Source organism: Leopardus geoffroyi, chromosome A1 (assembly GCF_018350155.1).
Source record: "Leopardus geoffroyi isolate Oge1 chromosome A1, O.geoffroyi_Oge1_pat1.0, whole genome shotgun sequence".
NCBI classification, from domain to species: Eukaryota; Metazoa; Chordata; class Mammalia; order Carnivora; family Felidae; genus Leopardus; species Leopardus geoffroyi.
The window spans coordinates 80,462,795-81,616,227 of record NC_059326.1 but is presented as its reverse complement, the minus strand read 5'-3'; the positions used below and the strand labels follow the sequence as shown (position 1 = coordinate 81,616,227).

Genomic DNA, 1,153,433 nt, shown 5'->3' with positions numbered 1-1,153,433 from the left:
ATTGAAATCGGTTCATCTGAGCACAGCATTGGCCTGTGACGCTGACTTTGTGACTGAGGCACCTTCCCCCATGGAGGAGGGGGGACGATCTTGGACACAGATGAAAGCGTACGACTGTATTTCCTCTCTGTTGATGACAGAGAGACAGCCCGAGGCAGCGGTCCCCCCTGCACAGGTGCCGAATCTCCCGGAGTGACAGAGCAGGCCGAGATCCGAGCGCTTTTGCCTCTGACAGGTTCCCCAGGGGTGGACACTGCTCACCCAGGAACGTCACTTTGAGGAACCGGAGTCTGAGGCACAGAGCTGGCCTCCTGGCACCTGCAAGGAAGGCAGAGTGCCCAGAGATTCTGCACCTGGGGCGGGGCGTGGATGCAGCAGAGCGGCCCAAAGGGAAATGTGCTTGCAGAGTGTCCTGGTCACCTGCAGCTACACCCCACCCCCCTTGCACAGCCGCAGGGGTCGCACCGCACGGGGCTGGACTCCATCAAGCATGAGCCAAAATAGCAAGAGCAGGGATCAGCCATATCCCGAACTGCGTGTGGTTTAGGGTCGAGTGTTAATTTGTCGCAGACAGAGGGACTGGGCACTCTCTGGGTGCTGCACCCACACAGTCGACGGTGAGGGCATCTGCTCCCAACAGCAAGTTGGGATGGAACAGCTAAAGGAGCAGGCTCAGGTTCCGGACGAGGCGGGTGTCCCCACGACCTCGGCAAGGCAGTCTCTGTAGAAAGAAACTGCTCAATACATTCGTGGTGAAGGAGTGTGTGCAAGAAAGAACTGCTGGCCGAGGGCTCGGCCAGTGAGGAGGGATTATAACTGAGCGCTAGAATCACAAATAATTGTACCTCCCCACAATCTGGAACTTCTCGTCCATGCTCACGGCTTAGGTCTCCTGTTAGTAAGCTACACGTCGTTCATTCTGTAGCTTGGGCTTCTCAATCAATTTCTTTTGGTCCTTATTTAGAATCTATTCCCACACTCTTCTGACTAGATACCCAAATAAGAGTAAAATTCCTCGATACTGCATTTTGATCAGATGTACCCGGGAAAGCACTTGTATTTGCGCCAGGAGAGAAAGAGTCCCCACCTGCTTCTTCGAGTTCCCCCATAGTTCGACGGGGATGCTGCTAGTTAACAACAAATGTCCTATGTGTCAAATTCAAATAGATTCTTGACTCTCCTCTTTGTTCCTCTATTTTCTTTAATTTTCTCCACATCTTTAGGTTGGCGCACACAGTAGCAAAGGCAGACGCATCTAACTTGGCGTCTGATACATACACAACTTGAAACCCTGGAGTCACGATGCCAAGTCGAGAGGGGGCGGTTCTTGGATGGACTGGTCTATGGGGAAGGGGGACAGTGAATGATTCAGGGGACCCCCTCCCGAACTCTGGGAAACAACTCAAAGCATTTCCTCATTACAGCCAGCGGCACTATTTTCAGGCCAGAAAGACCACAAGTTGCGAGAGAGAGAACTTCTTTGTGCTGTTTTCCTAAATATAAAAATTAACAAGTCTTATAAATCTTTACCTGTAATATTTTTTCTTTCATTTTCTATCCTCACTGCCCAGGACAGTCTCTGTTTCTCAGAGGTCCACTTCTGGAAGTGGTGGTTTGTTGGTAGTGGAGCTATTATCCCACTGGAGACACCGTTTCAAATCTGTGTACATTGGAAAGACACCAAGAACTTGGGGTCAAGACACCAGAGAGGACAATTCACTGATGTGAGCTTTGTATTCTAAACCCATCTTCCCTGTGAAGCATTTGCCAACTCTTACGTAATCATAGTTACAGAGTCTGACAAGCAGAGCAGAAATCAGGCACTAAGAGTCTCCCGGTAATCTCCCAGGGCCGGGGATAAAAAAAAATGTGAGTTCAGGGCTTCTGAAGTAGCTAGGACTGGGGTGCCAGAGAGAAGGCATGTGAAGTGTAGTGAGTCTACACATCTGATCTCTTTTTCCCTCAAAGCATTCTTTAAGTTCCCAGCCATGCATTCAGAAATGAGGTGAGCAGAAAGTCGTAGCCAAGAGGCTGAACACCCAAGGAGAGCTTTTATGCAGCCTCATAACATGAAATAAAAATAAAACTCAAGGTCCTATAAATTCTCTCAGATTTAAATCAAAACTCCTGTAGAAATGAAGAGTAAGAGAAACTGGAAATAGACCAGATATTACAAAGACTGAAACTTGGTGTTACAACAACTCAAGATGATCAGTTCTTATTCTAACTAGATGCCAGAGCTAGACGAAGGCCCTCCAGAGTCTCTGCAGTATTTCACAAATCAACGTCCAGCATTCAGTCAGTAAGCACCAGTCATATCAAGAGTCGAGGTGACAGAAATAGACTCCTGGTAATAACTTCGATAGTGGAGTTGTTGAATACAGATAAAAAATCACTATGACTAATCTAATTCAACAAAAAAGATGGCGAGCTTCACAGAGAAGTAGAATCCATAAGATAGACTCATATGGAAATTCTAGGTTTAAAAACACATTGATGGACATTTGGTACAAAGTAGATGAGTAGCCACAGCAGAGGAAAGTAAGTTATCTGGAAATAGGTCAGTAGAAAACATTTGGATAAAAGCAAAACAAAACAAAGCATGGAAAATAAAAAGAATGATAAGAAACATATGGGACATAATAAGATCTAATATGTACAACTGGAGAAGGGGGGAGAGAGAAATCATTCAGAATTGATATTTGAAGAGACAGATTAGAATTTTTCAAAACTCACAAAAGAAATGACGCCATAGACTCAAACATCACTATAAGCTGGATCCGGGCACAATAAGTGCAGTGGACAACATCCAGGCACATCGCTGTAAATCTGCCAAGATCAACAGACAAGAGAAAGTATTTAAAATGCCAGAGGAGGAAAGGAGCCTTAACCGTCAAAGGAGCAATGAGAACACAGAGGAAGACAGCAGACTTCTCAGTGGAAACTATGGAAGGCAGAAGACAATGGAGACACTGAAAGAAAATAACTTGCTAACTCAGAATTCTATGTATTTAGTAAAAATATTCCTCAAAAATGGAGATATAGATATTTTCAGACAAATACGAGCCTGATAACATACCCAGAAGAGCCACACTAAAATGCTACAAGGAATTCTTTAGTCATAGGAATGTATTGTCGGTTGGAAGCATTAAAAATGCACTACAGAATAAAGGGCAGAAGGAAGGATACATATATGGGTAAACCTAAATGAATATTAACTGTATAAAACTAACTATAATGTTCTGTGGTGTTTAGGACATTTGTAAAAAATTCATGATGAATATAATATAAAAGATGGTTGTTAATGGGGTTAAATAGCCTCCTGTCCTTGCATTTCTCAGAAAGTAGTAAAAGTGCTAATTTATTTTCAATTATAATAAGTCTAGGATGTAGGGGCACCTGGGGGGCTCAGGTGGTTGAGCGTCCGACTCTTGATTTCAGCTAAGGTCACGATCTCATGGTTCATGAGTTCGAGCCCCGAGTCGGGGTCTACATTGACAGTGTGGAGCCTGCTTGAGATCCTCTCTCTCTCTCTCTCTCTCTCTCTGCCCCTCCCCAGCTCACACAACTCTCTCACAAATGAATAAACACTAAAAAAAAGTCTAAGGTGCATATTGTAATTTCTAACAAGGCTGTTAAATATTAAAAGAATACATAATTAACAACGTAATAAAGGGGAAAATGGAACGAAAAAATACTTGAGTGACTTAAATAAGGTAATGAGGGAGAAAACATAGGCAAGGGAGACAAAAGAAAACAAATAGTAAGGCAGTAGATATAAACCCGGCTATATATATCACTAGATACATTCCATGTACGTGGATTAAGTAATTAAAAAGCAAAAAGAAGGAATTTCAAAAACTACATCCTTATATTTAGTGCCTAAAATATATACATGAAATACAATGCACAGAAAAGGTGAAGGTTGCCAGACGAAAGATGATATACCATGTGAATGTTAGCCAAAAGAAAATTAGTGTGGTTATGTCTATTAATATTAAACAGAGTAGATTTTTTTTAAGCAAGCTCCATGCACATGCATGGAGCCCAGCACGGGGCTCGAATTCACGACCCTGAGATCAAGACCTGAGCTGAGATCGAGAGTCAGACACTTAACTGAATGAGCCACCCAGGCGCCCCCAGAGTAGATTCAAGGCAAGAAGAAATACACAAAGAGAAATGTGTCACACAACTAAGGCTTCAGTCCACCAGAAAAATATAATAATTTAGTCTTTATGAACTTGATAACATAGCTTTGAAATATATAAAGAAAAACTGACAGCCCTGTAAGAGGGTGAGTCCCTCACAATCATCGTGGGGGACTCAAATGCACATCCCGTAGAAACAGACAGTTGATGAGTCTATAGGACCCTGCGCCCAGCACCTGCAGAATACCCATTCCTCCTGACTTCCAGGGGGAGCAGTCACCAGAACCGTCCATGTTTGGCCATGAAGCAGGCCTCGGTCAATTTCCAAAATGGAAATCATAGAGCAAATCAGTATTTTTAAGCTTTTTCCAACCCATAACACATCACAGGGGATCACTCTGTGCCCCAGGTGGCAGTGCCCATGCCCATGTGCTTCCTGTCTCCAGAGGTTCACGTCCACGTCTTCTCCGTGGAGCTCTCACCCAGCTCGACTCCGGACCCAGTGGGAGACTCCCTCCAGCTCAGACTTAGTGGATCACCTGATGTTTGTTAGTAATGCTAATGTTTGTGTTCTTGTCCATAAATGTAGTTCTCAGCTGCTCTTAGCAACCGTCTGTCCCCTGCAGCACGCAGGGTCTGGACACGCGGGAGCCACCACCGAGAGGAGACGTTCTGATGTGCGCAGACTATTAACTCATTAAATTTTCAGCTTTGAAAATCACCGTATTCAGGGATCCCGTGAGAGTGAGGGAGGGGGTGGGGGGACCTGGTCGATGATGTTTTTACATTTTATCTTATCGAGGTCAGTCCTGCTCTGTCAAAGCACCCCTGGGGATAAACACTGCAAGGTCCTGCTTGGGACCAAGGATGCTATCAGCATGCCTGGCAGGGAGAGCCCGCCGGGACTGGCTCCACGAGGGACCCTGTGATGGTGTGGCGATGAGAAGGCCACCTAATACCTCTGAGTGGAGACAAGTGGAGGTGACAAGACAAAAAAACTAGAACTGTATGCAAAAACAAACCCCAACCCCCTGAGATACCCATTTACTGATGGAGGGGCCAAAGTAGGAAAGGGGTGTCTGCGTCCTGCTCTGCCACCGACTCACTTGGTGATGAGGGAGTCCCGTGTCCCCTCTCTGCCTGGGGTCCTCAGCTAGGATCACAGGACGGGCTGAAAGCCTTGATCCTCTGGTCCCAATGCCCCGGGCCTCCACACTACCACCGACTTGATGACATCGGGGAAAGAGAAGAGAGGACTTTTGTTTCACTGGAGAAGTGTGGGCAGCCGGCAACCACCAATAAGAAGGGTGTGTGTTCTAGAAGAAACACCAGTCCATTGCCAACACGGCCTCAAGGCAGAAGTTCTCTCTCCAGGGCTGTTTTAGGACCTGATTCATGAATGTCCACCGACTTGCCCATTTAGAAAAAGGAGGCAGCTACACCCTGTCCCAAGTAACATTTCCCAGCCTCACCCCATGGATCAAGCAGAGGTGTAACTTGTCCATAGAGTGGGTCTGGGTAAGAAAACCTGCTCAGAGAAATGTTCTGGTCAGCCCCAAACATGCCGTAGGTGGGTCAGACACCCCCTGGAGCTCACACCGTCTGCACCACAGGGACCCAACCTGCGTGTTCTCGTGCTCGGTACACATTCCAATGCGGAGAAGTTCCGTGTGTGTTTTGTGTACACGTGTGTGCACTCTGCAGGGCGCTGCCACGGGAGGAGGGCAGCAGGTGACTCTGGTTCTTCATGGACACAACCCTCAGAAGCTAAGCGTCCTCAAGCCTTATCCTGTTAGAAAACAGGAGCCTCTCAAACCTTTCCTTTCTCAGACTCAGTAATTTCTATTAAAAAAACAAAAGGAAACCCACATACCCTCCACCTTAACATTTGAACAAATAAGCTCTACTTGGGACTCATGAATAAAACACACTTCCTCGCACAGCGTGGCTAACAGTATGTGCACACATATGCTCTTTATTCCTGAGGGTGGGGCTGTGGGGTCTCACGAAGTCTGGAGTTTCCTGCTTAGGGGGCTCCCTCGGGGCAGGTGGCCTTGATGACCGTCCTCTGCGTCTCCTCGGAGCTTCACCCTCCTCTTCCACTTACTGGGAAGAGCTCCCTGTTTGGAGAGAGAGTTTCTTGAGAAATCCTAGGCGCCCTGCTCATCCTGTGGCTCGGACCCTCCTGGGCTGTCCCACTGGTGCAGGACTACAGGCGTGAAGCCAGCCTCCAGTGTCCCCAATCTGTGGGCATCAGTCACAGGTGCTGTGGGGCTGGAAGGAACCGCAGGAAGAGAGAGTCCTGGGTGGGGGGAAACGGGCTTGCAAGGGTGCAGAGGACGACAGGGGGCAAGCCAAAGCCCCAAGAGGTCAGGGCAAACTCAGAGGCACTGTTTGCAGGAGGGAGAGGGGGAAGGTGTGGGTTTGGGTGAGGGTGGCAGTGGGCCAGGTGGGGAGAGCCCTGGCAGGATCTTGAGGAGCCCAGGCCGGGACGCAGAGAGGGGAGGAGCCACGGGGAGGTGGTCACAGAGGGAGGACCGAGTGGGGGCCAGGCTGCACCCTTTAATGCCTCACTGCCACGGCCTTCTGCCTCCAAACCAAGTGGGGTCTCCTCTGAACACTACTGGGCTGGGCTGGGGGTGCCCCCTCCCCTCGGGGGCACCCCCTGTGGACGCAGTCCTGTGATGTCAGGCTCTGGGAGGTCAAGGACCTCGGTCCCTCCCGTGTATGCACTGCTGGGCCCCCAGCCCTGGCACCAGAGGAGTGCCCGCCACCCATCCCCCGGACAGGCAGGCCCAGGGCCAACGTGCAGGACGTGCAACGTGGAAAGGTCCCGCCTCAGACACTGGAGCCATAGGGATGTTCCTGTTTTCAATGACAGAACTCTCAGGGCCCGGGGACTGGGGATTTGGCAAAGTCTCCCTGACATCTGACTAAAGCAGAGAAAGTGGCTGGATGTCAGTACCGGTCGGTAAGTTTGTGGCGGGCGGGGCACCGCTCACCCCCCTTTCAACCCCTGACTGCACTGGGCTGTCCCACTGGGGGGAGGTGCAGACCGTGGGGGGCCTGCAATTTTGGGGCCCCAGGGCTGGCTCTGGCCCCACACAGAGTGGCTCCTGGCTGCTTGGTGACCAGTCACACAATGCGAGGTCTCTAGGAGCCCCGTCTGTGGCTCCACCCTGCTGGGCATTTAAACAAAGGACAAGATAGCAGGCTGGCCGAAAGACGATGAGGGGGGGCGGGGGGGGGGGAGGCGGGGAGGTTTGAAGGAGCGGCTGACCGGAAGACGCCGGACACAGAAGTGTCCCAGCAGGCTGGTGCGGAGGGCGATCTAACCTTCCCCTGGAATGTGGGCGCCTCGAGGGCAGGGGTCCGTGTCCACGGTGCTCAGTCCCCAGAACTGGGAAGGGTGTGGGCCCATGGTAGGTGCCCAGTGAGCACTGATGGAGGCGAATGAAGGTGGCCAGGTGTGTTTGGTCCTGCACTTGGCTCTACGAGGACCCAACTAATGGGGCTGCACCGAGGCCCGTTTACAAACCCCCGGAAGTCTTTGCTAACACTAGCTTGAAAGGTGGGCGTGATGTGCCCCCAAACCCGGCAGTCTCAGGGTGAGTGGACCGGTGTGTGGTAGAAAGAACGCAGGAGGTGCTGATTCGAACCGTCTACGGGACTACAGAGTCTACCTGGGAGAGGCTGGGAGGCCAGGAGGAGGACTGGCCTGGAGAAGAGGCTCAGGAGTGTTCTGGAAAGTTCCAGGAAGAAGCATGGGGCCGGGGCAGAAGCCACCAGGGGAAATTCGTGGACCAACTTCAGCAATTAGGAAGTTGTCTGAAAGGGGAGGGGTGGGAGGAGCGGGAGGGCGGAGAGCGGGGGCGCTCAAAGGTGTGGGAGGCTTGGGGACCTTGTGGGCCTGGTCCTGTGGTATGTGGTGGTGGGCCCACAGGTCCCAGGGACAGCTGAGAAGGGAGGGGACACCCACACGTGGCCCAGGACTCGTGGAATTTGGACTCAATGGGCCAGGAGTCCCGCACTGACAACACAGGAAACCCGATCTGCCCAGGGACCCCCAGAGAGTCACCCGCCCCTCCAGAGAGCTGTCCCCTGGAGCAGACGGTTTACTTCTCTCCACGGCGGGGGTGGCATCCCAGCACAAGGACCCACTTATCTATTATTCCACTTACCTGAAGATTTTCCAATGTTTTGAAGGATTTTGTCCAGAACTGTTTTTTTATATTGATCATTTTTAAAATTCTTTCCTGTGGGGGAAAAATAAGTACAATGATCAGGATTTGGTCAAGGGTTAAGTCACGATTCCAAACACCTTTTCAGCCTCAGAACGACAGCTCTGGGGACACCAGTTCGCAGGTGAGGGCGGCCTGCCCCCGAGCCAGAGCTGCGGCCTGTGCGGCCCCGGGCGGTCATGGACACGGCCCTGCGGCTTCCTCCTCATGCTGCCGCCCCAGCCTGCGTCCTTCAGGTGATGCTCCCGGTCCCTCGGACGCGTCTTTTATGACATCTCACGCCCCATCCCGGAACCACCCTTACCCCAGAATTGCGGGACCTATCTCACCGCTGCGGAGAGGGCAGAGTGTGGGTTCATGGCGCGGGTTGGCACAGGGCCCAAGAGGCTCCCTTCCCCAGGGGTGTGGCCTTTGCCACCACCCGGGGCGCTCTCCCCCTTCTCCTTCCTGGCTGCCCGGCTCTCCAAGCATAACAAGGACACTGCCATCCTGAAGGTTTCCTGAAACTCCACTTGAGCGCAGCAGAAAGACGCAAGGAAAACGTTCAAGCCAGCACATCTGTCCACCATGCGGGTCCTGCCTGGTGGCCGGCTGCTCTGTGGGGCTTATAAAAGCGCAGCCCCTCATTCGCCTGGAGCCTCCCAGCCCGTGCTCAGCAGGTATTCACCGAGCAACAGGACGAATCTTTTGTTACAGCGAAGGCCAGCCGCGAATCACTGATTAGGGCATAAAATTATCCGTGTCCCGTGTGGCACGCAGGCTGGAGCAAAGCCCAAAGTCCAGGCACATTCCAGAGGTCAGGAGTGGTGCTTTGGGTCGTGGGGCATTTTTGGACTTTCTGGACAGCACAAGGGGGCTGGCTGTTCCAGCAACAAGAGAGAGAGGTTCTTGGCAGATCCTTCAAGGTGCTTCTGGCTTTTTTTTTTTAATGTTTATTTATTTTTGAGAGAGAGAGAGAGACAGAGTATGAGTGGGGGAGGGGCAGAGAGAGAGGGAGACACAGAATCGGAAGCAGGCTCCAGGCTCCAAGCTGTCAGCACAGAGCCCGACGCAGGGCTTGAACCCACGAACCGTGAGATCATGACCTGAGCTGAAGTCGGACGCTCAACCGACTGAGCCATGCAGGTGCCCCAGTGTTTCTGGCTTTTAAAACATTCCTCAAAGTTATTTTACGGTAACAAATTCGTATTTTTATAAGTATTATAAGCCCATGGTAGAATTTGAAAATCTGAAAAAAATAAAAAAACTGTGGAAAGTAAGGCTATTTCCAATAGTTGGTGCCTCGTTTCCAGCTTCCTCCTGGAGGCCACAATTGCCATCCGCCTCTGTGTCCTTCTGGTGACAGAGATTGTTGCCAACATCATACTCTCACTCAATATTTAAAACCACATTTATGTTTTTTAGAGGAAATTGCTTAGGAAATTTTGGTGGGTAATTCAGACTGATGAATTTTAGGGAAACACATAATTCATTAATAAGTATAAAATGTGCGTCTCAAAATGCTCATTTCTGGACTATGATCTTTAGTTAGGACTCCACGTGCCATGGCGACATTTACACAGACTGCGTAGGTGTGATTCCACCTGAAAATCAATGCACTGATGAGGCTTGTGGGAAATGTTTACTTTCCAGTTGTGGATGAGACCCCAGGGACACAAAGCATTGAGGTCACTGAAGTGGCACGTGGCCCAGCTGGGAAAGCACCCGGGAAGCAGGGCCCCTGGCTTCTGCTCCTTCTAGGCCACCTTGAAGCTTTGACCAGAGTTGAAATGCAGGGCTTTTCCTATATGTGACAGCCCACTATTTGAATTTTCACGCCTGGAAAAGATGGGAGTAACAAGGACCAGATTTATCCTCCCAATGTAATAAAAAGAAAAAACTAGAAAAATTATATGAAACAATGATTTCCCATTCATCAGACAATGGGCAACAAAGGACAGTGACCCCTGAGGAGGGACTGCCAAGGGGCTCCCATGAGCCTCTGGTTCCTGCCTGGAGTGTTTCTGGTCCTGTGTGATGAGGGAGGACGTAGGCAGAGCCCTGTGGTGTCACCAGGAGGGGACGGGGCTGGGGAGGCCAGAGCAGCAGAGGCGAGGGAACTCGGACACTGCAGAGGGTGGCCCTGTCTCCAGCTGAGTAGGGGTCAGTGAGAAGCCACAGGAAGCCTTAGCGTGGAACAAGAGCCACCCAGAAAGGTGGCAGAACAATCTCCAGAGCTCACACAGGCCAGAAAAAGTTGGCGTCTTCTCTGGTAAACGTAAAGAGCCTCATTATACACAGGCATCGGGTAGAGTGCTCTGAATTTTACTGCCTCGGTATCAGGGAATATTAGCCTTTGGGGTAAGGGCTGCTTGGTCTTAACAAAGCTTAAAAGTGAACCTCAAAGTTATTTAAGTGGGTTCAAGAGCAAGGCTTGCTAATATTTTCTAAAAATAGAATATCCAGGGGCGCCTGGGTGGCGCAGTCGGTTAAGCGTCCGACTTCAGCCGGGTCAGATCTCGCGGTCCGTGAGTTCGAGCCCCGCGTCGGGCTCTGGGCTGATGGCTCAGAACCTGGAGCCTGTTTCCGATTCTGTGTCTCCCTCTCTCTCTGCCCCTCCCCCGTTCATGCTCTGTCTCTCTCTGTCCCAAAAATAAATAAACGTTGAAAAAAAAAATTAAAAAAAAAAATAAAAATAGAATATCCAACATCCAACAAAGTGAGATTCATACTTGGCATCCAAACAAGAATGAGCAGGAATGAGAATAACCAATGAAATATGACCTATAATGACCAGAGTCAACCAATCAAAACTGGCCCAGAAATGACTCTATAGGTAGAATTAGAGGGCAAGGATATCAAAATTTATCGTAACACCTTATCGCAAATGTTCAAGAAGCACAGAGTGTCAAATTACATAAAAACACAAGACCCAGCTATGCACTGTCTACAAAATCCCACCTTAAATATGAAGCACAAGGAGGTAAAAAATAAAATAAAAAGATCAGCCATGCGAACACTGATCAAAAGAAAGCTAGAGTGGCTATTTAAATATTAGACAAAAACAGAGAATATCGCCAGGAATAAAGAGGGTCATTTCTTACTGTTAAAGCAGTAATTCATCCAGAAGATAGAACAATTCCACATTTTTATGCATACGGATGAAGTGCAATGAAAGAGCTTCGAAGGGCGTGAAATGAACGCCGGTAGAGCCGAAAGGCACGGTGAGCACATCCACAGTGATCGTCTGAGACTTAAATTCTGCTCTCTTAATAGTCGAGTAAATGGGGAGACAGGAGCTCAATAAGGGCGTAGGAGACCTGAACAAGGTAGTTCAGCTACTTGATATAATTGACATTTATAATTGTTGTGACTCCACAAATCAACAACACGTACACGTTCTTTTCAGGCACACATGGGAGTACTTGCTAAAGAACGCTGTATTCTGGGCCATATTTAAAGTTTTTAAAAATGCGTTAAAAAGATCTAAGTCATACACTGTGTGTTTCTGACCAAAACAGAAATAAATCATAAATCGGTAACATAATGGTGTTGGAAAAGTCTCCAAATATTTGAAAATGAAATGGCACATTTCTAAATGGCCCACGGGTCAAAGAACAGATTTAAAAGGTGAGTTATAAGGCATTTTGAACGGACAAAAATAAAAACACAGCATATTGAAATTTGTAGGGCGGGATTAAAGTAGAATTAAAAGGAACTAAACATTCACAACAAAAAAAGAGTTAGCCTCAAGTTTACGACCTAAGTATTCACATTAACAAGTCATTAAAAAAAGGAGAGAAAAACCTCAAAATACGCAGTGAAAAAAAAAGAAAATTAAAAGAAAAAATCACTATGATAAAAAAATAGAAAAACAACATGGAAAAATGAAACCAAAAGCCTGGTTCTCTGGACAGATTAGTAAGATTGATAAACTACTGATCAGACCACCAGGGATTTAAAAAAAGGCACAAATTACTGATATCAAGAGCGAGAGAGATGACAGCCCCATGGTTCCTGCAGACATTAAAAAGGGCGTTGAGAGACCGCTATTTAGATGAAATGGGAAAATTCCTCTAAAGACACAAACCACCAAAGCTCACCAAAGAACATACAGATACACTAAACAGCCCTTTATCTACAGAAGAAATAAAATGCGTACTTAAAAACCTTCCCACAAAGAAATTACAGGACCTAATGTCTTCGTTGGTAAATCCTATCGGACATTTTATGTAGAAGTAATATTTATTTCATACAGACAGATCTAGAAAACCGAAAGAAAGGGAGTACTTCCCAATTCATTCTGTGAGGCCATTAGTATCTTGAAACCAAAGCTAGACAAAAGTATCGAGTAGAAAAAACTATAGGCCGACATCATTCATGAACATAAATGCAAAAATTCTTAACTAAATTTTGGCAAATTGAATCCAAAGGATATAAAAAAGGAAACTGTATCACGGGTTTATCTCAGAAATACAGGCCTGGTTCAACACTCAGAAATCAAGACATGTAATTCGCCATATGAACAGAATAAAGAAAAACCAACTGATCATTTCAGTAGACGAGGGGTTGGTAAACATGGCTTACAGGCCAAGTATGGGTCAGCACCGGTTTTAGTAAATAAAGTTTTGTTGGAATATAGCCACACCTGTTCTTTTATGTGTGGTCTCTGGCTGCTTCTAGTTAAGTGGTTGCAACAGGGGCCATATTGCTCTTAGACTAAAATATTTGCTATCTGACTTTTTAGCAAAAAAGTCCTCTATGCTTGCAATTAGATACACCTAATTTATGAAAGGGCACCCGTTCTGACCACTCGTATTTAACCTCCAACACTGTACTGGAACTAGCGGGGTAAGGCAAGAAAAATGAATAAAAGGTGTATGTATTGGAAAGGAAAAAAAAATCTATTCACAGATGATATGATTCAGTAAGCAGTAAATCCTAAATAATCTACAGGAAAGCTTCTGGAACACAAGAGTGAGCTGAGCAAGGGGGAAGGTTACAGAGTCTTGTATGAAACAATCACATTTCTATACACTGGAAATGACTAACCGGGCGTTGAAATTTAAAAAACAGTATCATTTATGATCACATCAAGAATTATGAGATACTTATGCATAAATCTAATAAGACATATGCAAAGTCTTTATGCTGAACACTACAAAACTCTGGTGAGAGGAACCAAAGAGGACCTACATACACAGAGTCCTCCACAGAGGGCAAGACTGAATACAGTTAAGAAGTCGGTGCCTGATAAACTGATGTATAGACTCGTAGCAATTCCAACCAAAGTCCCAACAGAATGGTCTGCGGAAATTAACAAGCCGCTTTTAAAATGTATACGGGAAGGCAGAGAAACCAGAACAACCAAGTTGATTCTGAAAATCCGAACAAAGCGGGAGGACACTACCTGATCTCAAATCTTGGTATCAACGTACTGTAGCCAAGGCAATGTGACACCTGAAAAAGAGTAGATCTTAAGTCCGTGGAACAAAGAGGCCAGAAACAGGCTCACAAATGACTGGTTGATTGTCAACTATGTGCACAGGCAATTCAACAGAGAAAGAGGAGTTTTTGCAAAAAATGGTGTTGGCACCGGACATCAATATGCAAGAAATCAAACCAAAACAAAAGAATCCTTATCTTACACCATATACACAACTTAACTCAAAATGGATCACAGCCCTAAAGTAAAATCTACAATTTTAAAACTTCTGGAAGAGAACATGGAAAATGTTTGTGACTTTAAATGAGGCAAAGATGTCTTATTTGACACTGAAAATGAAACTTGATAAACTGGATTTGACCAATGTTAAGAACTTCTGATCTCTGAAAGACACTGGTATGCAAATGAAAAGCAAGCCACAGACTGGCAGGCAATCCTTCCGATCATACACGTGACAGAGGACTTGTATCCAGAATGTGTAAACACATCTCAAAACTCAACAGTAAGAAAACAGACTAAGGAAAATGGGCACTAGACCAAAGGAGATCTTCAGATGGCAAATAAAGACAGGAAAATACGCTCGGGATTACCAGTCACTAGGGAAGTGCAAACCCATGCCACAATGAGACTCTTGTGCGTCTGCTAGAGCGGCCCGGAGACAGAAAATCTCAGTGTTGAGGAGGACCCAGGGCCGCTCCAATTCTGCTAGCAGGGATGCAACTTCTGCTGACAGTTTCTTTCTTTCTTTCTTCTTTAAAATTTTTTAATGTTTTTACTTATATTTGAGAGAGAGAGAGAGAGAGAGAGACAGAGTGCAAGCGGGGGAGGGGCAGACAGAGAGAGAGAGACACAGAATCCGAAGCAGGCTCTAGGCTCTGAGCTGTCAGCACAGAGCCCGACACGGGGCTCGAACCCACGAACCCTGAGATCATGACCTGAGCCAAAGTCAGACGCTCAACCCACTGAGCCACACAGGCGCCCCCATTGACAGTTTCTTATACAGTAAAACATAGCTGCCATACCTTTAGCTGTTTACCTAAACTAAAGGAACATTTTTATTCACCCAAAACCTTGTATGGGAATATCTCCAGTGGCTTTATTTGTAATTCCCAAGCTCATTCAGCTCGTGAGTGAGTAAGCCAGCAGGGGCTGCAGTGAGGGGAACCGAATAATTACGGGCAAACATGCATGCGTCTCAAATGCGTTGTGCTAGTTGAGGAAGCTACACTCAAAGGTCTACATGGTCTTTGTAATGTATGACATTCCGGAAGGGGGAAAATCATAGAAACAGGACACAGGTCAGTATATTAGGGCTCCGTGGAAGGTGCGTGGAATTTTCGGGTAACGGACCTCTTCTGTATGTCATTTGTGGTGGTGGTTACATGACTCTAGAAAGGATGAATTTCCCTGTATCACACTGAATCTTACTAAAACACAGAAAGTCTAGTAATAACGCCTAACACTTCTTATGAATCAAGATCTGCCCCAAGTTCTTACCTTTTCAACCAATTTAATTGTCCCAATGACCCCACAGCTTAAGGCACTATGACTCCCAGCTTACAGATGATGAAACAGGTTCGAAGACGGCAGAGCCAGTGAGCGGTGGAGCCGGGGTCTGACAGGCTCTTCCTCTCTGCCCTGCACTCTTTCCCACGTCCCATGTCCCACAGACACTTGTCCGCTTCCAGGCCCGTTCCACCGAGAAGGATGGCAGGAAGGTTAGCTGGACCTCCACTGGCAGATGACAAACACCACGGGGTTGAGATCAAGCAGAAAATGACCCATGCCCCCAGGGGACGGTCATATCACATGACAGTCCCACCTATCGCTTAGCGGGAGAGAAGGGCTCCAGCCCAGGAAGGAGAGCCCGTCAGTTTCCAAGAGGTGCCCTGCTGTGGCGGCCAGAATTTCACATTAGAGATTCATTCCTTGGAGCCTACTTTAAACCCTCTTTGCCGTGCTGTCCCCAGGTGTGGCGTAGGAGGACGACGTTGTGGTGTCAATACTTTTTTGTCTCTGGGTCAGTCGGTGGTGGAGCTCAGCGTAGCCCTGAGCAATGAGTCCTCAACACGTGGGGTTGCTTGACCGCCCCGCTGAGAGCCCGCCCGTGTGCCCGCCGGGGGCGGGGGCTGGAGCTCCAGAAAATGCCCCGCCTGTGGCCACAGGCCCAGGATGCACACCTGCTCCCAGAGGGCCTGCGTGTTGCATGGGCTCGGAGAGAAGGGACGCCTGGGGGTGCCCAGCTACGCTGAGCCGCAGGGGCCCCAAAATGTTCCCGGGAGCGGGTATCGGACTGTCTTTGATCTGCACGGTCATTTCTAGTGGCTCAGCCTAAGACCCTGGTCCTCAGGGAGGTGTTCTAACCTACTCATTCCTTCTAATTTGGAAGCTTCCAAAACCTGCTCGCTGTTGACCAGAGACAAAGAAGACTGGTTTCTAAGGGGCCTGTTTGTCTACAAATGACATGAACTGACTTCTAACCCAGTGTAGATGAAATCACGGCACACCTGGGGGTCTAGGACGATAAATGAGCAGAAGTCCCCTTTGTCCTAAAGTCAGTGTGAAGGGAGTGTCCGCAAATCTCACTGGCCCAGAGCACTGGACTGGAGATGATATCTTGTGGCCATGAGAAAGTTCTAGATAGATGTGCCCACAAAAGCTGGGGAGGGCCCCTCCCCCGAGGCACCCCAGGGAGGCAAGAAGCGCTGGCTGCTGGCTTCTGAGATGGAAATCATTTCCTGCAGGGACACCTGAAAGGTAAAATCACCTCCATTGTTCTCCCTGGCACCGGTCCTGCACACTCACAGTGCAGGTGGGAAAGACAGGAAGGGTGGAGGCAGGGGTGCAGAGCCACGGGCAGAGCCAGAAAAACCAAGAACTGGTCACAGAGCTGGTCCTCACTGCTCCAGGCAGCCGCAGGGGAGCCCCGGCCCCGGGTTCTCCAATGCCCTTGGAAGCGGTGTGAATCTCCAGGGCTAGGTCCTCGGCTCCCCTGCCTGAGGTCCCGACACAGGACCGCCGTGAGGTCCCTCGGGGTGATTTGAACGTGACGGGGCCAGGCACACCGTGAGCGCTCCGAGGGGGAGAATGTCACTGTTGCTGCAATGGTTGTAACAGTCACAGAGGGACGATTACCTTTCATACTTATGCACCATTGATGACGACACTTGCACTATTCACCTGCTGACTCACTGATTCGGCAAATGCCAGGCAGCAGCCGCTGTGCCGGGTGCTAGGTCGGGGGCCACGTGAAGGGTGCCTCCTGGTGCCTGTCCAGGAGGGGCGCACAGGCCAGGACCCATCACAGTTAGCGGAGCTCTGGACTTCGTGTCCCCCTTCCGTGGATGCACACGGAGGAGTACTGGGAGTAAACGCAGAGGGGAGTGGATAGAAGCCTCGACTAGAAAACATTCGCAGACAACCGTGGGATCCTGTGGTTCCTCCCAAGGAAGGACAGAAGTGACGGCTTTTCAAGTCAAAAGATCATTGTAGACACTAAGCTTTCTTTCTCTCAGGTGAGGCCCTTACCTGTCCCTGTACCTGGAGCGTCCATCTGTGCGTCTCCACCAACATCGCCGTCACCCAGGTACACGCCTTGTGCTCCACACGGTGGGTTTCTTAGTCTTGTCTGCTAGCTCTGAGGACAGGACTATGCTTACGTGGCTTCTGGGAGACAGCAGACCCGGTGGATGCCGGCGTCAGCAGCGACCCTCCTGCCCACTCGCTCGGGAAGTCTCTGCCGAGGGCCTGTTGTCTGCAGCTACCCTGGGCCAGTGTGGCGCCCTCCAGAGCATGCCTGTGGGGGGCCCTGCCTGTGCTGCTCTGGGCCTCCGGGGGCCGCGGGGTTTCCGAGAAGGAGCCACGCTTGTCGCAGTCGGACCTGGAGTCATGGAGGAGGCATCCCCTGGGCGATGGCTGTTCTCTCACTGGCTGTGGCACAGCCACAAAATCTGCTTTCCTGGATCGGGGGAGGAGTGACGGTGGCTTCCTCCCCTGGTGGTCAGGGGCCGCCACCCCAGTGTGCTCCACGCACAACCCCCTGCTCCTTCGAAGCTTCAGACTATGCACGCGACAGTATCGGGCCGTCCACAGGTCACCTGTCCCCATCCTTCTCAGCACCTGCCCCACTATGTGGGAGCCACGACTTTGCAGGGCTGTGTCTCCGACCACGAGGTACTCAAGGATGGGCTGAAGAAGTATTGCTATTGTCACTGACAACCACGTGCTGGTTGAACTGCCTCAGGGTCTCTCGCCCACAGCAACGCGGCTTGGGGCAAAAATGCACGTGCAGCCCACAAATAACACCCACGGCTCTCAGTCTGCAGCACAGCAGCGGCCTGGCAACACTGAACACAGGTCCGTCCTTGCTCACGGGCCAAAGTCTGCAAAGTCACTGTCCCACCCAGACCACAGCCTCCTCATGGGAATGTGGGGGCGGGGCTCCAGGCGACCGATCACTCAGAAACAACCTCCAGGCCTCCCCACCACCACTGCCCCGCAGGACCCCCACGGTCCCCGCCCTTCCCTGGCCAGGGCCGGGGGTCAGGGGCCCCGGGTCACCGGGACCGAGAACAGCCCAGCAAACCAGACAAGACTCCTCTGAGCCTCGCACGATCTCTTAGTGAAAATAAGACGGCAGAGCATTTACTTCTTTTTTACTGCAGTCCACATCTGGCAGGACACCCCGGGCTTGTTTCCGGGCACTGGCAGAGGGTGTCCACTGCCAGGCGATGTCATGGGGCGCCCTAGAGTTCACGTGGTGGCCTTGTGGAAACGGGGCTGCGGCAACTGTGACCAGTTCAGAGCCGGGCCCACGGGTAGCAGGCGGCCCCGATCCAGCGTGACTGGCATCATAATTAGAGGAGGACATTCAGCTGCAGAGCAGTGCGTAAGGAGCAGGCATGTGGTAACAAGGCAGGGGTCGGGGAGGCTGCTGTAAGCCAGGGAACCCAGGAAGCCTGGGGAGACCCCTGAGAGCTGGGAGAGCGTGGAAGGGACTCCCTCACAGCCTGGAAGGAGCCGCCTGCCAAAGCCTTCGTCTGGGACTTCTGCTCCCAGGACAGAGCGACAAGGGGTCTCAACAGCACAGGAAGCCAGCACACAGGAGGACAGCCTCTGGAGTGGCCTGGGGGGCTGGCAGAGGGTGGGGGGCCGCCTGTGCCCATGGCCTTCACGTGCTCACAGCTCCCCGCCGGCGGGACCCGGCCCTTTGGGTCTCGGGCACAGGAGCCTCATCAGCGCCGGCCTTACAAGTGTCGTTGCCCCCGGGAAGCTGATTTCCTGGCCCACGCGTGGTGCCCCCGCAGGAGGCCGGTTCCTGGGGAAAGGTGGCTTGGGGAGCCCATGGCGCTGTCTCTCACGAGGGAGACGGTTTCTCTCCGGATGCGCTCATGTCCTCGTCCCGTCTTGCTCTGCCACGGCCTGTCTTTGTCCTTCGCTGTTCAAGAGCTTAGAGAAAAGATTTCCTTCTCCGTTTTTCTCCCGGTTCTCCAGTCGGCTCCTCCGCCATCACACGGGCCTCCCTGGGTCCCCCGACGGGTCCCAGAGCACCCGCCACGCGCAACACGCAACGATTCTATCGAATTGCCTTTCAGTGGCTTGTGAAGTTGTGAAACATTATGGAATGTTGCCTTTTTTGGGTGTTAATGGATCCATGTTTCCTCCACACACTCCCACAGTGGCATCTTGGCCAGTGTTTTGCTCAAATGAACCCCAAGATTTCAGGATCCCCTTGACAGCTGGTTCATCCAGAGCCCACGGACGCCTGCCTGGTACAAAGCGCTGGGCGACAAGGAGGACACAGCAGCCCCTTTGGGAGCACACAGGGGACTCGTGGGGCTGGTGGGGGGCGGGCAGGGAACAAAGCAGGGGCCGTGCTTCCCCAGAGACCAGTGCCCCAGCTCTACTGTGCATCGTTCCCTCAGTTTTTAGGGGCCATGTTGAAGTGGGAGTTGTCTTAACACTTCGGTTCAGCTTTTTCCAAACGCTCGGAAGTCTGGCTCAGGTTGTGGCGGGAAGAGGAAGTGACTGGGGGCATGGGGCCTCGTCACAGCCAGGCTCTGCTTCCTCGACACCTCCCCCTGGAGGGAGGCTTTGGACTTCATGAGGCGGATTCATCTTCACTGAAAGGGCTAACACAAGATCCAAGTACACATTGTGTACTTACAGCGCGACAGCTTATTTACGTAAAGATGAAAAAATGGACAAAGACACAGCAGGTAAACTGAAATAACAAGAAAGCAGGTGGCAGTGACCCTTACATCAGGGAAAGTAAAATCCAAGCCCGAAAGCATTAAACATGACAAAGAAAGGCTCTTTTTAATACCGAAAGCTAGAGTTCATAATGAAGAGATAATGCTCATGAACATCCTTGCGCCAAATGTCACAAGAATCACGCTCGTAAAGCAAAAACTACAGGAAATGCAAGGATGTGTACAGTGGGGGGATTTACACCCCATTCTAGGGAAAGATTAGGGAGAAAAGAAGAGGTGAGCAGAGAGGGGCCTAAACCACATCATCAATAAGCAGATACTACAAGTACCCTTCCCACCCTGGCAGAGTGCACACCTTCTCAGTGCTGTCACAGCATTCACAGAAATTAATGTCAGGTCACAAAGAAAATGTACATCAGCCACACAGTAGCACTACTGAAAACACTTCCCGATCATAGTTTAATCAAACTAGGAATTATTAACAGAAACAAAGAGAAAAGGCCCTACTACCTAGAAATCAGAAAACACCTCTCAGACAACTTTTGGGTAAAAAGGAACTATGCACTAAAATTTGTAGAATTTCTGGGAGATAATGACAATGAAAACATGATATATGAGAATCAATGGGACACATTGAAAGAACAGAGCACCAACCACTTATCAGTAGAATGAAGTCAGTGAGCCACTCAGCCTGAAGACTGGGAAAGGCAGCAAAGCTCACTACAAAAAAAGCATAAGGAAGGAAATAGTAATGACAAAGACACAGATAAATAGGGGTGCAGAATGGAAACTCGGTGTAGTTAGTTAATATGCCAATACCCTAGATCGTGGGAAGAAATTAATACATTAGACAAAATGCTGGTTTACCTAATAAGGAAGATAAAAAAAGAGCATGTATTTATAAAATAAGACATGACAAGGGGGAAATAGCAGTAGAAACAAATGGTATTTTTAAGATAATGTGATGAGTTGGAGACTTCCCTGCAAATACGTTTGAGAACACAGAAGAAATGGATGTTTTTCTAAAAAAAATATGCATTGCTAAAATTGACTGCATCTGATTAAGAAAGATTAAATGAATCACTTTGCCTAGAAGAAATAGAGAGTTACTGAGTAATTACTCTAGGAAAAGCACCAGAATGAGATGGTTTCACAGGGCATTTCTGACAAATCTGAAAAGACCAGATTGTTTCAATGCTCTTTAAATTTTCTAAGAGATTCAAAAAGAAAGAAAAAAAAATTTAAATCTTTGTTATGAGGCAGGTATCACACTGACATTTCAATCTGATAAAAAGTACCAAAAACCACTACAGACTAATACCACCTATGAACTGTATTTGGGTGCAAAATTACTAAATAAAACACCAGCGAGCAGGATCCAAAACAATGAACATGACCAAGTGAGATCTGTTCTGGGAATGCAAGGTTGGTTCAACACTGGAAAATCCATGCATACATCATTCACCGCATTAATAGATCTAAAGAAAAAACTTTAGCGTTGCCGAAGATAATGAAAGTGGCCGGGACAAAATATAAAAAAGTTGGTGGATACTTTTTTTTTCCACATGAAAATACATAAGTCTTTGTCTAAAAGCCAGAATCTTACTTATTGGCTAAACTTATTCTGCTAAGACTGTGAATGAGGCACTGACACCCACTAACTCTGCTACTTCCAACCACTATTCTAGAAACACGAGCTAATGCAATTAGACAAGAGAAACCAATGAGATGCATACACATTGGTAAAGAAGAAGAAAATTCTATTTGTACGTGATAATGCAGTATGTTTGGAAAACCCTAAAGCATCAATGTTAAAATGAACTGAAACAATAAAAGGATTTAAGAAGGGAGCAGAATAATACTTAGCCTTCAAAAATCAACAGCATTCAAATACACAAAGAAAACAGTTACAGCACGCAGGGCAAAGATGTCCTCATTTGTAACAGCAGCAAGGCAGACTGACTCTCCCGCCCCGTCTTCCCGGCATGCAGGCAGGGGTAGCTACTGAGTCACAGTCGCTGTCATTGGAAACTCTGTCCTTACCGCCAGAAGAGAACTGTGATTCACTGTAACCCTCAGGATTGCCGAGTTGGTAACTCTGGTCAGTAATGGGTTCTTCGATGATGCACATGGAAAAAACAGGTAGACAGTGTTTTGATTACACATTTATGAACGTTTCGGCCATGGTTTATTTTCAAACACTAAGTTGAAATGCAATATCATTTTCAAATTTTATTTAAAAATGTGTTCTGGGGGCGCTTGGGTGGTTCAGTCGGTTAAGCGTCCGACTTTGGCTCCAGTCATGATCTCACGGTTCGTAGGTTCAAGCCCGCGTTGGGCTCTGTACTGACAGTGAGGAGCCTGCTTGGGGTTCTTTCTCTCTCCCTCTCTCTCTCTCTCTCTCTGCCCCTCCATGACTTGCACCTTCTCTCTCTCTCTCAAAATAAATAAATAAGCTTTAAAAATAACGTGTTCTGGAAAGCCATGGCACAAGTATCAAGTCAGGCGTCATCTATCAAGACCTTGTATTCACTTGTTTGCTGGCCCCACCTCCCAATTAGGAGAATTTACATCTCCAACAACATGCAAACACACGCCCAGCAGGCTGTTGCCGTGGCACCCTGCAGAACTGTAGAGACAATGTCAAATGGAAACAAGTAGAAAGACGGCGGGCACGAGGCGTGGTTCACTGGCACAGGGGCGTGCCCCGCTGGAGAACCAGGCACCAGCTCCCTTAAGGGTGTGCGGTGGCTCCCAGCTTGGTGTGAGGGGACAAAGCAGAGCCTGGTGGGCGCCCTCACCTAACAAGGGAGGTGATCTGAGTATACGTGAATCTCATTTGAGCCCAAGGGAACACGGGACTCGTGGGGACGGCCCGCTAGGCATGCACGTGGTGGGCCACTAGCGGATTCCGGTACGTACCTCTGTCTATCATGATGACCTCCAAAACCATAGTAATGCCCACATATTCAAACATAAACATCTAACATCAACAGCATGAGGAATGAGCCTGACTTTACAGGAAACGAGGGGCACACAGAAAGGGCGGGAGGAAAGACGTGCCCCGGGTGACCCTGCGAACCACACGTGAGACAGAGACAAAGAACTCCTCACCGACACTGCTCTCCTGTCGGCCAATCTGATTTTCCCAAGGGGTGGGGGGAGCAATCCGAAGCCTCTAGACTAAGCAAGTGCTTCAGTTACTGTGGGAATGGGAGCCAGATTTTTAAGAAAGTTCCAAGGAGCGGGATGGAGGCCTATCAGCTGCAGGTCGTGGTTTTACGTAGAGAAAGAGGGAGACAGTTTAATATGGCTGCGTGTGCACGTGCCTCTGGATTTGTGCGTGTGCACGCCTGTGCTGCACATTTGTGTGTGCGTGACTGGTTGTGTGTGTTTGTATCTGCACACGCATGTGTGTCTGTAGGTCTGCATATGCACACACGTCTGCATGTGCCTGTGTGCACACGCATGTATGTCTGTGTGTGCATGTGCTTATCTGTGTACATGTGTCTACCTGTGTGTGCACGTCTCTGCATGTGTACTGCGTGTCTCTGTGTGCACACATCTCTGCATGTGCACAAGCGTGTATCTCTGCATGTGCACATGCGTGTCTGTGTGCGTGAGCGTGTGTCTGTGTGTGCACATCTCTGCGTGTGCACGAGTGTGTGTCTCTGCGTGTGCACGTGTCTGTGTGCATGAGCGTGTGTCTCTGCATATGCACATGCGTGTCTGTGTGCACGAGCGTGTGTCTCTGTGTGCGCACGTCTCTGCATGTGCACAAATATGTGTCTCTGTGTGTGCATGTCTCTGCGTGTGCACGAGTGTGTGTCTCTGTGTGTACGTGTCTCTGCATGTGCATGTGCATGTGTGCGTGTGTGTCTCTGTGTGTGGTCACATACTTCCCAGCCCAGCCTGCTGAAGGGGCAATGACATTCTACTCAAGTCCACCTGACACCCACTTTTTGTTTCTAAGTTCCATCCTTTGGTGAAAAAGAATCACGACTCCAGGGCTGGGGCCGGGGGGCTAGAGGCCCAGAACACCTCATGGTGCCAGAAAGTGGGGAGGTGTTCAGAAGGAGGGGGCACAGTAACAGGACCAAAGAGCCAAATGGAGGGACCCCCCAAGGCAAATCTGGGGTAAGTGAATGAATAAATAAGGGACAAGCTCTTCCTCAGGGCAAAAATCCCAATAAAGAAACACAGAAGGAGTGATGGAAGCAGAAAGCTGCCATTTCACAAGCTCTCTTCTCTAGAGCCTGCCACAACCCTTCATGGGCCAGGCGTCCCCCGAGCTACATAGGCACCTTTCTTTTGCGTCATCTTTAGGGTGAGGAAAAGATCTGTCACCCCGTGGGGGGCTAGCTCCTCAGCCTCAGAGCTTGAACACTGGAGTTCATTTCAGCAACCTTGGCCGTTGGAGGGACACTTTCCCTCACTCCGGGGGAACCTCCCTGGTGGCGGGGGCAACACTGGCTCTCCCTGCCCAACCCCTGACCCCCAGGGAGGGGCAGGTACCCAGCTGACGTGTGGGAGGGGCGGGCAGTGTGGTGGCCCTTCCTCCCGACTAGTGGCCACCTGCCTGCCGGGACCTTCCTGCCAGGCTCTGCTTCTCCAGGGTCAGGAACACGGGCAGGGGTGGTGGGCAGGTGGTTCCTCGACGGAGATGGGAAATCAGCCCCACTGGGGTGAAGCAGCCTTAAGCTCTCTCTAGCCACGCTTTCATCCTCCGTGACAGGGACGTCCCCGTGTACATCTGCCTGGCTCCTCTGTCCTCCCCACCACCTTCTCCTAAGGCAAGGGCATTACCGTGTTGCATTTACCATTATTGAAAATTTTGTCCTCACTGCCAATAGAGAATTGTGAATTTTCGGAGAGTCCATGATAATTCTGAGTGCCACCAACTTCAAAATTCTCATTCATGCTGTCATCTTTGATGAAGACCATGGAAAAAATAAGGAAACAAATTTTTGATTACACACACCCGAACATTTGGGTCCACACTGTATCTTACGGAACGCTAACAGTTGTCAAGTTCTACTGAGAACGTGCCTTGGAAAGTTGACATGTACCGGAGTCAGGCGTCATCTGACCACCTTGAACCCAGCAGTTTGGGCCCCAGCAGATGCTGGGTGGTGTTCGTCCCAGGAACCGGAATTCACATCTGGGCGCACAATTGCAAGAAAGTGCTGAACTTCCCGGCTGCTGAATGCAGTTCACGCACTGCTTGTGGATTTCTGCTCCGGGCCTCCCCTTAGCAACTGTCAGCCAAGTACTGGGTCTTGGTTCTCAGTGAGCTGTTTCACTGATCGACACGCACCCCGGACACCACGGAACCACCCTTTGGAAAAGCGCCTTCTCTCCCCACGTTCACTACTAGCGGTGTGGCCTCGGGCAGGTTCTTCAGACCTTTGTTCTGTCCCACGTGCAATGGGGTCAATGTCACTGCCCGCTCTCTCAGAACGCTTAGGTACGTGTCAGTGAGCGGGTGGTCGCAAGTCCCCATTTCCATGTGTCCCCCCCATTCCCACAGTAGCTAAGCCGCCTTTGCATCCTAAGCACAAGAGCCTGCTTGTGTGTGCACCCCAAGACCACCCCAAAATAAGAGGAACTCGTCTCCGCCAGCCTCGGCTTGGCCGCCTCAATCTCAGGAAGGTTACAGAGAAGGTTCTGGACACCTGTTTCTTGCACACCGCCATTTGCTTTTGCCCCAGAAGTAAGCTGGCCTTAAAGAATGTAAACTGGTAGGATTGTGTCTTCACAACCACAGACCTCTAGGAGTACACGCCATCACAGGTGTAAAAAATGTATACTTGCTTTTATCGTTGAACAACTTTGTTGACAATGTTGATGCTGTCATGTGCTTTCCAGCCACTGATGACTTATTTGGATTCAACATCTCTTGGACTAGAATTTCATCTTGGGAAAAGCACATAAGGACATGTCAGAACCAGCGGAGCAGGACAGGTACCCTCTTGTTCTACCTGGACCGAAGGCCGTGTGTGAAGCGGGACTAGAAACTGGAACTCAAGGGGCACCGTGGAGACGGACAGGGTTGGGGTCTCCAAAGAGCCCTGTCTGGGGTGGGAGACCACTGACCCCCTCAACAGCTCCTGAAAACCTGAGGGCGTCCAGATGCCCTGGACAATAAACTTTGTTCCCCAAAGACACGAGGCTAGAAAGCCTGGCCCAGGTGCCGTCCCACCTCTACTCTCTGCCCCTCTGTCCTTCTGTCCCCTCTGAGACTTTCCCCAAGCCGTCCCCTTGGAGACACACGGTCTTTCCCGATTTCTGCAGAATGCAGCATTGTTTTCTCTCTCCCTCTACGTCTCCCTGACAGCTCCCAGGAAGCTTCTAACGTAAGCGCACTGGGCTTTTCGTCAGACAGACGGGACCCACATCCTGGTTTCGCTCTCACTGGATCACGACCCAGGAAGCTTCTACTTGGACCCTCAGTTTTCTCCTCTGTAAAATGGGTCTGTCTTATCTCATCAGGCATGTTATGAGGGTCGCATAAAGCCGTGTATGTGGAAAGCCCTTAGCACAGTCGGGGACCGTGGTGGAGACTAATGTAATTTAAAAGACAGCAGCTGGGAGTCGCCCGACCTCTGCCGCCTACGAGGAACCCTGAGCAGTCGGTCCAGGTGCTGAGGCTGGAGCCCACCTAGCAGGCGATGACTAGTTTGACCAGACTTTCCAGGTCCACATCCTGGGAGCCCTGAGATCCTGGGCAAAGCACACGGCTGCCCACCCGGGTTCCAAGTCATGTGACTTACAGGAGTCCAGGGGAACAGACGCGAAGCGTCACTGGAAAAAAAGGTTTCACCGCCATGTGCGGGAAGACGCTCTTGCACGGTTCTGTGTGGCGTCCTCCAACCTCCCCCACAGAAACTGAACTTGGCTGGGGCCGTGGGGCAGCTGGGGGCTCGGAACATGCAAAGGTCAGCGAGCCCACTGGCTTTGACAGGAACTTTGCTTCTCCCGGTAGAGAGAAGTGGGTGGCTTCACCCCCTACACCCTTACTTCTCCCTGTCCTGGAAGTGGACACAGTTCTGGGGCTGTGGACGCCATCCATGACCACAGGCAGAAGCTCAAGGGATGGCCAGGGTGGCCTCAGGGCCATGACATGATGTCGCTGAGCTGCTGGTGACACGGGAGCACAGCCCCTTACTGCTGCCATTCTGGCCCTGCTCATGTGGCCAGTGGTTTTTGCCAACACCTGTTTCCACCTTGAGAAGATTTTGGCCACTCTTCTGGGCCAGTTATTGTGCAGAAGAGCCCATTTTAAGTCCCCGAAGATCAAGGTGTCTAGTTAGATTTTGGGTCAGACAGAAGAGCGGATATTCATGGGAATAACTTGTATTGAGCACTTACTGTGTACCAGAAACTGTCCAGGTGCCTGGGGGTCAAGGGCGGCCCAGCCCTGGTCCCTGGTCTCTGTCTGGAGCAAATACGCAGCGGTGTGCAAAGGGCAGGACTCTACATGTGTGATTGTGCACAGCACTTTACAGAGCACCCACCAGGGGCCGGGACAGGAGCCTGACTGACCAGCTCAAAGCAGTGGGAGCTCCTGGAACCAGTCTACCTCGTGAAGGAAGCCGGGTGGCCTCCTGGGGACACTAGAGACCATCAGCTGCACACATCCTGAGAGGTCCTCAAAGTGGGCGGGGACAGTCCTCAGGGCCAAGAGGAGGCCGAAGCCAGCCGACCTCACACCACCTTCAGAGGGGGGGCTGGGGGACACCTCAGAGGTGGCCAAGTTCCAACAGGCCTCCAGAGGCATTGTGCGTGTAATCGTAGCAGAAACCTTCAGGGAGTGACAGAGCATCAGGTTGCTGTACGAGTGAGACAACGCTGCCTTCAAATTGTGTCTAATTTCTTATGGGTAACTTGTTGTTTCCGATAAATGAGACACTGAATATACAAATGGACAAGCACCAGACCTACGTCAAAATAAAACCAGCCCATGGTGTTGGCTGTAGCCCAGAAGGCACTCTTGCAGCCCCACCTCCACCCCCGGGCAATCTGCCCCTGAGGGCAGGAAGGCTTCCCCAACTGTTGTCCTGCTTCCAACCTGGGACCAACCAGAGAAAGCCCCATGTGGACCCATCCCTGGACCTGCTTCTGGTTAGCTGCCCCGGTGTCCTGGCCAGTACCCACGTCTGGGCCCCCTCCCCCAAGCTGCCCTGGGCCAGCACCTCCCCCAAGACCCCCCCCCAGCTGTCCTGGGCCAGCACCTCCCCAGGCCCTCCCCCAGCCTCCCCCCCATGCTGTTCTGGGCCAGCACCTCCCCTAAGCACCCCCCAGCTGTCCTGGGCCAGCACCTCCCCCAGCCGCCCCCCCCCCAGATGTACTGGGCCAACACCTCCCCCATGGACCACCCCCAGCTGTCCTGGGCCAGCACCTCCCCCAGCCCCCCCCCCCCCCCACTGCAAGCTGTCCTGGGCCAGCACCTCCCCCAGCCCCCCCCCCCCCCCCCCACCGCAAGCTGTCCTGGGCCAGCACCTCCCCCAGCCCCTCCCAAGCTGTCCTGGGCCAGCACCTCCCCCAGGGTCCCTGCCCCCAGCCACCTCTTTTCCACCCTGAGCTCTCCCCGCCCCACCCACCTGAGTCTCTGCCACACGCACGTGGCAGTGGCCTGGCGGATGCCCTGCTACAGGGAGCTCTGAATGGGCAGCCCCTGCTGTTCTCACGCGGTGGCCTCACTTATTTCCAGAGACGCGGATGTCTTACTCCCCCGTCCCCACTCGGGAGAAGTGTGGGTGGGTGGAGTGGGAGCCTCAGCTCCCCTTCTGGGCTTAGTTGATCAGAAATCCCAGTGACTCATCCTTTCTGACTTTCTCCACAGTGGCCGGGACTTTGGGGGGGTTGGCCCACGGGATGGAGGGGTTGCTGGTGTCAGGACTATGGTCCTGCGGGGCCCGGGACAGTCAGAGCCCTCAGGAAACTTGGGAGCGTTTGTCTCCACCGCTCGCGGACCTGCTGGTGCCCCGTTCTTGCTGGAAAGTTCACCTGACGAGGCCTCGCCCTTCCAGGTCTGGCACCCTCAGACTTACCTGACCTGTGCGTAGCATTTTTAAGGGCATCTAAGTCACACCTTTAAGCTCACACCTGCGTGGGGCAGGGGCCTCCATGCACCTGAGTTCTCCCCAAGGCCTGAACCACACACAGAGCTGATGTCCTGTCGTTTTATGGCCAGGACCTGCTTCAGGGGGACTGAGGCACCTGTGGGCATCGGAACCACTGCCTCTGAGTCTGAGACGGGAAGCGCGGAGATGAGCAGACGGCGGTAGCCCCAGACCAAACTGGAACATTCATTCATTCGCTCATTCATGTAATCTGCCAATCCACCTGTCTGTCTGTCTGCCATCCCTCTGGCGGTCAGAGAGGATTTCCCAGGGCCTCTTCTGCATCAGACTTGGAAATGCAGCAAAGTCCAATGTCATGGCAGAGATGCTGCTGGAAAGAGCCCACATAACCAGACAGGCACTCCGCCGTTTGAGTTTCTAGGGCTCCTGCTCAGACCCAGGGAAGTCCGAGTCCCCAGCCGGAGCCTAGGGGGAGAGCCGTCCCAGCGGGAGGGAGACTGCCGGGAGCCCTCTCTCTGCCCAGGGGGCTTCTACAAATGTGAAGTGAGGGCTGGACCAGAACTGGGGGCCCCGTAGCTCTGGCCATGTGGGACCCACGCATGTCCGACTGACATGTCCTCTAAGCGTGAACTACACTGAACTGTGAATACTCCGTGTGACAAAAGGCTGAAAATACCTCATTAGTACTTTTATGTTGGTTACAAGTTGAAATGATAACATCAAACAAAATGTGATTAAGTTTCACCTGCTTCTTTTAAAAAAAAAAAATATGGCTACTGGATGGGGCGCCTGGGGGCTCAGTCAGTGAAGCATCTGACACTTGATTTCTGCTCAGGTCACCATCTCACGGTTTTTAAGTTCAGGGCCCGTGTCAGGATCTGTGCTGGCAGCACGGAGCCCGCTTGGGATTCTCTCTGTCCCTCTCAAAAATAAAATAAACACTTAAAAAATATATGGCTACTAGACAATTTAAAACCATATGTGTGGCCTGCGTTGTACTTCTTTTGAGCAGCCCTAAAGTCAGCGATTCCCAGGACAGCAGGGCTTCTGGGGAGGGCTGGATACTGGGCATTTCTTACGTGCTCCTGGCTGGCACGGCTTGCTGGTCTGGGGACCCGCATTCAGAAGCAATGCTCCACGGCCCTTCTTGCGTCTAATGGCCTAAAATTCTACTTCTTTCCTGAATTCTTGGGAGTTTGACTCAGGTGAAAGCACTGAAGCCGTGGCCATGGCTGTGGCCATGGCGTGTGGTTCTAACCTCAAAACAAATCACACCCTCCACCTGGGCCACCAGGTTCTCTGGGGAGCACCCATTCACAGGCACCCACCCCTCCAGATACAGGTCAAATACCGATATGAGGAGGTTCCTTACCAAATATTCCAGGTATATCCTCCTGATCTTTTGAGCTGGGTGGCATTTCAGTGGTTGGACCTAGGGGGGAAATAAATACCCTAATAGTTTAACAATTCATTGAATTTGCACTGATCTCTCTCTCTGCAGCGCCCACCAGCCCGCTGCAGGGGGGAGAGGCCTGCAAGGGGTTCCCAGGACTGGGTTCTCATCCGGAAAGTGGCGGGCAAGGTGGCCCTGTGGTAGAGGGACGTGCCCTGTGCTCTGACTCCTGCCGTGTGGGGCAGTGCTCGCTGGCACCGTCCCTCAGAAGGGAACACGCGTCCTGGCACCAGGGATGACTGCCCTTGCACGTGCTCCGCGGACAGCCAACCAAGAGGGACGTGCACGTCCTTTCTGAAGGGCTCCAGAGGCCGGTGCCTCTGGGAGCTTAGGGACGTGATTTGGGGAACGCTGGGGGTTCTCTGGTCGGGAGGGGGTCCCAGAGAGACTGGCCACCTGCTCTCTCCCCTTCAGAAGCAGAGTGATTCCAGGTGGTCTGTTTACAGGGAAGGCACGGGGTCTCAGGGGTGAGCCGGCCGGGCCAGATGGCAGACTTCCGTGGGATCCCTGGACGCCCGACCCCCAGCCTCCCCGGCCTCGCTGGGGGCCCGGCAGTGCATGGAGTGAGGGTTTCCGCACGGCGGCACCAGCCGGGGGCTCCCTACTACTCCTTTTGCTCAGAGCAGGGGTGTCCTCGTCCATTTCCTCGACTCAGGGTCAAGGTCAGCCTCCCCTCCCGCCCCCGGGGAGGGGAGAGGGCACGCCCGGGACCCGCTGGGCAGCGCCACCTTGCCCGGCTGCACAGAGCTCGCAGGCGTCTGCAGACTCTCGTTCCAACAGTAAACCAGTGACGAAGCTGATTTTCAAATGGTTTTAATGACGGACAATCTGCATACCAATGGCCTCATCTGCACGCGGGGCTTAGAACAATGCGGAAATCTCTGCAAGGAGGTCTGCACGGAGATGACAATCGCTTCCCAGTGTGCTGACCTCCCGGCAACGAGGCAAACAAAAGTACAGTTCGCCGAGGATGAGGCATTAATGAGTCATTAAGAATGGGCACAGCTGCGTCGAGCGAGCACTTTGTCAAAAATACTCTTTTCATTCTGTGTCTGTCCCGTGATTATAATGGGAGTATTGTGCCAGTCAGGCAGCAAGCGTGTGCAGAAAAATATTTATGCTCTAGAATACCCGCACGGTTTTCAAAGTGCATTGTCAACGGTGGCGGCTGTGGCGTGTTTCGCCTGTTGTCACCTCCGACTGATAGTCTCTCGGCTTCAAACCGCCGGGCGCCGGAGCTACCAGGATCCCTGACTACTCCTCCATATTTGCACAGTGTGCATCCCGGACACCGGGAAGGGCTCGCTGCTGACCTCTGCGGCTGTGCTCTGGTTAATTTGGGGAAAACAAGGCAAACCAGGCCCATGACTGCCGTTCCCGTCTCTCCTCGTGGTCAGGGCGACTCACGTTGGCCAACGGCACCAGTGCCCTCGGAGGCGGTAAGCCCCTGGGAGGGGGGGGGACTTCAACCATCCCCATTTTGACTGCAAACTTTCTAATAGATGAAGTTCTCATTTCCAGTTTCTCCCTTAACTCAAGCAAGACTCGGAAGGCAAAGCCTCCTCTGATGGGAATGGAAACTGCCTGAGCCGGCCGGAGCCCACACGTGATGGACCCCATGACAATGATGCACATGACCCTTCCTGTCCATCTGCCTGTGCCCTGGCCTCTGTCCCACATCTCTGCAGATAAACCTGGAAGGGTCTTTGCATTTGGAGACAGTCTTGGGGATGCCAGTCCGCGCTGTCTTCTGGCTGTCAGCCTCACAGAAATGAACTCCTTTCTCGTGTCACCACCAGTGTCTCCACCTTTGGATTTTGTCAGCGGCTGGAGCTGGTCTGTTTGGGACCCCCGGAGACGGGTACTCCCGCGCTCCTGCGCCCCAGCCGCAAGCCCATAAGGAAACCCACTGTTTCCTTTCAGAAAATGATTTAGAGACTGCCCTTAACTGGCCTTTCAAGCCGGGAAGACCATGACGGTCACCTAAAGGTGTCCCTGTCTGGACAGGAGACCAGGTCGGGGAGGGGCGGGCTGGTTTAGGGCTGGAGGAGTGCTCTGTCCCTGGGCGCTGGGAGCACCTCCCGAGGGCACTGGCACGTGACAGTCTGAGCAGGAAGGAGCAGCCTGGAAGGACGCGCCCTCCCATGGGGGACACACGGCCCCACCTGTTACAGCCCCGTCCGCACCACGGCATCGCAAAGGACACTGTCCTTGGGAAGCGCCTCAGAGCTCAGTTTGCTGAAGAAAAGGAAGTTGGGGATGTTCACTCCTTTCAGGACCACCTGACTTCTGGCCCGACTGCGGCCAGCTGGCCCGTCCCTCCCCCCCCGCCCCCGGACGTGTGGGCATGGCAAGGGCGGGAGGGGACACAGAGCCGGCTCGGGCAGCACCCATGGTCCTGCTTTCAGAGGAGCCCCCCCAAACCCTGTGGGTGAGGCTTCAGGGTCCACTTGGCCATCCTTGGGAGCTGGGGCTGGGGGACCATCTCGGCCCCGTTCCTTTCATCTGTGGTGACCTGTGCGGCAGGTGTAAGAGTGGCCGGGTGGCCTGAGAATAGAGCTTCCTGGCAGGAAGTCGGGTGAGGGGGTCACGGAGCACCCCCTCCCTGCCATCCTTTGCTGGGGAGTCACAGAGTCCCATCCCGTCCCGGCCGGCCTGTCCCCGCTCAGATCCTCCATGTGGAAGGGGCCAGCATGGGAGGGCGGGGGCCAGAAGCACACGCGGGGGCCGTCCTGGGTGCGATCGGCACCCTCCCTGACAAGGGCATTTGGGGACCACGGCAGATCAGGTGCAGCCGGGATGAGCTACTGTTCAGGCTTCCGTTAATTTTGTCCGGGTCTTCACGACACCGGTGTGTAAAGGAAAACCGCCTCACGTTAGCAAGAAAAGGTTTACGTGAAGCAGTAAGACCATTTGGACAGGACTACAAGGTCCCGGGGACAGCAGCAGTGTGTGTGTGCAGGAAGTGTGGGGTGGTGGACGGTGGGGGGCGGCAGGGTCTCTGTGCTGCCCCTCGACTTTCCGGAGGTTAGAAATTGTCTTTGTTTCCTTAGTTTAGGGGGAGAGGGAGAGAGAGAGAGAGCAAGCATGTGCATGAGCAGGGGAGAGAGGCAGAGAGGGGAGAGAGAGAAAACCCCCAGCAGGCTCCACACTCAGCACGGAGGCCAATGCGGGGCTGGATCCCATGACCCTGGGGTCAAGACCTGGGCCCAAATCAAGAGTCGGCCGCTCAACCGACTGAACCACCAGGCGCCCTAGAAATCATCTGTGATAAAAAGTGAAAATACATCACATACGCTCCTTCCCCATGGGGTTCTGGAGTTTGAAAAGGACTTTCAAGGTAGAAAAGTGTTCAACTCGCTTCACTCTCTCCCAGAAATGGATGGGAAACTGGGGAGGTGGGGAGGGTCCTGACTCAGCCCCAGGGAGACGTGCGTTTCCCACCCACCCAACAGCCACCCACCTGTGACTGTACCTGAAGTCGTGTTGATGGGCTGGGGCTCCGTGTGGTGCCAGCAGGACAGCAGCAGGACAAACAAGGTCACTCCTCTGTCTCCTGCCATGTTCCCTCCGGCTGAAGGAGGAAGACCATGCCCTGAAGACCTTGGTCTCCAGGATACCCTGGAATGTCCAAGGTCCTGTGACATCACAGCAGGACGTGAGCGGGGTCCCACCCTATGTTCTGGGGAGGGTAGTGTCCAGCGTCCTGTGACCTCACAGCAGGAAGTGAGTGGGGTCCTGCACCCTTGTGCTGGGAGGGCCATGTCTGGGGAGCTGTGACGTCATGGCGGGAAGGGCGCGGGGTCCTACCCCGTGTTCCGGGGAGGTTAGTGTCCAGCATCCTGTGACGTCATGGCAGGAAGTGCACAGGGTCCCGCCCCTTATGCAGGGAGCCTGGTGTCCAGGGTCCTGTGACATCATGCAGGAAGTGAGTGGCGTCCTGCCCCCTGTGCGGGGAGGGCTGTGTCGGGGCCGTGTGACTATGAAGAAGCAGGGAGGCTGACTGGGGCAGTAGGGTAACAGAGATCCCCTTAGCGTGCTCACTTCCTGTTCTGGAGCCTTCTTTTGTCCTGCAGTCCCTGAAGCCCGAGGGGTGGGATGGTAATCAAGACTCTAAGGGCACGTGGCAGAGCCAACCAAAATCAGCTTAAGTGACAAGAGGTGCCTTGGAAGGAGGATGGTGAGCCCTGGAACCAGCATTTCCAGGGGTCTGAGAAGAATAGGGCTGATGCCCCAGGTCTGCCACTCTCCCCCTTTCCCTCCTTCTCAGCAGCCCTGACTTCTCTCTGGTGGTGGACGCTCATCCCAAGACAGGAGCATGGCTACATATGTCCCACAGCTCATTGTCTCAGACATTCTAGGCTTTTCTCCATCGACATCTGTGAGAAAACCCCAAAGGAAGGACTCTGGTTGGCTCACCTGGGTCATACCCGACCAGGACCGATACCTGTCCCCAGGCTCACAGTGGGGTCTTGTGTAAACAGGTGTGGGGTCCCAGGGGAGTGCACCAGGGTAAAAGAGAGCAACCATGCCTCCTAAAACCTGGTAATGGCTCTAAAAATGGCTGGCCGGGGGGCCTGGGTGGCGCAGTCGGTTAAGCATCCGACTTCAGCCAGGTCACGATCTCGCGGTCCGTGAGTTCGAGCCCCGCGTCAGGCTCTGGGCTGATGGCTCAGAGCCTGGAGCCTGTTTCCGATTCTGTGTCTCCCTCTCTCTCTGCCCCTCCCCCATTCATGCTCTGTCTCTCTCTGTCCCAAAAATAAATAAACGTTGAAAAAAAAATTTTTAAAAATGGCTGGCCTACCAGGGGTCTCTTAGCAAAAAAAAATAATTTTCTTATTGCTGAAATGGGGAACTTTTGCAGATTTTTGCTTAGGTATTCTTCCTGGTGGATGTAGTGGAACGCTTCTACCTCCAGGAGTGATCATGAAGGACGCTGCAAATATCTGCAGTGTCCGTCAGGCATGTTAACGTGGCTTAGGTTTGCGGGTGATGTGGTGGGTTTCATGTCCCACTTGAGCTAATTAATGGACTGATGACATATAGACCAGTGGTGTGGACTTGTGCTGTTCAGGTCCTTGAGCCAGCAGCCCCAGCATGAGACAGTGGAAACAAAACACAAATGGACAGCGGCACCTCGAGTGACAGAATTGTGACCCACCGTCCAGGGCCACCGTCCGAGTGGTTAAGCAGCAATTCCTACAACAATCAGCCCCAAATGACCTGCATCTGATCAGTAATTGACAATTTTCTTAATTTTTGTCCCACTTCCTACCTATGCCACCGGGAGAAGGCAGCTCCGGGCATTTCCCTGTGAGGGGCTGGGAGCAAACCTGGGGAGAACCACTTGGGGCAGGCATGTCCTCAGCACTCAAAACAACATAAATTTAGGGGCACCTGGGTGGCTCAGTCGGTTGAGCATCCGACTTCGGTTCAGGTCACGATCTCATCGTTCGTGAGTTCGAGGCCCATGTCGGGCTCTATGCTGACGGTTCAGAGCCTGGAGCCTGTTTCAGATATGTGTCTCCCTCTCTCTCTGCCCCTCCCCTGATTGTGCTCTCTCTCTCATTCTCTCTCAAAAATAAAAACATTAAGAAAGAAACATAAATTTATCATCTTAATAGTCCCAGAGGCCAGAGTCCACACTGGGTGGATGGCAGCGATGTGTGACTTCCAAGGGCTCTCTAGACTTCCTTCCTCTGCCTCTTCCAGTGCCCAGAAAGCACTGTGTTCCTTGGCTGTGGTTGGTCTTGCCCATCTTCATCTGTCCTCTCTCTGGTTCTCCCTGTGCTGGTTATATAGACATTTGAGATTTCATGGGGCTCTCTGTGAGCATTAATTTTAGGTGCCAACCTGGCTGACCACGTGGCCTAGACATGTGGCCAAATATTCTGGATGTTTCCATGAGGGGCTTCTTGATGAGATTTACGTTCAGACTGTTGGACTTTGGGTAAAGCCGACTGTTCTCCATAATGGGGGTGAGCCTCATTCCATCAGTTGAAGGCCTGATTAGAGCAAAAACACCGATCCCTCCCACGCAGGAGGGACTTCTCCCAGCAGATGGCCTTCAGACCTGGACTGCAGTGTCGGCTCTTCCTTGGGCTCCAGCCTGCCCTTCAGTTTGAGACTCGTCGGCTTCCACAAATCACGTGAGCCAACTCCTGAAAATAAATCTTTTCTCTCTGCATCCACACCGCCTCCTGGCTCTGTTTCCCTGGAGAGTCCTCATTCGGGCCCCCATGAACAATCCAGGATCAACCCTCCCTCTAAATTCAGGTGGCTGGCAATCTGAATTCCACCTACAACCGCAGTTACCGCGACCATATTAAGTCAGAAAACTCGCAGGCTCTGGAGATTGCAGGCCTGGGTGTGCAGACACATCTCTGGCAGACCACCGTCCCACAGACAAGAATGTCTTTTGCCCACTTCTGACTTAGTGTGGAATTTTGAGAGTTCATTATATATTTATTCTTACTAAGTACGAGTACTTATTAGAGCTTCCATTTGCAAACAGTCTCTCGCGGTCAGCAGCCTACCTTTCATCTTCTTTGCTAGGTGTTCTGCGGAACAACAGTTGTTTTTGGTTTTGCTGAATCCAACGTGTAGAGGCCGCTTTCAGGCAACGAGCTTGGGCAGTGGAAGTCTGAGTCAGGGGCCTAGAGTGACCGCCAGGCCGAATGCAAGAGGCCCAGTAAGCGACCCACCCTGAAGTGCCATCGGCCCCAGCGGACCAATGGACTGCCTACAACCAGGCCCGGCTCCTAAGATTACCAAAACAGGGAAAATTCCTCCGTCCCCATGCTTCCTCACTGCATCCTGTAACCACAGCGCCTCACCACTGCCTCCTGGCGGACAGTCTCTCTGCTGTCCTGCCCCCCCCACCCCGCCCCCAATGTATTCAACAAACCTCTCTTTGTGTTCTGTCCTGGGGGGTGAGTTCTTTCACCGCCTGAGGCCCGGACCCACCCAATCAGAATGTGCCACGCAGTGTAGTCATGTTTTCCATAGTTGTCCTGTCTCTTCCCTAAGCCCTTGGTCTGGAAGATTTCTCTTATCTTCTAAAAGTTTTATACTTTATAGCTTATAAATAGATTTATGATAATATTGCCTATACTTGCAGAAAAATTTTGCTGGGATTTCAATGAGAATTTTGTTAAGCCTTTAGATCGGTTTGGAAGGAATTGTCAACAATGTTTTCCTGTGTGAATTGATACGATCATAGATTCCTTCTTCGTCTGTCCGCCAATACGGTCAGTGACAGCGGGGAGTTTCTACTGTTTTACCTTTTTCTCCTCCGCTGATCCTCTTGTGTCTTCTTCTGCTATTGAACCCATCTTGTGAGATTTTTAACTCTTCAGACATTTAGCGGCTATTTAGTTCTAAAATATCCGCTTGGTTCTTTACATTCTCTGTGTATTTGCTGAAAGCTTCTGTATCTTTGTGGAGACTTTCTATTTTTCACTTGTGCCGAGCATGTTTGTAAAGTCTCGGGGAGGCATTTGTATGATCAGTGCATTGAAATCCTCAGCAGTTACGTCGGACACCTGTCCCGTCCCGGTGCGATGAGTGGGCTTTGACTGACATCCGGCCGGTGCGTGCATCGCCGTTTAAGACTCTGGGGTTATTTAGACCTTGTTCTCCGTAGGCAGGCGTCTGACACTGCCCTGGAGCCATCGTTACTGTCGATGGGGTGGGGTCCGGCTGCCGTGCTCAGCCTGCTGCACCGGTGTCCCCAACAGTGAGTTGGGCCCTTTTAACAGCTCACTGAGGGTGCAAGGCTAGGTTCCCCACGCAACTTTGGCTGGTGGGCTGGAGACCGGGAACATTTTTTTCTGTGGTGTCTGGCTGGGGTAGAGGCGTTGTACTGTGGAAATGTCGTCTGTCTCGTGAGGCTGACCCCGCATCCCTGTCATTTGGCTGGAGGGAGCAGTCTGGGTCTGTGGGTATTTCTGTGTTGCCAGCATCTCCAGCTGGACCCCACTGGGATTCATGAGGCTATCTGAGAACCCAGGGGACCCATTGCCATGCTGTCCCTCGGGTCCTGAGGCCCCTTGTCCTCGGCCGTCTCTGCGTCTCCTGGAGAATTCTCATGTTTGTTTTACAAGTAACATCAACGGACTTCGTTGTGCTCAGTGACAAGACCAGGGGATGGGTTTTCCTGGTAGAGGTCCACGCGTGCTTTCCTAGAAATCACCAGGGGGTTCGTGTGCAGCGTGGCCAAGCTTTGAGAGGTGGTGCACACTGGGAACTAGGCTGACTCAGCTCCCAGCTCGGCCGCTTACTAGCTGGTGACCTCAGAGAAGTCACACTGAGCCTCGGCTTCCGAGCCATCCCACGAGGACAGGTGTTCCCATGGGTCATTTATTTCCCCCTCTTGCCACGTAGCCCCTACTCGCTGGGCTGTGTCGGGCCCCCGGGGTCATCTCTGCCTCACCTGGCTGTGCCCTTGCCGGTCCCTCCTTCAGTGGCTCTCCTCCTCACCGACATCTTGTCTTGGGGGCTCTGCTTGAAGGGCTTGAAGGGCTGGGGTCCGTGGGGCAGAGAGCCAAGGGGCCAGGGACAGAGCTGTGACCAGCACCGCTGTTCTGGTTTCCAGGTCCACGGAGCAAATCTCTGCTCCTGGAAAACCAGAGAGGGGAAAAATGGGATGTTTCCATTGACTGGGAGGCCCTAGGGGTAGCGGGCGCAGGTGATAGTCTGTCTGCACGTCGCCAGACGCCCCAGTTAAAGATCCTTTCGAAGATCGTTCAGAGTTGTTTTCACTTATGAAAATATCCCGTAGACCCATAATTTGGCAGTATACATATAATCAATTGTTTCAAAACCAGAAGTGATGCTGGCTATTATAATGTAAACTGTTTTCTAAATGAAGAATTACAGGAATCTAATTGGAGAAGTATACAAACAGTGGTTAATATGCTGCTTCTCGCAAAGACATATTACAACTTATAATCTTCCTTTATGGGTGTATGTTGTCAGCGCCTAATCAGGCGTGCGGGTGTATTCAGGTGTTACAACGTTCTATTAGCGGGGACGCCGCACTGTTATTTGCCGAGCTGTTTGTGTTACATTGTTGCTGGCTCTCTGAGCTCCCTTTCCCTGCTCCTCTCTCTCTGGTCTCTGCAATCTGTATAATTGTCTTCTTACTTTTGTCTTCAGAGCGCTTAAAATAGAGTCCTGGGAACAATTAACTGTGTCAGAACCACAGAATTCTGGTACCCTGCAGATGAATGGTAGGGACCTGTGCTCATGAGGTGCAGCCGTGTGGTATGCCAGTGACCCTTCCTTCCCCTGGCTGCCAACCCGCCCGAGGCCGCATCAGGGCAGGCTCAGTCCCTGGGGGCGCCCACTTGACCTCAATGGGACCCGATGACAGCTCTGTGTCCTGAGGTCCCTCTACAGGGAATCCCAAGGTGGGGGGTGCTGCAAAAGTGAAATGCCAGGGGTGACACCGCCTCTTCTGTGGGAGCAGCGGGGAAAGGTTTGCCCACGTGAGGAAGCCCCTCCCTTAATTCATTTGTTCGTTGGTTCGGCTTCCTAGTCTCCCCCCAGAGCATGTCTTCTGTCGGCCTCAAAGAGAGGCCGAGACCGGCTCCATGAGAGCAAAGACCGGCTTAGGAAACCTGAGCCGATGTGTCTGCTGAGACCAGCTTCCATGGTTTCAGTCTCTGTTGGGTTCAGTCAGTCTCCTGAATTCAGGTAAGGAACCTGATGTTGCGTTGGGGTAGAGTTTTGTCAAAATGGAATATGATAGACAAGATGCGGTATTGTGTGAGGGTAGCAGAGCTTCATAACTACAGTTGTGCTGGAAACGTCTGCCCAGACCTGTGTCCTCGTATTGCTGAGGAGGGGACCTCTGCTAGCCGAGCTTCAGTGCAGGTCTTTGGTTTATGTTCTCAAGGGCATCAGCCGGAGGGACGAACAGGGAGACAGGGCGGAGAAACGGAGAGGACGTGCCCCAGCCGCGCGCGGGGGGAGCATGGCCTTCCTCGGTCACGGCCAAGGGCGGGGGCCACCGCTGCCCCTCCCCGTGGGGCTGAGGGTGACCAGGAATTGAAACAGGAAACCCTGAATGTCTGGATTACCTGACCATCTTTAAGATTCCAGAACCATGACTTCAACTCAGACCACTCTGCCCACACCCCTGGCCCTCTCAGCCGTGAATATTTGCGCGCGTGGAAAGAATCCTGTTCTGATCTTTGATCGTTTCAGTTCCTCGTCGCCATGGCCAACAGACCCAGGTAACGGCTTCTTCCTGGCGAGCTGCTGAAACGGGGGGCGACGGAGAGAAAGCTGGGAGAACCTCACGAGGGCAGCGCTGATCGGGGCGCGCTCTGGGCAGCATACCCCCCGGGGGCCTGCCCCGTGAAAGGGGACCGAGTCGGCTCCTGACAAAGAAGAGAAAATTGGTGTTACACCCCGTAGTTAATGTGACAACATACAGCTAATGAGCACTTAATGACCCCCAGTCTGCTCATTTCTGTCACCCGTTTGAGAATGTTACTTGTTTTATACTTAGCCCTCTGCTGGAGGATTAGCTCCGCGCTCAAGTGAATTAGTCAAGGTTCTTTAAAAATCAGAACAAAAGTGCTAGCAAATGTGTACAGATATGAGGGGCCTGCCTGTGTGGATGCTTGTCTGGACAACATGTAATTAACGTAAAGAAATTTCTGGCTGACTGTGTGAACTGGCAGTGACATTTTACCCGCATTTGTTAAGAATGTCACCTTCACCTGGGATGTTATCTTTTCTCCCGAAATCCCTCCGGGGAGGACATCAGAGGCTGTGATCTCTGCACACAGACAGAAGGTCGTGTGTAGAGCAGGTCTGGGCATCTGTGGATGCACGCGGTCCCAGCACGGATTCGTTGGTTACACACACACACTCACACCCAGTTTTTCTTTCTTCCATTTGATCTGGTTCTGCTCTCTCCTCTTCTCTCGTGTTCTCTTAGGAACGTGCACCGAGAACTGCGGGCATCCAGAAAAGTGGTAGAATCTGTCAGTTTGAAAAAGTGCAAAGGTCTTTTTTTGTCGTTCTCATGCTCTACAGGTCAGATCAACTTAGCAGAAAAGCTCACTCTCACTGCTGTTACATTTTGAAAATGACTGAAAAACATTATTCTCATTTGCTGACTTTTTGTTTGATTTATTTCAAAATTTTTAATGTTCATTTATTTTTGAGAGATAGGGAGAGACATAGTGCAAGCAGGGGAGGGGCAGAGAGAGAGGGAGACGCAGAATCCAAAGCAAGCTCCAGGCTCCGAGCTGTCAGCACAGAGCCCGACGTGGGGCTCAAACCCAGGAACTGCGAGATCATGACCTGAGCCGAAGTCGGAGGCTTACCTGACTGAGCCCCCCAGGCGCCCCTCATTTGCTGACTTTTTAAAGATGACACCAGAGCCTTGAGACTGGTGCTGGGTCTGTCGGCTTTCCCACTGGAATTACATATCTCCAGCACCCACTCAGCCAAGTTTATGCTTCTTTGTAAGAACTCGTGTCTCTTTTAACAATGCAGAATAAGTAACAGCCAACGTGCTTTGGAGCTGGGAAAGCAGGTGGAGGCACAATGGTTCTCTTTTGACTTTCAAGTGTTCAGAATAGAATCCCAGTTCCGCTGCGTTGCCTGGGCTCTGGGGGACCACGGCAGAAATTCAGCCGGGAATCTGCAGTTCACAGAACCAACCATAGATGTCGACACAGTACGCGGCTCCTTAAAACCATAAAGGCACAGATTGTTTTCTTGGCTCAGGTGGCTGAATTTTTACCATTAGAGAGTTCTTCCTTTGCTTAAAATATTATGTAATTGGGGCTTACCATTTAAAAATTCAATACTTTTGGAAGGGATAACATGTTAATAATTTACCAGCTGCTGATATCCAAGAGCTAATTAGTTTAGGAAACGGCTTCACTAGCTGCAGTAAATCGTGGTAAGTGACTGCACAGGACCACAGTGGACTAGTCCCTACGGGCTGTGCTGTGCTGAGGAGGCCCCAGAGCTCTGGGAGTGGGTGTCCGGAGGGAGGAGGGGCTGGCTCCCTGAAGGTACCCTCCACTCGATTCTAAACGTGTCCGTGGGGCTTTCTTGTAGCCCCCCGTTTCGAGAAGGCAGTACCCTGAAAACCCACGTGCACGTGGAATTCTTTGGGAAGCTGAGGGGGGAAGCGAGAAGAGGCAGCAGGGCTGTTTGCAAAGACCGCTTGTCTGTCGATTTGAAATTGAACACTTAGAATTCTGAACTTTCTAATATTGTTATCTAGTAGCTCTGAGAGGTGGATGGGCCAGCCTTGTGAGTCCATTTTAATAGATCCTGTCATCAGCATCTGCTCATGAAAGTTCTTCGTTACATTAGTGTCCCTGAAACTGGAAGGAGGCTCCTTCTGCAGTCTCCAGGTGGCCCAGAGTTCAATGCAAAGTTGTTTTGCACAAAGACATCTGCAAAAATAATTGGCCTTTCTGTTTTGATTTCCTTTCTATTGATTTATGTTAGGGACATTTAATTCCAAACCTTGGAGATGGCCGACATGGTCATTCGATTGCGGCTTTGTAGTGAAGAAACCATTAAGAAAGTGGAGAGGGAGAGTCATACAATTTCCGCTGGGATGAGGGATCGGGGCTAATTTTATTCTGAGATCAAGCTCGTGCCAGCCCTGAGCGGGTCACAGGCCGACACATAGAGAGCCCCTGGTGGTGGGCCCCGCGCGGGAGGATGCCGCACGACCCAGGAAGTAGAGCTGCGCGCTGTGTGGGAGGGGGGTTTGGGCACTGTCCCGAGACGCGGTCCTTCTCTGTTGCAAGGGGACAGCTCCAAATACTTCCAGGCACACGTCTCCTCAGACTGTCGTTTGAAATAACTGAGTCCAGTTTTTCAAATGAATTTTGATCTTAAAAAAAAGATGCTGGTTCCTGAGCCCTGGCGTCCAGGTGGCCTGGCAATCGGATGACGGACGCTCTGCTTCCCACGAAGCCATTACTGTGTCATTTGGAGGAAGGACACTGATGGGAATAGGAGGCCAGGCCACTTACAAGTTCTCTCTTTGCAAACGGCCAACTGATGCGCTCAGTGGCTAGCCCCCACCACCGCCCCCCACCCCGGCAAAGGAAAGAAAAACTTGGCTGAGCATACCATGCAAATATCTACATTAATAAAAACCTAATCTTACAATTTTGCTTTGAACTTGAAGGTTTCAAATTTCATTTCATTTTGAAGGGAGTGAAGCCTCATCAGAGTTTGGTCTTGTTATGGTGTTAGATGCATTTCTCCGCCGTGCAAATTTCACGTCAGGACGCCAGGTCGAGGGTGGCAGTTGCTAAGGGGTGCGTGCCACTGGGGGACTGATGGGGCCCCCTGCTGTGGATGCCACTCCTTCTGGAGAAGCTCCAGGTCACCGTGCCAGCTTTGGGGAACGGCTCCTCATGCCCCTGGGACCTGAGGTCATCCCACCCTCAGAGAGCCTGCCCCATCCCCAGTGCTCCCCGTTTTGGGGTCCGCTCCCCTCTGGGCACATGCAAAAGACTGAGACAGGAAGAGGGGGCGGGCCGGGAGCCAGGAGGCAGAGGAGGGGGGAGGGACCAGGCCAGGAGAGATGGCCATGTGAGGTCTTAGTCACAGCAGTGGCATGGCGGGCTGGCCAAGCCCCAGTGGTAACATCGCACCCAGACTTTCCTTCCTGCCTTTTCTCCAGCTGCACCTGCACCCCACTTGCACACATCTCCCATCACGTTGACCTGTAGCACACCTAAGTACGTGCTGCCAAGTAAAACGAGTCAGCTTCTGGAATATCTCAAATGTGACCCCACAGCCCAGGCAAGGGCCTGCACCCCTGCACCCACCCTCACTTTCCTGCAGACCCTGCCCCCCTCCTCTGAACCCCATCCCCCAGCACCCTGCACCCCTGCACCTGCCCTCACCTTCCTGCAGACCCTGTCTCCCCTCTGTACCCCACCCCAGCACCCTGCACATCTGCACCTGCCCTCACCTTCCTGCAGACCCTGCTCCCTCCTCTGAACCCCAGCTCCCAGAACCCTGCACCCTTGCACCTGCCCTCACCTTCCTGCAGACCCTGCCCCCCTCTGTACCCCACCCCCAGCACCCTGCACCCCTGCACCCTGCACCCCTGCACCTGCCCTCACCTTCCTGCAGACCCTGCCCCCACTCTGTACCCCACCCCCAGCACCCTGCACCCCTGCACCTGCCCTCACCTTCCTGCAGACCCTGCCCCCCCTCCTCTGTACCCCACCCCCTAGCACCCTGCATGTCTTTTCAAATACTGGCTGTGTCTGTGGGTGTGGAAGAGGTGGGAGCACCATGTTTAGGAGCCGGACCACCGAGCTCAGGTCGTCTGTGACCTCAGGCAGGAGCTGGGAGTCCCGGTGCCTCGGTTTCCCCATCTGTACAGTGGGGCTGCTGATGCTCATACCCCCGGTGGGAATGGGGATTAAAGGAGTGATAAGTGTCCTGTGGGTGATGGTGTCTTCACGTTGGCATAGACATCTCAGCCCTGGAGAGCATTTCCGTGACTTTCTGGTATTTTCTAGCCATTCCATCCCACTCAAATCTAAGTGACAACATCTCTTCTCCTCTTCCCCAGCCACCCTATTCTTTCCCTCCTGATTTTATTCTGTCTTGCTGCCCACTGATTTGACTTCTGAAAGCGTTTTAAGATTTTGTCTTCTCTCAACAGGGTTTGGGAGCTGCCTCATTGTACCGTTAAGTTCTGATCGCCAGACAGCATCTACCGGCTCCTCGTGGGCGTCTGAGAGGAGAAGTCAGTGGAAGTTTCTGAGGTGAAGCGTCCTCAAGAAGGGAAGCTATTAAGAATTTCTGAAACAGCTTTGCTCTCCTTTGACTGAAATCAGTGCATGTTCTGAGGGTTAAGCGACAAGATTGCTGCCTCCTTTCAAAGGGCCGGGTGTCCTTACTGAGCTGTCTTCTGGCACACCTGACGGATGCAAGCCTCTGGGGTTGGGTCAGTTCTGGAGCCTCTGAGAGCTGCTCGTTCTAAAGCTGCTGCAGCTCATAGTACAAGGCAGGTTCTCGCTGTTTACTGTCTTTGTGCGGTCAGGTCGGAGTCCAAACTTTGATGGCTTTAGTAGCCAGCAGCTTTCCAGGGTGGGCATGAAGAGACTGTAGACAGCCTTCGGGCTTTATCTGAGAGCTATTTACTTACTTGTCGCAGGACACGTGTGTGTTTTCTGCGGAGAGAGCAGAGAGCTGCCTGTGTGGATGCATCATCTATCAGCCAGCAACTCGAATGTTCTACAGAGCAAGGCCCCCAGGGCTGCCGATTCCACCTCCCTGTTTCACGACAGATAGCACTAACCTCTCTTTACCTGGAACGACTAACCCACATGTGGAGAACAGTATGATGGCTGACTCAATAGAGGAAATGGAAATAGACTGTCAGAAGAGGAAACTGACGTGTTTCCAAGTGTGAATCCCTGGGCACAGGGAAGGGGACAGGCATTTGCCTCCTTGAAAGGAGTCGTTTGAGTTTAAGAGAAGGGGAGCGTGTCCGGCTGGGTGTTGTTGACATCTGATGGCTGATGTTTGAAGCGACGGCTGGTAAGTCTGTTTATACTCACGTTATATCCGTAGAGACGGGCCCCTAGGAGCACACGCTGATCCGCAGACGTGTCCTGTCTGTGCGTCGCACACATCAGCCACGGTGCTGTCAGGTGCCTGGGGCACGACCGTCCAGACTGGTGAGCAGCTCTTCACAACGATCTGGTCAAATAAATGGACAAAGCGAAGGGCCCGCCCTGCCCTGGGAGGCCTCGCACCCCCTCGCGAGAGCCCCAAGTTGTTGCTGATACGGCTGGAGCTTCCCCGACACTGCTGCACATTCCCGAGGTATTTTGCAGCGGCTGTGGGTTTTTGAGCTATTATAACTAATTTTTGAGGAATGATATGTGAGACTTGGGTAACTCAACACGTTTTCTGGATGTGAAGGGACAGGCTGAGGACACAGCAAGGCAACAAGTGCCCGGCAGTCCCACCACCCACGCTTGGGCCCAGACGAGCCACGCGGGTGCCTTCCAACACCGCCAGCATCATTTCCCAGCTGACGCCAAGTGGGGGTCCCGAGGGAGAGCCCCTAGCCAAGCCTATCAGCCCAGCACCATGGAGGTGATCGTACGCTGTTGTTCTCAGCCACGAAGTTCGGGCTTTGCTGGGCTGCACTGATGTCTGGGTGTAAGATCCATGACATAAACATTATGGTCCACGTGAGGAAGGTGGTGTTTGCAGGGTCTCATTTGCCAGAGTAGAGCTGAACCCTGCTCACACCAGAAGGGCTGCTAGAAACATTCACAACCGCATGCCAGCATTGCAGCCATACAGAACTATGCACAACCATGTGCACCCACAATCACGTGACCATCTGACCACCCACAGCCGTGCACGACCACGTACAGCCATCCAGAACCTTGCACCAGCACTGCAGCCATACACAACTGGCAGGGACTGAACACGGATCTGGATTGCACACTGTCTGGGAGCCAAGTGCAAGCATGCCATCACACGCGGAAAAGGGGAGGCAGCTGCGGACAGTGATGTCTGTAACTGTGGAAGGTGGGTGCTGGCCGGGGGGTTCTGGAGCTCCTCCTTGACGAAGGAAAACACTGAGGCTGCTTCGGCCCTCGCGGCCCATTGCCTCCTGGGCTGTTGGCAGCAGAATGGGGGCCCGGGTGTCACTCCTCCCCTGGACGGTGAGTATCACGGGCGACCAGGCTGAGCGGGCCAGTCCTGTGGGCCAGGGCCGTATGCAGAGGTGTGGGGTCCACACGTGGGGCACTGGCCATGCCAGGAGAGCAGCCCATCGCGAGAGCCTGTGCCCTGCTCTCAGGGGCTCTGGGAAGCCGGCAACACCCATTGTGCCCAAGACAAGATGGGCCCAGGTGCCCTCCGTGGCCAGTGACAGGGACTCAGGTGTGGCTCCTTGGGTCCTGCAGGGTGCGGGGCAGAGTGAGTCGGTTCAGGAGGAAGGTTGTCAGGCTCCCGAGCCCACAGGAGGGGCCTCTGGACCAAGGGAAGGCACAAAAAATCCAAACTTTCCTCCAGTTTGTCCCCATGAGGGGCCAGAGGAGAGCACTGGCCGGTGTCCCAAACGCAGTGACATTTGGAGGACAGAACCAGAAGTAGGACCCTCGTTAGAGAGAAGATACCCAAATCTGGCTTGCCTTGCAGAGGCCGCTCAGGCATGCACTGTTTTGTGAGGACTTTCTTGTTCTCTGCAGAAAGAAGTGATGACTCAATTCCTAGTTCATTCAAAACCAAGGCCAGAGGGGCGCCGGGGGGCTCAGTCCGTTAGGCCTCCGATTTCGGCCCGGGTCATGATCGAGGGGGATCGAGCCCCGCGTTGAGCTCTGTGCTGACAGCTTGGAGCCTAGAGCCTGCTAGGATTCTGTGTCTCCCTCTCTCTGCTGCTCCCCTGCTCTCTCTCTCTCTCTCTCAGATATAAATAAACACTAGAAAAAACAACCAGAGCCATGATGTGTGCATCACGGTGCACATGTCAGTGAGACAGATGCACGGGTGTGCCCCCCCGACCACCATCACAGCCCCTCCTCCCTGCCCACTTGGCGTCTGGATGGCTGTGGCCGGGGAGCCGCACCATCGGGCAGCTCTCAGGCTGGCGAGGACCTTGGCCGCCGGGCATCTCTTTGTCGTTCTCGGGCAGTGCACAGAGATGTGCAGATGCTGCTACTGGAGTCTGCTCACGAGGCGGCGCTCTGGACTCACACCCGGCACAATCGCCGGGGGCCCGGCCTCACACACCCCTGCGTTCCATCGGGCGGGAGGGGTGCTGCTCTCACGGTCCTCAGGAGCCCGTGTCCGTGGGACCCAACCCTCCAGCGTGGCGGCCATTTGAAAACCAGGATGATGGGGGCGCCTGGGTGGCGCAGTCGGTTAAGCGTCCGACTTCAGCCAGGTCACGATCTCGCGGTCCGTGAGTTCGAGCCCCGCGTCAGGCTCTGGGCTGATGGCTCAGAGCCTGGAGCCTGTTTCCGATTCTGTGTCTCCCTCTCTCTCTGCCCCTCCCCCGTTCATGCTCTGTCTCTCTCTGTCCCAAAAATAAATAAACGTTGAAAAAAAAATTTTTTTTAAAAAAAAGAAAACCAGGATGATGTGTTTGGGCCATGATTTCCTTGATCCCCTGACCGCCCCAGAATTGCTCCTGGGCGTGGCTCGCTCTCCCATCAGCCGTGTGTGGGGTTAGTGTGTTAGCTTCAAAGTCAGGCCCAGAGTTGCCAGTGCCCGCCTCCTCCCTCCCGCCGCCATCTGCGCACAGCCGAGCGTCATCAGCCCCGACCCAGCTCCCCAAGGCCCGATGGCGGTGCCTCAAACCTCTGTGTGCAGGTGGCCTGTGGATCCCAATAGATGCAGGACATGCAGGGCCCAGCAGGCGCCCGCGATGGCAGTTCTCACAAGCTCCCGGCAGAGGTGATGCCCGGGTCCCGGGCCTCACGCTGAAGAACAAGGTGCTAACAGTCGCGGTGTTCACATGAGACTCGGCAAGACGCACAAAGAGGGGAATTGCTGTCGCGGGGCTGGCATGGTGTCCCCTATGCTAGGTGTTTGGGGACAGGTCTGTGGGGACAGGGCAAGGAAGGCTGGCCAGCGAGGTGGCTGGGCCGTGGTGCCGATTCCAGACCCAGGACCCAGGGGAGGGAGCTGAGGCTGCGTCTTCTGAGAGAGGCTCCAAGGGGGGTTTCAGGTGGAATCTGTGACTTTAAGTCTTCTGCAGCCAGAGGGAATAAGCCATCAGGGCCTGCAGCCACCCCTGTGGGCTGAAAAATTCGTGAAACGCAGTGTCGACGGTGACTTTGTGCTGGCAGAGCCCGGAGTCCGCTGGAGGCCCTCACGGCCACAGGTGGTGCCAGCATGTAGAGGGCGGAAGCCCAGCAGCACCCACTTCTTTCCACCGCAAGCGCACCGTCTCGGCCACGGCCCCTTGCAGAGAGCTCGCAGGTGCGCAGAGCAGGACCCATGACCTCAGAAAACGTCTGCAAGGCTCTTCTGTCAGGAGGTTGGAATGATGCCTATTTATGGAGCTTAGACCTTTAGGGTCCAATTTAACAAAAGAAGGAATCCAGACTCCCAGAAGGAAATTTGGGATTTCAGAGTTTATTTCTTGTCTTCTGTCTTTGCAGCAAGCGACACACAGATTGTTTTCCTGGACTTCACTTTTTAGGTAAAGAATTCAGATTCTTCAGTGATCGTGTTTCAGAAGTTACTGAAACAGACAATATTCCGAAATTTTTCTTCAAGGTGCTGGAAGATCCCTAGGGCTAGGGGTGCAGTTGTAACACCCAAGACACATGGGTAATTGTCACTCATCCCTCCCACCAGCGTAAAGGCCGTGGTCCAGCTCAACACAAGCGCCCCGTGGACACTCCTGCCGGAGCCGGAGACTATATTGCACATCTACTCCTGTACAACCCGGGGGGCGCTGAGGTCTGGCTGGAGTTTTGTGCCGCATGTGTGTGTGTGTGTGTGTGTGTGTGTGTGTGTGTGTATGTGTGTGACGAGACCAGCCACCCTGTGATGCAGGACAGACCACGCTTAACACATCCAGCAAGAGATAATTGTGTTCTGTAAAGAGAAAACACACCCATAGAGGGGTCATTTATTTTAAAAATTCCTAGTTTTGTAACATTAGGAGCCGAGTGGTACCTGTTATGCAGTAATTACGTCCACTGGCGCTGTTTTGCATCCTTCCATTTGAGTAAGAGCTAAAGAATGCTTTTTACTGTGCCAACACACTCTAAATAATGGCATATTACCTTTAATTTTCCCATTTGAATTTAAAGTTTTCTTTGGATCAACACTGATTTGTCAGTTATTTCTACATGCAACTTCCACTAAAATATACAGCAGATTCTGAAACAGCTTCACATCACGACTCAGCTGTCACGGGTGTCTTGCCTCTGTCAGTGACGGCCGGAAAGTGCACAGGCTCTGCCTTGCACCTGATTCTTATTTATAAATTCCGCTTCATTATTGCAACAAGACACCGCAGGTAGTGCATTTATGTGGGATTCCTGCCCCCCTTTCGGGTTAAAGTCTCTGCGCCTTCAGCCGCAGAGCTCCTGGTACCCCCCGATGGGTTCAATAATCACCCAGAAATGCACTGCACGCTGGGGCTTATGGCTTCCATATATTTAGTGCGATCATTTTAGGGGGAAAAAAAGGACTATAATGAAGATTATGTGTGGGGGGAGAAAAAGCTCAGGAAAGAATTAACTATGAAATAATGTAATTACCCAGAGGCTCTTGGACATTTGTTTTTAATATCCAGGAAAATTTCAGAAGTTCTTACAGCCCGCTGTATATGCTCTCTCGGGAGATCTAAGCACCAACTTTGAAAATGCACTTTGGCTGGTTGCGTGGTGGAGACCTGGGGCTAATTTCTTAAAAGGGTTAAGCTGGCATGTTCCGCATTAAATTACCGCCGTCATTCAATTCATTAGAAGAGTTTATGGAGTTACAATATGTCTGTAATTTATAGCCTGCTTACTGACAAAGCTTAACACTAACATACGCCTAATTTGCCAGGGTTATCTCAAGTTCCATTCATCTCCCCCGGTGACAATGCGCATGATTCCATGCTTCACGGACAAGGTACATGCGGTTTCGTATTTAGTGCTATCAATCACAGGGGATTGCCTCTCTCTCCTGCCTCAGCGTTCAAGGTGATTTCTCTGAGGCCTCTGATGAGTGATGACAGGGTGGCCCGGCCACTGGAGGGCGGCGTCCCTCAGTGTCCCCAGAGGGACCTGGGGAGGCTGCGTGTCAGCCGGGTGACACAGTCGTGGCAAAGCCTGGATGTCCTAGCACCACCAGGTCATTTCAACCTGGTGGGGACGGCATCTCATTTACAGGCCGTCTGCACGGAAGTGGGCGGGGAACGCGTTCTCCTGGGTCAAGATTCCCAGGTTCCTGTGTGTGGGGCTTCATCCCTGCCGGCCTGCTGGGGACAGCCGACCCGAGCTCAGGGCCACAGCACCCCCTGACAACAGCGCTCTCCTGGCCACCGCCGGTTCTCGTGGAACAGTGGCCTTAGAACACGTCTTGCAAAGCTTGTGGGCTGTATGAGAGCCACATAGTGAATGAGGTTGTTTAGCTCCTGTGTGTGCGAAGAGCACAGTGTTGACACCCGGGTAGAGACGGGTCTGTGCTGTAGGGTTCAGGACGTGCTGGCACCTTCTGTGTCTCCGGACCAGTCTCGGTTATGTGCGTGCTCACGCTGAGTGCACGGCCGCGGCAACAGGATCCGGGCAGGGTGTTGGGCCTGTGACCCTGTGTTATCCAAATGGCAAATGTTTAAAATAGCACCTCAAGCCTGTAAGTGAACAGAGGTAACCCAGCACACAAAAGCAAATAGTTCTGGCAAGTTCCAGAATTACTGGTAGACGGCAACGCGACTTAATGGAAGGCTTGATTGTATGTGTATTTTCACCTTTTGTGCAGGAGACCAGCCAGAACCGTCTGAAGGATGAGCCTTCCGGAAAAGGTCTCGGGTCCAGGGAAGCAGCTCTCACTGGTGATGCACTCTGCCTGGGTCTGTGTGGGCTCACGCCCAGACCCCAGGACGGCGGGGATCTTCCCTCCTGGACAGTGCTTACCTGCTTTCTTTCCATGTTCTCTTATTAGACCCTCCTCGATAATTTCAGAAGCCGACGCCTGGCACGGCTGCCTGGGGCTGGAGGGGATAGCGGTTGTGGTTCAAGGACTGTAGGCGGGGTCTCTGTTCCCCAGGACGGAAACGTTCTGCAGATCCCACCCACGACAGCATGCCGCACGCTCAGAAGTGCCGAGATGGTGGTCTGTATGGTGCGTGGAAGGCCCTGACCCTGAGGTCTTCAACTCACACGACTGCGATCATGATGTCATCACGGTGACTCCAGAAAACCGCGGAACCCACGGGTCCCAGGGGGTGGCCACAGGAGGTTCCCAATTGAGCAGTTGTCCGCCGTGCTCCTGAGCAGCAAGTGTGGAGTTTCCGCACAGGACGGAAAAGCCCGCGTCGGGGGCCTGTTGGAAAGCATAAGTCTGGAGACGCGAGAGCTGTGCATCCTGGGCAGCAGGGCTGATTCCACACGTGTCTTTTCGTCCAGAAGTGGGAGGCATGTTAGACTTTTTCCTGTGACCACTCCTGCTGCTCAGAGCATCTGTGACGCAGGTGTGGGGGAGAGCACGGCACCCAGGTCCAGTTTGTGGGGAGAAGCTCCCAGTTATTATGTGGCTAATTAGGCAAGGCCACTGAGCTCCTGGGAGAGCTGTCATGTGAGGCGTCAGTGGTACTTGTACAGATCGGTTTATTACCTTTTGGGAGATTGTAAAGCGAGGCTGCCTCACCTGCAGCAGCTTGCAGTGGCCCGGAAGCTTCTCTTTCGGGTCACAGGGGTATCAGCGCGGTCCCATCCTTCACATTAGCTGCTCATCCCTGCAGAATTGAATTAGCATCAGAATCCCGGGCACATGCAGACGGTGTCCTCCGAGGCTTTCCTAATGTGATCCTGACAAATGGACTTTCACGTACGTGCACGCTCCTTTGCAAAGGATGACGCTCCTTTGCTGGGGACAGCAGAGGGACAGGCGTCCGGAGGAATGGTCGGGTCCTTCATGAGACCCGGTTCAGGGGTCTTGTCCCTACAGGCCAAATGAAGAGAGGGGTCTCATCCTGGCTTGCGGTTTGGAGACCCGAGGAGCTAAAAAAGAAAAGATAAAAGGAAAGGGAAGGGAAGAGAAGGGAAGGGAAAAGAGAGAGAGAAAAAAGAAAGGAATGTTTTGTGGCAGTGTCATGGCAGTAGAGGGCCTGCTCTTTCAGGAACTTAAACTAGAGAAATTTTAGTAAGATGTGTGAAATAGAAATGCACATTTAGCAAGAGAGGAAGCTATGGCATGTCATGTGGGAGAAAGGAATCTTCTAGATTTGCTTCTCTTAACCATGAGCTCAGGTGAGATGCTCTCCCAGAAGGAGGACAAGTGGACAGACAGAGATGGACAGGGAGAGCATTGTTAGGGGACCGGGCTCCTGTGGTCGTGGAGGCCCAGCCCACCACCTGCTGTCTGCAAGCTGCAGGCACAGGGCAGCCGGGGTGTGGAGGGGGCGTCCCTGTCCAGACCCGACGGCCAGAGAACTAGAGGTGCCAGGAGGACGGGTGCCCCGGCAGAGGCAGAGCGAAGATGCCCTCCCTCTGCCCGTTTGCTCTTTTCGGGTCTTCCACAGATTGGATGGGGCTGCCTGTGTGGGTGAAGGTGTGTCCACTCAGCCCAGCACTGCCGACGCTGGGCTCTTCCAGAAGCGCCCTCACAGACTCAGCAGAAATATTTTATCAGCCATCCTGGCACCTCTGAGCCCAGCCAAGTTGACACAGAAAATCAATCATCACAGGTGTAGATATTGTTACTTGTTCATTTGTATCTGCTCCCCCCCGTGTGTGTACACACAAACACGCACACACGTGCACATGCGTGCACACATACAAGCATGTGTGCATACATGAATGCACACACATGTACAGGCACACACGCACACATGCATGCACATGCACACATGCACACACATGGTTGATAACACATGCACACATGCACAAATATACACACACGCAGTGCACACAAGGGTTGGTAACACACGCACATGCATGCACACGGGTTAGTAACACACACACATGTGCACACACGGGTTGGTAACACATGGGCACACACATGCACACGTGCACACACAGGTTGGTGACACTCACACACATGTGCACACACAGGTTGGTAATGTGCACGCACACGTGCACACACAGGTTGGTGACACACGCACACACGCACACACACAGGTTGGTAACATGCACACATGCACACACAGGTTGGTAACATGCACACGCACACGTGCACACACGGGTTGGTAACACACATGCGCACACACGCACACGTGCACACACAGGTTGGTGACACGCACACACGTGCACACACACGGGTTGGTAACACGTGCATGCACACGCACACGTGCACACACGGGTTGGTAACACACACTGGCACACACACGCACACATGCACACACAGGTTGGTGACACGCACACACAGTGCACACACAGGTTGGTAACACACACATGCACATATGCACACACAGGGTGACACACACGCACACACACAGGTTGGTAACATGCACACGCACACGTGCACACGGGTTGGTAACACACGTGCGTGCACACACACGTGCACACATAGGTTGGTGACACACACGTGCACACACACGGGTTGGTAACATGCACACATGCACACACAGGTTGGTAACATGCACACACACATGTGCACACATGGGTTGGTAACACGTGTGCACACATGCACACGTGCACATACAGGTTGGTGACACGCACACACGTGCACACACATGGGTTAGTAACACGTGCACATGCACGCACACATGCACACACGGGTTGGTAGCAGCAGAGGGCTCACTGGACTGGGAGCGGTTGGGTGCACTGACATAACACAGGCTCCCACCACTCACTGATCACATTTGGAGAGCAGGGCGCGGTGTTGGTGCCCCACTTACTGTGTCCAGTTTCCACCGCAGTCCCACTGAAGGATCTCACAGGTGAAGCGACTTGCCTGAGGGTGGTGGCGCTGCTGTGGTGGAGAAGGCCCGCTGCTGGCAGGGCCGTCCTGCTGTGGGTTGCACAGCCCCGGGGCTCCTCTGGTGGCTCTGGCACGTGCAGCCGTTGTCGGCACCGCCCCACAGCTGGCCCCCTCCCTCCGGAGCTGACAGTGGCAGCGAGGGGTGGCCCTCTTCAAGGCAAGCCCATCTGAGGCTGTGGGCATCTTGGGGTGCGTGGCTGAGGACCTGGGGTCCCGCCTCTCCAGCCTCCTGGAGGGGAACCTTCAGTGACTAGAAACTGGGGTAGAGATAGTGTCACTGAGCCCGAAGGTCCCAGACCCCGAGGCACTGGGGATTTGGCTGCTTGGCAGGGGAGTCAGCGGTCAGGGAGGCCCCATCAGCCCCCCACGCCCTGCCGTGGGTGGATGGACCCTGAGTCCCGGGTGGTAGCATGGAGCATGGATGGCAGGGAGGCCGGTGGTGGAGGCCAGCCTAAATCCAGAGAGAAGCCATGGGGGAGAAGCCGTAGGATTGCTGAGAAATGGTTTAAAAAGTGGAAAAGAAATCTACCCTCAGAAACTGACTTGGTGGGAGACTGAGAGGGGGAAGGGTAGGTATGGCTCTGTGGCTTCCAGACCAGAAATCAGGCCAGAGGAGGGCAGATGTCCTCGGAGGGCGAGTGGTCTGGACACCCTGTGTAAACTGTCCTCTGGGGGAGCCATGTCCTGGGTGGGGGGGGGGGGGCTGGAAGCTTGGCTGGATATTTCTTGTCCTAGACTGCAGACCGTGTGCAGTTCAGGGAGGGGGCTCCACACAGAGTCTCGCTGGAGGTCCTGAGGACAGCCTGTGGGGCCTGAGGCAGAGCCAGGTAGGTGCAGGCAGGGCCTCTGCTGCTGGCCAGAGCAAAGTGGAGAGCCCCGCCCCCCGCCCCCTGGCTCCCAGGCCAATTTCAGGTCACGTGGGAAGCTCTTTCCACGGCCCAGTGGGGACACACACGGATGACAGCCAGCCTGCTTCCAAGGCCAGAACTGCGATGTGAGCACAGCACGGACCACGGTGTTCCACGAGTCTGATGGGGAGGGGCTTTGGGGGCGAGCTGCCCAGAGACAGGGGACTCATCGCCAGTAACACATAATGTCTCATTTGCAATTGTGTATTGGTTACATTTTGACTTGGTAACAGTTTGGATATATTGGATTAAATAACCTATTACTCTAAAAAGAAAGCACTGTGGTTCTCATAAAGAAGGAAATGCTTTTTGGTTACCCTTGTTTCCCAGGGCTCTGGGCTCGGAGCTGGGATTTCACGTCTCTGGGCCGCCCTTCTGAGAACCAGGGTGGTTTCTTCCAGGAATGACCCTCGCTCGTGTCTCAGCAAGAACTCATTATAGAGCTTCGGAATATAGTATCAAGTTCGTCAGTTCCTCTGGATCAATTAGCCAGGAGAGCACTCATTCTTTTTAAAAATAAAACATAGCGGGGCGCCTGGGTGGCGCAGTCGGTTAAGCGTCTGACTTCAGCCAGGTCACGATCTCGCGGTCCGTGAGTTTGAGCCCCGCGTCGGGCTCTGGGCTGATGGCTCAGAGCCTGGAGCCTGTTTCCGATTCTGTGTCTCCCTCTCTCTCTGCCCCTCCCCCGTTCATGCTCTGTCTCTCTCTGTCCCAAAAATAAATAAACGTTGAAAAATTTAAAAAAATAATAAAATAAATAAATAAATAAATAAAACATAGCATATTTTTCTATTGCCAAAGTAACACCGGATTTTAAAGTGATAGATATTCATTTGGGAAATGCCATTAGTGTTAAGAGAACAGAAAATAAGTTCTTGTATTTCTGTCGTCGGAGCCCAACACGGAACCCCTGGTTGGAGACAGGAAGGGCATCTCAACAGCTTTTTCAGGTGAATGTGGATATTCGTTGAGGCCGCACTAAACCGTGACGTGTGGCGGCTTCCTCCAGGGTGTTTATGCGGTGGGGTCTAAAACCCTCGCGGTGAGCTGTTCCCACGCTGTCACGTTAGAGCCCGTTGCTCTATCTTGGGCTCTGAGCACATCTTTTGCCCGTTTGGCACAAGGGTGACGTAGATTTTCCAGGTGTTGACACACATCGTCATGCGATATCAGTAGCCCCACTGACCTCGCCAGAAAAGATGAGACACCGTTAGGAGGCAAGTGTGTCAGGCTCAGGGGCACAGATCTGTTTTCTTCGGTTTTTGCTTGAAAGGCCACATGGTAACTGCCAGCTTCTCTCCTTAAAGATCCAGGCACACACTGCCCTTTTCCCGGGACAATGTCTCTGCCCGATAGCCGGGTCTGAACGTTGAGCTGCCGGTGGGTCTTTTAAGGAAGAGGGATGTTCCATGAGGGAGCGGCCAGTTCGCTTGCAGCTCAGACGGCAGCACGGTGTCCTTTTCCTCGCGGTAGTGCGGCTCTCTCGTGCCGTGTGCACACGTGTGCCTCGTGCACGGCACTGCCGATGTCCTACGAAGGGCCTTCGTGCAAAACCCGGACTCTGGACTGGGTGCAAAAGGACAGTGAGGGGCTCTTGTTTAAGGACAAATGAAGAGTTTTGAGATAGGGACTGCACAGCATCGGCCGCGCGCTGGCCCTTCTGCGCACCGAGGCCACGGGGGTGCTTGGGTGTCTCGCCTGGGAGGCCAGCCCCGCGTTCTTGTGCGTCCAGACTTCATAAAATGACTTCATCAAGCACATTGTTAAGTGCAACTGGCATTTTCTGGGCCTGCTCTGAGGGTGATGGTGGCCAGCACAGTGACGACACCAGACACTTGGGTGCCGCTGCCCTGGTTCACCCTGAGGTCCCTGAAGTTGACCCACTGTTGCTTTGGGGCGTCGGTGCAGATGTCCACACGGTGAAAAGGCCGGGAGCATCTCAGCGTTGTCGGGAAAACAACTCCGACCTTGCTGACTGACCCCCAGAAGGTGCTGGACACCCCGGGGTCCCATGGCCACACTCTGGGGAGAGCCTAGGGCAGACCCCTGGGTTCCAGGGAGAGGGAAAGACGAGCTGAGAGAGGGCTAAGTGGGGAGCCAAACACGGGAAGGCATTTCATTTTATGTTTTTTCTTTTTATCTTTTCCTTAGAAGGCATACTTTAAAATCCGTGGTACTTAATTCTACTTTATGTTTTTATAAAGGGCCAAAGGGGGTGTTGCACTGACTTTCCCGTCACCATCCTCAGCCGGCACAAAAGTCCCCCGGGAGTGTCCCCTGCTGTCTGCCGGTGGCTGAGTCCGGGTCACGTAGGGTCCCCGTGTTGTGCTGATGACCTCGTATGTCCAAGCCCGGCCATCTCCTCCTCAGACGGCCAGGGGGAAAGTGCAGGCGCGTGTGCGCCTGCAGGACGGGACACCGGATGGAGAGGCAGGGCCCTGGGAGCCCCCGCTGGGCCCCGGGGCTGTGTGAAGCCGCCTCTTGGGAGCCTGAACTAGTTGAGGGCCTCTTCCCAGCAGCCGGTCACAGCCGGTCTTGTCCAAGAACCACTTCAGCCCAGCAGTGAAAACAGACCCTCCGCCCTCTGAGATGGGGGGTGAAAGCCCCGGCTCCCTGCAAAATAAAAGACTAGGCAACATCTTTCACTTCTGCTGGAGCACGGAGAAGACTCATTAAAGAGAAGATAAAAAAAAGAAATCCCATCCAGTGCTTTTGACCAGGCGGGCCTGCAGGACAAAAGGCCTGGTCGTGCGCCGCTCCCCGAGGGCTGGGGCCGGGTCCTGGCTGAGAGGCCGGCTGCGAAGGCGCTTCATTATTGGTACATTTTCCTGCTCGGGGCTCCCGCTTTGGCAGCCTTATGCCAGCACCTGTGTGCGCAGACCTGGGCCCGGACGTCCCTGCAGATGTCACAGCTCTTTTGTGGGATCTCTTATTAGTGGCACTTAAGAGGCAGGGGCCAGGACAGCTTTGCTAAGCGTGGGATGGACACAAACATTGTTCCCGCTGTGAGCGAAGGGTCACACGGTTTCCCTCGCCTCTAAAGCCGAGCCAGATAATTGCTAGTGATTAGCAATTTTAATTACCAGGTGCGAGGTCAGGACCCCCTCCTGTAATTGGGTAGGTTGTTAGCAATCGTGTAGATGTGACCGGGGACTGTATTTTACCAATATGCTCTGGGTCTTGGAAAGTTAATTAAATTAAAGCAACTAAAAATCACCAGAGGCGGCCTGGAGTCGGATGAGCCAGACAGAAGTTTTTGGTAAAAGTCGTGCCAGGAACGGGTCTCAATGCAGCCAAGTGAGGTGCTGACTGCCCTGTGCCCGCGACACACCTGTGGCCCGAGGGGCGGCCCGGCCAGCGCCTTCCTGCGACGTCTGTCCCTAGTTTGGGGGCCGACTTTCGAAGGTCATAGGGCCACAGTGAGCAGTCCTCACGTCTCCTGGGTTCTGCCGGGGAGGGTGTGAACGTGACCTCACAGCACCCCACAGACCCCTCCCCATTCCTTCTCCTGAGCTTGTCTCTCTCACGACCAGCTTGCCCGGCTGTCTACTTGGAGTTGACAGGTGTCTCCGAGTAACAGGAGCAAGAAGAGCCTCTGGAAGTTTCCCTGGCGTCACTGTGGCCCCGGATGCCGTCCGAGGTGCACGCGTCTCTCCGGGCGACCCCAGCGTCAGCAGCAGGGCAGGACCTGTGGGCAGCAGCGTGTGCTCACGGCGGGCGCGCTGGCCGTGGGCGGCTCAGCAGAGGGCTCAGCAGCGAGAGCCTGATGGCCGAGAGTAGGGTCCCCACTAGGCTCCGAGGAAGGAGAACGGGGAGAAGATGGGCCCACCTTGGCCGTGATGGAGCACAGGCCTGCTCACCGTGGCGCCTGCTCTCTGTCCCTCTGACCGGCCTGCTCGGGGTGGGGGTGGGGGGCTGCCTGGCCCGGCTCTGCTCGCCCCGCCCCGCCCCGCCTGTGCAGCAGAGGCAGGTGCGGGGCGAGCCCCCGGCCCCAGTCCTGTTCCAGCCTCGGTTTTCTTGGCACTGTTCTTAGCAGCTTTAATTAAAAGTATTTTCCTTTCACGACACACTTATTATGCTCCTTGGCCACAATGCGGGACCCTTGCTGCAAGTGCTAACTGTGGCAATTCATTCCGGCGGCTCCCACTCCCGCAGGAGGCTTTGTGGCTTCCAGAAGGAGAGGCCAGGCGCCCGGCGTGTGTGGGAGGGGCCCCTCGGGGTGGGGCGGGCTCTTGGAAAAGCCTGAGCCTCGGGGACAATGACCCAGGGAAGCTTCTAGCTGGTTGGACGCCGCTCGGGAGTTCGCGTGAGCCGTGCAGGGCGGCTGGGCCCAGATGCCGGCGCCCACACTTGCGTGCGAGTCCAGGAAAGCGGAACCGGCCAGGTTTCCCAAATGGGACAATGTTTCCAAAGCTGATACTCAGCAAACCAACCACTTCCTCACTCACGAAGTGTGACGATGGTGTGTGCAGCCTCCTCTGAGAAAGTGGGGGGAGGTGTTAGCGCTCTGTGGGTTCACCACGCCTGCCGTGGAGACGCGCTGTCACAGGTGCCTGTCATTTTACACACATGTGTTCTAGCGTGTTGCACATTTACACTACATATGTTACAGGTGCTGTCCGCGCACGCTGCGATGTGTGTTGTGTGCGATATTACCTACATCTTTGCGTGGGCTCCTCACACGCGGGTTACGCGTACCGCACGTGTGCGTTACGTGTTGTGTCTGTGACATTGATGCGCGACGCTGCTATGCTTGCATGTTGTACTTCTTAGACGCACGACAGAACACGGGTGTGGGTTTTTTCCATGAGTGTCGTGCACACCTCACACGTACCTTCCGTGTGCTGTGTTCGTGTGCCGTTGCTCTCTGTGCCTGTCGTAGGTGAGCGTGCATGTGTTATTCACAGACACACCTGTGTGCGCGCGTGTACTTCACGTGTGTGTGTGTGAAGTTCACGCTAACACGAGGCCTAGGTGTCGGTGGTCCCGTGAGGAGGGGGCTGCTCCCTGGGGCTGAGACACAAAACGTGCATCCTCCTTGTATGTCCCTCACCCACACCTGCTCCTAGCTGTGCCGGACATTGTGCATGCTTTCGCCCCCAGGGTCACCCAGTGGTCTCACGGTGCCCCCCATGGGTGGTGCACAGACCCCACGTCCCCCCCCCACCCCACTCCAGATTGCCCCCTGGGCCCGGGCACCGTGCCAGGTCTGTGTCCACGCGGCTCCTTCGTGCCCACCCAGAGAGGAGTGCCATCCACTTCCCGGTGTTTTGGCCTGCAGGGCTGTGCTGCTCCGGAAACCACGTCACCGTGCGTCTCAGCCAAGGGAACAATGAGTGTGTCACCCTTGTTGGCGACAGCACCAGCGTCTGTAGAAAATGCCTCTCCCTTTCCTTACGCTCGACCCGGTGATCCTTAGAACCACTTTGCAGGACAATGAAAGCAAGACCTGGAAATGAGGGTGTGGAGCTCCTGTCCGGGTGCCGTAGGCAGCCAGACCCATCTACATGGAGGGGGTGTGAGAAGCCGGCCGACTCGGAGTCCTAGCCCTTATTGTCCTCCAGGAAAGTCCCTGTCTGCATGGGTGGCAGGGTCCTAGTGTTCAAAGGGGAGAGTGGGAAGCTTGGGGCGGGTCCTGGATGGCTCTTAGTGCGCAGGGTGACAGCGGAGATGAGGCCCAGTGGACACCTGCCAGCTTCCCGGTGCACAGAGGCCTGGGCCCCATGGGGACGGCCACCAGCTGAGTGGCAGGGACTTGAGTCTCCCCACCCTGGTGGGGGGGGTGTGTGGTGTGGTGTGGGCAGTGCCCGTGGTCAAAGCAGGTCCTGGGAGAAGACCGTGGGAGCACCTGTTCGCCAACAGCCTTACTTTATTCTGTAACTTTTCATTCAGAAATCACCTCAGATTTACAAAATAATTTCAAAACTAAAGCGTTCTCGCCTACCCTTCACTCAACTCCCCCAAGTGTCACTGTCTCGTAGAATCACAGCTCGATATCAACATCAGGCAGTTAACACTGGTACATTCTTGCTGGTTAATCTACGGACCCGATTCAAAGGTTGCCACCCTCCTCACAAACGTCCCTTTTCCGTCCTGAGAGCTGGCCTCGGGCCCCATGTCTGCGTGTTTCTCTCATCGGAGATCATTCCTTCGTACACGTTTGTCTTTAATGACCTTGGCGGCTTCGCAGAGGGACGGCCTGTGATTTTCCAAAACATGGCTCAGTCGGGGTTTGCCTGGGGCTTCCTCGTGAATAAGCCCGAGTTTGCGCCTTTGGCCAGAAGTCCACCCAAGTGGGGCCTGAGGGGTGCCCGGTGCCCAGGTGTCCCTCCCCCGGCGAAGGCTGCTTCCGTCAGGTACTCAGGGCCCTGCCTGCCAGTTGTCTCCACTGTGAACTTGTGCTTTTCCTCTTGGTAACCAGTAAGTATTTATGGGAAGATATTTTGGGACAAGGCAAATAGCCCGTTCCTCGTTATATTTTCACCTACCAGTTTTTGCCGGCATTGATGGCTCTGGCTTCGACAATTATCACCGTGTCGCTTGCCAAGTGTGATTTCTATTTCCATCATCGAGTCTACATTTATTAGTTAGATTCCGCGGTAAGAGCTTCCCTTTCCCCTTATGTATCAACTATTTATCTGTATCAGCCTAAGCCCTTGGGTGTTTATTATGTCCCATGGGACACAATCTGTTATTATTATGGTTGAAGTGGTCCCACATTTGGCCGTTGGACGCTCCTTCAGTCGAGAGCTCTTACTTTCTAGTCACATGTTGTGGCAATTTGCTCTGATTCCAATTTTCTGACTTCTCCACTGTGATCCGCACTGTGGGCTCCCCGTTCAGGCCCACACTCCCGCCGGAGGCGAGGCGGGCGTTGCACCCGTCAGCCCCGGCCTCTGCACCCCTGCCTGGCGCAGACTGAGCCCGGGAGCCCCCTGCCTCCCGCAGTCCAGTGCTGCCCTCAGTGTGGCCGTGTCCCCTTCCCTGTGAGGACGCCTGCAGGAAACAGCCCTGGGGAAGCTTGCACTTCAAAGTGCCATTTTCGGGGAGAAAAGCCCACAGAGCCGGAGGATGCCGTGAGGGGAGGAGGCCGGCTGGGCGGGAGGGAGCGGGATCTGAGCTGGTGTTTGGCGCCCTCACCGCGCCAGGGCCATTCGGGGCCTGCCGTGGACCGAATCCAGCCTGCGCTCACCCTGAGTCAGGATGCTGTACTGTCCAGATGAAGGATTTGGGGGAAAACAGCCCATTAAAGTAACAGAACGTCCTTTCCTGTTGTGTAAATACAGCCTGAGCCATCTGCTCTGGTGTGTGTGTGTCTTTTCACTGCTGCCAATATGGTGGAGGATGCTCTCCAAGGTTTCCATGAAAAGTAGCTTTCGTCCCATTTTTAAAAAGAGTGAAATAATCCTCCACACACCACAGGCCCAGGAGGCCGCGGGCTGGGGCCGCCCAAGAGCGCCGTCCTTGAGAAATCTGAACCGAGTTAGGGAACGACCGTGCGCCCTGTGGGGGGACTGTCACAAGCGTTCACGCTGTCTGGGGCGGGCGCCCTCTGGAAAGTGCCAGAAGAACACAGCGGGTCGAGTGCCCAGAACGCGGCTGTGCCGGGACCCGAAGCCTCACAGGCAGACGTGAGAGGAGGCGCTGGGTCTACGCGGGGTGGACGCAGGCCTGGCTTGGGGTGCTGGGCAGGGCACTGGAACAGGGCGGGGGACTCCTGGGGCCCAGGTGTGGTCCTCAGAGTGTCAACACACGTGGCCGCGTCTGGACCTCCTCTCCCGGGCCCTCTTCCAGAGGCTGAGGGACCGGCTCAGGGATGTAGGTGGGGAAGCCCGGGGAGGGGCCGGCTCTGGGCGCAGAGAACCCTGATGTGGGACTTCTGCTGGTCCTGTGGCCGCAGATCTGGAGCAGGGGATGCCGTGGGGCCGTGGCTGTGGCTTCACACAATAAGGGAACTTCGGGGCTTCAATGGGTGCCTTGATGAAGGTGAGAGGGCACTGAGGGCCGCGAGCCTCCTGAACCTGTTTGGGGCCCTGACTGCATGCGAGGCCTTGGCTGCAGTGGCTCCACATTTCCAAATGTGGCCTGGAGAGCTGCTGGTGGAGTCGCCTCGGTGGATGTTTCCAGAAGAAATGACAGACTGTCACTCGGGAGCCTGAAGTCAAGGCACTAAACTGGTACTGCCTGGGGAAGCCTGGTCTGCCCCTGCCCCATCCTCCCAGGACCCTCCACAGAAGCCCTTCTGCCTTGAGGGTCCCCAGCCTGCTTCGGGGTGACGCCCAGGCCATGTTCTCCAGGTTCTGGGCTCCCGGGACGGTGTGTGTATGAGAAAGGGATGGACTCTGTGCACCAAGCAGCTTTGAGGTCCGGCGCTGCCCCCTGGCGCATCCTGTCTGACTGGGGGTGAACAATCAGGGTGCAGGCGCTGGGAGGAGGTCATGTCTGAGGGGGACAGATACCTGGCTTGGGGCCCATGTGGGCCCAGGCCGGCGAGCCACCAAAGTCCAGCTGGGCCTCTGGGGCCTGCTAGAACCCTCTGGAACCCGTTTCCGTGCGGGTGGACCCAGGTCTGCACCCATGGCCGTCGTCGCAGGCTCTGTGGCCCATTCCAAGTGGCCTCGGAGTTCTGGGGGTAAAGGCTGACCTTGACCGTGGTGTGGGCGTGCAGGCTGAGTGGAACCACTGGGCATGGGGGATGCCCATGCGGGCTGGCCTCTCCCTGGGAGCCCAGGGAAGCAGTGGGACCTGAACTCACGTGGCTGTCACGGCCTCACTCTGTGCGGCTGAATCCAGGCCTGAGTGCCCGGAGTCACCAGCAACCAGAGACCGGTTGGGGCCGGTACGGTGGTCTGCCGGGGTATCTCGTGCCTCCCACAGGCCTGTGTGGACATGGCCCCCACGGTCAGGGTGCTGGGATGGGGGAGAGGACCTGAAAATCAGGCCACTGCATTTCATGGTTTTTGGTCACCTAAGAATGATGGAGACAGACATCCTGACCCATTTCTGGGCCTCATCCCCTGTGCACCCCCACCCTGAGGAGGAGGCGGGCCCTCGGTGGTGAGGATGGGGGGTGTTGGGAGAGTGCACAGGGCCGGTGGTCCTGGCAGCAGTGGCCTTGTTGGTGCATCAGGTGGCCTGGGATGGGCGTTCATCCTTGCCCGCCGTGGGCGCTAGGGCCGAGCAGCAAGGGAGCCACGCAGGGCTGCGGTGGCCTTTGGCACATCTGGTCTCCTGTGGGAATGCAAGCATATTCTTCCCTCTTGACGTGGGGGGACAATGCTTGGCCCTCAGAACGTCCAGCCCTCGAAGCCCCACCGCCTTGTCGCCAGGGGGAGGGGGGGCAGGGTGGTGAATGGGGGCGTGGCCCCGTCCCCGGTTGGGGGTAGATGGGTGCATGTCCTCGAAGGCTGTCTTGCTGAGTTTGGAAATACTGCCCTGTGGCTCAGGGTGACCTGGCATCTGCTGGGCTCCCAGGCCACGGCACGGGCACTGCCAGCAACCCACGTGTCCCCGGCCACGGGTGGATGGCGGTGGATTTGAGGCCCGGCCGTGGGCCTCACATGCCATTTCCTGCCCTCACATGCTGAGGTGGCTCTTTTCAGGAAATATTGTGATGACTCATAGGATTGAAAATAGTGACGTCCTACAGCAAGCCTCTGTAACCTCCTCCCGTGACAGGGACACTTATGGCCTTGTCTGTCAGTACAGTGCTGGGCCACGGGCAAGGACAGGGCATCTGTGTGTGTGTGAACACGCGTGTGGTCTTGGCTCGAGAGCCAGTCACGCACACCCAAAGCCTTGAAGTCTTGCTTGGTAGACAACCAATAAACTGTTCTGTATTTTGGGATCTGCTATTGACTCATTGTAGGAAACTCTGCGTGTCATTAAGTTCTGGGAGCCAAAATAGACATAAAATTTACATTCAGATTATATGTATCTTCAGTACATTCAGAAGTGTGCTTGAATACTATAAAGTCTCGCTTTGCTTATGTGCGATTGAAGCCTATTCTAGTTTGTTATAAAATTGTTTCTGGAGGAGAGATCGTCAGAATGCTGAGGCCATGGTGCAGAGATATGTTGGCACAAAGGAAGAGGAGGGGGAAGAAGAGAGGAGGAGGGGGAGGAGGGGGAGGGGGGAGGGAGGAGAAGGGAGGAGGAGGAGGGGAAGGGGAGGAGGCAGGAGGAGGGGAGGAAGGAGGAGGGAGGGGGAGGGGGGAGGGAGGAAGAGGGAGGAGGAGGGGAAGGAGGGGAAGGAGGACGAGGGAGGGGAGGAGAAGAGGAGGAGGAGGGAGGATGAGAAGGAGGGAGGGGGAGGAGGGAGAAGGGAGGAGGAGGGGGAGGAGGGAGGATGAGAAGAAGGGAGGGGGAGGAGAGAGGAAAGGGAGGACGAGAAGGAGGGAGGGGGAGGAGGGAGGAGGAGGGAGAGGGAGGAGGGGGAGGAGGAGGGGGAGGAGGCAGGAGGAGGGGGAAGAGGCAGGAGGAGAGGGAGGAGGAGAGAGAAGGAGAGGGAGGAAGAGGAGAGAGGAATTGGAGGAGGTGGGAGGGGGAGGAGGGAGGATAGAAAAGAGGGAGGAGGAGGAGGGAGGAGGAGGGAGGGGGGAGGGAGGAGGAGGCGGGAAGGAGGGGGAGGAGGAGGGGGAGGAGAAGGGAGGAGGGAGGAGGAGGGAAGAGGAGGAGGGGGAGGAGGAGAGGAAGAGGAGAGGAGGGGAAGGAGGAGGGAGGGGGGAGGGAGGAGGAGGGGGGAAGGAGGGGGAGGAGGAGAGGAGGAGGAAGAAGGAGGGGTCTCGAGGGTGTGAGGTGGCAGCAATGGGGCACTAATGAGAGGGTAGCAGTAGGGAGACATGGATGTCTAGGAGGTAGCCTTCCAGTGTTTTAGTGTCACTGTCAGTCCCTGTAACTTGGCCCCAGATGAACCCTGGTCTCCTGGTGGAACCACGGGCACCAGGAGGCCACGCCAGACGAGCTCCCTCCCGGCAGTTTCCCCCGCCTCCCAAAGCCAGAGATGGGTTTGGGGTGACTTTGACCTTAACTCTGCTTTTCGTCAACTTTTGTAGGTTGAAGTTCGACCCCTGTGTTGTTGGAACACAGATCTGGGCTACTTTATTGATACTAGTTACCTGCTGTGCGACTGAGCGCCTCCCGGCCTCCTTGCTGTGCTCTGAAAATGCAGGTATTGTGCGCCGGAATTATAATCTCGCTGTGATAATACGCCTGTATTGATTCAACAAAATGAGTTGTCTATTTTGTTTTCACTTCGACATCTTGAAGAAGGAAAGACTGACAATCAGAAACATAAATATTTTGGACTTCACATCTTGTGGCATGAAAATTTCTTAAAAAGTGTAATAATTGCAAAATAAAATTTTACCGGGAAATGCAATGTGTTTGAACCCGGAGGATGAACTTCTCACAAAAAGCACTTATTCCAGAGCAGTGTTAACATGTTACAATCGCTGAAGCACCTAAAAGGCAGAAAACAGACAGCATTAAAGGCACAACAATCCAAATATAAATATGGAGACACTGCAGCCCGGAGCTGTGCTTGTCTTTACGTGTTACAAGAAATAGATAAAAGGTGGTGTTTTCACACTGCTCCACTCCGGAGAGGGTCTCTGGGCTCCGAGGGGCTCCTCCGACGTGCCTGTGCTGTTCCACTCACACCCCGGGGGGCTGGGTGAGGGTCTGACCCCACAGGTTCACACCAGTTTGATGTTTCTGGCATGTTCGCGTTCAGTGGAATAGTCTGGTTTCGGTTGAATTTCAGTGCTCACTTACCTTTCCTGTATGTGATGGGATATTTTGATAAAATAACTCCATTGACCAGGTTTATTTCCTGTTCAAAGAAAATAAGTACTTTTGTAAAAAAAAAAAAAAATAGGAAGACGGTTTTCTTCAAAAAGACCATGGCTGTCTTTTCTTAACGGATCTCACCTCCTCTGGTGAATCCCATCACCGCTTGGAGATGTGTGAGAATTGCAGGTCGTGGTCAATCCCATGACTGTCTGGGTTGGGATTGTAGGGATTTTTGCTTCTGAGAATCAAGGTCTGATGGCTTCTGCTCCGACGGGCCCAGGGAAGGGACAGAAGGGCGGCCACCGGCTGGAATGTCAGGGGAAATTGTGGCCAGCATCCACACCCCTCATTTTGGCTGCAGCACCCAATCTGCGTGTGGGGAGCCACCCTTCCCCTGCCGGCTGCGTGGGTCTGCTGAGGTTGACCCCACGCCGGCTCCAGGGTGGGCGGGAGGCCGGCAGAGCTGCGCACACCTGGGTCCACTGTGGACCCAGGGGAGGCCCGGGACTCCAGACCTGCTTGTTGGGGTGGTGGGAGCCGTCAGGAGAGGGCGGCTTCAAAGCCAGAACTTCAGCCTTGCTGAAAACTTGGAAGAGAAGTACTAGTGAGTCCAGAGTCTCCGGGGTTCCCCAAACGACATCCTGCCAGATTTGCCTGACCTGTCTCCTGCCCTCTCTCTGTCCTCGTGTACATTCGCGTGCACACAGGACGTGTTTTCTGTCCAGACCATTTGAGAGTGAGAACTGATAGAGCTGGAGGGCCCCGAAGCTTGGAAACGCTGGTGACCCTGCTCGTCCTGTGTGCGGCAAGCCCAATGAGAGGGAGGCCAACACAGATGACACTGCCGGGTCCTCATTGTTTGAACGCCCTGATCCAGCCATGCCTGTTGCTGGACTTCGCAGGTACATGAGCCAGGGCATTCCACTTCTTTCTTCAGCCAGTTTGAACCGGGTTACCGTTGCTTACGTTCAAAGTCCCACAGCCCAGGAATTGAGACCTCAGGGCTATCATGGGGCAGAGTTAGGGGTGGTGTTGAATGACCACTGAGGATGAGCCATCCCTGTCACATGCTTCCCGCATCCAGCCTCGAGCAGAAAAGACGGTCAATAAACTATCGAATCAGTGTTTGTCTACCGGGCAAGCAATCGCACGCACGAGGTCCATTCCTGTTCATGTCCTGGTGTGGAAACTTCCTGTGATCAAAATTTGACCCAAACGGGATTCATTCTTGAGACAGACAGCACGCGGCTCACCTGCGCTCACGTTCCCAGCGACCCGGCTGGCTCGGCCCACACAGCCGTCACACCGGAAGACCCTCCCTTCCGCACTCTGCTCCACTCTCGTGGCCACAGCCTGGTGCCCCCTTCTCACGGCACAGACCCCACTGAGGTGTGTCAGTGGTAGCCACAAAGGCGGGGAAGTGGACTTTAGTGGCCGTGTCCTGAGAGAGGCCATGCCGTAGTGGGTGGTGAGGGTAGTTCGTCTAGTGGCAGGGAGAGCGATACCCCCTCCAGACACATCTTGCTGTGCTGTTATAGTTTGTAGATAACCGTTTTCCTTGTGCGGGGTAGCACCCCACCATTTAAGAAGGATGGCAGGGAAACGAGAAAGAAAGAATACGTTTCTGCTCCAAAATGGAAAGGACTATATTTATCTTTTAAGGAAAGTTTGAAACTGGAGATCTGTGAGCTGTGCGGGCTTTTGGGAGGGTGACTGTCCTGTCCCGCAGGGGAGGGAGGGACACAGGCAGTACTGTGAAAATGAAGAAACGCCGGAAATCGTGACAGAGAGGGGCTCCGTTGGCCCCGAATCCTTAGCTGGAGATTGATTTGGAATATTCACTGTTTCTTTTCTTGGCCCACCTCCCTGCAAGCTGAAAACCAGGCAGAAACCCTGCAGGGAATCTTACAAGATCTCTGCTGGCCATTGTTCACTCTGCGGTGGGCTGACCCGTCACCCTCCATGTCCGGTGACAGGAAGGCCATGCACCTGTCAGACACCTCGTCTCTTCTCGTCTCTTCTGTGACTGGAGCCTGTCCGCACTCTCCTGCCGGAATGGGAAAGGCTCACCATACTCATCCTTCTCAGCTCCGCCTGTGCTCCCCGCCTTTTCTTTGTAACAAAAGCCCACAACACAGTTAATTCTCAGATAATATCTAACTCAATGTTTTCAATGAATTAACATCTACGGCACAAACCAGTTTGTTTGTTTGTTTGGAGGAGGAGGGTTATCTAGGGCAAGAACACATTTGCTGGTCTAGTCAGCGGAGAGAATAAGCAATGTGAACACTTTGGCTCAGCACCATCTGTGTGTGTGTGTGTGTGTGTGTGTGTGTGTGTGTGTATGGATGTGTGAGTGTGTACAGATGTGTATATGAGTGTGAATGTGTGAGTGTGCACGTGTGAGGGTGCGTGCACACCTGAGTGTGAGTGTACAGATGTGTGAGTATAAGTGTTCACATGTGTGAGTGAGGGTGTGTGTGTGCACAGGGGGGTGTGAGTGGGTGTGTGGGAGTGTGGGTGTGCAGATGTGTGTGAGTGTGGGTATTGTGTGAATGCGCGTGCATTTGTTAATCTGAGTGTGCAGATGTGTGAGTGTGCGTGGGCGTGCACACGTGAGTGTGGGTGTGCATTGCAGATGTGGGTGCAAGAGCGTGGATGTGAGTTGTGTGCTCCGCCTGCGTGTCAGTGAGTGGGGAGCGGCGGTGAGAGGAGCAGAGGGCACAGGCGCGACCTCTCCGTCTCCAGCCGGACGCACATCTGTGAGAAGAAACATGGCGTGTGTCTCCGAAACGTATGTGTAGGAGTTTCTTGCAGCCTGGCCTGGGCTTGTTAAAGGAATAATAAAATTCCTTTAGATATTTTTGTTTCTTGAATTTTAATGAAAAGATTGATTTCTAGTCATTATTTATCTATTGTCAAATTTTAACAAACAGCTGTAGTGATAATTGCCGAATTTCCAGTCTGTGTTTAGAGAAGACTGTCAATTCACAGGCACGGGTTGGTGCTATTATCTGTGCCGAAGGCACTTTGCTGTGAATATACAGACTTAGTGCTGGTTCTCAATAAATATACAAAGATGCTAATTATCGCTACAACTATTTGTTAACACTCAAAAATACATAAAAAATAAATAAAAGAAATGTTATTTTTCCATTAGAAATTCAAAAATATTTGTCTAGAGGCTGCCTCTTCCATAATATTTGGAAATTGCACTATCATTACACTGCGTTAACTTTACCTTTTGTTTTTCAGTCCCTCGCGGCGGCTCCCCTCCCCCAGCCTTCCCTGGGGTGGGGGGGTCTGCTGCCTTCCTGTCTGCTCGCGGGGCGCCCCCCAGGCTGCCCACGCCGCGTGGTTCTTGGGGCAGGCACCGCGGGGGCTCCACACGCCACGTCCCCGGGCGGCCCCGTGCGAGGTTCGACTCCAAAGCAGGGCTGACTGGGCCGCACACCTGCCGGAGGGCCCTGGGGGACCCGATCTGGGGGATGCCCCGGCAGAGAGCCGGCAGGGATCCTGAGGTGGAGCGCAGAGGGGGGGCCGCCTGAGGGGGATCCCATCTTCTACAGGTTCAAATCTTTTCCCCCGTCTCCGCCACGTGGGCGGAGCTGACCGCCGTGGGCTGCGGGAGGCGCCGGCACTTGCGTGTTGGCTCTGTCCACCAATGGCCCATGCTTGCTTGACGCCTCGTCCCCCTGGAGATTTTCCCGGGGGTCCCTCCGGGCTGTTCCCCGGGGGGATGGTTGAGGATGTTGTCCCGAGCACGAGAAGTGAGGGAGGCTCCTGCGCTCCGTGCTCAGATTCTGGAGGGGGCTCGAGTGTGTGCTTCCTGGAGGCCCAGCCGTGGGAGATGGGGCCCGAATCTGTGTGTCACCTGGAGGCCCAGCCACAGAAGGCGGGGGCTCGAGGCAGGCAGAATGGAGGCCTGTGACCCCCCCTACCACCCCCCTCTTCTCAGGGGCCTTCCTGCTCATCAGTTGCAAGGAAGCAAGCGTCTCCCCTCCTGCACACTCTTGCTGCTCAGGGCCCTGCCACAGCTCTGGTGGCCCCAGGCTTGACTCTGGACCTCAGGGAAGGGGTGCGGGGATGAGGAAGCCAGGTGAGGCACCCCTTTGCTGAGTCAGCTGTCATGGGACATTGCCTCCAGCAGCCGCCTGTCCAGGGTGGCTTTGTGCTTTGTCCCAAACTCTACCTACAGCTACCGCGGTCCTTCTTTGCCACCTCTCCTTGGTCCCGCCCACGTTTACGGGTGTGGATTCTCTTCTCTGCACACGGGTCCTGACTAAAGCAGGCGTCAAATCCATGGAAATTTGTGTTTTCCTTCTGAATAGAAATATTTGCCCAGTTTCCCTCTACAGAAGGTGAGAGGTGGGAGAGATCATGTCGTTTGAGTGCTTTATTCTACAGACGAGGAAACCGAGACCCAGACAGTATCACGTCTCCAGGGAGAATTTTGTTTTCTTCCTTCCAGGTACCTGGGGAGATAAGCTATCCAAGGTCACCTGATTTTTTTCTGGGTGACTCAGATGACTTAAAGCCTCACTGAAGTCCCCATGAGAGCCGTTTAAATAGTCCAAAGAAGGCGTGGAAGGAGAAAGAAACAACAACAAAAATCCAGGAGGGACAGTTAGGAAACCACCAATCAAATGGTGGAGCCCAGACAGCCATGTCAACAATGACACCAGGTGTCAGCATAGCCGACACCCTGCGTGGAGACAGGAGGTTCTCAGACGGATGCGAACACGGGATCCAACGATATGCTGCTCCGGAAATCTGACCTTAAATGCAAAGCCACAGGGAGACTGGTTGGAAGTAGGCAAAACAGGGGTCAGTGTGCAGGCATGAAGCGTAAAAGCTCAAGTGGCTGCCGTGGCGTCAGAAAGACGGATTTCAAGTTAAATGGCATTACCAGAGATAAAGAAGGAAAAGTTACAATAAAAAAGGGTCACTTGAGGAGGAAGACATAACAATCGATGTGTGTCTTCTGTAATAACGAAGCTTCAAAATACATGAAAGAAAAATAGAATTAATGGGGGAAATGGGAAATCCCACGGTCATAGTTGGCGATTTAAAACCCCCGCATCAGCAATTTATGGAAGAACTGACAGAAGTCGACAACAAAAAGGTCTAAACAACACGACAACCTTCTTGAGTTTGCCGACACTTCCTGAACACCACGCCTGTCAGCGGAGGAACGCCAATTATTTTCAAGAGCTTATGCCGTATGCTGGAGCCTAAAACAAGCCTCAGCAGATTTACGATTCAAATCCTGCAGAGGTTGTATTTAATTCAAGTTCTTGTAAGTCAGATCAAATGTCTGAATGTGGCCTAAAAAAAAAATCACAATAAAATTAAGTTAGAAGTCTACCTCAGAAATATGACGAAGGTATTCCTCAAGTATTTGGAAATTACACAACACACTACTAAATAAACCATAGTTTAAAGCAAGAAGGAAATTAGGTAATATTTCTAACTGAATTGTAGTGAAAATACAACATACCAGTGTTTATGGGATGCAGCTGTAACAGGACATTGAAGGAAATTTATAACATTAAATTCATATATTAGAGAAGAATTACCTACATCCAGTGATCTGAACTAACAACTTGAGGCATTAAGTAAAAACAAACAAACAAACAAACAAACTCAACTAAAAGTGAATAGAAGGAAAATGATTTAAAAAGGAGTGGAAATCAGTGAAATGGAAAATAAACAGTAGAAAAAATTGAAGCCATAAACTAGTTCTTTGGGGAAAAAAATGAAAGTATGAGCCTGTAGTTAGGCTAGTTAGTAATAATATTTTTTAAAGTTTATTTTATTTATTTTTGAGAGAGAGAGAGAGAGTACCTGTGTGTGATCGAGAGAGGGAGGGGCAGAGAGAGGGAGGGGCAGAGAGAGGGAGGGAGGGAGAGAATCCTAAGCAGGCTCTGCGTTGTCAACATAGAGCCCAATGTGGGGCTCGAACTCACGAACCATGAGATCATGAGCCAAAATCAAGAGTTGGACACTTAGACTGAGACACCCAGGCACCCCAGTAATGATGATTTTTAAAAAAGAGAGACTCAAATTACCAATCCCAAGAACAAAAGAAAGAAATCTCTATAGATCAGCTAATGAAAAGGTAATAGATAAATATTATGAACAATTCTATGCCAAGAAGACTCGACGACTAGATGAAATGGACCATATTTTTCATGGACACAAATCACCAAAAGTGACCCAAGAAAATCAGAGTACTTAAAAATCCCCATGTCAATCAAACATTCAAACTTGTAACCAGCCATCTTGTCATGAGACCCCTTTGCTGGCCCAGACGGAGTACGCCCCTTTAATGACCTCTCCCCTGATGACAGATAGAAACTCTGGACAAAATTCTAGAAAGACAACTCTGCCGTGCCAGGGCACACCTCCTTCTTCCTTCTTCGCCATGAGGGTGTCCAAGTGTGAAACAGTGTTTGGGCGCAGCAGCAAAATCTTTGTATTTCTGGCAACACGTGTGTGAAACAGGTCCCTGCAAACTGGAGAGTGCATGGGGAACCGGCTTCTCAGGCTGAAAAAGAACTATTTCAGCCACTCTGACCAGTGTGAGGTGGTGTCTCAGTGTGGTTTTGATTTGTATTTCCTTGATGAGGAGTGATGTTGAGCATCTTTTCATGTGCCTGTTGGCCATCTGGATGTCTTCTTTGGAAAAGTGTCTATTCGTGTCTTCTGCCCATTTCTTCACTGGATTATTTGTTTTTCGGGTGTTGAGTTGGAGAAATTTAACAGAAGACCATGGGGGAAGGGAAGGAGAAAAAAATAGATACAAATAGAGAGGGAGGGAAGCAAACCATAAGACACTCTTAAATACACTCTTAAATGAACTGAGGGTTGATGAGGGGGTGGGGTGAGGGGAAAATGGGTGATGGGGAGGGAGGAGGGCATTTGTTGGGATGAGCACTGGGTGTTGTATGTAAGCAACGAATCACGAGAATCTATCCCCCAAACCAAGAGACACTGTGCACACTATATGTTAGCCAAATTGACGATAAATTATATTTAAGAAAAGAAAAAGAAAAACAGCTATTTCGATGGCACCCCAAAAAAAAAAGTGTTTAGGTATACGTACATCCAAAGAAGGTGCAGGACACGTATGTTTAAAACTACGAAATGCTAATGAATGAAATCAAAGATGACTTAATGAACAGGGAGCTATATTGTATTCCTGGATTGGATGGCTCAGTATTGTCAAAATGCCAGTTTTGCCCAAATGGAGATAGATAGATCGATAGATGATAGATCGATGGATCTATCAAATTGATAGATCGATAAATGATTAATGGATGATAGAGGACAGAGAGATAGAGAGATGGATAGATGCAAATATTGACAAACTGGTTCTAAGATTTATACAGAGAGGTAAAGGAAAGAGCAAAGCTGCAGGCTCGCACAGCCTGGTTTCGAGATTTGCTAGAAAGCCTCGGTGATGGGGACGGTGTGGTTCAGTGAAAGACTGACAGGTCAGTTAATCTACCCTGGTTTTTGACAAAGGTGCAAGGGCAGTTCAGCGGGGGAAGGATAGTCTTTTCACACAGTGGGTTCAAACAGCTAGACAAGTGTATGAAAAACAAAACCAGGGACCCATACGTTCTGTCTCGTCCAGAAATTAGTTGGAGAAGCTGGGGCAGTGGTGCTCTACTGTGCAGTTCGTGTCGTTCTATTTGTAAGTCTTGTCTTCAGATCAAGGGTAGCTGTGCTCAGGAAGTTGTACTTCAGGACTCTCCTGGGGACCAGTGGCCATGCCTGGACCTAATTTAGGTGACAGGATTCTGGACTTTATGCTGAAATTGCAAAGGGTCTTGGAAAGAGCTGGGTGTGTTTTCTGTGTGGAAGGCACGTGCGTCCAGGGACACGGGGCAGGTTGTGACGGCCACTTTCCACGGTGGCCCCAGTAATTCCGTCTCCTGGAAGCTCCATGCATTCCTCTTCAGCACAGCCAAGGGCTGGCCTGAACACTTGGGAGCAGCCAAGCTGCCCTTCGTGGGTGATGGATGATAGGCTGTGGTCCCCCTGACAATGGGGCATCATTCGGCACTAAAAACGCAGGGGCCGTCGAGCCCTGTAAAGACGCGGAGGAACCTTGAACGCATATGGCTAAGTGAGAGAGGCCAATCTGAAAAGGCCGCACCCAGTGATGCCAGCTACATGACATTCCGGAAAAGGCAAAACTGTGGAAACAATAAAAGATCAGTGGTTGCCAGGGGGTGGGGGGATGAACAGCAGAGCAGAGAGGGTTTCCAGGGCGGTGAGACCACGTGGCGGAATGCTGTCATGGGGGACACACGTCATTACACGTTTGTCCAACCCACAGAGTGCGCGACACCAGGCGTGAGCCCTGATGCACACGTTGGACTCTGGGCGATCAGTTGTGACGGATGTCCCACCCCACTGGGGATGTGGACACAGGGAGCAGGGCGGGTGGGAAATCCCTGTACCTTCCCTCCATGTTGCTGTGAACTTAAAACTGTCTAACAACGAAGTCTACTGGAAAGGGTGGGGCTGGCCTATGTAACCGGTAGGACACTGCACGAACGATGCTGTGATGTTTCTGAAGCTAGGTCACATTGTGACGTCCACCTCGTCTGGAGGCTACTCACGCTGCCCCGTGAAGCAAGGGCCACGTGCAGGGAGCAGAGGTTGCCCCCACCCTGGTCCAGCCTTCGTGTGATGCAGCCCCGGCTGGCACGCTGACTGAAATCCTCTGGAGGGATGCTGAACCGGAACTCCTGACCCTCAGAAACTATGTGACAACAACAACAACAACAACAACAACAACAACAACAAAAACCAAACATTGTTTAAGCCAGTAAGTTTGAGATAGCTTGTTTCTGACTACAGATACCACTCGAAAATCCAAATCCTTTTGCTTGACCCTTCTTTCTTTTTTTATTTTTTTAGAATTTTTTTGAACGTTTATTTATTTTTGAGACAGAGAGAGACAGAGCATGAATGGGGGAGGGGCAGAGAGAGAGGGAGACACAGAATTGGAAGCAGGCTCCAGGCTCTGAGCCATCAGCCCAGAGCCCGACGCGGGGCTCGAACTCACGGACCGCGAGATCGTGACCTGAGCTGAAGTCGGACGCTTAACCGACTGTGCCACCCAGGCGCCCTTTGACTCTTCTTTCTAAGTCAACTTTTAACTTATGTTCTGGTTATTGACACAAATGAGCTGATGTAAGGATTCCATCAGGGGGCTGGGCAGAAAAGATAAACACCGCCCCTCCCCCACTGGGTCACAAAGCAGCCTCAGTAGGTCCTGGGATGACCTCCTCCCTCTGTCTGTGCAGTGGTTGAGGCGAGCGTTGTGGCCAAGAGCGTGTCCTGTGGGCCTGTTCCAACGACCCACTTGTGTTTGTGGGTGGGTCCCAGTGCTCAGCTCACGGCAGACTCCCGGCGATCAGCGGAGGTATGGCTGGAAGGATCCAGTTCAGTCCACTCCATTTCCCTTACTAGTACATTCTTCACGGCTTGCACACAGTAGGGGCTCAGTAGATGCTCATTAAATGGATGGTTCAAGAGCCAAGAACTGCACAAGGGCACACATACAGGGGTTTTTCTGTTGTTGCTGTTTAGAAATCAAATGTGAGGAAAATTTAGAAAAACTGGCTCAAGTTTTGCCCCCACGTGAAGCGAAGCCAGAAGACGCTCCAAGTTCATGACCATACGGACAGAGGCGGTGTGCTCATTCCCTGGTCCTGGCAGGAGGGCAGGCAGGGTAAGGACGGTAGCCTCTGGCCTTCGACCCACCTTTCTGGGCATTTCAAAGGCAGGTGGATACAGACGGCTTGCCTGAGCACAACCAACCCTCTGTGCCCATGTCCTGACGGGGCCATTTCTTCCCTTCTTGGCCCTTTGATTGGGAGCCCCGGAGGGGTCCTCCTCAGTGTCCACCGTGAGCCCAGGACTTTGCCTTCTCTGTGGCCTGCCAGGTGACGTGACCATCACCTTGACACCAGCAGCAGTATGGTAGGAAGCAGGGGGCAGGCGGGCAGTCGGGCTGGTTTAGAATGGGCTCTGGAAGGAAGAAGGGGTTCCCGTTTGGGGCCATGTCTGCCTTGCCTGGAGGAAAGCCACTGTCCTGGGGAGTGGGGGAGTGGCCGTTAGATGCAGGAGGTGCGGGTGGACGTGACAGCGTGTGTGCGTTCCAGCCAGAAAAATCTCACAACTAGGAGACCTGCTAACTCTGCCTGGACCCCGCGGGCAGGCTTGCTGTGGACCGGCAGGCGCTGGCCCTGGGAGGGGCCCAGGGGAGTTGCTAGTGTAGATGGCACAGAGGACGGTCTGCCTGTCAGTCTGCACAAACCGCTCCGTGGACCCACTTGTGAGGCAAATGTTTCTTCTTTTGACTCTCGCCATCGTGAATAAAGGGTGCGTTTTCACCGCCTGCTACTAAAACTGCTCCCAAAAACATACCAAGTTCGGACCACCACAGGTACAAATCCTGGGGGCACGTGGCTCAGCATTTCCTTTCCTCCAGTCCAGCGGTGTCCACCTTCAGCCCCTGTGGCGCATGGATGGGTACCGCCTGCCCCTCCAGGCAGGTGGCTCTGGGCTGGGCCTCCTGGGGCAGCCCTGAGGTTGAAGGAAGCCGCTTCCCTGGAGACCTCTCCCGGGACACTGAGGGACCCTGGGCCCCGTCCCGCAGTTCCAGCCTTCTCCGCGGGGCCAGCCTCCGGGTCGTCCTCTGTGTCATGACGGCACCTCCCTGCGCCCCCGCCCGCGGTCCGCCCGCCTGGACTTGGCTGTCAGGAGAATGTGGGCCCCACCCCAGCAAGCTGCTCTCCAGGGCACCCAGAAGTGAACCCCCAGCGGGGTAGCGTCAGGTGCCTGCGGCCGGGTCTTGCCCTTGTCCCCATGTGACCCTCCCCGGAGACACCAGCCAGTCCTGTGGCCACGCGGTCACCCTCTGCCACTTTCAGCGGGTGTGGATCGGCACCGAGGATCATGCGAGCTGGGCGTGAGGAGCTGCGCCAGGTGCTTTGTTCAAGCGAACCGTGTCCTCGGCCAGCTCCGGGGCTTAGTGTCCTCATCTGTAAAACCAGGTCTCTGGAGGCTGTGGCAATGAGTGATTATGGATATCCGGTTCCCAGCACAGGCTCCAGCACATAATGAGATTAGATAAATGTTCACTTACGATTATGATTACTATCGTCAACACGCATCCACCTCTGACCAGGAAACAGAGAGGACCCGGGAAAGGAGGAAGCCGTGGGGCCGCCTGGTCCAGCACCAGCGGTCGTGCTCCGCGGAGCTGATGGCGGGAGAAAAGCCTCTTTAGTAATCGATAGAGATGTGCTGCCTCGTGTGCACTCGGGGTAATTGGCGAGGGAGGCCAAGTATTTTATGCAGATAGCAGCGAGGTCCCTGCCACGGGGAGGCAATGTCCCGCACAGAACAGCTTAAGACGAGATTAGCGTGGAGACGGGAGCATCGGCAGGGCCTGCACAGAGCAGATAAGGAATCTGGACCAGGCCAGAGCACCGAGGACTCCCCGGACGCCCCGCGAGAGACCCCGAGAACCTGCCGCCGTCGCAGCCTCGCGTCTGCATTTACACTTGTTGGCGCCCCGAGCCCGCGCCCACGTGACGACGGTGTGTGTCTTTCATCACACGGGTTCTTCACCGACAGCTGGAGGAATCTGAGCCTCACTTGACTTACTGCACACAAGTTCCTGGTGCCCAGGGGAGGCAGCCCAGGCACATGCGGCCGGTGTCCCTCTGAGGCATCCCGGACACACCCCCGGCCCTCCGCCTGTCCCCACGGAGGGTCGGGCCACCATCCTTCTCTTGCTCCCGTGGGCGCTCAGCGGCCGTCTCCTTCCTCCACTGGCCCCCAGTGCCGACCTCCCTCTCTTCCTTTTCACTCTCGCCCCCTGTCCCTTCTGTGAGTGAATAATGTCCACGTGTGGCCGAGAAGCGAAAGATCCAGTGGCATTTGTGTGACGAGGAAAAGGAAAACAGCAAGTTTGGGAGTGATTTGGACTTTGAAAATGTTAATAGAGTCGGCAGACACTTCGGTGCCTATGAAAACCCAGAATCCCCTGTGACTGTGAGAGCCAACTTGCACAGGTGCACCAGCACCCCAGTCCCACACCGGAGCGAGCAAAGCCAACACAGCTGACAGGAGACATCCTTGGAGAAAACATACGTGCGGTGTTCTCAAAACCCTCGGAGAAGCCCTTGACAAGACCCAATATGTATCTTCCCGAAGATGGTGTTAAAATAGGAATGGAAGACAGTGTCCTTAAGTTGATAAATCTCAGTAAAACAATAACAAAAAGAAAAAAAAAATATCCCAAGCTTTAGCACATCTCACTGTCAATAGTAAGACATTAAAACATTTTTCTTGTAGGGGCACCTGGGTGGCTCAGCCGATCAAGCATCCGACTTTGGCTCAGGTCATGATCTCTGGGTTTGTGGGTTCGAGCCCTGCATCGGCCTCTGTGCTGACAGCTCAGAGCCTGGAGCCTGCTTTGGATTCTGTGTCTCCCTCTCTCTCTGCCTCTCTCCCGCCTGCATTCTGTCTCTCTCTCTTTCTTAAAAATAAATAAACATTAAAAAATTGTCTTGTAGAATCAAGACTAAGTCTAGAATGCAGGCCATTATTATTTTTAGTCAACATTGAATCAGCATACAGGGTAAAAAAAATGTAAAAGGTATAAGTAATAAAAAGAAGAAAACCAGAACTGTCATTTCGATGACATTTTAGATATACATCACCCCCCCCACACACCAATACTCAGAACATTCTTTAGAATCCATGACATCTGTAAATATTTAGTAATATATATCAATATTAAAAACCAAATTGCATTCTGTCTACCAGTGACATTTAGAAAATTCAATTTATAAGAAGTTGTTGGATTCCACTTCTGGTCGAGATGGAAAAACAGAGGTGGGGTTTGCCCCCAGCTCCCACCGTTCAAACCCGGAGCAAATGTCCTGGGTATGCTCAGAATGTGCTTGCCCCCTGCAGAGAGCTCGGTGACCTCGTCACTGATAGTTAGACTCGACTCATGTGACACTCTTTGCCCAGTGTCACATTTCTCTAGATTTTATGTTGAGCTCTTTATTATTGTTAAAAATTTTCTAATGTTTTATTTATTTTTCAGAGTGGGGGGAGGGGCAGAGAGAGAGACACAGAATCCGAAGCAGGCTCCAGGCTCCGAGCCGTCAGCACAGAGCCCAGCGCCGGCTCGAACCCGTGAACTGTGAAATCGTGACCTGAGCCGAAGTCAGAGGCTCAACCGACTGAGCCATCCAGGCGCCCCTGGATTGGCCTCTTTGGGGGGATGTCTTCTCGGGAGAGAAGGTGTTTAACCCTGCTTAAGTTAAACAGATGTACTTCCACGTACAGGTAACCCCGCAGGTCCCTCCCAGGGCCTGCACCTTCTGTCTAGCTGACCCAGGACAGCGTTGAGAGCAAACAGTGTCCCTAGGGACCCAACTTGGCACACATGCATAATTGCCTTCAGTTTCCCACTCTCCCTCGCCACTCCGCTCTTGGGGTTCAGGTGACTCTACTTGGAGGTATTCCGGGATTCTGAAGTTGGTGAAAAGAAACTTAATTTTCAACTAAAGAAATAAGGAGATGTTCCTTTCATATTTTCCGAACCTCTCACCTGAAAGAGCCCCAAATCTTCCTCTTGAAAATCCTAGACTTCAAAAGCGATTTAAGACCTTTAATAAGTGAGCTAACTCCCTCTATCTTACTACTTCCCATCAAAATAAAACAACGTATGTAATTGGGAGATCAGGGGAGGATCAGGGAAATTATTGTGTTTGTTCCTTGGATTCTGCCAAGGGATTTTCCCACATTTACGAGAAAGAAAACGGCACTGTCTCTGGGACGGAGGTTTGAACACGTCTCTAGGAAGGTCCTAAGACACAGAGGCTCATGTACCGTCTCAGAAGACTCCAGTAAGGGCATCGCCAAGCGCTTTCTGATTTTCCGTCAGTCACAGGTGTGTGCTGGTGTGCTGGCCTGTGTGATGTCTTCAGAGAGAGTGTCTCTGCTGTGCAGACGAGCCATCACTGGACTGTTCCAAGAGCCAGCTGAGAACGAAGTGTGGACCTTGAAACAGGTGCATGCTTCCTCGTGTGTTGTTGGGCAGAAGGTCACAGGCTGGGGGAGCTGGAACCCCACTCCGGCCCAGGGGATTCGGAGATTCACAAAAACCAGAGAGTTTGCCACAGAAGTCCTGGCTTGGAAAGTTTTTGTTTCCTCTGCCCAGAACATAGAAAATAGAGCTAATTTTCCAGGTGGCCTTCCTTCCTCTTGGGCTTCGAGAGGCAGGTAGGACTGTCCCAGTGGGTGGGCAGGGACAGGTGGGTGTGAGAACTGTATGTGCCCCGGATAGCCATTTGGGATGGTCCAGCCTGCTAATCCAGAGGCCCTGGGACTTTGGCCTGCACCTTCAGACATCTGAAACTTGTAGGGCCATGAGGTCAGCCCGGGGGCAGCTTTTCCAGGGTTGGGTGACGGAGCCTCATCAGATTGCCCGTGTCGGGTCCATCCCCAGACGTGCCTTTCTGCAGCACTCACTATGCTGACCTATGAATGTAGAGAAACGTATGTGGGTCCTTCATGATCCTTGGAGCCAGGAAAAGAAAAAGCTGGGGTCCGCGTCCTGGCCAGGGTCCATGCTGTGCTGGCCAGAGGGGCCACGTCGGAATGGTGGCTCGGGCCAGTGTTAGCTCTGTTCCCTCCACAATCGTCTGCAGCGGACAGGGTTCCCGAGGCTGTGCCGTCAGCCCGGCAGCCGTCACTCCGTGGGTTTGTCGGAGCCCCGCACGCGCACCGGTCACCTTGTCTGGCTTGCAGGGAGCACTGAAGAAATCCTTAACTTCTCCAGAAGCCGGCGTCCAGCCTTTCAGCGTGTGTGCACACCCAGGGCACAAACCAGCATCTTGTACACGGGCACCTGCCCGTGATCCACACCCAGGTTGGTGTCTCTGGCCTATTTTATTGCATTTAAACATCATTTGTCATTGTTTTCAAAGTGTAATTTTTCCAAAATTCTGCCTGCGACCCACCAAATTGATTTCGGGCTGCCGGTAAAGTCAGAACAGCAATGTTCCGGGGGCTGTCCCTGGGAGGGGCGTCCAGGCCAGCCCTCGGCTTGTGTGGGCTCCACAGGAGTGGGGAGCAAAGTCAGGGCTGGGGCCCTGGGCTCCTTCCCCCCTACCCGGTCCAGCCCTTTATCCACTGGAAGGTGTCCAACGTGCGGGCTCTTCTCAGAACCGGCCAGTCCCCTGCACAGAGCAAGCAGACACGCACTCCTCCCACGGCCTGGTGAACTTCTGTTCCGACCACGTGGCACTCCCACCCCAGCCCATGGATGCGCCCGTGTTGAGACACTAAATTGCCTGTGCTCTCAGCTTTATGCGGCTTATGGATCCCGACATTAGGTTTCCCTCCTTCTTCCGATATCAGAGCAGCTCCTTGGGAGCAGGAACAAAGAATGTCACCTTTTCTGGAAATTTTCTCCGTACCTGTTAGGTATCACACAAATTGCGCTTGCCGGGATGTTGTGTGCAGAGGTATATAATTTGGGTTTATACTGTGTTTGTGCAATGTCTAGACATTAGCATGCAGAAACCTGGAGCCTGAAACCACATGTCAACGCACAGGGAAAAACGCTCTTGATTTCGAGTAGATGGTCCCCATTATGGCACAAAGTGCAGCTACTGTTAACGTTGTGAGGCTGTCAGAGGACAAACCTTTTATCACTCGCAGAGCTCGGAATCGAAGCAGGGATCCTAGACGCTGGAGAACGTAATGGAGCCTTCAAAGCCATTCTGCAGCCGCACCGACCGTGGCTGTGTGGTGCCCTTGACACGCTAAGGTTCAAGGGCTTACGTGTCCTTATGTCTCCTGGAAAAGACACATGCGACGTTACCAATTTGTCTCTAGTTCCGTTTATAAACTTTTCAAAAAAATGATTTCTTCCTGGCCTTGATACAAGGTTACCAAACACACAGAAAGGAGATGTAATTTCTCCCCAGCCGGCTGTGTCAAATGCACACGCCATTGCTTAAGCCTGGGGTCTGCAGCAGGGCCCCGGGGGCAGTGCCCAGCCGTGGTCTCAGGCCCTCAGCAGTGTTGTGGGTGGGACAGCTGGGCAGGGCCTGCGGGGACATTTGGGGGCGGGGGGGGCAGTGAGGTGAGGTTGGGAAGGGATGATAATAACAGTGACTCCATTTGTGGCTCACGACCCCTGACATTTTCTGGGCTGAGCCCTGTGCACCTCCCCTGCCCTCATACAGACGAGGGAAGTGGGGCCGGCGCCCGGGTGAGCCTGCCTGGGGGACTGCCAGGAGGCGGTGTGGCTGGGCTGTGGAAGCAGGCGAGAGACCCCACAACTCACCTTTGCCCTGGGGCTGCCACGGGGTCTCCGCGAGGCTGGGGAAAGCCCTGTGTCCCATCAGCTTCGGGCTGTGTCTATGCACGTGTGTGTATAGGCATGTGCTTACGGTGGGTGCATGTGTGTACACATGTGTGCATTTCTGTACTCTGTGTGTGCATGTCTGTGTGCATGGATGTATGTGGTGTGCACGTGTGTGTAAATCACATTGTGTGTGTGTGTGTGTGTGTGTCTGTGTGTGTGGCTTGCATAGCTGTGCACGTGTGTATGTGCAGGTGCCTGTGCACAGAGCCATTAGGCAATTCTGTGACTGTAGGGACATCATTTAAGAGTCCCCGGCTGAGTGTCTGGGAATGACACGAAGGCGAGCTGTGTCCGTGCAGCACCCCTCTCTCCTCCCCTCTGCCCTCCGCCTGTGGGTCTGGCCCCACAGGGGGCTGCCTTGGTCTCTGGCTGGACAGGCCCAGGAGCGGAGGTGGGAAAAGGGGGTGGGCCGCGTTCTGACAGCATGTCTGGCGGGCCTGTGTCTCCCTGGTGCTGCTCAGGCGGGGTCAGCTAGACCTGGTCGGGCTGCTGGCTGACCCTCACCACCCCCTCGGCCCCCGAGCCACTCTGCCGCTGAGGCAGGTCCCATTTGCACCAGAGCCCGAGCGGCACCGTCCTTCCCAGCAGAGCGTCCAGAGCAGACGGCAGAGCACGTCCACCTGAGTGCCCGTGCCTCGCGTGTGGGGACGGGGCCCGGGGAAGGCAGGCCTGCCTGACACGGGGGGCTGCGGTGCTAGCGGCCACCGTCTCCTCAGACATGTGACAGGGGCCGGGCGTCCTTCCCGTGTGCTGTGCACTTGTCACCCCAGGCAGTCTGCGGTGGCTCGTGGGGGAGGAAGCGGGCTGTCGGATGGGTGAGGAGGTGCCCAGGTCACACAGGCGGGATGCTGGTGGTGTCCCACTCTCGTCCTCAGGGGCTCGGGGGCCTGGTCTCTGCCCTCACGGTGACCTGGGGGGGGGGGGCATCGCGCGCTGTGCTCCGTGCCCACTCCCGGGCTCCTGCTGCAGCATCCCTCCAGGCCCCGCCCTCAGCCTCCTGTGTGGCATTGCTCAGGTTCCCGCGGGTCTCCTGAGCACAGGGCACAGGCCCTTTGGCTACAAGCCTCGAGGCTGCAGACGTCACAGAGGCTGCAGACGTGGGGCACGTGTGCATCTCCCACACGTGGCACTGAGCCGCCGAGTCACCAAGCGCAGACCCAACAGCCGGCATTGACCCAGAGCTGGCACCAAGTAGGTGCTCAGTGGGTGCCGGCGGGCGGGAGGGGTCAAGGGCCGTTCTGCTGATGTCCTCATCGCTCACAGGTTTGCACGTGTAGCTAATTGTTCCCTAAGCCCGTTTGTCACGTCCCGTGCACCGGCAGTGGCCCCATTTTACAGATAAAGAAGCCAACAGGGCAAAGGTGTGGTGATGCGCAGAGGCTTGCAGAGATGTCCCCTGACTGTCACGGGTCTGGCGGGCCACAGCGTGGGGCTGGCATAGAGGCCGCTAGTCCCACCGACACCCCTCCTAGCCAGCGGCCGACGTAATCAGCGTCCTCGGGCAGGGACAAAGGGCCCCGTTTCCAAGGACTGAGATTCTGGGGGCAAGGACCAAAGCAGCAAAAAGTAGTCTTTCTTAAAACGCACCCGGCTGCCCCTGCCAGCCGCCGTGCTCGGGCTGGAGGAAAGATTACAGGGTGAGGGACGGGCAGCCAATCAAGGGATGGGATTGGCCGAGCCATCCTAAATGCTTTATAATTGTGTTTCAGAGGACTGTGGTTTAACGCCAGCCAAGGTTCCCTATTTTAAACCGTGTCACACGATTTAAAAGGACCGCCTCACGTCCTCTCCAACCTTGCATTATGTAAATTGTTAAGACTGTTATCCTGGGAGTTTGCCTTAGTTTCTGGCTGTTTTAAAATTCCATTTCTAAAAAAAAAAAAAAAAAAAAAAGAACAGGAAGAAAGAAAAGAAAACCAGCCTCCTGCTCCTCCTCCTCCAGCAGATTGGCAACCTCAGCGTGGTAGGGAGACAGAACCCTGACGGAGGCACGCCGGAACATTCTGCACGGTGCGGGGGGTGGGGTGGAGCACAGACAGCCCTCCCGCAGACCATTGCTCACCTGGCTGGGAGGGCCCGCTGGCTCCTGGCTTTTTCTTTCCATCGCACTCAAAAGGGCTTCTGAGAAGTCAGTTTGTGGCTACAGCAGAGCCCGGGTGCCCATCCTGGCCTTTCTCTCTGGAGGGCAGCTTTGTAGCCAAGCAATTAAAGAACCTAGAGCATCCAACCTGCCAAGGAGGAGGGGAGAGAAAACTCCTGCTCACCCAGCACAGGTCCCTCCAGGGGCCCCTGTGCGGCTGACCTGCCCGCTGGTGGGCGACAAGCTGGCCTGGTCTGCAGGCATCCAGGCTCCCGTCCCGACTGTCCTTTGGGCCACCTCCCTCTACCCTGTTGTTGAAGTTCTCAAGAGACAGACTCATCTACAGGTAGGACAGGCACATGGCCATGGACCTTCGTCCTCTGACTGGCCACTCTGACTGGCCCGGCTTCTGTCATGTGACCCAAGGGGCCCCCTGAGGCCTGAACCTGAGGCCTGTGCAGCACCTGGGGGCCTGGCTCTTCCTGGTGGTCCTAAGCAGCCAGAGCGCAAGCCCGTACCACTGGGAAGATTTGCCAGGGAACAAGACGGAGAAAGAGAGACACAGGGGTACATACCCTGGGTCACTGGAGACCCCAGGCTCCCCAGCTGGCATCTGAGCGCGCGTCTCTCAGGTCAGAGATGGCGGGTGGCCTGCTGTCCCTGGAGGCCCAAACCGTCTTCCTCTCCGTGGCTGTCCTGTCATCTTCACTGATGGGACCCAGCCCCATGGTCACCTGTGCCCCCAACCCCGGCTTGGGTGCCTTGGAGCTTGGCTGGTGTCAAGACCTCATTTTCCTCAATATGGAGGGAAAGGAAATGCAAAAGAAAGTCCACTAACACCTGCAGAGGTGGTTCTGGGGTGTTTAAAATGTGCAGAGGACCCCGAGCCCTGCCGGCTCCCTCTGCCCCCGGGCCTGCCCCGTGGGGATCTCCACAGACTTGGAAAATTCCAGTTTCATGGCTGAATGTCAGAAGCGTTCTGGACACTGGCTTTCAGTTTGACCAAACACAGACCAGCCCTGATGGCCCCACGGTGATACAGGAGACATACGAGTAATGACCCTCATTCTACGTGAATGTAAGTCCAAACGGGGAGTAACTTTTCGCACCAAGGAGCACGAAGCTCAGGTCTGAGCATGTCTGGTGCCCGTTGGGTCGGAAGAGGTTGTCAGGTGGCGATGGGCCCTGGGCTGCACGGATGGGGTGGCCGTGGTTAATGGGGACGCTGGGCGCTGCAGGTGGGCAAAGCCTGAGCAGAGATGAGCTTGTGGCAGGTGGGATACACGGAGGAGGTGTGGCAGGTGGAAGAACAGAACCTGGGGGGAGCAGAAACGAACAGCCTGCCCCGGGAGAGCCTGGATTACCGGATTATCGCACCTCCGCACCCCTGCCCAGGCCACTCTTCTCTGCCTAGTACAGCCCGAGTGCTAACTGATAACCTTGGTTATTGGAAACAAAGAAAATACGAGTGTAGGTGGAACCAGCACGCGCTACTCACATCTGGTTCTCTAGCGGATCTAATACAAATAGGGTGCAAACTTGATTGGAGAGCTTCGCTCACTGCCTTTCCTCTTCTACTTTCTCGTTCCATGGAATTAAAGAGACAGGAGGACAAGTAAAGATGGGCCGCTCCCTCTTTCCCACAGCACGAGCACTAGCCTTCGTGTCCCTCTCCCAGGGTCTGTGCGAGGCTCGCAGGCGCCGTGGTCCTCAGAGAGCAGGAAGCACAAGCCTGCATGACACTGTGCCCCACGTGTGGATGCCAGCTAGAAGTCCCAGCAGCCCTGTCTGGTCCCCAGCGTGCGGAGACCCCAGGACCCACATCCAGGGGAGCCAGCGTGGGGTCCCCGCTGGGTGGGTAGACCGCTTGGTGGCTGTGCCCTGATCCTGAGGGTGCCCTGCACTCCATGCCTCCACACGGCCCACGACCAAGGTTCTCCACCCCTGGCTATGGTGGCTGCTGGTAGGTGACGCCTCCACCGGACCAGCCAGGGCCCCGGCAGGAGACGGAATCCACCCCGATGTTCTGGGAAGGAATGCAGTGGAAAGTCTCGTGGTGGCGGCGTGGAGAGTGAGCAGGGTCACGGGGTTTGGGTGGAGTGTCACCGGTTTCCAGCCCTGCCAGCTTCGGGTCCCAGTGCTTGCTCAGCACTGGCCGTGTTTGTATCTGCCCCACAAGTGTGTTGTCCCTGTGGGAGCAGGACCAGCTGCAGCAGGCCAGCCCTGATTTCTGGAGCTGGGGGTCACCCTGACCGAGCTGGCCCATCAGGTGGGAGGCAGTCAGGTGGCGGGTGCATTGGAGGTGAGGGATGTCTGCCGCGGCCAGCAGCCTGCCCAAAGAGGTGGCCGTGCTGGGAGGCTGGTCATGGCAGGGGTGCTGTCCTGGGCCGGAGGGAGGGCCAGGCAGGGGTGCTGTCCTGGGCCGGAGGGAGGGCCGGGCCAGGCACCGTGCACTGACTGCAGGGAAGCAGGCAGCGGACACTGCTGTAATGACAGGTTCTGAACAGGCTCCTTCCTCCCTCGAATCACCACCATGTCCCACTGGTTCTTTTTTTGTTGTTTTAAATGAGAAACAAACTTGTCTTAATTTTGCTCTGGAGTGGTCTCAGGCCAATTTCCAGGGAAGCAGTTAATAACAGTCTTTAAGGAGGAGGCGGGCGGGGATGCCTTTGGGAGCCAGGAGACAAATTAGCGTTTGGCCCCCTCTGGGTGTGTTTCCTGAGCAGAGAAGGGGGGATGCGCGTCCTGGTGGCCGGAGAGCACGCGGCAGGGTGTGGTCCCGGGGTTGGCTGTTCACCTGACCTTGGCACTTCTGTGCTCTGTGACTTTAGCCGCGAAGTGTCACTTCCTTGGGCTTCCCTGTCAACATCATCACAGGCAGGAAATTGCCTCATTATTATGCTAAACTGGCACGTTGTTTGGATGCGGGACTTGATGGAGGTGGAGAAGTGAGGTGCCCCAAAGGCTGTTATAGTCAACAGCCTACATAATTTGCACGCTTATTAGGGACAATTTGTGACTTTTTAAAAGTCGAGTGGGTCCAAATGTCAAAAGGGGGAAAATATTAGTTAAAACGTCCGGGAGTAATGAACGATTTAGAATGGGAAGAAATCCAAAGAGATTTAAATATTTCTGTTTTAATTCTCCACTCAGAAACGCACACAGTGTACATCCTGTGTTTAGGACACGTTGCTGTGTTCCTGTTGAAAATGTGAACTGTCCCATAGTGTCCTGTGGGGTCACTGTGGCGCCCTGGGTGCCCTGGCACGCACTTTCGGAACCACCACCCTAGGCAAAGCTATGCACGCAGTATGGTTTTCAGATGGTCTGATTTCCCAGATTGTGAATCCATTGTAAGTGCAGAAATTGAGGGAAGGCTTAGAACATGATGGCTCCTGTTTAGGGCTCACATTTTGTGTTTGTTTGCTTTTTATTTTCTAGCAATTTATTTTTATTTAATTTTAGAAAGTAAGGTCTTCAATGGGTTACAGCTAAAGAGAAAACTGGGACTTTCGCACAGACAGCGTGAGAGGCGCCGTCCTGGGGCATCAGGCTAACGGCAAAGCCGTGCACAAAAACAGATGCTTTCCAGAATTGGAAATGAAAGACTACATCGCACGGCTGTTAAATCACAGCTAGATGAGGCGATGGTAGATCCTTGAGAGTTCTGTGAATGAGAAACTGCTAGCTGGTTTTTCCAGGGTCCTGGAATATTTATTGAACCACAATATACCTTTGCGAGAATGTTCATAGATTTTGTGCCAAAAGATGAAGCTTCCGTTTTACTGCACAAAACACTTTCAGGTGGTGCTGGCGTGATGTCTGGTGTCTGATCTGGAGTTTCCTGCACCTTCTCCCTCCCTCATCAACGCATCCGGCCGAAGTGCTCTCTTGTCCTTGCGCACTGGGACCCTGTGACCACGTCTTAGTGCTAAAGGTTTGCTTCTTGGTCACCCTGTCCTTAACATCACTATGCTAATTATGTAATAAACCTTTTTTGTTTGGAACACGGGAATGAACTTCAAAGAGCATCGCAAAAAAGAAAAGAAAAGAAAAAGGAAGGGGCACCTGGGTGGCTCATTTGGTTAAGCGTCAGACTTTGGCTCAGGTCATGATCTCGCGGTCTGTGAGTTTGAGCCCCCGCATCGGGTTCTGTGCTGACAGCTCGGAGCCTGGATCCTGCATCGGATTCTGTCTCCCTCTCTCTCTGCCCCTCCACCACTCAGGCTCTGTCTCTCTCTCAAAAATAAATAAACATCAGAAAACATTTCAGAAAAAAAGAAAAAAGGAAAACAACACCATCCAAGGTGTGGTAGTACAATTATTTCTTCCTACATTTGCTAATTGGAACATTATAGCTGTAGAAACTGTTATAAGCGAGAAACATTTACAGAATTTACAGCCAAAAGGAATTACACAGAAGTGCAATTAATTTCTCTCCCGGGTTCCTGGGCCTCACTGCGAATCTTGTCCCGCGTTGATCGGCAGTGTGTGGCAAGGTAGCATTGGGCTGTCGAGCGGTTCTTCCAAGGTGAATGTGCCAGGATTGTTCCCAGAGCTGTTTTCTGGAAGTTAAGTGTGTTCCGAGCAGGGGGTGGGGGGAGGGCAACCAGGAGAGTGGGAGCCGGAGGCTGGGGGCGGGGGGGGGGGGGTCTCACTCTCAGAAGGGGGTGCTATTACCCCATGGCTCCTGCTGGCGGGTCTGTAGAGAAGCCGACATTTTAAGGGGAAAAAGTGTATTCTCCTGCGTGCTCTTTTCTCCCTTGACTATTCTGTCTTTTTGTTGGTTTGTGCTTTTGATGTTAAAAATAGATGGATAATATTTGTAATGCCTAAGAGCAGCCCCTGTCTTCTCTCTACAGAGTTTCTACTTTTGAATTTTAAGTCCTTTGGTTCGGAAAAGCTTTCCGAGACGCGGGAGAGCGAACAGAACTGCCACCCGAGCCGGGTGTCCATGCAGCTTGTAGGACTCGATGCAGTCTGGCCGCTTCTGAACCTTCTGGTTCCAGCCACGTCCCAGATAGTTGTTCCATTAAAAAACAGATTCCAAGTATATGTCAAATAAAATTAAATCCAGTGCTACAGTACACTGACTTCATTTAAATTCTGATTTTGTATGCTGTTTGAGATTTAGAAAGCTTTCCATCCCTGTTTTATAAACCTCTGAAGATCAGGGCACTGAATCTTGCTGTCGGTAGGAGGAATTAAGTGTGGAAGATCAAGTTCATTTCAGAACAGATTGAAACAGATTCTGAAGTTGGCACAATGAATTTGTTGCACGCTAGAGAAAGTGAACTGTTTCTTTTTCTTTTTTTTAGATTTGAGATCCTGTTCGAGTGTGTCTTTAAACTGAAAATAAAAGGTTTTCACTAGAACTGTTCATTTTTAGAATTATTTACAGAGAGGATTCAGTGTCACAGCATCCACGTTTCAGACCTAAAGTGAATATATTTTTTAAGTCAGAGGTGATTAAAAAGGCCATCATATATAATGTTTCGTATGTTAAGTAGCAGGAGAGCATTCGTTCTCTAGTCCAAAATGAAATCATTATCAGTGAAGTCCAGTAAGTTATCACTTATTTACACACCCAGAAAGAGCTTGAACAGTTAAAACAGGAAGGTATCTTGTAATCAAAAAGTAGGGGGTTCCAGGGCCTCTGGCTTTCTCACGGCAGGAGGTCTGGGTGGGCACTTTGTGCAGAGAACTCTTCGGACGCACCCATCACGTGCCAACTCTCGGCAGTCTCCAACGCCTAATGGTGCATCGGGTGCAGTGTTGAGGCACCAGAGGCCACTCGGTGGGGGGCTGTTTGCATGCAGACCTGGGAATCGGTCCTGGGGGTCCCTGAGCAGTGTATCTGTTCACTTTTGTGAGTTCTCTTGTCCAAGGGATTCATTCCTCTGTTGTATGAAGTTGGACCGTTCAGGGTTGGGCTCCAGGAAGGGTGTGGGGTAGCTCTTCCAGGAGTGGGAAGATCTTTGGGGAGGGGGTATAATCGGAGGACTTCTAGTCCAAGGGGCACCTTGGAGATTCTCTACCCCTCACTTTGCAAAGCAAGAAACTGGGACTCAGTAGACCAAAAGGTGACCCCGGCCTCCAAGCCACACTGCACCGTGCAATATGGTGTGTGTTCTGGCTCAGTGGTTAGAAGAGTTATAGGTAGAGTATATCTTACTGATCGTTATGATTATGTGATGTCACAGGGTTTCCCACAGAAAATCTGTCACTAAATTGGTGCAGAATCTTGTAATTAATGATGTCTTAGACACTATGACCACAAGTATGAGGCGCCCTTCTGTTTTATTCACCAAAGTGTTTCCAGTCTCTAGCCAATCAGCTCATGAAAAAGCATACAAACATTGGGTACAGAATATTCGCAAGTCTAATCCAGCTGCACGTGTTAAAATGATAACCGGCTTGGCCGAGTTGGGGTTAACTCAGGAATCCCAGTGTTCTATCACCCTAGGAAAAGATATGGATATAATTCATCCTATTTACAGACTAAAAGAGAATGAGCACACAATTATCACAAGAGAGCAGGAAACGTATGTGATAACCATCATCTCAGTAACACTAAACCTTTCACAAAACCAGGAAGAGAAAGTATCTTCCTCACCCCAACTCAGGGTCTGTACCAAAAGCCTCTGGTAACTATCATTCTTAACAGTAAAAAATGTGAAAGCGTTATCTTTAAAATCATTTATAAACGAGGATGCCAGCTATCAACAATTCTATGCAGTGCTGTGCCTAAAGTCCTACCCACTACAGTAGGTCAAGAAAAGAAATAAAAGATTTAGGGATTGATAAAGAAAATTATATTAAAAGACCGCTGTCAGAATTCGCAGACAATATCCACATAAAAAAAAACAAACACTAACAGAATGCAGAAATATTTATATTTCACAAGAGAGCTAAAGCAAGTTTGAATAATCAAAATCAAGATCACAATACAAAAGACAATGGCATTTTTATTCACCAGCAAACTATAGGTAGAAAATATAGTTTTCAAAAAGAGACTGATTAAATAGCAACTATAACAATAAAATAATGCACTTGTTGTAGCCATTGGTAATATTCACCATATATTTCTAATTCTTTTCCCAGGTACATAAGGTTGTCCCTAAGTTCCCACAGAATTTAGATGTGGTCACATGAGCAGAAGGGACATGTCTTAGGACCCAAGGTACAATTCTCAACCATCTGCTACGGTGTTGACAATGGTCGGTATGGCTGTTGCCCCATCCGCCTGGGTCCAGCAGGAGCAGAGTCACCAGCCAGCCTCTGTAGCCAAGTAACAAGAATGAGAAATAGACAGCTTACCTGATCGCATTTGCAAAGACCTTGTTTCCAAATAAGGTCACATTCACAAGTTCTGAGGATAAGAACTTCAACATATTTTTAGGGATACCATTCACCCCACGACAGTGGTATTGTCTGCATTTGGCAACATATTATAAGAGAGATGAGCTTGGAGATTCCTCTGTGAGCAGGAATCAAGGAGGGGATGGAAAATCTACAAATTCATTAACTTGTAGGCTGAGAGAAGATAATAGCGTCTCATCCCACACAGTAAAAAATTAACTTGGGAAGTTTTGAACCACTCATATTGTTTGGATTTCAGTCCTTCAGCCAAGATCGCACCAAAAGTATGGCCATCGTACCCATTGTTAAAGCTTCTTAATAGAAGGGAAGCTGTAAGGGAATGACAGGGGTACCTTGGTTGGTACCATCTTTAGAGTAGACGAAATGGCTCATGGGTGAGACCAGCAGAGCCCGACACACCAACAGGTAGGTTGATAGAGAAGACGTGGGGGCAAGAAAGCAGAGAGGTAGAGCAACTCTGAAAGGTAGGTCTCAGTAAGAACGGAGGTGCAGCTCTTGGCACATGCAGCCTAGTGAAATCAAGTAGATAAAAAGCTAACTGAGCTTCTGGACATTTTAGTGCCAAAGAGCTACCAGCCTGGGTTAAAAGAGGATGTGATTTTAGGGACTTAAGATAGCCTTCACGTCCCATCATCTACAAATAAGGACACTTGGAGTATATACCTCTGATGTCCATATCAAATATGGCCAAGGAGGATGACAGAAAAGGAAGAACCTTCTAGAAGGAAGGGTCAAGTGTCACAGAAATCAGTGAACCAGAAGCCACACCCAGGAGCAGAATCGTGACCTAATCAAGAGACATTATCCTCCACTCAGAGCAGAGAATTATGGCCACGTTACAGACCCGTGGCTTGCTTGTTCTGAAGGGGATGGCAGACTGTGGTTACCTCATCCTTGCTCTTCCAGTGTGGACTGAGTGTGTGAGAAGCAGATAACCGTTTTTTCAGATCACAGGTCTCTGGTCCAAGAGAGCCGATATGGGTCAGATGAAGAACCAGGGCCTCACTAGATGATCCAGATTTGAGCTCGATACAGAGGCAGAAAGCCATGGTGGAGGGGCTGTGTTCTGCATGTGGAGAGAAGAACTGTTTGGTGGCCAAAAATGTGACTCTCGGGAGTAATTAGTGCTGTCCACCAAGTATTTGCCATCTCTGCCCAAGTCAACAGAAGTAGGCTCAGCCGTACGACTGGCCGGGAGGTACGAATGGAAATGACATCTCTCTTCTCCAGAGGGAGGGGGCAGGAGCCAGCGAGAGAGTCACCACACAAAGTGGGTCTTTTCTGCCATTCTGGGTCGCAGACTGGGGAACAGAACCCGAAGTTCTACATAGTGGGCATGTAGCAAAAGTAAGAAATAAGTTTTATCGCTTCAAGTCATTGAGATCTTGGGCATGTTTGTTATGTTGTATGTTTTTATGTCTTTGGGGTAGAAAACGTTTCTTAAGCCAAACACAGGAAGTACCAGCTGTAAAAGAACAGGTTAATAAAGTCAACTCCATTTAATCTAGGAAGTTCTTTTTGGCCAAAAGTTACTGAAGGAGGACCAACGGACAAGCTAGAAGTTGGGAGAATTCTTCACAACACAAACAACAACAGATTCGTTACTAAGAAGCCTCACAAATCAGTACGAAAGATTTCAAAAGGCAATAAAATGAGCAAAAATAGAGACGGTCATTTCATAAGCAAATGTGAATGGCGTGAGGATATCCAGCAACGCTTTGCTGAGATCCATGAGAAGTGAGTTAAGGCATCAGTGAGTGTCACCATTTCCTCGAAGCTCAGGGCATCTGAGGAAGCCCGGTGTCGGTGAGGATGGGGGCGCCGTGTGGTTCCTTACACACCGTGGCCAGGGTGTGAATCGGTACAACCACACTGCACTTTGTACTGTTGGCTCTTTAGTCTGCTCTCTGTCCCTCTAAAATTAAGATGAAGACACCATCTCTCAGCCTCATCCACTCCCCTCAACGCCGATCTGTGTGTGATGCGGTTTGCGCTGTGTCTGCGTTTCTGAACACGCGAGCACCAGGACGTCCTCATCAATGCAAGGTTGTGAGGTCAAATTATTGGGAAGCACTCATTCTATTTCTATTTTCTTCTCTTGAACACTCTGTGTGTTAACACGTGCAAGGCCTCTGAGAAGCTTCACACAGACAAGGAAGGTGAGCCCCTCCCATCTGGGGACCCCATTCGCCCCATCTTAGCTGATTCCTTGTGGACACAGGAGGATTCTCCCTCCTCTGGGATGTGTCCTTCTGCAGACATGCCTGTCTCTCATGCCCTGTAATTCTACGAGGAGTGTCCCCTCCTGGCTTTTCCCTCTCTTAGACAACCAAGTCCAGATTCTGAATGTGTATGTCCTCCCCATCCAGGCTATAATGTTCCCTCATTGTATGGGAGCCAATTATCATCGTCCTGATGAACAGGCCATGTGGGGAAGTAAACGTCGTCACACCCACCAATAATTACTAATGGCCTGAGCGCACATGACAGTTGTGTCCACACAAGCATCCCCCGCACTGAACAATGCTATTCCCTGCCATCCCTCTAACAAAGTGCAAAGCTTCTGACTTAGTGTCTTCCTGCCCAGTAAGGCCCAAGCTGGGCGCCTTCCAAATCCTACTTCCTATTTGTCTTGCTTCCGGTTTCATACATTTTTTGCTTCAACAGAGGACTCAGATTCTGGTGCGGAAAGGGTGTGCAACCCCACGAGTGTAAGAGTGTCCTGGTGAGGACCGTGCCCGGGCTGTGTCCAGCTGACACAGTGCTGACATATGACCTATGGGTGTAGGCGACAGGCCCCATTGAGGCGGGTTTTGCTAAGACAGCCTACACTCTCCCACTGATCTGGAGCCCATCCTGATTGTTCCCTATGGCCACAACAGCTATTTGAGGGGAACACATCTAGAAAACTGTTGAAGTGGTCCAAGTGGTCCAAGTGCCAGACTGGCAGAGAGGATTTGGCTGATATTGGGGGAGGGGTGTGTTCAGGCCCCGAGTCTGTGGGGGAAGTGTCTGCGTAATCAGCAGAAACGTGTCATCGTGACCGTTCCTGGTGTCGCATGCCCATGCTGACAGGGATGCCTCCTCGCTGTGGTAGCACAAAATGACTTTGTTTCATGGGGACCCCCCCCCCCCAAGCTCTCTTGATGTGCTGTCATGACACAGAGTCTAGGAATGCCTCCATGGGCTTGGCTGCAAAATGGTGCTTGTAGGGGCTTCCTGCGCATCCAAAAAGGACAGAAGGAGACTAGGCCAAGGAAGGTCTTGCACACTGAGCCGACGAGGAGCAGGGCCGGGCTACAAGGGTGAATCCGCCAAAGCTGCTGACAGAGCTCTATTTCAGGGAATTATCTCAGGGGTGTAAAGGCCCTCCAAAAATGGGACCTCCCACTTGGGGTCTGATCTCATTAGCACCTGGGTGCTGCATAGGGGGAGCTGTTTCCCGGGGCTGCTTCTCTGCAGACACGCGTTGACTTTTTAAAAATGTTTTTATTGTATTTTTGAGAGAGAGAGAGAGACAGAGTGCAAGTGGGGGAAGGGCAGAGACAGAGGGAGACACAGAATCCGAAGTAGGTTCCAGGCTCTGAGCTGTCAGCACAGAGCCTGATGCGGAGCTTGAACTCACGGACGGTGAGACCACAACCTGAGCCTAAGTCGGACACCCAACCGACTGAGCCACCCAGGTGCCCTTTGATTGACTTTTTAATGTTGAAAATGTTTTCCAAAGTGAGAGATCGGTTGGAGTACTTTTTCAGATGCTCAGGTGGTCTGTAAAGAGAGGGACGTAAGCTAGTACTTTTGAGTGATTGCCACATATCAGGCACGTGCGAAGCACCTTGTACATAATATCTATTAGGTCCTCAAACAACTGGCAGGGTTGATGCCATTTTTAGCCTCGCTTTACAAAGGAAGAGTCAGGAACTCAAGTCGCATGCCCGTGTCACACGCATGCACATCAGGGTCTAGTTTCAAAGAGTGTGGTCATTCCTCTGCCACATTTATCCAAACATGGAATGCACAAACATTCAGGATCTCAAACTCGGTTACAGTAACACGATCATGGCTGTGAGCACAGCGTTCCACGAGGTTCTGATGCCTGTTCTCTCGTTCACGGATGACCGGAAATCGAGGCATGGCCACTACCTGACGGGACGTGAGGGGGTCACTCGGGGCTGCATTGGGAGGTGACTGGGATCTAGTCCTGCGTCTCAACTCCCGTGTCTCATGGAGACTCCATGTTGCGTGTCGGGATTGGAACCCACATTGCAGGCACTGAGGCCGCAGTAGGGCTGGCCCTGGGACATGCGTGCACGCGGTGGGCACAAGGCTAGCACACCCAGCAGGGTTCTGTGAAAGCGGCAGCGTGCGTGCTGATGAACGTGAGCTGCCAGCACTGGAGTGAAGTCTCTGAATTATGTGGTGAAAATGATTTGTATGAGAAAAAAGCAGAATTATATAATGCACTTAGTTTCAGAAAAATGCTTTACACAGGCAAGATTCAGTCATTGTTTTCAATGAGACACACAGAGTTTGTATTTATTTTCCTTCGTTGGCCAAAGTGTCTTCTGGTGTTGACCGCTCATGAGAGGGAGTGATTCCAAGTCAGTACGGGGAAGAGAAACATGGTCTCTATCTTCACCAACGGAGGGGTGGGGGGGGGGGGTTAGCGCCACATTTTAAGTATTTGGGCATGAAACTGGGCAGTGTTCGTGGGAGCAGATCCAGATTTGAGCACTGAAGCCTCTATGGTTAGAGGGTCCTCAAAACAGAATGCAAGGTCAGAAATACAAAATCAAGCATGAACACGAATGCTTATTTAGAATGGCGAAGGAAACCATGGCAGATTTTAATATGCTGACAAATACCTCAGATGTCATAAAATCCAGGCAAAGGTGACCGTAGACACTCCTCTGTAATGCCCATCCCCCAGCGTGAGGCAGCACACTCTGGCATCTTCCACAGAGAGAAGAGAACCGTAACTCAGTCTTTACTCTTTCAAGTCAACCCAATTTTGTTTTTAATTATTGGTCATTTAGAAAATTACAGCTGGTGTTTGATATACCATCTAAACCCTCTGGAGTTTGCCAGCATATCTGGGGGAAACCCTCTATCCAGTTTCTTTCCAGAAGCCTTAAGGTTTGGGTAATTTTAAGTTTCTTGTCCCGTGAAGAATCCTAATCATTTTCTGAGTTGATGGTTGTCCCCACCAGGCTGTCCGGGCTGTCCTGGCATTAAGGAATGAATTATGAACTCACTGAATGTCTACTAATCGGAGTGATGTGGGTCCTCAGTGCAGTCACTGCGTCCCAGCACCTGGCATGCTGGTGGTGACGTGGGGGCCAGGTGAGGATAGGCAGAATCTGACGGGTTAATGCCTTCCTTTGTAAACTGTCTGAGGCCACATGACCGTGCGAACACAGGCTCGGGACCCTCCCCAGCCTTGGTTGGGGATGAACGCAGCCACTCAGGCTTCACCGGCCTCCCGGCAAGTGGCCCCGAGCTTCCATGCAGAGATGGGGGTTCGCCTGAACGGCAGGTGCCTTGCCTGGTCCCAGCCGCACACCCGTGCGGGTCCCCACGACCTGTACAGCTCATAGCGCTGTCCATGCCTGCTCCCCACGTGGCCTGCGGTGCCGTGCGGAACGGGAAGCATGTTTTGACGTAAAACTTGATGTGCGCTGCCCTGTCTCTTGTCTGGTAGCCCCGCCAGACTCCCGCCATCCACCCATCCATCTACGGAGGGCACGGAAAATGCCTTAAGTCAGGTGCACGCTGACTCTGAAGGCAGGGCTTACCTGCTGCTCTTCTGGAGAGGACAAAGCAGTTTCTACGTCATTAACAACCAAATGGCGTGAACTCCTAACACCTTGCAGATGGAAATCGGTGGAGAAGCGACTGTCTCATCGGCACCGGAAAGCAAGGTTCACTTCAGTGGAGTTTGCCACACCCGTAACTTAGGGACACACCCACAGTTTACCCTCTGGCTCCCTGCAGATCAAGCCAGGAGCCAAGGCTGGCAGGTGCCGGGCAGTCGAGAGCAATGCCCAGAGGCGCACTCGCAGCCCACACCTCTCGCTGTGTCGCCGCGGTGCGCACCAGCTCTGCTAAGTTCTGTTCCACGCGGGCTCCGCCTGTTCCGAGAGGTCAGAGGTGGGCCCGCTGTCTGCACCCGAGGGAGTTTCTCCAATGATTTTCCCCACACCTGGGACATGACGGTGCTGCAAGCTGTCCCCAGGGTTTGGCAGAAACTGGATTTCAAAATTCACGGTTGTCTCAGTGGCGCATCAACAGGGGCCTCACAGGAAAACGACAGGGTCGCTGACCTGCAGCGATTTGGCAGGCCCAGGCCTTCGCCAGCAGCCAGGCTGGTTGCAGCGCGGAGGCGGGAGAGCCCTCGCGTCGGCCGTTTCCCCCCACCCCGGCCTCCAGCGTGGCCGCCATCAGCGGGCAGGTACAGGAGCCTTGCAGAGCCCGGCGGGCCGACACGATGGTGCCGGGAGCGGAGCAGCCACCGCAACGGGAGGGGGGGAGAAAAGGAAGGGAGAGAGAAAAGGGGGAGATGTGAAAGTAAAGGCCATTTACATTAATTTCTCTGCAGAAACAGAGGGCTTGGGGTAAGAAAAATTGCATCGGAAATTATATTTCTGGGCATGAAACAATGGTTAGGACTGCATTCGTTGGGGAAGGAGGTATACAAAAAGATCATGAACATTTCAGGGGACTATTTTCCCCTTATAAAGCTTATTCTTATAATATTACTGCATTTCAAAAAAAAATACAATTTTAGAAAAAAAAAATGAACCGTAGCTCTTTGCAGTGATAGGCGACAGGTCAGAAAAGCATTTCAGAATAATTTTACACCTTTTAACCTTAAAAAATACTTTGCTGACAATTGAGAAAGGGCTTTAAAAGAAGCCCTGATAGGCATCCTCACAGCGGGCTGCCGTGTCCCATCACCGCACGGCGCTTCTGCATAATGTACCCGCTAATAAGGAGCGCCGCACATCACCGGCAGAGGAGTGCGGCGAGACTGATCCTCGCCCAGAGCCGCTATTAGTCATGACACTGAAAGTTTGGTACGTGAAACTCTCGGGAAGACAGAGGGAAGTAAACTGTTTAAAATTTGTGATTTCAGCCAGGAGAGAACCACTTTGTCACAGGATTTCGTCTGCATTTGAATGTATCTTCGTATTCTCTGTTTTCCATCCCTGCTCGAGCTTGGACAGCCTTGTGAAATGAGAATGCTGTGGTGTGTGGTTAATGAGTGGCACCTTCCCCGGCTCTGTGGCTGGCAGTGGTAATTGTTAGCTGTTGCACCAATTATGGGTGATAATTATGAGCCCCAATATGATGGCTGATAGTCGGTGGTTCTCAGCTTAGGGGAAACTCCACAATATTTCACTGTAACAAACCCAAACCATCCATCAAGGAAAGATACACTCTTAGGTCTTTGCCGATGGCTTTCGTCACAGGGACACCCCAAGTCGGGGAGAATCCCGCCTCGGGCCGGCGCCGGGTGGAGCACGGGGGGGTTGGCATGGGTTTCTCGTGATTTTCAAAAGTCGGAGGGCTGTCCATAGAGGCTCACGCCCACCGGCGGCACCTGTTAGACATATTCTTAAGAACAAACACTTGGCTTTTCTTTGATGACGGACTTGGTGTATAAGGTCCCGTAGAGGGTGAACACAGAGGAGAGAAAGGCAGGTGGGAGGGGAGCCTTCCCGAGCTGGGATCCGGAGGCCACAGGGCCTCCCGCGTGCAGTACGGAGGGCGCCTTCTTGCCACTTCCAAGAGGAGGACATTGAGGATGGGGATCCGGGGTTTCATAAAATGATAGGAAATTGTCCTTTTTAATGTTATAACTTAATAGGTCATTTTATGTGCCATTTTGCAGCATCAGGCAGTTTTTTATTCCTGGAGTGACTCTTGCAACCCAAACAGACTACACAGGTTTGCTTGTGAAGAGTCTCTAAAGCTCAGCCAGGACGTGTTTCCATCAAGCGTGGCGACCTGTCTGCACAGGGACACCGACAACCAAGTGGCAGGCACTGGCAGCGTTAGCGTGCGTGGGCTCTGGGGGAGGGTAAGGGGGCTCCTCCCCCGGGCCCCTCCCCCCAGCCACACGGGGGCCCCACCAACCGATCCAGGGCAATGGCAGGAGGACTTGCTGGCCCAGAGCGCCACACTCACGTGCCGGCCACGCCTGTCGGCAGTGATCCCACTCCTTGGGGACAATCCATCCATATCCCCGGTTCCGTCCAGGAGCCCGGGATCCACGCATGCATGCGCTGTGCACATACACGCGTACCACGTGTGCACCATGCAAAGACTTCACACCCACGAACACATGCACACAGCACACATGCACACGCGCGTGCGCACCTTTCACACAGCTTTGCGCACACCTGCATGTGCACCACCAGCATCTGAGCACACACATGTGCACGTACGCATGCAGCACACACACCTGTGAACATGTGCCTGATAGGAAGCTGCTCCCTGGCCTGCCGGAGGCTTGAATGCTACCTCTTCCTCGTGGGTCATGCCAGGAGCCCCTCGCGGGTGCCGTCTGCTCCGCGTGGCCAAGGGTCAGCCCCCCGGGTAGCCCCCTCCTGAGACGTTTATTTTCCAAGGAAAGAAAATGATGCACTGTGCTCAGGGCCTCCTCTCCGAGGATTCCCAAACCCTGGAGATACCGACATGGGTTCAGTGTCTTGTGTCACGAATGCCACACCGTGTTATTAATGAAGAGGCTGGGGGACGATGGATGGGTTGTGGCCGTCCTTTCTAAGGCTAAGCGCTGACCGGGGAGGAAAGAGAAACCTCCAAGTTCATGAACCATGCTCTGTTGGCCGCCCCCACGCAGGGCCCTTATAAGGCTCGCGCCATCACATCTGCGCCTCCTCGTGGTGCCGGAAGAGACAGCCCGTGGCAGAACTGACTGGCATTCTTTGTGCAAAATGCAAGATTTGGGGGCACAGACCCTTTGTGGCCCAGTCTCGTTGGCTAACGGCACGTAGCATTGGGTCACACAGTGACCTGAGGTGGTGACCTGAGGCGGTGGCGTGTGGACCGAGAACAGCCACCCTAGGCTGAGCCCACGCACGTTGGATGCTGGGCAGACTGGTGGGAAGCCACTTTTCCGGTTTTAATTCTTCCTGCTCTGCCGGAAGTACACGTTCTCTCTCCTCTCCATGTTTCCCACTGGGGGTTCCCTCTTCCCTACCCGACGGACTCTGCTGGGGTCGAGTCCTGGTGAGGCCTCTCCTTGGCCTAGAGCCATTGCAGCTGCCAGGCCGAGCTCCCCGGGGCTCCGAGCGCCCTCCCTGAGTGTCCACACTGCCTTCGTTCCCATCCTGGCCTCACGCTGCCAGCAAAGCAAGGAGGCTCACCTCTGCAGAGGCTGGCATCTCCATGAGACCAGGAGGTTAACCAGAGCACAGCCCAGGGCAGGGTTTGAGCAAGTGGGAGGGACCCATGCCCGGGGTGGCGGGGGGGGGGGGGGCGGCCTTCCCAATCCTTAGTGTCCCCAGAGGGAAGGCAGCTGGGAGCACGTGAGGCTCTCAAGAGTGTGCCCCGCTTCATTCGCGGCCAGTCACAATCCAGGAGGGAAATCCCAGCCGGGACAGGGAGTAGATTTACTTTCTTGGCCTCTCTTGTGCCTGTGAGCTGGGGACGAACTATGTGTGACTGTCCTTTTATTGTAGTGAAATACAAGGAGTACGACCCCGGCTTAACCCTCGATGCACAGACAGGAAGATAAACGGGGGGGGGCAGATTTTGCCTCAAGTAGAATGCTTGCCTCACCCCTCGTCTGCCCCGGGGGCTGAGAGGAGAGCCTGGCTGAGTCCCGCTGTCCCCTAGTCCCCATGCACGCCCTCTCTAGGACCTGAGAACTGGTGTGCGGGGAGCCTGCAGGGGAGGCCAGGGCGAGAGGCAGGCAGTCCTCACTGCAGGTGCCCCAGGGCGGGACGTGGGGAGGGGAGGCCAGCGCCCTTGGGGCAGGACGCTGCCCCACCTGGTGGGAAGGGGAGACTGTTGCAGGCAAAGCACTTGGTGTCAAGGCCTGATCACATCACCCTCTTGCAGCCATGTTCCCATCAGTGCTATTTACTCACATCACTCACCCTACTGAGGAACGTGTCGGCACCTTGACACGGCACCCTGGTGGCGGCTAATTATTGGTGGGAGAATGGCACCCTTTCCAGGTGGCAGGACTGGAGAATGGCTTCCGGCCCACGGCCAAGTCGAGCGAAGGAGCACGCGCACTCCGCGGACTCACCGGCAGTTTCCAGCGGGCGCTCTGGCCACTAAACCACTTGGCTCTGGCCTGCAGTGAGCGGGGTCGGTCTGGCGCTGGGGGCGCCGGGAGGCAGGGGGACATCCCTCTGTGTCCTTCAAGATGGGTTCTGAGAAGGAGGCCACTTTCTAAGCGGGGGACCCTCGTCAGGTCAGGAGCCGGTGATTCTTCCCCGAGACCCACCTAGGTGATCTCCCCAAACCAGGGCGGGGGGACAACGCAAGGGGCAAATGCAGAATTCCTGCCTCACACCCGCCCTAGCTGGCCGCCTGGAGCCCTGATCAGCGCGGCACGAAAGCCAAGCCAGTTTCAGAGAAGGGCATACCAGTTACGTGTCTACACGTCACCGTGTTGAGCTCAGCCGGCTTCCTGCCTGCACATGGGAGGTCCTGTTCCCTTCTCCGGGATGTTAGAGTCCAAACTATCGTCATCTTCATCTATCGGATTAAAAATCCGAGCACCTAACAACGCACTCTGTAGACAACGCCTTCCGGTAAAAATGCTCTCCTACATCGCTGAAGGCAGAACGGCACGGCCCTTGTGGAGCAAATCAGGTGAAACGTAGGAAGATTACATGTCCTGTTTCTAGAAACCTCTTCCAGGGGCGCCTGGGTGGCGCAGTCGGTTAAGCGTCCGACTTCAGCCAGGTCACGATCTCGCGGTCCGTGAGTTCGAGCCCCGCGTCAGGCTCTGGGCTGATGGCTCAGAGCCTGGAGCCTGTCTCCGATTCTGTGTCTCCCTCTCTCTCTGCCCCTCCCCCGTTCATGCTCTGTCTCTCTCTGTCCCAAAAATAAATAAACGTTGAAAAAAAAATTAAAAAAAAAAAAAAAGAAACCTCTTCCAAAGACACAGTGACAAACACGCAGGATGGCATACACGGGGTTTTTCACTGTGGCCCTGCTTGTAACAGCAAACCTGAGTATGCAGCAGGAATAACCGTATTTGTTCCCACAGACGTGCAGGAGGGCCGCGCAGTGTGGGGACGGCGGCAGGTGCACAGGACCTGTGGCCATCCGTCTGAGAAACGGGGGGGATGCAGACATTTCTGTAATACACACACACGGGTGGGGATACAGTAATCTGTGTGCATTACTCATTCCATAATTGGGAGCCCACCCCTCCCTCCCCCCTGCCCTCTCCCCCACCCCTCCCCTCCCCTCCCCTCCCTTCCCTTCCCCTTCCCCGCTGGCAGCTGGCAGTTTGTCCCTGGAACTCAGAGCTCTGATTCTGCTGTTTGTCTGCTTATTTCTTCATCTGTTTTATTTTTCACATTCCACGTGAGTGAAGACATATGCTCCTATCCTTTTCTGTGACGGACCTGTTCCACTGAGCATAACCCTCTCTGTCTGCATCCCCATCTGTTGTGCAGATGGCAGGATCCCTTGCTTTTTACGGCTCAGTAATATTCCACTGTTTACACACTACAGTTCCATTATCCGCTCCTCTGTCCGCAGACCCGACGGCACCCATGTCTTGGCCGTTGTAAACGGGGCTGCGGGAAACATAAAGATGAGCTTATCTTTTCAAATTAGTGGTTTTGTTTCCTTTGGGTGAAGTCCCGGCAGTGGGATTACGGGGTCATATGGCATTTTCATTTTTCATTTTGGAGGGAATAAAAGGCACAGCACAGGGCACTTGGTCAGCGATACTGTGATGTGTATGGTGACAGATGGTAGCCACACTTGCGGTAAGCACCGGCTAACGGACAACTTGTTAATCACCGTGCTGTTTGCCAGGCACGAATGTAACACTGTGTCAACAACACCCGAATAAACAATAAAAAATTTTAAAAAATCAGTGGAAGACAAACTATCAAATACATTTTTGAATGGTCACTTATGGGGGACAGAGAGGAGGGGCTGGAACCCCCCCTGCCCTGCAAAACAGGCTGGGAAGGTGAAGTATGGAGGGGATGGTGCTCACTCACGGCCCCGCCAGGCAAGGTCGGTGGGCACAGCCGCACCCCTTAAATTCTGCGTCCTCGGAGCTGTGATGGCCAAGCCCGTCACTGGCCCCATATGTAGATTTGACTTTAAATCTAAAGTAAATATTGCCCATAATTATAAAACGATTAAATTTAAATTTAAAAATTCCTAAAAAACCAAAACTATGTGGAAGAAAGGACAGGAATGTGTGTGGAGCTGGTGGCAGGACCACGGACAGGGTCTCATCTGCATGACCTTAAAACTCAGGAACCTGTGACATCCCTGTGGGTAGGGTCTAGGGACAGAAGGAGCACAGGAAGGAATCCAGAAGGAATCCCATCATCATATTGTGGGGCCATCTGTGTGTGTGTGTGAGCCCTCCCGTAGAGACACGGACAGGACGTGTCGTGAGTGAGGGTTTCCCCCAAACCATCCAGGGAAGTAGCTGGAACCAGAGTGGTGGTAGGTGGTCGGCGGTGAGGGTGGGTCATGGGCACAGGGAGATCTACTGAACTTTTCTTTCTGCTTTTGTCCATGTCTGATTTTCTTTCTGCGATAAGAAGAATGAAGTTTGCTGAGTGACTCACTGGCCGGCCTCGTGTTGGCTGAGGAGGAAAGGCTTTCATTTTAACAATAATTCTGTTCGTAGGCACTCACACAAATGCCTCTCAGCTTGTGCCCATGCCCTCCGAGCCACCCTCAGGAATTCATCTGTGGGCTGTCATACATGGGTCCGCGGCTGGAGGAGGCAGAGACGGGCTGCTTGCTCTGGACGGCGCATTCGCTTCCCGTGGTCGCCGTGACAAAGTACCACAACCCGGGGGTCGGGGAGGGGGGCTTACCATTTATTATTTCACGGCTGTGGGGGGCTGGTTCCCCTGAGGCCGTGAGGGAGGATGTGTGCCATGCTCTCCCCCAGCTTCTGGGGGTTCTGGCGCTCCTTGGTATGCAGACATGCGGCCCGTGTCCACCTCCACCTTTGTGTGGTGCCTCCCGTGTCTCCCTGTGGCAGGGCCCTGTTGTAATAAGGACTCCGGTCACCCTGCCTGCTCCAGTGAGCCGTTGTCTTGATTTCATCCACACTGACCGTCTTTCCAGCTACGTGCAGGTTCCGAGGTCCTTTGGGGCTAGGACTTCAACAGGTGAATTTGGGGAAGACCTACAAAAACAGATTATAGGTGAAAACCCTGCCTGGCTGCGTCTGGAGGAGCCAGGGGTGGAGCTAGGCCGTGGGGTGTGCTATTTCTTCCAATGAGAGAACCCCAGGCGGGTGCTGGGGAGCCTCTCCTCCGGTTTCAGCCCCTGTGGGTGGGGGCACCACTGGGCTGTGCACCTGTGGGGAAGGACGCGCCCACTCATGGCAAAAATCCCTTCCCTGGGGCGCCTGGGTGGTGCAGTCGTTTAAGCGTCCAACTCTTGGTTTCAGTTCAGGTCATGATTCCAGGGGCACGGGATCGAGCCCTTGTGGGGCTCTGTGCTGACTGCGCAGAGCCTGCTTGGGATTCTCTGTCTCCCCCTCTCTGACCCTCCCCTGCTTTCTCTCTCTCTCTCGAAAATAAACATTAAAAAAATCCCTTCCCAAAAGCAGAGCACTTCTTCCGATGTGATCTGATAACACTTAAAAATCAATTTAACATCAGCGTTCCTGGAAGATTTCCAAGCATATTGGGCCATTGAAGACGACTCCAAACTGAAGCGAGTTTGGGCCCATCCACTCCATGCAGACGGAGCCCCAGAGGCGGAAAGAGCCGGCGCCCCAGGGCGGTGTGCAAACCCCTCAGGGCCTGCGGCCGCATCCCTCTCACACCAGAGGCAGTGGGTTTGGGCTGAGCCGCCTGGAGTTTGCATCCAGTGTCCACGTCCCGCTGGCTGTCACCTCTGCTGTCATAGCACAGCCACCTCCTTGTTCCACTTTGACTGCCTTCTGGGGAGCTGGGGGGTGAGTAAAAACTAGAGACAATTCCAACACGGAAAGGCCCTTAAAATGCCCAGTTCACTTCATTTGCGCTCAAAATATAGACAGAAACATCAGTGGCTGGTGAGCTCTGCGTCTACCTGAGTGCCAGGCCTGGGAAGGTCTGCGGGGAGGTGGCTGGGTGGCATGGGCGGTGCCTAGCCATCGGGGGGTGGTGTCTGGGTGGTGGGGGCAGTGCCTACACAGCGGGGGACGGTGTCCGGCCGGCGTGGGGCGGTGCCTGGGCGGCAGGGGCGGTGCCTAGCTGGTGGGGGGAGGTGTCTAGCTGTCAAGGGCGGTGCCTGGGCGTCGGGGGCGGTGCCTAGCCATCAGGGGCGGTGCTTGGACATTGAGGGGGCCGCGTCTGGCCGGCGGGGGGCAGTGTCTAGCCATCAGGGTCGGTGCCTGGGCAGCGGGGGCGGTGCCTAGCCGGCGGGAGGGGCGGTGTCTAGCCGGCAGGGGGCAGTGCCTGGGTGGCAGGGGTGGTGCCTCGCCATTGGGGGCGGTGCCTGGGTGGCGGGGGGCGGTGCCTGGGTGGCGGGGGCGGTGCCTAGACAGCGGGGGTGGTGTCTAGCCGGCGGGGGCGGTGCCTAGCCCTCAGGGGCGGTGCCTGGACATTGTGGGGGCAGCGTTGGGGCCGGTGCTCTGCCCAGGGCGTCGCAGAGGCTGAGGCACCGCTAGGTCAGCCAGCGAGGCTGGAACTCGGAAGCACCTCCTGATGCTCCTCCACACCCCCCACTGCCTTCAAATTCTCGCTCGAAGCCACCAGCCTAGAGGTGGCATCTTGGAGGGGCTCGTCTATGCAGACATCTGCTGTCCTGAAGAAGGCAGGCACAAGCCTGGTTGTCCATATGACCGGCCCCAAGGCTCAGCCCTGCGATTTAGCCGCGCAGGAGCCACGTGTGCCGTCCCTGCGAAAGGAGGTGTGAAGGTAGCGTCTGCAAGAATTGGTGGGCACCTGCCTTTGAAGAAGCCCCAACTTCCGGCATTGATGCCGATGCATGAGTCATGCAAGAGATACCTGGTTTTCATTGCTTACCTTTGTTTTCCTATTTTTCAGTGCATTTTACTTTACCTTTTCAATATGTTTATTTATTTGTTTTTGAGAGACAGAGGCAGAGACAGCGTGAGCAGGGGAGGGGCAGAGAGAGAGGGAGACACAGAATCCGAAGCAGGCTCCAGGCTCCCAGCTGTCGGCACAGAGCCCAACGTGGGGCTCGAACTCACGAACTGCGAGATCATGACCTGAGCGGAAGTCGGAGGCTTAACCGACTGAGCTGCTCAAGCGCCTCTTTCAGTGCATTTTAAACCTTGTTTTCCTACCCATAGATAATTGTGAAGACTGACTTTTGGATGGTTTCTGTTTAACCCATAAGAAAACCAGCAAGCAGCTTTCTGGCATCACTTACTAGGCTCGGAGGGTGAGGAATTCAGCATTTCGGGTCCTTGCCATGGTGAGCCCGGGATTCCCTCTCGCATTAGAGCTAGCATTCGTGGCCTTTGCAACCTTCCTGTGTGTGAAGAAGCCCCAACACATTCAGTGTGAATGAATACAATTCCTGACATTTTTTAAACGGAAAAACGTTACCGACGATGTGTTTGCAAAACCTTCCAAAAATGAGTTTTGTGAGACATAACATATGCTCCTGGAATTTTCTATTTCAAGTTTCATAAAACAACGCATACAATTTTAAGGATTATTTTAGAAGTTTTCTGGAGAACATGTGAGATACTTGCCTTTCTCCTATGTAAGACTCAGCTCCCCACCTGTTTGCTTTTGTGATGCCTCGTAAGTAACACAGGAAGCCCTGGGGGCTCTCAGCCCTGAAGGCCGCTGGGCGAAGAGCATAGAGCCTGGATGGGATGAGTTTAGTTTTAGAACTACTTAAAAAAGACAGTCGATTGAAAAGCCCTCTTTTTTTCCCCACATACAAAATAAAAAGTGTGCCAGAGGGAGCCTGCCAGACGCACACGCTCCTGCAGAGACATCCAGGAGAAAGCGGTTGTTTCTGGAACCCAATTTCTCTCTAAATTGTACCTGAAAGCAGACTAGCATTATGCTGTTTATTAGCAACACTAAGTGCCCTCAGCTGAAGCAGACTTGCCAGCCCTTGAAGAGCAGAGACTTTCTGGGAGGAGCATTGTGAGCTTTTAACCCTTGGCGGTAAGAAAATGCATGTGAATTCCCCCTTATCCAACACACGCGAACCAGACATGATTGTCCTGCTCGGGAAGCCTGCGCCAGACTCCCCTTATTTTCAAACGAAAGTGAATTATTGTTGATTTTTTAAAATACCTTTTGTTGGGGCACCTGGGTGACTCAGTCGCTTGGGCGTCTGACTTTGGCTCAGGTCATGATCTTGCGGTTCGTGGGTTCAAGCCCTGCATCAGACTCTGTGTTGACAGCTCGGAGCCTGGAGCTTGCTTTGGATTCTGTGTCTTCCTCTCTCTCTGCCCCTCCCCTGATCATGCTCTCTCTCTCTCTCTCTCTCAAAAATAAACATTAAAAAAATTATAAATTTAAAAATGAATAAATAAATAAACATTAAAAAAATTGTTTTAGTTAAAAAAAAAAGTCATTAATGAAATAGCCACCCAGCCTGGAAGAGGGCATCTCCCGGGGAGGGGGCTCTCTCTTGCTCTCAGGGACCAGCGGCACCCATGAGGCTGGCCCCTCGACCACCTTCTGCTTGCCTGGCCACCCAGAGCCGGGCACGCAGGCCAACCAAGCCCTGAGAAGGAAGGAACAAGCATTTCCAAAACAACCCGAGGGAAACAGTATCCGTTAACAACGACGATTTTCGGAAAACAGAAGCTGCCGTTCAGCAAACGTGTATTATGTGAAGTTTCTACTTTTTCAGAACATGAGGCAGGATTTCAGCTTCAAATAACCAGCATGTGCGTTTGTGTCCATTTAATTGGGATATTAATTTTAAACACTCTTCTCCAGGCAGGATAATACCAATGAAAACCCAACATTAATACATTAATAAGGGCTTCCGACAATTTAGTGCAGATATTTAAGATGACAAAGGCCACACTGTGTTCTGACTATGAAATGTCCTTTTGTCCTTTTCTCCTCCTGGAAACAAAAGGTATTTTTTTTTAATTTTTTAATGTTTATTTTTTAATTTTGAGAGACAGAGAGAGAGCGTGGGCAGGGGATGTACCGTGAGATCATGACCTGAGCCGAAGTCGGACGCTTAACCGACAGAGCCACCCAGGCGCCCCCTGCTTAATGACTGTTAATATTTCCTGGAGAATTTTCGTCATAAACCAAATGAGTGTGCTGAGCAGATGGACCGACCTGGCTGGGGCGCAACAGGCCTTGGAACTGCTGTGTTTGCGCAGACTCGCCTCCAGGGAAAGGCTCCTTTCCCGCCAGAGCTCCCCCCGCCCCCAGCTTCCCCTTCTCAGTGGTTCACCGCGTGGCTCCCTCCTTTCCAGACACCAGTGGAGCCCACGCACGGGACCCCAGGCCCGTGCCCTTCGACGGCTCCGGTGTGGATAGCAGCGGAGCCCGTGGTCTGGTCTGCAGAGCCCCGGGAGGCACGGACAGTGGTGGCTGCGTGCCTGGGCCCACGGAGAAGGGGTGCAGAGGGAGGACCTGGACACGGCGTCTCTCCCTCCCGGCCCCCCTGCCTGCCACATTCCTTGGGCGGTTCCCACAGGCCTTCGGGCCCAAGGAGGTCAGCTCGGCCCTGACAAAGGAGCCCCCATCGCCCGACCTTGGCTGGGCTGTCAGCCCCGCTGATTCATGACTCCACCTTTCATCTCTCTGATCCAGAAAGACCCATTTCACAGCTGACGAGATTGAAGAGGCACAGAGCTGGGAGTGCGGGCAGAGGAGCTCTCTCAAATTTGTAGTATTCAAACCACCTGCTAAAACAGACCCACACAGGTTTTCTTTTCATCCTGGGCTTCATTTCTGCCTCACAACGGGACACATATTTCAGACACAGTGTAGTACACAGTTTATGGTCCTGGGATGTTTACACTGTGGTCGGACAGAGGGGAAAATGGGAGGAGAGGGGGCTCCAGGTCTGGCGGGGGTGCGCGTGCGTCACACCCGAGCACAAGCTAATGAATTTGTGGAAACGCTAATGTTGGGATAAAATCCGCATCTGTGACATCGGAGCCGTCAGCGTGTGTGTGTGCGTGTGTGTGCAATGTTGATGGGAGGAAGAATAACATAATACGAGAGAAGCAATATACGTCTTTTTAAGAGATTCTATTTGTAACAGGGTTTTCCCCAGTGGTGCCTAATTTGTCTGCTCTGAAATCAGCAAATGAATTAATTTAACATACGTTTCAACTGATGATGGACATTATGTCTCCCCAAATAATTCAATCTAATTTTCCTTTAATCAATAGGGCCATCACCTTCTGCAAGAAGGATTTTCCAAGGATTTTTAGATGGTGTTTTAGAGGATATTGGAGGGGGCGGTTCCCAGTGAAATGACGCTGGTGAAAGGGAGGGCACCGTGTGAGGGGTAGCGGTCGTGTAACCCAGGACTGTGCACGTCCCCCTCAGGTCCCTGAGCTGAACTGGACTCAGTCTGCAGCAGGCAGCCGTGCCGGCCTCTGGCTACAGCTGCTGTCGTGAGCGTTCCTGACATCTCTGTTTCTCATCAAAGGGCTTATTGATTATTAACGCAGAATTTGGTGTCTCTTTAAATGACTAGTTTTCTAAGAGCAGGTGCACGGCCCCGCGTCCGTGCCCTGGTCGTCAAGCCTCTGCACCAGGACCAGGCTCTTCGTTTGTGCAAACCCTCGTTTTCTGCTTGCTAACCCTTCTAGTTGTGTGTATCAGTTCCACGAAGGTTACCGGGTGTGCTTTTTCTTCCTGCAGAAAAGGCGGGACAAGGAGGGCCCCTCGTTCTTCCTACGAGCATCCTGTCCTTATGCACTTTCTTTCCTGAGCTCTTGGCTGTGAATTCCTTCTCTAATTGCCGACTCTGGCTCATCCTGTATAATTTAAGTGTGCGTTGGGAGGGCTCACAGAACCAGGGGGTGGAACCGAGGGGCATCTCCATGAGCATGCACACATGTGTATGAAGGATGTGTGGTCAGAAGGGAGTCTAAGGAAAAAACAGGGAGGTTTGGGACAAAGCAGTGGGATAAATCTTGAGGGACCATCACACAGGGAGCCTCAGGCCCAGAACCGGTGACTCTAAACTAGGCAGGACGTACTCATCCGTCATCCCTTTGTCCTGAGACTCCCTCCCTCCCCCGCGGGGGGGTGTCACCTTCCCTCTGCTGCCCCCACCCCTTTGTAATCAATACAATCCTCAGCGGTTGCTTAGAGAAACATATTTTTAGGGGTGAGTGACCAGGGCTCAGATTTGGGGGCTGGGGAATGAAGATCAAAGAAGCACCCCTCCCCCAGCCACACTCCCCATGTCCAGTGAGCCCAGGCTGCATTGTGAGCACAGCCCCTCCCTCCGGGACTTCAGGAGGCCGAACTGCCCCACCAGACACACCAGACATGCTCAACGTGCCTGACACGCCATTCACTCCGGGCTGCTGACGTTCCAGCCCAGGGAAAGCCTACGGACTGGGGCCGGGTGGAGGGGCTACACGACCCTAGCGACCGGGGCCCTCACCCCAGGGCTGCATCTCTCCATCAGTAACTGTAGGTGCATGTGGAGGAGACGGCCATCACATCACATGACACTCACTGGTTCTGTGCAAAGTCACGGTCATCTAGATATTGAAGGATCACACACCCTGAATTGGTCCTCACTTCTGCCGGGGCCTGGACCCTGTGTGGACACCAGGATGGCCTGACTCACTTCTGTGGAGGCCTGGACCGTGTGCTGCCAGCTGGGCGGCTCTGCTTAGACCTCAGACACCCCCACCACAGCATCAGTGACATCGGGCAGTGTGTGTTCCCAGGAAGCACACAGTGCGGTCACCGTAACGTGAGGCAATGTTGGCCGTGCAGGCCCAGGAGCAGACGGGAAAACAGTCCTTGGCAGGAAGGAGGGAGGGAACATCAGGGCCTCGTGTGCAAGTGAACAGCTTGGTGCCCACCGGCTGGGCCACATGTGACGCGTGCAAGAGTGTGGATCATTCCAGAGGTCCTCCGTTCGGGGAGACCACCTCACTGCTCCGTGTGGGGCCGTAAATCGTCCTGCAGCCGTGGATGCGGGCAGGCCGGCCTGCTCCCCTCTGCAGCACTTGTGACAGAAGCCGGGGCCCCTCACTCCGAGGTCAAAGCACAGCGTTAGCATCCGGAGGCCTGAAGACCGGATTCAGAGTCCCTGATGTGCCTTCCTCACTGTGTGAGCTTGAACAGGCCACTGAAATTGGGGAGCCTTGGTTTTCCTATGCACACCTATCTCCATGCCGTGATCGTGGGTGAAGCCAGTCAGCTGATGGGACCCCTGGGGCAAGACGCGTGGGACAGGGTGTGGGGGTCCTCGTCTGCATTCAGTCCCCCACGGGAGCTGGTGCAGGGACATCCGGTTGGCATGAGGTGAGATGGCAAGCATCAGATTATTTCCGGACAGCCTAGGCTCTGAGGGAGGGTGAGCAAGGATACAGCACGACGGCCTCCTGGCCGGAGATGGTCTTGAGGAGAACCAGTCGCGGCACATGGTAAGCCGGCCTGGGGTTGCTGTAGTGCCCACGAAGACCCGGGACAGTGACAGGACAGTAATAGCCCTCCTGCCTGTCCGCCTCTGCTGCCCCCCTTTTTAAACATGTTACACTTTTTGAGATACAGGCACAGTAGGCAAGTATCTTTGCCCCAGTTTACAGATGGGTAAACTGAGGCTGGAGGCCCATGACTTGCCACTGGTCAGTGGCAGGATGGCTCCAGCACCACTGGCAGCTCTCCCTGCTGGTCACACTGTCAACTTTAATGTCGGAGGCTTCCATCAACCGTGGGGAAATACGTTCCCCTGAATGAAAAGTAGAACAATGTTTTTATCGCATTATGTTTAAACTGAAGTAAAGTTGAAATAACGTTGAAATAAAGTTGAGGGTGAATCAGTTCTTTTAATTGAAAGGCATTGAAAACACATTGGATTTGTAGAGTACTTTAAAAAGCACTGTGACGAATCTTCGGTAAAGTGGCAAATCTTTCTGACATGTGAATAGTCATCCTTAACGTTTCTGCTCTGAAGGTGTTTTTCTCCTTAAATATCACCTTCTCTTAAAGCAGGTCACACCTTGGTGAACGGTGTCGGAGAGAAAGGATTTGACCGTGCAGCTCTCCTTCACTTACAGGCTTTTGCAACAAGTACAAAAAAGACACGTTAAAAAAAAAAAAAAAAAAAAAAAACCAACCCAGAAAACAAAACAAAACAAAAAAGAACTCTTATAGAATTTCTCCAATTTATCTCCAGTTTCCTTTCCTGGCATTTCAATGTATTGTGGTTTGCCTCACATGAGCAGCAAAGTTGGCCAAGAGTCATGGTGGTGAAGACGCCCCCCCAGTCACATCCACCTGAGTGCCCCCTCCCCCAACACCGCCAGAACCAGGTCCTGGGTCAGCACCGTACCACTGAGGCGATGTGGGCCGTGGCTGAGAGACAGCAGGGACCATTGCCCTGGCGGTGCTGTAGACACAGGCTGTCTTGACCCTGAACTCCGCTGAGAAGTTTTTTGGGGTTCTTTTTAGTCACTTATCGCCAAAAGATGCTACAGTAGGCATGAATAATCCTGATTACAAAATATTGTCTCATGGATGCACTTATTTGGTTAATAAAAAGTTGTCTTCATGGGGCACCTGGGTGGCTCAGTCGGTTAAGCGTCTGACTTTGCCTCAGGTCATGATCTCGCGGTCCGTGAGTTCGAGCCCCGCGTTGGGCTCTGTGCTGACGGCTCAGAGCCTGGAGCCTGGTTCAGATTCTGTGTCTCCCTCTCTCTGACCCTCCCCCGTTCATGCTCTGTCTCTCTCTGTCTCAAAAATAAATAAACGTTAAAAAATAAAAAAATTTTTAAAAGTTGTCTTCATTGAAGTATAGGTGACAAATAATATATTAGTTTCAAGTGTGTAACATAGTGATTTGATCATTTGTATACCCTACGCAATGAAGTGTAGTTACCATCCACCCCCAGAGTTATTACTGACTGTACTGTCATAATGTAACAACATGACAAGTGTACTGTGTTCCCTTTTCATCTGCGTGACTTATCCCCTCCGTACCTGGAAGCCTGGACCTCCCGCTGCCCAGCTCCCACCCTCTCCCCACCGGCGACCCTCAGTTTGTTCCTATATTTATGGCTCTGATTCTGGTCTTTGTTTATGCATTTGTTTTGTTAGATTCTACTTATGAGTGAGTCATACGGTATTTGTCTTTTTCTGTCTGACCTACCTCACTCAGCATTACAGTCTCTAGGTCCACCCGTGTCACAGATGGCAAGATTTCATTCTCTGTCACAGTCGAGTAATATTCTTGTATACATACCACACCTTCTTTCTCCTTCATCCACCCACGGCCCCTCGGGCTGCTTCCATAATCTGGCTGTCGTGGGCAATGCTGCCATAAATGTAGAACTGCACGGATCTTTTCTTTCTTTCTTTTTTTTAACGTTTATTTATTTTTGAGACAGACAGAGACAGCGTATGAACGGGGGAGGGTCAGAGAGAGAGGGAGACACAGAATCTGAAGCAGGCTCCAGGCTCTGAGCCGTCAGCACAGAGCCCAACGCGGGGCTCGAACTCACGGACGGCGAGATCATGACCTGAGCCGAAGTCGGCCGCTTAACCGACCAAGCCACCCAGGCGCCCCTGCACGGATCTTTTCAAATTAGTGCTTTCATTTTCTTTGGCTAAATAACCAATAGTGAAATTACTAGATCAGATGGTGGTTCTATTTTCAATGTTTTGAGGAACCTGCACACTGCTTTCCACGGCGGCTGCACCAGTTTGCACCTCCACCAGCAGTACACGAGGGTCCCTTTTCTCCACATCCCGGCCGACACCGGTTGTTTCCTGTGTTGATGGTTTTAGCCACTCTGACAGGTGTGCGGCGGCATCTCACTGTGGCTTTGATTTGCATGTCCTGATGATGAGTGATGCTGAGCATCTTTTCATGTGTCTGTTGTCCCTCTGTAGATCTTCTGAGGACTGTTCTTTCTTAAAAAAAAAAAAAAAAACTTGGAAATTTGATTTTGTTGGTTTGATGCCTTAGTTGGAATTTTGTAGATACTTTGGTGTTAATATTAGCCAAAAACTCATTTGACAATAAAAGGAGCTTTGACAAACTGAGAGAAGAAAAGGGAAAATCACATGAAAGACTTTTCTTCTTTTTTTTATTAAAAATTTTTTTAATGTTTATTTTTTTTCGAGCAGAGGAGGGGCAGAGAGAGGGACACACAGGATCCGAAGCAGGCTCCAGCCTCTGAGCTGTCAGCACAGAGCCCGACGCGGGGCTTGAACTAACGAACCCCGAGATCACGAACCTCAGGTCATCCTGAGCTGAAGTCGGACACTTAATCGCCTGAGCCACCCAGGCGCCCCAAGACTTTTCTTCTTTTTAAGTCATGAAGTAATGTAGGGTCCCGAAGTCCTTCTTGGGTTCCAATCTGACTCCTTCCTCTGAAACAAGATCCCACCATTGTACTTTGTTTTCTCTACTTATGAGAATTATCTCCTTAGCTTGAAAGTGAGATTAATGTGGGTCTGGAATCTTAAAGGCAAAAGGGAACTTGGTTCAAATTCGTCCACTTTGCAGGTGGAGAAACCGAGGACTGGAGATCAGGGGGAGGGAGCGATGATCACCTCAATAAGAAATGGAATGACATTGGCTCTGTTGACTGCTTGTTAGAGAGGGAGATGGGCTGTGTGACACGGGGTGGATGTTATGTGACATCAGGGGCAGGGGCCGTGTGACTTGGGGGCAGGGGCCATGTGACATCAGGGGCAGGGCTGTGTCACACGGGGGCAGGGGCTGGGTGACACGGGGGCAGGGGCCATGTGACATCAGGGACAGGGCCGTGTGACACGGGGGTTGGGCTGGAGTGCAGGCTGTCTGTGTGCTCTAGATGGTGTCCTGGAGAACCACGCAGCTGAAGAGCTAAGCAGAGGAGAGCAGGTATTGTTACGAGCAGGTAATGTAGAGCTGCCCCTCCTTCTGGGGTCAGCTCCACGTGATTGAACCCAAGGCTCCATCCAGGCAGGTACATGATGTTCATCGTCGCTGTGACAGGAGAAAGGCTCCACCTGTTTTCCTCTTGCCAAAATAACAAAGGCTGTGATGAGTGTTTGCAGGAACACCCACCCCCATCCTGTGGAAGAGACGAGCGAGAAAAAAGCAGGGGGAGGGAGCACTCATCACCTCAATAGGAAATGGAAAAAGCTTGCAAATAATGGATCTGCCAGCAACATGAACTCAGGGCTCTGGGAAAGTAAGGAGGGAGGAAGGAAAGGAAAGGAAGGAAGGGGGAAGGAGGGAGGGAAAGAGGAAGGGAGGAAGAAGGGGAGGAAGGAGGGAGGAAGGATGGAGGAAGGAGGAAAGAAGGAGGAAGGAAGGAGGGAGGAAGGAAAGGAAAGGAAGGAGGGAGGAAGGAGGGAGGAGGGAGGAAGAAGGGAAAGTAAGGAGGGAGGAAGGAAGGGAGCAGGGAGGAAGGAGGGGAGGGAGGGGGGGAAGGGAGGACAGAGATTTGCAGTACACTTGTGTGCTGGGCAGGGGCCCCCTTGGGGGTGGAGGGTGGTGCCCGTGGGAAAGTAGAAAGGAAGGAGGCATCCATCACTTGGTTTGTGGGAGGGGAAGGAACAGTCTTGGAGAAGAGGGAAGATCTGGAAGAAAGGGAAGAATGTCAGAGAATCCTGCTGGAGGTGCGAGCCAGGAGCAAGCCTCCCCCCCTCCCCACCCCCCAGAGGGCCTCCCCGCGGGAACAGCCAGAAAGCAGCCTCTTCCCGGTGCCCGGAGGCCTGGAGGGGAAATCATTGTCACCGCGTCCCGCCTAATCACGGGTGCTGTGGGGGGGCCATTTCTGGAGGGCTTTTAAAAAGCATATCACACACAGTTCCACAGGAGGCTGCTCTGATTCCTCCTGATTTTTGCTCAAGTGAGAGAATGCCCACTTAGGAGGAGGTCCTGATGGAAAGCCAAGGACCCCCTGCCGGCCGCCAGGAGCCAGCGCGTGGCCTCTTCAGTGTGCACCGGCCTCCGGGCCAGAACCGGGGGCACCACAGGGACAGGGTGTCAGTCCCCATGCCGGCGGGGAGACAGGGGCCCCAGGCAAGGGGGGCATGAACTCCAGGCTTCGCTCTGTGCTCATCACGCAGCTGAGATCCGGCCACGGAAACGCAGGAAGCCGCTGGCCCGAGATGAAGCGTTGGGTGTCGGGGTGCTGGGGTGCCCGAGGTGCCGGGGTGACAAGCATTGGGGTGAGAGAGGACACCAGTCCCGGCCTCTGCCTGCACTTGCGGGCCACGCTCTGACTTCGGCCAAGAAAACACCTCCAAATCACAAAATGGGATCAATTTTGCGCTACAGCCATCTGACCTACGCCATCAGAAAGGTAGTGCGTTCTTGGGGCTTCACCAGCTTCCCGGTTTGGGGGCCACGCACAGGTGCGCAGAGGTCTGACGTCACGTGATGCGCGCACACACATGTTTCTGCCGGTGCGCCTTCCGTTTCACCTGGGAAACTTCTGGCATGCCGCCGGGCACCTGCCTCCCAGAGCCACTGGGAGAATGCATGGCCCCCAGGCACGGCCCCTTCCACCTGCCCTGCTGGGTCAAGGGGAGCTCAGCTAGCCAGACAGCCGCACAGGCGCACAGAGCCTGGGCGAGAGGCCTGCGGTAGTGGGCTGTGCCGCGCCCCACCCCTTGCCCCCCAAGCAGCTGGCTTGGTGCTTACTTGTTCTATGTCTGAATTTCTACAGAATGAGGTAGGTTATGCCAGGTCATCTGCTAGAAGTTCTTATAAAATCATGGTTATGCTTATGATTTAAATATTTATTTGCTTGGACTTTGTTTCTGGTAATACAGTAGATTAGCTTTTCAAAAAGCTAGTCCTAGTACAGCACACTTAATGTGCCAGATAAATTAGAAGAAAACAGTCTCTTTTGGTGAATGGCTGGCCATGAGGACAATGAAGGCAATTGACCGGGCAGAGACACATGGGCAAGTCAGGGAGACCCACATGCCTGGACCCTGATGTTTATCCCGAAGTATCTGCCACTCTCTGGCGGTCCTGGCCTGACTTGAATGGACCTCACGCTCAGAGGGAGACAGCCTGAGACTGAGCACAGTGGCCTGAGCCTGAAGCCAGGACCCCAGGACGATCTCCTTCTCAGTCAGTAGAAGTCCCCGCCCACAGCGGGTGACCCTAAGGATGAGTGCCGGCCCCAACCGCGGCTCTGAGGGGAGCATGAGAAGTCTTCCTGAGAGCTCCTGGCCACAAGCCTGGCTCGTGTGGCTGGAGGCCCAGCCGTTTACTAAATGTGTGATTGTTTGAAAAGCTGAAAATGTAGAGTGCTCCTGGGTTGATCATGCCTGAAAGGAAGAAAGTCAAATCCTTTCTTGAGAAACCCACTTTAGGTCAAGTACTCAGAGAATTACTAGAAATATATTCTGGATATGGAAACTATAGTAACTTAGGGTTACTCTACAGGAACTACACTTTGGGAAGAGTACAGCTCTTCCCCAGATGAAATACTTTGGTGTAAATCTCACAAAATAAGCATGGGCTCTGTATGTTGACAACTCCAAAATGCTCCTGAAAGAAATGAAAGTAGACCTAAAGAAATGGAGACGTATACCATGTTCATAAACCAGAAGACTCAATATAGTAAAGATACAAATTCTTCTGAAATTGATTTATAGATCTAATGGAATTCTGATAAAAATCCATGGCGGACTTTTCATGGATATGGAGAAGCTGACTTTAAAATTTACATGGAAAGTCAAAGAAAATGGAGGAGCCAAATCTTTTTTGAGAAAGAAGAATGAAGTCGGAGAAATACACCACTGGGCTTGAAGACTTTTCGTAAAGCTGAAGTGATCAAGGCAGCGTGGTATCGCGGAAGGGATTCAGGCCACAGAGTCCAGAGGCAGAGCCACGCGGTGCAACTATTTGGTTTTTAATGAGGCTGCAAAGCTATTTCAGTGGAGAAAAGATAGTCTTTTCAGCAAATTATGTTGGGAAAATTGGTCATCCATTTTTAAAGAAGTACCTTGACGTAACCCTCACACCTTACACCAGAATTAACTAAAATAGATCTTAGAACTAAATGTAAAGCATAAAACGTTAAAAGAAAGTTTAGGAGAAATGGTTTGTGATCTGGGAACAGGCAGAGTTGATAACTGAGGCCCAAAAGCATAATTCTTATTATGAAACATCGATAGTTGGGCTTAATCAAAAGTGAAGACTGGTTATCCGTGGGAGACACTCCTAAGCAGGTGAAAGCCAGCCGAGAGCAAAGCACGCTCACCACTCACCTCCAGCAAAGGACTGATGTCCAGAACACACAGAGAACTTTTAAAAGTCAATGGCAAGAGGGGCACCTGGGCGGCTCAGTCGGTTGAGCGTCCGACTTCAGCTCAGGTCATGATCTCACAGTTCGTGGGTCAAGCCCCTCGTCGGGCTCTGGGCTGACCGCTTGGAGCCTGGAGCCTGCTTCGGATTCTTGTCTCCCCCTCTGTCTCTCTGTCCCCCCCCAAAAAAAAATAACACAGTAAAATAGAAGTCAACAGTAAGAAACAAACAGCCCATCGTAGGAGTGGGCAACAGACATGTTGCCGAAGGGACTTATGGGAAGCCCTCGGCACACACCGTGTTCGGCACCATTTGCCACTTGAGATGCTTGTGCTCTCCAGCAAATCGCCTTTGGTGAAACGGTGACACCAGGTGCCCGTGAGCATGGCCACAACCGGACGGCGCACGTGTGGCTGGTGGCAGTGGCGAGCGGGCCACGGACCCCTCTGAGGGACTGCTGGGGGCTCCAGGGTACTGGGGCACAGGCCCTGCGGCCAGCTCGCCCCATTTGCCCACCCACCCCTGTGCACTGGGTCTCAGGCAGGACAGTTGCCCACAGGGACATTTTTCCAAGGTCTGGGGATGCTCTGTCGTCATAGCTGGGTTGGGGAGCTCCCGGCATCTGCTGCTTAGAGGCCAGGGGTGCTCCCAGCCCCCCGCCCCCTGCAGCACACAGAGTACCCCCAGACGAACTAGGTTGAAAACGCTGCCCTGCAGAAAACCTGCTCACAGAAAAGCCTATACGGAAATGTTCACAGAGACTCTAGTCGTAACTATCGTAAAAGCCACAAATAACCTAAATGTGGCTCAGCCACAGGTGAGCGGACAGAGCACGCCAGGTGCCACATGCGGCTCAGCAGGGAGCAGGAGCACAGCTGCCTATAAACCCAACGTGGTGGCCGCATCGCAAAGTCGGTCCGCCGCGTCGTGGAAGGCTACCTGCAAGGTCACATGCTGTGCGATCCCTTCCATGCTGCACTTCGGCAAGACCAAACTGGTGACAGAGAGCGGGGGAATGGTTGCCCGGGGACGGGTGTGTGGGAGGGTGTCACCGCGGACGGTAGCGGGTGAGCGTGTGGAGGGAGCTGTTTACCATCAGATTTGTGGTGGTTACGTGACTCTTACGTTACTCTTTGCAGAACTACACAAGCCAATTTTACGGTGCATTCATTTAAAAAATAATATTAAAAGGTGACCCTTGAAAATGAAAAGAGAAGCAAAACTAGGAGAAGGAATCCAGGACATGCAGGGTTATCATCCGGAATACGGAAAGAGCTCCTGTGCACCAATGGGACACACACAACCTGGAGACATGGACAAAACACACGAACCAACATCTCACAGGAGAGCTGAGCGGGAACATGAACAGCAAAACAGCAAAAGAGAGAGAATAAACAAAGTCACGCAACCTCATTAGTAACCAGAAAAACGCACGGTACAGTTAAGCGGCGGTAATGACCACGTTCCCCCGACTGGCAGAAATCAGATGGTCTGGGACCAGGCAGTGTGAGGACACAGAGCCACGGAAACCTGCAGACAGTGTCATGAGAATTAGCTGGTAAAATCTCTTTTGAAATGCGGCATTATCTACCCGGGGGGTTGAGCAGTGTCCCCCCAGAAGACGTGCCGGCGTCCTGACCCTGGAGCTGTGAACGTGACCCTATTTGCAGATGGCGTAAGTGAAGGATCCTGAGGTGCGATCACCTCGGCGTACCCGGATGGGCCCCACGTCCCATGACGGGTGTCCTTCCAAGAGGGAGAGGGAGCCAGAAGAGAGGCCACGTGAGGGCGGAGGCAGAGGCTGGAGGGGCCCGGCGAGCGTCCAGAGGCAGTGTGACCCCCACACCTCCGTCACCCACGCTGGCCTCCAGGGCCTCCAGGGCCCCCAGGCTTTAAATCTGGGGCCCCCAGCAGGAGGTCGTTCACACGGCAGCCTCAGACACGAATGCACCTACTGATGAAGCGGCGTGGGCGTTTTGACGACCCCATTATTGAACACTCAGCTAAAGCCCCTTTTTGTAAAAACTTTGCTTTTTTTTTTTTTCTCTCAATTGCATTCTACTGTAAAAGCACATTTCACACTAGAAATCGGTGCCTCAGTGTCTGTAACTGGAGCAAAAGTACCAGTGCTTATGCCAGAATACTGTTTGCTGTCTTCTGTTTGGTTCTCCTCTCTTCTCTCTTCTGTTCTGATCTGTTCTATTCTGTTCTGTTCTACTCTGTTCTATTCTATTCTATTCTACTCTGTTCTATCCCTTTTTCTTTTTAGAAGCAGTTTCTCTTCCTTTTACTTTCTTGAGAGACAGAGAGCAAGCAGGGCAGAGAGAGAGGGAGAGAGAGAATCTCAAGCAGGCTCTGCGCTGGTTGTGGGGCTTGAACTCACGAACCACGAGATCCTGACCTGAGGCGAAATCAAGAGTCAGACTCTTAACCGACCGAGCCCCCCAAGCGCTTCTTATCCCTTTTTCATTAAAAAATAAAATGAGTTGCATCTCACAAAATTAGCTTCTCACTCCACTGAGGATCAGAACTGGCCATGTGAAAACACTCCTGTAAAGAACTCTTGCTGTGTCTGCACCAGGACGTGCACATGACTCACAGATGATGACAATAAGTGGGGATGACACCATGTCCCTCGAATGGACAGCAGCCACACCCTGTATGTGGTGGGTGGGTGGGAACAGAGGGTGCAAATCAAATACATTTACTTCAATCGATGTGGATAAATCTCAAAAACATGACAGTGAGTGGAGAAAGGTAAGTTGTGGAAGGTATTCATAATGGTCTATAAAGGTCAGAAACAAGGAAGAGAAAATATTACTCAGTGACACACACGAGGAAACTATTTTAACAGGGAAGGGACCGATGAAGCTACTTCAGGGCACAAGCTGACCTTGTGTGACATGGGGGGACCCGGAAGTGCCCTCGAGGGCCACGTGCCTGACGGCAGCCCCCCCAACACAGAGGTAGGTGCATTGCACGCTACCTGCATCAGGTGAATGGGTATATTTTCATCCTTTTCGTGATGGCCACGGCTGGTTGCCTACCTGATGCACATTCTCTTCTTTCTTCCAAGGACATGAACTTTTCTTTGGGGAGCACTGTTTCCAGTTCCAAACGTCCAAATGTCCCCTCCCTACAGGAACACTGTTGGTGAAGCAAAGTCCACTTACAGAGCCCCTGAGGGCCACACTCTGCACTCCCACAGCCATCCATTCACCCAACACGTGCCCACCGCGTCCCCGGCACCGCGCTCCATGCAGGTGAGGGCAGGGGTGGGGTGGAGCGGTGAACAAAAAGACACCTCATTGCCCTCGTGACTTTACAAAGTGATGACACGGTATTTGTGTTATGTAATACTGTCCACTTGTATGTTTAATAAGATTAAAATTTGTTTTAACTGTATGGCTGTGATATAACTTCTGCATTTTCTTAAACATTGGAAAATTTGAGGGGCGCCTGGGTGGCTCAGTCGGTTAAGCATCTGACTTCGACTCAAGTCATGATCTCACAGTTCGTGGGTTCAAGGCCTGCATCAGGTCCTGTGCTAACAGCTCGGAGTCTGGAGCCTATTCGGATTCTGTGTCTCCTTCTCCCTCTGCTCTCCCTTGCTTTCTCTCTCTCAAAAATAAAAATAAACATTAAAAAAATTGGAAAATTTGAACACAAATACAAATATCTTTCAGAGTAATCGTGTCAAGGTCTCATTTTGCTATTCTGCCTTTAAAACAATTTTTTTTTTACATTTATTTATTTTTGAGAGACAGAGCACAAGTCGGCGAGGGGCAGAGAGAGAAGGAGACACAGAATCCGAAGCAGGCTCCAGGCTCCAAGCCATCAGCAAGGAGCCCGACGCGGGGCTCGAACTCACAAACCGTGAGATCATGACCTGAGCTGAAGTCGGACACTTAACCAACTGAGCCACCCAGGCGCCCCTCTGCCTTTTTTTTCCCACCCTCATTTGTCTCTGCCTCACGGGGGCTTGTTCTGAACATTGTATGTTCAACAACAACAACAACAACAACAACAACAACAGGTTGCTCCTTTTACAACTAAACAGAGGTTTTCAAGCAGGATGGAAAGGTGGCCTCTATTCTGAGACCGGTCCTCTCCGGCTCTCTCTCCACCCCAGCTAGGAGCATGGTTTTGAATAAACCTACAAACGCAAACCGCCCCCCCTGCCCCACTGGATTTCTCTATTTCAGCTCACGATTATTCTGGGTTTTCTGTGGCGTTTAAAGGTTGGGAAGGGACCTCATGCTACCCCCCAGCGCCTTTACCTTTTGAAGGAGCATAAGATCTACCCACCACAGATTTCGTTACGGCGTCTCTTCAAAGACTGCCCGTCAAAGTCGGAACAAGGTCTAACTCTTGGCAGAGCAAAGCACGCCTTTCAAGATGAACTCCTTTGCTGTGCCTCCTTTCCTGCATCCACCACTCTGGCGAGTCCCCAGCTTCCTGCGGATCAGCAACCGTCACCCAGAGGTTCCCGAATGTATGCGAAGTCAGAGAACAGGCGAGCATTTCTTAAACTGAATTCAGTTAACATTAACGGAACACTTGTTATGGGCTAAGCGTTGCGCCACACCCGCTGCTGTACAAGACAGAAACTCAGCGGCAGCCGGTTAACATTGACCGAAGGAGCTGCAGACATGGCAGCGGTGACAATGAAAGAAACACCCCGCATCCATCCAGCACTTCAGAGTACAAAGTATTTTCCAGTGAACGTTCTCTTTGGACTCTCCCTGGAAAAATGGAGCTGGTACCTGCTGTCCCATTTCACAAAAGAAGAAGTTGAAATCCGGAGACATAAAGAGATTTTCCTAAACAAATAGTTTGCAAATGTAGGAGTCCAAATACAGACACCCTGCCTCCAGGTCTCAAAAGCCCCACTTCTCCATCCTGCTAGTGAGTCACCGACCTGGTCAATGAGCCAGTGACAGATATCCGGTGAGCGCGTGTCCTGGAGAGGACACCGTTGTGAGGGCTTGGGACCCAGAAGAGAAGACACCAGGGTGTCATGGATGTAAAGTTCCACGGCCGTGGACTGAGCAAGGTTTCCCTAAGTGGCGTGCCACTTACACTGCCTGGGAGGGGTTTTCTTGGGGCAGAGACAGTGATGGGGGGTTCCGACCTGCTGTCTTTTCTGGCCGGTTGGCACTTATGTCCCGCCTGTGCGGTTCAGAGGTGTCTCTTCAGCCATTATAGAGAAAATGGCTTGTGTCTGCCCCTCACTTTCCAGCTGTCAGACCTCTCTCTCTCTCTCTCTCTCTCTCTTGTTCACAGAAAATCAGACTCGTTTGGCAGCCCTTGTCTTTATGAAGTCACGCTGGCTGCTTGGCGTCCTGATTTATTCGAGATGTGTGAACATTAACTGTGATGCGTCTCCTGTCTGGTTCACTGAGGATGCTCTCACACACAGGTGCCATCAGTCTTGGAACCCTTCACTGAGCGTGTGGTGGAGAACATTGTAGACTTCTCACACCCGCGATAAGACTTTGTTTTATTCAATACTGTGTTCTTTGAACCCAAGCAGCATGGGATTGGTCTTCCTAATTTTCACTTCCTATTAAAACCAGTGAGAATCTGGGGCGCCTGGGGGCTTGGTCAGTTAAACATCCAACTTTGGTTCAGTAATGATCTCAGGGTTCTCAAGTTCAAGCCCTGCGTTGGGCTCTCTGCTGTCAGCGTGGACCCCACTTGGGGTCCTATGTCCCTCCCCTCTCTCTGCTCCTCCCCTACTTGCACTCTCTCTCTCTTTTTCTCAAAGATACAAAAAAATAAATAAATAAACATTAAAAAATAGGGCTGCTTGGGTGGCTCAGTCAGTTAAGAAACTGACTCTTGATTTCAGTTCAGGTCATGATCTCATGATCTTGAGATCAAGCCCCACGTTGGGCTCTGCACTGAACATGGAGTCTGCTCGGGATTCTCTCTCTCTGCCCCTCCCCTTTCTGTGTGTTCTCTCGCTTTCTCTTTCAAAAAAAAAAAAAAAAAAAAACCCAGTAAGAATCTTCCTAGTACTATTGTTAGCCGTTAGAAGAATTCCATTGACTGATAGTTATAGAAAGCCCTCAAGACATAGTATTTGGTGTTTTCTATCCCTGATGCTTTAACCAAATATCATGGTTTTGAACATAAAATTCATTTTGCTCTGTCTCTCATTTCAAGTGAGTGAAAGTGTCCAAAAGGGATACTTTGCGCATCCAGGTTTAAGACATTACCAGACTACTAATATGACTGTGAACAAATTTCTGTTTAAATGGCCCATTCTGCATGGATTTATCCACCACTGACTAATGGATGTTAGTTAAATAGATCTTTGGATTTCCAATCTCTGCCTCAGACTCAGCTTCTAATCGGCTCATCTGATTTTCAAGCAAGTCAAAAGGCCCAGAGGAAAAATATGGACCTAAATGTAACACATTTCCTTTGAGTTGTCCTGATAATATTTCAAGGGTAATCACATTTGTGTGGTACATTCTATGATCGAGAAGGAATCCAGATCTCTTCAGAAATATGAAAGACATACCAGCAGGTGTTCAACTGCAAACAACAGAGGATCCAAGTGTGCTAGAAGCAGCAAGGATACTTAATTAGTTCATATAAAAAATACCTGTAGCGGGGCTGCTCAGGAGAGGCACGTGGCTCAATAGTGTTATAAAAACTCAACCTTTTCTCTATTTCCATCCTGTCACTTTCTGTTAATTGACCCTCCCCCTGCCCCCCCCCAAAAGTCTGTATTTACAATATTTGGTTCATATATTATATAAATTTATTGAAGAAAAATTAGCAAAAGAGTTACCCACATTCCCTCATCCCCAAGATGATCAGTGTTGACATACTGGTCTATAAACTTCCAATTATTTTCTTTTTTACACACACACACGTATTTACATATTCACAAAAAATTGGCTTCTACAAACTCTTTGTAACCTGCTTTTGTCCCCTCACAAAGTATCATAAACATATTTTCTTGATAATAAATATGTCTATGGTTTTATAATATTCTATTGTATGGATATATTTGTATATTTCTAATCCTTGTTTTTTAATTTTCACTTTTTCCCTAATTTTTGCTTTTATAAATAACTATGATGAATATTCCTGCAAACATATTCTTGAACGTGTCCTTTTTTCCTTACCTTTGTTGACTAATGGTCACCAGGCAGCTGCCTCAGCTCAGCGGTTGCATCTCAAGCAGGAAGGTGGGGGGTGATGGGGAAGGGGACTCTTTCCTTGTGAAGATGTATCTTCTCGTCTAGAAGAAAAATGTTTCCAGAACACCCTTCAATGGACTTTCCCTTACACCTCATGGCAAGAGCTGGGCTGCAGGTGCATCCAAGACCGTCCCTGGCAGAGTGGAATCGAAGTCCCTTAGCTGTTTCAGACCAGTCATGGCTTGTCCCCTGGGATTGGGGCAGGCACCTGCCTTCCCTGACATCACATTTGCAGTCTTACTTGAAGAAGACAGAGGGCTGTGGTGGTAGGGGAGACGGGAGGACGTGGCTTCTGGGCGGGTGTGCCGTCCGAGGCAGCTTCCTCTCCACTGAGCGGCTCTCACTCGGAAGGAAACATGAAACCAAGGTTGAATTGCATTAGAGATTTCTATCCTCACTCAGCCTCACCAGTAATGCTTGTAACCCAAACTTGGTAGGCAGCAGAGACCAGCACTGGGTCTCCAGCGCAGCACCCCTCCCTGGGGTGACCAGCCCGCTAGCTGGCGGCAGGTTGGTCGCATTAGACCACTTCCGTTGTGGAAGGGGAAGCACTTTGCTCTCACTGGAATAGACGTGTACTTTGGATGCGGATTTCTCTTGTCTGCTTGCAGTGCTTTTGCTAAAACTGCCACCTGTGGACTCACAGAGTGTCGTATCTACCACAAGTATCTGGGCACTGACACTCATCAAGAAACTCACTTCACAGCAAAAGAGGTACAGCAGTGGGCCGGCTCTCCCAGAATATTCACCGATCTCACTGTGTGCACACTGTGTTCCCTTGAAGCCTTTGATGGAGCAGTGACATGGCCTCCTAAAGACTCAGTTACAGCACCAGCTAGGTGGTGATACCTCGTGGTGCTGGGTCAAGGCTCTCCAGGAGGCTGCACGTGCTCCGAATCAGTGTCCAGTGTGTGGTTCTGTTTCTCCCACAGCCAGGATTCACAGGTCCAGGAATCAAGAGGTGGAAATGGCAGTGGCATTATTCATCATCACCCCTCATGACCCTCTAGCAAAATATTTCCCTCCTGGACAAGAACTTTACGTTTTGCTCTCATGAAAGTTTTAGTTGCACAGGGAGGAAAGCTTCCACCAGGAGACAAAACAATGATTCCATTGAGCTGGAGGTTAACACTCCCACCCGGCCACTTTGGACTCCGATGCCTCTGAATGAACAGACAAAGAAGGGGGTTATTGTGCTGGCTAGCGTGATCGCTTCTCGTTACCACGGGGACATGGACCACCATTCACAATGGAAGTAAAGGAAAGTATGTCTGGGACCCCTTAGCACGTCTCTAATATCACCGTGCCCTATGATTAAAGTCAGTGAAAAATACAACAACCCAATGCAGACAGGGCTAATAATGGCCCAGACCCTTCAGGAATAAAGATTTGCCCACCCCCCCCCCCCCCAGGTAAAGAACTACCAACAGCCAGATGCCCTCTGAAGGCAAAGAGAATACAGGTGGGTGGCGGAAGAAGGTAGTTCTAAATACCAGCTACAGCCGTGCAACCAGTTGTAGAAATGGTGACGACAATTTTTCAAGAACATTTCTCCCTTATTTAAGTACAGGATCTCAAGGAGAAGAGTGAACATCGCCTAGAGACTTTCTGTCCTCTTCCAGGAAGAGAGTTTGCACGTGTGAATGGAGCACCGCGTGGTGCCACCATGTTAGGCAGGAGCATGGCTTTGTTATTGTCCTTATGTGGAGATGCAGCCTGGCTTTAGGAGATGTGAATGGATGCTGAGTGGACAAGGGGTGGACTCTGATGGTCAGTTTTGTATGCCAACTTGGCGAGGCCATAGTACCCAGTTATTCAATTAAACACTGATCTCAGTATTGCTGTGAAGGTGTTTTGTAGATGTAATTGATACCTACAATCAGTTGCACTTAGGTAAAGGAGATTATCTTGGATAATCCGTGGGGGTGGGGAAGAGGCAGATACAATCAGTTGGAAGACTTTAAGACCAGAACCGAGGTTTCCCGGAGGGAAAAGAATTTCCCATGCACTGTCAGCTCCTGCCTGAGTACCTGATGGCCTGTCCTACAGGTCAGGATTTGAAGCCAGCCTGCCCAACTGTACACGTCAATTCCTTGCAGTAAATCTCGCTTTTTCTCCACCCCCCACCACTGATTCTATATATGGTTCTCTTTCCCTAGTGGGACCCTGAAAGAAACAGATACTAGGCTTGCAACTCACATAGTGGATTCTTTCTGCTTTCTCCAGATTTCCATCCAAGGCCAGATGTGTTCATGTCAAGCTTTTGAAATGTTTTCATGTAAAAAGAGTTCCATGTCAGAATCCATCATTTTATTTATATAAAGTAATAGAATGGAGAGAAAATGAGATTTCAGGGTCAAATATATTACCCTAAATGGTGGTATTAATTTAACCCGCACATCATGGTGTTTGTCATGCCCAAAGACCATGTATCATCTTGGGTCCCCAGTACCCATGCACGGAGTTGACCCTGTTCCTGGTTTTAAGGGGAGAAAAATTACCCCAACAACTTCTGGGGCCCCTTTCAGCCAGAGATCCCAATCCCAGGTACCTGGCCAATTTAGGAATGGTGGGAGCTACTAGTTTGCAGAAAAGGAAAGTCTTGGCACAGGCCCACAGCATTGGGTACATCTTGCTCAGTAGACAGGAGCCATTCCTAAGTTCCAGGTCTAGTGTGCCAAGGTCACAGACATTTGATAGAAAAAATAGTATTTGATAAGACCACAGACCCTGTAACTCTCCTGTTTTCGAATTTCTATGAAAAGTATCAGGGTATTTAGAAAGAAATATTACAATTTGACCTCAGGGCTCGGAAGTCCCATACCTCCCTCACAGCTGCTAATGCCATGACAATACGCCACATTTGTACAGCCTACAATGGTTTGCAGACTGCTTTCCCATAGGCTCAGTTAATCTTCGCAAATACCTACAACAACAACAAAAAAATACCTGTAATAGAAAAGTTTACTCTTATTTCACTGTGTTATATATCTGTTGATACCATTTCTGTGGGTCAGGAGTTGGGAGAGTATGGTGGGGATGGGGCCTCTGCTGGAAAACATGAGGCTTATCTGCTCTCAGGTCTGGTGGGTGATGAAGGCTGTCAGCTAAGACTAGCTGAGGTGACTGCTGGAGCATTTGTACGGGGCCTCCTTATGTGGCCTGGGCTTCCTTTCAACATGGTAGCTGGGTTCCCATGGTGAGCATTGAGAGGGGACAGGAGAGGGGCAGAGGGGGACAAGAGTGGGGCCAGCACCAGGCCAAAGAACGTACATTCTGTGACCTGGATTGGAAGCCCGTGGCACAGCACCCCACTAGTTGGGGCAGTAAGAGGCCCTGAGGAAAGGGAAGGCAGGCCCACCTCTCACTGGGGGAGGGCACAGTCACACTGGAAGAACATGTGGAATGGGCTGAAGATGTTGGCGTGGCCATTGTTGGAAAATGCAACCTGTCATGGTCACCGACAAGGAAAATTAAGCTTTCGACATTAAGTGACATGCCTAAGGCCACATAGAGATCAGGGCCAGGCCTGGATGCTCTGACCCAAGACCTTGGTTATCTGGCTATCGCATGACGGCCAGTGCTGGGAACGTCCTTCCACGACTATTTCCTCCATTTGCCCTGGAGCACGGTGGTCTTTGTCCTTTATGCTGCCATCTGTCATCATGCCACCATTGGCTATTTCTGATGTTTGGAGGAGAAGCATGTGACAGTCAGGAGTTGCAGGCAGACCAGGGTTTAAAAATTTTTTTAAGTTTACTTATTTTGCAAGAGAGAGAGCATGAGTAGGGTAGGGGCAGAGAGAGACAGAGGGGGGAGAGAGAATCCCAAGCAGGCTCCTCACTGTCAGTGCAGAGCTCAATGCAGGGGTCGAACTCACAAAACTGTGAGATCATGACCTGAGCTGAAACCAAGAGTCAGCTGCCTGACCGTCGGAGCCACCCAGGTACCCCCAGACAAGGGTTTTTAGTGTGGGGTTTTACGGCATGACTTTGGAGCTACGACACCCAGGTTCAAATCCTGGTTCTCTCACTCACCACTTGAGTTGTGCTGTCATGGCACTGGTTAATCATTGAAGATTGGAGGTGATCTCATAAGAGTATTTTGAGAAGTAACTAAGTTAACCTACATGATGTGTTTAGAACAGTGTTTTTACATGGTGAGTGGCATTGCTATTGTTACTGTCACCCATTATTGTTACCTGTTCCTTCCCAGCCACCAGCAAGCTCTGCTTCCTACTTGGTGGGCCATTCGCAACCACTGCCCACATGGGGCCCTGACAACACAAATCGACCATGTTTAATTTAACGTTTCATCTCTCTGGTGCGACCCAGGGCAAGAGCAGTGAGCCCAGTGTCATGGCACATGGGAGGGAAGAGAAGTCAACTTCTGTAACAACAAGGCTGTCACTGGGATCCTGGGACGTGGGTCACCCCCGCATCCTGAGTGCAGTCAGAGTGGCGCTGAGCTCCATTTCTGTCTGGGCTGAATCAAGTCCCAGACACAGAAGCACACGGGTCACATAAGTCTCGCTTCACCCAGTGCTACCTGTTCCATGTCAGAGATGGGATTTCTGTGACTCCGCTTCTGCTGGCTGGGCAGCCCTGCTGGTTAGGAGCCACCAGAGTGAAGAAAACAAGTGGCAAGAAAGGCCAATTCCACCAGCGAAGGGAGTGAGGGGGCATCTGACACCGACATCAACATGTCCTACGTTGTCACTTGGTGTGCTCCTCCTCTTTCTTTAGCGGCTGAGTCTTCATCCCGTCTGCGAGGACGTGTGGTCACTGCCCAGCGGGTGAACACCTGCGAACATGTGTGGTCACTGCCCAGCCGGGTGAACAGACCACCCGAGGGGGCTCATCATCCAGCCTCGAGCTTACATGGACCTGCTAGAAAGGGAGAGATCGTGTAACCAGTAACCATCTTCTAGAGGTGTCTCCAAATAGAGGAAGCCCTGATTGAACACACGGTATACACCAGGCATGGCACTGGGGTCCGTGGGGTCATGTTACAGGCTGAATTAGGTCCCTAGAATTCCTAAGTTGAAGCCCTGATCCCCAGTCCCTGCCACAGTGTAGCTGCATTGGATGTAGGGATTCACCCTCCATGTAATGGGGTGACGTGAGGTCGCCGGTGTGACCCTGATCTGACCTGACCGGTGTCCTTGCCAGAGGCCTGACGACAGACCCCAAAGGGGCCACCATGAGGGTGAAGGGTTCAAGGCAGGGTCGCACGCCCTGGAGGCTGTGGAGAGAGTGTCTCTGGAGGAGGGGGTGATCTGTGGTGACAAGCACCATACACCGAGTCATGTAACATGGTTTCATTTTATTTTGTTCATTTTAAAGTATTGTGTTTTATTTATACCGCTCCATGGCAAAGCAGCCTTGGACTTGAATGGGTTGTGAAGAGTCAACGTAAGTCAGTACTTTCCCCCGGGAATATGCACACACGCACACACACACACACACACACACACGTTCGCACGTATGCCACACTTCCTCACATAGACACGTGCACACATGTGCACGCCTCACACACACCTGTACATGTTCACACACCACACACACACACACACACGCATACATGTGTGCACACATGTATTCTCACGGGTGCACACACACACATCGCACACCCCTGTACATGTTCATATGCACATCACATACCCACATATACTTCACACACCATGCACACACACACACACACACACACACCCCTACCCTCACATCATTTCACCCATTTTCCTCCTTTCCTCCCCACCTGCTACAAGCTTCCCCCAGTCTGGTCACCTCGCGCATAGCGGCGCTCTCTCTGTAAGCGGCTTTGGAGGCACCCTCGGTTACATCGTGCAGACATGTAAGGCGTTCCCTGTGACGGGTCTCTGTGCTCATCTGTGATCCCTCCCTTCCCGTGCCTCCCACTCCCTCCCAGCAATCACAGACCTGCCTCTGACTCTGACTCTGTACAACTGGAACCACAGAGTACCTCCTCTTTTCTTTAAGGTTTTTTCAGCAGACAGAACTGCCGCTATGAGATTCTTGCACATCATCGTGTCCCTAGTTTGTTCCTTTTTGTTGCTGGAAAGTATCCATTGCACGAATATACCACGGTTTGCTTATGCGTTCACCTGTTGAGGGACATTTGGGCTGTTTTCAGGGTTTTTTTTTTAAGTTTTTATTTTTTCTTAGAGAGAGAGAGAACGAGTGGGGGGCAGAGAAAGGGAGAATTCCAAACAGGTTCCACGCTCAACATGGAGTCTGATGTGGGGCTCGATCTCACGACCCTGGGACCATGACCTGAGTCAAAATCAAGAGTCGGATGTTCAATGGACTGAGCCACCCAGCCACCCCTGGGCTGTTTTCACTTTTTGACTGTTGCAAATAGACTGTTGTGAACATTTGTGTACAAATCTTTGCATGAAGACATAAATGCTTTTATTTATCTTGGGCAATTCCCAGGAGGGTGATGGCTGGGTCATCTGTTAGGTGTATGCGTGACCTTTTAAGAAACTACCCAACTGTGTTTCCAGGGTGGTTGTACATTTTACATCCCACCAGTGGGGCCAAAAAGAGTTTCAGTTTCTCCATATCCCTTGGTATAATCCAACCCTTGGTATACCCTGGGTTTACCAAGGTGTACCTGGTATTCCATGCCAACACTTGGTATAATCAGGGGTTTTTTTAATCAAAAATTTTTAATTTTAGTCCTTCTGGTCAGTGTGTAATGTATTATGAGCTATTTTTTATTTGGACATAGCATCTTTAGGTTAACATTAAGGGGGCGTGAGCTCACGGGTCTGTGCTCCCACTGGGGACCCAGAGTCCTGTGGCCAGGGAGCAAGGGGACCCGTGTCCAGCCCACATTCCCCTGTAACCAGAACTGCCCCTTCTGTGTGCTTCAGATATTGGATTTCCTACAGCCTTTGCTCAAAGGAAGGGCTTCAAAAATGTTTGAAAGCCACTGTCCTAGACGACTTCCCAACTTCTCTCAGATGTGGTGTTGGTTGTGGTCTCCACCAAGATGGGGATACAGAATTGATGGGGGTAAGTCACTCCCACTGAGGAAGATGTGGGAAGACCTGTCCTTCCAGTGCTTCTCCGGGATTTGTCCCTTCTTGCTCTGACAGAAGTCACCAACTCATCAAGTCACCAGAGAGGGAGAAGCTGACCTTGAGGCCCTGGACTGGGTGGGGTCATGAGCCAGGCCCCTGTCATGTCCATTCCTGCTGAGCCTGGCTCTCTGGTGACCATGAGTGACTGCACGCCTGGGGTGGAGGCCTGCTCCCTTCTAAGTGATAGTGCTCCCCTTCCTCTTGACAATGCTCCCCTTCTAGGTGACATTGCTCCTTTTCTACATGACAGTGCTCTCCCTTCTACATGATGATATTTCCTTTTACGTGAGGGTGCTCTCTTTCTATGTAACAGTGGTCCCCTTCTATGTGAGTATGCTCCCCTTCTAAATGACTATGCTCCCTTTCTATGTGAGAGTGCTCTCCCTTCTATGTGACGATGTTCCTCTCTTATGTGATGATGCTTCCCTCCTACGTGAGTGTGCTCCCCTCCTACATGGCGATGCTCCCTTCTACATGAGGGTCTCCCCTCTTATGTGAGGGTGCTCCCTTCTACGTGAATGTGCTCCCCTCCTACATGAGGGTACTCCCTTCTACGTGAGGGTGCTCCCCTCTTACGTGATAGTGCTCCCCTCCTACATGGTGGTGTTTCCCTCCTTCATGGCGGTGCTCCCTTCTACATGAGGGTGCTGCCCTTCTACATGGTGCTGCTTCCCTCCTACATTGCGGTGCTCCCTTCTATGTGAGGGTGCTCCCCTCTTATGTGATGATGCTCCCCTCCCACATGGCGCTGCTCCCTTCCTACACGGCGGTGCTCTCTTCTACGTGAGGGTGCTCCCCTCTTACGTGAGCGTGCCTCCTCACAGTGAACATGCCTCATCCTCCTCCCTTGCCGCCAGAGAGGCTCCTTTGCTGTTTGTCCACCTGTCACCTCTATGGCTCCTGCCTGGTTCCCCGCCAGCTGGCGAGAACACCTGGCCCATTCAACTCCAGAGGTCAGTCCTCTCTAATCTGCCCTTGGCCTTCCTGAAGTTGATATTTTCCATTGGATTTTCCTAGAGTTGGGACCTGACAGGCAGCGTACCTCTGGTGCGCCGACCTGAGCGGGTTTGGACGCCGCCCGTGAAACGCAGAGTTCCCAGTGAGACTGGTAAACCACAGTCAGGCGCACAAAGAGTTAAGCTGTTCAGCCCTGCTCCTCTGGGGACAGTCGAACAGAAGTAGGAAAAGAGCTGAGAACCACGCCGCGGATGACGAACGGCTCTGGAATAATGCTAACATGACTGCCAGCTGTCTGTGAGAACAGGGGGGTGGCCATCGTGGGGAGTCCCCCACCCCCAGAGCCAGATCCAGGATGGGCACGGTGTACGGGGCACCAAAAGGCTGGGTCAGAGCCAGTGTGAGGGGTACAGATGCTGGCCTCGTCCATACTCAGCCGCCAACCCACCGGCCGCTTAGAAGTCAGACTTCGGGCTGAAACTGCTGTGTCTCGAGGGAGAAGCCCTTGGCCGGGCATGGTGACACGCAGGGTCGTTCACTCCCCGTGGACAAGAGTCTTGTCGGACAACGGGCTCTCCGGGCTCCTCTTCCAGTGCCGAGCGGTCCTCCCAGCTGGAGGACGTCAGCCCTGCCTTGGAAACAGTTGGACAAAGTCCTGTCAGGGTGGATCCCAGACCTACAGTGCGTGGACCCTGGAGGGAGGGACACCTGCCTGCTGGTCTGAGCTCTTCTCTCCCTGACTTTCCTCCCCTCCGTCCCCTCCATCCCCTCCTCAGCTTCGCTCTCCCTGATGCGCTTAGCATCACCTGGAAGAGACTGTAGGTGCTCTTTAAAAGTACCCTCGACACCGCAAAGGAAGAAACAGAGCAGAAAACATAATTACTGGCCACTTTGGAAAAATAAATATTTCTTTCATTCTGCTGGACAAAAGGTGGCAAGACGCAGGTGGTGAGGTGCTGGGAGGTCGTCCGCCTCCCTGTGATCGGAAGGGGAGCACAGCTCGTTTCTGCCTGAATCAGTGCTGTGGCCCCAGCTCTCCTTCATCTGTCCTATCACTTGTGGTTATTTCTGCCGGGCGAGCGTTCCATCCCACTCCAAAGAGACCATAAAGGTACAAGGCTAACCCAGCAGGAGGCAGGGGAGGCCCTGGGGAGGGCAGGAGCGGAGGGGGTCGGGGGGACCAGAGCGCACCATCCGAGAGGTCCCTGTGTCTCACTCCCCCGTCTGCTGAGGTCTTGGTTCCTTTCTGCATCGACCACACTGCTGTACCCCACCGTGCATGGAGCCACCGGGAGTCAGGGTCACGTGGCCGGCCGCCCTCAGGAGATCACTGGACCAACTGGCTCCAGAGGAGGGACTGTGAAGCAGGCAGACCAAGGTGGCGGCATCGCGAGGCTATTTAGAAACGTGGCAGAGTCTCCGAAAGGTTCTCCGAGGGGTGGGGGCCGAGGGCTACAGAAGCAGTGTGGGTCCCCCCTACTTTAAAATCATGTCCAGGGGCGCTGGGGGCGGGGGGGCTCAGTTGGCTGGGCGTCTGACTTCGGCTCAGGTCATGATCTCACCGTTCACGGGCTCGAGCCCTGTGTTGGGCTCTGTGCTGACAGCTCAGAGCCTGGAGCCTGCTTTGGATTCTGTGTCTCCCTCTCTCTGTCCCTCCCCTGCTCACACTCTGTCTCTCTTTCAAAAATGAATAAACATTAAACAAATTTAAAAAATAAAATCATGTCCATTTATAGCTTTAACACAACTGAAAAAATTTTTAAATAAGCAAACGAGCCCTCATCAACCTGCAAAAAGGCCCCGTCACTCACTCCACCCCATGAACACCCTTTGTAGCTTCTCTGCCAACAGGGATGGTCAATTTGTGCCCAAGCAATTATTCGAGGACCTGCCTTACACTAGGCATTGATTCAGGTGGGGTCGGGGTACAGTTGTGAGCAAAAGCACACCTGGAACTTGGCCACATGACGCCCACAGTCCAGTTAGGGAGATGCGTGTCCGTCCAATAGTCACATGAGTGACTATACCATTTAAAATTTCGGGGGGGGGGGTGCTTGGTGGCTCAGTCGGCTTGATCTTGGGGTTTGAAGTTTGAGCCCCACGTTGGACGTAGAGATGACTTAAAGTCTTAAAAAAATGTCAGAAGGTCTCAGCCTGAGAACTCAGACCGAGGTCTCAGACTGACAGCTTCTGGCTGTGACCAGGGTGAGGACGGTGCCACCACCCCCTGCAAGCATTGGGTACCTGGCCCTGGCCAAGCGGCTATGAGAAGAAAGTTCTAGATACCTCCAACGATCACACTCTAACCCCTTAGCCTGCAGCCTCTCCTTAGTTGGGGGCGGGGGGTAAACATCAAATCAAGAGAATAAAGTAGTATCTTCCCTCCAGGGACGATACAGTGATTGCCGCCCTATGTGGCTTCTGCCTCTCATGCTGTGTGATCTCAGGCACAGCGAAGCTGTCTTCGCTTCTCTGTGTCTCAGTTTTCTCACCTGTAAAGTGGACGTCTTAAACACGCTGCCTGGTGGGGCTGTTGAGACAAACGGCTTCACATATGTGAAGTGCTTTGAATAGCAGCACTACTCTAACACTGCCGAGATGTTGTTTTATGTTTTGCAGTGTGACCCACCACATCGCGCCAGCCGAGGACCCTGGTCGCTTGGAGCTAACCCACCCTTGAACGCGGTGGACAAGATTCCCAAGCCAACCACCTCACCATGACGCTGTTAATCTGGATATTCAGCAACTAGATCTGAACGCCGTGTTGAGAGTCGTGGCCGGCCCACCCCGGGAGACACTGAGACTGGGGACGGCCGGCACAACCTTCTGGGCCCGCGATGGGCAGGCTCACTGCCCCCGGGCCACCGTCACTTTGCCAGGCCCCTGCTCCACAATCCTGGTGTCAGCCCCGTGGGCCAACCTCCATCCGGGCAGTCATCCCGCTTCCCGCTTACTTCCGTTGTCCACCTCTCCTGCTCTCTCTGGAGTGTCCTCCCCGGCGAGGGAGGGCGGACGGAGTGCGAGTCGGTTCCAGGAAGGGCTGCGAGACAGGGAGCAGCAGTGGCTGTCATCCTGCTACGTGGACAGACACCTTCCTCGCACCATCCCCTCCCACCACCTTCCGCAGCCTCCTACGTCTGTCCCTCTCATCCTGTGGCCCGGTCTCAAATGCACCTGCAAAGTCCCTGAGGCGGGTCGTGGGGGAGACGGACGCAGCCGAAGGCCAAAGCCAGGACAAGTGCCTCACGCGGCTGCTCGCGGGGCTTTCTCTCTCGGGGCAGCTTCCCCGTGGCCTCTGGCCCAGAAGTTATTTATGACCCAATAAAAATTAAAAGGACTTATGGGAAGGATTTACTTACAGAGTGGATCGGCTCTGGCGTTCAATTCGTTGCTGGTGTTAACTCCAGCCCATTCTAAAAATTCTCAATATAGAGCCTTTCTCTCCGCAGAGGATTTAGCAAGTGAACAGCTGAAACGGACTTCTTTCTCCTCGGGTGCTGGACACCGTGGACCCAGCGTAGTGTTGGGACGCAGCGGGTCCCAGCCAGCATTTATCTAGTGGTGACACAAAAAGTGAGAGGAGAGCTGCCCAGCACGACCGTCGTGGTGCCACGTAAGGCAGGGTCGCACACGGGTGTGAACAGAATGAGCTGAGCCCAAGGGCTTCTAGGGGAGCTCAGGAGACGGCTGATACACCGCGGGGGCACCGGCTGTCCTGGACGCTGTGAGGGCGGCGTCTGTGTTAACTGTTCTGTCCTCGCTTTCCCTTTCCCTTCCTTTCGTCCATCCCCACCTCCTGGAGGCCTTGAGTCCTCATGAACAAGGCCGAGGAAGCGAACACGGTGGGGTCACGCCTGCTGACCTGTGGCTTATGGTCACACTGCTCCCGCAGCACCTGTCTTCAAGCAGCCATCTTGTCTGTGTGTCTGTCTTCCCACAGGGACACCAGTCAGACTGGATCTTCACTTGATCACACCTGCCATGACTCCATTTCCCATGAGGTCACATCCAGGGGCACCGGAAGTTAGGGCTGCAACATATCATCTGGGAGGACATAATCCAACCTGTGCCACAAGCCAATGAAAGATGCAAATTGGGAAAAAATTGGGACCTCAGCTCTGTGAAGGCACAACCTCCTATCGCCCCGTACAGTGGCCTCTAGGGTGTGACTCATTGTGACGTGTCCTCATGCACAACCGATCACCGAGGGCCGGCAGCCGAGAGCTTGAGGGTGCAGTCCCTGCGTGCTGGTATCTTACACACCCACCGAGTGCAAGGGACATCCTTTTCAGGAGATCAGACCTGGTGACAGTGTTCTGTTCTGGGTTTGCTTTAAGTCGTTGACAGATGCGCCCTTGAGCAAAACGGAAGCAGGGCCGTGCCCCGGGACTTCCCGCACCCTCCCATCAGAGCCAGACCTCCCAAATAGCGTTTAGCTTCCAGAAAAGGCAACAGTCCCCTCGTTGGGTCATGTGCCTGAGATGGTAAACTCAGCTTCTGTGCGGCCGGCCAACCTGCCTCATGTCCAAACCTGTCCCTCCCCCACGACGAGCGTGTCACTGGGTCGCCAGCGGCACGGGGCATGTCGGACAGCGCGGGGGTCCTGCTCACCCACGCTCCCCTTGGGACGGCGGCCAGAGTCTACTTCGTAGGGGCTCTGGAGCATGTGGCAGTGTGGCCAAGCGAGGGGCTTCAGCATCACCTCACGGAATGCCACACCTGAAAATCCACAGCCCAGACGTGTCGAGAATCGCATGAGCAGGGCCACCTCACCGTGTTCAGATGTCCACGTTGCAAAGAATTCCTGGAAATTTCTGTCTCCCTTCTGCCTCAGGGACCTTGTTAATATCTTTGGCCATGCTTCGCACTTCCCAAGTCACCAGTGGGTATTTGGACTGTTGGCCAATGGTCTTGTGTCCACCTTGCTGGGCCCGCAGACAGCAGAGGGGCGTCTGGCCACTGGAAGGGGGAGGACCTGTGCACCGTTTTCCCAGAGTCCTTTCCATCGGTGCTCGTCACATCTTCACCCCCAGGACTGTCACCTCCTCCTGCCTTAAGCATTTTAACGTGTTATTTGGGCACCTGTTTGCCGCTCCTACCAGCCCGCACGACCCTGGAGGGTAGGGCGAGCCGCGTATTGGCAGAACAGGTACAAAGGTACAACAGGTACAAAGGGCCAACAGACCTTTGCTCCAAGACTCGGAGGTTGTGCGCCCCTCCTCTGGACCACGTGAAGCACAGAGACCGCGGTCAAGACGCCCCTCCTCTGGTCCCAGATCTGCAGCTCTGTCTGTCTTGTCTCCAGTAAGGAAGCTCTCCACACTCTGGTAAAACCCCAACAATATTGGACACCCCTCCCCCGTCGCCCGAAGTGCATTTCCATCTTAAAGAAACATCCGATTGCCTGGATAGGAGGGTGAGATCCAGCTGGTACCTTCGCTCTCTGCCCCTCCCTTCCTCTGAGCTGCTGGATGCATTTTGTATAATTATCCTGCTTGTTTTTCTGGGTTTTAACGATCTTCCCGGTAGCTCCTTGGGTATTTTTTCTTGGTTAATTGCTTGCTTTGCATCTCACTTCACCGTGATTTCGGGGGGGGGGGGTGGGGTGGGTGGTACGCTTCCCAAAGGGCTTGCTGTAGCCACCCTCCACTTGGTGTCTGATCCTAATGTGACAGAGACACGCTGGACCCACACCACTGGCTGACTGCGAGCGGGGCCTCTTTGAGTCGAGGGCGCTGGCGTTCTTGGCAGCTGTCTTCCCCCAACAGCCACCCCAGCGGTCAGCCTCGCGCGTCCACACAAGGACACACTGTTCGCCACCATCTACTCAGGCTAAAATCCCTCCGCCACCAATGACCTTGAACGAACCCCACGGAGAGGCACCGAAAATAAAGCAAAGTGGGAAACCTTCAGGCCGCTCTGCGCATTCTTATGTAACTAAATCAGCTGTATCTGGAGCTTTTCATTAGCCCAAATTACAGACTTGCAGTGCGCTTTTGGGGCTCTGTGCCGCCTTTTGCCCGTTTCCCTCGCCCCTGGGTTGTGTTGCTGGGTGAGCGGCTTCTTTGGCAGTTGGGGTGAGGAGGCTGAGCGCGGCCTGTGTGGTCCTTCTATTGTCCATCCGTCCGGGAAGCCATCCAACCTGCAACTTTAACCCCAGATGTCCAGTAAAGTCTGAAACATTGGCCGATTCAGGCTGGCTGAGGAAATAAACATTTTTTCATTGGGCCTTTCAATGGGCCCAAACAAAAAAACTGCAGACTTGGCTTTCTCTGGTTGATATTTGGAGTACGATTGGCAAAATGTATCCACTCTGAGGTCATCGTTGAATGGAACTGAAACTGGAAACTTTGTCTTGCTTTCAAATGTATACATTTTTAGCCCCCCTAAAAAAAGTGTTCTAGTTGAGCTGTGTCCCCCCAAAAGATATGTGGAAGTGCTCACCCCAGAACCTCAGATGTGACCTTATTTGGAAATGAGGTTGCTGCAGGTATAACTAGTTAAGGTGAGGTCATACTGGAATGGGGTGGGTCGCGAATCCAGTGAGGCTGGTGTCCTTATGAAAAAGTGAATTTGAACTCACACACACACACCCGGGGAAAGCACCAGGTAAAGGTGAAGGCAGAGACGGGATGATGCATCACAAGCCAGGGAACACCAAGGCCGGCCACCCGGAACCGGGCGGTGCGGGGAGCACAGAGCAGGCCCTGCCTCGGCCTCAGAAGGAGCCCATCCTGCCACACCCAGATCTCAGACCTCCAGCCTCCTGACGGGGAGACCGTCGACTTCTGTCGGTGAAGCCGCCTGTCGTCTGCGGTGCTTGGTGACGGCGGCCCCAGGGAACGAATTCAAACCGTTTCTGGCTGAGCAAATGCAATGAGAAAGTAAATATTTTCATTGTATTTGGGTAAAAATAAAATTATCATTCACCCAATTTTTTCTACAAAACAGCTCCTTGTGTGGACCCTGGATCTTTCACGAATCCTCTTTTCCTCCCTCTGCCCGAGCCCCTATCACTGGCTTACACCACCGTTGAGGGGCCGCCCAGAAGCCCCAGCCTGCCCACCTACCGTCTTCCCATGGAACCTGCTGGCTCCCCATGGGCACTCCGGACAAGAACCTTTTTCCAGAACACAGCTGGGACTCCAGAGGGCCCTCTGGCCTCACCCGGTTGCTGGTGTCCCAGCCCCTGCCCCGGCCTCTGTTCCCACCAGCTGATGTCCACGCGGCCACACGGCTATGCTCACTCTGTCCCTTCCACCTGCAGAAATGGCACCCCCTGCTGGCTCTGCCTGTCACATTCCTAGCGTCCCCCAACCCCCCCACCCCCACCCCCACCAAGGCTCAGCTCAGATGCTTCTCCTGCAGGAAGCCTTCCTGGATCTCCCCTGCCAGAGTTGGAACTGACTGCCCATGGTCTGCATCTCTGGAGTAGAACCTTCCAGAAGGAAAGCAGTGCCTGTGACACATCTCTTCCCACAAGTGGAGATAATGCCTCCCACGTGCCGGAGGCCCCGTAAGTACTGGTTCCCTTGGATTGCGGTTTATGGCCCGAGAGCCACCGTTGCTCCCGTGGTTTTGGTGCACAGCCCAGAGGAGCAAGGAGTTCATCTGTGTCTCTGTCCCTCCTGGCACTGCCTCCCGTGTCCCCCTGCTCATTCCTGAACCCTAACCTGTCCTCAGCAGCACAGCATCACGCTTCCGAGGCTGACGTCTGTGGCGCAGACACACACGGCCAGAGAGAGCCCAGCAACTCAGCTCTGGAAGAGGCTCGATGGCCTTTTGCTGTTGTCTACACTGCGTGGTAAGTCAGGTTTCTCTGGATACTTTTCCTTTATGCTTGAAAGTCATCAGAACATCCAGGTTTACACCCAGGCCCTTTCCTTCATTCTTATTTACCTGCTGGGAAATGACAAGTGCCGAACACTCAAGGTTGGGGTGCTCCCGTCCAGAGGTTGGGGTGCTCCCGTCTGGTGCCTGGTGCTGAGTCTGCGCCGGTCTGTCCTGCACCTGCCTGGGTCCCACCCCCTTCCACACTCACAGGCACAAGGCCACTGCACAGAACGGCAGAGAGAGTGGAAGGATGTCACCGTGAAATGTATGAAACGAAGATAAAGATGAGGAAACACACACGCTTCCTGAGGTCGATGGGCTTGCGATGGTGATCCCCAGAGAGTCACCCACACTATTTCAGGTCAGGGGCTGGGGGGTGTTCCCGTGGGGAGAACACGAGGGGTGGCAGCAGCCCCCACCACCAGGGGCCTGTCCGGAGGCTGGGCGGTGCCTGGAAAACCCCTGCACAGGCCCCGTCTTTCTCGGGGTGCCCCTGCCTCCCCGCCTCACCTGCGGCTTCCCTTCATCCAGGCTATTCTCCCAGCGGGCCTCTCGCAGCGGGGCTGACACCACCCTGGTGGCCTCCTCACTTCCAGCAGTGTGATGGGCAAGACGCTCGAGGTGGGCACTTCACGGGCATCCAGTTGCCGGGCTCCCCCAGGAGCCACGCAGGCACGGCTCAGAGCAGGGAGGTTTCTTGGGGCGGGTGGGCTTTCTGAGTCTGGGCCTAACCAAACACTGAGCCTTTAGTAAACCAAAAACAGTGCAATGTAGTCCACTAGGTAAGTATCCTGGGTAAATTGTGTTCAAAGTAGCACCCACTCTTAGTTGATACCTGATACACTTGGGATAATGGACTTAAAGTACTTTGCTGGGACAACTTTCCCTGTAAATATGACATGAGAAGAGGAAGGAAAGCAAGAATGAACTTCCACTCAGGCCACTAGTGCTCACTGAGAAACAAGAGAAACGTATGAACAGGTAATAACAACGAATCCCATCGGAACTTTGTTTCATTTACCGCTATGCTCCGGGCACCAGCACAGTCTCTCTCATCTGTTGCTCACATGTATTTGTTCATTGAGTCGCTAATTTATTAAAGTAAGTAAATCCCTGAGGATAGAAAAAGGGTCATACAAATGAGCAGATGCACTGCTGACCCTTTGCTGTTTACTGAGAGAAGTCGAGTTCTCTAACACGTGAAAATGCAGAGCCGTTTTCAGATGGGTTCTGGCATGGGAATTCTAATATTCTTATTTATATGGGGGAGCAGAAAGAAAGAAATGACATATATTAACACCAGAGAAAGCCTGAGATTTAGAGACACTCAATACATGTTCTTTTAGTCAACGGATCTTCTTAGAGGACTAATTTCAAATAATTATACAAACAGTTCTCATTTCACCTGGCAACTAAAAGAGATTTTTTTTTCTCGATGAACTTTAAATGAACTTGCCACGTGTTAGTTATGGAGTAGGACGTACTTTTGTGTTTTCTAGATCGGAGGGGTTCCGAAAAGGACAGTTATCTTTAGGTGGATTTTTTTTATAGCCATTTAAAGTTTTGTTTGTTATTATTTTTTCAGTCACATTCACACCCAGCATGGGGCTCAAACTCATCACCTTGAGATCAAGAGTCACATGCTCTTCCAACTGAGCCAGCCAGGCACCCTGGATTTTTTAGGTATCTTATGTCATGTGTGGTTCTGATGAATACAGTTGAAAACTCAGTAGTCAAAGGCAGCGTTGTGCCGGTCTGGACAATGTGAGGCCAGGACCCCGACGTGGCTGGAAAGGCACATGGCGACTATCAGACCCACACCTCCACGTTCGAGGAGGCCTGGGGCTCTGCACTGATACCCGGGCACCAGCCGTGCTGCCCTCACAGGGCTGGTGGGAAGACAGGCCAGGTCTCGGCAGAGTGTGAGCCCTTGGTTTTGTGGCTTCCTCTTCACCATCCCTGGGGAGATGCCGTAGAGAAGGATCTGTCTCCGTGAACAAAATCCAAGTTTGACTTCCACCAACAGCCCTATTTAGGGAAAGATGGAAAGAAGGGGACGGAGACCCGGGCCAGAGATGCACCCGGAGGGAAGGCAGAGGCGTTCCTCGCTCACTTCCACCCAGTGTGCCGTGTGCATGCTCACCAGACTTTGTAGCCACATTCACGTCTATGTACGTCATCCTCCCGGCCCTTTCTCTGCCAAGTGAACTAGGGACACACGGAATCTAATTAAAGGGCAACGTATACATTTGCAGATTTTCACACTCTGTTCGAACGATGATCATCCTCAAACCAAACTGTTGGCTACAGTGGGCATGAAGTTTCCCCATCTTGGATCACATGACTAATTATTGTAACCACCCTCCGTTCACAAGCACGCTGGCCCTTTGTGTCATGCAAAAGTGCTACTTAGCTCACTCACTTGAGGAGGGAAGGGGGAAATTACTGACAGACCAAGATGAGCAATTATGGACGCGTCTTACTGGAGCATAAAAGGCCCTAGACTTTTGATACCGTTCTGTGCCTTGGCCCTGAACTCTGCTGTGCTGGTTTTTCCCCGGGAAAGTTTCGGAAAATGGTCGTACCTAACTAAGCATGTTCCATAAATACAGCTCTTGGGCCCGGTGGGGGCTGTGGCCAATGGCGGATGGTCATTCTTCTTCCGAAAACCGGTCCACTGTGAGAATCTGTCTTTGTGTTCACTTCTCCACGGGGAGTCCGTGTCTTGTCTTAAGCATCTATTTTACTCCCTGGCTTTTTGTTTGTGGACGTTTTTGATAATAAAAACTATCGTTCGGTATAACGTGCTAAGTACTGCTTAGGCCTTATGTGAGATCTTCCCAATCTGGGATGAAAACACCATTATACCCATTTTACAAGTAATAAAACTAGGGCTTAGGAAAAACACATATCACTCACCGGTCAGGTGTAATTTTCTAAATAGTTCCTTAATAAAATATTTAGCATCTCCTTTTTCTTGGCCAGTCAAAACCACACACTTTCTGTCAATAGACAGGTTTAACGGCGGGCACTTCCTCCCTGGTACAAGGTGAGTTCCGCTACATCAACCCGTCCCGTGTGGTTACAAAGGCCTCCCCCTCCCAGAATCTCCACGTGGGATCCCCTCGGCCCCCTAACTGCTCATCAGCCACATTTCCGTTACTCTGCCAGCTAGTCAGCCCTGCTAGTGTGCAGAGAAATGGTCTCGGGCAGCACGCTGACCGTGCGAGGTTTGAATCCTCTTTGGACTGAAATGTCTTTCCCAGGCTGTCTGTATTTTCGCCGCTTGGTTCCGTCCTCCCCGATAGAACCAGAACTTCGGGCCTCTCACTATAGTCTGCAGTGAGTAATTCAGGCCACCCACTGCTGCCGGGGTGTGGGTGAGCCCAGACCTCGGCCGGCCAAACCCGCGGGGCCCCAGCCCCATCGGGCAGCGATCACGTCCCTGAGTTTGGTGGAGCCAGGAGTCCCACTGCCCCCCAGGACTGGGCTCGTGGGGTCCAGCTATGTGCCCTGCTGTTACCTCCCACATCCTCAAAAGGCTGGGCCCAAATCTCTCAAGGCCACCTTTGCAAGGTCTCTCGCCCTGCCTTGCAGGAGATCTTTCCTAACAGGTATTGTCTGCAGGTGCCCTCTGAGAAGGAAGACATACCTCCACGGACGCCACCAAGACCAATGGGACCAAGCCGGAGAGAGCACACGCAGTGCGTGTAAAGGGAGGGCCTTTGGTGCAGTTCAGCCTTAAAGCAGCTGCTGTGCTTAAGTTTTCGCAAAACAATGAGGAGGGGGAAGGGAGAGGCGAAGGAAAAGAAGAGGGGGAGAGGGGAGGGGGGACTCCCAGCACGGGCTCTGGAAAAGGGGGGCCTGCTTCTAGGTGTACTTCTGCTCCTAGCTCTGTGACCTTGGGTAAGTCACTTAACCTCTCTGATCTCCAGTTTCTTCAGGTTTGAATTAGGTGAATTCAGCATTCCCAGCTCTAGGACTCCATTATTGGAATTTCTAAATAGTACCAACGGGTTAAGAAAATGTCAGTGCAATTCCAAATGCTTCCCTTTATAACAGCATAAAAAGATTTTTTTTTTCATATATGATGCAAAATTTTAATAAGCTCCTAGCACCCCAGCTTGACGGATGTCTTTTCCGTGAGTGAGTCGGAGTTGACAGGTAGTTTGTGCTACTGAAGCCATCTGAAATTTCTGAATGAAATCCCACTCTCGTTATCTGCAGGAGTTTTACAACTTCGTGATTTAGGGAAAGCACTTGTCTGAAAGTTCACGGTAGGAATCAAATTAGCAATTTGCAGTGACTCATTAGTTAGCCAGGGACCGACTGTCTGGTGGTGATAATGATTGCTGTTGTCTCCATCGTCCAGGAAGAGAGACAGGAGTTAAGAGGTCAGCCCAGAGCAAGAAGGAAAGGGGGGGGGGGGGAGACACAGAATCCAAACTCAGGGCGGTTTCTTGGAGGCTGGTCTGCGACCAGAACTCGCCCTGCTATCTGGAATTGCGAACCCCTCCCCACCCCAGGGAGGGGCTGGCACACTTCTTTCCAAACATCTTAGCAAAGCTCACTCCACTTACCCCTGAAAATCTTCTAGCCTTAAACATAAAAGTTCCCATCGGCAGCTGTTGAAGGACAGATTAGGCAAGAGAGTCCGGAGCGCCCAGGCTGGCGGACCCCTGCTCGGCCACTGTAGTCACTTGCAGGGCTGGGCTGAGACTCGAAAGCAACATAATCCTTAACTGGAGAATGTGGTATTTCCTCATCCATCTTTAGTTCACCCACCTTTTGTTGCAAATAATTCAACATCTCATTTGCCCTAATTTTCTTTCTTTATATCTTTGTAGCTGAGCCTTCCCCCCTATTCATGTCCCTTACTAATTGGAAGGTCTTTTAAAGAAAGTTCTCTTTGACATTTGGTCTCTCGGCTATTTTGTGTTCCTCTTTTTTTCTTAATAGAGAGAACTTTTAGATTCAAATAAGAATTAAACTTCTCTCAAAGGAAAAAAAAAACTCTAAATGTATTGAGGTACAAAACTGATTTTTTAAATAATATTTTTGTTATGCAAAGAATAGTTTCCTGAACAAATACCATGACTATTAATATTAAGTGGAAATACCTTGGCATATGAATGAATGCAAAACTCTTCCGAATCCTTTTTGGGGGAAAAAAAACCCCATGAAAGTCTTAAATTAGCAAATGAAAACATTGCGTCCAGTGAAACTGTTTCCTAAATATGCCTGAAATCTGTCATAATCTGTTTTCCTGGAACAATAAAGAAATGGTTCCAAGGCCCACATCACTATCATTTTCCAGACAAAGGTTATCTGTGCATTATATTTAATATAGAATTTTCAAATTTTGAAAACATTTTATTATTACAGTAATGGCTATTGCTGTTTCTAACAGACACCCTGTCAGAAGGTTTAAAAAATGTATGCCTCGGTTCACGCAAAAAAAAAAAAAAAAAAACAAAGGTCAAAACTTTTAAAATGTCACTTCTTGTGCAGTTTTGCATAGAAAATACATCGGATCAGTGGGAGGGCTCCTTGCCCATAGAAACAGTCTGCAAGGAAAGAATGTTAGCCTGCTGCTGTGTTCCCACTTTCGCTGCAGCTGCCGGCTGAGCAGAAAGGCACTGTGGGAGCCTATTGTTACCCCAGCTGGGTAATAGTTTTCTTATTTTACGGTCAGCAACCAAGGGGGTGGGGGTGTCTCCGTAAAGTGCCTGAAAAAAATATAGAACTCCTGCAAATAGATCACTTTCTCCTTCCTCGGGGAGAAACAGGAATCTGTAAATTGTGGACCTCACTTGGCCCTCCCCGTGTAATTAAACAGCAGAGACAAAAGCTACACCCCCAAGGGATGGGGGTTTCCGATTTCAGCGCATTTCCCTAGCAGCCCCGGGTGTTCTCGGGGTCCGCGAGTCCCCTACACCTTTGTTTCCCCATCTCCCCTCAGCAAATTACTCTTCCTTCTTACTCGCTTTGGAAGTCACCTGCCCTGTAGTGGGAAGATGAAGGCATTTAACCAAAATTTTAATTTCAAGTGTTGTCAGGAGGCAGAAGTGCAGGCACCCAGGTCCCACCGCCCCGCACCCCATGTCCACCACGCGGACTCCCACGTTCGTGGTTGCAGAGTGAATCTTCGTGGCCTGAGTTCCAACACGACCTGGACTTCGGACTAGTTTTGTTTTGCTTTGTTTTTAACTGCGAATCACCCAGCATGTTTTTGTTACCATGGAAACTCCTTTTGTGAAGGTGAAAAGTCACCGACCTCTCACCATTTCCGCTGCAGGAATTAATGCTGAAGCAGCGTGGCAGGAAGAAGGCGTCCCGCGAGCAGGTGACGTGGTTTCTGGTGATGGCCCCGCAGTGAACTATCGAATTTCCAGCCTTGAAGTCACAAGGGGACGACGCTTGCGTATCTCACAAAGCCAAGTCACCTCCAAGTTGGATGTTTCAAAAATATCGAGACTGTTTTGTGCAGAGACAAAGTTACGATGGGAAGAAACCACTTTGCTTTTTCAGAGCCACGGAAAGCGTCAGCTCTCATTTCTTAGGAAGTTGTCTTTACTGAGTTTTGAAACGTTCCCTTTGATTACCTGGATCTCGGGGAATCCAATACGTGAAGTTTTAAAAATAAAAACGAGTAGGGAGCAATCCTAGAGCAGGCCGGCAAATCGTGACCAGCCTCTGACTGCCGGAGACTGCAAGCGGAGGAGACACCAGACAGACTTGTCTCTTACAAGGGCTGAGTAGATGGAACCTGGTGCTTATTCTCGTGAGCTGGGACAACGTACGTGTCGGGCACTGTTCGTGGAAAAGAACAGCAGGCCACCCAGAAACGTCACTGCGTGTGGACGCAGCACTGAGCACCCAGTAGGCGCTCAGTGAACACTCCCCAGTGGGCCTCCAGTGTTTTGCTGGGTAAGTGTCAGCAAGATGGACGAACGAGTCAGAGGACACAGGGGTGTCAGGAAGCACACGCTATCCGTTGTTGGGTGTGTTCTTGCAACCTGGACGTCGTCCCTGGATTGTGAGGGAAGTGCGGCTTTTCACTGGAGACCCACAAAATGAGGATGTGGGGCACGTGACCAGCGCCTCCCCGGATGACGGTGTGGTTCAAGCTTAACCTACTTCTCCTCCATCAGTCTTTGACCCGAATTTGCATACTTCGTTCACGAAACTTTCTTTGAGGATGGTGTACAAAACAGGCCTGGACAGAGCTCACGAGGCATGGGCTGCGGCTGGGCCCCTGGGCAAGACTGCGGGGCTGAGCTCAGGCCTCGCTGACACTGATGGGGTAAGGGGTCGTGTCTGCATCCCGGGAAAGCTGCAGGGAGGTGAGCCCGTGGTGGGTGACCAGGCCTACAGACAGCGGCCCCTTTGGAAATAGCACACGCTGCATCGTATTGTGATTTTCGGTTTTCTTGTCTGTCTTCCCTGTCAGACTGGAGCTGCTCAGTGTGGAGAGGGGGTTCATGCATCCCAGAATCTCAGCTCCCAGCCGGATCCAGAAATGTCTACAGAGTGAACGGACAGACAGATGGATGAAATCACAGGGCATGATGAAAGACCTAGAAAGGAGCCCCAACAGACCTCTTCACCCACCCCCCCATCCTCCTCCCCACCCCTTCCTCCCCATCCTCCCCTATCCACTCTCTGACAGTTACCAATGTAAAGATACACAAAATCCAGGTAAAACATCTCTGCTCTAAAGAGACAATAAAAACCGTGATACAAGGAGATAAGTGATTTTGAAGAAATTAATATTCTATTTTGTTTCTTTCATATAAGTTTCACTAAAATCAACTTCTGCATTTCAACGATCCTATTGGGGCAGTGGCCTCTTTTACTTAAAAAACTTTTGTTGGGGGTGCCTGGGTGGCTCAGTCGGTTAAGCATCTGACTGCAGCTCAGGTTATGATCTCGCGGTCCATCCGTTCGATACCCGCATCAGGCTCTGTGCTGATGGCTCAGAGCCTGGAGCCTGTCTCAGATTCTGTGTCTCCCTCTCTCTCTGACCCTCCCCCATTCATGCTCTGTCTCTCTCTGTCTCAAAAATAAATAAAAACATTAAAAAAAAAAGCTTTTGTTGAGATCCTGGCATTTATCCTTGATACACAAATGCTCCCAGAGACTACTTTTGGCGAACAAGAAACTCCTTTCGGTGTCTTAGGGCAGGAGAGCGTTAGGAAAGTGGGGTGGGGGCATATAGCACCAAGACATGACTGTCTTCAATTTTCTCACTAGTAAAAGGGGGACTAATTCACAAAGTCATGATGACAATAATCGTATAATGTGAACGGGTGCTTTGGAAAGACTCAAGAGAATGGATTTTCAACACAAACTTGAGTGTCAACCTTCCACTTATTGACAACTTCAAGAAAAGAGGAGGTAAATAAGAGAGAGAGTGGGTAGGAATGAACTCTGCACCCTTCAGAATCAGCTCCAATAATAACAAATAATAAAAAGACTGAAAACATGTAATAAAGGGTAGATTATTGTTTTACGAGAGAAAAGGCATGCTACAAGGGAAAACCTAATAATATTCTTGCACTAAAATGCTAACGTATCTTAGCAAAAATGACGAGTTATAAGGAGAGAACAGATCAGATTACAACTGTTTTATCTCGTCTGCCTTGTGTAAAGGGGAAAGTGAAGGAATCAAAGACTTTGGTTCTGGTTTTCATCCAACAGTTGAAAAGCGTGTATGAGTTAGAAGAATGAGGACTGGATGCATAGTCACTAGTTGAATAAAAAATGCAGAAATGTCAAAGAAAGAAAAGTGGGAATGAATGTCAACTAAATCAAACCATCCAAAATGAAGAAGAGGAAAAAGAAAGCAGACTAAGGTTTAACCAATAACGATCACAACCTAAGACAAAAGAATAGGATGATCTGTTTTACACTAAATGTGAATGAGATAAATTGCTCTCTTAAAATCAGAGGTTGTTAGACTGTGTGCTTTTTTTCTTTTTTTAAAAACCCAGCTATATGTTGTTTCTAAAACATCCTTCTGACAAAATGGTAAGGAAATTTGAAAATGAGGAATATGCAAACAATATAAACACATGTAAACAGAAAGAAGTGGCAATATTGATGACACATAATGAAGAATTTAAGACTAATGGCTCTAAACCAGACAAAAGCAGGCAGTATGTAATAATAAAGGTCACAGTTTATGAAGATGAGCCATTAACCGGAATTGTCAAAGAACGTAGCAACTAAATATAAACAACAGCAGTAGCAATAAAATAACAAACACGATAATGATTTTAGGGAACTAAAACGTCACAAAACAAATAAGCATTGACCTATGTGATTTGTAAATGTTAATGAGAGCTTTCATATGCATTCAATGGCCAATGAATAATTAGAACTTTCAGAAATGCAAATCTTACTTGCCTTCTTAATTTAGATCATAACTGTCAATACGAGAACCAACCCCAAGAACTATCTTGGGCTTCTCAGTTACCCCCGGCAGTCTCTACTGTGAATAGATGCCCCAAACAACGAGACACTGTAAGTGCTCATTCTGTAAGTGCTCACTTACTTGGCTGATTTGCTCAAGGCTAAGGACTGGGATGTGCTATGCAGGAAACCCTCTAATGGCCTGCCTTACGGGCACCTAGAACTTATAGAATGATTTTGCTTCCTTTGGAGAATCAGGATCATCACTAACCATATTCCTAAATCCATGCAATTTTTCCTCAATAGACATGACCCTGCTTCCTGCATAGATGTGTTTGTGAGTTTTATGTAAATCAAATCCCATTTTCCAGTTGACTAACCTACCATTTCAAATTTGTTTTATTTCTTTCTTGATTGATTCTCAATTGACAGTGGCTCTTACATTTTAGCTGTAAGGTTTTCTTCCCTCAGCTTTTCTACTGAAGCATTAATGATCACTAAACAAGGGATTAGCTGCTGTTGGAGACAACTGTTTAAAGGAAACCTTCAGTGAATCCTTCTGTAAAGTACCCTTTTGTTAAGTGAAGGCTCCTCTGTAGTGTGAATCGTGAATCGTAACCCCATAATTTGTCTGCTTGGAAAGTGTAGTGAAGCTCTCTTTTTGTCTGCAGCCTCCGTAGCCCTCCTCCAGTAACCAGACCTTTGGCAGTGAAATCACCCGTTCTCAGTCCATGTGGCCCCAGTGCAGGACCCCATTCCCGCTTCTGGGCCCGGACCCCACCAGGAAGAGCGATGCAGTCCCCCCCACCCAACAAAAGCCCATTCCATAATGGGCACCTGGCTCTGCCACAGCCAAGCGATGCAGTGGGACTTCGAGTGTGACTTCTGGAAAAGAGAACTCACTTGCCATCAGAGCTGAAACACACTAGGATGTTGGAGACTGAGCCAGGGACTCCATCTTGTTAGCGCATGGGGATTAAGACTAAAAACAACATAGCAGAAGTCAGAGCAAAAATAATCCAACCCCTAACGATGCTGTTTGAGTCGTAAAATATTCATGCCTGAAAGCAGTTCTTCCCCTGAAATGTTCACTTTAGGTGAGCCAATTAATTAGGTTTCTTACCTAGGAAGGCTTGGGGTGAGTTTTGGCATGCCTTCAGACATTGAAAGTTTGAATTTTTGTGGACTGAATATTCTTTTAAGAAGCATCCACTTATCTACCGAAAGTAATTGCTAACTTCTCTTTGTAATCACCAGAGCTGTGATATTGATGCACGGAACAACAGCTCTGAGCAGTAAGGCCTCTAGGGATCTTTGTGGGGTCTTTCCCAGGGACCGCAAGTCCGTGCTTTCTCTATCGAAGGGGAAGAGTTTTCTGTTTTTGTTTTAATATTTATTTATTTGGGGGGAGAGCACAAGTGGGGGAGTGGCAGAAAGAGGGGGACAGAGGACCTGAAGCGGGCTCTGTGCTGACAGGCTGACAGCAGTAAGCCTGATGCGGGGCTCAAACTCACGAACCATGACATCATGACCTGAGCCAAATTTGGATGCTTAACCAACTGAGTCCCGCAGGCGCCCCCAGGAGAAGAGTTTCTAATGGCACCATTGAGACTTCTAAAAGGCGGACGGACTCCTGAGCTTTCTCAAGTCCTAAGTCATGTACCCAGTGCATTGACAGCATTTGAACAAACCCACATCTGTGTGAGAACGTAGAAGCCAGGGAGCTCGGTGCATGTCTGGACACCAAGAGCCCCTGTTTAGAGTGAGATACCTCGGCCAGCTGCCATCTTGTATTTTCCATGACAGTAGCAGCCACTGGTCTCGAGACATGATATTTGAAACAGGCTGTGGCTATCGCCCAGAATCACAGACAAGGATTGACAGGGTCTCTCAAGGGCTCAAGCTCTTCTTGAGGTTTCTGACAGTGCTTTTGCATTCTGTTGGTTAAAATGAGAGGCATAAGACTAAAAGGGAAAACGTGTAAGACACTGAAGTCTGTTCCCTGGGAAACCATCAAAGGTGCATGTATCATCTGCTCATTCTCCCTCACTCATTTCTCGACGAAAGCTGAAGATTGGAATCCTACAGGAGGTCCTAGATTCCCTTTGCGAAACTGACCCTTGATTGTGCATAAGTGATTTGAAATAAGCCCAGAAGATTTCTTCATCTCCAAATATTGCCAAATCTCACAAACTGGCGCACTGGGGTCTTGGTGAGGTCTTTCTTCCCGGCTTGTAGATACTCCCTCCTATGCTCCCTGTAGACACAGGGCCTTTCTTGGTGCATGAGGGGCTGTGGGAGGTTCTCTGGTCTCTTCCTCTTCTTGTAAGGACACCGTTTCCATCATGGCGGCCTCAAGCTCCTGAATTTGTCTCAATCTACTCACTGGCCCCACCCCCAGTACATCACACTGGGGTCTAGGGCTTCAACATGTGAATTTTGGGGGGATACACACATTCAGTTCATGACAGCCCCCATTGCTCCTTTGTCCCAGGCCCCAGGCTTCTGCTCAGTATCTCTCTTCTCTGCCTGATGTCCAGGATTCAAGAAGGAGGGGTCTCTGTCTGCCTCCGTGTGTGCTCCTAGCACTCGGCACCTGTTGAGCCCTTAATAAATGTCTGTGGAATCAATATACGCATCAGTGAGTTTGACTTTGTAGAGTAACCAGCCCATCGTGGAATGTTACAGTTGGGGGGACCACCCTGGGGGGAGGGAGAGTGGCTTCCCGATTTGGGGGTCTTTCTTGAGTATTGGCTCCAGAAGGAGCTCTTGGAGCCTGGGCACTTGGGACTTCTCATGCCCAAGAAGCAGGATGGGGCACCGAGCAGTGGGGGCATGAACCTCGCTCGTGGAGTCAGGCCAGGCGAGGATTAAGGAAGGGGTTTGTGTTTCTCTTCATTGTGCTAACCCAGCACATCAAAGAGATGGAAACTCGGGGTAAACGCTCTGCCTGGGAGCCCACATTTGGCTGCAACACCCCCAGGATCCCCGTCCTTTGGGAGTCTACATATTGTGTGTGCAGCACAGGAAAGCGAGGGACTTAACAGTTCCCCAAATGCCTGCCCTCTTGTGGATTCCATTCCCCTCCTGTTGACCCGAGCACTTAAGGTACAACGTACAACTGCAGACAGATGAGCAGTGACCCAGAGCATTTCACTCTGACAGGTCTCTCCGGGGAGGGCCTGCGGCCACTCCCACACTCTGCTCGCCACCATTGTGAAGCACCTGGATAGTTTGCTAAGTTGGTATGGCTTTCATAATCAGGAAATAATCAACAAGATATCCAATGCCACATTCAAATGAGTCGGGAGGAGGTGGGGCAGGTGTTAGGAGGTGCCATTCCGTCCCGCACCTCAGGGGGCGCTGAAGACATGAGGCCCCGCGTTCTCATCCAGCTCTGACACGCTGCTTGTCTACACGACCCGGGGAGTATGAAGCGAAGGAGGGCCGACGCTCCGGGACGGAGCTTGTCAGGTTTGCGACGTCAGCTCGGACTGACTTTGCTTCCGAGGCGAGCAAACCTCACCAGAGGGGAGACAGCTTCTTCGTGCCGGCTCGGCACCAGCAGCCCCGGGCCCGCCAGCTCTGAGACACCAGGGATCTGAGGCCAGGGGGAAAGGCAGCTTTCCGGTTTTCAGTCTTCACTGCAACACACACCCAGCCCATCTGCAGCACTAGGTTCTGGGGAACATCACATCTCTCGGTGCACGAAGCTAGCCCATATTAATCCTAAACTTGAGAGCCTGAATCACTGAACCCCAGTGTATCCATCCATGTCCCCTGGCTACTATCACAGAACACCAAACTAGGTGGCTTACAACACAGTTTACTCTTCTGCTGTTCTAGAGGCCAGTGTCCGAGGCCACGACGTCAGGGGGCTGTGCTCCCTCCAAAAGCTCCAGCGGAGGGTCCTTCCTGACTCCTCCAGCGCCTGGTGCGAGGCGTGGGTCCCTGGCCCGACTCGGCCTTCCTTGGCCTGTGGGTACCACGCCTCCAACTCGACGGCAGCCGCCTTGGATCAGGGCCCCCACTCTACTCCGGTGTGACGTCATCTTAGTTACAGCCGCCTTGACCTTCTTTCCAAAGAAGGTTGCATTCTCAGCTACTGTGGGGTAGCTTTCGCTGCCGGACTTACCACTCAAATGACACAGCGGAATCTATTTCTTGTGCTTTAAAATTTGCTGTTAGCTGGTCACCTTGATCACAAAGGTAATCCTCAGCACGAAATAATACTGGGCAGATCCATTCGACTGCTGACCACATGGCCAGTGGGCTCTGTAAACGGGGCTGCTAACGCCTCCTCCACGGGAGGGTGCCGTGGAGGCGAATCGGTGCCCCGGGGACTTGGACAGGACTCTCCACCCTGCCTCAGTTGGTTCTTAGGGACAGTGGATGTGACCATCGCCCGAAGGAGAGGACAGCATGTGGAAATGGTACCAGAAGCACTTCGAGCAAAATGCTGGAGCTGAAGGACTGAACTTTTGTTCTCCAAGCGCCATGGAGCTGTTTCTCAGAAGGTGGGGTAGACAAGGCGGCCTCGGCGGCAGGGAGGCGGCCTCTTGAGAGTTTTATCTCCGGCTTTTGCATTATCTTGCGGCGTGACCTTGCAAAAGCTTCTTCTTCTTATTAATACCTCCGTCGCCTATTTCTTCTTCATCTCCGAAGTGCAGGTGGTAGTTATGAATATTTGTTTCCTGCAGGTTTGGTTTTGTAAACCTCTTCCAGGATGAAAAGCGCCACGCAGCTGTGGAACATTGTTCTTATTAATAACCTCGTTTTGGCATAAACTCACCCACTTCTCATACTTCATGTTAATATTCCGCTGCAGAAAATATGCTACAATATCAACTTGTATGACTTTCTGTCTCCTGTGGAAACGGGTCTATACAAAAAAATAGTTAAATTGTTCTAAAACAGAACACGCGTTTTTCTCTTTCCATGTCAGTGTGTAAACACGGCCATGTCCTCTATATAGAAACATAAATTCGACCCCCCTTGGACTAGCTAAGAGTTGCCGTAACAGAACACCATACACCGGGTGGCTTAAACAATGGGAGTTTGTTTATCACGGTCCCAGAGGCGGGGAAGTCCAGGATCAAGGTTCTGGTCCACTCAGGTCCTGGTGAGAGCCCACTTTCTTGTTGGAAAACAGCTTCACATGGCGGAGAAGGAGAAAAAGGGAGCGGGAGAGAGAGAGAGAGAGAGGTGGGGGGGAGAGAGAGACCAAGTGCAAGGTCTCCGGTCTCTTTTCTTACAAGGACACGAATTCTATCATGAGTGCCCCATCCTCGTGACCTCATCTAACCCTAAATACTGCCCCAAGACCTCGTCTCCAAGTACCATCATCACTTCGGGAGTTAGGGTTTCGACGTATGAACTTGGGGGTGGGGAACACGATTCCGTGCATCGAGCCAGTGATAGACTCTTCACAGCAGTCTTCTCAAGGTTACTGGTAGCCAGCACTGGGGGTTTGTTGTGGGTCTTTGAGGCTGAGCTAGAGACATCAGAATAATTGGTCATCATGCTAATGTACCACTGTCCCCACCACTGTGCCCTCCCTGGGAGGGCCGTGGTCACAGCTGCCCCCAGGACCCCCTGCATGGGCACAAGTGAAGAACCCACAGACCTTTGGTGCAGGTGCAGGGGTGGTTCCCCACCCTGTGTGAAGCATGGACTGGAAATCCTCTGCCCTATCTACACGCTGGATGGAGGGCAGAGTTCTGAACTCATTGGGCTGTACAAGGCCTCCCGGCAGGGTGTCTGAAAGGCCATGAGCCTCTGACTCGGGGCTGCCCAGAGTTAAAGGGCACCTCGCTCCCCTTCGGCGGCTAAGACTCCCAAATGTGACAAATGTCTGGAGGACACAGAGAGGGCACCACCGAACTGTGCCTGCCTGCCAGCATCCTTCCGTCACTCGCATCCTTTGCACAACCTCCTTTCAGCTTTGGGATATAGTGAAAGCAATCTGGGTGAAGCCCAAAGCCACTCACAGCATCCTTGAGCTCAGACTGGTAACCAGGTGCACTCCTTTCAACCGTGCGGTGCTTCCAGTGGAAGGATCCTAAGGGCTTCTTTTTGGACACGGTCCTAACCTCAGCTATGGCAAAAATGCAAGCCAAGCTTGCCAGGAACTCGGTGTTGCTGGTGGAGTTTGGTAAGCCACACACTTCCCAGTTTTGGGTTTTTTTATTATTAAGTTTACAATACAGACAAACACCCACAGGGACTCCTCCAAAATGTAAAGAAGAAAAAAGTCTAAAGGTCAGATGTTTGTGGGTGTCAAGTTGTACAAACCTCCGTTCACGCTGTGTTTTGGGGGGGAGGGGTCGCCCACGACCCAGACCGTGAAGAAAGTTGTGGCTATTCTCTCCCAGCCCTGACTCTCCGCCTGTGGATTCTAATAGCGTTTGCTTCTCAGAGTCGGCCTTTTTGGGCAAGATCGATACAACAGAGCCGTAAGCTGGATCACACAAACCACGCATCTCAGGAAACCTTTCTGCTTGATGAGTCACATTCCTAATAGATGTGTTTTTCCATAAAGTGCAATTAATAATTCATCCAGCCTTTGTTGAACTTAACTCTATTGTCTTTGCAGAGAATGTGAAATACCCACAAGTGTTTGGTTCCAGATGATGAGAGCGGGCAGAACGCCTCGCGATGCCAGCCTTTGTGTTGGTGAAAAGCACACGGAACCACCCTGGCGAGGCTGGACGCCGAGGGAGGGAGCCCGGGAGCTTGCTTACAAGCACCTTCCCTGTCACCAGTTTGACAGCGATTGAGAGGAGTGAGCTATTCTCGGGGGACGGGGCCCAGGGGTTAATTTAATGCTTGACCCCATCAAACCGCTGAGCGCGGTGAGCAGCTCGTGGGCCGACTGGAGGAGTGTTTCTGCAGGAGAAGTGGTTGAACCGGCCTCGCCGGGCCGGGGAATCCGGGGCAACTGGCATCGAGGAGAAGGTGCCTCGGGAGAGCCAGCACACTCTCTCGGATTCCATTACTCGCTGTCTTTCAAGCATAATAATGAGATTATAGTAACCCTAAACTGGCTGAAAGCAGGAATCTGGCTGGCTGTCAAGTTCATTGTCTTGAGTTTTACAGGCGGCCAGGTCTGGTTCCCCTGAGCCGGTGGTCACCACGGGAGGAAGTCCTCACAGAAGCCCTGGTCTGCCTTCAGGCTGGTGTCTGGCCGACGCACTGTGCGTAGCGCTCACATTTGCTAATGCTTTTTTCTCCCCACCGTGTGATTCAAGAGCTAATAAGAACATGATACTGGCACAAGCGTCCCCTCCCCATGTGCTGCAGATGTTCTCTGTGTCTCAAAAGGGTGTGCTCTGCCTCTGAGAACCCCTGGCTCCGTCCACACCTGCCCCTCGCACGCCCTGACACCATCCTGCGATCGCATTAACTCCACCTTCGTAGAAAGGAAGTAAGGAAAACTGAGGGCCCAGAATAAAGAGTCAGGAGCCTCCTTCATTCTTGAGGAAGGACGTCTTTGGGGGATGTTGTTGGGTGTCTCTGTTCCACGGGAAGCCAGTCGGATGCCCGAGGCGCACTGTCGAGATGCCGTGGGCCGTCCCTCCTCCTTGATGAGAGCTAACTGCTCTCGTGCGCTCACCAGGCTCTGTCCAGATGTTCTGCAAATACCGCGTCACCCGGCCCTGGCGGCTCCCGGTGTTGCCGGCGCCCCCCTCAGGGCCATTGTCCAGAGGGGGGTGCGTGAGGGGTTCCGCGATTTGCCCAAGTTTCCAGAAGCAGAAGGAACCCTGGGCACCTGGCTCCGGGGCCACTGCCCCTCCCCCGGCACCGTAGCTGGAACCTGAAGAATGATTCTTTAGAGGTGGTGAAACGCTGTGGGCTCTTTTACGCGGCGAAAGAATTTAGAACAACGAACAGGAGCCACTCACAAATGGCTAGTCTTGCAAACACCTGGCTGTGTAAAACCTGGCTCCCCGGAGCCCATCCCCGTTTCCAGAGTTGGCTTCTGTAATAGGAGGCTCAGTAGCTGTCATTTTATCCTTTCGGGGACTGTTTATTAATTAATATTCATGACGAAGGTCGGCTGGCCCCAGAGGAGAGCAAGGATGTTGAGGATGAACTGACACTGGGCCTAAGTCCCCGTAACCTACACGTACTGACAGTGTTCTCGCTGGAACAGAGACTCGGTGGCTGACTGTGCGGAGCACCCGAGTCACTGGGATGTGGTGGGCTGAGACGGCCTTGGGATTCTGGATGCTTCTCTTCTAGAACTTTCCCTGTGCCTCGCATGTGCCCTGCAGTGAACGCTGTTGCTTTGCATTTCATCTTTTTCATCCTGTAAAATGGAAACTGTGGTGCTTCCCTGCTTCTGGCTCCTCCCTGTGGCCACCGCCACCTCCTTAAAGTCACGTATGCATCAAATGAGACAGCTTGGGTGGGAGAGCCTTTGAAGCCCAGGACCTGAGGAACGTGTGGCCTCGTGTCTGCGACCACAGCGCCCAATGACCCGGGACGTGGCTGGCCACCCTGGGAGGGGCTGACTGCAGGAACCTGGTCCAGCACGGCTGCTGGGACATTGCGGGTGGCCTTAAAACCCCGGGGAGCACATTTCCTCACTGACCCCCTTGGACCGGCTGACAGTCGGTCTGGCAGCTAGCGTGAGAATGGGCACGTACACGATGACAACACGCTCAGTGGCTCTGACGGGGCCGGTCGGGCACTGACTCCTCTTTGCTCACTGAACCGAGGTCCTCGGCCACCCTGGATTACATGGCTGTCCCTGCCCTAGTCCCACCCTAGCTTCTCCATCATCCACTTTGTTCTGCTTCTTCCACCTGGAGCTCCCCATCGGCTGCCCAGCGAATGCGCCCCTCAGGAGGCTCCGGGTCCGCAGATGTCCCTGTCCGCCCTCTACTGCCAGTGACCTTGGGTCCCCTGAGAACCCCCCATTCTGCTGGACTAGCCAGGGCCCTGACATGTGAGCACAGACTTGTGAGGAGGGGTCCCTGACCCAACAGACCCGAGAGCCTCCATTACTGGAGGTCTGTCCCTAACATTCTGTCCGTGGCCCCGTCATCACTGACAACCGGTCTGCTTGTCTCCAGCGGGAGTGAGAGGACAAAGTGGTCCCTCGGTTCCCTCCCACAGGGCACAGGACAAGGGACGGCAAGCCGCCATAAGCATCGCGATGACCCAGCTGTTGGTGATGTCCCACTAGGGAGGCTGCTTGAGCCTCTGATGTGACTCCAAGGGCCAGGCTTCCTCGCTCCCATTGTACAGACCTGTACTCGCCCAGGTCCTGAGCTAAGAGGTCGGTTCTTATGCTCAGGGGCACTTCTGGTAGAATCACGCTGTACAGAGACGATCAGCACGGCACCCACGCAAGGATAACACGCGGATTCTTGATGCATCACACACACACACACACACACACACACACACACACAATGCAGGGCTCTTTGTCGTCCCCAAAAGGCCAGAAGGGCTCCTGCCGGAGGGCCCCTGGTCACAGTCACAGTTCTCTCCAAGGCCGTTCCCCCACCCTGGCCCTTCCATAACGAGAGGGACTTCCTCCCACCTGCCAGCACACGCGCTTTGATCACCTGCTAGGTAGTCGATTTAGCAATGATATTTGGAAACTGCCTTGTGACTGTTTCTCAGTAATGATCTCTGTGATACATACGGGAGGGGGTGCAGACACAGCAAGGTCGCCATGCACACTCACATGTGTGTTTGTGTGTAATTACACGCTCCAGCAGTGCGGTCTTGAGACGCCATTTCTCAGTGGAGAAACTAGAGTCCCCTGGAGAATCGGCTGACCTGGGCCCGTGCACACACGAGGGAGCCTGGGACGCTCTGTCACACCGCACCCTGAGGAGTTAGGAGGCTTCTCCTGACCACAGATGGGATGATGTGATCATCAAAGTGGATCGAAATACAACACATACGCTTAGATCCATAAATTCCTAATAAAAATTTTAAAAAATTTAGTTGGTACCACCGGAAGATGCAGATGAATAATGCATTATTTTGAAAATTAGCAAGCAAAGGCGGGAAATCAAATATTTATCCCGCCTCTCCAGTATAAGCCACACACTGGGCAACCAGACACAATACAAGGGACGTTTTCTTTTCATAGAAGGGCTCCAGCTTGTTAATTTGTGGAGAAGGACGGGATGAGGACAAGACCGTGTTCCAACCCTAACACGGGCACGTGTCTCGCCCCTGAGCACCAACAGCCACCGTCATCACAGGGAGGGGGACACAGCCAGGCATCAGCCACCTCCTGACAGAGAAACCGCCCTCCCCCTGGGGCAGGAATCTGGTCGAAACCCCAATGGAATCAGAATTTCCAGGCTCTTCAGAGGAGCATGTCAGACTAGACCCAGTGCGACACACCTGGAAGATTCCCCCAAATGGGAACCACTGCAGACCCATGACTGTCTCCTTCGACAAGCAAATTGTAAGATCAGAAGGAAGGAGAAGCAGCAGGGAGATCCATCTATCGAGAATGGCTCAGCAAGCGTTTCAACCAGTCACGGTGCAGGAGCCTTATTTGATCATGGCTCAAGGGAGTGTTCTTTTTAAGCTTATTTATTAATTTTGAGAGAGACAGATAGGGCAAGCAGGGGCAGAGAGAAAGAGAAAGAGAATCCCAAGCAGGCTCCGTGCTGTCAGCACAGAGCCCGACACAGGGCTTGAACCCACGAAACGCAAGATCATGACCCAAGCCAAAATCGAGTCGGACGCTTAACCGACTGAGCCACCCAGGAGCCCTAAAGTGAATCTTCTTAAAATACTGAGAAAATATATTTATCTGTGACATACATAACTGAGACACTGCAGAATTTAAACTGGTATCTTGGGGTGCCTGGGTGGCTCAGTCAGTTGGGCATCCAACTTCGGCTCAGGTCATGATCTTGCAGTCCGTGAGTTAGAGCCCCGCATCGGGCTCTGTGCTGACAGCTCAGAGCCTGGAGCCTGTTTCAGATTCTGTGTCTCCCTCTCTCTCTGACCCTCCCCCGTTCATGCTCTCTCTCTGTCTCAAAAATAAATAAATGTAAAAAAAAATAATTTTAAACTGGTATCTTATGACCTTAAGGGATTATTGTTGATTTTCTTTTTAGTTGTGACTGTGTACACAATCATGATGTTTTTTTTAATTTTTTTTTCAACATTTATTTATTTTTGGGACAGAGAGAGACAGAGCATGAACGGGGGAGGGGCAGAGAGAGAGGGAGACACAGAATCCGAAACAGGCTCCAGGCTCTGAGCCATCAGCCCAGAGCCTGACGCGGGGCTCGAACTCACGGACCGCGAGATCGTGACCTGGCTGAAGTCGGACGCTTAACCGCCCCCAATCATGATTTTTTTAATGTTTATTTTTGAGAGAGAGAGGGTAGAAGCCAGAGAGGGGCAGAGAGAGAGAGGGGGACAAAAGACCCGAAGCAAGCTCTGTGCTATCAGCAGATTTGGGGTTTAACCGACTGAGCCACCCAGATGTGGGGCTTAACCGACTGAGCCACCCAGGCGCCCCGTTTCCTTGTTTTTTAAAGATCCCCACATAAAGACTCACACATTAGAACATACGGCATTCGGGGTTCGCTGGGGTGGGAGGTGAGGGTTTCGATGGGCAGAACGAGGTCTACGAATTGCCAGCGGCTCAGATCAGACGAAGGGTGCGTGGGGGTCGTTACTGTAGTCTCTCCACCTGGACATGTTTGACATAATTTTAAAAACAAAGCGTGTCCTCACATTTGTACCATCTCAGATTCTTAGAAAACACACACCTTATTGCTGAACAACCAAAGACTTCTGCTCTGACCAGCCGCGGTACTGGGCACACACACAAGCACATGCACGTGAGTACGTGTTCTTGCCGATGTCCTTGAGCCCATATATTCACAGGTAACAAGGCACAGATGCTAATTGCTTTCCCCGGTGAACGAGATAATGGATTCTGGAGCCATCGATTAAAAATGTGAACTGTAAAATTATGCCTCAAAGTTTGGAAAACTTTCAGAGGCTACATTTTGACACACTGGGATCTTGCCTTTAACAATGACAGAAAGCCCCACAAAATACTGCGTCTCATCTGGTGTGGGCCTTTATCTTATCTTGACAGATTATTGCTGGTTAAATTGTAGTGCTGACTTAAAGGCAGGACTCTTCAAGGGAGCCAGAAATTAAGGCTTCACCAAATGGTAATAAAGCTATTAAAAATGCAAACAGCAAACAGCTACACTGTACAGGTTAGACAGCTAATCCAAACTAGCAGTTTAAAAAGCAGAGCAATTACACTTTTATTTAAATGCAAGGAATATGAGCAAGAATGGAATCAGAAGCCTTGTTTAAATGCATTCTTTTGAATATTTATTAGAAATAATACATGTAGTTAAGCCACTTATCTGATTTCAGTGAATAAGTAAAATGCAAAAGATCAATTTTCATAATTATACCAAAGAAGTCTGTCTTTCATAAAAATCTCATTAATAACACCATTATTACTGAAAAAATATCTCAGTATTATTATTGTTATTCTAATTATCAGCAAAATGCTACTGATAATGTTGTCATAAAATTCCCTTTTAGTATCCTATTAGAGAGATAGACTAAGTAGTGGTTTAAGTTAAATCTAGACCCTAAGTGGCATTATAAAGATCTTCTTTGTGTATTTGGTTAAAATACATTATGTGTATAATTACATAAATTACCGTGAGTTTGGCAAACAGGACTTTATGTGCACGTATGTCTGTATACAGCGTATCGCTGTCGGGCGCACACGGAGTGGCACAACGCGCAACCTGGCCACCCGTGCGCGGGACGGCGCGAGCCTTCCTGGAGGTCACGCCTTCGGCCAACCTGACGTGAAAGAGTCTTGCTTGTTGGATGGATTGCAATTCAAGCGGCTTTAAGAGTTTATACATCTATTTCTGCGTCCACTCCGGGTAACAGTTTGCCTGCGTTTCTTGAACACCCACCTTTAGAAGAAGCTGGCTTTTGCCAAGTTCGGTCATCCACGGCCACAGTGGCCTGGAGGTTGGAAAAGGATTCACTTCTCCAGGTCTCGGTTCCGTGGTGGAAAAACCGTGCCCGGACAAGGAGAGCCTCCGTCACCACTTGATTCCTGACAGTTCCAAGTGAGACAATGGGCTGCCTGAGTCTTGGACTAATATTGCTGCAACAAAACAAAACAAAACAAAAGGCATTCGAGACGTCTCTTTGTATAATGAACTCAATTAAGGGAAAAAGGATTTGAAGCAAAATTAACTGTGTGGCTATTGTGGGGACTGTGTTCCTAGTTCCAACAAAACGGAAGATTCCATGAGCTCCAGTGTCTGTGTTCACACAGCAGGCTTTGGTCCTGACCCACACGGGTGACAGACGTCCACACGGCCACAGCACTGCCCGAACCAGGGCGGCTCAGCTGCTCTTGCGGCCAGACTACAGGAGGCGAGCGCGGACTTCTTTAACTCCCGTTTGGAAATGATGCAGGTGACTGAGTCAGCAAGCCAACAAGACCCGCTTATTTTCAGTCCTGTTGGTGAGTCTCTGAGCATCACTCTCTGGTGAGAATTAACACTTACGACACGTCAACGCCTTATTTAGCAAACTGATAAACAGCTCTTTGAATTGGAAGAAGTAATGACTTTTGACAATATAAATGAGTGGAAGTAGCCACAATAAAGCAAAAGGCTTATTTTTGCTTTCAGCTCAAAACTGGAAACATACAGAAATTTCGCAAGAAAAACAAGAGGCCAGTTCACCATCATCCCGAGGAACAAATGATCAGAGGGTCCACCCTGCTGGCCGGGACGCTGCCCTCAGTCTCCTCTTTGGGGAAGAGCTCCAGTGTGGCTGCCGGATGGTCCCAGGGCCTCCTCGGCGCAGAAGGAACCCCCAAAGGAGGGGCAAGGGGTTCCCTTATTCCCAGGTGTCGTTAGAATTTCAGAGGGAGCTCCAGGCCATGGAGCTCAGCCTCCCACTCAGACAATCACCCCTCTCCACAACTTTGCTGCAAGGATACCCTTGGCCGCTGTCCGAGCCCCTCCAAGCACAGGCCTGCCGGGCCCACACCCCTGCTGGACAGTCAGGGGACAAAGTGCTAGTCTAGACCAAGTAAAATCACATCCTAACTTATACCTGGGAATCTTAGCTCAGCCCGTCTGGGCCACCAAAATTCAACCTTCATTCCTACATGGGGGATCTCAACACCCCCAGAGATGTTACGATGCGCTAAGTTATCTGTCTCCTCTTCTAAACATCTTTAATGTGACATGGTGTGATGTCCCCACCATATGTGGCTCTGCTCTGGCAAAGATCAGCTCGTCTGAGTCTCTGTCAGTTTGATTCTATTCACCTGAGCATTTGCCGTGTGCCAGGGACTATGTGTGGATGGAGAGAGAAAGAGACAGAGAGAGGGAGGAGAGAGAGAGGGAGAGAGGGAGGGAGAGAAGGAGGGAGAGGACAGCCCCTGGTAGCAGCTGGAACCACAGGGTGGGTTCTACGATGGGGAAATTCAGGGCTGGAGAGGGAGGAAATTCAGGGACTCACCTGGAGGAGAGTCCTCGGGCTGAGAAAATCTACTTGAGGAACGTTCTTCTTAGCCAAGCCTGAAGGATGGGCAGGTGCGATCAGACACAGGGAAGCAGAATCTGCTGGTGCAGGGGTGGGGGATAGGGGGCCCACGCCCTGGGAGGCCCCTCGTGCTCTGGCTGGTGGGCAGCCGGTGAAACCACCAACCAAGCAGGGAGGTGGCGCAGCCGGGCTGAAGCGGGGCTCCTGGGGGGCCCACCAGGGCTGTGCGGTGGGCAGTCACAGAGAGCTGTCGCAGGGTCTCTCTGACCACGGCCTGAAGGTTGATTCGGCGAGAGCAAGTCCAGAGGCAGAGACCAGCCGGGAGTGGCCAGGCTTCGGGGAGATTCGGAATACTTTTTGAGAAAGATTTCTTTAAAACCTCAGCTAGATTATGAGTTAAGTGGGCTCTGATAGGCTCGCTTTCTAACACTATTTCCACGAAATGGAATTCTAAGTTCCAAACCACTAACGCACAGTGGAACTTGGGGTATAACCTCTTTGTCAACTGGACAGTGCTCACCGCTGACCCCGGCAATGCTCGGAGAAGCCGGGGCCCCGTGTTCTGGTGGCCTCTCAGGGACCCTGTCTGGGATCACTTCTCAACTGGTGTCGTCTCTGGGACGGTTTCCCAGCTGGGAGCCTCAGGATGGAGGGACTGGCCGCGAGCAGTGTGCTCGTTTCCACGACGCCCTGAGTTTACCAAACAAAAAGAACAGAAAAGCTGATGCCTAGAGATCGTTCCCCAAAAAGGGAGCCATAAAATTAATCCCCTAGGAAGGCGTGTCTCAGCTCATCGTTGGTGTTGTCCAGTCCCTGGGGGTGGGGGGTGGGGGGGTGTGGTGCTTCCCTGTGACTGTGTCTGCCACCTCCCGGCCCACTTGACCGCTGATCTTCCTTTTCTAATTTCCAGTCTGTCATGGATGACAGCGTGTAACACATGATAAACACTCACTGAAACGGCGAAATAACAGGAGTGAACAAAACAAGCCGATGGGGTTCAGGAGACACCGCGTGGCTTTGCAAAACTGCACAGGAAGTTTGTAGCTCGTGCCTCTGCGATGGCGCCCCTTCCTCCCCACAGACGTGGCCATCCGCATGCAGACCGGTCGGCGTGGGTTGGCCTGGCCAGGCTGGGTCGGCGGCCTCGGGGTCTCCCATGCACCGTGTCTTTGTCCAACAGTCCGCTGCCTGCTCAGCACCATCCCGGGCAGTGCACATCCATCTGTCTTCCGTTTTTACCAGGCATTGGAAACTCAGAAACGGGCGTGCAGTTGTGGTTTTTACATCTGAAAACCAAGGCTCCGTGTCCCTTTCCTTTCGGGGGGTGACATTATTCCTGCAAAAGTAGCTCTTGGGACTCTCGGGGAAAGGGAGACAACAATTATTTCTAGAAGCCTGGTCTTCTGGGGGTGAGGAAATCAGAGAGAAAGCAAACAGAGACCACCCCTCAAGTCTCCCCACCCTTGGCCGGGGGCACAAAGCTGAGCTCCCACGGGGTCACGTCCTGGTTTCATTAGTCACAGAGATGTCACCACTGTCTGCACATCACTCTGGCACATCTCAGTCATAGTTTGAAGGCTTAGATGAAGGAACCAAGCTGAACGAGGCTTCCCTTCGTTCCCTCCATGCTTGTCCACAGATGCCCTGTGGGCCGCACCTGCACTCAGCAGAATCCCGGGGAACAGGCTCGTTGATGACATCATTAACAAATTATGGGGTGCTGGGGTGGGGCTCAGTCAGTTAAGCGTCTGACTCTTGGTTTCAGTTCGGGTCATGATCTCATGTTTGTGAGTTTGAGTCTGTGCGAACAGTGCGGAGTCCACTTGGGATTCTCTCTGTCCCTCTCTCTCTGCCCCTCCCTTGCTGGTGTTCTCTATATCTCAAAATGAATCAAATAAACTAAAAAAAAAGAAAAAGAAAATCATTAACAAACTATACGTTTCTAGAATCAAGAGCCCATCTGGGGTTCCTGGTGGAATTGTTCGGTCAACGGCGGGACAGAGCGTCCCTCTGCAGGGACGTGTAGCAGCTGCCGTGCTGAGGACCCACTCCTCGGTCTCTTTTCCGTGTGTCGTCATTTGCAAAGCCATGAGCATGGTCCACCAGATTTTATTTTCAAAGAAAGGACCCACGAAAACCCCGCCGAACGTCAAGACGTGGTGAGCACCGTGTTCGCCTGCCTGCTCAATCAGCCTCCGCGCCAGGAGAGCTGCCGTGAACGGCCCGGTGTGACCATGGTGATGAGCACTGAGCATCTCCACACTAACTTTCTGCGTGTGTGAGGGGGTCCCTACTTTCTTCTCTACGTGTGTATAGTTTCCAATGGCGGTGGCGCTGCCTGCCCCCCAGGCCCAACGACTCTGGTGATTAATGACCAGCGGGACAGTGCCATTTGCTATTTTCCTGGGGCCTTTGATCCCTCCATGTTTTCAGAGTCCTCTGGTCACTTGCTAAATGCCACAAAATGCCCTTCTCCTGGGTCACGACGGCCACTAGGCTCTTGTTTTCAAACAAAGGCAAATCTAGCGGCGTCTCTTGCTATGTGGCCCCAGGCTCGCTGTTAGAGGGAGGGTTTACTCCCGCTCTGTGTGTGCATTTATGCAAAAGGTTCGCGCATCTGAGTGTGCGAGGATGTTCGCTGTAGCAAGGAGCGTGTTGGACAGGGGATGTGCTTGCGAACACCTGTCCTGTTTGATGCCACAGCACAAAGGCGTGACAACGGAGTGCAAATTCTCTGTGTTCCTTTCATCCGCACGACGGGCAGGAGTTCCAGGTTTGTTTATAGCACAAGAAACATTCATCAGCCACCACGAGGTGTATGTGTACAGATGACGTAGGATCACAGAGATGCATTTTGCCCCTAAACAGAAAGGTGTTGAGCCTCTGCTGTGCACAAACCTCTGCTAGACGGGCTGTGCAGCGACATGCTTGTCATGTGTCTAAAGAGACGGGCGTGGGCGTAAGTCGTGGGCACAGGCATCCTGACCATAGGGAGGTATGAGTGTCATTGTCATCTACGCCCATAGCGAGGGCAGCGGGGACAGCGCCGCCTAGCACACACGTGACCGCACAGGACGCCCCCAGATGCTCCACGTAGACGCTCACAGGGCAAAGCTCACCAAGGTTAGCATGCGGCATGTGATACAGTGGCTGCTGGGGGCTCCTGGTGCGGCTGTGCTTGGAGATTTCTCACTCACTCAGACCACCGGCGCGTCGGCCAGCGGAGCAGCGTGTGCGGGTGGTGTTTGCTCCCGGTGGCGGTGAGATGATGTGACTCAGTCTGTGAGCCTGTGGACGGTGGGACCAGACAGGCCTGGATGTGCCGGCCCATAGGCGGGATTCCCTGGACGCCGTGCTGACGCCTCAGGCCCCTCAGCTGCACGCTTCCCAAGTGTCCTGGCTCCAAACAACTGCACCCTGATCGTCAGACGCATTCCCAAGGGGGTGATTTGCTTCAGCTCTAATCAGATCCATGATATGGAGGCGGCAGGAGCTCAGGACGTGGCCCCTCGCCGGCCCCAGAGGGACTGCCCTCTCTTCAGCCCCAGCCGTGCCCTCTGCTCAAGGCTACTGTCGGCGACGTCACTTCTGCCCTCCCTGCCATGGTGACAGTCACGTGCCCAGGCAGCAGTTGTGAGGATGTCTGTCTGTCCGTCCGTCTGTCATCCTACCTCTCTACAGCGCGTGACAACCTCCAGGGTGAGGTACCTACATAAACACTAAAACAGGTTAAACGAACCCTTGTGGTCACTCTTGGCCGGACACAGGGTTCCTCTGCTTCAGAGGACCTTGTGTTTGCTGTTTCAACCGATGAACATTTGCAGGCGTCTGTGATGGGCCAGCACTCGAGTCTCCCGGGGGTGAGCCTGGGGCAGCCCCTGGGGCAGGGGCAGGGGCAGGGACAGGGGTAGGGGCTGGGGTAGGGGGCCAGCGCATGGGGAGGGGGCTCCGGGCGGCCGGGCTCCGGGCTGGGTGTCAGGGCGCATCGGTGCTGCTGGCCCCAGAGCCCAGAGTGGTAGGCCTTTTGCACTTAGGAGTGAAGGATCAGGGAGCGTGATTCACTCTGGGATTGTTAAAGGCACCTCCTGGTTTTGCAGTGTAGCCTCCTTAGTTTGAACAGCGGATATCACTTTACCACGAGACAACAGAGGCGGTGGTTAAATTTTAGTTTGTCTGACTAATTCACCAGCTCATGTTTACCCCAATACCACTTACCTGCCATTACGGACTTTGAAAACGCACGCTTAAGGAATATTGACCAGACCTGGGGCTGTTATGATACGAACAAAGAAGACTGACACCCTTTCCCCGCCCCCCGATGCCTTCTTTCTGCCTCGGGGATGTCTGTCCCTCAGAGCTTTTTGGGTGCACTCACCAGGGTCCTCGAGGGTCCCTGATGGCCGGGCCCAGAAGTTCCATGAAGCCCCTCCCTCTGACAGGGAATGAACCAAGTAAAAGGAGTGCCCTTTAAAAGAGCTTTTACTGGGGTGCCTGGGGGGTTCAGTTGGTTGAGCACCTTACTTGGCTCAGGTCGTGGGTTCGAGCCCCACGTCGGGCTCTGTGCTGCCAGCTCAGAGTCTGGAGCTGCTTCAGATTCTGTGTCTCCTTCTCTCTCTGCCCCTCCCCCACTCATGCTCTGTCTCTCTCTTTCTCTCTCTTAAAACTAAATAAACATTTTTAAAAAGGCTTTTATTTCAGCCCAAATTATAGGTGAGCTTTTAAATTATCTGGACAATTCAACAGAAAGAGATAATTTCAGTTAAAACCATCCAGGGATTTCTGCTGAGTTGTATTATTTTGAGTGTCGTCAGGATCACACTGGTGTTTTTTACTTGGCTTCTAAACATTACTCACCTTTGCTGAGCCTCTCAGTTTGCGTGTTGGCATGAACGGTGTCCTGCCGACTCCTGCCTGCCGTGCCCCCACCTGTATCCTGTTGCCTGCTCCCTCCCTGGTGGGACTGCCTTGTGACCTTTGTTACTTGCTCAGGGGATTTTTATTTTGATTGTTAATGTATGATTGTAGGATTTGTATAACATGCTTTTTTATTTAAAAGAAAACGTCAGAGAAAATGTAAACAGAAAGAATCTGTATCAGGCAGCCATGGTGGAGCAGAGGCAGGGACGGATTGGGAGAGGAGGAAGGGAAGGAGAGGAGGAGGGGGAGGGGGAGGAGGAGGGAGAGGGAGAGGAGGAGGGGGAAGGGAGGGGGGAAGGGAGAGGAGGAGGGGGAAGGGAAGGGGGAGGGGGAGGGGGAGGAGGGAGGCCCAGAGGGCCAACCAGGGAACCAGAGGGCTGTTGGTGGTCACCCTGGAGTTCTGGAATTTCCTACCTGTGGTGGATAGGACGGGAGGAGGGGAGACAGCAGAGGAGAAGGTAGAGTGGGCTCTAGGCAGGGCTTTATCACAGTGGCTGAGAAGCCGCCCTTGTGCAAGGCCAGGCGTGTGCCAGGACGGGAGCCACATCCCAAATGACCTTTCGTGAGCTGACCTGGAGGAATTTCCAGCACCGTCTGCTCAGGGAAGGACAAGGGGCAAGGTATACGTGTAAGTTACCTTTTCTGTGAGAAAGAAGTGGAAACAAGGACACACACACACACACACACACACACAATTTTGTAAAAAGAAACCCCAGCTGGGAAACCCAGACAAACAAAAATCCTTGCCCCTGGGGTGAGTGGAAATGAGACGAAAGGCGGGCCAGTTGAGACTGCTCTCAGCACCCGGTGTGTGTGTTCCAGTTTGAAACCACGTCCGTTAAAAAGAAGTGTGGAGACGCTGAACTCTGCTTTCTGGGCTCTGCCGACCCTCTGGTTCTGCCTCCGTGCCGCACCTGTTGGAGGTGGGAGCCAGTGAACAGATAGATACTTTGGAATGTCTGGAAGCAGGGGTCTGAGCAGGAAAAGGGGGAGGGGTGTGGAGTGGGGAAGGCAGGGAGGGCCCTGCAGGGGTGCTTCACGCCGGAGGTGCCCTGTGAGTCCCTAACTTCAGTCCCAGAAGCGTCGCGAGCAGGGAGCACCCCGCCACCCAGATCCGCATGTGTAAACTCTTGTCAAAGGAAGCAAGACTCCTCGGAGAAAATCTGATGTCAGGTCTTGAACTAAGAACAGATTTTCGTGTTGGAAAGTGAGGAAGAGCTGGAAAATGAATGGGGCTTGTGCGGGCCAAGAGGCTGTGAAGCACCGTTGTCTGGGCTCCCCGACGTAACCAGAGACTCTGAACAAAATACCACATGCGATGTCCTGGCCTTCAGCAGTATGCAAGAGAAGCGGGCTGGGCAGAGTCTCCCCACCGGGAGAACAATCGGTATGTCTGCGCCGAGTTTCCCGGTGTCCCCTTTCCGTATGTGTCAGCTTTGACCCAAGGGCACACTCACCAGAGACCTCCTTATCTGTCAGGTGTGCAGCAAGGACAAGAGACACCCCAACTTTTCCCAGAGGATTGGCAAAAGTCAGCCTTGTGCACCAGACAATCTGGGGACAATCCCTGTTTTTCTCTGTGTGTGTGTATTTTTCTCTTCTGGCCCTGCCCTGAGGCCAGCCCCACTTTTGAACCCACACTGTCACAGTAATGGTCCTCCCCCTTAAGATCCCAAGAGAAAACCCATCTCTGTGAACTCAGGGGAAAGGACTTTTCTGTGAAGAATGAAAGAAACACCTGTTATCTCTCTCTCTCTCTTTCTCTTTCCATTGTTCTTTGGACCTGAAACTGCCAAAATTCTGGAGAGATTCTGAGAGGATCGCATTTATCTGGCCGGAGACATTTGGAAAAGGGGCCACGAGATGCTGTCAAGTGTGGGCGAAATCCCAGAAGGGAGAAAGGGATTCCCCGGTTCTGTATAAACTCACATGCCAGCAACACACCAGAAGCACGGGCAGGGCTGTGGGACCTGAGCCGTGACAGAACCCACCAACACGGAGCAGGTGGGGTCCAGTCCCAGGCAGCAGAGCGCAGGCTTGGCAAACGTAACTGGCATTGGAATCACCATCCATAGAAGTCAGGAGGAATTTACGTTTGGAACCTAACCAGGTGGATTGCCTGATGCAACAAACCACAAACAAGAATCAACGTCCTCAAGACGATTTTAACAAGATCCAGAGTCTCACAATATATCATTCAAAGTGTCCAGAATAGAATCCAAACTTACTCGACATGCAAAGAGCAAACTACCTCTGGCCAATTTTCAAAGAGGAAAACAATCGAAGGAAGCCAGTGTTGAGCTGGTTGGGCCACCTGCGGACGGTGTAGACAGGAAGCCGCCTAGTGCGGGGCCAGCGTCACAGAGCAGTGCCCCTCGGGGCGCCCGCTGGACCCTCCTGCCGCACACCGTTAACCACACCCTTACAAATGTAAAAGAATTGAAGCCATATAAACTCCATTGTTCAAACACAATGGCATTAAGAAGGAAATCACTCACAGGAAGATAGCCAGAAAATTCCTGATTATTTGGATATTAAACAACACATTTTTAAATAACCCATAGGTCAAGAGGAAGGTATCGAGGAAACTTAGAAAATATGTTTATCTGAATAAAAACTAAAACACAACATATCAAAAATAGACAGATGCAGCTAGAGCAGGGCTTAGACAAAGAATATATATGTATTTTTAAGTAGGCTTCATGCCCAGCATGGAGCCCAACATGGGGCTTGAACTCACAACCCTGATCAAGACCTGAGCTGAGATCAAGAGACGGATCCTCAATCAACCGAACCACCCAGTTGTCCCAAAGAGTATAGATTTAAATGCTCACATCTAAAAATAAATAATATCTTAGGGCACCTGGGTGGCTCAGTCAGTTAAGTGTCCGACTTCGGCTCAGGTCATGATCTCGCGGTTTGTGGGTTTGAGCCCCACATCAGGCTCTGTGCTGACAGATCAGAGCCTGGAGCGGCTTTCAATTCTGTGTCTCCCTCTTTCTCTGCCCCTCCCCTGCTCGTGCTCTCTCTCTCTCAAAAATAAACATTAAAAACAATTTTAAAGAATCTTAAAAGATCATTTGGTAGGGCACTTGTCTTTTGAAGCCACTTATTAAAAAAAGGAGAGGGGGCACCTGGGTGGCTCAGACGGCTGAGTGTCTGACTTCCACTCAGGTCATGATCTTGTGGTTTGTGGGTTCCAGCCCCGCATCAGGCTCTGTGTTGAGAGCTTGGAGCCTGGAGCCTGCTTCGGATTCTGTGTCTCCCCCTCTCTCTGCCCCTCCCCTGCTCATGCTCTGTCTCTCAATAATAAACAAACGTTAAAACATTTTTAATAAAAATAAATCATATCTCAAAGCATGATTCTAGCCTCTCACCTTAAGAATCTAGAAAAACAAGAGCAAAGTAAACCAAAATGAAGAAAATCATAAAGCAGATATCCATGGAATGAAAGCAGAAAGCCATAGAGGAAACTCATGAAACCAGTAGCTGGTTCTTTGGAGAGACTTAAGAAATGGTAAGATCCTAGCTGGACCGACCAAGAAAAACAGATGAGCACTAGGAAGAAGAGACAGGCTGTGTGCTACAGGCCAAGAGACACTACAGATGCAATACGGAAATGCTCTGAACAACTCTTTCACCTAATTGCTTAGATTAAATGGCCCATTTCTTGAAAGACAGCCAAAGCCACTGACAAAGAAAGAGATAACTTTGATTGCTCCATATCTGTTAAAGAAATGGTGGTCATACTTGAAAACTTAAAAAAAAACATCCTCTAAACTCAGATAATTTCGCTGGAAAATCCTATCTGACCTCTAAGCAAAATAGAGCAGAATAGTTTACACAATTTCTTCCAGAAAATAGAAGAGGCGGGAGCCCTCCAAACTTACATTATGAGGTCAGCGTTACCCTGCTACAAAACACAGAAAAGACATGATGAGAACACTGCAGACCAATATTCTTCATGGGCGTTAGACACGGAAGTCCTCAGCAAAAAAAAAAAAAAGCAAATAAAATTTGGCATTTTGCAGTAAGAACAATATATCATGACTAAGTGGGGTCTATCCCAAGAATGCAAGGTAGACTCAACATTTAGAAATCAATAAACACGCTGTTGTGCTAACAAACAAAACGAAAAAACTCACGTGACCATCTCATGAGGTGTGGGGGAAGCAGACTTATGCCCGATTTGAACCCTCAGCAAACTAGGAAGGGAACTTCCTTAACCTGATAAAGGAAATCTGTGAAAAACCTAGAGCTAACATTGGACCTAAGGGTAAAGACGGAATGCTTCAGGACAAAGCAAGACTGTCTGGTCTTACCGCTTCCGTGTGCTATTTGACATCATGTCGGAAATCCTTACCAGCGAGACTAGGCAAAGAAGAGAAACATAATCTGCAGATTGTGAAGGAAGAAATAGGCTGTCCCCATTCACAGAAGGCGCGGTCATCTCCACCGTGAATCCTGTGGAATCTCTATGAGGTCTAGTTGAGCGTAGCAAGGTCATAGGATACGTCGCCAATATATACAAAAAACATCAGTGGTACGTCTAGGTACTAGAAATAAACAACTGGAAATAAAAGTTTTAAAAAACTATCATTTCAACGGTAGCATGCAAATGAAATATTCAGTTATTTGTACCACTTAATATGGGCGGGGTCTGTGTGCCGACTACAAGCACTGATGAGAGAAACGAAAGGCCCAAAGTAACAGAAAACGTGCACTGCCAGCAGGCTTACTGTGGTCAGCACGTCAACTCTTCCAGAACTGAGCTGCAGGGCCGAGGCAATCCCAATCCAAACCCCAGCAAGATTCTTTAGGGATAGACAAACTGACTCTAAAATTTACGTGAAAACAATTTTGAAAAAGAACAAAATTAAAACTACCTGATTCCGACACCTACTTTAAAGCTCCCAGAATCAAGATGGTGTCATGGAGAAACCAGGGGTATGTAGATCACAAGGAAAGAGCCCAGAGATAGAGTCACGCAGATCAGGTCAACTGAGTTTTGACAAAGGTGCAAAGACCATTTAACTTTGTATGAAGAAAAAAAAGAGAGCCACTGTCTATTAACTCAAAATTGATTATAGACCTAAAAGTAAAACATAAAATATAAAAATTGTAGGAGTGCCTGGGTGGCTCGGTTGGTTGAGCGTCCAACTTAAGCTCAGGTCATCATAGTTCGTGGGTTCGAGCCCATCAGGCTCTGTGCTGACAGCTCAGAGCCTGGAACCTGCTTCAGATTCTGTGGCCCCCTCTCTCTCTGCACCTCCCCTGTTCATGCTCTGCCTCTCTCTCTCTCTCTTTCTCAAAAATGAGTAAACATTTAAAAAAAATTTAAAAATTGTAGAAAATATAGGAGAAAACCTTTGTGAGCTTGAGTTCAGTGAAAAGGTCTTAAATGCAACATTGAAGCATAATCCACAAGGATAAATGAATACACTGGTCTTTGTCAAAATTGAGAAACTTCTGCTCTGTCCCTGTTACTCTTAAGAGAGGAAAAATACAAGATACGGATTAGGAAAAATATTTGTAAATCACATGCCTGGCAAAGGACTCGTGTACAGAGTATATAAGGAACCCTCAAATCTCAGCGACAAGAAACCAAACAAGCTGATAATAAAATTGGCAAAATATTTCAACACAGATTTTACCAAAGAGATAATATTGATGGCCAACAAGCACATGAGAAAATGCTCAATACAATGAGTCGGCAGGGAATCGCAAGTTAAAACCACAGGGAGATGCCTCTACATTTAATATATTCAGTGTACCAATTACATGGCTAAAAAGAACGCTTACATTCCTAAGTGTCAGTGAGGATATGGGGCGACAGGAATTCTCATACAAGGCAAATGGTGTGGCCGTTCTGAAAGACAGTTCAGAAGCTTCTAATAAACACGATTGTACCGTAAGATGGAACCCTCATAATCCTACAGCTTCGCGGTTATCCAGATGAAAACAAAACTCGCTCCCCCAAATGCTTTTAGTAGCTTTTTTGGCAACTGCCAAACACCAGGAAGAACTCCGGCATCCCTCAGATGGGAGGGAAAACAAGCTGATTCCCGCAAACGACAGCAACGGAGCCGGCAGTCCCATGGGGCAGGTGGCTCAGGTGCAAGAAAGCCAGACCCAGGAGGCTGCACTCCGTAAGGTTCCATTCACGGGCCATTCTGAAACCGGCAAGGCGGGAGGGACAGAGACCCAGTCAGTGTGGCCTGGGCTCTGAGCAGGGCCGGGGTTTGACCACAAAGGGTGGGAGGAGAGATCCCTGAAGGGTGGGCAGGGTATGGGATCGGTTTGTGTTTCCCTTGTGGTGGTGATTACACGTCTGCATTTGTCAAAACTGCTACAGCTGTGTGCTAAAACAACGGGACCATAACTGCGCGAATTTTGAAAATGTTTCAGTAAAAAGAAGGTATATTAAAAATTGATGCATCCTTCCTATAAAAATTTAAACTTGTGGGCGCCTGGGTGGCTCAGTCGGTTAAGCATCCAACTTCAGCTCAGGTCATAATCTCACAGTTTGTGAGTTCGAGCCCCGTGTCGGGCTCTGGGCTGAGAGCTCGGAGCCTGGAGCTGCTTCGGATTCTGTGTCTCCCTCTCTCTCTGCCCCTCCCCCGCTCAAGCTCTGTCTCTCTCCCTCTCTCAAAAATAAAAACATTAAATTTTTTTAAATTTAAACTTGAAATTTTTTTAAAATTAAGACTTAAATGAAGGGAAAATCACCTACAACCTCATCTAGAGATAACCACAATTGACATTTTGGTGGATTTCTTCTTATTTTTCTAGTTTGCAGACATTTTTCTTAGTTTGCTTTCCATTTTTTGGTATTTATTTAGGTCACCATGCATGTAGCCTACAGTCAGCCTCCCCAGAGCCACTGCCTGTAGGAGAAAACTGAGGAAACTCCGGACCACCCCCCTCGCCGTCCCTTTGCACCTCGGACCACCCCCCTCGCCGTCCCTTTGCACCTCCCCACCTCTGGAGATCTTCAAACAGCCGCCTTCTCCCTGCTCTCATTTGCTCCAGTGTCCTCAATGCCTTATCTTCATCCGGCATCTTGAAGCCCAGAGCTGGCTCTCTCCAAGCAGACTCCCCCTTCCTCCTCCCCCTGCCAGCCACACAAGACGCTGGGTCCATCACACCTCCAGAGTGGTCCTTGTAGGGTATTTCCAATGTTTTCTGGTTTATAATAATGTCTCTATAAACATCTGTGGCTATAAGTCTGAGGCTATCAGCATCAAAAATTTGTGTCTAGGGTGGATTCTGCACAGGGTAGGGAAGAATTTAAAAGTGAGAATCAAATATCACCTTCCTCACGTGTCACCGGCCAGTTCTCCCATGAAGAATCACCTTAACGCGACAGCAGCCCTGCTGACATCCTCAACACAACCTCACGAGGGACCCGGGGCTGAGCCACCAAGCCCAGTCACTCCCTCACTGCTGACTCACAGAATCTGCGAGGTGAGAATTCTTGCCTCTGAGTTTTGGGTGATTTTTCACACAGCAGTAGCTAATTAATACAGTTGCTTAGCAAAAGTGAACAGGAAAATGCCTGGGGATCCGAGTGAGACAGCAGTTCATTACCTAGAAGGGCAACACTCTGACTTTCCATGATATTAGGTAAGGCATCTAAGCATGGGGGGAAGAAGAGTCTTTGTGATATTTTCAGCACTGAAATACCTGTGGAAACTAAAATAATTAACCAAAAAAATTTGAGTCGTGAAAAAAGTCAAAGACATTAGGCAGTCGTGATGGGGTAGCTCCCATCATCCCTGTGAGAACAGACCCCTTCGTGCTGACCTTAGGAGAAGGGCGAGGGGCCCAGTTATAAAAGACGTGTGCCCTTAGGCATGAAGAAAAATGTCTTTATTCTAAGGAAATTTTGCAGATTATTGTTAAAAGTCCATCTTTGGGGGCACCTGGGTGGCTCTGTTGGTTAAGAGTCTGACTCTTGATTTCAGCTCTGGTCATGATCTCTGCAGAGCCCGGAGTCTGTTTAAGATTCTCTCCCTCTCCCTCTGCCTCTCTCTCTCTCTCTCTCCCTCAAAAAACAAACAAACAAAAACTCCGTCTTTGTCTTCAAAAGCCATGTCTATTCGAGAATACTACTAAGGTAAGAGCTAAAGAAGATGATTTCTGAAGTCTCCAACTGGATTGAAAGAAATAAATGATTCTGTACACGACGAACCTTAATATGGAATTCTTTGGTCGTAATGTTCCAGATTAAAGAAAAGGACGACGTTGACGGCTGCGGGCAGATACGCCCTACGGAGAGGGAAGGAAGATAAGCAGAGGCTGGTCCTGAGAACACAGTTTCAGAAGGAAAGATCCTCGACCCTTTGTACATGGTCTTAAACCAAGCCCTGCCTTCGCTTCCTTGGCTCGACTACGGTGCCCATGGACAAGGGGTCACACTCGGCTCTGCTGGAGAAGGAGCCCCATGCAGCCGAGCAGAGCTCTCCTGGCTCCTGAGATGCCCAGTGGGCAGAACCCACCCTGCTCCCACAGATGACAAGAGTTTGAAGACCTGTTTGTGCCAGGAAGTGCCATTCAAGGGACACACGTCTTAGAGACATGTTTCTTTCTCTCCGTCCTCTCCCACATAATGCTGCCTTCTAACACCAAAAAAATTTTTTTTGAAAAAAAGGAAAAGACTTGACTTCACCACACACACACACACACACACACACACACACGGCCTATAGTACAGGGCTCATATTTTGAAATCTGCACACAAAAAGAAGTCATTCATTATATTAGTCATTTCTTCCTGCTCTTGCCCAAAATAGCTGCAAAATGAGTTTAGTACTTCTTAATTCAAATAACCAAAACCCCACAGTAATTATACTGTATTTCCGTGTACCTTGATAAATGGAGCGTGATCACAAAGCAGTTTTATGGCCGTTTCTCTTAAACAACTGTTTTCATGAAATCTAAAAATGACTATAATTAATCTTTGTATTTGGGAATTTCTGGAACATCCCTAAGTAATTGTCTTCAACACCACTCCTCAGAGAACAGAATGATGGCTCCGTTTCTAAGCGCAAATGCATCCTGGAGGAGAAGCCAGCACTGCCCAGCTCCCGAAAATCACCACATTACACATGGGTCCCCGGGGCGCTGGCTGGGTCAGGCCCCGCGTCCGTCCCGTGGACGCCCCACAGCAGCCAGGCCCAGAGACATGGTCAGGTTAGAGCCGTCCACGGCTGGGCCTGCCATCTTTTTATCCAAAGTAAAATAACACATTTCCCTTGACTGGAGAATCTTTTTGCCCCCAACTTAGAGCTTCATAGCCCAAGCGGCTAAATTGGAGAGTTCCGGCTCTCGGCGCCAGATTCTTTGACCAGGGACTAGGTGTTGGTGAGTCTGCACCAGGACAAGGCAAAGACCCCCGTGCCCCCCGTTAGGGGCAAAGTCCTAAGGCACTGGCCACGTCCCGGTCTCCCCGAAGTGGCTCTCGTGCAGGTGGATGTGGCCCGTGACTGTCTGCGAACCTTCCCCGGGTGGGCCATCCCGTAAGGTCAGAGGAGCCACACTGTACTGTTCAGTTGTTTACTGGTGCCCGTCCTCAGCCCACCCCTAGAGTGTCTTTTTTCCTAGAGAGCGAAGTTAAGGGACGGTGAAAATAAAAACAATAAAGAAAATTTTGCAAGAGTCTCGCCAGCCGGTTTGTGGGAGGGCCTGCGGCCACATCACAGGGAAAGCTGGCCTGTGCCCAGTCGGACGCCAGGAGTGCAGCAGGCCTCGCTTCTGTCCCAGAGACAGCCAGGCGCTCCCACAGCGGAGTCTGGGAGCATCACTCCCCAGATGCTCTCCCTGCTGTACTCCCCTCCCCCTTCTCTCCCCCCTCCTGCCCTCTCTCTCCCCCTTCTCTTCCCCTTCCCCTCCCCTCCCCTTCGCTCTCCTCCTCTTCCCCTCCCTCCCCCTCTCCTCTACTCCCTCTCCCCTCTCTTCCCCCCTCCCTCCCCTTCCCCTCTCCTCCCCTTTCTCCCCTCCTCTTTTCCCCTCCCCCTCTCTTCCCCTCCCCTTCCCTTCCTTCCCCTTTTCTCTCCTTCCCCTCCCTCTCTCTTCCCCTTCTCCTTTCCTCCCCCTCCTCCCTTCCCCCTCTTCTCCCCCATCCCTTCCTCACTCCCCTCGTTCTTCCCCTTCTCCTTTCCTCCTCCTCCTCCCTTCCCCCTCTTCTCCCCCCTCCCTTCCTCACTCCCCTCGCTCTTCCTCTCTTCCCTGCTACCCCCTCCCCCACCCCTGTCAAGTCCTACACCAGCACTGTACTCAGTGCTGTGGAAATAAGGCAAATTGAGGCAAGGGTCCCATCCCGAAGGGGTGGGAGGAACACAGAACAAACCCAGGATCGCGAGGCAATGCTGCAAGTCTGGCTTGAGGGGGGGCGTCTGAGCGAGTGGGCTGGGGGAAGGGGTGTGCAGTGGCCTATCCCTAGCCGGCTGAGCTGGCTTCGCTCCCCAAAGCCACTGATAGCGTTTGCGTTTTAATATCCAAATTGCCCGTTTTGAAATGTGTCTACATGAATCCATTTAAAGTCCTGTCTCCCTCACAGTGGTGCATTTGATATATGAGGAGTTTTGATTTCATTTCTCATTTATTATTCTTTACGTTCAGATTCAGATTGCATGATTTCACCCCACGCATTCGGAGGAGAACTGGGAGTGAACTGGGGACAGTCCCTCACCTCTTGGAGACGCTGCCATCTGAACTGGCGCAGCGGGCCTCACTTTCCCACCCACCCTGGGCCAGGCCCCATGGACCAGCGGCGGTGGGAGCGTCTGCTGAAGTCGTCCTGGCTGCTGGGAGTCTAGCAGAAGGGTCCCGCCTGGGGCTTGCTGGTCGGGGGGCCTGCGGGGCTCTGGGCACTGGGATAACAACACGCCTGAGCCTCTCTGTGGCCCCAGGGGGAATCACAGCCTCCAAGACCTACCTGGGTGTGGGCGCTAGAATAAGTCCAAGGCGGGACCTGCCCACGTGCTGCAGCTTTGGAGCTGATGTGGGGACTGACAGGCAGCGACACTGCCCTGCGCAGGTGTGGTCAGAGCTGAAATGGGTCCCACCGAGGCCTCCCCTCCGCACGGCCTAATGCAACATCTCGCCAGCACCAGGGACATCGGGCTATGAGCACAGGCCGCACACCGTGTCTGCTGCTCCCCAGGCGCCCGGGCTGACCCCGGCCAGGAGTGACCAAATGGGGGGTCGGGACTCCAGAGGAACCACTGGCTTCATCAGCAAATGAAAAAAGTCACTGAGTCAGCTTGCAAACCCCAGTGAAGTGGAGAGTTGGGTGGGCACTTTGGGTCCTGGTCTTTAGAGCTACCCGCCATCCCTCTGTACTGCCTTCCGGAGAAGACGTCACTGTGCTGTGGGGCCCCCTCCCCATGCGGCCTGCTGAACTGTCCCCACCCCTTCCCCTAGGAGGCAGAGGTGACTTGGAGGCCACCTGTACTTTGTACAGACGCAGAAGCAGGATTGGGCACCCACCAGGCAGGCCCATCTCTGCCCGGTGCCCCTCCCCTCCCCCCACCGCCTGCCCGGCTGCCCAGCTTTCAGGGCAGGTTCATGCTTCTCTACGCACAACCTCCTGCCCCCGCCGACCTGGGTCTGGTGACTGCTGCTCCCCCATCCCTCGGCCTGGGGGTGGGAAGGTGGGCCCCATACCAGCCTCCTGGTTTCCCTGCACGCTGCTCCACCTTTGCAAACTGCCCTTGTTCGGGGGCCCCTGGAAGCGCCTGCTTCCGAGCCTGTCCCCGTGGCCCCGTGGACCGGTTCTCCTGGACCCTCAGTGGGGAGCGGCTGGAGCCTACACCTTGCAAGGGAACTGGCACCTGTGCGGGCGGCGAGGTGAAGAGGGACCAGTTGCCTTGCGGGCCCGCTGGTCGGTGTCCCTGGGCCGCAGCTCCAGAGTGCACACATGGTGTGATCTCTTTCTGCTCCGGAGGCCTGGAGCCCCGAGTCAAAGTGCCAGCGGGGATGTGCCCTTGGAGATCCACTGCGGGGAATCCCTCTGCCCCCTCCCGGATTCTGGTGTTTGTGGGCAGTCTGTGGGAGGAGACCAGTCCGGTCTCTGCACTTTGTGTGGCCTTCTTGCCCGTGTCTGCTTCTTACGGGGACACAGTCAAGTTAGAGGAGGGCCACGTTGCTCCCGGCTGGCCACGCCTCAGCTAATTACATCTGCAACAACCCAGTTTCACATCAAGCTCACTTTCCAAGGTTCTGGGGGTTAGGGTTTCTACATGTCTGTTTGGGGACGCAAGTCATGTCCTAGCCGGGTTGCTCCCCAAAGCTCACGCCCCTTGTTCCTCCCCGCGCTCTGCACACGGCAGGCCTTGGGCACCTAGCAGCCATCCAGTCTGCACGGGAGGCTGTGACCCACTGTCCCTCCTTCCTTCCCTCCGTCTTGCAACTGATCTCCCACCAATTAAATCAGAAAGAAAGAAAACCTCATCTTGAATGGATACACCATTTCCCTGTGTACAAATTAAGGATGCAACAAAGTTTTCTCCAAGTGTGTGTTAACTGTTAAGTCCTGGCATTTTCAAGTGCGCCTTAACAAGATTAAAATGGAAATATTTTTCAAGACCAGAATATGAAAGGTATTGAGATGTCTCTTTCAAACTCTATAGAGTCATTCAGTTTTCATTTCTTCAATTCTTTGAAAAATCAACAAAAAATGACAGCTATAAATATGTAAGCATTAATTGTGTATTTGTACCTTTATCATCCACTTTTTAAAAGTTTATTTACTTTGAGAGAGAGAGAATGGGGGGGCGCAGAGAGAGGGAGAGAGAGGGGGAGAGAGAGAGGGAGAGAGGGAATCCCAAGCAAGCTCCATGCTGTCCGCACGGAACCCGACACAGGGCTTGAACCCATAACCATGAGATCATGACCTGAGCTGAAATCAAGAGTCGGAGGCTCAACCGACTGAGCCCCCCAGGCGCCCCCAAGGATCCCCTTTTATCACCCAGTTTTAAAGAAAAGCCCATCAGAGTGGGAGAAGAATTTTACATTTCATCAATTTTGATAATTTTATTTTTTTTTTTACTAAAAAGGCCTAGGAAACTGTTCATACCCAACGAACCTCATGTGTGCAGAGCTCTCACGCACCTGAGTGCACTGTGTGGTGTTGTCCTGTGGCATGTCCTGTGTCCTGTGGCACTGGGCGGCCGGGTGATCGGCCACTATACTGAGCCCTGCACGCGCCCCTCGCTCAGCAAACTCCAGCCGCAGCTGGCGGAACTCGTGCCTTCCTCCCCCTGAACCGTGTGAGGAAAAACACACGACCCTGCCCCCTTGTAGCACCTTAAAAGCATGACCACCTGCCTCCTGTGGCCCTGATGCTGCTGCCGCTGCCCCAGCCACCCTCTGTCCACCTCCAGTGACCCTGCCTGTGTCCTCGGGTCTGTGCGTCTGTTTCTCTCTGTCTGTCTCTCTGTGACTCTGTATCTCTTTGTTTCTCTCTCCCTGTCTCTATCTGCTCTACTTCTCTGTGTGTGTGTCTCTCCGTCCTTCCTTCCTTCCTTCCTTCCTTCCTTCCTTCCTTCCTTCTTTCCTTCCCTCCCTCCCTCCCTCCCTCTCTCCCACTCCTTCTCTCTCTCTTTCTCTCTTTCTTTCTTTCCTTCCTTCGGAACATGGATCATAACCAGGATCTTTTTCAGTTTTGTATCCTGCACCTTGCAGAACACCACGAACACAGTAGGCATCTAATAAGTACCCATGGAACTGAACTCTACCCTGTTGTCTTCTGCCTACTTTTTGAGAGAAAAGAAGCTACCGTTGCAGCTTACGAATGAACCCCAGTGAAGGTACCGGCTAAGACAAAAGACGAAGCTACAGGTCTGCAGGAAGATGTTCTCACGGGGGAGCTTGGCAGGACCCCTCCATTGGCGTGCCATCTTTCCTCCTTGAGAGACAAGCACATGAACCAAGCCCCGGGGCCTGCTCAGATCAAGGAGGAGGGAGCCGCAGTCAGCAGCTGGGCTCGTGGACGGAGAGGACACTCTTCCATCCACCTGCTGTCACAGAGGGGCGCTGTCGGGGTGGCAGGAGGCAGGGACAAACTCCTGCCCTTCCAGAGCAGGAAGGGGCTTCACCAGGCAAGCTGAAGGGTGTGCAGAAAGCTCGGGCACCCGTCCTACTTCCCAGACACAACCCCGTGTTGGTGCACGTGGGGGTCTAGATGCAGAATGGCCAGAGCGCTTAGGAAAGGCCACACCAGGTAAAGTGCCAGAGGGACAGCAAGCCCTTCGGCTGGACGCATGTCTGTGGTGGGAACACCAGGCATATTGTGAACCAGTCTTCAAAACTACGGAGTCAGGGGCGCCTGGGTGGCTCAGTCGGTTGAGCGTCCGACTTCAGCTCAGGTCACGATCTCATGGCTTGTGAGTTCGAGCCCCGCGTCAGGCTCTGGGCTGATAGCTCAGAGCCTGGAGCCTGTTTCGGATTCTGTGTCTCCTTCTTTCTGCCCCTCCCCTGTTCACACTCTGTCTCTGTCTCTCTCAAAATTAAGTAAAACATTAAAAAAAAAAAAAAAAAAAACTAGGGAGTCAAATCTGCTGTAACGCAGGCTTCCGCGGGGTGAGCAAGGGCACAAAGGGTCATGAGCCAGGTTGAGTCTTTGCTGGCTTCCACCCGCTCTTACGTGACAGTGGTCCTGGGGCACCTGCCTGGACCACACGCGGCTGCCGCATTCAGGGGGCCAGAGGGCAGGGTGTCAGCTCCCCCAGGCGGTTGGTTATCAGCCCTCGTCCTCAAGTAGAATTTGGTATTTTAAATTAAAAAAATTTTTATTCCAGACCTCAAACTCTGATTTATTTTGCTTTTCTGTTTTTGTTTTGGCACGTGCTTGTCCAGAGTGCATACCCACCCCCGGGGCTGCTTGCTACAATATGGGAGCGCCTGCCGCATCCCCTGCAAAAGGCTCACTGTCCTCCCAGAATGCACTCGACAGCGGTCACTTTCAGGCTGCATTTTCTTCTTGGTTATATTTCATTACAACTTACTGCCTGAGCCAGTACGTTTACACCAGAGACACCTGAATATAATGGCTATCACGTGACTGCTCTCAGAAATATGTTCCAAATATAGTGAATTTAATAATTTTTTAAATGTTTACTTATTTGAGAGAGAGAGGCAGACGGAAAGAGAGTGTGGGGGAGAGGGGCAGAGACACAGGGAGACACAGAATCCCAAGCAGGCTCCAGGCTCTGAGCTGTCAGCACAGAGCCCGCTGTGGGCCTCGAACCCACAAACCGCCAAGATCGTGACCTGAGCCAAAGTCGGATGCTTAACCGACTGAGCCACCCAGGTGCCCCTAAAAATAGTGATTTTTAAGTGGGACGGTATCCCCTATTTATTAGACTAGCCTGTGTGTAGTTTTGAAATATATTCACCAACAGCCATTCTATTAATTATATCACATCATCAACTTACCGTCTGGCGTGATAATACATACACTACAGTGGCAGCAGGAGGAACAAGGCCGTGAGCTTGGGCAGGACAGCGTTCATCATGGGGAGCAGTAACAGGCTCGGATTCACCTCTGACACGGGTCCAGAGGCTATGGCCCGCCAGAGTCACCTGCATTTCTGTCTTGACTCCAGCAGTGTGGCCTCTAGATGAAAGGCTCAAGAACTTTCTTCCCCAACTCTTGTTCGGGTCCTATTACAAGGAATCTCATCAGTATGATCAGCAGTTTCCAGAAAGAAAGAAACGGTGTGTGAAGCCCGGTATGGAAAGTGAGTGGACAGGCAGAAGGGCCCTCACACAGACGCCCTCGGGTGCCATCAGCCTCGGGTGCTCTGTCCATCCTAGAAAGGGTTAAACAATCCAGACAATGTGTCCTGAATGTGGTAATATTTCAGCCTTTCTATGGATCGTATTTTGAGGAGAAGAACAAAGACCCCACGAACCATGGACAGATATGCAAACTACAGTGACTGGCTTAGAATTAGAGAAACTTCAGAAATGTCTGCTTCCCATATAAGTTGTCTAACTTGCAAAAACATGTACAATTTGCTTACCACCATATTAAAATCTAGATAAGGCCCCTCATTTACGAGAGGGCTTCGTTGCTTTCTTATCTGTTTTTGAGACATCTTGTAATAAGACTTTTTCTTTCTTTCTTTCTTTCTTTCTTTTTCTTTTTTTTTTTTTCAGTCGGCAGTGCTGTTTCAATCAATATAGCTGACACCAGATAATTTGAACACGAGGGACTATCTCCCTGGCCCTGCATGGACGTTGACCTAATTTAGTTAATCTTAGATGATTTATCCAGAATATCTTGTCTGCAAATATTTGAAAGTATATAACCATTAGAGTCTTTAGGGGAAAAAGAAAAACAGGAGAGTGAATGAGAGTCTGTCTAGTTTTATAACATGAGGAAGCAAATGAGGCCATGCAAGTCGCATATTAAATAAACAAGAACACGGCAGCAGTGAATTTGGCTGGCGTGTCGGATTTTCATTGTTGGGTGCCATGTGACCGGATGGGTCCTCGCTGCTCATTAATCACGTTTGGTTCTTTTACTCTGAGATGATTCCAAAAACTAGAAGAGCAGTTAAACAGGTTAAATTCTTCCAGTTTGCTTCTTCTGGTTACCCCAGTAAGTTCAATGACAGTGGACAGGAGTCATTCTGGAAATAAACCACCTGTTGTACTAATAAATATGCCACATCCAGAGTGAGGTGGCCTGAGCTTCTAGTGGATGTCGATGGCTCTTTAGCAAGATACAGGCTACATTTTTAGTTATTTCCCTGGAAACTTTAAAAACCAGTCAGGCAGAGTAAATAATTAAGTCTTTCTATCGGTTTCTTATTAACTGAACACAAGCCTCAGATAACAAGAGTGATATTTTCCAAGGAATTAATACAACGAATAGACCATTTCAGTCAGTTTATCGACAAAACCTTGATCATCTCTGGTACTCTGCATTTTCTTTTTCCCTTAAAGTTAATTGTGCCCGAAATAGAACGTTACATGGACACTGCCAGTCGGCCAGAGGAGAGCCTTCTATGATCAACACAAGTTTTAAATTTGACCCCAAAGTATTTAGTAGATTCTTCCAACTTATTGGTGAAGTAGGCTCGCCTCACATTTTTACTGCATCGATTCTTTGCTAGTTGTATGATCCTCACAGTAAATATGTAAAAACACGATGACCTGTGCACTCCAGGTATGCGCACGCATAGAGTGTTTGCACGGCGGTCACTCGGAACTTCCTATAAACCACCTTCTCAGGACAACCCCTTCTTTCTTGCTGTCATCAGAAGAACAAATATAATTTCTAAGTATCGTAACTGTATTTCTAGAGATCTTGTCTCTAAAATGTTCAGGTAGACCGTTTTCAAGTGCTTTCTTTACAATAAAAAAATGTCGAAAAAATAAAATAAAAAGTGTTTGCTAATATGTTTTATTGTGATGTTGTTGACCCAGGTGTGACCTCAGAAACTTTTAAAGCTACACATCAATCACAGGAGTAAACAAGTCTGGAAGCAATTCCATTCTTGATCAGCAGAAAGCGTTTGGGGAGCTGTGAATTCTGGCTCCAGCTCCCTCTTTGTTTGTCTCAGGTGGCGGTGGGAGGTGGAGGCGGAAATGCCTCCCAAGGGGAGAGGGAAGGCAGGAGGAGTACCCAAATGCTGACCGGAAATTTAGAAATTACAGGAAAGGGTTACTTCAGGTCCTGTAGACATTAGGGAGTAAACTGTTGTCATTTAGACTTCATCACGATCCAACATTTGTAGCAAGGGTCTTCATAAGTTACTTGAGAGTTCATTTCAGATTGCTGACTGAGATCACAATACAGCAATTAGACGGAATTAAAGTCAAGATGGAAAGAAAATGAACCAGACAATAAGATACAATGCGCTACCGCCCTGCCCCCACCGTGCTCCCCTCTCGCAGAAGTAGAGGCCTCAATGACAGGTTACGCACAAAAGCAACTTTCACCCGGAGGGTCTGCACTGCCTCCTGCTAAACCTCGTGCTCAGCAGTTTCCTCCTCCATTTCTGGAAGGATCCGTGGGAAAGCCGGCAAGCCACAACTAGGAGACACACGGGTCACATTAAATTTCCTAAGGAGCTCCTGGGGGCTCCATCAGTTAAGCGTCTGACTTAGGCTCAGGTCACGATCTCACGGTTCGTGGGTTCAACGCCCGCGTCGGACTCTGTGCTGGAGGCTTGGAGCCTGGAGCCTGTTCGGATTCTGTGTCTCCCTCTCTCTCTGCACCACCACTTGCACTCTGTTTCTCTCTCTCTTAAAAATAAATAAATGTTAAAACATTTTTTTTAATTTCCTAAAAGCTACATTTTTAAAAAGTGAAAGAAGCAGAAAGAAGAAATTAACTTCAAAAATGTATTTTATTTTACCCAATATATCAAAAATACAATCATTTCCACATGAAATTAATATTTTTAAACAACCAGGGAGGTATTTCACATGCCTCCTTTCACACCACGTCTTTGAAAGCTGGCCCGTCTGCCGTGTGCCCCCACGGCCCGTTCTGTGCGCTCCGGGCCACACCTGGCCGGCGGCCCCCACGCTGGGTCACCACGGTGTGAGCGGGCGTCAGGGCAGAATATCCTGGGAGAAAGCAGAGGTGGGACCCACGGGAACAAAGTGGTAATTGCGCCCACTCTAGCAAGCTCGGAGTCGTCCCCTCTGATAGCTCAGAAGGGAAGGATCCAGAAACAACCCACCCTCGTCCTTCCTCGACTGCCCTATTTGTTGAATTCTGTAGAGATTCGCTCATTCGTCCCTGTGTATGTATCTAACAGAGTATTCCTCACGGTGTGTGGTTCTCCCCCAGGGGGATCCAGGACTCCCTGGCCACCCACCCCGCTCAGCCAGCCTGCACTGCAGGACCCTCGGGGGCGTCGAGGTGGGGAAGGGAGATGTTCACGAGGGAACGCGTGCGTCTCTGCGGAGCACGCGCCCGTGTTCCAGAGAGAGCCTCTAGGTGCTCATGTGAATGGGGGGCACAGCGCATGTGCTGTGCGGGGCCGTGAGCGTGTAAGGCATGTGTGGGTATGTGGGAGTGAATGTGTGTGAGAAGTGAATGTGTGTGAACTCCAGGACCAGTGCTGGCCAACCGCCTCTGCCAGGAAGAGCCCCTCCCCCGACCCCAGGCCATGGACACTTTCCTGGGCCATCAGCTCTACCCGTGACCAGGGTGTCTTCAGTCCTTCAGAAACGTACTGTGGATGCCCCAATGAACCAGACACTGTCTACACCCTGGAGAGACACTGGGGCTCCAAGCCTGCAAAACCGCCATCCCCCTGGAACTTGTCATCGTGTGCACCACAGCCAGGATCTCCCAGGAGCTGCCTCTGGCTTCAGGCACCCCCCCACACACACTTGTGGACCTGCGGGGGAGGGCTCCCCAAGGGTGCTGGGGAGCTCCGGGGCCCAGAGCCTAAGACACGCACAGACTTCCAAGAGCAGCCGCAGGGTCCAGGCCCAAATCATAGAATTTTCCCGGGAGAAAAAGGAGGGTTCTAGGTCAATTCTCTGGAGCCCTTAAAGCGACCACCTACAGTTGAGTTGCCCCCAACCCTCACCGGACAGACACCCGAGCAAACATGACACCAAATGGGGCCGTTCTTGTGTTTACAAAAATGTGACTAGATCACACCTTCAGTTTGTCAGGAAACCAGAGGCACCTGAGAGGCTTTGAGGTGCGGGGCTGGGGCGGGGCGGGGGGGGGGTCTGCAGGGCCCCTAGGGAGCCTCTGGGCACTCAGGGAGGACTTGGCCTTTCCACACCCTTGGCCTCCACGTCTGCTTCTCAGCTCTGTGCTGGGAAGGGCCCAGAGCCTTTCTCCACATTGACTGCCTTTTCCTGGGAAGGACTTCCAGCCCCCGGTGAGGAAGGGAGAGGATGAAGGACGTGGGCTCCTGGAAGGAGGCAGAGGAAGGACACATTAACAGAGGCCAGTGGTGGGGAGGTGAAGGCAAGCTTCCTGGAGGACAGAGCTGAGCTGTGTTTGTGGGTGCCCTAGGCCTCTGTGGCCCTGGGACCCGCCTGCCCACAAGGTTCTGAAAAAAAAAAGAGGCCACCCTGGAAGGTGGGGGGGTGGGGGTGAGAGGACAGGAGGCAGGATGGCAGCATGGAGGAGTAGCCATTCGGTAGCCGGACAAGGCACGTGTCTGGTGTGAATAACTTGTTTGTTTTAGGGCACAACTGCTCTAATGTGTGGATTTGAATTCCAGCTACAGAAAAGACTTCAAAATCTTTCACCTCATTATCCTGGGGCGGGGGGAGGGGGCGCCGGTCTGTTAAATTCACTCCACCTGTTACGCTGGCTGCTGGGGGGTGGGGAGGGAGGGGGCGGTAAACTTGCAAGCAACACTCAGAAAATGCAGACACCTCGAGACCCGAGACCCGAGTGGCTTGAGTCAGACGTCCTTCCGAGATCTGAACCCCAAAGACGGTTACAAAGGGTTGGAATTCACCAGAAAGAGGAAACTCTGGATGGTCTGCGGTTGTCACTTGCAAAGCACCCCCTCCCCCTCCCCACAGAAGGGGATCTGGAGTTTGAAACTTGTCACAGAGAAGAGAGACCTTTGCCGAGAAGGCTGCTAATGAATTCGGAGTGTATAGTGCTCAAAATCTGATGTTCTGCAATGATGACATTAGTGTGGCAACCGAGGGTCCGAGGCGACAAGTCTGTGCAGCTGCTCGGCGCTTTGAAACGCCCAGGACAATGGGCCCCAGTGTTCCCGGCGCTTGCCTCCCCCCCTTCCATCTGCACGGTCCGTTCTGCCTGATTGACCAGCGGCTCGGGCTGCGGGGATCAGCATTGTTCCAGGATCACTTCAAGATGGCCGAGATGACAAGATTCAGGTGAGAGAGAGAGCAGGGTGATTCCCGGAGGCCTCGGCACAAAGCCGCCCTGGGAAACTCCGCAGGGGCCGCGCTGGCCGGCCAGGAGGGTGGGTTTACTTGTCTGCCTTCAGAGACCTCATCAAGTTGCTGGAGGGGAAAATTGAAGGCTTGCGGATTTTAGCAGGACTTCACAATGCCCCATTTGGGGGGCAATTTGGGGTCCTCCTTTATCTAAAAATACAACAATTTTATGGCATTTTATTTCACCGTATGCCTTTCCTTTTAGAATTCTAAGGGTCAGCCAAGAGGGAAACATACAGCTTCCTTCTATGTGGCCCCAAACTGTCACAAATCCAGACTGGATTTCTCTTTTCCAGAAACACCATTTTGGAAAGTTGCGATGCTGCGCCCTTGGCTGGCAGACCGGAGTGGAAGTAAGCAGAATGGGTTACTTCCAAGTCACCAGGCACACGTACTCGGTCTCCCAAGAGTGCACACAGCGCGGCGGCACGCGCGCAGAGAACCGCCACCACGCGCGATTTCATCTGACACGGATGTTTTGACTTCAGCTCAGAAAGACAAAATCTTTGTCGTGCAAGCGCCTTTCCCCCAGAGGCCCCGACTGCATTTTTACCCCTCACCCTGTGGCCTGGTGGGGATTGCGGCATTGGGCCGTGCCTCCACACCTCAGGCTGCTCTCCTCGGGTATTTCAATCACGGCAGAGGGGTGTAACTATTGCCAATAATTTGCAGATATGGGGGACCCTGGAGGAGGGATCTAAGGCGGTGACGGTGACGGGTAACTGGGGCAGGGCACGAAGCTAGAGCGACCCAGAGGAAGGGAGGGAATATCTTTTCTGCAGAAAACAAGGGGGGGGGGGGCATGCTCTCTCCCCTGTCAGGAGACTTGATTCTGGCGCCGACGACTCCCGCTGCGTGGACCAGGAGGCCCAGTTAGACCCAGGCTGCGCCCCGCCCTGCAGCCCCGCCCTGCAGCCCCCTAGGACCGCCACCCCGCCTCCCCTCTTCCTCTTCCTCCTCCCCTCCTCCTCCTCCCTCCGCCTCCTGCACCCCGTCCCCCAACCCACCCGAGTAAAAGTAGAAGCGATCCCTGAAGAAGGCGTCCTGTGCCCCCATGGGCACCAGCCCCCGGGCCCCCCAACTTGCGGCCAGGAGCCGTGATGCACGCACCGGGCCCGCAAGCGTGGGGGAGGCGGTCCCAGGTCCCCACCCGGGCTCGCTGCGGATCGCAGCGACGCTCATCTCGGGAATATGACGATTAATCCGGCGCAGGTTTCCAGATAAGTGATTGTGATGGAGATTGTTGGCGAGAAAATAGACAATTATCCGCTGTTAGCTTTACATAAAGATCGCATTAACTCAAATTAGTTATCAGACAAAAGAGCGTCGGCGCGAGCTCCCTGCCCTGGCCCTGCCCGCGGGGACCCCCGGGCGCCACCAGGCCCCGCGCGCGGCGGGCAGCGAGGGGCGCGCACCAGGCAGACGCCGCGCTCGCGGGGACTCACTGCCCCGAAGCTGACGCGGGCCAGTGGCGGCCCCAGGGGGACGCCCGCGTACCAGCTCCTCTGCCTGGAATCCCTCCTCCTCGGCCTGCGGCCCCCTGTCCCCCGGCCCTGGTCCCTGAGCGTGAGTGGGGGACGTCTTTCGTTCTTCCAGAGGGGCCAGGCCCTCCTCCCCGCCAGGGAATCAGTCTCGCAGCAAAGGCATCCGAGGCCAAGCCAAGAGCAGTTCGAAGGGGCGACCCCGTGACCTGCCACCCCCACCCCCACTGTCCCTCCCACAGCACCGCGTCGGGCTGTGCTCAGCGGGACCCCGTCTCTAGGAAGACTGAAAGGAAAGGGGGGCTGGGAGAGAAAGGGCGCAGAATGACCCTTGCGGCTGTGTCAGTGGCCTGGGGGCCCGTCGGGGACGCGCAGCGCCAGGCCTGGCAGAGACAGGGCAGGGAGGTCTGGACGCTGGTTGAGCCAACGTTTTGCAGTATCCACACACCCGGTTGCGTCCTGCACGCTTTTTCTCCTGTGTCCCTACTGGTGTTGACACGGGCACGTCGGAGCACAGATTTTACCGAAGCCGCGGGTGCAGAGGCACAGCCCTCCACCCGGCGCCCCGGCCCGGCCCCAGGCCCTGGCGGGGTCCCCACAGCCCGAAGGCGCACTGGCGCTCCAGCGCGGGCCGGCCTCCGGGCCCCCAGGGTCCCCGGGCCCCGCTGAATAGGGCGGATAATGACCCCCGGTTCCCAAGGCAGGCTTTCTGCTGCCTGGTGAGCTTGGATTTGTGTGGTCCAAGCCTTTCCCAGCTTGTCCCATTCTGTCACCGGGATAAGGGGCTCCCTCGGCTCGTTTGCACCTGCGTCGCTTTTGGCTCCTTCAGGAATGCGCTGAAGCTTGTAATCAGCTTTGTGAAGCCATTGAGTGCACGGCTGAGCGAAACTTCCAAAGCTCGAGGAAAACTGGCCTGCTGAATGGGAGCCAGCATGGGGCTGTTCTCCAAGCCTCCGCGCTGCCAAATTCCAGCAGAGCCCCTCACAATCGCTCCGCGCGGTCTCCGCGCTTCCCCACACTGAGAAAAGTGAGAAAAGAAAAGCGAAAATACCAGTCACCGAGGTTAGCCGTTTGTTCCCAGATTAATGGCAAACGGTTCCTTCTCACTGCCCCCCCCCCCCCCTTTAGCTCTCCAGCTCAGGAAACAGGACCAGGGGAGAAGAGGCCAGTTCTAACTCCCCATCTGATTGTACCTTTTCCGTGGAGGTTCCCCCGGCTCTGGTAGCTGAGCTCAGCTTCCCCGTGAGACACCTGCCTGCAGCCCTGCTGGCCTTGGCAGCGCTGGAGAGGAAGCCAAGGCTCCCAGTCCCCTGCTATTAGTGCTGCAAAGCCTCCACACCTTTCCCCTAGGAAAGGAAAACAACCAGTCCTAGCCCGTCTCCAGGTCCCCTGCACCCCATCCAGCAGGACCCATGTTCCCCCACCGCCGCCCCCCCGCCCCCCCCCCCCCCCCCGGGGTGGCTTTGGAAAGGAGGAGGGTTGAGGGAAAGCAGAACTTCCCTGACATCTGAGATGTGCTTGTTTCTTCTACACTGTTGATGCGGGGAACCTGCCTGAGCAGACGCGGCCTCCGGCCTCCGGCAGGTGTGGGTAGCTGTGGTTCTGGAAGCCTTCCTTGCAGGCCTGGGGTCACTGTCCCTATCAAGGTACAAGGAGGGAAGGCGGGTCCAGGCTGGCTCTGTCTCTGAAAAAGGAAATTCTTGACAACCGCTTGTCCGCGGCGGGATTCTTTGTGTTGCTACACCCCACCCTTCTAGAACAGTCCTGGCGTAGAGGGGGCGATCAGTATGTATTTGCCGAATGAGTATTGTCCAGGTTTGTCTCTGCGCTCAGAGCCTGGAAACAGCTCTCCGGAGTTATGGAGTCTCTTCTCTGGATTGGGTATAAGGTCCTCTCCTTGGTGACGCCTAACGGACGTGACTTGGAGAAAAAAAAAGTGAAGTCAACCTCATGATCTGTGCGTGAAAACTGTTTATAATTGCTGTGAGTGTCTTCAGCGATTACTTTTCCTCACGGTGAACTGAAAGCCTCTTCTCTTCTGCCAGCACAAATGTACCAGTTTTAGGACATGATCTGGGTTTCCATTCTTCCAGTGAGCATAACTTCTGGCCCGTGGAGGTTCCTCTGGTGGGGGTGCCTGGCTTTTGTGGGTGTGTCATAACAATGACTACTGCCTGGTGGAGAGTTCAATGGGCCTCTTTAAATACCCACCTGATTATAAAGCCCTGGGGAGAGTAACATTCACAGACACAGAAGGACAGGAGGGCTCTCTCTGTGGATGCCCTGAGGCAGCCTTCGTGGTTACACGCTTCTCTGTGACAAGGAATGGGCAAGAATGATTTTTGCACATAAATGTGCATAAGGAACCATAACGTGTGACACATGTCTGAGCGAGGAGGGGACTGCACTCACAGAGGTCTAGTGACATGCCCACAAGCACTCAGGGGCATCGGATTGTTATCAGTAATAATAAGAAATTAAGCCAAGGCTTGGTCCTGTCCTACAGCAGATCAGACAGCCTCCCCCCCATACAGCTCTGAGCCGCACCAGGGGCACAGTCGCCCCCCCATACAGCTCTGAGCCCCCTCCAGAGGCACAGCCCCACCCCCCATACAGCTCTGAGCCCCCACCAGGGGCACAGTCACCCCCCCATACAGCTCTGAGCCCCACGAGGGGCACAGCCCCCCCCATACAGCTCTGAGTCCCCACCAGGGGCACAGTCACCCCCCCATACAGCTCTGAGCCCCCACCAGTGGCACAGCCCCCCCCATACAGCTCTGAGCCCCCACCAGGGGCACAGTCGCCCCCCCACCCATACAGGTCTGAGTCCCCACCAGGGGCAGAGTTGCCCCCCCATACAGCTCTGAGCCCTCACCAGTGGCACAGCCCCCCCATACAGCTCTGAGCCTCCACCAGGGGCACAGTCACCCCCCCCATACAGCTCTGAGCCCCCACCAGGGGCACAGTCACCCCCCCCATACAGCTCTGAGCCCCCACCAGGGGCACAGTCACCCCCCCCATACAGCTCTGAGCCCCCACCAGGGGCACAGTCACCCCCCCATACAGCTCTGAGCCCCCACCAGTGGCACAGTCCTCCCCCATACAGCTCTGAGCCCCCACCAGGGGCACAGTCACCCCCCCATACAGCTCTGAGCCCCCACCAGTGGCACAGCCCCCCCCATACAGCCCTGAGTCCCTACCAGGGGCACAGTCGCCTCCCACCCCATACAGGTCTGTGTCCCCACCAGGGCCAGAGTTGCCCCCCCATACAGTTCTGAGCCCCCACCAGGGGCACAGTCACCCCCCCATACAGCTCTGAGCCCCCACCAGTGGCACAGCCCCCCCCCATACAGCTCTGAGCCCCCACCAGGGGCACAGTCACCCCCCCATACAGCTCTGAGCCCCCACCAGGGGCACAGTCACCCCCCCCCCATACAGCTCTGAGCCCCCACCAGGGGCACAATGGGAGGATCTGGTGCTCAAAGAGAAGTTGAATGCCTCTCTGTGCCAAGGCTCTGTGCATTCATTCACAGATGCTAACGGGCTTGCAACATCCCAAACTCATCCCGCCCATTTTGACATTTAAAGTTTAATTTTTTTATTGCAAAGTTTGACGTGTTGTTTTCAGCAGCGTTTCTCCCTCCAACTGTTCTCGGTAACAAGTCAGGGGGGTGTGCAGCAATTCAGAAATTAGTGAAATTTTATTCTTGGGGGGGGGCGTTGGATTAAGGGGCTGGGAGAGTGTGAGACAAGTCAACGTGTAATTGTATGATAAGCGGCTCTCACGAGGAATTTATTGGCCAAGTTGGTATTTCTATTCCTTCCTAATCTCGTTGAGCACATTCATTCTCTGCAATCTGTCTCCATAATCTTCTGTGGCAGAACGGCAGCCAATAGAAGCGCGCATGTTTGGAGAGAAGAGAAAATATGCAGAAGCACGATAAACTGATGCTAATTATCCATATTTAGGACACCGAGTGCAGAAGATCAAGGTTTACAAATAACAAACCAGAGCCAACGATGATGGCTTCCTCGTGCAGAATATGTTGGAGGGGACCAGATAAGGGCTTCATGGGCAGGAGAGATTTATTGGTCAAAGGGTTCACCTTGCACTTTCCCACTTTTCCACAGCAGTGAATTATTCAGGCTAAATTCACCAGAACATTACTCTTTTATTTGGCCAGGTGCCACGACTTGCTCCTTCTTTGTGCCCTTTCAATGCAAATCCTTGTAGTGTAACATCAGTCGATAAGGGACAAATAGTTGAAGTCATAGGTAATTCCCTTTAAATGCTACCTATAGGGCAGTGAGTTAACGCTGCCAGGAAGATGTGATGAGGGGAGAAGCAGAGGGGGCTAAAAGTGAAGCCACATCGACCCCGGCCATTGAATCACATCTCTGCCAGAGGCAAAACAAACAGACGCCTTCACCGCACGTGTGTGTGCATAGGTCCCTGTGTCCCACCGGCCAGCAAGCTGTGTTAAGAGGCAGGTGTGGGAGCACTGGGCCAACATGTCTGTTTTTCCTGTATGGAATCCTTATCATTTACAATTTTTTAAATTTAGGGGCGCCTGGGGGGCTCGGTCAGTTAAGCGGCTGACTTCGGCTCAGATCATGATCTCAACGGCTCCTGAGTTCGAGCCCTGTGGCGGTCTCTGTGCTGACAGCTCGGAGCCTGGAGCCTGCTTCGGATTCTGGGTCTTCCTCTCTCTGCCCCTCCCCCACTCATGTTCTGCCTCTCTGTCTCTCTTGAAAATAAAGAAACATTAAAAATTGTTTAAAGATTTTAAAATCTAAACGTACTTTTTCTCTTCTCTCTACTGTCCCCACACCACCTCCAACTGACCTCATATTTAAATGTGGCTCCCAGCCCCCTCCAGGACTTCTGGCTCTGAGAAGAGAGAGAAACAATTCAGGCTGGAAATGCGGGGTAGCACGGCTGAGGGGTCAGTGGTAGACATTCTTCTGCATTACAATAGTTGCCTCGTAAGGTTTCCAGAAAACAAACGCAAATACAGCATGGCATTTTGCTGCACATCTACACGTTCATCTCGAAATTTAAAATATTAATAAATCCCATTCAGTGGTACTAACTTGGTGACTTTTTTTTTTTTGACTCATCATCAGATTTGGTACCAGTTTGGATCAGCTTGCTTCTTCCTCTGAGAGTCTTCCAGAGTTTTCGTTTGTAACCTCTTCAGTTGGTGACGGACAAAGCAAGAGGAACTCTCTGTCAAACACACAGCCATCCAGTGTGAACCACTTGCATACAGAAGACTCAGAAAAAAACAACCGTGCTGAAGTTTGGGAACTTAATTCATACAAATTCCAACCTAGAGAAGTGTTATGGACGAACAGTGACCTTTGACACGCGTCTGTTTCACCCCAAACCACACAGACAAGAGACTATCCGTAGGTTAACACCACACACGTGCACTTGTTTTCTTCAACAAGCCTCAGATGCTATTTATTGCAGGATGCACCTTTATTTTACCTGCCTCCGTGCAAGGAAACAAATCTGCTGGTGACAGTTGTAGTTGTCACTGATGGTAACGGTCCGTGCAGATTCCAGAGGTGATGAAACTAAAACCGTGTGTCTTCTTCCAACCAACCAACGCAGGATGAGTGGTTGTGCTAGTCGAATGATGAGTCTGTAACATTTTGCCCACGATGTTTTCAAAATTAACCACCATTCTGGAGAAATTAACTTTGTTAAAAATTAACAGATGTGTTAAAATAATAGGTAGTCAACACACGCAACACATATTCTATAGTTACGTATAATTTAAAAATGTAGAATTGAGACCATTATCCATTCAGTTCACCAAAAGAAGAAAAAGAAAAGACAAAAATAGTCTTTTGCCGGTAACAATCCAACAATCGAAGCTAAAGGTCTAGGTTGTTGGTGCTTCTAGAAATTACCTAGGCTACAGAAAGAATCCAATTCTTCAATTTACCGGATGCATACACACTCCTAAAGATCAGCGTGTTACCCCCACACATATAAACGTTGCGTGTCAGCCAAAATAAAGTGACTAATTTCGGCTTGGCCTGGCATGGTTTGGCTTGTCCGGTTTCGGTACTCCAGGCGGGAGGCTGTTGATTTGGATGATCTGGTTTGCGGTATCTGCTCTTCTCCCGGAAATATGGGATTGTTATCTGTGTGCCCCGAATAGTGCCCAAGCTCTACCTGCAGACTCTCTCTTGTCCTCAAGCCCCGCTTCTTCCCTCATCAGCAACCGCCGGTCGCCGGTCAGTCTATGGAAGCTAGCCACGGCTACGAAAACAGGATTCAGTTCAGAGGGAGAGCAACCAAAATGCAAGGAACCAGTTGAACTACTTACAGTTGAAGCTAATTTATAATTGTTAGCTTCTTTTTAAGATTAAATTTAGTGGCTCTGGTCTTTCTAAATTAGCTTGCGTTCATACATTTGGACAGAGGCAAATTTTTACCCCACTGGAAGCGTACCGGGAGACCGCACAAAAGCAAAATGGGGAAAAGTCACCCAACCAACAGATCCAGGATTCTTAATGTGGCTGCTGCCACAGCTGAGTCATCCCAGGCTGTGCACGTGCGTGTGCCTCTGTGTGTGTGTGTGTGTGTGTGTGAACACGCACGTGCATGCATGTGTGTGAATGTGTGTCCATGTGCCTGCATCTGTGATTGTGCACGTGTGCCTGCATGCATGTGTGTGCGTGTGTGTGCATGCCTGGATGCGTGTGTGTACGTGCCTGTGCCTGCATGCGTGTGTGCACGTGTGTACAGCATGTATGCGTGTGCCCGCATGCGTGTGTGAACATGCACGTGTGCATATGTGCGTGCCTGCCTGTGCACACGTGTGTGCACACGTCTGTCACACACTCACAGGTGCTGTGCAGACCGCAGCATCTTGCGGGAGCCGGGGGCTGGCTCTGGCAGAGTTATGCACTGACTGATCCGAGTCAGGGAGAAAACACAGAGGTCAGAGGCCATCAGAGAGAATGTCAAAAGAAACAGGACAGCGTGCTGCTTTGCATTAGTGTCTTCGTGGAGACCAACGCTGTGTCCTTCCTCGTGCCTCGTGACACCGGCATAGCTGCCAGTGTGAGCTGTAGGCTGGGCTCCCTCCCCCGCGGGCGCTTCCTCACCGTGGAGGGTGTGCTTACCGCGTTCTCGCCCCTCCTCTCCCTCCTCCACCCCGTATCCACGAACACGAAGTACTTATTGGGTGCACGGAAACTTCATTGAGCATCTCCATCGTAAATACCTTGTTGCCACCGAATCTTCAAGTCATGCAGAGGATGGCTTCGTGTGTCTATCTTTAGCGAAGGCATTTCGGCCCTTCAACATGTCTCCGAGCCGGATTTCTCATCTGTGGGCGGCATGCGCAGAGGTGTCTGAAACAAACACAGAACTCCAATTATTGTTTGCCCGCGCACCGGTTAGCAAGATGATTACAAGATACAGTAAATACGCTTGGCATGTTAAGACACACTTTCAGCTCCAATGACTTCAAATAGCTTCTAAGTAAAACAAATAAACAGAATAATGGTGGGATTTATTTGGAATTATTCATTATGAGACTACCCAAGGCATGACATTTCCAATCACGTCTTAATTTTCTTTTTAGGAGCAGAAAGGGTTTTCATATCTTGACATATTCGTCACCCTGGGCTGAGGTACTTATCTCCCTGGCTCATTCTATGGTTCCAAATGCTGACGGCACGCTGTGGGGTGTTTTGTGGACCATGCATGGTTGGCTCTGGCTTCTACACATTAAAAGTGAAATAAATACCCAGGCTGACTGTCCTAGATTATGATCTAGGAGTTGATGTGTTAAATGAGCCCGTTGCTTTAAAGGTTATAAATGACAAGATTTTTACTATTACAAGTAATTTATAGCTATTTCCTGTTTGACGTGACAGATCCTCCTGGAGAAGTCCAAATTTGTCTGCTTGACATACGTTTACTTTAACATTCTCTCTTTCTCCAAATTCTAGAATGTATTAACTACTGTTTTCCTGGGTGTCAATTTGCACCTGTGGGGTCTACCTCTTGAGGCTCTGGTGAGGTCCCCTGGCCTCTGCTCCAGACGGCTGCCTGCGTTTCAACAGCTGCTGTGGATGAGGACTGGCATATTTACTGTAATTTATAAAAATCACAGGAAACGACATTTTCATTAGTCACTGACTCCACCATCACCAACGGCAATGGATGTTATGCATACAAATCCATTTAAAAAATTGTTCTTCCCAAATCAGAAGCTCTTCCGGGTCTTCAGTTCTGTGAAATGATCACGTTTCACTTTGCTTACAGCAAATGAGGTCACAGAGGAACTCAGATTTCAGCTTATTTCCTATGGCCTGGAACTTTTCTATGTGAGTGCTGGAATAAGGATCAGGGAAATGCCTTCCCAGACAGAGAGGAAGATCTAGAAGTGTGCGTGGGCCTCAGCGTGGAGGGCAGCCCATGGACACTTCCGGCCCACTGTGAGGATGACACACGTGAGCAGGAATTTTCTACGTGGACTAGGGCCGAGGACACAATATGCTATCTGTCAAGATATCAGGATGTTTGGTATTAGTAGGGGATGGGGTGCCTTTGAGGGAACAGCAGAAAACAAGGAACCTTGGATGCCATGCTAAAGGAGCCCAGACCTGTGGCGCCAGGAGGGACCAGACCCTAGAACACAATGGAGGAAGAGCCTTTACTGTGGACAGGGATAGAGGCAGAGCAGGAAAGGGGCTCATGCTTGTTGACCCTCATTTGTTAATACATGTCTGTACTAGACACAAAATCTGTTGTTTAGTGTCAACAAAGCTGGGGCACAGGCTTTTAATGCCCATGTTACACTAAGAAAACTGAGGTTCAGGGAACCCCACTAGTATACAGGAAAGCCAACATCCAAACTTGTGTCTTCATGACTGAGACGTTCCTAACAGCCCACCATGCTACCCTCAATGGGACCTCCGACGGGGCAAGGAGAGACATCGATGAGAGGCATGGACTACACATCAATGGGACATTGATGGAGTCATTGATGGGACATTGATGAGATATTGACAGTCATTGATGAGTCACTGGTGACACATCACCGAGTCATTGATATATCATTGATGAAACATTGATGAGTCATTGATGAAAGACATCAATGAGACATTGATGGAATCATTAATGAGTCTTTGATGAGACATTGGTGAGAAATATTGATAAGATATTGATGAGTCATTGAGATATTGATGACTCATCAGTGAGAGACACTGATAGGCACTGGGGTTGCTCACATAGGATGTGAACACAGGAACCATCCTGATAGGTGCCTCTTCTTTAGAAGAAGCAGCCAATTCATCTGGAAGAGGAAGAAAGGGCATGGCGGGTGAGACGGCTTGAGGGGAGTGCTTGAAAGATTGAGATAGCAGAGCTCAGAAAGGGAAGAAGAATGTGACCAGGGGGGTGCAAAAAAAAAAAAAAAAAAAAGAAAGAAAAAGAATCCTAAGGGGGTTTTAGGGACCAGCTGATTTTTCAGATGAACCAAATGGAATATGCCATGAGCTTGTAAGGATGGGTTGAAACACAGCATAGATACTTCTCCGTGGACCAAGGGTCAGTGCAAGACATGGCCACTTCAAGCCCAGGGTGCGTGAGATGCCGACTCTGTTGTAAGGTCTTGAATGGGGCAGCCTAGTGAGGGCTCAGGGAAGAGATGAGATGTGTCGTGTTGTGGGTGGAACACAGCTCGCTAGAAAGTGCGTTTCAGAATCAGACCGCTCTGTCTCGAGCAGGGCTACCCTGCACCTTCGGGAGGCAGGAAATTGGTTTGGAAGAGAGCTGAGAGAGAGAGACAGAGTCAGAGAGCAAGAGTGAAGGGCCAAGAGAGAAGAGGAGGAGGGAATGGAAGGAGGCGGAGGAGAAGGCACAGGAAGGAAGCAGGGGGGAGTGGAGAGAAGTGGTGGAGGGCGGGGGCTGCAATGCTGCCACGTGACTTAGGGCCCTACAGCGGCGGTGCTCCCCTGCCATGACCAGTACCAAAGATCTAATTAACAGTTCTCTGCTGTTGGCGACGAAGAATCAGATCTAACACATATTTGTTGAGCACCTATAATGTCTCAATCTCTCAGGAATCTCCCCGTCTTTAGTTCTCAGAAGAATTCTTCAAGTTAGATAACATTTTTGCCAGTTTCTATATGGAGAACCTGAAGGTCCGAGGAGTGAGGAATCTGCCTGGCCCATACAGTTGGTAAGGAGCATGGTCCGCGCGTGAACATGGCCACTAGCAGAGCTGTCTCCACACACACAGCTCCTGCTGTAAGACTTACACACATGCATCCGGCACAAGCACCAACATGCAAGAGGTGAAGTGTGGCAGGCCAAGGGGAATGGACGGTTGCTACGGTTGGAAGGACCCTGCAGAAGAGCTAGAAGGAGCGTCTGTATCTCTTGGGGGAGTCCACAAGGGGAGTTCTGGGACATCGCCTCATCGCACAGCCTGGTGAAGCCCAGAACCCCTTCACAGGCTAATGGTTCTAACTGTATAAACTAAGGGGTGCCTGGGCAGCTCAGTCCATTTAGCGTCCGACTCTTGATCTTAGCTCAAGTCACGATCCCACGGTTCGGAAGTTCCAGCCCTGTGTCGGGCTCTGAGCTGACAGCGTGGATCCCGCTTGGGAGTCTCTCTCTGCCCCTCCCCTGCCTCTCTCCAAATAAACATTAAAAAAAATAAGTGTACAAAATGAGATGCATAAAAGGAACCCAGTCATTACTTAGAAAATTGATAATTAGAATCAAGAACATGTATTCTGACTTCCTACACTAACTCTACCACTGGGTAACCAAATCATTGATGAGGCATGCGTTTCCTTGTAGAAATGTTACAGATAATACATTAGAAGAAATGGTAGAGTTAAACCATTTTGTGACCCCTAACCAACTAATGGACCCGTGGTTGTTGATGGAGATATCCAGGAGTAATCTCGCCTTCTTCTGCCCCTAAAACCTGCTGACATAAAGCCTCTAGAGCCAATTTTCAGTTTATAGGAACCGCGGAAGAAAGAGGGACAGAGGGACACGATGAACTACACCATGGGGATGCAGCCATATCCTAGACTGTTGGAAACTCTACACAGTGGACAACCTATATCATGTCAGGAGTTACTACAGGAACTTGCAGCATTGAGAAGGATTTGGGAGTAGAGCTGGATGATGGATGTGTGGGAGCCTATATATCTTTCAGTCTACTTTTACGTTCCAAGTCCAAGTCCTTCACAATAAAAAAAATTAAAACCAATACTTAAGGTTATCAAAGAAACAACTTGTACTTTGAAAAGCGATTATCGAAATACGTTTTAAAAATATTTCATGATACAGTAATAATTTCCCTCCATAACGCACTGAGTAATAAGGTCTGCGGCAGGTGTAAAAACTACTGCAAGGTCATGATGGCTGTGAGGGTAAGACTGTACTGTGAAAGGAAAATCCCATGATTTCAATGGGTGGCAACATCACAGGAAATGCTAATACTCCTGACGTTTGTTGACTACGTTCGTAACTGAAGAAAAATGCTAAGTTTCAACTCGAAGTTAATAAAAATAAAGGTGAATATTTTTCTGTTCTGGGGGCGTTCTGAATTCTGTGCATGGATGGAGTCCTTCGATCCCAGGTTAACAGCCCCTGTTCTAAAGGTATGGGAGAGCTCTGGAGTGAATCCAGTGTTTCTACCCTGGGCTAGAGCTGTCCCATGTCTGATATGGGAATTTGAACTGACTTAAAAATCATGTTTCTTATCAGCTTGAGGAATTCTTGAATCTGTCTCTGGTATCCTATTTTCCCTTTGGAGACCTGGGGACCCTCGCTTCGGAGATGAGCTGGGAATCTTAGCATTTCTTCTTTGCTCCCCCGATAGAAGTGACCCAATTAGCATGCCACATTCACTCTACCACTTGAGAACCATTTATAATACTGGGGTGCCTGGGTGGCTCAGTCAATTAAGCCTCTGACTCTTAAACTCAGGGTCATGAGTTCAAGCCTTGGGCTGGGTGTGAAGCTTACTTAAAACAAAACAAAGAAAACAACAACAAAAAAACCACCACTTGTAGTGATATAAAACCGCAGATTCCTAAAATGTCAGAACAAAAGGAGAATTTAATGCAACACCTGCATTTTGCGGATGGGACCGGTGATCGGTTACCCATCCAGTCCAGAAGCCGCTATGCTTTCTGAATCCATAGCGCCCTCAGTGTCTCTGCCATTTTGTCACAGGAGGTCCTTGTCCAAAAAAATGCCTAGTAGTTTTAAATAGTTTAGTTTCAACTTAAAATATTTTTAGGTACTAACAATTCTGTAGCCATTTGGAAAAAAAATACATGTAAATTGAAGGAAGACACTAATATTTTAATTACATTCTCAAATAATCACGAGTTCTTACTAATGGCATGTATGCCCTCCACTGGAATTCGATTTGGCCACCATCACCTTCCTGTCACTTTCCTGTGTGTGGTGCTCACTTTTTATCACAGAAACTGCTCAAAACCCACCTTGACAAAGATAAGATGCTCTTGTAAGGCGTGTGGCATAATCTAATGTTGAACAAACCACTTGAGGCTGGTTGTGTGCGTGGTGTCCACCAGGTGACAGGCATCACCGTGCCTCTGTTGAAAGTTGAAAATATCCCATGGCGTCTCTGTGCGTGAGCCGTGATGTCCCAGGGAACCTTGGCACACAGGGAACCAAAGTTATAGCCCAAGGTTATACAAGCAGGCACAATGGATCCAGAGCAACCAAAGTCTCTTGCTTCCTCATCCAGTAGGCCACGTCCGTGGAAGAACTATGGCCTCCTCTTGATTTCATTTTATAAATGGGTATCTGTCTAAACCAGAACTTGATGGAATCATGTGGCAAATTACTGTGTTGAATGCTGAAAATCCTCCCTATCCAAGTAAATTTAATTTATCTGGGCTTTGTCCTCTGAGCAAATTTGTTTGTGGAAAGGCCACTATTAAATTTTTTTTTTAAATTCTGGTGATTTTTTTAAGCTGAATTTGATGGTTGATTTCCATTTGCACTTATACTTCTGGACATGATGGAAAATTGGTATCAAACTAGACCTTCTACTATTAAGAAACCATAAAACAGAACAAAATATGCGAGATAACTGTTTTCAGATGTTGGGCAACAAGCAATATAAAATTGTGACCCCAGAGAGGGTAAAAACAGATGAGGCAACCCCACAGTCACCCAGATTTCTGCCTGGAAGCACTTCTCAGACCATGGTGCAGGGAGGGGGAGCCCACGCAGAATAAGACAGTTCCGCCAGGGTGAGGGGACGGAAGTTGGAGGGTAGGACCGAAAGGGGACCTGGAGGGCAGGGTATGAGGCATCAGACAAGGATTCCAGAAATCTGCATAGACATCCCCTTGAGTACCTGACTGAAGAGCTGGTGGTCTGTGCTGAGGCCAGGTTCTGATATGGTGGACAAAGTTCAATGACCAAGGAGAAGTGGGAGAAGTGGACATTCCAGAACTTACACAGGGCTAGAAAATACTGAAGCACTGACCACCCAATCCAGAAAGACCACACTGAACTCACTGAGTGCTCCACTAATATCCCAAGAGAATAAAGCTAAGACTAAGGCTACTCGAGCCCTAGAGTGAAGACTACTCTAGAGGTGTCCTAACGAAGCTTAGGGACAAGACCTCACAAGGTTATCCGCAAGTAAGTTAACTGCCTCAGAATTAAATTTCATACTCTTTAAGTGAAGATAATAAAATTTGGACATTCAACAATGTGGCATCCATCATGCCCAGGATACAATAAAAAACTGCCAGACATGTAAAGCAGCAAGGAAATGTGAGAAAAATGTGAACAGTAGTAAAATCACTTAAAAGAAACTGAACTGTAATGACAAAAAGGATAGACTTTAATACAGCTATTACAAATGGGTTGAAAATTTTCAATGAAAGTATGGATATATTGTGGGAACAGAGGGGCAAAGCCAACGGAGAAGTAAAAATGATTGGAAAAGAACACATGAAAATTCTAGAACTGAAAAATACTTTCTAAAATTAAATAGTTCCGATAGAAACTAAAAAATGCCAAAAGAAGAGATGAATGAAACTAGGAGCTGATTCTTTGAAAATATCAATAAGACTGATAAACCTTTAGCCAGACTCATCAAAAAAGAGAGGACTCGAATAAACAAAATCAGAAATGTGGCGGGGGGTGGGGGGGTGGGGTGGGGAATAACAGCCAACACCAAAGAAATACAAAGGATTGTAAGTCAGTATTATGAAAAATTGTATGCCAACAAATTGGGCAACCTGGATGAAATGGATAAAATCCTTAGAAATTTATAACCTCTCTGAGTCAGGAAGAAATAGAAAACTCAGACTGATTACCAACAATGAAATTGAATCAGTAGTAAAAAAATTCCCAACAAACAAAAGTTCAGGACCAGACAGCTTCACATGGGGATGCTACCAACTATTTAAAGAGGAGTTAGGGGACACCTGAGTGGCTCTGTCAGATGAGCATCCGACTCTTGATTTCAGGTCAGGTCGTGATCTCACGGTTTGTGAGTCCAGGCCCTGTGTTGGGCTCTGCGCTGATAGTGTGGAGCCTGCTTGGGATTCTCTCTCTTCCATTCTCTCTGCCACTCATGCTTTCTCTCTCAAAATACATAAATAAAGTTGGAAAAATCTTTTATATTTTAAAAAAATAAAGAAGAGTTAGTACGTACTCTTTCAAACTTTTCCAAAAAATAGAAGAGGATGGAAAACTTCCAAAATCATCCTAGGAGGCTAGCATCACCCTGATATTAAAACCAGATAAAGACACCACAAAGAAAGAGAACAAGAGAGATGCCTGGCTGGCTCAGTTGATGGAGTGTGCAAATCTTGATGTCAGAGTTGTGGTTTCAAGCCCATGATGGGTGTAGAGATTACTCAAAAATAAAATCTTGAAAAAAAAAAAACTACAGGCCAATACATCTCTGATGTACATAGATGAAAAAATCCTCAACAAAATATTAGCAAACCAAATCCAATACCTTAAAAAATCATTTACCAAGATGAAGTGGGATTTATTCTGGAGTGCAAGAGTGGTTCAATATTTGTAAATCAATCAACATAATACATCACATCAACAAGAGAAAAAATAAAAACCATAGAACCATTTCAAAAGATGCAGAAAAAGCATTTGACAAAGTACAATATATATTCATGATAAAAACCCTTGACAAAAGAGATTTAGAGGGAACATACCCCAACATAATAAATGCCATATATGGAAAACCCACAGGTAACATCATACTCAATGGTCAAAAACTGAGTGATTTCCTCTTAAGGTCAGAAACAAGACAAGGATGTCCACTCTCACTTTTATGCAACAAAGTACTGGAAGTCCCAGCCACAGCAATCAGACAAGAAAAAGGAATTAAAGACATCCAAATTGATAAGGAAGAAGTAAAACTTTCACAGTTCGCATATGACATAATTTATACAGAAAACTCTAAAGACTCCACTGAAAAAACTACTAGAACTGATAAATGAATTCAGCAAGGTCACAGGATATAAAATCAACATACAGAAATTCATTGCATTTCTGTAGACTAACAGTGAAATGGAAGAAAGAGAAACTAAGAAAGTAGTCGCATTTACAACTGCACCAAAAATAATAAAATACCTAGGAATAATAAACTAGGTGAAAGATCTGTACTCTGAAAACTGTAAAACATTGATGAAAGAAATTCAAGACGATGCAAAGAAATAGAAAGACATTCCAAGCTCATCGATTGGAAGAACAAATATTGTTAAAATGTCAATACTACCCGGGGCGCCTGGGTGGCTCAGTCGGTTAAGCGGCCGACTTTAGCTCAGGTCATGATCTCGCGGTCCGTGAGTTCGAGCCCCGCGTCGGGCTCTGTGCTGACACTCAGAGCCTGGAGCCTGTTTCGGATTCTGTGTCTCCCTCTCTCTGACCCTCCCCCGTTCATGCTCTGTCTCTCTCTGTCTCAAAAATAAATAAACGTTAAAAAAAAATTAAAAAAAAATATCGATACTACCCAAATCAATCTACATATTCAATGCAATCCCTATCAAAGCAACACCAGCATTCTTCACAGAGCAGCTAGAACAAACAATCCTCAAATTTGTATGGAACCACAAATACCCTAAATAGCCAAAGCAACTGAAGAATAAAAACAAAGCTAAAGGTATCACAATTCCAAATTTCAAGTTATACTACAAAGGTGCAGTGATAAAAACAGTATGGAACTGGCACAAAAATAGACACATAGATCCATGGAACAGAATAGCCCAGAAATAAACCCACAATTCTATGGTCAATTAACCTTCAACATAGGAGGAAATAATATTCAATGGGAAAAGGATAGTCTCTTCAACAAATGGCATTGGGAAAACTGGAGAGCTATATGTAAAAGAATGAGGACCACTTTCTCACACCCTACAGAAAAATAAACTCAAAATGGATTAAGGACCTAAATGTGAGACCTGAAACCATAAAAATCTTAGAAGAGAACACAGGCAGTAATTTCCCTGATGCCCACCGTAGCAACATTTTTCTAGATATATCTCCTGAGGCAAGGGATACAAAAGCAAAAATAAACTATTGGGACTACATCAAAATAAAAAGCTTCTGCACAGCAAAGGAAACAATCAACAAAACTAAAAGACAACCAATGAATGGAAGGAGATGTTTACCAATGGCATATGTGATAAAGAGTTAGTATCCAAAATATGTAAAGAACTTATACAACATGGAGTACCTGACTGACTCAGTTGGTAGAGCATGTGACTCTTCATCATGAAGTCCTAAGTTTGAGCCCCGTGTTGGGCATAGAGTTTACTTAAAAAAATTCTTGAAAAGAACTTCTACAACTTAACACCAAAAAAAAAAAAAAATCTAATTAAAAATGGGCAGAAGACATGAACAGACATTTCTCCAAAGAAGACATTCAGATGGCCCACAGACAGCTGAAAAGATGCTCAGCATCAGTCATCATCAGGGAAATACAAATCAAAATTACAGTGAGATATCATCTCACAGGTACCTGTCAGAATAGCTAAAATGAAAGGCTCAAGGAACAAGTGTTGGTGAAGATGTGAAGAAAGAGGAACCCTCTTGCATTGTTGGTGGGAATGCAAACTGATACGGCCACTGTGGAAAACAATATGGAGTTCCTCAAAGAATTAAAAATAGAAGTACCATATAATCCAGTGATCATGCCATTTACCTAAAGAATACAAACAAACGCATTTGAAAGGATATGTGTACCCCTATGTTTATTGCAGCGTTATGTACAATAGTCAAATTACAGAAGGAGCCCAAGTGTCCATCAATAGATGAACAGATAAAGAGGGAGTGGTATGTATACACACACACACACACACACACACACACACACACACTGGAGTATTACTCAGCCATAAAAAAAGAATGACATCTTGCCATTTGTAACAACATGGATGGAACTAGAGAGTATAATGCTAAGTGAAGTCAGTCATAGAAAGACCTATACCATATGATCTCACTCATATGTGGAATTAAAAAACAAAACAAATAGCTACAGAAATAAAAAAGAGACACAGAGACAAACCAGGAAACAGACTCTTCACTACAGAGAACAAACTGATGGTCACCAGGGAAGAGGTGGGCGGGGGGGTGGGGGAAATGGGGAGGGTGATTAAGAGCACACTTATCATGATGAGCACTGGGTAATGTATGGGATTGCTGAATCACTATATTGTCCACCTGAAACGAATATAGCACTGCATGTTAATTACACCGGAATTTTAAAAAATGATAAGAAAATGAAATGAAATATTTCCATTCATCCATAAAGACTTTCTAATCAAAATCTGTCTTGTCCATAAATATAATGCAGTATACAAAATATATTGTCTCCATAAATAAGACTAGTAACACTATGTTTTACTCTAGCAGCTTTCCTGCAAGGAAGCCGGGGACTTCATGGACACATGAAAAATAAATTGGGCATCACCGGACACTAGATTTACCCTCTAAGACAGCACTGTTTAGTAGAACTTTCTGTGATGATGAAAATGGTCAGCATCTGCTCTGTCCAATACAGTAGCCACTAGCCACATGTAGCCATTGAAATGCATTTTAATTAAAAACTCAATTTCTCAATCACAGCACTCTTATTTCAAGTGATCAGAGTACAGCTCTAAGGTCTTAAGGAAGATGTCTATAGCCTTAAAGCCAGTTTTGTTAAAATCTAATGTTTTGTGTGTTAAAAGAATTAATTTAACTTCCAAAGGTTAGAATAACTCAATAATTTCATAAAGAGTAATTTATGCCTTGGGGAAATCAAGTGGAAATTTTTTTTCTCATCTTATTAGTCAATGTGTTAGCAAAGACGTGTAGACCTTGTCTGAATACAGTGGTTTTCAAACTTTCATGGGCAAAGCAGTTACTTGGAGAGTTTGTTATAAATGAAGATTTCTCAGACACATCCGCCCTCATATTAAAGTCTGCCTAATCTGAGTGTCTTCCTGGATGGGATTCAGGAAACCATATTCTTGGGAAGCATCTCAAGTAGTTCTGGTATATGATTACCCCTTAAGAAATGCTAGAAAAATACACAAATTTCCAAACCAAATATCAACACTTCAATCAGTATGATTTTCTGTGTACGATATAGACAATTATTTAATTTTTTTCTTTTGTTACTTGTGTTGTTATTCATCGGCTAAGCTCTCTCTCTTTTTTAAATGTTTTAACTTATTTTTGAAGGAGAGAGACAGAATGCGAGTGGGAGAGGGGTAGAGAGAAGGAGTCACAGAATCTGAAGCAGGCTCTAGACTCTGAGCTGTCAGTACAGAGCCCGATGCAGGCTCGAACCTGCAAACCGTGAGCTCATGACCTGAGCCAAAGTCGGATGCTCAATCGATTGAATCACCCAAGCACCCCGTCATCAGCTATGCTCTTCTTAAATGTAGAACAATATTCTTTTCCCATTTTTACTTTATTGTATTCAAAGCAAGTTAGATTTTCCAGATGATTCAAAATACCATGTTTTTGTACATCAGAACCTTGTATGTACAGGTGTTATTCACTCGTTGAGTGAGTGAATCTAGATGATAGGCGTGCCACCTCTGAAAACACTTGCCCCACACACACTGATAAATTAATGATGTGAGAACCGAGATCCTGGATCCCAACTGAGTACTTTCCCCTTTTATGTCAGCAGAATGCATTTCCCAAGTAAACTCATCATTAGAGAGTTCTGGATCATTAATCCTTTTCTCCTTGTAAATACATCATAATAACAATTTTACTCACAGACTCACCAAAACATGTGTTCTCTCTTGGAGGTGACTGGAAATTCTCTCACATGGTAACATAGATTTGGCTTACAGAATTCCTTTTATGAAAATAAGGTTTCAAATTAAATATGAGAAACTCTCCAAAACAAACAAATAGACAGGCAAATGAACAAACAAAAAACCAAAACCAAAAGAGAAGGGGGATGGGAGAAGGAATAGAGAACAATTGTGAAATTCAGAGGACGAGGCAGAAGATGTGATCTCTAACTAATAGGAATTCAAGAAAGAGAGAACAGAGGAAAATAGAGGAAGGAAAGATCAAAGAAATATTTGATGTAATTTCACAGAATTGAAGAATAAGGACTTTAAAGATTGAAAGAACACACCAAATATCCAGTACATCCAGTACAATAAATGAAAAAAAGACTTACATTACACACATAATCATGCAATTTCAAAAATCAGAAATAAAGAGAGGGAATAAAAAACCCACCCAGAATAACTTACATAGAAAGAATAGAAAACAAGCAAACAAAATAAAAACCAGTCAAATATAAAGGATCAAGAATCCAACCCAATGAACTATCTACAGCTAACATCATATTTAATGATGAAAGCCTGAAAGCTTTCTCCCTATGATCAAGAACAGGACAAGAATATTGCTCTCACTACTGCTCGTCAAATTGTGCTGGAGCTTCTAGCCAGTGCAATAAGGTATGAAAAAGGCATTTAGGTTAGAAAGGTAGAAATAAAAATGTCTTTATTTGCTGATGGTAGAATTTCTTTGGTCAAAAATCTTACAGAAGCTGCCAAAAAAAAAAAAAAAAGCGCTACTAGAACTTGTAAGAAACTTATCAAAGTTATAAAATACAAGATCAAAATTCAAAAATCAATTGTATTTCTCTCTATTGGCAATGAACAATCAGAAACTGAAATTCAAAACACCATACAGCTTACAATAATCAAATATGAAATAGTTTGGAGTACAAGATCTGTACACTGAAAACTACAAAACATTGCTAAGAGCTATTAGGGAATATTTAAATATATGGAGAAAAATAACATATTGACAAATTGAAAGGCCCAATACCGTAAAGATATCAATTCTCCCAAAATGCATCCATAAATTCCATAAAATCCCAGGTAAAATGGCAGAAACCTTTTTGTAGAAATGGACAAACTTAATCTAAATTTCATATAGAAATACTAATGCATATAATAGCCAAAACGATTTTTACAAAGATTTTAAAAAGTAGAAGGATTAGCACTATTTGTTTTCAAGACTTATTATAAAAATCAAGACTGTGCAGTGCTGGCATGAAGACAGAGCTATAGATCAATGTATTAGGATAAAGAATCCACAAGTAGACCCACCCATGTATGGTTAATTGATTGTTGACAAAGGCACCAAAGCAATTGGACAGGGAAAAAATAATCTATTCAAAAGTGATATTAGAACAATTGAGTAACCATATGCAAAAATATTAACCTTAACCTCATGCCACATACAAAAGTTAACTCAAAATGCATCATAGACCTGAATGTGGGAGGTAAACCTACAGAATGTTAAAGTTTGGTTCACCAGAATCTTCTATGATGACAAAAATACTATGCCTGTACTGTGCAAGATAACAGCCATTAGCCACATGTGACTGAGTGCTTGAAATGTGGCTAGTGTGACTGAGGAACAAACTTTAAAATTTTTAATTTTACTTGATTTAATGTTAAATATAAATAGCCATATTAGGTAGTGGTTATCAGGCATCACAATTCCAGAAGAAATCATAGGAGACAGGCTTGGTGATGTTGACTTTGGCAAAGATTCCTTAAGCACAACACAAAGGCATGAACAGGTAAAAAAAGAAAAAAAAAGAAGAAACCTATAAATCAGACTTCATCAAAACTTAGAGCTTTTATTTTTCAAAAGATATTGTTAAGAAAATGAAAAGGCAAGCTACAGAATGAGAAAATATTTGCAAAACTGGTACCTGACTTATATCCAATATATATTAAGAACTGTCAAAACTCAATAATTCAAAAAATTATAAAAACGGGCAACCTGTTTGAACAGACACTTGTCTAGAAAGAAAATATATATATACATATATATATATATATATATATATATATATAGCTAATAAGCACATGAAAAGATTCATCACTAGGGAATGCAAATTAAAAATATAATGGGATACTAACAGTCAAGCAGTTGTATATCTAAAAACAAAAAGCAAATGTTGGTGTGGATGTGGAGTAACCAGAACTCTCATATACTGCTGGTAGGAATGTAATACAGTAGGCATACCCTGAAAACCAGTTTTGTAATTTCTTAAACATTTAAACATATACCTGTGACACAACCATTCCACACTTAGGTATTTATCCAAGCAAAATGAAAGCACATGTCCACACAAAAACTTGCACACAAATTCATGACAGCCAAAAACTGGCTACAAATGTCCTGATGGACATTTGGTGTACAAACAAATTGTAGGACATCCAGGCAGTGGAATGCTACTCAATAATAGGAAGAATGAATAGCCTACTGATAATGCTGTAACATGGATGAATTTCAAAATAATTGTGCTAAGTGAAAGAGGCTAGATGCAGATTACATACTATACAATTCCACTTATATAAAATTCTAGAAAATGGAAACAAACCTATAGTGATAAAAAGCAGATTTGTAGTTACCTGTAGGAAGAGGGAGGGTTTGCAAAGACGGTAAGGAAACTTTTGGGGATAATGGATATGTTCATTATCTTGATTGTGTTGATTGTTTCATGAGTGTGTGTGTGTGTGTGTGTGTGTGTGTGTGTGTATGTGTGTATTTGTTAAAAGGAATCAAACTGTACACTTTACAAATGTATAGTTTATTGCATATCAAGCGTCCCTCAGTAAACTATAAAGAACAGTTGTATAGACTACTCAAAAGCAAGATAGTAAGTTAGAAGACAAAATTTCAAGGGAAAATTATTTTTCACCTAGAATCCTATACCTAGCTAAACTACCCTCTAGTGTTGCACAGCTTGCTAGAAGATACCACTTAACAAAACAAGGGAGTAGCTCAAGCAAGAGGGAAAACATGGGATCCAGAAAATGGGAGCTCCACATGGAAGAAAGGTGGAGTGAAGAGTGGTGTTGACAACCTTGTGTCAACACTTGAGAGCAACCCATCCAACCTGGAGCAGGCAGACAGAGGGCTCTGGCAGGAGTGGCTGCAGGGAGAAAGTGAACTCATAAATTCTTCTTGCATTTGATTATCAAAGATGTTTATGATACTGATATCAAGCACGGAAATAATTTGTGATAAGAACAGAGTAAAGTGGGGCATCTGAGGTCTCAGTAAGTTATGCAACCAATTCTTGATTTCAACTCAGGTCATGATCTCACGTTCCTGAGATTGAGCCTGGTGTTAGGCTCTGCGCTGACATCACAGAACCTGCTGGGGATTCTCTCTCTTTGCCCCTCCCCTCACCCAATAAATAACTATATAAATAAACTTAAAAAAAATAAAGAACAGAGAAACCTAAGTAAATGAACAACAACTTTCACAAACCAAGACCATTACCAACTCCAGGAAAAAGAGTTTCACAAGGAAGGAAATCTAATCATCATTACCATGGGACTCAGTCATGAACAGTAGTTCCATTTTCAGACTAAGATGTACACTGAGTATTGATGTTACATGTCTACTATGGGAAAGAGGAGAGTGGGGAAGAATATAAAAGAACATGGAAGCTTTACAGTTTATTATAAGTATGATCCAATAGATACCATCTAAAATAAATAAAGAATAATCCTCCAGTGGCAGGTGGAGCACAGGAGATTCGCAGGGCAGTGAAAGGACTCTGTGTGATACTATGATGGTGGACACAGGACGTTACAATCTGTGCAAACCCACAGGATGCACAACACCAAGGGTGGACCCTAAGGCACACTATGGACTCTGGGTGATGACGATGAGTCAGTGCAGGCTCGCCCGCTGTGACAAATGCCCCATTCTGGTGGGGATGTGGGTAATGGAAGAGGCTGTGTGTACGGGGGCAGGAACTCCACACTTGCCACTCAATATCACTGTGAACCTAAAACCATTCTAAAAATATAGTCCATTAAAAATATTCGTATGGACTACATTAATTATAAATATTAGACTCTGTCAGGTCTAGATTTTAATCCTGAACTTCCTGTTCATTAAACATCTGCTCTTTGATATTACTTTTCATCTATAAAAAGGGGGGAATAATTATAATCTTGACACGCAGTGAGGATTAAAAGAGATTATATGTGTGAATTGTAATAGTGATTAATCTCTTTATACATTATGTTCTTCCCAAAGAGATGGAGGTGGTTTACAGACATACATTTAACAGCGAGATAAATTTTTTATTCAATTAAAGATAAGTAAGAAAGGGGGTGCCTGGGTGGCTCACTCGGTTAAGAGTCTGACTCTTAATTTTGGCTCAGGTCATGATCTCATGGTTTGTGGGTTTGAGCCCCAAGTCTGGCTCTTCTTGGAGCCCGCTTGGGATTCTCTCTCTGCGCCCCTCCCCCACTCTCTCAAAAATAAATCAATAAAAAAACCTTAAAAAATAAATAAGAAAACTAAGGGCAAGTCTGTCTGGAACCCAGGACATGTTCAGTTTTCTTTCTCCTGTGATGGCAGCAACACATTCGGGGTGAACTGCCTGAGTCTGTGTCCCACCACCTGCTGCCTCAGTGTGCCTGTGGTTAAGTCCAGCCCTCGCCCTGCAGCCTCTGCTTCTGCCGTGCTGTCACCTAGCCGATTAATTGAAGGAGGACTCCAAACCAGTGTCAGGGGCCCGTCCAGTTGTATTAAAAGGGTCCTGTCTACAAATAGATTTAGGGCATAATTGCACGCAGAATATTCGAAAGACGGCCAAAGCCTAAACTATTCAATTTTCTAGTAGAACCTGGGCCCTCAGAATGCGCAATACTTCCTAGGCAGGAAAGCTTATTAGCGCCAGAATCACAAGGGTTGCGGCTTGAATGGTGCTCCCCAAGAAGATGTTGAAGTCCCAGGCCCCTGATGGGACCTCATTTGGATATGGGGTCCTCGCCAATGATCGAGTGAAGAAGACAGTGTTGGGGCGGCCCTAACCCGGGTGACCGCTGCCCGTGTGCCACGGGGAGATTGGACACATGGAGGAGACCATGTGAAGGCGAAGGCAGAGATGGGTCATGTGTCCACAGCCAAGCCATGCCCATGACTGCCAGTGAACGCCTGGAAGCTGGGGAGGGGACCAGCATCTCTGTCCCAGATGCCCTGCTTACACACTGTGAGGCCACGGTCTCTGCTGTTCTCCACCCGTCAGCCTCTGGCACTCTGTGATGGTGGCCACAGAGGAGCCTGAGAGGGCTGGGGGGGCGGGGATGCCGAGTGTCCGCAGGCAGTTCAGAAGTCTCTTCGCTTCAGAGAACCCCATACAAGCACAGGCAGAGAGTGTGGTGCTGGCTCCCAGTCCTCCAGGACCCCAGTCTCTGTGGTGCGGGGTGGCCTCCGTGGTTCAGGGGCAGCCTCCGTGGTTCAGGGCAGCCTCTGTGGTTCAGGGGTGGCCTCTGTGGTGCAGGGGTGGCCTCTATGGTGCAGGGGTGACCTCCATGGTGCAGGGGTGGCCTTTGGGGTGCGAGGGTGGCCTCTGCAGTGTAGGGGTGGCCTCCATGGTGCAGGGGTGGCCTCCGGGGTGCGGGGGTGGCCTCCGTGGTGCAATGAGGCCTCCGTGGTTCAGGGGTGGCTTCCGTGGTTCAGGGGTGGCCTCCGAGTTGCCAGGGTGGCCTCAGTGGTGCAGTGAGACCTCTGTGGTACAGGCGTGGCCTCCAAGTCACAGGGAGGCCTCCCTGACTTTCTCACGTTTCCGTGGCTCCAGGGTGACCCGTCTGACTCCCTCTGCTTTGCATCCACTTGAGCTCTGGGTAACCCCTCATTCCTGATCATTTTCTTAACATTCTATGTACTTTTTGGCCTGAATTATGTTCTCTCCTTGTTCCCATGTTCCAGTCACTGTAGTGAATCCATCGGGCCAAAGGATTTCAGTCATCTGTACTTCAAACACAATTCCATGTTCATACCAGAGCCCTGGCTCCCACGGGCGAATCTGAGTACTTTTGTAGTGAGTATAGAAACCACTCACATCCCTGAACCGGCTGAAACAGACGCTGAGCCCAAAGCCTTTCATGTTTTGCTCGGACGTGGGTCCTACAAACTGCTGATCTAAGTCCCACCGTCCTCCCGCCCCTGCGGAACCCCCCCCCCCCCCACTGCTTCCCCAGGGACACAAACAAAACCAAAACAGGAAGTAAGATAACTTAAAATACCAAAGAGCTTTTGAAGAAAGTCAGTTAACATACATGACGGACAGCTGCCTCTTCCAAGGGAGGCATTTGCTCCTATTTGCGTATATTTGATTTGAATACACGACAAATATATAATTACTTGCAAGAACGAGAGTGGTGAATCACATGTTTTGGTTTCAGAGTAACGCTGAGGACCCCGCCGACCCCGTGCTGTTTGAAGTTCCCCTTCACACCCTGAACTACCAGCCGCTTGGCCCTTTATCACAAGGGATTAATACCACTGCTGCCCCTAGTGCTACCATCCCGTCCATGTCCCTTGTCTGTTCCCCACAACACCCAGAATGGGGGATGACGCTCTGTCACCATGTGGCACATCTCGAGGAAAGAAAATCCTGCACTCGGAAAGGAGGCATGTGCGGGAATGGAATTGTTTATATTGGAGCCAATGAAATGAACAGAGAAGAATAAAAATTGAGCAAAGCAAAAATCTAGGGTGGCTCTGAACGCAGGCCTGCCCTGGCCAACGCCATCAGACTCAGCCTCTGTGGGGACAGTTGGGAGAGGGGCGCCTGGGGGTCTCAGTCAGTTGAGCATCAGATTGTGGCTCAGGTGGCGATCTCGAGGTCCATGAGTTCGAGCCCCGTGTAGGGCTCTGTGCTGACAACTCAGAGCCTGGAGCCTGTTTGGAGCCTGTGTCTCCCTCTCTCTCTGCCCCTCCCTCACTCATGGTCTATCTCTCTCTCACAAAAATAAATAAACATTAAAAAAAAATTAAGAAACGGGGCGCCTGGGTGGCTCAACCGACTGACTTCGGCTCAGGTCATGATCTCACAGTTTGTGGGTTCGAGCCCCTTGTCGGGCTCTGTGCTGACAGCTCGGAGCCTGGAGCCTGCTTTGGATTCTGTGTCTCCTTTTCTCTCTGTCCCTCCCCTGCTCATGCTTTGTCTCACTCTGTTTCTCAAAAATAAATCAATGTAAAAAAATGTTTGTTTGTTTTTTTTTTAATTTAAGAAAGAAAAGAAAGTTGGGAGAGATCCTGGGGCTGGAAGCATTTATACCAAAAGGGACACAAAGCTACTGACCATATTTTAGCAGGTCCTTAGCACACGGACTGACGTGTCTGTGTTTTATCACCTGTAATTCTCTCCGAGATGCATGGATTTAAATTTGGTTATGGTAATCTGAGTAAAATACGTAAAAACTTTATTCTTATTTAAACATAAATAAATCATTTACCTCTGCTCTCAAACCGAGGACCCTACTGGAAATGTATTCTCAGTTTTTTAAAAAAGGGAAATTTGGATAACAAGGGATATTATCACTTACTAGTGGAATTTATAAAAAATTCTTAAAATAGTTAGAACACTGATTACCCACAATGAATACATCATCTGTAGTTAGTATTGGCAGAAAAATAAGGTTATATTTAAAGTTGCAGCTTAAATTAAATGATGCCTTTGTATTGATATAATAAAAGCACAAATAATTTTACGTCCATCTATGAGATACCAATTCCATATCAATTTGAATTGTATGCATTTTTAGCGCCCTCTTAGCATTCCAGTAATTATTTAGAGTGCCCCAGGCCAAAAGACGTATCTAACGGTTCTGTTTGTTAAGTAGGTAAGTCTAAACAACTTAATAAACACGTATGTGCTAATAACTCAGTGACAATTTTTTAATTACATAAATTGAGTGAAAAAGTATTCACTTTCACTTTGCTCCCCCATCAGCCACGATTATTGATCAGCGGCCGTGGGTACAGTCTGCATATTGCACGCCTCTGCCAACGTGGGATCAGGTTGGACCCTGATACCTCATTTCTGGGTCTGCTCCGAGTTTCCCATGCAAATTACTTTTGACACAGCAGCTGCTGAAAACCCAGTTTCACGAAGATAAGATGCCAGCAGAGGGATCTGGCCAGAAAGGAACGTTCGGATGGTGGACTACCTTGAGGCAGGGTTCACATGGCATCTGATCGAGTGGCCAGGATTCTTGTGTTCCCTTGGAGTGTAAACATCCTGAGCAGTCTCTCTGATTCTGCGGGGGCCCCCAGGGTGCCTCTGCTCACAGTGTGGGAAAGCACAGTAGGGACAGAGTTGGGACAGGGCACTGGGCCCATCCTGTCCCCAAGTACGGGTGCCCTGTGCCTCCCTCTGCACGGTCCGACACCCACCACTCTAATTATAGGAAGTACCTTCCCAGGTTTGTACATTTCAGACACACAAGCAGGTTACAGGTCAGATTCACACTGCGACAAGGATTGTTACGAAGAAGAGTGAGAAGGTGAGCATCTGGAGACAGTGCTGGCTGGGACCGGCCAGCTGCCAACCTATTTCCACGTCAGGGTCACCGCCGTGAGGGGGGTCCCCATAAGCTCTTTCCTAGGTTCCTTGCTAGTTGTATGATTAAAGCAGGAAGAGGTAATGTCCCCACTGTGTGACTCCTACCAGGAGGCTCCCAGCTCTGCCTTGCAGCCCCGGAAGTGACCGCCTCGTCCCTGCCATGCTTCCTTTTCGCCAGGTGCCTGGACCATCTCTGCACGCCGGGTGTGACTTTGCCCTGATGGTCCTGAGAGAACCCCTTGACCTTAACAGAACATGAAACAGCACAGCATGAAACCGCAAGACACAACACTGCACAACGCAATACAACAGTCATAACACTTCACTTGACTAACAAACATTCCCTGCACCCCACTACCTGCCGAATCACAGAGCAGGTCTTGGGGAATTCAGAATTGAAATACAAGCCCCGTGGCCTCCACTGCCCCTCAGTCCCGTTTTATGGGACATGGAGGTGAGAGAGCTTTACTCTTCCGGAGCCTCTGCTGCCTCAGCACCAGGCCACGGGAGGGCGTGTCCTGCTCTCCAGCCTTGATTTTGCGTTCTGTATCTCCCGAAGAACCACAAAAACAGCGGCCACAAAGACACTACTGCTCCCCGTGTCCTGAGATGTGGCAGGCACTATGCAGAGCCCCCGAGGGGCCTTCTCTCCTTCACACCATCACACGTGACACTGGACCCTCCCCTGGGGATGCAGGGGGCCCCGGCTGAGGCCAGCCTCGCTCTCTCTGGTTCCTTGTCAGCAGCCTATACCCCTACGTGTGCCCTTCTGCATGGATTCACTTTGGTGAATGGCTGCTTTCCCCGTACGAGGTGCTCGGAACTCTGCTGATGGTGGTGAATCAAGCCAATCAGTTTCTGGTCTCCAGGAGCCTTGGTGATGTTGGGAGTGAGGCCTTCCATGTGGTCACTGCCAGGGGTGCACCTGCTCCCTCCAAAGCTGTTCTGGCCGGCGAAGCCTTCACCTGCACGAGGCTGTTGGGGGCTCTCCTCTCTGGCAGGGTTTCAGGCAGAAGCATGCTGGTCTGGCCCCTTTCTGGACGTTAAGTTTAAATAAATCCCTAATGTGACGACTTCACCTTAAAATGTTATTGTAAATGTTCTGGGTTTTTTTCCAAACCTGATTTCTTATAATCATAACTGTTTCAAATTCAGTTAAAACTTAATTTGTTCGTATTTATATTGAACTTGTAGCTTGTAGCTTGATTTTAAATGATCTATTTTTAATGCACATGCATAATTAAATTTGAGCTGTGATTTTAAATACAATTTTAGCGTTCTGCAAGTAGTGCCTACAGGTGATATATTTGTTTGGGGGAATAAAATATGGTTTAATTATCTCAAGGCTTTTATATAATTCCCCTTAGCAAGTGCATACTTTAGTTTGTTTTCCAAATTTCATAGTTCATATTTTAAAACTGAGAATACATTTCCAGTAGTATTCTAACTTTGAAAGACTAAAACAATTTTTTTTTTAATGATCAGGAAAGTTTTTTACATTAGTATCTTACTCAGATTATCATAACCAAATTTAAATCCGTGCATCTCGGAGAGAATTACAGGTGACATACTGACACGTAAGCCCATATGCTAAGGACCTACTAAAATACGGTCAGTAGCTTTGTGACCCTTTTGGTCGTAAATGCTGGCAGCCCCAGGACCTCTCCCAACTGTCCCCACAGAGGCTGAGTCTGACGGTGTTGGCCAGGAGCAATCCTGTGTTCAGAGCCACCCTAGATTTTTACTTTGCTCAATTTTTATTCTTCTCTCTTCATTTCATTGGCTCCAATATAAACAACTCCACTCCCGCACATGCCTCCTTTCCGAGTGCAGGATTTTCTTTCCTCTGGATTCGCCACGTGGTGACAGAGCATCCCCCGTTCTGGGTGTTGTGGGGGACAGAAAAGGGACATGCACGTGATGGTGGCACCAGGGGCAGCAGTGGTATTAATCACATGTGATAATATTCAGAACGAGTCAGTTTAAGAAACTCCGCCCTCCCCACTATCTACAGGGGCCCGATTATCTGGCCTGACATTCTCATCCGTTAAAATTATGAATGATTTAGTCAACAAAGGCAAAGTCACTGTCTCCAAAAAGCTATAGTTAAAATGCATAGATTATTAGACTTCCTGAATGACACCTTGTGTCCTGAAATTACCTAAAACCCATACTGGAATTCTTAGATTATCAACACAGTTTTGATTATTTTTTTATGGAACATTTTCTCTCATTATCTTGTATTTAAAATTTATTTTCTCACATGCCATTCACATAGGTCACGATTTCTCCCACAACCACACCTTAATCCACATCTGTGTCAACAGCAGGAATGCGGTCTTTACTGTGATCGGCGGTAATAGGGACGTCCATAAAGCAGAACTGTGTGCTTTGTAGATGTAGCACTGCCCGTGTATACAGCTTACTTGTTCATACGGCAGCCCCTCGATTTGCACAAAGATGTTTAAAGTAGTGAATGGATCAAGGTTTTTTAACAACAAAATATTCCCATTTCACAGATGACAGTATGGAGAAACTAATGATACCGTACTTTGTTATAATCATGACCTATCCAGTTAAGCTGATTTATCCCATCTCATGGGCACTATTAAATGTCCCTCCTTCCATGTCATGTGCCACTAAAATTACTCTCAGCTAACTGACACGAATGCTTTGGCCCCTGAAAAGCAAAAGGCGAGTGCGTGGTATATGCTCTTGGTGTTTTAACGTTAACTGTGGTTCAGGAGCGGCAAAGTTCTTTACAGGCAGCCAGAACGATTTGTTGGAAAACGGAAAATAAAGGCAGTAAATCAGTCAGTCCTTCCTCTTTATGACATTCTAATAATCCAGCTTAAATTTTTTTCTTCTCTCGCTAATTCAATTTTTTTCAAAAGTCATGTAATTGAACAATTAAGTGAGAGCACTTTATAAGTAATAAATCGCTACTTGAATTTAAATGATCTAGACACAGCTTTAGCAGCTCTATTTATCATACAAATTTGGGGGCCTCTCCCCTGACACCGGTTTCCCAGTATCACGCAGGACCCGTCTCACCTCGTCGGGGTGTGCCTATGATGGTACAGATCCCGGGTGTCACTGGAACCCCAGGCTTGGCCTGTCACGGGCACGGGGTCTTTGATTCTGGATGTGAAGCAAGCTCTCCCGTGTCCTGTGCACCCTGAAGACGGGAGCCTGCTGCCAGAGTGAACCTCTGAGTCTACATCTTTGACAGCTCAGAGCCAATCTGCATTAGCAGTTCACTGAAAAACAAAGCTGTTCTCGTGTATCCTCTGCTCAGATTTATGTGGCACTCTTCACTGGTGCGTACAGAAATGCAGTGCCTACGCCTTGTGTCAAGACTGGTGACAGGGAATGTTGGAGCAGCACCAGGATGTCCGGCTTCCATCTTTCACTTCCTCTGAGAAGCCTTCCCTGATCCCCCCAAATGGGGCACGAATGATCAGGCAGCATGAAGCAGATACTTCTGCCCCCCAACTGTCGCCCTCGATAACGTACTCGTTCATGTGACAATGAGTCCCACCCACTGGGTAGTGAGCCCCAGCACCTGGCCACACACACACACACACACACACACACACACACACACATGCTCCTGTGATAACCTGGATGTACAATGTGCCCATAACTGGTATTTGTTGAACAGATGAATGAATGAATAGGATGGTTGTCACGTAACTCTAAAGACGGGTTGTTATTAATATGAATATATCGGCGCATCGTATTAGTGCATACAATTAACACTGCTCCCACTCAGGCCAAATTTGGCATTGATGTCCCACTGTACCCCTGCCCGGGCCGACACAGGCTTCTATGTCAAGTGACCACTTATTGACGGTCTACTCTTTGCTAGACGCAGCATGCTCCTTACATCATTAATCCTGACCATATTCTTATGAAGTGGGTTCTAGTATTTCTTTTTTGCATATGAGAAAATGGACTCAGAAGAAGGACACTTGATCAAGGGCAATGAGCTGACACCTGCCAAGCCTGGATTCAACTGCAATCCTGTCTTCCTCCAAATCCTGTATTCTTTCCCATGTTGCTGTGCTATGGTTCAACAGACATTAGAAATACGACAAATACCATATTGACTAACTTTTCACCTAAATTCTTCCTTTTCTTTGAGCACACATCTGTCATTTCTCTGTAGGGTGAAAACGCAAATAGCCAATTTTTACAGGAATCAACTTCACTCTTCAGTTCGGTTTTGAACACAAAGAGCGAAGCTTCTGCGTCGATCTCTACGCGGAAATTCACGGTAAATTTACTGCTGAAGTTTGGGCTTTTCTATGTCCTGAAAATTCCCCCGATAGTTTGGATGACTTAAAAGCAAGAGGGTTCTAAATCCTTTTCCGGGTTAAAGGACGCTCGCCTGGCTTTCCTCCTATTCTGTTGCTTAGAAATAAAAAGACAAGTTGGCCTCTGCTTTGAATTTCTTCCTGCTGGTGTCGTGTTTGTGGTTGTGTCTACCTATCGGGTACTTTGCCCTACATTCTGGGATTCGTCGTAGGAAGTCCTGGGTCAGTACTCCAGGTGGGTGAGACTCTTGTTTCCGTAGGTCTCAAGTGCGTAGGACGAACTGCGAGTGCTATTGCTGCCTCTAGATATCGTCTCTAGTTAGCATTTCGGGGTGCTCAGAGAGAAAACAATGTCTGGGTGATACCTCTTGTCAGTTTCCCCATTGTCAGACCCAATCTTACATTCCTCCACGTTCACAATATTTCCCCATTGGGAACATGCCTGACATTGCAATTTCTCAAAACCGCAGCTCTGCAGTGAATGCCTAATTCCTGAAGCTGCAAAATCTAACAAAAGCTGATTTTTTCCACTGATTTGACTGGCTGACTATTTCGAGACTTTGCATGTGACCTGTTCTTGACAAACGTCTTTAATGTGCCCGCGTGGCTGCTCTGAAGTGGCTGCCGGCAATTAAAGCCTTGGAGCTGCCTGCCGGGCATCCAGAATTACTCTCAGAGTCCAGAGTTTTTGCCACAGACCAATTTTCCCCATCGGTTACATTTAGCAAGTTCCTGAGCTACTTGGCGAGTTTTGGCTACTTGGTTTTGAACCCGGAGCCCATGTGCCGCCAGGGCACCCAGTGTTGCCCCGGGAAGGGCCTGGGTTCACTCCCAGTCCCTCCTTTTGTGGTGTTTGTAAGCCTGCTTTCTCTCTCTCAATTTGGTGTCGATGTCTTCACATTTAAAGACGAAAAGCCAACTTAAAGAAAAGTGTGCCAATCCTGGATTTTTTGTTTGTTTGCTTACCTAGATGACCTTTTTCTATATTGGATGGATAGTTTGTTTGTGTTTTCCCTTGTTTTTCATATTTGTCAAAACTCTTGGTGTTACTTAAGCATAAATTCTGAACCTGACTGCTAAGGAAAACAAATTTATCTCTGTTCTGTTCTTTTCTCCTGACCCCTCTCATCCTTCCCCCCAAACTCCAGTTTTTATTACTTTTGAGGTCAGCGCCCCACCCCCACCCGCCGCCAGGGGATTTCACTCCCTGATGAAAAACGCCTGGTTTATAACCCAAAGAGGGCCTCACTCCTCCACCCTGATGGACAATGGGGGTCCTAACATATTCCCCCCGCCCTCACTGCTACAGGCCTCCGCCTCCGATCTGGGTTTGCAAGGGCCTAAGTGAGGCAACGGTTCTGGACGGAAGGCCGGGAAGCGCCCCTCGCCCCAGGGCCTGGGCTTTCGGTTTGGGTGTCTTACGGAAAAAGAGCTGCTTTAGTAAGACAGAGCCCCTAAAGCAGGGAGCCCATCAGGCCTTCTCCCCAGGCTCCCATCCGAGGAGCAGCGGGAGACGGCCCAGGAAACGGCAGACGCAGGCATTCCGGCTTGGAAGGAATTCTGATGGGCAGCTAATCCCACCCTGCAAAGCTCCGAACCCGCACCGCGGTGATTCGCGACCCCCCCACCCCGCGCCCCCTCCGCTCGCCCCGTCCAGTGCGCGCTCCGGCCAGGAGTGCCAGTCCCTAATCTCGGCCCCCTCTCCCCCCGCCCTCCACCCCGCAGTCCGGGGGTGCGGGCCCTCACCTCCCCCCGCCCTCCACCCCGCAATCCGGGGGTGCGGGCCCCCTCTCCCCCTGCCCTCTACCCCACAGTCCGGGGTTGCGGACCCTCACCTCCCCCTGCCCTCCATCCCGCAGTCCGGGGGTGCGGACCCCCATCTCCCTCCCCCCCAGCTCTCCATCCTACAGTCTGGGGCTGCGGACGCTCACTTCCCCTACCCTCCACCCCGCAGTCCGGGGGTACGGGTCCCCCTCCCCCCCCCCCCCCCCCCCCCCCGCCTTCCCCCCACGTGTTGCGGCCAGGCCCGGAGACGCGCTTGTTCCGCCCGCTGATTGTAAAAGGGTTTGACTTGCAGCTGACCCCGGGTCAGGACTTTCTCTCTACTAATCCCGCTCTCTTTAAACACAAAAACACTCTGCCTCTTCCCTCGCATCAGTCACCTTAATCCCCCGCGGCTGACACCGCCAGCCCCGGAGCCCAGGCTGCACCGGGAGGGTCGGGGCGGCCCGGCCGCGGGGCTCCGGGTCGCTGCCGGGGTCCCCGCCCCTCCCGCGCTAGCCGGTGGGGACGCGGCCGAGCGAGCGGGGGGCGACGGGCCACGTCCGGGTACCGGCCGACCCCGACCCGACTCGGCGGCAGCAGCAGCCGGGGCGCGGGGCGGAGACGGACGCGGCGAGGACAAAGGGAGGCCGGGCGCGCGGAGAAAGGAAGGGACTGAGTCGGAGGCGGGAGGGGACGGAGGTAAAGGCGGAGGGAGGCGGGCGGCTGGCGGGCCGGGAAGGGGTGCGCACGGCGGAGAGGGGAGGACGCAAGCGGGGCGCGAAGGCCAGGGAGCCGTCCCGGCCGGGGCTCCGCCGGAGCAGGGCCCGGGAAGGGCGGCGAGCGGGGGCGGAGGCCAGCCGCCCCCGCCCCCCGCCGGGAGGGGACCCGGGCCGCTCCCCCAGCGCCCCGCCGCCCACGCCGCTGGGTTCCCGGGGGCGGGCGGCGCGCAGCTGGAGGGGAAGGGCCGGGCGGGGGGCGGAGGAGGGGCGGGGACGCGGGCTCCGAGCCCCCCTCCCTCTCCGCCGGGCCCCGCCGTCGGGCTGGGGGGCGACCCTGCAGGCCCCGGGGGCGGGGACCGGACCCACCCCCCTCGGCTGCTCGCCCCGGGGGCCTGCGCCCCTCTCTCCTCCCCTCTGGCCCAGCATTTCAATCCCGCCGAAGAGTCGTGCTGGAAAAGGGGCTGCGCCAAGGCCAAGTCTGCTTTTCACTTGAAGTTTCCAAGGAATCAAACCTATTATTACATTCTGCCGCCGACGTTTCTGGAGCCTCTGCCCTGCGGGCCAGGCTGCGGAAGCCGGGAGGGGGGGAGCCGGGAGGGGCCGCGGGGAGGGGGGCCGCGGGCGGGCGGCGGGTGCTGGAGCCCGGCCGCCCTGGATCGCGCCTCCCGGGGCCCCGGATGCTTTCTCGAATTAAGCGGAATTTTCCGGAGACAGAGCTCTGCGTGGCCGAGTCTTTGTCGGGAAAAAGAACTGCGTGAACGTGCGTGCGAGCCTTCTCCCACGCGCGCCTTTAATAGACCCGTCAGCCAAGCTCCCGACCCACATCTGCAGAGCGGGCGCTCCTGCCGGCGCTGGTTCTCCGGCCAGTGCATGGCATCTCGCTACTGTGGGATTCCCGGGCCGGGCGCGGGGGGCTGGAGTCAAGTCCCAAGGGCAGCCACAAAAAGGGCCTGTTCGTTTAAATACAGGTGGTGGGAAACCAGACAACTCCCCCTCCCCCCCGCGGCAAATCGTGCCACCCGCGGCTAGAACCGCCTTCTGCGCCAAGTTCTGCAAACTTTGCACCCGGCTCCCCAGCGAGTCCTGTCCGCGTTCTGCGCCAGGTTCTGCAGCAAAGACGGGACGAAGCTGTGGGGAGAACAAGCACCCTGTGATTGGGGGAGTGAATGAAGCCATCATATCAGAGTCCTCAGATCCCGGTTGGTTTCCTGAATGTCATGAGGAGGAACCTTGACGGGAACCAAATTCGCAGGCGAGCGAGCCGTCTCCAGGGCCTAGTGGGATATTTTCTCCACGAGTGTAAACCGCACAAACGCTGCTGGAGAGCCAGGGTCTCAGCCCCGACGTGCATCCCAGCCACCGGCTGCTCCCCCCATCCCGGCTTATTTTTAATGGAGTCATTCACGGATCTCTATTTGCTTTTCTCCATGTCGTTCTAATCAACACAACAAATTTCGCGGGATTTCAGGAATTCCTATGTTAAGATCTTCCTGGGTTTTTAACAGAAGTGGCTCCCAGCACCTGGCATTGAATTTCGGCTCTGTATGCCGCACAGGCGGGAAAATGTCCTACATCCACCTTCGGGGAGACCCAGGGACAGCTGTGTCCAGAACTCCTGCCCGGTGCTACACTTCTCAGTCTGACACACGAGTGTGACCACATCACTAATACGGGGGATGAGCCAGGATCTGGATGCCAGTGGCTGAGCACAGATACCAACCAGGGGCGTACACACGTGTGGCCACAACCACACATCTGTGTGCTGCTTTAATAAGTGCGGGGACATGTTGGGATTAGGGTTAGCAAAAACACGGAGAGAGTCCGTTTAACCTACGTTTCAGAGCCATGTGGCCCGCTCCTTAAGCTGGGTGTGGTGAATTAGCAGAGCATTACCGAATTTCCCAAAGCATCTCCCAGAGGATTGTGTGGCATTTATTCATGTATCCCCAGACTACTTCCTGATGCTGTGCCACTCAGCAATCCACACATATCCAAACACTTTCAGGGGCCACCATGTCACAAAGGATCAGATTGCTTAAATAAAAGAAAAGAGAAAAAAAGAGGGGACTTTATTATCTGTTAGAAAGAAGCAGTGGACATCGTTCCTGAAATTTTTGCGGTCACTTTAAAAAATGCATGGTTTAAGCCAAATTATCAAAATGACTCCAAAAAAGACACATGTCAATTGCCAGTTTAGCATTTTACTTAAAGCTATTCTCCAACGCAGGCTGAATGAGGTTCTCATTAACCTAGGAGCACAGGCCCATTTTTGGAGAGATGATCTCTGCTCATTCCAGGACAAGAAAAGAAAATGAAGGAGGAGGCCTAAAGCTGATGAAATCAACGTGTTTTGATGTGGCCTCAAGGCTTTTTTTTCTCCCCCAGAATGTAACTTCATCTTTATGTTGTGACTAATTTCAAAACGTATTTGCTACAGTATAACTTTTAAATGCAGTATTTAATGCTGTCAGGTTACTTGAAGACAAAGTTTTACAGAAAACTTGAAATTCCAGAAAAAACTGCAGTGTACCCATAAACACCTAGAAAAAATATAATTAAAAAATTTAAAGCATCAAACACCCTCCGATCTCGTTAGGAATAACAAACACCACATTTTGTGTATCCCAGTTCACTCTGCGGGTAGGGGGGTGGTGGAGTGAGTGTACGGAGTGAGTGTGCTGTGTATTTATGTTGGGAGGGGGGGGAGAGAAAGAGAGAGAGAATTCTTGATCGGTTTGCCCTTTCCCAAGGAGAAAGAAGCCAGAGGGAGGGGCTGAGGAGGGACGGAGGGGGCTCGGTTGCACTACATTTTGGTTCCAAGTGTGTTCCCTTGAGACAAATTCAGATAAATTCCATTTGCAATCTTGTTACTTGCGGGGCAATTGGAGGCCTCCGTGACCCCACGGAGGTCATCCGTCCGGGGCCTGGTGCCACCATCGGGGTCTCCTTCGTCCTGCAGACCAAACTTCGGCAGAGATCCTAGGCGGCGGGGACGCAGAAGCAGCCATGTGGGCCCGCGGTTAGAAACAACACACCAAAGGGCCAGACTAGAAACCTGGTCATTATTTCTTGATCCGTATTAACACTGTAAATGCTACAAAACCATCTATCGATTTTAAGTTTCTTCCCTTCCACTGAAGGGAGCTCCGTGAAGATCGTATCTCCCCCCACCCCCCACACCCCCCGGGGAGTCTCTCACTTTTAGTTTATGCTGATAACGCCTCTTTCTCCTTCTTCTGATTTACTGATTGTATTTTAAAGTCACGAAACATGCATATAAAATTAGCACGTTCCAATTACAGGGGAAAACTGGGCTTTTTTCTCCCTCTCTCTCTCTCAAATTTATTGACTCAAAACTCGATGCATTTTTTGTTTTAAGGAGAGGTCTTTTTTCGTTTTTAGAAGAAAGGCTTTTTAGGAAATTATGTACATAATCTGAATCCCCCTCCCCACACCGCAACGCCGAAAATAAAAATTTCACAATGCATTTACAAGAAATAATACAAAACAAAAAAAAAATGGAAATGCTCAGATACAGAAAGTTTTACAAAACCCAGAATATAACGCGGCCACCCGAAAGCACTGGGGAGATCTGTGTATAAATTAACAAACCAACCAAAAAGAAAAAAAGAAAAAAAGGGAAAAAAAAGCGGTAACAACTACAAAAAAGTCGTTAAGTGTCTGGATCTGCCTCACTACATCAATAACGAACGAGCACAGCTCCCGGCACCGAGCCTCGGGTCTCGGGCGACCAAACGGCGCCGGGAAGCGGTGCAGGGTGAGAGGGCGCGCCGGCCGGGATAGAAAAGTTGGGAGTCGCCTCTCGCTTGGTTTGGCCTTTGTCCCCTCGCGCAAAGAAAACGCTTTCCGCCTCCTCCGTGAGTGATAAATACTGTACAAAAAGTCTCAAGAAAGCCCCGAAGTCGGCCTAGACCGCACGGCGGTGTCTGCGCCTGGCGGGTCCCCAGGAGCTCCCGCAAAGGGGAGGTGGGGGCCGCGGGTCGCCCGCGCTCGTCGCCAGTGCCTTCCTCTTTACAAGAACGTGGAAACGTCTGTACAAAAGCAAGGCCGCCCGGGGCGGGCCGCGCGCTCCCTCGTCGCGCGTCGTGGGCGCGGGCCGCAGAGTCCCCGCGTCCCTAAATGTGCGTCAGGGGCACCGTGCCGTTGACGCCCGCGCCCGCGCCCTGGTAGTGCTGCGGCAGCGAGTGCAGCCTGCTCTGCGCCGCGGCCGCCGCGGCCGCCGCCGGGTCTCCGCCCTCGCCGGCGGGCAAGTACATGCTGATCATCTCGCGCAGGTCCCCGGGGCACGGCGCCCGCGAGTGCGCGGGGGCGGGCGGGCTGCCGCTCGGCTCGGACTTGACGAGCGAGCCCAGCGCGCCCAGGGCGCCCGACGACGCGGCCGCCGCCGCTGCCGCCGCCGCCACGGCCGAGTTCTGGTGCGCGCCGCCCGCGGCGGCGGCGGCGGCGGCCGCGGCGCCGTAGGGGAGGCCGCCGTAGCCCGAGGGCGAGGCGCTCATGTAGCCCTGCGAGTTAGAGATGGGGCTGTACTGCAGCGCGCCCATGTCGTAGCGGTGCATGGGCTGCGGGTTGTGCGGGTGCGCGTGCGGGTGGTGCGGGTGCGGGTGCGCCGGGTGGGCGTGCGGGTGCGCGCCGCCCGCGCCCGGGTGCTGCCCGTAGGCCAGCTGTGCCTCCTGCATCATGGCCGCGGCCGCCGCCGCCGCCGCCACCGAGCCGGGGTAGGCGCCGTTGGCCCAGCCGTTGACGTGCGCGTAGCCGCCGCCCGCCGCGCCGCCCGGGCTCTCCAGGCGCTGGCCCACGGCCGCCGCGCCCACGCCCACGCCCACGCCCATGGCCACCGCCGCGCCGCCGCCGCCCGCGCCGGCCGCCAGCAGCCCGCCGGCCAGCGAGTACTTGTCCTTCTTAAGCAGCGTCTTGGTCTTGCGGCGCGGCCGGTACTTGTAATCCGGGTGCTCCTTCATGTGCAGCGCGCGCAGCCGCTTGGCCTCGTCGATGAACGGCCGCTTCTCGGCCTCGGACATGACCTTCCACTCGGCGCCCAGGCGCTTGCTGATCTCCGAGTTGTGCATCTTGGGGTTCTCCTGGGCCATCTTGCGCCGCTGCCCGCGGGACCACACCATGAAGGCGTTCATGGGCCGCTTGACCCGGTCCTGGTTGGCCTTGGCGACCCCGCCGCCGCCGCCGCCGCCGCCACCGCCACCCCCACCGCCGCCCGCCCCGGCCGGGCCCGACAGGTTCGTGGGGGCCTGGGCGCCGCCAGGCGAGTGCAGGTCGGTCTCCATCATCATGCTGTACATCGGGGCGGCCCGCGGGTTCACCGGCACCGCGCGGGGAGGGCCGGGAGCATAGACGGCCGGGGGGCGGAGGGTGGAGAGGGGCTCAATCGAACGGAGCGGGACGCGGGGAGGGGGAGAAGTCCTACCGGAGAGGAGAGCGGGGCGCAGGTGGAAGCGAAGACAACGGAACGGGAGGCAAAAACACACGCACTCAGCGCAGGTCCGGCTCACAGGTGCAAAGTTTCTCCTGGCGCTCAAACCACTTGCCGAAGAGGGCGCTGGCCGGGGTCGCTGTCTTCGCCGCCGCCGCCGCCGCCGCAGCCCGGTCGCCTCGGCGGAGCGGCGCAAACAGGTGCAGGCGTCGCCAAGCTGCAGCTCCACTTTTCGGGACGTGAGCCGTGCGCGGGGCCTGGCTCGGGGCTCTCCGCCGCCTCCTCGCTGGCCGCCGCCGAGCGCCGCCTCCTCGCTCCTGCGCTCGGTCCTCGGCGGCCTCCAACTCCGGGGCTACAACTTCTAGCAGCGCGGCGCGCCGCGTGCGCTGGGCATGTGCCGGTCCCAGGTGCCCGGGGGGGAGCGGGGCGCGGAGGGGGGCGCGGAGGGGGGCCGCTGGGGAGGGGGGCCGGGGGCAGCGCAGGCGCGAGGAGAGGGCCAGAGAGCGGGGCCGCCGAGCCCGGGACTGGCTGCCCGCTGCCTGCCCGAGGCCGTGCGCTCGGAGCGGAGGCGCACGCGGGGCCGGCGGCGCGCGGGGCCCAGCAGCCATACGCCGGGCCCGGGCTGCCATTAAATGAGCGCGCCGCGGCCAATGGGAGCCGGCGGCGGCGGTGATTTGCATGGCGCGCTGGCGAGTGACGTGGGGAGGGAGTAGAAGCTCGGGGCGCGGGCGGCGGGGCGGGAGGAGGGGAGGAAGGAGGGGGAGCAGGGGCAGGAAGGAGGGGGAAGGAGGCCTGGGAGGGGGCACAGCCACGCTGCTTCCTGAGCGCGCGCGGCAGCGGCGGCGGCGAACCCCGAGCTCGCCCTCCTCGCCTCTCCCGCCCGCGCGCTCCGAACGATTAAGGTTGGGTTTAAAAGCGAAGACGGAGAAAGACTCGTTCGGGGCGGGGGGGGGGGGGGGTTGGGGGGGAATACAGCCCCGAGCCTTGTTTAGAGGAGCGCACTGGAGACCCAGCTCCGCGGCACCCCCGCCGTCCAAGTCTGCGCTTGCTGGGAGGGGGAAAGTTGGGGCCGACGCCTGGGAAGAGAGGCGCGCCCCCGGGAGCCGGGGGTAGCTGGGGGGCGTCTGAGATCCGCAGCTCGGAAGCCCCCACGAGTTCTCCTGCGAGACCCTCCCGGGTATACCTGCTCGGCCGCCGCGTGGGCGGAGGTTCCCCAGTGCCCTCTCTCATCCGCATAGGCCTTCCCGGTCCAGGCCCCGAGAATCCCCCTAAGGAGGAGAGGGGGCGTTTTGTCAGACTTCACTCCGTCAGCCCTGAACTTTGTGTGTGTGTTTGTTGAGGGTTTCAATGAGCCTGGGGGCGTCTTCTCAATTTGGCTCCTTCCTCCTCAAAAGGAATTGCCAGGGAGCTGGGAGACAACAAGATCTATCTGGAGTCTAGTAGTGACTCCACAACAATCGAAAAAGTTTGTTGAGATCGCGAAAGAACGATGGAGCCCACGCTTTTCTGGAGCGAATCCTCCAGCAGCTGTTGGCCCAAGATCTATGAAAACTGCGTGAACGCAGCGGGGCCCACTGGACACCGAACGGGAGAAGCGGGGCCTCGCGACTCAGCGACAGATGCCGCTTTCCTACATAATGCGAACGAAAGGCCTGGTTCCTGGGAGGAGTGAGGCCCTGTCTTCGGCCACAACTCCTAACCCTCACAGTGTGCTCCATCTGGGGACGCACAAGAGATTTCCAAGCCCAGTCCAGAGCCCCCACCGTGGCGCTCACGCTACCATTTCAGTCCGAACGATAAGCAAGTGGCCCAGAGCCCCCGCCCCCCGCCCTTTTTTTTTGCAGAGACTCCCTCGAGCCCTAGAACCCCTCGTGCCTACTCCACGCGGGCGTGTGTGCGCGCCCTGGAGAGGGAGGTGCTTAGGGGACGTGGGTGAAGCCGGGCCCAACCACAGCGGCGTGACTGACCATCTTGTAATCGGAATAACCATGTACCGGCGACGATGACCCTAAGAGTTCTAATAAGGACGTTGAAGTGTGCTGGGCAGTGAGCACGTGACACCTTCTCCCTCCCCCTCCATTAAAAAAACCTCTGAGGTGGTGAATATCCTGACCCCATTGCTCGCCCGAGGTGCAGGCGTCCTGCTCTCTGTGATCCCAGTTACCGTGATTATTACTGTATAGCCTTTTTATTATTATTTCAAGGTTGCTACAGTATGCCATGCGACAGCAAATTGGTCTCTGCAGATTGAACTGCTTCCGCTTCAGGCCATTCAGCAGTTAATAGTGAACTCATCAAATAATACATAATTATATTAGAAAGGAAATGTCGTTTTGTATTTAGTTTTTCACTAAATATCTAGGTTATAAAGTCGGTTTTCAACTACCTTCTCATTTCATCAATCGAGTTTGTTAAATCTTTTGATTTGTTTCATGCACTACCTCCAAATATCAGTTACATTGTCAGTGAACAAAAAAAGAACAAGAATATTGTTTAAGAATGCTACAGGCCCGTTTTTCCTTTGATAATTTAGGAGGCGATGGGTGTGCAGTGAGATCCAGTGTGTTATGGAAAGTCAGCAAGACTGAAATAAAGGAAATGGTTTACAAATTATAAACTATATTATCCACTTAGCAATTGAAAGATTTCTTTTCCTCTGCTTTTCAATTTAGATTTTAAACTAAATAGCCTAAGACCCCCTGAAAATGCTTTGTGTGAGTCAGGCTTGGCACATTATTTTCCATATCAATGGGGCAATTTATTTTATAAACACCCTGCACTCCAGTCAGCATTGCAGGAATGCTTTATGCTTTTGGGAACTTGGATGGCCGACTTTGAACGGTCTGGTTTCTTTCGACCACCATCCTGAAAATTGTTTCCAAATACGATGTTACCCTTGTTTTCCGGAGCATCTAAATGGGAGGTAAATGGTTTAGCCTTGCGTGAGATCACGCTGATGCTTAGCGTTCAGGGCTCTCTCCACAAGCCCTTTTGAGTGACGAGATGCTCCCTGGGCCCGAGCGGGTGCACGCTCTGGGTGTCCACACGCACAAGCATTAAACTGGAGCCGCAGGTGTAACTTGTTGCCAAGCGATAGATGATTGGCACCAGCCACCTGTGCCAATTAGGCAGTGGCAGGGCAGTGAGTGCCAGACCTCTCCGCGCCTTCCACCCTGGCATGGAGACTGAGGGGCGTCACATCGACTCCCGTCGGTGACAGCTTCTGGGAGCCTCAGTTCCTCACTCCTTCTGACCCCTCTCCCCAGCGACTCTTTGAAAGGAGAGGAAACCGTCCAAAAACCGGTTGGACGGTGGAAAACACCTCCTGTCCCCAGTTTTGTTTCTCCCCTCTTCACCTCCACTAGGTTGGCAGGGGCCTCCTTGGGACTGAGGGATTCTTCAAGGTTGGGTGCTAGAGGATTTGAAGACAGACTACACAATTTCCAGGTAACATCAGGGCCCAGACCCTGAGGGAAGGATTAGTTCACTGATGATTGACCGAATTGGCTTTTTTTTGGCTTCTCAGAAACTTCATTGTATCTTTTGGCTCAAAATGCCAAAGTGAAGATCGACTTGGCAATATGGATAGGTGAAGATACTTGCTGTTCTTTTATTTAACTTGTGGGCATGATCCTCAAAGAGAATCCAGATCCAAGCTCCGTTAGAGGAAATTATATACACACACATGCACACGTGGGTGTATGTATACATATGTGTATATACATATGGCACACATACGCATGCGAATACACAATGCCTGCAAAGAGTATATGCATTCATAAACATCATGCGTTCAGAGAGGAGATCTGTACGTGTACATGTAGGTGGGTAGACATACAGAATATATGCATATCTATGTACATGATGTATTTGGGCAATTGCACAAGAGCCCCTGACTTTTAAATAAACTGAGTTCTGGACTTCTAACACCACCAGTGTAAACTGCTTGTGTGGAGTAACTAAGACTTTTGGCTTTGACTTTCCCCACAGCTCCGTGGTTGTGCTCAGGAGAAATCTGGGAAGCAGAGACGGTCAGAGTGGACAGAACTCCCTGTAGATCGCCCCTAGCAATCTTTAAATGAAAGCTGCGTTTCGGGCACCTAGAGGAGACTTTCTGTGCCAGCACCAGTCCACAGCTCCAAGCAAGCAGAGAGATGGACAGGTCAGGAGTTGGCAGGTGAGGACGGGAGTCAGTGAAAGGTCACCGCAGGGAAGCAGTGAGACCAAACATTCCTGTCTTCCGCGGCCTTGGCTCAGTCGGCGGGTCCCGGTGACGCTCGCCCAGGAGATGCGCGCACACCGCCGGCGGCTGCGCCCCCACAGGAGTTAAGCTCCTGGGGCTTCCCAGGCCGGGGGAGAACCGAGGCCCGGACTGGGCACAGCCTTCTAGGCTCTGGAGTCGCCCCGAAGGACCGAGACCCGAGAGATTCCGGGGAGGCAGATCCTGAGGGAGGGAGCCACCAATTCAAGGCAGGACTCGGGGAGCGAAAAAAAGTGATCCGAGAAGAGGCTGCAAGGAGGAGGCGGCGGCGGCGGCGGCGGCGGCGGAGCGAGCGCGGGAGAGAGAACAGGGAAGACGGGGAGGCAGCTCAGGCCTTCGAGGTCATCTCTGCCGACAGGAGGCGCAGACCGAGGAGAGGCGTGTGCCGCTGGAGGGGGACAGCGCGGGGAGGCGGCGGCGGAGGCCGCGTTTCCCCCCTGCCGGGAGCCGCGGGAGCGCGGGCCGCGATCGCCGTCTGCTGGCCGCTGCCGCCCTCGCTGCCTCTCGGAGCTCCGGGCCTCGGGCCCCGCGCCCGCGTCCAGCTCCTGCGGCCTTGCGCCCGTCTCCGGGGCTCGGCGCGCGCCTTCGGGGCTTTTCCAGGCAGGGTGCGCGGGGGTCAACCCCAGCGTCGTAAGGGACACTGGTCTGGCCCGGGTCCCAGGGCGTTCTGGGTCCCCCCTCTGTGCCCTGACCCTGCTAACTTGGCCCGTTGTTCCCAAACAAAGCCAACGGAGGCAAAGTAGCACAAAAGTTTCTTTGTTGATTTTTTTTTTTCTTTTAAAGGGGGAAAAATAGTCACAGAAAGGGGTAAAGAGGAAGGAGAAGAAAAAGAGCCGCTCGCCAGTAGGGAACTTCCAGCGGCCCCTGCCATTTGGGGATGGCAACTGAGCAGGAGACCTTTGTGGCCGCTCTGAGCTCGCAAGTCCGCGGCCCTCTCCGGGTTCGGAGGCCTGCGTCCGGCGTGTCTGCGGGACAGGGGACATGAAGGCCTTCCTCAGCCATCAGTGTGGGGATCCGCACATCCCCCCCGAAGAGCAAACAACCCTGTGTGTGTGCTCGCCCGAGTGTTGTTTCGTGCCTCCTAGCTCTCTGGGTGAAAGCATTTGGAGAATCTCTGGGAGCTTTCGAGTAGGGGCTCACCCTGTGAGCAGTACTCACACATATAATTCAAATTTCACAGCTGACCTGCTCTGAAAACCTCAATCAGCTTCTAATTGAAGGGAAAACAAAATATTGCTTCCCTACAGCAGAGCTAACGATTTAATCATTATATCAGACATTATAGCTTTTAATTAGGCTAATGCTGATACTGTATGGAAAGAGATAATTCAACACAGTTCTTGATGAATTCTGTAATTGGGTTAACGGCAGAGCAGTTGGGGGAGAGGCGTCAATATTCAAGCTGCGTCCGTGGCCACCAGGTTTATGAATGAAAGACACAAGACAAGGGGAGGGAAGCTCTGGGACCCGAGGGGGGCCCCCGCGCCCTCGGCCCGGCGGAGCTGCGGGCGCTCGGGAGAGGGGGGGGGGCGGCGGGCCGGGCGCGGGGCTGGGCGGCCGCGGGGTGCCAGGCCGTCCGGGCCTCGCCGCCAGCTCGGGTTCCTCCTGCCGCTCAGCCCTCCCGGCCCTTCGGTGGGAAACGTTGCCCCCAGAATCGCGGCGGGCCGCCTGCCCTGCACACCTGGACTCTGGGGTCTCCTCCAGGGCGCCCACCGGGCCCAAGCCAGTTGGGCGGGGAGCTGGGCCGAGCGCGGCTTTGGGGCGCAGTTCTGCTGGGCGGCCTTTAGGGGCTCGAGCTCTGCCCGGGCCGCCCCCCCCCCCCCCGCCCTCGCCGGGCCCGGGGCGCCAGCCAGGAGGTCCCAGCATCCCCGGCCAAGGTACGTGGTGGGCGCGCGCGACGCCCGGTGGGCGCGGAAGGGTGGTATTCTCGCGTCCATACCGATTAACAACTTGGCGGGAAAGCGAGTCGAGCGGGAACCCCGGCCAGTGCCCGGAGGCCCGGCTGGTTGGCCTCGGCCAAGCTGCCGCCTGACGCTGGGGCCGCAGGCGGACCTTGGGAGTAAAGCGCCGGGACCCGCGTCCCTGCCTCCGCCTGTCCCCGCAAGTCCTTCGAGGAAGCCGGGAAGGAAGAGGCCGCCAGCCGCGCCTGCCGGGAGCGCGCTGGTCAGGGGTGCAGCGGTGCAGCGGTGCTCCTCCCCTCTCCTCCCCCCCTCCGCCCGCCGTGGGCGCCGGTCCTGCCGGGAGAGTGGAGGCCGGGCTGCAAAGAGCACCCCGCGTTTCCAGGAACCAAAAAAGTCGCTGCTCAATTCGGCGGATCCGCAGAGCTGACCTGTCGGTGCCGGCGCCTCTAAAATTCGCTGGGGCTTCTCCGGAGACCGCCTGAGCCGCGTTCTCTGCTGTTTCAATCCGAATGGTTTCACGGTGCGATTTTTGTATACTTTTTATACATCCGCAACCTCCCCCCACCGCCGCCCGCAGATTTTGTCTTCCTTCTTGGCTTAACTACCTGTGCGCAATGGTCTCCTTCGAGAAACCATACTGCATTGTGATTCTTCCTTGTCTTATTTTGTCAGTAATTACCACCAAATTAAATGGGTCACTGGTAAAGTTTCATTTACACAACCCCCCATAATTAACAGTTTGAATACACCTTTTTACATTGTACAAAAGTTGTAATTTTCTAACGCGTAGTTTTTTATTGGTAAAGAATGCTCGTGTGCCGCGCATAATAAGAATACAGAGCACCTGGTGTGACAGTGGGTGTGTCTGGGTCCTCTGTAAGCAAGTGCAAAGACTCATCAAAGATCAAACTTTCCGGAACGCGGGGAGCTTCCTCGCCATTCAAATTAAAATCTGTAGAACGTAAAGGTCTGAGAATACAGCACTTCTGACGGAGCTAACTTCCAAAGCCAAAATCTTTGGGAGACACAACCAGCCTCTGCAGGTAAACGCAGGCACCCAGCAGGCCGCGGGGGGATAGTTTCTGAAGCGCTCAGAGCGGGTCTTTCAAGGCCCTGATGCGTCCCCGCTGAGTCCAGGCCAGTCCAGGTGAGCCCGGTTACCAGGGGTGTTTGCAGGGGAGAGGCGAAGTGAGCGGGAACACAGCCCTGTCTCACACTCTCTCATTAGCCCCACATAGAAAAGGCATCACTCACAAGAGGAGACAAGTCATGAGGAATTTCTATATGAAAAGAAATAAAGTGAAATCAGAGATGCTTTTTTCTTACAGGCCATGCCTGTTATTGCAAATTAGATTAGCCACACGGGCTTCAATACCAACGTGACACGGGGTTCACGGGAGCGAAAGGGCCATCCTCTCCAATCTCTCCTTCCATCGGCGCGTCTCACATAAATTACATCTTGTCCTTTAATACACTTTTCAACGAGATTAAAACATCACTTTGACACAATTTCAAGCCTTTCAGTGGGGCGTGTTGCTTACTCCAGAAACTGCAATCACAAAGGGAGGCCCTCTGAGGTCCTGGAGCAGCGGGGTTGGGCCCAGAAGCCAGCGCCCTTGCCCTGTGCGCTCCCCGAAAGGAGGCCCGTGGGCTCACTGTGATGCTCTCTCACCTGGGGGGTGGGGGGCAGACGCCGGCTGACCCCTGAGGGGAAGTCAGATTTCCCTCCACTTCCGGTGAAGGTCGAGGTCCCACCTGGGGGGGAGTGCTTTCTGAGGACCACATTCGTAGTGTTCCTTCCTCCTTATTTGGGGCGCAGGCCTTGCACACACAGGAGGGGCCGGGCAGGACCCGCATCCCACCCCCAAGCATCCCCTGGATGCCCCTTCCCCACAGGAGGGGGCACCATGAAAATGAGGCAGAAGGTTTGGCAGATCAGGAAGAGAACTGCTTCACACAGCCTTTGAACCTTAAATCTCGGCGGGGGGGGGGGCAGGGCGGAAAAAGTGGGTGAACATAGTTTCCTGCAAAACTGGTTAACGGAGGGTTCCAGCTCTCCAACCGGCTGCTGGCGCTGTGTCTCCCCTTGGGGACTGGCTGCTCCAGGGCTGGCACCCAGGGCTCTGGGGAGGGGCCCCCAAAGGACAGAGGGCCCCAGCAGGCCACAGGGAAGGGTGTTCTGGTTACAGAGCAGGGACCCTGTGCTTTCTACATATTTTGGCTGAAATTGTGTTCAGCCCTCAGAGCTCACAGCCACATCTGCGACTGGAGAGCCAGTTACCACCGGCCTTTCCAGGTAGACGCGATCTCGGCCATTGAGCAGGTCGCCTGCACCCTGAGCACAGCCCCACCACCTCTTCCTACTGGCGGCAGGGGAATGGGTATGTTCAGTGTCTCTGCCCACGCTTCCCCCCAGGGTCCTTGGCAGAGGCCACCTCCTTCTATCCCAACTGCCCTTCACCCCCACCCCCACCCCCCATGCTCGGCAGCAGCTGACTCCCACTCCTGGCTCAGCCTTTCGCTCCAACCTCTCCAGGAATAAAGAGGACCAGAACTCGAGGCCACCTGGACGTTTTCTGTCGTTTTTGGGCGTTCTGTGTTGGTCCATGCTGGGACGAGCTACCCCGCCTGCCTGCCTCGCGCTCCGGGAGAGACGCTCTCCAGGGAGACCTGGAGAGGAGGTGGGGTGGGGGCGGAATTCCTTTCCTCGTTGATCCTGGCCTTAACCTTTGGTCTTCGCCACCCTTGGGTGTGTCCGGGACACGGGCCGCGCGGGACGTTTCAGGCACCACAGGCCCGTTAGGCCCAAGCAGGGGGAGGCGCCTGGGGTAACGAGATCCTGGTTCTGGGGTAGAACAGAGCAGGACCCCTCCCTCCCCAACTCTAGCCTAAGGGAAAGCCCCGACCCGCCGCCTGGGCAGCACTGCTGAGGTGGCCGGGGCTTTGGGGGTGCCCTGAGCCCATCGAGGTGCCGAGAGCGCAGTCCGTCCCGCTCCCCCGCCCTTCACAAAGGGGCTTCCAGGACGCCGGCCGCCCCGCGCTCCCGGAAACCACTGCGGTAAAGCGGGCTGTTAATGGGTTAATTGGCGGCCGCTATCGTGTTCGAACACCTGTTTCCTGCAGGCCGAGTCGGCCAGCCTCGTTCAGTCCCCGGTCGATGGCTGCCAGGCCGGCCCCGCCCCGTCCGTCCACTCCAGCACCGGCCGCAGCCGAGAATCCATGTGACCCTTGAAACTTCTCGACCTTTCCTCTCCGCGGGAGGCTCAAACCTGGGAAATCAGGGCGGAAGCGGGCGGTGGCCCCGCGCGGGTGGGGAGGCTGCGGGCTGTGCGCCCGGAGGACCGAGGCGGGTACCAGAGATGCCGAGCGGGCGCGATTTCGCAGGAGGAGGGAGGACGCACCGAGGGGGACTGGGAGCCCGCGCCGGGGTTACCCCCGCCGCTCAGCGGGCGGGGCTTTGGGGGCACCCCGGACCCCATCTCGGGGTGCCCTCCCCTAGCCTGCGGGACCAGGACGAACGCCACGCTCGCGGGGGATTCCGGCCCGGGCACCCGGTGGGTCCAGAGGCGTTTGCGGCTTGTCAAGGGCTCACTGCTCATTGGCGTGTGTGTGTGTGTGTGTGTGTGTGTGTGTGTGTGTGTGTGTATTAACAGTCAAGACCGTCGGTCAGTCAAAGTTAAATTGATTCTTTGCCCAAAACACCTCTCACTAAATGGCACACGCTCTACGTGTTCATTTTTAAAACGTAATCTCCACCGGCGGATTTCGTTCTCGGCGCCGCCGGGTGCTTACAGCCAAGAGCGGGAGCCAGCGCCGCCAAGGGCAAGGGCGCGGAGCCGGGAGAAGGGGGCCGCCGCCGCCGCCGCCGCCACCAGCCCTCCCGCAAACCGCTGCCCCGACCGTCCTCCGCCCTGCCAAAACAGGGCGACCCGGAGAGGAACAAGTGTCGGTCCACTGGGCGGCGGCCAATCCCAAAAGCCGAGAAGGAGGGAGGAGTGACCGTACAGACTAGAAAATAACAAATGCCCCCCCACCCCCCGCCAGGCTCGAGAACAGCCCTAGGCGGTCACCACGGCTACGCACCTGTTCTTTACCGGGGACAGCCGCGGGGACACAGTGCGCGCCTTTTGGGGAAGTCACTGTGGAGACACCGCGCCCCTCCCCGCGCCTTTCATGCCCCCTCCCCAGCTTCGCGCGGCCCGCGGCCCCGCGCAAGTTCAGGCACTTACAGTGAGTTCCTCCTCCGGCGCCGGCGGGTCCCCGGCGCTCCGCCCGCCGCACCTGCCGGCCCCGCGCCTCGGGTCCCGCTGGCCCGCCCGCTCCGCGCGCCGGGCGCCTCCGCCCGGGGACCCCCGCCGGCCGGCTCCCGGCGGCGCCCGCACCGCAGACGCGGCGCCACGCGCACGCACACTCACACGCGCACACACGCTCCCCCGCTCGCACACTCGCTGCACACGCACCCGCGGCTCGCCCGCCTCGCGCACACCCTCCCAGACACACGCGCTGCGGGCGAGAGAGACAAGAAAATGAAATTTATTATTGATAGGGAAGACTTTAAAGACAATTTCAAGTTATTGTTTTTCTCTGGAAAAAGGGGGATCCCTGCACATAATGAAACGCCTTTTGTGTGGCGCCGAACAATACCAAACAAGTATTCTAATAAATAGCCACTTTTTTGTTCCTACTCGACAGTGAATAGAATCGAGCAGTTGGTTCGCGAGCAGCTGCGACGCCGTTTTGAGCGGGAGGTGGAGCCGCGCGCCCCCCGCGCCCCTGCGCCGCGCCCCCGTCTCCCCCCACCCCCACCCGGGCCGCCCGCGCGCCCCTCGCCCTGGGCCCCATCCCCCGGCGCCGCTCCCCACCAGGCCCCGCCTGGGCTCAGATTCCCGCTCAGCAAAACCGTAGGGGCCAGAGCGCGCTCCTCCCTGCACCTCCGCCCAGGCTGCCCGCGAGCCTCTGCCCCCTCCCCATAAAATAGATGTCACTCCTGTATCACACACGCTTCCGATTTTCGCCTCCAGCTGCTCTCCTGTCTCTGAGGGGGAGGATGTCTGCCCCCACCCGCGGTCCCAAGTCCCCTCGGCCGTGTCCCAGGGCCATCGGCGCCGCCCCCTGCTCCCATCCCGCCACGTCCCCGCTCTAGGCTCGCCCCTCTCCGTGATGGAGTTTCAGCTTTGTTCTCCCGCCCAGGGGACACCTTGGCCTTGTTTTCCGTCCCCCACCTCCTTCTCTGCTACTCGCTTTTAAGCAACCCCCCCCCCCCCCCCAGCTGCTGAACGGAAGGCAGTGACTAAGGATTAGTGTTGTGGGCACAAAACTCTCCAGGTAAAAAGTGGCCACGGTCAGGTGGCCTGGCATTTCGGCTCCACCGCTGGTGGGGAGCCCTCTGCGGGGCAGAGTCCCTGGCCGCCCCTTTGGAGGACCAAGCCGCCCGCGGCGAAGGCGCCTGGGCTGGAGCCACATCTCGGCCCCACCCCCACCCCTACCCCCACCCCCACTTGGGCCTCTCTTCCCTGTTCTTCTCTTCTGTTATCTCTGTCTCTGTGTGTGTGCGTGTGTGTCTGTCTCCCCCCTACCGCCTTCCTTTTCTCTCTCTTCTGTTCTCTTTCTCCTCAACTGTGTAAAGATGTCAGCACTCGGGACTTAGAACTAGCACCCTCTGATACTCTCTGGAAATGGATCAAGAGCTGTCTTTCTGAAAATGATGACCCCAAGGACACATGAGCCCCTCCCACCAGAGGGAAAGCCATTTACCATTTTTTTTTTTTTTTTTTTTTTTTTTTTTTTTGGAATAAAGAAGTAGCAGTAGGGCTCACGGGAACGTCTTCGGTGCTTGTCAGCCCCTTGGCGCTCCAAGGCGAGGGTGTGTGCACTTATGTATACATCTTGGACAAGTGCGTGATAATTTTTTTTTTTTTTTTTCACTGCTTGCAGCTGCAGTTTTCAGGAGATCCTTGTCTGGCTCCAATTGTGGAGACAAAAAACCCACATGACTTTTACTCAATGGACTTTAATCTAGAGAAACACTATGTCAGTTGCAAATTATTTCTGAACCGGACTCGGCTCCCAAGAAGTTCAGGGAGAGGCGGTAGTGTTCTGGAAATGGGGGGACAGCTCGGACGCTAGCCGGGACCCTTCCTAGCAGTTCGCTTTCCCCGAAAGGCACGCTGGTGTAACTGTTACATGCAAAATAAAGCAGGTAGGTTGCTTGACTTGGCAGTTGTTATTATTATTATTTTTTGAAATCTGCTTTTGAGAGACCGCGTTCCCTTGGAGTTTAAGGCAATTTAGTTATGTCACCTGAAATGTCGGTGACAACAGGAAGAGAGAGTGTGGTGCTTGACATTTTTTTTAAACCGGTTTGGCGCAGGAATCTCGTGGTTGGGGGGGTGGCACGAAGGCGCTGGGGTTGGACCCATTCCAGCAGACACCCTGAGAGCGCTTTCCTTCTGTATGGAGAATGGAAACATTTTGGAATCCAGATTTAAAACTTTGACTTACATTTTACACGTTAAATCACTGAAAGATTGGGTACAACACTGCAAATATTTGAGTGGTTTTGTAAGCGGCGCAGCCGCCAGTCAGCCGGCTTTGACAGGCTGCCACGATCTGTCACTTAATAGTGGGTGTTGGGCTAAGTGCAAAACACTGTGGCAAACAGATGTCAAACCCGCATCTCACATCAGTGGGGGCTGTGGAGCCTTAACCTCCCTCCCGGTCGGGCTCCGAGGGGCCCCTGCGTACGCGGGCGCGCATCCTCGGGGCGCGCTTCTCCGGGAAGCAAGTCGCGGCCTCGGGACTCGGCAAGGAAGCCCCGCGGGCCGAAGGTGCTGCGCGGCCGGGAAGGACTGCGGCGAGGGGCCCGCCCCCGCCCTCCCCCCCACCCTTCTCCCCCGGCCCGCCCGCCTCAGCCCTGCACACGCCTACGGCGGGCCCCGGCGACCTTGAGCGCAGCCCCGCGCTGCCCTCGGGCCCGCGCCGCGCCCCGGCCTCTGCCCGGCGACCTGGGCCCCGCTGCCAGCCTTTCCCGCGGCCCTGGCCAGTGAGGCCGACCAGCCACCGTGGCGGGGCTGGCGGGCACAACCCAGGGCGGCCAGGTGTCGGCGGCCACGCGGGGCCGCAGCGAGGCCCAGAGCCACAACCAGAGCGTGGGGGGCAGCGGCCGCTCCCCCTGCCCGCTGGCCCGAGCTGGGGCCTGCGGGTCGCATCCGCTCGTTCTCCCTGCAGGTGCCGAGGGCGGGGGCGGAGGGTGCGCGGCGCCCTCGCTGCCGCGAGGGGAGGGCGGAGGCGCAAAAGAACATCTTCTTTGTTCAGGCGCCCCCGGGCGGGCCTGGGACTCCCCCTCCTCTCCCCAGCGGGCTCTCCTCCCCAAGGCCTGCAGGGCCCCGAGCTCTTGGAGAACCTCGCCTCCCTTTCCTTCCCTGCAGCTCCCGCGGACCCTTTGTATGTCTGGTCCCCGCGCACCATTAACACTGGGGCGTGGTTGCGGGGCGCGGGGTCCTGCACGTTCGGTTCTCCTGGCAAATCCGTGCATGGGCTGATTTTTCCGCAGGAAGGGCGGTCGCGTTTACTCACGCACAGACGTGTGTCTCCCCACATTTCTCCAAATGTCCCGAGTTGTCACCTGCTGGCGATGCCCAACTTGCCCACGGAATGCACATGTTTACAAGACTACGTCCTAATTTATCAAGTAAGGCCCGTGGGACAACAGACTTCTTGTTAGATTTTTAGAAAAGGGACGGCCTCTGGTTTGCTGCTCCCCCCACACTTCTCCTTCCCTTTGCCAGAACCATCCTCCCAAGTCTTCAGCTAGAACTTATTCTTGAGGCTGGAAGGTCAAAACGGAAGATTCTGATTATACCACAAGATGTGATAAAAGGCACATGTATCAGTATGAACATTAAAAAAAATTCTCAGGGCTTTCCCTTGGAGAAAGAAAGCTGCTCCACTGTTTTGCAAATTCCCTCATGGCAGGCCTTTAAAAATGACCGAGAGTCTTTAGGCTACTATCTATAATAAACAGAGGTCGAAACACTAGTTTTAATCTGCTTTACCATACCGTCAGCCTGAGACTCATTCTCATTTTCCACAAACGCACACGCTAAACACGCTGGAAACAAGGCCCCTCCTTGTGTCGCATCGTCTCCTTGATGGAATGGAATCAAAACATAATTTAATGCTCCCCCAACTCTTTTAAATGTAAGAACAAATATTCCACTGGAAGTTTGAAGAGAACCGAAGCTTCTCTGGTGTGCACTTAGTCTGATTATATTGTAATGGAAAACCAGATGTGCTAACTTTGTGAGAGTTTTCACAGGCCTCTAGGACTAATTAATTCTAAATGCATAAAAATGAAGATGTGAAGATTTCCCTCTCTGACCACAGCCCGCTCTTTTCACATGTGAAAGTATCCAGACTAGTGGGAACGCAGCTCTACTTCACATTCAAATCACCTGCTGCCTTCTAGAACATTCCAGTGTCCTATCCCAGATCAACTGACTCAATCTCCTGAAAGACTTAGCAGCATTTTCAAAAAAGGCTCAAAGTGATTCTGATTATAATTCAGAGTTGAGAGTCCCTGCCTGAAACTAATATTTCTAAGAAATTACTTAAAAATCCTCCAAGCGGGGCGCGCCTGGGGGGCTCAGTTGGTTAAGTGTCTGACTCTTGATCTTGGCTCAGGTCATGACCTCACGGTTGGTGGGTGAGCTTTGCATCAGCACTGAGCCTGCTTGGGATTCTGTCCCTCCTCCTCTCTCTGTCCCTCCCCAGCTTGTGCATGCGTGTTCTCTCTCTATATATATAAATGAATAAACTTAAAAAAATCCTCCAAGAAATCACGTCTTGTAATTATAATAAATGGTTTTCCAATTTTAAGGAAGTATTATAACGTAAAAGCGCTTACTACAGCCTCCGTGGGCAACGTCGTGGACTATGCTGACATGTACTCTGGATGTATCCGTGTTCCCATGTATATATGGTGGACCACAACCAGGCATCCTCCAGTTGTCCCACAGAATCCTCGCTGGCCTTCTGAAGTGAACGGGGGTGCTGGGGGATGTCAAACAGGACCGGTATCACCTCGGGCAGGCAGAGCTGCCTCAGCACGTGTGATGTCTGACTTGGAGTTAGAAGGTAGGACCGGGCAAGAGGCAGGTCCTCACTGAACAGACTTACTAAGGTGTAAAAGGCGTAAAGGGGAGGGGAGGGCAAGTCACACGTGCTGAACATAACAGCCATGTGTGGCTGAGGGGCCACAGGGTCCCAGTGTTAGGTGTGCTGCAGCCTGCCCACCGGAGAGAGGCCACTGGAAGAGCCCTGAGGAGGGGCTTGGAGGGGGGAGGGGAGGTGAGCAGAGGCTGGAGAGGGCAGGCTTCTTTCTGGAAGGAAGCTTCCAGGAGGTGGGGCCGCGTCTACAGTCATAGTCATAGTGGGCTCTCCACATTATTCGAATCCACCACCCCCCCAATTATTTAAGTTCTATCTACTCACTCTTTGTTAAAGATGATAATGTCTCTCTCCTGGTGATATGTTTCTATGCCATTTATCCAAGGATTTAAACCGAACCAAGTCGTGAGCAGTAAAATAATGAATTTTGCTGATTTCCCAAGTTTCCATATTCACATTTACCTGGACATAAGCCTCTCCCGTCCCATTCTTTCCCCGCAGCCAACCCTCACAGCAAAGCGGGTGCCCTTAGAACTGAGTCCACAAGTTCTCGAACAGGAAGAGAACTGGGATCTCCAAATGGTCTCCGAATCAGAGCTGGAAAGGGCCAGTAGTTCATTTTATTCCAGGCTTCATGTAGACGCGCACCTGTAATCATTGGAGGACCTCACCAAAGGGTTAAATGTGGTCCGTGGAGAAGAACTTGAATGACTAGTTGTCCCTAAAAGGAGGAGGAGTGTGATGTACTCATGAATAAATGAATACGGAGCTTCCTCTCTGTAGATACCTCTCTATATGAATACATGTTTGAATAAAGGATCTTCTCAGCCATTGATTAATTCTAACGGAAACAGATGATCTTCGAAAAGCTAAAATCACTTAGTAAAGTTGCTAATATTTACGGCCTCGTCTGCTTCACAGTTGATGCGCACCCTAGTCTAGACAAGGCTTTCCAGCCTGTGGGTGGCACTGAGGGCAGCAGTGCCCGGGAGAGCAGTGTCAGCGTGGAGGTGTTTGTTCACAAGTGAGGTGGTCCTGGCATTAGTTAGCGCAAGGCCACCTGCACTGCAGCCTGGCTTTGTTCTGCTGTCCTGTGCCGTGCGACCTTGAGCAAGGGGCTCCCCTTCTCCCAATCTGTGCCCTCGCCTGTAGAGTAGAGAGATTCACTCCTGGCTTGTAGGATTATCGAACAACTGAGTGATGTGGTCACTGTAAAAGCACCCGAGACCTGGCGCTCAAAAAATCACCGTGTCATTCATTCATTCCAAGCCCTCTCGTGTGGTCTTCCTGCGGACACGCTCATGTGGGTTTCCCCGGCAAAGGGGAGCCGTGGGTGGATGGAGGGATGTCAGGCCGAGCCATGCCTCATTCTCCAGGGAGAAAGCCGCCAGCCTGACCAGGGGCTGCCCTGGCCAGAGGCATCTGTTTGCAGGAACCCGGGACTCTATCTACTTTGACACTTCAGTGTTTTCATCTGAAAACCTAGGATGAATTCTCCTTTCTCAGAATGTTTTTCAGACCCGCAGTCTGTAATAGCTGTTTGGCACTCTGTCACCTGCTGTCTTGTAATCAAATTGGCTCTTTTGGGAAACAGTTACCAAATCTTAAGTTTTGTGTTACCTCCACTGATAAAAGGCTGATTTATGGACTTGACCAAAAGCTCAGTTGAAATACTCGGGGTGCGACCCCTATTCCATAAATTACAGCCTTTGGATCCTATTCCTTCTTTGGTGTGGGAGTTTTTTATTCTTTTTTCAGAACTTCATTCATCCATTTCACAAAGATTTACTGATCTCCAACTGCGTGCCAGGCCCCGCGTGGGCCCCGGGGACCCGATGCTGAACTGGGTCTTGTCCTCGCCGGGCACACAGTCCTCTGCTGGAGAGCAGGTCCACAGGTGGGGTTGGGGGAGACTTGGGGTGTTTCTTCTGGACCGGCCCCCTCAGTCGGCCTTTAATGCTGCTTTCTTCCGTCCAGTGTGTACCGCTTCCATTTTTTTTTAGTGTTTATTTATTTTCGAGAGAGACAGAGCATGAGCAGGGGAGGGCACAGAGAGAAGGAGACACAGAAAATGAAGCAGGCGCGAGGCTCCGAGCTATCAGCACAGAGCCCAACGCGGGGCTCGAACTCACGAACCGCGAGATCATGACTTGAGCCAAAGTCAGACGCTCAACCGACTGAGCCACCCAGGTGCCCCCGATGTGTACTCCTTAAAGCTTCGTTTGCTTTTGTTTTAGTTTTGTTTCTGGTGACGGGTTTCTTTTCCTCCCTCGCTTTTAGGTCTGTGATCACGTGGTGAAGGTGAAGCTTCCTTGGGAAAAAAAGGTGATAGGACTTTTCTCTGGTTTCAAATGTACATGCTACCGAAGCTCCTGAACGACTCAGCCTAGAATAAGGTTCCATCGTGGCGCGTGAGCTCAGCGCAGGCGAACATCTGACTATGAGGGGCATGGTTGCTTCACCAGTCTGGGACCTCAATTTCCCAGGCTTCACAGTAAGGCAGCGGGATTTCACTGTGTCTGTATCTCCTTGCTAGAGCTAATGCTTTGTGGGCCCAGACTTGAATAATGGAACATCCTTCATGATTTAAACCTCTAGGGTTCAACTTCTTGGTCTGGGAAGTGGGTACAAAAGTGTGCTGGCCTCACAGGAGCATCAGTGTCGGAAGAGAAATCCAGAAGCATCTGAAGATCAATGCCGATCATCACAGGGAATTTCCGCCCTCGCCCCAGCCAATGGGGCCATGCAGGGGGCAGATGGGCAGGGGCACAGCGACCGCCCTCTTGACATAAACACTTCCTGCTGTTTGAATTTTGCAGCTCTGGCAGAGTAGTGAGTATTAGGAACTCAAAGAGTGATTTCATAAAGAAAAAAAAAGTGTAGTTTACACCAAAATGGAATAAACCCCCTTTTGAGTAACAACAATCTGCATAAATGCTTTAAGAAAGCCTATAATTATGATAAAAATGTTGCTCAAAGTTAAAATTATGAAGCAATCAAGATTTATAAACAGTCTGTCATCGACTTTTAATCATTCTTTCTTTTTTATATACAAACTGTACACAATATATGTTTGCAATATATCACACTATACATTTTATTTTCAGTAATTTAGCCGAGTAAAATACATGTGAGGTGGCACTGAGATGCTAGGTTATATATGCACACGATTATGGGCATATAGCTGCCTACAGACACACACACGCGTGCACATACACAGACACACATCTTTTTGGCTAGTATCTTACACAGAAAAGACGCAGGCTGTAACTGTATCAGAATCTCTTTAGAATTTTTGGGAACCAAGCTCCTTTTGCAATAGTTTGAAAAAGTATCATATGCATATGAATATTAATTTCTCTTTGCCACAAAGAAAATATTTAAGTCACCAGACGATTGACGCCAAAATGGATCAGACTGACCAACCCTTGTCCCTCTTGGGCAAAAATTGCCTAACTTGAGTGGAGAGAAATAATAAGCACTTTGCCGACCGTGTGAAGGGCTGACTTGATATGTGAGTTTGGAGACGCTGTGTTTGAGGCTTTCTCTTTGATGATAGAAAAATGTTTAAGCTTAAATTGAAGAGTGGCATATAAGGATAACCTTGACGGCAATAGGTATTTTATTAACTGGCTCTTTTTGTCAGGGATCCAAGGAAGACTGTAGAAGTTATTTCTGGTGATTGTATGAGAGTGATTTTCCTGTGGGTCGTCCTCCTCTCCTTCCACTCTTCTTCAACCCTAGTGTCTTTGAGCATTTGCCCTCTAGAGTGCCCGCCTGATGGACAAAACTCAGCTCCGTCACCCACCTGGTCCTTACTACGGCAAACCACACGCGCCGGGAGCCCAAAGAGCCAACGCATTAAATGGGAAGGACTTTTGAGGCCGATCTCATCACCTGAACATTTGAAAGGCAAAGATTAACTGCCGAAATTTCATGGTCTGGATAGATGCTGACCTACATCACATTGCCTCTCTCGCGGCCAACATCTGCATCTAGCGTTAGTGCCCTCTGAGAGGCGTATCGTCCTCACCATCTTGGAAGACACAGGCACGATGGATGTGTGAGCACCAGATCGGGTTTTGTTGCCCGTGTGCGGAGCATGCTGCTGAACCTGACCCTGCTCAGAACATTTCAGCGGTGCCCCTCCTCTGAAGATACAATCTCATACTGTTGGCCAAGGCCCCACTGGCTATTCCAGGGCCATCTTGGACTGGGTCCCCAGGTACCAGTGTCAAGCCCTTGGGTCTCCTCTCATAACGTTGTCTTGGTTCTCATAAGCTCTTGCGTCTTGGACACTTTGTCCCCAAACTCTTGTCCCACCTGCTCATCACCCGACTCACTTGAAGAGGCTTCCACACAGTGTAAATAAGGGTACTCTGTCACATTTCAAACACCTAACATCTATCGCAGTTTTAACTACAGACTTATTTCTGTGGCTATTTGTTTAATATCCATTTTCCCCCCTAGACCGTAAACTTTGTGAGGGCAAAGATTGCATCATTTGTTCAACCCTGTATTTCCTTTTTTTTTTTTTTTTTTTTTGAGAGGGAGAGAATATGTGAGCGTGCATGCCGGAGCACAGGGGAGGGGCAGAGAGAATCTCAAGCAGGGTCCGTGCTCTCAGCCCAGACTCTGACGCAGGGCTCGATCTCAAAAACTTGGGATTGCGACCTGAGCTGAAATCAAGAGCGGCATGCTTAACTGACTGAACCACCCAGGCACCCCTCAACCCTGCATTTCTGATGTCTAGCACATTGTAGATACTCAATAAATATTTACTGGATAGGTAAAGATAAATGATAATGGGCCACTGCCTATGATGGAGGAACTGTTACTAGATTGCCCTGCAGCCACAGGTAACTGCAAAATATCGCAAAATATGTGAGAGACAGCAGTTTCCCAGCAGCAGGTACCAGGCATCCCAAGAGCATGATCTTTAACAGAAGGACACTCATGAGGTGAGCTCATGCCCTTGCTCTCTGCCTGGGGACAATTTACCAGATGTGGTGCAGACGGCTAGAGCTCAAAGAGATTACGGTGGCCCCCCTGAGTTGAGAAAGCAGCAGTCGGAGCTCTGGGAACCTGAATCAGCTGGAATCTGTGGGGTGAAACATCAGAGCGGGGAGAATCATGCCAGGAGAGGGCCCGGATGCCCTTGTGTGTGGCCCAAGGCCAGGCTGTCCTTGCACAAGGCCAGATTCGCCAGGGCTTACCAGACGGGAGCTGGTAAGGGATCGAGAGGAAAACAGAAAACCGGAGCATGAACGGTGCCGACACTGTCTGTGCTCCAGCCCTGCTGCGAGAGAGCTCACACATCCACCTCTGCCACCCATGGCATCCAGATGAGACACCAGAAAGACCCCTTCAGGAGTGAGGAGTGCGTTCCTGTGTAAGCTTTCCTCTAGTCCAGCCCCAGCAAAACCTAATGCCAAGGCCTGGAAAGATCCACAAGGGAGATAAATATATGTTGACAGTTAAGTCTGGCCAAGTGAGAGGGCCTTTGGAAACACTAGACGCCCACGGATCTGCACCAATAAAGCAGGAAACCAAGTTTACGGTGATCATTCAGTCACTGATTTGCCTGCTGTCATAACAGTCAATACTAAAAAGATGAGGGGAGCAGAATTCAGTCTCCAGGACACATTATCTACAATCCACACACAGATACATGGTGTGTATCTGTGACTCTTTCCCCATAAGCACCTGCCACCAGTGTTCTTGTCATGTGGACGGACAGTAGCTGCAAGATGCCTGTGTGCAAACCTCTAGTCTTTAACTCCAACAATTGTGCAGCTCTTGGGGTTAACTTCTCTGACCCGGTTCATAGTCCAGTCGGTCCTTATGCTCACAGCCTTAAAACCAGTCTCAATCCATCCTTATTTCACTAACTCTACTATGGCCAAACCACAGCCTTGGTTAAGTGAACTCCCGACACCCAACACTTCCAAATGAACAGCTGAATGTGGCTGGAGAAAAACAAACAAAAACAGTTTGAAAAAGTCAGTAGGCATATTGGGAAACAGGAAGATGAGATCTTTAGTCAAGACAAAAACTGGTCAATAGAAACTAACCCTGAGATGGCCCAGAGTGTGCACTTAGCAAAGATTATAAATTTTTTTTAATGTTTATTTATTTTTGAGAGAGGGACAGAGACAGAGTGTGAGCAGGGGAGGGGGAGAGGGAGAGGAGACACAGAATCCAAAGTAGGCTCCAGGCTCTGAGCTGTCAGCACAGAGCCCAACGCAGGACTGGAACTCATGAACCGTGAGATCATGACCTGAGTTGAAGCCGGACGCTTAACCGACTGAGCCACCCAGGCGCCCCAATCTTAGCAAAGATTTTAAAGGAACTTTTATATGTTCAAAGACTTGAAGGAAAACCTAGTCTTAATAAGCAAACAGATTGGGAAACTCAGCAAAGAATTGGGAGTTATAAGCAGGAGACAAATGAATGTTGTGGATCTTAAAAGTAGAGTAACTACAATGAAAATCCATGAGGTAGGCTTGACAACAGGCAGGAGATGTCAGAAAGAAGAGTAATTAATCTGAAGACATTAACATATATTGTTCCATCTGAAGAATGGAGAGAAAAACACTGAAGAAAAATAAACAGAGGAGTCTCAGGGACCTATGGACATTATCAAATAGTCTAACACACATGTAATTGGAGGCCAGAAGGAGGAGCTGGTGATATGAGGTATGAACATGTTCTTGAGGAAATAATGACCCAATATCTGCTTAATTTGATGAAAAACATGGTTTACAGATCCAGGAAGCTCATCCAACTCCAAGCAACATAAATACAAAAACAATCATACTAAGCACATCGTAGTTACACAGCTAAAAACAAAGATAAAGGGAAAATCTTGAAATTAGCTGGAGAGAAGAGACACAGACACAGGGGTATAAGTTGATTCCTCGTGAAGTACAATAGGGGCCATAACGTAAAGGAAGGATGTCTTTAAAATCATGAAAGGACCCCCTCCCCCAAACTATCGACCCACAGCAGTTTCATAGGAAGCAAACACATCCCTCAGAAGAAGGCTGTCAAAGGAGATTTTCACATCAGTGAAAGCGGGCAGGACTCACAGCTAATACACCCGCACTACAAACAACGCTAAAAGAGGCGCTCGGTGAAAGGACACGATACCAGGTGGAAACCGGCGTCAAGAGGCAGAAATGAAAAGCAACAAACATGCAAAATAAGATTGTTTTCGGTCTTCCCACAATTTGCTTGAAAGATAACTAAGCGTTCAGAGAGTAAGTCCGTGACTTTAGAAGCAGTATGGAGGTGACACATCCATGTGGAGTCTGAATCCATACCCTTGGCGCCACGAATTCCAACAAGTTCATGCTTATTTCCCGATAGAGAAAAAAAAAAAAAAAAAGGAAAAAAAAAAAAAAAAAGGAAGCAAAACACAATGCTGAGGATGAGAACGTTTGATCACAAAGTGAACCCAAGCACTGGGAGTTCATGAATTTTCAGAATATTTTGCCAACAGAGGTTTTTTGTTTTTGTTTTTGTTTTTTAATTTTTTTTAACGTTTATTTACTTTTGAGACAGAGAGAGACAGAGCATGAACGGGGGAGGGTCAGAGAGAGAGGGAGACACAGAATCTGAAACAGGCTCCAGGCTCTGAGCTGTCAGGCCAGAGCCCGACGTGGGGCTCGAACTCACGAACCACGAGATCATGACCTGAGCTGAAGTCGGACGCTCAACCGACTGACTGAGCCACCCAGGCGCCCCTTGCCAACAGAGTTTTTAACTCACTCTTAGGAAATTTCTTGAGGATGAAGTGCCTGTTACCGTCCAGTGAGAAACTAGGCTATGTTGAGGAATCGCTGTGTTCTTTTCAAATACAACAAACAGTCTACCTCCATTGTACTGATACCTTGTTTCTCTGCCTGTTTCTTGCTTTTCCTCAAGAGTCCTTGTTTCATGACAGATAAGGGACAGAATGGTGAGTGAGGAACCCGGCCCATTTTTAAGAACTGAGATTTGTTTGCAATATAAATTGATTATTATTTTTCACATCGCTGCCCAAGGGCATTCAGAATAATTTTTCCTCCTGAGAGGTTCATGGAGAGACTTTGGAACTGAATAGTTACTTGGCTCTGGGTATCTATGTAAATGATAAAATAAAGATGCATTTCTTTGGGGGCAAAAAGAGGAACAGCCAAGCATCCACCATGAGATTTGCTATTTTAGTCTTTCTTTCTTCCCCTCCTCCCGCCCTCCTCCTTCTCTTTCTCTCTCTATTCTTTCTGTCCGTCTGTCCCTCTCTTTCCTTCCCTCATTGGATATTGGCCACGTGTTTTTCTTTTTTAAATAGTAGTAATTTGTGTTTGGGGTTATGAGTCCTCTATTTTAAGTGAATTGCACTTGGCAATAAAGGAAGCATGCTGTATCACACTGAACTTAGTGTTTGTCACTCGTGAGGACAAATATGGTATTGCCTATGAAGACACCAAGTTAACACTTTTCCCCACTTTTTCTTGTTACTTGACACAAAAACACATTTTTGTTTTACTCCCCTAGTAGGCTTAAAGGTACAACAATCTGTCTGCCTCCCTGTCTGTCTCTTCTGATAACAGGTACACTTACCGAGGTCTTTTCTTTGAGGCTCCATGGGATGTTCTCTCAAAAAGCGAAGTTCTGCATATCAATAAAAAATATCCAAAAAAAAAAAAAAAGGTGTTTCACATGCCTGCTTGACAGTTATTTGCAGTGCTAGAAAATTATATTAAAAGACAATGCTAATGAAGTCTTATCTAATTTTTTAGACAAATTTACTTAGATTTAAAAATCCGGGGCATCTGGGTGGCTCAGTCGGTTAAGTGTCCGACTTCAGCTCAGGTCATGATCTCACGGTTCGTGAGTTCGAGCCCCGCGTCTGGCTCTGTGCTGACAGCTCAGAGCCTGGAGCCTGCTGTGGTTTCTGGATCTCCCTCTCTCTCTGCCCTTCCCTGCTCTCTCTCTCAAAAATAAATAAACATCAAAAAAATAATGAGAGTATTACTGAACATTTTTTTATTGGTACTATTACTGGATATTTCTTACATATCCTGTATGTCATTGAAGGACTACACTGCTGAACTGTGAAGCCTAAAAATAAAATGTCCCACACCCAGCAGCATGATCGTTACCTGGGAGTCCACCCCAGACCCACTGAATCAGGAGCCGCATGTTAAAAGGACCCCAGGAAGTGCCCGGGGTTTCAGATTTGCCTGTTGGATTGATGTGCATGGGAAGACTTTTAGAGAAAAACAAGGTTGTGTATTTGTTTGAAGCTGTCTCATGTGATCAATTCCCAAACGGAAGTTAGTGAGGATTCTCAACGATCGTTTTGGTACTTTACTAAAATTTGTGTTTTTGCAAAAGCAAAAAGAAATCGACTGTCTTATATTTTAAGAGAACGATAAAAGGTGCAATGTAATGTTCCTAAAAGAGACTTCACGCGTTTTTTGGGGTGAGACTACTGTAAATCTCAGTTTAGCACGTAAGTACGTGATTATGTACTGTCTGCTTCCTCATCACCATCCCACACTGCTTTGTGCTTGCTAGAATAGAAACTCGTTTCAATGATTTAAAAAATTTAAGCTTGTTTTTCATCCTATATACTTCCTAAAATAAATGCACATTTGTGTTGTAACTCTTCCATCATTTAGACACAGAGAGAAATTGAAGGAAAATGGAAATGAAGTGAACATACACGAGATGCCGTCATGGGTTGGGAGGCAGAGAACGGGGGGTTTCAGCGAAAGACTGGGGACAATCAGCCTCTAAATTAATTTTGCCTCTTTTCTCTGGGTTTCTTAAGCCATTATTTACAAGCTGTCAAATTTTATGGTTGAAGTAATTTGTATAAAATATGCAGTGAAAGCATATTTTATCCATTGATTTCTTGGCTGTTCATGAATGCCACTCATCTCCCGAAGAACTCTTTCCTGCTTGCACAAAACAGATTAAAATATCAGTTTTCTATCCTGTCTTTAATGCAGAGATAAAAAGAATAGGCTAGGAAGTTAGGCAGGCCTGGGTTTAAATTGTAGCCCTGCCCCTGACTCATTGTGTGTTCTCGGTCAAGTTATTCTATGTCTCTGGACCACAATTTCTTCATTTAAAACTGTAGATAATGACAGTATAATGTCCGAGGTAGCTGCAGTGACACTGGATGAATTAATACACGTGAAGGTCTATCACTTGGAAAATTTTTAAAGGGCTTCAAGAGGAATTTTTTAATGGAAATTTTTATAAGTGCAGTTTTATCTATACTTGAGTTTCTTATTGAGGGAACTTCCACTTCCAGTAACGGCAGGCTAGATGGCTTCCTACCACGGTAACTGTGTGAATGTGTGTGTGTGTGTGTGTGTGTGTGTGTGTGTGTTCAAATATAACTTGCAAATTATGAAAGCAAGTATAATAATATATATTTATAATATACATAATTACATTCAAATATAATTTGCAAATCATAAAGGCACATATCATAGTATATACTGACTATATAATTTACTCTATCCCACAGAGGATCACCCAAAAACCTGAGCAAACTGGAAAACAAACACAATCAGTTTTTTTAAAGCATCAGAGAAGTAATAAGAGACTGAGACATTACTGGACCACATCTGGGAAAGGACTGGAGCCCAGAGACAGACTCTGGCCTGGACGGCCTCTTTGGATCTTCTAGGCACTGACTGAACAGAGACAGGGACTGAAGTATGCCTTTGGTGGCCCTATAGAGCCAAGGGAAAAGTTTGGAGTTTGGGGCCCACCAGATTGGAGAATTTTGCTAAAGTGTCCCCCACTCCCCCAACCCCAGCTGGCACTCGGCAGAGGAAGCCGTAGCAGCTTTGCAGAGTTCCGTAGTTCAACCAACTGGTGCCCAGGAAACCTCAGGGCTTGACGCTGGCTTAAGGTGGTCCCAGACCGCTACCTCTGCCTGTGACCTCCGGGAGCAAATAAAAATCTTCCTGAAGGAAGGCAACATCACTCTAGGCCTGCAGTGATTTCCTCAGAGCACTGTGTCCAGCACATAGCCGGAGACCAGCAGACACGAAGGGACGACACACTGGGAGTGAGAAGCAGGACCCAGGGTGCCAGGAGCAGACCAGGAGCGGTTCTGGGTACAGAAATTGGTAGGTGTGGTTTCTACGGTGATTGTGTTTACTGTGTTGTAAGAGATCAAACCACGCTGAAGTCAACGGGTGGGGAATTGGAAAACTACAGAATGTGAAATAGAAATTTTTAAAAATTCAGAACTAAAAATGACAAGTCAACCAAGAACTCACTGGATAGACTGGAGACCAAATCAGGCAGAGCAAAAGAGAAAGCTAGAGATCAGGAGCTGGTTCAGAAGCCCATCCAAACATCACCATGGACAGACAGACAGTGAGAATGCCAGAGGACAGGTAAGGGACAGAGGGCACCCAGGGTAACAGTGTAAGACACACAAGCCCAAGAAGGGCAGATACAGAGAACGAAATAGTGGAAAACACAATGGCCGATAATCTTCCAGAACTATTAAATGACATCCAACTCAGATTCAAGAAGCCCAGTGTACTCTAAGCGGGATAGATGAAGGGGGAGCCATGGCAGGTGTGTCACAGTGGGACTCCGAAGACCAAAGACAGAACTGAAAAGCAGCCAGGGGAAGAAGTCACCCTTCAAAAAAGCACCACCTGTATTGACTGTCTTTCCAACACCCCCGATGGACACCAGAGAATGCTGGGGTGACGCTCTCACGGGGGCAGGCGCTCACCCCCAGCCCAGAATCTCAGAGGGTGCCGAAACACCCCCACGTCAGGGTGAGTGACGGCTCTGACTGGCCGGAGAGAGGCTGCAGGTGTGGCCTTCACCAGCCATGTGGGTGGAATCAGGCATTTCCGGGGCCTTCCGGCAGTAACATGGTTACTTGGATCTGAAAACCCACTTAGCCTATGAATTTCTTTTATTAACCTTCACAAAAATGTACATGAGATATCAGCATTAGATAAAATTGGAGGATTAGAGAAAAGAAAATACATACTTAATTCTACCACTCTGAATAACAGCCACTTTCACGTTCCCTTCTAAACTCACGTGTATGCGGTGACGCGGCTGTAGGGACAGTGACATCACCACCCATCTGGGAAGGGGGGCAGCTTCCTGGGTCTCCCCCGTACAGGGTATGAGTGTTCTGGGGCTGTCTTAACAAAGTGCCACAGACGGATGGCTCACAACAATAGAAATTGATGCTTTCATCGTTCTGGGGGCCCTGCTCTCTGGTAGCTTTGGTCCCTGGCATCTCTCTGGTGGTGGTGGTCCATGACATCTCTCTGGTGGTGGTGGTCCGGTCCGTGGCATCTCTCTGGTGGTGGTGGTCCGTGGCATCTCTCTGGTGGCCTTGGTCCGTGGCATCTGTCTGGTGGCAGTGGTCCCTGACATCTCTCAGCTTGTAGGTGCATCTCCCCAGGCTCTGCCTCCATTGTGACATGGCATTCTTCCCTCCGTGTGTGTCTGTCTCTCTTGCCTCCTTAGAAGGACCCCTGCCGTATTGGATCAGGGCCCTTCCTACTGCAGTATGACCTCATCTTAACTAATTACACCTTTAAAGGCCTTATTTCCAAACTGGGTCACTTCGGGGTACTGAGGATTGGCCGTCAACATGACTTTTTTGTGGGGATGCAATTCAACCCACAGTAGAAGTCCAACTAGAAAAGGCAGCGATGACTGAGACAGGGAGGTGATGGCACAGGTGTGACGGGCCATGGGAAGGGGTGAGGACAGCATACCTCGTTTTTGTCTGACATTCCTTTGCAAACTTCAAGGGCAGCCATTGAGGAAGGTCCTTCTCTGCTTCCTTAACGAAGCTTTTTCTTAGTCTGCAGGATTTGTCATTGTTAAACTGGAGTCTAAAGGATCGACTTCTGAGGAAATAAAGTGTGCTGATTTCACATATTTTGGTGCAATCCCACTGTTTTTCCAACAGAAATATATTTTTCTCCCTGGCATCAGCCTGGATTAGCCACCTCTTGTGTTCATAGCACTAAGGGTCCAGTGGGACTTTGGGTTAACACGCACTGTTGAATCCACACATGTTTCTGGGAACGCAGCTGGGAAAACCAGCAGTTTCACTGGTCTCAAAAAGACAATGATTTGGTCTTTCTTAAAAGGTTAAAGGTATTAACATAGCAAAAGATTAAACCTCTTCCCAACAAATTGTTGTGCATTTTAGCCAAAGGAAGTATGCTATATGTTTCCATGCATATTCTATAGTTTGTTACATTTTCTCTTGCCTGCAAAAGCGAGCACTTGTCAATTACCCACTGAGGGGGTGCTGTGATAGAGAGGTGATTTCTCAATAATGGCTGAATAAAAACCACTTATGCAAAATGCCATTTCTGATGCGTGTGTGCTGAGCAGGTAGGATGCTTGGCAAGGGTTCTGGAGGCAGCATCTCCCCGTCCTCAGCTTTTAGTCTTTGCTTAATGGGATGAGGTTTGCATCAGGATAATTTTAGTTGCATATCACAGTCATTTAGGTGCGGTAGATGAAGTTTCTTTCCAACGAGCGTAAAGCCTTTGGCATAAATGAACTCAACCAGCTTTCCTGGAGACAAGTTAGGGAGGAGCCTTCCCAAACCGAAAAGTGCCCTGTTCCAGGTTCCAAAAACAGAGTCACGGTGGGACAGACAACATGCATGAGTCCCAAGGCTTGGAAACCCCTTTCCAAGGTGGGAGAGTTGGAGAATTGGGGGTTCCTACACATTTCAGGTTTAAAAATGTGGCCGGGAAACAACACGTGTGTCAGACCACCTTTCGCAGCCCTGGTTCCACACTGCTGTTTTGTGATTCCAGGGGCATCGGGACAAACGTGGCTGTGTCGGCACCCGCAGGTGACTTCTGCGTATTAAATGTTGATGCGGTTTCGCACGGTCGCCTGCAGCGGGAACGTAGGAACGGCGGCACAGAGCGTTAGGGGGATGATTTAAGATACGTTCCAAAGCCGATGCTCATGCCCATGTCATCTGGTTTTATCACGGTTTCTTTTCCATGTACACAGTCATGTGGAATCTGGGCAGATGGCAAGATAGTTTATTGAAATATTTTTTGTGAACCTGCTAATTTTTGTTGTTTAAATAGGAGAAATTATTTTCTTTTTCTCTGCATTAAATAATCTCAGTCGGTCCCTAAATTAATTGGAGATGGAGAATAATTCTAGGCAATCAAGGTTTTAGACCCAAGCTTTCAAAAACCTTGTGATGATGGCAATGTCCCGTATCTGGAATGCCCACGGTTGTAGCCACCAGCTAGCTGTGGCTGGTGAGCACCTGAATGCTACGGAGCTACTGAAACTTTAATTTTATTCAGTTTACATTTAAAGAACCACAGAGACTGGGGCGCCTGGGTGGCGCAGTCGGTTAAGCGTCCGACTTCAGCCAGGTCACGATCTCGCGGTCCGTGAGTTCGAGCCCCGCGTCGGGCTCTGGGCTGATGGCTCAGAGCCTGGAGCCTGTTTCCGATTCTGTGTCTCCCTCTCTCTCTGCCCCTCCCCCGTTCATGCTCTGTCTCTCTCTGTCCCAAAAATAAATAAACGTTGAAAAAAAAAAAAATTAAAAAAAAAAAAAAAAAAAAAAAAAAAAAGAACCACAGAGAGCTATCACACTGAACTTTGCAGGTGTAGACACACCAAGGCTACCGTGACTGCTCATCTGTAGAGCAGAGGTCCTTAGCAGGGAAGAGACGTGTTTTATATTTCCTCCAAAGCAATGCTTGGAACACTTCTAATAACTGTTGCTCTCGTGAAGCAAATGTGTGCATTTGTCGCATCGCTAGTATTATGGTATTGCTTCCATTTTGTAGCAAGAGAAACAAGGAGATAAGAGATTGGCTAGAATCTAGGAGGATTAGCAGATTTCTCTTCTCAGTTGATGGTGACGGAGCAAAAGTCACTCATTCGTGAATTCGTGAATTCATTCACCGAATTTGTGAATTCGGTGCATAGTTGGGGGGCCTCTTGCCAGGCCAGTAACGTGGGCTCTGCAGGGCGGGCATGAACCAACTCAAGTGCCGACGTGCGGGACTTGCACATCAGCGGGGGGAGCTGGCGGGAAGCTAACGGATCCGAGCGCCGTGTGCAGATGTTCAATGCCACCACATGCTTCGGGGACAGCAGGGTGCGGTTAAGGGGGAGGGACTTGGGCGGGCCAGGGCAGGTCTCAGTGAGAAGAGGACATTCGAACAGAGCTTTCTAGACAGAGCAAGCATGGGGTGGGAGGGAGTTTGGAGTGCTCCAGGAACCATAAGCAACCGGTTTTCTGGAGTAGGAGGGGGAGGGTGATGGTCAGGTGTGGCGGGATGACCTTGGAGGATTCCCTGAACACTTTAGCTTGCATTTTGAGCGAGCTGGGAGGCTCCGGAAGATCCTGAGCGAGACAGTGATGAGACTGTGGTACATTTCCAAACGTCGTGCTAGCTACTGGCTGCAGGGGGGACAATGTGGGTGGGGGCAGTGTCCGTGGTGGAGATGTGGACGTGAGCACGGGGTGAGATCTGTTTGCCCATGGACTGGGCGTGAGCTCTGAGAGGGGGCAGGGGCCCAGGCTTTGAGGCTGAGAGACACTCTGCACGGGCTGAGAAGAGCTGGGATCCACGGAGGTGGAGACTGCAGCTAGCAAGGGGTCCAACTGCTCTTGTGTCTTCAGACGAGGTCACATTCGGGGCTCCCGGGGCTCAGGACTCGAACACATGAATTCTGAGGAGACACAATTCAGCCCGTGACAACCCCACTGCTTGAGCAATTTTTAAAAACTGGCTGGACACGTGGTGGATAATTGGGCAGAGCCCAGGGGTGCTGGTGCGTCTCTACTTCCTTTCCAGAACCTCGGCTCTCACTTGCCCAAGTTAAGGGGCCCTCCCACTGTGCCTGCTGTGGTTCGCGTCCAGAGGCTGTTTCCAAGGCAAGGGACACAGGGGACCAGGGGGTCAGCTCCTCAGGAATGCCCAGGGGCATGTACGCAGCCAGCAGGCGGTCTCTGCCACGCGATGATTGGTGACACAACTTCTTAAAAGGTTTGGTTTTCTCATTGGAACAGACAGCCCTGTGATCATGGGAGTCAGTGTGGGCTCTGATACACGCTAAATAAACAGCATCCCTTTCTTATTGTTTTAACAGAAGCAGGTCTGTCCTCCAATAACAAACGCAAAGATTAAAGTGATGTTAGGGGCGCCTGGGTGGCTCAGTCGTTTAAGTGTCCAACTTTGGCTCAGGTCATGTTCTCCTGGTTCATGGGTTCGAGCACCACGTCAGGCTCTGTGCTGACAGCTCGGAGCCTGGAGCCTGCTTCGGATTCTGTGTCTCCCTCTCTCTCTCTGCCCCTCCTCTGCTCACGCTCTGTCTCTCTCTCAAAAATAAATACACGTTAAAAAAAATTTTTTTTGAAAGTGATGTTTGACAACGGACGATAAACCTGGGGTGGCTGCTCTGACGGTGGCCCTAGGAAGCCCCCTCTCTGGCTTCTCACCAGTGGAATAAGGAATCTGGATGAGACTAGGTGGGCTGTAAGGTCTGCTTCTGATACTCGACACCTTAGCGGGTCAGTGAACGCCGGGGACACCGGCTGCAGGGCTCTTGGACACAGTGAGGACCCTCCAGACACGAAGGAGACAGGAGCTGGGGTGGAAAAGGTGCATCCAAGTGTGAGGCCCAAGGAACAAGAGGCCCCCGAAATGGGGTCAGGAAGGGGAATCGGCGGGTCCACTAGGTTGATAAGGACCAGTTCCCGGTTCTGGTGCGGTGCTGGCAGCGGGTTCTTTTCCTTCTGTGCGAACAAAGAGGCTTTCACAGAGATGCGGGTGTCCAGCACATGGGCGAACACGGAGTTTAGTGTTGCTTCTGCTCCCTGGGACCCGATGGAGAGGAAAGCGCCGGGTCCCCATTCACAGTGGTGTCTCTGCCGCCTGCCCCTCCCGCCAGCTTTTCGGACGGCAGATGGAGTCACCCCGGCAGCCCGCGGGCACCCAGGAAACTTGGTCTCCTTGCACGGGAGAAGGACACTTCCATTAGTAGGAGCAGGGGCCACGATGGCATCACAGGCCTGGTGCCTGTCCTGGACAAATGGCCCTGCTGTATCCCCAGTGACCAGACCACTAGAGACCCGCCAGCTGCCAGCTCACCAACCCCTAAAAATGCGTCCCACAGGCTGTGACCGCTTGGATTTCAAATACAGCATCACAGCCTGGATGCCAACAGCTCCGTCCTGCTGCACTCAGTCTGACTTCTACCAAGGCCACCAGGCCTCCTTCGGTGACAGGTGCTGACCAAGAGGGCAGGAAGTAAAACTTACTATTTGCTTGTAGAGCCACAGGCTCCACGAGGAAACCGTGCGGGAGGCCCGTGAAGTCACCCAGAGTCTGGGTTTGGACTCCTGGGGAGCAGTGAGCCCCTCCTGCGGCCAGGCATCAGACCACGTCTGCTGGGGCGCCTTCCAGGCCAAGTACTCAACCATGACGCCAACTTCTGCTCATGGGCAAGAGAGTGGGGTTCCCAGGGCCCGCAGAGAGCGAGCTGGCATGAGGCGGGGGCAGAGGGGAGTCCTCCTGGCTGAGCTGGCGTCCTCTGGGGAGACGGCCCTGTGTGCACGCGAGGTTGCCCATCTCCACGTGGGATCGGAACGTCACAGAAGGTGCCTGGTTTTGTTCTGTTCTAATGGGTCACAAGGAGAATTCCAGAAAAGAGACTCTATAGAGGGGATTTGAAGGGAGGGGAGGAGGGTTCTTTCCATGGGGCTCTGGTGACCGCACTGCACTCGTGAATCCTGGAATGAGAGGGAGCATAAGAGTGCTCAGTGCTGGTCCGGGGCTGGCCTTCCAGGGTGATGCTGGCTGGTTTCGATGGTGCTTTTGTTGCCTCCACAGGAAATGGTATCCGCAGGAATTAGCGCCTCATTTATTCACTAACTTCGATGAAGAATGCAGAGGGGACATCAGGAAGCACTGTCTCCTTGCTGTTGGCATGTTCCAGACACAGCGACGCAAGGTCTCCGCCACAAAGTGCGTCCCGTGCCGACTCGTTACACACCTGTGAGCTGACACCATCCTTCCCACACAGGAAGCACATCTGTCTTCCTCTCCTGTGGGGGCCGGAGCTCAGAGCGCATTTGCCGCTAGGGTGCCAAGTGTGGACTACGTCCCCCCACGTAGGGTGTCTCACCTGGGGGACAGTTCCAGGGGGAAGTGGGCACTCCCTCTTGCTGAATGGCCATTTCCGGCCACCTGGAAACGCTGTATGGGTGGGACCCCTCCCCAGTGGTGCGCCTGTGTCCACAGCTCCAGGAACAGTGTTTGTGAGCGAGGCCACAGTGGGAACGTGCAGCCTGATGTGGAGTCACAGTTTTTGGGGGGCTGAGAGGTTTTCTCAGAGTGGTGGGGGTGGACAGCTTCCTGATTCTGGCAGTGTGTCCATGAACCCTACGGTTTCAGTGCACCCGGTACCCCATTTTTGTGAATGTGACAAAGGTTGCTGGTGGGTCACATTTTTAGGGGTCAGGAGTCCTTCCTGGGATCCAGGCTGGAGCCCCACTGCCTGCCCCCTCCCGAGGGCCCTCAGTTCTCACAGGGGCCCCTAGACTGCTTGCTGTGCTTTTGCTAAACCATTGGGAGATATGTCACCAGATCTGGGAAGGTTGGGTGTTTTTGTCCATTTGTTGGTTCATCCATTCATCCATTCATCTGCTCTTTGATTTAACAAACACTAACACTGGACACCCGTGCAAGCACTTTCCTAGTCTCTGGGGATGTAAAATTGCTAAGACCTGATCTTTAAGGAGATGGCAGTCTATCCAGGGGACACAAATGATGGACACGTCCCTATACTCAAGCACATCACGGGCAGCGACACGTGGGCAGAAGCCAGGGAACTTCCAGGGAGTCGTCAGGGGAGAAAACCAGAAACACATAGTCCTGGACCTCAGGGAGCTTACAGCTGCAGAGAATCCCAGTGGACACTCATCACAGACACAAGAGCATCCGTGAAGAACAGGCACCCGTGGCGGCTGCAGCAATGAAGTGGAGGCATGGAAGCACGAGGCTGGCTGCCAAAGGCATCGCGGACAAGGTCACCTTTCCACGGGCCGCTGGGAGAAAGAAGGTAGACCTTTGGAGAGGAGAGAGATAAGGGCAATGACCTTCATTCAGTGCACCCCCTGGCGGGGCCGAGGTGCCCTGCATCTGCGAGCTCCGCCCTTCCCAGCAGCCAGGGCCCCCGCCTCTGCACGGGTCTTTCCCTCCTGCGTAATGTGACGGCAGGGAGTGCAATGCACATACCCAGCTCCGGGACTGGTCCCAGGGTGGGTGGCTGGGCCAGCCTCTCTGGTTCCTTCCACACGTGGCTTCTGTGGTTGCTCTTCTGTGTCCCTTCTCTTACCCAAATTCAAATCCCCCTTCAACCCTCAAAACGAGTCACCGGACTTTTCCCGGGCCAGGCCACATGTGTCCTTCGCCCCCCCCCCCCCGAGCCTTTGTAGCAACCCTGGGTGGGGGGGCGCCTAGTTTTCGGCCTGTCCTGTGTGTCCTGACCTTGACTGCCGATCTGCAAGGTGGGGGCCCACCTTTTTACTCAGCATGGGCCACCTGGCTACTCAGTCACCCTCAGGCACTTACCGAGGACCCACGACCAACGGATACAGGTGTCAAAGTGAGCGAGATAAACCAGGTTTCTACCCGCCTGGACCCGGGGAATCCAGACGGACACAGGAAATGGCTGCACACACATGAACGAGAATTTTCTCTGCAAGAAGGTGATGGTCTGGAACAGTCAGCCAAAAGGGAACTGGACAGTGAAATTCAGGGCAGCCGGGGCGAGCACAGGGGCACCCACCAGCCACCAGAGACAAGGGGTATCTGACAACAAAAGCAGGGGAGGGGGAGACAGCTGATGGGAGGTAAGTGGACATTAATGCTGAGTGGGCTTTAGTCGGCCTGCCGCCCGCCGTAGGCGGTAAGCGTTGCATCTCAGAGCAGCCAAGTGTAGGGTTTGGGGAACTAGCTCCCTCTTGCACAGCCAGGAGGCAGAGGGGCAGGGAACCGACCCGCGCAGCCTGTGCGTGGAGCCAAGTCCTGGAGCACGAGCAGGCGCTCACCGTGGACCGCGGGAAGGGGAGCGGGCGCCATAGCGCCCAGGCCCAGAGGCACACAGGACAGGCAGCAGGTGTTCGGGAAAACCTGACCGGACTGGCCGTTGAAGCGAGTCTGCTTCTGGGGGACGGGGATGTGCGGGGCAGGAAGGGCGGAGGTGTGGAGTCAGGCAGACCAGCTGGGGCTGTCGCCCCACTGCTTATGTGGCCGGGACTCGGGCAGAAGCGGCCGTGGAGCCACGGTTTCCACAGCTACACGCGTGGAGTGCAGCATGTGCTCTGTGGCATCGTGCTGAGCGTGGGAGACGGTACGCACGGGGCTCCCAGCACAGTGCCTGGCATAGAGTAGGCGCTCATAAAGGGCAGCACTAACGCTCCCTCACTTGGCACACCGCTGCCGAGCACCTCCCTGATCAGCACGGAGGCGACAAGGACCCGGGCCCCCCTCCTCTGGCCTTGGGGTGTCCTGAGCATCAGAACGGGGAGTCTAGACCTGTGGCCGGCAGTGACGTGGGGAAGTGTCTGCCCTTTACGGGGACTCACTCATGTCCTTGCCACTTGTGTCCCCGTGAATGCTGGTGGCAGACCCGCCGGGTGCCCGGGAAAGCCCCCCAGGGGCACTGAGCACTGCAGCTGCTGGACAAGCCCCCAGCGGACCCCGAGAACCCCACCGGGGGACAAGCAGTTGGAGTGCGGGCTCCGTTTTAGGCAGATGACGCTCACGTTATCGACTTCGGTGTTGGTGCCTCACCTCCCTCTCATCAGTGATGATGTCACTTGTCGTAATCACTGAATATCAGAATTGGCAGCCCCCTCACCAGGTCTCTGGGTGATGCAACAGCATAAGAACTAAAGTTACCAAACCTTGGTCCCCGGTGGAGCCCGGCGAGGATCCGCGCGTGATGCGAGGTCTCCTGCCGCCGGACCCAAGGGATCCTTACTGAATGCGAACCCGCAACAACACCAGGGGCTGTGACGAGACGGCAGACTGAAAAATGGCCCCCAGGTCTCCAGAAGGCCCAGGCCCCCGTGCCTGCATGCGTCTGCAGCGGGTGGAAAGTCCTCCGGAAGGCGGGTCACCTGTTCACTGTCCCTCTTCCCTGCGGGCGGAAGCCTCCTGCTTGTGAGGTATTGATCCAGCGTGCTGGCCTGGGAGGAGCACGGCCCCAAGGACACATCGACGGTGTCCCTCCCAGAGAGCCAGCAGCCCACAGGACCGCGGGAGACGCTCCACACCTGCCCTCCCCCCCCCCCAACCCCCGGGAGCTGGGAAACACAAAGCTTGCCCAGTGCGCAGCCTTTTCACCCGCACGCAGGACCGTGAGGCTCTCATCGATTTAGCTCGTGTGATTCGGTAGCTGTGGCATTGTGCTTGGACTTTGACTTCATTTGAAACTCCATGGGTGTGAAAATATGTCAGTCAGGCTGTCTTCCTGAGAAGGAGGCCTTTGCTGACAAGCATAGAAATCTACCCTGTGTGAAAACATAAAATACTTTCTACCGGGTGGGCGGGGCGAAATTTGGACCCATAGAAACTCCGGGGGAATATTCCAGCAGTGCTGAGCAGTGAGGGCGCGGCTCAGGCCGCGGGAGACGTCACCTCCGTCCCCTCTTTGTCACGAGGCAGTGGCTCCGCGTGTGACAGAGCAGGGGGCTTCTGGCGGTCGCCCTGTCACCCTCCCCCAGGCGAGGCTGGTGTCCTGCCACTGGGCCGGTCCAAGTGCGCGCCCTCTCGGGTGGGAGTCAGCAAATCAGCTGGGCAGGCATCGGTGGCCGCGTTCCCAGGGCTTGTCCCACGTTCCGGGCAGCCGGGGGGTAGGGGGATGCTGACAGGACTTACCTGAAGTGGCGTCAACAATTTGACATCTCATGTTTTTCTCCTGAACTGTTCGATGTCCTCAAAACAGAAATGGGATCTTGTCTGTCGGACAAAACACGCCTACAGAGCTTTGGTTTCTTAATGTGAGAGAATGGAGGTTCCAGCCACCCGGGCTCGGTGACAGAGAAGATGCTGTCATCAAAGCCTTGGGAGGTCATTACGCATCTGCCTGTGGTTCCCTTGGTGGGGCAGCGGGGACTTTCCGACCAGTTTGTCCGGGATGTCCCGGCCCGTTCCGCTCCGATGTGGCTGCTTCTGCTGGTGCCCGCTGGTCCCGGGTACCCAGGCCTGTGCCCACCTCTGGGCCCCTCTTGTGCTTCCTAAACTCCGCCCTCACTGACCTGAACTTTCTTCCTCGATGCTGCTGGTTCCTCCGACGTTGCTCTCCCTTTACCCCCTGGGCCCGACTCGCAGGCCTTGTCTCTGTCACCCACCAGACCCTGCCAAGATCTCGTGCTCAGAGAGGCCTGGGCGGCACTGGCTGCCAGGCTGTGGAGGAGGGCGCTGGGCTGCACTCAGCCAAGTGGAGCTGTGCTTACACGGCCATTACCCAGTGAGTGAAAACCATGCAGGTGACACCCTAGAGACGGACAAAGGAAATCCAGGCACACGACTAATTAATTTTATCATATAGGTTTCAGGGGATAATGAATCTTACATTCAGAATAATTTTCAAGGCCTGTTTTTCTTGGCATCATTTTCCTCTCCTGAGATGCCTCCTCCTCCTTTTCTAGAACATACCGATCCTTCCAAACCTTTTGGAATCCCTCACGGCCGACAGCAGACAGAGGCAGGGACTCCTGACACACGGCAGGTGCAGAGGTGCCGTGTGTCCCTGGGGGTGGAGGCTGCACGGTCCTGGTGAGATGCCAGCGTCGGGGTCTCTGTAAGTGCTCAGGGTGGTCGCTCCTTGTGTGGCCTTGCACTCGGCTCAGTCAGTCAGGGTTTCGTTCCTGAGCTCTCCGTGTGTAGTGAGCTCTCCTGTCCTTGCCGACGGGACCCGTGAGTTTGCTTTGCTTTCAATGGGGCAATTCCCACACCTCATCACAACACGCAAGCCACCCTCCGTCATGGCTCTGTCCAGCACGGCTCCTCTGAGGCCCCTGGGGCTGCCCCTCGAACCATGCCTGACACTCACCCACGTAGCGTCGCCTTCACACCTGCCAGCCCTCTCTGCTCAGCATCCAGCTGGATGTCCCCGCGTTGGTGTCCGCTGCCTCTGTGACCCAGATCCCTCGCAGTCGTTGGGCGTGGCGGTGCTTCTGGACACCCATCACTGCCTGCCCTGCAGGCACCGGCCGCCCCTTCGCTCACTCCCCTCGGCACCTGTGGGCGCCCTTCCCCCTCTGCCTCCAGCTCATGATGGTGAAAAGTCTTCTCACGGAGGAGACAGCACAAGGCAAGTGCACCTCACTTGTGCATGTGTCCGTCTGTCTGTCTGTCCTTCATCGCTGTCTCTCTGGGGTGTCTTCGTCCCTGCCCGGGCAGGATGGAGGGCCCGGGGCGGGCTTCAGCAGCTGCAGGCCACAGGTGGGGGCGCCGGGAAGAGACTGTGCCATTCACCGAACCTCGGAAGGTAGCCCATCAGGACATGTTCGTACAGAAATGACCAGTTCTGTGGGCGGCAGGGGAGCAGTGCCCAGAGGACTCTTGTGATCAGTGAGAACTGAGCGATAAAGCAGCCAGGCCTGCACCCGCTCCCCGACCCGGGGGCCTTCAGGGAGCGGGGAGGGAGATGCCCCACGGACACATAAAACCCTCTATATTCTCCGCAGAGTTCTGGTCCCGCTGGGGTGTGACCAGCCACATCATCACTGCACACCTACGACGTGCCAAGGGTTTTACACAGATGATCTCTTTGGCCCCGACTTTTTATTTGGAAACATTTCAAACTCCCAGAACAGCCGAGAGAATAACACAATGGACACTTTATATTCGCCAACTGCTAACATTTTTCCAAGTTTGCCCCTCTGCCCACATGTGCGCGTCTGTGTGTGGGAATTTCACTTGTTGCCAAACCATTTGGAAGTAAACTGCGGACTGGCGATCCTTCACCCAGCCCCAGGCGTGTCCCAGAACGAGGATGTCGTCCAACCGGCCCAGGCACCATGCCCTCGACTCCACACTGATGCCCAGTTTACAGTCCGCACACAAGTTTCCCCACTTGTCCCCAAAGCGTTCTTTGCATGTTTTCAAAACTCCAGATCCCGGGGCGCCTGGGTGGCACAGTCGGTTAAGCGTCCGACTTCAGCCAGGTCACGATCTCGCGGTCCGTGAGTTCGAGCCCCGCGTCGGGCTCTGGGCTGATGGCTCAGAGCCTGGAGCCTGTTTCCGATTCTGTGTCTCCCTCTCTCTCTGCCCCTCCCCCGTTCATGCTCTGTCTCTCTCTGTCCCAAAAATAAATGAATAAACGTTGAAAAAAAAAATTAAAAAAAAAAAAATACTCCAGGTCCCAACGAGACTCTCGTGTCGCGTAAGCTTATCACGTGCCCTGAGCTTCCTTTCAATCTGAACAATCCCCCATTGGTTATGTTTTTTTGCCTTTTTTTTTTTTTTGGTTTCCATATTCTTGAAGACCACATTGTCGTGTATTCATATTTGAACAACTATATCCATCACAGATACACACAACAAATTGGAATGCAAATGGAAGGAAAGACCCCCACTGATCACGGCAAAAAGAATGGCGGCAGAAGCCGTCACGGCAAAACTAGAGTAAAATCCAGAAGGGATGTGGGAATCGTGCGTGAGGGAAGCTTTCACACAGCAGAAGTCCGTGCAGGCTCAGGCAGAAGGAAACACACGGCCCCCTTGAATCAGGAGTCTTGATGCCGGGAAGATACAAACCCTCCTTAACTTATCACATAAATTTAATATGAACCCATTGAAATTACTGCCAGCATCTTTTTAAAAAATAAAACAAGCTAATTTCAAAGTTGATAAGGAAAAATAAAGAATGTCCAAGAATTCCTAAAAAGAAGAGCCACGGAAGGGGTCCCAGCGCCCCCAGACCCCAAACGTGAAGCCTCAGTGGGTAGGTGGTGTGGTGCAGAGCCCGACAGATGGACATACAGAAAGACAAGTGGAACAGAGGAAAGTTCAGAGCCAACCAGAAAACGTGAACATTGGTTCACGTATTACACCTAATACTAGAAGAGACTCCAAATGGACCAAAAAATTAAATGTAAACAAACAAACAAACAAAAAAACTATGCGAATACTAGTCAAGCACTGGCAAATTCCTTTACAACCTGGGGTGGGGAAAACTAATGAAGACTCATTAATTCAACTACAGTTAAAATAAAGGCAACTTCATATCATGGAGGACTAATTTCCCTAATATGTAAAATGCCTTATAAATCAATAAGAAAAAGACTGACGACCAACCACAAATGGGCAAAGGAAGTGAACAGGTAGGTCCACAGGAAAGGGACACAAATGGCCCCTAAGTGCATGAGAAGATGCTGAACCTTCTGCGACACCACTTGTGACATAAGAGCACTGCACAAATCCCACACGTGGACAATGTGCTCTGTGGACTGGGAGTCCGCACGCAGGCACAGGTGGGAGCACGTGCTATGGTGTGGCTGCGCTGTGTCTGTCACCATCACAGATGTGATCCTACTTCTGGGGTTTGTCCTAAAGATGTACCTGCACGTGTGTAAAATGCGTGCAAGAGGTGACTGACTCCAGCACTCTGCAAAGTAGCAAGTGACTGGAAGCAATCCTGTGTTCACCAGTAAGAAGAAGATAAGATGTAGTCTTGTTATCTGGGAAGAATTCACGTTGTCTTCAAGGGGGAGTATGTTTAAAAAATTTTTTAAAAGTTTTTATTTATTTTTGAGACAGAGACAGAGCACGAGCAGGGGAGGGGCAGAGAGAGAGGGAGACGCAGAATCCAAAGCAGGCTCCAGGCTCCGAGCTGTCAGCACAGAGCCCGATATGGGGCTCGAACTCACAGACCACGAGATCATGACCTGAGCCGAAGTCAGATGCTTAACTGACTGAACCACCCAGGTGCCCCAAGGAGAAATGTGTTCAAAGGAGGAGAAGAGGGAGGAGGAGGAGTGGGAGGAGGAGGAGGAGAAGGGGAACGAGGGGGAGGAGAAGTAGGGAAGAGCAGGAGGGGAGGAAGGAGGAACAAGAAGGGAGGAGGGAAGAGCAGGAGGGGAGGAGGAGAGGTGGGGGGAGGAGGAGTGGGAGGAGGAAAAGAGGGAGGAGGAGGAGGAGGGGAAGGAGGGGGAGGAGAAGTAGGAAGGAGCAGGAGGGGAGGAGGGGAGGGAGGGAGGAGGAGTAGGGGAAGGAGGGGGAGGAGAAGTGGGGAAGAGCAGGAGGGGAGGAGGGAGGAGCAGGAGGGGAGGAGGGAGGAGCAGGAGGGGAAGAGGAGTGGGAGGAGGAGGGGAGAGGGAAGGAGGAAGAGGAGGAGTTGACTTTTTTGTTAACAGAACCGATGGCTGGTAACCGTGAGGTGGGTATTAACAGGTGTCAGAATTTCCGTCCCAAAGCAGGTGGATGGGTAGATGCACTGAGGACCCCAGGAGGGTATCTTGAGACAGTCATATATTCCTGAAATTCAGGTCCCTTAGGGGACCTGAGAACGACACAGAAAGGCGATGGTTTTGTGGATACGCCACAGAAGATAAGCACTTGGGAAGGACCGGACCCAACCCGGCAGGAAGCGGTGGGTTTTGAGGAGGGTGCCTGGTTTCATGCCACCACCGGGTACTTGGCTGTGTGGCCAGGTGAAGCTCTGAGGATAGAGAGAGGCCTGAAGGCCCCCAGAGAGGCTGTGAGCGGGAGCACCCACAGGCACAACTGTAAGGGCCGCAGGGGAAGGGCCTACCACCGGGCAGCAGCCCAGCGCCCTGGGGCCGGGCTGGAGTCTGAGGTGGGTCGGTTGTCACCCGAGCAAACATCCCGTCAAAGTGCCTCTCGGACAACAGCAAAAAAGCGTGGATTTGATCAAGCCTCCGGGACTGTGCTGTTCTAGACCTGGGTCTAAGAAAGTATTCAAAATTGAATTACTCATATGAGGACTTTAAGAGACCAAACAGATGAACATAAGGGAAGGGAAACAAAAATAATATAAAAACAGGGAGGGGGACAAAGCATAAGAGACTCAAATATGGAGAACAAACTGAGGGTTGCTGGAGGGGTTGTGGGAGGGGGGGATGGACTAAATGGGGGAGGGGCACTAAGGAATCTACTCCTGAAATCATTGTTGCATTATATGCTAACTAGTTTGGATGCAAATTTTAAAAAATAAAAAATAAAAAATAAAATTAAAAAAATTGAATTACTTAAAACTAAACTAAGTTAAATATTCATTGCTCAGCAGCAGAAGCCACACTTCATGTGCTCGGCAGCCACATCGTGGCTGGTGGCTGCTGCCGGGGACAGTGCCAAAGTAGAACATTCCCACCACTGCAGAAGCTTCCACTGGATGGCATGGTTCTAGAAAAAATGATCAATTTGCAGAAAATCCAGGGACAGACAGTTATATGCATGCAATCAGCAAAATGCCGAATGTGGGAACGGTTACACGACGAGTGACTTGGCTCCTTCAGTAAACACGCAGCGAGAGTGGAAGGAAGGGAAGGGGAGCAGACAGCGGCCAGAAAAGATTTAAGAAGCATATGGGCCTCACGCAGCACGTAGACCTTGTTTGGGTCTGGATGTGAATACACCAACAGCAGCAAAAAAGGCATTTATGAGACAACTGGGAAATTTTGAACATCGACTAGATATCTGATATGGACTTTTGTCAATTTCTAAATATTTAAAAAATCGGGGCAAAATATTCATAAGATAAAATTTTCCATTTTGACTACTTTTAAGTATACAGTTTAGTGGCATTAAGTACATTCACATTATTATACTCCCATCACCACCATCTATCTCTAGAACCTTCTTCATCTCTAGAACTGAAACCCTGTCCCTGGACATTAACTCTCCATTCACCTGCCCCCAGAGGTTGGCATCTGCCAATGTACTTCCATCTGTATAAATCTGACTACTCAACGTACTTTGTATGAGTGGAATCAGACACTGTCCTTCTGTGACTGGCTTATCCACTTAGCCCCAGCGTCTCCAAGATTCATCCATGTTGCAGCCAGAATTTCCTTGCTTTTTTTTTTTTTTTTAAGTTTATTTATTTATTTTGAGAGAGACTGAGAGAGAGTGAGCAAGCAGGGGAGGGGCAGAGAGAAGGAGAGAGAGAGAATCCCAAGCAGGCTCCACACTGCCAGTGTAGAGACCAATGTGGGGTTCAAACTCACGGACTGTGAGATCATGACCTGAGCTGAAACCAAGAGTCAGATGCTTAACCGACTGAGCGCCCCAGGTGCCCCAAGAATCTCCTTGCTTTTAGAGGCCATATAGTATTCCACTGTATGGACACCACATTTTGTTGATCCAGTCATCTGTTGATGGACAGTTGGAATGTTTCCACCTTTTGGCGATTGTGAATAATGTTGCTGTGAACAAGGGTGTACAGATATTTTCTCAGGTTCCTACTTTGAATTCTTTCGAGAATATCCACCCCAGGACGGGGACCGGGGGTCATATAGTGAGACTATTTTCAAGTTGTTGAGGAGTGGCCATCCCATCTCTTATAGCAGTGGCACCATTTTACATTCCCCATCAGCCTCGTACGAGGCTCCCAATTTCTCCATATCCTCACCAATACTTGCTATTTTCTGTTTGTTTTTGTTAACAGTAGCCTTCCTGTGCAAAACTGAGAGCTTTTCCCCTAAGGTCAGGAACCAGACAAGGATGTTCATTCTCACCACTTTTATTCAACATGTTGCTGGAAGTCCTAGCCACAGCAATTACACTACATAAAGAAATAACAGGCATCCAGGGGCGCCTGGGTGGCTCAGTCGGTTAAGCGTCTGACTTTGGCTCAGGTCATGATCTTACAGTTCATGGGTTTGAGCCCTGTGTCGGGCTCTGTGCTGACAGCTCAGAGCCTGGAGCCTGTTTCAGATTCCGTGTCTTCCTTTCTCTCTGCCCCTCCCCTGTTCATGCTCTCTGTCTCAAGAATAAATAAACGTTAAAAAAATTTAGAAATAACAGGCATCCAAACCAGTAAGGAAGAAATAAAACTTTCAGTGTTTACAGATGACATGATATTATATAGAGAAAACCCAAAAGACTCCACCAAAAAACTACCAGAACTGATGAATGAATTCAGTAAGGTCACAGGATACAAAATCAACATACAGAAATCCGTTGCATTTCTATCCTGCAAAAATGAAGCAGCGGAAAGAGAAATGAAGAAAACAATCCCATTTACAAATGCACCCAAAATAATGAAGCACCTAGGAATTAACTTGACCAAAGAGGTGAAAGAAAGACGTGTACCCTGAAACTATGAAAGACGGATGAAAGAATTCAAGACGACTAAAAGAGATGGAAAGACATTCCATGCTCGTGGATTGGAAGAACCAATATTGTTAAAATGTCCACACCATCCAAAGCAATATACACATTTAATGCAATCCCTATCAAAATACCAACAGCATTTTTCACAGAGCTAGAACACGCAATCCTCAAATTTGTATGGAACCACAAAAGACCCTGATTAGCCAAAGCAACTGAAAAAGAAAAACAAAGCCAGAAGTATCCCAATTCCAGATTTCAAGTTATACTACAAAGCTGTAATCATGAAAACAGTATAAAAATAGATACGAAGATCAATGCAACAAGGTAGAACACCCAGAAGTCAACCCACAACTATATGGTCAATTAATCTTTGACAAAGCAGGAATGAATATACAATGGGCAAAAGACAAGCTCTTCAACAAATGGTGTTGAGAATACTGGACAGTTGCATGCAGAAAGAGTGTACTGTAAGTACTTTCTTATACCATACACAAAAGTCAACTCAAAATGTATGAGAGACCTAAGTGTGAGACCTAGAACCACAAAATCCTGGCAGACAGCACAGGCAGTAATCTCTCTGACATCGGTCATACCAACGTTTTTCTTGATATGTCTCCTGAGGCAAGGGAAACAAAAGCAAAAATAAACTATTGGGACTTCATCAAAATAAAAAGCTTCTTGGGGCACCTGGGGGGCTCAGTCAGCTAAGCGTTCAACTCTTGATTTCAGCTCAGGTCATGACCTCACAGTTTTGTGGGTTCAAGTCCTGCATCAGACTCTGTGCTGACAGCTTGGAGCTTGCTTGGGATTCTCTATCTCCCTGCCTCTCTGCCCCCACCCCCCACTCATGCTGTCTCTGTCTCTCTCAAAAAATAATAAATAAACTTAAAAAAATAAAAAAAAATTAAAAACTTCTGTTCAGTGAAGGAAATAATCAGCAAAATGGAAAGGCAGCCTACTGAATGGGGGAAGATATTTGCCAGTGACATATCTGATAAAGGGTTAGTGTCCAAAATATACAAAGAACAGATACAATCCAATACCCAAAATGAAACAATCAATTAAAAATGGGCAGAAGACGGGAGATATGTCTCCAGAGAAAACATCCAGATGGCCAACAGATACATGAAAAGATGCTCAACAACACTCCTCATCAGGGAAATGCAAATCAAAACCACAATAAGATACCGCCTCACACCTGTGAGAAGGGCTAGAATCAAAAAGACAATAAATAAAAAGTGCTGGCGAAGATGTGGAGAAATGGGAACTCTCTTGCACTGCTGGTGGGAATGCAAACTGGTGCAGCCACTGTGGAGAACAGTATGCAGGTGCCTCAGAAAGGTGAAAATAGAACTGCCATATAATTCCACTACCAAACTAACTCCACTACTGGTATTGATGCAAAGGAAACAAAACCACAAATGTGAAAAGATACATGTACCTGTATGTTTGCCGCAGTGCTATTTACAACAGCCAAGGTTGGAAGCAACCCAAGTGTCCATCCATAGCTGACGGATAAGGAAGACATGGTGTGTGTGTGTGTGTGTGTGTGTGTGTGTGTGTGTGTGTGTCTGTCTAATGGAGTATCATGCAGCCACAAAAAAGATGGATTGTGCTCTTTGTGACAACATGGACGCTTAGAGGGAAGTAAGTCAGACTACGGAAGACAGATACCACCTGGGTTCATGCATTTACTTCATTTTTAAGAGTTATTTGAACGCTTAAATCTTTATATATAAAAATATATACTCCGTACAGGCTTTGGGGCAGGGAGGTCTTGGTTTTCCCGGCCTGTAATTTTCATTTCTCCTCTTATGTTTCCTAGGTTATATTGTTGATTCACATCCTGAACATTATGAAATACACACATAGTTACATAGAAAAGGTCATTTCAAGAAGCTCCCAGAGACCCCTGGGGACTGTAGGAATTAGCCCCTGATAGGACCCTCAGACCACACTGCGCACACCCAAAGGTGACGGGGTATCAGCTCCTACTGCAGCAGGTACGTGGATTTTTCTCACCAGGAACTTCTGAGGGGAAAAAAAACCCATCTTTTTCTTTATTCTGGACATGCTGCCCAATGCTGCTAACCAGACACAGTCACTGTTTATTCTGGGACAAAGGAAGTGACATCAGGCAACAAATGGCCAGGTGGGTGGAGCTTTGTGCTGGTGGCTGGTTTTCTTGGCTATACATGTTCTAATTAGATTTAGCACATTTATAAAATAACCACCCTTATGGATAAAATGTGAAACCACTACACACACAATTTCCCATGCCTCAATGACACAAAAAAACACATGGTAAATACGTTATAATTATTGGTTCAGACACAGTAGAGACAGCTCTCTCTTTCTAAGTGCTCATTTCGTTGTAAAAGGTTTAATAAATAATTATGTTGCAGTTATGTAGACTTCTTAATGGCTTATTAAACAGTCATAAAGTGATCAACAAATGGTCCAAACAAGACTTTAAAACACCTTGCCTGCAAATACTTCGTAATGTATTTTCTGTACCAACCAGTTGTGGAAACACCAATATTCTTACAATATCAATACACATTAGCAATGCATTTACTTTCCATTTTTAGATCTATCCCATTTTATTCCAAAAAAAGCTTATTAAAGACACTCATAATCAGATGCACAACCTTTAAAACAAATGTGCTGGGAGTTGCCGTCTTCGGCATTAATCTGAGAGTCTCATAATGCTGTACCTTCTTAGCCTTGTTTTGCTTTTGCCTGAATTGAAGCCAAAAAGGTTTCAGAAACGTGTGTTCACCAAAAAACAGAGTGAACTGCCAAGGCATAAATTGAATTCTAAAGATTAACTGCAGCTCTAACCATTGTTAGCTTTTACTGTCTTTGTTTGCTTAAAAAATGGATTTATGGCTTGAAATGTGGATTGCCTACATACTAACATTTTACAAATTTTACCTACTTTACTGATAGAACAGCTTTTTGCTTCCTAAAATTTTTGTCATTTCATTTTCTGCAGGATGCAAGTCACATTCCCTTTTTTTTCTTTCCAAAATGAACACTGGCTTTTATTGAAATTAACTGTAATTCCAAATATACTGAGAATCAGGTACCCTTCCCTAGCCCACTCCCAGTGGAGCCACAGGCAGGAAGTAGCCCTTTCCTTGAAAAGCAGGACACACACATTGCTACACTCTGATTAGCACATCAGCATTTGAATGAATGAATGATCTGAATGAATGAATGCCCATTCATTCCTCATTTGCAATTTGGTAGATACAATTCAAACTATAGATACTACTTAGGAGTCTGTAAGCTACTAGGCCTTTCCAGGCAAACGTCTCAAAGTACATCTTACATCTGGCCATTTTGGTAGCTAAAGATCTTCCCCTACCACGAGGCCTGCACTTGAATTATTTCTGTTTGTTCCTGGAGTTCTCCTAGATTTCTAGTGAAATAATTGCTTTTTATTTTAAATCCTCTCCCAGCATCCAATTTAGTGATTTCCTCTCTCTCTGTTTCTCTCTCTCTGTCGAGATTTTATTTGTAAGGAATCTCTACACCCAGTGTGGGGCTTGAACTCATAATCCCAAGATCTCATGCTCTACTGACTGAGACAGTTAGGTGCCCCTAATTGAGCAATTTTCACAATGTGGTAAGTACATAGGCACCTGGCGAACCCCATAATCCTTATAAACATTCCCAAGTTCCAAAATGTTTTCATGATACAGCAGGTGGTGCTGGCGTTGAAGCAGTGGTGCAGAACCACCAGTGGGCAAACTGCTGGGGTCTGAGCCCAAATCCAAGCAGCAGCCCCTAAGTGTGCTGGTCGTCACCGTATGTGTCACTGCCACGTGCTCCCAGGAAAAAATAATAATGCCGGCTGTACTTACGAATGGCCTTGACAGTGTGTAGAAATTGTTCATTTTGATCATTTCTGACCTGGGAGTGTGTCTTTTCAGCATTCTGTGCAAGGAAATGGGAAGGGTGTGCACAGAGGTGCACCTGTTGTCCGTGGGGGCAGTGTGAGGCTGTTTGGGTTGCCAGCTAAACTAGCCTCTTTCCCCCGCAGAGCACCGTCTTTATCGCAAAGAACAACTGATGGACCCACTGTGGGCATTAAGACCTGAATATCAGCTGAGGTGGACAAGGAAAGTAACTGGCAGCGTTTGCTGCCAGGGATGACATTTGATTTTGAAAATGAAAATGCACCTTTTTGAAAACTTGCTTTTACTGCTATGAGCACAGTTTTCCAAGTCATAAAGGGTTTTCTCTTCTGATGAAGTCAGTGGTATGTAATGATTGTAATTTTCAAATATGGTATAACAAAATGTGTCACTTGCACGACTTTTCCGAATGACCAGAGCACAATGTCATGAAACCACGAACGGGTTAAAAGATCCACTCAAAATGTAAGATTAGCCAATGGATTCACATGTGAGATGCTACAAAGTGTTCGCGCAGGGGTTTTCAGATCCCACAGTGCAGTTAACGGTAGCATAGTAACGTCTGTCACATTTCGTGGTAACAAAGAAGCATATCCACAGGTATTTAAAAGGACTATTAAAATACTTCTCCCTTTTCCAGCTACTTCAACCCAAACTACAGACAGCAACAGACCAGACACTGAAGCAGACATGGGAGTCCAGCTCTCTACCTCGAAGCCAGATTTAGAATAACACCACTCTTCTTGCTAAACTGCTTCTTTTTTTCTTGAAAATATAGTTATAAAAACAGGTTAAAAACAATATTTATCATTGCTTTTATATATTATTGTTAACATAAATTATTAAACATTCTAAAATGTATCAGTGTTAATTCTCAACCTTGTAAATATTTGTAGACGTGACTCACATGGACAAAAACCTAATGTGGTCACAGGTGCACCTTACCCTCTTGATATAGAGCCTGGTGAGGGGTTAAGTTTACAGGGAGCCAGTGCCAGTCTCCCTTATTTCCATCTCAGAAAAGAGTGTTTTAAGTATACTGTCCTTCGTTATATCATAAAATAATCATCAGATTATTTTATCAAAGTGCCGGAAGCTCAGTTTTAATCTTAGGTTAGCTCCCAAGAACATTGGCTAGCGTGTCCTCATTGGATAATATTAAAACTAGTTTTCATGAAAGATTACAACAATGTTTCATTAAAATTAGCTGGAAGAGTGGGAGCTGTTGACAGTAAAAAGTCAAGTTCAGAAGCTGATTGCTTGGCAGCATGGAGAGACGGTCCCCCCGTGGGATTCCTGCCTCCTGGAGCTACAAGCAAGTGAAAAAGAAATGATCTATTGGAAGAGAGTAGCTTTCCTGCTCTTTTTCTGAAGAGGAGTCGGGTTTCTAGAACTGGCCCATGGTCCCTGGACCAGTCTCTGGTGCAGCTAAGCAGACTATCCATGAGTCTGTGTCATCCACACCCTTGTTTGACTTCTTTTACAGAAAAAGCTGAAGGTTGCCTCTATGAACACTGACTGGCTCATGAAACAATGAGATCCTAGAAACTCTTAGATCTAACAAAACAACCACCTACAACAACCAAAGACTATCTGCTGTGGTTAAAGGCACAACCCCTGAATTAAGTGGTTACTCCATCGTGCATACAAGCATATGCACATGTAGACATGCATCTCCATGAACACACACACCTTATTCTTTATTCTGCAAGACCTTAGTTTTGTACTAGTAAAATTTGAATTCAGTACTTATTAGCAAGAAAGGAAAAAGAAACAAAAAAGGTGAGAAAATCTTTTGAGGGTGTGAATGCCTTCATCCAATTTCAATTCTATTCACTGTACAGGTCCCAAATTCTGCACGTTTTCAGAGTGTGCTTCTGATAGAATGCTCTTAAAAATGAAAATGCTTTAGTGCTCCTGCAGTGTTCATAATTTTCAAATGTTAATAATCCCACTAGTTTTAGCTCAAATTCTTTACACTTCACAGGGTTTCCTTTTTCACCAACGTCTTCCCACGTGTTGCAAGTTAATTCTCTGATGTTTTATAGTGAATAAAAATGACTCAATAATTTTATCCAGAGACATCTAAAGCAAACAAAGGTTAAACTTTATCAGAAAGCATATTGTCAATGGGCTTCTAACTGTGAGATATGCAAAATATAAGCTCTTAGCTCTAGGTAGCATTGGCTGTGGTTAAGTGAAAACCACTGAGAAAACGGACTTGTTTTTACAGACACGGGTGTGACAGAGCCCCGTGAGACACATAGTGAGAAAGGGGTTTGCACACGGAGTCCCTGTGCCCACAAGGAGAGACGTATCTGAACGTGTTTACAAAGTGGTGTCCTTGAGAGTGAAAAGTGCTAAGGATCACAATCCTTTTCTTCATGTACAAAATCACGGACACCGCCAAAGAAAGGCAGGAAGATGTTGCCACGTGCTGAAGATGAAAATGCACACATGCGGAGTTAATTTACCCATTTCCTTGGGTTTGGGCTGGTGGGATGCAGCAGAGATCTTCAGCTCTTGCTGCCATGGAAAGGTCTCCCACCGTGTGTGTGTGTGTGTGTGTGTGTGTGTGTAACTATGGACGGTGTCTCATTGAGATGAATGTCCCCTTGAAAGTCGTTCTGAGATTGGATGCACGCGGCCCACATACCACGGGGAGCAAGGAGTGGGGACACTTCAATTTTAATGTATTCAGTTCCATATATTTTGGCGACAGCTAATTTCAAAATCCAAATGAGCTGGGGTTCGTGTTTTATAAAATTGCAATCTTTGCTTTGGAAAAAACAACAAACACATAATGAAAGACAATACCTAAACAATTAAATTAATCCTTAATTCTCTCATCACATATTTCCAAAGGCCTTGGCAGAGTCCTGGCTGTGTCATCAGTAAGACGTGGATTAGAAATCTAGAATTGACCTTGGGAAAGTTACTTAAGATTCTGAGTCTTTTCAGGCATCTGTGAATTGGGATAAACGAGACCCGCTTTTGAGGCTGACGCGTGCACCGGATGGTAATGGTGGAAGTGAGGGCTTGCCACGCACAGATGTTAACCCATCTGTGCTAAGTCCCCTCCTTAGCCAGAGGCTGCGACAGACGGTTTTCCGGAAGTCCTGGCCATGCCCTGACATGTTATGGGTGGAATTTTGTAAGTGTTCTTTCTCTAAAGCAATGTGAGAAGAACATACTTGCATCATTAGATTTTTGCTTGAGAACTGGTGCTGGTCCTTAAACAGGAAGAGATATGTAGCTCAAGTGTGAAGAAAACAGGGCATGAAAAATGTGACATCAGACCACGCCTCTGGTGTCTGGTGTATAATTATCTTAAGACAGAAGTATTCTGAGCCCAGAAAAGCTCTTCCCAGGTCATGCCGCTGTAGGAAGGCCCCAATGGCTCCAATGTCACTAACGCACTCCTCATTTACTTACTCCTTTGTTGTTGGTCACTCCTCCTGCTTGGTGCCTGAGAGGCAGGGTGGAGGGAGGCGACTTTAAGGAGCCAGACTGACTTCCTGTTTTTCAGCAGAGCTCCCAGCTTCAAGGTCTCTTCTGTCCTTGAACGAATGACCCAATATTGCCTTTTTTTTTTTTTTTTTTTTTTGCTCTTGTTCAGGATCATCTGTGATAAGAATAGCCAAATAAGAAGAAATGGGTTGCAATGGGGACACTGTGGCCCTGAGTAACAGAAAACTCCAATTGAACCGCTTTTAACAATAAGAAAAATTCTTTGTTTCCATCATAAATTTAAAAAGCCCCAAAGTTTGGTCTCTGGGTTTTAACTGGATGAACAAGGGCCCCAGTTCTTTCCATCTTTCCTTCCCGCCATCTTCAGGTATCATGTGGTCCTCGGCCAGTTTGCACGGCTGCTTCCACAGTGGGTGTTGTGTTCCAACATGACCTGGCTCTCTCAGGATGGTGTCCCACGGTGGAAGAGGACATATGTTCCTACGTGTCCCATTCTATGAGCAAAGAAATCTCTCTGTGCTTCCTGGGCGGGGACAGTATCATGGGTTAGATGCCTAATCGTCCTCTGTCAGAAGCAGAGCCCGTGACAGGCTGATGCCTTGGGTTGGGACCGGGACCCCTTCCCTTGAAGCAGGTGATCACAGGGAATATGGTGGGGACTTGAGAAAGATCAAGCTTTCATTAAAAAAGAAGAAAGTAGGGCACCTGCGTGGCTCAGTCCTTTAAGCGTCCGACTTTGGCTCAGGTTATGGTCTTGTAGTCTTTGAGTTCGAGCCCTGCATCGGGCTCTGTGCTGACAGCTCAGAGCCTGGAGCCTGCTTTGGATTCTGTGTCTCCTTCTCTCTCTGCCCCTCCCCTGCTTGGGCGCTCTCTCCGTCTCTCAAAAATAAATAAAAATGTTAAAAAATTTTTACAAAAGAAGAAAATGTGTGTGAGTGGCTGTTGGGGAGACAGGTAGGCGTGTCCACTGCAGAGACAGAAAGCACGGGAAAGGGGGGCGCCTGGGTGGCTCAGTAAGTTAAGCGTCCGACTTCAGCTCAGGTCATGATGTCACAGCCCGTGAGTTCGAGCCCCGCGTCGAGCTCTGTGCTGACAGCTTGGAGCCTGGAGCCTGCTTTGGATTCTGTGTCTCCCTCTCTCTCTGCTCTTCCCCTGCTCATACTCTGTCTCTCTCTCTCTCTCTCAAAACTAAATAAAAGCATTAAAAAAAATTTTTAAAAAGCACAGGATGGGCAGGCACGCGGCCACTTTCCTGCTTCTTCAGAGTTGGATGGAATCAGACCTTGGGGAAATCTCCCACTGGGGGTACTGTGGCTGTATCGAGTCATCTTGTGCACATCATTAGACCTGGCACACAGTACATCCTAATCCCCCAGAAAGGCTTTGTTCTCTTCCCTCATGCTCAGTTCTTCCTTTCCAAGGGTGTCGCCCCCGGGCTCTGGACACAGTCCCGAGACAGGACGGGACTTTATTTTTATTATTATTATTTTTAATATATGAAATTTATTGTCAAATTGGTTTCCATACAACACCCAATGCTCATCTCAAAAGATGCCCTCTTCAATACCCATCACCTACACTCCCCTCCCTCCCACCCCCCATCAACCCTCAGTTTGTTCTCAGTTTTTAAGAGTCTCTTATGCTTTGGCTGTCTCCCACTCTAACCTCTTTTTTTTTTTTTTCCTTGCCCTCCTCCATGGGTTTCTGTTAAGTTTCTCAGGATCCACATAGGAGTGAAAACATAGGTATCTGTCTTTCTCTGTATGGCTTATTTCACTTAGCATCACACTCTCCAGTTCCATCCACGTTGCTACAAAGGGCCATATTTCATTCTTTCTCATTGCCAGGTAGTACTCCATTGTGTATATAAACCACAATTTCTTTATCCATTCATCAGTTGATGGACATTTAGGCTCTTTCCACAATTTGGCTATTGTTGAGAGTGCTGCTATAAACATTGGGGTACAAGTGCCCCTATGCATCAGTATTCCTGTATCCCTTGGGTAAATTCTTAGCAGTGCTACTGCTGGGTCATAAGGTAGGTCTATTTTTAATTTTTTGATGAACCTCCACACTGTTTTCCAGAGTGGCTGCACCAGTTTGCATTCCCACCAACAGTGCAAGAGGGTTCCCATTTCTCCACATCCTCTAGGACGGGACTTTAGAAGGCAAGTCTAGGGGTCCACATTTCCCATTCCTTCAGCATGAAGTATAATAAGCCACCAAAAGTGGGCCCCACACTCCTTTCTTCTCTCTCTATGGATCACTGTTCTGCACCTGAACTTGTGAGCAGAGTCCATGTGTGAGTGTGAAGCCCAGAACCCCGAGAGAGGAGCTGGAGGTGCCCCTGTGATGGATCTTCCCTCAGCAGATGGAGTGGGGTGAGTGGGGCCATCCCCCCTGCGCCTTGACACCGGGCAGCAGCCACAGACAGACAGCTGGAGGCAGACAGGAGGGAGGAGGAGAGGGTGCTGTCTGGTCCAGAGACCGAGGCCCGAACATTAGCTTGAGTCCACTGTGAAGGCCACAGGGCAGGGACACATGTAGATGAGAGTGGGGGCACTTTCAATATTCGCACATGACACATATCGTGAAGTAGCTGATGATTTTCAAACGAAAGAGGACTGAGAAAAAGCAAAGGTCTCAATAAAGGCAAAATGAAATATTGTCATTTCTGGAGGTCTAATTTTTGATCATAGATGGTTTGTAATAAATGAGCAAATCTTACTAGGTCTTAACTAAAAAGCAAATTGGATTTCACGATAAATATTTGTGGAGATGTGAAAAATTTGTACACTGAAAACTATAGAAAGCTTATGAAAGAAATTGAAGAAGACACAAAAAAATGGAAAAAGATTCCATGCTCCTGGATAGGAAGAACAAATATTGTTAAAATGTCGATACTACCCAAAGCAATCTACATATTCAATGCAATCCCTATCAAAGTAACACCAGCATTCATCACAGACCTAGAACAAACAATCCTAAAATTTGTATGGAACCAGAAAAGACCCCGAATAACCAAAGCAATCTTGAAAAAGAAAACCAAAGCAGGAGGCATCACAATCCCAGACTTCAAGCTATACTACAAAGCTCTAATCATCAAGACAGTATGGTACTGGCACAAGAACAGACACTCAGATCAATGGAACAGAATAGAGAACCCAGAAATGGACCCACAAACGTATGGCCAACTAATCTTTGACAAAGCAAGAAAGAACATCCAATGGAATAAAGACAGTCTCTTCAAGTTGTGCTGGGAAAACTGGACGGCAACATGCAGAAGAATGAACCTGGACCACTTTCTTACACCAGACACAAAAATAAACTCAAAATGGATGAAAGACCTCAATGTAAGACAGGAAGCCATCAAAATCCTCGAGGAGAAAGCAGGCAAAAACCTCTTTGACCTAGGCCACAGCAGCTTCTTACTCAACACGTCTCCAGAGACGAGGGAAACAAAAGCAAAAACGAACTACTGGGACCTCATCAAAATAAAAAGCTTCTGCATAGCGAAGGAAACAATCAACAAAACTAAAAGGCAACCAACAGAATGGGAGAAGATATTTGCAAATGACGTATCAGATAAAGGGTTAGTATCCAAAATCTATAAAGAACTTATCAAACTCAACACCCAAAAAACAAATAATCCAGTGAAGAAATGGGCAAAAGACATGAATAGACACTTCTCCAAAGAAGACATCCAGATGGCCAACCGACACATGAAAAAATGCTCAACATCACTCATCATCAGGGAAATTCAAATCAAAACCACAATAAGATACCACCTCACCCCTGTCCAAATGGCTAACATTAACAACTCAGGCAACAACAGATGTTGGCGAGGATGCGGAGAAAGAGGATCTGTTTTGCATTGTTGGTGGGAATGCAAGCTGGTGCAGCCACTGTTTTACTCTGGAAAACAGTATGGAGGTTCCTCAAAAAACTAAAAATAGAACTACCCTACGACCCAGCAATTGCACTACTAGGCATTTATCCAAGGGATACAGGTGTGCTGTTTCAAAGGGACACATGCACCCCCATGTTTATAGCAGCACTATCAACAATAGCCAAAGTATGGAAAGAGCCCAAATGTCCATCGATGGATGGATGGATAAAGAAGATGTGGTATATATACAATGGAGTATTTCTTGGCAATGAAAAAGAATGAAATCTTGCCATTTGCAACTATGTGGATGGAACTGGAGGGTATTAGGCTAAGTGAAATTAGTCAGTCAGAGAAAGACAAAAATCATATGACTTCACTCATATGAAGACTTTAAGAGACAAAACAGATGAATATAAGGGAAGGGAAACAAAAATAATATAAAACAGGGAGGGGGACAAAACAGAAGAGACTGATAAATATGGAAAACAAACTGAGGGTTGCTGGAGGGGTTGTGGGTGGGGATGGCTAAATGGGCAAGGGGCTTTAGGGAGGACACTTGTTGGGACGAGCACTGGGTGTTATACATAGGGGATGAATCACTGGAATCTACTCCTGAAATCATTGTTTTGCTATATGCTAATTTGCATGTAAATTTTTAAAAAATAAAAAATAAAATTAAAACAAATATTTGTGGAGAACCAAGGCATGATGTGTGCACTGTAAAACTTATTATTTGTGCCACCAAAGGAAAAAAAATCAATGGTATATTAATTACTTGAAGATTTTCTTTGTAACTTTAAGTCACCAGAGCAAACGGATCCCGCAGTAGATAGAAAGGCATACTGTTTCCAAGTCTATATGCACTAAAAAAATAGAATCTGCATTGTATGTATAAACTAAAGTTACCTCGATTTATCTTTAACCACGTTTAGGTGAATACACCATATATGTACAGAAACGCATTAAATAAGGAAAAGAAGGAACAAAAATACCTGTGCCTAAAATGGCACACAAATATATCAAGGTCAAGATTTTTTGTTTTTTTAGCTACACAGTGTATACAGTTAAGTGCAAGAACAGTAAATGGCATTGTTGCAGCCGTTCCTGTGAAAATAGTACTTACGAGTGTTACCAGCCGTCAGTATACATTAATCCCTGCTCCCATCAGTTAATTACATCACCCTTTAAGACAGACGTATAATGTAATTAGAGATTTGAACAGTTCACAGCCAGATCACTTAAAGTAACATTGTTAATGGGCTCTAGAAGTTCTCCCTTTAATATTGCCAGTGTTATAACTTCTAATTACCTTAATAATTAGGGCTCTGTCACTCACGACCGAGGTAACAGCTCCTCACAGTAATGGGTCCTGGAGGTCTGGTGCGAGGCATGTTTTGATGTTCTCGTCTAGTTGCTTAGGGTCGGAAGGAGCTATTTGCCCTTGGAAACCTGGCGGTTGCTAGGAGGTGGCCTGGGTGTCCTCAGTGCTGCCTCTGCCACCGCTGTGTTCATTCAGGAGAGAATGTATAAACTCTATTCACCAGAGACCACTCATGAAATGCAAATATGGCACACCTGTGGATGCAAGTTTCTGCATTTCAATTGCCCCTGTTGCTAGTTCCACAAAGTAACACTATAAACGTGGATGTCAAATCAACTGGGATTGAAATTAAAAGGCACCGAGATTTCTTTCACGTGCAGTTAGGATCTGCTGTTAATTGACAAAGGTGAGAGATTTGAAAGTAAATGGGAAAATGGGAAGGACCTTGCTGCTCTCTGGAGAGCTGCACGGTGACGGGTGGGGAGCTGTGCCTAGTGATTTTACAGCAATCTCCTGGAACCGAACAGAAAGCAAGGTGAGAAAGAACACTTTAGGGGTAAAAATCGTATTTATAATGCCGACTTAGCAAGAAAGTATTCTAAGAACGTAGGCCTTTGGCACCAGTGCCCGGATGCATGTGAAGGGCTCAAGGGTCTCTTAAATGCTCCTCAGCCACGAGTCCCCCTTGACCCTCGGCCAAGGGTGGGCTTTCCTCCCCCAGAGCCATATCCTGGTCTCTGGTGAAGACAATCTGTCATCACGTGCCACGGTCACTCACATAGCTACATCTTCTGACTATAAGTCCTTGGGAAATACATCACAGAATTAGTCATCTGGGCACCTCTAGGGGTTAGCAGGTGTCCTTCACAGAAACAGACATGACACAGTACGTATTTAATTGATAAGTGAAGTGAGAGTCGGGTAAAGCGGCATAAAGAAATATCTGTGACAGGGGCGCCTGGGTGGCACAGTCAGTTAAGCGTCCGACTTCAGCCAGGTCACGATCTCGCGGTCCGTGAGTTCGAGCCCCGCGTCGGGCTCTGGGCTGATGGCTCAGAGCCTGGAGCCTGTTTCCAATTCTGTGTCTCCCTCTCTCTCTGCCCCTCCCCCGTTCATGCTCTGTCTCTCTCTGTCCCAAAAATAAATAAACGTTGAAAAAAAAAATTAAAAAAAAAAAAAAAAAAAAGAAATATCTGTGACAGACCTGGCAAGGGCGTAGAGCCGATTCATTCACTGAGCAGCGGGTTGGGGATTTCAGGCACTCACTTTGTTACGGTATTTTCTAACATTTAAAAGACCATCTGCAGAAATTAAGTTATCCCAGAAGAGTGACTTTGTTGTATAACTGGGCTTCGGAGTCGACTTCAAAGATATATGGCTAAACTCTGGAGGCAGCCACAGCAGGGGAATATTCTTCCTGTTGCAATTGTTTCCCTCATAAGGATAATGAGCTCAGATATTCCCAAACTTTGCTCCAGCTCAGATATTCCCAAACTTTGCTCAAAAGACAGTGCCCTGGGAGGACGGGCAGCTCCCTCCAACATACCCAGTATTTTCCTATTAAGTTTTTAATTCCAGTGTAATCAACATACAGTTATATCAGCTTCATGTGTATGTATAGTGAATGAACACTTCCATACATCACCCGGCACTCATCACGGTAAGTGCCCTCCTTAATCCCCATCCCTCACCCACCTCCCCTCTGGGAACCATCAGCGTGTTCTCTGTAGATAAGAGTCTGTTTCTTGGTTTCTCTCTCTCTCTCTCTCTCTCTCTCTCTTGTCTCCTTTGCTCATTTGTTTTGTTTCTTAGATCACACATGAGTCAGATCATATGGTATTTGTCATGCTCTGATTTACTTTGCCCTCTCTCTAGCTCTATCCACATTGTTGCAAATGGCGAGATTTCATTCTTTTCAATGGCTGAGTAATATTCCCTTGTGTGTGTATGTGTGTGCGTATATATATATATATATATATATGTATATATATAATATATATCATATCTTCTTTATCCTTCATCTATGGATAGACACTTTGGCTGCTTCCATATCTTGGCTGTTATAAATAATGCTGCAATAAACAAGGGTGCATGTATCCCTTTGAATTAGTTTTTTTGTATTTTTGGATAAACACCCAATAGCGTGATTACTGGATCAGAGGGTAGTTCTATTTTTTACTTTTTGAGGAACCTTCATACTATTTTCCAAGGTGGCTGCACCAGTTCGCATTCCCATCAACAGTGCATGAGGGTTCCTTCCCTTTTCTCCACATCCTCCCTAACACCTGTTGTTTCTGGTATTGATGAGTTTAGCCATTCTGACAGGTGTGAGGTGGTGTCTCATTGTGGTTTTGATTTGTATTTCCCAGATGATGACTGATGTTGAGCATCTTTTCATGTGTCTGTGGGCCATCTGGATGTCTTCTTTGGAGAAATGTCTGTTCATGTCTTCTGCCCATTTTTAATTGGATTATTTGTTTTTTGGTATTGGGTTGTATCAGTTCTTTATATATTTTGGATGCCAGCCCCTTATCGGATATGTCATTTGAAAACATCTTCTCCCACTCAGTAGGGTGACTTTTGATTTTGTTGATTGTTTCCTTCACTGTGCAGAAGATTTTTATTTATTTTGATATAGTCCCAGTAGTTTATTTTTGCTTTTGTTTCCCTTCCCTCAGGAGACATATCTAGAAAAATGTTGCTACAGCTCATGTCAGAGAAATTACTGCCTGTGTTCTCCTCCAGGATTTTTATGGTTTCAGGTCTCACACTTAGGTTCTTAACCCATCTTGAGTTTATTTTTGTGTATGGTGTATGAAAGCGGTCCACTTTCATTCTGTTGCATGTAGCTGGGTAGTTTTCCCAACATCATCAATTTCTTTGTTGAAGAGCTTGTCTTTTGCCCATTGTATATTCATTCCTGCTTTGTCAAAGATTAATTGACCATATAGTTGTGGGTTGACTTCTGGGTGTTCTACCTTGTTGCATTGACCTTTGTATCTATTTTTATACTGTTTTCATGATTACAGCTTTGCAGTATAACTTGAAATCTGGAATTGGGATACTTCTGGCTTTGTTTTTCTTTTTCAGTTGCTTTGGCTAATCAGGGTCTTTTGTGGTTCCATACAAATTTGAGGATTGCGTGTTCTAGCTCTGTGAAAAATGCTGTTGGTATTTTGATAGGGATTGCATTAAATGTGTATATTGCTTTGGATGGTGTGGACATTTTAACAACATTGGTTCTTCCAATCCACGAGCATGGGATGTCTTTCCATCTCTTTTTGTCGTCTTGAATTTATTTCATCTGTGTTTCATAGTTTCAGGGTACAGGTCTTTCTTTCACCTCTTTGGTCAAGTTAATTCCTAGGTGCTTCATTATTTTGGGTGCATTTGTAAATGGGATTGTTTTCTTCATTTCTCTTTCTGCTGCTTCATTTTTGCAGGATAGAAATGCAACGGATTTCTGTATGTTGATTTTGTATCCTGCGACCTTACTGAATTCATTCATCAGTTCTGGTAGTTTTTGGTGGAGTCTTTTGGGTTTTCTCTATATAATATCATGTCATCTGTAAACACTGAAAGTTTTACTTCTTCCTTACCAGTCTGGATGCCTTTTATTTCTGTTTGTTGCCTGGTTACTACGGCTAGGACTTCCAGGACTGTGTTGAATAAAAGTGATGGAAAGTCTCAGTTTTTCCTCATTGAGTGTGATGATTGCTGTGGGTTTTCCATTTAAGACAACACAGGCTGTACTGAATTCCATCCTATGAACCCAGAGGATCTAGAATGAGACTACAATCTACTGGACTCACTATGTCCCCTGACTTAGGCACCTGTATCCTCATTCTCCAACGGTGTCGCACAGGATGTAAGCCTGGATATGGCTTACTCCAAATGCTATAATGTGACACATGTGTTCTTTTAAAAAAGTTTATTGATATTTATTTTGACAGAGCAAGGAGCAGGGGTGGGGTAGAGAGAGGGACAGAGAGAATCCCAAGCAGTCTCTGCTCTGTCAGTACAGAGCCCTACACGGGGCTCGAACCCACGAACTGTCACATTATGATCTGTGCCAGACTCAGGAATCAGAACCTCAACTGACTGAGCCACCCAGGTGCCCCAACATTCGTGTTCTTAAATATCATAGTGCAATGCAAAATCGTGCAATGAAAACCACAGAACTTCACGGGGGAAAAAAAATGGTTAGGGATATAATGCTCAAAAATGTCACCAGTGACACATTTTTAAAAAAAGATGGGAACGCAATAAAATGTTAACATAGTTCTTCACACGTTAAATGATTAAGAAATGCATGAATCCTACAATTAACATAGGACATGTCTTTAAAAAATCCTGGCCTGCTGGTGGAGGTGGGTGCTGAGGGCTTAGGTGTCATAAAGAGGCAGAAGGGGATTATCTGAGTCAGAGGGCGGGTTGTGACTCCAGACGGGGCTGGGGTCCCACAACACATGTGGCGGGCGAGGGGGCAGGTGGGGTCGGGGCGTGTGCACATGTGTGCATGTGTATTCACATGAGGCTCTCTTCAGCCGGATGTGGGTTTGGGGGACCTTCAAATGTTCTCTGCAGAGGAAATCATCCATAAGTAAACACCAAGTTTACGTGATCCTCAATATATCAGTATCATTAGAACCAATGGTCTATTTCACAGCCAGCATTATGGGAACGCTGACACCACATATGTGAGACACACACGTCTCTCCCGGGGCGCGGGAGGTCGGATGTGTCTCACTCCTCTGATACCGCATTTTGTCTCACCGTTATCTCCATCAGCAAGTGGTACTGAGAACCAGTGTCCTGAGTGCAGGACACTCGAGATGGGCCATGCTGGACGCTGCCCAGCCTCAGGGGAGAAGACACAGCTTCCCGGGAGAGCAAGTACTCCTCAGGCAAAAGGGCTGCGTTGACAGACACCAAAGGATACAGGGATTTCCGGAGAGAAAGGCACTTCCCAGGGGCAGTCCCACAGGTTTCTTGGAGGAGGCAGGATTGATTTCCAAAGGTCAAGATGGAAAGACAGAACTTCAGTCAGGGAATAGGGAAGGGGCGGGTTTAGAAGAGGAAAAGTGGCAGAGATCACTGATGACACTGGAGCAGGAGAGAGCTCAGACTCGAGGGGACAGTGGCTAGGGCAGTCGTGGTGTGTTTACCTGATGGGGAACATTCACGGGGAAGTGGCCTGCACACCCCTGGGAATGTTGTTCCTGAATCCGGGACGGAGGTGCTACTGTGGGCTGAATGCACGCACCCCAAATTCTTATGCCCATGTCCTCACCCCCAGTGCCTCAGACCGTGACCTTATCGGAGGACAGGGTCGTGTAGGTGGAAATAGCAGGGTGTCTTCAGCGGATGAGACGTGAGCATCACGTGGACAGGGAGAGAAAGAACTCTTGTGTGGACGACGTTTGTGGATGCTCAGCAGCCTGCAGGACGGCCTACGGACAGGAAGTACAGGAATACATTTCCCACGGGCCACGACCCACGAGAGATGAACTGTCCCCCTCCCCCCCCATCCCCATGCCATTCCTCTGCCACGTTTCTGACCTGTGACTGTTTTGTTCACATTTCTGGATGCCCACTGGCCCATTTCGTCCAGCACCCGGGACTTCATCCAACGCTGGCTCCTCAATGCCATGCGCCAGCATGGGCACTGGACATCCACTGTGCCCCTGGACATCACCATCTCCTCGCTTGGCTGGTCTCTGCCAGGTGGACAGAAATCTCATTCTCAGGTCAGAGGGTCCGTGGAAGGGGACAGGGGGTCACTCACTGAGGGGTGAAAGCGTCAGCCTGAGCCGGGTGGTGGACTCCGACCGGGCCTCCAGGACACAGGCGGATAGTTCTAAGAGCTTCTGGAACAGAGGCGGTGTGTTCAGGACCCTCTGGGAAACCGGCAGCTGCTTTCCTGCCACCAGGAGACTGGACCAGATTGCTGGGCAGGGATGCAGATCTCCTCAAGGGAACGGGGTGCCCGCCCTCCACACGCCCCCCTCCCTGGTTTGCGAAGGGTGGCTGGCAGGGGGTGGGAGCCTGTGGGCTCTCCCTTCTCGTTAGCACAGCCTTTACTGAGGCTTGGGTGACTGATTAAGTTTATATTTTTGCATTTTTGAAGTATGCCTTTTACCAAAAAGTCCTCGAGATGCATGGAGCATGTTGAAGAGGGATCATCCTGTGTGTTCTTCAGCCGCTCTGGGCAGCGTCAGCAGCTCCGGAAGAAAGGGGTGAGCTGCGGGGCCGTGTCAGAGCCACGCCGGGGGCTCGGGGAGCTTCACTGCTTTCCACGTCTGGCAGCCTGGGGCTGACGTAGGAAATGTAAGCAGCGTCCACAACCTTGCACGCCTCACTTTAAAGAGTCCTGTAACCCCCAGCTGCCGTTAGCTAAACAGATCACTCGACTGCTTTAATCGGGGAGTTTAAAGTCAGTGAAACATCTTGTTTCTGAAGTGGTGTCTCAACTTGTGGTGACGTCACTCTGGCAAAGGGTGTAAGGCTTATTGACCATTAGTGTATTTTCATTGGGCCTCTTCCCAGAGTAATTCCTTGGACAAAGCCTCCGACCACATCTGGAACGACCCACGAGGACTCACGGGCACAGGAGGTGGTCAGTGAGGTCCCACGGCTGCACAACTGCTGACCTTCCCACACAAACAGGACCGACCGTCTTTGCAGACCCGGGAGCCTTGTGCGGCCAGAGTGGGGATCGCATCCTCCAATCTCTGGTTGCTGGCTCACAGCCATGTGGTCCCCACGTGGCCATACCTCACATGCTTGGTTTTAAAAAGTATGTGCACGTCTCCCTGCCCCCACCCAGTTATTGTTTTCTTCAGGGCAGCAACTGTTTTCTTGGTTTTGGTCTTCTTGTATTCACCACGTCGGGGGACGCGTCCGCCTTTGCTGACTGATCTGTCCCTTTTAGGTTGAAAGTCTTGCAGACGTATGAAGGACATCCCAGACATAGTCTCTCCACCTGGACCCACGAACCTTCAGGCACACGACATCCAAAGCCACAGGATGCGTGTTCTTTTAGGTGGTTCTGCCACTCAGACTCCCAGCTGACTCCACCAAGGAACCTCCCTCCCTCCTCCCAGACACGGTGCTCCCAGCTGGGGCTCTGTCCAGCCAACCCCCAGACACCGTGCTCCCGGCTGGAGCTCTGTCCTCCCCCCTCCCCCTGAGACACCGTGCTCCCGGCTGGAGCTCTGTCCTCCCCCTTCCCCCAGACAGCGTGCTCCTGGCTGGAGCTCTGTCCTCCCCCCCTCTCCCAAGACATCATGCTCCCGGCTAAAGCTCTGTCTCTCCATCTCCCCAGACACCGTGCTCCCGGCTAGAGCTCTGATCTCCCCCCTCCCCCCAGACAGCATGCTCCCGGCTGGAGCTCTGTCCTCCCCACTCCCCACCCAAGATAGCATGCTCCCGGATGGAGCTGTCTGCTTTGGTTTCTCAGAATTCTCCAGGTTCGCCATGTTGAAAACACTGCAGAGCACGCTTACAACCACATGGATGCACCTGGGGGTCCTCACTGCCACCAGCACTGTGCACATGCTGGCGAAGGTGACCGCAATCACGTTACTTCAATGCACGTATCGCTTTCCACACATTATGTCTACCATTTGTTACAATTCAGGGGTTTTTATAGGTGATGAAGGTGAGAAGGGCTTCAGCGGCTGGATGTGACAGTCAGCTGCAGAGGTGACCTCTCTGAGCGCCCACGGTCGCCGGGCGCTTGCTGCAGGAATGGGGTGCCTGGGACACAGTAACTCTGACACCCAAAGTTCTTCCGTGTGAACAGCCACCTTTGTTTGCTCTCAGCACCTGCCAGAGTCCAGTCTGTTAACGATGTCACGTGGGTACAAGTTCAGTGAATTCAGGGCTCTGGACAAAGATGTGTGTGTCGTTTGCTATGGTTTGGGTGTGAAGGAAAGGACACCTTTTGACGGGGAGGGGCCCCTGCTTGCCTGGGACACGAGTGCAGTTAGGGTCTGAGCTTGCCTTTTATTTGAAAGACTCACACTGAGAACATGTGGAACAGGTGTGTAAGGGGTCACCAACCTTGATCATCTGAATGCCAAACAGCCAGAAAACCTGAGTCATGTTCTTTGAAAGTTGCTTTGATGTTAATTAGTAGTTATTTGAAAATTCTTCCACAATAAGGCTCAGTGACCATCTGTATACCAAACTCTTTATGTGACCAATGGGTTTTGTCCCAGCCAACTGTTCCCAGTCCTGTGACTCTTTCTGGGACCAAAAGGTGGCTGTGGGAATCAGCACAAGGAGGGCGGGCCGGGACACGGTGGTTCCTGGCAGGGGGCCGGGCCGGCCAGTCTGCAGAGAGCCATTGAGGAGACCGGGTCTAAGAAGCAGGAGGTTCCCAGTGAAATTATGGCTTGGGGAGCGGGAATGAACTGTCACCACAGGTGAGGACAGGGCTGTGATCCACAGTTGGAAAAAATAATCGAATTCTTTCAAACTTTCTTGGTAGTTCAATCCCTGGAGCCTCCTTTTGTTTTTTAAATTTTAGAGAGAGAGAGAGTGAGAGAGCACACATGTGCGCATGGGGGAGGGGCAGAGAGAGGAGAGAAAGAATCTCAAGCAGACTCCACGCTCATCTCAGAGCCCGACACGGGGCTCCATCCCGCGACCCTGGGATCAGGACCTGAGCTGCAAGAGTCGACGCTCGAATGACTGCACCACCCACGTGCCCCAACTCTCCTTCTTGTAAGAGAAAAGAGAATGACTCCCATCGGACAGATGCTTCACTTTCCTCTGGGGCAGGACTGGCTGGTCACTGGCACAGGATCTGCCATCGAGGCCATGACCAGCATGCGCCCAGTGCCCACTGTGTGCCAGCCCTGCGCTGTGTCATACGCATCATCTCGTCTGGTCCTCACAGCCACCCCAGGACACAGGGTTTCACCCCCATTTTACAGAGGAGACAAATGAGGCACAGAGAGCTCACACAACGTGCCTGGGGTCACGGGACCAGGACACGGACACGGCAGAGAGCTCACACAACGTGCACTGAGTCTCTCCTGTCCCACAAACTGCTCTGCACACACACATACATTTGTATCTCCCTCTTTGATTACATCCTAAATCCTATATGGGTGGTGTTCACATATGGATTATAGAGACAGGTGGTTTAATTAATGGATGGGTTATTTGAACCCCCAAGTGACCCCCTCTCATTTCCGATTGAGTCACTTTCTGTCCTATGTAAATAAGCACATAATTAGAGATCACGCCCCCAGCTTCATCGCAGAGTGGTAACGTGGGTGCAAGTCAGGATGTGCGCGCCTGACTTGAGATGGTGCACTCTAATTTGTACAGACCGTTCACGGGTAACTCCATTATCCTTTCTGACCCCAGGTGAGGATTACAATTACCCTCGTTACTGAAGTCCGTAGGTTTAAGTAAAATGATTAAAACCCAACGAGCCAAGAATAAATCGAAGTCTGCGTGGCACTCGGTATTTTTCCGACCAGTTATTTTCAGGACAGGAGCACCCAGAAGTGAATTTAGGTCTGGAAGCCGATTATAAAATTCCGCCACCTTGGCTCACACCTAGTTACTCTGGCGGGAAGGACTTGGGTCCCTACAGATCTGAAAGGACAAACAGCTAGGCTCTGGGCTCTTGCGTCCAGAATGCGCTGCCTGCAACCTTCTCGCCTTGGGGCACGATTCTGGAAAACACATGGTCATCACGCATGGGATGGCAATCCTAGAAGGATTAATGCTCTCTCTCGTTACTTTCCGCTTCCTTGGATGATATCGTCAAGTAGCCTACAAAGGACATCGCAGGGAGCCGTGGCCCTGAGGTGGGGATGTATTCCAAATGGGTGCTCACCAAAGAACAGACCAGCGGAGGATTTTGTCTTGGCCGTAGCTTTAACAGGAAGCAGGCTGGGCTCAGATGAACAAACGTGTAATATTCCCTGGGGCTTTTGGTTTAAATGCTAACTTCAATAATTACTCTAATTACTTCTGTTATGATTCTACCTTCGAATCTACATCAAACAAACATATAGCGATGATTACACTGTCATTTCTCCCCCTAGTTCCAGGAAAACTGACTATCCTTGTTTCCTGCTTATACAGTTTTGCCTGCAAAACAAGGCCAGAGATCAAAATTATTTTTATTTAGTGGCAAACACGTACTTAGCACCTAATGATACAATTTCCTTTTAAACAAAATTTTAGCGCACCGGCTATTCTGAAAGCCACTGCGATGCTATCTGCCTTGGAGTTAATAACGCAGCCCAGTGACCCTGGGGGTGGCAGGGTGGGAGTTTCCCAGAATGCAGCGCTCCCTTTGTCCCCACCCACCGGGTTGTTTAAGCTCATCCACCCTTTGTGGTCCAGCACACTTGCAGGGCTTTCTTCGGGGAGATAGCTTCTGAGAAGTATAGTGTTTCACCAAGGCTAAAGGTGAAGGATACATGTGCTTATGAGTGTGAATCACAAGGTTTCCAGAGACCCTGAGCTGTCCAACCCCCCAAATATCGGTTCCTGTCACCCTGGCAGTGTGTCTGTCACGGATGCAGTGGTGTCTGAAGTGGCCTCCCAAGCCCCCGAGCTGTGTGACTGTGGGCGCATCACTCCCCTGGGCCGTGTCCTCATCAGTAACTGGAGGTACCAGGAGCACCTGCATTGGTGAGCCGTGGCAGGAGCCGGAGGACAGAAGACGTATTTCCCAACCTTGCTACACTGTCACAAATAACAAAAGTGCTTTTGAAAAATACATCTTTCCAGCCCTTCCCATGGGGCTGTGACTTTCTGTGTGCTGAACAGCACCAGGATGAGTCTGGGATCGAGGACATGGCAGAGAAGCCTCTCAGGAGATAGGGTAGGGTGAGTGAACACCTCTAGGCTCATCTCTGTGTCAGGGGCACAGCCCCCGCGGAGGCAGACGGAGGTGAGGCTGAGTTCTGACCGGGAAATGTTGCTGGGAAAAATTTGGATAACGGGGTTCCCCTGAAGGGCGGTAAGGCTGGGGTGGGGGCTTTGGGACCTCGGAGTATGAGGTGGGCCCTGGTCTATGGCCATTGCCAGAGGGCAGGCTGACCCTTCGGTGAGAAGCAGACCATTCACTTACAGCTCCTGAATCCTACCGCCTAGAGCCAAATGTCGATGGTGACCTGCCTGAGACAGCCACCTCCCCCTGGCTGCCCGCCAGCCCTCACAGCGTGCTGGGGCCTCCACCCTGCAGCGTCCGGCTTAGTGGGCCTGGGCTCAGGGCCCACCCTGTTGCTGCCCTGGAGGGAGGGCCCACAGGCTGGACAGCTTCAGCCCCAGAGTCCACACTACGTGGGAACTTCCAAGTCTCCAACCTGCTTGTGAGGTTCTGCCCGCTCTCCGGGCGATCTGTGTGGTTCCTGATGTCTAGTCTCTATGTCTCTCCAATCTGCCTTTTCTCCTGATGCCACCCATGACACAGATGCTCTTAGAAATGCAGTGAGATTGCCAATTTATTTCAGGGAAAGTCGCGGTAAACCACCACGTGGTTTTGTGGTGAAAATGGAAGGGTGGACCGCCAGCCGCCGTCACCAGGGTTTAGGACGAGCCGTGGGCTCCGTCTGGTCTGGTTGGGCCTATTCAGAAGGCGCCGCGGAACGGGAATCATGGTGATTTCTCCTGGCACACTTCATGACTCCCATCATTTCTGAGCAAAATGTTTTCTGCTCTTTTCATGAGTTAAATTGTGTCTCCACAATGCACGTGTTGAAGCCCTACCTTGGAACGGGACCTTGTTTGGACAGAGGTCTTGGCAGATGTGATCCATTAAGATGAATTCATGCTGGAGGAGGGCCTTAATCCACTCTGACCTGTGTCCTTGAAGAGACACAGAGACAGACACAGGGGAAGGTGACCGTGGGACAACAGAGGTTGGAACGATGCTTCCATGAGCCAAGGAAGGCCAAGGTTGCCCGCGGCCACCAGAAGCCGGGAGAGCCTGGCGCACATTCTCCCTGGCGGCCACAGGAGGACCCAGCCCTGTGGGTCGGTCTCGGGTGTCAGCCTCCAGGCGGTGAGACCATCAGTTGTCTGGGGCGCCCGGTCCGTGCTGCTTTGCCACTGTCGCCCCAGCAAACTAACACCTGCTCTCACCCACCTTACTTATTTTTTTCTGTTTTCAAACCTTTTGTGTTTGGTCAAAACAGAGAAGAAAACCTGTGCTGTGTGGATAACAGGTTAGCTTGGCTGGGTTAGATTAGAGGTAAAGGGCTCAGTAAGCTCACGGTGCATCTGAATACAAAGACATAGTTTGGAGACCTGTTTCTTCCTCGTCAGTTATGTCGCGTGACAGCAGGAATCGCCGGGCGACAGCGCCGTGGCAGGTTGAGGGCCGAGTGGCTCAACTGTGCTGGGTGGCTGTGTCAGAGATAGTGCGCGTGCGTGCGTGCACATGCGTGTGTGCGTGTCATATGTCACATGTATTGTGGAAGTCTGTATGAAGCATGTGTGCTGCTCAGTGCTGCTATTAAACCCTCACGCTACTCCTGGAACAAAGCTGTGGTTGTGTCCTGTTTTCCCAGCGGCTGAAATACACAGAGAAGACAGAGAGACTTAAGAGAATAATCTGGTCCCGGCAACAGAGGTGGAGGCCCACTGAGTGGCAGAAACACCCAAGTAAGAGACTTTCATTTCTTCTCTGGCCAGGAAGGAGGTCTATGAGGCCGCAGAGCACCAGACTCCGGTGTGGGAAGGGCCATGCAGAGGTCAGATTCAGGCCTTGTGCTCTGCAGGGGAGGACCAGTGCTCTAGGACGCTGCCCCAGTGGGCAGCTCGGGGCCAAGACCCAGGCCAGCCCCTCCCACCTGCCCTGCAGCGCGCATCTGCTTCCCCGGGCAGCCTCACTTCTGAGAACAGGGGTCCATGTGATGGGAAAATGGGTTAAATGAGACTTTTCCAGATGAATACCTAAGCCTTCCTTGGAGAGTGGCGGAAGGTCCCCAGCTGCCGGCTCTGGATGCTTCTCCCCATTCCACCCTTCCACGCTGGTCCCTGCCTTGTGTCCATCCCCGGACCACACCCGCTGCACCTGCTGGTGTGCTTCTGCTTGACATTTATTCACTGGGACCTGCTGGTTCCACCCCAACTGTAATCTCCAGGAACCTGCGCAGAACACTGGAGAATTCCCTGCATTGGAAGTGCAGGTGGGGCCCCAGCATGGCCACCCTGCGTCCTCCTCCTGACTCCCCGCGAGGAGGCTCTCAAGGCTGACGCGCGAGCCTTAGAGTAGGGGAGCCTGGACACAGGTCGGTCTGTGCCTGGAGCCTGGAACAGACGGCAGACGCGTGTTTCAACGCAGGGCCAGGGCTGCGCCGTGGCTTCAGAGCCCTGTTTCCCACGCAATTTCTACCCATAGTGCACCTTCCACATTTCTTCACACTGAAACAATCAAAACCACTTGTGTGTGCAGCATTCTGAATGTAGGATCCTAGGTTTCCACAATTTTCCCTAGCAGCTGACTCTGGTCTTGCCCATGGGTGAGTCTGTATTTTTAAAAATAGGCGTCTGGGTGGCTCCATCGGTTAAGTGTCCAACTCTTGATTTGGGCTCCCGTCATGATCTCTTGGTTCATGGGTTCTAGCCCAGCGTCCGGCTCTGTCCTGACAGCTCGGAGCCTGGAGCCTGCTTCGGATTCTGTGTCTCCCTCTCTCTCTGCTGCTCACACTCTGTCTCTCTCTCTCAAAATAAATAAAATTAAAAAAAAAAAAAAAGCTTTCTCTTACATAGTCTTTCCAAAATACTCCATTTTGTTTTCATAGAAAAACCAAGTCTTTATATATTTTTTGCACTCATACTTCAGCAGCCCAAACAATATTTAGTTAAATCACAAACACCAGCAGCACTTGCCAACAGCACCAAGACGGCGCTGGGGCAACGCGAGCGCTCTGTGGAGCTGTGTCCGATTGTCTGCTGAAGGAATGGGGAGGCTGGGGTGTGCAGGTTGAGGTGAGGTGGGTTTACAGGTCTCCTTGAGCTTCTGCTGCCTTTGGGGGCCACGCCCACTCTCCCTCCTTCCTCACCCTGCCTCCCCTCCAGTTCTCCCCACTCAACATGGCTGTGGGGGTAGCAGAGGTTGGTCAAAGGGCACAGACTTTCAGGACGCAATGAATACGGCAGGTTGTGTATGTAAAACATGGTGACTCCTGGATGACACCGATGTATCATTGACATTTGTGGACTTGCACATTCTCACATTATCAAAAAAGGTAACGAAGTGAGGTCACAGATGTGACAGCTGGCTGTTGGGGGGGATCGTTTCACAATGTATACTACATCGCCAGCACGATGGACATTTTAAATGTCTTACGATCTTGTCAATTATACCTCAATAAAGCTAAAAAAAAAAAAAGATGGCAGCGGAGAGCAAGGCTCTTGGCCACCTTCTCCTCAGTGCCATTGGGGAAAAGATGTCACTTTTTTGGATGTCTCTTCATTCCTTATTCGTTCAGTCCCTCTCTGGATTATTAATCCTTGAACAGAGTCGGCCAATTTTAATTCTGGATACGAACGTTGCCACCCACAATTCTTACCAAGGCTGAGCGAGACCTTTGGGGAGGGAAAAAGAGCGAATGTCTTCGCTACGGTTTCTTATACTTTATTTGGCAGGAAATGATCAAATTGAGCTTTGCAGGAACACACATCTCACTTAATGGGAACTTAAAATTCACTGTCACTGGCAAATCCACCAGCCAAAGTAGGGAGTCACGGACTTCTTAACCTGTGGCTCGCGCTCACGGTGCACACCTCCCCCCCTTCCTTTCTTTTTCCTTTCGCTACAGTAAAATACATACAACATAAAAAATGCGCCACCTTAAATGTTTTTATGTGTATAATTCAGTGGCATGAATTACATGCCCAATCTTGCACGATCACCACCACCATTTCCAAAACTTTCCATCCCCCAGGTAGAAACTCTGTGCCCATTTAGCAAGGACCCTCCCTTTTTCCCCGGCCCGGAGCCCCATCTCTCTTTAGCTTTCATTCCGTGAGACTCCCACGTTTTTCTCCTCACGTATCTTGATCTGGCCACATTCTTTTTTAAAATTTTTTTTTTTTTCCAACGTTTATTTATTTTTGGGACAGAGAGAGACAGAGCATGAACAGGGGAGGGGCAGAGAGAGAGGGAGACACAGAATCGGAAACAGGCTCCAGGCTCTGAGCCATCAGCCCAGAGCCTGACGCGGGGCTCGAACTCCCGGACCGCGAGATCGTGACCTGGCTGAAGTCGGACGCTTAACCGACTGCGCCACCCAGGCGCCCCATCTGGCCACATTCTTAACTAAGCAATAAATGCTTCTTGTTCTGTGGAAATTAACACCAAAGAACCTTCATCGTATGTGCACGTCTCATGCAATAAACGAATTCATGAAAACTGCCTACCTGGGTTTATTTAAATCAAGTAATGTTATGAATTATCTGGTGGAAAGGGAGTGGGCGGGTGCTGGGAGGGGTACAGGAGATAACTCAGTTTGAAAACACTGCATGAAGTTGCCAAGTTTGATTTTACACCTTGGATTTTCCTAAGGCAAAATTCACATATACCGTTCCCAAACTTGTATACCCAGGAAAAATCGTCATCATTTTCCTTGGGTTCGCAAAAGTACTTTATTTTACAGCCAGTAAGAGCATTTGACAAATTTTAGCGCAGTTGAATATATTGCCATCTTGAATTCTTTCTTTTTCAACAGATTTCCTGAAATCATATGAACCCTTTCGTGATCATTCCACCCCACTCAGAAGTGATTTGTTCCGTGTAGGAGAAAGTTCCTGCGGATATTAGAAATTTGAGATTATCAAATAAGTACCAAAGAAAAAAATAAACGTTTCTGGAATTGTACTAAGCTGTTATCAAAACAATAACAGCGGTGATAAATGTTTTAGAGATTGAGCACTAGGGATTTTTACGACGTTCATTATATGCCAATCTCTGTAAGCGACATCTAATAAATGCAAACATCTTTAAAAGCAAATAAATACGTTTAAAAGTATAATTTCTTTTAGCCCGTGCACTGATTTTTCAAAACACTTCTCATAAAATAAAATCCCATCTGGAGAGGTATGTGTATTCCATCAGACTTTGAGAAGGAAAAGGGATATATATCCGTGCCCTTCATCGCGGAGATGATGCCAAGCTGGCCATAATCCTAAAACGTATACAGTGTGACAACAGTGAATTCTTGGAGGCGCTCAGAAACGGCTCGGCTCGGATCCTGGGAGCAAAGAGTGTGCTCCCAGAGTATAATCCTACTGATACACTGTTCTTTGCAAAAGGCTGTGAGGTCTCGGCCTAATAAGCATAATCTCATTACACTGCAAATAAAAGTTTCCTATTTATCTCCAGATTTCAAATGAATCTAATAAGGCTTATGATACAGCCACCCAATACCCTAATCATATTTCTGCCTATCTAAAAGCAATCAGTAATTGTGTTATAGCAGAACGTGCTGACAATACCTCTGACACAGAGAGGAGAATGAGAGCCCAGCTGTACTAATTAAATTAAATGCTAGGCTGATGGAATACATTTGCTGAAGCCGGGAGAGTATGGGTGCAGAATTAATAAGCATTACGGCTCAGAGCGGGAGATGATATCATAATGGATGCACGGTTTTGATGTTGAGAGCCTCATTCAGATTCAATGTACCATAATGTACGGACCTGACAGCTGCTTACAGAGGTGCAGAGCCTTGAACAAATTGCACAGGAACTTTCTCGTTTCCACGCTCCTCGCTGGGGGACACGACATCTTGCCTCACCCCCGCAGCCTAAAACCTGCCCAGGCCGTGCTACCAGGAGCCGATCGACTCTCCCGGCAGCCGCCCGTCCTCAGCCAGCTCTCCTCTCTCCCGGCTCCGGGGTCTCGGTGTCCATCCTCCTCCCTTGCTTTTGGATTAAAGACACGGCTGGCGCGGCGCCACAACAGGCGGGAGAGACCATGTCGGGCGTAGGTTTTCCTACCAAGCGGTTCCCGACCGTCCCGGGGAAGCCGGGGCTCGCGGCGGAGCAGCTCGGAGGGGCCCCGGCCGTGTGGCCCCCGCAGCGCGGCGGGGACAGCGGGCCCGGCGCCGCCGCACCTCCCGCTCATAAATGAGCTGCGCTATCTCCGCCAGCCGCAGTGGCGAAGCGCGGTGCCAGCCACTGGCCGGGATTCATTATCATGAGAATTTTGACAGGATATTAAATTTACTAATCCTGAACTTTCCGGACTGACCCTAACTGGGAACAGACAATGCTGGTGTGTCTGCCGGGAAAACATTTTCTCCGTTTTCTTCCTTCCTTCTGCCTCCTTTTCTCCGGCAATCCCACGTGTCCCCCTTCCCGGGCTCCCCATACCCGCCGCCTCGAGTGCCACCACCATGCAGGCGCAGGCCGCTTGTCCCCTCTCTGCTGCAGGAAATCCTGAGAGGACACCGCGCCCCCCTCCCTCTGTGGGTGGGTGTTTGCAAAACCCGACTCTTCAGGCTCGTCCTTCTGAACACACCGGATGGAACCGTGGGTAACCGACGGGTCTGTAGGGCAGACAGGATGGGGTGTCTGTGGTTTCATACAGTCCAGCCTTTACGTACGCGCCTGACACACAGACCAGCCAGCACGCTGGACACAGCCTGTGCTCCGTCCTGCACACACGTGCACGTGCACACGCGCCCACACGGGTCCCTTGCCCCGATGTGGGTCTGCACTGCCTCAGTCACCTGTAACGCACCCCAGGGACACACGGATCCCATCTGCTAAAATTCTGGAAAGACCGACACGCACTCGGCTTGGGCAGAGCTCCCTGCCCGTCTGTCGCACGTTCTCACCGCCCCGCAAGTCAGACACCGCACATATGTTGCGAGAGCAACTGTTACTCTTGTGCATCCCATCTATAAATAAACTACGTCAGACCCTCTGAATATTTTTAGAAAGTTTCGGGCGTCACAGCGGAATCCGGCATCTTGCCCGTTCAGAAGCTCTCCGCGCTTCGGAAAAACAAAACGCACCGCAGATTTCCACTGACATTCTGGTAGTGTGATCTCTAAATAATTCAGCATTAAAATCTGGTCAGCTCTCCCACCTCCCCGAAAAACTCCTGCAAACACAGTGCCAATTAAGTTGCTGAAAACAGCAGATTTCCACTGATACGCTACAGATAAAGCTGGCCATTAAATCCCCATTTAAGGTCCGGGCAGCGGGAGCTGCCGACAGACTGCAAAGCTTGTAATCTCATTGAACCCCTCCTGTCAGGAGCGGGCCTTCCCCGTTAGCATAATGCCACCAAATTAGACCTGGCATGGCAACAAGAGAAAGAAAAACCTCTTTAGCTTAAAAGTCAGGCCACAGTGGGCAACCCTGACCTTCAGCCCCCGCTCACCCACTCCGTTCTCCAGGGACCCCGGAGACATTTACCCTGAGAAAGGAAGAGAGAAGGACAGAGGAGGTGGCCCCCCCACCCCCCGCCCCCGGCCGCCAGGCGCTTGGATTTCCCTGGGGGCAAATTACAGAGAATTTTCCTAGACAATGGAAGGAAATTTCACCTGGGCTTTTTCAAGTCTTTCTTTGGTAATAAAAGATGAACCCCGATGGCTCTGTTCAAACTCTTTTGGCTCAATATTTCTCTTTGCCTGCAGTGGCCTCTGACTTCGAAGCCAGGGGACGCCTCTGTGGGAGCACAGAGTCCCCCACTCCGTGCCTGAGACGGCGCGCATTTTCAATGAGGTCATCCTGGCTGGGGGCTGGCGCCTTCAAAGCTGCCGCCTGGAACTGGCATTTACTGGCGCTCTGTTTTCATAAGGAAATCAGCGCCTCTGACAGCAAGCGCTCTCCCTCTTTCCCACCGATCCCGCTCATTTTGTTGAGTGGGTGGCAGCAGAAGGGGTGTGGGGACCGTGGGGTCCCTGCACAGACGCCGAAGGACACTTTGACAACAGCAGCGCCCACTCGGCCGGATCAAACCGGAGCGACTTTTAGAGACAGAGCCTCGGGAAGGATCGGAAGCCGCAATGCCGGTGTGCATCCTGGTTCAAAGGACATTGGTCTTTTCTCAAAAATAACCAGTTAGCAATTTAAAAGAGCTTTCTCCCCAAGTGAAAAGTAATGGGTTTGTTCTTTTGTTCCCCTGAAAAAATAAAAATGGTTTCAGGCCAAAAGTTAGAGGATTATGTTCCAAAGTTGGCGTTCATGTCTCCAGGAAGCTTTGGACCAGGAGAGACCAGACACGGTTCCTCCCTCAGAAGTCCTATGTCCCACTCTTCCTTTGCCTGCATTTCAAACATCTGTGACTGCACAGACCAGAAGCTTCTAAAAGTCACAGCGGAGCTTAAGGGAGAGAAGGAGAGACACAGACACAGACACAGGGAGAGACAGAGAGAGGGAGAGAGAGAAAGACGGAGAGAGCGCTTCTTCTTCTGTGCCGGAGCCATTCACTCGCCCTGCAGGAAGCAGTCAGCGAACGTCTGAATCAATTCTGCTTTGCGAAAAGGAGAGAAAAGCCGAGATGCTTGCGAGGGGGAACCTTCTGGGCCTCCTGGAGCAGCTAGCACTCGGCCCCGCGGTGCCCCTGGCCTGCCCCTCGCCAGCGGGCTCCGGCCACCCAGGCGCCTCCTGTGACTCACCTGCTCCTGTTCCCAGGCCCACGCAGCAGGAAGGGACTCTCAGCGCTTCTAGAAGCCGCGGCCCTCTCCGCCGTGGACATTACCTGCCGCGGAGGCCAGCTCTTGGGTGCTGCCAGCCCCCTCAAGTTCTGAATCCTACCCCCCATTTTTTTTTTTTTTTTTTTTTTTTGGCTCCTCGACTGAAGTTCGCTGCAATTGGTAGCAGAAACCGCCTCAGTGTTTCTTTCCACTTCCCGGGGCCGCAGTGGATGGATGAAGCCCCTGCCTGGCCGAGCCTTTCTGCAATGGAGTGGTTTATTTAATTTGTCAGTATAATGGGAGCGGCTGAATGAGAGACAGAGAATGCACTGTGGTATAAAAGAAACAAAGGCTAAAAGTACCACTATTTTGATTCCCTTTTTAAAATTACTTCCAAAGTGTGGTATCTATTGTGAAGAATAGTGCTGAACAAAGCACAGTGTCTTGGCAATATTCACAGGGGCTTATTCACCCACAGCAAGCTCTGTCTGTACATTCAGAGGTAGAATACACTTATAAATGATGTATTGGAAGGACTGTAGCTCCCATTGTGTCCCCAGTGTAAACAAAAAGGCAGACAGGAGCTGAATGGCATATGGGCAGCGAGGCCACGCTGGATGCAACCATTCCCCCAGCCGTGGGGGGGGCACACTGGGTCAGCTCAGGTGCTGCCCGGGGGGGGGGGGGGCGGCGCCCCGATTCCTCCTCTTCATCCCTCACCCCCGATGTAGATCTGCAGGGCTTTCCGCAAGGTTCGCTCAGGCAGCACAGGCTGGGGATGCACCCTGCTGCCCACACTCTCAGGTAGAAGGGGCACCTTAGCCTTTCTGACAACTTCCGGAATGTTCCACGTAGAGGATGCCGGTCTCCCTGTGGGTAGCAGTGGCTGTACGTCCCGCGCACTCGACGGTGGCCTGCTGGTCCCCGCGAGGGGGGCCGGGGTGGGATTCTGCCGCCACGGTGAAGCTGCGCATCCCGCCAGTCGGTGGGCTGGATGGTTCGGCGTAACCTTTCGCGTGCAGCTGCTACGTATTTCTCCAGTAAACGGCCCCCACTGCACACGTGGGAAAACGGACCTGCAGACTCTGACTTCCCGGGCCAATCCGAGGAGGGAGCACGTTTTGAATATGGGTCTTCTTCTGGTGACACATCTTCAGACACTCATGCCAACAGGAAAAACAATTTAGCATTTTTGCTGTGACGGGGAAAGGCAGTGGACGTCTTGCCCGGAAGGCGCTGTGCTGGGATTCTGGACACCTGCCTCAGAGAGCGTCCTCATGCTGTGTCTGCACACGCTCACCCCACGTGGGCCGTCCCCATTCGAGGGATGAGCTGCAGCTGGACACCTGACCATGTGCCACTTACAAGGAGCATATCCGGAAATATATCAACCAAGGGATTCGTGTTTTGCCATGGAAGTTGCTGTTTTCCTGCGCAGAATGACCGCTGTGGTCGCGGGAAGAGAGGCATGGCCGGCACGCGGTCGTGCGTGTGCGCCACGGTGAACGTGAACCCAGAGCAGTGACAGACAGTGGGAACCCACGGCCGGCTCCTCCTCCCGCAGGCTCGTGCGGGCCTCAGGCCCAGAATCCCCCACACTTCGCGTTTTCCAAACCAGCATGCCGAGGCTCTCAGAGGTCGGGGGCTTTGCAAGACCACGAAGGCATGCTTAGCAGGAAATGTGCAGCCCCCAGCCCTGCCTGTGCGTGGTGGGCAATCTTCAGTTACTCCTTTTGGGTGGTCTGGCCCCACACTTTACTGTTTCGTTCCAATTCTGTAAACGAACGTGCCTTACTCTAGGCTGAAAAATACCAACAGCTCATACATCCAGCTGTTTTGTCAGTATTTTTTCCCGACACACATTTCTAAAAAATTTTATCTCGTTACTGAAAGTTTGTACTTTTCAACCACCTCACCGTTTCACTCCCCCTCCCTTCTGGCAATCTATCCTCTGTTTCTATGAGTTCAGTTTTTTTAGGTGCCACAAATAAGAAATTATATAATATTTGTCTTTCTCTGTCTGATTGATCTCATTTAGGATAACGTCCCCAGGGCCCATCCGTGTTATTGCAAATGGCGGAACTTCCTGCTGATTAATATTCCACGTATGTACCTTCTTCATCCATTTGCCTGTCGGTGGGCACTGAGCCCGTCTTCATGTCCTGGACATTGTGAGTAACGCTGCTATCAACCTGGGGGTGCAGGTGCCTCTTCGAGATCCCGTTTTCATTTCTTTCAGATAAATACCCAGAAGTGGGACTACTGTGTTGTACAGCACTTCTGTCTTTAATTTTTGAGGGATTCCATACTGTTTTCGCGAGTGGCCACACCAGTTTCTATTCCCAATAGTGCACGAGGGCTCCCTTTTCTCCACGTCTTCGCCAACACGCGTTAGCTCTGGTCTTTTTGGTGACAGCATGTTCTTCAGCGTTTTAAGGGTCTGCATGCCCTTTGCCTGCCCCGTGTCCCCACCTCCTGCCAGTGTGGCCGAGTGGGTGTCCCTGGCTTGGGATGACTGTTCATGTCACATTCATATTCCAGAAGTACTTCTCTCTGCAGCACCAAGAAACAATGTGAATTTCAATAACATCTGACACAGTGACTCTGTTGCTGTGCTTTTGTGGTTTAGATTTTATAGTGGACATTTGTAAAAACGTCTTTGAAATATATGCATTTCCCATGACAGAAACAGGAGTAGACATCAGTGCATAGACTCTAAAATCAGGACTCTTTGAATAGCTCCAAAGCCAACATTTTGACAGATTCTGGAGAGTTCTACATCTACAAAGATCACAGACCTGAGAGCTTGGTGAAGCAGTCCAAGAAACTCAGGAAAAAATGAAAAACTCGTAGCATTTGTTGACACCAGCAAAAGTAGACAATGGAATACAATCCAAGCTGGAGTCCCAGATTCCAGTCCAGCTATGATGGGCCTTGTGTCCAGCCTCTGAGCCTCCGTTTCCTCATCTTTAGAAATGGGCACAATGGGAGAGTTGCCCTTTGAAATTATGGGAACAGAGTGGTAGAAGGGAAACCTTTAGGATTTCCTGAAAATTGGGTTCATGTAGGGGGCGCATCTCTTAGCTGTGCAAGCATCCAGGCCTCTTTGGTTGTCAAAGACAAAAGCAGAACCTAGGTCCGTGGGCCCCACGGGCTTCTGAGCACCCGCCCGCCTTCCCTGGCGGCCCAGTGTCTGCGTGGGCCAATTCGTTGTGGCCACTGCTGCAGACACTCGAGGAACAGGAAGGATCAGACTCCGTCTGGGACGTCACAGTGGGGCACGCAGCCTTGTACCCGTGCAAGAGTGACGGTGTGTGCGTGGCAGAAGTGACCGTAGCTGGGGGAGGCGTGAGTTGTAGAGGCTCACAGAACAGACGTGGAAGGAATCACGGAAGTCAGCTGGTCTAACATTCCCATTTTACAGAGGGAGAAATTGAGATCTGCAGGAATGTGACTGGCTCAAGACTGGCTAGCAGACAAACTGGGGTTAGGTCTCAGGTCTCTGATGGCCCCAGATACTTAGAAATCTTTAAATACGGCATCCGTGAAAAGCAGTAGTGAAAGATAGGAACATAGTTACAGACACTCTAATAAACACCCACCATGTCTACAGGAGCGTTCAACTTTGTGCACAGATTCTCAGACCTTGAGCGGCTCAATACTAAATTGTGGAGTGAGCGGTGACGCAGAGACTCCATGGTTCGCGGGAGTCCTTTGTGTGAATTCCTTTCCGTTGGATAGTGCAGTACTAGGTACCACGCGGTAAGGGGCTAGCTCTGCACGCGGTCCCACGGGGCTGCCCAGACGGGACGGCTTGCGGGCGCACAGGCGGGGAGGGCAGGCAGCTGTACAAAACGACTTGTTTTCTAAGTGCTGGGTCACCACAGACGGCCAGGGCCACAAGAGGCAACTTTCAAGTGTTTTGCTTCCTTGGGTCTGTCCAAAGTTCAGCGGACGGAGCGCTGGCTGGAGGTCAGGAAGTGAGTGTAGATGTCACTTCAGGTTCTGGGGACCCCATCAGGTCCCCAGAACCTCCAGTTCTGGAATGGGCTTGACTACTCGTGTCTATCTGCCCTGCCCCCCGTCCTCCCCCCGCCCCCCCCCACCCGCCAAACTTCCACAATTCCTACAGACAAAGGGTGTCCTTGTGCCACATGCCCTGTGTGGTCACCTCGGGGACGGTAAGTTAGAGACAGTATGCAGTTCAGGCTCTCAGGAAGAAAATGTGCCACGAATTCTAGGTGATCCCACTCTACTCTTGCAGGGGGGCTGACAAAGGTCGTTACACACGGCCCTCTTGTCTTCAATCTTTCAGGCTCTCCTTCTCGACTGTTATACACTGCGGTCTCAACCAGACAGAGGACGTCAGGCGTCTACCCGTCTCACTCCCAGATTCTCACATGTGATGTGCAAGAATCCACATTTTCACAACGGACGTGCGCGCGGAGGGATCTGAAAGTGTCTTCAAGAGCTCACATAGCACGATTACTTCATGATGTATTTCCTGAGTTTCATTTCACATTATTGGGCTCTGGGATGTCTAGATTTCTGAACAAGGATTTGTTTCCCGAGGACAACTAACCAAAGGAGAAATTCATGTTATTAGCTGAGCACAGCCTGTTTCACTGGATTAAAGAGCAAACCCATTAAAAAAAAAAAAAATCAGTTCTCCAGTCTCTAATTTTTTTTCAGCTCTTTTTCCTCCCTTTTTATTTTTTTTTTCCGTATGCTTTAAAATTCCTTGTGGCCTTCCCTCCCAACTGCACAATATCAAAAGCTCTCTGTTCTAATCCTCTCCCGGCTGCCTCAATTAATCACTTCTGTATTACACAGCTTGGCGGAGTGCCCACCTGTTCGCCAGCAGGCATTTCGCTCACTTGGCCTCCACGGAGCCGAGGCCCTCTTGCTCTGCTTGGCTGTGTGTTCCTCCTCATTCTCAGGCTCCCATTTTCTTCCCGCACTTTCCCCCGGTGCCCCATTTCACATTCATTTATTCCGTCCGCTCTTTCGTGCATGCTGTAAATACTGTTGCAGGCCTGCTCTGGCCTGTTCGGCCTGCGTGGGAGATCTGGAGAGTGCGGGACACGGGCTGTGGTCCAGAGTGTTTACTGAGCATTTGCTGTGTCCAGGTGCCCGTGCATGTCCTCGGGAAGCCTCTGGAACTCTGTGCGGAAAGGCAGCTCTTCACCCATTTGATGGAGGAGGAGGAGGAGGAGGAGGAGTGTGGTGACCGGGGCCTGCGCAGTCCCCTGTGTTACGCATCCCACTGCGGGTCCAGGGACTGTGGCCATGGCCGGCCTGTGGCTGGTGGGAAGGACTCGCGTGGGCCTGCTCGCCGTCTGGGACCCAGGTAGCTCTGCCTTCCGCGTTAGCCTCCCGAGGGCCACTGAGCTGCCCAGGGAGGACAGGCTTTTGGGGATGTGAGCCTTCCCACCTTCCTGTCACCCCCCAACCGACTATTTTGGTCCTAGATTTACTCTTTAGTAACAGGATTAATTTTCAACTGAGCAGTTTAGTGGATAGAGAAAATGCCCGACAAAAGGGTTTTCGATGCAGAGCAGTCTGTTCTCGCATAAAATAATCGAGGCTTTAAAATTTGTGTTTTTTTCTAAAGATCTATTTTGCAACCTTTATTATATGGCAAAGTAAGAAAATTTCTGATACCTATTTATATACTTTCCCTAAAACACAGGCCTTTCCTAAAAGAATAGTTACCCACGGAAGTTGGCGAACACCCACTGAACGTCTGTCTGCACGGCACCAGTGCCCCAGCCGCGAGTCTGTGAAATAAAGCGGAGGAAACACCTGCTAAATGCTGTGGCTGTGAGCACCCAAACTCAAGCGGCTTCCCTGCTGGTGAGTTCGAGGAAGAAAAGGTAAAATTGGGAAAAGGTGCTTGCACACACCTGCATGTGCCTGACCATGAGGTGAAATCCGTTAAGGCCCATCCATCACACGCTGCGATTTACAGGCAGGATGAACATGGCACAAGGAAGACACGTCACGCCCAGGAGTCTGCTATACTGATGGAGGCACAGCTTCCTGAGCCTCGAACCGTGGTTCTTCTCCTTGTGTCCCCCTGCCCGGGGCTCCGCCTAGCAGGTAGCTGCCTGGGTGCCCGGCCTCAGAACACTGAGGGCGCGAGCCGCCGGTCCGGGGCATCCACTGAGACCTGAAACCCTGTGGAATTAAGGGCCGTGAGTGCAGAATACATATCAGGTTTTGAAGACTTACGGTGAAAATAAAAATCTTAATGGATATACCATATTTTGGAGCTGTTTAAGGTGTGTGGCTAAACTGAGAGAAAGAAACAGGGATTTCCCACTCGCCCTGCCCCCCACGTCCACATCCCCAGTGGCGTGGGACATCCGTCACAACTGATCACCCAGAGTTCAAGGTGTGCATCAGGGCTCACGCCTGGTGTTGTGCACTCTGTGGGTTTGGACAAACGTGTAATGACGTGTGTCTCTCATGACAGCGTCCCACTGCGTGGCCTCACCACCCTGGAAGCCCTCTCTGCTCTGCTGTTCATCCCCCCACCCCCTGGCAACCACTGATCTTTTATTGTTTCCACAGTTTTGCCTTTTCCGGAATGTCACGTAGCTGGCATCACTGGGTGCAGCCTTTTCAGATTGGCCTCTCTCACTTAGCCATATGCGTTCAAGGTTCCTCCGCATCTTTATGGGGCTCGACCGCCCCTGCGTTTTTAGTGCTGAATGATACCCCATTGTTGGGGGGACCACAGTCTATCATCCATCCTGGCTGCTCCCAAATTTTGGCGATGATGAGTAAAGCTGCTCTAAACATCTCTGTGCAGGTTTCTGCGTGGATGTAGTTTTTAAGTCATTTTGGTAAATACCAGGGAACATGATTGATGGGTTGAAAAGAATGTATTTTTCAGATACCGGATGAAGCAAAGTATATGATTAAATCTAATTTTCCTTATTTCTGTTTACTTTTTGCTTCAAATGCGGCTGTTAGAATATTTAAACTCCCATCTGTTCAATTGCATTTCTCCCTGACAGTGCTGGTCTGGGGACCCCCGGGGAGCCCCTCAGGTGAGGCAGGCCTGGCTGTCACAGAACCCAAACCAGGCAGGTGAACTGACAGTCCCCTCCCCAAGCCAAACCCTACAGAGGCCTCGCAGAACTTTCCGGAACTGTGTACACATTCTCCAGTAGGAGGAGGATCCAGAGAGCCAGAAGGTTTGGGGACTTGAAATAAAGGTGATTTGGACAGAACACAACAAGCTCCTAACGTTCCGTGTGCATCTCAGCGCGTGGACAGCAGGGCACGTTCAGACCTGAGGGCACCAGGGCCACGCCCCCCTTCCCGCTTTACTGCAGGACGGTCTTTTCTGCTGGTGCCTTCTGACCGGTCACGCGTGTAGGAGTGTGTGGTGCACGGCCCTGGTGCCACGGATGTGTGAGTTTACTGTAGACAGGGCGCTGCCGTTTTCATGGCTCTGCTCGGCAGAGCCAGGGAACAGTCCACGGATGTTCACCAGGACGCTGCCTCATGCTCATAGCCTTGTCTGCACGCGTCCTTCCCACGAAAGGTGGCATGTTTAGAACCCCTGGCTGAGCTGCCCTGGAGGGTCTGCCGCAGGAGCAAACAAGGCAGAGGTGGCCTCTAGAATGACACCCGGTGACGCGACCACGCTCTAAGTTCTGAACTGTGGACCGTGGCAGCGGATTTCCAGTGGACGAGAGCTGCGTGAGCACACATTTCCCTGGGAGGAGGGCTCTGAGGGGGACGGCTGCTGCTCAGCAGGGAAATGAGAGGGTGTGGACAGGTCCCGATGGGCGGAGGCCCCTCGTGGCTCTGCAGCTGAGCTGGTCCAGTGTCCCCCAGGCTCCTGATGCGAACAGATCTGTTTACTGTGTGTGGTGTTTACTGGTGGGCTATTCAGTGAGCGCGACGTAGGGTTTGGAGACTTATTGTTGGGGTTGCCAGGGTTACCCCTGAGCCACTCACTTTACTAGTTGGCCCCTGTGTGGCCTTGGCCAAGCCTCTTCACATCTCCTGACTCAGCTTCTCCCCCTTTGATGGGAGTAATAATCAAGGTCCCTGCCACACAGTGGTTGGGATGGACACCTGGTGCGTTAGCCTGTGGAGAGAAGTGGGCTGTGACTGGCATGTGGTAGGTGCCATGTGTTACCAAGCTGGCCATCTTTGTCGTCTTGACTGGAGCCCAGCAGGCAGAGGGCATGGGTGGGGTCAAGACTCCAGGACCTGTGGGGGCGCTGCGCTGTCATGGAGCAGCCACCAATCGGGGCCTGCACTTCTGTTTCCGGGCAGTTGTTGTCAGTGGTTTAGATCATGTCCTTGACTTTGAGTGAAGAGCCTGAGTTTCTCATGGGATCCCATCTCCTCTGGGGAGATGCCCAGCTCACGCGGAGGAGAGGGCTGGAAGCATTCAGGGTGATGGGGTTCAAGGGTTCCAAGATGGGACTTTGAGAGGAAATGAACTTGAGGCACAGAGTGTGCAAGAAAAGACACTTCCCTGCTTGTGCTGTTTGTTGACGTGTCACAGGGCAGCAGGAGCGTGTGACTCTGGACACCAGGCTGCGGAGCGAGTAAGCAGTGCCTCTACCTTGCCCCGGGAGCTCCCTCGAAAACCCCAGACGTGCCTGAGAGCTTTGGGTCTGCAGTGCTTATCTGCAGATTCATAATCCACGTAGGATTTAAAATCAGAGTTTGGCTAACCCAACCAAAACCAATTTTTAAGGGGATTTAAAAAAAATTATTTATTTAAACCCAATTTAGCTAACATACAGTGTAGTCTTGGCTTCAGGAGCAGAACACAGTGATTGATCACTTCCATACAACATCCAGGGCTCATGCCAACAGGCGCCCTCCTCAGTGCCCGTCACCCATCTAGCCCATCCCCGCCCCTCCAGCAATCCCAGTTCGTTCTCGTTATATAAGGGTCTCTTATGGGTTGTCTCCCTCTCTGTTTTTATCTTATGTTTCCTTCCCTTCCCGTGTTCATCGGTTGTGTTTCTTAAATCCTACATATAAGTGAAATCGTGTTTTTAACTGATTTTCAAAAGATACTACGAAAAATTCAGAGGTTAGCTGGCTTGAAGCTTTACCTTCAAAAGAGCATGAGGCAAGACACACAGTTTTCTGCAAGGTTGGGGGTGGGGGGCGGTTTTGTCTAACGACAGCCCAGTGAGTAGAATTCGTGCTGGGTTCACAGGCCCTGATCTCAGTGCAGAGAACCAGCCCCGCCCCCACTTTGGGCCCCCCACTGCTGCCAGAGGCGCCCGAGGGCACCAGCAGAAGAGAGAAGACCCTTCCATCTGTGCCGAGCCCCTATCCACAATTTTGGGGGAAGCAAGGAAGCCGTGTCACTCTTGGGGGTGGGACCACACTGAGCCGTGTCACCCTTTGGGATGGGACAAAAACTGAGCTCAGTCTTCGTTCTTGTTTTCTCTTGGCTGTGACGTTAAAGCCATCCTTCCAGAGAAAACCTTCGAGTAGGGTCTTGTCGAGGGAGAGGCTAGCACTTCAAGTTCCATACTTAGGAGGTAAAAGCAGGTGATCACCGAGCGCAGCCTCCGAACCGAGGACCGTGGCCAGGGCGTGGGCTGGCCGTGAGAACCTGCAGTTTCCCCAGATAGAGGCACATGCATTTCACCCTGAGGACGCCTTTCGCTTTCTGCTCCTAGTTCAGGTATCTCCCGGAGCAGACGGCTGCGTTTCTGTGTGAACGGCCGTTGTTTGGACCTGCCCAGGGGGACTGTGCTGTGCCCGCACCCCGGCGTCTCAGCATCTGCCTGGGGAGACGCGCGTTCAGGAGAATACACCACCCCACGTCAGGGTGCAGGGTGTCTAGGGTCCAGCCCCGCTGGCTACAGGCCGGCTCAGGGCATCGTGGCTCCACGTGTAGCTATAATGACAACCCGGAGCCTGGCAGGGTGCTGCTGCCTCCGTCCCTCCACCTCCCCCACCACGAAGTCCAGGGACTGCTCCTGCGAGGGGTGTGGCCCTGTCTGGGGGCGGGGCTTGAGGCCGAGGCAGGAGAGACTGGAAGTGGAGAGAGAAGGCTGTCTGCAGGTCTACTGGCCCTCCAGAGGCCACAGATACTATCTCCAGGGCTGGGCCGGCTGAGACCAAGTAGCCATGCTGCTTTGGGGCCGAGTGACAAAGTGGACCCGGAGAGTGTCTTAGGTTTGGTGAGGTGTGAAGGGAGGTGAAGGGAGTTCCTGGGGCCTTTTGGCACAGGGAGGCTGCTGAGCTTGGCCAGCATCCTGAGCCAAGAGCCAGCGTCCCTCAGTGGCCCCGGGCCGTTCTGCAGCTTTCCAGCCAGATCAGAAATAACGAGGGACTTGCAGAGGGCGGTCCTCCAGAGCAGGGCCACCAAAGTGTAGTGGAGCTGCAAAATCAGCGTCCACGACCACGCAGCCACAGTCGGCGAATGGCCCAGAACGACCACGGACCCACAGTCGGTGAATGGTCCAGAGACGGGGCATCAACCAGCTTTTACCATATAGATACGCGTGCCCATGTGCAACAGAAGTAGAACACGGCCTTTTCAAGGGGTTTCTCAGGTTGAACAGTTGCTCTGTGATCCAGATTGGAGGAGGCAGCTACCGAAGGCAGTGGTAAGAAGTGTCTTTCTGACTACAATTTCATGGAAGAAAAGATCATTTCAGTAAAGGAGAGACCACTTCTAGCTCAGGCAGCTCTAATTCGTGAAGAGGAGAAGGAAGACCCGTACTTGTTGAATCTCACCCTTCCTTCCTCCATGGAGCACTTCTCTCTGTGGCAGACCGTGGCCCAGGCCCTGGGTAGACTGGGGTCAGCTGCACAAGCCTGGCTGCTGTCTCCAGCCCACTTGGCAGGAAGCACACAGGTGGACATGGCAGGACAAGTCGAGGGCAAGGAGCTTGGGAGGCAGGAGGGGCTCCATGGCTGAACGCACAGTGGGAGGACTCCCACCCTCCCTTCCCACACACATGGAGGTGCCCCAGGCTAACAGGGAACAGCTAAAGAGCAGCTGAGCTCTCTGTGGAAATCCTGGTGGTCCGGGGTGCAGTCAGAAAGGGATGACTGCTCTTTGCAGGTAGAGGTGCCGCCTGGGGGCACGGTAAGTAAAAACGTTTATGTTGCTTTATTCTGTATCCTTGCCTGAGGTCCGACAATACCATTTTATATATTTCATAGATATTTATTTCTTTACTGCCTCATTCCGCGAAGGATATGAGGTGGCTTGAAATGATCCACAAATATGAGAAGATTAAGAAGTAACTGCGAGAGTCTGCTACATTTAGCAAAAATGAGGTGAAAATGTGTAAACCATACATCAGGAGGCTCCCCGATGGGTTCATCACTCAAAGTTCAGTCATTAAAAATATTGAAATATATACATAAGGAAACAAACAACCCGTTCGTTATTCCACCAACCAGATAACCCCACCCACATAATAATAATTCATACACTACAAAGAAATGCAAACATTTCTTTTGAAATGAAAATTTCAAAATGAAATTTTCAGAATGAAAAGTGAAAATCCCTCACAGCTCCCATAACCTCCCCCAAATTCCCAGTTCTGCCAATGTTGCCCATTGATAACAACTTCTTGCGTTCCCTTTTAGGAGAAATAAAATGGAAAAAGCAATCTCTTTATTCTTTTTTTTCTTTATCTATTCTTTTATCCACCCATCCATCTATCCATCTCTTCATTGACCCATCATCCATCCATCTATCCATCACCCAGCCATTATCTATCTCTCCGTCCATCCAACCATCCATCCATCCGTCATCTATCCGTCCATCCATCCATCCATCCATCTACCCATCCATCCACCTCTCCATCCATCCCTCTATCCATTCATCTATGCCAGGTTTAATTTTAGTGAACAATCAAGAAGTCTTTAAGGATTTAAGAGTGAGTACACAGTCAGATAGTTGGAGTGAGTCATTTTTATATAGGCCTGCCATCCACCTGATTATTCCAGAGCTCTAACTTCTCCAAGAGAGGGTTTCAGTAGGAAATACACACTGACAGTCTTTGCAACTCACTTCCCTCACTATGTTTTAAGAATCAAGAAGATGTTGGCCAGGACTGGGATTATTCCTCAAGGAATTTTTCATCTGAAAGCATTTTTATGAAAAATCATTAGTAGAACTTTTAGTTGGTGACCTACATTTGTGTGGAATCCTCAGGCGGTGAAAACAGGGGCCTGTGGCTTCCTCGATTGTGAAAGTTTTCTCCAAGCACGAGGGGGTGGAGCATGTCAGGGGAGCCTGAATTGTTTTGCTCAAAACCTCATCAGGCTCCACGAGGCCGGGGATATTGAGTTCGGATGGGGACACTCTCATTAACTGAAGGGACAAACAAACTGACCGATATGAAAAGAAGTAGGAGGCCATTTTGAACAGATTTGGGTTCTATAAAATAAGTTGATTACTATCAACTGAGACCTAGGCGCAGGCCCAGGTTTTATGGAGCCTAAAGGTTTTGAACTCGGGGTGTCTTCTTTAATAAAGATGTGAAAAATTGCAAACTTTGAGTTATAAATACAAAATTAGGTATGGAGCCTTCTGAGGGCCTGTGGAAGTGAGGGGTCCTGAGCCTTATGTGTCCTTAGCCTCGAGGCACCCCTGTCTCTGCCGAGGCCTGAGCACAAGGTTCACGGGGCCGTGGGCTGTCAGGTTACAGCAGGGCTTCCTGGTTGGGGGCTATTTTTCTCTTAGGGACTAAGAGATTTGCTAACATCTGGAGGTAACCTGATTGTCCCAACCGTGGGGCCAGGGAGGTGCTCCCGGCATCTGGTGGGTAGAGGCTAGGGATACTGCTAAACATCCTGTAAGGCACCCCACCCCCAGAACAAAGAATGATCGGACCCCCAACGTCAATAATGTGGAGACTGATGTCCAGAGTTACAGCTAGTCCCGTACTCTTAAAGAATGCCAAGCCGCTGAGCCCCATAGGGCTCAAAGTGTAGTTCATGGGTGCGTTCACGAACTCGGGCCGTCAAGATGGACACAAACACTCAGCTGTGTTGCACCAGCCCCACCACCCACTGGTTCATTTCATTCCCTGGGTTCTTGGATTCACGCTCCCCCAAACAGCGTGACTACGCGCACTGTCTACACCTCGTCCTTTGCCCTCGGCCACCGAATAACATTTACATCTGCTGCCTCCGTCCTAAATTAATATATTTAATGCTTATACCCGTAAATCATTCATTTCAAAATTCCCATCTCTTATGAATAAGTTCATCATTTTCATTCACATTTTGTCACAAAAATTAGGAGTTTAGCTTTTCGAAAATTTCATTTTCCACTTGTCTTTTATTTGCAGCAAGATCGTAAACCAGCCAGATTAGCTCTTTTTCTTTCATCGCAGCAGAGGAGGCCGAACTAGAACGTAGCACAATCAAAACAAATTGCTTGGGAAAATAATTCCTTTATTTAAAGGAATTACCAATAAGCAGGCTGCTTTCATAGGAAACAAAAACTGTCATGGAGCTAGCCAGGGTCGGGGAACGCAGAGTCGGAATTACGCTCGCTTCTGCAGCGACTCCTCCAAATTATAGCAACACTCGCGTCTTGTGAATGGCTCCTTAGCGTGGAGTAAGTCACGATCCGTGCACAACCAACCGCTCATCCCGTATCGCTTAGCAGGACAAATCCAAAAGGAAACCACCTTTGCCCCTTGCCCTGCAGAGCTGATGTCCCCGGCCCTACTTGGCCACGGTCGGTCACATGTCACACGTACCCGCTGATGCCACGTGCTGAGGGCCCCCCACCCCAAGGCCGCGTGCGGGGCTCGTACGATGAGAGTTTCATCACAGAGGCACTGCCTGAGTGAGACGCTCTCGTCTCTATCCGACGACAGTCAGCATCGCATCCTGCCGAGTGAGGGACACCCAGCGGGTGCGTCCGTGGATTTAGAATCTCTGGATTAAAATAAAGGTGGATATAGATTGAGATTTGGTTCATTTCAAAAACAATTTTAAAAGAAAGGAAAGCCAAAGTGTGAAACGGATCTATATGTTTGCTGTCTTGGGATCATTTTTCACCGTATCAAAGAAGGAAGAAGGTAAATTAAAGTCATCCCAGGATATTACTTGTGAGAGGTTAAAGCATGTTCTAATGGGCAGATTAATTCTGTGGGGAAATAACGTTAAATCTTTCTGGAGCCTTGAAATTTCTCAGAAGCATTCTTGCCGCCTTCTTGCGTCGCAGCGAATGCAATCATCTGGCTAGATAATCTGGCATCTTAAATAACTTTGCACTTAAGCCCTGTCAATTGGATCTTCCAAGGTTAATTGATTATTTCAACAAGCATTCTTGCCAGCAAAGATCTGAGTGCTTACATCTTTTCATTAATTCATGCTGTTTGGAGAGGAGGTGTAAATGCAAGGCGGGGGGGGGGGGGGTGCTCTCGATTAACCCTTTCACCACCCCGTCTCCTGAGGAACGCGGACAGGCCGGCAGGTCAGGGCACAGCCTGGCTGGGCTGCGAGGCGGCCCCGTGTGCAGAAGCGAGCGGGTGGTCGCAGTGCCCTCGCACACCCACACCTGGGCTTCTGGAGGACAACCGAGCATGCCCACGTTGTGAGGAAGCAACGATCCCACTTTGAGTCTCCCCTACGCCTGGCACGCAGCCTCCCGGCCACCCTGGACAAAGCCTGCTCTGTCAGCAACCACGTTTGTCACTGGCGTCCTTTTCCAGAGACGCGGCCAGCACGCTGGAGGGTGGCTCACGCGGACAGCACCACCACTCGCTGGCTGGACAGCAGAACCTGGTCACAAGTCAGGATCCGGTTAAGAGGCATTAACGTGTTTCTTACAAAGACAACAAGCAACCCCAAACCTGCATTTACCGGAAACTCCTTTGTGGCACTGTCATTCTGCCTCTGAACACAACCGTGTCTGATCCCAAGTGCCGGCAGGGACAGGGGACGGCAGACCTCCTCTCCCGCCCTCCTCAGTCCCCGAACTATCCCAGACACCACCGCCACGAACTTCTCTTTCCGTGCCTGCCGCTCTTCTCCCGTGGGGGCCGGAAGGACACAGGGAAGGACCTCGTGGCTGCCAGTCTGGGGCCTGCAGCTCCCCTGCTGACCCCCACTTCCCGCCAGCTGGCTTCCGCATGCAGGGCCTCATTTGGGGGTGGCGGCTCCCACTCCCCTGCAAGCCTTGGCAGAGCCCGCGTCCCTGGGAGAGGATGGGGGAGGGAGGCCTGGTCCGGGTGGTGCCGGCTCCCCCCACTTGGGCTGGTGGCTCCAGGGTGGGCACCGCCGGGCGGAGGCTCGGAGCGCACCCGCAGGCTGGCAGGGCTCTCCCTGCCCCCCCTCTGCTCGCTTCCAAATGAAAGCAGCCGCACCACCCTGAAATTGGAAGGAGAAGGCCACAGCTTTATTTACATAACACAAGAGATATAACAATAAACAAGCATTAATCATGGTCATTACCCCAAATCATACAAAATAGTGCTGCTGACCGCTTCTGCAGCTCGTGGGCTATTTTTTTTGTTCCTTTTCTTTTCCTCTTGGAAAAAGGGGGAAATGACAAAATCATTGGAACAATCCAGGGTCCCCTAAATTAAAACGTGTGTAAATTAAACACATACGAGGTGCCCGATATGTGGCAAATTAGTGCAGAAAATACCAAGGCCCGTGCGTCGTGGAGGCCACCCGACTCTGAGACGTGACAGGATATTATTGCCCTCGGCAGAGTTATTGAAGCCCGGTACGAATCCCAGTGTCCGGGAACGTCAGGGGACTGTTATTAGACAAGTTGAATTGGGATCTACCCTGCTGCTCTTAACAAGCATTTAATTAACTTCTAGGCAGGGTAATTAGCCTTAGATTGTGGCTGATTTCCTTCCTCACCTTCTGTTGACACTTGGCCCGCACTGAGGCCCCCGCCTGGCTGACAGCGTAATGGATCGCGGTAGCGGCAGGCCGCACGTCTAGGCTGCCGCGTCTGAAACCACGCGGCCCAGTGAGATGAGAGAAGATGGAATCCTGGAGGTTGGCCTGGGTCCCTGGGTGTCACCGAGGGCGGTGAAGCCCACAGGCGCACCCGAGGCCACCTGCTGGGACGTGATGGACGTTTTGCTCTCGACTGTGTTAGGCCCGGAGGAAAGAAGGGGGAGACGCCCAGAGACGAAAACCCAGCGCACCCCTCCTGCCCTGCCAGCCGGCCACCCGTGGGGGAGGCACCCCTTCTCCCCGCGAGCCGGGCTGTGTGTGGTGGGCCATCTTCACATCCCAAGCGGATGTGGGCGCCCGACAGAGGCTCTGGCCGACCCCGGCTTGTCGTCATCACACACAGAATGGGGGCAGGGCCCAGGCCACCGGCAACCCCAGGAGCCACCACCCCTTCCCAGGGGCTGCCTTTCCAAACACATGGCGTGAAGCTTGCTCTTCGGGGCCCCGGACGTCCCTGCAGAGAGCAGCGCCTCCTGCCATGACGCAGCGCTGGGCCCAGCGGGTCAGACGTGCTGGATGAAGCTCACCTCCCTGTGGTTATGAGGAAAGACCCAATGTCCACACCCGGCCGAGAACACGGGCTTCACAGGGGAGCTGAGTCGTGCCTGCACACTCACACAATTAGCAGCGTTTTCCCCAACAGCCAAAAGGTGGAAGAACCCAAGTGAGTGTTGGCCCTGCATGGATGGACACAGCAGTCTGCACCCACATGACGGAATTACTCAGCCTTAACAAGTCAGGAAATTCCTGCACCTGCTACAACATGGGTGAAGCTTGGGCACATTGAGATGAGCCAGACACAGAAGGACAGACACCCCCAAGAGACCCCGACACGGAAAGTCGGACAGTGGGCTCTGGGAGCTGGTGGGCGGGCTGGGGAGCCGTGTCTAGTGGGTGCAGAGACCCAGTCCGCAAGACGAGAAAGTTCCGCAGACAGAGGTGGTGGCTGCCTAGGGACGTGCACTTGACGCCCTGATCTGTAACTTAAACATGGTTCAACATAGGGTTTGTCATGTATATTTTGCCACAATAAAAAAGGAAATGTGTTCTTAATTTTTTGCAGTATGTGTCCAGGAGCCTGAGGGTTGCTCTCTGTTACTTTCCCCTCAAAAAGCCTCTGGTGTCCCACAGACCAAGGCCAGACACTGCCACGCAAGTTGTAGAGGCACGTGGCTCCGACAGCCTGTCAGTACCTACGAAGTTCGAGGTTATAGGTCATTAGGGGACAAGGGGCTTGCTTTGAAGTCCTGGGAGTGTGTCTGAGCCATTGGCCCCTTAAGATGAGACACACAGGTCAGTTAACATAGTACCTGCAGTCCCTGGGTGAGAGGCACCAGGGCCTTCGTCCTGCGTGAGGGCATCAGCCCCCCATCCTCCCCAGGAGCTTAGCAGGAGCCGGCCGGCCAGGGCGCATAAGCAGGACTGCACCCACTGGCTGGGGTCCTTGCTGTGCTCTGCAGTGACTATGACATGGCCCCGGGTGCTCTGGCAAACAAACATGCGTGTCCCAGCCCTCACAGGGTCTACACTGTACCAGAGGGAGAGCATGCCTGATCAAATCAAAGACGCAGGATGTCAGGTAGTGAGAAGAGCTTGTTGGAGAATGAGGCCAGGAAGCCTGAGGCTGGTTTCCCATCTAACAGAGAGAAGGCCCTGGTGGAGCACAGCGTTGGGCCCAAGTGTGTGTTCGCGACAGAGTGTCACAGGCAGAGGAAGCAGCAGATGCGAAGGCCCTGAGGTGGGGCAACTTGCCCGAAGCTTCCGAGTGGTGGGGTTGAGGCTCTTCTGTGGGTGTCTCTGCTCTGTGAGCCCCGGACACCCCGCCATGACGGGGTGCCTCTCCCTCTCCGTGCACGGCAGCCGGCGAGCCTCCTGGCACTAGGATGTTCTGCTTCAGGCAAGAGTTTGATTCTCAACAACATGCACAACCACCTGAGGACGCGTCCGGCTTTTCCAGTCACTTCCGCGTTGGCGAGAACCAAGCAGAAGTGACAGCACGAGCCCTGCTCCTCAGGGCTCAACACACACGGGCCTCAAGTTTGCTGAGCCTCCGTCACGTGTGTTTGCATGAACACATTACTTTTGTTTCTGTACCAGCATGACTGTTATTGTTTATTCACCTGGAAACAGACATGTTAACTCGTGAGCTCCTCTGGGGCCAGCGTTGACCTGGACACATCAGGGAAGCGTGACCAGTGACGTGGGCTCCAGGGGCCACGCGAGGCGGCAGCCACTGCATGCGCTCCTTGGGGACGCCCTCCAGTCCTGGGCTGCCCCCGCTCCCTCCCAGCTGCGGCCCCACCTCTCCCCGGCTGCACGAAGCCTCAAACGCTGGGCTCATGCCCTTGATCACGACAACTCAGGGGACGTCCTTCCTCCTCTTGACTTTTGGAGAAGAGTGAAACCCCAACGAGCAAGCAGCGCTGAAGGAGGCCGGGCCAGCGGCTGGGCGCCGTGTTGACGGTCCTGGCTCATCCTTCTCCTGGGTGCTCCCAGCACCTGCTCCCCCGGCCCCGCCTGCTTGGGTGTTCTCCGAGGTGTTTCTCTGCACTTCACCTGTTATGCATCTGATTCGTATCGGGCTGTGGCCCGCCCCTCCCCGTGCACGGTCAGGTGACTTGCTTACTGTTTCATCTGCAGTCCCTCACTTTGTCCACTCGATCAATATCTATTAAATGAATGAAGAATGAGTAACTCCCCACAATGACATCAGGGCTTTGAAAAAGATAAAGAAAAAAACCAAGAACATCCTAAGTATGTCCTGAGGGCGATATTAATTCAGTCGATCTACTTTTTTTTTAATGTTTATTTATTTTTTAGAGACAGAGCACAAGTGGGGAAGGGGCAGAGAGGGAGACACAGAATCTGAAGCAGGCTCCAGGCTTTGAGCTGTCAGCACAAAGCCCGATGTGGGGCTCAAACCCACGAGCCGTAAGATCATGACCTGAGCTGAAGTTGGACACCCAACTGACTGAGCCACCCAGGCGCCCTATTTTAAAAATTTTTTTAATGTTTATATTTATTTTTGAGACAGAGAGAGACAGAGCATGAGCAGGGGAGGGGCAGAGAGAGAGGGAGACACAGAATCTGAAGCAGGCTCCAGGCTCTGAGCTGTCAGCACAGAGCCCAATGTGGGTATTGAACTCACAAACTGTGAGATCGTGACCTGAGCCCAAGTCAGACGTTCAACCGAGACACCCAGGTGCCCCAATCTATGTTTGTTTTTTAAGCAGGCTCTACACCCGATGTGGGGCTTGAACTCCTGGCCCCGAGACCCAGAGTCACATGCTCTACCGACTGATCCAGCCAGGTACCCCAATGTAGGCAGTCTGTATATTCTTGTCTGCTCAATCTTCCAATGGGAACTGATATTCAGAGGAATGATTGTGAAGATTGGAAATAAATTAATTTAATCGATGAATTGAATCCACATATATTTACTGCGAGCCTGCTGTGTACCTGGCCCCATGAGATGCTGGGATCCAGTGGTTGATGAGAAGCAGGTAAGGCTCCTTCTCTGAAGGAGCTGAACACATAGGAGACCTGCCAATCCACTGTCGTCCCACTGAAAATGCATGAAGGGAGGGGTGTGAAGGACAGGACCCCAGTTCCCGAGCCGACAGGTGACACTCAGGTGTCTTTGAAAATTATAGTAGGAAAGAATGTAAGGGCTGTCTGAAGCACGCCAACGTTCCAGACACCAGAACTAAAGAGGCATCACCTCGTGACAGTGAGATGCACCTGCATCACCTTGTGACAGTCAGATGCACCTGTTCACCAGGTCATGTGTGGTCATGCGCATCATCACCATTGGAGAAGCCTGTACCCACACCATTCAGTGACGGTCTAGGTGAGACGCTGCATGCTCTGGTCTCTGCGGGACCCCGCCGACTCAGCCTCCTAATGCGTCTGGGCTGCTCCCTGAGGCCCAACCCTTAGGGCCCCGTTCACCCAGCTGCCCCAGCTGGCCCTGGCCTTCCTCGTTCTTGCAGACATCCTGAAACTAACACTTCAGTGGGAAGATGCGAAGATGACCCCCATGAAACATGAAGCTGTTAGGAAAGGGGAAGGTGGGAGTGCAAACTGCTGAAGCTGTGCTGGAGAACGGCGTGGAGGGTCCTCAGAAAGTTAGAAATGGAACTGCTCTACGACCCAGCAAGTGCACTACTGGGCATTTATCCAAGGGATACAGAAATGCTGATTCGAAGGGGCACATGCACCCCCATGTTTATAGCAGCACCATCAACAATAGCCAAAGTATGGAAAGAGCCCAAATGTCCATCGATGGATGAATGGATAAAGAAGATGTGGTATATATATACAATGGAGTATCACTTGGGAATCAAAAAGAATGGAACCTTGCCATTTGCAACTACATGGATAGAACTGGAGGGTATTATGCTAAGCGAAATCAGTCAGAGAAAGACATATCATATGACTTCACTCATATGAGGACTTTAAGGCACAGAACAGATGAACATAAGGGAAGAGAAACAAAAATAATATAAAAACAGGGAGGGGGACAAAACAGAAGAGACTCATAAATATGGAGAACAAACAGGGTTGCTGGAGGGGTTGTGGGGGGGGGGTTGGCTAAATGGGGGAGGGGCACTAAGGAATCTACTCCTGAAATCACTGTTGCACTATATGCTAACTAATTTGGATGTAAATTATAAAAAAAAAAATTATAGAAAAAAAAAACAGAAAGTGAAGAAAGTTCTGTGCTCCTTGGGGAGGACGGAACTCAGCCCTGACGTCGCCAAAAACACCATCGTTTGTGTGCATAAAAATGATCTCATTTTCTACTCCAGCCTTTCTTTCCCGGATGGATTCTAGCCCTTCCCCACGGCACACCCACAAGAGGAGGAGAGACTGGAGAAGGTACACGACTTCCTGCTTCGTGGCGTGAGGCCCACATGTGTGCCCAACGGTGAGGGAGAGCAGGAGGCACCGGTCATGGCACAGCTCACCCAGCAGCTGGCACAGCTTTTCTGTCTGTGGCACCGGATTCCTCCGTGTCCCCTCCTCCCGGTGCCAGCCAGGGCCCAGCGTGCCCCCCACACACTCCCAGCTGAGCCCAACGGGCAGCCCCCCACCTGCCTCCAGGCTTCTCTCTGACATGTGTGCAGAGACTCACATGCCCCACGTGTGCCCGCCTGCTGTCCCCCGGCCCCAGGCGAACAACACGGTTAATCGTAAAGAGCGTGTCTGTGCCAGGACCCTGCCTGCGAGTGGGAGGAAGGGACACGCCAGCCACAGAGGACTCTGGAGAGCCAGCAGGGGCTCTGAGTGCTGCCCGGCCCCTTCTCCTATCCACAGTCTGCAGCAGTCACTGCTGTTTCTGGCCTCACGTTACCTCCGTCAATTCCCAGCCTGAATTTCTGGCTACGTGGGGACCTTCCACACGAACACCTCACTGCTGCCTCGATCCCACACGGCTCTCACTGTGGCTCATCACGTCCCTCTTGTCGCCACAAATAAACGGCTCTCCTCACACTCCCGGCTTTGACGGAAGGCACCGATTCTACTGGCCCAATCTCAACGTTGCCTCTTCTCTCTCTGTCGTAAGGGACCGTTGGACACCAGCCGCTAGTTTCTATACGTGTCTGCCCTGTTCTCCGTCCCACCGCCACGGCCGTGACTCACGGGGATGCTAAGAATAAAACCCTCACTTATTTACAGCTGGTGGCATGCTCAAGGGCATGCTTCGTCCTCAGGGATGGGGCCCCAACCCCCGGCTGCTCTGGAGGCCCCTCCCGGCGTGATCCCCGCTTTGCCCACGGCACGTCCCCGTCTGTCTGTCCCCACGCGACCCACGGCATGTCCCCATCTGTCCCTGCGCGGCCCACAGCATGTTCTCCATCTGTCTGTCCCTGTGCAGCCGCCACACTGCAGCCACGTGAACCGTCCACATCTGCCAGAACAACCGTCACCTGGCCGCTGCACTTTGATCCTGCCCGTCTCCTTCACCTGCGCATGGCTTCGTCGTGTGTCAGCACCTGCCCAGCATTCCTTTCTTGCACTTCTGACCTTCGCTCTGCCTACAGCACACACACATTTGAAAGGAGCCACAACAGAATCAATCTCGTGAAGCATTCCGTACTTAGGACTGTTTCTGCTGACAACCTACTGGGGTCGCGGGAAGGGACCCAAGTGCGTGAGGCCCAAACCCTCCCCCTCCCCTGCCTCCTGCCACGTTGTCGCGTGCACGCGCGTGTGTTTGTTTTATCTTCTCTCTCCCACAGCCAGGGACACTGAACATCACTTCGATCCCCGTGCTGTCCCCTGCCAGTGCGTCCTCTGCCTGCGCGATTTACCAGATCCGCCTTCCAGGGGACACAGTGCTCTTCCCAAGAGGAAGCCGAGATACCATTCTATCCTGTTTCGTGTGCAAAATAAGTGGCTCTGAGTGAGCAAAACATTCCTTGTGGCTTTCAGTAGTTACGAGGAAAGGACAACCTAAAACCTTGCCCCTTTTATTCTGAGAGATACTTAAAGGGTTGGCACGTAGCCACCAGGAATAACCCCTGTAAAACCGTCCTAGACATTTGTGGTTTGAGAAGCATGTTGCTTCGCAGATTTTCCCTCGAAGCCAAAAGACAAACCGCCAGCGATCATCAACTTCAGGTTCATCTAATTAAACTGAACATAAACGGACTGAAAACACACCACATGGAAGGAACTGTGTGCCGTCCAGGAAGGTGGGTTATTTCACCATCTCAACCGCCCTCCGGACCAGATTCCCTGCATGTGTGGCCCGATGGCCACTCACTGAGGAGTCCCCTGTCCCTACCTGTCTCCCGTCTGTGCGCTGGCTCACAGCCATCTCCTGGCCTCAGGGAGCCGCGAGAACGGGAGTGATCCCTGGAGCACGCAGTTCCCGCTGCTTCTGGAGAAACGGGTCGGGGTCTTCTGCTTGCCCCTCCCCCCTCATCCGTCCTCAGTTTCCTTCTTCCACACGCCTGGTGCTCCCAGGGGCTCCGGTTCCCTGTTCTGCATTCCTCTCCCTGACAGCCACTGCCGTCCATCCTGTCTCCTGGCTTGTCCTTCTTCCACATTGTGGCAGAATGAACGTCCTGAAACATTGACCCAGGCTGCCAGCTCCTGGCTTATAATCTTCCACGGCTCCGCTGCCTCCAGGATCAAGTCTACATCATTTCACGTGGGATTCCCCCCACGCCGTCCAGAGACAGACTGAGGGCAGGGCGTTATTTGGGAGGTGATCCCAGGAGGCGCAAGGAAGGCGGCAGGGCAGTGACATCAGGAAGGGAGGGAGCCAGGCCAGTGGTGCCAATGAGCAGGCTGTCACTGTGGGGCCCGGGGCTGGGTTCCTCGTGCGGCCAGTGGTCCCAATGAGTGGACTGTAACTCTGCATATCCCCTGAGAGGGGCTGGCCAGTGGGACTTGGATACGGTACTTCTCAGTAAAATGCAATTATGAAGACTACGTCACAGGAAACTTGGAAAAATCCAGGCTTGAGCCCAGCGTTCCTTCTGCACCATCAGGAACATGGGGTAAACGGGGGTGGCGTCCCCTCACACTCCATCCCATGTGTCAGACAGACCTGGCCGTGCAAGACCCGAAAAAGCCCATTTAACACTCTAATCGCTTGTGGTTGGTTTCAGATGCGGCATTTAGCTCACATCGATGGAGCCTCAGGGCCGCTGTGCATGTCGAGAGCGAAGAAACCACGGCTCACGCAGGGGTGCGAGACCACGGTTCTGCTTACGCTCCCTTCACACTTCCTTCAACAAGAATGCTGGAGGAAGAGACTGGAGGCAAGGAGACCAGCACAGGATGATGTCCAGGAGAGTGTTTTTTGTGAAGTCTCCTCTTGTGGAGGCTGCTGTTGATGGCCAACCATTTACAGGCGAGGCTGGCTACCCGCTCCCTTTCTGGCCTCCCTGACCTTATCTGGGGTTGATGGGCAGTGTGGCTGTAGGTGCACTCACACCTGCCAGGGTTGGGAGGGTCTATGGATTTACCAAAGTCAACCAAAAAGACGTGAACCATCTCGTCCCTCTCACACGCGTGTGCGCACGAGCACACACACACACACACACACTCAAATACTCAAACACAAAATAACCTGCAATAAAGAAGACTTTTTAAAAGACAGTTACTCCTCAAATGTGTATTTTACAGTATGTTGCGCTGTGATGCACTCGGATGGTGAGTTTATTGTCAGACGATCTAGAGCTTCTCGGTGACCTGAGGCAGGATGGTCAAGTGGTTTCCAACCTGGGCTCCCTGAAGACGCTCCCAGGAGAAGGGCTGTGGCAGGTGGGTGGCAGACTCCCTACACCCCAGCTGACGCTCCAGCCACAGCATGCCCACAGTTACCTGCTTCACATGCTGGGGCCCAAGGTGCTGTTTCTCTTGACATCCTAGACCTGTCCAACTCCTCTTGTTTTTAACATAATAAAGGCAAGTCCAAGGACATTGCACGGCTGGAAGAAGGTTATCTCCCGCAGAGGGTGCTGGCTTGTGCAGACCACTGAACAGCACCACACATGGGCTGGGTTACTGCCTCACGGTGTGGAGGGCACAGCCAGATCACCATGGCGGCACGGCCGACTTCTTCTGAGGCCACGAGGGACAGTCTGCTCCCTGCTCCCCACCTCTTCCCCCAGCTGGTGGTAGCTTCTGGTGATCCTCAGTGTTTCTGGGCTTGTAGAAGCATCACCCACCCCCACACTCACCTTGCACTCTCCCTGTGTGTGCACCTGTGTGTGCACCTGTGTCCAGACTCCCTCCTTTTATAAGGATACCACTCACAACGGATGAGGATCAGGGTTTACAAGGACAGCACATCATGATGGATGATCTCATCTTAATTTGATCATCGGCCATGACTCTTTTTCAAAAAAGGTCAGCCTCATAGGTGCTAGGAGGCTAGGACTTCGCCACCTTCACAGGGACACAGTTCAGCCCATGACAGCAGCCCAGAGCACAGCCTGGAGATCCGTGTCTGGTCCTGGAGGGCTGTGGCAGAATGCTTCCAAAAGACTATGGTTTTTCAAATTATTTCACAATAAGGACTACAAGTGATTGCAATTTCAGCTTTGATACTATTAGGTTTCTCTAGATTTTCTATCGTTAAAATGCCAAGACACCTAGGGTCCTGTGGATCCCTGGGTCGATGCAGGGGTGGGCAAGAGGTGACCACAATGGTCATAAGAGGCGGCAAAAGGGCAGCGTCTTCCCTCTGTAGCATCACCAGGGAGTCACCACCAAGCCAGCTTTCGAGGAAGCTTCTTGGTGAGGTGCGGGTTGAGGGGTTGGGATAATGGTTGGCAGAAAATGCTCTGGAATTCGGCCACAGGCTGACCCCAGCAGTGCTGACCGGAAGGAAGCGGGGAGATCTCTGAGTTAGCTTCCCTGGTGTGTCACGGGCACCGAGTGGGTGAGAACAGCCTGTGCCCAACTGCACAGAAGATAATCATGGGTGGATACTCAGGTTTGCTGGAATTAGCCAGTAATGACAAGGTCCTGTTCATCCTCTCTTGTTTTGTGTCCTCTCCCCGAAAAGCGGAGACTCTGTTTGTTCTGAGAGTCGCCTGATCTTTTCGACACTCACTAAATAGTGTGGTGGCATGGAACGTTTGTGTCGTATCCGGCACTGGTTGAACCTGAGTGTGAATAGGTCTTGTGATCCGACTCGTTCACGTGATCTCTCCTTTTGAAATCCCAGCAATTTTATCACATCTTTCCTCACATCAAACCATCAGAAAAAGGTAAATATTGTCCAAAGTGAGCCAGGTTAGAAACTGACCTCGCAGTCAGTACTGCGAGGTCTGCCGCGCTCATGACTGCAGGAGGGGACACCGTGAGGAGAGGAAACATGCAGAGAATAGGGAAACACTTTTGAAAAAGGTAAAAATGATCTGAGTTTCGTGGGGGCCCTGATTCCACATTTCCTGGCTACAAGTGGACCCTCCCCAGCGAGGGCTCTACTGGGTTGGTGAATAGGAAGTCACATGGGTGCAGGGCGCTGGCTATTATCTCTAGGCTCCAGCTAGAGTCCTCACGTCACCTACCTTAGTTTGCAGCCACGATTCTCTAAGCGATCTGTAGCTCAAATTATTTATCTTTTTTTCAATGTTTATTTATTTTTGAGAGACAGACAGAGACAGAGACAGAGACAGAGCATGAGCCAGGGAGGGGCAGAGGGAGAGGAAGACATAGAATCCGAAGCAAGCTCCAGGCTCCGAGCTGTCAGCACAGAGCCGGATGCAGGGCTCGAACCCAGGAACCGTGAGATCATGACCTGAGCCAAAGTCAGACACTTAACCGACTGAACCACCCAGGCACCCCGCCCAATTAATTTTAAAGGCAACTACAGATGCCCACGATGGTGTGTGTCGTCCCTATGCAGCAGGCATGAGCTACAATTTTTTCTTGTACACAGCAGTGCGTTGGCGCGACAATAAAAATGGAAGGAGCACATCCTGCAAATGTCCTTGCGTCGGGTCAGCGAACGGCCGCTTGCTCGGGGTGGGGGCAGGCACACTTCACGGGGAGACACTCTGTCGGCCCAGGTGACAGCGGGCCACGGAGGCGAAGGCAGGCCGACGTCTGGGCCTGTGTTTGCTCTCGAGCCTGGCTGCCCATGTGCTATGTGTCAGGGGAGCCACGTGCACTTGGGAGGCACGTAGGTCGACGCGTAACAAAAACCATGCGGTGACTGTTCTGCGGCAACCGCCTCCTGTGCGAGGGCACCGCGCAGACGTGCCTGCCCCGTAGGAGGTGCCCCCCAGCCCGCTCTTTGCTGCCCTTGAGTGTGTATCACATGCAGACAGTGCTTTCTGAGAAATAAATAGCAAAACGAAACATGAAAACAGAGACGGGGTCACAGGTGGGGTGCGCGCACTGTCCACAGTTTGTACCGATTGGCGGGGCTCTACGTGGTGGGCAATCGGCAGGTGCCCGTGTAGGTCAAACTAGGGAGAGCCTGGCATGGGAGCGTTTCCATCCACAGCTGACGTGTCCTTTGTAGGATAAGCTGACGTCCCCATGTGGTTAAACGTCCCTTTTAGGGACACAGGTAGGTGGCCAGCTGGACGGTCCACCCAGCGGTTGCTAGATGACAAGCACAGCCGGCGGAGTTTCTGCTGTTCTGAGCATAAACGGTATTTTGTGTAAGGCCTAAAATTAAGACCCAGCGTCATGTGCTGCCTTGATGTCTGGGGTAGCTGTGAGGGTCTCAGAAGGCCCGACTGCGGGTCCCCTCCCGACTCTGCAGCCACGGATAAGGTCCCTCAGCCAAGCAGCCCTCCTTATCACGGGGACCAGGCGCAGGGCCTGCTGAGTCCTGAGTGGTGGGCTTAGGTTCCCTGCCAGCCCGTGGAATTCTTCCAGCAAGGCAGCCGTGTGCTCCCAGGGGACCCAGGGGCCACCCCGCCCTCTCCTGCCTGCGAGCTTGTCCCCGTGGTGCCTGCTTGTTCTTCCTGTCAGAGAGGGCCCCGAGCAGCCTTGTATGCAGTGCGTTGTCCCCTCCCCGGGCTTGTGTGACCCCAACCTGCTGTCCATTTCCTCTGCCTCGCCCTGGATGTCAGGTGTCTGGCCGCCCTGTGACCCTAAGGCAGGAGTGCGCATCAGCAGCAGAGTAAAGAGGACGTGGGCAGGCACACGTCTGTGCGGCCCTCCAGCTGTGACATCAACAACAATGGGCTGTTTATTACAGACGGGACACGTTTATAATAAAACCCCGGGCACATTCGGGCAGAGGAGTGGGGATTTCACTCCCTTTCTGCAGCACTTTCCTCCCGGCTCGGGATCTCCGTTACTCCTGGGCACCTTCTCCTCCCAGATTTAAAATTTTAAAAAATGGGGCTTACCTAAAAATCCACCAAGAAGGGCTTGCTGAGGAAATGAAAGCAACAGCCCAGAGTCCAGCCAGTCTGTGCGCGGGCACAGAAGAGGAGTCACGTGTCGTGGGAGGAAACCTGAAGGCAGAATGATCCCGTTTTCCCCATTCCGGCAGTCCTGCCTCAAACCAGGAAGACCGTCTCCAGGATCAGCAGGGAGACAGGTGCACAGTGACCTTTAAAAATTTTTGTTAAGGGGGCGCCTGGGTGACTCAGTTGGTTAGGCATCCAACTTCGGCTCAGGCCATAACCTCACGGTTCATGGGTTCGAGCCCCATGTCAGGCTCTGTCCTGACAGCACAGAACCTGCTTGGGATTTTCTCTCTCCCTCTCTCTGCCCCTCCCCTACTTGCTCTCTCTCAAAAAATAATAAATAAGTAATTAAAAAAATTTTTTAATTATTAAAACCTTAGAAACTCTCTTACTGTTAGTTATAAATGTAACAATAACGTTTTCCTAACGCTTGATGCCTATTTAGGTCACTGTAGTGTGACACGATAGGAACACTGAGAGTATAAAGGGCTTTATTTCTTTGTAATAAGAAATAAAGGTGTTTGAACAGTACCTGCCTGTCCTCAGAGAGACCTGGGACACAGAGCGGGTCACTGCCAGCCTCTGCGGGCGCTCGCGACGGGTCTGCTATGTCACTGCCTCTGGGACGCCCAGTGTCCTCACTCTGCGCCCTTGGCTGCGTGGCTCAGGCCCCCAGCACAGCGAGCCCCTCCCCACGGCTGGCCCTTGCTGCTGTTTGCACCGCTCACATTCAGCTCGGATCCCGGCTGAGCGGTGGCCGCCTCGGGCTTCTGTGCCATATGCCTTCTCTGCGGCCAGGTCCCTCTGCAGCGTCCGGGTCCATGAAATGTCCTGTGGGTTCATTGCCGGACACAGGGAGGCATCACGCCTACCCACTCTGCCGTCTGTGCGAGGGCCGGCCTGGGACACACGTCATCTGTCACGGACCTTGGTGCGCGTCTGTCGTGGCCACAGAGGAGCTGGCAGTGAGGCTGGTACTTCATGCAAGTTTTTAGTTATGACACTGAGCTGTGTTGTTGGGGGACTGGTGTTACTTGAATGAGGATGGGAAACGGTTCCATACGTATGAGAGCCGCGCACAGAGGATGGTCTGTGTCAGCACACAAATCACAAAGGTGTGTGCGTGCACATGTGCGTGTGTCTGTGTGGAGAGAGGGAGAGAACAGGATGAGCGGGGGAGAACTCATTTTTATTTTTCCTGGGTGGCAATTTTTGGGAAGTTTTCTTTTTTACCATATACGCATTTTTTTTTTCCCTTGGCAACAAGCATGTCTTAGTTCTATGTTCAGAAAAAAAAAAAAAAAACCCTATAAATACATACAGATAAAATTTTTTTCCAAAGGTTTTCATCAATTCCTGAAAGAGACCAGGCTTAACTTCCAGTTAACGCCCCAGTCAGCAGACATTGGATCAACACTCCCTCCCCGCACGGAAGGGGATGGCAGATGTGTGCGCACGGGCTCAGGGGTGACACCCGTGTGGCCCAAAGCTCAGTGCTGAGGGACCAGAGGGTCCTCCAGAAGAGAAGAATGTAGGGGGACTGAGCTGTGACCCCGTCACTTGATTAACACTGTCCGCTCTTAACACAGCCCTGGACCACCTGCACCGCCGTTTACTTAATACTTTTCTTTAAATTGACTTCAAATTGACTCACTTCTTGTACTTAGCTAAGCAACAATATTGTTGAAATCGTGGGTTCGATGCGACAGTTTTAGCTTTTTCCTGTGCAGTACAGGTTCGAGTAACTAGATAACCATTAAAATAAAGATGCTCCTCTCGGTACCAGTTAGACCCCTGCTGTGGTGAAAGACACGTGCAGAACCAAAGGGAACGCGCCTGTGTCACAGGTGGGGTCTGGGTGAGCGGGTGGTGGCCTGGCTGAGGACGCGGGGAGGCGCGTGCGGTGGGGCACAGCGTGGGCCACGGTGCACGCAGGGCAGGAGACTCTACAGCGATGCTCAGAAAATGGGGCATTTGGGTTAAATTTTAGATTTTTTCCTGATTAATACAGTTAACCCAGATATAACTTTTGTTTTTGAGAAATGCTATCACAAGTGTATGTGAAAATGTGTGGGAACATTTTTCTGCCTCTGAGAATACAGAAAAGGGCCGCAAATTGGTGTTTCTTTGCTGATTCTGGATTTTGCAGCCCTGTGGGTCACTGTCCTGAATGTTGATCTTCACCATAAAAGGTTAAAGATGTGTGTGGGTGTGCTACGTGCCCTCCTCCCCCGGCCCGGGGCCGGCCAGGAGCCCATGACAGTGGACGCAGGCCTCCGCACTCAACAGGGTAGAAGGAGCCAGCCCTGGTCACACAGCACCCGCTGGGACGCCCAGCTAAGGCCTGCACACGCACAGCTCAGGGACCTGAGATGAAATCGATGGCCTCAGGACAGCCGAGCATGCGGCTGTCACCCTCCCGTCACCCCCTCCCTCCTCCCTCCGGAAGAAGCCGGGCCCCAGAATCAGAGGACAGGGCGCACATCAGGGCCTCACAGACATGCTGCTGTGGAAAGCGTCCATCCTGATGAGTGTGGAGATTAAGTCCTGCAGAGCCCACACACGGTAGCTTCTAGACCAGTCTCCGTGTAACAGCATTGTTTTAGGTGGGAGAGCAAAAGAAACGTGAGTGGGGACGGGGGACTCCTGGCCGGGTTTCTGCAGACACAGGGCGCCTCTCTCAGCCACAGCCACCAACACAGAGAGGGATGGGACGGGTGCACGCAGACACACACTGGGGCTTTCAGCGCTCACACTCACCCTGGTTTTTACTCCTGGGACTCCCCACACCAGAGGTGCTTCCGGAGTGTGCCCCAGCAGGAGGAGTGTGCACTGCAGGGCTGCTTACAGATTTGGAAATGACTTAGCGCAAAACACAGTCGCAAGTAATGCAGAAGTTCCTTGGGATTTTCTGGTTAAAGAATAAACTACAAAACCATCCACACAAGGAGATATGGTGCATCAACTGAGAAGCAAAAGAAGAAACGGGGTATTTGTACTGATGTAGAGAGAGAGAGCCACAGTTTATTGTCAACTACAAATCAAGCTGTGAAACTACAGCAAGAATGTGATCTCACGTTTGTTTAAAACATGAGAAGTTAGGATAACAAATGAACAGAAAAAAAGGCCACAGGCCCAGGCGTCGGGCTGTCAACAGTGAAGGTCCCAGGATGTGAGCCAGCAGGGAGCGTCCATGTCCACAGGGCAGAATTAAAAAAATTTTTTTTAATGTTTTTTATTTATTTAGAGAGGGAGGGGGAGAGACAGAAGAGCGCGAGCAGGGGAGGGGCAGAGAGAAGGAGAGAGAGAATCCCAAGCAGACTCTAGGCTGTCAGCACAGAGCCCGATGCCAGGCTTGAACTCACAAACCGTGAGATCGTGACCTGAGCTGGGATCAGGAGTCAGACGCTTAACTGACTGAGCCCCCCAGGCACCCCTTTTGCTGTGTTTTTAATTGTATTACTTATCTGGGGGATCGTATAATCCACATTTTCTCTGTGAAAAATGTAACAGTGTTGGGTTCAGAGAGAGGAATCAATGTGACAGACGTGTGCACCCAAAGGGGAGAGGTCAGAGGCACGGACAGGGACACCTGCTGTTCACAGCTGTCTGAGCCATGGAGGGCTGTGGTTCACAGCAAAAGTCAAAACCAGTGGTGACACGGGAATAGGCCTATCTCATGTGGCCTTTCACCACTCTTCTTAACTTTAACGAGAGACCATTAGTGAAAGGAATTTTCCCTTCTCGCTCTGTCCTCTCCCCGCTGCTTCCTTCTTTTCTGTCTTTCCTCCCTTCTCCCCTCCTCCTTCTCAATAGCTTTTTTCTTCCTTTCTTTCGAACATAGAGCCTTCTATGAAGCAAATGGGACTGAACTCTAGGCGGAAGGGGCGACTTCCTCTGACGTAGGTGGGGATCAGTCGTGGCCCACAGGGCCAGAGCCACAGGGACTATGCGTTTGAGTTTAATCAGACTGAGCTCTGTCCCTGGAGCCGGCATGCCAGGCTCAGATGCCTGCTCCTCGGTGGCCCACATGCGGGGAGCCCTCCTGGCGTCGAGGGGGGGCAGGCTGACCCGGGCTGTTGGAAGGGACTGGGTCCCCTAGTTCATGCCAGGCTTAGATGGCCGCGACACCACACGCCCTTCCTGAGATGGCCCCCCTTCGTTTTCTAGGAATGGCAACATTCATAGTGGAGCGGGGCGCTGTCCCACACCTCCCGCTAGTGGGTCACCTCTGGGGACAGCCTTCCTCGGTCGCAGCTTGGACTCGGGGTTATGGGGGGGCGAGGTCAGGGCCCCTCTGTGTGAGGCCGTGACACCAACACCTTCCTCTCCTCTGTGCCCGACGCTGCTTCTCACGGAGAAGCCAGAGTCTGAAGGAGCGCTTAAAACTGGAGACAGAGGAGAGCGGGTGCTTCGGCATAGGACTACTTGCGCTGTTTCGTTTGCAGGGTTCAGCTGAGCAGAAGTCAGCAGGAAAGAGCATGAACGCACAGATGAAAATCCATTCTGAAAACTCTGAAGCAGTAGCCCGTGGCAGGTAGGTAATGTTTCAGGAAAACAAAGGCACCCCAAGAGTGTCACTCATATGCTGGAAACAGAAGCAGAAATGGCATCCCCTACAAAACGCGCTTCCTGGGACACCAGGTGATGACTCCGGAAGAATCAGACCAGCGCGTGAGCTTGTCACCCGGGGTTGGGATTGGGATAGCACAGCCTTGGACAATTATACTACAGTCAAATGTACCAAATTCTATAACCAGCAATTTCAAGGTGTGCATTCAAAATCGATCCATTCTACACAAATGAAAGGACCTGATTTGCGGCTTTGAGAGCAGCCGCCTGCCTCTGTGTGCTGCACGGCTGTCTGACTTCCTAAGAAGCGTGGCCCTTTTTCCTCCTGCACCTGCTTACCTTAGAAAATGCCGGCGGCTCCTGTCAGACAGCTCTGCGTGGTCACCTGATGGTACCAGGCAGGAGGGAGCAGGTGGCGGGGAGGCAGGCAGCTCCGATGGGCCCCGGGGTGGGAAGGACGAGGGACCCAGACAGCCCCGGGCCTCGGCGCCTCACCAAGGAAAGGGGTCCTTCCCTATGCCACTCTCCACGCTGTGTGAGAGCTGTTCTTGGTGGATGAGAGGGCCCGGGCCCCAGGCAGGGCTCAGAATTCCTACTTCTGCAAATGCTCCCCGGGATGGACCCACCTGTGAAGTCAGCATCACAGAGGGGTGAAGGTGTTAACACGTACATAATCGGATAGTATTATGGAAGTACCAGTCAAATCTTCGGTCTGTACGAACTTAGGAAAGCTGACCTCAATTTCCCCATCTGTAAAATGGGTGCTTCCTGGTACTTCCTTCCCGGGGCTGTGACAATACATGTCAAGTGCTCAGAACGGTGCTCGGCAAGCAGGTCGCCTGCCAGGACCACCGTCCCCAAAGATACCGCATCCACACGCACCGCACATGTCAGAGGAGCCGCGGTGGCACAGCGGGGGCTCCCCAAACTGGCATTAGCTGAGGGGAAGCCAGGAAGCGGCTCTAGCGGGCACGGGGCGGCTCACAGGCTACAGCGACAAACAATAAACCTACATGGCTTCGATTTCTCTTCTTAGAAATACAAATATAGAACAATCCAGTCACTTACTTTTAAAATTATTGATAGAGGAGAAGCTATAGCCACTGAACACGAGAAAGAACAGCCGTGCCCCTTGAGCTGACCTGGAAATTGGGGGCCGGGGGCCATGAAGAAGGTGTGAGCAGGACAGCCTAGGCCGGGAGAGGGGACCCCATGGGCGCAAAGAGGGGAGGGAGGCGCACAGCACAGGGCGGCCGCTGCGCGTCTGATGAGCCTGCAGGGATGTGGGGGCGGCTCAGCCCCCTTTCCCCTCACCCCTGCACCCCGGGAAAGCTTGTGCCCTGACATTTCACAGCGGTCTTCATGCTGGTCCGATTTCATTTCCAGGTGGCAAATTGTTCTGGAAATCCTTCTGAAACTTGGGGAGTTTTGCTCAATTGCCTGGTTACGTTCCTCCCCGGGGACCTCAAAGCTGACATGTGACTCCTGCCCCCAGATCGCCTGGGCCTGGGGGACTCACTGTCCCTGGACCCTTCCCACTTGTCCGTGCTCACACTGGTCTCTTCCTCCTCTGTGGCCCACACCATTGTGGGGGTCGCCCCTAGGCCGTCACACCACTTGTGTGTGCGCCCTCTCCTCCCTCAAGGTGGAGAGGTTGGTGTAAGTCCTGGGCCTCCTCCTGCTTCCCCGACTGGCAGAGGGCAGCCCCCCGCTGACTGATGTGCTAATGAGGCCGGGCGAAAAAGCAAACTGGCAAGCGAAATGAACTGTGGCATATTGAGGTGGAGGTGGGGAAGGCACGTCCAGGGACATGTTCTAGAAAAGACTGGGAACGAGGGACTCAGGTCTAGGTTTAGGCGTGAAGCCAGGATGCGGGCACTGGCTGAGATGGGCGTGGGGCTGGGGGCTGGCAAGGCCTCAACCGCATCTCCTGCCTTTGTGAAAGTCTATTTGCTAAATGTTTTAAACCAGTGTCTTGATAAATACGTTAAATACTGAAGGAAGGAAGGAAGGAAGGAAGGCAGGCAGGCAGGAAGTCAGGAAGGCAGGCAGGCAGGAAGGCAGGAAGGCAGGAAGGAAGGCAGGCGGGAACGAAGGAAGTCAGGAAGGAAGGGAGAAAGGAAGGAAGGAAGGCAGGAAGGAAGGCAGACAGGAAGGCAGGAAGGCAGGAAGGCAGGATGGCAGGAAGGAAGGCAGGCAGGAAGGCAGGAAGGAAGGCAGGCAGGAAGGCAGGAAGGAAGGCAGGCAGAAAGGCAGAAAGGCAGGAAGGAAGGGTGGGAAGGAAGGCAGGAAGGAAGGAAGGAAGGAAGGCAGGCAGGAAGGAAGTCAGGAAGGAAGGGAGAAAGGAAGGAAGGAAGGCAGGAAGGAAAGCAGACAGGAAGGCAGGAAGGAAGGCAGGCAAGCAGGAAGGAAGGCAGACAGGAAGGCAGGAAGGCAGGAAGGAAGGCAGGCAGAAAGGCAGGCAGGCTCTGGCCTGCAGACACAGCAGAAATGAAGCCTGGGGGACACGCAGGACAAGTTTGCACAATTTAGTGACCCTGGGAGGTCTAAGCAACAGCTGTTGGGAAGACAGGTCCCGTCCTCTGTGGCTGGGAGCGGCCGTCTGAGCCACCGCAGTAAGAAGAACCCCACCCACAGAACACCCCCCGCCCCGCACATCCGCCAGCAGTTCAGCACCCCTGTGTGAGTAACGCATGGGAGTGGGGGGGGGGCAGCGGGACTTTGCATGACCAGCGGTCGTCTGGTTATCCCAGCACCGTCAGAAATCACCCACTTCCACAATCATCTTTTGGCATCTCTTACGCCGCACCTGTTTCCAATGACGTGCAAAATACAAGATAGTACTTCCGATCCCAAAGTGGGGGTCTCCTCTGCCTTCCTCCACCCCCGCGACTTCCAGAAACATTGCTTATTTTTGTGGTTCACACCTTTCTGCCTACTTTGAATATCGACGGAATGTCTTTGATCTGAAGAGAATCTGGCCTGTGTGAGCTCAGGAACAGAACGGTTACTTCGTTTTTGGAACAAAATGGGAGGAAAGTATAGTTATTCGCTTTCCTACTACACCTGTGATAGACTTAAAGGAAAAGACTGACATTGTGTAAGATATTAGCCCCCAAGTGTCAGGGCGCCTGGTGGCTCAGTCGGTTAAGCAACTGACTTCGGCTCAGGTCACGATCTCGTGGTCCATGAGTCCAAGCCCTGTGTCAAGCATGTGCTAACAGCACAGAGCCTCTGTCCCCCACTCCCTGTCCCTCCCTGTTCACATGCTCTCTCTCTCTCAAAAATAAATAAACATTAACAAAATAAAATACTATCCCCCACGTGTAAATCTTGGCCACAGAGGGAAGCTCCTGGGCTGGATTTGGTCATGGACATTCTCAACAGGTGAGTCCCTTGAGGAAAGGTCTTACTTCAGAATCTTTCCTGCGGAATGGACCCTGAATGCATATTTAGTGGGTTGGATCAAATAAATCCCTCAGTCCAGGGATCTCTGGCAACTGGTTCATAAACTGGTTTCTGGAGAGGAACCAGGCTCCGGGAAGATGCCCTCTTCCTTTCCTTCTAGGTGACTGATCTCATTGCTCTTTCTAAATAAGAGGCTGTCAGGGGGGGGGGGGGGGGGGGGGGGGGGGGGGGCGGTGCAGATAGAAAGGCGGCTCCACCCCAGGGTCAATAGGTGGTGGAATCAGACTGAGATCCTAGTGCTGTTCTCGAAGCCAGCGGGGCTCTGTCTGGGGGACCCTATGTCTCCATAATATCATGGAGAGGAGACCCCTCCCAGCCCAGCTGCACTGAGTCAGGAGCGCTGGGGCCGGCCAGCAATCTGCCTTCACAAATCCGTCAGGTCATTCTTGCACGTGCTCTGGTGAGCACACCCACACCGTACCCTCGTTTGTCCCCTCAGGAGAGGGAGGCTGTGGTTTGTTTCTCTTAAATGCTTGTGCAGGTGGAGGGGCCCCACCTGTGCCTGGGGAAGCGCCACGGAGCTCGCACACAAGCCCGCCCTGGCTGCCGGGTGAGGGTCCCCGTCTCGTCCTAGAGCACGCGCCCGCACCTGTGTTCCTCTGTCATTCCCATGCAGCACACAGATAGTTTTGGGTTCTCCTGATCTTTCCATGCTACCCGTAGGGGAGGACTCCAACAAATACAGACCATCAGGATGTCACGGGGAGCCAACACATCCAGAGGCCTTTCACTGTTACTCGTGTCTGCTAAAATGTCACATGAGTCCGAATGTTCCCCAGAAGAAATAAAATCAGTTATGCAAGGCCAGATTCAGGGCTAAGACTCCCCCTCGTAGCTGATCTGAGAGTGTCCCTGGGCACACCACAGGATGTAGGTTGCTATGGTGACAGCAGGAGAGGAGACAGAATTTGGAAGAAGCCCACGACATCCTGCAAGTGAAGACGGGCTTCCCGGGGGTTACGAGGACTCGGCCACAATGCGGGAGGTGGCCGTCACCCTCCCTGTGACGCTTATCCTCACAGCACGGAGCACTTTTTGAGACAAAGTGGTATCTTACTTGGCTACGGTCTCAGGACCCCAGAAGACCAAAGCCACGGACGCGAGGGCCCTTCTTCCAGCGCCTCCCTCGGTGCGGGCGAGCTCCGTAACACACGGTTCTCCGCGAGCCGTTGACTTGCCAACCCCGACGCATCGGCTGGTTTGCTAACTGCTGTTGTGGATGTCCCGGGTCCTGGCGCGCTGGCTTCCGCACGCAGCGACACAGTGTGATCAGAGTGTCTTGAAAGGACTGTCACTCACGAAGCATGAAATTACATTCAATCACAAATTTAATGTAAATGAATGTAATCAGGTAATTAGAATGTGTAGTGGCGTGATATTTACAACATGTAGCGATGCACTTATAATGTTGTGTAAAATTATGTTAAAAATTGAACTTTGTAAAAAAAGGCACTGTTCAGCGAAAGCAGATGATTTTAAAGTTCAACATCTTGATCGTTTCAACATTTCATTTATGAAATGCTGTGTTTAGCCAATACTTTTAACAATTTGCTAAATATGTTTTGTAAAAATCAAACAATTTCATAGTTAGTGGAGTGCTAAAAAAGCCCCAGGATCTATTCTCTTGGCTGCATATAGCTCCAACAGCTGAAACCATTTTAAAAAGATGCTTCATTACAAATCATTGAAAATAGGAATTCAGAAATGCTGACACAATCCTTTATTCCAAATGAGGGCCTCGAGCACCACCAGATTCCTGAATGTGACCACATGACAATATCCGACGTGACTGCTTGGGCACAAATGATCCAGGCCGCGCTGCCCGTGGACGGCCTGCCTCCACAGTTGTGAGCAAAGTGACCCAACAGAAAATGCACCTGCTTTTCCACACGTGTCTGTGTGAACATGCTGACGTTGTGTGGTGGTTTCTAGAAGATGCTTCCGGCAGCTCCTGAATGTGCAGAAGGGCCTCGGGGCTGTCCTGAGGTGCCTCGTGGGGAGCCCCCGGAGGGGGATCCGAGGCTCCAGCACCCCACCTTTCCCAGACAGAGCACCTGTGCCCTCGTCTGCTGTATCTGGAGCTTCCTCAAGCGTTCACTTAAAGAAAGACGCTGAACACGTTTGGGAACATGGAACATGGGCTGGAACATGGAGGGGGCTTCACCAGGCCACAGCGGGACCGGGACTAGCCCTGGCTGACTAGGGCAGGACCCGGGCAGCCCGGGAGAGGATGGGGCCGAGCACAGCCCCAAAGCGAGAGAGGCCTGGGTCAGTGCAGGGCGGGTAGTTAGCACAGCCAGGAAGGCACAGAAACTGCTGATCCGGGTGAGGGGCAGACAGCACACCCCCCTGCACGTGCACAGGGCCTTCTGGGGCCCATGGGATAAATACTGCAGCTCCCACCCGCACTATGTTAGAACACACATCCAGGCAGCCATGTAAACTCAGGCCACAAAATCGTAAATGTTGTCTTAAAAACGGGACAGTGAGTACTTGGTTTTTCAAAAGCATTAGTAGCATGCGAACAAAGTGTCAAGACCCTGGAGACCCCTGGTCTGGACAGTCAGGAACCAGGAACCAGGCTCTGAGCTGCTGTGGGTTGAGTGGTGCCCCACAAAGTCTCCCAGAAGCCCTCACCCCCAGGGCCTCAGCATGTGGCCCCATGTGGAAACGGGGTCGTTGCTGATATAGCTCGCTTGGTTAAGAGGAGGTCACGCTGGAGCAGGGTGGCCCCAATCCAGCATGACAGGTGTCCTTGTAAAGAGACCAGCACGAGGCAGCAGACATACACACAAGAGGAGAGCCGGGAAGATGGACAGTTGGGGAGGCTTCTATAGCCCAGTGAGCACTGACGGCTGTGGGGAACCACCAGGAAATGGGGGGGATGTGGCACCGATTCCCTCACGGCCCCCACACCCGTGTCTTTCCCAGGTCAGGAGTGCTCTGAGGGGGTGATGCCATGGTGGGCCCCGAGAAATGGGGAGCCAGGGGCCAGGAGCCCTTCCTGTCCCTGGAGAAGTCATTGTCCCTGGCTCTCTGTCGTGGGTTTGGGATGCCACAGGGCATGAGTGTCAGCAACCTTGTGGCCCAGGGCCTGGTTCTGAAGCCACGGCCCTTGCTACTTGGCTGGGCCCTCTATGCGCCCCAGGGAAGCTGGCCCACGTGTGATGGGGACACCTATATCCGCAGGACTAACACTTGTAAACACAGGAAAAAAAGGTGGCCATATTAAGTGTCCCCCCAGTCAAGAAAGGAGCCATTTGCCGAAATGCATTTGGGTTCTAAGTGGCGTGACCCCACATGAGCCCTCTAGTGTTTACCGAATGTGCTCCCGGCTCCGGGAGCCTCCCTGTCGGATTGGATTTCATGCTGGATTCACAGCAACACTAACAGACAGTTTGCTATGCAGGGTCAGAACCTCCCAGGTGCCCTGACACACCAGTGTTTGGAATCCTGGTCTCTGTGCGATATCTGGGCTGGTCAAGGGTGGAGGCCCCAGCACCTGCACCCCCAGACCCCGCAGGATTCTTTATCGTATCGATCCCCGCCACGGGTTGTACGCCTGGGACCCCAGGAACCCGAGAAGCAAAGTCTGTTCCTAAAGCCACATCCTGGCGCGGGCGGAGCAGCGGGTGACCCTGACTCACAGCTGAGCCCCAAGCCCCGCGTCAGTGCCCTGCCACACTGTCTCTCCGTGGAGGTGGGACGACGTCTGTTAGAGGGAGAGCCCGCCTGAGGAACGGCGGCATGGACAGACCCACGCCTGCCTCACAGAGGCCCCTGGGGGCCCCAGGCAGGAGGGGCGGCTCGCGCTCCGGGCATTTTGAGCCACCGGCCTGCCCGCCAGCCCGGGGTGGAGCTCTGGTAGCAGACGGCTTTGTTCCCGCTGTCTTTCTTTGGCTGCAGGGCTGTGCCCTCTGTCCAGCTTCGGTTTCCACAGGTGCCAGGGGCTTAGGTGGGCCGGCACAGAAAGGGCATTCATCCCGAAGTGGCTGCCGTCCCACTGCCCTGCTCATCAAAGTGCGGGTATACCTCCTCCTGTCCCCGCGGGCACAAGGCCCCTGCCGGGCACAATGATTTATTCATGTCTCCTCAAAGATGAGTATCATATGGGGCTCATTATATGATGGATTTCAGCTCATCTGAATGATCGCCCTGCCCAAGCGGGACCTCCGGAGGCTCAGGGCCCTGGGAACAGGACACCTAACACCGGTGGCTTCGTGGGAACCCTGTCGCTGGACGAGCCCTGAATCTCAGGTGCTCAGAAGCATGTCGGCCCAGCCTCAGGCCCAGACTCTGTGTGGAGGGGCCGGGCAGGGATGTCCAGCCTTGGGGCTGGCCAGCTGTCCAGGTGTCACTTTTACCATGGTGGCCATGAACGGAGCCTTCATGAGGCTGCTGGCACCATCCCTGGGTGTGTGGACCGGCTCCCAGTTCCTGCAGGCCTCAGACCTTTGCTGATGGAGCCGAAAGTGTGTGGCAGTGATATGCCCAGGGCCACTGGTCTCAACTGATGCATCTCTGGGCCCCCGCAGGTTCTGCACAGTGGCTCACACCTGCCAGATAATGGGACAGACGCCCTCTGGATGGGAAGGGAGGAGCATTGGTGAACAAGGCCTGCCTTACACTGCTCCGGATCTTTGTGGTCACACGTCTCTTGTGTGACAGAGAAGGGCCAGGAAACTGTAACTCCAGAGTTTTTACCTTATTAATAAATAGGACATAAACAGCATTCTTTTTTTCATATTTATTTATTTTTGAGAGAGAGAGAGACAGAGTGTGAGCAGGGGAGGGGCAGAGAGAGAGGGAGACACAGAATCCGAAGCAGGCTCCAGGCTCCGAGCTGGCAGCACAGAGCCCGACGTGGGGCTTGAACTCACAGACCGTGAGATCATGACCTGAGATGAAGTCGGACGCTTAACCGACTGAGCCACCCAGGTGCCCCTAAAATATTTTATTTTTTTGAGTCATCTCTACTCCCAACGTGGGGCTTGAACTCACAATCCTAGATCAAGAGTCACACGCTCCACCGACTGAGCCAGCCAAGCACCCCCTGAAAGCAGTTTTCTGACACGACGGGCTCTCTGGGTCAGCTCGAACAAAGGCGCGGCTCGGGCCGGCCTCGGAGATGATGGGGAAGCGCTAGCGGCCAGAGACGCTGTGTGTGAAGAGTTCTGCTCCGGACGCACACGTGCTCCACGGCAGAGCGTGGACGTAGCCCTGGGTCAGAGCAGGGGATGAGGCTTTGTGGCCGGCAGACCCAGCCTCGGGTGTCCGTGTCTGCCAGGGAAATAAGGACTATAAGCAGCCTGCCGGCAGCAGACAGCAAGTGACCCGGTTCTTCGGCAAGTCCGTGGGGGTGGGGTTCAGAAACCCAGAAACCCAGGACCCAGGGCAAGAGGTCATCATCAGTGGAGCTAGAAAGGTCTTCGGTGGCACTCATGCCTGCCCCTCGGCCAATCGCCTAACAACCCAGAGATTTCCCCACACGATGGGGCCCTGACACCGGGACCGGCCCTGGCCAGGCCACGTTGGGAATAGTGACGCAACGCTGCTCACGCAACCATGGCACTCATCCACCCCTCCTCATGCACGGAGGTCTGAGCTCAGCGTTCCGCACGCATCATCTTATTGAACCCTCAGAGCACCCCAATGCAGGGCAGAAGTCTCCTTACACCCCACACGTGGTGACGCTCAGATGGCAGAGGCTGGGGTACTGCAGGCCAGCGAGAAGGTGTTCCTGAGATAGGTATGGAGGGCCCACCTGAATCCCAGACAATCGGCTCAGTGTATCTCTGTATCTGTCTGTCTGTCTGGGGGAAGCAGGACACAGCGGTTCCTTCTTACTGCCCCTGCCATCCAAGGCATGGCAGCCGCAGAGCATGAGGAGTAGCTGACGTGTGAGTCTAAAGGGCCTCTCAGGACCCTGCTGGAAAGGACCAGGAGCCGTCCTGAGCCACCTGTGGGTCTGTGATGATGATTGCACCAGGCCTGGCCATGCAGAAGGGCAGCAGGAAGGGGCACATCATCTGGCTCCAGTTCCCCAGAGGGAGTCCTGGAAAGGGGCTCTTGAAAATGGACTAAGGAATCTGCTTTCAAGGACCCCAGGCAAATGGCCTGAAAACCCCCTTGTCCGTGGCCACCGTCCTTGCCCTGGCCACCCAAGGGGCGGGCTGCTGGGCTCCTCGCTGGCCACAGTAAGCCAAGTAGAAAAGAAGGGGAAATAGAAGCAGTTAGAGCCAGAGAAGTTAACATACGTTTTTTTTTAATCATAAAAAGAGTCAAAGCTATAAGCTTTGGTTTATAGGCTATAAGGGCACGACATTTAGGAAACAGAGTGGTGTCAAAGAAAGATGAGAAGGAAGAAAGCAGAGATAAAATTAGGTATAAATACCTCACTGATGTCAGGAGGTAGAACAGGTAAACTTAAATTCAAAACGTACTAAGAACTCACACAACTCAGTATCAAAACCCCAAACTACGATTAAAAAATGGACAGAGGACACAAACAGACATTTCTCCAGAGAAGACATCCAGATGACCAACAGACACAAGAAAAGATGCTCTACATCACTGATCGCCGGGAAAATACAAATCAAACCACAATGAGATACCACCTCACACCTGTCAGAATGGCTAAAATCAACACAAGAAACCACGAGTGTTGGCAAGGACGCGGAGAAAAAGGAACCGTAATGTACTGTTGGCGGGAACGCAAACTGGCGCAGCCACTCTGGAGATCAATGTGGAGTTTCTTCCAAAAGTTAAAAATGGAACTACCCTATGATCCAGTAATCCCAATTTTGGGCATTTACCTGCAGGAAACAAAATCCACGTCTCAAAGAGGTATCTGCACCGCCATGTTTATTGCATCATCATTCAACAGCCAAGACGCAGAAGCAACCTCAGTGTCCATGGGTGAGTGGATGAAGAAGACGTGATTGCGTATTTACGATGGAATATTATTTAGCCATAAAAGAAGGAAATCCTGCCCGTTGTTACAACACGGATGGACCTTGAAGGCATTATTCGAAGTGAGGTAAGTCAGAGAAAGACAAATACCATATGATGTCAATTTTATGTGGAATCTTAAAAAAAAAAAAAAAACAAAACCCTAACAACCAAGCTCACAGATGCAGAGTGGACTGGTGGCTGCCAGGGGCTGGGGTGGGGGTGGGAGCAACGGGTGAGCTGTTTTTGTCCTCATTGTTTGGTTCAAATAAACTGAATTTTAAAAATGAATGAGAAAGGGTAGCAGCCAGTTAGCTGCAGAGTTAAGAAGAGTGCAAACGAGAAGATGGGGTGAAGGCCGGGAGGTGAGATGGGACACATGCTCACGCGTGGCCGGTGAAGAAAGTCGGATTTGTAAAATGTTTGGAAGAAAACACTTTGAGAAGAAAAGAAAGCAATTCGTTTGAAGAGGGGAGGGGAGAGAGGGAGCGGCAGACAAGGAGCCAGAGGGCAGAGTGTGGGGCAGGTCTTTCCCGACCTGGGGGTCAGCAGACCATGCGGCAGGTGCTCCCCACATGGATGCCTGTGCCGTGGCAGGGCACATGCGGGGACCTCTCTGCACCTCGTTCCTGGAGGGGCGCCCCTGGCCCATCAGAGCTCGCCCAACACTCAGGGTGGGTTGGGGGGCTGCAGTCACAAGCAGACCCCAGTGTGTCGTAAAGGAGCGCACAGGGCAAATCCATTCCTCAATCAGAAGGAGCAAGTACCTGTGACCTGTTCTCTAGCTTTTCCTAAATGCATTCACTCTAATTTTCCAATCTTACAGATTCCACGTTCCAGCATTCCTCACTCGCAACTGCAGAACCGGTCAATTCTCAGCAGATGCTCGCATTTGGCCCAAATTAAACTAACAGGTTCACACTGAAAGCCCAACAAGGTGGCCCTCTGTGGGGCTAGGGAAGACACCTGCCAGGTCGCCTTGCAGGTCCCCTGGAGCGCCGTGTGGTGACTGCATGTAAGAGTCTGTGTTCCGCCACAGGACGCGCCCTGACGTCAGGGGACATCCTCACAGAGGCCTCTGCTGCACAGCTTCTTACATGAAGGAAAATGCCCTGAAACCTTTTACTGAGAAAAGAAGCATTTTATTCTCAGATTACTCTTGTTGGCAGCAAGAAGGTCCCTGTAAATGACGGTTCAATTTCCCAGGCGGGGTTCCCACCACGGGGCTGTGGTTCACTCACAGTCACTGCACAGGGATGGGCGGGTCAGACCCACAGCAAAAACCTGGCCTCACGGGGGCAGTTAGAGCGCCAGCTGGGTCCACGTGGGGGCCATGCAGGGGGGCCACGGGGACAGGGGCCACGGAGCGTGGGGGTGGGTGTGGATGTGGAGTGGAATGGGAGGCACAGACCAGTCCACACCATCTGTGATGAGTAAACCCTGTTAATGAGGAAACCTGAAGCATTGGGTTTCACCCTACAGTGGCCAACAGAGGTAGGGCTAGGGCTCGAAGCCGCTCACCCCAGCCTCTTCCTCACAGAGCCCCTCCCCGGGCACCCTGTCCACCCCCTCCAGCCCCGTGCTCTGCAGGTGATGTGATCTGACAGTTCATGGGCTCAGAGACACACAAAGCTTCCGGATGGGGAAGGGGGTGCTAGTGAGATGAGGCGAGGTGCTGGTGGGTGTCCAGGAGGACACAGAAATCCCTCTGCCCTTGGCTGATGGGCTGGCTCTGGGATGCAGAATTCCCATCCATGCCTATGGACGCTGGATGGAGTGGAGCTGGGTGAGGGTCTCCGTTCTCCAGGGAGGCATAGCTCATCATATTGTCAGGGATCTCAATTCGGTCATTTCCTCCCTATGTCTTCCCCACGTACCACATCCTTCTTCAGAGACATTTGTTATGCCCAGAATTCGTGATCCCCAAAGACCACCAGGGAGCCGAGTCCGATGCAAAAGCAAAGAGCCTTTATTCCAGCTAGCTCGAGCTCAATCCCCTACCTGCACCGACACAACAGTGAGATACTGGGGAGAGAGAGCGGTTTCAAGAGCACAAAGGTTTTATAGGGATAATGGCCTCAGCCGATTGGCTGGGGAAGGTTCAGAGTCCTGTCAGGCGGGTTGATGGGTGTGGTTTGAAAGGTTTAAAGTAGAGTGATTACAAAGAGGAAAGCCCATCCCCCTCCTGTTCTTGAGCTCCTGCTCTCAGAGTGTCAGTGGTCTTGGGCCTGCTCCCCCAGATCAGAAGAGTCTGGCCCTCAGGTCACCCAGCCTTTTTCTCAGGGGTGCAGAGAGAGTAAGTGCTGGATTGTAGGGTTCTCTTGCCATCTTTCCACCTTCATCTGAGCTCTCCTTTCCCCAGTGACTCATCCCAGCCCACCCCCAGGTGAAACAAGGAAACTCAAGGCTTTCCTCCACCTGTTCTGCATCCTCAGGATGGCTCCCTGACCACAGATCTATGCCTAGGCCCCAACTCATGTTGAACGGGTGAGCGGGAAGTTACTCAAGGGGAGGAGGCCTGGTCTGAGGTTTGAGCGGGAACTTCTTTCTGCGGCCATGTCGGGGACATAGTCACTCAAGATGATGGAGGACACAGAACAAGATGGAGTCGGCCGGCCTAGGTCTGCTCTTTCACAGTGACAAAATGGACTCACGTGAAGTTCATTTTATTTTACTGCTAATCACTACTTTAACTCGTACCCGCTGAGCTCACCAATTCTCAGCCGCGAAGCCGGGGGCCGGGGTGCAGAGGGGACAGGCACGGCGCCTGCCGAGAGCTGGCGTGCCTCAGGAAGGACACCCTGGGCAAGGACTTGGGTGCCGGGGCTCTCCCCGGGGAGTGGTTGTGGGCAGGACCCAGGACAGGGAGAGCAGGGGAGTATGTGAGCAGGAAGCGGCACACAGCCAAGCAAGTCACAAGTGGGGCTGAAGTCCACGGGGATGCTCTGGCGGCCAGCGTGGAACACACCCCAGCCTCACCCCATGGAGGGGAAAGGGGGCTGGAGTATTTACCCCCAAACCCCCATCCGTTACCAGTTACAGCTGCCCTGCATGCTGGCTCCTTGTTCCTTCGGCCTCCAGGAAAGCCCCGGGGTCACAGGAGTTGATGTAACCCACCTGTCACCGTAGGGGTAAGAACTGAGAGGAGGTGGCCTCTGCCAGCACCCAATACGCGGGCGTTTACATCCAGGAAGGATGTGAGCCACAAAGTGCCTGCCAAGCCCATCAAAGGAAAAGTAGGCTGGCGGAAGGAGGCAGACTAGCAGAGGAGTTGGGAGACTGATTGGCAGAAGCACTGAGGTGCGGAAGGACGGGGTTTCGAATGGGATTTGAGGCTACCTGTTGGAGAAGCGTCCGGGGGAGTCATCATCCTGACGGGCTCTCCAGGTTGCGCTGGTGGTTGTCTTTGGCGGTGGGAAGCCACAGAAGAGCTTCGAGCCCGAGGCTGACCTGGTCACACCGGCCTTTGGCAAGTGGACTCTGCTATCTGAGCAGAGGGTAATTTGTAGCCACGTTAGGGGCCTGTTGGGACACTGTTGTGCAGAATTTGGGCAGGACACAATGGGGACAGAAGTAAGGACCCGAATGACAGAGCCCACTCTAGAGAGGTACAGAGTTCCAGGGATGGTGATTCACCTGCCAGCCCGCTCTCCCGGCCACAGGTGACCCACGGGACGCTCCACTTGGACCCTGTTGTCCACAGAAGCAAGTCCATCCGCTGGGTTGTGGTCCAAGAAGTTTCTGCAGGAGCCCACCCCACAGGTGTGTGAGGGTGGCTGATTTCAGGTAGGTGGTCTCTTGTGTCACTTACTGTCTTGCACCAAGGACAGTTTTGAGGGAAGTATCCTTATAGAATCTGACACTCCGCAGGGTCCAGGGGCTTGAGGCCCATCTCACCTGCACACAGGGAAGTCACCTTCAAGACAGAAGGGAGCGAGAGTTCTATGCCTGTCTGTGCCAACATCCAAGGCAATTCCCCAGCCATGAGGAGAAGGCGGGTGGGATTGGCGCCCATGGTGTCTCTCTAAGAGCTCTGATTCCCGCTGGATGAGACCAGTCACTGGATATGGGACTGTCTCCTCTGTTCTTCAGGACACTGATGGTCCCAAGATGCTGGGTTCTGGGTGCATTCTGCAGGGTGGGAGTGAGGTCACACATCTGAATCGGGTGCTTCTGAAGCCCTTCCTTTGATTCATCTTGGCATTTCCAAATTCAAGGAGCCTGGTCCTACAGGAGCAGTAGAACAACACTAAGCCGCTTTCCTCCAGATGCACCTGTGGTATCTTCCCTGCATGAATTTGAAGGATTTTTAGATATAGGGTCAGAGGCAACATCAAATCTTAGAAACGTAGGCCTAGACCCCTGGGGATCCTGAGGAGGAAGGCCCGAGATGACCGGGCTGTCGTAGCCACATTGGTGTGACACAGAATCAAGCAAATGTCCCATGTCAGTCCTGTGATGGTCCTGTGGGCGATGGGAGGGGGTTGATTCGCTGTGGCTCTGAGGCAGGATCAGTCCAGCCTGGTGGGTGGAGCCCAGGGAACAGGAGGCTGAATTACACCTAAGAGACAGTTCCGGATCCCACAGGAAGAGCGTCAGATGGTGATGGCCATCAGATGGTGGAGACACGGGAGAGACGCTCCACCCACCACACTTGCACTCCCTCTTTGGTTTGTGGATGACGTTCTGGGATCCTAGACACTGACTTGGATTTTAGGGAATGAGCGGGTCGTGCCCACTTGGCTGGGCTGGCTCCACATCGTCTCCATGCTGGAAGCTCTTTCTCAGTCAGCCTTGACCGTGAGGTCACTGGTCTGGCTCTCACACTCTACCCCTGCTAAATGTGGCCACTGACACTCATGACCGTCACCCGGCGGAGCCACGCTTTACCCTACCGTCCTACACAGGGTGTTTACTGGGTTTCACTCTGGTGGGTGGGCCAGACCTGGATCTGTATGCTGACATTTTTCCTATTGATGATGACATACAGCTAAGCGTCCGTCCTTTATTATTTTATGTTGAAGAAGACGGGTCAGTACAAAGAAGAGCCTCCAGAGACCCTCCAGACAATAGCTGTTCTTGGAGCACAGTCACAGGAGGAGAAGAGTGGCCCTGTCGGCATGGCTCTGTCCCCATAAACCCTTGGCCGTTAAAGAGGAGGCCACCGATGAACCGGCACATTGGGATAATAGGGAGATAATGAGCTAACAGCCACAGAATAGCCACTGCCCAACCATTGGCGAGGGGCCACCAGGGCTGGTCAGACCCCTCCAAGCAGGCGACAGGGGCATGAGCAGGATGGCACCAAGGCAGGTCAGACACCTCCAAGCAGGTGATGGGGGCATGAGCAGGATGGCACCGAGGGAGGGGTCCTGCCTCAACACACACATGGGGGACAGCAGCCTCCCACAACCCAAGAGCCCAGGAGCATGAGGTCTGCAAACCAAGCCAAGCCAAACCAGGAGCTCATTGCTCTACTGTTCCCCAGGAGCACAGGATGAGTGAGACGGGAGGCAAGATGCTGGCCGCATGTCTGCAGACCAAGGAGGGGAGGGCAAGTGCCCAAGAAGTCAGAGCTGTGAGCACAGCAGGGACAAGGGACACTCAAGCCAAGGGTCCCCGTCATATGTGGTCACAGAGGCCTTAATGGTTTTTTCCCTGGTCGGGTGTGGTGTCCCCAGTCCTGCCACTTTTGAACATTGCTGGGACCAGCCAAGTCTGGATACTTCACTGATAGGACCCTGCCCGTTTGTGATTCTGGGATTTGCAGCCTCGGTTACACCAGGGCTCCCTGTGGCCGGGCCTGTGATGCCACAGGGACCCTGTAAGTGGCTACAGGAACGTGTGTGCATTGGGTCCCAACTGGGGAGGCCCAGAGCTCTCATCCCCAGACCCAGGGGCTGAGCTCCTAGCTCGGTTTAGAAATCATCTGCCTCTGAATCGGACAACAGTGGAACAGCATGTGGGCACCAGGTAAAAAGTTAACGCAAAGTAGGGAGCTCATAGGGTCAGACATGCAAGGAACCCAGCGAGAAGGCCAGTACACATGTGAGTGGCCGTCCGTGGCTCACCCTCACCGGGGAGCTGCGCCCATCGCTGCAGAGCCAGGGTTACCGAGGACTTTCTCCCATCAGGAGTGGACAGTGGTCACTCACGTGCATGTGGCTGTCCCACGTGCGGTGGGACACGTGGAACATGGACCGAGCCGGCAGGTACATGGGATTTCTCAGGCATCTATCTCGAGACCAGCTTTTTCTCCGTCTGGAAAAGGCTGAATTTGATTGGTGGCCGTGTTTTAACAGGTTTTATTATTGTTTGGGTTGTAGGGAGGCCAAGAGGTCAAGAGACGAGAGCCACTGAACAGTGCATCACTCACAGATCTACAGATTGAAGAGCCCACTGTGCCTACACGGTCACGCAGAGAGGCCCAGGGGCAGGTCAGGAGGCAGAGCGAGAGGGTAAAGGGTGGGCAGGAGCCTCTCCGGTGGTTTCTGGGGAAGGATCAGGTGAGCAGGGCGAGCAGGTGGAGGGACCTCTTCGGTGGACTCTGGGGCACCGGGGCTGACCTAGGTGTTGGGCACCTGCCCTGGGGGATTAGGCTCTGACTGTGAGCCCCATAAAGGAGGTGCTTGGTGGTGTGGGTTCAGTCGGCTCCAGCCAGGCCTCAACGTTGGGTCCAGACAGCATTTAAAAGACTACTTACCTGCTGAGGACACAGAAGACCTGATAGGTTCATTCCTCAGAGAGAACGTGTGTGTACGTCTGCCTCCGGGTGAACTATGTAGGATGCGCACATCTGGTATTTTACATGTATATTCACACACTTCCCTTTCTCTGTGTCATCGTATGTCATACTTGCACATACTGAGACTACTTTGCATGTAAGACACCGGAAATGTCACAGCATTTTATATCTTGCCAGGAGCGATCTGAACGCTCGCTCCTTGTAAATGCTCGTATCGGAAGGAAGGAGTCTCCTCAGTCAGCTTGCGGACGAGCAAGGAGGCGCCACCACGGGCCCCCTCCCGCCCCGCCTCTGCTCCTACACAAGGAACCGGTTCCCCTGCCCCGCACAGGCGTTGTGGGTTGCTGAGTACTGGCCCCCTGGTCCTAAGACACGGTGGCAGGTTGTCGCTCTTCAAGCGCAGTCGGTTAAGCGTCCGACTTCAGCCAGGTCACGATCTCGCGGTCCGTGAGTTCGAGCCCCGCGTCGGGCTCTGGGCTGATGGCTCAGAGCCTGGAGCCTGTTTCCGCTTCTGTGTCTCCCTCTCTCTCTGCCCCTCCCCCGTTCATGCTCTGTCTCTCTCTGTCCCAAAAATAAATAAAGGTTGAAAAAAAAAATTTATTAAAAAAAAAAAAAAGAAAGAAAAGAAAACAAAAGGACTTGGTTTAGAAAAAAAAAAAAAACCCTAAACTGATATTGGAAGCTTGCAGTTCTCAGTCCCCTCCCTCTGCCTTCCAAAGAGAGCCGACCAGGCTCCGAGGAGGAGGATGTCCTTGGGCTGTCAGCTGACGATTCTCCCTGGCGCTCGGGAGTAAGTGCCACTGGCGATGTCTGGGCCCGTCCTCATGCCATCAGCGGGGCTTGACATGCTGGGGACACTGCTGGTCCCTCAGCTGCCCAGGGCAGGAAGTGGCCATGGCCACGGTGGTTCCGGGCACTAAGGAGGGACCTGTGCTGGCTCACCCACTCGCAGCCTCATGAAGGAGGTGGGGGCAGCACCGTGGAAAGAGGGGCCGCCTTCAGGGCACCACCTGTCCCCTAAATAGGACAGTGCTGTGACCCTAGCATGAGCCTCTATGCCACACGGGGCAGGCGAGGCCTGAGGCTCAGGCTCCGGTACTCCCCGGGGGCTCTCTCCCCCAGGAGCTCCTGCCTGGAGGCCTCTCCCTCGAGGGTCCCCAGCTTAAGCAAGGTTCTGCCCTGCCCCCCTTGCACACCAGATGAGGTGATGTTGAGTGTGACCTGGTGACAGACTCGGTGGGAGGGAACAGCTGTGGACAGACGCTTAGCCCCGACACCCCAGATGTGAGGCACCTTCCCTGTCTCTGCGGGTTCCAGACTTGGAGAGGAAGGCCCTTCCTGCTCCCTCTTGTTGAGACCACGGCCCCAGTGTGCAGCCTGCGCTCTCTATCCCAGGAGACAATGGCCCACCCCCCCAGGGACTGACTTTAGGGAGCCACTGTCTGACTACGGTCCAGCAGAATGACAGGAGACACTCCAGAATTTGAGGGGCTCTTTCCAGTGAGAACTGGGGTAAAGAACGAGCACCTGTACCCACTGCCTTTCTGGCAATTTCCTCTTCTCAAAGCCACAGAACAAGATGCCATTTACTCCTCCAGAAGTTTCTGTATGAGGCTGGAAGTCAGATCAGCTTAAGGAGCACTTATTGGGCACCAACTGCGTGCTGTGTGACATCGGTCAGCCCAGGCAGCGGCTGCCTGTCCTGGTGCCTGAGTGTAAGTGCCACATGGACCTGGGCTCCAAGGTGGTTAGCAGGGCTTTGAGAAAATGCCAGCATGGGGGAGTCGCTTGGCCAGGGTCGGGGGCACAGGCCCACCGAGAGGACATCTCAGAGCACGGCTCCACCTCTCCCCTGCTGGCCCACCAACGTGTGCCTGCAAGACAGCAGCAGGCGGAGGACAGGTGCTCGGCCCCACCCTGAGGCACAGAACACACAGAGGTGGCTGTGGGGCCTCTCATGGTTGCCATGCGGCGAGGGGCTGTTCTAGAAATCAGCCGTGAGGAGCAGGGAGCTTCTTGGAGAAGCATGTCATCACGCCTGGAACAGCTGCAAATGGGAGCAGTGTCCACGAGAAGGTGGACGCCCCCAACAGACTAGCGGCTGACCCGTGACCCCTTGGCCACCGCGCTCTCCCCCGTCCTCAGTGGAGCCTGCTCCCTGTCTACACAAGAGCAAGCAAACTGGCGCGACGGGTCCGGGGGGGGCTTAGTGGGGGCGGAAAGAGCACCAAGAACACGCTGTGTGGCCGCTGGGTCCTGGCTGCGGGCAGGCCGGCAGGCCAGGCAGCGGGAGTGGCAGGGAACTGAGGCAGGTGCGGCCGCTGGGTGCCGGCAGAGGCGCTGGCACCCCAGGGTTCTGGCAGGGCGAGCCCTGGGCATCACAGAATGGATGTTGCTGTCCCACAGGCGCACAAACAGTGCAGAGAGCACAGCCCCGGCAAGAACAGGCGAGGTTTCGAGAGGAGCGAATGGAGGTGGGGCCGCAGGTGCACCACCCACGACAGCCTGTAAGCACACCCCGGGTTTCCTTGGCAGTATTTTTCTGGAGAACCGCTCACTTACGTGTCCCGGCAGGTCCTTCCTGCGAAGCCCTGCCGTGCGTTCTTACCACGTTATTTCGCACCGGCTGCTTTCTCCCCAGACGTTTGCCGAGAGACCAGAGGAAAGACACCGAAACCCGGCTTGCCCTCCGCATGCCTCATCCTCACTCTGCAGAGTAGCATTCCCGGCCGGCCGGCCCTCCGGCTCCCCTGCTCTGGGGTCCAGGCAGGGTCCCCTTCACTGCTCTCCCTGCCCTGCTCTGCCTTCCTCAGCGACATGCAGCATCCCCAGGACGGCGCCTGTGAAGACTAACCACAGACCATGGATATCAGCCCGACCTCTGACCTCCAGAAGGGAACAGAGTTCAGTCAGGAGCCGGTGGTTCAATCAGTCATGTCCATGTAATAAACCCGGACAAAAACCCGATTCCAGGGAGACCCCCCCCCCCCCCGGTACACCTCTTCCTTCGGCCCTTCCCGAGCAGCATCCTGTATCATCAAATTGTAACTGTGGGCACACGGTATGTTCCCAGTTCCCGAACAGGTCACGGGAACCCCAGAGTCCCAGCCGTCTGTCCAGAAGTGCGGGAGGCCTGGGCGCCCGAGCGTGGGGCTGGTGTGTGCCCTGCCCACGTGCTGTTGGCCTGAGGCTGCATCGGCGGCCGGGTGCCAGGCCTGTGTGCCAGTGTTCCCAGCGGGTACCTCGGGTCGCTCAGAAAGCAGAGGCTGGGAGAGGAGACAAGGCCAGCAGCAGGTTCGCATCTGGTTTGTGTACAAGGGCACACACACAGAGTGAGGGTTCCCACCTCGTCCCCGTGTGACACAGACACGGGAGAGTGGGGGGAGGGAAACAGGGCCCCGGGCTGGCACAGCATCCCGGCTGCGGCACAGGAGGCCTCCCTCCCCGCAGGCACACAGTGCCCACTTTGGTTCCTCCCCCAGGTTTGCCAAGCAGGCGGCAGCGGCGTGTGGGCTCCTGCTCTGGGCTGCGGCCATGACACCCGTCAGTCCTTTCACTGCCCTTGATGTCGGCAGATGTGTCATGGGGGGCTCTACCTCTGACAGGTGCCCGTGGGTGCAGCTGATGTATGAACCGCGGACTGCAGAGAAATGGCCCACGGCTGCGTCTGCCCGAGCCGCTTATCAGGGTCCCCGAGAGCCTGCCGGGAAGCCGGCTCCGAGCCCCGTCCAGCACCATGTGCCGCTCGGCTGCCCGGCTAGCACCAGGGAGACGCGCAGGGCGTAATCACTGCCATCACGAGGGCCGTCGGCGGGCCAAACCTCCACTCTGCTCCGTGAGCGGCAGGCAGGCCCGACAAGGAGCAGTGAGAGAGCAGGCCTGGCCCCGAGGCGTGAGAGCGGCTGCTTCCCCGGGAAGTGGGGGCCCGGGCACGTCCCGGGGGCAAGGGGGCAGCGCTGGCGTCAGAAGGCCTGGAGGCGCTGGGCACTGAAACCTGCTGCTGTCGTCCCCGGCTGGTCCTGCGCCCGAGGCGGGGAGGGAGGAACGGCGGGGATGCCTAATGCAGTTCTGGACTTAACCAATTAAGACAGAAAACCCTGTAATAATCATGGCCGACCACTTGGATAGACCAGTCAACATGAAAAGAAGAGCCTGTACTGAAACGCAGACCCTCACTCACGGTGGTGATGAGCACAGACAGGGAAGGCAAAGGGGGCGGGTTGGGGGGGGGGCGGCAGAGCCACCAGGGTGGTGTGAGGATGGGCATTATTATTCTTGTGGTGTGTGCTGCCCTGACAACTGTCCTCCACCCCAGATCTAATCTCACATGTGCCATTTTCCATTCTGTCTCCTTTCCCTGTAGGACAGGACACCAGCTCCTGGAGGCTCCTGCCCGCGTTCTGTCCGAGGACGTCAGAGTAGATGTTTATGCTCCGGCAGTGACCCAGCAAGGGTGTGGCGGTGTTGGGACTGCAGGGTGACACTTATTCGCTGATGTGGCTCACGCCTGGCTTCTCGGGTTCATGCAGAGTTGTCGCTGCTGAGCCCAGAACTCTCTGCAGTCATCCAGCGGAATGTGACCAGGGCCCCGGCCAGGCTCCAGAGCCATCAGCATTCCCGCGTGAGCCCCGGACGGTGCAATCACAGCCACACCGCGTGATCAGGGTCAGCGGGAACTGCCCGGCCTGGCTGCCTCAGCGAAAGCCAGTTCTGCTGTCCGAAACCGCCCATCTTCCATCGTCACATGCAGCAACCTCATCTGCAGAAATCACTTTTTCATGCCCATCTGGCTTTTGAGATGCATTTTTTAGGCTGTTGAAAAATTAGGCTTAAGGAAGATAAATCTCGACATTTTTGCATTAGTTTTCTGACAAGGGCTGAGGAACTTCAGGTCGAGATACCTGAGTCCTCCTGTGCGGCCTCACACTGGCCTGCCTGCCCCCTGGGGGCCCAGGTTCTGGGAGGTTGGCTGATTTGCTCGCGTCGCCTGGACTAAGCCTTCCCAGGAGCCTGAGCCCCTGCACACAGCTGTTGGGTCAGACATGTGGGGCTCTGCTCTGCCAAGATTGGGGGGGGGGAGGAGGGGGCATAGGCCGCTTCTCCCAACGCAGACTGTCTCTCCATCCTGCCCGCCCCCCGCCCCCGCATGGGGCCAGGGCACCTGCAGAGAAGGTGCAGTCCCCTTAGCGCACCTGCCCAGCCCGGGCCGCCCTGACTTTGGTTGGCTGAGGCCCCCCAGGAGGGCTCCATGAGGCCTCTTCCAGCTCCAGGACCGGGAGCTTCATCCAGCTGGCCTCCTTCTCCCCTCCCTCTGCTTAGTTCGTCCTCCTTCCTCCACCACATACCCCTGGCTTCCTCCTCCCCGCTCCACCGCTGGCCTCACAGGGAACCAGCAGGCATGCCCACTGTGGACAGCTCCCCATCTCCCCACGGCTTCCCGGGCTTGGGTGCCCTGGGTCCCCCGGGTGGTCACCTTCCCTCCCTCCTGTCTGTCATGGTCGGGGCTTCTCCCTGCCCTGACCCCTGGGGCTGCCCATCCAGGCTCACGGTGGCAGGCTGCACCACCACCGGCCCCCCCCCCCCCCGCCCCAAGTCTGCAGCCACACCTGTGCAACTCGCAGTGCCCCAGCCTCACTGGTCCCCACGTGCCCTGCGGACACCCCCTTAGATGTCGGTAGATGCCGTGTCCCAGCCAGAGCCCCACGAGGCTTTCTCATACCCCTGACCCCTCACCATCTGTTTCCAATGATCACCATGCCGTGTTCACTTTATCCCCTAGATTGTTCTGGGAGGCACTTATCTTCATTTCCTTCCTCATCAGGAGATAGGCACTCACTGTCAGACCATAGGCTTCCAGCTGCTTCCTGGGGCCTCCCCAGCCCATCATCATGGGCGTGCTTACGGGAATCATAGGAGGCTGTCAGGGCCGGCACCACAAGCCTGCACACAAGGCAGCCCAGACGACGGCAACAGCCGACACTTTCCACACGCTTTCTCTTAAATGGGTAGAAAGGCAACAGATACGTCACTCTGGTGCGGTGAGCACAATTACGCCTATCTCCCATTGGAGAAAACAGGCAAAGAGGTTAAGAAATCTGCCTGGGAGCTGGGAGATGCCCTCAGAGCCGCATAGCCGGGCCTCACACCATTACGTTGTGCCAGGACGGGTGGTGTGGGGGGCGCTGGATTCAGTGTCCCAGTGGCACCGGGTGGAGGCATCTGCCGGCCCCGTCGGTGACTGTCAACTGCCACAGGGCCCCTGGGGTTCCCAGCATCAGATGAGGGAGCAGCTTCCCGCCCACAGCGACTGTTACCTTCTGCCTCTTCCCAATTCCAAATGGTGAAAGGGGTGGGTTTGCAGGAGAAACAGAGACGCAAGTAGAGAGAGTTCTGCCCTCCACAGGAGGGACGTCCTCTGGCTGTTTTGAGAGGCGTTTGGAAGCAAGTCCCGGCGCCAAGCAGCACCCCCAAGCAGGATGCTGATCCCCTGGCTGATGCGGCTAAAAATAACGAGCCTCGCCAGCACATTCAAAACAGTGGCACGAAATTACACAGGACGCGCTGCAGACCATGCTGGCAGGTCAGCATGGGGCCGCTTTCCTCCCATGCAGCTCCACGGGACTTCTTCAGCACGCTTTCTCCCAGAGGCACGGGGCTGGCCCCTGTGCAGCGGGCAACATGTTCGCACTCTAATTACACTGCTAATTAGAACTCAGGCCTTGAACCTCAACCAAGCGCGGTCCCCTCCCCAGGGAGTCACGAGGGATGAGGCTGCACCTAAAGCTTTACTGCCGGCTTGCTCTGGTGAAGGGTTCCCAACCCAACCTACTCGTGTACCGATCCGTATACTTGCTCACTTCGTCCTTCCTGCTCACAAGCTGCTCCACTCACTGTTTTGTGCCCTGTGACTCCCCAAGGGCAAGGAGCCCTGCCCTCCTCCTCACCGACTCTTGCCACACAAAAGTCGACACTTGCTCATTCCACGAGTGTTTGGGATCAGAGGTACGGACCATGCAAGCAACCTGAGCTCAGCAGTACAGTGGTTTTGTTTGTTTTGAAAGGTTTGCTTCTGCGTGTGCATTTGAATAACAGTATGTTTCAGGTTTGGCAGTAAATTCTTTCATATCAAAATTTTCAAACAACCTGTGCCCAATAATCGGGCTGATTTACAAAGTGGTTTCTACAAAATGAATTGTGGCCTTAACTAAATGCCAGAGCAAATCCTCTCAAACCTCACATATGTGACAAGAACGAATTAGTCCATTTGGAGGACTGAATCTCAATGAATATTTCAAGCTGTGAACAAACTGGGGGGATTCCTGGACATAGAAATCCAATCTCCTACGACCACTGTCGAAACATCCACTGAGGGCCGCCTACAGGCACAAGTGAAAAAAGGCGTCCACCCTCTACAGGCCCACTCCCCAGCAAGGCACAGGTGTGCACATCTGTAACTCGAATATTGGAGCTCCTGTTGTAACTGTTCTAGTAGTGTCTAACTTGGGCTCAAGGACTGACAAAGGAAGGGGTCTTTTCCAGATTCCAAAAGATCTCCAGTGGCTGTATGTCGATCGTGTTCCACCTGACTTCCTCCTTTATTTTAAAAAATTGTTTAATGTTTATTTATTTTTGAGAGAGAGAGAGACAGAGAAAGACAGAGTGTAAGCAGGGGAGGGGGAGAGAGAGGGAGACACAGAATCTGAAGCAGATTCCAGGCTCCGAGCTGTCAGCACAGAGGCCAATGCAGGGCTCAACTCGCAGACCACGAGATCATGACCTGAGCTGAAGTCAGACACTCAACCGACTGAGCCACCCAGGCACCCCTGTTTTCTAGTTTCTTTTTTTTTTTTTAATTTTTTAAATGTTTTTATTTAGTTTTGAAAGAGACAGAGACAAAGCATGAGCAGCAGAGGGGAAGACAGAGAGGGAGACACAGAATCGGAAGCAGGCTCCAGGCTCTGAGCTGTCAGCACAGAGCCTGACATGGGGCTCGAATCTACAAACTGTGAGATTGTGACCTGAGCCGAAGTTGGACGCTCAACCAACTGAGCCACCCAGGTGCCCCCTTCTTCCTTTATTTTTAAAGCACTTACTCATTGAAAAAATAATTCTTATTTAAAATTATGATACCATACCCATATTCTATTCAGTCTGTGTTATATAAAGCCCTCTGGCCAAATCTTTTAAAAGCAAAACTTCTAAAATGCTTCTTGATTGAAGGGGTGAAACTGTAGTTGGAAAAATTCACCCCCACATCAGAAATAGTTCAGAACTGCAACTAACTAAAACTAGGTTTGAAGCTGAATCTCAATAAAACAGTGAAGACTGGACCCTCAGCAAAGACTAGGGGGCTCACTGGCTTTAAGTGTCTATGGAAATTTGTGTTCAATCACTAGCGGACCACTAGGCTACTGGGCAGGAATTTCAGTGGCCACATGTGACAAAAACCAGACCCTATATACAGGAAGTGTACTAAACAACCAGCGACAGCAAATGCCAAGGAAGGGAGAGAATCTGATCTCCAAAGTTGACATATTGTATTATATAAAATGTCCAGTTTACAACAAAAACATCACAAGACATGCAAAGAAACTCGAAAGGATGGTGAATACTTGGGGAAGCAATCAGTGGGGACAGCCCAGACATAGGACTTTCTAGACCAAGTCCACCAAACAGTTATTTAGAGTGCGTTCAAAGAACTAATGAAAAGTAGAATAATGTCTCACCACATAGAAAATAACACAGAGGGAGGGAAAGTGTATATATATATATATATATATATATATATATATATATATATTTTATATATATATATAAAAGATCCGAATGGAAATTCTGAAAATACAATTACTGAAGTGGAAAGTTCATTACCAGGCCTCGGTAGCAGATTTGAGCAGGCCAAAGAGAGAACCAGTGAACTCAAAGATGTGTCAGTTGAGACTGTCTTTCTCAGAAACAGAAAGAAAAATGAATGAAGGAAAATAAACAGAGCCTCAGGAACCTACAAGACACCATCAAGCACACTAACAGGTATGTGATGGGAAGGACTCTCCTGATGAGAGGGAAAGTAAAACAGGGCAGGAAGAGTATTTGAAGAAATAATGGCAAAACCTTCTAAATGGAATGGAGAACATTAATCTGTATACTCAAGGAGCTCATCCAACTCCAAATGAGAAAACCTCAGAGATTCGCATCTAGATCATAAGCCATGGACAGGCAGACAAGGAGAGCATCTTAAAAGCAGGAAGAGCGAAGGGACCCATCACATATAAGGGATCCTTAGTAAGACTGACAATGGTTTCTCCTCAGAACGATGGGATGACATTTTCAAAATGCTGATGGAAAAAAAAACTGGCAACGAAGAATTCCATATCCAGCAAAACTATCCATTAAGAGTGAAGGAAAGGGGCACCTGGGTGGCTCATTCGGTTAAGTGTCTGACTTCAGCTCAGGTCATGATTTCACAGTTTATGAGTTCGAGCCCTGCATCAGGGTCTGTGTTGACAGTGTGGAGCTTGCTTGGGATTCCCTCCCCCCCCCCCCCCACCCTCTCTCACACACACACACATACACACAACACACACACACACACACACACACACACAAATAAATAAATAAATAAAATTAAAAAAAAAAAAGAGTGAAGGAAAGATTAAGACATTCCCAGATCAACAAAAACCGAGAGTTTGTTACTGCCAGACCTGTCCTACAAGAAATACTAGAGTCCTTTGGGCTAAAATCAGAGGATGCTGGACAGTAACTCACATCCTCATAATGACATAAAAACTCCAGTCAAGGTAACTATATAGATAAATACAAAAACTATAGGAGAAGTTTTTTTTTTTAATTTTTTTTTCAACGTTTATTTATTTTGGGGACAGAGAGAGACAGAGCATGAACGCGGGAGGGGCAGAGAGAGAGGGAGACACAGAATCGGAAACAGGCTCCAGGCTCTGAGCCATCAGCCCAGAGCCTGACGCGGGGCTCGAACTCACGGACCGCGAGATCGTGACCTGGCTGAAGTCGGACGCTTAACCGACTGCGCCACCCAGGCGCCCCCAGGAGAAGTTTTTGTATGTAAGTCTTTTATCTGATTTAAAAGAAAAGAACATAACACAATCCTTATCAATCTGTGGTGACAGCCATACAGTCTGTAAGGAAAAATCTGTAGGACACTGCAACCGTGTGCAGCTGGAGTCAAGTTGGTATTAGTCCAAACTAGCTACTAATGGCAGTCCTTAGGACAACTGCCAGGAAAATAAAAGATAATAAAAGAAGCAAAGGAATTAGAAGTGGTGCACTAGAAAATATATATTTGACAAAGGAGAAAGCAGAATGAACAGACAGAGGAACAAAGAAAAAAAAAGGGTATGGAGAAGACAGCCAAAGGGCAGATGTAAATCCTACCTGATCAGTAATTACATAAAATGTGAATGGATGAACACTTTAGTCAAAGGGCAGAGATAGGCAGGATGGATAAACATCCTGCAATCATATCTTGTGTGCAAGAGACCTACTTCATATCCAAAGTCACAAATAAGTTGAAACAAAAGGATGGGAAAAGATATACCATGAAAATAATAACCAAAAAACCCAGCACTGGAACAGCTACACTAATATCCACAAAATACTCTTTAAGGTAAAAGTATTACTAGACACAAAGTTGGACATTTTGATACACGTGTCAATCTACCAGAAAGATAGAAAAAATGTAAACAATATGAACCAAAGTGGCCCAAAATAAAGGAAGCAAGAACTGATAGAAAGGAAGGGAGAAAAGTTAATTCAACAAAAACAGTTGGAGATTTCTATGCTCCCCTTTCAATTACAGATAGGACAACTAGACAGAAGATCAATAAAGAAAACACTTGAATAATACTATAAACCAACTGGATTTAACCAGCATCCATAGAACATTCTATCCAACAAGACAAGAATACACATTCTTCTCAGTTGAACCTGGAGCATTCTCCAGGACATACAAATATGTTAGACCATACATTTCAATAATATCTCAATAAATGCAAAAGGATTGAAATCATAAAAAGTATGTTCTCTCATCAGAATGGACTGAAATTAGAAATCAATAATAGAAGGAAATTTGGAGATTCACAAATATGTAGAAATTATTTAAAAAAATTTTTTTACATTTATTTATTTTTGAGAGAGAGAGACAGAGCACAAGTTGGGGAGGGGCAGAAAGAGAAGGAGACACAGAATCGGAAGCAGGCTCCAGGCTCTGAGCTGTCAGCACAGAGCCCGACACGGGGCTCGAACTCACGAGCTGTGAGATCGTGACCTGAGCTGAAGTTGGTCGCTCACCTGACTGGGCCACCCAGGCGACCTACAAATATGTAGAAATTAATCTACACATTCCTAAGTAATCAATCAGTCAATGAAGAAATTATGAGGGAAATTAGGAAATACTTTGAGATGAACGGAAACAAAAATAGGACATATCAGAATTTACGGGATGTTTCTGAGGACCTGGCACACTGGGTTCCACGGTGTCTGCAATATTTTCCTTTCTACCAGCAATGTCTATGGGTTCCAGCTGTTCCACGTTGTCACCAACACTTGTCATTACTGTCTTTTGATTGCAGCCTCCTCGGAGATGTGAAGTGGTACCTCGCTGTGGATTTGATTTGCATTTCTCTGATGACAAACCCCTCTTATTGGTCATTTGTGACTCTTCTGTGGACAAAGTCTATTCGGATCATTTGCTCACTCTTTAATTAGGTTATTTGTCTATTTGTCTATTTTTTTTGTTTTACTGTTTTTTATTTTAGGGAGAAAGAGCACGCACAAGCAGGGGAGGGGAACAGAGAAAGGGAGAGAGAGAATCTTAGGCTCAACATTCAGTGTGGAGCCCAACACGGGGCTTGATCCCATGACCCTGGGATCATGACCTGAGCTGAAATCAAGAGTCGGATGCTCAACCGACTGAGCCACCCAGTCGTCCCTATCTATTTGTTGTTGAGTTGTAACAGTACTTTACATATTTGGTCATTAGACCCTTGTCAGATATATAACTGGAAAGTCTCCCCCATTCTGTAGGTTCTCTTTTCACCTTCTTGGTGTTGTCCTCTGAAGCCTGAAAGTTTGTCAGTTAGAAATCGACAATATCGCATGTTGATGGGGTGTGGGACAGCTGGGGCTTTCCCACATTGCTGCTGGGAACACAAGATTGTAGGGCCCCACTGGGAAATGGTTTGACAATCTTAATTAAGTTAAACACACCGTGTGATCAAGCAAGCCCACTCCTGTAAATTTTTTCCAAGGGAGACAAAAACTCATGTTTCCACAGAGACCACACACAAATGTTTATAGGGACTCACACTCACCAGAACGTAGAAGCCCCCAAACGTTCTTTGGCTGGAGAGTGACAGGATACTAAAGCACACAGAGACACAAAGGAACAGACATGCGTTTCAAACCCGTCATCGTGGCACAAAGCAGGTCGGCTCAAAAGGTTGCCTGTTGTCCTGTTGCACCTAAGTGGCATTCTGGAAAAGGGGCCCAATAGTGATGGGCACAGATCAGGGTTGTCAGCGATGAACTCTGGGGAGGTTTTGACCTCAAAGATGGAGCACAAGGCAATTCTGAGAGAGACGCGCGTGTTCTGTATCTTCACTGTGGTGAGTACAGGCCTCCGGACGTTGGTCAGAACCCACACACCTGTGTGCCAAAAAGCATCTTACTGTACATAAATTTAAAATAAAATAAAAAATAGTGAGGTAACAGGACGGACGGTAGCTACGCTTGTGTGGTAAGCACGGCATAACATATAGACGTCTCACATCGCTAAGTTGTACCCCTGAAAGTAGTGTGACATTGTGTGTCAGCTATGCTTAAAATAAAATAAAATAAAATGAAATAAAATAAATAAAATAAGGAATAGAAGGTTTCAGAGATGAACAGTGATGGATCAATCAGCAGATTGTTTAAACATTTAATTATTTTCTTAAGGTATCTCACTCATTAAGATGCTCTCCCTTCAATGGCTATAATCAGCTGTTATCAATGTCCGGAAGCCTGAATCTAATGTATTGGTTGACCCAATCTAATTGTTCTTTTCTTTTCTTTTTTTTTTTTTTTAGAGGGAGAGAGAGAGTGTGGGATGGGGATGGGGGAGGGGGGGAGGGGGGGAGACAGGGAGAGAGAGAGAGAGAGAGAGAGAGAGAGAGAGAGAATCTCAAGCAGGCTCTACATCCAGCATGGAGCCCCATGTGGGGCTTGATCCCATGACTGTGCGATCATGACTTGTGCCGAAATCAAGAGTCTGATGCTTAACTGACTGAGCCCCCCAGGCACCCCCACTATTCTTTTTTACTAGTTTTGGCCCCCATAGTTCCTGATGGCTACAGCGATTATATTTGTTCTCGTGATGAACCTACATAGGCAAGAAAGTTTATATGCATTTTAAACTAGAGATAATGTCAATGTATTTTATTTATTTTTATTACTTATCATTTTTAAAATGTATGTCCAAGTTAGTTAACATACAGTGTGATGATGATTTCAGGAATAGAATTTAGTGATTCATCGCTTACCTATAAAACCCAGTGCTCATCCCAACAAGTGCCCTCCTCTTAATCCCCGTCACCCTTCTAGCCCATCCCCGCTCCTCCCCTCCAACAGCCCTCAGTTTGTTCTCTGTATTTAAGAGTCTCATATGATTTGTCTCTCTCTGTTTTTATCTTATTTGTGCTTCCCTTCCCTTGTGTCCATCTGTTTTGTATCTTAAAATCCACATATGAGTGAAGTCATACGATATTTGTCTTTCTCTGACTGACTTATTTCACTTAGCATAATACCCTCTAGTTCCATCCACGTTGCAAATGGCAAGAGTTCATTCTTTTTCATTGCCGAGCAATATTCCTCTGTGTGTCTTTCCATTGATTCCTGCTGTTGTTACGCATCATCGTATCATGAAGTTATTTTTCCAGATGTGATGTCACCTTTAACGTATCTGCTATGATTTGGACTATAGTACCTTTCATCACTGAGTTACAAGGTGTCTGTATGCTGTTCTGCTACTTTTGTTTTGCCAGCACTAATTAGACACTGCATGATAACAGTGTTTCACATCGGTTGTGTAACAAGCCCCCTTTCAGAGACGTGTGAACTGCTGAGCTTAGACACACGTTGGATATATTCGCGCGGACGGCGAAGCTTACGGTTTCTCATGGCAGAGCATTTCCTTCCACGAAGACCTCCCACCTCTCTGGATGGAAGGTGTCGGGTAACCAGAACCACTCAGGCAGTGACTGGGGCAGCATGGCGTCCTGGAGGCAGCATGGAGAGCCCCCGGGGTGGCCTGTGTGCTTGGCCAGAGGCGAGGACCGGTGTAGACGGATCACCTCTGTTATGGCTGGGTGTTTGTGTTCCCCTAAAAATCCTCTGAAATCAAAGTCATGACCTCATGACTCCACCTAAGCCTAATCACCTCCCAGAGGGCCAGAGGGCTGGTATCTGGAGGTGGGCCCTCTGGGAGGTGATTGGGTTTAGGTGAGGTCATGAGGGCGAAGCCCCCAAGGTGGGATTTAGGGTCCTTATTGGAAGAGGAGCCCAGCATGAAGTGGCGTGGGCAAGCCAGCAGCGGGCTCTACGGAACCGAATGTGCCGGCACCTTGACCTTGGACTGTCCGGCCTCCAGAACTGTGAGGAGGAAATGTCCGAGCCCTTGTCACAGTGGCACTAGCTGAGCACACGGGGTGTGTGTGGGTGAAGGTGCGGGCTGTTTGCTCTGCTGGCTAGAACCCCACACTCAGCAGCAGGTCAATCACGGTCTAGGCTCTCGTAGGGGATTAGGAAGCGTCTCTGTGGACACAGGAGGGTGGCGGGCAGAGGGAGCCTGCAGCCACTGGAAGGTGAAGACAGCTCGCGTGCCACAGTCTGCACGTGCCACACACAACATTGCTGCTGCCACCCCAGGAGGGGCTGGCTGGCAAGGTAGCACATGAGACTGTGGGGAAGGGGGGGGGGTCTCCGCATTAGCAGCGGCAGGCCGGCCCCGGTGCTCAGCTCCCGGCTGCCGCGTCACATGGCAACCCCCCAGGTGAACCCCGGCACCCTCACCCCAGGTGGGTTAGTCCCTTTGTCCCGCTGCAGAAGAGGGAGCATCCCTGGGCCTCTGGAGGCCCCCCCCCCCCACTCCTGCAGAAGGACGTGGCCCAGGCCAGGGAGATAGGCCAATGGCCCAGGCCAAATATTGAGCCAGGGGCGTCTTGCTTGACCTTGGCAGTGGCCCACGTTTTTCTGGATGTGAAAGAAGCCCTGCCTGCTCCTTGCTGGGGTCTCGTTCTTGTGTTGACCACTTTCTGAGATGCCTGTGTGTGTGCAGACACAACGTGTCGCGTGCCCTGAAGTCCCGGCTGCACGCTGGCCCTCCACGGACCGCAGCCCGTGTCTGGTGTCCACACGCATTTGGATGCAGACACCAGAAGCCTCAGAACAAATGAGGCGCAGTGTGTTGTCGGCTGGGGCCTCATCACCCTGTCAGCTCACGATCCAGTCTGAGGCCTGCAGGGGCCAAGAGCCAGACTTCAGGCAAAGGCTGGCCTGCACGGCACCATCTGCAAGGGGCGGTAAAGAACGAGTATCGTTTCAGAAGTGGAATCATGTCCGGCTCTCGTGAATTTCAGGGGAAGAAACTTGATAGAACGGTCGGTGTGCCCAGAATTTTAAGTCGTGGGAATGGCGCCGTGCAGAAGACCAGGGACTCTCACGGGGGCAGGCGCACGTGTGAGGGTGCAGATCAGCACCGGGGCCTTTTCAAGCAACAGGTTCCACCCCCTGCCAGGGACACCCCGCGCTCCCATGACTGGACCCACCACAGAGTAAGCTTCAGCCCCACAGGGCAATTCGGACACCTCCCAAGAGACAGGCGTTGCAGGCAAGTGGGCTGAGCATCCCAGAAGAAGCTTAGCCCAAATTTTAAATAGCGACCTTATTGCTGAATCCATGGCGTTTCTCCAGCGATGGCACCTGCCTGGCGGGGGCCCTGCCCTTCTCCCCCTGGAGCCTGCTCTTCCTTTAGAATCTGAGACTCAGTTCACTGCCCATAACTGCCCCTTCCCCCTCTGTTCCCAAGGGCGCTGACGGCCCCAGGGATATGGCCCTAACACTTCCAATCACAGCAGTGTTGGTGATTCCTACTCCCTGTTTTCAAATCCCATTCCTCTCTTGTGCTTCAGACCTGGGTGGTGGCCACCTCCAGGACATGGGGAAACCCTACATGTGCAAACTGCAGCCTTCACCGCTCCCCCAGACCCTGCTCTCCTCCTGTTCTGAGCACGGGGAATGACCTCATCCTCCACCCAATCAACCAGATGAGAAAACTGAGCCATCCTTGATTTTTCCCTTTCCTTAATCTCACATGTTCAATTGATCAACTACCCTATAAATCTGAGCCCGTAAATGTCTTTGCAATCCACTGATGGACCCACAAGCTCCTGAAACTGTAGGTCCCCTAACTGTGCGCTTTGTCAGAAAGCTGAAGGCTTCGAAGGCGTGTATCATGTGCATGTGTGTGTGTGCATGTGCACATGTGTGTGCACGGGTGTGCATGTGTGTGTGTACGTATGCATATTCTTTTCTGGAGAGCAGATTCATAGCAGGAGGGAGACAGCCCTTTTTAGGGTAGTTTTTTGTAGATTAGACAGATCAGCAAAGGCTCTGGAACCACGACTCCACAGCTGGACCATGTAACAGTTGAGTTAGGCTTGGTTATCCCAGAGCAATTATCACTCATCACCAACGATCATTTCTCAGATTTTGCATATACTGTTCCCATGGCCTGGACGTCTTTGACCATGCTCATGCATCTGGCTCTGAAAGTCATGCTCTTGTCTCCCAGGGGTCTTGCCATGGCTTCTCTGTGCCCCTCTGCCAGGTCCCTTTGCAGATGTAGCCTTCATCTCAGGGCAGCAGCAGATGCTGTCCGGACAGATCATCAATGTAGAAAGGAAGGAAACTGTAGCATTTTTATAGCTACAAAAAAAGCCAAAAGTAAACCCACTGATTGGGCTGGAAAATAAATGTTTAACTCATGTAAAGTTGCCTAAAAAGAAAAAAGCAAACTGAACTGTAGAGAAAGCAGGCAATGAACATAGGAATATTGAGGATTTCAAACAGTAATTCTGTGCTCCTTGCCAGTGGTGCCTTGTTGAGGTTCTTGGAGAAGACCGCCTTCAAGGGAGCTTTTAGTATGTTTCTGGCCTGTGGGGCCCTGACACTGTCTGGCCCCGAGTGAGGGACAGGGTGAATATACTGGGAGCAAATGAGGACGTGCCCATTATGTGGGCACTGGATTTCCAGCCTTGTATGACTCAGAAGAAGGGTCACTGCTGAAAATCCATTACCCTCTCCTTTACCTTCACCCTCTGAGCACGACTTTGTGGCTCTTCTGACTATACGTGACACAACTTCCCTGCCCTGCACCCTGGGCCCCGTCTTCTTCCAGAGGATGTTAGCATACGTGAGTCAAGCAAGACTTGCAACGTGCTGGAGTGATAAGGCTAGCCGTCTTCTTTCTCTGTGTTGGAGTGATAAGGCTAGCCCTCTTCCTTCTCTGCCATTGCTCAAGATGAGGCTGGCCTGGGTAGCTCAAGAAACATGAGGATAGACGCCAGCCTATGGCAGTGAGCCCAGCCCAGTTGGACCCATGCTAGACCAGCTGGTCCCCACCCAGTCTGCAGACCCCTGAGTCAGGGCTGGAGAGTCTAGAATCATAGGGCAGGCAGCAGGCTGGGAACTCGGACAGGATATCTACACTGCAGCCTAGACACAGAATTCCTTCTTTTGTAGGAAATCTCAGTCTTTGGTATTTTAGTGTTCAGTTGATTGAAAGAGGTCCAGCCACATTATCGAAGGTACACTCCTTTATTTAAAGTCAAGATGGTGAATGTTTGCTGTATCTACAAAATGCCTTCATAGAAGCACCTAGATTCATGTCTGATTGATGATCTGGGTAGCAGAGCCTAGCGAAGGCAACACATAAAACTAACTGTCATGTTAGTGTAAATGATCACTGTTTTAAGCCACGGAACTTGGGAGTGGCTTGTTAGTATAATAGGACCAGTAGCTGACCGATACAGAAGATGAAAACAAGGAACCAAAGGCTGTAGGATTATGTCACCGCCACCATCAGGATGCGTTAAGTGTTGGAATTTGATATTTGATCTGTGCATTTTGTGCACCTGACCTGCTCTCAGTACACACGAGGCCAGAACAGATAGCACGGATCAGTCATTCACCAGCGGCGATGATAAACAGTCCTTCATGACAATTATCTAGTTAAAACACCATTAACAATTAATGACATACATCACAGAACTTATTGAACCCATTAAAGACTAATTTACTGGCTATAAAAATATGGCATTAAGAATTTATGGATCATTACCTTTTATCCCAGAGTGAAATATTGCTGACTGAAACTCTCAGAAGCTGTTGAAAACAATTACTCATTAAAGCCACATGAAATTAAATGATACGGTGTAGCAAAGAAAAGGAGGGGTGGTGAGAGAGAGAGAGAGAGAGAGAGAAAAGAAAAAGAATCCAAGCAAAAGCAAAGTTTGAAAATGTGTTTTTGAGTAGAAGCACTAACTTTGCATGATACTGAATGGGTAAAGATTATATTTTCAAACAAGATTAAGATCTACAATTAAAGAACTCAAACATGCGATAAAATCTTTTTGGAAAAATGTATTAGATCATGACTGATAAAAATTCTGATCATGATTAATCACTGCTAGGTATTTTGGAACACGACTGCAGAGAGTGTAACAAGGTTAAAATTAATTAACTAATTCCTCTAAAGGGTTTTTAAATATAATATGGTGTAACAGCTGTTGTAGCTTTAAATACGATTATTTCTTTTCTGCCCTGCAACCAAAATTTGTCAGTCAGAAATCAACCTAATCTCACTGCAACTTCTAATTTATTACCGTGTAATGAGATCAACCTAATAGTGATGAGCCCCTTGTTTTCTAAGAGACCATATGCACACGGAAACAGTTCTGGTGCATGTCACATGGAGCTGCCAGTGGCCCCGGCAGACGGGCACGTGGACCCCACATCTTGTCCTCATTGCTGGAGTCTGCTTCTACAGAGTTGGCTGGGCAAAAGACCCCAAACCCCAGTCAGTAAAGTACTGAGCTTAGAAGAAATTTGTATATGAATGGAACAGAATTGTAAAAGTTAAGGGCTAGAAAAGATCAGACCTACTGATTTGTGGAGAAGTCGGAGGCCCAGAGGCTGAGGCACACCCCCCTCACCCCTGCCCCCGCCCAGCTGGGCTGTGCAGACACTAAGGGCAGAAGTGGCTTGCAGACCGGTGTCTTCGGAGCTCCCGTCTGGGGTTTCTGCCAGGAGCACTGTTTCCGGGTGAAAATGGAAAGCGGAAGACGCAGAGAGGTTTGCACGATCGTGCTATCCGGCCACACCACTGGGCCTCTGCAGATCAGCACAGGGACGGCTTCCACAGATCCCAACAAGAGAAAACGCTGGCAACGGTGTCTCCCGAGGGCCTCGGGTACCGCAGACGCACTGCGCTGGGCCCTCCTCACACCACTGCTGCAGAAAGTCTCACTGGCAAGTGGCTGGCACAGTTTAGAGGGCACGGAAGTGGCAAGAAGTGCCCCCCAGCGTGCATACGTGACGATCAGCTGGTCGTGTCCCCAGCCCACCGGACCAGAGGAGCTGTCTCCGGGCTGACCTGCATCTCGTGCCGGAGACAGAGACTGCCAGCGTCTTAGAGGAGCCCTCTCCGGGGCTGCCGTCCAGGCTGCTTCGTAACGTGTGATACCACCATTTGTCTGCTCCTGGTGGCATCCGAGGAAATCTGCCAGACGAGCCTCGTTAGCGGGACAATGCCGAAAGCCACGCGATGACAAGGCACCAACTTTGGCTCCTTACAAATGGGCTTTAAAACATCACTTCTTAATATTTTCAGACGTCAGGCGCTAAATAAAAACAAATGTTCACATCCCCTTATTCCCCCTCATTCTTTTCCTCTTGTATTTTCTCCCACACAAATAGACTGAGCAGAGGGTTGCAAACAATCTGTAATCCTTAATGACTCTATGCTAACCAGACAACAAAGAAGTAAATTTTCTTGTAAAGATGTATCCATTTGTTTTCACTTGGCCTTAATTTTTCCTAAACCTAATTATAATTATTAATATATATCCTTGCCTATTCTAATTGCTGAACTAAAATAGGTGCCAAATAATGAGAACAACCCAGTAAATAAAAGACTGATAAATTCATAGCTGTTCTGAGCAGAATTAGTGGTACACACATCTATGTTACAAGACGCTCACAAAGTAATTTATACCCACAGGGTTCTTAACTGTATTCTCTATAAAACGGGGATTCTGATCCTGTATCTAAAACCGTCATCCGGGAACAGGTGGTGTCCCACACCCCCGGGGCGGGGCGGGGGGGAGGGGCGCGACCAGCAGGTTCCTCTTTGGGAGCTGGTGGACACAAGGACTTAGGTCTGGGAAACGAGGACATGTTCCTCTCCGGAGCTGGAGGACTGAGTGCACGGCAGTGGATTTAGGGGATGCGAACGTTGTGGGAATAACTTTTCTTTAAAAAATGTTTTTAAATGTTTATTTACTTTTGAGAGAGAGAGAGAGAGAGAGAGAGAGAGAGCAGGGGAGGGGCACAGAGAGAGAGAGAGAGAGGGAGACACAGAATCCAAAGCAGGCTCCAGGCTTTCAGCACGGAGCCCAACACAGGGCTTAAACTCACAAACTGAGAGATCATGACGGAGCTGAAGTCGGATGTCCAACCGACTGAGCCACCCAGGCGCCCCAAGTGGGAAGAACCTTTCATCCTGGCCTGGGAGGCAGGCAGGGAGTTATACCAGCTTAACCTCAGATGACGTTAATGTATCGCCACTGACTGGTATATGACGACTCCGGTGGTGGGATTCTTCTTCTTCCTGACTTTCTCTACTTAAGGAAAAGCACGGCACTAGATGCGGACGCTAGCAAGGGGCCAGTCCCCAGATTTTCTGATCCTCACGCACCCCTGCAATCCAAGCAGTGCACAGAAAAGCACACACTCCAAAGAGGCTGTTCCAAGTTTGAATGTAGGAGTGTGGGACCGGAGTCATCCAGGAGACTGTCCCCGTGCCAGGAGCTGGCACCTCCCTAAACCTCTTTGCCTCTGCCACCAGTGGCGTTCCCCGTGGGCCCATCTTCCTAGAGACACGGTGACAGCGGTTCAGGCACGCTGGCTGCCTGAGTGGCACTGGTCAGCAGGGCCGCTGGAGACAGGAGTGCTGGCGTGGTGGGGACCCTCCACTGGGGGGCCGTGCCCCACTCTCTCCCTCTAGCCTGCTGCTGCTTGAGATTCCAATTCATGCCAGAATAAAATGCAGAACTGATTTTTCACAGTCATTTCGCATTATTCAGAACCATTTTTGTCTCCAAGAACATTCGGAATACAAACCTGCCGGTGGGAAGTCTGCTCAGCTCTTCCCTGGAGTCCAGAGAATTACGTTAGCCCTGGAGATTTGCATCCATGTGCAAATCTTAATGACGCGGGGCTTTTGAGCCTCCCTGCCCCTCTTTTAGAGGGTGTTTTTCCTCCTGTCCTCATACTTTGTACATCGTCTGACACACTGAGTTACCTAGTGTCTCAGGAGCAAACAACTGGCAAAATGTCCAAGAGATCAAGGTACAGGGCGGGATGTGCTGTGGATGGGAATGTGGTGTTTTTAGAGAAAACCCTTTATCGTAGGGAGTTTTTCTTCTTTTCTGAACCCTGTCCCATTGTCCCTAATTCTCGCAGAATTTAATCACCTCTGGTGCTTTTGCCCAGAGGCATTTATCTCCATCGGTCGCCTCTGAATCATCCGTCATTGTGCAGTTAAGGTAAACCTATCTAGCGCTTTAAATCTCTGCTCAAAACCATGAATCACGCAGTCTACCACCCCTACTCATTAATTTTGCTCTTTCCTTCAGCTCCTGCTTCTCCCCTGCATCGTTCTGACTCAGAGGCTTTCTTAGGAATGTACAAAGACCCAGAGCCAAAGCCACCAAGGCTCCCCAGGCTTGCGAGGGGGCGGGCAGGCAGGGAGAGGTTACTGGCCGCGCTGCTCCCCCTTGGGTTCTCAGTGCCCTAGCAGCCTCTTGTAATGTCCTAATTCTGTCTGTGTTCTTCAACTCCCAGACCCTCTGCAGTTAGGGTCGCAAATAAAAACACCAGACCCCCAACCACTGTTGGAGACATACTAAAAATGTATTTGTTGCTTCTCTGATATCCCAGCTTAACTGGAGGCCCTGTACTTTCCACACACCTGGGGATGTTCTCTTGGGGAAGCCAGAGGAACTCCATCCGTGCCCTCCAAGCGTAGTGTGACCCCCCGAAACAGCCTCTACGCGATCTGTGCTGCTCATCCAGGAGGTAGATGCCATCCACAGACAAGCACCCAGCTCGCTAGCCTCTCGTTAGAGTTTTCTCATTTCCAGGAGTTTATCACCTTCGCCATCAGTACCATCAGTTTTTCACATCATCTCCTGCACCCAAGATGCCTGTGCTGGTGACATTACTGTGCACAGCGGACACGGCAGAAAGGCAGGTGAACACGAAGAGAGTTTGATTCAAGCTTGTATGGAGTTTGCAACATGGCTGAAACGGGCCATCCTTGGGCCCCTGGCCTTGACCTCCTGGTGCACATGGCCGGTACCCACCCTCTCGTTGTGTCTGGGCTCGTTGAGAGCAGGGTCTCTGCTCTGTAGGCTCGCGGGTTGCTCAAACTTAAAAATACATAACAGGGTGGTATACTGGTCTCTCTGTTGCCATTACTTCCAAAATTTGGGGCTGCTCTGCCTTGCTCCCTGTGTATTGCATAATATCCTTATTTATAATGGATATCCACCTACCCATTTCCCTTTGCATTAAGATTAAACTGAGCAACCAGCTTTATAATGTGTGAATTAAGAGGAGAGGGTGCTGGGGAGGGGAAGGGACCCAGAGTCCTGCTGGATCATCCAGGGCACTGAAAGTCGGACGGGGTCTAGACTGGGTACTCGTCGTGGGTGTGCAGTCTAAGGGTGCACCCCAAAACTCAGTAACAGAGGTAAAGATACTATACTGCGATGCTTAAACAAATCCAAGTTAATGTAAAAAATCCATGAGAAACATTTAAAATTTGAAATGAAAGCAAGATCAGTGTGACTGATGTTTCCTTTTCCCTCAAGCTCCAGTAGGGCTGGGCACAGCGCCGACTGAAAACCTCTACGGCCACCCCAAAAGGGCTGGGGGTTTGGCTAAGAAAGTGCTGTCCAGCCTGCGCTGCTGAAGTCCCCGTGAGGTGGGACCTGTCTGGTTTTCCCCTTTGTGCTTCCGGAACTTGGCTTTCTCCATTTGCCCTAAGGTGACCCAACCCCACAGAGACGACATGACGCCCAGTCCCATTTCAGTCGTTTCGCGTGAGTGTGGCATTCGTGTTCGGTAACTCAAATATTCCCTTCCACTCTTTCCAGCATACATCCTCTCAAAAACTGAGTTACATTTAAAAATCCCATTGCTGGGGCGCCTGGGTGGCTCAGTCGGTTGGGCGTCTGACTTCGGCTCAGGTCATGATCTCACGGTTCGTGGATTCGAGCCCCGCATCAGGCTCTGTGCTGACAGCTCAGAGCCTGGAGCCTGTTTCAGATTCTGTGTCTCCCTCTCTCTCTGCCCTCCCCCATTCATGCTCTGTCTCTCTCTGTCTCAAAAATAAATAAACATTAAAAAAAAATTTTTTTTTAAATCCCATTGCTAGTCAAAATCTTCTTGGAGTTTAGGGGGTCTGCGTAATGGAAACTGCATGGCTTTGGGCTCTTTCCTCCCCCCTCACCTCCCAGCTATGTGTCTTCTTTTCGTTCAGTTACTTTAAGTCCTTTATGGAGCCACCACACACAGCCTTGTCCTCCAGACTGGACTCCGTTATGGGGATGACAGATCCATTAGAGAAGCTTCCTTCCCGTTAGAACAGGACACAGCCCCAGTCTCCTTGGCTGGGTTAGAGGGGAGCTCTCATCCTGAAAAGACCTTTAGGATTCTTCAACCCCTTCCCCTATGCGGAGCCATCTTGATTCCTTTAAAGCTTTGGAAGGGCTTTCCCCTCATTGGCTACATTTAAAACTTAAGAGACCTAACACACAAAGACAATGGATAGGCTGTGCATAAAGACAGAACTCTGATCCACAAGCTGTAGCAACTTCCCAGGAGAAGGACTCCTTCCCTGCAGGAGCCACTCCAGGAAGTAGCCTGCTCTAAGCCAGACGTGCAGGAAGCCAGCCCGTTATCTGTAAGTCAGCAGGAAGTTGACCACTATTTCTGGTAACAGTCCAGAATTGAAACGGCAACCCCCATCACAGTTGCCCCAAAAGGCCAGAGCTCGACTGTTTCCCCAACTTTTGTCCCCGCTGTCAACTCAGGACCAAGCAGATCAAGCCAGCTACGTTCCCCTGACCAATGGGGTGGGACGCCTGCTTCCAATAACGGCCCCAACTTCCCAGGCCGATACCTGCATCACGACACGCCTGTGCTGTTCCCGCCTCCACCTGCCACGAGTCTCTGCCCAACCCAAGCGATGGCAGCCGACCCCTGGCGACCGCAACCCCTGAATAGACCCTGCTCGCTCTCATGTGGGTGGTCTCCACTGGCTTCCACCAAACCAGCAGCTGGCGTGGACTCCTCCTGTTCTCTGCTAGAGGCCCCTGGACTTGGGCTCTGAAACCAGCACTGTCTTGGTGCTCTGTGCAACTCGAGATACGTGGAGGGTGCAGGCTGTGGACTCATTCACGCCCCAATATTAGTCACATGGCTGGACAGAAATTGATTTATTCACCACTCAGCGCGTACAAAAAAGAAGGCTCCGGGGCACCTGGGTGGCGCAGTCAGTTAAGCGTCCGGCTCTCGGTTTGGGCTCAGGTCATGATCTCACAGTTTCGTGGGATCCAGCCCCGCATGGGGCTCCGTGCTGGCAGCGCAGAGCCGGCTTGGGATTCTCTCTCTCCCTCTGTCTCTGCCCCTCCCCTGCTCACGCTGTCTTTGTCTCTCTCTAAATAAATAAATAAACTTAAAAGAAAAAAGAACGCTCCCAGGGCCCTAGCGAGACATTCCGTGCTTTAAATCCGCACAGCTCCACCAGATATACAAGCCTGTCTGTCCCCAACTTCTTTCCAGCTGGTGAAACTTTCTGGGGGAATCAGACGTTCAAGGAAGCAACAACCCCAACCCCCTGATTTCCACCAACACATTTCTTCACTCTGCACGACACTGCAGGCTCACAACCAGCGTGAATGCAATTTTGACATTTCAGATCCCCTGGGAAAATAGCAGTTAAACATGCAAATTCAAATCTGCAACATCTGGATGTCTTTTATACTAGCAGAAGTCCTCGGTGCTCAGCCCCTGTGTCAGCTTTAATGGCTGGTACTCTGTGTGCATAGAGATGAAACTCAACTGTGGAATCATTCTGCTCCAGGCCCGAGAACCTCCATTTCACAGCCAAACAAAACTCCAGAGATCATCTAACGGGACCCACTCACTTCAGACAAGGACGCGGAGGCCTTCGGCAAACAAAGCTACTCCACAGCAGATCTGTGGTCAGAACCCTGCTCACGGCCCGTCCATGCCACGACAGCTGCCACCAGGTCATTCGCAGCACCGACTGGACAATGTCCACCATATGTGTCATCTTTCAGTTCTATCACAAGGTTACTGACAACCAAGAGTCTCCAGCCTCCAGAGGACCTTGGTGCCGTAGCTCTCCTGAGCTTGAGCATCATGCACGGGTGTTCTCCCCAGTGTCCTGACGCTCACAGTGAGGCTGGGGGACCAGCAGCAGCTGTTAAAAGGCAGAATCTTGGGGCACCTGGGGAGGTTAGTCAGTTAAGAATCTGGCTTTTGATTCCAGCTCAGGTCATGATCTCATGGTTTGTAGGATCGAGCCCCGGGTTGGGATCTGTGCTAACAGCGTGGAACATGCTTGGGATTCTCTCTCTCCCTCTATCCCCCTCCCTCATTCATGCATGTTCTCTCTCTCTCTCTCTCAAAAATAAATATTTTTTAAAAAGGCAGAATCTCGGGAATCATCCCAGATCCACTGACCCAGAATCTGCATATCAACAAGATGCCCAGAGATTCCATGCGTTGTATTAAAGTTGGGGAAGTACTGATCTATGTAGACAACTATTTTCTTCCTTTTCCATCACTGTGGCAATTTTACCCGGTCTTCCAAACCTCTTACCATCCAGGAAGTCAGCCTAGTCTTAATCGCAGGGGAAGACTGAGAGGTAAGGCTGCAGCTGGTACCTCCACTCGAAGAACAGATGTGGCCAAGCATAAGCCATGTGTGAGGGGTGAACCACACCAGGCTGGTTCTGTTGGAGTGCAACACTCCCTCTGTCCTCATGATGCCCGAAGACATCACTGTACAGGACCAAAGAAATATAGAAACACATGCAGGAAGACTGAAAGCCCTTCCTCCTTGCCCGTCTCAGGCACCTTCCTGTCCGCAGATACAATAATGGTTAATGATGTAGTGTTTAAGGAACAATCTCCAGACACACCATCTTGCGAGAAGCACTGAGCCACAGCCTGCTGCCGATTCCACAGGCAGACGGGGAGCGAGAGTCTGCGGATGGGCCTAAACCCCACGGTGGGCCTGGTGGAGAAATCCCGTTGTGGTGGCTGACTGTGTGTGTCAGTTTGATTGGACAGGGTGCTCAGGTTAAACATTACTCCTGAGTCTGTCTGGGCCTGTATTTCTAGCTGAGACCAGCATTAGCTCCTGTGAACTCAGACACATTGCCCTTCCCAATGTGGCTGGGTGTTATCCAATCCACTGAGGGCTGGAATAGAACAAGAGGTGGAGGAAGGGAGAATCCACCCCCTTTCTGCCTGACTTCCTGGGCTGAGACATGGGTCTTCCCCTGCCCTTGAATAGGGAATTATGTCATCAGGTCTCTTGGTTCTCAGGCCTTAGGATTTAGCCTGAACTACACCACCAGCTTTCCTGGGTCTCCAGCTTGTAGATCATGAGACTTCTGTCTGTCTGTCTATCTATCTGTTATCTATCTATCTATCTATCTATTATCTATCTATCAATCATCTATCAATCAATTATCTATATCTATCTATCAATCATCTATCAATCATCTATCAAATAATTATCTATTTATCTATCATCTGTCTATCAATCATCTATCTTTCTATCTATCATCTATCCATCCATCCATCCATCCTATCTATGCACCTATCTATCCATCCATCCATCCTATCTCTCTCTATCACCTATCATCTTTCTAGCTAGCTGCTATTTATCTATAATCTATCAATTTATCTATAATCTATCAATTACCTATCTATCATCTATCTCTCTATGTATCAATCAAGATCTGTAGGCCTGTTGCACTGCACACACATCTGGCTATAGCAAATCGTACAATTTACCTATGTTAGATGCACTTGAATTCTTCATCAAGCTCTGCTGACATTTTGTCATGTACTTTTCACCTTGTGAGAAGTGAGCAGCTGTGTCTCTCCAGCTTCAGGTGTCTTTAGGCAATATATGTAAGTAAATAGCTGGGTATTTTATATGAATTGTATTATAGACTGCCTACTTTCTTGAGGCTTTCCTTCTTCACTTAAAAATACACCTGAGCATATGAATGCTCACCGCATTTTTCAGTTGAGTGCACCCCAACTCAAGTGTGTATCTACAACACCTGGAAAGCACTCTTTCAGTGTAGGATGCTAACAATCAACGATATGTACAGAAAACAAGTTGTCTCCCTGCCACCACGACAGACAGTGATCTCCTCTGCTTACATCCACACGCCATCAAACTGCTCACGGACTTGCTAATGTCTCCCCGCAGAGGGGGGCATATGGCTCAGCAACTGTAGGGATGGGCATCAGCATCGGAAGAGCTGATTCTCGGTCCCTCCTCTGCTCCTTCTCAGCCTTGTGACCTTAGGCAAGGGATTGAGTCTCTACAAGCTTTGCTTTCCGCACATGCACCACTAGTGCTGTAGGAACGATGGCCGATAATGTAGGGGGCGCTGTAGGAACGATGGCAGAAAGCATGGGGGCGCTGTAGGAATTGTGGCAGACATTGTGTAGCAAGGATTTAGCCCCATGGTAGCAGGCAATCTATGTGCTCACAAGCACTCCCTGTTATCACGGGAAAGCAGCAAAACTTTCATCCAGACGACGCACCTGTCTTAGTCCTGCCCGAGATCCTGTCTCACCTCCACTTCCACATCACCCACTTCGCTGAACACAGGCCTCTCTGTATCTGCGAGGAGCAGTGAGGTGTCATATCACATGGCTTCCGAATTATGGCCGAGACCTCTCAATCCCTTTGTGGGCAACTGCACTGAGTGTATTCCTATAGCTTGGAGGTCATCTGACTCCCGTTTGCTCTGCCAACAACAAGGTTATCAGAAGGACCTCGTCAAGGCTCGCCTTCAGCAACGTAGCAGTGGCTGCTGGCCTCATGGTTATTCTACATGAGCTGTGCACTGCTAGCTCTCGGATGCCTTGAGGAAAATCTAATCATTCTGGAAACTATGCTTAACTGTCAATAAGCAGTCTATACTGATAACGGCAGAGTCGTGAAGTGAGGCCATTCCAGGGGGTACCAGGAGCAGGAGGCCGCCTAGGAAGTGACCATGCCCCCGAGTGGACCAGGGGGCAGAGCGCCTCATCTGCCCGAACAGCCCTTCAGGTTTATCCCTCAGTTCCATCTACCTCGGGGTCCCCAGGCACAAGGGGATCCTGTTCAGGGTCCCCTTGAGCTCCCCCATAGGAAGCTGACCTGAGCAAATGACATTTACCCTCCTCCTCCCCCCCCCAGTGGGTCTTGAACTCCAGTGTGTCCCCCAAACACTGAGACCACCAGCCTTTAGAGGCTTCTGTCTGTGAAGATGCCTGATCTGTCACCTTTCCTGGCTAAGGTTCAGCAAAGGTGTCAACATCAAGAACAACCCATGCTTCTTATACTTCTCTTTCCTCTGGGCTCCTCCAGCCAAAATGACCTTGGTAACCCTGAACTCCAGTTTTGTGCCTAACACCACAGAACCCCCAGAAGCTCTCCCTAGGTCTCCAGCCTCTTAGCCACTAACATCTGCTAAGACTCTCCATTTCTTGGCCTATGGTGCTTATAAACCAGGAAAGTTTGACGATATAGCAGCGGCAGTCCAGAGCACAGAGAGCACCTTGCTGAGAACCCCATCTCCCGGGGTCTTGGCCCCTCACCTGTAGCTGCCCTTGTTGCTCTCTGATTCCTTGAAGCAAACTATAAAGCAATTTTTAAACATATTTATTTATTTTGGGGGAGAGCACAAGGCAGGGAGGGGCAGAGAGAGGGGGCACAGAGGATCCGAAGCAGGCTCTGAGCTGTCAGCACAGAGCCCAATGAGGGGCTCGAACTCACGAACCACGAGATCATGACCTGAGCCAAAGTCGGACATGCAACTGGCTGAGCCACCCAGGTGCCCCTTGTAAAGAAATTTTATTATATTTTCAAGATTATCTTGGTGAAATTTTGGCCGGCTACCCAGTACATGTTGTAAGAAGTAACAGTCCTGAAAAGCTTTTACTACTTACAGTGTAGCAGGTGCTCCATTAAACGACAAACTTAATTTCTTAAGAAAAAACAACTCAAGATCGTGGGACATAAGCAGGAACAGTTTGAGCTAAGTTACACCAACAGTCTCATAGTTGGAGGGACAGATAATGAACTCCTACTTGGAACTGTTCTCTGCTACAGATCAGGAGCGTCTGAGATACCTCAGCCAGAAGCCCAGAGACAAGTGTGGCCCCATCAAAGCGCAGTGTTAGTGGTGGGGTCTTCTCCTGTTTCTATCCTTGCCAATGTACAGGGTCTTCCTAGAAGATACAACAATCCTACCGGATGCAAGTGCTGGCCTGGCAGCATTTATAGCAAACGTGGACGCGGCCGCCTTCGGTAGGTAGAGTAGAAGCTTCTGACCACAAAATGATGCCGAGAAGCTTCTGACCACAGAACAATGTCAGGGAGAAAGGGTCACCAGTACACACCCTCTCCCACCTCCCCAGCACCTCCCCTTTGCCACAACTGTTATATGGCCACACAAATAATATAGCTTTTTTATCAAGGAGTTTACCATCCTGAGAGCAGATAACAGGTTTTATGAGCATGCAGGTGAGCAGTGGAGCCATTCGAGGGTGACTCCAGGTGGACACCATGCCGGTGAAAGCCTCCCTCGATGCCAACACAAGTACCCAAGGCCAAGCAGAGCAAAAGCTTCCTGTAACAGCTATGGAAATATCCTTCTGTACTAAAGGGATAGTGAGTGAGGGAGAAATTTTATCACCCCACTTTGCACACTCCATGGAATGTAGGCACCCTGTGAGTACCTGAACTTGAGCTAAAAGATGAGATCGCACGAGAGCCAGCTGGATTAAAGAGTGGCTGGGACATTTACGGAAAGAATGCATTAGCAGAAATAAGATCACGGCAGGGCACCCGGGGGGCTCAGTTGAATAAGCATCTGACTCTTGATTTTGGCTCAGGTCATGATCTTATGGTTTATGGGATTGAGCCCCACGTCGTGCTGACCCAGCATGAAGCCTGCTTGGGATGCTCTCTCTCTCTCTCTCTCTCTCTCTCAAAAAAATAAATAAACATTTTTTTAAAAAGGAGAAATAACATGATGGCACATTTCAGTGTTAGGACAGAAAGAGCAGAGACGAAGTTGTAGAAAAGCAGATTCGTGATGCGGAGGATGGCAAGAAAAAAGAAACAGATAAAGAAGTGAAACTCTGACAAGGTGGAAGGTTCGGAGCGCACACAATACAGGTTAAAAGTGCAAATAACTGGCCCTTTTGAAGAGAATAGAGGAAGCGCAAGAGATACGAGAGGGGAGCTACAGACCTAAATCTGCAGTTGGAAGGGAAACCTCCAACTTCAAGGAAAACCAGTAAAGGAAGACTTAGGCCCGGACACGTGCCAAATGTGTGATTTCCAAGCACAAACATTTCTATATGAAGCATGTAGATGCTCACAAAATATCGGAAGGAAGAAACCTCGGGCTGGTTTCAAAGGGAAGGCCCTCGGAAGCCGGGACGATAGGACTCCGCTGTTGGGAAGTGGGAACCGAGAGGACTCCTTGTGTGGCCGCCCTGATGCTCCTGCGTGTAGGGAACAGAAAGATGTAACTATGGAAGCAAGAGTTCAAGAAGCACACCACCACAAATTTTCTTGGAAAATCACTCAAATATTTGACCAGCTAACTGAAAGAGGAATCTAAAAATGACTCAAGAATGGAAATGCCCTAGTATACAAGGAATGGTGATAAATATTGAATCCGTTTACACATGGAATAAAATACCAGCAACTTACATAACGGTAGTCGTCCTGAGAATGATTCGCAAATTAAATGCAATACTAACCTTAATTCCAATGGCATCTTTTTGAGGAAAACAAAATGATTCTTGATTAAAAGATGTTTTTAGGAAAATAGGAATAGAAATACATTTCTCCTAACAAAGACCGACCACATCAAACCAATCACCAACCAGGCCGTGAACGGTGAGAACAGGAAAACGCCCCTGGTAAAGTCATAAGGAAGACAAGAATGCCTTCTCCCCCCAGGATGATTTAAAGGAAAATACAGTGTTGTTCTTATTTGCAGAAAATATGATTATCTACTCAGAAATCTAGAAAAATCAACTGAAACACATTAGGCAAACACATTTATTATAAAGTGGGTAAAAATATGAATATTTCATTCATAGAAAAGAATGCAAATAGCTTTTCTATTGTGAAAATATATAACATATAATTTGCTATTTTAACCATTTTTAAGTGTGCAGTGCAGTATGAAAATTGCTTTAATATATGAAATGAAGTTCAATCTCACTGTAATATGAGAAAAGCAAATTCAAACGACACAGGAACCATTTTTCACTTCTTAGGCAAAGAGTGTAAACTCCTTAAACTTCACAGAGCAATAAACATAAATGTATAATGTATAAACATAAATATATGGCGATAAATATAAACATTCCGAATGTGCCCTCCCTGTGACCTGGCACTTCCTCTCCCAGGAACTTAGAGATATTCACGAGTGTGAAAAATGATGTCATTTTCCACAGAGGTGTCTGAAATAGCAAAGGGTTGGGAGAAACGAAAAGTCCATCCGAGGGGACTGGTTAAATACACTGGGGCAGGCAGTTGCCGGAAGCAGAGCAGCAGGTGCAGAAGGCGGGCAAGTGGATTGCCCTACCCTGACAATAACACAAAGCCAATGATCTACAAATGTGCCTTTTCTTGAGCCCATCAGAGCACTGAGGTTTCAGGTCAACCAACAGCAGCCTGCTACGTAAGCAGAGACAGGTGCTTCCATGGAGACAAGACAAGACCTGTGACTCACCACGGTCAGGGTGCAGAAAGAAGATGGGGCTCCCCAGGGTAGGATGGGTAATGAGAACTCAGCTACAGGTGTTAACAAACGGCCTAAGGCTGAGTGTGGGATAACATGAGTATAAAATGTTGTCACTCCCAGGGCACAGATGAAAACCCGTCGTGGCTGGGGGAGGGTAAAGGAAGAGGCTCAATTCTCTGGGAACGGACAGAAAGCCAACTGGGATCTGGACCATTAGAGGTCTTCTGCTGCGTCCCGGGGAAGCTCCCCTCCCAAGACCCAGGAGGCAGTTCCTGCCAAGACGGAGTCTGCACCAAACAAGAGAAGGTCTTGACTCCCAACGTCAGGCTGGCCGGTGCTGTATGGAAAGCTTGGTGGTCCACCCGGGGGGGAGAGGCAAGTATGTTTGCGAGAGACCCACTGGAGGCATGGTTACAAGAGGTTTAAGACTGAGAATGAAGTGGACGCCAAGAAAGTTTTTCTGGCAAAGTAGCCCCCGCCCTCAGGTAAAGCTAGAGGAATGCTGGTGGTTGCACGGAGAGTAACCATAGCAACAACAAATCCCAAAGTCAACTCGGATCAGGTAGACTCAACCCTAAAATTACTGGCCAAGCGGAAAAAGGGGTGCTCCTTTTTCCACACATAAACATAATTAACTCAGTACTGTGTCCACATGTACTATCTTGCTCTCAACCAAAAAGTACAAGACATACAAGAGAAGGAAGGGAAGGAGGGAGGGAGGGAGGAGAGAAGAGTGGAGGGAGGGAGGGAGGAGGGGGAAGGAGGGGGGAGGAAGGAAGGGACTATACTCACTGTCAGAAAATAAAGCAGTCAACAGAATGAGAGGCAGGTGTGACCCAAATGTTGAAACTATCAGACACCAAGAATTTAAATAACTGTGATTAACACTTGAAAGGCACTAATAGAAAAGGTAAACAACATGCATGAACAGATGAAGAGTTTCAGCTGGCAGATGAAAATGGTAACAGAATGAAATGAAAAAAGTATAGTAACAGAGTTAAAGATGTGATAATTATAGGCTCAAAAACAAAGTATTTTTAATATGTTTAAGTAAATAAAAAATACTAAAATATGAGGAAAAAAACCCCAGATGTCATAAAGACTGGAAAACAACCAAATAGAACCAAATAGAGACTAATGGAAGATATCATCCCACAGATTGAAGAACCCCATGATTCAATACATAATAATTAAAAAGAAATCCATACCTAGATTCAGCATAACACAGCAACAGAAGGAGAAAAACAAGAGAAGGTCTTAAAAGCACCAGTGAGAAAGGACAGACTGCAGAGGAGGGACTGACAGCTTACTCATCAGAACAATGGAAATCAGGCGACTGGAATCATATCTTCAACTACCGAGGGCAAACCTCAACCTCAAATACTGCACCCAGCAAGACCACTCACTGTTTGAGGACAGGGGAGAAACAAAGGCACTGTTAGATGACCATAAACAGAGGGTTTGATGTCACACAGAAGGCGTGTGATCCCAGTGACATGGTCTGAAATGAAGGAGGAGACAGAGGACACAAAATGTGGTAAATATGTGGGGAAATCCAAGCAAACGCTGACTGTGTAAAAACAATAGTTACGTGTGATGAGTTTAAAAAGAAAACAGTCAAGCTTGCAGTGAAATCAATCACAGCGGTAGCATGCAAATCAGGATGGAGAGAGGCAGTTAACGTGTTCTGAGTTGTAAAGGTGTCAACGAAGGGTGAAGCTACTGGCTAATCCAGACTCTGGTAAGTTAATTTTTCTTGTGTTGATGCCCATGAGAAAAACTAAAGAACAGAAACAGAATTAGTAACTACCAAATTAGCAGAGGGAGGAAAATAAACATCAGGAAAAAGATGTGATAAATCTAAAGCAATCCAAGGAAGGAAATAAAAAGAAACCTAAAATAGGCGTGTATTCTTATTGTCAGGCGGCACGACAAATCACCTTGAACTTGGTTCACACCCTTTCTTCTCACAGGCTCTGTGGGTCAGGAGTCTGGATGTGGGTTAGCAGGGTCCTGTGCTCAGGCCCCAGCGGGCTGGAATCCCGGTGCTGGCTGGGGCCACACTCCCATGTGAGCCCCAGCCTTTTTCCCGCACTCCCACAAGAGACTGGGTTGTTGAGAGAACTGAGGTCTGTGAGGTTCTAGGACTGAGTCCCCACTGCCCTGTTGGCTGGAGACCGCCCTCAGATCCCAGCCTCCAGGGCCCGCAAGGGTGGCAACCCAACTCCTCTCTGGGGAGATGGGGTAGTGTAGGACGTAACCCCACCCACTCACCAATCTCTAACGTGTCTTTGCAGCAGGGAAGCTTGAGGGACACAGAGAGCTGTGTCCACCACAGTGTGGAAGATACAGAAAGTATAAGGCTGAACACAAATTGAAATACATCAAGAATTACAAGAAACTATCATTACATGTAATTATAACATGAAAGAAAGAGAAGGTTGATTCCTTTTGCATAAATTACTGTTCCTTATGCATGTGATCCAAGTGTATACTCCACGCCTGTATCTTGTATTGGGAATTTTATAGTCATTAGCAATTTCCACATTGTTAAACTGCTTCAAAAAATTTTCAACAGACTCAACAGATTCAAAAATTTCAACAATATATGTATCATAATTGATAAAGTTATTCCCCCTCTTTTTTTTTTTTTTTTTTTTTTTACCAATCTTTGTCTATTCCAAATGAATGATCATGTATATTTTCAGGTATTTGGTTTTTCTCCTTAGGAAAAAATTCCAATTCCTCAGAGTGGAATTCATAGGTCAAAGGTCATTTTGGTGACACAAAATAAATGGCAAATCCTTTCCAAGAATATTCCCGCCCTCAACGATCTGAAAGTACCAGTTACACTGCAAGCTTGGGCACACTGCAAATCCACACTTTTATCAAACAACAGCTGATTCATATTTTAAAATATCAACAGGACAGGAATTCATAGAATAGCAAAATAATGGGCAGTTCTCAGGTCACAGCCCTTCCCTCACCTGTGACTGTGGGCTGTTTGCATGGCAGGAGCTGCCTGAGAGGCGCCCTCCCCACTGCTGGGCCCAAGGCACTGGGGCCCCAGAAGATTCCGGAGCGCAGGCCTGGGCAGGTCAGGCCATGTCTCCCCACTCTTCAAACCACCTGCTCCAGGAGCCCAGTGGTACACCGTGGGGCCAGCCCTTACCTGCCGCATTCAACTTTTGTAGGTACAAGCCATCGGTTTGGTTTAATCCACACCCCTCCCTGTCCTTCCTGAAGGCCTGTCCCACACAGGACTCTCGGGGGCCCTGCCCCTGAAGTTCAAGCCCCTGTGGCACCCACTGCTCCCCCTGCCCCCCTGTCCCTGTCATGCCCGGTTTGCTCCAGCTTTTCACTCTATTCACTGTGCTCTTTTTTCTTTTTTATGACCCAATCCACCCAATTCCAGTGGTTCTTTAACTTATTTATTTCCTGGACCCCTCACCTGTTTTTTACATCATGAAACAAAAATAGGAGATTCTCTTCACCCCCACCAGAATACACACACCCAAGCAGGCGAATCTAACTCTTGTCTGAAAACTCAGGACTTCGAGGAACCAGAAAAATGATAGGAACATTCTGTGAATTCTGGAGACGGAGTCCCCCCAACTAACACAATGAACACGCACATGACTGTCCTACAGCACCCCGCACATCACAGAGCCTTCCTGACAGCGCAGCACCCGCGGAAAGCCCGGGTCTCAGGGAGCAAGGGCGTGTGCACCTGCACTTACCGGACGGAGAAGGTGCTCAGGCGGTGTGTCCGTTAATCCTCAGCTGCAGAGAACAGTCAGGTGCCCATGCCAGCGGCTCGCCTCTCAGATGATTGCAATTTGTAATCCAAATCCAAGTCGACCTCGACTGATATGTTGATCCAGGGTTCACTGTTCCTGGGGTTGAGAGGTTGATAAGGAAGCCAGAAAGGTGCAGGTGCGTTAGTCATTGGGCTAAGGACACTTTTCTCTACTTCTTCTGGATTTTAGCAGGAGAGAGGAGGGGTCCTAAAGGATGAAATTGTCCAAGAACCAATGACAGGAAGGACCCGGCCTTCTCCAGGGAGCGCACCTGTTCTCACACCTCACTCCCGGAGAAATAGGCCTGGTTAACCGGGAGAAGAAAGAAGCACAAAACGCGGTAAAGAACGCCTCCCTCAGGCACCGCGGGCCGCGTGCAGAGTTGGTGGGAGACAGGAGGCGGTGCTTAAAAGATGAGTCCCGCTGACTGGTGTCCGTTCCAGAATGGGCTCTGAGGAGCAGGCACAGCTCAGAGCGTCCCTTTCATCACACCCTCACACTGAGCAGCTGCCTTGGAACTTTCATGCCAAGTAACGGCCAACGTGTCTCGATGACACTTGTTTCTTTGAACAGCTCTGCATTTTGTGCAAACGGGTCCTTGATCTGCAGCTACTTCCTACTCGGTGTGTTTTTGACTCTGTCCTGGTCGTTCTCTGTGGACAGTCCAGGCCTGGAAATGCCACAGTGTCCACGGCAAGGTCCCGCCCCCAATGTCACTGCACGTGTGTTGCTGGCAGGTGGACACTACACGGCCCGCGTTCACGGTCCCCTCGGGACTTCTCTTGCTCTAACAGCATCATGGGGAAGCACGTCTTCCTCGGCCTCTGCTCCCGTGTCCTTCACGGCGCTGCTGTTCTGCAGACTGGAAACCGCACAGGGGACAGACCGCTTTCCTTACAACCAGTGCATCTAGTGACCTGGGTCACCTGGTTATAGCAACCCGGCTATCGATAGGCTTGTCATTTAGTAGGGATGACTTCAGATCCACATCCCGTCCTGGAGGAGGCCAGGCTGGCTTCCGCAAACCCAACGGTCTATTCTCCTTTGTACCGTCCTTCATGGAAACGATGGCCACAGTTTGAAGGTGCCTTAGGAAGGATCCTGGGTGTCTGGGGAAGCTTGTGTCTATGGGGTGCTTTGGGGTCCCCCAGGGGGTGCAGGAGAGTCCCTGCATGAGGTGGGACTGTGTTGTCTCCACTGAAGACAGTGCATGGATGAGCTTTTCACCTGCTTTTGCTTTTAACCTACTAATGCCTTTCATGGTGGTGTCTGATCAGCCTGTTTTGTTTCTGCGTCCCTAAATAAACAAGGAAAAAGCTCCAGAAATGGAAGGCAGAGTGTGGCCCACTAGCCCGACCTTGCAGGTGTGTCTTAGGGACGTGTGCAGTGGAGCCCTGTGTGACAAAAGGCCTTCGTGGACATGCGACTCAGTATGTGACCTCAGCGTGCACAATGAAAGAAAGCAGGGCTCCTGGGGCCCATGCAGACAGAAGCGACCTCATCCCAAAGCTGGTAGTGGGTGCGAAGGCCTGGGAACAGCGGGAACAGACCACAAGGATCGGGACCTCGGGTCGGGCACAGACGCCCCAGGATGCTGGCGCACGGCACCTGCATCACGTGCGCGCTGATGGACCCGAGGGAGTCCCGGGGGGAATGCCCTGGTTTCTCGATGACATTTCTTGACAAAGGTGGTGCCCACCTCCTCGTGCCTTCAAGACCAGCTTCGAGTTAGGCTGAGGGGCGGCTGGGCTGCAGACCAGTTGGGTCCACTGTGCTGGATGCGGCAGGCGGGCAGGCAGCATAGCGGTGGCGGGCAGGGCCTACAGAATGAAAAGCAAAGACTGTGTTAAGTGCCAGGAAGTCACTTTGGGGAGGCAAATTCGCGTGCCTCCTTTAAATTTTGTTTTAATGTTTATTCACTGTTTTTTAATGTTTATTTTTTTTGAGAGAGAGACAGAGCATGAGTGGGGGAGGGGCAGAGAGAGGGAAACAGAATCTGAAACAGGCTCCAGGCTCTGAGCTATCAGCACAGAGCCCGACGCGGGGCTCGAACTCACAAACCGTGAGATCATGACCCGAGCTGAAGTCGGATGCCCAACCGACTGAGCCACCTAGGCACCCTAATGTTTATTGATTTTTGAGAGACAGAGAGAGAGCTTGAGCGGGGGAGGGGCAGAGAAAAAGGGAGACAGAATCCAAAGCAGACTCCAGGCTCCGAGCTGTCAGCACAGAGCCCAATGCCAATGCAGGTCTCAAACCCACAAACCGTGAGATCATGACCCAAGCTGAAGTCAGACACCCAACCGATTGAGCCACCCAGGCGCCCCAATGTTTATTTATTTTTGAGAGACAGAGACAGAGCTTGAGCGGGGGAGGGGCAGAGAGAGGGAGACATAGAATCCGAAACAGGCTCTAGGCTCCGAGCTGTCAGCACAGAGCCTGACGTGGGGCTCAAACTCACAGACCCTGAGATCATGACCTGAGACGAAGTCGGACACTTAACTGACTGAGCCACCCAGGCGCCCCAACACGTGCCTCCTTTAAAAGGAGGTTAAGTTGGGGTGCCTGGGTGGCTCAGTTGGTTAAATGCCTGACTCTTGATTTCTGCTCAGGTCATGATCTCACAGTTGGGAGACTGAGCCTCATGTCAGGCTCTGTGCTGAGAGCACAGAGGCTGCTTCAGATTCTCTGCCCCTCTTCTTGTGCACACATGCTGTCTCTCCCTCCCTCTCAAAATAAACCTTTTTATACAAATTAAAAAACTGAAAAGAGGTTAACTCGAAGCTAATGATGAGGGACCACAAGGCAACCTGAAGGCCAAGCACAAGCTAGCATCCCCCCACCCCGCCCCCCAGACTGCCCCCCACTTCGCCCCCCATCCCGCCCCAGCTGGGATGTGTGTGACATTGCTCAGGCACTCCTGGCTGCCCAAGGACAAAGGAAAGGACAGAAAACAAATGGTTAAACTGATAGCTTCTCCACCAGTTCACAAATATCTTAGTAAATCACAAGAAAAAGGCAATCTTATCAGTAGCCTGATCTCCAGAGACCTACAGACTCAGTTTCCTCTAGCCCCAGCATCACCCTCCCCTCCACAGTGATGTGGGGAACAAAGGCAGAAGGAATTGGCAGATGAAATTGAATTTCCTTATAACCTGCAGCCCATTGGCAAATACCTGAGGCAAATCCAGAGTAGAACATTTCTCCAGGAACCTCCTACTGTCTTAATGCTAATGCTTTGCTGGAGGGAAAACAACCTTAGCTTGACCATAGCCAGCCTCCAGTACCCTGTGTCCTTAGCGTGGAAAATCCCTTTAAGAAACTTCCTCTTGACTGTACCTCCTCCCCCAACCCCACAGTATAGAAGCAGTCACTCTTCACGGCCCCAGTGCAGCTCTTCCTGCCCCCGGGGCCTGTCCCTGTGCTTTACTAAAATCACCTTTTTGCACCAAAGATGTCTTCAAGAATCCCTTCTTTGCCGTCAGCTCCGGACCTCCCCATCACCCCAGAACCTCATCAGTAACACCTTGCGCCCTACAGAGAAGAGATTCCAAGAGTAGCTGCCTGAACATCCTTGCTCAGCCTAAGGGCGGGGATGTGAACAGAGAGACATCATGGAAGCTTTTGGAGCAGCCACAGCTTCCAGTTCGAACCACGATAAAGATTAGAACATTTCAGGCCTGGCCGCAGGAATCTGCAGCCAGAAAAGGAAGGAGTTTCTGTGGACAACTGTGTCCCTCAAACTATGAAGAGGTCAGAAAATGCACGAGAATGAAAGATGGCAAAAGTTTCATTGTATTTTTTTTTAAATTTTTTTAATGTTTATTTTTGAGAGACAGACAGAGCACAAGCTGGGGAGGGGCAGAGAGAGAGGGAGACACAGAATCCGAAGCAGCTCCAGGCTCCGAGCTGCCAGCACAGAGCCCGACGCAGGGCTCGAACCCACAAACCGTGAGATCGTGACCTGAGCCAAAGTCGGATGCTTAATGGACCGAGCCTCCCGGGCGCCCCATAATTTTCCTTGTTTTTAAGAAGGTCTGGGACGACTGTCCAAACGGAAGACACAGAGAACTATGGGAAAAAACACTGAAGCAGTGACCCCATGTAACAGAGCGCCAAGAATGACAATGTGCCTGGGGAGAATTCACAAGAAGACTCTCAATGCTCCTGAAGACACGAAGTAAACTTGAGAGAATGACGAGTAAAGTTTGCTGTTTGAAACAAGACGATGCGTAAGTCACAGACGGGCACCCTGCTTCCTAAGCGATTCTACATGTTTAATGTCAAAAGCTCCACCAAGGGATTCTTCTCTTTTGTTTGAGGGGGGAGAATGAGATACGCTGGATTCATATGGAAAAATAAACACCCAAGACTGGCCGATGGTATCATTTGCTTTTAGAAAGGGAATAAGGGGGACGAGTCCTCACAGCATGCCGTAAAGATACTAAATATTGCAGTGTTTGTATCAGAATACACAGATCCGTGATGGCTCTGAAAATCTACAAAGAGACCCAAGTACATGCAGGAATTTGGTAAGTGATAAAGGTGACATTTCAAATAGCGGAGGGAAAGGTGGGTCTAAGCTGCGTGGAAACAGCGGGTACTCGGCAGTCTCACCTTTAACCAGGTTACGTCGCAAGTAGGCCAAAATTTTGGACATAATAAATGAAATCTTAAGACGAATAGGATACTTTTTAGAGGACAATATCAAAATAAGGTCTGTGTAACTGACGACATCTGGAAAAAGGAAAGACTGAGCAACCTGGCTTCACAATAAAGAACAACTGTGAATGACGCCAGCACCCAGAAACAAAATGAAAAGACAAAGGAGAACCTGGGAGCAATGTCTGTAACTTAATCGCAGAAAAGTCCATTTCCTTAAGCTATAAAGGCTCTTATAAATCAATTAGAAAAGAAACATTTCCAATTCAGTGGAAGTGTCCAGCGTCTGTAGGTAGTGAAGTCACAGGAAGGAAACATAAACGGGTGGTCAGCATTTGCAAAGATGTTCGGCCGCACTCAGAGAAGTGCTGATTACGGCTAAAATGACACATTCTTGGGGCGCCTGGGTGGCTCAGTCAGCTAAGCGTCCGACTTCAGCTCGGGTCACGATCTCGCGGTCTGTGAGTTCGAGCCCCGCGTTGGGCTCTGGGCTGATGGCTCAGAGCCTGGAGCCTGCTTCCAATTCTGTGTCTCCCTCTCTCTCTGCCCCTCCCCCGTTCATGCTCTGTCTCTCTCTGTCTCAAAAATAAATAAACATTAAAAAAAAAATTTTAAATGACGTATCCTTGTCTGCCTGGGATTGGCAAGGTCCTGACAAGGGTGTGGAGAGACAAGGACTCTAGTCTGTTGGGCGTGTCCACCAGCACAACTAATATAGGAAGCAACTTGGCAATACACACGAAAATTTTAAAAACGCTTGTAAACTACTGAAGGCAATTTCACTCTTAGAAATGTGTCCCTCAGGTATGCACGCTAGTCATTATTTTTATTTCAAAATATTGGAACACTCAGTCAGTAGCAGAGAGTTGGTTAAACAAATTACAGTTCATTCATCCAAGGGAATGAGTCTGTCATCATCAAAGAGAATAAAAAGTCTCTCGGATCTTGACCAGCTTAGGCTTTGAGATAAACATCCAGGCAAAACATGATGTGTTACGAGGTGCTACCGTTCGTGTGTACAAACGGAGAAGAGAATACAAAAGTATTCCTTTGCCTGTATGTGGTGCACATCCGTGAGATGCCTGTGACAGTGTCACCCCGGATGCGGATGCGTGGGGAGAGAAGGCGGTGGGGTGCGACGGGGGTGAGAGAAACTTCCAGCATCTAAAACTGGAAGACTTAAAAGTAATAAAAGCTGTAACTGATGCAGAATTGATTTTGACTTTGGACCCTGCTTCTGTGCTCAGCCCCCACCCCTTCAAGATTTCCTCTCTTTCTCCATTTTCTTGTTTTCTTATCTATTTCTCACCCCCAAACCTATACTTTTTCAGGAACGGAAGTAAGCCTTAGGGGTCTTCACATCAGCCCTGTTTCTACGATGCCGGAATGTTGACTGGCAGATAGCCCCTAGGGAAACATTACTGGAAGAAGGGTCTATCTTTCTCCATTTTTTTGTTTGTTTGTTTGTTTTAAATGCCTGATTGACTCAACTGTGGCCCTTTAAGGAGATGCCAGCAGTCAAGCCCAGTAACTGGTGATTCACCCTAAGCTGGCACGCTCCCCACAGGCGCAGAGTCACCAGGCACTGGGGGTGGGGTGGGGATGATCAGTGGATCTTTCTTCCCCTAAATTAACTTTCTGCATCCTAAGTGATGATTATGTCCAGATGGGGATTCAAAGAAAATCTGCAAATTTCAGGACAGCAGGTGCAAGGAGTCAGAGTGGTTTCACGGAGCCAAGATAAACTGACTCTGTCTTCTGCCACGTTTGCTTTCTGTCTCTGTGCCCCGGCTCTGCTGGCTTCGGAGCCTTCATTCTCAGAGCCGCTGGGAGCATGGTGTCGGGGTTCCTGGCACACGTGGCCGTGCTTGCCCGTCTCCGGGTCTCGGGTGCAGGTACGTGTGTCAGAGGGGACATCTTACCTGGCTAGGGCTCGGCCAGGCGGGCCGTCAGGAGTGGGCGGCAAGGGGGCTGGCAGGAAAACAAGGTAGTTTGTGCTGGGGTCATCTTGCTCCCACTGGCAAGGGCCAGTCGTTAGAGTTTTAGGAATTTTTGGAGCTGCTTGTTAAACTGGGCCATTATTAAAAATCAACTTCTACAAACTCATAGTTAACCAAGTTACACTGAAACCACAGGCAGTGACAATTCAAAGCCATCCCTCCTAATGACACCTTGTTCTTACCTCTGCTCCCCTGTAACTAACCGCACACGGGTGTGCAGCCACTAAGCATCTCTTCCCAGCCCACGTTCAGGGCCCTGCCTTTCCACCATGGAAAGTGGCCCACACCACAGGCAGTGAGCCCAGTCCTGGCACAGCACGGGCCAAGCCCCATCGGGAGGGCGGGAGGGGGGCCGAGGAAGGCGGTGGCGGGAGAGACCCAGGGTCTCGGGGCTGGAGGTCTGTGTGCTGTCACATTTAGAAGGGCTCTGCCCTCATCTGAGGGGCATGCCATCCATGGCCTCTCCCCATTCCCATCGTCCTTCCCACTGAGTCTGAACATGGCCCACTTCGCTTTGCTTTCCCCAGTGCTCTCCACACCTTGCTCCCAGCTCGATCGTAAAGGCATGGAGGCACACAGAAGGCTGGCCCAGGTGTGGGGCTGCGTGGCCGACCCCTCTGTCAGCAGGCTGTACTTAAGGGCTTAGGGGGTCTACACTCAGAGTGCATGTAGGATGGCCTCTCTTGGGAAAACAGCCACACTGGGTGCTACACTACTTACTCCTGGGGAACAATTCTCCTGCAAACGATTTTATAACAGTCGAGTCTCCTCCCCACACCTTCTTATAAACTTGTATTGCATTAATGTAACATCCTGCTGGGATGGCCGATCACCTCACGGTTACATGGCACCATTTTGGTCTTGGATCTCCCTACATGGCATCACCAGAGAGATTTTTCTGACAGCCACACTCCTGTTTCCCTCCTGCCGTGATGCCCGTGAGGACTCATATTCAATGACGCTTAGGCCCCAGGAAGGTTGTTCTTGTGTTTCATACAAGGTCACCTGCTTAGGGGTTCTTCTGGGGGAAGAGGCTGAAAGTCACTGGCCAAATCTCCACTTTCCTTTTTTTTTTTTTTTTTTTTTTTTAATTATTTTTTTTTCAACGTTTATTTATTTTTGGGACAGAGAGAGACAGAGCATGAACGGGGGAGGGGCAGAGAGAGAGGGAGACACAGAATCGGAAACAGGCTCCAGGCTCTGAGCCATCAGCCCAGAGCCCGACGCGGGGCTCGAACTCACGGACTGCGAGATCGTGACCTGGCTGAAGTCGGACGCTTAACCGACTGCGCCACCCAGGCGCCCCTCCTTCTTTTTAAAATTAACTGAACCAGGATTTTTGGCTGGGCACAGTGTGGCAATATCTCCCAGACTCCCTTGCAACTGTGTGGCCATGTAAGCAAGGTTTTCCCCATAAAATATAAGGGTTCCATGTAGTGTCTTTGAAAGGGAAGGAGTGTACCTTTTTTCTATCTCCCCTCCATCCCACAGCTTGGAACACGAGTTTGATGTCAGAGCCCCAGCAGACATTTTGGACCGTGACAGCAAGGCCAACCCCAGGGATGATAAAGCAGAAATCTGTAAAGATTTCTTCTCTCTTCTTATTTTATTTTTAGTCTCTATTACTTGGCACTAAACCTAGTTGTAAGTACTTCTTATTAGCTCCATGCCCAAGGCTAATGGCTTGCCTTGGGGGTGTTTATTAAATTATTCTCAATCCTCAGTTCTTCCCAGAGTCGATCAAAGAGTTCTCCTAGCCCGTGTTGTCTTCCCACCACATATACAGAGTTGTTTTTGATTCTCTGGTTTCTCTGTTTTTCACACATTTCTTCAGAAGAGTAAGCTACCAGGTACATGACCCATCCTGTCCCCCTCGGTGCTCTCTCCCTCTCCTCTTCACAGATGGTGTCCAGCCTTCTTTCCTTCCTGTTCCCAGACTCAAGCCCTGAGAGAGGGCAGTGTATTTCAGCTCACATCAAAAGGTCTGCGTCATTAAATCTCAGTGGGGAGTGCTGGCTGGTGATAGCCACAAGACCCGGACTTGAGTAAAGAGATTCAGCCTACCAAATTTAGACAAGGACGGTCTATATTTAGTTCCGATCTTGAATAGGAAAAAAACTCAGCCTGAAAATTTATAGATTAAATAAAAAAATAGAGAAGTTTTCTTTGCGCCTGTGCTGAACTGGCAGGCCCAGCGACACTATTATGCGTATGTGGTCACCAGTAAATGCCTACGTGGGTGCGTAGAGTCCTGGGCATCGCAGTCTGATTCTAATGTCTGCCGGGGAGGACAGGAAACTATCCACAATAATCACAGCAACTCACTCTACTGAAGCAAGCACTGCCGGGCCAGACCTGCCTCACCCAACCTCACCGCAACACTGGGCTGTAGACCCACACGAACGAATCCCATTTTACAGATGATGCCACTGGTGCACAGAGGGTTTGAGTAACTCTCCCAATGTCACAGAGCAGCAGTGACAGGGCCAGGGCTGGAATCAGAGCCTCGTCTCTTAAACATTCTGCTCGACTTCATCTTTATGTAGGGAGCTCTTTCTGTCTCCAGGAATCCTCAGTATTATTCAGATTCTGCATGTGCGAATTTGCCTACTTGTTAAAATTTATTGTAACCCCGAAGTCATTCATCACCGTGCTTTTGTGGTCACCCACTGACAGGTGCAGACCGGTGGAAAATCTGAGTCACCTAATGTGCGTGTTCCCAGCTGAGGTCTAATGGGGCAGAGCCCTGACTTCCTCTCTCAGCTCCCAATCCAGAGTGAGCATCCTTTTTGCAGTCTTCAGTGCCACGTTTCCCAATGGTTGTGCTTTGTGTTGGCGACTTCACTGTTTGAAGCGGACCCTCAGCATGGTGCTGAGATGCTGTCTGTGGCCCCTGGGTGCGAGACAGCCAGGGCTTGTGTGTGCCTTAGGTGGACTTCCTTCAGGCACAAGACACAGTGCTGGTGGCACAAGTTCCACGTTAATGAATCAACAGCACAGGTTAAGTAAGGTGTCTTTCAATAGAGACACATTAAGTACCATTATGTGTTTTGATCAGTTATGAAAACGTTGTGACCAGAGGCTCGCAGGAACCTGACCCTGTATCTCCCCAAGAGCAGTGGCTCAGCGTTTGGTAGTTCAGAGTTCATGGTGACTTTATAAAGGTCACTGCTGTGAACAATGGGGCCTGCAGGTACTCGGCAGGTGTCTGCAGGGACAGTGTTCTACCTTCTAGTCCAAAGCTCTCTCTGGTTGCTCCTCTCCTCTGCCCACAGCAAGGGGGAGTCTATGGGGAAAGCCCTTCTGCTCCTTTTATGTTCCTGAAATAAGCAGGACTCGGTCGTCACCTTCTGCTCTGGTCTGATCACCGCCAGCTGGTTTATGAGCTATGGCTCAGGATGCCCAGTGCTTCCCATGTGCCAGAAGACACAGGGGCCTTGGGTAGGAGAGTAGGTGAGGACACTGGCAGACACAGTGCCCAGGGTGACCTTGTGATTTGTCCCGTTAAGTTTGGGGACTCCCTGGGATAGGAGGGCATATTTATGTTTGCCTCTAAACCAGGGAATAAATTTCCAAGCCAGTGAAAAGTAAACCATCCTGTCTAGAACGTGATGAGGGAAGGAGGTATTCAAGGAAACCACATATGGGATGACTCGAGAGTCGGTCTCAATGCCACACAGGAATCACCCGCTTCTAAAGATGCAAGACATGGGAGGGATACAGGAAACACTGTGCAGATAGTAAATGGGTGCAGCTGAATCTTCCGCTGGTAGAGTCAGGGCTTCACCGAACTAAGTGTGGATGCAACACAGGTGGAAGATACAGGTGTACCAGCCCATCTCCTAACGGGGTCCTTGTGGGCAGGGCCACATTCCCTGGACAAAGAGTCCAGCTCCGTACTCCCTCCCAAAGCTGGCTCCCAGGAAAAGGCACACAAATCACCGAACCATTACACTGGGATGGTGGGAGCTGAAATGAACACTGTCAGTTGGTCACAGGGGAAACCTGAGGGAGTGAGGTGACAAGGGATGGAGTTGTGGAGCTCGTGAGCAACAGAGCCAGCCCAGCATCAGGACCACGGCCAGCGCCCCTGTTCTTCCCTGCCAACATGATGCCAGTCTTCACTGTGACAAGTGACTTCACTTCTGTGACATGTTAATACGTTTAGGGCTGTGAAGTATGTTACCAGATTTTTTCTGTCTTACAGATGTGGATATATTCTCTTCTAAACATATTAGCCCCCCAAAGACCTCATCCTTATAGTGTGAATTTTCTCTCAACACTCAGTACTTTCAGTTGGGTGTTCACGGACTGAAGCAAGGAATGTTAACTTCCCATTTTTTTCTCCAAAATAAAGTTTGTTAGCTCTTGAGGTCAATTTGGCTCATATTTATCCCATTTTTGTTACATTTGTCCCATTTTTTTTTTACATAGTCCATGAAAGCTAAGAAAGACCCCAGTGAAGCGTAAACGATGAGGGTCTCAATCAGGAGCGCGTACCAAGCCCCTCGGGTTTGCTGGAGAAAACTCCCTGGGGTGATGCTGCTGAGCCTGGCCTGCTGGACGATGGTCGTGGAGCCGCGCACAGGGCCCAGCGTGGGCAAAAGCAGGGATTCCTGTGTTGCAAGAATTTGCTTGGTTCTTCTGGCAAATAGCACAAGACACAGCTCCAAACGAGGTCTGCTTTTCATATAAAGACAATAAATGAATCCTCATATGAAACACCAGGAAAATGTTGTTTAGGTGGCAGAGGACAGAATCTGATGCCTAAGTCAGTCCATTCTTCTTGTTGGGTCAGCTCTTGCTTTCTCTCAAGGTACTTCCACTCTTCTCCATCACTCTCAAGACATGGAGAGTCAGCTCCTGAAGACTTGGAGAGAGAGAAATTGCCAGGTGTGACCCTCTAGGTCTTTGTAATTACACCAAGTCTTGGGCAAACAAAGCCCAGGCACCAAGTGGTACCAGGTGACTTCAAGCCCTGGAAACAGCTGATTTGCCAGAGGAAAACAGTGACGAACACTGGTACATTCCCCAGACACCGGTTCCCATCTGGGGTTTGGAGTTAGCACCAAGAGACCATCGGTATCTGCCTGTGATGGGAAAGGACACACAGCGGGGGAGCCCGGGGAGGAGAAAAGGAGAAGAAGTGGACAGAGGGGAGGGTGCTGCCTGGTGGTGACAGCTTGTGTGACCCAGGCCCTTGCTGCACTCGGCTTCAGGGAACAGCACGTTCTTAAAACACGCTCTCTCTTACTTAAACTGACCAGAATTGTTGTGTTACTTGCAAATAAAGGTTCTTAACCCAACTCTACCTGCTCCCTGAGCATTTCTGGATGGGCTCTGTGCTGTGCAGGGACAGAAGAAGGAACAGTGAAGAACATCTAGACCAAGTGGCCCAACTCAGGAGCACAGAGGGGTCCCCAGCAGTCCTCGGTCTGGGGTCAGTAGTGCTAACTATGGTCAACCTTTTACCAGTAAGGCCCAAAGGGGCCCAAGTTCACCCCTGCACATAGCCCACTGCCATGTGACCTGAGGTCTTAGCATCCTTGACTGAAGGAAACACACGTTATGAAATTCATGACGAAAACATTTTTATCTGCAGCCATTTTGAGAAAGAAGCCAGAGCAGGGCTGGTTTGGGGACCAGGGAGTGTCAGGCCAAAGTTGCCCCAAGGGGATCCTTTCTTACGCAGATGGTCAGTCTTAGTTGGGGTGGGATGGGGGTAGGCCAAGAGCTGGGGGCCCTGGGGAGCAGGTGGCTCATATGAGCACAAGATGCCACCTCAAAGGGACCCTGTTTTCACTTGGTCTTTTGATCAAAAAGCAAGAATGGGACACATTCTCCTGTGCGTTCAGGGAGCTATGGCTCGAGCTTGTTGGATACATTTCACGGCTGTTTCTTTCTTAGTCGAAGTAAGAGTCTCTTTTCAGACAATCATGTTCTTCCTCCAGTGGCCAAGAGGGAACACTGGTGGCCCACTCACTAGAAGAAGTCTGCTGCATCCACAGCTCACACAAGGGGCTAACACGAGCACAGGCTCAAAACCCCGAGGTTCTTCCCACAGGGCCTCATATCAACTCTCCATCACCGTGTCACAAATTACCCCAAAACACAGTGGCTAAAACCAACTGTGTGTATTATCACACAGTTTCTGTGGTTCTGCAATAAAGGTACCCCTAGCGGGCTCCTGTGGCTCGGAGAAAAACTGCCACCCAGGACCGGCTTCCAAGCTCACCTGTGTGGCTGCTGCCTGGACGCAGACCTTCGGGGTGGCTTCACGGACGGCCTGAGTCCAGGGGCTGCTCCCAGCTCCGTGCATGCTGGTCTCTGCAGAGCGACTATACAGCATGGAGGGAGGAACCCGGAGTTGGTGACTTGGGACCTAACATCGCGTGGATGACACCATAGGGGGCATCACAAGCTATGCCTGCTGCCCCTGAGCCATAGACTGTATTCCTCGAATACATGTGATACACCTGCTGGAATTTCCAGTGGGGCATCTTCAATTGCACACAGGCATAGCACAAGTCCGGATTCCAGAGAGAATCCTGATTTCTCCAGGAAGGCTGTTTTTCTACCCATTTTCTTGGGCACAAAGGAGAAATGTACGCATATCTAGGTCACATTTTGTAGCAAGATGCATTTCACCCTCAGGCTTGGTGTGGAAGATTGATGCTGTGGCATCCAGATTCTTCAGTCCCTTGTGGTTCAAAACCACATCAACATTCAGTCAAGTGCATCCTTGGCTCAGAACCTCTCACCTTCCCTCCTCCTGTTTGACTTCTAATCTCCAGGGACCCACAAGGCCTTGTCACTCGTGGGCAGCTGGGGAGGGACGCAGGAGGAGAGGGTGGGGAGGGGAGGTAGGGGGTAGTCCGGCAGATTCTTTGCCCTCTGAGAGGGTATTGGGGGGGGGGGGCTGTCCACTGGTTTTAGTGGCTGAGCAGCCCTGGGCCCATGTAGCAGCCTCTGTGGGACGGAGGTCCCACTTTGTATTGCACCATGGGCCCCCAGAAGGACAGTGGGGTCTCTTCTGGGTCCAAACCATACTGTGCCCTCAGACCCTGCTAGGTGCCCATGGCACCTGGGGGCAGCTGCTGAACGGGGTCCTAGGCTAGCCTCTATGTCGTCCACACTTGCAGTCACGGACCCACTTTATAGGCCCCTGTCTGTCTCTCTGGGGCTGCCAGGGCACTTCCTCCCAGCCACACAAGATCGCGGATGGCACTGTCCTGCGTCTAACTGGCACAAGCTGTGAGAAAGGTCCAGGAAAGACATGGACCCAGGGCCTTTTTTAGATTTACACCAAAGCTGAGGGGCAACCCCTCCGGGGGAGCCCCACTTCTTGACAAGACATGCTGAACACCCCACCCCTGCAACAGGGCAAGTGAAGTGTCCACGGTACTACTCATTCCACCTGCTTCCGAGCGTGTTCTGTGATCCCTTAGAAATACAAACGATACGCAGTGCGTATGTCGTGGTCATGTCACATCTGAATATACAATAAGGTAAACCCTACAAATAAAAATACACAGAATCAAACTCTACTATTGATCTCGTTAGGAGACAGACTGGTGTGGTTGTAACTGTGTACCCCAACACCTCCAGTCGCACCTGGCTCACCCTTTCACGTAGGCTGGCTCACCCAGGGCGCAAACCTTCTCACTCCTGCCTTTCTCTGCTATAAACACTGGAAAAGCAAACACTCAAATTTGCCAGCCCCACTGCTGAGGGACGCCATGTCTTTTTTTTTTTTTAACATTTATTTAATTTTGAGAGACAGAGAGAGGCAGAATGTGAGCAGGGGAGGGGCAGAGAGAGAGGGAGACACAGAATTGGAAGCAGGCTGCAGGCTCTGAGCTGTCAGCACAGAGCCTGACGAGGGGCCCGAACTCACAAATCGCGAGATCATGACCTGAGCTGAAGTCGGATGCTCAACCAACTGAGCCACCCAGGCGCCCCAGGGACGCCGTGTCTTGTATGACGTACAAAGTTGCCGGCACCACGGCCTCATCTTCCTTCTCCACTGGCCACGCTTCCTCTTTCCCACCTTGAAAATGGACAACATGGAGCTGGCAGTGATGCAGCAGCCATTCTGTGCCATGAAGAAGGCTCAAGAGAATTGCATACGGTGGTCCTCATTATTGTTGAGCTGTCAGACCAATGTCAGAGCTGCAACCTCATGACTTTGGGAGATGTGAGAAAAACAGAGCCTTTTTAATGTGTGCTCTTATGTTCAGACTTGCTGTTACTCACAGCTAAGTCAACTCTACCTGGAGAAGGGGTCACCCAGTTTCCTTCCAGCGCTTGTCACTAGTAACCAAGTGGGTGAAAATGTTGAATTAAAGAAAGTCCTTACTGTGGACAACTCAGTGCCTTATGGATTCCTTTTTTTTTAAATCTGTCAGGCAGTATATTATGCAGCCTTTCCTGAACAGGCCTGAACATACACTTTATCACCATCTTCTCAGTCCTCTTGGTGGATGTAGGAAAGGCTGTCTGAGTTTAAAAGCAAGCCTGGGGCCTGAGCACAATCGTGGGGTGGGCAAAGCCCCCTCGACGCTTGTCCTCTCTTGGTGGAAGGATCAGGTGTTTTGGAGTTAGCCAACACTGGTTCAGACCCACATCCTGCCCTTCCTACTTGTGTGATGTTGCACGGTTCACTACCTCTTCCCTCCTCGGCTTCCCATAATTGACATGGGGACAGCAAGAGCCACCTCATAGGCTCTTGATGGGGAGGGGTCGGTCCCAGGCCCTGCTGCGTGCAGGCACCCAGACGAGGTTAGTCCCTGCTCTGTCCCCAGCCTTCCCGCCCCACAGCTGTTCCTGGAAACAATCCGGGAATCTTTGCTTTCCTAAGGCTCAGTTTCTCTCTGTAAGGACTGACCCTGGATGGGACCCCTGAGCATCCTTGTTTCCACTGCTGCCTGCCAAGGGAGCCCTGGGGCCACCCTCATCCCAAGTGTCCCCTGTAGGGCAGGGCCACCCAGGCCGGGAACCCTCCCCCCCATGGGGGCCTCTCCTGCCCCCTCGGCTCCCAAATTTTAACCACAGTTGAGCAACAACCCCATAGCCGCCATGTTGGATGCTGAGTGTCTACTATAGGGACAGAGGGGAGGTAGCTGGCTCAACGCAGACTCCTCTGACCAACTGTGGCTCGAGTTAGAGTCACAGAACCCCCGGAGAGCATAAGCATTTATGTCCATGTTCCAGATGAGGAGCCTAAAGCTTGGGGGTGATTTCTGTGACCATGAAGCCATTTATCGATGCTCTTCTTAGACCATCACATATGTATTTTTTTAGGGGGTATGTGTCATTCTGTCTCTCATTTAGGACACCCCTGGCTGGAGGCAGACATCTCTCCTCTCGGCACTAACCCCCAGGCCCCTGACATCCCTTCCCCACTGAGAAGCCATGTCCTCCACAAGGCTCCCCGAGGAGGAAGAGCGAGCCCATCTCAAGAAGCAGGTAATCACCATGGTGGAAGCTGTTTATAATCTAAGCAGGGGGATGCACAGAGGACCCTCTCGCCCTGCGAGGGGGTTAAATCTCCTGGGCACTCTGCATGGCGCGTCCTGAATGTCAGGAGGAGGCCTGGCCCCTCCTGATTCCCAGAAAGCCTCCCACTCGGCAACATCACTGGGCCACGGGCAGCACCCGCGTGTCTGGGCTCCAGCTGCTCTGTGCTAATGGAAAGTGGAGTCTGGAACTGAAGATGCTTTTGCAAACACGCTTTCAGGTGGGGCTGCCATTGAAGACCGCCGCTCTGCATCCCAGCCCCTCCCTAACCCGTGTGTGACTCACACCTGGCTGCATTGTGCACGACATTTGTGGGCACTCGAGTGCTGTCTGGGGGCTGGGGCCCAACAGCCCGGCTATTTATAAAGAGAATTGCTGTCTGTGAGGGTTCTAGACATCCACTTGTCCACACCCCAGGAGGAGCGGGCTCTCATCGCGTCTGGACTTAATAAAGGACGAATAATGCCGGCTACATAGCTTGCTACAATGCGCCTCCTCCAGGAATCCTCTGTTTCAATTTTCTGCTGTGTATTGTGCACACAGAACACAGCCTTATGAATTTAACCCATCTAACCTGGCTCCAGTTTTCTCCCAGCGAAGACACCAGGGAAGGTGCAGAAAGACACCTTTTGACTTTAACGGGGTACAAAATGGTGCCCTGTGGCAAGGTCTTCGCGCCCTGGGGTTCAGTGAGCAGTTGTAAAAATAGTAATTTTATCACTACTAATAGTAAAATAGTAATAGTAATTTTATCACACTATGCTGGAATCGGTTTTCCTTGCAGTGCTTAGACTGCGATGTGCCACACACAGCAAGAACTTTCTCTAGGGAATCCCCAAGGGCTGCCCAGCTCCAGGAGGTGAGGCAAACACAGGGAGCATCTCTTCTCAATGCCACAGGAGGAAACCGAGGCACAGGTGCTCCGGCAATGGTCCCTTCCACACTATCTTCTCTCCAGGGGCTGCCAGCAGCAGTCCTGGCCAGCTGGTAGACCACCTGGCTTGATTTGGGGACACTTATGGTCTACGTGGTCCTTAACCGTCACACATCTGAATAAAAGAACAGCTTTAAGTCCAAAAGTTGTCTTTTTCCCAGCATCCTTACATCTTAAACATCCAAGGTGTAAAGAAACAGTCTCGTTTTTGAGGCTCCCCATAGAGAACGCCTTGTATCTTCCAAATTCCCTGGATTCAGCACAGCTTTCCTGTTCTGGGGACCCCCAGGTGTCCTGCTCCATCGCACACTTCACGAGGAGAAGGTGCACTTCCTGCCTCACGGTGGCCCCCGCTCACTGCAGCCGTCACCCCACCCTGGCCTGGCACCTGCACGGGGCTCTGGGCCAGCTTCTCTGAGGACACGGTGTCTGCACAGAGAGGCCCCGAGCGCTGGCGTTCTGTGTGGCCAGGGCAGACCCCCCAGCGGTAGGGACCTGCCTGCTCGCGGGGCTGGGCCAGCTCCAGGGAGAGCCTTTCCTTCCAGATGCAAAATCAACTCTACGTCTTGTGAGCACCTGGGTCACGGCAGTGCCGAGAAAGCATCAGCTCTAAGGCTGTAGTTTAGCAACGCATCAGGGTTGGGGAAGAACAGAGTGGGGGCGGGTGCTGTTAGTGATGAATGGGGGGCCCAGCAACGAGATGGGGGTTGAGGCCACTCATGTTCAACATGCTGATCTTGGTCAGGCAGCTGGGAGGGGTAGGGGACCAGCGGTAGCTGGACAGGGTGAAGGACACACAAGCAGTTTTTCCTTCTGTCTTTAGATGAATTTAGCGGGTTCAGCCTTCCAAAAAGACCTCACTCGAGGGACTGTATCTCCAGGGAAAAGACCTCTGTAGTAAGGACAGGTCAGTGCACAAAATGTCAATTTTGAGATCAGGACACAGATATTCTCTTCTGCGATGACAGTTATGCTTCCAAAGTTGTTAAAAATGTTCAACGGTTAATTCGGCGATAGTAGCCATATTTTTAATGTACGTGTTAAACTTCCAGTTCTAAGGAGACACATGATCCCCGACTGGTGGTGGATAATCACCAGGCCCTGTGTGAATATTTGGGAAATTGAAAATGGAATTAACCTATAGAAGAAAAGAAAAGAAAAGAAAAGAAAAGAAAAGAAAAGAAAAGAAAAAAGGAAGAAAGGAAGGAAGGGAGGAAGTCAGGAAGGAAGGAAGTGAGGAAGGAAGGAAGGAAAGCAGGAAGGAAGGGAAGGAAGGCAGGCAGGAAGGCAGACAGGGAGGAAGGAAGGAAGGAAGGAAGGGAGGGAGGGAGGAAGGCAGGAAGGGAGGGAGGGAGGGAGGGAGGGAGGAAGGCAGGCAGGAAGGCAGGAAGGGAGGGAGGCAGGCAGGCAGGCAGGCAGGAAGGAAGGAAGGAAGGCAGGAAGGGAGGGAGGAAGGCAGGCAGGAAGGGAGGGAGGGTGGGCACCCTGGGCACACTGCATCCTGTCTGGGGCCCTGGAGTCTTAGCCAGTCTGCATGAAGAGTGTCCACCCCACAGAGGGATGACTCAGGGGCTTATTAAGATGCCTGCCACCGATTAAGAAGCAGTAGAACCTTCTCCAGCAGTGCTGCAATAAAACAGAAGACTTTTCGGGAATACTTTATGACTATAGATCCAGGTTCTGTGGGCAACGTTCACATCACGGCACACAGGTCCCGAGTCAAACACGTTGTGTGTAAAGCCAGGCTTGAGGGCTGGATTGTGTGACCGTGAGCCTTGTTAGCAACCTGCAAAACACACTGTGCAAAATGCACCAAGGGAGGGGGCGCCTGGGGTGCTTGGTGTGTTAGACATCCGACTCTTGATTATGGCTCAGGTCATGATCTCAGGGTTTGTGGATTCGAGCCCTGCGTCAGGCTCTGTGCTGACAGCCCGAAGCCTGCTTGGGATTCTCTGTCTCTCTCTCTCTGCCCCTCCCCTGCTCTCTCTCTCTCTTTTTCAAAATAAATAAATAAGCTTAAAAAAATGTACCAAGGGAGAAAACAAAGCACAGACATGTGCCAGTGCTACCGCAGGGGGAGTTTGGCTATTGGGGGTCAGAGCAGGGAGCTCTGGTGTGCGAAGATGAGAAAAAGCCCCAGGGCAGCCTCAGAAAGTTACTGAAAATAAATAGGAGTGAGCTTGAGGCTCATTTTAAGGGGCGCTGCCAAGATAGGAGAAATACAAAGGACGCTGCCTAAGAAATTAGAGGACCGTACAGGCCCCTGCCGCGCAGGGCGGACGGGCTCTCGGAGGGCGCACCTGGCCCGCGGCCCCGAAGCCCCACGCACGCAGGGCCGGGGGGGGGGTGGGGGGAGGCGGCTACTCTGCCCCCTGCAGAATCAAGCACTTGGGATCCGATTTTCAAATCGCCCTCCCTTTTGCATCTGCCGTGATGTTTTGCATTTGTTTGAGGTTTGCATCTGCTTCCAAACAATGAGCAGTAATTTTAAACCTGTTTAGCACGCATTTAACCCAGATACTTCTTTTGTGACCGTTTCACTCGCATCTGGAGTTCAGTGCAAAGAGGTTGTGAGGAACAAAGCAAGAGCGAAATGGTACCAGCCAGCAGCTGCACGGGAGGGGCACACCCCCGCAGACCCGCGCGCGCAGGGGACACGCTATGCTTCAGGGCCACCACCCCCGAGACGCGCGCTCCCGCCCTGCAGGGTGACGGCTGGTTTCCAGGACTGTTTCCTGGATTCTCCAGGATTCAAGCCTTCATGGAGGCCCTGAACTGCCCCCCACCAGAACTGCCCCAGCAGGAAGGAAGCTGCCCGGGTGAGGCTCCAGGACGTCATGGGAAGTGAAGGAAACCCTCCAGCCCAGGGCTGGGGCTGCTGGCCAGAGTGGGCACGTCTCACCAATGCTGCAGAATGACTCCGCTGTCAGCTTGCTGAGGGCCATCTGGGCGGCCGGCCAACGGCTCGGAGGCCCGTGGGGCTAAACAAAGCTCCGAGGCCCACGAGAGGGCTGGGCAGCTGTTGGCGGGAAGAGGTCTTCGTTCCTCACCCAAGATCCTAAAACACGCCCATCTTTACCCATCCATCCACTGGACGGCCCTGAGCTCATGTCCACATCACAATCTGCAAGTAACGCTGTGGCCAACATGGGGGTGCAGACAAGACCCTGTTTCCATTTCCTTTGGAGACACACCCAGAAGTGGAATATTACTCAGCCGTGGGGAGAAAGAAAACCTTGCCATTGGTGACAACACGGCCAGACCTTGAGGATCTCACGCTGAGCGAGGAAAGTAAAGAAAGACAAACTGTGTGACCTCACTCGTCCGTGTGATCTAAACAAGCTGAGCTCACAGGAGAGCTGACCAGTGGCTACTGGGGTGCAAGGTGGGGAGATGGGCAGATGCTGGTCAGAGGCACTGAGGTGCAGGTAGCGGATGAGTAAGTCTAGAGACACAGTGCACAGCAAGGAGATGACCATCAACAATACTGTGACCTTGGAAGTTGCTAAGAGACTAGATCTCAAATTTTCTCACCATAAAAACAAATGACAATTATGCCACATGATCGAGGTCAGATAATGCCATGGGGCCGGTCATACTGCAACATGCAAGTGTATGGCATCAACACCCTGCACAGCTGAAACTTACACGATGTGACACAGCCTCCCCCTCCGTGCAGGGGCAGTTCTGAGACTCCCAGGGACGCCTGAAAACACACATGGTACTGAACCCGATATACACTATGTTTCGTCCTGAAACACGCACATTTATGATGAACTTTAATTCGTAAATTAGGCACAGTAAGAGACTAACGACAGTAGCTAAGAACAGAGCACTTGCAACAATATACTCTAAGTCGCATGAGTGTGGTCTCTCTCTCAAAATACCGCCCTGTCCTTACCCTCCTTGCGATGTGAGATGATCAAATGCCCACGTGGTAACATGCAGGGAGGCAGGGAGGCGGCACATGACACAGCACGTGACCTTCTCAAGGAGGTCATCATGTGACACGTGACATCAGAAGGAGGGGCATCTGCCCCCCGGTCCAGGGTTGACCCTGGGTAACTGAGACCACGGAAAGTGAAACCCTGGGTAAGCGGGGGACACGCTCACACACTGTCCATTCCAGGCCAACGTGTTCATTCTGGTCCTGCTGTGTCCTAAAAGAAGGGAACTGGTGGAAAACCTCGTAATGAAAAAAACATTGCTGGTCCCACCTTGGACTCTCTGCCATCCCATCCCGTCACTCACACACCACCTACGACCCGCAGGAGCCTCTGGGCGGCCCACGGGGCTCTGACTCACCGAAGGACAAGGGGTTTGGTTCTCAGCCGGCTGTCGTGCCAGGGCTAGAGACGGAGGCAGACCCTCCCCTCGTGGTGCCGGGATCTGCCCTGTGCACATCCTTGCCCCACAGACGCCCCGTGGAGCTTCTTTTCAGACCAGAACACGGCTGACGGGTCTTGGGGACCTCTGAACCGTTCGTGGGCTCTCAAAGTCAGAGCACTTTCTAAGGCCAAGTTTGAAAATGTTTCCATATGAAATCTGATTGTTCTCTCTCAAGGCATCCAAAGTGACAAAATTTTTACAATCGCAAAAACTACCCCCTTTGTTTGATGGGGCTGGGTGCTCCTTATCACAAAGGCTAAAGAAAGAGAGATCTGGAGCAGTTCCTTACCTTGGTGCTGAAAGGCAATCAGAAACACGGGGTGCATGGTGGCCCCATCAACAGAGCTTTGTGTGATGGTGGTATGCCCATTAGCCCGGAGCCACGCACTGCCACGTGCTGGCCGCCAGCAGGCAAGGCTGTTGAGTGTGTGAAATGCGGCTGGTGTGAATGAAGAACCATGGGCTAAATTTTAGTTGATTTTGAATAACTTAAATTCAAATTTTAATTTTAAAAGCACAAATTTTAATTTTAAAAGCTACCACATCGGACAGCGCTGATTATTAGATCCTTTTCTGGGTATTTACTGCTACATCGGAGCACCCCACCCCACACACATGAAAATACTGAGAAATAAATACACACACAAGTGTGGGCCCGACTCTCAGGGAAATGATCAACTTTTGTAACTCGAAAATTTAATTCTTATTCTATAAGGTTTTTCTTTTTTTTCATTTTCATTGACATAGCATGAAGACTGTCCCTAGGAATTTGAGATGAGAGGAACAAAATGTGTCACTATTAATTCATTACTTTTGCTGATGTCCTCAGGGAAGAGTTTTTAATTTAAGTGTTGTTTGATTTAGATGTTTCTTTCAAAATGCTATCCTGTGGGACAATTACACACACACACACACACACACACACACACACACACACACACATTTTTTCAGAAGCCACAGATCAAGACAAAGGCAATTATAATATTTTTGTCCTTTAAAATCAAAAGAATAAGTTGAGTTTTTGAAAAAATGAGTTTTAAAATGTGAACACTAAAAAAAATTGTATTTTTCCTTGTAACGTTAAAGCGACCAATTGCCGTCGTAAATTGTCTTTATGAAAAACTCAGTGTTTTGCTCACCACTCGCTCCACAGCCCCTGGCATGGACGGAGCTCAGTAAATATTTGCTGTGACCCTGTTGCGTTATTTGCATGCTGATTTGGGACTCTGATCTACTGTAACGGTTTGTTGCTGTCCCGATTTCTGCATCTGTGAAATGAAAGCTGTCATAGGACTATCTCATGGGGCAGATTGGCAGATGTGTTGACGTTGCCCCTATCAGTGGGATTCTCCAGGGTTGGGGCTGCCTCTTAGTTGTCTCTGGGCCTCAGATGGGGCATGTCTGCACATGGCCACCCATGTGCTGGAGTAAGTGAATCGACATGGCAGCAAGGACAGGTGGCCAAAGGGATGTTACAAGGAAGGCAAGGCGGGGGCGGGGGGGGGGGGTCTCAGGCGAATGAGAGTTGGGCCGGTCTTCTCAGGCTGCGCTGTTGAAGGTATGGATGGATGATGCTTTGCTATGGGGGTTCCTGTGTGCTTCGGGGTGTGGCCCCCACCTGCTGGGTACCAGGAGCCTCCCCATCTTGAAAACAGAAATATGTCCAGATTTTGCCATTGAATCCCGGTGGGGGCGGGGGGAGACGTTAGATTATATCGTTTTTGTTTGGGCTCTTTTTACGAAGTTTCATAGATTTTGAGAGTCTGCCTTAACTCTATTTTTGTTTTAAAAATTTTGCAGAACTCAAGATTCTCAGGAGCTACGTGATATTTATGGCAGAAATGCCTGAGCTGATGCACCCCACCCGTTAACAAAGATTTCTGTCTGGGAATGAGATTAGGGATGGTTTTATCTTTGGGGCTCTACCCATATTCCAAACGTCCTACAAAGAAAAACTCCATAAAGTTTTATTCTAGTCACGTAAAATGTATATACACTGTGCTTACTTTAGTAAACAAATTATATTGGGAAATAACTCCCTGCTCCTTCCTGGGAAAATCCCTTAAGATATTCCAGTCAGACCTAGTTCTTGGGGTCCCCAGGCTGGCCCCGTGAAGACAGAATACACCATAAAGATACATGTGGAAAACGGAAGCAAACACCAAGCGCCCGTGTGAGATGGCACCTCACCGCCCAGAGTCTTCCTCATGTAGGAAATGTCTCTCCCAGTAGACTCTGATGCTGCTCTGCTTCAAGGGCACTTGGGGGCGAGAAGTCTTGTTGTACTGTCCACAGTCGCTTCCCACTACTGCTTTTTAATGTGGTTGTTGAACTAATGCATAATTCTGCCAGGTGCTGGAGTCGGAAAGCGGGGACTAGCTTCGGTGCCAGTTTGCTCTGTGCTCACTTGAACGTCAGCACCTCCTCCCCAGAGGGACTGTGGCCCGGCCACCTGCCACGCCTGTGGTCAGAGCCACAAGGTCCACAGCAGCCCGGGCTTCGTGGTAGTGAGCAAACCAATGCTCCCCCCGCCACGTTCTGGTGCTGCCTGGGGGCCAGAGGGCACTCTCAGGTCCGACCTTCTTCCTACTTGGTGTGCAGTTAATGAGGATTGTTGGAATTGCCACGAGGATGGAGCCCACCAAACATGACGGTCCCAGCTTGTCCCAGAAACCTAAGGAGGAGCCCAGTGGAAAGTCAAATGGAGCAAGGCTGGAACTGGCTTTTAGCAGACCGTAATCAGATCAGTCACTGTAAAATCCATGAGATACCACTTTCCCCTTCGTGCTCTTAGACAACAGTTATTCCTTAAAGCTGAAGAACAGGTTTCCTATGAGCAACATAAGAGACAAAAACGTTCTTGGAAACACTGCTCAATAATAAGATAATAAAACATTTGAACGTTGGTGTCGTCCACGGCTGATAATAACATATCTATCTCATGCTTCTCTTATTTTATTTTTTATAGGCTACATAAGTTAAATTAAGCCAGCTCTTTGCTCAACAGCTCGAGATGTGTTGTTAACAGGAACTGGCTCTCCTTCGGCAGCATGACTCACTCCAGGGCGAGTGGGTGGCAGGTTCTCCTTTGGAAGCAGCTGTGCAGGGCTGATAGGGAGCTGGGAGGAGGTAGAGGGGCTGGTGCTTGTGTTTGTAGTAACAGTAGGAGGGTAGGAACTTTGGCAATGCCTAACCTTGGATGGTGAGTGAGTCTGGAGTTGGTCCACGGTGGATGGCGCATGAGCCCGGGGTAGGGTCCACGGTGGATGTCGAGTGAGACCGGGGTAGGTCCATGGTGGATGGCGAGTGAGCCTGGGGTAGGGTCCACATGGTCGGGGCAGTCAGGGCCAGGTGGGTGCAGCCAGGGTCTCGTAGCCCTAAGGGTGCCTCTGTGGCCAATCTTAACACCCACCAAACAGCATTTCTATGCAGCTTGGCCAAGACTTCAAGTCAACAAACTGTTTAAAAACATCTTCACTTCTCATTGGTAAACGCTGCATCTACTAATATATATTGAGAAAATTAGTGTTTTCATGCAATGTTTTCTGGTACATTACCTAAACTCAATGCACAACTCACACTTGGCGTTTCATCGCTAGCTAGCATCGGTTTGCAGTGTTTCACCACCAACCATGGGCGTCGTAGCAATAATTTGACAGGCGATAAAAAGGGAATAAGCTCTTTGGTGCAATTTTTATAGTCTATTCTCTACGGTCTCAGCCATTGGAGTGGAAGAAATGAAGACATACAATTTAACCAGTATGTTTACGTGCCTCCAACAGATATTTTGCTTTGGAGATTAATTGAATTACACCTATAAAATATTTATATTGTACATTTATCAGTCCTGAGATGGTTTTGAACAATTAGGGGAATATGTTTCCGTTAGTAATGCCGATGAGTACCACATCTGAGCAACCCTGAACACCATCCTAGAAACAGAACACTCCAATAATTTCTGCAAATGTAGACCTTTGTGACACTCCATAGGAAGCACTGAAGAATGGTGACTCCAAAATCTCAAATCGTAAATGGCAGTCTTCCAGCAAAACGTTCTACATCCTGGACTGTCCTGGCAGTACGGACATAGAGTGGTAGATGGATTTGGTGGGGTGGAAAATGGCCTGGGTTTTCCCTGTGGTTTTGCTACTATAAATTGTGCTACACTGTGCCAGTCCCAAGGCTCTCTGAACCTCAGTTTCTCCATCTGTCACTGGTGTGATGGGGTAGAGAGGACAGGAACTGGGCAGGGAAGCCCCACAGAAGGTAACATCTGGATGTGAACTTGATTCAGGTGGATGCAGGCAGCGGTGTGCTGGTAAATGCTTAGTAACTGGCTGCCGGAAGGAAAGGAGGAAGGAAGGAAGGAAGGAAGGAAGGAAGGAAGGAAGGAAGGAAAAGAAGGGAGGAGGGGGGAGGAGGAAGGGCAGAGGAGGGAAGGAAAGGAGGAGGGGGGAGGAGGAATGGCTGAGGAGGGAAGGGAAGGTGGAGGAGGGAGGAGGGAGGAGGAGGGAGGGAGGGAGGGAGGGAGGAAAAGCACTGCTGTGTAGGCTTGCCGATTTCTCCAGTGTAAACGTTCCCACGATGGCTAATTTCAAGCATCAACCTGCCAGGTGACCAGGATGCTGGGAAAGACGGGTGTGGGGTGCTCCTGCGCCAGCACCCCAGGGACCCACGTGGTCCTTGGGTGCCACCCCCCACCCACACTGTTACCACAGTTCATGCAGTGGGTGTCCTTTTCGTATTCCAGTCAAAACAGGAACATTAATTGCACACAAGTGTATGGTTAGCATTGATTTATGTTGTACCATTTTCTAGAAATAACATCTAGCATATTTATAGCTGTTAGTTTAATCATCACTTTGGTGTCTAAATCTACAAGCACTAAATTTACTCTCGCCAGCACTGTAAATTTTTATGTCCCTTAAAATGTTTTTGTGCAAAGTGGAATTTTTGTTTTTATTGCGATGGCTCCACGGGCATGCTGTTCCTGGGACGTGATCTCAGCCAGTCGAGGACCCTCCAGACCAGAGACGCCCAAGTTCCCTTCTACAGCGGACGCCTGTGAGTTAAGTTAGGCGAGGGTGATGCATAAAAGGAACACACGATGTGTGGAACTGAGCTCTCAGTGAACACCCAGCCCCCTCTGTGAACACGTATACACACGAGTAAGTGCTGAGTTCGTACCCACATGTCGCTGGTAAGTTAAGTCGGAGAGCAGGAGTGATTGGTCAGTAAGGCAGAGGCTACTGGCTGGTGGTGTGTCGTCAGTGTAAGGTGCACGCACTCACCTGATGCGCCCTCCTGGGTGCAGCCAGTTTCACGGGCACCTCTCATGGTGCAGAGGCCTCACCCTCTAGTAAGCGGGGACGGCGCGGGTAGATCAACGCTCGGGTCTGTGTACCGTACGTGGAGAGTGACAGGCTCTGCAGAGAACCACCTGAAGGTCATTTATTTATTCACCCACCCAACAGACAGTTGTTAAACTCTCCCACATGCAGGGGGAGGCAGGACGGTGAGCCAAACCAGGCAGATCCTGTCCCTGGGGAGCTCAGGCACAAGAAGGCGGGCACAACCCCTGGAAGGATGGAGGTCAAGGCCAAGTGCCTTCCCTGGGGTGGAGCCCGGGGACGAAGCTGAATCCCATGTGGACAGCACACATCTAGAGTTGGTCTCGGAAGGGGCCTGGGCTGAGAAAGGGGTGCTGCACCCTGGAACGGCACAGACCACTTGGAAACCGGGTGCGTCTCCACCGAGAAGGAGCTCCCAGGTGGAGAGCCCCCCGGGGGTGAGCAGGCTGTGTGCTGCTCACGGTCGCCAGCTTGTAGCTTGGGATGCAGCTCCCAGGAATGTCCAGGGAAAAGCGAAGTATCGAGACGGGGCAACCTGTCTGACAGGTTGTTGCGGGCTCTGGAAGAGACCTTTGTTAACAAACGTGTACTGAGCACCTGTGATGTGCACGTGAGGGCGCTGTCGTGGGCCCCGGAAATACAATCGTCATTGAAGAACAGACTCCGGCACGCGGGCTGGAGCTGCGCGAGCTCCCCGTCAGGCGGGAGAAAAGAGCATGTCCCCCAGGGAGCTCCCTGCCCCACCCTCGACACATCACCTCTCTTGAGCCCCCAACTGGTGGCGGGAGAGCCCAGCCGCCTCCCCATGCTGCCTGCACCCCGCGGCCAGCCTCGTGCCCTCGTGCTTCCTGGCACCCCCACGCTGGCCTTCTGACGCAGGGACCCTGGATGCCTGCAGCAGGGAACGTCCTGCCCACCCCCCCAACCCCGTGCCTGCTGCCTCACAGACCGGTTCCAGCACCCGCCCACAAGGACCCCCTCGCACCCCGGGCGGTGTTCAGAGCGTGGTTAGTTGTACTTCATGATCGGTGCAAATATTCACGTGATGTGTGAGCCGTAAACGCTGTGAGGACAGGCCTCGCTCCTGCCCCCACAAGTAGCTGGTGCATGGGAGCCGTGCACGAGAACTGATTCCTGAGTGACCGTCCGCATGAATGCAGGCGCTGGAAAGGCAGCATCGGCCAGAAAGCCAGGGCCTCGGGGATGAGTCGGGGCCGGGAGTGAGCGGCCATGGCTCATCTGAGTGTCTGGTATAGTCTCTGGTCAGCGGAGCGGGCTCGATATTCCCACAGGGACACCGGGCCCCACCTACAGGCAGGGCCACTGCACATCTGCCTGTGCGGACACAGGGGTGGCCCGGCACAGCCCTGAGACAGGCCTCTCGTGCAGCCGCCCGCCTGTCCGCCCCAGCCACAGACCGCCGGCTCCCACGGAAAACCACATTCTTCACAAAGTTCTAGATGACCCCAGATGCCACGGCACTGAGACTGCTGGGTCACAGGGGGCGGCGACTGGAGGGCCAAGCAGGGGAGAGGTTCGACTTTCTGACCACTGGATCAGGGGGTGCGGGCGGTCTAGCTCTGCTTACCAGGAGGGAAAAAATCGAGGCTGAAATGCCAGCTGTGTTGAGGCTCTCTGCGGACACCTGTGACTTTCCTGTCCTGCTGTCCCCACTCCTGTAGAAGGCTCAGCCGTGTTTCCCCAGGCACTGGGAACACGTAACCAAAATTCTTGGGTCCCACCTGATGCTGGAACAGAGCCTGGGGTGGCCCACCCTGTCTGAGGGCCTGTGATGTGAGCCCCCGTGTGAGGACGCGGGGTCTGTGGGGAAGGGGAGCCATGGCCTTAAAAGGAATAGGGTGAGGTTCTAACAGCGGAGGACATTCATTCCCACCAACACAAGTCTGGGTGTCAGCACAGAAGGTGACAGGACCTTGAAGCCCAGAGTTTTGTGTGTATTTGTGCTGTTTCCGATGAGGCCCTAGCTTCCCTCTGGTGTCAGAACCAGTCCCAGGCTGCCCAGGGGACGAAATCCCACTGAAGAAGGACAGCAGGGATGGTGCCCTGCCCACCCCAGCATCTGCCTGGGGAGCTGATGGCCCTCACCAGAGAATGTTCCAGTGGCTCTGACATGCCTGGGACAGGCCCCACGCCTAGGGGCTTGTTTCCTCATTGGTGAACTCAGGGTGGACCAGACTCAGGCTCCTGGGGGCTCACGTGGGGGAGGCGAAGCAGGGGCTCCCAGCCCCCGCCGGTGTCTTGGGCACAGCCACAGCTTTATCAGTGCCCCCAGCATCCAGGCACCCAGTACACTTGCCCTGAACACAGATCCCACTCCACGAAGAGAGGCCGCCTGACTTCCAGAACTCCTCCCTCCTACAACATCTAGGAGCCCCCAGAGAATGGCAGGGGTGAGGCCCGCCCCGAGGCCGGCGCAGGGAAGGCCCAGGCACCCACTGACCCCCAGGAGAGCCACGCCTCATGCCTTGCGCTTTGCTGGATCCCAGTGCCTCCCTGCCCCGGTCACTGGATGCCTCTCTATGTTTATTCAAGGCTGGGTCCTCATGCAGCAGCGTGAAAAGAGGTGAAGCCTTACCTGACAAAGGAGGCCAATTCTAGCCCCAGCCAGGCTGCCCCCTCCCCACCAGGTTCCTTCAATAGAAGGCTCTGGATGGCTTCCTGGGGTCTCCATTTGATTTTGCATTTCAGACTCTGTCACAGAAGGCAACAGAACACCCTTTCATGTGTAAATGACCTTAGACAATAAGAAATGCTCTCTGTCCCTCCCTCTCTTAGCACCTGCTCCACCATCACGCCCTGCCTCTCCCCCGCCCCCCCTCCTCCTCCTCCTTGAGGGGACTGTGTCCTACAGACATTACAAACTCCAGCCACACAGAGTCTGAATGTGTCTCCAAATTCAAAAGCAACTCTGAGGACAAGCAGGTATCTTAACAATACCACCAGCAGCCACAGACATATAAGTGGGAGGTATTCACTGCGTCTTTCTGTGCCGGGCAGTTCTGAGGGCTCCCAGGACTGTTCCACGAAAGCCTCCCGGCAAACTGGCACTGATGTCCCCCAAAGGCAGGAAGGGGCAGGGCAGAGGCATTGCCAGGACCACTCACTGATCAGTGGAGCCAGGGCAGACAAAGGAGCAGACCTCAGTCAGGAGGACATGGGCTCCAATCCCCACTTGCTTGGGCATTTGCTGTGTAGCTTTGGGCCAATTACTAAACCTCTCTGAGCCTTGGGTTGTCATCCTTACAGGGAGTGACAGGGTGTATGAGGAGGGGCTCTGAATCCCAGCAGGGGCTGATCCAAGGATGGGCCCCCACCCTCTTCCCCCACCTCGCCGTGTGAGCCCGAGGGCCACTGCCAAGTGGGAAAAACAGAAAGGGCAAAGCTCGTAGTGGAATCTCGAGACCCAGACTGAGATGAGTTCTGCAGAGGCCCCGCATTTCCCGCTGTTGTTCCAAGGCAGTGACTGCAGGACACAGGACTCAGACCCCACAACTGTCTTTTCAGGTGAGAAGACGCAGTAAAGGAAGGCAAAACCAGCTTTCTTTTTAGTCCCATGCATATTCCAAACCACTTTAAACTGAGTGCGGTGCATTACGAGCATTCACGTGGCATTTCTGTGGGGGGCGCACAGGGCACTGCTCGCGGGGAAAGACACCACGGTCTTCGTTGTCCGGCTAAAACCAGAACCCGCTCTACAAACCACTGCAAAGAAATCTTGACTTTGCTTCTATTCAGTCCTTTACCATTTCTCACAATTACTGCAAAGTCCACACAGATAATTAGGACTAGGACATACTTGGATCATGCGGTGAAAAATCAGTCAATATTTTCAGCTAATTGCAAGAATATCACCGCCCCCATCCTGAATTATTCACACTAGTGAACTGTCTGAGGCTGCAAAGTGCTGGAAACTCAGACAGGTCACCACACCTCCACGCTGTAGTCATCAAAAGGGGGACTGGAGCCCCAGTGTCTGTTGGGGCTCTTCTACACTTGACGCAAACATTTTATAAGGGACAGACGTCCACAGTCTGAAAACTCAAACTGGCTAATGACAAAAGCAGCTATGTCCTGCCTCCAGACTCCCAGTCCCTCGCTCCGGTCCCCAGATGCTCTCTGGTTAAAATCTTTTAGCTGCTCGAGCTCACGTTCATCTCAAGTTCTCTAGACGTTATGCTTACACTCCTATCTCTTGCTTGTTTGAGCTTCAGTTTTGCCTACTGACTTCCTGTTACGGAAAGGGAAGATTTGGCCCCCATACCCACCCCTCCCGATGCACCCGATGCTGTGCATAACGTTCCTGGGTCCGTAGGTGGAAGGTGGAATTACATTTCGTGACAATGTGGTTTGTGAGCCATGTGGTCACGCTTCCTTCTACACAACTCTTTTTCTTCCCGGACTTCACCGATGGGCTTTTCCACTCGGTTAGTTTTTCATGCTCATCCTCAAGTCCTCCCTCCGCTCTGGAAGAATCGTGAGGTTCTCTCATGGCCCTGCAGCTGTGTCCCCCTCCCCAACACCTGTGCTCCCTGTCACCCTGGGGGCCCCTTCTGCCTCTGTCCGGTTGGGGTCCAGTTTCCTGAACCTGGTGTCTTTGTCTCTGCCAGCTTTTCCCCTCATTTTGGTGGGGTATGCGTCCGTCCAGGAAGCCCGCTAAGATAGTGGGTGTGAGATCACGTTTACGGAGCAATTATGTGTCTGAACATGTCGTCTGGCTTGAGAGTTTGAGCTAAAATTCTCAAGGGAATGACTTTTTTTCCCATAAAGTTTTGTCTCCTTGTTTCAAATGTTCCTGTTGAGAAGCACTCTGATTGTGATCCCTTCACTTGTTTTTAAACCTCTGTAAGTGTTCCAAATCTTTTCTCTGGGGTGCCTCAGTTTCTCCAGACAGGAACCCTCCAACTTGCCTGAGGTCAAAAGTGCTCACTGCCCACCCTCCCAAAGACCACCAGGAAAAAGGGCTGGGGGCTCCGATGGCCACACAGACTCTCTGTGGGCCCTGCTGGCACCAGATCCCCCAGCAAGCCCGGCCCCAGGGAATCTCTGCCCACAGTCCTACCATCTCCTGGGACAGGGTAGCCATTCCACCGCAGGGGCGGGGAACACCTGCATCCTATACAGCCTTGCTGCCAGAGTCCCGTTCTCCCAGACACGCTGGCACGTCTCTAAGAAGCAATGGTGAACCCATTTCCGGGTCCTTTCTATAGTCCAGCTTCTAGTGACTCACTTTTGCTGGGTCAATCTCATACATCTGCTCTCTGGCTTCTAAACTTCTGTCCCTATTGTCTTTCCTTCATTTTTTCCTGCCCTCGGTTTGTGCCCTTTAAAACAATGTATATTTACTGTCATTTGATAGAAGCTTAAGGAGAGGGTGGTAGGTAAATACAGGACTTCAATCCCGCTCTGAAATTAAGGACTTCTCAGGTAGTACACGACTTGGATAAACAGAGTAGCTATTCCACAAACCATCCTTGACATGAAAAAGGAAAGAAGGGCGCATCCTTGGGCACCGGGATGGGTATGTCCCTCGGGCAAGTGTTGGTCGGAGGCCCTATGCCAGGCAGCTTTGATTCTAGCTCCTGGTGTTACATGGACAGAACGGAACACTGGAATGGTGACTTCTACTCTCAAGGACTGGCAGTCTGGTTCCTCTGGGGTCTGCAGAGGGAGCCACACACTCTCATTGCCCTGGTGACTCACTGAAACATTCCTTCTAGATGCACCTGTTAGCATCTTGTCAGAAGGTGTTTCCCTGCCTGCCTAAGCATGGTCCCTGAGTCCCCATTGTGAGTCTCCATGAAGAAACCCAGCAAAGGGCATCCATAAGCCATGGAAGTCTTTACTTGTGTTGGCTTTTTTTTTAATGTTTATTTATTTTTAAGAGGGAGGGAGGGAGAGAGAGAGAGAGAAAGAGAGAGAACGAGCAGGGGAGGGGCAGAGAGCAAGAGAGACAGAGAATCCCAAGCAGGCTCCACACTGCCAGCTCAGAGCCTGATGTAGGGCTCAAACTCATGAACTGTGAGATCATGACCTGAGCCAAAACCAAGAGTTGGAGGCTTAACCGACTGAGCCCCCCCAGGTGCCCCATCATTGGCTTTTTTCTAATTCCTTCATTCAACAGAGATTTTTCTTGCACCTGTCCTGGGCAGTGGGAATCTGGAAGTAACAACACGTGAGTCCTGTCTCCAAGAGCCCATAGTTAGTGGGACCTTGATGGAGGAATGCAGTGGTGAAGGGGGGCCTTGGGGAGCAGAGGCACAGTCCAGGAACGGCTTCAGGGCACCCTTCAGCCTTGACTCCTTTTCTACCAGAGTCCTCCAGATGCAGAAGTCAGACCGTATCATCTCTGGCCCCTGGAGGGGACTTCCTGGCTTTGCCTGAGCTCAGAGCAGCGAGAATAAACCAGGAGACAGGATCATGGCCTCAGGGATGGCTACAGACCTGAGACCAAGCCCATCTAAGGGCAGTGCAAGGCTGACAGAGCCAGTGTGACACAGCCAGTGGTCTGGGCCCCAGAAGGGATATCCAGTGTGTCAGGACACAGCCTAACCCATGGAGCAGAGGTGATAAGGGTTCGGGTACCAAGAGTTACTCTAGGAACTGGGTACAATATCATGCAAAGGGGTGCAGATGTGGGAACCAACAGCAGACAGATGAGGTGACAGGAACCTCTCAGGAAGCTGGCTGCACCGAGGCTGGGTGAGCAGATGGCCGCTGATCGAAGGCAGAGGGGTGGGCGTCCACCTGTCCGAGCAGGTCGAGTTGCACCTGCGCTTGCCCTGTAGGCTGGAGCTGGGTGCCCTATGGGCCAGGTATGATTTGAGGGGCCAGAGGACCAATCTGCGTTGTGCAGCTGTGGCTTCTGGCTGGTTCCACCCAGGGGGTCTGCCTGCTGATGGCCAGGGGGCTAGCTCAGGGCGTGGGGGTGAGGCTTCACGGGGAGAGGGTGCTCCAAGCTGTGCGGCCATCAGATTTCCTTGTAATTCAGACACGTCAGCACCGGCTGCTCTGATGGCAGCGCGTTCCCACTCCTCGGTGGCCCGGGTGGGCAGGCTTTGGGACAGAGCGTCCTGGGATGAGCGGGGCATGCCGGGCCGTGGGATCAGAGACGTGGAGAACGGGCCTCGGCTGGAGCCCAGGAGGGAGTGTGCACATTGACAGGTGGTCCTGTCAAAACAACGTGATGCTTTTATTGAAAAAACAAACTATTTTGTAAGCGGATGTGCACAGATTTAGCGAAATACAGTTGCCACGGTCACAAAAGGTAAGAAGGACTGGGGGCTGTCTCCTTGATGTGCTGCGGGCTTCTGGAGCCCCGCTTTAATTGAGTGAGCATCTTTCCATTTGAAACTTCAAGGTTTAATGACCCAAAGAATAGAAATTGATGAGGAAAGACATGCCACCCTTAATTTTAAACTATATTTGTCATCACAATCATTAATCTTTCTAAAATTTTCTCCCTTAGGGAAGAACAGGAGAATTGAAAAAAAAGAGCCTTTTCTCATCCTGGCCCTTCAACACTCCAGCACTCATTCATGTGCTAATTGGCTTCCCAGGGCAGCAGCCCTAGGGGTGAGAGCTGGGGGGCACCAGGCCCTGTCCCTGAGGCCCCAGTTCTGGCTGAGCCTGCAGGAAGCCCCAGAGCGAGGAGCTGCGGGAGCCCAAGCAGTGTCAGGGCCGTGTGGCCGGAAGCCCCGCTCTTAGGGACCCCTGCTCAGCCCAGCCCCTTCTCTTCACAAAGACCCCCCAGGGCCTGCTGGCTCCCTGCACTGAGCCGGGGCCCCCTAGACTCATGCTCCGGGGCCCTCACCTCCTGCCTGTTCCCTTGCCCCCTGCGAACCACCTGCTGGTTCCTTCCATTGGCCTAGCAGTCTCTTTCTGTCCTGGGGAGGGGGGACCTTCTGGACCCCACCTCTGCCCTGGGGCTATGGTCAGGCCCCTGCCAAAGCTGCTTATTTGAGGACCAGCCTTGGACGCCAGGCCAGGTCCTCCGGCCCCAACCTCCTTGGGCTCAGCTCACTCCCTATTTCCTTTGGCCAATCCAGAACCATCTGGAGAGCCGGGCTAATTCCCACGTCCCCACACCTGCTTTCAGCTTGTCCTGTACGCATGCGCAAAGCCAGCAGTGGAGTAGAGGTCAAGAAGGAGGGCTTATTGTCACTGATGGACTGAAGAGAGTGTCTTCTGCTTTCTCGTGGGCACCTGCACAGAGCCGCCTATACACAGTCGCCATGGCAGGCTGGCGTTAAGGCCATAGCAGAGAGGGAAAGACACAAGGTGTCCCCTCCTGGGCTTACGTCCGGCGGCGGGGAGGCAGACACCAGGCAAACGTGCGGACTAAGATCGTGTCACAGGTGCCGTGAAAGTGTAGGCTTTGGAACCAGACAGGTGTGGGTTCCAATACCAACTCTGCCACTCGCCAGCTCGGTATCTGGGGCCATGTAACTTCCTGACACTTGCATTTTCTCATCTAAGAAGAGAAAACAAAAGGGCCACGTTCACCCCGTGTTAGCGGGATTAAATGAGAAAAGGTAGCTAGGACACATGGTTCCTTAACGCAGAGCCCAAGCAGCCAAAATGGGGCAGATGTCGCTCCTAATAGCCAGACAGGCCCTGAGTTGTTAGCTACTAGCTATGCTGGCCCCGACCGCTGTCCTTAATGCTAAAGTACACCTGCCCGCGCTGTGTCTCCTAAGTCAGAAAGGATGAAGGTGCTCCATGGGAATCCTGGGTGCAACTGTCCCCACAAACCCGTAGTGTCACCACACCCACTAACACAGCACACGGGGACGGACGCCTCGGCGTGGAGCTGAGTGACTGGCACCCAGAAGACGGGTGTGGGTCTCCCCAGCCCCAGTTGGCTTGCAGGGCAGAGCCCAGCGGTCCTGTGGGCCTTGACCCTGATGGGGAACAGGTGGGCCTTTCTCACCAACCCCTCTGGGCTGGACGGGAGCCTGGACAGGCATCGGAGCTGTGGCAACTGTCCAAGCCCATGCAGGCCGTCCATGGCTTGACCCGCACCCGGAGGGGTCTCCGGCCAGAGCAGCCGGTGCAAACACTCAGAACGCGCCCCTGAGGAAACAGCTGTCACGCAAGTCCAGCACAGCCAATGCCCACGTCCCGCTGAAAAACTATCGTCAGGTACCCTGGAGAAGGGAACGGTTATGGCCGAGAGCAAGTGTGTCCTACGGATGGAGCAGACAAGATTCCAAGTGCAGGGAGGGACCAAGGGGGGGACCCAAGACCCACCCGCTGACCAGCAAGCGTCCCGGAAGGAAATGAAGGACGGGAAGGGGGACAGGTGTTAGACGAGCAGAAGGAGACAAAGATGGGGAGACCCGCAGCCAGGCAGAGTCGGGGAGACCCCCGCGGGAGAAGGGAGAGGCCAGTCCTCGAGCCCCCAGAAGTAAGGAGCACACGAGTTATGGGCGTGGCATCAACTCCCAGCTGGGAACTGTGTGGGCTTTCAGCCCACAGGTGCCAGAAGAAACTTCTAGACTCTGCAAGGGAGACGTGGCCCAGGACCCCCACGGTGTGTCGAGGTGAACGAAGGCTAGTTTTGAGGAGTCACGTTTTCAGATCGCCTTCCCGGGGAGATATGTGAGGACACAGTGTCCAGCCAGGAGCCTGGACGCGGGTGAGCAAACCGCAGGCAGACACACGCAGATAAATACCGACGATGCGGTCACTTTGCGGGGAGGGAGAGATGATGCACGTGCTCAGTAAACGCTTGGAAACTGAAGACATGCACCACAGGCAAAACCTTAAATACCCAAGAGCAACAGTGTTAAATCTCCAACACCCGGGGCCAGCGCAGCGGGGCGACTGGGGGGCTGAGGCCCTGACGCATGGCAGATTGCACCCCCTGTGCCCATCTACTGAGTGGAGCGGGTGTGGGGGGCTCCCCAGGAAGGGCACCCGGCATCTTGTTTCACACGACAGATTGTGCAACCAGGACGGGAGGGCACCATGAATCCAGGTACGAAGGAAGGAGTGACCGTGCAGGGAGAGGGACGGAAGGATGACGCCTGGTCAAACCCGCAAAGATGGAAACAGGAACGCTGAATAACAAAATAAATGAGTGGTAAACTTCAGAATGGAAGAAGTAAAAGCAAGTAATTACCCATTACACTAAACACAATGGGCCGACCCCCCGTTAAAAGACAGATGGATGGACAGACAATCCCTGGTCTACAGTCTGTGCACAAGAAACACCTTTAAAATAACCGAACAAGGAAAGGCTGGCAGCAACGGAGCGGGGAGAGGCTCCAGGCGAATGAGTGGCAAGAAAAGGAAGGAGGAGAGAGGAGAGGAGGCTGTGTGCTGATGTCCACACTGCACAGGGAGCCCGGGGTGAACAGCGGCGTCGCATAGGAGAGGATGGCTGGCCGGTCACACAGGCGCCCTTCACAAGGAGCACGTACAACACTTCTGTGGCCCCCGGCTCCCTCGGGAGCGGGCAGGGTTGGTAACGGGGACCTGGGCCTTCTCTGTATCTCACGGGGCTGAAAACGCAGGTGAACTGCTTTCTAACGGGTGTGACTGAGTTATTTCAGGTACAGATGACTAATGTGCCGGTACTTTCTCACAGGGGATAAGCGGATCGCGGGTTAGCATCGATCTTCGATGGGGAAGGAGAGAGTTGGCAATTTAGTTTTAGGAACCTTCTTGCAGAACCACGCAATGACCTCCTTTCTACTTCCGTGATGTCAAAGCAGCTGCCCATTCGTTTAAGTCAGTGGGAAAAGTAATTCACGCGGGGACTTCTTTGCGCAGCAAAGTTGCTTAACAGCCAGCTGACTGGGCTTTCGCTTTTTCACCAACATTTGTGGCTAAGCTGTGGCTGGAAGTTCTAGGTCCGACTGTGGTCACCTCCCTCTCTCCCCATCCCCGCGCAGCATATCTCAGGGATTAGGCCAATGTACCTGCACGCAGTGTCCCCCCACCCCCCGCCAGCTGCGGGCACAGGGCCAAGCTCCTTGACCACCGAATCTGTGAAATGGGAATGAGCACAGCTACTTCCGAGGGTCACTGGCTCTGTAACCGGACAGCGGGCACGGCTCTGGCACACGGCAGGTAACAATAAACATTAACTGTTGCCCATAGCATGTTGGCAGGTGAGCTGAACCAAGGGAGGTCCTGCCATGTGGCACGGGCGGGGGGTGCCAGTGTTTTCCCAGCTGCAGTTCAGCCTTTAGAGACGGACAACCAGCAAGTGGAATTATCTTGTTGACTCACACCCTCAGGTCAGAATGGCATGCTGTCTATGGAAGCTCAGCCATCTTATTCTAGATGGCTCCATGGTCCACAGAAAATGAACAAAGAGTTATGTTTTAAAGACGAGGTTTTCTAAGCCATCTAATCCACCTGCTTTTTGAACAGGCAGCAGCAAGCTGAATGGGAGAGGCTAAATAAACATGAAAACGTGCACCCTCCTTCGTGCCGTCGCTCGCCAACAAAGGGCCTGGTGACACCAACAGGAAGAGACAAGAAAGGGGTGCAAGGAAGAGGGTGGAGGGGGAGGGGGAAGCAGGGGTGAGAGGGGCCCGCGGGACAGGCTGGCTGTCCTCAGGGTCGACTTCCCAGAGGGGACACCCAGGCCCACACCTGCCCCGTCTCCAGGCTGACCTGGGTGTGTGATCGGCTCTGGAGACCTGTGTTGCCCTGGAAAGTTATTCACAGGTTCTGAGCTGCTGTTTCCTCAAGTTAAACAAGAGTGACAATAACTGCTTCCTGGGCCCGGCCGAAGACCAGCTGTCACAACAGAGATGGCGTGCTTAGCCGAGAGTCACTCAGCAGATGGTGGCAGGGGTGGTGGTGATGGTGGTGGTGGCTGTGACGGTGGTGGCCACGGCAGTGGTGACAGTGGTGGTGACACTGGTGGTGGCAGTGGTGGTGGCCGTGGCAGTGGAGCTAGTGGTGGTACTGGTGGTGGTGATGGTGGCCGTGGTGGGGGCCATCACCATCATTAACCTGGAGCAGATGGAAGGACTCGCATCCTGCATTTGCAGTGCCGGGAAGGCCTTTCTCCCCGGAGGGGCCTGGATGCTTCTGAGGGTCACAGCAGTCACAGCTCGCCCCGCGTGGGGGTCGGGGGCTCAGAGCCCGGCCGTGCTGGACACCGTGCCTGCACAGGGCCTTGGAAGGCCTGCGTCCCCCTCCATGTGTGTGGGCAAGGTGGCGCCCAGGGCTGCATCCCACCCAGTCCCAGGGTCAGCGGGTGCTTCCCTCTCATGTCAGAAAAGGCCCAGCTTGCCAGTCAGGAAAATCGGGCTTCGGTGCAGAACCGCCTGTTTCTTTCCCGGGGGGAGAGGATGGAGGGCCGGGGTTCTTTCGTCACAGGAAAACTGTGTTGAATGCAGCATGGGCATAACGTGTATAAAAAGCCCGTCTCTGCAGTCCTGAGAGCCCCCTTCAGAGACAGATTTCTCTGGAGGCACCGGCCGGTCTCCTGCTGCACGCAGAGTGCATGTGCGTGCGCGCGGCACTCTCAGAAGAGCGGCTTCACAGAGAACCAAGTGCAATATTTATAAGCGTCACAGCGTCTGCCTGGTGGGGCGGCTGGCTCGCCTCTATCTTTCCTGACCTCTGCCTTCTCCTCCTGTCCACACTCGTCTTCAAAACAAACCACAGCCAAGACCAGAGATCCTGCTCCCAAAACAAAGCGGACAAAAATAAAATAAAAAGCAAACCCTTCTGTCTGTGGAGCCGAGATACAAGCAGGCCGCCACCCTCCGTCCCGGTTCGCTCTGAGGTGCCACAAATGCGGGAGGTCCCAGGGCTAATGAGCCGTCGTACGCGACAGCCGGGTGGTCCTCAGAAGGGGGCTCTTTATAGGAATAAGCAGCCTGGCCAGAAGAGTCAGAGCTTCAGGGCAGACCGGTGGCATTTTTGAGAAGGGGTGCCCTTGGGGACAAGCCCAGACGTGTGGGGAGAAGGGACACAGAGACAGGTCCCTGCTGGGCCGATCTGGGTGTGGAGGAGGAAGGACACTGAACCATGCTCGCATCTCAAAAATCACCACTGGGCCTTAAGGCCGTCCTTTGGACACATTTTGTCTGGGCCTTGAAGGCATTATGAACACCACTTCTCACTGAATCTTTCTCCCTTTCCCCAACTGTCCAGCAAATTGGGGCCCTGTCCCCCTTGGATTCAGCTTTTGCCACCCCCGACCCCCATCCAAGCTCAGTGCCTTCGACCCCAGAGGACATCGTGTCTGCTGTCCGCGGCACGGGGAAGACACTTAATAATTGAGGTCTCCTGTCTGGGGTAGTAGTGCGGGGCATACCCTCTGTGCGTTTCACGATGACCCCACCGTGTCATGCCGGCAATGCCACACCCCGTCCGAGACCCAGTGAACGGGACACACCACTTTGCCCCCACGAGAAGGATGGCTGGGAACACAAATAACTCTGCGGTTACACAGGCATGCGAATGATGGTTTCAGGATGATCAGTTGACCTCCTCTCTGGACAGCACTCTGTGAACGTGTCCACTGGCAGGTGCACACTCTGAGCGAGGTAGGGCCTCCTCCCTGTTCCACGAGTGTCACCACCACGTGAGAAGCCCGGGGGGAGGCAGGGCAAGGGGACCGACCCCACAAGGCTCAGCCGAGGGGAGCGCTGGTCAGCGGAGCACAGAAGCAGATAAGGGCCAGAAGGCAGGTTGGGTCGAGCTCTGTACCCCCCGCCCGCAGGCCCGCTCCCCAGCATGGCTCCACCCGACCACAGGGAATTACATTTCCTGAGTTCCCTGTGCTCTGGTTTCCAGTGGCCTGGCCAGTGGGAAGCACAGGGGACGTCTAGGGGCGGGTGGAGGGAGAAGCGGGGTTTCTTCCTGGGCCCCACTCGCCCTGTGCTCCTGCCCACGGGGCACCTGGCAGTAGCTGTACCCCAGGACCAGGGGTTCTACCTCTGTGAGGGTCCGGCTTCCGGCTTCAGTAACACCACACATCCTCTGTTCCGAGCTGAGTTGTGCCTCCCCGAAGGATATACTATAGTCCCTACCCTCAGTATCTCAGAATGTGACCTGATTTGACACAGGGTCCGTCCTGCAGGTGTAGTTAAAGATGAAGCCAATAGGGTGGGAGTCCAATGCTAAGGTCCCAATGACAGCGGAAGAGACACAAAGACAGACATCCACAGAGGGAAGAGGCCACATGACAACGGAGGCAGACTCTGGGGAACTGTGTCTACAGGCCGAGGACCACCCGGGATCACCCCGACCTGGGGTCACAGCCTGGGAAGGACCCAGCCCAGCCAACCCTGCCTCTAGGCCTCTTCACCTCCTGACTGTGAGGCCGTGAGACCAGGCGGCCCAGGGCTCTCCTCCACGTGTAGTTCTGGCCTCAAAGCAGGTGCGACCCTGTGAACCTCTGCGCCCATACCCGCTGCACTGTGTAAGCAGGGCCCACGGGCCACACTCTGTGTGAACCCGAGTGGATTCTTGGCCTGTCTTCTTTCTCCTCCTTGTTTTTGTTTTTCAATTTTACTTTGTTTTTTCAACGTTTGTTATTTATTTTTTTGAGAGAGACAGAGACAGCGTGAGCAGGGGAGGGGCAGAGAGAGAGGGAGAGAGAATCCCAAGTAGGCTCTGCACGGTCAGCACAGAGCCTGATGCAGAGCTCAAACGCATGAACCTGACCATGACCTGAGCCAAAACCAAGAGTCGGACGCTTAACTGGCAAAGCCGCCCAGGTGCCCCCTAATTGTACTTTATTTTTATTAGGAGTATTTTTTATTTTTTAAAGGAATAACAACTCTGAGACAGATTTGTGTGGAGCCCAGATGTCCCCAAGGGTCACTGCTGGAGCAGTGCCCCCAGCCTGCAGCCTGGGGGGTGGTGAGGGCCGTGGACCCTCAGAGGTCAAGCCCTGGGCGGGGGGAGAGGGGACACAGCAGTCTGTGCAGCAGGGCCCTCCTGTCACAGCTGACTGTGCAGTGTCCTCTCCAGACGCCTAGAGAGGAGGCACTGTGGTCAGAGCCTTGACTCCCAGGACAGCCACGCACCTCGCTACCGACCGGGCCTCTTCCCAGCCAGCAGAGGGGTGCGTGTGCTGCGTGGCGGGCGGGGGGATGTCCCAGAGACCCCTCCCCACCCAGCACCCACGGCCCTGCGCACTCTCTGGGTCTCAGACTGCTACTCTGTGCAGTTCGTGGAAGGGCGGCGGCAAAGGTCGCCAAGCAGGTGTCCTGTCTGTCCTCACGTGAATGGACCGCGATGGTATTTAGAGGAGCCTTGCCGTGTCCCGCCGCCCGAACTTCAAACAGCACAGGCGACTGGAGACGCTGCTCGCGGACACGTGAGGAGCACATGGAGACTTTCAAATGTCACGGCCCGGGGTCTCGTGCACGCTGCCAGGGGCACTTCCACAGGCCACCACGTTCGGATGAAAGCATCCGCTATACCATAGCAGCCGTGCTGCAATCAGAGAGGGAAGCACTCGTTCTGAATTAGCCATTTTAGGGTATTATCTTAATAGAGTATTATTTTTAAACTACCACAATATTTTAATTACATTCTCAGCATGAATCATTATGTACCTTAGTGAGAAGGCACTTCTGACTATAATTGCACACTGGAGGCCTGTGACGTTGTCAACGAACACAAGTCCTGACGCGGGATGACGGACAGATGGGGTCAATGCCACTCTCCACTGGCTACCTTTGCGGGGTGTGGCCTGCACTTCCTCCTTGTGTTTTCTGCCCCCAAATGTAATCTTCTCCCCTCCCCTCTTCTTCCTCTCCCCTCCCTCTCCCCTTCCTCCTCCCCTTCTCTTTCCCTCTCCTCCTCCCCTCCCCCCCCTCCCCTTCCTCCTCCCCTTCTCTTTCCCTCTCTTCCCTCTCCCCTCCCCTCTGTCTCCCCTTCCTCCTCCCCTTCCCTTTCCCTCTCCTCCCCCTCCCCTTCCCTCCCTCGTTTGCACCCCAAGCTCCCAGCGCCTACCAGGGATTCTCCTCAACTCCAGGGACACCCACAGAGCTCCCTGCCCACATGGGGTGTGCAGACATGTGAGGCCACGAGGTCCCAGCACTGAAAACGCGTCCTCACCCGGGAGGGAGGACCCTGCACAGTAGCAGGTACAGGGAGGTCTGGAGAGAGCCTCAGGAAGGGGCTGCCTCTGCCGAGATCCCCCCACGCACACCACCAGCTCCCGACAGCTCCTCAAAGCACCGTGTGTCCTGACACTCAGGGGACAGAGCAGGAGACTCCCTCCTTCATGGCTCCCCATCCTCCCCTCCGTTGGCGGGTGAACACTAAGGCACTTAAGGAGGGGGTGCCGGAGGCCAGAGTCTGCGGGTCCAACCTCAGAGCAGCCAGAGGCCGGCACCGTCCTTCCAGACAAGCTGCCCGCCACGTCCTGCGGTGGACTCCACACTCCCACGTGTGCAGCCATGCGGGGTCTCTGTCTACCCCCATCCAGGGGCTGAGAGGAGGTGTGGTCTGAGGAAGCGGGGGCCCCTGTCAGTGAGCCCCGGCCCGGCCACTGCGCCGGGTTTCCCTCCTCCTGGCGGGTCTCCATCCTAGACAGACCCGCCCCTGTGCTCCTGGTGTCTCAGCGATTCTGTGTCCTGCCCCAAAGAGCCACACAAGCCAGCGGCGCCCTGGGAAACCCGCCTCCACTAGTGGCCCGGCGAATATCGTGCAAATACTAACACTCCACATGGTCTCCTGCAGACCCCACCTGACAGTACGGCCGTCCATTTAGCTTTTCTTTTGCATTTCTGTGTGTGCGTGTGTGTGCACGCTTGTCAGAGAAGGGCCGCAGGTGGCCAGGTCACAGTCACTGAGGACTGAGGGCCGGGCTCGGGGAGCGGAGACCCCCCGGCCTCCTGCACAAGAGGGCCCAGCCGGGATCGCACTGAGTGAAACACCGAAGGCAGTGTCTGAGCGGTGACAAGAAACAGAGTGCGGCTCAGGGACACTGAACAGCTGTCCACCTACACACGTAGGAACACAAGAGTCACAGACACTCAGGCTACCTAGGGGCCAGCTGGCTTCCGCTTCTCCCTCTCATGGCGTCTCAGTGTCAGAAGCCGGAGTCCCGTCTGGCGGACCACGGATGGAGTGACACTTCCGTCTCAGCAAAGCCTCATCAGCGCCTGGACCCCACCTGGACCGTCCAGGCCCGGGTTAGGGGGGGTCATGGGGACAGATGCCGTCTGGCTGGGGGTGGGACACCGGTCTGTGCTGCCCGGCCGGTGACACACTGAGGTCTGGGGCTCAGTAGAAGCCAGGGCTGTCCGCACGCTCTTCCCTGCCGTGCAATGTCCAGAGCTGTTGTGGGAGCAAGCGGGTGACCCAGGCCAGAGGGTCTCCTGCAGTGACATCGTTGCCGTTGGCCCTTCACCCATTCCCCTGGGAATGGCCCAGGATAGTTGCTGGGTGCCCCTGATGGGTCAGGGCCTGTGCTGAGTGCACGCTGTTCCTGGGCCGCTTACTCCTCACCCGCCCCTGTGGAGGGTGTTACTCTCATTACTGTCACCTTATCTCTCCCCACAGGCCAGAGCGGTGGTGACTAGAGGCCAGTCCGGTCGCCTCGCCTCCTGCCCAGTACTGCGAGCTAGGGACCTGGGTTTGCCCTGTGTCCTGACTCCATGGGGTGTGTTCCTGACCACTCACGGTGACCCTCCAAGTCGGGAACGTGCACCCCAGGCAGAAACCAGGGCCACACTGTTGGAGCCTCACACCTGAACATGAAGAAGGGCCTCTGGGGGCACAAGAGGTCACGGGGTGCCATGGGACCCCAGGCTGGTGGGGGACACACCATCTAGCAGCTTCCCGGAAGGTCTGATTCCAGACGGTGGGGCAGAGCCCACGCCGGTGTCTGCCGGCTCCCAAGTGAGTATGACGCGGGCGGGTGGCCTGTGCCCCCGGCTGCCCTCCTGTGGCTGCGGCCCCAACACCGAGCCCCGCGGCAAGTGTCTTTGTGCATCAGTCTTCAGGCTTCTCTCTGGGAGTGGGCTTGTTACCAGCATGCAGGGTTCCCTCCGCCTCTGATGTCATAGCCAGTTGGGACGGACGATGGCCCACAGGTGGCTGACTGCAGCGTGATCTTGCCTGCTGCTCCAGGGCAAATGCACCCACGTTCCTCCAGGGCTCTGTGGTTTCACAGCGAAACGGGGTGTAGATAAGAGCCTTTGGGGCCGATGTGACTGGAGAGGAAGACAGTAGGGCTGCGCAGGACCTCCCGCAGGAAGGCACGGGTCTCCTCGAGTTCTGGCATCATCCTGAAGTGCCAGGCAGGTGGGCCCTGAGTCCCGGTGACCTGTGGGGTCTGGCTGAGAGCCACAGCTTGTGGCAACGGTCAGATCAGAGATGCACCCCAAGCTCTCTGGGTCCCAGGTGACTTGCTGAAGTCACACCAAGTGCTTGGACACCGATGAGATCTCTTTCTTGCTAAGGTCTATGTTTCTCTCCATCTCTCTGTCTCTCTCTCTGTCACTGGCCTCTCCTGTGTGTGGCCCACAGCCCTGGCAATGGCCTCTGGGGCCTCACCCGTGATTTGGGGGAGCTTCGAGTCCAGGTGACTCAGCTCCCTGCCTCGGCCCCACCCTGTGTCTGGGGCCATGCCCCTCACACGCTGTCTTGCAGGCACATGGGGGTCTGCAGCTCCCTTGTCCTGGCAGGGACCCTGCCCTCCCATCCTTCCTTCCCACAGCCACCCTGCAACCCTGCGTCACTGCAGGGACGCGCGTCTTCCCGGCTCCTCTCTGGGGTGGTGGACACAGAGACCAGGTATCCTCTGTCTGCCGCCCCGCTGCTCCTGACAACCTCCTTCCTCCCCCACCGGGACGCGCACCCCAAAGCCCAGTGGCCTCACCGACCACTTCCAAAAACAAGGGGTCAGGAGGGCAAATGCCTTCACCTCGCTGGTCTGTGCCAGGGGTCCCTCCTGCTTCTCTCTTCCACATTCAGGCACGTTCTCCCAGACACGGACACAGCCCCCTCTCTCCAAAGCCCACACTTGCACCCAGGGCCCCAGCTCCCCAACCACCTCTCGACATGCACACACTTGTTCTCCCACGTGGCCCATTAGCAAGTTGTCAGGAGGAGTCCACAGACCATCCCGCTCTCTGGATGTCTGTCTGTGGATCAGGTGTCCGTCCATGCACAGTTGTGTCTTCAGCAAAGCCCCCACCACACGCCGGGCAGCGGGAACCCAATCTCCCCCAAGACTCAGGCATTTTCTTCTGCCAGCTCCTCAGACAGAAAACAGTGGACCTGTGTCAGCCTTGCGTGGAACGTTCTGGTTTGTGAAGTATGCCCTCCTATGCCAGCTGCCGGGAACCGTTCCTAACACTTGGGACACAGGGCAGGCAGGATCCAGCTTTTCCACAAAAGAGCTGCTCATACAAGTGGAGCACCCTGCCTGTAGTCACGGTGGCCGTGATGGCTCCTTGGGCTAGCGTGCACGGTTCATGAACCCTGTGAGGGAGACAGGGCAACACCACCGCCACGGAGCTCGGGCTCTGCTGAACCCCTCATTCAGGAGATAGAAGCCAGGCCTAATGATTTCTCCGGGTCTTTCTGTCTTAAAATTCTGTCTTCTGTGCTTCCAATGCACGAGAGAGAACCCAGGACCATGATCAAGCAGCTCAGAGAGACTAATACCTCCGTGCATTTTATTCCTGCAGAAAAGGGACATGGGATCCCAGTGCTTCTGGGCTGGGAGCTGAAGGCAGGAGCAGGAGGAGAGATGCCCAGCCATCTATCAAGCCCCATGTCACCAGGCCGTCTGTAGCTTTAAGAGCAAACGTGATCAAAGCCCAGCAGAAATCCCACCAGCCACAGAAATAAGCACAGGTTAAGGCCATGCTGCTAAGTTTGTGGGGCCGGGGAGGAGGATCCGCATGCCAAGTGGTGACTGCCAGGGCACGCACACCCTGACCTTTTCTTTCCTGCCTCCTCCCCTCTCCATGGGGCGTTCTGTAACTGGGGTGAGTGAAGCATGTGGGGGCGATGTTAGCACAGTGGCCGCTAAATAGAAATGACGTGTAATGCCTTATTAATTAGAGCAGAGCCACGGTGAATTGCCCTCCGCGAGGTGTGGGCAATTCCGAGAATTAGAAATATCTGGTTCTGTTCCCGTTCAGGCCTTTCTCTCTGCCTTTCCTTCTCTGTAGCTCTCCCAGGTGGGGAGGGGGCCCCTTCTGGGAAGTACAGAGAGGACCAAACTGAGTGTGCCCTCAGGCTGCTGCCCCCGCGGGCCCCCACCCCTCCTCGTGCTCCTCCCACGCTTCCCTCCACCTCCAGGACCTGGCTTCACCCCGCTCCTGTCTCCTCCCTCAAACCCCCACTTTGGGGCAAAGGCTGACTCATTTCCCTGCGTCGCATTGCCAGCCAGCTTCAGCAGAGCCTTGTCCCCGAGCACCTGGGGTCAGGGCCGGCCTGCCCCTCTGCAGGCGTTCCCTAGAAATCCCGCCTCGAGGTCAAGAGCACTCCAGCTCCCCTGCTCCTTCAGGCGGCGAGCCTTCCTTGTCCCTGCTTTAAATGTGTGATGACATGGGGCTCCAACTCACGGGCCACGAGACCACGACCCGAGCAGAAGTCGGATGCCTTAACAACTCAGGATACAGCCGGTGTTGGTGAGGATGTGGAGAAAGGGGAACCTGGTGCACTGTTGGTGGGAGTGCAAACCGGTGCAGCCACTCTGGAGAACAGCGTGGACGGTCCTCAGAAAGTTAGAAACAGAACTGCCCCATCACCCAGCAAGTGCACTACTAGGCATTTACCCAAAGGATACGGAAATGCTGATTCAAAGGGGCACCTGCACCCCAATGTTTACAACAGCGCTATCAGCAATAGCCAAAGTACGGAAAGAGCCCAGATGTCCATTAAATGACAAATGGATAAAGAAGATGTGGTGTAAATACACAATGGAGTATTACTCGGCAATCAAAAAGTATGAAATTGAATGAAATCTTGCCATTCACAGCAACGTGGATGGAACTAGAGGGCGTTATGCTAAGTGAAATAAGTCAGTTAGAGAAAGACATATATCATATGATTTACTCATATGTAGAATCTAAGAAACAAAACAGATGAGCGTAGGAGGAGGGAAGGAAAAGAAGATAAAAACAGACAGGGAGGCAAACCAGAAGAGACTCTTAAACACAGAGAACAGACTGAGGGTCGCTGGAGGGAGCTGGGTGGGGGATGGGCTGGAAGGGTGATGGGCACTGAGGAGGGCACCTGCTGGCATGCGCACTGGGTGTCATATGTAAGACACGATCACTGGGTTCTCCTCCGGAAGCCAATACTACATGGTATGTTAACTAACTTGGATTTAAATAAAATAAATAAGTAAGTAAATAATCAAATGAAGAAATGAGTAAAAAATAAATGTGTGATGATGGATGAACAGCTTTGGGGTTTAGGCCCTGCAGCAAAAATGCATGGGCTCGAACCTGACCCGACCCCTCCCAGCTGTGGAACTTCCCGTCCCATCAGGCTGCTTGTCTGCACACGGGACAGCGCCACACCTGACCCACTGAGGTGCTGGGGCAGGATGTGCTGTCAGGATGTCTGACCCAGGCCCCGATGGCCATTACTACTCTTACAACTAAGCAGAGTGTTAGGGGCCCAGCAGAAGGCGCTGAGGTCTGTCCTTTGGGCCTAATGTGAGTTTGATCGGCCCTCACAGCCCTTAATGGAAGGTATCGAGCAGGGTTGGTGGATTCGACGGTGGCCTGGGGAGTCAAGAATCGGAAAATAGCTCAAGTCTGGGGAGGGAACGCGGCAGGTGCCGGCCTGGTCATGGAAGAGGCCGGCCTGCTTCCTGGAGCTCCTCGGTATCCTGGCGCCCAGGCAGAGTCGCAGGATGGGGGCCAGGCCTGCCTGGACACTGTGCGGTCTGTGTGCACCTGCCTCTCCTGCCAGGCTTGTCTCGGCGAGGGTGGTGTGATGTCTGGGGTGACAGGATGGCCAGGATGCAGACAGGTTAACAGGTTTGGTAACCTGCTCAGCAAGCAACAGGGCCACATATGACCATCTTATCTTTAAATTTCCACAGGGTCTTAAAATACTTCATTGAAAGGGAGACCTGTTATATGAAATAAATTAAAACCCTACTGGAGAGACAAGTCAATGGAAAAGTTCTAGGATAAGTAGGGCTGTGACAGGAAAAGTCAAGAGCGTCAAGCTGCCCCCTCCCTGAAGCGGTCTACGCCGTTTGGCACACCTGATCAATACCACCTTTCACAGAGCACAGGCAGGAGGATACACGGGCTCTGAATTTGGAAAAGCAAAACAGCGAGAATAGTCAGATGTTTTAAAAATTAGAAGTAATAAAGAAATCACTCGATTTTCCACATGAAATATTAAAATATATTTTGAAAGCTACAGAAATCACAACAGGGTGATGCTGGTACAAAAGTAGATGGACAGAAAGATCAAAAAGGAAAGTCCAGAAACAGAGCCGAATACAATCAGGGCTTAAACTTCATGACAGATGGCACTTTGGGGGTGTGTAGAAAGATCGATTTTTACAGTAAACGACGTTGCCTGGTCGGGAAAAAAAAAGCTGGATTTCTACTGTATGCACCGCAGGTAGGACCACATACAAGCGACAGATGAAGCTGTGAAGTCTCTGTGTGGCTTTACAGAAAATACTAGAAGAAACACAGAATTGTTTTCATGACCCCAAGACCCAGAACCCATAAGACTGCTCCTCACACAACCTCCCCCTTTCCTGAGCAGCTTGTTGGGGGTTATCTGTTGTATGGTAAACCCACATTCGGGAAGCGAACCATCTGATGGTTTTGATGCGTGGACTGCCATGAAGCCACCCCCACAACCTAGACACCACATGCGGTCACAATCCTGACTTCCGCCACGGCACGCTCCCCAGCAACCTCTGAAGACAAGTGCATTTTCTGGAAGGTTGTGTAAACAGAGGCACACGTGTGCACGCCGTTCGTGAGGTTTCCTTCACTCAGGAGAGTTATTCTGCCGTGCACGGTGTTGTGTGCATCATCAGCGTGCTCCGTTGTCCTCCTGAATAACGTCCTGGGGTGTGTGTGTGTCCCCACAGCCTCCCGCAGACACTGGGTACTTGTGCATTTGGACTACGGTGCAGGCTGCTATGAACACCGTGTGCGGGTCATTGTGTGGATGTGCGTTTGCGCTTGGGTCTCCTGGTAGACACCGGGGAGCGCGACGGCCGTGCCATATGGTAAACCGTGTCACCTTTTAAAGGAGCTGCCGACACAGATTCCAAAGCGGCCGCTCCGTCCGATGTCCCCACTGGCAACCTGTGGAGACCAGTTGCCCCACATCCTCCCCAGCGCTTTGCTGTCAGTCCAGCCGCTGACGCCCTGCTTAGTGGGTGTGAAGCACTGTCCCCTTACGGCTTCAGTCTGCGTCTTCCTATGACTAATGATGCTGCGCGTCCCTTGATGTGCTCACTGGCCATTTATGTCTCTTTGGTGAAATGTCAGTTCAGATATTTACGCCCACTTTTTAAATTGGGTTATTTGTCTTTTTATTATTGAGTTCTAAGAGTTCCTTATGTATTCTGGATGCAAGCCTTTTTTTTTTATCAGATATATGATTTGCAAATATTTTCTCCCAGTGTGTGACTTGTCTTTCCATTGTCTTGACAGTGCCCTTTGAAGAGCTGAAGTCCTTAATTTTGATTATGTTCAATTTATCATTTTTTTTCTCTTACAGATCGTGCTTTTGGTGTCACACCTAAGAAGTCTTTGACTCACCTTACACAAAAAATTTGAAAAAAAATGTTGAATTACAAAAGGAACGGGAACAAAGAGAAAAGACAAATGACTAACCAGATCAAAATATTCAAACTCATATTATAAAGTGCTAATTTGTCTAGTAGATAAAGAACTTCCACAAATCAATGAGCAAAAGACCGGCAATCTATTAAAGCAAATGGTCACAGGATATAAGCAGACAGTTCACAGAAAATGAGACACAAATGCCTCTTACACATAAAACTACCAAGTTTACTCATAAAAAGAGAAATACAAATTATAACCACAGTGAGACACCACCATTTCTGTCTTGGGTCGGCAAAGATCAAAAAGTCAGAGAGCATCTTGAACTGGTGTGGACGTCAGACGTGGGGAGATATGCTCTCTGACGGGGTCTGAGGGGAGGCAAGTCGGTACAGAATCTACCGAGAGCTATTCGGCCATTTCCTATAAAAAATACATATACGTTTTGACCCAGAAATTGCACTTGAGGGAATTTATCTATCATATACGCCGACTCAGGTGCAAACCACATGTGTTCAAACATACGCACGGCAGCCTTGGATGCAATGTAAGGTGTTGAAAATAACCAGTTAGCAGCAGCCTGGTCAGGGGACTCATGGTAACCCCTGCAACAGTGGAATGCCGCTGGGGGGTCCTCATCTTCCCTGGGTTTATGGCTTGGTGTTGAGTGAGCTCCATTCCCAGGGTCCAACCCCAAAATGTAAAAGAGGGAGTAGATGGGCCTCAAAGTGATGAACCCCAGAACTTGACTCTTCCGCATCTTTCAAATTGTGTGTGCGTCTCACTCACAGAGAACACGCAACAAAACGCAGAAGGAGAGAGAGCCCGACTGGAAATCGGCATCGGGCGGCCTGACCGACCACGTCAGAAAACGTATGATTTAATGAGCACCTACTGGTGTTGGGCAATTTCTTTTGAGCCTCACAACAATGCTGAAGTGAATATTCATTCTTACTTGTAAGGTTCAGAGAGGTGACGCATTCATCCAAGATGGCCTAGGCTCAGTTCTGCCCACGCTGACACCCTCCCAGGAAGCCTCGCCCAGTGTCGCAGAGGCACGGAGCCAGCCTCACTTGCTTGTTTCACTTGCTTGGTTGCTCAGTGATTGACGAATGACAGAGTCCTCCTGACATGTAGGTCAGACCTACGAGATGGGTCTTTTTGGTACCACTCTCTGCCACCCCGTAAACACACCAGCTGGTGTTATCATCAAGCTCCCAAGCACATTAATTCCAAATGGAACCGCCTACACTCCTCCCATAGCAAGAGAAAGGGAGCCCGAGTCCTCGTGATGAGTACGTACAGTGTCCCAGTGAGGAGACCCCCAGAAACACTGTATTTGCTGCGCGGCACATGGAGCTTTGGTTTCAAGGTTTATTTTTTGATATTTGTTATAATGCAACCTGTTGATACCCACTCTTTGTGCCCTGGCTCATGCAGAGATTAAGAAAAAGCTCCTTGCCAGTCATTATTTAAGTTAGCAGGTAGTAGGTAGTGTGAAGGAAGACACTGCCTGCCCACAAAGAGCAGTGTCCCCCAGAGTTTGGCACGCATTCCGCCTGGCCCCCGACTCTCTCCCACTCGACTCGGGTCTGAGATCAGAGGGCGCAGCTCCAGGGTGGGCACCGTCTTCTGGCTCTGTGATTCATCCCTTTCAGGCAGGGACTGGGATCCTCCAGCCGCACCCCTGCCGACCCCCTGGCTGCGTGGGTCGGAGGCGCACTGACGTGCGGTTCCAGCTCTCGCCCGCCCCCCACCCCGCACGAGCACCCCGTGCACCCCTTCCGCCCGCACCCCCACCCGTGTCGCTGGGCCGCGTCCCAAGTAATTATGCTGCACATGAGTCATTTTTTAATGTTTGGTTTAATACATACAGATTCTTTAAACAATAAAAAAAAAAAATCAGCAAACAGCATCACAATCTGGAAATCTCTTTCTTAACACAGAAAACGGTTTCTTAATGGCACAGGGGGAGAACCCAACAGCAAGCCTGACAACATAATTAGAAGATTGTTACCGGGAAGGGAGAAGCATTCTCTACGCGGCACTCACTGCTCTCAATAAGATTATTCCCCCTGAATAGCTAATCAGCTTTCTCGGCGTCCCAAATCTGTGTGCTTCACGGCGCTCTCACGGTTCTGCCTACTCACTAAATGGCAAACAGTGACACCTCGGAAGGGGAGATGTGAAGTGTTAACTGAATGTGAGCAAACAGCTCGATGAAGGCTGCGGATCCAGAGACCCCGGCGGATTAGCGGTAATTTAGGAAGCTGGTACTGTCACACCTGGGCTGACAAGGGCTGACAGGGTTTGTTGATCTCTGCTCCCGTCTCAAATTTGAGTGTCACATTTCAACAGAAATGAGAGGAATACAAAAAAGTGAAAAATAAAAAACCCTGTCAGGACTCGGCACTGACTTCACGGCAAGTGTCTGCGGGACCTGGACCCAGAGTGCGGGGGGCACTCAGGCACACAGGCTGCTGGCCTCACAGTCGCTGTCTCCCACCAGCCCCCGAACTTGCAGGCCCCCCCCCCAACCCTGGCCCACGTCGGGAGGCGAAGGGAGAGAGTACGGAACAGGGGGTAGGTTGGCCAAACATTTTCCTGGGATAACTGCGCTCTTGGGCACACGCCTGTTCTGGAAGAAACTACCAGCTCACAACCATTTCCCGGCTCTGGTTATGGTGCCACCATTGTCTCCGGTCACATAGAGGCTGCTCTTGAAGACACAGGGCCTGGCGGGGCGGTCACCCACAAGGCCACGGGGCGAGAAGGCCATGTGCCGGGTGGCGGGGCCTGAGTCTAGACACGCGGCCACGCAGGCCACACAGGCAGTGGCAGACGGGGACAGGATGACCCTCGACCAGCCCCACGAGGTCGGCTGACGGCCGCCGGGGGCCTGTGCCAGGTCAAGGAGGCTGGATGCCCTCCCTGCCTGCCGTCCACGCCGCTCAGAGTTGTCAGCGTTGTAAGAGCACAGACTCGCTCTTTGCAGCTTACTGAGAACTTGGACGTGCATCATCCCGCCGTCCACACGGCTGCAGGCTTGTCCTTCTCTGTTTCACGGCCGAGGAAATGGCCGGAAGGTGGGGCCAAGCCCACACCCGCCTGGCAGTGCGTGCTCCCAGCACCTCAGCCCCAGTCCACATAGCACACGGGAGCCGAACTGAGCCAGGCTGATGTTTATGGCCAGACGAGCAGGTCTCGTGCCCGAGCGCAGGGCACGCGGACCTCCTGGACCCTCCCACCCCCTTCCCCTTTATGCGGCGTCTCTCTGAGTAGAGGCACCAGTAAGTGCCCTTGCCTTGGGAGGCAGGTGGCCGTGAGCCAGGCTGCTCACGTGCCTGCTTCGGGGAGACCGACAGGCAGCTGCTGTCCTGGGGTTCCCTCCCCAGAGTGGGGCCCATTCCCCTTCCAGTGGTTGTCTGTCCAAGCCCCCACCCTGCCGCGGGCATTGTTAGGTGACTGGCCGCCGAGGGGAGGCAGCCAGCGGTAGGTGTGTGCATGTCTGTCGGGCTTGCCCCATTGGAGGGCACACCGGCTCCCGTGCGTGGGGTGGCCTCGGGGCACAGGGCTGCACGTGCGGTGAGCACCGCGGCATCTGTGCCTGACAGGCAGGTCTGCCACCGACGGGCAGCCGGGTGGGGGAGCCTCGGGCTCCCTTCCCGCACCAGCTCAGGAAGGCACTTCTCCCGGGGGCCGAGCGCCATTCTTCGGAGACCGTAAGCGATGCCAGGCAGCCTTCTTTCCAGGAGGTTTTGTGTCCACTCTGACTCCAGTCCCAGGCCTGTCCCGGTTCAAGCGTGCCTGGACCCAAGGAAGATGAACTGCAGAGGCCACTTCTAGTCAGGGTAGGTCCAGTCATGCCGCTGTGACAGCCGGCACCAAAGCCTCCATGGTTTGACATAATTAACCTGGTTCTCAGCACTTCGCAGCTCAAGCTGTGGGTCAAGGATGCTCTGCAGGGCCGCCCATTATGTGCTGGCTCAGCCTTCTGGAATCTTCTATCTTATGCCTTCTCCATATCAGCCAGTGCTTCCACAATCACGGGGGAAAGGGAGCATGGACACCCCACCCTGCAGTGTGTCCACTCAGGAGTGACACATGTCCACGGTCCTCGTCACCATGCCAGGCCTCACCTCGCAAGAAAATGCAGTCCTCCTGCGTGTCCAGGAGCGAATGAGCAGCACTAACATGGATGCTGTATCTGAATGGAATACTTCCTGAGTGCACATGGCGTGGGAGGTCCCACGTGTGGTTGGGAGTGTGATTTGTGTGCATACGCATATCTCTTCAGTCGTGTGTGGACTCATTCAGGCAGTGATTATCGGTGGGGGGCGTGCAGGGTGCTGTGTGTAGCCCCCTACCTCTCCTCCTCACAGCCCCACAGCCAAAGGCACAGACAACGTCCCTGGCCCCGAAGCGGAGACCAGAGAGGAGGCTGGGCTGAATCTTACTGGGAATCGGTGGACGGAGTCCCATTCAGAATAAACGTACACACCCAGGCCTCTGGACACACTGTCTGGCTGCTCCCCAGACGTGTCCCAGAATCTACAGTGAATCTGTCATTTGTTCACTGGTTAGAGAAGCAGCAGGGGCGTCTTCTTATCCTTCCATGGCTGTGTGTTGGCCTCTGCTCACCTTCCTGCACCCTCACGTTCCACTGTAGACTCAGATCTCTTCATGCCTTTCATAGTTTTGTGCTACCTTCTAAGCTTGAGGCCCCTGTTGGTTGTCATTTCTCCCCACATCCCTAGGGTTTTCCCACTATGTTCCTTGGTTTCCCACTGATCCTGTCTCTTGCATCAAGATCCTTCTCCCTGTTCGCAATGGTGCTGGCCACACGTATGGGGGCCACCGTGCCTGCCAGAGTCTTGTCTCTCATCCCGGACTCACAGCTCTGCTCTCCGACTGTGCACGTCCGTCCTACAAGGTTTATCTACACAGCACATGACAGCCCTACGCACCAGCCACATGCCTGCTCTCCCTGTAATTACGTCTTTCCTCCCCCTGGTTGCCCACTCGTCCGAGGCTCCTCTGATGTGAGAGGCCCAGGATCCTCCTTGGACTAAACTTCTCCTGCTCCCATTCCTGGCCACGGCCTTTTGCCACATTCCAGCATTTTCTCATGCTGTTCACAGCAGTCTGAAAAGCCTCCAATTTCACAGAGAGTGGAATCCTCTGCTCTAATTCAATGTCTACTTCAAATGACATTCTACCTGAAGGCCGCAGACAGTGCCCTCAGTGTAATCAATGCCAACGCAACGTCCTCGCTCATCTGGAAAGTCCAAGAAATAGCCTTCTGATTCTTTTTGGATGTGACCTGCTTTCATGAAATAAAGCCTGTGTTAGGATCAGATGAACTTTGTTTGTTTGGAGTCACTAGAAAGGCAGGACTGAAGTCTGGGACGATGCCCACGGCTCATGAAACACCACGTAGGCGGAACCTGTCTCCATCGGAGAGAAGATACTCGCTTTCCCACCATGCCCTGCAAACACACCCTTTGGGTATCTCCTCCTTCTTATACTAACTAAAGTCAGATTTCTCATTGGAGGGAGAACTTACCAGGTTATTGGATTGTATTTGAAAGTGCACAGGTGGGGCGCCTGGGTGGCGCAGTCGGTTAAGCGTCCGACTTCAGCCAGGTCACGATCTCGCGGTCTGTGAGTTCGAGCCCCGCGTCGGGCTCTGGGCTGATGGCTCGGAGCCTGGAGCCTGTTTCCGATTCTGTGTCTCCCTCTCTCTCTGCTCCTCCCCCGTTCATGCTCTGTCTCTCTCTGTCCCAAAAATAAATAAACGTTGAAAGTGCACAGGAAATAGCTGTCTTAATTTATGTGACGGGCGACAACCAACACAATGGCCTTCTAACCAGTCTCCCTATGTCTGGACCCAATACAGAGGAATACAAACTTTTCAACTTACGGCAAATATGCCGAATGCCAAGCGCTCACTGGTAGGGCAACCCCGGACAGTGTAAGAATTCAAATTTAGACCCACAGGCGGAAGAAGGCAGTCACACACCCCAGCTGGTGGTAACTGCTGAATTTAGATTTTAACAAATTCCAAGTGGTAAGGTCATCATTGCTCTCCACACAGGTTACGGAGAAAATAAAGCCTTGTGACAAGTCTTCAGTGTCTCGTCTGACTTTTGCGGTGTGAACACCGCCCTCAATAAGAAGGGACGGCTGGCAGGCGAGGGGGGGCCACACCCTGAGCCCTCCCATCTACTGGCTGGTGAAAGGCAGCTTAAGGGCTGGCCTTTCAGCCATCAGGTTACCAAGTTGACTCCATTCTGGTGACCTGCCCATCTGTGAAGAAATGGTCCATTCAGATGACCGACATTCCGGCTCATCCCCAAGCTGGTCAACTAAGGGTCTTCCGTAGACACGGCACCAAGTTTCCTTGGCACGCCCGCCAGAAACGTGTTCGCAATCAAACACGAGCACATAATAGCTAATCGTGGAGCCAATTCCTGAGGATGGCTCCAGCAAAACTGGAATAGATGACAGAGAGTGACAGGGCATCTAAGAATGCAAACTCTAGTGAATAGCGATGGTCAGTGTGTTCCAAAGAGAACACCATGAGATTCCAGATGGAGTCTGCACTTCATTTTCCAGTGTAGAGCGCAAAGACAGCGTCCAAGAGAAAAAGCACAGAGTTGGCCTCAGACAACAGGAGTGCGGTCAGCTGCCAGGGCACAGCCTACTCACTGTGTGCCCTTGACAACCCGAGCTACCTTCTCTCCCCCCGGATACCGACACGACCAAGCACCCTGGGGGGAAGCCGGGGAAGGAATGATGGGACACAGAGTCAGACGACGCATTATAAAGGCACCTTCTCAATCCCGCCATGAGGGAGTCTTCTCATTATCTGCAGGGATGTAATGAGGGCAGACGAGGGTCCGGGATAATCCAACAACTGGGTAATCTGCCCTCTGGATAGCTCAGATGGACTCATCTGCAAGTTAATTGTTAGGTAGGAAATATTTGTCCGCTGTGAGAGCGGCTCGGTTACAACACAAAGGCTGGCCTGATTTTGTGCACTTAACACAAATCACCAGGGAAAACGCGTCTCATCAACTGGCTTCTCCAATTTGAATCAATTGCTTATGATTTCCCTCCACACCGACGTACTTCCGTGATTTCTGCCACGTGAAAGAATCATGAAATACCCCAGTGAGTGTGGCCCGGCAGGAGAAGAAGGCCTCACGTTGACCCTGTGCAGACAGACCGGCGGGGGACCCTGGAGGACTTGCTGTCCGGGCCCTGGGCCCATGCCCACCAAGTGGCAGGAGGTGTGGGTGACCTGGGTGACCTCAGTTAAGAGTAGCCTCTCCACCAAATTACATGGAAGTTATTCGCCAGGGGGAAGGAAGTGCAACCTCCGGCTTCTTAATGAATTCATGTGCTGTGAAATAGAAATGAGCGTGACAAACCGTCAAGGACGGAAAGCGGGCGTGCTCCCTCGCCAGGCCCTGCACCCCCCTTCCCAGCCTCACGGAAGTGCACGGTCAGGTCACTCTCCAGAGAGCCGGGACTCACGCCGGGCAGGGCTAGGGTGCCCCAGGGTGCTGCTTCCCAGGCCAGCTGCCCATCATTCCATGCCAAACACCCGAGTCTGGGGCCCCAGCTATGTCAGGCTCAGCTACGGAGAATACGAGTTGAACAGGAAGAACTTCCTAGGAAGTGTGTGGGGAAGACTGAGGCATAGGGAGGGCATGCCTCACCAGCCAGTGTTCGTGGCGGGTAGACCGTGTGGTTTCATGGGCGGGGCCATAAGGCCCTTTTTCACAAATCTGCCAGATCACTGACATTCTGTCACCAGCGAGCCATAGCTTCCTCTTAAGTGAATGCAATTTTGTCCCTGTTAAAACCTCAAGCTTCCCTTCCCCTGAGGAGAATCGTTAACACATTAATCTGAAAGATCCTCAGAATCTTCCTGAAAGGTAGACTTTCATAGCGGAAAAGAGAGAAAAAGCAAAAAGTCTAGGTCCGTAAGAGTAGGGAGTGGAGGTGAGGAAGAGGAGGGGGGAGGCGAGGAGGAGACACCAGCGCCCCCACAGGGTAAACAGGAAGTAAGCCTGAGGAAGAGAGTGTGGGCCGCCCCTGTGGGATCTGCCCTGTTCCTGAAGAGCAGGTATCCCGGGCAAGTCACAGATTCCACAAGTACCTCCAGAAACAGCAGCAGGGCACGCTTCCTGCCGCCGAGTGAGCCGGGCCTGTGGGACATGGCAGCGCGGAAAGCGTGGGATGAGCCAGCCTCCAGGCCCTGCCGGTTCCTGGGCAGCCTCCACACACTCCTCTGAGCAATGGTCGGCTCGCCTCCTCCGTTCCTTCTTTTCTGCCCTCTCTGGTTGGGTCCCATGTGTGCCCAACCCCCCCCCACCCCGGCCGCCCTTCTCCGCGTGGGTCACCCTGGGCGGGTCAGGTCCCCGGCCCTCCGGCCCCTCTGTTGCCTGCCAACCGAAGCCCCGACTGCCAGTGTTTGCTGGGCTGTGCTCCCGCATTCACTGAGAAAACTGACGGCTCCTAACGCTGACTGAACGAATGTTCCTGGCAAAAAATAATAATTATTAATTAACTTTACAGTTAGGAACTCGGCCAATGCAATTAAATAATAATTACCTCACTGGTATGAATAACACAACTAAAGGATAAATTCTGCCTCGGCAAATGGAGTGCTTTTGGCCAAAGACCGCTGTAGGCCAACGACAGACAATCCTGAGTCTGGCCACCGAGCCCTTGAGGGAGCAGGTCTGGGCAAGAGCACGACCCGGATGTCTGGGGTCCCGTACACCTCTGGTTCCCTGACGTGTACAATGGACAGAATGTCACCCGTCCCCCTGGTGCAGGGCCGGGGGGTACGAGTGAAATCACCCGGGGGACCCGTGTGGGGCGGCACAGGGGCATCCACATGGGCGTCCGTGTCCCAAGGCTGACAAATCACAGCGCCGCAGGCTGCTGACTGCACAACACCAACAGACTGTCTCACAGCCTCCAAGGCCTGACATGCACTGTCAGGGCATCAGCAGGGCGGTGCTCCCTCTGAGGCTCCAAGGACAGCTCTTCCTCACCTCTTCCAGCTCCTGGCCAGGGCCGGCAGTCCCGGTGCCCTTGGCTGGCACACACAGCTCTCCCTCCACGTGGCCATCTTCACACCGTCGCCTATGCACATCTGTCTCTCCCTCCACATGTCGCCTTTTATAGAGACACCAGTCACACTTGTCATACTGATGGCTTCATCGCCACCTCATTACTTCTGTAATGACCTTATTTCCAAATGAGGTCCCAGTCACAGGTACTGGGGCTCAGGACTTGATCTTCTGGGGGACTCAGTTCAGCCTGTGACTGACACTGAGGTGTTCTTCCTCTCCTGGCCTGGTCCCTTACTGTGGGCCACGAGGTCAGGTGAGATCAGCCATTCTCAAACTTCTTGGCCTCAAGATCCCTTTATACTATCAAAAATCATGTGAAAACATGGGGCACCTGGGTGGCTCAGTGGGTTGAGTGTCCGATCTTGGTGTCAGCTCAGGTCATGATCTCACGGTTCACGAGTTTGAGCCCTACATCAGGCTCTACATTGTCAGTACAGAGCCTGCTTGGGATTCTTTGTCTCCCCTTCTCTGCCTCTCCCCTACTCTCAAAAATAAATAAATAAGCATTTTTTTTTTTTTTTTTTTTAATCATGGAGGGGCGCCTGCGTGGCTCAGTCGGTTAAGCGTCCAACTTCAGCTCAGGTCATGATCTCTTGGTTCATGAGTTTGAGCCTTGCGTCGGGCTCTGTGCTGACAGCTCAGAGCCTGGAGCCTGTTCGGATTCTGTGTCTCCCTCTCTTTTCTGCACCTCCCCCACTCATACTCTGTCTCTCTCTCTCTCTTAGAAGTGAATAAACATAAAAATTTTTAAAAAAAAATCATGGGAAAACAAAAAGATTTTGTTTCTAAGGGTCATATTTACTATTGTTTTAGAAGTTGAAGGTATGAAAATGTTTATATATTTAATTTAAAAAATAACTATTTTTTATCCATTAAATAAATAAATCCGTTATCCATTAATTCAAGTAACATATCTGTATGAAAATAAGTGTATTTTATTAAAAAAAATCAGTGAGAAGAATGGCATTATTTTTTACATTTTTGCATATGTCTTTGATGCCTTGGTCAATGAAGGCAGCCGGATTCTCATCCTCCTTCTGGATTGAGTCTGGATTGAGTCTGTTGCTGCATGTTGCTCTGGTTGGAATGCAAGAAGAAAGTCCAGCCTCACCAGCCTCATACAGATGTGCAGTTGCAGGAGGGAGCAGTGTTATAATGGCCTTTTCGGGACGTCGTGGGTTGTTTTCTTTGCTTCTCCACCGAAACACAGACAGCGGCGGTGTCTCACGGGGTAACTGTGGAATCCGGGGCCACAGAAATAAACTTGTGCATGACCACATTGAAGCGCGTTGGTCAGCTTTGCCCTTTGAAGGATGGTTTTGTGCTGCCATGCACTGTCACCTGGAAATTACTGGTTCACCAGGGTTATGCAAACCTTCCAAGCCATCGTAAATTTTATCAATGTTTTTTTTTTTAAATCACCCTTGTTAAGATCACACGTGTTAAGATCACCACATCTCAGGAGCAGCGTCTTGAAGCACGGGGGCACCTCAAGCTCATGGGAGCATGGTAAGTTGTCCTCAATTCTAACTTTCACCTGAACATTCAGATTTTCAGTGCTGACAACAAATACTGCCACTTACTGTCGCTGAAGGGATGGATTTGCGGAACGTCCGCCGAGCACCCAAGTCTGAACAAGTACTGGCCGTCTCTTAGAAATCTCTCCAAACTATGCAAAGAGCCTACACTTCCACCGACTGACGAGTGGATAAAGAAGATGCGGTTAGGGGCGCCTGGGTGGCGCAGTCGGTTAAGCGTCCGACTTCAGCCAGGTCACCATCTCGCGGTCCGTGAGTTCGTGAGTTCGAGCCCTGCGTCTGGCTCTGGGCTGATGGCTCAGAGCCTGGAGCCTGTTTCCGATTCTGTGTCTCCCTCTCTCTCTGCCCCTCCCCCGTTCATGCTCTGTCTCTCTCTGTCCCCCAAAAAATAAATAAACGTTGAAAAAAAAATTTAAAAAAAAAAAAAAAAAAGAAGAAGATGCGGTTTACATACACAATGGAATACTACTTGGCAATGAGAAAGAATGAAATCCGGCCATTTGCAGCAACGTGGATGGAACCGGAGGGTACTATGCTGAGTGAAATAAATCAGAGAAGGACAGATAGCATATGTTTTCACTCATATGTGGATCTTGAGAAACTTAACAGAAGACCAGGGGGGAGAGGGAGGGGAAAAAGTTACAGAGAGGGAGGGAGGCAAACCATAAGAGACTCTTAAATACTGAGAACAAACTGAGGGTGGATGCGGGTGGGGGAGAGGGGAGAGAGGGTGATGGGCATTGAGGAGGGTACCTGTTGGGATGAGCACTGGGTGTTGTATGCAAACCAGTTTGACAATAAATTATATTTAATATCAAAAAAAAAAAAAAGAAATCTCTCTGAGCACATTGGTGCTCGGTGGGAGGAGTGGTTATTTGGCTGCAAATTGAGCCACCAACACAGTACTCTTCCTGAGACAGCCAGCAAGCTCCAGTTGGCAGCAGAAACAGGGACTAAAAAGACACGTGCTCAAGGCCCAAGACCTAATAAAGTGATGATCTCGCAGCTCGTGAGTTCGAGCCCCGCATTGGGCTCTGTGCCGACAGCTCGGAGCCTGGAGCCTGCTTCGGATTCTGTGTCTCCCTCTCTCTCTGCCTGTCCCCTCCCCCTCTCTCACAAATAAAAAATAAACATTAAAAAAATAAAGATCTAATACAGTGAAACTCTCTGCTGCTCCCTCCAGGACATTCGTAGGTGCAGCCGGCTTTCCCTGCTGCAAGTGCGTGGCAGTGAAGAGGGTGGTGGCTCCTGGGGCGCGGGTCCACACTAAGGCTCCAAGCACCTTGTCGCCCATGCAGATGCCAACATGGTGACAGATGCACACAACATCCCGCTCCTTTTCTGGGGCCGTAAAGCAAATTACCACAAACTGAGCAGCCACAAATAAGACACGTTTGTTCTCCCACAACTTCCGTGGACAAGGAGTCTGGGCAGAGCTTAGCCACGTCCTGGGCTCAGGTCTCCCATAGCTGCAGTCCACGTGTGGTTCTTGTCAGCACTTGGGCTCCTCTTCCGAACCCGTTCAGGCAGAATTCAGTTCCTTGTGGCCACATGGCTAAGGTCCTTGCCTGCTTGCTCGCTCCTGCCAGGGGCCACTCCCAGCTCCTGGCAGCAGCCCCCCTGCAGACCATTCCCAGCAGGGCTGTTGGCTTTCTCCCTCTGGAGAAAATCTCCGTTTTCCAAGGGCTCACCTGATTAGGACAGACCCATGCAAGATAATCTCTTCGGTTAACTCAAAGTCCACCCATTTGAGACCTTGATGATATCCACGACAGCCCTTTGGCCATGTAATGGAGCACAGTCACAGGGGCGACACTGGGCCCACCCCCCACTCAGAGAGGGATGCTTCCAAGGGGTGCACAGTGCGGGCACGTCCTAGAACTCTAACTACCACACTTGTCTAAGAACTGTCTTCAGGACCAAGCACAAAGGTCATAGGGCCCCATGCAAAATGAAAACGGGGCCCCTTGTTTAGAAATTGTTACGAATTTGGAGAGTCTAACAGCAGCTCAATGGACCCTGCATGGGACCCTCTTCGACGCAGGTCCGTGAAGCTAGCCCCGGCTCTTGTGCAAATGGTTCTGACCCTGTGGGGCCTTGCGAGGTCTCGAAGACCTCCAGGGGCCTACAGACTTACTTTGAGAACTGCTGAGTATGAGCATGTCAACTAGTGTTTATGGGGAAATCTGTAGGACCCAAGTCTTGCCAGGAGTCTAAGAAGCTTCCAGCAGGAGTGGGACATCTCTGGTTTCTACCCTTCCCAGAATCCCTTCTCATTCTTCTCTGCAGCTCAGAGAAAGTTTCTCTGGGGCCACATATGTCCCAGTGGTTCAATGACAAAGGGAGTCGAGGTCTATCATCTCTCTCTGATAGATTCTAAAACCCTGCTTCTATTCTAGCATCGCCATGCCTAGGACACCTTGCAGTGTGGGCCTGCTGCTCCCTGTGACCCAAACATGGGCTGTGCTGACGGGGATGCAACGTGGTGTCGGTCTAGGAAGTCTTGTGGCCCCTGGGAGAGGTGGTTCTGAGGGAAAGAAGTGGTCCTGTCTTCTGGAAATAGCAGTACCTTTTCCCAGGGACCCTTAGACCTCCGGGCCTCTGTCCCCTCCTGGTGGCCAGAGACCCTGCCCCTGTATGCTGAGAGCAAGTAGGATACCCATGGGGACATCTTATCTACCCACGGAGGTTCCCATGTCTGGAGTCCCAGACTCCCAACCCCAAGAGCCTGTCTTCCGTAATGAAACCTGGATCCCTTTGATGACTCCTGTTTGTTCTAGTGCTGCATTTGGCTACCCAGCATGGACTCCTTTTGGAGCTTTCTCTCATTTGCTTGAAGCTGGCAGGAGGCACAGCTGGCCCTGGGAGCTGCCTGCTTCTACCTACATGCGCATGGTTTATGTACCCACGTAGGTAATGGGAGTCAAACCCCCAAGTGTCGTTCTGGGCCCTCTTCCTTGGAGGTCACCTATTTTTAGGTAAGGTTTATTTTTGTCTGGAAGCCTAAAACCATTTTACAGACAATATTCCCTCTATGGCCACATCTATTTCTGCAACCTCCAGGAATAGCGGCCAAACGAATTTTGATCAAATCCTACCTGGTCACTCCCTAGAACCCTGGCTCCCCTCCAAACCATTCACCTCATTGCAGACCATAATCTTTTAATAATGCAAATGTTACCACGTCACTTTCCTGCCTAAAATCCCTCAATGGTCCTCCACTGCATTGTTTCCACCAATGTTTATTGAGAGAACCATGCAATGTCCTAACCACTAGGGCCACATCTGTGAACACAACAGAGAAAAACCCATGCATTACAGAGACCACATTCGAGGGAAGTTAGACACCAAACAAAACAAGGAAATCAACAGCACGCTAGAAGATAAAAATCCTGGGAAAAGTGGATCAAAATACAGGCATGAGGAGTCCAAGGGACTCAGAGTTTGCTGTTCAAACAGGGTGGCCAGGGCCTCACTGTGAGGAGGCATGTGGACAAGGACAAAAGAGGTGAGGGAAAGAGCCCAACATTTGTCTGCAGAGATGCTCTGGGTGCTGTGATGGCAGGTGCAAAGGTGAGCACTTGGGGTCTTACAGGGATGTGTTGGGGCACGTGAGCATGGCAAAGTGAGAGGAGAAGAGGTCAAGGGGCCACAAGAAGCCCTGCACTTAGGGCTTTATGCTTGAGGTAAAGGAGACTGGTCTCGAAGTTAGCTCTTGTCATTTCCTCCTCCTTTCCATGCTTCACCATTCTGGTCTTCCAGTTTCCCAGAAGTGAAAAGTCTTCTCACAAATGATGCCCTTTTTGGAACTTTCTTGCCCTCTAGTCTGGCTCACACTCAGTATCACTTCTTTGAGAATCTTTTTTATGCTCACCCCAACTTACGTTGGGCCTCTGCCCTGCACTGCCACAGTCCCTAGGACTCTTCCTTCCCAGCTCTTTGTCCATTTACACTTGCTGAGTGGATGGATGGATGGATGGATGGATGATGGATGGAAGGATGATGGATGATGGATGGATGGATGATGGATAGATAACGAATAGATGGATAGTGGATGAATGGATGGATGATGGATGAATGGGATGGATGGGATAATTTGTTTAGTATTTATCTCCTTGGCTAGACTCTAAGCTCTATGAGGGGAAGGGCTGTCTGCGTGTATCTCTGGAACTTGGCATTCAGAATTTGGAAATTAGGTGGTGCTAATATGTGTTGATTGATCAACTCATGTTGGTTGATGGTGAGATTCGACAAATGAAGAGTCTTAAGTAGAGTGCTCATCACCTGGATGGCATAAGAGTTGGATGATTTTGGATTTTAAACTTGCTTCCCTATTAGGGACTGAGAAGGGGCAGCTGTCAGGCAAAGGCCCGATTTCCACCTCTCCAGTTGACATTAACACTGGCTTTGTTTTTAACCCAATGGAGGACTGGCCAAGGTTCCCCCATAGCCCCTGATGACAATACACCTTACATCTGAGACTCATAGCATTTTCATAGACGGCCTGAATGAAATCAGATGGATTTTCAATAACCCGAGCTTTGTAAATGCCAGGAGGCTTGCAGCAGTGAAGTTGGGGTCCTAAAATCTAAATGTGGGTCCCGTTTGTACCACTTACTAGCTCAGAGCATTGGACAGGCTACTGAAGGTCTCTCCTCCAAAAACATCACAGCTGTGAAGTGAAGCGGATGATAAACCCCTGTGCTCTTTAGCTATCCCTCCTCCACGGGATTGTTGAGATGTGATAAAATGCTGTAAGGTCTGTGGATGGTTCTGCGAGCTCTAAAAAGCTCGATTACTTCTTGGCCTTCTGGCTAAGATCAAGTGTAAAAAGCTGTTAGTTGTTACGTAAGCAGAAAAGATCTATAGCATTTCTACCCACAAATTATGTGCATTTATGCAATTGCCATCATGAAGAAATTATATACAGATACCTGCTACTGTGACTCAGGAGTGAAATGACTTTGAAACTAATACGACAGTACAAACATCTCAGACCCACCCTCCCTTATGCGAATGTCCTGCCCTCTCCTTGCTCTGTTCTGCTTTCTTTGCGACACTCATCCCTGCTGAAAATGCTCTTGCTCTCTTACTCATGTGTGTCTACACCAAAGGTCCACCTGACTGTAACGTGGGCCTCCCAGGGACATGGATTGCCTATTTTGTTCATTCCTTGGTTCCCATGTGGACAGCTCATTAAGATAGGCAGGGTAGATGGATTGCTATGTAGACTAGTATAAGGTTTACAGATTTACCTTTAACTTACAAGATTGTGAAGACCCAACATAAGTGATTGAACTATGTATCAGGAAAAAAGGTAAATATCAAGACACTATCCCTAGGATTAGTTTTAATGGTGTGAGTGAATAAATGAGTGGGCATAGTAATATGAGATTACAGAAAGGGGGCATGTAGCTTTACTACATATTAACTATGTATCATTAACTACGTATCATTTCATTCTAGAAGGTACTTTATAAAATCAATGAACACTTATGTTTAAGAAATATCTCCTAGCCTCCTGCCATGTTTTAGCAAATGAATAATTTCAAAGTGTGTGTTATTTCCCTCATAAATACTATTCATGGGTGCTTGTTCTACTTTTTTTCATGTTTCTTTTTTCTTTAAGTTTATTTATTTATTTTGAGAGAGAAGGAGAGAGAGCAGGGGAGAGGCAGAGAGGGAGAGAGAGAGAATCCCAAGCAGACTCTGTGCTATCAGCACAGAGCCCAATGTGGGGCTTGGACCCACAAATTGCGAGTTAGCCATTGTGACAGGTGTGAGCTGGTATCTCATTGTGGTTTTGATTTGCATTCCCCTGATGATGAGTGATGCTGAGCATCTTTTCATGTGTCTGTTGGCCATCAGGATGTCTTCCTTGGAAAAATGTCTATTCATGTCTTCTGCCCATTTCTTCAATGGATTATTTGCCTTTTGGGTGCTGAGTTTTAGAAGTTCTTTATGGATTTTGGATACTAACACTTTATCAGACATGTCATTTGCAAATATCTTCTCCCATTCTATAAGCTGGCTTTTAGTTTTGTTGTTTCTTTTGCGGTGCAAAAGCTTTTTATCCTGATGAAGTCCCAATAGCTCATGTTAGCTTTTGTTTCCTTTGCCTCTGGAGACATGTCTGGAAATAACTTGTTATGGCTGAGGTCAAAAGATTGCTTCCTGTGTTCTGCTCTAGGATTTTGATGGTTTCCTGTCTCACATTTAGATCTTTCATCTATTTTGGATTTCTTTTTGTGTATAGTGTAAGAAAGTGGCCCAGTTTCATTCTTTTGCATATAGCTGTCCAGTTTTCCCAAAATCACTTGTTGAAGAGATTGTCTTTTTTCCACTGGATATTCTTTCCTGCTTTGTTGAAATCCCCAAAATGAAAAAAAATTGCTAGAACTGGGCCACAAATTTAGTAAAGTCACAGGATACAAAATCAACACTTTTTTAAAGTTTATTTATTTATTATTATTATTTTTTGAGAGACAGAGAGAGTGCATGAGTGGGGCAGGGGCAGAGAGAGACAGAGAGAGAGAGAGAGAGAGAGAATCCCAAGCAGGCTCTGCACTGTCAGCACAGAATTCTGACTTGAGGCTCAATCCCATGAACCATGAGATCACAATCTGAGCTGAAATCAAGTGTTGGACACTCAACCAACTGAGCCATCCAGGTGCCCCTCTGTTGCATTTGTATACACCAATAATGAAGCAGCAGAAAGAGAAATCAAGGAATCAATCCCATTTACAATCGCACCAAAAACAATTATATACCTATGAATAATCCCAACCAAAGAGGTAAAATATCTGTATTCTGAAAACTATAGAACACTTAAGAAAGAAATTGAAGATGACAGAAAGAAATGGAAAAACATTCCATGTTCATGGATTGGAAGAACAAACACTGTTAAAGTGTCCACACTACCCAAAGTAGTCTATACATTCAATGCAATCCCCATCAAAAGACCACCAGCATTTTTCACAGAGCTAGAACAAACAACCACAAAATTTGTATGGAACCACAAAAGACCCTGAATAGCCAAAGCAATGTTGAAAGAGAAACACAAAGCTGGAGGCATCACAATTCCTGACTTCAAGCTGCACTACAAAGCTGTAGTCATCGATACAGTATGGTAACAGCACAGAAACAGGCAGGTAGATCGACGGTACAGAACAGAAAACCCAGAAAGGGACCCACAGCTATATGCTGGTTCTTTAGAAGGATGGAATCACAAGCAAATGATTCCTGTATCCATGAGTCCACACTGATGTATATAAATAATTGAATAAATAAATAAATTGGGCAGAAGAGATGGATTTCCCACGAAGAAAGATTCCCAATAATTTATGAAGCTATTTCACCCTCAGGAGGTGGAGCGTAACCCCCTCCCCCAGCGTGGGGCTGTGCACAGCGGCTCCCTTCCACGGGAAGAGGGAGAAGTATGAACGAACGGTGGGACACTAACAAGCGCACCTCAGCCAGGTGACCCAGACCATTGGTAGCAGAGACAATTCAGGTGGACAGTCTCTACCCTACCATGATGTAGTGAGAATGAGAGGCATAAAGTAAACGTGTGTGTGTGTGTGTGTGTGTGTGTGTGTGTGTATGGAGTGTGTAGTATATATAGTAAGAATAGGTATACAGTAAATGTATGTATATAGTATACATATATATGTGTGTGTATATATATATATATATATATATATATATATGTATAGTGTGTGTGTGTGTGAATATAGTATATATAGTAAGGATGAGAGATATAGCATATATATATAGTGTGTGTATAGTATTTATATAGTATATATAGAAAGGGTGAGAGGTATATAGTGTGTATATATATATATATATATATATAGCTTATATATATATATAGTGTGTGTATAGTGTGTGTATAGTGTGTGTGTATATATATATATATAGTTTTTATATATATAGTGTGTGTATAGTGTGTGTGTATATATATATATAGTTTATATACATATATATAGTGTGTGTATACTATAAGAATATACATATATATAAATATATATATATAGTATACATAGTAAGGATGAGAGGTGTATAGTAAACAGGATTTGAGAATTCACTTTTTTTCAGGATAAAATAAAGACAGAATTTGGGGAGAGTTTGGACAGGAGAAAAGACCCTCCCTCCAGGCCCCCAGCCCAACTTTAGGGACTCGGGGTTGGCCTTTGGAACAATCTTGCTCAGTATTCTAACCCTGACCACCGAGGCCTGCCATTTGGAAGTTTAAACCCATTGATCATACAGAAAAATAATACCTAATTTATTTAAATGAGGAAAAAAACATGTTTTCTTACGTTCTGGATAATTTACCTTCGAAAAATTACACACAGAGACGATATTAAAAGCAGGAGTTGTTTCACATTCCAGATAAAGATGTGCGAAATGATCCGTTATGTATAATTGGTTCCAAATTGTCCCTCTCGTGACAAGTTTTTAAAAATGTCTCACGTAATAGCCTGAACGCACCCAGATAGAGTATAAAGAGACTAAACAGTAATCACGTGTTATTTGAATGTGAGTGGGGTCTCTTCCAGCCTCTTCATTCAAAAGTGGCCCTAATACAAGCCAGATATGAATATGCACTGAACAACTTATTAGCAATGCGGCCCCCGCCCTGCATGCCTCAGCCAACCTTAAATTAAGAGCTTTCTGGGGAGACTTTGGAATTATTTCGCTATACCCAGATTCGATGTTAAAGGGTTTAAATGCCATTATTTTTCCCCCATGTACTGGACCTTACATATTAATATTCAGGCCAGGAACAGTTTAAAATTGCAGAGAACAAGAACACTCACCAATAGCTCAGTGGGAGGCTGAGTGTAAGTAGCTGCCAATCACCAGAAATGGGCCATTGTGAGCCCAGACAGCCCTAACAACACCCTGACGGAGTCCTCATCACTCGCCTTGCTGCCGCCTTGGAGCAAGCGTGGGGAGAGGGGGGGGGCAGGCAGGCCCCAGACCCGGAGCCAGGAAGGTGGGACCAGAAGCCCGGGGCCGCGGCCAGCAGGAGGGAGGAAGGCCAGGAGGCCGGCAGGAGGCGTCCGGGAGAAGCGTGTGGGCCTCTGAGGCAGGTGCTACTCCTTTGTTATCCTCCGGGGCCGCTGGGGACACTCAGCTTCCCGGGCCGCAGACCGGGTGGCCCGTGACAGGCAGGTGTGGCCCGGAGAAGCAGCACGCGGACAGACCTATTTATCCGGGGCCTCGTGTTTCCTGTCGCTGTCAGAGCGGCCAGCCGTCCCGCGGGCCAAGGCCAGCCGCTCACCGCACTCATTCGCGTCTGTTTATTCACCGCTGCATCTCAGACGCCCTACTTGTCCGCCCCTCCTGGCAATTTTCATTCGGGTCTCACGGTTGCCCGACTTTGCTCACAAAGGAACTGGCGGGACTGAGGCGGCAGCCGGCCCCTCGGCAGTGGCCCTCCTCCGTGGCGAGCATTTCACACAAATCTGTAACCGCCTCACGGCCTGTCCCGCTGTGCTGCCGACGCGGGCACCACCTTCCCCCGCATATCCCCTCCGGGACGCTTGGGCGGCGTGGCCAGAATCACCCCCAAGCAAGCGCGACATCTCATCACAAAGGATAATCACAATTTATCCTTTCCCTGTGACAACACTGACAATGACTGTGTAAATTTTTACCCTAAATGACAGATGTCACCTGGCTGCCACCTCCTAAGTAGATGTCTTCAAACTACAGAGCCTGCGGAGTGGAAAGAGAGGGTCTGGGGAGGCTGAAGGAGGTGGGTGGTCTGGACGGAGGGCCCGTGGCCCTGCTCCGAGCTACGGCGAGGTAGCCTCAGAAGCTGACGTGTGAGGAGATGGGGACGCGGGGATGGGTCACAGGGCCCGCCCTGCTCGGGGACACCAGGACACTGACAGTGGGGAGAGCAGATCCACGGCCAACGACGGGAAACACCGGCTGGTGCCGCGTCTCCCCTGGGCAGACGTTTGGAGGAGTTCACCGGCCCAAGGAGGTTATCAGATAGGACACGCATATGGCTTCTGATCGGCTCTGGGATCTTCTGATCCCTCTCACAGCGAGAGGGACGTAATCTGGCACCAAAACAACAGCAGCAGGAACCACGACAGGCCTCACCGTCCAGGCCGTCTCCTTCTCTGGACGAGGACGTGCGGTGTTGGAGCGAGCGTGGGGGTGGCTGCCGGGTTCAGGGCCTCGCCAAGCTGCCCGGCTGGTGTCCTCTGACCGCTTCCGTCGGTGAGCTGACAGACACGACCCGGAGCCCCCTGTGCTGGGCACACAGAGGCGAGCAAAAAACGTCCCACCCTCACAGAGCTTCCGCTCCAGGGCCGGGCCGGCCGGTTTGGCAGCGGAGAGTTTAAATCGGAATCCGTCCCTCAGTCTCCCTGGCTCACTGTGAGCCCTCAACTGCCAGGGGTGGACACACAGGACAACGCAGAGCACATGTCCATAATTGTAAGAAGTCCTTTTGGACAGGGATGTTCTAGGAGCGTGTGTGTGTGTGTGTGTGTGTGTGTGTGTGTGTGCTGGTGTACATGCATGTGTGCTAGTGTGTGCTGGTGTGTGTGTATGCATGCCGGAGCATGTGTGTGTGTTGGTGTGCCTGTGTGCACGCTGGTGCATGGTGTGCATGCTGTGTGTGCTGGTGTACATGCATGTGTGCTGGTGTGTGCTGGTGTGTGTGTGTGTGTGCATGCTGGTGCATGTATGCGGTGGTGTGCATGCTGGCATGTGTGCTGCGCATGTGTGCATGCACGTGTGCTGGTGTATGTACATGTGTGTTGGTGTGTGTATGTGTTGGTGTGTGTTCGTGTGTTGGTATGTGTGCACGTGTGTGCCAGTGTGCATGCTGGTGTGTGTGCGCTGGTGTGTGTGCGTGTATGTTCACGCGTGCGTTCGAGGAGAAGCAGAATAAGAAGTATATCTGTGATGCGGGCAGGGCAGAGAGAAGGGCAGATGACACACTCTCCTTTGTGGGATGGGACACAGAAATAGTTCAGCTACAAATGCACAGTGCCCCTTGCCCCCACCCCCGCCTCATGCCCCTCATCGTGTGAGCACCAGAACTTGAGTTAGAAGGTGCAGCCTAGCCAAGCACTGTCTAGACACCCAGATCCTGTCCACAGGACCCACAGGAGTCAGCATCATTCTGATGTCTGGGTTCATCCTCCTGTGCACAGCCCGCCTTGCCAGTGCGTGCTGGGGTAAGGACGCTTCTCATGCCCAAGGCTCTCCAACACCGCTCGTCATCAACACTCCTGAACAACTCCAACCAGGCCTACGGGAGGGGGCTGGGCCAGGCTCTCTGGGTTCACAGGCCCCTTCCCCCGTCTTGCAGTGACACAATAGTGAGGTAGCTCTGCGACCTACTGATTGTTCCAGGAGACAAAGTAACAACTTAACAGAACCGTGACCCCTCGAAACAAGAAGTATGTCTCCTCTCGTTTTATCAGATATTCACTAATTAATCCAGCTACGGAGCTGCACAAGTTGCTGAACCGGGAGGTAGGGACAGAGAGGCGTCTTTCTATCTGCCAGCTGGCAGTTTACCAAACTAAACGTTTCAGCAACAAGGAAAACAATCAGGGAAGTCCGCAAATGTTGTTCATCCCCAGTTCCCAGGCGAGCTGACGTCTGGGATCACTCTTTATTAAAGCCCCAAGCAAACACACCCATACAAGCGCCCCCCAAAAACCATAAGCAGGCACGCGCACACATTGCTTCTGGAAGAAGTATGGCCCAATTTATAAAGAGGCATCTATTCATTGCTTTGATGCCTCAGATGCGGCTCTGGGAAAACTTATCCGTATGAACAGAGCAGATTATGAGTCTAAAATAACCACCCTGGGAAGAGCCGCACGCGCACTCTGAGGGCTTTACTGTGGACCTCATGTCCCTCCTTGCCCTCAGCATATGTGGGTGGTCCCTCCTGTCGCGATGTGAAATAGCGTTCGTTCTTCTACGATCGCATCTGAGGCATGCATTGGTCTTACCTTCCTGCGGGGACGGCACACGGTGTAAAACATCTGTATCCCGGTGGGAACTGTGTGGGTTCGGGGCTGGAGGACTTGGGTTCAAATCCTGCTGTTGTCATTTCCTCTGTGTGACTTGGGAAAATTACCTGGCCTCTGAGAACCTCAGCTTCCTCATGTGCTGACAGGGACGATGATGCACACCTCTAGAGTCGGAACGAGGAAGGAACGACCTAACACTTGCAAAGCGGTAGAAGAGCTCTCGGCATAAAATGATCATTCAGTAAACTGTGCTTCTGACTTTTGTTTAGGACAGAAACTTGATCTTCCATGTTTTATACCATTAATGTTGCGGTCATACCGACCTGATATTCAGATTGCATTAAAAATAATTTTTATTTAGCTTTGGATGGGTCTGCTATTTTTATCTAATTTTGTATGCGGCCTGAATATTGAATTGCTCCCTGGCTCCTGTGTCCATGTTCGTCCATGTTTTCAACACACCAGACTGGAGTTTCAAACACACTTGCTTTTCTCTCTAATGGGAAATACTGGCCAACCTTTACCTCCCTTATGAACTCCTATGTAAGCCTTAAAACTCAGTTCTGAAGCACCTTCCTTGCTGAAATGATCTCTGATGACCTCATGCAAAAGGGATGGCATCTTCTAGAATGTCCCCATAGTCTTTCTTCAAGGTACTTTTATACCACAGACCACACGCACATCGTTATCAGTTTACATGTATCTACTCCCTTGAACCAGGTAACCCTGAGCTGAGGGCAGTGTGTATCCCACAGTGGCCAACCAAACTTGTTTTGGACAATTGACATGGAATAAAAAAGTCCAGAGCGAGCACGACAGTAACCGACTGATGACTCTGGAGTTACTTTAGCCAAGAAAGGCCAAAAGGTTTCCAGCTGATGCCCATCTAAACTTATCAAACCACAGAATTGTGAGCTGAATAAATGATTACTGAATAAATAATCAGTACTGGACTTACCCAGCACCCTTCTGCACGCACAGACAGAGCTATTTGTTGTCACGACACCATCACTTCCCTGCTATTCTGCTCTGTGGTCCATTTCAGAAGGAGGATTCCTCGAGGTTCCTGAGAGACAAGAGGCTAGGGTTTTCTCTGTGTATCTGGTTACCAGGTTTAATCAGGAAAGTAAATCTGAATGGTTGTAAATTGTCTCACGAGAAGACATTCCCAGGCCATGAGGCCACCTGTCCCAGGGAAAGATAATCTTTCCCTTGGAAGAGACACACACTGCTTTGTTTCCATTCTGAATCTCGTCTGTGGCCGTCTGAAATGGCTGCACCCTGGAAACATCTTCCAATTGCATTCGAAGCTGGTGTGTGGCTTTTATACCAAACACAGTGAATTATGTTGGACAAGGCTGTGTGCCTTGAAGTGCTTATTCTGGACTGCTGGGTCACATAATTCTACTTCTGAGATGAAGACCCTGGAAAGAGGCTGCAGGGAAGGTCACTTCCATTTTCTGTGTCCCTACGATAAGGCCTGGATAGTTCAGTTGTACTTCCTGTGTCCCTACAATAGGACTTCTGGACCATGCCCTTGTACTCCCTGTGTCCCTACAACAGGACTTCTGGACGGTGCACTTGTACTTCCTGTGCTGTAGGACTCCTGAAGGATGCACCTTCATTTCCTTGTGCCACAACTCCTGTGAGTCCTTTCCCTCCACTTCCTGAGTCCCTGGGAAGTATCTTGATCTGCTCCAGGCAATAAGGCTGGCTGCAGTGTGGTCGGGAGCCGTGCTCCTCACGTGTTGGCAACACACAAGCACTCAAGCCATGAGAAGAAATTATACCCAGCAAGTCATCTCCTTATTTGGAGGGACTCACTTCCTGCTGCAGAGCTCTTTCAGAAGTATTGGCTTTACCATTTGTTAGTTGTGTGACCTGAAATGTTATTCAACGTCTCTGTATTTCCATTTTCTCATCCTTAAAATGGAAACAATAATAGGAAGTATTTGCTAACGTATTGTAAGGATTAAAGAAATGAAGTAAACTCTGTAGAGCAGAGATTTTGTCTGTTTTGTTCACTACTCCATCCTCTGGCCCTAAAGCCGTGCCTGACACATAGTAGGGACTCATTAAAGATTTGTTGAATGTAAGCACATTACGTAGCACAATACACATGTAAGTTACAGCTATTTTCCCTAAACTATATTAATAAATATATGGGTATTTGTTGCCTTAGGCATGTGCATGACCTGGCTGCAGTCAGAATTCAGTAAATATTAACTCCTATTATTTTTACTATTACTATTATTAGCCACTTTGCCTCACAGGGTTGCCATGAGAGTGTGTAAAACACGTGCATGCTTTCATACTATGTTGAGAAAAATTCCGAGGTCAAAGGCGGAAAAGTAGTCCACAAATACAAATTATTACTGTCAATCTCAATTCTGTGTTTCAAAATCCTATTTCTGAGCACATTATTTACTCCGTAATGTAACAGTGCTTTCCTTTTGGACAGAACGCTGCAAATGAGTACCTGACCTGAATAAATGAGCGGGTTATGCACACGTAGTGCATCGTGGCGGCTCCTTAGTTCCCCACAGTGTGCTAGGCGCATATTTAGTGGATGTCAGACGTGGATTGCCACTGTTCTTGCTCCAACACAGAGGAAAACACGCTTAACTGACTCTCCAAGTCTGTCTTCAACCAGGACAGTGTCAAGAGGTTTTTGAACCAAAGTGGAAGCTGGCGGCCTCGTCTCCAGTCCTTGAGAGCCTTCTGCTGCCTCAGGACATTGGACTCACCCTGTGCCTCGCCAGCACTCTTGCCTCAGTGCTCACCATGCTGGTGTCTTCTGTCACTCATGCCCCAGCTCAAAGGTCAGTTCCTCAGGAAGAATTTACTTCACTGTCTATCCCACTGTCCATCCTGCTGTCCATCCCGCTGACGGAAGTCGTCCTACCCCTCAGGTTGCTCTCAGCTGCCTTGCCCTCCCTCCCAGCCACCGCGCTGTCTCTGTTGCTAATTGCCTGTGTATATTTCCATGTCCGTCCCCAGGGGCATGGCCGTTCAGGGTCTTGGACAACCCTGTCTCATCTGCATCTAGAGCAGGGCCAGTGCTGGATCTGGGATGGATGTTTCCTGAATGGCCTGGGGTCAAATGGGAAGGCAGCGTAGTCCTGTGTAGGACTTAGATCAGGCCTCAAAGAACCAAACTGGCAATTAAATAAAAAGCACTCCTCTCAAAGGATCCCGATACCCTCTCTTCTAGGACTTCTCTTTGCAGACCCTCCCACGTAAAGTTGACAACGTTCGTGTGGCATGCTGGGGTACACAGCCGCTTGAGGCCATGTCTGGCCATCGCCGGGGCTAGGGGTGGGGGAGACACAACTACATGCAGCCCCATGCTACCCTGACTGGAAAGCCTGGTGCCTTCATGGATTGTAACACTGAGGGTGGGGGGCGGGGTCACTTTCCCAGCAGATGGTGACAGAGCTCGTACTAACTGCTGTATGTGTTGACTGATGATTCCTGAGTGGCAAGAAATAGTTGAGGCACTCTGACTGGAAAGGTTCTGGGCTCAAGACCTCGATGGGGATGTGGACCCTACTCTGATGAACTTTGTTTGTTTAATGATCCTCATAGTGACCTCTCTCGGCCACCGTGCTGGTGACGCATGCGACATGGAAATGCCAGCATAGAACGGGATGGTGCGTCAGAAGCTCCTGCAAGCTTCATGGAAGAAGGAACACAAGAAGTCAAGCCACGGAAGTCTTCGCATTCACCAGAGCTCCCTGCAGACCGTGTGGTGCAGATGGATCCCGGGGCATGTCCCGATCTCAATCCACCTGGGTCTGTCACCATGAGCAGTGTGGCCAGGCCCACAGCAGGCTCAGTGAGGAGTGTTGCACGCCTGTATTTAGAATCTGACAGCAACAGGCACACAGCAGTAAGTGGCCACAGCTCAATTACCACAGACCTCTGGGTGTCCGGAAGTCTCACATAACAGAAGCCAGCTCTGCAGGGGAGGGCCTCTGCACATTTGTTAGGTCCCACGTGACAGTTCCTGTGGCCGAAATATTGTAATAAGTCATCTCAAGGCAGCAGCAATAAAGCTGTATTTGGATGCAGGTATCTAGTTATCACGGATCATGGTCCCACAGTGTTTATGAAGGAAGGAAATCAAGTCTGGACTTTAATTTGAAGCTCTTCAGGGACAAGTGCTAGCTTTGCTTTCTTTCATGTTTTCCCAGGGTGCCTCAGTAAAGTGTCCTAGCTCTGAGATCTGGTTGCCCAAATTCTAGCAGCTGAAAACCCAAAAGTCAGCTGTTGTGGGCTGGATCGTTCTCCCCAAAAGACACAGAAGCGCTAGCCCTCCATACCTGAGAATGTGGCCTTATTTGGAAAGAGGGCCTTTGCAGATGTTCAGATGAGGTCATGCTGGAGTAGATGGGCCCCTAATCCAATATGACTGGTGTCCTCATAGGGAGACACACAGAGGTTCACACAGGAGAAGGTGGCCATGGCACGACAGAGATGGGGATTGGAAGGATGCCTTTGGGGGCCAAGGGATGCCACACACCGCCTTGGCCACCGGGAACAGAGAGTGGGGGCCCCTCTGAGCCCCCAGGGAGCGGGCAGGCCTGCCGACATCCTCCTTTCTGACTGCTGGTCTCCAGACTGGGAGGGAACACGCTTCTGTTGTTTTATGCCACCCCATCTGTGATAGTTTGCTACCACAGCCAGAAATTCCCAGCGAGAAAGGCCTCCATGCAGTCGGAGACAGATGGGAGCGTGGTCTCAGGAATGTCCTCACCTCGGTCTGGCCACGCTCACCTGACATCTGAGGTCACGGCCGCTTTCGCGAGTGATGCTTTGAGAGAGGGCAGTGGGGGCGGGGGGAGGCTGCCAGGACCATGGACCCGTGTGCAACAAACAGAAGGGGCAGCGCTTTGGAGGCTGGGCAGAAAAGCATGGCTGCCGGGGCCCCTCTGTCCCTGACGCCCGACCCGGTGCCAGCCGTGCTCACTCGTCTGTGTGTCCAACTCCAGATACTCTGAGGCTCAGAGATGCCCACGTCCAGGCGTGTGTTCTTTCTCAGAGCCCTCCCTAGGGGCTCTCCTCACTGACCCCACAGTGAGCCCGACAAACGCGAGTCTGACACCCGCGCATCAGCCTACAACGCTGAGTCGCAGCGTCACGGGGCCTGAGGCCAGCGCCCTCTCTGGCCTGGCCTCTGCTGCTGGCCAGCCCTCCCGAGCCCTGCTACGCTGGCCTCCCTCGAGGCCTGGACAGCAAGGTGCCACCTCCCCCTGAAGCCTCTGTGCCTGCTCGGCCTCGGGTCCAGACCACAGCCCACCTGCCCAGGTGCTGCTGCACGTGCACACACAGAGACCCACCCGTGCACCTTGCACACACGTGCACACATACATGCGTACACAGACATACCCATGCAACTTGCACATGCTCACACAGATACATGCTCACGCAGAGACACACCCATGCACCTTGCACACATGCGCACAAATACGCACGCACACAGAGACCTGCTCGTGTACCTTGCACACGTGCGCGCAAATATGTGCACACAGACAGACACACCTGTGCACCTCGCACACACACGCACGAATAAGTGCACGCATGGAGACACACATTTCAGACGAAGTTCTGTGTCTTCTGAAAAGCCTTCCCTGACCCCTTAGTTCTTTGGTTATGTAGTTTCACAGCACTCCACTCCTTTCTAGAAGGGGACTCAGCTCTGCGGGTCATTGCACGTTCATTAGCAGGACCCTTCAACGCCTCCCTCTCCCTCAAAGAGGGCATGCTTTTCCTCCTCCCCTCTGTCGCCCCAGATCACAAGCAAGCTTGTTAACTGCCCTTCCAGTTTTCCACACACACACAAACACACATGCATGTTCTAGCACACACACGTGCTAACACACGCACCAGCAGACACACACGTGCGCGCGCACACAGGTGCACACACATGCACTCCGAGAACAGCACCGTCCAACAGAACGGAAGCCTCGTGTCTGGCTTTGCTCGCCATTTACGACCTCAGTGCCTGTGCCAGTGGAAGTTTGACTGAGGCTACGCTTTGAGGACATTTTGTGACAAGAGCTCACAGTTCTAGAGATAAATCCATAGGAAAAGATAATCATATTTCAATCAGGATTAACTGGAAAAGAATGTCTCAACCTCATTCCTGTGCGTCCAACAAGTAATAGGGTCAGTTAGTATCTTGGAGGAAAGTCTCGGCAGACTCACAGTAGAGAAGGAAGACTGCTTGCTTTCATCACGGCCCCACTGGGAAGATTTATTTAATCCCATTTGAACAGTGGCAAGGTCAAGATGTTATTATTCTCAAGGAAATCAATAAACTTTGCCATGCACTTACAGCCTTTATAAGTGATTTAATTATAGGTCCCATGTAATGATTCATCTGGTTGTGGATTCTACAAAGTATATGACTTTCCAGGGCAGCAAAATCATTATGATACCCAGATGTGATTATCTTGATAAGGAGTAACTCCTGAACCCTATATATTACCATTTTATCAGTTTCCCTGCAATAGTCAAAAGCCTTGTATAATAGATATTCAAGTTAGAAAAGCATCACCCTATTATGTATTTGTCCTAATATATGCCATGAACATATGTGGTATGCCAGGCATCCCAGAAATTTCATTAATAAACTTGTTACACATGCACTGTAACTGAACTGTTAATTTCCCAGTTGTTAGAATAAAGACACTATTTCTAAAAAATTAATCTAAACATAATTTAATATTTATTGAATAATCTAGAAGGCTCTCCAGAACTCGCCATGCCTCAGAATTATCAATATGTTTATCAACACTGTCGTACTCTGCATATGAGTAAATGCTCCCAAATGGTTTCAACTTTCAGTTAATGGATTACTAAATACACTGTTTTTTTTTTTTTTAATGTAGCTCAAGAGGCGTTAGTACGAGTACCCACTAGAAATTGTTTTCTCTGCAGTTTGGTTATACATTTATACTTATTTTCAAGGCTTCAAAAATGAAAGTTGGAAACAGAGGTGAAATGATCCTGGGGCCAGTGAGATGGTCTTCTGGTGGGAAACGTCTAGAAGATCTCACTGAGAAGACGCGGTGCTTGTTTGAAATGAGCCTTCTCGGGGCGCCTGGGTGGCGCAGTCGGTTAAGCGTCCGACTTCAGCCAGGTCACGATCTCGCAGCCCGTGAGTTCGAGCCCCGCGTCAGGCTCTGGGCTGATGGCTCAGAGCCTGGAGCCTGTTTCCAATTCTGTGTCTCCCTCTCTCTCTGCCCCTCCCCCGTTCATGCTCTGTCTCTCTCTGTCCCGAAAATAAATAAACGTTGAAAAAAAAAAAAAAAAAAAAAGAAATGAGCCTTCTCTAGAGAAAGCATAAACTGAAAGAACCTCAAAGAACAATCCGTTCTTAATTCCCTGCTTCAGACAAGATGGTGCCTTGCTGTTTTTAAGAGAAAAGCTACCGAGTGAGTCTCAGCACATCTCCAGGCACGATCCCAAGTCAAGACGATCACAGGCGCCCGGCCACAGCCCTGCTCCAGGGAAGAGTGGTGTTAGCTGCACGTCAGTTGGATGCCGTGCAGACAACATCTGCCCACTGATCCCTGGTGCTGGGCATTTCTAGGAAGCTCGTTCCCCGCTGACCCGACTGCTGACAGTAACCAAGCTACATATTTAAGTGGATGGCCCCCATTTTCTATCTCCTTCTATGTTAAATGTGGCATGTTTTCCGTTAACAGTGCTACGCTGTAGGTTTTAGAAATCGATTACAGTTTTAATGGGGTGAGATGTGTAAGTAGGTTCTGCGGCTTGCTCTGAAGGATTTGGCTCTCCTCCGCCCCTGGTGGGGAGGCCCCTGAATGTGGAATTAACTGGAAGGTCAGAGAGAAGGCGGCGGGGCCCATGGGGACCCTACCCGGACCTCCGAGGCAGCGTCTGGGCCTCTGGTAGCCGCTCCAGCAGGGCCCACGAGGGCAAGACAATTAAACCTCCATAAGTTTGTGGAGCGCTTCGAAGATGTGCACTATATAAATGCTAAGCGCTGTTATTACAGAGAAGGCAGGGCAAAAATGATGGACGCCGAAGGGGAAATTCCTGTAAGATACAAAGTACCAGGGCCCGGCAGAATGCAAATCTTATCTCATAATGAAGTTTAAAAGTTACAAGAAAAAATAGGTGAGAAAGCTGTGCTCAAAGATGAAAGGAAGGCTCCATGAAGTATCACGACAGATCATGAGATTCAGTGTGACTTTATAGAGCCAGAGGTCGCCGGGAGACAATAGGGACTCTGAAACATGGCAATGATAATTAATTCCTAAAAAAATCAATTAATATTTTCTCTCATCATTCACAAAAGGGACTGGAGCAGACGGTAACGCACACGTGTCCCAAAGGAGCAGCAGCGGCGAGAAATCAGAATCATGTCAACATGGGTGATTGGGAAATGAGTGTGTTCGACGTCCGATGCTTACGTGGGGCTAAGGTAACATCCATTTCCAGATCCTGCAGGGAAAGACCAGGGAAATGGAAATGCGTCGCTTTCAGAAGTAATTATGGAATATATTTTACATTTAGGGATTCATAAAAAAAAAAAAAAATGAAGATCACGAGTCCATTTGCTTCCTGGCACATAGAAGTGATTTTTGGTATTCTACCACCTTAAGATAGTGTCCTCTGAAAACACACACACACACACACACACACACACACACACACACAACGTACTGGGGCCAAATTCTGCAGCATCTCCTCATTAAAATTTCTAGCTGTAGCTAAATAGTCATCTTAAGGAAACAGACCTTCATGGGGCACCTGGGTGGCGCAGTTGGTTAAGCGTCCGACTTCAGCCAGGTCACGATCTCGCGGTCCGTGAGTTCGAGCCCCGCGTCGGGCTCTGGACTGATGGCTCAGAGCCTGGAGCCTGTTTCTGATTCTGTGTCTCCCTCTCTCTCTGCCCCTCCCCTGTTCATGCTCTGTCTCTCTCTGTCCCAAAAATAAATAAACGTTGAAAAAAAAATTAAAAAAAAAAAAAAAAGGAAACAGACCTTCTTTACACACTAATAAGAAATGGCGGGCAGTGGAGAAAAAGCTCAAAAATGCCTCTTTTAGTGCTTTATTATGCAGAATCTTGCTGATACATTTTGTTGCTGCTGTTGTTGGCTTGTTGGAAGAAATGAAAGAACGTAAAAGAGGCTACACAGAGGAGGCCCACCATAGCATCATAAAACATGGCGAGGAGTGATTCGCTGGGCACCAGACGCGCAGGATGCCGAGAACTCACAACGTCCAGCTGGAAAGGAAAGTGGACTCTGGAAACACGTCACTGCTGTGGGAGGTGACAGAATGGATGGGGCCGGTTCAGTCCTGAGAGGAAGACACACAGTGAGGATGTCTGCTAATGGGATTCACTGGACAGGCCCCGACATGGGGGTGGGAAGGCAGTGTCACCCGCAGGGCATGGTCCCCGAAGGTAAATGCTGAATTCATTAGGGACAGAAAAATGACAGATAATGAGATTAAAGGTAAAAACCATGAAAGGGTGTGTGGCCAAAATAATGACGGGGCCCCTGGCAGCCAGAAGGGAGGATCAGGGTGGGAGGCAGCGGTCACAACCTGGCGCTGGAGCCATTATCAGTGGTCCGGAGACAGAAGCCAGTGGCCTGGGGGTCGGTAACGGAGAAACACTTGAGATTATGGTGGCATGTTGACATGCGCGGTGGGTGGGACCGCACTGGAGACCCTGTGCTTAGCTCGAGTCACACTGTTCTAATGAGGCGGGTCCTGGAAACGAAGGAAGGAAAATCAGAGGGTGTCTGGGCGACAGACCATCACAAAGAGCTTAATTATCACAGAAGGTCAGGGTCAGGAGGGCCAGCCTGTGTTCTGAGGAAAAGAGAAGATTGAGAGAGAACCTCATTAGGGAAGTGATGAATCTGTGATTTGTGTTTCATTTGTACACAAATCGTGCCCTTTTCCAGATGTTGATACTTATCAGCTGTGGGTGTCAGAGAGACGTGGCCACCATTTTTGTCCGATTTGTCTTTGGTGAGGTGGCCCGTGTGTCCAAGCCCTTCTCCCACTGGGGGAGGGCCCTCGAGAGGAGCACTCTCACAGGAGGTGAGCAGGCCACGTGAACGTGAGCGCACACTGAAGGAGGCACTCGGGGACAGGAAGTGAGTCCTTGAAGGGCAGGCAGGGGACAGTTCCCTGCGTGTGGGTCACCCCCACACCACTACCCTGCTCCTGGGTCTCGGGAGGGCTCTTACAGAAAGAAGCAGGGCCTGGCCGGCCTCCTGGATTCCCTGACGCTTTCTGACACAGAAAACGCGTAAAATGACATCTCTCCGTGTTTACCATCCAGCAAAGGAACATACAATCCATGAAGCACTGTCCCCCAACAACACGGCTTTGGGGAACCTGTCTCCTTCTCAAAGGCAGGAACCGATGTGCGTTTACCCCCAAGTCTGGGAGGCCGCTCTGCCGAATAATAGCGGTGAAATTCCACGTTTTGCCTCAGCTCACATGGTACTTGTCAGTCCCATCATCTTCAAGCTCTCACCCTCTGTGGCTCTCCCTTTCCTCCCTCCCTACTTATTCATTCTACTTTCTCCTTTTAAGGCTTACATATGGCAGAGTGAAACTCCACCGCACACGCACGTCCAGTGCAACCGATCCAAGAAGGGAGGCTGGCAGCTTTCCGGAAAGAAGCTTACAAAATAGCAGTTCACCCAAAGATCCAGTCCTGAGCTCCTGGCCGCATTCAGGGGGTGAGGCTGACAGCACCTTCCTCACAGCCTCCCCCACCTTGACCGACCTGGGAGAGGGTGTGAAATGAGCATGGGTGGACGTGGGGGTGCTGGAGGCTTCAGGCTATCTCCAGTCTAACGCACTGAAGCGTAGCAGACTGAGCCCCGAGGCTCAGCCTCAGCTGGTGTGTGTCCCAGGGCCCAGCCCATGGTCAGGTGACCTGCGGGGGAGACCCATGGTCAGGTGGGGCCGGGTCCTTAGTCACAGGCAATGGCAGTGAGCCTCAGAGGGGGCTGTCAGGGACCAGGGAGGTTGTTAGGACCCCTCAGGGGAAGGCTGGGACTTAGGGTCTGTGTTAGCCCCTGGGAGAGCCCCTTGGGCTGGGGTGAAGTTCAGTCACCCCTGATTGGCCCCCACACACCAGCTGTGAGTAAATGGCTGTGGGCAACGGGGATCCCAATTCAACCGTGTGTGCGACTACAATGACCCTGCTGCATTCCAAGACGCCAAGCCAAGCGTCTGAACCCTGCCTTCTCAGAACCACCTATGGACCCCGTGAAGGTGAATGTCTGGAGCTGGGAGACATCAAGAGGGAATGGCAGCATCTGCCGAATGCCACAACCCAGACAGCCCCCCTGCCCAGGGCCCTGCCTGCCCTCCACGGACCATCTTGCCCCCACGCATGCCAACCACCCGGTGGCCCGCTCCAGGGGCACAAGGCCAGGGAAAACTGAAGTGTTCAATGTCATAGCTAACATGAGCTTGGAAAAATTAAAGCCGGGTATTTAGTTTGCTAGGCCAGCGTGGCCTGTGGCTGAAACCTGGGGATTTGACTCACTCAAGATAAACAGACTTTGTCTGAATGTTTTCTGCAACTTTGGAGATTAAATTAGAATAATTTGGAAACTTGCCTCTGTAACGGGGCCCAATTCTGAAAGCCACTATTTATTCTGCCGTCATTCTGAACCTTGAATAGTTAAATTTTGGTGTTAAAACTGTTAGCAATTTCAATTCTCCCGACTATCATTTTCTGGTGTTAGACAAGGGGCTGATTGACATGTGGATACGGGAAAAAAACATATTTGGAGATGGAACCACTCCAGGAGAATACCCACAACAGAAGAGGCATTACCCCTAACGAGGCAGCGCTCGCTCACAGGAGGCAGCGGAGACGCAGGAAGCAGGAAGCAGGACGTGCACTCCACCCACCACACCGCCGGAGATGCTCAGACTTCGAGCTGAGAAACTTCTAGGCCAGGCAGCACAGCCCGGCGCTCATCAATATCATTTCAGAGGAGATGTGCCCAACGGCCTGGAGAGGATTCAAATATCTCCTCTAAGGGGGGAGAAGCTGACTGTGTGGGAGCAAATCTTGAGAGACACCGTCTCTGCAGTGGGAGGTGACACAGAAGGTGGTTTCCAGGCACCTGCCGAAGTTCCCTGGGCCAGACTGCATGTGTGTGTGCGTGCGTGTGCCCGTGTGCATGCGTGTGCATGCGTGTGCATCTCCCACAAGGCGGTATCGTTCGTGAGGCCACCCAGAGTGACGATCGCCGTGTGGCTCAGCTGGTCTGTCTCCTGTCTTCCTCTCTGATTTCTGTATGTTGTTGTGTTTAACATGAGCCATAGCAGAAAGCTGTGTGTTTGGTGTAGCTCTCCCCACTTGGCTTTCTGGCTACCAAATATTTGATCATTTCTATTCCAAAATGAGTTGGGCAACATTGATTCACAGATGCTATTTGCAACAGATAATTAAATCTTAACAGAGAGACAGAATGGCATTTCAAAACAATCGCAGTGACGCTTGAAAAGAAATCTTTTTCCATTTTACAGCATGATAAAACGTGGTTTTGTGCACTACGGGTTGATCGGGAGGCGGAACAGGAAGACATATGACAAACTGAAGGGAAGAATGAGCTGAACAGATCACAAGGCCATCAGTATGGACTCCAGAACACGTCTGACGCCCGTCACTGGCTCGCTTGCTCGACCTAGCGTCTCAGGAACGTCAGGCGTCCGAGGAGTGGCTGGGCCGTGACGCTTGCCCTGGGTGGCTACCGTATGTCTGTTAGCTGCATGGCACGGTGAAATCAGACCATTTTCATTAAAGGAAGAAAAGAAGTTGTGTGAAGAAGAAATGACACGAGCACATCAAAACAATATTACCGGTTTTTTACCTAAGGCAAAAAAAAAATAATGACTGATGTCCCTGCCCGTGTATGAGTGCAAGAGACTTTCTGAACTTCTTCCTTCGGTTCAACAGGAAATCGGACAATGTGAACATAAGCCAACAAGAGGGCCCTGGACGGGAAAGCCTCAGGGCTGGTCCAACGCTCTGAGGCCCTGTTTGCTGATTTAGATGTCCAGGCATCAAATGATCCTACTAGCCTGCTGATGGCCCCCACGAATGTGCTCAGTCCTCCAAAAACAGAGCTCAGCACTGGGAAACGTTTACCGCATCAATAGGAAACAAGACAAGAAGTATCTGTTCCTTTGATTTTGAAACACTGTTTCACAGCATTGCAGCCCGCCTCTGTGCGCATCCCATGGGCCTCCGCATCTCTGTCTGTCCGGCGGCCCCACTGTCCGTCTACAAGAGAACCTAACCTCTGTGCCCATCCATGCACTCAGCAACACGTGTTGGGCCTGTACTGCAGGCCCCCTCTGAGCCCTTGGACTTGGTCAGTGCCAAGCAAAGCATGCGTCCTTCATGGGCCCCGTGCTTTAATGGGTGGGGCTGGAGAAGAAGCAGTAATAAAAGTGTGTTCCCTGTTGGGTACAGAACCCACAGCTGTAGAGTGTGGCCCAAGCACGGGGCGGGGTGAGGGGGGGGGGATTGCTGCAGGGGGCTGGGGTGCCGGGCGAGGAGATTTGACAGAGTGGCCAGGGCAGGCCTTGTGTGTGTGTGAGCTGTTTGAGTCTCTGGCTCAAGGCTAAACTGCACGAATATCCTTCTCCGTTTTGGTGTTAGACTGGCCCTGTTGACACTTACGTTCACGTCTGTGAAGGGCCCGGCCGGCTGCAGGCTGCAGAGCTGACCCGCCTCCCCTCTTCCCTTGGAGCCGAGTGGTCCCACGTGTGTTGCCCCCTGAGGACAGCAAACTGGAAGACGGAGGGGCCAGCTCCCGGCAGAGTCCTGCACAAGCCGCCGGGTGTCTTTCTGCCCAAGCTAGTGCCAGGTCACGGGATGGGGTGTCTGCTCCTAGCTCCTGATGCTGGCCGAGTCCTCACCTCCACCCTACGGGCTCGTTCTCGTGCAATGCCACGTTATGCTGAGACGTCCCAGAGCATGTGCAACCCCAGCTTCCGCCAGTGGTGCCCATCCACCTGCCTCCTCACAAAGGTTCTAGGCCCTTCTCAGTGCTGCACACACAGCGGACAGCACACCCACCTCCTTCCTAATCCCACCATCCAGAAACCGTCTCCAGACGCACACCTCCTCCCAATTGCTGAGGCGAGAACATCTCCGGGGTCATCTCAGCCCGAGTGCAGCCACTGAGACCATGTTTTGCCCCCATTTGGTTGCCCTGCAGGGCTGATGTCCACCCCCCACCTCCCGTGTGGAGACTGTCTGCTCTGTGAGTCACGTGTCCTCCCCTTCCCTACTAGCTCGCGGTGGGCAGGGGTTCCGTGTAACCCGACAGCTGCATTTATACGTCCATTGTCTGATGTCCCCAAGAGTAGGGCCACGCTGGAGACCCCAAGACACCCACAGACACCTGATGGGTGTTTTCCAGAGAGCAGACACCCCACAAATGCGCAGCAAGGAAATATTGAGCCGTACAGGAGGGCACGTGCGCTCCGCATGGAACACGTTCGGAAAGCGTTTTCAAGAACCGAAGCATAATTGTTGTTAACTGTGACAGCGGTCCAGCCCGAAGGACCCTGAGCACAGCCCCCGAGGGTTCTCGGGCTCCTCTCGTGTAACCTCCCTGGTCTTACGGCAGCAGATAACCTACTATCCAAACAGCTCTGCTTGGCTTCTGCCAAGGAGAAGAATACATTAAGTTGCCTTTGAAATCTTTATCCTGCTACTATCTGCATGCATTAGCATACTTTATGATTTAAATCTAATTATCAGCGTTTTCCAAGCGATGTCGCTGAAAGTGATCATAGCCGAGCACTTGAACACAGCCAGAATAAAAGGCAGAAAAACAGCCAAATCTGATGAAAAGCTATCACACAGGATGTATCTAAACTGATGAACGATCAGAAATTTAAAGAAGAAATAAAGGCAGACAGCTGCACTATCATTGACAGAGGCTCCTGGACCCACCCCGTGCTCCCTCAGAGGACAGCACCCCAATCTCTACAAACAGGCCCAGATGCCCCGGCCATGAGCTTCACTCTGGTCAGGCCATGAAGGTGTCATCCTTACGAACAGCCCCTCCTCCCAGAGCCTGGACGGCAGGTTCAAACACAGGACGTGCCTCGTTAAACATGCAATCTCCTCAAAGTAAACCTTCCCGAGGCGTCTTTGTGAAGGATCCATGAGACGTTCTTCTAAGTGGCCCAGGAGCCAGTCTGGTCTGTGCCACTGAATCGAAAGGTCGGCCTGTTAGTTTCCTGCCCTAACAGTGTCCCACATGTGAGCCTGGCTTTAACAACTGCAACTTCCGTTCTCAAGTCAAGAAGCTCCAGATGGAGGCGTCGGGGGGCAGGCTCCTTCCGAGGCCACTGGACAACAGCTTCTGCTGGCCTTGGCGGTCCGCGGCTTGTGGCGGATGACCCACCTGGGCCGCCACACGGCCTCCCTTCCGAGTGAGTCCATCTCTGTGTCACAGTTTCCCTCCAGAAGGACACCAGTCATGTTGGGTTAGGGCCGCCCCGTGCCCTCACCTCACTGCGATCACCCTCACAGACCCTATTTCCAGGCCAGCCGTGTTCACGGGCCAGATGGAGAGGCGGGGATAATTTCAAAGTCCGCCTTCAGAGCAGAGCCCTGGAGAGCAGGGGCCAGATCAGCCGCAGCCCCTGGGAGGCCGTGACCCCTTCTGCCCTTTCTCCTCTCGGAAAGGACATTCTGTTCCTCCGCCAGCAGCCGGTTCACTCCAGAGATGCCTCATCGCTGACTCCCGTCCTCCCCAGTCACACAGCTCAAGGAGGGGGACACATGGACACTAGGTCTGCACCATCAGGGGGCAGCTAGAATTACCACCCACCAGCCACACACGGCAGGATCCGCCAAACCCGTGTGCCGGTGAGAAACAGCTCGAAAACGCCGCTGTGCCTGGAGAGCGGCCTTCTCACGCAAGAGGAACATGCCACGAATTTAAATGCATGCCCACGTCACGGGAAGAGGCATTCTGCTTACGATGTTACGTGCTGACCTCTTGCTGAAAACACCCTCACGCGACAGAAAATTCCCACCGTGAAACATTAGGTAACATTTGGTCAATGACTTTTCAGTAAAACCTTCCTGGCTGCAAACTGCCTTGCCTCGCGTCCACACCCCCTTGTGGGCATCGGTGGGCACCTCTGGGGCCCACCCCACCGCCTCTCACACCTCAGGTGTCGTGTGGGGCCTTAGGTCACAAAGCACTGGCTGAGTGGAAACACTCTGACTCAGTGTACCTGCCGCGTCACCTTCTACTGCCCGCCCTGGGTCGACGCTCCCACGTAGGTCCAGGCCACTCCAACTGGTCCAAGTCCCAGCCTGGCCCGTGCCGAGCTCTCCATATAGCCCGCGGGAGCACCCTGGAGACCCCGAGCAGTTCTGCGGAGGTTCCGCCACTGCACCTGTTACCAGAGCACTTTCCCGTGACCCCACACTCAGCTGGAGGACGGGGCACGCCCCTGGCCTGGCACAGGCCTCCAGATGCATGTGGATGAGTGAGAATCCCAGCAACCAAAATCCCAGCAGGCCCTGAGTGACGTGGGCTTGCACCCCCACTTTGGAGGCTGAGACACAGACTACAGACGCCAGCCTACGCCCCAAGGCCTGAAGGTCGGTGCCTTGTCAGGGCACCTGGGGGGAGGAGGGAGCCAGCTCTCTGCTCTCAGTTTGTTCCCTGAAGAACAGAACTCCACACGATCCGAAGTCAGGAAGGGCACACTCCCCCCACCCCCGGGTTCTGTTTTTAGCTGCGTGCCTGCCAGGATCTGAGATACCATGGTGATGGGAGTCACAGAAACAGAGACGGAAGATAGATTGCCGCAAAGGCCAGCGTTCTGCACTCCCTGCCTAATGGGAAAGCCTCAAGCTGGAGGCTTCAAGGTCCTGTACCACCCATTTACCATTGGCTCTCCCAGACGATCCTGAAAACAGATCGGAACAAGCTGTGACCACAGCGTTTCTAGCCAACCCAGAGGTCACATGGGTGTTGCTGCAGCTCTGAGGCCACCCAAGAGGGCAGAGTGAACAGCCAGGGTGGTCATTACTGCCGCTGATCCCTCCATTCCCTGAACCTCCTGCGAAGCCGTGCAGCCTCCTCCCTCGGGAGCCAGCGTCAGGTGCAGGGCGGCCAGGAGCCCCTGAGCGGTGTGGCCAACAGGCTCCAAGAAGGTGAGTGTTTCATCAAAAGGAGGACTTCTATCCCACCGGTTACACTGAAGGTGTTATGGGGCTGTAGGGGCATCTCCACGTATGCTTGCATTTCGTGACAAAGTCCCCGAGCAACCATCACCCCAGGACGGGGGTACGACACCCGCCAACGAGCAAACCAGCCCCTGTGTGGAGCTGCTCCCTGACACTCAAGACTGGTCTTTGGCACACACACGCAGGGTCACTTGCCCACCCCACCAGGTCAATGGCAAAGACCTGGCCCTGCTCTTTCCACATAATACACCTCTTTTTGTTGTTGTTGTTGTTGTTGTTGTTGTTGTTGTTGTTGTATTCTGCTTTGATCATTGGACTTCCAAGATTCAAAACCCAAGGAAGACAGTTGCAATCAACACTATAAATATGAATAACCGGTCTTGGTCTCGTTATGGCTATTTGGAGGGAGGCTGCTCTGCGGGGCTGCCCTGTGGCTTCACAGCAAACCCCCACGGCAGGAAACGCTAGCTGCTTTCCACAGATGGAGACATCAGGAGACGTGACCAAGACAGACTGGGGGGCTTGGCTGAGAGCGAGCCTTCAGGGGGGGCAGAGGTGGATCTAACCCTGGGCCCACCTGTCTCCGAGCCTGGTGTCCTTCCACCCGAGGCCGGTCCCCAGCCCTTCAGTGCGTCTGAGCCCCGGAGAAGAAGGCAGAGGTACCACGAGCCGAGCAAACATCCCTGGAGCCGGTCGGAGCGGGATAGCAGGGCTCACCCCCCCGGGGGCCGGGCCTCCACGGCTGCCCCGCTGAGAACTGGGCAGGCTGGCCCTGGACTGTTGGACCACGGGAGTCCAGACTGGAGAGCCTCTTCTCTGTGGTTTGAGGGATTCCTGCCTTGTGGCGTCCAAATTCTGAACACTCTCTTAAGAAGGGAAGGAAGGGGTAAAAGAAGCAGAATGTTGTTTTCTTACAGGACTCTTCATTTAAAACTTTGTTTTTAGAACAAATAACTCCAGTGGGCACCATTGAAGCAATCCTGTACCACAAATGTAGCAATTTAGGGACAATGGCCTCTGGTTCTATATGGTTACAGGGACCCAGCAGGCTGGGCGACCGCACTGCTCGTGGGAGGCATTTGGTTGTACATCCAAACCTGATTATCACATTTATTAACACAATCAAATGCTGTACTTGGACACAACCCACTTTTACCTTCTTTTTAAAAACCCATGAATAGAAATACCAATCTGGTCAATTATCACCCAGGGAGTAACTCCAGCTTTATAGATCGGTAATGCAATTGCTTTCTGTCATCGAGCAATGTGACAGATAACAAAGGCAGATTAAACAGTTCGACTATAGGCTGCATGTTATAATGGCATTTGACTTCATCTCTACATCAATACCCACCCCTCCGGGTTTCCTTCCAGGCAGGCATCAGAGCCGGCAGATCGGCCAGGACGAGGAATGGAGAACCAGAAGCACGCCAGGCTCAGAAGCCTGGGGAGGCAGCACTGGCCTCCCCAGATGGCCAGGCCTCACGTCACACCATAGAATGCCATACCGTACCCTTGACCGTATTTTAGACAAGAGATTTTGCTCATCTCGGCTCTATAATAATGGGATGTTAAAGACGTGGGTTTGAGGCTGCTTATCTGGGGGATGGTCTCGTAAGCCCGAGGTTCCTCATGTATAGGACAGCGCCTCCGCTCTCTGCCTCAAAGGTGTGCATGTGGGACCCTCTAAACCAGCTGATCGACGGGTCAGAGGGAATAGCCCTGCACGGAGCACCCACAAACCAAGATGATAAACTGCTGTGTTCCCCAAACAACCCATTCTCCTCTCTATCTGACCAGTGACTAGATAACAGAATAATGTGACCCTACAAGTGACAGATGACAAGTTGCCAGCAACTTGACTTCCCTAAGGTCTAGACTTGTGTTCACTGTACATCCTAACCAAAAAGTGACCGTGCCATAGTATCAACATCTGCGATTAGGGATGTCCAGAATAGAAGATGAAATCAAACGATTTGGCAAATTCCGGAAGGGGTTTGGGGCAGTGGAAGAAAACAGTACATAATTCCATTTTAATAGCTGTGTACCATGGGCGTTTATTCCCTTTGTGCGTTCCACAAAGCCTTTGTAGAACACAGGTTCACCGACAAGGTAGCCAGCACAAGGGGCAGGAGGAAAATGTCCAGGACTCGGGAGGGCTTGAAAGAACACAGAACGGCAACGGTGCCTGGAGCCTGGGCAAGGTGAGGGAGGACACGGGGCCACACGTGGGGGAGGAGGCAGCAGAGAGGCGGTCTGTGGCCTTCACCTTCTGTCCACACCCCTGACTGGAAGCTGGTTTGGGGGACCTCCCTGAGATCTCGTCAGGAAATCCGGGTGGCCCCGTCATGCTGAGACCAGGCACTGTCACGGTGTACACTCCACAGATGCTCTCCTGAACAGAGTGCCTGAGGATATCCATAGAGAACATTCTCGTGCCAGTGAAATGCTTGAAATTGAAATGGGACATGAAGAGATCTTTTTCATAAGAAGAACAGGCCACTGCCCACCCGGGATAATTTAAATGATATGACAACTGCAGATGGGGGCAAGACGGTGACCTCGTAAGAGTCCTCCCAACCTGAGATCCTATCACGGCGTTCCGGATTTCCCATGCCCGAAGCAATAATCTAGGTCTGAGCAACCCTTAGAATATCTTAGAACAAAATCTGAGCAAAATAACATGAGAATCTTCTTTACCCTGTGTTTTCCTTTTTTTTTTTTTTTTTTTTCTAACGATGAATCACACTCTCCCAACAGAGAGCCCTGTATTGGCAAGATACAGATGTCACAGGGGCGCCTGGGTGGCTCAGTCGGTTGAGCGTCCGACTTCGGCTCAGGTCATGATCTCACGGTCCATGACTTTGAGCCCCGCATCGGGCTCTGTGCTCACAGCTCAGAGCCTAGAGCCTGCTTCGGATTCTGTGTCTCCTTCTCTCTCTTCCCCTCCCCTGCTCCCACTCTGTCTCTCTCTCTCAAAAATAAATAAACATTAAAAAAATTAAAAAAAAAAAACAATACAGATGTCACATCTTGAGCCAGCACTCCCAATAGCAGCACCAGTTCCTCGGACGCGATACTCTCTATAGTAGTAAAATACACATAACCCAAGGCGTGCCGTCACCCCAAATACGCAACTCAGCGGCATTCCACACATTCCCAGAGCTGTGCAGCCACCCCCACCGTCTGTGTTCAGAACTTTCTCATCTCCCCAAACCGAAGCTCTATCCCCATAAACCAGTAACGCCTCTCTCCCCTCCCCCACCCCAGTGACCTCTGTTCTGCTTTCTGTCTCTGGGAATTTCTAACTACTTCACATACACAGACTCAATCTTTGGCCTTTTGTATCTGGCTCATTTTGCTCAGCACCTACGTCTTCAAGTTTCATCCATCTTATAGCAGGTGTCAGGATCTCCTTCCTTTTAAGGCTGAACAATGTCCCTCTGCACACACAACATCCCACTCCTGCTGGTTCATTCGTCTGCTGATGGATGTCTGGGTTGTTTCTACCTTCTGGCTGCTGATATCATGGGCGTATCAATACCTGGGATTGCTACTACACTACTTTCAGTAAATAGCCGGTGGTGAAACTGCAGGACCATACGGTAAGTCTGTGCTAACTTTCCTGAGGAGCTGTCCTACTGTTTTCCACAGCGACGGTACCTTTTTGGATTCTCACAGCAGCACACAACCCTCACTAACACTTGTTTTCGGGTTTTTGAGAGCGGCCACCTTCACGGGTGGGACACAGTACCCATGTGATTTCAATTCGCATTTCCCTAATAACAAGTGATACCGAGCATGTTTTTCGCGTGCTTACTGGCCACGTGCATGTCTCCTCTGGAGAAATGTCTATGCAAGTCCTTAGCCCATTTTTTAACTGAGTTGGTTTTCTTTGTTACTGCATTACAGGAATTCTTCACATATGCTGGATATCAACCCCTCATCAGATATATGATTTGCAGATCTTTTCTCCCACTCTGTGAAAGTGAGTCCTTTGATGCACAAAATTTTTAATTTTGACAAAGGCCAATGTATCTGTTTTTTTCTTTCATTGTCTGTGAATAATGATATTGTAAGAGCAGGATGTGGTTGGGTGTCTCCTACAGGGTCCCGGGTGGGCCTTCAAGGAGCAGACAGTTAAGGATTGTGAGCTACCTGGGAGTTATGAAGCTTTCACTGAGTATGCACACACCATAGGATGTGTGAATTGGAAGCCAGACCCCACTTCGTCCTGGACCCAGCAGAGCCGCAAGTAGTCCACGCACAGAAGTGGGTGGCAGAGAGGTGGGTCAGGCACAGGCAGAGCCACGGCAGTGTCTGGGCACGCGGTGTCCTTTGCTGGCTGTTCCCCAGCGTCTGCTCGCCTCTCCAACACCAGGTGCTCCATAAACGCGGTCTCACTGAGCCACCCCCCTCTCCTAACAAGTGCCGCCCTGTGTGACTGGGGGGGTTGCAGCCATGGACTGCCTCACTCTCAGGTGGGCAGCCCAGAGAGATGATTTCTGGCAACCTCAACTGGAAGGCACCATCTTTATGTAAGGCCAGTGGGAGGAAAAGCCAGGGCAGCTGCTAACAGGTGAGTTCTTCCCAAACCCTGCAGCTCCAGGGATCACGTCCTCACACCGTATCTCCAAGAGCGAGGGCCTCTGAACTGAGTTCTTGTGGGATTGATTTCAGAAAGCCCATCTGTCTGCTTTGTCATTATCAGATTCTTCCTTAGCATTTAATGTAAACTAGCCCCAGGAAAATGTCACATTATTTAAAGCCATGCATACTCAGTACATGACCCATGTGCTATAATAGCTAAGTCTAATAATGATAATAACAACGCTGTAATGAAAAAAGTAGCAGAGTTCCTATCCACTGGGGCCACCCTATCAAAGCCAAATAAGCCCACCACACAGGCGCATGGAGGAAGTGGCCGGAAGAAATGTATAAATGCCAAGAAAGAAATAGCAAATTGGCCCTGCTGCTCACAAAGGCAAAAGGGCCTGTGTGTTCTGCGGGAATGAGAAAAAGGAGATTTTTAGATCCTGCATATGTGGATGGAAAGCTGCCTGGCTACACCATTAGTCAATCATTATCCTGCAGCGAAGTCTCATAAAAATATAACAACAAAAGAGAACCGTGGGCCAACTGCACTGTGGACATAGACAGGACAGCCATAAATGAAATATCACTGGCTAGAATTACAGCATGGGGCGGGGGGGGGGGCATGAGATGCCATGGCCACAGAGGATTAGTCCTGTGCACAGACAGGTCCATGTACAGACGCCTGCTGGTGGCACACAGCACAGAGAACCATAATCATCTCAAGACATCCTTTGCCAGGGCACCTGGGTGGCTCAATAAGTTAAGCTTCTGACTCTTTATTTTTGGTCAGGTCACGATCTCATGGCTTGGTGGGTTTGAGCCCCATGTCAGGATCTAAGCTGACAGCATGGAACCTGCTTGGTATTCTCTCTCTCCCTCTCTCTCTCTGCCCCCCTCCACTCGTGCTGTCTCTGTCTCTGTCTCTCTCAAATTAATCTCCCTGATTAGAATGTAATGCCCATTCCTAATAAACAGACTTCTCTCCCGAAAGGGATGGAATTCTTGAGCTGCCTTGGCCTTGTTCAAAACTTCCAAACTTTCCCCAGCCCATTTGCTCATTCCCTCCCTCCAGTAAGTCCTGAGCCACCTCACTTAGACACTTGTCATAGCTCTTCGGGCACATGTGACTAGCATCTGTGGGGCCCGTGTGATCCTAATTCCCAGTAGAAAGGGTCACGTTGGAGTCGCCCATGAACACCATCCTCCCGGCATTGTGCGTCCACTCTCCTACAGTCAGGGGGTGCACCTGAACGAAGAAGAGGGTAGTTGACCTGGCTGTGCACACGGTGTTCTTTCCACAGTACTGTCTTAGGGGGTCGCAATGTTTTCAGATGATGACTTCATGCTCATAGTTGTCAAAACCAAGTAAATGACAAATCGCTTTGGAAAAAAAATTGAAGAAAACACTCCAGGTCAGTAGGTGTACGTCAGTTTTCTCTGGACTGTTCTATCAAACAGGAGATAAGAATAATATGATCTGATTTCTCATTTCAGTGAATATCCAGAGCCTCTGTACGTGGAGGGTGAAGAGAGTTAATGAAGCACACGATACGGTTTTCTCGGATGTGAGGGATCGTTGTGACAGCCACGGGGAGACAGAGAGGTAGGGTCCCGCTGGGCATCACTGTTAGTGTGTGAATGGTCATTAAATTCAGTGTGAGATCCAGACACATCCAGGAGCGCTGCCTGGTCCTCCCAAAAGATGCACCCAGAGAGCCCCACACGGGGCCCAGAAAGGGGAGTCAGCTGAGAACACACAAGTTGGCACCGGGGACACCCCCTGTCAGGGATCTGCAGACAGTACTGCATGACCTCACACCAATGTCAGGCCATTCCAGCAAGGTCTCAGGTATCGTCCTGGCTCCTGTGAGTGAGCCTGGGCTTTGCAGCTTGGGGGTGGGGGGTGCAGTAGGGGCTTGGCCGAGAGAAAAGCGGAAGGAAGGAGAAAGGAGGGGTGAGTGCCAGCTGCCTCCTTGCCCTCCACGTAACACAGGGCCTCGCCGGGCGTGCCCACTCAGCTCTGGGCCCGGAGGCTGGGCTCCTGCCCTCATGCTGTGCAGAGAGATCTCTAAGATAAGGTCAGGAAGAATATTCTAGTAATTTGAACCTTTAAAACCTGGGCTGGGACTTTTGGAAAATTAGGAGGATAAGAAGTTCCAGAAATTGGTAAAATGGGGTTTTGCACCTTTTACTTCGCTCCTTTAGCACATGGACATTCGAAGTGTGGTCCAGGGACCGGCAGCCCCGGTGCCACCTGGGAGCTAGTAAACGATGCGTGACCCCGGCCACCCCCAGCCTCCTGTTCCTTCTGCAATCTAAGAGACCCCCAGGGAATCGGATGCACGCACAAGTTTCAGAAGCTCATACATGAGGTGTCACATATGCCATCAGAATGTGCAAGACCACGAAGACAGTGCAGGGTCAGGCAAGATGGCCTTGTTCCTGGTCCGATGTGCACAGAGGAGCAAAACCAGGGAAGCCCAGGAACAACGGCTAATCAGCCTTTGGAATGTCCAAACACCTCAACCAGAGTGTCAGCTGGAGCAGAAGGAGACAGTAGATGTTAGGACGGTATTGCCTGAAACGTGACTATGTTTCATGGAATCGATCCATTTCCTTCAGAGACGAGAGCTCGTTGAAGCTGTTTCAAGGAACCTATGTCCAGGGAGCAATGATGAAATTAAAGCAGCTGGCTCTTAAGATGGGCATAAGGAAACCAAATGGCAAACACATGCTTTTTTGATAGTGACAGAGTTCAATGCCAAATAGCAACTTCATGGAAAGAAAAATAATTGTAATGGGTAATTGGATTGGGAAATCAGAAAAAAAACCCATATATACCTGGGGTTTTTTCACCAAATTGATTAGACTATATGAGATTGACTTTTACTTCTGTCTCCAGTAAACAGTAACACCAGATACCAATTAGCAATCCCTCTGGCAAGCTTCAAAAAGCATCACCAGCCAAAGAGAGAACTCAAAACTGGTTTGTTTGTTTTTTTGTCTTGTTGGAGTCATTTTATTTCAATTTTTAAAATTTTATTTATTTATTTAGAGAGAGACAGAGACAGCGTGAGCAGGGAAGGTTCAGAGAGACAGGGAGAGAGAGGGGATCCCAAGCAGGCTCTGCACCATCAGCCCAGAGCCCGATGTGGGGCTTGAAACTCATGAAACTGTGACATCATGACCTGAGCCGAAACCGAGAGTCAGATGCTTAACCGCCTGAGCCCCCCAGGTGCCCCTTGTTGGAGTCATTTTTGGCACACATTGTTAGGAAAAGGCACAAAGAGGCCGTTGGTGTTTCTACTTTACTGGATAGATGAAAGGAACAGCTACCGTCATCAGTTCAGAACAGGCTCTTACGGAGGAAGACGCACTCACCAGCGTGGAGACAGCGGGCTGACCGCAAGCAACAGGTTCCCAAAGGACCAGGCAGCTGGTTGCCACCTTGGCTGTGCTTGGAGCCGCGGGGAGAGCTCTGTGCAACCCGAGGCTGAGCCTCTCGTCCTGGGTGAGACCAGCACGCAGCCAAGGCCGACAGCCCTGGGATGCAGACATCCCCGCTCCCGTGTGCGCTGGGCCCCCTTGGGTCCTGGAGGCTTCCCGCTTCCACCCCAGCACGGGCTGCCTTGGAAGGAATGTTGCTCCCATCCTTACAGGGAGAAAGAAGCAGCCTGACTCCAAATCCACAACTTGGCCCGGACCTGTCAGAGAGCTGAGGTCGCAGAGCCAACAGCGGGCTCAGCCTCTGCAACACAGTGCTGCAGGGAGACGCAGACGCGGGTCACCTAAAATAGAGACAAGACGACACAACTGGTAATGGCTGAGGGTTGGCGGAGGCCCAGCGCGAGCCCCTGGGGCTGCAGAAATTCGGGGAGCCTGCATGACCTTACAGGTCCTTTCTCTACCAACCTACCAAATGCTCGTGGAAAAGAGCAGAAAGAGCCCAAGATGCAGGCCTTGTGGTGAAGACCTGGGGGGAGAGACGTGCGGAGCAAGGTCATGAGACCCCCCCCGGCCCCCCCTCATCTCCGCCGTAGGACAAACCGTGGCCCCCCATCTCCACCATAGGACAAACTGTGCCCCCCCATCTCCACCATAGGACAAACCGTGGCCCCCCCATCTCCACCGTAGGACAAACTGTGGTCCACTGGTGGGGGCACTGGTGACCACGGAGCAGGGGACTGAGGGGGGAGAGGCGGGAAAACAGAACAGAACAAAACAAAGCAAAACCCCGGCCTACTCCTGGGTTTTAAATTTAAGCTCTGAGTCCACAACTGTTACAGAGGGGAGGCAGGGAACTGAGAGAGCCACACCCCCAAGACCCAGGGGAAGGGTGCAAGCCTAGGAATGAGCCTCCATCAGAAGGACACAAACCACACCCCCCACCCACCACCAGCGGCAGGCTAAGGGGCTAAGGAGCTCGGCTAACAAAAGGCAGAAAAATCCCAAGAGAGTCCTGCTGGGAGAGGGACGGGGAGGGAAAGGCGCCTGAAAGACACCCTCCCGGGGATACCGTGTTGAGGGAAGACTGAAAATACAGACTCACCCTGCTCCCCCCACGCCCCACCTCCCCCCAAGGGATCTCTGCAGGTGTTAAAGCCTGCTCCCATGGAGGGAGCTACTGCAGTGATAAACCCCACACACCCCCAACTCCCACCCAGGGGCTGCACACCTCACACTGCAGATTCAGGAGAAAGACGGACACACCCACCCCCAGGCATGGATACTATTTCTCTCACTCTGCTCATCTACACAACATGCACAGCTCCCAAGAAAACATGACAAGGCATTAAAAACAAACAAACAAAAAAGCCAGGAACACCAACACAATCCCAATGGAGGACAATCCTTGGAACCAGACTGAGCTACGAGACAGTTGTTGAACTATCTGCCAGGGGATTTAAAATAACTATAATTAGTATGTTAAAGACTTTAACAGAAAAAGTGGGTCACATAAAAGATCAGATGGGAATTCCAGCAGAGAGATGGAAGTTTAAGGAAAAAACCACACGGAAATGCTAGAAATTTTAAAACCCCACTGTAATGGCATGAAGAAGTGTCTTGAAGCCTCATCAGCAGATTTGATGCAGGCGTAAAAGAGTCAGTAAACTGGAAGGCAGGTCAACAGAAATTACCAAAGTTGAAATGCAAAGAGAACAAGTGTAGAGAAGAAAGAAAAACCCAGAGCAGCATATCCAAGCGCTGCGGGTCCGTGGCAAACGTTCAGAACACGCACAATTGCAACAGCAAAGGAGAAGAAGAGAGAACGAGCAGAAGAAATGTTTGAAGGAACATTGCTCACGAATGCTCCAAAATTAATGGCAGGCACCAAACCACAGATCCAGTCAGCTCCAAGAATACCGAGTAGGATCAGAACAAACAATCCACCTAGGGTGTCACATGAAACTGTTGAAAACAGCAACAAAGAATGGCAAAGGTGGAAGGCAGAGGACCAGGGCCCGTCACAAAGACAAGGACCCAGAAGAAGCCAAGGGAACCAGGAGACAATGAAGTCACACCTCTAAACTGCTGAAAGAAGAAAAACTGTGGACTCTGAATTCCAGAGAAAATAGAATTCAAAAATGAAGGAGAAATAAAGACTTTCTTAGGAAAAAACAGAAGCTGGGAATTTGATTCGTCAGTAGACGTATTCGACAGGGACAAAAAAGCTAAGAGACATTCTCCGGTTAGAAGGATTGGATGACCCTAACACTTGAATCTGCACAAGGGAGTGAAAAGACAACTGGAAACAATACTATAATGGTGCGTTTCAATTCCTTTTTCACTTTCTCAGAAAGGTAGCCGTCTAAAGCAGGGCTGGAGAATGACACCCTGTTGGTCAAACCTTACCCACCACCTGTTTGTGTGAGTGAAGTTTCACCAGAAAACAGTGAAACGTGTGCATTCCCACATCAGCTACGCCCGATTTCAGCTGACTCGCTGCACAGACAACACACAGCCTGTAACACCCACCATAGTTATTACCTGGTCTAACGAAAAATTTAGTTAATCCCCGGTTTAAAGAAAAAAAACAGTGGCAATGCCTCGGATGTTTATAGGATACGTAAAGAAAGAGGATATGCCGAACGTCGCACAGGAATAGGCAGGGGGCTGGCAATCCACTGTTGTAAGGGTCTTATACGCCACTGAAATGGGCACAAACGTACTCAAGAGTGGGAGGAACCCTGAAATGCATATTTTAAGCTCCAGGGAAATTACTCAACAGACTCATAAAAAATGCTCACTTAACGTAAGAGGATACAGAAAAAGAGGAAAACAGAAACACAGATGGAAAAAAGTAGAAAAGTTAGTAAATAGAACCCAGTGACATGTAATGAGGCCGACACAACACAACTAGCTCGGGTTCATTCCAGAAACACAAGGCCAGTTCAACATCTGACAACTCATCTATGTAATTCCCCGTATAAATAGAACAAAAAAATAAAAACCGTGTGATTATCTCAACAGGTGCAGAAAAAGCTTTTAACAAAACTCAACATCCATTCGTGATCTAAATCCTCAGCAAAGAAGCAACAGAAGTGAGCCCCTTAATCTGATAAAGGGCATGAGTCTTCGATGACCCCACAGCTAACGCCACGCTGACGATGAGGCTGTGAATTCTTCCCCCGAGTTTGGGAACGCGGGAAGTATGTCCATGATCACCTCTCTTACTTAACATCACACTGGAAGTTCTGCACAACGGGACAAGAGAAAGAAAGAAAGGACCTACAGACTGGAAAGGATGAGATAAAATTGTTCTTAATTGCGGACGACACAATTATCTATGCAGGAAAAAGACCCCAAATCTTCAAAAAGGCTCCCAGAACTAATACGCGAGTTAAAGAATTTCACGACATACCATACAAAGCACAAAAGCCAACCTGTACTCCTATGTGCCAGTGGAAGAGTCCGGTGCCTGGCCGTACCCCTGTGTATAATCTCTCAGCAAGCCACAGGCGGTTGCAAAGGCTCCATCCAGCACACTGCACAGGGGAGGTGGTCTCCCCGCACCGGACTTGAGGCGCAGTCCACGCATCATGGGCTCTAAGGGGAGTTGCTTCAAGGACTCAGGCCCCCTGGCCAGCTGTGCTCCTATGTGTATCTACCTTCCAACCAGGCGTCCCAATTTGGGGGTCTCTTCCTCAGGTGCCCCTCCTTACTGAGGGGTCAGGAGGAATCTTGAAGACACTGTTCTGACTCAGTGGTCACTGCTTTCCTCTCCCAGCCCTCCCCTGCTCGCCCCCAAGCCCCCAGGTCCATAAAACCATGCACCCCTCTCTTCGGGGCCCCTTCAGCAGTGAGATCACCGCACATCTGCCCTGGTCCATCTGACCCCAGCCGGCGCCATTCCATGGGTGCAAACAGACTGAGGGAGCCACCACGCTCTCTGGTTTGGCCTCCTGCTCACACTACTGAACCAGAGGGTGGAAGGCTTAACACTGTCCTTACCACGTGGCTTGTTTTCTTAATCAGCTGCTCTGACATCTGGCAGCTCAGCTCTCTCAGCTCAGCTGAGCTCTTGAGCCACAAATAATTAGAATTTGAACTTTTAAAACACCAATACTCCTTAACACCAAACCGAAGTACCTAGGTGTAAATGTAACAGACTAGGTGCAGGTCTCTCTACTACGAACATGCCAATGAAAGAAACCAAGGGAGGGATGTATAAATGGAAAGATGGACTGTTCATGGAACACGGCCCATTGTTGCTAGGATGTCAGCTCTCTCCAACTGGATCTATAATCTGCATCGAAATCTCAACGAGGTTTTCTATAGGTATTAACCAGTTGATTCCAAAATGTATGTTCAAAGACAAAGGAACTAGAATAGCCAAGAGAATTCCAACGAGAAATTGCCCAAATTCATGGTGTAGCAAACGTGATAGCATCTAATGTATGGGCATAAACCAGCAGACCAGGATGGAGTTCACAACAGATCCACAAAAACGTAGCCAACTGATTTGGGGCAAGGTGGCAACACTGACTTGATGGAGGAAAAGACAGAGTAAAAAATGTTGCTGGAAATACAGGACATCCCTATGTAAGTGAGTAAATCAACCTTGACCCACACTTCACACCTTATCCAAAACTACCTCAAAGCAGATCATATGCCTAAATGTAAAATGTTAACTCTATCATACTTCTTGAAGAAAGCCTACTTGACCTTGGGTTTGGTGATGTGTTTTTAGATATGACACCAAAAGCACGATCCATTAAAAAATACAAAGTTGGTAAGTTGTACTTTATCAAAGCAAACACTTATCTTTTGTGAAAAACTCAGTCAAGACAGTGAAAATACAAGCTACGGGCCGGATAGAAATGTTCGTAAATCCGTATCTGATAAAGGTCTTCTACCCAAAATATATAAAGAATATTTAAAAGTCAACGATAAAAAAACAAACACCCCAATAAAAACCAGACAAAAGATCTGATCAGCTACTTCACCAAAGAAGATGTATCAATGGCAGATAAGCTTATGAAAAGATACTCAACAGCATTAGTCACTAAGGAAATGAAGATTCAAACTCAATGAGATACCAATCACTATTCGCCAATTAGAATGATTAAAATAAAAACAAATGAATAAAAATGTTAAAACTCACAATACCGAATGCTGGCAAGGGTGCAGAGAAACAAATTCTCATTCATGGCTGATAGGAACGTGTCCAGTCACTTTCCGAGACAGTTTGGTGATTTCCTGGGGAGTTAAACATATATGTACCACGTGATCCAGAAGTCCTACTCCTGGGGATACGCCCCACTGAATTTAAAACTTTTATGTTCACTCACACACATAACGGGAAAAACACTTAGCATGTCTGTCTCCACGCTGGTTCTATTTCTCTTGCTGCTGTGACCTGTAGCTTAGAAACTTCTGCCTTGCCCTGCACGTAGTCATGTCAACATCCAGGGGGGTTGGCTTATTGCTAAGATTTGCAAAAACTGCTTTTTGCCCAAAACGTGCCTCACCGGAGGAGATACGGAAGTACGTACAGAAAGGACCATGCTGGGGCGCCTGGGTGGCGCAGTCGGTTAAGCGTCCGACTTCAGCCAGGTCACGATCTCTCGGTCCGTGAGTTCGAGCCCCGCGTCGGGCTCTGGGCTGATGGCTCAGAGCCTGGAGCCTGTTTCCGATTCTGTGTCTCCCTCTCTCTCTGCCCCTCCCCCGTTCATGCTCTGTCTCTCTCTGTCTCAAAAATAAATAAACGTTAAAAAAAAAAAAGAAGAAAAAAAAAGAAAGGACCATGCTATGTTTAAGATTTAGAGGGATAGCATGACCAGATTCCGTACCTTAAAGATCAACTGACTGGGGACAAGAAGTTACTGGACCTTCCTCAGATGTCTACAGACATCAGTACTTTTGACTCCAACCTTCTCCTGCTTCCCCCTTTTGCCAACATAAAAGAGGCTGGAATTTCTTGCCCAGGAGAGATGGTTCTTTAGGACAACCATCCGCCATCTCCTCGGTTTGCTGGCTTTCCGAATCCAGTCGTTTTCCTTACCTCAACATCCTGCCTCGCCACGTCCTGGCCTGGGGAGAGTGGAAGGAGCTCGGACTCGGTCACACACACGTGCATGCACACGCACACATATACATACGCGTGTGCACACACATGCACGCATGCACACACATGCACACATGTATACATATGCGTGCATGCACATGTATGTGCACGGACACACAAACACATGCACACATGTACATACGCATGCACATGCATGCACACACATGCACACACGCGCCTGCGCATACACACGCACACATGTACATACACACGCAAACGTGCGCACACACACACACACACACATAGTATATGAATGTTCACAGTAGCCACAGAAAGGAACAAACGTATTGATTCATGCTGCCAATGGATAAATCTTTAATTCATTTGCTAAGTTGAAGAAGCCAGTCTCGAAAGGCTACAGCGCTGTGGATTCTCTCATCCGATGTTCTGGTAGAGGCAAACAGCAGGAAGCCACGTGGAGCAGCGACTGCCAGAGGCTGCAGAGTGGGGGCAGGCGGGGGCAGGGGTCCCCCCACCGCTCCCGCACTGCTCCTCCCCACCGCCTGGACCGAGGTCGTCCGGCTCCACTGTCCCCAGCACCGCTGTTCAGATGTTTGTGAATATTTCAGTCTCTGTCAGGGTAAAACAGGTCCTAGAGGCAGCCCCTCTGCTCTGGGTGCTGGACACAGCTGGTGCTGTGCTGGAGCGGGGTGCCGGTCTGCTCTATTACCTTCCCAAGTCATTAGCTGTGCACCACCCTGGCCCCGTCAAGGGGGGGAACTAGCGCTCCTCCAGGATATGTGCCACTGAATTTGTAGCGGTTATCTGCCATTTTAAGACTTGAGGACAAATACCGTCTAAAATTATAATTCTCTACTACGCATATGAATTATATATAATAAGTATACTATATGAATTATATACTATTTTATATCATGCTACTATTAAATACTGGGTATAAATGTTAGGTATAAGATGTGATATAGCGTGAGCATCTCACTGTCAGGGCGCCCAGGACACTGGCGAACGGCTCCCTGAACAAGGGGGCTGAGGAGCGTTTCTCGAGCAGCATCAGCTCTGCTTGGTCAGGAACTTCCCTCTAAGCTCAGAACCAGGCAGAAAATAAGCACAATCTTACACACGAGGGAAAATGCTTCTTGTGTGAGTTCCTTCACCCCCATCTGTGAAGTTTCCGTAACTAGAAGGTGGGGGGTCAGAGTGCCACTTGGGACAGAGGCGATGAGGCCACTGTGGGGAGATCACTCGTGGCAGGTCCTCAGTAGCCAACACCTCGCTGGCAGGAGTCTGCATGTGCAGCAGGCCCCGACGGGCGACCCTGTGGGTGCTAAGCCACGCTGGTTTCAGCAAGATGTCCACTTCTGAAATGCACAGCCCCACCGTGCCTGGGGGCTTTACACCTTCTGTCCCAGAGGAAGGATCACGAGGAGGGTCTCATCTCGGGAAGCTGCTGGCACGGTGACAGCACAGCAGACAAGTTCATGCAGCCCAGACGGGACGGCCCCGCGTTCTTCCCTCCCTGTGTGAGAACCCTTGCTGCTGAAATGACAGTGCTTGGATGGGGACAGAAGTAGGCAAGTGGAAGAGAGTAGTGTCACTCTCGTGACCACACGTGCCTTGGCCAGATTCTCAGGTCACCGCAAAAGCTTCTGGTAACACCGATCCCTACCTTCCTACCTATTATCACTGCTAACATGTTCCCGATATCCGGCCCTCAACTTGCCACGCAGCTGCACGTTACAGCCCGGACGGTAAAGCGGTAGCAGCAAACGGTATCTGGATACGAACACGAGCAGCAGCAGGAACGAAGCCCGTGACATCCAAGCCGCCGCGTGGATGTGCACGACACAGAAAAGCGTGAGCCCCACGGCGGCCCTGCTGTCCCTCCAGCGTGGCCTGGAGGCGGGACGATTCCCGTGGCCTGAACCTAACTCCTCACTGGGACGCCTAATGACCCTCTCCTACTTAGGAGAAGGTTCCGGTTTGCTGTCACAAGCCACGTGTTCTTGTACTTGTATCAGCCTCTTGGATCTCGTGTCTGGTGCATAAAGCCAGCCGTTAAGACACACTTCAGACGGGCTGCTCATCGAGAGCACAGCCGGGGAGCAGAGATAACAAGCTCTTGCAAACCTAGACAACATGCTCGGCGTCCTGCGGGATGCGGTGCATCGGGATGGAGTAAGGGTGCATCGGAGTTGCCGTTCCCTCTCGCACTGCCGTCGACAGGGCTGCACCGGGTGCCATTTTCTCCCTTTTCCCTCCCAAATCCACTGCCACGAGAAGGCCCCCTGTGGGGGAGGAAGAAGCAGGTCCGCAGTCCCGGTCCTCGCGATTCAGCCTCCAAGGACGCTTCCCATTCAGAGTCTGCCCGGGGAGAAGGCACACCATCCAGGGGAGACCTCCACCCCAACACAGTCCCAGCAGCCCCATGCACGTGGGCAGTGGCGCCCAGCACAATTCCTGGGGGATCTGCTGGTGAAAAGGCCGCTCTTTAACTGTTTATCAGGACCGCGCCGGGAGTCCATATACGCTCTTAGGTAACCCTTACGCCAGCCAAACTGCACCCTCAGAATGTCAGGCTCCTGTGACCAGTGTCCTCCTGACACCAAGATCACTGTCAGCATCTGTGCACCTAAGCTTTCCCCGTAGTTCACGAGCCTTGTTCTTTAGCAAGATGGCACCATTTTGAGAGATTGAACACGGTACAAGGTTTCATTTTTGCATGGCCTCGATTTTATGCTTATAAATACAGCCCATTTTCTTACTGATTATTGCAACGGTCCGGGTATTATGATACAAGCTTATCCACTACTACGAAGACTGTTTATTGGATTAATGGGAATTTTTAACCACCGGGGTTTGGTAAGCTGCATTAGTGAAGGAAATGACTGTTCCTCCGAACCAGTTCTTACTTCTCATCCAGGACTCAACTAGCACTTCGAGGTGGAGGTTCCACCCCCCCGCCAGGTGGAGCTCAGCTGCTGGCACCCCAGTCCTCTCCTTGCCCCGTGAAACACGGGCCGTACAGTGATGGCTTTCCCTCTCATGTGGTAACCTCCACGGGGCAGCAGCATATCTGTCTGTATCAGAGCAGATCCCAAGGACCACTCAGGGCCTGGACCACAGTGAGCCCATCAGAGCAGATTTAGGTTAAGAGAGTCCACACTCCGTTTGCCATGTGGTTCTGCACAAGGCAGCCTTGGGAACAGAGGGGGCTGGACGTGCCGAGGAAGGGAGGCCGGGGTCCCACCGGCACAGAGGCGCGTGCATGAGTTGGTGGAGGGATAGAAAGTGCTAGCACCCACCAGTCTGACGCCTCCCAACCAGTGGACTTCCGATTCGCTGGTTTGCATGGCAGCTGGGTAGGAGACAGGGTGTGGCCAGGGCCACCAAGAGAGGCCCCCCTGCAGCCCTGAAACAGGAATGAGCCACAGAGGGCCTGAGGCCTCCAATGGGGCCGTGATCCTCCCCCTTCCCCTACATGGTCAGCCCCCTGCCTCCAGTCTGTTCAGCCTGCACTGGGGCTCCTGCCTTAAGCATGACCAGAAGGCTCTGTGCTTTTCATAATGCTGCAGGTTCCACCTGAAAGACTTCGTACTGAGGCTGGTGTATGATAGATGCTCAACAAATGCTTGTAAAATGCAAGAACCTATGAGGGGTAAGAGGACAAGAGACTGACGGCTGTGAGATGTAAGCATTCATCAGTGAACACAAGCCCCTTTGAGAAAACTCCACGTCCCGTGTGCTCAGCTCTGCAGCTTTCCGCAGCCGACTCCCTGCCCAGATGCCTGACCTGCGGTTCCCTATGGATGAGCCCAGTTCACCACCTGACTGTGGGACAGTCAGGCATCCTGAGCAAAACGGGAGAGTATTAAACAATAGTTTTCATTCAACAGTAAGTCACTAAAATGAACTTCCACTTCCGTCCTAATACACGGGCAAGAACTCTGTACCGTTAGTTCCGTACAGATGCGGGCAAACCAAATCCGAAAGGGACACAGGGTCTTTCCAATGTGCTTCTCAAATATTTCCAGAAAAAGCGACGTGGGGAATATGCAGCGTGCCTTTGTCTCGGTGTCGCCCTGTTCACCCTGAGAGGTCCAGGGGCACACGCCTTTGTGGGGGGCCAGTAGTGCTGTGGCTTTCATGGAGAGGCCAACCGATCACGCTCTGTGAGCCCAATCCAGCTTAATGCATGTGTACCTATTCTCACAGACACTACCAGCCGATTGAGCACTATGTTTTGGGATTTCTTTCAAATGCGTCGGGCTGACAGGAACGTTTTCAAGAAACACACCACAACTGTGCCTGCCTGGTCCCCAGTACCTCATTTCTCTGCTCTTTATTCAACTGTAAACGTGTCAGCAGGAAACCTGACCACAGACAACAAGCAGCCGTGATAATGTGAATGAATAACATAGATGTTGGGTTATTGTTATCCTTGAGGAAATCTTACGCTACCCCATTCAAAAGGGAAAAAAATACGTGAAAGTATGAAAGTGATATTAAGCAGATGTTAGGCTGGAATTGTCAATCTTGTCTGAGCAGGTGCTAATGTGTTATAATTATCCCTTCTGGCGCTGGGTGTTTAGGATTTTGGTTCCCACCTAGTCAATCACAGCTGTAATTGTTAAGCTACTTACATCGCTAATATGCTGGGTAATAACCAGATAGGATTTAATATTTGACATTTACCGTCAATTACCTTCTTCTGACATGCATCTCCTCTACACCAGTATCTGTAGATTGGGCTTTCTCGTCACTTCTGGATAAAATAAATAGAATTGCAGGGTTTAAAAAAAAAAAAAAGGAAATAAAAGTGAACCAACGTCTCTGCGTGTCTCTTGATTGTGCCACATCCGGTCCCTGACAAGGAACAGTCCTCATCTCCCTGGAGGCATTATCTGGATGCTGATTTTGCACGTGCTAGAGGAATTATTTTCCAAGATTTTGCTCTTCCTCCCCCTCACTGTACGGGAGGGTTAACCTCTGCTTTCGCCCACAAATGGAGAGGTCAGGGTGCAGAGGGTTTGAAATGGCCTCCCCAAGCAACAGGGCCAGTTACGTGGAAATTCACAAAGAGCCCCAACCAAGGATCCCTCCCAGGATCTCACTTTTCTGCATCTGCAATAACAAAATAAAACAGAGGAGAAATGGTGGAGGGAAAGACGCGGGGCCCTGATGTTACTGGCTTGGGTCTGAATGCACACCCAGCCACTTTCTGGCAAACTCAGGAACTTTCCTACCCTGCTTGAGCTCTGGCTTCTTTTTCGGTGAAATAGGGTTACTGTGGGATTAAGTGAGGTGACTCTCGCCAAGCATGAGCACCGTGGCCAGCAGAGAGGAGGGCACTATTGTTAGTGGTGGTGGCCAGCGGTGTGGACTTACAGTGGTTGCTGCCTGGGCTGGAAGCCACCTCTGAACTTGGCACCCTCAAGAGCTTGATGACAAAAGATCCTGGGGGATCGGGCTCTCCCATCAGCTGGGGCAGTTCCAGGGTGGGTCATCGCCCTCAAGTACGGATCCCACCAAGCCAGGCAAGTGAGGACCCTACAGAAGTGTTGGGTGAGTGGGGCAGACCCCGGCGTGTGGGCGTCACCCACATGGGTTCTGTCACCAAAGTATGGAGGCTATGGGACAGCCCCGTCATGTGAGACGGTTCTGAATTTCAACCGCATTTAGACTCACAATCCTCTGATCAGTACCACTGAGAATACCAAGAAAGAGCCCTCGGGAATGAGGCTGGCAGTCTATCTCCCTTGGCTTTATGGCTATAACACCGCATCTCACAGCTCCAGGGAGTGCCAGCCACATGGGGGACAGTGGGAGGCACCCAGAAAGTCCCACTTCCAGGAAATATATAGGGAAATAGAGAAGTTTCTTTGATGGGTGTTCTTATCTACAACCTGGATGGAGATCCCAGGGAGTTTCTCTAAAACATGTCACCCAGTAGATTGTGCACATTATGTTTTCCTAAACACACAGACACACACACACACACACACACATGCACATACATATGTGCACACACACACCACACACGCGCAACACACACACACAATAACATCTAGCCAGTTAAATATTTGGTCTGTAACCCATGGGTTGCGTGGGCCACCATACACGGGTTACAGACCAAAATTCCACACCAGTTCTGCTCACTGTCACCATATTTCCCATCTGTCACCTCAAAGGAGAGTTCAGCAACTCTATGGAAGTTGGTGGGGAGGGGGACTCCCTCACTCTGGGCGATGCAACCCCTTTATATCAGATGATGGTTCAGTCTTGGGGTTAGCGACACCCACAGTCCTTCTTGTCACCCCACCAACTTCTCTTAATTGTTTTTTGCCCTGAGAGACTGCACATCTCTACAGATTGAAACACTGCTTGGAGATAAGCCAACATTTGAATTTGAATTTTTTTCTAAGGATGTATTTATTGATTACTCCAAGGATTGTGTAACTTTCCAACATTTTCACCCTATGTGTTTTTTTGCCAGAATGGGGGTGCAGTGGGCAATGCAGATTAACCTCTTAAAAATAATTTAACAGAAAATAAATATCCATCACTATTCAGTCACGTACCCTCCCTTACTTAGAAAAGCGTCATTTAAATTGTTAGCCTCTTTCTCAGACACGCTGGCGATAAACCCACTAGTGAAATGTATCACATCAGTGACAACATATTACTATCTCAGAAACAATATTTTTACAAGTTATTAAATGTCCCTCATTCCCTGCAGAGGAAAGGGGCTTGTTTCAAGGGAATCCTGCAAAGTTTAAATTGGAAAGGACATGCGTAGATCTGACAGCCAAGTAGCATTAAGACTTCAAAGCCAAGCAAACGAGGCTGGACCTAGTCATTTTGCAATAAAATGCGAAGTCGAGTAATAGTGCCCTTTTAAGCCACTTGGGACTTTTAAGACTTCAAATAAAATGCTATTAGCACAGACAGATAAACAATCTAAGCCACTATTTGCCTGGGGTGATACCCTCGTGATTTACAATGGGCAAAGAAAATAGAACAGCCTAGGAGTTCGGCAGGAGTGACACAGACACTGGTAATCTCTTCTCAACGATGACAGGCCTTTGGATTTCATACCCACTGAACAGCTTACTCCTACCTCAACCATTTCATGGATGGCGGCTACTCCAGAACTAGCTCCTGTTCTCAACCGAACGGCGTAAATAAATTAAAAGAGAAAACACCGGGGGCGCCTGGGGGGCTCAGTCGGTTGAGCGTCCGACTTCGGCTCAGGTCATGATCTCACAGTTTGTGAGTTCGAGCCCCGCGTTGGGCTCTGTGCCGACAGCTCAGAGTCTGGAGCCTGCTGTGGATTCGAGGTCTCCCTCACTCTCTGCCCCTCCCCGGCTTGCGCTCTGTCTCTCTCTGTCTCAGAAATAAACAAACATTAAAAAAATTTTTTTTTAAAAAAAGAGAAAACACCGAGTGTGAGAAAGTCATTAATCTTTTTGAGTGAGCAAGAAAAAGTAGTATTTGTCTTTGTTTGGGCTTTAGTTATCGGGTGATATCACCAACGGTGGTATTAGCTTCGGGCCACAAAATCCTGCTCTCTTTTTGAGCACACTGTGTGACCTTGCTGGACAGAAGGGAGGATGCCGGCTCCCCGGGAATTTCCTCTCAACTCAAGAGGTGCCCTGCCCCACCGCACATTGCTAATCGCAGAAACACAAATGCTCAGAGTCGAGAAAGCGGGAGCGGTCCGATGTCGGTGGGGCCAATCCACAGAACCCACTGCCTCTATTTCTCTCCCGAGGATTTCTGCTCCAGGAAATCCCAGTGTTCAGGACGGGGGTGGCAGCCAGGATCTCCAGAGCCTGGGAACTCGGCCTTCTAAACATTTCCCTACTCCTCCTGGCTCATACCTTCCCTGAGGCCATTGCACAAGACCCCCTGGAAAAAGCGCCAATCCAAATTAGCCTCTGTGGCCGAGAGAGGCTGGGGTATGAGTCTAAACAAAAACCTGGATGGCAGTTTCTGTTTTAATAACAGCGGTGTATCTCGTCAGTAACTGATGCTTGCTGCCTTCTTCCAGCTGGCACGGGCGTGCCAGGCACACCGGCACATTGCCCTGAGCTCGCCGTTCGTCAGCCTCCTGTTTCTGCCTGGGACACCATTGTGCGGCGGCAGCCAGAACAAAATACGCCAAATAATCCTGGCAGAGTTACTGACAGCTGATGAATTTAACTTCTCCGCACAGAATAAGCTGGAGTAAAGCAGTGAGGGCTGCTTAGAAGATTCCGCGGTTCCATCCTGTGAATGCTTCCTAGCTTTTGCGTGCGACGTAGAGGGACGTCAGAACAGACAATCCCTGTCACCGTTGTCAAAACGCGGGGGCCATGCTATTTCCAAATCTACTGAATGCATTTCTCAAGTCTAAGAAGTAGAATCTGGGTTCACTGTTACCAACCCAGTTGTCAACAGTCAAGTCAAAATAAAATGCAACAACAGAAGCTATTTAGGACCAAGCCAGTAAGGCTATTGTCCCTTTAAATTGAAAAAAGAAAAGAAAGAAAGGAGGAAAAATATTCTACTAGTTCTACAGGAAAAAAATGTCATATTTGTATAGACCCCAAATCCCCTCTGTTTAAACAGGGTGATTAATATCAGCTCCTGTAGGAAATTAAATTCGGGGAAGAACCGTAATATGCAGATATGCAGATTTCTGGGCAGAATGGCCATCTCTGGGTAGGGAGCTGGCTGATTAATCTGCGTCCTCAGAATACAAAATGAAACACTGAGCTCTCTTGGGCGAGCACGAGAAATGACTTTTCCCTCCCGCACGAGGGAGAAAAAAGGGCCCGACACAAACATCAGAGGAGGGTCCTGTGCCACACGCCGGGCGCAGCCCTGAGTTAAAACTCCAGGTCACGTTCGCAACAGCTCACTGCTTCCTGTCAGGCCCGCTCGGCCCCCCGCTCGGAAAGTTCTCCCGCCCCCGTTTCCGAACACGTGGAGGAGACCCGGCCCAGGGTCCCCGCCACTCCCACCCCAGCTCGCCCCCACCCTCCTCCAGAGCACGGCTCACGGGGCCTCTCCTCCACACAGCCTCGGCTGGAACTCAAGGGAACAGTGACCGCACCCTTGCCCCCCGCCTCCACGCGCGGGGGTCTTCTTTCTCAAAGGCTGACTGCAGTAGACCGAGTTGTTAATTCCAAGTAGAATACCAGAAACTTAATTTGCAAATGTAAATTTCTCCCCTCATAATTCAACCCTCTCATCATTTCAAAATGTCAGTGTGGTCACAGCATCCGGGATGGAATGAGCATAAGATTTTTGATCACTGAATAATAATACTATCTATTTATTTCTTTTTTGAAAAAAAAAATATTTACAGAAAGATGCAAAATGTCATTTTCAGTGGGATTTTTTTGTCGTTACTGGAAACTCAAGCCTGTTATTCTGAACCATTCAGGGTCTCTCCAATAATTGTATAGAAGTAGGCATTATGCTATATTATTAAAGCTGTAATTTCCTGCTGAATCTGTCTGGATGTTTCTTTTTATCACTTGGCAATTTCTATCTAGTTATAGCATAATTAAGTTTCCTGACCCCTGCTCACTCTCTTAACAGGACGCTTAGAAATATACTAGAGCTGAAGATCTTCAGGCTGATGTCCTCTCTCCCCACACAGTAATGGAATAAAATTATTAATCCAGTAATTGTACAGAACACATTACTTTGCATTGAATGTTCCTGGTTCTCATTTTCTGTCGGTGACAATCAGCCTGAGGGTACAAATCATTTCTGCAAGAGCACGGCCCTTGAAGAAAGCCTCTCATTCGCGCTCCTGGAACTACCTGCGCGGCTGTGATTATTCAGGGGTAATACAGCGCTAGGCTCAAGCCAACAAAACAAAGTTAATAAAACGGACTAAGGAACAAGATATTTTCTTGCCTGCGGCTCCTGTGCCAAAATTAGAACCACTCTCCGGACGGCAAGTTGCACCCCCAGGGCAGAGCTCTGAGTGTCTTTAGAGGGCTCACTGAGTCTGGAGTATCGCAGGCCAGACGGTGCGCCACTTGCCTCTGGGCAGTAAGAAGGCACTGGGAGGTCTGTCTGCAACTCCATTCGTCAGAAGTAAGGCGGCTGTTCTGGACTCCATCGTGCAGGACCGGCCAGGAGGGCCGCGCCCAGACTGGCAGCTGGGCTGTGCTCAACACCCACTGAAAGCGCCGCACGACAGAGAAGAGCCCATGTGCCAGAGTCTCTCCCCACACTCACTAGATGCGTCCTGCATCTGGGAAGAAAGATGCCATCAAAACAGAGTGTAAATATCTTCAACAAAGTAGGTCTGGAGGGAACATACCTCAGCATAGGAAAGACCTTATATGGAAAACGCACAGCAAACACCACACTCAATGGGGAAAAATTGAGAGCTTTTCCCTAAGGTCAGGAATAAGACAAGGATGTCCACTCTCATCACTTTTATTCAACATAATATGGGAAGTCCCAGCCTCAGCAATCAGACAAGAAAAAGAAATAAAAGGCATCCAGATTGGTAAGGAAGAAGTAAAACTCTATTTGCAGATGACATGATACTCTATAGAGAAAACACAAAAGACTCCACCAAAAAACTCTTAGAACTGATAAACGAATTCAGTAAGGTCACAGGATATGAAATCAATGTACAGAAATCTATCGCGTTCCTTTAAAGTAATAATGAAACAGCAGGAAGGGGAAAACAACCTCATTCATAACCGTGCCCAAAATAATCAGATACTTACGAACAGACCTAACCGCAGAGGTGAAAGACCCGTACTCTGAAAACCATAAACACTGATGAACGAAACTGAGGACGACACAAAGAAATGGAAAGACATTCCATGCTCATGCACTGGAAGAACAACCATTGTTAAAATGCCTACACTACCCAAAGCAATCTACACATCCGATGCAATTCCTATCAAAATACCACAGTTCGATGCAATTCCTGTCAAAATACCACCAGTTTTTCACAGAACTAAGGCAATCCTAAAATTTGTGTGGAACCACAAAAGGCCCTGAATAGCCACAGCAACCTTGAAAAAGAAAAGCAAAGCTGGAGGCATCGCAATTCCAGGCCTCAAGTTACACTACAAAGTGTGTGGTACTAGCAAAACAGTATGGTACTAGCAGAAAAATAGACCCATACATCAGTGGAACAGTATAGAAAACGTGGAAATGAACCCACGATTATATGGTCAATTAATCTTTGACAAAACAGGAAAGAATATCCAATGGAAAAAGTCTCTTCAACAAATGGTGTTGGGAAAGCTGGACAGCAACATGCAAGAGAACGATACTGGACCACTTTCTTGCACCTTACACAAAAATAAACTCAAAATGGATTAAAGACCTAAATGTGAGACCTGAAACAATAAAAATTCGAGAATAGAGCACAGGCGGTAAATTCTCCAACAGTGGTCATGGCAACATCTCTCTAGATATGTCTCCTGAGGCAAGGGAAACAAAAACAAAAATAAACTATTGGAACTTCATCAAAATAAAGAGCTTCTGCAAAGCAAAGGAGACAATCAACAAAACTAAGAGGCAACCTGTGGAGTGGAAGAAGATATTTGCACAGGACACATCAGATAAAGGGTTAGTGTCCAAAATATATAAAGAACTGATACAACTCAACACCGAAAACACAAACAATCCAGTTTAAAAATGGGCAGAAGACATGAACAGACATTTCTCCAAAGAAGACATCCAGATGACCAGCAGACACGTGAAAAGATGCTCCACATCACTCGTCATCAGGGAAACGCAAATCAAAACCGCAATGAGACACCCCCTCACTCCCGTCAGATGGCTAAAATCAACAACACAAGAAACAAGTGTTGGCGAGGATGTGGAGAAAGGGGAACCCCCGTGCACTGTGGGTGGGAATGCAAGCCGGTACAGCCGCTCTGGAAAATAGTATGGAGGTTCCTCAAAAAATTAAAAATAGAACTACTATATGATCCAGTAGTCACAGTACGGGGTATTTACCCAGAGAATACAAAAATACTAGCTCAAAGGGATACATGTCCCCATATGTTTATTGCAGCATTATCTACAATAGCCAAATTATGGCAATAACCCAAGGGTCCATCCATGGGTGGAGCATACAGAAGAGGTGGTGTGAGTATGTACACACACACATACACACACACACACAACGGAATATTACCCATAAGAAAGAAAGAAATCTTGCCATCTACAATGGTGTGAATGGACTTAGAGAGTATTATGCTAAGTGAAATAAGTCAATCAGAGAAATACAAATACTGTATGATCTCACTCATATGTGGAATTTAAGACACAAAACAAATGGGGGTGCCTGGGGGGCTCAGTCAGTTAAGTGTCTGACTCTTCACCTTGGCTCAGGTCATGATCTCACGGTCTGTGAGATCGAGCCCTGTGTCAGGTTCTGTGCTGACAGCATGGAGCCTGCTTGGAATTCTCTCTCTCTTTTTCTCAAATACATAAACTTTTTTTTTTTTAAGAAACAAAACAAATGAACAAAGGGGAAATAAAGCGAGAGAGAGACTCTTAACTATAGAGGACACACTGATGGTTACCAGAGGGCAGCTGGGAGATGGGGTGGGTGAAATAGATGATGGGGAGTAAGGAGGACACTTGTGATGAGCACAGGGTGATGTATGGAAGTGCTGAATCACTGCATTGTAGCCCTGAAACTCACATGAGACTGTATGTTAGCTAACTGGAGTTAAAAAATAAAGTGCAGGATGCACTAAACTAAGAAAAGGAGAGAGAGAAAGAAGAAGAAGAAAAGAACAGAGTGTGATTCTGGAGGGCCACTGGACTGAGCCTCAACCTTCTGAGGTGAACTCACAGAAGCCAGGGGGGCAGGAGGTGAGGCTGCTCCCCGTGGTCCATGAAAGCCTCACGCTGGCCCGACTGCAGGGACGACACATGGCCATGCACAACCCCCACCTTCGCGGAGACGCCACGGCTTCTATTCCGAAGCAGTCACGGGTCTCCACGCAAAACAGCGCAATGATCTTTCACACCTGTTTATTTATGTGCAAGATGTGTAAGTACGTGAAGAGAATGTAATATCCACGCGCTGTGAAGACACGGCTCACGTGTTACAGTCTGTGTATCTACAAGTGCGCTTTGTCTCAAACGCCTTAACATGTCCTTGGGCCCTCCTGGCGTCTTCGGCATTGCTTCCTTGGTCGCTCCTGAGGGTAAACTTCAAGGCCAGAGCCGGGTACTCAGCTAAGTATTTTCGGAACGGACCAACAGGTTTCTAAACCTGTTTTTAAACGCCGTTGTGAGGTTCACTGGCCAAACTTCAGTCTGCAATCTGAAATGGTTTACGATGGAAACAGTCACCCCAACGTGTTGTTTATATGTTAAAAATCACCCCTGACTCACTTCCGCTGAATTGCCTGCTCTGGATGAGAAACCCCAGAAATCACTGGGAAGCCTTCACAGGGCAGTAGACAGTCATGCTGGTTTATCTATATGCTAACAGTATTGGTTGAAAGCAATAGTTCTCCCAAGGGGACATTTGGCAGCGTCTGGGGACGACCTGGGGTGTCACTCTGGCAATGGGGTGCTACAGGCAGGTAGTGAGGCCGACATCCCAGGGCCCACAGGATGCCCCTGCTCCAACTAAGAAGGCTTTGTTGCAAATGCCGATAGTAAACCCTGGTTTGGATGGACAAATACTCATCGAACAAAACCAATCAGCCCAAGAGCCGTGTGCACCCGTCAATACCAGGTACAGCCATAGCATTAAACTTTTTATTCTCCCAATTTCTCAGCATCTGAAGTGTAAACACAGAACGGCAGAGTGGGATATTTTCAGCTAGAACTAATTTTCTTTCCCAGCTGAAAAGTAAACTGTCAAGGGAGGCGAAAGAGAATTAAAAGGCTTCTTTTTCCTCCGTCCCTGATCTTACTAGGAAAGTGAAAACAGATCCGAAAGGAAGTGGATGCATATTTCACCGTGGGACTTACGTGATCCGTCAGCCCGCCATAGGCAGACAGAGGTAGCGCACCTGCGCCGTGTTAGGCGTTGTGACACGCAGGTACCCGGGGGACAGTGGCCGGTGCTCATGTGCAGAGGAGAAGTAAAGCCTGGAAGCCACGCGATTCGACACTTACGCAGGTGGAGGGAAAGGACCTCGGGTTTTCATTTTCCTTCCCTTCGAGCCGCCGAGATTTCGTGCAGGCTCCCAACATCGCAGCCTCTCTACCCAGAGAAACGGCAGTTTAATGACTCGTGCGGCTACGTCAGCTGTTCCATTTCTTAATTTTTGAAAGCAAATCAATCGTGCCTCACTTTTGTTTTACTGCAGCCTGTAAATGCCTCCTATGAAAAGTCGTGGGCGGGAAGGCTTGGGCTGATTTTTAGCTGCCTTTATTTCAGAACGCAACAGGGAGCAGGCGTCCCCAGAACCCCGGTGCCGTCTCCGAACCAGCTTCTAATAAACATGCGTCTGGGGGAAAAGGTGTGGCGGGAGCCCTATCACTTCTCTCCCTATTGTTTCATTGATAAAAATGATCTGGGAAGCAGAAGAATATATTAACTGTTTCCTTTGGTTTTCCATCGAGAAGGCTGAAGACATTTCTAAAATAGATCTATTTTCTTTTCTTTCGACAGAATAATGCATGAATGATTATAACATATGCTCTCTCTCCCATTTTTTTTTTCTCAGCCCGTGGAAAAGTGCCTGACACTGTAATCACAACTTGTTGGGTTTCAATCTGATGCTGTCCCATTTTATCATGGTAGTTAAACGTCCATTCTTGTTCGGTGTGATAAATGTTATGGCCATTTAACAGTAACGAAAAAGAGAGACATGTTAAACCAAATATTGCTTCAGATTGTGTCTTTTATTCTCCTTTATCATCATATCTTAATTTATAGTATAATCATCATTATCACAACTGTCAGCCTCATTTAACCTCGCCTGATCTCCCGTGATTCTTTGCTGTCAGCTCTGATTGCCTACCTTCTGCTGACTGGCTGATAATGGCTGACAGATTAGCCCTCCCCAAGAGGAAGACAATGATATATAGAACAGTGCGGCTCGCTCTATATATTAATGAGGAGCTGGCAAAGCTTTGATAAGGCTGCGGAATAATCCATCAGTGCAAGAAGGAGCTTGTAAAACTGGAGGAACATTTCACGGGAAAAGCACCTGGGAAGGATGTAATGACCCGGCAGCTAAATGCCTGTCAGCTGCCTTCCCTCTGTTGTAATTAACATCAGATACCGGGCGTGTGGATAACCTAAGAAGTTTATCAACCCCCAAATCCAGTTACGTTCTCTCCACGCTGCGCCCACCGCTCCGTCTTTTACAACATATTTAGCGAGCCAGCAATTAATAGCTCATTTTCTTTGGCATTAGGAACTGTTTATCTTCTGAACTAGCTCTTATCAGAGGCTGTTCCGTGTGAAAGGCAAGAGTCATTGGCGCTTTTTGTGTCTAGTTGTAGCACTTACTCAGCAAGGCCTGCTCCGCCATTAGATACAATGCTTCAGATGGCTACTTGAGTTTGAATGCACCGTTATTACAGGTATTATATGAAATTGCTTGTGTTATGTGAAGGGGGATTATAGAGGTTCTGGATCAATAACTTCAGTGGATGTTGGGAGTGATTACAGTGCTCTGTCAATTTCCCCCATTTGGCTGTCAGTGTTGATTTACACCACACCACCTCTTTTATTCACATCAAATCACTCATTTCATTGGTAAATTCTATATATCTCAATTTCCTTTAAGTAGCTGATTTGTGTAAAATAAAATGACTTCCTCTTCTGTGTGTGCAACAGACCTAATCCTACATAGTAATAAAAAGTGTAAACACAAGGAAATTCTTTGTCCTTGGCAAGGCATCGTGTGGGGTGCCGCGGCTGCCCGTGACACAAAATAGCTATAATTGGGATATCTCCACTACCCAGGCTTTGTTTGGACCACACCTAGCCTCCTGGTCTGTCTTTACTCCTCAGTCGTGGGGAGGCCTGCACGGCCTCTGCAAATGTGGGCGGACGGACTCGGAGAGCAGGTGCACCTGCCTGCCCCCCACCTCCATCCGTTCTCACCGTAGTGGGTGGGCTCGCGCTGCCGTGCAGGTACAGCCCCTGCCCCCAGAACCACGGGGTCACTGCCGCGGCCGGGGTGGGGGGGCACTCGCCTCAACTTGACCACAGGCTTGCGCTCAGCACACGTGACCCCAGCGTCCCTTCTCTCTTTTTGGTTCCCGTGTGCATGCATGTGTTCACGCGTGGTGCCTGATGAAGCATGCTGTCAGAACTGGGGAGGAAGATGTCCAGAAGCACTTGGTAAAGGGAACAGTCGAAGAGACACTAGGAATACCTTAGGACCAACGTCCCGATTCTCTGTATCAATAGCAATTTTCCAGAAGTATCAGATCAGGTGAGATCCTGGGGAAGAATCCCTTCTTACCCTTCCCCACGTCTCAGCACATCTGGGCTAACGTTCCCTTTGGGAACTGTCTTTTGAACCTCAACTTGACACTCCATCAATGTTTTCTAGTATTTCTGCCCTAAAAGTGGCTCTTGGAAAACTGTGTACTTTTCCACAGATAAATAAAACTTACATACACAAAGTATTTACAAAATCGTCAAAAGCAATCCCCTCAGAAAGCCTCCCCCAGCAATTGTCTATGGCTCAAACAGACAAATGAATAAACCACTAGATTCACCAACCTATTAATGTGCACAATTTCTGGTACTGAAGCGATTCAAATAATAGACCGGAGAGGAGGAAAAGGATGTGTTTATTGTCTGTCCTGGCATAAAATGTCCTTTGCATAAAAATATACAGATTAATCCTGCACATCTGCAGCTTTCACATTTGTTCATTCACTTCTGTATATTTTTGATATATTTTGCACAAGTTATAAAGCCAGGGGAAAATACAGGATTCTATTTAAAATGTAATGAGAAAAAAAAAAAAAAAAAAAAAAAAAAAAACCACTCCATAAACTGTGTCTGTATTTTCTAAAAAGCCCTATTGTCCCAGAGAGCATTATATTATTTAAGATGGAACTGAAATCAAGTATCTTCACAAAACTCTGCCCGTCACAAATCAGCGCCTTCCTGCAAGGCGTCAGGTTTCTGATGTTACACACACACATCCGCGATGTGAGGGCAGGGGGACAGATGCAGTAGAATGTTCCACCCAACCGCTGAGCTAGCACGGAAGGGAGATGACAGTGAGGGCAGCGAAGGGTGGCCGGAAACTACCGCCAGAGCACGGGCCCGCACACCGCGGGTCCGCCCACCCGGCCTTCCTCGTTCCACGAGTGATCAGCTCTCGTGCGTGGCTGAGTGTCTGGCTCTCACCTTCAGTACGCGGTACCAACAAGCCCGTCCACCCACGATCCCTTCGCTGGTCACCCAGCAGGGACCGCTCTGCACACAAGCACCGTCTCCACTCCATTGGGTAACAAAACACAAGTCCATGTGACGGGCATCGGTGCGTCCCTGGGAAAAGGCCGGGCTACAATCCTCACCCCCTGTCCTCTAAAATCAGAGATGGTCTCAATTTAGGCATCCATGTCTGCTGGTACTGATAATCAGCTTTAGCAAAAGGACACGTTGAGCAGGGCAGTATACCACACACGGGGAGTGGAGAACAGTGAACTCGTAGGCGTTTAAAATACGGTCCTTGCCCTCAAGGAGTTAACGGTCTACTCAGAAAGATGAGATATAAATGTATGCATGAAAATGAAATTACAGTGAATCTGAAGAGTATCACAGCACTACCAGAGTCAAAATACTGCAGGACTCAATAATCTTAACCGTCAAATCAGCTTTACGACAGTAACTACCATGACCCAGATATAAAAAGCTCACTGTGGCCAGCTTACCCAAGAAAAGAATTACAGAGTGAGGAAGTGAGATCTTACCAGAACTTGGCACACAAGGACAACCACGACAGTCCCGGGAATCCCTGTACACAAATCCATGAAATCACTCGTAAAGGAAAAGTTGAATTTGACGGAAAATTGTAGCATGAATCTGGCATTCGGGTGGATATAGAACAAGGCCTACTGTTTGGAAAACTCCAATTTCAAAGGACTAATAACTCACTCATAAATAGCCATTTATAAAAGATGGCAGGCTTTACTATATAAACCCCTAGAGTTATGTCTGACATTACACAAAGGGCACACATATTGCAGAATCACTTTCAAACAATAATAAAAAATTCAAATTGAGAATTCATATGCATCTCTGAAGCCGCTACCAAATTCGCTCAGGGAAACAATACACTTGGACAAAGTTACAGAAAACACCAATTTACTAATAGCCAACCAAAAATTCAATTACAATTTTAATCACAAGTCCAAAACAAAGAGGATATCCAGAAGGCTGGTGTCTGGTAAAACATCCAGGTAGAATGTGCGGAATGATCCATAAGCCCGAAGGTACCCTCACCCACTGGTCTGTACGAAATACAGCAGAGACAGCTCTGCTTACATATCACAACTTAATAGCTAAAAAAAGGCAGCCCTGCAGTTTATGGGATTTTCCTATTTTGATTGGTCAGAGCAAACCGGAAGAAAAAAGGAATATATAACAAGCTTAAGTTTCCTGGGTCAAAACAATTTCCACCACATTATTATGAGTGGTGGTGTTAATCAAGGAGGACACTCCCTTCCTTCTCCCTGCCTCTCCCTTCAAGATGCATTGAGAAGGCAGTTCAGTTACCAGACAGCATCTGAAAAGGGCTATCCCAAAAGATATTCATGCATTTGCTCATGAAATTCTTCTCAGCACCAGAAATAGGACCCAGCACATAGCCAGCACCAACCAAACAAATCTTTGTAAGATATGAATGAATGAATGAATGACATTATCCAGAAGACACATGTAAATTGGTGGGGGTGGGGCTTTATGAATCTCCTTATACTTATGTTTTTCCCAAACCAAAGCTGAATTCATGATTGTTAGTAAATTATTGATGGTGTATCCTTGGGTTCTGAATTCTCTTTAAATATAAGCCTAATTTTGATAACTAAGCTTTGATCTATTTGCCAGGTAATTTTCATTCAGAGAGAAATCAGTGTGATTTAGATTGAAAGTATGACAGGACCATTAAAAACTGTAATGGCCTTCTGCGGAGGGCTGGTGCCATCTTGAATCCTGTTTTAGACCACGCTGCAAGTCCTGGTCACATCGAGGAAGAGTCGTTCAGAAGCCATACCCGCCATGAGAACTCCTGGCCTGGGGCGACGGTGGGCTTTGCAACTTTTACATGGCTCTGAACGTTCCTTCTGTTACTGCTGTTTCTGCTTTGCTGGAACTGAGAAGGCGGAAAGACTCCTCCTGCACTCGGGCCCCTGCTCATTCAAATCAGACGCTTCCCTTGGTCCGCCCGGAGGACGGAGGACGTCACTGTGAACTCTCCACTGTGCTGATGGCGGGCAGGGAGGGGGGAAATTCCACTTGCCTCTCGATTTAAAGTAACTCCACATTTTGATTTAAAATAACTAAGAACACTGAACTGCGTGCGGTAAGTGCATTGACAAAGAAAGCAGGGTTTTTTTCCCTCCTTCATGCTGCTTCTTGTTAACAAATAGTCCTTGTTATTAATTTGGTTGCTTCTTTTTCAAGTGAGTGTTTCAGTGTTAACTCTGCCGCCAGGATCTCATCCTTCGTAATGGACAGGACGGAGGGAGAATGGTAATGGGGTTTGGGGCGACACATTTAATAGTTCAAGTGAAAAGTAAGCGAGCCCAGGGAAGGGGGTTTATACCCCCTGCGCCCGCCTGCGGTGGCCTTCCCTCCACGGTGTGACCACGTTCCTGCCAGGGCGGGCTGCTCCATCGAGAAGCATGCTCTTTGTGGCCCGTTCAGGCTGCCACTCCTTCTGGGGGGGACCCCTTTTCCTTGAGAGGAGGACACTCCCACCAGAAAGTGAGATGAAGGTAAACACAGGCAATGATAAACTATCGCCCAGTGAAAGCACACTCCTGTTTGGAGGAAGAGAGAGAAGAGAAGGAAAAAAAAAAAAAAAAAGGGAAGAGTCCCATGTAGCTTGCAAGGAATCCAGGATTCCTGTTGTAATTCCACATTCCGGATGGCCTCCCTGCTCTGTAAACTATCTGCCAACACAGGGCTCTCCTTGCTAGGCGATTACTGGATCCAGTAACAGGATGGAGAGAATACCAGTGATTTCTGCTCTGATTTCTTAAAACAAAACAAAATGCACACAGTCGCCTCTACGTGTGAATTTGCATCGTAAAACAATCCCAGGCGCTCGGGGACCCTTGCTACCGCCCCTCGCGTCCACCACCCTGTGTTCACATTCAAAGTGCTCGTGCTGTCCCTGCGCCCCACCCCCCCCACCCCCCCGGGGCCTGGGCAGCTAGAGGAGAGGTCTTCCCCACCTAACTCCAGGCACTGGCTTCATGTCTGGGGGGACAGAGGAGGGAGGAGGCACGCTTCGGTGATGTGCTTCCAAATTCTAACATGCAAAGGTAGACCCCGGACCACAGGAGTGCAGCACGCCACCTCCTTGAGGAGAGCGTTCCCAGCTGAATAGACAGGGCCCCGTTCCCCACCCTGAGCCCTTCTCCTCCAAGGAAGTGTCTGCAACCCTCCTGCCTTTTGTCTCAACCAGAGGGTTTAATAGCTAAAGTAACTGAAAAGGACTAACACCAGCAAGGCTCCGGTTTCCAGAGTAACCGTAAAAACAGACCCCAGTCTCCATGGCAAAGAGAAAAGCTATTTGCTGCAGCCTTTTCAGACCTTGAGCAGACACTGACAGTTTTCCTATAATCACCCCCGATTATTTGTAGCAACTAACTATATTATAATGTTAACTATAGGAGGTCTTTGAAAATATGCAGGCTTAAAAAAAAAGGGAATAAAAAAACGTATTGGGTTTTCCTCTGCTTGAGCTACGAATACATTATCAATTTAAAATTTATAAAATCGTCTGTTCTAAGCGTCCAGCCCAAAGAGGGTAATGGCCATCTTTCAGCGTGCTTTAATTCTCTTCGGGCACCTCCTTCTATTGAGCAGTCTGCACACAGCCTCAGTACCTCTGGCGTGCGCGTTTCTATCAAAGAGTAACGCGAGAATGGATATGCAATATTTACACATTTTATTCCATCTATTGTGGATCGACTGTCCTTCACCCACTACTTGGTGGCTGCTGTTTCTTTCAGTTACTTGCACGACATGCCCAAATTACGTTACGCATACATGCACGTGCGTGTGTGTCCTTCAGCCGTGAGGCTCCAAGACGGGCAGTTGCATAGTCTGACTCGCCGGTGTACGTGGTACGTGCGGCCTTGGCTCGTTGTGCCGGGGGAGCCGCTCGGTTTCCCGACGGTTTGCTTCCTGTGCCTAGAGGTCCAGCCTGCCCGGTTGGCCTGTTGTACTTCTTCACTGTTGCTCCCTCGAATGCGAAACGGACTTGAATCACAGTCTCCGTCTTTTACTTTAAAACCCGAATCTACCTCTAGTGCAAAGTTAATGACGAGGCCCATCGTACATTCACCTGTTACTATTATTGTGCTAACAACGGTTCCGACATCAAGTCCATGCCAGTTAACTTCCAGTGGAAGATGAAGCCCCTTGTTACCAGTCGTTCTCTCCTGGGTCTCTCCCCTCTCTGTCCCTTTCTCTCTTTCACCCACATACGTGCACGCGCACAGACACACACGCGCACGCACGCTCGGCTAAGTGTGAGTGCGTATATTACGTGGCGTATTTCAAATTTCCTGTGTATGTCTACAGAGACCACTATCACAATGCGAAGGAACATAACACGAATAGAAAAATAACAACTTTGTTTTCAGTTTTGGGGGGAAATGTAAGTATCTTCTCTTTAAGGAATATAGCTGGAAAAATTATAATGAAAGTCCAAATAAAATCACTTGATTTTTATTCCATATATAAGAGCTCCCATGCAAACTTCTCAGCTTATCTTCGTTGGTAGAAGTTTGGAGAATAAAATTTGGGAAATAAATATGTCACTTAGAAATTGCTTCATTTTAAACGGCACAATAAAAAAAAAAAAATAAATAAATCTTGCCCAACGGTTTAGGTGTTTACATAATTAGATATGAATCCCGGTCTGAATTTAGTGTTCTCAATCCTTTATTAAAAACAAACCCACCTGTGCTTTGTCTTAAAATTCAGGGTGCACGTATGCAAATTTCCACTTGGATGCTGTTTCCCCTCTCCACAAAGTATTCCAAATGAGTAAGGCAGGAGAGGTACCCTCAAATACGCCAGGCCTCACAGGGGCTCTTGTATGAAGTGTCAGATTCAGACACGGAGCCCCGAACCCCAAAGAGAAATCAGCCCCCGGGGTAATGATAATGCTCTTTCTTCCTCACATTTTGTGTTTCTTCCTCGAGACTCTTTGAAAAAAACCCAGTGTTCTTCAGAGTGAGGTGCACAAAGTTCAGGGGAGTGTAGAGGGTCTCTGCCGGAAGCTGGGGGTGCTGAGGGTGGCCGGGCCGGGCGGGATCTGGATGCTCGTTCGCGTTGGAAGTGAGAGAAGGCGCTGAGCGTCGTGGGCCGTCCACCAGGGTGGCAAGGCGACACTCCCCAAGTCCCAGGGATGCTACATCCTCTCTCCCCAAAGCCCCTATTTATCTATCAGATTGATCTCCGCCGTCTGCCTCACTCCTGTGACATGCTGGGTTTTACAAATTGCTTAAAGATAAAAGCTTACCCTGCTGTAAAAAGAAGTAAGATATAATATTGAATTTGCACTAAAATGAAAAGTTTCCTGGTGCCCCATATATATTTAAAATTGCTGTTTTCTTGCAATGAATATAATTCACTGTCTTTTCTGAAGCATAATCCCGTAAGGGTTTGACCAAACAAAATGCTCTAATGATTGCAAATGGCTCAAATATTCTGTCCAGTGAGTTAAGTGATAAAAGTTTCTATGTTAAAAGAAATAATAAGTGGAATTTCACACATATTATAGTAATTGTGAAGCATCCAATTTACATAGAAATAAGTGAAAGAGTTCTGGCCATGGTCTTTTAAGTGAGTCATTACGTGCATTGCTGATACATTTAGAAGCTGCAGACGCCAGGTATGTTTCTGTTAGCATAATAAGCTGTGTAATGGAGCCTTTAAAAGCTTAAAATGTATAGTTAGATTAACCTTTATGTTTTAAGGTTTTTCTTCCCCCTCACAAAAAAAAAGGCCAGAAGAGAGAAAGAGGGGATCATTAAAATCCAATTAAAGCAAAACCCCTTTCTTCTCTCCATCCAATGGCTCCTCTGAGGCCCTTCTTCCACTTCTTACCATATTATTCACTACTTTTGATTTTTGGTAAAATTTGGATATTTTGTCCTCCTTATTTAAAATCCAAGAATTCACTCAAATTCTTGGACAAAATACAGTGATCATCTGGAGATTCTGTCTTAGAAACAAGTACAGGTCTCTCTGCCTAGGAAGGCAGGCGACTCGGGCAACATCTAGCCTTAAAACAACAGTAACATCTAAAGCAAAACGATGGCCTCTCTCCTCCTTAGAAGAGGTTACTAGAAATGCTGTGCTTGCTTTTTCCTTTCCCAAATTAGCCTCTTGCAGACTTAATCTTTAATTCCAGCAAGAGGGCCTCTCTGCATTGCCTGACTAGAGTGTGTGGCTTGGTCGATCAGCCAGGTATGTTAATGAAAGTGAGGAAACAGGGCTCCGGCAGTGTTTCCCTTCACTTGGACGTGACTCATAAGGAAGGGCGGGTGTGTAAGTTTTCCAACACCCTTAAAGGTTAGCCGCTGTATACGTGAAGTTCTCATCAAAACCTTCCTTTCTTTCCAAGATTTTTTTTTTTTTTAATTTTTTTTTTCCAACGTTTTTATTTTATTTTTGGTACAGAGAGAGACAGAGCATGAACGAGGGAGGGGCAGAGAGAGAGGGAGACACAGAATCGGAAACGGGCTCCAGGCTCTGAGCCATCAGCCCAGAGCCTGACGCGGGGCTCGAACTCACGGACCGCGAGATCGTGACCTGGCTGAAGTCGGACGCTTAACCGACTGCGCCACCCAGGCGCCGCTCTTTCCAAGATTTATGACCTGTAGGCCCTTTGTCGTTTCTCTCACCCTACATGAGGGTTTCTCAGCTGTGACACTGTTGAGACTTTGGACCAGATAACTCTTTGCTGGGACCCGGGTTTCCTGTGGCTGTAAAATACTCAGCAGCATCCCTGGCCTCTGCCCACTGGGTGCCAGGCCTGCTATTCTCTCCCAGCCCCAGAGGGACAATCCGGACCTTAACCTGCATATTGCCAGGCTTCTCCCGAGGAGACCACCCCTCGCCATGGGAACAGTTGAGAACCCTTGCAGATCTTAAGGATATAAAAAATCATAAAGCACGTCAGTCCCTTTCCCTCCACCAGAGACTAACTGTGATTAATTCAGGCCTAAAACTTAACACTCAGAATTACGTAGTTTATAACAATTTCTCTCTCTTTTTTTTAACAAGACGAATTTTCAGACATATAAAAAAATAAACAGAAGTGGTTAATAAATAAAATTCTGACTTTTCTGAAGGCTTTTCTTTCTCATTAAACTTTAGCACTTTCAGATAAAAGACAAGGAGTGGAACATTTGTCCATTTCCTCCTTTCATGTCCTTGAGGTCGAGAAAAAATAGACAAGGACAGGCGGTGTATGAGTACCATTACATGATCTGTCTGCTTTAGCATCCAGATCTACAACAATCAAAACCCATTGGTACGACGACCTGAAAGGCACTTTATCGTGTGTTTAAGAAGAGGTATAGTATGAAGAAGACAAATCCAACAATAATGCCTTAATCCATGCATTTTATTTTAGGGCTTACCCAGTGTTTTCCAGCACATCATGTCAGTTAATTTTCATAAAGCTGCCCTTCCTTTGAGATCATTAATTCAAATTCAAAGGTTAGCCATTAATGCATCATTCGCCCCTCCACTCACCCATCTAGCCGTCCACGTAGCCGTGTGTTCGCGTACCCCCCCACCCCCCCAACCACCTACCCACCCGCCTATCTACCCATCTTCTGTCCATCTACTCAACCATCCATTATTTATTCAACACTTGTCAAGTCTTTGCCATGTACTGTGCACTCCAAGAGAACTATTTGCTGGGTATTGTGGGTGGAAAGAGTAAATCAGACATGATTCCTACACGGAGAACACAATTTAATAAACAGCGAAATAACCTTGGCTAAACAAATTTACCTCACCAGTGTTTCCGCCTGCCTGCCAGACGTGGCCAATGAATTAGTGAGCAAATACATATGTATTTCACACACACACACACACACACACACACACACATATTTCAGACTCTGAAAAAAATCCCTTCACATTTAATAGGCTGGTAAATATAGCAATGGAGCAAAGGTCACATTCATTAGCTCCTTATACTTTTGGAAGTGCGGTCAATATCTTGAAAGAAGGTATCATTTGTTGTACAGATTTTATTGAATGCTACATGTTTTAGTGTGTACATGTATGTGAATATACACACACTCACACATACAAGGCCATACGGATTACATGTTTGTTGTTTCCTCCCACGGCCCTGGGACACTGCAGTGAGCCCCCCACCCCCCACCCCACGGGCCATACCTAATTTGTTTTTGTATTCCTGACATTTGTATGTCTACTTCATGCACCCGTGGATGTCTGCTGGGAGAATGAATGACTGAATGCCAGGCACTGCGGCAGGGACTGGACATAAATAAACCAAGGTCCTGTCCCTTCTTTCAGGGAGCATTTTGTCCAAATGGAGATACGGCCTAGACAGCATGATTAAGGTCAAGGGTGACCCAAACAAAGGCGAGAGTGATCAATTTTGCCGGGTGGTTGGGCTGAGATTAGGGAAAATACCAAAGGAGAGGTAAGCTTGTGCTTTGTCCCTGTAAGGATGGCAGACTGAATCCTGCTCTGAGTCCCCACCAAAGAAAGAGCTCAAGATTCCTTTTAAACGTACAAACCCACAAGGATAGAGAGGAAAGGAGAGGAGGAAGCAGTGACATGATTTGGGGAGCTGGACTGTAGGCGGATGGTCGGCCACTGACCCGCTACACTGGGGGAAGCAGAGCCCCAGCAGGGGCGGGGGGGCAGGGGGACTGGCCTGGAGTCTCAGTAATCACGAGCGCCCTGGACCTCCGAAAGCTGTAAACCAAATGGGGATAAAAACAGGCAGATGGATTAAAAGTCTCCTTTATAAGAGGTCAGATGCCCAGATCACCATTCCCAGTACAGGCAAGCTGGGGGAATGACCCCCCTCATCCCAGCAGAAGACTATGGATTTAACCTCCAGAGTGAGCAAAGTGGGAGACTGTAGCACAGGGATGGGGAAGCACCGTGCTACAAGTAAAACAAAGTAAAACTTGGCAAACATCACGTTTTCAGCACCTTCCCTTACTAGGCACTCAGAACGCAAGCTGTCAGGCCTCTATAGTCCAGACAGCAGGCTGGGCCAACTGATTAGGCTAAGAAAGACCTCCAGACACCAATATTAAAGTCCCCCAACTTAAGTAATAGTGACATCCTTAACAATAAATCCCACAATCATCACACCCCACCTGCAAGCCTGGAGCTTCCAAGGTGCCTTTAGTGCCTCCTACTTAAATATGAGAGAAGAACGAAGTATCATCAGACAAATGAGCAAAGGCCCTAATATGAAATACAGAGCTTAAGACAAGTTAACAAGCACTAAAACACTTACTCAGATAAATCAAAGGCCATACAAGAAAAAACAAGCTTTATGAAGACTATCATAAATATCTTTAAAGAGATAAAAGATGACATTATAATGAAGAAACAAGAACAGGAAACTATAAAAAGGGATCATTCAGAGAACAAAGCTGAAATTAAATATATGATGTCAAAAATGGAAAGTCCATAAGTAAGATTGGAATATAAAATGCAGTAAGTAAACCTCTCAGGAAGTAGAGGAAAACACAAAGAAAGAGAATATAGAAATAAAAATTTAGAAATGGAAAACAAGAAGTAATGATAAGAACATTAGAGGATTGGTCCAGTGTCCAAACAACAGGAATTGTACAAGGAGATAACAGTCACAACAGAGAGGAGGAAATCATCAATGAAGTAATTCCAGAAAACTTCCAGGACACATGTTTCCAAATTGAAGAAGCCCACCACTGCCAAACAACAGATGAAAAAAGGCCTACGTCCAAGTACAGCATTATGTCGTTCTAACACAGAGGGAAGAGAAACAAGGCCACAAACAAAGGATGAGAGCAACATTGATGCCTTCAAAATCCTGGATGAAAACTATTTCCAGCTAGGGCTTCTATATCCAGTCAAACTTCCAAATAAAAAACAAGATAAAATAAAGATCATTTTCAGACACACAAGTTGTAAAAACTTTACCTCCCACATATACTCAATGAGAAATCTAATGAAGGAAGTGCTCCAACAAAAGGAGTGGGTCAGGAAAGAGAAAAACACGAGGTCCAGGAAATAAGGGGTCCAACGCAAGAGAAAGGCAAAGGGAGCATCAGATAGCAGCGGAGGGGGGCCCAATGAGTCAGCGGCGCTACAGGGGACTGGAAACGAGTCTGGACCAGAAGAGGTTAGGGGCACCTGGGTGGCTTGGTCGGTTAAGCGTCCGACTTCGGCTCAGGTCACAATCTCACGGTCCGTGAGTTCGAGCCCGACGTCGTGCTCTGTGCTGACAGCTCAGAGCCTGGAGCCTGTTTCAGATTCTGTGTCTCCCTCTCTCTCTGCCCCTCCCCTGTTCATGCTCTGTCTCTCTCTGTCTCAAAAATAAATAAACGTTAAAAAAAATAAAAATTAAAATTAAAAAAAATTAAAAAATAAATTAAAAAAAAAGAAGAGGTTAAAGGCCCGAAGAGATTCCACGAGAAGATGAAATAACATACCCAGCACCCCTGAGAGTATGGACAGACTTATGCAATTAGAGAAGACTTTGGTTTGTAATTAGTTATAAACACACAGAAAACCGAGGGGGAAAAGACAGTTGTTAACTCCAAGAAACGTGTGTGGAAAGGAAAGGTCCTCCCAGTGTACCATGTGTCCCGACAGAATAGACCAGGTAAAGCAAACACACCTGAGGTACGTGTGTGCTGTACTGCTGGGAGCCTGGGGGCCAAGGGGGGGAAGGGGGCTAATCCACTTTCTCACAGTTGCAGCTCAGTAAATAAATGCCTAAAAATTAAAAACTCAGGAAGTAACAATGCAAGCACTTCTATTTAGAAATGCGGAGATACATACAAAAGAATCCGAGAAGAGTTGGAAGCAATCGTCTCCAAGCAGGGATAAACAGGGACAAAGGCCTTTTGTACTTTGTGCAAATGTTGGAGAATGACTTAGCTTTTTAACTATCTACATATTTAATAGTTGATAAAAAAAAATGAAACTAAAATCAAAGTAAAGAATTCATTCTTGGAGTTCACCAAGAGGTAAGAGGAAGGAACCGTATTTCCTTCAAGGACACAGAGATAAGGAACAATGTGCTGTAGCCAGGAGGTGTCAAGTGGGCTTGGTTGGCGTGGGCGGAGCGCTCGTGGGTCAGAAGCAGAGAGGTGAGGGGGTGTTGAGGGACAAGGATGGAGAAACCGGGAGAGGCCATGTTCCAGAGAGTCTAGTACTTTACATAATGAATTTGGACCTCACATGGTGAGCACTGGGGTGTGACTGCACAGCCACAGCCCGGTCTGAGCCACGGTGTCTCAGGATCGCCGTGTTGGCAGGTGACGCAAAGTCAGAAGGTGGTCAGCACAAGAGGCAAGGTCAGCGGGGAGGCTGTGTGGCGGCTCTGTGGCACGTGGCAAAGAGAAGACAGATTTAGGAGCTGCTGAGGAGGAGTCCACTGAGTTTAATGGCCATCCTGATTGAGATTTAGGCTGGATACAGAAATCCTGCCTGGACACCGAGATGAGAGGGAAGCAGACTGATCCGTGGAATCCCGGCTTGGTGACCGGGTTCGTGGTGATGCTAATCCAACGAGACTAACGCTCCGTGGGGGCAGGGCCCCGCCCTCTGATTTGACACCGAGGGGATCTCCTGGTCAGGGACCTGCACAGGGCAGGTGCAGGAGGTCATGAAAGAAAGTGGCATGCCCCTCCCGAGTGCCACTCTCCACGTTCTGTCCCTTGCTGGTCCCTTGGGAACAACATGCTGAGGAGGATGGGCCACAAGACAGAAAGAGCTGGATCCCTGAATTGCCACCTGGAGAACCCCCCTGGCCAGGAACACCCACAGCCGTCCGTGTGGGAGGTGGGAATAAACTCCTACAGTGTTAAGCCTGATATCTGAGGGTTTATCTAGTTCATCAACATAGATGTCTTAACTAGTGTAGATGCAAACTTGGGGGACAGCAAGTAACATGCTGTGTAACATGTAGACTTTGGCAGTTAATTTCTCTCCAGCTACGCACTCCAGCCAGTGCTTTCACTGATGGAGACAATGTGGCCAGAGTGGTTATAGGAGACCACAGTTAGAAGGAGTCTGCAGATTAAGGACCGAAGGCAATCCGGAAGGGAGCCATGCAAAGGCAGGTCACAGGGGCGGTCATGGTGCTGAGAAGGGATGTGTATGTGCCACCCCCACCTTTGCCGCACTCCTGCCCCTCCCCGGCTGGGCCACATCACCTGGTAGTCACTGAGGCACTAGGCAGAATCCAAGGCTGGAAAGAACATTTCACAAGTATCCTGGCTTGGTTAGCATTCCCACAAATCATGCCCCTCCCGCTACCCGTGAACATGACCTTATTTGGAAACAGGGTCATGGCAGATGTAACTAGTTAAGGTGCAGCCACACTGGGGCAGGGCCGGCCCCTAATCCTGCATGACTGGTGTCCTTGTAAGAACAGAAGACAGACAGAGACATAAAAGGAGGCCATGTGAAGACAGAGGCAGAGACTGGAGCCATGCATCCACCGGCCAAGGACGCTGAAGATGGTCAGGAGCACCGGAAGCTGGAAGAAGCAAGGAAGGATCCTCTCTCACAGGTTTCAGAAGGAGCACGACCCTACCCACACCTTGGTTTTGGACACCGTGCCTCGGAACTGGGAGAGAACAGTGCCCTGTTGTTTTAAGCCCCTCCAGTCCCACACCGGAGCAGGGCGCCCAGAGGATAGGACTCCTACACTGGCGGAGACCAGCCCACTGCCCCTCGGACAACGAGAACAGTGGCCACCCTGCTGCCAGCTCACGCCAGGCCTCTGGCTGGGAGAGGCACCCTGGCCATGGGAAAGGGGCCTCGGGGACCAGCACTCGGGCTGCCCTGTCCACTGAGGCCCCCGTCACAGCAGGCCCCTGCTGCCAGCAGGCCGTCCAGAGTTCACAGACTTTCCCAGTCAAGAATTTCTTCATGGGTCCAGCGGACAAGGCCCAAGGCACAGCATGCCTAATCGGGGCCTAACCCAATGCATAGAATAAACTGGAACACTTCAGCTCCTGACCAGATCTGAACTGTGAAAGGGAACAGAGAGCGTCCTTTTAGACCAGCAGTTGCCAGGTGAACGGCCACTCGGCAAACACCCTCGGCCCTCCTCACCCCTGGGTCCCAGGTCTCTGTGGTTCCCTGTGACCTCTGACCTTTGACCTATTTGTTCAGCCCACCGCACTGACTCTTCTCAAGCTTTAGGCTCCAGAGTCAGGTGCAACCACATGTCCCAATCTAAAACTACTGCGGAAAAGGCCTTTCCACGCCGACGCACGGGTCTAGACACATATTTAAACGTACACAGATTTGTGTCCATTTTCAATACGGGACTAACTGAGCAGAACACGTGGACTCTCCCCTAAACCGGTTTGAACTCCTTGAGGGCTCTGTGCAGCCTCTGGCCTCCAGAGCCGAGCGCCGTGCCTGACGCAATGTGCACCTCCCCAGTGTTTGCCAAATGGAAATTAACGGTCACGTCATCTGAAGGCACTGTTCATCTGATCACTTCATTAATTGGCTTGAAAGACATAAATTGCTTCTGAGGGCAGAGCCCCAGCGGGCTCCCCGGGGACCTGTCTGAACCCCGCCTAGAGGGCATTCTCTCTGACGCGTGGACGGAAGGGCTTCCGCTTCCCGCTCCGAACGGAGAGAGAAGTCACCCGCTCCGCTGCTCACCAGACACGCACCACGTCTCCTGCTCCGAGGATGAGGACGCTCCCCGCACCACCTGGTTCTGCAAATCTCTGCAGTCGGGACCCATTTAGGCTGAGGAGTGCTCCGTTAATCACAGCGCTCTGCTCTGTTCCCCAGTGATCGTCGGCAATAATCGTCATTACCATCCCGCGCGGCGGGTCTCACCTGCAGCCTGCAATCATCCTGAGGACACGTGGCTCCAAACCATATGTTTCTGGTTCAGTTGTGCTGACGGAGCCGGGCATCAGCTGGTGGCAGAGAACCCACCAGGAGTAAGGGTGTCGTCTTGCCTCTGCTCTGAGAGCTCAGATGGCCGATTTCAACCCATTTCACATCCCTCCTGCCTTTGGACTCAAGATAACTGTGCCAGTTAGGGCTTGCTACACCACCAGCGAGCCCCACAACTTGGTGGCTAAGAACGATTTGTTACTTTTTATAATGTGAGCTGGCCGGGTGGCCCCTCTGCTGGCCTTACGTGGCCCCCTCAGATGGCTGGTCCCCTGAAGGGCCGGCTGGGCACCGTCACCCTCATGTCGGGTGGCTGGTTGTGGCTGGTGGCTCCTCCACGTGGTGGCTCAGTGTCCAGCAGACCAGGTCGGCTTTCTTACTAGGGGTCTCAGGCCGGCAAGCCCTCTTAGGCACGGCCCCAACGCTGCGATAGGTCACTTCCACGGTATTTAACTGGTCAAAGGAGGCCACGATGCAGCCAAGGATCTAAGGGGCGGGGGGAACTAGACCCTACTTCTCGATGGGGAGATTGGCCAGGTGATACCGCGATGAGGCACACGCACCCGAACGGAAGGGATGTGTGGCCACATTTTGCGATCTACCACAGGAATAAATGTGGCTCAGGGTCATTTCTCCGGTTTCTCAATTTCATTCATCCTTCACTGAACCCTTACCATGGGCAAAGTGGGCAGGCATCTGCGTGGACACGTGGGCACGAATAAGCCTACGCTCCATCCCCCGAAAGCTTACGGGGAAGTTGGGAGCGACAGAGAGGTCCGTTTCAGGAGCAGGGTCACAGCTCTGTCTCAGGGCTACGTGGGCACCGAGAACTGTCTGGCGGGGCAGAGCACTCCTGGGGAAGATGCCACTGTGCTAGATTGCAGCGTAGACCTGGATCCATACCGGAGAAGGGGCACCAGAGAAGGGCGGGGAGTGGCGGCAGCAGGCGGAGAAGACTGACCACCTGCTCTGCACCGGGTTCCGCAGAGTGACACAGGAGTCACCACGAGGGCAGGGAGGGTTGAAGACGCACAGGCGCATCACCACAGCTCAGCACAGACCCCAGCGGTGGTCTCAGAGCACCGCCACGACGAGGGGGTGCACAGAGGAGGAAGCAGCTTGTGGAGAATGAAAATCCCCTCTACCGAGGCCCCACCCAGGACCAGCTTGCCCCGTGGCCAAACCTCTTTCTCCTCACTCTGCAGATCGGACTATCCCCCCACCCTCCTTAAAGACGTGGCCCAGATGGGTGCCTGACCCCTCATGGTGGCCCTGGGTCCTTCTAACCTCAGCAACCCACACAAGGTGGACCCTCAAGCAAGCTCCCGGATTGATGTGTTGGGAGGAGGGTTCTGGGGGGGATCACTTCCGCGTCCCACTGGTCCCCACGCCCTGCGATTCTCCTTCCAGGGCAGTTCACTGTCTGCTCTGCCTTTTCCACCTGTATTTCTGCTGCTGGCCTTCAACTGTCCCCCTTCATTGGTGCCCGTGCAGCCGCCTCCCTGCTCATCTTGGGGTCTGCAGCACCACTACCCGCCCTCACTCCTGCGCGTCTGGTGATGGTGTTTTCCTAAAGAAGAAAATCAAATCGTGCAGCGCCTTCCCGTTGTCAGAAGAATGAACGGCGTCCTGCTTGCGGGTAACAGGTAAACACTCGGTAAATAATTGTTGCACGTGCACATTAATAACCAGATGAGGGAAGGGACTTTTTAAGCACGTGAGCCTCATAGACCCTGATGACTGGCTTGCCTTCCTTCTGGAACTCGGGTGTTTGTGGCATTCAGAGAGGCTCACCCCAAGAGGCAGTCCAGAAACAGGGTGAGTGGCATCCAGAAGGTGGAAATGGCATGACCCATGTGGGGAGCAGCAGAGACTGGAGGAGAAAGGCCCAGACGTGGGAGGTGAGCAGCCTTTGGGGCACCCGAACACAGTTATTACACCATCAAAAACGCCCCCTGTGAACTGCTTCTCAGCATGTGCCTTGTAAGTAAGAAGTCCTTTTTGTTCTTTCTCCAGTCCTTGTAGGACTGTCTCCGCTCACGGGGCCTGAAGCCAAGCTCAGGTGCAGAGGTTCTACTGTGAGTGATGGGCAAGCCCGGGAGGGAGGCAGCAGAAGCAGGTCCCCGGACCCTGGGGTTGCATGGGGTGGGGTGGCAAGTCTCGGGCCGCGCAGACCCAGCCAGGAGGCAGACGACCCGGAGGGCTACTGGGGTGTGCAGACCGCCACAGGTGCACAGACGGGCCTGGTCTGACTTCTGAAAGGCTCTCAAGTCTGTGGCAGCAGCAGGACAGGAGAAGAAAGGCACATGTGCCCCCCGCGAGCTGGCTATAGTCCTAGGACAGAAGCCCAGATCCCTGCCTCAGACAGGCAGGCCATGGTGGCTGCACCACGCTCCAGCCTGCCAGGGTGACAATCCCACAGGGGCTCATGTTCTGCACGGACGCATGTCCTACAAGGGTGCATGTCTGCACGGGCACCTGTCTACACAGGTGCGAGGCCGTTTTTTTTTGTTTGTTTGTTTTGTTTTTTTTTTAGGGAATTTGTCTCTGACGTAAACCATAAGTCTCTCCCTTCAAAATATTTCGTTAAGGAAGAGGAGAGGAAAACCAGAGGGCGAAGCACAAAACTGAAAGAAGATTCTCACTGTAGGCGGGATGATGGGCTCATGTGAGGATTAAATGAGATGTGATAGTGTTCAGACCAGCTCCCAGCAAGTGGTCACTGTGCCACACACACACCAGTTCCTACCTCTAGTACCGTGTTACTGCTACTAATGCTAAAAAGAAGGCGTCTGGGCCGCCGAGCCACATAAACAGGGAGAAATGGGCCGGGACAGTGAGCTCAGTCTAACGTGTCCCCTGAGGACAGGCTGTGCGGAGCCTCCTGCTGAGCCCGAGAGTCTCGACAGCTCTAGGTGGTCTGTGAAGGGAAAGCAAGAACGTGCCCACGTTCAGCTCGGACTTGCAGCCGAGTGACGGGGGCCCCCCGCGCCACCACCGCCCCCGTGAACCGTGCGCGCTGGCGGGACCGTGGCTGGTATAAGCGGGTAAGTGGAGGCCCCTGCCCTGTACGCCCCGGGCGGGCTCGGCGGCGGGGCTTCGCGCACCAGGCGCCTGGCACCGTGAACCTCAGGGCCCAGGACAGACGCTCAGGGAAACCTCCCAGCTCCGACAGGCCCTGGTCTCCAGCAGGGACAGCGAGGCAAGCCCCAGCCTGGCAGACTGCCAGCGGCCCGTCCTGCTTTCCTATCTCTGCCAAGGCAGACACACACTGAGTGTCCCAAAGCAGGCCAGATCTGCGCTCCCAAGTTGCGCGGCTGCCACGGGATGGGCTTGGCTAGCTCCTCGGAGGCCTGGGGGCTCCCCTTCCAGGTGTGCTTGGGTTGTGGGCAGAATCCAGGTCCTTGGGGTCTGGGCGGGGGGACGTTCTCCGCTCCTCAGACCCCCACTTCTCTGGCTCCAGACCTCCTTCATCTTCAACCCGGTGACAGCGGGTCTGGCGCTTCCCGCCTCCTGCCCCTGCACCCTCCTCAACCCCTCTCGCCAGCTGGCTTAAGGGTTTCTGTCAACAGAGTGAGTCCCGCAGGGAATCCAGGTATCAGACCCATAGCCTCTGTCTCATCTGCAAAGTCCCTGATGCATACGACACATTCCATTCACAGGTTCCAGGCGTGAGGGGAGACTTCTTGGGGGACCCTCTGGCTACCGTGCTGGCTCGTGGAGGAAACAAAGATCTGCCTCCGAGAAGGTGAACCGGGGCTCCTTCTGTGAAGCCACTGCGCCGGTGAAGACATCTTGCATGGTGTCATCCACAGTCCCAGGAGCCAGGGGCCACAGCTAGCAGATGGCTGCAGTCTCTGGAGTGAACCAGAGCAGCTCGATTCTGTGCTCAGGCCACACACCCCTGCACGGGCGGGGGCTCGGTCAGGCGAGCAGCCTTCCTGAATGTGGCCCGCTTCTGTGCAGAGCAGAGCTCAGGAGCGTCCTAGCCAACAAGAAAATCTTCGACCCGGAAGCCCTCTGGTCCACCCAGCCTCAAAGTGGGCCAGACGCCCAGCCTGCCACACGCTCCTAGGAGCCGGTGACGTGCCGCACTGTGCAAAGTGCTTCGGGGAGACTTGCTAATTTAGGAAAATAATGAACATGGTGCCCCCGGCTCAAAGTAAACGCTCACATCCACCTTCCTCAAACACCGCCTTATACATGGTTAGGAGGCTTTGAACTATCAAGGACGAGCCCCAGCTCTAAACCAGGAGATGAACGTGTCCTCCGGGTGCGTCCGGGACATGCAGACTGAGATGCTACATCCGCTTTGAGAAAGGATTATACCTCCTGTGATACAGACGCTATTTGCTTCAAACACGCTGTTCACGGTGCAGTGAGGACTTCCGCTCGCCCATCCTTCCTCCTTTCCCCTAAAACACCCGTGTGGCTCCTCCCCCTCTCACTGCCCCTTCAACGTAAGCCCACGTTCCACACAGGAATGCCAGAATAACTACGTCAGTAAATGCAGAAATATAAAACACGGAAGCGGATTCCGAGGACACACCCCGCGCCCGGCTGTCTCCACGAAACATCTTTCTGAAAGCTACTTGATGATACCAAGCATGTCAAGGAGTTGAAATCTACAACTTTTAGATTCTGCTTCATGTACACATATAATGTAAATTTACACTTAATCATGTAAGGTAAACGCAAACATGTAGTACCGGGGTCTAATAGTCCAAAGCATCACGTTACAAATCAGGAAGACGCACAAATCGCTTTCCGATGCCGCTGCAGGTGGGTCCGTGTCCACAAACAGGGTCCGGTGCCAGTCTCCGCATCTGTACGCGGGCCAGTGGGACCAAATAACAATGCACTGTGGAATGAAAGCATCATGGTAGAAAAAGCGGAAAGGAGAAAAAGCCCTGTGTTTAGGGATGAATTTTCCATGCATGGGTTTGGAAAAGGGAAGGAGGGTGGCTTTTCCAGGGTCCGCGACTGTTTCTCTCAGTGTTTACGTGAGGGACCGATCAGCACTCCTCAGGCCAGAAGGGCTCCAGCAGCTGGAAGCCTGTCCGGCCCCGGGTAACAGAAAACACAACCACAGTCCCGGGGCAGCCAGGAAGAGCAGCGAGAATACGGATCTCCCGGACTCGCTTCTTGTTCCACGGTAGAGCGGTTCTGGGGCGGAGTCTGTAAAACTACACTAACAGGAAGCAAAGGCGGAAATCTTTTCAAGGTGGAGATCAAAGACCTGGTAATGTGAGGTGTGCACTGTGCAAAACTAAGGACAGTTCCTGGAAGGGTTTGCTCTGTGTTCTCAACCCACGGGGCCATATAGGCTGCGTGGAAAGCAGAAGGAAAACAGGGTGAAGACAGAGACTGCCGTGAAAGGGACGCAGGTAAGAGTTAGAAGGGTACAAGCTGGGGGATAAGAAAGGGTCACAAACAGACAGAAAGGAAAACACAGAATTCGAGTCTCCAGGACAGCAAGAGAGTGGCTAATCGCCACGCAGAAAACTCAGCTGAGGATGTGGAAAACAAATTTGAGATTCTTTCCTGAATGCAAGTTGAAGATTGAACACATTTTTTAAGCAGAGAGAGGGAGAACATTGTGCCTACGAAGTTTCAACAAAGGAAAGAATAGCAACAAAGAATTGAAATTTCATGGAGGTTTTTGCTAAAATAAAGCAAAGAGACACATTCCTGCACAGGGGCCAGTGAGTTAAATTTCAGGCACAGGGAAAACAATCCCATAAACTTTCAGTATCGATGGTAAAAACACATACAAGTAAAGGAAGTGACAGCTGTCCCCAGGCACGGTCACCGTGGCAGTGTATCCCAAGGACAGTGTGGCAATGACCCCCGAGTTCCGAGGGTGCATGGCCGGGACTCAGAACGCTAAGGCCATGCCAGGCAACTACATGCACAAAGAGCAGCAAGACCACAAGCGCAGAAGAAGAATCTAGAAGCAAGACCACCATCTCAACCTCTCTGAGCAAAGTATCTAAACTGAAGGGAACCCAAAGGATGCGGACACAGACCCCAACACACAGACTTCCTGATAGAAACATAGGATTAAATCTATACCACTGTAATTAGGATTCCAAAATCAGACAAAAATCAAACTATTCCTAGAAAACAAAGTATTATAAATTATTATCTTCATGATCATTTCTATCTCCTTTAAAATCCCAGATTATATATACACACACACACATATATATATATATATATATATATATGTATAAATTTTAATTTGAGAGACAGAGAGAGAGAGAGAGAGCACGAGTGGCGAGAGGCAGAGAGAGAGGGAGAGAGAGAAACCCAACCAGCCTCTGTTCTCAGTGTGGAGCCTGACACGGGGCTCAACCCCACGACCCTGGGATCATCAGCTGAACCGAAATTAAGAGTCAGACGCTCAACTGACTGAGCCACCCAGGGGTCCCCACATTATATTTTTAAGTGTTCAGAAATTATTTCAGAGGAGGGGGGGAAGATCCCTCCTAATCTTACGGAGCTGAGCATTCATTTTTGACACTAATAATCAGAGAACTCAGAATCAGCTGAACTCAGACACAGTTAGGGTAGCCACTAAAGAAACTAAAAATCCAAGCTCATATCTTCCAAACCACAAGAGGTAAGGACATTTAATTTATTTAGAGATAGAGAAAAGTAAATGTCGAGGAACGGTAAGAGACGCCTGAAATCTCAGAGGTCGCATGGGAGTCAACAGGGAGCTAACACCTGTATGTTGTACGTGGGGGAGGGGCGGCCATACCACCCAGCCGTTGGTGCCTCACACGGGCCAGAGCTGGGCGCCGCTCTCCTTCCCGCTGTGTACCGCTGTCTGGGAATTGCAAGAATTAGGCAAAAAAGGCAACACTATCGCCATTTTCATGCGGTAAGATTTCCCCGTCCACCTTGCTCTCAAAAAAATAATTTTCCGAATAACATGAACCACACAGATGGCCAGTAGAAAAACAAATATACAAAAATTAGTATAATTCCAACATGTCGACAATAATGAAAAAGAGTTCAGCATAAAATACATGCAGCATAAAAAAGACACTGAAATAAATACGAAAAACATCCCTTCATCAAGCAAATATTCACTGAGGGAGCTGAGATAAATACAACAAGAAGCATATAATATTCCTTGATCGAAAAGCCATTACGCATGTTATAAAGATGTTGATTCACTCGTTAAGATTATTTATTTAATGAATTGAATGAAGTTCCAATCAAAAGTCTAACAACACAGTTTTACAAACTTGACTAAGTTACATACGGAAGGATACAGTTCATTAAAAAGTTATGAAGGCGTGTTCCACATGAAAACATCCTGTATCAGACCACACCAATTGATTAGTGTGCAACCGCCAGAACGCGAGGTGAACAGTTCCAGATACGGACAGAGAAGCAGAAGGAGAACGAACTATGTCATGTTCTTCAGTGCAATAATAAAAGGACATATGAAATAGGTGGAGAAAGACTGAACTGCAAAGTAAACTCTGCTGGAATAAGTGTTTAACTATTAACAATAAATAAATAAGTTTTGACACTTGCATTCACTCTATGCATCTAAAAATAAACTGCAGAAGGATGACAGCACAAGAAAGCCAGGAAAGAACTAGAGGAAAAAGTTATATACATAAATATGTGGTGTGAAAACAGATTTTGTAAACACGACGTTAAAGTAGGAACACTAAAGTGCTGATGGATTTGGTAACTTAAAACTTTCACGGCCTTTTACTGTTAAAAATATACAAGGTCAAAAGATAAATTGGGACAATATTTACAACACATACAATACCCAAAAGGCTTCTGGAATCCTCAATATGTAAAGAGCACTTGTAAATCAATAGGAAAAAAAAAACACCCTCACAGCAGAATGAGCTACAAAGAGGCAATTCAGAAAGGCAGCCCAGCAGACAGTCAGTCACCATATGAAAGATGTTGAGCCTCAGTCGTGGCCACAGGAATATGACTTAGATGTAAATGTCATCTTCATAATAGTCAAGATGGCAAAGATTTTTTAAAAAATCACAATACTCAAGTTGTCAAGTATAGATGGGAATCCTACCTTACAGACGGGATGTCCATTTACGGGAAATTTCTGCAGTGTAGATTTCCAATGTATCCCAGGTGCCTTGTGAATGTTTACTTCCTCCTGAATCAGCAATTCCATTCCGTGATTTTCTCCCCTATGGAAAGAGTAAAAATCAAATACTAAGATTTTTGTTGAACCAAGGTATAAATTGTAATTTTCCATATGTAACACAGGGAGCAGAATGGTTTAAAATAAATCAACTCAAAATAAATAATTATGCATTTATATAGGAGACAACTGTACATTTTCACAAGTCTTCTTACGCAAGCACTTAATGATGTGGGAAAAGTCTCATGATGTAATAATGTTAAGTGAAATATGCAGGATATAAAATGTCATACCCATTTTGATCTCTTCTATTTTTCTAAATGTAATTTTCCTAGCATCAGTGGCACTTTTTTCCCTACAGAATAATCAGATTACACGTAATTTTTTTAAAAAACAAACTATGTGCAATCCTCTCCAAATAATGCATATGGGCCGAGGACCCAGAGTGTCAAACCATTACTTAGGCTGAGAATCTGAACACAAAGGGTCAGGTTGGAAGCTCTCTCCTCTGAGTGTGGCTTCAGGGTGTGGCGCTGGTGCCCTGGGCTCCCCGGCCTGGTCTCTCCACCCACTGAAACAGCCAGGTCACCGAGCATTCACTTGTTGCAGAGGGACATCTGTGCTCATTCGTGGCAAAGTGGCCCTCGTTCCATGGAAGTCACCGCGGGATGTGAGTGCTGGGGCCGAGTTACGGAAAGAACGCTCAGGACACGACGGAGACAGCAAACGACAGAAGGAGGGCAAGTCGGACGTGAAGCAGGCGGCGAGGCTGGCGTCACCTTGGCCCCAGCTCCTCTGTGCCCAGAAACACCTGGCGAGCTGCTCTATCCACACTGGGTCGCTGGCGTTAGGCCTTCCTTTGCCCGGTCCCCGAGGAAGGGGCACGGAGGGACTTCCCCCTCCTCGGGGGGAACGCCAGACATACCTGCTGGGCGGTGGCTGGGAGCAGTGTGCTCGACCCACGTGTTTGCCTCACCCTTGGGGCAAAAGTTCACAATTTCCACATCTACCAGTTTCATAATTTGAGAGTAATTTCCCTCTCACAGTCTTCCATCCCATTTAAAGATGTCCGTCTTGGGCTTCCTCCTGTGTGAACGGTATTTCGATCCTTCACTGCTGTTCCACAGAAATGAGGCATCGCCCCTTAGATGTGAAGGTTTGGAGCTCGTATTCGTGCCACCCATGGAGATACTTGTAACATTTGTGGTTTTGTTGCTGAATAACAGATTACACCGTACGCTCCTGTAATCCTATAATCGATGCGTGCTTCCTCCACCACGTAACTTTCCCCTCTGGCCTGAAAAAGAATACATGTTACTTCTGCCACTTTTTAGGAAGTTTGCATGTCGCTGTGCCACGTTGGGGATGAGCGTGGGTGGCCGTGGACTCTGTTGTCCCTGCCTAAGTCACACAGTGCTGGCTCTCTGTTCGCATGCCAGGGCCTTACCCGCTCCGGCCATTGTCGCTTCTGTGCCATCCGGCGGAGTGCTGCCTCGGCTGTTGTAACACAAGGTCAAGCGCGACCAGGTGCCGTATCTTCTTCTTCCCTCCCTGCGGCGTTTGGCAGTGGTGGCTGTTGCTTACGGCCCTTGCCGGGCACAGGGGAGGCCTGAGACCCGCGCCCCAGGAGCACACGGGGTGAGGAATTCCCGGTCTCCCTCTGACCCCCATTCCTGGCAGAACTTGTGTCCTCTGTGGGGATGAGGACAAGGGCGGCCCTTTCACTCACCTCCGTTTCTAACTCCCTCTGGACACAACACTGAGCCCCCACAGCCCTATCAGAGCTCATCCCGTGGGCCTGTCACCACACAGACACCTGTCAGGCCTGCTCTGACAGTCAGGCCTGCTCTGGACCCCCTCCCACCCTCCAGGAGCCTCCCTTCCAGGGGGCTCTATCGGTCCCTAATGCTTGCTCTGAAGCCACACCAGGGCCTTGGTCTCAGGACCCCACCCCACACTCCTGACCTCGGGTTCAGCGAAGCCTCCCTCTGCACTCACCCCCACCCTTCTCACTCTCAAAAGAGTCTCTTTCCCAATTATCACGGACAAGTGGGTTCGTGGCGGCACACAGAAAGTAATGTGTCACCACTTGGATCTCGCTCAGTCGTAAGCCCAGTGGATTTTCCCTGGAAGGAGACGTCCACTTGTGACAGAGCGGGGCTGCCAGAGGCTGAGGGTCCAGGGCGCATACACCTGCTTGGGGGGATTCAGCTGGGACAGACCGTGGGCCAAGAGCGATGGCCGACAGCCGACAGGCAGCCGCAGGACTGGGGACCCCCCACAGACAGCAGTGGGAGTCAGGGGGTCACGTCTCATTGCGGCCGCTCCGTCGTGAAGCCAGTGAAGTTTCATCTTCCACCTGTCTCCTGCACAGCCTTTCATGGACCCGGAAGGCCCTAGAATTTCACATCAATACTTCATGATCACCCTCCTTAACAGAGCTGGGTGGAAGCTTCAGGCCTCCCTCAAAGTGGACCCACCACCAGAGACCCAACAAACTGGATAAACACGCATTAGGGTCGAGGCAGAACATGAGCGCCACCCGATACCAACGTCCCCCGCCCAGCAGCAGGGCCAGTGCATATCGACGCCCTTCAACAGGCCTGAGCGCACCCTGCTGTCTCTCAGCATTGAGAAAGACTTAGAGGGGATGAGCGGCATTTAAACACGTTTACAGGGTCTATCATTTGCAGCTGTAACTCTCGTTTCTCACGGATGCACAGGCAGTGACATCTTGGAGCCAGACTGGAGCGTGGGCACTGCTTCCACAGCATGTCCTCTCTCCACACAGGGACGTTAAACTGCCTTAGTGAGCAAAGTAAGTCGTGCTTACCCCCCCCACCCCACCCCCCCACCGGCGTTACAGAGTGCAGGCAAAGGTCCTGGGCGGCACGTCTCCGCTCTCACCTGGTGGGCAAAGATGGAACAGTCCCCAGGATGGACCAAGGGGTCAAGAGCAAGCCACAAGCCCCGGTCCCAGGTTACAGCATCGCGTCAGCCCAGCTGCAAAATTACTCGTTGTTCATTTACTTTCTCTCGCATCCCTCTCCCTATTCTCAAGAGGCAGAAAAAGGGCCTGTGATGGCAGTGCCCCAAATTTGTGCTTCATACCTAATTTCCAGCGAAGTTCTAGGCGGGTGGGACCCGGGCCACATGGCCAGGAGGCGAGAAGATGGGCAGCAGATGCAGCCTGCGGTGGGCGCCCAGGAGGCCACACGGGGGCCAGAGTGGCCGACCGCAGAGATGCGCGGGAGAAGCGTCTCCACAAATTGAGACCCACGTTTCTTCTCGTGTCTCTGGATGAGGACGCTTGTGTTACCACGTGGGGATTTGCCTGGCGGATTTTATGCCCGAGAGGTTACAGCTCTGCCTTTTGAACTCTTGCTCTATATTGGGCACTTTGTTAAGCTCCTAATATTTTATCATTTCATTTTTGTAACAACCAACAGAAACAAGTCCTTTGCTATAAATGAGGGCGCTGAGTTTTGGAGACGCTAGCAAACTGCTCAGTGTAAGTTAGCAGGACCAGAAGTTCTGCCAGACGCCAGAAGCCTGGGCTTGTGACCACCACACGTATCAACACCAGAAACACACACCACGTGCGGGATGCTGCAGGGACCCTGAATTAGGAGGAGGAGGAGGCACATGATCTAAACTCACAAGCCAATTAATGGCCAAGCACATATGTCAAGGCCTGGACGTAACCATCCGTCCCAATGCAAGCTGGCTGGTCTATCTACAGAGACAACACAATTCTGCACTGAGGCAGGACGGCTGCCCCCTTTCCTGGACCCCAGGGCCTGAGCGTTGTCTCCACGTGGACACTCCCCGGACTTTCCAAACCAGGCTCTGCTTGGCTGCGGTCTGCATGTGCCGGGCATGCGCCGGGGCCTGCCATCAGGTTCAACCTCAGCCTGGGCTGCTGTCTCTTTCTTGCTACCACACTTCCCTGTGGATCTCACCCTGTCCACAAGTTACATTTTTCTTAGTATTGCTTTTTTGTTCAGAAATAAATTCATTGTTATAATGTGAAATACAAAAAAAAAAAAAAAAGAGAGAGAGAGGACTAAAAAACACTTGTAATCCAATCGTCCCACACATAAAACACAAGCATTTTCGGCTCTTTCTTCCGGTATTTTTCTGTGTATGCATGTGTTTCACACAGTGGAGACCATGCATCCTGCTTTATCACTGGACATTTGTCACCAGTAGTTCCCATGTCACTAAAAAGCATCACTTTCAATGGCTCTGTAATATTCCGTACCCAGAAAATACTATGAGTTAGTTGGTCATTCCCCAATGGATACACGTGCATATCATCTTTCCCAACTACACACTAGCTACTACCCTGGAGGGTACGTCCTCCTGCACAGACGTGTTAGTTTCCATTTCACATCACCTCTTTGAGACTGATTTCTGGAAATGGAAATCGTGGGTTCAAGATGCTGGCATTCTTTAGAAGGTTGATAAATACTACCAAGTTGGTTTAGAGTAACAAAGACTATTTTTCAACTCAACCAACCAGCCAGCATTTATCTTTAAAAATATTTGCTTTAAGTAATTTTTAAAAGTGGGCACCTGGGTGGCTCAGTTGGTTAAGCATCCAGCTTTGGCTTAGGTCATGATCTCACGGTTCATGAGTTCGAGCCCCGTGTCGGGCTCTGTGCTGACAGCTCGAAGCCTGGAGCCTGCTTCGGATTCTGTGTCTCCCTTTCTCTCTGCCCCTCCCCCGCTCACGTGTGTGTGCGCATGCTGTCTCTCTTTCTGAAATAAATAAATATTTTAAAAAGCTTAAATAATTTTTAAAAGTACTTGCTAATTTGATTAAGAAGAAAAATCCAATAAGTAACAGGAGATAAAACAAACATACTGCACAACATCAAAACTGACTTCTATGCAAAAAGAAGAGAAACCCTCCCCACCACCTCCTGCCAGAAGCTGAGGAACCCATGCTCCACCACAATTTTATAACACAATTCTCCCATCTCTTTGGATGCAGTTTGATTGCCTACGCTGACTGCTGCACGTTACCATTTCCTTCCTATCCCACTGAATCATTTAAAGTTCTCAGTCCTGCTGGTTCCAACCTACGTTAGTACCTAACAAGCTTCCAAAATGCTTACGTAGCTTGCACTCTGACATGTGTGAGATGCAAGACAGCATATAAATATTAAGATGTCTAGGTCCACACTGCCCAGTCCCTCTGTCCCCACGACCTCTTTAGTAACTGTGATAATCAGAGCAATTTCTGGAGTGCTGTAGTCAGTGGTTATTGCTTATTAAGGGTTTACTATCAAGGAGTATATGCTCTACTTAGAGCTCTACAGTATTTATTTTATTAATCCCCACCCGAACTCAATGACATAAGTATTAAAAGGCAACAATCCCTTATCTGAAATTCCCAGGACTGGTTTTTTTTCAGAATCAACAAGTTTTCAGATTTTAGAGAAGAAATTCTGCTAAATACAAATTTACTATATAACATCCCAAGAGGACCTCAGATGCAGAACATAATCAAACATTTCTGCAGTAAAGAGAATGAATATTCAAACCAAATGGTATAAAGATTATAAGTAGCCTCACATCAGTTAGGGCCTCGCATGAATGTTCCTAACCTCTCTGTCATGGAGACAATCACCTAGCTCATCTAGAGCTAATACACAGTCATTAACTAATAATCTAAATGAAAAGGGTTCTATAATAGACTTTTGATTTCTCACACTGGTATTCCTATAAACTGACAGGCCACAGTTCAAAGTAATATTAATGCACAGGTTTTTACACACCAGTACCTATGGAATTCTGCGGAACTGATATGTGATGGTGCCCTAATCAGTTTCTTCCCACAGAGTCAAGGGTCAAGGAAAAGTCAATGACATCAAGCAGCCATTTTATTTTTCCTAACACACGTTGCACAGGTGATGGTAAAGTTAACAGTGAGTGACACACAACGACAAAAGCTAAAGTCTCTCCTGACCAAACGTACAACAGAGACCTGACAGCAAATTTTTAAAGAACGAAACATCTAATCATTGAAAATAGAAACTCTAATAGAAAAGTTACACAGCAGACTAGATACAGCTGAAGAAAGAATTATATGATTGGAAGACAGATCTCGATTCTCAAAAACTTACCCAGTGTGGAGTAGATAGAGAAAGGAAAGGCAAGGAAAATATAAGGTTTAATAACTACAGCACAATATGAGAAAATATAAAGTATTTCTTATCAGAATTCTAGAGGGAAAAATTGAATGGGAGAGAGGCAGTATTTGGAAAGATAATGGCGGAAACCTTTTCAACATTTCTCAAAGACATGAATCTTCATATTTGGGATGTCCATAAACCCCAAGAAAGGCAATTAAAAACAATCCACACCTAGATACATCCTAGTGAAACTGATGAGTAAAAATGACAAAGTGAGACATTTTTAATTGAACAGGGAAGAAAAAAATTGATTCCCTAAAATGAAATAGCAATTAGAAAGATAGGTGTCTTCTCAATAGTAGGAGAAGTCATAAGACAATAGAATAATATCCTTAAGGCTCTGGGGGAAAAATAGGTACAAATTTGAAATTATTAGTTAGATAACTGTATTTTTCAAAGATAATGATGAAAATAAGACATTTCAAAAATACCATGATTGACCCTCATTAGAGGAACTTTTATAGGGTGAACTCTAGGAAGAGAGAAGGAATCCCAGGAAAAAATATCTGAGATGCAAGAAGAAATGTTTATTAAAGAAAATAGTAAATATCTACATAAGTTTAAACAAACATTAGCTTTGGGAAGTAATAACATAAATTTGTACAGTTAAAAATAACAAGACAGAGCCAAGAAACAGAGTGATGCAACACATAATTTGTAATAAAAGCAAGCATGCTAAGACTCTTATATCATTTGTGAAGAGGGTAAATATTAACTGTAGACTTTGTCAAGTCAGATGGTTTATGGCTTATTAATTTTAGAGTAATCAAAAACATCATAGAAATAGAATGTATTGCTTCTAAACTGAGCTGGAAAATCAGACAGGAAGAAAAAATTAATTAATTTAAAAAGAGTTAAGAACAGAACAAAAAAAAAAGCCTAAGAAAGCCAGGACAACTAGCATGAAGTAAAACAGACAGGAATGCAAGTAATCACAATAACTATAAATGAATAAACTTCCTAATTAAAAGGGTAAGATTATGCTGAATTTTAAAAATCCCAGCTATCTGCTGTTTATAAGAGACATTTCTAAAATATAAGGGCACAGACAGGTAAAAAGCAAAAAGATGGAAAAATATGTTCCAAATAAACAACCAAAGAAAGCTGGCATTTGTACGTTTTAATCAGTTGAAAACAAAAAAGTTTGAAGGCAAAAAGAATTTCCAGAGATATAAAACTTTTAAAAAAGATTATGGCATGTTTAATAGGTTCAATTCAATAAGAAAATTTAACAATTCTAAGAATAGTGTACCTAATAATACAGCTTCAAAATATATAAAATAAAAATAGAATTATAAGGAAAAACTGGGAAATCTAGCATCACAGATGATTTCTAAAACACCTCTCTATATAATCAACACACCAAATGGACAAAAATCAGTAGTGATATAAAACACCTAGATTAACAGTAGTGAAAAGGTTGATAGAAAAATACAACAGGAATATATATAGAAAAGAATTACATTTTTTTAAACACTCAAGTAACATTTACAAATATTGATCATGTGAAGCAAATTGCACAATATTTGAATAAATTAACATAACATTAACACAGTTTCTGACTGCAACAAAATTTTATAGACTCTAAGGCACAATTTTCTTTTTTAGTTTTTGGTATCTCTAATCTAAATTGGGATGTGTGTGAGAATCAGTGACTTCTTGTAATTACTGTTGTCATTTTACCCACATTTTAGCATTTCTGAAATCTGAATACTTCTTGTGTAGCCTTTTAGATTCAATAAATCACATTAAGTTCAAAGTAATAACATAATGATTTTAAAACAAATCCATATATTTGTCAAGTAATGCACTTTGAAATGCACTTTGAAAAACCTCATGAATCAAAATAGTAATCATAATAAAAATTAGAAAATACTCAGAGCTGAGAAATAATGAAAATGCCATCAGGAATTGCAGGATGCAGCCAAAATCATGACAGGAAGCAAATTCATAGTCTTCAATTATATTAGAAAAGAAAAAAAGCCTGGACATTAATAAACTACTAGAATAGCAGAACAAAGTCAACAAAGTAAAAGAAAGGAAACGATGATGAACAAAATTTAATGCAGTAGAAATACAGGTACAGGAGAAAGGATCAACAAAGCCAAAATTTGATTATTTGAAAAAAACTAATCAAATTAATAAATCTCTGGGGATTATAAAGGTAAAAAAAAGTGAAAATCAAATATGCCAGCATGAATTAAAAAGTAGGTAATAATGCATACACAGCAGATATTTTAAATTTTATTAAGATTAGTAGGAACATACTTAGGCCAACCAATTTGAAAATAACAAATTTTCTACATTAAACAAGTTATCCAAACTGACCCCAGAAGGGGGTCCTATAACCTCTTATAGATCCTATAACCATTAAATGCCTTGCATCAATATTTTTTTAAACTATCTACAAAGTTGGGCACCTGGGTGGCTCAGTCAGTTGAGTGTCTGACTTTGGCTCAGGTCATGATCTCAGGGTTCATGGGTTCGAGCCCTGCATCGAGCTCTGTGCTGACAGCTCAGAACCTGGAGCCTGTTTTGGATTCTGTGTCTCCCTCTCTCTCTGCCCCTCCCCCACTCGCACTCTGTCTTCCTCTGTCTCAAAAATAAACATTAAAAAAATTTTTTTAATTACATTAAACTACGAAGAAAATAAAGATGGTTTTACAAGTAAATACTACCGAGCAGTGTCTTATTACACCACACAACCATCCCAGCGACTACAGAAAGTGAAAATATTCCTCCGACTTACTTTCTAAGGCTTGTTATAAAAATCAGGGGTGGTATGGGAAGCAAAGATGACAGGCCAATCTTACACATGAAAAAAATATTTGCAAAATCATTAGCAAATGAAACCCATGTCCAAATGGAGTTTACTATAAGATTTCAATGTCACTCCTGCATTAAACTGTATCAATATAATCATCATATAACCAGACACCAAATATTGAGGCTTGCTATACAGTTATAGTAATGATGGTATGGTATGGGCATGAGGAATGACAAACAAATGGAACAGAGTATCGACACTAGCAGCAGACCCACACGTACACTGAAACCTGATTTCTGACCAAGCCGGCATTACAGTTAAGTAAAGAAATAATGGGACAACTGGTAACCCAAAGAAACCAAGAACTGGGCTCCCTACCTCACACTATATAAAAAACAATGGATCAGTAGCCTAGGTGTGAAATAATTTTTTTTTATTCAGAAGAAAATATAACACCTTTATGAGTTTCACATAGAAAAGATTTTTTTAAAGACTAAAAGAGCACAATGCATAATGGAAAAGATGGACACACCCAACCGCATTTAGAACATGTGTTCATCAGAAGACACCGCACAGTGAACGAAAAGTCAGAAATTGGAAGAAGATAAAGTGCACCCCACCCACCATCAAAGAAATCATGTCCAGACTATGTGTAGAGCTTCTGTGTAGCACTAAGCAAAAGACCATCAGCTCCACAGAAAAACAGGTGACAGGTAAGAGTGGGCACTTCGCGGGGGTGGCCCAAGATACAGGATGAATTCACTATGACCCAGGAAACGCAAAGTTAAGCCCCAACAGAATACTGTTTCACAATTACTGGCTGAGTTTTTTTTTTTACCTAAAGACGTCTGGTAGCATTGAGGGTCTGTGAAGGTGAGAACCGAGGGGAGTCAGTTTGTTCAACACTTTGTCATCACGTACTAACGCTGAAGATGTGTACGCGCCGTGACCTGGCCATCCGTTCCTGCAGAGACCAGCACACAGGGCACAAGGAGTGTGCACACTATGGGGGAAAACAAGAGACAAATGCTGTCGTACCAAACCCAGTGTCTATCACATCAGAAGGGATAAATGCATTGTGTGAAACTGTGAAAAACGGATCTCAAAAGTAGAATGTTGAGCGGAAAGAGCAAGGCCTGGAGCGTGATTCCACTTACAGTGAAGTGAGGTGAGGAGACACCCCAAACCAGTCACTGTCTTGCTGTAGAGGACCCATGCCCACGGGCTGTGCTGGTTACTTCTGCAGGAGCAAGGACGTCCTCAGTGAGGATGCAGGGGCTGCCTGGGCGCTGGCCGTGTCCCATGTTCTCAAGCTCAGTGGTCAACACACATTTGGTGGTGTTATTATAGTTCATGTGAACGTCTGTTTTGTACTATTTTTTATATTTATGATCTATTTTGTAATTACATTTTAATAAGATTAAGTTTAGAGTAAAACTGGAAAGCCCTATACCAAATAGATTAAAATAAGGAATGAAGTGGAAATAAACCAGCAAAAATAGAAAAATAAATTTAAAAATAGAAAAAAAAGGAATTAAAAGCAAAAGATTCAACACCCCAAGGTGATGATCATTAAAATCACTAGCAATATCCACCAACTCCTGAGAGCACTGATCATGACCACCCCACCATGAGTGGCCACTGTGTGTGTCCCTGCCTTACAGGGGAGCATGTCAAGGTGCCCCCATGACCAGGCGGTTTTAGGCTTTGGGGTTGAACAGTCCAATTGTTTTGGCTCTGAAGCCTCACCTTCAGCTTTGTGTGGAGCGTATAAAAAGGAGTCAGTAGTGCACATAAGATACGTTTTATGGTATTTAAGTAAAAGCTAAACCCAAAAGCCACTGAGATAAAAAAAAAAAAAAAAAAAAAGCTCAAAAGAAGGAGAGGGAAGATTAAGATCCAGGTCTAAAGTCACCAGATGTAAAGTGAGACATATAAGCATAGACAAGATTAAGATGGAGAAACAGAAAATACATTTTAAACAACCAAAACATTATGGAGATAGAACGGAGGACACACTCCTCATAGGAGCAGGTTGAATTTCGAGAGCAGACAAGGGCAGCGGGCCGCGCACAGCAAGGTGGGCAGCCAGGAGGCCAAGAGGTGCCTGCCCGGCCAGACTGTTTCCCTAAGCTTCTCCCCCAGCACCTGGCACTCTCACCCGAGGCCCCGAGTCCTTCCAACAAACCTTTATTAATTACTCATCCATCCCTTCTACATTTATTAGGCGCCTGCTGTATGCAAGGTGCAGAGCCCGCTGTCGGCACCAGCGAGACCAGGTACGTGGTGCGAGAAGAGGGCAGAGGAGAGCACCCAGACACCGAGTCCGCAACCGTGCGCTTCCTAGGTTTCCTGCAAAAGGATGACCAGAAGGGAGGAAGGAGAGGGGAGATCTCACCAAACTCCCATGGCCTAGACTCGCCCTTTTCAGGAAAATCGAGGAAGCCCACAACCCTGCAGCCCCCACCTTTGCATTTCGGGAGAGGAACACGGGGCGTGGCCAAGAGCCGCCGACCGTTTCTGGGTGGACAGGGGCAGAGAGAAGGACGCAACTTGGGTGACTCATAGATAGAAACCAGCTGATCCCCACAGAGGCGCCTAAAGGTCCCATCACTACCAGGGGCTCCCCAAGGACACAGGGGCGTCAGTTAACTCCGTCGTGTTTCCTCTATGTGTTTCTTCTGTGCGGACTCCCTGATTTCACAGATGGTTTCTGGACCTCTCCACTCCTCTCCCTGGAAAGTTCCTCTTCCTGAAGTTCAGAGTCCCGAACGTCCTTGTCGTTGTCTCGACTTGGGCAATTCGCTTTGAGCTACAGGGGTATTTCCACCACTTCACATTTTACCTCCAAAACCCAAATGGAGGACGTGTGTACTTGGAAGAAGGAAGACTACTAAGATTTGCTAAGACATGTAGGAAAGTTCCATTACTGTTTTAAATAAGATACTAGCTTATGTGCTGTGATGTCGCTGTCACTTACCAAACAGTAAACCACGCGAACCAATACACAGACCTGTAGAAATACTGAGCTGTCCAGTGAACATATTTGAAAGATATTGACGTCGACAGGACAGTGAAATGCCATTGCACAAGCAGGCTGTTGATCAAGTGACCCGGGACAGCAGGAGAGAAGGTTTTAGTGGTTTATGATGTCAACTTGCTGTTCAGGGAAACTAAAGATTTGACGGTAACAATTTACTTTTGTTTTGGGAGCACAAAAGGTAAAGGGCGATTTTTCTCCCTCAGACTCGTGGCCTGTGAATGTCAAATTAAACATTTCAGTGTAATTGTTTTTAAAAGGAAGTAAGATTCTCACTCCTTAGAAGAATGCACCATTCAGCCAGATGGACTGTAGCAGATTGGCCTGACTTAGGTGACATAAGTTGTGTCTGGTCATGTGAGCTAATTCAAGGTGGAGTTCAGACTATGTCTCTGTGGCTCAGGGAAGACGATCTGGAAATATCTGAGGAAACATCTGACCCTGCTGCTCCGAGTGGAGCCAAGAAGCTTGTGGCACGACAAAGGTACCTGTCTTAGGGGGAGCTGCCCAACAATGCTTCGGTCCCAAGGGCAAGATGTGGGTGGCCTTCTTTCCACTTCCTGCACTCACCACATCCAAAGAGCACAATGCCCCTCCCCCAACACACATGCACAGACACACAGACACACACATGCACAGACACACACACACACACACACATGCACGGACACATAGACATGGGCACACAAACACATACAGACACATACAGAGGCACACACAGACACACAGATACACAGACACACACAGATGAAGTACCCAGAGATCATGAGTTCCAGCCCCATGTCAGGCTCTGCGCTGAGTGTAGAGCCTGCTTAGGATTCTCTCTCTCTCTCTCTCTCTCTCTCTCTGCCTTACCCCTGCTTGTGCACATGCACACTCTCTCTCTCTCTCAAAATAAATAAACTTAAAAAAAAGAAAATGTTGATTATAAACAAATTATTTTGAAGGCCTCCATTAACTCCAGATCATGGATAGATAAATACCTCTGTGGTGTCTGTGCACGACACACCTGTTCCAAACGTTTGCATTTATTCATGTGTCGTGTCCCCCCCCCACCACCAGGGAACCCCCCCAAAGTGACTGGAGGCTCTCCTCTGCACACGTACCGGCTCTGCTCTGTTCCCTTTCCTAATATTATAGTTTCATGTCTGAACCGACAAAAGCCAAGTTTCTGCTAATTACGCACGTCGCCTCCTACACTTATAATCCTGGCATCCGATGAGCAAAAAATAATGATAAAACAGCCAAAGAAGCTGCAAAGAAAACATCACTTTAAAAAGGAAATGGAGGGGCGCCTGGGTGGCGCAGTCGGTTAAGCGTCCGACTTCAGCCAGGTCACGATCTCGCCGTCCGTGAGTTCGAGCCCCGCGTCGAGCTCTGGGCTGATGGCTCAGAGCCTGGAGCCTGTTTCCGATTCTGTGTCTCCCTCTCTCTCTGCCCCTCCCCCATTCATGCTCTGTCTCTCTCTGTCCCAAAAATAAATAAACGTTGAAAAAAAAAAAAAAGGAAATGGACATTCTGCCAGCTCTGTTTCATCCATGTGCTGGAAAGCAAAGCCAAGGTGAGGAGGAATCAGCCGGTAAGTTTGGGATTCCCAGCGCCAGCCCTGCCCTCCTGCCCCAGCCTGTGTTCCCCTGTCTGGAATCTTCCGCAGCCCTGAGGCTGGCCAGCCCAGAGTCTGCATCCTCAGAAGTTTCCTCACTTGATCAAATAGCTATATTTTTGAGCCAAAACTCAAGGTGTGAGCTAACAACTGTAACCAGATTCGTGTCCTGAGATGTGTGCCTTTCAAACAAAAACAGTCGTACATTGAGACCACCCCATTAACTCCAGAATCACAGGGCATTTCGCCATCTTGGGTAATCACGAACAGTTCAAGGGCAGGGCCCCTGCTCTCTCACAGGAAGTGGCAATGGGAAATTATCAGACGGGTTTGCAGAAACATAACAGCTGCAAAAGAAGCACAGAGCTTGGAAAATGCCAGCCAGGACCGAAAACTGGGCAAGATCCTCACTATTCTCTGGGCGGGGAGGGTATGTGCAGAGGGTATGTCCAATGTGACTGGACACCACACAGTCAGAAACGAGGCAGAAGGGATGTGAGGACAGTGCCAGGAAGCCCTGAAGCGTGTAGAAGATTGAGGAGAGGGGGCCCCTGGGTGGCTCAGTAGGTTGAGCGCCCAACTTCAGCTCGGGTCATGCTGTCACAGTTCGTGAGTTCAAGCCCCGCGTCGGGCTCTGTGCTGACAGTGCAGAGCCCGGAGCCTGCTTCAGAACTCTGGCTCCCCCTCTCTCTGCTCCTCTCCAGTAGCGCATGCTCTCTCTCTTTCCCTCTCTCTCTCCCTCAAAAGTGAATTAACATTAAAAATAATGATAAGATTGAGGAGAAACTGACCAGAAGACATGCTATCATCACAGTGAGGAAGAACCACGGCCAAGCGCTGAGATGGCATCAGTCTGGTGGGTCAACCTTGTGCCTAGTGTGGGGTCCCCACCAGGAGAGATTGCTAGGGTGTTGGGAGCTTGGGATCCAGCCTCTGACCTGGAAAGTGCCTTGTCTGCACCCCCACCCAGAAGTAGGACCCAAGTAGCTTATGGTGACAATGGATGCCAAGCGCCTTGCTGGCTTTAACTCTGTGCCCTCCGGCATGAGGGGCCCTACAGCCCTGGGGCCGTCCCAGCTCCCCACGAGGGGCCCTATAGCACTGAGACCAGTTCCCCACAGAACCTGACCACAGTCCACCGTATCAGCGGCCACAGACCTCAAGAGCAGGGCTGAGAAGGGAGACATGAGAATTCCAGGTGGCGAGAGATAAATCCTAAGAATTGGCAGTTTTAGGACGGAGACGTACCCTCCAAAGTAAAAGGGAAAAGACCCTGCTCACATCGTCCGCCGTGCAGAAGCCATGACTGGGGTGGGGACCTCCTTGGGCTCAGCAGGCAGTGTAATGCAGACTGGGGCGCACGGCTCCTGTGCTGACCTAGTGACGGAAAGAGCTCCCGGCTCGGTAGGCCCAGAGAATGGAAGGCAGCAGGGCCAGGCAGTGGCAGGTGGCCCTCCCATGGGACCCCGTGGCCTGAAGGACCCTGTGGCAGTGGAGTGGTCCCGGGGAAATGTCGCGCTGAGCTGTAGCACCAGTGGCCAACAGGAACATCTCGTCCTGGACCCCGGCTGTAGAGCAAGGCCAGGCCATCCGCAGAAGGAGTCACACACCATTTAGAGGTGTCACATGCTCTAGGGCTCTTAGCAGCGGACGTCGAGTAGCCATGTCACAGAACTACTGTCACGAGCGGGAGCAGCCAGGTCCACCAAGTCCTAAGGTCCGCAGACTCCCAGCAGTCCACGCAAGCATCTGTCTGGGATGAGACACAGCAGGGCAGGGGCCCTGACCCCACACCCTCTCTCACTATGCACTAGTGTCTCTCCCCGCCACCCCACGGGGACCTGTTCCTGGTGGCCAGTGAATGAGTAGGACAGAGGGGTGCCTTCAGTCTGTGGGTGGAGCAGGGTGATGCTCGCAGGGGCCGGCTGGGGCCTGCACTGTCACCCGACCCACCTCCACAAGTGCCCCTCCCCAGGAGGTCACCCCAGAAAATTCCCACAGATAGATCTGGGTCTCAGATCTGTTTTCCCAGGAACCAGACCTTTTAAAGAAAAAGTCCCAAGATATGGTGCTCAGGAGAAAGAGAAAGTTGCTCACACTCGGGGCCCACAAAATCAGGCACGCGATGAGGCCGGCGGCAGAAAGGAACAGATCACAGGCCAAGAAGGCCCAGTGCAGGAGGGCACGCGGCACATCCCAGTGCGTCCTTGACAGCGCTCCTGTGACAACTTCCCGGAGGCGGGCAGGATGCCAGGAGGAGATGAATATTTGATGAGCTTCAGTTGTCCATCAACTCTGAACACCAGCTGTGAGACATCTAGGCCAGCTTAGTCTCATTTTATTAGTACTTAACCACCAAAAGGATCAAAGTCAACAGAAATTCTGCTTCATAAATTACCTTCAGAGCCTTAAGCTGTTATAGGAAACACGCTTAAAGCACTGCCCATCAGCGCATCAGAGCAGGTGCCTTCCAGGGCACGTTCGAAGATCGAAGGTGGGGCCGTCTCCTGTGACACACGGTGGGTACGCATCTTTCATGACGGGCTCCAGGTCCCCAGATACCGTGAGATACAGAGCAGCACACAGCTCTGCCCGTCCAACAGGTTTTAGGAAAAAAGAATCCTGACCTTGTTCTTTCATATGCCCAACATGTGACAACCTCAACCAGCCAGCAACAAAAGCTGTCGCAAGGCCCTTCGAATGGCTTAAAAATCAAGTCGCTGTCGCCTGAGGCAGGTGCACAGGAGCAGAGGGCACAGAGGATGAGGGACGGCCCCTCCACCTGTCTCAGCAAAGTTCCACGGAGTCACGTTTCAGTCGACAGCTACATTATAGTATCCCGTTTCCGACAAGAACACAAGCAGCATATTAGTCCTCTGGGTACACCCTAATTGTGGGAAAGGTCTCTGTCCCTGAAATCCACCGAAGGTCGATGACAGGTGTGTGTTAGAGGATGATCACTCCGATCCTGTCTCCCGCCCCAGGGATGGGAGAAACCGCCTCCGGGGCGCGTGCGCATGCGTGTGAACAGTACTCTCAGAAAGGCAGATGTTGATTGTAAATGGCCAGGGCTCCACATCTTTCAGTGAACGTTTCTGAATTTAAAAACAGTTCATCATTGGAGTTTCTTACCATGTTTTTTTTAATTCTTTTAATGTTTATTTATGTTAGAGAGAGAGAGAGAGAACGAGAGCATGAGCTGGGGAGAGACAGAGAGAGGGACAGAAACCCAAGCAGGCTCTGTGCTGACAGCCAGCTCCAATGTGGAGCCCGATCCCATGAACTGTGAGATCATGATCTGAGCCCAAATCAAGAGACAGACATTTAACCGACTCAGCCACCCAGATGCCCCACCATGGTTTTAAGTTATGAAAAATATGTGGAAAACCTAAAAAGAAAAGGATAACAAGGGGTTTGTTTTTAGATATTTCAGATATTTAGAAGTGGAAAGTGGTGTTCTTATTCCTAAAATGTGGCTGACAAAGCCTGCTAATCTCACAGGGATGAGCTCCTGATGTCTCTCCAACAAATGACTCAAATTGCTGATGGGAATAACTTTGAGCTCCAGTGCAAAATATGGCGGGTGACAAAGGGTCCCCCGGCGATCATGTGTGCAGGGCAAGGATGGGAGAAGTTGTTATGGACTCAACTTCAACCAGATGAAGTCCTGGCCCCCAATACCCAGAAAGGACTGCATTTGGAAGAGTCTTTAAAGAAGTCATTAAGATAAAACGAGGTCACAAGGGTGGCACCAACCCAATATGACAGGTGTCCTTATAAGAGGAAGTGACAAGGACACAAACAGGCACAGAGGGATGACCACGTGAGGACACAGTGAGAAGACAGCCATCTGCAAGCCAAGGAGAGAGGCCCTGGGAAAGACCTGATCTCGGATTTCTTGCCTCCAGAACGGTAAGAAGTAAATCACTTGCCCCCAGCCTGCGTACTAAGACACGGCCACCGGAGCTGACTAAGGAGGAAGAAACTCAGAGGAACGAACAGAGCCTGGGGCTGGGAGCAGAGGATCTTTTCCCTGGGATCAGGGATGGCCATCCGCCAGCTCAGGGCTCCACCCTTCTTTCCCAGGGTTCTGGCAACAGGTGAGAGTGTGACCAGCTGACAAACGCAAGTGACACTAGGTGACACCTCTCTGAGCCGGGACCCAGCCTGGAGCTTCTTCCACTGTGGCCTTTCTAGTGGCGTGAACAGACTGTCTTCGGTCAAGTTGATTTTGGTTAGGTTTCTACCATTTAGAATTTGAAAGCTCCAATGCATGTAAACAGCCAAAGATATGTGCATGGTGACTTCGTCTACACTCAAGGCTGAGCAAACAGGTACAGTGTGAAGCCACTCTTCCACCATATTTATTTAGAAAACATACCCATAACCTCACAGTGTATTACTTATCCTGATACCATAGAATTCCTGACAATCTAGGAAACATATCAGACAGGGCTGCTTTCTTGTGTGAATTAAAGTCACACTATGGCTTTGAATCTTTATCTCCTACTGTTGGAGGAAACTCTGTATCTGAATTCAGATATGTGAATATCGAAGCTGCCTGTTAATACACCAGACTAATCTTTTCTTCCAGCATTCTGACTCGCCATCCCAAGGGTTCAGAAGTCACAACCCTCTGACAATTTGTCCTGTGGCCACCTTGGGGCTCCACACTGAGGGTTCCCCATGCGGCGTTCCACCCCAATCACCTCCACCCCCCTCCAGGAAGATGCAGCGACATGGCATAGGAATGTGGCCCTGAACTGAGACACGCTTGAGTTCGTGTTCAGCCCGGAAGCAGGTGGGATGCTTGCCTGTGAGCAAGTCACTTCATGCCTCGAGTCAGGGTTCTTGAGAGGAGAAAATTTCAAAAAATGCATATGAAGCATTTATCACAGTGCTCGGCACCTAGTAACTGCTCAACAAAGCCTAAGCTTTAAAAACGGTGATGGCTGGGGTGCCTGGGTGGCTAGGTCGGTTAAGCGTCCGACTTCGGCTCAGGTCATGATCTCGCGGTCCGTGAGTTCGAGCCCTGCGTCAGGCTCTGTGCTAACAGCTCAGAGCCTACAGCCTGTTTCAAATTCTGTGTCTCCCTCTCTCTCTCTGCCCCTCCCCTGTTCATGCTCTGTCTCTCTCTGCCTCAAAAATAAATAAACGTTAAAAAAAAATTAAAAAAAAAAAAAAACCGGTGATGGCATCCTGAAACAGGAAGAGGCCATTTCCTAGAAAAAGAAGAAATTAGAGAAGGATGGGTTTTAGTTACTAATAAAGTATAAATATCAGTTCACTGGTATATCAGGTGTGCCGTACTCAGGTAAGACTGCACAGCAAGGGAAACCGGGTGTGAGGTGTCTGGGAATTCGGTGCTTTCTTTCCAACTTTTCTGTGAAGCTGAAGCTATTCTAAACTTTAGAAGTTCATTTAAAAATTGATATGTGAAAGCCTCAATCTGATTTTTTAAAATTTTTTTTAAGTTTATTCATTTTTGAGAGAGAGAGCATGAGCAGAGGAGAGGCAGAGAGAGGGAGACACAGAATCTCAAGAGGGCTCCAGGCTCCGAACTGTCAGCACAAAGCCCGATGTGGGTCTCAAACCCACGAACTGCGAGATCATGACCTGAGCTGAAGTCGGACACTTAACCGACTGAGCCACCCGGGCACCCCAGCCTTCATCTGATTTTAACGTGGGATATGTGGTCTCCTGGCTATCTGTGCCATCCTTCTGTCCCTGGACATGTGTGATGGCAGGGCAGGGACTTGGTCCCATCCAGTGTGGTATCTGCCATTCCCAGGCAAAGCTCCTACATCACAACTGTTGACCAAAGGGAGACAGCTTTGTAACTAACCACTGGCCCAGTAACCCAGCCATCCCTGTGCTTCACCCAGGTCAGCAGTAGTGAAGGCCACCTCCGCCCTGGGACCCAGCTCAGCTCCCCACCCACACCCACTTGGGGAGGTGGTGGGGGGAGAAACGTGTGGTGTGTGGGAAATCGCAGCGCGCTCCGGGGACCTGTCCCGCCAGGCCCTGTTGGGAACTACGGCTTGGGCAGTCCCAGCCTCTCTGCGGGTCCCGATTTCTTCACCAGATGAGTCAGAAGATACAAATGCTGAGTCTCCATCAGAATTACCCATGGTGATCTGGTGCAGTTTCTCTCAGCACGCGTCTGAGATGCCTGGTGGGCTTCCCAAAAAAAAATGCAGATGTCCAGGCCCGTGTGGACCTCAGGAATCAGAACCTCCAGGCCAAGGGGGGGGGGGCTGGCCGCACTAGGCTAAAAAACATTCCACAGCTGATTCTGATGCAAAGCCCCACCCAGCTGGAGGCCCAGGAACCCCGCCCCCACATACCTGACTCTCAGACATCGCTGGCCAGAAATGGTCTTCCCAGACTTGAGTGTGGCCCGCATCACGGGGGCATTTGTGAGGACGCAGATTCCTGGGCGCACCCCAACAGGCTCTGATTTGGTTGGTCTGAGGGGAGCTCAGGAAGCTGCTTATGAAAAGTTTTCCGGGGACTCTGACACAGGTGACCAAGGAGCACTGGGTGGGAATCCCCCAGGTGGGGACACAGGTCGTGTGGAGCATGGCGCCCACACACAGTAGGTGTGCAAGCATGCACGAACGAATTCCTCTGGGAGAGTAGCTTTGTTTGCTCTTCTGGAAGAATGAGGCTCTGGTCGCCCCCCACAACCAACAGTAAATACATAAATACACGAACAATGACATTTGCATATGGAGGTTTGCCCTCGTAAATTATTCAGTATTTACGCAGCTACAAATGTTTGCACGATCCTTCACATTCTGTTTGACCAAGCATCTGATCACGACTCGGGGCCGCACCAACAGAAAGACCGAGGCTACACGGGTATACTCGGTATTTTCTCAAGGACCGTGGTCGGCCGCAGAGAGAAAATACAGCACCTGCAGCCGCCAAGCACCCAATGCACGTCATGTCCTAGAAAATTCTATCCTTGTCTGAAGTGGTGTTAATCTCCAGGCTGGGAGCCAGTCTGTGCAAGCAAGTTTGGCTTTGCCTCTCTGTTCCAAGGAGCAAGTTGCCAGGTAGGAGGTGCGAATCCAACAGGGCGAGGGGGGACCTGTCTCCCCAGAGCCCTGCAGCCACGGAGGAGCAGGAGGGCATGGGCTGGTCAGGTGCACCACCTGGCAAGATGAGGGCTGCCCTCCCTGCTGGAGGACCCATGGTGTAGAAAGGTCCTCGCCTTCCCAGGGTGGCTGCACCCCTCTTTTGGAGAGGCCTCCCCCACCCTCTTGAGGGCAGACCCCATCCCAGTGATGGCACTGGGGCTGGAGGTGAGTAGCAAATGTAGGGTTCTGGCAGGTGGGGAAAGGGACCTTTGGGGCTGGCCGTCTACACAGTCTCAAGGGGAATGTGGACGCTGAAAATGGACACATGAGGGTCACAGTCAAATGACGTGCCTCTTCTCGCTGGCTGCCACTCTGGGAAAGTATCATCCCAGATAAAATCCAAGGCTCAGACTGGAAGAAGGCTGAGTGCAGGAGGCTGACCCAAGCCATTCTGCGGGGTTTCTGAGGGAGATTCAGGGTCTGGGGCTCCGATGCAGGGGGTGTAGGGCAGACCCCAGGCGCCAGCAGCCAAGTGGTGCGGGGACCGGTCTGGAGGCTGGGGATGCACCCCAGTGGGGGGTTCCGGGCAGGCCGCTGTCTCCCCAGGAGCACACAGACGGATAGCAGACCAGCAGGCTGTCCCCAGCCTGTCCCTCCTTGTTCTTCCTGCCTGGGGCCCAGGCTGAGGCCCAAGACAGAGCAGCGGTGCCCACAAGGGCCACTGGGGACAGAGAGCAAGCAGGACCCAGAAGGTGACCATCAGTCTCCCAGCCTTTCCTCGAATCCCGCTGGCTGAGCCACCCCAGTGTCCATCACAGGCCAGGATGTCTGCTTGGTGAGGCAGTGCAGACAAGGACAGATCCTCCTGGGGCAATCCCACCAGGTCAGGAGACCCAGGCCTAGTCCCGGGGCGCATGGAGAACCGGAGCCCAGGGTCACATCTCGAATGAGCATGTGCCCAGTTGAACAGGGGCTGGTTTTACTGGCCAAACAAAACACAATTGCTGTGCATTTAGCTACTGTCCCTGGTTTGCCATGTTGGGTTACTGGGGTCAATTCGCTGTGCATAAGCAAGCGCTGGTTCTGGGGACAGGCCCCCATCGCTTAGATGTAACTGCTAGAATTCTATTTCCTCTCTGATGAAAAATTTGAAATTCTTACCCTGTCACAGAACAAAGGGAACTGTGACTTCTGTTTCCCATTCGCACACCTGATTTCATGCACTTTTGACAGCTATATCTCGCTTCTGACAGTTATGACTTCCCCCCTAAGGGGAGCGGAGTGGGGGAACCTCTCCCTCGCCATGCCGGCTCATCCCCAAATGTGACAGTCCACAGAGCCTCAGGAATGAGCATAGCACAACGTTCAGCCCTCAGTTTAGAAAACAGCCCCACAGATCTCCAATGAGACAATTTCCTCAAAAGTAAACAAAAACATACTGGTAAGTCATCTCCTTCAAAACGCTAAGCATTCAGGGCTGGGCTCCCTCAAGAACATTCTAACGCCGGCCCAGGCATCTGAGGTGCCTGTGCCAAGTCACATCACAACGTGAGCATCCTGCCCTGAGCAGGTGTCTGAGCGCCAGGTGCTATGCTGTCCTGGGGACATGGCTGCAAGGCAGGGATGGCCCTGCTCCCACAGAGCTCGGGTCCCGCAGGGACACAGGTACCACCCGCACAATCACAGACATACCTTCACGCAGCACTCAAGGTGTGGAGACCCAGGAAGAGCTTCCTGAACGAAGCCATATTTGAATCAATCAAGATGCCACCACCCTGACTCCCCCAAAGACCTGGGAGGGTGCCCAGAGCTCTCCAGAAGAGACGTGTATGCTAAAATTTTCCTCTACAATCTCCATCTTCCACACTGGCTGGCCCTGGACATCTGTTGCGCAGGAGGACAGTGATGCCACAGGAAGGCATGTTCTTTTTTATTTCTTTAATGTTTATTTGTGGAGGGCGGAAGGACACAAGTGGGGGAGGGGCAGAGTGGGAGGCACAAAATCCGAAGCAGGCTCCAGGCTCCGAGCTGTCAGCACAGAGCCTGACGTGGGGCTTGAATCCATGAACCGTGAGATCATGACCTGAGCTGAAATCAAGAGTTGGATGCTTAACTGACTGAGCCACCCAGGTGCCCTGGCATGTTCTAATGCCTCCAGGCCTTGCCCTCCTGCGTATTTGAATACTGTACCAAGGGCTTCCATACCCTCCACAGCTCCCCAAAGGACAAGGAAGGGGTGAACCAGAGGGCTCACTTCAGGAGGAAGAGAGAGGTTCAAATATCCTTTCTCCCACCCCTACAAGTTGCACGTGATTGTGAACAGAGCACCAGAGGCTGCCAATAATCAAAACCACAGATGTGCACCCCCAGGCGGACGGCAGGGGTGCAGTCAGGCCACATTCCAATGGATGGTCTGGAGGGCAGGAGAGACAGCTCTAGGGACAGGTTTCAAATCAGGCATTTCAAATTTCATCTGGTTTTGAAACAAAAGGAAATAGAGGGGTGCCTGGGCGGCTCAGTTGGTTGAACATCCGACTTCAACTCAGGTCATGATCTCACAGTTCGTGAGTTCAAGCCCTGTGTTGGGCTCTGTGCTAACGGCTCGGGGCCTGGAGCCTGCTTCGGATTCTGTGTCTCCCTCTCTCTCTGCCCCTCCCCTGTTCACATCGTTTCTGTTATCTCTCTCAAAAATAAATAAGACATTAACAAAAAAAAGGAAATAGAGATGTTATGTCCACGAAAGCCATCTGTCCTTTCATGAGAGACCTCAACAGGCACATGACACAATTTCCCGGATCTCACCCCAAACAAGTTATGCCACAAATTACTTACTTCAACATCACATGAGGGGTGCCTGGGTGGCTCCATCGGGTAAGCATGCAACTCTCGATTTCGGCTCAGGTCATGATCTCATGGTGAAACCCACGTCAGGCTCTGTGCTGACAGCACAGAGCCCGCTTGGGATTCTTTCCCTCCCTCTCTCTCTGCCCCTCCCCGGCTGGCTCTCTCAAAATAAACTTCACAAGATTCACACAGGTCATAATAACGTTCTAAAAGGAAACCACCCATGCAGGCTCTCTGAACAGCATCCCTTGCCGTGACTTCAGTGATAACCCAAAGCCAGAGGTTTGTTACCTTATGCTGTTTGGTAAATGTCGGCTGTGATTTCCTAAACAGAAAGCATCTCATGCCAAGGTGGTCACGGGCATCCGCAGAGACCCCACCCCGTTTCCTGGAGGGAACAGCTGCTTGTTTGGAGCTGATCGACGGCCGTGGGGCCATCACTGCCTAACTTGCTACCCAAATTTAATCAAACGCACGACAGCCGTTCTACAAAAATTATCACACCACCGAACTGCAAAATAGGGTCTGTCGAAGAGTAAAAATAGCAGTACTTTCTTGAGAAAAATTATAGCTGCCATTTCCAGGCCTTCTGTGGTAATTAACCTAGATGCGCAGAGGTGATGAGAGGCCCCTAATGACTCTATCGCTCAGAAAGGCAGCGTCCCCCTCGGGTCTCCCCAGACAGTATCGTCAGGGTGATGTCAGCACAAACAATGCCCTTATCTAGCTTCTTTTCAAGTCACCTGATTAACTGGGGAAAATAGAAACAGGCAGAAAAGAGCGTGTCCTTGCACCGGGGCAGGAAATGTCCCTGAAAGTCCAGGGGACCGGCCTGCCTTTGCTCTCCGCTCCAGCCGCGGGTCTCCTGGGGCCACTCAGCCTGTTCCTCAGCCGCCCTTCAGGGTCTGACACTAGAGCTACCTCCTCCTGGAAGCCCTGGCCAACCTGCTCCAGGCAGGAAGGACTCCCTGAGAGGCCCGGCCAGAGCTCAGTCCCCACCTCGAGGGGACTGTTGGTCTGCACGCGACGCTGCAGCCTCCCCAGCTTGAGCAAACCTGCGAGTGCTCAAGGAGAGCCCCCAGCAGGCACCTGGCAGCCTGGAGGCCTCCCTGGCAGGGGAGCGTTTCTCTTTCCTGTGTCCAGCCCTCACTTCACACTTGGTGGAGTGAGGGGCAAGGGAGCCAGGAGGGGGCCCCTCAAGCCCAAATGTGGCCCTTGAAGGTATAGAATGTGAGAGACTCTCAGGGTACAACATCACCAGAGGGACAAAGTGGAGAATCTCACACCTGTGCCCTCAGGAAACCGAAGCTTGAGAACTGACATACTGATTCCCCGAAAACACGGGACTTTCGGAAAACCGCACTCACCTCCTGACCGATGAGCGCCACCAAGAGTCTCTGCCCATCCCGGAGCCAGGGAACTCACTGCTGGGACTCGGGCTGGACGCCCCTTCTTGACGTTCCTGCCCATCCATGACCATCATCACCCCGGACCTTCCACGGGGTCGTTGCCACCTGCTACTGTGTGTGTGTCCCCAACTGCTGCTCCTGAATGAACCCAGTGTCTGGTCACTTGAGCCTGCCTCAGTTTCCCTCTGTATTCAGGTTGACAAGAAAGTATCTTTCTTAGAAAAGGCAGGCAGGCCCCCACCACAGTCAGTGCAGAATGCAGGAAATGCTTGTTAGCGACTGTTCATCATTGTTAACAGTGAACATTCCTCCTGGGGTGCTGCCTGCCAGAGCCTGGGCCAAATACCTCACCCATGGATCTCAGGGAAGACACGGCCACAGGCTGTCCTCTCCGGGGAACCACGGCAGGACACGGAATGCCAGGCTCTCTTCTGAAGGTCAGGGATGATGGCGATTTTTCAATGATCCCAAGGACATTTTCTTCTAACAAAACGCCAGAGACAAAAATGTGTGTGTTCGCAGGTGTGTGCGCATACGTGTGTGGGTGTGCGCGTGTATGTGTGTAATTTCTTTTGTCTTCCCGGCTCCCGCTGCCTGCTGTCAGAGAGGCGATGCCGGAAGCAGGGCTTTCAGGAGAGGGAGGTGGAGGGCCACAGTGTGGCCCTGGGCTTCCCAGCAGGGCCTGGGCTCAGCACCTGCCGGGCACACGCCCTGGATGACCAGATTTGGGGGCTGTGGCTTGACTAGAATCCATTTGCCCCACGTCTCCCGCTGGGGCATTGCCAGCCCCAGCGTGCCCCTGACAACAACGCGTGCCCCCTCCCTCGCCCCAGGGGCAGACTTGAGCTAGGCGAGCGCAAGGTTTGAAAAGCAAACATTCTTCTGAACCCTATGGGCTCATTATTCACTAGAACAGTGGTAACATAATGCATTTTCATTTACTTAGCCTTAAATATATGTAAATTAAAGGGTTTTCTTTTATTAAAAATAACGCGAAACTCACCACTGATGTGTTTTTGTTATTCTAAAAGAAACAGTAGCAGAGGAAGGAGGCTTTAATGACATCTCACATTCAGATTTGTGTCTTGCTGGAGAAAGAGGGGCCTCTCCACCCCAGGGCCCGAGCTCCTGATAAAGCCCTGCCCACTGGTGCTGCCACGCGACCTCCCCGCCGTACACGCTCTCATTGTCTTACGTTGTGATGGAGGAACAGCTCACCCTGGTCGGAAGCTTAATTGTCGCCAAGAAGGAGGACCAGATTGCAGCTCTCCCGTCGGAGCATGGAATTTTGGGGAAGTGGCGATCCACAGGGGAGAGTGAACGCAGCTTCATTAACTCAGGAGGGCAATGGCCCCACCGCGTCTCCCCAAAGAAAGGCCTGGCCCATCAGGCCTCCCTCGCCAAACCCGTGCCCTGTACCCACAAAGCACTCAGTGGTCTCCCTGTCCGTCCCTCCCTCCGCCCAAAACTCCCTCTGCTGGCAGCCTGGCCTCAGGCCTCTCCTCCAGCTGGCCCGGCCTGGCCCAACTCAACACTGCCCCTCTGGGACCTCCTGATCCTTTTCAACGGGGCAGCCCACCCACTGGGCTCGTGAGCACCGGTTCACCCCCTGCGTCAGCATCTTGGCAGGAACACACGACCACAAACCATGGGGCTCGGAGCGACGGATCCCTGCTCTCCCACGGCTCTGCAGGCCAGGGTCCGCAGCCAAGGTGTCGGCCGGGCCATGCCAGCCAGCCCAGCCCCCGGCGGCCCCACCACCCCTGGTGCCCCGGACTGGGCCTCGTCACTCCCATCGTTGCCTCGCAGTCACGTGGTGTCTGCCCATGTGTCTGTGCCCGCACCTACCCATCCCTGCGTGTCTCTTCTTCTACAAGGACGCCAGTCATATTGGGTCAGGGTCCCCTCTACCCCACACGACCTCACCTTAACTGCCTGGTTCCAAATAAGCGTACATCATGAGGTTCCAGGAAGGACATGGATTTAGGGACACTTTCAACCCAGGGCGACTTCTTGTCTTACGTGTGAGGCCGTGACTTGCCGAGGAACACGAGGAACTGAGGCTGTGAGCTGTGGTCCCCGGTCTGGTGTCGCTCCAGGCCGCCTTGCTTTGAGCTGTCCTCCTGCTGCCACACCTGCTCCATCACCTTGGCCCCGGGCTCAAGACCCGGCCCCCACCATGCTGCTCGGCAGAGTTCACTTTCCGTGGCTCTGACTGCTGTTAACTCCCGCTCACTCGCCCCGTAAGCTCAGGCTCATCGCCGCCTCTTCAATGACGTTTTCAGATGAGGTCCTCACGTCTTCAGTTAGCTCCTCGGCTTCTCCTGGACCGGGTCACGTCACACCTCCTTGTCTTCCTCTTGGCATTTAGTGAGGTGCACCACAGGCAACCAGGAGACATTTGGTGGGACGGTGGGGGGGGGGGGCCGGGGCGCGTCCTGTTTCAGTGACATCCCAAGCAGAGACTATAAGACAAGCTCTGGGGACACTGCCTTTTGAATTCAAATATAACCTTAGGGGATCCAAAAGTATTTTCGACCACCTACATCATCTTCCTAATAAAACAGTTAAACTATTTGCATAATAAAACATGCCCGGAGGCAGGCCACATCCTTTGATGGACCCTCTCAGCCACTTGTCCCCCCCACTGTGGGTGGTGACAGGTGTGGGTGACTGAGCCGCAGCGTGGGAAGGAGGAGGGCTTGGTTCCCCCCACAGGACTGTCCCCTGCCCTGCTGGTGGCATATCCAGCTGCCTATCGTCTGTCTTGAGCTCAGGTTAGAGGACGATGGACCCCGGCCCACAAGCACTGCCCGCTGCTGTCAGCCTTCAACTGGCGACTTTCCAGCCAAGAAGTCACTGAACGGCCCCAGCCAAGGCTTTTGCTCCTCGGAAACCGGCCGAGAGTCTCAGACACCCAGACACTCTATTCTTTCTCTTAGGACAACGCATTTTGGGACCTGCTGATTTGGGAACAGCTTGGAACACACGTGCGGCTACAGCAGGGGGAACAGGTGCATCTCCACCAGAGCCTGTTGGGACACGGGTTCAGGTGTTGCCGTGTGGGCATCCACAGCCCCTGCCCTGTGGCATCGAAATCATTCCCGAGAACAGTGGTGTGGCCTCGAGAGATCCAGATGCCTGGTGTGTTCTCGCCCAAGCTCTTCCTCATCTGAAACAGTAAAGCCCAGAGTGAGGGAGGACGTGGGGGAGGACGCGGGGCAGAGAGGACAACCCTGGGCAGCGGAGTGCTAGCCTCATGGCCCTCTGACTCTCACAGGGAAGGAACTGCTGAGGACACACGACCTGCCCCCAGGGGCATGGTGTGTAGAGTCAAGTGTCCTGTGTGGCCCTTTCCCTACCAGACCCTCCAGGGGCTAGCTTAGGCTGTGTCTTCAGCCCACCGTTTCCTTATTTTGTGAGCATCTCACCCCAGGTTACTGGGTAGTCTGTCTTCTATGTGTCTCTCATTTCTACAAACCTTCCAGAAATGGGGCTGCCCCTGACACCCTGTGTCCTCACCCCTGTGGCCTCTGTTGATGCATGTGCTTGGGGAAGAAACTTCCAGAAGCCCTTCCTGCCGAGGCACAGCCTGCATGCAATCTCTCCCCTCCCATCAGCTTATCCTGGCTTTGCCAGTGCCGGCGGGACCCTCTTTCCTGCAACGTCCCTTCTGTCCTAAGAAAGGAGGCCACAGCTTTGAGGACAGGTGGGCAGGAGGACGGGCAGGTGGCTTAAGATGTCGGACTGTGAAAGAAAGTGGTGGGAGGAAGGGTCAGGAGTGGTCGTCTGGGATGTGGACTAGCTCAGCGAGTAGAGAAAGAGACCAGTGGGGAAAGTGATGGGGTCCAGATCCACCCCCCAAGGACCCAAGGGAAAATTCCACATTATTACTGCATGTGCAAGAACCCCAGGAACGCCCTGCCACTGACGCTGCCCCTCGGAGCCCAGGCGGGAGCTCCCAGTGGAAGAACATAGGGATGGGACAAGGGCCCGCATGGGGCACAAATCTCCCCTCGAGCACCACAGACCTCACGCCCAGCTCAGGAAAGACCGAAGGCTCCCAGCCAAGACCCCCGCCTCAACCACTGCCCCAGCCAAAGGAGGCTGCCCGTCTGTCCTGGGACAAGTAGCCCACGGCCCCAGGAACCGCAGAATGTGAACTTGTTCAGAAATAGGGTCTTTGCAGATGTGCAGGCTAAGACGAAGTCATGCAGGAGCAGGGCCCGGACCCCAATGACCGGTGTCCCTAGAAGAGGAAGAGGGGACATAGACACACACCCTGAGGGAGAGGCCACGTGCCCACGGAGGCAGAGACTGGAACCACGCTTTTGACAAGCCTTGGAGCTCAGGAGGCTGGAAGAGGCAGGAGGGACCTGACCCCACAAGTGTCAGGGGGACACCTCGACCCAGCCTTGCAGTTTCCAGAGCCTGTTGTGTCCAGCGTCCACTCTGTGGTGCTCTGTTACAGCAGCTCCGGAAGACCAGGTGTCCCCCCAGTGTTACACCCCCACGCTGCCTGGCCCTTCCCGGGCCTCAGTTAGAGGTACCCTTGGAGGGTCCCCACCCCCAGAGTGCCCCATGGGATTGCCCGAGGTCTCAGCCCAACCCCCTCCCCACTCCTGCACACAGACACCACCCCCCCAGCTGGTCCCTCCCCCAGAGAGGCTGGACCCCCACAGATGGCGATGTTTGCCACGGCAGGATTGGGTTTCATAAGGCATCCCACTAACGTCACTCTGCTGTGTTTGTGATCATAACTTAGCGGGAGCCTCTTATCCCTGCACTTTGTGGCGCACACACACGGTTCTGGAAAGGAGACAGGCGCTAACCGCTGGTGGCCCAGACTGCCCCACCAAGGGATAAAGCCTAGGCAAGTGTCGGCTTTTTAGTAAAAAAAGGCTCTTTCTTAATAAAAAAAAAAAAAAAAAAGTGTCTGCTGGGAACAGCAGAGACCCCGAGCTCCTTCCCTGCTCTATCACCTCCAAGCCGGCGGGACTGAGTCCCTGGGCCCTTTTCCAGTAGGTTGTTAGAACACCGGAGGCTGGCAGAGGGCCGGGTGCTCTGCAACCTGAGGCCCCTTCCAGGAGGGAGAGAGGGTGGCGCTCCCCTCACTCACAATGATGGTGGCCACAGGCACTGTTGCCCTCTCGACTGGACGGCCGTGATCAGAGAGGTGGTCCAATGGCAGGTTTGGGTGATGTAGCCAGTCCCTCCATGACCTCCGAGACAGACCTGCCGCCTTGAGCAGAGGGGACACACAGCGGCCCCTGGCGCGAGAAGTCATGTGTGAGCACAGAGTCATGTCCCGGAGGGCAGGTCAGCCTGGGACGACGAACACGGGTACAACCACCACTGTCAACACCTCAGGAGACCCCACAGGGCTCCTCAGATGAATCTCCCGCAGGCGCATTCGCCCCCAAGGGATACGCACGAGGCCTCGCAAATGTCACCCAGCCCGCCAGGGACCCTGAACACACGCCATGGTCCTGTGAAACCGCGGCCCAGACATGAGCACCGACGCCTCTCATCCAGGCATCAGACTTCCAGATGGGCGAGCAAGCTCGGAGACAGGTGGGCTGCACACAGGTCAGGATGGGGGCACACTGTCGGGGGCAGGCCGGGCAGGGCAAAGGCCTGGCTGAAGGTCATTCGGCGACAGCGCAGAGGCCTGGGTGGAGAGGGCATCCAATTCTATAGCCTGGCACACCCCCACTCCAGTAAATCCAAGCAAGGACGGCCGTGTTGTGTGAATTATTTCCCATAGTCCAGACCCCCGAGAGGCAGGGACACCGCACAATGACTAAATATACCAATGGGCGTGTTTTTGGGGACACATAAGATATCCGGTTGGATACATCATCACCAGTCCTGAGAATCAGGCAAAACCTGTGAGCTCTAACCTAGAAGTTGAGCCAATTCCTTCACTGCAGGAGCTGGCAGGTGACAAGAACTTGTAACAACCCACATCTGTAACTCTGTGCCATCCCCTGCGGAAGGAGAGCTGGGACAGGCCACCTTCTCCTTCCTTTGAGGGGCCTCCATTCGTACTGCATCACCTCCAATCCTCCCCTGAGGTTTTCCACTACAAAAGAAATTGCCATTTTTTTTCTCTTAAACCATCTTGCTAAGTAAGGCAAAGAGAAAACAGATGATGCAAATCATAAGCTGACCAATTCCATGAGCGGCAAGGGCACTGCGTGCCGTGCAGGGTGGCCCTGCTGACTCCACGGTCCTGTAACCACAGCTTGGACTTGCCCCTAAACCACGCTGATTTCAGCAGCCTCTGTTGGCTGGCAGCCTACCGTGCATCTCATCTGGGTTTGGGCTTAGAGATTAGAAAGAACGCAGAGAAAGGGAGCCAACAACAGAGTAGCCGGTAGTCTGCTTAGCAGGAACTCCTGTTCCAAGAGAACAACATGTCACCAACGGCTCCGTGGGTGTACAAGTGAAGCCCCGTGGGGTGCTGCTGACGCATGCCCACACCACACTCACACACATTTTTTTTTAATGTTTATTTATTTTTGAGAGAGAGAGAGACAGAGCACGAGCAGGGGAGGGGCAGAGAGAGGGAGGCACAGAATCCGAAGCAGGCTCCGGGCTCCGAGCTGTCAGCACAGAGCCCGACGCGGGGCTCGAACCCACGAACCGTGAGACTGTGACCTGAGCCGAAGTCAGACGCTTAACAGACCGAGCCACTCAGGCGCCCCGACACTTTCTTACAAAACAGAAACACACGCATAAGCGGGATTCTTGACAAACAGCTCTGAACACCCCCAAATAATGCGTGTGTGGTGCAGGCACGCTCAGATCTCCCGAGCAGCCACACTGGGCTTGCACACCCGCACACGCTGCTTCCTGAGTCTCCCCAACGCGCCCCTCGGAGACTGGCTCCCTTTGCTGGGATTTCAAATCGGGGATCCTGCTGACAGTCCAGAAAGCCAGGCTGCACACTGAAAAAATGAACATAGGCTTACGTGGTTGCAGGTGTTCTAAAAGTACTCATTTGCTGTGGACTTCCCACCGCCCTCCTTCAAACGACCACATGTAAATCACTGCTACGCCATGCTGCTTGGGAAGTGGTGGATGGCTCTCACACGGTCCCCGCAAATTTCAGAGGGGACACATGAGGGCTGGCCACGGACACCTACGGCAAAGCACACGTGTGTATGCTTTTTTACACATCAGTTGTTTAGCTGAGGAAGGAAAAAGGACCAGTATAAATTCTCCCTTTGAGTGTAACACAGGGCCACATCCCTTTCAGCAGTTAGAGGGGCTGTTTTTACCCACATTTCAGTCCGAAGCAGAGGGCAGGGACAGTGGGACAGGCACAGCCCCGCAGAGCAAGCATGACCACAGCTAAGGAGGCTTGTGGCAGTGTTGTTCGTACAAACACAGCCCAGAAAGGCTACACATCCCCTTCTTGTTGAAGTTCACATCAGAGCCTACTTCCTTCCCCAAGCCTCATCTGATTCTGTCCTCTCTCTGGACCTCCTTGGTCCCAGACTCCTGCCAGGGCCACTGTGGCGCATCAAACCTGGCTGCCATCTGGGGGCATCTGGCCGAGAGACGAGCGGTTCTCAAGGAAGGGAGGCAAAAGTGGAACAAACAGGCAGGGGAGATGCCCACACTCGAGTGTACTTGTCCCACGAGCCACGTTCGAAGACCACATCACGAGGTGAGTCTGGACAGGTCCCACCAGGCAGGAAGTGGCAAGCACTCAGGTGTGAAGGCAGTAATAGCAGCTAGAGGCCGCGTGACGTGAGTGTTGCGGTGGTCGCAGCAGGTGATCATGACATGCCCCCCCCCACCTCGTGGCTGGGCCCAGCTGAGCTGTCCAGAAGCCACAGATTTGTCTGATCTGGGGTCCTGGCCTGCCCACCCTGTTCCTGCCCGGTGGCCGTGGGTCGGTCTTCGGGCAGGGACCATGCCAGGCTGTGTGCTCCCGTGCACTGTCAGCTGCCAGCCTGCCTGCCACCAAATCGCAGAGAGCTTTCCCACAGCCACTTCGGCTCAGAGGGCCCGTCAGCTCCTCGGCGACTCGGAGTCGGGAGCGCGGGATTCTCGGAGAAACGACCCTCTGTCCTCCGACCAGAGGGCCAGCAGGAGAAACGTGTTCTTGCCCCATCAACAGCTTGAGACGCCCCAGGACTGCGCGCCGAGCTCCCCTTGTAAAGTGAAAACATATTTATCCCGTGGTTGCTGCTGGGTTTGTTTTTTTTCTGTTGTTTTTTTGAATGGATGGGAACTCGTCCACTCTGCCATGAGGAATGCCAAAGAAATGCATAATTAAAAACGAAAAAAGAAAGTCTTCTAAAGGCTGTTTACTTGGGTGATGACAGAGACACAAACGCTCCTTTCTCCCCGGAAGGCCCACCCACAGAAAGCAGCAGAACAATGGTGCTGGGGCCCCGGGGGCACCAGACGCCCGGGGAGGCCCCCCGCCCGCCGCGCATTTGTCTCCCACGGCCCCCGCCTCCTGCCGGCGCCCGGCTGCCCATTGCACGGAGGCCTGGCCTCTGCCCGCCGGCCACCCCGGCTCGGACGCCGTCGAGCCCCTGTGTTCACACGGCTCGGGGGGGTCTCTCGTGATTGTCAAAAAAAGTGGAAAATCCGTAATGTTGGAGCACAAAAGGCGGGCTGACCCGGGAGAAAGGGCTCACTTTGCACACGTGCGAATACGGAGCACAAAGCGAAAGTTCCACGGTCACGTGGCCCTGGCCCCAGACAAACTCAGACAAACCGCCGTAACTTAGGGCAAATTCCCGGAGGCTCTTTCGATCTGCAGATGGACACATACGCGTCGGGACCGGTGGCTCTGGTGACGGAGGGTCTGCGTTATGCCAGCAAGCGAATGACAAAAGTTACATCCTTTTTCTCAACATTCACCGCTCTAATTGCCTGAACCTCCACGAGAACAGAGTCACACTATAGTTTTATGGTATTTGATTAATGAGGGCAGGAAAATTGAAGTTTTTGCAATAAAACTAAAAAAAAAAAATCAACAGACTTTTATCGTTTTTTCCCTTATGATTTTAATTTAATGGCTCGTGTTTTCATTACTGCAGAGGCTGTGCACTTAGCTTGCAATTATGTCCCATCTGTGAAGCACTGTGTTATTACAGTTTATTCTAGTAGCTTTTCAATCACTTTTGAGTTGGGCTTTACAAGTATTCTTGCAGCAGGTGGGCTCCCTGGCACGAGCCCAGGAACACACAAAGCGCAAAGCTGGAGTTTAATGGCAGCATATGCGTGTGGCACACAGCACCAGCCTTCCCCCATATGCCGCTAAGCAGCCTCTTCAGCCTGCCAGTCATCGTCTTACTGACTACAGTCTCTAAGTAGTTTTCTGCCAGGGAAAAATATACCAAGGCAGCAAATCTCTCCAGTGCACTATCTTTATTACCGAGCCACCCTGTCATTAGCACACGCACAATGAACCTGTACTGGGGATGCATACCAATGAGGTGGCAGGGAGCACTTCTGCTTCTTATCTCTATGGAAACGCCCCCCCCCGCCCCCGGCGGCAGTGGACAGGCAGGAATGTCCCCCACCCATATGTCACCTAGTTAACACTGCACACTGTGCTGTGAACCAAAATCCGCTCCAGCCCTCACGGCAGTGGCGGGGAGGAAGAAAGGAAACAACGGACTCTGCACACGCTCTGGAGGCATCCGCCTTCACTATGCTGGATTCCGCACAGCCACAGCTCAGCTCGGGCAGGAGCGATGTTTCGATCTACAGATAATGTTCTCCTTTCAAAGCTAGCGGGTGAGTTTAAGCAAATCTAAAAGAAATTGCCTCATCCCGTTAAAGAAAATGGAGACCAAACGCTTTTTTGTTTTTTTGTTTTTTTTTCTTTTTGGTGGGGGGTGGGGGAGATTAAAATAAAGGAGGGCGTCACGTGTCAGAGGCGGGGACAGCTCCTACGGCCACAAGGCTCCAGGCCCTTCTCCACGAGTCTCACCTGCACGCCCTGCAAAACGCACCTAAGGAGACAAAGACTCAAAATGTTTGTGTGGGAAGGACTTTCACACCTGTGCACTGTGAACTTTGCGAGGACGCACGGACAAAATCGTGTGTGGGTGTGGGTGTGGGTGATGAGGCACAGAGGGGACTCAGATTTCACTCTACAGCTCACCCTGCAGACACCTCGGGGGCCCTGGCCTCACGCGTCTGCACTGCGGTTTGGGGCACTGCTGCTCGTGGTGTTAAACACTGGCAGGGGACACGCCGCGCCCTGACTTTGCCCTGAACCCCAGGAGCAGCTCTAAAATCCCATGGACCCCTGAGTGCTGGCCCCCGAAACTTGGCATCACCCCCCTGCACTGGCTGCCCCTCTTCTCTAGCTAAGGGCCCCTCTGCATCCTTCTCCTCCAGGTGCGTGTGCCGGACCAGCTCTCTCCGTGCAGGACTGTGTCTCAGCTGTCATTCACCTGGTGGTAGAGACCACCTCTCAGGCGGACTGTGCCAGAAGTGAGCATCACGCGGCAGTGTGTGCCCCCTTTCTGTCACGCACAGCCCGGGGACCCCTGAGGAAGTGCAGAGCTCTTTAGAGTAAAAGGGTGCAGCCGCCCCGAACATACCGAGAATCTAAATGAAGTAATACTGAAGGCAGAGATACAATGTTATTTTTTCAGAACACCCATCAAAGATTAGATGCTGTGCAATAGTCATGCTGCTAAGTGGCGTGACAAACTGACTTCCGAACACGAAATCAACCAGACTTATGTCAGGACTGGTGATATTCCCCAGGTACTATCACTTATAGAACATTTATTTTTTATTATAAAAGCAATTCTAGATATATGTGAAATTCACCGGATTCTAATGGGAATAATTTCCTCCTGCATAATGCGTCCCAATGGGAATCACACAACTCTTTGATTTTTGTTTTTAAGTTAAAGACATCAAGGGAAAAGAAAACTCCTTCACAAAGAGAGAAGAGCAGAGCTCAGCCAGAGCAGCCCCCTCAGGCAACGTGGGGAAAGCCAGGAGGAGGCGAGCCCACAGAGGCTGAGTCGGTACTAAGGGCTGTGGGCCATTCTCCCCATTCTCCCCAATTAGAGGAGGGGCAGCCCTGAGTCGGTGGTGGGGCCAGGAACAATCCACTGTCGCCTGCTGGCTGCTTGGCAGATTTCTGTGGGAGATGTAAATTATCACGAAGAACACACAGTCCCAGACCAGGATGCTACAATTCCCTATAAAAACCCAGAGAACATAAGAGACTCGTATTTACGTTCAGTACACTTCCTTCCCTCTCAAAGCGGCCCTGCCTATTGCTAGGACTCAGACCGTCTTGGCTCCTGCCGCCCCGGTCGGGTCTTCTGGTCACCCCCTCGGGAAGGACTGGTAACGTCTGTCTGCACATTCTAGGTTCGGGTGCAGCTACAGAGCCAGGAGCTCCCTCAACCCACGGTCCCCATCACAAACAAGGCCAACACTTCTGCGACCCGAGGGGCAGGGCGGGGACCCTTTCTGTTCCTGTGCAGGTGGTCAGTCCTTGCTCCTGGTCCCAGACCTCACTCTTTCCAGGCGGCTGCCCTAGGACACCTCTCCCCACATGACACACACAGGCGGGTGCCCCACACAGCCCCCAGGTCCCCAGTCAGTACGTGGACACACTGTACCAGCTGAGTCTCACCCAGGTTGCCCCTGAGGCTCGTTTGGCCCGGCCAGGGGGTGAAGAGGCTGCCAGCCTGACCAGGGGCCCATGGTCACATGCCCACAGACAGGCATCCTTCGCTTTGACTAGTGTCCCGCCCCATGGGCTAAGCATCTGCTCTGATGGGTCAGAGTCTGTACCTCGGGGCCATGAAACAACCCGAGCACCGTTCTCTGTCCACGCTTTTCCCCATAGAGGCTGTTCCGGGTTGAACTGTGTCCCCCAAAGGACAGGGGAAAGCCCTAATCTGAACCTCAGAATGTGACCTTATTTGGAAACAGGGTCATTACAGATGTGATTAGTTAACATGAGGTCACAGTGGAGGAGAGGGGACCCCTCCTCCGATATGACTGGTGTCCCTACAAAAACAAGGACATTTGGACGCAGACAGGAGGTGCAGGGAGAAGATGGCCACGTGAGGACAGAGGCTGGGCCCTCGGGGTCCCCGGAGCCAGAGACACGGGGAAGGGCCCTCCCAGATTCCCCGGAGGGAGCTGACCCGGGGTGGGTACTGCAGACAACCTCTCTTTGGCTCGACCTCCTCGGAGGTGCCCATTTACAGAGCTCTCTTCTCAGAAAGCCAGACCTGTGCTCAAAATGAGCAACAGCAGTGACAAAATCTATACCGAAGCACCAGCGTCATAAGGCAGTTTTTATAATCTCGTGCAGGTGTTAAAATGTGTCTGCGAACAACCGATTTCACCTTTGGCGCAGAAAGCGTACAGGAACAGACCTGGTCATTTCCCCTCAGAGCTGTCCACTCTCTTGACCTCAGCTCCCCGAGTGTGAGTCACGGTCCCCGTGCCGCCTAGCCGGCCCCTCCCAGCACACGTTCCAGCTCCGGTCCCCTGCTGTACGCGAGCCGGGAGCCGGAAAGCGGTGAACGAAGCCGACGCCCTTCTACCCTGCTCTGTCCACACCAGAGCGGGGAGGTAAACACTCACAGTAAACGAACAGGCAGCCTTGTCTTACTGTCCAGGTCAAAAGCCGCGGGCAGTTTTCCGTCGTGTCGTGACGTCGGTGGGTGTGGGTCCGCCTTGACCTCGCCTGCGGGAGGCGGTGGCCTGCTCTGTCCTTCAGGAAGCTCTCCTGTGGTTTGCCTCCAGTGGCCCCTCCCCCCCCACCCCTCCACGCCCTTCCCAGCACCTTTCACGGTTCCTTCCGCTCCAACTGAGCCTCCAGCATCCGGGGCCGGCTGCTCTCGCCACCCCTGCACACTCATGGCCGAGCCACCGGCCCGCCCTCCCTCGCAGCTGGGCTGGGACCTGGGACTGTCGGGTCCAAGAGGTCTCCCACAGAGGCGCCAGACTTCAGCTCTGCTTTCTGGCTGCAAGGGCTCCAGGAGGCTAGAGGAAATGATGGTGTCAAGGACGGAAGGGCCCAGATGGGCCCCGGGGCCTCCGTTTAGAGATGTCCAGGAAGGCCCCCATCAGACAGGTGCACGTGGGGAACAAGTGAAACCTAAGAGACGGGGGTAGGCCTGCTCGCCACAGCCCCGTCCTGTGTCCCTCCTGAGCGTGCACCTGCACGTCCACTGCTGGGTGTCCCGCTAGAATGTTCTAGGGTATCTTACATTCTCCCCACTGAGCCAGTCTGCTCCTTGCTGTCACCCCTCTGGGAAGACATTACCTTCACCCCCACCAAAGCCAGGTGACAAGTCCTCACCTTTCCCCCAACCTCTGGCCTCCCTCTGGTCTGGCCTGCTGAACCCAGGGAGACGCCCTCTACCCTGGGCTTTCTGCCCCCTTAGTAGGAAAGGATGCACGTAGTATCCAAGCGGCTTTCTGGGGGCTCCGGGAACACTCAGGACACAGCTCTGGGTGTGCCAGCAGCTGCATCCGTCCTCTGTCCTCCCTCCCTCATGGGCAGGCTGCAGCTCCCTGCCTGAGCCACCCTGGACCCTGCTCTGCCGCCCTCCCCGCAGAGGCGCTGTGGGCCCCAACACCAGACTCACATTTGCTTCACTCCTTCCCTACCTTCTCTGCAAACCATGGGCCGATGGTTCCCGTATCTGCAGCCCCAAGAGAGGGTCCAAAATGCAGGAAGGACCCGATCAATCAAGCCGACAGGCTTGATTGATTGAGTGAATGACAGGCACCGTGTTTCCAAGGCCCAGCAGCCCCCAGCCCCACAGAGCACCCCGCTAGCGGGCTGTGCCCCCCCGACCACGTGGAGGCCCACACCTCCCAGGCTCGCCCTGACACCCACTGCCCTGTGGCTCAGCGCCCCCTCCTCACGGACAACTCGGGCAACTCTCTGCTGCTTTAGTCCAGCGTCGGGTGGACACGGAAGGCCCTTCAAAGTCCGAAAGAATGTTTGCCAGAATCACCGTTATCTTTACCACTAGCGACAGCACATAAGGCAGACCACGATCCACAGTCCGCGTTCCGTTTACAGTGCATCTCAGTAAAGGTTTCCAACCTCTTGTGACCTCCGACGAGGATGTTTCCAATGTGCCTGAGTGGTGACACCACCCTACAGGGGAGGAGGGACCTGATGTGCCCCAACAGCTACAAGCATCCTATCAAACGTCCTCTTCTCCATTACCACACCTCAAACTGTCCCCGCCGCATCTTGCAGGGATGAGAACAGGCAGAAACACAGGTGTATGTTTACAGGTATGAGCTGCACACCAGGAAGAAGGACACTGGTTCCCACTTGGAGTCAAAATAAGGCCTGGAAACCAGGTAAACAAGACACGGTCTGGCCACTCGCCCAGAAGCCTGGTTTCCCGTTGGGAGATCTGCATCTGGGGATCGGTCACAGGAGCCGGGACAGCGTGTGGCCTCAGAGCCACCTGCTGTCCCTCCAGGCATCCCTCTCACCACACTATGTGTCAATGTCCCTGCCAGGGACATTCCTGGGGCCACACAGCCCGGGTTTTCACACAAAAGCCTGTCTGCCCAGGAAAGCCTGGCTCTTCACACACGTCACAGACACCTCTCGGGGTCCCACGTGGAGAGGGCATCTGCGGCCCCCAGGTCCCCAAAGTCAGCCCCGTGGCCCCCACACAAGAACGATGGCGGATAGCCCTGCTGCAGAACCCCCTTGATGACACTCATTCAGAGTTTTGACATTGTGTCTAAAAAAGCCCAGGACATCACTGAAAGTATTTCTCAAGACTAAAAATGGCACATTTTCTTAGAATTTTAAAATGTGAGAAACAAACAGAAAGAGAATCTCCTGGGGCACCTGGGGGGCTCTGTCTGTTAGGTGTCCGACTTCAGCTCAGGTCATGATCTCACAGTTCGTGAGTTCAAGTCCTGCATCGGGCTCTGTGCTGACAGCTTGGAGCCTGGAACCTGCTTCAGAGTCTGTGTCTCCTTCTCTGTCTCTCTCTGTCCCTCCCCTGCTTTCTCTCTCTCTCAAAAATAAAGTAAAACTTAAAACAAAAAAAAAAAAAAGTAAAAAAGAGTATCTCCCTCCTCCTGAGCAGAGATTTTCAGATTCTTTAGGCTTAAATTATTAATAAACACCCTAAAACCTGATGCAGTGCTGTTCGCCATGAAGGTCCTGAGGCAGTGCTGAGGACAGGAGGGGCTGGGATCTCAGCTCACACGCAGTGTCTCAGGGTGGCTCTGTGACCTCTTGAAGCAGCTGTCATACCCCGTGAAGGAGACAGGGCCATTTTCTGCCCACACTTGCGTGGCCTCTCGGACCATCACCCCCAGCGTGTTTCTGGAGCTGGAACGCTCCACAGAAGGCTCAGCGCCCTCCCGGATCCTGTGCAGGGCTGCCCTACAGAGGGGTGAAACCCTGGGTCTGGGAACACAGGTCATTTTTCGTAATGTGATTTTACAGAACCAAATGCATGCATTTCCATTGCCTCTCACACCAGCTACCCATAGGCGGAAATAAACACAAGATGTGCTCTCTAGTTACCCACCATGACGTAGAATCTCGGCTCTGGCCTGGCCGTCTGGGACCCTGCGCCCAGCCTCACTGCAGTGCCACGTTCAGTGGCAGAGGCTGGCGGTCATCTGTCAAGAGATCTGTCTGCGTTCCAGAGCTCTCCCCAGGATCGACACCTTCCTATGAGGAAGGTGACCTGCGACCGCGTGAAATCCAGCCATCCCATTGGAGGCACGTGGCTGTTACAGCCCTCGCCAGGCGATGGCCCTTCTGGAAGAACTCATCCCCTCAAATATGCCCCAACAGCCACAGCATGAGGTCTGGAGCAGAGTAGGCCTGGCGTGAGTCCTGTCGGGTAGAGGCTGTGACACCGGGGCGGCTACAAACTGCAGGCTACATGCACTCACAGGGTGGCGTGAGATTCAAAGAACAAACACGCGTAGGTGCTCTCACAGTCCCTGGCGTGCACCAGGTGCTTCATAAATGGCCTGGGAGATTCTATCAGGAGAGACGGAGAGGGCGTCCAGGGAAGGGCTGACAGCAGAGCCGGGCACACACTCGTGTCCCTGGCCTCCGCTCGGCGGCCACCAGCCTGTCCCTTCATGTTCCTACCAGAAGCCCAGGATGGCTTCAGCGTCTGCGTTAGCTGCAGACTTTTCTGGTTTCTTCCCCAAAGCAAACAGGAGCAGGAAATGAGAGGCTGGGGGTCACATTAACGGAGCACTTCTACCCAGAGCCGATCACATGAGCAGAACTGCCTGTGTGCTCAGGCCCGCCATGGCCTCCAGGACGGCGCATCAAGTTCATCCAGAGACCGTCACCCAGAGATCTGGAAGCCGACTGATGGGAAGCAGCAGCCGCAACGTCCTGTCCTGTGTGCTGGCAGTGGCCTCTGTCATGATGTTACATCGTCTTGTATTTTCACAACGGGCAACGGCCAGTTTGTAACGTGGTGGCTGTCAGCCAAGTCCCAGCCAACGGGAAGGGGACACCAGAGTCTCTGATATTTGCATTTAGGAAAACGTGCGGTGTTCGCTGTTAATAAGGAAGCTTCCCGTTACGACGTCATTTAAGGGAACTCCCCCCCCTCCCAAACACACACGCAGCATCGGCTATCAGCACCCACGTTGGCAACTGGCTAATACCGGGGCCATTTTGCTTTCTTTTCCTAATGAAAATTCTTGACAATGTAGAAGTGAAAGAAAGTATAAACAACAATGTGGAAAATATAAAAAGGAAATGCTTTTCAGCCTGAGGAGGAGATAAAAACCCAGGCGCAGCGCACGGGAGCTCCCGGAGGCCACGCAGCCATTCTGCGCTCCGAGTCTCCTTCCTTCCGAGGGGGGCAAATTGGACGGCCGCTAAATTGTTGGTATAGTTACACTTTTCTTTCAAAAGTAAGGTGCAGATTTATTTTAAATACATATCTTTTCAAAATTTTGCTGGCGAAAGATGCTAAGAGATTTTCCCTTGAGGGCAAATAATAGCTTTTTCAATCACTAATATGCTAATATCCAGAATTTCAGAGGAAATCCATCCTGCTGGCCTAGCGGCATGTATGGTTTTAATATATTGTTGTAAGATGTTAAGAGGATGCTTTATTGTGTGAGAGGTTTTTGTGTTTTCCCTAAAATGAAACAAGCAACATTTTACAAGACAATATGTTTTGTAAACAGTGAGATTCTTAATATAAATTTTACTGCGCAGCCATAATAGTGTGCTCACCACGATCCCTTATTTAATTGTGTTGTAAAGTAAAATGACAGAAAATTCTTCTTCTTGTGAGTAACGTTGATAAAAGCTCCCTGTTTGCTGTTGAGCAGTTTCAAAACCCCAAGCTCTCGTTCTCCTCAAGGCTAACCGACATCATGCTAGCACGTGCACGCTGCTGGTCTCTGCCGCCTTTACAACATGATCTGGAAGTTGTGAAAGCCGGCACTTTGTGCAACCACCCCGAGACTGTAAGGTCAGGAGATGGTGGAACCGTAAGGCTGTGCACACGCAGGCGAACAAGGCGCCGTTTCAAACCCCCGAGTGCAAAGCGCCACAAGGTCTCACCAGAGAGCGCCCCATTGTTCCTCCAGCCTCCCCCACACTTGCCAAGGACAGCGCGATTAAAAGGAAGGACGCCGTCCATTCTTACCACTCATTTTCCCCCTCCCAGGTCAGTCTTGGCCCCCCGCCCCCGCCTCCCGCCTCAATTAGGACACACACGCATGCCCACCTTTCCTATTGAGTCAGCGTCCCTACAAACACACCGTCACACATAATGGAAGGCAGGGCCTCACGTTTGCTCTGCAGCGGCACCCAGGACGCCCCACCCATGCACACCGCCATGTAATGATTACCTTGGATGTACCCATAAACGCACAAGCATGTTCACCCCCTGAGGGAAAACTGTACCAATCAAAACAGGTACATCAGTTCAGTAATTTTCTTGTGGTGGGAGAGGAGTGGTCTCGGCTGGACCCAGAACACTGTGGTCAAGTGAGGACAGCAGAGCCTGTTTGTTGGACCTTAACTCCTCCCCTCGGGGTTCAGGCTCCATGCCAGGCTCTGTCTGGGCCCTCCGACTCTGGGGCCCATCAAGGCAGAGCCAGCCACTGGGGCATCCCAGAGTCCTTTCTGTGTCTCCTAAAAGTGCGCCCCTCCCCCAGAAAGAATCATGCACGGACGGTGAGTGGCCATATCTGCAGACATGGGATGCAGGGTCCCCACGGACACGTCCGACTCGGCAGCGTCTGTATTCCCTGTCAGAACCGCAGCCAGCTCCCCCCCACCCTGCCAGGTAAAAGCTGGGGCACAGAAACCTGGGATCCCTCTGCACTTATGGGAGGGAAGGAAGCTTTTGCCCTCCAGGCGGCCGCCAGGCATGCTGCCCTTCAGGTGACAGGTGAGTGCTTGCGGCAAACCAGCCAAGGGCAGAGGCAGGTGGGCCCGCGGAGAGGCGCCCTCCTTGCGGGGTTGGGAGCAGTGCCAGGCGGTAGGGCCAGCAGCCCTGTCACGGGGAAGCGCGGTGGATTAATCAAGTTGATATTACCCATCCTGATTAAACAATGAGGCGTCCTGGGGTTCTGCTGTCTGTCCCGATGAGCGCTCATCATACTGATGTGCAAACCCTGCATGGCTCCCTCGGGGGCAAACTACCTTTTAATTTTTCCCTCTAAAGATTAATTCCATTGTTATGGAACCTGTATTACGAGCACCATAAACTAATCGTTAGTCATTTTCAAACAATCTGACCTTCCCTGCCACAAATCCCGGAGTGTTTTCCAAGAGGTCTTTTTGGGTTCTGGAGATGTGTCGTGCCAGTTCAGAAGGTGGAGTCAAAAATAAACCGTAATGTGTTTGTCCTGTAACTTCACAAAGAGGGAAACTACTGAAATGGCTTCCTGTGCATGACTTCGAATTTTAACAGCTGAGAAGGCAAAACTGAGTGAGAGCCATGCTCTGTCCCGGCCCCATGACACCTGCCAGGAGACAGAGAGGCAGCAGGGGACAGCTGCCTCAACTTAACCAGTTACATCTGTAGCGACCTCGTTTCCAAATAAGGTCACATCCTGCAGTTCTGGGGGGTCAGGGTTTGGACATATGACTTTGGGTGGGGCATTCTCAACCCACACGGTTGATTAGGATTATGCGACCTATGAAGCCATCAGGGTTCAGACTGACACGTGCGATCTGGAGCTGGCCAGGGCGGGAGCTGGCCTCTGAAGCAGAGCAGGCCAGCCCGAAAGGCTGAAGCCCTTCCAAAGTTACTCTTCCAAAACTCTCCTCTGCCTCAGAAGAAGGTCATCCAGAAAAACATCTGTCCTGGGCCATGCCAGAGGCGTGGGCAGGAGGCCCGCTGCGTCTGATGCAGGAGAAACAGCCAGCCCCGGGTCGGGGCCTCTGCGGACCACGGTGCAGAGGACCCCGCAGCTCCAGCGCCAGCCGACCCATCGACGTCTTTCTAGTTTCTTTTGCCTCGAACCCAATGTGAGCCCTCTTGTTTGGAGCCACCGAATCCTATGGGGCCTCATATGCTTGGAGTGCCGACATCATCGGTGTGCACGTGCTGTGTTTATCCCTCCCCCCTCCCAGAAGTTGGAGACACTTCTAGAGCTTGGGATTTTCCCACAGTGCCAACCACAGTGAAATCTAGGAAGCCACTGCTGACCGGGTGATGTCCCTGCCGAAGAAAAATCACTAGTGGTCAGAGTTCAGAGTTTGAGAATTTACTGTGTAGAGAAGAGTCTCTATGTGTCGTGTATTGGCATTTCTCAGAATTCTTTTTTTTTTTTTTTTAATTTGGGAGAGAGAGAGAGCAAGTGAGTGGGGAAGAGGGGCAGAGACAGAAAGAGAGAGAGACCGAATCTTAAGCGGGCTCCACACTCAGCACGGAGCCTGACTTGGGGCTCAATTCCAACGACCATAAGATCATGACCTGAGCCAAAATCAAGAGTTGGATGTTCAACCGACTGAGTTACCCAGGTGCCCCTGTCAGAATTCTTACACCAGAGAACTCTTTCCACCCCTACTGGTGGAAGATTCAAATTACATGGAGAACCATAGCTCTCTGGCCACTGTTAACTGAACACACATGCACACTCTCACGCACACACTCATGCCCAGGGGCACTGCAGGGCCTGGCAACTGCACCCTGTGCTCGGGCCTCCGCCTCTCTGTCCAGACTGATTCCGATCCTCTAACACCATCTGCAAGTGCTTTTCTGTGCTCACCCTAGGGCTCACCACATTTCCCAGGCAGGTGTGGTCAGTCCCACCTCTGAACCACTGTCCCTCTCATTTCCTTCTTGGAAAGCTCTTCCCCTTTCTCCTGGTCAGTCCCAGGGACATCTATTTACAAATAAGTTTTCAGCATTTAAGACAGAGGGTGATACCCTTAATAAATAAAGAGCTTCTATAAACCAATAATAAAACCACCAGGGGCCAGAAGTTTGAGAAAGCAATTCAGAGAAGAGGAAGAGAAGAAGAAGGTGGGCAGGAGAGGAAGAAGAGGGAGAGTGGAGGAGAAGAAGGAAGGGGAGGAGGAGAAGGGGAGGATTAGGAAGGAGGGGGAAGATGAGGGGAAGACGAGGAGGGGGAGGGGAGGAGGAGGGCAAAACAGGGAGGTAACATAGGAAACTTAACAGTCAGCAATGATCAAATAAATGCAAACACGTGGTGACTTTTCACCTATCAAACTGGCCAAACTCTCAGCAAACTCTCAGGGCAGCAGACACAACGCTGTTCCACTGATCAGAGCATAAATCCAGGCATTTGAGGGGACTGTTCAGCGACATTCTGGAAAAAAAAACCTGTAACATGTACAGGTCCACTGATGCAATGATCCTGAGAACTGATCGAAGGAAAAAGAATCCTCAAGAGGATTAGCACCAGGGTGTTCATCATGGTGACTACACCAGCCAGAATGGGAAAACCCAACACAAGAGAGTGTGTAATCATCACCTAGCTTCATAACACAATAGTCTGAAGCCATTTAAAATTGTGCCATAGAAACAAATTTGCTTACACTGGAAAAGTTAATATGCCATCAGGAGAAGAGGGCAGATTATGAACATCATGATCCTATTTCTCTGTGCGTGTGTGTGTGTGTCTGTGTGTGCACCATTAGCATAGTGCCTGGTCCCTACGAAGCAGCCTACCAATAGACCATATACACAGACTAAAGTAAGGCAGGGTGGGGGACGGAGAGGTGGGGACAGGAAGGGAAGGGGAGAAAAGGAGGGAGGGAGGTTCTGGAAAGATCATGCCAATGTTCCCACAGTCTTATTTCTTCATTAGTCAGGTATGTTCGTTTTTGGTCTGTTCTTTTTCTACCTGTTTGTGTTTTCTGATTTGGGGATACTAGCTGCGTCTACTTTTGCTATCTAAAATAATAATAACAGGTATTAAATTCAAATACAAGGTAAATTCCACCCATCCCTTAAAATCCACCTGAAATTTCAGTCTGTTTGTGAAAACTGTCTCCACTTCCTACAGCCTGCTAGCATTTCCGGAATGTGAAATGCAGGTTTATTTCCCCTGCGAAATGAGTTTTACGGAACTCCAGCTAAGAGCATCTGGGTACCGGCGCACCTGCTGCCACATCCAGGGCCAGGCGCCCTTGAGAGCAAGGGCTGTGCTTTCCACTGGACCAGACGGCTGTGACCTGTACCTGGGAGGTGTGCAGTCAGTGCCTGGAAATCCCGCCCCCGGCTGGACTGACTGGGGTGGTCGAGGCTGATGCAGAACCACCACGACAGACCACAGACGGTCCGATCTGGGTGCAGCCAGAGAGAAGGTTCCATGGAGAGGAAGGATCGGGAACCCACTGCGCAGACCAGACTGTGAGAGACCAAGGAGCTCTTTGAGGCAGAAACTCAGCCCAGTTCACTAAATGAAATACCTCATCTCCCTTCCTGAGAAGCGCAGCTGATGAAATCTGTAATGAAATCACAGACACCAGTAACCTAGTGACCAACATGCTCTCACTGCTTCTTTTAAAACCTAGAGAAAATCTGGTAGAGTTTGTTTTTCCTCTCATAAAATAAACTGTCAATACATAAGCCCACCTGACCAATCTTTCACAAAGGATAAATACTGTCCTGCTCAAACCAAAATTCCATACCAAATCCACTCTGCAGCATCTGATTTAATCCTTGGTAAGGAGCAAGCCTCCAGGAAGCCAGAACAAAGCTGGCTTTGACGCGAAGTCAAGGTCAACACACCCATGGAGGTCTGAGCACAGACAGCCATCCCCTAAGCACTAGATGCCAATCAGAGCTGCAGCCAAAAATATCAGTTGCAAGACTCTACCTGTTAATGGAACACAAACAGAGAGACGGCGTCTTTCTCCCCTTGTACAGTGCCTTTTAAGCATTTTTCTAAAGTGTTTTACTAAAATGAAATTCACAGGGGTGCCTGGGTGGCTCAGTCGGTTGAGCGACTGACTTCGGCTCAGGTCACGATCTCACAGTTCGTGGATTCGAGCCCCGCGTCGGGCTCTGTGCTGACAGCTCTGAGCCTGGAGCCTCCTTCAGATTCTGTGTGTGTCTCTCTCTCTCTGCTCCCCTTCACTCACGCTCTCTCTCTCAAAAGTAAATAAACACTTAAAAATATTAAATTAAATTGAAATAATTTTTTTAAAACTTCACACAATGTAACACAAACCATTTTCCAATGAACAGTTCAACAGCATTTCTTGTATTCACAATGCTGTGCAACTAACACTCCCATCTAACTCCAGAATCCCAAAGGAAACCCCGTGCCCATTGAAGAGTTTCTCCTCATTCAGCTCCCCTCCCCCCCCCACCTGGTGACCGCCATCTGCTTGGATCTCTATTGATCCACCTGTTCTGGAACTTTCACACAAATAGGATCAGAGTGTATGTAGCCTTCTGTGTCTGCCTTCCCACAGCGCTGTGACATGTGTCAGCACTTCATTCCCCCTTTTATGGCTGAGTAATAGCCCACTGGATGGATAGACCAGCTGTGGACTGCTGCCAGGGCAGCGAGCCTTGGCTTGTGTACCGCCATGTATGGAGCCCCGGCCACGCAGCATTCGAGCTCTCCCTGTATGGCCTCGTGTTGCAAACTCTTGGCCCGTTCGGTCTGCATCTTCAACGTTCATCCAAATGAATTGGGGTTGGGAGGGAGTTAGCAACTACCTCTCTGAGTTTAGGATGCTCACACCTTTGGCAAACTTGTAGCAATTCCTTCTCTTTGCACCTGCTGCAAAGAGAGTTAGGGTAGCCTTCCACTGGGCAGTAAAGGCAAGTAGGCAGCCCAGGCAAGGTCACACATGTCCAAGGTGGTTAGATCATTCTACCCACGCTGCCCTTTGCACAGGTGTGGGGATGAGCCTCAGCATCTGAGGCCAGCTCTGGGGTCTGGAGCGCCCGCTCCCCACGGGCCAGGGAGACAGAAAAGCAGGGGTGCAGGGGCCAGGTGCAGGGCAGACCTCCGGGACATGCACCTTCAGCTCCCCAGGGCCAAGGCGTTGCAGAAAGCACCAGAGAAGCTTAAGCAGGTAGGGGCTCACGGCGCAAACCAGGTTAGCCTCACAGCCGTGGGCAAGAGGAGATTCCCACACCCCTGTGCTGACAGGGAGTTGCCTCCAAGAGATCTTGAACAGGTGAGGAACAGTCCGTCTGAGCTATCTTTAGAGTGCAAACCGGACTCACACGCGTACAAGCGAACACAGGGGACGCTTGTGCAAACTACAGAGCAGTGTGCGCACAGAGGGCATGGCTTGCCCGAGGCCCGGCCCACCGCTGGGAGGCCCGCTGGGCGCTGACAGCACCAGCACAGCTGCTTGTCATGTGTACTGTGCACTGGATGCATTTCTAATTTAACTGCAAGCACATCCTCCTTTTCCAACTTTCCTTCACCGCAAATGAGACGTGCGTCCCCCAGAAGGAAGGTGAGACGGACCACCTGCTGTCTGCAGTGGTCGGGGCTCCTGTCACCTGTGGAGGCCCAGCACTGCCCCTGAGTGTGCGGGCCGAGCTCTTCCCACGGTCGGTCGGGCCTCCCGGGCACAGGAGCGTGGAGGGGAGAAGGCCCGCGGCCCAAGCCCCAAGCAGCTCCTGGCATCACGGACTCCCCTCAACCGGTTCTCTGATGCCCGCATTGCCCCGTCACCGCACAGCCTCCTCAGGGCACCTGCTGGGGCACATGGTCGGAGCACGCTGCCAGGAGCTGCCTCGGCCTCCCCAGTGGCCCCTGAACACAGGCCTTCCTGAGGAGACTCCTACCCTACTGTGCTCCCTGTCTGGTCCCTGTCCCCGCTCCAGCAGGACGGTCTGGGCCTCCACGTCTCCCACAGAGTAAAACCACGAGCACCAGGAGATGTGACGCTTGGGGCTGGCCCACTTCCGGGGGACCCAACCAACTAGGGACTCTGGGACCTGAACCACTTTCGGGGGACCTGACCTGCTCCTGGGGAACCTGACCTGTTCTGGAGGACCCAACCTGCTCCCAGGGACCTGACCTTGCTCCTGGGAGACTCAACCCACTCCCGGGGCCTGCCCCTCCACACATGTGGGGACCTGACCCACTCTGGGGGAACCCGACCCCCCTCCGTGGGGCCGCCCCTCCCCAAACGTGGGGTCCATACACAGTAACGAAGAGCCTCCCCTGCCCAGGGCACCACTGCTTCCCACGGCCACACGGCCCTCTCACCCCACAGGGAACAGAACCACGAGGCAGTTTTCTTGTGTGGGGTCTGGGCCACCTCCTGCACTGCCCAGAACGTTTGGGTTTGTTCCCAAGCTGACCTCCCCTGAGCCGCCCACCGTAGCTGGAACTGCTAATGCAAATAATTGCAACAGGAGTTATGAAAGGATAGAAAAATCCCTCCATTGCCACTGGCAACATGGCCGAGAGCAGAGGACACAGACCTTCCAACCTGTGGGACACTCACAGGACAGCAAACCTCAGCCCTGCTCCTTCTCGGGCACAGTGAGGGGGGTTAGAGTACTTTCTTCAGAGTCTCAGGGAAGAACGTGGTGTGGAGGAAGATACTCAACAAACAGTGTCAGGGAGCACTCACTGTCACCAAACACAGGGGACAATCTACAGGCACGTCTCTGTCCACCCAGTGCATTTCCTCTTGTCAGTTACAGTGTTATCAGTAAACACCTGTTTATAACTGGTCATCTGAGAATTAAAAACTAGGCTTCTTTTTCCCAAATTAACTCACATCAATTAACATTCAGGGGAGGAAACACTGTAACCTTCATACATTCTGGTGCTTCATGCATTCTGGCCCCTATGCTTGCCTTACTTCGGGGGAGGGTGGGGGCGGGTCACCCAGAGAGGGAGGAGTCATGTAGGATGGTTGGGTTTGCAGTCCCGGTCTTCAGTATTTCACCGTCACTGGTGCCCTTCAGTGTTGCAGAAAACAGGACAGTCGAAAGTCAGCAGGAAAATCCTGAGGCACCAGATTTCTGCCACCACAGTTCCCGCCACCGTTGGAATCAGGCACAGGAAAGGAGATGTAGCCCTCGACTGGAGGACTGACAAGGCCAGGTGGCATCCCAGCGGAGATCTTGCATGGATCAGCTGCGTACTCCGTGATGTCTACGCTGACAGTGATGTAGTGACAGCCTGATCTAATTACATGTCAATAAACCCAAGTCCTGATGCACCGAGGAGGCCAGGAGAGGATTACAAGACTCCATTGGCAATTCTTAAAGAACAGGACACGACCTTCAGATTCAATTACTGGAAAGCTAGCCAACTATAGAGCCGTGACTCCGAGGGGAAAGGGAGACTGGGGTCAACCTCACTTTCATAACCTGGCATAAGCTAGTCCCATCTTTTTTTTTTTTTTTTTTTTAAATTAAACTTCCTGCCTTTCGGAAGCTGGTTTTCACCGAGCTGATTGGCTCTTATTACATAATCCATATAAGTGATAGATTCCAGAAACTCTGAAGCAAACAACAGAAAAACAAATGTGCATTGGATTGCAGATTAGCAGCAGCCCTGCCCACACTCCCCTGCTGCTTCCTTCTGCACAAAGGAAGGACCCTGACAGCGCAGACTCCTGGGAGACCTAACAAAGAGGTGCCAGAGGAGGGAGGCGGAGTGTACTCAGTCCTTCTAGGGCCTGCTGCCTGGGCCACGTGGCTGCCTTGCCTGCAGTAAGCAGGTTCCTTAATCTCTCCTGAAACGCATTATATTTAGGGAGAATGATTTGAAATTGGGACTGGTTTGGTTTGCCTGCCGTGCCTGGGTCTTTAATGCCAGACGGTCGACCACCGTGTATTTTCATTTACCATCAAGTGTTGATGTCTTTGTTGCATTTGGAAGTTTCCCACTCCGTGGGCTGAGAGTAGAGTGGAAATATTTCAGAGCCACCATGCCACATACCTAGGCAGAACTTAGTGAATTTTCAGGGCAGATGATGTACATGAAAGAAAGCAAGCAAAGTGCCAGGCGTGACCCTCAGCACATGTGTCACAAACTCTGTCTCTAAAGGACAGATGGGGCGCCAAGCATCCGACTCTTGGTTTTGGCTCAGGTCATGATCTCTCGGTTCGTGAGTTCGAGCCCCACGTTGGGCTCTGCACTGACAGTGCAGAGCCTGCTTGGGACTCTCTCTCTCCCTTTCTCTCTGCCCCTCCCCTGTGCAGGCTCGCTCTCCCTCTCAAAACAAACTTTAAAAAATAATAAAAAATAAAAAAATTAATTTTTATTATTTAAAAACTAATAAAAATAAAAATAAAATAATAGATATTTTTGACTTTGCAAGCCAAATGCTCTCTCTGTTTCTCTGCCTTCATAGTCTCAAAGAAGCCACGTGTAGACAGGCATGGCTGTCTTCCAAGCAAACTTTATTTAGGGCCATTGACATTTGAATTTCATATCATTTTCATGTGCCACAAAAATACCATTCTTCTTTTAATTTTCTTGCCATCCATTCAAAAATGTAAAATCTATTCTTAGGTCAGCAGCCACAGAAAATGCGCGTGGACCAGATCTGGCCCCCAGGCCACGGGCGGCCAACCTCTGCCCTAAAACTGAGCTACAGACTCGTTGTTCTATCCAAGGACGCTAGGTCCGATGACCGAGATGCGGATTTTCTGCTCTCAAAGACTCACTGAACCTACAGTATCTTCGTAGTTGGGGACAATTGGAACACGGGTCTTCCAGGGTGTCTGGCTTCCTGATTGAGCATTTAAAAATAGTGTTTTACTTTAAAGAGAGTACCAACAATTTCATGTGACTTAGGCCAACGATGAAAGCAGACTCAGAGAATCTCCCTCCAGGCATTAGGGGTCCACGCACACCCATTTATGAGCAAGCCCCCGGACTTCACTAAAGCTCTTTCGTGGGCATAATACAGGCTAGAAATGAGCCAGGTGGCCACACAGGTTTCTGATGAATCTAATATCCTACAACTCAGGAGCAATACTTTAGAGTGAACAAGAAGAATTTTTCCTGGTGCTTCTGCAGGCAGAGGTGAAACAATTAGGAAGCAGGAGGCTCAAAAAGACACTTTAATTGAGGACAAGAAATTTTTTTCTTGGTATTGCTAATGGACAGAGGTCAGACGAGCTGTTGATGATGCAAACGAGAAGCAGACAAAGCAAATGAAGGTAATGTGTTTGGAGTACCCTTAGCTGGACACAAAATAAGGCAAGCGAGTTCCATTCTGGGGCATATTCACAGCTGTGTCCTTGAATTGGCTCCTTGTTGGACAAGGGACAGCATTTCCTGTATTTTTCTTTGAACTGTTGATGCAGATCAACGTTTTGCAACCAAGAGTTCAAGTTTGTTCCGCTATACCAGCTCCGGGTTTTATTTTCAAGGCATTTGACTGTCAAGGAAAATGAATGATAATCAAATGGCCTGCTTGTAGCACAGTTCTTCCAACAAACAGAAAATACACACACAAATTATTAAGTCGATTCCCACAAGGTGACTTTCGCTGGCTGGAAAATCATCCACACTTGTGTTTGATATTTTTGTAGGACACAGAAAAGACATTGGACGATTCTCTTGACTCCTCTCCAAAAGAAGTAAGAGCCAAGGAAAGTACTGAGATAAAAAGTAAAGTGCTTTGTGAACTCAGCTCCTCGGCCAGCCTCTCACACGGGGCTGAGTGACCTCCTAGAAGCCACCGGAGCTCACCCCCAGGAAGGACAGTCACTGAGCAGAGGTTCTGGGCAGAGCACTGGAAACAGAAGATAGGGAGGGATACTGCTGTTTAGGAAAGAAACTGTTCAGGGCGTCTGGGTGGCTCAGTCGGTTAAGCGTCCGACTTCGGCTTAGGTCCTGATCTCACAGTTCATGGGTTCGAGCCCCACATCGGGCTCTGTGCTAACGGCTCAGAGCCTGGAGCCTGTTTCGGATTCTGTGTCTCCATCTTTCTCTGCCCCTCCCCTGCTCACGCCTCTGTCTCTTTCTCTCGAAAGTAAATAAACATTAAAAATATTTTTTTTAAAAAAGGAAAGAAACTGTTCACACTGAGGACACAGGGTGACTTCACCTGTACTTTTAAAACATATGAAGATGATTTAGCAACAGAAGGGATTGTATGGCTAAGCTCCTGTAGGAACCACCACTATTGCGGCCTGGCATCTCCTACACCCTCTTCAGGCTCCCTTCAGGCACGTATCTGGCTTTTTTTTTTTTTTTTTTTTTGTCCCCAGTGCACCCGCCCACTTTTATGTAAACCAGGCATGAGCAAGCTAGGGCCCTCAAGCTAACTCTGGCCCACTGTCTGTATTGTACATAAAGTTTTATCATACCCCACCATGGCCATTCGTCTACATATTGTCTGTGGCTGCTTTTGAGCCACATGGTGACCGAAAGCTTAAAATATTTGCTATAGCCCTTACAAAGTCTGCCAACCCCGAGGTGGACAGAACCAGAGTAATGTAGTAGCAAACAGGCAGACTCCTGCTGCTGTCACCCAGCGGCTGTGTGGTGCCCAGAACTTTACTTGTTGAGACAGGGCTCCCGCACCGGTGAGGTCTGGACAGCAACACCTACCTCTCAGCCTTCTTCATCGCTCAGCCAGTACTGATACCTGAAAACTCCCCAGTGAAGGGAAGCTCACAAACCACCAAACTGTCTGGGAGCATCGTGTGTTCTGCCGTTCTGATGCCCTCTCACGCGTGTCTTTGCCCCTAGTCTGACTTGACCTCACATCCTTCTGTTCTTTGTGCCCTGATCTCCTGGGAACTTTGTTCCTCTCTCACTTCCTTCCTTCTCTCCACTACCTCCCTGAGGATGACACTTGGCAGTGTCTCAGTGTTGGCCACTCACTGCCTTCTTTTTCTGAACCTGCTCCCCTTTCTACCATCTCTCCCTCTAAGAGTCACCAGCCTTGGGAATGGGGGACGTAGAACCCCAAATATGAAACAGCAGGGTCTCTGCCCTGGCCCTCCACAGGCCCCCTCCCGCCTGGGCTCGGCCAAGGGAAGTGGCAGGTGCCGTCTGGGTCAGTCTCCTCAGAAGCCAGAAGCCCTTCCCAACTGCTTCGCAGACTGGCTCCTGGCTGCTATGCTCAGGTATCCCTACTGGTCTCTCTTTGGGAATCACCAGATGGAGAAATGAGTCATCAGTCCTACTTCAGACATCAGGGAAATCAAGGCTTTCCAAAATCAGACCACGCAATGGGAGACGCAATGAAGGCTCGCTCCCGAACCTCCAGCAGAGTGCTCTCCCCGCTTTCGGGCGCTCTGATGGCCCTCGGGCAGAACTGTGTGTGCCCCGGGGCACGGACACCTCTCAGAGTCGAACGTGGCTCATAACCTCAAGCAAACAGGCACTAGGTTACAAGAGAAACACAGAACTGACTGCATGTTCCAAGTGGCTGGGCTATCCGCAGCGTGCTCACGGAAGAATTTTAATGCAATTAGCTACGTGCAAGGACGAAACTGATGAGCCTCACCGATCTTCTGATTAACACCCAGGTTGACTTGAGACGATGCGCAGCTTATTTTGAAACATACACAGAGGGTTCTCGGCTACTTTTCCGCTGTCCAGGAGGGAGCAAAACTCCCTTTCGGGGCAAGATTATTGTTTCTGATTTAAATCCATCACCCAACTAGCGAGAAAGGGACTGAATTCATCATCGAGTCTCTGAAGTCTTATAATTGCCTAATATTTGACTCCCTGATTACAGTATTTATCTTTTAAAGACCTGGATAAACACACACAGGTGTAACAGCGCCGTCATGCACGGCTTTCTTATCTCCGTCCTGTAGGAAATACTATAAAAGGACTCCATTGAATGTAGTCGAGGTGTTATGTAGCTGATAAATATTTGTTGCTCTTTTTACCCAGAGGTGGCCATGCTCCAGGAGTGGATTAGTGGCCCCCAGGAATCCATGGTGGGTTATCTTTATTGACTGGGTTTGTTAAACTCTTAGGGATTCTAGAAGATGAAAAGTACCTTAGAGGGTGTGTGCACAGGATTTCAAAACCCAAAGTCAGACATATGTTAATGGAGAGAACGTTGAATAAATGACTAAATGCTTTTGCTTTCCCCCATAATCACAGGAACAAAAGTGAGTAGTTCTTAAACCCCCATGCTGTGCCTAGGGTTGAGCCACGTGGTTTATGTACATACATGTTATTTCATTTAATCCTCGAAACTAAGGTGATGGTGGCGTTCCCCCATTTCGAAGATACGGAACCCTTAGCTTTAAAAGATTAGATCACAGGTTCTACTGCCCTGTGTCACACGCCAGGAAATGGGAAAGTTGGGTTGTCTCCTGCATGACTTCTTTTATACCATGCTCCACACTGGACATGTGGCTGCTGAAGATATTAACATCTTTGGAAAAAAAAGTGCAAGCCATTTTTGCAAGTAACATTCTCCTCCTGCCACACACCGAATAGTGCTTCCTACAGCTTAACTATCTCATCAGATAAACTTTCCAACTCAGAGGTACGTATACTTAAAAGGATGGCTCTCCTTAAAGACATCAATTTTCTCCTTAATTTTTAACTTATTTTTAACTTTGTACTAGGCATTAAAGCTTTGAGTTATTTTTGAAATTTGCTATCCATATACTTTACTTGGAATCCAATCATTTCCTATACTTCTGTTGATCACCCGTAAAGGAGCTTCACTTAATTAGGACAGATTTGGGTTGACACAGATAGCTGGAACATAGGTACAGGGTCCTGATTGAATCCCACCCTGTCATGAGACACAAAGGTTTCTAAATACTGTTATCACTACTGAACACATCAGATACTAAGGGAGGGAGAGACCTGGCTTTAAAGGACATTCCTGAGGGAAAACACTGGCAGGGTCTAGAGGGACCTCAACGAGAGCCATTTACACGGCAGGGTGGGGGAGTGCCATCCTCTGGGGGTCTGGGGAAAGACAATACCAATAACAATGCCTCCCGTGCTATGAAGACAGCACTGCATTAGCAAACTCGCTAAGATCCAGGCATGTGGTCAGAGCTCCTAACTTTGCACCAGCTTGTAATAGAAAACACCTAGAATTCTTACAACTTTCAAAGCAGGCATTTTTATCCTTGTTTTGCAAATAAAGAATCTGAGGTTACAGAGCCACTGAGAGATGGGGCACCTGGGTAGCTCAGTCGGTTAAGTGCCCGACTTCGGCTCAGGTCATGATCTCACAGTTCGTGGGTTCGAGCCCCGCATCAGGCTCTGTGCTGACAGCTCAGAGCCTGGAGCCTGCTTCGGATTCTGTGTCTCCTTCTCTGTCTACCCTTCCCCTGCTCGCAGTCTGCCTCTCTCTTAAAAATAAATAAATATTAAAAACAAACAAACAAACAAAACAAAGACACTGAGAGACCAGCCTGAGATGATGTAGTGAAAAAGTGTTGGATTCAGGATTCTAACTCAGATCTTCCTGGCTGGAGGCAAGTCCTGAAGGCTACTGTCCATAGTCCATACATCCATCTCACATGGGAAGTGAAATCTACTGAGTTATCAGCACCACAAATGTATCAGCAAACCTATGTGAAACTCAATGCACCTACGACAAGCTGGGAGTTACACACATCCTCTCTGATCCATGTGAAGTTGGCTTGATGGTTCACACTTCATTTTTTATGGTTTCCTTTCTACACTATGGTATTTTTTAATCTTTATTTTTGAGAGAGACAGAGAGACAGAGTGTAAGCAGGGAGGAACGGAGAGAGAGGGAGACACAGAATTCGAAGCAGGCTCCAGGCTCCCAGCTGTCAGCACAGACCCGATGCGGTGCTCGAATCCACAAACCACAAGTTCATGACCTGAGTCAAAGTCGGATGCCTAACCTGAGTCACCCAGACACCCTTCCGCTCTACAGTATGTTTAAATCACAAGATACTAATATAAGTGGAATAGTCATTAGAATTTAGAGCAAAAGAAAAAGTCATGGGCTCTTCAAACTCAGTCTGTATTTAATTTATGTGAAAAAAGGTTTCCAAGACACAGAAGGCATGAAATTATTTAGACAAAACTAATATTTCCCACATTTTAAAACTGAGGAAGTAGACTCAAGAAGTGAAAGTAAACAGGGGCGCGTGGGTGGCTCAGTTGGTTAAGCGTCCGACTTCAGTTCAGGTCATGATCTTGCAATATGTGAATTCGAGCCCCACATTGGGCTCTCTGCTGTCAGTGTGGAGCCCGCTTTGGATCCTCAGTCCCCCCTCTCTCTCTGCCCCTCCTCTGCTCACTCTCTTTCTCTCAAAAATAAATAAACATAAAAAAAGAAAATTACAGAAATTTTAAAGCTCTATCAAAGGACAGGGAAGCCTCCCTCCCTACATGGGGGATATATGTCATGCTTGGATAGAAATGTTCTGGTTTGGGGCACCCGGGTGGCTCAGCTGTCTAAGTGTCCAACTTCTGCTCAGGTCGTGAGCTCATGGTTTGTGGGTTTGAGCCCCGCATTGGGCTCTTGCTGACAGCTCAGAGCCTGGAGCCTGCTTCGGATTCTGTGTCTCCCCCTCTGTCTGCACCTCCCCCGCTCATGCTCTCTCTCTCCCTCAAAAATAAAATAAACATTCAAAAAAATGTTTTTAATTAACAACAGAAGAAGAAGGGGAAGTAAACTATCCAAAGTAAAGCATCTAAAGTAGGAGAGCCAAGTCTGAATCCCACGTCAGTGTATCTGCAAATCTGTCATTTGAAACTGTTAACTTTACCTTTGGTCTCATGAAAAGACAGTCTAGAATCAGTCAGTAGACAGAACATACCTTTAGACCCCCTTTCCAGCATCTTTAGGACTGATTAGGCATTTCAGCCCACAGTGTGATCTGCCCTGCTGACTTCTCTGAGTGTCTCTCTGTAGGTCCTTCCACGCCGAGGGTCTGGAGAATTCCCTGCACGCCTGAAGGCGGGCCATCATCACCTCCCAGCCCCCCCAAGAGAAGCTTGAGTATTACAAAGTTATACAGAAGCTATCACCATTAACTGCCTAATGATGACTGTTGTGTTGACTGCATTCTGCTGCTATGGTAAATTCCAAGTTGTGTTTCCACCGAGTGGAAGGGCTGGCCATCCGCTTTCCTCCTCTCCAGAAAAATCACTCACGGAGATATGTTATTCTGATAAGCTCATTTAACCAGATAATGGCCTTGTATGTACCATATCATGAGCTAGTTTTTAACAGGTCTTTAAATCAGAAACTAAAAGTGCAAAGCCATAAATCTAATTATTTTCCCCTCCATCTCCTGTATTTTAGTATGAGATGCACTAACGTGCAAACAATACGAAATATCATCAATGGAAATGATGTCTAATGGGGATAGGGAATGTATCAAATAAAAGAACGCTACTTAATAGGCTAATATCACACATTAAGCTTAAAAAAAAAAACAGAAACCTGAACTGAAGCCTAAGCTGAACGCATCCATTCGTCTTATTCTCTTGCTTTAAAAATTAAGCATTATTTAAATGTCTCTTAAGGCTGCAATTGTTCATCCTCTAAGAAATAAAAAGATCAGCAGCATTTCACACACTTTGAAGGGAAAATAAATAGCGGTCCAAAGATACATCATCGATAGAATCTGCATTTGCTATTTATACAGAGCTGCTTTCATGGAAACACACCCCGCTTTGGGACACAAGCGGTGACTGCAATATCCTTCTCCCTTAACCTTATCAACACTGAGATGAGAGCATTTACTTGCTGACAATAACGCACTTCTAAATAATAGGAGGTTTTCTTGTGGGGTGATTCTAAATGGTGAGACGAAGAGCACCAGCTTTGGCTCTGTTGGGGGGGGGTGAGTTACCAGAGAGGACATACTCATACCCTTTCCTCTTCCTCCAGACAGGAAAGCAAGCCAATAGCGATTCCTCTGTCTATAATGACTTCCCTACTTCACCGTCATGGGTAATCAAACAAGTGTATGTGTTTTTCATTAAAAAAATAAATTTGGAACATTTGCAGGATCTGTTTCATAAAGACAAACTACTGGGGCCTTGATGACAGAATTTACATCTCCTTCTGAGCTTAATGAAAAAATTTTTATTTTTAAAATAATGCATTTGAAAGCCATTTATAAATACTACCCGGTGGCGACTATTCCCAGAAGGAAACAAACTGGCCTTCCTCCACACTGCGGTAGTCAGCACTTAGATACAGAGACTATCTGTATATTCTTATATTTTCTGTAGATATGTTTTAAATAGCCATGTGAAGGAGATGTTTCATCCTCAAAGAATCGACACATCCTAGCTGGCACTGTCTTAACTGACACTGAGGTAGATCATAGAGATCCCACAATTTACTTGCTAGCAGAACATGAAATCTTTTACAAACTTTACTTCACACAAGTAGGGACCATAGAGGAATAGATTTTCAGCTTCCACTAGTTATCTGGGCAGATGCTTGCTTCTTTTGTAACAACTCAAGGAAAGAAATTGACTTTGGAAACACACTTCTAAATATAATAGAGAAACAGGGAGAAAAAAAACTAGGTTAAGACCAGAAGCATTTCTATATTGTAAAGGTCCAAAAGTTTGAAAACAGAAAGAAATAGAAATTGGTAACATTTATCAAAATCATGCCATAAAATGTCTTCGGAATGTAACGTATAAAAATAAAGATGAACTTTTGCATCATGTGCCGTATCCAAAATGGACCATTTAAAGAAGTAAGAAATGTCAGGATCATGAAGATACTGACCCAAATTATCTCCGTGTCTTACTCCTTTCCCCGCCTACAAGCCATGCTTCTTACCAAAGAAGCTTTCATAGCACCTGCCTCCTGCTTTTCAAGAATAAACAAATATGTAGTCTTACAAACTTACAAAAAACTCTAATTTGTAATTTAAGAGTTATAGAAAAAGAAATCTTCATGCCCAGATAGTTTCACTGGAGAATGTTATAAACATTTAAAGAATTAACACCAATTTTACATAATTTCCTCCAGAAAATAGCAGAGGAGAGAGTACCTCTCAACTCATTTTATGAAGCTGGTATTATTCTGATACCCAAAACAGCCAAAGACAATAGAAAACTACAGACCAATACTTCTCATAAACTCGAACATAAAATACAAAAAAAAAAAAAAATTAGCAAACTGAATCCAGCAATGTACAAAAAGAATAATACACTAAGACCAAGTGGAATTTATTCCAGGTATGCAAATCTGATTCAATATTCAAAAATAAATCGATGTAATCCACCATATCAATAGTCTACGGAAAAATCATGCTTATATTAACTGAAGCAGAAAAAGCACTTGACAAAGTCAAATACCCATTTATAATAAAAATTCTGAGCAAACTAGGAATAAAGGAAAACGTCCTAAACCTAATAAAAAGCAGCTACAAAAACCTACAGTGGACGTCACACTTAATGGTAAAAAGACTGAACGTTTCCTCCTTTAGGTTGGGGGAGGGGAAGTATCACTGCTTTCCTCATTTATTCAGCCCAGTGCTAGAAGTTCTAGCCAGTGCAATAAGGCAAGAAAAATAAAAGGAGTAGATTGGAAAGGAAGAAAGAAAATAGGCTATTTTCACAGGTGATATGATTGTCCACATAGAAATCCCAAGGAATCCACAAAAATTCCTCGAATTAGTGAGTTCAGGAAGGTCACAAGACATAAGATACACAAAAATCAATTGTATTTCTATAAATCAACAATAAACAAAGGGAAATGAAAATCAGAAATGTAATACCATTGGCAACTGCTCCAAAGAAACAAACATGTACAGGATCTGTATGCTGATAGTTCCAAAATGACAACGAAATGAATTAAAGAAGATGTAAATAATTGAAGAGGCGGGGCGCCTGGGTGGCTCAGTTGGTTAAGCGTCCGGTGTCAGCTCAGGTCATGATCTCACTGTCTGTCAGCTCGAGCCCCGCGTCAGGCTCTGTCCTGACAGCTCAGGGCCTGGAGCCTGCTTCGGATTCTGTGTCTCCATCTCTCTCTGCCTCTCCCCTGCTCATGCTCTGTCTCTTTCTGTCTCAAAAATAAATTAAAAAAAATTTTTTTAATAAATAAATAAATAAATAAATAAAATTGGAGAGGCATACGAAATTTGTGGATTGGAAGACTCAACATGTCTCAAGATGTCAATTGTACTCAAATAAATCTATAGGTTTAATGCAATTGTTATCTAAAACCCAGAAAAGTTGTTGTTGTTTTTTTTTATAAACATACACAGGCTTATTCTAAAATGCATATGAAGGGGCCTTGGGTGGCTCGGTCAGTTAAGCGTCCGACTTCGGCTCAAGTCATGATCTCACAATTCCGTGGGTTCAAGCCCTGTGTCGGGTTCTGTGCTGACAGCTGGAGCCTGCTTCATATTCTGTGTCTCCTTCTCTCTCTGCCCCTCCCCTGCTTACAGTCTGCCTCTCTCTCTCTCAAAAATAAATAAACATTTAAAAAAATCTAAAATGCGTATGAAAAGGGAAATGTTCTAGAATAGTCAAAACAATTTTGAAAAAGAAGAATAAAGAGGGAGGAACCAGTCCACCATCGTGTATCTACAGTAATCAAAATAGTCTGGTATTGGCAGAAGAACAGAGATGGGTGGAATGGAACAGAGAACACAGAAACAGACACATGCAAATATGGCCAACTGATTTTTCACGAAAGTGTGAATGCAATTTAATGGAGGAAGAATAACTTTTTCAGCAAGTGCTGTTGAACAACTGGATTGTCCTAGGCAAAAAAAGAATGAAACTCAGCCCACCGTCAAACACAGGCTCAACAGAAAATGGAAAACGACAAAATGTTTAGAAAAAAAAAGAAGAAGAAAATCTTCAGGACCTAGAATGAGTCAAAGCACTCCTAGACTTGACACACAAGCAAGGAGAAAACAATAAGTTAGAACTCGTCAAAATTAAAAATGTTTAACAGGATGAAAAGAAATTAGCCTGAGAGAAAACACTTGCAAATTACATACCAGGCAAAGAAGGACTTGTATCTAGAATATACAAAGAACTCTCAAAACTCAACAGTAAAAAAAATAGTTTAATTACAAAATGGGCCAAAAACCTGAATAGCTGTTTCACCAAAGAGGACATACAGATGGCAAATAAAAGAAGTTAGAAAAAGGCAAATTAAAACCACAATAAGAGGGGCATCTGGGCGGCTCAGTCAGTTGAGCATCTGACTTTGGCTCAGGTCACGATCTCATGGTTCATGGGTTCAAGCCCCACGTTGGTCTCCGTGCTGACCGCTCAAGCCTGGAGCTGCTTCCGATTCTGTGTCTCCCTCTCTTTCTCTGCCCTTCCTTCCCCCACTCACGCTCTGTCTCTCTCTGTCTCTCAAAAAAATAAAACATTAAAAAAAATGTTTTTAATTAAAAAAAAAAAACACAATATGGTATCACTGTATGGCTATCATGATGGTGAGAATGGAACCAGTGACAGTGTCCAGCAAAAGTGGATGCATACATGTTGTCAGTGAGAACATTCAACAGGAAGGCCACTCTGGGAAGACAGTGCCAGTTTCTATTAAAACTATAAACGAACTTAGGCGTATAACCTAACAACCGCCTTCCTGGTCATCCGTTCCGAAGAAGCTTTGTCGACACAAAAGCCTGTCCATGAATGTCCATGGCAGCTTTACTGGTAACAACAGTCACGCCCTGGAGACAGCGTGGGTCCTCTAAGGGACGGGTGGTCAAACAGACCGTGGTCTATCTCCACGCAGGTTACGGCGTGGCGATGAAAAGGAACGAGTGTTGGTTTCACCTCACAAACACGCTGAGTGATAAAGTCCGATCTCAGGGTGCACCAACCGTGTGCTAACAGGAGTCTGTGGCGATGGCTGGGTACGTGGCTTGACTGTGGGGTGGCGAGTACAGGTCCTCACGGGATACCACAGCACAGAATTGTACGCACGCACAGCAATGCGTCCACATGAAACCGCTGGAACCTGAAGAAGCCGCGTCCTGGCGTTGACACTGGGCTCTAGTCGCGGAATGTTAGTGCTGACGGAGGCTGGGGTTGGGCGTGCAGCCTCCCTGTCCGTTATTCTGCAACTTCCTATAAATCTCTAATTATTCTGGAGGAAGAGTTTTTGCTCGTTTGTTTGATTTTTAAAGAAAAGTTACTTAACTACAGAGAAGAAGAGAAGGAGTAGGGGGAGGGTGGTATGTTTGGGCACAATTTAGACTTCAGAAATGTGCAACTGAGCCAGAACCAAAGAACAGTCCAATAGGACCGTCTTTCTGAGGTGCTGTGGAGTTTGCCACCAGTGAGTAAGGGATTAATTCTGAATTTGTCTTCCACACGCAAATTATAGGAGAAAGGAATCCGTCCCATTTTCCATCACTACTTCCCCCAAGGCCCCTCCCCCGAGAACAGGAAGCGCAACAGGCAGGTGTTAGAACCAGGAAACGGGAGGGCCTGGGGAGCAGGGCAGGCTGAGGACGCTGCCAGGTCGACATCTGCCCTGGGTCCTGGACAAATGACAACCTGGACTGAAAAGCTCCACTTTCCCAGGGACTGATTTCTCTTCTCTGTTAAGAAAGGCAGGACCTTGGCCGCTATTGAGTACTTGGTGCCGAGGAGGCCCAATGAAGTGCTGTACAGGAACTACCTCATTTATACCGCGTAACTACCAGGAGGCAGATGCTACTGCTGTCCCCACCTGGCAGCGACCAAACCCTCCGGGGTTAAGTCACTGGCCCCAGACCCAGGAGCACCGCAGAGCAGGGATTCAAAACCCAAGCTCCTAAAACCAGAGTTTACAATGTTCTGGAGGCCACGCAGGACTGGGCATCAGACTGGCCCCGCCCACAGACCCCACCCGGGGTTCCCTGCCACCCCCCTCAGTCTCGATTGGATGCTTTTCCAAGGCCTGTGTGACGGAGCTAACCCTCACCGGTAGGGCGAATTCACTGTACAAAACTCTCCTGCAGGATCCCGTGTATAAAGTTAAATATTTTCCCATACATAATGCTGCTGTGGTTGTCTGTGTCTTGTCTTTGCTTTGGGAGGGGGGAGTTGTAAAGGAAAGCGGGATGACTTGTTGTGGTCTTTGCTTCAGAGACTTTGGAGCGAATTAAAATCCTAAACTCTGCTACCAGAAAAAACAGAAAGAGCAAGAGAAAGAACGAGTGACAGGGCCGTCTGGGGTCTCCCCGTATCTTGTGGCTTCTTCCTCTCGCAGTCGGCCATCTGTGTCTTTGTAAGCTCTTTCCACTGCAGCCTTGTCACCCACTGCTGCCAACCTAATGCCAGCGGACGAGTCGGAGCCCCGTGATGGTGCTGAGGCTGGGCGGTGTCACGTCCTGAGGTGACCCCCAAATGGGAGAGGAGCCCCCAGCCCCTTGGGCCAGCAGTATCCTTAGAGTATAAACACTGCTTCCTGAGCCCTCAAGTGCACAGATTAATCTACTTGCCGCACAAATTAATTTACTTCTTGCCTCCTTTCCAAAGAGATCGGTGTCCACTTTGCAGGGCCAGAAGGAAGCCCATCAGAGTGGCACCATGCTGGCTCAGAGGTCCCCACCCTGTCGGTGGCCTTGTCCTTCATTGTCTCCAGTCCTTGATTGTACCCCCCCCTTGGGAGAGTCCCTGGCCAGGATGGCAGTGGGTGCCTCACCCCAAACTGAACACAGTCAGCCCACCCAGAACAAGAGGTCCCACGACACAGTTCACAAGACAGACGCTCAACCGGGAGCCTGCAGAAAGCAACGTCCGTGGAGTCAGGCAGGAGTCCCCCTTCCACTGCTACACAAGCCACAGAAACGTCCTGATTTCACGTCTCGCACCGCCGAGAGGCCAGCTCAGAGGGTGGCCTGTAGGCTCACCGCCTGGCAGGTTGTACCCAGAAATCTGTTTCTCCGAACACCTGTTTGGGGCTATGTCTGTCTGAGTGTGAGAAAGACGGTCATACTGCACAGGATAAGAAGGGCAGGGAGGGGGAGAGCAAGCCACGCAGAAGTGACCACAGTGACGAAGGAGGGGCCCTGCTGGGCACGGCCAGGGCGCAGCCTCCATCAGCTACAGAGGGAGCCAGGCCGAGCTCTGGGGCACGGGGGAGACGAGAAGCCAGGCTGACCGGTGCCTGCCCCCCCTCCCCACCGTGCACACTTGGGGGCTAAGGGGCTCTTTCCCAGTCAGCATCGCCCCATGCAGGACAGCCAGGCTCACGCGCGGGGCGCTTCCGCAGCTGTGCCCGTGGCGCCCTGGAGCGAAACACGAACTGATGAGGAGGGTACGTGAGCAGACGCCCCGGCCAGCGGGCGGGGACCAAGGAGGAAAGTGCCAGCTCACATCCCCACCTCTCCTGCCTCAGCGCCCTCACCCTCCTCAGGGATCGTGACTTCGCACGAAAGTTCTCTTGAAAAATGGGAGACGCAGGTGGGTCCAAATCCCAGCAGAGCGAGAGGTAACAAAGTAAGGATCAAACAGGATGAAGACTGTTTTCTCGCCTAATTAGGCCCTTTCTCCAAGTGCTGGCTTCTCCAGAGCAGCGGGAGGGAGACGCGTCCTTACCCACTTGCCGGAACCCTGTTCCCTCCTCACTAGTCTCTGCCTACAGTGTGCGCCTTCCTTGTGGTTCAATATTTACCAGAGAACTGCAAAATTAAAAGAGATCCCATGGTTGCAGGAGACAACATAATTATAAGGGTCAACTTGATAAGACATATAATCTTCAGAGACCCGCAGGTTTGCCTAATAAAATATTTATATCCGTCACTGTTGGGCACCCAGAGACAGTAATATGAACCATGCCTCCAACTCACTTTTCAGCGTGTGCAGAAATGCCCCACGTGTACCATGTGCACGGGCCAGTGGGACCTGCCTCTGCTTCTCAAAATCTACGGACACTAAAAGTCACCAAGAAAACTATGCTGTCAAGCTGGAATTCAATTGCTTTTGTAAATTGGAAAGAAGCTATTTTGTCCTATAGTTCATACTTCGTAAGAAACAGACTAACAACTTCGTATCCTTGGCCCCATGCTCCATGCAAAAAATTCCTTTTATTTCCCACCAGAGTTTTTATTCCTGTGTGTTTAAACATTTTTAACAGAGCATGAACACTTTCTTTTGAACTCAGTTATAATCAAGCATCTACAATAATAAAACAACGTCAACCACAACAAATCATAGCCACTTGACTACACTATCTTTCCTATGTGAGTTTTCCTCAGTTATTTTATTGCAGACTCTGGGAATATTATTAAGCAAACTGTGTCTGCCCCTATGGATCCAGCACGTAGATGATGGGGAATTATCTAGTGCCCGTGACGAGTTCCGGGACAGAGAGAACTGTGCTGGATGTGGATGGGAGGCATAGTCTCCATGCTGGGGGCGCACAACCAGGAAGGAGGCCCCGAGAGCAGTTCCTCCTGTCCTGGGCTGTGTCCCTGTTCCAGCGCCAGTCCGACATAAGCTCCTACAACTCACCTTCTTTCCCCACAGAATGGGGTTCCCAGCAGCCGCCCATGAAGTGTTGTAAGTATTAGAAGCTCCCCTACCTGCACTAGAGTACTCAGAGATGATAGTCGCCGTGAATATTAGCAATACAACCCCTTCGTCTCTGATACTAACACCAGACAGGGAGTAAGACCTCAGGTGTCCTCATCTTTAAACCTGAAGATAAATTAGCAAAAAAGTGAGATAACTCTATCTCACCCAAAAATAAAATAGAATACGACTGAATTTTTTTTTTTAACTTACACATTGGGAGTTTTCTCCAGCTGATTTCTTTATTTCTTTGATGTGATTTGCCATCCAATGGAGACCACTTTAGTACTTGGGGGCTGGCTAAAACATATCATTAAACTTGACTTAGGAAACTGGGGAAGGCTGTTCACATTCTGCAGTTGTAAGCAGCTCACTAAAACAGCCTCAAACACCGGCAATCACGGTAAAAACTACACATGGTTTTCAGCTGTTGGTCACAGCCCGGGATGCCTGTCATCATCACCTCTGGGCTCCCCATGTGTCCACCCGAGCTCTGAGACCAGCGGGTATGGATGCATTCCTTCCCAGGTCTCGCGAGATGTTCCCCACCTTCACACAGAATGTGGCCCCCTTTACAGGGCTGGGAAGACACAGGCGGACATTGTAAGCAGAGAACCAGCCCAGAAGTGCACATCTGGTTAGAAAACCGATCATTACCCAGTCAGGTTAAACATTCTGCTTTGGGTGGACAAGGGGTATTTCATTCAAACGAGGCCACGAATCATGTCCTCGTCTCAACTCTGTGTGATGACGTCGGATCCAAGCTTGTGCATTTGGGGGATCCGTCCCCGCACTGCACGTTTACAAACCTGCTACATAAGAAGTGACCGTAATGAAAGCACCATGGTCAGAAGTGGTCATGATAGGAAAAGGTCATGAACTGTTTACATGTGGCCACGCCCTCCCTTGCTCCTCCCACCACGCACTGGAGACTCCAGCTCCTGTCGGGACTGGCACATGGCTGTGCCCCCCGGCCGTGGACCGGACACGCCAGCTCCTGTGGGGACTGGCTACCTGGCAGAAACCCACAGTGTCTCCGAGCCCTGCTCGTGCTCTCGCCCATCAGCCCGGGTTCGGGAAGGCTGGCCTACAGGGACCAACGGATCTGACTGAGGGCCTAGAGGGCTGTCTGACAGCAGAGTTTTATGGAGTACAGTCCGAAAGAGAGTCCCGCTCAGCCCCCTGCCCCACGCTGTGCAAGAATACTTAGAGCAGTGCACCCCAGCATTGGTGACGTCCCAGGAGTCCCGGGTCCCATGCAGACGGCTGCCGTCAGTTCTGTGCCAGCCCACGTGGGCGGAGGCAGGCGATCCAAGGCCTGGCAGGCATGCGTGGTGGCCCTGGCCCCGGGCGCTCAGGGAGAGAAGGAGAGGAAGTAGGCATTAGGCCCTGTGCACCTGCTTCACACGCGGCCAGGCAGCAAGAAGCAGGAAGGTGACACAGGATTAAACGGACCTGTGGTTGTCTGAAAAGTGGTTTTGGCCTCTGGAACTGTGTGCCGTCTCCTCCGGAAAGCCAGGAGCAGCCACACTCAGCAGAGGCTTTATCAAAGCAGAGGCCAGGGGGCGAGGGCACAGCGGGGTCACGAGTGTGCCCACACCGACGTGCTTGCTCAGCTTCGGGGACTGAAAACAGAGAAGTTTCTCGGCGTTGTGTTAACCAGTTGCCAGGTAAGCGTTACCAAGGGTGAACAGGGCACAGCACCCAGCACGTTTTGGGCTGAGAGAATTTTATTTTCCCTCTCCCCAGGGACACGGAGGTTCACCATCAGGGAAGCCTAAGACGTAGGCCCGAAAACAGCATGACGCTCTCCCAGAGGACCTGCAGTGCGCCACGGCGTCCTGCCCAGGGGACCCCTTGCCTCTCCGAGGGGGCGTCACGGACACCTTCCCCTGCCCCCCCCCCAAATTAAATGTCAAGACGGAGAAGGACAGAGTGGCATCGAGGGAGAACCTCAGTCCTCAAAACAGGAGGGAGAAAACACATACTGGCAAACACATGTAATAGGAAAAGTTACTCCTTCCAGTTCACATTCTCAGAGCACAGGGCACAGGACGGCTTTACTTCTGTTTCTCACGATGTGCATAAGAAATTCCAGTTTTGTTCATACCTTGCTGTTATACGTGACAGGATCATGTCATTAAAAAAATTTTTTTTAATGTTCATTTATTTTTGAGCAGGGCAGGGAGCACACGCGGAGGGGAGACACAAGAGATCAGGAGACACAGAATCCGAAGCAGGCTCCAGGCTCTGAACTCTCAGCACAGAGCCCGACGCGGGGCTCAAACTCACAAACTGCAAGATCATGACCTGAGCCGAAGTTGGACGCTTAACCGTCTGAGCCACCCAGGCGCCCCCAGGATAAAGTCATTTTTAAGCTGAAAATCTGGTAGTATGATCTCTAAAGTCAGTCTGACCATCTTAGAGTGAATGAATCTATAATTATAATGATCACTTTTGCAGATGTGATTTGCAGATGTGACCAGACGATCATATTGCTAAAATAAAATGTGTGAAACGTAACATTATGGCAATTCTGTTATGTCCCTCGGGCCCCCATAAGTGGCCACAGCATTCTGGGCAAGCCATTAGCTTACCCCTTTTACTTACACGCCTTCTTCTTTCTCCTCTTTTTAGCCCCAAAGAAACAGCTGCCATGAGTTGCTAATAAAATGACAAATGGGAATAATCCCAATTCATTCAAAAAGTCATGTTCCAGAAACACCCGATCCTCATTCCAGGAAGAACTAAGGAAGGCAGTACCCACTGGCCGACCCCCTTCCCCATCGGCCTCTCCCACAGCCATGGTCGGTGTGGTTTAGAAGGGGAGCCCAGGTGGCAGTGTGCTGTGCCTGCTACCGGACCAGAGCCACGCACGAGTCCACCCGTGCGACGTGCCCGTCACTCCTGGGGCAGGACTTCCGCGCAGCAAAGCCTAGCATCCAAAGAGCCACTGTGCTTTTCACACCTGGTCGCCGGGGAAAGCCACTGGAAGCACCTGCCAGCTCCAAGCACTCTTTCAAAGACCCCACCCCAGTCACCCCAAGGATATGAAAGACATACGCGTGCCCACACACCCCACAATGATCTAATGTTTTCCTTTAAGTTTTCAAGAATTTTATAATTGTTCCTTTCAGAGATGGCGTAAAGCAGAGGTCCAGCACTGTGTAATCTAGAAGTTTCTTAACACCTCCCCGCCTCATTTATGGAATGAAAATGACAATAGTGCTTATATCACAGGTTACTATGGTGAGTAAATGAATTAATACCCATTAGGAGGGGAAACAGGCCTGGCACAGAATAATAAGCCCTACGAGTTTCTCCTGTGTTACTGTTGTCCTGTTTGGCAACAAATAACACATTTGATCTACCACAGGCTATGCCATCTTGGCAACTGTATGCATGCTCAGGGTTTTTTTTAAGTGTTTTTTAAGTTTATTTATTTTGAAAGAGCATGAGAGAGGGAAGGGCAGAGAGAGAGAGAGAGAGAGAGAGAGAGAGAGAATCCCAAGAAGGCTCCATGCTGTCAGCACGGAGCAGGACTCGACCTCACCAACTGTGAGTTCCTGGCCTGGGCCGAACACTCAACCTAGGTCGGACGCTCAACCTAGGGAGCCACCCCCAGGGATTTTTTAGTGTAAGAAAAGCTAATTTACCGTTTTCCAAATGCAACACAATTTGAGGAACACTGAGTGTAGCCACTCATGAATTTGCCCTTGTGTTACTTTTTCGAAACATTTAGTTAAAAAGTTTGCATTTCAGTTTTGGGGTTTCCCATCCTCTCCTGGAACCGCCCATTCCCCCCATCTCTTGGTGGGTTCCCGAGAGCCGGCCGTCCCAGGCACCGAGGCACACCAGCCACAGCTGGTGAGCGTAGGGGGATGCAGGCCGGCAGGTCGCAAGAAGCCCGGAGGCTCCGGGGTCCGGTTCTGTGCCTTCCATTTACAGCTCAGTCCTGCACACACTTCCTGGGTGACACTGCACTCATCCCACAGCTTTGTTCCCACACCTCCCACGGGGCCAGCAGCTAGGACAGCTGTCCCTCCACCCCAGACACCAGCGTCTCTCACTACCTCGAGCGCCAAGAGGGCCCGCAGCTGAAGGAGCCCCTGCGGCTCAGTGCCTGCCGAGCTGTCCAGCCCGTCGGGGCCCAGATGGCTCTCGCTCCGCTCACTCCGCTCACTCCAGGGACGCCTCCAGCCTCCTTATCTCCACTGCCTCTGTCTTGTCGCCTGACTTACACTCCTCCGAATGCAATCACGTCTCCTGTGTGATTTCTTCTAACTGGTCGTAACACTTAAAGAACAACTAGAATCTTACTATATATGATTATTTTTATAAAATCTTTCACCAAATATATTCCACGTCTACTACTTAGCATATAATACAAAACCCACAATATATTAATGCTTAATATCTAATACTCAATGTAAACCATAAAATATACAAAATACTAAATAGAAGTCCTCCTGTAAGAAATCCTCCTATAAACAAATCTCTTTCTCTCACAAGCGATATTGCCTGTCAGCTCACGGCCATAGACACTAAATGTCACTTTCCCTCATGTCCTCCTGTAAATGCTCCTTGCAGTGGTCAAAAGGGTACTTAATATCATGTGGCACCGGATGGTCCAGTGACTCGTGATTACCAGGAAGAAGTAGTGAGCTGAATTAATTGTCTGCGGACATGTTGACACTGATAGACACCCATTACTTGATAATGGACACTAATGCACAGAAAAACACCGCGGCAAATGGGCCTTTGGCTCGGCTGGCCGCAGAGTATATTAAGTTCAAGTCAATGGGGAGATGCTGGGGATCCAGCAGAAATGCCGATGGCCTTGATATTGGCTCTTCAAATACGTGTGCATCCCACCACACCCAGACTTCCCCTCCGGTGATGCACCACATGCACCACGGGCCTTTTCCCCACAGTGGGTAGTCGACACAGGGCCCCTTCCCCGCCTAATACCTGTGCCTGCCTCACAAGTGACACACAGATGTTAAAGACCGTCTGGCTCGTGGCCTCCCCGCATGGGTGAGGATGTCAAGGTTCCCTGAGACTGGGGAGCACTCCCGGAAATGAGAGCTTTCTCAGCTCTCCCCAAAGGACCAGTGTCTCATGATTGGATTCCTTCAGGGAAAGTAACCCGTGCCTCAGCCTCCCTGCCCTGAGAGAGCAGAGTCCCGAGGTTACAACGGTTCCCACGATTCCTTCTGCCAGTGTTTTCAAAGGGTGAAATGTGAACCTGTGACTGTGAGTACTTGGTTGACTGTATGTGGGTGTGTGTGTGTGGTGTGAGTGTGCACGTGAGTGCTTGGGGGGGTGGGTGCGGTGTACGTGTGCATGTGGAATCGCCAGAGGAGTGCGGATAGTGTATTCGGAATCGCCGGGGGCGGGGGGGGGCATACACAGCGGCTGTGGAATTGCGGGCACTGTGTATGTGAAATTCTTCCAGATGGGAGATTTGTCTCGTCTCCCCGTTTATTTATTCAACCAATTTCTTATTTACACCCACGTGGACTCATGAATATTTCCTTCATACCTGGAGTTGCAATCCAATACCACTTTATTTCCCATGTTTCCCAAACTCTTCCAGCTTTGGCCATCAGGGCCCTTGTGGTTAGCTCCTGTGTCCCCACCCCCGACGTGTCATTATTGTCGCCTGGGGTTATTCAGCAGTCAGGCGCTGGCACCCCATGGCGCTCCAGGCTCGTCATGTACGTTTCTGGGAACCAGCGTTTCTCTTAGGGGACCCGGATCGCTTTGCTGGAGAACGAATGGCCTCAGAAACCTGGCTCTAGGCACCGGTGTGCTTGGCGTTACTGGGGTGGCATTGCTTGCAGGCCCTCTTAGCTGACAAAGAAATGTATGTGTGTGTGCTGGCCTGGGTATGTGCCCGTATCTGTGAGTACTTCTGTGTGTACAGCCATCTGTATCTATGCAAGCTCAACATGGACGTCCCCGCTCTGATCCGATTCCACACTGATCACTTTAGCCCCCTCTGCTTGCTGACCCTACTATCCACACCCATAACCGCCAGACCAGACTGCCTCCCGGTTAGAGTGACTAAATGGCCACCGTTGCTGTATATAAAATGCAGCTTCTAGAACACCATGGGCACTCCACACACATGCCCACACCCCACACCCCAGCCCTTACAAGCCACCCTGCCTCCAGCAGGCCCACTCGAGTATCTCCCATATCATTGTCGTACCCATAGTGTCCGTGACAGACTGGCCAGCCCTTTGCCTTCTGACCTCTTTCTCCCCACTGGGTCAACTTCCAAAAACCTCGCCCAATGCGAGGAACGTACACTCTCCCTTCCTCCTTATTAACGACGTTGACTTCTTTGTGGTGGCACTTGTGCCAGGTAAAATGCTCTGCCCTGCAAACTACCGGGGGCTGTGATGTGATACGCTTCTGACCAGGGGGTCATACAGAAGTTGCCGGGTGGGTTGCTCAGGAAAGCTTCCTATGGGGAAGCGTCTTGGTGGGCCCGTCCCCGTGTGTACATGCGTGCGTTTTTCTTCTTGCCAGCAAGGCAGAGTCAGTGCTGACGACGGATCAGCCATCCAGGGACTGGGGGCAACAAGACCGTTAATGACGCCCGAACAGAAATAAAAAAGCAACCAGGTCCCTCACATTCCACTGGCCGAGTACACCAGCCTATGGCGGAGGATTTCTGGCCTCTGGCTGCTTAAGAAATATAAAATCCCTAATTAGTGTCATTTTCTGCCAGTCTCAGCCCAGCCCAAGCCCTCAGCTGACACACCAAATGAAGACTCTCTCTTACTTCACACATCCCACACGCGTAGGGTTCCCCTCACTCAATTTCCACTTCCTGTCAAGTCTAAGCCACAGGGACTTAATATCTTAAGACTTAATAAATGATTTAGCCCTCTTTCAGCTCTTTGAAGAGCCACTTAAGACTTTTTTCTCACAAATACAGAATACTGCAGTCGCTCAATACTCAATACATTGTGGTTGAATGAATGAATACAGTTGGAAGATGGCTATTTTCTCAAAGGGGAAATCAGCACAATCTGTGGGGTACCTTGATTTTACGGCTCTGTTTGGACTCGCAGAGTCTCGGACGGTCCTGCCTTCCATCTTTCCTCCCCCGACCGCGGTCACTTTGCACTTTAGCCAAGTCACATCCACAGGTGTCTCGGAGGGAGGGTCTGGAACGTGGATGTCTCCAGTCACAGACCCAGACCCCAGACCCCTCTGTCATTCTGCTCCAGGACATCAGGGGCTTTGACGGGGGAGCTGAAGGGGCCAGTCAGGGTAGGGCCTTTCAAGTGAGAGAATGAGAAAGGAGAAGTGTCAGTGCTGGGGGCGGGGGGGACAGAGGAGTGTGACACACGTCTCCCAGTGCGTGCGTGCATGTGTGGTTGTAGGGAAGTTAGGGAGGACCTTCACATCAGTACAGCGGACATATGTGATAAAGACAAGGAGCATGGAGACGTTTGGCTTTGTAGCAGTAACTCATTACTGTCCCTCACCATACCACTTATATTTATGGCTGTTCAAACACACGCACCGTTGACTTCTGTGCACGCCACTCTGTTTGATTACAGCGCAAACCTCTGATCCGCTAGGTGTGTACGGTCCTTAGTCTTGTGGAGCATACATTTGGAAGCATTAACTAAGACCGGTAGTGGGGCCAGGGCTGGGGGTCAAGGATACGGGCTACTGCAGCAGGACACAGATGGTGGGCACAGAGATGCTCTACTGGGGCGTCTCCTTCTGGAATCCTACTCGGGCATCTCAGCCTCCAACAAGGTTCAGAGAAGGAAGGAGTCCAGGGAAGGGGGCACATTATGTATATAGCCACCCGGATCTGGACACGGAGAAACCACAGTGGGGGTCATACTTCTGTTATGACCTAACCTCTGAGGGTAAAATATTGGACCCTTGTGAAGCTCATGTTCCTCACCTTAAAATGTAAATAATAGTATTTACCTGGCAGGACTTTTCTGAGGATTATCTAAGATACTTTCTTAAAGAATCTTGCAGTTCCTACAACTACCAGGTACTTATTAAAGATTATATATCTCTGTACTTCAGATATCATTGTATTATACAGATGTTTATAGATCACATATGATCAAATTATTACTGATTAAAAATTAGAAGGAAGGAGGGGCGCCTGGGTGGCTCAGTAGGTTAAGCGTCCAACTTCAGCTCAGGCCATGATCTCGTGGTCCATGAATTTGAGCCCCGCATCAGGCTCTGTGCTGACACCTCGGAGCCTGGAGCCTGTTTCAGATTCTGCATCTCCCTCTCTCTCTGACTCTCCCCCATTCATGCTCTGTCTCTCTCTGTCTCAAAAATAAACGTTAATTTTTTTTTTTTTTTTAATTAGAGGGAAGGAAAAGGTGATATAGTGGGAAATTTTCAAGGATTAGGGCTGCTAATCAGGGTAAGACTGATTTAGAGACCTAAGTGGCTTCTAGAAGAAGGGTCTATCTCTCCACATGGATACTAAATAAGAAGGCCCCCTGTTTTGCCATGACCGCTCAGGTAATCCTGAGTGAGGAACACTACCTCTCTAGGATTCCAGTTACTCGCTTACAAAATAAAGGGATTGCACTGGACAGCTTCTAAGGTTCCAGCCAGCCCTACCACCCCCAAATGGTTGAAAACGGATTTTGGTTAGCCAGAAGGATAAGCAACCCAGGAATGAATCATTAAGGCTGGTTTTGGAGTCTCTGCCCCCACAGATGCTCAGAGAACACACTCTGTGTGGACTCTTGGGTAGATTCAGAAGCTCTCGTGTTGTCCTTTTCCTAGATGTGGGTAAACTTAGGTAGTTCCTACTACTTCATCGTGTGACATACAGTCTGGTCCCAACCGCTTCCTGGTTCTTCCTTGCCAACGAAAAGGAAGAGAGAAGGGAAGTGTATTCTCCGGGCGGCTGACGGACATCACCTTTCACCTGAGCCAAATCAAATCACCGAGATGCCACCCCAGGCCTCCTGCCCTGCACGGCCTCCACCTGGTCTAAACTTTTCATTCCTGCAGCTCATTCCATGTCCCAGCTTCCACCTTTGACTTGCACAACATCATGTACGTGCTTTCTGCAAGTTTGATAATTATTACCCAATTAACCTCAGCTGTGTGTCCTATCCTCACCTTGGCATCTGGGCTCACAAAGACTTAAGTTGTTTTGTTTCAAGTACTTTATCTGCTGCCCACCGAGGAGTCACAAGCAATAAAAGCTCTAATAATCATGGAATTACCTTTAGCGGTGGAGGCATCACCTTCAGCCCTGGCCCCCGACTTCTCCCGCCCCAGGGTAAATTCAGTTGTGACACCACCCTACCCACCGCAGGGGGCCCAGTCGTGGCTTTGTTATGCATATTGGGGATTCTCAAAAGTATACAGAGGTTTAAATATTAATTTGCCTTTCTATGTATTCTAATTCCAGAACATTGAGGAAAACCTTGGTGATTGGTGATTGTTATCACATTTAAATATAGCATGTATTTACTTGATAATACAGACACTTTTCTCAGTTGTGTGTGTAATAAATACACTCCCAATCCATAATTCCCTATGATATTTATCTGAGTGATATAAACATTCCTTTGAATAATAACGCTCAGTGTAACCTCCCATGACAGTTTGTCTATTAAAAAGGAAATTAAATACACAAAGGTACGGGAAAAAATCACTGTGTGGCAATAATGAACTTAGCAAATTCCAGAAGGAAGATGGATTCCAGAAGGAAGGCCTTACTTGAGGCCTAGACTTCTCTTTCGGTTTCTCAGCACACGTCACTCACCGCCAGCGATACGGCTGGAGCCCGTCCCTGCATCCACACGTGCACGGACCTGCCGGGTCTCATGCTGGACGCACAAGGAGCCACCAAACGTGCTTCATTTCTCCGATCCAAGAGCACAGTGTTTACAGAAGGAATCGTGTGCTTCTGTGGGATGCATCCTCTCTGATTTCTCCAAGTTCCCAATTATTCACCCAGTGTTTGATTTGCAATCATCCAGCCCAGAGTCCAATAACCCTATTTTCTGGAACCACAAGCATCTTCTCCCAAGAAGGATCATCCCCGCCAGTCTTTTTCTCTTTTAAAAGGCACAAACCAGCATAACAAGGAATTCCCAGGTATGGAGATAGTCAAACGTATGTCCAGTGATAGGTCCTTATTTTAAAAGCAGCCGCATGTTCAAACATTTACGTTTTTGAAGGAGAACTGGGGGCGGGGGGGGTGGTGCTCCAGTGGCAGGAACACCTTTATGAGCACGAGCGCCCTGCTGGTGTATGCCATCCATGGTGAAAGTCGAGGTTTTCACTATTTATTTGATTTTATTATTTAACTATTTCTGACAGTAGATCTGCCTGAAACTGCCATTTAATTGAAGTCAAATACGTGTGGCCACAAGGATTCGTTAAGCCCTTTTTAAAAAGGGAGAAAAGTTTTAAATTGGGGGAGAAACAGCTCCTCAAAGTAAAGCTTTGCCATCGTTCTCATGAATGGTGAAAAAAGCCAGACCCAGTAGTACAAGTCACACCCCCAATAAACTCGCACCCCCCCACCCCACCCCCCAAATGAAAAAGCAACGTGTGCGCCTGTTCACTGGCGAGCTTGCTTGAACTGTGCTTAGGTCAGCTCCCTGTTTACTCGATAGCATGCAGTCACAGTACACAGTGCAGCTACAGAGTAAAAGTCATCATTATAAAAGCCCTCCTGATAATGCCTCTAAAATCAGCAGTCAGAAAACCATTAGAGTGATTACCAATCCCCCAGAAACCTGGTGGTTAATCATCTCTGGAATCTCGCTGCTGGCTGCTGTGCCTGGGCCGCCCTCCCGCCCATCTCCCCCCCGGAGGAGCCCCAGCCAGAGGCTCAGGGCAGGGGATCGAGACTCTGGTCAAATGAGAGAGCGTGGGGAGGGCTGAGGCTTGTTTTCTGAGTCCTGAAGTGAGGGCAGCCATGCAGGGAGGGATGGCCCTCGTGCTGTCACTGAGCAGGGCTCTGGGGGCAGGTGCCAGGGTCTAGAGGCGGTGGACTTGGAAGTCTGCCCCGTGCCCCCAAGACTACACCCTCTCTCCCCTGCTGCCTCTGGCTGGGCTCTCAAAATTAGCAGGGACCCTTGAGACACGTTCGCAGGATATGAATCTCACGTCACATACCTCACAATTGAGAAGCAGTGTTACTGGCAACATCCAGGAAAATCAGAATTTCATTCCCAAAACAGTACAAGTTCTGCACACTTGCTTATTTTGGATTTGCTTTTTGTTTATTGTTTTGTGTTGTTTTGTTTCTGTTTGTCTATAGCCATAGACATTGGGTAACAGGAACCAAATGCACAATTCTCGATCATACTTCTTACAAGGGACTAAGAAAATAAGTTACACCCATACGTGAAGTTTGGCCCGATACAAAGGCAGGACGTAGAAAGGTTTGAGTTCTCCCCTTGGTAATGTCTTCCCTCTCTTCTTCCCTTCCTTCTTCCCTCAAAGCCTGAGGCTTCTGCACACACACACTGGCTGGTGCCCCCACCCACCCCCCAGGCCTGGCCCTAGGGCTCCTGCCTCTGTCCTGCAGGTGTGAGCCTGCCCGGGGCTCCATCACCTCAAAGCCTGATGACTGGCTTCCCATTCTAGCAATCCAACACTTGGGCAAGACATTACCAGGCAGTAAGGAGGTCTAGAAGTGAATAAGGAGGGAATTTCAGGGAAGGCAGCAGACCTTGCCTGAGGGTTTGTCGGCTCACTTTGGGTTGGCACTTGCAATTAACCCCATATTTACATCGGATCATGTAAATGTATGCTTCTATCCCTCCCTCTGAGCTCTCAAGTTTACGTTCGTAACCTCTAAATCTGACCCATGGCCCCAAGAGAATATTCTTCAGAGGCAAAGTGTCACCGAGAACACATTTCCATGGGTGAGAAGACTCTCTTCTCCACTTTCGTGCAGGCACCCCCGTGACTTTCACTTTGCAGGAAAAAATCAGTTAGGATCCCAAGCTATGATGTGCCCGTACAGCAGCATCCTGAGAAGCAGGTGAATTGGCAGGGCAGGGGGTGCTGCTGGACTGTCTACAGCATCAGGAGCCGGGCTGGGGGAACACTTCGGCCTGGACGCTTACGAGAGCAGGGGACAGCGGTCCGGAGCGGCGCAGGGCACTGGGCACCACGTTAGTGTGTCCGCCGGCCTGACCGCACCGGCAGGACAGCGAAGGCTGCCCTCCTTAGCCGAGCGCCAGCGTTTGACAGGCTGCAGAGGTCCCCAGATTTGGAGCCAGCAAGAAGAGAGCAGAAGCAAATGAAGTTCCAAAACACAAATTTTTATTTCCCGTATTTCAGGCCTGACACGAGGGAAGCTGCCTCCCCCATTACCGCAACTCAGTACCTAGCAGCTCGATGTGTCTTCCATTTACCCCTTTTCACGCTAGATTTACCTGATAGACGAGTGTACTTAAGTAAATAGCACAGATGATTTTAATAGGACAGGTGCTTTGAATCTACATGGAAGGTCATTCCTATTATTTCAATTAACAACTTAAGCTACAAAAACACACGAGGGTGAATTAATTTAAAGCTTCCATTTATTGCTCCCCGTGAGGACATCTTTGGGCCTCCTGGTTGTCTTGGCAACTCCAGCATCCCAGCCAGCAGAAGCAGCCTCTGCCGGGCCCTCCTCGGCACACACACGGTTCAGATAGTACATTAGCTAAGAATATGATGTCCATGTAAATGTTGAAATGTTTTTGTTGCCATAGAGATAAGAAGAATGGCAAAAACACAGAAGTACTTGACATACTCCGAGGCAGACTTTTAATTAAAAGAAATCTCAAACGACAATGCCAACATGGCTGAACACACCGCGGGGCTCTCGTGCTCGCTCACCACGAGCCGAAGCCCCAGCCCCAGGAACGAGGGCAGAGTCCAGGAGTCCCGGCTGCACGACCAGCCAGGGGGCCCGGGGCCTCCGACGGGGGCCGTGGCCACAATCGCTGTCTTTGTACGAAGCGTAGAGAGAGGAAGGGGTGAAACCAGTGAAGACGATTTACCGCGTCGGGTACGCATTTCTGCAGAGATGGGAAGCCACATCAGTGACGATATTTGTACTTCTACTGCTGTGGAATCCGGAGCCCTGGCAAAAATAACCTTGCATATGTCGTGATCTGTCTCCCTGTCAGCCTTTCGCTCTGTGGAAATAGACTGTACAATGTCTTTGGAGGAGGTGGCTTGCTAAACAATGTGATGCATGGGTTCTGTCAAAGCACAAGGTGGCACGGGTGAGGAGGGGCGGCTTCCACATCGTGTTCTAAAGACTGAATGGTTCTGCTAAAACCCTGGCCCTCTGAAGCATTACGGGGGGAGAGAACTGTGTTTTTCTCCAAAATTAATGTTATTTAATTTTCATAAAAACTAGAAATTTCCAAGAGCTTCCATCAAAGAAATCAGCCACTAAACGTTCCCTCAACTGATCAGAGCCAAAGGCCTGAGAAATGTGTGCAGCCACTTTCAATATGGTGCCCGTGACCGGACAAGGTGGGAGAAGATACGGCAATATTGTGGGAACCCAAGACAGTGTGCTTGCCTCCCGGGCAGCACTGGCCACCAGACCCCCGTTCCTTGTGGTGACTCTCTCCAACCTTGACAGTCCTACAACAGCAGAGCTCCTCCAGTGTTGGGTCCTCACCCTGCTTCCCTTCCCTGTATAATCCAGTCCACTCCTTGGTGTCAGTCACCCTCTAACATGAAGTCCAATGGCCCCCTCTAGCCTGGAACCTTCTCGCGATCTCCGGGCGAACTGCTTAACCAGCTTTCCCCACCTGGATGCTTCGCCCAACTCATAGATCATAGACCAACTTGCTACCTTGCCTCCCTCTCCACTAAACTTGCTCCTCTCCCCCATCCCCAGTCTCCCTGCACCTAGCAACTGAAGACTGAGACCTTAGGTTTTCTCCAGATCCTCCCCTCTGGCATCGGCTCAAAAAGGCACCAAGTCGCTGAGAATCCAGGTGACGCTTCTCCCCAGGGGTGCCCACGGTGCACACTCATCAAGGCCAGGTCACTCAGATTCTCACTGCCACGACTCTGGGCTTTGAGCAGATGTGGCATGACACCAATAAGCAGCAACAGGAAGGCGGGAGCCTATTCTCCAGCCGCACGCTGTGGAAGCGTCCGCGTTTCCTCCCAGCCACACTCCCGCACCTGCTCGGGCTTTGTCTCCAACAGAACCTGGCTCTTGACTCTTCCCTTTCAGTCCAAGATAAAAATCCTTTTCTGCTTAAATTAGGCAGATTTGGTTTTTGTGGCTTACAACAGAAGAACCCTGACTAATCCAGACGTTGATGGAGGAAGCAGTCCAGGAGAAATCTGGTGGACGGAAGAAAGGACAAGCAGAGCTGCAGGAGACAGTCTGGAAACATTCTATGCTGGAGCCCATCGCTGAAGGGCCCGGTTGGCCTCTAGACGCCTTCTGTGTGCAATCCCCGCCCTGAGCTTGAGATTTACTCAGCTTGGTATCCTGACCACTGGGCAGGGGGGTCGGGGGGCTCAATAAATGATGTGGGCTGCCCCCAGGCCTGCCATGCCACTGCTGAGACACCACTTCTCTCTGCTTCGAATCCTGAGAGCACACCACACTCCCCGTTTCCTAAAATGAAGAGTTTTACTTCTAAGGGCAATGACTCACATGCAATTAGTGGCCAGTTTATGGTTTCCGGTCGATTCCTTTTTGTAAACACGTACTTCTCATGAGATATACAACCACTTTTTATTTGTCAACTGAGTGCCGGGAGCCACACACAGAACATGACAGGAGCGCTGCTGACCCAAGGGGAAGAGGTCTGGACCCCAGCGGCCCCCACGGCCCCCATGCATTCACAGTGGCTGGTGACTCCTGTCCATATCCCTCTGTCACCACGCTACGGCGTTTACCCTCCTGAGACCCCCCCCCCCACCTGTGCCAGGCACTTTGAAGAAACACCTCCCAGGGTGGGCAGACCGGGAGGTGGCCGGGGGTAAGCCATGCAGGGGACGGTGCACAACATCGGGAAACCATGGAGAGGTGTCAGGTGACGGGGTGCTCCTGGCTGACATGGCAAGAGCAGATGCGGGAGGGAACAGACACGGCTTGGGTCTGGAGGAACAGTTTGAAAGGAGGAAGGGGACCTCGGCCCTGGGAGAGGCAGCGGGAGCAGGACGGGCAGTTGGCAGCTCAGACTGCTAACAAAGCACGTGGACGGGAGCACCCGAAACCATTTTGTGGACAGACGCACTCGTCCAGGGAAAAGTTTCGTTCAGGAGTCAGAGAGAGGGCTTCACACAAGGACTGCAGACGGCAAGCGTCCCCCTCCCAGGCCAAACTTTCTATGGCGGCCAAAGAAACAGGGCAGCCTAAGGAGTGTCACACGGTGGCCGCTGACGTCAAGTAAGACGGCGGATCCGGGGACCCGTGGCCCCCAGGGAGCACGGTCCTGCCATGGGCCGCGCTTAGTCTCTCAGTGACAGCACCCGCTACAGCCCGCACTGCCTCGCTCCATTTTCTCTGGATCTTGGCATCTACTAACAACTCGGGCGTGACACGCTCACTCCTGGAAGCCCACACCTTGGGCTGGCACTCCCACATTTGCCCCTCCTCCGGCAGGCTCAGAGGTGTGGTCCCCCGGTGCCACCGGAGAATGCCAAATCCAGGGTTCAGAACAACCCCACTCATGCCACCCCGGTGTTCCTGATAGTGATGACCCAAGAAGACTCGAGAAGAGAGGCCTGCTCTGGGCAGCGGCCAGGACGCAGCAGCGGGGCGGGGACAGCCAGGAGGAGCCTCCGTTCCAGCCCTGCCTCTGTGGCAGTTGCAATCTTTCGTCCTCGTCCAGGGTATGATTGGAGGATGAGAGGAGTGTCGCACTCAAGTGTACGGTCAACGTGGGTGAGTGGTGTTGAGAGTGGGTGAGAGGCACCCTCACCTCCCCACGGGGTCCAGGCTCTGCCAAGCACTTTGGCGGGGACAGAGAACGCAGCATGATTGCACACGGGAGTGATTGCACAGCTGAACTTATGCCAAGTCAATCCGTGCCTCTCCTGAGGCCGAGCTAGCCGGGAATGGGGTCCAGAGGAGCCCCTGGGTCGGCTCCCTGGGAAGCAGGCCGCCTGGTGGTCGTGGAGCAGAGGCCGAGCTGCAGAGGAAACCAGCCTCTCAAAGGCTCCCCACCAGTCCCTCCAAGCTCACTGACCTTCAGTTTGGGAAGTGTCGATGTAGACAAGAAGGCTCAGGACGAAGCCAGGAAAAGCCTAAGAAGGAAATTCGTCCTGATGCCAAAGAGCCGCTGAGCACACTCTGACAGTCGTAAGGCTTTAGACAAAACGCATTCTACCCTAATGAAGGTAACCAGTGCTGCCCAGGAAGTACAGCCCGTGAGGGACTTCCTACTCCACTAGGAATCACAAGGAATGAAGGCAGAGTGTCAGACTGACCCCAATGTCCTCCTGACCCCCAGAAGAGGGCCATCAGCATCTCATAGAGTTATTCTGAGAATTAAACAGCACATCTGAAATACTCAGCAAATAGTAAGTACTGACAAACATTTATAGAAAAAGTAGGGCTAGGGGCGCCTGGGTGGCACAGTCGGTTAAGCGTCCGACTTCAGCCAGGTCACGATCTCGTGGTCCGGGAGTTCGAGCCCCGCGTCAGGCTCTGGGCTGATGGCTCAGAGCCTGGAGCCTGTTTCCGATTCTGTGTCTCCCTCTCTCTCTGCCCCTCCCCCGTTCATGCTCTGTCTCTCTCTGTCCCAAAAATAAATAAACGTCGAAAAAAAAAAAAAAGAAAAGAAAAAGAAAAAGTAGGGCTATGCATTAGGGTTCTCCAGAGAAACAGAGCCAATAAAGAGAAAGAGAGAGAGAGAGAGAGAGAGAGAGAGAGTGTGTGTGTGTGTGTGTGTGTGTGTGGAGAGAGAAAGAGAAAGAGAAGGAAACAGAGAGAGATTGAAAAGTGGATTTAGGTTAAGGAACTGTCTCAGGACATCACAGGGGATGGCACGCGTAACGTCTGCAGGGCAAGCCAGGAGGCTGGGGACCCAGAGAGTGCCACTCCGAAGGCTGTCTGCAGGACAGAAGTGCCTTTTCCTTGGGGGACCTTGGTCCTTTTCCTCTGATTGGAGGAGGCCCACCCCCATCAGGGAAGGCAATCTGCTTTGTTCAAAGTCTACTGATTTAAATGTTAATCACATCCATCTAACACTTCCTCACCAACATTGACCCTTGTGTTTGACTAAATATCTAGGAATCATGGCCTGGCCAAGTTGACACCTAAAATTACCCATCACAGGCCCTGTCTAACACCACCTCCTTCCCCTCCTAGACCCAGAAAACTCTGACCCCCACCCCTTGGGGTGCCAGGTTCAGAGCCACAGGGATTAACAGCACACCTCCCACATGAATCTGCTTTATGATCGTTCCAGGCAGAACTTGTGCCACAAGAGCATATTCTGAATATTTAGAATCTGATGATAATTTTGGATATGCTCCCCAGAAAATATATATGACACACCAACACTGCATAGAATTTCTGGAATTCCAAAGCCTTTGCTAAAGCATCAACTACCTAAGGATGTTCGGACACTGAATCTAAGGACCTTACATCTACGCACGCAGGAGCTGCCTCCGGGGCTGGACTGGCCGGGAAAGGGTGGGTAGGTGCAGCCTGAGAGGCCAAGGGGGAAGGCGGGGCTCACAGTGGCACCTGCTATCCCCACCCATCTGGCTGTGCCCTGCCAGGTGGGTATGCCAATGAGGTCAGTAGAAAGAGGCCACTGGCCCAGGTCATTAGAATGAAGTGCCATGCTGGGAAAGCCCCTTTCTGCTTCCAGTTCCAGTCAGAGGGCTAGCGAGCCGGCCCTGTCCTGTGTGGCAGGTGCTGTCCCACACTCATGAGCCCCTGATGGCGTGGGTTCCCACGTGTGGGTGTGGCAGGCAGCACACAGTGGGTCTCAGCATGGCAGCACACCGCCATGAAAATGGGAGTACTAAAAATGAACGCTGTTTCAGGGGCGCCTGGGAGACTCAGGTGGTTAAGCATCCAACTCCTGATCTTGGCTCAGGTCGTGATCTCACAGTTCGTGGAATCGGGCCCCACATCAGGCTCTGCGCTGACGGCTCAGAGCCTGCTTGGGGTTCTCTCCCTCTCTCTCTGCCCCTTCCCCACTTGTGTTCTCTCTCAAAACGAATAAGTAAACTTAAAAAAATGTTTTTTAATGAAAGCTGTTTTTCTGTAACATTAACAAACATGTTTGAACACTGAACTTTTTTAGAAAGACACTTGTAACACCACTCTGTTTGTGCCCCATGTTCGCTCCGTCTTGGCATGTGAATGGGAATTGTGCCTGGCTTTGCAGCACTCTGCTATAAAAACAGACTTCCGCAAGCCTTCTCAAGGCTCTTTGGAGTCAAATTTTACAGCTCTCCGAGTGAACTTCTGGGTCAATGGCATTTCTTTCATGGATGCGTGCGTGCGGTGAGCTTCCCCGGGGCAGGGCGCCATCGCGGAGCCGAGGCTCCAGATCAAGGCCAGTCCGAAGACTTCAGAGCAGTAAGGGAGGGCCGGGCAGGGGGGCGCAGGGCAGGAGAGCAGGCGGGGGAGAACACGTGCTGGTGAGGCGCCCAGGGAGGTCAACACCCACTGAGCTGGTGAACTTTTTAAGCAATGCACAGACGAAGAGTTCTCAGCACAATAAAGCTCTCCCAACTCTCCAACCAGAAAAGGCTTTCCACATCGCTCGGGGACACACGCGAGTCTGGGCAGAAATGACTGGTGGCTCTGGAACCATTTATTGAAATGCCATAGCCATAGGGAACGTGAGTAGAGCGGTGGCCTCCAGGCACCATCAAGAGGGACGCAAGCAGAGAGACGTGGTTGCCCAAGGAACAGGAGGTGCGTGTGGAGTGGGTCAATGCGCACCTGCTTCAGGTACAGAGCCAGGATGCCCCTCCCCGGCCGCACCCAGGACAACACATAACTCCTCCTATTCACTCCTCTTTGGTCCCTGTGACACCCTGCGCAGGAAGTGAGGCACGGCATCACCCTGCGTTAAGAATGGGGACGCGGAGATGACCAAGAGCATCCTGGATGGTGGCTACAAAACGTCAGAGCCAGGCAGGTCTCAGCTCCTCCGACTGCAGCTCTTCTGCGATCAGAGGCAGGTGACACGGTGGTCCTGAGGTGCAGGGTCTCCCCGCCACCCTCAGCGCCGGCCCCGCCCACAGGGTGAGTGCTGTGGCCACTTGGGGACTGTTTTCTTTTTCTTTGTTTTTAATTTACATCCAAATTAGTTAGCATATATTTTATTCTTTTTTTAAATTTTATCATCACCAAACGTTTCCCAGCAAGAAAAGAAACCCAGGACCTCCCAAGGCACCGTGCACAGGTCTGCGCCCGTGGGTCCCCGGCAAGCGCACTTCTTTCTGGGAAGCCACACTGCGCCACCTGCAAACGGAGGAGGGCGGAGGTCACACGTTCTAAATTCTACACTGTGGTGGAAAGGGAGGTGAAACGTGTGGCAAGTTTAGCCGCTGGACCACAGCACGAGCACAGGCGAAGGACGAATGTGTGCGTGGCATTTTCCCCGTGACGGTCACTGAGCCCGCCTGAGCCACAGGCCTGTGCTGGCGTGGGGAGGGGTGGGAGGGGGAGCAGACGAGCCAGTAACCTGGAGCTGAACCTTCTGCTAACTGGCCGTTCACCCCTCCCTGCCTGCCTCACCATCCCTTCGGCCGAATTCTGCACACACTCCCTTTTCATCGTCCCATATGTGCCACTGGCCTTTAGATGACCCACCCCGGTGCCTCTGCAAAGGGTCTCCCCTGGCAGCTCCGGAAGGGATAATGTCAAATCACTTAATAATCCTTCCAAAATGCTTCACACGAAATGCCCACCAACACTGCCACACCAGCCCACGAGGAAAAAAGCACTGAAACCACAAACTTCACGTGGACACCAGCAGGCATGCCAGGAGCCTTCAGGACGTGTCCTCCTAAGAGACCCTCCAAGATATCACGCAGCCAGAAATCAGGAAGAAAAATTCGAAAAGCCTGGACAATGCAAGGCCACGCTCGGTCTTCTGGCTCCCTTGGTTTGCACTTGGGACTTCATTAGAAAGCTTCGCAGGAAAGCTGCAGACTCAGTACGGCGTGATTCTGTCTCTGGGTTCAGGACGCGTGCCGCTTTCAGAGCCCCTGCCAGGGGCCCAGCGCCCTCCCCTCGTGGAGGGCGTCGGGAGCACAGGCCCCTGGCCCTCCTCTGCAGCCCAGCCCTCTCTGTTTCTGGACGAACGCAGAGACACAGTCTCATGTGGTCAGGAACCAGAAGGCACCGAAGGTGGTAACAGGGACCATAAACAGCCTGAAAGTGTAAAAGAATTTGTTTTCCGCCCATAATCACCTCCAGAATCAGGGGGGTTTATTCTCTAGGGCAACATACAGAGCTAGATAAACTCTATATTTTTAAAGGCTTACGCAAAATCTCTGAAATAATAATAAACAGGAAGCAAAGATGAAAAAGCCGTGAGTCACTGGTGAAGACAGTGAGCACTTTTATGCCAAGAGGCACTCTGAGTTCAGCACCGTTTATGTTAGCAAGTGAAAGAAATGAAATGCATAAGCAAAAGAAAGTCTAGATTTGCTGGCTGTGTTTGCAGGACCGTGCGGCATTTCCTACCACATGACTAAATATGTTGGTGGCGGAGAATGTTTCTCTGCGGACTGGGGGTACCTGTGTCCTGGGGCCATAACAGAGCTCCACCCCAGGCCGGCTGCACTGCAGACCCTGTTCTCTCCCAGTCTGGGATTGGGGTGCGGGTGGGGCCCGGGATCGGGGCGGGGCCTGAGATCGGGGTGCGGGTCTGGGGTTGGGGAGCGGCCTGGGATCGGGGTGTGGGCAGGGCCATGCTCCCTCTCACAGTGCTGGGGATGGGGGTCCTGCACACACCCAGAGTCTCCTTGGCGTTCCCCATGGTCTCTGCTTGTCCACACCTCCCCTTTTATAAGGACACCATCCCTGGATTAGGGCCACCCGACCCCTGTATGACCTCAACTTAACCAATGACATCTGCAGTCACCTTGTTCCCAAATAAGGTCACATCCTGCAGTTCTGGAGGTCAGGGCTTGGATACATCATCCTGGGAGACAGAATTCAGCCCACACCTGAAAGAGGGGAGCATCCCTTCACCGGATGTGGACAAACTTCTGGTGCCTTGGCCTGCCACCAGACTTCACTGGTCATCCCCGGACTGTTCACCACCCTGGGCTCAGAGATAAAGAGACAAAGAGAAAGCTAGTGTCACACAGGAAGGTCCCTGATGACGTGGAAAAAAGTAGTCCTTTTCTGAAAGCATGGCCCTGGGCCCCAGGCCTTTCTGCCCATGCCCCACCGGGTGAGATGGGACAGGTGTGGCTGCGGAGCTAGGAGCGCACCAGCCACTCCTCTGTGGGACACCAGTGTCCTCTACCTCCCAGACCAGCACTCTTCAGGCTGGGTGCTTGGCGAGCATTGTCTGAAAACCGCACAAAGAGGAGACCCTGTTACTTCAAGGAAAACAATTGCTAGTCTTTGTCACCAAGGATAAAATGAGATTTCAAAGGAAACTTCAAAGTTCGTGAGCTTCGTTTCGGCCTCAGTGACTTGACATCTTGGTACTTATGTCTCTGAGGACAGAGCAATGATATTAATGAAGGTGACCTTCTGATGTGGCACATTTGGAAGATCTACGTAACTGAGGGAATCGTGTTCTCCAGATGACCAGCACGTGATATTACACAATCGCATCTGATTCAAAGAGTGATGATTTCAGCCTAACAGAGCAGGAGAGGTTTGCTCATCCGGCTTCCTATCCTGTGTGGCCACCAACCCAGAAGGCACGTCCCCGTGCCGAGGGCCGTGCTGTGCCAGAAAGGCGTGCCCACGCCATCTGCAAGGCTGTTCAAACCCTCCTCCCATCTCAGCTGCACATCTGCACGAGGCCCGGTGGCCTTCACCTCTTCAGCCACAACAACACACAGCAACAGGCCGATGCAGAAGAGGACGAAAATCCAGGCGTCTTTCTTAAGACAGACATCAAAGAAATTTGCAAAAATGTAAAAAATGCCACTCTTGTCACTAATGATTTTTGTTTGAGGAAACAGAGTTATTTTTCAGGAAAAAAAAGTTCATTATATTACCATAAAATGAGTTTATCATTATAATTTTTAAATAAATCAATATTTCAAATGTCTCTGTTTTCATGTCTAATGTGGTTAATATCCAGGGATATTAATGATATAACCCACAGAAACAAAAGCTCCTTGGGGTCCTATATAAATTTTAGGAGTGTAAAGGGATCCTTAGACTAAAACATTGGAGGACGACTAACCTGTATTATTTCAGTCTCTGACCAGACTCAATCTGAAAATAAATGATTATAATCCAACAAAATCTTCAGAACAGCTCAACTTGCTTGACTGAATCTCTCTCCCTTAAATTCTGATGAAACCGTGTATTTCCACCACTTCCAGCAGCGACATGTACAACCTAGAACACCTCGTACACAGTAGGCACGTAATAAATAATTTCTGTATTATGGATGCTAGATCCGCGCTGCCTTGGTTTGAATCCCAGATCTGCCTCTTTTTAGCTGCACGATCTTAACAAGTTACTCAGTCTCCCTGCGTCTCAGTGCGCTGTTCTGTACCAGAAGCCTCAGAGTACCTCCCTCACAGGGCCACCAGGACATCGGTGAGCTGGTCGGTGTGAAGGGCTTCCGCGAGTGTCTTGCATACAGTAAACACTAGGTAAGCGTTAGCTGATGTTACTGTTACACAGCAGAGCCTAGGCCTCTTTACTGCATTTTCTCAAGCCCCGTGATAATATTGAGTCCACCGCGAACAACAGCTAGCGTTTACTGAGCACTTAGTATCCCAGGCGGTGTGATAGTGGGCATTGCCTCATTTAATCCTTGCAGTAAGGAAGAGCTGGATTTTGAGCTCTGTGTAGGCAGCCTGCATGACCTCTGAGGCCCAAGGGCTGGGAGAGGGAACCACACCTTGAATTTGCTGAGTTGATCCGCTCATTCCCACATCCATGTACTGAACAAATATTTATAGGACACTGGGTGCTGGCACAAAGGGGGAGCAGGGCAGACACCCCGTTCAAGCTGCTTGCCGGGTGGGCAGCGTGTAAGTGGGTGAATTCAGGAGGGTAAACATTGTAACAGAAATATGACTATAGTACCTTAGGAGCAAAGAGGAGATGGCAAGTCACTTGCCCTTGCAGAAATCCAGGAAGGCTGCATCCAACAAGCGATGGGTGATAGGAGTTCAGCGGTTTAGGGAGGAAGCCGCTGTGCTTGAGGTGGGCTCCCTGCTGGCTGGCAGGGAGCACCTGACAAGGCTGGAAAGAGCTATGGGTGGGCTGAAGGACAGAAGGAGCCTGTCATTTACATTCCACATGTCTGCTAGCCTCCCAAGTGCCAGAGCTCGAATATACCTTATCGTGGCTTTGTAGATGGGTACCTTGTGCTGTCACTTCTCTGGGCAAGAAATAAAGGCTGCTGATTTTATTTACATCCAATCCTGTTTGGGGGTGCTGGCAGTTTATAAATGTACTGCTTGAGGCTGGCTTAATTCTCAATCACAAATGTCCTTGTCTTAGCTTTCAATCAACAACAAACTAAATATGGGAGTTTTAATGAGCTTGGTGTGGGTCTGCATCACACAGTGTTTTCAACAACTCTCTCTCATTCTTCCTGCTTCCCAACCGAGCATATCGAGGCACGTGCAACTTAAGGTGGAGTCTTTTCAGAGAGCTAACGGTGCCCTACAACTGTCATCTGGAGGTCAGGAAGAAAAGGGCCTCAGTATCTTCCCCAAACCCCATCACTCTTGGCTCAATATAAAGTCGTACTTACATTAACATAGGAGCAGGGGCCAAGAGCAGAAAAGCAAGGTAAATGAGGAAGCTTTGCAAAATGCTCTGAATTTTTTTAGTTTACTTATTTATTTAGAGAGATCTTTTTTGAAGCTTATTTATTATTTTTTGAGAGAGAGGGAGGGGCAGGGAGAGAGGGAGGGAGGGAAGGGGCCGGGAGAGAGGGAGGGAGAGGATCCCAAGCAGGCTCCACGCCGTCAGCACAGAGCCTAACACTCGATCCCAGGACCCCAGGACCATGACCTGAGCCGAGATCAAGAGGGGGACACTCAACCAACTGAGCCCCCAGGTGCCCCTGAATTTTATTTGTACAGTTTTTGCTTAGACCAAAGGTGTCCATGCATAAAAACATGGACAAGTTACAGAACCACATAAGGGACAAGATGTAGGAGGACAAGGTGTAACACGTGATATGGAGGCAGCATTTCTGTGCAAGATGACGAGGAGCAAAATCTCTTGCGAGACGAGACACTGGGGAGAACGAAAGAGAAAGCCCGGAAATACCAACGACGTGCACATGCTCAGGGACTTCATCCAAGTACAGCCTCTCACTTTTGGTGGAAAGATGGATAAACAGAAACAGAATTCCTGAACAACAACTTTTTCCAGGGAAGCCGTCACCCGGCTTTCGGGTTCTGTCTTTTCAAAAATTCGTTGTATGACATGTGTAGTAACAGGACTATCCAGTTCAGTGACTTCTTTACGTATCAAAACACGTAGCATTTTAACGTTCTTATTTATTATTTTTTGAGAGACAGAGCACACGTGGGGGAGGGGCAGAGAGAGAGGGAGACACAGAATCCAAAGCAGGCTCCAGGCTCTGAGCTGTCGGCACAGAGACTGATGCAGGGCTCGAACTCACCAACTGCGAGATCATGACCTGAGCCGAAGTCGGAAGCTCAACCGACTGAGCTACCCAGGCGTCCCAAAACATGTAACATTTTAAAGTTAACTATCTTAGAGGCACCTGGGTGGCTCAGTCGGTTGAACGTCCGACCTGACGGTTCAGGTCATGATATCGCGTTTCATGAGTTCCGGTCAGGATACTGCAATTCGTGGGTTAGAGCCCCATATCAGGCTGGCTACAGTCAGCCTGCCAGCACACAGCCTGCTTCAGATCCTCTGTCCCCTTCTCTCTGCCCCTCCCCTGCGTGAGCTCTCCCCAGAATAAATAAATATTTAAAAGATAATAACAAAGTTATAATTATCTTTGTGATTGTGTCAAGAAACAGCGATTGCAAACTAAACGCCAGCATTGGGAAGAGACCGGTTCGGGAGAGGCTTACCAGCCTTCCCTTCACATACGTTAAGTTACATGGGATGAGATGGTGAGGGTGTTGCCACTGTTGTTTTAACGCTTTCCTTTGACAAATCTGGTTTGATTGGCATGAACGTTATTAGGTAAAACAGACTAGAGCAGCAATGCCAATATTTTCGTGACTATTTTGCAATCGCGTTAATCAATGAGATGGGACTGTAATTGCTGTAATTTCTCTATTCCTGGCTCCAGAATCACAGATATAATAGCGCTCCTAAGAGTTCCTGACAATTTGCTATTCACAAATGCTGTATTAAACATGCTACATAAAATTGCATCCCGACCCTCCTTTAAAAAAAAAAAAAAAAAAAAACAACTCCGGGAATCCATAAAGCCCTAGGGTATTAGTACATAAAGAATCAGTCTCTCCAGATTCTTCTAACTAGGTCTCTGGCTGATTCTGCCCTTGGAAGCCATGTTGAAATTGGGTCTCATGGCCTTGTAACATTTCATGAATTCAACTTCATTTTGGAAATTTTTCAATCACTTGGGTGACATTGACAATTTTCCATTTCATTATAACGCTACAAAATTCAAGCACCTGCTTTGCTTTTCAAAATGTAAATCTACTGAAAAATCAGAGAAAAAGCAGGTGTTCTACCTTAATTGACAGAATTGAATCTCCTACCCAAAAACAAGCTTCCAAATCAAAACACAGGCTCCAAAGTCATGGCCACCGTCAGAGGAAACTGAGGCCCCAGCCCCTGCACTGAAGTTCATTTGGGGGTGATCAGACTTGGACAAACCAGAAACGAAACACGAATCACCCTTCCAAACTGTTCTCCGAGCTCACTCACACACGGCAACAACTCCCAGCAGAGAGTGGTGCACAAGGGAACTAAATTTGGAATCACATGCAGAAATTCCATTCCACGGAGGGAGATACTTCCAGGAAAACTTCATTGTGCGCGTCTGTTTCTTTCTCCCTTAAACTCAGAAGACTCCGTTCAACTTCAGGAACGTCTGCCCCGCCCTGCTTCACTGCTGCCTGCGGATTCAGGCTGTGCAGCCCGCCTCCCGTCCCGCCTCCTACAGCCTTGCTCTACCCTCAAGCTGCCAAACAAAGGCCCTTCTGTTCCGTTATTCAAAACACTAAGCAAAGCTCAAAAGCCACAGAGCTGGACTTTGGGCCGAGCAAATGCTGCTCTGCCTGTCAAAAAGCTCCGGGTTATTTCATTCCATGAAGAGTACTTACGGCACCTAAACGACCACATCTCTAAGAACGGGGCGGTGGCGGGGGGCGGCTAAGTCAAGTCCCCATGCTCCATTTCTACCAAATACACGCTTCCTCGCTGGCCCCCATTTTTACCAGGACTTAAAAAATAATGCCATTAACTACTCTAAGTTTACTGCTACAGCTGCCACTCCTATTTGACTAAAGCTGGTGACAGATACACAGGAAAAACGGACAAGCCAGGAAGAATGGAAACAGGTGTCCATACGCAAAATGCGTAACTGATACGTGAGCAACTGGAAACGAAGCACAACCTTTTCTGACATGAAAGCATTAACTCTGTCCGAGCTCTATTTATGTCTGTTAAGTCGCGAAAGGAGCCAGAAAGTTCCACATCCACACAGCACTGTAGTCGGACACAGGTACTGTCTCACATGGGCATTTTTAACCTGGAATGGGTGAATAGTTAACTTCTATGTCTCAGCCTCAACTAGAACAGAAGGTGAGAGTCATACCTTCCTTGCCAGCTTATGGTAAAGATCAGGAAATCCCACAAATGCCTATCACATAAGGGGGACCCTGCATCTGGCAGTTGTTACCACTGAGAACCTGCCTCCCCAGTTAAACGAGGCCACTCCTCAGCCACCTATCAAACCCCAGCCGGAGAACCAATGTGTGTATGTCTACAACTCCTCTCAAAACGGGACTTTGAAGTAGCACTTTAAAACGCAGGCAACAGCTGACCCTACGTGTGCCAATGCCCACCAGGTTCTGGGACTGCATCTTAGAGCCCCATGGAAGGACTCAGCCAGCCCCTACCCTGGCCTGGCCTGGCCCTGCCTCTGAGGTGCTAAGAGCACCCAGAGCCCCATCTGACACGCAGCCCAACCCGGAAGACTCTGAAGTTGAAGGCACGATGAAAGAAAATCCTGTGTCCAGCCTTACATATTCTGCCCACGGAGACTTCGAGATTTCGGATCCCACAGGACCTCACAGCAGCTCCCCGGGGTCTGTGGTTCCCACTGAAGCTGGTGCACACCCTGGTTTTAACTGCCATGGTAGCTGGGCATGCTCTGGCACTCGGCCACAGAGATGGAGGGTGCTACCTGTCCCCGAGTGTCCTCAGAGCCACACTCAAGGATGATCTGCCCTTACCCTTGCACGACTTTCAAGTGCTCAGTGGAACATTCACACAAATCTCCCTCTATTTACAGGACACCTGTCATTGGATCGGGGCCTGCCCTACCCCAGAGCGACCTCACCCTACTAATCACATGTGCAAAGTCCCTGTTCCAAGCAAGGTCACATTCTGAGGGTCGGAGTGGTCATGGTGAGAGGCACTATTCAACCCAACGCAGGTAGAAAAGGGAACTTCCAAAATATTTATAATCAGACGGGTGAACCAGTGACCTGGGTGAAGCCCTTTCTAGACTAGGGCTCTGGGCGCCTTCCATGGACCACGGATGAGGGGAGCCACCGGTCCTGTGTCCCTCCCACCTCTCAGGGACGCTTCTCCCTATTACTACTGATTATAAATGTAAATACAAATGTATCTATGGCCAAGTTCCCCGGGCAGCAGGCAGGTTACTTTGAAAAAGTGCACGAGGGGGCGCCTGGAGGGGTTCAGTGGGTTGAGCCTGCAACTCTTGATTTCAGCTCAGGCCATGATCTCACAGTTCGTGAGTTCTAGCCCTGCATCAGGCTCTGTGATGACACTGCAGAGCCTGCTTGGGATTCCCTCTCTCCCCACTCTCTCTGCTCCTACCCCACTCACGCGCACTCTCTTCTCTCTCTCTCTCTCAAAATAAATAAATAAACTTAAAAAAAATTTTTTAAGGAAAGAAAAACCTCATGAAGAAGTGCTTCACAGCTCACAAAAGACACACTTTATGGGATTCTTGAATGGGGCTGTCGCTCTGGGATCCTGAGCACTGACTTATCCTGCCCATACAAGCTGAGCCACCCCAGACGTATCACTCAATTTTTGAGCCCTGGTCTCTCACCCGTGGCTGGAATGGCATCAGTCACCCCCCAGGACGTGGCAAGGTGGACTCTGAAATCGTAACACACACAGCACAGCTCCTGGCACCTTTCATGGACCCCAGAAGGCAGCGGTATGGTAGTTCTGCGGCTGCACTCACTGTGGCGGTGACTGTCATCTGGGGGGGGCAGGTGCCAAAGCCAATCTTGGCCAAGTGGGCACGTGTGGACCCCACGGCTTTGCATGCTATCCCTGCAGACCATCCGTGGAGGGGACAGGCCTGAGCTCTGAGGTCTCACACCAGTCAAAGCAAGTCGCAATTTTCAATGACACGTGGTGCTTACTAAATGCCAGAGCCATGAGGGGCTTGGAAAACAAACCACATTACAAACATTGTCTTTATGCCAAAAAACTCACCTTTGGAAAAATCTAGTAGCTCAGGCTGACCATGTTTTGACTTGATAATATGAAGGCACGCTTGTTGAGTACCTCAGATTTCTTGTCTTGTTATGACTCTAAATCTGAGTCCTAATTTATGTTTGCAACCATGATTTAGAGAGGATTCCTACTACGGGCAATCCTATGAACATACCTGTACCCCTCCCCTCAAATTGCATCCAGAACACGATGGACAGGAAGCGCCTCAGGGCACGGCCGCCTTCCACCAGCACACAAGAAGCTCCAGGCCGTCATGCAGAGACATCCTACAAATTCCATCCAGAATTCACTTCACTATATCAAGTGATATGACAATTCAATCCATGGATTAAAGTCTGCTAGGCTGCTTGTGAGAATCATTCAGCTCACTCTGTATATCATTGTATTTCCCAATCTGGCACCGTGAACCATAAATAATCCTATCATTTATTAATTACATCTCCTAACCTAGTCAAGAAGAATCCCGCAGTGTGGAGCAGTGGATCATGAATAAATGGTTCATTGAAAAGCAACTCTTATTGCCAAGTAGCTGTAAATTAGGGTATGATAATTACCCACTTTAACCTTTTAAACAGGTTCCTCTAAAAATCTCCAAGATGGATGTTTTATTATAACAACTCTGACCTCCAACACACAACAACACAATTAGTTTTGCTCCCACACAAAGGGACGCCTTGATTAAAACTCCGGCGTACCACACTATTATACGGCATTATCTGCCTGGGTATTGAATATGGGTGGACACACACGTATGCGTCGCACACACACCACGTTCACATATTATGTCCTACATCCACGTGCAGCATGGACCTAGCTGAGTGAAAATAATGAATAAGCACGCTCTGTAATTACACAAAAAGGTGCCCGCTCTGTCATCAGAACCACTGCGATGACAGCCTCATGCGGTGCACTGTCCTCACGCTAACCCCGCCGAACATCTTGTCTAGCGTCACAGAAACCACAGGAGCACGGCAGCCCACCTGCCCCCACATCGAAGCCGGGATGGGACACGGCCTCCCCGCAGGGCCCGAAGCCCCGTCTTTCTGGCAAGGTGGGGCCGCTCACCCTGAGCCCCGTGTGCTCAGACTGCAGGGGCCGCAGCAGCACCCAGAGCCCCGGTTGCCAGTCAGACTCCTGGCCTGCTCCCAGGGGACACTGCGCCGCCAGCAGGTCCGCCAAGAGGCGCGTGCTGCTCGCTGGCCTGGGGACCCGGGGTGAGAGGCACCGGCTCAGGGCGCTGAGCGAGGACAAGCTGACTCCCAGCTCACAGGACACGGTCTGCTCGCTGCTTACTGTTGGCGACGCCTCCCTCCCTCTTTTCCAGGTCTTGGGTCTGCACGTGTCACCACCACTCCCACACTGGGGGCAGGGGGGCTGAGGTGCATCCCATGGGCTCCACTGGCCCTCTGGACTCACCGGCCTGTGCACGCGTCCTTCTGAAACAAGGAAGTCAAAAGCAGAACATTTCACCACCCAGGAAGTGGGTGTTTGCCTGAGGGTAGATTTAAAATCTTCAAGGACACAAAGTGGTGCAACCACTGTGGAAAACAGTATGGAGATTCCTTAGAAAATTAAAATGGGAGGGACATCTGGGTGGCTTCGTCGTTTAAGCGTCCGGCTTCGGCTCAGGTCACGATCACGGTTCATGTGCTCGAGCCCCATGTTGGGCTCTGTGCCGCCATCTTGGAGCTGCTTAGGATTCCGTGTCTCCCTCTCTCTCTGCCCCTCCCCCGCTCACACTCTGTCTCTCTCTCTCTCTCTCTCTTTCTCTCTCTCTCAAAAATAAATATTTTAAAAAATGTTTAAAAATTAAAAATGGAGATACCATGTGACCCAGTAATTCCACTGCTGGGTATTTACCCAAAGAAAACGAAAACACTAATTTGACAAGACACACGCAGCCCTGTGTCTACTGCCGTGTGGTTCACGATAGCTGAGATGTGGAGGCAGCCCACGTGTCCGTGGATAGAAGGATCAAGATGACGTGGTGTGCGTATACCATGGAGTATGACTCAGCCATAGAAAGGATAAGACCTTGCCATCTACAGCAACATGGATGGAACCAGACAGTACGGTACTAAATGAAAGAAGTCAGAGAATATCAGATACCATCCGATTTCACTCGAACGTGGAATTTAAAATTTAACAAAGCAAAAAAGAGAGATCAAAAACACCAGACTCAAACTGGTGGTCGCCAGAGGGGAGGTGGGTGGGGAACAGAGCAGGAGACAGAAAAAGGGGATTGAGAGCATGATGAGAACGGAGATGTCGAATCATTATATTGCACGCCGGAAACTAACAGAACGCTGTATGTTAATTATACCTGAAAATAAATAAATAAATAAATAAATAAATAAATAAATACTTCGAACAGAGGAATGGAAGAGGGAACAGAAGAGAAGCAGTTAGTGGCCGTACCAGATACCGCCCCCTCTGTATAACTGTCTGAAAACCATTACCCTAAGGTTGGGGAGCACGGACTCCTCAGATTTCACTGTAACGAGGCGTGTACTACCACCACCCTTGCCACTCCCTTCTCAAGTGGACGAGCTGGCCCAGGAGAAGAACCCTTGTCCCACAAAGCACCTTGACCCTCTGACATAAAGGCCTGACCTTGTGACCATTCAGGGGAGGTGGAAGGAGGGGTGCATGACCGTGCAGAGGAATGAGAGGGACTGGGGGTCCATGAGGGCCCCTGAGGCTACGGGAGAGGGGCAGGACAGAGGGGCAGGACCAGGTAAGGAGGCCTGCTGGGGCCCAGGTGTCTAACCTGAGCCCTGCCTAATGCTCGTGGGGGCTCTGCCTCGCCTCAGGGCAGCCCCTGACCACCCTCAGCCACGCCAGACCTTCTGGCTGCTCTTCTCTTCCTAAGAACGGACTGGGCTCTTGTTTGCTTGCTTTTAGGAAGCCAAAGAGGGCCTTGAGTTTCACATCTCAGTCATCATGGAATAGAAAAAAGGGTGAATGATGAAAAGATCCAAAATGGAACAAATTTAGTAGAGCATGAGCTAAGAACCAGAGAGGACAATGACAGAGAACCTAGAGGGAGCTCGGTTTGCCCAGGGCAGAGAACGTGGCTGGGTGGGGGCTGAGAAGAGTCTTAGCTAGAGCTCTGGAGGGTTCCAAGTGGTATCATTATACGAAAACTAGGAAAGAGCCTCCCACACCACCCGTGAACAAAATGGTGTTGAGGAATGGCTGTTCTGTGAATGTCAACACTAGGGTTGAGGCGGTCGGAAACACTAGCAAGCTTAAAGGGATGTAGGATGTAGGCTCTCGCCCTGCCCACGGAGGGGCAAATGCTGACCAGGAGAAAGCGACTGGGCAACACGTCAGGAGGCTTAAATGTGTTCATATCTTGTCACAGAAATTTCACTTCTGAATATCTATTCTTAGAAAATAATCCTTGGGGACCCTGGGTGGCTCAGGTGGTTAAACATCCGACTTCAGTTCAGGTCATGATCTTGCGGTTTGTGAGATCGAGCACCCGCGTCGGGCTCTGTGCTGACAGCTTGGAGCCTAGAGCCTGCTTCAGATTCTGTGTCTCCCTTTCTCTCTGCCCCTCCCTGCTAGCATGTTCTCTCTCTCTCTCTCTCTCTCAAAATAAATAAATAAGTTTAACAAAAAAAAAAAAAAAAAAGAAAGAAAGAAAAGAATCCTTAACTCAGAGATGTTCACTGCGAGACAGTTCTAACACCGCAAACCATGAAGAGCAAGTGTGTGCTCAATGACAGAGTCCGGGAGGAGTGACCCAGACACGGCTATGCATGCTGGTACGTTTTACAGCCTCTGAAAACCGCTGACAAAGAACTGTAATGACATGGGGAGATGCTTATATTGTAGCGCGACTAGAATAAAACCAGCATACAAAACTGAATTACATCAGGATTTCAGCACCCTAAAATAACAGTTGGAAGGAGAAATAACACTGTTATTGTAGTTGAGGACTACAGCCCCGTTACCCATCACTGTAGCTGAACAGCTCCTGCCAACCCTTACTTGGCCGTATTTTCCACCTTTTTTATAACCACCATGAATTACATTACATATAAAAAAATTAGTTTTATTTTAAAAAGGATGATGTAAATTTACAAGTGAGAAATCCAGAATGAACCACCCCAGACATTTTTACCCTTAACCTTTTGAAGTCAATGGACAGAAGAACACAGTTGTAGACAGATGTACTAACAGAGCTGTTGGCAAGTCATATTGGGTACAGGTGCCAGCGTGGGCCAAAAATCCATGCTTATCATCTAACCCAAATTTAACAGTGAGTAAAATACAAATCTGGATAGCTGCTACAGTGGCATTTGATTTCTCCAGGCACACTGTAACCTGAGTGTCATGGCACAAGTCATCAGACACACCGGCTAACCCATCTCTGTGCACAGAAATGTCAGTGCGTTTCTGAACGTGGATCTGGATCTGGATATTGCTGCTTTTATGGATAAATATGGTACGTATGTACATGAATATGTGCGTATATGCATATGTACATGAACATGTTGTTTGCATTTGTCTGTGAAAATATGTGCATATGAACCACTGCCGTGAGGACACAGATACGCATGTGTGTGTGTATGAAGGCGAAAGTGCACAGGAATACGTCCGCGTTTATGCCCATAGGCACACATAACAATTTCTTCCCTCAGCGTCCAGCCACCTAACTCCAGAAACCAAGCTTTCTCTTCAGGCAGCAATTCTGGCTGGATGAGGACATTTACTACTGAATGAAACTGTATAAGATGAAAACAAAATTGAAAGCCTCAGATCAGAATGATTCTATCGGTCTTGTACAAGTAGATACAGCCTGTTTGATTTTTCAACTTTTAAATAAATTGTACACCAGTCTGCTCAGGAAAAAGCACTGGTGACTTTGAAGTCTGTGCCGTTCATGCTTTGAAATGACGCCGAAATGCAGCCCGACAGGAGGAATCCTGTGTGTCCCTGTCTGCCAAGCGGGGGAGCGCTCTGCTATGCAGATCCACTGGGACTCTGATTAAACTTTTTTTTAGGATCACTACTTTTAACTCAATTGAAGCAACAAATCCCCTAGCCTAAAGGAACATTTGAGAAAGGTTCAAACAACAAAATAGAAGAGAATCCGACGGAACAAATATCTTTTTAGCCTAAACAGCAATAGACATTACAGAAAAACACGATTATATCATCAGGAGCTTTCTTCTTTACCCATCGGGGGGTCTGTAATTATGTCATAATTCATATTTAATTGTTTCATCTGAAGACTATTATCTCATTTCTTCATGATTGTCTTATTCTAGCTGTTTATATTTTTTCCTATTCAAAACGTCATAATCTTTAGACAAAAACATTGAGCTCAGAAAATATTAGTTTTGTCACAAATGATATATGTATATGATTTGATTTTTATTTTAACTTTTTAAGAAAATTGAACTGTAATTCAAAGATGTCTTGTGTCTTAACTATAGGACTCTCCATTTTGAATGTTTTAAAATACCACACTGCAGTGGGCACACACAGCTATAGTTCCCTTTACAACAAATATTAAACACTTTTTTGCAGAGTATGGTGCTAATTACTGTTATAAATATTTTCAAACAGAATAAAAAACGCATACCCTACAAAAACTATAGTTTCTTGAACGTACAAAAGAACTGAAACCCAACATTCCTACTGAGAAGTAAAAGCAACATCAGAATGGTCTTGTTCTTTGGAAAGTAGTCATTTCCGAACCACAATGTGAACATTTTCAGACAATGGTTCTGTGAACTTCAGAAGGACTATTAGCTGAAGTTCTGGCCTTTGTTTAGACCTAACATTGGAAGGAAATTGAGTTTTGATGAAGGAAAGAGAGAATTTCTCCCGGTTGGAGAGGGACATTTGTTCACGGGGCCATTTCCGCGAGCCCTAGAGACCCGGGCCGCAGGGGAGGTCACTGCACTGATCGGTGCAAGTCCTTGCTCACATTTGGAAAGGAACCCCAAGGGGCTATTTTCTGGACAGGCAAGTACCAGGGGGCATGAACAGATGACCACCTGGTGCGCTGGGTGGACGCACCACAACAGACTCCCTGGTGGGGCTGCATGGTCAGAGAGCCCTGCTCTAGTGCTGGACAACTTCCGTGGCGTAAATGCTCCCACCACGGCTGACTTCAAGCTGCCATCATGACGCACCCGCCTCTGGGAGCTGGGAAGACAAGTGTGGCGGCGTGCCATCGCACGGGATGCCTACTGTCTTGTGGCCATGAAGAACTTCACCATATGGACAACAGTAAAATACAGCCAATGTAATTAGGGTGATGTGTTAAGGATTTATTTCCCGTTTTCCACATAATTTACTTAATTGCAAGTTTGTGCAATTTAAGTTTTAATCATGGTCGCACAGAACAACGAGCTCACAAAGTTTCCGAACATTCAACAGTTGGCTCTCAGGAGGCAGGCGCAGCTGATTCTGCACTGCTGTTTACCATCGCGCCTTCCGATGTGCCTGCAGCCACGGCCACCAGATGTGCAAGAGGAATGAATGAGAAAGGCGGAGATAAAAATGAACAAGTGAACAGATCGACAGGAGGAACTCGGGCAGGGGTCAGAAGAGATTTTTCTTTTAAAAAGCTAAGCAGAGCGCCTGGGTGGCTTAGTCGGTTAAGCAACCAACTTCGGCTCAGGTCACGATCTCACGGTCTGTGAGTTTGAGCCCCATGTTGGGCTCAGAGCCTGGAGCCTGCTTCAGATTCTGTGTCTCCCTCTCTCTCTCTCTGCCCCTCCCCCCCCCCAAGAATAAATAAACATCGTAGAACATTTTTAAAAAGCTAACCACTAATAATGTTGAGGAGAAGATGTTGCATCTTAGTAACCAAGACATCCAAGTCATACTCAAGGAAAAAATAAGAGACCTTAAGAATTCAAAGTAGGATTAAAATGAAAAATTTAGGAGAGAAAGATGATGAAATTGTTGAAAAATAAACAATATGAAAAATCAACAAAATGAAAAAGAGAGCCAAAATAAGAAAAATTAAGTGGTCCACACAAAAGACAGAATATTCGAGTAGTATAACTCCAGGTAAAGCAAAGAAGGAAAACGTAGAGGAAGAAATTATGAAAGAATTAGGAGAAAACTTCCCGGATGGAAGAATGTGAGTATCCAGACTTCAGTGACCCATCCATAGAATGACAGACAACCATCCACAGATACCTACAATAAATATCAAAGACCATGCTCTTGAAGCTTCAGTATATTGGGATCAAAAGAAGATCCTTTTTACATACTGTTTTTAAGTTTATTTATTTATTTTCAGAGAGAGAGAGAGAGAGACAGGCAGACAGAATGAGCAGGGGAGGGACAGAGAGAGAGGGAAAGAGAATCCCAAGCAGGCTCCGCACTGTCAATGCAGAGCCCAACGTGGGGCTCGAACTCAAGAACCGTGAAATGACCTGAACTGAAACCGAGAGTCAGATGCTTAATGGACTGAGCCACCCAGGAGCCCCAAAAGAAGATCCTGTTTAAAGGCTTCTAGGGATGGGACAGAAAGGAGTTCAGGACAAAAATCCAGAACCAGAATGGCCTCGGGGCTCCCGGCACCAGCAGCTCGAAGATGGGAGAGTAACATCTTTAAAACCTGAGGGACAATCACACGTGACCTAGATGTCTATCCCCAGCCAACCACCAGCTAAGGCCGCATGCAGAAAACAAGACAGTGATTTAAATCACCTTCCACACACACTTTCTTCAGAAAGGTAGTAGAAGATGCGATCTACCAAAAGGAAGACAAAACCGTCCGTGCTCAACGTGGCATCCAGGAAACAGGATCTGGCCAGCGGAGTGGTTAAACTATCGCAGGAGGGTCAGGGTAGAAGAGTCCAGAAAACCAGCCAGGTGGCTGGTCTAGAGGGCAGTCCGTCCAGATGGGGCGAAGTCAGTCTAACGCTTTGTATTTAAATTATAAAGCATTTACAGATAGATCTGCAGGAAGTATGTAGGAAATTACGGAAAGAGAGCAAAACCACTCCAGAATAAACAAAAAGTACAAGGAACAAAGCTCAATCTTCATGCATCCCGTGACAGCATGAATGGCACGTGGGTCAGCAAGTTCATAGAAATGCTGGGTATCCGTGTGACCAACTATTAGAGTATTCCCATATGGGCAAAATGGGGGGAGAGAAAGTAGGCTTCTGAGAAAGCGAAGGAGGTTAAATCTTCCTCACCCTTAGTAGGGCAATATGTAAAACCCCAAACTGAAAACTCAAAGAAGAGCAGTGTAAGCAGGGTATTTAGCAACATGGAGCAAGGAGCAGAGGAAGAGCTGGAAGCCTGGAGAGAACCTTTCTGAAGAAAGCCTCTGGGTTCTGGGCACCAGAGGTGAGGAGGAGTCACAGGAGGGATGCTTCACCCCCCCTGACCTTTGACTGCTGAGAACCCTGGACCACAGGTGAGCAAACCAGGGCCACTGTCACCCCTGCAAGGCTGTGCAGACAGGCACAAACTAGTCCTGCCGACCAACTTACAAGGGGCCAACAATTACATGGTGTGGTCCGAGGTCATGGCTTCCTCTAGAAGTCCTCAGACACACTTCAAATGACACCTATCGCTCAGACCGGTTGCCCTAATGAGGCCTTGAATGTTGAGTGGTGGTACTTTGGGGGGCATCTTTACAAAGGGCCAAAGAACCTTTATCCAAAGGAATGCATTTCTTTGGGTGACATGCAAGGCACCAGAATGGTCCTTCAGGTCCTTCCTGGCGGCCCTCACACACTGCCCAAGTGTCCGTCCTCTGGATAGCCCATCCTTGAGGCCATCGCCCATCTAAGAGCCTGCACCTGCATATACTGACGCGAGAGGCAATGGCATCCATAGTCAGAGCAAAGACCATTCTTGCACTTTATTTTGAAAACAAATGAACGCTCCCCTCTGACTTCCAGAAAAGACCCAGTGTTGGGGGCCAGCAGGTGATATTCCAAAGAAAGTAATAAAATGAGCAACCCTACATACGGACTGTTTACTCCAGGGCAGCGAATGTTTGAGCTGGGGGGAAAAAAATCCCAGTAAAGGTGTCTTTCAGAAACAAACTTTTAAGAAGCCTGCAAAATGAAAACCCCCTTCTCTGAATGGACTCCCAGGGAGCCCTGGCCTCAGTGACAATCTCCCACTCCATTGTGATATTCGCAATGTGAGGCCCTGTCACTTCAGTGTGTCATATTAATGCAGACATCACAAAGTGGTATTAGAGTATTATGTCCGGCCTCTGGCTCTTTGGGGCCTCCACTGCCTCCCCCTGCTAGCACACCTGCGGGCGTGGTGGGGCTTGTGGAGAGCCGGCCCAGAGTTCTGCAGGGGTCAGGATATTCAGGGGTCTTGCTGGGGGAACTTAGCCAAGGCCATTTACCTCCCTGCCTCACTTTCCATTTGTACTAGACAGTAGCTGTATTTGGAGGGAAGGAGTAAAAAGCAATGTGCTCGAGTATGTCAGTACAAGACTAAGTTTAATTGCAATTTTTCAGCCAGAGATATCTCATGAAGTAAAACCGAGACTGAAAGGGAGTGCTGAGGGAGTCTGGGTGCTAGAACCTTCTTTCTTAGGCTGCAACACTGCCAGTGAGAAGGTTCAGGCGGAGGGAGGAAAGCCGAGCCTGGGGGGGGGGGGCGGCCTGTGTGAGCCCACACGTGTTTCTCTAACACTCACTGTTCCCTCCGACACTTGGGCGAGAAAACAAGGCAACTTCCTGAGATAAGTGAACGTGGCTGGCCTCAAACTTTCTGCAAAACCTTTATGGTAAATGAAGGAAATTATCCCCGGGTTAATAATGCAACTACTTCAGAATTCTTTTGGAATAAGGGATTAATCCACAACTAATAAATTGAGCCATTATTCAGATAAAGGAAGAGGGAATCTTTGCTGTATTTTTTTTTTCTGAGAGACAGGTGCCAACATTAGGATCAGCTTAACCTGCTGCAGGGGTCCAGGAGGAACAGCACAAGAAAACACCAAGATCCAAGCACACTGAGCACCGCAGATGAAGGGAATATTCTAGAGACTCACAAGGCACATGTGTCTGTCTCCTCAGTTTTGTTAATGTCACTTTCACCTGTTATAGGAAAGTAGATTTTTTTTTAAGTCCGCCGCAACTAATCACCCTCGGTTATAAGGCCAGCATGAACCTCTGAGGCCCGGATCCAAAGGTTCTGTTTTTCCCACAAACAGGATGCCCGGCCGTTCTGGCAGGTCTCTTCTCGGCTTACCTCGATTGTGTGTGGGAGCTTGGCAGCTACGAAGCCCCCGCTTCATGCCAGCAGGTGTGTGTTTTCATTTTTCCCACCAGAAAACTGCTCAAGGCCCAGCCTCCCCACACCGGGTGCCCCGATTCAGGAACTGGCTGACGTTGACTTCCATGACAACTGGGAAAAATCCAAAGCAGGCTCCAAGCTCCAAGCCGTCAGCACAGAGCCCAACGTGGGGCTGGAACCCACGAACCGTGAGATCATGACCTGAGCCGAAGCGGGACACTTAACTGACTGAGCCACCCAGGCACCCCAATCATCAGACACTCTTAATGGTTGGTGTTCCTGTGTCAACTTTGACAGTGTGGGTTTGAAAGCTCATTTCTCCCAGGATGGGCCAGAGCGAGAGACGTGGCCCAGCCTGTGCGCCTGGTTGAAACCACTAAGTAATCACTGAGCAGTGGCGTCTCCTGACAGGTCTCTGCAGAGCCAAGCTCCCATCTCCAGATCTGATGTGAACCAACCTGAGAACAGGGCATCTGCGGGAGGCCAGGGGACCTGGGTCTGGGCCATGAGGCGGGCAGAAGGCCAGCCTGAGAGGCACGCTCCCCTCTGGTCTGGAACATCAGCACAATGACAGGGCCGAGATACCGCGGCAGACGTAATGAGCACAGGAAATTGACGGCAGCTCCAACTAAATTACAGCTTAAAAGACAAGGAAGGTCCCCAGAGACGCCACAAAAGGGAACCGCTGACCAGGCCCAGGTGAAATTGAATTGGAAATGGTCCCTGCCTGATTAGCATAACAAAAGTCCCAGTGTTTAAAGAAAAAGTCATTCTGTGTAAATGAAGGAGTGGGGACAGAAGCCCATCTTCCTACAAACATAGTTATCTTTAAAAATGTCCAGGCTAAGGCAGAGCTGAACTGTGTCACGACAAGGCCCAGGAGGAGTGGACTCTGAAGCAATCCCCTCGAAACCTGTACTTCCTCCTCTTTTGCTTGGAGGGAACTGACCAGCTATTCCACACTCCGTAATAGCCACGCACGTGTATGCGCGTGCACACACCCACACCTATATAAACATTTCCCTCCACTCTACAGAAGACTAAAGGCAGACTTGCCATCATTTACTAACCAACACTGAAAATGACGGTAATTCAGATAAAGACATATTGGACATATTCGGGAATTCACTTGATGCCAGGGATTCAGAGATTAGCCCCACGTATCAAAAAACGTGGATTCTTTTTATTCTCGTTTGAATGCACGGTCCATGATCGGAAGGAGCAGCCTCGAGAAAACCAAAGCAAACAGGGATGAGAATCAGATCTTTGCAAAAAAGCAAAGTACCTTGTCCTTCACTCAGTGTTCTTACTGAATGTACCTGAGGACCTATAACACTGATGCTCTGTGACCCACATGCATCGAGTCTGCGAGTCTATTCTGTGTGCTGGGCATTCCGCTAGGCAATTCTCACAACCAGCTTCCAAGTGGTATTATTGTGCCCACTCCGCAGATAAGGAAACAGCGTCCACAAAAATTAAGTAATTTAACAGGTCAACTGAACCAAACTTGTCTTATGTAGAAATAAATTCAATAAGGGGCGCCTGGGTGGCTCAGTTGGTTGAGTGTCCGACTTCAGCTCAGGTCACGATCTCGCAGTTCGTGGTTTCAGTACCCACGTCGGGCTCTGTGCTGACAGCTCAGAGCCTGGAGCCTGCTTCCCATTCTGTGTCTCCCTCTCTGTCTGCCCCTCCCCCGTTTGTGCTCGCTCTTTCTCTCTCTCTCTCTCAGAAATAAATATTTTAAAAAAGCTCTCTTTAAGAAAAGAAGAAATAAATTCAGTAAGAATTATATATTCAGGGTAATCTAGTCCTCCTATTTCCAGGGTGAGCCTCCAGGCCCCTCTCCGTTCACGGAAGCACCCCTTCTGGGGTGTGGGGGTTGGAGGGAAGCTTGGCCCTGGGCAGACTGAACAGCAACCCCTGGGAGAAGAGTGACTTTATCCAGTAAGGGCGTTATTTGTCCCTCACATGAAGGCGCCTGGAGCAGAAGGCCTCTGAGCATCAGAAACACAGCTCCTTCCATGCAGTATGCCTCTTGTCACTCTGTCCCTCCCGGTGTCCTTCCGGGGGCGGGCAGAGGTGACGGATGGAGAACATCACACCGTGTGCCTCCAAAGAGCTATTCGGGAAGTCACATGCACACGTCTGTTTGCCCTCAGTAGCTAGAACGCGGGGTGAGGCCAAGGTGGCCGCAGAGAAGGGCGGGAGCATCACCTTCATTTAGGGACGGCTCAGCCAGAATCGGGGCTCTGCGACTAAGGGTGACAGGGAGCGGTCCTGTGCTGTCACAGTCAGGGAACGCATCAAGTTCACGGTGAACGTGGAAGGGCACTTACCTCCCCATCCACCAGCCTCCCAGGTGCCTTTCCAGAGTCCCTTTCTGAGGTTACTGTTGTCCCAGGACAACCAGCATCCGTCCCACAGGGACTCTCCGGCCCCTCCCCTGCTGTGGACGCCCACCCAGCCACCCTCCTCAGGTCGGGGGTCTCGCTCCTCAACCTTATAGGAGCCTCACTGGTCTCAGGCCACCCCTGTCCACACACAGAGACCACCATGGCTGCTCCACAGCCGGGCCCCCATCTTCCACAGAGCCAACCTTCGGACACCAGCATGTCCCGACCTGGCCCTGACCTCGGATTCCCTCTCTTGCTCATCTGGCAGCTGTTTATTGTCCTGTGACACGTGCTGGCACAACCCCACGCAAGCGACATCTGCCCACTCCCTGTGCAGGAAGGGCTCACGCAGCGGCGTGGGACCGCCCTGCTCACAAATGCTGCGTGCAAGCCTGGTCCTCGGGGAGCATCTGGGAACAGCCCAGGTGTCGCCGTCAGACTTAAATGATCCACGGGTCACTCACAGAGTCAAATGAAACCAGTCTCATCAGAAAAGTTCCAATTTTTTATTCTCTATTCATTCAGTTCTGTTTCAAAAGCTAGCAAAATCTTCCTGTTGAATGCCACCCATGTACAAACAGAAAATTGCTCTGAAAGGCGCCCAGTTCTTAGCCTGCCCAGGAAGCCGTGATCTGGCTGTGAAGACAGCAGTTTTAAATCTATCCTCGCATCTGACACCAGCCTATCTGGTCTCCAGCGCCCACCAGCCATAACCGCACCAGGCGCAAAGCACAGCTGGTGGTTTGCGCGTGTTGGGTCCGGCGCTAAGCTCACATCCCGCTCTGACGGGAGCCCATACGGGAGATGCCACAGGATCCCTCTCCACTGAGAAAACTGAGGCTCGGTGGATCTACTCAGGTAGATCCTCAACGTCACCCAGCTCATCAACTGCAGAGCTGAAAGGAAATCAAATGGCTGGAGCCGCCAAGCCTGAAGCCACCGTGGCGTTGGGAGCTCCTAACAGGCTGCTGGTGGGGCAAAGAATGAAGGGGCCCCCAGCTACCTTTAGAAGTGCCTCTTACCCTACAAGTGAGCAGACTGGCTTCATTTTGCCCTGCATTTGAAACTTAGCTACAATGAAATATTGCTGCAGTGGCCGCCTAAAAACAAACGAACAACTTCAAAGGTTGCTAGTTTCGCTTGTTACACTGTATAATCTGCCAGTTACAATTTTAGTCTTGCCGACTTTGTTAGCCGCTCCTTCCTACCACTGTTCCAAAGTTCCACTTTGGCCTTTTTCTAGCTAAAGAGTTAAAATAGACTCTTTTAAAACCCACTTTGGTATTTTACTACCTAAAACAGATAGAAAATAGACCTGTCCTTTCTTCTAAAAAAAAAAGAAAAGAAAAGAAAAGAAAATAGACCTGTCCTACGTAAATGGTGACAACAGGGAAATAAGGGGGGGGACGATAGTTACAGGGACGTTGATTTCATTTTGTGACACAAACAACCAGCTACACCAGATCACCCCGCGGTGTTTCTAGATCTGCAGACGTGGTCCCCTAGGGCAACACCATCCCAGCAGTTTCTGCAGTGATGGAAATGTCCCACACCTGCTCTGTCCAGTGCGGTGGCCAGCAGCCAGTGTGGCTCTTTGAGCACCTGAAATGTGGCCCGCGTAACTGAGGAACTAAGGCTGTAATATACTCAATCTGAATTAACTCAAATCTGACGGCCGCCGGCAGCTGGGTACTGACATAGTGGACAGTGCAGCCCACGGGAACACAAACTGGTCTCCATCAGAGGCTCTTCGTGCAAACCCCCTCCACCATTCCTCCTCCACGCTTTCTTCAGACACGGTCCCTGTGACCAGAAGCCACTGCGCATCCTGGTCGTGCAGCTATCCTAACCGCGCATCGTTCAGTATCTTCTGTAAAGAATCCATGATGTACGCGTTTAAAGGTGAATTTTAAATTTTTTATATTTGTTTTATTTACATTTATTTATATTTGAGAAAGAAAGAGAGAGAGAGCGGGGAAGGGGCAGAGGGATGGAAACAGAATCTGAAGCAGGCTCTAGGCTCCAAGCTGCGAGCTGTCAGCATAGAGCCCGATGAGAGGCTCGGACTCCACAAGCAGTGAGATCATGACCTGAGCCAAAGTCGGACACTTAAGCCACTGAGCCACCCAGATGCCCCATAAAGGTGACTTTTTAGACAACACTGTGCAACTGTGCATATGGATGAATTCACGTGTGTGAACAGCACCAATGGATAGCGTGTCCTGTGTCCACTTTTCAGACATAGAGGTAGAAGATGAGGCTGTCAGGCTGCCTCCTCTGTCCACACTCAGAGGCAGCCGCACTGACGCTTGCCCCAGAACCAGGCGTGTCTCCAGCACGTGAGGCAGGGCGTAGGCCTGCCCTGCCCTGCCCATGCGGTACCCAGTGGACCTGGCCTCTGACAAGCCCTCGCCAGAGGTCACCGAATCAAACAAGACAAGCACGACTTGTGAGCCCGGCTTGGGGCCCGGTGCCCACGTACTTGCTGATTCTGGACCTTGGGCTCTTGTCTCCACAAGCCCAGCCTTCCCCGCCTCTCAAGGCCTGCTCCGGGCTGCCCTGTGTCTGCTGAGATGTCAGCGCGGCCGAGGTGTCAGCCCGAGGCTGTGCTCCCAGACCCGCCAGCCTTCCTGAGCCCACCTGTCCCCACGCTGCCCCTTCGGTCTTGGCGTGGTGGCTCACAGCCCCCTGTCTTCTCCTGGACCCATGTTTCCTGAGCCACAAACTGCAATACATAAAGGGACACATGATCTGGCAACTTTATCAGATGTGTGGGTCTATTTACATGCAAAGTCCCAGAACGTTTGTTTTTGAAATCAACTTCAAGCGCATACGCAATGGGTTCTTTGAGAAAAATATTAAATCATATGAAATTATAAGGGCCAAGAATAATCATGATGTACAATGCCTATTCTTGCAGTAAATCTGTTTCTAATTTAGTGTCTTCTACTGAAAACCTTTCTTTCCTCTTTATCCAACCTCCGCAGCTCATCACCACACCTAGACCATGGCCACCACCCCCACTCCCCCTCCGTGGGGAGCAGGCCACTAGGTGTCTGCTTCTGGTCCCCCTCTGACCAGTTGGCCCACCTTCCTCAACACGTCCGCCTCTTTCTGAACAGTTTATGGCACCTGCTCACTGCAAGACTTAACTTTAGAGATTTCTGCTTGCTTCTAAACCCTTATATAGTCACTCCAACCTTTCTTACCCAACTTATTTCCCATGCCTTGCACACACAGCTTCCAGCCCACAAAAGCCAGATTTCCTCCCACCAGACACCAGAGCTTAGCCAGCCCTTACAGTCAGCCAGTTATCTTTCTTCTTACTGGCAAGCTCTTCCCTAACTCATCCTTCTGAAACCTTTTGTGGTTTTTGTGGAGGAGGCTGACAGCACAGGGTCAAGAACAAGCTCTCTGGACCCAAACTGATGGGGCCAAAACCCAGCAGAAGCTGAGACCCTTGGAGAAAATTACTCAACACCCACTTTTATCTAGACAGCAGGATCAGGGCCTCCTCCTGGTGGAGGGTCACGTCATGCATCTGTGACGAATACAACAGGTTCAGCACAGTGCCCGATACAACAGGAGGACCACGGGAGCTCTTCGGATGAGCGTATGGTCAACCCCGTCAGCTCCTGAGCCCTCGCTCATTTCCACAGGCCCAGAACGAGGGGAGGCCTGGAAATGCGTGTGGGCCACGAGCTACTGCGTTTGGGCTCAGATACCACCAACGCCATCACTGGGGTCCGTCCATCTGCATCCAGGAAGCACTTTCCTGACTTCCAGGAGCATCACAATTCACCACCCTTGTATTTCGAGACACTGGGAGTTCTGGGTCTACCCCATCTCCCTACATCTGATCCCGGCCATGGGGGTGGCTTCCTCCACGGTGACTGTGGGGCCAGTCCATATGCTCGTCTCATGCACTTCTGCAAGTCCGGGAACAAGAAGCCAGCCAGGGGCCACAGAACAGCCCTGCCCAGGGCCCAGCTTCTCTGGGCCACCACCCTGGGTGAGGCAGCATCTGCTCAGACCACCGGCCTCATGCTGGTCCCTGCCATCTACGCCATCCAGGACTCCAGCTGCTACCACCACTGTAACAGGCTGAATCGTGTCCTCGACAAGGCATATCTTCAAGCCCTGACCCCCAGAACCGTAGGATGTGGCCTTATCTGGGAACAAGGTTGCTGCAGATGTGGTTGGTTGAGGCCATACAGGGGTCAGGTGGCCCTAATCCAGGGACAGTGTCCTTATAAAAGACGAGGTCGGGACACAGCAGAGACCACAGGAACCATCATGGGGACTCTGGGCGTGTGCGGGACCCCCTTCCACAGTGCCGTCAGAGAGAGCACGGTCCTGCCCACACCCCAATCCTGGGCTCGCACGCCGATCCCAGGCCAGCACCTCCAGGACTGGGAGGAAGCAAGGTCTGTGGTGCAGCTCCCCCGGGGTGGGGCTCTGTTGCCGCCCCAGGACACTGATACAACCAAGATCTTTAAATATGTCAACAGTCTACCATCTACATAACATGTAGCTTAGTACTTTGGTGGGGGTTCTGAGGCTACAGGCACAGTTGACCATACCTCCGCATCTCCTAGGGAATTAGCCCAGGATGATGAAGTCAGAGGTGCTCACAACCACGTGTTAACTTTCCATCAGGACACTTCACCCAAACAATTTGTCACAAACCTCCCACAAAGAGCAAAGCCCCCCACCCCAGCCAGGATACTTTAAAACATGATTCGATTCACAAGTGTCTGTGGCCAGGCACTTTCCACCACACCGGTTCCCCCGTGCCCCTCTACTGGCGGGAGAACCTCCAGGTGGGGGCAGCCTGCAGGCGTCCAGAAGCGACAGCGTGCACACACGGCTGGCTGGCGCCTGCCTGCTCGTCTGCTGTTGCAGTGGGAAAATCGCGGCGGATCACTGCCGCCATTAATCCGCATTTTTGTAGCTGAAGTCACAATACTCATTGCAGGATAGAGTTGGAGTGAGGAGAGCCTATCTATATCTGTAAATGAATGATATCATTATTTTGGGAAATGAAAGTTTAAGCTCTGTAAAACATGCAATCCCATGGAGATCTCCGTGGAGGAACTTGTGCGCGCAGGTGTTCGACGTGATAAGGTGCGTCACCCTTTATCTGAGTACTCGCAGGCAAATATTAACATAGCCATGAATTAAGCTTTTAATCCCTTTTATTATAAATTGAATATCTTTATTTTAACAAACATCAACAATGCGCATTATTGTGGTCCCAACTATTCATTACTATTCCCCACAGCGCACCGTTACATGATACGCCACAATACACGTGTTCCTAGAGCAGCAGACGCCTGCCCGAGCACTCTGCAGTCTACCTCATTCTTCCTTCCTCTGAACAAAGACGGGCCCGGTGTCGGAAGGAGGGCCCGGCTCAGTCGTGCAGGAAGCCTAGGAACAGGTTTCGTGTTGGAAATCGAGTTTTCTTTCTCTGAAATATTGAAGGGAATTTGCTTGAGATCAGAACGCCACACCTGAGGGGCTGGTGGGGAACGGAGGCCGAGCCGGGGCGTTGGTAGGGCCGGATGGGGTCCAGACTCGGTCCCACGCACTAGTGATAGGCAGTGCGGTCTAGGGTCACACGGGAGGGGAGAGAGGATACAGCCTCAGTTACAACTTACACATCAAGTCGGTGCAGCGCGCGTTCCGGGAACGTCTATGCGCATGCGGCTGGGCCTAGAGGGTGCTGAACCTACCCGCCCTCCACAAGCAAGGAAACCAGACCTGCTGCAACTCAGTGGCCCCACGGAGGGCAGGGGGTGTGTGTGACGCTCCACAGCCCCCCAGAGGACGCGCTGGGTATGTGACACTTGGCAGCCATGCAGAGGTCGGGGGGCGGGGGGGTGTGGGGGTGTGTGAGGCTCAGCAGTCCCAAGGAGGTGGGGGGGAGGGTTTATGCCCTGCAGACGGCACAGTCTGTGATGGTCCCTACACCTCACAAAGTCATTTCCCAGCAATCCACACCCACCTTCCCACAAGTGATCTTCATGTTGCTGTTTTCATCATCAAGTCCCAAATAGAGTTGTACTCTTATCGCCTCGTACACATGTGCCCAGATGCACACACACATACACGCAATGTGGACACAACCCAGCCCAGGATTTCACAGGATGCAAAGTTGTTGGAAACAGCATGCAATTTTGTCTCATGTCACATTAGGGCTGCTGGTCCCCTCCCCACCCCCACCCCCCGCCACCTGACCACAGAGCTGACTTGGGGCTGGGAAGGGAACCCTGTGGAGTGGAACAAATGCTCCAGGGAAGCGGCACCGACAGGTAACACCACTGATACGTTAAAGGCGCGTAGGCCAGGGAAGCCTGCAGCACGTTCCGGTTGTGCTGCTGTTCGAGGGTGGGGACCGACACCGAGGACAGCAGGCTGCGGAAGCTGCTTCTCATGGGCAACGTGTGGGCTGGACCATCACCAAGACTCTGCGCTCTGCAATTTTAAAGAGGCTTAAACATACAGCTCAGGAGGGTCCGTGTCCCATACATGACGAATGGAGATGACAGATGTCGGTGATACATAAAGGCTACAGACCCAACAGCTTGGAAGGAGCCAGAAGCTAAACAAAGACAGAACTCCTTGAGAGCATCAGCGTGAAGCCGCCCCCTGACAAGCTCCCCGTCCCTGCCCTGGCCTCTATTGGAATTACATTTTTGTTCCCTGTACAAACAGGGATATCAGTTCTCCTATTAATATTATTAACCAGAAAGTTGCATGGTTCCAGATGAAACAGAGGATGTTTCCCCAACAATATTACCCAGAGATCTAGTCTAATCTGTAAAAAGCCTCATACGGATGCCTGGAAGCATGCGGTTTGCTTTAAAAGCTGTTTATCCAGTGTCAACTATTCAGAGTAACCTTCATTGTCCCCAAAGAGCATTCTGATCGTTTATTCCTGCAAACGCTGCTTCTTTCATCGTACCAGCGTTACGTCCGGCACCACATTATCACGTCCAAAAACATATTTGCGTGACGTCCAGAATACAACCCTCAAGGCTCCCCAGCTGTTGAGAGACTGGCACTGTCATAACAACGTCACCCTTCAGCAGGTCAGGGCTGCGGCCACCACGCTCGTCGCAACAAGCCCGTGCAGGCCAGCACAGCCACGGGCTCCAGGAGAGGCAAGCGGGGTTTTCCCCCTGCTCAGCCACGCCCCTGTGGTGGCGCAGGGGTCGGGAGGGGCGATAGAGGCCAGGGTCTCCTGTAAGCCACTCAGATGAGGCCGCCTTGTCGAGGCAGCCTGCAGGGTGTGGTCAACAGTTCACATCCCTCTGCGGGGATGATGAAGCATTCCGAACAGGACTAGAGATGTGAGGGCTGTGCGTCCCACTAAGACCTGGGACTGTACCGTCCCTCCATAAGCTTCGGTTGGCAAAGCTTAGTTCTCAAAGGCCTTTATTTTGAGAACTTTCCCCGAATTGGGAGATTCAGGAACAGCAGGGTCTTGAAAATGACGCTTCACCTGGGCCACCTGGCAAATCTTTGTGTATTTGTCTCCCACCCATTATTTTCGTTCTTTTTCTTAAAAAAAAAAAAAAGGGGGGGGGCGCCTGGGTGGTGCAGTCGGTTAAGCGTCCGAGTTCAGCCAGGTCACGATCTCGCGGTCCGTGAGTTCGAGCCCCGCGTCAGGCTATGGGCTGATGGCTCAGAGCCTGGAGCCTGTTTCCGATTCTGTGTCTCCCTCTCTCTCTGCCCCTCCCCCGTTCATGCTTTTTCTCTCTCTGTCCCAAAAATAAATAAACGTTGAAAAAAAAAAAAAAGCAAACTTCTCTGTTAAATGTATGCCTTCCACTTTACTAAGTGGCTCTACCTTAAAATGAACACATATATAGAGTACGTTTTTAAAATTGCATACCTTCAGTACAACTTGAAAAGTTAATTTTCATTTGTTAATTAAATTACTAATAACAAATCTCTGCGCTTGCCTTGAACTGGTCCTTTCAGTTCATGACAACAAAATCACTACGAGTTCTTCTCCTGGAATCGGATCTGGATTCGTCCAAACAAATCTGGCATCAAGACCCCTTCTTGAGGCACCTGGGTGGCTCAGTCAGTTAAGCGTCTGACTTCAGCTCAGGTCCCGACCTCATAGTTTGTGAGTTCAAGCCCCACATCGGGCTCTGTGCTGACATCTCAGAGCCTGGAGCCTGCTTCAGTTTCTGTGTCTCCTTATCTCTGCCCTTCACCTGCTCATACTCTCTCTCTCTCTCTCTCTCTCTCTCTCTCTCACACACACACACACACACACACACACGTAAATAAATATGTTAAAAATTAAAAGACTCTTCTTGTGTTTCTATGTTAACTTTATAACATCACAGATGCAAAACCTATTTATCTATGTTGGCTATGACACTTTGTATCAAAAGATTGTTTCCTTTACTGTCTTTTACATTCTACTACTAATTTCTCAAGTATGCCAGGTGCCTTTTCTTATGAATTTTCTGTTTTTCCCACTCCTCTGGGGCAGAAATTGAAAGGAAAACTGAAAAGTTCTGGCGCGATCCGATGCCGGCAGACCATGTAAATCCTGAGAATTTTTGCGATTCTAAGATTCTGAGCTCCGTCCCTCCAATGACCGGAACACCCCAGCTGCATACAACTTCCCTGAATATTCATCACAACCCTTCCCTGATTCATCACTCACTTCTCATACAAGCGCTGCAGCCACCAAAGTCCCCCAGTGCACCCAGTCCCACCTCTCCTGAGACGTGGGCCTCCTCCGCGAGGGGCTGTTCTCCAGTGTCTGGAGGCACCTTCAGGAGGGACGGGGCCATGTGCACAGGCTGTGGAGTCTCCTGTCGGTCCCCGTACAACTGACGGAACACTTCAAACAGAAGCAACAGTAGTGAAGAAATGTCATCAGCATCGATGGCCCTAATGACATACCCCAAGTTTTGAGAGATGCTGGCCGGACGATACACCTTGTCCGACTGCACGAACCATCGGAAACGGGGCTGCCAAGCGGCCTCTACAGGAGAGCGGTGTGTGCAGCAGGCCGTGGAAAGATGTGGGGGGATCTCCCCTCTGTGCCCCGCTCTGCAGGGGCCAAGACCACAGGTGGGGAAGACTGGGACCCACAGACCCCCGCAGGCCCCGGCCTTCCCCAGGTGAATGTGCCCCGAGCCCAGGGGCAGGCAGGGGAAAGGCCCCGCAATCCCCAAAAAGTGACTATTGCCACAGCAGAGCAGGACTAACCGTGGTAACTGGGGGAACCTAACATCTGGGGGTGTCCTGCTGAAAGACCCCCAGCCTGGAGGACTCACCCCAGCACAGAGCACCCAAAGCCTGTGGGGACACCGGGCTCTTGGCCACAGGGTAGGGATGGGGACTTGGTGTTGAATGGGGACAGTTTCAGTTGGGGAGGAAGTTCTGGAGACGGACGACGGTGAGGGATGCACAACTATGTGAATGCGGTTAATGCCACTGAACTTACACTTAAAAATATGTAAAATGGTGAAACTGTACATTCTATTTATATGCATTCCACCACAATTTTTTTAAGTGATTAGAAAAATGAAAGCAGCAACTGAGCTCTGATATTAGTTTCTAACATAGCCTTAAGAAGCCACTAATTTCCTCGGGCCTCAGGTTGCTCTCACGTGAAAGAATTATTTGAGGTTGGTCTGTATTATATCTCAAAGCAGCAAAACCTATTTTCCTGGAAAATCTGATACGCAAACCCAAAATATCAGGTTGCTGTTGCCTTTGACCCGTGCCGAGAATGGTTGACCGAGAATAGTTTCTGTGGATCAAACAAATCCAAATGGGCCAAGTCAGAACTCCTTTGGTCCAACCAGACCCCTCAACCCAAGAGACCTAGCGAATAGGATTTAAAAACCACCAAGAGTTATTAGTCAATCTCCTCGGCTTCTAAACGTTTACGGGTTGCGATTTATTCCACCTGAGAGATGTCAAACCTCTAACAAGAAACTACTCTCATGAATAGACAACAATGCCCAGGGACCACATGTGATGCCTCAGACTGCCCCAGGGCACGTATCAGGGTTGCAGTGGTGACTTCTGCAATCATCTGCTGATGTCCAGCTGCCCAACCAAACTGTACCGCACAGATGTGTCCATGCCACGCGGGCAGTCACTTTGCTGACCACCAAACACCCCTGGCCCCGGGCTCTGTGGGCATTTGAGGGACGTGCCCCTCCTGACCCCATGTGTTTGGGAGGGTCCGTGGCCAGTTTCAGCCAATGGACTGTGAGTGGAAATCACGTGTGTCGTTTCTGGCCCAAAGGACCGGACTGCTGGGGAAAGGCCTTCCACAGCTCCCACTCTCTCTTCTACCGCAGCTGACCATTCCCGAGGGTTCTGCCTGCAGGGGAAGAGACACAGGGAGGACCCCAACTGGACCTTGAGCAGCCTTTGCTGTTTCAGGTTGCTGAGCTCTGGGGGCTGTGGTTTCCCTCACAAAACTTAGCTTGTCCCGACGAGCCTACCACTTTACGCCCAGTATCTGGTACATAGCACTCACCCAAGGTTGGCCAAATGAATAAATAGGATATATACACATGCACACATTATAATAAAATAAATTCTACAACAAGCTCATCCAAACATACTGAGAGCAAAGTATCATCATCCTGGACATGTGGCACCTAGTAACAACTCTTCGAAGCATTTGTCCTCAGAGTCCAGCTGTTCTGTCCCACTCCCTGTCCCTGTGTTCAACCTACCACTGTGAGGGCCATCTGACATCCTCACCTTCGTCAAAAGCCCGGAAAGGAAGATCAGAAACCAGGGCACTCAGGTAGGTTGTGGTCTGGCTCACAGAAGACGGTGAGAGGAGTGAGCTTTGATACGGGAGTGAAATGAGAGCATCTTGGGGCCCCGAAGGACAGAAGCAGATCAGGTAGACTGTAAATAGACTCTTATCAACCAGAGTCATCCTTGGAGTTGAATCTGTTACTTATTTTTAGCATCCAAACTGGTGACAGGGAGCAGGACAGTTGCCATAGGCGGCTTCTGCAGAGTCAGAACACAACCCAATGGTTTCTAGAAATTGCTGCCTGCTCAGTTAAAAGAATATCCCAACACTGACTCTTGAGGTCGTCAGCTAAATGCAGCAGACACTGGATGAAGGTATTTCATGCCGCGCGTGTGCGTGGGCACAGCTTACTAAAATGAACACGAACAGCCCTGAGATTATGGGCCCAGGCTGCTCTCTGCAGCCCTCCCTCGTGGAACAGAATTAATTAGAACTCACGAGCTAAATAAACCACCACAGGAAGATTATCTCCCTGCATAATTGAATTGTGAACTCTGATGCTTATGAGTTCAACTGTCTTAAATTAATGAGCCCTGTCTGGTGGGATCCCAGGCCTTTCTTTACATGGAAATCGTACACCCCTCCTCAGCTATAGGCCTTTCACGACACTAGTCCTACTGTTTGCCGCACTGATCCACTTTCTTTCCTAAGAATTAAAAGTCCGTTTCTCAGGACAACTCTGTGCATAAAGAACACGCAAGAATCTATCAGAGAGATGACTGGCGTGTTCTTAATCATCTTGTAGGACTCCGACTGGAGTAAAACAAAGTTACAGCTTTCATTGGCTTAGCCTTAACCTTTGCACATGTGACAGTAATCCAACCTAGGCTAAGTTATAGGTGCTAAATTTTTTTTAAAATGCCATTGATTACACTTATTCAAAACCTGCCCCAGGGCGCCTGGTGGCTCATCAGTTTGAGCCTAGGTTAGATTGCTCTCACATATGCAAAGATTAAGGATAAATCAATAAAAGCTGTAACTTTGTTTTACTCCACTCGAAATCCTACAAGATGATTAAGAACACGCCAGTCATCTCTCTGATAGAATCTTGAGTGTTCTTTATGCACAGAGTTGTCCTGAGAAATGGACTTTTAATTTTTTGGATTCTTGGTTTCGGCTCAGGTCATGATCCCATGGTCGTGGGAGCCTGCTTGGGATTCTCTCTTCCCCTCTCCCCTGCTCACACTCTCTCTCTCAAATTAAAAAAAAAAAAAATTTGTTTTAGTTAAAAAAAACAAAAACTTGCTCCTTAACACCACCTCACGTGTCAGTAGGGTAGCAAACTTCCTTTGTTGAATCCTATAATAATTTCTAGGAGGGTAAACACAAGAATGCTTTTAAAGCCCTGTTTTTGGAAGAGCCACCCATATGCTTTCTCCCCACTCCACCCCCTGGAAAATTGGAAAGCAAGTATTTCCCATCACAGATGGCACCGTTCTACCGTCACTAACAAGGACCTGATATATTCCAAAATTAAGCTCGATGTCACCAATACTCATCACCATTATTCAGCTGGTTTATCATTAAGGACCTCATGCAGCAAATTAAATCACTGTGTTATCACTGAGAGCATTTTACAACCAGTATCTCGGGAGGTTCCCAAGCATATGACATTTTTTAAAGTTACTATTCAGGTAATTTACTTTTCTTCCTAATGGTGCTGGTGAGCACCTGCTATAAAAGTTTTTTTTTCCCCCCCAGGCTAAAATAATTGCAACCGTGATGAAATGCATTCAAATTTCAAAGCCTTAATCAATGGCTAGTGGGCAACCGAACACGCCTCCGTAGGGATCTCTTCCTTCACTGCCACCCCGAATCCGCCCTTTGATCCGGAGACTGCGTGGGGGATGGACAAGGAGACAAAGGGGTGGATGAACAGAGACTGCCTTGGGAGAGGAAAATACAGCTTCCCGACACATCTGGGCTCTTTCCCCAGGTGGCCTGAGACACCCCTCCACGGGCTGGGGCAAAGACTGTCCGGCACGCCCCCACATGGAGGGGTCCAAAACGCTTCTCCTCTCAAACCTTGTGGTTGCCACGGGGATGTGGTGGCCAGAATCTTGGACCCCAGACCTGGTGTGCGAGCCCTGCCTTCTGGGCCTCAAGGGCCAAACCACCCGCATTCTCTAGATCCTGGGCCTCCTTCCTCCACAGACGGCTCTCCCCTCATGATAGAAAGTGATAGTTCTATCTCATCCACCACCTGACACACGTTTTCAGGTAATACTATTTCTGACAGCATCTGAACCAGCATACGAGGCGAGGCTGTACACAGGTTTACATATATATCCACACACGTATGCCCATAGCATATATATTTATACACACATGTATACACACGTGTGTCCATTATACACACATGTAAAATATGCGTGTGCACACATCTACAGAGCTTAACTCCCCACAGTGGAATGAGCCCTGGAGTGAGCCCACTGGTTCCATCTCCTGACTCAACCACTCACTGATGTTGGTGTCTTTACCACCCCGGGATGAAAGTTTTATCACACGATAAATGGAAGTGATAAAAATGCCTTCCTCTTAAGTGTATTGAGAGGATTCACAACAAGATGTGTAAAGGGCTCAATGGCATACGTAAGAGGCAAGTGTCAAACATGCCTGCCTTGTGAATGGGGAAGATGCTATGACCCCACCTGTCCCATCTCAGAAGGCAAGGTCCCGCTCCTGGACACAGGAAACTGCTGGCGGCCGGCCCTCGGCCATCAGCCCTTCTCAGGGACAGCCCTGTCCAGAGAGAGCCGCCTCACCCAAGGTCACCCCTCTGGACACAGCCCACATGGAAGGTGGCCCACCCAGGCTAGAAAGGGTTGGCCCTCTTGCCCCAACTCAGGAAAGCCTGAAAGACCACACAGGTTCACGGTGCCCCACGGGGCCAGCCAGGTGCTCCACTGAGACCATGGCCAGACCGATTCCCGTTGGCTCCCCCACATCCCCCCACTCCTCCCCTCTCCTCCTCAGCTGTGGGCCTCCAGCACTCTCCCAAACAAATGTCCTGCATGCTGCCAGGGAACCAGCCTCCAGCAATCAAATCAGTCCATACTCTGATTCCAAGAACACCTGCTCAGTGGGTATTTCTAACCAACTGTTCTGCACACATAAATCCCGAACCCGCAGCACTTCCCAGCTGCAGCCAGCTGAGAAAATGCTCCAGGGAGGACCTCCTAAATCTCTGTGTACTGTACACAACCAGAACCTTGAGACTTTTAAAGTTCTCATGGAAAGGTAGGACACGTGTCCTGGCAGCTTTTGTGGGGAACCTTCACCTTCAGGTGCTCTATTTAATCCTCTACTGAACAGATGCTATCTCTGCTTAAACCTCATCTCTCCTGAAGGACTCAGGTACCCCATCCACCCTGGGATTATGCAGGCTGCAGGACACACACACAGGTGATCGCAGCAACACATGAACAAGTAACAAGACAAGAAAACAGAGTGCATCAAACCCATGACTTCATTCACGGTACTGCTTACTCAAAAGCTGAAACAGCCATCTAAAAAATAGTAATTTAAATTTTTAAAAAGAAATTAAGTTGGGGAAAATGCCAATTCTACACTAGCAACACTCAGATACAAAAGCCCTGGGAAGGTGGCACAGAAGCGAAGATGTCTGAGGAAACAACTGGTTTTCACTCTCCGTTTGGAACAACGTTAAGCAGCTTCAAGGCGGGCCCTGTTCAGGCGGTGAAAACTCGCCCAACCCACTGCCTGGAAATCAGTGCTACCAGGTACTCAGCAACACATCACCGAGAGAAGGAAGGGTGCCGAAGGACGTGTTCATCCAGTGCTTTGCTCGGTGTCTGCCAGACCAAAACCAGGTCTACAATTACTCTGGGATCACCTTGGTGACTTTTATTCAAAGCACGAGATTCAGGTTTACCAGTAGCCTGTTTTAAGGGCACCATAAGAAACAGCTCTCACAAGCTGTCCTCGTGGCTGCTGTTAGGATGACACTCAGCACTCTGGACAGCCACCTTTCCATGAGGAACCACAGGAGAATTTTCTCTTAAGTCTTAGCTCCAGGGATGAAATCCTACTGAGCACAAGATGTACACGTATTTGTTGTATGCTTCTAGACGGCCTGTGTCTAGACTTGATGCTTGGATCAAACCCCCTCAGAGTATATCACAGCGTTTTGTACACGTAGGTCTGCAATCAAAACTTATTAAATAAATGACAAAAACACTTTTAAAAAATAAACAGAGACCTTAATTACTTACAAATTGACTACTAATACAACCAAGCCCAGGTTAACAATAGCCCTGTGATCTAATGAAGATCCAGAACTGGGAGAGGCAGGAGGATCAATCAGTCCGGTGGCCATTTCTGTGAGAGAAGAGGCCCAGGCAGAGGGCAGTGTGGGTGACACCCACAGGAACTGGAATGGGGAACTGAGTCCCACACACATGAGTCCCACCTGGGACATGTTAATTACATGTACATGAGTACCGTCCAAACTTTGAATCTCTGTCCGTCACCAAAAAATAATGCCCGTCAAGGTCCTGGTCCTCACCATAGTTGTGTGACACTGAACAAGTCTCACTCCGTCTGTCTCAAGTGGGGCTGCTATGACAAAGGACAGACTGGGCAGCTTCAGTAACACACATTCACTTCTCTCAGCTCCAGAAGCTGGAAGTCTGAGATGACAGCACCCACGTGGTGGGGTTCTGGTGAGGTCCCCAGACGGCTGCCTGCCTGCTGGCTGTCACGGCACAGGCAGAGGGAGGCGGAGGGCTGTCTCTCATAAGGGTGCTAATCCGTCACAGCGGCCCCACCCTCAGGACCTAATCACCTCCTAAAGGCCCCACCCCCTAACACCATCACCTTGGCGGGGGCGGGGGTCAGCCTACAGCAGACTTGCTCCACCATTCAAGCAGCTGGCTAGGAAGAGGACGTAGTTGTAGGAATTGTGTTTAGAGGAGGAAGTGGAAGATCCGGCTCAGAAATTCTGATTCAAACCTTCACATAAAAATCAAGGGGCACCTGGGGGGCTCAGTCTGTTGAGCGTCCGACTCTTGATTTTGGCTCACGTCATGATCCCGGGGTCATGGGATTGAGCCCCGCATCAGGCTCCCTGCTGAGCATGGAGCCTGCTTGACCTCCTCCCTCCCTCTCTCTCTCTCCCTCCCTCCCTCTGCCTCTTCTTCCCTCCCTCCCCCTCTGCCCCCTCCCCTGATTGTGCTCTCTCTCTCAAATAAAAAACATACATATTTAAAAAACATACATATTAAGAAAAATCAAGTTTCCACGACAAGAACTTCTCAGCCGCAGAGGAGACCACCCAGGTAGAGGGGACGCTTGTGCCTGTGCTGACTCAGCAGCTCCCAACCAGGGCTGCCAGACTCAGCGGATAAAACCCAGGACACCTGGTTAAGTCTGGATTTCAGATAAACAAATAACAATGTCCCCACAGGACGCTCGGCTACTGAAAAATTATCTGTTGTTTATCCGAAGCCCGGATCTATCTGGGAACCCTGGATGTTAACTGGCAGCCCGCGCCTCACGTCTGATTGGACACAGTAAATATTGCTTCCGAGAGTCCGTGGAGCCTGTAGGTGTCATGCAAGCTTCCCGCCGCGGGCTTTCCTCGCCTCCACGACAGGGCCAAGAAATGCGCCATCCGCAAGGCTCACTCCCAAAAGGGGGGCGGAAACAGGGGCTTCGGGCTAGGCTCACGTTAAACCTGCAACTGTGCCATCAGCAAATTAAAATCAATTGAAATCAATTTAGCCGAGAGAAAGTCTCCCTCCCGGGCTGAGGCTCATCTGCTGTGCTAACAGCTCCCGGCGATGACACAGGTGCTTGTAAATTAATTAGCCTGCTGAAACACACCTTAAATGAATCTCCCAGAACTCCCTGGCAGGGAGCCATCCTGGTCCCACGAGCTGATCAGCGTCTGTAAATATTGAGATTTGATAAAGTAAGCGCCGCTCTGGCAGCAGATGGCTGGGGATGATCTGTTGACACTGCCAGCGATGACTCACTCGGAAGACTACCCCGCAGGCCTCCTCTGGGAGCCCGGAGGACCCCGGCCCCTCTGCAGCTATTTGGCTCCTAATTGAAAATCCTTATTCCCAGATGGAGCCAAACGCGCCGCTCCAGGCACGGCTCTGCGCCGCTTGACTGTTGATATGTGGGTAATTGCTCTCAGTAATGCAGGTTAAATGTGACATTTAGTGCTTAATAAAAATTACCGAGGCCAAAGCCGTTTATCATTTCTTACGCTTTGGGTTGTCACTTCTAAGGGGATTCTCAAAATTCATTTGAATTCTTGAGAAGCAGACAGGCAACTCTAATGCAAAGTCATGGCCAAGACATCTTGATTTGTTAGGGGTTCCTTCCCGCCTCCCTCCCTTGATCCCTCCGTCCCTCCTTCCTTCTTTCCCCCTCCTTCCCCCTCCCTCCCCCTGTGCCCCCTCCCTCCTCCTCCCTTCTCCACTCCTCTCCCTCCCCCTCCCTCCTTCCTTCCTCCACTCCTTCTCTCCCTCCGCCTCCCTCCTTCCTTGCCCATCCCTCCCTCCCTCCCTTCCCTCCTTCTTCTTTCCCTCTCCCTCCCTCCTCTTCTCTCCTTCCTTCCCCCACTCCTTCTCTCCCTCCCCTTCCTCCTTCCTTCCTTCCCTTCCTCTGCCTCTCTCTCCCTCCCTTCCTTCCTCCCCCTCCTTCTTCCTTCCCTCGCCTCCCTCTGCCTCCCTTCCTCCCTCCCTCATTCCCTCCCTTTCTTCCTTCCTGATACTTTTAAACATTTGTTAAAAAAAAAAAAAATTCCAAATTTACCTATGGAGCCCTGCGCCTCTCCTCCTTTGTATTTAGTGCGCTGGTGAATAATGTACAATCAGCTGCTGTTGTGTACACAGCAGGGAAGCAGATGCGCCCTCTGCCCTTGCACGTGGGGTGTGGAGCTGAAAGTCACTCCCTCTGAATGATATAAAGAAGGAGACCTGGGGTGGGGGGGGGGGGGAAGACCATGTTGGCCTCACTTGATATCAACCACAAACTATTTTAAACAGAGACTGTTACTTAGGTCCAGAGCTGGGGGCTCCTCACCATAATTATTTCTCATTAACCATGGAGACAATTTAAGAGCCGGCCTTGGGGAGAAGCCACCTTCTACAAATAAGGCGCCCCAGAAAACAACTCCTCTGAGCTCATACAGGCTTTCTCAGCAAACTTGCTTCCAGAACATGCCAGAGATGCTGACAGGCAGTGAAAATCACAGAGCTTTGGGCCTCCCAGAGGCAGATATCCTGGAGAAACCTGATGTACTGAGTCTCCCATTTACCCGCGCATCCTGAGTTTCCAATTTCCTCCATCCCCTCCCCCAAACAGTCCATCACATTTAAGTCTGGCGCTGTGGCCCACATGTGTGTGCCCCAAATCTGTGTGTTGAAACCCCCACCCCCGCAGTGTGATGGTGTAGGAGGGTCTATGCAAGGTGCTTCGGTCATGAGGCTGAGTCCCTGCAATGAGTGGGTGCTCTTATAAAGGAGACCCCAGAGAGCCCCCTCGCCCCTTCCACAGTCACAGCAAGGACACAACGAGGAGCTGGGAAGAGCCCCACCCCCGAACCCAGCCACGCCGCCTCCCTGATCTCAGACTTCTAGACTCCAGACCATGAGACACAGATTATGTAGTTCAAGCCACCCAGTCGGTGCTGTGTCGTTATAGAGCCTCGACCAATGAAGACAATCAAGTACAACCAATTTTGTCCTGGTACATTTGTCAGCCCTGAGGTCCCTGGAAAGGATATAGCAGGAGGCAAGAGTTGGGACTTCCCAAAGCAGGACAGAAAGCCACATCTAAGCAATACGGGAGTTGAGCAACGCGCAGTTAACATTTGTTTGCTTTGTTTTTCAAGCCACATTTTCCTCTTGGATTAAAAAGAAAAGGGACACAGGTCCATTGAAGAAAACGTGGAAAGTTCCAAAAAGCACAAAGAGGAAACATAACTATTCAAAATGTCATCGGCCGCATAGAACTTAAGCTCTTTCTCTAGGAGAGTAGATGGAGAGAAAGAGGACTATTCGGGATACAGCACTGATGGTTCAGCCTCCTGGCTTTGTGCTGTGGTTACTGTTGTTTGTTCGTTGCTCTTTGCTTCACTTTGACGTTTGTTGTGCACATTTTGCGATGCCTTTTCATGCTTTAAACAGTAATTTCTTTTTGTTTAAGTTTATTTTTTGAGAGACAGAGAAAGAGCGTGAGCGGGAGAGGGGCAGAGAGAGAGGGAGACACAGAATCCGAAGCAGGCTCCTGGCTCTGAGCTGTCAGCACAGAGCCTGACGTGGTGCTCGAACCCATGAACTGGGAGATCATGACCTGAGCCAAAGTTGGACACTTAAACGACTGAGCCACCCAGGTGCCTTGCCCCCTAAACAGTAATTTCTAAAGGCTGGACAGTGTAGCACTTTATGGATGTCACAGCTTACATGTTTTAAAGTAAGCATTTAGGCTGTTTTTAGTTTTTAACAGACATAACACCCTGACTGTATTCCTATATGAACAGTGTGCAAATTCTTGATTCTCCTCTTATGATAAGTTCTGTGATAAGAAACTGCTAGGTCAAAAGGCAACACATATATATACTTTATAAAACTCTTGAGGTCAGACTACACTCCAAAATACTCACTGTCTTCAGTCCTCTCTACTGTGTCCATCGCCTCTCCTTCTCAGCACTAGGAACGCTCATCTCTTTCTTTGCCAGTTTAACAGATGAAATGACACCCCATTTTAACTACTGCTTCATTAACTGCTAGAGAAATTGAACCTTCTAAGGGAGTTACCAGCCATTTGTATTTCTGCTTTTCCACATTGCCTTTGAGTTTTCTACCAGATTACGTGTTACTTTGTTGCCCTCTGATCCCTCTATGTAGTGGATAAAATACGCCATGGCTTTATCTTTGTTGCAAATATTTTCACCTCGTCTGTCATTTGTTAATTTGCATGTATTTTGAGAGACACAGAACTATTTCTTTTTTGTTATTATTGTCAAATCTCTCCAACTTACTTTGCTCCCTTTACTGTTAAAAAAAAAAAAAGAAAAAAGCCTCCATCCACATCCCAAGATTGTATTTCCTTTTTCTTACTGAACGATTTAATTATTTTACATTTAATCATTCAATGTATTGTTTTTTGTAAATGATATATGAAGTTATGTAATTAACTTTTTGCCTCCAAATGGTTAACCAATTATTTCAGCATTCCATACAGAATATTCCTTTTCTTTCTCACTGACTGAAATATTACATTTATCGTGAACTAACTATATATTTGAGTCCATTTGGCAGTTTCCATTTTTGGCTTTTTGATCTGCCCATCTGCTCTTATGGCAGCAAAACACCCTCTTAAGTATTACAGCTTTATGATCTGTGTGAATATCTGATGTTGCTGATATTTCATGGGTTTCTCTAAGTTTCTTGGGTTTTAAGATTTCATTTCAAGTGATCTCTATGCCCAGTGTGGGGCTCAAACTTACAACCCCAAGATCAAGAAAGATCAAGATCTCATGTTCTAAGAAAATGCCCATTGCAGTCTTATAGGAATTGCCTTAAGCCTCCTACAAATCACTTTGGAGAGGCATGATGCCTTTACAGTGTTGGGTTTTTCCAACTGGTGCAGGGCATGTCCCTCCAATCACCGAAACCTCTTTTTGTGTTCTCCTGTCATACAGTAGAGTTATAATTTTCTTGGGTTCGGTCCTATCTGGTTCTTGTCATGTTAACTCTTAGGTAAACTTTTGTAGCTCCTGCTGAACGTCTTCCCAGTGATGTTATCTGACTACCATTGGTGTAAAAGAAAGCTTTCCATTTTTGAACATTTAGTTTGTGACTAGTTACCTTACGCTACTCAATCATTATTCCAATAGTTTTTCCATTGATTCTTTTGGGTCTTCTAGGTAATCTTAATCTGAAACGACAACATCACCTTCTCTATCTTGAAACTGTTTGCCTCTTTCCTTTTTCTGTCCTATTTTACTGGCTGAAGCCTCTAGGTCAAAGTTAAACATGTACAGAGCTGGTGCGCTGCACATGTGTCCCCATGATTGCAGCAGTGATGTGATGCCAGCTGGGTGGTGAAAAGACAGACATTTTTCATGTTGATGAATGATCCTTCCATTCCATGTCTACACATCTCCAAAATGCCTTCCATATTATCTCCACGCCTCCCACCTTAAGTTTTTTTTTATAGAAAACCCCAATATTCTATTTCTGACTCTACTCATTCACTTGTTAATTCACTCACTCACTGAGTATTCTTTTTTCATTTGGCTAAATCTTACTTACTGCAAAAAAAAAAAAAGAAAAAAAAACCCACATGTGCTCTAGATTCATTACCTTGCAGAAACCATCTCTGCCCTGAATCTGGGCTTCTCTGTGCTCCCAGGGCAGCCTGTGCACATTCCTAAAACCCACCCATTGCTCTGTGTGCTGGCTCATCTCCAGTGGTGGCTGTGGCCATGCCTCCTGGGCTGGACCTCTCACACTGAATCTGGGTTGGACCTGAGTTCCATGAACCAGGAGAATGTGCTAGAATGACACTGTGCCAGGCTCAGGCCTTGCTGCTAAGAGGACCGGCATGTTCTGTGCCCTTTTCTTGGAACACAGTGTGTGGAAGGTCCCAACCACTGTGTACACAGTCGACCCTCCTACTGGAAAGACCAGAGAGACCATATGGGCATCACCTGGAGAGGGGAGGCCCCCGAACCTCAGCATCAATGTTTAGGATGCAGATGACTCCAGCACCTTCTGACCGCACCCACACGGATAGCTCCAAGTGAGCCCTGTGGAAGGGTTCCTCCCACCCCTGCTGAGCCCAGTCCACCTGCAGAAAGAATCATGAGACGTAACTGCTGTTTGGGTTGATTACACGGCAAGAGGTAACCAAACACTTGGTATCTCATAGATTTACTCCCCTGTCTCCCCAAATAAGCTGAAAGCCCCTTGGAAACCTTAGCCAACCATGTATCTCTGCAGTTGTGTCCTGGGTTCACAGGCATATGGGACTGGGGCTGACATAAAGCTCAGCCCAGTCGACCCAGAGCTATTTATTTAGGAGAAATGCTAAAACAGGAGTTCATGTCACCATCTGTTGAGTTAAAACCAGGACCACAGTTGACATGAATCTTCAGATTTATCAAAGATTCATTAAATAATTGATAATGGCTATCTCCATTCAATTCTGTAATTTATTGCTATAACCTACTTAGATTATAAATTTTACCCACTACATAAACCTCATAACCAACTTGGCTTACAGATTGTTGTAAAATTCAGGTGAACTCCGGAATGCAAAATATCAGTAAATCCTCTACCTCCTACAAATGCCAGGAACAATTATTAACTTGTCCTTCCCTCAGTTTATCACCATATAAAACATCTTTATGTTGCCAGAGGCACTCAGGAAACATTAAGATCTATGCCAGAGTCTTAGGCTCAGAGATGTCACAGCACAGCCAGGGAGACAGGTGCGCAGAGACATAACTGCCATCCAAAGTGGAAAGTGACGGGTCTGTGAGAGGTGCCAATGAAGAATTAGAAGAGTGAAGGAAATGGACGAGGTAAGAAAGGTGGGGGAGAACATTTAACTTAGCCGTAAGTAATAAGCAGCCTGGGACATTTGAAGGTGGACAGAGGGGCATTTCACATGGGGATGTGGCCCCAGCAAAGACACAGAATGGGCACACAGCAGGTGTCCGAGTCCACGGGAAAATCCATAGGTTCAAGTCCTTAGGAAGAGGTGCTGAGTTTCAGGATTAGAGTAATAAATAGTGTTATTTTACTGGGCAAATGATATGAAGTGGGAAGTTTGCAGGTCAAAGGGAACAGACAATAGTTTAGACACTATCTTTCTGGGAACTGGAAGCAGATATCCTGGGTACATATCTGCCCTCAAGTCCTACAGTGCAACAAAAGATGACCCTGGAATTCCAAAATTTCCAAGCAGCAAGGAGGGGGAAACCAAGCAGGACAGACTCATGAGCTTCAAGCTAATTAAACTGATATTCATCCAGTAAGCAGTGGATAGAGCTGTGCCAGATGTTAAGCTACTGAAATACTGCCCGGGACTTGGTAGATAGCTACAGCCTTTCGTTCCCTGCGTATGCCTTGCTGCACTGACCACCCCGAAACCCCCCAGGTTGATCCCTGGCTGATAGGGGCTTCTTGGACACGCCCTTGTGTAACAGCTGAGGTTTATTCTGTCTGGTTATATCCATGGCATACGAGTTATTAAATATCTTGAATTTTACTCCTGTGTTACAGACTGTTTCCCCCAAAATTCACATGTTCAAATTTGTGATGTGATGGTATTTATTAGGTCACATGGATGGAGCCCTCACAAGTGAGATTAGTGGCCTTAAGAGATGACACATGGAGAGAGATGATGTCTTCCTCTCCACCAAATGAGGACACAAGGAGAGGATGGCCATCTGCGGCAAGGAAGAGAGCCCTCCCCAGACACCAAGTCAGCCAGCACTGGGTCTTAAATTTATGCTGTTGACAAGCCGGCCAATCTGTGGTATTTTGTTATAGCACCCCAAGCTAGCGCACCCTAGAAAAAAATCCCATGCTTGACTGGTCCAAGGCAGCACCCCAATGAAACAGCTTCAACTTTGAGAGAGCCAGGTAGGGTCGGAATGGACAAACAATCCCAGGAACGATGTTAGGACAGCAAGATCCCGGCTGCCTGCATTAGAGCACCCAGGACAGACTCAAGCTCAGGGCCACGAGGCCGCCCCTGGGTGAAACGGAGCAGGCCTTACCCAATGGACACAGCGCCCTGGTTGACCTTGCCATCTGATCCTCCACAAAAGGAATTCAAAGCTCTCCACTCCCAGGCGCCTGGGTGGCTCAGTGGGTTAAGCCTCTGACTCTTGAACTCAGCTCAAGTTATGATCTTGCAGGTTCATTTATTTTTTAATAAACTTTAAAAAAAAAAAAAAAAGCACTCCACCTCATGGGAAGTCCTCTTTCCAAACCACACTCACCCCCTGGTGAGCCACACCCAGAAAAGTAAGGGACCACTGACACACATACAAGTGACAGAAGCCGTCCTCACGAGCCACCTTCAACCCGAATGTCGCATGACGCCCAACACCCTAGAACACACAGGCCCCTTGTGTTTATATCAAGGGACCCCGGGCCCTCCAGGGTGAGCCATACACAGTTCAGAGGTCTGGGACACATGCACATTTTAACTTTCCCTGAGGCTCAACTTCAGACGAAGAGCTGGAGGGAGTTACCCTGCTGGGGATGAGTCCAGCGCGGTGGGAGCAGGGACTGGAGGAGGGGTCCAGGGCTATCCTGGCGTTTTAAAATGAGAAGCAGCAAGGAGTAAGTAAGCATGAAGAGTAAGGCTAAGATTATCTACGGTTCAGAGAGCATCTGGGTCACTTTACGTGTGCGGACTCAGTCTCCCCAGCCAGATGGGGCTCTCACCAGCCTGAGGTCACAGCTTCTCTCTGATGCATTTGTGCCTGATACGGGGTCCTGGTCAGGAATTCAACGTGGGTGACAGATTTAGGACCATGGGTGTCCGAGATGGAAACTATTAGAGCTGCAAAGCAGAGCAAGCCTCAATGAGCTGCACCAAACACAGCCCTGAGCCCACGACAGCATCTAGAGATTTTCTTTTTGACTCCTTGTCTCAAATTTGATATCTGCATTTTCTCTAAATCATAAAGCAAACAGTTTAAAGAGGTTGCTTGTAGGCTCGTCTCTTCTCAACAGTCTCTCCCCTCTCCTCTTGGCGCCCTTCTGCGAGCATACTGTGTATCAGCAACCCCTCTGGGAAAAATAACTTTGAAAAACTGTATAGTGGTGCTAAACGACTTAATGGATAATAAAATGGCTTGTGCTTCAGAGACTGCTATTTAAAGACCAACTTGACATTTTATGTAAAATGAACACTAGTTTTTATATAATCATGGGACCTCACCCAGCTTCCCTGCCAAATCTATTTATGGAGGATGTACTTCTTCGAGTGAGTTAGATGCCACTTCTGAGACTCATGAAGAAGACTTGAGGACAGCTGCTCTTTTTAACCACCCCAAACTGCAGGCGGGAAAAGAGAAGAGTGTCTCGAACTCCACAAGGTGCCCAAAGCATACACTGAAACTGGAAAAGACAGACCCTGTGTGTGTGTGTGGGCTGCAGACTGAGGTGGAACTCGAACTCTGGGACACCTAGGGATTCACTGGCACCCCCACAAGATTCTGGTGCTAACCCCAACACTGTCCCCTCCGATGCAGCACCATCATCCCCAACCCCACCTCCTGGGCCTGGGCACCCGGTCCTCTGTCCTCTCGGTTTCCACCCTGCTCCTTGAAGCCACACCCTGGCCGGGCCTCCGCTGGGCTACTGCGGGGGCTCCCCGACTCTCTCTCCACCTCCGCTCCTGCCCTGCTCATTCTACTCCCCAACTTGCTGCTAGATCCTTCTTCTAAAGTACAGCTCTCGCCAGGGGCGCCTGGCAGCTCAGTTGTTAGAGTGTGAGACGCTTGATCTCGGGTTGTAAGTTTGAGCCCTACATTTGGTGTAGAGATTATTTAAAAGTAAAATCTTTTATTTTAAAGTATTTCTTTTTTTTATTTATTTATTTATTTTGAGACAAAGATAGCGCGTGCGCGTGCAAGTAGAGGAGGCGCAGAGAGAGAGGGAGACGGAAACGCAAGCAGGCTCTGTGCTGACATCGAATCCGATGAAGGACTCAAACCCATGAAACATGAAATCATGCCCTGAGCCAAAGTCGGAAGCTCAACGACTGAGCCACCCAGATGCCCCAAGAGTAACACCTTTTGAAAATAGATAAATAATTTTGTAAAGTACAGCCCTCCCCAGGTGAATTCCTCGACGGTTCCCGTGCCTTCCACGGGGTCCCACCGCTTGGTGGGACAGCTGAGGCTCCCCCTTGTCCAGCCTCAGTCTACGCCTTCTCTCCACCTTCCACAGCCCGAGCGTGATGACGGGCATTGCCCCTCTGGCGGACAGAACTCTGACCTTCTGGGGTCCTTTCCACTCCCTGCCCCCCAGCGTGGCCACGGCACCGAAGTGGGGGTCGGCCCAGGTGTCAGAGGAAGCTGCTGCCTTCCTCTCGCAACAGGCCCCCCGCGGCCTGTCCTGCCCCCGCCGCCCCTCTTCCAGCCTGACAGCGGATGTGACAGCTGAAGAGCGGGTCTTCTTACAGCCACGTACTGGCCAGGCACGGGGACGAAGGTCAGCAGGCCGAATCGCTGCTGGGCCTTCCTACAGCTACGCGGGTACCGGGAGCTGCCTGTCTCATCTCGGGAGGAAAGTCAGCCCCCTGTGGCTTTCCCGTTTCTTGCAGCCGCACGGCACTCCTGCCAACCCGCAGACACGGAGCGGCTCCCGCCTCAGGACGTCCGCACGCCACTGCACCCCCTGCCTCCCTGACCCCCGCTCCAGTTGGCCCCCGAGACTCCCCTCACCCTCCCGGTATCCTCCAAAGCCAACCTCCCCCTCGGGAACCTTCCGTGCCTTTGAGCACGTGCTCACCTCTTCCCGGTATTACAAACGCTCATCTCGTTCTCTCTCCTCCAGCGGCGAGGGTTTGAGGACAGGAATCCTTCACACTTTGCACTCAGTAACTGGGCGACGTAACAAAAGTACCAGCGGAAGGAGCTAAATAAAACAACTTCTAGGTGGTTGGAAGACAGGAAGAGGGAGGGATCTCACACCTCAGACGTGACAAACTCTCCTCTCTGGTGCCATGACACCTACACAGTGCAGGGGAGGGGGAGACGGGGCTGGTGGACAACCCCCACCCGGCCCGTTCCAGATCCGACACTTTCCTGCTCTGTCTGCACCTCCAGGCCGGCCACTCCCGGACCACTCAGCCTACCTGTGGAGGTCGGCCACCCCTTCACTCACTGGGCCAGTGTCTGCTCCGTACCAACCACGTGCCAAGCAGGGCACCGAGGGCCGAGAACCAGTGACGTGCGAACAGCCGCAGAACCTGTCCCCACTGCGGTGGCCGCCAAGCTGGAGAGGTGGACGGCTGAGGAATCAGCGGCCTATGGCAGACGGGGGCTATGATGGAGGGACAGGAGTACGGTGGGTGAGGGAATCCCGTCCAGATGTGAGCAGCACCACCCAGCTCAAGCCTGAGGCATTCGTAGCAATGGGCCAGAGGGAGAGGGAGGGAAAAGCAGGTCCAGAAAGAGGGAGGGCCTGGAGGACAGAAAGACACCGCCCCCTCTGATAACTAAGACTTTGAGCACGACCAGGGTGGCACTTTGAGTTCGCTCCGTGGCGGGCAGACACAGGAAGGTGGTAGGACAGACACACTGTGAGCAGCAGGTCACTCACGGGTGGAGTGTCGGTGTTGGTGCCGTGGGCACCCAGGGGCATGGGACAGGCCTCTAAGTGAGGACCTAAGCCTGGCACTGTCGAACCGTGTGTATTGTTCACCCCATGCTCACACTGGCCCGAGGGAAGCGCTCTTGCAGACGAGAGAGCGTGAGCGTGGAGAGGAAGTGACCCCAGCACCACTGACGTTCTCGGCTGTTCCAGTCTGGCCTGCGCCTGTGGGATGGCAGGCGTCCCTGGGCTCTACCAGCGAGACACCATCAGCAGGCCCACCCCGCCTGCTGTGACAACTAGAATGTCTCCACACAGCGCAAACACCGCAGAGTCACCCGCCAGAGCCACCAAATGGGCTCACTGGTGAAGCCAGATGTAACACCAAGTGCCAAGAAAAACTCCAGTCTTTCTCAGGACAGGTTCCTAGTATTAAGCGCTCCCAGAAAACAGCTCTAGTGAAACGACGGAGGGACGAGCAGACCACGTTAGGCAGGGGTTTAAGAAAGAGAGGAACCCATGAGCTGGTCTGAAGGCCGTCCGGCCACCAAGTAGAGACTGGACACCCAGCCAGGCATGAAGTTGAACAGGAGAACAGGGTGGCAGGCGATACGGTTGAGGGCCACACCGGGTTTCCGACACCCCCGTGGCTGATATAAAGGCCTCACCTTCCTGGTCCCCACCTTCCTTTTCCACAGTACTTGGGTTTTCTCAAAAAAGCAAATGGGGTCACGTTTATCATCCTGTTTAAAACTCTGTGATGGTATCACTCGTTTCCTAGGTTGTCGTAACTCATTGCCAGAAACCAGGCAGCTTAACACAACCGGAATGTGTCTTCTGGAGGCCGGAGGCCCAACACTCGGGCATCAGCAGAGCCGTGCCCCCTCTGGCGGCCCCAGGGGAGAAGCCTCCCTTACCTCTTCCTACGTCCCCAGCTTCTGGTGTGACCCCCGGCCCGCGGTGCTCCTCGGCCTGTGGGCACATGCTCCGTCCCGAGGCCCCCTTGCCACGTGGCTTCTCCCCTGTGACTCTGTGTCCAAACCTCCTCCTCCTAGGAAGTCATATGGAGTTGAGGACCTGCGCTACTCCAGTGGGACCCTCTTCACCTGACCACACCTGCAAAGTTGTGCGACACTTTAGTGTCAGTGTGGTGTGCGGGCAAACGTGTATGCAGAGTGCCGACTTACAACCCACCGCTTACTGGGTTTGGGTCACGGTGCTGTAAAGGCACAGCTCTCGTGGGAGGGAAATTCGGGGACTTTTAGCCCCCGATGAGGAACTCGCCTTCTGGGCGTCGAACACCCGAAGAAAGGTTTAAGTGTCCCCCCTTCTCGTACCCCGGCCCCTAGTCCTGGGCTGCGACGTGGCGCTCGGTGAGTGCCGAGTTAGGGGGAATCCGGCAACCACCCACCATGCACACTCCTAGCACCGTGGGGGCCCTGACACATGATCCTGGTTTTCAACCCCACCAAGTAGCCAAGGGAACGCACAGTCAGCTCCATTTAAATAATAAAATACAGAGAACAAACTGAGGGTTGCTGGTGGGGTACTGAGTGGGGGGACGGGCTAAATGGGTGAGGGGCCTTAAGGGGACACTTGCTGGGGTGAGCGCTGGGGGTCATATGTAAGTGATGAATCACTAAATTCTATTCCTGAAATTATTATTACACTAGATGTTACCTAACTTGGATTTAAATTAAAAAAAACAACTCAGCGTGGAAAAATAAGTAAGTAAATAAATAAATAGTAAGGGGACAAGAGCAGACTACACTGACGTGAAAATTCCAAGGGCGGGAGGTCAGCGCTGGCTTACGTGGCCCAGGGAATGTCACCTCCTGGAGAAGGTGGGTTGGAGCAGGCCGTGAAGCTGAGGCAGATCCGAGCAATTCCCTCCCAGAAGCCTCTCCTTAGCTGGACTGAGAGGCTCTTGCACACAGGGCGACTGTCGTGGTACTGTTCTGGGTCTTCAGCCCACAGCGTTGTGCACGCGGCAGGCAACCCGTCAACACGTGACCCAGAACACACGAACACACATACGGAAGACAGTAAGGTCAGGAAAACCCAGGATCTGGGTTTGAAGAAGGCAACGAAAGGGGATGGAGGAAAACAGGAGGTGCCAAACTGTGCAGACAGCAGAGTGAGTGGAGGTGAACCCAGGAGAGCGAGGTGGGGCTGCGCTCTGGGATCCTGTGAGCCGCCCCACATGCCACCTCCAGCCGCCAGCCGCCAGCACTGGAAAGCAGGCCTAACTCAGCAAGGCCCCATCTGCCCCTCACCGCCCGGTTTACAGGTTAGGCTCTCCTAAAATGTAACACTTTAAGAGCATCCTGCACTCCTAAATACACACATTTGCAAGCTATATTCATGCTCTCTGCACCTTTCTGTAGAGAAAAGCCCGGAAGGAACAGATTCCTAAGTAGAAAATGGAGCCGATACCTTGTTTTTCCTAACGATCAAACTAGGTGTTACTGCAAACTTCAGCCCAAAAGAATAGACGGGAGAAGTTGTCAATGTAGATGTTAATAATTACCAATGAAAAGCGGGGTTCGGGGCACCTGCGGGGCTCAGTTGGTTGAGCGTCTGACTCGACTTCGGCTCAGGTCACGATCTCACAGTTCGTGAGTTGGAGCCCCACATCGGGCTCTGCACGGAGTGTGGAGCCTGCTTGGGATTCTCAATCTCTCTCTCCCTCTCCCCCCCCCCGCCCCTCCTCCACTTGCTGTCTATCTCTCACCCAAAATAAATTCAAAAAATAAACTTCAAAAAAGAAGAAAAGAAAACGGGGGCTCTGCAGTCCACAGATTTGGGAATCGCTAGGCTCAACAAAAACCAGGCATATCTTCACCACATTTCCCAGAACCGTAGGATGCTGGAGACCACGTGGCTCACTGAGAACAAGGTTGACTGTGAATCATTTGATGCATCTGTTTGTCCTGCAGAGTCTTTTTATATAACACTAATTAACAGTAAAAAAAAAAAAAAAATGTTCCTCAGAACACAGTTTTGAACATGCCGAAAATGCTCTGAAGTGGAGTCAGATCCTCCAGGAACAAGAATGACCAGGAAGTGTCACGGTCTACTTGTCAAGAGTTTCTCAAAGTGCAGAAACAAATAAAACCTGACCAGGAAAACATCCCTCACTGCCCCTTCTTCCAGATTTTCTAGCGCTTTTGAACAAATTAAGTAACAATTGAGTTTCAGGCAATGCCAGTTTCTCTCTGGCCACAGAACCACGGCAAAGTTGGCAATGGCATCCAAGATGCCTCTCTTTGAAGAGAAAAAAGAAAAAGAAGTTTTGCTTCTTATCAACAGTAGTGACCCCAGAATACACTGCTGAGCGAAGCTGAACCAGAATAAGCGGTGCCTATTTGGGCTGGACTCAGGGGCTCATTTCCTTGACAGAAGACGTGGCATTTTCTTTTTGACACGATGCTCCCCCATGGCTGAAAATGTTCCCCGTGGACACTGTTGCCGAGGTTCCCGTTACAGAAAACTTCCGAACAGGGATGGCCAAAAAGATCCCATTTCAGACTCCCTCTGACGTGAACGCGGCACGGCCTCCGCTGGGAGAATGTAGACAGCGATGGACAGAACACCAGGGACCTCTTCACAGGCCGGCTCTGTCTCCAGCCAGCTGGGTGCGTCTTAGTGAAGCCATTCAGCCAGGAGGAAAAACGGACAATGCACCTGTCCTACCTCCCGAGAGGGTTCTATTAGAATAGAGGAGGTCCTGTATGTCAGAACAACCTGAGAAGTGCCAAATGTTACAGGAAGTGAGTAAGCCAACCAGGTTAATCTCCCACAGTCATCAGGTGGATATACAGATATCCATCTAGATCTATCTAGCTGTCTGTCTGATCTGTCTGTATATACACAGAGACAATTCTCCAATTCTACCTCTGTATGTACATACACATCTCTGTGTCTGTCATATATACACAAACAGATATCCATCTGTATAATCTAGACATATATAATATATAATCCAGATACACACACACACACACACACACACACACACACAGAGGCACACACACACATACACACATATATATTCCAAAAAGAGAGAGAAAGATGGCTGTTTTCCCTGAGTCTTTTGAGTATAGGCTGCAAACAACATGTATTTCTACCTGGTCATGCCTGGGTGTATATTTCCTAAGAACAGGGATATTCTCCGACACAACCACCACATTCACAATGAAGTTCTCATATCGAGGAACCCATGTGTGTTTTAATAACACACACGAACAGACAAAAAGGAACAGCATGGGAGAGTGAACGCAGTGTAAACTTAGGGCCGGACAACATAGGATCCAACTCATTTCTGACCCTCACTAGATATGTGACTTTCACTGAACCTCCCGGGGCCCCCATATCCCACCTCACTTAGAAAATGAGCAAACCAGGCTACGTAGTCCAAAGTCTCTGGCCACTCTGAACATATCTGTCATTCTCTGGCACGTCAGTCATGGGGCACTTTTACAATTTGGTATGTTTTAAAGTCTGTGGGACTGTTCTTTGCAGAGAATTAACGTGTCTACATATGTGTCCCTGAACCCCCCAATGCTTAGTCTCAACACAGCGGGTCCCCCATGGAGCCCATTCCTCCTGTGAGCCCAGACCATCCCTTCTCCACTGAGTCTTTAGGAACCACAGATCGACCGGAACCGGAAAACAGTTCAAAGACCACGTTAAGCCTGTCGGTTTCCAGGCTCCCACGTCAGTCAGCCAGGCTAGAGATCTGAAGGGTGCTCATCTCCTCCCTCCTGTCTCCCCGCCCCCAGCATCTACTGTTCACCCGTGGAGCCCACGAGACAAGTGTCTCCAAACCCAGCCCTCCGGCCACAGCCTTGGTCTGTCCCATTACTTCCCTCCACAGCCTCCAAACCGCTCTGTCGGCAGCTCAGTGGCCAGAAACCTTTCCCAAAGACAAGTTAGTCTGAACACACTCCCCCTCCGGGTCTCTACCAGCTGTCCCAACTCCTGACCTGACACCCCAGAGTCTTTCCAACCTGGTCCAGCCTCCCTTCCAAAGGCATCCCCCACCGTCCCTCAGACAGCACTGGCCACTCAGGACACCACACATGTGCACGTGCCATTCCCGCTGCCTCCCTCCTCTCTGTCTGCAAAGTCTTGCTTACGTGTAAAAACCACCTCAGGGGGCGCCTGGGTGGCCCAGTCAGTTGGGCTTCCGACTTCGGCTCAGGTCATGATCTCATGGTTTGTGGGTTCAAGCCCCGTGTCGGGCTCTGTGCTGACAGCTTGGAGCCTGGAGCCTGCTTCCGATTCTGTGTCTCTCTCTCTCTGCCCTTCCCATGCTCATGCTCTGTCTCTCTCTGTCTCTTAATAATAAATAAATGTCTAAAAAAATTTTTAAGAAAAATAAAAACCATCTCAGCAATTCAGGAGCCACACATGTGGCACATGTCCCGACCTCCCTGCTCTGGTCTTTCCTCCTGGAAAGATCCTTTGTCTCCACCTGTCCCTGCATTCGCCTCCCTCTGTGATATGCGACAGCAACTTGGGGGGAGTCATCCGGTTCTGCCCCGTGTCCTGGCACCCGCCACAGTGCCAGGGATCCCACAGGCCTTTGGCTGTTATTTGCAGGAAAGGAGGCCCACATTCACACCACCCGGGGCCTCAGACCTCGAGGGAGGGGACTCTGAAGGCATGTGCTCCCGACTTCAGTGTTCCAATGTTCTGCTTTCCGTCAGTAACAATCCCTCCCAGTCAAAGCAAAGGACGTGAGACGGGGTGCTTTTCTCCTTTTTGGTGATGAAGGAGGGAAACGACAGGGAGCGAATTATCAAGCAGGCGGCCCCCTGGCATCCACCCGTCCCGCGCACCATTCCCCACTCCACGTTCTGTGGTATCTACAGTGCTGCCTTCTCGCCATCACCACATGCCGGTGTGCTTGAGGAGAGCACTGTTTACCAACAACTGGATTTGTGGAGCCCAAACAGCAACTGTGCCAATAATTACAGGACATACATGAAAAAGACCCTATATGCTCTGAAAGAAAAAATGAATCACAAGCAACATTTTTAAGTTAAAAAACATCCACAGCTACGAGTAAGAGTCAAGTCAAAGGCAACTTTGTGAATTGAAAAAGCCAGCTGACATGTTTGTCACTTTCTCATGAAATAGGATTTAAAATTCTGATTTAGGGGTGCCTGGGTGGCTCAGTCAGTTGGGTGTCTGACTTCGGCTCAGGTCATGATCTCACGGTTCCTGAGTTCGAGCCCTGTGTCAGGCTCTGTGCTGACAGCTGGGGGCCTGGAGCCTGCTTAGGATTCTCTCTCCCTCTCTCTCTGCCCCTCCCCAACTTGTGCTCTGTCTCTCTTTCTCAAAAATAAGCATTACAGGGGCACCTGGGTGGCTCGGTCGGTTAAGCATCTGACTTCGGCTCAGGTCATGATCTCACGGTCTGTGAGTTCGAGCCCTGCGTCAGGCTCTGTGCTGACAGCTCAGAGCCTGGAGCCTGTTTCAGATTCTGTGTCTCCCTCTCTCTCTGCCCCTTCCCCGTTCATGCTCTGTCTCTCTCTGTCTCAAAAATAAATAAACGTTTAAAAAAAATTTTTTTAAATAAACATTACAAAATGTAAAAATAAATAATAAAATAAAATTCTGAGTTAGGTAATAAACATAAACATAAACTTATATATTTCTTAGAATGGGCACAATTTGAATAAGGTCAATAAGAAAAGAGAATAAATGCTCGAAATCACAGACAAGCCAAGAGGGAAACTATGCACACACATTACACAGCAATGTATGTGACCACGTGCAGACCTAATAGGAGGTAGTGTATTGGCTGTGACATCATGACATAGGACGTCATAGCAAATGTCACTTCACACATTTTAATGAGAGTGAAGATGGGAATTGAAGAAAAGAGACATAGGCAAGTGTTGAGCGAAGTTACAAGGAATCTAAAAATGAATCAAGTCCCAGAAAGAGGGTCTGGCCCGACTCATGCCCAGGTCAGGTTCTAGGTTCCAGAAAGGGGTGGTCAGAGGGCTCGAGGTCAGAAGCGGGTGCGAAGTGCCCTACCAGCAGGCAGAGCCAGGGTCCTTCTTTACAACCTGTTGTATAATCTCCCGTGCTATCTGAAAAAGGAGGAATAAAATCCACCTGCACACATAGTTTCAAGTTTTGACATAATGTCCTAACACAACTCAAGGGAAGTGATCATAAGAGAAACACCATGGATCTCATCAATAAGTCCCTAGACAGAATCCCTCCAGAGACATCCTGAAGCCACCCACGTTTGTGTCAACGCTTGCATTGCTGTGAACGTGATGGTCACGAGAGTCAAACAAGACAGATGTACATGTACATGGTGACTCAGATACGAGTGGTGTTCTCATCAGTGGGGGGGCTATTTGAAAGGGGACCAACTTTTGGTCAAGCTCCAAATAACATCAAGAATAACCTTCCCTTCTTTTAAGCATTTCTGAAAACGGTAGCATTATTAAAACTGTGTGAAATGCCTTGGAAAACACCACAGAAAAGAAGCTGGCACAAGGAGCAGGCACTTAGAGACAGGGTTTCCAACTTCCTGATGGAATGTGTGTGACAGGGGACGCTGCTTCCTCACGTGGACCGTCCCGCACACCACACAATGTCTGGTGACTCTGTCGGCGGTGCCCTCCCCGTTGGCGTAGCAACTGGGGAAGCACCAGAGGTTAAAGACCACCACCCCCCCCCACCCGCCGGGGTGCTGCTTGCACTGAAAACAGCGTGCCGATTAAGCAGCCTCCCTCTGTGCTAGTGGGGCGGTTGGGGTCAGAAAAGGCAAAACCGAGGAATGAATTCAGAGTAGGGAAAGTCAGCAAAGACACGGGAGGGTACAGCTCCATGGCCGCTAGGCCCTCTGGAAAACCAGGAGGCCACTCCATGCCAGGAAGCTTCCTCACGTCCACAATGCAGAGTTCCAGTTGAGTCTGCAGCACGCCATCCAGAGCCGCCCGGCCACGCCGAGCAGCTGTGAAACCAGTGGGGTGGCACAGCCCCGGGAGACTCCGCCGAGCCCCCTGGCCCCCTCGGCCTCCTCAGCCCCGACGTCTATCCTCACGGAGCTCGGACCCAGTCCCTCCCAGCCTCACTCGTGCCAAGGATGTGGTGCTACAGGCTGCCAACATGCACGCTATCTAAAGGTACATAGTTTGGGTGTCGCATCAACTTGAACTTGAAGCGACCCACTTGCACATTCATCCTAGGGGCTCCAGGTGACTTGGCTCCACCCTGGCTCCCCTGGAACCTGGCCCTGTGCTTTTAAAACCAAAAGTACCAGGCTTCCCCCAAGGTGACCAGTACAGTGAAGTCAGACAGCCTGGCAAGCACGGCCCTCACCATGGGGGCTGGGAAGGAGGGGCGGGACCCGTATCCCAGCTTCCCCTCCCGGAGGACTTCAGCACGAGGTACTAACTCCTGCTGTGGAGTCCTAAGCACACAAACTATTTCTCAGAGGTTGCCAGCAAAGACATTCAAGACGTGTGCGAGGATACATATTTCTGTGAGCTACCCAAGCGTCTTGTCCTTCAAGGTGAAGTGCTGACCGTAGCCCTTATGCTGGCCAACGTTTTGTTTTCAGATCAATACATCTGATGGGTGTTCTCAACGCAAGTCAATACTGTCTTATTACGCGGGGTCTCATTCTATTGCTGGGAGAGGTTTGCAGCGGCAAAGCCGCAACCTGGTGCCTTCGCCGACAACAGACCAGAGAGCCCCAGCAGGTCCCTGCGGACAGTGGTGGCCCCGGCCAGCCTGCCAAGTCACTCTGTGGGGCATAGTTTGGGGTCATTAGTGTGGCTCTGACAAGGAAGAGGCAGACGGAGAGCAGGTGAGCACAGAAGACGTATCACATCCGCTCACACAAGGCTCAGAGCACACTCACTCGCTCAGCAAACATTTACTGAGGCTCCACCACGTGGGGTACAGAGCACACGCTGGGTGTGAGGAAGGGGTCCGCCATGGCACCAGGCTAGCAAAGGACACAGAGCCAGCCGCCTGCAGATCAGCGGGCTTTCTCCTGCAGACACAGGCGTATAGGACATGGGGGAAGGGGGGGGGCTTCAGGGGAACCAGGGTGACATTCCAGGTGATGGGCCATGTGACACGGCCCTGACACACGCACCTGGAGAGACAGGAAGGGGTTGACTCAGAAAGGCCTCCACCGGGGCGCCTGGGTGGCGCAGTCGGTTAAGCGTCCGACTTCAGCCAGGTCATGATCTTGCGGTCCGTGAGTTCGAGCCCCCGCGTCAGGCTCTGGGCTGATGGCTCAGAGCCTGGGGCCTGTCTCCGATTCTGTGTCTCCCTCTCTCTCTGCCCCTCCCCCGTTCATGCTCTCTCTCTGTCCCAAAAAAAATAAATAAACGTTGAAAAAAAAAATTTAAAAAAAAAAAAAAAGAAAGAAAGGCCTCCACCACGACAGGGAGCACAGAGGCATTTCCCACTGAGAAGCAGACTGCGGGGAACTTTCTCGAGGCACAAGTTAGACCAGAAAAAAGCACAGCAGCAAATGGTGGCTGGGGGGGGGAGGGAGTGGTCTCATCTACTTCTTTATAATTTTATATTTGCTAAGCGTTCTGCAGCAAGACTGGGTTACATTTATAAGGAGGAGAAAACAGTCCATGACAAAATAAATTTGGGATTTTCCTATACATGGAGATCATATAATTGACAAGGGTTGGCAGTGGGTATTTGGCGGTTAGCACAAGGAAGGAAAGGTGTTTAAGGTGCCTCACAGGCTCTAACTGAACTAGAAATGCCAACCAGCGAAATCGAGAAGAGAGGAAATAGAGCATCATAGTAGAAAGTTAGGCGTTTTCCTTGAACTGATTTTAGGGTGAGACAGCCAGCCACTAACTCAAAATGTGCCACGTTAGGTGACAGAAATGTGGATCAGGGACTCAAGAGTGCGATCTGGAACAAAGATTCAACCCAAGTGTCTCCAGTGGGAAGAGCGGTTGGATTTAGTGGGAATTCTTTAATGATTTAGCTTGACTTCGTGCTTTTGTTACGGGACTGATTTTTTGGCAAAAATAAAACGTCACTGTGTCACACGTTCACAGTGTAAGTTGCCCATTTCGTCCTGCGTCTCCTTCCTCCCCGCCAAGAGGTGGAGAGGCCAGGACGGCCCTCTGAAGAAGGGGAGCAGGGGGCCTGGGGGAGGGGGGGACAGGAAGGGCTCGAGGTCCTGCCCCACTCGCCCCGCTCTGGGGCACCGGCACCCCCGCCAGGCCCGGAGCAGCACCACGCCGCACAAGTGCCGCCAGCAGACGGACATGTGCCCCCGGCCCCTGCGACAGGGCCCGGCCACCCGCCAATTAAAGCAGCTTCCGCAGGAGGCCCGGAGGCGACCAGAGCAGAGGAGCCAAGGGCACCACATCCCGAGGCCCGGCTTCGAGGACCTGGATCACAGCAGGTAGCCGACATGCCCAGTGTCAGCAGGGGGGCCCCTCAGAAGGGGACGAACTCGACCCAGAGCACAGACCGCACCCACCGGACACGCCGAGCTGTGGCCGCCCAAGAGCACACCCCTTTCCTTAGGGAGCTTTCTCTTGTTGAGACTAGGGAAGTAGGGGCCATTTGGTTTATATGGTATTCATACCATTTTCCAGAACTGAGCCCTGGTCTGCTTCTAACACGTCGCCGCTTTTATTTAATGTGCGAGCCCAGATCGCGGGTGCAGCACCATGAGGCAGCGCCTCGTGCCCTGGGGGGGTTCCATGGCGCTCCAGGCAAGACTTAGACAGGGTGGGGACCGCATCTCGGGAACTATGGAGAAAAACAAGATTTGGTATCGGAATTCTGCAAAGCACTTGCATTTATGTCACAAGTACAGCTGGAGTGAGAGGGGGCGCATCATGTCACGTGGCATTACACTGCCTTAAACTGCCACGTGCTCATCAACCCCCGGGAACCTTTGAAAATGCAGATCCCAATATGGGGCGGGGCCTGGGACTCTGCACTTGTATAGCCTCCCAGAGGATGATGGCTCTGCTGGGCAGAGGAACACACTCGGCTTGCATAAGAACTCTCTCCTTGCCCAAAGTTACACCACGTACCCTCTCAGATCCAGAAAACCTTTCCTAACCCACCTCCTGCCCCACACGAGCTGGAGAAGTGCCTCCTCTTTCCTTGGGATCCAGGGAGCGCCCGTGCCAGCATGATCCCCACATCACAATCAACGATGCCAAAGCCCCCATTCCCACTAAGCCAGGAGAATCGTGAGCACAGGAACCATACGTTTTCATCTAGGAATCACCAGCGACATCACCTGGCACTCAGATGTCCCATAAATGTTTGCTGGATGGAGGGATGGATAAATGGAGAGACAGAGGGAGTGATGGAGGGAGGGATGGCAGGTGGAGGGAGGGAGGGAGGGAGGGAAGGAGGGAGGGAGGGACAGAGCAGGTGGTAGGATGACAGGTGGAGGCATGGAGTTAAAGTCTGATTGAGGCTCTGCCACTGCTTCTGTAATCACCAGCTAGTCTCTAAGCCTTCTGAGCCTTCTCCTTTTCCTCCTCCATAAAATGGAGGGATATGACGGTTTCTAGAGGCTTCTCCAATTCGAGTATTATCACAGTAACAGCTAAAAGGTATTGACGGCACACTTGGTGGCACTCCGCTAAGTACTTAGGTGGATTATCTCAATGGCTCTTTACAAAAACATCCCACAAAGATGCTATTATTGGTCCCCTTCCACAGATGAGGAAACAAGTGACTTGCTTGTTCACACAGTGAATGGCCGAGCCAGGGTCCCACCCAGGGTCCAGCAGGACAGTGGTGGCCCTCAGCACCAGAACAGCACAAAGCCCATTAAGCAAACAACGCAGCAAAAGGCCTTGGCTCCAGGCTGTCTCAGCTTCCCCTCTGCGAGGACTCACAGTGGTGGCTCAGGGCTTCAAGCCAGACCCTTCTGTTAGACTTCCCCATGCAGAGGGGAGGGCCCAGGGGAATACCTGGGCCAGGCGAGCGGAGCCTCAATAGTAGCCTTGTGAAGCACGTTAGCTCAGACAGTTGGTTCCACGCCCCCCGCTGTCACTGACACCTTTCACTCTGTGCGCAGACTCCATCGGGACCCAGGGCTGGGGACCCAGCCCAGAACCGCCTGGAGGGCTCATGAGACAGACAGCTGGACCCGCCCCAGAGGCTGTGATGCAGTAGGTGTGGGGTGGGAACGAGAGTCTGCATTTCCAGCAGGTTCCTGAAGCGATGGTGAGGCTCCTGGTCTGGCTCGGTCTGCAGAATGGCCCCCAGGACCCCTGTTCACGCCTGCCCCTGCTCGTCCATGAAGACAACCTCTATAATCCTCTCAAGGAGGGAGCGCGGCCCCGGAGAACATAACGGGGTTCCTGTGACTTGGCCAGAGAAAAGTGAAGGTGTTTTGCAGATGAGATGAGGGCCCCTCGGTCGGTTAGCTCTGAGTTAACCAAGGAGAAGTTTATCCTGGGTGGGTCAGACCCAATCTGATGAGCCCCTTAGAGGTTCCAGGCCTTAATGAGGGACGGGGTGCACAGGAAAAGAGACTGAAGCTGGCTCGCGAGAAGACAGGCCCCGGTCTGCAGCCTCCAGCAGCCCGGCGCCCCCCACAACCAGAATGGGCCCGGGTGAGGTCACAGTGGCCGACGCAGAACTTCAGCCCGGTGAGAGAGCCCCCGAGCCCAGAGACTTGGGACCACAGGAACTGGGGAAGAACACACGTGCTTTATGTTGCTCTCGCCATGGCCACGTGCGACGGGGCGGCAGTAAATGAATCCTTGTGGGACCACACGGGGGGCCCGGGTCCTTCCATGTGACACGCAGAGCAAGGCAGGGTGGGCTGCAGCCTGGACATCAGGGGACGCAAAACTCCTCAGGTGAGTCTAATCTTCCACCAACTGGTTAGTTCCACCAACTGGTTAGTTCCACCACTGGTTAGTACAGCGGTTCTCAAGGTGTGGTCACTTGCCCAGTAGGCACCTGTTGTTTGGATTCTACACAGGAGAGCTGCAAACGTCTTTGTTAATGTGGGGATAGGATGTGAGAACAGGAGGGAGGCCATGCCACTGAAAGAACAAGAGCAAAATCCGACCCTGTACACAGGCCGCGTTTTATGGGCTTTCTTAAACTCTCTGCCTATGAGTCCTTCGGTCAACGTTGACGGTAAAATGTGTCTTCAAGATTATCTCCTGAAGTTACATTGTCAGAGAGGCACTTTTACATGACCAGGATGTTGCTCTTAGGTTTGACCCTTGGTATCTTTTTCTTCAGAGGAAAATGTTACCACCAAGGGAATGACACTTCTACAGAACCCTTTTAGCCTGATTAACTGTAACATTCCCATAGAGAATGTGACTGTATTTAAGAATATTTACAATGAAGGGGCGCCTGGGTGGCTCGGTTGGTTAAGCATTAGACTTCAGTTCAGGTCATGATCGATCTCATACTCCGTGAGTTCGAGCCCCACGTCGGGCTCTGTGCTGAGCGCTCGGAGCCTGGAGCTGCTTCGGATTCTGTGTCTCCCTCTCTCTCTGCCCCTCCCCCACTCACGCTCTGTCTTTCTCTCCTTCAAAAATAAATAAGCATAAAAAAAAAAAAAAAAACCAGAACGTTCAGCCCCCAGCAAGAAACATGAAAACAGTTAAACAGCAGCCTGGGTTTCTATAACCTTTCCAAGCTGCGAATTAATCTTGCTCATTGGTCTTAAAGGCAACAATTCGGGGCCACAGGTGGTTACCTCTGGGACTGGAGAGGAGGCTCAGAGGGGACTCTGCCGCGGTCACCTGTCAAGGCTGGCGGTGAGCACACGGCTGTGCGGAACAGTGTGTCCCCTGTGTGCCCGAATCACACCATAACGGTGCGTGTGTGTCAGTGACCAGAGGACCAAATCCTAACCATGAGCTCCAGAGAATAAAGAGCAACTATTCCTCATGGATCTACCACTTTGTTTCCCAAACTCACATCTCTCCTCTGATTGAAGCCCACTCCCAGGCTAACGTTATTTTGGGAAACCCTCCTCGACTTCCAGGGCTTGGCCCAGAGACTGTGGGCCTGCTGCCATCGCCCACCTGCCTCCTCTGGGCCTGCCCGTCTCACCCAAGAGCGGGAACCAGGCCGCGCTGCCCTCTCCCCCGCGAGCTCCACCGAAGGGACCTGCCGGGTGGGCGGCACAGGTATGTAAACCCGCCTTACGCACGAGCAATGTCACAGAGCCCCAGGCCTCACCCCGACTCAGGTCACTTACCCTTGCCCTGCCCCAACTCCTCCACCTGTCAGAGTGACAATGAGGACCCTCCACGGCTTCGCGCTGGCCTGAAATGACATCAGCAAAGCACCCGGGGCTCCTTGAGAAGAGAATGCTAAGTAACGATCATGCTCACCAACACGACCTGGCAAGTGGCCCTCCCGCCATTTCCTCATGTGTGATCACACTCACGTGCACACGTGTGCACATACACGCACACACACGAATGTGCACCTAGTGTACGTATGCGTGTACGCAGCACACTGTGTGCACCAGTGTACAGGTGTGTGCACGCGGGCACGGGCAGTACACACACACGCATTTATACACATGCACGTACACACACGTGCATTCCCCTCTCCACCACGCCTTCCCTCATGAGCCATTACAAAAGCTGCACAGACAAATATGACTAACTTGTTTGGAACACTGAATACTTGCTCTCTGGATTCTGTCAGACTCTCCATTTCATCCTGTGCCTTTTTTAGAGGTAATGATGTTGGTGGCTTTAAAGGCACTTAGCCGATGGAGCCCTGGGAAGAGAACCGACCCCTGCCAAGTGTCTTACCGTAGCACAGCCTGTGCTGACTGTGAAGTGTTTCAAATGCAAGAGGACCGCGTGGTGTTGTACGTTTGAATGTGTCCCGCCATTGCAAGGTCCCTACTCTCTACCAAGACAGGACACGGTGTGGGTCTGTGGCTGCCAGCAAGCAGGTTCCAGGGATCTTGCTTCTGTCCGTCTAGCTTTCTAAGTTCCCCCGAAGAGTCTAAAGTGCAGCCAAGAACCCCTTGCTAGAAAGCAGTGAGGTGTCAGGGCATTTGGCAAGAATCCGAAACCAATCCCCTCACCCGGCCTCCATGGTGAGGGCTGTGGACCCGCAGTGTAGACATCTCCCATGGTTGGAAATGCAGGGTCCCGGGCCCATCCGCACCCAGGGAACGGGACAGGCATGAAAGTTGGGAGCACAGTCACAGGGTTCTGGGGGCTCACTCAGCTCAGACCAGGATCTTGTAAGTCAAAGGTCACGGCCAGAGGAAGTAGTGCTTAGCCAGCGAGGGCGGCACTTGCCTCCAGAGGTACAAAGCAGTTGCTCAGGAGCCAGAAGTAAGCCTCCACTTTTGGCTCCTCCAACTCAGTTTCCACAAACTGGCCAAAGTCAGGGCCCCCAGCCGGCTGATGAGGCTTCGGTGGTCAGCCTTCTCGGGACAGGACTTCCTGGGCACCAAAGACCAGAAGCACCCCAAATGCGTGTAGCGGCACTAAAAATGCCCCACCTGGTTCCACGTGCCGCTGGGGGACTCGAGTGGACTGAGGGCAGCAGGTGGAATAGGGACCCTGCCTCCCACCTTCAAGGAGGCTCCAGATGGAAGCCACGATGTCCTGAGGTGACTCCAAGAAAGGCAACCGTCAATGAAGCAGCCCTTGACCAAAAAGTACATTTAATCACAAGGCATTTAGGTATTTGAATCACTTTGATATGGTCTTTTAAGCTGGATGTTGCTTTGATTGTCATTAGAAATTAGAATCGGATGAATATGCCATTCTTTAGAAGTTACGTGTCTCAGGGAAAGAGAAATCAACAAGTGATCTAAGACCTAAAGTCTTAGATGCCAAAGATGACTGATTTTTTTCTCAGTTACCCACATCTGAAAAAAAAGGCACTGAGCTGGAGGGGCCCAGTGGGCGTGTGTCTGTGCCCGCATCTCCCGCATCCCAGAAACCCACAAGCTGGAACTAATCCTATCCGACATTCACGTGCGTAAGTTTTAGCTAAACCACAGGGGCTTTGAAAAGCTTCTGGCCTGTGTCTATCTCCTCCAAATACTGTTCTCTTCCTTTCTGATTTACTCAACTCTTTCCTGCTTGTTTATTAAATAACTGTGGTTCCCATGCATTCCTTGGGTTTAATCATCTTTAAGTGAATTATTTTACCTCTCATCTGACTCTAGAAGATACACAGACTTGTTGCTACTTCTGCTGGCCACTTGATGCTTACTAAAAATGCAGGGAAACAATTCTATTTTAAGGAAGTGCCCTGAGACACCCCATTCTCTTTAGGCTACTTTCATTCATTTTGGGCAAGGGAAGGAGTTAAGTTGTTCACACAATTAAGAAGCCGCTGGGCCATACTCCACATTCACGGGATGGCCGGCTGGTGAGTGAGGGTGCTCTGAGGGTCTCAGGAGGACCCACATTTCCACACGAGCCCCCCATGGTCTCCTGACACCCCCATCCTGGGCCTCTGCAGGCCCCGAGCAATCAAACTATTCCCTGGTCTCCAGAATGCTTGTCTAGCAGCATTTCTGTCCATTTTAATTGAATTAAATTAATGGTTGAGCTGAGGGCCATCTTAGGCAGGCATCACTAGCCCTGTGGGTGCACAGGTCCCCGTCGTGGGCTCGACCTGTGCACCGTAGGGTGTCTAGCAGCACTACTGGCCTCCACCCATGAGATACCAATAGGGCCCTCCAAGCTGTGACAACCAAAACTGTCCCCAGACGCCACCAAGAGTTCCCTGGGGCCTGAAGCTGAGCACTGCAAGAAGGAGCACCCTCGTTTCAGGTACATGAGCAGGGCGATGGGAACACTCCTACATTTCGGGTGGGAAAGTGAAATGGCACACCACTGTGGGAAACCGGTAATCAAGTGCTTATCAAGTTGAACCCAGATTTGCCATATGACTGGCCATCCCACTCACAGAGAAATGAAAACATGTACATTCAAAAACCTGTACACGACAGTTCATGGTAGCTTCATCTGTGAACACCAAAGCTGGAAACGACCCAAATGTCCTTCCACAGGTAAACAGACAAGCAGATGCGATGCGTCCAAACCACAGAATGCCACCCAGCCATCAGCGGAGCCACCCATGGATGAGCACGCGTGAACCCTCGAGGCGTCATGTGGAGCAGGAGATGTCGCCTCAGAGGCTCCTGGATGCTCCAACGAAATAAGGGAAGAGAGCCCCAGGGTTCCCAGGGGTAGGGCGGCCAAGCTGTCCCGGTGACTTTAGGACTTTCCCAGGTTCAGCACCAACAGTCCCGTGTCCCAGGACACCCCTCCCTCCATGGAAAACCAGGACGGTTAGCCACCCCTGGTGTGACTGTGCAGGGCCAGCATGAGGGGGTCTGCTGGTGGTGGAGCTGCTCTTTATCCTGACGAATCTATGCCTCTGTTATACTCGTAGAACCCTACACCAAAAGGGGAAAAAAAACAAATTTTGTCATACAAGGTTTTTTAAATACACATACAGAACCTTTCTAAGGGCAGGGTGGGGTGCTGGCCCCAGATCTTTAAGGGAGAAGGAACAAAAAGCCCACTTTGTAAACACCACCAACCTCTAAGTCCTGGCTGTCCTTCTCAGGAGTCACCCACACAGTTGGACCAGCACCTGCTGTATCTGCACAGCCAGCGGGCACAGCCCAGAGCCCGACAGCATCCACCATCAGTGCCTGAATCCCTCCACAAACAGCACCCCTCTGGGCGTGGTAGGTTTTGGCCAGTCACAAAGATCTCGGATGCAGTGGGCATGAATCTTCACTGTGATTTCTTTAACTGGAGAACAGAACCAGCGAGAGGTTACGTGACTCCTTCAAGGTCACACAAACCCATGCTCAGTCCTTCCTCAGCACACTGTCACTGGAGCTGCACATACTTTTTTTTTTTTTTTTTTTTTACTGTTTATCTATTTATTTATTTAGAGTGAGAATGAGTGGGGGAAGGGCAGAGAGAAGGAGAGAGAGAATCCCAAGCAGGCTCCCTGCTGTCAGCACAAAGCCTGACACAGGGCTCAATCCCATGAACTGTGAGATCATGACCTGAGCCGAAATCAAGAGTCAGATGTCTAACTGACTGAGCCCCCAGGTGCCCCTAAAGTAAGCTCTGTGCCTGACACGGGGCTTGAACTCACGAACTGTGACATTACCACCTGAGCTGGAAACAGGAGTCCAATGCTCGGCCGACTGAACCACTCAGGTGCCCTGGCACATACTTTTTAAAATAATGTTTTTGGTGGCTGCAAAGGTCGCGGAGATCACCACGGGCTAGGGGACAACTGGGTCCAATGTCTTGGAACCACAGTACCAGGCATCACATCTTCTTACCCGTCAGCTACTGACTTGGGGGCATGTTGGGGCTTTCTGACCCTTCGGACCGTGACCTCCCTGGCCTGGAGGGAGAACTCTGGTGGCACAGCAGTGCATCAGAGCCACTGTGGCAGAACGCCACAGTCAGCACGGGCAGGTGTGCCTGTGAGGTGGGCTCAGACGCATCTGAAAGAGCAGCGGTGTATACGCTGGGCAATAAGAAGTCCCCACGCACTTCCGGATTTGGGGCCTGGAACCAGCAAGGACCGAGTGGCCTCAAGGACCGGCCGGAACACAGGGGATGCGGGGAGGGGGCAACGGATCCCGTAGCTGCCGGCTCCACTAGGCGTGAGCGGAAGGCAGGTACGCAGGAAATGAGGTCAGCCCTGCATCACCCTCTGATGCCTACCTGTGACCTCAGCCTACTAACGGGGAGCTTGTTTCCTGGGAGGGAAAGAACTGCTCAGAGCACCCACCCTGAGGTCGCAGGGCTCTCTGGCCCCAGGAACCCAGCTCTTGGCCCCCCAGGGAAATTGGAAAAGAGGATAGGAGTCTCCAGGGAGGTCACGCGGCTCCTTGGATGTCTGGGCTCAAGCCGCATGTGACAGGTATTCAAACCCTGCAGCTCCCTCACCACACCTCCACCAAAAGCTGCTGGGAGCCATCCAGCTTCCACCTCCACAAAACAGTTTCTGTTTGCTGCCGCCTGCAAGCAGGAGGCCAAAGGCTGCCAGGGATGCAGAGAAGCTTGGAGCCAGAACTCCAGGAGTCAAGGCTGCTTCAGCCCTGACCTTGGGTAAGGCAGCCCTTCAGCCTCAGTGCAAAAGTGAGAGTGGGAACACCTTCTGGTCCCCACGGAGTTGGAGCAGAGATCCAGTGAAAGGACGACTTTAGCAATGTTCTCAGAAAGCACCAGATGATGATGATGATGATGATGATGATGATGATGAAGAAGATGGGGGAGGAGCAGGAAGATGGAGGAGGGGGGAGGGGAGGGGGGAGGGGGGAAGGAGGGGCAGGAGGGGCAGGAAGAGGAAAGGAGGAGGGGGAGGGGGAGGAGAAGGGGCAGGTGGGGCAGGAGGAGTGGCAGGTAGAGGGGGAGGAGGGGTGAGGAGGGGAGTGAGGAGAGGAGAAGGGGAGAGGTGAGGGGGAGGAGGAATAAGGAGGAAAGGGAGGAAGGGTGAGGAGGTGGGGCAGGAGGGGCAGGAAGGGGGTCAGGAAGGTTGAGGAGGAATGAGAAAGAGGGTAAGGAGGGGAAGAGGGTGAGGAAGAGGAGGAAGAGGGACTAGAAAGATGAGGAGGAGGGGTGGGAGAAGGAGGGGAGGGATGAGGAGGAGGGAGAGAAGGGAAGGAGGGGGAGGGGTGAGTAGGAAAGGGAGGAGGGAAGGAGAGGAGGGGTGAGGAGGAGGGGAAGGAGGGGGAGGAAGGTGGAGGAGAAGGGGCAGGAAGGGTGAAGAGGAGGAGGAGTGGAGGAGGGGTGAGGAGGAGGGGGAAAAGGGGGAGGAATGGGGAGGAGAAGAGGCAGGAAGGGTGAGGAGGAGGAGGAGTGGGGGAGGGGTGAGGAGGAGGGAGAGGAAGGGAGGAGAGGATGGGTGAGGAGGAGGGGAAGGAGGAAAGGAGGGAGAGGGGTGAGGAGGGGGAGAAGGAGGAAAGGAGGGGGAGGGGGAGGAGGAAGGGGAGGAGAGGAGGGGTGAGGAGGAGGGGAAGGAGGGGGAGGAAGGGGAGGAGAGGAGGGGTGAGGAGGAGGGGAAGGAGGGGGAGGAAGGGGGAGGAGAAGGGGGAGGAGAAGGGGCAGGAAAGGGGAGGAGGAGGAGGGGTGGGGGAGGGGTGAGGAGGAGGGGGAGAAGGGGCCTGGAGGATGGGGAGGGTCTGAAACGGAAATGCACTAGCAGGGGTGAGAGCAACGGGTGGAAGGCTCCCCCCCGCCCGCACTCCCCCCCAATCTATGAGCATGCCCACCTAGGTCAGCTCCAGGGCTGGTCTAGGGGTGATAGCGCAACCTTGGGGGGGCCTCAAAAAACTGTTTCCAACAATGCATTAGCCAGGCAGGTGCTCTAGGGACCAGGGTCAGGCCTGGGAACCAAGGGCACTGAGCACATTCTCCAGGGCGGCGGGGCTGCTCCCGTCCTCCCGTGTTCCTGTTCGGTCCAGAACCACCACCGGCATTTCTTCTAACGAGATGTCTCTACCCTTGGTTTCAGTTTGGAAACACAGCCCGTGATTCAAGAAAAAGAACATTTCACAATTTATTCACGGTCACCAGTTCTCCCTTCCTAGACACTGTGGGGCTGAGCAAAGAGCCTGCGCTTGCCTCTCAAGGTAGAAGACCTCCCGGCATATATATAATGCCGAAGGATGCAAATGTGGCCCAGCTGTAATTGCTGCTGGAGCCGGAACACTGAATTTCATGACTTCTGTGCATGTGAATTTTCCACCGTAACGCTGCATTAACGAAGGGCGTCTCTTTCGCATTGAATTTATACCTAATGTGATTCCATTTTGTGTTCTTTACATATGCAGATGAGGTAGCTATAACGTTCCTGATGCAAAAACTGGTTTTGCTAAATCATATCAAAATGTTTCACGGATCACACCAAAAAGTGTTGATATATGGAAATTGCTCTTTTTCAAAAACTGTCCTTAAAATCCAAATGGTATGTTTTGAATTTCTTTTCTCTACATCACACCCTCCCCAGTATTTATGGAGAATTAGAGGAAATAAATAGTATACTAATGCCGTGTTGCCACGGCACAGGAGCAGGGCGACCAGGGTCACGCTCACTGTAACTAAAAGGGCTAGGGGGTTACACCCGGCAGGTGCGGCGACAAAAGTCAACACTGAGAAGGTCAGAAATGTGTCCTTACCTCAGTGCCTTACGGGGAAGGGAGTGGCTGACTGACAGCTCTCTCAATTAATTCTATGAGATTACTGTCTCTCATACACAAAAGGAGGTCTGCGTGGCTCGTTCTTACGTTATGTCTATTTTTAAACAGGATCAAGGCAGCACTGCCCACTGCAAAGTGCAGACCTGCGCGGTGCTGCCCAGGACACACGCTGCGGGAAGGGCCACCCCAAGGCCGAGAGGAGGCTGGGAACAGTGTATCTTGCACATCACAGTTTCCAAAGTCCCCAGGCGGACTGAAAGCCGACACAGAATCTGCTGTGTCGTGAGAACGCACCGTTTTAGGTCTTATGCAAAGAGGAATTAAAGTGAACGTGAGCACAATTACGGAGATCAATGTAACGAGAAGGAGGTCCAGTAGCAGCTATCAGAGCCTCACTCCTCCGACCAGCTCCGGAAAAGCAAGGTGTGGCCTGGAACAACACTCTGAAAGGACCGGGTGGCCTTCTCGGCAGTTAATTGAGTTGAGCTGGAGAGGGACAGCTGGCGAGGTTGAGGGAGGGTGCATAACCCAACAGGGAGAATGTTCAGACACACACACACACACACACACACACACACACACACACACACACAGAGCGAGCGCTCACTCCTTTTGACAACACTCTCTCAGTTCAGAGCACAGACCGGCCTGGGGTGAGGCCAGTGGCACAAACACAGCGGTCACTACTGTGATTGGTGGCCGCAGGGTGTTCACCTGCCCCAGGATGCAGGGTCTTCCTGTCTAAGGTGAATCTGTATTTCCGGCCCTGGAACATTCCCGGCGTCTGTGGCTGGGCATGTTGAGAAAAGTGCACACGTGAGGTGGACAGAAGGACATCTCAACATCCTTCGGGTGATTTGTCATTATTTGCTCGAAGTCGATCATATCAATCGGCCTCTGACTTTCAGGCACATGAACAAATTCTAGCACGGTCTGGAACGAAGCATACTGTTTTGCTGCTGGGTGCGGGCTTGCCCTACGCTAATGGCCACTGCAAGTAGCTGTTTGTGTCTCTGGCTTCATGGCGGGGCAGGAGGGGTCAGACTTGGAGGCTATTTAATAATGCTGCTTGAGAGTCCTGTTTCCTAGTTCCAGTTCCATCATCACGCCCCGACAGAGTAATACACCTTGATGGGTCATCCACGTTAAGTGTTTTTTTAATATATATAATGGCATTTGGATAGCATTTATCTAATAGATTCAAACCCTGCTCTGGGCATGTGCTATTGATTTTGTTCTCAGCATCACCAAACACGTTCTGGGTATGCTCTGGACCCCCTCCAGCTGGGATGTTCGCACAAAGCTTGCTCTCTGCATCTCCGCTTACGTCCCCGGACGGGAGGGAAACAAAACCTCGGCAACACTGGACATTTGCTTCTCTCTGTAGTGTGGATCTGGCAGCCACGACCGTAACATTTACGATCGTCCCCTATTTATTGCTTTCACTCTTTCATTAATAATTTAATGTTCAGAAAAACACAAGCTCTTCAAAGAAGAAAAAATCCATTCAAAGCTAAATACAGTGGTATTTTTTTTTGTCGGAGTTAAATGTCTTTGTATGTCGAAATGCCACTTCTGTCACGCAGGCCTGATTAAGACTGCTGGGCTAACAGGAGACGCGCTGTAGCCTCTCGACGCTCTGTCCGTCCGAGCAGACTGCAAACCGCCTCCTAATGACTGAGAATGTGTGTACACAGTATCATATTTTGGACCTACTCGCGTCTTGCCCCCACACGGTAGGAGACGTGATGATTTATATGGACGTAATCAACGACAAGGGTCCCTCTCAGCACAGCTCAAATACGTGGACCACGAGCAAACTGTTACCGCGGCGTTTCTGAAGTTACAATGTGGAGCCCAGAGCCTACCAGAGCCCTCGGCCTTCGGGGACTGCCGTTTTGACTTAATGTTCAAACCTTGGCTTTCTGAATGGAATCATTCGGCATGTTACGAGAGAACAGTACGAAACAATCTGTCCTCTGCCCACAGAACCAACGGTGACGCAGGTTCGAAAGCACCTTCATCACGGTTAGGACCCAAAGGCGAGTGCTGAGGTGCACAGGTGAGGTTCCCAGGTAAAAGCACACCCCCAACCAGTGGCTTCTGGACCTGGTGGAGAGCACAGTCACACTGCCCTAGGACAGGGCCCCGAGGGGGGCTGGAGGTTCTGAGCCTCCACACAGCTCAGCCTGCACAGGTTGTGGTTGACCCCCCCCCAGGGCCCCAACCTGTCCTGGCCCCCCTCTACCACGCTCACACCTGGGAAGGGGACCTCCACCCTTCTGACCTGCCGTCTGACCTTTGATCTTGGTGGCTCACTCAAAATTCAGTTCCCAGCGACGAGTGCGCGCTCAGGCAAAATCTACACAATCTGCTGTCAAAGATTGCCAGACAAATGCTCGACTTCACGCCCCATCTCAGGAGCAGGAGCAAAACTGCGGACGGGGAGGAAGCAGGGGGAAGGGATCCCGTCCAGACTGCAGAGGCCTTGCCAAGATGAAGCAGGACGCAGAGAACCCTTCAGAAAAGGGAAAATCTCGGATCTTGGAGCATACAGATGCAAATGCTATGACCCCCAAGAAATGCAGGATGCGTTCCCCGCACACACATGCAGACCCCGGCTCTGTCTGCGGCCGCACCGCACGCAGAAGTTTGCCAAGTGTTCTGAGAAAGTGTGCAGGACTGAAGACCAAAGGAGGTGGGGCAGAGCCCGGAGGAAGGCACCCAGTGGCGGTAACCAATTCCCTTAAGATTACACTCTCTTGTTTATACTATTTTTTAAAACAATTTTGACTTTCACTCTTAGCAGCATTTATAACCCCCAAGATAAATATAAATACCACTATTTCTCTGCAAATACAGCCCGATTTTAAACCACTCCCATCCTTATAAACCTAATTGATGATGACAAAGCACAAAAGCATACACAACACATTTGCAATATGGTGACATTCTACGGAATTCATTTCTTACCCTAACAAAAGTAGTTCAAAAAATGAGACAGCAAACGTATTTGCTTTGAACCCAAATTATTTTAAACAAGGTCTCATATTGTTTTTTCAAAGCTTATACAGGAAAAGTTTCTAACACATTTTCTTTTTACTTCTGATGACTTGATGTTTAAAAACTGGGTTATGCCGCTTGATTCAAAGATCACCTCTTCCCTTAAAGGTAACGTGCTATTTTGCCTCATTATAATAAACACCACTGTTTTTACCCCTGCAACAGTTCCCCGCTGCATTAGCATATTTTGGCTGAGGTATTGTTTTACTCTGACCTGTATAATAAGTGTCACATTAGCAAGACAACAAATCAAACGTTTGTTAATTTCCCTCGCTTTCCCACACAGCTGGCGGTGTTATCATGTCACCAGATTTTAATTAATATGATAAGTAACACTTGCAAGACAACAGCCGGATTTTTTTCCCCTCTGTGCGCGTGAGGGGCTATAAGCCTCCTCTGTGTGTGTGTGTGTGTGTGTGTGTGTGTGTGTGTGTGTGTGTGTGTGTGAGAGAGAGAGAGAGAGAGAGCGCGCGCGTGCGTGCGCCTGCACACACGTGTGTGCGGATGGAAGAAAAGGGGAGGAAACCGAGATACTCACCAGGGCCTTTTGCAACAAATGAGTCACTAAAAACATTCACAGCCCCACACAATGCTATTTCAAATCAAACTTTCATTATACCGTTTTCTTTTGCTCTTCCAGATCAAAGACCGCCACGCACCAACGCATAATTAAAATCATAAAAACACAGAATGAAATGCGCCAATTTTCATACCTGGGGTAGTCGTGTTTAAGGTTTTAGCATTTAAGAGAGATGCAATACTGCTGTCTTCCAAGAGGCTTAATTTTACAATCTCCAGCCTCCACGTGAATAGTAACAAATACATTTCTGACTTATACAGAGACCATTGTGAGTGTTTTCCATGTGCAGAGGTCTGATCGGCGCTGTTCTTGGGTAAGTCTAAAGTGCCATCTATTTGCAAAAGCCAGAAATGCAACCAAACTCAGACTGGAAAATCCTTCAGCCCGTCCCAGGCTGCAGAGACTCTGGCATCGCTAATGACAGACCCAGAAACGCGGCTGGGGGCTGGCTCTCGGGGGAAGGAAAACAACAGTGCTAAGACACATTAAGTGAAAATGAGTTTCCGAAACATTCACACTGTAAAATATTTACTGACGCTAGCGCCACAGCTGTATTTAAAGCGGTTTCGGTACATTTTTTAAATAAAAACAAAGGCAGTATCTAATTTCAAATAATCCAAATACTGTAAAACGTTACCTGAGAATGAATGCGTTTTACCTTTAGGTTAAAAATAGATTCATTTAATAATTTTTAAGGACACGGTAGAAATTAAGTCTATAATGAAATACTAACAGGAGAAACTCTTAAACCATTTCTGGAGAGAAAATACCAATAAGAAAAGTGGTGTTCAAAATCAGGACTCTTAATGCTTAATGCTGATTTTGAATATTCTAAAGAGAAAGGAAACCTCTTTCTCTTGGGAATGGAAGACAGAAGGCCCTTTTAAAAAGCTGAAATTCTTCCAAATCTGCTTATTGTTATTTACCGTAGCATTTTTCCTTCTGTTGCAAAATATAACATGTCCCCCCAACGGATACCAAACTCTAATATTCCACCCACATAAAATTAAGCCCCAAAAGTACGATGGCACCAAATTCCCTAAAAAACAGCTTTCTCTACACATAGGATTAAGCACAGTCGCAATTTCCACATGTGTGGGAGGTCTGTCGCCAGGCAAGGCCACCGAATCCAGTTACTAACTGTGCAAGGATTCGGCGCCCACCCTCTCCTGTAAAGCTGCCTAGCAAAGCCTTGGGGTGCAGACAGGTAGGTGTCTCTCTGCCTTCTGCCAGTCGTGCACAGGAAGCTGAGGAGTCTGCATCAGCCAGTGGGTCCCTGGCAGGGGTTCTGAACGTGAATCTGGAAGGGTGGCAGTTCCTCAGATGCCCATCCTCCTGTCCAGGCACGTTGGGGCACTAGAGGGCATGCAGGAAAGCTCGCCAAAGGGCCCATCGGGCAGAAACCAACTCCAGAGTCACTCACCTGGGAACTTGGGATGCGAGACGAGGGCTCTGGGGGCTCCCGTGAGGCCCAAGGCAGGACCTGCCACCACCCCGCCCTCCCACACACACTTAGGAATCCACCTGTGGTGGCACTGCCTTTCACAAAGGACGTCATGAGGTCCTTCTCTGGTGGGAGGAGGCAGGAGAGCCCAGAGCAGACCGACACCAACGGCTCCTTTGCCATCCCAACGCCCACAGGCCAGGAAGGGGTCTCCAGAGGTCCCCTGGTCGCCCCTGACTCCACCAAGGGAGAGCCATCTAGGCTGCGTATCCGAAGCACAGGGGAAACACCAGAGAACTCCCTGTTTTCCCTGCCTCACCCCTACTGTCCTGCGGCCCAGGGGAGGAGGACAGGGCTCTTCTCTGTCTGTGCTTCCCACCCAGCTGAGGAAGGGGCTTCAGGACAGGATGGCAGCAGGAGGAGGTCCAGTCGTCAGGGCAGCGTTCACTCTGCCCCGAGAAAAACGCCAGCCCAAGAGGACTCCTGAGCCATCCCCCAGAGAACTGGACCTCAGTTCCTTTTGTAAGGATGAGTCTGGTACCCAAGACAGCAAAGAAATTGTGTGGCCACAACCGTGACCAGGAGGGGCCTAGAAGTCAGGACACCTGGCAAGACCCTCCCGGATGATCACTTAGCAGCGAGGATGCCCCGACTTCCCGAGAAGTGAGGAGCTTCAGTCAATTTCCAAAGAAAAACGCAGGAAAACACATGTTTTCTCCTGACCAAACAGGGGCAGAAGAGGGCTATCACGTGCAGTGAGCTAAAGAAGAACCAAAATGCGGCTGACTTGGGCAAAGGGGAGCAAGCACACAGAAACATCTAGCCTGGTGGCAGCAGGGCCCAGGGCCTGGCAGAGGTGAGGCTTTAAACAGGAGAGGGAGGAGGAGGGGAGAAGGGGGAAGGGAGTGCAGAGGGAAGGAGAAGGAAGGAAAAGGAAGGAAGGAAGGAAGGAAGGAAGGAAGGAAGGAAGGAAGGAAGGAAGGAGAGACGGAAGGAAGGAAGGATAGAGGGAAGGAAGGATAGAGGGAGGGAAGGAAGGAAGGAAGGAAGGAAGGAAAGAAGGAAGGAAAGAAGGATAAAGGAAAGAAGGAAAGAGGGAGGGAGGGAAGGAAGGAAGGCAGGAACGATAGAGGGAAGGAAGGTAAGAGGGGAGGAAGGAAGGAATGCAGGAAAGAGGGAAGGAAGGAAAGAGGGAGGGAAGGAAGGAAGGGATGGATGGATAGAGGGAAGGAAGGATAGAGGAAGGAAGGAAAGAAGGCTAGAGGGAAGGAAAGAAGGAAGGAAGGAAGGGGAGGAAAGAAGGGAGAAGGGAGGCATCTAATACATTAAAGCCAGAAACCACTAGAATCTGGTCAAAGTATCAAAGTAAAAAATAACAAGATAAACCTGTTATATTTTTAAAAAGGATTTGAAACCTATAAAGTAAATCACCCTACCACTCACCAACAACCCCAAAATCACACACACACACACACACACACACCCCAGTAGAGTAATACTGAATTCCAGAAAATCAGGACTGGTGGTGTTTTAACTGTTCTCGATGTGATTATACATCTGGCTGCTCTGTGCTATCTATCTGTCCCTGTCCGGGGATGGTGGCACCAAAATCTCACAGCTGGCTCTCATGCTTCCCCAGGAGAGGAGCAGCAGGTACCAACCTTGTCTTAGGGACACAGGTCAGAACATCCATACTAATACTTGAATTTAAATGCCGGACCCTGCTGGTCATAAGACACACCATTATCTTGTGCACCACTAAGAGAAAAATGTGGCCACCTGTAACTGTGAGGTGCCATGGAGGGAGATGCATCTGATTTTTAAATTCTTCAATGTAAAAAATATCTACCTTACAATAAATTCAGTATGATAGCAAATATTTAGAAATCCAATAGAAGACAGTATTGTACCAATATGATATGCTATTAAGATTGGAGAGAATTCGAAGAAAAATGTAAACGTGACATCCTACCAATTTGCTTTTCTACACATCTGGAAGGTAATTAAAATTTTAACTTTAAAAAATCTCCCACTCTAGGGGTGCCTGGGTGGCTCAGTCAGTTAAAGGTCCAACTTTGGCTCAGGTCATGATCTCATGGTTCATGGGATAGAGCCATGCATCAGGCTCTGTGCTGACAGCTCAGATCCTGGAGCCTGCTTGGGATTCTCTCTCTCTCCCTGCCCCTCTCTCACTCTCTCTCTCTCTCCAAAAAAAATTTAAAAATAAAAAAAAAATTTCAAAATCTCCCATTCTATAAAGTGAGCCTCAAGGTTCATCCTAAGTTTTGCCCTCTGGAGATGCCGGGATTGGGGGGAGGGAGGCAGCAGGCACCAATGGATCATGACCTGTGGACATGGGGCCACCCCCCCTGCCCTACCTATGTGGCAGGGGGAGCTGGTAAGGGGTAAGGAAGGGCAGGTGAGAAGAAACACGGGCAGTAGGAGGCTGCGCCACGGATTTGACTCCATTACAGTTTTTTTAGGGGCAAAGACAACAAGAAGGGAGTAGAGAAGGTGGAAGCCGCAACCCCTCCAGGCAAGGCAAATAAAGACGCCTTCCAGGGGCGCCTGGGTGGCTCAGTTGGTTAAGCGTCTGACTTCAGCTCAGGTCATGATCTTGGCAGTTCATGGGTTCGAGCCCCGCATTGGGCTCTGTGCTAACAGTTCAGAGCCTGGAGCCTGCTTCCCATTCTGTCTGTCTGTCTGTCTCTCTCTCTCTCTCTCTCTCTCTCTGCCCCTCCTCTTCTTGTGTGTGCATGCTATCTCTCTCTCTCAAAAATAAATAAACATTAAAAAAAAATAAAAAAATACTCCTCCCAGTGGGCCCTGGGCCCATGCCACCCCGGGGCCCCATCTGCGTGAGTGCCTCCCGAGGACTGCTGGGCAGCTCGCAGGAGGGCCGGTGAATCAGACAAGATAGTGAATGGTGCAGGAAAATTATGTGCTTGGTTAGGGGTTGCCTTTCTCTGTCTCTTTTTTTTTGGTTAAATTCCTGCAAAATTGTACGTGAAATGCAACAATCCCTTTGCTGTGAATAGGGCCCTTTGTCGTTTGTTAGCTGGCCCATTTGGCTGTTGCAAAAATCAAACAGGAATTGATTTTGAGGGTCTGACATGCAACTGAAGAGCACACAAGCTGCAGACAAACAAAACGCCAGGCCCAGGGCCCGCGTGCGCATCGATCCTGTACCTGGGTCAGGTGTCTGCAGCCCTAACGACAGGAGAGAGACAAAGCCTCCCTTCCCTCACACGCATGGCCTCTGGCACATGGGGTATTCTTCCAGGAGGCACCACTAGCCTTATTTTCTGTTGAGAGTTATGTTGGGTTTGTTTTTTTTAAGTCTCCCTGACCCCAAGCACTATTTATAAAATGCCCGGTGACGAAGCAGAGAGAGGGGAAGGAGGAGGAGAGAGGGAGAGGCAGAGAGCATTTCTTACATTTAACCCCAAACACCATTCACCCATAAGTAGTGGATAATAATCAGCAGAGAACCTTGCAGCCTCCCTATTTAAGCATTCTTGTTCTCATTAACAGGCCTAGCATTACTCATTACCCGACCATTCAGAGCAGCCCAGGAGCACCCGAGAAAAGGACGTTCGCCACTTGCATTATGCAACTTGCTTCTGCTAATTTTAGTGATTACCCTGGGACTGGACATATCATTAATCTCACTTCTTATGCCTAGTTTATTTCAAATAAATAGGAGGTGTATTATTATCCCAGGGCTCGGGAAACGCATGCCTTCCTTGGGCCGCACTGCCAGGACTGTCTCCGGGAGGAAGGTGACAGCCCGACCTCGAAGCCACAATCACATCGGCTCAAGGTGGTTTCTGTCTGTGCCCACCGCCAACACTGCGCACATACGCTGGCGGCTTAATTTGGCTCACGTCATCTGGGAGCTACATTTTCTGAAGACACTCTCATAAATTCCTGCTCACTTCTGGAAAAACGTCATGAAAGCATGCAGAAGTATGTAAGTGGGGGGCTGTGTAAAGATGGGTTCTCGAAATGGTTTGCAAAGTATAAATGGGTCACGAGAGACTCTGGAAATGCTCACTGTTCACTGTGAGGCCACAGAGAAAACCTCAGCCAGGCACAGAGCTGCTCAACACACACTAAATCCCCAGAGATGATTCCAGAACAGTGAGAGAGAGGCTGCCTTTCTATATCCATTCTCCCTGGATTTGCTGCAGAGAGGAAGCAGGGGGGACACATTCAAAGCGCACAAGACACGGGGAGAACGTCGCAGGGGGACAGCCGGGCCCTCCAACAGGAACACAGAGGGATGCAGCTGCCTCGTGACACTGCCCAGCCCACCCCCGCGGCTGCTGCTTCAACCCCAGAACCTTCCGCGGTCAGGCACTGTGGCAGCATGGGTGGCTGCAGGTGTGAGAGGCATAGGCAGAATTCGCAATCCACCCTGGGTAAGTCATGCTCAGCCTCAGCGTCCTTATCTGTAAAATGGAGGGAGTACAAAAGGTATAGGCTTCTGGGAACTGTATGCGAGAGTTGGACAGAATCTTATTCAAGTCTCGAAGAAAGCCTATGAGAACCTGTTATGCTTGAACTGCACAGAAAAGAATAAGTTAGTGCTATCCCAATAAAATATCCACAGAATACGATCTGTCATTTGTTTTCAATCATCCATCCACTCACTTTTCTACCCTCCACTCATCAATCCATTCATCCATCCACCCACCCCACCCACTCACCCTTCTGTCCACTCATTCATCCACCAACCACTCACCTGCCCATCCACCCATCCATTCATCCACCCACCCACCCCTCCCCATCCAACCATCCGCCCACCCACCCACCCACCACCCACTCACCTACCCACCCACTCATCCATCCATCCATCTTCCATCCATCCATCCATCCATCCAACCACCCACCCACTCACCCATCCATCCACCCACCCACCCACCATCCACTCACCTACCCACCCACCCACCCATCCATCCATCCACCCACCCACCCACCATCCACTCACCTACCCACTCACCCACTCATCCATCCATCCACCCACCCATCTTCCATCCATCCATCCATCAAAAATTTGCTGAGTAGCTCCCAAGTGCCATGCCTTGTACTCGATACCAGAGTATAACAGCAAGCAAAGCAGCCAGAGTCTTTGCCTTCGTGGAGTTTACCATCCAGTGGGATGTCCAGAAAATAACCAAATTCATATGACAAATGCAGAATTACAGTAGTGATGCTCATACCTAAGGGAGGGAACGAGGCAAAGTGAAGTCACAAAGCGATGGCCCATCAGGCCAGTCCAAGGAGTCTGAGGAGACTCTTCAGAGGCAGAGGCCAGGCTGAGATGGGATGGAAGGACAGGGTTCACTGGGAGGAGTGAAAGAGAGGCAGGGGGATTTGAGAAGTGGAGAGCACATGTGTGTGGGCAGCCACATCACTTTCCTGTGGTCGCCACAACAAAGTATCACAAACTGGTGGCTTAGAAAACAGACATTTACCCTCTCACAGTTTTAGAGGCAATGTCTCAGATCAAGGTGTTGAAGGGTTGGCCCACTCTGGCAGCTCTTGGGAGGACCTTCCTGGCCTCTCTCCCAGCTTCTGGTGACCACCAGCAATCCTCAGCATTCTTTGGCTTGGACCACTTGGCTGTGTCACTGCAATCTCTACCCCCACCGCCTCAAGGAGGTCTACCCGTGTATCTCCATGTCCGCATTTTTCTCTTCTTATGAGGACACCAGTCATTGTGTATGGGCCCACAACACAGTATGCCTCATCCTAACTCGATTAAATGCACAAATGCCCTACTTCCAGGTAAGGTCACAGTCACAAGTTCCAAGAGTTGGGACTTCCATGAGCCTTTTTAGGGAACACAATTCAACCCCCAAGAGCTGGATATTGAAGGTGAGAACAGCCAGAGACGAAACTGGCGTGAGGGCAGGATGAAGACCCTCTAGGCCTGGCAGGCCTGGACAGGGCCTTGGGAAGAGAAGTTGGGGCAGGCAGTCCGGGATGCCAAGGGCGGCCTTCTGAGAACTTACCGGTGTGCTTCCTCAGCACCCCTGTGTACGGGCACTGTGCCAAACGCTGGGAGTACACTGATCAGCAGGGCACATAACAGTCCCTGCAGCAATTCAGGAGTCCGGGGGAGACACAGGCTCAGGGGTAGAGGACCCAGTGGAGGCCTGGGAGGGGAATGACAGGCTTGGCAACGAGGTTGGAGGGACCGGCCGGAATGCAAGACGAGGGACTCTGTGTTGGGCTGCCTCAGTGATATGGCTATGCACGTGGATGGACAGTGGAGCTGTTCACCCACATCCCGCCCTCCTGGGACCAGCCCCACTTAAGACATTCTCTGGTGGGCTGGCGCTGGAGCAGTTTCTTGTAGGACAGCAACGGTTCACATCGTTGTACCACGTGGACCGTGTGTAAGATAATACCACTCTTCCTCCTGTGCAGGACGTTTCCCCAGCTCAATCCCATAAACGTGGACACAGCACATTCACCTGCGCACCCTTCCTTTCTAGTTTTCTGTGCCTAATATCATGTTTAGGCAAGTGTTATATATTCAATATTTTTCTCACAAATATAGTTAAACATCCATCACAGATTTGCACAAGTAAATAAATAACTAGAAACCCAAGGGGAAAATAATTTCATATCTAGAAGATATTTTGCTCTTGATCTGAGAATATGATTTTGATGCTAAATGTTGCCTTTGTAATATTCTAGAATTCCATGTGGCACACTAGAACCAGGAGATATAGCACTAGTGACAGGGAGCCCTATTGTGAATTGCTATATGCCATGGACTGAATGTTTGTGCCCCCTCAAGAATTCATATGTTAAAACCTAACCCCCAAGGTGATGGTGATTACAGGTGGGGCTTTGGGGAGGTGATTAGGTCATGAGGGTCATGTCCTCATAAATGGAATTAGTGTCCTTATAAAAGCGACCCCAGAGAGCTCCTTCACCCCCTCTGCCACATGAGGACACAGTGAAAACACAGTGGTCTATGAGCCAGGAAGCAGGCTCCCACCAGACAATGGATCTGCAGGCATCCCGATCTTGAGCTTCCGGCCTCCAGAACCGTGAGAAGTAAATTTCTATGAGAAATTTCTGTGAGAAATACAATGCCTAGTTTGTGATATTTGTTATAGCAACACAAACAGACTAAGACATACTCTCAGCAGAATTACACATAAGGGAGAAAGAAGTAAACAGCCTGAGCAAAACTTGAAGGTCCCCCAGGTACAGAGTGCATAAATTGTAGGCTACAGATTTTGTCACTTTATTTGAAACCATTTCTGCTTATTTTGTTCTGAAACAATGTTCTGGATGGTAGAGGTTGTTGGGTAAGTGATCTCCAGGTAAGGGAGGAATGGTAGACTGCACTGGCCCTAACTCCTCACGCTCTCTGAATCCACACCTGCCTCACGGTGGGCAAGGGCGTTGGGGTCCCTCCTTTGACCTTATGCCGGGCACACTGCCTGCCTTGACTAACTGAATGGCCAGTTCCAAGTCCAGACTTTAAGAAGCCTCCATGTTTCCCCGTGTTCATTTACACCCCTGCTACGGACACAAGAACATACACAGCTCGCCCATCGCTTGGGGAGCATGGACGCGGCCCAGCGTGGATCAGCCCAGCCCCAGCCAACCAACACATCTGTGAAAACAAGGCATTGCTGTTGCTACCACTGAATTTGGTGTGGTTTGCTATACAGCATTATCAAGGTAACTGCTAACCGATCCAAGAAATGATATTGTGTTATTAGATCACACATTTGTTAATTTAATTACCCCCAGAATGTATGTCTTACAGAGTATAATCCAACAGGCTATGATCTATCCCATCCCAATGGCCCACAGTGTAGGCCCTACTTCCAGAGATTGTTTTATTTGACATACTTACAGCCCCTTTACATCAATACTACTTAGTCAGAGAGAAGCTCTTTCTGATTCAAAGTGTCCTAATCAGCTCAAGTATGTTTTTTCCTTGCCTGACTCTAGATTCTAGCACATGGTAGGTGCTTAACAACATCTGTTCAGAAAAGATTCCAATTCCTCCCTCTTGAATCTCAGCACCAACTCCGTGGGCTTGTTGCTTTCTTTGCCCCAGATGGAAGGCAACTAAATTCACGAACATTCTAGAAGGGCTCTGCTTGGTTCCCAAGTCCTTCTAACGACTTTTACTACCTAGTACCAAATCAGATAGAACTGAAACCATTTTCCACTTTAGGAAATCCCAGTGTAAGCTGTTCACACCAGCTTCCTAAAAGTTCTCAAACTCCCTGAGGTGTTTCCCTCTCCAGGCCCATGAGGTTGTTATTCTGTCTGCCTGGAATATTCTCTCTACTCTACACTGACCTGGCTCCTTCTCCTCCTCTCGGGGACACCAACCACTCAACCCAAGGAAGCCTTCCCAGTCCTGGCGCCTGGTCCCTGCAGCCCTCCACTCAATTTGGAATGACTACTTTTTCTTCTCTTTTCTTTTTTTAAATATAATTTATTGTCAAATTGGCTAACATACAGTGCATACAGTGTGCTCTTGGTTTGGGGGGTAGATTCCCATGGTTCATCGCTTGCATACAACACCCAGTGCTCATCCCAACAAATGCCCTCCTCCCTCCCCAACACCCATTTTCCCCTCACCCCACCCCCATCCACCCTCTGTTTGTTCTCTGTATTTAAGAGTCTCTTGTGGTTTGCCTCACTCCCTCTCTGTTTGTATCTATTTTTTTTTTCCCCTCCCCTTGCCCCATGGTCTTCTGTTAAGTTTCTTGAGATCCATATATGAGTGAAAACATATGATATCTGTCCTTCTCTGACTTATTTCAGTCAGCACAATACCTCCCAGTTCTATCCACGTTGCTGCCAATGGCATAATTTCATTCTTTCTCATTGCAAAGTAGTATTCCATTGTATATATAAACCACATCTTCTTTTTCCATTCCTTGGTTGATGGACATTTAGGCTTTTTCCATAATTTGGCTATTGTTGAAAGCACTGCTATAAACATTGGGGTACATGTGCCCCTATGCATCAGCACTCCCGTATCCCCTGGTTAAATTCCTAGTAGCGCTTTTGCTGGGCTTTAGGGTAGTTCTATTTTTAATTTTTTGCAAAACCTTCACACTGTTTTCCAGAACAGCTGCACCAGTTTGCATTCCCACCAACAGTATACGAGGGTTCCCTTTTCTCCTCATCATTTCCAGCATCTGTTGTTTCCTGAGTTGTTCATTTTAGCCACTCTGACTGGTGTCAGGTCAGAGTGGCTGGTTTTGATTGTATTTCCCTGATGAGCAGTGACGTTGAATATCTTTTCGTGTGTCTGTTGGCCATCTGGATGTCTTCTTTGGAAAAGTGTCTCTTCATGTCTTCTGCCATTTCTTCACTGGATTATTTGTTTTTCGGGTGTTGAGTTTGGTAAGTTGTTTACAGATTTTGGATACTAACCCTTTACCCGACATGTCACTTGCAAATATCTTTTCCCGTTCTGTCGGTTGGGAACGGCTACTTTTTCTTTCAGCGTCCTGTTTCGGGGTTGCCTTCCTGCAAACACAACCCAGGGCATAAGCTCAGCAGAAGCGGGACGCATCCCTTTGACCGTGCTGTCTGCCACTCAGATGGACTGAAGACAGCTGAGGGAGATGGTGGGACTCTGGCTGCCAAGCCACCCACCCTGGAACCATGGGGCTGGGCCCACACAGAGAAAGGGTGTCCGTTCTAATCCCCGCCACAAGTGGTCCCTGTGCGGGTGGCAGCCCAGCCCCACTCGCACTCATGCTCATGTGGGATCTGAGGCACTGAAGACCTTCAACTGTGCTGGAAAGGAAGCTGCATTGTGTTCCCCCATGCGCTCCGTCCCCGCATCCACCATGCTCCCTCCAAATCCGACAGTTAGGGCCCACCTCTGCTGCGACCCCTACACTCATGCCCCTGCCCCGCCCCCAACCGCTGACACGTCACAATCTGTGGCTAGAACCACTTATTTGCCCCATAAATAAAACAAATCAGTGAATGTGACCTTCTCACTAGTGTGTGTGTCTGTCACCCTGTAAGAGAGCAAGCCCTTCAAAGCAAGGGCTGCATCCTGTCTTTGCAAACTATTTCACCATACTCATAGAATGACAGGAAAACCTTCTCAGGGCTCCCCGGCTCAGTGTAAGAAGCTTCAAAGTGACCCAGAAGCACAAAGAGTCTGAGAGAGGCCACGTCATGTGGGTCTAAAGCCCTTGGAAAGGCCTTTGTGTGAACCTGGGACAGCCAGTGGCCATCGGCTCCTCCCTGGGCCTCAGTTTCCTCTTTGGAAATTGGGAGTTGAGTGTCGTTCCTCGAAGGGTAGAGAACCTGGTACACAGACCAAGGCAGCCTCCGTGTGGCCGCTGCTGCGGTTGGGAGGGTGCGTCCATACTCTTGGTCTGGGGCAGCGCATCTACCGCAAGGTGCCTTGGGGGTAGGTCCCAAATCTGTGGTGGACCCCTGCTCTTCCTGCTTTCCCCAAACCCACGCTTCTGGTGATGGGAGGTGAAAGGTGACAAACCTTGCGACCACATCTTGACCACTCTAGGGTATAAGATGGTTTGAGTCGGGCCGGAATTTTAGTGTCAGAATTTAGATGTGGCTCCTCCAAACGTGGTAGGCATTCAGCCACTGGGGTCAGTGACTAGAAAGGCAGACTCTGGGCCTTCTGGATCTAGCCTCTCTGGATCTGCCAGGTGTTCTAATTGAGTCCACATAATGAACAGCAGAAACGCCTTGGCCCCTGAAGAAGAACAAAGGAGACGTCATCCCGGAGCGACATGTCCTCCCTTAGGATGAAACCGAGGCCTTGCCCGTAGACCTTCCTCCGTCCGGGGATGCCAAACACTGGTTTCAGGTGCAAACACAAAATGTAGGTGTTCACACACCCTACATCACACCCTACATCTACACCAAGAAATCACACCAGCCATGCGGGGGGGCGGAAATACCGCCACTAGGGATGGGCCAGCGGGAACGGGAAGGCGCGGCGAGTCTTGCGGATGATGTCTACAGGCTAAGAGGCGACACGGTGGACTACCGCGTGCAGGCTGCGACATGCACGGCAACCTTCACTAAACAGCCGTTTCAAAATTATTCACCTGCCTCTGCCGCATCCCAGGGCATAACGTGATGTCTCTCCTCATCTGCCAACCCCACACGGTGTGTTTGCTCAGGCGCTGCCCCGTGCTACCTCCCGAGCCACCGTGCCCAGCCATCTTGAAGCCATGCAATGACCCGGCTACACTCGCTCCCTGAATGGCCCTGACGGAGGCGCAAGGCTGTGAGACGCATTGTAAGAAACAGCTTTGCCCAGAAGAGACCATACCGAGCTGCCGCTTCCCACGGCTGACTTGAGTTTCTCAAAGAGCCAGCCGGTGAAATACAGGAGCTTTTCCTCTGGAACTTTCCGGGGCGGCCACCCTGCCGGCACGGCTGAGTCACCAGACGCCTTCAGGAGCGAGTCCAGAGTTGCAGGCCACATGCTAAAGGCCTCTGTGCCCCTGGGGCACTCCCACTCTCCTTCCTCAGCGTCCTTTCTCGGGGGGCCAGACGGGCATCAACCTCAACCCTCAGCAAACCTGAGGCAGAGCTGAGACATGTCGGGGTTGGGGGAGGGGGGACAGGCCCCAGGTGAGCCGCCCCCAACCAGGTGACCACACCGAGCACAGACCGGGAATCCTCCTGTGAACCGAAGGCCTTGCCAGGACCTGGGCGGCTTCCACGGACAGCAGCCCCGGACAGTCGGCCAGGGAGCGGCCGCCAGCTCTGCAGGGGAGCACAGGGACAGCGGCGGCGCGAGTCCTGCTCCAGCACACAGCCAATGGGTGCGGGCCCTCCCCAAGCATCTTCCTGGTGATGCCGAGAACCAGGCGGTGGCCTGTGCAAGTGTGCACGCGTGCACAGCACTCCCTAAGTCGCCACCAAACTCCGACCCCCCATGCCCGGCCCACAGCTGCCCCAGCACAGAGGTGACAACGTGCTTCTCACCGTCCACTCGCAGTGATGTGGGGAAAAGGGAAGACAGGACCGTGTGAGGTTCTAACTGAGCACACGTCACTTAGCATTTCTATGTTCCATGGAGAGCAGGTTATAAATGACAGCTTTCATTTGCCATCCTCTGTGGAAACTTATCCACAAGACTATGAGACCTCATACTTATAAGTAATAATCGCATGCCAGGCCCTGCGTCTGTCATCAGGACAAACTGTAATGCTGGCATCGCTAGAATCCTCACCTGACAGGTGAGTAACGTCGCACTGGAGAGGTTACGGCAATGGGCTGACTTAGACCCTCTCTGCCTGACCCCGCAGCCCTGAGACAGCGCCCAGGTAGCCCGGGCTTAGTGCCCTGTCCCTTAGCCGCGGTCTACTTTCTCTGCTGCACCTGAGAAAGCCACTCTCCCTGTCTGTCACACGATGCTGAATGGGAATCGCCGGTGGGAGTGTTTGGCCTGAGTGCCGAGACCGTTCCTTCCGGCAGGAGGGGTGGAAAACCCCCACCACTCACCACCCTCCATGCCCACAGGTCCACCTTCAGCCAAAGAGACTATCCTACATAAAAAGACAAGGGGTAGAGGAGAGGGTACGCTGCGGGGGGGTGGGGAGGGGAGCACGGATGGAGGGAAGCAGGCTCACACTGTCCCACATGCCCCCCTCCCCTGCAAAGCACAGCCCACCGGAGAGGAACCCCCGGAGGAAGGGAGAGCGAGCGCTGGGATGGCTGCCCCCCACAGCTCCAGCGCGGCCAGGCACCCGGCCCACCTGGTGGCACCCTGGTCAGCGGGCCGAAGTCAGACCCCCGGCTACAGAAAAGCTTCGGCCTCTCTGCCCCATCCTCCTCTCCGCCCTGGTGTTCGAGCAGCTGGACACCCTCCAGGCCAGCGAGGCAGGCTGCACTGGGAGGGCAAAGGAGCAAAGGCACTGGAGGGAAGAGTCAAGTGTCCAACTGGACGAGGCTGAGGCCAGGCTTCTGGCAACAGAGAGGGACCAGGAGCCACGGGATGTCTTTAAATATTACTAAGGGATAGGCCTGGAAGATTGCCGCTGAAAGGATTAACTGGAAAAACTACACATTGTGTAAAAGTAGTTCAAATCTTAAAACGGTGCCCCAAAAGAATGACTCTACCGTGTCGAAGCAGCTACTGAATACAAAGTTCATCGGAAGTGCACTACTTTATTGGTATTCCAAAATATATAAATACATGTGTTTCCTTCAGGAAAAGCAGAACAAAAAAGAAAAAAAAAAAAACAGCATTGACCTGAGATGAAAAGTTATGCACAAAAAGAACAGCATTATACCTGCTCGTGTGTGCATGAAAAGAATACTTTCTGCTAAGCCAGGGGACAAAAGGCAGAGATTGGAAAATATTCTTTCTTTTAGTCAGAAGTGTCTGAAAATGGCCATTCGCCACCTTTGCCAGTTTCGGCTCTGCTGTTAACACTGGAAATTGAACCGTAATCCTTGAGACCATTAGACTCTCCGGACCATCCCTCGGTGGAAGCAAGCCATTATCCAGCGTGAGTTTAGAGGCATTTTTGCGTTCTTCCCGGTGGAGGAACAACCGCCTCTCAAAAGTCACTTAAAAGTAGATGTTAGCGTGAAAAGAGTATGGGCTCTGGGGCTCGGCCAGACCTCAGGCCCCTCCACCACCCACCAGACCATGGCCAGTCGGGAAGGCTTTCGAGGAGGAGGACAGAGCCCCAGGTCTGTTTTCTCTGAGGGCATCAAACCCGGCACAGCTTCCTCTTGAGAACCCCGTCCTCATGCCCCCTGAGGACACAAGCAGGGTGAGCTCGCCAGCTGCTGTGAGTTTTGGTCCCCTTTCCAGTTTCCTTCATTTGAACATAAATCCCTCAGAAGCTAAATTATCCTTCACCGAGTATTCCACACACTAGTACCCCTCACACACTCATCCCTCAGACCTGTATCTCCCACAGGCACCCCTCACACTAGTGTCCCTCACACCCTCACATGCTCCTGGTAGCCAGGGGAGGGGACAGGAAGCCAAGAGCAGTCAAAAGTACAACGCTCAATGCAAAAACCCAAAGTGGGTGGGGGCTTTCAACTTGAAATGCACGGGGTGAGGAAGCTTCATTGATCACTTCAACTCAACCCCACTTACAGAGAGCCCAGGCCCGCACAACTACACGAAGCACACAGAGCGGCTCGTCACAGAGTGGCCACCCCGTGATTTACACAGAGGGTAAATGCAAGCCATTTTGTGTTAGTGATTACCAAGAGATGATCAAAATGGGCATAAGGAAAGAGCAATTAATTCAGCCTCAGAGAGGAAATGACAGTATAGAGTCGGGGAGAAAAGAGTTCCAGAAAAGGTAATGGTGTGGAAAAAGTGTGGATGCCTGTTATTGAACAGGATGCCTTCTCACCTTCAAAAATACAGAATAACATGTCAAAGGGAAAATAAACGTCCCCCTCTTTAAGTTGGCTGCCAAGAAAATAGAAGAAGGTCCATTCTCTGAAAAACAGGCTACACAGCGCAGGTTCCTGGGTGTCTTTATCAAGGTCTAGCTTATTACAAAGTCTTACTTGAACCTCAGCAACTTAATTCTCTTAGAGAGCTCTAGGCTAACACAGCCCTTCCTCGGATGAAATTCTCAGCAAATAATGACATAACAGATATATCTGGGGCGAGGCAACAGATTGGCATCTTTTGAACATGAAATTTATGGAGATTGTCCTTAGAGGAATACCTGGGTTTATCAAGTGAAGTGCTGACATATACTTTAGGCAGTTGCCACCTGAGAGATCCTTCTAGAAATCCCAGCACAAACCGAAAGATACGCAGTCATGAGCTTATTTGGTGATATAAAGAGGCATACTCTAGAAAATGCTGATTCTAGAAAAAAGTTTTATCGCCACAGTGCTTACCACCCATGCACCAGGCAGTGCACGAGGTCCTGGACACAAGAGCTCAGCCCGCAGTCTCAAGGTCCAGTGGGGGTCAATGCAGATTGGCTTTTTGGGCCACACTCTAAAATCATGGGGGCACTCAACATTTTTCCCTAAGAGGAACTGTGAAATGCTCACAGACCTCATAGAGTCTGGAAGACACATGACAGGAACATGTTTGATACGGCATGTTTTGTCTCTCACAGCGTGTGACCAGAGGGCCAAAATCTGCATAGTTGAGCCTCCACAGAAACAAGGACTCATCAATTTAGAGGTCACTGTGGAATCCGAGAGGGAGTGATGTGCCTGGGAGTGGCTACATAGGCCCAAGACAAACAGGAAAGGCAGAAAGCAAACGGGAGACAGAAGGGCTTGAGGAGATGTGAGTGCAGTTGGTTGTGGGAAAAGTTTCCAGAACAGGGAGTATTCTAAAGTTTCAGGTGAGGAAAGAAGTTGAGTAAGATGTTGTAATGAGCAGTGGCCATGTTGCAGGGAGTTGAGGAAATGGAGGGTGGGAAGTGGAGACAACTCTGAATCATTCCGGAGGAGAAAGGAAGGCATGGTGCACCCCTTCACCCATCCGCGGACGCGACAAGGATCTACTGAGAACACTGCCCCACGCGGGACCTGGTCAAAGTGCCGGGGTGCTCATGTCCTACTGCTACCATAGCAAACTGCCTCAAGTTCAGCGGCTTAAAGCAACACCAGTTGATTCTCTCACAGTCTGGAGGTCAGACGTCCAACACGGGTCTCCAGGACTCATGTCAAGGTTGGTTGCCTTTTCCAGGTTCCACGCGCCTCGGCTCATGGTCCACCTCCTCTGTCTCCATAGACAGCCACGTTGTGCCTGTGACCCGTCCTCCACCACCACATCTTTCTCTCTGACTGAAACCAGGAAGGGGCCCTGTGGTTAGACTGGGTCTCAGGGATCATCTGAGTCATCCAGGATGGCCTCCACCCTGTCCCCTTTGCCAGGGAGGGTGGCACTTTCCCAAGCTCTGGAGACTGGGCTGGGGACACAAGCACAGCCTGCTGGCGCAGAGCACAGTTCACGTGGCCAACCACAAACTGCGGCCACAAGTGTCAGGAACCTGTGGAGACCACAAGCCGAGAGCTGGGGGGCAGCCTGAGGCCTCCTTCTGGGAGAGCCGAGAAGTCAGGCCGTGCTGGCATGGAGGGAGGCAGATGGGGTGGGTGCCTGGGACCGACGGCAAAGGCTTGGGCTTGCCATCGGGGGAAATGAGAGCCGCTACGCGGAGGGTAGGAAACGGCAAGGCTGGGCAGGATGGCCTCGTGGAGGCCACGGGCTGTGTGCACAGTGGTGACGTTCTCCAGCACCCAAGGCACCACTCAGGCTGGGGACAGAGGCAATCGGAGCCTGACAGCATCGAGGGCAGGGGTGATACAGTGGGATACAGTGGTGCCAATGAATTGTGGGGCCTGGTGACAACGGTCAGATACATCAGGCAGTCCAGGCCAGCCAGAGAGGGGCAGAGAGGCAGCAAACAAGGGTGTCCGGGTGGGGCTGAAGTCGGCCATGGGCGTCACTGTGTCAGAGCAGAGTTAGGCTTTGTTCCCCAGGGTGTTCCAACGGGCCTCGTGCCTGCTCTCTGGGGTCTCAGGTGAGCATGGTGGTGGCACACACATGGGCACACGCACGCCTGGGCATGAGCACGTGCACGTGGGTGTGTGAAGGCGGGTGTGTGCACGTGAGCGTCGGTGTGCCTGCAGGGGTGCACAGGTGGGTGTGTGCACGTGCGTGTGAGCGGATACACACACGAGCCTGGGGGAGGGCAGGCTGGGGGGAGGCCAGGCCTGTCCTTCCGCTTAGGCTCAAGGCAAGGAGAGGGCGCAGCTGAGGGGCGGCTCTGAGGGGAGTACCTCCTTCCCGGGCGGGCTCGGCAGAGCCACGTGACAGTGCGGAGATGACGTCTGCAGAAGCGCACGCACGTCTTGCTTTATTCTGGCCAGGTCCTGCTCCAGGCAGGAGGAGCGGTGCCCGTGACACTTACACAGTGCTTGATCTTCTTGATCTTGGGTGCCAGGCAGGGACGATGGTAGTGATGCGACAGATGCTGGGACTCTCCCCAAGAACAGTGCAGACTCCCCCCCAGTCTGGTGTGCAGTTTTGGGGGTCCGCGAGGGGCCCAGGCCTGGCAGCTGTGCGAGTCTGCTCTCCGCACAGCGAGTGGGAGAGTGCAGGCACCCGAGGCTGGAACCGTCACATTCAAGGCATCAGTCACCACACGTTTGCAGACACTCCAGTGGTGACGCAGACTCTGCCTGGTGCCCCAGGGGGCGTCGTGTGTCACGGCAAAGGGCGGGACGGACAAGGGTCTGATCTACCATGGTGGACAAGCCCCCAAGCCTGCCACAGGCTTCCTGTCCCTGGAGCCCAGACACGACTCACAGGCCTCGACAGTGTCCACACCATCCACCGCTCCTCCTCACTCCTCCAGGACGAAGGGACGCTGTCAAGACATGTGGCCCATCACAGCTGGGACCCCACGCCTAAAACAGTGTCCTGCCCAGAGCAGGGCTCGAGAGATCCTGTCAGGAACTCTGAAGCGCCTGGTATCCTGGAGTACGGGAGTCAGTTCCAACTATAACTTGAAACTCTTCCTTCGCCTCCTTTCGCAGAGCGCTCACCAAAGCTCCCGGCGCAGCCAGCGTGCCCCGACGACAGCTGCCGCGCTTCGTGTGCCGCTACCCCACTCAGGCTTGAAGGACAGAAGAGGGCGGAAACGGCAACGACTTCGGGCTCTAAACCCCAATTTCTTAAATGTCGTCTCAGTGTTGCGAGACCCACTCTGTGACATCATTTGATGCGTGTCTCAGTGGAGCGTGCACCTTCCGGTCCCATCTGTCACAGAAAGCCACCCAGCTCCTGGACCTTCCTGCCGGCTGAGCTCAACAATGAGGTGGGGGGTTTCATCATATCTCCAATGTTTTTCACAAGCTTGACTTAAGAAGAGAGAAGTCCCCCCATATTTTTGGTCTGATTATCAGAGGGAGATGGACAAAGGACTGATAAGAGCCACTCAAGGAGACACCGCTCTCGTGTGTAACAGCCCCTCCAATCATCAGACGCTACTAAACGATTATTGATCCCGCTCACATCGGGTGATAACTGAGCATTTTCCACTTCTTTAAAGTGCTGTTAGCTAGAGACTCCAGTCAATGAAAAAGCAGCAGATTTCCTTTAAACACAGCTCAATACAATAAATAGCACACACTGAAAGTTCAGAGTTCTTTAATCTCAGTGAAACAAATAACTACCCAGCACAAACATACAGACTTGCTAGCTGCTAAATGCTTTATTACGAAACTGGCACCCAAGGAGGTCATTTAATATGTAACCTTCGCTACCACTCACAGACGCACTGACAGAAGTGCAGTCACTCCATCTGCTTTTAGTGGTTTCAAAACAGGGAGAGAGAGACGGGGTGGGAAGTGGGGGTGGTAACCCCAGTGACGGATGTCAACCAGCAGAGTGGATTTCTTACAACCTCTGGCAACACCCTTCTGGCCCTGGAGCAGTAGATACTGTTTCTGCGTGGGCTTTCAGGAGGCACAGGCGGGTGAGGCTCATTGGGTGCAGTGCGGGCCAAATAAACATCTCCGGGAGGCTCTTGTCACGAAAGATGCTGATCTGTGCGACTCCTTCTCTCCTGGGTGTCTGGTTCGGCTAGTGACAAATGGGTGCCATTCTCCAGATGCACCAAGCTTTTGTTGTGGGTCCAGGGCAAAGTCCAGAACATAAAACCAGGAAATTGACTAATAAGGGAATCAGTGGTAACTACGGGACTAATCTCTTTATGCCATCTGTAGTTAACCAAAGGGCTGACCACTAAGGCTTGGGGTCAGGTCAAATGACCTGAGAAGTCAATGGAAAGTGGTTTCCGTTATTTAGTTTGACATATTTTTTCCCAGTGTGGTTTCACGTTTTATTGTATAAAAAGCATGGAATTTCTTCACACAAAGGCATCGCCCTCACTCGGGGGCAGGTTACTGGCTCTGTGGAGCCCTGTGTCCTTGGCTCACCCACCCAACCGCTGGGCATCTGGTAATCAGTGTTCTGTGCAGAGAGGAGCTGTGGTCGGTGAGAACGGCCCGGACGGTCCCTCGAGAACAAAGGCAGAATAGAAGTCAGGGCTCTGAAAGGCAGGATGTGTACTGAGGCTAGAAGGATGGTGTGGAGTGGGACTCAAACGAATTTAAGTTGCCCAGACTGCCTGATTCTCCCTTTGTTAACCCAGTCAACACATGTATTTGTCGGAGTCCCAAAAGGTTCACGCCTAATCCTGTAGCTGAGTGGTGAAGCTAACCGATGAGAACACGGAGGAGGGTAGAGAAGCAGAGTTTGAGGGCACAGGCTCGGCTCGGGCGTCCAGGAGGTCCCTCCGGTGGGGGTCACTTGTGCCAAGCCTTGATGGGGCAAGTGGCAGGTGCTGGAGTTGGTGCACAGCGGACAGGGGATGGCGGGAGCAGTGCCCAGGAATGCGTGGAGGAGGCTGGGTGCTGTCTCCAAGGGCCCACAGGCTCACACAGATATCTGCACTCCTTCGTTCCCAGCAGTATTCACAACGGCCAAAAGTGGAGGCGACCCAAGTGTCCATCGACAGAGGACGGATAAACAAATATGTGGTCCATCCACACCATGGAATGTTACTCAGCCTTAAAAAGGAAGAAGATTCTTAGGGGCGCTTGGGTGGCTCAGTCGGTAAGCATCCAACTTTGGCTCAGGTCATGATTTCGTGGTCTGTGGGTTCGAGCCCCGTGTCGGGCTCTGTGCTGACAGCTCAGAGCCTGGAGCCTGCTTCGGATTCTGTGTGTCGCTCTCTCTCTGCCCCTCCCCCGCTCACACTCTGTCTCTCTCACACAAGTAAATAAACATTAGAAAATAAAAAAACAAAAAGGAATAAGATTCTGACACACATTTCAATGTGGATGAACCCTGAAGACATCATATTGAATGAAATAAGCCAGGCCCCAAAAAACACAACTATGTGATTCCACACAAAGGAGGGACCCAGAGTCATCAAATCCACAGAAATGAGAAGTAGAACGGAGGCCATCAGGGCTGGGGAGGGGGTAGGGAGCTGGTGATTAATGGGAACAGAGCTTCCGTTTGGGAAGATGAGAACATTCTGGAGATGGACGGTGGAGAGGGCTGCACAGTGCACTGGGAACGTGCTCGATGCCGCTGACCACACACCTACAATGGTGAGGATGGTTAGTTTTATGCGCTGCATGTTTTAGCACAATTAAAACAAAAGAACCTGCAGGCAATCTGGGGTGGTAAGAGACCAAGCAGGAAAGGGAGAAGGGCTCTTTCATTATGTTTGGATTGAGCATCTTCTACAAGACGTAGGTGGGAGGAGGCAGGTCATGGCGACTCTGCGTGGTTAAAGAACGGCTGACTTCTGACGGAGGATGGATGGAGGAGGCCAGCTGGTGAGCAGAGAGCTCGGCCACCTCTGGGCTCTCAAAAAGGACAACACCCTGTGCTCGAGCAACAGCACAGAGTCCTTGAGGAGGCAGGGTCAGAGGCTGTCAGCAGAGTTCCCAACACATACGTGACCTACATGCCAAGGGCTTCCTATGTGCCAGGCTCTGGTCCCCCCAAGCAGATGGCACAGCAAGAGAGACAGACAGCCGTGCCCCACAGACACAGAGACGAGGAAGGAGGCTATTGCGGTTAACAGGTGCACGTGCTCCAACGGGGCAGGGCCAGCGGCTATGGGAGCCTCCAGGAAATAGATGCTGTGCGGATTTCCGGCAGTCAACATGCAGAGACAGGAGGGAACCACATTCCAGCACCACCTCCCCACGCCCTGAAATTGGAGACCTCAGGTGCGTGGTTCGCTGTTTGTGTGTTCGGTTTCCACTGACCTCTGTAAGACTTTTTTAAACCTTTGAATGTGACTGCCTCTAGGTTGGCAATGCATCCTGTACTTGGCCGCGGTCTTCCATAATCCTGCAGCCATCTGTTAACAGTCAGAACCTAGGAGAATCAATGCTGCGTTTGAATCCTGACGGTCTGCAGTGGGGAGGGAACATACAAGAAAAGGCTCTAAGTAAAAGCTTTCTGCATCGTGGGGTGGGAGGGCACAGCTGTCAGAGACAGCACCATCTCCAATTACCCGTTCCTCAGCAAAGGCAAAGGAGAGACGGGGCAACCCCTTCAGTCACTGCCGGAAGCACAGAGGTGTGCAAACATTCCCACGTGGATGCCATAAGGTGCATCAGCAGAGGGAAAAGGGCCCCACTGTTAACATGTCCCAGGGCTGGGGCCATCACGCCAAGCAAGCATGCCTAAGAGGGGTGTGGTGCCTGTGAGTGTCCGCAAGATGGCTTTGCCGCTCCGGGGTCGCATCACTCTGCATCCAGAGCCCAGCTTTGTCATTTATCATCTGTATAACCTCAGACAAACACCTGCTCTCCCATGCTTTGGCTTCCGTGTCTGAGAAATGGGGTGACAGAGGTGGCTGTCTCACAGGATTGTTGGAGGGATAAATTTAAAAGGGAGTCTGACTTTTGGGGAGTGACCCACAGTACAGCTGCTATTATCATCACTGGTGACTTTTATCATCGATCTCTCTGAGCAACAATTTCTTTGGCACAGAATCCAAATGAGGTAACAGGTCTGAAAACACGTAGTAGGTGGTCATGCTGGGAACTCTCTTCACCTTCCCTGAGCAGGTCATAAAGCCCTCCCATCCTCACTCTTAACTGCTCACCTCACATAATAAAAATAACAGCAGCTAATAAAGACAGAGTCCTTACGAGGCGCAGGTGCTAGGGAAAACGTGTTCCTCATGTTAACCTTGTTCTCTGTTCACAGCAGCCCTCTGAAGTGGAAAGCACTACCAATCCCCTTTTATCTGGGAGGAAATGGGGTCTTACAGATAGAAGGACTGATCCTGACCTGCTGTCCCTCAGCCGGTAGGAGGTGGAGCCCAGCTGTGGCTGGGTGAACTGCCCAGGAAGGCACAGCCAGGACCCCAGGAGATGGGGGCTCCCCCCTGGGGAACTAACCCCCCTAGGTTAGCATACCAGCCCTGAAATAAGAGCACAACAGCCTGAGCTCAGGCAGCCAGATGTGCGGACCAATGAGGGAACCGGCGTCCAGCCAGGGGAACCAAGGAAGAAACGGGGCTAGTCCGTGAGCATCATTACCCAACTAGCCCTGGCTCAAGCCTTTCCTGGATCGGTAAGGGCAGTGTCATAGAAAACAGACCTTCACTACCTGGGGAAGGAAAGCTACACCGACTGCAGACTCACAGGTGTTTAGGCAGACCAAGTCATCATGTACGTAGGTCAAGAGTGGTCAAATGTCACCAATCTACAACCTAACAGCTGTACCTAATGTGTATTAATAAATTATTTGTAATCAACCTTACGGTTCAAATTCAGTTTTTCCCCATCAAATAGGATTTTATCCTCTTAAATTCGAACATAAGACAAACACCTGAAACATGTCCATTCAGAATCAAGACAGGATGAGGGAGGTAATGAGGCCAATCCCTGTGATGTGGGGTCCTACAGAATACAGAAGTTAAGTTCTCTGGAGTTTGTAAGCCAACTGAAGACAATTCCAGAAGAAGAACTTCAACACGAACTGCACCTCACACAGCCTAACTCAGGCAAACAGGTTTCGTGGCGGTGTGAAGCAAGGCTGTCTGCAAGGTCCCTGGGGCAAACCAGGCCTTCACTGAGCCTGTCATTTAGCAGAGGGAGTAGGAGACACCGTGGCTCAGGGACATCCATGGACCAAGCATCTGGGTAGAAACAAACGTGTGTTCATGCGTTGTGCTGCATTGAGCATGTGCTTCCAAGTGCACATACTATTAACAAGCAAATTAATATGGGCGCCTGGGTGGCTCAGTAGGTTCAGCATCTGACTTGGTTTCAGCTCAGGTCATGATCCCAGGGTCGTGGGATCTAGTCCTACATTGGGCTCCATGTAGAGTGTGGAGCCTGCTTAAGATTCTCTCTCTCTCTCTCTCTCTCTCTCTCTCTCTCTCTCTCTCAGCCCCTCCCCCACTCACACATTCTCTCTAAAAAAAATTTTTTTTTAATTTAAATTCACGTTAGTTAACATACAGTGTAGTATTGGTTTCCAGAGTAGGACCCAGTGATTCATCACTTACATATAACACCCAGCGCTCATCCCAACAAGTGACCTCCTTGGTACCCATCACCCATTCAGCCCATCCCCCCATCCACCTCCCCTCCAGCAACCCTCAGTTTGTTCTCTGTATTTGATTCTTATGGTTTGCCTCCCTCTCTGTTTTTATCTTATTTTTCCTTCCCTCCCCCTATGTTTATCTGCTGAGTTTCTCAACTTCCACAAATGAGTGAAATCATATATCTTTCTCTGCCTGACTTATTTTGCTTAGCATAATACACTCTAGTTCCATCCATGTTGTTGCAAATGGCAAGATTTCATTCTTTTTTCATCAGTGAAAACCCAGATATCCATCGATTGATGAATGGATAAAGCAGATATGCTACATATATACAATACTTCTTTAAAACTTTAATTTTAGAAAAAGCAAATTAATGAACGATGAACATTTTTAGGAAAAAAACTATATGCCTCCTGCTTGCAGAGATCTTGAACTCTCAGGGATTACTTGAAGTAAGAGTAGAAGAAGGTACATCTTACTGTACAGGAGTTTGGGCAAGTCGGAGGGGGGGGGAGCTGAGCAGGTGCAGGAAGTAAGTGACAAATGGAGACGAGCGGAGCAAGCTTGACAATGACCCACTCTCACTGAAACAGGTGCCACACAGCCCCACACCCACCGGGGTGGGCCAGGGAAAGAAGTAGACAGAAAACTGCGTGCTTATCAAAGAGACGGGCCCCCTTAAGCAAAGGGATACACAGATTTGTCCTAGGCAATGAAATGGCCAGAAAGGAAACAAGTTGGAAAAATCAAGTTTTCAGGAGTGCTGATCGAGTCGCCCCAGACCCGGAAAAAGGCCCTGACATGAAGGAGCTTCTCCAGAGCATCTCAGCCCTTTGCCCGTGTCCTCCCAGTGGAAGGAGGCTGGCTCACAGCACGCAGAAAATCAGAAAGTCCTGTCCCCAAAGCCAAAGTCTTCTGACCTAACAAAATCTCCGTGACTATTTGCCCCTCAATGACCTCATCTCTGAAAAGTGCCTGGCGGTAAAAGCCAGCTCCTGCCGACGCAAGTGCTATGCCAGCTGGGTCCTCACATCCCCAGGGGATGGTCAGCACACGCATGTGTCCAGGGAGAGCCAGCAAGCATTACGATCCCCTCCTTCACCGCTCATGCCCGGACACCACAGCCCATGCCTTTTCCCAGGGCTAGAGAAGCAGGAGTGGGCAGAAAGAAGAAAATCTCTCCTTAGGGCCCAAACAAAATATCCCAGACCCTAACTCCTGTCTGGTCCAACCTCTACAAGATGCAGGTACTGCAGGGAGAGCCTCTCTGGTGTGTTCTTCCAATGACACCTGGGCACATTCTCTCCCACGGGAGAGGTGCTGGGTGGAACCCAGAGACCGTGCCCTGCCTGGCCTTCCAGCCACTTGAGGGCCTCCCTACCCCTCCCAGCTCAGAGGGCCCGGTTCAAATCCCACACCTGCCACTGAGCTTGCTCTGGTCAGAATCACAGAAGACTAGGATGAGAAGGGAAATCAGAAGGCACTCCATCACTTCTCCCATTTCATGACCATAAGAGAGGACCCTGCTTGCTATGTGCAGGAGCCGTGCAGAGTGCCTTACAGAGGACAGCTGTGGACCCCCAGATTCCTGGGAGACCTAGAGCAGTGTTATCCCCGGCCTCCAGTGAGGAAGGAAGCACAGGGAGCTTCAGTAAGGTGAGGTAGCCACCATCCACTGTCCAGGACACAGAAGAAACAAAAGTCCAACCCCAACGGTCTGTTCCAGAATCTGCACTCTCACCCTGTTGCCAACCAGACACCTCCACTCCCCGCCCCTCCTCAGCTCCAACCCCCAGCCCAGGTGATGCTTCTCTTTTAAACTCGCACATCCACGACTGCACAACCACACTGCAATTACCCTGTGCCGTCAGGGGTACTTATTCTGTTACCTTCTGTGTTAAACCCTTTATGGCTACACAGTGGACACAGCTGAATGTGCAGACCTCGCCTCTCTGTTTTTATCAAAAATCACCTTGAGGGCTAGGAAAGAGGGTGCCCCATGCTTCCAGTTATGGGGACCCTAGCTCTGGACCAATACCGGGAACTTACAGTGCTTCTGGGTACAAGGGCCAGCCCTGGAGATGTAGCTTGCATGGTAAGAGACACAACTAAGAGAACACTTCAAAGGTCTGGGAGGTCCCTCTCATGGAAGTATGCCAGCCAGTAAATGAGTCAGGACTGATGGACTCACAACATCGCCGTTTCACAACCCCTAATGGATGTAGCCATTGGGAAGACTATTGGCAACATCACAAGCCTAGAGAGAGTCAGACAATGTGTGTGTGCCCGCTGTTGGAAGAATGCATCCCCACCTGTGAAACGGCCTTGCCGAAAGCTCCAACCTCACTCTAATCCAGCTTTTGGGCTTTCTCAATCTGGATGCTACTGAACCTGGGGCCGATGGTTCTCTGTGAGGCTATCCTGTTGAGTGGCACTCTTGCCCCCACCCACTAGAGGCCAGTAGCAGCCCCTTGAGCTATACATCCCCTGCTGAGAATCTCTGCACCCAACCACCAATTTGGAGGAAATACAGGGGATAGAAGAAGGAGTGAAATATACCATAGGGATACAATCAACAAAACTCAAAGAGCAGAAAACGCTGTAGAGCAAACAACTCAATTTCCCCAACAGGCAACACAGGGGAAAAAAACACGATGGTGGAGAAAATTTACAGATTAAAAAAGGCTTCATTGCAATCTACAGATCTTATTTGGATCTCGAACCAAACAAAAATTGTTAAAACTCATGGTCTGAGACTATCAGAAATTAGAACACTGTATTTGATGATGTTGAAGGAATTATCAGTAGCTTTTTAGGTGTGACAATGTCATTATCATTAAAACTTGTCCCTCCATTTTAGAAATACATCCTGAAATTCTTACAGATGAAATAATATGATGTCTTGGGTTTGTTTCAAAAATATGAGACGGGGTTAGTGGGAAGAGGTATGCATGACCTAGATTGGCTATATGTGCCTAATGACTGCAACTGGGTGGTTGAGGAACATGGGTTCCTTATACTGTGATCTTCCTTATGTGTTTGCAATTTTCTACAAGAGGATACTTCCAAAAGTCTGGAGGGCTTCTGACAAGAACTGCCTTGCAAAGTCTGCTATGAAGGGTCCACGGCCTTGGTGCCCAGCACTGCGTATACACTGCCGATGGAGGTGTTCGACAGATGACAAGGCTTGGTTTATTAACGTGTGGACCTCTGTCAGACACTCAAGAATGATTTCCGCGGCCTGCTCCAGGGACGGACTTCCCAAGAGCAAAGAACGTGATGTATGTACAAGAGCCGACTGGACGTGTGCACAGGAGGATGCTAACAGATGAAACTGAAATGAGGGTCAGTGCTCCGTTGCTTTGCTTTGCAAATCCTGGAGAAGCCTTGGAAGGGGAAGCCGGCAGACCCTCAAGCAAGCCATCTTGAGAGGAAGCAAGCCCTGAGGGCTCTTTCCTCCCTGTCTCTCAGGCCCCACCTGCCTGCCCTCCAGGTACGTGCCCGTGCTGCATGCCTGCAGCTCTGTCCTGCCTCAGGACACCCAGTTTCTATCGCTTCTCGGCCTTTTGGCTAAGATCAAGTGTAGGACAGCCAGTTACTGTTCGACATCTCTCTTCCCTATGGGACCAAGAAGCTCTGTGAGGGCGGGGGAGGGGGGGCCGTTGCTGGTTCTGGTCACCACCTCACCCCTGGGGCTTGGCACAGGACAGGTGCCCAGTGAGTGTTGAATGAGTGAATGGGGCCATGCTCAGGAGCTGCCCTCAGATGAGGCCAGAAACAAAGCAAGCGAGGTGGAGAGAGCCCAGAGGTGTCACGTATGTCCACAGAACACTTCAGACTTCAAGAAAAGACCCGACATAGGTGACCAAGCCAAGTAAGATATTAAACTCTTACTGCTTACGTCTTCAGAAGCAATACGCTGGCCAAGAAAATTGTATTGATTTACATCACTATTGTATTAATTGCTACCACTTCTACTTCAGAGTTTAAGACCTTATAAGAAACAGACAAATGCATATTTTAATTGAAAATTTCTTAGAAGAAAACGTCCTTTAACGGAGACTTTCTCTCCCTTACTACCCTACCCACCCGCCTGCCAGAATTCCACACACTGCCATCCTCTGGTGGCACCTGCCAACATCTACAGGCACCTGACAGGGAGAAACCAGCCAACTCCAGCGATGTCTGAGCAAACGCAATCTGTGAACAAAGCCCGAAGCAGTCACCTTGCTGCATGTAGCATCTGCAGACAGACCAGGGATGGGGACACTGTGGCTCTGGGTCTGAAGGCCTAATGCACTTCTGGTTGGACCACTTGCTTCGGGCTTTTCTGGGCAAGACAATCATCCTGGCCCTCTCCACCTTTGAAAGTGCTATAATTCTGGGGCACCTGGGGAGCTCGGTCAGTTGCGCGTATGGCTTCCACTCGGGTCACCATCTCGCGGTTCGTGAGTTCAGGCCCCGCGTTGAGCTCTGTGCTGACAGCTTGGAGCCTGGAGCCTTCTTCGGATTCTGTGTATCCCTCTTTCTCTGTCCCCTGGAAGGAAGGAAGGAAGGAAGGAAGGAAGGAAGGAAGGAAGGAAGGGCCATAATTCTAAGTTTGCCTCCGGCCTCACCGATGCCATACGCAGGCTGGCCGTTTGGTCCTGATGGTAAGGACACAGGTTTGGGTAGAGGCTGCTGACGTGGGCTCATTTCTCTTTTAGGTGACGCACCACAGTTTCAGGCTCCCTTTTATGAACAAGCTTGGAGAGCCCGCTCTGAAGGGGGTCCAGAGGTCTGAGTGGCTGGAGGCTCAGGAGGACCACACATGAAGAGTACACGAATCTGGGTCTTGCTGATTAAAATGCAAGCCCACTGGTGTGCCCGGCGGAGACAGCAAAGAGAGCCAGAGGAACGAAAGCACAGTTGGTATTCTGGAGCTACAGGCCGCGTGGCCACTGGCACAGCTCTGGAAGGAGGCACTGGTAACAGAGCAGCTTGACACTTTCTCCCCGGAGCACACTCCCAGGAAAGCCGCACCACACGATCATGGTTTCATTCATTAGTCCACATCTTGGACGACACCATGAAAGAAATGACAAATTAGCAATTCCACGGCAGCAGCGTTCATGCTATCGTGGTATCACAGAGTCAGCAGAACCCAGCCCCCATAACTCAGCTCGTCCTTCTCATCCAAGACCGGCCATCAATACGGTTTTACGTGCCTTGTACTAATCACTAAAGTCAGATAATATGAAGGTTAATGGTTGCAGACAGTCTGGGGAAATATCCAACATCTGATAAGGACACCCCCCATTATTGCCCTCCTCTGCGTCTATATCCCAACCAAGAATACACTGAGGAAGGAAATCAATGTTTAAGGCAGTCGTAATACATCTCCCTGTGTAACATATAAATTGGCCCTTCATTCGCCCATTCACGTTTCAGTTAATAAATAGTTCAGACACGGGCCACCCTGATAGTGAAAGAGTGTGACCATTGTACGCCCGTCACCCCCTTGAGATTTATGGCACCACGGCACAACGGACCCCGGCCAAGGCTTTCCAATTACCTCACCCGCCTCTTCAACAGAGACAGTGTGCACGGAGTTTTGATGAGGACTTTAGTATCTACATATATCAAGCCCTCAAAACTGGGAGCTGCACTTTCTTCTCTGAGCAAAGCACTTTTATTGAACAGTAACCAGACAAAGCCCAGCTCGGGGCCCTTTGTCCCAGTATCGACTGTCGGGGTGAACGTGGAGCCATCACACAGCCTGCATTTCATCTGGCGCACACTTGGTAACACTCGGTCACATCCCTAGAAAAGACCCGCAGGACCTTCTGGGGTTTTCTCACATTTAATTACTACGTGTGAAAGTCCCCCACCATTCCTGAAAAACGTCCTGTCAACGATAAGCTGCTGTATGTCGGCATGTTCACTTTTTTTCATTTTAATTTTTTTTAACGTTCATTTATTTTTGAGAGAGAGGGCAAGTGCACAAGCTGGGGAGGGGCAGAGAGAGGGGGGGATAGGATCCGAGGCGGGCTCTGTGCTGACAGCACAGAGTCCGACGTGGGGCTTGAACCCACAAACCGCGAGATCATAACCTGAGCCGAAGTCGGACGCCCAACCGACCGAGCCCCCCAGGCGTGCGTGGGCAGGTTCATCATTAAGAGAGTCAGTACAGTTTGCAAATATGCTTCCTTCGGTGCAGTGCCCACAAGCAAAGTCATCCCTGAGTGACAGATTCGAGCTCTGGCACCGTGATTTGTCTTCAAGTTTAAGTATGCATTTCTGTGTCCCAAAATAATTACTACAATTTACCTTCCCAAACCAAAATAAAGCATTCTGGCAACGTGTTTCATTTGTAACTAAACTACTAAATGCAAATGTGGAATTGGCAGCTTGGCCGTGGCCGCATTTGGGAGAGTTTATCTCACCCGTGACAGTGAGAAAGACACTCTCTCAGGACCAGGGATTCTGACAGTCCCTTGGACCCATGAAAAATCACCCCACATGGCGGTCCTGCTGAGGCTCCAGCGCCTGGAGCCAGGCTCTCCCGTAGGGGGAGGGCTGCTCCGTTCCCACAGCCCGCTCTCGGAGAATGTGGGGTGGAGGGCACGGCCAGCCCCCTCTGTATTTATACAGCAGAGACTTTGGAAAAAGGCATCCTTCGGCTGGCCAGTGAAAGCAGGGGAGTAACTCAATGTGACGTCCCCAGGTCTGGCTCTCCCGGCAGCAGGGAAATGATGCCCATCGGCCCCGGTTCTCTCTTTCTGTGGCTACTGGCCATGTGCCAGGCTCTGCATGCAGGCCACATGTTTAGCCCTCATCCTCGGAGGCGCTGATGGTGCTCTGGGAGACAGGTCAGGTCGCACAGCCCAACATGACTGCACCGTCCACCAAACTCCCAGGGGGCGGTGACAAGGGACAGATGAATGGTGTGTGGCATGAGGGAAGCGAGAGGGCGGTGGGAGAAGCTTCCCCAAAGATACACCTGAAGAGGCGGTCTGCTCCCCCCAGCAGCAAGGTGAGAGGAGGCTCCGTGGCCTTGTGGCACCGCCCTGGGAGGGGAGCAGGCAGGACGGCCACATCAGACCCAGACCACCCGGCAAGCTGTGAGGGCGGAGCCATCCCCACATTTCAGGCAACATGTTTTTGCAGATGAGAATCCAATGGCACCTCTAAGGTAGTCTGGCAGGTATGTTCACAGGCACCTGTTACAGAGATTGGCCACCATATGAAGACAGCCAGTGGTTCCATGGTTCCAGTTTTGTCATCTTACTGTGCATCAGGTAAGGTGATTCCGCAGGCCAATGGCCCGCCTAGAAGTCGGCTGAGGGTGAAAATCCAGCTGCTTGCTTCACTACCTTTTGATGCATAAAAAGACCACTTACCCAACGTGCCCTCTAGAGAACAACAGGAAGAAAAGAGAAATTGTATTTTCTCCTTTGTCAGAGACTTGGACTCCCTTATTTATATGTCGTTTTGTAGGAATTACCTGTCAAACTTCCATTTGGGGAACTGCAGGGCCCCGCCCGTCACACCCGCATGAGGATGCCAATCTCTGCCCCTCCTCCGGTCCAGCACCAGGGGCATCAGGTACAGTGCGCACCAGCATGTAGCCCAGTCTTCTCCCCACCCCCACCCCGAAACCCCGCACCTTCAAGCTTTCTCCCCTTCATCCTTGCAGTGCAGCATGCTGGCTTAGACCCTGCAAGATGCTGACTCCACTCAATCCTTGCCTCCTCCAAAAACATAAAAAATGGAGAACTGACTTTTGATTGGAGCCAAACGGGAATTCCAACTTCACAAAGGAAGGCGTCACGGTGACGTGCCTGCAGGTGGCCCTCTGTAGCAGGAAGCCTGGTGGGACGTCCCCTCTGAGATGAGCAGTGGATGACCTGTGCACACCATGCACAGGCTCTCCCCAGGGAGCCGTCCTGTTGCTGCACTTTGTTCCTGATTTCCTCGATACGCTGTCCAGGGACTGGTGCCGCCTTAGCACTTGTCCTTCCGCTAGGGCGGGCCCCACTGCCACCTGGGTCCCACACAACCATCCCCGGCTGCCGGCCGACTCGGCCACACACACGTCCACAGGAGCCGTTCAGCTGCCACGACAGCTCAGAAACGCCCGTGAGAAGGTGGGAGACCGTACCACCTCTTCCCTCAACATTTAACGGAGGACAGATGGGCTTCCTCTCTTGCCACGTGGGCCCTATGGCAAGAGATGCCCGGGGTGCTCCCTGATTCTGGAAGCCCACACGGAGCCCCTGTGGGTCACTGCTGGCAGGAGGAGGTGGAGAATGAAAGAGGGTGCAACCAGCCGGCAGAGCACAAGACGGTCACCACCCCCGTGCCTGGAGGAAGACACGCTCAGGAGTGTCTGGCCTAGGAGGCACTGTCAACAGAAGCCCACGGGCCCTAAGGAGGGCCCCCGCCTGCCACGCATCTCAACACTGAGTGCAAGGGAACAACCCTTCAGCATCCAGAGTAAGAAGGCACCCCTGCAGGCCAGAGACAGGGCCTCTGAGTCCCCACCCCACATACAGAGAAGGACAGAACTTGGAGCCACATGTGATGCGTTTGCATCAGACCAGTTAGGAAACAAGACCAGTGGTGCTCAAGCTTCAGGAGGCATCAGAATTATCTAGAAAGCCTGTTAAAACACAGACCACTGAGGCCACCCCAGCCCCTGGTTTCTGATTCAGTAGGTCTGCCGAGAGCTAGACAGTTTGCAGCTCTAATAAGTTCCAGGGTGCCAACACTGCTGGTTTGATGACTCCACACAGGGACCAGCACCTTCCAAAACTCACAGCATCTCCTGATTAGACAATGAGACAGACTGGTAAAGGGGCAGGAGCCCCAACTCAGGAGCAAGGGCAACAAAGGAGTGGCTGCCTTCAAACCTTGAAACCTACAAATGTGGGGATGGGACCTGGCCTTTCTGGGGTGGGGCGGGGACCAACAGGCCAGGCCACAGAGAGGCAGAGACCTGCTTCAATCCAAGGAATTGTTTTCCCCCGGGTCCAGCTGTCAGAGGCAGCCTGGGCTCTCAGCAGGTCCAGGGAACACCCAGCGGAGATGTTCAACCAGCCATATGCACACAGGATGAACAATGCAGGCCAGGGGCTGGGAGGGGGGGTGGATTTGAGCCCAGCATCCTGGAAGATCTTTCCACCCCTGAGAATCCCTGATTTTATGGTTCCCGCACCCTCTCCTGATGTGTGTTGTCATGTAAAGCTCCTTGGTAGATCTGAAGGACTGGCCGACTCTCAGCTCACCAGAGGCTCAGGTGGGAGGGCACAGGCTCCTCCCTGAAGCCCACCTTGCTTTTAGATGCTTGACATTTGAGTTTTGAAATAATAGGATCAGAAGCAGTTATGAATCACTCCCGCTATGGAAAGATGTTACCGGTATTAACTCTAATATGTCTTTAATTGGTGTCGTTCCTAAGGAAGAGAGATTTTTTTTCAGAGAGCTTCAAGCAATAAGAAAGCTTTCAAGAAACATCCCAAATTTTTATTCCTCAATTCCTTTCAGATCTAATTTGTGTTAATTCAATTAAGGGCATGTAATTTGGCTGTCAGAGAAATTAAATATAAAGAAAAATGTATATTAATGCAAAGTTTGAAGAGTCAGGCACATAGAATCCAAGAAGTTAAAAAAAAAAAAAGTTGCATTTCCTCCTATAGCAAGAAGGAAGGAAGGAAGGAAGGTAGGAAGGAAGGAAGGCAGGAAGGGAGGAGAGAAGGAAGGAAATAACACATATATTGACATTTCTTTCAAATTTTTTGTTTTACACAAGGCTTAAAAACAAGTACTACTGAATATAAGTAGACAAACATGCAATGAGAATTTGTTTCCCTAATTTCTTACTTTAATACGCTTGATTTTTATCCCATGCATGTAAGAGTGCTATGCCCGCCACCATATCCCGGGTCCCACCCAATATTATACTCCAATAACAATCCTTTTACTAAGTACCATACTGTGTTTAAAAACCAGGTCATGGGGCACCTGGGTGGCTCAGTCGGTTAAGCATCCGACTTCGGCTCAGGTCACGATCTCGCGGTCCGTGAGTTCAAGCCCCGCGTCAGGCTCTGGGCTGATGGCTCAGAGCCTGGAGCCTGCTTCCAGTTCTGTGTCTCCGTCTCTCTCTGCCCCTCCCCCGTTCATGCTCTGTCTCTCTCTGTCTCAAAAATAAATAAACGTTAAAAAAAAATTTAAAAAAACAGGTCACCTGGAGCACCTGGATGGTTCAGTCGGTTGAGCATCTGACTTTGGCTCAGGTCAGCATCTCGCGGTTCAGAGCCCTGCATCAGGCCCTGTGCTGACAGCTCAGAGTCTGGAGCCTGCTTTGGATTCTGTGTCTCCCTCTCTCTCTGCCCCTCTACTACGCGCACTGTCTCGCTTTCTCTCTCAAAAATAAACATTAAAAAAAAACAGGTCAGCTGGCACCTGGGTTTTGCTGTCGCTAAAGAAATCCTGATGCGGGAAAACATGGGACTGCCCATGTACATCATGACCCCACTGTCCTCCCGCTCTCCCATGACACACCTCTAACGAAATCAGTGCGATCCAGAGCAGGGCTAGTGATGTGGGATAGCTCCTTGAGACGCTGCCTTTACCAGTAAAATCGTCTTGCATGAATGCAGAGCACAGCCTGCACTCCCCGGCTGACAGTCTTAGGGGTGCTGTCCCCCAGTCAGGCCCCATGGGTGCGGGAAGAGGAGCTATAATGAAATAGGAACCAACACGTCTCAGAGAAGTTTCATTACCGTGTCACGATTATATTCCATTTGTTCATTGTGGCATCCCCAGCATCTGGGCAGGTGCCTGGCACACGGGTCGGTGCTCCACAGGTTTGAGCCACTAAATGATTGCCAGAGTCCCCTGACAGCTGTTAGTGCCCTCTCTCCCTGACGAAGAGCCAGTCTTCCACGGGCCAGGCATCCACCACAAATAACTGGCAGAGACAGGCTGCAGACATGGGCTCTGGCCCCACAGCCACGGGTGACGCCACCGTAGAAACAGGGAGCCGTCTGAGCCAAGCTGGGCCTTCAGCCGGGTCGCCGGTAGGATGGGCAGAGATTCTGACGGACCGAGACAGGCCAAAAGGCCCTAGTGGGCATGGCAGGCCTGCGGCCAGTGAGGAAGCCAGAGCACGACGCTGGGCATTCACATGACGGGAGAGCAGAGGGGCAGTTTCTGGAAGCTGATGCTGCCCAGAGTCTCCAGGGTGTGAATCACCACTGCAGCCTGAGTGGGGAAGGCCCCCAGTGACCACACAGAAGCAAGCAGACCCGGAAAGCCACTTCAGCGGTTCCAGAAAAAGGCCCTTAGGACATGGATGAGGGAGGTCAGAGCCGGGACAATTTTTCTTTAAGAAAACTCGGTGGCCTATCAAATAAAAGTAGTGGGCACTTTGTAATCCTGTGGCTACACTCTCCTATGCAAACAGGGCTCTGCTGTTCTGTAAACCCGAGTCACCCTAAGACGCACCCCCAACCTCGGAGTGGCCTTCCCAGCGGGCAGTCTGGGAGCAGGCGCCCCTTCTCTTGCCGATTCTGCTTCCCACGGTGCCCAGGCCGTCCCCATGCCCGTGATCATCCCAAGTCAGCCTTCCTCCACATCTACACCTCATGGTGGATTACAGGCTCCTCCTCTGTGCCATCCAGTCCCCGCAGGTGGATGCTAGGCCCAGACATCTTCCCTCAGGCTTGAATTCACCTTGGGATCGCCCACACCCCCAGGCCACCATGCCTTGGGGGTCATCCACAACCCCCCAGACCATGCCCTTGGGGTCATCCACACCCCCCAAGCCACACCCTCAGGGTCATCCATCCATATTTCTATATATACACATACACATAGATACATATACACATGTACATATACATACATATATACACACACTTATATGTATACACACCTACACACATACACACACACACACACACCTAGGCCACACCCTCGGTCAGTGCAGACTTCACCCTGAAGCCCACCATAGCTACTCCAAAACATGACTCCTAAGAATGCATCTCTCCCCCATCTAGCACTTGGGCGGAGGGCACAGGAAAAATGAAAATGAGACTCGCAAAGCCATTTTTCCTAGGACGGTGCATTTACTAATTTCCACACAAAGAAGTCAGGAAACGCAGTAGTTCAGCATCTCACACTCATTATCCCGCCCACATCTCAGGTGGTGCCTATTAAGCCATCATTTTAAATAGTTTAACTTGTAATGAGAAATACTGGGAGCCATGAAAATGAGTTCATGTTTCTGTGAAAGCCTGCTTCACTTCCTACCTCCATTGTTCATGCTGCTTCAAGTCATAGCGTTATTATGTATTTATGTTTAGATTCTGAAAATAACGCCTTTTGTTAGAATGTCCATGGGCCTTGGGGAAGAGTCGACACTGAAACGAATACCCAACCTGTTAAAAAATGTAAACTTTAAAATCAGATCATTAGGAGAAGAGTATTCATTACACAAAAAGAATTACTACTGGTTCCTTTTATAAATGATAAATTCTCAAAGTGAATTTATGATCTGATTTACAAAAGGAGGTAAGTGGTAACACAGTCACATGGCAGGTATACCCAAGTGCACAGCAGGTCCTCAGAGACACTAAGACAGGAAAGCGACTGTGTGCACAGATCACGTCACCTCAGCGTGTCCTTCAGGCCACGGTCACCCCCACAGGTGACAGACACTCCCCAGGGAGGAGTGTCTCCCTGTGTCTGCTGGATTTGGGTTCTGGAGGCAGAGCCCTGGGAACACTCCTCCACGCTTCCCCACTGGCTTCAAAAACAGGAAGTGCTGAACGGCAATATACGTGCTCTGTGCCTCTCAACACGGGATCCTGAAAATTTGGATTTAGAAAACGGAATTCAGAATTCAATCAGTAAGCTCACTGTCACTTGTCACTAGGCCACGTAAAAAGCTATAGCATGTACAAAGGCAGTGGTGACCCCACAGAATGATAGCTCATTGGTCCTGCCAGACGACTCGTGGCTCCACTCTGGAGCTGTGACCAGACCTTCAGCTCCACCAGGATGCCACCCACTCAGCAGTGTGGCCCGGAAGGTGGGGGGACACCCTCCAGGGCAACAAAGATTCCTCATGCACCAGTTGGGAGGCACTGGCCAGGTCAGGGCAGAGCAGAATCCCAACACAACAACAGGCGTGCCTGGGGCCTGAGAATTCCTGGCATCTCTAGGGAACGAGAAGGGGAGGTAGTGCCCATCAGTCGAAGCCACGGTGAGCAAGTCCCGGATCTGCACACGCGTGAAGCTGGCCCGAGCTAGCGAGCAGCTGAGAAAGCCAGGCCTTCCGCCTCAGCTGCTGTAGCGCAGGGAGGCGGTCCCGGCAAGGCGGGAGGCTGCGCTTCCGTTTGTACACAGCAGGTATCGTACGTGAGCGGTCCGCCCGGCAGATGTCTGAGTGCCTTCCACATTCCGGGCAGTCACTCCTGGGCACGGAGGTGGGAGGTGGCCACAGGCCTGGCTTTGATCACCGCTCTTCCTGGCCTTGAGTTTAGACAGAACAGGGTGTCTCCCCAACAGCTGGCTCCCCCGGAACCCATACGGCAGCATGGCCCGGGGCTCTGTTCTTAAAAGCCAAAAAGCGGACCGTGACATTGGGTGGTGGCCAGCTCCTCCAGGTGGGCCCCACAAGACACTGCACTTCAGTCTTCGTCGTCTTGTACTTTCCCACACACCCCTCCAGATTTGGGGGCAAAAGTAATCCCTTCCTTCTTTAAGCCCCGTAATTTTATCACCTTCTCAACTAAACCCTAAAATCTTGGAGTAGGGACCAGGTTTACTTCTTGTGGCCACCACAGTGCCTGCCACAGAACATCCACTAGATGTGTGTCAGAGGGTCCATACAAAAGTCACGCCAATTGACCTCTCATGGGGTGGAGAGGGCAGCTGTCTCTCCCCTTCTGTAACACAGAAGGGAGCGGACGGTTATCTCATCACCACGGGGCTTCAGGCTCATCGAATCACCAAAGACATTTAGCAGTTAGGTGAGGATCTCAACTCTAGAGTCTGGTAGCCACCAGCACCAGAGCTCATGAACGGGCGAGTAAAAGAGGTAAAACACACCAGACTTTGAAGACTTCTGGGGAAAAGAACATAAAACATTTCACTAACAATGTTCTCGCCAGTGACATGTTGCCCTCAAGTGGCCAAGTTCTGTGTGAATCGTTGGCGCTTTCCCAGCTGAGCTCCTACTATGTGCCGCACTTTGCATCTAGACATGGGAGGTTGTCCTCAGAGGCCTCTGCTGTCACACTGCACGGAGCGCAGCTGCAGAGCAAGTTCCCACCACGTCTGATCTTCCCTGTGCGGCACGGGCCCAGGAACGTCCTTGGGCCACACCTGTCTGAGTATCAGACGAGGCACCTGTCTGGAGGCCTGAGAGCAGCTACAGTAGCACTCACACAAAAGGTATCAGTGTCCCCTGGCTAGTGGCCCATGGATGGGGCAGCTTACCCAATAGAATTTATTCTCCCACAGTTCTGGAGGCCAGAAGTCCAATATCGGGGGGGGCTGGTTCTTCCTGGGGCTGCCTCTCCCCTAGCAACTGGTGGCTTCGGGCATTCCCACTCTCTCCTCTGTCATGTCTGTCCCTATGCCCAAATTTCCTCATTTTATAAGGACACCAGTCTCACTGGACTAGGCCTATCCTGATGCTCTCAACCTGCCTCGATCAGCTACAGAGAGCCTATTTCCAAGTCAGGCCACCGTCTTCTGGGGGACACCATTCGACGGGAAACATCACCTGAGCAGCAAGCTGGCTCTCTTCCACCTCGCTCAGCCATGTCCACAGCGTCACGCTTTGAATCCCGTCTGCAGCACACAGAGCATGGAGGCCACGCTCCTGGCCACCGAGCACACACCTGCCACCCTCCGGGCCGAGCACACAGCCTGGTGTGCAAGGAGCTGCATGCTCACACTCATCTCCACGAGGCCCACATGTCCTCCCCCTTCTTGGACTCCAGAGGGTAGACGGGCACGGGTCACCCCACCACTGCACCGGCACCACGTGGACGCGGATAAGTCTGCAGGTTGGGTCACGGCAAAGCTGATGGGTGTCCCCTAAATCATCATGCCAGAGCTCTTAACGCCGTTGAGAGAAAGGCCGACCACGGGAGCCTCGGCTCCTGTCCCACAGCCTGGCTGACACCAGGGCCACCGAGACCCATCCCACCTGCTGCCGAGACCAGGGAAGACACGCGACCACTTACACCACAATCGGCTGAAAGAGAACATGAAAACGCAAATGGTGTCCCTAAAGCACCTCAGGTCTTTGTCAGCAGGAGGGTGAACGAAACAAAGAGCCAGAGGGGAACCTGGCATCCCCAGGGACGGCAGGTGGAGCTCTCACAGGCTGGATGCCGGCCAGGAACAAGAGAAACAGCTGACTGCATGGTTTTCTTCTCCAAGCACAACTGGAAGGCAAGAAAACGAAAGGAAAAAATAAGATTTGCTTGAGTTCCTCATGGCGAGCAGGACAAACGGAGGCTTTCAACGTGGCCAAGGAGCAGAGATCACGCAGGGATCGCCCTGGGAGCGCAAGGATGGTGACGGTGACAACTCACCATCATCAGCCCCTGACGCCCTGTACATGCACCTTCTTTGGCACCTCTGTTAATCTCCTTGGCTCAGCAACAACGTTCACCCGGGCAGAGGGAGAGAGGCTGGTTCTTGGGAGACCCCTTGGCAAATCAGACATACTGGACCCCAATCTGTCTTGTGTTCTAGAACCCAAGACCAGCAATCGCTGGGACCAAGAAGGCTTCATCCCTGCCCCACGCCTGCACCATCAAAGCCCACGACTGCTGCTTACTTGACTCCTCAAACGGGAGCCTCCTGGTGGAGATCCTTAGCGGAGTACAGGGACTTGTAGTGACAGGGCCAGAGAACGCCCCACACAACTGGTCTGTGGTCTGGAAGGTAAGCGTGGGAAGACCACCACGGAGACATGTTTCATGGTGAGAACACACAGGCAGGGGCCCAGCAAGATGTGCACATGTTCCCTGAAACCTGGAAAAGTGTGACCTCTTAACTACAGCTGGTCTAAACCACCGTCCGTTCCTCTCAGGAAACCGGGTCTGTGCGTGTTAGGGGACTTGCCCAAGGTCTCCCTGAGCAGTGGGGTGGCTCCCGTCCCTCCCGGCACCTGTGGGAGCGGCGCCCGCACGGCCACTGCCATGAGTTAGGCTCCCATTGTGACCAGCGGGCTCCCGCCAAGCTCTCCCAGGCGACGCAAGCGATGTTAAAGATTTCTGACAATTAAGATATTTAGAGTGTCCTATGATAACATTTGCTTGACCCCAACAAAATGATGGAGGTGCAGTGCAGGATGTTTCGGAAAGATATTCCAAATGTTTAGAAAGGAAGCCTGGGTTTATAATCTTATATGGCACCTAAGTTCCCCCACATCTGAAAAAAAAAAAAAAAAGCAAAAACATACAACAGCCCTGCACGTGGCACTGAAGCCACGCCGATACGCACGTGGCAAGCGGAGGTGGATACACACGCCCCTACTCAACACCAGGAAGGGCCTCCGGTGTATGTGGGGGTGGGGGGCTCACTTGGAAAGTCTCCCTCATCCTCACTACTTGAGGCTCTAACAGCCACACCAACACCACCAACAAAGCGGAATTCATGGCTTCCCATTCCCACCACGGCCACGCTGACCCAGGTACACGTCTGCCCACAAGTCTACCCACACCAGCTGAAAGTGACCTGACGGTGTTTCCAGGTCCCAGCAGGCAGGCAGAAGAGTAATCCTACATGATTGTGTGGCCATCATATTTAGCCCACTTCCTCCCGGACATTCAGTGCCAGCAACGTTCCTGGTGTGTGTTTGCTCAGCTGTGCCACAGGGGCCCCGCCTGGCCCTGACCTCCGACAGCGGCGTGTGCAGACCCCATCACCAGGTGCACATCAGAGCCCGAGTGCCCTGTCCCCGGAGCGGCCCTGCTTCTGCAGCGATCTCTGTTGGTGCCATCTGACCCCAAAGCGTGCAGAGAAGACCGCACCCTCACGGTGGAGTCCCCACAGCGATGCTGTAAAAGGCAGGGCAGGGAGCGGGAGCCGGGGACACTGGTGTAAAACAGCAGGAAGTGACCGGGAAGCAGCACTGAGACTCGAGACGGGAGAAAGGTGCCACAGCAAGGAGCAGAAGTGGCCGGTGGATATGGAATGAAACGTGTCCCCAGCATTTTCTCCACGTTTGAGATTAAGCAGTGTCCTCTCACATTACTGCACTGTTTTGCTCAAACTCCATAAACGTGATGGGTCACTTTTCCAAACCCTACAGAGAGCCCTTCACTTGCTAACAGAGGAGCTCCCCCTCCGGTGGGTGGAGGGCATATCCGCCTCATTTCAGGAAGCCGTGATGAGAAGTAACCTGGGGCGCCCCTTGGAGGTTTCTCTGCAGCTTCTCGGTGCATCACTCAAGGAGTCCCTGAGGGGCCACAGCACAGATGTTTGAAGGTGCCGCTATGGGCTTGGGACCCACATCTCAAGCCCCAGGAACACGGAGCAGCACTGGAGGCCATGTCCAGCCTGGGACAAGTGCCTGTTGTACACTCACATCACTTCCCCCCACTGGCCCAGTTTCCTTCCCATCTAGTACAGGGCCGGGCAGGGGGTGCTTTCTAGAATACCGTTTTACCAAGAATGGAGCTCTTGGCAAGGGTCCTGGCTTCACATGTATGGGAAAAGTCACATTACATCCAACATTCCATGTCACACAGGCCAGCCTCCTGTCTCATGGATGCGTTAAGATACAGAACTCAACGAGACCAGTGGTGACAGCCCGCCCGACCCCATTACATCCAGGGCTGCCACTAGTTCAGACCATTCTGATCTCCAGTTCCTTCCTTGTGTCTGTGCCCTCTGGGATTTCTCCCACTTTCTTTTTTGAATTTATGCACATTATCATATCTCACACATCATTTCTTGTGTTTCGTCAAGGGGAGTGTGCAGGCCGCCAGATCTGCTGTCTGGTCAGAAACAGGGTTCTCAACGAGAGGGTGTCAAAGACCCCCCAGGCTCTCCAGTCTGTTGTTCCATATTTTTGTAGCAGCTTTATTAAGATATAATTCGCCTACTGCGTAACGTGCTCAAATTGTACAATTCAAAGGTTTCTAACACGTTCACAGATATGTGCAAACATCACCAGGGCCTATTTTAGACTATTTTATCATCACAAGGAAAACTTCCTACACTTTATTTAGCTTACCACCTTCTATCCCCATCTGCCCCCCCCCCACGCCCTAAGCAATCACCAATTTACATGTTATCGCTATACATCTCCCTCTTCTGGAAATTTTATATAAATAGAATTGTATATGTGGTCTTTTGTGACTTGATTCTTCCACTTAGTGTAATGTTCTCTGGGCTCATCCACATTGGAGCCTTGTCAGGGCCTCATTCATTCTCACGGATGAGTAATATTCCATGGTGTGGAGATGTCTATCCATTCATCAGACTGGTGGACCCTGGGATTGTTCTTGCCTTTTGACAACATGAATCATGCTGCTGTGAACACTCACAGGCAGGTATTAGTGTGAACACGTATTTCATCTCTTTTGGGGGTATCCCTAAGAGTGGAATTGCTGAGTTATATGGTAACTCTACATTTAATCATTTTTTTTTTAACATTTATTTATTTTTGGGACAGAAAGAGACAGAGCATGAACGGGGGAGGGGCAGAGAGAGAGGGAGACACAGAATCGGAAGCAGGCTCCAGGCTCTGAGCCATCAGCCCAGAGCCCGACGCGGGGCTCGAACTCACGGACCGCAAGATCGTGACCTGAGCTGAAGTCGGATGCTTAACCGACTGAGCCACCCAGGCACCCCTCTACGTTTAATCATTTGAGAAGCTGCCAGACTGTTTGGTTCCATGTGTTTTTAATCTCCCATTTACTTCTTATGGAAAATGAAAAACTACATGTAGAATTTGCTTCATTGTTCTTTTATTTTTTTTTAATGTTTGTTTATTTTTGAGACAGAGGGAGACAGTGAGAGTGGGGCAGGGGCAGAGAGAGGGAGACACGGAATCAGAAGCAGGCTCCAGGCTCTGAGCTGTCAGCACAAAGCCCGACACGGGGCTCAAGAACCCACAAACTGTGAGATTGTGACCTGAGCCGAAGTCGGACGCTTAACCGACTGAGCCACCCAGGTGCCCCACTTGCTTCATTTTTCTTACTGTAAATCTTTATCATTGCAATGTTAAAAGACTGGTAAGTATACCATTAGGAAAAAGCATACTACAAACAAAGAAAAAAGTCTTAAGAGATGGCCCAGGATCTGCTGGAGAAGCAAATTTTAATTTCTGCACTTTTCCTTATATAAAATCTGAGTTTTCAATAATGAAGACAAATAGCGTTTGTTGTAAACTAAATTAAGAACGGGAAAGAGGGACGCCTGGGGGGCTCAGTCAGTTGAGCGTCCGACTTCAGCTCAGGTCATGATCTTGTGGTTTGTGAGTTCGAGCCCTGTGTCGGGCTCTGTGCTGACAGCTCGGAGCCTGAAGCCTGCTTTGCATTCTGCGTCTCCCCCTCTCTGTCTCTCCTTCCCATGCTCATGCTCTCTGTCTCTCAATGATAAATAAACATTAAAAAAGAATTTTTTTTAATTTATATTTAAAAAAAGAATGGGAAAGAAGTTTTTCAGAAAATGACAAGGAGTGTTTTTTTGGTTTTGTTTTTTAAATCAGAATCTAGAAAAAACCTCTCTTTAAAACAACTGATTGCTGGCACATGGGCATCCCTTTCTGGAAAGTAAGTGGCAAACAGACTTGGCTTGTTACAGGAGCCACATTTGAGGCTGAAGAGACACACTAGTCCCTGCAAGATCCCAAATGGATCATCCCTTCATTAGAAAGTAGGAGCTGTCAGAGAAAATTCTAGAATCTACGGGTCATTGAGTACTTCTTTACTTTTCCAAGGATGAAGAGGTGGCACAGATGGACCCAGAGCTAGCACACCAGCGGAATGTGCTCACCTTTGGTCTCAAATGCTAATGTTTTCCTGCACCCAGGACCACCCTGACAGACTGACTGCCAGCTGCTTTCTGCTGTCCTTTCTAGGGCCACAGTCCCCCCTCTGCCACATGTGGTCTGGGCCAGCTGCACACCAGTCACCCAGGAGCACCTTCGAACACCAATGCCTGGGCTTTGCCTCCAGACAGAATGTCTGGATGGTGACCTCAGGGCACAGCTGGGGCTGGGAAACCAAAGACCCACCAGCAAGACTCAGAAGCATCACAGAAAACTGCAAGAGAAGATCTATTCTGGTCTCTAGGAATGTGTCATCATCACCAAAGGAAAGAAATGTGAGTTATTCTCCCCAGGGGAATCCAGGCCTGGGAGTGGACCTCATGTAAGGACATGGGCAGAGGCCCCTAAAACGTGCACACACACCCCTGGCCCCTGCTGCGCCCTCCCCAGAGCCTCTGCTCCGGGATTACCCAGGCCCGATGAATCTGTTCTCTACAATATACAGCCCCCTCTGTCAACGGGTCTTCACCCAGAGAGACTCATCTGCTCACCAAGACCTGGGGCCACGGAGACGCCTGGCCGTCTGCAGGGCTGGTGGCCCGGGAAGGCTCTGGGCCCTTGGCCAGCCACCTCCTTTCTCGGGCTCTCACTGCAGCTCATCCCATCCTCCTCCTCCCTCACTGCCACTCTTTGCTGGAATAATTACATTACCCCACTTAGTGCTCAAACCATATGACAGGGGTACGACTGCCGCCGTGGCAGAGATGCGGAAGGGTGATTGAGGAAACCTCCCAGGTGGCCAATTAGGAGCCCTAGACCATGGCTCTGACCAGCGTGCTGCTCCCACTCCAGGACCGACACAGGCCAGCTGACCTGTAGCCAATTTGGACACAAGCCTTGAATATGGTCGTATCAAAATGGCGATGAATCAACACCACTAACATGCTTCTGGTGGAGCAGAGGGAGCTAGGTGTGTGGAGGTGCCTGGTAAGCAGTAAAGAACCGTCCAGCGTTGGTCAGTGCCTTACTCCAAGGCCCAGCGACAGAACACCGCACTGTGTCTGTGGGTCCCATCTGCCTCCTCCGCCAACATCAATCCCCTCCCCCTTCCCGGCACGTCTCCATCCAACGCAGGGCCACAGTGATGGGGTCCCTCCATGCCGTTTCCTCAGTTGTAATAACAAGTGCCGTGGCCCTCAGGCAGACCCACACCGCCTCTCAATGCACCAGCACAAGCTCTAGACCTACGGGCTCCAGGCTTCCAGAAACAGATGGAGATGCCGGTGGCAGGTGTCACCAGGGTGGGGCCACACCTCACAGAACTCTCCCTTGCCCAACACTGTGGCTTCCTGAACAAGCAGGTGGGCCAGCCAAGGGGCGGGCCCTCACCCATCAGGCCCCCTAGGGCCGGGTGCAAACACACAGGCCGGGCCTTCTCTGTGCCTCATCCAAGGTGGATGACGATGGACGTCACCACTTCCTTCTCCCAAGTCAGCCTGTTGGCTGCACATTTATTTTCAGAGGGACGTTACTGACATCTGGTGGCAATCTGAGAAAACTCACGTTGGAGAAAAATGGGAGAGCGGATGGGATCCGCCCGCATCACAGGTCTTGACTGTGACTCTAGCGGGAAGCCAGGGGTAAGAAGATGTAAGGCTGTCACACCTGCTGCTCTCACCCGGACACTGAGTTCAAGGCTCTGTCTTCCGACAGCCAGCTGAGGATGTGAAATGAAGCCGAACTTCCTCCCTGTTCTCCAGACACCACGTCCTGGGGGCCAGACCAGAACTGAGGAGTCTGGAGTACAGTTCTGAACACACACACACACAGCATATGCACAATCCGGGAGAGAGGTCGTCTCCACCGCTAACAACGACAGCCCCTGGGAGACTCGCTGCCTGGGCCTGGCTCCCCAGACCCTCCCGGCTTTCCCCATCCACCTCTGGTGAGGTCTCCCGGCTGCTCTGGGGTGGCTGGCGTGCCCACGTAGGGTCACGTCTTCACTGCCTCACCACGAAGTCACGGGGAATGAACAGGTGACCACACAGAGCAAGCCTGAGCGACAGGCACTGGGAAACGCCACAGATGCCATTCTCACGCGTTCCATAGCAAGGGGCTGTGAGATGTACATATCTGAGGAACTGGAAGGAATGCTCAAGGGCCAGCTGCTTCTCAATCCTTCACTTTAAAAAGATGATCAGGCTTGGGGCGCCTGGGTGGCTCAGTCGGTTAAGCGTCCGGCTTCGGCTCAGGTCGTGATCTCGCGGTTTGTGAGTTCGAGCCCCGTGTCGGGCTCTGTGCTGACAGCTCAGAGCCTGGAGCCTGCTTCGGATTCTGTGTCTCCCTCTCTCTCTGCCCCTCCCCCACTCATGCTCTGTCTCTCTGTCTCTCAAAAATAAATAAACATTAAAAAAAAAAAAAAAAAAGATGATCAGGCCTCGGGACCTGGTGTAGCTAACCTCCACTCACCAACCGGAATCTCCCCTAATAAACTCAGCCTAGTTCTTTGTTGGACAAAGGGTAAAAGTTTGGATTTTCAGCCCCCAAGTGAAAGATCTACTTTCTAACTGACAAGCAAGACAATACAGTGGAGAGCACAGACACAGCCGTTCACAGACATGTCCACACACAGACACGAGCACTGTGAGACCCACTACACACACAGGCGTCAGCAGACATGCTCGTCTCGGGCCCACTGTCCTCCGTCTGCACGCACACCATCTCCAAATTACCCGCAGCGACAAGCTGGGATTTCGATCAGAACGAAACCATCAAACAACTGCTCTGTACGTGACAGGCTCCGGCATGCTCCTGTGCCGTGGGGACAGCCCTCCCCAGCCCCGCTCTTCCAACCAGGGCCCCATTCTCCTTGGAACTCGCAGAGGGAAATGCACATTTATCACCTCCCTTCCCTGCCTGACCACAGTGGGGCCAACACTTAGAACTGTGCTTTGGTTCCCCAAACTTATAAAGTGGCCTGGGGGCACCTTGGTGGCTCAGTTAGTTTAGCGTCTGACTCTTGATTTTGGCTCAGGTCATGATCTCACAATTTTTGAGGTTTGAGCTCCCTGTCGGGCTCCATGCTGAGCCTGCTTGTGATTCTCTCTACCTCTCTCTCTCTCTCTCTCTCAAAAAAAAAAAAAAAACAGTTTACTTTTGGGGCACCTGGGTGGCTCAGTCAGTTAAGTGTCCAACTCTTGATTACAGCTCAGGTCATGATCTCACGGTTCATGAGTTCTAGCCCCATGTCAGGCTCTGCAGTGACATCACAAAGCCTGCTTGGGATTCTCTTGCTCTCTCTCTCTCTCGCTCTCTCTGCCCCTTCCCTGCTCAGGCTCTCACTCTCTATCAAAATAAACGTTTAAAAAAAAAAAGCAGCCTGAAAGCCCATAGTCACCGTTGCCCCCGCGCCTGCCCCCAGCTCCTGGGCAAGGCACACAGACCCTCATCGGGTCCCGTAGACCCTGGGACAGCAAAAGCCGGCTGGTTGGCTTGTGCAGCCGTGACTGCCAGTGGGGCCTTGTCCACGCCAGGGGCAGTACCACAGTCTCAGTACCAGAAGGGATTCTGGGCAAGCATTCTGTGCATAGCTGCATAACGGACAGATGGACACATGATGGATGCCAAGCCTCAATGGGTACTGGTGTTCTCGGGGCTGTGAAAGGGGTCCCGAGGCCAGACAGTCCCTTGGGGAATGTGTCTCCTCCCCTCCATCACCCTAAGCAGCCCCTGGGGCCTTCCCCATGCCGGTCCCCAGCTGCCAGGCATCCTGATCCTCGCCCTGGGCCTTCCCCCAGCCACTGCTCTCTCCACCAGGAGCTCACTCTCTGCCCGGCAAAGTTCCCTGGAGAACAAATCCAAGGCTGGGGACTTCCTGGTATTCCTTCAGACCAAGGGTCTGCACCTGAGGCCCACTGGAAATCACATGTGAGTTTAACAGTAGGAATCCACACACCCAATTGCCCCGGGGATAGCCCCTTCCATTTCCGACAGGAGTTAGGCATGGAGTGGGTGATAAAATCATGTGCCCAAACTCCTGGCAAAGGGCAGCAGACCGAACAAGTATCACGGGTGTGGCTTCCGCGATGTGTGGAAGTGCACAGACTCTATTTCTCCACAACTGAAAATGACAGATCACACTGACCTGCGTTACCGTAGACAGAAAAATCTTCCTTTTGCCAATTAAAGACCACCTGATCCTTCTCAGACTTCTGTGGTCACTGGAGCTTATCTCCTCCAGGGGGTGACCTGGGCTCTGAGATCTTCATGTCCTTCCATGCCGTCCAAAGCCAGTCCTGTGCTGGCCTGGGTCTTCCGCTGGCCTCTGCTGCCCCCCTAGCCACAGACGCCCCATGCTGACAGCTCTCGCCTTCTGTGCCTGAGGTCAGTGGAAGTCTCACAGGTCCTTCTCAGCCTGACTCTAAATCCTTTGGGTCTGTGGTCTACATGGCACATGCGCGACCCCTTACCCTTGGTTCCAGAATCAAGGTTGGCAGGCTGTCCTCTGTCCCTCCCTCTGCCATCCCTTCTCTGCGTCCCCAGGGCTGAGCCAGAGCGACCTCTCCAGGAGGCTGCGTTCTACCACCTTCTCCCCAGGACAGCAGCCCACGCTGCTTTGATCACATGAGCCCTCACCTTCTGGACCCCCTCACCTAAGCTCTGGCCAGACCCCTCCAGTCACCTCTCCCTGTGCCACCTGTTTATTCCAGAGCTCTATGGTTCTTGGCATCCTTCAGCCTCTCCAGCCTCTCCTCTCTAGTGGGCAAAGCCGAGTCAGCAGAATTTCCCCACATCTTTCTCTCTCAATACTCTGGCTCTTGAAAACCAAATGGCTCAGACTGCTTACTTCACATACCGCCTCTGCAGTGGAATTTAACAATTACAGCCAAAAATTCAGCTGTACACAATCCTCTTTGTTCTGAGCTGGATTCATCATAGATTCACCTAGACAACAGTGAGAGGCTGGTCACCAGGGAGCCAAGTTCAGGGAGGGGCCGCTCTTGGGCTCGCACACTGTGCCTGCAGGACCCTGAGAGTACTCTTCTGACTCTGGACTCCGGGGCACCTCTCTCATCCAGCTACAGGCCCAACCCTGCACCAGAGCTGTGATACCACTGGACAATGGGAATGACTGGGAATACCAGGAAGTGCTCAAGAAATATTCCCTGCTCTCAATGTCCTCAGCACCGCTCGGAAGTTGTACACATACAGACAAGAACCTGGTTCACGTTCCAGTACAGGTGCACACGTGGACAAGGATTTGGTCCACATATACATCTAGTGGTCTGTACACGAGTGGGGTCCTGATCCATGTATACACATGGCAATATGTGGGATCCTGTGGGACACACAGATGGGATCCTGGTCCACAATGACATGTTGTGGTAATATACGAATGGGGACCTGGTCCACATATACATGTAGTGAGTGGTACATACATGGACAGGGTCCTGGTCCACATCTAGATGTACAGGTATGTACACGGACAGGGTCCACATACACATGGACAGGTATGTACATAGACAGGGTCTTGAACCATGTATAGACACAGTGGTAGGTACGCAGGGTCTTGGTCCAAGTATAGACGTGCAAGTACGTATATGGACAGGGTCCTGATCCAAGGATACATGCAGTGGTACGTACACAGAGTCAGGGTCTGTGCACAGATATAGAGGTACAAACATGGGTGAGGATCAAGGACATTTATACACACATTGGTACATGTACACACACACACACACACACACACACACACACATACACCCATCTGAATGCCCAGTTGGGTGTTCAGGATAGGAGGAAGGGGGGGATTTACCTAGTGCCATCGACCAGACGCATAACCTCCCCACCGCAGTCAGCCAGAACAGGGGGATCCTCACGCCCCCTTCTCAGCAAGCTGTGGGGTTCGTTATCAACCCACACGGCGCCAGACTTTCTCCAGGGAGTGTGAAGTGTGCACAGTGTGGGAACTGTGGGGCAGGCGATGGCAGGCTTCTGGTCACCTTCTCCATGAGGTGCCTCATCTGAACCGCAGAACCCAGAAAACAACAGAAGTGACTCAATTCTCACTTCCCCGGGGGTGGTAGTCGCTAGTGCCACCCAGAAGGACAAAGAGGCTAACTCGGGGCTCACATGGGTGACCTGGGTGTTAGGGCCTGACTGTTCACAGGTCTCTGCTGGGAAAGGTGGTGTGGGTGTTCCCTGGGGGTCTAGGAGCAAGCAAGGAATATCACTGCTTCATCCTATGCCAGCCAGGATTTTCACAGACCCCACAGGGATAAACAGATCTCATTTGCAGATCCAAGCCTTTCTATAAAATTCAGTGGATTTCCTTTGGTAGCAGCTTCATTTTTCCATTCAAACCGTAACAATTAAAAACTTATTTTGAGGTGGGGGGGCACCTGGGTGGCTCAGCCGGTTAAGCATCCAACTTTGGCTCAGGTTATGATCCCATGGTTCGTGGGTTCGAGCCCCACGTCAGGCTCCGTGCTGACAGGTCAGAGCCTGGAGCCTGCTTCGGATTCTGTGTCTCCCTCTCTTTCTGCCCCTCCCCCTCTCACGTTCTGTCTCTCTCTCAAAAATTAATAAACATTAAAAAACTTTTTTAAAACCTTATTTTTTTAAATATTTCAGATGACATACTTCAAATTCATACATTCCCAAAAGCAGTGTATTTACTATTTTACACATGGCCTCGATGGGAAAATGTACTTTCAAGAGAGTAAAGTGAGGGATGCGAGCATGAAGAGTGTGTTTTTTCTGCAAAGAACTGAAGTTAAACTTCTCCTAAAATTTAAGAAGGGGCTTGGGGAAAAAATGCCAGAGAGTCAAACCTGATCGCACAGCTGAGGTCAACCAGGTGACCAAAGTCCTGGGCAAGTGAACACAAGGTCAGGGTAACACTGTGGATTCTGAACTCAGTGCACTGGGGTGGACCCCATCTTTGACGTCAGGCAAATCACCTGCTCTTTCTGAGCTTATTTCCGTGACCGTGCAGACAAAATGAATCCTACTCCCTGACCTGGCTCCTGGGAGCGCTGCCTGGAGCCAGAGAGGCATGGGCCCTGTAGCACACGCAGCACAGGAGCCGAGTGGATGGGCAAAGCTCTCACCCCCAGTGTTTCTGCTGATGGACCGCAGTGCTCAGGACGGAGACCACACCCCAGGCCCCCACCTCTCCCCAGGTGGCGCTGGCCCTGAACCACAGCGGCGTGTGCCACGGGACCAACGCAGCTTCCCTCCTGTGGCTGTCCCCACTCACTTCCAGCCCAAAGCCACTGCCAAGGTCTCTGCTATGACCTTCCCCACCTGATGGAGTGGGAAGCTGAGGCTTACTGGCAAAACTAGGACAAGAGGTAGCCGCCAGTCCCCGCTAGGCACTTGAGTCCTGACAGGCACTTGAGTCCTGTCTCAGGAGGCGCCCTACCTCCCTTACCAGACTCTTCAGCAAACCCACTTCTGCTTCTGATGAGCTGTAGGACTCCAGGAAAGTTGCTTTACCTCTCTGAGCTCATTTCCTCATCTGGGAAATAGTAGCATTGCACCATGTGATGTCGGGGCCCTTTGCAGACCACAACTCTGGGGTTCTCTCCCTGTCTCCTGTCTCTATGGAGATGGGGAAACGCTGTGTTTCCTTAGGATGTTCAAGCAGGAGGGTCAGAAGTGGGAGGGATGGGATGTGAACCCAGGCATCTGTGTGGGAGGTCTTCGTGGAGGATGAGGTTTATAACAACATGATAGCAGCTCAAAAAGTTGGGAGTCCCTGGTGGACCATCCCACCAGGCATTCTGGGCAGACAGAAGGGACGCCCACCCCTATAAACACCAGAAACGGTGATCTGCAAGCTGGCTGCCTGTTTCCTGGGGTCTCAGCCAGGGGGAAGAGGCTGAACAACGGACTAAATTATCGGGGGAGAACAGAGGTCTTCACTCTTCTCCTTTCCCCTCTAGAAGCTCCTCCTCAGAGACATGATCGGCAATTGCATGCAAATGCACTGTTTAATTTCCAAAAGAGGGAGAAAATGTAAAGCGTCTCAAAGTGGAAAACGCGCGCGCGCGCACACACACACACACACACACACACACACACACACACAGGACAATAGAAGGCGTTCAGAGAGCCCATTAGGAAGCATTAATGCATTTCTTGGATGATTGAGGTTGCTCAGCCTTTAGCCTCACATCTTGGCAGCCTGCACAGGGCAGACACTGACGGCCAGAGTCCTATTGTTTAATTAAGTGATTAAGTGCTTTACACATGAATACATCCATCGAGCAGACACCACCGCTCCTACACAGAAAACACATTAAGCGTGGAGAAGATAAAGGACCCAGGACAGCATAATTGAGTACAATTGGTTTTATCTGAAATGGAACTTGAAAACGCAGAAGTTCTTCTGCAGCAGCAAGCCCAGAAAGTGACCCAGTGCGTCTGGGTTTGGAAGGGCTTCTCAGAACCGCATTGCTGAGCTCTGGGGTCCTGGCACACCCGGCCAAAAGGTGGCGCCAGAGGCTGCTCCTGCGGCCAGAAACCAGCTGGGGCCCAGGAGGGGACCCGGCGGCTCAGCCAGGGACCAGATGGGGATCAGCAAGGCAGAAAAGAGCCAGAGGGCCAGAACCCCAGCTCTCCGGCCCACTCTCCCCTCCTCATCCCCCTCTCAGGTCAGGGTCAGTGCCCACCGGGCACCACCAGAGCCCACGCCTCCCCTCCCCCAACCAGGCTGCCTGATTAAACACTCCCATACTTTGTTAAGAGGTGTGCGGGAAAGCTTTCTTCTGTGTCCACGTGCATGTGTGCAGACACACACACGCATGTCCACATGCGTGTACACATTCACACTCACACCACACATACGCATGCCCTTCCCCCACACACACACACATCTGTGCTCATCAGCTACCCTGGGACCAGATCCTGACCCCTCACGTGGCTGCGGTGTGGCTCCAGCCACGCACCACACGGCACACAGTGCTGCGCCTTCTCCACCCTTTCACCCCGCCCCCCTGGGGCTCCTCCCATGATGTGACCCTTCTTCCTGACCTAAAGCCTCCACTGAGCTGTGGTCAAACATTCTACCCGGGCCGGGGCCCGGGCCCATACCTGACAACATCTCCCCTCCCTGCACAGACTGCTGAGCACCCTGGAGGCCTCCCCGGACCCACGTGTCCGAGATGCTGCGATCCACGCCTCCCGCGCAGCAGACGGTTCCTGGGCCTGCAGGCCAGCAGCTCGCACGGCCCACAGCCTGCCCAGCCATGCCCAGCCCGTGCTTGCTGAATGAGGGAAGGAGGAGGGATAGGGCTGCGGATGGACGCCCTTCCAGCCGATCACGCCTGCCCACTGCCCAGCGCAAACCATGCGGGGCAGTGTGGCCCCGGCCACGCAGGGGAAAAGGCGTGTGCGCACACGTGTCATGTACCTGCGTCTACACCTGTCTCTGTGCTCATGTCTTCAATGGGAAGTTCTGGAAGGATTTAAAGAAGGCATCAGGCTTCACCGGCTCCGGGGAGAGGACAATGTGTCAGGGCTCAAATCATGGGAAAACTTAGTTTGATCACAAGCCACTCTTCTGTGTTTTTAAAAAAATTTTTAGTGTTTTATTCATTTTCTGAGAGAGAGAGAGAGAGAGAGAGAGAGCAGGGAAGGGGTAGAGAGAGAGAGGGAGACACAGAATCCGAAGCAGGCTCCACGGCCTGGAGCCCAATGTGGAGCTCAAACTCACAAACCATGAGATCATGACCTGAGCTGTAGTCAGATATTTAACCGACTGACCACCCAGGTGCCCCCACTCTTCGGTGTTTTTAAAACATGATTGCAGAGGAACAAAAGAGACCAGATAAAAATTCTCTAGTAAAGCTTATATATTCATAAAATACACATACATCATTACCAGGCCTTAAATAATACGAAAAGTCTGGAGATGGCAGAGACAAACTAATTAGAAAGTTCACTAAACATAAAGCAAACCACAGTTTTTCCAAGTCCACTGAGCAGTTAATATTTTGCCTCTACACAAGCAGCTAATTTTAAATTCCTCCACTATCCCAACCACTCAGAAAAAGATACAGCCACATTCCAGGCCATGAGAACTCCGTGGAGAATTATTTTCCAGTTTCCTTCCTTCCAAACAATTCTACTTAAAAATCTAATCTTCTAGGGGCACCTGGGTGGCTCAGTCGGTTAAGCATCAGACTTTGGCTCAGGTCATGATCTCACAGTTCATGGGTTCGAGCCCCATGTCGGGCTCTGTGCTGACAGCTCAGAGCCTGGAGCCTGCTTCGGATTCTGTGTCTCCCTCTCTCTCTGCCCCTCCCCTGCTCAGACTCTGTCTCTGTCTCAAAAAATAAATGTTAACAAAATAAATTAAAAATCTAGTCTTCTATAATGCTTTTACTGGTAAAATCTCCACCAAGTTTTAAGTTGTAATAAGCCAAAAACCATAAGAATAAAAAACAGAGATTATAACACCTGAAATGCCCATGGCCCTGATTTCAAAGATAGCATAAGCAAGAGAGCTTTATTAAACACTATGGCTGAACATGAACTTTCCTAGGGCCTGTCTCCACCTTTGCGTCTAAAGAGAACCCGTTCCCGATCAGGCTGGAGGAAACACCGCAGCATCCTCATAAGCCAACACTGAGTTCCTAGAGGTCCAGCCACCCTTAGAAATGGGCAATTTTGAAATGAGCTGAATAACCTGATCAGCCTTATTCTGACTCTAGAAACATTTGTAGAATAATTTATAAACTTCAGTAAGTATAGTTATAAATACATACATAAATTTCTCATTATAAATAATCATTATAAATTACTTACAGTATACAGTACTTTAAGTTAGGAAACGAATAAACAAATGATTTGGGGGCACATCTGGACACATAATGGAAGCAGAGAGAGGAAGTCAAAGATAGGCAAACAGAAATAAAACTCCAGGGGAGAGTATTTCAGAAATCTTGAGTGCTTCAAGGAAGAAAAGCCTCTCCAATACAACAGTCAGAAGCTGGTGACCTTCAGGGAAAACAAAAGAGCAGCCAGCTAAGAAAGAGACCCCATTTGCAAAGCCTCCATGAAGCTCTTCTGCTTGGAAGATAGATGTGCAAAATGCAGTCATTCCAGAAGACTATATTGCTGATATCCATCCACGCTGAACTAGAATACCTATCCAGTTCCATCTAGCTTTGGGAAACCAAAGGCAGAAAGCACTGTACATCAGGCTATCCACCGATACATCGAGATGCTGTGAAAAGGAAAAGAAATCAGCACTCTATGATGGTTAGCCTCGTTAGCACATTCTAAAAACAAAGACAAACGCAGAACTGCAATAATTCTATCCTGCATCCTTCACTACCACAGCGAGTAAACGGACTGCCTCTCAGAGTCGGGCCTGTGGAGTCTGGGTGGCCTGAACTCCTTCCAGGCTCTGAGGCTGCAACGGAGTCGGGAGGGGAGCTCGGCCACAGCTTTCAGAAGTGTTTCTTTGCAATTAGTAACCCCAGGGATTTCCTAGCACTGGTGAGTGACGCATCATGATGTTCGAGGTAAAACCATTCATTCAAACTGCTGCTTAGTTTTTTCCAGAGTGCTGAAGCTCTCCTTGATTTGGACTTGAACTGGCATCCCCTTTCTCTGGAGTCTGATGCACACATAGGTTCAACTGGAATTTTTTAAATCGGGTTTTGCTAGCCTCCAGCATCTGAAAAGATACCGTGCAATGTTAAACTGCCATCCCTAGTAAGAGAGGAGGTAACCTTGTTAAAAGCCCAGAAGTACACACACTTCCTCACACAGAAGGTCAGAGAGAGTACATGTAGTCACAAAGTCACACACCTGAAATCTGTACATGGCTCCAAACAGAGAGAACATTCTCTCACATTATTATTCAGTCCACACCAGTGGCCCTGTGTGCACAGCACAGAGCCTTTTATGCTCATTTTATAGATAAGAAAACTGAGGCCAGGCATGTGAACTTCCACAGATATAAGAGGCAGCTTTAGTGTACACGACAAGTAGGCCTCCAGATCCCAACGTGGGTTTTCTTTTTAATTGTGGGAGAAAAAACTAAAAATAAAAAACACACGTAACATAAAATTTACCATCTTAACCATTTCTAAGTACCCAGTGCCGCAGTGCTAATTATATTCCCATCGTAAAACTTTTCCATCTTGCAAAACCACATTCTATGCCGAGTCAAACAACCCCCCAGCCCCTGCCCCACAGCACCCACCATTCTGCTTTCCATCTCTGTGACCACAGACTACTCTCAGGACCTCATGTAAGTGGAATCATTCAGGATCTGTCCTTCTGTGACTGGCTTATTTCACCCAGCAGAACGCCCTCAAGGTCCGTCCCTGCTGGAGCCTACGTTGGAACCGCCTTCCTCTGAAAGGAGTAGCGTCCCCTTACATGCATGACCACGTTTTCTTAATCCCATCAATGGGCACTGCGCTGTTCTCACATCTTGGCGATCGTGAAGCGGGCCACCATGACATGGGAACACGGGGATCACTTGGAGACAGATTCCAATTCTTCGGGATCTACACCCAGACGTGGAATTGCTGGATTATGTGGTAGTTTTACTTTTTCGAGGCAACCATATTGTTTTGGACAGTGGCTGCACCACTTTGTATTTCCACTAACAGTGCACAGGGTTCCAAGTTCTCCACACCCCTGCCAGTGCTTGGGATCCTCAGGATTTTTATGGTGGCCCCCTACTGGGTGTGAGGGGGTCTCTGGGGCAGATACGCGTGGAGATAGAAAAACAGTCTCAAGTGAAGGTACTGAAAACTGCAACCCATGTTCTTAGACGATATTAGAAATTATTAGTAATTTTCTTAAGAGTGATCATGGTACTGGGTTATGTGGAGAATGACCTCATTAGGAGATGCTAAAGCAGGTAGAGATGAATGGTCAGAAGGCCTGAAATTATTATCAGGTGGGTAAACAGACAGACAGATGTTAGGCAGATAGACAAATTAACAGGTAACAGATGGACAGACGAAAGATGACAGGTAATTGAACAGAGAGATAGAGAGAGACACACAGAACGGAGAGAAAACAAGGATGGCACAGTCGACCGCTGAACTGAGGCAGAGCGTGTTCAGGTATCACTGTGCTTTCCCAACAGCAGCCGGGAGAGAGCCAGCCTGTGCCGCACGGCCACACACACAGTCCCGGCCGCCCACCAACCTTGCTCAGCCTGAGCCTCCCGGCCCAGAAGCGCTGCCCGCTCACCTGCCCACCTCCGCCCCCGCTTCCCCACCGCTGGCGGGCCTTGCGGGGCCCAGGGAGGTGACAGGGGTGACAGGAATCGGGCCCAGAGACACCCGCCACTCCCCGCCCCGAGAACTCATGCCCTGCGCTCAGGGACGTGCGGGCTCTGTGCCACACATGTTTGTTCTGTTCCCCTGACCTTCTTCCCCCGGGCGCCCTAAACCCCCCAAGGATGACATGGGCTGTGCCTGCATCCCTCTTCCCGCCTCAGTGCCACCCTCCAGGCCCACAGGCAGGGTGGACAGGCCGGCACCAGCCTCTCCCAGGAGTCTGCCAGAGTGTCACCTTTCCCTGTGACCTTGACACTCACATGCCCACGCATCTTCCGATGTATTCCCAACTTTATTTGTGTTCAAAGGTGTGTGTATATCCCTCTCTAAAAAGGCAAGAAAAGTTATGTGTGGAGGAAACTCGCCAGTGTCCCACAGAAACACATATTCCTAACAGGGTGACAAGTGTCCTAACTCCTCACTTGTGCTGTGAAGCAAAGGGCACAAAATGGAATATGGCAGAGGGCTTTGCGCTTCAGTCTTGTCTGGGGAGGACACAAAAGTCTGAGAATGAACACAAGGGCACACTCACAGTCGGCCACCGGTGACGCCTTCCAGCATCTCGTCACTAGGTGGCAGTGACCCTCACAGATTCCCAATCAGCCAGCCAGCCGCCTCCAAACAGCTTTCAGGAGAAAACACATCCAGGGGTGCATTTTGTCCTGAGTGCTCTGACCCTCCTCGCCAGCTGCCTACGCGGCCACCTGCACACAGACCCTGAATGCCAGACCTGGAAGTCAGACCCTGCCAGACCCTGCTCACAGACCTGGGTGTCAGAGTCTCCCTCAGTACTGTGGTGCAGACAGTTGTTCTGTCTGCCTGACAAAGGGAAACGTATTATTTCAAATGATTTTCTAGCTAAGCACAGCTAAGAAAAACAAACTCACTGTGGCAGAAGCCTCCCTCCCTCTGTACCACCCCAGCTCACTCAGCAGAAGGGCCCCAAGAGGCGGGAAGATCTGGGGGTTAAATTTAAAGCGATCGGCATGGCCAATGTGGTAGGCAGCTCATTTTCATCTGTACTACAGAGCTGCATTTCTTAAGTTAACCTCTATCAATCATTAATATGTCTTCCTCTTTCCCTCCCCATCACACACACTCCCCGTTTCCTCTTTTCCCCCTAAAGCATTCCTGAGTTATCTTACCAAGGAATACACAGAGAGAAACAGTGAACACCAGGTATTTTTTTTTTCATTGTTCCCTGTAACTCTTTGTCTATCACCTCATACATAAATGTAAGCATTTTTTTCCAAAGAAATCACAACATTTGAAAATCCTAGTTGCCCATGCCAGGTCTGTGGAATAGTATGACATCACCTATACACGCAGCATCTGTCAGTACTGGGAGTAGTATTTACAGTGGGTAACTTAAACTATTACGTAAGTAGCATCCATCGCGGTGACTGTCACTGTGCCCAGCCTGCAGCAGGGAGCCGGGCCGTCCACTCCTCCGAGTGGCAGGCGGGGTTTGCAGGGAGGGTGGTAGGAGAGGCCACTGTGAAGTGTGACCCAGGGGATTTCACTCTTTGCACTGCCCTGATCCTGGTAAGCAAGATTCCAGCGTCCTGGCAGAATGCTACAGCGGTGGGCTAGGTATATTTAAAACCCTCCTTATACCCAGATTTGTAGACAATGGGGCAGGAGCACGCTATGTCCAGACACAGCCCTCAGTGTCTCCGTGCTGCTCCCCCAGGAGAACACACATTCAGGCGGGGGTTCCTGGTGCACCGCTCACCTAACACTCTCAGAACTCGCGAGGCCTCACCAGCGCCACCCCACCTCACACACCAGGAACCTGACATGGGGACAGTCAGCATACTTACCCCAGGCCGTTCGGGGACCCGGGATTTGTCTCCATCGGGTGTGGTAAGACATGCAGACGTGGCAGTGATGATCACGAAGGAAGAAGTTTATCGCGCTCATGCCTGCAGGGCCACCCCAGGAGGCACAGGGCTGGTCAGGAGGCAGAGGGAGAGGGGGAAACACCGCCAAGAGCCTTTACCGAGGTTTCCGCAGAAGGAATGTGTGAGGCAGGATGAGCAGGCTGAGGACCAGACAGTGTGAATAACCCTAGTGAGCTCTGGGGGAAAGGGGCTCCCAGGTGTTCTGGGGGATTAGGGCAGGGAAAACGGGAGCATAAGAGCCCCATGGAGGAGGGGCTGGGGTGCAGGCTTTGGATTTGTCCGTCTGTATTTGAAAGGCATGCTCAGAGGGGAATTGTTTGCTGTCTCTAGGAGTTCGCTAACCCGGAAGGGGCCATCCCTCCCCACTCAGTGGAGCCTCGGATGCCCAAGCCTTTGAAATACAGCAAAGAAAATAAGAAGGCATGGATAACACATCCCAGGTCACATGCTGGTGAATGACACTGCTGGGACTGCCACATGCCTCTACATCAGCGGCCCAGGATGCATTCCCCACGCTGGACAGAGCCTCTCCTGAACCACAGAGCATCGAGGAACCCCAGCGATTACCAGCGGACCGCAGACCCTTTGAGATCCACCCACAGTATGAAATGGAAGAAAATCCAAGATCTTACTGTGCATATGTAGATCCAAGAAATTCCCTACAAAAGAACAGCACCCAACCAGCACTCACTGCATGGACGTTTTCTGCATCAGATGGTCAGAAAGAGTGGCGACCTAAAGCACTATTTAGGAGCCATTAACCCAACAGATGACAGTGTAATTAGCATGAGATTCCGTAAATATTGGAAGGGTTCTTGACTGGACTCTGTTAAACTGCTGTGTTTACTGCATATAAATAGCCCCAAGGATACCAGGCCAGGGTCTCTGTAGTTTCTTTGTAGGTGTTTCTTCAAAGAAAATAATGAGAGCAGATCTAACAAGTTTTTTCCTGGAACTCTGTGTTGTCAACAGTCACTGAAGGATCACGAACTCTCACGACAGAAGTAACCCCATACATCAGCCCCGAATCGACTCTCATGCAACATGCCCCTGGCTGGTAAGAGAAGTGCATCCAGGGGCACAGTTAGCAGTCACGAGCTTCCTGGAAGTTATTCACTGTGTTTTCTGGGAAGACAAATGAGAGTCCTTTCTGCCCCCATGAAACCGGGTCCATTGAGGGTAGACAATCTTGGGACATCAACCAAGCTTTAAACTGCTGACGTTTCATTCATGAGCTTCTCAGATACCCAGCCCCACCATCGGACAACCACACCTCAGCCCTACGCTGATGGGATGAAACGATGGCACACACGAGCATAAAAATTCAGGTTAGCATACAACCAGCTAGATCACCTACTCGAACTGTCTCCTGCACAGATTATGGTAGGGCAGGTATCTGCAGAAAGACACTAACGTTTTGATCTGTAAAGATCACGCAATACTACAACTTCCAAATGCATGCACCTTATTGGGAGCAAGGCATGGTTATCAGATAGAGGTATAAATACTGAAATTGCTGGGGTTTTTGCAAATGTACCCAGGTTTTTAGTGATGTAATTACATTTGTGCGACTCCAACAGGGAGGTGGGGAACCCACCGCAAGAGGTGCCCTGTGCCCCGGCTTTGGTCACCGTCTCAGGTGAAACTGGCCCCCCAAGGGGGAGGGGGGAGGGCTGCCCCTGTGAGGCCGAACTGCAGACGTCGCTCAGCAGGAGCACCTGTGGACAAATGCTGGGGACCGAAATGCATGGGGGGGGGGGCCTTGCCCAGGGCACAGTCACAACTGGCAGGTCTCCCAGTACAGGTACCACATAACAGACCCATGCACGCTGTGTCTCACATCCCACGTCACCCCGTGAAGAGGAAGTTAAGAGGACTACTGATGCCTCTCCTCCCGGAGCCTCCTCAGCACAGCTCACTCAGCAGGCGCTGCCAATGGAAGGTACTGTGGAAATCAGAGGGGAAATGGGTGCGTCCTTCAAAGTCGCACTGCCTAGGGACAACCAACAAGGAGACATCGACCAGAGCACTACATGCAGGTGAGCCCAGGGCCACTGGGAAGGCAGAGGGCAAGCTCCCCTGACAGCAGAAGCAGAGAGGCCAGTCAACAGGCAGGTGGCCATTCCTGCCCCTTTGCTGTGGAGTAGGCCCTGGTAAATACCCCACACGTCAATATTACCTCCCTGTCTGCAAACCATTAGTGTTTTTCTGCAAAGATCTGCCTTCTATAATCCAGACAGAGGCAGCCTCCAGTGGGTGCTGTAGCTGGTGGTACAGTAATTCGCATTTCCGTGGCGTGCAGGGCAGGAAAGCGGAGGGAACATTCACTGAGGGCACATGACTGAATCGGGCACTGCTAAATGTGCAAAATGCGCAGCCTCATTTAGGTTCTGCCTAAAGGTATTTCGCTCCACAGAGTTGGGTTTTGGAGGGCGAATGATATGCTTATTGAAGTATAACTGACATACAATGAACTGTGCATATTTAAAGTGGCAATTTGGGGTGTTTGACATAAATATATACCCGTAAATCCATCACCACAATCAGAAGCCTCTTCATAACCCTTCCCCACCTACCCTGGCCCAAGGCAACCACGGCTCGGCTCTGTCATGGTGGAGGGGCTTCCATTTTCCAGAATTTCCCACGAACAGTATCATAAAAGATGTCCTTTTCACCCGGCTTTTTCCACTCAGTGTGATGATTTTGTGATCCAGCCAGTTGTGTGTACTGGCATCTCCTCCGGTCACTGCCGATCAGTGCTCCATCGCGTAGACAGACAGCAATTTGTTTAGCCAGCCACCTGCTGAGGGACATTTGTGTTGTTTCCAGTCCTGGTTAGCACAACTGCTCTGAACATTCATGTCTGAGTTTTCTGACATACGATTTTTTCTATAAATACCAGTAAGTGGAATGGCTAGTCCACATGGTGTGTGCATGTTTAACCTTTTGGGAAACTACCAGACGTTTTCCACATTCACATCTTCTTTAAGAGTTCTTTCCATATTTTCAGGGGTGCCTGCATGGCTCAGTTGGTTGGGTAACTGACTTCAGCTCGGGTCATGATCTCACGGTTCGTGGGTTCGAGCCCTGCGTCAGGCTCTGTGCTGACAGCTCAGAGCCTGGAGCCTGCTTCGGATTCTGTCTCTCCCTCTCTCTCTGTTCCTCCCCTGCTCATTCCCTGCCTCTGTCTCTCAAAAATAAATAAACACTTTAAAATTTTTTTTTAAAAAAAGAGTTCTTTTCATGTTTTGGATGGGAGCTGTTTATCAGACATGTGTTTTCCTCCCAGGCCGTGGTTTAACTTTTTATTTCCTAAAAGGCATCTTCTGAAAAACAGAAGTTCTTTTTTTTTTTTTTTTTTTAACGTTTATTTTTTTGAGACAGAGAGAGACAGAGCATGAACAGGGGAGGGTCAGAGAGAGAGGGAGACACAGAATCTGAAACAGGCTCCAGGCTCTGAGCTGTCGGCACAGAGCCCGATGCGGGGCTCGAACTCACAGACCACGAGATCACGACCTGAGCCAGAGTCAGACGCTCAACCGACTGAGTGACCCAGGTGTCCCGAAAAACAGAAGTTCTTAATATCAATAAAGCCCAGCTTAGCAATTCTTTCCTTTATAACTGTGCTTTTGATGACATACCTAAGAAATCTTGGCCTAACTGAAGATCATGAGGCTTTTAATCTTATGTTTGCTTTTCGTACTTTTATAATTTAGGGTTTTACATTTGGACATATAATCTACTCTGAGTTCATGTTTGGGGAATGAGGTTGGGATTAGAGTTCCCTTTCTGCATATGGACATCCAATTTTTCCAGCATCAGTTCTTCAAATCTATCCTTCCTCTACTCCATTGCCTTTGCACCTCTGTCGAAAAACATTTATCCACATATGTGTGGGTCTATTTCCATGCGATGCTGTCGGGTCGTCTCCTGGACACCAAGGTCACCGTCTTCATCAATGCAGCTTTAGAATTAGTCTTGAGGGGCGCCTGGGTGGCGCAGTCGGTTGAGCGTCCGACTTCAGCCAGGTCACGATCTCGCGGTCCGTGAGTTCAAGCCCCGCGTCGGGCTCTGGGCTGATGGCTCAGAGCCTGGAGCCTGTTTCCGATTCTGTGTCTCCCTCTCTCTCTGCCCCTCCCCCGTTCATGCTCTGTCTCTCTCTGTCCCAAAAATAAATAAACGTTGAAAAAAAAAAAATTTTTTTTAAGAATTAGTCTTGAAATCACATAGTCTCAGTCCTCCAACTTTGTTCCTCTTTCTCAAAGTTGTTTTAGATATTCTAGGTCCCTCTCATTTCCATATAATTTTCAGGCTCTCCTTGTCAATTCCTAATAAAATTTACATCCAAAAAAGTATGCTCAAGTTTTGATTGGTATATTGAATCTTCAGATCAATTTGGGGAGAACTGGCATTTTAATCTTCTGAACATATTTTCATATTACTCAGATCTTTGTCTCAGCAATTATAGTTTTCAGTAAACAAGGCTTGCACATTTTTTGTCAGATTTATTCCTAAATAGTTCATATTATTTCAATGCTTTTGGGAATATTTTTTTTTTCAAATTCTGTGTGTTACTTTCTAGAATATGGAAATTCAATATATTTTTCCATATTGGTCCTGTATCCCACAACCTTGTTGAACTCATGGATTAGTTCTAGTAGCTGTTTTTATTGACTGGAATCTAAGTGAAAGAAGCCAGGCCACAAGGAACATATACTATATTTTTCCTTCTTACATAAACCTCTAGAAAACATAAGCTAATCTATAGTGACTGAGTATTAGCAGGGCTGGGCAGTGGGAGGAGGTTACAAAGGGCAACAGGAAACTTTTGGGGGTGATGAATATGTTAATTCTTTTCTTCGTGGGTAATGGTCTCCCATTTTTACACATATGTTAATTATATGTTAATTACTAATTATACACTTTGTTTTTTTATGTTTATTTTTGAGAGAGAGAGAGAGCCAGAGTGCGAACATAGGAAAGGCAGAGTGAGAGTGAGAGAGAGAGAGAGAGAGAGAGAGAGAGAGAGAATCTGAACCAGATTCCAGCCTCTGAGCCATCAGCACAGAGCCCGACACAGGGCTCGAACTCACGAACCACAAGATCATGACCTGAGCTGAAGTCAGATGCTTAACCAACTGAGTCACCCAGGCGCCCCAATTATACACTTTAAATATGTAGTTTATTTTGTCTCAAGCCTCAAAAAAAAGTTATAAAAAAAAAAAATTTTGCTAAGTAGGAACTAAATTTTCCCCTGATCCAAATACATGGAGTTATAGATGAAAATGCAAGAGACAACAGGAGGGAAGCAGAGGCCCACCGGGGCTGTCGCCTCGTTTAGGGCACGAGGAGGAGGGAACAGGAAGACAGTTCACCCCAGAAACCCACGCCAGAGAGAACGATGGGCTGAGAGACAGTGTTCGGTGCGTCCACAACTGTCTGAAAGACTTGATGACACACAGAATATACTGGCTGGGATCAGTCAGGAAGGACACTGTGGCCTGGATCTTCCCACATCCATGAGTGACTTGGCCATGACACAGGAGACCTGCTTCAACGCGTTTTGATTTCCTATCACTACGATGCAGATGAAATTCTGTATCAGGAGTCACGAAAATCCATGATTCAAAATCCTTTTTGTAACACAAGGGTGATGATCCAAAATAAAGAAGGTGAAATTCACCAGGAATAAACGTAAAATACTAACATGTTCAAAAATCTAGTCCGTAAGTTCAGCATAAGTAACACCTTACCTATGACCCTTATCTTCTTATCAAACAGACCTAACAAGTCTCACTGACCACAAGCCAAACATCAGAGAGTAAAGCATGTGAAAATAATTATGTTGGGGTCTATGTCACATTGGGAATAGGGCTCCCAGCCACGCCCCACAGTTTGGGAAAGACGTGAACAAGAGAGAGACGTCGGCAGGGAGGTTTCTCTTGAAACAATCTGGATGAATTATACAAACAGGAGTGGAAGGAGCCCCACATGTTGAACATGGAATGGGGCTCAGGATACCCTGGCGGTGGTTTCAGATGTGTGTGTCCATATAAATGAGATCAGACTGGTCTGTGATGATCAGAGACCAACATAAAAGCCCACAGGTGGAGATGGAGAAGGAAGGAGCCTCTGGAAACATGATGGGCCTCCTCACAGAACAGTGAGTGTCCTGTCCCCAGCAGTGTCCCAAGGCCTTCCTCACGGGCGTCAGGGGGAGAGCTGCCTTATGGGATGAGGCACCTCACGGAGCTCCTTCCCAGCTCCAAGTCTGTGGTGGAAGGAGCTCGGAGGGGAACAGAAAAACATGCCTATCTTGCTTTTCTGATGGCCTTGGTCTGGAGTGCTTCCAGCAGGGCTGTGGTCATGGATCTGATCTCAACATAAACCGCACAGCCTCTGCTGCACAGACAGCTTGACCTAACCTATCGTTTTTCCAGAACTGCAAACACGGTTCGTCAAAGGGAGAACGGTTCCCAGGGAATCCTCACCATGCAGGCCCCAAGTGGTCAACACAGGACTTGCACACGATGCGAGCGTGTCATTTACACCCGGTAAAAAAATGCCCATCCGCGTTAGTTGCCATGGCATGCCTGGATGGAAGAAACAAAACACAAAACACCTCCGTATCCGGGGTTTTCTTTTCCTTTTAAACCCAAAGTTAAAGACGTTATTTTCGTCACTGCGGGCTTCCTAAAGGAAGTCAGGCTGTGGGTTGATGCTGTGAGAATGAGGTCTTGGGCTGGACTTCCCACAGGTGGAGTGCCGGCCACCTGCTGCCAGTACGACACCTGCTATTCAAGCCAGGTGGGGCTTCGGCCGCATCTGACCTCCATGGTGGAAACTACTGGATTCATACAGCCATCAGGCAGCAGTGCCTGGATTCAAATCTGTCTGAAACCATCGCCCATGCCCTTGTCCCTGGGCACAGCCCCTGCTTTTGCTAAGAAGCTTTCTAAGAGGCCCAGCACGGCACAGTGGAGAAATGAAGGCAGGCTTGACTATGTGCTCCTTGGGGGCAGAAATGTTCTGATTCACCTCCGGATTCCCAGGGCCCCATGCAGTGCGTGGTATGAGGTCGTCCCTTAAAAACCATTTGCCAGTTATGTGTTCAAGAGGCATTTGTTCAATACACACTTGAGAACCAACATTGCCCTGCACACTATGGGGGACGCAAGATAAGGGACAATCCCTTTCCTCTTGGAATTTATCATTCGGAAGCTGGAAATCAGAGAAAGGCCTCCACAACAATAGAAGAGAAGACAGAGGCTTACATGTCCGTGATGAATGTCCGGGCTATCTCTCGTGAATGAAGTAGGGTAGGAACAGTCCTACCGTACTGGCACTGCCACGGTCTAGGTCCCGGGCCAGGTGCTCTGCCCACGTTGCATTTCTCTCTCCCGACTTCAGCTTGACGAAATAAGCACACGGCACCGGCATTGTATAAGAAGCCAGCTTGTCCAACCTCCCATCAGAGGAAGACTCTGTCCTCCCCACAGCTCACCTGGCAATTGGCTGCCCAGCCTCTGCTCAAACAGCTCCAGGATTCAGCAACGGACCGGAGGGAGACAAAATGTGAGCACAATCCTCATGCTGAGAAGAAGGCCATGGCTACCATACAAAGGCCTGATTAGATCGCAGGACCCAGAGCAGCGCCCACAATGAGAGGAGAGGAGAGCGGGCAGCTATGAGGCTGGACACGCTGCCTTGAACCGCGGGCCTCACTGGTGTTCTCCTGCAGACCTCTGTTCCCAAACCAAGCACCTGCCTGGCTCGTAGCAGCTGGAGGAAGATTTGCCCCGGAAAACCCAGGCAGCACCGTCTGGGGGAGGGGAGGGCCCCTGGCTGGAGGTGAGAGAGGAGACCTTTCAGATTCTGTGCTAGAACACATCCCCGGGAAGACCCAGTCCCAAATCCTTCACGGTCAGAATCTTACAGTTCTCGGTCACTGCACAAGGCAACCAACGTCAAGTACCGGCCCTTGGAGAAGCCAGTGCACGTTTTAAAGATCAAAGAGGGAGGAACCGATTGGCAAACGGCTCCTCAGCTGTCAAATGCACAATTATTGCTGAGACACAAAACATTCTGGAACTGAAGCCCAGAGAGAACAAAGCCTGAGTGTGTGATGCTGGTTTTTATGCCAGAAAATACAGAATCCAAGCGACTTCTGGATCTATCCCTGGGTGGCTGCTGGCAGAAACCTTTGTTGTTTCGGATTCAACAATAGAAGAGTTCTTTCTGTTTGCACACGGGTTAGTTAACGTCTGGGATGGAGGCAGAATGCACAAAAGCAGCCTTCTGTCATCTCTAGACAAATGACTGGGGTATTACCCATGCCTGCTAAGTAGACACAGAGAAATTAAACTTGTTCTTCTGGGCCGTAGAGAGCCATCACATCTCTTTCAGATCTTATTCCCAGATTAAAACAGAATAAAAGACCAAGCAGAGGTGTGCGAAGACAGTCTCAGCTTCTCTAACAAAGAGGCTCCTGCATAAAACCGTTAAGGGTGGCAGCTCCTGGGTCTACCTCCCACCAACTCAGTGCAAACACTCAACCCCAGCTTCAGGGCGGCCACGGAAGCACGAGATGCCTCAGGCACACTAGGTGGTCTGGCCCCATCCCATGATGAATTCAAAGTCTGGTTCTGATTCTCCACAGTTTGGAATGTCCAGGAGTCAACACGAGCTTTGGTTTCTGGAATTCTCAAGACTGCAACATAGCAATCCTGCCTGGGTCTCCAGCCTGCTGGCCTGTCTTACAGACCTGGGCCTTGCCAGACCCACAATCACATGAGCCAATTCCTTAAAATAAACCTCTCTCCTTTCCCCCTCTCCTCTCTGTCTCTCTCCCTGTAGGTGAGTTAACTACAGCCTCAACATGGTGTGTGAAAGTATCAGTAAGAATCTGGGTTGTTTTTTAATGAATTTTCATTGGTGAGATGTCTTCCTTTGACCTCAAGCTTCTATGAAACTGGACCACTTGGCCCACGTTTAATAGGGTTATCAATCGACAACAATAATCTCAGCCTCAAACCACAGGTTGTATAACCAAAAGACATATGATGTGGTAAGTGGGGAAGGGGGCATCTGATACAGGCAGGGAACCAAGATATAATGTTTTATTCTTCTAATCAGAAAAATGTGGATTTATAGGAGGCAGCTTAGAAAAACTGAAAGACCAAAATAATCGCAGATATATACACACAAGATGACAAGATAAAAGATTTTTTAAAGTAATAGTTACACTGCATAAAAGAACTGATAAAACAGGAATCGGAGAGCTTTCTACCTTATCCTACGGTCTGGAATATTTTATGCAGCACTGTAATCAAATGTTCCTTAAAATGGGCTATCTCCTCAGCAAACTCCCCAGATTATTCACCCCAGAAATCCACTCTTTTATCCAGTGCAGTGATACTTGGTGCTGAAATAAAATATAACCATGCTAAAATATTATTTTATGATATTAATGTGATTATAGGGTTAGAAATCCAAGAGAATCAACCACAGCAACAAAACTACCTTAACAATAAGGAATTAACGAAGCATCCAAACTCAAACCTACCAAAATTATGAGATATCCTAAGGCTACTTTGCATCCTGTATTTAATTTCTGGGTGTTCTTCTATTCTCTTATGTCACCTCTTTCCAATTTCCTAGTCAGCTGCACAGTACTGTGATCCTAAGAGTAGGAACAACCACTTATTGAGTGCCATGTACTCAGTTCCCAGGACTGAGCCACGTGATGTATATTATTTATTGCATATAATCTCAGCAATGTCCCATAAAGCACTACTTTCAGTTTGTGGATTACAATCCTAAAGTTTAGCAGGGCTAAATGTTTTACACACTGTTGCATTTACAGTGAATGGAGAACCTGGATTTCAGCCCACATTTTCTGGATACAGAGTCTGCTCCCTTCAAGGAAGGCACCTGTGCTGGGCATATGCCCACGTGAACGTCAGCCAGATGACAAGCCAGGGCTTCAGCCAAGCGCCCTCACCTTCACCCTCTATCAGGAATTACTGGCAGAAAGTTGGTTTGCGGGATGGGGGGCCTTACAGGAATGATGTCGCCTACACAGAAAGGCTAAATATACCAGCAACCTACTTCAGACCCTGTGAATCTGAGCGCACGGACCCACAAAGTTCGGCTAACAAAGTAGCGACGTCTTCTCTCCCAGAGTAAACTTTGCCAGCACCTGCTCTACGCTTTCAAAGATTAAAATGCACGCTGCTGCTTCAGTTATCTCTAACTCAACGTCTTTCTGGTGATGATCAGCACTATTTACTCAGAATGTTTCCTCCGTCACTTTATTTTTGTCCTCGCCCAGCTGACATTCTATTTTTCACTCATTTTTATTTAGTTCCTTTCACATTTTGTATTGTTTTATCTGGGTTCTTATTTTTAACTTTTATACCCATTTTAGCAGGATAAAGATGTTCTACCCTTTGCTCCCTTAAGAATCGGTTCTCCGGCCTCACTGGGATTGGGTTGCAGATCAGGCTTCGTATCTATTGGCACGTGACCACGGGAGTGCTGGCAGAGGGCTGCCGGTTCCCGGGGCCACATCCTTCGTGGGCTCGTGACCTGGCCTCAAGCAAAGAGATGAGGCGTGGGGCAGAGGAGTCTGGCGGGCGGTACTCGGGGACCTTCTTTTTCTCCAGATTTAAGGAAGGGGAGGGATGAGCAGGTGGAAGGGAGAAGTCTCCAGCAGGCCACCTCCACACACAGCTGTGCATTTGCAGTCACTTTTTGCAAGTTTATCTGCTTATTTTGAGAGAGACAGAAAGAGACAGAAAGCACAGGCAGGAGAGGGGCAGGGGGGCAGAGACAGAGGATCCAAAGCGGGTTCTGCGCTGACAGCTCAATCTCACACGGGGCTCAATCTCATGAACCGTGAGATCACGACCTGAGAAAACAGTCAGACGTCTAATCAGTAGAGCCACCCAGGCACCCCCCACAGTTACTTTTAAAACACTGACCGTATTGGGGCGCCTGTGTGACTCAGTCAGTTAAGGGTCCGACTTTGGCTCAGATCATGATCTCACGGTTTGTGAGTTCAAGCCCTGCATCGGGCTCTGTGCTGACCGCTCGGAGTCTGGAGCCTGCTTCAGATTCTGGGTCTCCCTCTCTCTCTGCCCTCCCCTGCTCACACTCTCTTTCTTTCTCTCAGAAATAAATAAACATTAAAAAAAAGTTTTAAACAGTGACTGTATATATGAGAAAGGTTCTACATACCCCCACCCGCCAAAAAAATGCAAATTTATATTCTTAAAAACAGGGTGTGCACATGAAAAGGTATCACTAATCATTAGGTAAACACAAATGAAAACCACATGAGACCCCACTCCACACCCACTAGAAAGGCTACTCTCCTATCAAGCACACAGAAAATAGCTGACAAGGATGTGGAGACATTGGGATCACCCAATGATCTACCCAATGATCCCGCCATTCCAATTCTGAGAATATCCCAAAATGAACCGAAAGCAGGAGCCTGAACGGATATCTGTGTGCCCGTGTTCACAGCACCCTGTGCACAGCAGCCAGAGCTGGAAACAGAAGGTGTCGATTGACGAACGGATGGACACAACATGTATACAGTGCAGTACTACTGAGCGTTTACGAGGAAGGAAATCCTGACCTGTGTTACAACACGGATGAGCCTGGAAGACATTATGCTGAGTGAGAGAAGCCAGACACAGAATAAATACTGTGATTCCGCTTACACGAGGGTCTTAGTGAAGTTCACAGAGACTGAACGTACTCAAGAGCCAGGGAGGGGGAAAGGGGATTAGCAATGTTGGAGAAGGTGAAAAAAATTTCTGGAGACGGATGGTGGTGATGCTTTCACAACACTGGGAATGTACTTAATGCCACTGAACCTGAAAATGGTTAAAATGGCAAACTTTCTGTTATGTGTATTTTACCACAATTAAAAAGTTAAAATTCAAAAGGCACTATTAACTTATTCCCGTGGCCTCCAAACACAAATCCAGGGCAGACTTACCAGGGACCCGAGGGACCAGCAAGTCAAGAGACTGTCAGAGGGAGCATGTACCCTGGATGAGGCCCAGCGAGGCCGGCTGGGGGAGGGACCAGGGCGATGAGGAAAAGGTACCAAAGACCCAGATGTGGAGACAGGTACGCAAAGGGCTGTGGGGGAAACAAACCACCAAGTTTCCCCGACTAGCCTGCTTCCACCTCCAACATCACTAACCTCTTGGACTTTGTGAAACCATCGCAATGAAGGATCTGGGAAAGACAAGTGTGCACACACACTCATGCACGTGTGTGCACGTACACACTCACACACATATATACAGACTCGTACACACACGCACACATACAGATTCATGCACACGTGCACCTGCACACTCACACACACACACGTGCGCACGCACACACAGCCTAACATGTCTCTGTGACCGGCAACATCCTGCTTTCTACCATACGTGTCACAGGCCAGATCAAAACTCAGGCTGACTTGTGCCGGCGACGAACCCTAAAACGGCGCTTTGCAGACGGAGCTCCGAGAACGGCTTTCCCCTTTGCCCACCTCGTTTTCAGGTGCATGTCCCCTTGTCCCCGGGCCCTGAGTTTTCAGTAATGAAGGGTGACACAGGTACGGGACATCAGGAGAGAGGGGCTCCCCGGCATTAGTGCTGACATCACCTCTTCCCACCAGTGTCCATTGCAGACCTAAGTCACCTCACGGTCTAGTGCTCCATGGGGGGGGGGCAAAAGTTCACAGGGAGAAACCTGGCAGATCCCACCCTAACCAGTCCATCAAAGCCATCATCCCCAACACTGGAGCAAACAGACATTCTGTGCCTCCTGAGAATGACATACCGAGAAGGACCCAGCACTCCGTTGTCCCACTGCCCAAAATGCAGAACTGGAATCTAATCATCAGGAAACATCAGACAAACCCAAACTGAGGTAGTCTTCAAAAATATCAATACAGACAAGAAAAGTTTAAAGCACTATTTCAGATCTATGGAGAGGATTGTGAGAAGGAAAAGAAAGATCCACAGAAGGCATGATGGGACAACTGACAACTTCTGAATATGCACTGTGTACCAGGTCATATTGTCAAATCAAAGTAAGTGTGTTGATTTCAATGACGATACCGTTACCATAATGTGTGACACAGACACAGAGAAGAGAACCCCATGCGAAGGTGGAGGCAGAGATAGGTGCTGCGTCTACAAGCCAAGGAGTGCCAGAGATGGCCAGAAAACCCCATCTGGAGAGACGGACAGATTCCCCTGCATGGCCTCAGAGGGAACCCAACTACCTACACCCGGCCTCTGACCTCCGGCTTCAGAGGAAAAATGTGAAAGGTAAATATCAGGGGTTGTGGGCCTCCCCAGTCTCTGGGTGTTACAGCTGCCTGGGCTGGCTGAGTTTCCCTATCTGCTCTCAGTGAAGCAGGAGGGAGGACCCTGACCTGAGTGACGTGGCAGGTGGATCCCTCCAGTTTGGGGATTAATAAAGACCCCAGGAGGAAGAGGCAAGGAAGAAGACAGAAGAGTGGCTGAGGGCAGGGTGGAGGCAATGGTGGAGGTGGAGGCAGACAGACTAAAGACTTCTTTAGGGCGAGCCAGCCAGGACTCAGGCAAGCATGGGTCTGAGCCTGAGTAACTGGAAGGACAGAGACTCAGTCAGGTTTAACTGCAGGGGCAGGTCTGGGGAGGAAATCAGGCATTCTTTTTGGACAAGAGGAATCAGGATGTCCACAAACATCCAAGTGGCATCATCAGCCAGGCAGCGGATCGCACTAGCTGTGGGTCACGAAGGGGCTGGGCCTTCTGAGTCGCTGGTAGGGAGGGGGACTATGGCAGACCATGCCCTGCGGCACCCCAGCTTCAAGAACACAAGCAGAAGGAGGGTGTCCAGGTCTAGGGGTGGCTGCCAGGTGTTGGTGTTTGAACACAATAGAAGGGTGTTTGACTTCTACGAGCTGTGAGATTTCCCAGCACCTCCGATCCGGGGCTCCTCGGCAACAAGAACTGATGACTCTCTGTTTCCATGTCCCCGATGCTCCTCTGCCCACTCTCCTCCATGCTTATTCCTGTGTGCCCCAGGGCAGTGGTCTCCTCCAGGCTCATTCTGTGTGCCCCAGGACAGTGGCGGGCTGCAGACGTCAACCTCAGGCACTGGGGATTTGAAGACCAGTCCCTCTTCCCACCTCCTGCTTCCTTAACCCCTTCCATCAACCGTCTGCCTGCCACACTCGAAGAGCCGCCGGACTGCAGAGGAGCCCAGCAGCCTGGAATCCGTGCTACTGCCCGTCGGGGGCTCCTGAAGGAGGAGTGGAGGGAGGAAACCACCCTGGCTCCACTCTGACCCCTGCTCGAAAAAAGGTGCCACCACCAGGTCTGTCAAGTCTTGGAGATTGAGCTTTGGGTACTCGACTGGTTCCTCCTACAGCAGCTGGAGGGAAAGGAAAGCAAGGCCACGCTGCCCAGCAGACTCAATGCCCACATCTCCGCTGTCCGCCGACACGCTCACTGTGCCCGATGAAGGGGGGCAGCGGACCTCTCAGGTGGAGGTAGGAGAGTAAGCGTCTCAGGAAATCCAGCTCTCACCCCGGTGGAGCCTTGTGCCACGTGCAGGGAAACCCAGAAAACACCCTTTGCTGACGGAACCTAAGCCCGAGCTAAGCATCTCTCCCAGCAACCTCTCGCTAAACGTCAGCGCTTCAGACAGAACTGCATGACTTCTAAGCACATGGAAAGAATCAGAAATCCAACCAACGGTCCTTCCCTAGGTAGGAAGGAGACTGAACACTGGAAGAAAGGGGAAAACAAAATGTGTAGAGGGAACACTTTTCTCAACAACTTGTCACCAACAGGGGATGTATAATTTAGAGAAATATGAATAAATGGGGAATTTGTTCATAATTGACAATTAATACAGGCTCGTGATGCTAATCCAAAGTTAGGAGGTGACCAGAATTGCCTCTAATGACTTGTAATTGGGTTAATTTGAGGCTGCTGGTTCACGTCCCATAGAGCAGGATGCCATGGGTGGGGGTAGTGCGCGTCGCACACACGTTAGGGCCCTGCCACCTTAGGGACAGAGGACAGGAGAGGGGGATGGGCGCACGCTATCGTGACTTCGGCCAACAGTTCGGCGGCCCTCTCAGAGCTAGGGCTCAGCCCAGGACAGAGCCTCCTCCACTCCGCTCGCAGCAACAGCCCACAGAGCCCACCACGTGTCAGGGACAAACAGGCTTGGAATCACAAGACCGCGGACAGGTAATTACGTGAGAGGCACCGGGGACTGCAGGTAAGCGTTGTCATTTTCTGCAAACCACCTCTCATGGTGTCGAGTTCACTGAAGTCATTGGTTCAACTGACTAACATCTGCAGGTGTCCCAAACACACCTGCACAGGTGCCTGCACAGACCGTCCACACAGATGTCAACAGCATGTAGCCTTCACTCTGGGCTGACTGCGCCAAGCATTCAGTGACCCCTCACGTACCCACCTTACCATCTGCTCAACAGCCCTACGGAGGCGGCCTGCAGTTCTCACCTTTGGAACATGAGAGAGACAAGGTCGGCCCAGTCTGGGAGCTGGTCAGTGTCTGAGCCAGGATGGCCTAGCCCTTGACCTTTGAGCCTCCCCTACCTAGAAAGCAACCACCTCCAGCAGGTGGCACCGTGGTCCCCCTCTATTCGTGTTGCAAGAGCAGGCTTCGGAGGAATCAGAGCATCAAAGAATGAAGTTAAGTCACACTCAGCTCAGACTGCAGGTTTCGGAACGTTCTGCTGAACAGCCAGCAGGCAGTAGGAATACAGATCTAAGCATAGCAAAGAAGGAAGTCCAGTACTAAAGGTTCCAGGGTGAACTAAGGTACAAGTTGTAGTTGAAGACACAAGAATGTAAAGAAAAAATGAAGAAGACTGAAGACAGAACGTGAATGCTTGTTTAAATGCTCGCCATAGTCCCACCCCAAGGTCAACTGGTCCCTGAATAACCTAACCTGTGCACTCTTTCTTCTAGTAATACAGATCCTTGTGTTTGCAGTCCTAGAGAAGTGGCATTTTTCCTGCTCAAATCCCAGATTTTGAAAAGAAAATTAATGGGAGGAAGGCAAATTGTCATCTTTATTTTTTTTCTTTTTTAAATTTATTTATTTAAATTCAAGTTAGCTAACATATTGGTTTCCAGAGTAGAACCCAGTGATTCATCACTTACATATAACACCCAGCGCTCATCCCAACAAGTGACCTCCTTAGTACCCATCACCCATTTAGCCCATCCCCCCATCCACCTCCCTTCCAGCAACCCTCAGTTTGTTCTCTGTATTCAAGAATCTCTCATGGTTCACCTCCCTCTCTGTTTTTATCTTATTTTTCCTTCCCTTCCCCTCATTTTGTTTCTTCAATTCCACGAGTGAAATCATATGATATTTATCTTTCTCTGACACACTAGCTCCATCCATGTTGTTGCAAATGGCAAGATTTCATTCTTTTTAATCACCGAGTAATATTCCTGTGTGTGTGTGTGTGTGTGTGTGTGTGTGTGTGTGTGTGTATACACACACCATATCTTCTTTATACATTAGTCAGTCAATGGACATTTGGGCTCTTTCCATAATTTGGCTATTGTGGATAGCACTGCTCTAAACATTGGGGTGCATGTGCCCCTTCAAATCAGCATTTTTTAATCATTTGGATAAAAACCTAGTAGTGTAATTGCTGGGTTGTAGGGTAGTTTTCTATTTTTAATTTTTTGAGGAACCTCCATACTGTTTTCCAGAGTGGCTGCAGCAGTTTGCATTCCCACCAACAGTGCAAAAGTGTTCCCCTTTCTCTGCATCCTCCCCAACATCCATTGTTGCCTGAGTTGTTAATTTTCACCATTCTGACAGGTGTGAGGTGGTACCTCATTGTGGTTTTAATTTGTATTTCCCTGATGATGAGTGATGTTGAGCCTCTTTTCATGTGTCGGTTAGCTATCTGGATGTCTTCTTTAGAAAAGTTCTGTTCATGTCTTCTGCCCATTTCTTAACTGGACTTGTTTTTGGGGTGTTGCGTTTGAGACGTTCTTTATAGATTTTGGATACTAACCCCTCATGCAATATGTCATTTCCAAATATCTTCTCCCATTCCATCAGTTGCCTTGTAGTTTTGTTGATTGTTTCCTCTTCTGTGCAGAAACTTTTTATCTTGATGAGGTCCCAACAGTTCGTTTTTGCTTTTGTTTTTGTTTCCCTTGCCTCTGGAGACGTGTCTAGTAAGAAGTTGTTATGGCCAAAGTCAAAAAGGTTGCTGCCTGTTTTCTCCTGTAGGATTTTGATGATTTCCTGTCTCACATCTAGGTCTTTCACCATTTTGAATTTATTTTTGTGTCTGGTGTAAGAAAGTGGTCCAGTTTTATTCTGCATGCCGCTGTCCAGTTTTCGCAGCACCATTTACTGAAAGAGACTATCTTTTTTCCATTGGATACTCTTTCCTGCTTTGTCAAAGATTAGTTGGCCATACATTTGTGGGTCCATTTCTGGGTTGTCTATTCTCTTCCACTGATCTACATGTCTGCTTTTGTGCCAGTACCATACTGTCATCTTTAAAACAAGAACTTTTAGAATCTAGGATTATGTTTTTTTAAAAAAAAAAAAAAAAAAGCGATGGTATACTTATAATGTCTCCTCTGGGATCACTGGAAAAGATCAAATAAAGACTTCCAGGCAAACAGAGAGAAGGCACAAAGGACACCACCACAGCTCCCCTGCCACTGGACAGGAAGTGACACCAAGCTCACACCCTTGTCCACATGGTGATCAGCAGACATCATGTACTAGGAGTTAGGGGAGGAGCCCCAGCATGGAAAATGAGGTCACAATGCCTGAGCATTTAAGAAAAAGGGAGAACTCCAAGCTGTTAACTCCCTGCCACAAACATTAGATGTCTCACAAAAGTCATGGTTAGAGTCACCAACAGTCCCCTTGCCGTTACAGCCAGCAGCCTCTCTGCAGACCCAGCCCAGCTCCCGACAGCGTTTCACACTTCATATGTCTCTTCAGTTCTGGCTGCTCTCCTGCCACCTCCCACCTCCACACTGGTGTCCACAGGGCTTGTTATACATTGTCTCATATTCTCACTCCTCATGCCTTTCCTGGCTGAGGAAGCTGCTCCTGACTCTGCCTCCATCACTCGGTCTCCCCCACACTCAGCCAATCACCACATCCTGTCAATTTTCGTTCCTAAACATTCTCAAATATCCTTTTTCCCCATCCCAACTGTTTGCCCACATCAGATCACCAACATACCTTATCTGATTCCGCAGAAGACTCCTCACTAATCTTCTCCTCCATCCTGGAGGCACCATACCCCACCTCATTGTCCCTCCATCCAAGTATGCATCCACCCATCCACCCATCCACCCACTTGCCCTTCTACACACCCACCCCTCCCTCCATCCATCCACCAGCCTATCCACCCACCCACCCATCCCTCCATCCATCTATTCTGTTGGAGAACAAGAAGCCGGAGGCACCAAAAGAATGTCCTGAAATAAAGGGACAGAGCAGCGAGAAACTGAAAGCAGCTTCATTCCCAGGACAGAAGACCACCAGGACTGCTCGTTCTTTCCAGAAGGACATCATACGGGTGCCAGGCCTGGGGATAAGAACGTTTTGTCTGGGGCCAGATGTACTCATGACCCAGTCAGTATGGAATACACTGCAGGTGCAAGACCTGTCAAGATGCCAAATACTATGTTGCACGTGCTTGCTGTCGTCAGTGTGCAAAAATAAAAGAGGCTTGAGCCAGGGGACTGATGCTTCAGCTCCTGGAGAGTCTCGGCCCCCTGCTTTCCAGTGTCTCATCACCACACCTTTAGGACTTGTCTCTCTACACTATTCCCCCATCCGTCTATCATCCATCTGTCACCCACCCATCCATCCACCCACCTATCCACACACCCATCCATCTATCCACGATCCGTCCACCCATACATCCACCCACCCATACACTTTTCCACCAATCTACCTATCCCTCAGTCCATTCACCTATCCACCCACCCACACATCCATCTCCCTATATACACATCCCCCTACCCATCCACCAATCCTTCCATATGATAGTCATACCACAGTCACTGTGCACCACCCAAAGAGAAGTCGTATCTTTACTTACAGTGGCTCCTCACTGCTCATGAAGTAAAAACTTCTCAAAGTGATAGACAAGGTCCTTCATTATCACTTCTTGCTTACTGTCCTGATAGCATTTCTTGCTATCTTCCACCCTTGCTCTCCAAGCGCTGCACAAGGAGTTCATCTCATTCTCAAGCAGGTGCTCCAAGTCTCTCACTTCTGTCCAGTGCTCAGCACAACGTGTCACAAGGTGCTGTCTTGAGCACTCTAGGCCCTTCCAAGTCAGCTTTCAGGTCTTAGCCAAGCTGTGACTTTCTTGGAGAACACCCACCCCTCCCGACCCTACTCCAAGTCTAGAGCAATAACAGTGTCAACCTCAGAGCATTTTTGTGGGCATCAAATGAGATTATGCCTGTCAAACACTCAGCACAGGTCAAAACCTGGGAATGTTCAAAACCTGGGAATGTTCAAAACCTGCCAGCTACTGTAACTGTGCTTTGAGTTCCTCCATGAAACCAAATATCCCACCGATGCAACTTATCCCAACCCCACAAGATGGGCTTCCTTAGAATCTATTCACACCCCTGCCACAGGTCCTCTCACACTACAGATGTTTTATCTCTTTTTAATCTGCATCTCCCTCCCACTAACTTGAGTCCCTCAAGAACAAGGGCTGGCACAACTCCTGCCTGGAACGTAGGCGTCAATGCACATGATGAGAACCCATCTGCGTACTGTTACCACCGTCTCCTTCCAGAGGCAGCAATGGGCTTGGAAAAGTTACGAAACTAACCCAAACTCACCTTGTAATTAAATAAAAGTCACCCTCTGACAAACTGCAGTGCACAATGCACTTCCCACAAGTAAGAGTTTGCTAAAATAGAAAGAATAAAGGGGTATTCCAGCCCCCCCAAAAAGGCACGTGAAAAGTGCAGAGCCTTGAAAGGGCAGGGTGGGGGGGGACACAGGGTGAAAGTGCACAGCTGGAGTGAAGGGAGCACCTGGGTGAGGCGAGGGAGGCAAGCCCAGGAGTGGCGTGGCGTCTGAGTGAATGGTCTTCGTCCACTGGCTTCTTCCTGCACACAACTGGGGGCCAACAGAGCCACGAAGAAGAAACTGGAAAGAGGAGGGTCTTGCGGGGAGACCAGTGGCTGACAGGGTTGACTGTGATGAGGAGCTAGCGCGGGGCTGATGCGGCATCTGATTGAGAGACACAAAGATGTGGGCTGTGGGAGGGGAGGGCAAAGCTGGTGGAATCAAGGGCAACGTGACGCCACAGGGTGGGAGAGGCGACGAAAAGACACCATCAGATAGAAACGACCAGAGTGGGAGAAAGAGGACGAGGACAGCTCTCCTACATCAGATCTGAGTGCTGGGAAAACTCCCAAGCAGAGGTGCCTAGCAGGATGTAGGTTCTGGGCCTCGAGAGGCATCTGGCTCGGTGTCCGTCTCGGGAGTCACCAGTGCCCGGATGGATGAACATCCTCCAACAACACTGTGAACCAGAGGAGGGAAAGAGCAGAGGGGGTGGGGCTCACGCAGGGCACGTGTGTACATAAGGAGCTGGTCGGCAAATAGCAAGAAAGGGAGAGAGGGAGAGAAACCTCAAGGTCAGACTGAAGATGTCAAACTCAGGAAGTTGTATCATTTTTCTTATTTTTTTTTTTAATTTTTTTTTCAACGTTTATTTATTTTTGGGACAGAGAGAGACAGAGCATGAACGGGGGAGGGGCAGAGAGAGAGGGAGACACAGAATCGGAAACAGGCTCCAGGCTCTGAGCCATCAGCCCAGAGCCTGATGCGGGGCTCGAACTCACGGACCGCGAGATCGTGACCTGGCTAAAGTCGGACGCTTAACCGACTGCGCCACCCAGGCGCCCCAGTTGTATCATTTTTAAGTGAGCTACCTAAACCTTATTTTTGTCATTCCAGACATCTATGCTGCTTTTTCTGATAAGGAACAGTTTGTTAGAATGAGGGTACACACGACAACTTTCAACATATACACTGGTGTCAAGTGCGTTTGTGTGGAGCGATGGCACATATACAAGGAGGAAGTTCGGGAAGTTTATGGCCACTCATTTCTGACCAGCTTTGGAAGCTTCCCAGATCATGACGCAAGGCACCATGGAAGATGCACCTGTTCAGAGGAGTGAGTGAACGAATAAAAGCACTTCCATCTGTGCCAGATGCTCTTTTGCACAAAATTTCACCCAGGAACACAATAAAGAGAACACCAGCTACGCGCTTTTTCTTTTTTGACATTCCCAAAGCAGAACTCACCTGCACATCCTGACTGTAGTGTGACGTCAAAATGTGTGGTGTTGCCACTGGCAGAGAGTGATGACGAATGCGCTCTGTCTGGAGAGATGCGAGACCTAACAGGGGTCAGAATCAAAGTGTAATCAAAGGTTTGGGGAGAGGGCAGAAAGGGCAGAGAGCAGTGGCTGGTTCACAGAAAGGAAAAGCTTGGCCTAGAGGTGGCTGTTGGGCAATGGGAATGCCAGGCAGAAGGGGGCGGGGGAGCCCTGGACGGCAGTCCAAAAGGAAGAAGCAGTAAGCGAGCAGGGTATGCTACATGGGGGATGGTAAGTACTGGAAGGTGACAGATCATGAGGGCATTTGAAAGAGCAAAAGCGATGGGGCTGCCAGGACCAGTGGGGAGTCATGGATGTCAACCCAAACAAGCCAGCACGCACCAGGTGGAAAGACACTAAACAGTTCCCAAGAGAGGCACAGAGTAGGCAGGTTTACGTTGGCTGCAGTCACACTGGGGTCGGTGAGGGCTGCATGCCAGGCTCAGCGACACAACCCAGGAGACCAGTGGAACCGCCCCGGCTAGAGGGCAGCTCTTCCCACAGGACGGGGACAGCTGTGAAACACAGTGACAACACAGGGAATCGATGGGGTGCAACTAACCTTGACTTTGGTTTTTAACAGAACTAGTCTGCAAAAGCCACAAGGTTTGTTGCAAAGAGGTGCTTAAGGATAAGGGGCGACAAGATCATGATACACAAAAGAGAAACAGAGAGAGGCTTGGGGGAACCAAAACTATTGCGTTAATTATCCTAATGTAGATCAGTAAAATCTAGCTCTGACAAAGGTAATCTTTAATTAAAATAACTCTATTTCCACAACAAAGATTTTAAGAAAAATAGACTTCTAAACAGAACATTTTTCTCCAGGTTACACCTCAGCATTTTATAACTAGTAAAACAGGACTTTCAGCAACTGTAGGAAAATACTTAATCTTCTTCCTAAACACAGTGATAAACTCAGCTTCATGATAAAAGATACACAACGCATACAGTTTTAACTTGGATTTTTAAAGTAACGATCATGTAAATATTCACTGGCTTATTCTTTATCTCCCTAACAAGACACAATGGCTATCCCAAGATTTGTTCTCTCAGAGCAATGGTTTTCTGTTGTTTCAAACTTCAATTTAGAATTATAACTTCTATTCGGCACTGCATTAAAGATTCTGGGACTTTTGGTTACTAGACTATAATGATATGCCTACAATATTAGACAACAGTTGAAGGAAAGGAAGGCACCTAGGGTGACTCTGGCTTGGGTAACAGGCAAATGGCAGCAGCATTATCTGTGAGAGCAGGTCAAAGAGGAACATTAAGTTGGGCAGAGAACAATCAGGTTAGGTGCTCATGGACACTGCAGTGGAGGTAGGTAAGCCACGCTGACATCCAGCCTGGAGTTTGGGAAATCGTGCTTGTAATTCTTTGGAAGATATGAACCTCGCAGCAGCAACCAAAGTCATGGAAGTTAGCGAGGGAGCCGGGGTGTAGGCACTATGGGAACAGAGAGGGCTCACTTATCCAGGACTTTAAACAGGGGCCAGCTGTTCAAGGGACGTCCCTAAAGAGAGCGGGAAAGCAGCAGTGAGAAGTAGAACCAGAGGAAGTGGTACCACGGAGGCCAAGGGGGTAGGGGGAGTTTCAAGGAGGGTGTTGTCAACGGGGTTGAATGCTCTAGAGGGGCACAAGCAAGGGAAATAGAAAGTCTCCGTTGGATACAGCGGTTAGGGGGACGTTTGTGACCACAGCAACACACTTATAGTTTTAGTCACCAAAATATCCTTTCCTGATGTCAAGTTCCAGGATTGTGGGGAGGTGATCAGAACTTTCAGAACCTCAGCCTCTCATGACCACAAGGTCATACAACAATAATGTAAGTTTCATGCTCCACCCCCCCCCCACCCCAGTGACTGGCCAACTCTGGAACGTTATTTTGAACAAGATAAAAAATGATGGTGATGGGTTATAACCCACTGAATAAACAAGAATTAAAGAATCTGTACAGATGTAAATAAATAATAAATGGGGTAGGGGGAGAGAAAGCTCTTCCTTACAGTGGAACGCCCATGTTTGTCTCTGCAAGACATATGTTTTGTCATGTTGTGTTATATCACATTACATCAATAAAAAATACCTAAGTAATAGACCTAGAAGAAATGAGGGGTTAGAAAATCACCAAAAGGTGCTAAAATTGTGGATAAAAGTTGAATGACGTACAGAGTATGTCCAAATGTATGTGTCAACAAATTACTAATACAGTAAAATGTAACTGCACAGTAAAGAATCCTGAGAGGCACCACCTTAACCAAATGCTCAGAGCCAACATGCCCAGGGTTAGAGCAACCAACCTCAGGCCTCCCGGAGGGAGACAAGGTGCTGGAACAACAGCCATGCCTCATGGCAGAAGCACCTGACAAATCCAAAACATGGGCTATCTTCGAAAACATCAAGGTCAAGAAAGCCCAGGAAAAGCTACGGAACTATTCTGGATTGAAGAACACGAAAGAAACAAGCCACCTATATGCACTTACTGACCGTGGGTCAGAGCTGGATAGGAGAAATAGCTGTATTCGATGTTCCTGGGCCAAGTGGTGGCATCTGAACGTTGCCCGTGCGTTAGACTTATGGTATTAAATCCCTCGCCATGTCTGAATCCCAGGAAAGCCTGGCAAAGCTTGCTGACCAGCTCCCTCCCCCAAGAGTTTCTGATTCAGCAGGTCTGGGTGGGGGGGTGCAAATATGCATTTCCAACATGTTCCTAGGAGATGGTGACGCTGCTGACCCAGGGACCTCACCTGGCGAACCACTGATTTAATAGTACGACCGGGTAAACGTTAACTTTCCCAGTGTTGCTAAGTACAGTCTGTGTGTGTGGAGGAATATCTCGTTCATAGTAAGTGCACACTGGGGTAGCGGGGCTTGACTTAATCTCAAATGGTTCCAACTGCGCGTGTGTGTGTGGAGAGAAAATGATGAGTGGTACAAAACGTAAATGATGAACCTAGCTAAAGAGCATATGCAAGGCTACTGGACTGTGCAGGTTTTAAGTCTGCAACTACATCCGAATTGGCCAAAATTATTTAAAAGTAAAATTCACCCCTTCTACAGTTCTTCCCAATCGTGACAGCTGAATGCTCTCTCTGATTCCACTAACAGGAATTCCAATGCCTGCAAGGGAGGGAACAGAATGTGCTCTTGCGTTTCTCAGCACCGCAGCTCAAGTGTTCCATGGTACGGAAGAACCCCAGTGAGTCTAAGAACGCCTCAATTTGTAAGCTCTGGGATGTGTGCGTACCTTTTTCTGGAGAGAGGATTGTTTTCAATGAAGAATACTGAACTATAGTATATACCAAAAAAAATGGTTTAATGCAGAACATAAGATACCGGGGACTCAAAGCAAAAAGAAAGCCCTTCTTGCACTCTCAACTCGATTCAGCGAACCCTGGCTGCAAAGCTGACAATGACCCAGGAAACCGCTGTACAGATGCTCACCGTGGCCATCCTTCCTGGCCAGTGGGTTCCCAGGCCCTACTGGTTGTGAAAAATTTAGACTAACAACCCGTCATATAACGTGTAACCGTATGCCCGAGGAAAAGAGCAAAGGACTTCCTCTCTGTACAGGAAAATCTAAGTAACTCAGCAAAGGTTGGTTCATTACAAGTGCACAGACACAAAGCGGGACTCTGCTGACCCAGTGGACTTAGGTGGCTGCGGAGTCTGAACACAAGGATGGTTTTCAAAGTCCTCTCTCTGAGGTTATCTTGGCCATAGCTTGGACAGGAAAGGACAAACCTGTCACTAGTGCCTCTGTGTTCACATGTCCTCAGGCAGATGCGTAGAGCAGACCATCCTGTAATCGCTGAGACCTGCCCAAAAGACTCCGTTCTCCAACACCTCCCTCAACCCCCAGCGCAGCATGTTATAAAGGCGCTCACAAAACACAAAGCCCTTCTGTGTAAAGAATTGCACATCACAGCGACTGCCTTCCTGACTGGGCACCTGCAGGCACAGGTAACACAAGGAGGCGTGGAGTAGTCCCATTTCCACAGTGAGGCCATGGTCAGCCGGGAGTGCCTGGTGGCTTGAAAGCAGGTGGAGTGGACCCTTGGGGAGCAGGGGTAGTTCTCAGTCTAGCACCGATTTCCACATTAACTCCCTGTAATCACGTGACACCGTTAATTACCTGCCCCCTTATTCTGCGGGCAACACATGAGGAGAAATCTTGCTACTGTCCTGTGAACACACTACCCGGTCCCCATTCCCCGCAGGGTAGTAAATTCTGCCACTTTCTGCTACGAATATCACAGAGGCCTGGAGCAGATTGAGACAGACCTTTAATTCACCAAGGGGAGATTTACGGCAGGAACGGCGGCATGGCGAACTCTGTACAAACACCAGGTGGAATGAAAGCTGGGGGTGAGCGGCAGCCAAGGGCTGCAGGGTCCAGGCTGGAAGCTTCCAGGCAGTGCCATCCTTAGGAAACCTGAGGGATGTTCTAAGGCCTTCTCCATCTTGAGCTGGGTCACCCTCCAACAATGCAGCCATCCTTGGTCGGGTTCTCTTGAGCCCCGCCTCCAGCACCCACAGGTTATGTGTCACAGGGTCTTCTCGGGGACACTTTTCCACAGCTTGTTAGATTGACGACGGAAGAGAAAATCTGGAGTTGAGAAAACTTTTTTTCCAAAATGTCTCCTTCCTACAACGGTGGGGGGAATACAAGCTTTAAGAAAGTATGATTTTGGAGCCCGAAGGGGAGCCACTGGCTAGAGCACATCACACTCACTTTAATCGGAAGACCCCATGGGACCCGGTGTCACACCTGATGGTGGAACCACAGCCAACTTTGGGGTCTCCCTCGGCCACCGTCTCCTCACCCACGAAACAAGGTGACCACAGTACCTTCTTCCCGGTCACTTGTACAGATCAAAGGAAACAGTATTTAGCAAAGCACCAGGTGCAGACGAAACACTCAGTAAACGCCAGCCATCTTCTCTTGTACGCCAGGCAAGACCGCTCACACGGCTCTCCATCCCTTACCAACCGCGGCCACATCTCCTTCCACGGAGCGGCCAGGTGACGTGCCCCACAGCAACCAGAAGGCTGTCTACCTGCAACGCCCACCTCTGACGGAGTCTCTACTTCCCTTGGTCAAAAAGTCTCCAATCTTGGGGCACTTGGGGGGCTCAGTCGGTTGAGCGTCTGACTTCAGCTCAGGTCATGATCTCACACTCCGTGAGTTCGAGCCCCGCGTCGGGCTCTGTGCCAACAGCTCAGAGCCTGGAGCCTGCTTTGGATTCTGTGATTCCCTCTCTGTCTGCCCCTCCCCTGCTCATGCTCTGTCTCTCTCTGTCTCAAAAATAAATTTAAAAAAAATTTTTTTTAAGTCTCTAATCTTAACAACAGAGGCTCCATTTGGAGTACAAGAGTTCATTTTCAAACGCCATTGTAGGGAGCGAGGTGCCTGTGGGTTCTGAGTGGTCTTGGGGCAGGGAGGACGTGGACCCTGGGGGCTGCAGGACTTGAGAGGGGGGCCCAGAAGAAAAGGCCCATCAGCGGGTACCACAGACATTCAGACGCCTGAGCCTCCTTGGGAACTATGGGAAAGAGTCGTTGGGTGTCAGAGAAAATTGTCGAACAATTGGGGACACTCCTCACAGACTGAACCTCCACCGTACTCTCCCATCCGTGAGGAGTCCTGCCTGGCTCCCACTTGTTCTGAGTCCATAACCCACCATTTGTGTTAGCTCACACAGTCTCGGGAGGTTTGGGATGAGTGACTGGGGCCCACAATGCAAGGTAACCAGAGAACCTTTGCCAAGGACTAGACCTTCCCAATATGGCAGCCACCAGCCAGGTGTGGCAAGTTAAACTTGAATTGAAATTAAAAATTCAGCTCCTTGGTCACACTAGCCACATTGCAAGTGCCTGACAGCCAGCACCAGACAGCAGTCAGCACATGTAAGACCATCCTCATCACCACAGAAAGTTCTATCAGATAGCACTCCTCCAAATCCATAAAATTACACAAAACCGTGTGTGAAATGGTGCCCAGCTAGAGCAACTGGGGGTAACTGCCAAAATTAGGAGATACGGAAGCAGAGTAACGGTTGTTTCAACTTTTCTTTTCCTTTTTCTTCTTTTCCCCTCAGAATATAATTTGATTCTACACGTTTATTTCTGTAAGATCAGAAAAATTGTGGAACATAAAGGAATCTTTGAAGGGTCTACCACAGGTCAGGGGCTGGTGCTGATTGTCATTTGCAGTAGCTCTGTGGGTGTGTGTTTAACGTTTATTCATTTTTGAGAAAGAGAGAAAGACAGAGTGTGAGCCGGGAAGGGGCAGAGAGAGAGGGAGACACAGGATCCGAAGCAGGTGCGAGGCTCTAAGCTGTCAGCACAGAGCTGGACGGGAGGCCTGAACCCATGAACCGTGAGATCATGACCTGAGCTGAAGTCAGACGCTCAACCGACGGAGCCACCCAGACGCCCCATGGTAGCTGTGTTCTATGAAGCTGCCCTGAAAACTGAATTAGTGAATGCTATACCACTACCCCTGGGGCAGCACAGGGTTGGGTTCCTGAGAACCTCAGGTCACAACATTTTGGTCAGGCTATCAATAGGTGACCATCCTTTATGTGTGTTTCTGTTTAAAGACACTGTGATGATTAACTTCATGTGCCAACTTGACTGGGCCACCAATAAGGCAGATATGTGGCCCGACATTACTCCGGTTGCGTCTGCCAGAGCGTTTCTGAGTGAGGTTAACATGTGGGCTGGTGGGCTGAGTAAAGCAGCTCATGCTCCCTGGGGTGGGTGGGCCACGCCTCATCAGATGAAGGCCTGCATAGCACGAAAAGGCTGGGAGAGAGGGAAGCCCTCCCCGGCTGCCTGATGAGCAGGGAGGCTGGTGTTTTGCAGGCTTCAAACGCGAACCGGAATACCGGCTCATCCTGGGTGCCTGTGCTCTCACAGCGGCACACGCCACGGGTGCGCCTGTGCCTCAACCCCCTGCCCAGAGATCCTGGGGCTTCTCGGCCTCCACCCGGCGGCAAGCGGATGTCTCTGCTGACACGTGCAGGCTGCGCGCGCTGCTTCTCCGCCACCCGGCCGCTCCCGACACGCCACGCCTGCGCGAGGCTCGCTGACGCTTTTCTCATGGACGCTCGGCCGGCTCCGCGGGCTTGGAGACCCCTCGCGGACGCGAGGCCCGGGGCCAAGTGAGTGTCCGAGTCCCAGAGAAAATCGCACTCTCGTGCATGTGAACCCCGCGTCCTTCCCTCCACCGACGCTGACACAATCGTCTGCCCTTTTTAATGTTGATTTATTTTGGGAGAGACACAGAGCATTGGAGGGGAAGGGGAGGAGGAGGCGCAGAGAGGCGGGGAGAGGATCCCAAGCAGGCTCCACTCCCAGCGCAGAGCCCGATGCCGGGGGTCGACCCCCCCGAACCCCAAAATCGGGGCCTGAGCGCTGATCAAGAGTCCACGCTCACGGGCCGTGCCCCCCGGCAGCCCGTCCGCTCTTTCCCTGCCCGGCCGGGGAACTTCACTCTGGGTCACCCGTCTGCCGAGCAGCCCCGCTTCCGGAAAAGTCCCGCCAACTGGGGCACCCTGCGCCTCACCCGCCGCGCCTCTCCCGCCACGGGCGCCGGCGCCACCCTGCCCACCTGCGCCCGCCGTCCTCCCCGCGCCCCGGGACTGGCGTCCGTCTGCCCACACGTGCCCCCCGCCGCGCGCGCGGCCCCTCCTCACGGCCTGTCCTACTCACCACTCTCCGCACACCGCGCGGGTCCCACGCACGGCAGCGTGCTCCCGCCTGGCAAGCCTGCTCAGCCCGCCTCCCCCACGCCAGCCCTCGGGACGCCTGCCTCCTCTGGTCTCAAGGTCGCCCCCGCAGCCCCGCCCCCTCACGCCCACACGCACAGCCTCCCACGCCCGCCTCCTCACGCCGATATCTCCGTACCCGTCACGCCCTCCGCCTCGCGCCCACTGCAAAGGCCCGCCGTGGTGGGGACCTGAGGGACTCCACGAGGCTGTCCTCGAACAGGGCCCCCAGGTGGGAGAGGGAAGCCACGTGAGCGACTTCTGGCCGAGGCAGCTCCTGGGTCAGCCGGGGTCACGACCTCTCGGTGACCTCCACCACCACCCACCCCCCCCCCGCCCCCGCCAGCCGCAGGTCCCCCTCACTCACCCCTTACCCCAGAGCTGCTCCTGCCGCGAGCAGGTGAGCGTCACAAGGCCAACACAAGCTCTAGCAACTTGGACGCGGAGTGGTAGTGTTGTGCCAAAGGAGTAAAGCTCTAAATGTGGAATTTCAGCTCGGCAGAAAAGGCGAGAGGCACGCGTTTCCCGATGCACCGGGAAGGGAAGGGTCCCTGCGTCAGAAGCCCCCGCCGGGGACAGTCCACCCGCCGAGGACGGTCCCCTGTGTATCGCACACCAGCGCCTCAAGACATCCGGGCGGGAGGACATCCAAACCCGCTACCTGCCGAACCTTTTTGTTTTTCTCCTGCGAACGCAGAGACTTTGGGCCAAAACCTTCCCATAGATGGGAGCAGCTTACACACAGCAAGAAGAGTACAAAGACGGCGGCAAGGATTAAAAGCAGACCTGGGGAGCATGACACCGAGTGAAGTATGTCAGAAACGGGAACGCCTTAGGACTGCATTACATGTGGCATCTAAGAGAACGGTGGCCGGGGGTGAGGGCGGATGGTGACACAGGTGAAGGGAGTTAGGGTACAGATTTGCAGGGATAAAACAGGTAAGTCGGGGGGTAGAGAGTAAGCATGGGACACAGTCAATACTGTCACAGTAACTGTGCAGTGACAGATGGGAACCACGCTTGTGAATATTTCATAATGTGTATAATTATGAAATCGCCATGCTGCACGCCTGAAACTAACATATTATGTTACTGTACTTCATCTAAAAATGTTTTAAAAAGCAATTTCAAAAGCAAAATAAGGTTGGGGCGCCTGGGTGACTCAGTGGGTTAAGCATCTGACTTTGGCTCAGGTCATGATCTCACAGTTTGTGGGTCCGAACCCCACGTCGGGTTCTGTGCTGACAGCTCAGAGCCTGGAGCTGCTTCGGATTCTGTCTCTCTCTCTCTCTCTCTCTCTCTCTCTCTCTCTGCCCCTCCCCTGCCTCCCCTGCTTATGCTCTGTCTCAAAAATAAACATTAAAAAATAAATAAAAAAAAAATAAGGTTGATTCAAATGGCTGTAAATCTACCTATGAAGTGAAAAAAAAAAAACAGTTGCCTTTGGGTGATTTTTACTTTTTTTTTTTAGCATTTTTACATTTATTCTAATCAGCTTAGAGAAAACTAAACTTTTGAAATTTAATGATTACAAGGTGGATTTTATATGAGCAACGAAAGTTTTAATGGCAGTTTCAAAGCATATAGAAACAGTAAGGTAATCGCTAACTTAAAAAAAAGGCCATCACAATGAAACTGCTGATTTTACTTTTTTTTTTTGCTTGGGTCCCAACCTGCATTGTTTTCTTGTTACGTTGGTAATTTGATTTGAATAAATACCCGTTTCTGTAGAGGTGAGTCAATTATGTGTCTGAGAAGATCTAACAGGAACTTTCAGAATGCCATCAGCTCCAGATGACAGACCCTGTCTACATTTGATCTTGGATAGAATTGCCAGGTGGGGGGTGGGGGTTCTCAGAACTTCCCCAGCCCCCGCCATCCGTTTGTACCTCCCCCCCATCCCCCAGAATGGCTTGCAGTGCATAGAGGGAACAGGGCCCAGCCCTTTCTGTGTTTGTTCAGCTGACATCAGACACAGTTGTTGCTTTTCTTAATTTTTTTTTAATCTTTATTTTTGAAAGAGAGAGACACAGAGCGTGAGCAGGGAAGGAACAGAGAGAGAGGGAGACAGAATCCGAAGCAGGCTTCAGGCTCTGAGCTGTCAGCACAGAGCCCAACGCGGGGCTCGAACCCACAAACCGTGAGATCATGACCTGAGCCAAAGTCGGAGGCTCAACTGACTGAGCCACCCAGGTGCCCCACAGACATAGTTTATTAAGCCCTAAATCTATTCTGTTTGAATTCACTTTACTTCATCTTTTGTTACCTGTTTTGGAGGGTTGTTTTTAATGAGCCCCATGCTGAGTGTCCTCTCCCCTCTGTCTGGGCCCCTGGAGAAGCCGCTGGCCATACCCTCTACCAACTGGTTCTCCTGTTGCTGTTGGTTCTTGCCCATGAGAGACATTCACAGAAAATTAGAACATTCCAGAATTTATTAAGACCACAGTTTCTGGCAGTCCACAACTGCTCCCCCCACCCCGTGGCCCACAGGTCCTCAGTGCCACCAGCCCTGGGGGTGCCTTCCCATCACTCCTCAGGCCCCTGGGCACTGCCCACCTCTGTCTAGAAAATTATTTTCCTAAAATCTCTCACCTGTCCCTTTTGAACGTGCTGTTTCCTGCCAGGACCCTGTCGTCTAAATGTGCACCGTCCATTAGAACAGCAATACCTGGGGCACCTGGGTGGCTCAGTCGGTTAAGCGCCCGACTTAGGCCCAGGTCATGATCTCGCGGTCTGTGAGTTTGAGACCCGTGTCGGGCTCTGTGCTGACAGCTCAGAGCCTGGAGCCTGCTTCGGATTCTGTGTCTCCCTCTTTCTCTCTCCTCCCCCGCTCATGCTCTCTCTCTCTCTCTTCTCAAAAATAAATGTTAAAAAAAATTTTGTTTTTAATTTAGAACAGCAATACCTGAGTTATTTATAAGATAAATGTGCGTATGTCGGGACAGCATGCAAATCCTTCTGCTGAGACCACTGCTCCTTCTCAATCAGTATTAACGTATGTGCCCCTCTGAGGGTTTCCTGTCCAAGTGACCCCGAGAGCTTTCTACGTATGTGAAAATAAGAAAGAACGGGAGAGCACACAGACAACCTGGGGTGCAGGGAAGAGGTGGAGAAGTAAACAGTCTGCCCACGTCCTCCAGGCGACCTTCCCAACATCCGAGAGCCTTGGGTGTCCCCAGCCTCTGCCTTTCACATCGGATACGGCCCCAGCAAGGAGCAGCCACATGGCCTGGCCAGCATCCCAGGCCACGTCATCTCCCCCAGTATTAATAAGGTGGCACCGTTCTCTTTTCTCAGGTACTGGTCACAGAGCACCCATTCATCATTTTCTGCAAAACCCATCTTTTGGAGCCTCATCAGTACAGAACCTGGATCTTTGGAGGGAAGGAACCAGGTTCCCGGACGGTGCCAGGGGGGCAGGAGCAGAAACCAGATGGGCCGTGTAAGGTGTGAACGCGGCACTTCTGGTCACACCGAGGAAGAGCCTGCGGGCCGTGGGAGTGCTGCTTTGAAGGATTTAGCACTCGGGGAGCCCTCACACAAGATGAGGTGCACGTGAAAGGCTGCCCCACAGGTGTGGCCTGGGCTGTTAGTGTGTTTGCAAGTGACTCAGGACACAAGGCCTCTTACAAAACACTAATGGGAAAGGAGATGCTTCTGAGCCAGATCAGAATACAGCTGACCTCCTTCTGAGAGAAGAGTAGAAGATTTCGAGTCAATTATCTTCTTTTCTGTAAAGTCTGTTTGTGCCTGGGATGTAAGACAAAACGATTTGTCCCTTTCAAAATAGAGCAATTTGTGTCTTTCTGAACATCCAATGTTCTGGTGACGATTGTGTGGCTTAATGCTTCAAGATGCTGTTTGTTCTCCGTCTCAGTTCTAAAGACTGACCATTGTAAATCTCGGCATTAACTCTGGTTCCTCTTTACCTGAGAATTTGAGGGAAATGGATTCCAGAAGACAGACTTTCAACAATAATTCATGTATCCTTCCCTTCTCAGATTAAGGAAGTCGTTCATCGTGGAAGTCTCTGTCCGACCGATTACCGCACTTCACCAAACCTAAGCTATTACAGTAGAGATATCCCAATTTCAAAGACATTAAAATGTAAGAAAGGTCATGCTAGAATCGATGAGCTGCAACCATGACAATGGTCAACATTTATTGAGAGCTTATTGCATGCTGTGATGCCAAGTACTTTGCAGGTCTCCTCTGATTTCCCCCTAGCACAGCCCTGTAAGTTAGACCTTATTACCCTCCCAATTGCACACATGTGGGAAGCCGAGCTCAGAGGTGAAGGTGGTAGAGCCAGGAGGGACCCAGGCAGCTGGCCTCCAGGTGCACCTGTCCGTTAGCCCCGCTGCCAACTGAAGGGATGTCGCTCTCTAGGGGCAGCGTTCATGCTCAAATTCCAGCATCTAGTTAAGCTTGAACAAAGTCCAATTGTCTGCTAAATGAAACAAATACCATTTTAAAGACAAATAGCCTTTAATGATAACAGTACTTGCCAAGAGTTGAGTAAATACACTATAATATTAAGACCTCATTGCCCAGGAGAGATGCCGCCCATGGGTTCTATAATCTGAACCATTTTCTGGAAAATTGCACAACCAGAGACCACAGATTACTCTGTCCATAGACCAGGGGCAGAGAGCGGTTCCCGCTCTGCCCCCCACCACACCCCACCCCAACGGACAGGAGACCAACCAACCAAGGAGACATGGTCACTGATTGTGTCCCCATACCACACGACAGGTGCCAGGACCTCTGCATTCTCTGTGCACATGGACAAAAGCCCCCTTCCTGGACCTGCACAGACCATTTCCCAAACTCATCTTCCCAGTGAGGGATTCGGAGGCAGCTGCCTATGGGCACAGACATAGCCTGTGTCAAGTCCCAGAAGGTGGAATTCAACATTTAGGCCCTCGGGTTATCATGGAGGCTTGAGTCAAGGTAAGAGGGGGAGCCCACATGTTTTGCTTGGTTTGTGTCTGATATTGAGACATCAACTCTAAAGGATATTCAGAACCAGGATGTAGGAAACAGATATTTTCCGTGTTGGAAATACACACTATTTCTAGAATGATAGCAGTCCTACAACGAAATCCTTTCTCCTAGGGATCAGGAATTTCAATGTCACAATTACATCCTAAAACATCATTTTAACCTTTCAAAAAGAAAAGACATGACACACACACAAAGAAATGATATTTTGAGAATATCAAAATACCTCCATTACCTCCCTAAGAATGCTAGCATAATTTTTTTTTCACTTTTTAAGATAAAACATCCCAGATACAAAAGTAAAACTGAGGTATAATTTATAATTGTGTGTTTTCCGGCTTGTGTTCCAGTAACCTGTAATTTTTCAGAAACAGTTGAAGGAAGATTCAGCCATTAGATTTATGAAATGTGTGCCTGGGGTGAAATACAAAATAAGGTGAGATTCGCAAACCTTACGGGCTGGCGGGTGCAGGAAGCAACCTTCTGTAAATAAACTCTTAATTTCAGTGGCTCAGGGCCCAAGGAAGTGTGTCAAAGTCATGGCAGGCTTTGAACTGGATCTCTGCACTTTGGAGATTCGATTTGCACACAGCAGTAGAAAAGCATTTAACCTGACCCCCAGTTTCAGGCGAGTCCATCAAGTGGTGCAGGTTAAAACAGAAATAAATACAGAAACACAGCCAATTTTTGACAGATAATTATCTGCATAACATCCTTTGCAGTTGTTGACATGTGCTTTTATTTTAAAAACTGCCTATTTTGTACCCAATTTTTATATCGAAACTTTTTCTAATAATCAAAAAGTCTGTAGTTTTAATCTATGTTCTGATTCCCTAAAAAGTAAAAAATATGCATTCAAACATCCCTGTTACGTTCTTAATGTACTTCCCTGTCTTGAAGAAAACCTAGCCAAGCCAAGGTAACCACAGATCACTTGGTAATCAGGGTGAAAAGATTGAAATGACTTTAATGGGAGGATAGAGGTTCTGGAAAACGAAATAATGAAGAGTCTTTGACCTCACTGACATTCATCTTAGCATAAATTCCTGCTCTTTGCCTTCTAACCCAAAGGGTCTGGTTCACCTTGTGTCTGCCATATGAGTAAGGCCAGAAGAGTCACAATGGAATATTTCAGGTTTTCCTGTGTGGATTTTTACCCCTTTTTCTTTATTTCCCCCTCCTTCACCTTGATAGTCCATGTTACAGTTAAGCCATTAGAGGACACTAAGCCAGTCATGACCCATCTGCCGGAAGCCTCAGGAGCAGGGCCCTGGCCAGCCCTTACCGCCTGGGGCACCTGCCACAGTGCACCTGCCGGGCTCCCAGGTGGATCTGTCTCCCTGACTCCACAGGACCCAGACAGTGCGGGCTCCTGCGGGACCAGCAGAAGAGGCCCCCGGCTGGAGCTCACGCCTGCCCATCCTGTGGCCACCATGATGCACAGCGGTAGGTTCTGGAGGAGTGCTTCACCTGGATCACCCTGCACCTGCTCCCCAGACCCCGCCTGGTCCTGGTGTCCACCCCACCACCCACCAGAGGCCCCGAGCCCCTGGCGTCCCACCCTTGCCTACCCATCCTCCCTCCCCAAGTCTTCAGAAAGAAAAGAGCAACTCCTCTTGCAAGGAGGTGGCCGCCCATTGTGGGTAGGGAGGACACGAGGGCGCACAGAGTCTGCCTGTGGGGGGTTGGTGGAGAGGGGAGGGTGCCGTTCCGTCCTCCTGTCTGCCTCGGGACACTCGGTAGACGATCTGGGCGGCAGGAGACTTGCCTCCCATACAACACCCAGTCTTGGGTTCCAGCCTGAAGGCTGCTTGGGTGGCAGGCCCCCCGCTTCTAAATGCCTGCCATGCTCTGCGCCGGACAGAGGGCCGCTTGTGAACAGCAGTGCACGTGCATGCCTCGCCTGTAACCCCCTAGGCCGTGACACGGCCCCACTGCTGAGTGGCGTGCAGGAGAAAAGGCAGTTGGCCGTCTAAAGTAGGGGACGGTAAGTGCAGCTTGCTTTTATCTTTTTTTCAGTAACTAGAGAGGAAAACCAGGCACAAGACCAGAGTCCCAAGCACCCACCTTCTTCTTTCCAATCACCTGTCCCCCCCTGGGCTAGCACTCCCGGGATTGCCCAGTGCCACCCACCCAACAGAACCCTGTGCTCCTCCCTCTCTTTGCCCTACGCATCGCAGGTACCAAGAGGCAAAGCCACTGCACCTTAAAACAGGAAGTATTAAAAGGAGAACTTTTCATCGAGACCACCAAATAGCTACAGAAAATTACAATTTTCTGGTTGGAAGTGTGCTGTGATACCTGCCCATGGTTTCCACAGCGAACGAAGTCTATTTCCCCATCGTTTCCTCCACAGTGAAAACTCTCCAGAACTTTGTTTACCATTTCCTTTACAGGAAGTTGAAAAGCTAATTCTCTGACAATTAGCAATCTTTTCTTTCACGTTGATTCAACCTTAGCATAAGAATAAAGCCTCCAGCAATGCAGCTCTGTCAGCAGGAAAAGGAAGAACTTGTGGGGGGGGGGGGCTTTTCTGACAAAGTACATAATGAAAGCCAACAGAATCCTGGCTTTTATTTTTCACCTGAAAATGAATATGAAATAGATTTTAAAATCGGAATTTGAGGTGCTCGCGATATTGAAAGCACAGACTAACTGCAGCAGAGTAAAATATATACAATTAGAATCCTGGTTCTGAAAGACTTCAGTGGAAGTAACATTGGTTGGCATTGAAAACACACAGAGGTGTGTTAAGTAAAGCATAAAAACATACACTGGTGTCAACTAATTGGATAATGACATATAATACCACAACTGTCAGCTTCCACTGTGCCTTAAAAGTTCTTTTGTGAAGCACGCAATTTCATTGTTAAAATTCCAAAACAACACACAGAAATACCTGCTGGCCAGCATCAGCCCCGCACACACCCCTGCCACATCTGGGTGCAGGTAAACACTGCTGCTACCCCCTCACCCCTGCTTTCTCAGGTCCACGGTGGGGGGGGGGGGAGGGGGAAGGGGGCGAGCCGTCAACGGATTCAGCGTCTCTGAAACTGTCCAAGTTCGCTGGTTTAAAATTGCACACTCTGGTCTTCATCTCAAGTTCATTCTCCAATTCTGAACCGAGGACAGGTTTTGCAAAGCCCTGAGCGTAAGCCAGGAGAGCACATTATTCCGTGGGACCTTCACAAAAAAGGTACCCCTGAGTGAGACTACCAGTGACGATGAAAGGACCGAGTCTGCCAAACAATCAAAATCCAGCAGGAATGACATTCTTCCGACCAGTGCTAACATTGCCCACGCCATCCTCTACATTTCTCAGCAGGCAAAAGGGTTTTCCTTTCTCCACCGCCCCCCCTTCTTGCTTCCTTTCTTTCTTTCCTTCCTTCCTTCTTCCTTCCTTTCTTTTCCATTGAATGATGTTCAGAGCCAAGAAAATGGAACTTCAAAGGCAACCAAAACTGATTCCCAAACAGCTAGAGCATTCTATCAGAACCTTCTTTCTATGTTTGCAATCTCAATAATCTAGACAGATTAGAGCTTCATTCTTTCAACTCTGTGTCCGATGCAACGCAAAGTGACCTTTATCTCAGTGGCCCTGGCCCCTCCATCTGGGTCCAGGAACACCACGGCTATTTTCACAATCCAACCTGAAGGTAGAGCTGCCACACATTTTTGTGATTGCCAAAACATAACTTTTTACCAACTTGAGAGAGAGAACAAAAGTCACTGTTGCCCAAGTAGCAACAGTCGGCAAAACATCCGTAGTGCCAGTTCCAGCCCCATCTGACTCCCAACGGCATCACTCCTGCACAGGCAGCTTCCAAGCTCAGGTCAGCGCACACACGTCTCAGCAGGACAGTCTTTCCACCTATGGGTCACACAGTACCCTGCACCCAGGCGCCACCAGGTCCTAGAGGACGGCCCGGTGGCCCCACACACACGCCCCCTCAAAAGGGTCCTGCACCGGCTCGAGGGCAGAGCTGCCTGTGGGCTCCACCTGTGATCCGGTTGGAAGTCACCACAATTCAGACGACCAGACGCTCTCCCCCTGCGGACCCCCGACCACTTAGCAGAAAAAGCACAGCAGGCTGTGCCCCCACCACCTCACCCCTCTCCCCATCGACCAAGGACGCCCCCTCCTCCTGCAGGGGACACCCAGCAGCCTACCTCCTGTGCCCCGCGTGCAGCTGCCTGTCGGGTCCAGGGCTCCGGGACGCTCCTGTCCTCGTGGGCGCCGAGAGCCTGCTCCTGTGAATGACAACGTCCTGTGGCAGCAGGCTGGGGCTCCGGCAGCCGCGGCGGCCGTGGCAGTGACGAGCACAGCTTGAGACCATCCGCAATTAACCAAATATCGTAGGGCAGCGACAAATCAACAACGAAAACCAGAGCACAGATCCAGGCAAAGTCCCATTTCAGAGGGATGCTGAAAGCCAAAGTCACCGAACGCCACGTTTCTTCTTCAAGATCATTCCAGCCAGCCCCTTCAGCTATTTTTACTGTACCATAATGCACTAGGTCTGGCTTTTACCCTATTGAAAGAACATGAATATATTATTACCCACACAAAAGAGCGGGTTATTGTTTATGAATTACCAGCCTTCCCAGCAACAAAGGCTATTTTCATAAGAAAACTCAATTTCATTTTAGCTCCAATTTGATTACCAGCTGAAGAAAAGAAGCCCTGCCCTAACCCTCAAAGGATTTTTATTCATACCATTGAATGGGCTTTATTGCTTCCTTTTCAAAACTGACGTAGAAAGCTTTTAGAGTAAAACATTGACAAAAAATTATTGCGCTGCTATTTTGTGCAATAACAGAGCTGAAGAGGGCAATGATTTCTCCGCCATCCTTCACTGTACTTCAGAATAGCGAGGGCTGGAATTAATGACAGACCGGAGGGAGGGCGCAAGCTAGGGTCTCACAATGCACGTCAAATCTAAATGATCACTATACATTGAAAAGCCCCCAAAAAAGCCCACAGCTGATTGATTCGCGGCTTTCACAAGAAAGACAGGCTTGAAGAGCTTACTGCTCTACAATTTACTCAGAATTATCATAAAAATGAATGTAGAGGCTGAATGTCACCCGGGCAAGCTCCAAAACACACACCCAGGGACAAAGTTCACGCAGGAGCCGACACCTCTCGCGGCCACATCTGAGGGCTATCGGGTGCCCGTGGTCGGGCTTGGCTCGCCGTTGTCACGCGGGCCAGGCTTGACATGGGCTCCACGGAGGAGAATCTTCCCCCATGCTGGAATATCCTTCCATTGGAAGTGGGAAAATCCACAGCTGCAAACAATGGCCCGGTGTCCCGGATGCTGGCCCAGCTAGCCTTGCACCTGCACCGGCTGTCCCGGACCCACCCTGAGGCTGCGTGCCTGTGGCTTGTTCGTTGTCATTTGCCCAAGGGAGCCGTAAGTTTGCAACAACTGGATTGCTCACAAAACCAGCTTGGGGGTAAATGTTTAAATGATACAGGTGGCCGTCGCTAAAATGGCTTTCCCCGCATGCATGGCACTTCTCTTGTCATTAATATTTTAGCAAGAATGGGTAAGCTAGCAGGGTTGCCAAAGAAACCCGCACTTGATATTATGCAAATAGGGTCTACGGTGTAATAACTTGGCTTTCCAGGTGCCCCCGCCAATGGCCTGCTCACGTAGATGCCTCGGGCAAGATGGGACCAACCAAGACTTCCGGGAGGATGCCCTTAAAAATCTCCTTATTAGTGGGGCAATGCCTCTCCTAGCTTACCAAATGGCACCACTGGGATTTATAAGTGAAGAATGCGTCATCTTCAAGGTTTCATTAGGAAAGCAGTATTTATACTTGAAAACAAACAGACCAAAGATCGGTGAAGCTACTTTGGTTGGCCATTATACTTCATAAAGGCTGTCAAATTCAAATGTCAAATGCTGGTGTTTCCTGGCATTTCTGGTCAGTCAGGCAATCGGAGTGTCACTGTTTAGTAGGAAACAAGAAGATGTCCGGTCGTAATAGGTCATTTCCAATGATGTGACCCCTCTTTGCTCCGGAGCAGACCCACTGTCTTGTAACCACCAACACCACATGTTGACAATGTCAAAGCTGATATTTAAAAAGCTAAACTCCCCCCAAGCATTCACATGCTTACAGTTAAGCATTCGGCATTGGGTAGATAATAAGCCAACTAAAGCACGTCTCTTACTTCTGAGGGCTTCTCAGCATTCTGGAAACTGCCTGTTCAATTCATAAAATACAGACCATTCCACATTTGAATATCCTTCAAATACTTATGGCAGTGATGTTTTATAAAGTCACCGTGAACACTGAATTAGCAAACACCAAGCCATTGTTCTCAGGGGAAACGCAGGGGTAGGTGCCTACAAGCCTCTGGTTATGACATTTTCAACCAACCGATCAATCGGTAATTTTGTTTTATGTGTGTTTCCATCTAAAGATGCTTTAATGTATACTGTTTTGTTAACATTGAACTCATGGCCAACAGCACATAACTTAGAGCTGAACGAGGCTTCTCTGACCCGCACATTTTCTCCATGAGGCTCATCACCACTTTGTACTTAGGAGCACCAGGCAGCGCTTCAGCACTATGCGTGGGGCCCACTTAAAACAGCAAAACCACACCAAAAAAGCGCAAAAAGCTGAAAACGTGGCCCTAAGCCCATAAACAGGATGTGTTTTTAAAGCACAAGGACCGGGGCGCCTGGGTGGTTCAGTTGGTTGAGCGTCTGACGTCAGCTCAGGTCATGATCTCACGATTCGTGAGTTCCAGCCCTGCGTCGGGCTCTGCGCTGACAGCTCGGAGCCTGGAGCCTGCTTCGGATTCTGTGTCTCCTTTTCTCTCTGACCCTCCCCAGCTCGTGCACTTTGTCTCTCGAACATAAATAAAAATTAAAAAAAAAAAAGTAGAAGGACAAAAACAAAAAGTAGGGGTATCGTATTGTTCTACCTTAGCCAGGAATGGGCACAGCGCTCGACTCAAATTTTTTGACGCACTGTGAAAAACTTGGGGTTACAAATAAATTTTAGTAAGCAGGAGAATTCACAGATACGGGAGCTGGGAACAATGAGAATCAACCTCTTTTTCAGACTTATGGCACCCGCAGTTGTGCCCAGAACGCCCTTGTGGACAGAACTGTGGCCTCCTGTAAAGCACACATTGAAGCCCTAAACAGCAGCATGACTCTTCATGGAGACATGGACTTCCAGGGGCAACGGAGGTCAAAAGAAGTCCTAAGGGTGGGGTCCTCATCTCACAGGATTAGCAGCCTTCCACAAAGAAGAGCACCGCTCTCCACACCAAGGAGACGCAGCAATGCACAAAATAGGTGAGAAGCACACCTCTCATCATGACTTTACGTTCACAATAAGTACACAGGGAAAGCCAAAAAGGAAAGGGAGCCTTCCTGCAAGCCGTTGTGGTGCCCACAGAGCCAGAAAGTTCTGCCCCGCGGGACTTGCGACTTGCCTGTAGGTAGATCAGAACCTCCTGGTTAAATATGAGCTCCTGGAGGACCGGGAGCCCCACTCACTTCTCTCTGGATTTACAGAGCCTGGCACATAATAGCTGCTCAATAAAACTATTAGCATGAAATGTCTTCAGACAGTACAGACAGACTAGCCATCTAAGAAAGCTAAAACTCTGAATGTGGCACAATTAACAAAATTAGGGAACATGAGCATAAATGCAAATGTTACGAATTTGTTTATGTTAAAAAAAAGAAAACAAAGCGATCTTTAAAACCACGAGGTTTGGGGGCACCTGGGTGGCTCAGTCGGTTGAGCCTCCGACTTCGGCTCAGGTCACGAGCTCACGGTTCGTGGGTTCAAGCCCCACGTCGGGCTCTGTGCTCACAGCTTGGAGCCTGGAGCCTGCTTCAGATCCTGTGTCTCCCTCTCTCTCTGCCCCTCCCCCACTCATGCTCTGTCTCCCTCTGTCTCAAAAATAAACAAACATTAAAAATAAAACCAGGAGGTTTCACTTACATTTTCAGACAATTCAGAACTTCTTTCAGTCCCCCTGAGGTGGTCTCCCCGTCCCGGCCCAGATCCCAGGTGGCTGAGAACTGTCACCTGCCTTTCAGCATCCGGAAGCGAAGGAGCAGAAGCATTGATCAACAAAGAAAACCTTTTATTCCATCAGTAGTTCCTCAACCGTCTGAAATCAGGAACCATGTAACCTGGGCTCCTAAAAGTCCGATCAGGTCATCAGGAGGCTCAGAATGTCTTACACTTTTGTCCTGATGTTTCAGCCCTCCGTGCAAATCGAGCCCCCATGACACATCTCACCGTGTCCTCCGAGCAGCCGGGCTGCCTTGGAGGACGTGATACGAGGCACTCAACAGTCACGAGACATTTGTGAGGCACGTGACTCTGTCCTTAAACTTGTTACTCATCTGCTGTCTGAGCGGCACATCTCAAAATTACACCAGGATAAAATCACTTCCAATTTTTTATTCACTGTCCAGTTTTATCTCTATCTTTCAAAACTCTGCCTTGACGCTTTGACTCTGTGATTTGATTGAGTACCTGCTTCTTCTCCATTCTCCTCTCTTACCCCTGAGAGAGAGAAGCTGGCCCCTTGCAGCTGACTCACAGGCTCCTGAAATAAGTGCACATCTGGAAGCTGGGGTCCAGACAGGCAGAAATGAGCCACACTCAGCCCAAAGTATAAAGAACCTCCCTTAGGAGATTTCTATTTCAAATCCTTCTTCTGGATTTCGACAAGCACATCCCGAATGGGCCCAGTGATGTGGTTCCGGTGACGGGAGCTCTGTCTCCCGAGCCTTCAGGCGGTACTTGAGACAACGCATGGCCATCGGACCCAGCACCTGTGTACATCCTGAAGGGAGACCCACACCGCAAACGTGCCCCGGACCTGCCCTTGTGCTCCTTCCCCCTGGAAAATGCATCCAAACCATCTAGAGGATGGCACTAAGTGACCCCCCCACCCCCACCACTCACACCACCAGCAGCCTCCCCGCTGTGAGCTAACACCTGGCTGGACCTGCCTAGGGGTTCGGGGCAGACCTGTTCCCATATGATGAACACACATGGCTTTGGGGACACTTCCCCATATGCTGTCCCCTAGTTTTCTGCTGCCGACTCCCTGTATTCTCACTTGATCCATTTCTGACACTAACTTCCCAGTTGGCTCAGTCCCACAAGACAGCTAGCCCTTTCCGAGGCTAGTCCCAAGGTCCGGGTCCCTAGACCTCCAGCACTGTGCTCCACTAGGGACAAATTTGGGGGTCCATTCAGGTTCGGTGACCCACTAGAACAGCTCCTGTAACTCGGGAAAACACTGTTTAGGATTACTGCGTTGTTATAAAGGATACAAATAAATAGCCAGATGAAAACGCACCCTCAGTGCAAGGTCAGGGGACAGTGGGCACGCGTGCTGTTGCCGGGCAGGCTGCCCTCCCGAACCATCAACGCATTAACCGCCAGGCAGCTCTCAGAACTTCAGGTCCAGGGTTTCTATCTGGAGTTTGACCGACTGGCCTCAATCTCCAACCCCGTCCCCTCCAAGGAGTTCAGGGGGGAAGCTGAAGTCCCAACCCTTCCACAGGCCAGTTGCTTCCAGGGGACAGGAATCAGCTCATAAACTCAAGTGTGGCGAGGGCTCATAATGAATAACAAACGACCTCCCGGGGAAATTCTAGCGTGTTAGGATTTCTATGCCAGGCCCTGGGGGCAAAGACCAAACGCGTACCCACTATACCCCACTAGGGCTGCATGCCCAGCACCGTCCACCAGTCGCAGGGTTGTTTTGCAGCCTCTCTGGGATGTTGGCAAGGCTGGCCTCACCTGGAACTTTCAGGAGCGTGAGGCTGAGGGTGGGAGGAGCAGAGGTAGCTCAAGCAGATGAGTCAGGGGAGGAGCCGCTTTGCATTGGGGTTATTTCTCACCGCCTGTCCTCTCCTGTCTGGGGGCCTGCCTCGTCAGCACCTCCAGACCCAGCATGGCTGACCCAGGGCCACCTGCCTACGTCCCTCTTCCAGGTCACATCTGGCCCGTCACGATGAGGCCCGGCCTGTATGATAGATAAGTATGGGGCCTGAGACTAGATCCCCTCTAAATGCAAACACTGGCTGGCACGTCCCCCACTTGGTGGTCATTCCTGTCACATATTGGCTGGAAAGGGGTGAGGCGCCCCGGCTGGGCAGGTGAGTGGGAGCTAAGGCCACGGTGGTAGTGCCCATCGCGTGCAGAGGTGAGCCCTAGCGAGTACCGGTGGAGTTTCTTCAGAACCAACAGGACAGAGACAGAGACCTGTCCCAAGGTCTCAGCTTACACCACTATGGAGGCTGAGGTCCACCTCCGACCCGCCTTCTGCAGGCTGGAGCCCCAGGAGAGCCCGCGGTGCAGGTCTGAGGCCTGGGAGGAAGCAGGGCTGAGGCAGGGGGAGACACATGTCCCGGCTCCACCGTCAGCAGAGGGAAGGTGCGAGCTGCCGTCCTATTGGCCCCAGGCAGACCCCGTATAGCTGCCTCGCTCACGCAGTCCCAATGCTCCCATCCTGTCAGGATGTCCAGAAACACCCTCCCGGGCGCACTCAGAGCACCGTCACCGGGGATCTTGGCACCCTGTGCTGTGGGAGCTGTTCGTGTCTCAGCCCTTGGCTCCCACAGCGACTCTGCGGAGTCGGGGCCACCGTTCCCCCATTTCAGAGAAGGGGATCTGAGCAAGGAGGGCTTGCGTGGCTACTGAGACATGGCAGCCGGGAGATTCCCAAGAGAGTCACCCCAAAACCTGCCCGGGTGCAGGCTCTGCCTTAGAAATCCCCAGACGTGACAGACAGGTGGCTCCCTCCCTTCCCCTCTCCTCCCCTCCCCCCACCGCACTAACCTCTGATGCCTGGGCAGGAGCTCCCCACACTCACACCTGAGGAAGCTGAGAGGGAGACCCGGCTCCCCACTGCCCAGACCTGCCTCCACGCAGATGGGACCGCAGTCTAGCTCGGGATAAGCGAACTGTCCTGACAAGGCCTCTTCTGGTAAGCGTGGGAGCCCAAGAGTCGTGGACCAGGACTGTCACCAAGCCACATGCTCCCTCCGGACGTGGAGGTACCTAAGTCACATTTATACATTTATACCTGTTTGAACCGTGCAGACCAGACCCCTAAGTGGAACGCGTTATTTCAGGAAAGGGCCTGGAGACCTCACACTCCTTCCAGTAAAGTCCTCCCAGGATTTGTATCCTGCACGGTCTCGAGCCTTCCAGCGCGTGCCCGGATCATCGGTGGAGCTTCACTGGGCCTCCGGAGGGGGGAGCGGGGCAGGTGTGGCAATGTGACCTCACCTTGGGTCCACCTGGCCCTGTGGGTCACACCTGAGTGCAGATTCTGCCTGAATGTGAGTCCACTGTGCCTGCTGGGCCAGTACACCAGGAGCGGCACAGGCATTCGGAAGGAGAAGGGCAAAGGGAAATAAAGGTCCGATATAAGAAAGCGAGAGAACGAGAGCTTCCCTGAAGGCCAGAGAAAGACCGAGGGGCTCCCGGCGGCTGAGGGCCAAGGACAGAGGCCGAAGTCAGCTGAGCACATAGCATGCTGGTCCTTTAATGGACGTGTGGTACAAAGAGTCCAGCCAGCAGAGAAGACAGGGCTCCAAAATGAAAACATCTTTCCTCTTATAGAAATCAAAGTATTACCCCCCAAAGTCAAAGCCACCCTCATAAGCCAGACTTGGCACAAGAAACGCCGTGAGTTAACTGTTAGCTGGTGCAGAATCGCTAGAACGACATGTGGACACCAAGTTCATTTTCGTCACGCACGCACACGCACGCACCCACCTGCCCTCACACGCGGTTAGGAAGGAAGTCTCAGAGCTGTTCTGTGTTCTGTGTTCTTGCCCAAATCAAGGCAAGCGAATCAATAGTGCTGAAGGGTTTTCGATGGGAAGGCAGAGCTCTCAGCTAGAGTACAAGGTCGGGAAGCCCCTTCACAACGTGGACAAAAGAGACGCCGTCAGAGGGAGGAATATTCTAGAGGGAAAACAGGGAAGAAAACAGCAAAGGGCAGTTGGCTCACAGGAAGGCTGCGGCCGGGGACTGTCTGAAGGGAGTGGGCGCCATGGACAGCGCCTCCAGGAGTAAGGACAGAAGATGTCTGGCTTCCCCAGAGTCTGGCCTCAAAGCAGCGGTAGAGAGGACGCCACAGAGCCCACCCACAGGTGCGGTTCTGGACAGCTGGGAGAGAACCAAACGGGTCGGCCAACGCACCTCACGGTCTCCTCCGTCCACAGAGACATCAGTGCTGAGCCCAGGTCCCAGCCCAGGCCTCCCTCTGTGCCATTCAGCAGGAGCAGAGCATCTACCGGCTGAGCCCAGCACCCCAGTCACGAGTCACTGAACCATCATCCCCATTTCACGGGCGAGAAAACCGAGGACTCCCACACGCAAGCCAGCAGCGTGACTCCAACTGGGACGTCCAAACCCCACGCCCAACCCAAGAGACCTCCCGTGAAGCCCTGTCCTGCACCCTCCTGGCCCCACTAGATTTGAGAGGCTTTCTCTAGGGCATGGTGACCATGTCCTTGTCTCTCGAGTAGGAGACTACTAATAATCACACCAGGCTACAGGTATGAGCCAGGATTGGCCCGGGGACAGGACCTGTGTTGACCCCACCCGGCCCAGCTGCTTCAGCCCCAACAGAAACAAGCATTTCCCTCACTGGCCTCTGTGAAGTGCTGAGCTCGTGTTCCACCGGGCTTGGGAAGCGGGGTGATGGGGCTTGGGAGGCGCCAGAGGCTGAGGGCACAGCCCAGCGGTCCACAATGGCAGGGGCGACGCTCAGAATACTTAACAAGGGCACAGACCGATCAAATCAGGGAGACGTTGGGCCCAATGTGGGGCCTGGGAGCCTGCCCTCTGGTTCTTACTCCTCCAGCTGCCCCAGGAGGTCCTAGGTGGTATGATGGCAGAGCAGTGGGGACCCATTACCCACCTCCATGGGAGCATGTCAGCGAACCCCACTCACTGTCCCTGGTAAACCAGGCACACAGAGGGCGGCCTGTCACCCTCAGGTTCTGCTGAATAACAAAGCCCGCCCGACACAACAGCTGCCTTTTAGGCTCTGCTTCTGTGGGTCCACGGCCTGAGAGAGGCAGGGCCCCACGACACCTGCAGTCCGAGGCCACCAGCGAGCTCTGGCGTGCAGGTTGGCTGCTCGAGGCAGGGCCCCGCGTCTCAGGCTCCAGCGGGCAAGCCTGGGCCTGTTCCCAGGGCCAGCGGTGTCCTGGGAGGGGAGGACGGCCATGACTCCCTGAGGCAGGGGCTCAGGGCGGGGACAGGGATGGCCCCGCCTGGTTCTGGCAGCCACAGCAAACCGCAGGCAAAGCCCAGGTGCACACCACAGACAGAGCCGCGCACCGGCTCTGGTTAAAAGGGTGTTGCAGCGGGAGGAGAAGACCCCTTTTCAATCTGCCACGAATGCTGTAAACGGAGGACCCCCACAGCCTCTAGGCTGCGTGGGGCCGCAGGGAGGGCGGAGGGCAGGGCCCGGTGTGGAGGGCTGCTCGTCGGGCAGCGTGCGGTGATGGAGGCAGCAGAGAGGAGGTGGGGGTCTCTTCTGGATGTTCTTGCCTGTAAACCGGGAATAAAAGCTCAGGCCAGTGGGGTCGATTTTTGTTTTATTCATTTAAGTTATTTTTTTTTTTACTTATTTATGAAATCAACAGAGTCTGGGAGTAATTTTCCTCCGGGTTTTCAAAGAAGGCTTTAAAAGGTTGGCTTTGCATTTTCCTGGCAGAGCCGCTGAGCACAGCTTTGTAGACAATTGAGGGAGGATGTATTTATATTTAATGCAGTCACATTTGATGGGTATTTGGGTGAAGGTTTTTTAAATAGAAAAAAGGGACTGGGTATACAAAAGATCAGAAGGGACATGCCAGCAAAGGCTGAGTGAGGCACAAAGGAGGCTCGGGACCCCACGTTTATTCTTCAAGTGCATTAAGCCCATTATGGCAGAAGGAAGGGATTTTACAGCTTTTTGTCCAAACTAATGAAACCAGAAACTCTCAACAGTAGACAAAGCTTTTTTCTTTTTTCCTCAGATAAAACAAAAGTTCTTCCATTAAATCTCTTTTGCATTAAAACTGAATATATCAGATATTTTAGAATGCATCTGGTATGACGAAAGGTTCACCGTTTTGCAGAGAGAAAAGTCGAGGGCAGCCAGGATCCTGTTTGCACTCCAGAGATGAGGGGTTTTAGTTGCATCTGAGTGATACTCATGAAAGACTACGGCACCTCCAAATCGCAAAGTGGAGTGAGAATACCAGAGAAGTCCCCGAAGCCCAGAAAACACCCTGGCTGGTGCAGCCCGCAGGCAGGACCCACGCACGCCGTACCTGCTCCCGTCAGCTCACCACCCGCTTCCCGGGTGACTTCAGACGCGGCATCTGCGACCAGCACGGTAAATACAACCACGGTTCACTTGGGCAAAGTGCCCCAAGCACAGTTTGGTTCCATGAGATGATGTCACGAGTTCCATCTGGGCTGGTTATATGTGGACAGACGGCGTTCTGCCCAGAAAGGGGGAGTGTGCACCGGCCACTGGGCCCGAGAGCCTGCACTTGAGGGAGGGACCCTGCCGCAGGCCAGCACCCAGCAGACGTGGCTCCCGGCGTTCTCCAGCCTTGCCAAGGACACGCTGCAGATCCAGTTCAGAGGAAGTCATGGTCTTGATCGGATGGGCCCACAGTATTGATCGGATGAGGAACCAGCAGAAAACTCACTCTCAATCCCATTGCCCCACCATTCTCCTCCCAGGACACCAGTGCCCATCTTGACCCCCTTCTTGCAAAATCATTAGACATAGTCAAACACAGTCACAGCTCTCTAAGGGCTTGTCTTAGACTCCAGAGCTGACAGGGAAATGGCTGGGTCCAGCACCCATTCCCATCTGGGCGGGGGCTCTGCTCAGACCTCCTTCTCGGTTTCTCGAGCACGTGTCCCCCACGGAACACTGCGTCCACTTGCCTCAGCCACCAGCCCCACCCCCAACTGGGGGGATTCAGAGACACACACCCAGTGGTGTCTTTCCGACCAGTCTGGCCTCAGGCAGAGTGGCAGAGAGGGTGGGTCGTGGAGACAGTGGAATAGGAATCCTGTACTGTGTGACCGTGGGGAAGTCTCTTAGCCTCTCTGTTCCTTCTGGTTCACACTGGGAGGTGAGGGTGACAGGCTGTACTATCTTGGGGGCTGGTCAGAGGATTAATGAAATAGTAAAGGGGTCTGGCATCGAGGCCACGCTGGTCCGGTCTCAGCTGCCAACAAGGAAGTCGGTGAAGCTCACGCGGGGCCTTCGGTCTCCCCGCCCTTCAGTCTCCCCGCTGCACTCATCAGGAATCACCGCCCTGTTCAGCTTCTTTTGCACCCAAGTCACATGGCACAGCTTCAGTCCACCCGGTGCTGGATGTCCTGTGTCCAATTCTGATGCAGCCACAGAGGCAAGCAGAACGCATCCTAACTTCCACGTCCCGAATTTTCCATCTGTGAAAGCAGCATGACTCCTGCCAAATACCGCTCCTCTCAGGGACCAGGCCAGAGTGACACGTGTCTGCACAGCAGCTCGACATTTGGGAAGGAAGAGAGCCACAGAGGCAGAAAGGATTGTTTTCACGTGTGACGGGCACGTTCATATTCCCCAGGATGGATGTAACCTGCAGCGACAGTGAGAACGGCGGCCTTTTCACACCACCTGGTCCCCAGGGGAGAGCCCTAGCCTGACCCTAGCCTCATGCACCTTCTGTGGTCCAGGATGGGGCGCCCCCTGTCCCGCTGACTGGAGCCTGGCCCTGGCCCGGCCAGCGGCTCTCGGCAGAGAGGCAGGTGGAGTGACACAAGGAAGGTGGTCCAAGTACCACCCCACCGTCAGCAACCCTGCAGCGTCTCACACACACACACACACACACACACACACACACACACACACACACCACAGCCACATTTCAGCATCTCGCACAGCACACACCCTGAAATCCACAGTCCTGGGCATTTCCTATTACAGACTCAGTGCTGAGCATATTGCAAACTCGTCTTCTGAGAGGCAGAAAAGGTCAAGTGAGCAGCCTCGGTTCTCTAGAGATAGAAACACGTTGGGGGGTGGGCGCTGGCATCTGGGTTTAGCAAGAGCAAGGCAATTTCCAATTTGAGAGCCTCTGCCTTCACCCAGGCACCCTCTCAAAATGCATGCAGATTCAGGGCACCTGGGTGGCTCAGTCGGTTAAGCATCTGACTTCGGCTCAGGTCATGATCTCACGGTTCGTGGGTTCCAGCCCCACATCGGGCTCCGTAATGACAGCTCAGAGCCTGGAGCCTGCTTCAGACTCTGCCCCGCCCTGCTCTCTCTCAAAAATAAAACGTTAAAAAAACTTCTTAATGCATGCAGATTCTAGGTGCTGGAGAATGTCTCTCCAGGACACCTGCTCCGCTGTCTGCAAACACCTGTCGTTCTTCCTGCACAGAAGGCAGCTGCTTTAACCAGGCCACAAGCAGGATGAGCAAGCCTCCAACAAGCCCCTTCCTCGCTTTTCGTCGATGTGGAGCACCCTGGGCAATGCCCCTGGGCCCCGGGAAAGTGGAGAAGGCTCACTCCCATTTGCAAAGCGCCCGCCACCACGGTGCTCCACTGCTGTCAGTCCTGCAACGACCACACTATCACACTTGAATGAAAACCGATTCATCAGTGCTGCCGTGGGTCAGCATGATCGTACAAAGAAAAGGCTAAACTGCTTTCCAGGGACCTTCCCAGGAGCAGGCACAGAACATAGAGAGGCGCACCCTGGTGTCTGGAGCCACAGCACCTGCCCTGCCCAGCGGCGCCCCAGCGGACAGCCTGGCGACCTTGGGCTTCTGTTAGCTTGTGCAGTGCTGTCCGCCAGCAGGGAGCCCTCACGCACATTCCCGGAGGGAGTATTAACCTGGTTTTCCCTTCTCCACATACACTCGTCCTGAATAAAATACTAGGACAAGGAAGGAAGCAGACAGGACGAGGCTTCTCCCCCGACCTGGGGCTGACACGTTCCCATTTCTGTACAAAGCAGCAGCCCTGTCCCCACAGAGCTGCCTGGCTCCACACTGGCCACTGGGCTGTCTCACATGGCTGTCACTGTCCCTCAGGGGCACAGGGGCTCCTCACTGGGGCCTGGGCAGCCTGTCCCCTTATACCCAGCGTGCTGCCCTTCCTGCCCACCGGGTCCAGAGTCTAACCCCACGGCACGGCCACCATGGGGAGCTCCGGCAGGGGAGGGAGTGCACCCCCCTCTCTGTACTCGAACTGTGTCCTTACAAGGCAGCTGCCGGCCACACCCCCTTCTGCCCCAGCTCTGAGAAGCTGGGTTCCCCAAGCGGGCTGGGCTGTCTGGTCTACCCTCTTCCTGGGAGCCGGGCTCCCCACCCCATCTAGAGGGAGTAGGCTGCTTCTTGGGCTTTCCCAGCCTGGCACGTCTGTAGCTCTGCCAGGAACACGTCACAGAGCACTGGCCTCACCTGTTCCAGATGTGACATCTAGCAACAGGATGAGGCAGAAGCCAGGGGGCAGCACTGGGGACCACTGGTGGCTCACATGTGCGGAACCTGGCACATTGGGTGTCCTGCTCTGCTCCTGGTGACTCTCCCACGCCTCCTGTGGAAACAAGGACTGAGCACTGTCTTCCACTCAGGACGCCTCCCCTGCTGTCCTCCCAGGGGGGGAACAGGTGCCCAGAACAGGTGCACAGACACCAAGGCCTCCTGTGGCTGGCTCGGCTTTCCGAGAGAAACCAGCTCTCGCACCGGGAAAACCGTCTCCAGCACCAGAGAGAGCAGAGAAGGAACCCAGGGCCTCGAGGGCGCCCAACCCCCAGCAGACCTCCCGACCGCACTCCCCCACAACCCACTCACCTCTCCTCCAACTGGGCCACAGACCTCCCTCCGCAGCGTCCCGTCTGTGCCTGCGTCCTGAGTCCTCGTGCTCCTGCTGGGCCGGGCCTGACCCCGTGAGTGACTCCTTCCTGCACACATGCACTGCCCCCCCCCGACACGCTCACACTGGTGCACACACATACACACTCATGTGCACGCTCGGACACACGTACACACACACACACCGACACTCAAAGACCCACGTACACGCGTGCTCACACTGCTACACATGCACACATGCTCAGGCACACACACACACACACACGTTCTCCTCACGGGCACCTCAGGGTAAATGACGGCCTCGCACAGAAGAGAACACCTTCTGCATGTCTGTCTGCAACATCAAGGTAATGGATGGAGGGCGTGCAGGGAGCAGCGAGGGACGGTCCCTCCGCGTGAGGTGTGTTCACACAGGAGAGGGATGGAATGACCTCAGTCCCCTAGGGGAGGCGCTGCGACCGAGAGAGAAGCGTGAAGCAGCCTTTTGGTTCCCGTGCCCACTGCATTCACGTGACCATCACCCACTGTGTGTGGCAGACCCGGGCTGGGTGTGGGGACAGAAGGGAGGCCAGACAGGGGGATGCCTGTGGTGGGGCACTAAACAATCGTCACAAGCCATGACGTGTGCACAGCCTCTGCGCAATGAAGAAAAACCAAGAGCAGCTACAAGTGTGCAACGGAACCCGACCCAACCTCGGGTCAGGACCTGTGGTCCCTGATCGAGCAGACTGATCTTCACTGCACCCGGGACAGGGGTGTCTGAGGCCGTGTGAGGAGTGCGGTGGAGATGGGCAGCGGAAGTAATCCAGACCCCACAAGGGGGCCTCGACAATCCGGCCAGTGATGAGGCCCTCTTGGGTCAGGACCTGGGGGCAGAGGTGGAAGGAAGCAGGGGACCCCCAGAGTTTCTTTCTCCACTGCAAATATGGACAAAGGAAAGTAGGAAACACACGGTCTCCTAAGAAAACTGAGGACACACGTGTAGTGTTTCCAGTCGTTCTAAAACAGAACTGTGGAATCGGAATGTTTTACGGAACGTCTGGGTGGCTCTCCGCCAACTGACCGAGGTGGCAGCGGCCCCTGTACTGTTCCAAAGCGAAAGGTATGGACGCAGGGTCTTTCTACTTCTAAGTTTCAACATGCAGAGAACGGTAACTACAACGTAAATCAGAAATACGAGCAACGCACAGTAAGGTAACGTGTACGCCCAGACCCAGTGCGCCGAAGACGCGAGGCGGTCGCAGCGAGCCCGCGTGGAAGGGCGGTGTGCCCACGCGGCCAGGCCCCACTCACGTTCTGCAGTGGGTCCCGGGAAATCCCAGACGCGAGCAAGGACACAGTCTCCTCAGTCTCCTTTGCAGCTGCACCCTCAGGGAGAAAATAAGTGACACTGATGGTGTGCAGAAACGCACCGCGTGCGCACGGAGGCTGGGGCAGCCTCAGGACCCACCATCTTCCCGCCTACGTGGATGTCCAGCAGGACGCTCAAAAGGCGTGAGGGACGCAGACCGGATCTGGTTTTCAGTACAACTCCACACGCCGTGCGGGGCTTGGCACCACGGAGCTCAGCCCGCTTAACGCCAGTTCAGTTCACCCCACCCCACCATCATCAGGACCCTCAAACGCTCCCTCTCTTCACACCTCCACTGACGCGTGAGGACGTGGACGCCCAGAAAGTGAGTGGTGTGTCTAGGGATGGGACACATGATGTCAGTGGCAGAGCTGGGACAGGGAAGCGGATCGGCCTCCCCCAGACTCCAGGAGACTCCAGCATCTCCGCGATGATGCTCCAGCAAGTGCGCTGCGGACAGGAGGAGCTCCCCGACGGCAAAAGGGAAAATGTCCAGCGCCTAAACGTATCACTGCTGAACATAATCCTGGAGGTACCAAGAGTCGGGTGGTTTTCACACAGATTTGGAACTCAAGGTTTTTAAAAAACATATTTTGTTGTATTATTTCTCCATTGAAAAATACAGCATGTTCATTGAAAAAACAATTAGGAAATGTAAATATACAGAAAAGAAAAATCACACAGAAATAAGCATTGATGTATTTTCTTTCAGTTGTACATATATAGTGATAATCTCACGTGTCAATTTGGCTAGGCCACGGGGCCCAGATGTTTGGTCAAAAGTCAGTCTGGAAATCTCAATGAAATTACTTGTTAGGTGTGGTTAACATTTAAATCAGTGACTGAGTGAAGGAGATTACCCTCCGTAATTGGGGGGGGGGAGGCTCATCCAATCAGGCGAAGGCTAAGACTGAGGTCTCCCCAAGAAGAGGGGATTGTGCCCAACGGCCTTTGGCATTGAACCACAACACCAGCTCGTCAGAATCTCCAGGCTGCCCTGTGCATCTGAGACTCACCAGGCCCACAGTCATGTGAGCAAATTCCTTAAATCTGTCTGTCAAACACACGTATATAATATACATATATGTCTACTTAACTGTAGACACACACGCATTCTGTTGGTTCTGTTTCTTCAGGAAACTAGAGAAAATGAGTCCAACACATATATACACATTTTTAATAAAAATAAGATTTTCTTTTCATACTGGAGTAGAACGCGCTTTTTTCGTGAGAGTAAAGCAGGCACGTGTGTCCATCAGGAGAGGCTCTCACATCCTGCCCCGCCAGCAGCTGCGCCAGTTGTTCAACCGCAGATTTGCCAAGTTTCCCGATGAGGCTGCTCTCCTGCTCTCGTCCAGCATTTCTTACAAACTTGTCCCAAAGGTGACAGAGAGCCACCCTCGGCCCCGGGTGAATCAGCCTCCGTGCCTCCTGGCGCCAAGGGTCATGGGGTCCCGGGGCTCCCGGCCCTTCATGGACTTTGGGGGCGCATAACGGGGGGGGGGTCTGTTGGGCCCCAGGCTGCCCCTCACGAAGCCCATAGGGACCACAGCCTGACGCAGCCTCGCAGGTGAGCGGTGTGTGTCCCGACCGCCGTCTACACCTGGGCTGCTCCCTCATCGATAATGTAATTATCAGGAGAGTCATATTGCTACACACACAGCGTTTTCAACCATTTATCACAATGTTGATCTTTATTTTAAATATAAATCAGGCCATCATTTATGTCTTTTATGTTCTTTGTATTTATTCAAGAATATTTAACTGTAGACAAAAGGTGACTTATTCATTATTCATCCTGAACAAGGCAAGTATGGTAATTTGAAAAGGCTGACATTTGAGCTTTTTGCCAACACTAGCAAAATTATATCCTTCCCATTGTAAATCAATGAAGTAGAATCATCGTGCACAAAGGAATTAAATCGCCTTGTCACTTTAATAAGGCCACCTTATATACAACCTTCAACCAATGCCATTGTGCAGAGAATGCTTCCTCCTCATCCTTAGCCGCCTCAGATCTCAGCTGGCTTTCCAATTACACAGGCGTCCTCTGTGTCCTTCCCTTTCCTGAGAGACAGTGTCAGAATGTCACGGGCCCAACTTGCTATCAGTGGCCTGCACGCATCGCGGCAAATTAGCACTCCCACTCCAGCCTTGTTGGCATTTTGTAAACCTGTTTAGTGGGTCTCCCTCCACGTGGAGCCCTCCCTCTCATTCTGTCTCTTGCTTCTCGTGCCCACCCACCCCCCCACACACACACACTCGCACGCACACACACGTGGTCACACGTGCACGAGCGGTCACACACACCTTAATTCTGTTAACTCATGTTGGCTTTCATTGAGAGAGTTCCACATTCTCCAGGCAGGAATCATCTTTGTAACAAGAAGTGACAATCTTTCACATTTAGCCCTCTTAGGTAGACATCAAGAAAGGAACAGGTTGGGTTGGGGAGCAAACTCTAACACGAAGAAACAGCTTAACAGCAGCACAGAAGGCAGTTTTCACTGACATCAGCAGGTTGAACACCATTCTCCCTGGCGTTACATTCGTCACAACAGGGAAGATGTGCCCCACGGGACGCAACCAACAAGCCTCCTCTATGCAAACAGAGCATCCTGACAGATGTCCAGGGCCAAGAATCTCCAGGTAGTGCACAAAATCCCCAACAAGAAATCCAGAGGTGGAAAGATAGGAAAGAAAAGAAATTAACAAAGAGGAAACAGAATAAAGCAGCAGAGGGAACTTGCTTAGGAAGTTAGTTATCAATGGGATAATAGACGCTGGTTTTATCCACAAGAGGAGGATGCCACAAAAGACCTATCCTTCATTCAGAAAACACAAAATAGGAGCCTTTTTTCCGATTTGATCGGCGGGATATAGAGAAAGTCATCCGGAAAGGGAAACGAAGACAGAGATGGAAATTCAGAGAAAGAAGTTTCAAGGATTAATCCAGCAACTTTGAAAATAGATTTCCAATGGAATTTCAGACATTGTCACTGTCCCAGAGAGGCCAGTTGTGCCCTGCGACCCCCATGTGGTGGCCCCAGGCATCTGCATTCCTCCTCTGGGCCCTGGGTGTCTCATGTGGAGGCCAGGGGCAGAGTGCAGCTCTTGCTCCCTCCAGGGGGGCAGCCACACACCCTGGAGAGAAGCTTACCCTAGAGCAGCGGAGGGCACAGAACAGTTTCCTTGGAGAACCGGGCCACCCAGGTGTGGGGGAAGGGTCGAGTTACATCTGCCGTTCAGGTGAGCTTGCTCTGGGACACAAAGTGACTTGCCCACATGACCCAGTAGGCCTCCCAGGAAAGAACTGGATTCAGACCCAGGTCTGCTGGACTCCAAGCCTCAACTCTGTCTCTCCTGCACTTCAGAGATGGCTGCTGGCTCTGTGCAGGTGTGTGAGGTCTGCTTCTTGATGGGCCACACGTCCCCTGCTCTGCAATGATGGCTTTGCTATTGGAAAGGGGCAGGAGGCCCCGGGGCCCCCTCACTTGCAAGTGCCCCCTCATTTCTTCTACTGGTAAGTGTTCATGGAGTTGATGCCTACTGTGTGCGGGGCCAGCTGCCCACACACACCTGCACCTGTATCACTGCAGCTTGGCTGGTCATTTCACCATATTCAACACTCACAGCCATGTTCCAGTAAGAGAGCTGGTCAAGGAGTGAGTGGGTGCTTGCAAGACACCCTCGTGGGTTTTCCTGGGCAGGGCCCTGACGGTGTTCGAGCCCCCTGTGAGAGCCGTCAGCGGGCCGGCATACTATGCAGTTTGGAAAAACCAACAAAAGACCTTCAGTCTTTTAAATCTCCCCTGAATTCCTCTTGCCATGAGATGATTGAATGAGGAAACCAAGATGAAAATCACTAAAAAGGATCCACAGTCGACTTTCGTGGCAGCTAAACGAGAAAATAGCACCACGTTTTTTTGCTCACTGACAGACGCTGTGCCAAGTTTTCATTTCTTTTTCAGTTCTTTGAGTCTTCTAATAGCATGTATTTAGTAAATATATATTTAAAGAGGAAAAAGGGAAGTGAGATTATCCAAAAAATAATACAAGAAAACTTGCTAGAACTGAAAGATGGGACTTTCCAGATTAACAGACCCCCATGAAGTGGCCAGCACAGTAGCCACACAAGGGCTGGGACCCCATTACTTCTCTGTGAAGCCAAGGACACACCACGTCCCACCACCATGACCTGGAGACAGAACAAACGTGCAAAACCCAGGAGCCACACCAGGAGCATGACCAGAGCAGCTCCACTCTGCCAGGCGGGGGAGGGGGAGCTCTGAGCAAGAACACACAAAACCATAACAGAAACAGGCCCACCTTCCCAAAGGGAAACCTAGTGGATCAAAAAAATAGCTCCCGGGGGTGCTGGACACCCCACAGCAGGAGCACATCCAGCCCCAGCCCCTGGCTTCTGAATCATCCCCAGCAAACGGAGCCGGGACTCCCCAGAGAAGCCTCCAGGCCAGGCAGGGAAACTATAAGACATACCTCGACTGTCTCGTGGAAACACAAAGTGAGAAACTGCTCAAAATATGAACAAACAGGATGCATGCATGTCAGGAGGGCACGGCAATCAACCAGAGGCACCCATACAAGTCAAATGTGGGGCAGTATGAGCAACCTAACAAATAATGGCAGTGTGGGATCACAACCCTCAAAGTAAGATAAATATTCATGAGCCCATACTGATGGAAAGAAATAACTGAGTAAATACGGAAGACAGCAAAAATTCCACTTAATACTTATAGAAATACCAAGAGCAATAGAAAATCACCATTAGAATACCAGAAGAATAATGCCTACAGAAAGATTCGTAGATAAATGCCAGACGTACGTAGCAAAACTTGAAGGAGAAACAAAATGCTTGATTGGCCTCCATGGCTCTCCGCTAAAATGTACCAATCACTGTAATGACTTTCGTGTGTGCCCAAATTCTTCGATGCCCTCTCCAGAAGGTGGCACCAGACTCCCCTCTGCTTGAGAGTGGGCAAGACATACTCTCTCACTTCTGAAGAACAGAGCATGGGGAGAGGAAAGCGGTAACTTCACAGCGGAGAGGTCGGCAGACACCACCTTGACCCAGTGATCGTGGTCAGCCTTGACAGCCATATTGACACCACGCACCCTGATGCGATCCGACGAGAAGGCACATCACCTCTGTAGTATCGTTCTCCAAAATCAACCACCTCAGTCTAGTCGTGAGAATCAGCAAACAAACCCAAACCAGAGGGATGCTCTACAAGATACCTGACCAGCACCCTCCAAAAGTGCCACAGTCATAAAAACAAGGGAAGATGAAAAAACTGTCCTAAACTGCAGAGACAGAGAGCTGGGGGTTAGCGTGTGCTATCCTGGATTGGATCCTGGGATAGGGAGGGGAAACTGGCAGAGAAACTGGGGCAATCCTAACAAAGTGATGGCAGGGTAGACACGTTGGCCCAAAGTTAGGGCCTTAGTTTTGATAAACGCACATGGTGGTGTAAGGTGTTCACGAGGGGTGGCTGAGGAAAGGTGCGCACGGGGACACTGCACGACCTTCACAACTCTTCCAGAAGTCTACAATGATTTTATAACGTGTTTTTAAGTTTATTTATTTTGAGACAGAGAAAAAGCAAGCAGGAAAGGGGCAGAGAGAGAGAATGCTAAGCAGGTTCCACACGGTCAGCGAAGAGTCCAACGCGGGGCTCGAACTCACGAACTGTGAGATCATGACCTGAGCCAAAACCAGGAGTCAGACATTTAACTGACTGAGCTGCCCAGGTGCCCCTAAAATTATTCTAAAATACAAGGTCCTTAAAAGGAAGTGTCATGACAGTGTGTGGGGATGTCTAACAATCTTGGGAGACAATGGTAGGGGGAGCTTAGTGGTATCAATTAAGAATCCTCCAGAAACAGAGAAAGAGTCACACCCTGAAGTGAACCAAACCCCATGCTGTTGCCTACACAGTGCCCTCCATTAGTACCACTCTAGTAAGATATTTCTAAAGGAACACAAAGTGACACCTCAGCTGGTGAAAGTGCTCCCTGCAAAAAAACAAAAACAAAGAAACAAAAAAAACCCCCCAAAATGAAAAACAAACAAACAACAACAACAACAAACCCACCACGGAGAACTGTAATACCCCAACCAGAAGTAAATACTTTAAAGCATTTTTTTCTTTAAAATGTTAAAAACTTTACATCAAAAATCCAAAAGCTGAAAACAAAACAGAAAGAATTAATATCAAAATAGGTGAATGAGAATTTGCTGAATTCAGGGAAGAAACTGAAGAAAAAGAAGTAAAAATTAAACTGTTTGGTGCCCCCAAGGGATAATATACTCAACTAGATATATAACAAGGGACACTGGGGACAGGAATAAAAACAGCCAGAAAAAATGGAAATAAGAAAGAAAGGTTTTTAAAGGATCAAAGGGAAAACCACTCGTACAGAAGACGGACAAAGATCTGATATTAAGGTGATCAGAAGTCCAAAAGGAAAATCACGTGACAATGAGAAGCTAATATCGGGGCATCTGGGGGGCTCTGTGGGTTAAACGTCTGACTCTTAATTTCGGCTCAGGTCGTGATCTCACGGTTGGTGAGTTTGAGCTCCACGTCAGGCTCCGTGCTGACAGCTCAGAGCCTGGAGCCTGCTTCAGATTCTCCCCCTCTCTCTACCCCTCCCCTGCTCATGCCCTGTGTCTCTCTGTCTCTCAATAATAAATAAAAACGTTAAAAAAAATTTTTTTTAAATAAAACTCAAGATTTTCATATTGGTTCACAAAGTGAAACCCAGCTGCTGCTGTATAGAAGAGACACATCCAGGACAAAGTGCTTTATGCTGAAGAGGCGAACAGGTGCCAGCCAACACAACCAATAGGGAAGCAGGAATATGAAAGTTAGCAAGGTACAAGCACAGGAAAGGCATTTAAAAAGACAACAACAACACTTTTGATACCTAAAGCAACAGTGCACAATGAAGACATATCTATCATGAATACCTATCTACATAACAGCACAGAATCCACTTTCTTGATGTGGGAACTTCACAAGAGGCAAGGAGAAGAAAACCCCACTAAAAGTCCAGGAGATAACATTCACTTTATGGGAAAGCACATCTACTCTCAGTTCAAGAAAGGTCAAAAAGACACACACACACACACACACACACACACACACACACACACACACACAAAGAAAGGAAATGGAATAATCCAGAAAGTAGATATTATGATAAATTATTAACTTTGCCTCTGAAAATCAAGAACATGGTCCTCCTCAAATGCCCATGGAACATTCACAGAGATTTACCACTTATCAATCACAAATAAAATTTAATAATAAAATACAAACATAAATCCCCAATAGAAATACAAAAAAGTTAGCAATGAATACAGAATTGAAACACCAAAAGTTCTTTTCTCTTGAAAATTAAAAAAAAAAAAATTGTAATAAACAATAATTGAAAAAAAAGTACAAATAAAAAGTGCAGAATTACCAACAATTAGCGTGATAAAATCACTATGTATCAGAATCCATAGAATACAATCAAAATAGTGATCAGCAGAAATTTTATAACTTTAAATAATTATACCAAATATAATAAGTTAATTAAAAAAAGGAATTAAGTTCCTGACTCAAAAAGCTGGAAAAATAACAATACAATAAACAAAGAGAAAGCAGAAAAAATAACATAGTAAGTGTAAGAGCACATGTGATACAGAATAGAAACCAAGTAATATATAATATTTATTTATTACATATCATTACGTGGAACTACTAATGGGCTATGATAAAATAATAAAGAGAAAGACTAAATCAAAATGCTGTTTCTTTTAAAAGAAATGAACAGACAGCTCTATAATTTGCCTAATCAAGAAAATAAAGGGGGTGCTGGGGTGGGTCAGTTGGATGAGTATCTAACCCTTGATTTCAACTCAGGTCATGATCCCAGAGTTGCGGGATCAAGCCCCACATCAGGCCCTGTGCTGAGTGTGGAGACTGCTGGGGATTCTCCCTCCCCCACTGTTCCCTCCCTGCTTATGCTCTTTCTCTCTCTCTAAAATAAAAAATAAATAAAAAGAAAAAAAAAAGAAGTGATGAAAGAAACAACCATGAAACAAATGAACATAAAAATATAGTAAGATTTTGTACAATTCTATGCAAATTCATTTAAAAACCCGCACAAAATGAGGATTTCCTAGGAGAATACAATTTGCTAAACTTGACCCAAATAAATATGGAAAGCTTGAACAGACCTACTTCTACAGACAAAACACATGAAGTTATTAAAAAAGAACCGTCTCAGGCAAAAGGACAAGGCCTAGGTGGATTCACAGGGGACGTCCTCAGCAAATACAAGACAATCTCAGCATCATTAAACTGCTCTAGAGCACAGAGTATAACATTGACATCGAAAGCAATAAAGATAGTGCCAAAAAGAAAGCTACAGATCCACATTTCTTATAAATATCAATGCAAAAAATCCTAAATAAAATATGAGCACAAACAATCCACAACACATTAAAAAACGGTACATCATGTCCAAGTAGGACTTCCTCTTTCCAGGACTGTAAGGTTGGATCAATGTCAGAAAATCCATTAATATAATCTGCCATACTAAGAAAAGTTGTAAGGAAAAGATTACACGATTTTCTCCATAATATGAAAAAAAAAATCCTGATGAGAAAAACACCCAGTGAATGTATGCTTCTCTACACACACTCACATATATGTATATCCATACCTGTACACATGCACACATGTGTGTACATTCATGTACATGTATGCAGATAGATACATGCATGTATGTGTACATAGACTCAGCCTTGAATTCATCATCTGTCTTCATAGGAAACGATAGATGCATTTCCCATTAAGGTCAGAAACAAGGCAAGAATACCCACTCTCTGCACTATTTAACAATCAACTGGAAATAAAATGAATATAGTTAGGTAAGGAAAATGAATTATAGGATTAGAAATTTGGAAAGAAATAAAACTTCACTTGCAGATGATGTAATAATATTCCCGGAAAACCGAAGAGACTCAATACCAAAAATTACAAAAACAATAAAAGAAAAAAGTAGAAGAATGTAAAATGAATCTATAAAAATCAACAGCGTGTGTATGTACACACCCAAACAATGAACAATATAATGGAGAAGAAACTCACCATTACAAAAGCAACAGAAAGGATAAAGTACTTGGGAATTAACTTATCAAAAAAGATACAAATATGAAAATAATTTTAAACCAGCTTTAAAAACACAAAAATGGGGTGCCTGGGTGGTTCAGTTGGTTAAGTGTCAACTTTGGCTCAGGTCATGATCTCATCATTCGTGGGTTCGAGCCCTGCGTTGGACTCTGTGCTGACAGCTCAGGTCCTGGAGCCTGCTTTGGATTCTGTGTCTCCCTCTCACTTTCTGCCCCTCCTCCACTTATGCTTGTGCGTGCGCTCTCTCTCTCTCTCTCTCTCTCTCAAATAAATAAAAACACAAAAACAACTTTAGCAAATGCAAAAACATCCCTTGTTCTCAGATGGGATAATGCAATATTATAAAAATATCAATCCTCCTGGAGATAGTACGTAAATTTAACAACACTGAAATAAAACTCCCAGTAAGTTTTTATTTTGGATTTACACAAGTTGATTCTAAAGTTTAAATGAAAAACTAAGCAGACAGTAACAACTAGAAAAACTCTAAAAGAAGAGTGAGGAGGAGGATTAGTCCTACCAGATATTAAAACATACTAAAAAGGGGCACCTGGGTGGTTCAGTCGGTTAAGCATCTGACTTCGGCTCAGGTCATGATCTCAAGGTTCATGGGTTCGAGCCCCGTGTCAGACTCTGTGCCGACAGCTCAGAGCCTGGAGCTTGCTTCGGATTCTGTGTCTCCCTCTCTCTCTGCCCCTCCCCCACTCGCACTCTGTCTCTCAAAAATAATAAACATTAAGAAAAAATTTTTTAAAAACATACTAAAAACCCTCAGTAATTACAACTACGGTATTGGTAAATGGATAGACTGACCAGTGGAAAAGTCCAGGCATGGACTTAAAGGTATATGGGAAGATGGCACATGAAAGGGATGTCGCAGCTTGCTGGGAAAAGACAGACTTTGTAGTGACAAAGGACATCGTGATCACTGGGTGGCCCATCTGAAAGAAGGCAGAAATGGGTCCCTAGTTCACATCACATGCCAGAATAAAGACCAAATGAACGGATCAGGGATTGAACAGACAAACATCTAGCAAAACAAACGGGTGAATTCTTTTACAATATGGATATGAAGGGTGTGAGGAAAGATTTTTAAACTCTAACTTATAGTTAATATGCAATAAAAGCACAGATGGATTGAGTATAAAAACTTTTTGGGGCGCCTGGGTGGCGCAGTCGGTTAAGCGTCCGACTTCAGCCAGGTCACGATCTCGCGGTCCGTGAGTTCGAGCCCCGCGTCGGGCTCTGGGCTGATGGCTCAGAGCCTGGAGCCTGTTTCCGATTCTGTGTCTCCCTCTCTCTCTGCCCCTCCCCCGTTCATGCTCTGTCTCTCTCTGTCCCAAAAATAAATAAACGTTGAAAAAAAAAAAAAATTAAAAAAAAAAAAAAAAAACTTTTTAAGTTTCTGTGAGACACCATAAATCAAGTCAAATTGATAGACAAACTGGGAGAAGTCTCTGCCACATTGCTCCCAGATAAAGGGCTAGTCCCCCTAACCAATTAAGTGATCTCAAAAATAGAGGAAAAGATCAAAATTCCAATGGGAAGATGGACAAAACACATAAGCAGTTCACACAAAAAAACAACATATATAAGGCCCTTAACATATGAAAAGATGCCCAATTTCACTCATAAATCCAAGAATGCAGAATTAAATCCCAGATGCACTGGGATACCATATCCCCGTATTGTGTGGACAAAACCTCAAAAGTGTGACCACACACCCTGTTGGCAAGCAGGCACTGTGGGCATTGCTGGTGCCTGCGGTCACGCCTATAGTCATACCTAAGAACACCGTGCACTTACCCCTTCACCCAGAAATCCCACCTCCAGGAACCAGCCCCAAGAACTACATCTCCACAAACACACACACAAGGTTATCCACATTGCTGGTATTTCTAATTGTAATATATAATTACCTAAGTGCCCATCTACAAGCAACCAGCTATATAATCTGTAGCATAGCCACATGATGTATTATGCAGCTACAAACAGGAAAATATTGTAAACTAATGTAGGGTGAGTTCCAGGACATGTATTAAGTTCAATAAGGAAAATACAAAAGAGTGTATATAGTGTGCCAATTTCGTATACCAGAGAAGGTTCACTGGGGCACCTGGGTGGCTCAGTCGGCTGAGTGTCTGAGTCTTGATTTCAGCTCAGGTCAAGATCTCAGGGTCGTAAGATCGAGCCCCATGTCGGGCTCTGTGCTGAGTGTGGAGCTTAAGATTCTCTGTTTCCCTCTGCCCCTCTCCCCCGCTCTGTGCTTTCTCTCTAAAATTTAAAAAAAAAAAAAAAAAAAAAAAAGGTTAACTAAGAACTGAACTACTGACTACAAGTTCTCAGACTATTCACACCTTGTGCAATGCATTCTAAGGACAAAAATCACTGCAAAGAAATCTTGAGTTTTTCTTAAGTTTGCTTTCGCCAGTGCTGTTGGTGTAATGATTCTGAAGTGAATTTGGGAGTGCTATAGCACAGAGCAAGGAGTCGAAATATATTACTCTTTGGGAAAGCCAGGGTCTCACCGCAAGAGAAGGGGAACACAGATATGGACAACCCTGTGCTGTTGGACCTGAGCTGGAGCGTGAGTGTGAATATGGGACTCCTGGTTCTGTCCACTCCAAAGGCCACAGGCAGTGACGCCCCCGTAGTGACAGGCATACCCACTCCCCGGGTCATGGTTTATAAATGTCACTCCTCACGAAAAGAAATCATGGCTTCTTAAGAAAGTCAGGTCATTCCGGGCCTTAGGCAGAGAAAGAACCGAGTGAGCTTGGACCATCTCTTGTCAGAAGGCAGACAAGTACTTACAGACAAATGAGGTGTGTCAGAAAGATACAAGAACCTGATCGAGAGGCTCCTGCGGGCCAGACTTGGAACAATTTGATCTTCAAAAAGAATTATGATGGTAATCGATTATAATACGTTGGATTCAAAAGAATAGTTGAATCCACAGTGAATTATTTTCCAAAGGCTAGAGAGAGAAATTCTTCTTCACAAAAGCAAGCCGGTTAATAAACGTGGCAGGTGTGACAGAGCTGGAGTGTCACCGTCCTGCACCCACACTTGACAGAAGCAGAAGTCACGGACACTCTCGCCGCTTCAATTTATCATCCCCCAGGCTTCTCGCCCACTTCCGAAAGGACAAAGTTATTCATGCGTGACGGGGCCGGTAGTCCTCTCAACCACGTGGTTCAATGAATCGTATGTTCTCCTGCTCCAGCGAAGCAGGAAGAACACCACACCTGTCACCTCTGCAGTGGCCACACTGAAAGGTCTGACCTGAATCGACCCACGAGGAAAAAGCCAGACAATCTGTACCGTGGAAGTCACATGACACAACTCACCTGGACTCCAAGGTGCTGAGGTACTAAAAGAAAACAAAGGGGCCGTGGGAGGACCGAGTGACTCTTGGTTTTGGCTCAGGTCATAATCTCACGGCTCATGAGTTCAAGCCCCACGTCGGGCTCTGCACTGATAGCTCGAAGCCTGCTTGGATTTTCTCTCTCCCTCTCTCTCTCTCTCCAAATAAATAAATAAACTTAAAAAAAAAAAAAAAAAAGGCCGTGAATACTGTTGTGAATTAAAGGAAATTAGGGAGACATTATAAACTACTGCAATGTCCAAGACATTTGGGAGACAATTGGGTAAATGGGAATATGGGGCCTCCATGATTTCTTGGGGGTAACAATAGCTCTGTGAGGCTGAGTGATACCCTTGTTCCTAGGAGATAGTGAGGTACTTTTAAACGATTCAATAGTGTGTGTGCACACGTGTTTTTGATTGTAAACTACAAAGCATTATTTGCATGTTAGAATGTGCTTATGTGTGAATTTGATGAAGGGTAATTTTCTTTTAAGATTGATTTATTTATTTGAGAGAGAGCACGCGTGAGTAGGGGAGGGATAGAGATAGAGACTCCCAACCAGGCTCCGTGCTGTCAGTGCAGAGCCCAATACAGGCCTCGACCCCACACACCATGAGATCGTGACCTGAGCCGAGATCAAGAGTCGGCCACCCAACTGACTGAGCTCCCCCGGGTGCCCCAATGGGGGGTAATTCTTGAGGAAGAGGAGGCACAGGTGCAGACACGTGACTTCTCAGGTCATCTGGAGAGAAGTGAGCGTTGAGACCTAGGCACCCCTGTGTGTCCACTTCTTCCCCTGCAAGACACAAGGGGTGAAATTGCTGGGGACCAGAACACACCCCAAGTGGTTTTTATTCCAAGAAATAAAGCCTCCCAGCTAATGAGAGATTATATAAAAATCTTGAGGTCGAGTGGAAGACAACAACAAAAATGTGTCCCATTGTCTGGTCCACCCCAGGCTCTGTTATGACCCCCAAGCTGGTGAGTCTGTGCGCCTGGGCCCAGCGGGCCACTATGTGGAGATCGGCAGGTGCCCCTCGCAGTCCCAACCCACACCCGGTACAGAGAGACAGGAAAACGTCACCGTTGGGAGCCAGGAAAGCTTGCCCTGCAACCACGGGGACCAAAATAAACATCTGCCTTCCAATTACAGGCAGGAGCACACACACTGCAGCATTAGAACTCCTTCCACTCTCCAGATTTAGTCCTCATTTGAGAGTTTCCTGAAATCACAAACTAAAAACACGCACACGCGGAAGAACACGCGATGACGATGTTCTGAGCTCTGCTTACATTGCTGGTTTTAGTTGGAAAACATTAGCACCGAATGACCTTTTTCTGAAGGGTATTTAAGGAGACAAAGCAATTTTCTGTACTGTGGTTGCCATAGTGATGGGCCCTTTGAAAGGCTCGGGGAGAAATGATGTATGTCTGTAACCCATGGCCGCGGCCACAACAAACGGCTCAGTAAAGCAACATTTGGGGATTCATTTCAAGCAGAATAGAGAAACAGGTTTTTAAAAACTCAACCAGGAAAGAAGGGGAAGGAGGACTGTGCGGTGCTGCACAAGCAGAGCAGAGGTGACGGGCAGGGCACCGATCCTGCGGGGGAGGACGCCAGGGCCCTGGGAGGGGCTGGTCAGCTCATGGAGCCCGGTGGGTCTCCGTGGCTGGGAGCGGTGGCTGGCGTGCAGGGGATACTCTAGCAGCCTCCTCCGAGGCCCCTGCCCCCTCTCCCGCCCAAAACTGGCACTTGGGTTTCAGAACAAGGGAGGCCCCACCAAACAGAGCCAGTATTCCTGGGAGGAATGGCTGACCCCAAGGCTGGGGCAAAGAAGACACCAGATGACCTGGAAAATTGCGTTGTGTCAGAAAGCAGAAAAGTTCTTGAAGAATGACAGTGACATGCCAGAGACAGGGGAGCCCCTTGCAGGGGCTTCCTCTGGCCAAACTTGAAAGGATTCAAACATCACAATAAATAATGGTAGTTAACAGACAGCAGCCCATTAAACCACTGGACCATGAGTCCATACGGATATGAGTGAATGAGTGAATATGTAAACAGGAAGTTTAATCAGGACACTTACCTAATTTCAAAGTACCCACACATGAGATTGTAATCAAGCAGAAAAGAGTGACATACAGCAGATAAGACAGAGATGTCATGGTAACAGCATCATAACAGTGATAAAGATGGCCCCACTAGCAATGGGGGCCATGACACCTGATACATGTGAGGATTAGACACAGCACTGCCTCTCTGATGTCCATGCTAAGATGCATGTATTCACAATGAAGCATCATGGGGCACCTGGGTGGCTCAGCAGGTTGAGCGTCCGACTTCGGCTCAGGTCATGATCTCACAGTTCGTGAGTTCGAGCCCCACATCAGGCTCACTGCTGTCAGCCTGTCAGCACAGAGCCCGCTTCACATCCTCTGTCCCCCTCTCTCTGCCCCTCCCCTACTTGTGCTCTCCCCCCACCAAAAAAACAACAAAAAAACACACTATCAGATGAACCCCATTTAAGGAAATTTCTACTAAGCAACTGCCCTGTAATCTTCTACAGTGACTTTTCTGTGATAGCCCAGGGAAGCCTGAGGAATGTTCCAGACTGAAGAAGATGAAAGGGACCTGACAGCTAAATGTAAGATGAGCTGAACCAGACCCTTTGAACACGAAGGGCATTAGTGGGAGAATTGGCAAAATTTGAATGGGGTCCAAGGATTAGATGGTAAAGTCAATATTAATTTCCTAATATTGAGAGTGGGATTGTGATTATGTAAGAGAATATCTTTGTTTACTGGAAACATGCATTAGAACATATGGGAGAAGGGCATGATGTCAGCAATTTATTCTGAAATGGTTCAGTAGAGAAAAAAACTTTCGTACCATAACTTGCAACTTTTCTGTTAGTTTGAGAGGGTTTCAAAAAATAGGTTTAAAAAGGCAAATTACTAACATCAGAAATGAAAGCTGGGACATCACTACAGATCCCACAGGCATTAGAAGGATAAAAGAGGAAAACTGAACAACTTTACACCTACGAATTTGATAATTTGTGTGAAACAGACCAACTCCTTGAAAGATACAATTTGCCAAAACTCACATAAGAAGAAACAGACAATAACGTTCCAAGACAGAAACCACCAGACCCCAGACCCAGACGGGTTTACTGGTGAATCTGACCAAACACTTGAGGAAGAAATTATACTAATTTCCTACCATCTCTTCCACAGGACAGAAGCAGCGGGAGCAACCATTGTCCTTGTGTTGGCTGCACACAGGGCTTTGCAAAGTGTTTGGGTGAGAAAATCCATGCCCAAAAGGTGGAGGGTTTTTCTCCCTTTTTGGTACCAAGAGCCAATTTATCCAGAAATGGAAGCCAGCACGTCACTGCACCCACGAGACAGATTCGTGGCCGTGGGTGGGATCCCACCCTCCAAGCTACTCAGAAAGACAAGTCTTGTCAGTTGGAACCACATGACCAGACACAAAGCTGCATGATCCTTAAGTGGTGAAGTCCTGGGGGCAGATTTCACAGTGCTGCCAGCAAGACCCTGCACTAAGGGAAGCCTGTTTCTAGCCTAAACCCACCCAGGAAGCCTGCACCGCGGTCTTGTTCTTGACCTTGCCAAAACCAGTCACCTCTGCTTTGCACACTTGGCCCCCCACCTCTCCCCTTTGAGCTGACCCCTCACTTCTCCCATCCCCACCCCCAACCCTGTGTCCTCTGTGTCTCTTCACCCAGCTTACTTTCCAAGGTCCTCCTACTAGAACTTCCCTCTAGACACCCTTAACCCTTCTCCCCTCCCCTCTCAGCATGCTCCATTGGCTAAACTACAAGCCTGCTTACTCCAGTTCTCCGTCTCATCTACACCTGCACCCCCAAGGCTGAAGGACAAGAGGAAGCCTGCAACTGTGCTGTGCTCACCATGAACCATGACCACTCACCTCGTGGGTGCCCAGAGTCCCCTGCCTGCCTCTATCTACCTGCTCCTGACTCTGAGGCCCGGCTGGCAGCAGCCTGCACGCCCTGATACAGGTGGTCTGCTGTGGGCACAGACTGTGCAGTCCTAACAACATCCCTAGGGTACTGGAGTGTCTGTAACCAGCAGCACTCTTGCTACCCCGCGGTCCTAGACGAAGGCTCACAGCAGCCCCATCTCCGCTTTCTGCTGCCGCCGTGACAAAGCACCACGCACTCAGCGGCATGATACAGCACAGATGTGTTAGTTCTGCCGGTCGGTGGGGGGCACAGTGAAGGTGTCGGGGAGACTCCGTTCCTTGCCTTTATCCCGCTTCTAGGAGTGTCGCTCCTGGGCTCATGGCCACTCCACAATGCCTCCTCCGCCTTCCCAGGGCTCACCTCCCTCCTACCGCTGCAGCGAGGGCCCACTTCTCAGGACCCGGGTCACCAGCCGGGCCAGCCTCCAGGACCCCGAGTGTGTCACATCTGCAAAGCGACTCACACATGCGCAGGTTCTGGGGATCAGGACGCGGGCATCTCGGGGGCTGGCTTTCTGCCTCTTGCCCATCCTCTCTCTCCCAGCTGAGGACAGAGCTTTGTCTGAAGACTGTGGCAGTTTTGCTGCCATGTACCTCTGTGTACCTGGGTGTGCACCGTTTCATGGATCACAGCGGCACCTGCCACTGCTTGGGGGAAGCTGGTTCCCGGCTCATCCCGAAGGACCGGACCGATTTCGTGCTGCTCTCAGGCAGGCTGACACACTGGGATGGGTGGGGCCAGAGGAAAGGCCGGCCCCACCTCCATCCCCTCGTCATCATCCCGCACACCCCACCCATGGGCCACCAAGGTCCCAGGCCACACCACACCCAGTGTCCCCAGGAACTGCCCCCCACCCCCCAGCCCCCGGCCCCACACCTGGCCAATTGCTCTGGAGCCCTCCTCCCACTTGCAGAGATGTTCACAGACCTGAAGACGTAAATGTGCTCATTCTACTGCTAGCCACACTCCGGAAAGCCACTCTGGGGGGAATTTATTCTACGCGCCTGCATTTAATTTCTAAAATCAGTCTGGGAAAGCAAGAGATTGAGGTTCGTTTTTAAAATCTATTTACTTGCAACCTAGAAACAAGCACAAAGAGACAGACTGTGGATCATCCTGGGAGGGAAGGGAGAGTTGTAAGCCAAAGACTATGCTCAGACTTTCTTTTTCTTGTGAACAATCAGCAGCAGCCTCTATGTGGACTGGACCCGGGAAGTGTCGTGTCCTGTGGGTGACATACCAACACAACACAGAGTGGGGGATGTGCCGAATGGTACTAGGCAGTTAAACACATGGGATCCAAATCGAGACTTAACGGCAAGTTCATTATCTAAAAATCAATCAGCTTTTCTTTGCTTCATCAAAAGATCAGATGATAGCATATGCCACCTTACTTTCAGAATAAAATGTTTTTATTCTCAGACAAGTGAGAACAATGAGAATTATTCCATAATCTGTCAGGTACTGCACGGGCCGATCGAGGAGGGTTTGTGTCTCTGTGAGGGCAGGCTCGTGGCATGCCCATCGTAGACGTGCAACAAGCTTCAGCGGCCAAGAACGAGATGATCCCGGAACGCAGCGTGGACAGAAAACACTGCGAGCGGTTCAAATGGGACACTCATGGCCAGGACTGCAGGCCTCCTTCAGGCCCAGACGACCTGGCCTCCACTTCCCCCAGACCAGGTGGGCCTCCCCGACCTTCTGCAGGACCTGGTGAGGTCTCTTTGTCCTTCTGGGCACTGACAAGCCTGACATGACCCTTCCCAGGCCCATCCCCTCCCAGGATGATGAGGGTAAAGAGAATGTGGGTTCTAGCCTCCCTTGGTGCGGGTAGCCAGCAGTGGGGCCAGGGGCAAAATCACGGCAGTGAGGAAGAGAGTACCAGGCAGTTTAGCCACACCGCACAATCCGAGGTACCAGTTTCCACACGACTGTTCTCGCTCCAGAACCGGCCTCAGGTCTGGGGCCCCCGCACCACCCACACTCCAGCTGGCTGCAAAACTGGGGGTCTGCACAACCACCCTTGCATACCACAATTTGCCAGAGCCACCCACAGGACTCGAGGAAGGAGTATACTTAGGATTCAAGTTTCATTGTATCAAGAGGATACAGATCAGAACAGCCAAAGGAAGAGACGCACAGGACGAGGTGGAGGGTCCCACAGGTGCCGCTTCTGTGCCCTCAGGACGCACCACCCTCCAGGCACATCCATGTCGGTCAGCAACCAGGGGCACTCAGCCCAGCCCGTGCCCAGCATTTCCTGGGGCTTCATTATATAGACACAAGACACAACTGATTACACTGCTGTCCATATGGTTGAACTCAACCTGCTGCCCTCTTCTCTCCAAGGGGTTGGGCTGACAGCCCATGGCCCGTGTGCCTGGTGCAGCTGACTCCGTCCTGAGTCACCTTGTTAGCAGCAACTGTCTAGGGGCCCACCCTGAGTCCCAGAGACATTTCTAGCCCTTGGGAAACTCCCAGGCACCAGGGACAGAGACCAGACCTCTCCTTGGGCTGAGGCCACCTTCTTCATTACACTGAGGGGTATTGGTCAGCGTTCTCCAGAGATACAGGAGGCAATAGGAGGCTGATTCTAAAGAAGTGGCTCATGCAATTATGGAGGCTGACAGGTCCCCAGGTGTGCAGTCAGCAACCTGGACACAAGGAGAGCCCATGCTCTGAGCTCCAACCCGAAGTCAGGCAGGCTCAAGACCCAGGAAAGCCCATCTTTCAGTTCAGATCAAAGGCAGGAAAAATAATGTTTCTGTTCAAAGGCAATCAGGCAGGAGGAGTCCCTCTTACTCAGAGGACAATCAGCCTTCTTATTCTGTTCAGGCCTTCAACTGACTGGATGAGACTCACCCACACTAGGGAGAGCCATCTGATTTCCTCAGTCTACTTGATTCAAGTGTCAATCTGATCCAGAAACCTCTTCACAGACGCATCGAGAATTATGTTCGAGTAAACATCTGGGCACCTTGTGGCCCAGTCAGGTCGACACATAAACATCACAGGAGAAAAGACCAGCGTCCATTACTGTCCCAAGCACAGGCTGGACTCAAAATACTGTGTTAGAGAAGAAATGTGAAGAAAATAGCATCTATGATCAAGTACTAACTATGGTCATTTGTGGTCATGGGGACACGAACGGTTTATTTCTACTTTTCTGAATGTTTTGTGTTTTCTGTAATAGAACTTTCTAAGGAAGTAAAAACATAAGCAGCCATTTAGTCCCATAAATGGAGTGTCTTGTACTCAGCTTCAACTGGCTAATGCTCCTTCCCAACCCTGGTTAGGGTTAAACTGTCCACTCCATGAAGGGGAGGGGGCTAGGCCAAGCCAGTGACATCCAGGGAGGCTCACAGCCACCTGCTGGACATGCTGCTGCCCCGGACAGTGAGCAAGGCGGGGTGGGCTGGACTCGGATGCACCTATCCCCCTTCCCGCCTCCAGAACCACACCGTCCAACACGCAGCCCCTGGCCACATGCAGCCATTTGCAAACGGGGCTAGTCTGGACTGAGAAGCTCTCAAAATGTAAAACTCATGGAGTTGTAAAAGGGCATGGGAAGTGTGTTATACAAACTCGTGTTTCCACACCGACTGTGTGTTGAGAGGACATTTGGGGATCTGGGGTTACAGAGAACGTGCTACTGCACCTCATCTCAGCCATGTTACTTTCTCAAGACCATGCGAAACGGCACACGTGTCCCCTGCCCTTTCCGAGTACAGCGGGCAGATTTGCTCCCAGCCCGCGGGGAGCCATAACAAGCTCTTCTTTGGGGGCACAACTCCTTCCAGTCCCCTAAATAAACCTGAGGCTCATTGGAGTAGATGAACTTCGACCCAAGGTAGCTCTGACAAGGAAACCCTTAGAGCAGGAACCGGGTGGGAATCGCCATTGGGACCCCCAGAGCCAACAACACCAGACCCTGCCCACCCGCCCACTGGGCTTGACCTGTTGCCCTGACATTCGGTGTTGAATGCTCACCCCTTTAAGCAGAATGTATGCTCAACTTGATATATATATTATATATATATCACACGTATACACACACACACATATATTATATATATATTATACATTATTATATATTATATTATATACTATATATATCACACGTATACACACACACATACCTACACACACATGTATATGCACACGCGTGCACACAGACATACATGTGCATGCCTGCATGTGCAATGTGTACAGGCATACATACACTGTGCATGTGCACACATATGTACGTGTATACATCCACACACATGCATACACACAAGTGTATGTACACATACATGTGCACACATACACACATATGCACACATGTGCACACAAGCATACACACGTGCATACACATATACATGCACACATGGGTACACGTGAGCATACACATGTGTACATGTCTACGTGCACACACATATGTACACATACACATATGCATGTGCATGTACATACGTATTCATACATATGCATATACACAAGTATACATATATACATATGCACACATATACGTATACATATATGTGCACACATAAGATCATGCACAAATACAGATACACATGCACACACACAAGCATGCATACATACGTATGCACACACATATATGTAGACACACGTGTGCACAGATATACATGCACCCGTATGCATACACACATGCACACATATACATGTATGCACATATGTACAAACATATGAATGCAGGTGCATGCACACACACATGCTCACACACACACTAAACCCATAATGTCCGGATGAATGAGCCACACCTGCTCTGGAGAACACAAGTTTCCAAGGTAGGGGGCAGAGATTCTCCAAGACTAGGGGCTCGGTGGACTGTAACCCCCACGGTTAGCACCCACTAGTCGTGTTCTGTCACAGAAGAGGGGCTGTGAGGAAGCTGTAGCAGACCGCCCGGGGCCTCCCAGAAATGGGTGCCACGCCCCTCCTGGGCAGTTCCTGAGGCCCCGTGAGTCGGAGCGACAAGCCCACCCTGTCTTCTGAGAAAGCACGCGGTGGCCTCGCCCGGCGAGGTGCTGTGAGCTGCCTGGACTCCGGCAGCGCTAACAAGCGGCACCACTGAGCGCTGGAAGCTTCCAGCGAATGTCTGCGCACTTCCCAGGTTGTCTCTGTCCGAAGGTAGAATGACAGCACTGACTACAACGACATGGAACAAGAAGCATCTAAAATACCTTTATTGTCTCATCATTGATGCTGTTTCCATCACACACTTCACAGCGGTTCGCCAGCTGGACCATTTCACTTGGGTGTTTCTGCCAACCTTCACTCTGCCTCCGCCGTGCACCTCAGTCCTCGGTTTCTTCATCTTCCATTATTGTCAGTGTTGCTGGATTTAAGATAAAGAAAGAGTGGATCTTTTGAATGGAATACTCAGCCACGTCATGAGGTCTGTGAACACGCCAATTATATGCCATGTAAACAACGATTTACTCAAAGGCCAGTTTGGTCAGTGGGTCTGTGTTGCCTGCTCTATTACCCAAGGAGAGCGTGGCTTCTGGTGGCTTCGCTCTGCAGAAAGTGCCCTGAGAAGGTGACGCCCTGCCCTGCGGGAAAGACCACAGCTCAGACACGGCTCGGTCAGGGGCAAGGATCTGGATCCTAAAAGACGTTTCAGGAGACCTCTTCTCCCCGCCCTTCTGCTTCCCAACTGCTCCAGTAAAACCAAGTCTCCATGACTGATGGGTTAAGGAGAGACCCAGAGAGGGCGTGTCCCTGCAGATGCCACCTAAGGCAGAACTGACCATTGGGGACGCTTCCTTCTCTAACCCGGCCAGGTGCTCGCCTGTGAAAAGCAACGATGGCCAGAGCCCCGGGAGAGACTTAATACATATACCAATGCCTGTGCTTCCTGCAGAGCACCCCCCTGGGACCAGCAGCAGCAGACCATCAGGCCGTCACGGTAGCGGCTGGGTCCCCACACCACCTCCAGGACGTGCCCGGCACAGACGAGCTCCCTCAGTTGCGCCCTGTGCGGGGACAGCCCTCCACCTCACCATCCTCTTCCTCCTCCTTGCTGTCCTTGCTCCTGTTCAACGGCTCCGCACTCCCAGGCTTGGACCCCACCTGCTCGCTGGAGAGCGTCAATTCCACTTGATCGCTGGACACGGGTGACGGAAGCAGTTCCGTGCGGACTTCCTTTTCTCTCCTACTCTCCTGAACAACTCTAACGGGGAGAGACTCTTTGTTACAATCAGGGAAATTAAAGATGGAAAACTGAATGGGCCACTCAGTCCTCCACCAGGACGTCCCCCTCAAACAGGGTTCAGGGTTCAGGATCACGCTTTGCCTTAATAGCTCCCAGGTTAGTTTCCTATACAGGCTGCAAACACACAATCGTGTGTGGCATTCAGACTCCGGAGGGTGAGAACAGGGACGGGGCAGTATGACTGTGCAGAAAGGCCACTCAGGATGCCACCGGGCACCAGAGGAGTTCCCACAGGAGGGGACTGGTTTTCCTTGCTGCGGGACAAAGTGACTTGACTAGTCTCACTGGCTTTTCTCCACGTCACAAGGGGGCTTGCGGTGGGGGTCTTGGCCCCGAGTGGCAGCGAGGAATCCAGGCCTGCCTGTGGGCAGCTGCCAGTGGCCACGGCCTCGTGTCCTCCCCACCGAAAGGAGAGGGCAGATTCTCATCTACACCATAACAGCAGACACCAGACAGGGTTCTCACGGGCAAATGGGGGCCGGCAGGGGGCTGACAGTGTGGGTGCTCCTTAAACGTTGGCATGGACCGGGGGTGGGGGCTGCTGTCAGGAGCTCAAGCCCTGAGAGGATCCCCCACCTGCTCCCTAGCACCCTGCATCCTGCACCTTTTGCGGGTGAGTTCAGACAGGGAGAGAAAACTGACCTGTAAATGATAGTGATGACAAAGGCCCCAGCAATGATCACGATCAAGGCAGAAAACACCTGCACGTAGACTGGAAAACAGTTTGTTACAAGTCAGTCCTGCCTCCGAGGTGGGCAGTACCCCTGCCCCTGCCCAGGCGGCCTCTCCTCCAATCCTTCCCTGGGGACACTGCCACGGGCTCCACGCAGCCCATGAAGAGGACAGCTGAGGGCTGCCCATAAGACAGTGGTGCGGGCAGCTCCCTGGTCTCCTCCAGAAAAGCCCCTTTGCCGCCCATGATCTGGGCCTTCCTCCTCCAACTCCCAGGAACCGGTTTCTCCATCTTCAGGGGAGTTATCCCAAGGCTGCCGTACTAACAAGGGGCTCCACTGTCCCCACACTGCCCATGTCTTCCCTAGACGAGCCCACCGGAAGAGCCAAGGCCTCAAGGTGACTCTCAGAGGGGGCAGGTGGCCCCTGTGGCCATGGTCCCCAGTGCAGGAAAGCTCTGGGCCCCTTTTCACCCCCGTGGAAGCAGGCGCAGGTGAGGCCCAGCCTTCTCTTGGGGACCCTCCACCGCAGGACCCTCTCCCACCCAGGTGGGATGGACTTGTGGGTCTCCGTGTCACAGAGCGGTCTCAGGCAGAGCGAGGCACTGTATCCGGGAGCCCTGGTGCCCATGAGCATGCCCCGGCGGGAGCCCTCCACCCAACACGGTCTCCGACAGGCAGAGGGAAGGGTCCAGGGGACTGGAGGGCAGAGCTGAGCTGCCAGCAGGCAGCACACACACCGTTGTCACCACTGCCGCTTCTCTCGCTACTTTCACTCTTTTTTTTTTTTTTTTTTTTTTAATTTTTTTTTTCAATGTTTATTTATTTTTGGGACAGAGAGAGACAGAGCATGAACAGGGGAGAGTCAGAGAGAGAGGGAGACACAGAATCGGAAACAGGCTCCAGGCTCTGAGCCATCAACCCAGAGCCTGACACGGGGCTCGAACTCACGGACCGCGAGATCGTGACCTGGCTGAAGTCGGACGCTTAACCGACTGCGCCACCCAGGCGCCCCGCTACTTTCACTCTTAAGGGACAGAGACCAGCCTCCTTGCAAACCCCATCCTGAGTGACAAGATGTGCTTCAAGTCTCTTACCTCCTCCCATAAACCGTTTTCACCCATCCTTAACTGGCAGGAATACTGCTGGACGCTGTGTCCTTGGGAGCGGCCTTCGTGTCCTGAGGCAGCTAGAAAAAAGCACCACTAACCAGTGGCTTAACGCAATAGCAAAGTACAGTGTCTGGGTTATAGAGGTGGAAATCCAAAATGGAGGTATCCCTCGAAGACTCTGGGAGGTCCTGCCTGCTTCTTCCATCTCCTGGTGGGCCTGGCGCCCCCGGGTGTCCTTGTCCTTGTAGATGCGTCCCCCGCTCTCTGCCTCGTCATCTTGGGGCATCCTCCCCACGTGACCCTGTCTTCATGTGGTGCTCCCCTGTGTGTGCTGCGTCTAACTCAGGCTCCTCTTGGAAGGAGACCAGTCGTACTGGAATCAGGGCCTCTACTCCAGTGTGACCTCATCTTCACTGATCACATCTGCAAAGACCTGTTTCTATGTAAGGTCACATTCACAGGTACTGGAGGTTTGAACTTCGGCAGATCACTTAGGGGAACACGGTTCAACCCACGACAAAAGGTTAAGCAGTAGCTGCAGAGAAAGCTGCTTCCCAGGTGTGGGAAGGTGACTCCAGTGGGAATTATATTCTCTGGACTGAGCCAGAGGGTCTCTGAGAACGGACGGGGCCTCCGGGATCCTTTCCGTGGGGGCTGAAGTCAGAAAACTGAAGGGGGCTGAAGCCAAATGCTTAATTTTCTCATATTGATATGAGCTCAGTAGGGGATGGTCAGGCATAGGAAGGGTGCTCCGTGGTCAAGCATGCATCAGGAAGAGGACGGAGGGGGTGGGGGGCTGGCCTGTGTGGTCACCAGCACACAGCAGTGAACCAACTGGCAAGCTGCTTGTTGGAGGCTCTGTTCTAATCAGCCGGGGCTTCTCTCAGGGATGCCTTTCCCAGGGCAATGTGTTCACCTGAGTTCACCTCTCCATCCCCAGGGCTAGAACAACCAGCCTCTAAGATGGCCTGCGGGAGGGCTTGCCTCCTGGTATTCACACGCAGGTCAGTACAGACACCTCCATGGGGCAGAGATAGCATTACCTCTGAACCAGGGTGTAACTTCTAAGGCTAGGTCAGAGTGTCACTGTGGCTTCTACCCAGCTTTCTCAGGTCACTCGCTCTGGAAAGAGACAGTCATGTCATAAGGACAGGGAAGCAGACCTCACGGCATGGGAAAGGGGTTCCTGTTAACCGTCAGAACCACGTGCCCGCAAAGGGAGCCACTTTGGAGAAGACCTTTCAGTTCCGGTCGGGACCTCAGATGGATGAGTGGCCAAGCCCCACACCATCCAACTAAGCTTCTAAGCCGTCACTTTAGATCATTTAGACACAATTTAGGAATTGTGTCTCCCCCCCCCCCCCCAAGTGATCTGTTGGTCCAAACCTCTGGTACCTATGAATGTGACCTTATTTAGCTAAATTTTGAGCAATTTGTTCTGCAACAATAACTAATACAAGGGTGTAGGCAAAGGGCTTGGCTCAGAGAAAGTATACTTTGAGTGATGCTGAATGAACTGAACGCAAGGACCCAAGTGAACGAGCGAACCAGGGCTTTTAAGGGACAAGAAAGGAGCCCTCAAATTCTTGAATTCTGGGGAATATATGCTCCTCAGTGGATCCCTTACTTCATGGTGTAAATTTAGAATTTATGTGAGTGAAGCCGTTGAAGAGACACACGCACATGGACCATGTGTGAGAATTCAAGCCTCGGTATAGCTTCCGCATCTTTACAGGTGCAAGTATTTTTGGTCCTTGGTGTCAAGTTCCTGGAGGCAGAGACTGCATCTCCATGACTCTCTCTGCACAGGAGCTGGCCAGCACACAATCTGTTATAAACGATATGTATGGTGTATCATAAACAAGATATTGTGATTGGTCACAGAGAAATGGCAGCAACTGAAGAAAGTATAATTTTCTTTCAGAAATCTCTTGGTAAGTTCGCCCCCAGATGCAGTTTAAAGTTTTGAAATCATCTGCATGATTCCCGTGAAGAAACAGAAGTCAAACACTTGGAAAAAAGTGACGTGTTAAATAACGTGCCCTAAAGACTAAAGAATGACAATAAGTCCTTCTCTTTGGATTCCCAATTTGTTCTCAAAGATCTGATGCTAATTTCCCAAGTTCATATTCTTAATAATACAGATTATGCCACAACACAATATGCACTTCAAACCAGCCAATTTAAGAAGCTGGTGAAAGGTTTTCCTAACATAGAATTATGCGCACAAAGAACTCCCAATACCCTGTCACCGAATACTACAACTTACGCAGCACAAAGGCTCGCTTGCCGTCTTGAATGAGAAAGATGTCAAGGAAATGAAAAATATCTTGAGGGCTCAGTGAGAACCCAGATGCAGGGCTCACTGCCCAGACTCTTCCCACAGACGGCCCAGCCTCTAGAGCCTGAAACAAGTTAGAAGTTAAGAAAAAGCCTCGCCCACGCAACTCCTCTGTGAACAGTGAAAGGATGGAGAGAGGATGAACACTTGCCCCCATGCAGAAATGATATCCCCACTTGTAGAACAGTGACGCCTCTTCCAGGACAAAAAATTCTTGAGACTTTGTGTTCTTTTCTGGGTTCCTTACAGACACTGGTAAATCAGGTGCTGTCAAGAACAAGGCTCATTCTTCCTTCCCCTCTCCCGTGGCCTTCTGTTAAGTTTCTCAGGATCCACATGAGAGAGAAAACACAGGGTATCTGTCTTTCTCTGTATGACTTACTTCACTTAGCATCATGCTCTCCACTTCCATCCATGTTGCTACAAAAGGCCAGATTTCATTCTTTCTCATTGCCACATAGTATAAAAAAAGTTAGAGCGGGAGAGAGCCAAACCATAAGAGACTCTTAAAAACTGAGAATAAACTGAGGGTTGATGGGGGTCGGGGGGGGATGGGCACTGAGGAGGGCACCCGTTGGGATGAGCACTGGGTGTTGTATGGAAACCAATTTGACAATAAATTTCATATAAAAAAATTTTAAAAATGGGAAATAAAAAAAAGAATAAGGCTCATTCTTCATATGAGTTATGGGCATAAGTAATAATGTTAACATAAGCAACGTCTCAATTGCATACTAACAAGCACAAAATGGCCAACTCCTGCATAAAATGCTCCTGACAAGATGCTCAGGGGAGGGACAGATGGAAACAGAAGCGGCAGCAGCTTGAATCTGTGTGCCCTTGCCAGCTGCAATCTCCCTCGAAGGATCCATTTCACCACCTTCTGCTGTTGGGGCCGTCTCCCCGGGGCGGGAGTGAACCAGGGTGACCACCAAAGACCATGACTGCGTGCGTGACCTCATCAGGGAACCGAACAGCTTCTGCACCTTCATACGTAGAAGACTGAAAGAACACATTCAAATGCCCTTTGGATGGGAAGGTCTCCTGCTTTTAGAAGCCCCAAATGGTAAACATCTCTGAAAAACCTCAGGAAGACATGAGAGCCTTCCAGGAAGGAGAACTCCACAATGGAAATGGAAGTGAGCCGGACCCTACTCGTCTGTGGCCCCCAAGTAGTGAGATGTGTGTGGCAGGCCACTGAGGCCACAGAAAGACAGAAAGATGACAAATGCAAAAAGCACCAGATGATGGCCAGACTGCCACCAGGGCCGTGGACTCTGCTCAGAGCAAGCCGCCGGACGGCAGGCCATCCCACGCTGGAAGACTGGGGCCTAGGCAGGGTGCTGCCCGAAGGTTGTGGGTTTATGATGAAAAGGCAGAGGGCAAACCCCTTTAGAGACAAAGCGCTGTGACTCCCTGCAGCTCTCACCACCCGCTTGTGTATGACTGGACCGGAGGTTCACCGAAGTCCAGAATTTCCAGTGTGACATCAGGAATTAAAAAAAAAACATGGCGGGGCGCCTGGGTGGCGCAGTCGGTTAAGCGTCTGACTTCAGCCAGGTCACGATCTCGCGGTCCCTGAGTTCGAGCCCCGCGTCGGGCTCTGGGCTGATGGCTCGGAGCCTGGAGCCTGTTTCCGATTCTGTGTCTCCCTCTCTCTCTGCCCCTCCCCCGTTCATGCTCTGTCTCTCTCTGTCCCAAAAATAAATAAACGTTGAAGAAAAAAAAATTAAAAAAAAAAAAAAAAAAAACCATGGCAGAAGAGAACCCCCCTCCCCCCACCAGATCCTTCCTCCATAAAAACCAGTGAGAACATTGGCACCATTTGTCAGAATCTACTTTTTCGGAACTCGGAAACTTAACCAATCAAAAGCTTGCAGATGAACAGATGACGGTCACTAAGAACAGTGACCTGTGGACATTTTAACTTGCCCTATTCCCACTCCTGCTCACCTCTAATTCCATGTGAGTCTTGAACCAATAGCCCACAGTCATGGCGACCACTAGCAGCCTGGCATCCCTGGAGGGACAGAGCAGGGCTGAAGATCCTTCAAAGTCCCAGGCCCAGAGCACCGTCATTACTTTGTCCACCTGCCACTTCACTAGAAGATCCCACTTGCAAGGTTGTCTTTGTTTGACCTGACTTGGAGCTAATTTAGCGTGAACAGCTTTCTCTCAGGCATTTGTTGAAAACAGAGGCAACTGTGGAAAATCATGGCAGCTAAAGTGGCCGACAGCACTTGGAGGTAGACAATAGGTGGACCAGAAAGCTTAAAAGGAAAACTTGGGGAATTATCTGTCTGAAGGGGATTTGAAAAGCTGCGACATATTCCCTGGAATCTAGAAGGCAATGGGCATACTCAAGGCTGTGTATGTACGGAGGAAATACCAGAGAAGGTCCTAGGCTCTCACTTCTGGCTGAACTCAAGGCTCTGTGTAAGCGTGGAGTAAAGATTAAGGCACAGTTGAAAATTGGCTGACAGCTGAAGGTATGTCCCCAACACACACATAGAGCCCCTAAGCGAAGACTGTGAGACATTGTTTCCAAGCATCCCGGCAGATTTCTGTCATTAGCTGACCAGCAGACTAACAAGCAGAGTCTTCAATGGTTGCAGACCACAAAGAATACAGACTTTACTGAATTCATTCAGAAAAGTCATTAAACAACGCCAACGACAACTTTGGGGAGGCAGGAGAACACAGTTTTCAGAGGTGCCACATATTTCTAAATGTCTAGTTTTCAACAAAAAACATTAGATATGCAAAGAAACAAGTATGGCCACACACACACACCATCAGTAGAAACTGTCCTTGAGGAAGACCAGATGTTGGAATCACCAAACAAAGACTTTAAATTAGCCCCTTTAAATACGGTCAAAAGAGGGGCGCCTGGGTGGCTCAGTCGGTTGAGGGTCTGACTTCAGCTCAGGTCATGATCTCACAGTTCGTGAGTTCGAGCCCCGCATCAGGCTCTGTGCTGACAGCTCGGAGCCTGGAGCCTGGAGCCTGCTTCGGATTCTGTGTCTCCCTCTCTCTCTGCCCTTACCCCACTCATGGTCTGTCTGTCTCTCTCTCTCTCAAAAATAAACATAAAAAAAATTTAAATATGGTCAAAAGACTGAAGGAAACCATATCTGAAGAGCTAAAGTATGAGAACGGTATCTCACCAAGTAGAAAGTACCAATACAGACACAGAAATTATTTTTTTAGAAAAGAACAAAATAGAAATTCTGGAGTTGAGAATATGATACCAGAAATGAAAATATCACTAGAGGAGCTCAACAGATTGGGGTGGGCTAAAGAAAGAATCTGCAGACTTGAAGATAAATGAGTTGAGATTACCCAGTCCGAGTAACAGAAAATAGGATCAAGAAAAGCTCACAGAGCCTCAGAGACCTGTGGGGTGGACCAAATATGCACAATGAGAGGCCCAGAGGGAGTGGACAGACAGGAGAATGTCTGAAGAAATGGCAAAATTTCCCACATTTGATGATGAGGATAAATTCAAAGACACATGGCAAATAGTCAAAAGAGAATCTTGGAAACAGCAGAAGGAACGTGCTTTATATAAAGAAACCTCAAGACTAAAAGCAGATTCCTTGTCAGAATCCACGGAGGTCAGAAGGCTAAAAGATGAAATACTCTAAGTGTTGACAGAGAAGGACTGCCAGTTAGGAATTTTATACACTGCAACTCTATCCTTCAAAAATGAAGGACAGATTAATACATCCCCAGATACACAAAAACAGAGACTTCATCACTAGCAGACCTGTCTTACAAAAAATGCTAAAGGGAGTCCTTCCAGATGAAAGGATGGAATACTAGACAGTAACTCAAATCCACAGTTGTCATCAAGAGTACTACTAGATGCAGAAAAAGAATTTTATAAAATCCACACCTTTCGTAATAAAAACCCTCCAGAGAGTAGGAAGAGAAGGGAACTTACTTGACCTGATAAATGGCCTCTAGTAAAACCCATGGCTACCAGCACATGTAATGATGAGACGCTGAAAACTCTTTCAAGATCAGGAACCAGAGAAGGATGTCCATTCTCACTGATGAATGGAATCAGTGAGTTTCTAGCCAGGGCAATTAAGCAAGAAAGTGAAATGAAACCAACTGTATTGAAAGAAAGAAGTGAAATGATCTCTATTTGCAGATGATATACTCTTATATCTAGAAGATCCTAAGTAACCAACTAAAAATGGGAAGTCATAAATGAACCCAAAAGGTTGCAGGATACAGGATCAATATACAAAAGTCAATTATATTTCTGTATTCTAGCAAACTTTCAATTTTCCTGTGTATATTCCTAGGGTTCTATATACAATCTGAAAACCAAACTAAGGAGATATATCCATTTACAACAACATCAGAGAGAATAAGATGCTTAGGAATAAATGTAACAAAAGAAACACAACTAGAAACTATAAAATACTGTTGAAAGAAAAGATCTAAATAAGTGGAAAGACATCCTTGTTCATGGATCAAAATTAACATTATTAAAATGGTAATACCCACCCCCAAGTTATCTATAGATTCAACACAAATATCCCTATCAAAATGTCAGATGGCATTTTTTTCAGAAATTGACAAGCTGATCCTAAATTAATATGGAAATACAAAGAATCCACAGTAACCAAAACAACCTTTAAAAAGAACAAAGTTGGAAGACTCATGCTTTTCAATTTCAACATTTATTATAAAGCTACATTAATCAAAATGGTGTGATACCGGCTTAGTGGAATAAAACAATAGTCCAGAAATAAACCCTCACATTTACGGGCAATTGATTTTCAACAAGGATGCCAAAGCAATTCAACGGGGGAAAGAATGGTCTTTTCAACAAATGATGCTGGGACACCTGGATATCTGTATGCAAAAGAATGAAGTTGGATCCCTGCCTCACAACACGTAAAAAAAATTAAAACTCAAAATGGACCAGAAACATGGATGCATAAGCTAAAACTATAAACTTCTTAGAAAATACCAGAGATGTAAATCTTTGTGTCTTGGATTAGACACTAGTTTCTTAGCTAGGACACCAAAAGCACAAACAGCCAAAGAACAAACAAACAAACTAGGCATCGTCAAAACTAAGAAAGTTTGTGCTTCAAAGAGGCACTATCAAGAAGGTAAAAAGACCAAACAGATTGGGAGGAAGTAGGTGCAAATCACGTATCTGTTAAGGGTCTACTATCCAGAATATACAAAGAGCTCTTACAACCCCACAATAAACAGACAATCAACCCAGTTAAAAATTGGGCAAGGAGTCTGAATGGACTTTTCTTCAGAGAAGATATACAAATGGCCATAATAATGCATATGCAAACACACTCACCATGGTACTCATCAGGGAAACACCAATGAAAACCCCAGTGACCTACAACTCCACATCTACCATGATGGCTACAATCAAAAAGAAAGACAACTAGTGCCGGCGAGGATGGGGAGAAACTGGAATCCTCTCGTACTGCTCTTGAGACTATCAAACAGTGCAGCACTTGGGAAAGTAGTTTGGCAGTTCCTTAACAAATTTTTAAATATAGTTAACGTACGATCCAGCAATTCTGGTTGTAGGTAAACACACAAGGGAAGTGGAAACAGGTTCATGCAAAAACCTACACACAAATGTTCATAGTGGCATTATCTGTAATAGCTAAAAAGTGTAAGCCACCCAAATGTCCATTAAGTGATACAGGGGTAAACGAAATGTGACATGTCCATATACCGGAATGTTATTCAACCATACAAAAGCATAAAATGCTGACTACAACACGGATGTGTTTCGAAAACATTGTGTGAAAGAAGCCAAATACACAAGGCACACACTGTAGGATTCCATTAATAGGAAATGTCTAGAAGAGGAAAACCTATAGAGGCCAATCGGTGGTTGCCAGGGGTTGGAGGTGGGGTGGGGGGACAGGGAATGGTGATTGTCCAGCTGATGAGTACAGGGTTTCTTCTGGGGATAATAAAAATGTTCTGGACGGGATAGTGGGGATTCAACTCTGTGAATATACCAAAAGCCAACGAACTGTGTACTTTAAAAGGGTACATTTTATAGGAATTTGGTCTCAGCAAAGATAACAACCAAAAAAAAGATAACTTCCAGTTGTTTCTATCTACAGGTTCAGGGGAAGGTGTGGGATCCTAGAGATGCCTGGGTCTCCCAGAGGCAGAGATCAGTAGTGAGGGTCTGGACCCGAGTCTTCCCAAGTCAAGATCTGGAAGATACATTGCCATCAGGAAATCTTCCCAGCTCTTGATGGTGTTTCTCATGGCCTCTGACTGCGCCTCTTTCTGAGAAGCCAAACTTCCTCTTCTTTTGCCCCAAGTGCCAAATCTTCACCATAAAGCAAGACACAGGCTTCCCCTTGGCAAGCCAGGATCCCGCAATGGCTTTTGCTTCTTGAATCCTTTTTTTTTTTTTTTTTTTAACATTTATTTATTTTTGAGACAGAGAGAGACAGAGCATGAACGGGGGAGGGGCAGAGAGAGAGGGAGACACAGAATCTGAAACAGACTCCAGGCTCTGAGCTGTCAGCACAGAGCCCGACGTGGGGCTCGAACTCACAGACCGCAAGATCATGACCTGAGCCGAAGTCGGCCGCTTAACCGACTGAGCCACCCAGGCGCCCCTTGAATCCTTTTGTCCAAAAGGTCACTTTCTTCTTGAAGGCGCTGGCTAGGCAGGATCCAGGTGGCCCCAGTGGGTCACTCTTTGGTAACAGTTACCAGTCACAATTGTTCCTGACTTGCTAGGCCTTCCCGTGTCTGGGAATGAGAGGAAAGTCCCCATGTCTGTCTCTAAGGGCTCAGCCTACCTGGGGCTCAGAGGAGGAAACAAGAAGAAACCTTCCCAGTTGTGTGGCACGAGTGTGCCTTTATCCACTGGGGACGGGGGACAGAGCAGAGTGGCCTGGGACACGCTGTCCCACAGCACTGGAGCTGCTGGGCGACCACGGCCGGTTGCCAGCTCCTCCTGCCTGCCGGCCCCTCCCCCTCTCCAACAGGGCCCTGAGCATGCCGCCTCATTGCAGAGACTTGCTTGTCCGTTCCCAGACACTCCTAGAGCCAAGCATCCTCATTGCTGAAAGGGCCACAAACAGGGCAAGAAGACACATCAGTCGTCAAGTGGAATTTCTTGACGGGTTTGCAACTATTTAGAAAATTCTAGGGGCTCAGTCGGTTGAGTGTCCAAGTCCTGATTTCAGCTCAGGTCATGATCTCACGGCTGGTGAGTTTGAGGCCCATGCCGGGCCCTGCACTGACAGCACGGAGCCTGCTTGGGATCCTTTCTCTCTCCCTCTCTCTCTGTCCCTCCCCTGCTCGTGCTTGTTCTCGCGCTCTCTCAAAACGAATAGTAGAAACGAAGAAGAAGAAAATTCTCGAGGCACAGAAGACCAAAGCTGTGAGGTGTGAGTAAACACCCAGACTGCATCACTAGAGAGCCCTTCCCACAGGGGCCCCGCTAACACCCCCTCCACACCTGCCTCTCCCACCCGTGACTCCCCCGTTTCCTTCCACCGTGTGCCTCCCTCACCACCTCCGGGAAGCGGGCCCTACTCTGAGGGTGGCGGCCTCTCCCTGCCCCCACTGCCCCCTCATCCCTGGACCCCCTGCCGGCCTGGTCTCCTCAGGCACATCCCAGGCCCCAGGGGTCAGGATACGCACCTCAGTGGGAGTCTGGTTTTGTTCTGACGGTGACAAGCCTGAGGAGAAGCCCCATCGGGGCTCGTCCTTGGCCCTCGTGCTCCGGCTGCAGGGCTCCAGCGCCCACGCTCAGCGGGTCTGATCTTGTGCACAGCTGGTGACCAGCACTCCCGGAACCAGCTGCTTCTGCACCCCCAGCGTGCCCAGGGTCTCAGAAGTACCCTCCCTAGTATCAGGTGGATTCCATCTGGGAGTGAATTTCCTCTGGTGGCTTTTCCCTCGTTCACAGACCCTAAAACTGCTCTTCCCACCAAGGTGCCAAGCAGAGTGATGGGACCAGGGAACAACAGAGGCCCGTCCAGCAGGAGGCGCCCAGGAGGGAGGCGGGCTTCCCGGGTACTTACTGGGAACCGCTTTTTCATAGCACACGCCTTTGTAGAAGCAGCACCCGAGTTCCTTGCACCGGTCTCTGGTGATGTTGTAGTCACATATGTTGTAGAGAGGAATGTCACACACTGCAAAGCACAGACGCACACAGCTGTTAGCACCAAGAACACAGCCACAGCAGAGTTCTAAATACTCGTGCCTGGGAGGGGGCACCCGTGGGCTTGCACTGTGGGGTTTTGTTATGCTTTTAATTATGCATCCGACGAATCTCACTTTGACGCGAGGATCTAGAATGAGTTAGATTTCTGAACAAAACAATGTCAAGCTAACTGCACAGAATAATGCAGAGTCCCCTGCTGATTAAGGAGATAGAGCATCTCAGCAGAGTGCTCGCGCACATCGGCACTCTGCAAAGCAAACAGAAAACAAAGATCTGATACAGCCAGCGGATGTGGGGGGTTCAGGTTATAATGCGTAATTAATGCACATTTAAGCACACGTGAGTTAAAATTATCAACACAGGCTAAGGGGTAGTTCGGCATCTTAAAGTTGAATCAAAAGGACCAAGTGAAATGACAGTTTTGACCAAAAAAAAAAAGAAAAAACTCAGAAGTGAACACACTGAACGTGCATGAGCAGATAGTGGGGACAGTGCTCAGCACAGCTCTGGCACCAACGGCTAACGCGTGTCCAGCTAGGAGGACGAGTGAGTCCCCTAACCGGCAGTCAGCAACATCTGCCCCAGACCCTGCTGGGGCTTCCGGTCCCAAGAGAAAGGGAGGAGGGGTCTCCGGCTGCCTTGGGGCTGGTAAGCCTTTCAGGTGCAGGGGCTCCAGGGAAACCCACTGTCCCTCCTGCTCTTTTCTGAGACGTGCGTTTGGAACGTCACTGCGGACACAGCAGCACAGCCCAGACATGTGGCAGGACCGGCAACACGAGGCCAGGCAGGGTCACAGATGAGGAAGTCTGGCTGTCACCCTCCTGCCCCACTGCCCCCCACTACAGCCAGGCTTGCTGGGCGGGTGGGGCCGGCCTCCCCTGCTGCCTGTGGTCACCCAGCCCTCAGTCACCTGCCCAGCTCCACCTCAGTTGGGGCCTGGGCTGCAGAGGGCCTGCCAGGCGCTCAGGGTGGCCACACGGTGCCCGCTGATGGCTCCCACAGGACAGTCAGGGTGGCGGCAAACACCGGCTCCAGAGAGTTCCAGGAGACCCAAGACTGCACAGCTGCCAGGCAGAGCCCAGATCTCCCCTTTCCCACTCTCTCCACAGGACCCATTCGGTGGGTGCCCTTCACGGAGCCTAGGGGACATTCTCCACATGGCTCCATGACAGTGGAAGTTTATCTCGGTAAACAGCACGGGGGGGGGGGGGGCGGAAACAATCCATTCAGGCGTAACTTTGTTCATGACTGTCTCTTCAATGTTACTCCCCAGGTGAGAAAACACAGGTATGTGAGTTCCCATCCTGACCACTCGAATGGGATCGTTTGCCACAGCAGCTGGCCCCCCAGCACACCCGTGCAGAAGCTCAGTGCCCCATTACACCTGAGACCTCTGTGACCACCCCCTCCTCCCCAGGACTGTTTTCTCTGCCTGCACCTCCCACAAGGTCCTGATGTGTTTCTGCAAAGGTGCCCAACACAAAGAGCTCATCCACATCTCCATCCCTGGCGTGACCCCTCCGCCCAGCCCACAACTCCCAAGAGACGGGGCAGGGGGCGGGTTAGTGAGGCTTTACTGAGGACATCCTGTATCCCCGGACTGGCCAGCTAAAAGCATCAAAGGACAACCCACAATCATGTGACCATTGGGCACCAGAAGCGGTGCCTTCAGCTGCCCCACCACACGCTGCTCGCTGGGAATGGTACCTGACACCTGACCTAGGGATGGGGCGGAAGCCAGATGGTTGGCATCTCTTTGGGCAGGGCCTGGCTGCTGGGGCTGCACCCCGTGCTGCCCATGACATCCAGGGAACGCCAGGGCCCAGGTGAGAAAGGCAACGAGGAAGAGGGAGACGGCAGCCCTTGCGACGGCCAGGTCGCTGGGCACCTCCGGTTTTGGAGAAACAGAGACTGGGGCAAAATAAAACACAAGGGCAGGGGGCCCAACATCCCTGGGGGAAGTGCCCTGTGCCTCATGAGGACCAGGTGCCTTGGGTCACAGCCAGGGAGGCGGATCTGGCTTGGTTCTCCAAGTGTCCTCACGGGTCTTTCCTCTGCCATGCTTACATGTCCTCTCACACACGCCCTCGTGCAGACGCGTCCTTGCCCGTGGTAACGCAAGGTGCCACCTGCCCACCTGCCTTCCCTCTCCGCCAGCCCAGCCCCCATACCTGCCCACCCCACCGGCCCATCTCCTACCTGCCCACTCCCTCCACCTGTTCACCTCCCACACCTCAGAGTAACACTTAACAGCCACATCGATGTCCACAGAGGACGACAGAGACACTTGTGTTCACCCCCAAAACTGGTGGAAGGGCAGTTTATGGTCAAAACGCAGGTGGATCACTGTGACCCAGGAGAGCAGGCCCCTCTTTCAGACTAGTGAGGACAGGGACGATGACCTCCCGCCCCCGAATGGCCAACCCGCTCCAGCCACGCCCAGAGAAGGGGCACCTGGCCGGCATCAGAACAGGGTGGGCACCAGGGTCCCCGGTCTCACCGCCCTGAATAGAGGCGAGATGGGCCACCCATGCCCCAGGCCCTGAGAGCGGACTGTCCTCCACACAGGCACTCCCACCAGGAGACTCGGGGGGCACTCCAGGCCAGCCATCTCTGCCGCCCACTCGGTGCCCCAGGTGCAGGCCACCTGCCTCCTCTGCATGGAGCCATGTTGATCGGAAACCACAGCCCCTCCCGTGAGCCCCCTTGGCCTGGTTTGGAGCCTGGGCCTGGACCCTGGGGCCTCGAGTGAGACCCACTGACCTTCGTTTCCCAGCTGCCCTGTGTGATGCAGCCCCCCCGAGACTGGCCCCCAAGGGCATCCCAAGGGCTTGGTCCTCAGTGGATTCCTGTCAGGTGACAGGAGAAATGTGTCTCACGGAAGCTTGGCCGGCCCGGGACCCTCCCTCGTCAGGCCTGACTCCAAGCCAAATTAAAAAAAAGAAGAAGAAAACCAAATTTCTTTTCCTTCCACTTTCCTATCTTCTGTTTGTCACCAAAGCAATGCACGGAGAAGGGTTACCTGAGAAGTCAGCACGAGCGTGCACAGCAGGAACGGCCCTTCCCTCTCCTCACGTGGTCCCCCAGGGTCTCAGGCTTCCAGAACACCTACCTTGGGGCTCCCAGTGACCACAAGCCTTGCAGAAAGCCACATCTTAGCAGACTCCTTCAGCACCTAGTACCAGGGGTCCGACTGCAGACCCCAGGCACCAGGGAAGGGGGAGGAGGGCTTTACCGCGGAGAAACGTGTTCCCCTCATGAAAAAGTCACTCTCGCCATAACCACTTTGAGACAGAAGGTAAGTCTGACACCTCACAGTGAACTGGGTTTGACCCTAGAGCCCCGGGAGTTAAATGCGTTTCTTGTGAATGCCTCAGGTCCAGGAGCTTCCTTCTGCACGGAGAATTTTGAGAGAGGAGGCTGCACAGCCTTTTCCTGTGTTATTTTTGAAAGCACACGTTCCTTTGCCCCCTTCCCTGGCTCAAGCCGGTGACTAACCACCATCACCTTGAGGTGGACCGGCCCCCACGGCGGTCTTTCCCTGTTACCTGCAAATTTCTTCAGGAGGTGAGAAGGGGATTTCTTTAATTCTGGTGCATATCTCATCGTAGCAGCTGACGGAGACGCGGGGTCGAGGGAACCTGGGGGAGACAACAGGTCAGCCCAGGTGGGACCTCGCCGGGGGGCTGGCGGCCGTGGTCGGTCTAGTGACAGGGGTGGGGCTGGGCAGAGAGGACCCCGGTCTCACCTGGCAACCACGTCCCCCGCTGAGCCCGCTCAGCCACACGGTCCCACAGTTCCACTTTAAGTAGACAACTTTGGATCCAACAAACTTGCACCTCCTCCCTCCACTGCTCCCACCAGTGGGACCTAGCTCCAGTGGTGGGCCCGCCCTGCCCGCTGTGATGTCACACAGACCCCATGACATCACAGAGGGAGCACAGTGGCGATGCTGGCAGCTGTAAGATGGAGGGACTCTCACATGGTCGAGGAGTGCAAGGACCCCAAGTGCAAGGGGTGGGACTTTGAACACCACCAAGACCCCCTTCTGCGTGATACCCAGGCCTGGCTTCTGAACCACGGGTTTGCATCCTGCCGGCACTCCTGGGTCCTCCTTCTTGGGGTGTCCACATTTGCTGAGATAAACCCCCCACCTCAGGGATGTGTAGCCCACGGAAGGAGACAGACCACGTCAGATCAGACGTGTTACAGAGAAAAAGACAGCAGAGCGCAGTCAGGACTGATTTTCTGCTTACACAGGGTAAGCAGGTGGCCTTGGGCTTATGTGGTGTCTGAAGAGTTTTGGGAGAAGTGAGGGAGAGTGTGCAAAAGCTTGAAGCAGCAGCAAGTGCAAAGTCCACGGGGTGAGGCACCCCTGGCCAATCTGAGAAACCAGGAGGCTGTGCACTTAGGGACCTAAAGACCCAAATGGACGAATCTAGCTAGGGCTGAGGTCCCATGGTGGGGTGGAAAGCCATCTGAGTGCCTTGGAGAAGGAACCTGTTGGGCCACAGGACCTCCATGAGGCCCGGGAGGTGGGAGTTCGGGAAGAGTGGGAGAGAAAGGGAGGCCTATGCCCAGCCCAGAGAAGTGAGACCGGCGATGAGGCCCAGGTGACCATCCTGTCCCTGTCCCACACCTGGAGTGAGGAGCAGGGACCCACTGGGGAGGGCTGGGTGCTAGCAGATGGCAGGTGGGAAGGAAGCCGTAGGACATGGCAGGAGGGTCGTCATGGAGGCCACAGCCAGCCCTGTGAGGTTAGGGAGCCGTGCTGGCTGAGCCCGGGGCAGTGAACTGCCACCAGAAGGGAGGAGGTCAGGGAAGCATCGTGCTGGGACCTGTCCCATTGTGACCCCAAGAGCAGTGGCTAGGGAGTGTCAAGGCCCCAGCCGCAGGGAGACCTGGGAGAAGGCAAACCATGGCCACCAGGCCGCCACAGAGCATGGGATGGACCTAGGAGCACGAAGGCGGCAGGGAGAAGGCCTCAGCAAGGAGACCAGCCCCCCAGCGAGAGCAGCCTGGAGAGCAGGGGGTCTGTGGTGAGCCCGTGGGGTCACACCAGGCGGGCGCAGGCTTTGGTCCCCCTCCTTGTAAGTTTCCTCATCTGTAACACGAGGGGCAGGACCCAGTGACCGACGCAGTAGTGTCCACATCTGGGGTCCTGAGGGTCAGGCAGGGCTTCTGGCAGCCCCACACGCTAGCCCATCACCCCCCACGTGTAATTCACGTACCGCACGCTTCACCCACTTGCAGTGGGCGTATTCACAGTTTGCAACCATCACCACCCACATGAGAATGGTTCCATCAGCTCAGGAAGGCTCCCTCTCCCCCCAGGCTCCACCTCCTGTCTGCAAGGTCTGCCTCTGAAGGTTTCCTACCGACAGAAGCACAGAGCACACGGTTGTGGGTGTGTGTCTTTCACTCACAGGGTTCCAAGCTTCATCCAGGGAGCGGTGCGCCTCAGCACTTGGTCCCCTGGCGGCTGAACAGTGTGGATGGAGCTCATTTGCTTAGCCGAGGGTCGGCTATTACATGTGCGGCCGTGGAAGGCACAGGCTGGGCAAAGGGAGCAGCCAGCGTGGCCTGCGTTGCCCGTTACCCTGAGTCCTGTTTCCCCGGGATAAGTAGCGACCGCCCTTAACGGATTTTATTCTAGCTAAGAGAAAGACACTTGCTGTTGTCAACTGTGAGGTCTTCCCGTGGGACAATGTGGGTGTTGTCCTGGGTTTTCTGACATAGGAACTAAGTGCCGTGGGGGCCCATTACGACTTCCACAAGAACTTCAACTACTAGCCTTTTACAAACGCTCTAACGGGATTTGGTTAACCTACGACAGCAGCATCACTCCAGCCCCACCTCTGAAGGGGCCAGTGCCTCAGACAGATGCCACCAACCTGGGGGGGCATAAAGACTGGGCGGGGGAGGTGTGCAGCACTGTGGGAAGGGGGGGGGGGTGGTTAGGACAGGATCCAAGTCAGCTCAGCTGGGTGGGCACGGGCACTCTGGGAATCCTCCTCGAGGGCAGGGGGAGCCAGGACCACTGAGGGAGCAGCAGCCCTGCCACATTGTGCATCACTTGTGGGCAAGGACAGGGAGTGGGGACAGAGCCCATCAGGGTTTCCTGAGAGGTCTATCCGCCCAGGGGAAAGAGAAACAGGCTGGTGGTCAAAAAGGAAACTGCACAACTAAAGCAGCTCTGTAAAAGCATGTGTAAAACACAAACGATGCAATTTGCTGTGTTTACGGGGGGAAGCAGGGCTTCCCTGGGGACTGAAGGGCCAGAAGGGAGGGTCCCCTGGCCTCTCCTCCCGACTGTTCTCCAGACACGATGACGGCAAGGCCAGGGGACCACAGTACAGGGAATGGCAAGTAGTCTCAGGGGGCTCTGACTGTTGACTCTCCTCTTCCATAAGCTTGACTGGCTCCATACGTGAAAGCCTCAGGCACAGCAATCAATGTGTGTCTCGTGACTGACAGCACCGAGCTGAGACCAGTTCTCCCCTGCTACTGGACACGAAGCAGACGCCAGACACCCACAGAACCATGCACGAGGCCACGAGCCTGCTGGCTACCCGCACCCTCACCCCCGGCACTGAACTCCAAGACTTGGGGCCCTCAGAGCACCAACCAGTGCCCGGAGCACCTCAGCAATTGTCCCCTCTGCCCGGAGCCGGGCCGGACGCCTCGAACCAGCACCCAGGAGCTGGAGAGAGAGGCAGCCTGCCCGACCCAGTCGGGGCCGGGCACCTTTGCTTTGCGGAATTGCAAGGGGAAAAGCAGAGCCAGAGAGGAAGTCCCGGGGGGACACTGAGGCCAGCTCCACTTGCTTTATGAGCCAGTGGCCAGCGGGTGTGCACTGCCACAACTGCCTTTCTGAGGAGTCCACGGCACGGGTGTGTGCACACCAGTAATGAGGGAAAGGCTGCAGACAGCATTCAGACCGAGACTCCTTTTTTCGAAAAACTAGAAGTGCAGTATCATCAAGAACGTTACTTCTAAAATGTTTTCTGGGACTCTGGCAAATTCCATCAAAATTAAAACACATTTCTAGAAATAAATCGTACAGCAATACCTACCTGGTTGCATACAGGATACTCACCGGAGCCTCTGCAATACCAACTGCCCTCCCCCACCCCCCAGCACTGAAATAACCTGATGCTTTCCACCAGTGGGATGTTTATGCGGCTGCCCCACACGGGCAGCCCACACTCCCCAAAATGGATAGATACTGGGGGTTCGTTACCCACAAAAGGCAGTCCCAGCAAAAGGCATAAAAGTTCCGTACTCTGAAAGTTTCAAGTTTTCTTTTTCCTACCTAGGTCTTTACTACACCTGCAAGTCTTTATGATGTGGTACCGGGAGCCACTATTTTCCCACATGGATTTAAGAAAAAGGCCAGTTAGCGAACACAACGTGCTCTCATTGCGGGGAACAAAATCGCACAAACACCACAGGTTTGCCTCTGCCCAAAAGAACCCATCATACTGGTTACCTTCGTGGAAGCAGGCGAGAGTATCGGGAGAGGGGCTGTGCGCTTCTTACCTCGTGCCCTCTGCGTCTCTCCCCACGCAGGGACTTCATAAAGACCAGCAAGTATATACAAGTGCCCCGGTAAGAAAAACTTGAATTAGAGATACCAGCGCAGCTCATTTACAATGCAAATCAACACAAGGGACTTTCTCAAGGTCCCATCTCAACCTGAAAAACTGGAAATCCTCCAAACTCTGGACACCACGTTGGTGGCTGGGCACCCCGGGTGGCCGTGGCTGTGTGCCTCACCCGGCGCACGGACCCCCCTGGGCGGTGGCTACTTCACCTAGTCCTCACGCCCCATGTCCAGTGCAGATGGCCAGGTTCCCGGCCACTGCTCTTGGCTGCAGTGTGCCAGGTTCTGGGCTGCAGTGGTGGCCTGCCCTCTGAGGGGCCGGGGGAGTATCGGAGCGCCAAAGAAATTGGGAGCTAACAGGCAATGCAAGTTACACCAGCACCAAGAAAAACCGGTCTTTCTGCAGGACACATGCCATCACTGGTCTCCCTAGAATCTGGGAGAAAGAGGACAAAGTAGGGTTTACCAAGTCACCTGACAAAGTTTTCACAGACTGTGGTGATGGAGATGTGCACAGCTCACCTCCTCGGATCAAGGGTGGGAGCTCGGAGAGGGAGGCAGCAGCATCAGGGGGCGTTCGACCTGCTCCCGGCGTGGCTGTCTTCCCGGAACACGGGCTCCAGCCACTCGCCTGGACGGAGTGGCCACCAGGGCGAAGGGGCTGGGCAGGGCAAGGCTCACAAGCACACGAGCAACTTGCTTCTGTTGCCTTTGTCCACAGGCCACCAGTGTAAGGACCCCCAGGAACCCCGAGACACACTTTCCCCCATTCCACCCACGAGGGGGGATCACCGAGACCCTTCCAGGATGAAAAGTCCTTCTACAGACAGAAGGGCCGTGCCTCATGGTGCTTTTCCTTCCCCTTCCTTCCCTACAACCTTCCTTTTCCTAACAGGACTTTTCTTCAAATATTCCCAAGCCACCGGTTTTAAGGCAAACATGATTTTTCCAACATCAAAAATTTACACCAGAATTTATTTTAAGTCAGAAGAGGTGTGCTTGGGTGGCTCCAGTCGATTAAGCACCTGACTCCTGATTTTGGCTCAGGACATGATCTCACAGTTTGTGAGTTCAAGCCCCGTGTCCAGCTCTGTGCTGGAAGTGTGGAGCCTGCTTGGGATTCTCTCTCTCTCTCTCTCTCTCTCTCTCTGCCCCTCCCCTGCTCACGAGGGCTCTCTCTCGAAATAAACTTAAAAAAAAATTTAAGTCAGAAGAAAGCATAAAGGTAACATGCACCAAAAAACAAAACACAAAACACATCATGGAAGATAAAGTGATATTGTAACTTAAGGAAAGTCAGTTTAATAATTACAACGATGTAGAAGGAATAGTCAATGCCAGGACACTCTGTGGCATTTACAGGACATGGCCCCACAATAGTCACCAGGGATGCTGTGTGTCCTAGAGAAATGGGGCGGGAGGGCAGCGGGAAGTGCACACACAGCCGGAGGTGCCCAACGTCCCAGCGCCTGGTGCGCGTGGAGGCAGACACCACGAGCACAAAGGACGGTGTCTGACCCACATCTCAACATCGTGCAGAACTGACGTGTGTCGTGTCCTCGCCCTTGGGGTAAATAGGGCGCCTTTCAACCCCCAGCCCCTTGGAAGGTCAGAGAAACGTAAACAACCTATTTACAATAAGGAAGGTCTGTAGAAAGAACTGCTCTCGGATGCATTTTCTCTGCTCCCTAAAAAGCTTAGTGAAATCCTGGATCTGCGAGAAGAGGAGAAAACGGGCCTCTCCCCTTAGGGCAGGGATGGGGAAGAAACAGGTGTCACTCAAGGCTTCGGTGAGGCTAAGGCAAGCGAGAGACCCCTCCTGGGATGCTGCCAGCAACATCGCCCATCAGAAACAGGTGGAGAGAGCAGGGGACAGAGGCCGTCCCTGAGTTCAAGGCTGCACACTTGGGCACACTCCAACGTGTCTCCCACTGCAAGAAAGGTCTTCTGCGTCACCAAAGACTCCTGTGAAATAGGGCTTACCAAAAAACAGGCTCTCCCTGCTAGTCCTAGCTCTGGTGAACAAAACGCTAAGTGCAAGAAGTTGGCAATTCTACTGGAAAGGCCACACATGGGCAGGTCAATGCTGAGCCACAGACACACCTGCTGGGCACACAGCCAGGAGGGCCAAGCTCAAGCCACTGCCCTCCAGCAGCAGATGGGGGGGGGGGGGGCACAGTGCTCAGCAGGAGCCTGGAGGAGCAGAAAGCCAGGTTCCAAAGCTACCCAGTTCAAAGGCATCAGAAGATCCCGAAGCCCTTACAGGGTGGCTTGACCCACATCGCGAGGCCCAAGTCACTCCTGAGGCCACACAGGTATTTCTGAGAAGTCTGTAATGCACAGAGATACTGCTGTTTTGAAAGACCTAACACTGGTTCTGTGAAAAAGTTTCTGTCGATTAAAGCTGACCTCTTGAGAAGAGGGGAGCAGAGAGCCATTGCCATAATGTGGGCATCCTGCCTCCACGGCCGCGGTTCCTGTCCAGGGGCTCTGAGGCTCCCGAGTCCCTGCCCAGAGAGGCCAGCAGAGCTGGGGCTGGGCAGGCTGCCCGTCTCCTCTGCTGTGGAGGTACAGGGGGAAATGGACCCACATTTAAACTTTCATCGCTTTGGCGGGATTTATATTGCTTTATTCTCACTGAAAGGGGGAAACATTTCTTTTTCCCAGTGAGCACTGAAGGCTCGTTGCATGCTGCTGGTGAACAGAGCTCAAAGTGGCCTGACAACTCCCAACCGCCACCTGCCATGTCAGCCCACAGCATCCCTGGTGTGCCTTCATCGGCCTCAGAGATACGTAATAAATAATAGTTTATTTACAGGATCTTGTGAAGCTTTCTCTCATGGGCAGGACACAACAGTGCACTTTTTCATGTTATTAAACCAGCCTATATAAGAAAGTCTGCTCTCCCCAGCGCAGTGAATGCACGCCGACGGGCCGCCGTTCTCCAGAGGCAGAAAGGCGCGGACACCAGCAGCTGGACATGGAAGTGTGTGGGGACCTCCTGGGATCTGTGGTTGAAGCTGGCGTCTCTCTCACTCAGCCCGGGCACCTCACTCAGGCCCACCACATGTCAGTGACACAAAACAGCTTTAACAGAAGACTTTCGAGGGTATTAAGGTATCTTTGCAGACACAAATAAGGTTAATTACTTAGGCCTACCAAAGCAGAAGGTCTTTTTAGAGCACGTGGGGACTATAGAGAGCAAACCAGGCATCCAGCAAAGTACCAGGCACCTTTAACGCCCCTGCTTTCCATGAGCACATCTTGTTCACAGGACCAGAAAGGTTAGTGGGAAGGGAATTGTAGCGCAGGTGATCAGCCCAGATGGAGCCACCGTGGATGTGCATTCAAAATGGAGTATTTACAAGAAACATGTGTAATTATATATACTCAATAAAAGCCTGAAACACCAGGATTTGTAGTCACTGCACTTATTGCAAAATGAGGTAATTGAGATGTTAACAGAGTAAAATTACTGCAGTTCCGCCCTCAGGGGGTCTACACCTCACGTGTGGATTCTTCGGGAGCAGTGCAACCGTTTCTATTTGTGTGAGCAACTCCAGCTTTCCCGTGCACAGAAAGCAAGATGACTTTTGTCCAGCCCTGCCCCCACGGTCCCGCGTGTTCACCCGGGCCTGGTCTCCTCGCTGGGAAGAGGCAAGGATGCTCCTCAGAGGTTGGTCTCATCCCAGGCAGGGTCGTTCATGTTCTTCAGAACTTTCCTCACCAGCTTTTCCAGGTCCTTGCGGGCTCTCTGCTCTTCCTCCAGAGATTTCTTCATCTTTTTGTTATCCTGTAAATGAAGCAGACCACAGGAGACTGGCGGTCTCGGGCACACAAGAGGGCAATCCCGGGCTGGAATCCACCAGGCTCAACAGCACTGCCCGAACGCCTGCACAGACACCCCTGTGATGGGTCTCCAAGACCCATCACAGAAGGAAGAACGGTCCTAACTATCCATCCAGACAACCTCCACCTGACAGACCACGAGACAACGGCTGAAAGTAACAAGAGGAACGTGCGTCTTCCCACATCTGTAATGATCTCACAACCTTTTACTAGAAAAACGGCAGCAGCGGCGGCCCCTGCGTTCCTGCGCCCTGACCCCATCACTCCTAGGCACACGTGCAGGTGGACCGCTGCCGGGCCTCCCTTCCAACTCGGGGAAGAAGCACCTGGGCACCCCAGCCCCCACCCCACGCGCAGGGCTCAACGCGCTCCTCGGAGACCAGAGCCATCGTGCAGTGAACCTTCTCTACAAATACACAAAATATACTTGGGTCACTTAGCCAAGTTCACCTGACTTCTTAAGAACAAGGACCATGTGTCACACCAGCAAGTGGCAAAGAATAATCACAGTAGGAATTTTAGGTATTTTAAACAATTATTCCAATAGAACTTGAGATGACTTATGATGGAAATTGTACAGTAAAACCTTTAAACAGGTCACTTTAAGAATTCATCTCCTTGGGCACCTGGACAGCTCAGTCTGTTAAGCGTCCAACTTCGGCTCAGGTGGTAACCCCATGGTTTGTGAGTTTGAGCCCCATGTCTGGCTCTGCACTGGCAGTGTGGCTCTCTCCCCTCTTCTCTCTGCCTCTCCCCTGCTCTTTCCCAAAACAAACATTAAAAAAAAAAAAAAATACTTGAAAAAAATTCAGTTTTCCTGGTCTGTGCCAGGCACAGAAGACCAAACTGATCTGCTGGAATTCTAAGAGAAAGGACCTCTCCCTTCTTTATTACTTCACGTTCAGACAAACAGCCTTAATTTGCAGGTGGTGGTTTCCCCTTCTCCTCCTTTAAAAACAAGGTCAACAGGCTGGCTATGACTCACCTGTCTTAACTCTTGGACTTCGTCCTTTAACGCGTACACAGTATCCACAAGACTCCTGAAGCAGAGAACAGGATGAACACCCAAACGAGGGTGGGAGCAAGGACACAGAAGCACTTTACCGGGAGGCATGACAGGACCCTCCTCGGCAAATACCCAACTCCGTCCACTTTACAACAGCCTGCTTAGAGTTAATGCCACTCTGTCAAGGACACCAGGAGGGCCAGCCCTCAAAGGTCTCCGGCTCCAGGGCTCCTCGCCATCCGCCCCCTCCCCACGCCCGCGTGGCCCACTTTAAAGTGCTGGAACGTGGCTTACTTTTCTTCTATCACTGTCTGACCATTACTCTTAGTTTCTTCAACTATGATTTTCTCTTCCTCTGGAAGCAAAACTTGTGGAGCAGATTCTTTGCGTGAGCCTAGATCATCAAAAACACAAAAAACAGAAGCAAAGCCCACAGGTGAGCACATGGCAGAACTTGACACCTGACTCTACAAGCACTATGTCAACATCAACATGAAATTCCAGAGACCGTACGTTAAAAATCCTCTACATAAAATACGGAATGGCAACTTTTGCCAATTTTCTCCACTTCTGTCTAGCAAACCCAGTCCTTCCCGTGCTGAAAGCATCGCAGAGGAAAGGAAGCAGTAGCCTTCTGGCGATTTATTAAGCTTCGGTTCCTGAATCAGGATTATGGATCTTTTAAATCTCCAAATCTTCCACAGGTAGTAAGTTAAAGGTTCTGACCATAGTGCCCTGGACATTTCAGAATAAATATCAAAATGAATTGGGGGGAGAGGGGGAATATCCAAATCAACCCGATTGTGAGCCATCTCATTCTGGGCATTTTAGAAAGATGGGTCAGATGATACATGCACACAGGGTGTTTATAAATGCAAATAACTGGTGAAACATTTAATTCTACAGTGACAGTTAAAAACAAAGATTAGGGCACATGGTTTATAAAAAGTGAGATTTATTACTTCTTGCATGAGAACTTATTCTCCATTCCCTGGCACATAAACATTTTTCCAAACAAAAGGTGGTAAACCACAGACGATGCTGGAGGGAAGCTGGCACCATTTAACCAGTGCCCAGCAGTGCAGCTTGCCTGGACCCTGTCTCAATACACGCATGCTACAAAATGGGTACTTCAGAAATTGGGAAGCCCAGCTTTTGAACAGGTAGGAAAGGAGACTCAGATCTTTAAGGACGCAAAAAAAAAAAAAAAAAAAAAAATCTTGAGATAGTATTTTCTTATCTATAACAAGTACTGTAACATTTATATATATTTTTGAAAAATACTGGTACAAATATTTGAGGAAAGAACACAGAACACAAACACCTGCAAAACCTCTTCAATAAAAACAATACACTTGGGGCGCTTGGGTGGCTCAGTCGGTTGAGCGTCCGACTCTTGGTTTCGGCTCAGGTCATGATCTCATGGTTTGTGGGTTTGAGCCCCAAGTCAGGCTCTGTGCTGATGGCACGGAGCCTGCTTGGTATTCTCTCTCTCCCTCTCTCTCTGCCCCTCCCCTGCTCACATGGTCGCTGTCTCTCTCAGAAATAAAAAATAAACTTAAAAAAAATATGAAAACAATACACTTGATATTTGCTATGTGCTAATTACAGAGATGCTGGCACAACTTGCTTCTTCCTGGTTCACCTTTAGCCTGCCTTCCTGAAAGTTCGTCAAACCGTGGGACAGCTGGCTGTGTGCCCTTCTGTCACAGGAACGTTCAGGAGAATACCCACGTGTGCAGGACGGGGTTTAAGGAATAGTCCACCAGCATTTCAGTGTCAGCTTATGCTCCTCGGAGCAGGAATTATTACCATGAGAGCTTGACAGCAAGAGTGCTCACAAGAGGATCCCACCGTCCAGGGGGTTCCCGTATCGTTTCTGCTGCGGCACGCCACAGGAAGGAGGGCGGGAGTTTCCCAGCCGTGGGGCGGTGGCCTAGACTCTCCCTGCCACCATCTGTACGTTGGTCCCCATCGCCCAGACTGAGAAGGGCGTCGAATCCAAGCACACAGTGAAACCGTGACAGCAGGAACTGAACTAAACTAGGATGCAGAACTCTTCCTCCTCGGTCATCTCAAGCATGAGAAGACTGAACTCCAGGCAGGCAGGTACCATCTTGGGTTACACAGCACGAGCTTCAACACGCATACTGTTTTTATACCAATAAAGGGCGGCCCTTCGGGGGGGTCAAGCACTTCAGTATTCTAGCCAGAGTTCGGAAAATTTGGGCACAAGCCACAGGAGGCGTTTGTACTATTTCACGACTGTCCGCTATGCCTCCCTGCAAACCCCAAGCCTGCACCCCCATGGCTATGTCGTACCCCTCACCGATGCGCCACCCGCCACCCTGTCGCAGTCCCCCACCCGCAAAGGGAGTTACTCTTCAGAGAGGGTGACATCCTTCAAGACACGGTCCCTGAAAGGGTCGCCCTGTCACAGACAGCGCCATGCTGACGACAATCCACCTCCTGGGGTCTTGCCTGCTCCCGGCGCCATGGCTCTGAGGGGCTGCCGGCATATCTTCTAGGCCGTTCTGGGCTGCATGGGACAATACAGGCTTATCTTCTTCTAGGCCGTTCCTAGGCCACACAGGAGCTGAGCGGCACCAGCCGAGGGGCAGATTCTGAAGGCCACCGTGTGCCATCCTGCGCTTCGGACACAGCTGCAGCAGGACCCACGTGAGCATCGGGAAGGCTAGTTCACGTGCCGTTTTCCCACAAAAACAGGAAAGGGTTCACAAAAAGCTGAGTGTGCGTACCACACACGTGGAAAACCGATGGTTTCAGTGAATTTCGCCGTGAAGAGACGTCATCGGAAAACTCAGTCACCTGCCAAGTGTCCCCACTGCCACCTGCCCTGTGCCACGGTCCAATCAAAACAGGTAGCGGCTGGGTGCCGTCACACCGGCTGGAAGCACGTTTCCGCACATGGACAAGCTAATGACGCACGTGGCAGCACTCTGGGAAGCCTGACTCTTGTGTGCTTCTCCCCAGGTATTTGGATCTCCCAGCTTCCTGGGCACTGCTCCGTGAGGCATACGCGGCACTCCAGGTTCAAACGGCAGGGAAAACCAGAGGCATCTGTGTCGTAAGGACATGGGCCAGACAGCGGGCACTGTCCTGTCCGCACAAGTACCAGGACAAGTGTAACTTCCGTTACAGAACAACACTACATCAGAGCACCAAGCCCGTGAGAACTGGTACGAGACTCACATGTATGTGATGGTTATTTTTGGAAATATGCTGAGAGCACACCAGAATTCATTATAAAAACTTACATTGGAGAATGTGTTATCGGCAGAACGTACTAACTGCTTGATTCCTGAAAGAGGCTAGTGTGAAAAATGCCATGTATGGATCTGACAGTGAGCCCGGAGGCATAAAGACATAATAAGGTTATTTACTGGCCTACAAAGAAATCCAGGGATGCCAACAATGTGCCTGGTTTCAATGTAGCATTTTTCTCAAAAGACAGAAAATTCAGTCTTTCAGAAAATTAAACAATAAATATTCCCCAGCCAGGTTTATAACTAAGTCTGTTCTATAGCAATAGCCAAATTTTACAAAGTAGATTTAATATCTCAAAGATTACTGAAATATTTTTACATGTATCACAACATGTTTTCCCTGAATTACTTAGTCTGGAAAAACAACCACTCACAAAGACCGTTCTGTCACTTTGTTTAAAACCCTCAGGGGCTGAGACCCAGGCAAATGTGCTCACGATGGCTCCGCACATTCAAGATCCCTACTTCCCAAACTCTGTGTCTCCAGGAAGTTAATGGTACGGGCACGGACGGTACTATCTCATCCGTGTCCACGCATGACCTCCCCCTAGGCTACTGTGCCGGAGCAGGTCCCCGGGGGGTGATGTGTGCCCTGACCAAAGTGGACAAGCTTCTCCCCGCCCGCACCCGCCCGTCGGGCACACAGGTGGTGGCACCAGGACCTCTGCTCTATACGACCTATGGACAGAGGCCTGGATTCCTCAGAGTAGCCGTGCAGCACCCCGTCAGTAAGCCCCCCCCCCCCCAAGAGCGCTCTGTGGAAACAGTGTGGAGTCGCCTGCTTCCTCTTCCGGCCTCAAAGTGCCTTCTCAGTTTGGGGAATACTTTGCCGCCCCTCCTCCACTGGCTAATGCAGGGGTTCTGCCACATGTCATTTTGGAAACTGCTGACTGCTACAGCCCCTTCTTCAAAGGTCCACAGGGCACAGGCAGCACGGTGAAGGTTTTCAGAAGGTCTGCAGTAAAAATACCCACTTACTTTAATTCAGCACTTCCTAACGTCATCGGAGTGCGGAACCACTGCAGTTCTCCGTGTCACTCTTTAAGAGTGGTGCTGGCCTAGCCTCTGGCCCTATCTGCCTCTATAATCACACGCACGCGAGTGCCGGTTGGCTTTGCTGTTCAGTAAAGGCGTGAAGACAATGAGATGACAATTTACACTTGGCACCAACCCAGCGTTTCCCCAACCGGAGGACTCCCAAAAACACGTCTGCAGCTGCCTGGGCTCTGGCCGCCGCCGCCCACAGACATGCCACGGCAGCTGCACACTGCCCCCAGCAGGGGTCGCCCTGCGCCATGCAGCTGGAGATGGGCGGGAGCTTGCTTACCGAGAGGCATGACTGAGAAGCTGGAGAGACAACTTGAACCCTGCCCCCCTGCAACATTTACAGATCCTCCTTTGAGAAGCACTCGCGCTGACAGAGGATCTACCCGGGGCACAGAGCGGGTGGGGTGGGGGTAGGGGGCTCAAAGCCCACGGTACCTCTTGGTTGTTAGAGAGCCACCTGCTGGGACACAAGGCTGGGTAAACTCCAGGACGCACGGTGGGGTGTGTGTGTGCACGCGTGGCTGGGCCGGCCTTCATCACAAGCCTAAAAACAGCATTAAGTTCGCCAGAAAAGAGACCATGTGCCCATCTGGCCAGATGTCTGGTACGTTTGTGGCCGAACTCCCGTAACTTCTTAAATTCATAATCTTTCTAAAAATCTGTATCTAATTATACTCCACTGGAACTGATCTTTCAGAATGAAGGAAAATATTACAGGTTTTCAAAACCTATTTAATAAAATCTTTCCAAAAAGTCACTTTGTGATGTACTGGCTACCAAAGGATTCTAATTTTTTTTCTTGGGAAGACGTGAGGCATCTTTTTAGGGAACAACTTACAGGTGTTCACCATCTGTGCCTTGCTCTAGCCTCTCACGACACTTCCTCTCTCTGCTTAGCCAGCTGGGCATACGCTTTACAAAACCAACGTTAAAATTGATCTTAGTCCTAAGGAAAAAAGGAGTAAGAAACCAAGCAAAAGCAAAAAACACTAATGAAGTTAGGTGGGGTTTTCTTTTCCCCCCATTTGTGCACAAAAAACCAAGAGTGCTTCTTTCTGAAGACAAACCCTCCAGTGATAGAAAACTTGTTGGAAAAAGTTGAAATAAAAATGTGTTAAGGAGTGACCCTGTTTTGTCTGGAACGTATTTAATCTAAGAAAGTGCACATTTCTCTCTCAAAGCAGAAGCAAAGAGTCCCATTACTTGGCCTTCCTCTGGAAGACAACGTACAGGAAAACAGCCCTGTCACACTGAGTCACAAGCTAGGCTACTCCCCCGCCCTCCCCCAGGTAACAAATATTAAAAGCCACAGGCTAGCAAATGCAAAATTTATTTCAACTGTACATAACAGACGTCTTTTTTCATATATATAAAACAAACACTTCATTGCCATATGCAACCACAAACAATAATATGCATACTGTACAATACAATGCAACATCAGGTTTACATCCAACTGAGTCTTCAAATGGCAGTCGTCCACCAGAAATGGCTTTCCCATTCACAGAGAAAAAGCACAATATATAGATTTTTTTTTCAAGGTCTCATACCACTATTTACACATTACTGTGTTTTGGCAACCTCACGCAAAACACATAATTAATATAGCTTATATACTGTGGCAAGCGTAAGTTCAATGGCAACACCACGGAGGCCCCCGCAAAAGGCCCAAGGCAGCGCTCACCTACCTGTGGGTTCAGGGTCTTCACCCTCACGCTAGAGCACCGACTGCGCACGCAGCCAGGACAGAGCCACACAAACGAGACTCCCTCTCCGCACGACTGAAGCTCCGCAGGGGGAGGGAGAGTCCCGGCCCCCGGGGGGCCACGTCGCCACTGCCACCCAGGGGCCACCTCCAGCCTGTGGCACGGACACTTCCAACCAGGTCACGAGAGCTAATGGTGCCAGACACTCACAACAAGCCTGAACAACAAACAGCCAGGGTGTTGTTCTGCAGTGACCTCAACGTCAGCAGAATCCCTGCCCACGTGGCTTTACTAGTACCAGAGGACGGATGAGGAAGGGTGAAACCCTGGCGTACAGGAAAGGAAATGGCTCAGGAAGATGACCCCGATGATACTTGGCAATGCAGAAAAGTCCAAGTGCAACGACTAACGGCGTCTCACCGCTGTGCTGTGCGCAGCCCACAACACGGGCAGCCCGCAGTCACTAAGGCCTGGCAAAGGCGTCTCAGCCAACGCACAATGACACAGCCTCAAAGCAATAAAAGGACACTCTAACGTGATGATCAGAAGAGGGGACTGCTGTACGTACACAAAATAAAACCACTGCTTCTAAGTTCACTCATGAACTTCGTAGTTCTGTTTCTTCCAAAATTCCATCTGCTATCTGGCTGACCACGCAGAAACCCCATCTCTCCCATGGGCTAATACTGGGCTCTAATTTTAAGATTGCTCAACTTCTTTGTATTAATTGATATAAAACTAGGAAATCTCCAGATGGCATGAGCAGCCCAACAGCTATCTGGGAACAGACATGCTTGGAATTCTCCATCTTCCTCACGACCTCACTGCATGCGGTCCCGAGCCGTCTGACTCTCTAAGCACCGCGCTGCTGCAGGGGGCCGCCAGCCCCTCTGGGCACGTGAGCGACAGGACCCGGCGCCCCGCCAGCAGCAGCACGGTGCAAGCAAGGGCGGGCACTGCATACGTGGTGTGGTGAGGTAGGGGACAGGGGAGACGGCCCGGCCACCCTGAGGAGAGGAAAACCGGCCATTCCCGGCTCCTCACGGCATCTGGCTTCCTGAAGTCGGTCTGACTGAGCACTTCACACGCGACCACGAGGCTCCCTGTCCACACCAAGCACAGCATGCGTGGGGGAGGGTGCTTCTCCACTCTGGCAATGACCAAACGTGGTTCCGGTGCCACCACTGAACACGACACATCACATTCAGTTTTCTGAAGCCGAGATTCATCTGAGGGAGGCCAGTGAAACCTCCTCACAACAAATCCCAGGGAAGCGGGGGAGTCCCCTCCAAATCGGAGATTTTCTTCTAAGTGAGTTACGTGGCAGCTTAGGTCTTTGGCAGACTCAGGTGGCCCCAAGACACGCAAAGGAGGAGGATCACACAGGATGGGATGCCGTAAACGGAGTTTCACTGCAGCTACTCGCTGAAAACCACACGTCCATCGCAGGCAACGTAATGTGGAGGTTGGGGCGCAGCCAGGCTGGGACCGAAGCCAAGCACTCACCTTTCGGGGTACAGCCAACGCCTCTCTGAACGGAGTCTCACGTACACCTTCAGAGGCTGCGCGCGTCAGAGTTTGCATTTAATCTTCAGCGGGGAGGGACTCCAAACAAGGGGAGCGTGGCGTCGTGACGCGGGGGAGGGTCTGAGCTCTGACAGTACCTGGCCCTTGGACAACCCCCACCCCACGGGCAAACGGGGACGTGGGACAGCCATCTGTGGTGCACGGACGAGCACAGAGCCCTTGCCGGACACACCGACACACGGCTCCCCGTGGCCACCAAGTGCCCCGAGGACTCTTCAGAGAGCGGTGTCCGAACTGCACTCAGCCCTCTTACTGAGCGCTTCCTTCTCCTGTCTCCTCAACTACTTGGTCAGTGGGTCCATCATACATAGAAGATGTGGATCCCCATACAAGGCCAGAGCCGCCTCTGTGTTGTTTGTTGATCACAAACCTGTATGGTTTCAGTATAAAATATAAAAGTGTTCATACAGCTGTATCCAAAAAGAAATGAGACAGGTGCTACACTGAGAATAAAAATCCAGACCCCTTGGAGCTGCAAAACCGCCACTACCCACGGAGAAAAGCCCCGGGCACGGGCCGCGTGAGCACACCATCTCCTTCAACAGCAGCGACTCGAACGGAGGGTCAAATTGGCAATTGGGCCTCCGCAAAATACAATGGGAAGTATCAGAAACGCTCTCAAAAGTTGTTAAAATATCACATAAAAGACAAGGAACAGCAAGAAAACATCTAAGAAAAGCAGGCTGCGATACAACAAGCATTTGTTAAGAAAAGCTCAGAAGTGCATTAGTTCTGGTGAGAGATATATGAGCAACAGCTCTTACGAGATGTAGAACCCATTCTGTAACTATGGGCTGTCCATATACTGTCATAGTCAGAGTCTTCCGAGAGGTCTGAGGGCTCCAAACGGGAAAGGCTACTGCGACGACCCAAGGAGTCTAGACTTGATTGGTCGTCGTCAGCCAAGACGTGATTATGCATCAGGTCAGTGCCTTGCCATGCTACGACGGGAGGGACGGAGTGACAGGCAGAGGTGGGAGGGGACGGACAGGAAGAGCCACAACCAAAAACATGAAAACAAAAGCAAAAGGTGATGGGAAGAGAAGGAAAAGAGAAAATATTGTTAAAAAATGGCAACAATGTTCATTTCTCCTTATTTACGGTGGGTTTTAATAGCACAACCCTTAGAATAAAAGTAGACTTAAATAAATCTCACAGTATTGTTTGCAAACTGTCTCTTTTTACAGATCTTGCTACGAGCCCTCACATAAGCTCATGTCCACAGATCATTCTACAGACATTTCACAAGTAAACTATTCCATTAGCAAATAGTCTCATTTATGACATTTGTAAAAGAAACCATTTAGGTGTTAAATTAGGAATTGTTTCCTATTCTTTAGGTGGATATGTTGAAGCAAAAGAGTTTCCAAGGATTTTCGACTTCTTCAGTTCATCTTTAGGATGGGGTCTACACTTACCTTATCAAACCACCACCACCACCGTAAAAGTTTCAGAGTGGAGTAGGGGTTAAATAGGGTCCACGTCCCTGGGGGCCCTTCCTTGTCGCTGCACCACCCACAATTGCAGCGCCCCGCAGAGCTCAGCCAGGGGACAGGGGAAGGGGGACGCCTGCTCAAACATTCTCAACCCCAATGCAGACCCTTTACTGGCGGGACAAGAGACACGATGAACCGAGAGCCACTGTGTTAACAGGAGGGCAACAGAAGACAAAGGGCACCAGATGGGAGAACAGCAATCAGCCAGAGAGGAGCCACACCTGGGAGCGAGGGCCCTGGCCAGGGAGCTGTGCAGGGGCATGCAGGCTGCAGAGACACCACGTGACAGACGATGGCACACCACGGCAACCATGGCCTCCGTCCTATTCCTGCTCCTGATCAAAGCCGAGTCCATTCCCAACCCTTAACAAGCAGGGGCGGCTACTCTGCATTCCTTCAACTAAATCCCTGGAGTCTACGAGGGTCACTACTTCCTCGAGACAGAAATCGATTCCAAAGATGTCTGGTTTATAATGTCTTGTTGGCATCCAAATGGACACTGGAAGGAGCTGAATTTGCCTGTTTTGGCTAAGCAGTTAACACGAGAAGAACCGCCTCCATTGTAACCCCGCACTGCCTTTCCAGCATAAAGGATCAATTTCCCCCTACCTTACCTGGTCACAAGAGTATTAGGGTTACGGCCATATAGGAGTGTGCACATGAGGCCCCAGAGTGATTAGCCCATAGTATCAGCTGAAAACAAAAACCAATGTATCGTGCAACGCTTTCCTTGCACAGGAGAAATGGAAACATGTAATACAGAGGACAAATAATCTGCATGACCTATGGGCCATCCCTTCAAGGCAGCCAAAGCAGGAACCACAGGCACATCGTGGGGCACAGTCTCCTGGATGGACAAACGAGGCTCTCACAAACGAACGAACACACACACACACACACACACACACACACACACACACACACCCTCCTGTTACCCGGTCTGTTCACCTGAGACTACCAGGTTAAAATTTTATTTCAAGGAATTCAAATTGAGAGAGTTTTTTAAAATCTCAAATTCAAAACCCAAAACACTATGTCCACATCTTATATATCCTATTTACTTAAAACAGTCTCTTATCAAATACAGAAAACCAATGTATCAAAAGACAACAAACTAGATTTACAAACGATCACTTGACTTGACTTCCACCCCATCTTCAGGCCTTTGCATTTCGCCCCCATCCTGCTGACCAGTCACTATGAAGAGGTGTTCTCACCGGGGCAAATATGGACAAGAGTCTCCATGTGGCCATCGGGCCACAGGGAAATTTCTAGGTGATCTGCAGACATCCCCTGGGGTTTAATCCTACCAGCCCTACCTTCTTAGCTGTCACCATCTTAAAAAAAAAAAAAAAAAAAAGCTTAAAGAGGTAAAAATTCCTTTTCCCACCTGTCCTTTTTTCACAATTAGTCTAATAGCAGCCAGGACAAGATTTGAGCCGCCACAGCGAGGTGGTGGGAATGAAGCCAAGGTAGCAATGTGTCCCAAGTGAGTGTGGAAACAGAATCCAAAACACAAGATCCAACAGAAACCAGTTTCTATGCCAGAAGACACGAATCCAGTCTCCAACAAAACAAAAATGAAGCCCAAAAGCCCACCTAGAAATGACAGTGCAGGACAGACACCCTGCGGTGCCACGGCCCTGCTCCGGAGAGAGGGCAAGTCAGACCACGCGCACCGTCCCATCTGTACCCCCTGCCGCACTCCACCACCAAATGCCGGCAAGGAAGAGACGACAGAGCCCACCCATTTCCTGTCTGAGCAGATGAAGATTTCCTTACTACAACCCTGTGCATAAAGATACAGGAAAATGCAGTGGTTGGTGCTAAAACCTACCAATAAATTAGTTGAGGTCTACTTCCAAAAAAATTTTTAATGCGGCATTTAAAAAAACGGGGCGGGGGGGGAGGAGCTAAAAAAGCCTCACTCTTGGTTTATATTTTTGACAATTCTAAGAATCTTAAGTCCCACTATCACACCAATAGAACAGTTGAAACAGCTTAAAGTAACTGAACCAATCTTTGGTCTACTAAACTCATCTGCTTCAAGCAGCAGAAAGCTCTATGTATTCTGACAGCACCTAATACTTAAAGTTTCCCTGGCAGGGTGTTCTGCAGAAACCTGGTGTCCCCCTGACAGCTCTGACCCCGTGCAGAGACCCAGGGACAGGGATCCCCGCAGGCTCTACAGGGTGAACCAGCAGAGTGTCACTCCGAGGGCCGCCCCCACACGCCAGCGAGCCGATGGCGACCAACCCCGGCCAGTCCTGCCCCGGCAGCCGGCTACCATGAAACTTACTCGAATTGAGCGTTTGCCGCGTTTTGGCGCTTGTGCAATAAGCTTCGATGACTTTCAGGATCTGCGCGTCTTCTTCCAAAGCAGCTGTGCCTGTCAAGACACAGCATGTCACAACTGAGCTAACGACAAGTATGTGATACAGTCTAAAAACACATTTTCTTGTCAGATAATGGTTTTCCAAAATTTATGAAGTTTATATTCAAAAGGTTTGTTTTCTTTCAAGTATTTTTTTTACCTGCAACATATCTAGCAAAAGGTTAATATCCTAAATCTATAAAAGCTGACTTACTAATCCCTAAGAAAAACCACATCCCTCCCTCCCCAGAGTTGAAAACAGGCCAAGGAACAAGCAACTCACACAAGAACACCATGAGAAAAGAACTTTATTCTAAGAAGTAAAACGTTAAAACAAAGCATCAGGTTTTCACATAAGCCTGACAAAAAAAGTCAGACCGTCCCCAGTGCTGACAGGGACAGCGGGAAGGAAAGATCTGGAAGGAAAGCTTCCCACCACCCACAGCTGACGGGTACGTAGATAAGTACAACCCTGGAAAGCTTTGGAAAGTGCATTTCCTCCAATCTCCGAGTTTGTGATCGAGATTTCATCTATAACACTTACAAGGCACAACCCAGACCTTGAAGGAGTCACTCCAGACCTCTTCCTTCCCCTAAGGATTACTCCAGACACTGGCTTCACCTATACTCAGACCAAAGGCATGGAGGAGGATAGATCCTTCCGGACTAACAGCATCTACTGCTATCAGTCTCAGATACTTCCTACTTCACATGACCCTATAGTTGAACTATTTCTCTTTCCTGAACTACTAAGTTTCCAATATTTTTTTGTATATGCTAAGATATTACATGTGGACATACACTTTAAAAGGCTCACCTACTCTGGCAAAAATGCAGAAGAATGGAAGACTTAAGTATTTATAAGCTGTAGAAAGCCTCACCATTTTATGATAGTAACATACATGCAAAGCAAGCCAAATGTACTCTATCAAAAAATAGAAGTTCAATACCTTCTAGAAGTTTTACAGTTTCAGGTCTCACGTTTAGGTTCTTTAACCCATTCTGAGTTCATTTTTGTGTGGGGTGTAAGTGGCCCAGTTTCATACTTCTGGTGTAGCTGAGCAGTTTTCCCAACACCACTTGTTGGAGAGACAGTCATTTTCCCAATTGCATACTGCCTCCTCTGTCATAGAGCGGCTGACCATAGACGTGTGGGTTTATTGTGGGAATCTATTCTGTTCCACTGATTTAGGTGTCTGTTTTTGTGCCAGTACCATACTGTTTTGATCACTACACCTTTGTAATATACCTTGAAATCTGGAATTATGACACCTCCAGCTTTGTTTTTCTTTCTCAAGATACCATATGAACCACTAATTCCACTACTGGGGATTTACCCCAAGAAAACAAAACCACTAATTTGAAAATATCTAATGCATCCATATGTTTACTGCAGCATTATTTGCAATAGCCAAGATATGAAACCAACCCAAGTGTCCACCAATAGAATGGATAAGGAAGATGTGGTACATACATACACACACACACACACACACACACACACACACACAGGAATATTATGTATGCATCCATAAAAAGGATGAGAGTGTGACATTTGTGACAAGGTGAATGGACCTGGAGGGTATTGTGCTAAGTGAAAGAAGACTGAGGAAGACAAAATACCAGAAGATGGCACTCGGAATCCAAGATAAAAGCAAACAAGTACACAGAAAGCAAAGTCAGACATGTAAATGCAGAGAGCTGATGGGCCGGGGGTGGGCAAAGTGGGTGAAGGGGAGTGGGAGGTCCAGGCTTCTGGTTACAGAGTGACTAAGTCGTGGGGACGAAACGCACAGCCCACGGCGCAATGGCAGTGTTTACGGTGACCGACGGCAGCTGCACTTGTGGACAGCACAGCAGAACGTACAGTCTTGTCAAATCACCACGTTGTACACCTGAAACTAAGACGGCCTTGCATATCAACCACGCTAAGAACAAAAACAAACCCCAGCACCAAGAGTTTCAGCGCTGAGAAACGAACTTAAACGTCACCGACTGGAACCGATCCTTTCATGATGAGCTCCTGCCTCAGGAGAAGAGAAGGTTTCACCCCCTGGGAACCAGCTTAACCTCATGGGCAGGTCACCCCTCTCCACCCAGAGAAGAGTGGCCTCCAAGCATGGTTACCTGTCCGCACAGCGGATCAGATCACTCCTGCTAGATGTCACCCGGCACCCAGAGAAAGCACGGATGCCAGAACGGGCGCAGGCTCCCCCCAGGACGTAGCGTGAACAGCTATCACCGAGCCTCCCTTCCTCACAAATGTCACAGGCGATAAATGAGCAGGACAGCACACATTTTCGGGGTGGCATGGGCCCTCCCACGGACAAGAAAAACTCTCAGGATTCGGAACGTAACAAGGAGCCCGGTAACTTCGGCGCACGGAACATGACACGAAAGCAGCTGCTCACCGAGCAGGCAGACGGCAGACGCCTCGCCTCCTCCGCTGCTGTGGAGGCCCAGCTCTCCTTTTACCTCCAGTCCCTCCAAGCTCCTGGTGCGGGCTCCGCCCTCCCAACACCCAGACCCCATCTTCGTCTCTGCACCCCCTCTCATGGGGAGATCCCATGATCTCACCCCTGGCCGGGGCCTCAGCACCGCTGTGCCACACGGCCGGCCTGCGGCATCCCTGGCTGTCACCCCTGTAACGGCGGCAGTTCCACACCCAGTTGTGACAACCTAAAAGGTCTCCAGAGGAGAGTATCCCCCACAGTCCCTCCCCCAGGGGAGAAAGCACAGCTGCAGGCTCCCTCTTCAAAAACATCTGAACCCAGGCACCTGGGGGCTCAGTTGGCTAACTGACATCAGCTCAGGGCACGATCTCAGTTTGCGAGTTTGAGCCCCGCATCCGGCTCTGGGCCTCACGAGCGTCCACCGGGGTCCTGAGGCTTGTGCAAGCGCAGGGGAGGATCAAGAGCCGTAGCCGCGTGCCTCCAACAGGTGCAAACCACAGGGCAAAGGGAGTAGGAAGACCAGGTGGTCCCAGGTCGACCCTGCACCCCAGCCCAGCTTCCCCAGAACAAGGGATCGGCACGGAGGCCAAGAGGCTGCGAGCAGCCCCATCGAGGGGAGAATCACGCGTGCGCTGCACCGTGGGCGCCAGCTAGATCTCCTGCTGGTGCAGGGCTCCGCTATCGCTCCTCAATTTCCTCTAGACGTGACATTAAGGCTCAGACCCCCGCGTCTGTCTCAAGTCTTTGAAAAGCCATCAGCCATCTCTCTACCCAACGAACGCTGTGCCCAAGACAGACCTGCATCCTCACCGACACACGCCGCACGTACTCACTTTTCCTCAGGGCGAACTCTTCATCTGAAGGCTTCCGCTCAGGCTTGCGCTTAGGTAGCAACTTTTTCATGGTCTTGGGACTTTTACTAAGATCCTAGGGAAAGAAAAAGGAAAAAAAATCATTCTGACAAATTCCAAAGACACTAGTTTTTCCTGGAGCATCAGCAAGGGTGACAGCGTGAAATACTAAGTCACTTCAGCCGCTCGTGCCAAAGAGCTTCCTACTACTCCCACTGTGGTGTCCTGGCCAGCTGCCAGGCGTTAATGGAAAATCGAGAGGGTGCAGGCTCTGAGGAAAACCCTTCTGTTACTCGGACCAGTCACAGCACGGTGACAACACACCAAGGAGGTGTCACGGGCTCGCGGGCAGCGTCTGGAGAGGAGACGGCCGGTTGATGCGTGCAGAGATCCACGCGTACAGATTCCAGAGCAGACCCACCTGTTGCAGCCGAGCAGAAAGAGACCAGGAAAACCAAGGCTAGTTTTAGAAGAAAGGTAAGATCAAGTCCCTCAGGACAATACTTGAAGCCTCAGGACAGAAGGAAAGGGAACAAGTTCAGTCCATCAGCCTTGAGCGCAGATGCAGGCAGGCAACAGAATGCGGGCTGTGCCCCTGACGGGTCCACACCCCAGCGCATGGCTCGGTCACAACACAACGGCCTGCAGCAGGACAGAGACAGCAGGCCAGAGTCCAAGGGGACAGGCGGGGCTTCACTGCCGAGTGTGTGTTAAGTTACAGAAACCGTTCATGACACTTACAACATGACACCAATGCGACACGGACTATGGGAAGAACCAGACTGGAAGCACAGAAGGAACACAGCTTGGTTTTCAAAGGGAGCGCTTCAAAAGCTCTTCTGCTAAACCGTACAGCCTCTTAAAAAAGCAGGAAAAACGCGCTCCCAAAGACATACCGCCCTCCCTGCATGTGTCCTATGGCTTCCGTACTTCACGGTGAACAGAGAGGGGGCCCCAGGAGCACACACACGCGCGGGTTGCATCCCGACCATGGACACAGCAGCCCCATGTGCACGCTCTGCGAGAGGACTTCCACCGAGCGTCTGGAAGCACTCAGTGACACGAGGTGACAATTGCGGATCCTAACGTCAGGTCCGGCAAAGCTAGTGCAGCAACACAGCAAATTGTGAAGCCCAGGCTCACTGCCCCCTCTTCCCTCACCCTTTCTGCCTCCTGGCTGGACACACTCAGTCCACTGGTTCCTCCCTAGCAATGAGGTCGCCACCAGCACTGCCCGAGCAATCCGCAAAGACTAAACGAGCAACAGACACCAACATCAGTCACGTAACCGCCCACGGCAAGGACACCTCGCACCTGGGCCTACGACCACTGGCAAGACGCAGGTCCTCAACAACAAAATTAACAAAAACCTGCAAAGGACAGTTATAATTTACATAGTATTTCTGTGGGTCATAAAACACTTAGGGCTACTAGCAAGGACGGAGGGTCTAGGTCCCTGGGCAAAAGGGACCTCAACTGGACGTGGAGAGGTGTACTGGGACACGCCACCTCACTCCCACACTCAGGCTCCCCATGCTTACACTCACAACCACACCCAGCGCCGCAATCATCAGATTCCTCAAGTTCAAGTATTTCTTTTTCTCAAGATGCTTCCTTTCCTGAAAGCAGGTTCAGCGGAAGCAGCCTGGTGTTAAAGCACAGGGCACAGCCCGCCAACACGGGAGCAGAGGACAAACCACACTCTGCCACTTTTATTTGCGCATGCACTCTGTCTGAGACAGCTTTTGGTGACAAATGCAGGGTCCCCGGGTGGCTCTCACTCAGGCCTGGAAAAGGGTCCTACGGCCTAGCAGAGCAGCACAGAGGTAAGCAAGACTCAGCATGACAAGACATGCACAGTAACTGCAGGCTGATCGGGAGGCCAGCCCCAGGGAGCCCTCTGGCCCCGTGGGTCCAGAAGGCAGGAAGCCAGGGCCGTTCGTGAAGGGCACAGCAAGGTAAGGCTGCAGTTCCCCAGTGATCAGTACTTTTCTCATGTCACAGAATCAGACAGAAACGCGGGATTCTCCGGATTTCTGAATGCACCATAATGAAGCACAGAATAGCTGGCCTAACACGCGGAGATGTCAATGTCAAATTCTCGTTCGTCTGCGCTCAAGACCTCACCTCCTTGTAGCAGAGAGCAGCGGAAGGCCGCAGGGGCGGGGCAGGTCGCAGGCAGCTGAGGCTCCACGGCTTGGGGGTCTTCGGAGGCTCCAGAGGCCCCCAGTTGATGGTGGTGTGCGGAGTGCCGTGATGGGAGGGGTGGGGCAGCGTGTGGTAGGCAGGCGTCAGGGGTGCCGGCTTGCTGTCTGCGTGCTTGCCGGATGGCGCGATCGGATGAGAGGGGAGCTGGGGGTGGGGGGGGCGGGGTGGGGAGACAGAGGGAGCAGAACACGACAGCTGCCATCAGGGGCCTCTCAACCAGACCCATGAGGTTCTGCCCACTTCTCAAACACTCCCACTGAAAAACCCCCAAGCCGTCATCATTTCTTTACTCTCCAACCCCAAGCAGTCAACTTCTAGGACAGCTATCTATTCTGCATCAGGTCAGCATGGGGGAGCAGGCAGGTGGCAGGATGTGGGGGCCCAGATCCTGGCACCCCACCACCACCTTTATTTGTCATGGACGAACACCGCATAAAGGTGTTCCATGTAGCATAGATCACAATTTTGTACAAGAACAGGCATTTCTTATCCTGGGAAATGCGGTGAAGGGGAGAGTAATTCTCCCCAGTCACACACTTACTGCCTGCTGATTATGGGTAGGCAAAAAACTAGGGCCAAATGTCTGTTTTCATTAACAAAAAAAAAAAGTTTTCCCGGACACAGCCAGGCCCATTTCTGTTGATGGCTGTAAAACCAAAAGTACAATTGCAACAAAAACCATATTGCCTATAAAGCTGAAAATATTTTACTGTCTCTTTACAGAAAAATTTTGCCAATCCCTAGTGTAAAACAAGTTACAAGCTGTTTTCTCAGAAAAATCAGCTCTAATCAAAATAAAATTATATGAAATCTAATTTTTCGGAAGAATAATAGGGTTTATTTTCCTGGAAAACCTGTAAATATTCCATCATACTGATAATTAAATGCAAAAATGTTCAATAATACTCAAAACCAGCCCATGACCTCAAATCACCCCAAACAATAAAGCCATGCTTAATAAAGAACGAAGTGTTCTGTGAGCTGGAAATCACAGAGTGAGGTCATCACTCAGAAGAAATCCCTTCTTGAAACACACCGAATGAGAAGCCTGGCACTGGCTGACGCCATGGCGCTCTGGGACCAGCGCAACACACTTCCTGCGGGAACCACGTGCCCACCCTGGTTCATGCTTGCGTGGGCGCGTCCCATGTTGTCACAGGCCACATGGCCACCACACAACTCACAAGCGGAGAAAACGAGGTACAACAGCCCTTCTAGCAACAGCACCACAGTAATATTTGGATTGGTTTCTCCTTGAAGTCAGAAGAGGTCATGGTCTTTGCTACAATGAGATTCTTCTTCAAGGAGGACCCTGCTGAGTATGGGGGAGGACACCCAACACCGCCAAGAGGAAACTCCCTCAGAAGAACGCCTAACACTTGCAAAGCCTGTGCGTGGCGTGCACTGGCGGGGTTCAGCTGGAGCATGAAGTCTTCCCTGACGTGGACTCGTACTGTTTGCTCTCAGGGTGTTGCTGACAACGTGAAGCAGCACTGCCACTTCTCAGGCACACACACACCTGCACACAGAGTAGCTCTGGAATCATTTTAGTTCCAGGGAAGCTAAGCATTGTTAGCATTTTTTTTCCAAGTATGGAGAAATTACAAATGGCAGAGCCACTCAAAATGCGACCTTAGCTAAAGCCAACCAGCAGTTTCCACCTGTAAGCTGTTGAGAGAAATCTAGTACAATAAAACTCATCAGAAAGCTATGCTACAGGGGCGCCTGGGTGCCTCAGTTAAGCACCTGATTCTTGGTTTCAGCTCAGCTCACGATCTCACAGTTTTGTGAGTTTGGGTCCTACATCGGGCTCCATGCTGACAGCTCGGAGCCCGCTTGGGATTCTCTCTCTCCTTCTCTCTCTGCCCCTCCCCTGCTTGTGCACCTGTTCTCTCAAAATAAGTAAATAAGCATTTAAAAAAATGCTATGCTACAGTCACTCTTCCTGAACAAACATTGCAACGGTAGGGATGTGGATGCAGAAGTGAGCCACATGGTGGAAAGTGCAAATAAAGATCACAACAACCTAAAGCATACGTGAGAAAAAAGCACCACCTGGAAATGCCGTGCACTCACAGGTCATTTGTGAAAAGGGGTGTGTACTTTTGTTTAAGAGGAGAACATGAAAATGATTCCACACCAGTATCTTAAGCATAAAACACCAGTAACGACAAGTTTTAAACATGGATACTGTGTGCTGAGGTACTTCAAAACATTTAAGTTTTTGAAAAGTCAAAGAGCTGGTTAGCTCCTCTATGAGGATAAATGGATTTCTTAAAACAGTGAGGCAAAAGCCACATTTTAAAGTCTTCAACATGAATCTGGACCTTTAGTTATGTTTTTATTTGAGAGAGAGAGCAAGAGGGGGAGTGGGCAGAAGGGGAGAATCTCCAGAAGGCTCCACGCTCAGTGTGGAGGGTCTGATCCCACGATCCCAGGATCATGACCTGAGCTGAAATCAAGAGTGGATGCCCAACTGACTGAGCCACCCAGGTGCCCCCAGCCCTTTGTTTGTTTGGTTTTTTTTTAATGTTTATTTATGTTTGAGACAGAGAGAAACAGAGCATGAACGGGGGAGGAGCAGAGAGAGAGAGGGAGACACAGAATCTGAAGCAGGCTCCAGGCTCTGAGCTGTCAGCACAGAGCCCGACGTGGGGCTCAAACTCACGGACCATGAGATCGTGACCTGAGCCAAAGTCGGACACTTAACCGACTGAGCCACCCAGGTGCCCCAACCCAGCCCTCTGGATCACCATAAATATTTCTGTTTTTTGATACAACAGAATACAGTTAAGATTCTCAGGAAAAAACAAAAACACATATGGATGGTGGCTCTTGAGGTTTTAGGTGAAAACCCCCTGAAAGTTAGTCTCCTAGGCCCCCTCTGAGCAGAAACAGCTTCCAAGCCAACTGCCATCAAACCACGTACAAGGAGGCACAATCCAGGCACCATCGGTGTGAGGCGACAAGCTGTGTGACAGGGACTCGCCAGGATCCCCAGAGAAACACAGGTATGAATTTATACTGTTGAGCCACACACAGATTATGCTTCAAAACACCTGCTCACTTGCTGCCCCACCCCCACCCCCAGCGGCCGACCCCACAGCGTGGAGAGGTACAGGGGTCCTTACGGTGTGAGACGGCACAGAATGGGGCTTGATGGTGGGGTTGCCGACAGAGGTGACCTTTGTCTGCTTCTGGAGATGGTCCACCCACTCGTGCAGATCCTGCTGGTTGTTGCAGGACACGAGGATCCGCTCAATCATGCTCCCTGGAAGGGAGGAGAGACACACTGAGGCGGGAAGATGGGCAGAAAGCACACGCGTGCGCACACACACCCACGGAGAGGGCAGCAGCGCTCCAACACAGCCCTCCGGACGGTCCAGCCACAACGTGCACACACACCGTGAGCTGCCACTCATCACCGTGACAGACAGCGGCCAGAGAGTCTGTGCCTATCACCTGATATTTCAAATGCATTTCTATGATTTTCACTGTCCTCAAGCTTTGTGATTGTCATTCCTGTCGTTGGTAGCTTTCCCTAAAAAAGACCCCCCCCACAAAAAAAAACAATTAGTGCTTTTCTAGTAAAGAACGTACCATTATCAAAACAAGTATTAATAATTTTAGGAATGGCAGAAGCAGCACCCTGTAAAGCGAAACAGCTGACTGTTGCCATAAGCATGCATAGTACAGACTTTTCCGTCAAATAAGAAACCATAACACTGTAATAAAAGGAAAATGGAGTCCGCAGTAAGGTCCAGAACGAAAGCAAATTCCATCTGACACATTTCTCTGAACGTGAACACCAGGTCCCAAGAACGTCACCTATCAGGATCAAAAACTAAAGGAGGCGCTGATTCGCCTCACGAAGAGGCTCAGAGGAAGTTCACGTTTGAAGGCAACACGGGAAGCTGGGACGAGAACAACTGTCCGGGGGCCACACTTGGCTGTCCGCCAGAGGGGAGGTGGGGAGTTGTGCTGAGCACCACATGGAAGGCACAAAGATGGGGACCAGCACGGGCGGGGCCGGCGGATAGAAGGCATTCGAGTCGGGCTGCACAGACCACGGTCACAGCACTCAGACGCCCTTCCCAGGCCACCATGCACAGAAGAGGAAAGCAGGGTCCCATTGGTGGCATGAGGCTCTCACTGGCACATTGACACCAACACCGAGGGTGAATGTGGCACGGGCCTCGAGCCTGCCCCGAACGGCCACCTCTGCTCCCTCAGGTCACAGCAGAGCTGGTCCCAGCCTCTCGGGGTACAAACCACAAAGCCAGAGTGCGCTGGCAGAAAGGACTCAGCTTTGTGTTTAGTGGGGCCACCTGACAATGGGGGGCGGGGCTGCCGATTCAGGGGAACCGGGGTAGGTACCCGCCCAACAGCACACTCATGAACTTGGAGGCACGGGTTTTCTGGGTTTACTAGACACATCAGCTTTATCAATTTTAAAGTGCTCCTTCTGGAGAAAGTGTGTGACTCCTCCTCCTCTTTGGGGACCAAGCTCTCTGTGGAGGCACACACACGCCACAGACACCTGGAACTCAGGATCCACCCGTGCACGTGTCCGGGACGACACAGAACAACGTGCCACGTGGGGACTCCTGCTGATGCAGGACTGAGGACTGGCCAGGCCCGGAAACAAGCCATGGGAGACAGCACGCTGCTCTAAGTCACAGAAAATAGGCAGTGAGGACAGAAGCAGCTATTAAGAGAAAAAGAAGCTACTTGACACCACAGGTTACATTTCTGCAGAGACACCAGACCTCTCCTTTTGCATTTTCTTCTCACATCAGCTCGCACATCTTCTCAGTGTCAGCAAAACGACCGACTAGAGAAAGGTTCCGTGATCACTCACCACTAGGTACATCACCTGGCCTCAGCCAGGGTCCCTGGCTCTGCGCCCGCCCGCCACTGCACCCACCGGGCACCACGGTGGCCAGGAAAGAAGGGGCAACTAGACAGGACTCGGGCAGGTCACCTCAAGCAGTCGGTGCCCTTAGGAGGCAGCCCTACAGAGGTCACTGGGGTGCCCCCCGCCCCCCGTGTTTGCTCAGGACCAATGCGGGGACATCTGCAGTCATGCGGAAACAGGCTAAGTGTGACATACTCGACTAGGTGACACTATCTATACACACAGCACCACACCCAAAATCCAAAATAAGCCTGGAACGGATTCTGAGATCCACAGCAAACAGTAACGTGTAAACCGAAAATGTACTTTACCTGATAGATAAAACCACTCATCCTAGGACTGGCAGATAACATCAGCAAACTATTTGGGAAGAGCAGAAGGTATCTCTCATTCTTTTCCTGACGTAAAAGAACAAACAAATCCAAGTAATTTGTTTCAAAACACACAGATGTGAGAACAAGTATTTACATTAAGCCTTATGAAACATACTGAACGTCCTTCCAACAAATTTTATCAGCTAAATTAAATGCAAACAGAATTATGATAAAGTCTCAGACTCACTGGCAGCCCACGTAGCATCTTTTAAAAACAACTGGGTTAAGGAGTTCAGCTTTGCCATTAACTCTTTTTCATCTAAAATTTTCTTTTTATGGTTGAGAGAGAACAGAACTTGTCGAGTTTGGGTGCTGTGGGGAAGAACAGGTGGGCCTTTCAAGCTCGAGGGGAGGGTAGGATAAAATGTTAAAATCAACTGAATGATTCCTGGCACTTCCCTTAAAGCCCAATCAATTCAATATTGTTTTTGTCCATGCTGTAAACTTTACCTAGTTTACATGAAAGATTTAAAAGCATCTATATTAAAAACCATTTGCTTCAATTGGGGGGGGGGGGATGCCCCAGAGAGACCACAATAAAGGACGCAAGTTTCCAGGAACGTAAAGGAGACCAAAACGAGGAATGCAGATGGCCCTTTCCCAAGCTGCCATTTCCACGCTGCCCACAGAAGCCCAGGGGTCAGGACGCAGGGTCCTCAGGCAGACTCCTCAGACTCCAGCCGCATGCCAAGTGCGCTGGAAACCAGTCCTGTACTCTGAGCCTGTCTAGGGGGACTTTTCACACTCTGTTCCCAATGACGCCCCACACACTTGTGGGGCTCAGAGCACAGGCTCGAGACCCTCCACTTGTGTCCCCAGCCACTCTGCACAGCAGAGCACGTGGCCGTGGCGCTCCTGCCCTGCATACCTCACTCCCGGCGCACTGGACCATGACCTGGGACATGTAAACGACGCTGCCCAGGGTCGTGATGTCATCTCCCTCCCAGCTCCGGATGGCTTCTGTCAGGATCTGCAACTCCAGCTCCTTCCTTTTCCGCACCTCCTGACACTGCGCCTGGGACACACACCACCACGGTCAGGAGGTACGGGAGCCCCCAGAACCTCAACTACCGGCCACGCGACTTTGAGACACATCATCTGCTGAATGAGAAAGCGTTCAATTCACAGGCACAGAAGTAAGAGCACTGGAACGAGAGACACGGCTTTAGAACAATACAGCAGATCTTGCTACTTCTAGAAGAAAAAATGCAGACTGGACAAGAAGGGACTTTCTGGCTTTACTGGTCTCTGCTGGCACAAGGACTGAGCAGGGGCCAGGAGTGCATGCTGCACGTGAGGTAAGTCAGGCATGTTCCAGAAACACCGGCGGCATGGCAGCAGGGTGAAGGAGCGGGACCACCTGGTCCTCACCGAAGACACAGCCCACAGAGCAAGACCTTCATAAGGAACTATCGTGTCGTGACTTTTTAAAGGTTAAACGATCATTTTCTGGTGTCGACAGCCCAGTAAGGCATGCAAATTTACCATCACGGTAAATAAACTACTGTGATTATTTTGTATTTAAATACACCCAAATTCTCGCTCTCATTTTCTTTCATCACCTAACTTTTTTAGGGAATAAATTTTTCTACATTCATCTGTCATAATAATGCTGAGGGAAAAAATCATAATATGCCCAGTCACTTACTGAGAGGTTTTTGAAGGCAGTCATGGATTTTTGAATATCTTGTCTATCTGGATGATAATCCTTTGAATAAAAGAAAACACTATTAGCTTTCATGAGGCAAATTGTTTTCTTCAAAAGGCACTCTAGAGACTAGCTTGAAACTTTCCCAACCCTTTCAACCCACAATAGGTCTTCTTCTTCTCAGCACTGAAGTGTTATTCGTACTCTTGTGGGCCCAGTAGACTTTGGGGAAACCGTGGTCTAGAAGACAAAAGCCCAGGGGCAGCTGGGTGGCCCAGTCAGTTAAGCCTCTGACTCCTGATTTCAGCTCAAGTCATGATCTCATGGTTCGTGGGATTGAGCCCATGTTGGGATCTGTGCTGACGGTGTGGGGCCTACTTGAGATTCTCTTCTCCCTCTCGCTAACATGCTGTCTCGGTCTCTAAATAAATAAACGTTAAAAAAAAAAAAAAAAAAGACAAAAACCCATGGCAGGACTCAGCACCTCCTCCCAGCACTGGCCTTGCTGAGGCTCTAAACCACAACAGCAGAGGGGTTGGCAAGGAAGGGGGCCAGCAGGCCCACCCTTCATAGAGAAAGTTTGCCAACCTGCACCCATACACAGCAACTTAAACCCAAGTTTCTGCCAGGCCTGCGGTCTCCTTTTCAAAACTAAGATAAATACCCATCATGAACGGATTGATTCTCTCACTCTTATTACTGTATAAACGCTATGCTTACCATTTGTAACCAAGTGTTCCTAACGGGGCACCTCAACGCTACTTAAATCTGAGCTTAACGTTTCGTAGCTTTTGGAGACTTTTCTAACAGCAGCCATGGGTGACAGAGATCAAGGAGGACATGTAATTTTGTAGAGGGAGGGGAAGGAGAAAACACCATTTAACAAAATCGTTTTGAAAATCCTTCAAGTTAAAAACCTTTGCAAAAACACTTCTGTCGGTTCCCGCCTCTGACACAGACGGTGAGCTTCCCTGACGGGGGCGGAGGGCCCCCGAGCGGCAGCACGTGACAAGCAGTACCTCCATGTGTCTCTCCAGCTCCTTGAGCAACGTGGGGTACTTGTCCAGGCGCATGAACGGTCTGCTGAGGCCGGTGGTCAGTACCAGGATCCCCGGGCTGCTGGCGCCTCTGGTCTCCATGAACTCTCCCAGCTGCTCACTGAGCGGAGAGAGTGGACGGCGTAGTGGTTAGAGCCTGCACACAGACAGGGGAAAGGCCCGCCCTGCCGGCAGCACTGGGTTGGGCAGCTAACGGGTGCTTAGAGCTCTTTGTGCTTAGAGCCACACTGGCGCCGGCTACATTGAGACACCAAACGCGAACACCCCCAGAAGGCTCATGCCATCACTCTGGTTACGGGCAAACCCAGCTGGGCATAACCCGGCACGGGCAGTCCGCTAAGCAAACCCACACCTTCCATTCACGGAGGCCACCTGAGCAAGCCTAGTTCACAGCTGAGCTAGAAGATGGCCATCCTCTGGGTCCCTCGAGCTGGTGACACAAAGTAAAAGATGCTTTACGGCCACAGTGAAGTGAACCGGGGCGCAGATGCCCTGGCTGCACAGGATGCCGCCCAACAGCCCCGAAGCATTCTGTGCAAGCAGCAGGCACGAGGCAGCACCATCAAGTAACGGACTCTTCCACTTAGGCTTTAAAATGTCAAAAGCACGGTCACATCACCACCTCGCTTAGCCTCATGGTAGAGCGCGACCACACTTGTAGATAAGGAGACTGAACGCATATCTGGAAATCCAAAAGCTGAAAGCCGTGTCTGCCTATCTCCCCATTCCTACCACTTTCACCACACTGCTCATCTAACCTGGTGACCAGCAAGGCCCTCGTGAGGCTTCCATGCTCACGCACTCCAGGTTGGCCCCAAATGCTCCAGTTCAACAGCCACGGCATCCGGAATGACTCATGAAGGTCCGGCATGCAGCTGTGAGCATCACGCTTGGTCACCCGCATCAGGACTCATGCCGGGGACTGAAGGTCTGGCACCTGCGTCCCTAGTGCACGCGATGTTCGGGGTCCAGGCTAGAAGCCCCACCTGTGTTCCTCACTGTTGCCCCTGTGCACCACTCGAGACGGGGGGAGTGAGGGGCAGACAGGCTGGGAGAGGAGCAGGCAGCAGCTCAGGTCACCCCTGTGAAGAGCAGGGTGACCGCTGAGCCCCCACGTCGCACTGCGAAGGACATTATACATGAAGCCAAAAAATGTGAGAATCCCTAAGAATATCAGAGCACATCAGTCCTCAGTGCAGGCTGCCTGATCTGACCTCAGGGACCCAGCCACTGCCTCACCTCCTCTGTCCCTTCCTCCCCAACTCAGCTACACCTGCCCACCACCCAAGCTTCTTGGGAACACCAGCCACTCAGTGCTCCTGGTGAAAACATGTACAGTACTTAGGCTAAAGCACCTGAAACTGCTAGTTCAAAAGTAACAAGCAAGAGTAGTTTCCTACAGTTCAACTAAACAGAGCTCACGTTGGAAACGTCAAGACAAGAATCGGTGTTGGCACAGCCTGCCTCTTACCCAACCACAAGTGACCTCACGTCAACTCTGCGACCACACCTACCAGGGAAAGCGGTTCACTTAACTGAACCAACTCAGAAATAAATGGTTTCAAACTTCAGATTGAAAACCAATCAATCACTATGAAGCTAGTCTTACGTTTCCTACACATGCAAGGCTTCTTTAGAAAGCTACTGCTCCCTAAAATTGGGTTAACAAAAATTAGGAGGCCTGGTTAAGCACGGGATGCTGCACTGCAGTGAGAGCGCACGACTGGGCTGTGTGAACACAGCAACGGTGTGGTTAGCAGTACCTGCCAGCTGCCTGCCTACCCACCTATTCAACCACCGATACACACACACCCCCCCATATACATCCATACACACACACATACACATGCATACACACATACATCCACACACACAGACATACACACACATACATGCATACACACATACATATACATCCATACACACACGCATATACACACAAATATACATCCATACACACAAATAAACACACATATACTTCCACACACCATATACATGCATACATACATATATGTACATACACACACACATCCATATACATCCATCCATACACCCATACACACATATACATCCATACACACACACACATATACATCCACACATACGTATACGTCCATACACACACATATATACACACACCCATACACACATATACACACATCCATACATATCCATACACACACATACGCACACATATGTGCATACACCCATACATCCTTACACACATATATACATATACATCCATACACACATGCATATACACATACACACACAACCATATACACACATACATACGTATACATACATACACATCCACATACATATACATCCATACACACACACACACACACACACACACCCATACATCCATATCCACACATACACCCATACACATACATCCATACACACATACATACACACACACACACACACACACACACCCATACATATACCCATCCATCTACATCCATCCATACACACACACACACACAGACATATACATGCATACATACATATACAGGTTTTTAAATCAACCTTTTAAAGAAACATACATACATATTTTGAAGGTATTATCAAAGTCAAAGCAAATTATAAAAAAGGGAGGTTTCACCTAATCCTAATTATAAAAACAACACTCTTACAAGGACAAGAAAATGATTTTCATCCCTGTAGCTCAGGGATGTATTACCCTTCATGGTGATACAACTTAAAACCAAAGAAGTTGTTGAGCCTTCTCTGGTGGTGTGTCGGTGTGTGTGTGTGCACACAAGACATGAGTCAACATATCTGTGTTCAGAACCCCAGGTCTTCAGAGGATGGTTCTGTCAGGAAAATCCTGGGACTTCGAGGACGGAAACCTGGCACGGTGGTGGCCCAGGGTCCACGCCAGGGACCATGGGGCTCTGTTAGCCATGAGCAGCACCCGGGAGCACCTGTGCCTCCTCCCTTCTTCCACACGGACTTCTCTCCTCTAGGAGGGGCAGGTAGCCGAGGAGTGCCCCCAGGAGGATCCTCCCAGCCACTCCCCTGTGCTCAGCTTAAATGGAGGGACAACTGCAGAAAGGCCTGGGAAGGACAGAGGAAAGGGGACTACGGCTGGGCATCCGAATCCCCAGCAACGGCACCTTGGCCTGCCACTCGGCGTCATCAGCACACACACCCACACGGGAAGGCACCCAGTGGGTGTGGAGGTCTCCGTCGTCCTTGCCAACAGGTGGGGGCTGACCCCAAGTAGGGCCTGGGAGCCCAGGGTCTGGCCCCTCTGGCTGTAACTGCTTTGTGTCTCACACACATGGAGCCTGTGCCACTCTCCTCACTTCTCATTCCTCAGCAATGGCCGTCTCCTCCAATTACCCTACCCGTCCCTACACAGGAGGGTGAAATGACAGCTTTACAGGGGAGAAATGCATGTGTTACCAGCATTTCTCTAAGTGTTGGAGAACTGATCAAGCACAGTCCCATAAAATCAAAACTTTATAGTACTAGGAGTATATTTCGACTCCTTTACTTTTTTTAAGAGACCTAGAGACTGCATGGGGTGGGGGAAGGGTGAGGGACTGGGGTGGGTAGGGTGAGGGACGGGGTGGGGGGAAGAGGGTGAGGGACGGGGCGGGGGGAAGAGGGTGAGGGACGGGGGAGGAGAGGGTGAGGGACGGGGGGGGAAGAGGGTGAGGGACGGGAGGGGAAGAGGGTGAGGGACGGGGGGAAGAGGGTGAGGGGAAGAGGGGGGAGTGGGGGGAAGGGGGAGGGGGGAAGGGGGAGGGGGGAAGGGGGGAGAGAGGGAGTGGGGGGAAGGGGGGAGGGAGGGAGTGGGGAAGGGGGAGGGGGGAAGGGGGGAAGAGGGGGGTAAAGAGAAGGAAGGAGGGGGAGAGAGAGAGGGAGGGAGTGGGAGGGAGAGAAAGAGAGAGAAACCCCAAGCAGGTTCCATGCTCAGAGCCTGACACAGGGCTCAAACCCACCAACCAGGAGATCATAACCTGAGCCAAGATCAGGAATTGGACACTCAACCAACTGAGCCACCCAGGTGCCCCTCAACTCCTTTAACTATAATCCATGCAGGGCCTTTCCAACCACAAGAAAAACCACAAAAAAGTCTATTCAGAATAGTCATGTTTGATATTACGGGATATGAAATTTTCTAACTGTATTTATGGCAGAGAAAAAGTACCAGAACTAAGTTCTATTCTTCACCCCTCCAGAAACTAAGAATTTAAGAGAAATTTATGCAAACCAAAGTAACTTCTTCCAACATCCATGATCTTACAAGGCCACAACATGTGCAGTTCAGTCTTTACAGATCATGTTCTATTTTAAATCTAGCACAATAAGGGGCGCCTGGGTGGCGCAGTCGGTTGGGCGTCCGACTTCAGCCAGGTCACGATCTCGCGGTCCGTGAGTTCGAGCCCCGCGTCAGGCTCTGGGCTGATGGCTCAGAGCCTGGAGCCTGTTTCCGATTCTGTGTCTCCCTCTCTCTCTGCCCCTCCCCCGTTCATGCTCTGTCTCTCTCTGTCCCAAAAATAAATAAACATTGAAAAAAAAAATTAAAAAAAAAAAAAATAAAATAAATAAATAAATCTAGCACAATAAAACAAAACAGCTGGTTCCAGCCACTTCAGCAAAACAATGGCTCTTTCAGCTTAATTTCTACTGATGCTGGTAACCTTACACAGCACATCTCCCCTGCAGTTACTGAAAGGACACTGTGGACTCCAACAAAAGGAACATGCACGCAGAGAACTACCATGTAGCCAAGCAAAAAGTTAACAATTACAGTGCCGGGAAAAAACAAAACTCATTTTACAGACTGAATTATGAAACCTAACTCATTCAAAATAGGCAGCCCGGAACATACATCTGCTATCGCGATAACGTGAAGGGTACCTATAAGTTCTTACTCCAAAGCATGGGCAGTTCTGTGCAGGCATTCCCAAGATTCACACTCAGACTTTAAGCACAACAAACAATCCTACGATTGCAAACAAAGTCTGTACAACTTCAGATCAGTACACTGAATCAATCCTTCAAAAATATACTGAAGCACAACACAGATTAACCCGTAAGCATGGCAGCTTTTAAGACGTCAACATGCATAGGAAGCAGGACAGAGGTTACAGGTTAAGACGCCAGATGAAACGTGGTGAAAAGGGCCAACCACAATCCCGTCTCAAGTTACCAACTTACGCTTGGGAAGCAGGGTCTGACTGGTGGGCAGAGCGGGGCCCCTCACTGCCCAGAGACCTCAGGACGGCACACAGGCAGCGCATCCTGCCCCGCCAGGCGCCCACAGGCCTGAGGCTGGCCCTCCCAGAGCAGGCCTTGTTCCCCCCACCCCGCGACACACCGTGGGGAGGTGGCACAGAGCTTGCCCCGTCATCGTGGGGACAGGCGGCACCGACATTCCAGTGGGGACGCAAAGGGTCACTGCCGTAATAGCACACGAGAGGGATAAACAGCATCTACGCGCAGGCGTCTCCCTTCAAAGTCTGAACGTTTTTGGAAACTAACAGTCTGAATCACTTTAAATGTGGTGTTCCGGACTCACTTCTACAGGGGAAAATATTTACCATCAGCCCCAACACTGTCCACCCTACCCACACTCTCTATACTCCCAGCCTGAACCACACCCCCCAAAAAGGAGGGAGAAGGACAATTTTACCCTAACATCCTGTTTGCTTTCTATAGATCTCCCCCACTGCCACGTCACTAATTCCTAATCCCTAATTGTGATTCTCACAAACACAAAGGTAATCCTTGCATTTAACTTCTGGGGACATCCTAATTCCCAGGAGGAGGTGGCAGAACACTCACGGGCACACAGGCTTCGTGGTTTTAGGAAGGTATACACCCACACAGCCACCCCCTGGCACAAAGGCGAGGAGGCAGACTTAACAGGAGAGCGCGCCACAGTCCTTCGGGGTTCCCTTCTGTGAACCCTGTACATCCTGACCTCCCTTTCTTTGGCCCCCCAGCAGAGGTATACTCCTTCGTTTTAGTGCACACGGAGACCCTGCGGTATCTGAGCACGCCCAGAAAGTCAACACACAGGGTCCTCCACAGGGATGCAGATGGGACCACAATTAGCATTCATTGCTAATTAGCCATTAGCTGGAACACTCACCTCGCTCACCCGGATCCGGTCTACATGTTTTGCTTACTGCTTACAATAACCCTACCAAGCGGCACTCACAGAAGGGATCTAAAACCCAGGGAAAGCAGGGGACTTACCCACAGCTCACCAGCTGAGTTTGAGGCAGGGCTCAAACCAGGCCAAAACAAGCCAGAGGCCCTCCCTCCACTGCCACCGAACCAGCCACACTCACAGGATGGTACACTTGAGCCTCAGCTCAGTTTACAAAGAGCCCAGCCATGTCTGCTTACCAACAGTCCTTAAGTTTTAAGTTGAAATACTTCATTAACTATTTAACTATAACTGGGGTGCCTGCGTAGCTCAGTCAGTTAAGCATCTGACTCTTGATTTTGGCTCAGGTCATCATCTCACGGTTGTGGGTTTGAGTCCCACCTCGGGCTGTGACTCTGACAGTACAGAGTCAGCTTGGGATCCTCTCTCCCTGCCCCTTCCCCACTTGCACTGTATCTCTCTCAAAACTAAATCAACTTAAAAAATATATACTTGGGGCACCTGGGTGGCTCAGTAGGTTAAGCGCCCGACTTTGGCTCAGGTCATGATCTTGTGGTTTGTGAGTTTGAGCCCCTCGTTGGGCTCTATGCTGACAGCTCACAGCTTGGGGCCTGCTTCAGATTCTGTGTCTCCCTCTCTCTGCCCCGCCCATGCTCATGCTCTGTCCCTTAATAATAAACGTTAAAAAAACTTTTAACTAAAATTAAAATTACATATGTATGTATGTATACACACACACACACACACACACACACACACACACACACACAATTAACTAGGGACACGTGGGTGGCTCAGTAGGTTGAGCAACCGATTTCAGCTCAGGTCACGATCTTACCAGTTGTGAGTTTGAGCCCTGCGTCAGGCTCTGTGCTGATAGCTGGCAGCCTGGAGCCTGCTTCAGATTCTGTGTCTCCTTCTCCCTCTCCACCCCTCCCCCACTCACTCTCTCACTCTCAAAAATAAACATTAGAAAAAAATTTGCAATATATATAACTTTAACTTACCCTTCATGCTACTAAAATTTTTGTTCATTTATGGTTTAAAAAAATTTTTAAACTGCTGTTTTCAAAAGTCACTGTGAAAATTTTCCTAACACACTTAACTAAAAGTTCATGCCTGAGAAGCAGAAACAGAATCTCTGTGCTCAGAGCGGCCCCGGCCAGTGACTGAGCCACTCTTCCAGCACCTTCCGGTTCTTGGGAAAAGACATGGGCTTTTCTCGCCAAACCAGCAGGAATCTGTACAGTCTGTTTCACTTGTTTTAATTTTGTTCCAGGTTGAAAAGCTGAAGCCAATGGTCTCCAATTTAAGGTTGTACCTGTAAGACCCAGCCCTAATTTTATTTTATTTTTTTACAGTTCTCTTTACATAACACACCCAAAGTATAGGAGTATTGTACAGATGAGCTAATAAGCTCCTCTAACACAACAGAGGAATATCTAACATGTGCAAAGCAGAATGCAGGGAGACACTCAGTTCTGTGCTCATGACAGGTAATTTTCATATAGGCTACAATTCATTCCAAACCACACATGGTTGCTCACACGTGTGTTCAGACTACCGTTAAGCAATGAAAGTTCCTATGATAAATGTATTCTATGCACTGCTCTCAGGCCAGGCCCATACGACTACTGAGTGCATGAAATGTGGCTAGTCGAACTGAATTTTTAATTATTTTTTAATTAATGCTTAAATGAATTTAAATCTAAATTTACACAGCTACGTCATTAGGTACCAAAGCCCTAGAGATATGGCCTTGCAATTTTTGGGCATAGAATAATGTAGCGTTTGAAGAGCACACTCAGCATTACCAAAATATTTTCTCTGCCAGGCGTTTTATATTTTTATACACACACACACACACACACACACACATACACTGAAACCTTGAATCGCAAGTAACTTGCTGTGCGAGTATTCTGCAAGACAAGCAAACATTTCTAATAAATTTTAACTAAACGAGCAATGTCTTGCAATACGAGTCATATCGGACGCCAAATGTCACATGATCACAACCAAGTCAATGGTTCCTGAAACTCGCTTTGATGTATGAGTGCTCTGGGCTACAAGCATGTTTTCCAAACAAATTATGCTCATAAACCGAGGTTCTACTACATAAAAACAATTTATGTATACAGATACATAAATATATATGTATACACACACACACACACACACACACACACACACACACACACACACAGTAAAACCTTGGCATATGTGTAATTATGTATACTGGCCCTAATTTTCAATCCAGCATTTTCTCTCACAGCCAATCTAATTACACTCCATACTTCCACTCTTAGGAACTAAGAGAAATGGGATTCTGGCATCCTGGATTTAGCCTACAGCTCCATTCCAGAACCCTACCAGCTCCTCAAATCCACTTTCCCAAGGGCTCCAGGCTGAAGGGAGACTTTGGAAACACCGTTTTCTACTCCAAAAATGCTACTCAGAACCTCAGAGACCCCGTACCAATGCTTCTCAGGCACTCAGCTTAAGAGGTAATTAAAACACAATAATCGTTGAACAAACAAGTGAATACCAGCACTGTATTTCATGTAACGTGTGGCCCACACAAGCCAACGTGGAGGGAACCCCTTGCCAAGAAGTCCCTGCCCTCCAGGTAAGGGTGTCTGGCAAGCGCACCTGTGCTCCGTGAGAACGTTCACTGCAGACGGGTGGTTGGCACAATACGCAAGGTACAAGGTTTTCATCTGTGGCATCAGATTTAAAAAGCATCCTCCAACTCTCTGCTGAGCTTCTGGCAACCTAGAGATACACAACACAAAGGAAATAATCCTAAGTTTCATAGAAAGAAAATTGCCAAGTAATGAACACAAAATCTGAGACCTCCTTGTAGACCACCTCCGTGAAAACAAAATCTACAAATCCCAGAACCTAGGTGTTCACACCGGCAGTCCAGCAGGGAGAGGTATCTACCTCGAAAGCGGCTCTGCTAGGAAGCACCAAACTAACGCCCTTCCTTTTCTCCAGCATCCAGCCGCCACAACCCACCTGCACACAGCACAGCCAAAACGCCGCAAGTCCGACTTTGGATGGTGAGAGAAATGCAGATCATGAACCTTTAAGTTTTGTACAAAAGGAGAATTATAAAACATGACTACTTGTTGACAAGGTTTCTACTTAAGCAGCAAGACGCGTGCATGCGCGTGCGCACACACACACTACAGCCCGCCTTCCCTTCAGGTAAAAGCTGGAGACAGAGCACAGCCACAGACCCATCTCCTCCCAGGTCTAGGCCGGGGCAGTTGCTGAGCCTGGAAAGGCCGTGAGCTCACAGTAACAGGAAGAACAGAAAGCGATGATCAGCACCACCAGTGGAAGCAGAAACGCGCACGTGGGGCCGTCCTAACCAGACAGGCATGGCCAACTCCAAGATGGAGGCCAAGCCCTCAGCTGGGCGCAATCATCTACAACATTCCACCTCCGGCTACAGCCTCACCATTCCTATCAAACGGACTTCTCCCTCCTGCAGATACACAAACCTTGAACAAAATATAAAACCAACCTCTGCAGGTGGTAGAGCACCAGGGAGGAAGATTCTGGAGACGGCTGGCATTTGGAGAAGGAAAGGACACAGGGTGTGTCTCCGGTTCTCTGTACCTCGGGGCCAATGGCGGCTGAGGCTGGCTTGCGTAGGGTAGCTAAACCCCAAGAGAAAACCACAGGATCTGGCTGAACGTGAGCTGATGGGACATGGGCGGAGGGGACGACGACACCTCGGACTGAGAACCTGAGCTCTGCTCTGATCTGAGGACTTTCAGAACACTCACGATCAAAGATAAGGGGAAAGGTTGATCAGGAAAGCTCATCTCCGACCCTCTGCTCTCCTGTTCCACCATGGCAAATCCAACATCTCATGCCAACGCACCGTGCCCTTGAGGAACTCGACCGAAACAACACCTAAGTCCTACTGAGTAAAGAGCCAACACAGGCCTGACTGGGTGCTGGACTCTCAGCTCATGTTCCTTCCCTGAATTTCAGCATTCAGATCCGTACATCTGCGGTGCAGACGGGGAGATCCACGTGCTTTCACAAGCCTGAGGGGAGGCCCAGAAGAGGCGCCACAAACGTACTGTAAAAATATGAACTCCTTCAGTCCAAGTTCTCGACAGCCGGTGGGGGAAGCAGAGGCAAACGCCGACTTCCACTTGCACACCCCGGGGCTGGCCTCCTGCAAAGACCCCAAACTGAGGGCCAATCACCTTCATTTACCAAAAGGAAAGCAGTGATTGCCAAACTCCTCTCTTCATGGCCACCTAAGTCAGGCCATTCACATGAACCAAACCGCTCCAGGAGGAAGCAACGTGAATTTGTCTGAAGGCCAGCACTCACTCTGTGCTTCCCCTGCACACCTTCCGGGATGAAGGGCCTGGAGGGGCCTGGAACCTACTCCGAGCACAGCCAGCTGTGCGCCTGGGGCCCAGGGGGCAGAACACCCCTCGCCACTTCCCAGACTAAGACAAGAAACTACAGGAAGGACAAACCAGAGACCAACCAGATCCCAAGAGAAAAAATTACCTCATCCTTCTGTCGGCTAAAGAAATAGAAATTGCAATAACAAGTGCCCCCCTCTTGCATCAAGTCCACAGGTAAATAAACCTCAAATGTCACATGGTGACCTACAACCTACAAAGTTCTCACATATGTCAAGACTTCAAGTCCTCCAACACCCAGCAGGCACTTGGTCAACTAAGTGAACTACGCTACTGAGATCAGTAAACTGACCCTAACCCTTAAATGTCTCACGTTAACCAAGAACAAAAGAGTCGCACAGAAGAAAAAAAAAAAAAAAAAAAACCCCAATCTGGTGGCCAATCAATTCAGAACATGCCTCTCCACCCCAAAAACACCTTGGAAAGAAAACCAAGCCGGGTACGTGCGGGCAGCACGTTCCAGACACCACATTTCACTATCCTTGGCTTCCCGGCGGCCAGGAGCAACCTGCGCACAGAGCCTCTTCCTCCTCAGGTTCCTCACCCCTGCCTCCCCCATCAGCCCAACACCGTAAACTTCGCTGCTCCCGGCAAGACGCTCTCCTTTCTCATCAGGAGACCTCGCCTTCAAAGACCCCAACTAGAAAAACCAGACGTCAGAAACACAGCTTCTACTAGGAGAGTTGATAACCCCAAAGATTCAAAATAACAGTTTCCATCTTTGGAAATAGGAGTTCTAGAATCAGATCAAAGCACATTCTATACCTACCTGTTGTACTAATCTGAATTTCACAGATTTTTAGCGTCGTACTTACTTGGTGCATTCTTCTAAAGACTGTACAAGCATTTGCTGGAAAGAACATATCTCTTCTAGATTTCCCATTAAATATGAAATGTTTGCTGAACTTAACCTAGAGCCAAGAAAAAGAACAGTGAGACTATTATGTACCGTGACACTCTCCTGTCCCACCCCAGGGCCCTGTTTGAGTCTCTAACCCGCTAAAATCCTTACTTCTACAGCAAACTGGTACAGTGGGTTCTGTTCCACCCTCCATTCTGTGAAAACCTGAGCAAACAGCCTAGGCAATGACAATGCTGCAATTAACACAGTTTATCGCCCAACTTACTTCTCGCTGGTCTGCAAAGGCCGCAGGTAGGTAGAAAGCACAGTCTGAAGTTCTTTAGAATACTCATTTTCAGTTTCCAAAATATTCTGTAGCACCTACAACAAATGGTGAATAGCATTATTAGCCACTAAAACTCATGAGCTTTGTCAAGTGCATCAGCATCATTCACTTTACAGGTTGCTTCTGCGTTAATACTAGTGTGCTTAATATCATCACTTCCTGTGACTTAACTACCAAAACCCACGTACCGAATTCTTACTATAGCTACGTAACAGACTTCATCTCATTGCCACACACATAACACAGGCACCCCTAGAACGAGGCTGGGAGCGTCAGGGTGGCCCAGTCAGTTGAGCATCCGACTCCTGATTTCGACTCAGGTCATGAGCTCACAGTTCATTGAAGAGCTTCAGACTCCATGCTGAGTATGGAGCCTGCTTGGGACTCTCTCTTCGCCTCTCTCTTTCCCTCCTCCCACCTCAAAATAAATAAACTTTAAACAAAATGAAGAATGAGGGGGGCACCTGGGTGGCTCAGTCAGTTGAGCGTTGGACTTTGGCTCGGGTCATGATCTCACAGTTGGTGGGTTCGAGCCCCATGTCAGGCTCTGTGCTGACAGCTCAGAGCCTGGAGCGTGCCTCAGATTCTGTGTCTCCTTCTCTGCCCCTTCCCCGCTCATGCTCTCTCTCAGTCTCTCAAAAATGAATAACCGTCAAAAAAAATTTTAATTAAAAAAAAAAAAAAAGTGAGGCTGAAACCAACTCCATCATCAGAAAGTACTGCAGTACTGCCCCATCTGTTCAGATGCAAAGAAGAAACCACTGGTACTCATAACAGCAAGGACACAAGGATCAATCTCTGACACTGTGTCGTGCATAAGCAGCCAGCCACTCACAAAAAGGATATCCTGCACATCCCACTTATAATAAGTCCAAGAACAGGCAAAACTAATCTAGGAGGGCAGAAATCAGAAGGGGGGAGAAGTGACAATGGGGAAAGGGGCCAAAGTTTCCAGGGTGATGGACATGTTCTATATTGTAATTTGAGCAGTTGTTATAGACCTTGTCCAAGCTCCATGAACTGTACAGTTAAGATCCATGTATTTTAACATATGTAAAATATATTTCAACTAAAAACATCTAGTTTGCTCTTCAGATTGCACCTAGCAAATCTAAATCAATTTCATTAGAGAACAGTCTCAGATCTTATACACATCTATTAAATATCAAAGGTCCACCAGTAGAAAATCCTTAAGAAGCCACTACTTTAAAGACAGAACAATGATGAATCAACCTTAAAATGTTTCCTGATACCCTAATGTTAGTACAGCAAATTCAATGAAAACAACTTTATAATTCCTAAAAACAGGTTTTTAAAAAAATGCAAAACAGCTGGGCTGAAAAATACGCCTCAGGTCGCTTGCGTGGCTCAATCAGTTGAGGGTCCAGCTCCTGATCTCAGCTCAGGTCATGATGTCAGGGTTGTGGGATCGAGCCCTGTATCAGGAGGTCTGTGCTGAACATAGGGCCTGCTCGGGACTCTCTCCTCCTTCCACCCCCTTCTGCCCTTCTCCCAAACTTGCCCTCTAACAATACAAATGTTATCTATGAAAAATACAAAATAAGCCTCTTGGCATCAGTAACTGCCAAGAGCAAAGGCCCTCCCCAGGCAGGGCGGGAAGCTGCCTGGACGAGGGCAGGCAGGAGGGAGACTCCTCACCGAGGCTGAGCACACCCTCGGAGCCCAGCAAGGTGCTCTACACTAGCATCTCTAATCCTCAAAGTCTTCCTCTTCAAGAGGACAAGATTCAAGTGGAGAGAGGAAGTATCCCCCCAAATCAGACAGCCAGTCAAGAGCGGGGCTGGCGTGTGCATCTTGATCTGCGGCCGCACGGCCCCCTCACCACCTCTCCGGCTGCCAGGCCGAGGGCAGTGGGACTTGACAGAAGCGAGGAACATAACCCCTTCCTCAACCACTTTCCATCCCCCTCTGGCCACAGACCAGCACCTTCTTTCCTCAGAAAATCACGTCACACATATCTTCTGAGTATCCACTAGAGTCCTACAACGCGTGATTTCGTCTTCCAAAACAAGTTGCCTAGGTCCTGCAGAAAAGTTGTGCAGAGTAAAGACAAATGTGGTCCGGCTTCCCCCTGAGTTGGTAATTAAAATACATGCTTAAACAGGTAGAAGTGATCAGTAAGCCCAGTTTAGATTTCCACACCAGTAACACACACCACGGATTCTCCACCTGTTCGGTACGTTTTCTGTGCGCTGACCAAAGAGCATGGTCCCTCACGAGGAAACGCAAACCCGAGTGAGTAACTTCCACGCTATGCTGTGTGCGATGAAGACAATCGGCTGCTTTCACTGAGTCTCCGGCTCTGGTTTCGCCCCTGAATGGGCCTATTCATGCAGGAGTGGGGGAGCGGGCCACAGGGAGGGGGCGGCGCTCCAGGAGCTCATGCCTTTGTGGGGAAATCTGGGTGTCGATCCCAGGATTACAATGTCTTCCTTCGAAGAAATGGTCATTGGGCACGAATGTCAAAGGAACAGTGGGCAGAGAACATACTGTGACACCAGCCACTGTAGCAGAAAATCAGACTTTCAACCAGATCTTGTCCTTCTAAAGTGACATGAAGTCAACCAAGTAGACTATTCCTTGAACTAAAAACAAAAACTCTGTCACAGTAAAGATGAAAAGTTTTCAGTGTTCCAACAAAAATTAAATGAGGATCTCATGTCAGGAGTACAAACACTACAAAGCAGCAGCAGAGCACATGTGAAAACCTGCACACCTTTTATAGGAGGAGGGAGACAAGTGCAAGAACACCTCCCCAGCGTGTGACGATAGTAAGACAGCATTTCCCCCATCACAGCACCAAGCACAGTATGCGGATATAGAAGCCTCCCGTAAGAATGTACCAGAAACAATGCCAAAGAAACCTCTGCCAAAAAGTGACATCAAGGCAGTCAAGTTAGTTAATGTCAACCACCAGTTAGAAACATGCTCTTCCAGTGTGTGCTAAGGACAAGTTCTGTAATCCTCCCGTCCCAAAACTCCCCGTCACACTCAGCTGTCCCACCAAACACTTGCCCCAGACCAGACAGGGCTGACCTGACCGAGTCCCGCTGACGCCAGGAGCCACCCCCTCCCCGCCCCCTCCCCAGCTCCAGAGCACCTGTCTCCCCCTCCGGGACTTGCGCGCGCTCTGGCTGCTGCAGGACCCCATGTGACTCCCCCGCCAGGCTCCAGCGCTCCATGCCACGAAGGCCGGTCCCACACGTCTCACAGCAGAGCAGCCTCTGCTCCACAGCTGGGGAGGGAGGCCGGCCTCTGCCTCAGCGAGCTCTCCCTCAGGCGTGAGGCGTGGAGAGCCCCCGCCAAACAATGGGGCCACACAGGAGGAGGACATCAGGCAAACCACACAGACAATCCCAGAGCTGTCAGCCGTTACAGCAACACAAAACAAAAGGACTGACTTCATTACCCCGCAGACACACAGAAACTCACTTCATTACCACCATTAAAGGAGCGCTCAGTATCGCAGATTTTACACTGGAGTTGCAAATTTCACCGCAAATTTTGGTAGGTTTCATATTTTAGGTCATTGAATCTTTAAAAAATAACTTATTTACATATAAGAAGAAACAAGTTTTCTTAGAGATTTGATCAAGATTGAAAGATCATCATTAACTAAAACCCAACTTTTAGAAACAACTTTGGTTTGGTCCTAAGCACGCCCTTGAAACAGTAACAGATTCAGACAACAGGAAATAAGCCACCCGCCCCTCCCTACACAAGGGAAAAATCATCCTTGCACGTTTCCTTTCAACCCAGTCTACTTAAACTGTACTTACATTCTCAGAACACAGATTCGAAGACCAGACTTGAGCCTCTGGGGAATAACAGGAAGGAACAGCCTGCCCTCGCTGCTGCAGGAAGCAGTTCCAAACCCCCCCCCCCCAACAATCCACCCCCAACCCCCCACCAGCAGGTACTGATTGAACAGAGCTCTCTCTTCTCCACAGGTTCCCAGAAGAGTCTGGAAGGGCCATGCAAAGGCTTTAAGTTATTGTGTCTTTTGAAAAAACGTTACAATATTTCTAAATTCGGGGATTCACGAGGCCTTGGGATAGATTTCTTCCAAATGCTAAAGGCTCACTACGCAAAAGCTCCAGCAGAAGCCTTGGTTCCACTGGGATACAGATTGCTGCAAGAAGCCGGCCTCAGCAGACAGATGTCCACGACCGCACAGTGATACATACCAGGGGCCAGCCCCGGGCACCCAGCAGAACTGGGCACAAATCCTGGCTCTGCACAAGTCTATGTGTCTGTTTAAAAAAGGCAGTATTGGGGGAACAGGGTTATTTTTTACAGGGTGGGGACACTCAAGAGTATCAGCTACCTGACACAAACCTCCTAACACAGTCTTCAAACCCAAACCCAGAATCCTTCATGGTGCTCCTTCTTACACGACTCCGTTAGCCAGGAGGTACGGACTAAAAAGCAATCTTGGTTAAGGTGTTAGTTAATCTTGGGAAGCAAAGGGAAAAAGAAAAACACCACAAGTAGGGCTTGGGGCCTGTGCAGGTCTCTGTGTACAGAGGCTGGGCCAGCTGTCTCAGTCTCCCCTTGGTCCAGGATGCAGAGGCTCCAAGCAACTCAAGGAGCCAAGAGGAAAGACACGCACTATTTCTCCAGAGCACAGCAAAGGTCCATGGAAGCTGCTGTAACATTCTACGAAAAATGCACGCCTATCCCTTGTGTTTATTAAAACTAGTCATTGCTGGGGCGCCTGGGTAGCTCAGTCGGTTGAGCATCCGACTTTCAGCTCAGGTCATGATCTCACAGCTCGTGAGTTCGAGCCCCACGTCGGGCTCTGTGCAGACAGCTCAGAGCCTGGAGCCTGCTTCTACTTCTGTGTCTCCCTCTTTCTCTGCCCCTAACCCACTCGCATTCTGTCTCTGTTTCTCTCAAAAATAAACATTAAAAAAAAAATGTAAAAAAACTAGTCATTGCTACCTATCATAACCTCAACATTTCAAAGGCAAAAGCTGCTCTGCCTTTTCATTACACTTGGCACAAGCAGAAGTTCTCCACTCCCTGTTCCCATAGATAAAGAGTTCTGACACAATACCCTAGATAAAAGTGTTCAATAGAACCTAAAAACTAAGCCAATACCACTAAATGTGTCAGGTGGTAAGGACTGGTCTTCCCAGATGGACATATTTAAGAAACCTCCTTCTCTGATGATGACTGAGGAACCCCCTCATCCCCTAAAAGAAGGAAACTCCAGATCTCTCACTCTGTCTGGGGGCATCAGCTTACACAACAGAAATGCCTTCTCTAAGCTCTCTCTACTGGACAGAGGTCTTACCATCCTGCAGGTGCACTCATGTTCTTCCACTGTTAAAATCCAGCAAGCTCAAAGGCCACAAACGACAGATTCCTGTCACCCTCAACTGCAGCTCTCCCAGGTAACCCCCAAACGGGATGCCCATTTGCAAAGAGAACAGTGACGCCTGATGCCCCAAGTGTTTCCACATGCTCGTCCTTGCTAATAACCCTGAAAACCTCAAGGCAAGCACTTCACCAGGCTCCTTAAAGCCAACACTACAAAAGGCCAAGGCCAGGATCACCAAGCCATCTGACAATTTAGTGCCTGTGCAAGCAGCTGGGGAGCTCCCTCCGGCCTACCCACAGACAGGGCACCCCACCCCACCCCCGCTCCAGCAGCCGAAGCCAGGGATCTCCTGATCATTCACTGATCTAGGACCCTAAAAGCAGGTTTCCGTTTTCCCATCTCAAAAAAAAAGGGAACGGCTGTGGCTGGCTTTGTCACACAAAGACTGAGCAACTCCGTAGTTCAGGTGCGTGGATTTTCTGTCACTGCTGCTCTCAAGCCTGACATCCTGCACAGCCTAGTCTCCGGTGCCAGAGCAACCCCCCAAAGCCACTCCTACTCATGTCATCAAGTGATCAAGTCTGCCACTCCGGAGAAGCTGTTCTCTCCGGCACCCTGGGTGTTTTTTGTTTTGTTTTTTAATTTTATTTAAGAAATTTCTACACTCCATGTGGGGCTCAAACTCACGGTCCCGAGACTGAGCCACCCCATAGCACAGTTCCTTCTATCTTCTATGCTAACATTTTTACATTATTAAATCACATTACCTATATAATTTCGGATTCTGCTTATTGCACTCAAACATGTATTTTAGGTATTTTTAAAGCTTCGTGTGCATTTTCAATAATTATAAACATATGTGCCACTGGTTACTTAATCGTTCTTGTACTGCTACACATTTAGGTTGCTTACTTTTATTATTATAATAATCCTATTAAAACATCTTTGCACCGACACCACTGAACACACTTTAGGTAATTTCTCTGGGGAGGATTCCAAGTAGTAGAAGTGCCAGATTAAAGGGTTTGACTGTTTTCAGATTTTTATACGCAACCACCAGGCCACTCTCAAGAAGCCCTGTATGGATGTACATCCCGCTGTCCTTAGAACTGAGGATTCTCCTTACCTCTCTGCTCCTCACGACCACAATTTTATGGTAAGCTTACCCACACTGTCAGAGGGCTAGACATAACATTTGTGTCCTCCCCAAATGCCGGGGTTTTGGGCATCTCGAAATCCCCAGTGAGGGGTGCTGCAGGCAGGGCCCTTGGGACGAGGCGGCCAGACTCACGGTCTCTGCCACATGCAGACAGGACAGCAGGCGGCCCTCTGTAAACCAGGAAGAGGGAGTCCCCCAAGACCCGAGCACGCCGGCACGCTGAGCTGACTTCCAGCCTCCAGAACCGTGAGGAGCCTTTACTGAGGAGTCCACCCAGTGTGCGGTGCTAGTACAACAGCCCCAACAGACTACAGCACAGCTCCCACCCTCCCCCATTTTCTACTGCTCACATCCTTTCCTACTCACCCAGAATCTTCATGTATTTGCCTTAATGAGCTCCTCAGTCATTGAAGATCATCTTATCTTGTTGAAATTGTTACAAACGTTCCACTCAACTTGTAATTTGGTTTCTACTTTTATTAAACTTTTATGGAGCCTATCAATTTTGAGCTTTCCCTTTGTTTTCATTCATTGCTTTATGTTCTAAAAAGCCTCCTCCCACTCCGACGTATTAACTGACCACACACAGATCCACAGGCACAGAACGAAAGCCTGGTTATGCACAATCTTGCTTTGAGCAATCTTTGGCTACACATTCAAGTCTGCAGCTCTGAGTATGAATACCGGGAAGCCAGGCTTTAATGAAGCGAACCCATCAGTGACCGTGGGAGAGATAAACTGCAGTTAGTCAACAAAAGGAACAAGCAATCCTGGGAGTAGGAGAGATCAGAATCCAGAATTACTAAGCTCCTCTAAAATGTCCAATTTTGAGGGGCACCTGGGTGGCTCAATCAGTTAAGCCCCTGACTCTTGATCCCGGCTCACGTCACAATCCCAGAGTTGGGGGATCAAGCCCCGAACTGTGCTCTGCGCTGACAGCATAGAATCACTTGGAATTCGCACTCTCTCTCTGCCCCTCCCCTACCCGTGCACATGTGCGCTCACTTTCCTTAATAATTTTTAAATTACAAGATGTTCAAAGAACCAAGAACACATGACCCATGCACAAAAACAAGGCACTGAATGAAAACGGCCTGAGAGGCCCCAGTGCTGGCTTAGCAGATAAAGTCTTCAAAACAGCTGCTCTAGGGGCACCTGGGTGGCTGGGTTGGGTAAGCGTCCGATTTCAGCTCAGGTCATGATCTCACAGTCTGTGAGTTCGAGCCCCGCGTCGGGCTCTGTGCCGACAGCTGGGAGCCTGGAGCCTGCTTCGGATTCTGTGTCTCCCTCTCTCTCTGACCCTCCCCCATTCATGCTCTGTCTCAAAAATAAACATTTAAAAAAAAAAGAATTAAAAAAAAAAAGCTGCTCTAAATATGTTCAAACAGAGACTTCTGCTTTTGCCTGTTTCTGTGTGGAAATCATACTCCATCCAACGAGGTCAAAAGCTGAACAGACTGAAAAATCAACTCCTGCTGGACCCCTATGGTAGAGAGGACAGGACACAAGGCAAACCCCCCCCCCAAGTCTGGAGAGGCCAACACACCCTGGGAGCCCCACTTGCCGGAGCCCGGGCGCCCCAGAAGAAACCACACTGCAAGCCAGCAACGGGGCGGGAAAACGTGAACCATCACTGACGGACTGCTAGAGGCTCAGTGCAGACAAGTGTGAGTTCAAAACTCTGGGGGACAGCCAGTCGTAGAGAGGCCTCCTCAGTACTGGGAAATTATCATCTAGGAGTTTGACCAAATTCCCAAAGCCTCAGAGAAAAACACCCTTGGGCTTTCAGCAGAGAAAAGAAGAACCACTGGAAGAGCCATTCGGAAATAACAGCTCAGCATCCTGGTGCTTATGAGGCCTGCCCTCAGGGAAACTAGTTAACTCACACTAGCCTGCTGAAACGCCCTGGCAAAGACCAACAGCCCAGCCCCCTTGGGCCACCTGATCTCCAGGCAGGGGGGAGGGGAGGGGTGGGGAGAGAATTTAAAACACACCAGTGGAGTTCATGGTCCAGAGGCACAGGCTCCCTGATGGAGCGCCCCGCTCCTCTCCCCACACACCTCACCCCCCCTCAGTGAGCACTTCCTTTTTTACATGATACACGATGTTCAATTATCAACAAAAACTTACAAGACTCAGCAAAAGGCAAAACACACAGTCTGAAGAGAAAAGCAAGCATCGGAAGAAGACATGGTGGGGACGCTGGAATTATCCCACCAGGAACTAAGAACAACGAAGGTTAAGATGCTAAGGGTTCTAACGCAGAAAGCAGATGGCATGCAAGAAAAGACCAGCAAGGAGGTGGAAATCCCAAGAACTGAAAACCGGGAGAAACACTAACAGAAATGAAGAATGCCCGTAATGGTGTCAATAGCAGATTGCACACGGCTGCAGAGAGAATCCCAGCGCCACAGGCCTTAACAGCATCCCTCAAGGCTGAAAAGACAGAGAAAACACAACATCCAAGGATGGTGGGGACTGCACAAGGTGTAAATACACACGGTGGAAGTACCAGAAGGAGAAGAAACACAAGAGAGAGTTCAAACCATGAAGACGGAGAATTTCCCCTAATTAATGTCAGACACCAAAACCACAGATCCCCGGAGGCTCGGAGGACACCAGGCAGCATAAATGCCAAAACACCACACCCGTGCACATCGCCCTCAAACTATAGTCAAAGTTAAACTTACAGCTCCCTAAGAGAGCCCAAATTTAAAAGTGGATAGCAGAACTGAACAGACACCTTACAGGTGGCAGTAAGCACGTGGACACACGTCATCCGCGAACTGCCGACTGAGACACTGAGGCGGCACCACACACCTCGTCCATCAGCGAAACCCGATCAGACACCAGCAGGTGTGGCAGAAGATGCCCCACAGGGGTTCTCCCTGGAGGACCGTGTGCGGTTTCTTACAGAACTGAGAACACGCTCCCCACACCACCCAACAATCACAGTCCTTCACATTCACCCAAACGAGCTGAAAACACGTCCACGAGAAAACCTACACACTCGAGTTCACAGCTGCTTTGTTCACAATCACCAACACCTGGAAGCAAGGGAGAGGTCCTCCAGTAGGTGATGAACAAACTGGTTGGTCCAGACAGCAGGGGACTATCCTGCATGAAGAGGAGAGCCAGCAAGCCTGAGAGGTGCTGATCATGGGGCCTTGGCAAAGCTCTACCCTCTCCAATGTCAACCTCAAGCTGCTCTAAAATAAGTCGAGTCTTTTTAAAAACGTCCAAAGAGGGGCGCCTGGGTGGCGCAGTCGGTTAAGCATCCGACTTCAGCCAGGTCACGATCTTGCGGTCCGGAAATTCGAGCCCCGCGTCAGGCTCTGGGCTGATGGCTCAGAGCCTGGAGCCTGTTTCCAATTCTGTGTCTCCCTCTCTCTCTGCCCCTCCCCCGTTCATGCTCTGTCTCTCTCTGTCCCAAAAATAAATAAAAGTTGAAAAAAAAATTTTTTTTTTTAAAAATAAAAAAAATAAATAAATAAAAACGTCCAAAGAACTAAAACAGGTATGCCTAAAGAATTAACATAAACAATGACACAAATACACTATTTGACCATAAAAATAACCAAATGGTGATTGTGAATTGAAAGGTGTGATAAAGTGAAAAATCCACTCGAGGGGCCCAACACTAGATGCAGATGTACAAGAATCGGCCAACAGAAAGGACAATAGAGACCCTTCAGTCTGAAGAACAGAAACAAGTGAAGAAAAACTCACAGCAGCTCCGAGACCCATGGACACCATGACACTTCGCACGCACAGCACGAGTCCCAGGACAGTCCTAAGCCACCCAGAAGCACTAGCTACGTGCCAGTGTAGGTGGGTGATCTCAACCGTCACTCAGGAGCCACAGGACGCCCACCCATCCCGTCCTGCCCGCCTCCGGTCTCGTACCTCCACCCACAACTCTCCCCACTGCTTTCCGCTGAGCCCAAGCAGAGACTCAGTCTCTCACCAACAGTCTTCCTCTTGGAGAACCTTCTCCCATCAGCAGGGTTAAAAATACCTAAACTTCCACAGTTTGCTGTGAAAACAAAGCCACGCCAGGCAGTGTGAAAAAGCTCTTCTGCTTTACTTTGCATGTTGTATTCTGCTCTACAGTTTACTTTTCTACATTGTTTATAAATACAGAATTCAAAAAAGAGGAATTCATTCCTGGCTTAGTCACCAAAGAGTGGCAGACCCTGAGCAAGCCCTTTAACAGCTAGAGCTATGTTCTCCCCTGTAAAAGAGGTGCTACACCCAAAGAGGGTTTCCATGGATTCTGAGTTATGTCCATAACAAGTGCAATTTTAACATGTGCTATTTACCAACACAGCTTTATGAAAACAACAATTTGGATGTGATTCTGAGGTCAAGGTGTTTCCCCATCCTTCTCAATGAAAGAGTGGCTGACTCAGAACAGCACGTGTAATATAAAGGCGCTTCCCCGCCCCCCCATACAAGAACAGTTCAAAGAAAGAAATCCAAAAAAGCACTGATGATGCTTCAAGCTGAAGAGGGTTACAGAACATAAAATGCAAAGGACAACAATTTACCAGGACTTCTGGAAAAGCATGGTTGCCTACATCCTCAAAATCCCTAATGGAGGCAAGACTACTGCAAAGACCAGAGAGATGACGTGGGCTCCAGGGGCGGGGCCCTGCCTTGCTTCCTCTAACAGTTAGGGTTAAGTGGACAGAACCTCAGAGAGGAGCAGCAGCCCCCTCTCCAGAGCAGCACTGTGGATCCGGACTGGTACTCCGCCCAGGACACCTTCCACTGGGCGGAACCCCGGATCTCACAGAGGAACACGAGGAAGAGGCCGCTCCCCAAGCTCGCCTCCTGTGAGGCCCTCAAGCACCCCAGACCACTCTCACTGTGCTTTGGACACAAAGCCGCACACGTAACACGTCGTATACTAACGAGCAAAGCAGCAGAAGACCCACGTCCTGGGGACGAACATCCGACAGAGACCCAAAGAGGGTGTGGACAGCAGAGCAGAACCAGGAGAGGCAGGCGGCCCCTCGGGGTACAGGCCATGCTGCGGAGCCCTGCACAGCTGGGCTGAAGTCTGCACCCAGACGAAGTCAGAGAAGCAGAGGCTGGGACTCAAGGACTGCTCGGGAAAAGGGCCTGGTGTCGACCAACACGTAGAAATCCAGCCTGAGGCAGCAAGCCGAGTCCACAGGACAAGAAGAGTGGAAGTGAAAGGAGGCAGAGGCAGCAAGGGGATGGGGGAGTGGGGGGGGTAGGGGGACAGGTGCTGGCTGCCACATCCTGCTGCCTTCACCAGGGCCTGGCACAGAGCAGGGGTCCAATCACCGCACGTCAGAGCAAGGAGCCCTCCTGACGTCACCCTGCTCTGGAAGGTCGGGGGCCAGTGGGAAGTGAATGGTCGGCATGCCGAACACACAAACTCACAGCAGAAGCTGTGGCAACAGGTCAGCGCAGCGGAACAGACTTCCGTCCATCACGCGTCCTCTCCTTTTCCTACAGGAGCACAGGAAGTGAAACACTCAGATGCTCAAAGCAGCACCGATCCATAGTGGTTTCACTTCAAGGACACACAGGTGTCACGGACTCAAATGGATACTGCTTCTCAGGAAGCGTCCTGTGCAAGACCAGGAGCAGGGAAGAAACCCAAAATGCACACTTTCCACGGAATGGAAGACAGAGCCACACTCACGAAGTGTACTACGCTGGTTTATCACACCAATATATGCCAGCCATTTCGAAGGTGATCCAAATAATACCATTTCCTATTTCTGCAGTCCATGCAATGGTTTAGGGACGAGGAAAGAGTAGACTAGACACTAGACCTAGCATCACGGGTATTTTTTAAGCTCACATATTGCTCACGTTAAGTTTCATAACGTCGTGTTCCATTCTGAAGCACTTGTCTTCACTGAGTGCGACGTATAGATGCTCTCCTGTAATTGCACACTACCCGATGCACGAATCCATCAGTCCCGGAAGAGACTTTATGTCAAGAAACAAGTAAACTAGAAACAGTACTGATCTGAAGTACTTACGATCTACCCAAAGCACAAGTAAAACGCCACGTGGCGCCTATAAATCACATCGTGCGCTTTTTTACAATCTTGCTTTTGAGGACTTGAAACAGCAGGAGGGAATACTACGTTATGTGACAACAGAAGGGTATAAGTCTACTTAAGTAGTAAACAAAAATGTAAGATCGTGGAAGATTAGAAGAAAATACACCAGAACGTTAACGGTGGTCCTAACTGTGCAGCCCACAACACATGATTTCTATCTCCTCCTTCATACTCCACACCATTTACCCTACAGTCTACGCTGCAGAGTGTTAGAGACATTCAAAAAAAAAAAAAATAAGTTATTCTTAAAATGGGTTTTGCAGGTACTCACCACATTGTAATAGCTCTTGTTAATGGCAGTAGTATCAAATCCTTTGGGAGGGCTCTTCAACGTTCCTGATTTAGGAGACACGGGCTTTTCTGAAATGAAAACGTAACGCAATTTTACTGACCAGTACTGGAGACCACACACGCCAGCCCCCACAGCCCAGAGCTACTGGTCCAGGGACCTCCCGTGAGAGCACCAGCCAACAAGGGAAGTTGCCAGAGGCCCGTGCCTCCCTCATGCTCATGCCCTGAGGTCAGGGAGCCGGCGTCCCCCCCAAGCCCGTACGTGGCTCACCCCGTACTCCCTGCTCAGGCTCAGCGTCTGACAGGCCATCTCCCTGACTGTCAGCAGAAGAAAGAGCACGAGCATGAGCTATGCTAACAGATCACAAGTGCAGTCAAGGTAAAATACCAGCCGATGCAGGCAGATACGTAACGATGTTAAAACACCAAGACGCAGAGTCTGGGCTACACGTCCAGTTCAGAGCACTCACAACGCAGGTCTCTCCAAACAAGTAGGATCTGGCTCAGCGTGATAAGCCAAGGAGGAGGAAATCCATCCCGAGCAGGGGCAGAAAACAAGAAAAACCCACGGAGCCTTAAGAACCTCCACCCCAGAAACCGTAGTGCGAGCAATTGTGATTACTCGAGGGTTCAAGTATCTGTACGCTGCCCAGCGTTCATTCAACACCTGTTCAGGAGATTCGCCAGCAAAAAAGGGATCGAGGAAGCATATGCCGACTGCCAGTGTGGCTCTCAGGGTGGGCGGGCGTGTCAGTCACTGGCTACCGGGGCTGGAGAGCAAACTGGGGTGGTTGGGGTGGGGATGGGGGGAAGGGCAGGGGCATTGGAGGAGCAGGTCACACACCTGCCTCACCTGAGTCAGTCAACGCTCTGTCCCTCTGGTGTGCTGTGCTCAGCACCCTTTCACCCACCTGCCCCAAGTCTCTGCTAGCTCCCCCAACAGTGCCCTCAATCCCAAACCCTGCCAAAGTCTCGGGTCCCCACTTCCAACTGGCTGCTCAGTATTGCCGTTATCTGCCTAGCAACAGAAACCAGAAATGCCTGAAATCACATGCACTAACTGTAGGCCTTCCCCTTCCTATGGAATGAATGGTCTGCCTAAACCGTCCTTCAATGCCTCACTTGCTTTTCCAAAAGGTTGACAATAAAGCACAAAACAGGTGTTGTTCCTTGTTGAAAGAACTCTCTGCTCACAGGATGAAAACAGAACTCCGTGAGAAATGAACCACTTCTGAGCCCCTAAGAAATATCAATGTGTTCTGGCTAAAACACATTCCTTCCCAGTCTCGCACCTACAGGTAGGAATTTAACTATAGAAGAAAAAATTGACATGCTTTTACCTTAAGAAAAACGATGCCTTTCACCTTTGGAACCCATCATTTAGGGGACAAATACAGATAAAAATAAAGGTGAGCACTGAAGCCTGAAAGACGGTCACCGGACCACAAACACCAACGCGTGTGCTATTACCTCGGACTGGATTTATTTTAAGTCGTTTCTTATTTCTGAGAGAGAGAACATGTGGGGGAGGGGCAGAGAGCGAATCCCAAGCAGGCTCCACGCTGTCGGCGCAGAGCATGACACAGGGTTCAAACCCATGATCTGTGAGATCGTGACCTGAGCTGAAGTCAGCCGTTTAACCAACTGAGCCACCCAGGTGCCCCTGGTTTATTTTTTATTTTTTATTTGAGAGACAGAGCAAGCGTGCGAGCAAGCGCACATGCGTGCATGAGCTGGGGAGGGCAGAGGAAGAGAGAGAAGGCTCCACGCTCAGCACAAAACCTGACCCAGAACTCGAAGCCACGACCCTGGAATCATGACCTGAGCCAGAATCAAGAGTCAGACACACAACCGACTGAGCCCCCAGGTGCCCCAGCTTTAAATTTTAAAAGCAAATAATCCGTCAAGTGCCTCATTTAAGACATACCTCCCAACAGCACAGATAACATTCAACTAACTTACTGGGAGAACCAGGAGAAAAGGCTCTTTCACAAGAAGTAGCGCCCGGCTACAGCACCGTGTAAAAACAGAGGGCAGGCAGAAGAGAGCCACCCAGTGCAGGCGGAGCCCAAACACGCGGTCTCCTCTCCCGTGGAAAAGGGAGTCCACAACTCTGCCGACGGCTACAGGGGAATGACTGCCACGGGAGGGCCGGGAACATCTCCCCAAACCCCGTGGGCCCTTCCCGACAGAGGGCTCCAAGGTAAGAAACCCCGGCACCGAGCGGTCACAGAGGAGCCGTGTCTGCCTGTGGTGCCACCAACCGCAAGGCACCTCCGTGGCAGGAGGCCCCGAGGGAGGGAGACTGCTGCCCTCCCACAGCTAAGGCGGCGCGGTGAGGCCAGGGCTCCACAGCTCTCCTGCCGACAGCCACAGCAGGGCCCGCTCCGCACTCGTCCCAGGGCCCCGGCCCTCAGTCACACAGGGAGGGGACGCTCGGTCAACACGCCGGGCAGGAGGGGCCCAGGATGCCAGGTTTGCCTCAGGAACCTCTGTGCAGCCCGAGGGAGCCCTCCAGCACCTACTCCCCACCCGCCCCCGCCCCCCAAAATAACACCACCACCACCCCACCCACACACTTAGACCATAATATACCAGAAGGGAAGTAATGGCCAATTTTAACAAAAGTTGCGCCCAGGAAACGTTAGAAAACACTCAGCCTTCCCAGTATCTTAAGAAAAATAAAACATTTTTGGCCCATCCGAGAGCTAAAGATTGATACAATTCACTGGGACTGAGGGGAAACCATGAGAACGTAATTTAGTGCTGTCCTCCCAGGCGCCGGAAGATACAGATCTTCCCTTTCTTCCAATAAACTAAGAATGCCAAAAACAAGAGAATTTAACCATGAATATGCTAAATGAATAAAGAGGGAGGGCACTGCAGAGACCAGACACAGCCCTGAGTGACAAACAGAAGGAGCTCTTGGGGACCCTTTGGGCAGGCTGACAACGAGAAGCCTATCCTGCTCGCCAACCCAGACAAACAGCGTCTCGCAAGGACACGGGCTGGGAGACACAGCCCAGGAGAAATCCAAACCCTGAGCCCGCCCCTGCGGAGGCATATGGTCCAAACCCACTCCAGCCCCCAAAGGGCCCCAGGGTTTGCCCAGGGCAAGAAAATCTCTGGGAGCACCCGAGGAAACAAATGTCCCTCCTCTCTGTAGGAATGTTTCCACAGCCCAGGGCACAGAGGTACCCCAACCAAACCCCCAAAGACACAACTATAACAAAGTTACAGCTCAGGAAGAACTGAACCCAGTATAAACAGATACAACATACAAAGGAAATGGAACACCCAAGATGTTGAAACAAGGGGAAAATTTAGGAGACCATGGAGTAAGTATATTTAAAACGCCTGGAAAGAGGCGCACCTGAGTGGCTCAGGTCATAATCCCACGGTTCATGAGTTCGAGCCCTATACGGGGGTCTGTGCTGAGACCTGACAGTGCGGAGCCTGCTTAGAATTCTCTTTCCCTCTCTCTATCCTGCTTGCCTCCTCTCTACCTAAATATTAGAAAAAGAAAACCCCACCTGGAAAGAAAAGAGCCATAATGAATAAACAATGCACCACAAAAATTAAAAACACCTGAAAAAGAACGAAACCATTTCTGGAAATGAAAACTCTGGTCACCATCACAAGTAAGAGGAGACGGTGAACTCAAAGATCTGAGGAGTGGACTCCAAATGAATGAAATCCAGCGAAACAAAAAATACAAAAACCAGATTAAAAGCCAAAGAAGGCAAAACAAGACAGCTAATAGGATTTTCAGGAGAAAGCAAAAGGAACAAGCAACATTACTGGAAAAGACACTTTCCAGAAAAGACATCTTGAGCCCTGGGCTAGAGCACCACACTACATCCCCACAAAATCAGAACCATCCCGCACAGAGGGAATGGCGCCTCTAGGTAGCACTGAAGGTGGGGGCCCTTGAGGAAGCCCACACAGGAGACACCCCCCTTATCCGTGAGGTCTATGTTCCCAGAACCCGGGAAATGCCCCAAACCGAGCATACCAAACCCTACGTGCACACCTGTGATAAAGTTTAATCTGCAAGTTAGGCACAGAAAGAGATTAACCAGAACCCAACAATATACTCCAATAAAAGGTACGTGAACGTGCTCTCTCAACGTACCTTGTCCTGTACTCTCCCACTCGTGAGGTCTTGAGGGGATCAAATGTCCACCGAGGAAGGGAGCTACGTGGCACGGTGTCAGGCTGCTGACCTCCCGGCGCACGCCGCTGCTCCTGGACCTCGGCTGACCCGGGGTAAAGGCCCGCGAAAAGCAGGTCCATGAATGTGCCTGTGCCAACAGCCCTCACCCCTGGCCTGACTGGACTATCACAGGCTCTTCCCTGCTGCCTACTTTGGGAGAAGGCAAGCTTGGGGAAGACGAAACATGAATAACTGGTTCAAAGGCTCCACATCCCCCACTGCCCCTGGCTTCGAGGGGTGTCAGTGACCCAACAGAGCCTGCTGCCAGCCCCAAGAACCACCAGTTCCAACTTCCTCCTACTGTCCTCTGGGCAACAGCTGTCACCTCGCTCACGAGCCCCACGCCGGTCACGTCACCAGCTTCCTAGCAGCCACAGTGCCCTCGACCCTTTCCGTGGTCGTGGGGATGTTGTGCTAGTGACACACGCTCAGGAGCCCCTGCGTGAGGACCATACTGGCCCTGCTCTGCAACTTGATTACAGAAACTCGCCAACACGAAAGCAGAGAGGGTCACTGTCTCTGCTCATACCGAGCTTGGACAGTGAACACTCAGATCCCTCCTTTCCTCTTCCGGAAGCCTTACACGGTGGATCCCAAACATGGGCATCTTAGCCCCTGACACTTCAGTGCCCGTCAGACTGGGACTGATGACAATCCAAACATCAGGCCACGATCACACCTGACAAAGACAGGAATCCCTCGTTATCGCCTAGCACCCAGTCTGTATTTACATCTTCCTGGACTCAAACCTGTCACAACATGACTTTGTGAGGCTGGCGTATCTGACGCAGGAACCAAGTGAGACCCACACAGTGTGTGCGCAGTCACGCCTCTCAGGCTTTTATTTAGTGCCAGCGGGGAGCCTAGCGGACCTTCACCTTCTCAACTGTCTACCACATTTTCTATTTCGGGAACCTCAGGTAAGCTTCGTGATTTCTGGAAAGACACCTTGGTTTTTCACTACCACCCCCCCAACCCCTCCGGTCCCCACAACAGAGTTCACTCAAGTATTTGCTGAATGGATGCTGCCTGTGGTTTCGGAACCAAGGGCAATCATAACAATCCTGATGATGTACACGGAAAACAGAGCTGACTGGAGGCAGGATGGAAGGACGGAGAAAGGTCAAGGCAGGTCCTCGTGTTACAAAGCGGGGCACCAAGGGATAACCGCGGCATGCACACCAGATCCACAGTGAGGCATTACCCACGAAGGGAAGCAACAGAACAAAACATAAAGCCCAAGCTGAGGAGGAAGCAAGGGGACCAGAAAAACCAGGAGCCCTGGGGGAGGGTGTCTGTGGGACCCACGTCCATGCAGAGCAGCCCCGCAGACGGGCAGGGGCGGTCACGCAGCTGCAGGGCAGATATGGAGGCCGGGGGTGCTCTTGTCATCCCAGCTGTGTCCTCACAGGCTCCCACCACCTACCAGGGTCTCATCCCTGATACTGGGGGATATCACCCCTGACGCCTGACTGCTGTCAGTCAGCTGACCTAGGGGACAGGTCCTCCAAACAGGATGTTGAAGCACAGTCTCCAGAGAGTGGAACATCCCCTAGAACGCCCACCAGCACAGATGTTCGGGAAGAGCACACGGTATTCATCTGGAGGAACACTCACCCCCACGTCCCAGAAGAATCCCAAAGCATCTCACCCCAGAGCCCTCCACCCGTCTTTCTGGGTACCCCCCCTCTGCCACTCCTACAGGCCTGAGGTGCAATCTTACATTTCAGGCTCTTTCCGCCTATTATCAAGTGTGCATCTGGAAGAAACCGTACAGACAGGCCTACCCTCTAATGCAGGCTTATCCTGGGTGCTTTCAGAAACCTCCCATCACAAGTGCATGTGCACATACTTTTCCAGCAATATGGAAATCAGTTGCTACCTCTGTCCCTTTCCCTACACGGGTTATATTCGTAAAACTTCTTCCATAGCCGATCAATCATCGCACCTAAAACCCAGGTCGCTTTTTGATGCCAGATGTAAACATGGCCCCCTCCACCCCAGTGGCACATGGGTTCTAAATGCACAGTCTGGTGCGAGGCCTACCACCCACAGAGCGTCCATGATGACTTAACAGTAGTAGCAACCAGCGGCCCTCTCCCCACCCCACCCCCAACCACTGGCCTCATCGCCTCTTTCCTGAGGTCTCCCTTCAATTGAAGAAATTCTCCAGAGAGTGTGGCCTGAAACATGCACGTGTGTATACAACACAGAAATCCGTGGGTTTTAAGTTTGATTTTGAGAGCACATGCTCGAGCAGGGGAGGGGCACAGAGAAAGGGAGGCATAATCTCAAGCAAGCTCCACATGGTCAGTGCACAGCCCGACATGGGGCTTGAACCTATGACCCTTAGGATCACGACCTGTGCTAAAGAGTCAGATGCTAACCGACTGACCACCCAGGTGCCCCAGAAATCCATGGTTTTGCACATCAGAACAATGTGCATGGCAACTAAATGCAGAGCAACGAGGGTGTCTGCTGTGAGGTAGCAGAGATTCAGGGAGGACAGGGCACATGCAGCAAGCAGTGGAAATCCCTTAAGCGTATTCTTGGAGGACACCAGCCTGCAAAGAGGACTATCCGAAACAAGAAAGCACACACAGGTCAAGGCACACACACACAACAGCGAAGCCTGACAGCCACACTGCCATCTGTAGCTGCCAGAGGGCAAATGATCATGGCTACCGACACCTGCAAGAAGTGTGAGATCAAGTGGACATTCTTGAGAACTTACCTGGAAAAAAGCAGCCCAAAAGGGGTCAACTCAGGGATGGTGGTTTTGTTTATTCAACAAATACATTCGTAAATCAAAAACTTTAACGAAGAGAAACTCACAATTTAGAGGAAGTCAGTGTTTGTTTCACAAGTAAATGATCCTGACATGATCACCAGTTAGGATCAGGCACACTCTGTTTACAGAAAATGAAGAATTACACTGTAAATGACAATGCTTATCTTAAATACACCCTTCTAGAAGGGAATCCTATTCCAACATCGGAGTCACAGAAATTACTGAGAAGTTACAATACTAACATGTTACTGTGACCCTGGACTTCCGTTCTTCACTGCTGTAAGATGATACTGTAAAAATATGATCTCACATCTTTCTGTCTCAAATGCCCACATCAAAAATCAGACAGGAACAGGTTTCCTTAGAATATGCACAGATAATCTGTGAACACAGGATGGGAAGTTATTTCCAAAAGGTTATCCCCTTGGCCCCACTGTCAGCTAAAGAGGAAAGTGGCATGACAAACCACCAATCTGAGCAAGTCTGTTATCATTTGCACTTTACAGATAAACTGAAAGATGTGAAAATTCCCAGTTTCTTGGTCTCCATTCAGTACAAAAACTACGGATCCCATGGGACCCAATGCAGTTACAAGCGTGTTTAAAGGGGTCTCTCATGCCCGTGCAGACAGAAACATGGGGTAAGACACAAAACTTGGCAGACAGTGATGCAGTTGCCCTGACACAAGTCCACACCGACAGACATGGAAGTTTTTTTTTTTTTAAGGATTTCTAATAATCTATACAACCAACATGTGACTCAAACTCACAACCCCAAGATCAAGAGTCGCACACTCTGCTGACAGAGCCGGCCGGGTGCCCCTTACACATACTGCTGCTGTTGTTGTTAAGCAAACTCCACCGCCTGGAATGGCCGGTTCTTCTTAGAGCTGCATCTGTCTACACCCAGCACCTCTCTGGCTGTACACTCCACTCCGAAAGTAGGGCCCCACAGCAAGACATTCATGCCGCACTGCCAGACTCTCCAAGGGGGGCAGCGCACCATGGAACCACCTACCGCCAAGAGCAGTCCTGAGCCTGCTCAGATCCTTTTAGAAGCAACTCCCCAAAGTCACCTGAAGAGGACCCTGAGAACCACAAAGTATCCTTTCAGTGTAATTTTCAAAGGGTAAAACTTTGAAAACTCCCTGAGGAGAAACGTGCACTCTTACTACTACAACTCAAAGTCAGACCGAACTTCCCATTTGAATGTGTCATTCGCAGCAGAACCCGGGACCTGGAGTCAGCAGACGTGGGCCCAATCAGGCTCCACGCCAAATGGCAGGTCCCCGGCACCAGCGCTCCGGGCCCCCTCGCCCCTCGTCCTCCCAGAGAGGGCCAGGGCAGCACTCTCAGCCCAGGACACCAGGGGACCATAGGACTGGCCAGGCTTTTAGCCCGGACTCAACCTGTCCGGCCAGGCTCTTAGCCCGGACTCGACCTGTCCCAGCCTCATGCTCACAGGCCAGTGCCAGGGCCAACCAGTGACTACTGGCAAGTCCGATGAGCCATACGCTAAGCTCCATTTCCCAGCAGCTGAGTCCAAGGTTGAGGCCACACTTCCGTCCCCATCAGCCGGACACCGGTGCAGTGAGGACAGCTGGCATTAGAAGGAGGATTCATACCTGTGCCCCGAATATCCCGATGTCTCCTGGGGCTGTGTGAGGACTGAATGAGGCCACTGTAGAAGCACTTCAGACAGTAACCAGAACACAAGCAGCCAGAACACAAGCAGCCCAGGCACTTACTGTCAACTTTACCGTATGAGAAAAATACAAACATCGAGGTACCATTTCACACCCAACAGTTATCATGGGGGAAAAAAAAGTGGTGCCAAGGACGTGGACACACCGGAACCCTGGCATACTGCTGGTGGAAAGCACGACAGGGCAGCTGCCACGCAGGCGGCACGGCAGTGCCCCGCACGCTGACCACCATCGCCCTGTGAGCCAGCAATTCCACCCCGAGGTATAGGCCCAAGAGGATGGACAGGACTCAGATCTCACCCAGGACCACAGAAACCTTATTCCCAACAGCAGAAGGTGAAAAACAACCAAAATGTCCAGCAACAGATGAATGGATGAGCAAACTGTGGTTTTGAAACAGAAAACAGATACGGCCAGGGGTCTGCGCCTGGTCTGGGCCACAGGAAACGACAAAGGTCCTGGGAGCGCTGTATCAGGAACCGTGACCAGAGAGCAAGTACTGGAACAGAACAGAAGATGCTCCCAGCACTCTGATCCCTTAGGAAGTTACGAGGGTTTCAGAAGCTCTACGTGAGGTCACCGGATTGCTCGGTACAGAAAACTCACACATCTGGTGACAGAAGGGCTGGGAGAGCGGCGCTCAATGCCAAGCTCCACAAAACACAAGGATTTTATATACAGCTGACCCTCCAACAACAGAGTTTGAGCTGCACGAGTCCACTTTTAGATGGATATTCATCAATACACTGCAGTGCTGTAAATGTGCTGGCTCTCTCATTTTCTTTTTTTTTTTTTTTTTTTTTTGAGATAGAGAGAGACAGAGCATGAGCAGGGGAGGGGCAGAGAGAGAGAGGGAGACACAGGATCCGAAGCAGGCTCCAGGCTCCGAGCTGTCAGCACAGAGCCTGACGCGGGGCTCGAACTCAGACTGTGAGATCATGAACTGAGCTGAAGTCGGATGCTTAACCGACTGAGCAACCCAGGTGCCCCGGCTCTCTCATTTTCTTAGCAATGCCTTAACTTTATCGTAAGAGTGTGGTACATGGGGAGCCTGGGTGGTTCAGTCGGTTAAGCATCTGACTCTTGATTTTGGCTCAGGTCATGATCTCACGGTTCATGAATTTGAGCCCTGCTATCAGGCTCTGCACTGACAGTGAGGAACCTGCTTGAGATTCTTTCTCTCTCCCTCTTTGCCCCTCTCCGGCTCTTTCACTCCCTCAAAATAAAAAATAACATAAAATACCTACCACAAATACAGAAAAAGACAAATAATACATCATCAGCAAAAGCACCCAGGGTGATACAAATTAACAGCCTGAGGCACCTGGGTGGCTCACTTGGTTAAGCATCCGACTTCGGCCCAGGTCATGATCTCACGGTTTGTGAAGTCAAGCCCCACATCGGGCTCTATGCTGACAGCTTGGAGCCTGGAGCCTGCTTCCGATTCTGTGTCTCCCTCTGTCTCTGCTCTCCCCAGCTCACTTGCTCTCTCTCAAAAACAAACATTAAAATAATTTCTTTTTTATTATCAGCCTGTATGATAGAGCAAACTCCCAAGTCCTAATTTTAAACTGTTACCATAACCGACTGAAATGCTACTTTTAACTACAGATCCTTCATGCCGGCACCCCAAGGCAGGGGTAAAGTAAAAAATCACTCTCCTTGAAGAACTAGAGAAGAAGGAGAACCCTCAGCCCAGGGCCATCTACACAAGCTTAGCCAGGGAGGGAGAAGCCCTCGAGTGAGTGCAATCACCTGTCCTGGAGGACAAGCGGCATCCCTCTGCCCACACGCCACTTACCACTGGGCTTGACCTCCCGCACGTAGTTGCTGGGAAACCAGCCGGTCCTGCCATTGTGCGTGCCCTCCCACCAGCCGCCCTCCTCGACCCGCGTGACGTGGATGATGTCGCCTTTCGTAAAGGAGAGCTCGTCTTCATTGGTCTGCTGGAAGTTAAACTTCGCTCTCACCACCAGTTGGCTGTTGCTATTATCGGTCATGTCCTAAAAAGGGAAGAGGGAGAGAAAAATTTCATGTGGTCTGCCTCATTACAAAGTGAGATGTTTTACTAGTATAATCGGAGTGCAGCTGCCCCATTCCAACAGCAGAGCACTTTTTAAGGTAGACAAGCAGGTTTCCGACCTCCCTGCAGTGCCCTGACCACCACCACCTCGTTCCAGTCCCAGAGGAAACCCTCTTAGTGATTTTAAAGGTCTTTTTCTGGCCACAGTTACACTTACATAAACATGACATACTTTCATGTACACTTACATCAAATTATACAGTATATCCTTCAATACAATGTACAAAAAGTTAACACACTGAGGTGATTTCTAGAATTATTTTAGTCTCAACTGTGTAACTTAGCTGTATGGCTGTGCTAGTAATTCTCCGTTACTAGATTTAAGGTTATTTCAAGTATTTTTCTACTGCAAGACAAGGCTGCATTAAAACTACATGCACCTCTTTGAACACACCTGTAAATAAACGTATACCTTAAATTCAGGTCAGAAAACATGCGACATATTTTAAATTTTAGTACCTATTCCTAACTGCCCTCCAGAAAGTTTCTCCTCACACTAAACTACATTCCCACCAACAGTAATTCAGGGCTATTTCTTTACACGCTCACCAGCACTGAATATCGCCAAGCATTTTTATTTTTGCCAAACTGCTGGGAAGAAATGGTACCTCCTTTCAGTTTGCATTTTTCCTCAGAGATTAAGCTTGTGTGCCCACTCTGAAAGGTGGGAAGAGGAGGCGGCCCGGCTAGAGTTTCTTTCTATTTCCATCTATCCCAGACTAGGTGCTGGAGAGGCTTGTAACCGGGAACCACCAACAGAAGCAAACTAAACACATCCCCAAGAAAAACCTGATCTCCCGCTGAAAGAAGAGGGGCAGAGGACAGGCCCACCCACCGACAGGGGGTGTGCCCTCAGTCTGCGCCTGGGCGTCCACGGGGATGGGGAAGAGACATGTCCCATGCCCCACCAAGCACCCGCTTGCACTGGTGACGTCAGCAAAGATCAGGCCGGGAGTCCCTGCTCCACCCTTACCAGGTGGGTGGCAGCATGTGGCCCCATCTACCCGCCAGCATCTCAAAGAACTAGGCTCAAAAAGGAAAAAGAACTTACAAAATTTACTCAAAATGACAGTGAAAAAAGAGCCCCAGGAACATGTGGAAAATGACGGGCCTGAGACTGGAGTCACCGGTGTCGTGGAGGAGAAAGCAGTGCTGAAAGGCAGTATGAGGAATGCGGCTGAAAACGTCCCCAACCTGAAGACAGAGCCACAGAACCAGGAAGCCGCATGGACCCCACAGGGAAGGAGCCTAGAGAAACCCGGCTCAAGTCACATGGTAAAGACACTTCAGAAAATGAAGAGAATTTTCGCATTGGAATAAAAATACGGCTGTAGTTACGTGAGCTCTCCAGCACTCCCCGGCCCATGCGCCCTCTCTCTGAGAAGCTCCTATAAGATGCACTCCTCCTCAACAGGGGGGTCGGTCAAGAAAAAGCAGAAGAGGGGGAGATGGGCTTGGGTCAAAGGGAGGGTGGGGTGACACAGGAGGACGGCTCAGGCAGCATCTGGCAGGAGCCTGGCTACAACCAGGAGACTCAAGTGGCCACAAGACGTCAAGGCAGTTCCCTGGGAAGAAGTGAGAAATCCTAATGGGTCTGAACGCACAAGAGATTCTTAGAAACCGGCAAAAGATGAGGGCTGCAGTCTGCAAAGGGCGCACAGAAAACTCCAACAGGCAATGATTATTTACTCCAGAAAACACCACGCTTTCAGGAAAGGAAGCACAGTGATCACACACACCCTGGCCATCCTGTGGGTCTGGGACATGGTGAAGGGACACTGACCGGACCCAACAGAAGCCATGGGGGCACTTGGCCAGGAGGAAGGTACAGGCCAGGATGCAGAGCGAGACCCTGACCCCGCTCCATGACAGGAAATCCACGCTGACCACACTGCAGGCTTAAATCCAGCTTCACAGAGGCATTCACGGAGACAATACAGGCAAACCCCCGGGGGCCCGATGAGCAAGTGGGACCTCCTGCACCAAGTCTGGAAGGACCCGAGTCTAACCAGCTGCGCACGTCACCAAACCAGAAGACAGACAAAGTGCAGTGGTGACAGAGCTTCAAGAGGAGCAGACAGTTCTTAGAATGTTTATTCTTTATTTAAATGTGTATTTTACATTAACTTACAAAAAGTTAATTTAAGTACATGCGTTAAGTGTCTTATCTAACCAATTTATACAATTTATACATACATACATACTTCATACATACTGAATGTTTAATGCTTAGAATATCCTAAGTATTAACATGAAAAAAAGCTCCCTTCAGCACTGGGCAAACTGAATGAAAGCTCTGGCCGACATGCTGCTTGCTTGGCGCACTTGAATGGCGAGGGACAGCTTAAAGGTCACCAGCCCCTCGGAGGATCCCTGCCCCCCCACTCCCCAAGAATGGCACAGGTCACAGCCCTGGTTAAGGAAACCGGATCAGGCTGCCACACGGCATCAGCTCATCTCTGCAAACCATGGTCACCCTGCATCAGCTGTCCACCACGATCTTCACCCCTCTCCTTTCTGTGACCCACCCTGGGCAAGCTGGCTTTGTGTACAACCTGCACAGAGCCAATCCCAGGGATCCGTTAACACGTAACCAAGAGCAGGGGGCAGAGTGGGCCCCAAGGAGGTCGAAGTACCCCCCAGGAGCGACCCTCCAGCCAGCCCAGCCGTGTGAGCTCAGCCACCAGTGCACAGGCCCTCTCCAGGCACAACACCAACCTGAACGTTACAAATTAGCGCGACTACACTCTCCCCCCACGTCACCAATTCTCTGCACTCAGGCACAGGTCAGGCGAACACCACTGCCGCGTTTTCCGCACAGAAATAGCCACTCCACAAGGACAGGGGTGTCCCAGGACAGGTAGGAAGAAAGACACAGAGGACGGGCAGCCAGCCTAGATCTCTAGAAGTTTAGATCTACCTAAACTTCTGATGCCACAAGTGTCCAAGGATTCAGCACCTACTATACCAAAGATGTAAGCTTAAGATGTTGTTCTAAGGAGTGTTACGACCACAAGATGCCAGAGATGGGGTGCGAGAGGGTGCCCCAGACAGGATGCTGCAACGGCTCCATACCATCGTCCAGCCTCAGATCCCAACACTCAACAGTAGCATTCAAGTCACTGCCGCTGGATGTCGGCAAACTGGAGAGCAGGTATTTAACCGCTCTCCTCTTTGGGATTTCTCTCCTTCCCCTATTTAAGGGCTCTCCTGCAACTGAAACTCATCAGCTACCTGGGTTCAACCTGACACCCCACGATAGTCCACAACACAACGGGCTGAGCCAAGAGCAGCCAGTCATGGAAGGAGTGCACGCTGTGCAATTCTGTTCATGTCCAACACAAAACAGGCGAAGTTCATCTTTACAGTCAGAAATCAGGACAGCAGATGCCTTTTGGGAAAAGCAGACACAACAAAGGTGACACCGGTCAGGTTCTGCTTCTCGATCTTACAAAGGAATGTCTGACTTGTAGAAATTCATCTAGCTGTTTTCTAGATGTAGGTTTCAGGTCACTAAGTCAGTGATGGGAGGACACTGTGGGGCCCACTTACTGTCCCTCGTCTGGGAGCAGTAACCTGTACCCACCACACTTGCCCCTCAGAGCTGCCCTCCGAGGCCTACAAAGGCCCACCTGTCAATATCATGCACACCCAGAAATGCATCAAGTGTTTTATCCCACGTTCTGAAGTCACCCTAACAACCCAAAACCACGATGTCCTGGAATGCTACCTTCACACAAGCCCCGTCCTCCCCGTTCCCTGGAAGGGGTAATCTCATTCACAGAAGAAAAGCTGGTCAAGGAAACACCCAACTTCTCTTCCAATAGCTAGTATTTCCCTGTCTTGCAAGCTTAGGTAAATACTGTAACTTCTCTACACTTGCTTGCTCATAATGTATTTCATCAACTAGAACATGCCAGAAATTAGACAATACCTTTTATATACTCCAAATGCTGTCAATTATGACATACCATCAACTTTAGGACACATGCTACTTTTGAACCTGTGAGAAGGTTTCAAAAAAAGGTCTCAGAATTGCTGAAATGCAGTACAGTGAAGCAGCAGAGGTGGTGGAGACGTGAACAGCGTGGAATGCGTGGACACACGGAGGTGCAGGTCTGAGAGGTGCAGGTCTGAGAAACAGTCCTGGGAGCGCAGGGACCAGGGCTGGCCTAGTCCCAGGTGGCAGTGGGGACCACAGGCACAGGCAGTGCTTGAGGGGCTCAAGGCAGGACTCCCACAAAAGAAGGGTGGTGGCAGCAAGCACCTGACCTCACCACTCCCCGCAAACAGGGAGGGAAACTTGGGAACCCAAGGTCATACTTCTCAGGAGTCAATGGATGAAGACTCTGGCCACAGAGGGACAGGAGGAGTCCCAAAAGCAGTCAGTACAGTTTATTCACCAGTGAAGGGTGAAGTCAGCCCCAGACCAGAGGAAAAACAAGCCCCAAGTCAACAGCCTGAGCCCCCCTCCCCTCCAAGGAGCCGCAGTCACTTGGTCCGGGGGAGGGCACAGCATGAGCACAAGGGCACAGGAAGAGCTCAGTTTAGCAGAGGGTGTGGGCGGGGGTAAGGGGATCACCCCCAGAAATGAACAATGAGGAAGTAACAGGGAAGAAAGGAAGTTAGAACTTCCATGTCAGTGCAGACAGAACACCAGAACTGCTCAAACTGGCCTCCATCACAAGCAAGAAACCCATCCTGGAGTCGAGGGGTTCAGTGACACAGAAGCGATCGTGCTGACAGCAAGCACTGAGGTGGTGGTCAGGCAACGTGTGCTTAACAGAGGTGCGAGTGAACACGTGTGACCAGGGGCTTTCAGAGAGCACCCTGAGAACACCCGTCCTCGCCCTGGGAAGGGCAGCGCCTCACACAATTTCAGGCTATGGTTTGCTTTAACAAAGACCACAAAATTTACATCCAAGCAACCACCTACTGTTTTAGCTTAATTTTTTATTATGGAGAATTTCAAACACGAAGTAGAAGACAATGGGTAGGTGGAGGTTCACCTATCACCTACTTTTCTCCCTCTCCCCATATTATACTGCCCCTACCCCACCACCCCTCTGGCCACCATCAGTTTATTCTCTATGGGTCTGTTTTCACTTTTCGTTTATTCATTTTCTTTTCTCAGATTCCACATACAAGTGGAATAACGTCGTATTCCACATTCCACCATCCACATTACTGCCAATGGCAGGATTTTATTCTTGACGGCCGAGCAGACTGCGTGTGTATGTGTGTATACACACACGTTTCTCTCACACACACACACATCTTTATTAATCTGTCTGTGGACACGAGTTGCTTCTGTATCTTGGCTGTTGTAAATAATGCACCTCTGAATTTATTGTAGCATTTATCTTTTTAAATTAGTGTTGGTTTTCTTTGGGCAGATACCCAACAGAATTGCTGGATCATATAGTATTTCTACGTTCCATTTGAAGAACCTTGATACGGTTGCCACAGTGGCCGCACCAGTTTCCATTCCCACAACTGTGCTGAGGTCTCGTTTTCCTCCACGTCCTCACCAATACTTGTCATTTGTCTTGACAGAGGTGAGGTATTCTCTCTGGTTCTGCTTTGCATTTCTGTGACAGTCGGTGAGGAGCACCTTTTCATGGGTCTCTTGGCCATCTGCAGGTCTTTGGAAAAAGGTCTATTCGAGTCCTCTGCCCATTTTTTAATTGGGTTTTTTGGTGTTGGTTTGTGTAAGTTCTTACTAGATTTTGGATAATAACCCCTTCTCGGAGAGGTCGTTTACAAGTATCTTCCCTCACTCAGCAGGCTGTCTTCCCCATTTGTTAATGGCTTCCTTGGCTGTGACAAAGCTTTTTATTTTGGTGTAGCCCTAATAGTAATTTTTGTCTTACTTGCCTTAGGAGACATACCTAGAAAAATGTTTCTATAGCTGATGTGAAAGACATCACTACCTTTGTTTTCTTCTACGAGTTTATGGTTTCAAGTCTCACGTTTAGGTCTTTAATTCATTTTTTTTGTTTATTTTTGTGTATGCTGAAAGAAACCAAGTGGTCCAGTTTCACACTTTTGCATGTTGCCGTCCAGTTTTCCCGCCACCATTTGCTGGAAAGACGGTCTTTCCCCATTGTATTTCCTTGCCCCCTCTGTCGGAGCCAGACATGTAGTTGTGGGTTTCTTTCTGGGTTCTCCGTTTTGTTCCACTATCTACAGGTCTATTCTTGTGCCCTTACCATACACTTTTGATTGTTGTGGCTTTGTAGCGCACCTTGAAAACTGGGATTGTGATACCTCCAGGTTTGTTCTTTCTCAAGATTATCTTGGTTATTTGAAGTGTGTGTGGTCCCATACAAATTTTAGTATTATTTGTTCTGGTTCTGTGACAAGCACTCTCTTATTTTCACAGGGATTGCATCAAATCTGCAGACTGCTTTGGGTAGTGTGGACATTTTACCAGTATGGACTCCTCCAATCCATGAGCATGTTTCCATTTGTTTGTGTCATCTTCAGTTTCTTGCACTGTTTTATAGTGGAGTACAGGTCTTTCACTTCCTTCATTAAATTGATTCCTTTTTTATTCGTTTTGGTACAACTGTAGATGAAATTAACAATTTCTCTTTCTGCTGCCTATCACACAGCTTTAAATAAACATTTGTGCCATTCTTGGGGCATGTGGGTGGCTCAGTCGGTTAAGCGTCCAATTTTGGCTCAGGTCACGATCTTGCGGTCTGTGAGTTCGAGCCCCGCGTCGGGCTCTGTGCTGACAGCTCAGAGCCTGGAGCCTGCTTCGGATCCTGTGTCTCCCTCTCTCTCTCTGCCCCTTCCCTGGCTTGTGCTCTCTCTCAAAAATAAACTTTAGGGGCGCCTGGGTGGCGCAGTCGGTTAAACGTCCGACTTCAGCCGGGTCACGATCTCACGGTCCGTGAGTTCGAGCCCCGCGTCAGGCTCTGGGCTGATGGCTCAGAGCCTGGAGCCTGTTTCCGATTCTGTGTCTCCCTCTCTCTCTGCCCCTCCCCCGTTCATGCTCTGTCTCTCTCTGTCCCAAAAATAAATAAACGTTGAAAAAAAAAAATAAAAAAATAAACTTAAAAAAAAATTTTGCCATTCTTGCTTCATTGTAATTTTTAATCCAAGAAATTTCCCTCAAAGTACTATCAGTAACACCTGCAGAAAAACTGAAGGGCAGGGGCGCCTGGGTGGCGCAGTCGGTTAGGCGTCCGACTTCAGCCAGGTCACGATCTCGCGGTCCGTGAGTTCGAGCCCCGCATCAGGCTCTGGGCTGATGGCTCAGAGCCTGGAGCCTGTTTCCGATTCTGTCTCCCTCTCTCTCTGCCCCTCCCCCGTTCATGCTCTGTCTCTCTCTGTCCCAAAAATGAATAAACGTTGAAAAAAAAAAATTTAAAAAAAAAAAAAAAACAAAAAACTGAAGGGCACAGGAAGTCATTGTCGCACAGCAACAGGGCAGCAGCCAGCAGGGTCTTCCGAACATAGCGGGTGCAGAGGGCTTTTTATTTCTGCCATTACTTGAAATTTCCCAAGCTTATTATATATTAATCCTATGCTTACTGTGATCTTAGTAACGTGCACCCTTCAACATTACACTTACCCACATTTTACTTAAAATTCTCCATCTGCAATCTAGCCTTCACGTCTCAAAAACCAGTAGTTACAAGTTGGCCCTGGTAAACGGGTGAGGCAACATATTTCTCTACCCAGAGTTTGCAGATTTCTTACATTTTCCCCTACGAGTTTTATAAAAGCTAATTTTAAAACTTTTCCAGGGGCACCTGAGGGACGCAGTGGGTTAAGCGTCTGACTGCATACTGATTTCAGCTCAGGTCACAATCTCACAATTCGTGGGATAGAGCCCCATGTCGGGCTCTGTGCTGACAGCATGGAGCCCGTTTGGGATTCTCTCTCTCCCTCTCTCTCTGCCCCTCCCCTGCATGTATACGCTCTCACTTTCTCTCACAAATTTTTAAGAAATATAAATATCATCCAAGTGGTTTGGTATTTTTTCCTCAATGTGGATTAAAAACACTCCCAACAGAGCTCTGCAAAATTCACCTAGTATTAAGCCCTTGCTTCATGGGGTCACTGCGGGGGACAGGGGGCCAGGGACAGGAGCGGGGGGCGGGAATGTCATCTGCAAGAGCCCGGGAACAGCGCCTAGAACAGGGCAGACACAGCAGTGGCACCAAGTGCATCGTACATAAGATCAGAAACAGTAACGAGGCTTCTCTAAGGAAAAGCAGGTAAACAGCAAGGAGTTAGCTTGTGTTCAAAAAGTTCAGGAACATGTAAAACTTTCATTTCCCTTTTGCAGCTTCCTTTTTAACCCTCCTTGAATGAAACTCAAATTCCCTCCACAAAATGCAACTCTAACCGATTTATTTAAACTAACCGTTAGCTTAACAATACTCCTCTCTGTGTCGAAGCAGGTAGGACAGCGGTGATCCCCAAACACCCACGAGTCAGGCTCTCCTTCGGCTCATGCTGCAAGACCACTTGTCTCGAAAACAATTTATTAAAACAGGACGTGAAAGCAAAGTCCCACAACTAGCTAATCTAAGCAAGTGCCATCACCCGCTAGCTCACAAGAGGGCTCGGAGCGTTTCCAGAATGACACCTGGGGCGGCCTCCCTGCACACAGCCCCCATTCCACACCATACCACATCTCTCTCCAGCCTCGCATGGTCAGCTTCACGGCTGCACCCCACGTGCTCTGCTCATGGCCCGGATCCTAACAACTTCCACGTGGATTTTTCCTCACTTCCCAGAACAGTCATGCACCCCCTTCCTTACCCACTTCACCAGCACCCATGACCAGGGAGCCCCTCCTTCACAAGTCACACCCTGATCCAGGAAGGCACGCTAAGCCACACTTCCGGAAGGAGAAAGACCACCTTTCGATTCTTTACCTGTTAGCCATTTCATCACACGTCTAAGCACTTTTATATTTATTCCCATACTTCCGTACGTGTGCACAAAGCAGAAAAAAATACCATCTTACAAGGGACCAGGGAAACACTTTAAAGCACACACATCTCTCTAGATTAACAGATTTAGGAGTCTTAAAATATAACCCCCAAAATACACAAGTCTCTCAAAAGCGGTCACGTGTAAACATCTGGAGAACCCGGTGATGAGCACACACCACACCCCAATGAAGGAACAGCGGGAACAGAGCCAAAGCACCCGCTGGCTGTGCAGCGCCCTGTTCAGAGGCACGAGCACCTTTCTGGATACACCTGCACAGGCTCCTCTCCCCCAACATATTCCAAAAACCAGCTCTCTCCAACTTACCAAACTTCGATACTGGCCCTGGAACAATTTTGAAGTCCGACTGTGCGAAGGCTGGGCTCCCAGGGAGTCAAAAGACTTTATCCGATGAGATGAGGGCCGGGCACACACGGAGTCACTTCCCAGGCCGATGTCTGAAAAGGTCGTGCACAGAGAATAGCGAGCTGAGACGCTGGACACCACGCACTCTCATAGCACACCAGACTCTAAAATGGGGCAGCCCCCGGGGGACGCACGGCCAAAGCAACAAAGCGGGCCATTTATGCAGAGCAGTCCGTCTGCTACCCAGACAAGGTGCGCGCGCTCCAGGAAGTAACTCGAGAGAACTACTCATCCGTCCCTCTCCAGTACAATCTTCACATTTCTTAAAGGTTTTGTAACTGGTTTTAATACTTTCCCTTCCCATGGAAAAAACAAGTCTCTCAAAGTAAGTCAGAGCACCAGCCAGGACTCAGCCCCAACACATCACCCCCGCCCACCCACTCCTCCAGGATTAAGCCTCAAAAAGGGCCATAAGCAGCAGGAATCCTCTTGCAACAAAAACTCCGACTTTAAACCAAGAGAAAAATCCCCTGACAGCTTTTAGCTAGAAACCTGTCTGAGCAGGACGTCCTCAAAATGCAGACAGCCACGCCTTCCTTCCAAGTCACAGGAAGGATGGATGGAAACAGGTACTAAGGGGCCTAGCACTCTCCCCGAGTCTCTTCAGGAGCAGAGACTTAGGCCAACCAACAAGTAAATGTTAGCAACCCACTTCTTAGAAGTCAGTTGACCAAAAAACAAGGCCATGAAGAGGTTTTCTAAGGAAATCACCAGACCAAGATCCACACAGCTAGCATTCTCTCAAAGGCACTACATACGTAGGGAGCCATCTATAAAAATATCCTTAAACGTGATCTCCAGTTCCTATTTTTCTGAAGGATCTGTTGGGGTTGGCTTACACAGGGTCTTACAAAATTTTCCGCTGTCAACTGCAGGTCTGAAGTTATCACAGGAAGGCCCTGATTTCCAGCTGCTGTTGAGGTACACGGGCTGCGGCTCCAGGCTCCAGTTTTCCGAGAGCCGAGCAGGGCTGCGCGCACAGACAGCGGCCGCTTCCCTGGGCTTCCGCCTGGCTCCATGGACACTGGTGTCTGGAAACCCAGTCCTACAACAGCCTCGACAGCCCAGTCCTGAATCCCTACCAGGGCACCTCCACAGGCCCCTACAATTCTCAGGTCCTGCTTCAGGCTGTGCATAATTGTCAGTGTTTTCTACTACGGGTGGGCACAGGCCTTGGGAATCTCAAGCACAAAACCAGCTCCTCAAGGGCATTTCATGGAGATTCCACCCCCAGCAGCTGCACACTTGTCCTCCTCACCCCCGCCCCGCTGTCGCCTGACTCCACCTTTCAAGGGAACATTTAGTGCAATGAAGGAGTCCCACGACATCCCTTACACTTCCTGTCAGCTGTCTTTCTTCTGTCCAGTTAAAAGGCAAGTATTTATCAATACATCTTGAGACAAGGGTCTTCAAGTGGCAGAAGTGAAAATAGTAACAGACTTTTCTCATTCATTTAAAAGTGAATCTAAAAGGGAGTTAAAAAGACAGGGTCACTTCCAGCACACAGGCCTCAGGAACAAAATTTAAAATCAAGTAGCCCAATATAAGAGCGAAAATTCCTTCCAGCTGAGAGACCATGTCAATGCTGAAGAGCCCCACTGATTCCCTAACTTCCAAGCAGGTTTCCAGAAAGGACATCTTACTCCATGTCCAATGCTGTCAGGGCACAGGAGCACCACTGCTGCACAAGGAGGAGGGGGAAGCGACAGTAACGTGCCCGGGAGCGATGGGACCCAGGCCACGTTCTATTACAAGAAGCACACGCCCAAGGGCACAGATCACAGCCGGCCCCATCGCCTCCCCTCTCATCCTCCCCAACTTGGCACCTGTCCCTCAACTGCAGCAAGACCCAGCATGCAGAAGCAAAGCCAAAGTGGCCCTCTTGGCCCCTACCAGCCACCAGAGAAGGATGCCCTGGGAGCAGCAGGGTCACAGTAAAAAAAACGACGTGTACTTGTCACATCTGCCATTCTTGTCCCGCCTGCCATGGAGCCCTCCATCAGCCCTCAGACGCTCCCATGAAACTCTGAGGCACAGATGGTTATTAGAAGCAGCTGGCACACAGGCCCCACATGGCAAAGAAACACAACCATACCCTCTGCACCAGTTTCTTCTTCCGTTAAATTCCGGGGATCTGATCTACAGGTTTCCATCATTGTATTACCCCCACCGCTACATAATCTTTCTAATCGGCTTGTTCACCGTCAAGCTAGCGTTTTTACAATGTGAGACTAGAGAAGGCAGCTTCACTGCCTAATAACCTTCACAAAATGCCACGAAGTTCTGTTTGCAGAACATCACGGAGGATAATACTAACTACATTTACCTTTGTACCCACCCCCCCCCCCCACCTTCTCCATCCTGGTCGTTCTCCCTCCTCCTGGAGTCAGAACCTCACCGACAATCCCACACTTGATCACAGAAGGTCCTATCTTATCAATGGAGTGAATTCCCCAGATAATCCATCTCAACAGCCCTAGGAGGTTTTCAACTTCAAACCGCACAGATAGGCTGGGAAAATGCAGCCACATCAAAAGCCCTGCCTGGGGCTGGGGGGGCAGCAGCAGGTGCTCTGGGTAGTGCCTCCCGCACCCCCTCCCCCACCCCCCACCTCCGTGCAGACAGCCATCCCAGCAAGCAAGTTCTAGGAGGGGGGCTACCTGAGCCCTGAGCAGAGAGCACCGCAGAGCTGGGACTACAGCTTGCGATGCTTTGCTTCTGCTCCTCCCCACACCCCCTCTGAAGGGCCAGGAAAACAGGGACAAGAGCCCCTCAGAAAACCACTTGAGGTTCTCATCAAAAGACCCCAAGGTCAACATTCCCCCGTAAACCTGAAACTAAAACTGCGTAGAGGGAAACGGAAAAATAAAAATGACTTTTAAGACAGAAGCGCCACTAAGTCCTTTTAAATCCACACAGCTCTCCAAAGACAGAGCTTCTCGGTGCTCGGGGACAGGTAGTGCCTCCCTCCAAGAAATGTGCACAGAAGCTCTCCTGTCCTCCCTGTACCTGGGAGCCCAGAAGAGCACAGGGTGTCCTCAGCTCCACTCACCCCTTCACTGAAGGAGGGCCCGGCCTCCCAACACAGCAGAACCCATACCCTGGGCACCGTCACAGCCCGCAGAAAGCCTGGCCGTGGCAGGGGGTTACTTTAGGGCTACCTCGCTGGCTGCCTCCTTGTCATGGTCACATCTCTCAAACTGGCACTACACCTGCTCCCTAAATGTAAGCTTTCATCAAAAGAAATAAAAACCCAGAGAAAGGTGCTTCTAGCTCCAAGACAGCCTGGGAGTCCACCCACACAAAACACCTTTCTCCTCTGCTAAGGTGGCAGGCAGCAAGCTTTTTGCCCACAGAAAGGAAAACACCTGCTATCCACCAGAGGCCCAAACAGCAAGACTCTGATCTAAGAAGAAAATATCACAGCAAAAATTAAAGCCAAAAATGTAACAGGATAGGTTTGTTTTCTTTTTAATTCTATAATGCTCATGTCTGCCTTGCCAACCGAAACGCACATGTTTTTGCCCTTTGGTCTTCCCACCCCCTCAAGTTCAATAAAAAGTTCTTACCTGCTGTTACTTTGTTTAGAGTCACTAAGGAACTGAGGACCTTGTTAAAATTCTGCCCCTGATACAAATCATTTGCATCAAATGTCTGAAAGGAAAAATTAAACAAGTTAGTAGGGTCTCCTCTGTCGGGTACAGGACAAACGAAATTCTCACAGCAACGGGAGGACCACAGCAGGATTCGCTGAGCAAGTCCTTAAGAGGCAGCCCAGCCTGCAGGAGCAGACCGGTGGCCTCAGCTTCCAGCAGAGGGCAGGGGCCAGTCAGAGCTCCCGGTGCAGGCACACTCCGATGTGGGGCAGGAGACCAGCGTCCTCACTGCCAACTCCCCACCTGGCCCAACCCCCTCGGCAACACGGGGTGGAGCCCCATGAGCTACTGGGCTTGCTTCTAGATCCTGCCCCAGCCCCAAGTCCACTCCACAGCCAAGCACAGCAAGAGAAACACATGCTGACAGCAGGAGGAAGGGAAGACAGAAGTGGATTCCGGAAGAGGGACAGACCAGTAGCTCCGGGGACACCTCTGCTCTCCAGGCACCGCACTGAGGCCTGACCGGGATGGGCTAGTCTACACCTCCTCCAACCTCGGCCACCTACAGACCAGGCACACAGGAGAGTCCATCCCGGCACGCAGGTGCACGTACACACACACACACACAGAAGCTGAGAGAACACGTCAGCTTGCCTAGATACCTTACAGCTGGTCTGCAAGTGTGCGCACAGGCACACACACAGATCTCACTCCCAAATACTGCCTGGAGGACACACACGGCTTTTGATCGTCAGGTAACCACCACAAAAGACTGTAACAGTAAAATCACCTACAACGGTGCCAGAAAAATTATGAAAATATTTCTTTCAGGATGTCGATAACAAAGGTGTATTTAGAGACCCAAACGTAAACTGTGTTAACAGCCTTAAGTTTCTCGCACCAGGGCAAAAATGAACAGACATCACCAGCCACTCCAGGAAGGAGGGTCAGGAGAAGAAGGGCCCGGCCACCTCTCCCCTCCTCCCTCCTCTCCTCCACTTCACATCCTGCCAGGAACCCCTCTTCTTCCTGCCTCCCAGCCCCCACCCCCTAAGTCCTCACAGGACTCCTGGCCACACTTCCGCACCAGACTAGGTCAGGCGCCCTAACCAAGCTCTCCCAGCACACTCACCTCAAGGACAACCTCACATCCCACGTGTATAGCCACCCTACACTGGAAAACCCACGAAACCAGAGTTTACAACTCCCAACATCTAGCAAAACGGCCAGCACACAGTACAAAAGGTCCAACGTCTGCTGAATGGATAAATGCACCAGTTGACCCATCCATCCACCCTGCGGTGCTAAATGTCACCATGCGGGACATTCACACACAGAGCAGCTAAGGGGAGCCTTTCCAAATCTAATTGCTGCCTTCCTCAAAATTCTTCAGTTAATGGCCTTCTGCCTTTAATTTCTGAAATGAGTAAAAACCATGAGGTAGGTTTATTTAAACATGAGCAAACAGGGGCCCCTGGGTGGCTCAGTTGGTTAAGCGTCCAACTTCGGCTCAGGTCATGATCTCACAGCTTGTGGGTTCAAGCCCCACGTCGGGCTCTGTGCTGACGGCTCAGAGCCTGAAGCCTGCTTCAGATTCTGTGTCTCCCTCTCTCTGCCCCTCCCCCGCTCACTCATGTGCTCGTGCACATTCTCTCTCTCTCTCAAAAGTAAATAAACATTAAAAAAATTTTTTTAAAAACACCAACAAACAAAAGAAAAACTGAAGAACTTCAAGAAAGGAGGCCATCAAATCATGGAGTCAAGGGAGGAGCTGGACACACAGCTTGCTTTTTCTAAAAGCTGGAAGAAACTGAACAGAGCCTAATGCCTACATGTGACTGCATCTAAGCATTCCGGACAGTCACTGGTGCCATTTCTCACACAGCTGACGTACAAAATGAATCAATTTCACGCCAGACCCTTCCTGTAAAAAGCACCCCTTCCAACAGAGCGTCTTTAGAATCAGCTTATACAACACAGAATCTAATTCATTTGTGAGATTTCAGAAACGAGTCAAATGAGCATTATCTAGGCGGACACATCTACCTACGTTTTGTTTAACGTGTTAGTTGCATTTTTTAGGAGCACCATGAAGAGCATTAACTTTGACAGGCCTCTGCTTCCTTGTGTCGAACATCAACGTTCCTTTGTAAAACGCAGGAGCAGCTAATCTGCCCGTCTTTCAGCTCTGAAGTTCCAGTTTTAGAGATAGGAAAATTAAATACACAGTACCCTATGAGAAGAATTCAACATAAAAAGGTCTACTAACCTTCATTGTGGTGAGGCAGCAAGTCACAAAACCCAGAAAAACAGGATGCTGAAAGCTGCAGCTTCCTGTTATTCCAGAACTATATATCTTTCTTACTTGGATACCAGGAAGCGTCTGGTTGGCCGAACCTTCCCACCAACGGGCTTCCATGTGACCCCACAACTTAAGTGGATTCACATCTGTGCTACATTTCTTCACAGGAAACTACACAACAAGAGGAGACAAACGCTTGCCGCCGAGAAACACACATTCTGAATCCATGAAATGTTCTGACTAAAGCCCAGCTCTAAAAAAAGACTATTTCCCGAATTAGGAAACTATTCAACCAAAAGAAAAAGAAAACCAGAAAACTCTTGAGTAAAGAGTCTGCACTAGGAAAAGTCTCATTAGAACTTCTGTTTTAGCGTCTCGGCACAAGTCAGCCCACACGCGGGAGAATAACCAGGACACCGGCACACTCCACCGTCCAGGGCACTCCGCGCTTAAGGACACCGGCCCCACCTCAGGGCCTATCCATGTCGCCCAAAGAGCAGCACCGCCCACCCTGGCTGGGGTCGGGAGCCAGCGGGAAGAAGGAAGCCAACACTGGGGTCCGCTTTGCCTCCGGTGGCGGCGGAGCAGAGGTTCTCAGGAGAGGCTGCATCTCCAGGGATTCAGAAAACCAAGACACTCTGGCCAAACCCCAGGCCAGTTAAATTAGCATCTCTGAGGAACCCTGACCCCATGTGATTCCAGGCAGCAGGGGGAAAAAAGCCCTGGAGGGACAAGGAAGGTATGAATCCTCTCCCCAGGCGGGCTCCACTCCAGACCAAGACCAAACTCACAGTGAGGAGGGACCACTCTGTGGCCCAGAGATATTGGAAAAGCATATCCCCAAACACTCACCCTCACTTTCGCATTTATGTGAATTAAATGTATACAGCAGAATCCAATATTCTTGAAGTAAAATGATCCTGTTCCCCCCCTCAAAATACTAAATTTGTTGATATTTAGTATTTTACTAATCAAAAGTAACAATACTATAGTGACAGGGAGCAAACACGACCCCCAGAGAGAGCAGGACAGAGGTGGGCAGCGTGTTCCAAGTGACAACACAGCACTGTCCAAGGAGCCTGAGCCCTGAGCAGCCGGCCCTTTCCTGCGTGGAGGCTGCCCTCGCTTGTTATAGCCTCACAATGTACGGAAGCCCTCCCGGGCTTCTGCTTTCTCATCCTTAAAATGGGAAGGAGGGGCGCCTGGGTGGCTCAGTCGGTTAAGCATCCGACTTCAGCTCAGGTCACGATCTCGCGGTCCGTGAGTTCGAGCCCCGCGTCGGGCTCTGGGCTGATGGCTCAGAGCCTGGAGCCTGCTTCCAATTCTGTGTCTCCCTCTCTCTCTGCCCCTCCCCCGTTCATGCTGTGTCTCTCTCTGTTTCAAAAATAAATAAACGTTAAAAAATTTTTTTAAAAAAATGGGAAGGAAAAACATACTGACAAGGACAGAAAGCAACATGCAAATGTCTCACATGTTGGAGAAGGAACAGATTTTAAGAACTGAAGTCTTGCTCACCAAGCTTCAGGTTTTCTATAATACTGACCCATCAATAACCACATTCTACCATAGAAAACAGTTTTCTAAAACACAGTTACCAAGAAAAAAAGCTTCCTCGATGCCCGACACTGCACCTGGAGCACGACACTGCACCTCTCTGCATCCTGAAGGACCCTACTCCATCAAAGTGCTCAGGTTCCCACCCAAAACTCCCACCCCTGAAGCTGCTGCTTCTGACAGCCCAGCCCTCCCTCCCACTCACCTGTCCACCCTGACAGCGTGGACACCGCGGCACCCCAAGGCTCACGAGGGAAATACACCAGCACGCAAGAGGAAGGGCGGCCCCGCAGCCTGCACGCGGGTTTGCTCAAGGCTCTGGTGTACCTGCTGCCCGGCTCCCCGCCCTCACTGGCCCCGGATGGCTAGCACTATGTGGGAACGGCTATTCCGCAGAACGGCCATTCCCTGCGCGGTCTGCCCAACACTGAACTATCCGCTGCCTTGTCACACAGTCAACTCTCAGGAGGGGAAACCACGGTCAGCTTCACCTGAGCCCATTCTTAACACAGTGGGAAACAATCGCAAACTCCAAGCAGCACGGGAGGCCAAGACGGGGAGGGGTGCAGGCAGCGTGAGCCTCAAGGGCAGCTGCTGTTAGCAGGACTCACGCAGAGCAGACAGATGCCCTCGGCAGCAAGGGAGTGCCACCCAATAAGGCCACCACAGCACCCCAGCGAAAGGTCCTGCCTGGGGAAACAGACCTCCTTGCAACAGGAAGGAAAGGATATTAAATCGAGGCTCTGGGTCCGGGACTCCCGCCTCCCCAGCCCAGAAGGGACTTCTAAGAACCTGCTGACACACTATGCAGCCTGAAGAGGGCCCACCCTCCCCAGCCTGGACTTGGATCCACCGAGGCAGCAGCATCGCTAAACACGGCTCTCCTCTACACCTCGGGTCCCCAACTGGGCACCTGCCAGATGCCCCAAGAAACCTGGGGCTCCCTTCTGGCTGCAGCCCCCATTATGAGCTCACACGGGACCACATATCTACCAACCACCACCACATCAAGGAAGAAGGCTGCAGTTTTCTCCACCAAAAAAAGCAGTAAATGAAACTATTTCATTAGATAAAGATAATTAAGATAATCATCTCCTCCTTTAACAGGGAAGAATGCCAAATACCAAAAAGATTCTACCCCCGAATACATCATTCTCCTTGATTCGGCCAAAGCAGGGCACTGCTGGAATCCTTCTGAAAGTATCAGCATAAATAGCATCCCCACCCCAAGGCAGGCAGCACAGGACATCACAGACGGGCCAGCCACGGGGGCCAGCAGCACCAGCAGGGCAGAACCGGGCTCTCAGGTCCTCTGGTGGGACCCGCCCCCCATCTCCACTGGGGGGCGCCCACACGGGGTTAAACTCAACAAAAGAGCACACGGCTATGCCAGGGGACACCAAAAGCTACCAAGGAAGTCTCCAGGCTGTTTCTTTACAACTCCGGCCAGTCCCAGGTGTCCCTAAACAAGGTACAACCTGCAGAGAACCTTGAAAGAAAGGGAAGGCTGAGCGGAAGAGCTCCGAACAAAGCAGCACAAGCGAGACATGAGGTGGGGAGTGGACAGAGAGCGAGGCACAAGGCGGGGAGCGGCAGTGTCCACAGGACACACACAACCACCACGCCAGTCGCTCTGCACAAACAGGAGCTCGAGGGGAAGTCAGTTCGGGACAGCACATGTACACCTGGGCCACCTCAGACCAACCGGGCCCTGTGGCCCCCCACACCTAGGAGCGTCCAGTCCAAACCAGGAGGAAGGGCACGGAGGGCCGGCACAGGAGCACAGGCCCGCCGAGGGCCCCTGTGGAAGGTCACTACATGGCCCAGGCACCGGCTTCCCCGCCTGAGGAGGGAGAGAAACGCCACTGGCCAACCTGCAAGGCCCCCCCCCCACCCCCCGACACAGGACACCACTTAGAGGAGGACCATCAACTGGGAGGAAAGGAGAACCAGGGTCAAGAGAGCCAGCCTTCCCAGGACACCTCGTGAAGGCTGAAGGAGGAAAGCAGGGGAAGGAGTTACGAGGCCACAGAGGAGGGTTAGGGTGCCCCCCTGCACCAGAGCCACGCCCCTGCACCAGGTTCCAGGTGGATGACAGGACACGGGAAAGGAGAAGTCAGCAGGACCCCAGCCCACCAGTGGGCAAGAGAATCACATGGCTCAGGAGAGGTGGGGGCAGGGCAAAGCCCCATTCCACCAGCACCTGCTCCAAGAGGTCAGGAGGGGTTTTTTCAAAAGGAGGGACAAGCACGCATGTTCACAGAGGTGGAGCCCCTCAGCTCTAAACCAACAGCAGAGGGAGGAGGGCGCACCATCTGTGTCAGGAGGTCACGGTCAGGCCTGAGAGGCCGCCCGCCCAGCAGAGGCCCAGACAAACCAACCCCTCAGAGCACCCACCCCACCCCCCGACCACTAACCCCAGAAATCCTGCCCGTGATGTCACCAGAAGGGCTAACACATACCACCAAAGACAGGGCGATCTGGCCAGGTTCACCCTCCCAGCCCGAACTTCCTCTAGTCCTCTAAACATCTTCTATTTTGACTTACATGGTCACATGCACTACTAAGTTTAGCTCCTGAACACACACCGGAAATCAGGAAGGCTCACCTATACAGGAAGACGGGGCTGTGCCACACAAGTGAAGCAGACATCACCAGCATCCACCCGGCAGGGCAGTAACAGGAGGGTGACACCCCCGCCACACTCCCCCCCCCCTCCCCGCGAGAGCTCCCCGAACGCACGAACCTCAACCTGACAGAGGAGGGCTGCATGAGGAGAAGCCGCCGTGGTTCTCAGGAAAGCCTTAAGCAACAGAAGACTGCTCTGAAGTAAACAGGCTTCCAAGGCACAAGTTCTAAGAGCAGATGCGGACCCGATCTAGAACCGTCCCATTCATCACACCATTTTCCGACTTTTTGGTCTAACTCCAATTCACCGCAGCTGGTCAGTTAGCGCCAGCATCCGCTCCCCACCTCCTGCCACGCCTCCCCGTGGGCTCGGTCCACGCACCCACGTGCACCAGCTCCGAGCAGGATGATGCATGCCAGCCCCGAGCAGAAGCTGTAGGAGCCTTTGGGGGTATCCGCCCATTTGAAGGAGACAGGCAGGCCCGGGCCGGAACTGCAGCATCAAGATGACCCTGAGAGCACAGCAACACCCTATCTGTAGCTAACACGCAGCCAGGAGGATAAACCTCTGGGCTTCAGAGTCTCGGAGATGTGGGGGCTGAATGACAGCATCTGGCAAGAACTGGCAATACACCCACATGCCACATTTTCCACAACAGAAGGGATTCTTGAAGGGGAAGGGGTACATCTTCAAAAAAAAAAACAAAGAAGACATTAAGTGAAACAGGTCATTTAGACTCAGGCCAAGTTAACACTAAAGGGTCAAAGTTAAAACCTCTTCGGTGGATAAAACAACCCTCAGCTATTCAAAACAGGAAAAACTGTTCCCCACAAAGCACTTCTTATTGCAGAGCAAACAAGGTTTTCCCTTCCTTCCCAAACTCTGGACGCAGTCGTCCCATAACTGCTCAGGAGTGACGGCTTCACGTAGCCTCCAAGAAGAAAAGACACCATGTGTCCACAGGCTGGCCCTGCAAGCACTCGATCTTTCTCATGCACCCTCGACTGGTCCGCCACTCTACACCAGGTGCCCTAGGAACCAGAAGGCAGGCAGGGCCAGCAGAGCGACAGAGGGCTTCACCACCTTCAACCTCCACTGCCTAGACCGCCGCTCAGCGTCTAAGTAACAGGTCCCTCAGCCTCAGGGCCCTGGACAACCTACCTCGCAGGTCCTGGGGTGTCAGCAGTTCCCAGCGGCTCCACCGGGGGACACAGCTCTGGTCTCTCGGAGGCAGCCTGAAAGCATCCCCAAGGCTGGGTCTCAACCAGGCTGCCACCACAGCCATGTGCTCCAGTCCTCACAGCAGCGACGTGGGCACTCAACAGGAAGGCCAGCACAGTGCCTGCGACTCAGGACTGCAGACCTGCGTGCCATGCTGTCCCTAAGGAGGCCCCTGTGCAGCCCACTAGAGGGAAGGGGCCCCGGCCCCAACTTGAGGAGAAACGAGTGCCCAGAAGTGTGAGCATGGCGCTTGAAAACCAGCACCATGTCCACCGCCACGGGAGACCCAACCGCATGTACACCTCTACCCTCAAATCAGGTGCCCACACCCCTTCCCTGGATGGCTCAGCTGTCACAGAATGTCACTCTGCATTCTGTGGAGTGCGGACACACCTCACAACGAAGTGGGACAGGGTTCCCAAAAATGTAACTAAAGGATGCCTAACGTAGTAAGGCCTGAAAGGCTCTCCCCACCACACCCCCACTCCCCCGCCCAGCTCACAATGGGGGCCTTGCTTCACCCTGACTTCCAAATGTCACTGATAATACTGGAAATCAGAACGTCTTCCACACAATAAAAAAGCAAACCACAGCACCAAGTTGATGGTGTCACTCATCATATGACAAAGACCCCCTCAGTCAAATCTTTCGACTAGAAATAAAATCCTAACCAGCTTAAACGAAACAGCACTGTTCAGGTAACAAGTCGAAAAAGTAAGAGCCACAGTGCAGAAGTTATAAGTTCTGGGCCATCTTTTTGTCTACTGTCTCCGGCATGGGCTGCAGTTTCAGGAACATTCCTCCTACTGAGGTTACGCAGCCCCAGGCAACAGCAACGAGCCTGCCATCCCAGCAGCGAATGGCTGGCCCTGAGCCACCGGTCACAACCCCACAGCCAGAGAGACAGAGCGGCCCTGGGAGCCAAGGTGACACACACATCCTCCCAGCATCTTGTGCACGACCCCGGTGAGCAGGGTGGGGACCCCCTGCAGCACTGGGGCTACACAGAATCTGAGAAACAGGGTAGTGGAGATCTGTGGGCTGCCTCGGCTGCCCTCTGCACATTCCCCAGGGCTTGACCACCACCCACTGACTGCAGACCACCAACCACAGCCACTGAAGAGAACGCATGCCTAAGTTATGCCCCTGGCTGAGGACACCCTGGATACATGCGACAAGAAAATCACAGGGAACGTACAGACATTCTTTCTACCATCTCAGGGCTAAAGGAGAGACCCCCACAAGGGGAGTCCAGCCAAGCACGTTCAACTCTTGTAGCTTTAATGTTCCAAATGCAAGGAGCCAGGTCAGCTCCTCCAGGGAGTTTATGAGGAAGCTATTTCTGACGCAAGAAACTTACTCTTGGCACGGTTCTGGAGTGTAGTTCGCCAAGTTAAAAATACAATTTTGTCCTATCACATTGTCAAGAGAAATTGGATTTTGTGGCAAGAGGAGTAGAAAAGAGTCTTGAAGTCCTGCTATTTCAGTTTACTGCAAATGGTCCATACTGATGGGGACACGGGAGGAACAGGACTCTGCAGTGATTTCGCCCCCTTGGCTTCTGTAGATTTGTTCTTAGTCCTGCCTACTCCTCCACTCCAGGGATAAAACTAGCTTGGCGATAGCTTCTATCAATACCTACCAGTCACCCAGTGTGCCCCCAAACAACTTTCCACTTTAAAATGAGAATTAAAGCATATTCAACGCTGTGCATTTGACCGTATCAACACCCACATACGAACAAGGGCAGGGACCACCCAGATCAAAAGAAACCCCAGCCCCATGTTTTAGGTGGTCTACAGGAAGGGGTGGTGGGGGGGGGGGGGGGGGGGGGTTGGGAGTGATAAAACCCTGAGAAGTGGGGAAGACCACCGGAGCAAAGAAAGCACCAGCCGGCCTTCAGCCTCCACAAACAGAAAGCAGCAGAGAGGCCAAAGCCCCACCAGGCAGGGAGGGAGGCTCCAGCATCCACAGAGGCCTCTGGGTGCTGTGCTCAAGACTTCACGCAAACCTTATTTTACAAAGAAGACCCGGCCCCCAGGACGATGGTGTGGTGGTCTGGAAGAACAAGACAGGAAGCCAGTGAACCATTGCATTCTCCTGCAGGCGTACACGGGGGTCCACAGCAAGCGGGGCAGTGGGCTCAGACACCCATGCACAAACACAGCGCCCCACCAGCCTGCAGCAGGCCCCCAGGCTGTCCGCAATGCCAATGGGGTGAGTCTGAAAAGAGCAGCCCTCCGGTGTCAAACAGGGGTCGGGGCAGAAGGACTCAAATAAGTTAGGTGCTAATGTTTAGAGCCAGGAAGGTAACAAGTACACTGCATTAACTTTAAAACTTAGCGTTAATAGTTACAAAAGTCAAACTTTGAGAAACATCTCAAAGATGGTAAAGTGCAAGGGTGCCTGGGTGGCTCAGTTGGTTAAGCATCCGACTTCAGCTCAGGTCATGATCTCACAGCTCATGAGTTTGAGCCCCGCATCAGGCTCTAAGCTGACAGCTCAGAGCCTGGAGCCTGCTTCGGATTCCGTGTCTCCCTCTCTCTCTGCCCCTCCGCTGCTCACACTCTGTGTGTGTCTCTCTAAGATAAACAGACATCAAAAAATATATATTAAAAAAAAAAAAAAAGCTGGGAAAGTGCAAATGCGAACTACCTCTCATCTCTCCCAAAGTTCCACTGAAAATGACAAAAGAGGCTTTAAGTAATAAAGAAGGAATTTACTGCAGTGCTAAATGGGGCAGGGGGCAGGGGCCATGAGCAATCTAAGCAAGGCCTCAGGGGATTCCACAGCACAGGAAAGGATGGGCCATACTTCTAAGGGGACCCAGGAGCACCTCGGTGACTGCTCCAGCAAGAGGACAGGAAGTAGCACTTCTCCAGGAGGAGGCCAAGCACTCAGACCTCTGCCTGTAAGGAAAGCTGGCAGCCTATACCAGATCCCTAACAAGTCACTAAGTCCAGGTACTACTGGACCCACTAACAGACACAGAAGACAAAAAAGGAGACAATTCTACCTAAAATGAAATACCCTAAGAGCCCCACCATAAACTTCAAGCCGGGGCCGCCCTCTAGCTGGAGTGAGACACGGGAACTGGGGTACAGAGAAGGCTCATCCCTCTACCCTGCTCAGGGAGAGCATCCAGACCCTTCCCCCCAGATTTCCCACACCTGTTCCCAGCCTCGCCCCTTACAGGGCCCCTCTCGTCTCACCTACACAGCTGTACATTCATGTCAGCTATGGGGCCTTTATTCATATTACAGGAACCGCAAAGTCCAGCTTTTTAAAAGCCCTGGACGTTACATACAGAACAGAGGCGAACAGAACTCAGACCGGGAGCAGCAGCCTGGCTACAGGCCTCAGGGCCCAAGAAGCACAGCAGAGGGTTGCTGGGTTCTGTGGGGGTTTTTGTTTTGTTTTGCTTCAGATGCAGCCCAGATGCACCAAAAAAAAAAAAAAAAAAAAAAAAATACAAAAACAGCCCCAGAAAAAGCTTGCCCTTTCTGGCTGGAGCACCAAGAAAGGGGCAGCACAGCAAAAAGGAAATTTCTAGACACTAGCCCTGCCCACCGAATACCGAGGGGGAACATGGCCAATCCCACCACTCAACGGCCATAACAAAGTGCCCCTCATCCAGTCTGCCCCCCAAGCCCCATGGAGTCACACTGTGGGTTCCTCCTCTTCCACACAGGGGTGAGCTCCAAGAGGAAAGATCAAGAAATACAGGTTTCTTGGGGCACCTGGGTGGCTCAGTTGGTTAAGTGTCCAACTTCAGCTCGGGACATGATCTCACGGTCCATGGGATCGAGCCCCGCGTTGTGCTCTGTGCTGACAGCTCAGAGCCTGGACGCTGCTTCGGATTCTGTGTCTCCCTCTCTCTACCCCTCCCACACTCGCATTCTGTCTCTCCCTCTCAAAATGAATAAACTGTTTAAAAGAAAAAAAAAAGAAATACAGGTTTCTGGTACAGCATTTAAATGTGTAAAAGTACTGAAAAACTAAGAATTACTAGACAACGCAATTAGTGAAAACCAAGATACAGAGATGTTTCAAGGAGCTGGGAGGCAGGACAAGCGCACTAAATCCATCCCATTCTCGGGGATCCAAAGGAAGGGAGCCACGGTGGGACCACAGAAGTGGATCAGGACTCTTAAAGGTGAAAATCCAAAGGTCTTTATGACAATTAGCTATCACGACAAACTGAGAAAGTACTCTTTAAACTGCTCAACGCTGTACAGACAGACCTCTCAGTAGACAAGCAGTTCCAGTTTTGAGTGAGCAGAGAAAACAGACAGTACTTGGTACCTGACAGGAGACTTGAATAGATGCCGTCCACATGCCCAGACAGACGTTCAGGTCAGTGTTATTTCAAGGTACGTACATTTAACAGAGCCTGTTAGCAGGCACACAATGACATAACAGGACTACAACGTGACTGCTGGCACAATGCCTCCCTAGAGCAGTCTACAGCCTCCTGGTCTCAGGTCTAACCTTGGCAGGGCTATGCTGAGAGTCCTGAGGGCTGGGCCCAACTGCTTAAAAAACAAACAAACAAACAAACAAAAGCAACCACCACCAAAAGCAGCAGCTTTCCAAAAATGCTAAAATGCTTGGGTACCTGTCTGTGCCTATTATAATCTTCCACACTGAAACGTTCCCCTCAAGTTCAAGGGTATGACATATCCCAAGGAAGGAAAACCCCAAATGCCACAATTCAGATTCTCTTTCAATTCCTATTCGGGACAGCTCATCAAATCCACGATGTTTTGTTGGTTCAGCTCAACCAAGGCCAACCAGGGAGCTGCTGGCTTTACCCACCCAGGTATCCGCCCACTCACCTTCTCAAGTCTGGCCATGTGAAGCGTCTCTCTCCGCACCCCAACCCCATGTGCTCCACTCCAGCAGGACTCCAGCCTCAGCCCTGGATCCCACCTGCATGCTTCCACCCTACTTGCCACACATGGCTGAGGCTCCAGAGACACATGTTGTGCATGGATACTTTTCCCCAGGGCAAAGCAGGGTTCCAGAAGGTCCTCATCAACTGTGTGCAGACTGACCACCACCTGGAGAAACACTTTCCCATTCTCCACTTGCAATGAAATACAAACTTGCTCTTCAAGATCTTTGAACCTGTCCTATCCAATAAATGGTCAAAGGATCCCCTTCTACCCCAGCGGTGTTACGGCAGACTCCCTGGGAATGCTGCCCCATCACGGGACGTTCCCTGCTACCCCATTATGAGCCCAATGAGATGCTCAAAGACACCCTGAAGACGTTAAGTATCATCTCAGAAGATGGGAAGTTTCCAGGTCTCGTCAGGGCGAAGACAGGTCAGAGCCGGGGCAGTTGTGAAACCTCCACACCTGCTTCCCAGCCCCTAAGCAGCCTTGCCTGGTCCTCAAAATAGGACATCTGACTGATGGTCGTGAGACTCCCGATGATGATCCAGAACAGACACACACACTTTGTTTTACATTACAACCAGTATACAAACACAAAACCCACATAATAAACATGCAATTTAATAACCTCACACTGAAAGAATTAGCAAATGCAGCTAGGATGGCATTTACTCAAGCTTTAAATAAAGTTGCTAATGATCACTGGTTCAAAGTCCTTCCTAGGTTATAAATCCTTCACTACACTGAAAGGCTTCAGGGAGTTACACGTCACACCCATCATGATGGGGGACACACAGAACACAAAGATTCTGCAGGTAAACTTGCTAAGTCACATGTAAATCCCCTCAGCTGCATGGTACAGGCTGCTGGTCTCTACGTGAACACATTTACCAACAAGACACCGCATCGCACTGCACCTCAAAATGCACCTCTCCTCTTCCCTTTCATGGGGCGTCCAACTAACTGCACTGACCCAGTGCCCTTGCTGCAGCAGACCGGTTATTCTAAACTTACAAGGTGTGGACTCTCCCTAAACCTGGAGTCAAATACCAGCACTGCCCCTTGGTAAACATTAGACACCGGGCATCTCATGGACCCACTCCCCATCTTGGTCTCCCTTCCCTGGACCGGGGCTCCCCGCGCCCCCCTCACAGCACCGCCTTGTGGCTGACTTGGCACTGAGAGGCCACACGGCAAGTAGTCAGTATTGCTACAAAGCCGCTGGTACACAACTCTAAGAACTTATTTCCACCTCTCTGCATTTCTACCATTTCTCCTCATACACAAATGTTGTATCTGTACTCCTTCCTTCCTCTTAACTTTTTCCTATACGCTCCTGAGGCCCACGTGGATGAAATGCAGCTCCCGGCGTCAGCAAGAGTCGGGGACTAATATTTGCTGGATGGACAATGGAAAGCTGGCACAAAAGGTAAACAGAGCTCAGAAGTGAATGGTCAGGTTCACAAAGGACACCGTATGACCTTCACACAGATTCTTGAAAGCACAGGTAAGCTCTTCCACCGGCCAAAATACACACAACTTTCTAACTTACAAGCCAAACACCACCGCCAAACGTTCTTGCCCAGAACCAAGATCTCAAAGGCAGTGTGCACCAGAAGGCCCCAGTACCATGCAGCTACCACCACGACACCAATCAATTCAGGAAGGGTCATCACAGGATGCTAAGTGCATCAGATGAAAGGCTGTGGGGCACCACCCCACAGATTATGTACTAAGCACAAAGACAAAGACCACCTTTACAATGCAGAGACCTGGTGGATGTCACCTTAGCCAAGGGATGGAACTCAGTGCCAGCGGTATGAAGTGTCAACATGAAGCACTTCTCATAGGACCCATGGAAATATAGATCTTCAGTGTGTAGAATTCTTACCTAAAATGTCTAACCTGAACCAGACTCTACGGGGTTAACAACGCTGGACTCCCCAAAAACATAAGAGTCCTAATAAACGTGAAAGGTAGAAGAACGGTGTGGGGAAACTAAGGAAGAATATTCTCATCTTAAAGACGTACATACGGGGTGTTCAGAGGCAGGCATGTGGAGGCCTACCACATGGTTTAAGTGGCTAGAGAATATGTGAACACTCAGAGCCAGGCGGCAAAGTGTCTGTATGGTGACCTAAGTGACGGCACAGGACGTCACACTACCTTCTAATGTGTTAGCTTAGGTTTTTCCAAGAAAAGGGCAAGGGGCAGGTCAGGAGGTTTGTTTGAGCTCCCCAAAACTACCCCCAGCATCTTTTAAGTAGAAAATGAAAGCATTCCCTCACCATCCACAGACCAGATCAGCCCCGTGTCACTTCAGGATCTCAGTCGCTGCCTCAAAAACCCCCGCCCCAGCTCAGCCGACTGGCTGCTTCTGCCAGAAGGAGGCCTGAGGAAAGTACACTTCCCACTGTGCCTGTCCTAAGCTGGGCAGGATCCTTGGCCTTTCTGTAAGTTTGAGGGGAAACTGCCACAATTCTCCCCACCTCACCAAACCCTAATTTGAGGGACCCAACTGGGTCAGCTTTAAAAACCAACTAATTAAGTCAGGCTCTCCAGGGGGACTCTGGAATGTTTTAAAAGCTCCACAACTCTGCAACCCAAGGGAACCCCATCCATTCTAACCTACAAGTCCTCCCTGAAGGGATGGAAGGGGACGCACCCCCCTCAGCCTGGAGGAAGGTGGGAAGAGCCACAGCATGTCCTGTCCTAGCACTTCAAGTACAGACCAGTGAGTTTCCCTCAACTACCCGAGAAAACACCCAATGCAGACTAATATAAAATAGATTGGAAATACATATTCTGGTTAGAAAACTATTTTTTACAAAAACATACGAAAAGCAGATTTCACATCCAAATGTGGTCTGAGAGGCCTCGGACTTTGTTTTGCTTGGTCATCACTCACTGGGAACTGGCCCTCTCGCCGGTTCCCAGGACCTACAGGAACTCCTCGGGGACGCAAACTGCTTCAGGCAACTACCTGCCAGGAAAAGGTCTCCCCTTCCCAGGCGGCCAGCGGGGATTCTGCTGGTTTTTAAAGCCCAAGTAGAGAAGTGAGGACTAAGACATCCTGAGAAGCCTCAAACAAGGTGGGAAAAAGGACAGAGGTGGGAAGGCACCACACTAAGTGACCAGCATCTTTTCTGGGCAAAGAGAGCACTCAGGATTCTGCAGACCGTACATGCTCAAGCTCTAGATTCATGCCGCTCCCACTCATCAGTCCTGACATTTTTAACCAAGAGGCCTTACTGGAGAATAAAAGATAATCCTTCGATAAAGCACTTCCCCTTCAACTGGCCAACATTGACCATCCTATTCAACCGCAAAGCAGAAAGAACACACGTGCAGCCTAGTGCTGTTCAGGAGAATACAGGGCTCCTACCCAGAAACCCTTTCCCCACTGCGGGAGGCCATGAGGGTGCACCGGACGCTGGGGGAAAGCCTTGCCAGCGACCCCCCCCCAGGCGTGCGGTCGGCCGGGCTGGCCCACACAAGCCGCCCCCCCCCCCCCCCACCGTCCGGCACCTAAAGGGACAGATGCAAGCACACCACAGGCTGGGGGTCCCAGCACGGGGCAGGCCTGCCCCCCGCTTCAGCCGGCACAGCCCTGCCTACACGCCACACGCATCCAGAACGCATGTCCAACCCAACCCGCCTCCGCTCCATCAGTGCCTCTACCTGACCCGTCTCCAAAGTCACCCAAGGACGAGGACCAGCCTGCAACAGGAATCTGGGCCCTTTTTAGATTAGGGAACAAAAGGTCAAGAGTTACGTGGGTTTCTTCAATACGCACCTGCCCACCCTTCCCTGCACCCTCCTAGGGTCTCCCCAGTGAGGGGCTGAGGACAATTCCTATCTCCACATAGGGGGCAGAGACCAGTCTGGACCCCACACAGGGCTCTAGCGCTGGTCTGCTGCTCTCCACAGGACACCTGCACAGCTCCTCAGAGCACAGCTACACATGCTCGCCCAATACAAGTTTCTAACCAGTTTCAAGCCCTTTTTTCTTTTTTCCTTAAGTGAGAGAGACAGACAGACGGGAAGGGACAGAGGGAGAGAGAGAATCCCTAGCAGGCTCCACACTCCGCTCGGAGCCCAACGCAGGGCTGGATCTCATCACCACGGGATCATGACCAGAGCCAAAATCAAGAGTCAGAAACACTCAACCGACTGAACCACACACATCGTGTTCTCCTGGCCCCACCTGGCACCCCAGCTCCAGGTCCTTTCTGATTCTAGAAGTCTGTGTGGTCGATATGCCTAAGAGCCTCCCCTGAAGAGCAGAGCCACCAGGTCCCCAGGCAGCCCCTACTGTGCTCCACCAGAGGCTCCTGTGCACGCACAGCTGGCCACCTGGCCCCTCGGGCCGACCCTCACCATCAGGACCGGCAGCCACTGCTGACGGAGAAAAGGGGGCTCCCTGTTCAGTTACACCTCAGCCACAAGTCCTTTAGGGAAGCCAGACCCTGAAGGGAAGAAAACAAAAATTGAAGGAGTGACCGGAAGGAACAGTGAAGGTGTGAACAGGGGCGGGGAGAAGGGCGAGCGGAGACACCAGACGGGGCTCTACAGACATGCCGAGCCCCTTCACCAGCAGGCTAGCGAGGGCACCTCGGGTGTTTTTACCAAGTCAAGCAACATCTACTCCGTGCCTAGTAAGTGACAGACACCAAAAACTCAAGCTTAGAAGCAGGCCGAGGAGTCCACAGTCCGAGCAAGGATACGGCGTTGAGGGTGCCACAGAGGGAAACGGCAGGGACCGGGTTGGTGGAGGAGACATGCAGATGGGGGGCAGAGGCCACGGGGGGCTCCGAGCACAGACAGGATGGGGCACAGGAAGGACCCCCTCCGGGGACACCCTGCTTGAACCTGGCCCCAACACTCATAGCCGAGTGACTGTGGCCGTGTTCCTCAACCTCTCCAGCTCAGGGTCTCAGCTCAAGGGAGTCGTCACAAGGTTTCAACGTAACACGTGAAGCCACTCGCACAGCGCCTAGCACGGCACACACACTTTGTGAGCATAGTACTCACACTACTACTTTGATGAGCGTAGTACTCTGGACATCTCCAGGAACTTGACATGCCTGGGACAGGAAGTCCAAGAGCAGGGGCAAGGACAGAAGTGGACAAGGGTCAAGTCACAAGAAGTCCCACCCATACAGTAAAGCTCCTGGACATGACCATCTGAGTAAGGGGGGGACATGTACAGGGGTGGTTTCAGCAGGGCAGTGCCACGGTCAGGACAGAGGACAGGCCAGAGGCCCCCGGGCCACCCCCCGGGCAGCAGCACATGAGGATCAAGGAACGGAGAACAAATCAGGCTGTGTACGAGCCTGCCACGGATAGAGGGCGACCAGACGCAAGCTGACAACATGCCCCTGGCTTCCTCCACACTCCTTCCTCTAGACTGGAACGGGCGCCCTCGCACGACAACCAGTTACCACTGCACGCCTGACTGGGCCTCCCGGGGAGGAGAGGGCCCACCTGGGTCCGGGCTGTGGCACAAGCAACATGGACATACCTGACTGCAGAAGGAGCCAACCATGCAGAGCACAAGTGCGTCGGCTCAGTCAGAAAACCGGGGACCTTACCAGGAGTGCTGGAGGCTACAACGTTACAGGACTTAGCCCCCACCGTCCTGCCACGCCGAGACCTGCTCTTCCGTCCCAGAAGCACGACCATCTTCCTGCCGCCTTCGGTCCTCATGCCCCCGCCCCCCCCCCCCCCCCGGGCCAGTGCCCGTCCCTATCGTGTGCACATCAGCACAAAGAGCCCCCAGCACTGAGAGAGGACGCTCAGTCACCCCCAGCACACCACTTCAATCAACCCTGAGCACAACTGGGGTCGGGGCTGCTGGTCCCTTCTCCCCCAGTTTGTTTCGTCCGGCTCGGTTAAAGGTGGGAAAGGAGGCTGGGGCCACCACTATCGGTGCAGCACCAGGATTACACCCTGCTCGCCAGATACCACAGTCCTGTCCTCGATCCGCTCAGGGCTCGGAACGTGACACGACGGCATTGCAGACTTGCTGTTACAAGCCACAGCAGACGGGGTTTTGCAGAGGTCCCTCAGGGTTGACCCTGAGCAAAGTCAAAGGGAGACTGGCTGGGTGGGTGCGATCTAGCCCTTTGCCAGCAGCTTCCTGCCATCGGAGCAGGGAGAAGTCAGAGGTGTGTGTGCAGCAAGACCGGACACAGGTGAACTGATGCCACTTTGAAGACAAAGGCCCACGGCTAGGACCGGAGCGGCCCCAGGACCAAAGAGCGACACCCAGCCAATGGCGCCAGGAAACCGGGCCTTCGGTCCCAACCACTAAGAAGTGAATTCTGCCAACCACCTCAGGAGTTTGGAAACCGACGTTCCCCCTCAAGGTCCCCGCTAAGAGCCCCGTCATCCACCACCCGGTCCGTGAGACCCTGAGCACAGAGCCCTGCCAAGCTCCCCAGACCAGCAGCCTCAATGCTGAACAGAGGTGGTAAACAGCATTGTCTTCAGCCACTCCATCTGTGGTAACTGGTTTCGCAGCAAAAGAAAACCAACATGCTACACTGTCTCACAAAGTGCAAGAACCAGAGATCAATTTTACTGAACAGCTATGTACTCACTGAAACCAAAATTTCTGTAAGAGACCTATGGGCTCAAATGATCTCTCCCTTTGGCAGAAACAGGAATGTCTCACTTCATTTGATGGATTTAGTGTAACACAGAAGACTATAATTAACAAATTAGTTTTACTGACCATGAAAAAAACATAACCTATTTTTTAAAAACTTATATAAGCAGCATTTCCTGTTCTGGAAAACATAACCAGAAGGCTACCAGAAGTAACTTCTAGGACCAATTCTCCCCTCAGCTTAGGATGGTCAGCAGTGGGTTCTTGCAGCCTAGAACTGGGCCAGCAACAGAACGTCGTGGCACACAACACAGTGTCTGCGATACATTTCCCAAGGATGCAGGTAACGAATGGTACTCTACAGATTGGAACCAGTCTTCAGACCCAAGTGAAGTCACCAAGTGAAAGGGAACAGGCCATCTAATGCTGTGCCATGATCCTGCAGGTCCTACTCAACCAAGCAGGGCCTCATTTCAAAAGCACCATGTCTGAGGGGCGCCTGGGTGGCACAGTCGGTTAAGCGTCCAACTTCAGCCAGGTCACGATCTCGCGGTCCGTGAGTTCGAGCCCCGCGTCAGGCTCTGGGCTGATGGCTCAGAGCCTGGAGCCTGTTTCCGATTCTGTGTCTCCCTCTCTCTCTGCCCCTCCCCCGTTCATGCTCTGTCTCTCTCTGTCCCAAAAATAAATAAACGTTAAAAAAAAAAAAAAAAATTAAAAAAAAAAAAAAAAGCACCATGTCTGAACTGGCCTGGCCACAAGTCTGGAAAATCTCCAGGCTACCCTTCTTACAGAAGCACCTTAAAAGTTTCTTCAAAGCATGAAAAAGCTCCGAGAAGAAGCTCTGACAAAACCGGACAGCTATGAAAGGACAAAACAGCTAGAATTTTAAAGATTTTTTTTTCATGTTTGTAAGAAAGACAGTGAGACTGCAGAGGAGGGGCGGAAAGAGGAAGACAGAGGATCCGAAGCAGGCTCCACCCTGACAGCAGTGAGCCCAATATGGTGCTCAAACCCACGAACCAGGAGATCATGATCTGAGCTGAAGTCGGACGCCCAACTGAGCCACCCAGGCGTCCTGAAACCACCAGCGTTTTAAAAACAAGTGCCTTTTGAGAGCAACAAGCAAACATTATCAACACGATAAACTGATGTAGAAATATTACAGTATCCCATCCTCTGCCTCTCAGAGGACCACACAGACAGGTCCCAAGACCTAGGGATGCTCTTGAAACCTAGATCTCACAGAGAAGGAAAACGAGTCCCAAAGGCCCGGACATCCTCTATTGTTCTTGAACATTCCCACAAGTTTTCTGGCAGTCTACCTTCATACAGGCCCAATTCATCAGTCCCCGTGTTGAGGTCTGGCCTAAGAGGAGAGCAAGTCCACCCTCAAAGCACAACTGAGCCGTCCTAAATTCATCGGTGCTACACGTGATCACAGTCCTGCACACAGACACCTCTCCAGCAGCTTGCCATGGCTGAGACCAGGCTTCCTGCAGAAGCACCAGCCATCATTCCGAGGAAGCATGTCCGAGTGGCCCACCAGACCAGTGTGACAGGAGCTAGAGAAGATGGGGCCAGCCATCACTTTAAGTGCTTAAAGCTGAACACTGATGAATTCAATTTTAGGACTTCTCCTACCCTTCCTCCTTAGTCTTGGGCATTCAACAGTTTCAGTGAGAGCCTACTACATGCCAGCACGGGGGACAGAAGTACAAGACGACCCAATGCATAGATGCTGCCCTCCACGTTCACACTCCAACGAGAAGAGCAGTGTACACACATACACAGACGCACACGCACACGCACGCACACACACACACACACACACACACACACACACACACACAAAGCACGCACTGAATACGGCCCTGTCCACAGCCACGGAGTGGGGTCACCTGATCCAGCATCATGAGGAGACCGCCTGAAGTTGGTCTAAGGCGGCACTTCCTGCAGTGGAAGGAGCTCGTGCACGCACAAACTCCAAGTTGACATCACGGCCCGTGCCCAATCAGACCCACGCTGATCGCCGGCAAAGCAAAGAGGACAGGTCTACTGCAGGATGTTGGGCACAGAGCACCACACTGGACTGCAGCAGACTCCCCGTCCAATGGCCATGGTTTCTGCTCAGGCCAGAGCCTCGTTCTCTCGGACTCTGTTTTCACACGCCTCTGCGGTCCACGAGAAAATCATCCCTACACTTTGCATGAAACCAAAGTATGCAACTCCTGCCACAGAAACTATTCTAACTGCGGGTCAAGGGTCATCAACTCTTCCCTGGATTTTCGCCATCTCCTCTTCTGGTTTTCTTGCCTTTGCCCTAGACTCCCTGTGGTCTACGCCCCAAAGAGCAGCCAAGATGATTCCCCAGACTCTGGTCACATTACCTCACGGGTCCACCCCGGCAGCCCCAACTCACAGAGGGCAGCCCAACGTCCTCGGGTGATCTACAAGACCCCTACGTCATCTGGCCCAACAGCACCTTGGTCTCCTGCTCTGCTCTCCCCTCAGGTCCAAGGAGTCTGGATTTCAGCCTAAGACCCAAAGCAGAATCAGAGTCAGGAAAACGGAAGTCAGGTTTGCATTTGAGGGAAACCAGCCTGGAGAAGGACAAGAGAGGAGTTGGATCGCCACAGGGCCGCCGCAGTAATCTAGGCAGGGGGTATCAGTGGCCAGAGCGGGAGCGAGAGAAGAGCACCATAGCGTCCGGGGAGAGTGAGCTGGGGAGACGTCAGGAGCAGGCTGCAGAGGCTCGAAGGCCACCCTGGACCTGCCCACCACCCAGGCACACCTGAGGGATGCTTGGACCACTCCCTTGTGGCAGTCTCCCAGGGACATACGCGTGTCCCACACACATCTGTGGGTCTCCGTCTGCTCAAAGATGGGAAACGAGGCCACAGGGACCTCCTCGGGTCCCCTCCCACTCCCACGTGTCACAAGCGCAAAGACCCAGCTGTGCTACTGAAGATCCTCTGCCTTCTGCCTCCACCCAGGCTGCAGGGAGTTGGCTCAACAGACTACGGCCAACGAAGCCAAGTGCCACCACCCAGCCTAGGGAGGCGAGCAGATGGCCAGGGGCAGCAGGGAGGGAGGGAAGCAGAACTGCGCTCTCACAGTAGCAAAAAGCCACAGGATGCGCACACCCATGGTAAGTGGCGCCAGTACCTGCTGAGCAGCCAGTTAAGACACGGTCCTACAAGTCTCACGTGAGCCTGGTCGACCAGCCACACTCAAACTAGTTTCAACAGTTGTCCACAGAGGCCCAGCAGGGGCCAGGTCCCCAAGCTGGTGGCTTGTTGAAGAAACAGAACACGGCAGTGAAAACCGCAATCCAAGCCGTGCAGTAACCTCCTGAGTGTGCGGCCCGGTGCCCGCCTGTGGCCTAGTCCTCTTCCTGGGAGCAGAGACCCGTCCTCGCTCCTCACCCCATGTTCTCCTGCACCACCCATCCACAGGAGCCTTCAAAACACAAAACCTGGGTCCACAGTAAGTCCTGCCATTACCAAGGTCAGACAGGGGGATGAAGGCACCTGGGAAGCTAGGACAGCTCTCAGCGCACCCGAGAGGGTGCTGCTCCAACTGCGTAGCAGAAGCGGCACCCCATGGCAGGTCTCTCACAGAGAGGTGGACACGGGCCAAGGTCCAAAACTGGGTCTCACTGTTCCGCCTCCCATCACCAGGACCAGGGACGCGGCTCACCCGGCTAGGCCAGGCTGCCTGGGCCTGTACTCGAGACTTTATCTCGCCTGAGACTAACAGGACTGGTGACAAAATTTACGACATGAACCACCCTCACTCCTCCCCTCCCTACACTCGGCCCAGCTCACTGTCCCTGCCTCTCTGCAGGGGCTGCACAAGGACGGTCCCCACGCAGGAGTCTCGTGGTGAGCCAGGACGCTACAGAGTCCTCTGACACAAGCTCTGGACTGTAGGCAGATGCCCATCTCCCAGGGCCTCAGGCTCCTGGCCATGCTGCGGGGTCACGAAGGGTGCGACCTGTCACAGCTGGTTAAAGATCGAGGGCGTTTGGGGGCGCCCGGGGGGCTCAGTCGGTTAAATGTCGGACTTGATTTCGCCTCAGATCATGATCTTACAGTTCTTGAGTTCAAGCCCCACATTGGGCTCTGTGCCGACAGCTGGGAACCTGGAGCCTGCTTCAGATTTCTGTATCTCTCTCTCTCTCTCTACCCCTCCCCTGCTTGTGCTCTGTCCCCCTCTTAAAAATAAACACACACACAAAAGAAAGATCTAGCGGGTTAGTACACGTTTTACCACAGGGTCTGGAGCTGCTTGCTCCTGTCTGCTGCAGGCCTCCCAGAGCCACCGCCAGGGCGGACCAGCCGTCCAACCCTACGGTCCAGCACTAACAGAATGCGGCCCTCCCGATTCAAAGTTCCTCAGAATTTCAGCCGGTGCCAGCAGAGCATTAAGCCAAGTCCAGAGCCCTAGGAGACCTCAGGGTGCCCAGCCCCACCACCAGCTCAACTCGGAGGACTAACCTGTGGCCCCTGCCACGAGTCAGTTGGACAGTGTCACGTCCGCATCATCCCACAGCTTAACTTGCACTCCAGGCCTCAGCATGCTCACAGGAGCTCTGTGGAACCGCCAGCGTGGAGTACAAATCCTGCCCGTTCACCTGTCGGGCCGGGCCCCAAGACCCGCCCGCCACCCCAGGTCTATCGCCCCCTCTGCGGGATAGTCACAAGTACACAGTACAAACAAAATGCACAGGTACGTTACTTGTATTCAACAAATGTCAGTCCCCTTCATTTCAAAGATGACAGCCTCTTAATGTAGACTGACACCATCCAACACAGACCAGCCCCCACATGGGCTGCTGAGACCCTGAAATGTGACCGAACCAGAATGGGAGGAGCTTGTGCCAAATACAAACCAAACTATAAAGACCTGATGTGCAAAAAACATTATCTCAACAAGCAGATGTTGAGACATTAGGAATACTCTAGGTTAAAAAGCTTATTAAACCGAGCTTCACGTTTTTTACTTCATGTAGTTACTGCAGTTTTGAACTACAAAGGAGGTTCACACTGCATGTGCAGGACTGCACCATCTATGCGACAGCCACCCCACAGATCTCAAGTTGGGGGAAGGCCTAACCGGTTTTCTACACTGGAAAATCAACCTGGGTGCACAGGGACTAATTGTTCACCCTACAAGACACCTTGGCAAGACACAAATACTGAAGACAGAGGGTCAACTTTGACACTTTTTGCCAGGAAAAGGTAAAGATAGCTATAACATCTGAGGAGAATTTTCCTTTGCTTTTAGTACCCACCAGATGTTCACAGGATAATCATCTCCCAAATTTAACTCAACTTCCTCAAAGGCAAGTTCTGACAAAGGCACGATGAATGAACTTCAAGAGTTTCTTCAATAAAACCAGTCAAGTACTAGGTCACGACACCAGCCATTTCCAGCTCACTACCGTGCCAACCGTGACGAGGACGAAGGAAAACACCCTGCTGTGTGACCTCAACTACACCTTCATACACAGTTGTAGTGAGGCTCAACCACCCAGCTGCCCAGATCTAAGACAAAGGTAACCCTTGGGGGGCATCCCTCCCTAGGGAAAGGACTAGAAATACACTTTGGACTTTGCTCTAATTCTGAAGCCTTTGTCAACAAGTTTTAACTTTCCAAGTAAGCCAATTTTAACTTTAGTAGTATTTTTAAATATTCTTTTGGACAAAATTTCAATCATAATCTTGATTAAAAATCTCAAAGAGCATCAAATACTATACGTGGTAGTATAACAGAAGAACATATCCTTCAAAAATACAGCCAAGAGTGTTTTTGGAAACACGCAGGGCGATGTTTTCCAAAACCTCCCCGCTAACCTCCTAACTCCATCAGTCCGGCCGATTCCAATGCTAGAGGGGCCACCCAAAGGCCTCCTCATTCTCTAGACATCAGAGCAAAGGAAAGCCTCCCCCCTCAAACAGAGGGCGATGGGCACCGTCAGCAACAGGCCTGTGACGTGCCTGCAGCCAGAGCACCTGCCTGCGCAGGGCAGCCCCTCCCACTGGCACAAAGCAAAGTGGCAGAGACGAGTAACAAGCTAGGAGGAAACGCTCGGAGGTTCGCGACTTCGGTTGCCTCTTCCAGCAGCCTTCTTTGTCGCCCTGTCCTTCTCATGCAAGCGCAGTGCGGGGAATCTGCAGTGCCCCACATCTGCTTCACCATCTACCCAGAAATAGGCACACCGAGGAGGACAAAACATTTGGCCCAAGGGACTTCCATCCCCCAGAGATCAAGAAAACACCCAACAGGAACAAGTAGTGCCTGCCTGTTGCTGCTGGAAAGGCAAAGGGAGAAAAACGTCTCCGGAGACAACCTAGCAGGTGTTCATGGCATTTAAAAGCCCCTACACCTTTGCCCTAGCAGTGCCCCATTGGACGATCAGGAAACACACATGCACGGCCCCAACAGCAGTTGGTGGCCAATGCAGAGCACGGAGAGGTTGCGCTCTGCCTGCTCACTGCCAGACCAGGGCTGTGAGAACTCAAGACCGAGGAGCGAAATAAGTAACACGTCAAAGCCCTTTAGAAAATGTTACCAATAAAGACGTGATTGAGAACTGAAACCAGAGACCAAATGGAGAATGGGGAAAACTATACAAGGCAGCACTTAGCATGAGCAAGATTCTCTCCCTCACCCAGGTGGCATGTACAATTCTGTCCCTGCCACATATACCAGGTAAACCAGGGTTTCTCCACACATTCTCCAAGGTAACTGGACCACAGTACCAGCTCCTCAGTCAGGAAGTTTAAGAGAATTGTCAACTGTAATAACCCATAGTTCTAAATGAGGTCAGCTCTCATCAGATCTTACTTTACCACACTACTAGAAACATGGAAAAAAAAACTTGAATTCTTAGCAAACTACACACTATTCCAGGATATGAAAGATTCAGATAAGATGCATGATAGGCAGCAAAGAAAAAGTGAGAAATAGGAAAAGTTCAAAGCCATATGTGTGGTTTTCCTACAGGTTTTATCCCCCCCCCCCCCCCGCCAAATTTAAAAAATGTTTTCCAACTTAAAACGTAAATGGTCTCTCAAACTTTAATAAATACAAAATTTACAAACTTCCTTTAAATTTAAAACTCTTTTCATGATCAGAACCACCCACTGGGGAAAATACCTCATTTTCTGCAGCTAATTAAGATGCGGACCAAAACGACGGACACAGTAACCACAGCGCTTGGTTCCTCTGCTCCTGGAAGAAATCCTGGCATAGCTAAGACACTAGTAAAACATCCCCAGAATAATCTGTTACAAACACACTTCTGTCTCAACTCTTGGAAAAAGGCACCTTGACAGATACCAGAACAGAAGGTAACCTGGAGTTCAAGCGATTAGTTTCTGGGTCTGTGTTTGTAATTTCCAACAGTTTCTCTCATCATTCAGAAGGTCGTAAAAATGAAACATGTCAAGCCAAGAACACGTTTCAGAAGTGCAAGGTCCTTCCCTTCCCATTCCCTTTCTATGTATCTCTCTTTAAAAACCCTGGGAGGGGTGCCTGGGAGGCTCAGTCAGTTGAGCGTCCGACTTTGGCTCAGGTCATGATCTCGCAGTCCATGAGTTTAAGCCCCACGTCAGACTCTGTGCTGACAGCTCAGAGCCTGGAGCCTGTTTCAGATTCTGTGTCTCCCTCTCTCTGACCCTCCCCTGTTCATGCTCTGTCTCTGTCTCAGAAATAAAAAGGTTAAAAAAAAATTAAAAATTAAAAAAAAAAAAAAAAAAAAAAACCCTGGGAAACTGCTGCATGTGGTCCACATGCAAGGCCACCTTTCAGGGAATAGGCCAGTCCCTTCACACCACAGATCAGAACAAGTCTGGAAGCCCAAGTAGGATTCACACCATACAGAACTCATTTTTCAGGGTAACTTCCTACAACAAAACAAAACAAAAACCAGAGTGACTCAACAATGTGAGAGTTTTGATGTGTTTTGTTATCTTCATTATCCTAGGCAATTAGGAGTTTGAAGTGTGAGTTACTACGGAGACTGAAACTATGCTAACAAAACATGCCTCTCAAATTTATTTACCGAATTTAAATTTTAAAACTCTTTAAAAACTAGCCACAAGTTTCCTTATAAACAAAAAATCAATTATTTGCTATCAACTGCAGATTTATTGAAGGCCTACTATAATGCCAAGAACTGTTCTAGATGCTTGGGATAAGTTAGTGACCTCTCCTACAGCATCATTAAACTCTTCGTTATAAAGATAGACAGGATATGAAATTTCAACAGCAGCCTCTGGAGAGCGAAGGGTAAAGGGTTTTTAAGACTCCACTTTAATACTTTCTTACAGAATCCTACACTGAACACTGAAGTTGTGAGGTTGTAAATTTAATGTGCAAACTGAATTTCAAATTTACTATCACAACCAAAACTCAGTTTGATGAAAATAGTCTCACAACAAAGGTCAAGGAAAAGCAAACGTTGCTACCAGGAACACATATTCTCACAGCCCAATAGGGGAGTCCAGGACAAGATGACAAAGCCCTTCTGAAATGTTGCCCCCTCCTAAACAGCCCTAGGGTCTCCGGGATCTCTACTAAGCCTTTCAGGTACCTGTAAGGGACTTCCTCACAGACCTCAAATACTACAAAAGAGATACCTTAATGTTCACAATCATGCAGAACAGGATTTTGGTTTCTTGATGCCAGTGTAACTTCAACAAATGAGTTGCCATGAAACTTGCCCTCACCGACTGGACTTCTAGATTTCTCCCAAGAAACCCACACTAAGACTGTCCTAAGAGGGGAAAACTTTATGGAATCCTCTTACACAACAGGTTCCACTGGAGATGCATTCATATACTCTTCTCCGCCAGCCTGCTCAAATTCAGCTCAGCTCTGATAAGGAAACAGGTGGTAAAGCAGCAGCAGGAAACGATGGAAGCACAGACGTGACCACAACCACTTCGAGCTGGAGTTCCCAAATGAAACAATGTCTAGGTTTCCAGATCAAAAGCACTACCCCAAGGTTAGGAAAAATCATATGGTAAAATGAGCTGTAAAGGAGGTTTCCAGAGAACTGCCGCTGAAAGACCGTATTTAGAACAGTGACAAAACCTTACACAGCAGACACACCCCGCCGGGTACACTCCCCAAGACGTAGGTTTATCTCCGACCTAAACACCGCCTACCTTCTGGCGGTAGGAAAAAAAAGCAGAGAAAGGAGTGAGGCTGGGAGGGCTTGAGGTCCTTTCATTTGTGCCCGGTTTTGCCCGCTTACCCGCTAGAAATTCTGAGGGGCTGACCCAGCCCTGAATGCGGGTCCCCCGGGGAACCCCTAAAAGCACAGGCTAAGGCAGGGAACAAGGAATCGACCGCACCCCTTAGGAACGGTTCTCACAAACGCGTGACACCTACCCACGAGCTCCTGAGGCTCTTCTTCAGAGCGACGACAGCCCAGTTCGGGGCTGCACGCAGCGGCCCCTCCCCGCCCCGCGACCGCGCTCGCTCCCTTCCCCCGGGCCTTCGGGCGCCGCCAGCCCGGCCCGCCCCCCTCCTGGCGCCCCGCGCCCGCTCACCTCCAGCCGCAGGGAGGCCCCGCAGCCTCGCAGGAACTCGCGGATATTGCTCAGGCACTCGCTCTCGCTCCGGGGCTCCGGGTAAACCTGCAACACAGAGCACAGGCGCTAAGCGGCGGCGCGGAGGCCGCGGACGCGACCCAGGGCGGCGCCGGCAAGCGGCCCCGGGCGAGAGGACGCGGACGGGCGGCCCCGGCGGCCCGGAGGGACCCCGGCCGCCCCTGACGCCCGCCCGCTGGGCCGCCGCCGCTGCTCACCGTCTTTCCTTCCTCTGGGCTGCACCAATCTCAGGCCCCAGCCCTCTCCAGGAAGTGGGCCGCCACCGGAAGTGACGTCTTCAGACCGCGCCCCGGCCGGCCAGCGCACCGCCTTTTCCGGCCTCGCCCTCGCGCCGGCAGACGCGGTGCACCTGGCCCCACGCGCGGCCGCCTGTCCCCTGCACCTGGCCCCACCCACGGCCTCCTCCTCCTCCTCCTCCCCACAGCACTTTGTCCTTGTCCTCGGACGCGGCGCACCTGGCCCCACCCGCGGCCTCAGTCTCGGGCTCCTCCTCCACCTCCTCCTCCTCCATCCTCCCCCGCTCCCAGCACCGGGTCCTTGTCCTCGGACACACGGCGCACCTGCGCACCTGGTCCCACGCGCGGCCTCCTCCACCCAGCGCGTGGTTCTCATCCTCCGACACGGCCCCCCTGACCCAGCCCACGCGCAGACTCCTCCTCCCGGCACTTGGCCTTCATCCTCGCCTGGCCCCAGCGGACACAGCGCGCCCTGCCCAGAGGGTCCCGGAGAGCAGGGCCTCAGCGGTGAGCAACCCTGAAGGGGCTGGAGGGAACCCTATCTTCAGTTCTTCCCAGCCACCGGCTTGGGAGAGTGGAACCGGTATTCTATTACGAGGATTTAGAATAATTGGCAATATAAATTATGCATGTTGGGATTGAAGTGCAATGTTTTCCTTCCCGAATACACACCACGTGCTTCATTAATGATTAACCAGAATAGCCAGTTACACATCAGTGAGCAAGTCAGCTAGGAAGCAGTTGTCTTGCGGCTTCCACCACGGGCGGAGAGCGTCAAGGAGGGCCCGGTGCAGGCTGCCAAGAGAGAACTTTGAGGGCCACCTGCCACACGTGTGAGGAGTTACTGACAGCCTCCCGGACCAGAAAGGTCAAGAAAACCGAGAGCAATCCAGAGAGAAGCCGGAGACATGAGAAGGGCCCTTTGTCGTTCTGACACATAAGAAGACTAAGTTTTGAGAGCTACACTACAGCATCATCCAGAATTCTAGCATCTGAGGACATTCGGGGCACTTTTGTCCTTGTATGGGGATATCACAGCATTCCATCAGGCCTTACAGGAATACTTTGGTTTCATTTCAAGCTTGGGTCTTTTAAAGTTATGAATCAAAACGAAAAACAAGGGTGTTAAGAAGTACAAAGAGGGCAAAACTCAGACCCTTTTTTTCCTACAAATTAAAAATCCTTAGAAGAAATTGCCAACATATTTCCTCCAAATTGAACGGATTTTTTTTTTTTTTTCTGTGAACAGATAAACCAAAGCTGCTTCCTGGTCCATTTGCTCCTCTCCATAAAAGAATTTTGAAAAAGTATGCACCAAATACGCATGCTTAATAATTTTAAGTAGTTGCAAAGCTTTAATTTCTGATGTCTTGAGGACATTTGAAACTGTTAAATATGCTTTAAAATTATGTCCAGTAGCTCAAAAAACAATAGAAATAGCCATTCTCCATCTTAAAAAATTATGAACAAATTCCTTGTTTAAAAGTCAGACATTTTACATTCTTTTCTCCTTCAGCGTCTTTCCATTCCACTTCCTGCAACAAAACAGTATGCTAAAGTAAGACATTTTTATACTAAACCATTTTTACTGATCACTGTTTTTGTTTGGTTGGGTTTTTTTGTTTTGGCAAGAGACCCATACAAATACAGTCCACGTCCTCATTCATTCACGGATTCTGTCCAAATTCACCTACTCGATAAAATTTGTTTGTAACCCCAAAATCAATACTGGTGGCACTTTCCCAGTCATTCACAGACATGACACACATTCCCAGCTAAACTTGAACAAGACTGTGCTCTGCCCTCTTGCTTCAGCTCCTAAGGTAAGCAGATGTCCTTTTCACCGTCTACTGGCATCACGTTTTTCACATTTTTGTGGTTCTTCTTGGTGACTTTGCTATTTTAAATGGCCCCCAAGCGTAGCGCTAAAGCACTGTCTAATGTTCCTAAGCGCAAGAAGGCTGTGATGTGCCTTACAGAGAAAATACGTGTGTTAGATAAGCTTCGTTCAGGCCTGAGTTACAGTGCTGTTGGCCGTGAGTTCAACGTTAATGAATCAACAATACGGTACATCCAGAAAAAGGAAGACGATATTCGCCGATCTGTACGTGAGGCTGCTCCAGAAAGTGCTAAAGTAACATCTATAGTGCGTGATGCGGCTATGGAAAAGATGGAAAAGCAGCTAAATTTGTGGATTCAGGAGATGACAACCAATAAAAAGAGCATGGTAGACAGTGTTGTTGTGAGGCTGAAAGCCAAGGAAATTTACAGTCATGTTACCCAGGGTCAGGAAAAGGTTAAACCCTTCTCAGCTAGTGCAGGCTGGCTTGCACGTTTCAAAAGGCGATACCACATGAAAAACGTTAAACTTGGACATAAGGCAGGTCCTGCAGATGAGGAAGCTGCAGAAGAATTTAAAAAATATCTGCTAAGCATTATACATGAAAAGGGTTATATGGAAGAGCAGGTTTTCAACGCTGATGAGACAGGCTTGTTTTACAAGAATGTTGGCAGACGAACCTATATAATGCAAATGGCCTCCAAGGCTCCTGGCTTTAAATCATTCAAAGACCGTGCAACCTTGCTATTATGTGCCAATGCCAAGGGTGACTTTAAGTGCAAACCCCTCATGGTACACAGAGCACAAAACCCTCGAGCACTTCGAGGGAAAAATCTGAACCGTATGCCAGTCCATTGGAGGTGGAACAAAAAGGCATGGATGGCGTCTGAAATATTCTGGGATTGGTTCCACAACTGCTTCATCCCAGAAGCTGAACGCTACCTCCATAGCAAAAACCTTGCCTTCAGGATTTTACTAATTTTGGATAGTGCCCCAGTTCATTGCCATGAAGAACTTGAAAATGCCCACCCTGACATAGAAGTTCTCTTCATGCCCCCAAACACTGCTTCTCTCATCCAACCCCTCAGTCAGGGGATAATAAAAGCTTTCAAGGCCCACTACACCAGGGAGCTTTATAGCAAGGCTTTTGAGGCTCTTGATGCCAACGAGGAAACCACCATGATGGACTACTGGAATTCCGTCACGATACGCAACGTTATAGATTATATCAGCACAGCCTGGGACAGCATCAGGCAGGCTACTATTAATAACTGTTGGGCAAATGTTTGGCCAGACTGCGTGAAAACTTTTGAAGGCTTTGAAGGTGTTAGAGAAAATATAAAGAACAGTGTGGAAAACATAATGCATATTGCGCAGCAAATAAGTGGAGAAGGCTTCAGAGACATGAGGGAGGGAGATGTGGAGGACATTTTGGCAGAAATGGCAGTAGAACCCACCAACAAAGATCTGGATGAGATAGCAAAGCATGGCACTGGCATCAGCGATGATGATGGCAGTGATGAAGGTCAGCCTAAGACTCCAAGAATTGTCCCTCTCACAGCAGCCAAAATAGCAGAATGGAATTCTGCTCTGGAAAAAATTTTCCATGACATGGAAGAGTGTGACCCCGTGCTCGAACGGAGCCTCACATTTAAGCGCCTCACCTCCACTGCATTCGTCCCTTATGCAGAAACACTTAAAGATTTGAGGCGAAAAGCCAAGCAGACAAGGCTGAAGGAGTTTTTCAAGCCAGTTTGGGAGGGAGAGTTGCCGACACCATCAACGCGTTGTGAAAGCCGAACTCCTGAGGTAGAGCTGTCAGATCTCACGTGTCACCCTCACTGACTTCTTCCTCTTCTGCCGAGTACGTCACCTACTCTCTTGGTTTTTGTGGGGCAAGCCAAGGTCTAGAGATTTAACCACACTGCCCACTGCCCCATCACAAAGCCCACAGCTCCACCACGAGTAAGGTTTTAATGTTTTCACAAAATTTCAAGCGTTCAAGCTTCGCGTAATGCTGTGTTCAGGGCTGGCTTTCTTACATTACTGTACTATGCAGCATACAGTATGTGTTTGCTGAGTGTGCACCGTGTGCAACTGAACTGAAGAGGTAAACAGTTCATGGTGCTGTAACAAATTGTGTTGTACTATGAAGAAACCCTGCATGCAACTAATTATTTGTAAGGAACGTGTATTAAATAAGCCGTCTCCAAGTGGAAATACACCTAAAACAAGATTATGTGTTGACTGGTTGACAAAATCTTGCAATGTCTGTCTGGAAGGAAATTAACCGGGTATTTGCCCTAGGAAGAGTGGTTCAGTAGTTGCTAATTCAGTGTTCACAGTGACTTTGTAGGACACAACTACCACAAGTAATGAGAATCAACTCTACCTTTAAGGTTAGTAAAGATCTAATTGTTACAATTGTTCTTCTAAATTAAACACAACCATTATGAGCACGCAAACAATGGGAACAATACCTTCAAGTTTCTGAGGAAAATTTATCAAATGTAAAAGTAAAACTTTATCTGGAAATGTATATCCTAATGAAATGTATAGCATTGTGGTGGTGGTGGTGGTGTTGTTTTAATTAGCTCATTTACCCATGGACAACTATCACTTATTGCTAGAAGGAGGTACAGTCCAGCATTAGTTCTGGTCCTGTCTTGGGCGGGGGTTGTATGCAAACACTGAGAAACCTTGTTCCTAAAAATAAGTAAATAAGAAATGGAAAGGGTTTTGTTATGTAACTGGATTTTTTGATGCCTTCTGAATGACATAGCCAAAGTCTAGACATAATCTATCCTAAATAAAATTTTGAAATCCTCAGTTAACAGCATGATTCGGGTCTCCTGCGATCTCTATGAAAGCTAGCAAGTAGAAACCCCTGAGCTGCACAATTCCAGACGTTAGTGCCATTCACGTCTCAACACCATGGATACCTCCTGGTTACACAGCTGGGAGGTTTTCCACTTTGCAGCAGTGTGCCTCAGGGAGACAACAAATGAGTGTACGGTCTGCCTTTCTTATGTGAACTGGGAGAAGCGGGTGTTGGGACAGCTGAACCCACTCATTGCATTCCCAGACCTCAGGCACCTTCTCAGGCAAGTCAGTTACAAGTGAGTGCATGTGCAAGCCGAGGAACTGAACTCCTTTAAAAGTCTCCACTTGCATGCATGTGGGTGCATGGAGCTGGCTCATTTAAAGAATACTGTACAGACAACACACGTTTGGAAAACGATAGTAAGTACTGCCTGACCCTGTAACATACATACTGACCTTGGACACGACACTTGACCCCTCTGGGTCTACTCCCTCATCATCCCAATTTGAGGCTCAGCCTTTCTCACAGAACTGATGGCAGGATCAAATGGATACCAAGTTAGTTCAACAACACGGATCTGGACTCCATGCCAGAGCACGTGATAAGCACTGTGACTGCAAAGGAGAGAGAGACAAGGCCCTGCCCTCAGGGAGGGAGGGAGGAACCGCACACAACATGGCAAGGGGCCATAGAAGCACAGAGAAAAGAAACAGGAGTTCTATGGGGGACACAGGGGAGGCCAGAGGCCTAACCAACAAAAAGGACATCTGAGTTAGAGCTATAAGGGTGAAGAGACAGATGGAACTGCATTTTCAAAGGTGTGACATTTGAGAAGCCCGTGGTGTTTTTGAGGATGATGAGCCCTCACGGGCAGCTGAGGTCATGGGGCAGCCTGCAGTAGAAGGGCTACATGTGAGATGATGATGTAAAAAACATTTAAGGTCCCCTGCGTATTTCAGTAAAGAAGCTATGTGAACAACAGTGAGCGTCATCAGGTAAATGCAAATTAAAACCTCAGACAACACTACACACCCACCAAAATGGATACTGTGGAAAAGGTCAACAGTATCAAGTGTTGGTGAGGATGGAAAGCAGCTGGAGCCCAACACATGACTGATGGGAGTGTAAAATCATACACTTGGAAAATTGGCAGCTTCTCAAAAAGTTAAGCATACCTAAGCCCAGCAATTCCTCTCCTAGGTACTTACCTGAAAGAGATGAAAACACATCCACAAAAAGCCACTTATAAGAACATTCACAGGAGCCTTACATAAAATTGCCAATGCCTCACAACCCAAAGGCAAACACTCCTCAGGGCAATCACCAGTGACCACCTTCCGATGACCAACAATAGCCCAATTCACTCCCCAGAAATCCTGTCCCAAGTTCCCCACAATAATTAGCTCCAGGCTTTCCAATCAAGAACTCTAATCCGTCAAAGGCAGAGTCCCAAAACCATTGTGATCTTCCTTTTGAAATATGGCTTTTGTACTCCATATTTGATAAAGGATGTGTCAGATGCTCTGAGAACTGGCAATAAACTAAATCACAGCAATGTCACAGTCACACTTCAGGGACCTCCACAGCTGTCCAGTTTCCCTCTCAGCTCTTCTCTACCACCCACTCCACGCTGGGAACAAGCAGCTCCACCCTTGGTCCAAGCAAAGTGCCAACTGAGGCAGCTAGCTGCCTTCTCTCCAACTGAAAGTGTTTCGAGAGTCTGAGTTCACAAAACTTCCTAGGAAAGAATAGGCACTTGTAGCAACACATCTAATTTAAGCAGGTTCCACGCACCACAACAATTAAGATCAAGAGTATAGAAAACTGTCACAGCATATACTATCTGGGAAATGCTTAACTGCCCCGGATTGTACTTCCCAGAGATTTTGATTAAGTTTCAAGTATATTCCAGAAGTTGAGGGCAGGGTGGGTGTCTGAAATTCCCCATCTGCCTGATTTTCACCCAAATCTGGAACACTGGTATGGTATAATTCAGTGTTTCTCAAACAAACACATGCATCAGAATCATCTAGAGTGACATTACTACATCCTGCCAAAGTTCCATCCGTAGATCTGGAGTGAAACCCAAGGACGTGGCTTTCTGACATTCCTAGGAGATGCTGATGGTAGCAGGACCATACGCAGAGAACTAGTGGCAGATGTAGATTAAACCATTAATCAAGAAATCTTGTTTATTCCCCCCACTGGGCAAACAAATTCCCAGCCACAGAACATCAACAGCCTCATGACCACAGCTACCAAGAATTACTTCCTCTGAACACCTGTGGCTCTGTCTGCAGCCCCCACCCTGTAGCCAGATTTGCTTGTGCAGATCTCTCCCATTAGACATGAGCTCCCTATTAAATAGCATACTGCCTGCTTAGGTCACTAAACTCACTGATCTGTGAGAGGACCTCAGCGTAGAAAGTCAGAGAACATGAGGCAGTTCCGTTCTTCAGAGACGAGGAAGCAGAGGCTGAGAAGAAATGACCTGCCCGAGTTTATGCAGCCCGCGTACTTCACCAGCCTGCTCCAGGAGGCAGACCTCTGACGACTGCAGGAACCCGGCTCCCCTGCCCTCACTTGTGGGGATTTGGCCAACCAGAAGCACTACGGGAGCCAGGTGGCAGCTGCCTGACAGCCACAGTGACATGCTGGAGCTGCTCCCAAAAGGGCCTATGTGCACCCCCCACCCCCAGCCCCGCCAGCTCTGTGTTCAGTAACACCATATCTGTCGCTGGAATCGGCCACAGTACAAGTATTTACACCACAGAAATTGGCAGATACTACAAATGAGGGCTCCACACCACAGGACGCCCATTGTTAAGTCTTTACCAACACACCACTGGCTGCAGACCACGGCTCCCACTGGAAGCTCTCACCAGCTCCAGTAACACATTTCCCCCACTTTTCCCTTCAGGCTTAGGGGGAGTCGTGGCTTCCTGGGGTGCTTCCACGTCTCTTACTGGTTGTCCTTACCCCTGCCCACACTCTGTCAACAGCTTCTTCGTTAAACTCTTCAACCACCTCTACTACTGCACCGTCCCTTTGCTGCTGGGACCCTAACCCAGTGAACTGCCTGGCAGTAGAGTTAAAAATAGAACAGCGCCCACGCTGACAGCAGAAGATGGGAACCAATCTGGAGAAAGGATTCAGTCCATTATGGTACGGTACTTCCACAGAGCACCACCCACCACAGAGCCTTTAAAAAGATGGCAGCTTTAATTACCGATACACTACAATCTCCTAGTGATAATCAGTGGGGGAAAGGAATGTGGGGAATGGTATGCATAACATGCTACCTTCAGTGTTAAAAAAAAAAAAAAAAAAAGAAGGACAAGAAGAAAACGTGCATGGGTGTTTAGAAATGCGTGGTACCTCTCTGGAAGTACATGCCAGGTACTTTTAACAGGAGTTACCTCCTGCAAAAGGAATGGGGGCCTGGAGGAGAGGGAAAGAAAGGGGACTTGCTTTTCACTTTGTATGTTTTTGTGCCCTGTGAATTTTATACAAATGTAAGTATTATGAATATACATTTTTTTAAAAAAGAAGACGAAAGGAGAATGCTCCAATCTAGTGTTCTCCTCAGGCCAAGACATCGTCCCCATTACAAAACAGTCCTTGGAGAGCCCATCTGCCAGAGGGTTGGGGTCCTTGTAGAACCCTCCGCCCCATACACCCTGTGCCAAGATGCAATGCTATCATTAAAGTCCTAAGTCATCTTAATTAGCACTTCATGATTCCTCCAACTTCTAATTACCTGATAGCCACCGTTTTATTATAATTAAACTGCAGTTGTCTGCTGATCAGGGATTGTGCTCCTCCTCAGCACTCTGTGCTCATTCTACTGTGAATGACAGTCAGTGGACTGAAAATATAGGTCGATAGAGCTCACTTGGCAGTCTACCGGGCATCTCTCCTCCAAACCCACTGGAAGACAAATGAAGCATCCAGCAGAAATTATGGACTTGGTTGCCAAATACCAGATAAGTAAATTATCTCCCAAAAATGTATAGTCTGTATTAGAAGTAGTTTACTGGAAAAAAAAATTAAGCCTTTAATAAAGTATTTTTCTTTTGCTCTCCTTCTTTAACATATTCCAAAGCCCAACTCTTGTATGGATGCTACAATCATCTGGGGGAAAGGAAAATGTGCTCCCTTAGTATCGAACCAGCCAAATTAGAAAAGGCAAAAACAAATTTGAATGTCCAAAATCTCCAGTTCCCGAACCAAATTCATATACCCAAGACGTGTGGAATGTCAAGGGGAGGACCAGCAAGACTGCAAGGCTTAAATTAACTCATGTGTCCCCTAAGGCTTACTTCCCACCAACTCCAGAAGCACATTTTTAGGACACAGAGATGGTGGCAACCATCCAAAATTCATGCCAAAAATGGATTTTAAAAAGTATGAACAAAAAACATTCATCAGACAGCCTAGAATAAATTTCTCCACTGAGGTACTTTCTTCCCTCAATAATGTTAGATCAAAACAGGTGGGTGTGTATTAATCGTCAGGGGAGAGCAATACAGAAAACAGCATGTGCTCCGCCTGGCTGTGATTTGGACACCAGAGAAGCAGAGGTGCATGGAACGGGCCATTGTTAATTTCATGTCTCATTACATGCTGTAAGTGGATGCCATTTTTTTATGCCTTTGAAGGCTCTTGATACAGGAAAACAGAAAAGGACAAATCCCTAAGACAACTCAAACTGGGCCTTACGGTCCAACAATTGTTCTTATCTAAGGTTTTCCTCAGTTCATATGGAAGAATCATCCTTCCCTTGTTCTCACGCTTGCGACCTGATGGAAACCACCTGTGAATTATGGCACAGCATTTTGCACACCTGAGCCACTGCTTGCTTTTTTTCTTAAGCTTCCTCCCTATGTTGTTTCCGACCTTTGACATCTATTTCCGCTCCTACTGAACATGTTTCAGAATTGTTCAGGATACCTCCTCCTGTTGTCCATTGGTGGAAAAGCCTGTGGAGAAGGTTTGTGGTCCCTGCCAGAAAGAGGCTAAATAAATCCCAAGTGGATACTTGCTGTGCCTCTTTGCAGCATCAGTGCAGCAAACAGGGCTGAAAACCTGCTGGGACAGCAGAATTCTGTTTCCCCGAGAGCCCATGCACTCTGCTCCCTGAATGGGGCACTAGTGGCAGCTTGGTCTCACGGGTCTGCTCCTGGCCGCACAGACAACACAAGGGCCTACCTTTGACCAAGACACCTCAGGCTGAAATGTCCTCTCCTGTCCCTGCAGCCACCAATGGCATTCCACTGTTTAAATCTGTGTCCTCTGATGTCTCAGAGGGGTTTTTTATTTGCCCTGCCGCTCCCCATTTACCTTAGCTACTCATTCTTGCTTCCAAAGTAGTCTTGTGAATGTCCCTTCTCACACACAGGGAAATTGAAGGGCCATAGTGGGAGCTACAGAGCCGTGCACTGCCCTTTGCCCATCCCTCCAGCTGCGGAAACTTTCATTTTTAAACTGCTGGAGAAGCTGCATTGAAGGCAAGTCAAAGCCTCAGAGTCAGAAGACTGGACAGTGACCACCTGAGAGCACATTCTATTTTAATCCATTTGATAGCATGTGGGAGGTTTAAGGCATGCAGAGAGAGAGAGAGCCAGATGATTTTGGAGAGAGAGACTGCAAAGCAAAAGGGAGCCTTCATCAGAGGAAGAAACCTGACTAAAGGGATAGAAAACAGCTGAGGACCTTCACTGGTGAGCACGCGTCTCTATAAATAGCAGCTGAGACCCTTCCTAGAGGGAAAGGCATCGGGTGGGGGAAGGAGGCAATCACAGCCTGGAATGCTCACAGAACTCCATAGCCAGTTGAGAGTTTCCTGTTAACTACAAATAATAAAAAGGTGACAGGCAGGTTGCTACTTATCTCCTGAAACCCTTAATCATAGTATGGGCCACAGCTGCTAATAAGATGTGTCATGTCTGTTGTTGGGAAATATATTTTCAAAACCTCACTTAGAAAAAGTGACCTTCATTAGTCACCGCCTAAGGCCGCCAATGTATACTCAGAAATTCTATTTCTTCCATATTACTATAACTAGAATATCTCCCTGCATATTTATAAAGTGCCTGTCGCATGACTCCTCTGTTCAAAACCCTCAAAAGCTCCCAGTTTCACTCAGAGTAAAAGCCAAAGTCCTTTAGGATAATGAAAGACAAGAAAAAAAGACTAGAAGAAAGTATTTGCAAAGAATATATATACAATCAAGGACTTGTCCCCAAAATATACAAAATGCTCCTAAAACTCAACAGTAAGTAAACAGACAACCTAATTCAAAAATGAGCAAAAGACCTGAACAGACACCTCACCAATGAGACACCTATTAGAACGGCCAGTACCCAACACTGACAACACCATTTGCTGATCAGGATGCAGGGCAACAGAAATTCTTATTCACTGCTGGTGGGAATGCAACAGGGCACAGCCGCTTTGGAAGACGTTTGGTGGTTTCTTACCAAACTTATTTTACATATATATATATATATATATATATATATATATATATATATATGTGTGTGTGTGTGTGTGTGTGTATACGTATATATATATACGTGTATATATACGTGTATACGTATATATATATATACACGTATATATATACATATACGTATATACATATATATGCATATATATACATATATACATTTTATATATATATATACACACATATATACACACACATATATACACACATATATATGTGTATATATATGTGTGTGTATATATGTGTGTATATATATATATATAATGTTTATTTACTTTTGAGACAGAGAGAGACAGCTCACGTGAGCAGGGGAAGGACACAGAGAGGGAGACAGAGGATCCAAAGTGGGCTGTGCACTGACAGCAGTGAGCCCAATGCAGGGGCTCAAACCCACAAACTGAGATCATGACCTGAGCCGAAATCAGACACTCAACCGACTGAGCCACCCAGGCACCCCTAGCAATCTTGTTGGGTTTTTTTTAACATTTTATTTATTTTTGCAAGACAAAAAGAGAGAGATGGGGCATGAGCAGGGAAGGGGCAGAGAGAGAGGGAGACACAGAATCCAGAACAGGATCCCGGCTCTGAGCTGTCAGCACAGAGCCCGACGCAGGGCTCCAACTCACGACCGTGAGATCATGACCTGAGCCGAAGTCGGATGTTTAACTGACTGAGCCACCGAGGTGCCCCTCAATCTTGCTTCTTGAATGTGCTTCACCCAAGAGCTAAAAACACGTCCACGAAAACACCTGAACACAAATGTCTACAAGAATCTCTTTGCAAAAACCTGGAAGTAATCAAGATGACCTTCAGTCGTGAATGCATAAATAGACTGTGGTCCATCTAGACAGTGGGAAATCATTCAGTGATGAAGAGAAGTGATTAAGCCACAAAAAGACACGGACGAGAAACTTAAATGCATATTTCTAAGTGAAAGAAGCCAATCCTGTATGATCCCAACTATATGGCATTCTGGAAAAGGCAAAACTATAGAGACTGTAAGATCAGTGGTTGCCTGGGGTTGGCAACCCCTAAAAGATGGAGAATTTTTAGGGCAGTGAAAGCAATCTGCATGACACTGTAATGGGGGAGACATGTCATTATACATTTGTCCAAACCCACGGAGTGCACAACGAAGTGAACCCTAATGTACACTGTTGACTTTAGTTACTGTTGTATCAGTGCTGGTTCATCGATTGTGACAAGTATACCACACTAATGCAAAATGTTAAAAGGGGAGGGTGGGGGTGTATGGGGTTCTCTGTACTTTCTGCCCAGTTTTCTGGAAACCTTAACTGCTCTAGAAAATAAAGCCTATTAATCTGTTTTCAAGTCAAAATCCTTATGATGGTTAAGCAGGCCCTGCACAAGGCTCCCTTGTTCCGTCCTTGAACCCATCAGCCAACCACTCTCCCCCAGCTCACTGTGGCCTCTGCTGTTCCCCAAACTTGCCAGGCAAGTTTGCACAGGCTATTCAGGGACCTCGGGACCTTTGCACAAGCTATTCCCATCACCTGAAATTCCATCTCCCAGATATTCACATCACTCCTTTGCTTTTATTCATGGAGTCTTTATTGAAATGTCACCTCTCAGTAACGCCTGCCCTAAGTACCAGATATAAAACTGCAGTATTGCCCTAACTGCTGGCACTCCCCATCCCTTCTCATCACTGTCTAATATACTATCTGCTGTACTAAGTGTACTTAGTACTAAGTAAGTTCATGGAGTATCTTCCTGCACCATGGAAGAGACGTTCAGTGTGCAGAGTATTTGGTCTAGAGAAGAGCTGTGTCAGCACCCGGCAGACACAAGCACCCAATGTATTATTTGTTCCGTAAAAGGGATGTTGAGTAATGCTTACGGAGCACCGAGAACCAACAAGTAAACATAACTGGTCAAATATGGGAATCGAACTTTTGAGACAGGAGCCATTCTAGAAAACACTTGGAAGCATAATCCCCATAGACAGAGAAATGCAAAACAGCCTTGGGTGTATCTGTAAGCCTTCACCTTAACCCCTTCTGTCACGCCTCTCTCCAGGGCTGCCCACACTCAGTGACCGGGGCTCCGCTTTCTCCAGTGCGGTCAGCCGGGAGCTGCCGAGAGCCAGCACTCTGGTTTCAGCCCTCATCTCTATCACGAAGCAAAATCACTGGCTCCGCCCTGGGCTCCCCTAACCAGCTGGCCTGCTCCCTCGGGCCTCTTCAGGCTCCCGCTGCCCAGCACTTTCCGTGGTCATCCACAGACGTGCACGTTTAGTAGGGTCGCCTTACTCTAGTTTCCTAACTGTCACAAAGGGGCCAAAAGAAGCCAACGGTGAGGTGGTGTGACCCAGACATTTCAGAGCTGAAGGGGACAGGCAGCGGGGACAGAGGCTCACACAGGAGGAGGGGAGGGAGGGAATGGATGTGGGCAGCCGCCCACCTGCAGCTGTGACTCTGAGTGCGTCTGCAGCCTGCTCTGTGACAGGCCCGCGGCTTCCTCCCAGCTCCGTCAGGCAGGCTCCCTGGGCCTAGAAGACTCCGCTGGTGTGGTCTCGCATTCACTGCTTCTGTCTTCCGTCTCCCCTCGGCTTTTGAGCCTGTCCAGTGAGTTTTGTTATTGAAGTTTTCATTTCTGCAATTCCTATTTCTTTTCCATGAGTCCTATCTCTTTGCTGAGATTTCCTATTTTCTCGTTTGTTTCAAGAGAAAGTGTCATTGCCTTCTGAAGCCTTTTGGTGGTGGCTGCTTGAAAATGGTTGCCAGCCACCCCCACAGCCTTCGCTGGAAGGAGAGATGGCCGCCGAAGATCACCTGAGCAATGGCGTCTAGAAAAGCAGCTTCCTGCCGCCAGCCTTGGGGTGGGGAGGGGGTAGCAAGCACTGTCACTGTTCTCTCCATATTCAGTAACAAAATGATTAACTGGCTACTGAATGGAAAAGCTTAAGTTGGAATGAAATCAAGATGTGCGTCCTCAGTGTTGGTGGAAAGCCAGCGTGTCCAGACCTTCAGAGAACACGTGGTCCCCAGTTTAAGGACCACAGATCCACACCCCCAGAAGCAGCGTTAGGACGAGTCACAGCTCGGTGGAGCTCCCTCACTAAGGAACAGCGGCTGTGCTGCCGTTTGGACCCAGCACCACCCCCTCCCAGAGGCGACTCCCTGACCCCACAACCCAACTAGGGGACTTACTTCCCCTTAAAAGCCTGTGTCACAGAGAAGCCTGCCTGAGGCATCCGTGCCTTTCATTAGCTTTTCGTGACTTGGGAGTCCTGCTTAGACACAGCCCCTCTATGTGGGGCTCATGTCACTATTCCGAGGATGTCTCCCCAAGCACCTCAATTTAAGTAGCGATTCCACGGACCTCCTGAGCTTGGTCTCTTCAAAGAGATTCTGTTTCTCTTCCATTTTATGCAGGGATTTCCTGGACACACAGAAACAGGTGAGGGATTCCATTTTTGAGATATATTCCAATTGCCCCTTCCAACCCAAGGCAGGATTTCTTTCCAACCTCCCTCTACCTCCACGTTTCAAAAGCCCATTGGAAAGCAGCATGGGGTCTGTTCTGTATTGAACTAAAAGGCACCAGTTAGGAAATTTTCCAAGCATGCGGGGGGGGGGGGGGGGGGGGGGGGGGGGGGGGGGGGGAGGTGGGGGGGGAGGGGGTCTGTAAGCCAAGGGAGGCAAGCAGCCAGTGCCCACCTGTGGGAAAGTCCCCAGGTGATCACATCTTGGTCTCCTGTCTTCTTAAAGGGCCTTGCATACAATCTGGCTGTTCCAGGCTATGGTGTTGCTGGGCAGATGAGCCCAGGGGGCTGTGGTTCTCAAATGTGGTCCCTGGGCCAGCAGCATTGGCATGACCTGAGAACCTGTCAGAAATGCAAATTCTTACCTCCAACGGAGACCTACAAAATCAGAAACTCTGAAGTGCAGCCTGGCAATCTATTTTCACAAGCCATCAGGTGATTCTGATGACACTTCCCTGCAAGGCCCACATCACCACCTCAACCAAAGACACATACGACAGGAAGCCCTGCATCACTTGGAGACAACCTGAGATGCTCACTAACATTTTGGGTTTTTTTGTTTTTTGTTTTGCTAACATTTTTGGTTTTTTGTGTTTTGTTTTGTTTTGCTCACTAACATTTTGGGTTTTTTGTGTTTTTTTTTTTTTTGTTTTTGTTTTGTTTTGTTTTTTGCTAACATTTTGGGGTTTTTTGTTTTATTTTTTTTTGTTTTGTTTTGCTCACTAACATTTTGGGTTTTTTTGTTGTTTTGTTTTGCTCACTAACATTTTGAGGTTTTTTTTTTGTTTTTTGTTTTGCTAACATTTTTGGTTTTTTGTGTTTTGTTTTGTTTTGCTCACTAACATTTTGGGTTTTTTGTTTTGTTTTTGTTTTGTTTTGTTTTTTGCTCACTAACATTTTGGGGTTTTTTGTTTTATTTTTTTTGTTTTGTTTTGTTTTGCTCACTAACATTTTGGGTTTTTTGTTTTGTTTTGTTTTTGCTAACATTTTGGTTTTTTTGTTTTGTTTTTTTGCTCACTAACATTTTCGGTTTTTTATTTTGTTTTTTTGTTTTGTTTTGCTCACTAACATTTTGGGGGTTTTGGGGTTTTTGTTGTTTGTTTTGTTTTTGCTAACATTTTGTGCGTGATGGACGAGAACCAGTGTCGGGCACTTGTGCCACCTCCAGCCGTGGGAGAAGAAAACCAGACCAACCCAGGAGCCATCAGCCCAGAAGCTCCTCAGTGAGGGAGCACGTGTGTGCGTGCCACACTCCTTCCCTCCACACCCCCACCCCTGCATCTCCCAACATCCTCTCGAAGAAAAGGGATTAAGGAGAAAAAAATAATTGGTGGGCTTGCTTCTCCCACACGTGGAGACAGACCTGAAAAGTGCATGTTTTATTGCTGTGAATTGGAAAATTAATACCCAAATGCTACACATTTGGTAACCAAATGGTTACGTGAGATTCCCACTGAACAGCACTGATTTACTTTCATCTCCTCCACGTATGTATCATGACATGTAGCTAATTGGGAGCATTTTCCAAAGGAGGAACAGCGAGTCCCAGGAGACACGTGTATATTCATAACTTTGTAACGGAATAATACAGAAAGTCCTCAGCTTTGACACGAACTTTCTAAAAATTACATACAGACACCCCTAAAAGGCCTTAACTACATCAGATCTGGACTTTCACAGGTCAGCTGCAAAACGGACATGGCCGACAGCAGGTGGTTTCCAGCGGCTCGTCATAAAATGGATGGAGGGGGCGGGTCAAAGACCAGACATTAATACGTTATGGTAAGATGCAAATCTCGGGAGCACCCAGAGCGACAACCGGGCAGCCTCCACTCACTCACTGGATTCTTACAAACACCTGGGAAAACACGTTGGAAACGAAGGGGGAAACCCATGACAGCTGTACTTCCCTAAGCCACGGACAAGAACACAGTCTTCTAAAGGCAAAACCGGCTCAAAGTCAACTTCCTCCCACCAAACTCTGAAGAGAGTTGATGAGCACCACAGGCCCTGCTCAGCCCCCCGAACAATCTCGGGGAATCCACACACCCAGCACGCGGTGGGCCCCAGCCCAGCCGCCCTCTTGCTGAATCCAGCCTCTCCCGCTCAGCTTTGCCCCCAACATCGCCTGCTCCCCTCCATCAGAGCCGCCCTCACCCTGGCCACCTGCTCAGGGGCCGGCCACCGGGTGCGTGCTCTGCTGGCTCGCCTGGGACGGTTGCCGCATGCCTGCCACCTGGGGACGGGGAGTGACCGTGCCCCCACCCTCCCAGCACACCGCCAGAGCCCTCTGGTCCTCCGAGGCACATCTCTCGCCCCTGCAGCGTACTGGCCGTGCCCTTCCCCTGCCAGTCACCAGGCTCTCTCCTGACCTGACCTAACCGCCTGCTGCCAGCCTCCTGAGCCCTGCTGCTGCTGCTGCTGCGGCCGCCAGGAAGCTCACCACTCCTACACCTCAGCTCCCATCTCTCTTGGGTGACTCCCAAATTTATCTTACAGCCTAGCATCCTGTCTGAGCCCTGACTCCTCACACTCACCACAGCATCCCTTCCGGACCTGATACCGAGCCTCAGGCAGCCCCCAGGCCCCCTCTCGCACCGGGACACCCCATCTACCCTGTGTGTGGCCAGCACCCCGGGAGCAGTCTCCCCAACCCCGTCCCAGACCCAGCTCCCAGCAGCTCTCAGCCGGGCGAGGCTGAGAGCTTAATAACCACCTCCCCAGGCCACATCCAGTCTGTTTCCACACTGTGCCTGGAATATTGTTTTCCAAATCCGCACCCAACCAAGACTTCCCTTGAAAACATCACAAACTTTCCCTGTTCCCCTCTCTAATTAACAGTGCACTGGTCCATCAACACTCAAGTAGTGCTTCCAGAGAAGAGCCTTCCCCAAGACGTGACCTGACCCACCTGCCAAGTGGAAACCAGGTCCCTCTGCTAAAACCCGTTCCTCACCCCCAGAGCACATGTCTCAATCTGTAAAACAAATTCATACGACGTCTTTAATGCTCTCCCCACGGGACAGTATGCGAGTGTATTTTGGCTAATCATTAAATCTCCAGAGCCCAGCATAATCCGTGTAATAGATACCCAGGAAGGATCTGATGAGAAAACAAACACGCGAATAAATGAGGTCTGGCAGCGAATCCCTTCCCCCCCGACACCCACATAAAATGTAAGTTCGCTATTTACACCTTTATACATTGAAATTCCATACATGTTTTCTGGGTTCACAATTGGGTTCAAAAGTAAGGGACTGCTGGTAAAATGAACTAAAGCTCCAGTACGCACAACAAAAGCTTAATCACCCGCAGAGTGAATACTGCCGCATAAGACTTACTGGGACATAACAGACGTGCTACGCACATATTTGAAGTGCACGATTTGACAAGTTTTGACACGTGTACCCTTCTGAAACAATCATCAGAATCAAGACGAATGCCCCCTCACCTCCAAAAGTCTCCTTGTGCCCCATGAAGCATCCCTAAGCCAGCACTGATGTGCCTTCTGTCACTGTAGACCATGCCGCATTTTCTAGAATTTTATGTTCGCAAAGTACCATGTGTACTTTGGCTTCTTTCCTCAGCATAATTTTCATTCCTGTCACAGAGTAGTCACTTTTATTGCTTAGTATTCCGTGGATATACCACACTCTATCCATTCACCAGTTGAAAGACATCTGGGTTGTGTCCAGTTTGTGGCTATCAAATATAAAGTTGCAAAGAATGAATAAATAAATAAATAAATAAATAAATAAATAAATAAATAAATAAATAAATAAAGTTGCTATGAACACATGTGCACGAGACACGCTAAGGGCATACTTCCATTTCCGAGTCAACACTTAGAAACGGGATGGCTCAGCCACTTCATGGATGTTCACTAGTTCAAGAAACTGACAAGCTGCTCAGTCACATGGTTTTCAGTTCCCACCAGCAGTGGATGGGGGCTCTTGCCCCTCCACATCCTCATCCACATGCGGTACGACCAGGCTTAAATTCTGACCATTCTAACACGTACACAGTGGCACCTCGTGGTGGCTTCTGTTTGCATGTCCCTCCTGCCAAGTGCATCCAGCATCTCTCCTGTGCCTGTCACTCACACACCTTCTTCCGTGAAGCGTCTGCTCAAGCCGTTTGTCCATTTTTCAAGTTGGACTCTTTGTGTCCTTATTATTGAGTGTTGAGAGTTCTTTATGTATTCTGGACAGAAGTCCTGAATTCTTTGGTAAAGTTCGCCCATGAGGCCATGTGGCCTGGAATTTTCTTTATGAGAAGCTTTTTTTTTTTTTTTATGTTTGCTTACTTTTGAGACAGAGAGAGACAGAGCACGAGCGGGGGACGGGCAGAGAGAGAGGGAGACACAGAATCTGAAGCAGGCTCCAGGCTTTGAGCTGTCAGCACAGCTGACATGGGGCTCGAACTCATGAACCACGAGATCATGACCTGAGCTGAAGTCGGATGCTTAAACGACTGAGCACCCCATGTGCCCCCTCTATGAGAAGCTTTTTAACTGGTTTGAATTCTATACCTGTAGGGCTGGGAAGGTCCTCCATGAAAATTATGCATTTCATCTACAGTGTAGAATATACTAGCATAAAAACGTTCATACTATCCCATTATGGTCATTTTAGTGTCTGTGGAACCCGTAGTGATTCCTCATATTGGCCATTTTCCTGGCCAGTTTAAGAGGCTTACCAATTTCATTGATTTTCCCAAAGAACCAGATTTTGGTTTTGTTGATTTTCTCTAGTAAATTTGTTTTCTGTCACTGATTCCCATTAAGTTCTTTATTTTCTTTCACCTACTACTTACTTAGAGTTGCATTTGCCATTATCTTTCTTTTTTAAATTTCTTTTAATTTTATTTCAGTCCAAGTTAGTTAATATCTAGTGTAATAATGACTTCAGGAGAATTTAGTGATTCACCACTTACATGTAACATCTAGTGCTCTTATTTTTCTAGCTTCTTAGGAAGACATTTCATTACAGACAACAGAAGAATTACGGGTAGGGTGAGTAGCTCACAGCCGTATTATTATTTTAACAATTCATAAACAGATAATCAAGACTCACACCCACTGAAGTACAGTTACTATTGTCATTTGAAGAATCAACCTTGGATCGCCAACATGGCAGCTATTTTGGATCGCCAACATGGCAGCTATCTTAGATCGTCAACGTGGCAGCTATTCTGGCTCCGTCTGAGTAACTGCTCTGTCAGAGGCATGATACATGAACCCTGACTCTTCTCCATCTGTCATCAGTCGATAAAGTGTGGAAGACACTCAACTCCAGTCTCTTGTCACTTAAAAGCATGGCTTCTGCGGTACTTTCTGGAAGTTTACACTCCATCGCAAATCTGTCCAGAATTTGACCACATCCTATTTATAGCGCTTGTTTTCAACAGAAACAAAAATGCATTAACAAACAGGAAGACTCTGACCAGAAAATGTCATGCTTCCACGAGAAGAAATCTCCTTACCAGCACCAGTGTTTATGATTCCCTGAACAAGGCAATTTCTGCAGCACCACAGAGATTACAAAGAGGCGACTCAAGAAATAAAGGCCTGGAATAAAACTCTCTATGTCCTGAGAGTCTCTTACTCCTCCTGGAGCACCAGCAGAGGCGATGAGAACCAGGAATACTTCTCTGAACCTAATTCTCTGTCAAAAGCACTATAACATTCCTCCTTAACGTGAAGAACAAAGTCATCATCTTTTGGCATGCATTCAGAAAGCAACAGGCTTTTTCAGAAAACCAGTGTTCCTGACAAAAGACTTCTGAATGAATTTGCTAACTGCAGATGGGTACTAAAACATCTCTTGTAAACAAAGTACTTTACGGACAGGAAATAGGTTGGGCACACATCTTCTTGGCACAGGAACTTAGTAGTGAGTCACTCAGAATTGAGGGAGAAAGGCCATCACAGGCCAGAGTATTTACAAATAATCCAGAACTGGACTGTTTTAAATAAGGTGTTGCTAACAAAAATCATCCTGCCACAACAAGACTGCATTGTAAGAAACTACACAAAGCCAAAGCAAACTCAGAACTGTGGATTCCCATCTTAAGCTAAAGCAATTTAATATAAACTGGAGAGGTTTAAGTTGCTACACTTTTTTTGGTCCTTCTTGGAAGACTATATTAAGAATATTATTGGGGGGGCGCCTGGGTGGCTCAGTCAGTTAAGCATCCGACTTCGGCTCAGGTCATGATCTCGTGGTCCGTGGGTTCGAGCCCCATGTCAGGCTCTGTGCTGACGGCTCAGAGCCTGGAGCCTGTTTCAGATTCTGTGTCTCCCTCTTTCTCTAACCCTCCCCTGTCCATGCTCTCTGTCTCAAAAATAAATAAATGTTAAAAATAATTAAAAAAAAAAAAAAGAATATTATTGGGGCACCTGGGTGGCTCAGTGGTTTGAGCATCCGACTCTTGATTTCGGCTCAGGTCATGATCCCAGGGTCATGGTATGGAGCCCCACATTGGGCTCCACACCCAGCATGAAGCCTGCTCGAGATTCTCTCTCTCCCAGTGCCCCTCTCCCCCACTCATGCTCACTCTCTCGAAAATAAAATTTTTAAAAAGGGGTACTATTGGGGCGCCTGGGTGGCTCAGTCGGTTAAGCATCTGACTTTAGCTCAGGTCATGATCTCACAGTCTGTGAGTTCGAGCCCCGTGTTGGGCTCTGTGCTGACAGCTCAGAGCCTGGAGCCTGCTTCTGATTCTGTGTCTCCCTCTCTCTCTGACCCTCCCCTGCTCACACTGTCTCTCTCTCTCAAAAATAAACATTAAAAAAGGGGGGGGTATTATGGACCCTTTGTAAAAAGCTGCTCCAAGTGTAATAAAAGGTAAAATTACGTACAAAATAATAACTGCATTCCCTAGTCTTGTACCTGCCGTCTACTGCCACAGTGAGGCTGCATTAACAAACAGCCACGGAACCTCAGTGGCGGGCAGAAGGAAGCATCTACTTTGGTCCGTGGGCTACGGGTCAGCTGGCCGGTCCTTTGGGTCACGACTGGGCTTGCTCGCGCAGCAGTGGTCATCTGTGTTGGGCAGCAGCGCTGCTGATCTGCGCGCGGCTCTCTCCGGTGTGAGCAGGCAGGAGGGGAGTCCAGGAGGCCTCAGCAGGGACAGTCAAGCTCTCTGCCACGTGCTCTCCAATCCCTCAGCATCCAGGGCCTGGGCCTGTCCTCAGAGTAGACGCAGGTCTGAGAGAGTGCAGAAACACGCAAAACCTCTTGAAGCCTCAGCCAGTACTAACACCTGTCACTTCCGCCACATCCCATTGGCCAACACGAGTCGAGGCCAGCCTCAGATTCAAGAAGGGAGAAAACAGGCTCCTCTTTGAAGGCAGGTCTACAGGGAGTGAAGAGCTGGGGCCACTTCTGTAATCTACCACAACCCGTCTCTAATTTGCCTTGTACCCTAGGAGGCTGACCTCTGAGGACGCTGACCTCTGTGGAGGCTGACTTCTATGCATCATTTCCCCAGAGCCCCTGCCCAGCACAGTCTTAAGACACCATTCATGTACACTATGAGTGACCTTCCCTAGACTGTGCAGTGCACAACTTACACAACCGTATGCAGCTGTCTTCAGTTAACCCATCTGTAGAATGATGAGTTTGGGTGGGATAACCTCTTGAGAATTCCTTCACACTGAGAATTCACAAATGCGCTACACTTAAGACCCCATGATTTCCCTTATGACCTGCCTAAAAAGGTGATATGGAACAGGTGCATGTGTGTGCATGTGTTTCTGTATGATGTGGACAGTAGCACACACATAGTAGGAACCCAAAACTACAGTGGTTTAAATAATTGTGACATATGTGTTTGAAACGTACTTCGACACATCCCATTTAAACATCCCCACCTTGCTCCTTGGCCCTTAGACTACAGCAGACACAGCACTGTCTACAAAAATAGGGCTGAGAACGACCAGTTTGGTTCATAGAACTTTTAAAATTCAGAGCTAAAGTTAGAAATGTGAAAACATCAGGAAATGCATTCTCCTAACCTAACTGGGTAGAACTGATGGAGGAAAAGGTCAGATGTCACACCCAGGGCCCAGGGCCAGCCCCAACACCCTCCCTCTGCGGACGCCCTTCCCATGCATGAAACTCTACAAATGTGAAACCCGAGCCCGCCGGCTCAGCCCTCCAGCAGCTGTGTGTGCTCTGCAGCTGCTCGGGGCCTGGCGCTGAGCAGAGGGTGCTGGAAGCCAAACTCAGTGGTCCCACCGACCCAGACAGTGGTGGTCTGTCAGGGTGGGAAGGGAGGGGCCACCAGCCCCCTGGAGTTGCAAGACTCCGGCTGGTTGTGAGAATAAGGAAGTATTCCTGGATTGGCGTTGGCCTTGAGGTTCAAATCCTGGCTTGGAGTTTTCCCAGCAGAGAAAGTTTCCAGGGTCAGTCCGTAAAATAATAACAACTTCTGTGTCCCGAGGACCCTACTCTGTGCCCAACAACACAAGAAACCCCTCAGGGCTACCCATTTACCCTCTTAGCAACCCTTCTGCCCCAAGAGGCCATTCCCTCTGGTGGTGGGGGGGGGGGGTCATTAATCTCATTTTTTAGGGAGAAACTGAGACTCAGAGAAGTTGGAGAAGTTGCCACACGTCACACAGCAACTGGGTGACTCTGGAGCATATATGGGGACCGCCCCTTCTTAGGGTGGCTATGGGAGGGACCAGTGGGTCTTGGGGACAACCGGTTGCCCCAGCTGGTGGCACTGCCCATGACAGAGTTGGGTGCCCAGAGGATGGTGGCCTTCTGCCACCTTCTACCGACAATGACAAACACATGGGCGGCTCCAGTCCAAGACCAGAGCCGGACCTCTCGAGAAGTATTAGACACGTGCACGTGTATGTACGTACATGGACAGCACACTGTTCTACATCTTAGCACAGATGGACCTCAGTAAGCGCAGAGTCAGGAAGGCCCTCGAGTCCCCCGGAGGACAATCCGATGCCAGAGCAACAGTTCGCCAGACTCCTCGGGGGTGTCCTCCAGGAGAGAGGAGGGAAAAGGGTCAGAGGAGCGTCCCGACCAGGGTCACAGCCCGAGCACAACACTCTCTAGAGCTACCTATCCTGCTTCCAGCTATTTCTGAGCCCCCAGATAACCAGGCAGGTGCGTGGCTCACATCCTGACAGCCTCCCCTTCCCTCTTAGGACCCCTGGTGAACGGCAGTCTGTGCCCACGATGTAACCCTGGAGTCTGTCCTGTCACTGTGGTCACTCACATTGTCAGTCTGGTGTCCTGAGCTGGTCTGTAACTCCTGAAGGCAGGGACTGACTATGTCCTCCTGATCTAGCACACGTGAGCAGGCCCAGCCCGGATGGCAGGCACACCTGGGCTCTTCTGCCCCCGGGGGCTCTAACTGGGCGACGTGGGCACGGCGTGAGGCACTGCTGGGCCTCAGTGTTCTCACCTGGGAGATGGGGGCGACGGTGCTCTGCACGCTGCCTGCAACCTGGGGCACGCACTATTTCTGTAAAAGACACGGACACAGGCGGGCAGTGCTTAAGGGAACCGGGAAAGGAAGCCACCGCGGGCACTGCTTCTATTAATAGAATGAGGTCTTGGGACAGCACCACCGCCAGACTCTGCTGGAGGACAAGGGGCAGCTGCCCTTGGAGAAGGCCCTCTTGCCCCCCCCCCCACACACCCCCACGTCACACCTGCCGGAGCAAGCACACCATGCACGGCGCCAGCACACTCGCTAAAGCGAGCCACTCTGGGCGTCCCCCCATCTAAACTGCCGGGAGGCTGCCTGACTGCGAATCAGCCAGCAAATGCAGTGGGCTTCCCCCTCCTCGGGGCCTGAAACCCCCAACACGAATCCCCCTCGTGCAGGGCTGAGGCAGGACTTCAAAATCATATGCTTCAAAAGCAGATGTTTGTCATTACATTTTAACTCCTCTGAAAGCTTCGTTTCATTACAAGGAATTTGCTCAGTTTGCAAAGTTTAAAGAAGTCTCCCGAAACACACAGTTGGGATGTAACGTGCCCTGCGACTTCTCTCAGAATGCTTTCCCACGAGACCGCCAAGTATGTATCAACAGCTGCGGGGCATGGGCCTCCGAGTCTTGGCCCTGTGTGAGCGAGACCCTCGCCATCACACCACACTGCCATCGCTGACCTCATCCCCAGCGCGAGCTGCTCACGGCGGGCCCTCAGAGCCGCTGTCCAGGGGCCACTGACACCTCACTTCTCTCCTGCAACCGGCCCCAGAAATCCTAGGACTGACCAGAAACGCAAGCCACAAATCAACCAGGAAAAAGCAACTTTTTCCTCCTGTGTTATATCCGAACTCGCTGATTGCCCGCAAGCCTGCAGAGGACCACCTAAGGGCTGCCCGAGGATAGTCTGAGGAAACACAAACCATGTTGTAATCCACGTGTCAGGAAAATCATCAGAGGCTGGCCTGCTCAGACGCTGGTTGCCTGGAACCCCTTAATTCCTGTTCCTTTTCCTCCATAGCTGACTTTAATTTTTTTTTTTTTTTAACGTTTATTTATTTTTGAGACAGAGAGAGACAGAGCATGAACGGGGGAGGGGCAGAGAGAGAGGGAGACACAGAATCGGAAACAGGCTCCAGGCTCTGAGCCATTAGCCCAGAGCCCGATGCGGGGCTCGAACTCACAGACCGCGAGATCGTGACCTGAGCTGAAGTCGGACGCTTAACCGACTGAGTCACCCAGGCACCCCCATAGCTGACTTTATTTCCTCACGCTGCTCCTGTTTTGACAGTTTTCTCCTGCACTAAACCCTCTAAGAACAGTTACTCTTTTTATCTCCCGTAGCACCTGGCATCCTCCAAGCAGGTATGTACTCAATAAGTTGACTGGATTCAAATTCATTATGTAACCCATTATGTGTTAGGTTCTGTCCCCCAAAATGTGTATGTCCAAGCCCTGACCCCCAGAACCACAGGACGTGACCTTATTCAGAAACACGGTTGCTGCAGATGTAATTGGTTAAATTGAGGTCATACAGGGGTCGGGTGGCCCTAATCCAGGGACGGTGTCCTCATAAAAGGGAAGGTCTGGGCACAGCAGAGACTGGGGGAACTTCATGGGGACTCTGGGCATGTGCGGGACCCCCTTCCCCAGCACCTTCAGAGTGAGCACGGCCCAGCCCGTACCCCAGTCCCGGGCCTGCACCCCAATCCCCGGCCCATACCCCTATCCCAGGCCTGCACCTCCAGGCCTGGGAGAGAACGTCTTCAGTGCAGCCAGCCAGGGGTGGGGCTCTGTCACCGCCCCAGGACACAGGAACCCAGCCCAGCAGCTTAACCCCATCTCAACTCACATACACGCCCAGGACATCCAGCAAGGCCAGAAGGGTAGCAGGACTTTCTCAACTGTGATCCACAAGTGTGGATCGATGGGAGCGTCCCCAGGGAAGCACTTTACTGATTCCAGTGTGTTCTGTTCTCCTGCCTTGGGGAAGACAGAACCAGGCTCCAGGAGATTCTCACGCTGGATCCAGCAGCCCCGTGGGCCGCACCAACAAGGAAAACTGAAGCAGTATTTCATGAGCCCTGCCACTTCTGTGTGCTCATTAAAGGTGCTCCTCCTTCTAGAACGTCTGAATCTTCATTTCACCCCTGTGACTAAACAGTCCAGAGGGGCTTCAAGTGTGAGTTCACGAGCTCAGGGTGGCAGGGGCCCCTGGATTCAGGGCCTCTGCCCGCTCCCATCCCAGGAAGGGTGAGCAGGCCAGCAAAACACCAGGGCCATTGCTGGAGAAAATCAAAGCGCAAGTGCCTCACACACGAAGGTCCAGGAAACCGCATAATCCCCACTCTGTCTCTCCGACAGCAGGCGACCTGCCGGTGGCGATAATGAAAAGTGTCTCTTTTCTGAGCTGCTCACGGAGGTGTATGATCCCCGCCCCCACCCCCGCCTTGCGAAGGGCAGCCTGCATCCAGGGGAACCTGGGCGAAAACATCTACAGTCTGAGAGTCCCCGTGGTTCTCCGCCCTTTCACTGGCTCCAACTAGAACAAATAACAGAATACAAGGAACACACCGGCACATGTCTTCTCGACCAAAGGCATGTGGGAAACCCGAGCCACCTCTGCGCTTTCCCCAGCCTAACGGTCCGTTTTGAGTCGTGGATCTGCACACGTGGCATGCTGCTTCCAGCACCCTACCCAGCTGCCAGCGTGTTCAGGTGGCCAACTAGGGTAAAGTTAAATCTCTTTGGGTTCCACATGAACGTTCAGCGAAGTTTCCAAACGCTCCTGTGTAAAAGAAAGCCGTCCCCAGACCGACGTCCGCAGGGCCAAGTGAGAGCTGTTGCACACGTCTGCCTTGTGGCTCGCACTATGCGGTGTGGGAGCCCAAATCAATGCCTCTGCTAAAGAGACAGGAAAGCTCGGGAGACGCGGAAACCTGTGGTTTTTAGAGGCAGAGACTGGCTAATATTTTACTCCAAAAACCTACCTTTGAACCACACAGAACCGGTAGTGCTGTCTCTAATTTGTGCCACTTGCATTCTGGCAGTGTCAGCGGAAAACCAACCAGTTGGGGCCACAGGGGGGTTGGTGGTAGGGAAGGACAGTAGCAGCAGAGTACATTTCTGGGGGACCCTGGTTGCAGAACATGTCGGGCTTCAGTCCAGCTCCCACAAGCTAAACATTTCCTCTCTTTGTTTTAGGGATGGAAGGAGTGCTACAGTTTGGAAAGAAAACCTTTGGAGAATGTAAAAGAAAATGATTATTCAAGTCTGCCAATCACATGAATGCAGCTAATATGCCAAATAGCACGCTTCGATAGTGACATGATTTTATCCAGACAGCGCAGGGAGTTTCCTAAAACTTCACTCTTAGTCACGGAACAACGTTTTATAGAAGCCTGTGTTGGTGAACTTAGCGTGCATTTGCACTGCTTTCCAACATCTGACTTTTATTACCATAGGTCCTCGTATCCAGATGACAACAAACTGTTCCGAGGGCCTTGAAAGTTAGATTCTGCTCCTTAAGCCTGTCTTAAATCATAATTTTATTGTGACATCAGGTTGGTTTACAAGCAACGTTTTTATTTCCTGGCCAGGCAGACAGCCCTTCAGCCTCATCCAGATTCTGTTTTCATACATACGTTCTAAGTGAGAAAAAATACCTAAAACTAACAGGCATGCAAATTCATATGAAACAAAACCTTTTCTGACCTTTAAAATGCAGCACCAAAACATGCACAAACTTGTAAGATTAAACGTTTTACTTTTTCAAGTTGACCTAATTAACATTTGATTAGCAAATCGTCACTGTATGTTAGGGCTAAAACAACCCCATTTAAAAAATTAAACAGTTTTTTCCTAACTACGGTGTGCTTCAGCTTCTACACTTAACACCTCTTAAGTAACTGTTTGAGCTTAAGATTCTACGCTGGCAAAAAAAAAAAAAAAAAAAAAGAAAGAAAGAAAGAAAGAGAAAAAAGGATAAAATTGCAGTGTTTTTGAAACACAGGGTCACATCGTTTTTAAAAGCACTTCTACCCCCAGCCCTGGCTTTGTCAGCCTGTGTGGGAGGAAAGCAAACTTTAATCACTGGCAGAGATGCAGGTCAGGGTTCACACCCCCGCCCCGGGGAAACCACCGGCCACCAACACAGAAGCAGGCAGGGTCTGTGGGCCCGGCGATTGTGCTCAGAATCAGGCACGGACCCGAAAATGAAATCGAGAATTTTAAGCCAGCCTCGGAGAGTGCCTTGGCTTCGTGGGGTCGGCCATCCTCGGGGCTTGGAGACACGAGGAATTCTCTGGCGGGGAGGGCAGTCGGTCATCTTACAGCCCGGCCCTCGGCTATCGATCAATGCCTCTGAAAAACGCCCAACAATTGGTCGACTAAGCAGAGGTGAAACTCTCCTACGATACCACCAACAAAAACTGTTCAAACAAAGCCTCGAGGAGGCTGTGCGCGGCGCTGGAGCGCGGCTCTCCGCTCGGGTCACCGACAGGGGCGACTCCACCTTGGGGCGGAGCGCAGCCGCCGCTCCCCTTCCCTGCGGCCTCCCCGGGGCCGGTCCCCTCGGACACGGCCGGGCCACCCCCACACCCCCACCCCGGGCCCCGCCGCAGCGCACACAATGGCGCCCCCAGCTCCCGCCGCCCGGGCCTCGCGCCGCCTGCGCGCCCCCCGCGCGGGCCGCGTTCCCGGGTCCGCGCACAAAGGAGGCGCGTGGGCTCCTCCGCGCCCCGCGCGGCCGCCAGGTGCCGGCGCCTGCGACCCCGCGCCCGCACGTCTCCGCGCATCCCGGGCCGCGGCGGGAACGAGGCGGGGCGCCCGCCGCCCGGGCCTGTGCGCCGTGGGGGCGCGGGCCGGGGCGGCACTTACTTTCTCGATGGTCCCGGGGAGCAGGCGCTCCAGCAGCCTGCAGAGGACCACCCCATCCTTCAGAGACGCCTGCAGGAAGCCCTCCGGGTCCGAGATGGTTTTCTTGGGCGACTCCAGCACCCCCAAGGTGATGAGCCACGTAACGGTCTGCTCGGCGGAATTCATAGCGGCGGCGCGCCCGGCCTCCCCGCGCCGCGAGCCCGTCTGGGCGCCGTTCACCTCGGAGCGGCCGCGGCCCGGCCGGCTGCGCCCCCCGCCCCCTCCGGCTCGCCCATGGAGAGGCCGGCCCCGCGATTGGCTCGGGCGGCGCCGCGGTCCGGCCGGCTCGCGCTCCCTCGCGTGCGTCCTGGCCGACTGTCAAGTGCCTTTTCATTAGATGCACATGAACCTGCGGCGGCCGCCCGGCGCCGCCCCCGCCGCCGCCTCCCGGCTCCCAGCCGCCGCCGCCGATGACATCACCGCGAGGAGAAGAAAAGACGCGGCGCTGGAGCAGCCCCACGCCGGCCGGCCGCACACGCACCCCGCGCTCGGGCCCGCCGTGCGCCCCGCCGCGCGCCCCCGCCCCGGCCGGGCCGTGCGCGCCCACCTGCGCCGCCGTGACCTCCGGAGGCGCCGGCCGCCTTAACCGTTTGCGCCCCGCGGGCCCCCGCGCACGTCCCGCGGACGCCGGAGCGCGCGGCGCTGCCCTCGCGCCGGCCCCTCCTCAGAGGGCGCGGAGCCCGTCATTGATTTTCCGAATTCACCAGCGTTGCAACTATTAAGTGCTTCCCAGAATGCTCTTTTGATTTTTGCCAGTTTTATTTCGGGCGGGGGTGGGGGGTGGGGGGTGCTGAAAACGAGACGTTTGCTTCTCCCCGCCACTTTGCAAGCCAGCAATTACAGAACACAAATCATCATTAAATCTGTGAGCAGATGGGCCTAATTCGGGGAGGAATTGATTTCCCCGGCGCTGCTGAGATCCTTGGGGACGTGGACGCCCGCACCCCCACCCCCAGCGTGGAGCGCGGGTGTCAGGTGTGCCCCCTGCCGGGAGGCCAGCTCCAGCGCGTGACCTCACCACCCGCCAGGCCGGCCCGCTCTGCAGGACCAGAAACCTTGGAGCGACTCCACTTTAACTGATGGTGACGTTTCAGAAACCATGGGTATCAGGAAAGCAGCAGAGCCTGAACTGGGTCTGTGTCGGTGACGACGACGGGGAAGGAAGGACGGAGAACGGCCCCAACCAAACCGACCTCTCAGCCCCCATCGCACTTGGGCAGAACATGGTCGGTTGGCAATGGCCCTGGCAATGCGTAGGCCAGACTTGAAGAACTCGGACTTCCAAGTGTCCCGAAATGAACAAGCTTCTCCGAACATGGAATGACATTGACACATGCATCTAACCAAGGAAGAGAGCCCCTTCTTACAAGAGCACTGTGTAAAGGAGAGTCCCTTGAACACATGTGTCCCTTTACTCCCTCCATAGCCCTCAAGTGCTTTCCCTGCTGGCTTGCATGGTGGCCTGTGGCAGTTTACAACAGCTTAGTAGTCACCTACAGAGAGCTGACGGTATGCCAGGCACGTATAGTCCAGTTAATGACAAAAGCTAGAAGCCATATAAAACTTTAAAAAAAGTAGAGGCTTAAGGGGTGCCTGGGTGGCTCAGTCAGTTAAGCCTCCCACTTCCGCACAGGTCATGATGTCACAGTTCAGGAGTTGGAGCCTGGCATGGGGCTCTGTGCTGACAGCTCAGAGCCTGGAACCTGCTTCAGATTCTGTGTCTCCCTCTCTCTGCCCCTTCCCTACTCTTGCTCTCTCTCTCTCTCTCAAAAATAAATAAGCATTTAAAAATTTTTTAAAAAATAGAAGCTTAACTCCCTTTTCCTCTGCCTTCATCCGGCATACTTCTGTGTCAATCATGAATTGCAGCTATTTCCAGCTTTGAGTTAAGCAGTTACATTTTCTTCTCAAATGCAAACACACAGTCATGGAAAGGACAGCATGGAGTCTAGACACGAGGGCCACATACTTGGTCATAGCTACCACTTCTGGAGCTCGCCCGTCTCTGCCAGAACTCCCTCCCTGTGTTGCATCACACCATCACTATCACAGTCTTACCAAGTCTGTCCCCTTGTTCCCACGGTCACACACCCAGGTGGTGGAGAAGCAACTGAAGCCTGGACTGTGGGTCTCCAGGACCCACACATAACCAGCTTTCCAGACTACTTCTCTACGCTTTCTAGGGAACAGAGCAGTTAAGACTTCCATTAAGGTTTGTGCCCAAAGACCCTTGATCAACAGAAGGGTATTGACCTAAGGGTAGTTTTTCACTGAGATTTCTGTTTATGCTCATTACTGCTGAATTGAAGAAATCAGAATACAGCCATTACAATTTCAGATTCTATTATAATATATTCAGATTAGGTCTGGTGCTTACAATCTGGTAAACCAGAGTAAGAACTTGACTCAATCAAATGACCCTAAAGAAAGGCAGCTCTAGTGAGCGGCCTGAGGTGACCAATCACTGGACAGTCAATTACTGTCAGAAGGGAGGCCCACAGGCCACCTACCATAACTAATCTTAGAAGTCTCTGACCATTTCAGGGGCGCCTGGGTGGCTCAGCCGGTTAAGTGTCCAACTCTTGGTTTTGGCTCAAATCATGATCTCACAGTTTGTAGGTTTGAGCCCTGTGTTGGGCCCTGCAGTGCTAGCTCAGAGCCTGCTTGCTTGGGATTCTCTCTCTCTCTCTCTCTCTCTCTCTCTCTGCCTCTCCCCTCCCGCTCATGCTCTCTCTGTCTCTCTCAAAATAAAGAAAGAAACATTTAAAAATTTTAAAAAAGGGGGTGCCTGGGTGGCTCAGTTGGTTGAGCATCTGATTTCGGCTCAGGTCATGATCTTGCGGTTTGTGAGTTCGAGCCCTGCGACAGGCTCTGTGCTGACAGCTCAGAGCCTAGAGCCTGCTTCAGATTCTGTGTTCCCACCCCAACCCTGCTTGTGCTCTGTCTCTGTCTTTCAAAAATTAATAAACATAAAAAATTTTTTTTAATAAAAAAAAAAAAAGAAGTCCCTGAACATTTCAATGCTTTGTGGCTACTAGTGGCATTCTTTTACCTTGGATACACATTAATTTCAAAAAACTTTATTTGGAAGGGATTCATTCTAGAAAGTAACACTGTTCACAGCTAGGTGTTTTTAGGTGTTTAACCGAGCGACTTTAGTATCCAAGGTGGGCATATGGTTAAACTTTCCAGTTTTCCAAGTTCCTATTACAGAAGGCATGAGCCATGGGGAAGAACTCACCGTTCTATTGGGTCGGAGCCAGGCCGTTGTCAACAGAGGATTTGAGTCCTGTCTGCGGATGCCCTTTGACTCACCTCAGAAAAATGTGGAACAGCTCTCGATGCAGGCGCGTGGCCTCCGGCGGCCTCATTTCCCACGACAGGGTTGCAGCTTCACGTCCCGCTTGGCTCCCTGTTAAGGCCTCAGTGCCACATCCCTGTCGCTGCTGGGGCAGGCCCCCAGACAGCTGCCATCAGTGATTCCCCCGAGCTCTGCTGAACTGTGCTGATTCAGCTGTTTAGCTTGTTGCTGCTTGGAGGATGGTCCTACAAACATGGTAAACTCCACCCCAACCTGAAGCCGGACAGGCAGATGACTGTCGACCTAGCAGTTACAGCGATCACTCCCTGTGGGGGTGCTTTTATTGAACTAGACCAACATCTACAGTGAAAAATGTACTAAGGAGCAGCTCATTGGAGCTACTGTTAAGTATGTTCTTGAAGGCATTCATTTTATCAAGCAGCGTCCTATTTATTTGGTATAAACAGGCTCAAATGCTAAACACTGAGGGCACAAGGCAGGAAAAAATAGTTTGTAAACATACATAGCTGAAAATTGCTCAGGATTGGAAGACATTTTACCAATACAGTGTTTTATGAAACGTGACGTCAACCAGAAACTTAGCCCAGTTTGGGATCCCCCAGAAACAGGTCCCGAGCCAACAATTGGGAACAAGCAATGTGTTTGGGACGCAGTCCCAGAAAGAACAAATGAAGAAAGGGAGAGTCAAATGGGGTAGGGGGGACAAAAATTGAGAATCAGAGGTGTGAAGTGGGGGGCAGCTCCCCTGGGGGCCTCTGAGAAACCACGTGGGGCAGGTCTCAGAGTCCTCTGACAGGGGTGCCATCGGGCTAAGACTTGTCCCTCCACCCCCGACTCCCATGATTGCGGGTCTCCCCCGGGGAGCGGCCCCCAGCTCAGCAGAGCCTCCAGCTGTCGGGGCAAGGAGCACACAGGCCCTGCGTGGACCACTGGCAGTGGCAGGAAGCAGTGCCAATCCTCCTTGCGCCTCTCGGTGCGGGACCTGCTTCTCAGACACTGGGGACGCACCTTGTAGGAGCCACTGGTCCCACGCACATGCCGCATCTTGAAGGACAGACCGCTACCTGGCCGGAAGTCACCAGCAAGCAGGCTTCCTGCTAGGCCCAGCCAGTGAGGTGAACTGCCTCTCCCTCCAGGACTACAGGGCCCCGATGTCATCAACTTGGCCACCAAGCAGTGGGTGTTAACAACTAGCGGGTTGGAATCCTCCTCGACCGTGGGCAGCTAGGGCAGCGCTGGTGAGAGGGAGCCCGTGCCGCAGGTCTCCTGCACAGCTCTGTCTCTGTCACCACAGCTGTGCTGGCCACGGCCTCTTGTACAGGTGCTGGGGCAGGGGAGGGGGGTGCTGCAGAAGCTACAGGTGCCAGTGGCTGCCCTCCGGAGACCGACGTAGGACTCGAGACACACAGCACCCCTCCGCCTCCCCTCCACCCATCCCACCCGCCCTTCCCAGGCCCCCGGACCAGAGGCCCTGCTGCCCACCACCAACCAGGCACCTGAAGCAGAAGACAGGGGACAGGCTCGAAGCTTCACTGACCACAGAGCTTCTCCCCTGTCCCGCAGCCTGCCCTGGGGCTGGGCTGTACAGTGGCAGCGGCCCATGTGTCCTTTTGTGGTTCACACCAAATTAGCAATGTCACAGGTGCAAGCTGAGTGGCTTTGGGAACCCGGCCAGCGGAGGCAGGTGACTTGGAGGTCTGGGCCATTTGTGTCAAGCAGCTCACCTGGGCCCTGCAGACCAGCTCGTGCCCGGCCCTGAGCCACTGCGCCCAGCAGGGTGGATGGCTACAGTGCCAGCTCCGTCACTCAGCGCTCCTTCCGGGGCCACTGCCTTTCACCCCGTCCCCAGAATGTCTTCTGGGCACCCCTCGCTAGGGCGCTCCAGCTGCTGTAGAGAAGAGCGCCCTCTGGTGCTCCAGCATGGGCCCTTTCACAGCCGCCCGCCCTCTCTCAGACCCTCCACCCTGCCCAGGCTGCCCCCTCGCTGAGGCCCAGCCGAAGGAGCCATCCCTGTGGGGACTAAGGCCTGCCTCTGAGCACCAGGATGTTAGTCCTGAGATAGGAGCACCATCGTAGGCCAGACTGTCAGCCTCATTTGCCTCTCCCACCCTGTCCAGCGACCCACCGTCAGATGAGTGGTGGCTTCAGCATACGCCCGAGGCTCCTCTGATGAATGGGCCTTCCTCCTGCAGCCGCTGTGGTATGCCCTCCAGGCCTGCTGAGGCTCGCCCAGCTGTTGATCTAGAGGCCTTGAGCGGAGACGGCCCACGCCCCACACCACAGGGCATTTGCACATCCCCAGGCGATGGAAGGCTGCACATCCCTAGCAAAGGAGAAGGACCATTTCTCTTGGCTTGGAGAGCCAGGGAACCAGGAGTCCAAGTTTCTCAAAATCTCTACCCAGTGCCCCCCTTCCAGGTTTCAGGGGCTCTTTCCCCCCAGCCCAGCCCTGGACTCAGCCAAGGAGGCCTGCCCACGTGGTGAGCTCCACTGCTTTGCAAACTGGCCATATCTACACCGAGAGCTGAACCCCCTCACTACAGGGGGTGGATGATTCCACATACCTGCCGTGGAGGCTTCAGCTGGTGAGCTTCTCAGGCAGTAAGTGAGAGTCAGCTGACCCCACAGCCTTTACACTTGCCATCACTCCACACCCTTCAGGCATGAGAGTTGTTTCATAAACTAACACTTCCTTTGCACCTGCTCTGCATTCCATTCAGCACAGGTGGGAGCATGATCGTGGTGAGGGCCAGAAGAGGTGGGAGGAGTTAGCAGCCCATCATGTGGCACCCGCGAAAACATCTGGGACAGTTATGTGTCAACTCAACTGGGCCACAGAGCACCCAAATACTTGGTCAAACATGATTCTAGGTGTTTTGGCTGAGATTAATACTTGAGTCACAGTATTAATCCTTGAGATTAATACTTTACTTGGTGGACTGAGTAAAGCAGATTGCTCTCCCCCAGTGTGGGTGGGCCTCGCCCAATCAGTCGAAAGCCTCAGTAGACCACAAATACCAACCTTCTCCCCTGAGTTAAGGGAGATTTCTTCAGCAGATGCCTTTGAACTGGAACATGGATTCCACCTGGGTGTCCAGCCTGCAGACCCACCCTGCAGATCAGACTTCCCAGCCTCCATAATCATATGAGCCAATTCTCACTATAAATCTCTTTACACATGTCCTATTGGTTGTGTTTGTCTGCAGAACCCTGCCTGACACAGCATCTGTGGCTGGGCAGTCTGGCTGGTGAGAGACGTGAGTGTAGGTTCCCTGCCTGTGTGTTGTCTGCTTCCCAAGGTCACTTTTTAAACCTACTTTTTTTTAAAAAAAAATTTTTTTTTTTTCTTCAACGTTTTTATTTATTTTTGGTACAGAGAGAGACAGAGCATGAACGGGGGAGGGGCAGAGAGAGAGGGAGACACAGAATCGGAAACAGGCTCCAGGCTCCGAGCCATCAGCCCAGAGCCCGACGCGGGGCTCGAACTCACGGACTGCGAGATCGTGACCTGGCTGAAGTCGGACGCTCAACCGACTGCGCCACCAAGGCGCCCCTTAAACCTACTTTTTAAACCCAAATGCAGACTCTGAGACCAGGCCTCAGTGCAGTAGGCGTATTTGGGGGTTGATAACAAGAAACACAAAGGAGAAAGTGGGGAAGATGAGGCAGGGAGGGAGGAAGTCTATGATAAAGGGTACACAAGTGGGTGGGGGCCACAGTAGGAGCTGAGGTTGGGTCCCTCTGGGGCCCTGTAGTAGCTTCCTGTGCTGACCTAACACAGCACCACCACCTGGGGGACTTGTATGCCACAGACATTTCTCTCTCACAGTCTGGCGGCCAGAAGTCTGAGATCAAGGGGGATGGGAGAGGGGAGGAGAGAGGGTCAGTTCCTTCTGAGGCGGCAGGAGAATTTGTTCCAGGCCTTTCTCCCAGACCCCTGGGGGTGGCTGGCAACCCTTGACACTCCTTCCTCGGCTCACAGGTGCATTGCTTCAATGTCTGTGTCTGCCTTCACACGGCCTTGTCTTCCTTTCTGCCAGTACCCAAATTTCCCTGTTCATAAGGACACCAGACCCTGGATCAGGGCCGATCCTACTCCAGAATGACCTCATCTTAACTTGATTACAACCGCAAAGACCCCATTTCCAAATAAGTTCGCATCCACGGGTCCTGGGAGTGAGGACTTGAGCACATCTTTCTGGGGAACACAACTCAACCCACAACAGGGACTTCTGAGAAACCACCAGGACCCTCCCTGCCTCAGAAATATCCCACAGAGGAAGGGGCACCAGCGGCCCACCACATGGCGTGAGAACAGGTATGAAGTCTCCGTGTCTCTCTCTTCGTGGGCTCAGACCCGTCAGTGGCTCTGGTGGTGCCGTCCTGGCCCATCGTCATCTGTGGGTTTCAGCAGCTATCAGCCTTGATGTCCCACTTGGAATTGCTGGAGACTGACAGTCCCTACGGTGCTTGTCAGCTGGAGTTCTGCAGAGAGTTCTTATCGACACATGGGTGCCCGGACACAGAGCTCCCCCAGGATGGGGAGAGAGACGTGCACGCCTCTTCCGTGTTTACCGGCATGTGGCAGCATGAGTTGGTGCTCCGGCATCCTCCAAAGGAGACCGGGCAGTTTTCTAAGTGCCATTATGAATTCGTGGGTTTGGAAATAGTCTCTCACGTTTCTGAATATCTGAGCAGAGGTAAGATGACAGAGTGTTTGGAGCCAACAGTCGTCAAAGGTAGGGCTATCATCCCCTCCTGGGCAGAGGACAAATTTGCCGGCTGACCTACAGATTAAAAATAATGTCTCCTGTGGGACAAAGTTGGGGTCGGTTGGTTTGCAGTCCCTTTAAAGATTGGGGTTTGCTAATCTCGGGGCTCCTCATGTGTGACACCGTGCGTGCAGCACCCCCAACCCCCCACCCAGGGTCCGCCCCTGCATGGCCTTGGATTTGGGAGCAAGGAGCACTGGTGGGAAACAAGCTTATGCTGCCTGCTCGGCCGTGAGTCACACGGTCCCTGGTGTCCATGCCGGCCTGTGTCCTCTGCCAGCTCCCACGACCTCTGGCTGACGCCCTTAGCTTCCCAGTAGGTGAGCCTCCATGAGGCCCACACTGGCTTCCCCAGAAGAGCGATCAATTACTTTCTTCTTCCTGAACACAGTTTTCACTGTGTCCCGGGAGTTTTATTAGGAAGTGCTTCTTTTTCATCGCCTCCAAGGAGATTTGCAATCTCCCTTTTGATTTCCTCTTCTATCAAATATTTATCAAGGAATATGTTTCCTAATTACCAAGAAACTGAGACTTTGTTGGCCATTGAATGTGATTAGGCAACTGAGCCCAGAAATCTCAGCGTTTTGAAATTTGCTAAGACGTTGAATGTTCCACGATCATACGTACGAAAGAATGCACGTATCCTGCTCAAGAGGTTATATACTTATATTTATTATGTGCAGGTTTTGCGCTTTCTTTTAAAAAAAGAACACTTTATTCCAAAATAATTTTAGAACCACAATGGGTTTCAAAAATAGTACAGAGAGCTCCCATGTAGACTTTGTGCAGCCTCCTTCGGTGACGATGGCCCACATAAGCAGAGCGCATCTCAAAGCAAGGGCACTGACACGGGTGTGGTGTTGTTCACTGACCCGCAGATGCTGTTCAGGTTCACCAGAAACATACATCTGTACAGCTCACCACACGTGTGCACTGTGTCACCAGCACGGTCGGGCCACACACGGTTCCTTCCCGGTGTCACTGCTCTGCGGTCACAGCCTCCCCCCTCCCCCCCGAAGCTTCTGAATCCTGTCCCACCTCTGTGTCACTTAGATGCTTCTGCTTCTCAGAGACATAAATGGTAAATGAAGCTTCCCTAGAATTTGAATCACGTCAACATGTTATATGTGATGTTCAATGAATGCACAGGTTAGTGAAGACTTTTATCTTTTCCACAAATTATGCCGTAAGTTAATTCGTAATGTTCATCTTTCTCCTGACTTTCTCCTGACTTTCTCCTGAATTTCAGCTTGTCTGGATGGAAACGAGTATTTTCCATTCCTGTTTTCTGTTTAAGAAACCCTTTCACTTAAAAAGTACTCCTTTTACTTTAAATAAATTTTTATTTGTTTTACATTGATGTTTTCTATTTTCTTTTTCTGGTTTTCAAATTGATTTGCCTTGAAAAAAAATGTTCAAATCACTCTGCGTTCCATTTTTGGTCCCTTTTTAACATTTAAAAACTGAATCGTAGTCTTCCATTTAATAAATGGTGATCTTTCCTTCCTTAGCTTATAGCTGGACACAAATCCTACGCTGAAAGGTGAGATATGCCATGACAACTCCCCACCAGCGTGTACCACCACCTGCTGCTGGCTGGGGCTGAGTGAAGCTTCCGGAAGGTGCTGGCCTCTCCTCACCGGCCCACAGGCCCACATCTCCAGATCCTCATCAGTGGGCCTTGCTCCCACCCCTTTCTTACCCCAAACTGCTACACTTTGCAATCAGTTAGGTATTTTAGTTTTCAACCATTATTAGTATCTGATTTGCAGAATGTACCTTCTTTCCTGGGAGTTTTCATGTGGCACTTCTACTGCGTGTACATGTGTGTGTGGTTGTCTATACACCTTGCTCCCCACCATTTCCCCAGGAAAGGAGATATTTACCTGCAATGCGGCACATAGTGGTGGGGGGGGGGGCGGGTAAACTATTTTCTTTCTCCGATGCTTGTAAAAACAATGTCATCACCCCCACCAGTGAATAGTGTGCTGGCGGGGCAGAGAATTAGCAGGCTGCAACCCCCCTTCCCACCAGGTGGGAGTGGCCCCCATTGTCCCCCAGTTGCAGGTATACAGATGGGGAGTCCCAGGATAATGTGGTGCTTTTATTCTTTGCAGATAACTTGGTTTTTTTAAAATTTATTTATTGTTTAATTTACATCCAGGTTAGTTAGCATATAGCGCAACAATGATTTCAGGAGTAGATTCCTTAGCGCCCCTCCCCCATTTAGCACATTCCCCCCTCCCACAACCCCTCCTATAACCCTGTTTGCTCTCCTTATTTAAGAGTCTCTTATGTTTTGTCCCCCTCCCTGTTTTTTAATCATTTTTGCTTCCCTTCCTTTATGTTCATCTGTTTTATATCTTAAATTCCTCATGAGTGAAGTCATATGATATTTGTCTTTCTTTGACTAATTTCACTTAGCTTAATACCCTCTAGTTCCATCCATGTAGTTGCAAATGGCAAGATTTCATTCTTTTTGATTGCCGAGTAATACTCCGTTGTATATATAGACCACATCTTCTTTATCCATTCATCCATCGATGGACATTTGGGCTCTTTCCACACTTTGGCTATTGTTGATAGTGCTGCCATAAACATGGGGGTGCATGTGTCCCTTCAAATCAGCATTTTTGTATCATTTGGATAAATACCTACTGGCACAATTGCTGGGTCATAGGGTAGATCTATTTTTAATTTTTTTAGGAACCTCCACACAGTTTCCCAGAGTGGCTGCACCAGTTAGCATTCCCACCAACAGTGCAAGAGGGTTCCCATTTCTCCGCACCCTCGCCGGCATCTGTTGTTGCCTGAGTTGTTAATGTGAGCCACTCTGACAGGTGTGAGGTGGTATCTCATTGTGGTTTTGATGTGCATTTCCCTGATGATGAGTGATGTTAGCATTTTTTTCATGTGTCTATTTGCCATGTGGATGTGCAGATAACTTGTTCTTTTGGTCAAGAGACTTGTAGAATTTTTTCCTTATTGTTAGAGATCAGCACTTTCATCAGGGTATGATCATGATGTGTTTGTGTGTGCACGTATATGTGACTGTGTGACTGTGTGTGTACACATGTATGTGCTCATATGTGCATTGTGCACATGTGTGTGAGCATGTGCCCTTGTGTGTGCATTGCATGCACATGTGTCAGTGTGTGGCTTATGTGTGCTCGTGTGTGTGCACGAATGTGTGCAAGTCTGCCTGTATGCATGTGTGCACGCGTGTGTGTGATCTGTGTGTGTGTGCATACATGTGCACATCTGTGAGTGTGTATGCATGCACATGTGTGACTTGTCCATGTGTGCACGTGTGTGACTGTGTGCACACGTGTGCATATGACCCTTATGTGCGTGCATGTACATGTGCACCTGTGACTGTGCGTGCACGTGTGTGTAACACACATGTATGCATGTGTGACTGCGTGCCTATGTGCTTGTGCGTGTATGTGTGTGACGGTGTATGCACACATATGCGTGTGTGTGCATGTGCTCAGCTTTGTCATCATCCTTGCCTGGGACTTGATGAACCTCTCCAAACTCCTGGCTCCTGTCTCTCTTCAGTTGAGGGAAGTCTTCGACGTCTTGGATTTAATACTTCTCCGTCTCTTCTTTTCTTAACATCCTGGAACCTGTGTTATTTTCCTGTGAATTCTTCTTTACGTTGCTTTGTTCCCCTCGTGATATCTCTATATTTTTACTCTGTGCTTTGAGGTAGGGCTTCCAGGGTGTATTCTAGTCCAGATCAGCAAGTACAGTTTTCTTTTAGCTGCAGAAAGCCTTCTCTTGTGTTGCACCTAAATCCTAAGTGTGTTTATAATTTTAGGGAAGAAAGTGTATTTTGAGAGGAAAACTGCTCCCCTTCACAGTGAGGGGTTTGGTGGAAGTTAAAACGGCTGTCCCACTGTTTTACGCCCTGACAGGGAGGTGCATGGGCACCCGTGAAAACCCTGACCTGGCAGGCTTCCTGCTCACGTCACAGCCATTCAGACCTTCATTCTGCAGTCATTGCTTTCCAGAACACGCGTGCTCTGCCTGATTCCCGTTCGGTCAGTTTATTGCAGCAGAACTCCTGCCCTATCCTCCAATGGCTTTCTGCTGCCCACTCTGTCCTCTCCTCTGCCCCCACTCTGCTCACAAATTCCCAGTTCCCCCGCCTCCCCTGCTCACCACAGCCCCAGCTCCCACAGCCCTGTTTTCTCCTGCAGTCCCTGTCCCACCAGCTCCTCACCCAGTCACTCCTGCACCAAGTAAAACTCTGCCGCTGGCCTATGGAAACACACCTCTGAACTGGGAGCAAAGCAGACTTACGTGCAGCTAGGTTATAGTGACTGGCCTCACCTGGCCCCACCTGGCCCCATCTGGCCTCACCTGACCCCACATGGCCCCATCTGGCCTTACCTGACCCCACCTGGCCCCATCTGGCCTTACCTGACCCCACCTGGCCCCATCTGGCCTTACCTGACCCCACCTGGCCCCATCTGGCCCCATCTGGCCTTACCTGACCCCACCTGGCCCCATCTGGCCTTACCTGGCCTCACCTGGCCCCATCTGGCCTTACCTGACCCCACCTGGCCCCATCTGGCCTTACCTGACCCCACCTGGCCCCATCTGGCCCCATCTGGCCTTACCTGACCCCACCTGGCCCCATCTGGCCTTACCTGACCCCACCTGGCCCCATCTGGCCCCATCTGGCCTTACCTGACCCCACCTGGCCCCATCTGGCCTTACCTGACCCCACCTGGCCCCATCTGGCCCCATCTGGCCTTACCTGACCCCACCTGGCCCCATCTGGCCTTACCTGGCCTCACCTGGCCCCATCTGGCCTTACCTGACCCCACCTGGCCCCATCTGGCCCCATCTGGCCTTACCTGACCCCACCTGGCCCCATCTGGCCTTACCTGGCCTCACCTGGCCCCATCTGGCCTTACCTGACCCCACCTGGCCCCATCTGGCCTTACCTGACCCCACCTGGCCCCATCTGGCCCCATCTGGCCTTACCTGACCCCACCTGGCCCCATCTGGCCTTACCTGACCCCACCTGGCCCCATCTGGCCTTACCTGGCCTCACCTGACACCATCTGGCCTTACCTGACCCCACCTGGCCCCATCTGACCTTACCTGACCCCACCTGGCCCCATCTGGCCTTACCTGGCCCCACCTGGCCCCATCTGGCCTTACCTGGCCTCACCTGGCCCCATCTGGCCTTACCTGACCCCACCTGGCCCCATCTGACCTTACCTGACCCCACCTGGCCCCATCTGGCCTTACCTGACCCCATCTGGCCCCATCTGGCCTTATATGGCCCCACCTGGCCCCATCTGGCCTTACCTGGCCCCATCTGGCCTTACATGGCCCCACCTGGCCCCATCTGGCCTTACATGGCCCCACCTGGCCCCATCTGGCCTTACCTGGCCCCACCTGGCCCCATCTGGCCTTACCTGACCCCACCTGGCCCCATCTGGCCCCACCTGGCTGCTACCACAACCACAGCAGGGCTGCCTGGGAAAGACTCCCACGCCTTTTTTTATTTCCGGCAAGGGCATGAATAGGAAGTTCTGAGGCAGGCTTTTCACACTGTTCTTTCCAGTGTTGGGCTAAGAAACCCTTTGAGAATCTGCTGGAAGTTAAGAAAATCCTCCTCAGAGGCACTGATTTCTAGAGGCTCCTAGACTCCCCAGAGTGTATCCATAGGCAGGCGTTGGAGTTAGACCCTGCCAGCTCAGGAGCAAGCGTGAGCAGGAGATACACAAACCTAACATGTTCTAGGGTCACATAAAGCTGCTTTTAAAAAGCAATAGGCATTGGAAGAGTAAACTCTTTCAGTGAGTTTGGTTTGTGTAAGTCATAACAAGGCATGAGACAAGGCTTCCAGGAACAAAATTTCTTACAAATGTGTGTTCTCCTGCATGTGTGTTTACCTTGGGGGATACCGCCGAGTGTTATTCTCAGTGCCCTTGCCTGCACGTTATATAAAATAACAAATAGCAATAGAACTCTGTTGATCTGCAGTAAAGCCTGAAATAAACGTTGGCTTTAAAAGTGGGAGGCACTTTTCTTCTTCTTTAAAAATACCCACTGTATTTTTTTTTTTTACCTATATTCCCTTCAAAACTTAAAAAAAAAATTCTGTTGGGGAAGTACCTTTTTAAAAACAACAGAGGCAGATATCAACAAATAAATATTTGTTGATGTAATTATACCCTGCCATATCTCATATGGGGGCAGTAGAATCAATCGTCCATGATATTTTTTGTTTTATAAACAGCTTTATCCATTTGGATATAAAGTCTAACTTCCAAAGGGAAACATTTTTAACGGCCTCGTTTTCTGTTCTTTTGATTTACTCCGGAAACCAGCACATCAAATGAATTATGGAACCTAATCTTTGGAAGCCACAAATTACTGGAAATGGAGATGTCCCTTGGGAACAAGGCCTTGTGATCTTGTCCAAGGACTACATTTCATTATTATTCTGCCTGGACTGTGAGCCCATTTGTCAGGCGTGAAAAGCCTCTCTCCCCACAGAACAGTTACTAGTGGAGGGGAAACCGAGCAGAGATGAAGGTGACCAAGTAAAATGTGGGTTCCAAGAAAAGTTAAAGAAATGAGGGCTGGAATAACGAACCCAGTAGAAAGCAGTCGGTCATAAGGGTTAACAAGGAAGGCAGAAAGCCTAGGAAGGCAGAGAGCAGGCTGGGCGGGGATGGCCTGTGAAACGTGCATGTGGGAGACCAAGCGTGTGCAATGTAGGGCTGAAGGTGATCTAGAAGCAAAGTGTGTGGATAAAGAAGTACATCAGAGGCTCCCGGGTGGCTCAGGCGGTTAAGCAGCGGACTTCAGCTCAGGTCACGATCTCGCAGTTTGTGAGTTCGAGTCCCTCGTCGGGCTCTGTGCTGACATCTCAGAACCTGCTTGGGATTCTTTTTCTCCCTCTCTCTCTGCCCCTCCGCCCCCTCCCTGAAAAATAAATAAACATTAAAAAAGAGTAGTACATCAATTGAAGAAAAATAATATGCATATGTGTTTCCATAGCAACGTTATTTATTATTATGGGAAACGGTGACATTTTCATATCTTTGGGAAAGAGCTTGGTAAGTTAGAGCAGCAACATCGTGAACTCCGTGAGCTGGCACACGTGAAGAGTGTGAAGCTAGTAGAGGTAAAATAGAGCCAGAATTTGCATACAACCATCCCTGGACACCAGTAAAAGGGCAGAAGGAGCCGTGAGGGCAGGGCCGAATGGAGAGGGACTTTGTTCCCTAAGCTATAGCTTTCCAAGGTGAGATGATGATGCAGGTGTTTCCTGCAGAGGGACGCTGACCACCCTGACCCTCAGGCCTGAGCTGCACAAATTCTACCACCGTGATCCCCCCCCCCCCCCCGCTCGGTGCGCTGGGACCCAAGCCCCACACATCTCAGCTCTCACCTGCTGCACCTGGCTGCCTGCACACATGGGGGCCCGGAGGCAGGAGGGGAGGCTTGCCATCCCCGTCACCCCTCCGCCTGGCTGCTCACTCCGTCCTCAGCCTGTCCCCACACCCCCGAAGCAAGCCCTCTGCGGACGCCAGCAGGCTCCAGCACCCCCTGGGCAGACCCCTCCAGAGGGCTGAGCCCCAGGTTTGGAGCAGCGTCCTTGGAGCCCCTGAGCTGCCAGCAGCCTGGCGCCCCCTCCCTGTGGCAGTCTGGGCCCCATTCATCGAGGCCGTCCCCCACTTTCCATCCTGAGAGCCCAGCCTCTCCCTTGCTTTTCCCAGGCCTGGCAGCAGACCTTTGTACAGGACAGACCCAAAACCTCAGCACCCCTTTGCCTTGGTGGCCCCCCAATACCTCAGATTCAACAATGGCCCATCTGTTCAAACAACCAGTGCGGCTGACACAGGACCCCGTAGAGCCGCACGGCTGGTCGTTGTCGGGTGGAGCTGGGTGAGAGAAGGCACAGGTGCCCAGAGCGGAGGAAAATCCAGTTCACATTAGGGGGTGAGAATGGGGGGCGGGATAATCAGCCGGCTGCAAAAGTCATTAAACAAAAGGCAGAAACAATAGAGCAGAAAGGGGGTTAAGCAGAGAAGCTATCTGCGCACTTGTTAAAGACAGAAGGAAGGTAGTGTTTGGGAGAGGTTACCAGAGGGGCTGCAGAGCGGGACAGAGGTCAGGCCCAACTCCAAACGCGGCAAGGACGGATGGAGATCCCTACCAAGGAGCAGGTGTGGCCAGTGGGTGCACAGTTCCTGGGAGGACACATCGGGGGCACAGGGGCCGGAGCAGCCAACAGGGCATGGTGGCCAGGGAGGAGGGATTCCATCCGACATCAAGGTAGGTACTCTCCCTAAACTGACCTCACAAGATTCTTGTTAAAACTGGACTAAACAGGCCAAGGGCAGAGCCCAAAGTCGGGGAAGGCAGAAAGAGGCCTCGGCGCTGGTCAAAGGAGAGGGCCCTCATCAAGGACAGCAGGTGCACAGCCAGGAGATGCCACAAAGGATAACAAGTACTGGCCCTTCAGCGATACCGAGGAAGCAGAGAGTGACCGACTCAAACTGTTCTCAAGAATGTGGTATAAAGTCTAAAATGCCCTGCACGCACAGCATCTGCCCGTCCCGTGCCCGACGTGTTAGTCCTGCCACAGGTTAGCGGCACCACCGGGCTGGGTGTTTCCATCGTGACGGGAGGACTGACGGAGCAGCGGTTGGCTGTTATCCCCAAGGAGGGCCTGGGGAGGAGCAGGCATCAGCCAGCCCCTACTCTTCTTACCTGGGAGGGCACGACACTCAGGCTTTTCTTTGGGGTCCCGGTGGGCAGTCTGGCCTCTGGGGGCCATGCAGAGAGGCAGAGGAGGCCGTCCCCCGGCCCCAAGTTAAGGAAAACTACCTTTGCAACACCCCCTTCTGGAAGTGGACGTAAGTGGGAATGTTTTGGGTGTGCCTGTGTCTCCGGCTGTCGGTGCCCCTAAACACCCGGGGTTGGGGTGCTGATAGAAGACACAGGTGGAGGATGGAGTCTGACACAGCGTTTGTGTGAACCAAGTCAAATCCCAACACCTCCAAGCAATTGTGTTGATGCCACTGGCTGGGGGCACGCGGCCCTGCCCTCAGGGAACAGTCACAAAAGTGGAACCCAGTGTGCCCCCGCGGGGCGGCTACAGACACTCTGCCTGCCTCCAGTTATGCTAATGAAGAGAGAGGTGAGGGAGCCCACACTGTAAAAGAGGGTGCTGGGATGCCCCCAAGCTAAGGTTCTGCCAGCTTGTCCCCATCACCCAGCTCCAGGCCAAACGAGAGAAGGTAGGGAATCTGCTGGGGGTAGAGGGGGGGCTCGTTTGGAAGGGGTCCCACCACAGAGCAGGGGGCATGTGCTTCACCCCACCCAAGTAAGAGGGGAGCTCGGGGGACCCCCTCAGAGCATCATGTGGCTCCCCGGGCTGGTGGGGCACAGAGACAGGTTCCTGGCAGTGTGCAGCGGCCTCGGGGATGGCTGGCACCCTGAGTGTGGAGGACAGGGAGCGTTCACAGTTCCCCACAGCTGGACAAGGACCCTGAATCCAGACACCCCCGCAAGGGCCCTTCAGGAGCAGTCTCCTGGAGAGGGGGTGTGACACCTAAAGCAGGGTGCATGGAGGTCCCCTGATGCTCAGGGCCCGTCATGGCTGCAGGAGGCTCTGTGCACACCAGCGAGCCGCAGCCGGGAGGCCCCGTGGGGCTGATTCAGAAGGGACACACAAGCACAGGCCGTGACCCTGACCCTGCCGTCCCCGCCGGTCACCTTCCCACTCTCCATGCTGGAGGAGCTGGGCCAGCACATGACCTCGGGGCCAGGAGAGGGTCCAGGTGGGAGCCAGCAGGATGCCCACCAGCCTTGTCGCGTCCTAGGTCACGGTTGGGACTGGGCTGGGCACCAGAGGAGTGTAAAACCGACCGAGAAATGAAGGTTTCAAACGAGAATGCACTAGGACCTTTTTATGCCCCAAAACGCGCTTCTCTGTTAAAACCTGAAAACGACCAGAAAAGCCTCCCCTTCTGCCCTAGATCTCCTCCACCACTCTTCTGGGACGCCCTCAAAGAGAGTGTGGACAGGGGTGTTCAAAGCGGCCTGTGGACAGAGGGAATAAAGATGCTTTCTGTGTTCAGCCTGCCGAGGCCGGCTTATTAATAAACTGGAGGCACCTTTCTGTGACAAGAACGTTCTGGCACGTGGGGCAGTCAGCGTGAAGCCAGAACACGGGGCCCAGGGGCGGGAAGCAGCCTGGACCCCGGAGATGGGGAGGGGAGAGAGGCCAGGTGAACAGACTCAGCCCTCGGCAGGCTTGGTGGTAGGGGCTCCAGGCTGTCAGAGCGGGCGGGCCACCCCGAGGTCGAGGCTGGGCTTCCCTTGTAGAACCCCTGGGGGGCACAGGTGCTGGCTGGGAGACTCGGACACCCGGTCCCCTCACCTGCTGCCTTTCTCTGCCATCGTTGATGGGCTGGTGCCTGAGTCCAGACCGACGGCAGGCTTGTTTCACTTCAGCCCACCTCGGCCTCCCCACGGCCTGCCGTCCCACAAAGTCTGGGTCCAGACGGCAGACAGCATTTCTACAGGAAAGTCACGACCTTCCGGTGGTGAAAGCTCCCGGCTCCGCCGGGGTCTGCGAAGGGCCTCCCTCCTCCTGTGTCTCCTCCCCATCAGTTCAATGTCGACACAGGTTTTGTGGGTCGACCACAGGCCAGACCACACGCTCACCTGTGGCTGGGACAGTGAAGAGAGCCAAGTTCCCGTCACCTGCCACCTCGGGGCTGGTGCTTTGGGAGGGCAGGTGGCGAGTGGAGATGAGGTCTCAGAGGCAGGCATGGGACTCGCAGGTTGCAATGTAGCAGAACTGAGTTTCAGTCCCTCCGGCTTCCTAGTTTATTGTGTGCGTCATTATTACCGCAGCTCTGAACGGACCAATCAGATGTGTAAAGGTGTGACCTGCTCCTCAGCTCAAGGGTTTTTTGGTAGAAGAAACTCAAGCTCTGTGGACCCTTTCCGCAATGAGGACTTAGCCGAGTTAAGGCATTTCACACCCATTTTTACGTAAGGGCTTTATCAGCAACCCAGCTTTCCAAAACCCAGAAGAAGACTTTAAATTCATTCTTACTGGTGCATTAAAATTATTATTCATGGTACTGTGTATCGTACATCTTAATAATATTTAACATTCTGTCTTCTGGCCAACAGTCACCATGACCAAAGCAAACTATTAATATTACCAATACAAAACTATTATGATAGAAGCATTCAGCCAGGTGTCTGAAGTATTTGATGTCTGCCCTGCTTCACCCCCAAAATGCACCACCCTGCCGGTTACACGCTTGCGGTTACGGCAGTGACTTTCAAGTATTTTTAGTCATGAAAAGCTATTCTAGCCTTGCATATTTTTAATTTGACATCTACAAGTTTTATTTGTAAGTTAAAATGGTTGCGAAGGATGTAATTTTCAGGGTACTAAATACACTGACCTAGAAACAAACTCGCATCACCCCTTAACGGTCTCCGGTGGGATCCATACCCTGTAACAATTTCACCCCACTGTTATCCCTTCAAAAATGCACTGACAAGCTCTTCTTCTTTTTTTTTTTTTTTTTCAACGTTTATTTATTTTTGGGACAGCGAGAGACAGAGCATGAATGGGGGAGGGGCAGAGAGAGAGGGAGACACAGAATCGGAAACAGGCTCCAGGCTCTGAGCCATCAGCCCAGAGCCCGACGCGGGGCTCGAACTCCCGGACCGCGAGATCGTGACCTGGCTGAAGTCGGACGCTTAACCGACTGCGCCACCCAGGCGCCCCTGACAAGCTCTTCTTTAAAAGCCTGTCATTTTAGGGGCACCTGGGGGGCGCAGTCGGTTAAGCGTCTGGCTTCGGCTCAGGTCACGATTTCACGGTTTGTGGGCTTGAGCCCCGCATCGGGCTCTGTGCTGACAGCTCAGAGCCTGGAGCCCGCTTCAGGTTCTGTGTCCCCCTCTCTCTGCCCCTCCCTGCTCACACTCTGTCTCTCAAAAATGAATAAACATTTTTTTAAAAAGCCTGTCATTTTACATTTTACTTCTTCCCCTTCAAATTGTATTTTTCATATAGTATCTCCACAGAATTTATCTAAATGTAGTGTTACTTTTATATTAGACGGACTTATTAATCATTTGAGGACACTTCTCTGCAGACAAAACACATATATAAATAGAAACGTAGACCTGTTTTTTCAGTGTGGTCATGAAGCTCTCAGCGTCCAGAACATTCAGTGTGTGTGCTGCAAACACCCGGGACTATGAGCTACTGATGTGCCCACCATCTCGGGCAGGAGGTCTTGTCCTCACCAGCAAGGTGTGCAGAAGAAAGCCAGAACAGCCTGGAAACTACTGCCAGCAGGTGTCACAAGAAATAGCAGTGCCTATTTGAAATTTTTTTTTTTAACATTTATTTATTCTTGAGAGAGAGAGAGACAGACAGAGCATGAGTGGGGGAGAGGCAGAGAGAGAGGGAGACACAATCTGAAGCAGGCTCCAGGCTCTGAGCCATCAGCACAGAGCCCGACGCGGGGCTCGAACTCGTGAACCCCGAGATCATGAGCTGAGCCGAAGTCGGATACTTAGCCGACTGAGCCACCCAGGTGCCCCAGCAGCATTTATTTAGAACCTGGGTCTCCCATCAGGGGCTGCTCCACATCCCTACCTGTGTGAGTCTGGTTTCTTCATACTTGACCTGTCCCTGGGGATGCCAGGCCACGGTCCCCAAACTTCTGCATGGACTGGGTTCCCACAAACAAAGTGCCAGCCTCTGCCCCATGGCAGGTCGTGTCCCCTGCCTGTGTCGTGGGTGCAGCCCAGGCACTCACACGAGTGGAAGCATGTCATTGAGCCCAAGGTGACCCCCTGTGACCACTGCAAGCACAGAGTTCATCCCTTTTAAAGTTTTATCTATGTACGTGCTGTGAGACCTTGTTCACAGCCAGAGCCAGCAATGGAGGAGGTACGTGCCAGAAAGAACTTATATTACAGACAAAGTACTTGAAAGACTGACACTAACAAAGCCCATTCGAGAAGAGATCATCCAAATAGGCTTATATCTATTAAATTGCATTTATAGTTAAAAACCTTCCGACGAAGAAAAAATTAGAATTCTCAGCACAGGAAGGGAAAACAGTGCAGCTGTCCATGGGAGGCAGCATGGAGGTGCCCTGAAGAATGAAACACAGAATGACGGCCTGACCGAGCAAGTCTGTGACTGAACTTAGAGCAGGAACTCTAAGAACCCAGAGAACTTAGAGAACTTAGAGCAGGAACTCAAACAGACATTGGTACACACGTGTTCATAGCAACATTATTCATAACGGCTGAATGAAAGTGTCCATCAACAGATGACGGATAAACAAATATTACATACAACAGAATACATACAACAGAATATTATTCAGCCTTAAAAAGGAAAGAACCTGGGGCACCTGGGTGGCCCAGTCAGTTAAGGGTCCGACTCTTAATTTTGGCTCAGGTCATGACCTCACAGTTCATGGGTTTGAGCCTCATGTTGGGCTCTGTGCTGACGGCACAGAGCCTGCTTGGGATTCTTTGTCTCTCTGTCTCTCTCTGAAGATAAATAAACATTAAAAAGAAAAAAAAAAACAGGGACACCTGGGTGTCTCCGTCGGTTAAGCATCCAACTCTTGGTTACAGCTCAGCTCACAGTTTGTGAGTTTGAGCCCCACATTGGGCTCTGCGCTGACAGCTCGGAGCCTGCTGGAATTCTCTCTCTCCCTCTCTCTGCCCCTGCCCCCCCCCCAAAATAAATAAATAAACTTTAAGAAGAAAAAAAAGGAAGGAGATTCTAACACATGCTCAACATGAATGCACCAAGACATTATGTTGGTTGAAATAAGCCAGACACAAAAGGACCAATACCGTGTGATTCCAGTCATATGAGCTCATGGGAGTCACCAAATCCATAGAAATAGGAAGCAAAATGGAGGTCACCAGGGCTGGGGGAGGGGTGGGGAGCTGGTGACTAGGCGGACCAGAGCTCCCACTGGGAAGATGAGAATGTTCTGGAGATGGACGGTGGGGGTGTCTGCATAGCGCTAGGAACGTGCTGGATGCCACTGGCTGCACACTCATGAATAGCTACAGTGCTAAGTTTTATGTTTTATGTTTTCCTACGATAGATAAATACTTCTTCATTACAACTAACATTTTGAAAATAGGAAAAACTTGTGTTTTGGTTCCAAAAAGCAAGCTCTGTGTCCAGTCAGCTCATTAGGTGGGACCTGCTCCTAATAGACGGGGTCTCTGTGGAGCCAGCAGCTCTGTCCCATGGCCACAGTCCGCCCCTCACCTCTGCGCTGGGAACCCTGTGAACTTGGCTGTGGCCTCGAGGTGCATCTGAGAAGCACAACTTACCCCAGGAAAGCGGCCTCGGGCCCCTGGGGAGTCACGGGTGCTGTTGGGCTTATCCGCCGGCTTCCAAGCTCCAGAAAGGTAGGGGCAAGCAGCCCTTGTGTCCCTCAGAGGCCTGGGCAGGTGTGCTTCCTGCGCCAGAGAGCACCCAGAATCCCCCAGGAAGATGGTTTGTGGAAGAAGCGTTTGTCTCCTGAAGTCCAGAAAAGAAGAGTGAGTGCCACGATTCTGCTCACTCTGGAAGCATCTGCGACTCGTCGACGCTCACGCAGTAAACGGCCTCCCGTGTTCACACCCTCGGTGCAAAGGTCTGAAGAAAAGGCAGAGCCAGTTCTACCTACATGCTGTTAACCTCCATGCTCTCCCCTTCCCGTTTTCATTACCCTCTTATTTCATATATATTTTTAAGTTTATTTATTTTGAGAGAGAGAGAGAGAGAGAGAGAGAATCCCAAGCAGGTAGAGAGCTCAACGCGGGGCTTGAACTCACGAACCATGAGGTCATGACCTGAGCCGAAACCGACAGTCGGATGCTTACCTGACTGAGCCCCCCAGGCGCCACTGATTTCATCTTCAAACAGCATTGAAAAGATGTTGCAGTTGGTACCACGCTGGTCGCCCCTGGGCCGGTGAGGCGGGACGGAAACGTTGCAGAGCTTTGAGAAGGCACCTCCCGGGTCCCAGGAAGAGTGACCTCCGCCGTGGGGGGTTAGGCTACCTCTGTGGTCCCAACACTGACGTGCGGTTAGGGCCTGGAGATCGCTCGGTGCAGCGGTCTAAATGGACCGCGGCTTTGAGATGTGCGAGACCAAAGAACTTCATCCACGACACCTTTCATCCGTCAAGAAGAGACTCCCAAACTCGAGAAGCATCTGTTTCCACAAGAACAATCTGCGCGCTAAGTGCGCCCCTGAGTGCTTGCAATGCACACAGGCCTCGTACCTTTACTCCTCTTCCCCCAGCATCTAGCTAACGTGATGCTGTTTGGCACTACCCTTGAGAACCTGAACACCAAGCAACATAATGCCTCAGACAACGAGAAACAAGTTAATGCTATCCAATCGCATGACGTGAGGTTGTGAAGCGACAGAAACTCTCCCATTCGGCCAGGGGAATGTAAGTTGCTACAACTGTCCAGAAACCTGTTTGGCGGTATTTCCCAGCGCTCATCCCGTGTACGCCCCATGACCCAGCAATCCCACTTCTGAATACGCACCTATCAGAAGTGCCCACACGTATGCACCGCACACGCGGACGAGGACGTTCAAAACCGCATCGGTCGTCATAGACGTGCGCAGGGAGCCACCCCGAGGCCCGCTGGCAAGAGTCGGAGACGTTTACCGAGGGGCGCCGTGTGGCAGTGACGCACTGCCCGTGTACTGTGCTTCCTGCCAAACACGAACAATCTCGTGAACTAATATCGAGCCCGGGAATCCAGACGCGTGGGTATAACTGGATACTGTAAACGTTAAAAACAGCAAGACAAACTCATGACGGAACAAGCCAGGGGGAGCACTTCCTCTGAGGGGTCAGAGACTGGAAAGAGGAGGAGGGAATCTCCTGGGAATATTCTAGATTGTGCCCCAGGGCGTGGTCCCACACACATGTTGCCGTGGTAAGAATTCTTCTAGCTGCACATTTATGATTTGTGAATTAGGCTAGGCTTCAGCTTAAAAGCGGACTTAAAAATATACAGAGAGAGGTGTCTGGGGGAGCAGTTAAGCATCTGACTCTTGATTTCGACTCAGGTCGTGACCTCACGGCCGTGAGACTGAGCCCCAGGACGGGCTGTGTGCTGAGCGTGGAGCCTGCTTAAGATTCTCTCCCTCCCTCTGTCTCTCTACCCCTCCCCCTCTTGTTCTCCCTCTCTCTCAAAATAAATAAATACATATGTTTTTAAATATGTAAGTTGAAATTTGAGACCTTAGGACTTGTGGAGGCATCAAGGAGAACAGTAATAAAGCTGTTGGTTAGCACCCCCTACTGGCCACCAGCAGTAACTGCAGGGCAGAATCAATGACCTCAGGCCAGGGGTTGCGGGCTCCATCGCTCCTGTTGGCTCACCGGCCTTACGAAGGGCGTTCGGTCCAGTAGAAGAGTGGGAAAGAGGCTGGAGCTGTAATCACTGCGTCCCGTAGCGGGCACAGCCATGGTGACTGCGGCTTTGTTTCCGAGCATCTCTGTACCCCGTCTGTCCGTCGGTTAGCCCTCCGGGTGCTCAGGGACCGGACCCCTCCGTCTCAGTGCACAGCTCCTGAGAGGGGTGCAGTGTGAGGCAGAGCCTCAGGCCGCACCCCACTCTATCCCGGATCCGCTTCTGCATTCGTAATGCTCGGTACAAAACAGGCGCTCCCAGGAAGGGGTGGCCATTCCCAAAACAGGCCAGCAGGGGGTGTCTCTGGAAGGATACACGTGACTCCTCCTGCACACATCTTCTCAGAAGGCCCTGGCGTGCCAGATGTCCTTCCAACATCTGGATTCTGGCTTCTCCTTCGTCCTGTCATTGTGGGCACAACCCAGGGGCCTGTGGGTCATGGGCATGTGTGTGTGGGTGTGCATGCATGAGTATGTGTGTGCATGTGTGCGTGTGGATGAGGGTGCCTGTATGACAGTGTATCCCCAGTTGTATGTGTTTGTGTGCATGTGTGGGGGGGGGATGCATGTGTGAGAGTGTATACCTATGTGAGTGGGTGCATGTGTGAAAAGGTGCATGTATGTGTGCATGTGTGGGAGTGGATGTGTGTATAAGAGTGTGTGCTTGTGTGTGCATGTGTGGGAGTGGGTGTATGTTTGAGTGTGTGCGTGCCTGGGTGCACAGGAACCTCCAGGAGCGTGAGGAAGGAGCTGGACCACTGTGAGCCTGTGCCACAGAAACTGAGGTGCCACAGGGAGAGACTCCTGTTTCCCTCTCCTCTGACGCCAGCAGCCAGTTCCGGTGGCCTTGTTCATGGCCAGTTCTGGTGGCCTTGTTCACGGCCGGAGTGGACGGGACCAGGGGCGGGTCTTTCAGGGCATCCCTGCAAGGGGGGGAAGAGCCATGGCAGCTGGTGACCAGGCTCTCCAGCGGGGGGTGACCATCCATGGCTCTCTGTAGGAGAGTGGTTTCGGGCCGTCACAGGAGTAGGAGCCCTGAGAGGAGAGTCAGACATTCCTAGAGCTGAGCAACAGGGGCTCAGGCCACCCTTAGGAGGAAGAGGACGGTGGCCTGGTACATAACCCACCTGGCTAGCAGGGCCAGCAGGTGAATGGCCCGTGAGAGAAACCGAGCCCCCCGCCCCCCGTGTGTCTCCCACCTGCACTGAGCAGGTTCTGGACAGAGGACGCTCCTGGCCTCACTGCCAGCCCACAGCAGGCATGTTGGCCCCTCCCGGCGGCGGGCACTTCTCTTAAGTGGGTGAACTTGGAGTCTGGAAGAAAGGGAAACACCAGAGGGCGCCCGGGTGTAATTGCATTCTCCCCCAATTCTGCAAACAGGTGCCAGAGCCCGCCTGGGGTGGGACGTCAACTGTGCACTTAGAACTCCAGAGCAGTGACTCCCCGGCCCCGCCACCTCCCCGCCCCAGCTCTGGGCCCTTCCCCTCAATGCCCTCCGGTTTCTCCCGTGAACTCAGCCTCTCCGCACACATGTACACACACGTGTGTGCACACACCCAGCACCCCTACTCCAACACAGACACGCGTGTGCACACACCCACGCCCCCACTACTACGCATGTGTACATGCATGTGTACAGCATGAAGACCCATGCACACACAGGCATGCTCCACATACCCCCTGCACCCCCACTCCACACACGTACACACACACACACACACACACACACACACACGTGCACACACACATGCCGGCACACACCTCAGCACCCCCACTCCACACACATACACACATGTACACAGACAGGCACAGGCACAAACATACTCCTGAAACCCTGTCCTTCCCTTTAAAAAAATTTTTTTAATGTTTATTTATTTTTGAGAGAAAGACAGAGAGACAGAGAGAGACAGAGTGCAAGTGGGGAGGGGCAGAGAGAGAAGGAGACACAGAACCCGAAGCAGCCTCCAGGCTCCAAGCTGTCAGCACAGAGCCCGACGCAGGTCTCGAAACCACGAATTGTGAGATCATGACCCAAGCCGAAGTCCAACGCTTAACCGACTGAGCCCCCCAGGCACCCCGCTGTCCTTCCCTTTTAAGCCCTACAGGATCTTGTGTGGAAAGTGAGTTCAGGTTCCCCCCCACCATGTATATTGAGGTTTAAATTCTATTCCCAGCACAGAGATAAAGCTAAAGACCTTTTAGAAACTCCTGTCTTAAACAGCAAAGCAGGGAAGACGTATACGAAGAGCTCCAGATCATCTTGCTGTACTTTGTATTTTCTCACCTCATACTTCTATTTATGCAACCAAGTTATGGCAATGAATTGGCATTTTCTTGTGGACAACATATGATCTTCTATTTTACAGAGTCAACTCTTACATGAGCAAAAGCAGCTGAGGCGGTGACTGGGCTGTTTCTCTCTTCAAGGAGCAATTTAACAAATCTTTCTTGAGCACCTACTGTGTGTCAGGCATGGGGCCAAGAGCTGGGAGCATCCTGACAGACAAGACCCATGTGGCCTGTGCCCGTGCAGAGCTCACTTTACTCACAGTGCATTTGTCTTTATTTCCTACGTAAACTGAGTGCTTTAAAAATTATGGGGTACCTGGGTGGCTCAGTCAGTTGAGTGTCTGACTCCAGCTCAGGTCATGATCTCACGGTCTGTGGGTTCAAGCCCCATGTCGGGCTCTGCGTTGACAGTGTGGAGCCTGCGTGGGATTCTTTCTTGCCCTCTCTCGGCCCCTTCCTCGCTCTCTCTCTCTCTCAAAAATAAACATTTAATAAATGTAAAAAAAATTAATGGTCTTACGTCACATCTAATTAATGGTCTAATTAATGGTCTTACACCATGTTTTACATAATCTTAGACAAGTTACCCTCTTCCAGTTTTCAATTTATCATAAGACGAGAGTTGGTCCGATGCTTACTGGTTTTGACGGCAAGATTGAGAGCATCTTGGAGATATTACCCCCAAATGTTAATTCATATTTGATTTCTAATGAAGGTCTATAACTAGTTATAGATGATTGGAAAAGTATGTCCATGATAAGTGAAGAGATAAAATGTGATGGCTTCCATTTTATGGACTAAGCAAGAAATATAAATAAACTGTTTAACTTGCCTTCTTTCAGCTTAAAACCTGTTTATTCCTTTCAAGAGGAGGCGATGATGCTAGAGAACATGACCTCGGTCTCAGTCCGGTGCCAGCACGAGAGGAGCTCAAAGCGGGGTGAGTCACTGTCGTGCAGACCGGGACCCGAGAGCACTGGGTGGCACCCCACACAGAGACAGAGGGAGCCAGTAAACAGGGAAAGTAGGGTCCAAGCGAGGTCATCGCCTCAGAACCTTTCCCAGCGAATCGTGGAGAAAGAGCACCAAATGTTCTATGGTGACCTCATTTGACCGGCGGTGTTTGGGGACTTGGTGACAAATCCTAAAATACGAACAAAGGGTGCTGAGCCACAGACGCGGCAGCAGGGGCAGCAGCTGTGACAGCCGCCACGCTGAGCACGGAGTGGCCTCGCCACGGCCTGGGCCACCAAGGCACCAGGAGCCCTCCCGCCGCGTGTGGGACGCTCAGTGAGGGAAGGCGCCAAGGTCAGCAAGACAAGGCAGAACCAAAGCCAGGACACTTCCAGCCGCAGGCAGAGCCCAGCAGCAGCAGGTCCATGGGCGCCCGTCCTTCTCAGGAGCATCGCAGGCTCCGGGGTCACCTTCCACCCCGGCGTGTGCGTGTAGGCGTGCGGGGCGCTCCCAGCTGCCGGCTGTGTAGCTGCAGACTCTGCTGGCAGTGGCTTCGCAGCCGGGACCAGGGGCGCAGCCACAGACCCGCACCGAGAGGGAGGTGAGCCGAAGCCCCACTGACCGCCCACCTTCATGAGCCCTTCCCTGATGGGTGATCGCAGTGACATCCGGGGTCTCCCGGAATTGGTGTCAGCTCAGAGCCGCGAGTCCCCGATGCATCTATTTCTTTTCTCCAGGACACGGTCGCCCTGGGAGGAGGCCAGGAGGAGGGTGGCCAGCAGACACTTCCGGCATGGACCAGGGAGGGACCCGGCGTCCCCTTCGTTCCAGGGGTTCTGTGAACGGGCAAGCGTGGGAAGACCTGTTCAAGTCTGGGAAGTGACGGAGGGGCCGTGACTCTGGTGTCGGGATTCAGGTTAGGCTTCCGTTCATGGATCTGGAGCTCTTGTGCTCACTCAGACCGAAGAGGCCTCCCTCCCGTTCCACGTTGGGATCGCTGCGATCAGCCGGCCCACACCCCAGGTGTCCGACTGTTCTGGTTTCCGCCTTGATTCTGCTGTCCACCGCGGTGGCCGCACCCACTCTGCCTTTGGTAGTGCAGTGTCCCCACGTGGCCCCGAGCCCCAGAATCCAGTGAGGTCGGACCTTCACAAGAACGACGTCGGGGCTCTCCAGCTGGCTGTGCCCCTTCACAGATCGATCTCCCCCAGTCACGGTGACGCCCGCAGGACGAGCGGGTCTTACACGGTGAAGCCACTTAACGGTCCAGTCTCCCCAAGCCATCAGACACCTTCTAGAGCACGCCAAGGCAGTTCTGGCATTGTAACCTCATTAAGTACAGGCCACTGTGTGGTCCATCGTCACCAACCAACCACACAAGCCCCTGCTGACCTCTCGAACTAGGACATCAAACAATCCCCACCTAGCGGGCCCATATCCGTATGTTCAGCCTGATCCGACGTTATGTTCCTTCCACCACCATCCCATACCCTTAATAGTCATGTCCACATATAGTCCCCGAATTCCTGTCCGTATACATGGGGAAAACCACACGGTTCTTCCACCAATATTCTGTGTATTCCATTCACTCCTCTGGCAGTGGCACATCTTCTGGTCACTTGGTTCCCTCAGGTCCCTCGGAGACTCGAGCCCAGTTTAGGTCTGGAAGCCAAGAGGGGTAGGAGAGAGTCAGCGGTACCCTGCACGGCCTCTCAGGGAACAACGTTTTCAGAACCGAGCGGTTGGTTGGACGTGGAGAGGAAGGAAAGGAGGTTGGAATTGGGTGGCCAGTAAATGGCGGTGTCAGTAGGGGGGGTGGACAGCGTGCTCAGGGCTGGGGGTGGGGGCATCTCGTGTATGTCCCGGAAGACTTAATTTTGTGTGTATATTTACTGATTTGAACAACTCAGTCCCTTGCTTACAGCCATTAAAACACTTTTTCCCTTCCTTAATGATCGTGAGCTGAAAGTATTATAGCTGTTGGCTGTAGTTCCCAAATGTGATAAACACCAGGCTTGTAGTCATTCATACATATGCATATTTGGTCAGTTTTACTAACATGTAATTTACATATACATACCGTATTTAAGTATATATAATTTTTTAAGCTTATTTATTGATTTTGAGTAAGAAAGAGAGAGAGAGAGAGCATGCCAGCAGGGGAGGGACAGAGAGAGGAAGAGAGAGAATCCCAGGCAGACTCCGCACCGTCCGTGCAGACCCCGACGTGGGGCTCGAACCCACGAACCATGAGATTGTGACCTGAGCCGCAGTGGGGCGCTCACCTGACTGAGCCCACCGAGCGCCCCCTTGAGGATATAATTTGATGAGTGCCCACTGATGTTCATCTGCTACACTGACTTTCTCACACTCCCGTCTCTGACATCCTCAGTCCCAATGTGCCCCGACCAGGGATGCAAAATGTATGACAGTGTTAGTTCCAAACCCATGAAACAAACATTGATGGAATTAAAAGGAGACGAATCCACCTTTGTGGTTGTAGACTCTCACATCCTCTCTCAGTAATTGGTGGCCCCATTAGACAACTCATCCATGAGGACTCAGAAGATCGGAATAACACGACTAGCCACCTTGACCTTACTGGAGTAGAACCCTGCACCTACCAACTGCCAAATACACATTCATTTAAAGTACACATGGAGGGGCGCCTGGGGGGCTCAGTCAGTGGGCGTCCAACTCTTGATCTCGGCTCAGGTCTTGATCTCACGGTTCACGGGGTCGAGCCCCACATCGGGCTCTGTGCTGACAGTGCAGAGCCTGCTTGGGATTCTCTCCCTCTCTCTCTCTACCCCTTCCCCCCCTCAAAACAAATAAATAAACTTAAAAAAAAAAAGTAAAGTACACAGGGAATGTTCTCCAAGATAGACCACATGCTGGGACATAAAGTAACTCTCAATAAATTTCAAAAGATCCAACTCTTACAAAAGTATGTTCTCTGACTACAATGGAATTAAATTGGAAATCATTTACAATGTGGCTAGTTAATGTGTACATACTGAGAGTAAACTTTTGTTTTACTCACACCTCTTTCATGGAATTTACTGTAGTTCTCTTTTGTGTTCATAGTCTTGTGAGTAACTTCCTGTAGGTGACCATACATTAATTAAAAGCAGGCCTGTGATTTAATCATCTGTGTCGGCGTCTGTCACTGTGCTCTGTGCAAACAAGACCTCAGTAAGTGCTTGATGGGGAGCAGGTGAGCAATGCTTTCCAGGAATATAGGGCAGCTCAACCAGAGAAGAAATCACTTTGGGCAAAAATGTCAGGGATTGTCAACAGGCTAGTGAAGGGAAATAGGTAGGGAACAGTCTCTTTTTTTTTTTTTTTTTTTTTTTTTTTGGTGACCTTGAAAGGCCGTAGGAACACACAAGGGCTCACACACACATTCCTGGGCACACAGGTTGCCGGCAGGGCTGAGAACCACTGGCTTACACCTCCCGCTTTGGGCAAATGCATCTGGGGAGTCGGCCTCCCCTGCACCTTCACATTTGGAGGTTGAATCTGTATCCAGCACGGAGGGTGTCAAACAGGCAAGTGTGGGCCCAGGAGGCCGTGCCTTGGCCTGGGCAACACTCCCAACTCTCGGCCAAACCAGATGCTCGATCGCTCCTGGGGATCCCAAGCCTCTAGTCTCTGTGCCCACAGCCCCCTGCACCAGGAACACGGCACCGTCCAGATCACAGAGACCCAGCTGCTGTCCTCACTCTTTTAGACCCCACCTAGAATTTATTCTTGCTCTAAACTAGACAGAAGCAAACCACTCCAGCGATAGAGCCCAAAGGAACCCATCTGTCCATAAGATTCATGTTTGCTGTCTTGGTCAGGGACACAAGGCCAGTGACCTGTAGTGGGACTTTCATGGTGAGCTAGAGTGCCTCCTATCTCCCGGTACCTGGACTGAGTGTTGCAAATTCTCCGAAGCACAGATCATTTGAATTAGTCTTGTTGAAAGGTCAAACTGCCCTGTTTGACTGCTTTGTGAAATGTTTTTAGGAAATCAAACAACTGATGACCAAGTATCACCACTGCAAAAACCGCTTGGAGTTACTGACCCAGGGGGGAGGACTGGGTTTCTCTTACATGCGGCTTATAATCACACTGCTTGTTGTGACTGAATTGTGCCCCCTGATCCCTCAACTAAAGTCCTGATCCCCAGGACCTCAGAACAGAAGCTTGTGCAGAAAAGCAGGGCCAGTGCAGATAGAACCGGGTAGGGCGACGTCGTGCTAGAACAGGCTGGGCCTAAGCCGGTGTGACCAGCGCCTGGCCAAAAGGGGACGTTGGGACGAGGACATGGGGAGAACTCCGCGTGAAGAGGAAAACACAGGTGGGGCAGCGGAGGCCAACGAGACCAACGGTGCCCAGCAACACGGGAGGCGGGAGGGAGGCCATGGACGAAGCAACCCGGCCTCGGGCTTCAGGCCTCCAGACGGCAAGCCACCCAGCATGTGCTACTTGGCACAGCCACCCCAGGAAACTAACCACTGTTCATCACGGCCTTTGTCTATCGCGTGTTTGCTGTGTCGACCGCTGAGCTTAGCTGTTACATGAGTGACCACACTTAACCCTCCTATCCCTACTTTAAAGTAGGGATAAAGTAAAGTTATCCCTACTTTAGGCATGTGGGTGAAGGGGGGCCTCCGGGGGGGCTCAGGAACTTGCCCAGAGGCACACTACGAGCGAGCCGTGGAGCAAGCCGAGTCCCGGCGGGCCAGGCCGACGCCCTGCCGGCTCTCCCGCACGGCGCTGCCACACGCCGAGGCCTCGATTTGTTCCAAGACTATTTTCACTTTGATTCTGAAGCAAGTTCAAGCTTATAGAAAAGTTGCACAAAGAGCCCAAAGGGCTCCTGATGACGCTTCACCCGAGAGCCCGTCCACGCGTCCCCACCGCACCTGCCCGTCCAGATGTCGTCCTCACCGCACCGGCCCATCCACATGTCCTCACCGCACCAACCAACGTAATCAGAACCCACCCAACTCCCAGCCGAGGTTAGGAACCAGCTCCAGGTTGCTGGGTGTTGTGTATACTCCTTTCCTCTCTGAAGATCTCGAGGTGTGAGTTTGAATGCAATCATCACTTCAGCGTGATGTCAACACCAGCTAATAAGCTGTAGTTCTCCTTGCGAGGAACTCGGGAAGCAGCCAAACTAAGAAGGGGTCAGCCCGCAGCAGGTCCATCCGGCTGCAGCTTTCCTCCGCCTCAGGCCTGGAACCGGGGCTGCCCTCGAGTTAGGCTTCCATTTCCAGTCGCACCAGATCAACAGCGCTAGGCTCTGGTGGCGGGTACGCTCGCTGACCCCACTGGTGGCAGAGATCCCCGGAAGCTCCATCTGCAGGGCAGACAGGTGGACCTGTCTGAGTTCGCAGTTAAAGCGAACTCAAGCCTGCCTGCCTCTCCGTGAGCTCCAACGGGGGAGCCGGGCGGAGTGCACGGTGCGCCGTGGGGGTCGGGACCTGTCCAGCAGCAGGGTCTGCACCAGTCCCCTTTAGAGGAGCGGAGTTTGCGGTCGTCCGAAGTCTGATTTGGCAAGAGGCCACCACACCTGGATGCTGAGCGTTTCCATCTGGAGGGCTGCTAACAGGCGTCGACAGAAAGTGCACTTAGGTCTCCTCCAAACACATGGGGCCAACACACCTGGCGTGACTCAGACCCGCCCCAGGCAAGGTTTTGTTTGAATGACAGCGTGTTTTTAATCTCTTTTTAATTGGTTTGGTCGGGCACATTTAGAATAGGAAGAGTCCACATAAGATATAGATTTCTAACGTGTCCTAAAAAAATGGAGCCATCAGGCCATCCTGGACCGGCACACGTGTGAAAATTCCACTGTCGCCAAAGCTGTCCCTAAGTCCCTGCCCTTCCCAACTCACCTCACCTCACCTCACTGGTCCTTAGAGCCACTGAGTTTGCACCCCTGTCCGCAAGCCCTTATCGTCTCCTTTTAAATCGATAACAACACATGAAGGCTGGAGGGGAAAATACAGTAAACTAACAATTAAGACAATAAAATTCCACCCAGGAGCATATCCCCAGGTGGAAACCACGTTCAGAGCAAGCCTTTTAGGGTAGACAGGTTGCTTTTCGCAAAGCCCTTTACATGATCACGTGAGGAAGTTTATCGGAATAAGACATTGAAAAGGGGGGCTTCACCGAACGGAAGGTTATGGTCTGAATCTCTGGAGGGTCCTCTCTCTCTGTCCAGTCTGGGCCTCACGCACGAGAGACGTCAGTACGTGTGGGCAGGTCCTCGTCCATCACACCACGTACACATCCTGTCTTTAATCGTTCTTTTTAAATCGAGGGAAGGGTCACTGTTTCAGCTGCGTTTCAAGTTAAAACCAAGACTAAGTGATGTCTGTCTGGGCTTTTAAAGAAGTCGCTGAGGTTTTTTTGTTTTGTGTTTTTTATTTTTTTACTGTTTATTTATTTTTGACAGAGACAGAGTGTGAGCGGGGGAGGAGCAGAGAGAGAGGGAGACACAGAATCCCAAGCAGGTTCCAGGCTCTGAGCTGTCAGCACAGAGCCCAACGCGGGGCTTGAACTCACAAACCTTGAGATCGACCTGAGCCGAAGCAGGACACTTAGCCAACTGAGCCACCCAGGCACCCCAAGAAGTCACTGAGTTTTAAATTTGCAAGAAAACTTTTTGCCAGAAAAATCTTGCATTTTTAACACTGTAAGTAAATGATGGTGACCTCATTTTATCATGATAGCCTGGAATATATTTCCCACACACATGGTCAGCAGGGCTCCATCTGGCTCTACACACGTAGCATCCCGTGTGTTGTGTGTGCGTACAGACAGAAATACTATGGAATTAGGGTGATTTTGAAAACAGAGTGCAAGCCAGGCAGAGGTGGGTCCTTATGCTTCTTTATTTACCAGAAGCAGTGCTCCTTCCAGAGCAGTGGCCTCAACCAGGGGCAACACGTGGCAGTGTCTGGAGACATCCTTTGTTGTCAAACTGGTCTCACGGTGCTGCCTGCACCCCACAGTGCCCAGGACAGCCCCACGACAGACAAAGACCCGGCAAAAATCCTCTAGACACCCTGTTCTGAAAACATAAGGGGTGGAGGGTTAATTATGTTGGAATCTGAAGCAAACCGCTCGTTTGCATAACATACGTGAAGAAAATCGTCCTTGTTCAGAACTATTCAAAACAGCCAAGCTCAAGATCACCTGCTAGTTGCCCACCTTCTACAGAGAGCCTCAGGAATAATGGACAGGGGCTCTAGAGCCATGCTGTTGTCCACTTAGAAGAAGCATCCGGGGGCGCCTGGGTGGCGCAGTCGGTTAAGCGTCCGACTTCAGCCAGGTCACGATCTCGCGATCCGTGAGTTCGAGCCCCGCGTCGGGCTCTGGGCTGATGGCTCAGAGCCTGGAGCCTGTTTCCGATTCTGTGTCTCCCTCTCTCTCTGCCCCTCCCCCATTCATGCTCTGTCTCTCTCTGTCCCCAAAAAAATAAATAAACGTTGAAAAAAAATTTTTAAAAAAAATTAAAAAAAAAAAAAGAGAGAAAAAAAAAGAAGAAGCATCCAGCAGAGAGGGTAATCCAAGAAGGAGGGGAGGTAATCCAGGAGAGAGGATACTCCAGGAGAGAGGGCTAACTCAGGAGAGAGGGATACTCCAGGAAAGAGGGGTGCTAAAGGAGAGAGAGCTGCTTCAGGGGAGAAAGCTATTCCAGGAGAGAGGGATACTCCAGGAGAGAAGATACTACAGGAGAGAGGCTACTCCAGCAGAGAGAGCTACTCTAAGAGAGAAGAAACTCCAGGAGAGAGGGCTAGTCCAAGAGAGAGGCTACTACAAGATAGAGCAATAGCCCAGAAGAGAGGATCCTCCAGAAGAAATGGATAGTCCAGGAGAGAGGGATACTCCAGGACAGACACTACTACAAGAAAGAGGCTCGTCCAGGAGAGACAGCTACTCCAGGAGAGAGGGATACTCCAGGAAAAAGGATACTTCAGGGGAGAGGAATACTCCAGGACAGAGGACACTATAGGAAAGAGGCTACTCTGGAAGAGACAGCTACTCCAGAAGAGATAGCTACTCCAGGAAGAGAAGGATACTTTAGGAGAGAGGGATACTCCAGGACAGAGGAATACTCCAGGAGAGAGGGTATTCTAGGAGAGAGGCTATTCCGGGACAGACAACTACTCCAGGAGAGACAGCTACTCCAGGAAGAGAAGGATACTCTAGGAGAGAGGGATACTCCAGGACAGATGGATACTCCAGGAGAGAGGCTATTCCAGGACAGACAACTACTCCAGGAGAGAGGGATACTCCATGAGAGAGCCTACTCCAGAAGAGAGAGCAATTCCAGGAGACAGAATACTCCAGGAGAGAGGGATACTTCAAGAGAGAGCACTTGAATACTCTAGCACAGAGGATACTATCAGAAAGAGGCTACTCCTGGAGAGACAGCTACTCCAGGAGACAGGGATACTCCAGGAGAGAGGGACACTCTGGGTTCTGTTCTTGAGAGACAGTGGGAGGGACAGAAGAGTGCACAGGTAAATGCAAGCAGGGGCACCTGGGTGGCTCAGTCGGTTAAGCGTCCGACTTCAGCTCAGGTCACGATCTTGCGGTCCGTGAGTTTGAGCCCCGCGTCGGGCTCTGGGCTGATGGCTCAGAGCCTGGAGCCTGCTTCGGATTCTGTGTCTCCCTCTCTCTCTGCCCCTCCCCTGTTCATGCTCTGTCTCTCTCTGTCTCAAAAATAAATAAATGTTAAAAAAATTAATGCAAGCATATTCATCATACGAGTGATTTTGTAATCAAACATGTATGGAATCTTTCATTAACATTTCAATCATATAAAAATATCCCTGACGTTAACAAAGCTCACAGTTTTAAATTATTTTAAAACATCATGAAACTCATTCACGGACATTGGACTGTTGCTTACCGACTGGCTCCTCTCTCTCCCCTGGGCACCTCCCCTAGGCCAAAGCCCCTTCCCTTCCTGCGCCCCCTTCAGGGAGCGCCTGGCTTCCCACCTGCTCTGGGCAAGGGGGTGGATTTGATGGAAACCAGGAAATACTTCCCAGAAAAAGTTGTGCTCCCTGAGTTTTTGGTTTTTCTTTTCAATACGGAAGTAAATCTCCTCTAGGTGCTGATAACATGGTATGGGATCTCGGTTCTTACAGGAAAAAACGCCGAATCCACTCTAAGACTGGATTTGTAAACTTTTGAATACTTTGGAATCGGTATCGTAACTTCAATAAACTTCGTGACCCTATTGTGACAATTTGCAGGGAAAGCAGTTTCGAGGGAGCTCTTCCGTGTCCAGTCCGGAACCCTCTGCAGAGCCACCCTTTCCGAGAGGGGCAGTGTGGGCACTAGACCGACCCCACCACCACCACCAAGGGCCCCACTCGATGTGCGTGTGCATGCACACGGGCTGCCCCCCCCCCCGGGCCCCACGAGGTGCGTGTGCGTCCACAGGGGCTGGAGGAGCTCAGCGAGGCAGTAGCTTCTTGAGGTTGTGCAAAGTTCTCCCCGTGTCTCTGTCTGCCACACTGGGGAGCTTAGAACAGCAGAAATGTATCCCCTCGAAGTTCTGGAGGCAAAAGTCTGGAATCAAAGTGCTGACAGGGCCGCTTCCTTCCGAAGGCTCTGGGGAAGGACCCTCCCTGCCTGGTCCAGCTTCTGGTGGCCCCAGGCTCCCAGGTTTGTGGCAGCAGCCAGATTACAGCAAGGAGAGTGTGGCAAGGACCAGCCAGGAGCCCTCTCCCAAGTCCCTTCGGACGGTGGGGGAGGCAGGGTGGAGCGGGGATCACATATCACATAGGCCCAGCTGGGGAAGAGTGGAGGTGGGGGTCAAAGGGCCACTACCCTTGACCCTTGACTCTCTCCAGCCCTCTGCCCTGCTGGCCTTTGGGCGGAGGCCTGTGATGTGGATGAGGCCTTCTGGGGGCTAATCCCGTCAAGCTGAGCAGTCACTCCCCCCTGATGTTGATAAAAAGTGAGGACCACAGGAAACTCTAGATCTTTCTGCAGTCGATGCTCTCCCACCCACCTGACTGCAGCGAGGGCGTCTGACGGTGCAGGACTCTGTAAGGGGAGCCGAGGTTTTAAAATAAAAATAACATGTGACAGGGTGTTTCAGCTGGTTGGGTTCCAAGGTCACTGGTTCAGGCCGGGACCAGGGACAGCTGGACGGCGGGGCATGAGCCCGTCAGAGGAGCCCAGCTGACGCATCAGCGCCTGGGATTTCTGCTGCTTCCTGTGGGGCAGGTGTCTCCCCATGTGTCACTGTCACAGCTGAAACGGCCTGAGGAAGAACCACTCCACCCTTTCCAACAGGGCCAGCACCCAGCATCCCTGCCGTGAGGTGCCATTACTAAGGGATTTGTCATTCGCGGAAGAGACGCACATCAGAGAAACAGCTGTTGATGGTGAACAAATCTGTTTTAGGAGCGCAAGGAGGAAGCCAGCGGGCAACAACATGTACAATACAAGCAGCTCCCGGGGCGCCTGGGGGGCTCAGTGAGTGAGCCTCCGACTTCGGCTCAGGTCACGATCTCACAGCTCGTGAGTTTGAGCCCCGTGTCGGGCTACGTGCTGACAGCTCAGAATCTGCTTCAGATTCTGTGTCTCCCTCTCTCTCTGCCCCTCCCCACCTCGTGCCCTGTCTCTCTCTCTCTCTCTCTCAAAAATAAATGAACATTAAAAAAAAGAGACAGAGAAAAATGCAAATTCTACATAAACTTAAAAAAAAAAAAGTAGCTACCTAAATGATCATTCTCTTCATGGAGCCAGGATTTGAGAAGTGGGGCTTCATTGCAGAAAATCAAGACTTAGTCACAACGCAGCCCTCCTGAGAAAGCCATGCCTGGTGCAGAGCGCGGCGCAGACATGTAGCGCTCAGTAAACAGCACCCGAGACAACGGCAGAGAGCGGGCAGCAGCTGGGGGACGGCACGGAGTCTGAGCGAGGACGCTCAGAGCCTCAGATGACTTGCTAGAGGCCACCATCAAAGCTCACCTCCATTCCCAAAGCACATGTCACTCATCCGGGGGAGGAAGCCCAAAGCATTTGGTGCTCACTCTGGGATTTTTCTTAAAACAGACACACAGAATTTAAAACCTGAGCCATAGGGGCGCCTGGCTGGCTCAGTCAGTTAAGCGTCTGACTTCAGCTCAGGTCATAATCTCACGGTTCGTGGGTTTAAGCCCCGCGTCGGGCCCTGCGCTGATGGCTCGGAGCCTGGAGCCTGCTTCGGATTCTGTGTCTCCCTCTCTCTCTGCCCTTCCCCTGCTCATGCTCTGTCTCTCTCACTCTCAAAAATGAATAAATGTTAAAAAAAATTAAAAAAACAAACAAACAAACAAACCTGAGCCATCAAAAGATGACCAGAGACATAAAATAAAACCCTCCTGGAAAATTAAGCCTAATGTCAAGGCGATCGATTTAAATTCGTTTGGTCTATTCCATGATTCATTCCAGAGGTCTGATTTCTGCTAGTTTCCAGATGGCCAAAACCAGTTAGTTGCTTTATTCACGAGCAGGACTTTACCTTTTGACCACAGTTGTCATTTGTGTTGGGGGTGGGGGGGAGGGCGGAGTCGAGAGGCAGAGGATTTAGGAGCTACATCTGCAAAAACATCTCAAATGTGACAGCAGTATCCACTGAGAGGACTTTGGAAATCATTCTGAGGCTTGGCGTGAGTTCTGAAAGTCATCCACACGGGCGTTGGATCAGTTCATCTTTCTGCTGTGAGACAAACAGGAAGAGGTAGAGATGAGGGGCTGCCCTAACGACCATGCCCACTGATGCTGTCTTTCCTCAAGGGTCCCCCTGGTGGCCTGGGCCCCTGTCAAGAGAGAGGCTACGGTGCCCACAGAAATCCTGGTCAACCCTGCAGCCTGGGAGCCAGGCAAGGAAGGACACAGGGCTTCTCACTGGGCCAGTGGACCGCTCCCAGTCACACCATTACAATTCGATTTCACAGAGGGGACGAGTCCGCGGAGCCCTCGGTGGAGAACACACGGAGATGTATCCTGGAAACGGCAGAGGAGGTGTGGGGGCAGCACAGAGTGACCGTCCGGACAGCTGAATGCAGCCGGGGCCTGGGGCAGCAGCTGTGCTGGGCTTATGTGCCAGGGGACAGCAGCAGGGACCCACGGTGCCACCAGGGAGGCGCGGGACACAGACACACAGACCGCGTGCCGGTGTGCAGACTCACACCTCAGAGCACAGGAGGACTCAAACACACGCTGGGACTGTAGCCAGAATTTCACTTAGGAAACCCCAGCGTGCTAGCCAGCGTAAGCGCTCCGAGTGGGAGAGCCACTCTTCCTCCGGCGGTGCAGGGAAGGGGCCGGCAGAGCGGGCCACAAAGCGCTTGTCAAAGAAAATGAAGAGCCGCGAAGAGAAGCGGCGAGGTGAACGGGGGCTTTGCGGGTGGGGAAGTGCCCCTGAGCCCGGGAAAAGCGAGAACAGTGGGAACCCCTAGCACGAACGCGATTCAGACCCGAGCCGCTGGCACAGCTGAGCGCGTCCGGCCCGGAGGCCTGTGTGTCCCCGGAGCGCTCTTCCTCTGTGCCATTACACACCGTATGACCTGGCCACGCGCGCAGCGGTCACATCTGATGTGGCATTTAGACTGTGATCTTGTTTTTACCTATCAAGAACCAAACCCAGATTGTAAACGATACAGGCTGGTACTTCTTCGTTGCTTTTCTATCCGGCGACTGGTGTGAGCTCCTCTCAGACCCAGCAAGACCTCTCAGGCCCCAGCAAGAAGCCGGCCCCGTACAATCCCAGCTGCAGAAATACAACACTGTCTTTATAGCCCCACAACTTTTTTGACACGTTTTGTAACATCTAGGGAGGGGAGTTAGCCACGGAACTATAACTGATGACTTCTTTGGTTTGATTTTGTTCCGTTTTGAGTTTAGCCTCTCTCTCCAGGCAAATAAGACAGTCTGGCTCACATTAGACTTTCCCCCAAAGCGCCTCACTCCTCTTTCCTTCCTGTGCTGATGGCTCGTGAGTATCCTCACCACACAGATAACTCTTAAATCTATCTTCCTGTAGTTTCTTTTTTTTTTTTTTTAATATTTATTTATTTTGAGAGAAAAAGTGTGATTCAAGGAGGGGCAAAGAGGGAGGTAGAGAGAGAATCCAAAGCCAACTCTGAGCTGTCAGCACAGAGTCTGATGCGGGGCTCGAACTCATGAACCGTGAGATCATGACCGGAGCCAAAATCAAGAGCCAGATGCTCAACTGACTGAGCCACCCAGGCACCCCAGTTCTTAAATCTGTCTTCCTAGACCCCAATTCTTTCCTGAGCTCAAGCACTGCAATTTCTTTTTTTTTTTTTTTTAATTTTTGTTTTAATGTTTATTTTTGAGACAGAGAGAGACAGAGCATGAACAGGGGAGGGTCAGAGAGAGGGAGACACAGAATCTGAAACAGGCTCCAGGCTCTGAGCTGTCAGCACAGAGCCCGACGTGGGGCTCGAACTCACAGACCGTGAGATCATGACCTGAGCCAAAGTCGGACGCTTAACCGAGTGAGCCACCCAGGCGCCCCAAGCACTGCAATTTCTACTTGCTTTCCTGTGAGTCCAGGTTCGCTGATCAAAGAACACTCTCGAGTACTTCCCATGCTTCCCTGCAGTGGAGAAGTGAGCGACATGGAAAGTCCTGAAGCCCACAGAACGTAAACGGCCTGCGTGCAAACTCAACACGTCCAGTCAGGCAGGCAGAAACCACACCGACTGTTTCGGTTCGGGGACCCAGTTCCGCAGGCGACGGAGGCCGGAAAGGCAGATGAGCAGAAGGTAAGATTAGTAGTTGCGGGAAGCGTCTGCCACCCCCAGGAGCTGGGGACCCAGGAGAGGGGGGGCAGTGACCCAGCAGCCTGGTAGCATGAAGGGCAACTGACATGTGGCCAGACCAGGACAGGGGAAGGATGGGGAAGCCACAGCTGCTGGCTAAGGGGGCCTGAGAGAACCAGAAGCAAGCCCCCTCCCTCCTCCTGCCTTCCGACCCCTCCCCTGTCAGGAGAATCCAACAAGACCGTGTACACCTGGGATGTGACTCAGCCGTCCGGCCCCATCGCCACAAGGCAGGGAAGAAAGGGGTGAACAGAGAGGCTGAGCGACAGTGGGTACGTAACGCCTGCCCGACCAGCTCTTCCCTACGACTTCCTATTTCAGTTCCTGGCACCACAGTCCTCTAAGCAGTGAAGGGATCTGTGTCTTCATTCACACACAATCAGCGGTCCAACCCCAGACAGCCCCTGCAATTTGCCTCCTCTCCGGGCTCAATCGGGGGACTGAGAAGCACGATTCTGAGTTAGCACACATTCCCGCTCAAAGCAAAGAAAGAAACTTCTAGTTATACTTCAGTCACAGTTATGTCCAATCAATGTACAACATTGCAAAACTAAAAATCGCCGGAAGACTCTTATTACTCACATCAAAGACCTCAATGGGACGCGTATGCACTGTCCTAGATGACCCTGTCTACTAAGTTAGCAAATTACTACATGTCGGGTGAAACGCCCAACATTCCTGACGCATGTCCCAAAGGAGGATCTGGTGTCTCCCGTTTCCCGTGAAGCTAGGTGTCTGCAAGGTTTGCGAGTGCCTTTTGCACGTGGCTTGGTCCCAGGGTGTGATTTCCAAAGACGGCCACAACTGTGTCTCCCGTTGCACGTGCTTTTTTTTTTTTCTCCCTTAAACTGGGTGACAGTGACACCTCTTCTATCAAACCAGTGGTTCCCACCACTGGACTCCGGGCAGACTTTGCCACAGTCTTGACCAAAAGAGTGTGGCTGAGCTGACGCCATGTGACCTCTGAGGCCGAATGATGCCGGAAGCAAGTCATGTGTTTCTACCTGGCTCTTCGGGGACGCTTGCTCTGGGAACGCGGCCACCATGCTGTGACGAATCCCAAACAAGCCCACCAGTTTCTAAACTTCTGTCAAAGTGCCTTTGCACGTGGCCCTCACCTTTATCTGAGCTATCGATTGTTTTGGACATGGATGTGGCTGTAATTATATCCCCAGTTAAAAGAGGATTCTTTCCTATGGCTCTTATTTAACATCTTCAGATCATGATTGTCTACAGCTTCTGTAAGTTGAAGTCAGTTGAAGACACAGACAGGAAAAGAACTCAGCCTGGTCTGATCTCTTTTGTTTGACAACAGAAGACAGACTCCAGTAATACTTTAAGTTAGGTTTTTTTTCATCAAATTTTAGTTAAATAGCGATACGGAGGCATTTTAAAGCAATTCCAGGGGTGCCTGGCTCGGTTGGTTAAGACTCCAGCTCTTGATTTCGGCTCAGGTCATGATCTCACGGTTCATGGGATCGAGCCCCACGTTGGGAGCCTGCTTGGATTCTCTCTCTGCCTCCCTCTGCCCCTTCCCCACTCTCTCTCTCTCTCTCTCTCTCTCTCTCAAAATAAATAAACATTAAAAAAAAAAAAGGCAATTCCGAAACACACTAAAACACCCTAGATACACCAGCGTTCCCCTTGGACACCTCCCCATCCCTGCTCTCTTATAGACCGGACATGATCTCTTCGGGTCTTTTATGCCTGAGTCTCTGCTCTCATAGAAAACACACGTGGTAGTTAAACCACGTAGTGCCAGGGCGCCTGTGTGGCTCAGTTGGTTGAGCATCCGACTTCGGCTCAGGTCACAATCTCATGGTTTGTGGGATGAAGCCCCACGTCGGGGAGGGGAACCCGCCTAGAATCTTCCCTCTCCCTCTCTGTCTGCCTCTCCCCACTTGTGCTCTCTGTTTCTCAAAAATAAACAAAAAAAGGTAGTTTTTGCTATAACATGAAGAATATCTTTTATCACATCCTATAGTTGGTTATTACTAACAGAGAAAAGCTACGTATTTGAGTCTATTAATTTTATATCCATCATCTTGCTAAATTTGGGGGTAAGGATTAATGCTATTGCAATATAAAGATTAGAGTGGTAATCTTTTGGAATGTTTTATTACATAAGGTACAATGCACCCATACTGTGTTCTTGATTTTGGTAGATATTTCATACTTGTGTAGGAGGAAGCCATTGTTTGCAAAAACTACATACTGAAATATTTGGGGGGGTTGTCAAGCCCTCAACTTACTCTAAAACGGTTCAGGAAAAGTGTTTTGTCGTATGTACAGTTACTTGCAATTTTATATAAGCTTATGATTTTTTTTAGTTTATTAGAAAGCACTTGGACATGCCTGCTTCCAACGAAGTGAAGACTGAAACGGAAGGTAGCAATGAAATCTTTCAGCCGAGAGGTTTTCAAATCCATGTAATGGTGCTAGTTGCCAATTCAGAAAAGTGAAGATGCCTGCAGGTGAGGGGGCCACTAGCTAACTCAACGCCGTCTCCCCCAGCCTGTTGGTCAGGTAGTGATGGTTCCAGAACAGCCCTGTGTGCACTCAGCCCCACCAGGCATGGCTTCTTGTCTGCTGCTTTCATGGCTGCCTTTTGCACTTGACTTTTCTGGCAGCTTGAAGCCCATGATCAGCTGCCAAGTAAGATTATGGTGTCCTGGTCTCAGCTGAACTTTTTCAAAAACAATTGAGAAATGCTCGTCCAGGGCGGGGCTGGACCAGTGACTTTATGAGCCCCTTCCATCTCTGCGATTCTGGATATAAAAATTAGGTAATGAGTGTCTTGGGGATATTAATTCCTGTCAGCTGCTTCCCCTCCCCCGTCCACCTGCTCCAAACAAGGAAGGGGCTGGAAAGAGAGCTCCACACTTGACCCAACTCAGCTTTCCGGGCAGTGGATTTAAGGGAAGCCTTTAAACAGGAGCTCCTGTCGCCTCCTCCCGCAGTTTCTGCGGAATTGTCTACTCAGTTCAAGTCAGATTTGGGGGTTTTCTTTAGGACTACCCTCTTAAGAAACACCGAACGCTAGTCTCATAAATCAGCTCGGTCACATTCAGAATTTGATGTCTTTCGTACACATAGAGAAATGGAATATACAAATGGACAGTGGCCAGAACGTATATAAAAATAGAACTTTGACCCACAACCTGCAGCAGCCTGCCCAGGAAACCAACCCATTAACTACAATAAACACCCCCGGAAGCCAGCATGCTGTGAGTCAGACCTGAAGGGGCCAGATGGCCATCTCTAGTGACAATCCAGGAAGGTAAACAGTAACTTCTGGAACGATCAGCCCCAAATAGCCAGGGCTTGATCAATAACTGACAGCTTCCAGGGCACCTGGGGGGCTCAGTCGGTTGAGCGACCGACTTCAGCTCAGGTCATGATCTCCCAGTCTGTGAGTTCGAGCCCCACGTCAGGCCCTGTGCTGACAGTTCAGAGCCTGGAGCCTGCTTCAGATTCTGTGTCTCCCTCTCTCTCTCTGCCCCTCCCCCACCTGCACACGTGCTCTCTCTCTCTCTCTCAAAAATAAAAATAAAGATTAAAAAATTAAAATAAATACAAAAGTAAATAATAACTGGGGCGCCTGGGTGGCTCAGTCGGTTAAGCGACCGACTTCGGCTCAGGTCATGATCTCGCGGTCCGTGAGTTCGAGCCCCGCATGGGGCTCTGTGCTAACAGCTCAGAGCCTGGAGCCTGTTTCACATTCTGTGTCTCCCTCTCTCTGACCCTCCCCTGTTCATGCTCTGTCTCTTCCTGTCTCAAAAATAAATAAAACGTTAAAAAAAATTAAAAAAAAAAAACAAAAGTAAATAATAACTGACAGCCTCCCTGACTTGTGTCCCTGTTTCAACTCAGGACCAACCAGGGAAAGCCAGATACGATCCCTTAACCAATCACATGGCACGCCTGCTCCTACATACCACTTCCGAGGTCTCCGGGCTAGCACCTGCCTCCATCAGAGCACACCAGGGCTGTCCCCTGGTCCACTGCAAGCCCTCCCCTCCCTGCCGGCCTTCAGTCTGTCCCCCGTGCAGGTGATGATGGCCGATGCCCTCCTCTGTAGCCGCTTATGAATAAACAGCCTTTGCTTTTCTCATCTGGGTAGAGTTTATTTCCACAATATTTGAAGATATTTAAGCTTTGACCCCCCCACACACACGCACACACACAGAAGCCACAAGGAGTGTGGGGCAGGCACCCCTCTGTGTCCTGAAAGACACAAAACTTCAAAGGACCCACCTGACAATCAGGATCAACACCAGAATTAGGTCATGTGAGTTTCCACCCTGGGTCCTTTCCAAGGCACTCCTTGATGTACGTTCTAACTTACTATGTTAACTTATATCCTGAAGCTACACTGAAAATCAAGATTCTTGAAGACAATTTAGCAGGTGATTTTTGAAGTTTCCGTTGAATTTCGTACAGGGTCTTTAACTCTATCAAAAATCCCTTCCTGACACTGTGCCAGTGGAATAACCCTAACCCCCATCTCTCTGAGTGTCAGGGAAACACGAGTTAAGGCCACCCAGAAATGCGGAGAAGGACTCGTTGACAAGACTCCCCTACAATGAGGTGCAGCCTGGCGTCACTGGAGTCCCACCTGCCACCAAGCCCTGAAGTTCACCTGCATGCTTTCACCAGTGTGCGCACTCTGGCCTCCAACTCGGCCATGGAGCTCCACCATCCATCACCCGCCACCCGCCACCCTCCACCCACCACCCACCACCCACCAATCACCATTCACCACGAGCCCAGCCTGCAGAGAAAGCTGTCCTGTCATTCAGGTGAGCGCACCTGCTGAGTGGACACTATGCTAGCCTCCGAGAGGGACACTCAAATGTGTGAGCTGTCACTCCTGCCACTTGTCATCAGCTCACGGGTGAAAAAGCATGATCACTGTAGCACGTTAGACGGAGGCATCGCAGCCTGCCCTCTGAGAACAGACAGGGTCCCACAGATGGGCTTATGGGGCTGTAAACCCCTAAACTGCGTGCGGTACCAGCTGTCAGTGTGCATTTTCTGGGAAGAAATCCTAGTATGTTTGCTAAAGGACAATTTTTTAAAAGTAAAAGCATGACTCGCATAGAAAGTATCAAATGAATACATGACACATATTCTATTTAATTCATCAATTAATGAGGGAACCAGTAAGATGTTGAGGAGAAATTTAAGGAGGAATTTAACAAAAATTTGAAGTACAACACATTTATGGTAATAAAGGAATACTGAGAAGCAGTCACAAATAGATGCAAAACTAGCAAAACCGACCAATATCTACAGGGCAATAATCGACGGCACCCCACTTAACAGAATATGCATTTCTACTGGTAAGAATTATCTGCATTCTCTCAGTTTTCTGTAAAGTTACAGAGTTGTAAAATAGCTCAAAGCCAGTAAAACAGCGAGATCGCCTGAATGGCGAACTAGACCGGCACCCACCAATCCCGCTTTCATTTTTAACCCATTTCAAAGTCTTTCTGAATCTTTCCCTACAGTCTTCCTTGTGATCATAATAATATCACCAAAGATTACTGCCAGTCACAAGGTCAGGTTGGTCTCATTAGGCTTGGCCTGACTGTTTATACAGTTGCAGCAAGAGTGTTAATTTGCCTTGTCAACGGGCCATGATAAAATTGAATCAGAAATTAGCAACCCACCACAGAAGACAACACCAGGTCCAGACGGTTTCACTGACAGATTCTATCACAATTTAAGAAAGAAAGGATAGCATTTCTGCACAATCTTTTCCAGAAAATGGAACCAATTCTGGAAGGTCAGCGTCACCATAAGACCAAAGCCAGGTAGAGACATTTTAAGAAAGGAAAGCTACAGACCAACATTTCTCATGAACACAGATACACAAATCCCCAACAAAATATGAGCGAACCAAATCTAACTATGTTTGAAAAGAACAATATGGGGCACCTGGGTGGCTCAGTCGGTTAAGCATCAGACTTCGGTTCAGGTCCTGATCTCACAATCTGTGAGTTCAAGCCCCGAGTCGGGCTTTGTGCTGACAGCTCAGAGCCTGGAGCCTGCTTCGGATTCTTTGTCTCCCTCTCTCTCTGCTTCTCCCCCCGCTCACACTCTGTCTTTCTTTCTCTCCCTCTCAAAAATAAACACTAAAAAAAAATTAGGGGCGACTAGGTGGCTCAGTTGGTTAAACATTTGACTTCAGCTCAGGTCTTGATCTCACAGTCTGTGGGTTCAAGCCCTACGTCAGGTTCTGTGCTGTCGGCTCAGAGCCTGGAGCTGCTTCAGATTCTGTGTCACCCTCTCTCTCTGCCCCTCCCCCACTCATGCTCTCTGTCTCTCAAAAATGAATAAATGTTAAAAAAATTATTAAAAAAAATTTTTTTTAATTTTTTAAAAGAACTATATACTATGAGCAAGTAGGATTTACCCCAGGTATGCAAGGCTGATTCAACATTCAAAAATCTATCCATACAATCTGTCACATCAACAGGCTAAAGAAGAAAAATCATACGATTCTATCAATTAATGTAGAAAAAAACTCCATTTTTTAAGTCTCACGTGCATCTTGCATTGAAGGCCACTGACTTAGAAGATGCTGGGTTTAAATTAAAGACTGTGGCCCATCAACATTTGAGATGATGCCTGAAACTCGGCTGAGAACAGCAGCCTGCTGTTGCCTGATAGCCCAGAACTCCAACCATTCATTAAAACTGGGCAGTGTTAGAGGACACTGTGGTTGGTGAGGTCCTGACAGATGCCCAGGGACTGCCCACAAAGACTTCCAGTTCTGCAATATGTGTATATTAATTAATTACATTTCAGGTACACGAATTTAACCTAGGCAAGGCTGAACATCTCTTCCGCTCTGACCACTCTTCCCTTGAAACTGAGAGACTCTCAGGGTACAATGTCACCGGAGGGAGGAAGTGGAGAATCTCACACCTGCGCCCTCAGGAAACCGAAGCTTGAGAACTGACATACTGATTCCCCAAAAACACGGGACTTTTGGAAAACCGCAGTTACCTCCTGACGGATGAGCGCCACCAAGAGTCTCTGCCGATCCTGGAGCCAGGGAACTCACTGCTGGGACTCGGGCTGGATGCCCCCTCTTGACACTCCTGCCCATCCGTAACCATCACCACCCCGGACCTTCCACGGGGTCGTTGCCACCTGCTACCGTGTGTGTCCCCAGCTGCTGCTCCTGAATGAACCCAGTTTCTGGTTACTTGAACCTGCCTCAGTTTCCCTCCGTATTTAAGTTGACAAAACTTTGCAATGGTGGTGACTCTGGAGAGAAAAACGTTTCATTGGAAAACCGTGGCACACCCTTGTGCACACCCAGGACTGGTTCTGTTCGTTTTCGTCAAGGTTTCGTTACGTCCCTGTCACCTGGACCGTGTACATATATAAAGATCACTACGCCGTGTACCTTAGATGCACACGATGTTATATGTCGATTATATCTCCATAAAACTGGACTGGATCCTGAATTCTAATTTCCTCCCAATATCCAACCACCACTCTCCAAACCAATGTTTCCAATTTTTCCCCTGCTCCTCTGTCTCAGAACTGCTAAAAATTAAACCTGTCCTTTTCCGGAAGCCCTGAAAATAAAAACAGGACAGCTCGATACAAACTTCAGAGAAACCACTGACACAGCTCATGTCTGGACAGCCTTCCCATCTGCTGCTGTGGGGGCCACTCAGAAAGTTCATGTTCACTGGGACATCTGATGACATCACCAGAGACGATTAAAAACCACAAGCCAGGAAAATCCGTCAGATTGCCAGCAGCTGCCATCACTCCTTCTGAAGATGCTTTGAGCCCGAAGCCTAAAAATCTCCAACGACTGCCCACTGGACTCCGAAACTGCCTGTAGTTTGCTCTAACCATTAACCTTTGTTTTTATTTGTTTCCATTCAAATACCCAGGACTTGGTTCAATGGGTATGTGACAATCTTCTCTGGACGTGAACCTTGGGAAAGTTTCAGACGGGAGAAAGATGAGGCTCCAGACAAGCCACTCCAAACTATGTCACTGTGGCACACTGACTAACTTAAGCTGAAGGAGTTTGAGAAAATGGCCAAGGCAGGTAGGTCAGTCTGACCTCTACCTGCCTCACCCTTGCCCCCTAAAACAGGTCATAAGAGACCTGTAAACATCCTCCTTACACCCAGAGGAAAGGAGTGTCTCTATCTCTGAAGACAAAGGGAAGCCCAACAAGAACCCCAACAAGCATGCCTCACTGTTTCCCAGGGGTCACTGCTCTCCCATGCCTACACCTGTCCTGTTCCTCCCGCACTGCCCACTCCTCATCCAACCCAACATAAAACACTCAGCAAACTGTGGGACCCAAGGAATTTAACAAAAATCCCCTACCCCTGGACAAGCAGAGCAAGACTAACTCCATTTTGTGCTACACCCACCATCTCATGTATAACCCCCACATGACCTACTTATTGCTTAAGACACTCCCCCACCCTAGTCAAGCCACTGAGCACACCCTTACTGGAAACCGGCTCATATAGGCATGCAGAACCCCTAACCGCCAAAGAATGTAAACCCCGTCTTTTGCCCGCGAAACTTGCACGCCAATTCTTAAACCCCGCCTTTTGCCCGCCAAACTTGCGTGCCAATTCTGACCAGAGTGATAGGCTAGTTCGAACAGTTACTATAGGGTAAATTGTAATTCAATTGGCCACCTGCGTGTGGACTGACATGACTATGCAACTTTCTGTGTGTGTTACAATCTCATTGGCCACTGGCCCCTATAAAACTGCTACGCCTCTTAACCTAGGGGTCCAAGTCCCTGCTCTGCTGTGTCGGGTATACTTGGGCCCAAGCTCGAGCGTGCAAATAAACCCTCGTGCTTTTGCATCGGTATCGGCTCCTTGGTGGTCTCTCGGATTTGAAATCGGGAGCATTACAAAACTGTCTTCTTGACTTCATTTCCATATGCCGTCTTCTGTGTCTTTCTGTCTTCACACGAAATCTATCTTGAATAAATCTTTCTCCTATTAACCTGTGACTGTCGGTTTCATTTTCAGACACAGCCAGGAACCACAAAAGAGTCAAGGAATACTTTCTTCCACCTACAAGGGCCAGAGTGACCACCGCTGTAGCCCAGGGCTTCCCATATTTCTTGTGCACAGGTATCTCCCTGGGATCTGGGGCAGATTCAGATTCTAATTCAGGAGATCAGAGCTGGGCGCAGAGAATGCGTTCCTAACAGGTGTCCAGGGGCGAGGTGGACACAGATGAAGGATATGCAGGACTGAAGAAGGAAGCGGAGCCCAAAACAGGTGTAAGTAGATGGGCTCCCCAAGGCCCAGCCAATCTCCCACGCCTTCCCAGGGCACAGACCCTGAGCATGACACTCCCTTCCCCGCACACGTGGCAGGATCTGGTTCACTTCCCGCGGTAGCGTCACAGGTCCATGGACACCACCCTCTCTGTACACAGGAGGGCCTAGCTCACTTCCTGCCGTGACGTCACACGTCCCCCGGACATGGCCTCCCCGCACAGGGGGCAGGACCCCGCTCACTTCCCGCCGTGACGTCACACGTCCCCGGACACGGCCCTCCCCGCACACGGGGCAGTACGCCACTCACTTCCTGCGTGACGTCACAGGGCCCTGGACACCACCCTCCTGCATAAGGGGCGGGACCCTGTGTACTTCCTGCCGTGATGTCACAGGACTCTGGACATTCCAGGGTATCCTGGAGACCAAGGTCTTCAGGGCATGGTCTTCAGCCGGAGGGAACATGGCAGGAGACAGAGGAGTGACCTTGTTTGTCCTGCTGCTGTCCTGCTGGCGCCACGCGGAGCCCCAGCCCATCAACACGATTTCAGGTACAGTCACAGGTGGGTGGCTGTTGGGCGCGTGGGAAACGCACGTCTCCCTGGGGCTGAGTCAGGCCCCTCCCCACCTCCTCAGTTTCCCATCCATTTCTGGGAGAGAGTGAAGCGAGTTGAACACTTTTCTACCTTGAAAGTCCTTTTCAAACTCCAGAACCCCATGGGGAAGGAGCGTATGTGATATGTTTTCACCTTTTATCACAGATGATTTCTAGGGCGCCTGGTGGTTCAGTCGGTTGAGCGGCCGACTCTTGATTTGGGCCCAGGTCTTGACCCCAGGGTCATGGGATCCAGCCCCGCATTGGCCTCCGTGCTGAGTGTGGAGCCTGCTGGGGGTTTTCTCTCTCGCCCCTCTCTGCCTCTCTCCCCTGCTCATGCACATGCTTGCTCTCTCTCTCTCTCCCTCTCCCCCTAAACTAAGGAAACAAAGACAATTTCTAACCTCCGGAAAGTCGAGGGGCAGCACAGAGACCCTGCCGCCCCCCACCGTCCACCACCCCGCACTTCCTGCACACACACACTGCTGCTGTCCCCGGGACCTTGTAGTCCTGTCCAAATGGTCTTACTGCTTCACGTAAACCTTTTCTTGCTAACGTGAGGTGGTTTTCCTTTACACACCGGTGTCGTGAAGACCCGGACAAAATTAACGGAAGCCTGAACAGCAGCTCATCCCGGCTGCACCCGATCTGCCGTGGTCCCCAAATGCCCTTGTCAGGGAGGGTGCCGATCGCACCCAGGACGGCCCCCGCGTGTGCCTCTGGCCCCCGCCCTCCCATGCTGGCCCCTTCCGCATGGAGGATCTGAGCGGGGACAGGCCGGCCGGGATGGGATGGGACTCTGTGACTCCCCAGCAAAGGATGGCAAGGAGGGGGTGCTCCGTGACCCCCCCACCCGACTTCCTGCCAGGAAGCTCTATTCTCAGGCCACCCGGCCACTCTTACACCTGCCGCACAGGTCACCACAGATGAAAGGAACGGGGCCGAGATGGTCCCCCAGCCCTAGCTCCCAAGGATGGCCGAGTGGACCCTGAAGGCTCACCCACAGGGTTTGGGGGGCTCCTCTGAGAGCAGGACCATGGGTGCTGCCCGAGCCGGCTCTGTGTCCCCTCCCGCCCTTGCCACGCCCACACGTCCGGGGGGGCGGGGGGGGGGGGGAACGGGCCAGCTGGCCCCAGTCGGGCCAGAAGTCAGGTGGTCCTGAAAGGACTGAACATCCCCAACTTCCTTTTCTTCAGCAAACTGAGCTCTGAGGCGCTTCCCAAGGACAGTGTCCTTTGCGACGCCGTGGGTGCGGACGGGGCTGTAACAGGTGGGGCTGTGTGTCCCCCATGGGAGGGCGCGTCCTTCCAGGCTGCTCCTTCCTGCTCAGACTGTCACGTGCCAGTGCCCTCGGGAGGTGCTCCCAGCGCCCAGGGACAGAGCACTCCTCCAGCCCTAAGCCAGCCCGCGCCTCCCCGACCTGGTCTCCTGTCCAGACAGGGACACACTTAGGTGACCGTCATGGTCTTCCCGGCTTGAAAGGCCAGTTGAGGGCAGTCTCTAAATCATTTTCTGAAAGGAAACAGTGGGTTTCCTTATGGGCTTGCGGCTGGGGCGCAGGGGCGCGGGAGTACCCGTCTCCAGGGGTCCCAAACCAGCTCCGGCCGCTGACAAAATCCAAAGGTGGAGACAGTGGTGGTGACACAAGAAAGGAATTCATTTCAGTGAGGCCGACAGCCAGAAGACAGCGCGGACTGGCGTCTCCAAGACTGTCTCCAAATGCAAAGACCCTTCCAGGTTTATCTGCAGAGATGTGGGACAGAGGCCAGGGCACAGGCAGATGGACAGGAAGGGTCATGTGCATCATTGTCATGGGGTCCATCACGTGTGGGCTCCGGCCGGCTCAGGCAGTTTCCATTCCCATCGGAGGAGGCTTTGCCCTCCGAGTCTTGCTTGAGTTAAGGGAGAAGCTGGAAATGAGAACTTCATCTATTAGAAAGTTGGCAGTCAAAACGGGGATGGTTGAAGTCCCCCCACCCCGCTCTGGGGGCTTACCGCCTCCGAGGGCACTGGCGCCGTTGGCCAACGTGAGTCGCCCTGACCACGAGGAGAGACGGGAACGGCAGCCATGGGCCTGGTTTGCCTTGTTTTCCCCAAATTAACCAGAGCACAGCTGCAGAGGTCAGCAGCGAGCCCTTCCCGGTGTCCGGGATGCGCACTGTGCAAATATGGAGGAGTAGTCAGGGATCCTGGTAACTCCGGCGCCCGGCGGTTTGAAGCCGAGAGACTGTCAGTCGGAGGTGACAACAGGCGAAACACGCCACAGCCGCCACCGTTGACAATGCACTTTGAAAACCGTGCGGGTATTCTAGAGCATAAATATTTTTCTGCACACGCTTGCTGCCTGACTGGCACAATACTCCCATTATAATCACGGGACAGACACAGAATGAAAAGAGTATTTTTGACAAAGTGCTCGCTCGACGCAGCTGTGCCCATTCTTAATGACTCATTAATGCCTCATCCTCAGCGAACTATACTTTTGTTTGCCTCGTTGCCGGGAGGTCAGCCCACTGGGAAGCGATTGTCATCTCCGTGCAGACCTCCTTGCAGAGATTTCCGCATTGTTCTGAGCCCCGCGTGCAGATGAGGCCATTGGTATGCAGATTGTCCGTCATTAAAACCATTTGAAAATCAGTGTCGTCACTGGTTTACTGTTGGAACGAGAGTCTGCAGATGCCTGCGAGCTCTGTGCAGCCGGGCAAGGTGGCGCTGCCCAGCGGGTCCGGGGCGTGCCCTCTCCCCTCCCCAGGGGCGGGAGGGGAGGCTGACCTTGACCCTGAGTCGAGGAAATGGACGAGGACACCCAGCTCTGAGCAAAAGGAGTAGTAGGGAGCCCCCGGCTGGTGCCGCCTTGTGGAAACCCTCACTCCATGCACTGCCGGGCCCCCAGCGAGGCCGGAGAGGCTGGGGGTCGGGCATCCAGGAATCCCACGGAAGTCTGCCGTCTGGCCCGGCCGGCTCACCCCTGAGACCCCGTGCCTTCCCTGTAAACAGACCACCTGGAATCACTCTGCTTCTGAAGGGGAGAGAGCGGGTGGCCAGTCTCTCTGGGACCCCCTCCCGACCAGAGAACCCCCAGCGTTCCCCAAATCACGTCCCTAAGCTCCCAGAGGCACCGGCCTCTGGAGCCCTTCAGAAAGGACGTGCACGTCCCTCTTGGTTGGCTGTCCGCGGAGCACGTGCAAGGGCAGTCATCCCTGGTGCCAGGACGCGTGTTCCCTTCTGAGGGACGGTGCCAGCGAGCACTGCCCCACACGGCAGGAGTCAGAGCACAGGGCACGTCCCTCTACCACAGGGCCACCTTGCCCGCCACTTTCCGGATGAGAACCCAGTCCTGGGAACCCCTTGCAGGCCTCTCCCCCCTGCAGCGGGCTGGTGGGTGCCGCAGAGAGAGAGATCAGTGCAAATTCAATGAATCGTTAAACTGTTAACTTTTCTATTTCTTTTCTAGGTCCACATATGGTACTGCCACCAAATTTAAAAAATTTTGATGACAACGTGGCTGCACTATTTGGTAAGGAAACTCCTTGTATCAAATGTCTGGTCTGTATTTGGAGGGGTGGCTCGTCACACAAGGTGGAGACATGCGATTTGGTTTGAAGCTACAATCACATGCCTGTGGCCCCACACAGGTGTGAGCTTAGCCAGACCTGGAAGGGCGAGGCCTCGTCAGGTGAACTTTCCAGCAAGAACGGGGCACCAGCAGGTCCGTGAGCGGTGGAGACAAATGCTCCCAAGTTTCCTGGGGGCTCTGACCGTCCCGGGGCCCCGCAGGACGATAGTGCTGACACCAACACCCCCTCCATCCCATGGGCCGACCCCCCAAAGTCCCAGCCACTGTGGAGAAAGTCGGAAAGGATGAGTCACTGGGATTTCTGATCAACTAAGCCCAGAAGGGGAGCTGAGGCTCCCGCTCCACCCACCCACACTTCTCCCGAGTGGGGACGGGGGAGTAAGACATCCGCGTCTCTGGAAATAAGTGAGGCCACCGCGTGAGAACAGCAGGGGCTGCCCATTCAGAGCTCCCTGTAGCAGGGCATCCGCCAGGCCACTGCCACGTGCGTGTGGCAGAGACTCAGGTGGGTGGGGCGGGGAGAGCTCAGGGTGGAAAAGAGGTGGCTGGGGGCAGGGACCCTGGGGGAGGTGCTGGCCCAGGACAGCTGGGGGGAGGTGCATGCAGGGGGACAGACAGCTTAGGGGAGCCCTGAGGGAGGCCTCCACCTCAGTCCCCGACTGTACTAAGGGCTTTCCACATACACGGCTTTATGTGACCCTCCATAACATGCCTGATGAGATGAGACAGACCCATTTTACAGAGGAGAAAACTGAGGGTCCAAGTGGAAGCTGCCTGGGTCGTGATCCAGTGAGAGCGAACCCAGGACGTAGGTCCCATCTGTCTGACGCAAAACCCAGTGCACTTACGTTAGAAGCTTCCTAGGAGCTGTCAGGGAGACATAGAGGGAGAGAGAAAACAATGCTGCATTCTGCAGAAATCGGGAAAGACCGTGTGCCTCCAAGGGGACGGCTTGGGAAAGTCTCAGAGGGGACAGAAGGACAGAGGGGCAGAGAGTAGAGGTGGGACGGCACCTGGGCCAGGCTTTCTAGCCTCGTGTCTTTGGGGAACAAAGTTTATTGTCCAGGGCATCTGGACGCCCTCAGGTTTTCAGGAGCTGTTGAGGGGGTCAGTGGTCTCCCACCCCAGACAGGGCTCTTTGGAGACCCCAACCCTGTCCGTCTCCACGGTGCCCCTTGAGTTCCGGTTTCTAGTCCCGCTTCACAGACTGCCTTCGGCCCGGGTAAAACAAGAGGGTACCATTCCTGCTCCGTTGGTTCTAACATGTCCTTATGTGCTTTTTCCCAAGATGAAATTGTAGTCCAAGAGATATTGGATCCAAGTAATTCATCATTGCTTATGACACAAAGACCACTACCAAAATCAACAACGATTATGAAGAAAAAAAGCAAGTATACATTTTCTACACCTGTGATGGCATGTACTCCTAGAGGTCTGTGGTTGTGAAGACACAATCCTACCAGTTTACATTCTTTAAGGCCAGCTTACTTCTGGGGCAAAAGCAAATGGTGGTGTGCAAGAAACAGGTGTCCGGAACCTTCTCTGTAACCTTCCCGAGATTGAGGCGGCCAAGCCGAGGCTGGCAGAGACGAGTTCCTCTTATTTTGGAGTGGTCTCGGGGTGCACTTGCAAGCAGGTTCTTGTGCTCAGGATGCGAAGGCGGCTTAGCCACTGCAGGAACGGGGGGGACACATGGAAACGGGGACTTGCGACCACCCGCTCACTGACACGTACCTAAGTGTTGAGAGCGCGGGCGGTGACATTGACCCCATTGCACACGGGACAGAACAAAGGTCTGAAGAACCTGCCTGAGGCCACACTGCTAGTAGTGAACGTGGAGAGAGAAGGCGCTTTTCCAAAGGGCGGTCCCGTGGTGTCCAGGGTGCGTGTCGATCAGTGAAACAGCTCGCTGAGAACCAAGACCCAGTATTTGGCTGACAGTTGCTAAGGGGAGGCCCGGAGCAGAAATCCACAAGCAGTGCGTGAACTGCATTCAGCAGCCGGGAAGTTCAGCACTTTCTTGCAATTGTGCGCCCAGATGTGAATTCCGGTTCCTGGGACGAACACCACCCAGCATCTGCTGGGGCCCAAACTGCTGGGTTCAAGGCGGTCAGATGACGCTTGACTCTGGTACATGTCAACTTTCCAGGGCACGTTCTCAGTAGACCTTGACAACTGTTAGCGTTCCATAAGATACAGTGTGGACCCAAATGTTCACGTGTATGTAACCAAAAAATCTTTTCCTTTTTTTTTCATGGTCTTCATCAAAGAAACCTATACACAAACGGATTATAAGATGGATATTAATAAGAAGCATCATAAAAAGAAATTCTCTTCTGGGAAAGAAAAAAGGCCTTTCTTTGATGGTAAATGCAACCCGATAATGCCCCTGCCTTAGGAGAAGGTGGTGGGGAGGACAGAGGAGCCAGGCAGATGTACATGGGGACGTCCCCATCACGGAGGATGAAAGCGTGGCTGGAGAGAGATTGAGGCTGCTTCACCCCAGTGGGGCTGATTTCCCGTCTCCGTCGAGGAACCGCCTACCCACCACCCCTGCCCGTGGTTCTGACCCTGGAGAAGCAGAGCCTGGCAGGAAGGTCCCGGCAGGCAGGTGGCCACTAGCCGGGAGGAAGGGCCGCCACACTGCCCGCCCCTCCCACACGTCAGCTGGGTACCTGCCCCTCCCTGGGGGTCAGGGGTTGGGCAGGGAGAGCCAGTGTTGCCCCGCCACCAGGGAGGTTCCCCGGAGTGAGGGAAAGTGTCCCTCCAACAGCCAAGGTTGCTGAAATGAACTCCATGTTCAGGCTCTGAGGCTGAGGAGCTAGCCCCCCACGGGGTGACAGATCTTTTCCTCACCCTAAAGATGACGCAAAAGAAAGGTGCCCACGTAGCTCATGGGATGCCTGGCCCGTGAAGGGTTGTGGCAGGCCCTAGAGGAGGGACCAGGTCCTGTGTACCAGGCACAGTGGAGGGGAGCTGAGCATATCTGCAGGCCGGGCCCTGGAACCTGCATTTCAGTCCATTCCACAGAGACTCTTCCCCAGGGAGCCAGCCTCTGGTGTTTGGAAGGATAGACCGAGAGTAGGATTTTCATGGCAAGGAACATTTGTAGCCCCTCTGGGGTTGTCCCACCCACTGACTGACTCAAAGTGCCTAATGGGCATGAATACAGCCAGAAGCCTTTGTTGCAGGGGGGCTGCAGATAGGAGAAGTTAAGGAAGGGTCTATACTGAAGGATGGGTGTGTCTCCACTGAAGGACCACCGTGACCTGGAGCAGCTTCAGGGACACACTCTCCCTGCATCACACCCATCAGGCTCACTGGAGAAGCAGGAGGAAATAAGAATGGACAGGAAAACCTGAGCCAGTGAGAATGAGAGCCGGGGGAAGGGACTGAGTCTGGGGTGGGGGCATCAGAGAAGCCACCAGCCCTCCAGTGTCCTGGGGCCCAGGCCCACCCTCAGAGGGACCGTGCAATTCCCAGACTCATGGTGCATGCACGGACAGCTGCAGACGACGCTGCAGGCCACCCCTGTGCCCATCCCGGGCTGCACCCTGAAACTCGCCTGAGAGCTTGGCAGAGCACCCCACCCTCCCCACACCGCCCCTCTGCTGCTGGGACGCACCCCAGCCTTCCCCGGGTTCCAGGCAAATGCCACCGTTTAACATAAAGGCCTCCTCCCTGTGTCAGCAACAGCTTCGTGCGGCAAAAGTTGTCTGTGCCCCCCCTTAGCTCGAGAGTGCTGTTCCGATGGAGAAACTGAGGCACGGCTCGGCTCAGGGACTGCCTGTATCAGGTGGCAGGCTGGAGGTAGATTGGGAGCCAGCCCCAGGCAGGACTGACTGATGGGGCAAGAAGGCGTGGTGCCGGACCCGCCGGTCAGCCTAGGAGGGACATTTCCACTGGGTGCAGAAGAGTCTCTGAGCCAGCCATCCCTGGAGGAGCACCGTCCTCTTTGGGGTGGGGGGACACCATAGCTGTCTTCCCCCACCCACCCCCACCCCGGACCTAAGGCGCCCTCACTACCCACCCAGGGGACAAGACCCAAACCGCTGAGCACACGGAGTGCCACGTTCTCAGCAAACTTAATGATGGTCCACCTCAATAAAGATCTCTGTTTGCAGACTGGTGCAGACGGCCGGACTGTCTCTGGCGACTTGTACAGGGAGGCAGGTGCTGCCGTGGCGTGTGCGGGAGCGAGGCTCATGTGTCTGGTAACAGGAAGGCGACAGGATGGGTGAAACGTGCAGGATGCAGCGTCTAAAACGGCTCCATTGTGAAACCAGTTTAGATTTACAACCTAGGAAAGTGGTAGAGTTTCCCGTGTTCCTTCCACCCAGCTTTCCCCAGTGGTAACGTCTTATGTAACTCAAGTACAATTACTAAAACCGGGAAGTCCACGCTGATGCAGTACTGCCTGGTAACCTACAGACCTGGTCCAAATTTTGTCAATTATCTTCCCAATGCCATTTTTTGGCTCCAGGATCCATTCAGATTCCTCATGGCAGCTACCGGTGACGTCACATTTGTTGTTCCCGCCTGGGGGGTTACCCGGTCTCTGTCTTTCATGACTTTGGGGAGTACTGGCCAGCTACTTAATACAATCTCTTTCAATTTGGGTTTGTCTGAATTCTCCCCACGACTAGATTCAGGTTGCCTTCGGGGCAAGAATGTTAAAGAAGTGATGCTATGTCTTCCTTCGTGCGTCCCATGAGGATGTGCATGATGTAGACTATCTCATTACCCGGGGTGGGGGGTGTTCACTTTGATCACTTATTCAAGGTACTGTATACCCGGTGTCTCCATAATCAACTTGATTTTTTTTCCATGTGTAAACACTTAGTATTTTGGGGGGAGATACTTTCAGACTGTAAAAATACCCTGCTTTTCACCATATTTTCACCACTAATTTAGCATCCATTGTTCCTTTTTAAAAATTGTTTATTTATTTTGAGAGAGAGAGAGCACACACTCATGCATACATGCGTGTGGACGGGGGAGGGAGAGAGAGAGAGAATCCCAAGCAGGTTCCATCCTCAGAGCAGAGCCCAACATGGGGCTCAATCCCATGAAACATGAGATCATGACATGAGCCAAAATCAAGAGGCAGCCATTGAACCGACTGAGCCCCCCAGGCGCCCCAGCATCCATCACCTCTTAACTGCAAGAATTATCACTATAGTATTTGTCAAAAGGTGATTTTCTAGTTCTACCATTCCTTCTACATTTGCAAGGAAGAGCTGTACTTTCTTAAAAGGACTTTATCGGGGCGTCTGGGTGGCGCAGTCGGTTAAGCGTCCGACTTCAGCCAGGTCACGATCTCGCGGTCCGTGAGTTCGAGCCCCGCGTCGGGCTCTGGGCTGATGGCTCAGAGCCTGGAGCCTGTTTCCGATTCTGTGTCTCCTTCTCTCTCAGCCCCTCCCCCGTTCATGCTCTGTCTCTCTCTGTCCCAAAAAAAATAAATAAACGTTGAAAAAAAAATTTAAAAAAAAAAGGACTTTATCTACTTGTTGATTCCATTATGTTTAGATCCGTGTAACATACTGGTCTTTACTTTATTCAATGGGTTACAAACCACTACTATTGTGCATTTTGTTTCTTTGGTTTTCTTATTTGGAGCTCGACACATTGGCATTGCTCTTGCACACTTTCCCTGCCCCAGCCCCGGGAGCAGCCAGGTCTGCACAGAGCCCTGCTCCCCCATGCTGGAGAGGGGTAGTTAGAAGCCAAAGTCAGGGTTGGATGTGTTTGCTGCTCTGGTGGGGTGTTGTTTCCAGGCCCCCCGGTGGACAGAGCCAAGACAGATGTGTGTGGGCACATATCTGTGTTTCCACACCTATTTGCTCAGATGTTGGGCATCCTGAATTCAGACTCATTCCACTGGTCCCAGACCTGCCTGTGAGGCTCATCCTACCTCCTTCCTTTTGTCTGTGAGAATCCTGGGCCTCCTGTCCCACCAGAGTCCGTGCATTTGCTCAGTCCCAGAAAACACAGAAGTAGCCCAAGAATTGCTGGTGTAGCCCCACCCTGCGAAAAACAGATTTACTAACTAGCAGGCAAGATTTGTGTACCGCCTTTCATGTTAAGCCTTAGAATATGTCTTCAGGTACTTCCTTCCAAACTTCCTCGTCAGGCTCTTTTCTTCCCGCCCTCCTAGTTACTGACTTGTACTATTCTGCTTTGGGTCCCTTTTCATTGTGGTTGATGTCACTTCCTTCTTTTGAAGTATATAGCCATGATTCTAACACAAAAAGTCTTGCATCTAAGAATTCCACTTCCGCTGTGCCCCTAACATTGGTGCCACCCTGCTTCCGTCCACCCGCTGCCTCACGTCCCACAGGGACCAGCCTCATCATTTCCTGCCTTATCCTTCCTGTGCTTCCTTGGGCACAAATGAGCAGGTACATGTATATGACCCTTTTTTGGTACAAGATTACTCAGTTTACTGTTTTATATCGTATGTCTTCTTAAATGTTTTAAGCCACTTCACTGAGGTCTGATCGTGTGTATTTTCTTATAACTCTTTTTCTGTGCGTGAAAGGTAGCACAATATGGATATCTGGCACTTCCCTCTCTTAACCTAACAATCTGTGCTATAAATTATTCCACGTCTGTTTACAGAAGCTTCCTCATTCCTGGTTTTTACACTTGTCTAGATCTGCATCGTGTGGACAGAGTACAGCTTATCCAACCGCTCTCCTGCCCGTGGGCTTTCAGGTTGTTTCCAACACTTCGCCAACAGTGCTGCAGTGGGTATGCTTCGCACATGTCTTTTCATGTTGTTGGATGTGCATCTTCAGGGTAGACGTCTACACATGGTCTGCTGAGTGAAATCAGGAGTGTGTATGTGGTCACATTTGAACCACCAATAACCCACAGGAGGCTGTGCCCGTTTGTGCTCCCACCGGCGGTGTGTGTGAGGGCCTGTTCCCCTGCAGCCTTGGTGACAGTAAGTCTTCCTACTTTTACAACTTTGACAATCAGATAAATGAGTTGGAACAGCTTCTCAAATGTTTATGGGTCATTTTTAAAAAATATTTATTTTTGAGAGAGAGAGAGACAGCGTGAGTAGGGGAGGAACAGAGAAAGAGGGAGACACAGAATCCAAAGCAGGCTCCAGGCTTTGAGTTGTTAGCACAGGGTCTGATGTGGGGCTTAAACCCCAGACCACGAGATCATGACCTGAGCCAAAGTCCAATGCTTAACCAACTGAGCCCAGGTGCCCCTGTTTATGGGTCATTTTAATGTATTTTTGTGATCTGTTAATACCTTTTTCTCATTTTTCTATACCTTAATTTTTTAAATGTTTATTTATTTTTGAGAGAGAAAGAGCAGAGGAGGGGCAGAGAGAGAGGGAGAGAGAGAATCCCAAGCAGGTTCCACACTGTCAGCACAAAGCCCAACACGGGGCTCAAACTCACAAACTGTGAGATCATGACCTGAGTCGAAGTTGGACCCTTAACCAACTGAGCCACCCAGGTGGCCCTATATCTTAGTTTTTAAGAATTCTTTATATGTTAAGGATATTACTCTTTGGTCTGCAATGTATGTCACTAATATCTTCCTCCAGTTAGTCAACTGCCTATTGATATTGCCTGAAAATTTATAAACACAGGCTCATGGGGAGTTATGGTTTGAATCAGTCCTTTCCGCACATCAGGCTGAGAAACATAGTTTTAGGGTCTGGCATTGACACTGCTGAGACGCTTGGTAGAAGCAAAGGAACATACCCTCCACCGGGCTACACGTGATGTTCTTAGCCCACTGCCCTCCCAGAGGTGAGCCTCCGGTTCACCTGCGGAACGTGTGAGGAGACACACACACTAAAAATAGCATGTAACAGAACAACCTCAAAGTATAGAATAAGCACACATTAGGACTTTTCTATTTAGGAAGAAAGCTGCCAAGAACATTGTTCGCACCCTAACAATGACAAAAAGGCAAATAACCAACAAAACCACGACTTCTCTTGAGCCCAGCAGAGAGCCGAAGTCAAAAGGCGACCAGGTGGGCTGAATTCCCACAAGGGATGAGCATCTCCATGGAGGGACGGGACACAGGTCCGTGTCAGCTTTGACAGAGCATGGGAAAGACAGGTGGCCACCATGCAAGTGGGTAAGAAGAAATCAGCCAATGTTTTGCTAATTCTTAAAGGCCAAGTGTGGGCTGTAGGTCAGTTTTGCGTAGCTGGGCCCCAGACTCAGGATCTTAATTCTGTTCTTCAGCTCTTTTCCACAGGGCTCACCTGGGACAGGGAGCGGGACAGGAGACCAGAGCAAGCGCTTGCTCTGGGGGCAGGTGGAGGTGTGTATGTGATGACCGGCTTCTGCTGGGGGCCACGCGGAAATGAACTAGAAAGTGTCTTGGACCCCTGACTCACACCGATACTATAGGAGTAAGGTCTTAAATAGAAGTGGAGAAAGGGAGCGCCTTCACCTTCCAGACCTCAGTAGGAAGCAGTTCAGTCCTTTCTCATTAAGAATGAGGTTGGCTGTAGGTTTCTCGTAAATGCACGTCATCTGCCTGAGAAAGTTTCTCACTTCTTATTTTGCTGAGGGGTTTTATTATGGCTTTTGTCCAACGCTTTTTCTGCGTATGTTTAAATGATTGGACACTTCTTTTTCTTTATTATGTTACAATCGTGAATTACATTGATTTTTAGATGCTAAACCAACCTTGCATTCCTGGGATAAGACCTACTTGGTCATGACGTATTATCCTTTTCAGTTTTGTGCTACTTAACTTGCAAATATTTGCTCAGTATTTTTCACCTATGTCCAAATATCGCTAAGGGTTTTGCATCTATGTTCATAAGAAATATTGGTTTGTAATTTTTTCATTTATTTTTTTTGTAACATTACTGTCAAATTCTGGTTAAAGTTAAGCTAACCCCATTTAATGAGTCAGGCAGTAATGCTTCTTATTTCCTGTAAAAGTTTGAGTAAGGTTGGTATCATTTCTTCCTTGTATGTTTGATAGAATTCACCAGTAAAACCATTACTTTGCATCTTTTGGAAAAGTTTCTGATAAATTAAAAAATTTAGGGGCGCCTGGGTGGCTCAGTTGGTTAAGCTGCCAACTTCAGCTCAGGTCACGATCTCGCGGTCCGTGAGTTCGAGCCCTGCGTCGGGCTCTGGGCTGATGGCTCAGAGCCTGGAGCCTGCTTCCGATTCTGTGTCTCCTTCTCTCTCTGCCCCTCCCCCGTTCATGCTCTGTCTCTCTCTGTCCCAAAAATAAACGTTAAAAAAAAATTTAAAAAATTTAAATATCTATATGACTATTTGGATATTTTTCTTTAAATATTTTTTCTGCTCCAAAATTTTTCTCTTATTCTTCCAGGACTCAAATTACACACATGCATTATACCTTGTGATGTTGTCCCATGGGTCTTTGAGACTCTGTTCATTTTTTACATATTTTCCTTTCCATTTCCATTTGTATAACTTCTCTCTCTCGCTCCTCCACAGTATCTCTGTCTACTGTTGAGCCCATCAGTAAAATTTTCATTTCAGGTGTTGTATATCTTAGCTCTGTAATTCTCCTTCGATTCTTTACCATAGTTATTTCCCTGCTATTCTCAGAGAATATCTTTTCACTCACTTCTAGTGCTTTTCTATACCTCATGGAGCATGTTTATAATAGCTGCTTTAACGTCTTTGCCTAATAATTCTACATCTGAGTCATCTAGAAGCTGGTATTGTCAATTACATTTTCCCTTGAAATTTGGTGATATTTTTCTGATTCTCTATACATTGAATTATGGTGTGTTTATTCCTGGGCATTGTAAGTATTATGCTGTTTTCGATTGAACCCTCTGGAGAACATTAATGTTCTTATTTTAGCAAGCCATCCCACCTGGTTAGGCTTCCACGGTGTACTTGATCTTGCCATTTGGGAGTGGTGGTTTGAGTCTGTCTCTTCTCTGCTGGTTTGAGGGTCCCATGTATCCACCAGCTAAAGGGGGAGGCTGAGACAGGTGGGGTTTCACACCCCGAATCAGGAAAGCCGTCTTTCCGGCGTTCTCCCCTCCCGAGCCCCCTCATGCACGCTCTGCTCCCAGGGGTTCCTCTCCCTGAGGCCAGAAACATGGAGTTTCTATCAGAGCTCCGGGGCCCTTGCCACTGCGTCGCAGCTCACTGGGCCAACACCCGGGTCGAAGCTAGGAAGGCAACAAACACAGACGCGTGAAATCCACACCTCCACAGCCTCCTGCGTGTGATCTCTTTCCAGGAACCTCAGGTGGCTCCCGTGTGACTTCGTGCAAAGGTTTGGGTTGGGTGGGGGGCTCACGCTAGCAAGAGGCCACCAGAATTCCCACGTAGCGTTTTTGTTTTTTTAAATTCCATGAAATGCAGACCTTCCAGCCACGAGAAAATGCTAACAGAAATGCAGCCTGAGGCAGGATAAAGTGACCCTTCCTCCCCGGTGACCTCCCACCTGACCCTTACTGCCTCACCTCAAGCTCCTCTGTCCTCAGGCCTGAGCCATCTGCTTGATCTGGGAAAGCCGACCCGGAGGGTTAGGCAGCCCCTGTCCCAGCGCACGACAGTGGAGGTGGACCAGGTGGGGGCGGCGGCCTGTTCAGGCTCAGGCTGCCTGTCCTGGGCCGTGCCCACCTCCTAAAATCTGTCATCGGCTCTGGGATAACATCAACTGCCTTAACGTCCTTTTCCGTGCATGTGCCCTCCTTTTCTTGGGGCCCTCCTCTTCCCTTTTCCCCTTGCAACCAACGACCTCACTGGGACACTTAGGTACTTCAGTTGTCTCCTCCCCGGGGAATAAGGAACACACGGACTCATTCTGAGTCTGATTGTCAGGTCAGTGGTGTGTCCCACGATGGCCTAGGATGGCTGCCATTGGCCCCCAACATGTCAGGGGGCTGTTCTGTCGCTGCTTATTAGTGTTTGAGCAGGCAAAGTCTGGCAAGGGGAATCTTTCAAAGGAATGGATCTCTAACGGTGGAGCTCCGGCCCTTTGGGCAGAGGGCTGGGCCGGGGCCCAGGTCGGGTGGGGCTGACTCTCAGGTTCACCAGCCACACTTGGCAGGTGGTTTGAAAATTTGCAGCCACCACACCTCCCAGGAAACGAACCAGCCTCGGGGGCCCTTTGGCTGCACGCCCAGAGTCCACCCCATGGCCCAGGAGCAGGACAAAGGCCACCTGCCCGCCCGGGAGCCACAGCACCCTCGGGCCCAGGCAGGGCTCCTGCTCTGGGTCCCCACTTAGAATACCCACATGTTACAAACATCAGAATCCATCTGATTTCTCTTCCTCCCTGTAGGAAAGTTCCTTAAGATGTTGGCAACCAATGGGACAGAGGGAATGAAGGAGAGGGAAGCATAGGGGCACCAGGGCCCCCAGCAGGGAAGGCTGGGAGTGGGGGTGATGGTGGGCGAGAGGGGAGCCCCACCACTCATCCTGGGAAGCCAGAGAGAGTGGGGACTCTGAAAGTCTCCTTTCAAATCACAGCAACAGCACCTGCATAGATGGGCTACGCAAGGTCGCTGTGCCCCCAACCCCTCTGCCCAGGGACATCACTGGGACGCAAGGAGCTGGAAAAGGAGGGGGACCTGGGACAGCCCGGGTTCTGCCCCACCTGCCCCAGCTGGTCTGCGGTTGTGGTCTCCTTCACTCTGCTGTCTCAGCGGGGAGCAGGTGGAGGGTCCCATGCGGGAAGGTGGGGACATGCCTTGGAACTCCCACAGTGGGACACATGGCAGGTGGTCTCCATGAGCCTCAGTGGGGCCCTGCCACACTGGGGTGGCCCCTCCAGGAGCATGCGTGACAGTGTCCTATCAGAACACCTCCCTGAGGACTAGGGTCTTAGGCTGAGACACTAGAAATGACCGTGCAGATCAAAGACGGTCCGATACCTGCTCCCGGGAACATTTCGGGGCCCCTGCGGCTCGGCATAGCTGGACACCCCCAGGCGTCCCTTCTCTCCGAGCCCACGCAACACGCAGGCCCCTCTGGGAGCAGGTGTGCATCCTGGGCCTGTGGCCACAGGCGGGCATTTCCCGGAGCTCCAGCCCTCGCCCCCGGCGGGCACATGGGCGGGCTCTCAGCAGGGCGGTCAAGCAACCCCACATGTTGAGGACTCATTGCTCAGGGCTACGCTGAGCTCCACCACCCACTGCCCCAGAGACAAAAAAGTATAGACACCACAACGTCGTCCTCCTACGCCACACCTGGGGACAGCGCGGCAAAGAGGGTTTAAAGTAGGCTCCAAGGAATGAATCTCTGATGTGAAATTCTGGCCGCCACGGCAGGGCACCTCTTGGAAACTGACGGGCTCTTCTTCCTGGGCTGGAGCCCTTCTCTCCCACTAAGCGCCATGGTGGGACTGCCAGTGGAATTTCTCCTCTTCCCAATGGCTGATCTTCTGTAGCACAGTCTTACGTTTGACTTCGTGATGACACCTGTCACGTGCTAAGAGACATTGCACAACATGGGGGATGGTAAAGGAAAGCGGCACATGCAGCCCCATTGTGAGCTGGTTGACGAACAGACGGAGTGTGTGTGTTGACCATCCCGGCCCCTTTCTGAGCTGACGGGAGGGAATGAAAGGTCCATGCAGAGCCACGAACCACGGGGCCACGGGCCCTGAGGAGGCAGTGCAGGGGACAGGCACAGAGCCCCAGCTGAGCTCCAGACAGCCTGGTTGAAAGGAAAAACAGGAGTTTGGAATTAGACCACAGTTGTGTGTTAAATCTTGATCATTGTGCTTAATTTTTCCCACAGAAGAGGAGAAAGAGACACTTTATCAGATTAAAAGCCTAGCAGTTCTGGAAAAAATCATTGACAACCTTCAAAGAGCTTTAGGTAAACGGAACTTGGGGCCATCTTGGTGACAGATAAGTGTGGAGGACGGCTGCTCCTGCCCCCGCCGTGGAGAGAAGTAAACCGTCTGCTCCAGGGGACAGCTCTCTGGAGGGGCAGGTGACTCAGTCCCTGGGCAGACTGGCAGGGACCCCCGCGGGTTTCCTGTGTTGTCAGTGCGGGACTCCTGGCCCATTGAGTCCAAATCCCACGAGTCCTGGGCCACGTGTGGGTGTCCCCTCCCTTCTCAGCTGTCCCTGGGACCTGTGGGCCCACCACCACATACCACAGGACCAGGCCCACAAGGTCCCCAAGCCGCCCACCCGGGGAGTCCCACACCTTTGAGCGCCCCTGCCCTCCGCCCTCCCCACTCCTCCCATCCCTGCCCTTTCAGACAACTTCCTAAACGCTGAAGTTGGTCCACGAATTTCCCCTGGTGGCTTCTGCCCCGGCCCCATGCTTCTTCCTGGAACTTTCCAGAACACTCCTGAGCCTCTTCTCCAGGCCAGTCCTCCTCCTGGCCTCCCAGCCTCTCCCAGGTAGACTCTGTAGTCCCATAGATGGTTCGAATCAGCACCTCCTGCGTTCTTTCTACCACACACCGGTCCACGCACCCTGAGACCGCCGGGTTTGGGGGCGGATCACGCCCACATTTCAAGCTAGTGTTAGCGAAGACTTCCGGGGGTTTGTAAATGGGCCTCGGTGCAGCCCCATTAGTTGGGTCCTCGTAGAGCCAAGTGCAGGACCAAACACTTACACCTGGCCACCTTCATTCGCCTCCATCAGTGCTCACTGGGCACCTACCATGGGCCCACACCCTTCCCAGTTCTGGGGACTGAGCACCGTGGACACGGACCCCTGCCCTCGAGGCGCCCACATTCCAGGGGAAGGTTAGATCGCCCTCTGCTCCAGCCTGCTGGGACACTTCTGGGTCCGGCGTCTTCCGGTCAGCCGCTCCTTCAAACCACCCCACCCCCACCCCCCACCCCCACCCCCCCGTCATCCTCTTGTGGCCAGCCTGCTATTTTGTCCTTTGTTTAAATGCCCAGCAGGGTGGAACCACAGACGGGTCACTAGAGACCTCGCATTGTGTGACTGGTCACCAAGCAGCCAGGAGCCACTCTGACTGTGCGGGGCCAGAGCCAGCCCTGGGACCCTGAAATCGCAGGCCCTGCGGTCTGCACTTCCTCCCAGTGGGACAGTCCAGTGCAGTCAGGGGTTGAAAGGGGGGTGAGCGGTTGCCCCGCCTGCCACAAACTTACCGACCGGTACTGACATCCAGCCACTTTCTGCTGCTTTAGTCAGATGTCAGGGAGACTTTGCCAAATCCCCAGTCCCCGGGCCCTGAGAGTTCTGTCGTGAGAACAGGAACGTCCCTATGGCTCCAGTGTCTGAGGCAGGGCCTTTCCACCTGCTGTGGCTCCTGCACGTTGGCCCTGGGCCTGCCTGTCTGGGGGATGGACGGCGGGCACTCCTCTGGTGCCAGGGCTGGGGGCCCAGCAGTGCGTGCACGGGAGGGACTGAGGTCCTTGACCTCCCAGAGCCTGACATCACAGGACTGCGTCCACAGGGGGTACCCCCGAGGGGAGGGGACACCCCCAGCCCAGCCCAGTAGTGCCCAGAGGAGCCCTCACCGGGTTTGGAGGCAGAAGGCCGTGGCAGGGAGGCATTAAAGGGTGCGGCCTGGCCCCCACCTGGTCCTACCTCTGCGACCGCCTCCCCACAGCTCCTCCCCTCTCTGCATCCTGGCCTGGGCTCCCCAAGATCCTGCCAGGGCTCTCCCCACCTGGCCCACTGCCACCTTCACCCGAAACCACACCTTCCCCCTCTCCCTCCTGCAAACAGTGCCTCCGAGTTCGCCCTGACCTCTCGGGGCTCCGGCTTGCCCCCTGCTGTCCTCTGCATCCTTGCAAGCCCATTCCCCCCACCCGGACTCTCTCCTCTCATGGCTCCTTTGGGAAACTGAGGACAGTCCCCCTCACTGAATGGCTCATCTATGTGCACACTCAGTGCACATAGGGTCAGGCTCCCTGCCACGGGCTGGGCAGCGGCTCAGAGTGCAGGATTTGGAGTCGGCCTGACCTGGGTTCAGATCCCCAACTGACTCCCAAAAAGCTGTGTCGACTTGGGGTGACCCAGGGCAGGGGACAGCACATCCTAAGCCTCAGCTTCTTTGTTCTCTTAAGTGGGGTGCTCAGAGCACCTGCCCCACGGGGGTGCCGGGGGCAGACTGAGGTGCCCACACACATTCCCACCGCCCTGGACCTGGGGGAGGGCCACACCCGGGACGACCCCGAGGAAGTCTCTTGTGGTAGGTCAGGTGCCCCTCAGTCTCTCAGCCCAGGGCTCGGCCCAGTACACACCCGTGTGAGCGAACCATAGGTTGGTGTGAAACCAGCTTCCTAGGAACACAGAGGATTTCTCAAGAAAATCTCCTCTTTCCAAACAGGCAACTCTCTCAAACAAAGACTACAGAAGCACAGGCGTTTGTTCAAAGGAGCCAAACACCACAAGGGGAAATAGAGCCGGAACTGAGAAGCCAAGACTGCCTGAGGGGACATCCACTCACCCCGCCACTAGGAGGAAAAATAAAATAGAATCACTATTTTCTATAAAGAAGAATCTCTTTATTCAAGGAGTGCCAAATAAAATGAACACATTTAAATATTAACTTAGAGGTGATGTGGTTTTTTCCCTTATACTCCCACCAAAAAATGAAAGTCTAATTGAGCCTGAAAAATGAGTGTCCAAACCTTACTGTTGTCTAACAGGATGAACTTTGAAGAAACGTAACCTCACAGCCTATGGACCCATTGGGATTCCCCCAGAGAAACAGAACCCGCAGGATATACATGCCCAGGGTCCACCCCCCACAGGTGGCAGCCTGAGGTCAAGAGCGCAGGGAGGGCCGGTTAGCCCTGGCTGGGAGGGGAAGACCCCATGTCTTCTGAGTAACCAGTGAAGGAGAGAAGGACGATACAGGCCTCTGGAGGAGGGTGAGGGTGAGAGTGAGGCTCCCACGTGCGATTCCACGATGGGGCTTCTGCCGCTTTGCCCTGTCCCGTTCTCTGCAGAGCGGTGGGGGCCGCTCCTGTTGCTCCAAACCAGTCCCAGTGCATCATTTCCTGGTTTGAAGCTGCATTGGGGACATCAATTCTGCAAATTAAAATAAGTAGTCATCATGTGTGTTTTGGGTGCAAGAGCCGTGGCGTGGGAAGGTGCACAACACGTCGGGTTTTATACAGCAGGCTCTTGGGGATAATCCCCAACCGTCGCGCGCCTTCATTTATTCCTTTCTGCTCCTGGGAAGTTAGAATTTTTAGTTTTCCAGGACGTCGGTCTTTGTATTGCTATCTTTAAACGTTGTTGTGGACCGAGATCATCTATGTTGGGGAGAAAGGGAGTGGGTGGTGGTTGCTGAGATGTCCTCTCAGAACACAGACATGAGAGGGGGTCTGGCAAGTGGCGTATTATGAAGCTACAGGCTCTAGACTTGTGGCTCAGGAACAGACAGAACCTCAGCGGAATGGAGTGGGGTGTCCAGAAATCCTGAGAGTCGTGATGTGTGGTGCACACGACAGACGGTCAATGCAGAGCCACACGGGAGGTTTGGGGACAGTGCACGAGCCCCCTGGGAAAGCACGAAGTCAGAGCTTTAACACACACCGCCCAGGATGGGTTCAAGATGTAAATATCAAGGATATCAGCACCACAGAGCCTGGGAGAACACAGGAGGCAACGGTGCCGGTCTGGGTCCAGCCAGTCATTTAAACAGAGGAACTTGAACTACAACAGTCCATGTGGTCGGGGAGCAAGGGTGAAGGTGGAGAGAGAGCAGTGAAGGGGACCCCGGGGCTGAGGGAGGGTACCCTCAGAATCAGAAGGGCCTGTCCCTGAGACCAGAGTCCCAGCTCGGTGGGGAAGGTGCCCAACCAGTCGGCCCCAGGTGCAGGGCGGCAGGAAAGATGGTCCGAGGGGGGCTGGGAGGAGCTGCGAGGCCGGCCTGTCCCTCTGCGTGTGCCCATCGTCCTACCGCCACAGACCCCTCAGAGCAAGGGTGAAGGAACAAACAGGGCCCTCCCAGACCAGGACGGGCGGTGTCCCTTGTCACGTGCCCTCCAGCAGCCCCGACTCCTGAAGCTGGGCGCTGCGTCTATGGCAACCAAAAACCCGTCAGGACGTCCCACCCCCTGTGACAGAGTGGATGCCACAGCAGAAGCACAATAAGTCGATCGCTAGCACAGGGATATTGTCATAATCTCAGCATTCTTTTCTTAGCACAACTCCAAGGACAGCAACTATGAAGAAAAATACGTGGTCAGACTTGACTGCATAAAGCAGATGAGTCTGGCCAAGGAAAGGGAGACATTAAAATAGCGAAGACAACCCTGTAACATGACAGAGTCAGTATTCTTAAATATAAAAGGCTCTTATAAATTAGCAGAACAGAGGTGCCTGGGTGGCTCTGTTCGTTGAGCGCTGGACTTCGGCTCAGGTCATAATCTCACGGTTTGTGGGTTCAAGCCCCACATCAGGCTCTGCGCTGACATCTTGGTGCCTGGAACCTGCTTCAGATTCCGTGTCTCCCTCTCTGCCCCTTCTTAGCGCGCTCTCTCTCTCTCCCCCTCCCTCTCTCAAAAATAAATAAATGTTAAAAAAAATTTTTTTAAATAATAAATTAACAGAACATTTACAAATAACCCAAGCAAACCAATTGGTAACTCGGCAGGAATACGTAACACACAGGAACCTAAAACACATAGACCCTCTGTAGCAGTCTCATTCATATTTTTAGAATTGTAAGTTAATGACGTACATACTTGCTGGATGAATCGCTTATGCATATCAGATTTCCTAAAGTTAAAAATACGATTAATATCTAGTATTGGCCAAGGTGTGAGGAAACAGGCAGGCTCAAACATCGTTGGTGGGAGTGTAAATTTGCCCACATTTTCTGAATGGTAACTTGGAAGTGTATGTAAAGCCATTAAACTGCGCAGAAAATCGACCAGGATTCCATCTCAGAAAACTGGGCAACTATGCCAAGAACTGTATATAAATGTATTCACTGCAACATCTCTCATAATTGGAAAAAAGAAAAAAAAAGATGCATTCATCTATAAAGGATAGGAAGGTAAATCATGCTCAGACACACACTGGCAAACCACGGGCTTTTAGAAAGGGCGGTAGGGATGCCTACCGCCAGCATGGAAAGCTGCCTAAAATTTACCAATTTTAGGTACAGACACTGTGGGTAAGAGGAGTCTATTTTACTGGAAACACCATGGGTAGATTAATGTGTAACAATACTTATATTTGTGTGTGTAAACATATACAACACGTGTGACCATCACTGGGGTGGAATTATGAGGGACCTTCATCTCACTATCTACTTTATGTATTTCTGTAATGTCTAGACTTTGTTATAAGAACCATTAATCACCCCACCGGAAAATGCTCATTTAAAAAGTCAGGTACTTGGGGAGCCTGGGTGGCTCAGTCGGTTGAGCATCCGATTTCGGCTCAGGTCATGATCTCACGGCTTGTGAGTTTGAGCCCCACGTCAGGCTCTGTACTGACAGCTCAGAGCCTGGAGCCTGCTTTGGATTCTGTGTCTCCCCCTCTCTCTGCCCCTCCCCCACTCGTGCTCTGTCTCTCTCGCTCCCAAAAATAAACATTAAAAAGTCAAGTACTATAGACATATTAAAAAATATATATGTCCCTAACATCTCACCCCCCAGAAACTCACAGGTGAAAAACCATTTCTCACATCGATTTATAGGGTGAAAATAGGTATGTCTATTTATACTTCTGTTTAGAAGTATAAACAGTTGCAAGATTACATTATAGTTATTTTAAACTGAAAGTTGCCTCATATCCCATGCATATTTAACTTACTTGCATTTAACTTATATAATTTCAACCGCACACACTTAGCAAAAAGAGAGGGAGGAAGAGAAAGAGAAACACCGTGTGAACAGTCCAGGATGCTGCCCGTGCCGCCTGGGGGAGGGGAGAAGGTGCCCACCGTGGGGCAGAGCAGTTGGTTGGCCTGGGCTCAGGCTCTCATTCCTCCCGAGCCCTCAGGAGCATTTACCATCTGCTGGTGATCCTACTCTTCAAAGATACTCATTCCTTTCTTCAAAATGGGCCTTAGGTCAAGCCCAGCACTCAGACAAAGAAACTGCTGGTATTCCCCCAGAAAAGAAAAAAAACAACAACAACAAAAAAAAAACTAACTACTTACATTGATTTATGGATAGATAATACATGCCAAGCTGACCAATAGAAACAAAATGTGAGAATTACGTATATAAGGAAGATTTTTCCATGAGCCACGCTTAAAAAAAAAGTAAAAATAAACAGGTGACAATCATTTGAGCGATATAATTTATTTAACCCAACGTATCCAAAATGTTACAAATTGAATATGCACTCCATATTAAAAATCATTCATGAAGAATTTTATATTCTTTTACTCTTACCAATCCGGGGTCCATTTTACAGGTACGGCATGTCTCAATGGGAGTGCTACATTTTCCCTGGGAATATTTGATCTGCGTTTACATTTCACAATGGTTACAGTAGAAAGAGCAGGTACTCATATCCAAGTTGATTTTAAGTTGTTTAGACTCTTAAATTTTTGCCAATAATTGCTTTTAAATCCAAATCTAAGTAAGTTAAAATTAAATAAAGTGTCAAATTGAGGGGATTGGGTGGCTCAGTTGGTTAAGTGTCTGACTCTTGATTTCAGCTCAGGTTATCATTTCATGGTTCATGAGATTGAGCCCCACGTTGGGCTGTGCACTGACAGCATGGAGTCTGCTTGGGATTCTCTCTCCCTCTCTCTCTGCCCCTCCCCCACTTGCGCACTCAGTCTCTCTCTCTCTCTCTCAAAAAAACATTAAAACATTTTTAAAATATAAATAAAGTGTTAAATTCAGTTCCACAATCTTACTAACAACATTCAAGTCTGTGCCATGTGGATATTCTTTTACTATTAGTGGAAAAATATTGGCAGGTTTTAAGCCAGAGCTATTGTTGGATTTATATCCTGAACAAGAAAAGCCAAGAGGCAGTCACACTGGTTTAAGCAGGAAAGCATGGCTTGGGGTGGTAGGGATAGAAAGAAGCCTGTGCACTGAAGACATATTTGAGGTAGAGCCACCGAGATCTACAGTGAGCATAGCGTTGCCCCCTGGGTGCTGGACTTGAGCCCCTGGGTAGACATGTCTGGGTCTTTCACAGAGACAGAGAGTGGGGGTGGAGTGGTGAGTGGGAGTAACAGGTGTAGGGGTGACTCAGGAATTCCATTTGGGGCATCAGTGGAGTTGTCTAGGAGAGATCCTAATGGAGATAAGGACTAAGCTGCTGGGTTTATGAGTCTGGGCTGCAGGAAAGGTCCAGGCCGGAGACATGAATTTAGGAATCATCAGTATGTAAACAGTACTTGAAGGTATGGGATTTGATGTGATTGCCCAGGAAGAAAGTAAAGAGAGTAAAGGGCCTAGGTCTGAGGCCTGGGGCCCTTGAGCATTTGGAGGTTGCACAGGAAAGCTGCAGAGTCACAGAAGCCAGGACATCATGTTCCCAAGAGGAGCCAGCTGCCCAGCCACTCCACACCCTGAAACACAAGATTAGCAGAGACTGTGGGTTGGCAAACCCGGAGGCTGTGATGAGTTTGCCAGGAGCTATTCCACAGGACTGCTGGGGACTGATGCCCTGCTGGAGAGCAAGGCAAAAACTACAGCTGACCCTTGAACACCACAGGCTTGAACTGCACTGGTGCACTTACATACAGGTCTTTTGCAGCACAGCACTGTAAATGTATTTCCTCCTCCTTGTGATTTTCTTAAGAAGGTTTTCTTTTCTCTGGCTTACTTTATCGTAAGAATAAAGCATATAGTACATAGGACACAAAATCTGTGTTGTTTATGTTACTGGTTAAGCTTCTGATCAGCAGTAGGCTATTAGTAGTAAAGTTGCAGAGGGGGGCAGTCAATGTCATATGTGGATTTTCAGCTGTGTGGTGGTGGTCAGTGCCCAAGATCCATTGCTCAAGTGTCAACTATATATAAATTCTTTGACATTAGGGAAGAAGGGAAATAGAAATATGCACAGTCGCTGGAAAGATACATATGGGAAAGAGAGCTGTTGTCCTAAGGTAGAGCATCCATGCAAATTTTTGCCGGTGGACAGGATTAATCCATTCAGTAGGACAGGAGAAATCACTGGTTACTGAATGTCTTGGTTATTGGATATTCGTGTTTCCTTCCAGTGAATTGCCTATTCATATCTTTGCCCATTTTTGTTGTTCATGTCTTTCTTCTTGATTTGTAGAAGTTCTTTGTATATGCTGAATATAAGTCCTTTGTTAAATGACTTGCAGTCTATTTCCGTGGACCTATAGCTTATCTTTTACTTCATTTCTGGTCCTTTTTGTTCGGTTGAAGTCATTGGGGCGCCTGGCTGGCTCAGTTGGTTAAGCATCCGACTCTTGGTTTTGGCTCAGGTCATGATCTCACGGTTTGTGGATTTGAGCCCCTTCCTGACCTTTTCCTGTCATCCCTTCACCTGGATGTTGATTTGTGGGGTTTTCTTTCATGTCCTTTAATAAACTTCTAAGTGTTCCCTTGAATTATGTGAGCTGCTTTAGCAAACTAACCTTAGGAGGGGCTCGTGGGAGCCTCCCATCTGTAGTGAGTCAGTCAGAAGCACAGGGGACAGTGGCAGCTGAAGTGGAGGTCAGGGCAGTCTTGTGGGGCTGAGCCCTTAACCTGTGGCGTCTGGTCCCATCTCCGGGTCGATGGTGTCAGACTTGAGCTGGTGTTAGAGAGAATTGTGTGGGGGAAAAAACCTCCACGCATTTGGTGACCACAAGCATCAGAAGCGAAGTGTTCTCTGTGAAGGCAAAGGAGACACATGGGGAAGAAACACAGTGAGGAAGAACTGGTTTTTTTTTCTACATCAGAAGGAAAAATAATTGAATTTTTCCCATTACAGCACTAATCACTTTTTTCACAAGACAGGAGTAAGATGCAGGACAATCAGTAAGATTCCAGAATCTTGATGCTCAATAACTGACATCCTTGGTCCACAGCAAGTCTCCCCTTCCTGACAAGGAGCTGCCAACTGATCTGAGTTTCAGCCTTTAGCCTCCTGTCACTCAACAAATTTGTATTGTAGGCTCAGCATGGGTGGGGCTCTGTCCTCACAGGAAAGATACAGTGATGATGGAGAGTAAGAGACAAGAGACAGAGAGACAATGATGGAAATATGGAAAGACAGACAGACATAGAGACAGAGGTGGAGGGAGCGAGAGAGAAAGGCATCCGTCCAGTACTTTATTCAACAGGACACTGGTTTGCAGAGCAAGCTCTGAGCCCTGCCTGGGGGCTCCCTTTCAGAGCAGAGAGAGGCCACCTCTCTCTGCCTTCCCACCTGGAGCCACCAGAAGCAAGCTTGGAGTATGTTTCTACTCGTCAAGAGGCCTGTTGGAAGTGGAGAGGCCATCTCAGAAAACGCCTGTTAACAATCAAGTTTTTATGACTAAAAATGAGTAACATTTATTTGCTGGGTTTTTAAATGTTTTCATCCAAGGGTGGGAGGAAACTAAAATGCCAGACACCTGGGAACCCTGGAGTAGAGGGGAAGGAGGCTCCAGCTGTTGCCTGGTGGAGGCTTCTGGAAGGAGAGGCACTTGGATTGGATTGTGGGCAGGGGGCAGGGGGCAGTGGGCAGTGGGGAAGCCTCCCCAGCAAAGCCTGTGTCCTGGGCAAGTATCCTGAGGCTGCCACAATCAAGCCCAGCAAACCGGGCTTGGGCAACCTGAACCTAAGCCCTCTCGCTCTGGAGGCCGGGTGTGGGCAGGGCTGGACCTCCCAAGGAGGTCGTGACAGGGGACCTGCCCCAGGTGTCCCCCTGCCTCTGGTGTTGCTGGCCATCCTTGGGGTTCTTTGACTTCTGCTGCACCCCTCCATCTCTGCCTCATGGTGTTCTCCCCATGTGTGCATCTGTGTCCAGATGCCCCTTTTTATAAGGACACCAGTCACATTGGGTTTGGGGATGGCCTGCCCCACTATGACTTCATCTTAACTAGTTACATCTACAATGATTCCATTTCCAAATCAGGTCACATTCTAAAGCACTCAGGGAGGCATGATTTGGTCACAACAGGGGAAAGAAGCACTGGGGATGGGGTGGAAGCCTTCAGCAGAAGCACCCTTGGTTTCAAGGGCTCCCTGGACAGCCTGTGAGGAGGAAAGACAAGTCCAGAGAGGCAGGCAGGCCCTGGCTGTAGGCATGTCAACAGGCCAAGGAACAGATCTGGGATTTTGCTCCCAAGGAACAATTTCCAAAGTGTGGTGTAGCACCACCAACCGTGGGAACTGATTTGGGAAGCACATGAGCATGTGTTATTTTATTGTGGATTTGTTTAAATGAGGAAAATGTAGTTTGGCACCATAAACTCATTGGTGTTTTCTTAATAAAGAGAACGTAAGTCAGTAATTCCAAAAAATGAAGTTATTTTAAGAAAATTATTAATAGCACAGATCCTCTGTGGATACAAAAGTCCACATAGAAGTGGTAAAAATCCACGTGGGAGTGGTATCTGAATAACAGGAGTCTAGGAAGTTGTTTGCTACGGACTGAATGCCTGTGTCCCCGAAATTCACGCCAACGTGATGCTATCTGGAGGTGGGGCCTTTGGGAGGTGATTAGGGTAGGATAACATCTATGATGGGGTCAGTGCCCTGCAGAGAAGAGACACCAGAGAGGTGGTTCCCTCTGCACTGAGTGGGTTCACAGAAAGAAGATGTCATCTGTGATCCAGGAAGAGGGTCCCTGCTAGCATCCTGATCTCAGACTCGCAGTCTTCCAGTTTGTTGTTTAAACCCCCCAGTCTGTGGTATTTGTTATGCAGGCTGGAACAGACCGAGACGCTGCTCGGTGTCCAATTTTAAGTGTATTTGCCTTCTTAAAAGATGGATCTGGCCCCATGGAGGGAGGTAGATGGGGGGTCATGGACGAGAGAGAACAGTAAGGCTGTGCTCCCACTTTGCAGCCCAGGCTGAGGGCAACGTCCCAGTGGGCTACCCACACACAGCCAGCTGCAAATCGGATGTGGGTCTTCCTCTGAGCCCTCACCCATCACCTGGCATCACAGCAAAGCCTCTCACTTGCAGTAATGAAGGACAGTGTCTTAGCGTGGTGCATAGCCTGGGTCCTGCTTTCTTCTGCAGTCTCCCCTCCCATGACATGGCGTTGACCATGTCCTGTTCCAAGTGTGAAAACAGCCCCACTGATGTCTCCACAGCGTGTGGGCAGTTCTGCGCACCTCTGACTGGGATGTGCCTTCACCCGAGCCCTTCACCTGAGGGGATGAGCCTTCACCTGAGCCCATTTAAGCAATTCTCACACAATGCAATCCTAAGTGCAGGGCGGGGGGGGGGGGGGGGGGGGGGGGGGGGGGGGGGGGTTGTGTTATCTTATTTTGATACTTTGGGATTTTGGGTCTTCCTCTTTTCTTTCATGTTTCCGAATCACTTCTTCAAATACACAAGTTTGCTTATGTTAAAGAAAAAGATTATTAGTCAAAAACATCATTTAGTGAGACGTGTTAAAGCATAGCAAGGTGGACTGTACTCAGAGGAGGCTACGGCAAGTGGGAACCAGGACCCCACTTTTGCTTGCAGTGGGGAGAGAGGTCGGACTCTGGGGAGAGAGATCGGACTCGGCTCTGAGAACAGCATGGGCAACTTCTTTACCCTGGGTGGGCGATGGAGGGTGGAAAATTACTACGACAAAACAGCAGGGTCAGCTAACCATCAGGTTCTGGCTAAACTGACCCAGCAGGATTCTTGCTGAAGGCAGGCTGGGTTGAGCCAACACCACTTGGGGGTGGCTGGGGGGTGAAGAAACTGATTAGATATCAAAGACGATCTGATATGGGGGATGGGAATTCTAGCTCAACCAACTTAGCAGGAGTCTTGCTAAAACTGGACAATGCAGAGACAAATACACAAATCCAAACATTTAAGCCTAGTCAAAATTTGGGGGAAGACAGAGTAGTTTGGTCAAGAAGAGAATGTTCTGTCACTTATTTATGGTTGCTTTGTCAAATAAATCAAAGCACATGAGTGATGAATCTGGTTTCCTCCCTTTCCCCAGAGCTTTGTAAAAACAAGAATCCCAAAGAAAATCCATAATTGGTAATAATGAGTTGGGCAAAACTTGGGACCAACCAACCAGAACACTGGAATTTGGAGTACTCATTGGACACCCTTTATAACTGTTCCATCCACAATTATCATGCAGGCTATCTTAGGGACCCACCATCATATCTAGGTTGACGATCTATTTCAGCTACTTAAATATGTACATAAAAATAAATAAATAAATATCTACATACTCCTAGCAACTCTGAAAACCAGAAAGTAACCTTAATTGAGGAAAGACAGCATTCTAAGTATGGTGCCACTATAACCTACTTTATTTTCCTAGGCCTTAAGGCTCTTTATGCAAAATATATTCCAAAGTTAAAAAAATCTAACTGGATTGGAAACTAGGTCTGGCAATTATTCTCAGCTCTGCCCCAGGCACACCGTTTGTCCTTGTGCAAGTTCTCAGCTTATCTGTGTCTCAGTTCCGTCCACTGCAGCAAGCACTATAAAGAGGCATAAGTAATCCCTCCCTCTAGTTATTACAGATGACAAGGCATCTTACAAAATGGGGTGCTGCTTTCCCAGGAAGGATGGAAGTCATTATGGTGCACATCTTACAGACATAATGAGATTAAAATCAGCCTGGTGTATGAAAAGAAAAATGGTTGAATTCTGTCTGCTCCAGAATTCAAGCTTGCAATGAGTTTACAGCATAGTTCTACCTTTCTGGTCCAAACAAAAAAGGTACTGCTTCGCCTACTGAAATATTCTTCCCTGCCTCATCTACTAGATTATAAATTCCTGGAAAGGAAACAGAACCTGCCTCATTCATATTTCCCATGCATTACTAATCACCCCCTGAATTGAAATACTGCTGCTTTCCCTCACTGCATCTGGGGCACCTCCCAAAGTGCTCCATTCGCATTGTAATCAACATGTTTGTTTAACGAATAGAGGAATGTGTTGTACGTTTATACCATAAATTAACAATTTCCTTTGTTAGGGACGAGATGCCTAATTTCTTATTAACTAATGCTGCCAGGTGCTATCTCATGCACTATTATTTTCCCAGACATCTGGTTACCTACTTAAAGTTGAATTACTGTGATTCAGAATTCTGTAAAAAAAAAAAAAAAAAAAGGAAAAAAGGCAATATATACAAGGAAAAATAATATATATAACGAAACTATGTGGTAAAGGTACTGTAAGGAACTACCCATAAACGTTGATAGTAGTTATTCCTCGATAGTGAAATTATTGATATTCACGTATTACTCATAATCAGAGGAAAAATCTGTTAAGAAAACTGTGATTCTCATTGTGATTGTCACTGACAGGATTTTCCAGGGTTTTGCTGGCTGCTCTCGAAGCTCGCCCGACAGGCAGGCGCCTGGAGAGGACGGAGCCGGGCGGAGGCTGGTCTGGACTGCGGGGCCTGGGGTCTGGGTGGGGCACGCGGCTGAGAGCCGACCCCACCCGCGCGGCCGGGGATCCGCCTCGGCGCAGCTCCCCGCTCCCCGCCTCCCAGTCCGGGCCCCCGGGCTCTCCGCCCCCGCACTCCCCGTTCCCGGATCCCAAGTCCCCGTTCCGGGTTCCCGAGTCCCATCCCTCCGTTCCCGGCTCCAGGTTCCCCATTCCCAGCCCCCTGCTCCAGGTTCCGTCCAGCCTCAGCTCGGAGCATCAGCCCCATTCCGACCGCGCTAGGCCCCGCCCCCTGCCCCCGGGCTCGTCGCCCGCTCCCAGGCCCCGCCCTCTCCCGACCTACCTCCCGCTCCAGGCGTCTGCCGCATCCGGGACCCCACTAGGCCCCGCCCTCTGCCCCCGGCCTCATCACGGACTCCCCAGGCTCCGCCCCACTCCCGGCCAGCCTCCTGGTCCAGACCCGCTACCCGGGACCAGCTGGGCACCGCCCCCTGCTCCAGGCCACTTCGCCTGCTCTCCAGGCTCCGCCTCCGCTTAGGCCACGCCCCCTGCTCCCTGGCCCGCTCTTGTTCCACGAGTCAGCCCCGGCCCCACCAGGCCCCGCCCCCTGGCACTGCAGGCCCCACCTCCAGACCCGGCGTCCGCGGGCACAGGCCTCAGACCTGCCCGCGGTAGGCCCCGCCCCCGCCCCGCCCCCTGTACGCGCTCGGCTGGGCTCGGCTCGGCAGCCGGCGGGACGCGGCGGCGGCGGCGGCACTCTCGCTCCTTTGTGCTCAGGCGACGGCCTCTCGGGTCCTCACCCGCGCGTCCTCTCGGCCAGCTAGCCCGCGCTCTCCGGTGACGGACCATGTCGACGGCAGGAGCGGGCGCAGGCGTGGAGGCGGGCTTCTCCAGCGAGGAGCTGTTGTCGCTCCGCTTCCCGCTGCACCGCGCCTGCCGCGACGGGGACCTGGCCGCGCTCTGCTCTCTGTTGCAGCAGACGCCGCGCGCCCACCTGGCCGCCGAAGACTCCTTCTACGGCTGGACGCCCGTGCACTGGGCCGCGCACTTCGGCAAGGTGGGCGCGGGCGCTTTAAGGCGCCATTTTCCGTAGCTTTCCCGTGGTGGGTCGGGGAAGGTGGGGGCTGAGGCGCGGGGCGTGCCGGGAGCGCGGGGCGGAAGCGGGGTCTCGGCGGCGCCCGCGCCCCCGAGGGGTCCCGGGCGCATGTGCGGCGGCGCGGATGGTCGGGGCCCCAAGGGGGGCGCAGGGCGTGCCGGGAGCGCGAGGCGGAAGCAGGCCCCGAGGCGACGGCGCCCCGAGGGGCCCCGGGCGCATGTGCGGCGGCGCAAGTTTCAAACGGCTTCGGCTTCGCAGGGGCGCCGCGCCTGGCGGAGGCAGTTGGTGGCTGCGGCGGGCTGGGCAGCTCGCGCCTCCGCGGTCAGCTGCGAGCCGTGCTGCCAGCGCCATGGGGGCGGACACCCGCGGGGCGCGAGCTGTCTGGACCCGGGGCTGGTGTGGGGCTGCACCGGGCTGCTGGGAGTCCTCCGGGCGGGGGGGTCCTCTGCGTCCCCTTCTCCGTCGCTTCGTAATCACCGGCTCAGGGCGAGTCAGCGACTGAGGTCCACGCTGCATTTCAGCGCTTTAATGGTAGAGATTGATGTACCAGAATTCCGGACGTGTAAAAAAAATGCTTTCTCCGTGAAGCGAGGAGCCGGGGCCGAAATGGAGAAAGGGTTTTGTGGAGAAGCGTGCAGTGACGTGAAGTGAGTTATTTCCTTTCAGGGACGTGTTTTTGTCACTAATCGGTGAGGCGGCTTTCCTTGCGGCTACATTCACAGTACAGGTGTATCTCCTGGGACAGCGCTTGTGATTCACGAAATGGGAGAGTCAGAGTGGTTTTGGTGGAGAAAACGAGAGGGGGTTAGGACAGCGGTTAGGACCCCAGCCCGGGTCTGGAAGGGCGTGCCCCCTGGGGGTCCCCGCGCCAGCGCCCCGTCCGTACCTGCTAGCAGGCGCGAGTACAGGAGCCCCTCTGGCCCTTCTCCCCCAACCCCCCCAGCCCTGTGTGTCCCCATCTGAGGCTCTGTCCCCTGTCCAGTGCGTCTTGCTCTGCTTTATGTTTACATGGTGGGTAACTCGGAGCGTTGGTTCTCCACGTCTTTTGTCCCTCAGTGTTTTGGGGGAAGACTACCCCGTAACAGGCAAGGACAGCGTTTTTCGAAAAGGCTCCCCTGTTGATTTATTCTCCAGTTGAGAGTGACACAGTACTGCATGACAATCTGGTACATTCTGGACGGTGTTTAAAACAGCCTTACAGACATTCATTCAGAGTATTTATTTACCAACCCACTGGTGCCCCTAGGTATCTCTAGGGAGTAGCTATAAGGGTTTGAACAGGCTTTAAAAATCATAAGTTGCGTGTTATGTATATTTTATGAGCAGTAAGAAGTAAAACCCACTGAATTCACTTTTTGAAAGTCTCCACCTCCTGTCGGTTAACCTTGGATACCAAATATAGCTGGAGGCAGTTAGTTACTTCAGTGTGAGAAAGCTGTTGGGGCAGAAATGAGGCCAGGAGTCAGGGCTCCGGGTTCTCAGTCCAGTCCCTCCTGCCCCATCGCCTGCAGCTTCCCTGCTTTTCTGTACATTTAAGCCTCTGCTGTCCTCAGGCCTGCACGTTATGAACTATTCCCAACTTTCAAGCTGGTGTTCCTATCAATGTGCCAATTATGCACGCTGCCTGACCTTTTGTGAGGCTTATTTTTTCCTCGAGAACTAGGCATTATTTAAAATCCCTAATTACACTTTGCTTTTATGAGTTGTCGCATGGAAGTGTATCTTTCCAGCATTCCAAACCCAGTTTGCCAAAGTGAACGCATAGGTGACAGAGTTAAGTCTAAGGAGCTCTTGATGTTATGAGATTAACCGGTTTTGGCACACCAGCTGATTTTCATCCTTGTTTCTGCCGTTTTTGGGGTTTGACACCTGTTTGTCTCTGTTGGCACTGTCACTTTTCACTGGGTCCATCAATAAAGCCAGTGTGTGAAAGTATACCAACGATGTGTCTCTTTATGAGCCGTCACTCCCAGATTTCCAGTTCCTAGAAGACCGAGAGAGCGTGTTTTAAATCTGGGTGCTCCCAAGTATGAGGGCTCATCTCCTGCACAGGGTGATCACGGTGACCTGACCTTAAGTCGCGGAAAGACAATAAGAGCTGTGGGGTGAGGTTGGGGTGTGGCCGTTTGTCCTTCTCTGAGGGCTTTCTCCCGGAATACAGCCGTTGGCAGGGAGAGCTCTTTTGTGAGCTCTGCCCTGTGCCTCAAGAGGTGTAAAGGGGGCCGGCCCCGCGGTCTGAGGACATACGGGTGTGGGGGGGGTGTCAGTGTGAGTCTGCGGACCTCAGGCCATCTGGGACCGCAGGCCCGGCTCGCGGTAGGCATGTGTTGCACATCTGTTGAGTGTGATGAGCTAGGATGATATGGGCGCCTGGCTGTGGAGTGTGGTCTCCTAGTCACTCGTGAGGCCCTTTTCTCCCCCAGGTGGGGGTGGGGGACTGAGTGCCACCTCTCACTCTGCACATCTTGTTCCTGACTTGTCTGGAGGATGGGCCTCTCACCCGAGTCCCCGAAGCTGCGTTGTATGGACATGTGCAGACTGCAGAGAGGTCTTTATTTAAGTTTGTGCGACATCAATAGTTTTTACTTTTCTTCCTGCGTACGAACTTTTTTTTACCAGGACAAGGAAAAATAACTCTTTTAAATGCTTTTTTACAATTTGTATTGCAAAGGAATGACTTGTGTTCCCTTAAACGGAAAAAAAAAAATGGTAACAAAAAAATGCCACTTACCTGCATCATAGAATTGAAATGGCGTGTGTGGTGTTTAATAGTGTACGACACTTACGCGTGTCATCCCCCTCCTGCTGTTTTCAAAGTTGGACTGCCTGATCCAGTTGGTGAGAGCTGGGGCCACTCTGGACGTGTCCACGACGCGCTACGCACAGACCCCAGCCCACATCGCCGCTTTCGGGGGACACCCTCAGTGCCTCATCTGGTTGATCCAAGCTGGAGCCAGCATTAACAAACCGGTAAGGGAGTGCCGATGATTAACTTGGTTTTTATTTTCTTTTTCTACTTGTAATTACATGGTGTTGAGTTTTAAAGTGAGGCCTTAATTAGAGTTTGATATCTTAACCTTTGGGCTAACTGGAATTTCTGTTTATTGAGTTACTTGTGGATAATAGGCCCTTCACAGAGCAGGGCTTTCTGTTTACAGAGTGCTTTCACCTGCTCGGGGACTTAGAGCCTTGGTGACCCCAGGTGATTTGCCCCCAGTTACAGCTGGTGACTGAAGGAGTCTGGCTTGGAGCCCGGGTTTCCTGGCTCCCCTGCTCACAGCTGCCTTCGCTTCATGTGCACAGATCCTTGTGTAACACACCCGTGCTGGCGAAGAAGTGGCTATTAAATCTTGTGCGTGGTTAAGTTATGGTGAGCGAGCCGACCAGCGTTGAGTCAGGACTGCTTCAGGGAGCAGTCGGGGGTGGAGATCGGACGCAGTTAAGTAGCAGGTGTCGTGTGGTCACCCGGACAGCAGGCGTGCAGGGATTGTGTGTTGAAGTGTGCAAGCACGAGTGTGCACGTGCGTGCTTCATGGTGTGTTCTCACTACTCCTTTCACTTCCTTGAAAAAACCTCAAGGAGAGAGTTTTGCTTACTGGGGACTCGTGCGTGAACAGGTGTAGACGACTCAGGCTAGTCTGACCAAAGTGGTCCCCAGGGGGAGACCCTGCCCTGAGGGTCAGTTCATCTAAGGGGCTTGTGCCTCAGGCTCTGTGGGGATGCCTTTATGCCTTCCTAGTTTTCTCTTTACCCTGGTTTTATACGTTTTTTCTACTAATCATCATCAGGGGCCTACTGTGTGCAAAACCCATTTTTATTTCTTCTCCACGTTTCTGTCTGAAGATTCATCCCTTGATGGGAAGCAGGTGTAACAGCTTGTGAGCCCTCTCTTCCCAGTAACTCAGCTGCACACCTCCAAGCCCATCGGCTTGTATCGGTGCTGTAGAGCAGGGATCAGGGGACAGGGGGTGACCGCACATGCCGCTGCTCTTACCAGAGGCTCTGGCTGTCTGCTCCACACATTTATGGCGCCAGGAGTCGCCTGTCCCAACCTGCCTGTCCCAACCTGCCTGTCCCGGTGCTGTTTCTCTCCTCCCCAACCTCCTGGCAGAACCCTGGGAGTGGCCACCTCCCCCACTCTCTGGCCTGGGGCAGCTCCTTGTTCTGTGGCTCAGTCTCCTTGTCGACAGAATATGGATCATCCACAAATGGTAGTGATTAATAACTAATGTTAATGTGGAATTTAAAACATTGGGTTAATTTTCATTCAGTTGTGACAAAGCATCTAATTTACAGAGATCTGAAGAAAATCTAAAGAAATTGGCGCTGCCTTTCAGATCTTTTTAAATCTAGAAGAGTCCGTTTTCAGGTAACGTGTTACAGCAGCGCAGTCCTTACCCTGTACGACAGGACTGCTCTAGATAGTCCTGTGTGGACACCTTCCGGCGTCCTGCTCCCAGGACAGGAGTCCCCAGACCTCACTCCCTGTCGCTCCCCTCAAGTCCTCTCCCTTCCGAGGTGGTCACCTGGGGTTACCAGCGTCCTGCCCTTGCTCTTGAAAGGGTCTCAGTTGTGGTCTCCCGTGTTACGCATGTGTTAGGCTGCGGGCTGAGTCTCAGATGCCGGCTTGCTCTGGATTAGCGGCTGGCCTGCTGGGACAGGCACCCAGCGACCTCTGAGGTCACACAGCCCTTTCGTTAGCCACCCCCAGCAAGTGTTGACTCACCCTAAGGTAGACACTTTCTCATCTCCCACACAGACGGTCAGAAAATCAGGTCCAGGGTTCTCTAAAGTTTTCTGTTTGTGTGTGTAGTGGATTTGAATCTCCCCTAGCATTTCTTCTTACAACTGTTTTATTAGTTTTGACCCATCTTTTTTTTTTTTTTTTTTTTCTTTTTTAATGTTTATCTTAGAGCATGAGCAGGGGAGGGGCAGAGAGAGAGAGAGACAGACAGACAGTGTGGAACAGGCTCCAGGTTCTGAGCTGTCTGCACGTCGGGCTCAAACCCACAAACCTCGAGATCGTGACCTAGGCCAAAATTGGATGCCCCCGTTTTGACCCATCTTCTAACCTAATCTTGTAGCATATTAGTTCCTACCTGTTCTAAATTCATTTTTCTCGAGTTTCACAGAGACTTCCTTTGCTATCTGTGAACTTGGCACACGGAGTTACTGGACTCAGATGTCCTGTCTGAAGGCTCAGAGTCGCGCATTTACCCAGAGAGGGAGTGAGGCAAGTTTTCAGGGGATTTGTTCTTGGTCACTTTTGCGTGGACTACCCACGGGCATCACTTTTCGTATTATTTACAGGCCATGCCTTTAATATCTTCCTAGAACTTTGGTGGAATTTGATACCCCTTTTAGTTTCTTGTAACTGGATTAGAACTAGACTTTTCTTTCTTTAAAATGCAAGGTGACTCATCTGTCTTTGCACTCCTGGCACCTCTCCCACTTTCCTCTCTTACTCAGTTTGCCCACAATAGTTCCAGAATCAGACGACACCATATTTGATATTTTTGGAATGTGACTGGCCTGAACCTGAGCCTTGAGTAGCCTTAAAATGGCTCTTCAGTCTTCCTCTCTGGCTGCACTTCTCTGTGGTGTCTGCTCTTCCTGCCCGGCTGGACGGTGCTGTCCTCGCAGGGCACAGAGCAGGAGCTGGTTTGCTCTGTCCTGTCTGTTGCTGTCCTGCCGTCTTGAAGTAATAGAGCAAACCTTTGCCTTTTCTTCTTGCTGCAAAGAGAGCTGAAAAAACCCTTTCCTGTTTTCTTGGGGGAGGGAGTCAGGGGTGGCACGACCCCCGTGCCCCCTCCCACATCTCCATTCCACTCTTTCTGGCCATACCTCTGTGTCATCTTTATTTGTCCTTGTCATGTGCCTCCCATCCCCCCTCCCCACCTTTCTGGGAGGATAGAGATGGGTTTCTGCTTTATTAAGAGTCTCCATTCACTAGATGGTTTCCTGTGTAGCCACATGGGATTCTGTGTTTTTTGCTTCAAAAATGGGCTTGTTCTGTTTAGAACTCTACACCCCCTTTGAGCTTTTTTTTTCTTTTTTAAAGTAATGTGCATACTTTTTCTCCCCACTGCACACCAGAGTCTTTCAGAGCACATCTTTCTGGAAAATAAGCTACCGCCCCACACCCTGGAGTGTCCCCTGCAAGCCCATGTGCGAGCCCGTGTGCACCGGAAGAAGTGGCCCCCTGCTGTGTCTCGCTGGTGAATGAGCTGCTCTCCGAGTGCCACGCCAGGTGCACAGTGGCCCCCCCTTTGTTACGTGCGGTCGTCTGCTGCCAAGTTCAGCTTCCAGGGACGGTGAAGTGTGAGGACTCGGTCAGCATTTCCCCGCCAGGAAGTCCTACAACAGAAACGACTTCCTTCTCTGTCTGCTGTATCTTTCTCTACCTCCTCTGTACCCGAGAACCTATGAATGAAATTGTGTTTCGGATTTCTTCCCATTCATACAGTGTGAACTATGAACTAACTCCTCCTCAGAATCCTTCCCCAGGGTCTGGTCTCTCTCTGCCGTCTCCAGCGTGAATCTCTGTGACACAGACTTTCTCCCAGTCCTTGGACAAAGTTGCCCATCACACGCATCCTGAGTTTGGATGTGAAGCTGGCTGTGTGCGGCCCTGTGTTCTCTCTCCTCATTCCTGATCCTTTAGCCTCCGCCATCACGGTCTGAATTCAAGTTCAAGGCAGAAAATGCAAAGGAGCCACTGGTGATGCCCCAGCTCAGGCCAGCCCTGTGGTAGACGTGGACCAGACCAGACGTTTGACATTATGTCCTGTGTTCTTGGCCTTGGTTACTCTTTTCTCTTTAACCTGTTAGAGGATGGTTGTTTGGGGTTTTACATACGACACATTTGTGCTAAGATCTAGCATAAGATCATTTCTAAACTTCTGTCCTGTGCGTATGTGCCGTCCCTGCTGACCGAGGAATCAAGGCGAACTTGCCCCTTCCCTGGCGGACTGTGTTTTCCCTCTCGCATCTCTAGCCACATTTCTTTGTGCCCTGCTTGCGCTTTGACTCACCATGTTGCTTGGTTTCAGAGGTGAATGAGGCACGTATTTTATTCCAAACGTCAGAGTCTTGTTGGAACTGATATTTTGCGTGTGCTCTTTCTTGTTTCAGGACTGTGAGGGCGAGACCCCCATTCACAAGGCGGCCCGCTCTGGGAGCCTGGACTGCGTCAGCGCCCTGGTGGCTAACGGGGCTCACGTCGAGTAAGTGCCTCCACACATTCCTCCCCCGAAGATGTAGTCAGGGCGCTGTGCTTCCAGAAAGCACCACTGAGGGCAAGCAGCAGTCCTCAAGTTTGTGTTTATATTAGCAATGGAACTGTGCTTTGTAGACCAGTTGGTGTTAGTGAGCGAGGTTCGCTGCGGGTTGACGACTAGCAGAGGGAGCTTCATCACAACAGCCGCAGAACTGTTGCCACGACAGGATGCCAGAGTGGAAATGGCAGTTAATTCCTTAAATTTGGAACCTGGCGTTGTTGACTTGGCCACCAACTAGTTGTGTCACCATGGGCAAGTCTTCAGACTTCTTTTTGCCAGTGTTAATTTCAAAATGGGGGCCTTGGATTGGGTTAGAGAATCTTTTCGAGCCTCTCCGGTCCCAAAATTCTTGCAGACAGTTTGCTTTTCTAAGTTGGGATTTTCTCATCTTTTAACAGATGTGAGATGTTTTAAAGCCTATTTTGACTTTTAATGATTTATAACTTCTCATAAAATGGAACCATATACATTAAAGACTTGAAACTCATTCTGAGTTCTTCACACTGATGACATTATTGCAATCGTGTTTTCTCCCAGTTTACATCAGCTAGTTTATTTATGGTTTGATAGAACAGTGTTAATATTTGAGTGTATTAATTTGAAGATGTGATCTTATATGCAAACATCATTAGCTAGTCATGGCAGTGGGCATTTAGTTTAGATATTAAATTCATTTGTATTAACTTTCTCTTAAAGATTTATATTGTAAAAATTTTTCTTCTGCAGTTCACAGCATTAACAAAATGGATGCGGTTTTCACCCTTAAATGTTGAGTGTAAGCTATAGAGCTGTAATAACCAAAATAACTATAATATCAGCTTTTTTGTTTTACCCTGTCTAGAATATCTCATAAGAATTAATTACAAACCACTTTATTCTAATTGGAAATGTGAAAATTTAGATTTTGGGAGAAATAAACCCACAAAACTAACTTAGTTTAACCCTTTGGTTTCCACTTCATTGTTTTGACTCTGTGTTATAATACATTTATTGAAATTAGATCCTGGACAGCAAAACCATATAGATTAATGCGAAGCCTATTACAGGCTGTAATCTCAGGGGCTGTCGTTAGACTCCTAGTGTCTGAGCTTCTGTTTCATTAAGTATTATATTGTTAAGCCAAGTCATTAGTTTGGGCTTGGAATTTTTACTTACATAGAAATTTAGTATGATAAATATGCCCTGTGTTAACTGTTACGTTGCAGGGAACCTCGTGACTTCATATGTAATTATGATTTAAGGTAATGTAGAAACAATTGATAATATGAATGTATATTATACAATTTGAGACGATGCTCAGTGGATTGCTTCACAGTGAAGTTATATTCATAGTTTTCTTAGCTGTGTTTAGATTAAAAACTAAAATCTTTAATAACAGAAGCTTTGATTATGAAATACAGAGTCATAAAATAAATGATTAAATCACTTGTCATTTATTGAAATAATGAATAATTAGAAGTTGACCTCTTTAACGACTTATTTTTCTAAACTATAGTCTAATCGATCCTGAACATTTTATTACTAAGATGTTAGTTTTCTTCATTTCAGTGAATAGCTTAATCCTTTGAGCCAATAAATATTTATCGTAAATAATATCTTTTTTTAATAGGTGTCTTTCTAAAATGAGAACCTTTTATTTATAATTCTGTCCTTGGTTACAGGACCCTCGAGTGTCTCTTTTCCACCAAGTGTGACTGAGCACAGCCTCGAGTGCCAGTCTGTTTTTCCTTCTCAGTATAAGAGCCTCTCCCTCGAGACCCTGCATTATGGTGATCTCCCTTGCCTGAACCTTCAGATGGTTTTTAGAAGAAATATTTAGCCTGAGCCACCTAGCCAAAAGCGATTCTTAAAATTCTAAGTCTTTGGCCTGGAGACAGAGCACACAAGTAATCATTATTTATTGCTGTTGTTTATGTGGTTATTTAGTTTAACATCTGGATAAATTGCCAGTTTTGCTAGTAAGCTAATTTGTAAATTGCTTTTTGATATCTGTTTTGCACATTAAACTATAAAGTTTAACACTGTTAGCCTACCAACAAATAACAGTTTGTGTCCCCCAAATTATGGTACTTAGATCTATTTTACTTGTTTCCTATAATGCTCCTCATGGTAAAGAGTAGTCGTGGCAAATAAAATGCCTTTTGTTTGTTTGGTTTTTTTAAAGACAATCACGGGGGACAGTATTAATTTACTTACCTAAAGTTACTTATGTTTTTTCCAGTTCAGAATGGGCCAGATTCTTAATTCTTCATACTACATGCTATGATATTTAGGAGATGATATAAACTTTTCCTTTTCCTGCGAATAGATTAAAAGCTGTCTCATGTCAGTATTTTGTCACACTTGGTGGTAATTATTAATTTTGTTATTAATTCCTACTTTTTTTTTTTTTTTTTTTTTTTTTTATGTATCAGCTGCATAAAGTGGCCAAAGTCTTAAGTTGCTGCTTTTTTGGTCATTGGGTAGATAATGGTGAGGGCAAGCATACCAGGCATCTGTGGCTAGAATGGTTTGTTCTATAACTTACTTGTCAATATAGGCCGCATCTGTAAGATAACGCATGTCAGCTGCTGTGCATCGTGTGTTACATTTTCTAGCACCACACGTGAGTATGTTGATGGAGTTTTGTTTTTTTTCCTTCTCTTATTTTACATCTTGAGTTTTGGTGCCAAGTTTTCTTTTTCTCGTGAGGTTTTGTTATCTGGCTTAGATGATGGTCATTGTTATTTACCACTGTTTACGTCCAAAAAGAAAAATAACGTGGGAGTAAGTGGCAGTTCTGTGAGCACACTGCGTGTGTGTGGACTTTAAATTACCAGCATCTCTGCAGATTGTCCTCAGCCCCATCCTCCTCCAGTACGTCAGGTGTGGGGTGTCCATACATCAGTTACTTGTCCCTGTCCCCAGCCTTGCTTACCTGACAGTTGACTTTGTCTTGCAGGCCACACCTGAACGCTGCCCACATGGAGGGCGTGTGAACAGTCACTGCCCCATTTTTCTTTTCGACACTCAAATAAGTAATAGTATAAGATTAAGTCTTCATGTGATTTTGGAGACAGACTTGAAAACTTGCCGACTGCCTGCGGATAATTAAGGACACCTTCTTACTGCTGACGTTGTAAACTGACATTTCAAGCCTTGGATTATCTTTACTTTCAGTATTTTGGCACCAGTGTTTTCTTGAGAGGTAAAGTGGAAAACCTTTCCGTGTCAACCACATATTGAGATAGCTTTTTTCCTGCCTCTGAGTAGACCTGAAGGGACTCTGCGGGACTTCGAGTGCATCTAGATGTGCTTGGGTCTCAGGCACATTTGCTGGTCCTTTCCATGCCATGACATACGGGCACTAGTGTGTAATTAGGTCATGGCAGGGTCTCCGTGGCTTCGGATAAGAGAGCGTTTCCGGGGAGGCCACTGATTCCATGGTGACCAGACCTTCTAATGGGCTACATATATTTTAACTTAATTGTTTTGATCCCAAGAGGAACTTAACTGTGGTCATCAGATAACTGGAGAAGCACCAATAGCCTTATGTAAGCAAGTTCAGTGACTCACTCTAAAAAAATCTCTCTTGCCTAATTTAGAAAACAGGCATAGTCGGCTGTAGGAACAAAAGTCTGCACTGTGGTCTTGATAGGTTTTTGTTTAATGTTACAAAAACTGTATACATACTACCGAACTTCCAGACGTCCTTAACTGAACGTTTGGTTTAGTTTGGCTCCAAAGTGGTGGTCATATGTATGTGACCCAGCCTGTGTCCTTGCCTGTAGAGCCCTGTCTGGAAGCAGAATTCCCCTTAGGGCATTTACGTGTGATGAGCAGATTGGATGTTCCTTGTGGCAAGTTTGTTTGCAACTCTTGCCCAGAATTATTTTATTAGCCATTCATTCATGTTTGAAATTTGTGGTTTCTTTTCATTTGTTCACTTATTTGCCCTTAAGAATAACAGTCTATGAAATTTACCAGAATTGGAACTCTGAATTAGTTTCTGATTTTGTATCCTCTGCATTCCAGTCCTGCTCCCCTCCTGCTCTTGCCTCCCCTAGCTCATTGTCCCTGCGGTCAGCTGGTCTGATCTTGCTCTCTGCTGGCTCTTTCTCCTTTTGCTGAGGTGCTACAGACACCGTGGATGAAATCCTTCCTGAGATGGCTCCTGCCAGACGGGAGCAGAGGTGGACTGACAGTATTGTAGAGTTGTCGACAGACTTAGTTTAGAAGTTTGATTAATCTCATAATACCTTGACTAGCACCTAGATTTTGATAATTGTGTAATTACTGCCTTTATAAATAGTGCTTTCAAATAACCGATGATTTCTATAGCCAAAGATCTTTTTCCTTTGCTAAATTATAGTGAGAGCATATTAAGTTAATTTTATCTGACTCTTTGAATGATGCTCTCATCCTTTAATGTATGGAAACATAATTGGGATTCAGTTGCAGTATAAAACTATCTTCAGTAATATTGACCTTGAAATGAAAACTTGGCACCAAATTTATTCAGGTAAATACTTTAAAAAAGTTTCTTCCTATTGTTACTTGAAGACTATATTTAAGAAAGTCTTCAAAATTTAAGAGTTTGGATACCAAAGGGTTAAAAATACACATGTTTTTCTTTTGCTGAAGAAATTTTAGATGTTTGCTAATGTTGTCTGTACAAATGGACATTTAGTGATGCTTTTTTTATCTTTTTTTTTTTTTTTTTTTTTTTTTTTAACGATTCCATGTATTTGCTTATTTCCATCTAGGAATAGTTACTAATGTATTTGAGATACAGCATACCAAATTTTAAAGTAACCAGAATCGTGAGTTAACGGTTTTAGTCCGTACTGTTAAACTTTTGCTGAACTGTTGGCATATTTAAATTGGCTCCATGCTACACAGTACTTACTAGCGGTAATTCAGGAGGCAGTGCTGGGGAGCGGCAGCTCTTGGTCAATCAAGGTGGTCACACGCCAGTGGCTTACGCTCAGTACATGTGCTTCTGCACCTCATGTATGTATATGTATTTTTAATCCAAATGTTGCCTGCAAATATTTTAAGTTTCCTGTGTTATGAACCATTGCCCGTTTTAAATCACAAAGAAGGTTCTGAATCTGTAAAAACTACGCGTGTCAATGTTTTCCAGCTACGTAATTCGAATTGACTTGATTTTTCAAGTAACCCTAGAAAGGGGGAGCACTCCATATAGAAACCACTGAAACTGCCACAGGGGCCTCTCCGAAAACCTTACGGTTGTGGCAGTGAGCGCTCAGTGTGGCCTCCTCTCTCCACACGAGGCATATGTTGAGGTATTTGTTGCGGTGATTGGTTTTCATGCTAATCTAGGAACTCAGACATAGACTCTGTAGATTTGCATGCTCTGCTTACCCTAATTTATGATACCTACTTTTTATTTGTAACTAACAATAGTTAAGTTGAGATCAGAATTTTAACAGAAATACTATTTATATAAAAATTGTGGTTATTTTTGTATTGTCACATGGCATTAACAAAAAGAAAACATCCTGAAGGTGATGTGACAGCTCAGATTCTAAAAATTCTATTTCAGTGATTTCCTGATCCGTGGTTTTTCAAATTAAAGCGAAAACTGTTGTTGCTAGAACGGCTTCTCGTACATTCCCATGGTGTGACACTGTAAGTGGAAAATAGATGGAGGACCAGCTGGCAGCAGAGTGGAGTTTTTTTTTTTAAATGCTTTGGGGAGACATCCTTCAGTACAGTAAGTGTTAATATTCCGTTCAGAACTTTACTGCAGGAAATACAGTCTCCAAGCATTTACCTCTTAAGTTCAGTAGAGTTTAAAAAAAATAGCACTTTATTTTGCCAGTTACTCAGCAGAACAAATAATTCACAGTGAAGATGATTTGATGTCTTTCGTATTTCTGTGTTGCGATTTAAAATTTTTTTTTTTTTTAACGTTTATTTATTTTTGAGACAGAGAGAGACAGAGCATGAACAGGGGAGGGTCAGAGAGAGAGGGAGACACAGAATCTGAAACGGGCTCCAGGCTCTGAGCTGTCAGCACAGAGCCCTACGCGGGGCTCGAACTCACAGACCGTGAGATCATGACCTGAGCCGAAGTCAGACGTTTAACCGACTGAGCCACCCAGGCTCCCCTGTGTTGTGATTTCAAACGAGTACCAGGACTCCCTCCCCCCTCCCCCGGGAGGAAACCGGTGGCCTGCTCAAAGATCGCTTTTCACGGTCGCGGTGAGCGTCACAGGAACCAGAATCTGCAGGTTCAGGCGCTGTCGGCATGGCTGCCGTAAGAAATTTTAGCAGACTGGTCTCACCAGCCTAAGAATCCGGTCCTGTCCACTCTTTTGAAAAGGAAATTGAAAGTTCAACAAACTGACCCAGTTTGAGCATCAAGTTGATGTCTCATTTTTCAAATCTCTGCCCGTTTTCGGAGATTTTTCAACTGGAATCAGAGGATGAATGGAGAGCTTTTAGAATGACATTACAGCGTGTCCACAGGGGTTCTTGTCTGCAGAAATGGACAGAGGTGAATTTTAGGTCACACGTCATCTACGTTCACCCAAGTGCATCAACGTGGAGATGCTGAGAGTATGTGTTGTTTTCAAGATGAGGCTAACAGAACGTGTGCTTTCAGGACCACCCAGTTTTCATGCAGAATACAGCTTTTGAGAGTATATTTAAATAATTTTCCAGATATTGGTACTTTCCCTCTGGACTAGCGTGTGTAGACAGCAGTTCTGATTAACATCTGTATAAGTGCCTCACTTGAGCTTGTTAGGGGGTCAGCAGTGCACATGGCTGTATAGCCCCACGTGGCCTGAACACCTGTGGACCAGAGGGGGAAGGCTTGGCTTTCAGAGAGCGTGGGATCAGACCCAGTGCTGCACTGGGAGGTGAGAGTAGCCACCTGCCAGCATGCAGTCCTGGTCCATGCCTGGCTTGCACTGACAGGAACATAGCAGAGAGCTTAGGTGGAGTATCTACATGACCTTGCAACACAGAGGTTTAAAGGCTCGGTGAATTGGTGGTACATTTTAACCAGGATTACTGTTTCAACTCTTAAAACATCAAACTTGAAACATGCTTGAACAAGTGGGAAAGCATATATGAAGAAAGGATTTGAAGACATGAGCCTCTTTTGTTAAAATTTCAGGCCTTGAGAACTCTTCCATTTAGTGATCATTTATTCTAGTCTTTGATGGAAACCCCATGTGGGTTCCAGCTTCTGTAGGACATGTGAGAGTTCCCTCTTTATGAAACTATGAAAAATGGTTGCAGAATTCAGACTTACAGAGACAGTTTTCGTCTCCTTCATAGTAAGCATATTGCCTGATCGCAAGACACCAGAACATCTAACAAAACACTCAGATGGAGTAGGAATGATGGTCTTCTTTCCACATGCTCTCTTGGGCTTTCACATGCTTTTAAAGTTTCCCTTTAACATTTTGTGGTGTAATCAATTTGGCAACTTTTTTAAAAAAAGTTTTTTTGTTTGCTTGGATAGTACATAAAATTACTGGAAAGACAGCTTTCAGGAACGAACGCATGGTCAGACGTGTTTTATAAAAATAGGGGACTAGTTAGTAGTACCGTCCACTGGTCAGATGTTAACTCAGCGGGTCTACTGTGCTGCTGGTTTTTGTATGGCCCATAAACTAAGAATGATTTTTACATTCTTAAATGGTTGAACAAAAATCAGTAGAAGAACCATTATTCTGTGACAAATTTATATGAAATTCTCATTTTAATGTCCATCAGCAAAATTTCACTGGAACGTAGATGAGCTCTACTGTGTACGTATTGTTCGAGGCTACTTTCAGGCCACGAGGACAGGCCTGAGTGGTTGTGAGCAAGGGTGTGGCCTGTGGAGCCTGCAGTATTTACCGTCCAGCCATTTCTAGAGAAAGCGCCTGCCCAGGATCAGGGAGCCAGCGTTCCTTCCCAGGCAGTTTGTGTAATGTGCGCTCTGCCATGGAGAAGCCGCGCTCTTAAATGTAAGCAGAGCAGGATTAGGGACTTGAACATTTGACAGAGTACAGAATGGAAGAGTGAAGGCAGATAAACGGGATTCTGTTGTGTACCAGACTCAGGTATAAACAGACCCTTTTGCCCAAGAGGAGTATAAATGCTGTTAAATAAACCATGTGTTGTATACATTCAGTCCTTGGTAACAGAAGAAGGAATATACAGTTGACCCTCAAACTGTGCACATCCGTTCATATGTGGGTTTGTTTTTGATAAATACAGTACATTCTGTACATGTATTTTCCTTACGATTCCCTTAATGTGTTTTTTTCTGGCTTTATGGTAGGAATACAACACATCATACATATAACATACAAAATAGGTGTTCATCAACTCTTCGTGTTTTCAGTAAGTCTTCTGGACAACAGTAGGCTATCAGCAGTTAAATTCTGGGCGAGTCAGAGTTAGTGTGAGTTTTCCACTGCACCCGGGCGGGGGGTGGGGGAGGGTGGGCGGGAGGCACCCCATCCCCTCATTGTCCCAAGGGTCTGCTGTAGTTGGAATCTTCTGTAGCTCAGTGGGAACAAAGTAAAGATGGCGAATGTCCCCATTTCTGGTAATACCATAGGGATCGTGCCAAAGTTGTTCTCTCCCGGTTCTTCCACAGTCACCGTGTGTCCCAGGTTCTGTCCTTACATCTTCTAGCACGTCTTCTCTCCCTTTCACATCACTCTGACTCCTGGCCCCACAGAAGCGTGTGCGGAACCAGCATCAGTCCAGACCCGTGGCTGCTTGGTCCGCACGTGGGGTCCCACGTGGGGAGCACATGGCGTGAGTTGGCTACGGTCCTTTTGAGTTTTGAAGGTGATCCCTCCTGCCATCTGGAAACGTGGTGTGCAGGCGAGTGACTGCATTTGCGGGGGAGGAGATCGTGCCTTCCTGCTCAGGTCTCTGTGCGCTCCTGCTCTCAGGCATCTGCAGGCTCCGTGGTCTCCTCTCTGGATGTTGGTGCTGATTTGTCGCTTACTTGTGTTAAGGTTGTTTCCTGGGAAAGCGTTCTAACCCCAGTCCAGCCTGGTGTTGTGTTTCTGAGAGGAAAGTGAAGCCCTTGAGTGTGTCTGGGAAATTGTTCTCTTCAGCAACTGGAGTCGTCTCGTTAAGCGTCTCCACTTTCCTCGGTGAAGTCCTGGGTGGCGAATGAACCATCCAGAAACTCGTGTGCTTTTCTTCCTCACTTGGATCTTTCCTGCCGACGTCGTCTGTCCTGATTTCAGGCAGCAGCTTCTCATTTCCGTTTATGATTTTAGAGAGCAAGTCTGTGTTTCTTTACAGGAGTGATCATTTTATAAACTTCGGCATATGTTCTAGGCCTACGTTTTTTCAAATTTTGAGGAGTTAGATGTTTCCTTCCATGTAGCTACCTATTCTGTTCACATTTTTGATAGAGTAGACCTTTTCGGACTCTGTGCACTTGGGATAGCTCCTAGAGATGAAATACACCGTTTCAGAAAACCATCCAGCCAAACACTCATTTTAACATTTTTACATCAATAACATGATTTCAAAAACCAAGCGTCTGATCATTTTATGTGTGTGAGATTAACGTAACCACACTGTCCAATCTTCGGCGTTTCTTTTCTATTGAATTCATATATTAAAAATAATACCAAATTGTAGAATAGCACTCATCAGAATTTACAGCCATGAAATCAAGAAGTCAGTTTTAGTCCCCGTTAGCCCTGCACACAACTGCCTTACACACTTTTAAGAAAACATTGCTGGTTCTGGGATTCTCGAGTCTTGTGTCTTTTATTTCTGTTCAACCCAAGTTTGGGCTTTCTCCTTTCTTCAAACTGTAACACGTTTCTTTATCTTATGCTTTAGAGTGGAGACAGGTTATGATTCCAAAATAGACAGATTTTTTTCATTTCTGAGGTTGGAGCTCTGGGAGTATGATGGCTGGAAGTATGGGTACAAGGCTCGGTGGGAACCCCTGTGCGTCCCGGATCTGTGGTTTTCACTCTGGTGTCTCTGCACGGACGTTAGCCCGGGAAGCAAGCCTCACGCATCCGGTCCGCCTGTACCGGGCCCGTGGCCTCGCTCTGTGGAGTAGGCGGTGTGGGGCCTCTGTTCTCGGTTTGTCGGCCTGTTTCGCTCGTTCACAGGTTGACTTCACAGAGCGCGTGTTTTTCTGGTCTTTCGGGGGAACCTCAACAGGGAGTTGCTTTTGTTCCTCTCATATTTATTCTTTCCTAATTGAGCTTCACAGGTGGTTCCTTCCTGTTTGTGTCATTGAGATTGTTCACATGACGCTCTGCCACCACTTCGTACTTGAGTCTGATGGGAGCTGCTGTGGAAAATCTCCCCTCCGCCATGAGAGATGCTGCGGGCCCTTCGGAGGGCCTTCCGCCGGGAGGCCCTTGAACGTGTTGTGGGGTGCTCCAGGCAGGGCCAGAAACCGACCTGAAACACACGGGAACTTAGCACTTCACGTCTCCGGCCACGCGGAGAAGTGATTTTAATGTCAGGACAGCCTTCTAAACTTCCACTTACAGTGTCACACGTTAGCATAAAATCTGGCTTGTCAGTGCACTCTTTTGAGAGAGCCGATTGTTACGAATGCCATGGACAATTTCAGTACATGTTTGTTTGTTATGATTTTACTGAAGCTAAAGGAATGGATTATTAAACTTAAATGCAGATAATATAGAATTCTGCTTCAGGGTAAGTCTGAAGTTGGCATAAATTTAGGTTCTTCAGACTGACATAAAAAATGATTTTGAGAAGTTGAATAGGAAGATGCCTTTTTAAAGTTTAGCGTATTGATTTTGAAATGCCTATCTCCCAAATCGTGCTTCATAATCAGACGTGCTTAAGAGAGAAGTTAGTTACGCAGCTGGGGCGAGGAGCTCCCTGTAAGGGAGCCTCGCCGTAACGTGTATTTTCTCGCTGCCCCGTGAGGTAGTCAGGTCGGCAGGGGCAGAGAGCAGGCGAGGACGCCGACGGGGTGTAACTCGGTGTTTTGTGTCACACAGCCTGAGGAACGCCAGTGGCCTGACTGCAGCAGACATTGCCCACACCCAGGGTTTCCAAGAGTGCACCCAGTTTCTCTCGAACCTGCAGAATTGTCATCTGAACCGTTTCTATAATAATGGCACCTTAAATGGGGGCCAGCAGAACATATTTCCTAATCATACTAGTGTGGGAGCACATCGCAAGAGATGCTTGGAAGACCCGGAACCCTTTGGAGTAAAGAAGGCTAGGACCGAAGGTGAGACCCCTTGGTGGGCGAGGGGGGCAGACGCTCCTGCTTTCTGTAACACGTTTTCTTTTTTTACGGCCGGAAGCGCCTTCCAGATGAGACCTTCACTTGAGGGGCAGTGTGCCCCGAGGGTCCTGGTGCAGTGGTGGTGATTTTCCCAGGAGCGGATGAGAGGGAATGTCGACAGCCCAGGTGTGGATGTGCCGGTGTAACTTCCTGCACACCCAGGCCCACCTGCCATGAGTTAGAAAGATTTTTCTCGTTTCTTGTACCTGTTTGAAATATAACTATTAAAAAAATCTGCCACTGTGCCTGATTTTTTTTTTAATTTCCTGTGAATGTTCCTGAGCTTGTGACTGACATTGTTGGTCTGGGTGCAAAACACAGTTTGACGTCTGAGCAGGTACAGGTTTGCCCCCCTGCCTCACCCGTGCTGTGCCCTGGCCACAGCCGGTCCCCACGCCCCACAGGGTGGTGTGTGTGTCACAACAAGACCTGGGGTGTCAGGTGGACGGTGAGGAGAAGTCTCTAAGGTAAGTTATTTTAGTTGTAAGTATTGTCCCACCTTTTTGTCTTCAGATAACTCTGGTGGAGTTTGCAAATAAGCAGTCACCCAGTCCCTGGGAGATGAAAACCCTCCCCTTGGTCTAGGAAACAAAATTGTGTGTAGATTCCTCCCTATAAGATATCTTACAAGACAGATTCATAGCTTGGTAAGAATATTTAATGAACTTAGAGATTTAGAGATGGCAACGAAAAGTAGTCATCTTGAAATTATGAACTTAGATAAGACTTGCTGAGCAGAAATGCAAAGTTGTGCCCTTTGAGAACAGATCACCTCTCCAAGGGTAGTATGAGGAACCCTGAGTGGCCGGAGGTCTGCATTGACTAAATTTGGTGTGGGTCAGCATATGATCCTGCACCTTTTTAGTTGAACTGGACTGTGTCCAGATGAAAATGGGTTTGGTTTTGGGTTTTGTTTTTGTTTTTTACTATAAAGCTGATAAAGTTGTATTATCTGCTTTTAAATGCTTATCGTGAATTCTGTGACTTTTTTGTAGGAATGAATGCATGAGCCTAAATGTTTTACCAAATTTGTAACTTTTATAATTATACATGCTTTCTAGAAAGGTGCTATAACAGTCCTAAGCACAACAGGAAGGTGTGTCTAAACTTGAGAAGTGGTGTTTTTAATGCTGAAGTGTTGTCTAGTATTGTCATTCATTTGTGCCACGTCCCAATATTCTTTCTAATGTATTTTAAAGGCCCTTTAAGAGCAACCGCTTTTTAAATATAGTCCTTTTCATTCTATTAAATGCCTGGTTTAATATTTTGGAATGATATAAAGTGTTAGCTTCATTGTGCCCTCAAGCGAGAGTCATGTAGGATAAATCTTAAATTCTGTTTAGTACCTAAGGACATCACTTAACATTCTAATAAGGCTCAGAAATGTACCTGAGGAGTTCGTAAAACCAGTGTCAGGGTTTTTGGGTCAGTTGAATTGGCCGGTATCTCATTGTTGAAGTATCCTGAAAAGACTTTCCAGGATTCCTGGAACTTGAATTTAAGTTTCCTAAACCTTGTTTCCAAACACAGATTGGGTTTGAAGAATCATGCGATGTTCAGGGGCTTTTATTTCCCTCTTCCAGACACGGACTTGTTTTGCTTGACCAGGGTTAGGGGCTCACATTTTGCCCACCAAACTCCCCGTGCGGCTTTCCCGAACTGCCCGTTCCTGCTCAGCCGGGTGCCAGCTCGGAGGCAGACGCAGCCGGAGCCTGGTGCTTCGGGGATACGGCCCCACGGTCGGGCTCTGCTGCACACACCCGGAGTGGTCCTGTTCTGTCACCACCACAGGAGAAATCTCGGCTCGACTCCAGATGCCCTGACTTCGCCACTCCTCTCGCGTGTGCTCAGCTGTGTGCTGAGCCGTATCGCAGTTCCGTGCACCTGGCGCTTGGGACACCACAGCCCTGCAAGTGGTGGTGGTCCTGAGGATGGCCCACGTGTCACTCGAGCATGTGTGTGCATGGATTTCTGTCCGGAACACAGGCAGGTGCCTCCATCCATGCCGTCCCCTGCCCGTCTTTCCTCTGAGGAAAGAGATGGGATTTTTTTCTTTTTATCGTTACATACTCACTGTGAGCGGGGGTGTCTCCATTACTAAAGATGTTTCCCCAGCTGCCTGGATTTTCTAAGTGAGGTTCTTTTTGCCTTCGGTAGCTATATAGCCATTTCCATTCTTTGATCGGGTTTTAGTATGCAATTCAAGATATGTTCAAGTTACTTTTCATTTAATTTCTGGCGTCTTGTTTTGATTTGCTCTTTAAATGTGTGAGCTTAAATTTTTGCTCACTCTGAATTATTCATTTTGTAGACAAGTTTTTGATTTTCATGCCAGAGTAAAAATAAGTGTTTTTTTCCATATGCAATACATGATATAAAATGCCTTTTTGAATAACTTCACATGTAAAAGTATTTAAAAGAGTTTAAAATTGTCTCTCTCCCTCTCCCCCCCCACCCCCAGTATAAGTTTGGCTGCTGCTTTTTTTATTTTTCTTTTTTCTTTTTTTTTAAATAGGTGCCAGGAATATCTTTTCTGTATAAATGCATAGCTTGGACCTTATTAATAAAACTCAGTCCATTCCATCTTTCTACAGCTTAAGGATTACACATACTTGTGTTTTGGTGTGCAATCTATGTTCATAAAAGCAGGTACTTCCAGAAATTTTTCTGGCTCAGCCAGCTTTTAAAGATGTGCCTTGTAAATTTTATTTTTTAACTTTTTTTTTTAACTTTGGAATCCTGAGTCTGAAAGTTCTCTACTCTTCTCCACAGAAAGTAGCCTCTGTCTCTGCTTTCAATAAACAATTTTCAAGTATTTTAAGGTTATTGGTGTGGTTTTCCCTTGGAAATTACCGATGGAAAAGGACTTGAAGGGTTAAGACTGCCTCAGCCTTTCCATGTGGCCACATAAACTGCCCTGTGGGAACAAGTGCACGACAAAGGTGGTCCCAGGGGAGGTGCCCAGCTTCCACCGTTGACACCAGTGTCTACTGCTCAGAGCACAGACCTGGTGGACGCGGCCGTGAACTATGGAGGGCGAAGTAAAATCCAAAGTCATTTAAACAGCTGATTTCGATTAAAAGTATTTGGCCTTAGAAGGGATTTTATTCATTTGGGGTTGTATTAAGGAAGCATCAGTATGTAAGTGGGTTTTGAGGTGTTCCCCCTGCCCCATTTATCAGCCATTCGCCCAAGATGGAGTGACAGATGGCCTTCAGTTACGGCTGCTCTAACGGTTCAGGTTTGTTAGCATTTCTGTTAATCTTCAGGAATAACATTCAGTACAGTTTCTCAGATGTGTGTAGTCCTCGGAAACTCGGCCAAACTTACCAGGGAGACTGGTTGGAAAAGAACGCCAGTCCCATCCGGGAGAGAAGCTTCCACGTTGTTTTAATCAGGAAGTGTTTTGGGTGCAATCCCGGAGTCTGAGTTGGGCAAGGCGGTGTGAGTTATACACTGGCCCAGTAGCCCAGGGTTCTATAATTGGAAACCGTTGCCATAGGAAGTAGGCCGTGGTGATAACAGATCTCTCGTTAAATGGACTTCACGGTTTTGTTTTTTAATCAAAGATATATTACTGATTTTAGAATCTCATAATGTATTAAGTAGTTTATAAAAATACCTTTTAGGGAGAGTGTCTACAGTACTATGACTCAGTTTAAAATTAGCAATGAGGGGGTCCCTTCGCTGGGTCAGTCAGAGCATGTGACTCTTGATCTCAGGGTCGTGAGTTCAAGGCCTGCGCTGGGTGTGGAGCCTAGTTTAAAAAAAAATCAGCAATGAGAAGTTTCTCAGTACACTCGTGCCCAGGGTGTATTTGACATTGAAGAGTCTCCACCTTTTAATTATCTGTCTGGACCACACTTAAAGAGGGGCAGCGGGGAAAGGAGAGGGTGTGATTTGTTACATGATACATCTAAGTAATTTGAGCCTGAGATTCAGGAAATCAAATGCCTCCCCAGGAGTAAATCTGTAATTTGCTTCCTCGTTTGATTCTGTCTGTCCTATACATACACATGACATCAGGTGTGCTAAGCGTCCTCAAGTTTGCAGAAAAGGACTACTTGTCTTCCGTTGTTTGACCAGAGGAGGAGAACACTGGTTTGAATAACAGGTGATTGTTTCGTCTTAGTCCCTAAAGACTTAGTGTCATGTACCTGCAATGTGAATGAGTCCCACTTCGACACCAGGAGGTTTTTGTGATGCACACTCTCCCAAATTCAGACCTCCCGAGCCGCGGCTGTGGCAGGAACCAGCGGGACTCCGTCCTGGCGCACCTTCTTCAGAACTGTCTCTTCTCATGCACCTTCCCTTCCCTGTCCTTTTAACAAAATCCCAAGTCCCACCTCAGTGTTTCCAGAACCATCACTGCTGCTCCATGCCCGTGACATCTCCGCTCCCCTGCCCACCTGACTTGGGGCCACGGCAGGTCTAAAGTCCTATGAAAGGTCACCTCACAGTAGAACCACCCTCACTTTGGCCTTAGTACTGCTCTGATGTTAATAGCACCTTTCTTTTAAAAAGTAATTATTTGAGTAAAATGTGCTCTGTAGTGGAATCAAGAATAGTTCTGATTAATTAGGGCTGGTGGGAAACTACCAAGGGGACATTTCCTTCCTGGCTTTGTTAAAGGGGCACTGATGGCTTCCCTGGCGGTCAGAGCTCCTGGTTCCAAGGGGAAGGACCGCAGGGGGGTGAGGTGGACCTGGGACCCCTCCAGCACTGGCACCTGAAAGATGCACAGAGGAAGGAGATCACTAGTCCATGCCCTGCCCCCAACCTCACTGAAGTCCGTTGTGTGAACAGCTTGGCAGTATTTGCACATCAGGTGGTCTCACCTGTGTGGAAGGTGTCAGGGGGGTTAGCACCCCACTAGCCAGCTGGGGCACTCACATTTTTTTTTTTTTTTTTTTTTTTTTTGAGAGAGTGTGGGGAGGGGAGGGGCAGAGAGAGAGGGAGACACAGGATCCGAAGCAGGCTCCAGGCTCCGAGCTGTCAGCACAGAGCCCAACGCGGGGCTCGAACTCATGACCTGATCATGACCTCAGCTGAAGTCAGACGCTTAACCGACTGAGCCCCCCCTGGAAGCCCTCACATCTTAGAAGTATGTGACCGTACAGATTGGTTTTTGCCTTTTAAGAGATTTCTCTGCTTTTAAAGTTAAGCCAGGTTAGGCTTATTTTTGTGAGCCCCGGGTAAGTCCTCCAGTGCCCTTGGCAATTGAAATCTTGTTTTTGGTGGCACCCAGCTGGCTCAGTCAGTGGAGCGTGGACGCTTGATCTCAGGCTCGTTGGGTTTGAGCCCCATGTTGGGCATAGAGCTTTTAAAAATAATAAATCTAGTTTTTGTGTACATGTACTACATGTCTGTACAGGTGGCATGCTGGTTGCACAGTAAGTGTGCACCTTCCAGACTTGACAGCCAGCGCAGCAGCCAGCTTCCTCCATGGCACGGTTTCTGTAATGCAGCAGATAGGTGTTGCCTGGTTTCCAAAAGCAAAGTATAGTATCTTTCCCATGTTTTCGAATGGCTTGGTCGTAAAATAAATCTGTAGTTTTAGAGCCTTGCTAAGAACTGGCTTTAGGGATTTTAGATGGAAGTACAAAGGCAGATTTCTGTGTTCAGTGGTCACACTTGGCTAGGACTTGCTTCTGCAGGAAGGAAGCTGGGAGGGTTTATTTTGAGTGAAGCCTAGCCAGTTTTCTATCACAACTGTTCAACATCTAACATGTTCTAGAATCTTCTCAAATGCCTGCTTTGACCAAGTAAAAGGTAAGGACATTTTTTAATAAAATGTTCAGTAAGGTTTTTCCTTTTAACTGTGGAGGTCAGTAGGAAAATGGAAGGGAGTCTCTTCTTTTCCAAAGTGTAAATAAGATCAAAATGGGTAACTTGGAAAAAAGACATTTTGTTTTTTCTGAAATTTCTGGTAGTCCACCTTTCTCAGATACAATGTGGAATATTTCATCGGTTCCTCTGGCAAAGACAAAGTGGGTACGTGTGGGAGAAAAGAGTGAAGTCAGATCCAGTGCTCTTAAAATTCTGAGAGGCCAATATTAACATCATGGTTTCTAAAATACAGTTTTAAAAAGTAAATTGCAAGTTTAATGCCTTCCTCTGAGTGATTAAGCACTTCCTACTTAGCGGTGCTAGAAATAAATGAAGTATAAAATAGTACTACCCAGGGTTCTGGGCCAGCTGGATTATCAGCCAAGGAGTTAAAAATCCTTGCAGACATTCTACGGGAACAATGCACTACAAAGAATGCCTGTCTGTAGAGAATGAAAATTCTAGGCTGGCTGCATCGGCACCTGCTGCCCACATTAAAGAGTTCCTTGACTACTAAAATACACAAGCCCTTGGTCTGTTTCATTTTTCTCCTGCCGTGTTAATGAGGTACTATCAGCATTCACAAAGTGACGCCTGTGAGATGGGACCGTTGCCGAGTAGTCCCTAGTGCGGAGCCTGGGTCTCAGGTTCAGGGAGTCGTTTTTGCTGTGAAGTGGCATCGGGCCCTGGCCCCTCCCCTTGGACACAGTTTTCCCTCCGATGTCCCCAGACTCCTTTGCCAGCGGCCCTTCTGGCCCCCTAGTGGCAGGTGTGCCCTCGTGTCCCACTCCACTTTACAGCCGGTCTCATCGGAGGGAATTCTCCCGGCTTCATTACTGGCTACTTTACTTACTATTGAGACTTTTTGTTGGATTGCTGTTTCGGAGCCATTCCAGGCTAGCCCGTGGGCTTCATGCACTGAAACGGGCACTCTTCCAGGCCCTGGGCTTAGGGGATGAGGAGACAAATTTCCCTGCTTTTATGAAGCACTGTTGTTTGGTTGTTTGGGGTTTTTTTTCTTTTTTTTTTGTTTTTTTGTTTTTGTTTTGTCCTCTGTCAGTTTTGTTTTTTTTTTTAAACCTGCTTTTCAGAAATCTGAAATTGTACAGATAGCCTAGCTGTCACTTTTCCGGAGGGACTCTGGCCCCTGAATTCTGAAGAGCGGACGTTACAAGTATGCATACCAAAAGCTGTGTTGTATCCCAGTGGAATCTTCCTTCCTGTTTGCAAGGACACTTGTGGCTTTGCCGTGCTGGCCTGCACAGTTCTCCTCCAGCCACCTGAGCACCTGCCTGACTTCTCAGGCATAGGAGAGGAAGGGGCAGAGCCCACCGACTGCACACTCCTCATCCCCCAAGTAACTAGCTGAGGTCTCCCTGACGGTCATGAGGACTTACTTGGTCAACTTGCACCCCGGATGCCTGGGCCACCCACCCGGCTTTTGAAGGTGGCCTGTTTACCGCTGATTTCCTGAAAATACCTTGTTTCACAGTGAAGGTAGAGCCTTGCCTGTCGCTGACGTAGGCCCTTAGAGGAGGAAGGAAAGCTCTCAGTGGGAAAGACTGAAACCCACCGTTTAATGCCTCTGGTTTGCAAGCACCTCTCTTGTGGAGTTCTCTTGGCCCCGTGCCTGTTCGCTCAGGTTTTTGCCCAGCTACACAAACCACACTGTTCACTTTCTGTTTTCCCCACATACTCACCACTCAGAATGTGTGCCTCTTTCATGAAGACCATACATTATTATCTTTGGTCTCCATAGTTTGGGTTAGGGTTAGTAAGAATCTAGACGTGGCATGCTCATTCCTGTTTTGTTTTTTTTTTTTAATGTTTATTCATTTTTGAGAGACAGAGTGTGAGCAGGGAAGAGGCAGAGAACAGAGAGAGAGAGAGAAGCCCAAGCAGGCTCTAGGCTCTGAGCTGTCAGCAGAGTCTGACACGGGGCTCCAACCCACAGATGGCAAGATCATGACAGAGCCAAAGTCAGACACTTAACTGACTGAGCCACCCAGGGGCTTTGATGCTCATTTCTTTCTTTTTTTTTTTTTTTTAATGTTCATTTTTCAGAGAGAGAGCGTGAGCAGGGGAGGGCCAGAGAGAGAGGGAGACACAGATTCCAAAGCAGGCTCCAGGCTCCGAGCTGACAGCACAGAGCCCAACGCGGGGCTCAAACCCATGAACCATGAGATCATGACCTGAGCCGAAGTCACATGCTTGACCAACTGAGCCCCCCAGGCGCCCTGATGCTCATTCCTGTTATGTATATTGAAAATGACTCATGGGCCTCTAGAATTAGTAGTAATTAGAGCTGCAGAGTTCGTGTCAGTTTTTAAATGTTTATTTGAAAGAAATATTTAGTTCTGAAAGTTACTGTTTGTTGTATATCCTTGGACTCAATAATTCTCAGTATTTCTCTGACTAAAGAACCAGGAATGGACACAGAGCTGTGTCTATAAGGATGTTGATTATGGTGTTCATGACAGAAACACCATAGAAGAAAGCTGAAGCAAAGCCAGACAGCGGTGGGGATTTGGTGGTGGGTGAATTATAACACAGCCATGCAGTGGATGACTATTCGACTTTAATGAATTCTTTTGAACTTAGTTGATGAGATGCGTTCATGCCATGGTAAATGAATAAGAAGGCAAGGCATAAAAGTGACTTTGGGGTCCATTTTTATAACAGCACATACTTATGAAGGCTAGAAAGCCAAATGTCCAGTGACCGTGACTGTTCCTGTCAACGGGGTTCCTAGGGGAAGTGTGCGCAAAGGCGATACTTGGAGGAGACACGATTGAACGTGCACGCTAGTTTTTCTCCAAGACACAGAGAATGATCATTTTCTGAGGAATGTGCATTTGTAACTTCCTCTCCAAATGTCTTCGAACTAAGACTCTTAAGGTTTGTTTCCAGTTTTATCGTGTGTTGGTGCACAGGCCTGTGCCTCACCAGGACACTACTGAGTCTTGACTTTAACCTCATTTTCTGCTACTGAAATTAGTGATTTTTGTTTTGAAATTTGAAGATAGTTTTAATGGTTGATGCTATTCAAGAATTATCTTAGTATTTATGAAACACAACTGAAAGAACATTTGGGGGCATAATAGAATATGCTGACCTTAAAAACCTGTTTAGAAACATCTCTGGGTTGTACACCTGTTGTATTTTGTCCAGGTGACAGTCTTAAAGGAGAATTTGTACCATCGAGCATACGTAGAATGAGTACCTGGAATCCCGTGACTTTTCATTGAAACCGCACACTTGAGGAGATGTTCTTTATTATGGAAAAGGGGGTTTCCCAGGAGTGTACTTGATTTATCAGCCGTCTGTGGATCACCAAGTTGTTGGCAGTTTCACAGCAGCTAGTGCTCTTGAGGCAATAGGATTATCTTGAAGGCTCTTAGGTCCGGGGATCTAAAATCGCCTTTGTGTTCTGTGCAGCTCAGAGCTCGGACTACTGCGTGCCGCTGGAGAATGGCGAGACGGAAGACGATGCGGACAGAATGCTCGTCGACAGAGAGTGTGCTGCTGTAACAGGTGGGGGTGGACAGTTTCCTGTTAGCTGCGGCAACAGCCCCATGGTCGAAGACACCACACAGCAGGAGGGTGGTTCTGTCGGACCAAAAGAAATAGAAATATATACTGTGTCCGCAATGCAGACCCCTTGTCGTTGCAAGAACCAGTATGCGTATTATTTCTAACATGAGTTTCTCTCACAACGTTTGCACTCTGTTGTCCAGCATTTTAAAGAATGTTCTGCCGTGTGCATATCTTGGGCGAGTTTGTAGACAACAAGGATACGAGTGTTTTGGGTGCACGTTGTATAGCTGTGAAAGCTGTTAAGTGCAATCTTCCTATTTTGATTTGAAACTTTTGCTTAACGTGCCTTGTTTAATTCTCCTGGGTTTTGCATGCGTCCCTTTCTGACATGTGACCTTTGGGTGAACGCACCGGACAGGCGTCCGTTGCCAGTAATCTCAGCAGGATAAAGGGCGGGGAGCGTGACCCGCTGTAGACAAGGAGCTCCAGCCGACGCGTGGTTCTCACTCGTGACCGGTCACGCCGCTGTGGACTCTCCTGCTCGCCGCTCCCGGTCGCTCTGGCTTCTGGGGCGTCGCTGAACACCGCGCCTCACGAAGCACGTTTTGCGTGCCCAGAGTGTTAACATGTTCAAACGGTTGATAGTCATTTTCAGTTTTTAAAAGTCGAAGGCTCCATTTCTTTTTAGCATTTAGAATCTCTCGAGATTTATCCTTTCAGTTAACACTTTGCTCTGCCATTCTTCAGGTGACCCTGAAAACACGTTAGCTGTTTCCTCCTGTGTTGATATGTTTAGAAGGAGATACTGGTTGGCTGCTTGGTTGGTTTTTAAGGCTTTGTTAGTGTATCTCTGTGCTAAATTCTTCAGCGGGGTAGGAGATTATGTGTACGGTTTCCCAGACGTACGTGAAGAAATCATTTCTATTTACTAAAATGAGAGGGAAATGTGCACATCTTTCTAGAAGCGTACAGGGTAGTTACGGGTGGATTCGCCTTTTTGCCAAAAGTTCAGTGGGTAGATTTTCTAAGGGAAATTTTGATTGGATAACACATTTGAAGACCTTGGCCAAAGACGAATGACAAAACTCAAAGCTCTTCAAAATAAATAAATAAATAAATAAATAAATAAATAAATGGCATTGCTACATGCTTTTAAAAAGGCAGGAGTAATCACTCTTTACTCTTCACGCACTAATTCCCTGGGTTTTCGGGCTGAACTTAATGCCAGGCTTGGGCGTAGATTGAAAAGGCCACGCTTCGTTTCAAGCCCAGCTCATCCAACGGAGCGGATGCCACATTTCCCCTCAGCTTACGGCACTGTGTGCCGGCACACACACAGGGTACTAGGCTGCCAGGGATCCCCCACGGTGGGTGGGCAGACGGGGAGCAGGAGCGCGGGCCCCAAGGGGGGCGCCTGGAGCCAAGTGAGGACGGCCAGGAGGACACGGTCCCGGCCATGCGGGGGTCACAGCTCAGCCAGTCTCTGGGATACCTGCTATTTTCAGGCTCAGTTTTATTAGATACTCCATGACGACGTGAGGTTATCAACTGGCCTCGATTTTGAGATTGCATAATGGAGCTAATTTACACTAACTGGGCACCGAAGAGAAACAACACGCACACATGCACGCGCACACACACACACACGGGGAACACTACATGGGAACAGTGCGTCTGGGTAACTCGGATTTCCAAGGTCATGCTCGTTTACCTTTTCAGGTCCAGTCACCTGGAAGTGTACTATCCATCTTTGTGAAAAGTGCATCGTTATTTGTCCTAATCACTGTCAAGGTTGCCATCATAGTCGGGAGTTTGACCACCCAGGAAACGTTGTCTATACTTTATTTTTGAAAAATAACTGATATAAATGTTTCTCTGGGAATATCTTGTTTCATTTCTTTTTATTAGGTTCTTGAGACACTTGTTCTCTGGCCTTGAGTGTTTACTAAATGGAAAAACTGCCATTTAATTTGAAAAAAAAAAAATAATCCCTATCCTCTGAAGAATTTATAGCAGTTTCCAAACTATGATTATCACTTAAATTCCCAGAAAAATGGATGGTTAATGGAATGTTTGGAAGGTGTTTTTGTTCACTGAACAAGCCGTGATCTTTTTGTTGGCGGGAAGATTTGTGGATCACACAGAAGCCTGGTGTCCAAAGCCAGTCAGAGGCGCACAGATGGCAGGTGGCGCAGCGGACAGCAAGCCCTGCTGGGGGCAGAGACGCGTCCTCGCTGGGAAGGCAGTGGGACTCCTCTCCTCTGTATTTAATACCTTTCTTTAATAGCCCAGACCATTGAGATTAAATTCAGTGTCACAAGCAAGACCTGATCGTAGATGATCCTCTGTGCTGTCGAGCGAATCCCCACGAACACAAATGGTAGTCTTGAGTCTCCTCGTACCGAAAAATACCTCGTACTGGCTCTTCCCGTGGGTCCGCACGTGTTGTGACTGACTCTTCCCCCCTCCCCCCATAAGGCATCCTCCTCTTAATGGATGTCTAAACAGTCAACGTTTTTCCACCGTAAGTGATTTTTTACAGCAGTCCAATTAGGTGAAGCCTTGGACCCCGTTGTCCCTGTAAATGCTGAACTTGGAGGAGCCCGCCAGTCAGTGCCAATGTGCCGCTGGCCCCAGGGCGGACGTGGGAAAACACTTAGCGACTCATTCTCTCGTCGCCGCTCTGCGCTGTGCCTGCGCCGCCGTGTGGCATCTCGCAGAAGTGCCAGGTGGATGCGAGTGGCGCTAAGACATGACCTCTTGCGTCCACCTCCCCGGCTTGAGAGGCAGGCGGCCTCCACGGAGCTCTGCGCCACTGTCTCGCCTGGTCCCAGGAGCTGCCCCAGGCCCGGCTTCACGGACCCTTCTCTTTTTCCTTTAAATGCTGCAGAGGTGTGGGGTTTTATTTTAGCTCCGTGGAAATCCTTCCATTTAGTTCTGCTGGACTTTTTTCTGGGGTGATTTTTAAAACTTCTTTCTGAAAGTAGTCTTAAAATGAGAACAGGTTTTTTTTTGACAGCTTTTCAGTACTGCTGGTATTTTTCGTGCCGTGTTATTTGTCAGCTTAGGTTTTTAAACTCAGCTACTCGATGCTACTGAAATTCATAAATGTTTCCTATCTTACCAGGCAAGTGGCACTGTTGTGTTCTATTTTTAAATCTGCCAGTGCACAGTTTTCTACTTCGGCGAAGGAACCGGTCTGTTTAAGAGAAAAAACAAAAGCTAAATAAACCCTTTACAATTGTAGCAGCAGTGAAACATTTTTTGCACTTTCTCCTTCCCCCCCTGGTTCTGAATTTTGGTGACAGGTGTATTTCTTAATGCAGATGTGAAAAACAGTAGCTCCGTGTCGAATACATTGACAAACGGATGTGCCATCAATGGACACTTGGACTTCCCCTCCACGACACAGCTCAGTGGGATGGAAAGCAGGAATGACCAGTGCTTGACAGGATCTAATGGAATTAGCAACGGATTAGTGCCAGGACGGCCTTTTCCGAGTAGTCAGGGTTCTGTTTGTATTAATGGGACCGAGGAACCGGAAAAGACCGTGAGCGTTAACGCGGAGATGTGCGGCTCTCTGCACCTGAACGGGAGTCCGAGTAGCTGCGTAGCTAATAGACCTTCATGGGTGGAGGACATCGATGAGAGTCTGCACTATGGGCACTACCATGGCTTTGGGGACACTGCCGAAAGCATCCCTGAGCTCCACAGCGTGGCAGAGCGCCCCGGCTCCGCGAAGGGGGGAGACAGACACGGCAGCGGCGCCCTGGGGGCCATGCACCTGTACCACGGCTCTTAGAGACACACTCGCCCCCACCCCCCTGCAGTAGCCAGCTCAGTCCTGGAGTGGCATCGATTTGAGGGAATGCTGCGACTTGTACTATTTTTTTATACTTTAGCTTTCTGGAAAAAATGAGCTTTTATTGGAAAAGTTCCTCCCAAGTCCCTATTGTATGCACGCGTAGGGCTTATTAAGTGCATAGCTGTTTCTTTCACAGGATGGTGAGCCTCTTCTGGAGTTTAATTTTTCTCCCGCCAGCCGCAGTGTTTTCTTTTGAATACCGTCACCTTAATTGCCATTATTCCTTCAGTCAAATTAAATTATATCTGATCAACATAAATTGGGGCCAGAAAATGAGGTGCCTGGTGATTCAACTCCTTGCACATAGTGATTTTGAAGAGCTTGCTTTTACTCTTTCCTGTAGAATTTGTGACAGAAGACAGCTCTTTCCCTATGCAAAGTATAGCCTTACAAAGATTTCTTGAAGAGAATGTTTGATTTTTCAGTCTTTTCATGGAAACTTTGAGACTTGCCGTGTGGTGAGGTCTTGCTTAGAGCCACACATAGTGGTTCGGGGGTGTGAGCGGCCCCTTCTTTAAAGCCGTGGCTCCCTGCCCTGGATTTCATTGAAAATACGTGCAGCCCGGGACTGACCTATGATATTATTCCACATTTCTTGCTTTGTCTCTACACCTTTTACCACAGATAACGGTTTCCTTTATAGGTAGTGGAAATTACTCTTTGTAGGAACTGCCAGGTCAGAATGTTTAACTGACTTTTTGACTTATATTTTCTTTTTTCCTCGTTTTTGTTTTTTGGGGTTTTCTGCTTTAAAATGTATACCACTATGTATATCCAGTCAACTGAGAGAATTTCGGATCTCTCTTAATAAAACTGCACTAAGTTTATGGTTTTATAGAAATTAGCTTTTGTTTAGGCAACTAGTGGTCACACTGTGCAAATATTGTAATGAATTTTTACTTTTCTGATTTTTGTAATAAAAATTGGTGAAGATCGAGAAAATGTCAGATGAACAAACCAATGTTCTAAGAGTGTAACTAACATGTTGTTTTTAAACTGTTCTTTACAAATTGAATAAAAAACTCTCACACTCGAGTTGTTCCTAGGGTGTTCTTTCTTTCCAAGGTGTGAGGGCCCGTAGGGCGCATCTGTGCAGGAAACAGGAAGGGGGGTTCAAGTTCAGTATTGCCTTTTATTTTGCTTGTAAGATTTTACTTGACTCCCCTGATCCTGCCCATGTAGTTATTTCTTACCACCGTTTGATTTATTAACATGTGTGCTCTAGTTGTATGGATACTTGGTCTCACTAGGTGGCTCTTAGGGGTCTAAATTTCTGTCAGCTAACAGTAATGTCCCTGTGTGCCTATTTTCATAAAAGACAGCAACCCAAGAGGCTCCTGGGTGGCTCAGTCGGTTAAGTGTCCGACTTCAGCTCAGGTCATGATCTCTCAGTTCACGAGTTCGAGCCCTCTGCCGGGCTCTGTGCTGACAGCCAGAGCCTGGAGCCTGCTTCAGATTCTGTGTCTCCCTCTCTCTCTGACCCTCCTTCATTCATATCTGTCTCTCTCTGTCTCAAAAATAAAATAAAACATTAAAAAAACTGAAACAGGAGTGGTAAAGTGAGTGGAGACAAATCTCAAGCCTGGATGTGAGCTGATATTGACACTGGGTATGTAAATGTTCATTGTTCTGTGTACTTTGTATATATTTGGGGGAATTTTTTTTAATTTTTAATTTTATTATTGTTTTTTATAATTTACATCCAAGTTAGCATATGGCGCAACAATGATTTCAAGAGTAGATTCCTTAGTGCCCCTCCCCCATTTAGGCCCTCCCCTCTCCCACAACCCCTCCAGCAACCCTCAGTTTGTTCTCCATATTTATGAGTCTCTTGTGTTTTATCCCCCTCCCTGTTTTTATATTATTTTTGCTTCCCTTCCCTTATGTTCATCTGTTTGGATCTTGAAGCCCTCATATGAGTGAAGTCATATGATTTTTGTCTTTCACTGACTAATTTCACTTAGCATAGTACCCTCCAGTTCTATCCACGTAGTTGCAAATGGCAAGATTTCATTCTTTTTGATTGCCGAGTAATACTCCATTGTATATATAGACCACATCTTCTTTATCCATTCATCCATCGATGGACATTTGAGCTCTTTCCATACTTTGGCTATTGTCGATAGTGCTGCTATAAACATGGGGGTGCATGTGCCCCTTCGAAACAGCACACCTGTATCCCGTGGATAAATGCCTAGTAGTGCAATTGCTGGGTCATAGGGTAGTTCTATTTTTAGTTTTTTGAGGAACCTCCACACTGTTTTCCTGAGTGGCTGCACCAGCTTGCATTCCCAGGAAATTTTTTTAAATTAAGACTTTAAGAAGACGAAGAATGATCTAGTACTTTAAAAACATATGGACGTCATTTTAACATTGACCAAGAATAAGCTTTTTGCTCTACATGTCTCACCAAAATTAAGTGCATCCTAAACTATTATAATAGTTAACTGGTTCTTAACTTTTTTTGGTCTGAAGACCCTGTTAGGTGCTTGTATACTTAAATACTAGTGGCAAACAATTGGTAAATTAGACTTTTTTTTTTTTAATTTTTTTTTTTAACGTTTATTTATTTTTGAGACAGAGAGAGACAGAGCATGAACAGGGGAGGGGCAGAGAGAGAGGGAGACACAGAATCCGAAACAGGCTCCAGGCTTTGAGCTGTCAGCACAGAGCCTGATGCGGGGCTCGAACTCACGTACCGTGAGATCATGACCTGAGCCAAAGTCGGACGCTTAACCGACCAAGCCACCCAGGCGCCCCGGTAAATTAGACTTTAAAAAGTCCATTTACAGTAACACCAAACACCATAAAATACCTAGGGATATATCTTAAAAGATATTCAAGACCCCCACACTGAAAACTGTAAAACATTTCAGAGAAAAAAAAAAAAGGTTCAAATGAATGTTTTGGTTGAACTATGGAAAGAAAATCTGTTTGCAGATGACATGATATATATACAGAAAGCCCTAAAGACTCCACCAGAAAACTAGCACTGATGAATGAATTCAGTAAGGTTGCAGAATACAAAATTAATAAGCAGAAATCTATACATAATGAAATACATTAATGAAATAGCAAAAAAGAGACATTAAGAAAATCCCACTTACAATTGCACCCAATATGATAAAATACCTAGGAATAACATTTAACCAAGGACTTGAAAGCTCTATACTCTGAAAACTATAAAACACTGGTGAAACTAATTGAAGGAGATACAAACAGATGGGACAACATCCCATGCTCATGGATTGGAAGAACAAATCTTGTTAAAATGTCTACACTACCCAAAGTAATCTACACATTTAATGCAATCCCTATCAACATACCACCAGCATTTTTCACAGGGCTAGAACAAATAATACTAAAATTTTGTTTGGAACCCCAAAGGACTTCAAATAGCCAAAGCAATCTTGAAAAAAAAGAACAAAATGAGGCATCAAAATTCTGGACTTAAAGTTATATCATAGAACTATAGTAATCAAAACAGTATGGTAGTGGCCCAAAAATAGACACAGATCAACGGAACAGAGAGCCCAAAAGTAAACCTATGCTTATATAGTCAGTTATCTACAGCAAAAGAGGCAAGACTATATGATGGGGAAAGTCTCTTCAGATACTGGTGTTGGGAAAACTGAATAGTTGTGTGCAAAAGGATGAAAATGGACCACTTTATCACACCACACACAAAAATAAATTCAAAATGAGCTAAATGTAAGACCTGAAGCCATAAAAATCTTCGAAGAAAACAAAGGCAGTCATTTCTTTGACATCAGCCATGGAAACATTTTTCTATATATGTCTCCTCTGGCAAGGGAAATAAAAGCAAAGTTAAACTATTAGGACTACACCAAAAAAAAAAAAAAAAAAAAAAAAAACTTTACCACAGCAAAGGAAGCCACCATAAAACAAGGCAATCAGCTGGCTGGGAGAAGATATTTGCAACTGATATATTTGGCAAGGGATTAGTATCCAAAATATATAAAGAACTTACATAACTCTACACAAAACAAAACATGCCAGTTAAAAACGGACAGAGGAGGGGCACCTGGGTGGCTCAGTCGGGTAAGCGTCTGACTCTTGATTTCCACTCAGGTCATGATCTCATGGTTCATGAGTTTGCGTCTCACATTGGGCTCCACACTGACAGTGCAGAGCCTGCTTGGAATTCTCTCTCTCCTCTCTCTGTCCTTTCCCTACTCCTGTGCTCGCTCGCTCTCAAATAAACTTCTAGTTTAAAAAAAGTGGATAGAGCGTCAGAGTAGGCCTATAGGTGGCCAACAGACACATGAAAAGATGTTCAACATCCCTCATCGTCAGGGAAATACACATCCAAATCACACTGAGATATCACCTCACACCTGTTGGAATGGCTAAAATAACCACAAGAAACAAGTGTTGGCGAGGAGGTGGAAAAAAATGAACTTCCTGGTGGGAATGCAAATCGGTGCAGCCACTATGAAAATATGAAGGTTCTTCAAAAATTAAAACCAGAATTACCATACGACCCAGTAATTCCACTACTATTAACCCCCCTAAAAAATGAAAACACTAATTCGAAAGGATACATGCCCTCTGTGTTTACTGCAGCATTATTTGCAACAGCCAAGATATGGAAGCAGCCCAAGTGCCCATCGATACATGAAGGATAGAGAAGAGGTGGTGTGTATATGTATATATATATATATATATATATATATATATATATATATACACATACATATATATATATATACAGTGGAATATTGTTCAGTCATAAAATAGAATGAAGTCTTGCCATTTGCCACGACATGGATGGACCTAGAGGGTATAATGCTGGGTGAAATAAGTTAGAGAAAGACAGATACCATATGATCTCATTCGTATGTAGAATTTAAGAAGCAAAACAAACAAAAGAGACCAACCAAAACCAGACTTAAGTACAGAGAACAAACTGGTGGTTAACAGGGGAGGTGGATCGGTATGGATGAGACGGATAAAGGGAATGAAAAGCACACTTACCTTGATGAGCACTGAGAAATGTATAGAATTGTTGCATCCCATTGTACACCTGAAACTAATGTAACACTGTATGTTAATTGTATTTAAGAAAAAGATACTCAAAACCCTACACTGAAAACTATAAAACATTTGAAAGAGAAAGGTTTAAATAAATGTTTTGGTTGAGGTATGTAAAGAAAATATGGCCTCAAACAGGTAATTGATACACCAGAACTCTACAGTGGTAGTTTCTTCAAGGTTAGTTGCAGTGTTGAATCAGACCATATCAATGAATTTTTCTTTCTTTCTTTTTTTTTTTTTACATTTATTTATTTTTAAGAGAGTCAGAGTGTGAATCAGGGAGGCGCAGAGAGGGAGAGGGAGACACAGAATCCGAAGCAGGCTCCAGGCTCTGAGCTGTCAGCACAGAGCCCGATGCGCGGCTCAAACCCACGAACCGTGAGATCACGACCTGAGCCAAAGTCAGACGCTCAACCGACTGAGCCACCCAGGGGGCTGGAAAATATTCTTTAACTGAGTTTTGCAGATCTTCCAAATGCTGAAACATTGTATTTATTATAAAAAATCACCTTAATATCAATAACAGTCTCATAAAAGTTCACAGCTGGAAACTGTCGAGTGCATGATGGTGGATACAAGTTTGGAAATTCTAATTTTTGCTCGAAAGCTCAAACTTCGTCTTCAGACTCAGTCGTTTCTCTTGAAGTGGCTAGGGTCACCTGGTGAAATTCCACAGAACGTTATCTGTCAGACACCCAGGTCTTAGTAACTGTAGTTTCTCAATCATGCTTTCAAGTCAAAACGATGTTTCCAGAAAAAAGCAACTAGTTACACTGTGACGCAGACACGTGCTTTTCCTAGAGACCACCCCCACCGTGCGGCAGAAATCCTTTATGTGTACCTTCTGTTCCATCACGCAGAATACGTACTCGGCGGTCGAGATCTTAATAAAATTATTTTCACTGTATCAAGGACATTCTTAAGTGGAATTGGCTTTTTAAAAACTGCAGTGCTGAAAAATAGAATAGTAGCTGGGAAATTGTTGCTGAGACTTGTAGCATTTCTTGTGAACCATCAACGTACTTGTCAACACAGGAAGAAGTCCTGCCTCCTTGGTTGTACGGTTATGACATCTGGGGTGCCTGGAAATGCCCCAGGGTCCCCAAGGGCCTGCAGGTCACAGTTTAAGAACTGCTGGAAGAGGGGCACCTGGCTGGCTCGGTCGGTAGAGCTTCCGACTGGATCTCGGGGTCATGAGTTCGAGCCCCGTGTTGGGTGTACGATGCCCTGATGTTTGGGGCAGTGAGATCTCAGGGACTAAATGATAGATACTGGGAATCTAGACAGGTGTGCCTGGGCATTCTTTAGCTTGTCTGTAGAGCGAATGTTTTCATAATGAGGAGGCAGAGAATGGGAGTAGATTAATTGGAGATGGAAACTAGAAAATTTCTGAAGAGTTCTCCTGCAATGGAGAACCAAGAAGGAGTCCATAGGAAGAAGGGGCCGTGTCTCCTGGAGAGTCTGCAGATGGGAAGACAGGAAGGAGGGGACGCTTCCAGATGGGCACGGGAGGTGGGTGGGGACCTTCACCCTGGGGGGCTGTGTGGGGGAGCAGGAGGGCCAGGGGGTGTCCAGACACGTGGTGCGGCTCCACGGGCCTGGTTTCCCCCACTCGGTGACCACGAGCCCGAGTGACACCGGGCAGGGGGAGAGCTCGCGTTAGACTTGGTCCGCGACGAGAATCTGGGCAGACGGTGACACCGTCCAAGCTGTGACTGAATCACGAAGGGTCAGACGGACAGGGTGTGTGGTGGGAGGAAGGCCGCGGTGTGGGCGCTGAGGGGACAGAAGGGCGCAGAGGCCACAGTCTTCACTGGCAGCTCTGCCTTCAGGAGGACAACCGGCGGGGCCCAGGGGGGTGAGGGCAGGGGGCGTGCAGAGAGGGAGCTGGGATGAGTCAGGAGACGTTGGGAACAGACGTGAAGACTTACTGGGGCGTGTTGGCCGGACCTCCTCTCTACAAGGCCCCGAGGTCACTGCTGAGAAACAACTCAGACCAGTGAACCTGACCCGGGTCAGTGGGATGTTTACAGCATCTTATTTTTCTTTGTCACCAGTGACGCAGGCCTCTGCGGCTTTGTTCAGGGGTTTCGTAGGGTGGGAAACTAAGATTTGGTTAGGTTTTAGAAACCGTCCTGAAACAGACTTTGTATAACCTCTCTGTCAGGTAATTCTGAAGTTAGGGATTCAAGATTCTGGGGGTGATTCAGAAGGGAGACTGAGATGGAAAATCGGGAAGCACCCCGAGTCGGAAGGGGTAAAGAGGCCGCCCAGGTGATCAGGAGAGACAGAGACTCAGAGCAACGCTTGCTCTGAAAACCCCTGAACTAGGACAGGAGGGTAATTACAGGGACGGGAAGGGAGCTGTGACAGGGCCCTGCGGGGCTGAGGGAGGAGACCCAGGCCGCAGGTGTTCGCAAAGGGGTGCTTTGCAGTTCGGGCCTCGTAGGCAGGAGCTGTGGTCACAGCCCCCCGGGTGACGACAGGTCCGGGCCCGACGAGGGCCAGCCAAGGCTGGTGGGGTCCCCAGGGGGTCACAGCCCCCAGGAGGGTCGTGGCAAAGTGGTCACCAGGCCCTGGCCGAGGCAGCAGTGTCACTGAGGACTGACGTGGGGCACGACGCCCCTGCACGCGCCCACAGCCTCCACACACACGCTACCGGGGGTGTGTGGCAGGTGCTGGAATGTGCAAAAATGCACACCCAGCCAGGGAGAGACCCCCTCCCCACCCTCCCCACCATGTTCCCCCAGTGCCCGCACAGGCAAAGCTCAGGCCGTGCCCGCCGTGCAGAGGAGATGCTTGGGGTCTGGTTGGTTATCCCCACGGTGTGGAAGGGTGGGCCTGGGCTGGTGCGGTGCCCTGTCTGGACCACGAGCCAGAAAGAGGACACATGCCGTTGGGGCAAGCCGGGAAGCGGCCGATCAAGGCACTGCCTTATCATGGGACCCAGACTCAGGCAGGTGTCTGTGCAGCCAGCCCTCATGTTTGCAGACTCCCAACTTGGGAAATCACCTACTTGCTGAAGTGTGTCCAGACCCCAAATCAGCCCTCAGGGCTCCGTGCAGATCTTTCGTCCAGTCCCATCGTAGCGCCCACGGCGCCAGCAGAGACCGTGAGACCGTGTTCTGCGCCCCGTGTCCCAGCGCTCAGGCTCTGCGGGGGAGGGAGGGGAGGGGTCGGGGGGTCCTCTTCCCAGTGCGTTTTGTGCCACGGTTTTCACGTGTCTGTGCTTTTGGCTGGTGGCTTCACTGTGAAGTGGCCACAGGGGTCGGGCCGAGCGCCCCTGGTGCAGGGAGACTGAGCTGCGCCTTGCAGAGAAAATGCTTCCTTCAGGCGTGCGGTGCCCTGCTGGTGTCTGCGGGGTCAGCGGTTACGCGCCAACAACGTGTGGCAAGCGGGGTGTCTTTAAACAGAGACACACGTGAAACAAGGTTACGAGTTGATGGTTGGGGAAGATGTTGGGACCAGACGCTCGCAGGGGCCTGATTCCATCCCCCGCGCCCCGCCCCCCCCCCCACCCCCCTAGAGCAGCGGGTCAGCACGTGCTGACGCAGGGTTTGCAGCTCTGGAGCCCGGCCACTGCAGAGAGCAGGAGTCACCGTCTAACCAGAGTGTGGTGCTCAGGACTGGCAGGCGCTCACGAAATGAAACAGCGAGGGGCACTGAGAATGCAGGCAGGGTTACGGTAATCTGTGCGCAGATGAAAAACTCCTGGTATGAGAGTCACGGCGGAGTCTTAATGCCTGGCCGGCCGTGTTTCTAACGCAGGATGTTCGCACGCCGCTCCTTGACAGTTGCGGTAAAGACGACATGGAAACCCAGATCTGGCGGTGCTCTGGGACGTCCCTGGGTTCTCACCGTGCGTGGTGTCAGTCGCCTGCTGCTGTGTAACACGAGGTCCCGAAGCTCCGAGCCTTGGAGCAACAGGCACCAGGGCGGCGTGGCCACGTGGGAACCACACGGAGCATCCGGGCTCCGCCTCCTGGCTCCCTCACGGTCAGGGTGCTCCGGCTCCCCCTGGGCCGTGCGCCGTGTGGCCTAACTGCGTCCCCGCCACGTGGGCCTCTCACGTCACAGCAGCCGCCTTCCCCCCAGGTGGGTGAAGGAGGGTGTGGGAGACTGTTTGCCAGACTCGGAAGCAAGTCGGTACGTGGAGCCCACCCCGAAGGGGAAGGGTGTGAACGGAAGGACTCGGGTCCCCGGGCATCTCGGACGCTGCGTACCAGCAGACACGAGATGAACTCCCAGCCGTCGGGGCGGGCTGCACGAACGAGTGTGCGGGCCTGAAAGGCTGCGCCAGAGCACAGCTGGGAGCCCCCGAGGGTCTTCACGGAGCGGCGGGGGGGGGGGGGGGGCGTCTAACGTGAAGCCGTGTGAGGGGCCTGTGCCGCAGAGTGGCGTGCACGCTACGAGTCCGGGTATCCCAGCCTCAGAACACGACGATCATGTGTTGTCTGTGGGCACGAGTGTGGGTGTGGCAGGAGCACGGAGCCGCGGGGACAGGAGTGGGACACCACCTTCATGGGAGTCAGGGACAGGGGAGGGGGCCACCGAGATGTGGACTTCTCCCCTGCCCCTGCTGTTTTGGGGGGCACAGCTGAAACAAATACATTCAGGTGAAACCCGTTTTCAGGACAAGGTAAGGAAGGTGGGGTCGGAAGAGCTCGGCCTCTCCCCGCTCCCTGAGCGGCAGGGTCCCCGCAACTCGGAAAATGACGGGTCTCGCTCCCTACCACCTATGACCGCCATGGCGCCACCACCAGGGAATTTGATCAACGTGTTTGTAGAAACGCCACCAGAGGGGCAGCTGGGATGCACTGGCAGCCGGTCCTGCTCCCTCTGCTGCAAGATCCCTCGTTTCCGCCGCTTACCGCCGAGGCTCTTCCGACAGTTCCTACCGTTCACAATAATCTAAGCCAATTTTGTGGGCGAAACAACACGGGCCGTGACACCAAATAGCACGTTAAGTTTCAGTGCCCAACAGTGACCCTTGCCTCGTTTGAGTAGATTTGAAATTGTCTCCAGAAGGGAAGGAGGAGGGAAGTGTGGGAGAGACCAGTCCCGTCCCGGCGGCAGGGACCTGTGCCAGCAGGCAGGGAAGCAGGATTAAAACGCAGCGTTCGACGTGCTCTCGAGGGGCTTCACGGGGAGAGCAGACCATGTGCAGGCCACTCACGGGGCCCACTGCCCTCTCCGCCACCCGTGGGCCTCCCGGGGAGTAGCGGTGGCGAGATCCTGTGACCAAGGGGGCCAAGGTGGCTCCTGGCTCGTGGAGGGGAGACAGGCCCGGGGCCAGGCTGGCAGGGGGACACCTGACCGGAGCCTTGGGGACGGGTGCTGACTGCTAATCTAGCTGACAGCTCCCACCTGGCGACCGTCCTGTCCAGTGATTTCTTCCGACAGACCCTGCGGGGTCGCTCCCGCCTGCGCTGGAGGCCCGCCTTCCAGAAACGTGAAATCCCCCCAGCCTCCCAGCCTGTCAGGCTACAACAAGCCACTCTTAGTTCCAGACGGAATCGCAGCTTTGAAGCAAGACGCGGATTTGTCGAGGTGACGTCTGCCACGCGCGGTCGCGGTCGATGAGAGCCCCGACGACTCTCTGATGCGTGACAGCTTCCGTGGCCGCGGACGGGACCCTGAACCTGATGTCTCCTGGGCGCTGCTCTCTGGGGCCCACGGGGACGGGGAGGTCACGCCATCACACCTGACGCTCCAGACAAGAGCAGCGGGAAGAGGGAGAAGACAGAACCATACGAGCGGCACCAGACGACGGTTTTAAAGTGCGAAGGGTTCAGCCCCAGCGGCTGACACCGGTACTCCGTGCGACAGGCAGAGGGGCCAGAGGTAGATGTGGACAAGCACGGGGCAGGGGGGTATTTTGTCCCGACCAGGCAAAACAGGTTTGTTTGTTTGTTTACCTAGAATTTACCTCGGTGAGTCGTGCTTGCTCAGAGACCTCCCGGTGTTCACTCACCTCTGCAGTTTCGTTGACACAAGAGTCGTGACCTCACTGGCCGAACGGGAGGGCATGCCAGCAGGTGCACAGTGGGCATAGGGTTGTCGACGTGGTCAGAGCAAAGTCTGGGAAACTCTCAGCCAGGAGCATAAGGGGACACAAGTAACGTAACGCGGGACCCAGGAACAGAAAAAGGGCGTTCGCTAAAAGTTAAGGAAATCTGGGGGCACCTCAGTGGCTCAGTCAGTTAAGCATCTCCCTCTGGATTATGACTCAGGTCATAATCTCACAGTCTGTGCATTCGAGCCCCAGCTGGAACTCTGTGCTGGTGGCACAGAGCCTGCTTGGGATCCTCTCTCTCTCTCTGCCCCTCCCCTGCTCATGCGCGCTCCCTCTCTCTCAATAAACTTTAAAAAAACTAAGGAAATCTTGAATAAAGTAGAGAACTTCATTATACTCTGTGTCAGTGTCGGTTTCTTAATTCTAACAGACGTACCACACTAATACAAGATGTTAATAATAGAGGTGTCATATGGGTCTGTAGTATCTTTGCAAGTTTCCTGTAATGTAAGACTATTCCAAAAAATCAGGTGGGTTCTGTAAAAACTGCTAACATTTGCAGGATGTGCCCCAGGTGGCCATGGACCTGGCCCCCAGGTCGAGGAGAGTGAGATGTAGGAACCTGCCCTGGGGACCCTGTCACGTGGGGGGCAGCCAGGCATGCCTTCCAGTAGGGTAATGGACGTTCCCACTAATGAAAAATTACTCCAAAGGTTTGAAAGGAAAGTGGTGTTGAACCTAGAACCCTGTTACCAACCAAGCTAACGGGACTTCTGATGCTAAAGCAAAGACAATCCCAAACCAGGGTGAATCGGTCACCCTAACTTCGGCCAGATCCCTTACCCCCCAAAGAATCCATGATAGCAATAGTATGAGTGAGGAAACAAGGAATGTTTAACGTGGTCCATATAGCTGTTGTTTGTATGAGTACAACATATCAGTATCTGACTGTGGGACCAAAGTCTCAGGTTATCTCGTAACGGGTGATGGGTGTGGGGTACGGTGGAAGGAAGCCCTGACTTTCTTACCTGGTGTGGGGCTAAGGATGCTTGCTCTCCAGACACTACTCGAAAAGCAAAGTTCATAGTGATGCGTTGGTGTCCATGTGTCTTTGGACTCAGCTTGTGGGCAAGGCATCGACTGCTCAGCTGTAGCTGGAAAGAGAATGGCACGTGGGCGTGATGGGGAGGGGTGTGGGTGCTTGACGGGAAGCCAACAGTATCCCCTGGAGAAGGAGGAGCGGAGCAGAGAACAACAGAAACTCAAGCACACTGTTTGAGGTTATAATGGCAGTATATCACATGGGATTAGATTGGGGTGTGTATAACCCAAAACCACCAAATCAGAGTGACTTAAAATAGATGTGTGTTTCGGGGCGCCTGGGGGGCTCAGCCGGTTGAGCGTCTGACTTCGACTCAGGTCATGATCGCACAGTTTGTGAGTTTGAGCCCCGCATCGGGCTCTGTGCCGACAGCTCGGAGCCTGGAGCCTGCTTCGGATTCCGTGTCTCCCTCTCCCTCTGCCCCTCCTCTCCTCATGCTCTGTCTCTCTCTCTCTCTCTCTCTCTCTCTCTCTCTCTCTCTCAAAAATAAACACTTGGGGCACCTGGGTGGCGCAGTCGGTTAAGCGTCCGACTTCAGCCAGGTCACGATCTCGCGGTCCGTGAGTTCGAGCCCCGCGTCGGGCTCTGGGCTGATGGCTCAGAGCCTGGAGCCTGTTTCCGATTCTGTGTCTCCTTCTCTCTCTGCCCCTCCCCCGTTCATGCTGTGTCTCTCTCTGTCCCAAAAATAAATAAACGTTGAAAAAAAAAATAAATAAATAAACACTTAAAAAAATCATAAAAGACAAAGAAATCGTTGTTTATGGAAGTAAGACGCAGGAATGATTGTGTCTGGAAAGCATAACTAAGTGTGGAGGGTTCTGTGCTCTTTACGTGGTTACGAGTTGCGTGTAACCGTTAGATCCATGCTGAGACGTTTGGGAGCACAGCACTGAAGGTGTGACAAGAGGCTGCTGTCCGGCAGGTGAGGGCTGCAGACTGTTGCTTTGAGAACAGTGTGTCAGCATCTATTACCAATTAAAGTGTTCGGAGCCTTCAACCGCAGGCCCCTCGCGGGAGGAGTTTTGGGCAGAAACAGTCCCCCACGCACACAAAACGTACCAACAGCAGTGACCACGGCGATATTGTTTGTCGTCACAAAACACTGGAAGTCACCCCATCCTAAGCCGAGGAAGACCCGTGTGGTAAAATGGAGTCAGTGCACTGGGGACAGTTCCGTCTCTCGTGGACATTACGTCCTGGTGGGGAAAAACGGGAAGTCGCAAATGCATTCCACACGCCTGCCCTGCGGAACAGCGGAGCGTGGCCCGGCCTGTGCGTGCTCAGCATGCTGCCGTCAGCCGGCAGTCGGGCAGATCATCCAGCCCAGAGCCTATGTGACAGTCTGGTGGAAGTCACATGTCTGGTGGGGCGGCTGGTGGAAGGTACTGAAGTCTGTACCAGGAGTGGCACACAGCCTGGTCGTACGGGGAGACGGGGGCTGCTTGTCCTCGAGACTCCGTGCCCAGCATCAGCAGGAAGGACAGAACCGCGGCTCACCAGCCCAGCACAAGATCCAAATCCCACACCCAGCGTGGCCTGTCCTGGACGGGGATCGGTGTGCATCATCACACAGTAGAACCGTCATTAGTTGGGGACCGACCGTCTTCCTTGTTTGGTGTGACCCATATCTGTAGTAGACGGGTGGGTGTGTGGCCTGCCTCAGAAGGGAGAGGAGGGTGGATAATCCCATCTTGCTGCCTAAACGATGACGCATTTATATCTTCGAGTGTGTGGCTTTCTCCAGATTCAGTATCACCTCCTTAAGATAGAATCCTGGAAGTAAAGTAATTGGGTCATGGTTTATGAATATCTGCAGGGCTCTGGACACGCCTGGCCAACTCAGTCTCCAAAAGGAGACAGGATTTTTTACTTGAGTGTTTGTGCAGGGGAGGGGGTGGGCACAGAGGCGTGGGGGAGGTAATTTTGGTGCAGACTGCAGAAGGCGGTTTTAAGCGAAGGCTTAGGTTTATGCCTGTGGGGTTCCCGGAGAGGGTGACAGCAGATTCTCCCTTTCTCAGATACCGGGAACGCAGCACGTCCTGCCCCACACCTGCCTGCCGTTTGTTGTTGAAACTGAGTGACACGGGCTGATGGGCATAACGCAGATATTTACGGCTGAAAAAGAGGCTGCGAATTCCTCATCCCTCCCCAGACACAGTTGGCTCATCTGTCTAATGAAAAACGTGTATACAGCCAAGTTATAACAATCTCTTTTAAAGAGACACTGAAAACTGCACACAGAGAGCGGAACAGGATGACAGAAGAATTAGCATTTCATAGGAAGTCTGGGGCTGGATGGAGCCAGGAGGCTTTGCTTCCAGGAGTAGAGTCAAGGACGAGACCCGCCAGTGGGGAGTGTCCCTCTGGCCACAGCTCTGCCCAGAAGGCCTCAGGGAAGCTGAGGCTTCTCTGACAACCCCCATCCCGTGCCCACCACAGCCCGGCCTGCCTTTGATTTCATCATTCTATTCAGATTACTGCAAATATCAGTCCTGGAAACCAGTTTTAATCAAGGTGGCCCCCTGACTGTGTGTGGCTTTTTAGAGCAACAACGATGATGTTTAAAATATTAGTGGCTATTTTTGAAACTGGAAAGGGAATAATTCATCTCACCTTGAGAGAGGCAGCCCATGGGGCACACAGCTAGAAACACACTTAAAAAGAATTTAAAATGCAGTGTAGGTCAGACCATCCAATCTGGTGCAGGGACACCCGGGAAGTCTCCAGCCCACTCCTCCAACCCTGCTTCTAATTTCTGTGCGTAAAGAACAGAACGTTTCCTCTGAAACTTATTTTATTTGGGAAAGATGACAGAATGTGTTTCCCCCCAAATCGAGAGTGTACCCTGGGGCCTGGGGGGCTCAGTCCGACTCTTGATTTCGGCTCAGGTCACGGTCTCACAGTTTGTGACCCTGTGCCACGTCAGCAAGGAGCCTGCTTGGGATTCTCTCTCTTTCTGCCCCTCCTCCATTCGTGCCTCTATCCCTCTGTCTCTCAAAATAAATAAATAAACATTAAAAAAAAAGTGTACCCTTAAAGAGGACAACTCAGCTGACCCATCTGCATATTGAATAAAGATATGCAAGCTTTAAAAAATAAGAGTGGTGGTTAGTGCCTGTCAGACTTGGACCAAAAAGGAAAAGTGAGATAAATAACATGGATCAGGGGTGAGTGACTGTGGCTGCCCCACGGCATGAAGTGCCTCCAACTGAGTTTTCAGAATCAATTTCCTAAAGTTTCAATATCTTTTTATGGGACAAAACATTCTCAACATAATTTAAACAAGGGTTTGATGATAATTTTAAGCCAATCTCAATACAGAGACGTTTCAGTTTCAATCTTTTATTTAAAAAAAAAAATTTTTAACATTTATTTATTTTCGAGAGACAGAGAGAGACAGAGGATGAGCAGGGGAGGGGCAGAGAGAGAGGGAGACACAGAATTAGAAGCAGCTCCAGGCTCCGAGCTGTCAGCACGGAGCCCGACGTGGGGCTCGAACTCACGAACTGTGAGATCACGACCTGAGCCGAAGTCAGACGCTTAACCTACTGGACCACCCAGGTAGCCCTCAGTTATGACCTTTTATATGCTTATTTGTCATCTAAATTATTTTCCTGTGACTTCTTTGTATGCTCTGTCCATTTTTCTGCTGGATTGCTGTTTTTATCGATCGATACAACCTTTTGTATACAGTCAGAACTTGTCAATGCATGCCCCATCGTTTTGCCTTTCTGTCCCTTGTTTTTAAATTTTGTTCTAGTGTCGTTAACCCACAGAACATTTTTGTCAAATCTGTTCTCCTCCTTGATGGTTTCTGAATTTAATCTCTTCTGTAAAATTGCTTTCCCAACCACAAAATTTCAAAAATATTCTGTTAGCCTTTTAATTCTTTTATGATGCTTTCTTTTTTTTTAAGTTTAGTTAGTTTGAGAGAGAGAGAGAGAGAGAGAGAGAGAGAGAGACAGCATGAAGAGATGAAGGGCAGAGAGAGAGAGAGAATCCCAAGCAGGATCCACACTGTCAGCACAGAGCCCGACACGGGGCTTGAACTCATGAATCCTGAGATCATGACCTGAACCAAAAGCAAGAGTCGGACGCTCAACCAGCTGAACCACCCAGGCACCCCAACTTGTATTTTCTTCTAAATATCCCTGAATGTGTAGGTGCTACTCCCCCCAGTTTGTATGAACAGCTTCTTTTCAGTTTTGAAGCCACCTGCTCATCTAGTGAATTCCTGCGTGTGCTTGGAGAAGCCTCTGGGCTCTGTTCTGTTCCTCTCTCTGTTTGTTCCACTGTGTTTGTGGCGGTTCCCCACTGTTTTCTGTGATGTTCTTACTACCCCTGTACATTAATTCTTCCTGCTGAACATTAGAATTAATGCATTTCTGTGTTAATTTAAAAAGGACTGGCATTTTCATGGTACTGTGTTCTGTTTTATTTGGGTCTTTGGTAATGCTATTTTTTAAAATATTTATTTACTTTTGAGAGAGGGAAAAAGTGTGAGTGGGGGAGGGGCAGAGAGAGAGGGAGACACGGAATATGAAGCAGGCTCCAGGCTCCGAGCTGTCAGCACAGAGCCCAATGCGGGGCTCGAACTCACGGACCGTGAGATCATGCCCTAAGCCGAAGTCGGACACAACTGACTGAGCCACCCAGGTGCCCCAAGTAATGCTGTTTTTTTGTATACACACATGACATAGATGTGTGCCATACTCATTCCTGGATGTTTCTCAATTTGTTCTACCATTATGATGTGATTTTTCCCTTCCATTTCATTTTCTAACAATGTCCATATAAAAGTATTTTTTACTGTATAAATTTGACTCCTATCCGGTCAGCTTGCTGAGTTCTCCTAACACTTTTTTGGTGAGGCTTTTCAGTTTTCTACTCATAGTTATCTTACACCGGGCACAAAAATTTGCACTCAAAATGGATTAAAGGCTTGAATGTAAGATCCGAAACTATAAAACCCCTAGGAGAAAAAAAGGGGGAAAGCTCCCTGATGTTTCAGCGATGGTTCTGAGATCTGACACCCAAAGCAAAAACGGACAAGTGAAGGCACATCTAAAAAGCTGCACCACAGAGGAGACTCCAAGGGAGAAGGCAACATACAGAATGGGAGGAAAATATTTGCAAACCATATATCTGATGAGAGGTTAATTTCCAAAATACATAAGGAGCTGCTACAACTTAATAACAAAAAGCCAAATAACCCAATTAAAAAATGGGCAAAGGACCTGAATAGATGTTTCTTCAGAGAAGACATACAAGTCTCCAACAGGTGGGTGAAAAGATGCCTAACGTTTTCCATTAATCGTCAAGAAATGCGAATCAAAACTCCCAATGAGATATCACCTCACACTGTTAGGATGACTAATGTTTCCAAAAAAAAAAAAAAAAAAAAAAAAGCATTGGCAAAGATGTGGAGAAATTGAAACCCTTGTAAACTGGTGCAGCCGCCACGGAAAACAGCGTGGATGGAGGCTCCTCAGAAAATTAAAAGTGGACCTGCCTCGTGATCCACCTATCCCACTCGTGGGTATATATGCAAAGGAAATGAGATAAGGATCTCTCAAAGACATACTTCACTCTCATGCTCGACCCAGTGCTGTTTGCAATAGCCAGGATATGGAAGCAGCCCCAGTGCCCATCGACAAATGAGCGGATAAAGAAAATGTGGAATGTATGTGCACTGGAATATTATTCAGCCTGGCAAAAAAAGGCAGTGGGCGGGGGAGGGGGGCGGGGGGAAGGGTCCTACCACTGGCAACAATGTGGCTGGACCTGGAAGGTGCTACCTAAGGGGAATAACCCAGACACAGAAGGCGTCTAGAACAAATACTGCTTGTTCCTCTTATGTGAGGCATCTGGAATAGTCGGATGTACAGGTGTAGACACTAGAAGGCTGGTTAGCAGGGGGCAGGGGAAGGGCAAGGTGAGGGGTAGTGGTTCCAAGAGTACAGAGTAGAGACCTGCTGTTTTACGGTACCTATAGCTAGCGAGAAGATACTGTGGTCCTAGAAATTGGTTACGAAGGTAGCTTTCAGGTTAAGTGTTGTGACCAAAACAAGAAGCAAAGAAGATACACAAGGAAATTTTTTGAGAGAATGAATATGTTTGTCACTTTGATTGTGGTGAGGGTAACATGAGTGTATACATATGTCCGGACTCACCAGATTGTAGACACGTTAATTGTGTGCATTTTTATGTACTAGTTGTACCTCAACAAAGCTGGAAAAAACAGTGTTAAATTTTAGCCACTTAAAAAAAAGTAAAACTAATGCTAGTTTGGCTTTTCTTGGGCAGAATCTACGTACTCGGTTTGCTTGCTTTATTGCTTTGATTGAACTGTCTGAGGCAATGTTACACAATGGCCTTTCTAAATTGTTTCTGTCCTTAATGCCTTCAGTATTTCATCGCTTAAGATCATATCTGTTGTTGGTTTCTGGAAAATAGCCATCGTTATATTTTTTAAAGCTCTCTTCAATTTCTGTTTGCATCGAGTTTCTGGTTAGGAAATGGGCTGGATTTTATCAAGCGCCTTTTGGTCCCATAATGATAAAATCACGTGATTTTTCTCCTTTGGTATGCGGGGTGTAATGACTCGTGTCCACAGATCTCTTAATGACGAAGCATCCCCATATTCTTGGGATAAGCCCAGCTTGACCACAGCTTATGTTTCTAGTATGCTGCCGAGCTCAGTTGCCAGTATTTTTGCTTGGTGTGCTCACATCTGCGCTCATGCAGAAGGAATGTCTGTAACTGGGAGCATGGGAGGATGGGGGGGAGCATCATTATTAGGGCCTTCGTGAAGGTTTTATGAAACAACGGGTCATTTGTCTCTATTTGTCTCTGTTCTAGAACAGTTTGTGTAAATAGGGATTACGTGTTCCCTGGATATTTGGTAAAATCACTTGAAAAGCTGTCTGGCTCTGGCAACTTTGCATCTTTTTTTAGGGGCGAGTCTTGGCTGTTCTCACTGTAGGACTCAGAGGCCATTGGCCTATTCAGGCCACTCACACCTTGTGGGTGAATGTTTCTACAAAGTCACAGATTTCATCCATACTTTAAAGTTGATTAACAGAAGTTGTGCAAACAATTTTTATGGTCATTTCCGTCTCCTTTGTCTGCTGTCTACCTCCAAAATCCAGGTGTCTGTGTTGCCCATCACTTTTCCTAAAGGCTCACCAGGAGCCTGGCTTTCTTGTGTGTGTGTGTGTGTGTGTGTGTGTGTGTGTGTGTGTGTGTATTTTATAATGTTTATTTATTTTTGAGACAGAGAGAGAGCACGAGCAGGGGAAGGGCAGAGAGAGAGGGAGACACAGAATCCAAAGCAGGATCCAGGCTCTGAGCTGTCAGCACAGAGCCCGATGCGGGGCTTGAACCCATAATCTGTGAGATCATGACCTGAGCCGAAATCGGACGCTTAACCAACTAAGCCACCCAGATGACCCCCCAAATATGTTTTTTAAACAACCAGCTTTTGGTATTATTTATTAGTTAATTTGTTTTGTATTCTACTTCATTAATTTCAATTTTATCACTTTTAATTTTATCCTTATTCTCTTCTGTTCTGGTTTCTTCTGTTGAATGCTTAACTTGTTCATTTCACACTTTCTTGTTCAACAGTAAGACTAATTATGGGTAAAACTATAAATTTTCTTCTGGCTATGACTTTAACTTCATCTTTAGATGAAATGTGCTTATTTTATTGATTTCTACGTAACTAATCACTTACCAGTCACATGTCTTTTGATCTGAGAATCATCTTTAAAAATGTTTTTCAAATTTCCAAGGGGATGAGTGTCTTCGTTTCATATTATTAATTGCCAGATCAGATAGGACTATCTGTAAGAACTCTACTTTTCATAATTTATGAAAAAACTCCTGGCCCCCGGGAGTACCAAGAACAGGAAGAAATTTGGGGAAATTTGTACTGTCCTAAGAAAAGAATGTGTAATCCATGCACGCACATACACACACACACACACACACAGTTAATTCTTATTTGAATCCTGAATGTCTGTTTATTCATTCCCTCCTTGAAGGGTCTGATTCTGAGAGAGGGGTATCAAAGCTTCCTGCTGGGATTACGATTCTAACAAATTCTCCTTGTATTTTTTATTTATTTTTAATTTTTTTAATGTTTTTATTTTTTTTTTCAACGTTTTTTTAATTTTATTTTTGGGACAGAGAGAGACAGAGCATGAACGGGGGAGGGGCAGAGAGAGAGGGAGACACAGAATCAGAAACAGGCTCCAGGCTCTGAGCCATCAGCCCAGAGCCTGACGCGGGGCTCGAACTCACGGACCGTGAGATCGTGACCTGGCTGAAGTCGGACGCTTAACTGACTGCGCCACCCAGGCGCCCCTAATGTTTTTATTTTTGAGAGAAAAAGAGAGCACGAGCGGGGCAGGGGCAGAGAGAGAGGGAGACAGAATCCAAAGCAGGCTCCAGGCTCTGAGCTGTCGACACAGAGCCCAAGGCGGGTCTCAAAATCACGAGCCATGAGATCATGACCTGAGCGGAGGTTGGACACTCAACCGACTGAGCCCCCCCAGGCGCCCCTTTTCGCCTTGTATTTTTGATGCATTTGCCTTCCGTGTGTTCTGGCACATCGACTGTTTTACCTTTTTAAGTGGACTGTTCTTTTTAACTTTGCCACACGCCCCTTTGCACGGCCGATGCCCGGATGCTACCTTGGTTCCCCCCAGACCCCGCCCCTGCCGGCTCCCCTGGACGGCCTCGGTCAGTCTCGGCCAGCGGTGGGCGGGGCACATTGGAGAGTGGAGGCCCCACCTTCATTCCCTTGCTCATTTCCGTGGCTTTGCCTCTTGTGGCGGCCCTTCTGCTGATTCCCTCCTGCTTCAAGAGCCACTCCCTCCCTGACACCTTCCAAACTCGGGGAAGGAACAGCCCTGTGGTCGCCAGCCCCCGACTGTCATGCCCGCGGCTGAGACAACCCCACCTTCGCGAGCAGTCCTATTCCTGAGCCCCCCTCAAGCCTCGGGCTGTGAGGGCGCGTGTATCTCCTGCTGCCTCTGCTTCCGGCCTTAAGTTCCACTTTGCCGGCTTCTCTGGTGTTTGCACCTGCCTGTTCTTTTGTTTTGGTTTGGTTTTATTTTTATCTTATTTCTTTCATATATTTCGGACTGTCTCATAAAATAATTCTTTTTCGTTTTGTTTCCTTTTTGATCTAAGCCGAGTGACTGAGAGGGAGGACGGGGTGTTCTGGGGTGATGCGGTTTCCTGACGAGGACGGTAGTTTCACAGGTATTCACTCTGTGATCGTTCCCCAAGCCACCGCCGGTGATTTGCGCATTTTCCGGTGACCGGTCACCACCCCGTGAAAACGTAAAGTCTGCACAAAGCTGGTGCAGTGCCTCTGTGGTGTGACAGTTCCCCCAAGCCGGGCACACGGAGCTGGATCCTTCTCAGTGTTAGGAGAGGGTCCCGGTGTTTACTCAGCGGAGGACCGGCCGCGGTTCCCGGGAGGACCGTTCCTTCTGCCGTAAAGGTACAGACCGTGTTTGACAAGTACGCGCAGAGTCACTCCCTGGAGGAGCCACAGGCCCTCGCGGTTTGCCAGGGTGTAGACTGGAGTAGCCTGCGTCCTCTGGGCTCCTGCGGTGGCCCAGCCCACCCCCCCCCCCCCGCCCCCGGCCTCCCCACCACCACCCACCCCCGTGCTTGGTGCTCAGGGAACCCTTCCTGGACCACAGGTCCTGTCCAGTGGAAGCCTGTGGCCTCAAGAAATGCCAGGTCACAGGGAGGGTCCGAGGAGGGTGCCAGCGCCCCTGCACCTCCCCCCAGGGAGGGGTGGAGTTGCCAGGAGGCTGGTGGAGGCCCCCGTGGAGCAGGGCGTGAATGCCAGGGCCAGGAGCCGGCTGGCTGTGGGGGGAGCTTGCCTGGTTCTGCCTCCCGAGGCTGATCACCCCGCACGCAGGAAGCCTCTTCCCTGGGGCCTCCCACTCAGTCCACGGCGCCTCCCATGGCACCTCCCCGGCTCCTCCGGGTGGAGACAGTGGGGCACCCAGGGCCCCGGCTGCTGGTGGGGTCCCCTCCAAGCTGAGGCAGCCTGCTCCCTCTCTACGGTGGGAACCGGGGCTCTGGGGGACACAGTTGAACCCACAGCAGGACACCCACGTGGAAACGTCCAGTTGATGAGTGAATGAGTGAGAACGTTAGTCTGGGACCCAAGAATACCTGAGAAGGCACTAGGTTTGGTGTTGTCGGCTCCAGGTGTAGAGGCGTGGGCACGCTCCCCCGGGATGGGGCACGAAGAGAAGAGAAGAGAAGAGAAGAGAAGAGAAGAGAAGAGAAGAGAAAAGAGAAGAGAAGAGTCCCCTGAAGGACGGCCAGAGGAAGGGCAGCGGGTGGGAGTCTGGTGGGAAGACACACGAGCAGACGTGTCCCGTGGAAACCGGGAGCGGGAGCACGTGGGACCCGCGAGAGGGGTTCCAGGAAAGAGGGTAAGAAGTGGAAAAGCGTCCACCCAACCTGGGAGCGAAGGGGACGCTCACAGTAGTGGGGTAGTGGAGCGGGGGGGGGGGGTGGGCAGCAGGCTGAGGCTGACAACACAAGCTGAAGGGAAAAGGGTGAGTTCAGGCTGCTGGTGTCACGGTCAACTCTCACGGGACCTGGGTGGGACGGTGGCCAGAAAGATCACATGGGGAGGGGTGCCTGTGTGTATGTGCATGCGTGAGTGTGTACGTGTGTGAGTGTGAGAGTGTACACGTGTATATGTGTGTGCACTGCATGTGTGTGCATGAGTGTGCGTGTGTGCATGAATGTGTATGTGTGTGCACTGCATGCATGTGTGTGCGCTGCATGTGTGGGTGTGTGCATGTTGCACTGAGTGTGTAAGTGTGTGCACTGCATGGATGTGTATGTGTGTGCACTGCGTGTGTGCGTGTGTACGTGTGTTCACTGCATGCATGTGTGGGTGCGTGCGTGTTGCACTGAGTGTGTAAGTGTGTGCACTGCATGGATGTGTGTGTGCACTGTATGCACGTGTGTGTGTACGTGTGTGTTTGTGTGTCCGTGTGTGCACTGCATGCAGGTGTGTGTATGTGGGTGTGCTGTGTGTGTGTGCCTGTGAGTCTGTGTGCACTGCATGCTTGTGTATGTGTACTGCGAGTGTGCATGGGGGGTTCGAGATGCAGGGTGTGCTTACATCTGAAGGGGAAAGAGATTAGCTGGGGAAGGACTCCAACCCACAGGGGACGTGAGGGACACCCTGCAGACCGAACGCTTTCGAGACTAGGGAAATCAAACCTAAATGGAAGTGTGGTGGCCAGTTTCCAGGGAGGGAGCTAAGTTGATGTACACAGAGCGACCAGATTCGGGACCTGCACCGGCCGGCGGCCCTGCCCATCACCCCACGCCGGACCACAGGCCAGCTCAGCTGTCACTTTGGTCGTGATCAGTTTGAGGCAGGTCACTGGGGTAGCCAAAGGTCTTGTGTCGGGGAGGAGGATGGGAACACATTCTTGGTGCCGGGACCAGTGGCCGGGAAACAGACACCAGCTCCTGACGGATCCTTCGAAAACGCTCGCTCCCATGTGACTGCAGCAGGACACATTTACAGAGGTGACCCCAAATAGGACTTGCTGTATACTTCATAACTAAAACCCCATCTTGCTCTAGAGGTCCATGAAGCAGGGACGGCAGGAGGGCGGGGGATTAGGACCAACATCGGGCCTCTTGTGGTCGTAGAATCCAAAATCGCAGTTCAAAGACGAGTCTCGGGGCTCCAGCGCTCTTTGTCCTTGGAACTATCTTATCATGTGCGACTTTTCCTCAAAGGTCATATCTTGGTGCCCGGGGAAGTAGGTGTCAGCACATTCTGCTCAGCCTCCTTGCCCCGCCCCTCCTCCACCAGGAGGGGGCCCTTCGGGAGGCTGGGGTGGAGGGCCACAGCTCCAAGGTGGCCATGTTTGGGGTCGTGTGGGCACATCTGCAGCGTTCTGCCCTCGGGGCACACTGACTGCCTCGTTAGCCATGACTGCACCGCTTTTATGAGGATTTAAAAAATCTCAGGTTTCTGGGGCCCCCGGGTGGCTCAGTCGGTTAAGTGTCGAACTCTTGATTTCAGCTCAGGTTACGATCTCAGGGTCCGTGGGGTCAAGCTCCATGTCGGGCTCCAAGCAGATAGCATGGATTAGGATTCTCTCTCTCCCTCTCTCTCTGCCCCTTCCCCCACTCTCTTGCTCTCTCTCTAAAATAAGTAAACATTTTTTAAAACTCTCAAATTTCTGCCTTTCTGCCCAGCGATGAGTAAATTAGGCAACACGTCCATAAGCTGAAAGAGTGGGCAGGGAGCTGACCTGGGTTCTGGAAACGATTCTTGATCGAACTTTCTAAGATACGTGTGCCTGTCCCCACCTCGCTTAGATGCGTGCACACACATGTACACAGCACACAGCCGGACACGCAGGAGCCACCCAAACACGCACACACACATACAACATACTGTATGCACAACACACATATACACAACACACGTAGAACACAAGACCCACAACGCATAAGACACACAGAGCCACACAACACACACACACACCAGAGAAGCAGTGTTTTCCGGCAGCTGCACACCTCCTCTCCGCCAACCCGGAGGCTTCCGAGCGCCCCCAGCCTGATTGGTTGAAACAGCTCCACGGCGGTCTTGAACTACCTTGTCTTTTTTTTTTTTTTTTTTTTAATTTTTTTAACGTTTATTCATTTTTGAGAGACAGAGACAGAGCATGAGCGGGGAAGGGGCAGAGAGAGAGGGAGACACAGAATCTGAAGCAGGTTCCAGGCTCAGAGCTGTCAGCACACAGCCTGATGTGGGGCTCAAGCCCACCAACCGTGAGATCATGACCTGAGCTGAAGTCGGACGCTCAACTGACTGAGCCACCCAGGCGCACGAACTACCTTGTCTTTAGAAGAAAATGTCCTAATAAGCTTTGGTCCACCATGGAGGGTCTGTAATTTGGAACACTTTCTCCGAACCATTATTTCTGTTTTTCACTGCAAGGCTAATAACGTAATTGAGCTGTCATCGTTGGATCTTAGGTTACAGACGTTTCTGGCAAAATGCTTTGCACTCGATGTGACAGAGAAGGTGAACTGTGCGGTGCTTGGCCCTGAAACACGATGCCGCTGGAGTGATTTTCTTTTAATTTTTTAACGTTTATTTATTTTGGAGAGAGAGAGACACACACACACACACAGCGTGAGAGGGGGAGGGGGAGAGAGCGATGGAGACACAGAATCTGAAGCAGGCTCCAGGCTCCAAGCTGTCAGCACAGAGCATGAAGGACTCTAACCCATGAACCTCGAGGTCATGACCTGAGCTGAAGTCGGATGCTTAACTGACTGAGCCACCCAGGCGCCCCTGGAGCGATTTTATTTGCACTTGGGTCGGAGATGAAAATCTGTGCTTAAATAAATGTTTTTACCTTTTCCCCATCATTTTGGTTCTCGGATCCTTCATCAAACAATTGAAGAAGCTTATGTAGGTGTAGACAAAAGCGTGTAGATAAATGGCAGTGTCTCTGTTCCTATTATATGTCATTTTAGCCAAATGGCCCACTTTGTGCGAGACTGCTTCCAGACGCCATATACAATTATTTCGTATCTGTCACATGTCACACTACCAGGGGGAATACTATTGACAGCTTGTAGGATCTGTGCTAATAAAATGCCCTCTGGTGGGACCTGTGCGGGGGAGCCCAGGTCTTCATCCCTCCCTGGGGCTCTGGTGCCATCCGTGGGGACGGGCCTGACAACCATGGGAGGGAATGTCACCACGTTGAATGCTGTCACCCCGCCCTCCAACCCCGGCCTGGTGACGGACACCCTGAGCAGCGTGAGCCCCCGTCTGCGGGTGTGGGTGCCTTCCCTAGGCTGCGGGCACACTGCCCTCAGCTGACCCGCCACCCGGCTCTTCTGGGCTGGGGCCCCTCCCCCACCGTGTGGTTAGACTCCCAGCAGGACAGGTCCTTGGCTGCCACAGGGCTATGCTTACACCTGAGGAGTAGGGGTTGGCGGCGTCTCTGAAAGTGGCCCCGGACTCCCGTGGAAGGTGCCGGAGTGTGAGTGGGGTTTCGGAGCACCCCAGCTCCCCCACCAGCTGTGCCAGGTGCTCTGAGTTGCCTGAGTGACACCAGATGGTGTGGAGGTTGGAGGACGGTGGCACCCAGCACGGACTGGTGCCTTCCGCTGTCCGTCCCTCATGCCATTGTCCCACATGTGAGCAGCGGTGGAGGGGGGGGGGCCCTCCTAAACCGGAGACAAAAGTGGCAAAATCCTGGCCCTCGTCCCGAAGCAGACACTAGATGGGAGTGACTGGAAGAATCCTGGAGGGACAGAGAATGTCCTCTGGGTGGGGACCCGCCCCAGCCCCCCTCGGCCCCAAGGGCTCAGCTGAAGGACGGGTGGGGGAGGGGGTGGCAGGAGCTGCAGGCCCCCGGAAGCCTCGAGGCCTGGCGTCTGCCCAGGGCACCTGGTGCACACCCCTGGTTTCGGGGTGACCCATGGTCTTGGGGCTCACTCCCTGAGACTTGCAGAGTCCTTCTTCTGCCTTCTGGGGTAGCCAGCGGGCCTTGTTCCCTGGCTCGTAGATGCATCACTCCAGCATCTTCCTCGGTCTTCCCCGGGCGTTCTCCCCGTGGTCTGTCTTCACATGGCGTCCCCTCTTCCAAGGACACCAGCACCGCACAAGTCCCTCATGCAGACCCCACGTTCCCGTCATCACATGTGCAAAGAGCCTGTCTCCGCAAAAGGTCACGCCCATGGGGTCCCGGGGGTAGGGCTTTGACATACCCTTTGGGGGACACAGTTCACCCGTAACCAACTCAGCCTTTGCAGGTGGCACGTGTGACCCCCTAAACCCAGTGCTGCCGTGGTTCCCGGAGGACCCAGGTCCTCTCAGCCACCGCACCGCTGGGAGGGACTCTCCTGAGCACGCCCGAGGGGAGCTTTTTGGCCATCTCGGCAGACGCTCGTCCGTTCAGACCCTGTCTTCTCTCCCCTGAACCCAGCACCTCTGCCCACAACGCACTCTGTGATCTTGTCCCCGTGCTGTCTTGCTTGTCCTGGGAATGCTGTGCTCTGTTCCGCCTGCCACGGCCCTCTGTCGCCCCGCACCCTGGGCCCTGTGGCTGGACACTTTTTCCGCGGGGTCAGGGGACCATGCGCTCACACCCATCCCTGTCACTCAAGCCCCAGAGCCAAACTCCACCTGGGTTGTTACAGGAAATGGTGACACACTTTTGGGGGGGGACAGCCCCTCGGGGAGGCTGCCCCCTCTTCCCTCACTGTGTCCCCGGCAGCTCAGCTTCCGTCCTGTGGCCCTTCTGGGGCTCCAACTGCCAGGGAAGCCTGGGGCTTAGGGGGTCCCACAGCAGCAGGGCCAGGACACCAGGCTCTTGTCCATAGCCATGAACCATTGCTGCAGCCCAGGAGGACGGGTCCTGGCGGCCCCTTGCAGGCAGAGTCTGGTAGCACCTACTGCCCCTAGGGGGAAGGGGATAGGGAACCCCTGATGGCGATGGGCAGAGGGGACCTGGAGCCCCCATGGCAGTGGGGGGAGGGGACACAGAGCCCCCCACCCCATGGCAGTGTGGGGAGGGGACACGGAGCCCTTCTCACCCCAACGGTGGTGGGGGGAGGGGACGCGGAGCCCCTGATGGCGGTGGGCTGGGCGGGGCTGCATGGGGAGAAGGACCTGAAAAGGGGTCTGGCCGGGGACAGGGGTGGGGGGGTGCACTGGGGCCCCACCGGAAGTGAGGAAGCAGGACACTGTCCCTGTGTGTGTGCCGTGCGTAGTTCGGGACTCACCTAACTTTCTGTGTTCAGCTCAGTGGGTGGTTACCAGGCGCCTCATTCAGCGTGAGACGCGGTGCCGGGCAGCAGAGAGAACGAGCGAGGCCCCAGGACGGCGGGGAGCCTGGCAGGCTCGAATGCCCTGCATCAGTGTGCCTCCGGGTCCCCGACTCCCAGCGGATGCCGAGTGCGCGTCCCCAGATGACCGTTGCCTACAGTGGAGGTGCCCCGTGGCTGGTGTCTGCCTGCCAGGAGTCAGCTGGGGGCTCTGACACTTGATTTTCTGGCCCTTTCTCTGAACGAAAAAAAACTGGCATTGCAGGGTTTGACGAATGGGAGAGGGAAATGCTGAGAAGCCAGTGGCCTCCGTCCCGTCTCACCCAGCCCGGTGAGTGGCAGCCCGAGGAGACGATTCTGAGCAGCAACTACCTTGGGTCTTCCACAACCTTCTGGCAGTCCTGGTGCGGGTCTGAGCGTGCCCAGGGCCGAGCAAAGTGCCACACGCCAGGCCACTCCAACAACCGGATTGGCGGCTCACAGCCCTGCAGCCAGAAGCTTGAGACCACGGCATTGCACGGCCGAATTCCCTCTGAAGGCTCTGGGAGGTCCTTCCTACCTCTCCAGCTCCTGGTGGCCCGGCACTTCTTGGTGGCCTTGGCTTGTGACACATTCCCATCCCTGCCTCCATTGTCCCTGGCCATCTCCCTCTGCGTCCTCTCCTCTGGTAGGGACCCGTCATTGGACGTGGGGCCCAGTCTATGCAGCATGACCTCCCCTTAACTAATTTCACCTGTAAAAACCCTGTTTCCTTGTAAAGTCACATCCTGAGATTCTGGGTAGACGTGACTTTGAGCGAGACACTATTGAATCCACTATAGTGGATGAGGTCACAAAGCTTGGAAGACAGAAAAATAGAAGAAATGTAAGGAAAAAAGCCCTCTCTCTGTTTTGTGTCCCTGTGACCTTTATGAAAACATTCCAGAATGATGCACTCATCTGAAAACAACCTAATTTTGGGTCGAGGCAATCCAGCCAATTCCCGGTCTAAATATTGTTAAGATTCCAGCTGGACCTGTTGCCTTGTGTGTTAAAGACTCCGCACCTCCTGGCTCCCCCAGCCCTGCCATTTCGCTCACAGGACGTGGAGTGGATTAGAGGACGTGTCCAGGCCGCGCCTGTGGATGTCTACTGGGCGGGGTGGGGAGATCTGCGGGGTCTGACCGACCACAGGGTATATGAAGACAGAGTTGGAGCCTCGATGCTGCCTCCTGGCACGCAGGCGTAGCCTTGGGTGAATCTGTGACCCTGTCAAAGGCCGGTGTGCTCACCTAGGGGGTGGATGAGCCAGTGGCCACTGCCTATTCTGTGCCATTCTGTGCAGACTGCGTTCCACGGCCTTACCATACTCACTCACTTCATCCTGACCGCAACCGCGAGCCGTGGTTTCAGAGATCGGGGGCAGAGAGAAGTAACTTGTCCCACGTCACTGTTTTCAGTGGGGAAGGGGGCATGGGTTTGGACCCACGGCCTGGTGTCCTGATGCTGGACAACTACCACTGCTGGACCACAGGCACAGTCCTCAGATGGGACAACAGCCTGTGGTGGCTCCCGCCAGCTGACGTGAGGCACCTTGTTCCCCCGGGCCCTGCCGGCAGGCTCGCCCGACCATCAGGCCTCTGAGGCAGGGGAGGAGCAGGCTCCTTTGCATCAGCAACAGACCAGCCTCTGGACTCCGGGAAGTAAAGGGCAGGTGACAGGCCAGAGAGGTCTCGCTGGGGTGACTCTGGTGCCCCACAGCGATGGCCTTGTGGGTGTGGCGGCTGTAAGAAATAACAGCTCGGAGACCCGTCACCATCCCAAGCTGCCATCCTCAGACCGAGTGTATTTTCTACTGGTTTTCATTTCTAATGAGGTGTCAAGTGAGACTCCCGTTGGATCAGTGAATCGGCTGGAAACGTAAATATCTTCACGCAATTAGTCACGAGCCATGAAACCTGATCCTTGTCTCTGTCAACCTGAAAAATTCCCTTCCGGAAATCGCCAGCTGGAAACCCAAAGGTTTGGGGCCCTGCGGTCCTCTGGGCATCGCCGTGTGGAGCCCTGGCCGGGAGAGCAGGGGGTGGGCTTTGCAGGCTTGGAAACTGGCAGAGCAAAGGGAGCGCCAGGGCGCAGACTCCACCCTTCCCCACCTGGGCGAGCACCCTCAGTATTCAGGCAGCACCTGGCGTGGATCCACACTGTCCCCGTGCTGGTGACACCAGAACGCACGAGGCAGCACGGTGCCGGCCCCCATGGAGCCTCCAGTCTAGAAAAAGTCCCCTTGGCGCACAGGGGCGCCTTCTGACCAGGGCCGCAAGCGCTTTGCCTGAAGGGGCTACAGTGTCTTCCTCTGAGGCCGGCTTCCTGGGGAGGGGGGCGGGGGGGGGAGTGGGGAGAGGGGTGCGTGCAGCCCTGCAGCAGGGGAGGGTGTCCGGCAGGAGGGGGCACTGTGGGCTGACGTCCCTCCCGAGGCCTCCCGGAGGGACTGGGGTGTTCTAGAGACAGAGGACCGGCCAGGCCTGGGTGCCTCTGCAGGTGAGGGGCCTCTGCCCTCAGGCCCCTGAGTCTGGAGGGGTGGAGCTGGCGAGGCCACACTTGAGCCTCCAGGGCCTCGCTGGGGAGCCTCCCCAGGGGCACATGCACCCCCCAAGCGGGCAGGGCGGTGTTGAGCCCAGAGCAACTGCCGGCCGGCGGCAAAGGTCTTGTGGGACCCCGGCCTTGCTTTGGGCAGGACGCTGTCCCTAGACCTGACCCTCCTGATGCCCCACGCGGGAAAGCGGGAGCCAGTGCAGGCGTGTCACAGGCCGGCAGAGCCCCTCGGCCCGACCTCACCCCTCTTTCCATCAGGTCGTAAACTCCCCCCGGTTCACGTTTGCTCATTTAGATTTGGTCTCGGTAGTGTCTGTAGTACTATCCACGTAAAGAAGGAAGGAAGATAATGTTCATGTAAATAAAATTTTTATTTTTTAATGTTTTTGGCACGTTCATAGGCTTTATGCCCTTTAACTGGCCCTCCCCTGCAAGAGGTGGCAGTGAGATGCCAGAGCCTGGCTCCTCCGTTAGTCCCAGCTAGCCTCGGGGTTTGAGAGTCCCCATCTGAATGGGTGAATCCCCAAACCCCATGTTGTCAAAGTCACCATCAGCCTTTGCACACCCATCTTCCACTGGGGACACAATATAAAGAGGCATCTGCTAACGTGTGTAGTTGGCTTATTGCCAAGGATCGGAAGCCGTTATCGTCTGGGTGAACCCTCACCCCCTCCTCCCCCCTCCTGCCCCAAAAAGTTGAAGCTGTACCTGCTGGGGTCTGACAGTCACAGGGATGAATGACTGGGGGCTCTTCCCCATTGGCGTGAAAACTCGCTTGGAGAAACCAACCACTTGGAAAGCAGATCTCCTTCCAAGTGTGACTGACGTCAGCCAGGGCACCCCGGGAAGAAGGTGAGCCGTGGTCCGACAGGAGCCCTCCTTCGGGGCTGAGATCTGAGAAGCCTGGACGTCTGCTTACATCCCGCACAATTGCCAAAGAGGCTGCAGGGCTCCAGCGCTCGCCGGGGCTGCTCAGTCCGAGCGCCATCCCTCACCACTGTGACCGTGCCCAGTCCCAACAGGGAGAAAATCACATTCACCACCACGACTGTCGGATTAAATCTCCACTCCTGTTAATCATAGGCAATCCGTTGCAGGAGCTCCTCCTAAACCAGCCTCAGGATTTGCTTTAAACAGATTAATCAGTAAGTATAGTCTAGGGGCGCCTGGGTGGCTCCGTTGGTTAAACGTCCGACTCTTGATTTCGGCTCAGGTCACGATCTCACAGTTTGTGGGATCCAACCCTGCATCAGGCTCTGTGCCGACAGCGTGCAGCCTGCTTGGGATTCTCTTTCTCCCTCTCTCTATGCCCCTCCCCTGCACTCTCTCTCTCTCTCTCTGTCTCTCTCTCAAAATAAATAAGTAAACTTCAAAAATAAATATATTCTAATAAACATGAATATGCGGGAAAGAACAAAATAATACATTTGGAATAGTTACAATGTCAGGTATCCAGGAAAAACAAAATTTTCAGTAAATATTTAATACCTGGTATGCAGGAAGGAAAAAGTAAAACCTGCTTGAAACCAGCCTGAATCTAGCGGTAATGCTCTAGAGTGGTGTATCCAGAAAGTATTCACTTCAAATGTCAGGTGCTACAGAAAAACCCCAGCATCTGCATGTGACGAGCTGTGTGGCGCGTGGGGAAGGTACCCCTGGGATGTGAACCCCTGTGGTCTTTGCACTGGCTTTACGATGTCTGCCTCCACCAGCAGGGGGCAGCAATGCTGTCCTTATCCCCTTACTGGCCACCCGCTGACCACCCCCACCCCCCCCCCCCCAGCAGTCCACATCCCAAAGGAAGGGAACTGGATGCAAAATTAACATTGGGGATATTCCTTAGAAAATAATATATATGCTACTTAAAACGATATAAAACTTCAATTAATCTGGGTGTGGTAATTAGGGGAAGTCACTGATAACTCTGTGTGAGAATTAAAAGCAAAACCACAGCCAGTCCCCAATTACCTGGGGAGAGGAAGGGGCTTCCAGCCCTTCCCCCTGCCGTGAGCCAGGAAATCCATCGGAATGGACCACCTCCCCCAAAGCAGGAGCCCCCCCCCCCCTCCCACCCGCCCAGGGCTAGTCAGCACTAACCTGTGTCCCCGGATCTACCCATCCCCAGACACCTGAACGGGCACTTCAGAGAATGGAGACGTGTCATTGTTCTAGATCCAGTAAAGACAAAACAAAATAGTTTACAATTAAATGAAAAAACTTTATTCTCTCAACATTTAGCTGTGGGGTTTTTGTTTTGTTTTGTTTTGTTTTAAGTCGAATTTTTTTTTTTTTCAACTTTTTTTTTTTTTTTTTTTTTTTTTTGGGGGGACAGAGAGAGACAGAGCATGAACGGGGGAGGGGCAGAGAGAGAGGGAGACACAGAATCAGAAACAGGCTCCAGGCTCTGAGCCATCAGCCCAGAGCCCGACGCGGGGCCCAAACTCAGACCGCGAGATCGTGACCTGGCTGAAGTTGGACGCTTAACCGACTGCGCCACCCAGGCGCCCCTGTTTTGTTTTTTTAAGAGAGACAATGAGAGCGTGAGTTGGGCAGAGGGGCGGAAGGAGAGAGAGAATCTTGGTCTTCATGCTTAGTGCGGAGCCCAACTCGGGCTCGATCCCATGACCCTGGGATCAAGAATTGGTCACTCGGGGCGCCTGGGTGGCGCAGTCGGTTAAGCGTCCGACTTCAGCCAGGTCACGATCTGGCGGTCTGTGAGTTCGAGCCCCGCGTGGGGCTCTGGGCTGATGGCTCAGAGCCTGGAGCCTGTTTCCGATTCTGTGTCTCCCTCTCTCTCTGCCCCTCCCCCGTTCATGCTCTGTCTCTCTCTGTCCCCAAAATAAATAAACGTTGGAAAAAAAAAAAAAAAGAATTGGTCACTCAACCGACTGAGCCACCCGGGCACCCCAACATTTAGTATTTTTATTTTATACTTGTCAAAACAGCTATTTCTGACATGCTTAGGTATGGGGTTTTTTGTTGCTTTTTAATCAGATGTCATTTCTCTGGCTACATAAATGGGGAAAACAAGCACAAATAAGATTCCTTCAGGAGACAGGCGAGTCCGCCATTTATTCTGGGCTGTCCACACTGCAAAGCTTTGTCACTCGGGCAATTTTTGGTGTGACTGCATTATGGAAATGCTCCTGCATAGACCAGTTTTCTTGTTTTTGTATCGTTCCCTCCTCTGCCTTGAGAATTTCATTTCAAGTGCTAGGTTAAACAGATTGAAAAATGTTGCTTGGAATTTTATTCTGTCATTTCCTCGAGCAGTACTGTTCCTTAAGTAAATCAAAATGGATGCGTTCACACTGTTGTGACCACAGGGAAAGAACACACAACACTCAGAAATAAAGCTCTCCCCTCCCTTTTACCAACAAGGCCACAAAGGTTCCGCAAAGCAGCACATTTACTAGTCCTTCTGTCCTTTGACCTTTCTGGACAGCCACTTGGCTACTTAACTATGACATGCCCTAAAGACTTCCCAGTAAGAACTGATTGAAAGTCCCCTGTGGGAAGGGGGCTATTGAGTGATGTTGTAAAAATGCACTTGTTACCCTGCGGACTTCCTCCCGGAGTCCGTCCCGGCATGCAATGCAGCGGGGGTGCTGTCTGAGCCCAGGGGCCCGCAGCCACTTCCCATGGGGTTGGGAACAAAAGACCTCTGACGGCAAGGGGAAAAAGGAGAAACTAAGGAAACATAGTGGCCAGAGTGGCCAGCACCCCCAAAGCCGTGCCCAGGCTTCCAACCTACAGAAACTGTGACCAGTGGTGTGTTATTTTCAGGCCGCCAAGCTGTGGCACTTTGCACACAGCGGAAGAAAAGGAGTCCCACCCCTATGGAAGCCATCCCTCGGTGGCGGGGGCAGCCCGGCACTGCGGTGGAACCCATGGGTGCCAGGAGCTGGGAGACCCGCCGTCAAGTCCCAGATGTGCCAAGCTGGGTGACCCTGGACGGTCGCTTTATCTCTCTGAGCCTCAGTTTCCACACCTGTAAGACAGTTGGTCCTTTGAGCTTCTGGGAATATTTTACTCTAGAGGCAGGAGTGTTTAGAATTAAAGAGAAGGAACCACCGAGAAGACACCCTGGAGAGCCGTGGGGTAATCCTGCCCCGAGGGGCTTATTATAAGGGGGGTGCCTCTCAGGGCTCCCTGGCTCTCAGCCCCCCCTTGTACTGTCAGCTCTTCCTGCCTCTGCGCTGCTGCCCCCCAGCTGCCTGCCTTGGCCTCCCCCAGCTGACCCTCCCCCTACCTAGCTTCCAATTTGCCTCCTTCCTACTCCCCACCTGTGACTGCACCTCCCCTATTGTCCCTGGGCCCATTTTGTTTCAGATTCTGGATATTCCTCTGGGCCTGATCTCTCCTGATCTCCTGATCTCCTCTGGGCCTGCCTTAAACTGCAGGACAGGGGGGACAGCAAATGTGTGCTACCGGAGGAGTACTGTCACAGTGGCCTCTGTGGAAGAACAAACTCCAGGAGGCAGAGGCAAGAGAACAGAGCACAAAAGTGAGCTGAGAGCATCCCTACCAGAGGAAGAAAATCTCACTAGTTGGTTGTTCACCTCAGTCCTTATCAAAACAGGAATGAGAATAGCATAGCATGGTGGAATGGGACGGGATGGGATGGGATGGAATAAAGTGGAATGGAATGGAAGGGAGTGGAACAAAACAGAATGGAACAATGTGGAATGGAACAGAATGGAATGGAATGAAATTGAATAGAACGGAATGGAATAAAGTGGAATGGAATGGAATAGAACGGAATGGAATGGAAGGGAATGGCCTGGAATGAGGGAAAATGGGTAAATGTGAGCATGGAGGGGAACTCCGGGTAAAGAAGAATCAACACCTCAATAAGCCAGCCGGGTTTATTTTTTTAATATAATTCATTGTCAAGTTGGCTTATGTACAACACCCAGGGCTCATCCCAACAAATGCCCTCTTCAATGCCCATCACCCATTTTCCCTCTCTCCCACCCCTCCGTCCACCCCCACTTTCTTCTCTGTATTGAAGAGTCTCTTAGGGTTTGCCTCCCTTTCTGTTTGAAACTGTTTTTCCCCTTCCCTTCCCCACATGGTCTTTTGTTAAGTCTCTCAAGATCCACGTATGAGTGAAAACGTATGATATTAGTCCTTCTCTGACTTATTTCACTCAGCATAATACCCTCCAGTTCCATCCACGTTGCTGAAAATGGCATGATTTCATTCTTTCTCATTGCCAAGTAGTATTCCATTGTGTATATAAACCACAGTTTCTTTCTTTTTTTTTTTTTTTTCAACATTTATTTATTTTTGGGACAGAGAGAGACAGAGCATGAACGGGGGAGGGGCAGAGAGAGAGGGAGACACAGAATCGGAAACAGGCTCCAGGCTCTGAGCCATCAGCCCAGGGCCCGACGCGGGGCTCGAACTCCCGGACCGCGAGATCGTGACCTGGCTGAAGTCAGACGCTTAACCGACTGCGCCACCCAGGCGCCCCAAAACCACAGTTTCTTTATCCATTCATCAATTGATGGACACTTAGACTCTTTCCATAATTTGGCTATTGTTGAGAGTGCTGCTATAAACATTGGGGTACAAGTGCCCCTATGCATCAGCACTCCTGTATCCCTTGGGTAAATTCCTAGCAGTGCTATTGCTGGGTCAAGGGTAGATCTATTTTTAATTTTTTGAGGAACCTCCACACTGTTTTCCAGAGCAGCTGCACCAATTTGCATTCCCACCAACAGTGCAAGAGGGTTCCCGTTTCTCCACATCCTCGCCAGCATCTATAGTCTCCTGACTTGTTCATTTTAGCCGCTCTGACTGGTGTGAGGTGGTATCTCAGTGTGGCTTTGATTTGCACTTCCCTGATGAGGAGTGACATTGAGCATCTTTTCATATGTCTATTGGCCATCTGGGTGTCTTCTTTGGAAAAGTGTCTAGTCATGTTTTCTGCCCATTTCTTCACTGGATTATTTGTTTTTGGGTGTTGAGTTTGGTGAGTTCTTTATAGATTTTGGATACTAACCCTTTATCTGATATGTCATTTGCAAATATCCTTTCCCATTCTGTCAGTTGCCTTTTAGTTTTGTTGATTGTTTCCTTTTTATTTTGATGAGATCCCAATAGTTAGTTTTGCTTTTAATTCCCTTGCCTTTGGAGATGTGTTGAGTAAGAAATTGCTGTGGCTGAGGTCAAAGAAGTTGTTGCCTGTTTTCTCCCCTAGGGTTTTGATGGTTTCCTGTCTCACATTTAGGTCTTTCATCCATTTTGAGTTTCTTTTTGTGTCAGGTGTAAGAAAGTGGTCCAGGTTCACTCTTCTGCATGTTGCCGTCCAGTTCTCCCAACACCACTTGCTGAACAGACTGTCTTTTTTCCACTGGATGCTCTTTCCTGCTTTGTCAAAGATTAGTTGGCCATACTTTTGTGGGTCCAATTCTGGAGTCTCTTTTCTATTCCATTGGTCTATGTGTCTGTTTTTGTGCCAATACCATGCTGTCTTGTTGATTACAGCTTTGCAGTAGAGGCTAAAGTCTGGGATTGTGATGCCTCCCGCTTTGGTCTTCTTCTTCAATATTACTTTGGCTATTTGGGGTCTTTTGTGGTTCCATACAAATTTTAGGATTGCTTGTTCTAGCTTCGAGAAGAATGCCGGTGCAATTTTGATTGGGATTGCTTTGAATGTGTAGACTGCGTTGGGTAGTATTGACATTTTAACAACATTTATTCTTCCAATCCATGAGCATGGGATGTTTTTCCCAGCTGGGTTTAAATGCACAGGCTCAGGGACCTCCATGAAGGCTGGTGGCTGGCCGTGCTCAGGCCACACAAGGGCCTGGAGGCTCTGAGCTGACTCTTAACTGAGGCAGCCCCTGACCAGCAGAAGGCCCGAAGATGTGGAGCCCCTGCTCAGTGGAGATGGCTGTGTCTGAGAACCAGGGCCAGGGAGCTGGGCTTTGCTGTGTTTGTTGGAGGCCCCAGGGTTTGTGCCACTGTCCCAGGCCACAGGGGGACAGGCTATGACCGCCAGTGCCATGGAAAGAGTGGACGTGCGTGTTCTGATCACCTTAAGGCGCATGGCCCTGTTTATCGATAAACGGCACAGTGAGACTCCCAAGGGCCTCAGGTGTGTTGGGTCAAATGGGGGCGCCACTGCTCTCCAGCTGTGAGGCTCAGACAATGGCTCGACCTTCCCAAATAGTCTTCCCCCCGCCATGTGGAGGAGACCCTTACGTGGAGGGGGTTTCCCTCAACCCCCACTTCGGGGAATCGTTGAGGGATCACGTGGAGGATTTTGCGGAGCACTAAGAAGACATCGTCACCTTTCCCACAGGGGCCAGTGCCCGGCTAAGTGGGGAGACCCGCCCAAGGCAGGGTAGTATTTTTGTTACTCTCAGTGCTCAGAGCACTTCCTCCAACCTCATTTCACTTAATTAACTAATTCCTGTGAGGCAAATGCGATGAAGAAAACTGCATACCATAGATTCAGAGAGGGGAATGTTGAGCTTCTCGGGAGCAGACCGTCAAGCGCCCCCTGTCGCCAGGGCCACTCAGCTTGCTGCCCTGGAGCCGCACCTGTGAGCCACCGGGCCCCCCCGCAGGGCAGGGCCAGGAACAGCCCTGCTTCCTTTGTTTCAGAGCTTGGCAACCGCTGCCCGTCCACGCACGTCCAGTCCAGGGATCCACAATGCTGTGCCTTCAATTGAGGGACTGGGTGGCTCAGTTGGTTAAACATCAGACTCTTGATTTCGACTCAGGTCATGATCTCTCCGTCCTGGATTCGAGCCCCGAGTCAGGCTCCACGCCGACAGTGCAGACAGAGCCTGCCTGGGATTCTCTCTCTTTCCATCTCTGTCTCTCTAAATAAATAAGTAAACTTAAAAAATAAAAATAAAACTGATGGGCCGATGCTGGCCTGCCTTGGGGAGCGTTGGTCACAGCACAGACTTTGAGACAAGGAAGTCTGCCCCTTCTCGCTGTGAGCCCAGGCAGGGGCCACTCCCCACAGTCCGTACAGAGGACACTGAGGCGGGAGACCCCACTTCCTGGCAAATGTTTCGTTACTCAGTCTTTTGTCTCCCCATAAAACCGTGTTTCTAATGATACCCTAAGGTGCCTTCGGAATCATCAGAGCAAGACGACATTCTTTGCAAATTGGCAATTAATGCATGCGAGGAAAACCTTTGTCCTCACTAGAATATTCTGCCAGTCAGCCTGACCCCTTCCCCTAGTCACCCTGCATTCATTACAGACAAACACGAGACTAACAGACCAGTGACACATTCGGCCTTTGGTCCTTCCCGGGCTGTGAAAAACAGCTTCTCTTGAACTGGATGCCAGCCCCCAAGCCCCCTGAAAGCAGAGATGTGGTGCCAGGACTCCCCTGGGCGCCTGGCCTGCTGACAGCAGTGTGGACCAGAGGGACGCCAGGATCCTGAGGTGGGAATCCGCAAGCGTAGAGACCCCCAGCCAGCCCTGTGCCCCCCAGCAGGGGTGCAGATATAGCCACCAATCTGCCACACGTCAGAGACAGCTTCCCGACCTGGGACAGAGAACTGCATGGTCTCTGGGTTCTCAGGGGCCACCCACCTCCCCTCTGCTGGACCTCATCCCGGAGCCACACGCCGCGCTGGATTGGGCCCCGGGCTTCGCAGTAAAACTTCCACCCGGGGCTCCATTTCGGGTCTCCTGGTCTCGCTTTTGCTCTAAGCCTGGTGTGTTCGCTCTCTACTTGGTCACTTCACACAAGGTAAGCAAACACCGCTCAAGGAGTAAATGAAAATTTTAGAATTCTTTTACTTTGACTTCCATTTATTTCTGTGTCATTCTTTGACTATGTCACACGTGTGCTGACACCACCTCCATCTGTCAGGCTGTCGTTCCTTCTGCCCAGAGACGGAGTGGCTTCCTGACGACACGACGTATTCTGCGTGAAAAACACACTCGCGTAGATATGCACAGTACGTATACACGTTTACAGCATATTTTCTGCAAATGAGGGCACATGACACACACCTCCTCACGTGGTTTTCATTCTCCTACTTTGCATGTTGGGGACGGTTTCGCTTCAGTACACGGAGCGTGTCCCTGTTCTTTGAAATGGTTTTATGTATTCTATCGCGTGGCTGCACCAACATTTATTTAGTTAACCAGGCCCCCCGCCGACAGACACCAAATTATTTCCATTGTTTCTCATTGGCAAACAATGCCATGTGCCAAATATGCTCGGGCAGGGGCGGTTTTGCGCACGGAGGGGGTATTGCTGCGGGCTTTTCAATTCGTGCGCTTTCAACCGCTCCGGGTACCCTCAAAAACTGCTTCCCAGCGGCTGTTCCAATGCACGCCCCCCGCAGCCGCGTACAAGCTGCCTGTCTCCTCCTCACTTTCACGAACGCAGTGTGAATGCAAACCTTGTTCGTAATCATCCTTGCCAACCCGCGAAATAAAGAAATCACATTTCGGCGTTGTTTCAATTTGCACCTTCTTGCAGTGAGTCTGAGCACAAAGGAACCAGCCATGCTTTTCCCCGTAAACTCTTCGTATGCTTTTCCCACCTTCCGATTAAATCCCTGGCCTTTTGAAAGACTGATTGTTAGGAATTCGTATCATGAAATATATTAGCCATTTTTCTGTTATTTGAGGTACAAGCATTTCTTCTAATTTATTGATTATCATCTAACTTTGTTTATGGCGGTGTTTGCCAGCTGATATACCGTGGTTGGTGGGTGAGCGGGGCTGGTCAAATGTATCGATCTTTTCTGGCCTCCAGACTTTGTGTCAGAGTTAAAAATGTCTTTCCGAATCAGAGATGGTTTGATAATCCTCCCATATTTCTTCTATTACTTATAATATTCCGTTAGTCATGTTCAGATCTTCTACCCGTATGGTATTTACGCTGGTAAATTTGGGTGGGTAGCTGGAAATTTTTTTTTCAGGTGATTACACACTTTCTCACCGATTTGAAATACTACTTACTTATGTAATAATATTGTATTTGTTTTCTGGACCTTAAAGATCATTCCATCAATCTGTTCATGAACACAAACCACATTATAACATGTTTTAGTATATGGGAAATTATATTATTTTTCTTTTTCAGTATTTCCCTGGGCTTTCTTAGAGGTGTACTATCTCCCCGAACTAGTGTTTAAAATAACTTTATTTTCTTCAAAATTTTTGTTTTCACGTAGCTCAAAATGATAAAGAAAAATCGCGAGATACAGTGAAGTGAGTCTTCAGCCTCTGGCACCCAGGCGCACCACTTCCTCCCAGGGGCAACCAGCATTATCACTTTCTTTCCAGAAACAGTTCATAGCAATTTCACATGTGTGTTTCTTTTTTTCTTTCTTTTTTTTTTTTTTAATGTTTTATTATCCAAACTTGAGATAGAGGGAGACAGAGCATGAGCAGGGGAGGTGCAGAGAGAGAGAGAGGGAGACAAAGAATCTGAAGCAAGCTCCAGGCTCTGAGCCATTAGCACAGAGCCCGATGCGGGGCTCGAACTCATGGACCGAGAGATCATGAGCTGAGCTGAAGTTGGACGCTCAAATGACTGAGCCACCCAGGCGCCCCCATCGCATGTGTGTTCCTTATAAGCCTTTTAATCTACTTGTCCCATTTTTTTTTAATTCCCCAATGCTGCTAATATCTTAAATGGGATCGAGCTTGCTATATAAGTAAACTAGAGTATTGGTGTCTTTATGAGAAGGTGAATTCTTTCCCACGAACATCCACTCTGTCTCCATCTACATGTTTTCTTCTGTGTCTGGCAGCAAGCAGAGTTGTTGTTGTCATAAATGTATCCCTTACTCCATCAGATTTTTCTTTATAAGTGAAAGTTATTAATTTCTGTATATGAGTGAGGCAGTCCACACCTCATTCAATTCTCCAGTTGCATGGAATTCTAAATAAAACGAGTTGCCCTTCCGAGTATCTAATGCCTCCTGTGTTGGGGAGCAGGAGCAAACAGACAAGGGTGACCGCTTCCCGGACAAGACAGCACCTTGCTGACTGTCTGCTCCAAAAGCCATGTGCCACACAGATCACAGGTCCTCTTGGGGGCCTGGCAACACAGAGCCCCTCTGGTGCACAGATGAGCCCTGCTCACCCTCCTGGGGGATCAGGTTTCCACTGCCTTGACTAAGATGTGTCCAGACATGGTTTTCTTTGTATTTATCCTGCTTGGGGGTTGCTGAGTTTCTTCACTTTGTTCACATGCGATTTTAGCAAGCATAAGAAAAATCCAGCCATAGTTCTTCAATTATATGCCTGTGCCTCTCTCTCTCTTTTCCTTCTGGGATTCCAGTTACTTATATACTAGACCTTTTGCTCTTGTCCACAGGGCCTTTAGGCTTTAATTTATTTATTTATAAGCCTCTTTCTGTCTCCATTCTTCACATAATTTCTATCAGTCTGCCCTCGCGATTACGGTCTCTTCTTTCTGTCATCGCCATCCTACCGTTAATCTCATTTAGTAAACTTTTAATTTCAGATAAAAATTCTGAAATTGAAGGTAGAGGGAAGATGGCGGCAGAGTAGGAAGACCCTAGACTTAAGAAAAAATGCTGAAATTTCGATATTTTGCTTTTCTAGAATTTCCATTAGATTCCTTTTTTTTTCTCTTTCTATGCTGAGATTTAAAAAACTAATCATGAGTATATTTCCCTTTATATCATTGAGAATATTTATAATAACTGTTTAAAATGCTTATCTGCTAATCCTAGCATCTCGGTTATCTTGAGGTGAGTCTTCACTGCCTGTTTTATTTTCTTGAGAATGGATCATATTTTCCTTTTATTTCAAACACATCAGCCTTATGGACACTTTGGACCAGCTAATTCTTTGTTATGGGGACTGTCCTGTGCCTCATACCATGTTTATTCCTGGTCTCTACCTTGCCTGTAGCAACCCCCATTGTCACAGCAATCAGATATCTCTCCAGACTGCCAAATGTCCCCATTGGCAGCAAAACGCCCCCCAGATGAGAGCCACTCAAATAGTAAAGTTTTGGATTGTATCCTGGGAATTGTGAATGTTTTGTCAAGGAGACCCAGCATTCTGTTATATTCCTCTGAAGAGTGTTGATTTTTTTTTTTTTTTTTTTTTTTTTTTTTTTGCTTTATGTTTTAATAACAGATTCACTCTGTTGAACTAAAACTGCCAATGCCGTCTCTTGGATATTGGCCCAAATCTCAATTCAGTTCTTTTATTCTGATCTGAGTTGTTTGTGTTTGTTCCGTGTGTACTTGGTTTGGGGGTCAGCGAGAGATTGGAGCAGAGTTTATGCACAAAACTTGGGGCTTCTCCCCCTCTGTGTCTCTCTTTCCAGAACTTTTCCTTTCTTTCCAGAGGCTGTGGTTGTCCCAAACTCTTCTTTGGTTCTTCAAACAAGAGAGGCTGCCAATTTTCAGCTTTCAGCTGCCCCAGATGGCAAAGTCTGGGTCCTGACCTCAGGCTAGAAACCATGAAAACAGGAGACTCTCCCAGTGGTGTG

The 1,153,433-nt window shown here is 50.7% G+C and overlaps 6 protein-coding genes and 6 long non-coding RNA genes across 35 annotated transcripts; 3 read left to right on the top strand and 9 right to left on the bottom strand.

Annotated features, from left to right (window-relative positions):
* Positions 1–6,097: 6,097 nt before the first annotated feature.
* Positions 6,098–34,269, bottom strand: SPACA7 (sperm acrosome associated 7). Of its 5 annotated transcripts, none has more exons than XM_045482394.1 (7): positions 34,029–34,235; positions 30,485–30,544; positions 25,841–25,942; positions 24,847–24,954; positions 22,070–22,141; positions 8,330–8,404; positions 6,098–6,268 (listed from the first exon to the last, which is right to left on the bottom strand). In XM_045482394.1, the coding sequence occupies exons 1-7, from the start codon at positions 34,210–34,212 to the stop codon at positions 6,252–6,254; spliced, it is 618 nt and encodes a 205-aa protein (XP_045338350.1). In that variant the 5' UTR covers positions 34,213–34,235; the 3' UTR covers positions 6,098–6,251. The 5 variants fall into 5 exon arrangements, with proteins under 5 accessions (XP_045338350.1, XP_045338352.1, XP_045338357.1 ...); XM_045482396.1 differs by having other exon boundaries at positions 34,041–34,224; XM_045482401.1 differs by lacking the exon at positions 22,070–22,141 and having other exon boundaries at positions 34,029–34,269.
* Positions 34,270–165,568: 131,299 nt separating this feature from the next.
* LOC123596659 lies at positions 165,569–169,361 on the bottom strand. The gene is made up of 3 exons (XR_006711816.1): positions 168,540–169,361; positions 166,967–167,163; positions 165,569–165,696 (listed from the first exon to the last, which is right to left on the bottom strand). It is a non-coding gene; the product is annotated as an uncharacterized LOC123596659 (long non-coding RNA).
* Positions 169,362–197,338: 27,977 nt separating this feature from the next.
* Positions 197,339–802,313, bottom strand: LOC123599902. The gene is made up of 5 exons (XR_006713347.1): positions 801,589–802,313; positions 542,975–543,095; positions 398,814–400,693; positions 203,125–203,254; positions 197,339–197,515 (listed from the first exon to the last, which is right to left on the bottom strand). It is a non-coding gene; the product is annotated as an uncharacterized LOC123599902 (long non-coding RNA).
* Positions 232,661–236,054, bottom strand: SOX1 (SRY-box transcription factor 1). The gene has a single exon (XM_045482375.1). It carries the CDS (start codon positions 235,933–235,935, stop codon positions 234,757–234,759), a length of 1,179 nt encoding a protein of 392 aa, XP_045338331.1. The 5' UTR covers positions 235,936–236,054; the 3' UTR covers positions 232,661–234,756.
* Positions 326,426–328,324, bottom strand: LOC123599910. Its single transcript, XR_006713348.1, has 2 exons — positions 327,869–328,324; positions 326,426–326,938 (listed from the first exon to the last, which is right to left on the bottom strand). It is a non-coding gene; the product is annotated as an uncharacterized LOC123599910 (long non-coding RNA).
* LOC123599918 lies at positions 743,213–752,786 on the bottom strand. Its single transcript, XR_006713355.1, has 2 exons — positions 752,085–752,786; positions 743,213–743,375 (listed from the first exon to the last, which is right to left on the bottom strand). It is a non-coding gene; the product is annotated as an uncharacterized LOC123599918 (long non-coding RNA).
* Positions 802,314–838,439: 36,126 nt separating the features above from the next.
* TEX29 (testis expressed 29) lies at positions 838,440–855,692 on the bottom strand. The gene is made up of 6 exons (XM_045482353.1): positions 855,564–855,692; positions 855,364–855,456; positions 851,673–851,783; positions 840,131–840,200; positions 839,277–839,446; positions 838,440–838,609 (listed from the first exon to the last, which is right to left on the bottom strand). The coding sequence occupies exons 2-6, from the start codon at positions 855,419–855,421 to the stop codon at positions 838,569–838,571; spliced, it is 450 nt and encodes a 149-aa protein (XP_045338309.1). The 5' UTR covers positions 855,422–855,456; positions 855,564–855,692; the 3' UTR covers positions 838,440–838,568.
* An 80-nt stretch (positions 855,693–855,772) lies between these two features.
* Positions 855,773–858,980, top strand: LOC123599895. Its single transcript, XR_006713343.1, has 4 exons — positions 855,773–855,898; positions 855,975–856,076; positions 857,150–857,222; positions 858,229–858,980. It is a non-coding gene; the product is annotated as an uncharacterized LOC123599895 (long non-coding RNA).
* Positions 858,981–860,680: 1,700 nt separating this feature from the next.
* ARHGEF7 (Rho guanine nucleotide exchange factor 7) lies at positions 860,681–996,365 on the bottom strand. Of its 19 annotated transcripts, none has more exons than XM_045482199.1 (22): positions 995,864–996,136; positions 966,541–966,627; positions 937,728–937,812; positions 934,060–934,190; positions 924,493–924,694; positions 913,960–914,048; positions 901,013–901,107; positions 900,701–900,796; positions 898,075–898,197; positions 889,245–889,383; positions 888,226–888,285; positions 887,446–887,592; positions 886,515–886,601; positions 884,748–884,826; positions 884,417–884,556; positions 881,205–881,429; positions 879,060–879,153; positions 875,699–875,788; positions 872,668–872,844; positions 864,571–864,670; positions 864,256–864,310; positions 860,681–863,214 (listed from the first exon to the last, which is right to left on the bottom strand). In XM_045482199.1, exons 1-22 carry the CDS (start codon positions 996,026–996,028, stop codon positions 863,092–863,094), a joined length of 2,589 nt encoding a protein of 862 aa, XP_045338155.1. In that variant the 5' UTR covers positions 996,029–996,136; the 3' UTR covers positions 860,681–863,091. The 19 variants fall into 19 exon arrangements, with proteins under 19 accessions (XP_045338155.1, XP_045338290.1, XP_045338145.1 ...); XM_045482334.1 differs by lacking the exon at positions 995,864–996,136 and adding an exon at positions 966,798–966,827; XM_045482189.1 differs by lacking the exon at positions 937,728–937,812 and having other exon boundaries at positions 995,864–996,365.
* Positions 996,366–1,047,338: 50,973 nt separating this feature from the next.
* On the top strand, positions 1,047,339–1,066,547 carry LOC123599820 (sperm acrosome-associated protein 7-like). Of its 2 annotated transcripts, none has more exons than XR_006713308.1 (6): positions 1,047,339–1,047,437; positions 1,050,936–1,050,998; positions 1,052,347–1,052,449; positions 1,053,329–1,053,424; positions 1,063,799–1,063,879; positions 1,066,326–1,066,547. XR_006713308.1 is itself a non-coding variant. In XM_045482156.1 (6 exons), the coding sequence occupies exons 1-6, from the start codon at positions 1,047,350–1,047,352 to the stop codon at positions 1,066,397–1,066,399; spliced, it is 501 nt and encodes a 166-aa protein (XP_045338112.1). In that variant the 5' UTR covers positions 1,047,339–1,047,349; the 3' UTR covers positions 1,066,400–1,066,547. The 2 variants fall into 2 exon arrangements, 1 of the variants encoding a protein (XP_045338112.1); XM_045482156.1 differs by having other exon boundaries at positions 1,052,347–1,052,445.
* LOC123599829 lies at positions 1,066,487–1,078,027 on the bottom strand. The gene is made up of 3 exons (XR_006713309.1): positions 1,077,806–1,078,027; positions 1,070,839–1,072,777; positions 1,066,487–1,067,507 (listed from the first exon to the last, which is right to left on the bottom strand). It is a non-coding gene; the product is annotated as an uncharacterized LOC123599829 (long non-coding RNA).
* Positions 1,078,028–1,078,079: 52 nt separating this feature from the next.
* On the top strand, positions 1,078,080–1,111,376 carry ANKRD10 (ankyrin repeat domain 10). The gene is made up of 6 exons (XM_045482148.1): positions 1,078,080–1,078,519; positions 1,081,376–1,081,528; positions 1,085,693–1,085,784; positions 1,096,818–1,097,053; positions 1,106,378–1,106,473; positions 1,109,803–1,111,376. The coding sequence occupies exons 1-6, from the start codon at positions 1,078,310–1,078,312 to the stop codon at positions 1,110,276–1,110,278; spliced, it is 1,263 nt and encodes a 420-aa protein (XP_045338104.1). The 5' UTR covers positions 1,078,080–1,078,309; the 3' UTR covers positions 1,110,279–1,111,376.
* Positions 1,111,377–1,153,433: the final 42,057 nt, after the last annotated feature.

Coding starts and splice junctions, on each gene's coding strand:
- SPACA7 (XM_045482394.1), bottom strand. CDS start 34,212: ATGTCACAGGACCTTGGACATTCCAGGGTATCCTGGAGACCAAGGTCT. Junction 22,142..24,846: donor GGACAAAATTTTCAATAATG/GTAAATGCAACA, acceptor GCATCATCGAAG/AACCCATTACTGACCAGAGT. Junction 8,405..22,069: donor ATCACAGTTCTCTTCTGGCG/GTAAGGACAGAG, acceptor TTTCCCCCACAG/GAAAGAATTTTAAAAATGAT.
- SOX1 (XM_045482375.1), bottom strand. CDS start 235,935: ATGTACAGCATGATGATGGAGACCGACCTGCACTCGCCTGGCGGCGCC.
- LOC123599820 (XM_045482156.1), top strand. CDS start 1,047,350: ATGGCAGGAGACAGAGGAGTGACCTTGTTTGTCCTGCTGCTGTCCTGC. Junction 1,053,425..1,063,798: donor AAAAAGGCCTTTCTTTGATG/GTAAATGCAACC, acceptor TTTTTCCCACAG/AAGAGGAGAAAGAGACACTT. Junction 1,063,880..1,066,325: donor CAACCTTCAAAGAGCTTTAG/GTAAACGGAACT, acceptor CTTTCCAAACAG/GCAACTCTCTCAAACAAAGA.
- TEX29 (XM_045482353.1), bottom strand. CDS start 855,421: ATGAGATATGCACCAGAATTAAAGAAATCCCCTTCTCACCTCCTGAAG. Junction 851,784..855,363: donor CCTCCTGAAGAAATTTGCAG/GTAACAGGGAAA, acceptor TGTGCTTTGCAG/TGTGTGACATTCCTCTCTAC. Junction 838,610..839,276: donor CAAGGAGGAGGAAGAGGATG/GTGAGGTGGAGG, acceptor TCTTAAATCCAG/CAACACTGACAATAATGGAA.
- ANKRD10 (XM_045482148.1), top strand. CDS start 1,078,310: ATGTCGACGGCAGGAGCGGGCGCAGGCGTGGAGGCGGGCTTCTCCAGC. Junction 1,085,785..1,096,817: donor GCTAACGGGGCTCACGTCGA/GTAAGTGCCTCC, acceptor TGTGTCACACAG/CCTGAGGAACGCCAGTGGCC. Junction 1,106,474..1,109,802: donor AGAGTGTGCTGCTGTAACAG/GTGGGGGTGGAC, acceptor TTCTTAATGCAG/ATGTGAAAAACAGTAGCTCC.
- ARHGEF7 (XM_045482189.1), bottom strand. CDS start 996,236: ATGAAAAGGCACTTGACAGTCGGCCAGGACGCACGCGAGGGAGCGCGA. Junction 924,695..934,059: donor AGGGCCAGTATCGAAGTTTG/GTAAGTTGGAGA, acceptor TTCCCTTTTTAG/GACATGACCGATAATAGCAA. Junction 864,311..864,570: donor CAGACAGTGATAGAAGAAAA/GTAAGCCACGTT, acceptor TCTCTGCTTCAG/GAGTCTTGTGGATACTGTGT.